The 1,153,433-nt window shown below is 38.8% G+C and overlaps 3 protein-coding genes and 2 pseudogenes across 4 annotated transcripts; 3 read left to right on the forward strand and 2 right to left on the reverse strand.

Moving 5' to 3' along the window:
- The first annotated feature begins 39,791 nt into the window (after positions 1–39,791).
- Ttpa (alpha tocopherol transfer protein) lies at positions 39,792–61,126 on the forward strand. The gene is made up of 5 exons (XM_051198423.1): positions 39,792–40,010; positions 46,148–46,301; positions 52,940–53,133; positions 55,451–55,561; positions 59,246–61,126. The coding sequence occupies exons 1-5, from the start codon at positions 39,807–39,809 to the stop codon at positions 59,417–59,419; spliced, it is 837 nt and encodes a 278-aa protein (XP_051054380.1). The 5' UTR covers positions 39,792–39,806; the 3' UTR covers positions 59,420–61,126.
- A 21,869-nt stretch (positions 61,127–82,995) lies between these two features.
- On the forward strand, positions 82,996–105,381 carry Ggh (gamma-glutamyl hydrolase). The gene is made up of 9 exons (XM_051198435.1): positions 82,996–83,154; positions 86,443–86,557; positions 92,195–92,245; positions 93,702–93,786; positions 94,930–95,068; positions 98,244–98,350; positions 98,444–98,534; positions 103,384–103,521; positions 104,919–105,381. Exons 1-9 carry the CDS (start codon positions 83,046–83,048, stop codon positions 105,038–105,040), a joined length of 957 nt encoding a protein of 318 aa, XP_051054392.1. The 5' UTR covers positions 82,996–83,045; the 3' UTR covers positions 105,041–105,381.
- Positions 105,382–154,169: 48,788 nt separating this feature from the next.
- On the reverse strand, positions 154,170–794,472 carry Nkain3 (sodium/potassium transporting ATPase interacting 3). Of its 2 annotated transcripts, XM_051198443.1 has the most exons (7): positions 794,398–794,472; positions 495,330–495,467; positions 486,057–486,137; positions 330,987–331,184; positions 190,842–190,902; positions 169,424–169,494; positions 154,170–154,437 (listed from the first exon to the last, which is right to left on the reverse strand). In XM_051198443.1, exons 1-7 carry the CDS (start codon positions 794,449–794,451, stop codon positions 154,384–154,386), a joined length of 657 nt encoding a protein of 218 aa, XP_051054400.1. In that variant the 5' UTR covers positions 794,452–794,472; the 3' UTR covers positions 154,170–154,383. The 2 variants fall into 2 exon arrangements, with proteins under 2 accessions (XP_051054400.1, XP_051054408.1); XM_051198451.1 differs by lacking the exon at positions 169,424–169,494.
- LOC127233605 (uncharacterized) lies at positions 204,586–204,737 on the reverse strand (annotated as a pseudogene).
- Positions 794,473–1,038,220: 243,748 nt separating the features above from the next.
- Positions 1,038,221–1,039,277, forward strand: LOC127233031 (serine/threonine-protein phosphatase 2A catalytic subunit alpha isoform-like; annotated as a pseudogene).
- The last annotated feature ends 114,156 nt before the right edge of the window (positions 1,039,278–1,153,433 follow it).

Consider the following 1,153,433-nt stretch of genomic DNA (forward strand, 5'->3'; position numbering starts at 1 on the left):
ATGCCTCACATTCTTGTCTGGGCAGGAATCCAGCCAAGGGCTGGGTTAACCTGCCACCTGAAGGTAATGTTTCAGTTGAGGACCAAATCACCCTGCTGGGGAGGCCACCTCTCATCGGTACTGTGTTTGGCATTATAGACTCTCTCATGGAAACGGGGAAGTCCGGCCATCTGAATCCGAGAGATCCTCGTGTATGTAAGTCTCTGTGTTGGGCATTTGTCTACTTGTGGCGTTTATTTGTGTGGTGTAATTTTCCTTTGTCTTTCCCCTATGGACGCTACCCCAGACAAAAATTAACATAAGACAGACTCCTTCCTCCCCTGTGTAAAATCATGAAATTCCCTGCCGAATGGGCTCCCAGGCTGGGAAGTTACAGCCCTGTGGCAAAGCAGAACACCAGGGTGGACAGCAGCCAGCCCCTCCCTCCCCTCCGCAGGTGGCAGCGGATGCACAGGGGCTGCAGTGCAAGCAATGCAGGCACAGGGGGTGGGGGGTGGGGGATGACTTTGGTAAGGACTTTTATGTCAACTAAAAAATTAAGACCAACAAAACAGATGGTATATAGATGTAATGGCTATGGGCAGACTTGGTACAGTCTGTTACAAAGAAGACAAAATATGATAAAACAGTGGATGTAAGAGGTCAAATGGAGCTGCAAATTTAGAGGTCCGCAAAACACACCAGAGCAGCACAGAGAGCATCGGAAGGAGCGTCAAGTGTTAAAAGTATAACTCTACTTCTCTAGACAATAAAAAATTAAAAAAAAAAAAGGATTGACCAGACCCCCCAAATAATAATAATAACAACAACAACAATAATAGGAGAGCTGGTAAACCCCAACAGGAGTCAACAGTTGAGAGAATAGATGGTGCAGAGAGGCTCAAGATTAAAATATATATATATATGTATGTATGTATGTATGTATGTATGTATGTATGTATGTGCTTGTTAAAAAGTTCTATCTGTGTTTTCCGGTATAAACGTAAGTTTTCTTACAAACATAGAGTTAAAACAAAACAAAAATGGTTTAAATATTTTTGCTGTCTAATGCTAACAGCAATCAGTAATTTATAGATATAGCTCAAAATTTATCTCTGAGCTCTGGTCATTAAATTCAAATAAAAACTGTTTTATGATTAAATCTGTTAAAAATTAAACCTAAAAGGTTAAAATTAGTAACACTGAAAATTGATAACATAAATTTAACAGTCATCCAGGTAATAATGGTTTTAAAAACATAAAGGGTACTTTGTTTTTAATATTACAGAAAGATAAGTTAGTAGCCATCCTTATAAATAAACTGTTGGTTATAATCAAGCTAAGTATTAATAATTAATAATGGAAATAAACCTTACTCAGTCACCTGTATATGTTTCCAAAGGGTAAGCTTAAAACAAGTAACTAAAAACAAAGTTATCTATTCAGATCTACCTAGGCAGACTTCTAATACTACAGAGGTCTACAGAATATGACATTTACAATGTTAACTTAAAAGCTTATATCAGACAGAGAATCCCAAATCTGGACAATGACCTAAGGTCTCTAAAAAACATTATGGGGCACCACAGATTGTGACACCACTGACCAGTGAGCAAGATGCTCAAATGAGATGCCTGCTGCCAGGCAGGACCTTGGCTTAGACTGTGGACAAGGGTACTGGAAAATTGATTGCACCACCTTTACCTAGAGGGGGGGGAGGGAGGGAGGGGGCGAGAAACCCTCTCACTTTATGGACCCGGTGAAGATTTACTTCTGCCCCCAATGCTATAGAGACTTGGTTATGGCTAACTGTATATGGACTGGTCCCTGTCATTTTTTAATAGATTCAAAATTTACATAAAATTTATCCTTCTCAGATCTCTAATTGTATTGGTGGCTGGTCTAGCCATAACTTTGTCAGCTTGGCAGTATTAGGCTGCCTTAAAATAGCTCCTAAATAAAAATCTAAAAATATAAAGACATGTAAGTCTTAAAGATATAAAATAATTTAAAATATAAAAATTCAGAGCTTAACATTTAATAAAGTCCTGATAAGCTAATAGAATGATGACTATCTGCTATTCAGTCTCAAGCTCAAGATTTTATAATTTATTTTGGTTTTTATCTAACTATAAATGTAAAGGGCTTTTCATCAGGTCTAAGACACCGCTGTCCAATCGACACCTGGCTCTCTCTAGACAGAAGAAAAAAATGTACAAACTTCTGATCCAAATCTGTAGTTTTTGCTAGGACTCAAAGCTATAAATATATTCCTGCTGTATCACAGATACCCAATATCTACTTTTTCTCCAATATAGATTTCAGTACAGATCAGCAATGATCTAAAACATTTATGTCCTTTTATATAATAAAGTTCATATAGGCTTCAGAGGATCAAAAGTCATAAAACTTGGATCCACTTCTCACAGGTCAAAAGGACTCCAGATAAGTACAACTTTTGTTATCTCACCTGCCTGTTCCTGAGGATGGAATTCTCTCCCTGGTCTTGGGATTCCTGTCCTTCTTGATCACTAAAACTTTGGGCCTAAGTGTTCCAATTAAGTATATAAGTTTTAACTTCTGTTCCCAGTTTAAACATGTGTCAACAGATTTCTGCTTCTGGCTGATGAGCAGCAGCTACTAACTACAGCCTGCTCCTAAAGACTACTAGCCCTAGATTTGCTGTGGATATAAACCAGTCCAACTGATGTGAATATTCAACAAAGTCTGCAAACTAATGCCTCTGATGAACGTTCCATTTCCTAAATCCCCCCCCCACTTTTTCTTTTTACTTCTGACTAGAAGTTCAGCCTTCTCAGGCCCCAGACAACACCCCAGAAGTCAGCAGGAAGTAGCACAGGAAAGAATACCTCCCCCCTTTTCCCTGGTTGAGATGCTAACATATATAGGGGATAAGATGACTAACCTGTACCCCAAAACCCACCAGAAGTCTTTTAACTACTAGAGACCCAAGATTGGACCTCCAAGGTTTATAGCAAAGGGGGGGAATGTGAGGGAAAATTAATAACCAAAAGACACAGGACTCATGGCAAGAAGAGAAAATCAGAAAGAACAAGTGCTTCTGCCAATAGATACAGATAACTCCCTGACTGGAGAGAACATTCTCCCTGCTCCCCATTATCTTAAGGACAAGACCACTGAGCCCGGTCCTAGAGGGAAAAAAAAAAAAAAAAAAAAAAAAAAAAAAAAGCCTAACCTTGCAGGTGCGCTAAACAATCCTGCCTTGTACTCTATGACATCTCTGTAATCTTGGAAAACTATGGTCTGAGACTAGCAGTCTCAAACCTTCTTTTCCCTTTAAAAACGCTTTGCAATTGTAAGTGGGCATCTTACTCTTCTGATAGAGTGAGGTCCCAGCAGGTTCGGTTCTTAGCAATAAAAACCTTTTGCTTTTGCAGTCGGGAGTCACTTCCTTGGAGGTTGAGGAAACCCAGTAGGCACAACACTCTAAAGTCAAGCATGCTGTTAAAATTAAATTCAGAGTTTCTGCCTTATATCAAGAAGCCTATTGTTGTAAGACAGAAGGAAACACTATCTGGGGACTGTTGTTTGTCTAAACTCGGTTTTCTCTCTGAAATCCTAATTTTCCTCATACTTATTTTCATGCTCAATGTTGCCTTTCCCAATATGCATACCTATAAAAGTTGAAATTTTTATGTTTATATTGGTGTTTAAGTTTTCCACAGGAACAATAACAATTCCTAACAGCAATTTTGACCTCTCTGGAAAGAAGATGGGGCCCCACTTCATAGTTCCCACTTGATTCAACCTGATGCATCTCGCCTATAAATATCACCCTAAAACCAGTTTGGGACTGTAATGCTCAAGACAACTCTAGACTAGCTAGCTAAAATGGTACACCTTCTTATTACACCCTGGCCAGAGTTTCAGATAGAATTTCATTCAAGTATTTCCTGCCCATGCAGAGACTAGCTACAAATGTTACAGCTAGTCCCCTTGAGAGAGAAACTTTGTTGCTTAAAATTTTTTTCCTACAGAATCCAATGGAGTCATTGTTATCCCATTTCAGCAGGAAGTAATCTTAAAATAATGATGCCCCCTTTCCCTACTGTCAGGCTAATATATTAAGGGCTAATATTCATGTACATAGGGTTGGTTTTAGTTACTTAGGGTTGGATATGGAAGGTGAGTCTCAAACTCAGGTATCTCTTTTAGATAAATATAGGGTATGGTTGGGAAGGGTATGGCTTAGATGGGATATAGGTAGATTAACTTATCTTCTTGTGAATTATCTTAGTAATTATTAGATATATATAACTTACATTGTTATAGATTCTTATATGTTGTAACTTATGTAAAATTAAGTTTATATTCCTTTCTCTAATGATTTGTAAATTTTGTCATATTGTGTAAGAGCTTTTTGTTTAGGATGTTTTGTGCACAATATGTTTATCATATTTTATGTATGTATACCTTTATATATGTTCAAGACATTTTGTATATCAATACACTTTAGAATATTTTTATCATGTTGCACTATACAGTTCTACCTCGGGTCAAGACATTTCAATTCTACCTCTGTTTTAGAGATTTACATGCATGTGTTATGTATGTATGTATGCATATATGTATGTATATAGTTATATTACTAAAACCATTGTCCTTGCTAATTATTTAGGGAAGTTTAAACCATTTGTATAGCTTGGTTCCTGAGTATTACAGATTATCTTCACCCATGTTTCTTACACCTATGAAATTAGTCAGACATAGATGTTTGATCTTCAAACACTTCATAGATTTGCAGAACATGGCATTTAAATATTTTAATATTAGTTCTCCATTGACATGATACACTATTGCTCCTGACAGCACCGAGCATTTCCCAAGAATATGTTGGGCATTAATGTCATTCCTTCTGGAGTCCATCTTCTCCTTGGCTAATGTCCTCTTGGTTAAAGAACTGCCTCCCCCCTCTACCATTGACTTTAGACATGCTGTCCTACTGTGCTTGCAGGAGACAAACATAGAAGACTGCTGAACCCTGCCAAATCAGGGTAAGACAGCCTTTCTACCTCCCTGCTTCTATAGTGATCTATCAGTTACCATAGGTCTTAGCCAAAACTGGTTGCCCTGATGTTGCTGTGAGACTTTGGGTGACTGTTCAGGTAGCCTGCTGTTTCTGTCTTCACTGCAGCTTTTGGAAGTTGCTCACCTGCACTTCCTGCCTACCCTAGCTTTGTTATCATCCTTCTCAGGTCTTTGATGAAACTGAAGATTAGACTGTCACAATTGTTCCTTCTTCCTAGAGAGAAATATTAGGCACAAACAAGACTTAAACTTTACAGCGTAGAACAACTCTATAGTAATCTGTTATGCCTTCACCTTAGGACTACATATGTAGTTCTTGCCATCTGCTCTTTTTACCTCATTGACTATAGGTCTTAAGTTTGTATGTTCTTAATTTTCCTTTTCCTAGAGCATTTACTGCCTTTGTACATAGTTTTATTTCAAGCCTAAATCTTTTCTTTAGACTAAAAGGGGAATTGTAGTGAGATATCCACCCTGCCCATACCTGTTGCACTGACCATACCCACTGAGGCATGAGGACAGGTGCAAGCATGTCCTGTGGGGACTAGGTCTGGGATCCTGGACCCCCACCTCTCTCTTGCTTCCTGGAGAGAGCATCTGGAGGAATCCTTGGGGCGGGAACCTGCTGGTGGTCATCTGTTTCTGGTGTAAGTGATTTCTCCCAGAATAAACATCCATCAGCCTATTCGTTTTCCCAGATTCTTATTTATCCACAATAGATGCTTTTTACCTTCTCACAAACAGTGTACAGAATTCTACTTCATTCACCTTTTCCACCAACACTTGTTTGTATTATTTTTGACAGTGGTGGTCCAAATGGGTACAATTTGTGACGTTGATTTATATTTCCATAATGACAGGGCCTGACACATGCCATTCACCTTGGCTCTTGGATTTAGATTTTTTTTTTTCTATCCATCATCATGGGGATGATGTGGAGGAGGAGATATTTTCATACCGTGGCATCAAGCAGGCAGAAAAGAAGGTATAGGAAGAGACTTGGGGCAGGATGTTCAGCACCCAGGAATATGCTCAGTATCTTAGGTCCTCCAGATAGACTACACTTCCTCTTTTTCACCTCCGTCATGTAATGAAATGATCCAGACACAAATCCACTTATGAGGGCAGAGCTCTTGGAAATACCATCAGATACTCCTCTAGATGTGTGCTCTACCAAGCTTTTAATCACCTCGTAATTCAGTTGAGCTGTCAGTCAAGATTACACAACAGCAGTGATAATTGAAGCATCTTTCACGAGCTGTTTGGAGAAGTTGCTCTTCATGTCCTTTGCTCATTATTCTTGGTTTTGTTGCTGAGGCTCGGGGCTTTCTTAGATGCTGATCCCTGTGAGTTACACGGATTACAGATATGTTACCAACTCTTCATTACCTTTTTGTCCCACCAGTGTTTTCTTTGATGTTTAGTAACTAATTTTAAAGAGGATAGTGAGCATCTTCTTTAATATAAAGAGAAAAGAGCCAAAGTATTATATTCATGCCTTTCTTCAGACTGATGCACACCCATTGGGATCCATGAATCCTTACAAATATGGACCTAGATATGACACAAATATTCTGCTCATAGTCCACAAAAGTAGATTTTTGTGATCATCTTGTAACACTTTTTTCTCCCTTTTGATCACTATTCATTTTTCCCCATCTCTTTTTTATTTTATTTTTTTAAGCTATACATTTCCTCCACTCCTTTTCCCTCCTCCCTCTCCCCTTCTACCTACCCCTTGTCCTCCATGCTCCCAATTTACTGAGGAGATCTTGTCTTTTCCCCTTTCCTAAGTGGATCCATGGATGTCTCTCTTAGTGTCCTCTTTGTTACCTAGGTTCTCTGGGGTTGTGGCCTGTAGGCTGGTTGTCCTTTGCTTTATTCCCTGAGATCTGTTGTTTGAATATGACATTAGAGTTGCCAAAGGAAGCTTGTGTCTGGATGAAGTGCTGAGAACTGATGAAGAGCTGGAAACCCCACAGTTACTCTGTCCCTTCCTTGGTGGTATTTGGAATCTTCATATCTTGATTTTTCTATTTCTTTGTGCATCCCCTATCCTTTAAAATTTAGACACAGAATAGGCTAACAGTTCCATTTCGTTCTGTTGTTATTCCAGTGTGTATTTCTTTGAAGGAATGAGGGGATTGATATGAGATTGATCATTGAACAATAAGATCCAGTGAATCAGGAAGTGAAAAGAAAATGTGGGACTCAGTATAGGGGAGTTCTAGGGGAGATTCTTAATCTGTGAGAGTTTGTGATAGGGGATGTCTTTCCGTATTCAGGTCTCTCTTATTGGTTGATGAATAAAACGCTGTTTGCACTGTAGCCAGGCAGGAAGATAGGCAGGGCTAGCAGATCAGAAGGCTGGGAAGAAGAGGGCAGAGAGGGGCCACTGGGAGATACCATGTAGAGACCAGAAAGATAGGACATTCCAGTTTTCTCTGGTAAGATAATGCTGTGTAGAAACACATAGATTAGTAGTTATGGGTCAATAATTAAGAGAGGACTAGCTAGTTAAAAGCTCTAGCCATTGGCCAACAGTTTTATAATTAACATGGCATCTGTGTATTTATTTGGGGCTGATGGGCAGTGGGACCTGGTGGGCCAGAAACTTTCATCAAAAAGTTTAAGAAGCTTTTAGAGCCAGTTGTGGGAGAAACAAATTGGGGATAACTTCATCTGTCCTGAGTGAGGGTTGCCTCATTTATGGGTTGAGCTTCATGAGTGCCAAGTTACTTATTATTGTGTAGTAAAGTCCCAGGGTTAGAAGTTGTAGGTGTTCTAAGTCCCTGAGGCTGTGTATGGTTACACCTAGGTCTGTAGCATAGGCTGCTGCTGAAGCCAGAAGGAGAGATGAGGTCCTAGTGGATCTGTAGCAGAGATGTATGCATGCACTGTGCTTGCTGCTTGTCCTGACACAGAGCTCGAGTTCTAATGTGCAGCAGCAGCAGGCACCTCAGTGACTGTGCAACTGAGCATTGCTTCGTCTCCTGGGTAGACAATGACTGCCATTATCAGAGGAAGGCAACTGGGGCATTTTCTTTTATTCCAGTTCAAGGTCTTTCATATGCACTATCTTGTTCAGTCTTGCTGGCACTCCTAGGTAGATTTGATTGTTAATTTTTACTTGATGAGAACACTGCAGAGAAGCAAAGCAAACCCACCTTGATTATGGAATCATAAATTTCAAGCTTTGGACTTAAAGAATTCTTATCCCACAAAACTTAAAAAAAAAGTCACCAAAAACTTGCTATTTGCATTTATCACACAGCCTTTGTGCAGTAATTATAAGAGGTCTCCAAGCTTCTAAGCTTTTTAAAACTAAATTTTATTTAAATTAAAAAACAATCTTATTTTACATACCAATCCCAATTCCCCCTCCCTCCCAACCTCCCATTCTCCCCATCAACCCCCATCTCACCCCCCATCCAGTTCTCATGGAGGGTAGGCCTTCCATGGGATATCATCAAAGTCTGTCACATCATTTTGGGCAGCATCTAGGCCTTCCCCTATGTGTCTAGGCTGAGAGAGTATTCCTCTGTATTGAATGGGCTCGCAAAGTCCATTCGTACACTAGGAATAAATACTGATGCACTGCCAGAGGCCCCATAGACTGCCCAGTCCTCCTAGATGACACTATGTGCAGGGGGTGTGGTTTGGCCTGTGCTGGTTTCCCAGCTATCAGTCTGGGGTTCCAAGCTTCTTTTTTTTCTTTTTATGAATTTAATATAGAAAAAAGCAGTATAAATGCCGTGGTATAAAGAGGATACATTTTTCATAATAAATTCTTAAAAATGATTTGCAGTGAATGAGCAACAGATCTTGAAACATGCAAGTTTTGTTAAACAAAATTTTGAAATAGTAATCCTTCCACTGAAACATTTTGCTATTTTATCTATGTGGTAACATCGTTGTTCCTCTAAAAAGAATTTTTTTATCAACACTGTCTTTTTATGTAAACATACACATGTAGATATTTAACTTCCTGAGTGACTAGTCATACATCAAATATAATTTAATGAAAGAATTTTAAAGTTCTTACAATGAACTAGTATAGATTTGTAATGTATGTTTGTGATAAAATTCAAGAGCATACCACAGAATATGTACTTAAATTCTGAGTTAGAAAATAATTCATCTCCAAACAAAACAAATCAACTGTTTAAATAAACTGTTAAATAAAATGGATTACTGAGAAGTTCTATTTTCTCATTTATTAGCAAAATGCAGCTAGCCATTTCAGACTACCAATTTGGATGTTTCCTACTATATACACCAAAATGATTCATTACCAAGAAATTTCTTGCAACACAAAAGGGTGAGATAATTAAAATATTTGCTTTATAATACAATGAATCTATACAGTTCATTTCTCCTAGTTGACATGACTGGAATGGTGGCACATTCTTTTATATAAAACCCTTCCTCTTCGGAAACCCTGAGGTAAGGTAAGTAAAGGAACAAGCATGGAGCCACAGTTCTCAGTTCCCTAGGAGACTGCTGCTAGGCTTAAAAACATCCTTTTTCAAAGACAGGTGGAAAATTGTGGGGCTACTCTATACAATTTTTAGAATGTTTCCAGAACAACATGGCCCTGTAAACAATGTCCTTGGAATGTTTTGTCAATGTCAAGATGAAGGCCATTTTTCCCACCACTACTTCTGTCCCTTCTGTTATCAGAGTCATGGCTCCAGCCATCATGATTCCTGACAACATAGTAGAAATCCTCTCCGCCTCCTCTGTAATGACATTCAGACCCATGATCAGAATAGCGCTGCTCAAGGCTATAGTGTCTATCTGCTAGGTAGGGGTGAGAATTCTGTCTTTTACGCTTTTAAGCTTAAAGGTCCTGTTTTCACGTGGGTTTTGGTACCAAGGGTCATTTGTATGTACCGCTATGAGCCACTAGAGGTCAGTGTTGTGTTGAAAACACGGTCACCTTTGGGTTTTGAGTCTTAGGTTTTGAACTCTGAATCTTACTGGTAGGTCCTCTCCTGGGAGCTGGGATCTGCATTCCATAACAGACTTTTAATTAATAGTGTGTGTAGGATGCCACATAGGGACAGTTGACAGTGTTAATAGTGACTTCGTAGGTTTGCCATTCACATTAGCAACATTGTGGCTAAGCTCACACCCCCTATGATTTCTTTAATTCAGGGGCCAGATGGCTTTCTCACATATAGTCCATTTGCCACCTGCTGCATCCCTGCAGTAAACTTTGTATCTTAATCTACCCTGTGTGTGTTAGGTGTCTGGACTGGGGATTCCTGACTAGGGAAGCAATTCTTCTCAAATTGAGAAGCCTTGCTGTGTATTTTCATGTGATTTTCCTCTGAGTATCCAGCAGGCTTAACTGATGGCTTCCCCAGTTAGCCTACAATTTACCCTGTCCCAGTTGCTAGAGGCGCCTCCACTGCATAGCCTTGGAGGCCAGGATACTCTGAGTCGCTCTCCCTTCTCTTTCCCTCTATCATGTCCAACAAGCAACTCAGCACATCAATTTGCTCCTGTGCGCGTTGCTACCGTACTTCAGTCCATCATCGTTGTTTGGGGTATTAGAGTGCTCTCTTGCTTTCCCCCAGTAGACTATTCTGTGTACCTAGACGATTTGTCTGAATTGTAAAGCTGACCTTGTAATTCTCTGTTCACACTCCATTGCTTCTCCTTTGCCTCCTTAGCATTGAAGTTGTTTCACCCTGCATCCAAGTAGACTTTGAAACATGTTTGAGTGAACGCGGGAATACAGAAAGTAGCATTTTAATCATGGGTGAGGGGCACTGCTGTCTTTTTTTCCTTCCCTCTCCCCTCCTCCTCCCCCTCTCCCTCAGTTCTTCTCCCCCTCTTTTTTCTATATATTTTTAAAGAGAGGGTCTTATGTATCCTAGTCTAGCCTGAAACATACTGTGGTCCCCTGTTTTCATCTTCCAAGTGCTGGGATTACAGGTGTGCACATCTGTTACTGGTTACTGAAAGCTTTCTATAAGAAAAACTTGATTGGGTTTTAGATTCAGTCACATTATTGGGCAGAAAAATAGTGTGAGTCTAAAAGTGGAAATGTCCCTAGTGTTTGAGGATGTGGTCTGACCCAAGTGGACAAGACTACTCATATTTCTGTTACGTGGAATGCAAGTCATTAGTTCTGGGGCTTGGACTTGTACTGCTTTACTCTTCTCTCCTCATTTTCATATAGAGTGAGCAGGAGCATTGGCTGGGGTGGAGGTAATGGGTTCCACTATGTTGGAATTGAAGCGATATAAAAATTATACAACATAGGAAGCTGGGGATGTGCTGCTGGATCTCAGAGCAGTGAGAGAGAACAGGAGCTAAGGAATTCTTAAGGAAGAATGGGATGGGGTGATAATGGAGATGAAAATTACCCACGGAAAGAGTGAACGGGAAGAAAGTGGAGACGGCTGCTGAGGCCTTGCTGCGACCTTGCGCTTTGTACTCCTTTCCTTATAGCCCAGGCTAATGCTCAGAGTCAGTTAGTTGGTTTGTAACAGTAGCTGTGAATATTCTTGTCACAGCTGCTGAGTCTGCTAAGAAGGAGCTCTGAAGGGCTCTGAGTGGAGTTTTTCATAAACTCCAATGCCACGTTTTCATGGTGATCTGTGTCACATTTATTTATGTGTGTGTCTTCACCACCTCCTTCCAGTCTCATACATTTTGAGAGATGGTGTTGTGGGCATCTGTAATTATAATATCTGAGTTTTTATGTGATGCTTCATATGATTTTATGTGTTTACCTGTGCCAGTTTCTGCAGAGCAGGTCATCTGAGGTGGACCCTTTATAGATTCGGAGAAGCTACTTGCTCAGACCATTTGGGTTCGGGGGCTTTAGAAACAACACAAAACTCTGTGACTTCCAGTCAAGGGCTCGCCACCTTAACATGGGGACTGCCCCAGACTGTCTTCTACTCCTTTAAGTCAATAGGAAGACCATATGTCAGCAATAGGACCAGCAGCATCCACAACAAAACTACACAAACAAAAACTTTTTGAAAAATATAGAAAGTCTAAAGTTACTTCCTTTGCTACCTTTTCAATCTGTATGGTCTCAGGTTTAATGTCAGTATCTAGTGTGACTCCTCTGATTTGCTTCTGCTAACCTGGCAGTATCTGATTGATTGTGAAAGAACACCAATTTGCTTGGGATTTGATGTGAAGACATACTGCTGGAAAGCTTTGGCTTTGGTGTTTTGAAAGGAGGAACAGAAAGAAGGGAGCAAGCAGTCACTGTGCAATTGAAGATCTTCTGTTTGGCATAGGAAAGCATGGGGGTTCGCCACTTTCTTCACATCCCGAGGCCTTGGTGTGTGTATGGTCTGCAGTCAGTACAGTGTAGGGTGCTCTCTCACTGGCAGGCGTAGAAAGAATGCTGAACTTCACGTGAGATTGTGAATTCTTGTATTTTGTTTAGACCTAACTGGCTGGTGAGGGACTGTTCTAGCTCAGTTTGTTGGGGAAGCCATGAATTTGATGTCAGTGAACCCAAATGTCAATGGTGAAAATCCTGGGGGAATGGGCTGGGCCAAGAATCTATACCAAAAACCAAACCAAAACAAGACAAGAAAGCAGGCAGAAAATATGGAGACAAAAGCCGAAAGCACTCTTGACAAAAAGTTCAGTACAAAGTGGGGTTGAATCCTGGTAAAAATGGCAGCCAACGTCCTGCACAAGGCCTGGTGAAATACCCTGGCCAAAATGCTAGGAGGAAAAGCTTGGGCGAAAAAGTTCAGGGCAAACATCCCTGTGACCAACAGCTTGGAAAGTTTTCCTCATATACTTCTCAGGTTGCTTTCACTATAAGAGCAGATGGTCCATCGCAATGTACAGAGGGTTTTGAGAAAACAGAGTGAAAATTGTAGCTCCCTTTACAGTCCTAGCATCTTGTTAAAGCAGTTCACCGCAGGGAAAATAACAGCGAGGAAGGCAGTGGTTTAGTACAAGAAAGCTGGGCACATGAGTTGATTATTGTAGTGCTGCACTCTATTTTGGTTAGAGTTAAGATGGTTAAAACAAGAAAGGATGGGGGAGCAGAGTATGAGTGTCTGTAACATTAGCAGGACACAGTACCAGCTTTAGAAAACACACTAATGAGTGACTAAAACATTGAACAGTGGCGTATTTGCAAAAACAAATGTACTTCTACTATAAAGCAAACAGAAATCCATTTCTAACAGTTTGGAAAGGTGGTCTTATACATCTCTGAAGTGGCTCACTTCATAAGAATAGATCTTGCTGAGCAAAGGGGTCAAGACCAGGCTGGAGAAACCCACAGAAACAGCTGACCTGAACAAGGGGGAGCTCAAGGACCCCAGTCTGATAGCTGGGAAACCAGCATAAGACTGGCCCAGATCCCCCTGAATGTGGGTGTCAGTTAAATGGACTGGGCAGTCTATGGGGCCTCTGGTAGTGGATCAGTATTTATCCATAGTATAGGAATGGACTTTGGGAGCCCATTCCACATAGAGGGATACTCTCTGAGCCTAGACACATGGGGGAGGAACAAGGCTCTGCTCCAAATGATATGATAGACTTTGAAGACTCCCCATGAAAGGCCTCACCTGCCCTGGGGAGCAAAAAGGAGATGGGATAGGGAGTTGGTGGCAGAGGGAGAAGGAGGGGAGGGAGAGGGAACTGGGATTGACATGTAAAACAAGCTTGTTTCAAATTTAAATTAAAAAGAAGGAAGGAAGGAAGGAAAGAAAACAGCAGGCCTACAGAAAATATTGGAAGGAAGTTATTAACTGCACTCACAAATGCATAGGCAATAGATAATCCCACTTTCCACAAAACCAAAAGAAGAAACAAGGGGGTGGGAATCAACACACAATACCAACAACAACAAATCCAAAACAAACAAGAATTAACAACCAGTGGTCATTAATATCCTTCAACATCAATGCTCTTAACTCACATATAAAAAGACACAGGCTAACAGAGTGGATATAAAGACTGGACCCATCCTTCTACTGTATACAAGAAACACACCTCAACTTCAAAGACAGATGCCACCTCAGAGTTAAGGGTTGGGGAAATATTTTCCAAATGACCTAAGAAATAAGCTGGTATTGCTATCCTAATATCTAACAAATTAGACTTCAAACTAAAATTAACTAAAATTAAGAAAGGCATTTCATATTCATCACAGGAAAAGTCCATCAAGATGAAGTGTCAAGTCTGAACACCTATGCACCAAATACAAAGGCACTGACATTTGTAAAAGAAACATCACTAAAACTCAAATCACATATAAAACCTCATACACTCACAGTGGGAGTCTTCAACACTGCACACACAGGATAGGACTACCAAACAGAAACTTAAAAAAGAAACAAAGGAACTAACAGAAGTTATGACCCAATGAGGTTTGACAGAACATTCCACTGAAACACAAAAGAATATACCTTCTTCTCAGTGCCACGTGGAACCATCTCTAAAATCTACCGCATACTTGTCAACAAAGCAAACCTCAACATATACAAAAAAAAAAAAAAAAAAAAAAAAAAAAAAAGAAAAAGAAAAGAAAAGAAAAACTAGACTAACCCTCTGTGTCTTATGGGATTACCGTGGTTTAAAGTTAGAATTCAACAACAACACAAATTGCAGAAACCGTACAAACTCCTAGAAATTGAACAATGCTCAATTGTATCACTCCTGGGTCAAAGAAAAACTAAAGATAGAAATTAAAGAGTTCCTAGAAGTCAATGAGAATAAAGACACAACATACCCAAACTTATGGGACACTTTGAAAACAGTGCTAAGAGGAAAGTTCATAGCACTAAGTGCCCACATGAAGAAACTGCAGAATAGTCACACTAAAGAATTAACATCACACCTGAAAGCTTTAGAACAAAGGGAAACAAACTCACCCAGAAGGAGGAGATGCCAGGAAATAATCAAATTGAGGGCTGAAATCAATAATGTAGAAACAAAGAAGATGACACAAAGAATTGTGAAACAAAGAGTTGATTCTATGAGAAAATCAACAAGATATAGAAACCTTTATCCAAATTAATCAAAAGGCAGAGAGAGAACATACAAATTAACAAAATCAGAAATGAAAAGGGGGGATGTAACAACAGATACTGAGAAATCCAGAGAATCATCAGATCATATTTTGGAAACCTGTACTGCACAAAATTTGAAAATTTAAAGGAAATGGCCAATTTTCTGGATAGATATCACTTATAAAAATTCAATCATGAATAGACAAGCAATTTAAATAGACCTATAACCCCTAGTGAAATAGAAGAAAAAGAAAAAACAAAACAAAAAACAAAAAAACAAACAACAAAAAAAAACCACCCAGGACCCAGGGCCAGATGATTTCAGTTGAGAATTCTGTCAGAAATTCAAAGAAGAGCTAATACCAATACTTTCTCAAACTGTTCCATACAATAGAAGCAGAAGGGTCATTGCCAAAGTCTTTTTATGAGGTTACAATTACCTTGGTACCCAAACCACACAAAGACACAACTAAGAAAGAGAACTACAGATCAATCTCACTCAAAAACATTGATGCAAAAAATTGTCAACAACATACTGACAAATCGAATCCAAGAACACATCGGAAAAATCATTCACTATGACCAAGTAGGCTTCATTGCAGTGATACAGGGATGGTTCAACATACAGAAATCCATCAGTGTCATACAACATATAAACACACTGAAAAAGAAAAGCCACATGACCATCTCACTAGATGCTGGAAAATCCTTTGACAAAATCCAATACCCCTTCATGATAAAAAGTCTTGGAGAGATCAGGGATAACAGGAACATACCTAAACATAATAACAGCAATATACAGCAAGCCAACATCCAACATCAGAATAAATGGAGAGAAACTCAATGCTATTCCTCTAAAATCCAGAACAAGATAAGGCTGTCTACTCTTTCCACATCTCCACTGCTGGTGGGAGTGCAAACTTGTACAGCTGCTTTGAAAATGGCAGTTCCTCAGGAAAATGGGAATCAATGTACCTCAAGATCCAGCAGTTCCACTCATATACCCAAAGGATGCACATTCATACCACAAGGACATCAGTTCAACTATATTCATAGTAACATTATTTGCAATAGCCAGAACCTGGAAGCAACCTAGATGCCCCTCAACTGACAAATGGATAAAGAAAATGTGGTACATTTACACAATGGAGTACTACTCAGCAGAAAAAACAATGAAATTTTGAAATGCTCAGGCAAATAGATTGAACTAGAAGAAACCATCCTGAGTGAGGTAACCCAGTCACAGAAAGACAAGCATGGTATGTACTCACTCATATATGGAAATTAGACATATAGCAAAGGACTATCAGTCTACAATCCACATTGCCAGAGAAGCTAGGAAAGAAGGAGGACCCTAAGAGAGACATAGTCCCCCAGGAAAGGGGAAAGAGACAAGATCTCCTGAGCAAATTGGGAGTGGGGGTGGTATGAGAAAGAGAATGGGAGAAGAGGAGGAAGGAGAACATGAGGGATCAGGAAGACTGAGTGGGGGATGAATAGAGTCTCACCCTTAGCTGAGGATTGATTGATGTTTTACGGCTTCTGGGAGTCAGGAAATCACTTTTCTTTCATGGTGTGACATTTGGCATTTTATCCACAGTCCAAAGCAGGTTTCATGCCCAGGAGGAGTTAGGCAACACAAACTGGACTCATGGTGGATAGACAGGAAGGTGTGGGAGCATCTATGAGGATTTGGAGGAGGAGGAATGTGATTGAAATACATTGCATGAAGTCCTCAAAGCATTAATAAAAACATCACTAAAAATTGGTGAGGATATAAGAAAGCTCCCCTGTACTGCCAGTGAGGGTATAAAATGTTCCTCCACCTTGCAACACAGCCTGATAATTCTTCAAATGCTAGACAATGAGTAAATACAGATTTCACCAACCTCAGTTAACTGAGTGTCTTCTCCCTCCCCCTTTTTCCTGTAGTCCCTGTTAAACTGAATGGCCATCAAGAGTATGATGGTATGGCATGCAGTGTCCATAAGTGGGTAAGACTATCCATGGCATTCACCCCCAGCCGTCTGCATAACATCTTCAGGACAATATGAGTGCTGGGCAGCTTCCAGCTCATTTCCAGATTAATTTCTCTGTGTCCTGAGTCCACGTTTTTGGTATTGTGAGGAATGTGGTCTTACCATCTAGCTCTTGTGGGCAGCCAAAAGCAATGACACTAGCATACATTGTGTTGGAAGCTGTGGGGGCATGGATGACCCGCAGATTATAGGGAAGTATTCCATGCCTGGCGCTGAGTTTCATTTATAAACCCATTGCTTCTGGGAACACCAATGTGTTTTACTAGCCCTCTCCACACAACCTCTCCCCCAAAGCTCCTTTCTTGTTTCCTGGACCCTGGAGACATTTCAATGATTTAAACACAAAAATCTGAAAATTTGAGGTAAATATATATCTGCATATGAGAGCGAAACTAAATCTTTGCTCCTGGACCATGGTCACCTGAAATGGTTCCAGAAGAAACTATCTCTTACCCTCTTAATATACGAGCTAAGATTCCTTGTTTGTTTGTTTTTGACATTGACAGTACCACATTGAGAAGTGAGTTATCAGAAAATCACTGAGCAGGCAAAACTCACCTCCAATTTCTGTTCTTTCTGCCTCTGCTTGCCAAGTGCCTAGACCACAGGCATATACTACCACTCTAGCCCAGAAGAGTCCTTTTTGAACAACATGGTCACCAATGGGCTTCACCTTTTCTTCAGTCCCAACAGCACTCATATGCCCTGGAGAGTTCTAGCATCCACTGTGTCCTTTCCGGGGTCCCAGTGTTACTTTGTGGGTACTCCTTGGTCTTTTGACAAATCCAGTATCCTCTAAAGGACTTCTGTGATTCCAGCAATGGCCTAGGGGCCCTTCTTCCACAGTTTGGTTCTGGTGACCCCTTAGCACTATTGTCCCAGGTGCAGAGGTGTTAGGGGCTCTCTGAAGTTACTAATACTGAATTGCACCCCCACCAAAAAATAAAAAATAAAAAAAAAACAAGCAAGCATCACATTGATCACCATGTAGCAATGATGGGAGTAAACGCACAAACTGTGATCACATGTTTTTGTTTTCAGTTTAGATTAGAAAAGTATCAGTTGTTTAGACGATAACTTGCATACTTGGATTCTCTTAAGTTCTAAGTTTTTAGTGTGAGTGTTCATAGATAAAATAAACTTTGTACCCAAACTTGAATACATATTTACATATTCTTTTCAAAAATAGCATGGGAAATTGCTGAGGTGTCTGTTAGTTTAAATACTTTAAAATTTGTTTAAATTTAAAATGGCTGTTAAGAATTATGCCCCACAATAAACTACTAGAAACCAACATTTGGGATTCTGTATTCCAGTCCAGTGTCTGACACCTTACAAAAGTGCTCACCGTGTTTGGTGAATAAAACAGTTGAATCAAAGAGTACCATAACTGTGGCAGATTGCTAGCTGCCCATTGCAAAATTTAACATACCCCTGCAATTCCTATGCCTCTAGATTTCTTTGTATAGAAATCCAAACTGCACTTACTAAACTTTTAAACCCTGATAAAGCTCCTCCCAGCCTAAAACAACTCCCTGCAGGTGGCAGCTTGGTATCACTTCTCCTGGCAATCAAGGCAGATCTTAGTTAATGCTGTAGCTGCTGCAGCCAGATAGCTACTGCTGGCCTGATTATTGAGCTTGAGGGTCCCCTGCAGAGATATTCCAATCTGGGCTTTCTCCACAACCACAGTATTACTCATCGTGACACAGCTCCAGTGGGAAGGTGCTTCTTGTCATACTTGTCAGGGGGTTCCTATGGGGACTTCAGGCTTTAATTGACCTTCAAAGATTTACTGAGTGGAGCAATTAACTTCCTTGAATGCAGATCTTCCTAACAGATCGGAATACCTCCCCTGTGTCAAATTGCATGTCCTTGTCATCAGAGCACTTGAATTTACATTGTCAAACAATCTAGATGGGCTCTGCTAACTTAACTATGAAAATATTGGTTTCTTTTGTCAGCAATTTGTTGATATCTCTCTTTTCACCAATTGTAATCTGATGTACTGCAAATATCATACCTTTGCATTTCTTTTGTTATAGTTTATGCAAGCCTTTCAAAGGCAAAGGAATGTACAATGGCACAAAATGCCTCTGTTAAATATTTAAAGGCTCACAGACCAATTTTATGTGGTCCAAACTTACATAAGAGCTATTTTGAAGGATTATTTGAACTTGTCTAAGAAGATGGAAGTTAATTTTCATAACTGGAAGTCTCCAGAACTGACTGAAAGGGCAAGGCTGAGTAAACACATGCCAGAGTTGGTCTTTGGATACTTACAACACCAGGAAGTGTATGAAAGGCCACTGCTAAATCAACAGACAGCAGCTGTCACATTTGGCCCCAAAACTGTGTGCAGACACTTTTGCTATTTCTGAAACACAGCAGTAAACAATTTTCATGTAGGAGAAAAACTATGGTATTTTATTGTTTACCTTTTAGACGGGTTTTGCCTCTGTGACCTAGCCTGTCCTCAAACATAGAATCCTCCTCTCTTGGCCTTCTGAGTGCCATTCTACCTGACTACAGTCAGACAAGTCCTGAAACAAGCTGTTTGAGTTTGATATGATGGCTCACACCTTTAATCCCAGTGCTTGGGAGGCAGAGGCAGGTGAATCTCTGAGAGTTCGAGGCCAGCCTGGCTTATAGAGCAAGTGCCAGGAGAGGCTCCAAAGCAACACAGAGAAACCCTGTCTCAGAATAACAGCAACAACAAAAAACAAAAACAAAAGCCAACCAAACAAAAAGCCAAAATGAGCTCCACACAACTTTGTATAGGACTTAGCACAAGCTGATACTTCACAATTATTTATAAAATGAATTAATTATCACTACAGATATTTAGTGTTTCATTTTCTGTGTAATAAATAATGGAGAAGTTCGGTCCTGCCTAAACCTTACTGCCAATCTATAACACACATGACACATAAAGTTTGCAGCGCCCTCCTTGGCACATGGTTGGTATGATGTGTACTTGAAATGTGACATTACTGTTCAGAGTTCAGTGGGCCTTGAGCTACATGACTGTCCCCTGTTCTGTGGTGTGGTGGTATTGAATTGAAGTGAGCATGGTTTCCAAAGGCATTACCTTGATTGAACTTGAGCTTTTGGTGTTAGTAACTGATAATTGTACCATTGATTATGATTGCAACGTGATAACTTACATGATGTGTCCATGTTATGAATAAGAGTTTCCAAGAGACTTTTGATATTTGCTTAATCTGTTGTGATTGACAAATACTGGCTTGTTGATATGTTTGATGAACTTAAAGGCAAGTTTTATCTCAACTTCTCCCCCAGATCCCATTACCTGTATCTAACATCTTACAAAACAGACATATGTGCCTGAGTGAACAGTATAGAGGCTACCAGATATTATATTAAGAGCTATGGCCATGGCAGGTTACCCCTTAATAACTTCTTTAACTTAATAGGACAGAGTGAAAACTTCCCACTGAGCATATGGACTTCCAAAAAACTTAGCATTTATGTTCATCAAAAATGAAATATTTGGGATAATATATGGATAACAAATATTGTTTAAAGTACCATAGCATCCCCTTTGGTAAACATTCATTCCTTAGACTGTTCCATCCTACAGGTTTGGCTTTTGCCTATGAGGGAGCTTATCATGTTTGATGAATAAAATAGCCGAACCTAAAAGTACCTTAACTGTGTTGGAGTGCCAGATGCATAGTGTAAAATGCTGTTTCAAATCTGGCATGCATTTTTTAAAAATTCATATCGCTGAAAGCAGGGTGTTTTGTGTCGTGAACCCTGCCAATGTGTGATGTCATAGCTTAGTTGGCAAAGGTTTTATTTTCATAACACACATAAAGTGTTCCTACAATGTGTGACAAATTAGCATGACTATTTCACTTAAAACCTTCTTAACTTCTCCATACCCAGATTCCCCTTTTTTGGGGTCACCCTTTAGTTATACTTTCCATGGGCTGTTGTTCTCTGGTACATCAAGATGCGTCATTTATTAATGAAGGAACTAAGTTCATGAAGGAACTAAGTTACATTCATCCTGAATTCTAAGCTGGCTTTGAAGTAGTAAAATTACCTTATTTTGACCATCGGGTCTGTTGATAAACAGATGGATATCACCTACTCCTGTCTTTCTTCCCGGTGACATCCAACCTTTAATTTACTTGGGTTAAAGATTGCTCTAATATGAAGACCCCATGGAAAAAAAATGTCAGCTACTCAGAAGGTTCAACAGAGAAGTATTATGGCTGAATGAATCCTCCGTTATGTAAATGTCCAAAGGACATTAAGCCTGATCATTAAATAGGTATTTGTACACCAATGCTCATAATAGTATTGTTTACAATCCAAAGGAGGAAACAATTCAATTGTTCACAGGGAGATAAACAATGGATAAAATAAGGACTACATGTACATAATGTAAAGTTCAGCCATTCTTCCGGTTGGTGGCTCTGTTGCTGTTTTAAAACAATAGCAAAAAGCACCTGGAGAGAGGAAAGGGTTTCTTATAGTCAGTCATTGAGAAATCAAGCTTGGAACTCAAGACAGGAGCCTACAGCCAAGGAACCACAGAGGATTGCTGGTTACCAGTTTGCTCCCTAGCTTTTGTTCAGCTACTTTTCTTATCCAGCTCAGACCCACCTGCCTAAGGACAGGACTACCTACCCACAATAGGCTGGGTCCTTGGGTATCAATTAGAACCCCCCCCACAAACATGTCCAAAGGCCAATCCAATGGAAAGAGCTCCTCCATTAAAGCTCCCTCTTCCCAGGTATGTAAAATTGACAGCTAGAAATGATGAAAGCCATATAAATAATGCCATTTTATATATGCTACATTTATAAACCTCAAAAATTGTACTGAGGATAGTAAGTCTCACACAGAGGGACACAATACTTCTTTATATTCCACTAGTATAAGGTACTCAGAATAGTAAATTCATGAAGGTAGAAACTAGAATAGAAGGTACCAGGAACTGATATGTCAGTTACCTACTTAGGAGCTAATAAAGATATATGTATGTATGTATCTGGGTATATATAGTGATAATAAAATACAAATATTGTGTCATTAATATTTTACTGCCAAAAGTAAATATATGAAAGATTATACTATGTTTTTATCTCTGGTTTTGCTCCAACATTCCTCACATTTTATTTGACAACCTTCCTGTCTTCTCTCCTATTTCCCTCCCTCCCTTCCTTCCTCCCTCCCTCCCTCCATCACTCCCTCCCTCCCTTCCTTTTTTCCTTTCTTCTTTCTTTTTTCCCTTTTTTCTTATGCTATTGTTAATAGGGTCTCCCTATGTAGCTATGGTAGGCGTGAAACTTGCAGTAGACCAGGCTGACCCAGACCTCTTTGAGATCAACCTGCCTCTGCCACTCTCCCCTCACTTTTTTAAGCTGACCGTGAGCTTCCAAGCCTGCTCTAGCCTGGAATTTCAGGGAGATGTCACTGTGTCTGTCCTTCTTATGTGCTTGAGCAACACTAGCTGTTAAGTCCACTGATATCTGGATTAGAGGGATGTAAAGTGTAACAGGGTATTCCTTAGAAGCAATGAAGTTCAAGGACTTGGAAGAGGCTTTCATGTTACTACAAGCAAAGACAGAAATCAAAATAGATGTCAAGAGAAGTAATATGAAGTAGAAAATTTAAATTAGTAGTCAAACCTTTGTGAGTCACAATCAGGTGTGAGCATTCTGGTGTGTTGAAGTAAAAGACATATTATGCATCTATCTAACATAAGGAAAAGCTCTTGAATGATCAGAAAAATGCAGCTTATGTAGTATACTTGGATCCGCCTTCAAATAAATCTATATGTATTATCTCATTTATTGACTAAAGCATCATCATGAGAGAATAGGAAGAAGAATCCCATGCAGAGAGGATACCAAGTCTATTAGAAACAGAAGCTGTCTCTGGCCTTGGTCTTTGATGCTAAACAAAGGTTCTTTGAATATGAAGCCATTTGAGATGAGCCAAGAACAAGTACTTTGAGGCATTCTAGGATTCATTACTGGCTCCAGAGTTTGATGTAATCAGGGTCAAACATTCACCTCTCATAGGCTGTGCTCAAAGCACTGCAATGTTCTCAAGTGATAGTGGCTAACTCATGCCAGGAGCCAGTTTTAACCATCCGATGGGACACACAAGAACCAGCCAACACAGGGCTTCTCTTTCATATATATGTAAATAAGTGTGCACGTGAATGCTGATGCCTGTGCGTGCATGCATGCATGTGTGCATGCGTGTGTGTGTTCCACAGACCTCATTTGTACTAAGCTAGTGTGCTAACATTGGGTTGTACTCCCAATACTGCAGCCTGACACTGTTTCATAGCAATAAGTACTTGAACTTGATATTTTCATTTCTAAATACGGATAGTATTATCTATATTGCAGTATTACTGTGACTTAAAAATAATGTAAATAAAATATCCAGCACAATAGCTGACAAAACAGTAAATATTAATAACTATAAATATATTCCATCAATAGTTTTAGTATTTTTCATAAAGATGATGACATTTACCCAATTAGTCAATTTTATATTATAATAATTTAGTTTCTGCAGCCTAAGTTTATATGAAAGTATTTATAGATTTGAGGATGCATACATATTGGCAAATGGTACTGAGTGTGTGGTTTGATAATGGGGTCTCTTGTCAGTTGTTGGAGGGCTGAGATTTCAGACATGAGCCACTAGGCTTAGCTCGAATTACTAGCTATGTGACGGGAAAATCTCCTTAGCCTCAGTTCATCAGTTTCCTTTATAACATGGGAGTAATGGAGTCAGTCCACTATGTAGGACTGCAGTGAAAATGAATATTTGTAAAGAGCATACCATATTGCCTGGCATATAAGTATAGAGCTGTTAAGTCTTTGTTTAGGTAAATATGCTTTCATATACATTATTAGCACATGATGTTCAGATCAATTCTTTTTTAAAACTACATTTTATTCGTTCATTCATTCATTCATTCATTCATTTCCCCCTCCTCCCCCTCTCTTCCCAGTCCTTTCTCTTATCTCCCCTCTGCCCCACACCATTCACTCCTCCTAGGCTGCTTGGTCTCTGGTAAAGTAGGGAGTCTTTGCACCAGTTGGAGACTGGGGAAAGGCAACTAGAAGGTAGTCCCAGATGGGATGTGAAGACTCAGAGGCTGAGAGCTGAGGATGAGGTCGGGAAAGGCTGAGAGAATGAGGGAGTTTGGTGGGCAGGCAGCCTACCTGGACTTCTCCCAGTCTGTCTGGTCTCTGGTAGAGCAGGGGTCTCTGCCCCTGTTGGAGACTGGGGTACTGCAAGTAGGAGGGTGCAGGACTGTGGATAGGGAGGGGAGAAGCCAAGACAGCCAGAGGGTTCTGAAGTTTTGGGGGAGGGGCAGTCTACCTGGACTTCTCCCAGTCAGAGGAGTGGGGGTCTCACACTCCAGTCTGATCTCTGGTATACAGGGTTCAGATAAATTCTTAAGCAGTGTGTGTGCGTGTGTGTGTGTGTGTGTGTGTGTGTGTGTGTGTGTGTGTGTAAAAGCATGCGTTTGAGCATGCATGCCTGCATGCATACATATACAGGCACATACAATTTGGACACCAAAGGTCAGCATCAAGTATCTTCTCTAGTTACTCTTCATCTTAATTTTTGAGACAGTCTTTTCCTGAACCTGAGTTCATGGATTCTGCTGGGCTTGGCCACAAGCCTCAATATCTCTCTTATCTCTGTCTACCCCACACTGGGACTACAGGACTGTACTGCTGTGCCCAGTTTTATTCATGAGTGTCATGGAGCCAAAATCAGGTCTCAAACTCATACCTGTATGGCACACACTTTATCGAGCCATTCCTCCAGCTCCAGGACCTAGACAATATATTTTTTTAATGTTTAAATCCTTTTCATTTATTTTTTAATGTTTTTAATTGAAATAGAGTTACATTACTTTCCCCCTTTCTGCCCTCTCTCTAACTCCTCTCATGTCACATGTCCAACTCTCAAGGTGATAACCTCTTTTTCTTTATTATTTTTGCATACATATATGTATATGTAAACATAAATATGTGTAAATCCAATCTGTTGAGTCCATTTTTATTGTTGGTGTATATATGGTTTTGAGGCTGATGTGTCTGCATTGAACAACCAATAAGGGGGCTCATCCATTGGAGAGGTCAAGTTCTTTCTTCCTCTCCCAGCCATCCTTAGTTGCAAGCAGTTCTTTGTGTAGGGGTGTGACCCTATGAAATTTCCCCCTACTCTGTTAACATATCCATAACCATTTGCATTGTTCCAGCCTTGTTTCTGCAGCAATTTCTAGGACAGACTGTTTCATACAAGACTTCCAATACCCCGGCTCTTACAATCCAACGTTCCCCGAGCCACAGATTAAGGAACTGTGGTGTGGATGTATCTATCCACTGGAGCTGGGTTCCTCATGATTCACTGATCTCTGCATTATGTTCAGTTGTGGTTTTCTATGATGATTTTCATTTGCTACAAAGAGAGGCTTTTTTGATGGGGTGTGGTAGCCGCACTTAGGGAGTAAGGATAAAATTCAGAACACAACAAGGAATTATACTGATTTAGCAATAGTAGATTATGTTCTAAGGTCCACGACTTCACCAGCTCTGGGAAACTGGCTAAGTTCCCAGCAGACATGAATTTCTCCCTTTTTAGTGGGCTTTAGTTACTAGTAGACAGCTGTTGGTTGCCACTGTGTGTGAGAGTTGCCTATTGCATTTTTATGCATAGCTTGTCATGGTTCTTGGTATTACAGATGGGTAGGTGATGGGAGATGTCATTCTGTAAATATGTTTCTCATACGGGTTGATGAATAAAGCACTGTTGGCCAATAGGAAAGGAAGATAGGAGGGGCTAAGAGACAAGGAGAAAGGAGGAGTCAAGATGGAGAGTCTGGAGAGAACAGAACCGCCATTCCTCCACTCTCGGTAAGACCACATGGAAATACATAGAAATGGGTTAATACTTAAGACAGAGCTAGCTGATAAGAAACAAGTAACTGGCCAACAGCATAATATCAAATACAGAGTCTCTGGTTATTATTTGGGGCTGGCGCGGCAGCGGGACAAGACTAGGCGGCAGGAGGAAAAACCCTTACTCCTTACAGGTAGGACTCATTAATTGCTCCCCTCTCTTGGAAACGTGTGACTTTGAAAATCTTAATAGCCCTCCACTAGTTCTGGACAGAAGCAGTTGAAATAATCAAGTTGGATAATTAGTATGGTTTAACAAAAGAATTTTATACAGTGCAGAAAAGGTGAGGAATCCAAAATCATTAGTACCTGCAGATCTTGTCCTAAGTCAGTCAGTGTCCTCCTACAATAACTATCCTTCCTAAGACCTCAGAATGTGGCTGTATTTGGGAATGTGCCTTTGTAGGCATGAGTAATTTAAGCTGAGGCCACACTTTTTTAGGTGAGCACTAATTCAACATGTCTGGAAGCATGAAAGCATAGGAACAGAAAACAAACAGGTAGAAGCCTACTTAGAGAACACAAATAAATGTTCATAGGAATTGTTGTGATATGGCTAGCTCTATGTCAAGGGACACCAAACACTCTGGCAAGGAGCATAAGCTAGGAAGAAGCATATAACATATCTGATCCAGAGCCTCGAAATGAAGAGCAAGGTCCTACAACCCTTGGATTTCAGAGTCTCTCCAGAACTGAAGTGATGAATCTCTGTTGTCTGACCCTTGATGGCGGCATTTTGTTACAGCAGTTCAACAAACTATAGTCTAGAAAGCAAGATCATGGCTATAAAACAGGCACTATTGTGTCATTCAGCAATGGAGTACATCCAGTCTGTGAGTCTATGGTGGAGAGCCAAGGGGATGACTCTGACCTCAAGTTCTCCAGCCAGTACCCTCTGTTCACCAAACATAGGCAGGAGCCAGAGATCAGGAAAGCACACTGAGAAAATCAATGAAGGTACACTTCAGGGTTGGGGAGACAGCTCAGTGGGTAGAATGTTTACCATGCAGGCATGAGAACCAGAGTTAAGATACTTAACACTCACATAAAATGTCAGGTATGGACCTGCAAACCTAGTGTTAGGAGGCAGGGAGACAAGTACATCCAAGACATTTAATGCCAACCGGCCTGGCTAAATTAGTGAGTTCCAGGTTCGTGGGTTACCTTATCTCAAAAACAAAACAAAACATGATAGAGATCAATCAGGGGGAGATATGTGATGTTGACCTCTGGCCTTCATATGTACACTTCTGGGCAAGTGCACACACATCCACATGTATGCACATATGTGTATGCCTCACACACACACACACACATACACACACACCACACACACACACCCCCCACACACACATACAGATAACCCCCCCACACACACACACACACAATGCATTCCCCCATGCTGATGCTGAATTAGTCTACCACATCACATCCAGAGACGGTAGGGCAGAATGAAGGGCATATCTGAGATGAGGATGAAAATACTCAGTTATACTCTTATACAGTTACATGTTAACTACATGTTAATTGGTGAAACAGTCTTGGTGTGCTGTGCCTGTCATATGAAAAACACATCAATTATAGGGCTGTGACAGAAGCCACGCTGTCACCCTTGGGAATGGTGCATAGGCATGTTGCAAATGGTGCTCCTTAGATGGCAAGGACCTTTGGAGAATTCCATCTATTTGACAAGGACCTATAGATACAATACTGCAAACTGCTGTGCTGAACTTGGGGAGTTCATGGACTTTGGGCTTCTCTAACTTTTGCTGTGCTTAATCCTATGGTAACTCTTAGTTTTGCCTTGTTAGTCCTGATTATGCCTGAGTTTACTGGGAACAAAAGTCTCTATAGAAAAATCAAATTTCTCTGATCTGTTACAGAAACCAGTTTCTCAAGTTGTCCCTGGCTGCCTTTGCAGTCATCCTGAATAAGCAGGAGGAACTTACTAAGATTAATGATTATTGCTTATTCAATACCAAAACGAGATAAATATATTCCAAAGAACTTAGGAGCCAAGAAAATGGTTTCTTAAAGATGACATTAAGTCCTTATAGGAACACAGAAGGAAAAAGAGATAGGACATGAAAAGTCAGATGTAACGAGTATGGGTTTTTCTGCCCGTTAAAACCTTATAGGAACACAGAAGGAAAAAGAGATAGGACATGAAAGGTCAGATTAACGAGTATGGGTTTTTCTGCCCGCCGCCTGGTCTTGTCCCGCTGCCACGCCAGCCCCAATTAACACACCTAGACTCTGTATTTGATATTATGCTGTTGGCCAGGTACTAGTTTCTTATCAGCTAGCTCTGTCTTAATTATTAACCTATTTCTATGTATTTCCACGTGGTCTTACCAGCGAGAGGCGGCTAGCGGTTCTATTCTCTCCAGGTTCTCCATCTTGACTCCTCCTTCCTACTTCCTATTTCCTCCTTGTCTCCTAGTCCCTCCTATCTTACTTTCCTATTAGCCAACAGTGCTTTATTCATTAACCAGTATGAGAAACATATACAGAATGACATCTCCCATCAGTCAGATATTTCTTTGTCACCAGGACATGTACACTTTTCCAATATCAAAGTATCAATAAGGATATCTAAAACTCCTAGTTCCTCTTAAAGGAGCACATTTAGAAATTCCCAGGAATCTTGATAGTTAGGTATTAATCATTATTTTGAGAACTTATAAAGAATAGGATTATAACTTGCAATCAGTATAATAAAGTTGACATTTAGATTACTCAGAAACTGGTATACACCTGAAAATGATACTCTAGGCATCACAATATATTTAGCTGATTTCATATTGTTCACAATTAGTCATTGGCCTCAAATCTCTGACTTTGTAAATGCTTGTTTGCTGCCAGCTAGGGCACAGTATGAATAATATGTACCTAGCTAGATGTAAACATTTGTCTTGCTATATAATGATGTGGGGTAAAGATCACTGATGTCAAGGGAGTGAAAAGAAGAGAAACTAAAATGATAGTGATTCTTGGAAAATTATTAAATCAAAATGCTTTGAAACTGCTCATGCTTATATACACTAGAACCTTTATAAATAAGGATGGCCTGAGCTAGTTTGAAAGACAACTGGTGGTTAGACTCCTCCTTCTTCTGCCGACTTCACACATCCTCCCTGCAGCACAAGAATTCTGCTGGAGCTGAACTTTCAGGGATGCTAACAGTGCACGTTTTTCTTGTAGAAGACCCACACTTGGTTCCCAGTAGCCACATCAAGCAGCTCATAACTGCCAATAGCACCAGTTCCAGAGGGTTTGATATCTCTGGCCTCCACAGGCACTGGAAAAAAAGAAAAGACATGGCTTTCATGTTTACACTTGGATTTCATCCTAAAATAGCTTAGATGTTTGGATGTTATAGGAATGCCCTCTCTTTGCCAGAGACACCGTGGGGAAAGGATTGGCACTGTGCAAAGTGGTAAAGTTTCAAGAGAGACCTTCAAATCACTGGAGATGTGAGGCAATTCTTGGGCAACCACTGAGTTCTTCTGAGAATGGTACTAGGCAAAGATCACGTCTGCCGCAGCCAGCTCCTCTTTCTCTTTCTGATCCTGCTTGAATCATAACACCTTGTTCCTGAGTATATTCCTGCTCATGTGTTGTGCCCTCTGCTGAGTCCAAGTAAGTGACGGTGGTTAGGGGGCATCCACACTTAGACTCCCCCACCAAATTGAGCTAAATAAACTTTCTTTTGATAAGTTAGCTGCCTCCAATATTTTTGTTGTAGTATCATAAAGCAGACAAACACAGCAAAAATTTTAAATTGAAAATCCAAAGCCACTTTCAATTCTGTATATATCATATAACCCATTTGTCACGTAGCTTTCAAGCTGCCAGGGTTGTAAGGGGCCTGGTATAGGAAAATATTTAGCTGCAGATCCAGGCTCTGTCACGATTGTCCCGCTGTTTGTCATTCCGACTAACTGAATGGTATTAGAGTTATGTAAACATTCAAAGAGTCATGGGATTTTTAAAACCTGAAGTCAGATAAGCCCTGTCCTATTCATAAGGCATCTTTGAAAACTGCAGTCAGGCCTGCTTGATGGACAGCTGTAATATCAGCTATGTGAGAAACGGAGGCAGGACCAAAACTTGAGTTCTTACGTTTGAGACCTGACTCAGTAACATAGTGAGATCCAGCTCAAAACAAACAAAAAATAAACAAAAAAAGTGAACTCTTCTAATCTCTGTAGGGGGAGAGAGACAGGGAGATTATCTCATGTTAAAGGCCACAGCAAACAAACAAACCCTGAACAACAACAACAACCCCCCCCCCACACACACACACACCAGATCCTCCTTTGCTGTTGGGCCCTGTTAGAGTCTGATTGCTTGGCCATAGAACAAGAAGTAGTTGCAGTACTGTATTGTCTATTATCAACTTATCTGACCCACCAACCTATACTGTTTGTATTGTAGTAAAATGCTGTTAGGCTCTAGCCCAGCGATGCTCAACCTGTCAAATGACTCTTTCACAGTCCTTTCACATGGTTGCCTAAGACCATTGGCAAACACAGATATTTATATTGTGATTCATGATAGTATCAAAATTACAGTTACAAAGTAGCAATGAAAACAGTTTTGCAGTTGGTGAACAATACAACATGGGGAACTGTATTAAGGGGTCATAGCATTAGGAAGGCTGAGAACCACTGTTCTAGCCCACTGTATGACACAAACCACATAATATGAATGGAACCTAAATTCCCAAAACACTTGCTCCTACTGCTCTGTTATCCCTCCAATAACTCATATCTGGGGCACAATGGAGATGCCCTTAAAATAATTAAATGTAGGAAGAAATCACATGGCAGAGTTTCCAAGTAGGTTCACACTATGGTGACGTCAGTTGGGTGTGGACAATGGTTGCTTGACTGTCCTGCTTCAGGTTAGTTATAGTGAAGGACAACTTACCACCGGGTGATATTCGGGAGGTAGTGTTGTCTGCCTGTCTTATACTGGAGGACTTCAGACCTGTAGGACATTTTTACACTGACTTTCAGAAAATGGCCAATGGGGTATCAAATGGGGGACTTGGAAGTAACAGTCGTGGAGAACTGACAATCAGGCCAAGGGACATATGTAGCTGTACCCCTTGAGTCGGCGAGATGATGCCGTCCTTTTCAGAGGATAAGGCAACCCTCCCTGAAGGTGATTGATCATTCCTCTTTCTCTGGACCTGCTCAATGAATCCAGTTACAAAGTGTGCATTATAATGGGAATGCAACATACACATGAGCTCAAAGCTCAAAACTCAAAACAGCAGGCTTTTTTCAACAACTCCTATATAGCTCTCCCTTAATTTGCCTCCCATATAAACTGGCTTGTGACCCTACTGTGGCACTGTTTCTCAGAGTCCCCACTGAACCTTTCTCTTTTGATTGTACCAAGTAGCTTTCATTTGGGAGGCACAGTGGCAGGTCCTTAAAACACTGTTGATATATAGGAGTCTACTTTTCTTATCAGAGTAGCTTCAGGGAAACCACTATGGGCTCACAAGCAACTGTCATAGATGCTTTGTCTTTAGTGTGGTCTCCCATACATATTTCTTCTGACTGCAGAATTGGTTCTGTAGCACAGAATTATAGCAGTGGTTCACACCAACAGCATCTGTCTAAAGCCCCTTTTATAGCCCCACAGTTGAAGCAGTTTCTGACTTAAAAACCAGCTGTGATATGATTCAACTTGACAGATTCTAGAATGTCTGGGTAGGCCTTTGAAGGCTTGTTACATTAGGTTAGCTCCTGAGCTTGTCTGTGAGAGACCTTCTCAATTAAGTTAATTGAGGTTGGAAATCCATCTCTGGACCCAAACCAAATAAAAAGAAAAAGCAAGTTGAGCTTGGAAGTTCATTTCTCTCTGCTTTCTGACTGCCACCTCAAGCTCCTATTGTCTGTCTTCCTCGCCATTATGGACATTTGCACCCTTGAACTTCAAGCCAAAGTTAGCCTTTCCTCCCTTAAGTTGCTCTTGTTGGGTCTTTTGTCACAGCAACAAAAAAGGAACTAATAATATACTAGTAAAGACTGAGGAAGACCAACCTGAGGCTCAGTTACAGTTCTACCTGGAAGAGTGTGCTGTTGGTTGGTAAGTTGTCCCAGAGAGCTACTTCAACATGGACAATACCTGCTGCCCTAGCATCCACCATCCACCCAGGAGGCAGCAGTGATCATGCCCCTCGTACTGTGACAGCTGACAACCTACTACAGAAATGCTTTCACTTACTAAAGTCAAAAGTCTTGGCTTATAAAATTTGTAGATCATAATTCCATAAAGGAAAAAAATATTTCACTAGGGGACACAGTGATGTAGTTATTATTCCAAATAAACTGAAATTTCCAATAATCAGGTGAAGCTTCTAAATCAACAATTAGAAGAGGGGAGTGATTATTTGCAATTACCAAAGGGAAGGACTTTCTGTTACACAATAGGGACAAAAGATTATGTTAGTGACCTGGAAAGTTCACTCAGGAGTTTTGTGATCTCCAGTGGCAACCAACTGAAGCTCCACCAACTGGCATTAGGACCACTTCAGACCTGAAGCCTGTAGAGGCAAAGGTTTGGAACATCTCATTACTTAAAGAATGTTTCCTCACTGGAAGATAATAAAGGGACCATGGGATGGATGACAGATGAAGATGGCTATGAATATGAACTTGGATAAAATGAATCCATTGCCTATTACTAACATGATGTTGCAAGACAGGCAACTTCAAGAGGCTTACTGTTTGCATTTCTGAGCCCAACCAAAGGTTGGATAATAGGCTGTTCTGATTTTGTTTGGCTCATTCACATGGCTAATAATCAGCAGATTTGGGAAACTTGGCTTTGCTGCTGGTATCACCCAATAATGGTTACATGGTCACATTCTCATGATGAGTTCAGAAATGCAAGTAGAGAGCCAAAAGACATTTTGAGACTCTGCTTAGAATACCATAGAAATCTTACTCTTCCTCTGTATTGACAAGCACAGGTATAAAGGGAGGATGAGGACCTGACCTTTCTGAGAATAGCTGGTAGTTCATATAAGTGGAAAGTATAGCCTCAGGATGAGATGGAGAGTGTAGGTTGTAGCTGGAGACATTGCTCTCCTAATGCTTTGGGTTTCAGAGGGTTGCACAATGTAGTACAAATAATAAAAACCCAGAGACACATATTGGAGTTCAAGGTGAGGATCAGAAAAAGCAAAGCAGCCAGCCAGTAGTTCTTACCTCCACCTCAGACTGAAAGAATGATTCCAGTTCTGTGAATCCTCAACATGGCTGGAGACTAAATTGCTTCTTGTCCTCAACCTGGCTGGAGACTAACTGCCACATGAGCCCCTTTGCTTCTTCCTTATATACCTCTCTAGTGCTGGGATTAAAGGTGTGAGTGCTGTTACTCTTTTAGGCCGATTCATTCTCCTGTAGCCCTGGTTGGTCTTGAACTCACAGAGATCCATTTGCCTCTGTCTCCTGAGTCCTGGGATTAAAGATGTGTACCACTACCACTGCTTCGCTTCTATGGTTGGTTAGTAGTGGCTAACTTTGTATTCTGATCTTCAGTGGCTTTATTAGATCATAAACAATATATCACACAATCATTCCTTTTCTTGTTCAAGTGAGGGGCAGTAGTAATTCCCATTGTGGTTGACTTTGCTGTATCTCACCATCCCTACACCTGTTAATAGTCCCCCTTCTTAAACTCCAGTCAGCTGGTCCCATCGGATGGATTGTCTACTTATTACTGTAACCCCAACTGATGGACTCTTCTGAAGATTGTCAAAGATAGTAAGATGTTAAAAGCATCCACTTTGGAGATGGTTTAGCAGTTAAGTACACAAGCTATTCTTCCAGAGGACCTGGGATTCAATTTATACTACCCACATGGTGGTTCAGGACCATCTTTCAAGCCTGTTGGGGGTCCAATGCCTTTTCCTGGCCACTGAGGGCACTGCATGTATGTGGTGCAGACATACATGCAGCCAAAATTATACTCATAAAATAAACTAAGGTAAAAATTGATATTGTTATTTTGGTAGAAAATTGAAGAATATAAGCTGAACAGTGACTTCAAAGATGGAGATTAGCTGAGCAGTTGTGGTGCACACCTTTCATCCCAGCACTTTGGAGGCAAAGGCAGGCAGATCTCTGTGAGTTCAAGTCCAGCCTGGTCTACAGAGACAGTTCCAGGACAGCCGAGCTACACAGAGAAAGCTGTTTCAAGCAAAACAAAACAAAAACATAGAAAGATGCACTGGCATACACACACCCAAAGTCTGTGACATTTTTTTTCCATTTTATTATTTTGTGTGCATGCTTGCATGTAAGTGCATGTGTTATATGCCACAGTGCATGTATAAAGTCTGTTCTGTCCTTCTACCATGTGGGACCTGGAGATTGAACTTAGGCTTGGTGGCAGGTAACCTTACTTGCTAAGCCATCTTTCGAAAGCCAAACTATAACTTTTGACAAACATAACTGTTATCTTGATGTTTACTAGATCCCTAATTAATAACAGTTGACTATCACGTTTACTGTGCTGTGGTTACTATATAAGGGCAACAATGTGTGGAAAAGGTACAGGATACATGAGAACCATGAGCCGTCTGTCACTCTTTACCACCATTCATTATTTACTAAGAGACAAACAGTGGATTGGATTATGGAGATTGATAAAATAAGCCAACCTATATATTTTAAGAATGTCTTATATTCAAAATAGAAGTCAGAAAATACATTGCTCTGGGGTAAGAGTCTATGCCTTTGCTTCCACAGGAAGCAAAAAGTTTTGGTTCTCTTCAAAATTAATAAAGATCAGACTTAATCACGGGAAATTTCCTGGGAATCTTGATTTCAGACATAAGGGAAAAAAGAAAAAAAAAAAAAAGCTGATCTCACATTCCAACTTTGGAACAGCTCGGAGACATGATAAATCGATAAATCTTTGTTGGCTACAGAGTCCTCATGACCTAGTATTATTACTTGTCATCCTTTCCTATGGCCAAGTAGAGATTTGGTTATATAGTCCAAATCGATTTATAAAGTTAACAGATGCATTTTACCTGCTCAAATATAGAACAACAACAAAATTATCTTTAACCGACTTGTATGCATCCCACATTCCATACTGGTGTTAATGAAGATATATATATGCTACCTTAAAAGTTTGTGTGTTTCCGGAAAGAAAAAAAGGACCAAAGACAAGGAGCCCAGGTGATGCAGCCTCTCAGAATGCCTCATTGCAATACCCAGAACAACTGCATAGCTGCTAGCTGAAAGGGTCCAGCCTCCCAGACTACTCCTGCCACACTTCAGCTCCCAGAACAACTGCATAGCTGCTAGCTGAAAGGGTCCAGCCTCCCGGACTACTCCAGCCACACTTCAGCTAGACCTTGTACTTACCCATCACACTAAGACTAGACAACAGCTAGTTCTCCCTGGACTTGATTGTTATTCCATTTTACCCAGGGTCCCCTAACATGTCATCAACCTCAGAAAACAGGAAGCAGTCTGGAGTACATGATGGCCACAATGAGGTGGATGGTTTTTGGTCATTCAGTAGGTTATGAATCTTTGTCATTGTTTAGGGGGGTTGGTAGCAAGTAGTTATAGGTAATGGTCAGAAAGGAAACCAATAATGGAGATTAGATTCTGGGATCTTGTTCTGAAAGGAAAAAGGGGGATTATGGGATGATGGGATAAAGGGGTAGATTACTAATTCTACTTTAAACCAAAAAACAACTGTTAATCTCAAATATTTTATATTGATATGGATTTTTGTATATAGATATAAATTTAAAGTGAATTTTGTTTTATTGTATATATGTTTCTTCTCTTTTTGAGGGTATTGTACCTATGCAGCTCATTTAAAAATGGAATGTATAATTAAGAAATATAGGTTAATAGTCATCCATAATAATCAAATTTGTAGTTAAGTTAGGCATGTTTTCAAGGTTAAACAAAGATAAATTTTAGATAGATAGGATGTCTTCAAATACTTCAGAGCCCTACAGAATATGGCATTTAAGATGTTTCAATAACTAAGGCTTTTCATGACAATGAGGCATCTGCTCCTGGCAGCACAACTTTACTTCAAAAAAGGATGACGGGCATTGAAGAACTCTAAATGGAGTTTGCTTTCTTTGTGGCAAAGTTAACCACTGAGTAAGCAACTGCCCTTACCTCAACAGCTGTCAGTATGCTGTCCAAATTGGATGAGCAGGTCAGAAAAGAAGGTGACTGCCAAATTTTGCCAAGCCAAGGTAGTATAGTCTTTCAAAGTTCCCATTTCAAAGAAAAGTCTGGCAGGTATTCTAGGCCTGTAGGCTGAAGATGGATGTCCAGTGTTGCAGAGAAACCTTGGATGACTGGCAGTCAGCCAGCTACTTCTGTCATTTCTATAGTTTTTAAACGTGTTTGCTCTGCACTTCTTGTCTTTGGTAGGATTGAAGACTAGATAGTTACACTTATAACTTTCTTTGTTACCAAATTCAGAAAATAAACTCACAAAAGAGGTGTAAGTTGTATAAGGTTGACAGACATAAAAGCTAAAATTGTTTATCTAAGCAAATGAGGTCTAAAAAGATAGTTTTTGGTTGTTAATACAAGTTAGGATAGAAAGTGAATTAGGTACAAAACTTTGAACTCACCAAGCGAGGTAGATAGTAGAGTAGCGTCTCTGAATTTACCAAATACAAATAGATGGGATATTGTGAATGTAATCCTTACTTGATAATTCTTCTTATTGTATATAGTTTCACTATGTGAGAGTTAAAACCTTTTCCTTTTATTTAGATAAAAGGAGGGAAATATTGTGGATTATTTGCACACTGTGTGAAAATGTATTGCTGTGACTGGTGTAATAAAAGCTGAATGGCCAACAGCTAGACAGGAGATAGAGGCAGGACTTCCAGGCACACACACACACACACACACACACACACACACAGAGAGAGAGAGAGAGTGAGAGAGAGAGAGAGAGAGAGAGAGAGAGGAGAGAAGACTGGGAATAAGGGAGCTGGGTTGCCAACTAGACATGGAGGAAGCAGGAGGAAGAGTAGAAGTAACAAGTCACATGACATAATGTAGATTACAATAAATGGGTTAATTTAAGTTATAAGAGCTAGTGGGACACGCCTAAGCTAAGACCAAAATTTCATAATTTATTAATAAATTTCATGCCATTATTTGGGAGCTGGAAGTGCAGAGAAAGACTTACCACAGTGTATGAAACTCTTTCTTATGATAAGTAAGGAAGCAGCGAGTCAGAAGATGATCATTTTGTAACCCCTAGTAAAGAAATGAACTTGCCTTTTTTTGTAAAGGATCTGGAAACTTTTAGATGGATGGATTAAGGTGACACCTTTACCAACCAACCAATATTATTATGACAAACAGTGGTATAGTACAGACTTCGTGAACCTCCTTGTGATGCAAAGGGGAGTCTTCTATTCTTTAATTCATATAAAAGGAACACTGAGACTACACAAAAGGTCTGGATCTGATATTTATTCACTCGGAATGCAGGGGAAAGAGGAACACTTAAACACCACGAGTAAGAAGCAACCAGAAAAACCCAGAACATGGTAAAGCCTAAGACTGCACTACCTACTCCAATACACTCATAGTATTAACAAAGAGAATGGCCTCTGCTTTTCCCTTTATTTCCTCTAGATGTTTAGATATAACAACCAAATTCAACATGTAGCTTTTATGCAAGTCTTTATCTGGATAGCTTAAAGGATTAAATGATAGGGAGATTGTACTGTGAACTCTATACCTCATGATATTTGGGGACCATGGCTGTTTGTGAAGGGTTGAAAAGTGTATTTCAGCGGTGTACAAAATGATTTTGTTTATTTATTTATTTTTGAGACAGGGTTTCTCTGTGTAGCTTTGGATGCTGTCCTGGAACTAGCTCTGTAGACCAGGCTGGCCTTGAACTCACAGAAATCTGCCTGCCTCTGCCTCCTGAATGCTGAGATTAAAGGCATGCGCCACCAACGCCCGGCTACAAAATGGTGCATGTAGGAACCATTCAGAAGATAGTTTTGAAATAAAAATGCCATGTCTGTCTTTTTCGAATTTTCTTTTCGGTTGCTGTGGTAGAATAATGTTTGAAAGAAAATCGGCGGAGAAAAGTTTCTTTCATCGTTCACTTCCAGGTAGGGGCACCGAGAGACATCAGGGCAGAAACCCCAGGCAGGAAGCTGGAGACAGGAACTGAACCACCTGCCAGATGGAGGCTAATCTTCAATTGCCCAGGGCGGCCTAGTTTGTGTCATGTGGACAAAGAAACTAACTGGCTCCCTTGTTAATGTATTTTCAAACATCTGGCACTGCTGGGAAAGAATGGTTTCCCTTGTCTCTTAATATCTCAGAGCTCCAAGAAAGGTCTGCAGGTTATTTTCCTGTCTGGTATCTTTCTTCCTTTGCCTGGGGAGTACCTCCCCCTGTAGACACAGAGGTCTGTTTTCATGTTGGTGTCTCGGTTTTTATTCCCAGAGCTTTCCATCTCCTCACAAGAATCGGCTTAGACTTTCTAGGACCCAGTCATTCTGGTTTCTGAATGAAAAAGAAGTGAAATTAAATGGAAAGGGAAGAACATGACCGAGGTTAGGTATGGTGGAGGGGAAAGTTTATTGTAGATAAAAGGGAGAGCATACCTGGGCTCAGAGACATCTGGGAGACATGAACCTAAGCCATGGCAGAGGGGGAGAAGGAAGCAGCAGTCAACAGGGCAAAAGGGTTTAAAAAAAAAAAAAAACAAAGTAGAAAGGCAGGTTACCAAAGTGTCTGGATTATATAGGGAAGAGTAAGGCAGTGTCCCTCCTGAACTGGGAAGTTCCTGTCATCGGGACTGAGGGATGCTGGGAGAACCTGGCAGCCAGGTCCGCTTTGGTATGCAAAATTAGTTTTATGGAAGCTCTTTTGTCTAGGGGGCAGTTCAATTCTAGCATAATTTCAGTTTACGGGAAATAAAGGAAAAGTACTTTCTTGCATCTCCTTCACCAGACATCCTTCCGATTGCATCACTTAAGAATTTGGGTCTAGAGAGACTGGTGGTGAAGTTTAAACACATACATTTATGTTTAAAAAGCACCCTCCTCCACATCCTTCCCTTTTATCTAAATGTGACTCTAACAGAGATAGAAGCCAAGATCTGTGAAGCATTTTCCTGGAGAGAAGTAAGGAGGGGGAGGAGCAGTAAGACTATCAAAGTTGTTTCCTTGAACTGCAATTTGGAAACTAGTTAGAATTCCAGAGGTGGCCTGAGCGCAGCCTTAAGGAAGGCATAGGGAGGAGAGCGCCTACAGTCTCTGCCACAGGCTGTTAAATAGCTGTTTAACTTTACAGCTTCATGAAAAAGGAACAGTGTAAGGGAGGGCAAAGAGGAAGGCCTGGAAAAGGTCCTCTGGCAGCCAGCTCATAAACATCCCAACTAACTTTCTGACATCAACACCAGGACTTTCCTTTAACTGGGACTGGCTCAGGCCGGGCTGGAAAGCCCTAAGGAGGTGATCAGCACCAGAGGGCACCACGTGGGTTTCTTTAAGAGAGTGGCCGGTGGCCCTTGCACCGGCGAGCCGCGAGAGTCTGGGGCAATCCGGGTGAGTGCGTGGGGCGGCGGCCACGGCCCGGGGGGGGGGGTGGGGGGGAGGAGGGTGGCGCTGGGCCCAAGCTTTTCACCGCTGCCCTGGCAGCGGTGGTGGCGCGGCGGGCATGGCAGAGATGCATTCAGGGCCAGTGGCCGGGACACAGCTCAACGCGCTACCCGACCACTCGCCGCTGGTGCAGCCATCCTTGCGGGAACTGAGGAGCCGAGCGGTGGAGGCGGGCATCCCGCAGATCCCGCACCCGCTCACAGATGCCTTCTTGCTGCGCTTCCTGCGCGCCCGGGATTTCGATCTGGACCTGGCCTGGCGGGTAAGTGTGCACCGGGCAGGATCCACCGGCGCCGAGCGTGGCAAGGTGGCTGCAGGTGCGCCCAGACCCTCGGGTGTCCTCTCTTCTGTCCCCCCGCAGAGGCTGTGGTCCTGGCGGTCCAACTGGTCCTTGCTCGGACTAATATGGTCCCTTGAATTAGACAAAGTTACACACCTGAGTAGATAACTCGTAGCGTGGTCAGAGAAGGACCAAATGGACATCTGAAGACATCTTAAAAGGGACTATGTTAAGCTAAATGCCAGGACAGTCAAGCAGTTTGGCATGTTCGGAATTCAGGGCGGGAGGGGCGATTCTTTTGTGTTTCAGGTGTTCACAGCACACAGAGAGGGGGCCTTGGGGCCAGAGAGATGCGACCTTGAGTTTGTCCCTCGGGGTCAGAGCCCTTATCTGTTCAGTAAGAGTGACTACACAGTAGTTTCCACAATTGCACATTAACCTGCAACTGCTAGAACAAGATGTGCTCAACCATCCCTGTGCTTGACCCCGAGTAAGCGGTCAGTGGGTGGACCTGACCGTGACCAAGACATTTCTCCGAATCTTAGGAAACTAATTTTACCCGACAAGTGTTGGGTATGGCAAAAAGCAACACAAATAATACAAGATAGTAAAAAGTGCAAAGGAATTTCCAAAAGGGGAAAAAAAAATTCCCATCACAAACTTTAGCCAGTAGTTGAGTAACCAGAAGTGTGGGGGCATTACCTGTTACTTAGCGCATTGCTTCTCCTCCTCTTCCTCCTCTTCCTCCTCCTCCTCATTATTATTAACTTGTCTTTTCTCAGCCGCTTGTTATACAGAATCATGTCATGTGAGCACCTTCATACACATCTTGCACTTTTGGGGACTGTATTTATCCCTAAACAATATTACGTTAAATGTATCTAATCAGTTTCCCTTGTGGCTGTGGAGTGTTACCAGGTGGTGCTGGGCCCATGCTCCCCTCTCATGCCTTTATCCAGTCATGCGGACCCCAGTGCTGCCATGCTGGACATTGACCCCTTCAATTGGTGTTCCTCTTTCTTCGTCATGTTTTACATCCTCATTCTTATCTAGCAGTACAAATAATGCTATTTGTGAGTGTTTTCTTCTATCACTGACTTTTTATTCTAGCTTGTCTTTATACTTCGTCTTTATACATAAATTGAGAATGTATTTCTTATGGGTCCTTATCGGACAAATTCATCGGTTGCTGAAGTATGATGCTCGTATCTTCAGGGTTGAGGAATACATCAGCTTTGCAGCGAGGTTTTCACTTTGTTTGCCGTACTGATACAATGTGCACTGTGTGATGGTGTCTTTTTCTCCATATTATGAAGGCTGCTTTACCAAATAAGATTTATGCCTGCTAGATGGAAAATAGTTTGTATTTTCATTATAAAATACATTAATTTTGTTAGAAGTGAGGTTAACCATATTTTAGATATCTAAAACTAGTTTTTTTTGTGTTTATTTTTTTTTCTTTGCCTCTTGTTCTATTTTTTTTTCTGCTTTGGGAATACCTATCTACATCAAAGAAATGCAGTCTTTGTCCTAGCTTATCGCCTATCTGACATTTAAGCCATGTCCTTTCTGAAATAACTAGGATGTTTAAGTATGATTAAACATATTGACTATTTTTTGTTTGCTCTTGTGTTCCATGCGTGTTTTGTTTTCTGGTGACGTTAGCAGTGTATCAGCAAGTTAACTGTGTCACTGTCAAGGCTAAGTCTTGCCATCAGTGTAGCAGCCCTGGAGCTGGGGGAATGAGCTTTCTCCATCTGTTAATGAATTAATTTATTGCAGAGCTCCCTGACCTTGACAAACACTGCCACTCCTGTGATGATTTGCCTTCCACAGGACCAGCATTTTCCTCTTGTAGAACTGAACTCATTTTTGCACTGGACAAACACTCATCATGCTACCAAATCGCACCCCTAGTTTCTGTTTTGGTGCTGTAAAATTCTTTTTCTTCCTGTTCCTTGCTTGCTTGCTTCCTTCCTCCCCCCCCCCCCGTTTTATCTTTTTTTTTTTTTTTGAGTTTGGGATTGAACCCAGGGCCACTTACATGGTAGGTCAGTAGTCTATGACTGAACTATGGCCCAGCCCTTTTATAAATGATTCTATTCAACAATTTCTTTAGAAATCTATTATGGATTGCTTTCCTTTTTAAATGTTGATTTCAATTTAGTGAAAGTGGGTTTAAAGGAGTCCACAATAGCCCAGATAAATAATTAACTGGTATTTGCTAGGGGAACACTGACACAATGATGGTAAATAACCGCTGAAGATGCAGTTTCTGCTCTATAGAATGCACCAACCACAGCCCAAGGGAGACCCAGCCTGCACATCTGCACACCTGAAGCCATGCCCCTAGGCTGCAGCAGCCACCACCCCAAGTCCACTGGGAGAACAAGATGCCACTACATGTTAGTAATTAAATAACAGTGCAGCTTCACTTATTTCCCTGTGCTGGGTGTGAAGTTTCTGAACTCTGTGATCATGATCAATGAACACACTAATATGCATGGTCCAGCTAGTGAAAATGAAGATGCAGTTCCTGCAGTTTCAACGAGTCCTTACAAATACAGAGACATACCTAATAACAAAATCTACGAGTTGTTGGTCTTAGCTGCTTTTTAAACAGTCATGAGTAAGCAGGTAAAGATATAGAATCAGTGCATAGCCTCTGTGAGAACATGTATATTTCCTGTATTCCCTCTTTTGCTGAATGGTTTTCATTGCACAGACCCTTGATGAATTGCCTAGTAGGACTCCGAGTCCACTGGACAGAGCCCAAGTTTCTGCTTGTGACCTCTCTGTCTTGTCTGCCAACTGGAAGGAAAGAGGAAAGGGCAAAGCTATGCAACTTACTTTTTATTTTTCTCTGTAGTTGTAGTTAGTGCAAACTCTCTTACTCATGGTATATAAACCCTAATGGTTTGGAGGAGGAAACTTCTACAGTTCCCTCAGTTATAATGGAATTTCTTATTGTTCACGTTTTTGAAATTATGATAAATTAATATTTTCGAGTCTTAATAGCCAATATGTTTATGGAATGACAGGCACTTTGCTGAATGATTTATGTGGGGTTTCTATTTTTTTTTCATTTTACAAGAATTTGAGATAGAGAGTAAGTCGTCAGCACTCACTGTTAACCTGTGGCTCAGTAGGGTAACTGGTCAGCACTTACTGTTAGTCTATGGCACAGAGGGGTAACTAGTTAGTACTCACTGGCCTGTGACACAGTGGGGTAACTAGTCAGTACTCACTGTTAGTCTGTGGCACAGTGCTTTGAACTTGGTTGAAGAGGTTGAAGATCAGAAGAGCTCATGCTGCTGGAAGACTACTGGCTCCTTCAAGTCAGAATAGTAGGCATAAAAATAGCCTCATCTGTTTGACAAGCAAACTGCCTAGTTCTTTATATTTCTGTTGTAAGCTGTGATGGTTTAGATATGGTTGGTTCTCTCAAAACTCCCATTGAGATTTAATTCCTATGGCGAAGTAGTAAGCGAGCAGAAATATAATCCAACTACTGTGTATGGAGTGGACTTCCTGGGAAGTTTGTCAACGTGGAACATTTGTGATAGAATACTGGTAGTTTTTATATGACACACACACACACACACTCCCTGAGTCTGGCCAACAACATATTGCAACCACTAGACCTAGGGCCAGACTGTGAGCCCAGATGAATTTTATCTCTTTAAAACTGGTGTCATCTATGTTATTATATTATTAGCAACAAAATAACACAAAACCTACATAGACTTCAACTGTCTTTATGGTTTCATTCTGATTATTCTAACCTGAAGAAGCCAGTAGTCTTCCAGAAGCATAGGCTTTCCTGAATTTAAACAAGTTCACAGCTTTTTAAAATTCTTCCTCTTCCTGAGGATTTCCATCAAACTGTAGCTTCTTTTCATGAAATTTGTCATATCATATATAAGTTTCAGTCTTCATTTTGCTTAATGGATAAACATAATTTTCCATGGCTTTGACGCAGGGTCATTATGAGGCAAAACTGAGAAAATGGTATTGGACTTCACAAATACGTGTGTGTGTGTGTGTAAGAAAGAACCTACCCTAAATAGCTCATTTCCAATTTTTGACTGGAATAGACAGCTTTCAGTAACAGCAGTAACAAATATTGATTTGCAGCCAGTTCTTTGTTGCTGTTGCTCTGGACTTGAGTTTGGCTAAAGAGTTGATTAGTACCAATTTATTTTTATTATTAACCTTTATGTCAAGTGGAATTGTGAATTCGTTTATTGCTGTAGAGTAAATGACCAAAGATTTTGATTTGAGCCTTTGGGAAATATAAGTGTTAAGACACATTACAGTAATTATTCATATTTACTGAAATGATTCTTTTCAATTATGGGCACAGCTGATGGATATATGCATAGATCCATTCTTTCACTCAGCATGTTTTCATCTACCGAGAGCCCACAATCTGCAGATATGTGCTGAATGAGCTGTGTTCACTAACTCTATGAGCCTCTTTAGCAAGACACACTTTTACATTCCCAGGACAATAAAACCATTATTCTATATAGTCACCAAGATGTTGCTTTCGACATGCATGCCAGACATGGATTTTAAAGGCTTGCTTTTTTCTAAGGAGATTGTCAAAAAGTAAGTGAGCATCCTAAAATGCTGTTGACATTCATTCTAATGCCACCTAGGATAGGGGGAGGAAGGGAAATTCATGGTGTTGGACAGAATGATTGCATCAGAGTTCAATGTGCCTCTTGTTCTTGCTGTTTTTGGAAATGGTTATTTAGGTCACCAATTATTTTTGCTGGCAAATTGACTGACTTTCTTCTTTCATACTTTGCTGCATTAGACTTTTAGTAAGTGCCACCTTTTTAAGCTAAGGAGACTCTATTACATACAGAGATGAGACACTCAGAAAAAGAAGATGGCAATATGAGAGAATAGGGAGAGGGAGGAAAAGAAGAAAGGGTGGAGGACCACAGAGGCTGTGCCCTAGAGGACTCCAGGGTGATGCTTTTTTCACAGTCCAATTGGCTCTTTTCCAGCTCAGTCCCAGCCAGGGACTTCTTCCACAGCTCAGAATTCTCCCTCGACATAAGCTGTTTGTTGAGTCTCCTCTGGATCACCACTGTTTTGTGGCTACAGTTATCATGTTTATGACAATGGATTTCAAATATGACGTTCCTTTGATGAAGCTTCCCCAGATTAAGACTCTAACTCAATGAAGGACAAAGTCTACATACAGTATCTTTCTAGTATTTACACAAAATGCTTACCATGTCTTTGCCTTTCATCTGAGGTTTGATGTGGCTAAGAGCAACCAGTAAGCATAAAACAAGTACAATGTCAATTTGGAAATAGAAGAATGCCAAACACACACACACACACACACACACACACACACACACAAAGAAAATAAAATGATAATAAAGTTTTATTGACTGATGGTATTTCTATGGAGGGCGTAATGGGCTTCCTTTAAACCATATTTTGCCAAGATCTAATTTTTAGTTATATTGTTTCTTTACTTCTAACTCATTTGATTGGCATTCATTCCTTGTTTCAAAGGTACTAGGGGTAGTATTTCAGTTATCTATTGCTAAGTAGGAAATCTCCCTTAAGGTTTTTGACCTGCAGTATGACTCTACACTTGCCTGTGTTCTGTGTCTTGGCCAACGCTCAGTGGAATGATGCATTTTGGCTCCTCGTGGTATCCCATGGGTACTTGACTGAAATCAGATGATTTAGGATGGCCTCTCTACCTCCCAGACTTCTCTCCCCATAGAATGTTACCATCCATAACCTTACATATGCCTAGATTCTTAAAAGGCCAGCTCATAGCAAAAGCCAATTCCACCTCTTTCTGTAAGGCATACATCAGAAGGTCTGGACTTGCTGGTGACTATGTTGGAGACTATTAAGGATGGTAATGAAAAATGACTGAGTCTTGAGTTCAAGACTAACTCTTGTGATCTCAAGTCCTTAATGAGAGGAATATTGTCTTTTATAACTAAAAAGGAAAACTCTTCCAGATTCTGATATGATAGATGACAAAGTTCACACGCAATATCAAGTCTTTCAATTGTTTTACAAAATGTTTACCATGTACATCACTTATGGATACATTTGATTTTATTTTTCAGTTACTGAAAAACTATTATAAATGGCGAACAGAATGTCCAGAATTAAGTGCAGATCTGCATCCCAGAAGTATCATTGGACTTCTGAAGGCTGGCTACCATGGAGTGTTGAGGGCCAGGGACCCCACCGGCAGTAGAGTTCTTATTTACAGAATTGGTGAGTCTTATGCAGCTGTTCTCTTCCCTCCCGTTTTGGTTTTACTCCTCTTTCATTACCAGGTATTCTAGTGTTTCTTTTGGTCAGTGTCTAATCCCATCAAGCTGCTATAGACTGATGGCTTAGAAGAAAAGCGAAATTTAGTCCTTAGTGCTGGAGGCTGTGAAATCCATCATTAAAGCACCAGTGATTTTGTTCTGATGAGGGAGGGGCCTGTTTTCTGCTACACAAAGATCTCACCCTGACCTCACACAGTGTAAGAAGTACAATGGCTACTGGAACCTCTTACAGTGGCACTAACCCCATTCATGAGGGCTCTACCCTATAGAAGATGCCTGCCTTTACCTTGGTTGCTTGGTGTCTTGTCAAGGACAAGACTGTTTTTAGCTCTTCAAAATGTTACAGGAGTATGACTTGAGTCTGCATTTCTTTTCCCCAGTTATATATCACCCACAGAGCATATGGTAGTGGCCTTTCTGTCCTTCTATTATTCCATCTGGGTCAAAGCCAGCATATATGCTTAAATTAGCAAAGAAACTAATATATTATAAAACTCAGGGTTACTAGTACAATTCAAATTTCAGATAAACTGCAAGTAAGTTTTTAGTGTACCTGAACATACTTTTGCAAAATCTTGTACCTGGGACATATTTATGCTAAATCTTGTTCCCAATTTATCTGAAATTCACCTTTATGTGGTGCTTATATTTATCCGTTAACTGTGCTTAGATTCCAAGAGCATAAAACCGAAACATCTGGTACTGGAATGTAAAAAATAAATTAATGAAAACTAGTGTCCAAAAAAAAAAGATAATAGAAAAAACCCAGAAAAATCCAAACGTTTTATTTTATTCCCCACCCACCCCCTTTTAAGTGTCTGGGTTTTGGAGTATCTAGCTGGGCACTTGCTGTTGTTTGTTTTGTTTTTCTAGTTTAGAAATTGAGACAAAATAAGTGCAAACCACATTTTTATAGCGAGAAAGCCAATGCCTTTTCTTTTCTGTTTTGTTTTCTTTTCTTTGTTCCCCCACAAATACGTTAGTAGCACACTAACAGGACTATTGTGTAGCCTGGGCCTCTGGGAGTATAGTTACTTAAAAGTGTGTTAATCAGGAGCTGGGAATGACAGCTCCAAAAAGCTTGCTATGTAAGCATGAGGTCCTGAGTTCAGATCCCCTGAACCCGTGTGAAAAGCTAATGCTGGCCCAGTGCTTGTCTGTAACCCTGGTGATGGAATTGATAGGGAGATGTCTGTGGTTTGCTGGCCATCAGTCTAGCTGAATCAGTGAGCTTGAGGCTCAAAAAATAGGGTAGAGAATGATTAAAAAAGAAAAAAATCCAACATTGACCTCCATGAATAGCCACACATGCATTTTACACACACTCTCTCTCTTTCTCTCTCTTTCTCTCTCTTTCTCTTTCTCTTTCTCTCTCTCTCTCTCTCTCTCTCTCTCTCACACACACACACACACACAGAGAGAGAGAGAGAGAGAGAGATGTGTTGTTTACACTCAAATATTTAACCTCAAAGATATATAGGTTTAAGGAAGGTCAGTTGATGGGAGATGTCATTCTGTATATGTTTCTCATACTGGTTTAATGAATAAAGCACTGTTGGCCAATAGGAAAGGAAGATAGGCGGGACTAGGAGACAAGGAGGAAAAATGGAGAGTCTGGAGAAAGCAGAATGCGGGCCGGCTCCCCAGTAAGAGAAATACATAGATCAACAAAAATGGGTTAATAATTACGACAGAGCTAGCCGATAAGAAACAAATAACGGGCCAACAGCATTATATAAAATACGGAGTCTCTGTGTGTTATTTGGGGCTGGTGCTGTGGCGGGACAAGACCGGGCGGCGGGAGGAAAAACCGTACTGCTTACAGTCAGTAAAGAAAGGTATATTACAAGCCTCCTGTGTGCTCTGTTGTTCTAGAATGAAAAGAAGAAATTTAGAAGTGCTTTATGAATAGAATACAAGGACAGAATAAAATTTTATACACTTTCGCACTTTAACTGAACATCTGTGATAGACTTTTTCCACAGAAGCCCAGCGCGGCCACCTGCCTTCTGTAACATGTATGCATAGTAAAAGCAGTGAGGAAATGCAGAGCCCTTCCCTCTGTGTAGACCTTTTTCAGCCCCATGACAGAGGATGTAACTTGAGCCTTTGAAACCAACTGCTATACTCCAGCAGCAAAAGCAAATTTTAGCTTTTCAGTTTTAGCCATAGTTGAGTTCTGAGTTGAAGCTGTGGAGCATGTTGACTTTGCTGAAATCTGTAAAATGCACACAGTAAAAACCTATTAACACAGAGTTGCTGTGTTGTATCATCTTTTATATAGCAACACACACACACAGACACACACACACAAAACATCAACTGACACACACAATGAATAATAAATGTTAGGTTGATCTAGGGAAGAAATTAAATTTCTGATTCCTCATGTCTTTCTTTATGGAGTTTATTTAGGTAGCAGTGTGCAATAGAACCTTCTGTGATGATCCTGATTAACAGTAGCTGCTAGCCCACACACAACTACTGCAAGTTTGAACCGAAGCTATTGGGATGAGAAACTGAACTTCCAATTCATTCATGCTCACAGAAAGAAAATACAGGGCAGAACATGTCTGACAGGTCAGTTGGCTCAGAAATTTAGTCAGAAACTGTTTTAGAATCTGCAGATTTCCTTTGTTGGAAAGCTGAAGTAGTGTGCTCTTTTAGAGCTGAATAAATAATGCCCATATGCTTATCAAGAATCAGAGTTGATGTAAATCAAAGGGACATTCCATGGCCATCTTTCCCCTTTCTAGATCTTCATCTTTTCCCTGATGGCTTTTTATTACCAGCTAGCATTTAGCACTGTTAAGCCTCAGCCCGTGAAAACACAAACTCTGCCTTGGTCCCACTTCCGCCTCTACCCACCACTTCCGGTCTCACCATCCTTGATCTCAGCTGGATTGTGTGTTCCTGCAGGTCACCAACCCTGCTTCCCAAGATTCTCGTGTAAGCCCTGAGCTCCTTTCACTCCCAGCAGCTGCACTGAAGGGACTTTCGGCAAATCTGCCAAGCTCTGTTTGGCTTCCACAGTCAGCAAACACTTCTGTCATGTGAACCACACTGTCCTGTGTCTCTGTTGCCATGCACTGAGGGACTTTTTCCTTCAGCCAGACTGGTGTCTTCATCTCTGCCACAGGAACCATCTGTTTCCATCAGCCTGCAAGTTCTGAAATTCCCTGGGACAGTGGCTTCAGCCTTCATTTCCTATGTATCTTAATTTAAAAATAATAAAAAAATATTACGTGCATTTGTGTATCTGTAAAGGAGTATGTGCATATGAATGGAAATTCCCACAGAGGCCAGAGACAGTATGGGATCCCCTGAAGCTCAGTCACGGGAAGTTGTGAGATGCTTGTGAGCAATATGCATGCTGGGAATGAAACTCTGCAAGAACAGAAGTGCTGAGCCCTTCAGCTTCCCGTGTGTCCTTAACTCTCTCCTCTAAAGCAGAGGAAAACAGATCTGTCCTAGACAGTCCCTGTCATAAGTGTCACATAAGCACAAATAGCTACCAGAATTGTGTCTTTACCATGTTATTATATTCTTTGGGGATTGAGCTCAGTACAATCTGTTCTCTGTTCTACCTGCACCCAGTTGGCAGTGTTTTGGATACTATTGTGCAATGTGTATATATGATCTTTCCACCCCCAAACACTATCTCAATTAATGGCACATCCAACTTACCTGGAAGCCTAAGCAAGGATCTTTGGTTTTCTGTGCTTTTCCAATTTCTTAGTTATTAATCATTTTCTTTCTTTTATTCTTCTTCCTTTATTATTCTGACTTATAGAGATCTTAATATTCAGGTTTTGAAATTTCCACATTCAATTGCATTGGTCTCGATTTTTTGTGACTACCAAATCTTTCTTTTATGTGACTTTAGACAAAATTCCTCAACTTTTAAATCATTGTCAGTCACTGACTGGCTCTCTACTGCCACTTAACCCATCAACTGATACTTTTGAGTTAATTTTTATTTATAAGATTTCAACTGAATCTTTTTAAAAGTAATCATTCTTTTTTAAAAATAAAATATTTTTATTTATTCTTTGAGAATTTCATATACATATGTATTTTGATCATATCTACCCTGTCCATCTTCTCTCAGACACCATTACCCTATATCCCCTTTCCTGTCCTTTTTTAATAACCCATTAATTCCAATTAGTGCTGTCCATATGCAAATGAGTATACAGCCATCCCCTGGAACACACACAACTGAATGGGGCTACATCCCTGAAGACAAGTGGCTTTCCCTTTCCCAGCAAGATCATCTGACAGTCCTCAGCCATGCTGGAATGTTCACTGGCTTGACCTTGTGCAGGTGGCTCCCTGCTGCTATGAGGTCAGGAGTTCACCAACACATGGTCAGATCCAGAGGATGGTGTTTCCCAGCAGTCCCTTCCAACCTCAGTTCTTATAATCTTTCCACTAGGTCTTCTGAGGTGTTCCCTGATTGTGTGTGCATGCGTGCGTACGTGCATGTGTGTGCCTATGTATGTGCCTGTGTGCGTGTATGTGTGTGTGTGTACATGTGTATGTGTGTGTTTGTGCATGTGTATACTTGTGTGTGCGTGTGTGTGATAGATGTCCCATTTATGGCTGAGAACTGTACTCAACACTCACTCAACTCTCAACTTTGAAAGTTTGTACGTTTCTGTGTTAACCACTATCCACTGCAAGAAGTTCTGCTAATGAGGGCAGAGAGCTACACTGATCTATGTGTATAAAGATAAGTATTTAGAAAGCAGTAGTAGGTTCCCCCATAGTGCCTTCCTGCTTATAGGCTTGAGACCAGATGTACAAAACCAGGCATGAGGCAGGCCTCACATACAGCTAGGAAGCAGTTTGTTGCGTCCATAATGGTCATGCCACTATTGCAGCGGTGTGGATATCTTGCTGGATGTTATGACTGTAGCTCTCTGCATTCAAGGATGGGTAAGAATGCTGATGAGTTTTATCCCACAACAACCTATACCTTTCAGCCCTAGGTAGCACCTGCTTTCCCAAGTCCTGTGATAATCAGAGTGTGGTGGCTTCAGCAATATGGTTTTACCACCAGTAATTACCCTCTCCAGACTTTATTTATTATTTATTGTGTGTGTTTGTGTGGGTATACAGGTCGGTCGGTGCACGGGAGTCACAGTATGGGTGAGGTGAGAAGACTACTTTTAGGAGTCAGTTCCTCCCTTCCTCCATGCTGGTTCCTGGTACTGAGCTAGGCAGTCAAGCCTATTGGCAAGAGCCTACTATACCCACTGAACCATCTCCCTGGCCCTATCTATTCTTACAAATAGCTTCCAGTCTCCTTTCCTACATCTGTTGAAACCATTGCTTCTTTTAACTCAGTTTTCCCTCTTAATTGTTTCCTTGGTTTTTGCTGCTTTGTCTATGGAGTTTGGTTCCCGTCTTCTTGTGGATGTATCATATGACAATTCTTAATACATTTTGATCATTTTTAAAGGCCACCTCCTTGCCTGTCCATTACCACTATCCTTTCTGTTTGTCATGACCTGTCTTGGTGGGGAGGGACAGACTGTGTGGAGAAAAATCGGTACCTCTTCTCACCATAGGTACTCAGTTTTCCCTGGGTGTGTACAGCTGCCCTTCCAAGCCCAGCTCCCTGCTCAAACCTGTTGGGACATGATTGCTCTGTGCTGGTCCCTGAGATCTGGCAGATGACCAGCTTGTCTATCTGATCCGCAGGCTTTTCTGTTAGAAACCTCTTTGGTTGCTGTCTTAGTCGTCTGTCCATCATTTTCACAGGGCTCCTGAGGAAACAATGTGAGGACAGGAAAGACTGATTCCAGAGGTGTAAGCCCCTCATTGGTTGGCTTCAGTACTGTGGGCTTGTGCTGATGCAAGAACGCCATAACAGGGAAAGCATGGTGGGGGAAAGCTGGCAAGATTATGGTGTTCAGGAGGCAACAAGTGAGAACAAGAGACAAAATATCCCCTTCAAGTGCACACATCTGATGAACCACTTCCTCCAACCACACCCTACTTCCAAAGTTCTCAGTACCACCCAATAGTCCTCTAAGTTAAGAACCCATAGCTGCCTTTGTTTCCTGATGAGCTCAGGGCTAGGTCCCTCCAGGAGGCACCATCTCTGAAGTCCCATGCACTTGGAACCAAGCCAGCAGCACATGAGCTGGGGGATATACTGCAGAGCCAAGCCATAAGCTGCCATGATCCCTGCTGCTGATTGCAACCCAGACTCACACTTTTCAGTTTCTGAGTTCAGAGCACCGTCAGAGGCATTGAACATTTCCATTGCTAGGCACAGCCCTCTCTTGAAGTGATGATGTGACTTCATTTATCAATGAAATTTGATCCACATTCATCCATACCCCATGCTCTTAAAATCTATTCATTCCTAGAAATGTAAGGAGGCAGGAAGAAGCAGACAAATATTTGGACCTCAATTCAATCTGTTACTTAACCCATGCGCCGTTGTTCATGATCTAATTTCTACACATCCTTTAGGTCTTAAAATTACTGGTTTCCTTAAAGAATCTTTCTGATTCTTCTCACAGTGCTAAGATGTAATGTCTTTTTATTACTTATTTCTTGTAGCATACTGGGACCCAAAAGTTTTTACAGCCTATGATGTGTTCCGTGTAAGTCTCATCACATCAGAGCTCATCGTACAGGAAGTAGAAACTCAGCGGAATGGAGTCAAGGCCATATTTGATCTGGAAGGCTGGCAGATTTCCCATGCTTTCCAGATTACCCCATCTGTAGCCAAAAAGATTGCTGCTGTACTTACAGTGAGTATACATCTTAACTGTTAGGTGTTAAATATACAAGAGTGTTTAACTGTGTTTTGTGTAGTTTTAGAGCTTTACTATTATATTTAAAGAATATTAACAGTAAATATAATTCACCTATTAAGAAATGTAACAAACTTCAAAAATAAATACATTTAAACTGGGTAAATACAGAATGTGTACATTTAAATATAAAGTGATTTTATTTTATTTTTGTCATTTAAGTTTTCTTCCTAAGCCAGGCATGGTGTAACACTTGTGAAGTTGCAGCATTTGGCTGGTATAAGCATGAGAATCAGAAGGCCAGCCTGGGCTACATGAGACTTGATGTCATAACACCAGTAACAACAGAAGCTGACTCGAAGATATCTATAGCAATGATGTAAACAAGATGCCACGTGTCTTGCTAGCTATAAAGTGATACACCTTTCTTTAGAAATCAAGTCTTTGTGCGTGTACCTTTGTTCTTGTGTGTGTACCTGCACATGTGTAACTGTGTTGGAAGGAAGTCATAGGACAATCTTAGGTGTATTTCCTCAGGTGCCGTTTAGCCTATTTTGCTACACAGTCCCTCATTGGCCTCCTCTTACTAGGCTAGGCTGGCTGGCTAATGAACTCCAGGGACCTTCTCCACCACCCCAGTGCTAGGATTATAAGTATGTGCCAGGATTATATGCCAAGTTGCTGAGCTCCCCCACCTCATGAATTTGGGGATCAAGCCCAAGTCCTAATGTTTGCATGGCAAGCAAATGACTAACTGAGCCATCTTTCTACCTCCCAAAGTCTTTTTAAAAAGCCATTATTGCCAGGGTGTAGTGTCACACACCTTTAATCCTGATGCTAGGGAGGCAGGTGATCTCTGTGAGTTCAAGGCCAGCCTGATCTACAGAGCTATAGGACAGACAGGACTACACAGAGAGAAACCCTGTCTTGAACCCCCACCTCTACTCCAAAAGCAATTATCGTTAATCTAGCAATTCTACTTCTGGGGCCCACCTAAAGAATAGTCATAAATATAGTAAGGGCTGCGTATGTTATAGCAATAATAACTTACTATGCTCTAGGTAATTTCCTAAGTCTTCCAAATGTTTTTGTACAGAATGGCCATGCTGGGTGATGGCAGATAATGACTCCTTCAAATCAGCAGTGCCCAAAGGATCCTAGACCAGGTCTGCTGAATGTAAAGCTGTTCTGAAGTTGCTTCTTTTTCTAGACACAGAACAATGCCTGTAGCATAACTTCTAAATAGAAGAAAATTAGATACAACACATTTGCCCAGAAATAGGAAAGTGATCACTTAAATGATGACATATCCATTGATGGATCATCTCAACAGTGCTAAAACTCACAATGCTCACCACAAATCATACTGCAGCAATAAGACAGAACGGAATGTTTAGAGAGCAGAGTAGCCATTAGCTTAAGTAAAATTAGAATTATACATAGAATGTGGGAAAACTCAACCATAATCTCAAAATGTCAAGAAGGGGAAAATTATTCATAAAAGAGAAAAAAGGTCTTTATTAACAGTAATCATTAAGCTTTTGGATAAAAAAAACTATCAATGAGTTTATTTTTCTTTCACGTATTAACTTTTTAAGCTTTCTAAGTAATGAGTGACTTTGATACTAAAGATAAATAACCATGAAATATTTTTTTTAAAAATGTGTGACTATTGTTATATTCTTTCAATTTTCATGGATTTTTTCTCTAAAAATATTTTTGATAAAAGTACTAAATTTAAAATGTCCCAAATTATCATTGTTCCCTTAGAAGAAGCTTTATGTATGACTACTGAGTAATTTTCTGGTCAAAGCATGTAGATGGCTGTTAAATTAGTTGGCCTGAACTATGAGGAGTGAGCCTTCCTATAGGTCACCTTGTATTGATGAAATAAACTATTTTGAAAATGGAATCATACTTTAGAATCTGCTGTAAAGTGTGTGTGTGTGTGTGTGTGTATGTGTGTGCACGCTCACCCACACATGCACAGAAGACAGAGGTTAATGTCTTCTTTTGCTCTCTGTTTTATTTTTTGAGACAGGATCTTAAAACCAACCCAGAGCCCATCATTTCTCCTAGGCTGGGGATTGCCTGCCTCTGCTCCTCTGCTCTGGAGACAAGCATAGCCATACCAGCTATTTCCATGCTTGCTTGTGGTCTGAACTCAGGTCTCCCTCCATATTTTACCCAATGAGCCATCTTGCAGACCCTTACCATAAACTTATAATGTGTTCCTAAAAGAGACTTGTCTTTAGGAGTGTAATGCACTATTTATGTTGTGTTATTAAGGTTTTATTTTCTTTGCTTTCAAAAGGATTCCTTTCCATTGAAAGTCCGTGGCATCCATTTGATAAATGAGCCAGTCATTTTCCATGCTGTCTTTTCCATGATTAAACCATTTCTGACTGAAAAGATTAAGGGCCGGGTGAGTAAAATCTACTCAAGTGATTATATCTCCTGAGAACATTATTAACTCTTCGCAGTCAAGGACAGTTTTACTACATCCCTATATCTCTTGGCCATAAGCCATGGGAAAAATATTGCAAATACTTATCAAATATGTCAGCTACTCTTATAAATTAAAATTTACTTTAAAAAATCTAGCATTACTGGCTATGAGATTCTGAGGAAACTGATGTACATATATTACTGGAATGTAAAATACATTTCCTGTAGAGGGCAGTGTGGTAATAGTTATGATAAACTACGTCAGCATTTTCTGGAAGTCCAGCTAGATATAGCTATGCACCAACAAAAGCACAGATACAAGATTAAAACCATCAAACATTGGCCTGAGGGGCTTGTGGAATGAACTGTGATGAATTCACACAAGACTGCTGGATGTATTTTAAGGTGAGACACATACCATGCAGATTGGCGTTGATAGTAGGCTACATTTCTGTGCAAAGGGGAGAATAAGAACATGTAATTATGTTTGCACAAAAACATATTTTGTCAGGATAAATAGAAATATGGGCGATTACAAAATGATTCAGTAATGGCAGGTGAAGGCAGAGTTCGTAGCACAATCTGTTTTAAATCTTGTTTTGATTTTTAAGTTATGTGGATGTGTTATTTATACAAATGAGAATACACAGTGCCTTAAGTATAAAACACATGTATCTGAAACAGTGTTATGCCTGGGGTTTACGACTTAATGTCAAAGGAGATGACTTTCACTAACCTGTCCTGCAGGGCTTCACGTAGAATTTTTGATTTCAAATGTTTTATTTATATGTTTTCAAAGCTTTAAAGTAATTTGTTCTCCAGAACATCAACTGGCTTCCTGAACTATCGTACAGAGGGCCATTTGTACAGCTTCCATGCAGGGTGTTGTTAAATTGTCCAGTTTGTCTCTTATTTCTAGGTTCGAGTGACCCTCCCACCTCAGTGTTCTGAGCAGGTGCAGGATGCACAGGCGTGCACCATTTGCCTGCTACAGATGGGTTTGGAAGAATTTGTGATTTAAACCTCAAAAAAAATATAAGTAGTGATGGCATTAATTACAATGAGATACTTGGAAGTTTAGCAACTATTCATCCATTTTCAGAAAGCAAAGCATTTTATATTTGGTCAGAATATTATGACCCTAAAGAGATTCTTTACAGATTAACTGATCCAGTTGTTATTTCTTTCTCTTTATTTTCCTTAAATTTATTTCCTTATTCACTGACAATTCCAAGTATGTGTCTAATGTATTTTGCTTATTCGCCACCCCTTATCCTTTTCTCAAGTTCCTCCACTGCCATTGAACTATTTTTTCCCAACCAGTCCCTCTCCTTCTTTCTTCTGTTTTTACATATTGTTACTTGTGACTCCCAGTGGGTATTTCTGTCTTTGAAAAATGTATTCAAGCCTCACTGTGGTGACGCACGCCTTTAATCCTAGCACTTGGGAGGCAGAGGCAGGTGGATCTCTGTGACTTCGAGGCCAGCCTGGTCTACAAGAGCTAGTTCCAGAGCAGCTTCCAAAGCCACAGAGAAACCCTGTCTTGAAAACCCAAATAAATAAATAAATAAATAAATAAATAAATAAATAAATAATTCTATTCCTTAGTTATGCATATGTCTGTTTGGAGGTATGTGTCTAAGCACAGGTCACCCTAGAGGCCAGAACACAGTGTCAGATCTCTTGGAGCTGGACTCACATGCAGTTGGGAACCACCTGATACAGATGTTGGAAACTGAACTCTGGTCCTCTGGAAGAGCATCAAGCAAGCTTATCTCTTCAGGCCAATTTCTTTCTGTCTTTAAGAAAAATCATTCCTAAACTGTCAGCGCTAGAGAAGCTGGCCACTTCTGGATACTCTGTACTTTAGGGTTTTATATGGGCCACTTTGTTTTCCTATAGTGACATTGAACACTTAAAGTTCCAAAAATAAGCATATTTATTTTGTGTGTGTGAACAAAGAAAACAAATTGAGAATAACTGAATCTAGTAAAAAGGGAGAGGATGAACCAAAAAAGAGAAAAAAAAAACTTTAAGAACTGAGCTGTTGGTGAAAATTAACTCACAGCCAAATGGGTAAAGAAACCCAGGCACCTTTCCTTCTCAGCTTCTTGACAACAATGTAGATTTCAATATGTCTCCTTCCCAGGGAAGATAGAATTTCTTCTCAGTTAACTGGTAGCATCTTTGATAGTCTTAAAAAGTCAATCAAGGTTGGGATATGAAGTTTTTAAGTATAGATAGTTATCCATCATCCCTCATTTTTTTTCTTTAAAAAGGTTTTTATTTTTATTTTTATTTATTTATTTTTTATTGGAGACAGGGATTAAAGGTATGTGCCACCATGGCCCTGCTGAGAAAAAAAAAATATTTATTTTTTTTTAAGGTGTGTGTGTGTGTGTGTGTGTGCCAGAAGAGGGCATCAGATCCCATGGAGCTGGAGGTACAAACTGCCCAGTGTGGGTGCTGGGAACTAAGGTTCACTGCACCATCTCTCCATTACCATCCCAAATTTCCTAGCACACAGAGGTTCCTATCAAATGGTTGCTGAAAGCACTGGATAACCATTTTCCTCTATGTGTTTGTCTCTGCAAGCAAGTACTGCAGGGAAACTCGGTTCGGCATGACTTTAGTTAGGCAGGCTCGTTCAAACTTCTGGAGTCTGACCCCAAGTGTTTTATCTTTTACATGGTTAAAAGCAGTGCGACTTTTGGGGGAAGAGTTTCCTCCTGCCAACAAAGTTTAAAGCAGAGCTACATAGAAACTTCTTTGAAAAGTATGTCTCTTTTTGGAAAGCTCCAGTGACCTCTTCCACAAGAATAGGTTCTACTTACTGAGACAGATGAGGGTCTAAGGAAGAAGGCTTTCTAATTAGCATAACAATAAGAAATAAGCATCTTTTGCAAAGTTCGTGGGGTCTTTTTCATAAGGATGGGTTCTTTTGTCTGAGAAACAAAGCTCAGAATGAGAGGGATTCTGGTGAGAGCTGACTCCACAGAACAGCAAAAGATCACCAGGTTATTAAACATCATTATTAACCCCAGTCTTCTGGGTGAACAGGTATCAGGTTCTTTTATTGAAGAAAATGCCTGTGTGTTTAACAATTCTGGTTTCTCTAGTGCTCTCTGTAGTCATGAGGGCCTGTGTCCTTCTATACGCCCAGCTTTGGAAAAGATATTTTTGCTTATTTTCTTTAGCAAGATCCACGTTTGGTTTGTATGACTTGCTTTATCTTGCCTTTACTGGCATTCTACAATCACTTTTTAAAATTTAAAATGAAAAATTTGGACTCACAGCTGTCATAATTTCTTGATGGTATTGCATCCATTGACTCTAACCATATAAACTACTCCTCATGAGCCTAACTGTGGGTGCAACTATCTGCTTCTGTTTACTATGAACTGATACCAGGTAGTAGATTTTTTTTATCAGCCTTTTGTAAATCTACAAGTGCAAATCAAAGGAAACAATAAAATTATGATTCATACCAGCATAACCTAAGAAACATTCCTAGATTTGAGAACAGAACAAAGGGTGCAGTGTGTCTATGTACCTGCTAACCTCGATGTATCCTGTTCTGTTGGGTTGTTTTTCCACTGGAAATGCTTCTGGCACGGTGAAGCCAAAGACAACACCTTTTAAAATACTGTGGCTATTTCAGATTCATCTGCATGGGGGCAACTACAACTCAACCCTGCTTCAGCACTTCCCGGACATTCTTCCCTTGGAGTATGGTGGTACCGAGTTCTCCATGGAGGAAATTTGCCAGGAGTGGACAAATTTTATAATGAAGTCTGAAGATTATCTCAGCAGCATTTCTGAGACCATCCAATAAGAAGTTATTTCCTGTGAATGACTTCCTAGTTAAAATTCAATGGTGGGATCCTATCTGGTATACTAAATTCAAGAGCAAACCGTCTAAATGAATTAATGTTTATCTGACCCTTACATGAGAAAATGGCTATTTAGGTAGTGTTCTAACTTTTACAATGCTATGTTCCTTTTGAATTAATTAGTGTTAGAAGAGATTCCTGTTTACATATGAAGAGCGAACATAGCTATATCTGAAGTTCCCATTCCAGTGTATCTTTGTATGGTTTGGGAAATTTCATTTTAAACAAAATTTTATGATACCATTGTTTAATATTAGATCGACGGCTAGTCCACTGCAAAGAAACACTGTGCATACCAACTGATGATGAAACATTATTAGTGCTCTCTCTGTCAGATTATAATTCAGATTGCAGTCTGAATACAGCTTTATGCCAGCAGGATACTTTATCTCAGGGAAACCTTACTTAGTGTATGTACAACAGAAGCCTGTAAGTCTACATGTCACCATATTATATGCAACAAAATCACTATGGTTGATAAAAATAACTTAAAACTTTAGACAATATTCTGGGCAGAGTCTATGGTTCCTTATGCAGTCTTGTATTTTCAAATAAGTAAAGAATATAATTTGTGGCTTCTCTTTATGACTTATACACAGACTGCTTATACTTGAAAACTTAATGGAATTGCACAAAAGGAAGCGTTTACATCCTACTTAACCATCATCAGTTATAGCTAGCATTTTTTCAGATTATTCATGGAATAATTTGAGTTTTACTATTATCTCAGAATATTTTATGTCTCAAAATGCATGTTTGGTTTAGGTCAGTAGGTAGGGTGTTCTGTCTGTACCACAGGCAGATCAGTTTTAAGACTTTTATTCGTTGAGAAAAATGTAATCTCGTCCCATTTTCAGCACATCCTTAAATTCCTGATGTGATTTTTATACTTAGGGTCTTCTAATTAATTTTATCTTACACTTGAAAGAATGTAAGTAGAGAATTTATTGGACCTGTGTTCAGCAGTAATCATATAATAATGTCTTCGTGCACAGGGTGTTTTTCTTTGTAAGAAAATGAGTTGAATCAGACGAGCTGATCCTTCCAGTACCCTGCACACACACTGATGTCAAAAGGATGTTCTTTAGAGAACACGTTTAACCTTCATTCACATGCTATTTCATTTTACTAGAAATATCTTGTTTTTTTCCTTAAAACATTAGTCTTCCTTACAAAACCAAAATATTAAAATTATACAAACAACAGAAAATCAACTAAGGAATAAAGAGTAACAAGACACCTTCAGCTTTTCAAACTTTTAATCATCAACAGAAACTCAGATGCCACTTTATTTCCATGTGGCTGTTCAATCATTTGCCATGATTTTGTGAAGGAATGATGCATTATAATAAAGGCTAATGTTTCAAATGTCTTTAATGTGTACATTAGTGAAGTAATTAAAAACGCCAGTTAATGTGAGTACATTCTATGATGGGGCTTTGGAATTTTTATAAAACGAAGCAGTTCTGTGAAGAGCATTGAAGAACAATGTTTGTAGACAGTTGTGAATGGTTCTGGAAGTAACTGGAATTCTCTGTGTGCCTTCACTGCGCTTGTTTTCTGAAAGGTGAATTCCATAGGTGCTTACTATGTTGCAGAACTTCAGTGATTTGTTTTAATATTGTTAAAAATAAACATCGTTCTTATAGCCCATGGTGTTAATTTTTTCATTTAAAATGTAAATGAGGCATTCTTTTTAAAAAATGCATTTTCTTTCTGAAAAAAATTAAGCAAATGCTTACTACTTTTCATTGCCTATTATCTGAATGTTGGTTCCTTTCTTTTAAGTTTTAGGTGCAGGCTGCCTTTCCTGGGTGCTGGGCTGCCTTTGCTGTTGTTTGCTGTGAAAAGTACAGACACTGCACCCCGTGCTGCAGTTCTGGCCTTCAGTTATATGTCTTTAGAATTCATGTGCAGTTTTACTTTGGAGAGTTTAAAAAAAATCACTGAAAAGTAAAACCTATTACAGAAACACAAATAATTTGGTTGATTCAGTAGCACACTGATTTGTGTTTTTGTTTTATTTTCATGCTTAGACTTTTAACTCAAGTATGCATGGCTTAGCTTTATACAATTAGCTTTGTGGCCCCCTTTAAGTCTATGTCCAAGGACATGGGTTCTAGTCCCATCATTTCATAAAACAAAGTAAAAGATGGATAATCCAATTTTTGAACAATTCCCTACAACACAGATCATGATTTTATTTATTAAACTAGATGTTACTTATGGAAATAACATGAAAGTTCTTTGAAATATTCTCTTTACCACTTACATTAAGTACATAGACCAAAAATTAAATTATAAAAAGAAACCAACCCAGCTAATGAGTGACATTGTACTTTCTGGAACACTCTTCACAGGCTGCTATATGCTGAGTTTCCCTTTTGTTAGGTGGCAAAACTAGAGTTACAAAGGTAGGGCCAATACAGTGGAAAACACTGATCAGCCAAGGCATAGACCTCAACTCCTGCCACACCCTCAGCACTTAAGTAACTGCTCTTACCCATCTTTTTAGTTGTAATTTTTATTTTATTTATTTGTTTATTTATTTATTGCCTTCATGCACTTCTCTGTACCATGTATTTGCCTGGTGCCTATAGGGGCCAGAAGAGGGTGTCAGATCTCTGGGGCTAGAGCGACAGATGGCTGAAACCTACCATCTGCTCAGACTTGAACCCAGGTCCTCTGGAAAGCAGACAGTGCTCTTGACTGCTGAGCCATCTCTCCAGCCCTACACATCTGCTTTTGACAACATTGTGGAGTAAATTCTATGTTGTGGCCAATAGAAACATTATCTTAATCACTGTTTTATTGTTGTGAAGAGACACCATGACCAAGGCAGCTCATAAAATAAAATGTTTAATTGGGAGCTTGTTCACAGTGTCAGGGTTAGTCCACTGTCTGCATGGTAGCAGTGTGGCAGGCATGGAGCTTTAGAAGTAGCTGAGAGCTACATTCCTGATCCACAGAGGAGACTGGGCATGGCAGGGGCTTCTGAAACCTCAAAGCCTACCACCACCACCACCACTACCACCACGTCCCCCTGCACACTTCCTCCAACAAGGCCAACTAATCCTTCTGATCCTCAAACAGTTCCACTCACTGGTGACTAAGCTTTCAAATATGTGGACATATGGGGCCATTCTTACGCAAACCACCACACTCCACTCCCTGGTCTCCATTGGCTGGCAGCCACGACAGAATTCAGTCCCATAATCTTTCGGTCTCAAGACTGTTTAATGAAAGTCTAAAGTCTCTTCTGAGACTCAAGGCAATCTCTTAACTGTAACCCCATGTCAAAACAAAAGCAAAAAGCAAATTGTTGTGTGCAGATTCTGAACCCCCAAAATCACCAAGACACCTGTTCCAATGCAAAATCAAAGAGTCCTTTATTGTTTAACGAGCTAACTGCTCTAACTTGGGCCCTTCATTCGTACATCACCGCTGATGGTAGAAGGACCCAGGGGAACCTAGAGGCGAGGAACTTACTGGGCAATGTAAGGAGAGTGTCTAGAAGTACACAACAGTCTCAGGATTGGTGTGCTTCCAGGCTTGGATGACCTGTCCTGTATTGATTGGTCAACTGGTTGTTATGGTCTTCAGGCCCTCCCAGGGCAGTTGCTGTCACTGTTGTGCACTTGTACCGTAAAGCAAGTCCAGAGCCCTAAAGCACATCCAGAGTCTGGCCAGCTAACTTCTGATTGGTTCCTTGCTATGTGGAGGGTATCTGACCTCATAGTGACTAGGGCAGGTCCAGCAAGTTCAGACATGTGCTGCTTCAGAGGCCTACATGTCTTTTCTGCAGCCTGTCATGGCTGTTAAAGTAGGGGGCTGGGTGAGGGTCTGGCCCCTTCTCAAATCACATGATTCCAACATACAATATCATAGGATATGCATTACCATTCCAAAAGGGAGGAAATGCTGGACCAAAAGCAAGACCAAAAACCAGGAGAGCAAACTCCAAATTCTTCTGCTCAGGTCTGATAGCAAAGTGCTCTTCAGATTTCCAACTCCTTCCAGCTTTGTTGACTGCAACACACATCTCTCTCTAAGGCCTGTCCCTAATGCACACCTGGCATCTGTGGCTTTCCTTAGCTGCAGAGGGAAAGTTAACAACCCCTTTCTTGTGTCTTCTGCTCTAAAGCCAGAAAGAAGACATGGACAAATCTGCCAAGTTCTGTTGTTTGCTGGTGCTGCTACTTGGCCCTCTCCTTCAGTTAAATTTGCAATAGTTTTCTGTTGTTGATGGTTTCCTTTACTGCTTAAACTTTCCTTTATTTCCTTCTAACAAGTTGGAAGCTTAGCCAGATGGGGTCTTTAGTATTCCCTTTATTCATTTAGCAATGGGGTCTTGCCCTGAGGTTACTATTTCCTTTATTCATTTAACATCAGGTTTTCCTTTAAACTATGTATGTCCTTGAGCTGTGGACTTCGCTCAAAATTTAAAGAAAATATATATATTTTCTTTGAATCTTGCTAAATGTTAATAGACTGAACATTATTAACTATGGTTCTTATTTGATAACTGTTTTGTTACATATTTTACTATGTTAAAGTTAAACCTCTTCTTTTTATTTTAGACAGAAAAGAGGAGATGGGAGATGTCATTCTGTAAATATGTTTCTCTTATTGGTTAATGAATAAAGCACTGTTGGCCAATAGGAAAGGAAGATAGGTGGGACTAGGAAACAAGGAGGATTCCGGAAGTAGAAGGGAGGAGATTCAAGATGGAGGACTGAGAGGGAAGAATGCCGGGGCCTCTCTCCGGTAAGATGAGACCATGTGGAATTACTTAGATTAATAGAAATGCGTTAATAATTAAGACAGAGCTAGCCCATAAGAAACAAGTAACTGGCCAACAGCAAATACAGCATCTCTGTATGTTATTTGGGGCTGGCACAGCAGAGGGATCAGGCCGGCGGAAAAACCACACATAACACCTTTTCTCCTCAAGGTACATTTTGTCTTTCTTTTTACCCTGCTTTCTCCATTTCATTTGCTATGAATTGTAGAGAGATAGTCCTTCTGTGGCACTGACCACGCCCATTGGGGGTGGAGCCATGGGCGGAAGTGACCTGTGGAAGGAAGTCGGAGGGAGAGCCGGGAAAAGCTCTCTTGCTGGCGTGACTCGGACAGGAGAGCATCGGGTTGAATTTCCTGGTGTTCATCTGTCTAGGTTGTAAGTTATTTCTCCCTGAATAAACATCTATTCGGCCTATTTGTTTATCCTGATCCTTATTTAACCGCGATAAGGAGGAACCAAGATGGAGAGTCTGGAGAAAGCAGTATGCCGGCCGGCTCCCTGGTAAGAGAAATACATAGATCAGCAGAAATGGGTTAATAATTAAGGCAGAGATAGCCGATAAGAAACAAGTAACCGGGCCAACAGAGTTATATCTAATACAGAGAGTCTCAGTGTGTTATTTGGGGCTGGCACGGCAGCAGGACAAGACCAGGCGACGGGCAGGCGGAAAAACAGTACTCGTTACAATGAACTATGGGAAAAGACCACAGACTCAATCTAAATTATAATTAAGTGGGTTTATTATTAGCTAGCTGTTATACAGTGATAAAGGAGCTATGTCACCCTTGGTTCACAGAGATAAACAGGCATACTCTCTGGGTCCACAGAGATGGCTCCACTTCATCCTGACTTAAGGTCAGAGAGATCAAAACTGTCCTTACTCTTCCAAGGTTAAAGTCATAAGACCTACAGGTCTAAGGTGTGGCTACTGTAGAATGTTTGATCTTGGTGGTGGATATCTTATCTAAATAACAACAGACTTGGTCTGAGGTGTGGTGGTTACTCTTGATCCTCAAGGCTAGATAAGGAGAAATTGAGTCTAAGGTGTGGTTACCAAATGTTTGAAGAAATAAGGAAGAAGTCTTTTGCCATGTTCCCATTTTTGGTTGAAGAATAAACTTGGGGTGTTCAGTGTTCACTGGATTGCCCTCCTGACTCTACCATGTGTCTCTAAATTTTTCTTAGTATCTTTACCTGCCTTTCTCAAGCCACACTCCCCCTCTCAGGTATGAACCAGGCAAGTTGGCCAGCTCTGAACAAAGCCCCACAAAGACAGATTACAACAGTCTATAAAAGCCTGAACAGTGGTTACTTCATAACAGTCACACCTTTACGGGTAGGATGTAGTTTGCTAGTTGCTCATCTCTTAGGAATTCTGGGCAAAGGTCAGCAGCTGTTAAGGAGGGTACAGAACAGAGTTTTCTTAGCCATCACACATTGTAGACTGCACAAGTGTGATCCATAATAACCACAAGGCACAGTCAATACTAGGACATCCTGAAATCTGATGGGGGATGTCCTTCTATATATATGTTTCTCTTATTGGCTGATAAATAAAACACTGTTTGGAGGATAGGCAGGGCTAGGAAACAAGGACAATTCTGGGAAAGGTAGACAGAGAGGGGCACCAGGAGGAGATGCCAAAGGAGTAAGAGGTATGGGCATTCTCTGGTAAGCCAAGACCACATGGAAATACATAGATTTATAGAAATGGGTTAGTAATTAAGACAGAGCTAGCTAATAAGATGCCCTCGCCATTGGCCAACAGGTTATGCTTAATATAACATCTGTGTTTATTTAGGGCTGAAAGATAGCAGGACCTGGCAGGACAAGAAACCTCCAGCAACAGAAATCTTTTCTGCCAATGCCATTAGTCCACAACTTTTCAATTTGGTTAGCATCAGGCAGGTTTTTAGGGCAAGGGCAACCACATCCTTCAACAAAATAGCACAAGAATGGTTTTTAGTTCAGCTGCCAATATTCTTCCCCTCTGAAGCCTCTGCAGCTGGGCCCTCACAATTCACATTGCCCTTAGCACCACTGTTTTCCAGGCTCCTACTAGTATGGTCCATGAAGCCCTGCTTGCAGTGTTCAACTGGTTTTCTAGCACAAAGAACCAAAGTCTTCCCTTTCAAAAAACAGTATGATCAGGTCCATCACATCAATACACCATTTCCTGGTACCAATTTCTACCTTAGTCACTGTTCTGTTGCTGTGAAGAGACATAACGAACAAGGCAATGCATTTCTTTTATTATTATTATTATTTAAATTTGAAACAAGCTTGTTTCACATGTCAATCCCAGTTCACTCTCCCTTCCTCCTTTGTCCTCCCCACCAATACCCATTCTATCCTCTTTCTGCTCTCCAGAGAGGGTATGCTTACCATGGGGAGTCTTCAAAGTCTGTCATATAATTTGGAGCATGGCTTAGGCCCTACAACATGTGTCTAGGCTGAGAGAGTATCCCTTTATTTGGAATGGGCTCCCAAAGTCCATTTGTATACTAGGGATAAATACTGATCACTACCAGAGGCCCCATAGACTGCCTAATCCTAACTGACACCACATTCAGGGGGTGCTGGTTTTCCCGTTATTAGACTGGAGTACATGAGCTCCCCCTTGTTTAGGTCAGCTTTTCCTGTGGGTTTCTCCAGCCTGGTCTTGATCCCCTTGCTCATCACTCCTCCCTTTCTGCAACTGGATTCCAGGGGTTTGGCTCAGTGTTTAGCTGAGGGTGTATGCTTCTGCTTCCATCAGCTACTATATGAAGGCTCTAGGATGGCATATAAAGTAGTTATCAATCTCAAGGAAGGGCATTTAAGGTAGCCTCTCCATTATTTCTTAGATTGTTAGTTGGGGTCATCCTTGTATATCTCTGGACATTTCCCTAGTGCCAGATTTCTTTTAAAGCCTATAATGGCTCCCTGTATTATGGTATCTCTTTTCTTGTTCTTCTCTATTCTTTCTCTGACCCAATATTTCTGTTCCCTCATGCCCATCTCTCCCCTCCTCTTCCTCCTAACTCCCTCTCCCCTCCACGATGTTTCCAATTTGCTTGGGAGGTCTTGTCCCTTTCCCCTTTCCTGGGGGACCATGTATGTCTCTCTTAGGGTCCTCCTTGTTTCCTAGCTTTTCTGGTGGTGTGGATTTTAGGCTGGTAATCCTTTGCTCTATGTTTAAAATTCATACATGGATGAGTACATACTATGTGAAATGTACCACATTTTCTTCATCCATTCTTCAGTTGAGGGGCAGTTAGGTTGCTTCCAAATTCTGGCTATTGTGAATAATGCTTCTATGAACATAATAGAACAGAGGTCCTCTTTGTATGAATGTGCATTTTTTGAGTATATGTGAAAGAATGGAGTTAGTGGATCTTGAGGTAGACTGTCTCCCATTTTCCTGAGGAATTGCTGGATCTTTTCCTGAGGAACCGCCATACTGATTCCCAAAGTAGCAGTACAAGTTTGCACTCCCACCATCAGTGGAGTGTTCCCCTTTCTCTACATCCTGTCCAGCATAAACTGTCTTTGGTGTTTTGATTTTAGCCATTCTGACAGGAGTAAGATGGTTTCTCAGAGTTGTTTTGATTTGCATTTCGCTGATTGCTGTGTAATATCCACAGAGGGCGTGGACCCTCACACCCCAACTCAGGAAAGGCAGCCCCCCCAAATCACTCACAAGAAGCGGTCTTGATGCAAAAGCATGAGGTCTTTTATATTCCAGTGCACTGGGGTCCGCAGTCACGCTCCACGTGGGGTAGAGGACTGGGAACCCTGGGTACAGGATTCAGACAGCTATTATAGGGTTACAACAAAGCCCCCGCATTACAAACCAATCATCTCACAGCATCCAGTGTGGACCAATCAATTTGAACTATCCAAGCCCGTGCTTTGCCCAGGAAGTCTGCTTTCGCTAGGGCTTCTGGGTAGTGTGGCATGGCTCATTTCCCGTTCTCATTCACTCACAGGTGCTGTCGGTAAACTGCCCTGTCAGTCAAGAATGACCTTTTGCCTACTCACTGCTAGGAGACCGAGTCTAGGGAGAATTAGGCTAAATTTTTCCATCCTTACATTCCCCACTTTTTCTCTGGTTAATAGTTCTGATCTTAGAACTGGGGGGATTAAAAGGCCATAATTTGGACCGCACTCATTTTCTCCCTAACAAAAGTAACAGTGAGCAACAAGATAGGAATAAAATGAGCAGTTGTAAGAGGCTGTTCCTGGGTCTTATAACCTCAAGTGGCATGGGGGTGGGTTCAGGGGAAGAGGACATATTCTGGAATGGCCACAAAGTGGGCCTTCTCATCAAGTTTCAAGGTTGTTGTGACATCTAACATAGACTGAATCTTCTCAAACTTGGAAGTGATGTGGAACTTTCACAACTTTACTTCCGCCAAGTAGGCCTCCCGGAGCTGCTTCCACACTCGTTTTCTCACCCATTCGAGCACTTTAAGCCTAGTAGAGGCTTGGAAAAACAGCACATCAGCACTATGTACAGAGGCAATTTCCATCAGTGGAGGGCTCCCTCTGATAGAGCCATTTATAGGGGGTCAGCCCAAATGGTCCAGGGGTGTTTCTAACCCTGAAAAGCACAAAGGTTAGGAGAGCTATTCAGTCATTAATGCCAGTCTCTGTGGTCAATTTAGTGAGGGTCTCTTTAATGGTTTTATTTATCCTTTCTACTTGCCCTGAGCTTTGGGGTCTGTATGCACAATGTAACTTCCAATCAACCCCCACCATCTTGGCCAGTCCCTGACTTACCTGGGCAACAGTTTTTTCTTAGCCATCATGGTTGAGGTCTCCTTCTTGGTAGGGTAAGCCTTTACCCATCCTGAAAAGGTCTATAAAAACTAATAAGCACTTGTTACCATATTTGGCAGGCTTTACTTCCGTGAAGTCCAGTTTCCAGTGAGTGCCTGGATGACTTTCCCTCAGTCTCTTCCCAGGAGGCATTCTTGCAGGGTTAGCATTAACCAGCTGACAAGGCACACAGTGTTTTACTACTGAGTCAGCCCATCCTCTATAGTCTCAGAACATGATAAGGGGATGTTCTAATCAGTCTCTGCAGATGTTTAGCCCCTAGGTGGGTTAGACGATGTATTTGCAGGACGTATTCTAACCCTTCTGAGTAGGGTAAAATTTTCTTTTCATCTGAGGTATAGCAAGTCCCCTCTGTTTATAGATAGCCCCGTGCATATGTTCAGTTACAAAAGCATAACTGCTGCCTGTGTAGATGTTTACAGATTCTCTCTTTGACCAGCTGAAATGCCTGTGTTAAGGCCATGAGCTCAGCTTCTTGTGCTGAGGTTTCTTCTGGCAGGCTGCTGGCCCAAACAGTGCAGGTTTCATCCACCATTGCTGCCCCAGCCAATTTTTTAACTTGTACCATGTAACTGTTCCCATTGGTGAACTAGTTCAATGCTTCCCTGGCCAGCGGGATGTCCATAAGATCTTTGAGAACTCCAGTCTCTTTAACCAGCAGTTGATGGCAGTCATGAATCACTGGTTCATCAGTCTCTCTTTTGCAGATCTGGGCCTTTTTGGCAGTGGCTCGATAGCCCAGATCTGACAGTTCCAGCAGCAGTACATTTGCTCCTTCCATGCAGTCCTGCTGGGTGGCTCCTGCTAGAAGCAGGTCATCCACGTACTGGAGCAGGGTCACCTGGGGAGGTTGGATTCTGAAGCTGGCCAGATCTTTATGAAGGGCCTCATCAAAGATGGTCGGGGAGTTTTTAAACCCTTGTGGCAGTCGGGTCCAAGTGGGCTATCCGGTTCTACCCGTGTCAGGGTCCCTCCATTCAAAGGCAAAAAGCAGTTGGCTGGTAGGATGTAACCTCAGGCAGAAGAAGGCATCTTTTAGGTCTAATACCATGTACCAGCTCCATTCAGGTGGGAGGGCACTCAGGAGGTTATAAGGGTTTGGGACAGTTGGATGTATGTCCTGTGCCCTTTAATTGACCTCTTTCTTAAGTCCTGCACTGGCCGATAATCATTGGTACCAGGCTTTTTAACTGGCAGCAAGGGAGTGTTCCAGGGAGATTGAATAGGGACCAGGATGCCTTGCTGAATCCACCTCTGGATGTGTGGTCGAATTCCTTGCCGGGCCTCTCTACTCATGGGGTACTGTTTAACTGACATGGGGTAGCACTAGCTTTCAGCTGAATAACCTGTGGAGGCACTTGCTTCACCAGACCCATTCCGGATATTTCAGCCCAAGTTAAGGGAGTATGGGCCAACCACCAGTCCATAATGGAGGTTACAGCTCTATCTGAACAGTGGAGGTCAAGCCCTGGCTCCTCAAAGTGGAATCTGTACTCATCTTCTAGCCTAACAGTAAGGACCTGCAATTGATTTCCCTGTTTATCGGTAACTGATGGCTGTTCAGAGTCAAAATGAATCCGGGCTCCTGCTTTTGACAGGATGTCTCTTCCTAACAGAGGGTAAGGGCATCCTGGGATGTCTAGGAACAAATGAGATACCTGGCCCACGCAAGGTTCACTGTTTTTCTGGTAGTCCATGAATATTGCAGTTGCCCTGTGGCACCCATTACAATATGCAAATTAGTCTTTGTCAAAAGGGGTCCTGTTGCCCAAGCTTCCTGACTGTCTAGGGTGTGCTCTAATTTTTTTTTAATTACTGCAGCCAAGATTTTAATCAAATTTCTTTCCTGTCTTCTGTGACACCTGTTCTCCCTCTAAAGGTCAGAGTCATCGAAGCTCTCTGGGCTTCTGAGGTAGGGTCAAAGGGAGTAAACCACCTGAAGGCCTTCATGAGCCTTTTAAGAAACACCAAGGGAGATTTGGTTGGTCCCTGAATCATCTCTCTCACCTTAGCCAAAATGGTGTGCTGTCTCGCAGCTCCTTGGAGACCCGCCATCAGAGCCTGGCGATAGACTTTTAAGTTCTCCCTACCTTCAGCGGTGTTGCAGACCCAACTGGGGCGAGCCAAAGGGAATCTCTCCTGCTCCTCAGTTGTGAAGAGCACCTGCAGCAGGCTGTTGACTGTTGAGAAAACACAAGAGACTCTACCAACCCTGTGGGGCTTTGCCACCCTCTGAGACAGGGGTGTGGTTAGTTTTCCAATTACAAAAATCTAGTTTTCCAATTACAAAGATCTGAGGCATAGCATTGGAGGCTGTAATCTAGCCATCTGACTTTGGGGGGGGGGCAAACATGCACAGCAGCAGGGTCATAACCCTGCCCATCCATTCAGGCATGGCTCCGCCCCTGCCACCCCAGCAGAGCGCTCCAGGGGGGTGGGAGACCCTCGCTTTTACATTTTTGCTGGGTCTTCCGGGCCCCAAAGGTGGACCCCCACAAATGCTCTCTGGCGTTGGGTCAGGATGAGAGCCAGGTCCTGAAAAACAGTTGCCTTAACAGCTTGGATAATCTCAGGATTAAATGCCATCCGGCACCGAATGTCCACCACCTCAGGCACAAATGTCTGCCAGAATCTCCTTAGTCCCTACTGAAAAATTTTGGGTTAACCTCAGTCCGGTGGTCAAAAGTTAAACTAAAGGGGAGTCGTCCATCACAGTCAGTCCTAGGGTAAAAACTATAGACAAAGACAAGACACCAAAGACTCACAGAACGAAAACACATCAAGCAGAAACTAACAGATCCAGACATGTGACCCGCCCAGTCTCCAGCAAACAGCAAGAAGCCGAGAGCCTCCTCACTTCCCACCCAGGGTGTCCTAGGGAGACAGTAAACAGATTCAGATGGACAGATGGAAGCCGAGAGCTTCCTCACCTCCCAGGGAAGCAGCAAACTCAGTCGGTCCATAGGACCGACAGAAGCCAGAAGCAGAGAGCCTCCTCACCGAGGCCCTATTCCTATTGGCCTACAGACAGAAGCTTACAACTGGGCATCCACAGGCTTCTTATACCCCCTGGAGATTCCCCCAGGGCCACAGCTTTGTGACCAAATAGCACATCTGCTGTCTGCTGATCATAGCCATTTTGTCCTTACGGCCTAACTAAGAACTGGGCGCCCCTAGGCTTCCTATACCCCCCCTGGAGATTCCCCCAGGGCCACAGCTTTGTGCTTTGTGACCAAATTCGCTCCTCTAGTGGTCACAGCCTCTAGGTCCTTATGGCCCAAGAAGGCAGCTGCAAACTGAAACCGAGAATGCGTTCCATAAAACCGATACCAGAAAACACATATTCAGAACAGAGACGCCGGCCAGCATACAATACATACAAGCACACACACACATACATCAGAGGGGATCCCCATATCTCCAAGTCCGGGTTCTCGGGTAAGAGAGGTGGTCGCGGTTTCCTGGTCATTCCTGGCCAAAGCACCAAATGTTAGACCCGTGGAGGGCGTGGACCCTCACGCCCCGACTCAGGAAAGGCGGCCCCTCCAAATCACTCACGAGATGTGGTCTTGATGCAAAAGCATGAGGTCTTTTATATTCCAGTGCACTAGGGTCCACAGCCACACTCCATGTGGGGTAGAGGACTGGGAACCCTGGGTACAGGGTTCAGACAGCTTTTATAGGGTTACAACAAAGCCCCGCACATCACAAACCAATCATCTCATAGCATCCAGTGTGGACCAATCAATTTGAACTACCCAAGCATGCACTTAGCCCAGGAAGTCTGCTTTCGCTAGGGCTTCTGGGTAGTGTGACAAGCCTGCACTTAGCCCAGGAAGTCTGCTTTCGCTAGGGCTTCTGGGTAGTGTGGCATGGCTCATTTCACGTTTTCATTCACTCACAGGTGCTGTCGGTAAACCGCCCTGTTGTAAACAGTCAAGAATTTGCTTACTCACTGCTAAGGGGCAGAGTCAAGGGAAAATTAGGCTAAATTTTTCCATCCTTACAGCTGAGGATGTTGAGCACTTTCTTAACGTATCTTTCAGCCATTTTCATTCCTCTATTGAGCATTCTCTATTCAGTTCTATACCCTACTTTTTAATTGGATTATTTGGTGTTTTGGTGACTAGCTTTTTGAGTTTTTTGTATATTTTGGAGATCAGCCCTCTTTCAGATGTGGGGTTGATGACAATATTTTCCCATTCTGTGGGATGCAAGGCAACTCTTATAAAGCATTTAACTGGGGGCAAGTTTCAGAGGCAAGTCCATTATCATCATGGTGGGGAAGATGGAGGCAGATAAGCCGGCATGATGCTAAAGAAGTAGCTGAGAGCTATATCCTGATGCACAGGTAATAGGAGAAAGAGAGACAGAGGCAGAGATGGAGACTAAGAGAGAAAGAGAGAGAGGGAAGGAGGGAGGGAGGCAGAGGACAGTTCTGCCAACAAGGCCACACTTACTAATCCTCTAAACAGTTCCACTCCTTGTTGAGTATGCAGAAATACCCATCACAAACATTAAGCAGATAAAACTTAGGAGAGGGAAAACAAGTGTATCAAAAATAGTCAGATAACAGTACATTATATAGTAAAGCGTTATTTCCAGTAATTGCAGCAGGAACAGCTGAGAGCTCACATCTTGAACAGTAAGAGCAAAGAGTACACAGGGAATGAGACGTTTGAAATCTCAAAGCCTGCCCCTAGTGACATACCTCCTCCAGCAAGACTGCACCATTTAATGTAGAAGGAAGCGTTTCTGTCTTTTCTATACCACCAGATCTGTTTTCTCTTTGCCCACTGGGTCCCCGTAGCCACATATAAGATAACAACTCAGAGACTTAATATATACATATAATTGTTAATGGTTTGGCAATGGCTTTGGCATCTCACTGGATATCTTCCTTAAAGTATTAACCTATCTCTATTATTCTGTGTGTCACCACGTGGTTGTAGCTTACTGGTATTGTCCTTGCATCTTGCTTCCCTGGCGGCTACATGGCATCTCCTTGACCCCACCTTCCTTCTCTTTGTATCTTTGTTTGGATTGCCTATCTAGCTAAATTTTGCTTGACCATTGATCAAACGCTTTGTTCATTAACCAATAAAAGCAATGCATATTCGAAGCCTACCAAAAGACATTCTACATCAACTTAATCCTTCCTAAACAGTTCTACCAACTGGAGAACAAGTATATTCAAACACATGAGCCTGTGGGGGGCATTTTCAATCAAGAAAAAGCAACATGGGCAAAGACACAGAGACATGAACAAGTAGGACATTTTTGAGAAAGAATAAATAGCCATGTATTTTATCAAGAGGGATGGTATGAGAGAGTAGGTCAGTCACCTTGCAATATGTGAGACCTTGGATACCAACACTACTAAATAATATAGTTTCGTATAGCAGATTTGTAGATTCTTAATTCTGTGGTAGTTCACTATTCTGTGTTACATAAGGACATTTTCATACAAGTATTTTTAGTGCTAAAGTTATGTTTTAAGTTTAAATTGTTGTGCTTAAGAGGTCAATGCATAAAAACCACCTCTAACCTGGAAACCCTAATTTGTCCAAGAACAGATAAGTTTCTGGAATGCTAATGCTGTTTATGTAAGATAATAAGCCAGGTATTTTCACTTTTATAAACAAACTTGGTTGCCCAACTGTACAGGATGTGTTGGACCACACATTGGCAGGAAGTATATCAGGATGTATGTTTGCTCCAATTGAATGAAGCCAGGAAGAATATAGTCTTGTGGGTTTTGTCTTCAATAAGCACCCGACTAACATAATTGTGGCCATTCTCTGGCAATCCTGGGTATGGACCTCATCAGTATCTGCTGATCTGGCCAGTATTTAATTAAAAGCTTGCTTCGAATTTGGCTCAAAAAAATGTGGTAGTGATCTCATTCCCACCCAGTGGGATCAACAGAATACATTGCATGTTCAATGTACCCCTCATTCTATTCTCAGTCCTTCCCTTTCCCTTTCTCTGTCATCTCTTTAGTTCTCTTGGTTCCTCTAGAAAATTTTTACTTCATGCCATATATACATAAATGATTTTGTATACCTTTACAAAGACTAGAAACTGAAAGACCCTCAGAGTGTGGACCTTCACGCTCTGACTCAGGAAAGGCGACACCCCAAATCACTCATGAGAAGCGGTCTTGATGCAAAATGTGCGAGGACTTGTTTATTCCAAGTGCAGTGGGGTCCACAGTCGCACTATGTACAGAAGCAATTTCCATCAGTGGAGGAGAACCCCCATAGAGCAATTCATAGGGAGTCAGCCCAAACTGTCCAGGGGTGTTTCTAACCCAGAAAAGCACAAAAGGTAGGAGAGCTTTCCAATCATTAATGTCAGTCTCTGCAGTCAATTTAATAAGGGTTTGGGCAACAAAAGATGGACCATTGTCTGATCCTAAATCTTGGTAAAATTTTCTCTAGTATTTTCTTAGCCACCACGGTTGAGGTCTCCTTTTTGGTAGGGGAAGCCTCTACCCATCCTGAAATGTGTCTATAAAAACTGGCCACGGTTGGGGCCGGTATCTGGACTACAGTTTTCTTTCTAGCCTCCCATGTCCATCAGGCTCACAGCTGAAGCTGCCAGATCTCCAGAAGGCCTTTTGCTGGTCCCATCCTCACCTCTGAGCCTCCGTTGTAGCTCTTCTGGTGAAACAGGTGACTGAGAAGGATTTTGAAGGAGCCCTTTTGAGAGGGGTCCACGAGGGGCCCGAGAGGCCCAGGAGGCAGTGGCAGTGGGTCGCTAATGCTGTTGCTCCCCTCGGGGCTCAGGCACCCTGGAGGGATCAAATCTTACAGTGAAAGGGAGGGGGCCCTGGGGTTGCAACAGAAGCTGGGTAACCCCTCCTTCTCCATGGCCCAGGCTGATGAGCTCCTCTTTTGAATAGCTATTAGTCTCCAGGCTCTGGGCCTCCCATTTCAAGCTTTCTAGGACCAGCAGCACGTCTCATCTCCATGGGGTCCTCCCCTGCCTGCAGGGTGGCAGCAGGCAGCTGTGGCTGTGGTGGGCCTGGCTCAGGAGCTGCCTCTCCATAGCTGAGGAGGTAGCTCAGGACCTCATAGGAAGCGGCAGCCCACCACCGCCTCACTGTCCTGGAACTCGGCCTCCTGCATCAGGGAGTTTGTACTCATTTTCTAGTCCAACAGTGAGGACTTGCAATTATTTTCCCTGTTTATCAGTTACTGATGGCTGTTCAGAGTCAAAATGAATCCGGGCTCCTACTTTTGACAGAATGTTTCTTCCTAACAGAGGGTAAGGGCATTCTGGGATAACCAGGAATGAGTGGGATACCCGGCCCACGCCAAGGTCCATTTTTTTCCGGGTAGTATGAATACTGCTGTTGCCCTGTGGCACCCATTACCCAAGATTTTTTGTCTTTTAATTTTTTTAATGGCTATATCAACACAGAATGCTCCACTGTGGTCTCCATTAAAAATTCGACTGGTCACCCCTCCAGTTTCAAAGTTACCCTGGGCTCAGGGAGGGGGTCCGAACCCTGTCTTCCCTAATCTTCATCTTCCCCTAGGGCTAGGACCTTTGATCCCCTGTTTCTCTTCTTGGGGCAGCATCCTTTCCCTTTGCCCAGCATCCTTTCTCTTTACAATGTGCACATTGATCCTTGTCAAGTGGGGTCCTGTTGCCCAGGTTTCCTGTCTAGGGCCTGTTCTAAATTTTCTAACTTTTTTCTCTCTTTATTTTTCCCTTCAACCACTGCGGCCAAGATTTTAGTCAAAAATTTTCCTGTCTTCTGTTCTCTCTCTGTAATACATTTTTTTTTCTGTCTCCTTCTCTCTCTTTTTTTCTGTCTCTCTCTTTTCTCTCTCCTTCTATTTTCTCGGTCTCTCTTTTGTAATATACTTTTTCTGCCTCTTTCATTACCACGTAACTTAGCTTCCTGTAACCCTTCCAGTCTCTGGAGTTTCTTTCTAATATCCGGGGGCTGATTGCCCTATGAAGGCCATTGCCACCGAAGCTCTCTGGGCTTCTGAGGTAGGGTCAAAAGGAGTCCTTTCTTTACCTTAACCAAATTGGTGGGCCATCTCGTGGTGCCTCAGAGACCTGCCACCAGAGCCCGGCGATAGACTTTCAAGCTCTCCCTACCTTGAGCGGTGTTGAAGTCCCAACTGGGGCGAGTCAAGGGGAATCCTGCGTCCATCTCATTTTGCAGGTGCAGGACCCCAGGGACATTTTTTTTCCTAGTCTCTAGTAGTATTTGTTGTCAGTCATCCCAATTAGGCTGGTGAGAGAACATAAGGGACTCCACCAACCACATAAGGCATTGGGGATCCTCTGAGAAAAGGGGGTGGTTAGTTTTCCAGTTATAAAGATCTGAGCCAGTACTGGAGGCTGCAATCTGGCCATCCCACACTAGGGCCCAACTCCAGCATGGCTCCTCTCCAGTTGCCAAAGCCTGAGCTTGGGGGTAAGGCGGAAGGTCCCCCTGCAGCACCCTGGTCTCTAGCTCTTCCATCCAGTGTATCAAGAGCTGTATCAAGAATGACTTTGAGAGACACTGAAGAAGGATAGCGGTAGCCTCTGGCCGGTCACTTCACAGGGGCCAGAGCGGGGAGGGAGCCCAGAGTCTGCCCACTGCCCCAGCCCGAGGCCATTCGGCTGCAGCTCAGCCCCAGAAGCCCTGGCAGTGGTGGCACGCTCCTGGGGGTGGGGTACGTGTGCAGTCATGGTCTCATTGGGTCTCCTGGCCCCGAAGATGGCCCCGTGCAAGTGCTCCCCGGCGGCGGGTCGGGATAAGAGCCAGGTCCAGTCTGAAAAACAGTTGCCTTAACAGCTTGGATAATCTCAGAATTAAAAGGGTTCCCTTTGATGGCCATCCAAAACTGAATGTCGGCCACTCAGAGGCACAAAATGTCTGCCAGGATTTCCCTAACCTCAACTGACAAATTATGGGCCTGAGACTTAACTTCAGTCCAGTGGTCAAGAGTCAAACTAAAGGGAGTCGTCAGTCATCACCGTCTGTCCTATGATAAAATTATAGACAAAGACACACAGAACGAAAACACATGAAACAGAAACTAACAGATCCAGACACACACAACCCATCCGTGTCTTCCATCAGCAGGCAAAAGACTTGGACGGCCGTGGAGGAAGCTTCTGCTTCAACAACAGAGCTCGGTACTACTGACTGACAGAAGGCGTCTACCAAGCATTCCTGGGCCTCCACACCTCGCAGGGCATCCCCAAAGGCAGCAGCCTGTGATCCCCCTAGCACATCTGCTGATCACAGTCCTCTGGTCCTTACAGCCCGAGAGGACACCTGAAAACCGAAACCGAAAACTCGAGATCAGAAAACAAATACTCAGAACAGAGATGCTGGCTGACACACACACACACACACACACACACACACACACACACACACCCCAGGGGGATCCCCTTACCTCCAAGTTGGTTCTCGGGTATAAGGGGTGGTCACGGTTTCCCAGCTAATGCACCAAATGAAAGACCCACAGAGCGTGGACCTTCACGCTCTAACTCAAGAAAGGCAGCACCCGAAATCACTCAGGAGAAGTGGTCTTGATGCAAAATGTAAGAGGACTTGTTTATTCCAAGTGCACTGGGGTCCACAGTCATATGCCATGCAGGGGTAGAGGACTGAGGACCTCGAGGGCAGAATTGAGACAGTTTTTATAAGGTTTATAACAAAGTCCACACACCAAACCAATCATCCCAAAGTGTCAAGATCCCACGTGGTGTGGACCCATCAATTTAAACTAATTTTTATTTTTCTATAGCTGTATTGGTGTGGGCTCCTGGCTGGGGTGATAATTGGCAGTTAGGATTGGGGGGGGGTTCTGAAAGCAGTTTACTAAAGTTAGATATGTCATCTCCTGTTAGCCTTATTCAGCCAGAAAGCAAGGCCTTGGGACAGTTCAAAACTTGGGTAGTTATGTCTTTTTGAACAAGATGACCCATAACAATTCCCAGAAACCAGACTGCCGTTGAGAATAACAACATTCCCCAGTAACTAGGTGGTTATGAATAATAACAATTCCCAGAAACTGGTCATTGTGACTGAGCTATTTCATGTGTTTCCTTTTTTTCTGAGCTTTGCATGTAGCTAGGGTGATTTTTAAATACATGCTGGTGTATATTTTTAAACTTCTAACTTTTAGTGGTCATTGGAGAGTTGGGCTGTATTTTCATCCTTTCAGAAACCATAGCTGAGAGAAAATATTTGTTTTTGTGATTGGCTCAACTCAGTATGATTATCTCTGGTTTCATCCATTTTCCTGCAAATGACGCAACTTTTTTTTTTTTTTTTTTAATGGCTGAAACAATTTCATTGTGTATATATACCAACTTATCTATTCTTTTGTTGTTCTATCTCCAGGTTGGTTACACAATGTACCTATTGTGAACAATGCTGCAATAAACATCAATGTGCAATAATCTCTGTGATATGTTGACTTGGAGTCTCTGGGGTAAATACCCAGGAGTGCTATAGCTAGATTTATGGTGGATCTATTTTTAAGCTAGTTTTAAACTGTTGTTTGTTACCTTTTATTTATTCTGTCTGTGTGGAGTACATGTCCACGGGACAGTGCATGTGTGGTCAAATGTAACTGGAGTTGGTTGTCTCCTTTCATGGTGTGGGTCCTGGGAATTACACTCAGGTCATCGCACTTGGTAATAGTCACATATAATATATATACCCACTGAGCTTTTCTAATAGCTTCTATTTTGTTGTTTTGAAACACTTCCATACGGATCGACACTACAGTCCACAGGGTCTGAGTTCCTTTCTGCCCATATCTCACTTAACATTTGTTATTTTGTGGACTGTCATTCTGGCTGACTTGCGATGCCATATCAATGTGGTTTTAATTCATATTTCTCTGATAGCTAGTAGGTTGAATATTTTTTCATGTATTTTGTAGCTATTTGTGTTTCATCTTTTGAGGACTATTTTATTAACCAAGTTGTTGATGAGTTTGATTTTTACTGTTATATATATATATATATATATATATATATATATACACACACACACACACATATATATACACATATATATGTATATATATATTCTTGTTATATATATTTATATATAATATATTCTAGGTATTAGTCCTTTGACATCTGTATAGCTAAAGATTTTATCCTACTCGGTAGGCTGGTTCTTCATTTGATTAACAGTTTCTCATGTCTCTCCGAAGCTTTTTAATTTATCGTATGATGGTTAATCTTCTTTGACAACTTGATGGGACTTAAAATCACCATGGAACCAGAAGTGGTGGTACACGCTTTTAATCTTGGTCCTTGGGAGGCACATCGCCAAATGACAGAGTAACAGGCCATGAAGTGAGAGGACTCCCTTTAAATTCTAGACAGATGCTTCAGTAAGAGAGATAGCTTAAAGTCACAGGAGAGAGAGAGAGAGGGAGAGAGAGCTAGCTATCAAGGCATGATGGCAGAGGAGGCCCGAGGAGCTTTCAGGGAAACCCACTGAACAAAGGAAAACATACGGCTTCCATACTTACAACATACATGCACATGCAGCATGTCCATCCATGTCCACATTTCATTGTGTGACCTCAGTTGGCCTTGAGTTCACAGAGATGAAAGGTGTGTACCACCACATCTAGCTTTTTTTTTTTTAAATAAGTTTTTGATGACTGGTAAAACGTTTTACATCACTTGATTAATCTGGGATTGCATATGCGACAAAGTGCACACAGGTAGTAGTTAGGAACACAGATTAGTGGCAACTTGTTGACTCCCTGTCCCAGTGAGAGAGCTACAGGGTGCATGGTCTGACTTTTTCAGGCTGTGAGATCTGGCTCCTTATTATGAGCAGAATCTTAAAGGGTAGTTCTTTCTAACAGGAACCAGCATTTGTTGGTTTCTGGTGAGAGCCATCAAAGTTGGCAGAACACATAAGGAAGCGGCAGAGTTTTCACTGTAGAAAAGAGGAAGCAAGAGACTCAAAGGTGCTAGTCTTGTTCCATATACAATAAACCCCCTTCAAGGGAACTATCCACTCCTCCCAGACCAGATCCACACCTCTGAGATAGATAGCATCAGCCTATTCATGAGGGTGGAGTCTGACCTATTTACCTTCCATTAGGCCCCACCTTTTAAATTTTCCATCTCAGCATGGCCTCAATGAGGACAAAGCTTCAAATATATGTGTGTGTGTGGGTGGGGTGCCAAAGTATATCGAGGCTACATTATAGGCACATACTTCATCTGAGAAGTGGTAGATTACAGAATCGCTTCCTAAAATAAGTTAAAAATAAGTTACAATAATTGACAATCTACCAGAAATATAAAACTTTAACATGGACCAATCCATTCATTTTTCAGTGATACTCCAATTTTAAGTGGCTTTATGAACACATCTGAACATCAAAGTTATGAACACACATATACACCCATATTTACCTACCAAAGTCTAGTATTTTACCTTTCCCACTTACAACTTTTCCATCTGGAGTTGATTTTTGTGAGTCATGGCAGGCAATTTTTCCCCCTTTGTATGTAGATAGTCAATTTCTCCATCAGCATACATGCATACTTACAATAGATTTTTATCAACTTAATTAGGCTCAAACCTGCTTGGCATTTCTCAGTATCTTTCACCACACCCTTTTACAGTAACTTCTTTGTTAAGCAATGTATTATATTTCTTTTTCCTTTCTCTCTTTCTTTCTTTCTTTCTTTCTTTCTTTCTTTCTTTCTCCCCCCCCCCCCCCAGACAAGGTTTCCCTGTGTAGCTTTGGGGCCTGTCCTGGAACTAGGTTTTGTAGACCAGGCTGGTCTCGAACACACACCTCTTCCACCCAAGTGCTGGGATTAAAGGCGTATGTCACCACCACCGGGCTCATTTCTTTTTGATACATGCCAGATTCTGCCTTCCCTGCCCCCCCTCAATTGTAAACCATTTACACAAAAGACACCATTCATATGCCTTTTCATCTTCATTAGGTTTTCTATTTCAATCTGGAGTTTAACTGAGCCCTGACAAGTAGGAACTTCTCTGTGCTGCAGGCTATGAATGTGTATGTATGTATGAATGTAAGTATTCTTCCTGCACCTTCAAAATACACTGGCCAACCTGAGCCTCTAACTGCTTAGCCTTTGTCATCATTTGCTAAGATAATAACGGGTGCTTTTTCTGGGACTGGTGCTAACAGCGAGGCTAACCAAGGAACAGGCATCCTTCCTTTCAGTGTGTGGCCCGCTCTTGCCCTTTTGGGCTAGGTGCCTGTAGTCAGTCCTTCACTTGACCCAGTTCTAAGGCAAGGGGACAGGCGCGTCAAAGTGCCCTCCGTGCTCTTCAGTCCCAACAGACAGAGCACCCTGGTGGAACGCCTCCCCGAAGCCACCCGCTGTGCTAGCATCGAATGCTGCCCGCATGTCTGAGTCAGGGACCCACGCGTTTACGCAGCAGCGTTCTTTGGAGACTTCTAGAACGCCACGGGCCTCCGCTCGCTACTTGGTTACCACACAGGGCCACCCAGGCGGGACCGGCGCTCGCCCACAGGTCCTGGGCTGGCCGCGTCGGTTCGGTGCGGGTGACCTCCCCCCCACCCCCCCGGAGACATAATAGTTCAGAGGGAGACCTCACGGCACGCGGAGGCCAGCGGGGATCCACCCGCCGCGTCTCCCCGCTCCCAGCGGCGGCCGCCGGGCGCGTGCCTCCCGCGGGGCCGCGGGTCGCGGGTAGCGCGCAGGGCGATGGGACGGCGCCGAGCACGCTCCCTGAGCCGCCCGCCCCCGCCCCGCGGCCGCCGCACGCGCGCGCCCGGACTACATTTCCCATAGGCCCTAGCGGCCCCGCCCAGGCCGCGGGGCCGCGCCCCCGCTCGGCCCCGCCCGTCCCCCGTGCGCGCGCCGCGCCGCGCCCCGCCCCGCAGAGCCTTTGAAAGGTGGCCGGAGGCGCGGGCCCGGGGGCGATGGCGAGCCTGGGCCGCCTGCTGTGCGTGCTGGGTTTGCTGCTGTGCGGGCCCGCGAGCCCAGGGCTGTCCAGACCTTATCAGAGCGGCTCCAAGAAGCCCATCATCGGTGAGGAGGCCCGGGAGCACGGCTGGGGGCGCGCCCCGGGTGGGGACAGGCGTCGAGGAGCGGCAAGCCCGCGATGCTCGCAGGGCTTCGGAGGCGTGCGGACCCACGACGCCCGCGGCACGCTTCTTTCTCCTCCAAGGGTCTCTTCTGGGCGCCCGAAGCCGCCAGAGGCGGTCCCGTAACCCGTCCTTAAGAAGCACAGCTCAGGCAAACGCAGGGTCTGAGGCTTCCATGCGGAAAAGGATTTCAGGGAGAGCGAGTTGTGAAGCGGAGCTGGGATTTATTTTAAGAAGGAAGCGCACATGAGAGCATGGTGTGTTTTTTTTTTCAGAGAAGACTCCGCTTCCAATGACCTAGTGGTCATTGCTGAAGAGGTTTTCACAGGACCCCACTTCCTTCAATTCCTGATCTCTTTCCCACGATGATAATTAAGATTATAAGTAGGATACGGAGATGCTCCCAATAGGATAAAACCCGGAACTACTGGGGTTGAGCAAGGGGTTAGGAAGTGTCTTACTGCAAGTGAAGTTCGGAATGAAACTCCTAAAAGTTTTACTGCAGAGAAGAGAGAAAGGCCGTTACAGATGTTAATTTACTATTAAATGTTAGCTGGTGGGAGGGTCATCCAGATTCTGGTGTGAGAGGTACTTTTCCTGCCCCGTGTCCACACCATTTTCCCTGCCTTTCTTGTCCCAGAAATTCTGCACATGGTTAAACTTACTCAGATTTCTTTGGTTGTGGATATATACGAAGATACAATACATTAAATATAAAAATGTAATAGGTAAGGAATTAAAATGTGTCTTGACCTTTGCCAATCAAGTGACAGCAGTGGCTCTGGGGATCTGAATGTCAATTCTATTTAAAATAAAGTGTGTAATAGTTTCCAGCATATTTCTGTTTCAAACATGGCAACATTGGTTTGTATTCCTGTCAGACATTTGAAAAGCTGCCAAGGAGAAATCAGCCTGTAGTTAAAATTTGACAAAAGAAGTTTGTGAGTAGACATATGTAGGAAACTAGAAAATTGTTTTGTGTATTTAGGAGTGACCCAGTTTTCAATGGTTGCTTACTAATATTTGGAACCCTTCTTTTGTAGCTTTTTTGCAGTGATGGTTAGAGTCTTCATGTTGAATCGTGTAACATATGAATTTCACTTGTGGATTTTGGGAAAAGAAAAAGATGACAAAAGATTCATTTTTGTTTCTTAGATTTGAGACAACACTCTGTTGAAAATGGCAAAATAAGTATGCTTTTGGTCTGCCTGGTCAGTTGCATCTTTTCTTTTATATTTCTAGTCATTTTGTGTATGAAGTTATTTTTTTTTTATGTTTATAGTCATTAGGTATGTAATTGTTTGTCACTTGTACCTACAGAGGTCAAAAGGCAAATTTAGGAGCCAGTTCTCTTCTTTGTCCCTGTGGGCCCTGGGGATGGAACTCAGGTTCTTAGACTCAGCAGCAAGTTCCTGTACCTTCTGCTAAGCCATCTTGAAGCCCCCTCTACCTAATCAATTAAGATAATATAGTTGACTGAGCTATTGCTTTAGGAAGCACAAAAGATTCAAGGACAAGGAAGCCACAGAAGTGACATAGCCTGAAGTGCATATGGCACTTGGGACACTGTTGAGGGACAGGACATGCAATCGACTCTGCCTGGGAAAGGGAAAATGGAATGGGCTGCGGTGTGATGGCAGAGTTAATTTACTGTTGCAGGCATTTATGTTCACACTATTCTGCATGCTGTGCTTGTCCAACCTCCTCTCTGCCTTAGTTCCGCTCTGTAACCCATGCCACTCTGTACCCTTCTTAGCCTAATTTCCTTTTCCATTGTGAAGACTGTCCTATCTAATGGGGTGGAGGGTGGGGAGGAACATTCTTACTAGATACATTTTGACATTTGATATTCAGTAGTGATTTGTGTCAACTATTGTAAGAAGCTGAGGATACAGTGTGCTTATTTAAGCACAGTGGGTGTTATGTTCCACTGAGACAGGTAGAATGACATGTTGACTTACAGAGGCATGACAGTCAATGAGCAGATATGATATTGTGTTGTTGTTTACTTTTTTGGAGGCCAGGGATGGACCCAAGATGTTATACACATTAAGCATATGCTGTCATGCTTTGATGTATGTTGGATGTCAGTACTGTGCTAGACTTGGGTTTCCTTGGTAGAAGGAAATCAGAGAGATGAGAGAGACAGAACATGAAGTCCAGTAGCCTCTGAGGTATGTGATGAAGATGGTAGCCCCCACTGGCCTGTGTTTCTCTGTCCCATTCACTGTTGCCTTCTTGCTTTCTCTCACGTTTCCAGTTTGATGGACTTCTTGCAGAGTGGCCTGCTGGCTCATGACCTTGGTGTGGCGCTGTTCTGCCTGGAATTGCTCCTTCCGGATGTGGGTGTGTGGCTCATTGCGCCTCCTCACTGCTGCTTGGATTAAGTCTCACATTGCACCTTCCCTGTCTGCTCTACCTGTCTGAAGTCTTGTTCTACCTTCCCAGGGAGGACCTGCCACCCTGTTTAAGAGGCATTGTAAATGGGACACCTGTTTCTTTGACTTCTTTCATAATACAAGCACTAGCCCTGCAATTAGATCTAAAAATAACTCTCTGTATTTATCTTACCTCTCTCCTCTCCCACCCACTACCAATAAAACCTGCAGGCTGGAGGCTGGAGCTTTTTCTTTTTCTTTCTCTTTCTTTCCTTATTTATTTGTTTATTTAATTTTATTCCTGAGTCCTTAGCACCTAGTTCAGTGTCTGGAATGCAGTATGATTAAACAATACTGAATGGATGAGAGAACGGTTATGTGGTCAACTTTATTTCTGTGGAAAAGCTTAAGTTTGAGGGTTCCTTATGAAAGAATAAAGACTTTTTAGTAGTCTGGGATGGGTCTGTTGAATGCTGGTTACTTAGATTATGATGGCATTAGAGAGATGGAGAGAAAAGTTATTTCTACAGTGGCTTTGCTGACAAGGGTACAACTTTGTTTTTTTTTGGGGGGAAGAGGTTGACACCTTACAGATTTAGTGTGTTGTGTATGGATAGTCTAAGGTTGTGGGAGGAAAGTTGGAGCTGTTAGAAACTTCCTTTGGCGGCTTCTGAAACACTCCCGGTGTGGTAAGAAATTCAGACCTTCATCCCCTATTGCTTTCCCAATGATATGGTAGACTTGCAGGGGATGCAGGTCTGTGAACTGAGAAACCAAGGCAGTGACATGTAAGCTCTGCCACGATCAGCTTTGAGTAAAAAATAAATGAAATTAATACATTTTTTTTAATTTAGGAATATTAATGCAAAAATGCCATACAAAAGAAATGAAAAAGTTGGGGAAATACTACATTGCTGCATCCTATGTGAAGTATATAGAGTCTGCAGGTGCAAGAGTTGTACCTATAAGGTATGTTTCTGTAGTCTTCCCATAGATGTGTTGACTGATCTTTTATCTCTAAAATTAATGCCTTCTTTCTTATGATTACATCATTAAATGCAACCCTGTTCCCTCTGATTTCAGCCACACACCTATTGCCTACAGTCTCCCACTTAGGAAGTTCTGTGTATCTGTAATGTACCTGAAAGTATTCTGTGTGCATTGACTTAAGACTGAAAGTGTGCTATATGTCTGTTTGTGTTGAGAAAGACATGATAGCTTTCTTCTGCCCAGAAAAGACACTCCTCACAGACATCATAAAAATCATCATAGAATCTCCAGTTTAGCCAGTGTCTGTCTAGTACTGGCGGAAGGAAACACTTAGGGAATGAAGGACATTTTTAGAAGATGAGTATAAATATACTTTCTACTTTTCTACAGTGATGGCTGTATTAGTGTTGCTGTAGTGTAAATGATAGGCATCTTAGTTTTAAAGGTGTTAAGTTTTGGGTTGAAGATACACCACAGTGGTTAAGTAAGCTTGGTGTTCTTCCCGCAGATCTAAGTTTGCCTCCCTGTACCCATGTAGGGCAGCTCATAAACATTTGTAACTTTAGGTCTGTATGATCTAACACACGTATATTGGACATTCACATACTCACACACACACACTCTCTCTCTCTCAAAGAAAGAATAATAGGCCTTGTAGTGGTGGCACCCGCTTTTAATCCCAGCACTTGGGAGGCAGAGGCAGGCAGATCTCTGTGAGTTCGAGACCAGCCTGGTCAACAAGAGCTAGTTTCCAGGGCCCTGTCTCAGGAAGAAAAAAAAAAGAATAATAATAAACCTGTATAACCATTTATTTTATGATAATGTGACTCAGTAAAAATAATGTGATTAATCTTATATTTTCATTTTGAAGGGATTTATTTCATTGAATATTTTCACTTGGAAAGAGTTAACAGATAAAAATCTTGTATGTACATATTGTCAGCTAAAATTAGTGCAGAGAATCTCTCAGAATTCTCATCTTATCTTTTGAAATTTTATGCACAAAACACAACCACTACAACCTATTTTGCAAAAAATTACAATAGTTATAATCTATATAATATTATTAGTAGTCAAAATGCAAATATGGTGGTTCTCAACCTTCCTAATGCTATGATCCTTTAATACAGTTCCTTATGTTGGGTGACCTCAACCATAATATTTTTATTGCTACTTCATAACTGTAATTTTGCTACTGTTAAGAATCATACTATAAGTATTTTTGGAAATAGAGGTTCGCCAAAGGGGTCACGATCTACAGGTTAAGAACTTATGAGTTTTATGAAAAAGCAGTCTTTATGTTGAGATTCATAAGGACTGTCTCTTTCCACCTTTCACATTTGATTAACTGTCTGTACTTTTAAGGTTAGTGTTTTGTTAGTACTGAATCCAGTCTCCTGTTCGAACATATTCTCAAGTTTTAGAGCTGAGGAAGGGGCCCCCAGGAGTCTCCAGCACAGTGTCCCAAAGTTTGGATTATGGATGTTTTAAATTGCTAGTTAGGAGATTAGTGTGAATGTAGGAGAGACAGAGACATTGCAGAGCCTTACCTTGGGCAGCTCAGGTCACAGGCTGCGGGGGAATGCTGGGTGTGACATGAAAGAGGAAGTGCCACTGAGCAGTGGCTGTGAGTTGATGGGTCTTGTCCTTAGAGATCAGTAAAATGGTGACTCATTACATACAAGGGCGCAGAGAAAGAAGTAGGTGGCTACGATGGGAGTTTGGAAACCTGGGATGTTTTGATACCCGATGACTTGCGGAATGTTAGCATTTATGATTAGATAATGAAAACCTGATTGGCAGCATGTAGGTACAGCTTTGGCATCAGAGTTCATTTTGAGGCTTGAAATTGGAATCATGTGATGATCCTGTAGTAACTGTGTACTCTGAGGGATGGAAATTCTACGTGTAAAATGACTAGACTGGCAACATTACTGTTCGGTTGGTTGCTGGGGCTAGTTTCTGGTTCAGAGGAGAGAAGGTGAGTAGAGACTCGGCCAGAATCGGTGCTCTAGGTGACGCTTGACCTTAGTGTCAGCCTACCTTTCCTGGTTCCCTTCTTTCTCAGGACCTGGTGCTTTCAAGGTGTCGTGTCCTACTGCCGGACTATTAAAGGACACACACGGGGTCCTGAAAGGTGGGCTGCAGCAGCCCAAGCTGGCAGCATCTGCTTTAAGATTAAGCTCAATTAGTTCACAAAGCATTTGAAATGGTTTTCAACATTTACAAATAACAAGACTGAAGCTTTGGCTTTTGAAAATAGTTACCTAGGTCTTATTTTCAGCAGGAGAGGTGCTACCTTCTGGCCGTGGTGACTCCATTGCTTTTCATGCTACTGAAGCTAACCTTGTGCCGTCAGCATTGGGCTTGTTTTAGTTGTGGAGACAGTAAGCTATTCCTCATGAACCGCTGAGAGTTTTGTTTTATCTTTAATTCGTTATGATTACACACATTTCTGCCATTTTAAAAATAGTATTTTAAAATGTATTCTTTGAAAAACTTCATTCATGTATATAATGTATCTTGATCATACCCACCCCTTCTCCTTCCAACTCCCTGTCAGAGTCCCACCCTACAGCAAACATGTCCCTTTCAACTTCAGATCCATTAAAAAAATACATCATTTTCAGCCAGTAAGTCCAATTAGCTGCTCATTCATATTCACGGGGGCATAGGCAACCTGCCAATGGCTAAATCTCAAAAGAAAAATGACTCTGCTCTTCCGGCATCTGTCAACTGCCAGAACTCCTGAGCTAGGTGTGGGGGCATGGTAGGTAGCCCCTCTCCTGGATCTGCTGGAACTTTTAACTGGCTTGATCTTGGGCAAGTTTTGTGCAGGTAACCATAGCTGTCATGAGTTCAGCTGTGGGTTTTTACTGTGCCTCCAGTACCAGGCATGAAATCCCTCTTGCAGGACACGCTTCAAATTCAGTCAAGGGAATGGTTGGAGATTCTTACAGACAGTGTGCTGTTGTTGCAGCAATGGACACATGTTGCTTGTCATCACGTAGAGTTTGTGCTAGGTAAGAACGTTGGTGTCTTTGCTCTCCCAGACTCAGAAAGCTAGCCAGTGGGGGAATTTCCTGCTCAGTTCAGCTGGTTTCTGTGTCAGCAGTGTATGATGTCTTAAGCAGCTTTACCCCTTCCTGTGTCCTTCCTCCCCTTCCCATCACCCTCTCTTCCCATCGAATCCCTCTCCCATCTTCATGGCTGTTTTGTTTTTGTTTTGTAACCCTCTGGGTTTAACCAGTAGATGCTATGTGGTGCTCTCCCTGGAGCCGAGGCAGCTGTGACTGTTGGGACCCTAGGAGTCCTTTCCCCATACTTGACTAAAAGCCCATTAGTCCAATCTTGTGCAGGCGATGCAGCTGCTGTGAGTTCATGTCAGGAGACAGGATTTTGCAGTCCTCACTGCTGTCCTGTTTTTAGGTCCTTTAAGCCTCTTTTCCTGCAGTGTTCCTTGAGCTTTGGAGTGATACCGATGTCCTGCCTGGAGCCGGGCATTCAACTGTCACTTATTGTCATTACCTTGGATAGTCATGAGTGTCTGCATTAGTCACGACTTGTTGTGAAAATGAAGCTTCTCTGACAAAGGCAGAGGGCAGTGCTGGTCTATAGGTGTGAACATAAATATTTATGGGACAGTTTGGCCACATGTCCATTTAGTAAAACAGAAGAAGCAGGTTTACCCTTAGGGCCTGTGATCTTACCAGCCTTTGATCACATCCATAAGTGAGTATGAACTTCCTTTAGAACAGCCTCATATTTAATTAGAAAGCAGTTGGTTATCTGAAAACATGATTGCACCAATGGACACATACTGCTTGGTAGGCTGGTTTGTAGTGTATAAGATTCTCAGCTGGGTATGATTTTTCTTCTCTAGCTTCCTCCATACTACCTTCTGGCACTATGAAAGCTAACCAGCAGGGAATACGTGTTCCGATTAATTCTAGCTTGATTTCTCTGTTATATGAAAGTGTATGGTGTCTTCAGCATAGGGTGTTAGCTGTGTAGTGCCAGTGGGCAACCTTGAAAGTTTTTGTGTTTAGAGACATCTGACAATAAATAAATGACCTCTTTGTTCAAATCATGCCTTATTTTCCCTGGTATTTTCTTGAGACAGAAATGTTCACATCACTCTCAACAATTATGTGGCCTACTAATGGTGAGAGGTAGCATACAGTCACAAATGGTATATTCAGCTGGTTCTGCGCAGCTGGTGGTAGTGCTGACAGTCCCAGGCATTTCTGAAGAGTTTGGGTTGGCGGGGTAATGAAAACACACGGACTCACAGTTCACCTCCTCATCACTCCAAGGCAGAGTCTCCTGTCGGGTTAACCACTCTGTAGTCGTCTCACTGCCTGCATTGTAGCTGTGAACCCAAAAGAACTTCACTATGACTATAAATAACCCATGTGGATGTCAGAGCTTACTGTGTTACTTAGAGGAGAGCCAGAAAAACATTCACTGGCAGAGAGCATAGGCACAAGCTGGGAAATACAGCTCTTAGAAACAGCAGGAGCCATGTTCTAAATTCACCTATATTTTTTTTCTTTGGGGAAGAATGGAGTATGTTCTACTAAGGATTGTAAACTTCCATGGTTGTTTATGGAGCCTTCTAGAAATAGAAAGCTGCTCAGTGTAGAAGTTATTGTAATTATTCCACACACACATTCTTCAGAGATCTCACTATGATTTAATTAAAGGTTTATATGGGTTAGTTTCTTTGGATTTTCTCTGGGAAAAGAAATAAAATCATCAGTGGCATGGTGATTGCTAGAAAATCTTGCAAGGATGTTTGACCAAGGATGCTTCAAAATAAATGATCCAGTCCCAGAGTTCTGAAAGTAGTATGCCATTAGATCTGGATTGTTCTTGATTTCAAGTACAGTACTCAATCCTTTGCAGCTGGTTGGAGGGGTTAAGACGTTGGGATTTGGTGCTTATTCATATTGTTTCCATTTCCCCAAGCTGCCTTAAGATGTGCGATAATAAAGCTTTTTTTTTTGAGAGAGAGAGAGAGAGAGAGAGAGAGAGAGAGAGAGAGAGAGAGAGAGAGAGAGAGAATATGTATGTGGGCATGTATCAAGGAAGGTACACACAGAAGTCAAAGAGAGTGTAAGATCTGGAGCTGGACATACATGGTAGCCTGTGACAACTGGACTTGAACCCCCTGGAAGAGCAGGAAGAACTTTGAACTGCTGAGCCATTTCCAGCCCCATAAAACTTTAACCATTTTGTCTTTACATAATTTACATGGTTGAATATTTTTAGATTTCTTGGCTAACAGATATTACTGGTGTTCAGTGTTTGATATGCTAGCATCTACTTTAAAATATTGAATTTCATTAAATCCCAGAAAACCAGATTTACTTTTATGACTAGCTAAATGGTATAATTTTGGGATTTTCATAGTTTGACAAGAATATCTCTAATGTAAGATGTAATATTGTCTGATATTTAGGTTAAAGTGTAGTACTTGCCCTGTGTGTGCAAGGCCTTGGGTTCAGTTTGTAGTACCCCAAACTCATTTAATGTTTAGAAACTAAGGAGGTGACTTTTTCCTTAGGCTTCAGAAATGATTTGATTTGTAAAACTGTTTTTTATTATTTTCAGGCTTGATCTTTCACGTAAGAACTATGCACACATTTTCAAATCTATTAATGGGTAAGTTGGCTTGATATTGTATCAGGTCTTAATGTGTTGTGTTAATGTGCCCATGTGAATGCCGTGTGTTTCTACAGAGCTATCTAGAAGTTCTCTGATAATGTACCAACTGCTCCAGTAAAGCATGACAGGCAGGATGAGGGCTAGAGCTGCAGCCAGCCCTGTAAGCAGGGAGCTCACCAGTCTGTCTGAGAAAGGAAAAGGGAGAGTGTAGCTCAGTGGTAGAGCACTGGCCTGGTCTGTGTAAGACTCTAAGCTTAGTCCTGGTCCTGAGACCGAAGCAGTTAGGAATCACGTGGTTGTTACACAACAGACCCATTACTTTTTCACTTAATCTTTGTTTACATGCTTGGACGTTTTCAAATTTCTAAGTTCTAGGTCGGAGGTTATCTTTCTGAGGTAATTTGAATAGTATTTAGGAAAAAAAAAGTTTCTTCTCTGCTTCACCATAAAACATGTGTGTAGTTAGCCCACAGAACAGGATTTGAAATCAGATGAAAACTACTCTTTATTGCATTTAACTTAAGGAGTTAAGACCCTGACTTCCTCCCAGAGACGGACACTCTCTCCACAGCACAGGCTCTCGATTAGAAACAGGGAAAAAATGTACAGTGATGTTTAAGTTGAAAAAATACTTTCTGGGAGGTACCATGAAGCTGTTTGGTGGGAGAATCCCTACCAGACTAAGCACAGGGCCTGTCCTGAGGAGACTGCCATCTGGTGGTGATGATCGGTCCTGTTTTCTGTGTAAAGGAACTGTGAGGCTCCATAGATCAAATGCTGATAGAGGTGCTTGTAAAATGCCCAGTTGATGGGCAGAGACCTGCTAATTGATCCCCTTAGCCGTCCATCCAGGGCTTTCTGCTGTGGCTTTGTGGCAGCTGTTTTAGTGGTCAGGTGTTTAAACTTTTCCCATTAGACTGTGGGTTTCCTAACAAGGGAAACCAGCATTGTCACAGGCTGATACTGAGCCTGATTCATAGAAGAAGCGTGATGTAGTTCTGAAATGAAAACTAGCCTCTGGTTGGTAACAGATGTGCTTGTCACGCAAGCCTGGTAAGCTGAGCTCCTTCCCCACATGTGGAAAGAGCATGTGTGTCTGTTCTCACACTTCTCTCTCTGTCTCTGTCTCTCTGTCTCTCTCTCTCTCTCACACACACACAAATTAAAAGTCTCAAGCATAATATTTCAAACTCATATTTAAATGTTTTTTAGAACTTTAATGTTTAGTCTAACTTTGTTAGCCAGAGAAGCCAGACCATTTTTGAATATCTTTGATTATTTCAAGGATATATTGAAAATAATTGTTTCTTCTATATGTGTGTGTGTGTGTGTGTGTGTGTGAGAGAGAGTATCTACTTATATAATAAGGAAAAGTTTCTTTGCTTCTTTGCATGAAGCATGTTTATTTAGTTGGCGAATGGAGGAAAATATATCTTAATTGATTTTGTTTCAGAATCCTTTTTCCTGGAGGAAGCGTTAGCATCGCACATTCAGAATATTCCCACGTGGCCAGAATATTTTACAAAAGGGCCATAGAGGTAAATATCTGCTATTGCTTATCACTCCACATAGGTTGTCTGTTTCCATAAGGATCCATCTGTCTTAAAGTGTATAGTATGGATTTCTTCACAGTTACTCCAGCTTTATTCCCCTTAACAGTCAAAGATACTTGCTGTCTGGGAATCAAGAGTCTGTTCCCACCTGTTAGCTTTGTCTCGTGTAACTTGGGGATTCCAAGTGTGAACCACACCTTGTAGCTTAGTAGAGCTAGTGCCTCCCTCTGGCCTCTTCTGTTGTGTACTGGGCATCATGCCTATGCCAGTAACTTCCCCTTCTTTACGGCCACCTGCTGATGCCAGACACAGCTCTTGCTAGACAGGTTTTACTCTAGGCCAAGTACAAGCGAAAGATAGGTGGTGCAGAACAGAAGGAAGCTTAGAAAATAGTTTACCAAGTTGATAAGGGCATCAGGTGATACACGAGTTGACAGGTCTGTTATGTGAGTTTCAGGTGCTAGCTTACAAAATGTTTAGCTTTAGGGTTTGGGGAAACCAGATGTTAGCAAAGTTCAGTATATTTCAAAGACTGTACCTAGTAATAATAAACATGCCAAGTGGGGCACAGAGGTAATAAATGGCTGTTAAGACAGATTGAAGATAGCTCAAGATAATTCCGCTGTCAATCTACAGAATGCTGTTGCTTCACAGGCATGACCTTCTAGTCAATCAGTCAGTCTAGACTCTTCAAGACAGATGTGGCTTCATCAGGGAACTTCAAGCTCACATCCCTTAGACCCTATAGCTTACCATGCAGAGCCCCTAGCCACCATGCAGTGCTTCACCTTGGACTTGCATTTATGCCATAGCTTCTTAGATCTCTGTTTCTCCCCTGAAATATTGTCAGTAGTTTCTTCATTTATTGTCACTGGCGCTCAGTTGGGTCAAGACATAATGTGCCCCCAGCTCCCCTTTTCCATCCTGCCTCAGAGGGTTTCTGAAGACAGGTTAAGTGGTAGCCTACTAATAAGTCTCAGAGGATTCTGCATAAATTTTTGTTGCAATAATAAGCATTGTGTGTGTGTTGCTTGGTACACACATATTCACACATAAATACACACACATACATACATACATATATTTAAAGTTTGAATCAACATAGTTTTCTTTTTCATTTTCCCAAAGAGTTATGATGAAGGAGACTATTTTCCTGTGTGGGGAACATGCCTTGGATTTGAGGAGCTCGCCTTTCTGGTTAGCGGAGAGAGCTTACTAACGCTTACAAACACGGTCTCAGTGACATTGCCCTTGACTTTCACTGAAGGTAAGGGTAAACACCAACTCTTTTAAATTATTTCTCAACAGCATTAGGAAGCACTAGATATCAAGTCATAAATACTTATTAGTCTGACTTAATGGAAGACCAAAGCTATGAGTCAGTCTGTTGTTACTGATTTGTGAGGATGATAAGTTTGCATTTTGATAATGCAGTGTTTCTAGTGGTTTCAGGATCATGTAATTAAGAATTCAGAAACCATCAGTCTCTCTTTGCCTCATATCATTTCACTGTAAAAGTCTCTAACTCTGCAGATTCTTTCTGAGAATTAATCAAAATGATTTCCAGTTTGTTGTGTAATACTTTAAGTACAGATCTTAATATCAAATGCTATTATGCCAGCATTTTCTTTTTGTCTACACGTGTTCTTTTTGTCTTGAATGTATTGTATTATCATTTTATTCTGGCACTGAATACTTGGAATTAGCAAGACTTCACCAATTAAAGGGTTTGCTGCCCAACAAGATCCCTGTATTTGTGTGCTACTGAAAGACAAATGACCAGGACACACACACACACACACACACACGCACGCACGCACGCACGCACGCACGCACGCTAACTGCTGCAACTTCACAGAGCTCAAGAAAGTACTTGTATTTGCTTGCCATCTTGGAACATCCATGAGCTTGGGTTTCTAGAATTCCCGAATTTTTTTTGGCATTTTCTTACAAAGCATGATTGAATCATTATTCATTTGGCTGAATTCAATCTTTTGAGCCTGCTCCATTTCCAGGGGCTGTGCTGCTTGTGAGTCCTCTAGTCACATGATTAGTCTATCTGGTTATCAGCCCAATTCTGAGGTCATGTAAGGGTTAACAATGAATCATCTCATTAGCAAAATATACTTCCATCACTCAGGAAATTTTAGTTGTTTGGGACACTCTTAGTTAGAAATCTAAAATTCCATACAAATTCTGGATCATTATGATTAAGTGCTATCAACTATAATCATTAAAGATTTTGAGAGGGAAGACTGTGGTTATTCATAGAATTCATAGAATGTCCCCTACATTCAAAAGTCTTGTTTTCATTATTTCATCATTGCATGAACATTATGGGAAGTGTATATTATAGGTCAGGCTTTTGGGGTTGCAATATAACAAAGGCCCAGTTTTCAAGGTGCTTGGGTTCACAGCTTAAGCCATTAGCCAGAATGACAGGCCTGGCTTAGCATCAGAGCCTTGACTACTTTAGGCTTGTGTTGGTATTCTGGACTGTGTGCCTGATTTTAGTCTCCTGTGCCTCTTCCATTCCCAGAGGTTGGGGTACTTCAAAGTCCTCTAGTCACATGATTAGTTCTTCTGGTATTCAGCCCCATTCTGAGGTCATCCATATAGGAACAAGTGCTTCCTCAACTGCTTCCTTCATCCTTTGCAGAGTAGTTTTTTTTTTGGGGGGGGGCTAAGTTAATGCTGTTTTCTCCTTAGTTGCTATGCTTTACCTTTCTTTAGTCAATTAAATTTATTCTTTGTCATACATGAATATAATGTATGTTTATCCCTACCCTCTCATCTCCCTCTTCTCCCTTACCCATAACTACCCTCCTCCCTCATTTATGTCTTTTTGATTTTTGTTTTGTGACTCACTGATTTTAACCAGGTCTCTCTGTGATTGTGGGTTTTGAAAGGTGTCTTCTGACTTTTTCTGCCCTCTTCACCATGCTCCTTGAACTTTAAAGAGAGCGGTATGAATGGCCTGTTTAGGGACGAGCATTCAAGTATCACTTACTCTTGTGACTTTGATGAACCACTAGTCTACTTTCATTGTAAAGAGAAACCATCTAACTATAGGCGAGACTAGCATTTGCCTGTGGGTATAAGCACAAATATTTAGAATGATGTTTGTCACCTTGTCAATTTAACTAAACAGCAGTAATGAACTCCCCTTGCGGACCCTTGACCTCAGCATCCATGTTAGATCAGGGGCACTTCTGTGGGAACCCTGTTTTTTAATTGCCATTTACTCATCTTGATTACGTCTTAGTAGTGGCAGTTATTTGGCCTCAGGTAAGTGACTTAATGGATTTTGTTTTTTCATATATTTATAAGTCATTTGTTTATGCATGGATTTATAGTCCTAGGCATATATTCTCCCCCATGAAGGGAGCCTTAAATCTCATCTGAGCGAAGTTGCTTAACTCCCTAACAGTTGAGCTGCTTATTATACCAAGGTGCATGTCTTGCTTTCCAGGTTGCATTATAGCTTGTGGGGTTCATAGCTGAGTGAGACCATTGTTCCCTTTCCTCCCTCAGCAACTAGCAGGACAGTTTCTGGCACTGTGTAAGCCATCTAGTAGGGAAGAAGCTTCCACCCTAGCTCCAGCTTGGTTTCTTTATATCCAAGGGGTGTGGTATCCTCAGCAATAGGGTTCAATCTAGTTCTGGTGGGCAGGAGCTTATATTATTTTAGGAGTCTTATCAGCCTCTCTCTCTCATATTATTTTAGGAATCTTAGCCTCCAGTCTCTCTCTCTCTCTCTCTCTCTCTCTCTCTCTCTCTCTCTCTCTGTGTGTGTGTGTGTGTTTGCGTGTGTGCATGCGTGCGTGCGTGCGTGCATGTATACCAGAAGAAGTAGTAGGATCTCCTGGAGCTGGAGTTATAAGTGGTTTTGAGCTGCTGTACAGAAGCTGGGAATCGAGCTTGAATCCTCTGTAAGAATAGCAAGTGCTCTTTACTGCTGAGCCATCTCTCTAGCCATGTAACTTGAAGTTTTTAATTGGTTTACAAAGTAGTCGTTTCCTGTGTGGCTTTCATTCTGGTTAGTCTGCCCTCCGTGCCCTTTCCTTTCAAGTCCTACATACCTTTGAAAATGCATTGGAAATGCTAGGTCCTTTTTGGGGAACACAAACATACACAGATTTTTGAAATTATTATTTTTCAGAGGTTTCTGAGGATCTAGAGCTAGCCTTTTTGTAGTTATTCATATTAAAATCTTTAAAAAAGTAATTACATCTGGAGCATATAATCTCTGTATCCATGTTAGGCATGCCTTGGCCCAACTGCAGACACTCCTGTGGGAATGTTTTGCTCACCATTTTTATTCATCTTAATTATGTGTTAATAGTGGCTGCTCTTTAGCCACAGGTAAGTGACTTAGTGTGTTTTATTTATTTATTTTTTTAATGTGTTTAAGTCATTTCTCTGTGCTTAAATTATTTTAGGTGCCTTACTGGGCAGAATGTTCCAGAATTTTCCTGCTGAGTTATTGGTGTCACTAGCATTAGAACCTCTGACTGCAAATTTCCACAAATGGAGTCTCTCTGTGAAGGTATCACATGATCACACAGCGGCAGCTCCTTTGAGAGGAGTAAATGTAGGATGACTATATAAGTGATCCCTCTCTTTCCTTCTTGTATTTTAGAACTTTACAGAAAATGAAAAGTTAAACAAGTTTTTCAGCATATTAACAACAAATACAGTTGGCAACATAGAGTACATTTCATCCATGGAAGGTATGTGCACATTGAGACTAACCCTTCTCATTTTAATTCTATAAGCATCTTTTCTTGGGACTTTGGAGCTCAGGGACAGAAGTGGGGTTACCTGGGTAGGTTCTGGTCCAGACCAGAGACAAAGACCATATGTGGACAGGACACCATGGAGCAGGGCTGAAGGCTGTACTTGCCATCCATGGCTAAGCTCAAAAGGCATGTGGAATCCTGACCATGGGACTTCCAAGACAATTGCTTGCCTGAGCATGCTGAGGACATAGGGTGAGGGTGATGGGTTAAGTGCACCTTGAGTACTAATGGTGACAGGCTGGTTTAGTGTTGCCTGCATTATGTAGCTGGGAATGGGAACAGACGGCAGGTTGAAATGTTCACTTACAGGTGTTTTCTGGTAGCACACATGTTCATGGCAGAAACAAATCAAAATACTTGTCTTGGAGAGGGCAAGAATCATTCGTTCCATGCTTCTGGGGCATGGTTCATGTCCCAGATCACTAACACACAGGCAATCAGAGTACCAATAACAAGATAGCCAGCCCTGCACAGACAAGCTGTAAAAACTCTGACAAGTAGAACACCTAAGTTTTGACGAAATAAAGAACATTTGAAAATATATGGCTGGCTATGGAGGCACAGGCCTTTAATCCTAGCACTTAGGAGGCAAAGGTCAGCCTTGTCTATAGATTGAGTTCTAAGATAGTCAGGGCTACACACAGAAACCCTGACTTTGGAAGGGGAAAAGGCATGAAGGAAACTTGAAAAGTATTAAATTCAGTTATTAAAAAAAGGAAGGAAGTTCAAATGAGGTCTCAAAAGAGGTCAGTCCTACAACACACAAAGAGAATGAACTAGCCTAGAAGGGAAGATCCAAAGGAAACGCTTAGAAGCCACCTTAGATGGGTTTCACAGGCAGTGGCACAGAGGTGGGAATCTGGCCAGAGGCCAGAGGTGAGGCATTCCAGCAACAGACTGGGAACAGAGGAGGAAGAGGGCCAGAGACTGTTTTTTTAATGTTAAAAGAGATATTCAGGTGGATAAAAGACCTAAATGGAGAGGTACATTAAAGAGAAGCTGTAGAGAAATAAAAAGAGAGAGAATATCTGTGATCTTGTCTGATAGAAGGAATTTTGAAGAAAAGAAATATAAGCCATAAATGAAAAGATGGAGAAATTCCACTGAATTAAAAAGTTGTATTGGGGGAGGAGAAAAAGAAAAATATATTTTTAATGCATGTAACTACCAAAGGGTCTATGTTTATAAGAAATACATTCATTAATAAAGAATTTAAATAATAGCTTCTTATACATAACCAAAATCCCTGAGTAGGTGCCTTGGAGAATGACTTCAGTGTGTTATCTACACAAAGCTGGGTGAAGGAAGTCCTCACTGTATTGCCTACATAGCAGAATGCCAGTGGAAGAGAGAAGCCACCTTACATCAGGACTGCAAGTGCCACCCAGGGTGCAGTACTGCGCTTGCTTGTGTAGTTAGGGTTTCAGTGAGAGCGCCTGCAGCACTTTGACTTTCCTTAGTGAAGCCAGTCCTGCCAGCCCTGTTACCCTGTTACCCTGTTACCATTGTTACATACTCTTCCAGTATGTAACAATGCCTCAACAAAGCTGGCCACGGTGGCACACACCCATAATCTTAGTGATTGGGAGGCTGAGGCAGGAAGATTGGTAGACCAGGTCAGCAGGGCTACATAGTAAGACTGTCTCAAAAACCAAAACCAAAAGAAAAGAAAAAGAAAAAAAAAAACAAAAACAAAAAACAACAAACAAACCATCAAAACTACTTTAATGAAACCCTTTCATGCAGATCCCTGTGTTCCTCATGCAGAATGGGCTTTGAAAACAATTTTGAGTTAATAAAAAAAGCACGACAAAATGCATATTTTTGTTTGTGTTTTGAGACAGTGGTGCAGGCTAGCTAGGAACTCACTGTCCCAGGCTAGCCTCTAGCCTACAGCGCTCTTCCCTGTCCCAGCTTGCAGAGCTCTGTGACCACAGGTGTGTGACACCATGCTTCCCCCTAAGTGCTTAGATATAGTTTTCATTCCTATGATCTTTCAGAACACGATGTGAAGGCAGTTCTATAACTCCTGATGGTAACTTGAAAAGATTAAGGGGATGGACCATTACTACAGTAGCTATTGCACCAAAGAGGAGGGGATTGGAAGTGTTGGTGACACTTGATGTTTTAGTGTGTGTGAAGGTGAATCCGGAAACTTGGGATAACTTACAGTTATCCCAAGAGATGCCATTTTACAGAGTTTCTATTCTGTCTCTCAGGAGGTGTGGTGACTGAGTGACTGTAAACTTAAACGGGACCACCTAGGAGTAAAGGCTGATAGGGTATTTGGAGGAGCTGGAGACAGGAAAGGGACTCAGAGACAGAACACACTCTCTTTGCTTCTGTGTCAGGTCAGCTCTTTGATTTTGTGAGGGTGGAGAGAGCAACCTGAGAGGACAGAGTCTAGAGAAGAGTGAACCACGATAAGCTGGGGGCCGTGATTATTACTTGGAGGTTGTTCATGCCGCCATGACTTAGAGGTTTATTCATCTCCACTGTTCTGGAGGTTAGTGGGTCCTGAAACATAGTGTTAGCATCTGACAAGGATGCTGTATAGAGCATCCCTGTATAGAGCTGGCTGTAGAGAGTATCCCTGAGCATCACATGGCAAATCAGGAAGGGATACTAGGTCAGTTTTCCTTCTTAGAGAGTCACTGGTGTTACATGGCCTCACCCATCTAACCTCTTCTAATTCCTATAGGGTTCCATTTCTATAAACCATTAACCAGACTTAGGAATTAACTTTCCAGCATCCAAATCCACAGCATATCAGTCAAATCCAGAGGGAATAGAAATGCCTATGCAGGAAATTCTGAGAAATGTTGGTCAGCTCAGGGGGAAGTAGGGTGGTCATCTTTCCACCTCCCAAACATCCTGCAGTAGAGACCTTGAGTCCACATTAGCTTCCTGCCTCATTGTCTACTTCTAAAAAGCTGATCTCTGCTTCCCAGATCTATCTTGTATGTGCTTTCTCCTCTCTACCCAGCCCCCTCCTAACTGCCCATGCAGTTATTTTCCATCTGGGCATGGGATCTGAGAAACTAATTTGATTGTGCTACCTAGAAGGCATTCAATGGCTCTTCACTATTGGAGGACACGTCTATATGTGGACACATAATCCACGTTCTCTGCTGCTTTCCCTGCAGACTGTGTTCCTTTGAGATTTGTGCAGCTCATATCTGCCCCTCTACATACAGAGCAGTGTTTCCTACCTCTCTCCTCCCATATTTTCTCATGTTATCCAAAGCCCCTCATGTCCCTGATGTCGTCTGTGAGCTCTCAAGACTCAGGCTAGCTGCCTCATCATTGAGGCAGCCCTCTTTGTCCTTCTCCTCTCCATGTCTTGGTGCTCTGTGTGTTTGCTTTGTGTTTCTTGGGAATGATACTTTTTGCTTGTATTTGTTCAAGGTCCATCTTTCCTTCTAGAGCCCATTGAGAATTGGAGTTTTGTCTCATTTTCCTGTGTCTAGGGCTCTGGGGAAAACAAAAGTAAATGAATGAATGAATGAATGAATGAATGAATGAATGAATGACCATTTAAACAGTAGTATAGGGTTGGAAGTTAGGCATTTGGGTTCCTTGGTTCTTCTGACTATGTCATCACACCAGGCTCATGTGGAAATATCAGAGCCTGATAATCTTATCGTAGCTGTGAGTTAGGAGCCCTTGATGCTCTACTACTTGGGTGTTTTCATTTCAGTCTTGATGATCTTGTTCTAAACTACTGATGTAGGTTATAATTTCTACAGTTGCCAAGAAATGTCACTAGGCTTTCATATCAGTTTCCCAATCAGGAAGCATTACTTGTTTCTGACTGTGTATGTGATTATCAGGTGAATCCTCATTTCGGCATTTTTATTCCCAGCCTCACTTTTGCCTGGGTCATCCCAGGCTGTGGGAAGACAGCAGTGTGAGAGGGAGATGGAGGCAGAAGGAAGTGAGGGGCTCTGTGTTTAGAGCTGCTGGCTGGCAAGCTTTGCTTTTTGTAGGCTCCAACAAGACTGGGATGAAGTGTTTACTTTCTCTCACCTGCTCTAGAGCTTGGGGGTATGAGAGGAAGGTGCTGTCTCAGGATGGCTGTGTTCTCCACATGGTTTCTGGAATCCATCATGGTCTCCATTCTAAAGCATTGGTGGGGTAGGGGGGAGAGGTTCCTTTCTATTAAAACAAGGAATAAAATATGTGAATAAAAGAGAAGACATGTTAATTTTCAGACACATATATAGTCACGTCCCCCCCCCCCCCCAAATTGTGAACTTTCAAACATGTAGGAAAAATCAGGGAGTAACACATGAAAATTTCTCAGTTCTAACCAGTGAGTATGCAAGTGGCCATTCTTTCTTATGACTTTCTCCCCACACCAAGCTAGTTTTCAATCTAATCTGAGGGTTTAAATAATTTTATTTAGCTAAGAGCAGGTATAGCATCTAAAAGTTCTAAAAACAATTGCATTATAACCACCATTATTTTAAACCATTAAAATGTATTTTAACAATTGTTTCCCTAAAGTCACTAATCATTCGATAGGCTCAGACAGGCTAACCTGTTTTAATTTACTCTCATTTCCTGGAAATGCAACTCACGTTTTAAGAGGATGCTAGTCAGTGAGATACACTGACTATGTGAACAGTTATTTGCATGAGAGGATATGTATAACTTTTACCTTTTCTGGTTTTGGTGAGTTGTAGTACTTTTGTGAGGCATGTACATGGCATGAAGCAATGCAGGGACATCATCGTACATAATTCTTTGTGCTTACTGGTATGTGTTCTCCACTCAGGATTTAAATATCCAGTCTTTGGTGTCCAGTGGCATCCTGAGAAAGCACCATATGAGTGGAAGGGATTGAAAGGCATTTCCCATGCACCAAATGCTGTGAGGACAGCGTTTTACTTAGCAGATTTCTTTGTTTCTGAAGGTAATGTAATCTCTTGAGGGGGAGTATATGTCCTTCTCTGGGCTCCTGTATATTTTTTTTTATTCAATAATTGTTGAATAATGTTTATATATCCAACTGGAACATGTTAAATAATGTTAAAGCCTTGAAACTGAGCTATTAGGCATTCAGTAGAAACCAGGGCAGTTCTTTAACAGAGTCAGCCGCCAGACAGTGGGCTGGGTTCCTGCACAGGGATTTAAAGAATGTGGAGCTCTTTCTTTTTCCCCTTGAGCACTTCCAATTTTCATTTTCAAGAACAGTGATGTAGTTGCCTTTGGGCATTATATGTTATTTTTTGAAGACAACAATATGAACTGAATTGTATGCTGTCACGGTCTGGGGCTTTATGGTTGTCTGTCTGTCTGTAGGCAACAGAGAAAAGTTACTACCACAGATTTTCATGCATTTTATACGGTGGTTAAGTAAAGGATTTGGGTGTAGGTATTTATGTCTTAGTTGAACAATATGGGTAAAAACAGTAGAGGCAGTATGTAAGGGACAGAGCATCACTTAGGTGAGGAGTGACTGCTTGAGGACTCAATGAGCAGTCTTCATCTTAGCCCCAGATTGCCCTCTGCTTTTTGTCTACCTTCTTCCCAGATTAGGACCCTAACAACCTCTGGCTGGTTCATTTGTGTTTGAATTTATGTATAATTGTAGAGGACTTCATTAAAAAAAAAAAAATCCAAGTGGGTTTTAAACATAACATAACCATCCCATATGTAGTGTTGGTTCCAAGGAGTATTTCCCCTAAGGGAAGGAGTGAATAGCCACAGTGGACAGAACAGGCTTTGCTGTAGCTTTAATCTTGTGATGGTAGTTGGGTCTATATCTGCCAACAGTCTTTATTTAAAAAAAAAAAAAAAAAAACAAAGATCAGAGGACCTGTATTTACTTTGACCTTTGACTTAATTCTCAAAGCTTAGTTCTCACCTGTCTACAAACTTTGAATGACTACCCTGTTTCCTCTGCTGGCACTCACTTCAGTTTCTGCGCTCCTCTAACTGATGTACCCTCTCAGGGCAGGCATATTATAAAGACATCCACCATTGACTGGTGTTTGTTTGCTAGGCTGTGTCTCTCTAGTAAAGGGCCCATGTCCTGTCGTTATGTCCACGCAGGCTCGTATCAAGGCTTGTGCACATTCAGCTCTGGGCTGAGTGGTGTACTAAATTGGGGGCAGGTAGCTGCTGCAGCAACAGCAAGTGTCCTTACCTCATCACAACTGATTAGGGGGCGGAGTCTCTGAGGCTTTTTTTCTTCTTGCCCCTGCTTCCCCAGTGAACAGTCCTGATCTCAGGAAGAACTATTATAAAGTAGGCTCTTGAAAATCTTGTCATCCAGTCTTAACAAATGAACATTATTTTCTCTTGCAGCTCGGAAAAACGATCATCATTATGAGGACGAATTAGAGGAGATGCAATCCTTGATTTATCAGTCCTCTCCAGTTTACACTAGAAATATTTCTTCATTTCAGCAGTGTTACATGTTTGACTGAAAGTCTTCACTATGATAACGAGGCAGCTTGGAGCAATTCGGTGATTGAATTGCTAATTCACTGCTCATGACAACATGAGGGGCCACACAGATTCCTTTTCTGCACTGGTTCTGATTCTTTACTTAGTCCATGATTATTTTTATCAGATTTGATAACTTGACAATGAAAAAGTCATGGTGTTTTTCATGAAAAAGTTTTCTGGTGTCTAAAGATTAAGAAAATATAACTTTTTTGAGAATATACTTTTTGTGTGATTTATTATTGATCCCAGGAGAAGCCACCCAAAATCTACCCATTTTATTTTGCTTAAAGTGTGTGTGTGTGTGTGTGTGTGTGTGTGTCTGTGTCTGTACCTGTACGTGTGTGTAAAGATATGTGAATGTTTTTTGTTCTGATTTGTTTTTAACCCATGGTTAGTACACTGAAATCCTGTATATTTCATTTTTTATCTGCCACAACATGTAACAATAAACTCCCGAGAAATATTTGTGGCTGTTTGTAAATTGAGTGTGCCCCCCACCATGGAAAATAATTGAAAAGCATTCATACATATATTTCTGGTGTGTTCCAAGATATTTCTGTTTATACTACTCTCTCCTTGATCACATTCCATCCCCACGTACGTCCTAAAAAATCTGAAACAAAGATATTCCTTGGGGACTTGTGACCTGCTGGAAATGAAAGTTTTTGCTTTAAAAAAAAAAAAAGTTTTAAAGAAATGTTTAATATGTATATTTTGTGTGGTGTGTGGGTATATCTCTGTGAATGAATTAGCCCAGAGGTGTTGCTTCCTCTGGAGCTAGAGTTTCAGGTTGTTGAAAGCCACTGACACAGATACTTAAAATCTAACCTGGGCCCCCTCTCTGCAAGAACAGTACATCCTCCAACTACCACTCCATGTCTTCAGCCTCAGAAATAGAGTACTTGATCTGTGTATAATAAACGGTGCTTATAATTTGTTTTTCACTGTGGTTAAAGATATATAAGAAAGGGTTCAGGTGTTCTTCCTTTGGGGGAACAAGTGACTAGGTATTGAGTAGAAGAGCCTGCTGCTGCTCTTGAACCATGGCTCTGGAAGATGTGGCTCCACCCCTGAAACACGCTGTGGAACATCCGGAGCGGAGGACCATGTACCGCCCTGCTGCTAGGATGGAAACTCAGGCTGAAAAGAGTGAGGTGGTGTGTGTGACCTAGGAAAGCAACCATAAGAAGGTACAGAGGAAGGCTGGGGGTTCTGGGTCTGTAACATGCAGTAAACGCTGTTCTCTTAGTGGTCAGCTGATTGCATCTTTGAAGGATGTTTGGAGAATGCTCTCCTTCTTACGTTTTTCTTCTAACTTACATAGAATTATATAGATGCAGTGATGAGGGTGTTCATAAGGGGCCATTTCTATACTCAGTTCTAGTTACTACATGGTTCTGTGGGCCCACTCACTGAATTTGAGGCCTGGCACAGGGAGTAGGGGAATCTCCTAACCTTTGTCATAGGTCAAGGCTCCGTGGTTAGGATGGTTATGTGTCTTATAAAAGCACAGAGACAACTCACCAGAAATTATGGAAGCCTGGTACAGAGTAGGACTCTTGTAATTCCCTGCCCAAGTTAGCTTTGTCAGTCTGACACAGCCTAGAATCATCTTAAATGAGCCACAGTTGAGAAGTTGTCTAGATCAGATTGGCTTGTGGGCATGTCTGTGGGGGAATCATCTTGAGTATCAATGGATGTAGTAATGTCTAACCTACTGCCGGCAGTACCATCCCTAGGCAGGTGGTCCTAGATAGGATCAGAAATCTAGCTAAGCTCGAGTCAGTGCTTGAGCAAGTAAGCAGTGTTGCTTCCAAGTTTTCTCCTTCAGGTCACTGTCTTGACCTGGAAGTGTAAGATTAAATGAACCATTCCTTCTGTTTCTTCCCTTAAGTTGCTTTTGATTATGGTATTTGCCATAGCAACAGAGATCAAACTAAAACAGATACTGGTACCAGGGAAGTAGGAATGTGGCCACAGTAAACTTGGCCATGCGGCTTTTTATGCACTTGGACTGTTTTGTTGGAGGGTTGTGGAGGATTTTTGGAGCTTTGGGCTGGAAATGCTATCTAGTACTCATATCTTTATGGATTGTTACTCTGGAAGCTTGGGCAATAATGCTGAGAGAAATATGGACTGGAAATCTGGCTTGAGTGCTTCAGAACTTAACTGGAATAGGAACCATTCCTGTGACACTTGTGACTAGTCATTTGTGCTGGTCGGTTACACTGGATCTGGGAAATCCGGTGTGATTAACAAACTCCACACCATTGAAGTGACATTATAGGACAGCTATGATGAATAAAATGTCGGCATCACTGAGGTGAAATCTGGAAAGTGTTTCTTCAGGGTTGGCACAGAAGTTTGCACCAAGGGTTCCAGGGTCCCAGCTTAAGCTGGCAGCTGAAGTTGGAAGTACTTAATGGCTACCCACATGGTGCTTGCTTGGAAGACACGATGGCTTCAGGATTGAAGAGGTTATAGAGAATGGCTGAGGCCTGGATTTTTTTTTTCATGGTATTTCTCACAGCAACAAGAATACAAACTAGCAATGTACTTGAATATACCCTCCATAATTGCATTGAAAATACACCTTACATTAATTTTCTCATAGGGGAAAGAAATTAAAGCCATTTCCTACAAAACAGAAATTTTAAAACACATAAAGAAATTGAAGAAGACACCAAAAAATAGAGGCTTCCCATGGGTATGGATTGGTAAGATTAATAGGGTGAAGATGGCCATTCTACCAAAAGCAACCCAGATTCATTGTAGTTCCCATCAAAATTCCAGTTCTTCACTGAAAAACAGAAAAGCTTAAAATTCACACAGAAGCATAAAAGACTCAATTCTGAACAATGAAAACTATTGGAGTTATCACCAGTCCTGATTTCAAATTACACCACAGAACATAGTAAAAACATGTAGGCTTGGCACATATAAAATAGCATGATGGTCAGTAGAATAGAAGACCCAAATATAGGTCTACAGACCTACAGCTACAGGAATTTTAGTAGAGGTCAAAAATACATGTTGGGGAAGAAAGCATCTTAAATGGTCCTGCAAAATGGAATATATACTTGCAGAAGAACCAAATTTGATCCTTGCATCCCACTTGGCTCAAAAAGCAATTCTGACTAGGTCAACGACCTCAGTGTTATACCTGAAACTTTAGCGGAAAGAGTAGGTAATAAACCAGGATATAGGCTTGGGTACAGACTTTCTGAATAGGATCATCCAGTGAATAGAAGTAATAACACGTAGGACCCTGTGAAATTAAAAAACCAAACAAAATGAAAAAACTTCTGTATTGTGAAAGACACTTGATTGATAGATTCATCCAACCAAAAACCAACCAAACAAAAAAACTGTAAAGGGAGGCAGTATTTATCAGCTATATGCATATCTGTCAGGATGATTGTCTAGAATATACAAAGAACTAGGACATATAGTCACAAGAAAACATAACCCACATAAAGATTGGGGCTGTTAACTAAATAGAGTTCTTAAAAGAAGAAATACAAGTGACTAGGAAAAGTTTTATGTAACTAGTATGTTGAATTTAAAAAAATTGAAGATCCCAGATTTTAAAACTGTCCCTTAAAGTAAAATGACCAATTAGCAAGTTTGGATATCAGTCTTCATTGGACACACTGTGCCTGCAACACAGATGAAATAGCTCGAGCATATAATGCCCTGACATAGATACCCTCCCTCAAAAGAATTCTATAATGAATTGCTCCCAAGCCCCTTTGAGGCCAACCCACAAACAACTGCTTGTCTACCTGTTACTTCAAATGTAGATCAAAAGCCAACAGGCAGTTTACCCCATGTGTAATGTTTGAAAAAAAATCCTAAGTTGAAACATCAAATTTACACAGGGCTATTCTTTCACAGAAGACAAGAAACTGCCCAAGTATGTCAGAGGCCAGCATCAGGGTTGTAGGCTGTGACAGCAGACCTCCTTTAGGGCCTGACTCATGGGAAGGAAGGGACTTGGACTGATTAGACAGCTCAGGCAGTGTGGTGTATACTGAGGCAGGATTCGGTGATGACTTACCTGGTTTGAGCTGGCCCTGTCCAGTTGATGCAACTTGTGGATCCCACCACTATCATTGCTCAAAGACCCTGTCTAAGGAATCCTGGTTTTTTAATTTCACAGGGTCCTACGTGTTATTACTTCTATTCACTGGATGATCCTATTCAGAAAGTCTGTACCCAAGCCTATATCCTGGTTTATTACCTACTCTTTCCTTTAAAGTTTCTGGTATAACACTGAGGTCATTGACCTAGTCAGAATTGCTTTTTGAGCCAAGTGGGATGCAAGGATCAAATTTGGTTCTTCTGCAAGTACTGTTTCCATTGCTTTTGGTCTGGGGGGGGATGGTTGGCTTCCTTATTGTCCCTTCTTCTTGTCCTAGGCAGAGGCACTTTCTCATGGCAACTTTGCAGCCATGTTCAAGGACAGCTAGCAGAAATATCTGTGTTCTGATGACTGCTACACTCACACCCTTGGACCCTGGCTCTAGCCCCTCATCAGTTAGAGGTGACCAGAAGTGGGCATGCCTCAATTCTACCTATACCAGGGCCACTTGCAGCCTCTGTGCCCCCCCCCCCCGTGTTGTCGGTTCAGTCTCTGAGCCGCTATGAGCCCAGGTTGGTTGATTCTGTGAGTTTTCTTGTAGTGTCCTTGGCCTCTCTGACTCCTACAACCCTTCTTCCCCCTCCTCTGTAGGATTCCTGGATCTCCGCCTAATGTTTGGATGTCCGTCTGAATCTGTTTCCATCACTTGCTGGATGAAGCCTCTCTGATGACAATTGTGCTCGGCACCAATCTACAAGTGTAGCAGAATATCAGTAAGGCATCATTACATTGACATTTTCTCTCTCATCATGTTTTGTTCTTTCCTAGTTCTCTGAGTCATCAGAGTGTGGCATTTTTTAAAATTAGTTACTGATGGGGAATGTCCAATTGTGGGTGGAGCCATCCTTGGGTTGGTGGTCCCGGGTTCTAAAAGAAAGCAGGTTGAATAAGCCATGGGGAGCAAGCCAGTAATCAGCTCTCCTCCATGGGGTCTGTGTTGGCTCCTGCCTCCAGGTTCTGCCCTATTTAAATTTCGCTTCTGACTTCCTTCCTTTGATGATGAACAGTGATGTGGAAGGGTAAGTCAAGTTGTTTTGGTCATGGTGTTTGATCAAAGCAGAAATAACCCTAACTAGGACAGAGGGGATGTTTGGTGATTGTCTGGGAGGAGTTGAAGGCAAGGAGTGGGAGATGAGTATGATCAAAATACATCTTATACATGTGTGAAATTCTCAAAGATAACTATTGAACTAGTAAAAAAAAATAGGAAGGAAGGGAGGGAGAGAGGAAGAAAAAAGAGAGAAAGAAAAGGAAGAAATGAAGAAAAAGAAAGAGGAAAGAAGGAAGGGAGGGAGAGAGGGAGAGAGGGAGAAAGGAAGAAGGAAAGAAAGGGAAGGAAGGAAGGAAAGAAAGGGAAGGAAGGAAGGAAAGAAAGGGAAGGAAGGAAGGAAAGAAAAGGAAGGAAGGAAGGAAAGAAGGAAGGAAGGAAGGAAAGAAGGAAGGAAGTCTTCCATTCCTAAGAATCATCGGCTTTGTGACTGGTACTGAACTGGTATTCATCTTACTGAAATTATTTTGTACTAAAGTGTAGACAATGATAATTTCATACATAATTTTCATAGTGACAGTAGCACAACAGATATCTTGTAGGAAGACATGGGAAACACTAGATGTCAGGAGAGAACCAACTCCTCTGGTGTTTAACCAGTTGTAGATCTGAGGAAACTGATAGAACCCAAGGAATAGCTACAGTACAGTTTTGATTATTTAACTACTTTATGGCTATATAAATGTATTCTTATTGTAATCTTGGAAGCTTTCCCACCTAATCTATGAGGAAGCTCTGACTTAGTGAAAGTCAGAAACAAAACAGTTCTGAGCATCCGTTAAGGGACAGGGCTTGTACACATGTAATGTGTATGTTGTAGTTAAAATTCTAGGTAGAATGATGCATATCTGTAATCCTAGCATTTGTAAGGCAAAAGCAGAAAGATTGCCACAAATTTCAAGGTTAGCTTTGGCTACACAGAAATTCTAGGCCAACGAGGACACTATAAAATGACTCTGTTTCAGAGTAATCAACCAAAGAAAATGGGACTCCCAAATGTTTTATTTCCCCAAATAGATATTTTTATAGTGTTTGAAAAATCTGGGGAAAGTATACTTTCTATAAAGTTGAACAGGGGGATGAAAGTTCTCATCTTGGATCAGAATAGCAGTCTGAATTTCCCACAGAAGAACCTGCTGTTTCTCCTTCGATTGTGCAAAGTAAGTTCAGGTGAGGAGGGTCATTTGCATTCTTTTTCTTCTATAGTCAAGGGAATCCAAATTGCTCTTTACTTGTCTTCATGAAAGGCAAAAGGAACATATGCAAAACTATTGGTGTAATTAAAGATAACGGTTGGCCCCAATTTTCAGTGAAGGTAGTTGCATAAAACACGATTCTGAACTATTTTAGAGTAGACATTAGAACAATACCAGTGCAATAATGATAATTTTTAAAAGTTGAATGGAAAACCTTTCCGTTAATCCCCTTTGACTTGTTTACACACAGCTGTACTCACAATTTTTGCCATTTCTTTCGTTCCTACCAGCTCAAAAAAGGATGATTTGATGTTCCCATGTTGCTAGCCTAGGTGTTCTTTGGGATGATGGGACACTTGAGCTACTGAGCTGTGCAGATTGAGCTGAGCATGTTGGGATTGGTCAGTGCAGAAGGTACAGGGGTTCAGCCAGGGCTGAGATTCTCCTATCCACGGTCCAAATGTCCAAAGTCAAGGAATGAGGCAGATCCAAGTGAAATGTACACGTGGAGTCGCAAGTGCAGAAAGCCTAATGTCTTAAAGTCTTTTTTTAAAAAAATAATAGGAGTTTTTCATTTGCGTCATTGAGACACTCTGAAATATATCATTAGACTATTGTAAACGGTGTTGTTTCTGTTCAGACTGTTTGTCATTTGTATATAGGAGGGCAACTACTTTTTGTTAGTTAATTTTATATCCAGCTACTTTGCTGAAAGTGTTTTTCATGTGTAGAATGCTTAGGGTTATTTATGTAAGCTATCATATCAAGGATCAAATAAGGATACTTTAAACTCTTTCCAATTTGTATTCCCTGATTTCTTTTATCTGTCTTGTGGCTTTGTATAAAATAGGTACAGAGCTGGTGGATAACCTTGTCTTGTTCCTGAATTTAATGGAGTTGCTTTGAGTTTGTCTACATGTAAGTTGATATTGGCTATGGGCTTTCTGTAAAATACCTTTATTATGTTGAAGAATATCCCTTGTATCCCTAACCTCACCAGGACTTTCATCATGAAGTTGTGTTGGATTTTGCCAAAGGTTTTTTTCTGCATGTAATGAGATGATCATGTGTTTTTTGTCTTTCAGTTTTTTTATTTGGTGGATTGCATTAATTAATTTTCATATACTGAACCATCCCTGTAATCTCTGTGATGAAGCCTACTGGGTCCCTTTTATTTCTATTTTATAGAATAATTTGAGGTATATTGGCATTAACTCTTCTCTCTGCACAAATACTGCCTGCTCCAGCTTTTATTTTTGGTTGATAGACTTCGTTTATTGCTTCTATTTCACCTGGGACTATAGGTCTGTTTAAATTGCTTATCTTGTTAGACTTGACTTTAATACGTGTTATGTATCAAGAAAATTATCCATTTCTTTTGGATTTTCTAATTTGGTGGAGTACAGGTTTTTAAAGTATGGCCTTATGATTATCTGGATTTACTCAGTGTCTATTGTTGTGTTTGTACAAAATGTTTTATAAATATCCATTAAGTCCATTTGGTTTATAACATCATCTAGTTTCAGTATTTCTCTCCTTAGCATTTTTCTGGATGTCGAAAGTGGGGTATTGAAGTCTTCCTCTCTCAGTGTGTGAGGATCAACATTTGATTTAAACTGGAGCAGTATTCCTTTGATAAACTAGGATGTCCTTGTGTTTGATGTAAATATGTTGAGAATTACAATGTCTTCTTGGTGGATTTTTACTTTTATGAGTATTTAGTGTCCTTCCCTAATTTATCTTTTGGTAAGTTTTGGTTTGAAGTCTATTTTGTCGGATATTAAAATGACTATATTAGCTTGCTTCTTAGATCCATTTACTCATTTTTTCCCCATCCTTTTACCCTGAGATGCTGTCTATCCTTGATGTTATGTTGCTTTTCTTGGATCCAGTAGAAGGATGGATCCTGTTTCTATATCCATTTTGTTAGGCTGTGTCTTTTTATTGGAGAATTAAGACAGTTGATGTTGACAGATATCAATGATCAGTGTTTGTTGATTCCTGGTATTTTGTTGTTGTGAGCTCTCTCTCTCTCTCTCTCTCTCTCTCTCTCTCTCTCTCTGTCTCTCTCTCTCTCTCTCTCTATGTGTGTGTGTGTGTGTGTGTGTGTGTGTGTGTGTGTTTTACCTCTTTTGGTTGGTTTGTTGGGGATATTTATTCCTTGTGTTGTCTTGTGTGTGGTTAACCTCCTTAAGTTGGAGTTTACCTTCTAGCATCTTCTGTAGGGCTGACTTGTCAATAGATATTGCTTAAAATTTGTCTTTATCATGGAATGCCCTATTTTCTCTATGGCAGTTGAATGTTTTGCTGGGTACAGTAGTTTGGGCTAACATCTGTGCTCTCTTAGAATTTGTAGAACACTTGTTTAGGCTCTTCTGTCATCCAGAGTCTCCATTGAGAAGTCAGGTATTGGGCTGCACAGATGGCTCAGCCATTAAAGGCTAGGCTCACAACCAAAAATATAAGAGAAGTTGGGTGTTATTTTACTAGTTTGCCTTTATATGTTACTTCATCTTTTCCCCTTGCAGCTTTTGATATTCTTCATTCTTTCTGTATGTTTACTGTGTTGATTATTATGTGCCTAGGGTACTTTCTTTTCTGGTCCAATCTATTTGGTGTTCGGTATGCTTCTTCTACCTATATAGACATCTTCTTCATTAGGTTAGGGAAATGATTTTCTTTGAATTTGTTGGAAATATTTTCTGTGCTTTTGGTCCGTGTTTCTTCTCCTTCCTCTATTTCTATTCTTAGATTTGGCCTTTTAATAGTGTCTCAGATTTCCTGGACTTTTTGTGCCAGGATATTTTTAGATTTAACATTTTGTTTACCTAAGGTATCTATTCCTTCTATTGTGTCTTCAATGCCTGAGATTCTTTCTTCCATATCTTATATTCTGTGGGTGAGACTTGCCTCTGAAATTCATGTTTGCGTTTCTAAATTTTTAGTTTCTGTGTTTCTCTGTTTCTTTATTAACTCTATTTCCACATTCAAGCCTTGCACTATTTTATTCATTTATTTCCATGGCTTGTGTTTTCATGGATTTCTTTAAGGGATTTATTCATTTCCTATTTAAGGACCACTATCATATTCATAGGGGATATTTTAAGGTCTTCTTTTGCTTCAGCTATGCTGACTCTTATGGTAGGGTTGCTAGGCTCTAGTGGAACATATTGTCCTGGTTGTTATTGATTGTGGTATTATGTTGGCATTTAGGCACATGAGTTTGGGAAGATTAGAATTCTAGGTGCTAGTGTCTGGTTTTGTTATCATCTGGTGGGCATTTTGTTCCTTAGTTTCCATTGTCCTCTCTGGTTCCTAGGTGGGTGTGGTGGCTGTGTTGCCTGGTATGGAATTCTTCTGGTATTCTCATATGTTGGTCCCTGGTGTTTCTGGATAAAATGTGTCTCTAGGTATTGGGACTTGATACTTGGGAATGGGGATGGCTGTGGGTGTCCAAAGAAGGGAAGAAAACAAGGTATTCTACCAGGATCTGCTTAGTCCCCTAAGAATGGGGCAAACAGCCAGGAGAGGCCCTGGCAGGTAGTGAGGATGGGACTGGGGGTCTGGAAATGGAGGAGAGGAGGGGAGTGAAGACCCAAATCTAGCCCACCTGCTGTGCTATCCTCCTTGCTTCTCTGGTAGGCTGGACTGGAACCTTTCCAGGGAATGCTGCTGGGGTTGGGGACTGGAATTAAGCAATGGTGTGGGAGACAAAGTTTGGAGGGGAAGGTCTATGGGATTCATTGGAGATGAGGGCAGGTAAGGAGGTGAGGCCACAGCAGGTCTGCTATGGGCTGGAGATGAGACTAGGGGGTTGGATATGGAGGAGAGGAGAGAGAGGTGAAGATCTGCAGTTAGCCTGTTTCCCTGACCTGAAAGGCCATGCCTCGTCTAAGATTTAAAGGAACTTCAGAAATTATTTGTTTCAAAGTTTTTCTGTATACATAAAATCTGAAACAAATATAAAATCCAAGTGTTAAGGACTTGTAAGATAATAATTTGCCAAAACTCATGTACAATGTCCAAAAAGTTTATTTTATATTTTTGTTTGTGTTGTGTTTAATTTTTAAATTTATTGTACATACCAACCACAGTTTCCCTTCCCTACTCTCCTCCAATTCCCTCCTCCCCACCTCGTTTTTGCCCCCCTCCCTGCCCCCATTCATTCTTCAGAAAGGGTAAGGTCTCCGGTGGAGAGTCAACAAAGCCAGGCATATCAAGTTGAGGCAGGACCACGGTCCTCCCCCTTGCATCAAGGCTAGTGAGGCATCCCACCCTAGGGAATAGGTTCCAAAACGCCAGATTATGTGCACCAGGGACAAGGCCCCCACAAACAGACCAAGCTTTGTGGTGTATTTTTGAGGCAGTGTTTTGGTATGTAGTTTTTGTTGGTCTGTCACTCCTGAGTGCAAAGCTTTCATTTTGAAGTTGCTTTTATTTTATTTTATTTTTATCATTTATTTTTATCCCTGTAGCCTCGGAAACATAGGTGCAACCATTTGGCCCATGTTGCTTTTACATAGTCCTGTCCTCAGGTGCTGTTGTTCTCAGTCCTCTTGCTGGTGGTGTTGGAGGCTTGGATAATGGGATGAATTGGGGGAAAGAAGGTTGGAGGAGTCCTATGTCCATTAGAGATGGGGGTCTGAGAGAAAGAGGAGGACTCGAAGGTGATCTTCTACATAGCTGTGGACAATATTACAGGACTAGACTTGGAGGAAGGGAGGGAGAATGGTTTTAAAGAGCAATTAATCATGATTGTGCCTTAGTTCCTTCTTATTTCTGTGGGAAGGTAGATAGAATAATAAATCTCCCTCAGAGTTTTGAAGTCCTACAAGAGCAAACCACAAAAGTCTTGGCTTCTCCTTGTCATTATGGCTTCTGCCTAGAGCCATTCTCAAGATGAGATCTGCCATGAACTGCTGTCACTGCATCTTCTTGGGCTGAGCCTCATTGCCAACCTTACGACGGCCCTAGTGCAACCTGAACATGCTTTCTGGCTGCTGGGCCTCATTCTCATAAGTCCAGGATCTTAAGGCTTGCCCTGCTGTCTGACATTGGAAAGGGAATGCTGACTTCCATGGTGTCAGGTAGCATCACAGAAGCTTTTGTGGTATAATGACCCTTTCCCGCTCCAATTGGATGGTTTAGACAATCCATTAGTGAGACTCCTGCTATTTCAGATAATCTTGCAGGCCTTGGACTCTATGCGGAAAGCAGATGCTCAAGTGTGCCTTGTCAGAACCAGAACCTCCTACAGCAAGCCCAGTTCTTAGAACACTCATGGGAACTATTCTATCTGTGAACTATCTTTGGGCCAGTGTTGAGTCTTCTAGATGCTGTGCCCATCTTAACATGTTGCAATAAGACCATTGTAAGCTTTGTCTGTCTGGGTGCTGTCCCTCTCCATTCATCAGCCATTGTCCTCAACACAAGTTCTGTGAGGACACTAGATGGAGAGATGCTTTTTTCAGTTCTTAACATGAGCCCAACAGGTAACATTCCCTCTCAATGTTGGCGTGGGCCAACAATGGTGGTGGGGCAGGACTTTAGGGAAGACACAGTAGGTGAGTTATAGGCAGACAAGAAACAGAACTGAAATGAGAGCTTTTATTGACTTTTGTTGTGTTTTTTAAATTACTTTTAATGGTCTTTTGAGAATTTCATACCTAAATACAGTGCATTTTCACCATATCCATCCTTTTCTCCCCCTCTCCTCCCACACCCCCCTCTCAAGTTCACATCTTCTCCCTCTATAATTATATATTTATATATAAGGTGTGGTTATATGTATGTGTGCACATACACACATATGAGAGAGGGGGGGAAGGAGAGGGAGAGAGAGAGAGAGATCTCCAGTACTCTCTCTCATATGTGTGTGTGTCTATAGCCCAGGTTGATTACAAACTTAAATCTTCCTGCCTCAGTTTCCTGAGTACAACTTGGATCCATACCTGCCACCCCACTCAAATAAAAAGTAGATTTTTTGATATGATAATATATACCTTTTATAGTTTCTAATTTAATAAAATGTATACTATATATATTTCATTATGGTTGGTTATTTTGTTATCTACTTATATTTCACAAAGAAATTTATTTACTTTATTCAAAGTTTAAATCAATTTCCTTGAGTCCATAAAAATGATATCTCTCTTGACATGTATAACAGATTTTAGTCATAACAGAGAGGTAGGAGCTGAATTACAAGCATTCTATTGATTTCTGCCTGTGGATTTTATCCTGTTTCTTTTTACTGTGGCATCTATGAATCCAAACAGCACTTTCATTTATGTCAAAGGACTGGTGTTTGTCATTTATTCATATTTACATGTAAATATATCATATTTATTGTAATTAATAACAAATGTTATTTTCACACACATACACACAGACACTTTTGTGCTGATTCTCGGAATAAGGAATTTGATGTATACATTAAGGGGCACTGAGTCATTCTCATACTGAAAGGGTGTAATTTTTTTAATTTTTTAATTTTTATTTAATTTTATATAACAAAATCCAATTAAATGAAAACAAACATTTATACACAATATTTGGGAATTTGGGCGTCGTTCTTTCCAAACTACTTCCTGCTGGTAAGGGGCACTGTCTTGGGGGATTCGAAGAAGATTCAGATATCCTGGCTGTAGTCTGTAGGGCTGTTTTGTCCAGCTGTTTTGAATGTAGGATCAGCTTGTAGTCTGTTTCAGGCGGTCTGGCGTGATCAAACCACATTAGTCTGGAAGGAATCCACATCTTTTCATTTTCTGTGGAAACAAAAATAGAAATCCTTTTCCCCAGTAACTTGTCCTTCAACTTAAATTTTGGAGTCAAAGCATTTTTTTTAATTTAATTTATTATTTTACATGTCGATCCCAGTTCCCTCTCCCTCCCTCCCTCCCTCCATCCCACCCTCTCTGCCCTCTCCCATGCACTCTAAACACCTTCCCCTCCCATCCTCCCACCCCAATTCCATATGTAGGGGAATGGCATCCAGTTGGGATCATGTAGATGTGACAGGTCCTGTGAAGTAGGGACTAGGGCTTCTCTCCTGTCTCTAGATTAAGGCAGTTATCCCTCCATGGGGGATATGTTTCGCAAAGTCCTTTTGTGCATCAGGGATACATCCTGGCTCCACTGTCTGAGGTCTCTTAGACTGCTCAGTCCTTCTGGCTGAGACCCATATTCAGGGGGGCCCAAGTCAGTCCCCTGCTGGCTTCCCAGCTATCAGTCTAGTGGCCCTTAGCCCCTCCTTGTTCAGGTTAGCTGTCTCTATGTGTTTCTGCCACATGGTCTTGTCCTCTCCATCTGCATCTGGGTTCTACTTTGACTCAGTGTTTATGTATGGGTGTTTGCTCCTATTTTCAACAGGCATTAGTTGAGGGCTCCATGGAGAAGTTAGTTGTTGATCTCACTCTCTGGGAAGGGCATTTATGATAGCCTGAAAGGGTGTAATTAAAGTCACAGGCTTAGGTTGCAGGCTCTCATTTTCTGGAGTGTGTCATTCGGAGCAGCTACTTAGCAGTGGGCTCAGAAGATGGTGATGGTTGTCAGTCTGATAGGGCAATTAAGCATTGCCTTTGTCTTTGCTTCCAAAAAGAAAGGCCTGGCAAATGCTACAGAGGAGGCTACAGAGCCTCCAGGAACCCAGGAAAGTGCAAAAGGGTGCCCTGGTATTGAAGAGCATCTTAGCCAAAGAATTAGTGCTGAGCTAAGGAGGGCGTCTCAAGGTCTCACTAGTTCAGGCCTCAGCCCCTCTAATTAAACCCTAAGGAAGTTCCCAGATGTCTCCAGGCCCCTGGCCGGGGTCATTTGAGTGTGTTTACAGTCTAACGCCTGGCAGCTAATATTGGTTATATTCATTATTTCTTTTTGCTGTAGTATTTCTTGACATGACATAAAAGCAAGTTATTTTGCTTTTTATAAAGAATTTGTTTTTATTTTACAACAATTTCATTTCTATAGGGAAATTATAAATATCACAAAAATTCTTACCTGACCTTGATCTGTACTACCCAAGGGTCAGTATTTTATACATTTATATTGGCATTCATTCTCTTTATCTTCTCAATGAGCTCAGTGTGTTCCTATGCTCAATCCCCACATATATATGAATGAATAAAACACACATTACAGATATGTGGCCTCCTTTCTCTAAATACTTCAATAAGCATTTACTAAAATCAAGGGAATTCTGTTACATAGTACTGTGTAGTTGTTGACATCAACAGACATATTCGAACAGTTTTCTCCACTGTTTCCTCCTGCAACAGATGGGAAACTTTCATTGGGTTCAGAATCTTACTCAGAATCCCAAATTGCCCTTAATTTTGTGTTCCTCTAGTTCCTCTTAGTCTGTTCCCTAGTGGTTGCATTTGCGGGAATGGCTAGCTTAATTTCTCCCTGTCTAACCTTGAGACGTTAGCCTCTGACTTACAATCAGAGAACTCTAACACAACAGTGCAGACTCAGGGGAGGAACCTGTCCTTGCTGGGCATCTGTAGGGGCCCTGTGAAAGAAGAGGTATGTGTGGAGAGGCAGATATCAGTTCCAGTCAATGAGCATGGCTTCCTGTAACACATGCTGTCATCATTACTGTTATCACTTTGCTTGGCAAAGGAGGAGTCCCAGTAGCTGTGATGTGGGTTCTTTGTTGATCTTGGTGTGTGCAGGATCATATAACTTCCTGTGGATCCTCATTTCTGCCATCCTCTCCACTGGAGTGTGACTCGCTCCCAAACAAGACCGGAAGTTAAGTCATATGCGCCTTCTGCTTACCACTTGACCTTCAGTTTGGAATGAAAGAATTTGGGTGTATAATGTCTTAGATGAACAAGAAATGAAACATGCCTGTGATCTCATTCTTCCGCAGTCTGCTTTCAGGCCCATACACTGTGTGTGAGCCCAGGTCAGGACCATACACTGTGTGTGAGCCCAGGTCAGGACCATACACTGTGTGTGAGCCCAGGGACGGTTCCTGTGCCCCATTCAGAGAGAGATTCTTAGCCTCATGTACAGCACAGGTCAGGGGTTCCCTTTGGGTGGTGGCTCCAACCTGGCACCTTGATACTACCATTCAGATGTTGAGTTAAACCCTTTGAAAGGAAACTGGACCTTACAAAATGGAAAGACATCAGGCAAAACATTGTCAAGACCAAGTCTTCCTTGGCTTTCTCACCCGTGAAATGTAAAACAGATGGGGGAAATGCTGCCTACCACTAGGAAATTCAACATACTCATTTTCACAGCACTTGGCATGGCACCTAGGGCCTTGTGAGTACTGCGCGGCCACTCTACATCTGAGCCCTCTTTGATTCATTTTCTTCCGCAAATGTCTATCCCACCGGAAGTACAATGGCTAAGCGTTCCACTCGTCTGTGTAAGCAGGCTGCTGAGAGGAAGTAACAGAATGTGGGTCTAGAACCATGATTCTTAGAAAGATGAGGGAATTATTGTACTGAAAGGGACGGATATTATTTGCTCACTCATTCATACATTAATTCATTTGTTCTTTCAGATAGGGTCTCATCCCATAGCTGAAGCTGGCATAGAGTTCACTATGTAATCCCAGATAGCCTCTAGCTTTTGCAGTACTGCCTCAGCCTCTGGAGTAATGGGATTGTAGGCATGAGTCACCACATCCATCTCATGTAGGCATTTAGCTTCTCAAACTCAGCAGTTAGCAAAACAGAATAGAAAAGCAGTAACGAGGAACAACTCCAGATCTGGATTTTTCATGCACAGATGCTGAAAGCCAAACAGTGGTTTTTATTAGGCGATATTGGGAGGGAGGGCTTGGCACTGCAGTAGCGGGACCTAAGTGATGCCGAATGACCTGTGTGTACTTTCCTAGTCCATGGACTGTTTCACTATCCAATAGATTATTCCCCAGTCCCCTTCCAAAGCTCCAGCTACATTTCTTTCTTCATTCTTTACGATGATGCACCTGTTTCTATGACCTCAGATGAATCAGGAAGGAAAGAAAAAATGCCGGTAAGGTTCCATTTCTCAGCCATCCCAGCCTTTACCTGCACACCTACCATCTGCTTTCCTGGCATCTTCTTTCAGCATTCATATATTGCATCTTCCCAAGCAGCAGGTCCTCCCCTTTCCCGCTGTTTGGGAGCATAACACTAGCATGTGTTTTTCCTACATCACCAGCCCTCCTCAGATCCAGGATCACTGTGAACATCATGCTGATAGATAATCTTCAATGTTTAAAAGTCCTGCTGACAAAGGGGTCAAGACTAGGCTGGAGAAACCCACAGAAACTGCTGACCTGAACAAGGGGGAGCTCAAGGACCCCAGTCTGATAGCTGGGAAACCAGCTGGGCAGCCTAAGGGGTCTCTGGCAGGGGATCAGTATTTATCCCTAGTATAAGAATGGACTTTGGGAGCCCACTCCACATAGAAGGATACTCCCTCAGCCTAGAGACATAGGGGAGGGTCTAGGCCCTGCTCCAAATGATATGACAGATTTTGAAGACTCCCCATGGAAGGCCTCACCCTCCCTGGGGAGTAGAAAGGGGATGGGAAGGGGGGATGGAGGGTAGAGGAGAATGGGAGGGTCCAGGAACTGGGATTGACATGTAAAGCAAGCTTGTTTCAAATTTAAATAAAAAAAAATTAAAAGAAAATCCTGCTGACTCCACTCTCTGTTTTGCTTTCTCGATTTACTAGTATACCTTTAAAGAGTTATTGTATGTATTATTTGAATTTTTCTACATATTATTTGAAATTTTCTACTTCCATATTCTTTGTTTGTTTGTTTGAGATAGGGTTTCTCTCTGTAGGCTTGGCCATCCTGGAACTCAATCTATAGACCAGGTTGGCCTTGAACTCACAGACATCCACCTGCCTCTGTCTTCCAAGTGCTGGGATTAAAGGTATGTGCCACCAATGCTCAGCTAAGAGAAGCTTTCTAACTTTTGAACCAAATTTCTACATTTTTTGTTCTTGTACTTCTAGTAATCCTCATTCTATTTATGCTTCTATAAGTTTGACTTTTTAAAGATTTCACTTAAATTAGTTTTGATTACCACCTTGACATGATCTCAAATCAATGAAGAGATACACCTCTAGGTGGCTCTGTGACCAACTGAGGAGACCCTCCCACCTACTGGCAGTGGTCTCGTTCAGAGGAGGTTAGGGAAGAAGATCTGTACTTACCCACCTATCTTCATGCCTTGCTGTGAACATGTCTGCTCTTTGCTGACACCAAACTCTAGCTTCTGCAGCCTTTCAACACAGACCCAAGTCCAGCAGCTTTCCAGGAATCTTCTAGACCTTCTGAATTGAATTAGGACTGATGAGGCATTTAATTTTGTGGACTGAGCAACTACTGGGCTCTCAGCCTTCACCAGGCAGCAGATGGCTATTGTTGCACTGCCAAGTCCCTATCAGTTAGCTGTAAGCCATTCTAGTAAATCCTTTTACAATATACACACATTCAATCAATTCCATTCTTTCAGAGAACCTTGTCCAACATGCTGTTTGTTTGGAGCACAATGTATTTGTATTTCTGTGCCTGGCTTTTTATGGTTAGCATACCACCCTGCGTGATATTTCATTTTTAAATGATGGAATATTATTCTATTTTCATATACACCAATTTTTTTGTGTCCATTCATTTACTGGTTGCCACTTAGGTTCATTCCATATACTGGTTCTTAGGAATCATGTTGCAATAACAGCATGAGAACACAGAAATTTTAATACTGGTTTCAGTTTTCTTGGATAAATTCCAGATGTATGACTGCTGACTCATATAGTATTTTTGTTTTTAATTTTTGAGGGAACTCCGTATTTTCATCCACAATGACTGATTAACTTCTATTTACCACAATAATCCAGGAGTTGTTTCTTCCCCTACATCTTCACCAAGACCAGAAATAATCCATGCCCTTATAATCAGTGAGTTTTTATTAGTGTACTGAAAACACACAATGGAGAAAGAATAAATGCTTCAATATATGATATTGCAAAATTGAATATCAGGATACAGAAGAATAAAAATGGATCCCCACCATATAAACATCAACTCAAGACACATTAGAAAGTAATATGAGACTTTGAAACTAAAGTAATATGAGACTTTAAAACAATTTGAGAAAAACATGGTAGGAATGCTTCATGACATTTAGGCACAGTTAGTTGAGGGACCACATCACACTGAGAAGCTCCAGCAGGTAAAGAAATAATTAGTAAAGTGGAAATAAAACCTACAAATGACCTACCAAAAACAGCAAAGAAAAAAAAAGATCCAATTAAAAGAACAGGCAAAGGGCCTTACTACATGGCTTTTTCTGGAGAGATGTTTAAAAAATATATATTCACCCCTGATAGGACAATGATGACAATTCAAGAAATAATTTCAATAGATCCATACTTATCATTCTGCATAAAGCCCAACTTTGACCCAGATGGGTCAAAGACCTCAACATAAGGCTAGATGCACTGAACCTGATAGAACAGAAAGTGGGGAACAGCCTTTAACTCACTGGCACAGGAAAAAACTCTGAATAAAACACCAACTATCAATAAGTGGAACATCATGAAATTGAGAAGCTTTTGCATGGCAAATGACACCAACATTTGGATAAAGCGGCAACCTACAGAATGGGAAAAGATTTGTACAAGCTTCACATCTGATAGAGGAGTAATGTACAAATTATATAAAGAACTCAAAAAGAGAAACCAAACAAACAAACACAAACCCTAGATATCAAGGAAACAAACAACCCCATTTAAAAATGGTCTATAGATCTAAACAGAATTCTCAAAATAGGAAACACAAATGGCTGAGAAACACTTAAAGAAATGTTCAGCATCTGTAGTTGTCTTAGGGTTTCTATTGCTCTGGAGACACCATGATCATGGTAACTCTTACAAAGGACAACTTTTAATTGGGTGCTTTACAGTTTGGAGGTTCATTATCATCATGGTGGGACATGGTAGCATACAGGCAGACATGGTGCTGGAGAAGGCGCTGATATTCCTACATCTTGACCCATAGGCAAGAGGAAGTGATCTTGTTAGAGTAACCCACCAATATCTGATTCGAGTTAAGGCCAATGCCATGAGATGGAACCCATACCTAATGCTGGTTGGGTGGTCAAGAATCTGAGACTAGATAGGCAGGGACCTAGGGAAAAAACAAATATTACTATTCTGCTAAAGTAACATAGCATTAAAATGATGGTTAATGACATTCTGTCATTCTCACAGATCTGTCTGTGCCTAGCTCAGCCTTCATCAGAGAAGGTTCCTTGTGAAGCAAACAGGAACAAATACAGAGACCCACAACCAGACATACAGAGAGTGACAGAACTAGGAACACTCAGCACTAAAAGGGATGTCTCGATAAAAATGCCTTCCCTCAGGGCTCAGGGAACTGCAGAAGCGACAGAAAGACTGTTAGAGCCAGAGGGGATGGAGGACACCAAAGAATCAAAGCCTTCTAGACATATCATGGCTGATACACATAGGAACTCATAGAGACTGTGTGGCAGTATGCACAGGACCTGCACTTGTCTGTACCACATGGAGTCCTAGAGCTGAAAGAAGAAGTAGATGCATGCCTCCATCACTAACCCAGATGCTATATCCAATGGAAAGCCTCTTGCAAACAAAAACTGAATTTTCTCCAAGGAAGTCTTTCTCAGGAAACAAGCTAGTCTTAAGGGTAGGCCCATATGCCCAAGAGTAGATGGCCAACACTAACTCAATGACATCTTTGGAAGTTTTTTGTCTCATAATGTTAATCAAAGCCTTTTTTTTAAAACCTTACAAGGTCCTTTGCATATATATTATGGTTTCACATTTTTAGTTTTATGGGATTCCTATGTTGGAGAACTTGTGCATCTGCATTGTCATGCATTTCTTGTGCTTTTTCTTTGACTAGTTTTATTGTTTCATTCTTTTGTCATATTATTATTTATTTTTTATTTATCTTATCTTATTATTATTCCTTAGATGTCTGTTAGTTTTCTAACTTGAGACAGTAAGGGTATGGAGCTGGATGGGAGATGAGGAACTAAGAGGAGTATGGTGTATAGGAAGAACCATAATCAGAATATATTGTGTGAAAGTGATCTATTTTCAATAAAAGAAAAAAAGAAACAATTTCAACCAAGTCAAACTTAATGAGACAATGTTTATTAATTTTTAGAAGCCTGGGTGAGGGGCCGCTAACCCTCAAGGTATTGTCATTACCTACAGAAACATTGGTGACTCAAAGGCAGCTGCTTCACTGAAAATACCACCATACCTTTAATGACAATGCACAAGATCCTTGGATCTTCTAGCCCAACATGCAGGCAGCTCCTCTGACAAGAAATCTCATTTTTCCAAGTGATTATTCTACATGACACAGGAGGGGCCTTGTGAATCTTATATTTCATGAATTTCCAGAGCCTTGTAAGTTTCCTTAGTTTTCTGCATCATGTTAGTTTTGCCTTGGAGGAAGTAGCTCTACAACTGTCTTGGACAAATATTTCTCAAAAGGTGACATAGAAAACGTCAACAAGTATCTGAAAAAGTACTCAACATTAATGATCAGCAGAAGTATCTACTTTAAAATGATAATCATTCCTGTCATCACCTGGCCTCACTAAGTATTAGGTTAGTGGCTTGGTGGTTAGGTCACAATATGATAGTAGTGTTTAGACATCTTCAAATTATCATTAGACCCAAATAGAAGAACCAACATAGTGAGAGGAAATTGATACACATGAAAAATATTCTTGAGGGAACTGGATGGCAGAAAAATCATACAACTCAAGCACACCATCCACAGTCCCTTCCAGTAAGGACACTGGGCCAAGGACCTGCTGCTGAGTGCTTAGAATGCTAGAACAAAGAAAAGTAAATATAAAGAGTACTACAGGCTGAAAAACCACAAATGTCACCCAAAGCACTTGTTCCTAAACACAGAAGACACACACTGGGTAGGATCTGAGTGAATATACAGGTATGAAAACAACAGGTGAATAGCATACCTCCAAAGTGTTACTGTTTACAGACAAGTGTCCACAGATCAGGAAAAAAGTCATAGAAGGCTATTGATTAAGCAATGAGATCCTTGGAAATATCCAGAGAATAATCTCATTTGTGTATTCACAGTATTGTCCTGAGAAAGGACAACTGGAACCAGAAATCACACTGAACAAGTATTGTGTAATGTGTGTGTGTGTGTGCGTGTGTGTGTGTGTGTGTGTGTGTTTGTGTGTGTGTGTGTGTGTGTAATGTCTATTCACCAGGTAGAAAGCACACTGACCATAGACAGCCACAGAGAAGATTTCAATCAAATCTAGCTTGGCAAGATAATGAGTTTATTGGCTTTGCTTACATCCTTATGAGGGGTGCAACACTGGAAATCTCACCGCCAGCATGGTTGATGAATTATGAAATCTTCAACTTTGGAACTCCCTGGTGACTCACAGGCAGATCAACAAGTTGGAGAGTGTCCTCAGCAGTCATTGTTATTTGTATAACTCTGGGCAAGGGTCTTGTGGATCATGTAAGTTCTGGGAACTTCCTTCCTAAGACTTCTGAGTTGTTTGCTTCCTGAACCCCAAGATGTCTTTAGGATAGGATGTTTCAGTTTGGAAGAAATTGTTACACCACCATAGAACAGCAACCCAGAAGCAAAGAACAGAGAACACTCAGGAAGTAGAATGTGAATCTACAAGGAAAAGCCAGGGGAGTGAATTACAATGATTTGTAAAGCTGAACACAAATAGGGTTAGACACAAAAACAAAACAAAACAAAGAAACAAACAAAAACTCAACAACAAAACAAAAAACAAAACAAAAGCAGAAAACAAAACAAACAAACAAAAAAAAGACAAAACGAAACAAATCCCTCCTTATACAACACATTCATTATTAATTTTTAATTAGTACTCAATTCTTATCGAAAGAATTGCTAAGCTGTCCTATAAATATCCTCAGGTCTGACTCAATAGCCACATTATGGCATCATTTCCTTTTCTTTTGCCACACTTCACATTAGAAGTTAGCCCTCTGTGTCTGTGTGACATTGATTGCTTGACAGAGGCACTGCATGTTAGTATATTGGTGTTGGGTGAGTATAGTGCCTTGTGTCACTACAGAAGGGAACCTAACTTCTGGTTTCCTGCTTTAAATATGGTAATGCTGATGAGCAGGTCCAGAGCGTCAGCTGGATCTTTCTTCTGTAACAATCCTGCTTTGCCTTAGTCTGTTTGTGTTGCTATAATGAAATAACTGAGCCTGGGTAATTCATACTGAAAGACCCCCCCAAGAGACCCCAAAAGTTTGGAGCCTGTCAGGGGGGAAGGCCCTTGCCCCCAGGAGACGAGACCAGACCACTGGATTCAAAGTGCAAGAGGTTATTTATTGTTTACACAGGTGCCTGTGGACGCTTCAGTCTTTCAGGGGACTGAGCGTGCTGAGGTTAAAACTCAGGCAGTTTATATAGGGTTGGGGTGGCAAGAAGCAGGCTTACAGAAGCAGAAGCATGGTTACAGGGATTTCATTGTTTCATCTAAATGTAGCAGTTGTAGTTAACCAAGGACAGTTGGTTATTCGGGTTGGGCACAAAGAATACAAAGAATTCAGTTATGACTCTCTCAGCATCCTGGATACCATCCTGCTGACCTTGCTTTGGTCCAAGCTGCAGACGACAGATATCTGGTTGTGTTGGATGAGGGCAGCACCTGGTTCCCTCCTGTACTTTTCTCATAAATTGACCTTGGCAAATTAGCAAGAGCAATTTAAACAGGCAATAAGCATAGTGGGGGTCTTTCAATACATAACATAATCCTTACAGGTCTGGGAGAATCCAAGATCAAGCTGTCAGCAAATCTGGTGAGGATCTTCTTGTGACATCTTCACATAGCAGAAGGGTAGGAAAGAACTGACAACTCTGCAGAGGCTCTTTAAGGGGGTTTTAATTAATACATGCTTACTTTACATTATGGCTTCATCACCACTTAAAAAGCCCACATCTCAATGGTATTGCATTGACAATAAAGTTTCAGTGGATTTATGGATACATTCAGCCCATAGCAGACTTCTACCACTGAACTCATATTTTGTGACTCTGTGACTCTGGTATGACAGCTAATCTTGATTTCCAACTTGACACACCTATGAAGACTAATCTCAGTTGAAGAATTACCTTACTCAGAGCAGGGGGCAACTTCACTAATTGAAGGATGAGGGTCCCCTCTCCTGTGGGAGGTCTCACCCCATGGCAGGGAGGACTGAGCTGTGTAAGAACTGTAGCTCAACATGAGCTTGGGAGCAAGACAGTAAGCAGCTTTTTCCCATGGTTCCTCTGTTCCTGCCCTGACAAGATGGATTGTGATCTGAAGTATAAGCCAAATAACCATCTCTTACTTTAACTTAGAGTCTTGGGTCAATGTTTTATCAGAGCAAGTAGAGTTTATCAGAAAGTAGAGTAGAATATCTGGTGAGTAGAGACTTCCATGACCTCTCAGCTCTGTGGCTACCGCTGAGAAGGGGAAGCCAAGCTCATCTTTTAGTGGAGAGTACAGCCTTGCTTCTACCTTTCTTCATTAGTCTTTGATTAGCAAAGGATACTTCTGTCCTGTTGCTCCATCGTCTGAATGTTGTGCCTGATTGCTGGCTCACTTGGAGTGACACCTGATTTGTGCCCTGGCCTGTGACATCACAGGGTCTAGCCCTGGCCAGCTCTTCCATCTCACCTGCATCCACCACTGTCTTCCTCACTCTGTACCTGAGCCTTGATCTTGCACACAGTTCTGCTTCCTTCCCGCCTGCCTTTCCTGAACCCTGTGGGAAGTGGCGTCTTTTCTTGGCACTGTCGCTCCCATCTGCTGCCTCGTTTGCCTCCATAGTCTATAAAACAATCCAACATAATTTTATCTACATGCTCATAAAATTATTTTCTGCCTCCTTACCTGGAATGCAATTTGCACGAAGTCCAGGAATTTATTTTGTCCTATATCACTGTCTGCATATGTCTGGTAGCTCGTAAATAAAGGAAGAGCTGTGTGCTCGATGCCAGCCAAATCCCTGACTGGACTGAATACAAGTGAACAGCCGCACCCCTGAGCACTGTGTTGAAGGGCTGAATTACAGCGTCCTTAAGGAAATTGTAACAACATTTAATGCTGTGCACTCTCTTTACACTTAACCTCTGGGGAGAATCTGACCCCATTCAAAGATGGCATCCAGATGGACTGTTTCGGAAAATGAATGAGGAGAACCTGGCAGCCCGAAGGTGCTTAGAGCCTCACATATTTAATATACTGCCGGTAAATGCTGAGGTCAGTGGTTCCGAATATCAGGCATACGAAAACTGTCCTGGGCTCAGGGACTCAGTTTTTATGATTCTGCCACAATAATACAAACTCATTACCACATGTGGGGAAAACTGCAAGCCTGCTAAAATATAAAGCATCAAAGATCAATGTAGGCGTCTTGATGCTTTTTTTTTCATTTTAATTTTATAAGGTTAAGAAGGGGGCTCTTTTTTGTGAAAAATATAGCAAGATTTAGTAGTCTACTCTCCAAACATTGTTCCTCCTCTTCCTCTACCCCACTTTCCTTTTTTATGAAAAAGAAAGGCCTATTTATTTGGTAAGTTGAAAACTGACAAGTGCATATCCAAACACTTTTTATTTATAGTATATACATATATCACATATACTCCCACATGAAGTAAAAAAAAAAAAAAAATGGAAGCCAGAAGACTTCGCCCCCTATACCCAGTGGCTTATCTGAAATGGTGACATATGACATAGCCATGGTTATAGGTCAAAAGCCACAGGATTTGCTCACCCATGACAGCACAACAGCCCCCAGGGAGCCTCAGGTGAATCATAACACCCCCCCAAAATGTGTTTTCCTTTCCCTCTCAAGCCACAGATCTTTGTTGTTTTGTCTGTTCACTGCTCTATTCTTATCCGCCATTACACATCAACATCAAAAAACCATATATTCTTCTCAGAACTGAATGTATGTCTTCCACCTGGCCTTATCTTTTTTCTTATATGACACATCTTTTTTCTTATATGACACCTTTCACATTCCATTTTGAGCTTAGTTTCTGGAACGTTGGTTTCCCCTTTAAATGGGGAGACGCTTCATTAGCGCCTTCAGTACATATGATGTCTCATGACCAGAAGACACCTTCTTGCAGTTCTACTTAAGCTGTGTGCCGCTGGATTTGTAACGCCGGTGGACTTGGACATGTTGGCAAGCAGAGGGTATCTCCAGAGTTTCTCCAGGAGGTTCTGAGGAGGGAGAGGAGACTGATTCCCTGGAAGGGAAGGATCGTTGCACTGGGAACATCTGAATTTCCCGTTCAGTGAAGGGAGCCTCTGCAGCTGCTGGTCTGGGGCTAGTCTTTGGAATCTGGCTTACTCTGATCTTTAGATCAGTTTTATTAGTGGGTAGTTGAAATGAGAATTGTACATATTTAAGGTGGATAATTATGTATTCTTCCTTTTGTGGGGGCACTAGGGGTTAGTCCGGGTCTGGTGCATGCTAGGCGAACTCTCTAACCACTGAGCGACATCTTTAGCCCGAGGCTTTGGTTTGAGAACTGTGGAATGGGTGTTCTCTCCTTAGTTCCCATACTCCTGCAGCTCCATGCTGCCTTTTGCCTCGCTCTTCTCCGTGTCTTTTCTATTGCCCTAGTCTGACTCCTACCTTGTATCTCCAAGACATTTCTCATGTAGATCAGGCTAGCCCCCACCAGTTTTCTTTCTGATCACACTCAGGCTTCAGAGGCCAGGCAATGGGAGTGAGGTCCCTTTTTCATTTTGATGACAGGCTCTGTGGCAGAATTCCTTGCAGGGGGTGGGGCATAGTGTGGCTTCTACTCTACGTCTGTTTTCTTTCTTTTTAAACTTTTCATTGATTCTTTGTGGATTTCACATCCTGCATCTGGATTCCCATTCATCTCCCCATCCCTTCTTCCCCACCCTCTGCCCTTACAACCTTCTCCCAAGAATGGAATAAATTTTAAAGGAAAAATAAGTAGCACAAAGCAAAAGCAAACAAAAGGTCTTGGTGTGGAAGTTGTGCTGGAACACAGTGAGTCAACAGTTTATCCTTTAGTCCACACATCTTTACTTAGAAGTGTTCATTCAGTGAGTCATTGGTCTGGTTCAAGGCCTCTGCATTCTGCCATACCCTGGATACTGGGCCCACACTGGGACTCCTATTGGACGTCCTATTGTCCTGTGTCATGGAGTCTCTGTGGTTTTGGATCTGCCGGTCTGACCCCTTCACATGCTCCAGCACTTCATGGATGAGGTGATTGTTGGGTGTGTCAACCCATAGCCCTGGTTCTGGGCCTGTGCGGCAGCTGGGTGGGTTAGAATGCCAGCTTTCCCTCTTCATCGCTGCCAGGGAGAGCTCACCATCACTGTGCTAGCTGGCTCCCCCACTGCCTCAGGCAGCAAGGAGTGGGACCAATTCTGCTCTTGTGTCCTCAGGCCAGCTCACCTACACCCACACTACCAGGGTCAGGTCTACTGTGTTGCCCAGGCAAGGTGTAGGGTCTGCTCTCTTGCCTTCTACAGGTGGCAAGGGGGGCATCTTTCCCTCATCCATACCATCACATAGCAGATGGGTGGGGGGAGCAGGGAGTTCTTCTGCTCTCATATTCTCAGGGCTGGCTCACCTGTGTCCTCACCAACAGTGTCAATTCTAGTGTGCTGCTCAGGCTAAGTGCAGGGTCAGCTCTCCATGTGCTACAGTTGGTGAGCTACAGAGCTCTCCTGCTCTTGGGCCCCTAAGGCCAGCTCTCCACCCCACACAAGTGGCAAATGTCAAGGAAGAGAGCATCTTTCCTTCACCCATGCCACCACGAGCTGGATGGGGGAGGTGGTCAGGATCAGCTCTCCTGCTGTCTGAGATAGCTCACCTGAGCCCCCACCAACAGGGTGTGTTCTACTGTGTTGCCTGGGCGAGGTGCCGGGCCTACTCTCCTGAGTGCTGTAAACCACGGAGGGTAGGACCAGCTTTCCCACTCTCATGATCTCAGGCTTAACTTTGTATTTCACCTACTTTGCTTTTTTGAGTTGTAGCCAAGCTGAAAAAAAAAATGGTAAGAAGGCAGAGTTTGTCCTTGAAAAACATTCTAACATTCTTAGTGAATAGTGAACCAAAACCGAAACCAAAACCAAGCTTCCATACTCCTTTCTACTGGACACCTAGGAAAGGCTTTAACTTGGGGTTGGAGAGAAGGTGGACCAGAGGGCTCCCACACTTTTTCTGGGCAGTGTCTTATGTAAACTGGCTTTAAGAGCATTGGTCTTTCCCTCCTGATAGGAGGAGCTGTGACTCTTCTCCAGTGGGCTATAGAGAGTTTCAGGTAATCAATTGTCTTTGAAATCTCTTAATGCTCATGAAATGAAAGTCAAAATAGATGCTCTGCTTGCTAGAATATGCTTCTAAGTGCACTGGGATCTGTATTTGCAGCCTCTAGTCCTTGGATGCCAGACAGGTGTGTGTGTGTGTGTATGTGTGTGTGTGTGTGTGTGTGCGCGCGCGCGCGCGCGTCTGTGCACATGGGGGGGACATGAGAAGCATATTGCTATGTGGCGTGTGAAGGTGGGTATGGGCATGGGTATGGGGACACTGAGATTTGAGGAGGTCTTCTCCTTAAGTCAGGGCCTGTCTTGTTTGCCTTCCACATATTTTCTCTATTTCTAATTAAATAGGATGGTGTTGGGTTCCTATTAGAGATCATAAAACTCAGACCGATAAAAGTCAATTATTTATAAATGGTGTCAATGAATCAAGCACAGAATTCATAATCAGTGGGTCTGGGAAGTAGCATAACATGGGTTTATTTGAGAATGGTGACCACATAATGCAGAAAGCATAGAAAAGAGAGGGGGATAACACAGAAAAGCAAAAGACAGAAAGGAGGGTGGGGAGCAAGGGGCGTGAGCCATAGCATCACTTTTCTTCACTTTGCAGCCAGGACCAAAGTCCAAGAAAACCATTTCTAGCAGTTTTCATTCCCCAGGGCATAATGTCTTTACACATGCAGTCAATCAGAATTCTAAAAGGATTGCAGTAACTGAAGATGCACCATCACTTTCTATTTCTCATCAACAAAATGACAAGGCCAGAACCAGGCACCATTAGTGCCAGGCTTCCTCGTTAGAGACCTTTAATGCAACCCTTCCAGGAGATGGCAGCTGTGTGGGAGAGGCCCTGTGAAAGCTCACTTAATGATGTCATTTTGACACAATCTGGAGGCAGAAATATCCAAATCATTAGGCATCACAGTGAGATGATCAAGGGTGTCCTTCGTTGTGTGTTAGTACCACTGCATCAGTTTGGATGACTTCAGGGAGGAAGAAAACTAACTTTTAATTTCTGCTTTAGTAAGAGGAAGAATGCAGACTCTATGTTCTTTGCTAAGTATTCTGGTTCTTAATTGCACATGAAGCTGCACAAGTTGGTACTGGCTTGTCATCCCAGCTCTGGGAAGCCTGAAATAGGAAGATTTCAAATTCAAGGCCATCTTGAGCCACAGATGGAAACACTGTCTTCAAAACAGGCAAACAACAAATAAACAGGAAATAATATATTCAACTTTTAGCATTTACAAGTTGTTTTCCTGAACAAATAGGCACCATTGCAGGGGATTAACTTGACACATTCATGATTGACCTAATGCATGGTTCTAAGGAAGAGAGATGGGATACAATACATATGCCATGAAAGCAGAAGGGATTTGTCTATTTGAGAGAAGTGAACCAGTGAGATTGGAACACAGAGTATAGGAGAGATAAATAGAGCAAAGTATAATGAACACAAATGTATGAAAATGCTGTAATGATACCCACTACCTTATAAGATAATTTTAAAAATGAGTAATAAAGAACTAATTCATTCCAGTGACTTTTCACCACCTTCAAGGCTTCTGAACACAGAAGATTCTTCTGAGTTCCCAAGACATCCTTTTTCACTTTTCAACATGAAGGTCATAGACATCATCCAAGGTCATCTACATTGCTGACTCTTCAGTCCTCAGGTCTTAGCTCAGTGGTCCACTCTTAGAGAAGAGTGGACCTCGAAGGCAGGCCTACCCGTGGTTTCTTGAGTTCTTTGTATATTTTAGAAATCAGCCCTCTGTCAGATGTAGGATTGGTGAAGATTTTTTTCCCAGTCTGTGGGCTGCCATTTGGTTTTGTCAACTGTGTTCTTTGCCTTACAGATGCTTCTAAGTTTGAGGAGGTCCCACTTACTAATTGTCCATCTCAGTGACTATTCTACTGGAGTTAAGTTTCAGAAGCTGTCTTCTGTACCAATTTGTTCAAGGGTACCTCCCACTTTCTCTTCTAAGAGGTTCATTGTGGCTGGATTTATGTTGAGGTCTTTGATCCATTTGGACTTGAGTTTTGTGACAGCGATAGACATGGGTCTATCTGCAGTCTTCTACACACCATTATCCAGTTGTACCAGCACCATTTGTTGAAGATACTTTTCTCCTCCAATTGTATACTTTTAGCTGTTTTGTCAAAAATCAGGTGCTCATAGGTGTGTGGGTTAATGTCAGTATTTTGATTAGATTCTGTTAGTCTACCTGTCTATTTTTGTGCCAATACCAGGCAGATTTCAGGACTATAGCTCTGTAGAAGAACTTAAAGTCGGGGATGGTGAAGCCTCTTGAAGTTCCTTTACTGTACAGGGTTGTTTTGGCTATCCTGGGTCTTTTGTTTTTCCATATAAAGTTGATTATTATCCTTTCAAGGTCAGTGAAGAATTGTGGTGGGATTGTAATGGGTATTGCATTGAATCTGTAGATTGCTTTTGGCAAGATTGCCATTTTTACTATGTTTATCCTACCTATCCAAGAGCATGGGAGATCTTTCCATTTTCTGGTATCTTCTTGCTATATAGGTCTTTCACTTGTTTGGTAAGTGTTACCCCAAGATACTTTATGTTGTCTGTGGCTATTGTAAAGGATGATGTTTCTCTGATTTTTTTTTTTTCTCAGCCACTTTGTCGTCTGTATATAGTAGGGCTACTTTTTGTTTTGTTTTTTTGTTTTTGTTTTTGTTTTTTTGTTTATCTTGTATCCTGCTAACTTGCTGTAGGAGTTTCCTGGTAGAGTTTTTTGATCACTTATGCAAACTATCATATCATCTGCATATAGTGAACAGTCTTAATGCTTTAGCTAGAACATCAAGTGCAATATTGAAGAGATAGGGAGAGAGAGGGCAGCCTTGTCTTGTTCCTGATTTTAGAGGAATCACCTTAACGTTCTCTCCATTCAGTTTGATGTTGGCTGTTGGTTTACTTTATATTGCTTTTATTATGTTTAGTTATGTTCCTTCTATCCATGATCTCTCCAAGATCCTTTTCATGAAAGGGTGTTGAATTTTGTCAAAGGCTTTTTCAGCATCTAGTGAGAAGATCATGTGGTTTTTCTTTTTCAGTTTGTTTATATGGTGGATCACGTTAATAAATTTTTGTATGTTGAACCATCCTTGCAAACCAGGGATAAAGCCTACTTGGTCATGGTGGATGATTTCTCTCATGTATTCTTGAATTCAGTTTGCCAGTATTTTATTGAGTATTTTTACATCAATGTTCATCAGGGATATTGGTCTGTAGTTTTCTTTCTTAGTTGTGTCATTGTGTGGCTTGGGTACCAAGGTGATTGTGGCTTTGTAAAAAGAGTTTGGTAATGAAACTTCTGAAGCCATCTGGCCCTGGGCTTTTTTTTTTTTTGGTTGGGAGGCTTTTGATGACTGTCTCTATTTCATTAGGGGTTATAGGTCTATTTAAGGTGCTTGATTTAATCTGGGTAAGTGATAGTTATCCAGAAATTTGTCCATTTCCTTTGAATTATCAAATTTTGTGGAGTACAGGTTTTCAAATTATAATATGAAAATTGTCTGGATTTCCTCAGTGTCCATTGTTATGTCCCCTTTTTCATTTCTGATTTTGTTAATTTGCATGTTCTCTCTCTGCTTTTTCGTTAGTTTGGATAAAGGTTTATCTATCTTGTTGATTTTCTCAAAAAACTAACTCTTTGTTGCATTGATTTTTTTGTATTGTTTTCCTGGTTTCTATTTTATTGATTTCAGCCCTCAAATTGATTATTTCCTGGCATCTACTCCTCCAGGGTGAGTTTGCTTCTTTTTGTTCTAAGGCTTTCAGTTGTGCTGTTAATTCTGTAATGTGACTATCCTCTGTTTTCTTCATATGGGCACTTAGTGCAATGAACTTTCCTCTTAGCACTGCTTTCAAGGGGTCCTATAAGTTCGGGTATGTTGTGTCCTCATTCTCGTTGAATATTAGAAAGTCCTTAATTTCTTTCTTTATTTCTTTTTTGACCCAGGTATGGTGCAAGTGCACATTGTTTAGTTTCCATGAGTTTGTAGGGTTTCTGCGATTTGTTTTGTTGTTGAATTCCAACTTTAAAGCATGGTGGGGGACTATTCCAATTTTTTTTTGTATCTGTTGAGGTTTGTTAAGTCGCCTAGTATGTGGTCGATTTTAGAGAAGGTTCCATGTGGAACAGAGAAGAAGTATATTCTTTTGTGTTTGGATGGAATGTTATATAGATGTTTGTTAAACCCAGTTGAGACATACCTTCTGTTAGTTCTTTTGTTTCTATGTTAAGTTTCTGTCTGGTGGTCCTGTCTAGCATTGAGAGTGGGGTGTTGAAGTCTCCTGCTATGAGTGTGAGGTTCTATGTGAGCTTTGAGTTTTAGTTGCATTTGTTTTATGAATGTGGGTGCATTTGTATTTGGGGTATAGATGTTCATAATTGAGACTTGGTGTTCATGGATTTCTCCTGTGATGAATAAGAAATGACTGTCTTTTTCTCATTTGATTGATATTGGTTTGAAGTCAAACTTGTTATATATAAGGATAGCTACACTTGCTTGCTTTTTGGGTCCATTTGATCGGAAGATCTTTTCTCAACCCTTTACCCTGAGGTAATATCTATCTTTGAAGCTTAGATATGTTTCTTGTATGCAGCAGAAGGATGGATTCTGTCTTTGTATCCATTCTGTTAGCCTGTGTCTTTTTATAGGAGAGTTAAGACCATTAATGTTGAGGGGAAGTTAGGACTATTGTTTCTTAATTCTTGTTTGTTTTTAAATCTGTTGTTGTTGGTGGTATTGTGAATATATTTGCCCCGTTTTAACCTTGGGTTCTGGTGAAGTGGGATTATTTATTGCCTATGTCTTTGTGAGCATAGTTAACTTCCTTGGGTTGGAGTTTTCCTTCTAGAACTTTCTGTAAGGCTGTATTTGTAGACACATATTGTGAAAATGTCATTAAAAATCTTGTTTTCTCTGTCTATTGTGATTGAGAGTTTTGCTGGGTATAGTAGCCTGGGCTGGCATCCGTGGACTCTTAGTACTTGTAGAACATCTATCCAGGACCTTCTGGCCTTGAGAGTTTCCTGGAGAAGTCAGATGTAATTTTGATAGGTCTGCCTTTATATATTACCTGGGCTTTTTTCCTTAACTGATCTTAAAGTTCTCTCTTTATTCTGTATGTTAGGTGTTTTGATTATTATGTGTCAAGGGGTCTTTTTTCTTTGGTCCAGCCTATTTAGTGTTCAGTATGCTTCTTGTACATTCATGGGCATGTCCTTCTTCAGATTGGGAATGTTTTCTTCAATGATTTTGTTGAATATGTTTTCTGCACCTTTGAGCTCTGCTTCTTTGCCTTCTTCTATGCCTATTATTCTTAGGTTTAGCATTTTCACAGTGTCCCACATTTCCTGGATGTTTTGTGTTAAGGATTTGTTGGATTTAAGATTTTCTTTAGTTGATGAATCTATTTCCTGTAGTTTATCTTCAGCTCCTGAGATTCTCTCTTCCATCTCTTGAATTCTGTTGGTTATGCCCATATCTATAGTTCCGATTGTTTGCCCAGTTTTTCTATTTTCAGCATTCCTTCAGTTTGTGTTTTCTTTATTGTCTGTATTTCAGTTTTCAAGTGTTGAACTGTTTTCTTCACCTGTTTGTTTTTTTTCTTGGCTTTCCTTACATTCTTTAAGATATTTGTTCAGTTTTTCCAATTTTTTGTTTGTTTTTTTATTCCATTTCTTTAAGGGATTTTCTCACATCGTCTTTGAAGGCCTCTATCTTTTTTATGAAGACATTTTTAAAGTTGTTCTCTTCTGCTTCATCTGCTTTGGGGTGTTCAGGTCTAGTTGGTATGGAGTCCCTAGATTCTGGTGGGGTCATGCTTGCCTTTCTAGTGTTCGGTGTTTTCTTGTATTGCTGTCTTCCCATTACTTCTTTCAGTAGGTGTTGGTGGGGGTCTCTCTCTTTCTCTATGCTACTCCCCCAGTGGGCTTAGGTGGGTCAGAAGTTCGACGTCTGGGTTGTCCAAACTCTGTAGGTCTCTCCTCAGGCAGGGGCCCGGTGATGGGGGTCAAAGATCCAGCAGACAGGAACTCAGGATGGTCCTGCAGGGATAGGCGGATCTCTTGCCGGGGCCCGTCCATTTAACTTCTATCACAGACAGAATTTCTTTAATTTTTTTCTTGTTTGTTTTTTGTTTTTCAAGATGGGGTTTTTCTGCATTGTTTTAGAGCCTGTCCTGGAACTTGCTCTGTAGATCAGAGATCTGCCTGCCTCTGCCTTTTGAGTGCTGGGATTAAAGGTGTGCACCTCCAATGTCTGGCTTCCTTTAAGTTTTTAAAGGCACTTATTATCACCACAATTCCTTTCTATTTATTTATTTATTTTTTATTTATTTATTTAAAACATGGAACATTCCAGGAGAACAGCCTGCCATACCCATATAGGAGCCATATTAATCTTTCCTGCATTGTTCCAACTTTTAAATCTGACTGGCTGAGGTGAGCAAAGGAAATTTTCTTGTGTTTACTGGTTTGTTTCAAGTTTACATTGAAGAATAAATATGTATCTGGTCTCTCAATATTTTATCCTCTAAAACACAGAAAATCAAAACTATGGTCTGACTGAGAGACTTAAAATGGTCCTCTGGCCCACCTCACTGCCTGGAAGATTAAGCAGATTCAGTAACTACTTGTTAAAATTGTTGAATGAATGTTTTTATTGAACTTGGAGAATATTAGAGAGAGATGTGCCAGAAGACAAAATGAGTTTTTCTGAAAATGGAAAAAAGCAGATTTTATAAATTTCTACCTATGAATTTAGGGAAAAATCTCGAGAAAGATGCTAACATATAACACATAATATGTTGCAAAGTCAATGATAAACTTCGGCGATAATATGGCAGAACATAGATCACCTTAGATCAGGAAACTAGCATTTTCATGATGTGAATATGTTAGCCTCTCTTAGAGAGATCAGAGAGATAGCAAGCCTGGTTTTCAGAAGGGCCCTGCCTTATATGAATTGGGTAATAGTTTTGGAAAAATTATCTATTAACTTTTTCTGGATATAAAATTTTTGAAAAGTGTACAAGCCACCTAAGCCTGAGCATGGTAGTAAGTTGGTGCTTTAGAAATTAGTATTCAGAGCCAAACATTTGTAGCACATGCCTTTAATCCCAGCACTTGGAATGCAGAGGAAGGAGAATCTCTGTGAGTTTGAGGCCAGCCTGGTCTACAGAGAGAGTTCCAGGACAGCCTCTAAAGCAATACAGAGAAACCCTGTCTCAAGAAGAAAACAAAACAAACAAACAAACAAACAAAAAAGAGAAAGGAAAGAAGGAAGGAAGGAAGAAATTAGTATTCAGATGCTATGTACATTCAGGGTTTAGGGTGATATGTTATCTTCATCTGTTTTGTGCTTACTATAAGAGAATGCCACAGACTATAGAATTTATAAAACACGGGGACTTATTTCTTACAATTCTTATAGTTATTTCTTGAGGGTAGTGGCTGGTGAGACCTTTGCTGTGCTGTCTGTCACATGGTTGGCAGAATGTGAGACAGAACATGCTAGAGTAATATGTATTTGGGCATTTTGTATTAGCCTATATTAACTGTACAAAATAATAGATTTCATTACAGTATGTTCATACATGTATATTCTCCCATGGAGGTCCTGCCCTTATAATAAATCTGCTTCATATTTGTGAAGGCAGACCTTTCATGACCTGACCATTGTACAGAAGGGCCGCCTCTCAATATGATGCTGTAGGGTTGACTTTTGAATACATGAAGTCGGACAAAACTCAAGCAGGGCTCATGCTGGGATAGGAGAGGAGTTAATCATGGGCCGTGTCAGGCCACCGAAGTCCTCAGATTCCAAGCTGAAGAGCTTTAATCTAGGCCTTGTTTCTGTTTCACATTTTAACTCTCAGGAATGCCCTAATCCTTTGATGTGAGGCTCAGATGACCTTGATCATTCTGTTCCTTCTTCCCATGTGCTGTAATCACAGGGGTGTGACACCATGCTGAGCATCTACTCCAACATTTTAAGCAAACAAAGCCCAGATTTGTTATTTTAGAACCACAACATTGCTTTGCTGGGTGCAGAACATGCACCTGTCTTCCCACCCTAAGAAGACTGAGTTGGAAGGGTCCCGTTGTCCCTCTCTTAAAGTGTGTGTGTGTGTGTGTGTGTGTGTGTGTGTGTGTGATATTCAAAGTGGCAGATGGGGGGGGTTGTGGGGTTCAAGAGTAGGAACTAAGAAATGTTAGCTACTGTTAAAGTTACTTTGTTGGAGGTAAAAAAAAAATGAAAGAGTGAAAAAAAATACGTTACAGAGTATGGGAACTGACAATGTCATTGCTATCTGCTCAGCTAGACATAAATATTCACACACCTAGTCAAGGGAAACTCAGCGTGGTAATTTAAAACGGTCTTTATTTCATTTTGAAGTGGGTTGGTGCTTTGAGATTACACTGTATTTCAGCCTTTGACCAATGGAGATAAGGAGAAAATATTTATAATTTTTTTTTTACACCACCATGTTTACATTTCCAAGGAAATGCCATTGTGTGAGTCAGCCTCCTGCCAGTATAACAAATACCTGGAACAAGTCAGCTGACAGGGAGGGAGAGGTTACTCTGGTTCACAATTGGGGAGCTCATGACTTATTAGCCTTGCTGCTCTTAGGCAGGGCAAACCATCATGGCAGGGAGCTGCCAGTGAAACAAAAAGCCAGTGGCTTGTAGTAAATCAAGAAGGAAGAAAGAGGGATGGGAATCATTATGTTATCACCTACAAGGGAACAGTTCCATCGACGTAAGGTCCCCTCTCCCCAATCAGGCTCCTTCTTCTGCAGTCTCTACTGTGGTACATGGACTGCAGGCAGGGCCTTTAAGTTTCCTGCTACAGCATCACTACAACAAGCTCCCCCCATTCTGAATAAAGTTGCAGAACCACAGGAATACCACGAAGGCAATGCAGAGCATTCCCAGGCAATGTGACTACCCTCTTCCTTTTATCTGGTGATGATGAGTTCAGGGTGAAGAATGGCAGTCACCGCAAGGGTAATTCTGTCTCTGTTCCTAAGGATGGAATCCCACAGTGGGGGACTCAGGTCAGGCATTGAACACTATTTTACATCTGGGAGATTATGCTGGTGTTAAGGGATCATTGCTCCCAGGTTTGCCCGTGTGGAGGGCATTTTGTGTGCTTGAATCAAACAGTGAACAAGTTAGGCATCTGGGAGCAACAGAGGAAAAGAAGAGAGGCCTGGCCAGAGAGGACTCTGTGTGCCTTTCAGAACACTGGGCCCTGAGGCCTACTTTTAGGTATTTCTTTCCTATGCTGTATTCCACATAGTTACATAGTTATTATCAAACCTTGGCATAATTAGTTAGTTTTCAGGCTTTGTTCTCACTCTGCGTGGAGACTAAAACGAGAGCCCCAGTTTCTGCTTTGGAAGAGGTAGCCTGGGGTGACCTGGGGAGGCTGGAGGCTGAGCTCATCACTGGGTGAGGAACCAGTTTAGCCCTGTCTAGTGATAAGTCAGTTGAGTGGGTTTGCAGCACTTCAGCTCTTGTGGGGTTTCTTGGGAAAGGGACTGGTTTCCTCTGATCACAAAAGCCAGTGTCTTTTATTGTGTGTGAAGTACAAGTATAAATTCGTGATCTGAAGGACACAGGGATACTCGGGATGTGTGTTTGTTCAAGTGTCCTCTAGCTGACACACAGGACTGGAGAAGCATGCCTCTTCCAAATACCCAGGAGCACAGATCTTAAAATTTGGAATCTTTATATTTTCACAATGAAATTAAGGATGCATTCTAAGACAAAATACAGCATTCCTTTGCTTTGCATGCCCCTGAAGGCAATTTTACACATGCGGGTATTATTTATTTTACACGTGAGCCACAGGTTCATGGCTTGGAATTTTGGACCAGTGCCACTGTGCCAGTGCTCAAAAACTGTTAGGTTTGGGCTTGAGAATTCAGGATGCTGAGCCCATTTTGCAAGAAGCATTAAATATAGCATCCATCTTTTATTTCAATGTGCATCTTTATTTGTGGCTGAAAATAATAGTTTATTACATCTGACTTGTAAACTTATTCAGAATCTATGTGTTCAGAAGGACATAAAAATGTATTTTCTACCAAATCACATGTTTTGACGACTGCAGAATATAATATACAGATATATGCACAAACTTGTAGAAAGCAGTTTGAAAACAAGACCCATTACCAGTATTTATAAGAGAGAGAGAGAGAGAGAGAGAGAGAGAGAGAGAGAGAGAGAGAGAGAGAGAGAGAGAAGACTCATTTCCCCACAGGCTACCAATATTACACAGGACAGTTCTTTACAGGGTTCAGTTCTTTTCTGTAATTCACTTGGTAGCTCAAGAGATGATAGAAAAGACACTAGTATACCATGAAGTAACTTCACAGTGTTATGTGACAGTAGAAACTCATATCAATACAAAATATCACTGGAGTTTTAGATAGAGTTCCAGTGCCAAGTTGGAGAGACACTTTGGCCAAGCAAGCAATCTGAGCACTGTGAAACATGATAAAACAAAACAAAAAAGATATTTCTTCTGGTAAAAGTGTTGATGGTTGAAAAGCAGCTAGCAATAGACAGAGGTGCTGTGGCCTGTCATTTTACCAGCAGACATGGAGTGGAATGCCCTGGACACTCCCATTCCTTTCCAGAAGATGGCAGAGTTGGTGTAACAAAGGAGAGAACAGACTCATTGTTGGTCAAGGCGACAAAAAAGGCTTAGAGTTGCCTTTTCAATATTGGTATCTTCATTCAACAACAATAGAGCTAAGGGTACCCAGTTTTTCAGAAGTAACAGCTATGTGTGAACCCCACATACATCAGGGTTCCCAGAAGACCGTCTCTGACCACTTTTGCTCCTCAGACTGTTCTCTCTGCTGGGTTTCTTTCATGCCCATTACACCAGGTCCTACAGCAGCACTTCCAGATCACCACAGAGGTAACTAGAGGGTATCTGTGTGTGGCTCAGGTAAAATAATTGTTTGGGCTGGCAGTGACTGAAGAATGGCCTACTTTAGTGATGACTTGGGAGTGTGGCAGATGGCCTTTGGCTTGTGTGATGTCAGTAACTGTGGTTCTCAGATCTGTTCCTAGGGTCTCAAGGGACAGGGCACCTATTTTCAAATGTGGCACACACATGTTCAGATGAGCAGGTTTCTCAGATCTCAGTGTCTGGAGCATCACAGAGTGAACAGGAGGTGTCTCAGAGGCGGAGCTCCTTAAAGGATGAAGTCTGCCCAAAGCTATGAGGATTTTTATAATAAACTTCTCAAGGAAAAAGTGGCCCTTTGATTTATTTTCATTTCTCCCCCTTGGGCTGGGGGAGTGGATGGGCATTCTTTCATAAGCGGATTCTTACCAAGAGTTTGTTGAAAGAACCCCAAGGCAGCAAAGGACAGTTGCAATTGGGCTGACGATCTTTGCTCATGATTAGAGTGCGTGCTCCCTGTGGTCAGACTCTGTGCCGCTATTTTGCTGTATTTCTCTAGCATCTGTACAGTGCCTCCTCTGCACGAGTGCTTTGAAGGAATGGCAGTAGCCAGTTTGTCACCACAGTTCACAGGATGTGGCCTGAATGAGTTCATGGAATCCTGTGTCCCTCAGAGTATGCTGTTGGATTGACGAGTGTGCCAACTATGGCAGTAACCTGCAATGACATTCCCTCATCAGTAGCAGTCCCTGGGTGCTCAGCTTCATACAACAAAGGGAAAATCTGACTAATCCAGGAATGAGAAGTACGCCTCAGTACAGCTGTCATTGGATTTCCCTTTACCAATTACTGATACACTAAAAAATGGGACAGAAAGCATGGTTGCTTTGGTGAATGTGAGCCAGAACTCTTGATTTGCAGGGAGAGAGTATGCAAATGAATGTGGAGCCCTCACCTTTTCTGTGAAATAGCCCAGAACTTAGAGAAGTTTATGCCTGAGAAAGATGGCTACTGTACCAAAAGAGATAATTTGGTAACTATCAGGTAAAGAAAAATTTATCATAGGGGATATTCCTCATTTCCCTCCACCCCAGATATTTTCTTACCATGCTATGGCTAGTATGTAGGGCATGCATGGACGAATGTTTGGGGTATTAATTATACCATGTTCTTTATCAAGTGTCTTTAGCTTAGTTATTTTCTGAGAGGAATCTGACCAAGTAAAATTTACATTAGTCTAACTGTATCAGAGGATGCTTGTAACCCTGGGGCTCTAGACATATCATCTTGAGAACAGCAATACAACATTCAGGAAGGGTAGGCAACGAAGGTCTGTGTGGTCAGCGGCCCAAAGCAGTGCATCTTACTCAGATGAAAGCAACAGTGATTGTGATTGTAAGAGGGCGAAGGGGACCATCCTGAGAAAAGAGTACCCATTCTTAGTTCACACAGTCATGGTTTTAACGGACATCTGTATCTGTCATAACAGGAATTGCACACTGTTCTGTGAAGCTATGCACTATCGCCTGTAGTAGATTCTGTTACAGAAATTCTTACCTCAGAGGTGTCCATCCACCAGTGACACAGGTTTCGCTCCCTGTGTTCTTTCAGAGGTCGTGTTTGGAATGGTTGCCAGTATTTTTGCAGATTTTGGGCAGTAACTACTTTTTATGTTTTCTGCTCCTAATCTGTTGTGCATTTGAGGATTATTTTATTAAGAAGAATCTGAGTTATGATTTAATTAAGAGTAATACATACGAGGTTGGAGAGCTTCCTTATGAGGAGAACTCAAGAGTTTCAGAATGTGGAATAAAAAAAAAAAAAAAAAAAAAAAAAAAAAACAAATCCTGCTGGAAACGGCAGAGACCCTTTTGTCTGTCTTTTGCTTCTTGGCTCAGCTGTGTGTAGGAGGTTGCTAGGCAGCAGGGCTCTCATCATGTGTAACAAGTCTCAGAAAAACCTACAAAGTCAGAAATGTCTCATTGTTTCCAGTCTTGAGTTCTCAGTAGGAACTGTAACCTACGAGTTTCTAGGAGAGGATGAGAAACTGCTTCGTTGGTCTGTGTCAGGTGTTTTTTTTTTTTTTTTTCCCTCTCTAGGAACTGATGTAGGTATTAATTGTAATTCTCTTCATTCCAGAGTTTCCCCTGAGGATCTGAAAGTGTTTTGAAGTGTTCACGCCCACGTTTCCCTTGAATTATGTGAAATGAAAAAAAAAAAAATTTAACGTCTACATTTTTAAAAGAAAACTAGGCATGTTTTTATTACAGTTATTACTGATGCTAATAATACTCTGGTCTTGTAGCAGCATCTGTCACATGGCAGCCCAGAGCCACAGCAGAACTTTAATGAAAACTCCATTTTCTTAAAGGCTGTGTGTAATTATCATGCAGATCCTTGGTTATGGGTATGGAAATGCAAGGTTTGCATGGAAGGAAATCAAGGAAGGTAGATGGTTGTAGGCCCTGAAACAAATGAGAAAAAGGAAACAAGACTAGAACCTGCTGAAACCCGTGCCCAAGCCTCCTACTTTGACAAGCATTTAGCCAAAGCAGACCCCATAGGCCTAGGATCACAGCAGGGCATTTAACCACCCGCAGAGGAACTTTAATCAGTCTATTTCAGATAGTTAGATGTCTGCCATCAATATCTTTCTTTGTGACATTGAAAAGTCTAGCAGTCATCAATGGATGCTTTAATCCATTACACAAAGCAAGTGGTTTAGAAACAATAAGTGAACTAATGAGTTCTGCTTGTCCTATAGAAACAAGTAAGCCGAAGGACTCCGCTTGAGTTCTAGTCTTAAAGGTATTTACTGTGCAGGCTACATGTTGTGGCACCTCCCTTTAATTCCAGCACTCAGGAGGCCCAGGTAGGTAGGTGGGTCTGTGTGAGTTCCATGCCATTGAGGACAATGAGACCCTGCCTCAAACAAAGATATTTACCTTACTACTTCATATTCTTTGCCTAAAGCACCAAACCCAGAGAATGGTGGAATCTTAAAAGCATGATAAAGATGAAAAGCTACCCAAATAAATGCCTACACAAATTGGATGAATGAATGGATTAAATAATGACAGTTCATAATGATAAAACCCTAAGCAATGCAAAGAAACGTCCGTAGGCTACAATGCGGGTGTTGATGAAGGAACTGGAAAGCTGGTTTATATTCACGGCTACACCTGTTTCTATTATCACCACCTGAATTCAGTGGCAATAATTGGGTTCTGACTTTCACATGAGAGTACAGGTGGTCTTCATAAACTATTGTTAAGTTGCAGCCAGTGAGCTTGCTTTTTGCTTCAATGAATATAAGAAGCCAGAAATAAAACAGAGTGTTCCTCCTTGAGCGAGGAGGCTTCGAGGAATGGAAATGTAAAGCAGGCCAAAAGGTGACTTTAAGCAATTTATTAGCATGTTCACTTCCCTAGGACCTGCCTTCCAACAGTTGGCTGGAAAACAGTGTGCAGGTTGTTCAGAACACACGAACTGTGCTTAAGCTACAAGCGAAGAAAGCAGGTACGGTAAGACCAAGCTGTTCTGATTTGTGGAAAGTAAACAAACAAACAAAAAAACCCACAGTGACCGGTGGTCTTGGATTTCTGATTTTTCCCTGAGAAGACAAAACTGAAGTCAAGAAACAAACAAACAAACAAACAAAAAAACCCCAAAACCAAAAACCAAGAGCGCACAGATGTCCTCTGGCTAGTGATTCTCCTGGGAGAAATGCAGAGACAGGTATTGCAATGCAGGCCAACAGCTGGTGCCCTGCAACGTGAACATCCATGGTTATGCTGACCTGCCCCAAATGTTGCCACAGAACAGCTGACTGAAACTGCCTGGTCAGTAGGGACCCTACAGAAGATAGCGTTGGCATGAATGCAGAGGAAACAGGCTAGAGTGATTTACATATCGAGTGGGACACAAGGCAGAGTCACTGCTGTGGACAGCCTCAGCGTCTTCCTCCTCAACGGTGCGACTGTAGCTTGCAGAGAAAGAACATACTCTTGTGATGGGGTACCTGAGAACAAGTGCCTGTAAAGGCCAAAAGCAGGGATCGGATCCCTTGGAGCTAGAAGTACAGGCAGTTGGGACTTGCCCAATGTGGATGCTGGGAACTTAATGTGGGTTCTTTGCAAGAGCAGCAGACAAGCAGCACCCAGCACCTCTGATCCATCTCTCCAGTCCCTGCTGCTTTCCTTAAGTTTTTTTTTTTTTTTTCCCAAGGGCATCTTGCTGGCCTTAAACTTCCGGGCTCAAGCAACCATCCTACCTGGAGCTTTCTAGTGCTGGACTCCATCTTTCTGATACCCATGCCCACTTCACCCCATCATCTTTAAACCATCTGTCCTGTTGACTGGATTTGGAGACGTTTCAAGCGCAGAGAGAATACGACCCTCACTTTTTAGTGACTGAAAGCACTTCCTAGACGTCCGTTGAATCAGCAGTACTTATATCTAGCCCAGGAAGAAGATGCAATAAAGTCTAGAGACAAAAAAGTTTTTAATTTTTCTCAGTTGTAAGTTTCTTAAGACTAATGTGTTTTATCAAGGGGAAAAATGTGAAGGGAAAGGCAGGCTAACTTTAATAGTTGCACTTTTTTTATTTTTCAATTTAATTCTTGTGCTGGTAATTGAAACTAGGGTCTTGGGTTCAATGATAGTCACATGCTCTACAACTGAAATACCTCCCCCACCCCCACTTAAACTTTAAACGTTAACAACTACTTTTGCTTTCTTCTTTGTTTCATCCTCTTTCTCTTCACATTCCTTGTCCCTCCTCCTCTTTCTTTTCTTCCTCTTCCTCTTCTAATTTTTGTGACAGATTCCCACTAAGCTGCCTAGGCTGTGGTTGAGTTTGTGTTCATTCAGCCTGAGCCTTCTCTCAGTAGAGGTTATAGGCCTGAGGCACCATGCTTGGCTGAGCTCAAGTTTAACAGAGAGACAACATCAGCATACAACTGTAGTGAGGTAGTCCTTCTGTAGCACTGACCACGCCCATTGGGGGGTGGAGGGATGGGCGGAGGTGACCTGAGGAAGGAGGTCGGAGGGGGCCAGGAAGGCGCTCCCTCTTTCTGGCGTGACTCGGACAGGAGAGGATCGGGTTGAATTTCCTGGTGTTCATCTGTCTAGGTTGTAAGTTATTTCTCCCTGATTAAACATCTATTCGGCCTATTTGTTTATCCTGATCCTTATTTACCGCAATATACAACTGATCATATATTCTCAGTTACCTGTCCAGACCCACCTTCCTAACACTATATTCTCTAGGTACTTACTGAGTTAAATAAGAATAAAAAAAAAAAAGGGCATTTTTATCAGTTCTAAAGAGCTTGTGGAACAGTCAGTCAGGGGAAGATCTAGCCTGTGGCTGCTGTTCTGTGAAGACTGAGCCCTGTATTGGACTGGTTCTTCAAGTTAGAGTCATTCCCAAGAGCAAGAAAGCCAAAATGCATTCTGCAGAGCTAAGAAAACACAGGGTGATCTGGTATCATACAGAGTGAGACCTAAACAGGAAAAACATCCCTTGCAGGTTAAGACAGACCAGGATAAGTTCGTGTTTGCCCTGTGCAGGTTAAAGTTTCAGCTCGCAGTTAAACAATGAGGTCCTATGGCGAGTCCTTACAAGTCAAGTTTCTGTTAATTAATAGCAAGTTCCTGTTTCTTAGCTCTTGTGTAAGCTGCTGAACATGTTTTCAACCTACCATGAACTTGTGACCACACTCACACTCCTGATCCTTGTTCCTTCCCTTCCGTTGTATTTTTCTAAAAATGTATAACTATTCAGGTTGACTCTCTTGCCTCTGGGAATACCTTCTCTCTCCTGTAAAAAGGACTTCATGAGGCCACCAGGGGTTGCTCTCTTAAATCCTGACTTAGGGTGAGACAACCAGCTGGCCAGTCCCTTGGGCACCCAAAATGCAGCTTGCTTTAATCGGACAGTTGTAGATTTGGTTCTTTCTCCTCAGGATGCTCAGATTTACAACATTATGTTTTCTTCCTGACCATAAAGACCAGATAAAAAAGCAAGAAGTAAAAATTTTTATTTGCAGAGCTGATGATGACATTTTTCACAATACTGTGAAGTATATGCTTCTTTTTAAAAATAATATATAACAATTCAGAAGCCAAGGCCCCTATTTCAATAAGATTATGCTCTTGAAGTGTGTGGAAGAGACATCTCATTCTTCTGTATGTGCTCACTCTCTCTAGTTTTAGATGGGTGTAATGTCACCTAGGATATAGGCTCTAGTGCCCAGCTTTCCTTGCAGCAGAGTTTTTGTACATCAAACTTTGACAAATGATGTCAGAAGAAATGCCATTCAGCCAGCTTCTGAGACTTGTCCCTAAGTGGAAGGAACACCATCCTTTGTGACTTTACCCCCTCCTTGGCTAGAATTAGAAAAGTACAGACATAAACTTCCACAGACATTTTGAATGTTGTTACAGTTTGAGAAGGGTAGCCACAAAGGATGGCTCAAGGAAAGGTCAAGATCTCTAGGAAGCCCACGTGCCAATCTCTGCTGATTCTCTCTGAGTAGAATATTAGGATATGAAGAGGAAGAGGCAGCTATGGTAGTTAAGTCATTGTCTTTTTGTTGTTAGTGTTGGTGATGGCAACGGTCATTGATGGTTCAATGTGGTTCTCTATAAAAGCCAATTCTATGAGGAAAACCACCTAGATCACCAATTTCTCCAGACTAGTTCTTTTCAACTCTGAAGAGGAAGGGGAAAGTGTGCTCTTGGTGGAAAATGATCCAGCGTTTTTCACTCAGCTAACACAAAAGAAAAGGTGAGGTAAGGACTGGGCCTGTGCAGAGCAGGTGAGGTATCTTCCACTTCCATCCCCCCCCCCCCCCCCCGTTTCTCACCCTGACTTCTGCTCTTTCCCCTCCCTTTCTTCTTTTATTCGGGTAGCTCTCGAGGTCAAGCCAAAGCATTGCATGGAGTCTTTGAACATTTCAGTTTTTAAACATTTCGAATTTAGTAGAAGTCATGCCTTTTGTATGAATGCAAGTTCAAAGAAAACGATTAATTCTCTGTGGGCACCGTTTCTTCCACCCATCCCCGTGTTTAAGATTTTTCAACCTTGTAGAAGTGGCAATTTTTTTTCAGACAGTAAAGAAATGCTACTCACAAAAAAATGTGTATTCTTTCCTATTTTTCCACTTTTGGGAGTTTTTATTTTTTTTTCCTTTTTGTAAATCAATAAGTACTTTTTAAAATGTTTAAAATATAACCACCCCTTTCTGAGTGGTACACTATTTAGTGACAAAAGGAGTAGTAATATTTTGCCATTGGTTTTGCTTTTGGTCTTGATTTGTTGTCTTACTTATAACAAATATTTAAATTTGACTTCTAGACACTTTCAAAGATTCCTTGACTCCAAAATGGTACAGGCCATTTGTATATTGAAGGAATATTGTTTTAAGTTCAGAAATTTAAGGTTTCTGTGTCTTTAAGACAGGTGGGCATGCATGAGCTCAACACTAGTGCCAGAAGTTCAACAGTCACTGAAGCCAGCAGGGCCACACCAGAAGCCAGAGTCCTTTTGCTTAGGGGAATGAACTCAGGCTAGGAAAGCAAGGGCTCTGGGGCCCGACAGTGCCACCTAGTGGCCGCTTTCAAAGACCCACGTTTTGTATCATTGGGCTTTGCTCATCACTTAGGGCTGGTCCATCACTATATTAATGCCATGCTGGAGTTAGTTCAGTAGCATGCAAACGCTTATCTTGGGATTGGTTGTAACTGAGCTGCCTGTGACCCGTCCATAACACATCAGTTTGCTTGTACTTTTTCCTACTTTACTCAGCCATCCCTGGAAAAATAGATACTGTTTTGGTCTAAAACATCAAGTCAGAACACCTGAATTCTAATCAACTGTAAACTTTCTCCTAGTTCGTTATTAAAGTGATTCACAGTGGTATTTGTTTCAAAAAGTTCTCACCCAGGATGTTTTGCATAATGAGACCATCTTGGGATCATCATTAAAAAAGGGGGTAAAATGAAGGTCTATTTAATCTTGGCAAGACTCTAATTTTCAGAGATGAAAAGTGCAATTTTGGTTTTTATTCATTACTCAAGTTAGTGGTCATGACCAGTTCCCTCATCTTTGAAACATACATTTTATTTAATTCTAATGGAGATGAATTTCTGTTATCAGGAGCTCATTGGATGAAGCAGGCAGGCAGCTCCCTGCCCTATCTTGTCAGGTTCAGCTACTGAAAAGCTAGCTACTGCTTTTACATAGAGCTATGGGAATAGCAAAGCTTTTTTTTTTGCCCGAAGGAATAAGGAAATTAGTTAATATTTTGCTAGAATAAGGTGCTAAATTGTTTTCTGAACAAGTGAACAAACAATGTTCAAGATTTGGAGAAGTGTGGAGACACATTTTTTAGTTTTGGAGATGCATCCACTCCCTTCACACAGCAGGTGGAAGGGAGGCTAAGATCCTTGGGGAGTACGTCTTCAATTTTTCTCTGGTGTGCACTGCTCTGTGCCCAGGGCATTTTGTGTCTGAGAATTCTCTAATCTTTTCATTCGTCTGCTGGCTAACTTTTGCTGGTCTTGGAACATGTTTGGAAACTTCAATGAATAAGCTGGAGGCATCCCAGCTTCCTGTGTTACCACATAATGTAGCAGGAGGCCCCAAGGAAAGGGTCATTCACTCAAAAGAAGGCATGGACCATGATTGACAAGGCTTGGTGCCAAGGGGTTCAGAAACAAGACTTTGGCTTGGTGTCATTCTTTCATTTCCTGCCACAATCCTGGGCTCCTAGCCCCTCAGTTGCAGAACTGGAGTTTGATGGCATCATCTTTCAGGTTTCAAGAGCTCCTTTTCATTTAGAATCTAGATTTATTCTGTAGGCTAGAACTCAGTGAGTGTTAGTGTTCGCTGACTTAAAGGACATAGCCTAGGGGACTTGAACTTAGAGGCATTAGGGTCAAGGTGACTGCATTAAATTCTCATCATTAGCAGATGATTTATGTACATAAGAGGAAGAAGGGGGAACAGAGAGACTCAAGAAACATGCAAAACTTTGCATCAATTCCAGTGGTTTATGGGTGTCTTAGAGATACTTGAGCCACGCTGGACCATCTTTGGAGCAAACAGTGAACAGACAGAAGCTTGACAGAGGGGAAAACTTCATTTTCATGTGTATACAAAAGGAACCAAATGTATTTCCACAAGGGAACCAATGGAGAGACAGAAAAACATTGATGCAAGACAGACAAGGGCCTGTTTTACATTGTGAGCAAACAGTTAAAACCTTAGTAGTGAGAACCAACTCAGGTCTTCTGTATCCAATTGGCCTTGCCACAATGTCTGGTCAGAACCAGATGGGATTACCATTTGAATCAGCAGACTAACTCAGGCACAGTGCAGTTTATAATGTGGTATGTTCTGGGGGTCAACGGTATCACGGTGACTGATTGGAAGGGGGCCTAAGGGAGGGTTCTCGAGTTCCAGACATGGTATGTATTTTGGTTGAAGTGTTGGTTGCTTAGTTTGTGCAGTTCTTAAAATCAGTTGCATGCAAAACTTAAAAATGAATTTCACCATGTGTACATTTTTTTTTAAATTTAAAAAGCCCCCAGATTATTTTTTCTAAGATGGACCGTTTTTTCCCCCCTTAGAAAATTAGGTTTCCCACATAATTTTTTGGGATGGATGGGAAAATGAAAAATTGATGTAAATATTTTCTTTACAGGTTTCTATAGAGAATTCCATAGTGTTTGTTTCCTTTGAATATCCTCAAAGTTCCTGGCTGCAGATTTATGGTTGTGGTTTCTATCCTGCAGCCCTTGAGCTGTGTGTTTAGGTCTGACATCAGTGTTGGGAGAGAAACAAAGAGCAGAAAGTAAAAACATCAGAGTCAGCCAAGCCCCCTCTACAGGGGAAGGACCTGCATTAATCTTTTCCTTCCTTTCGTATTCACAATACATGGGAGCACACACATCTCAGAATACTGCAAGAATAAGATATACATGAATCTAGAAATTTAGATTGCTATGATATTGCTGTGGGGTCTTCAGAAGTAGAGTTGTTGGCGTCTGTTGTCCGTGTCTGATGTCGTTTAAACAGTGACCCATACTTAGTTTGAAAGTTGGATCCAGTTTTTGTGCAAGATGCCACAGGTCTACCCTCGTGTCTGATGCCCACAGGCACTGTGTGTTTACACAAACCCATTATCCTGGCAGGGTTCAGCATCCTGCACTTCCCATGCACCTCAGCAACACGGACAGTCAGTCCCCTTTAGAAATAAATGACTTGGAGAAGATTTTCACAGATTTTTTTTTTTTTTTTTCATTTGCATGCCTCAAGTTAAATACTGTTTAAAAAAATTGAAAAACCATTCTTTCTTCCTCCCTTTTTCTTTTCTTTTTTGTAATTTACAAGTGCTCATATAAGAAGATGACTAAAAAAATACCCACCCAAACACCCAGAACGCATCTAGCAAACAATGCTAATGTTACACAGGCTGAGACCAAAGACCTCGCAGCTCGGTGTTCGCTGGCCCGCAGGGGTTGCAGTCCTGCTGTGTGGGAGGAAGGTGGCGCTGTGGGATCCCCAGTGCCAGAGGCCAGTGCTTCTTTGTTCCCTAACGCAAGTCCAGGAGCTGCGTTTCAGAGTCAATGCCATTACTTATTTCGACCTGAAAAAGAAAATATGAATTGCTTAAAGAACTTCAGTGCCGATAAATGAAAAGCCTGTCCCTTTTTTCAGGCCTTTTGAAATGCAAAGCAGTTTAGGGTGGACCCGCTGCGGTCTGGCTTGCTGGCAGCTAGGACACCTAGCTCAGCTTGCCTGCTTTCAGATCAGCTTGTGGCCAGGGCAATGCAGATGGGGAGGCGGCCTGACAGCCACAAAATTGTGGGATGAAATGGATTCCCTGCCTCAGAGGGGAAGGCAGTACATATCCCCAATTCACTAGCCACACCCCCATAGCCTCTTCCTAATAGACTGTTAAAGGGCATCTTGGTCTGAGACAAATCATGGACCCGGCTCCATTTTGCCTTGGTCACTGTGCCCAAATAGTTGGTGGGAAAAAAAAAAAAAAAAAATCGCCTATGCCTGGCAGTGTCCTTCAGATGAGACTGACATTTAAGTCAATAGACCAAGTAAATCATAATTTGGCCCGCAGTGTGGGTGAACCTCGTGGGATCAGTTGTAGCCTCACCACATGAAGAGCGGTGTTTCCTGAGGAACCGGCCCAGTGTGAACTTGCCAGAACCCATCACTGCATGAGCCAGTTTCTTAACATCCCTCTCTCCCAACTCTCTCCTCTCTCCTCCATCTTTTTCCCTACTCCCTGCCTCACCTCCTGCTTTCCCTTCTGTCTTCTTTCTCCTCTCCCTCTCCAGCACCTCCCCTCCATGCCACAGATGTAAATTTCACCTCTCTGGCAAACGAGAGCGCTGTACCTTCCTACATTAGTCGTCCCGTTGCCCGCGTTTTGAGCAGGCTGTGCACATTGCTTCTCTTACAGCCTTTGGAAAGAGAGCATCTGGATGAATCGGATGACTTCCCTCCCCAAATCATCACAACCATCATAGCCACAGAGGCTGCTTCACACTTATTTCACACCCCTGTCTAGAAACTTCCTTTCCATGAGCTCACTTCAGTGACTCGATGGCTTGGAATGGACTTTTCAGTCATGATTTGAAATAGTTCTTTAAAACAATCTCTAACTTTTCTTTTCTTTGCTTTATCCTCTTTTGGCGCCTCTCTTTTCCCGGCAAATGCTGTTCCCCCTGCACACCCCAGGAGCCCTGGTTCCTCCGGAATCATCCTGTGGCATTTACTTTACACTTCTACTTCTCTGGATTCTGAATGCCAAGCCACCAAGTCTCATCCTTTCCCTTTGCAGTTTAACAGGGATTCCCATGGAGGGATAAAGAGATTATAAAAATGTAATTTTATACTTTCACCCAGTCTTAAGTTAGCAGGAAGAGAGCAGCTTCTAAATATTGTTTCTCTGTGAACACATGACGCTGGTCTCAGTGAGGCAGCGGAATGCAGTTACTGTACCTAGCCAGTGGGAGCCAAAGATGGCACCGCATAGCCCTGACACAGTGAATTAGCTGGCCCAGTGACACAGTGCCTGGGCCAGCACAACCTGCCTGAACATAAGACTTTGTCTACTTCCTAGTCTTCATCACCACAGTACTTAATAATATTTAATAGACATTTCATATCTTATTTCTCTACTTATCTAGAAAGGTTTCATCATAGTAGATTTGTTGAAATGAAAATATACATTATATTTGACCATTGTGTCCCCTCAAGCTATCTTATTACTAATTTCTCACAATTAGTTTTTTTTTCTTACTTTGTTATGCATATCCAGATTTGACTCATTCTACTACAATAGTAGTTCAATGTCAGGCTGGACTTTACAAATGGGCACCTTGTAAATGGTGGTGTGCTTTTCTTACATGGCACATCTAAGAAAACAGAATATCTGGTAGTCTAATTTTTAATATAGTAAGTGAACAATGGGTCTCTGTATTGATTTTGGATCCTTAAAATCATACTCCCCCCCCACCTCCACTTGTAATTAAGTACAGAAAGTTCAGCCACAGCCTGATGAACCCTGCTCCATAGAACAAGCAGAAGAGAAGACAATGATGCTAATCCAAAGGATCCTTGGGTCCATATTCCCGGTAGGCTTGCAGGGATTTCTTTTTCTATTTGTTTTCTAGGTTTCTTGTATCTGGTGTGTGTGTTTGGGTGTGTGGTCTACCCTTGTTTCTGTTCTTTCTAATGTCTTTTTTTTTTTTTTTTTTTTTTTTTTTTTTTTACAGCTTTGAAATAGTATTTTCAGTGTAAACATAAGCCCAGGTGGTGGAAGTAGGGAAGATTTTTACGAATTATCTTCAGACCTCCATATGTCTGCGATAGCACACAAGCAACATGCACACAGGTTAAATTACTTTTAAAAGATAAATGTTTGGCATGAGTGGGAACTTTATTCATGACCTAAAGTGCCTTGTTAAAAATGGTTTCGAACAGAAATACGAATTTGCACAGTAAGCTGTGGCCTTATATTTGAAGCAGCATGGTAATCCCTTCAGTTGGGCAATGTGGTGGTTTGAAATTGGAAATGGCCCTTGAATGGAGTGGCACTATTAGGAGGTGTGGTCTTGTTGGAGGAAGTGTGTCACTGTGGGGGTGGGCTTTGAGGTCTCCTTTCTCAAGTTTCACCCAGTGTGACAGTCACCTTCCTGTTCCTGGAAGAACTCTCAGCTCTAGCACCATAGCTGCCTGCATGCTGTCATGCTCCCTTCAATGATGATAATGGACAGAATCTCTGAAACTGTAAGGGAACAACCCAAATTAAATGTTTTCTTTATAAGACTTTCCATGGTCATGGCGTGTCTTCACAGCAATACAAAACCCTAAGACAAGAAAGGACTGGGTTTTACAAAGTGCCAGGAGCAGAGAATGAGGTTGCATTTTACAATGTCCCATGAAAGGTTGACGATGTCCCCAGGGAGAATTAGGATAGTTGACTGACCTTCAGTTGTAGTGACCACATTGAACTCTTTTACATCTGCAGTATTGGTGACATCCTTACTTTCCAGTGAGGACAGCGGTACATAGCCTATTATAATGATCAAACTATCTATATCCAAACTCAGCATTTCACAGAATGGCTACATATTAGCATATGATCTTATGGTAGCCCTAACATTATGTAACCACTTCATATAATCCATCAGAAAGTCACCAAATGCCAGGAAGATGCAAAGAGATCCCAAACCAGAGAGCACAAGGAACTGAGACACAGCTGTTACTGTGTTAAGAAAGGTATGCCTACAGGGAACCTGGGTGAATGTGTTGTAGTTGTAGTGCCCTTGAGGTGGTTCCCGAAGGGTAGGATCTCTCAAAGTGTCTTCTGTTTTCAAGGGCTAATGGTGGCTCTCAGTGAGTGGGACAGCCATCACTAGGAGCAACTCTCAGTTTGAAGGGCCCAGATCCTCACCCAGCCCCCTACCTTGGCAGCCATGACAGGCTGCAGAAAATATCCAGCAAGATGTAGGCCCCTGACTCATCAGCATGTGCTGATCAACTGACCTTGCCTGACCTTGCCATAGTCACTAGGAAGGCATGTGGCAAGGAACCAATCAGTAGTTGGGGTTGGGGGAGGGCTCTGGATAGGCATTACTGATAACAATAGGATGCAGGCATAGTAGCTGCCATGTGATGGCCTCTAGGCATAGCAACCTTCCTGCAGCTACAGCTGACCAATCAACTCAGGACAGGTTGTCCAAGCCTGGAGGTGCACCAATCATGAGACTGTTGCTACGCAACTAGCAGACATCCAGACACTCCCCTTGCTCTACCCCAATATATGCCCTGCCCCACTGCTGCTTGAGGTCCCACCTGCTTCACCCAATGTGTATGATGGATGGGGGAATCAAGTTAATTCGTAAAATTAAAGACTCTTTGCTTTTGCATCAGATTGGGTCTCTTGGTGATTGGGGAGGTGGTGTTCTGTGTGCCACAGGGACAGAGCAAGCAGATTCTATGTAGCTCAACACACCCTCTTAGTAAAATAGTAAACTGGGACAGACCATCTGGAATGAGTGCAGACAACAAAGGCTAGTTATCACTCATTCATCTTTAGTCTATTACAGCCACTGCTGCCCACAATTACCCAGTGAAAGTTCTTCTTTTATTATATTGTTTATTCCTTAAACAATTTTAAATTTAAATGCATTATGATCATATTCTTCCCCTTCCCCAAGTCCTGGCAGATCTTCCTTCTCTCCTTACCCACCCAACTTTAAATCCTTTCTCGAACAAACAAAAAGCCAATATAGCAACAAAATCCCCAAATCAGGAAGACAAAGAGGAACATCATCCCAAAAGAGGAAAACCAAAACAAAACACCCAAATAAAACTGTAACCAAATAAAAGCACACAGAACAACTGTGGAGTCCATTACATGTCAGTCAACTACTACTGAACAGGAGGCCTTCCCTGAAGGCCCTGATATACCCAGTGTGACTCCATTGGAGAAAACTGATTTTCCCTCTCCCAGCAGGTATAAATAACACTTCAGTGGTTAACTGTTACCCTAGTGGCAAGGTATTCATTCATTCATTCAAAAACAAATAACAAGTGGTAAGTATTGAGAAAACCACCCATTTCTTTCAGCTATTCTCATTTGGTGGAATACAGGTACTTACATCATGTCATTATAATTTTCTGGATTTACTCAGTGTCTGCTTTTATGTCTTCCTTTTAATTTCTAATTTTATTAGTTTGTGGATATTCTCTCTGCTTTTTTAGTTAATTTTGATAAGGATTTGTCAATCTTATGTTCTCAAAGAGCCATTGGTTCCTCGTATTTGGTTTGTTTGTTTTTATTCTTGTCCTCTCCTCCTTTTTCTTGATTTCTTATTTGTGTTCTAGAGCTTTCAGGAATTCTTTTAAGTTGCTAGTATGGTATCTCCATTTTTTTTTTTTTTTAATGAACTTGCGTCCTAGCACCACCTTCATTGTGTCCTATAAGTTTGAATGTTCAAGTATGTTGTGTATTTTCTTTCTTTTTTGATTTTTGTTCCAGACATGTTTATGTAACAGCTTTGGCTGTCCTGGATCTTGTTTTGTAACCAGGCTGATCTTGAACTCACAGATATCTTCCTGACTCTGCCACTGAGTGCTGAGATTAAAGGTGTGTGCCACAATGCTCAGCTGTGTAATCATTTTCATTCAATTCTAGAAAGCCTTTGCTTTTTTTCCTAATTTTTGTCCTGACCCGTTTTTCATTCAGTAAGGAGGTATTCAGTTTGTAAGTGTTCTCTTGTTTCTGTTGTGTTGTATTACAGCTTTAATCTGTGGTAGTCAGATAGGATGAAATATGTTATTTCAACTGTTTTGTATCTGAGACTTCTTTTGTCTCTAGGATATAGTCAAGTTGGTTTATAACACCAGTTAGCTGCAATATTAGTTTTTGGTTTAGTTTTTGTCTTAATGGACTCTCTATTGAAAGAGTTCAATATGTGACTTAAACCGTAACAGAGTTTCTTTTGTAAACTTGGGTGCCCTTGAGTTTTGTGTATAGATGTAAATAATTGAAATGTCATATTGGCGGATTTTCCTTTTGGTGAATATATAGTGTCCTTCCCTGTCTCTTATGATTAGTTTTGGTTTGAAGTCCATTTTGTCAGATATTAAGATGGCTACACCAATGTATTTCATAGGTCCACTTGTTTGGATGATGACTATCCTTAACACTGAGGTGTGTTTCTTGAATGCAGCCAAGGAATGGAGCCTTTCTTTACATTTACTCTGTTAGTTTATATCTTTTTATTGATGAGGTGTGATCCTTGATGTTGAGAGGTTGATAGTTGATCTCTGTGGTTTTGTTGTTGTTGTTGTGTGTCTATCTGCTTCTCCTCTTTTGATTTTATTAGTTTTAGATTACTTATTCCCTATGTTTTCTTGGATGTGTTTAACCTGTTACGGTTGGATTTTACCTTCAGGTATCTTCTGTAGGGCTGGTTTTGTAGATGGATACTGCTTAAATTTGTTTTTATCATGGGATGTCTTATTTTCTTCATCTATAGTGATTGAAAATTTTGCTGGGTATAGTAGTCTGGGCTGGCACCTGAGGTTTCTTATAGTCTGCAGTACATCCATCCAGGAAGTTCTGGTACTTAGAGTTTCCATTGAGAAGTCAAGTATTACTCTAATAGTTCTGCCTTTATGTGTTACTTGTTATTTTCCACTGCAGCTTTTAATATTCTTTCTTTGTTCTGTACATCTAATCTGTTGGTTATTATATGCTGAGGGGATTTCCTGTTCTAGTCCATTCCATTAGTGTTCTGTATGCTTCTTGTACTTTGATAGGCATCTTTTTCTTTAGGTCAGGAATTTTTCTTTTATGTTTTTGTTGAAAATATTTTCCCTGTGTTTGTTCTCCTTTCTCTGTTATTCTTAGATTTGGTCCTTTCCTAGTGTTACACATTGCCTGGATATTTTATAACAGGAGAAATTTGGGTTTAACACATTCTTTGACCTATGTACCCATTTCTTCTCTCATGTCTTTAATGTCTGAGATTCTTTCTTTCATCTCTTATTTTCTATTGGTGAAGCTTGACTCTAGGGTTCCTGTTTGAGTTCCTAAATTTTAGTTTCTGTATTTCTCTAAGTTTGGGTTTCCTAAAATTACTGATTCTATCTCTTCTTCCAGGCCTTAGATTGTTTTATTAATTTCCTTCCACTGTTTATTTGTGTTTTTATAGATATTGATTTCTTCAAGGGATCTATTCATATCCTCTTTAAGTTCCTCTATCATATTTATAAAGGCTCTTTCATCTGTGCTTCAGCTATATTGGAATATTCAGGGCCTGCTTTAGTTGGGTTGTTGGGGTCTAGCAGAGACACAATTCTAGGTGCTGAAATTTGGTCTTGTCTTTGTTGGGTGTTTTATTCCCTGGTTTTTGTTTCCTCTCTGGTTCTTAGGAGAGTGTGGTGGCTGTGTGTTGCCCATAGGAGAACTTTCTGTGGTCTTGATAGGTGAGGGTGGTGGAGGGTTTCAGGTAAGAGCTGTTTCTTGATACCAGTACCTAAGACTTAGGAATGGGAGGGCCTTGTGTGTGTGGGGGGGTGTTGGGGGGATGTAGAGAAGTCACAAGGGAGAGGAGAGCAGGGTGTTCTACCAGGATCTGCTTCATTGATCCCCTGGGAATGGGGGCAGAGTGAGGAGCTATCACAGCTAAAGGCTTGCTAAAGAGCTGGGTATGACTCTGGAATCTGGATTGGATTTAGAGAAAAGGAAGGAGATTTGCAGTTAGCCTGCCTGCTTCCCTGGCCAGAGTGGTCTTGAGTTCCCAAGGAGTGTCTGCTAGGGTGGATGGCTAGGGCATACTAATGAGTGATGTGAAGGACTTTTGGAGGGGAAGACCTGTGTGATGCACTGAAGATGGCTGGGTGGAGGGAGGGAAGGAAGGCTGCAGTGGCTGTTCTGCTGCAGATGAGACTGAGGGATTAGACTTAGAAGAGCAGAGGGAGAGGTGAAGATCTGCAATTAGCCTACCTGATTCCCAGCCCAGAGTAGCCTGTGGGTTCCCAAGGGAGTGCCTGCTGGAGTTGTGGGCTGAGACAAAGTAGGAAGTCATGGCAGGGGTGGGGGTAGGTGGCAGGTGGTGTGGGGGTGAGGGGGTATGGGAGTAAGGGCAAAAGGGGGTATTGTGAGGAGGGCAAGGTCTGTGGGATCCATTGCAGATATGGTAGAAGGGAGCCTTTAGCGGGGGTTCTGTTTCAGAGCTGCGACGGGCTTTGGGATTTGATTTGGAGTAGAAGGTCAGGTGTTAGCCTACCTGCTTCCCTGGCTTGGGTGGTGACAGCTGTTCTTTAAACATGGATGTGAAAATCTATCAACCCACCTTCTTACCTATCTACCCCACCCTAGGCATACCTGTGATTGTGTACCTAATTTTTCTTACAGCTAGAGCCCAATCAAGACTCTAAATACAAAATGATCTTGTATGGAGACAACTTACAAATGGTAGTATTACTAATAGAGAAGTGATGTTCTCAGGAAACAACAAATAGACATGCTCATTTTGCCGTCTATCCCAAGCCATTGTAGGTGAGTTTCCTGTGGACTTAGAGTCTTTGAGACAAAAAACAAAACAAAACAAACAAACAAAAACAGACAAACAAACAAGAAACACCAGGCAAAGAGCATGCTGATGCACTGTCTTGAAATGGGGATTAGCCTTCTCTGCCTTTTAACACTTAGAAGCAATAGGAACTACTCAATCAGCAGTGGCCACACGTCACAATTTTTGTGAAAAAATTAATCTCCAACAAAGGCAATCAGATAAGTCAAGATACTGCAGAAAAGTCAAGTTATCATCTGGAAGTCTTAGAAAAAGATTGCTTAAAAGTGGCCAGTGAGTTCAGAATTACTGGTCTCATCAGACCGTTCTAAGCTATGGCTGCAGGGTGCCTTCCTCTTGGAGCATTTCGCAGAATGTGATCTAACAGTGCTGCCATTCTGCAGCCCAGTTCTGGAACTCAGCTACTATCTTTCTTTGATAAACTGCCTTGCTCTAATTACTTTTATGTGAAGAATTACTGCTATGTGGGACTTTATTTCCTGCTACACAGATGCTGCCTTTTGAATGGAGATACACGAGTCATGATTTTGACAAAGTTAATTTAGTCACCCATCATGTTGTTCTCTGAAATTGCATCTCACTGTCATGTGTGGTTTTGTGCCCTACTATTTTTCTTTTTAAAGGTAAATTTGCTTCTGTTAGCCCTTTCTTCTTGCTGTCATTATTGCCTCCAGTGTGTGGATATCTCTTCTGGCCTCTAGAACACTTGGCTTGGTACTCTTAGGTAAGAGCTCGCTCTTTGTTTCGAGGTAGGTACAATCCTTTGAGAGCAGTAGCCAGAAAGGTCCTGGTAGAGTCTTCCCTGGTAGTTATGGTGAGATTGCTCCTGCACTGTCAGCTATGGCAAGATTATGGGCTCAAGCACAAGCAAACTCTGACCTTTGTCCCATATTGCCAAGCAACACTAAGATAGTAAATAAATAAATGATGGGTGAATGAGGAAGACATTCAATGTCACCCTCTAATTTCCTAAAACAAATGAACACAGGTGAATGGGCACCCACACACATATGAATACATTCACATATACCTCTTACATACATACACGTGAAATATTTTCGGTGGTTGTCTTTCTTATTTATTTATTTATGAAACTGAGTCTCACTCTGCAGCCATGGCTGGACTTGAATTCACAGAAATTTTTCCTGCCTCTGCCTCCTTGGTGATGGGACTAAAGGTATATGCTACCAAATTTGGCCTCGATCTTCTTTTCTTTTTCTTTTTCTTTCCTTCTTCTTCTTCTTCTTCTTTTTTTCCTGAGACAGGATTTCTCTGTATAGCTTTGGAGGCTGTCCTGGAACTTGCTCTGTAGAGCAGGCTGGCCTCGAACTCACGTAGAGCCGCCTGCCTCTGCCTCCTGAGTGCTGGGATTAAAGGCGTGTGCCACCACACCCGGCTTCAATCTTATTTTCTAAGACAGGATTCATCACTGGACCTGGAGATTTACTGAGATCCTATGAGCAGCAATCCCTGGGGAACTTCCTGTCCTGCCCTCTCAGAATTAGGGTTAGGGATAGGCCATGCTTCCATGGCTGATAATTTAAATAGGTATGAAGAGTCAAACTCAGGTGTGCATACCTGTGGGATTTATTGAAGAAGCCATTTCCCTAGGCCCTACTAAAAGTATTTTCATAAATGGGTTCTGAATGTATAATGATCAAAAGTTAATTCAACATAAAATATGCAATGAATATGGTGGCATTTCTGGCAGCAATCATCTGAGCTGCATCACAAGATTCAGTATGGCCTACTTCTGAACCCATAATATGCAAACTTTGTACTATGCATGTAAGCATGGTATGTAGGACCAACAAGTGCTGCCTGTACCATGCAGTTCAGACTATTGCATACTAGGAGTTGCTGTGTTTTTATGGTACAAGTGCTCTGTTGTCATAGAAACACGATTGAACTATAGAAAACAGAGACTTACTATTTTCTTACTGTCATTATCCAGCGTATGTTAAATTAGCATATATTGGATAGTGTTATGTTTAGCTTTAAAAATTGCTGTTTGAATTTCATTTTTGCATTTTGTAAAAGATCATTAAATGAGTTTAATGCTTTTGGATTAGGACAGAATTCCCAGCAATTTATGAAATGTTCCTTAACATACTTCTACTATTTTTATTATGTACTTATTCAAAATCATGTTCTCAGCAGGAATGGAGTATAAGATCAAAATACCAAAAAACTCTGAAAACCAGTGAAGATTCCCTACATCCTGTTCACTCAGATATTCAGCCAAAATTTAAATATTAATGTAAAAATGAACAAAATGTCCATATCAGTACTAAACAAATTTGTTTCTGTCTTTAATGGTAAATGATATATGTCAAAAATTGTTTGTAATTTATTATCAGTAAGTGTTTAATTTATATATCCATCTTATGTATCTATAGGCTGTGGTGTCATATAAATTTTTTCTTGAGTGAAAAAGGGTTGGGAGTCAAGAATGTTTAGTAAAACCCTGCTCTAGAGATTTATGGACAATCAAATCAGCTTCCATATGAGGGACATTCTCCCACCACCTCCTCTTTTTTCTTCCCCTTCCCTTTTCTCCTCATCCTCTTCTTTTCTTCTACGTTGATGACAAAATAGAGAGGAAGGTACAGAGATTTTTCCATATTCATACGCTGCCTTTGTTGTTGTCTACTGGCCTGAGAAAATGGCTGTGTTGGTTATGATTGCTGAATTTACACTAAGACATCACTGTACCCTAACCCATACCTCACACTGAGGTGTATTTTGTGAGTTTGGAAAAATGTATCTAGCAATGTAGTACCATTCCGAACAATTTCTGCCACCAAAACCATCTCCAGTCTCCGTTTTCCTCCTCTCTCCATCTCCTGACATGTGCACCGCCTTCTGCTTTTGCTTTTTCTATAATGCCATATATTCAGGCTCCAATATAGCCTTTTCTCACTCAGTAATGTGCATTTGCGCTATGACTGATAGTCATTTTTCTTGACCATTGAATACTATTTTGTTGCCTTTATTGCTACAGCTCATTTATCCATTCATTTGTTATAGGCTATCTTGGTTTCTTCCAAGTTTGGGCCGTTCTGAGTAAAGTGCTGATAAACATTTTTTGCGTGGACCTAATTTTTCTGCCCTTTTGAGGATATACCCAAAAGTGCAGCTAAACATGGAAGGAGCACATTTAGCTTTGTGAGAGACTGCCAAACTGTCTTGCAATGTGGTGGTCTTCATTCCTTATATGAACACCATGTCCTCATCTCATTATCATGTTTCAGTGAAGCCTCTCCACTAAATGAAACACAGCCATTTCTCTTTGGGCAAAACATTAACTTGGGGGTATTATTTTGTGTTCATTTTTTTTTTCCTATGGGGTCTCCTCTCCTGGGTGATGAGCTTTTGAGGCTAATACTTGGATTAGTTATCATTTTATCTCCAGCTCCCCAGGAAATGGGTGGCTCACAACTTTGTGGTTAATAAATTAGTGATTATAAATTGAGTTAAACTTATTAACCAGCTGGATATCATTACTGTAAAAAGAAAGAGAACAAAAGGCCAGCTCTATGTTTATTATATCACCCCATCACAACTGGACTCTGCTAAGTATGTTCACAAAATTTGACCATGAGCAAATTGATGCTGACACATGGGGATGGAATGCTACCTATGAATGGACTGTCAGCTTTTATCAGTCCCGCTTCAATAGGAAAGCACCTGTTCATGAACACGATTATGGAGATATGCTGACGTTTCTATGTATTTCCTCAATAAAGGAGCTTTTGCTCATGAAAGCTCTGGTTTTATACTCCATGCAGATTAGAGGCTTAATCAAAGTTTAAAATCACCTTAGCATTCTCTCTCCTTTTGACCAATCTAGTACAGAAAGCTGTAATTTTTCTCCAAGCTGGTTTGTGTGTGCGCGTGTACAAGAGAGCACATGTGCGCATACTATGGTACCACTTAGCTGGGTGCATTTCAGTCTAATATAAAGGGCCTTAGTAAAGGAAACCAAACATCTGACAGATGCTTCCTGGATCAATGCTGAAACACTTGTGCATCGGAGGGACAGATACTGATTTTTTCAATTGTTCTCTGCACAATGATTTCAATTCAGCTTAGTTTGAACTTCCAGATTCCCACCCACTTTGGAGTTGAAAGGCACTCCTAAGTCACATGACGTGGTGATAAGCATAACGTATCAAAGCAGAGCCTTGTGCAGCTCTCTGCAGCCTGTAGTTTATGCTGACAGCCCCCTCAAGTGGTGCAGGCCCACGCGAGTAGGGACAGTGAGAAAACCCTTTGAGGAGACAGAGTGAGTGCTTGATCAAAGCTGGGTAGGTGATCTCAAGTGGATGTGTTCTTGATTCACAGAGACACAGAGAACATAAAAGGAAGTCACTTGCCCTGGGGCATGCTGCATGTGCCTTGAGAGATGCACAGGTGTTTAATAACCTATTCTTTAAAGTCCCCAGAGGAAGGAGAGTCTATTATCAACATTAATCAATTATAGTTCTTAATAACCTCTCTAATATACTCTCTTATGCAGCAGCATTTTACACACTACATTTTCTCCGTAGAGTTTTTTTTTTTTTCATGGTTAGATTAAAGAGTGCAGTAATCATCCTTTTAGAGCAAACATATGAAGGCTTTCCCAGCCATCACTAGGAATTGTCTTAGCCCTCTTTTCATTTCCAGTTTGCTTTACATCCTGGTAATTGTCACAACCCCTGCCAAGCTCCCCAACCCACAAACATCAACTTTTGGAGCACCTCATTTGTGATATTCCAAAAGCAAATGTACTGAGATGATAGGTGGTCCTGGGATGTTACATAGGACAGACGTTTTCCATTTGGATTTACATTAAGAACCCCAAACTTATTTAAATGTCTATCAAGTGATGGGCAAAGTGCTGACTTGCATGGTGTGTGAGTTTTGTTTGCTTTAACTAATTCTCTTTGGGACTTCAGTCCTGAGAGATCCTGGAGAGGAGTGGTGTAGCTCTGAACAGGGACCAAAGTGCCAATAAGGCAGCATCAAAGCCTTTGCTATGTGACTGCATACTAGAGATGGCTTCACAGGATGTATTCTCAGTTACCATGGAATTATGAAAGGTTAGGCTGAACATACAGGAATTCCATCTGAATACATCTATTCACTCAGGCTAGGTGACCTCTCATTACCCAGGGATGAGGCCAGATCTTCAACCTACTAATAATGAGATATTGAGAAAGTTCCTTAATTCTTTGTTGAGCTTCAGTTTCCTTACTCATAAGATGGGGATATTAATTTTAATATATATTCATATACTTTTCACAATAATTACATGAGACAGTGCAGGCAACATAGTTAGCATATGGCATCTGTTATCATGTATGCTTGTCTATTTCCACTTAAAATTTCCTAAGAATGGAGTTATTGAGCATCTTTCCTATTTTCTAAGATTTTTATCAGCCCAGTGACCAAGATTCCTTCCTGAATCTGAAATTGGAAGAGTTCTTTGGGAGCACTTGTTGCTGACTTTTTCCATGTATTTGAGGAATGTAGAAAATTTATTCCTGAGTTTTTTTAAAATTGTAAATAACACTCAGTATAAACAAAAATTATAAGCAACTATAACAGGCCCTCAGACTTTAGCACAACTCACTCCATGATTAAAGTACCATACAGGCTGTAAAGCTCAGCTGGTAGACAGCAACACCTGCCAAAACTAAAAAAGAAGACCTAACCCATCAAAGTCCATAGTTCTGGAACTATGGGAGGGTCTCTAAGTGAACTAACCTTGCCTTCTGGCTTCTGCAGTTCTGCTTCTGGTTAACTGTTCTTATTAACTGAAGTATGTCAATCTAGAACATGATTTTTTAATTTAAATTTTTTTATTAATTTAAAAGCTTTGTTTTTTTTCATTTTACATACCAGCCACAGTTCCTCTTCCCTCCTCACACTCCCCTCATATTCCCCCCACCCAACCCCTCATCATCTCCTCAGTAAGGGTAAGACCTTTCTTGGGGAGTCAACAAAGTTTGGCATACCAAGCTGAAGCAGGATCAAGCTCCCTCCCCCCTGTATCCATGTTGAACAAGGTATCCATCCCTCCATAGAGAATGGGCTTCAAAAAGTCAGTTCATGCACTAGAGATAAATCCTGGTCCCACTGCCAGTGGCTCCACAGACTGCCCAAGCCACAGAAGTGTTACCCACATCCAGAGGGCCTAGTTTGGTCCTATGAAGGTTCCCCTATTGTCAGTCCAGAGTCAGTGAGCTCCTGCTGACTCAGGTTAGTTGTTGCTATGGGTTTCCCCCTCATGATTGTGAACCCTTTGCTCATATGATCCCCCCTCCCTCTCTTCAACTGGACCCTTAGGCTCCACCCAGTGCTTGGCTGTGGATCTCTGCATCTGCTTCCATCAGTTACTGTGAAGGTCTAGAACATGATTTTTGTGCTTAAACGCTAATCCCGAGAAAGGCCCAGGCTACACTGGACCCTGAGCAACCACTGTAGTCAACAGCTGATTGATAAGAGACTTTATTTTAGCTTAAACCCATGCCTGATCAGTCTTCTCTGGGGAATAGCCCACAACGACGGCTCACATGAACTGTGCTTGCTAAAGATGACTCCCTTCACTGATCCATCCTTCTCCCATGAAGTCATAGGACAGATGATGTAAGCCTCAGACATGTTGAGGAAGGTACCTGGATTCTGTAAGTCTGGACTCTACTCTGCTGTGCAGCCCAGACACTCATTCAGTCTCGACTTCTGTAGAATAAATAATCACGTTTTCCCAAATGGAATCAATCAACAGCTGATAAGAAAAATTAGACAAGAACACCATTTTAGAAGTACATGTCACATCATCTACATCAAATCCTTTCTGGAATGAGTAATAATGGTATTTGGGTTACATGGGAAAGGTTATTTTAATATGAGTGAAAATTAAAACAATGAGGAGCAGAAAGTCCAAAGTACCCCAGGGTTGGTTAGTTAAGCCAGGTTAGATGGATTAATATTTTGCACACCTCTACTTACAGGTTTAACAGGCTTTAACTCAACATGATCCTGGTAGTGGGAATGCGCCTCTAGTCCACCTATGAAATCAACTGAAATATAGCAGCCCAAGTTGGATCAATGTGAAAATGAAAATGCATGTAACACTGAATTCTAAAGTAGACTACATATGCATAAGACAAAGGAAAACGTCATTTCCAACCAAGTGGAGGAAGGGAATGTTTAGCATGAAGGGCTGCTAAAAACGTTGTAGGGAAATTTTAAGAAGCACACAAATAACCTGAGCTTTTAAGGACTAAAACAAAAAATCATAGTTGCTATTGATTTTGGTTAAAAAAAAATGTGGCAATCTGAAATAGTATGAGGTTTGAAATAATACGTTTGTCTCATTGTATCTCAAAATATATTCTTTGTTTTTTGGTTGCCAAGATCCACTTTTTACCTTCCTTCTTAAGAATATTCACTGCATCATTAAAAACACTCAGGGGAAGTCACACAAGCTATCTCCATGCCTCTGTCTTCAAGCTATTCTTAAGAAAGAGGCATTTGTCTTTGACAAAGGTTCCTTGTTCTGAACACCATGAAGCTCTGCCTACAGTCTCTAGAGGCACGGTGAGTTTTGTAATCATGTTTATAGTTACCTTCTACCTTACACTTCTTTTCTTTTAGATCTTTAATTTGTTCCTTCTGTTCTATTTTTTCCACTGAAAATATTACTTTAAGAGTGGTTCTCAACCTGTGTGTCACAGCCCCTTTGAGGTTGGAATATCAGATATCCTGCATACCAAATATTTACATTATGATTCACAATGTTAGCAGAATTACAGTTGTGAAGTAGCAACAAACTAATGTTATGAGTAAGGTTTTCCTGCCAGTCTGGTCCCACTGTCACGACAGCCCCAATTAAAACGCAGAGACTTTGTATTAGATATAATTCTGTTGGCCAGTTACTTGTTTCTTTTGGGCTAGTTCTGTCTTAAGTATTAACCCATTTCTATTAATCTAAGTGTTTCCACATGGTCTCATCTTACCAGAGAGTGAGGCTAGTGTCTGCTCTCCTGGGTCTCTACATGCTGACTCCTCCCTACTACTTCCTGGAATCCCCCTTGTCTCCTAGTCCCGCCTATCTTGCTTTCTTATTGGTCAACAGTGCTTTATTCATTAACCAGTATGAGAAACATATTTACCGAATGACATCTCTCATCAAACTCATCTTATGCTTGAGGGTTGCCATAGTATGAGGAACTGTATTGTAAAGAATTAGGAAGGTTGAGAACCACTAAACTAAGGTTTGGTTGTATAACAGTGGTTTATTAACAGGAACGTAGGCACAAAAGAGCACTGGCCTGTCAGGGACATGAGTATGAGTGTGTGTGCACATGCAGTAAGATCCACAGTATGCAAACAGTATCACATTCCAATTAAAGACAGGCATTTCAGGAACTATGGTTGAGAGATGGATGAATTAGCCTGGAGGTTCTACTGAACTCTTCACTAGCTTTGGCCATTCTGGCAACTGATGATTTCATCATCTCACTTCCTCTGAGTAGCAGAAGCTAACCTAGGACAAACAAATTATCACCAGCTCAACAAATAAATATGAGCCCGTGGGTGCCTAGCAACTAATTGGCAAGGAGCATCTCCAAGAATCTCCTGGTTGGCAAGAGGGCCAGAGGTCATCTTCTTTTCTGTCAGGTTAACAGGGTACCACCTTAAGAAGGGAAGTGAGGAGATGCAACTTGCCTGAAACCCTGAAAACATTTCTTCTTAGAGTGTGAGGAAGGCATTGAAGTGTCAGTTTGGACTAAGCATTATGAGAAAGCTAATAAAATAATTTCCTTCGTATCTTTGTATCTATGTGTAGAATTATAGAAAGAAGGTATTATGATGAAAATTGAATGGCTGGATAACTTATAGGTTACTTTTCAAAAGAGAATGCACAAAATTGATAAATAACTATTTCCATGTATAAATAATAGTTTGATTTTACTACTATATTTAATATTGAAACTTTAGATGGTATATATACATCAAAGTAAAATCAAGTGAAGAGATCTGTATTTTGATTCTGACATTATAATATCACCTTGATATATCACCTTAGTATATCACATCATTGGTATTTTGAGAAAAACAAATATTCAACATTAACTACATGATGTTTATAATCTATTTACAATCCTCTCTGATGTTTCTTTGTAGGATTAGCATATTTAAGTTAAAAATAAAGAAGTCTTATTTATAGTTTTATGTTTATTTTATATGTAGGCATGTATCTTTTAGTATAAGCCTGGGTGTGCACTATGTCCTTCAGGAGCCACAAGAGGTAAGAAAAGTATCTAATTCCCTGGAACTAGAGTTACAGATGGTTGTGAGATGTTATGTTGGTGCTATGAACTGAACCAAGGTCCTCTGCAAGAGCAACAAGTGCCCTTAACTGCTGAGCTGCCTCTCCAGCCCGGCATTCTATTTTTTAATTTATTTGTGTGTGTGTAATGTTTTAATAGGTGTGGCCCCCATCAACTCATGTGTTCGGATGCGTGGTCCATAAGGAGCAGCACTATTAGGAGGTGTGACCTGATTGAGGAAGTGTGTCCCTGTGGGGTGTGGACTCTGAGGTAGAATACATGCTTTACCTACACCTAGTATGGTACACAGTCTCCCTTTGCTGCCTATGGATCGAGATGCAGAAATCTCAGCTCCTTCTTTCTTCCTTTCTTTCTTTCTTCCTTCCTTCCTTCCTTCCTTTCTTATTTTACATGTTGATCACAGTTCCTTCTCCCTCCCTCCCTCCCTCCCTCCCTCCCTCCCTCCCTCCTTCTTACCCTTTCTGCCCCCTCACATGCACCCTGATCACCCTCCCCTCCCATCCCCCATCCCAATTCCACATGTAGGGCAATACCATACAGGTGGGGTCATGTAAATCTGTCAAGTCATTTGAAGTAGGGGCTTGGACTTCTCTCCTGTCTCTAGGTTAAGGCAGTTATCCCTCCATGGGGGATGTGTTCACTAAGTCCTTTTGTGCACCAGGGATACCTCCTGGTTCCACTGTCTGAGGTCCCTTAGACTGCTCAGTCCTTCGGGCTGAGACCCATATTCAGGGGGGTCTGAGTCAGTCCCCTGCTGGCTTCCCAGCTATCAGTCTGGGGGCCCATTAACTCCTCCTTGTTCAGGTCAGCTGTCTCTATGTTTCTGCAACCTGGTCTTGTCCTCTCCCTCTGCATCTTGATTCTAGTTCGACTCAGTTTAGGTATGGGTGTTTGCTTCTGTTTCCAACAGGTACTAGATGAGGCTCCATGATGGGGGATAAGTTAGTTGTTGATCCCACTATCGGGGAAGGGCATTTATGTGTGGCCTTTCCACGGTTGCTCAAATTGTTAGTTGGCGGCAGTCTTGTAGGTCTCTAGACCTTTGTTTAGGTTCAGTTTTCTCTTCAAACAAATAATGGCTCCCTCTTTTATGTTCTCTCCCTCTCCCCCTCTCTCTCTTCTGTCTTCTATTCCTACCCTGACTCAATCTTCAGCTCCTTCTTCAGCACTGTGTCCATCTGCATGATGCCAGGCTTCCTACCATGATGATAATGAACTAAACTGTTGTAAGCCAGTCCTAAGGAAATGTTTTCCTTCATAAGAGCTGCCATGGTCAAGCTGCCTCTCCACAGCAATGGGAATACTAACTAAGACCGTGTGTATGTGTGTACATGTGCCTTGGCACATATGTGGAGGTTAGAGTACAACTTGCAGCAGCTGATTCTCTCCTTCCACCATAACGATTCTGGGGATGCAACTCAGGCCATCAGGCAGCGGTAAGCAACTTTACCTGCTGATCTATCTCACTGGCCTAGGGTTACTAAATTTGAAATTAATACCAACCAAAGTGAGTTTGAAAGTCATAATGTTTTTTTTCACTTGGGAAGTACCCTTGTAATGGTCTCTGAAATGTCAAGCAAATTGGTTCAACAGAAGATATGCATAAGATATTTCAGTCCAAATATTTTTCTAGGAACTATTGTTTGGCTATTATATTTTTCTCTTAGTATAATGCATATTATATTTTCCTTTGGCAAGAATTTTATAAGACCAAAACCATAAATTATATCTACTCATGATGGGTTTTATCCAATACATATGATGCAAAATTTTAGGCATCTAATCTACTTATTTTTAATTTGGTGAAAACGTAAACTTGGACAATTAAATCAAGAAATTTACCAAGAGTCATTTTAAGGCAAAAATATTTAAAAGGTAAAATGAAAAATTCAGTCTTGTGTGACACGAGCTTTTATTTATTAATTTGATCTCTTTTGTTCAGTGGTTTCTCTTTATAATCTTCTAATTATTGCAATTTACTAAAGTCTCCAAAAGCTGATGTTTGGTGTTTTTTGTTGAATAATCATTTTAGAATTTTTAGCTAATTTTCCATGTAATACAACTAAAATAAATCACTTATAAATCCATTCGCTATTATATGAGAAACATTCATTTGCAAGGAAGTTTTCCAAAGCCTGGTTACTGAAGAGAAGGAAGAATAAAGCATTTTTTTTTCCATGATGAAGCTATGATTTCAATGTCTGCCTCATCATAAAAATATAGTGGAATATTTACTTTGTACATGTATATAAAATTCAAAAGTAAGAAGTTTTTATTTTTATGGGTAAGGCATTGCAATTTTATTGTTATAAAGTTATAAGCACCAGTGATCCTGGATTCTAAATATACTTTCTACTTTATAATAGTTCTTAATTTGGTAAAGAATGTGGTTTTGTGTTTTTATCCATTTGTTGTGCACCACCAAAAGTATGAATTTCTATTATTTCCATAACCATAATGCATTTTTAACGTTTTATTCCTGAGTTACCACAGCATTTACTATAATGCCAGCACTGATAATATTATTCTAAATAGTTTACTTTGGTACCATGAATTGAATTAGCAAACAACCAAGTCAACCCCCAAAACTGGTGTGTAATCTAGTCTCGTTATTTTAACTTTGAGAAATTTCTCCAGTAGTGGATCAACACAGATGTTTAAACTTCTGCATGCCCTCCTTGAAGCAAGCACCATGAGCTCCAGTGTGCTGAAATACTGCTAGTAGGGCCTGCAGCTTCTGGGGCTCTCCATTCTATCTGATTCAGGGAACCGTTGACTTTCTCTAGCCTCTCTGTTTAACCACATGGATTTACAGCCAGTAAAGAAAACTTGTAGCTCTTCTTTACCCTTTAAGTTCTGAAGACAGCGTTATTATTCATGTTCTCACAGATAAAACCATGTGTTTAAAGGAGGATTCTGTTTCTCACATGTGCATTCCTCATGCCTCAATGAGACTATGAGAGAGCTTGGGAGAATGCTTCATTTATTCTTCCAAAGACTTCAGACACTATTATTAATATTTTATTCAAAAACTAAAAATATCTAAGACAAAGTTTGTGTTAGCTGAGATGCCAGAGGAACAGTGAACGGGGGTTGTTCCAATAAAGTAGGATGTATGGCTATGCAGCATACCTAGCTGCAGTTCAATTTCAGAGTAATGGAAAAGTTTCAAATCTCTGAAGAAGATGTCATAAACCATAAATATAACTAGACAAGAATACAAAGAAATCAAATGAAGAAAGAGGAATCATTGAAAAGGAGGTAATGAAGAAGGTGAAAATACCAGGAATTCTTTATGGACAAGTTCCAGCAGTGTGGATTAAGGGCAGTAGTAACCCACAGGTCCACATGCTTATGATCTGTTATCTGTTCAGAAGTATACAACACAATAAGCGATTATTAAGAGACTTAACAGAAGACTTGGAAACAACTTAGAGGAAAAGATTTTAGCTGTAGAAGAGATTTGTAGAAAGGCTGTCATGTTCCCCTGGTAAGAATAGAAGGAAAGTATGCATTTTCAAATGTGCTTGGTGAGAGAAAATTTGCAGAATTACAGTCTGTAGAAATACTGGGATGAGTTTCTATGAAATAGGTCTAGAGGAAGCATGGTCAGGACTTCAAAGGTGTTGGAGAAGGAGGATCGGAATGCTGAAATCATTTGAAATCTATAGTCACAACAGCAAAATGCCATACAGGAACTGTAGGGTGTAGGATAACAGTGAGTATGGCAGAAACGCAGGCATGGGTAAAAGGCAGCATCTAGCCACAGTTTGCCAGGGAGCATCAAGGCAGTGATGCTGAATTCTGGGTACTCTGGTTATCACATCCCAGAAGTGTGACATGCACTATAGAAATAAATTAGCACAATTAGGAGTTGGCATCCAATATCTAGAAAAGTCAGAGCATGACTGTCTCCTCCATTCCCAGAAACTGATGCACTGTTAGCATGGGTTCACCAGGACAGGCCAGGAAAAGCCCCCCTCCTCAACCCTTCAAACTCATTTCCGGTGCCAATTTTCAATTGCATAGCTAAGCATCTTCCTGGAAGAAGGAACGTTGCTTGTAATTGAATATGTTTGTGATTACTCACTGCAGTTCTCTGAATCCCTGACAAGACTCTCATCCAGCTGAATCCATTACAGCACTACTCTACAGAGCCCGATCTTACTGTACAAGTTGGGGGTAGAGTCCATGTCCAATTGTAACTTCTTCATTCATCTAAAGGAGTCTTTAGGTCATGAATGAAGCTTCCATTCATGACACCCAGTCTGTCTTCTCTGCTCAGTCACTGCAAACTTCACTGACACGGAAGTGAAGAAGAATACAAAGTAGATGCTGTGCAACACCCTCCATGTTCAGCACAGAATATAGACAAGATACTTGGTGATGGGTGCAGCATCTTTGTGTGAGCAATTAATTCACGGCATGTCATGGGAGAACGGAAAGCCAGTCCTTTAGGGCTATAGGACAAGCCCCCTTCAGCGGTGACAATTTCCCTGTGCTTCTCAGAGGCCATACAGGCATTGCTGCTTCTCATTCCTCATGGAGAAACCTCCGGTGCTGTTGATATATGGTTCTTCCTTTCTGGGATGGAGTCCATTTTTCATTGTATCTGTCTCTTTAGGTCTTCAAAATTCCTCTGAACTAAAAGCTTAGAACATATGTGAAAAGAATTGGACAACTAGGAACAAGTTTTTCTTTTATTATCAAGACATCACATGAGTCATGTTTCTCATTTTATAAACTATGGCAATTTGTATTTTAATTTATTTTTTATATCCAAATTTTCCCCTTGAATTTTTATTGGGTGTGGCAGAAGAGGGAGTATCTTTCATCTGTCATAGGTTCTTCAGTCATTCTAGGCTTGGGCCATAGGGTCCTTATCTGGGTGTACTGAGCATATCCCCATTGTCTTGAACAGACACCAAGTAGTTGTGTGACATGGCCCGGTTAATCATGGCAACATATTTGGTGCAGGAGCTGAGTGAGGGCATGGTGATAGTGAGAGTTCCAACATGGCCAGCATCAGTTCCTGGGTAGGCAATTCTTGAGGAAGGTGGAGAGTCTCTTGTCCATCTTGGTCTCTGTAGCCTCATCTCTGAGTTTTAATAAAATGTCTGCTTGGTTTTAACTAGGCAGATTTTGATGAGTTCTTTTTGATATTATCTTTGAAAATATATCAATAAATTATAACATTCTCAGAAAAATTAATACAAAGGAAGGGATTTTTGTACTTCCATTGATAAAACCAAGCAGATTATGAACATTTTATTTTTTTTAATTCAAATTTCTTTTGATTTTTAAGAATCACAAGTCACAAACACAGGTAAAAGTCCCACATTATCCTTATACACTGACCCTGTTTTGGATTCCAACGTTGTCACTTTCTAGCTTTGGGGCTACAGAGCATCATTTAACTTCTTAGTGGCACCATGCTCATATGCAGCTGGCTTGTGGTAGTTGTATATTAACAAGTGATGGGAGTGGTTTAAAAACATTTGCTCAGGGTTGACAGTGGGAGCTCAGCAGCAAAGTCTCCTTTCTGCTTCACTCTGTCTTAGCCAGGCACGCTTTGCAAGGGGTCAGAGGACAGAGTTCTGGGGTGGCATGTCCACCTGGCAGGGGAATTGGTGCAGGCTGATGCTTTGCTTGGCTGAGCTGAGGCTGGGAAGTGCATTGCTTCAACAGCAGTCTCCCTTGGGCTGTCTGGAAGTACAGTAGTTGGATTCCAAGGGTTAGCAAACAGCGATTAAGAGCCCTGCAGAAACTGTGATCTCCCACGAAGATCCTGAAGATCCACACAAACTCTAGTCAGTCAGCCTGACTAGGCTTAAGGGAAGGGAACAGAAACTCTAGAGCTTGAGGGGGCTTTACTTTGTGTTCCAGTGTTAGGTGCATTTACCAATAGTTAATCAGAATAAAAACATTTCGTTTCAGATTGAGCCACACTGATTGTGGCCTTGTTACTCTCAAGAGATAGAGTCCCTGTACTGCTGTGTTTAGCTCAGAGAAGACAAGAGGATGAGGGCCAGTTACTAGATTCATTACTATTCTGTTTTTCTCTCTCACCCCTTCCCCCTGCCATTGGTATTTATATATTTTGGTTTTTTGACACAGGGTTTCCTATGTAGCCTTGACCATCCTGGAACTTACCCTGTAGACTAGGCTGGTCTTGAATTCACAGATCTGCCTGCCTCTGCCTCCTGAGTGTTGGGATTAAAGGGAAGTGCCACCAACATGCAGCACTATTGTTCTTTTTGTTTTGTGATATCGAAGATGGAACCTAGTGCCTCTTGCAAGCTAGGAAGGGAAGGTGTTCTGACACTATGCTATACCCCAGGCCCAAAGATTTATTCTAACTTTGTCTTCTGGTTCACCATTATTCCTCAATTATATTGCAATTTTCTTGTTGTATGGGGTGATTCATGAGAACGAAAGCTGGGTAGGAGCTTGACGCCCATTCAGTTCATGTGAAGAGAATGCGCAGCATCCACCAGGAAGAAGGGTTTTAGGGGAAACCAGTTATTCCAGGGGCAGAGGGCAATGCAGCTCTTCCTGTGTTACCAGGGAACACGATATTCTATACAGTCACTAATTTGCCACTGTTTTCTGTCTGATGAATCTGAGCTTTTAGAAGGCAAGGCTTGCTGTGTTAACCTTGCTCTAACCAAGCTCTGGGCTTGGCAATCACAGCACCCCAAGTGCCTCTGGGCACCCTGCTGTGTCTGTCAGGCAAGGGAACTCCACAGTGCCCTAAAACATTAAGGGTTTCAGAGGCAGTGACTGGGAATGTCTTGCCACTTGCCTAAACAAACATTGTGATCTCCTACAAGCCTACAGATAAGGAGATGAAATAATGCCATCTTTGTGACTGTTCCCATTGTTCCCATTCTGACTCTAGAAACCTTCTGGTCTTTCACTTCCCAGCAAGCATGCAAAACTAAACGTGGGAAGCACAGAGAGCTAATGGAATGTGGCAGAGCACACCAACTCTAGCTGGAATAGTGGAAGACAGGGAGTCAAAAGCTGCCCTTGGCCTGAGCCCAGTGTACAGCATTTAAGGCTCCCCTCCACTCTGGAGCAATCATGCCAAGTAGACCTTCTTCACTCCCGTCTCCACCTCAGGTTCTGATATGGTTCTGGGGCCCTCAGTGCAGTCTGATGTAGAGAAGCGGGAAGTGTCCCTACTCTGCCTGGTATTTTTAGGTCTTCCTTGTACTGGGAAATGAGATGAGAGGAAGTAAGAGAGAAATGGTCTTTATAATGGGGGTGTTTCCTTAGGTAAATGCAGAGCCTCCTAAACAGGGCATAGACACACACAGTGGCTGTCTGTTGCTATCATAGAATACCTGAGACTGACTGACCAATGAAAAGGAATTTTATATAGTTGACAATTCTGGAGGATTCTGCTAAGGGCTTTTGCATTTCTTTGTAAGAGGTAAGGCCATGAGAACATGGGAAAGAGAAAGTGTTAGAGGCGGGAGAAACTTGAAGAGGTGAGTTTGTTCTCCAGCCGTCTTTTCTCTTGACAAAGACATTCACTGCTCTTAAGATTCAGTCTTAAAGTTGTCTCATAACATTAGTACAGTGGCTATCAGTGTGGTTCTCTTGACAACACTCTTTTCTCCCACTGCTGATTGTCCATATTTCAGAAATGATGTTTAGCTTAGTGTTACGCAAGACTTTGTAAAACTCCCAACAATGTACTCGTGTTGCCTCAGAGAGAGTTGTGTCCTGATAGAACCTGCACTGGGCTTGAGATCGGATTTTTCACATTCAGAAAGGGGAGCTGATGTATAGGGTGGAAAATCACTAGTCAGTCCCATTGTGATGCCAGAGGTTTTGCCTTCCATGAATGGCTTTATTCTGGAAAGGTACACTTCCCCCTGTAAACTCTGCTCAGGAAAACAACAAAACAAAACTCACTTGAGGGACGTGCGGCCTCAAGTCAACTATGGGAGTTGTGCAGGCTCTCTGCAGGCTGTTGCTGGGAGTAGGGGTGTAGAACTGTCCAGAGTGTTCCAGTCACCTTTCCTTTCATTTTTGGTTGGCAATGATGGATGTTTGTCTCTGCTCTGTGTTTTCCCCAGGAGCATGAACTTTGAGGGGCTGAGCTCTCTCCTTTCTTCCAGATGAAGATGCCCTCTTTGTGCGACACTCACACTGCGACTTTTTCTTAATATTTCCAGTGTTATTCTTTTAGATTCAGGGATATGCTTATTGCAGTTATTCCTGAAGGATCCCCTAGACCTTGAGTGATTTATATGTTGTCTTTGATTCTTGCATCTGAGATTCTGCTCAGTGTCCCTATAAAGTGCTTTAATGATGGTATTTGCTATTCTGTGCCTTGACTTGTGGCTTTGTTTTGCCAGAGCTCCCTCTCATCCTTATAAAAATGCCAGTGACACAGCTACTCACACCACCCTCATCTCAGTGCAACACACACAGTTAGAGTGTTTATTTTCTAGTATTTAGAAAAGAACAATTGTCCTTTTCTTTTCTTCCTCTCTTTTCCTTACTAGCCTGTGCACATGAGGATGACCTTGAGGAGGTGACCCCCACCTCCATCTCCTAGCTGTTGGAACCATAAGCAAACATTATCCCATCCACTAATGACTTTTATTTCTCTTCTGCAGCATTCATTTTTTTACCAGCAATCCTGTTCTTCCTGAACTTTCTCAGCTCTGAAAGCTGCACTGGTTGTGCCCTGTTTCATGAGGGTAGAACTTACCCAACCAGATAATTTTCAACAGATGCTTAATAACCAGATTCAATGGCTGCCAATGATAGTGCCTGGAGTGTCTTCACTGAAGTCCTTTTCTGAGTTTTTGTGATGTATTAGTTACTGTCTGTCCATATTCACTATTGACCAAAAACTGGTCAGTATTGACGATTTCATCTGTAGCAACATTTTATTCTAGACAAAGCACAATTTAAAACCCCCTTCTCTGTTTTGGGGGATACCCTGTATTTTTATTGGGCTCTGCTTTTGGCTTTTGCTCCCCTTGTGAGTTTAGATTTCTGGAACAAAGTATTTCTTGTAATCTTCGTTGACAGCTTCTTTCCACTTTAGAATTTCCTAAGAGCATGTGATACTTAAATAATGGGCTAATAAATTCCAGAACCTCTTTGAGGTCAATGAAGCAGAAGAGAATGGCTGAAAGGAAAAAATAATGTTCCCCAAGGTATGAGGCTAAAATCAGCCTCAGAATTTGTCATAACAACTCTGAGTGAATCTTGTCCCATTGTAAGGTATTTTCTTACAGTTACCCTGTTTTACCCAATCCATTTTTATTATTCTTGCTTATGACTAGCCAATGTTTTACTTTGTCCTATAAATCAAATGACAAATACTTGTTGGCTTTGAAGTCTCTTCATAATTCCATTTTGTTGTTTGCCTCTACAATTTTAGGTGTTTCTCCTTTGAAACACTACCTTCTTCTTTTTTTAATAACCACATCATTACTTTTGCTTCTCCATTTCCCAGGACAATCGCCATCTAAAGTGCCATTTCTCTAGTGAGATTTCTCTTATAAATCCTTTTCTCTATGAATTACTTGTCTAAGAAAATTGAATCCAATCCTATCATTCTCAAGATTAAATCAATTCACCACTCCACACCATCCAGTAGAACAGCCCATGTAGCACGGCCTGAGCGGGTGCAATAATGACAGAGTGCCCATTCCTTTACTCTCTAGTGCTTCTCTGTGTAGTGCAGGCATGCGTGTTTGCATATGTGGTACATGTGTGTATGTATATGAATATGTATGCACACGAATATGTATATGTATGAATATGCATGTGGTATATGTGCATGCATATGAATATGAATGTGTATGTGTATGAATTTGTTTGTGTGCAAACTCACATGTGTATACTTTTGCATGGATGTATGTGTCTAGATGTGTTTGTGTGAATGCAATGGTTTGTATGTGTGTGTTGATTCAAGAGGAGTGACACTTGGGATAGATGGCAACTAGCTTTTTGAGACACCAGTTTCTTACTAGGAGGAGAGTAGTTTATTTACTGGGTGCCTCTACTTGTTGATGTTCTCTCTCTGAGTGCCAAATATGAGGTGTTTTAGAAATGGTTGGTGCAAAAAGATTTCAAGGTCCCTCATAGACTGACTCATCATTCATGTTGTAAGTTGGATGTGCAGAGCTAGCTGTTTATAGCTCCTTAGAGTCTGATCTCCCAAGACTTTTCCTGTATATGTTATGGCTTTTCTTCTTCAGGATTTTTAGCTTAATAAATATTTTTTGATTATTTAAAATGTAGTTTCTTTGTCTTTTTCCTGATAATGTGATATCCCATACATATGGACAAGGCACATTCTGTGCATACCATACCATGTTTGCCTCAGTTACATCACAACCTCTGGTTTTTGGTTTTCTTGATTCACTTGGTACAAAATCCTTTTCTCCTTACTGTTTTGTATATGAACAGGCCTGGCTCACCTATTAGAATGCAAGATCTCCTGGAAAATGGCTTGGTTCTTATATTCATCTCTGTATCTTATGGTTTACCACCCAGATGTCCCTAAATGACTATTTCTTGAATGAACAGATCAATAAATCCACAAAAGATTAGCTATCTGAGCTAGTATAGACATCTCAAACTAAATCGTATGTTGGGTCAGAACAATAAGTACTTCAGCATCTGGACAAATTGATGACTGCAGGAGAAGAAACAATATGAGTTAAATACAGCTTGACCCAACACTGAAATGTCTCGGACAGTTGGTATCCTCTCTAGGAAGTGCAAGCAATGCAGAATGGCAGTAGGTGGTATGGTTAAAGAGAACAAACAGAATGCCCACCAGGTGCTGCCAATCTAGGCTGGAAGATAATGAAGTGTTTTAAAGTGGTGACAAGTCTACAATGAACCCCAAAGAGGCTTTGAGTAAAGCAAACTGGTTTATCTAAATCAACTCAAGTCTTGATGCTCTGGCTGTTTTGTTAATCATAGCTGTAGTGTGTGGAATGAGAATCCCTCTTATGCATACACATAAGCATGCAGACTCATATGTGCACACTATATATATATATATATATATATATGTATATATAATTTAAATCTACTCATAGAAGGATAACTTTCACTTGAAATTAATTAATCCTCTTTCCTACCTGAAAGAGCCTGATCATGAAGAAACACCAGTTTGCATAGGACAGAAGCTGAATTGATAGCAACAGAGGGTAAAGCAAGCATAATTTTACAGTATTAATATCCTCCTATTGACTCCAAACTAGCATTTATACCAGTTGAGTATATAAAATACTTGTAATTCTTAATATAATCTTACAGATTCTTTTAGATAAGACTTTCTCCTATAAAGCCAATTCAAGCTTTAAATTAGTTTATTGGGTTTTTTCTTTTTAGTTTGAAGACATAAAAATTTCAGTAAATTTGTGGGACACTTTTAAAAACTTGAAATTTAATTTTTGTACAAGCTGGGGGCAGCATTAAAAGCAACAGACATGCAGTTTTGTTAGAAAAAACTCTTTGGAAAATCCCCAAAACAATGATAACCATGACATGTTCAGTACAGGTTATATGCTAAGAAACTTCTAACGAAGCAGATTATATAAATGAAATCCAGACTCAGATTTAAATCAATTAAACAAAATTGAAGTCAAATGGAACGCTTGATTATTTTCCATAGTTCTGCCTTGCTTTGGGTTCGAATAAGGATATAATGTGCTCTTTTGTGAGCTGTCAGGATAGGAAAGCCCAGGTCACCTCTGTGACCCTTTGGATCACAGTTTGTGTGTGGAACATCCTTGAAGCTACACTTGGCCTGGCTAGAATCTTTTTCCAGGGAGAACTGACTTCTGGTATGTTTCCTATTTCTCCTGCCAGGAAGGTCCTTTTCTGGCTTTGCCTTCCAATTTTTTTTTTCCTTTTAGGTCCTGTATGTTTTAGTTCAACGCTGTCACCCTAAACTGCTCTCTTGAGTCACACAGGAAAACTCTTATAGGTTTTTGCGCAGGGATTTTCCCATTACATATGTGCCTGGATGCTTTTCCATACCGTGGGCCTCAGGGGCATTTAGTATTCTAGTCTCCGATTCTGTGGTCAGCTGTTGTGTAAGATCCAGGGCACTTGGGTGCTGTGGTACCTCCATTTTAACTATGCTGCCCAAAGCTTTCATGCCTGCTCATGTCCCACAGCTGAAGGAAAAGACCTTGGAAAGAAGCTGGTGGGCATTATTTAGGGGGCATGCTTGGAATCCATTTTGCAGAAGTTAATTCCTGAACTATGTGGGGGCTGAAGCATACAGTATAATTGTGTGCCTTGGACAAGAGCGGTTTACTGTCTACCTAGGCAGTCACTGCTACAGCTTTCCCAGCTACTAGGAAATTTCTCACGATGGTGTTGAATGAATCACTATAGGTTTGCAGCTGACTGAACTGTGGAAGGAAGATGTCCTTGAAATAGACCATTGACTCTAATGTAGAATTTCTGTTCTTATGACCAACAGAGGAGCAAAGAGGGAGAGGAGGGAAGGATGTGTGTGTGTGTGTGTGTGCTGTAGATTTCTACGAGGGGAATATGGAGAAAGTAGAGAAGCTAGTCAGCTCTGCTCCATATGAAAGTTCATTTGTTTTGTGCCACACATACAGACCTCCATGTTGCTGTCCAAGTCCAAGTCCTATGAACATACCATACCGTATGACTTCACTTCAGTTTCAGGTTCAGATACTGTTCCCAGAACTAACACTACATTACTATTGTTTGTGGTCAGTAAAATGCTTACTAGGAAGACATAGGATTAGTGTTTCATATATGCCTTTTATTGTTAGCTACTTATATGACATTTCTTCAAATCTTTCTAAAAATCTTATTTATTTAGCCCGAGACAATAGACTTTTTAAAGCTATTAAGTGCCATTTTGTTCTAAAAGTTACAGATATCTCCTTTATTATGTGGCACTTAAAATATTCTGTTTTATTGCCTGCTTTTAATATGCATGAGTCCAGCATCATGAGTACAAACCATAAAGCCATGTATGAAGGGAGGGAAAGCTGGTGAATATTCTAATGTTACCATTTCAAAAGTAGGCAGAACTAGGACTTCAAATTCTGCAAGCATCATTCCCATAAAAAGTTTGCTGCATTTGCATGAAGATTTAGAAATGACATTTAAAGTGTAAAACACGCTCTGTTGATGAAGTAAGGATTGCGTTGACAAAACTCAGAAAACAGCATTACCTAGAAATTGAGAAGAACAAAATTTCCAGTAGCTAATGGTGGCCAATACCATCAATTCTAAGAAGCCCTGATGAGAGCTAAGATAATGTGACAATCAGAAGGTCTCACTAGCCTTTGGGATAAGGTTTTCATGGCTCAGGCCAGAAATCATGAGGGCAGCTCACTGGTTGTGAGTGAGGAGGAAAAAACGGGGGCTGTTGGCCTGGAAGACACAAGGGGGAGGCGTGAAAGACAGGAAAAGTGACAGCCTGACAGGAGGGTTGGCAGCAGGAAGTCCTTCTTCTTCTTTTTTTTAATTGAGCGACTTCTTAACTGAGGAAGGAGTGATGAGGGTGGCTAGGAGATGGGGGAAAGGAAAGGGTAAAGAACAGACCTTTTATGAGCTGATAGAGTGACTCTTCCTTTTCTCTGTCAAGGAGGTCACAGTTGTGGATAGACAGATGTCTCCGGACACAGAGAGAGCTCGGGCATTTGAGGCTGGGGGCCCATGGCTTTAAATCCTCTTTGTGGCAATATTTCCATGATAGTCTTTGTGCAGGTATCATAGAGGCACGTGCGTGTAAGCCAGGTGTGTACACTGTGCACGTATGTGTGGAGGCCAGAGAGGGATGCTATGTGTCCTGTTTCGCCACTCTCCATCTGATTCCCTTGAGACAGGGATTCTCAATGAAGATGGAGCCAGACTGGAGCCAGACTGGAGCCAGCAGGGTTTAGTGATCCTGCTGTCTGCATGCACTACCTCGCCCCGCTGCTGCCACCACCCTGTGACGGAGTTCCAAGTACACAGGTAACCACTCCTGGCTTTACCTGGCTTTTTCCGTGGGTAGGAGGATCTGAACTTAGACCTTTGTGCTTTCTGAGAAATCAGGTTTACCCGGGGAGCCATCTCTCTAGCCCTCTGTGAGAGTCTTGATGACAAATGTACTTGAAAGAGGAGAAGGGACCTTGAATCACATCATCACTTTGAGTTCCAGTCAATCATCCCTAAGCAGGGATTGGGAACTTGATACCTCTGAAATGTGGGGTTTGCTAAGGTACCAACAACTGCAAATGTTAGTTTACATGAGATCTGGGAAAGATGCTGACTAGAAACAGGTAAAAGGATGGTGTGGCAGGTGGCTGGCTCTCATGGGACACTGTGAAGCTTCATTGAGGCGGGGCAGTTACTGTTGTCAGCATCACTAAGGACCAACACAGAGAAAGCAGGGCTCAGTATACCCACAGTGTGTCTGGCAAAGCTGGATGAGTGGGTTACTCATCAAAGTTGAGAAGGGGTCAGGATTATTATTATTATTATTTTGTTTTTTCCAGACAAGGTTTCTCTGTATTGCTTTGGAGACTGTTCTGAAACTAGCTCTGTAGACCAGGCTGGCCTCGAACTCACAGAGACCCACCTCTGCCTGAGAGTGCTGGGATTAAAGGTGTGTGCCACCAACGCCAGGCTTTATTTTTTAATTAATATTTAAATTAGAAATAGAGAAATACTGGCAGAATGTGTCACTTGCTCCTGCTAAATTTTACCACTAGTAACCCTTACAGTGAATTTCTTTTTGTCATGAATTCCAGATGTCACAGAGTGCGGACAATTTTTCACTTATTACCCCATTCTCTTGTGACCACATCTAGGCTGCAAGATCACATTCTGGGACAGCAGAGTCTTCTTTCTTCCCCATTAACTTGAGAATGCTCTGTGTAGCCCGACACCACTGCTGAGCAGGAGCCCCAGGGATGCAGTTTTTAGGAACTGTCACTCATGCTGTGGTGGGCTTTTCAGTGCTGCAGCTGTCTTTGAGTCACCCATGCTCCTGCAGGTAAGTCTTCCCCCAGCCCCCTGTAAGGAACTCCAATATCCAGCAGACTCACTGTTTCATCAAGCTACGCATGGGACTGACATTCTTACTCTGCCGTCACAACTGTATGTGTAGCCGAGTAGACATTTGCTCCCATTTAACCAGAAAAAGTCACACACCTGTGTATTCTATAGAACATTCACTGTGTTCCGAAATAAGGTTGCTGTGGTAAATATAGTGACCTTAAAAAGTTACGGGTGCATTGTTAAATGTTTCCAAAGATAACACATCATGTGCCAAGAAAGCATTAGGCAATGTAGCACAGATCCCTGAAGATGGCCTGGAAGAGGGATAAAAATGTGGCCAACTTGGGAAGAGCAATTCATCGCGGATGGGAAGAAACATGTCAGTAGATAGACAGGGAGGAACGCTCCTTCAACTTGCACCAGTGGGGAAGAGTGAAGGGAACAGAATGTGAGTTGGACACAGCCCCTGTTCAGGCTGAGTCAAGTCTGCTCTGAACTGAACAGCACCTGGGGCTTCACTTCACCATGAGCTTAGCCTTTACTTTGGAAATGATCTGAATGAAAAGTTCCTCTGTTTTGCCCCTGTGGAGAGTCTTGCTTGGTCTGTGGGTTTCAGTGCTTGGGTGCCTCCGATAGGGAAAAATGTCTCTCTCTGCCTATGTGCTGTGGCTCAGGCCCTTTTTATGCTGCCTGGCCGTCCCATCTGTGGAATGATCGAGGTCACCCACCGCAGATCCCTGATGTTTGACCCAGGTGAAATTTGGAAGCCAGGATGAGAAGCCAGGCTAGACCAGACCCCTCAGAAAAGCCTGTTAGTACTTATATAAAGCAGTGGTTACTTTTCAGCATACTTTGTTTTATCTCCACGCTTGCTTGAAACAAAACCTTCCCTGTTGGTTGGTCTGACAAGATAATAAGAGCTGGCAGTTCGCTTTGGCCAAGGACTCACAGAGGAGACATCAGCAGCGTTTTGTGACTAAGGACCCCAAACATGCCAGTTTCACTGGAGTATTCATTAAGATTGAGAGGGGAATAAAAAAGAAGGAATAAAGACATCAGGGAAACACACGTGCTGGCGTTTTCATTAGGACAAGTGTTGAAAGTCACGAACCCCACCCAGTGCTCTGTCAGCTTTTATATCTTTGTCTTTGACACGAGATCATATCTTCATAAGAAACAGTAGGTAAAGAGGCCGAGAGGAACTGGGAAGGTGGGTGACTGGAAATGGATGCTTCCCTAAATGTTTACTAGTCTTCGGAAAAGCCCATCTGAAATGGCAGCTCTGCAGACTCTGGGAGCCATGCAGAAGAGAACAGCGAGGCTGTTATTAAGCTTTAACATGCCGGCAGCTTTCAGTCTGAGAATGAGGCTTAACTCTATACTTTGAATAACTCAGAGATTTCATTTGTTCAAGTAAGAATCCAGATGAACAATGGAGTATGGGCTAAGATACCATGGCATTTAGGGGAGTTTTGAAGTTGCCTTTCAGAATGAGTCTTCCAGGGGTATACTTAGGTACACTGTAAAGTTAACTAATGTTGTTTCCTTAGTGTTTACACTTTCAAAAAGCAATTCAAAGAACATGCGGTCCTTTTTCTCTTTGGCTGTGGGTTGGTAATGTCATATTGAAAGAACATTATGCTAATGCACCTAGAATTGTACAGTGTGCAGTTGTGTTCATCTAAGCAGTGATGGAAATTGGCAGCAGGCATTGATTTTGTACTCACATCTGCTTCTGGAGACTCTGGGACAATTTCATGACACCTGTTCCTTGGATTCCTCTTTCAGTAAAAATGGAAAACCTCTGTCGTTTCTAGACTAAAAGGTCTGCAATTTCTTTTTCACTGCCGGCCTTCTCTTGCAGCCTGTCATGTTATATTGGGCATAAAGACTTTGTTTTGAGCACCCCAGGCTCTTCTTGACTCTACATATTATTGGAAGTGATGGCAACACAACAACATCCAGATGTTGCTGAGTAACTTTATGTATGGCCCTAATAACAAGCAGTAGAATTAAACTATTAATAGACTGGGCTGTGAATAGCTGCTTCAATGTGAATGTGACAGCATTATGTTAGCTGATTCAGAGATTTCTATAGAGAAGCTTCACTTAATTAAAGACACCAAAGTCAATAAGACTACAGTATCTGCCAGCAGCAACATATTCTCTGTCCGCGGATAGCATGGCTCTAAAACAGTAGTTCTCAACTTTCTTAATGTTGCAACAGTTTAATATAGTTCCTCATGTTATGGTGACCCCAAATCATAAAATTATTTTTTTTGCAAATTCATAATTGTTATTTTGCTAATTTTGTAAATTGTGATGTAAAGATCTGATATCCACCCCCTGTGAAAAGGTCTTTCACCTCCAAAGGGGTCCTGACCCACAGGTTGAGAACCACTGCTCTAAAGAAAGCCTGGGAGAGATTAAAAGAAAAAAAGCTCTATCCAGTGTAGGCGAGACTCTTATTCCGCATGCCATTGTGTGTTTCCCGCTTTCATTTAAAACTCACAAACCTTGAGGAGACGATTTTCTGTATCCATTGTGTTAGAAAAAAATACTGATGTCTAGAGTGTCCTTTCTCCTTCAGCAAGGCTGGAGGGGCTATTGGCATCTTTTGAGAGGCTTCAGACAGTTCAGTGAGGAGAAAGGAGAAGGGGGGCTTTTGTGGGTGGTGTTCAGAAGTACTTCATAAGAAATCTAGTGCAGCAACTAAAGTATTTATTTAGCCTAAACCGCAGCTTCTTTGAAGTCTCAGTGCAGATTGTTCCTGGTCATGTGGACTTTTGTGTGTGTGTGTGTGTGTGTGTGTGTGTGTGTGTGACATGGGCCTGAATGATGTCATTGTGATATTGGCTTTCGGTACTTAGATTGGCCAATTTGCAGAACCAATGATTTTCCAAAGCCATCATCTCCAAAGTTCCCTTCCAAGTGTGACAAGACAGGTTATTACATTAATTTCACTTTGAAAATGCCAGGGAACTCTTCCCCAATTAACATTAAAAGCAAAACATCCCCCAAATAGGCACAGAACATGCTGCTAGTGTTTGCCTGTTTCCATCACCTCATACCTTTAACCCCAAAGTCTAATATTTTCTGTCATTTGTTGGGTTAACTGAGATGAGACCCTATTGTCATGGATTTTGGTTCAGGCATTACTCCTGCATCTGTTTAGTAGAGACCATTGGCCTTGGAATTGATTCTAGAAAGGTCCTTATAAAGGTTATCAAAACAACCCCATTTTGTCAAATGTTCTATTTTAAGCAATCTGGATGACAGTGGAAGGTAGATGTGATTATCTGAAGTAACCCAACTGTGAAAACTGGTTACCATTAGCTATTGTCTTATGTGAGCACACAGAGAGCTGGGTGGGAAGTGCCTTCGACATTTGCAGGTGCTTGATAAACACCATTATTGACCTGAACTGTTATGTTTTTGGTTGTGAGCCTTTAATGGCTGAGCCATCTCTCCAGCCAGACCTACGCTGTTATACCTCTGAAACATGACACACTCTTTGTTTGATGCTAAACCATGACTTAGTTGCTGAGCATACCACGAATCACATTTAGTAGCTCTTCAAGTTTTTCTTTTAATTTCACATGAAAGGCTGTAACTTCATTGTTTCACAAATTCATATTGCTATACATATGGCTCTCAAAATGCATTGTATAACTATTACTGCTATTAGTTAAATTTCAAAATTTTACCAGCAGCACACTCTTAATAAGTGATGAGTAGAGTATCCTTCACTAGATAGCCTTGATTATCTCTGTGGGGGGGTCTCATTCTGACATGGCTGACTGCATTCTCCATGTTTCCTAGGCTCCCTCACACTCCCTAGCAGCTCAAAGGAAGGAGTGAGGGTCTCTGTTTAACACTCCTAGCTTGTGTGAGGTTGACTCTGTTGCTTCTATTATAACCTTACTCTGCTGACTTCTATCATTTTAGATTTGAAATATGGAAGATTTCCTAGCCTTGTGACAGCTTTGAGGAATCAGTGTCTTACCCAGAGGGAACCGAGGGAGGATTATGGTACTTACAGGTGTCTTCTTCTTCCATAGAAATGTTGATCACATAACAGGCATACACAAACCCAACCAGCTGGAAAAAAAAAGTGTATGTTTTTATGGTTTGCACCAATATATTAAATAAATTGAGAATTTGTAATAGGATAAAAATTTACATCTGAACAATAGTTGCTATTTAAAACTTTTTCATTTTTCAGAAATCTAAATAGTTTTCTAAAAAAATAGAGATAAATGAGAAGTAAAAACAATTCTGAATACTTCACTTAGACTTTGATTTAGAATATAAACAGGATCACAAATTATTCCTAATATATACTTTACTTTTTTGTATTTATAGATCAATTTGTACTATATTCATTATTTCTATAACTGTTTTAATGTTTAACAGGCAGGAAAGGACTAAAAACATGTTGCACATAAACAGCAATCATCTCCTTAATTTAAAATACTGTGAGAATGTAAATTCTGTTGAATATTAAATTGTTTGTTAATTACATCATAAGAAAATACATTAACTTGCATTAGTGGCGAACTGTAGTAGTAGGAGAGAAAAATGTATTCTTTGATGAGTGTCCTAAGGAACAACCATAGCACAGAGAACCTTGCCACTTGTACTTTTTTTTTCCCCTGAACTTCCCTGAATTATGATTTCTGTTCTGCACAGTCAGAGACACAACTATTCTCAGAGGTCAAAATTGTCTATTAATCTCAGCTAATCTCGGGTTCTTAAGTAGGATTAAAAACAGCTGCCTCTCTGGCTCTTGTAGTTGGTCATTTTGCCCTTTTCTGTGTGGTCAGAGATTGTTTCCTCTTCCTATCTTCATTATAAAATGCCTCTGAAAAAGAAACATTGTGGCAGCCCCAGTGTCAAAGGCTTCCTACTGCAAGGGATACCTGTGAGATATGCAGCTGTCCGAGGTGATACCTAAACCAGGTTTCTAATCCTACCCCAGGCAATGGTGATAAAGGTCAAGAAGTCCTGAGAGGCTGACTGAGAGGGTGGGGAGCCAAGGCCTGCAAGTGCCTCCAAAGAGGCTTTCTACCAGGGAAGATGCTCAGGAGAACGATGTTGGAACTCTGGGTACCTAAATGTGAGCAGTCTGTTAAGTGGTCAGCTAGCAACTGGTAATGCTAGACACGTGGATGATGAAGAGAAATCTTGAAGCGGGAGTGGAACGAAGTTTCAAGTCACCCACAAAATCACTCTATGGGGAATACAGCAGCCTGTGGAGATTGTCACATCCAGGGAGTGTCCTCTTCCAGCTTACGTGTAAGGCAGTCATGTTCAACCCTCACTCCCTGTATTTATCACTACTTTATCCCCTGAATAACCAAGCAAAGAGGAGTTGAGACTAAGGCAGCTAACTGTATGGCCACTTTTTACTGAAGACCTGGGTACTGAGATGGAGCTTCAGTTGAGACGCTGAGCGTTCACATGAACATGGTTGAGATAATTACCTACAAAGGAACCCAAAGAAGCTGTAAACTCAGCTTGAAATATGTGGGTCTTTAAATGTACTTGAAGAATGAACAGAACTGCCTTTTAATTGGCTTCTACCAAACACAGCTTGTGCAGGAAATTAGCTACAAGCTGAAAAGCAAAGTGACCCATGACCACCACTACAACAGTTGTTGGAAATAAATCTCATAATCTTCTACACATTCTCAAGTCACAGTGACATTCCCATGACCCAAGAAATACTAAGTCATGCATGCCTACATAAATATGCACCATTTGAATGTATTACAAAGTACAGTACTCCATCAAGTCATTTTATTATATTTCATATAGGAATATTAATGTTTTTTTCTCTTGTGTGTTTATTCCTATTTCTATATTTTGATTCCTAAGGCAGAATTATTTTTTTCTGAATTATTATAGTAAAATAACATTTTTTCTCTTTTTAACCGTTTTTTAATTTTAAATTTTAATTTTAAATTAAATTTAATTTAAAATTTAAAATTTTAATTTTAAAACAATCTTTAAAACAATCCAAGTTCCCATTCCTTCCCCTCCTCCTGATCTCTCCACCTAACCCCCACCCCACCCCCATCTATTCCTCAGAGTGGGTAAGACTTCCCATGGGACTCAACAAAGTCTGGAACATCTTTTTGAGACAGGATCAAGGACTCCCCTCCCTATATCTAAGCCGAGTAAGGTATCCCTCCAGAGAAAATGAGCTGCAAAAGGCCAATTCAAGCACTGGGGATGAATCTTCATCCGCCTGCCAATGGCCCCACAGAGTGCCCAAGCCACACAGCTGTCATGCACACTCAGAGGACCTAGTTTGGTTCTATGCAGGATTCCCTGTTGTCAGTCCAGAGTCAGTGAGCTCCCACTAGCTCAGGTCAGCTGTTTCTGTGGGTTCCCTAAAATGGTCTTGACCCCTTTGTTCATATTATCACTCCTCCTTGTCTTTGACTGGACTCTTAGAGCTCAGCCCAGTGTTTAGCTGTGGATCTCTGAATCTGCTTCCATCAGTCACTGGATGAAGGCTCCATGATGATAATTCAGGTAGTTACTAATCTGATTAAAGGGGAAGGCCAGTTCAGACACCGCTCTACTAATGCTTAGGGTTTTAACTGGGGTCATCCTGTGGATTCCTTGGAATTTCCTTAGTGCCAAGTTTCTCATTAGCCCCATACTGACTCCTTCAATCAAGATATGTTTTTCCTTGCTCTCCCTCTCCATCCTTCCCCCATCTCCACCCTCCCTTTTCCTCGTGTTCTCTCCATTTCCTTTCTCCTCTCCTTCCATTTTCCTGTGTCTCCCCTCCCTACCATGCTCCCAATTTTCTCAGGAAATCTTGTCCTTTTCCTCTTCCCAGGGGGATCCATGTATGCCTCCCTTAGGGTTCTCCTTGTTACCTAGCTTCTCTGGGGCCATGGACTGTACGCTGGTTATCCTTTGCTTTATATCTAGTATCCACATATCAGTGAGTACATACTGTGTCTGGTTTACCTCACTCAGGATAATTCTTTCTAGTTCCATCCATTTGCCTGCAAATTTCATGATGTCATTTTGTTTGTTTGTTTTATATGCTGACTAATACTCCCTTGTGTAGATGTACCACATTTTCTTTGTCCATTCTTCGGTTGAGGGGCATCTAGTATATTTTCAAGTTCTGGCTATTACAAATAATGCTGCCATGAACATAGTTGAACATATGTTCTTGTAGTATGAATAGCATCCTTTGGGTATATGGCCAAGAGTGGAATTGCTAGGTCTTGAAGTAGACTGATTCCCAATTTTTTGAGAAACCAATATACTGATTTCCGAAGTGGCTATACAAGTTTGCCCTCCCACCATCAATGGAGGAGTATTACCCTTACTCCACATCCTTTCCAGCATAAGCTATCATCTGTGTTTTTGATCTTGGCCATTCTGACTTGTGTACAATAGTATCTCCGAGTTGCTTTGATTTGAATTTCCCTGATGGGTAAGGATGTTGAGTACTTTCTTAAGTGTCTTTTAGCCATTTTAGATTCCTCTATTGAGAATTCTCTATTTAGTTTTGTGCCCCACTTTTTAATTGGATTATTTAATGTTTTGGTGACTAGCTTCTTAAATTCTTTGTATATTTTGGAAATCAGCCCTTTTTAAGATATGGGGTTGGTGAATACCTTTTCCCATTTTGTTGGCTGCTATTTTGACTTGTTGTCTGTGTCTTTGCCTTATAGAAGCTTCTCAGTTTCATGGGGGGGTCCCATTTATTAATTGTTGATTCAGTGTCTGTCCTACTGGTGTTATGTTCAGGAAGACTTGAGTTTTGTGCATGACAATAGATACAGGTCTATTTGAATTCTTCTACATGTTGGCATCCAGTTATGCAAACAGTAAGTTAGAATTATTATAGTAAGATAACATGTATATTTTTGTTGCTATTGACTTGGTTTTTAGAATGTTTGCTTCATTTTGTTCCAACTCATTCCCCCTAATTGTTTTGAAATATTCAATATAATAAAAAGACATAATTATTATGAGTCAGTTAAAATGATAAAAAAAAATAAGCTGCAGCATCTCTTATTCTACCTCAGTAGTAACTAACTCACCATGTCATTAGTAGTGGAGGCTATTTGTTCCTAGAATGTATGAATTCATAAAATAAAATACCTTCTCTTGTAACAGCTTTGCTTCATTAGTCATGTAAATGATATGCAGTTTCTTTGCCAATTTAGGAATTTTACATTATTAGTAATTTGTTTAAGATTTATTTTTTATTCTTGCAAATATGTGTGTATGTGTTTGTGTGTGTGTGTCTATATGAGTGTATGTGCACCACATGTGTGCAGGTCCCTGTATGTGCCAGAAGAGGGCACCTGTAACAGGAGGTATAGATTGTTGTAAGTCACCATGTAGATACTGGGAACTGAACCCAAATCCTCTGTAAAAGCAGTAAATGCTCTTAACCATTGGGACATTTCTCCATGCCCTATTCTTATTATTTTGCATGATGTTTTATGGTCTAAAATGTTTGGTAAATACATTGGGATTTATTATATATATATATATTTTTTTTTAGAAAGTAAAGGCAACTTATCAACATTGGAACAGTTTTCTCGATACTTTATATGGTGGGAGACATCTGCCAATGGACAGGTGCCTAGCTGTTTCTGTTCCCTCTGGTTGGGAAGTGCATATTGCTGACCTACATATATACTTATGCTTAAACCAGGAACTCTCTTATGCTTGTTTTATGTTGCTGGTATAGTAAAGTGACATAAATAACAGAAAGTTGTTTTCTTTGCTGAAGCCTGGAATAGGCTTCATTGAGCTAATGTCACACATCAGCAGGGCTGTAGTCCTTCTAGAAGGTCTTGCAAAATCTGTATCCTTGCGTTTACAGCTTCCATAAGATTTCTGTATTCTATGACTAGTGTCACCATCTCTCTATCTTCAATGCCAGCAACCCCAGGGCAGATTTCTTTTCATGTTGCTATCACTTTATTTTCCCTACTCTTCCTCCTTGTTCTACTTTTCCTAGTATTGAACACCCATGAACAACTTGGACAATATCCACATTGTTAAGCCTGTCTGATTATCACACCCACTTTCATCCATACACTCAAATTATTTCCTTTGTGTTGAGTAGTTATTTCATCACATGTTTTATGGAATGGGATGTAGAAGCCCTCTGAGGACATTTATTCTACATCTGTGAATTTGTGTTTTAAGCCATGGGCAGGCTTGTGATAGAACTTCAGCTCTAGGAGATGGTGTGAGAGAGTAACTTTCTGAGATCAGTGTTTGAGCTGGAATCATGATATTGGATGATTTGAACAGAGAAGTTGTAACTTCATTCCTCTCAGCAAACTCTGTTGTGTAATACTGAGATGAAAGCAGTTATATTTTTATATCTGGCTTTATGTCTTCCTAACTTTTCCAAAATATGTGCCCTCAGAGTGGAACCTCATTGCTTTAAACAAACACCACTCATTTCAAGTGGTTTTGCTGACAATTTCAAATTAGGGAATACTGTCTTTCATTTTGAAGAACCATGGCTTTTATTTTGTATTGTGTCTGACAAAGACCACACATATATCAAGGGCATGATGCATGTTCACTTTGACTTAGCAAGAAACATAATTCACAGATGTATCTGTAACCAGTTCTACCTGAAAGCCACAGACTGTTTCAGAGGCATTGATGTCTTGTGAAATTGTTAAACTTAGAATTTAATTTGTAAATGTGCTGAACCCCACAAGAATTCCAGTTAACCTCTGTGTGACAAGGCTGCCACAGCTCACACAGTGGCTCCTTCCATTTCCCTCTCCATGACCCACCCTGGCATTGCGAGAGTTTCAGAGTCACTTATCACTTGATGTGTGGACCGGGTAAGGCCACCACTGGGTAACAACTTCAGATATTATTAGAAGCTAGCTTTTCGTAGGTTAAAGAAAGTAAATAAGAAAAAATGTAGCATGTTATATTCATGCTGCAAATGTTATCTATCTGTGTATTTTTCAGGTACAGGCATTCTGGGTTCTGGCTTGGGTTATCCTGTGTATCTGTATGACCTGTGTGGTGGTGTGAATAAGAATGGACCTCATATGTGGTAGAGCAAGGTAAAGGAGAGGATGAAGTTAACTCCATCCTCAGAAAAAGCCACCTTGAGAAATTCCCTGCGTGGCACAAGGCTGATTCGGCTCCAGCCAAGGAACCATAAACAGTTCCAAGGAACACCCAAACTGTGCCCACCCCGCTGAAAGTGACCCAGTCCGGGTGTTCAGGCAATGACTAATTTGGGTAAATAACATCTTCTCGACACAACTGTCCTTGTGGGCAACTGTTAGTAACAAATTTGAAATTCCCCTAGACTCCAGGCAATGAATCCAAAGGTCACCTACTCTGAGGCAATCCTGAACAGCCAAGGCATGCACCACCTTTAAAAGAAAAAAAAAAAAAAAAACCCCTTGCAATTGTGACCAGGCACCCTGTTCTTACAGCTGCTGTGCCAGTTTGCTGGACAGGGTCCCTGCTAAGGCTTGTAACTCAATAATCACCAGGCAGTGGATGTTTGAAAGCATTAGAAGGGTTAGGAGAAATGGTCTTATTGGAGTAGGTGTGGCTTTGTTGGAGGAAGTGCAGCATTAGGAGTAGACTTTGGTAAACTTTGGGGTTTCAAAAGAGTTCACAGCTCTCTCTCTCTCTCTCTCTCTCTCTCTCTCTCTCTCTCTCTCTCTCTCTCTCTCCCTCCCCCCACCCCTTGCTGCCACTGCTGCCTGTGGACTAAGTTATAAAGCTTTCAGCTCTGTTGCCAGAACTGCATTCAAGCTGCCATGATTCTTGCTATGATGAAAATGAATGAATTCTTAGAAACTATAAGCAAGCCATTAGTTAAATGTTTTCTAAGTGTTGCATTGGTCATGGAGTCCTTTCACAACAATAGAATAGTAATTAAGACAACCTGCTTTGGCAACTAACTTTGAAGAGGACACTTTTGCTTGAAAAATAGTTTAAAGGGTTCAGGGGATCCATGTTCAGTGTCATAAACATTAATGCATTAGATTTACTTGGAACCATGAAGGCTAGACCAAGCTGTGGCTGTGGGTTCTTCCCAAGGCGTCTAAAATAATTGACACACCAGGTCTGCTTCAATAGTGTAGAAAACGACCCTGCTGGGATAGAAACCCACCTGGACAGGTTGTGCTGTTTAATGATACAGACAGAAATTTAGACAAGAGTGTCTAATTTTATTATAGAGGTTGTTATGTTGTATGATAATTTTATATTTTAATTTTCATGCCAAATTAAGGTGAGTTATTCTGACACAGTCACCATTTCTCATCTGGATAAGTGCCAGGAAGACAATGTTGAGTGGGTATGTTTGGATGAGTGCAGTAGGGGTACTCTGAGTTGAGACTGAGACTTTCCTGATTCTTGGAACTATTATGAGTGTGAGTTTCTATTGTTCTAATGGACTATCCTCCTTAAGAAAGATGGGTAACACCTTTACTCACACCTAAGTGTTGACTTAAGGTAAGTGGGTTATTATTATCTTTCATTTTATGCCTTTTGAGCAGAACATCTAAAGTATATATTAAGCTAGCCTTTTTGACAGAGACATATATTTTGGTGTTTTCTAATATTGCTTATTCCATTTGGCACAGCTGGATCCATCAACATTTATTGGTAAGTCCATCAGCATTTACTGGTTGGTCTATTGGCATTTACTGGAAGAAAGGCCAGAGGATTGATGAGAAGGCCCCTTAGGAGAAAACAGTCTTGCTGGAACGCTGCTCTCACATATCAATATGTGGAGTTAATTTGATGGAATTGAGCCTGGAGACTCAACAGGAGACCACTTTGCCTTGAGCACCTCCAACCCACCCCCTGCTCCCTGACAGAGTAACAGAGCAATCCTGACCCTCTGGTTTCTCTTCCAGCTGCTAGAACAGGTCTGGAAAGTATTAAGTGTTAACTGGTAAATCATTTTGATATGCATTTATTATACTTAAAAAATACAAATATAAGTGTCCTCTATGAGACTTTTATACCATAAAATAAAAATTTACTTTTTGCATGAACTTTTATATGGCTGTATTTCAGACCTTCTTCTAGCCTCAAAAATATATGCTGACCAGATGGTTAACATTAAAGATTAGATGTGAGGTTTATTGCTTTCATTTCCTCATCCAAGTAAAGTAAAACTGAAATTGAATAAACACTTTGGGGATGGATGGATAGCCTATGGCAGTAAACAAGTCAGGAGAAGTGTGGAAGTTCATTATACATGGACTTATGTGAAGGGAAAACAGCAAGCTTTGGGCTAATATGTTCAGATTAAATCAATGTAACTTGTATTTCTCCCCTATGGTTTTAGGCCATGGAGTCTGGAAAAGTATTAGGTTAGCTGTATTTCATGAAAATATATACTGTGTATGTACTGGACAAGTGCATTTTTTTCTTTTTCAAATATTATGCCTTTTGATTGACAGAGAATATTGTCAGATATTTAATCATAGTGACAGCACACTCCTTATCCAGCAAAAAATATTCCTGTCGATGAAATGTGGGAACGCACACCCTTAAAAGAAAGGGACAATATGTACCAACAGAGTGTTTGTCAGGTCCAATTGTTCACTAATGGACCTTAATATAACCTTGATAGATGACATAAAAGGAATTTTGGCCAGGAAATTGAAATATACAATTCCATTAGTTAGGAACAATAAGATAAAGATTTACCATGCTAGAAACATTAGCTCACTCTCCAGGCACTCAAACAGAATTCACCAGCCATAGTCTCAATATTATTACAAATAAATTAATTAGAATATTTCCTTTTACTCTTGCTTTATTGATGGGCATATTAATAACATATTTAGTTCATGAATTACTCTTGCTATTGTGATTAACAAAACAGCTGTTTAATTAATGACGTTAAGCTCATGAGAGCCTGTCTAGACACCCTGTTAATCACCAAACTGTAGAAGCCTGGCTTGTGTGCTTCTCAGCTTCCCAGAATAGGAGTTGAAATCATCCTGTGGCTCTCTGCTGATCTACATGAAATAGAATGAAATTCATTCTCAACAAGAGAAAAACAAGGCAACAAAAAACAACAAAACAAAAAAAAACACAAAACAACAAAACAAAACCAAACAAAAAAAACAAGAGAGTGACATCCTCAGTATTTCAGCCCTTTTCTTTTTGGATATTTGAGACAGGGTCCTATTCTGTAGCCCAGGCTGGCCTGGTATACCCTGTAGCAAGAGCTAGCCTCAGATCCATGGCTAACCTTTGCTGCAGTCCCTGAGTGCTGAAATTACAGGTAGAAAGCATGTTACCTGGCAGAGACTTCCCTTGCCTTGCTGATGATTGAATGTAGAGCCATATGAATGCTGTGGCACTGGGCTCCAGTTCCAGCTTATACTCATGATTTTATTAAAGTTTTGAAAGAGGCAGTCCCTTTAAAGGCAACACTTTGCCTCTTCCTTAAAGCCATCCGTTACCATGTAGAATTTAAAATTATCTTCTACATGTTAGCATAAAACAACCTTTTTTTTTTTTTTTTACTATATTTAATGATGGCAAAGGGTTTAAGACTTGGTTCTAACAGCACTTTTTCTGTAAGAGATTAATTACTTTCCACCATTGGGAACTGGCCTGAGGTTTGGTTTGATTTGACCTACAGGCTTTTCATAAAAATGGGCAGGGTTCAGTTTCACACACAGAGACATCGGGATGATAAGCATGTGTTCTAGTTGTTTCCCAAGGAACCACTTTCGGGAGAAATGTATACGTGGTGAGACGAGCTTATCTAGGTATGCAGAAGGGAGAGTTGTTGGGGGGGTGGGGGAGGGGTGGAGGTGGTCGGTGGGTTGGTCAGAAGCCAAACAAGTCTTTCAACAGAAGTAGTGTGGTGATATATTATCTATGATTTACTAAAGCTTGTTTTAGGATTCAAAAGCAAAGTCAGCCACAAGCTACAGAGATCAGGCAATGGTGATACACACCTTTAATTCCATCAGCCGTAGAGTTAGGAAGTGGTGGTACACACATCTTTAATCCCAGGACTCAGGATTAAGAGGTAGACTGATCTCAGTTAGTTCAAGGCCACACAGAGCAGACAAAATTAATCCAGTTCTAAAGAGAAACAACTCACGCAAAGACGATCTCAGCACTTGGGATTACACACTTTTAATCCCAGGACTCATAAGAGGTATTTATGACAGGAGCAAGGTCTCAGGTCAAGCATTCATTTTCCAACCACACTGAGAATTGGAAGACATTGAAGTCTCATGGTTCTCTGCCAAACTGAGGAGGCAGCAGTCTGAGGTTTGGTGGAGCCCAGGATCACCTTTCACTCTGAGGTAGAATGTGAGCTAGTGCCTGGCTACTTTGCTTTTCTGATCTTCAGCATGAAGCTTGAATCCCAATATCACTCTCTCTCATTTGTCATGCTATAAAGTAGCCCTAAGAATACCCCCCCAAACTTCTGTCATTTATGTGAATTCTTCATGATGTAAAACTCGTCTTGGTACCTTAAGATTCTAGGATGTTCTGTATTTGTTGATTTTCATCCCTCAAATTCAGGTTAACCACAAAATTCTTGGCTAAGGCTGGACATGGGAAACATTTGGTCCTGTAGGATGCTATTGAATATTTGTGAGTATAAATCTTTAGTAAAATGTATTTGGCTTACCATATGGTAAGGTGTTAAGTTACTCATTAGGAACGGGTTTAACATCACCACTGTCAGGGTTTTTAGTATTCTTCTACTCACAAGTTAACAGTCCAGCTTATGACTCTTTGAGGAATCCAGGGACAGAGACGAGGCATTATTAGCGCCACAGGGGTCAGGTACCTCATGCGGATTTCTGCACCCCTCAGACTGTGATAGGAGCTCTGACCCCAAGGTGAAGGTGTATAGAACAGGAGCCCAGATTTCCATCATAGGAAAGAGAAGCAAGCCGGCTTGTTGTGGATAAAGATAAGGGGCAAAGTTACCTCACCACTGAAGTTGGCTTGCTGCAAATGCAACCTAGAGAAACAGCTCAGGCGGAGAGCAATTGCATTTACTGTAATTTAGATGATGGATGTTGTAGGTGGTATTTGAAGCCATGTGACTGAATTAGATCACTAAGTGAGTGAAGCCAGAGAAGGATTCCATGATGAGATGCTGAGTATTATGACATCTGAGTATTAGCAAACAGCAAAGCAGGGAATGAGGAACATGAATGAGGACAGCCAGCCGCAGTACCAGTTCTCTCTTAGGGTCTAGACAAGGGGGGATGCGTGTTGATCCCTGTACTGCACTGATGTCATAGATAGGAATTATTTTTGTGGAGAATAGAATACCTATTTTCTTGGAGTAGGAGTCATGGGAAGTAGGATGCCAATACTTCTTTCAAAAAGTTTAGATGAAAATATGAGCAGAAACGGGATTATAGCTGGAGAAAGTGTGATGTCAATGAGCTTGCTCTCTCCTTCCCTCTCTCCCTCCCTCCCTGCCTCCCTCCCTCTTTCCCTCCTTCCTTCCTTCCCTCCTTCCCTCTCTCCTTTTCTTCCTTTCCCCACCTACCTCTCTCCAACACTTCCCTGATGTCAGTGGTGATGTAGAATGTTTGCAGTATGATGGGAATAAACATTGTAAAATCATGATAGACTCTTTTAGGTACCTAAGAGCAAAGGTCGGCTTGCCTGGCCAGTATTCCCGTCCCATTCCCTGCTGCACCCCTCTGTAGTTTTGCTCCCACTGGCTGGCAAGGCTTCTCCTGCCTGTCAGAGCTCCATCCCCTGAACGTGTCGTGTTCTTTACTTTGCACTCTGTTCTTTCACGTCTTCCTGCATAAACACTCCTGTCTTTCAATGCCGCTTGCATCTGTCTGATCCCTCTAGTTGGCCCGCTGCCGCTAGAAACTGTCCCACACCACAAAGTAGAAGTTCCTGCTTTCTATAACAACTCTGAGCACTTGAGGACTTGCACTGGGTCCTTGAAGGCAGAGACTGTTATGAGGAGCCCCAACAAAGATGTCCTGGTTTGGTTCTCTTGGGGAGAATGTCTGTGTCTTTCTGTAAATTCCTCCAAACTCAACCCCTCCACAGAGGCAACCCTAAGATGATTGTACCATCTCGTCATATCTAGGTTCTACTACAGAATTTTCTCTCCTTAGCTCAAGATGGGATTTTTAATACTCACTACTTGGCCTTGTAAGAAGCAGGTATTCATAAAATATTTTGAATGGGGTTACGGGGCAGAGCCTGTTTGTCTGAAATTAAGTGGAAGAATCTCAGAATCCTGAAACTGTCAGCAATGTTGAAGCTGCCCTGTCACTCAGCCAATGTGAAAGTCTCTTCCCCTTGTATAATGGCTTACTGCCTTGATTCAGTAACTTGAGAACCTTCTGACCCTTATTTCTGAGGCACAAGAATTGAGCTTTGTTTGATGGCTCTCACTCAGCTTTGGGTTCATCATCAGGTCTATCTCTCCTTTTAAGGAGTTTTATATAAAAACAAACAAACAAAACCTCAGGGATTGAAGAGCAGGCAGCAGGTGGACAATTGAATCTCACACTGCTTTGGGGACACATTTCTTTCTTTGTTGTTCCCAGGAGGGCCCTTCTGAGTCACTGCTAACCAATCTACCTGCTTTCTCCCACACACTCAGCACAAGGGAGGCCTGCTGCTCTAGGAGTCTCAGGGGAAGAAGTTTGGAGAACTACTGGCTTGCTGTTTGTTTAGGTCACTGGAGGGGGTGTGCATCTTTGTAATAACTAACCCACTTGTTTTTAATCACACTGCTTATACTGTTTCTTCCAGGATTCACAATGAGAAGTACATCTGCTTATGGAGCCCCATGAAGTCTGAAATTACAACAGACATTTGGTTCCTTCCTAAGAGGCCTCCTGGCACCTGGACTCACAATAAATCAATGAATATGGAAATCAGTGTCCCCTCCACGATGACCATAAAAAGGGACAGTTCGTTCAGGCTCTGAGAATTGATGTGTGTGTGGGAAGCACTCCTGTAGACAGCTTCCAAATGGAAAACAAACGATTTGTTGGCTTCCACCAAGTAAGGGCAGACTTTTAATGATATGCCTTTGTGGTACAGACACTGGACAAACCAGCCTAGAAATATCATAAAGGATACAAATGCTACTTAAATTCATAGACTATTCGTTCTCGAATTGTGCTGATCAGGTACAAGTTGTTAAAGTGCAGTGTCTCATTTTCCTCTCAACTGGTACCTATTTAAGTAGAGAGCTGCATCTGGGATTTTTGAAAATAAATGTTTCTAGCAAGGAAAATTTCATTTACTACCTACACATTTTACATCCTAAGTATAACTAAAATAGACTTTAAAACTGTGGGTTTGGGGGTTACAGAGTTGTTGTTTTGTAAGTGTCAAATCAGATATGTAATTTCTAAGCATGAGTATTGACAAGTGTGGAGAAATCACAAAGGGTGCACTGAGCTCTGTTTGCTCCTATCTTGTCCATTCAAAGAGTTTGGCTTAGCAAACTGGAATAGAATCTAGTGGAGCAGGTTGACATTCCTGAATCCTGCACAACCCGAGAAGACAGTGCACTTTTTTCTTGTAATTATTCAGTAGAACCATGTGCTATTCACCTAGACACACCATGAAACACTCACTTTATACTTTCTAGTTTTAAAATGCTGTCTATACTTTTAAAAGCATTAAAAGTATAAATTTTAAGTAAAATGTATAAAATAATAGCATTAGGATGTCGTGTCTGATGAACCATAGTTCTTGTAGGTTTGTTTTTCTTTTAATGTTTTCTTTTTTTTTCAAGGGAGAGCACAAACACAGTCCCCCACTACCACAAATTATGCAGTCAGGGGAAATCAAGGGGTCAGCACACACACCCCAAGGGCAATGGGTGGGCCTCACCCTGGGAAAACCACCTACTTGGTCATGGCATCTCCTTTGCCAGGTACTCTGTGCATGTTTTCAATTCAGTGAGAACTACCTACTATTCATCCCTTCAGTGGTATGTTACCATCATTAGTAGGAATGCAAATATTTCTTCTTTTTCTGAAGATATGTATATTCTCTTTGTTGAAATTAAGAGTTTTAGGATGGTTTGCAAACAATACAGAATTATGTGGCCATATTTCCCTTCAGATAGGTACTAGCACCTGTCTTGGTTCAGCAGATTAATTACTATTGAAGCTAAGTAGATTAAATCTATCTTTAGCACAAGATTTATCTAGTTACCACATCCAAAACGCAGCAAAATCAACTCATAACTCTGTTGAAGTGCCAATCTTGACCACAAGTCTTATTCCTTTGTTGTCTAATTCCTTAGAGTCCTTAAACAGTGTGTTCAGTAATCACAGAGTGAAGGCAGAGAGACTGTTCCATAACTGTAGGAACTTCTATTTTATGAAAATGGGACAGGTGCCTACACCAAAGAAGGAATACATACAAGCAATCCTCATTTGCTCTAAAAGCCAGCTGTGATTTCTGGACTGCCAGGCTGGATATACCACACTCCAATTGCTGCTGTGATAAACTCTCAGAGGCTGTACAGGGGCTGGGTGTGTATCTGTGGTACTTCAGCTGGATCAGCATCCTTGGTGGAGTCAGAGCAAACTCCCCTCAAAGAGCAGAACACTCCAAAAGGAGAGACTCCAGAATCAGTTTGGGGCATGAAAATGTCACCATTCAAGGGAGAATCTTGGGGACTTGATGATGTAAATTTTGAGTCAGTCTCTTGCTCTGTATCCTACACACATCTTAAATTCATGATCCCCTCTCTTAGCTTCCCAATATCGATGAAAGAATGTGTTTTCAAAATTATTTTTCAACTATCCGTTTTCAGGATAGGCATCTGATTTGACTCCAGGAACCAGGGAAATGGTCTAGGTGAATTCTGATTTTTGTTTTAAAATGTCCCGTGGACATATAGTACATCTCACAAAATCCCTAAAGTGTTGGGTGTGGCTCTGAGTGAAAAGTACCTCTGTTTTGATTTCAGCTTTTATAAACACAAGAGCCAACCACGGGGTTGAAAGCTGCCTTCTGGTTTTGTTTCTGCCTTCTCTGTTAGATGGGAAGTGTTCAGCAGTGTAGACAAGCTTGGCAGAGGGCATTAGGCTTGGATCCATAGTAATCAGAGCCCAGCTTCCTGCAAGGATGTGAAAGGTGGAAACTGTAGGGGAGGACACTTTGCAGCTGTTTGAACTCAGTGGGAAAGAATGGTGTTCAATGCACTTTAATGAAATGGTTTCTGAAAATGCCATCCAGGTCCCTGCAGTGTAGAACCAGCTGTTAAAAGTACATAGTCCCTACTGAGGAGCTGGCTCTCAGCTTTCCTTCCGGGTGGGAGCTGAGCTGAGAAATTATTTGTTGTTAGAGCTGTAGAGAAGACCAGAAGAGTATATGCCTGTGGCTATTGTTTCTGTTAACGATCCGATAGTACAGGGCAGGTAACACTCTCTACTTAATTATGGTGCATATTTGCATTTCACTATGAAAGAAGTTATTTTTAAGATTGACCTGGTGATAGGCATCACTTAGCAATTTATCTGTTTCTTGATGCTAAATCTTTAGTTTGTTGTTTATTCCTGTGTCGCACAAATACCAAAAGCAACGTGGAAAGGATGTCTTTTATTGTACACTTCTGCATGACTGTCTGATATTGAGGGCAGTCAGGGCAGGAACTCAAGGCAGAATCCTGGAGGCGGGAACTTATGCAGAGGCTGAAAGGATGCTCCTTTCTGGCTTGCTCCACATGGCTGCTTAGCCTTCTTTCTCATACACCTCAGGCCCACTGGCCTGGGGTGACACATCAACAGTGGGCTGAGCCATCAATTAAGCCATCAATTAAGAAAATGTCACAGCAATTAGTCCACAGGACAATCTAATGGGGGATTTTCTCAATTGGCGTTCCTTCTCCCCAGATGCCTCTAGCTGGTGTCAAATTGACAAAAAACTAACAAGCACACTAGAAAGTTCAAATTTCACAGCACATTTGTGAGGTAAATATACTTGGCTCTTTTTTTTTTTCTTCTTTTGTGAGAAAGCAGATATCAGAACAGCTAGCTTCCTGCCCGTAGCTAGTGAACGGTGCAATCAGAGAAAACCGGTATTTTCTTTTCCAAAGTTTTCTGTCTCCAACATGGCAGGCAGCATGTCTGCATTTGTCAGGCAGATCTGAGAGGATGAAGTCTGTATACTGAAGACTTCGCACCACTGAGGTAGTGGTCACTTATGTCGATTTTCCCGTGACCTCTGATGTTCCTTCCTTCCTGCTAACTGAGCACCGCACAGACTTCTGCCTCGTGTCACTCAGACATGTGCTTTCTTTGAGCCTATGCCTGGGGCACACAGAGAACAGACCTACAATGCTCAGACCTTGTGCATCATCTTTTCCTGCTCCGCTGCCCCTTTGGCTTTCATCTCTCATCTCAAACTCATCTTTGGCCTCCGTGCTGGCCACAGTCTGGCATTGTGGCCTGTGCTTGGAAAGGCCTGACTTCGGCTCAGCTCATGGTCTGCAGGGATTCTGCCAGTTAGTGTCAAAGCCCGATGCTCACCAGATTCCCCAAAAACCATCTTAGAGAATCAGCTCATCCTACTGATTTACAGCCCATTTCTTTAAGTGAAGAGGGAATTCGAGTAAATCTATTCCCACAAGCCTCATCTAATGCCACACCCTCCTTGCCTAGGACACTGTCCACCTGTGACTGCTAATGCGAGTGAACCTGCAGACACATGGGGCTGGACTTTGTTTTCCCGTTCATTCTCTCACTTGTTGTGTCTGAGGATAGAAGTCCCTATTTAAAAATGGCTCTTGTCTGGTATCATTCCTATTTTGGACACTCAGAGACATTTCCTTTGCTCCTTGGAGTTTTCCTGCAATGTGTCCTTTGCACAGATTTTCTTTTGCCCTCACTTGAAAATGATCACTTCTCCCTTAGCTTAAAAAAAAAGTCACCGGATTCTGTTCAGTGTTACAGCTGCTCCCTGATACCGATGAAGGTCTGAAGTGATCACCACCTTTCTTCTACTTGTTTGTTCTTCTGTGATTCACTGCAACTTGGCTGCTGGCCCTACTTTTCTGCTGACTTGGCTCTCTTGAAGGTCAATGGCCTACATTTTGTCAAATCAAGTGGTTATTTTACCATTGGAATTTATGTAGCATTGATACCTTGTCCCAAGTAGATGGTAAACAGATCTTCTTGGTGTGAGAATGCATGCAGTTATGCGCTCTCTGTGAGACAGCATAGGCATTTCTATGTCTGGCACCTGAACTTCACTTCTTTTTACTAGGTTCCACCTCTTAAAGGTCCCTCCCCATACGCCCAACCAAGTCCAAGGTTTTAACACTAGGCCCTCTGGTGGATTCAATGATAGCATCTGGTTCCTCTCTGGAACTGGCAGGATGGTGCTCTGTGAGGTTTATGTTGATTTTCTATTGACAGAAACAGAACAATAAGGGCCAGCCCCTGTGTCTTGGCTCAAGCTTAAGGTTGGAAACATTGACCTGAGCTTTGGAAGGGCGGGACTGACTCCCAAGAGACACCTGGAGAGGGATTCAGAGTCATCTCTGGTCTTGATAGCAGAATGAAGGTTTTTGCTTCTCCAAATCTTATGCTGAGACCTTTGTCTCCATCACAGCAATATGCAGAATTGTTGGCTCCGCAGGTATTTAGGCCACACGAATGGAATCATCATGATAGAAGGACAGATGGGAGGTGACTGCCCCCCTCCTCTTCCACATGAGGGTGTGTATAGAAGGCAACCAATTGCAAATCAGCCCTCACCAGAAACCTGCATGTAGCACCCTGACCTTGGATTCCAGCCTTCAGAACTGTGACGAGATTCTGCTGCCCACAAACATGGAATTACTTGAGGCTTCAACTCTAGGCAGAAAGGGTACACAATGCAAACAATAAAGCTGGATAATAAGTAACCCAGGGCCTTCCAAGGACTCATGGTGTGTTGCTCTTCAAATGAAGATCTTATTCATGCCTCCTGGGATAATGTTAGATAGACTGTCATGTTCATCAGTACATTTGAGGGAGGGCCAGAGATTGCACTGAGAGCGAGCTGCAGTCAGTTTTGGTGTTATTGGCTTACAGAGCAAATGGTTACCCAAAGAACCAGAGAATGCCCAAAGCTGTCACTATGCACACACAACAGGGTGGGGCCCCTCTCTGCTAGGAGAATTATCTCAGCTCATTCTTTTGGTTGATTTTCCTACCATCATCCATCAGCACGTATCAAACTTGGAAATCACTGGAATGTATTGGATTCAAAGCGTTCATGTGATTATGTATGACCTAGCTTCTTAAGCTATGGTTTACCACCCGTATTGGGCTGTGAAAATGACTGTAAAGGTCACAGACATTTGGCAAGGGTCGATGTTTTCTGACTGCATAGCTATGAAAATATATTCAAAATCAATTGTATGATAGAGAAGAGGTGCGATTGGCCATGCTCACCTTGCCTTCACTGCAGCCTTGGCTTCAAACATGCTACATGTGTGCTCCTGCCCTGCATGGGCCACTACACCATTCACGTGAACAGATGCTGCCCGAAACACTTGTGTAATGAACTGCAGTGTTTTCTTAATGTACACACACAGTTTTCCTCCCTTAAGGAAACACAGTATTTTACTTACAGAAAATCAAGACATTTAATATCTTACCATCTGTATTTCTGAGCATATAAGTCTGTCTTTGGATTGTACTGAGTAAGAATGCTTGGCTTAAAAAATGCTGCTTGGCTTGCTGACTGAAATTGCTTACTAAAAATTTATTAAATGGATTTTGGCTTAAGACTAGGGCACAATTTCAAACAAGTTCTGGGATGGCTGTAAATATATTTCTGTCATTTTGTATAATGTATTTAAATGCAAAGTGATGTTCTTGGCATTGATGATTACAACATGTTGATCAACTGAAAAACATTAAAGGTGATAAAATCCACTAAGATTTAATAATTCACTCAGAAATAAACATACCACTCCAGCCAGAGGGACAGGCAGGGTAACTGCAGCTTTTCACCTCTGTCATCTTCTGATATCCAAACCCCCAGTCTCGTCCCTTCCTCTGTAGCAGAGCATTTGCAGTGGCTTTGTCTCCCTCTTGGCCCCAGTTTCCTGTAATCACACAGATCTTGCCACTCAGCCTTCCTTTACAGACTCATCCCTTTATACCAATACCTGTGCCATTGGAAACTCACCAAAAACTGAGGACAGAAACCAGGTAGGTTAACTTCAGATCTTTACCCAAACCTCCTCTCAAATTCAATCCTCAATACTACCACCCTTTTCCATTTCACAGCGGACCATATGCTGTAGCCTCCTCCTCCTCTCAGCCCCTATCTCCAGCAGATCAAGCAGATTTCCTCAGTAACACAAGTAGGCTAGCTTCATTTCTTTACTCTCCCTTCTTTCGTCAATATCTAATCCTCCAGTCTCATCCCCAGCTCTGCAGTAGACTAACAGCCCTGGCCTCTCCTCACTCTCTGCCCCCATCCCCAGGGAACTAAGCAGATTCTGGAGAACACTCTGATTTGCTCCCTCCTGTGAAGCTCTATATCCACTTCCTACCAGCCCATCCCCATTCCTAAACACCAGCTCTCAGTACCTAGAAACACATTTTGCCAAGAAACCCCAGTGGCCACACCTATCAGGATCCCGGAAGAATTTTCTAAAAGGCAACATCAGCCATCATTCTTTCCTAAGAATCAGAGCAACAGAAAACAAGGAACAAAACAACCATCCCAAAAGACAAGACCATGATATAAGCACGTAGAATTACAATCTTTCCCAGCAAAACAAAACAAAACAAAAACCCTCATTCAATAACAACAAGTACAGGGCATGCACCTTTAGATCTCAGCACCCCTAGATCCACTAGGTCACAGCAGGGCCCGGGCATTCCATCATAGCTGAAGCACAAGTAAAGGAGCTTAAAACAGCCTGTATGAGTATGCTAGAGATCCTCACAGATGAAATTAACAAAGCCGTTTAGGCACACACACACACACACACACACACACACACACACACACACACACACACACTATGATACACACTGCAGTTTGAAATGCTACTTCCATTAACAAATATAGGATGCAGAGGCAGGAAAGATGGAGGAACAGAAGGGCACAGTCACAGTGGAGAGAGGTGGTGACAGATATGGGAGAAGACTATGGTAGGCAGGGAGTATTGTGTTGCTGAGTAGAAGCTGCTGCAGGCTCTGCTCCCAAACAAGGTATCCAGCCACATGCCGTGGCTCTGAGCAACTGCAGGATGTCTAAGATAGAGAATGATTATGTTCTGGATTGAACCCCTTGAAAGTCCCTCCTGATCCATGCTACCCCTGGAGGCCATGCTAGAGTCTGTGTTCTGTGCTAGAACTGTGGGATGTACTGTCATCTGAAGCTATGTTGATGTCCCATGTTGATGTCTGTGGTCCCTGCTGCCACAGAGGACCATGCTAGTGTCCGTAGTCCTGCTGTGGCCAGGAGTTGTGTTGATGTCTGTGGTCCATGTTACCACCCAAAGCCAGGTGGATGTCCGTGGTCTGTGCTGCTACCTAAATACATGCTGATGTCCAGGGTCCATGCTGCAGCCAAAGGCTATGCCAATGTTAGCAGCCTGTTGCTACTGGCAGCCATGTTGATGTCTGTAGTCTATGCTGCCTCCAAGGGAAACTATGGTATCTGTGGTTTATGAGGCAGCTGAGGTCGATGTTGATGTCTGTCATTTGCATTACCACTGGAGGCTATGTCCTTGGTATTTGCTTTCACCTGAAGCCATGTTGGTATCTGGGAACTGTACTGATGCCAGGGGATATGTTGGTGTCCATAGTTTATGTTGTCTTTGGAGGCCATGTTGATGTTCATGGCTTGTGCTGCCATTCAATGTCATGATGGTGTCCATGGGATGTACTTCCACTGGAGACCATGCTACAGCTTATGGTCCGTGCTGATGAGAGATGTCATTCTGTAAATATGTTTCTCTTATTGGTTAATGAATAAAGCAATTGGAAAGCAAGATATGAGGGACTAGGAGACTAAGAGGAGAGAGGAGTAGTAGGGAGGAGATCCAAGATGGTGGACTGAGGAAGAAGAACGCCAGCCTTTCTCTCTGGTAAGATAAGACCACGTGGAAGTACTTAGACTAATAGAAATGGGTTAATATTTACAGAGCTAGCCGATAAGAAACTAGTACCTGGCCAACAGCATTATATCAAATACAGAGTCTCTGTGTATTATTTGGGGCTGGTGGGACTAGACTGGTAGACCAACCATGTGGATATCTATGGCTCCTGCTATAACCAGAAGCCATGTGGAAGTCCAGGATCCATGCTGCCACACATTGTAAAGGGCAAGAGAGTTCCTTTTGCGGTGGTATTGACAACTGCAGACTCATAGTTGAGAATTAGAATCATAGAAGGCTTCTGTGATGACCTCTTTCATCCACTCACACCACCCCAAAAGAAACAGTCTAGAAAAAAAATCCATTGAGCAAAACTCTTAAAAATGTGGTAGGGATGCTGAAGGGTAGCTCTTCACAGGTGATGGCTTTGGACTAAGTTTTCTTTCAGAGCTGGCCACTGGTACTTTTATCATGCACCACTGAGTATATGGGCAGCACACAATGGACTCACTGTGTGTTTTCCTTTTTTAATGTCTTTTTGGTCCTCTGGAAGGAGGTTGCAATGGTGGGGAGATGGACATGGGACCTCTGTACACTGAATGTGATCAACGATATTCTGAATAAATAGACCTAAGTAGCAAGCTAGGTTAGCAATTTTAATATCTGGCAAAATGGACTTCAAACCAAAACTAATCAAAAGATTAGTAATGGAAGGACACTCCACCTTTCCAAGGAAAACCACACCAAGAAGACTTGGGAATTCTTAACATCTATGCCCTAAACACCAGGACACTCAATTTCATAAAAGAAACTCTACTGCAGCTCAAGCCACATATTGATCCTTACAAAATGATAATGGGAGAATTCAATACTGTTTTCTTACTAACAGACAGGCTATCAAAATGAAAACTAAACAGAGAAATGCTGGAGCTAACTGACATTTAAAACCAAATGGACCTAAAAGACAATCAGAAACTTCACACACACATCTCATGTTATTTCTCAATCTCATGGAGAATTCATGGAGAATCTCATGGAGATTTCTTCAAATTTGACCCCACACTTGAAGACAAGTTCAAATGTGTTACATTTGTTTATGCTATGGAATTTTACTTTAACTATGTGAGGGGGTGTTACATTTGTTTATGCTGCATTTGTTTAATTATGTAAAGATGTGTTGCTGTCTAAGGAACCTAATTGGTTTATAAATAAATAAACCAAAATGGCCAATAGCTAGGCAGTAGAGGGATAGGCTGCACTGGTGAGCAAAAGAATAAGCAGGAAGAGGAATCTAGATTTGAGAGGAGAAGAGAGAATGAGGGAGAAATGAGGGAGAAATGAGAGAGAATGAGGGAGAAAGGGAGATGCCTGGGGCCAGCCAGCTAGGTAGCCACCAGCCCGCAGACACAGAGTAAGACATACCAAGTGAGAAGAAAAGGGGAAGGGGAGTAAAATGCCCAGAGACAAAATGTACGTGAAGTGAAACAGGCTAATTTAAGTTATTAGAGCTAGTGATATAAGCTCAAGTTAAGAATCATAATGAATAAGTCTTCATGTCATGGTTTGGGAGCTGGTCTGGTGGCCCAAAAGAAAGCATGCTACACACCTTGATAACTTCCTGCATCCTATCTGACCACCATAGATTAGCAAACGTATATAACATAGAAAGAACAGAAATATTCCAAACTCATGGAAACAGAACAACTTACTACTGAATGGAAGATAGATCAATACAGAAATTAAGAAAGAAATGACAAACTTTCTAGAATTGAATGAAAATGAATTCACAAAGTCTCAAATTTATGAGACGGAATGGAGGAAAGTTCACAGCATTAAATATCTCAATCAAAAAATTGAAGAGATCTTACAATAGTAACTTCAAAGCATACTTGAAAGCTTCAGAGGAAAATGAAGAAATCATACCCAAAAGGGGACAACAGCAAGAAATTATCAAACTCAGGGATGAAACAAACAAATGACCAAATACAACAAAACAAAACAAAGAATCAATGAAATAAAGAATCTGTTCTTTTGAGAAATTAATGAGATTGACGAACTCTTTTCTAACTTAACTAAAATTGAAGAGAGAATTTTAATAAAATTAGAATGAAAAGGAGGACATAACAACAGACACCAAGAATATGTACATGTATATAAATGTAATGTGAATACTAAAAACCGAGAGACAAATATTGGGGTTCAAACTGAAGATCAGAATGCAAAGCAGCCAGTCACTAGCTCTTACCGCTACCTCAGACAGAAAGGGTGATCCTGTCTCCATGAATCCTCAGCATGGCTGCAGAATGAATTCCTTCCTGTCCTCAATGTGGTTGGAGACTAATTGCCAGGTCTGACCCTGCTCCTGTTTTATGCACCCCTCTAGTGCTGAGACTAAAGGTGTGAGCTCTGTTTCTCTTTTACACTGATTGACTCTCATGTAAGCCTGGGTAGCTTTGAATTCACAAGATCAAACTTGTTGTAGTTTAAATAAAGCTGCTCAAGAGGGGAAGATGTCATGTTGTCATGTGATAGAGTTCAAATGGAGGCTTTTTTTTTTTTTTTTTCTGAAAAAGGATTGTAAAAAGGGGAAGGAGGAGGTGGAAGACAGTTCTCCAGGGACAGGAGCAGCAGGAAAGAGGAAAAGGGAGTCAGAGAGAGAGAGAGAGAGAGAGAGAGAGAGAGAGAGAGAGAGAGAGAGAGAGAGAGAGAGGAGAGAGAGAGGAGAGAAAGGGAGAGAAAGACAGAGGGATGGGAGGTGGACAGGACCCTTTTAAAAGGGCACATAGTGAAAAGGCACAGTGGTGCTCGTAGTGGCAGCAGCTGAGGGCATGTCCTGTCAGAACCCCAAGGACAGGCAAGGACAGATGCCTGAATACTAAAGTATGTGCATCTGTCTCCTGAGTCCTGGGATTAAAGGCGTACCACCACTGCCTGGCCTCTATGACTATGAGTCGCTTTGCATTCTGATCCCCAGGCAAGTTTTATTAATCATAAACAGTATATCACCATATACATACGTACGAAGATTAAAAAAAAAGACATTATTTTGTTTGAAAAGGAAAATCCTTGGCATGACATTATGAGACAAGGAACCTTAAAGACTTTATTGAATTCATTTTTTGTTAGCTATCTACTGCTGGTCATGAGCTTACCCTTAAGGGTAGCTTCTTTCCCCTTGAGACCCTTTTTCATTTGTAAGCAGTTATGCTTGAGATAGCTTTGGGGCCAGCGAAGGTGGCACGTGTCCCCTTTGCTTTTCAGCTCTGGGACCCCATCTGGTTCAGACTCATGCAGGCGCTGAGCATGCTGCCTCAGTCTCTGTGAGTTCCTGAATGCATTGGTCCTGATGATTTAGGGCCTTATTTTCTTGGTCTCCTTTGCCCCCTCTAGCTCTTCTATTCTTTCTGCCTCCATGTCAGCAGGATTTCCTCAGCCCTGAGAGAAGGGATTGGATGGAGACATTCCATTTAGGGCTGAGTGATCTTAGGTCTCTCGTTCTCTGTATATTGTCTATCTATGGGTATATCTATCTATTTGTTCCCATCTACTTCAAGACACTAATCTGTGAGTATAGCAGAATGTCATTAGGAGTCACTTTATGGCTATACTCTTTTTGCTTGTTTGATCACAGAAGTACTTGATTTTATCCTAGGACCCTAGGATATCTAGTCTCAGGTTCTAGGTCACCCAAGAAGCCAGAAAGCATCAGGACAAACCCCAGTCATGCTTCATTAGATTCAGAAACATTTTCTCATATCAGGTGCTAATGTGAAGTTAATCAGAGCTGCAGATGCAGGCAGACCTGAGGGAGATGTTGTGACTGCCTTTCAAATTGCTAACCTGTGTCAGCCTCTGTGAAAGCCTGTTAATCTTCAACAGTATGCTGCATCCTTCTCTTTTCATTTCTGTTCATTGTTTTCTCCCACCTCCTGGAGGGTTCTTACCTTCATAATACCCCTGGAGCCTCTATTGAAAAACAAATTATATGGTATATACCATAGAACTATTAAAACATATTTAATCCTTGTTAAAATGAATAAAAGTAGCCTCAGGAATCCATGAAGATGTCTAGCTCATTAATATTCATCAGCCACAGTTCTCTGTTGTTTTTATCATTGCAACCGGAGCGGTTTCAATGTGCACAAAGAGGGCATTCAAGCCAAGCCTTCTTTGGTTTATGATGGATTGTGGGTAGCTGCCAGCAGGTACTTGCCTAGAATCCTCCCCTGCTCATTTATCAAGGATATTTACTGTGTGGAAATGGGAAGGGGGGCAAGAAACAAGAGTAGAAGTGAGGAGCAGGAGAAAGAATGAATAGCATTGTTAAAGCTAAAACCTTACTACTGACTTTGGAAGGATTTTTAACTATCTCTTAGAAACAGAAAACAACAACAACAACAACAACAACAAAAACCAAAAACCAAAACCAAAACAAAACAAAAAACAAAACAAAACAAAAACAAAAACAAAAAAACATGTTGGTAAGAGAAAAAGATTTGTCTTTGTTGAGACGATAAATAGGAATTGTATTTGAATTGTTAATTTGAAGCCTTCCTGACAGGACATGCACCCATCTTGTTATTCTCTGTCCACTGGCCTCAGTGAAATCCATGTCATCCTATACTCCTACCTTGTCCCTGTATGTATATCGTAACATGCTGTGCTTTTAGCAGACAATATGATCAAACCCACATTGTAGTTGTCAAATGATAAAAAAATGAAACAAAGATTTAATATAACAGTCACACATGGGTGAAGTTTAGGGAGTGATGCATTACCTGGCACACAAGAAAGGACAATTTGGTTATGGGGATTGGTGTGGATGACAAATGTCACACAAGAAGGTGAAGGCGCCTGAACTTGTGTTTCTGTGGTGGCTGAGAGACCATTGTAAGAACAAGCATGAGCTTGCCCACAACATGGATACCTAAGCACACTTGGGTGAGAAAGAGAATTTGAACACCTTTCATACCTGTGGTCTCTCTCTACTGTATAAAGGAGAAAGAATTGAAGACCTACCCGGGAGAGAAACTACTCTTCAACTAGTTAGGAAGCAACTTTATGAAAACAGACTGGTTGAGAGGAAGAAAGGCCTACATAGTAAGTTTTCACAGGCTGATAGAAGGAAATATCTGTATGATATACCCTCTTATTATTGTTCAGATAGTCAAACAATGGGAATTGAAAGACAATTGAAAGTCAATCTTACTTGCTAATGAAGGGTCTGGTGATGAGCCCATGTGTGTGCGTGCGCGCGCATGCGCGCACGCGCGCGCGCACACACACACACACACAGGCACACAAACACACACACACACACACACACTACAGTCAGAGCATACAGTTTTCAATGATTATCTTTGAAGGGCAGGCTTTTTAAATGTTGGCCTATTATCTTTCCAACAAGCTTATGGAAATGTTTTCATTTGACTTTCGATCAACAGGTTAAAAAATGGTATTGCAGAACCTTAGGCAAACTTGTGATGCATTCAACTAAAGAAATTGTTTAAAGTAAGATATTTTATGAGTCATATTTTGATTGTAAAGGTAAAAAATAATATTTATTAATGTATGTTTTCTCTGGGTTTGTATCAAGTAGACGAGGCTTCAGGATTTGTCTATATGATTCCATGATGGTTTCACTTTATGAGACTAGTGAGACACATTTTCTTTGTTTTCAGATGTAAAGTGGATGAGAGTCCTAACATCCCTCCCATATTGGATCTTTGTTTACCATGAACTCCATCTTCAGTCCTGGTCATCACTCCAGGTTCTGGGAGCCTGCCATGAAGGCCTCCTGAGCACATCTGGTCATTTAGGAAGTTTTATGTCATCCCAGTTTTTCTCAATTTTTAATAGCCATTAAAAACACATCTTTTCCATGTAGGAGTTGTTAAAAATCTTTTTTTTTTTTTTTTTTTGGTAAAACATCTATATAATGTATTTTCTAGTAGTTTAATTGAAAGTGAAGGCTTCTTACTAAACCCACAAACTTTAGTATTTGCTCCATAGTTTATCCAATTATATATTGAACCATCCTGATGGTCTTTGAGGTTTCTGTGGTGATATCTTGCTTGCACAAACAAAGCCTGTCTGAAGGCCAGAGAATGGAGCTTGCCTCTAGCTAACCATAGAGGTCGGGACAGACAGACAGGAAGTAAGATATCTAGACAGAACAAGATATAAGTGGGCAGAAACACTCTCTTCTCTGCTGAGACGATAAGGAGGTAAGGTGTGGCTGTGGCTTGTTCCTTCTTTTTGATCTCTCAGCATTTTCCTCTATATCTGACTCAGTGTTTTTATTATCTAGACCAATTCAGAACTCCTTTTATAGGGTTCTTTTGAAAATCAGCAGGATTTAAAACAATGTGTGGGTGTATGGTGTGTGTGCTCGTATGGACACTGCAGAGGCCAGAGGAAGACTTCTGTTGTCTTTCTCTATCACTCCCCAACTTATTGCCTTAAGAAAAGTTTTGGCAATTAATTGGTAGACTCAAGGAAACTCCATAAAAATACAAGCAAGAGATCCTGCATATCTACAAGCTAACTCTGAAGTTTGTGTGGACAGTTGTGAGTCTTGGCATACGATGCAGTGTATGAAAGAGAACAAAGTCAGAGAACCTTGGTGAATTATGCTGAATATATAGGGAGCAATGAATAATACTTGTGAAGCCCTGAATTTAAGACACAGTAAAAAGCTATAGTGATAGAGGTTATAATTAGCCAAAAACTAGAGCTCCACCTGCCTCTGCCTTTTGAATGCTGGAATAACAGGTGTGTACCATCTCCACCCAGCTCTGATTTTATCTCTATCTAAAAAGTAAAGATAATATGGCAGAGGAGAATCAATCTTTCCAATAAATGGTCTTGGGAGAACTGCACACCTGTGTTCAAAAACTGAGTATATTCCTCAAATGATTATTTCAAAATACTTTGTGCACCTATATGTAAAACACAAAGCTATGATATTCCTTTAAGATAATATATAAGAAAATCTAGGGGAATCCTATGTATGAGAATCCCCTTTAAAATAACACCAAAGGCAACAATCCACAAATAAATAATTGATAAGGTAGACTTCATTAAAATTAAAAACTCCTGTTCTGCCAAAGCAATTTCTTAAAGAAAGAGAAGAAAGGCCCCAGGCTGCGAGAAAATATTTACAACAATCGCATTTGATAAATTACTGATACCCCCTGGTATAAAAAAGAAGTGTTAAATTCAAACCTTAAAAAAAAAGGCTAAAAATTTGGAAGACATATCTCAACAAACAAGTTGCAAAAATAATAAGTAAATAAAAGATGTTCAGCTTGTTATTAGAGAACTGCAAATTATAAGAATGAAATACCACTAAGCATGTGCTAGGATAGCCAACTTCCCTATTTGTTTAGGATTTCTTCTGCTGTAAAGCAACACCATGATCCTGGTAACTCTTATGGAGGTAAAGATCTAATTGGGTGGTTTACATTTGAGAGGTTTAGTCCATTATCATCATGGTGAGAAGCATGTGGCATGCAGGCAGACATGGTAGTGGAGAAGGAGCTGAATTTTCTATATCTGGATTGGCAGAGAGCAGGAATGGCTTGAAGTTTCTGAAATTTCAAAGTCAGACTACTTCCTCCACCAAGGCCACACCCACTCCACAGGACACACCTCCTAACAGTGCCACTCCCTGTGAGCAAATGGGAGCCATTTTTACTCAAACCATCACAAAACCCAAACGATGTCAAGAGCATCTGATGAGGTTGTGCTGAACACACTGAGTTCAACAGAATCTCCCTCCCATTCATGGCACAGCCCACTTGGGGGCACAGCTACAATAGTTTTCTTCCAAAATCGAGCTCAGTTTTCCTTTGACTCAGAAATTTACACAGTGTTTTAAAAAGGAACTTCTGTTCATACAAATACCCAAGTTTAAATGTATATAGCAAATGCATCCATAGTTATTAAAACGTGTAAGTGACCAAGGTAATAGATGAACAAATCACAGTTTATTCAGGCAGCATGCTACTCAGACTAAAATGAGAGTAGGCAAAAGCCATGGAAAAAAGATGAGGAGATGTCAATGCACATTATTTAGGGAGAGCAGCAAGTCTTAGATGCCAAAAATCATGCATGCATTTCAGAGGAATTTTAGGACACTGAGGTATTCTACATGTTATTGTAGTAATGAGTATAGTCATATGTTTGCTGAAAACCTATAAAATATATAACAATAAAAGGAAATTCTAAAAAGCTTGGGTTATGGTTTTCAAAATATAATCTGCATCTGTACAACAAGTACCCTCCAGTGTGAGACTTCTAATTAATAGGCTATATTCATACAGCACTATTGGGTCCCCAGCAAAACTGAACAGAAAGTAAAGAGTTTTCTATATTCATACACAGTGAAGCCTATCCATATAAGAGAATAAGGCTGTTTGAGAAATCCCTGCAATTTCTGCTACTCTTTTGTGTGGACTGAAAGTACTTCTAAACATAAAGCCTACTAGAAGAAAGATCATTACTGTGTGCTGATTAGATACACAGGCTGAGCTAAATATAGATAAGACTTTTAATGTGCCTCTGCAACTGAACTTGAAATTTGTAGTCTATTGTTCTCTTAGTTATTGCTTATCTATGCCTCCTAAATTCCTGTAGTAAGTATAACTTAGTTGTCAACTAAGATAAGGTGAAGTAGAGAAGAAATAGAGATCCTGAATGTCTGTCTATCTTGTTGTTATCAAACATGGGGATCTAAGTGGAGCGTGGGGATGCATAATGGTAAATCTTCCACAACTTCTGTTTGGTTGTTTTAAAGAAAATGGATAACTGATATCTGTATTTAGGCATGTGATTTCTGAAGAAATATTCTTCCTTAACTGTAGTCCTTCTGTCATCCCAAAATCCACTGTCACACACACACACACACACACACACACACACACACACACTCACACAGAGACAGAGACACACATACATACACATACACACAGATACACACATACACACACACAGATACAGACACAGATACATACACACACACAGACACAGACACACACACATACACACACAGACACAGATATACACACACATACAGATACAGATACAGACACACACATAGACACACACATAGACACACACACACAGACACACAGATACAGACAAACACACACACACAAACACACAGACACACAGATACAGACACAGACATACACACACACACAGATACAGACACACACACACAGACAGAGACACAGACACACACACAGACACACAGATATACACACACACACAGACACAGACACACAGATACACACACACACAGATACAGACACACACATAGACACACACACACAGATACAGACACACACACACACACACACACACACACACACACACACACACACGTCCTTGGCCTGGGTCTGGAGCATGAAATGCTTGCTTTAATGTGTGCAGTAAGTCGTAGGGCTGGCTGTGCAAAGGATCGCAACCTCTATTGCCTCAGGTTCTCATGCTGGAGTGAGAGTCAAAGAGCCAAGTGGATTTAAACCCTTGAGTGTTCAAAGCCATAGCTCATAGTCCTATTTTGCAGCTTATTTAATTTGCAACCTTCAACAAGTTTCTCTATCATGGCGTCTGCTTCCCCTTCACAAATAAAAATGATGATGATTATACTAATATAAATATTATCTAGTTTATTAATAGAAATTCTTTAAGTATGAAATGAACCATTTGAAGTAAAATGGCCAGAGTTGCTAGTTTGTGGTAAGCATATTTTATTCATTTCAATAGAGGAAATGATTAAGGAATTTTTAGGATGAGGCAGTTCCAGTGACTTCTATTTGTGAAAGAATTACAATTTGTTGAGGGATGGATTTGATCTCAAACCAAAGTGTAATCATCAACAGCAATGATGATCTCCCTTGGGAACAGTGCTCTGTGTTTCAGAGAATGTGTTTGCAGGGAGATGAGGGGCAGCAGCATGGATAGATGAGCAACTGCATCCTCACTGGATGCTCCTTAGGAAGTCCCAGCCACCACAACCTCACTCAGGATCAGGGAACCAGCAGTAGTTAACTCCATTTCAAGTCCCCAAAGACACAGACTAATTAATGAGATGAGGACACAGGAGTCATCTTTATTATGCAACCAAGAAACACACCTTATAATTAAAGAAAGATATCACCTCAGAGTTAGAGGGGAAAAAGCTATTCCAAGAAAACACACCCAAGAAGGAAGCAGTCATACTCATTTTAATATATGAAAAAATAGTCTTCAAACCCAAAACTAATCAGACAAGTTAAGGAAGGACACTGCATACTCATCAAATACTCAAAAATACTCAAAAAATTCTACTAAATAAAGGAATTTTATTTATGACCATTCTAAATATTCATGCATCAAATAAAAGAATAGCCAAAGTTCATAAGAAAAACACTATTACAGCTTCAACCATATATTGATAATCACACATGGGAGATGTCGATACCACACTCTTGCCAAGAGACATGTCACCCAGACAAATGTAAATGGAGACATACTAGAGTTCAATAATGTCCTAAATTAAAGGAACTTATCAGAGATTTATAGAATATTTTACCCAACATAAAAGAATATAGTTTTTTTGTCAGCAGTGCATGGAAATTCCCCCAAAACTGACCATATACTTGAACATAAAGTATGTCTCAACAGATACAAGAAAATTGAAATAATATTCTGTATCCTATCTGAACTCCATGGATTAAAACTGGATTTCAACAATAGCAAAAACAACAGAAATCTCATGGAAACTACATATTGAATGAAAATGGGATTAAGACAGAAATTAAGGACTTCCTAGAATTCAATGAAAATGAATGCACAACATACCCAAACCAAAGGGACACAATGAAGATAGTTCTTAGAGGAAGTTCAAAACGTTCACAGCACTGTGTCTACATAAAAGGAAAGAAAATGGAGAAACCTCATACTAGTAACTTAACAGCATTCCTGAAAGCTCGAGAACCAAGAGAAGAAATCATGCCCAGAAGAAGAAGACAGAAAGAAATAATCATACTCAGGGCTCAACCCAGTAAAATAGAAACAAACTAAAAAACAAACAAACAGCAAAATAATACAAAGAATCAATAAAACAAAGAGTTGGCTCTGAGAAAAATTAATAAGACAGACAAATCTTTACCCATATTAGCTAAAAGGCAGAGAGAGATTATCTAAATTAAGAAAACTAGAAATGACAAGAGGGCATAATAATAGGCACCAGAAGAAATCCAGAGAATCATAAAGACACACTGTAAAAGCTAGTACTTCATTCAACTGGAAAGTCTGAAGAAATCAATATTTTCCACATGCATATCACTTACCAACATTAAATCAACACCAGATAAGCAATTTAAAAAGACATATAACCCCTAGTCACTAGGGCCTAGTGAAATAGAAGCAGTCATTAAGTACCCCCTGTCTGTCTCCCCCTGCCAAGACCAGGGACAGTTTTGCTACAGAATTTTACCACTTTCAAAGAAGATTAAATGTCAATACTCCTCAAATTATTTCACAAAATAGCAACAGAAGGAATACTGTCCATTTTGTTTAATGATGCCACAGTTACCCTGATACCCAAACCACATAAAGACCCAGCAAAAGAAGAAAACTACAGCCCAACATCCTTTGTGAACACAGATACAATTTTTTTTCAATGAAACACTTGCAAGCACCAGCCAAAACCACATCAAAACGATTATCCACCATGATCAAGGCTTGATCCTAGATGCAGGGATGATTCAAAATATGTAAATGGACAAATATAACTAACCATGTAAACAAACTGAAGAGATAGAGACCACATAATCATCTTATTACATGCAGAAAGGACCTGAACATAAGACCAGATACTCTGAATTTGATAGAAGAGAAAGTAGGTAAGTCTTGAACTCAATGGCACAGGAAAAGACTTTCTGAACAGCACTAATACAGACACCAACTTAGGACAGGCACTAAAACCAACAGTTAAGAAATGGGACCTCTATTGGCCAATTTTGTGCCAACTTAATATAAGTTGGAGTCACTGAAGAGGAGAGACCTCAACTGAGAAAATGCCTCAGTAAGACAAGACTATAGGAAAGCCTGTAGAGCATTTTCTTAATTACTGATTGATATTTGAGGGCCCAGCCCACTGTGGGTGGGACTTCTCCTGGACAGGTGGTCCTGGGTTCTATAAGAACATAGGCTGAGCAAGCCATGAGGAGCAATCCAGTAAGCAGCACAGCTCCTGCCTCCAGATTTCTTTCCTGTTTGTATTCCTTCTCTGACTTACTTTGATGCTGTGCAGTGATATGGAATCATAATCAAAATAAACCCTTTCCTCCCCAGGTTTTTTTTTTTTTTTGCATGTTTCATTACAGCAACAGAAACTCTTAAGACAGAAGTTGGTACCAGGATAGCAGGGTATTTCTGTGAGGCCTCCCCCTCTCCACCCCCCACTTTGGCTCTTTGGGCTCAGTGGGCTAGCTGTGCTGTAGGACTTTGGGACAGATGAGTGTAACGAGTATGGTTTTTCTACCCGCCGCCTGGTCTTGTCCCGCCGCCGCACCAGCCCCAAATAATACACAGAGACTCTGTATTTGATACAATGCTGTTGGCCCGGTTACTTGTTTTTTATTGGCTAGCTCTGCCTTTAATTATTAACCCATTTCTGCTTATCTATGTATTTTCACATGGCCTTCTCTTACCGGGGAGGCAGCTGGCGTCCAGCTCTCTCCTGACTCTCCATCTTGACTCCTCCTTCCTACTTCCTATTTCCTCCTTATCTCCTAGTCCCTCCTATCTTCCTTTCCTATTGGCCAACAGTGCTTTATTATTAACCAGTATGAGAAACATATACAGAATGACATCTCCCACCATCTCCTCTTTTCTGTCTAAATAAAAAGAAGGGTTTTAACCTTAACATAGCAAAATATATTATACAACAGTTATCAAGTAAGAATCACAGTTAACAATATTTAGTTCATTAACATTTAGCAAGATTTGAAGAAAATATTTTATCATCTATTTTATCTTTGTGTGTCTAAAGTCTAAGTAACTTATCTTTAATCCTAACTAATGAAAACTATAACCATAACTATCTGTCTTTAACTCCTTCAAAGACCACAGAAGGATAATATATAAACTCTAGAAATGACAGAGACAACTCACTGCCTGGTCACCCGAAGTTCTTCTGTAATCTTCCATCTTTAGCCCATAGGCCATAGTGTGTCTGGCAGACTCTTCAGTAAAGCAGGAGACTTTAAACTGTCTTCTTGTATTTGCAGTTTGTCCGTCACTTTTTTTTGTGTCCTGCAGACTGTCTGTCAGACTCTTCCACGAAGCAGGAACTCTGTAGCAATGTCTATCATGAATCAGCAGTCACTTTCTGTGGATCCTGCATGTCCAGTTTATACATCAAAAAGTCAAACAGTCCAGACAAGAGCAGTATCTTGTCCAAATGGCTAGTCTTGCCATATTGGAAGCAAACTCTATAACGAGTTTTTTTAATGTTTATCTTTCTTTCTGACGCAGGCGGTGTTGCCAGGAGCATTTATGTCTCACTGTCAAGAAAAACCCTAAACCACTTTAAATGCCATATTCTGTAGGTCTTTGAAAGGTTTGAAGAATGCCTATCTATCTCAAATACATCTCTGTGTATCTTGAAAACCTAACTAACTTAGCTCTAAGCTTTGACTATCATAGGTAATTATCTATAATCTGTACTACATTATACAATATGTTTCTGAATGAACTATATAAACACAATACCTAAACAAAAGGAGAAATATACACATCACAAAATTGACCTTAAATTGTATCAATAAATGAAAATCCATTCCAAAACAAACTATGCATATCTATACCATAATTTTTTTTTACCTTTAAAAAGATATTGGTTGTGATCATTAACCATTTATAACCAAGTCCATTTAAATGAAAACGAACATTTATAAACAATATTTGAGAATTTGGGTGTTGTTTTTTTCCAGGGGGCGCTGTCATGGGTATCCTAAGAAGTTGTAGAAATCTTGGCTGTAGTCTGTGAGGCTGTTTTGTCCAAGTTGTTTTGAATGTTGGATCACCAGCGACTCTGTTTCAGGGGGCCTGGCTTGATCAAACCACATTAGTCTGGAAGGAATCCATAGTTTTTTATTTTCAGTGGAAACAAAAATAGAAATCCTTTTTCCCAGTAACTTGTCCTTGAACTTGGATGTTGGAGTCAAAGCATTTTTAAAATATATAAATTGAATTAATCCAGCAGTATTTCCTTTATCAGTTGTTGTTATTTTTTCAGCAGTCAAACAATGTAGAGACAACACAATAGCATACAGTAACCAGATTTTCTCTGAGCTTTTTATCTTTATGTGGCTTTATTATTATTGTTTATTTTACTTTTATTTTTTTTATTTTTTGACATAGGGTTTTACTGTGTAACTTTTATCTGTCCTGGAATTTACTCTGTATACTAGGTTTACTTTGCAAATCACAGAGATTTACTTGCCTCTGTCTCTTGAGTGCTGGGATTAAAGGCGTGTGTCACCACACCCAGCTCCTCTTTGTCTTTTTAAAACTATTTTTTTTGCATGTCTACGTATATTTTAAAACACATTGTAAACCTTTAGAGGTTTTTCTTAATATGAATCTGTCTTTATTGTAAATCTTTATCTTCGTCTGGCCACAAGTCTTTTATCTGGTAAACAACAACATTGCTAAAATGAAAGTCATAGCTGTGTCAGCTGCAGTTTACCAAAGATGGTGACGGGTACTTTTACTAATGAAAGACCTAAAAAGTGGTCTTACCAGCGAGAGGCGGCTGGCGGTTCTATTCTCTCCAGATTCTCCATCTTGACTCCTCCTTCCTACTTCCTATTTCCTCCTTGTCTCCTAGTCCCTCCTATCTTCCATCCATCAGTGAGGCGAACTCTTCCGGGAAGTTTTTCCTCAGGGTCAGTACACAGGAACTTTGTCCCAGAAGCAGCCAAGGTTGTGCTTTGTGCTGGCTGCAAAAGTCTGTAGTGTAGGAGGAACCCAGGTGGTACTAGCGTTGAAGGTCACAGACAGCAGCAGACGTTTGCCACTTGGGGCAGAGCCATAGTCACTGAAGAGAGCACAGGAGGTCTATTGGTAACATGCAGTGCAGCTGCAAGTGAGTGCTGGCATCTTGAGATGACCAGGAAAACCAGCAGTAGCCACTGAGAGGAGCCATCCCACCTGCAGCCTGGCAGACAAGCTGTGTGCACTGCAGAGGGTGGAGAGGGTGGAGCTGGAGAAACGGTCCAAGCCCTCTGAAGGAGCCCAGAAGATGGTGAGTGAATTCCAGGTAACTGGGCATTGAGTAATTTACACTTTTGAAGTGTGGTTTTGCTTTGCTCAGATTGTGACTGGGCCATGCTTTTTCTCTCTGGATGTAAGAAGGTTTTAAATTTATTTTTGATTTGACAGGCGTCTACAACTGAGAGACTTTGACTTTTAAAAGACTTTGGATTTTAAAAGAGCGTGGGTATTTTACAGAGACTGAATTTGTAGCACTGTGGCTCCTCCTTGTACTTCTCTGCTCTATGTACTTCAGCACATCCCTTCCTTTGCTCTCTTGGTCCTCCCTCTCTGCACCTCCTCTGCTTGGCCCCCCTCCCTTTTCTCTTTCCCCTCCCTCTCTGCACCTCCTCTGCTTGGCCCCCCTCCTCTCTCTCTTTCCCCTCTCTTTGTCCCTTCTCTCTCTCCTCTCACCAGCTGGTTCAGTCTGGACTGTTCCAGATGCCTCTGGCTGTGTTCTCCTAGCTGCAATTAAAACCTTCTCCTCAACCATAAGTAAGAGCAGTACGTCCTCGTTTTCATTCAGTCGTGATGTGTTCCTATGGCCAGAGAGTCGGTTGTGCTAGCTAGTTTTTTCTTTCTTCCTTCCTTCCTTCCTTCCTTCCTTCCTTCCTTCCTTCCTTCCTTCCTTCCTTCCTTTTTTTTTTTTTTTTTTTTTTTTTTTTTTTTTTTTTTGTCAACTTGACACTAGCTGGAGTAACTGGAGAGAAAATTAGGGTTGGTATGCAGGCCTGCCTATGACCCTATATTTTTGATGCATTTTCTCAATTGAGACTCCCCTTTCCTGCTGCCCCACTTCCCCCATCCCAACCCCCACCCACTCCTCAGAGGGAAGTCAACAAAAAAGTCTGGCTTACCAAGCCCCTCCCCACGGAGAGGCCAAGCAGGGTATCCCACCATACTGAATGGGCTACAAAAAGCCAGTTCATGCCCCAGGGATAAGTCCTGGTCCCACTCACTCCTACTTGTTGATTGGTGTGGGAAGGCCCGGTCCACTTCCAGTGGGGCCTCCTCTGTGCTGGTGATTCTGGGTTCTATAAGAAAGTAGGCTGACAGGATGTATCCCTGGTGCACAAAAGGACTTTGCAAACATATCCCCCATGGAGGGATAACTGCCTTATTCTAGAGATAGGAGAGAAGCCCTAGTCCCTACTTCACAGGACCTGTCAGATCTACATGACCCCAACTGGATGGCATTCCCCTACACATGGAATTGGGGTGGGGGGATGGGAGGGGAGGGTGGTTAGAGTGCATGGGAGAGGGCAGAGAGGGCAAAAGGGAGGGAAGGAGGGAGGGAGGGCTGGAGGGGAGGGAGGGAGGGAGGGAGGGAGAGGGAACTGGGATCGACATGTAAAATAATAAATTAAAAAAAAAAAAAAAAAAAGCTTTGACTCCAAAATTTAAGTTGAAGAACAAGTTACTGGGGAAAAGGATTTCTATTTTTGTTTCCACAGAAAATGAAAAGATGTGGATGTGGATTCCTTCCAGACTAATGTGGTTTGATCATGCCAGACCGCCTGAAACAGAGTACAAGCTGATCCTACATTCCAAACAGCTGGACAAAACAGCCCTACAGACTACAGCTAGGATATCTGAATCTTCTTCGAATCCCCCAAAACAGCACCCCTTACCAGCAGGAAGTAGTTTGGAAAGAACGACGCCCAAATTCCCAAATATTGTGTATAAATGTTTGTTTTCATTTAATTGGACTTTGTTATATAAAATTAAATAAAAAAAAAAAAAAAAAAAAAAAAAAAAAAAGAAAGTAGGCTGAGCAAGCCATAGGGAGAAAGCCAGTAAACAGCACTCCTCCATGGCTTCTGTAACAGCTCCTGCCTCCAGGTCTCTGTCCTGTTTGATTTCCTTCTATGACTTAGATGTTGAACAGTGACATGGAAGCATAAGCCAAATAAATCCTTTCCTCCTCAGGTCATTTTAGATCATGGTGTTTTGTCACAGCAATAAAAACCCTAAGACAGTCATGGTGTCTTTATGACAGTAATAGAAATCTTAACTAGGACAGGACCTTAAGAAGCTAACATTCTTATGTATAGCAAAAGATACCATCCCTTGAGCAAAATGGAAACCTCTAGAAGGGGAAAGGATAATCTGCTAGAGAGTTAGTATCTAAAATATATGAAGAAAATGAAAAAGGGGGCATCAAGAAAACAAAACCCCATTAAAATGAGGTACAAAACTAAGCAGTCAGTTCATTAAAATTGAAACATAAATTGCTGAGAAACATATACTCGATGTTCAACATCCTTAGTCATCAGGGAAATGAAAACCAAAGCTATTTTGAGATGGACAAGATCACTAACACAAAAGACAGCTTATGCTAGCTAGGATGACAGACAAGGAGAACACTCATCCATTGCTGGTGGGAGTGCAAACTTGTACAGCCACTATAGACATTAGTGTGGAGGTTTCTCAGAATCTTGTTCATGGTCCAGCAACACTACTCTTGGGTATAAACTCAGAGGACCACACACACACACACACACACACACACACACACACACACACACACTACTACGCAGATACTTGCTCATTCATGATCATTGCCAATGTATTCATATTAGCTGGAATTTGAAAACAGCCCAGATATCTATAATCTGAAGAATGAATAATGAAAATGTGGTACACTTACACAATAACAACAACTGAATGTTGTTAAAAAACAAAATCAAGGGATTTCCACACAAATGGATGGAGCTGGAAAAACTCATGCCATATGACATAACCAGATCCCAAAAGACAAATGTATAGTTTCTCTTATGTGTGGAAATTTGCTTTTAATATTTAAATAGGTGTGAAACAATCTGTACAACCAGTGATGCTAGGTGTCAAGAGATGGACCATGGCTAAAGATACCCAAGGAAAGGAAAATAGAATAATGCTACATAGTTATGTAGAGACAAGAGGGAGACTGGAGTGGGAATGTTCCATTGGGAATCAAGTGGATGAGAGGAGTAAGAGAGGAACTACAGGGAGGGACAACTAACACTAACAGCCATTTCAGGGGTTGTATGGAAACATAGTGGTGTAGAAGCTTCCAAAATACATGTACATATGAAATAAATATAAACAGAGTCTCCAAATAATTGGGGAGACAATACCCCAACTAGGCATTTTTTGCCACCAAATGAAACTAGGTGCATTATATCTACTTTGAATCATTAGCTAAAGAAACCATGGAAACCTCCAAACATCTCAGCCTATTTCCAAGACTATTGGTTGGTCTATTGCTGAAGATAACACTGACACATCTCAGTGAATACAGAGAAGTTCAGTTGGTGCCTAATTAGAGCCTTCACCCCTACTGATTAGTGTTCATGGTACCGAAAGGTAATCTGCAAGCTATCATGGGCATCTATGAAACCTACAATATACAGTGGTGACTCACCTGTAAGATATTTTGGTTCAATAATGGCATAAATGCAGTAGGAGTCATCAACCACTCTCTGATTGTATTTTTGATCCACTCCATGATTGTATACCTGACATGTTGGGCAGCCATGAACCTTAGATTAGATGGGCCATAGACCTAGGGGTAAACCAAATGATGTTGTTTTGCTACAGAAACACAACATAAAATGACACCTAATGCCATTCTGCTATACCTATAGATCAGTGTCTTATTCAATAACCATTACTGATGATTCATTTAAGAGTAAATGAGAACTAACGAAGAGACCCACAACTGGACAATGTACAGAGGCAGAAACTTTGGAACACTCGGTCTGAAAGGGGATTTGTCATCAAGTCCCTCCTCTCAAGAGAGCCAGAGGGGATGGGTAACTTCCAGATGCAACAGAACTGAATCACATGTGAACCCACAGAGACTATAGCGGAGGATAGAGGGTCTGCATAATTTTTAAGCCACTTGGGGTCCCATTGCCGAAAGGAGGAAGTAGACATGACTTCCTACCCTAACCAAGAAGCTATTTGAAACTGACAACCCCTTCAAAGGGGAAAAAAAATACTTTTCTCCTTCTAGTCTCACCGAGTATATTGATCCAGCAGTAGATAGTCAAGACAAAAGGAATTCAATAGGAGTTTTGTTGACTTTGGTCTCAGATTGTTTTATTTGGGTATTTTCTGTCTTATTGATCCTTTACCTGCACATTATGGTTTCTGTCTTGTGTTTTTTATGGGTGTTGTGTGTGTGTTTCTTGTGTTATTTTTTCTTCCTTTTGCCTATTTCTTTCTAAAGGGAGAGAGAGAAAGTCATGGAGTTGGGTAGATAGGGAGACAAAGGGGTCTGGGAGGGGTGGGGAAGTCAAAACAGAGGGAACAGAATGAAATCAGGTGTAATAAAGGTTTTTAATTAAGAAAAGGATACATTAACTGATAGGAAAAAATTATGTGATAAATCACCACATATTTCACATGAGGATTTTATAAATAGAATTCTTTAACAGAAAGAAATGTAAAACAAACAAAACAATATAGTCTCCAAAACTTCCAAGCATTTTAAACTACCATATATATGTATGTATGTATGTATGTATGTATGTATGTATGTATGTATGTATGTATGAATACATATATACGGTAAAATACAAAGTCTCCTATTTGGTCTCTTTGTATCTTTGTTATGTACGTATTCCTATTATTACAGAAAAATAAGCTTCTCAACATTCATTTTAAAATTAGGAAAATAAAGGGATTATATTATGATTATGAAATCATCATAATTGAGGAAGATTTTTTTTCTCTTTTCCTTTTTTTTTTTTTTTTTTTTTTTTTTTGTTGTTTTTTTTTTTTTTGGAGCCTGTCCTGCTGTCCTGGCACTTGCTCCGTAGACCAGGCTGGCCTGGAACTCACAGAGTTTCTTCTGCTTCTGCTTCCCACGTGCTGGGATTAAAGATGTATGCCACCACCACCCAGCCAGAACTGAGGAGAATTAATGAACATAATTTAGTGTTAAAAGATTTAACTAGTGAGTCTGCCTATCCAGGTGTAGCTATATAAAGGTTCATTTCATTGCCAAGTAGGCCTCATGGAGCCAGCTACTCTCCTCTCCTTGCCTGGCTGGAATAGCCTGAGCGCTGCAGTGTCTGAAGTGTGCTGCTGGCATGGCCTCTGACCCCACTTCCCTCTTACTACATGGCTTGTGTCCACCCCTGCCCTAGCTTCCTCAGCTTCAGGTGCCTCTGCCCTCTGCCGAGACCACTCTAGTATGGAGTGGGTGGAGCCTGAAGGCCTGCTTCCTGCTCTTTGTCTTCTGGCCACTAAGGGCATGGAATGGCAGGTACCCCTCTTTGCTGCTCTCTGGGCAGTAAGAGCTTTCCAGCCCTATGATCGTCCACGAGAAAATAGGAGGGAATGGCAGTATTTTTGTGAACAGTTTTGAGTCTGCACTGTTCTTGGCAAGTGTCTCCTTTTCTTGCTATATGCCCTGCTCTGTCCCTCCTGCTTCTCCATGTATCATGGAGATGCACCGTGTGATACACAGAAATGACAGCCCATGCAATTCTTCACCCCACTTACATGGCCAGTCTCTGCAAGTGACCTGTAGGTTCATGGAATGTTATTGCTCTGAACATCACAAAGCCACTGAGCTATTGACCCAGGGCTTGATGTAACTTCTTCAGTTGCATCCTCAGTTTGTCATCTACTTTACTTCTTCTAGCTGAAAAAATTTGATTTTTGAGTTTATTAATTAATTCTCCAGCAGGAACAGTCTATTTTTTAGTTACATACATAATTAACCCTAGTATTGTTATGGAAGGAAAGGTCGCTGGGATGATCACAAGTATTTCTTTGGACAATAAACTAGAAGATGAGTTGAGTTCAAGCATGGCATCCTGTCACACCAGTATCAGGACAGAGGAAGAATTCCTCAGGGGCCAGGCCAAGAAGCATCTCCTTTTCATATTGGAGAAGAAGTTGTAGAGGGGCAAGATAGAGTGGCCTTGTGTGAAAGTAGTTGCCTTGGTCCATAATCTCTGCTTTCGTCAGATATGGGGACTCTAGAGCAGAGGGGAAATAACATCTGGGATGATATTGTGGTCAGAGAAGGCACAGCAATCTTCATGGCTATGCGACCCCAACCACTTTCATAATTTTCTATAATTTTTATTTTGAGAAAGGTCTCACTGTGCTGTTCAGACTGTCCTTAAACTCACGTTGTGAAGTCCTTAAACTAGACTTGACAGTTCAGGCCTATCTCATCATGCCTGACCAATCAAGTCATTCCTTCTAACCACTTTTGGGAGGCCTCATTTAATGATTTCTATTCTTTCTGGTTGCAAATGAACATCAATTTCTCTTCAGAATCCTATTCCAATGTTGCACTGCTGTCTTACTTTGTTGGGAATGTCTATTTTTTTAAACTCTTTTAAATTTAGGTGTCAGATTTCGGCAACATCTGAAATATCTTTCTATTTCTTTTAAATTTAGGTGTCAGATTGTCCAGCATTGAGTCTCTTATTTCTCTGGTTAGATATCATTAATCATCCTTTTAAACCAGTTTATTGAAAAATAGTACCATAAGGCAATGAATCATCCCCCCTCCCACAGAAATCTTACCCCAAACAATTTTTATAAAATGTCAAGTGTCCTTCCTTTATAATCTTAGCTGAGGCCACTTCAGAGCACCTGAGACCAAAGGCACAGCACTTTCCTTGTCTCCCAAATTCAGTACCCGGATCATAACTCTAGGCTTTGTTGTGATAGCATGACTACAGATGTGAGAAAAAAACAGTTTTCCCCACCCTCTTCCTTATTTATTTATTTTCATTTACTGTAAATGGAAATGACATAGGTCTGGAAAGTAGTTCAGCAAATGTCTTAACTCAGCTCCAGAAATGTGTCTTGAAATTTAATAGAGGGCATAGGAATAGTACCTCTGATGTTATTGAGACAGCATCTGGTCAATGTTATCCGAAATGTCTTGCTACTTCAGCTGTGAATTGGTACTTCTTGAGTTACCCATTTTCCTTCGCTATTCAAGTCCTAGCTTGTAACAGAAACACACGCGCGCGCGCACACACACATACACACTCACAGAGAGAGAGGGAGAGATAGAGAGAGATGGGGAGAGAGAGAGAGAGGGAGGGAGGGAGGGAGAGAGAGAAGAGAGAGAGAGAGTGAGAGAGAGCAAAGGGAGTGAAAGGAAACATGAGAAGAAAAACTACCCCATGACTAGGGTGATAAAAATATTTTTGCTTTCATTACAATTTAGAGCTTTTATGTTGCACCAGAGAGAGTTATTTAGAGTTGGTGGAAGGCACAAAAGTTCATAATTTGCCTTTTTTTTTCCCAGAAAGAACATCTGTTTCCTTTTCTAAGAGTGATATTTCCTTTTCCCTTAAAGATATCTTTTAAACTCCAGGCATGCTGGTCTCTTCATGAATTCTAGTCAGATCCTTATATTCTTTGCAGAATAACATGGGGACTGAAAACAAGGTGTCCTGTCAGTTGAATGATTTAGTTGCTGATTTGCTGATATGTTTTAAAGTTATATATCCCTACACAGCTGGATGTTTTATCTCTTTTTGTATGGATTATTCAACATGAACATGTATTTCACAGCTAAAATGAATGGAAATAATTAAACTAGCAAAGGAATGAAATGAAGCCCAAATAATTGGAATGCTGGGCAGAATTTGCTAACCACCAGCCCTAAAATAGCAGGATACCAAGAATTCACACTGCCCCTCCTTTCAGTGAGTCAGCAGGTGGTAAACAGGGTCCTTAAGAAACAAAGAGATAGCTTGCCCAGACAAGATTAATTAGCACACCCTGAGACCCTAAGGTCTGCTGACCCTAATAGCGAGACCATCCAGCCTCAAAGGGTCACATACTCAATGGACAGAGGGTCACACCCCCTCCCTAAGCTTGTGGGTTTTGCCTTTAAAAAATGGCTGTGCCTGAAGAGTGATGTTTCTCTCTAGCCTGTGTGCTGAGGGGTCCCGTTTGCGCAAATGTTTCCTGTTAATTAAAGCCCCTTGCGTGTTGCATCAACTGAACTGGCCATTGAGTTCTTGGGGGTACCGACCAAAATTGGGAGACTCCTCATTCTGAGGGTCTTACAATATCACTGAAGTAGTGTTTTTACATATGAAGAGATTCTTACTTCTGAATAGTAACACAAGGGTTCTTTACCTCTTCCTTAACTTCCGGGACACGTGGCACAGAGGACTGAAGTGTTTAGAATTTTCACTTGTCTTTGCACACATGCATATGAATTTATGATATTGGTGTTTATTGACAGAAATTAATTTATTGTTCATAATCTAGTTATAAGACCAGACAGCTGCCCCTCTGTATTTAAGACAATAGCATGATCTGCCTTCTCATCTACATGGCAAAGTCAAATTACCATTATACTTAGAAACAAGAAACTTCACACAATGTGACAGTGTGCAAACAGAACGTTCTAGAAAGAAAATAGTAATTTGCAAAAAGCAGAACAGAACAAACAAATGAGGAAGGAGAGCTGATAGACAGACAGGTAGGTAGATAGGTTGGTAGATTAACATGAGAATGTAATGTAGATTAACATGAGAATATAACATTATAAGATTATAAGATTATAAAAATGTCACATGTACTTAGGAAATTAATGATTTTCTGTAGATGAGATTGGGTGAAAATCAGAATACATCAGTAGTTCAATCTAAAAGACATCAAAGAAAGTTGATTTATTGAAAAGAGGATTTGCTTCATAAAGAAACCCTGTCTCAAAAAGCCAAAACAACCCAGGATGGGCTCCAAATCTACACAGAGAGACTCTGTCTGGGGGAGGGAGGAGCCAAAAAGACGATTTCATCTATTGTTACGGTCTTTTGGACAGGGATAATCTGACTACAATCAGGTTAACATAATACCTAATCTTTGTCATGTACATGGTTGTTAAGTGCTTTAATTTTGTCCTTGACTAAAGAAGCCATTTACTTGATCTCTTCTCCCCTCCTCTTTCTCCTTCCTTCTCCTCCCCCTGCCCTCCTTCCCCATGCTTCTCAGTTGCTCAGGAGATCTTGTCCCTTTCTCTGGGAGAACATGTATGTTTCTCTTAGGGTCCTCTTTGTTTTCCAGCTTCTCTGGAGGTATGGATTGTAGGCTGGTAATTCTTTGCTCTATGTCTAATATCTATGACTGAGTACATACCGTGTTTGTCTTTAAGAAAGCAAGAAAAGAGATACCTTTACAGAGGGAGCCATTATAGGTTTAAAGAGAAATCTGGCACTAGGGAAATGTCCAGAAACCTACAAGGATGACCCCAATTAACAATCACTAACAATCTAAGCAATAATGGAGAGGCTACCTTAAATGTCCTTCCCTGGTAGTGAGATTGATGGCTACTTTAAATGCCATCCTAGTAGCTGATGGAAGAAGAAGCATATCTACAGTTAAATGCTTGCCAAACTCCTGGAATCCAGTTGCAGAGAGGGAGGAGTGATGGACAAAAGGGTCAAAACCAGGCTTGAGAAACCCACAGAAACAGCTGACCTGAACAAGGGGGAGCTCATGGACCTCAGATTGATAGCTGGGAAACCAGCATAGGACTGACCCAGACCTCCTGAAGATGGGTCTCAGGAGTCCTGGGAAGTATATAGTACCTCTGACAATGGAACCAGGATGTATCCCTAGTGCAGAAATGGACTCCAGGAGTCCATTCCCCATGAAGGGATACTTACTTAGTCCAGAGACATAGGGGAGGGCCTACGCCCTGCCCCATATGATTTGACAGCCTTTGATGATCCGTTATGGTAGGCCTCGCCTCACCCTCCCTGGGAGTTGATTGGTGGGGGGTTCTGTGTGGGGCATAGAGGATGGGAGGTAGAAGGAACTGGACTCAATTTGTAAATAAGAAAAAACATTAAAAAAAGAAAAAGAAAAAAATTTTAATATCATTTTTGTTTGAACAGAGTGCAAGAATGGAGTCATGTGAGGAGAATTCTGAATGTTTGTAAGAAAATTCCAAGAAAACAAGACATGTGTTTTGTTTTCTGAAACATGAAATTGTTCTTGTATGTGTTTTATGCCCCTCCCCCTTGTAGTAGATAGGAGTGAGCTAAATTCAGATCACTTATTAAACTGGCTATTGTTATTTATTTATGCCTCTATGAGGAAACATGTTTTTGCTATGTGTGGCTTGCCCTTCTGATTGCACACTTACTCCTCTCAGTCCTCAGAGCATAAACTGTCTGATGCTCTGAATAAAGCTGACTATTGCATGAGAACTTAGTCGGCCTCATTTATAGACTCCATTTTCCCAGGTCCATTTGCTGCTGGTAAACAATTTTAATAGTTTCTTATTTTTTACATGTCACTGATGAAGCTTTTGAGAGCTATTTCCTTGACCCAATTTTTATCTCATCACCCTAATAATTATCACTGTGTAGTTTTTACGAATATATATACTTTCCATTAGAGCAGAATTTATGGGACATTAAGTTTATCTATCAACATGTTTGGAGTGGATTACAAAGTAGAAGGAAATGTCTGTATGATTACATTGTGGGATTTTGGTAAAGAATACTGGCACAGCATTCTCAGTGGCATGACTTCTTATTCCTTAGTAAGCATGCTGTGAGTTTGCTTTCTGTTATTTTCTGAAGACCAGACTAGAAGCCTGTGCACTTGCAAAACAATGCAAATACAAGGTGCTGGTGATTGATAGGGAGGATTGGAGAGGTGGGGTCTCAATGATGGTGATGTTTTCTGTGTCCTCTAACTCTTCTTGTAGGAGTAGATGTATCCTATTAGCCTTTTCTTGTTGCAAGGTGAGCTTTGCTGTGGTTCTTTGTATGTTCAGGGGTTAGACATGGACAGATTGTGTTTTATCAGGCAGTTGAGCAGTGATGGACCCTTAGAAATAAAAATGCAAAGTGTTTGGAACTGGCTTTCTGGCTCTGAGGCTTGGGAAAGCCCTAGATCTGGCAGCAAGAAGCACAAAGATAGCCAGTGAATACATCTGTTCTTGGCTGACCCTTGCATGCTGCCAAGGTTTTGCTGGTCTGTGCTGTGGCTAATGGGAGACTTGGACCCCACTGGAAGGGACCATAAATGTTTTGGGAGTTGATGAGGTTTGGATGAAAAGGATCTTGCTTCCCAAGTTGCTAGACTCTGGAGAGACAATTCTAGAAATACCCATATCATTGATTTCCCTGGGGCCAAGGCCACCTTACTCTATACTCCGAGGGCTTTTGTCAATAATCAGAGCAACTCACAAGATCAGGTTGTTCAGACAGAATTAATATTACTTTCACAAATAGTGCACTTAACTCTTGCTAGACCTTTAACATTTGTTGCATACCAATTTTATTGAATAAATAATTTTAGAAAACTTTTTCAGTGATTCACTTGGCAGATCTAGTACCAGCCCAGCTCCACCCCAGGTCTTTAGTTTTGGGGTGGGAAAAATTCACCCATGACTCCGCCTGCCACCCTTGTCTCTGGCACTGGGCTGTGGGAACCATCATGTTCTTTCAGTACAGAATCACTTTGCCAGTGCACATACCAGGATAAATAATTTTGTCAGAAGCTGCACACTGTGCCCAGAAGGGAAGACAGGAATCTGCACAACACCAGTAAGACTAAGTGGTAGACAAAGGTCTACATGGTGAAATAGGGCTCTCTGCCCTGGGCCTGGAAGAGAAAACACGGGCCCACCTGGCACCTGATGGTGGGTGTGGGAGATAGAGAGAGATAGATAGAACGGTTTATGTCCTGTGGAGAGAGGAGGATCTGAGGAGGCGAGGACAGTGAAGGCTGAGGGAGGTGGTCTCCCTGCCACCCACGGCCATGGTGCTATTCAGGCCTGAGCTGCAGCCAAGGGCCATGTTTTCACCTGTGACCCTGATGCAGCTGGTGAGGCACAGGTGAGCCTGAGCTGGTCCTGTACCCCTTTTCTGCCATGTGGTGGTGAGGGAGAGGGAACGATGCCTTCCCCAACTTAGCCCTTGTCACTTGTGAAATCCACAAAGGATCAATAAGAAGTTAAATTTGAAAGAAAAAACTTTTTCAAAGCATAAAGAGATGTTCATCTTTATGATTTTCTATATGGAACAGCATATTTTATTTTATTTCATATCCTGGCATGTGTGCCTGTCTGACGTTCTCTGTTGTAAGTGATGCTGATATGACCAGAGCTGGTCTTGCTATCAGTGATTTCTAATCCCAGATCCTAATGCTGTGAAGGTGAAATGTAGAAGTTGGTAGTGTGTGTGTGTGTGTCTATGACATTCACCACATTCGGTATCTATTAGAGACTATGATTTTCTGTTGATGTTCCCTTCAGGACATTTTATAGAAGTATCAGTGGGGTGAGGGAGGGACAAGAAAGAGGGAACAGAGGCAGCGATAGAGAGGCATCAGTCAGAAAGGACTCTTGAGCTTCTAGCTCACTGAAATGTAAGTCTTTGTGGTGGCTTGAATAAGAATGACCCCCGACCCCCATAAACTTAGATGTTTTAATGCTTACTCATCAGGGTGTGGCGCTGTTTGGTGGGATTAGGAGGTTTGGTCTTGTTGGAGGAAGTGTGTCACTTCACTGATTTTGGACTTTGAGGCTTTAAAAGCCCAAATGGGTCTTTCTCTTTCTGCTGCTTGCAGATCCAGATGTAAAGCTCCCAACTTGTTCTCCAGCACCACAGCTGCCTGTGCTTTCTGCTGCCTGCCATAATGACAGTGGACTAAACCTCTGAAACTGAAAGCCACCCCCCGTTAAATGCTTTCCTTTCTAAGAGTTGCTGTGGACATGGTGTCTCTTCACAGCAACGGAGCATTGACTAACACAGTAGCTTTCACCCTGTGTTTGCCAATGGAGATTTGTTGTGCATTAGAAGGTTATATTGTGGTTTCATCCCTCAGTGCCTGAGATTGTGACAATATTTGAGAGTAGGGTCTTTGCAGATGGTCAAATTAAAGTGAGCTCAGAAGAGTGAGTCCTAATCTAGTATAGTTGTGTCCTTATGAAAAGGAAACCTCTGGACACAGAGATAGGCACATGTAAAGGGACAATACCAGGGAAACAAGCAGGCAGAGGTTGGGTCATGTTCTCCCAAGTCAAGGACTCTAACAGACTGTCAACAAGCTACCAGGAAACAGGAGAAAGGCCCAGGACAAATTCTACAATCACAGCCCTTGGGAGAAGAAAAACCAGACAACACCCTAAAGTCAGACTTCTAGTATATACACCTATAAGGCAATGCATTGCCATTGTTTAAACCACCCATATTGTAGTAAGTTGTTATGGCAACACTAGGAAACATATTCCTAGTGGAATTTTCCTTTATTTTTTATGAAAGCACAAAGTGTTCTGGCGCTAATATATTGAAACCAGTTCTAGTCCTGTGGCCCGAAAATGCTCCATGTTCATGAGCCATCTTTCCTGAGTAATCACCTTCTTCCATTTTCCTTCCAGCTGCTCTCACAATGCTAGTTCTATATAGTGGCCCAGGCCTTAATTAGGATTTCTATCACTGTGATGAAACAACATGGCCAAAGAAACTTGGGGAGAAAGGGATTTATTCACCTTATGCTTCTACATCGGAGTTCATCATCAAGGGAAGTCAGGACAGGAACTCAAGTACCTTGAGGCAGGAGCCAATGCAGAAGGCACGGAGGAGTACTGCTTGCTGGCTTGCTCTTCCATGACTTGCTCAAGTTGCTTTCTTACAGAACCCAGGGCCACCGGCCCAAGTGGTACTCATTAAATATTAGCACTACATTGGCTGTGCTCCCCTTCATTAATCATTAATTAAGAAAATGTTCTACATTGTCAATAGGACAAACAGCAGCCTACACAGTGGGGGGATAACTTCACCAACACCACGTCTGAAAGAGGGCTATTTTCCAAATCTATAAACTCTGGAAACTAGATATCAAAAAAGAAATAATTCAATTAAAAGACGGGGTACAAATATAAACAGTTTTCTCAACAGAGGGATCTCTAATGGCAGAGACTCATGTAATGTTCAATATCATTAGGCATAAGAGAAATGCAACTAAAAATGATTCTGAAATTCCATCTTACACCTGTAAGAATGGCTAAGACCAAAATTACAAATGATAGCCCATGCTGGGGAGGATTTAGAGCAAGGGGAGCACTCCTCCATTGCTGGTGGGACTGCAAACTTTTACAGGAACTTTAGAAATCAGTATGGCAGTTTCTCATAAAATTGGACATTGATCTGCCTCAAGATCCAGCTATATCACTCTTGGGCACATACCCAAAGGATGCTCCATCACACCACAAGGAAACATGCTTGACTATATAGCAGCATTATTCATAACATCCAGAACCTAGAAACAATCTAGATATCCTCAACAGAAGAAAGGATGAAGAAAATGTGGTGCATTTACACAATGGAGCTGTTAAGAACAATGGCATCAGGAAATTTAAAGGCAAATTGATGAAATTAAAAAAAAAAAACAAAACAAAACATCCTAAGTGAAGTATCCCAGACCCAGAAAAACAGACCTGGTATGTACTCAGTTATAAGTGGATATTAGCTGTATAGTAAATAATAGTCATACAAGGAAGACTTAAAGGAGATGATTGGGTCAACCTGGGAAGTAGAAATCGAATAGATTTCATGGAGGTGGGGATAGGAACAGGAGGGATCAGGTGGGGGGAATAGAGGAGAAGAGTAGTGGAAGAGACATTTGGAAAACTGGAGCATTTCAGGGAGAGTTAGAAACCTAGTACAATGGGAACTTCCAGGAATATACCAGGGTGAACTCAGCTAAGACTTCTAGCATTAGGAGATACCTATCCCAAACTGGTCATATCCTGTAACCAGGCAAGTCTTCTAGAGGAGGTATTGGGACACCAACCAAGCCATATAACCTCTGACCTACAATTTGCCCTGCCTACATAGCATGCTAGAGTAAAGGAAGCCCAGAAATTGTGGGAGTGGTTAACCAATGACTGGTCCAGCCTGAGACCCATACCACAAAGGTGAGCCCACCACTGATACTGCCTGGAGCACCAGAACCCAGAGACTGGATAGAACCAAACAAGACTGGCAAAAAAATAAAAACAAAAATATCAATGCAATGGTGCCTAATAATATTCTGCTGTACTCATAGATTGGTGCCTGGCCCAACTGTCATCAGAGAGGCTTCATCCAACAACTGATGGAAATAAGATGCAAAAAACCCACAGCCAAACATCAGATGCAGCTTGGGGGGGATCCTATAGAAGAGGGGGAAGAAGGATTGTAGGAGCCAGAGAGGTCAAGGACATCACAACATAAACCACAGAATTAACTAACTGGGGCTGATAAGAGCTCACAGAGACTGGATTTGCAATCAGGGAGCCTGCATGGGACTGACCTAGGCCCTCTGCATGTTTGTTACAGTTGTATAGCTCGTTCTTCTTGTGGGACTCATTACAATGGGAGCTGGGGCTGTCTGTGCCTATTTTTTTTTTTTTTTGCCAGCTTTTGTGATTTCACTCCTCATAATGGATTGCTTTGTCTAGACTTAATACAAGGGAGGTGCCTAGTATTACTGATATTCCCTGTTTGGTCAATATCCATGGAAGGCCTGCCCTTTTCTGAATAGAAATGGAGGAGAAGTGGATGGTGTGTGTGTGTGTGTGTGTGTGTGTGTGTGTGTGTGTAGAGGGGAGGGGAGGGACTGGGAGGAGAGGAGAGGAGGAATGGGAAACTAGAGCAGGGGTGTTAAAATATAATTTAAGAATCATTTAAATAATAAAAAATAAAGAAAATATCCTACAAGCTTGTCTACAGCCTGATCTGATCTTTTTTATGATAACAGCTTTTCTTTTTATTTGAAACAAGCTCATTGATTTACATGTCAATCCCAGTTCCCTCACCCTCCCCTCCTCCACTATCTCCCTCTGAACCCCCATCCCATCCCCTTTGTGCTCCCCAGAGAGGGTGAGGCCTTCCATGGGGAATCTTCAAAGTCTTCCATATTATTTGGAGCAGGACCTAGGTCCTCCCCAATGTGTCTAGGCTGAGAGAGTATGTCTATGTAATGGACTCCCAAAGTCCATTTTTATAATAGAGATAAATACTGATCCACTACCAGAGGCCGCATAGACTGCCCAGTCCTCCTAACTAACACCCATGTTTAGGGGGTCTGGATTGGTCCTATGCTGGTTTCCCAGCTATCAGTCTGGGGTCCATGAGCTCCCCTTGTTCAGGTCAGCTGTTTCTATGGGTTTCTCTTGCCTGGTCTTGACCCCTTTGCTCATCACTCCTCCCTGCCTTGGCTTGATCCATAGGAGGCATTTTCTTAATTGTGGTTCTTTCCTCTCAAATGACTCTACCCTGTGTGAGTTTGAAATAAAGCTAGCCAAGACAACATAGCAAAAAAAATCTACCAGAATAACATGTAATTTCTCATGGAAACACTGAAAACCAGAAAAGCCTGGGATGATGCACTCTAAGTTCTAAAGAGAACAACTGCCAATCTAGATACTGTACCCAGCAAGTGTTTGCCATAGTTGGAGGGAAAAGAAGCTTTCCATGTTCCAAATAGCCTAAAGAAACTCATATCCAAAAAAAAAAAAAAGCAGAATTTAAGATAGGTATAATCACAGCCAAGAGGTTGTAGGAAGAAATATGTAACTTAATGAAAAGCAAGCCACAATAAAGAACATAATCCAGCAGAAAACATAAAAATCTTTGCAATTTTACACACACTTTTCAATAATAATGCTAAATATTAATGGATTTAAATCTTCAGTTAAAAGACACAGGCTAGCTGAATGGATAAAAACACCCAAACTCCATCTACATGTTGTTTATAGAAAACCCATCTCAACTTTAAAGATAAGCATCACCTTAAAGAGAAGGGATGAGAAAAAATACTATGATCCCTCCTTGTCATATATCCAAAGGTCCTGCCACAGATACTTCATACACAGCCATGTTAATTGCTGCTCTATTCACAATAGCTAGAAAATAGAAAGAATTTAAATGTCTTTAACTGAAAATGGATAATGAAAATATGGTAAGTATTAAACAAAATGGATGAATGTAGAAAAAATTACCGAGTAAGGTAACCTAGACCCAGAAAGACAAATGCCATGTTCTCTCTCACGTGTGGCTCTTAGACCTAAATCATCATGTGTGGATTTATCATATTGAATAGCCACAGAAACAATGAAAGTATAGTGACCACAAGCTGCAAGGGTGTGGGGATGGATACAATGTAGAGAAAAAAAAATGTGGGAATCACAGCCTCAGTATATAGCTACGTCACATCTCTAGTATCCAGGGAACACCATAAGACAACGGTCAGAATGGTTGATAAGATACAGAATACCAGGATGTTGTCTGTGAAGCATCTCTTAGAAATGGCTACATCTATAAGATGAGAACAATGGTGACATCAATGGATGTTCTAACATGGAAGTGGGAAATTTTCATGGGGTCCCACCTATAAACAAAGGTCTACAGGAATATAGTGATTGCTGAGAGAAGATTTAGCCTCTTCCAGCGATAAATCCTCTTATTGGTTATTAAATAGAAAGTGATTAACCCTGAGACCACATACCCACAAACAAACTAAGCAAGTTGTATTCATATATTTGTGTGTGTGTGTGCGTGCGCACGCGTGCACACACACACAGACAACAATAATAAATAAAAAGAGGCTATCAACATGAAATTGTGGGGCCTGGGAGTGGTTGGGAGGAGAAAATAGAAGAGGAAAGTGATGTAATCAGAATTTAAGAACCAACTTAAGAAGAAAATAAAAGGATGCTGAATTCTTGATCCACAGAATTATGTCAAAACTGGCATGTTTCAAGTTCCTAAGATTTTTCATATAGATAGAAGAAAATGTAGCTTAAAAAGAGAATGTACACAAGCAAATGGATGGTACTAGAAGAAACCATCCTGAGTGAGGTAACCCAGTCACAAAAAGGCAAACATGGTATATACTCACTCATATATGGCTTTTAGACAGAGAGCAAAGGATCACCAGCCTGCAATCCACACCATCAGAAAAGCTAGGAAACAAGGAGGACCCTAAGAGTGACACACACGGTACCCTGGAGAAGGGGAAAGGGACAAGATCTCCCAAGCAAATTGGGATCATCAGGGGAGGGGAGAGGGAATTAAGAGAAAGAGAAGGGGAGAAGAGAAGGGGAGAGGAGAACCTGAGGGAACAAGAAGATTGAGTCAGGGGAAGAATAGAGGAGAGCAAGAAAAGAGATACCTTAATAGAGGGAGCCATTATGGGTTTTAAGAGAAATCTGGCACTGGGGAAATGTGCAGAGATCCACAAGGATGACCCCAAGTAACAATTTAAGCAACAGTGGAGAGGCTACCTTAAATGCCCTTCCCTGATAATGAGATTGGTGACTACCTTATTTGCCACCCTTATCCAGTAGCTGGTGGAAGCAGAGGTAGACACCCACAGCTAACACTGAGCTGAACTCCTGGAATCCAGTTGCAGACAGGGAGAAGTGATGAGCACAGGGGTCAAGACCAGGCTGGAGAAACCCACAGAAACAGATGAACAAGAGGAAGCTCATGAATTCCAGTCTGATAGCTGGGAAACCAGCCTGGGACTGATCCACACCCCCTGAACATGGGTGTTAGTTAGGAGGACTGGGCAGTCTATGTTTTCACAGGTAGTGGATAAGTATTTATCCCTAATATAAGAATGGACTTTGGGAGCCCATTCCACATAGAAGGATACTCTTTCAGCCAGGGGACCATTTCTCCAGCTCCATATGGTTAATATCTACTGAACTTGGAAGATTCCAACAGAATGAACTTTCCAACTCACTCCCATTTTCCACAGATGTCCTCCCTAGACCTCATGGCATATACCATCACATCAAACACATATTCCTTATGAGCCCAGAGTACCTGGGGATTATATGCATGGCTGTGTGTTAAGCTGTGATCAATCAATAGACAAGTTTGTCATGCACAGCAAGTTGATCTGCCTTAACTATCTTTAGCTTTAGCATTCAGCATCATGGCTTCTGCCTGTCCTGAAATGAGGCCAGCCAGACAGCCCAGTTCCACTAAGTTCCAGGGTCTCCACAAAGGAAAACTGATGTGACTGGAAACATTTAGACTCATGTTGCTGGTGTATAGATTAGAAGTGTCTGACTTTTGACTGCCAGCTATGTGCAAGACAAACATGACATCTTATACTTACTACAACTGTCACTACTTGCAACCTAATTTAGACATTAGGGCTCAGGCCATGTCATATTGGAAGAGAGGAATTCAACTGATGGTGCCATGTCCCAGACTAGTGACCTTAAACAACAGGCAAGAGAACGTGGGCACGTACTGCCGACTATTCAAATATCACCAGGGTTTGAGAAATACCACGACTAATAGGAAGAAATAGGAACAAGTCCTCTGTAGTGAATTAGTCTCTCTTCACATCTGCTGGGGAGAGTCAGCCTCATATATTATCTTTGGGACTAGTTTATTATGACCAATTATTATAAATTATTTGTACTACTAAAATAGAAGCAAGGAAGGGAAGGCATGCTGGCACCCCTGGGTCCTGGCACTCTGTATACACAAAGTCATTAATCTTCACAACAGACCCAAGGGGTGCATTGTATAACTTTCTTTTACAGGAAAGAAGGGTAAAGCTCAGACTGTGCACCTGCCTGAGCTTACAAAGAAGGCCAGGAATAAAATCCCATTAGGTCTGCACAGATACTGCCCTCACTCCTATGGTATTTATTCCTAGCATACTACCTGCCTAGTAGAAAAGAAACAACTTCTGTTATAGCATATCTTTTCTCTCTATGACGTTTTCATGTGTAGTATGTGGATATGTTCAGGTGTGTACATGTGTCTATAGGTATGCTAGTGTGTGTGTTTAGGGCAGAGTTCTGCCTCCTTGATACCTTCCTTATTTCTTTCCTTCCTTTCTCTCTCCCTCCCTCCTCCCTCCTCCCTCCTCCCACCCTTTCTCCCTTCCTCCATCCCTCCCTCCCACCCTTCCTGCCTATTTTGGATTCTTAAAGGCAGAGTTTCTGTGGGCAGCTCTGGCTGTTCTGGAACTTGCTCTATAGATAAGTCTGGCCTCAAACTCAGATATTTGCCTGTGTTTTCCTCCAAAATTCTGAGACTGAAGTTGGGCACCACCAGCTCATGGCTCCTTATTTCTTTCAATAGTATTTTTTTTTTTTTGAGACAGGATCTTTCACTGAACCTGGAGCTCACTGATTCAGCTAGGCTAGCTGGCCAGCAAGATCATTGAATCTGCCTGTCTCTACTTCCCTAGTGTTGGAGTTACAAGCACTTGCTACCCTACCCTTGTTTTTTAAAATTCAGGCCCTCATGCTTGTGTGGCTTACATTTTACTGACTGAGCGAACCCTCACTCATCTCCACTGCCTACGAGTCTCAGATAGCTCATCATTATTGTTCCTGGTTCCTACTTGGTACCCAACACTGAAACAGAATGATGAAGTATCCTTTGGCTTAAGCTTTTCCATCTATCCATGCTTAAGGATTGCCATTGGTAATAATTCTGACATTCCTGAGGTCACCTTGCCTCCTCCTTTCAAAATAGAGGCACAGTCTAGCTCCATAATTCAAAGTGAAAAAGCAAAATGGCAACAAATGTCAAGTACAGAAATGATTCTTTCAGGCAGAGCACTAAGGGAGCAAAGCTATTAAAGTTTCCTTACCCCTTGCCTTTCTATTTACCAGGCTGTGTCCTCCTTATACTACTGAAGTCAGCTGTCACAATGTTTTCCAGAACCACGTAGGACAGACCCTGAAGCTAGAGCCGTGGGTCTGCATACAGGAGACTGCAGATCATTTGTTCAGTTCTGGGCATGGTAAAGACTGAGGGAGCCCTTCGCTAGGATTTGTGTATGAAGCAGGGGCAAGGTTCTTTATTATTAAAGGGCTTGTGTAATTATTTGATTTTGGGTAACCAGGACTATATCTTTTCACCTGAAGCAAAATCACAGAACAAGGTAACAGAAAGAGAAAACATTATTCAAAAGGAAACTGAGCTGGGCTGGGTCATAACCAGCACATGTAAGCTCAGAACTGAAGGTTCTTCCAGCAGTGCAAAGGCGGCAGGGAGATTTTACATTCTATATGCGTTTGCCTGTCACCACAGCTCATGTGGAAGCATAGCAACGTTTGTCACCAGTATAATGACACAGTATGATGCTGGTTCTAAAGCATGAACCATCATGTCACTTATAAAACAGAAAAGCTCAACCACTGGTTGCGCTTCTGTTCTAATCTTGTCCTTGCCATCTACTCACTGATTTCTGAGAACATTCATTCCTCAAATGTCATCTACTTCATGCTTGTCTGTTATGCATTTATCATCTTCCTGATGGAAAGCACATGGTTTCCTCCCCTGACCTTCATATGCCAGGATTGTGCTTTTGATCTTCATTCTTCCTCTGGTAGCTTCATGATCATGTAAGGACTTTTAAAAACTCAAGTTCTGAGGAGGACTATTTTGCCTTGAGCATAACTGTCAAATGCGTGAAATTTGACATTTAGAATCTATCCTCTATCCTCTCATGTGATGGAAGGCTCTAATGTGAAACTAAGAATCACAAAGCAGGTACATTTTACTAAATAATGCAAAAGAATACGGAAATCAGTGGGAATGATATATTCAGAAAACTGTATTTACTCTGGCAACATGATGGGAGATTCAGGGACTTCAGAGGATTGATATGAACCAAGTATGTCCTGTCTTTTTCTTTCTAAATGCATTGTCCAATCCATGTCTCTGTTTCCTTCTGCTTCCAGTCCTGCCTGCCAAGAGATTTGCCTTGTCAGCCATCTGCACGTCTGCTGGCCTTACTTTGGATGACTAACATTCATTTCTGTCTGGTTTATTTCCCATCAACTGGGATAACTGTGATAAGCCACAGTAATGATAGAAATGCTTTCCATCCCCATCTGATTATCTTTCTTCTCACTAGGCTTACATCCACTCCTATCCTAGTCATTACTTCTATTTACCTTCAATTCCCAAGAGATAGAAATGACAAGAGTGTTAAATTCTGCTAGGTACAATATTGTTTGCTTTATCAGTTAGTGGTCAAGTCCACATATCTGTATGAAGGATATATGTAAAACATATGGCCAATGTCAGGCCAAAAAACTGAACATATGTGGTACTGTTAAAGCAACCTCAACTTGAGCATCTGCCTTTATTATATTAACATGAAAAGTTCCAGCATGTGGTGAAATTCTCTTTAATTTCTAATGATAGGATGTGGGTCTAGAGCACAGTGTGTAAAGACTGAACAACTTTATACCCAGTAGGCAAAATATGTCCTGACTTCTCTTAAAATGTGAAGCATAAAGCCATGTGGCTCTGGAGAGCAGGGATACTGGATGATCTTTTCAGACACTGGATGACCTTCTCAGTAGTGTGTCCTCTCTGGGGAACAGTGATATGACTCATGAAGTGCTAGGTTCTCTGAGACTCTTCCATCATCACAACCAAGGGCCTCTTCCCTGTCAGTGCGAGTAGTGACCATTTTCCACAAGGCAGCAAATGGGGCAGTTCAAGGTCACAACCAATGGAGACAGCCACCAAAACAAAATAAGAAAATCCTTTATTTTTGTCTTCTGCTTCAAGACTCCATTTTACTGGGCTTCAGGGAAATCACATTCAATTTTAATTCAACCTCATTTGTATTTATTACTACTAAAATAGCATAGATAGGGCATTTTTTTCTGTGATCCAGCATGAATTAGGTCAGAAGTAATTTAAAAAAGCACCTTGTGATTGTAGTGGAGTGAAAGATAAGTTTGTTTTCAGCAAGAAGGCCTTCACTATATTCTTTGATATAAACAACAACAAAAAATTCTTTTAACCTGACTTTTGCTGTGCCAACCTAAAGATTAAACTACCAATGATCATAGTTGATTCGACATGTTCTGACAAGAATATGAAACCCTCATCATCTTCAGGGACAGAGAATTTTAGTGGGCATGGGCACAGATGGTTAATGAGGAGTTGCTTTTTCTGCAGATGCTCTCATTTTCTACTCAGTAAAAACATTTAATGGCTGGAGATTTCCTCTACTATGTCTTCCATAAATCACAGGACCACCATGTTTAACAGCTCAAGGTAGGAATGCAAGTAAATTGGGATGCTAGAAGATCTTTAGGGTCAAAGAAGCCCTTTTCTCTCAGACAGACCAATGCTCTGTGTGTTCAGGGCCTTTGAGGTCATGGTTCAGCTCGTGTCCTGGCTGTTGTTGTGATATTATTTTGGCATGCAAACACTCTTTAATCAATAAAGCTGGAAAGAGACTCAAATAATTCTGTAACAATAGCTCTATGCCTGTATGTTCTGGGTTCCCATCACTGATAAGCTACTCTTATAGCTTTCCCATCTCCTTGGTGGACTTCCTTTTGCACCACCAAGAGAGGTTATACACATCAGCAAAGGAGAGGAATGAGCCATGCTACAGGGTGGGATAGACTCTGCAGGACAGTGCAGAGGAGTTTCGGAACTTCCACCTTATAGACGAGAAAACCCAAAGCATGAATAAAGCAGTCCCCTTGATATGGTTGTAGCAAATCACCACAATGCAGTCACCTAAGGACACCATGCGCTTTGGTTTCAGGACATAGAGAAATCAATCTCAAATCAATCGGTAAACCTTCCACACCAGCTAGCTGTCACAGTGCTGAAAAGTGATGCAGGCTGCTCAGGGAGAGAAGACGTTAGTGCTCTTGTCCAGTTCTGGGCCCTGCATTCTATAATACTGAAGTCCAACACTTATGAGGTAGTTTGATGGGATTGGTCCCTTTCTCTGATTTTCTCAGCTTCTACTCAGAGCAAGGAAAAGTATTGGAGTCTTAGGTCTCATCTATAATTAACTTACTATATTGCCTCTTTCCTTCAATTTTAAACAAATGATTATACTGGGTCCCTCTAGGTAATTACAACACCTCAAAGTCCTTAAGCACAGTTACATCCTCAAAGTTATTTTGTCTTAGGTAAGGCAGTATAGCAGCAGGGTTTAGGGTGAGAACTTGTTTTCCTGGAATAGTGTGTAAGCATGGTGGAATCCTAGTGGCTTGAAGTAATATATATGGGAGGCATCTTTAATCTGGCTGACCTCTTTAATCTCAAAATCACTGGAAAAAATGAAAAACTGTACAGCAAGCATATGTGGTGTTACTTTTCCCAACTACTTTCGTGATGAACAACTGTTTAGGAAAATGTCAGCAATAGTTTCTTCTCTGGGATCTATGACCTCTCTCCAGACAGACATTTAGCTAGGTTTATAGTCTCAGGCATGAATTCCCTCCTATTAAGTTAGCCTTATATACAACTTGACAGATATTGGTTATCCTCAAGTTAAAATTACCACCACTGAAACACGGGGATTAGTGTTTCAAGTCAGTCATTCTTGTGATTGACTTACAGGCTTCACAATGGAGTAGCCCCAAATTATACAGAGGAGATCCCATAAATTCTACCAGAACACCTCTAGGATCAATCAACCCATTCAACAAAGTAACAGGATACAAAATCAACTTAAATAATCTGTAGTCTTTCTACAGACCCATAACAAGCATGCTGAGAAGATCATAGAAATAGCCATGTCTATAATAGTCTCAAAAAGCATCTAGGACTAAACCTTACAAGCCTGATGGATATGCTTATGTGAATGGCACACTCATTATAAACCTTATACATCATCAGCCATAAGTAAGTCAGCATGTCTTTAAGATCCGTTTTCATGACAAGCTAATCACTGAAGGATGGTGGAGGTTAGTGAAGATGTGTACTTTTTCCCACCCAGTAATTATAACAAAGGCTTGGCTCACAATTATAAAAAGCTGTCTATAAAAATACTTATGTATGTTCACTAAGAGCAAAGCTATGAGAAGATGAATTTGGATGTGAATATGTGACTATAAAAGACACTCAACCTAGATTAAAATCTTGAGAAAATATTAATTTAACTTGGAAATATCTAAATTAGTCTGTGACTCAGTGTAGTGAATAATATTTTTTAAAGTCTGATCTTCTAGTTTGGATCCCTCTAGAATAAGTTTTACACATGTAACCAATACCAAAGCATGCAAATGAAGTCTATAAAGTATTTCAAATTTATAATTTTAAAAAGCTAAAAAACACTATTTAAAATATGAGTGTATCATTTTTATATAATTCATAGAAGATATTTGGGGATATTGAAATTCAGTTGACAAAGGCACAAGTGGTTTTCTTATATTTCACTTTGTGTTGTTGTAAAACTATATTTTAAAAAAATATGTGCAATGAAACTGGATAGTAGTCTAACTGAATTCATGTAAATTGGCCAATAAAACAACACAGAGATTATGGGTGAATACAGAAAGTGAACCTGATGACAGATAAGGACATGCTTGCTGAGCTACTGGAAGGAGGAAAGAACTGGGAGGAAATGATAAAATGTAGAACAGCATCACCACATGATCGGGGTGTGGTAGTGACATGGCAGTGGCTATGTTAGCAATGGATAAAATTATACCAAACGGTCCACACTGTGTGCTATTCAGGGGTGGATTCAAACAGTCCTTATTTTTTGGAGAAGATTCTAGTGTCTATTAAAATTTATTTCAAGCTGTCGGTCTGGGGTCCATGGGCTTCATTGTGAACCATTGTGAAGCTCATGGACACCAGACCAACTGCTTGGAAACTAGCATAGTATGGAACTGGGTCCCCTGTATGTGGGTGACAGTTAGGAGTCATGGGCAGTCTATGAAGCCTCTGGTAATGGAACAGCATTTATACCTAGTGTACAAATAAACATTGGGAGCCCACTCTCCATAGAGGAACACTCTCTCATCCTAGACACAGGGGAAAGGGCCTAGTCCCTGCCCCAAAAGATGTGACAGACTTTGATGATCACCAATAGAATCAATAGATCATCAATAGAATGATCACCTTTCTATGGAGCAGAAAAGGGATGGGATCGGGGTTGGTGGGGATCATGGGAGAATGAGAAGGAGAGGGAACTTGGATTGATAAGTAAAATAAGATTGTTTCTAATTTAATTAAAAATATTGATAATTTTTTAAAGTTATCAAAAGTTAATGAAATCATTTTCCACTATTCAAATTTCCAACAATCCTTGTAATACCCACAACATAAACCATATTCCTTTCTTGTTCTTGTTGAGGGACTTTCAACATTTCCACAGTTTTGAGTAATTGGGAGCTGGATTTTCAAATGTCAAGGAGTTCTCCTTTGCTTATGATCTCTGACTACTCCAAGCACATTAAAACACATATTTAATGCTGTTTCTAGATCTGATACCCAATAACCAAAGCTTATAAATGTGAAGTATGTCCACCTATGTGGTCAATCACTCTAACAAACAATGATTTCACCTTTGTCAAAAGGTTGAATTTTCTTCAGCTGAAGTCTACACAGATTTTTGGACACTAAATGACATTTACATATAAGACAACAAGCGGATAACTCTCAAGTTATCCTATCTACACAGTTTCACTTGGTTGCATTGTCTATTACTAAGGGTTTATAGGATCTACAAGTATGTAATGTCACAGCAAATATTTCTTGGAGCTCCCACGTGTGTGTGTGTGTGTGCATATATTATTTTGCTTAACTTTTTCATCATATGCTTTTTTTCTGACAAGATTTTAGGGTTTAAGTATCATTGTCCTCATCTTGATCATTCTCATTGACACTAGGATTTACCTTGTTCATGATGGAGATGGATAAACACAGATTGAACAGCTAAACAAATGTCCACCAAGTTTGAGCCCTTCTAGAAACCAATCCCCAGGCATTCCATGTTCTATTCCATGACAACATTTCCTTAAACAAGGGGTATTGGACTGTGCTTGGTTAAGACAAATTGTCTTAGTAAATTCAATTAAATATATTTTAGCATGAGAACAAAGTAAATTAGTTAACTGTCTTTTATTCTGTGCTAATCTCAAAGCATTATGGGTTTTGAAAACTTATGTAGGGACATGGAAAAAGAAGAAAGCTAAATAGTTCAAACAAAAATGTCCCTTTCTGAAAAGCAGAAAAATTCTGGTACTGTGATATAAAGCCATATATGTTATACTTATATGTTGAATAAAATACATTAAATATAAGATTAAATTTTTACTGGAATTCTTAAGCATCAAAAGAGATTCATTCATTTGTGTGATAATAATTGTAGGACTATCTGTCTACATTTTGTCTCTACATAGCAGAATATCCACCTGTAAATCAACAATTGTAACTGTTATTAAAACATTAATCACTGATTTTAAAAGATCATGAAGGAATGTTTTAATTTTAAATGGGACAGTGTTACTTTCCTAAGTTCATGAAGAAGCATAGAATCAATTGACTCTAAGCATTTTAAATACGTTTTTCAAGTTTGTAAAGACAGAGAGAAGATAACATTCATTAAAAGTAAATACTAGCTCATTATTCACAATGTCATGCACAAGGCCCAAACATTGGTGAGGCCTTATTAATGCTTTCTTAGCAAACAAATGGCAGACTCTTGAAGGAATGTCAACTAGAGGAAGGATTAAGTGTTTAGTTTCTACTAACAGTGGATGTATCAGAAATGGCACTTATTTTATTGATGAATATATCTATCACATTTCCATTTTTTAGGCAAATTAGGTTAAAGTTTATTAAAAGGTTGAGATGTCACTTTTCATAGAGATGCTTATGTGAATTCTGTGAACATTCTAAGTGTTGCCTCAATTCCTGTGTTGAATCCTAGTCCCAAGTTTTAGAAATCTTGATACTACTTCATACTAGGGTTATATGCAATGTGGAGAGACCTTGTGGATGAATCAGAGATGGAGAGAGAGAGAAAGAGAGGGAGAGAGAGGTGAAATCAGATGGATGATTTAGATTTTTTTTCTATTTCTGAGAAGAATGTCATGAGGGTTTGGGTTGGGAATGCATTGAATCTACAAATAGCTTTTGATAGAATAGTCATTTTTATAACACTAATTCTATGAATGCACAATTATTGGAAGTCTTTCTATCTATATATAATTATTTTCCTCAAACTCTTTCTTCAGAGATTAAAGTTTCATTATAGAGCTACTTTTACCTCCTTTGTTAGGGACAGTTTCTATGATCTTCTCAGCATGCTTGTTATGGAACTATAGAGAGACTACTGATTAATTAAGTTGATTTTATATCCTCTTACTTTGTTGACTGGTTGATCATTTGTAGAAGTGTTCTGGTGGAATTTTTGTGATCTCTTCTGTATAATCTGATGCTATTCCATTTGTGAAGTTCATCCATCAGTCATAAAAGTGACTAACTTAGAACAGTAATTGCAGTGGTTCGGTGATGATAATTTTAACTTGGGGATAACCAACACACTTCTTGTTAGATGTACAGCTAACTTAGTAGGAGGGAATTCATGCCAGGAACTATAAAACTAGCTAGAAGAGACCCAATTGCTGCCATTCTCCTAAACTAATATAGCTTCTAATTCTACTGTAAATATTTACATTTATACTTATAGATACATGTAGTTCACACCTGTTGTCAAAGAAGCTATGATTGATATCTCTAAAATGCAACTTCTATATCCAAAGCTCAGCCTTAAAATTATAATTCAGCAACAACACAAATTGCAGAAACCCTACAAATTCATGGAAACTGAACAATACTCAACTGTACCACTCCCCAGTACAGGAAGAAATAAAGAAAGAAATCAGACACTTCCTATACTTCTATGAAATTGAAGGTGCAATATACCCAAACCTATGGGGACACTCTAAAAGTAGTGCTAAGAGGAAAGTTCATAGCACTAAGTGCCCATGTGAAGAAACTGGAGAATAGCCACACTAGAGAATTAACAGAACACCTGAAAGCTCTAGAACAAAGAGAAGCAAACTCACCCCAGAGGAGAAGATGCCAGGGAATAATCAAATTGAGAGGAGAAACAAAGAAAATACAAAGAATCAATAAAACAAAGAGTTGGTTCTTTGAGAAAATCAACAAGATAGACAAACCTTTATCCAAACTAACCAAAAGGCAAAGACAGAACATGCAAATTAACAAAATCAGAAATGAAAACGGGGTCATAACAACAGACATGGAGGAGATCCAGAGAATCATCAGGTCATACTTTGAAAACCTGTATTCCACAAAATTGGAAAATTTAATTGAAATGGACAATTTTTCTGGATATATATCACTTAACAAAATTAAATCAAGAACCTATAACCCCAACAAAATAGAAGCAGTCATCAGAAGTCTCCCAACCAAAAAAGCCCAGGGCCATATGGTTTCAGTGCAGAATTCTACCAGAAATTCAAGGAAGAACTAATACTAATACTCCTCAAATTGTTCCACACAGTAGAAGTAGAGGGATCATTGCCAAACTCTTTTCAGGAGTCTACAATTACCTTGGTACACCAAACCACACAAAACACAACTAAGAGAACTACAGAATAATCTCCCTCATGAGCAATGAAGCAAAATTATTCAATAAAATAATGGCAAGACAAATCCAAGAAAACATCAGAAAAATCATCCACCATGATCAAGTAGGCTTCATCCCAGAGAATGTAATCTACCATATGAACAAACTGAAAAAGAAAAACCAGAGGATCATCTCACTAGATGCTGAAACTGCCTTTGACAAAATTCAACACCCCTTCATGAAAAAGGTCTTGGAGAGATCAGGGATAACAGGAACATATTAAACATAATAAAAGCAATATACAGCAAATAGATAGCCAACATCAAACTGAATGGAGAGAACCTTAAGGTGATTCCTCTAAAATCAGGAACAAGACGCCCTCTCTCTCCATATCTCTTTAATATTGTAATTGAAGTTCATGCTAGAGCAATAAGACAACAGAAGTGGATCAAGGGGATACACATTGGAAAGGAAAAAAACTTTCACTATTTGTAGATGATATGATAGTTTACATAAGTGACCCAAAGAATTCTACCTCCCAGGGAACTCCTACAGCTGATAAACACTTTCAGCAAAGTGGTAGGACACAAGATTAACTTAAAAAATAAAAACAAGTCCAAATGTATCAAAGACCTCGACATAAACCCAGCCACACTGAACCTCTTAGAAGAGAAAGTGGGAGGTACCCTTGAATGAATTGGTACAGGGGACCACTTCCTGAGATCGACAGTTAATAAATGTGATCTCCTGAAACTGAGAAGCTTCTGTAAGGCAACAAGACAAAACGGCAGCCCACAGAATGGGAAAAGATCTTCACTAACTCCACATCTGACAGAAGACTGATCTCCAGAATACTCAAGAAGCTAGTCACCAAAACACCAAATAATTCAATTAAAATTTTGGGTTTAGAACTAAGCAGAGAATTCTCAATAGAGGGATCTAAAATGGCTGAAAGACACTTAAGTGCTCAACATCCTTAGCCATTAGGGAAATACAAATCAAAACAACTCTGAGATATCATTTTACATTCATGAAGAACACCAGCATCAGTTTGTGCTGGAGAGGATGTAGAGAAAGGGGAATGCTACTCCATTGCTGGTGGGAGTGTAAACTTGTACAGCCACTTTGGAAATCAGTATGGTGTTTCCTTAAGAAAATGGGAACCAATCTACCTCAAGATCCAGCAATTAAACTCTTAGGCATGTACCCAAAGGATGCACATTCATACAATAAGCACATTTGTTCAACTATATTCATAGCAGCATTATTTGTAACAGCCAGAACCTGGAAGCAACCTAGGTGCTCCTCAAGTGAAGAATGGATACAGAAAATGTGGTACATTTACATAGTGGATAAAAATGAGATCTCTAAATTTGCAGACAAATGGATGGAACTGGAAGAAACCATACTAAGTGAGGTAACCCAGTCACAGAAAGACAATCATGGTATGCACTTATATACGAATATTAGACATAGAGCAAAGGTTTATCAGACTACTATCCACACCACCAGAGAAGCTAGTAAACAAAGGGAACCTAAGAGAGATGTACACAGTCCCCCAGTGAATGGAAAAGGGACAAGAGCCTCTGAACAAATTCAGACCATGGTGGGTGGGGGATGGGAGATAGGAAAAAGAGGAGGGGAGAAGAGGAAGGGAGAACATGAGAGATCAGGAAGATTGAATGGGGAGATGAATAGAGGAGAGAAAGTAAAGAGACATATCAATAGAGGAAGCCATTATAGGTTTAAAGAGAAAGCTGGCACTAGAGAATTGTACAGAGATCCACAAATATGACCCCAACCAGGAATCTAAGCAATAGTGGAGAGACTACCTTAAATTTCCTTCCCTTATAATGAGAAAGATAACCTTAAATGCTATCCAGTAGCTGATGGTAGCAGAAGCAGAGATCCACAAGTAAGCACTGAGCCAACCTCCTGGAATCCAGTTTCAGAGAGGGAGGATTGATGAACAAAGGTGTCAAGACCACCCTGTGAAAACTCACAGAAACAGCTGACTTGAGCAAGTGGGAACTCATGGACCCTAGTCTGACAGCTGGGGAACCAACATAGGACCAAATCAGCACCCCCTGAATGTGGGTGTCAGCTAGGAGGCCTGGGCAGTCTATGGGTCCTCTGGCAGTGGAACCAGGATGTATCGCTAGTATATGAACACTATAGGGAGCCCGTTTCCCATGGAGGGATACTCCCTTAGCCTAGAGACATTGGGGAGGCCCTAGGCCCTATCTCAAATGAATTGACAGATTTTGATAACCCCTCATGGAAGGCCTAACCCTACCTGGGGAGTGGATGGGGGAAGGGATATGAGAGTGGGTGGAGGCCATGGGAGGACGAGAGGGAGAGGGAACTGGGATTGATATGTAAAATAAAATTGTTTCTAATTTAAATAAAAATTATTAATAAAAATTTGAAGGAGCAAAAAGACTGGAAGAGTCAGACAACCAGGATACCTGCTGTTATAGTTCATTCTGTATGTATGAATGAAATACTTAAATATTGAAGATGTGGTCACCAAACAACACTTGGACAGTCAAAACACACATTGACTTTCTGGTGTGGATATGGGAACAGTCATCACACACCATCCATAGATGAAGAATAATCAGGAGATGCTGAGAGTAGGAGAAACTCTTTTCTCTAGGGATCACTAGTTTCCTGACATATTACTCAATACCAACTGGTCAGCCCTAAACACATGTATATAAGAACAAATGAAATGGGCTTAGTAGTACACACGTACACCCACACACCCACCCACACACACACACACACCCACACCCACCCACCCACACACACACACACACACACACACACACACACACACACACACACAGAGAGAGAGAGAGAGAGAGAGAGAGAGAGAGAGAATGAGAGTGTAATAATTAAAGAGGAGGTCATGAATTTGAGAGGGAGGGTTGGAGGACAAGGGAGAAATCATTAATATTTTTGTCTTACTGTCAGGTTAGTCTCAATTTGCTAAAAACAACATGTAAATATCCCATTGCCATAAACGAATATCCCAACCATTTTTGAAATGTATCTGATCTCATTATCTCTCTTTTATTTCTCTTTTTAAACATCTTTTAAAGACAGAATCTTGTGTTGCCTAGGCTGTCCTTGAACTTGCTATGTAGCCAAGAATTGCCTTGGACTCCTGAGTCTCCTTCCCAACCTCCTAAATACTGGGATTACAGGCAAGCACCACTTTGTCCAACTGTCTCTTGAACTTTTACTGACCATGTGGAGTTTCTTTCTGCTATGGTTGATTTTGTCTCGTAGAACAAATGTTCTGAATCTTGCCATCTGCTTTTCTTGTAGTATTGTTTTTGTTTTGTTTTTTGTTTTTTTTTTCTAATTTTCTCTACCTTTATTGCTGGTGACACATGATGTCATCTCTTTGTTCAAATACTTTCAGTAATCTTTTGGGAGTGGCTGGAATGGTGAGAGACAGGGATCGGGATAAACAAGAATTAAAACTGAGTGTCTCGATCGTTAGTTCAGATGTTTCTGACTAAGGTTTGGCATGGGGTGAGGTTTAGAATTTTGAATTTTTTATAGCAGTTCTTCAATTCTGACTCATATGGTAGAGATTAACACTCTGGGCAGCACTTCAATAAGGCTCACTAAGCTCCTGACTCTGAGACCCACTTTTCTACAAAGAGCTACTCAGCTTCACAGTATCTTCCATGCTGTAGTGATGGGGAATGTACTTCTGTACGTGTGTTTCTCTTACTGATTAATGAATAAAACACTGTTTGAGCAATAGAGGCAGGAAGATAGACAGGATTAGGAGATGAGGAGAACTCTGGGAAAGGTAGGCAGAGAGAGAACGTGAGATGCCATGGAGGGACCAGGAAGAAAGACATTCTCTGGTAAGATAGGGCCATGTAGAAATACATAGATTAGTAGTTATAGGTTAATTATTAAGACAGAGAGAGCCAATAAGAAGTCTTAGCCATCGGCCAACAGTTTTATAACTAATATAGCATCTATGTTTGTTCATTTTGGGCTGAAGCAGCAGGACCTGGTGGGCAAGAGAAAACTCCAGCAACACTGTAGCATGACTCTTCCTTTATTATTAGTCTTATGGGAGGACTTCCTATTTTTCTATAGTATGTAGATATTGTACAATAATCCTCTTCAAACTTGGTAGCTAGAAACAATCACAGGAACTTACTTTGCTCATCAATTTTGGATTTGGCAGAATGTCATGTGTTGTCTAGTCTCTGACTTCATGTGGCAATGAGGGTGGTGTCTATTGACTGCATATCCATCCCAGCATGGCTCACACACAAGGTGGGGAAGCTGGTTAGGGATGTTTCCCCATCCATTGTGTGGCTTGAGTTTCCATACAAAATGGCTTCCTGAATGTATTCTGTTTGTCAGAAGCAAATAAACTACATAGGAATTTAAAAGTAAGCAGATATGTTCTTTACATTGTAGCATTTTCTGATCAAGTATTTGAAAGACTTAATGACTACCTTAGAAATCACACAATAAAACTGAATAGGAGATCCAATGAGGATCTGCAATGCTTCTCTTGTTAAATCCTTGCTGTTTTCTAGGGTCAAGTGCTTTAGAGTAAAGCAGATGAATTGGCTCCTGGTAATGGGATGTCCTCAGTGTGCCTCATATGTAGAGAGATCTTATTTGTTAGTAGCCTTTTGTTGTTAATGTCAACAAATAATAGAAACAAATAATGGGTAATGATTTTAATGTAAGTAAAATTCTACAACATTCATGCAAAGGGATTGAATTTGTCAGAATTCAGTACAAGCCAGTCTTTGAAGTCACAGACCCTTAGCTTGGGCTGGCAAATTATTTATTTGCAATTTATCATTATTGATCTATTATTTCCCTTTGTCAAAGAGAAATAAAACCCAGTGTATTAGCTTCATTCAAACCAGCCATATAACAGAGTAATCTCCCATTTCCATTCTTAGACCTTGGTAGCTCATTCTAATAAAGGGGAAAGACATCGAGGAGAGTGACATAAAGCAAACCAGCAAAGGAATCTGACTTCAAAGCAAATGACTGTAGTTAATGTTACAATTCAGCCTGTCTCAGCTATTTAAGCGCTCCCAGGCTACTTCTGTATTCCTAGCTACAGTACAGGGAGAGCATTGTATTTCTAATAAATAATGTACAATTAATTAGCATTTCCAAACACATAGTACCCTTCACATATAATTGTCTTCTCCCTACCCAAACAGCAGGTACTAATGAGATCATGTTTTTGTCTTGGAGCAATCAGTGCCTGTTATTTGGTAATTATGGAGTGCTTAGGGAGTGGAACTCAATTTCTCTAAATTTATCTATTTAAAATCAACCTGTTACTAGAGAATGGATAGTTTTTTTTATTTTTTTATTTTTTTTTTGCATGGGGAATCTTATTTAAGTTAGACAAAAGGGATTCTTGCTCTAAGGAAATTTTAGGATGTACCACCTAAGAGAACTCAATCATCCTGAATTAAATAGAATAGAGAAGTCAGAGATGCAGGCTGCATTCCAGAGTAGGGCTTTTGTTTGCAATTGTGATGAACACTGAGCTTTATTCAAGGAAGTCTGAATAAATACATGCATAGACTAGAGGGTTAGAGTTTACATGCACATACATCCTTAGTTGTTAGGCATAAGCTATTACTGCAATAATTATTTTGTTTATGCCTTCCACATCTTGTTCAATAATCTACTGTTCTCTTAAGTTAAGAAAGAGGCCACTGAAGTGCAATCACTATTTTTGGCATGACCATTAAAGGTGAGCAGACATGGCTTAGAAGTGGCAGCAGGGTAATGGCTGAGAGGGAGGTCCAAGTAGAAGTATGGATTCTGAACTTAGTGTGAGACATCTCTTGCAACTTACCCTCAAGGATGCTATTCATGTGCATGTAAGACATGTGCTTGCACTTTCAGAGCCTCCTGCTGCTGTGTCTTTCATACTCTTCATCCAGACTTTCTTGTGACTAACTAGTTGCCTGGAGCTGAGCAGCATCCTGGCCATAAGTCATGGGAATGACCATGTTAGCACTCAACAATAATGACAACACCTGGATATTCATGAGGGCCACCTTGGAGACTTCGTGCATACCCCTCTGAAACCCATTTCACATTTAGCCATTGAATAACTTTAGGGAGGGGGACTCAGGAACATGGATCATTCTAATTGTCAATCAGGTTCAGAGACCTGTGTGTCAGTCAGTTTGTTTAACTGGTTTAAACTTACCTATGCACAAAGATAACCAAATACATAGCATATGCACAAATGGTGAAAACTAAGCCATTGCTTCATTTGGTAGCAAGAAATCCATCTCTTTACAACACATAGTCTCTTCTGGAAGCAGAGTACAGAGAAAAAAAAATACTCCCAGTCCTCCAACAGTAGTTCAGTTGGACAAGCATAGCATATTGTGGATTCTCCCCCAACCACCTGTTGACTTTAAAGTAAAAGGCACGTGTGTGTGTGTGTGTGTGTGTGTGTGTGTGTGTGTGTGTGTGTGTGCACTGTATTACAGAAAGGAAATATGATCTTGCCTCCTTGCTTATGACAAGAGTACTGGTCAGTTTCAGGTAGTCCTGCTAGTCACAGAGATACAGAGATGACTATATTAAATGAATGAAAGACACACACACACAAATATATATATATATATATATGTATATATATACATAAATATATATATGTATATATACATATATATATTCATAAAATTCGTCATTTTGGAAAAAATAATCTACTTCCCAACATGTGTTTCAGTTTTGATAAATTTTCTGATTCCCGTGAACAGTTCCGTTGTTACAGGAGACAATGTGAGGCAGTTGGATGGATGTCCAGGGAGTTGGCCTTTATCTTAAATCTTTGCCTTACTAGATGGCAGGCCGTAGGACAAGCATCGTTTCCTCGCTTATGTCCCACACTGCACCAACTGTCCATGCCCAATTTGGGATTCTAGGTCAAGATCCCTGCATGTGCTCTCTCAGCTTCACTCGGATCCCTGAGCGTTGTGTTGGTCCCTGCTGTAGTTACTATTTAATGAGCGTGACATGATGCCTGGGAAACTGTGAATGATATTCGGAGTTGAGGATACTGGGGTAGTGAGAACATCAGGGCACAAGTTACCATGGTTGTATATGGATGGAGAATGTTGGAGTTTAGAGGGAGCAGTAGGTCAGGGACAAATGGAGCCTCTACACAAGTGAAAGGGAGGAGACTTCTATGAGAATTAGAAGTTGAAGTTACTTATCTGCTTGAAAATGAGTGCCCTAAATACTCAAACCTACAGTGAATAAAAAGCCAGAAGAGACGCCTTTAGCTGAGTCCACAAGGGAAACTGTTCCAGATCACAAATGGCTTTGTTACTCAGTCTGAGAATGTCACCTTTCAAAAAGCAGTGCTCTTGCTCTTTCTGAGGTCAGAGGGCCTTTGAATAGTGCTGGGGTTTATAATAAACCTAAATAACAATTCACTCCATTGTTACTCTAAAACTTTGTTGTTAGGCCTCAACTATGTAACACCTTTAAAACATATCCCTGTGCTCATTCTGTTCAATATCATATACAGCTGGTCCAATTTTGTGTTTGCCCCTCAATTTCTACAGGAGACACTTCCAGGACTCCTATGGGCATAACCTAGACAGGGTGAAGTGTCTTCTATAAATGGTTTTAATATTTGCATGTATACTATACACCTCTTCCAGTATACTTTAATTCACTTCTAGATCACATATTGAAGCTAGTGTTACATAACAGATATAAACAGATGTTACAATGCATTGCTTAGGAAAATAATAAAAGGTCTGTAAATGTTTAGTCCAGACATATTTTTCTCAAATATTTCTGATCTTCAGCAGAATCCACATATACACAACCCACAAGATACAAGAGGCTTGTATTTAACATTACAATACCAATGAGGAAATTAAATTTTTCCTGAATATGTATGTTTTTTGAATGAGAAATAACTTCAGCAAATTTACAAGCTGCAGGCTTAGTACAAACTCCAGCGTAGTTTAACACCAGCCACCCCCACATCAGTGGGGAAAATGAGGAAATTCAAACATAAGCCTTTCTTAGATTAACTGTTTATGTCCATGGACATTGAGGCATGTAGGCATTCTGCCATAGTTCTTTCATCATACCAACCATACAGAATTAGCATGTACATGTTTTTACATAGAAGTCAGATGCTACAGTAAAATGCCTTAAATTTGTTTAGCATATAGTTTGCATCACATTAGTATTTTTATTGAAGAACTCTCAATATACTAAAGTATCTTTTATCTAGTTACTGTTTTAGTATATTTAATACTGTAATTTCCTATTGATGCCTTTACTTAGAATCCTTCAAACAGTCTCTCTCTCTCTTCCCAGCCAGAGGGATAAAATTATGCCCTACCATCTAGAAGATAAAATCAGCAATATAACAACCACTATAGATCAGCTGGTGCCTTTCCCTTTTGACAATATGCTCCGTTTTGATAACAGAGGGATTTGGTCACCTTGCTCAACCCAATTCACACTCCATTCAGGGCCTTAAATGAGTAATGAGAAACGGAATTTCCATAGTGGCATCTTGAGGAACCAGTGTATCTGTGGTTATTAACTTCTATGTAATGACTTTTCAAAGCAAGGCTACAAGAACACAACCTCAAAATATATAGACTGTTTGGATTCCTTTTCCAGTGCACAGACAATAGGAGACTTACTACTTACTTAGGACGTCTCTTTTGATAACATGCTGTCCTTTTCTAAAACTCACATGGGAATATGAACATAGGACTTAAAACAGTGAACTTATTAAGAATCTCCCATTTGCCTGGCTCTGCAAATGAGATGGGTACAGGATCTCAGAAAGGTCAATTTTTAGCAAGTTTGTGTACTACATTTTATAATCTCAACTAATATTTGATTATTTGGATTAAAGATGTAGCTCATGGCATATGCATGTACCTTTTAGTATATGATACAAGAATTTATAGCCACTTAAAATGACAACTAAAAATGAACTAAGAATGTTATTTCCAAAATTCTGTTTCTTGTTCAGAAAGCCCTCATAGTTTACTAGAGTACCTATTTCATGGATGTGAAACACCCATGAACACTCCATTTCCTGATCCTTTCCAAAGTTTTGAACTTTCATGACAACTTTTTTCTAAAGATGGGAAAGGAATTTCTGGTTTGAGCATTAAAGTTAAACTTGGTGTGGAGATAAGAATCCAGATTTGAAATAGTGAGAGAGAAACTGAATTTCCCAATTTCTCATCTTTTTATAATGGACGGTGAATGTAAAGCTTGGGTACAGATTATCATCTGTTTGACAGTGAAATATTCAAGATGACTTTGCCAGGCACAAGATAAAAAGGGTTATTTATAATCAATAAAGAAGTGGAAGATGTTGTAGTAATTAGTGTCATTTAACTCTGTTTTCATTTTATAGAAACCAAAAGCCCAAAGTTCATCTCTGCAAAGATAATCTAGGCTTTGATGTTTTTTAAGACTTGAAAGGTAAAATACAATCAGCATTAATTAAAGGATGGGTGTGCTTATCATCATGCCTGTTATAGGTTCAGAGGGATATAAACAAGAAGGAAACAAGTACTATGCAGACAAAAGTAAAGGCGTTGTAAGCTCAGATTGCTTCAGATTCCTCAACTGACTGGACATTTGTTTTGTGCTTGCTTTTCAGGGTCTCTTTCTCTTGTGTGGCAGGGCTGTGTAATAAGCCTTCTAACATCACTGCACACTTCTGACTTCTCACCTGTTTCCCTGGGCTTCTGTGTGGTTCTTCCTTTGTCCCTTCTGACTGCTTGTTACCTAGTGACTTTTGAATTCATCCATTACTGAATGGGTTCAATAGAGGCTTACCCAGGATCTTGTCTTCTTGCTCTCTCTAATATGTCCAAACTTTGAACACTGTGACCCAACATCATTTTTAAACAAAAAGTTTAAAATTAACACCTAAGAACTGTAAAATCAAATTACAAGAATGTTTTAAATATATATCATACTGTTTATCAAAGTTTGTGGTTTGATGGTGGATCACTTTTATGTCTCTCTGGAGCACATGGGATCTCAGGTTATAGGAGTACATTAACTAACATACAGTTCTAAGTTGCTACCCATCGGCAGGATAATATTAATCTGTGTTTGTTAAACCTGTTCTAGATTCTGTATTATCAAACATGATTCATGATATTACTGTTACTACTGTTATATATTTATGATAGTGTTTTAGTCAAAATTAAACCACATAGAAGTTGTGATCCCTTAAGATTACAATGGAGCTGAAGAATTCATATCATATAGTAACTTTACTGGATCTTTTTTATAGTTAGCCATGTTTAGATGCACAAATAATTACAATTATATCACAATTGCATATCATATTCAGAATAGTTACATGACATGCAGGTTTGTAACCTAGGGCCAGCAGGCACTTCCAGTCAGCCTGACTTATCAGGAAGTTCTAGCGTAGTATATGTATGAAATCACATGACAATGCATCTTCATAACAGTCTCCCAAGGTAACACAAGGCTGTTAGTTGTTCACCTGCCTCCTAATCATGCTTCTCAGTCAAGGCATTTCCTTGTATTTCCAATGTCAAGGTGTACATGGTAGTTCAGACAATGTATCAGCTCCTATTTGGAACCTTTTAAAAAGCTTTTTGCCTCATTTCCTTGTGTCTTGTGCTCTCCACATATCTCATACTCTGTGAGACTTATGCACAACAAATATATCTTTTGTCTTCTTATTGCCACCCTACCTTTGTTCTCTTAGGCTATAAGTTTAAACAAACATATTAGGGCAAGTTTGTTAGGAAAAGTTCAGAGTCATGTGGTTCTAAATTAGACTCCAGTTTTATGGCCTTTCTAGTGTGTGGCTCTAGTTAGTTGACAACTTAACATAGGACTTTTAAAATTTAAATCAATGCTGTTCTTCTCCTCTGGAATGATTTCCTTTTCTCTCCTCTCCCAATATTCAAACTTGCTATATTTTACTTAGTCTCTTAAAACATAAAGCTTGTAATTTAAGATATCATTATGCAATGTTTTTTTCTAGAAAATTTAAAAATCTTACTAGTTTCAAAAGAGCAGACTTAATAATTTCATACCTGATAAAAAATCAGTCACTAGAGGGGCTGGAGAGATAACTCAGCAGTTAATGCCCCTGGCTGCTCTTCCAGAGAACCCAGGTTCAATTCCTAGCACCTCCCCACCTCCCCCCCCCATAGAATTTTGAAATATATGTCTAAAACTCCAGTTCCAGGGGATCTGATGTCATCTACTGGCCTCCAAGGGCATCAAGAACTCACCTGTTACATATATGCTAATGCAGACCAAACACCCAAACCAAAAAAAAAAAAAAAAAAAAAAAAACATCATCCATTAGACTAGTAGTAATAACGATGGAGGCAAAATGATATTTTCCTTAATAATTACTCTTAAAAAATAAAGAAACTTTATTTAAGTTATGAAAGAAATGCTAAGAGTCATAATAAATTATTTTTACTCATGGTTGTGCATGGTTGGAACATGATTAGAATACAAAAGATATGATACAGTAGAGAAAAAACGTACTTGGACTGAAAAATTAACCAGCATGCTGGCTGTAACTCAGGATCAATTAAAGTCAAGAGTGGGGCTAAATGACCTGAAGCTGTTATGTAAAATGATGACTGAGGAATATTTTACTGTAGGAATCACAGGCATAATATAACAGAGACAGAATAGCCTTCATGACTTCCTGTTTAACAGGAAACAACTTCAACACTTATTAACATTTTTGTTGATTACCAGTATCTATCCTCCACATTTTAATTGTTTTGATTACCATGCCATTTGTGCATCCTTTAGTTTGTGGTCATGACACAACTCAAGAAATAAAAATACAGAATAAAATTAATAACTCCTTAACCTATCAGAAATATTTCCCATCTTTATTTACATCTTTATTATGAAATCATTATTACTTAGTGTTAAGAGTAGGTTTTTCCTGCTGCCTGGTCCCACTGCTATACCAGCCCCAAATAATACACAGAGACGCTGTATTAGATATAATGCTATTGGCCAGTTACTAGTTTCTTATCAGCTAGCTCTATCTTAAATATTAACCCATTTCTATTAATCTAAATCCTTCCATGTGGTCTTATCTTACTGGAGAGTGAGACCAGCGTACAACTCTGTAGGTTCTCCATCTTGGATCTCCTCCCTACTACTCCCTCTCTCCTCTTCGTCTCCTAGTCCTGCTTATCTTGCTTTCCTATTGGCTAGCAGTGCTTTATTCATTAATCAATAAGAGAAACATATTTACAGAATGACATCTCCTATCAACTTAGTAATTTATTACTAGCCTATATCTGTGTATTTTTTGGTTGCTCCATGAATGTATTTTCTTTTTCTATTGGCATTATTTGTTTGGTCATTAACAGAAGGAATGGGTATTAATATGAATTTTAGTTCAGAGTATTGCCAGAGAGATCATCCCTCTTTATTTTGAATAAAAACTGATGCTTTTGACAAGATGGGAGATAAAAACCAGAGCCCCAGACATGAGCCTGGGATGGACTTTAGTATGCTGTGCTGGAGTAAGACTCAAAAATTTAACATCACTTTTCTATGTAAGGTCAAATGTAGTAAGATTCTAATATATTAATAAAAGCATTTATTCTAAAGTACAGTGGAATATTCTAGACAGAAAGTGGTGATGATGTAATTGAGTGCACCTAAGCTACGTTAACATGATCATTAGGTAGAGTATTGCGGTTAAATAAGGATCAGGATAAACAAATAGGCCAAATAGATATTTATTCAGGGAGAAATAACTTACAACCTAGACAGATGAACACCAGGAAATTCAACCGGATGCTCTCCTGTCCAAGTCTCCCACCAAGAAGAGAGCTTTTCTCTGCTCTTCCTCCGACCTCCTTCCACAGGTCACTTCCGCCCATGGCTCCACCCCCCAATGGGCGTGGTCAGTGCCACAGAAGGATTATCTCACTACAGTAGAGCATCCTTTTTTGGGTTCCAACTTGAAAAGTGTCATGGCACCCCCCTCTGAAAATTTTCAATCCTCTCTTCTATGTGACAGAACACACACTGCTACTTCATTCAGGTTCATAAACAAACATGTTGTAGGCATGTGTGTGTTTTTCTTTTATAGTTGAACATTATTCAATGGAGACTGTGTAGCGCATCTTATTGATGTGTTTCTTAAGTATCTATCCATCTGCAGCAAATCCTTTAATTCTCTTTTTACCTTTGCCAATTATTTGTTGAATAAATTTGTCTGTTTGTCCCCTACCATCCTTTCACATTCCGAGATATCCCTACTTGACCCTTTAAGACATTTGTTTATTTACATTACATGTGTTGGACTGTGTTGTGATTGTTGGTATTTTTCTTCCACCTGTGGGTCCTTGGGATTGAAACTAGGTTTTCAGGCTTGATGGAAAACACTTTTATCCACCAACCAATCTTAGCAACTCCCTACCTAACCTTCTAGACCTAGTTCTTTTGCCGCTATCATATGCCATCACTGTTCCTACACAGTTCCTCTGTTCTGTAGTGTAAGTCCACAGAGCTATCTGGAAATTTGTGATTGTCTATGGGCGTTTCCTTCCATCCTTCCTTTCTTCCTTCCTCCCTTCCTTCCTCCCTCCCTCCCTCCCTCCCTCCCTTCCTTCCTTCCTTCCTTCCTTCCTTTTTTCCCTCCTTTCCTCTCTCTCTTTGTTCCTTCCTTTTTCTTTTTGCTTTCTTTTGGTTCTTTATGGATTTCACAGCATGCACTCCAATCCCACTAATCTCCCTGTCCCTTTATATCTGCCTTCTGCCCTTCCACCCCCTCCAATAAAATTAAATTTAAAAAATCTCTTTGTGGAAGTTGTAGTGTGTCACAGTGAGTCACACAGTGTACCCTTTAGTATATACATCTCTACTTTTTATAATGAGTCATTGGTTTCCACTCCTGTATCAGTACTGGGACTCTCTTAGATATCCTGTTGTTGGCCCTGTGTCATGGAGACCCTGCAGCTTTGGGTCTTCAGGACTGGCCTCTTCATGTGCCCTAGCAATTTGTAGATGGAGTTGATGTTGGGATGGGATAACAAGTAGCCCTGGATCTGGACCTGGGTGGTAGCTGAGTTGGTCATCCCACTAGCTTTCCTGTGTGAGATCCCTCCCTAGTACTGCCCAGTGTAGCTCACCCACTGTCATAGACAACAAGGGGTAAGACCAGTTCTCTTGCTCTTACACCCTCTGGCTGGCTCACCTGTAACCCCAGCAGTACAATTAGCTCTACTGAGCTGCCCAGAAGTACCTGCCTACCTGAGTGCTGCAGAAAGGTCCAAGCTCTCCTTCTCTTCCCCTACTACACTAAGGCCAGCCCTACTGTGCTATCTAGGCAAGGTACAGGGTCCACTGTCCTGAGTGCTACAGCCATATAGCCACAGAGTGGCAGGGGCAGCTCTCCTAGTGCTGCAGACAGTAAGGGGCAAGACAGCACTCCCTAGTGTTGCAGACAGTAAAGGGCATGACTAAATTTGCAAAGCCCTTGGCTATCAACGTGGTCCAAGCAACAGACTAGACCAGAGACATCCACATGGCCTTTGCTGTTAACATGTGGCATGGATATTGACACAGATCCCTGCTGCTGCATGTCCATAGACCCAGACATGACTCTCAGTGGCAGCACCACCCAGGACTTCACCATGCCCCCAGGTGGCTAGGCAAACTACTCACACCAGGCTGTTTCTCTCCACCTGGAGTCTTCACCTCCCTTTGTAGTGCTCAGGTTGTTCCTCTTCTCTCACTCTTCTTCCTCTCCACCCATACCTGCACATCCCAGTGGCTCATGATGCAATAGGTCACACGTTGGGTGGGGCCTCTGGTTGTTTTCAAGTGTTTGTCCAACCCAAAGCTTATTAATCTCTGGCAAAAGTTACAGTATAGCAAGCAAAACTGTAATTCAGCATGTAGTTGTCCAGGCTCAACAGTAGGTTGAAGTACCACCACAACCAACTACAAAGATTGGCAGATAGGATAATTGGCCACCAGTGCCATTCTATCCTTGCTTTTTCAATAGATGAGATGAATCTTGTTGATAGGAACTCTATCTTGCTCACCATTGAATTGCTAGGGTCATAGGTGGTGCTTGATACATAACTGGGTCTTTATAGACTTAAAATATTTTTTTAGCTTTTTTATTTAAATTTGAAACAAAGTTGTTTTACATGTCAACACCTGTTCCCTCACTCTCTGATCCTCCACTATCACTTCCACGAAACCCCAGCCTATGCTCTTTCTGCTCCCCAGGGAGGGTGAGGTCTGTGAAGCATTGTGCTGGGATTTTGATGGGGATTGCATTGAATCTGTAGATTGCTTTTGGCAAGATTGCCATTTTTTACTATGTTGCTCCTACCTATTCAAGAGCATGGGAGATATTTCCTTTTTCTGATATTCTTTAATTTTTTTCTTTAAAGACTCAAAATTCTTATTATATAGGTCTTTCACTTGTTTGGTGTATGTTACCTCAAGATATTTTATGTTATTTGTGGCTATTGTAAAGGGTAATGTTTCTCTGATTTCTTTCTCATCCCCTTTATCATATGTATATATTAGGGATACTATTTTTTTAGTTAATCTTGTATCCTGCCACATTGCTGAAGGTGTTTAGTAGCTGTAGGGGTTACCTGGTAGAGTTTTTCGGGTCACTTATGTAAACTATCATATTATCTGCAAATAGTGAAAGTTCAACGTCTTCCTTTCCAATTGTATCCCCTTGATCTCTTTTTGTTGTCTTATTTTTCAAGTACAATATTGAAGAGATATGGAGAGAGTAGGCAGCCTTGTCTTGTTCATGATTGTAGAGAAATCCCATTGAGTTTCTCTCCATTTAATTTGATGCTGGCTCTCGGTTTGCTCTATATTTCCTTTATTATGTTTAGTATGTTCCTGTTATTCCTGATTTCTCCAAGACCTTTCTCATGAATGGGTTTTAGATTTTTGTCAAAGGCTTTTTCAGCATCTAGTGACATGACCATATGGTTTTTCTTTTTCAGTTTGTTTATATGTTGGATTACATTGATTGATTTTCGTATGTTGAGCCATTGCTGCATCCCTGGGACGAAGCTTAATTGGTCATGGTAGATGATTTATCTGATGTGTTCTTGCATTTGATTTGCCAGTATTTTATTGAGTATATTTGCATCAATGTTCATGAGGTATATTGGAATGTAGTTCTCTTTGTTAGGTGTTTCTTTGTGTGGCTTGGGTACCAGGGTAATTGCAGCCTCATAAAAGTTTGGCAATGATCCTTCTCCTTCTATTTTATGGAACACTTTGAGGAGTATTGCTATTAGCTGTTCTTAAATTTCTGCAATGCAATCATCTGATAATGGGTTTATTTTGGTTGGGAGAGTTTCAATGACTGTATCAATTTCATTAGGGGTTATAGGTCTATTTAAATTCCTTATTTGGTTTTGATTTATTTTGAAGTGATAACTGTCCAGAAAACTGTCCATTTCCATTAAATTTTTGAAATTTGTGGAGTACAGGTTTTCAAAGTATTACCTGAAGATTTTCTGTATTCCCTGTGTCCTTTGTTATTTCTCCCTTTTCATGTCTGATATTAATTTGCATGTTCTCTCTCTGTCTTTTGGTTAGTTTGGATAAAGGTTTGTCTATCTTGTTGATTTTCTCAAAGTATCAACTCTTTGTTACATTGATTCTTTGTATTGTTTTCCTATTTTCTACCTTTTTGATTTTGGCTCTCAAATAGATCATTTCCTGGCAAACTTCTCAAGGGTTTGCTTGCTTTTTTTTTTTTTTTTTTTTTTTTTTTTCTACAGCTTTCAGATGTTCTGTTAATTTTCTAGTGTGACTATTCACCAGTTTTTTCATGTGGGCACTTAGGGCTATGAACTTTCCTCTTAGCACTACTTTTAGAGTGCCCCATAGGTTTGGGTATGTTGTGCCTTCATTTTCATTGAATTATAGGAAGTCTGTAATTTCCCCCCATTTTTCTTTTGGCTGTTGGTAAAATGGGATTATTTATTGCCTGTGTTTTTATGGGTATAGTTATTTTCCTTGGGTTGGAGTTTTTCTTCCAGAACTTTTTGTAGGGCTGGATTAGTTGGTATGTATTGTTTAAATCTGGTTTTGTCATGGAATATCTCGGTTTCTCCATCAGTAGTGATTGAAAGCTTTGCTAGGTATAGTAGTCTGGGCTGGCATCTGTGATTTCTTAGTGTTGGGAGAATATCTATCCAGGACCTTCTGGGCTGAGTTCTGAAGAACTCAGGTATAATTCTGATAGGATTGCCTTTATATGTTACTTGACCTTTTTCCTTTGCGGTTCTTAATATTCTTTATTTTATATGTTTGGTATTTTGATTATTATTTGGCAAGGGGACTTTCTTTTGTGGACCACTCTATTTGGTGTTCTGCAAGATTCTTACACTTTCATCAGCATGTCATTCTTTAGGTTGGGAAAGTTTTCTTCTATGATTTTGTTGAATATATTTTCTGCACCTTTCAGTTTGAGTTTCTTCACCTTCTTCTATACCTATTATTCTCCTATTATTCTTAGGTTTGGCCTTTTCACAGTGTCCCATATTTCCTGGATATTTTATGTCAGAGATTTGTTGAATGTAAGATTTTCTTTGGTCAATGAATCTATTTCTCTTAGTGTATCTTCAACACTTGGAATTCTCTCTTCCATCTCTTGTATTCTGTTGACTATGCTTGTACATGCAGTTCTCTTTCCAGCATTCCTTCAGATTTTTTTGTTTGTCTATATTTTATATTTCAGCTTTTAAACCTTGCATTGTTTGAATTGTTTCTTGTAACTTTTGCTTTGTCTTTCCCTCCATTTCTTGAATCTTTTCTCTCTTTAAGGGATTTTCTCATTACCTCTTTGAGGGTCTCTATCATCATCATGAAATTGTTTTTAGCATCATTCTCTTCTGCTTCATCTGTGTTGGGATGTTCAGGTCTTTCTGGTGTGGAGCCCCTAGATTCTGATGGCATCATATTGATCATTTGTTGTTGACTGTATTTTTATATTGTCCTCTACCCATCTCTACTTCCAGTGCATACTGGTAGGCTCTCCCCCTCTTCTGGTGAGTACAGGACCAAGGTTCTCTTGTGGTGGGTGCAAGCATATCAAATACTTCGATGGCTCTCCTACTCCAGTGGGTGTTGGCAGGACTCCTCCCATGGTTGGAGGCTGGAACAGGATTCTGTCAGACTCTGGATGGGCCAATATGTTAGAGCATCCTCCCCTGCATGCAGCCTTCTGTCCTCAGGATGCTCTGAGCAGGGCATTGCAGGGCAGCCTATATACTTTTTATTTAAAGTCAGTGGTACTCAACCTTCTTAATGCTGTGGCCTTTTTATACAGTTCCTCATGTTGTGGTGACCCCTAACCATATATTATTTCCATTGCTACTTTCTTACTGTAATTTTGCTGATAGGAATTTTACTTTTATTTATTTTTTAATTTTTTTTCTTATTTTACATATAGATAACAGTTCCCTCTCCTTCCCTTCCTTCTTCCCTCTCTCCCTCTCATGCCCCCTGACCACCCTCCCATCCCATCCCCCCACATTCCTCAGGGAGGGTGATGTTTTCCAGGAGGGATCAACAAAATCTGTCAAGTCATTTGGTGTTAGGGACTAGGCCCTCCCTTCAGTATCCCTCCATGGGAAATGTGCTCCCAAAGTCCTTTTGTGCACCAGGAATACATCCTGGTTCCACTGTTTGAGGTCCCTTAGACTGCCCAGGCCTTCTAACTGAGACCCATGTTCAGGGTGTCTGAGTCAGTTCAATGCTAGATTCCCAGCTATCAGTCTGGGGGCCCTTTAGCTCCCCCTTGTTTAGGTCAGCTGTCTCTTTGTGTTTCTGCAGCCTGGTCTTGTCCTTCCTCTCTGCCCCTGGATTCCAGTTCAGCTCAGTGTTTAGCTGTGGGTGTCTGCTTCTACTTTCAGCAATTATTTCTATAGTTCCTGATAGGAATTTCAAAGTAAGTGTTTTTAGAAGACAGAAGTTTGTCAAAGGGGTTATGACCCCACTGGTCCAGAACCATTGTTCTGAATGACTGAACATATGAACTGTAAGACAGAAGGCACAGTTTACATAAAAGTTAGCAAAAGAATCACTAGGAGAGGAGAGAAATTAAAATTTAACATTTTCCATGAATCATGTAAGATCTATATGCCTTTACAACGTGGACCATTTATTTTCAAATGCTACTTAGTTCTTTCATTAAATAATCTTTGTATTTTTAAGACTCATAACATTTCTCCCCCACCCATACTTGTTTTTCCTTTCTTCTTTTTACCTCTCTCTCTCTTCCTCCCTCCCTCCCTCCCTCCCTCTCTCTCTCTCTCTCTCTCTCTCTCTCTCTCTCTCTCTTTCTCTCTTTGAGACAGAGCAGTCCAGGCTGACCTGGAAATATAGCCATTATAGCAGCTTCCTGGCTGCTAGGATTACAAGAGTATACCATGCTTGACTTGACACTTGAAAAATAAACTTCTTTGTTTTTTAAGATTTACTTTATTAAGCACTGAAGAGGTAACAGCTCAGCAGTTGAAAGGTCTGTCTTGCTCTTGCAGAGGATCTAATTTTGGTTACTAGAATACATGGACATCACACAAATACCTGTAACTCCAGCCCCAGGGACATCGATTCCTCCAGCTTTTATGAGCACACAGGTGGCATTATATATAAATGGACACACATATACATAAATAAAAATTTAAAGTATATATATATATGTATGTATGTATTTATGTATGTGTCTTAGAAATTCTTCATCTATTTTCCCTATATAAATAAAAATTTAAAGTATACATATATGTATGTATGTATTTATGTATGTGTCTTAGAAATTCTTCATCTATTTTCCCTATTGGCAACAATTGTACCTTGATGTACATATCAAAACAAGGTATTAACATTGTTGTAATTTTTCATTATTTATAGACTACTTTGCTTTTCTTCAGTTTTTATATCAGCATGTTGTGTTTGTACATATATAAGTGTAGATTTATTTAACACATTGAGTTTGTATGGACCTGTGTAATTTGATAGAACTCTAGTTTTGATAGACATACATATTTAAGTTAAAATGATTTGAATCCTAAAGTCAAATAGAAAAATGTTATAAATTCTAGGACAATTTTTGGCTTAAGTTGTATAATTTTAATGTGAGTACATTTCTTCTGCTTCAAATATCCAGCTACAAAATATGAGAAGATACAAAATGAAAGATTGATAGGCAGAAATAGGAAGATGAATTAAACATGAGACAAAATCAGAAGCATGCAGGAAGGATTCATGGAAGGAGAGGTCAGATTGGTTGCACTGAGGTGTGGCATCAGGAAGCAACTGTAAAAATTATAATCACCAGAAATAAATGCCAGAAATATTGTGCCCAGCCTTACTGAAACCCCTTGTCTGCTCAGTGACTTTTACGCCATGCATTGGCTTCTAAGGACATTTTAGGGATCTGGGAGCAAGGAGTACTCATCTCCATGACAGGAGCTGGACCTCACTGAGTGGTAGGAATGTGCTTTGCCCTTTGCATCTCACAGCAGAGATCTGACAACCAGCTTGAGACCTGGTTCATAAGTGAAAGTCTGTGAACAGGAGTAGGAACACAGAGAACATAACAATGCCAAACTATGAAAGTGTAAAGAATTTATAAGAAAAGAGAGAAAAACCAAAAGCCTCTTATAAAACACACTATCAGATAAGTTTTAAGACTACATAGAAGCCTCCTGCTTACTCAATGACTAGAACATGGATTTATTTCAGGTTATAAACCAAGATGAATCTAACAATAGATGTATGTGTGTTCAAGATCCTAAACAAGAGAACCAAAAACACTTATTGAAGAGGATGGATTTATGATGAATAGAAGTGATGCTACAATAGCTAGGTATGAGGGAAAACTTTTCGACAGTTCAAACAAACAAATGCAAACACACCACTAGGGTTGGACAAATGGCTCATTCAGTTAGGTACTTGCTTTACAACATGGAGATTTGTGATTGGACATGAGAATCTCTGGTGTGAGAATGCACGGGGCCAGACATGGAGATGCATGCTGTAACGCCCAAGGGTGAAGATAAGCCCAGCTGACCTAGCTACTTGTAAGCACCGTGTTCAGTGTTTCCAAATATAAGGTAGAGAAACAGTTGAGGAAGACAGCTGATGGAAATTACAAACATGTGTGTGTGTGTGAAAAGACCTTGTTAAGGCAACAAATATGTCAGCTACAGACTGAGAAAAAGCATACATCCAAAAGAGTACCAGTATCTAGAAAATACACAGAAATGCCAAAACTCAACAATAGCTAAATAAATAACCCAAGTAAAGATAGTAAAGATGGGCAATAGACATTGTTTAGATAGCTCTTTGCTGCTGTCGCAGAATATCTAAGATTGTTCACTTGCAGGAGGACAGGCTTGTTTTGGTTCTCAGTTTTGGAGGTTCTATTTAGACTCTATTGCCCCATTAGCTTTAGGGCTACAGTGAGGCAGCACACAAAGACAGAAAAGCTGTGCCCTTAATGATTAGGAACAAAAGGGGGAAGAGAGGAGACCATTGCTCCCACAAAACTCTTTGAGGGTAAAGCCTTAGAGGTGTCAAACTTTGTACTGAGCTTCATTTCCTCAGTTTTGAACTATCTCCCAATAATGATCACATACTGAGACCAGTGCTTTACCACACAGGCCTGAAGGACAATTCACAGTCAAACTGTAGCAAAAGAGGAAAACATTTCATAGAGGAGGTCACACACATAGCAAAAGTAAGCATACAGAATGTTTTTTCATCATCATGAGCTATCAGGGAAGTGACATCTGTGACCTATGACTTAAAACAGTGACAAATATTGACAATAACAAAAGCTGGCAAGGATTTAGAAAGACTAGGTCCCTTGTATATTGCTTGTCTGGTTGTACAGTGGTGCAGCCACTTGGGAAGACAGTTTAGTAGATGCAAGTATCTTACTACTGAACAACTACAGTCTTGAGAGTCCCAGAAGAATAAAAGAGTTATGTCCTTTTCACACAAAACCTGCCACACAACTGTTCTTAATGACTTCATTTAGAATGGCCCCAAACTGTAAACAGCCAGTGTCCTTCCACAGGCAATTAGTGAAGCCAACTGTGGTGTTGCCTTACCAAGGGACGCTAAAGCCTAGAAATGAAAAGGAAAATTTGTCTGTTCAAGCAAGTGGGTGAAGCCACAGGGACTTATGCTGAATGAATTACAAGATATATTGCTGCCTGGAATTTCCTAGCACTATAATAAATTCTCATTTTTCACTATCAACAAGGTTAACTTATGAAGTAAATCTAAATTAACAGTAGTCTCCAGTGATCTGTGAATTCAGCTTTCAAGTAACCAGTGAATGCTCATATAATGAACACCACACACACACACACACACACACACACACACACACACACAACCAAAAGTATTGAAAACATTTTCAACTCAGAAGTCAGCAAAAGAGAAAGAAAAACACCTATCTATATATCACATGTACTAGGGAATAATCAATAAAAAGATAAGCTATCAAATCCATAGGAACATGTTCAATTCACAGGTTAGAAGATAGATTCTGCTTAACTTTTTGTAAATGAGAAGACGGAGCCCATGGATCTCCGTGTTGTAGTTACTCTCAGAGCAAATTCAATCCAGTGCTGACTGAAATGCAGTCCCTCTCTCATGCCCATGCTGTCAGGCTATAATTTTTTTTCTATCCTAGAAATGACCTCCTCCTACAAATACATCCCATTAGACTTGCTGGCATGTCTTGACGACTCTTCAAATCGTAAAAGAATTGGAATGTGCATGAAAACTGAATTACATTTTTTTTCTTCAGAGTTAAAGCTCTTCTGTATTTCAAAGGTCATTTACTTTTTTTCACTTTTCCCATTTTTCAATTTCTCAACATGTGGTAGGGAACCTACCCTGAATCTAAAAATTCATGAGCAATTGTTCAAGCAAGCAGCTGAATCCAGAACTTTCAACCTTCCTAGAACAGAATGAGTTCCCCAGCTTGGGGGCACATCAGGGCTGCTGATATGGGCTGGGAGTCAGACTTTCACCTTGGACCTGGCAAGGAATATTATAGTCAATTATATTACTATTAATTAAGTTGCCAAAGTCTCTACATACTAATATTATCTATTCTTTCACTCATAAAAGTAAGCAGAGCTAAATTCATTGCCTCTATGGGCAATTAGACTAGATTTAGAATTAGAAGGTCTAGTTTTCATGTAACAGATGTCAGTTTTTTTTATAGTTGTGTGATCAAGATATGTTACTTGCTGTCCTGGTCTTCTATGTCTTTATCTGTAAAATCCATAGCAATTAAAACTATTCCCTGATTGTCAGAATCAATAGGATAAATCTATGAAAGCCCCTGGCTTGTGGTGAGAATTCAATATACTTGTCAAACAGCTATGAATTATGTTGCAAAGTATGGTTGCAGTAGGAGAATTACTCTAATTACATCTAATATTGTTTCCTGGCATAGACTGATTGGTGACCATTGTTGTTTAACAAAGTTCCAGCATTTTGACATTGTAGACCACACTTCTCCAGCACCGTTTCACTTTCATTTTTAATGATTCTCAATATTAATGCCTTTTTCTTTGGGAAATGTTGTGTGGGCTTCAGTAAGGGATAAAAAAATGTGTGCAATGGTAGCCTGTCTAAACAAAATAATTCTTTGGAAAAAATCTCTACCACTGTGGAACCAGTAATCCCACTGTGCCCTCCTAAGTACACCAAGAACAAGAAAGTTAGAGATTTACTAGACACACCTGATCCCAGGGATGAAATGCCTATACTTCAGACCCAGAGCCCGAGGCCATTAAGGGCAAGAGTTCAGTTAATAAATACAGAGAAATCAGAATGGTACAGTATAATTGGAAAAGAGTAAGGTATCAGGACCTTCCCTTTTGGAAGCCTTATGAGGAGAACTGGTCCATGTAGTAGGACTACAAAATTGTAATACAATGTGTGTACCCTAGAAGTCCTTTTCCCAATGTCAGGCATTTGGATAGGGTTTCCTACTTGATAAAGCAGTCATATTTCCTATCTCTAATGAGAGAAATTTATGACTGGTGCCTGCTGTCAAGGAGAATGCTGGATTCCTCAAACTTGATCTCAAGGCACACCAAGCTCACGTGCCCCTTGTCTCCCATTGAATTCTATGTGCAACTATAGTGTATAAGAGTATGAAAGTTGTAGTCTTTTTTTCTTTAATTTTCTTTATTTTAATTTAAATTTGAAACAAGGTTGGTTTACATGTCTACCCCAGTTTCCTCAGCCTCCCATCTTCCCCTGTCACCCCCAGCAAACCCCAGCCCATCTCCTTTTTGCTCCCCATGGAGAGTGAGGCCTTCCATGGGGAGTCTTCAAAGTCTGTCATATCATTTGGAGCAGGGCCTAGGTCCTCCCCCATTTGTCTAGGCTGAGGGAGTATCCCTCTATGTGGGATGGGCTCCCAAAGTTCATTTGTATACTAAGGATATATACTGATCCATTACTAGAGGCCCCATAGACTGCCCAGTCCTCCTAACTAACACCCACCAGGGCATCTAGATCAGTCCTATTCTGGTTTGCCAGCTATCAGACTGGGGTGCATGAGCTCCCTTTTGTTTAGGTCAGATGATTGGCAGCCATCTGGATTCACCCTCAGGTTGTGTTCATCTCCTCCTAATTAGCACCCTACCCCCACCCTGCCTGACTCAACATCTTCTTTGGGACCTCAACCCACCCACTGCTAAGCCGGTCTCTGGCAGTTTCCTTAGGGAATACCAGGTCAAATATTTTCCTCACACATTTGTGCTCCTGTGAGTACACAAGGTAGCAGCGTAGTTAGTAATATGAAACTACAGCTACAGACACAGAAAATGAGCTGAAGGAAGTTACTACTAATCTAGAAAACCCATTGAGACAGATTACCATGGAATAAAACAGAAGGAAAGACATCCAGGTCAATAAAGAACTACTAAAGAGTTCATATGATATTGGTCAGAAATCTCCTTAATCATAGACTTCAGGATGGGGTGCTGAACCCAGAGTCAAAGGAACAAACAAAAGTGTGTGAACCCCAAGAACAAAGAATTCAGAAGTCTGGAAGCACACTACAATGGGCAGTTGCCTTAAAAATGAGGAAGGGAGAGAGGAAGGGAGGGAGGGAGAGGGAACTGGGATCGATATGTAAAATAAGAACAATAAATAAACAAGGATAAAATAAAACATTTTTAAAAATTGTTGGTTACTTAAGTGATTTGAATGTGAAATGTTCCCAGATGGTGTATGTGTCTCACACTTGGGAACACTGTTTTGGGAGGTTGAGAAACCTTTAAGATGTGTAGCCTTGCTATAAGAAGTGGGTCGCTGGTCAGGGTTGGGGGTGGGTGGGCCTTGCACTTTCTAAGGATTCCCTGCTTCCTCACAGTAGATGCACTGTTACTTTATGTGTTGCTTTCCTAACACTATACCTACCCTGAAGCCATATGCTGTGTGTCTTGAAACTGGGAATCAAAATCAACCATTATCCCCCCAAATTTCTTCTCACCACATATTTGATCAAATAAGCAGAAAACTAATAATACAGGGATCCAGTTGTGTTCATTAAGAATGAAGCAAGCTGAAAAATTAGATTAAAATGAACAAATAAGACAGAGGTGACTGGAATTAAACTTACGGTAGTCACTATTGTGATCAAAAGGAGATAAAAGCATAAATTGAATTTAGAGTTTTAACATCAAATTATTTTGCAGAAGTTAAGACTGATCATTGAGAGGCCAGAAATAGACAAAATATTCTTCAATTAGCAGAAGAGAAATAAGAACAGGAAACAAAACAAAACAAAACACCAATCTCCAGAGCAAGTAGGAAAAAAAAAATGCAAGAAAAAGACATGGGAAATAAACACAAAAGAATTTTAAAAAATCTATACAGATTGTAATCCATTAATAAGGCAGCATGAGAAGAAGGGCATACATGGGCTCTAGGATAACAGCTGCCTCTGAGTAAAATGGCAAAGCATTCTCATTTGTTCACTTTGCACATAGATACCTGATATAAGAGCCGGTGTGCTGGGGCTTGCCTCAAATCTTTTGTAGAAAAACTCCAAAGAACTGAGTTCAACATACACCAAAGGACAGCATAGGCACATGACACAGTTTGATTGTTTGCAGGATGAGTTTCAAAAGTGTTCCTAAAAGAATCTTAGAGTTAAAATTCTCATTGTCTGAGGACCACTGTGATGTCAAAGCACGATACAGGGTTATGAGAACTCTACTGAAGACATAGTTCCTGTGTCACTAGTGACATAAAAATAGAAGAACATGGCACATAGAATTTCACAGTCTATAGCAGGCGATTGATAGGGGCTGTCCTTCTGTACATATGTTTCTTTTATTGGTTGGTGATAGGTGAAGTGAATTCTGGGGAAGGTGGGCAAAGAGGGAGATGCCATGTAGAGAATGGGAAGGTAGGATGTGCCAAGACAGAGCTAGCCAGTAAGAAGCTATAACTATCGGCCAATAGTTTTGTAATTAATATAAGTCTTTGTGTTGCCCTCAAAGCTGGAAATTTCCTGACTCCTGTTGCTACCAAAGACCTTTCGGGGAGAAGGAGAAAGAAGATGGTGATGAGCCTGGTATAGTATGGGCCTAGCTTAAAGACAATATTCTTTTGTATTTAGCAAAGATATTTCAAGGGAAAAGTAAGTTATTGAAAAATTTGAAGAACACAAAAATGCTAATAGAGTAACTATATAAAGGAAGTATATTGTTGTACAACTGCACAATATTCGATCTTTTAAGCTGTTAGTGGGAAAAATAAAAAGTCAGAAACATTAAAATATAAAGTGAAATTTAACACATTGTTTTTAAAAGATTTATTTCAGTATGTGCATGTCTGAGTGTTGGGGCGGTGTGTATGTGTATGAATGCAGGTGCTGGCAGAAACCAGGGGAGGGCATAGACTCCCCTATGGCTGGAGTTATAGGTGGTTCTAAGATACCTGCTCTTGGTGAGAGGAACTGACCTCCAGTCCCTTGTAGGAGTAGCAAACACTGTTAAGCACCAAGCTATCTTTCTACCTTCTTAGATCGCTATTGAAGGAAGAATTACAAATATAAATTTGTTGCTGGATAAGTGTGCAGTGTTTTAACCTCTATCATCAGGGTGCAGCAATGGCCCTGGGCTACATATGCCCTGACTTTCACTCACTTCCTGATTCAACCCAACTGCTTCCAGGCAGGTCAGCCCCATTAAGGGTCAGAGTCTTACATGGGTATCCTTAAAAGCAAAGGAAAAATCCTTTAACCTGACACCCCCCTTTTTTTCTTTAAATTTGAAACAAGGTTGTTTTACATGTCAATACCAGGTCCCTTACTCTCCCATCCTCCCCTATCAAACCCCACCAAACCCCAGCCCATCCCCTTTCTGCTCTCTGAAGTTGCAGACTATACTTCATGATTGACACCACAATTTTCAGTTTCATTTAATGGGGTTTTTTTCTTCGAGGGATACATGTGATATTAAAGTAGAATTCAGTTACATCATGTGAGTGGTGAGGCGGTAGGCTTCATTTTCAGTTTTCCTTCATAGTGACAGCTACTGTACCTGTCAAAGAATCTCACAGGGATTCTCTTGTCTGTGTAGTAACTGGAAGAATCTGCTCTTGGCATAGAAAACATAATAATTAAGAGCTGAAGACACAATGCAGTGTGTTAAGTGTTTGCCATGCAAGCATGAAGACCTGATCCACACCAGAAAAAAAAAATGATGATGTTGCACATGTTTAACCCCAGTGTTGGTGGGAGGTGGAGGAGGCATAATGGGCAGATCCCTGGGGCTCACTGACCACCATGCCACCCAGGCTATTTGGTGACTTCCAGGCCACTGAGAGATCATTTCAAACAGAAAAAGGTAGATGGCGGTTGAAGAACAACACACATGATTGTCTTCTGACCGCCATAGGCAATATGCATAAACTCCACAATCTCATCTAGACATACATGAATAGACACATATACATTTACACAACACACATAAAGAATTGTACAGATATATATATATATATATATATATATGAACTATAATCAATTTAAGTATGACATATGTCCCATGCATTAAGTTACCTTTCCTTTATTGCAACAAAATATCTGTGATGAATTAATGTAGGTGGTGAAATACAGACCTTAAAGCAGTTTAAGTTGTTGAGCATGATAGTAAATGCTCGTAAACTCAGGAAGCTAAGCCAGGAGGAGAAGACCAATGTGGTCTACACTGTGGGCAAACATAAGCTGATGTTCATAGAAAGACTCTGTGCCAACCAAAGTTGCATTTCTCTTTAGGGGGAAGGATTTACTGTGACTCATAGTTTGAGAGGTTTCTGCCCATGGTTGGCTAGCCAGCTTCCTTTAGCCAGTGGTCAGGCAACATATCAACACATGAGTTATGGTAGAGGGGCTGCTCACTTCATGGCAGCCATAAAGGAAACAAAAGTTGCATGGGGTAGGGACAGGGTCCCAATGTGTTCTTCATGGTCATATCCCACAGCAGTCTAACTTTCTTTCATCTGGCCATTCCTCTTAAAGCCTCCACCACTGCCCCAAACACCAAAAGCTAGAGACAAAATCATTCATCATGTGAGCCCTTGAGGGACAGCTGTGATTCAAGATATAGCACGACAACATTCCCCATAGGAAATGGCTCCTCTGTCTATATATCTCTCCTTTTCACCATGTTCATACACTCCACTCCCAGAGTCCACACATAAACTCAAGTGGTACTGGAAGGTACTCTAAATGCTACCAGAGGAGAAAGGTTAACACCAACTAAGCTACAATTCCTTCACTCTACAATGGCCACCTGCCTCCCTGCTACACTGGTACATTAGTGGCACAAATACTATGGGAGTAACTCACCACTATGATTATATTTAAGGCCTACTCCACGAGATAGAACCTATGCCTGACCCTGCTTTGGTTAAGAACTGTGTAGACAGGCAATGGACCCATGGGAAAGCCAGATACGATTGTTCTGTTGAAGGAACATAGCAATAAAATGAGTCCTAATGACATGCTCTTTTATTCATACATTACTGTCTTACTGAGCCATCATCAGAGAAACCTTCTGCAGCAGACAGAAACTAATCCAGAGACCTACAACTGAGCAATGTCCGGAGAGTAAGACGCTCAGATCTAAATGGGACATCTTCACGAAAGCCTTCTGTTCAGGGCTCAGAGAAGTATATGCAAGAGAAAAATTGTGAGAGCCTGTGGGGATGGAAGACACCAAGGAAACAGTGTCTTCCAGACACAACAGGGCTGACACACGCATGAACTCACAGAAACTGCAGCAGTATGCACAGGGCCTGCGCAGGTCCAAGCCAGAAATGTTCCAGGCACAGAGAGGAAAGGTGAATGCAAACTGCCACTCTAACCTAGAAACTATCTCCAATCAACAACTGCTCACAAAGGAAAATTTAGTTTTCTCCAATGGAGTCTCACAGGGTATACAAATCACACTTAAGGCAGGTCCTGTACCCAGTAGCAGATGGCCAACACAGAACAGAGTCACTGGTACTTTGGGAGAGGTTTTGTTTCATAATGCTTTGCTTAGGTATGTTAACCTTATTTGTCTTTTAAAATCCATTACGATTTTCTTACCTATTGTGTTTTTATGGTGTGTGTGTGTGTGTGTGTGTGTGTGTGTGTGTGTGATTTTACTCTCATGCTTTTCCTTACTTTTTTAAAAAATTGTTTTTCTGTTTGTTTCTATTCTTGTCAGTTTATGTTTATTCTCTAATGAGAGAAAGAAAAGGTATGGATATGGGTGGGTGTGGAGACGGGGAGGATCTGGGAGGAAGTGAGAGAGAGAAAACTGTAATCAGAATATACTGTGTGAAAAACTATTTTCAATAAAATATTTTCAACAACAACAAAGATACAAGAATTGAAGAGGGAGGAAAATGAGTTTGCAAAGCCTCTTTAAAACAAAATGAGCCCATCTCTTGCTGACCAACTTTTGACTTCTCAAAGTCCTCAATTCGAGAGACACTTTACTGGGTGTATGAGCAGCTGCAGGTAGACTGGACAGTGGAGGGAACAGCTTTGGGATGCAGGAGTGTTCCGTTAGTACAGGGATGGCACTGATTTCTCTTTCTGTATAGAGGCCATTTATTTATTAATAGCATCAATTAGTGACAGTTGGATGGAGCTTTCGCAATAGATATGTAAAAGTACTTTTCTGTGATATATGTCTCATGCTCCATTTGATGTTTATTAGAGCCAGACAAGAACCTACATATGTCAAAAATAGTCACCTCATTATGGAGTCGTCTATTCTAAGATAAGACACCCTGCTTTTTTTTTTTATCTTAAGAGAAATGACATGATATATGTACCAAGACGCCTACGAGTGACAATAGGGAAGCAAACGACAAGATGGTAAAAAGACACAGATGCTGCCAGGGCTGGGACTCACAGGCTCACCCGGAACCTTTGGCTTCTTGAGAATCTTATTACATTAAAAGTCAAAGAGCAGATATGAAAGCATATCTAATTTGAGCGATTAGTAAAGCAATGACTATCAATTATTGCTTATATTCTCGGGAGGACTTAATCGATAATAGCTGGTATCATGCTGTTACATTTAATCAGTCATTTCCCATCTCAGGCTTATATTCCAGCATCGATATGAATTATTTAATGAAGAAATGTCAGGTTAGATGAAGGTAGGGGTATTCTGGGTAATGATAATTGGAATGTATTCTTTATATATTCTTACAGCTACAAACAAAATGTTATTGACTTTGTCTTCTTATATGTCAAGTACCAGCTCAGGTATTCCCATCAACCTTCCTTGCTGGGATGGCAGCAGCCTACACTGCTTGTCTGCAACATCCTCATCTCAAGAATTGGCATCACTATCACCCACAGCTGTTTCATTCCTACAGTCACAGATGATTTTTCTCCTGGCTGGTGTCAAAGCCAGAGAGGCAGCCAGTGCTTAAACTGGCTGAGTCTTGTAGCTAGGTACCAAAAGTATTTAGCTGTGTTGAAGTGAACCATTATATGGGAACTGCAAAACAAGCCTGTAGTTCTCAGCTGACCAAGAAAGCTGAGGTCAGAGTTATAACTTAGAGATATGCTGGGGGTGCCGTGTGTATGGAGAATATAATTGTCAAGGCAGCCATGCCATGGTGAGGGTGGTGAGCGTGTGTCATTTCCATTTAATACGAAATTCAGCAGAGTCCAATCCTCAGTCTTGCAGTTCTAGGGAAGCCGTCTCAGTTTCCCTAACAAACAGCTTTGTCTGAGAGTGCAACTTTTCTCATAGGTAAATGTATCCTCTTGATAAACTCATTCCCAAATGTCAAAATCGAAGGCAATTTAAGATTCCTGAGACAAAATTTTAAGTATCTGAAATTGAATACTTGAGTTTTTTGGCCTACAAAATGACAGTTTCATAAGGCTAAACTCAACATGGCAGTCATTCCTTATCCTTGTATCAATATTGCATTTGTTCTGCTTTCTATAAATCTTTTAAATAGGCAGAGAACAAGACCGTGTCTGGTTTCTGTGCACACAAGTGCCTGGAAAATCACTACAAGCACAGCAGAGTTTAGGAAGAATGGTTATTAATGGTTATTTTCCTTTTATAGCTCTGGTTTTGAGGATCTCGATCTTCAAACTCACAAGTAACTTTTGAGCTTTCTATTTAAGTATTAGTAGGAATATTTAAGTACTATTTACACACACACACACACACAAACACACACACACACTTAGAGATACCTGCATATAGATACACACATATACAGAGACCACATACATACACACATATACATACACAGATACATACACATATGCACCATTTGCACACATATACATGCAATACAGACACCATAGATACACACACACACACACACACACACACACACACACAGAGCCAGGCACTCACTGTTTACTATTTGGACTCACCATCATGCCATAAAGCAAGAGAAACAAATGCAATATTAATGTCTACATCCGAGGAATTCTAGTAACATTTTTAAATTCTGGGATAATCATATTCATTTGCTGAATTTCCCTCTGTTCTGATTTTGCAAAGGACATTCATATTTGTCATGTTTAATTGAATATTCCCCAGCCTGACACCTGAGATTTCTTCCTCTACCGTTCTCTTCTTGTTTTTAATTATTTTCTTTATTTTTATTAATAGATGCTTTCAGTCCTTTTATTATTTTTTTCTTTTATTATTAGCTGCCTAAATCTTTTGTGGCGCAGACAAGGATGTAAAATAACCTGCAAAACCATGCCCGATATATTTCTAATATTTGCTGTCGTACACAAAGCATGCAGAATTGGAGTATAATTACCAAGTGACACCATTTCTTTCAAAGAAAGAACTGGTTTGTTCCCTCAGCCAGTGTGAAGGATGAAGCATATGCAGTGTATACAGATGCAAAAATCATCCCAGAGAAAGTACTTTCCTCACTCTCTTCTTGTGTTGGTTCATCCTACTTCTCATTCAAGATTATGTTTGATAACCTGTGGGTTCCACATTCCTGTGCTTCAGGTCACAGCAGGGAGCAGCTGTGGGCACCATAGCTCACCAGCTGACACCCTCAGGAACATGCCTCATATGGCTGTGTTCAGTCTGGGTGCATGTGCCAGCTCAGCCAAACCTTTGACAAATCACCAAGTCACCAAGACACCAAGTCACCGTGTTTTCATACTTCAGTGACACCATGCATGTTCCAGACCTTTCTCAAAGGGTAAAAGCTTCTGCTGCTTTCTTTCATTTGGCAATAAATATGTATGGGATTACTGGTCCATTGTAAATGGGTCAACCAAATGCATTCTAATGCAAAATTGCTGGCTTCTTATCTAGGTGTTTGACAAAAATGCAATTACAGGACCAATTCTTTTTCTGTGCCCTTTTGTTACTACTCCCTGGATCACTAGTGATGGACTCTGTAGATTTTTTTTAATTTTTTTCTTGCAATTATTTCTAAATAATTGGACATGCATCTTACTGCAGTAATTGTATAATAAAGCAGAGCCTAGCCACGTTGGAAGCCACTGGTGTTGCCTAAAGGCTGACTTAGAAGAGACATTTTCATTCATTCTTTACTTTCATAACATTTACTACTTGTGTAGGATCTGTCCCTAGATATACTTACTTCTGGAAAAACATTTCCATCTGTGTTTTAAATTTGTAGGCTTTTGTCTGTCAGTAGCTTTTCTGTTGAGACTTGACTTTTCAGGCATCTCTTCATTTGATGTATTGCTGTTGGTGATGTCCACTTATCAGGAATATCTTGTTTTTTTTTTTTTTTTTTTTTTTTTTGGCTAGTCTTATCAAGGAGCTCAATTTCAGAACATCTCGAAGGTGCTGAGTTAGGACTTTTGTTACACACCACATTCCAAATGCAAGGTCAGACTTGAAAACCAATGCAGACTTGGTAAGACAGTGTCACCTCCTGGGACCCTAGACATTCAACATCTTGTCTTCCCTATGGTTCGCCAACACTACTTACTATGCCACAGGGAAACAAGGGTCATGGCAGAAACTCCAGGGTCTCCAGACCAGAGGCAGAATATGGCAAATGAGACAAGAGAGTGGACCCATTACCCTTTTCTATTTGATTCATTTCTGCTTTAATCTTAATTGTTTCTCCCATTTGCTTGGCTCTAGCATAAGCTGTTCTTTTTCTATTTTGCAAATTGTTTTTATTCATGTATATGCACATGTGCTCCTTTGACTGTATGTGTATCATGCGTGTGCAGTGCCAGCCAAAGGTCAGAAGGTATTGGATCTCCTGGAACTAGAGTTATTGGTAGTTGTGTGCCACCTAATGTGAGTGCTGGAAACTATACCCGGGCTCTCGGGAAGAGCAACAAGTGCTCTTAACCACTGAGTCATCTCTCTAGCTAGCCTTCTTTTCTAGTCTCTTGAGGTGAACATTTATATTATTTATTTGGAAGCCTTCTATTCTAATGTGTCACTGTGATTACTATAAAATCCCCAAACAACAGTTGGCCGTGCTCTATAAATTTTGGTATACTGTGGGTTTGATTTCACTCAGTTCAGTCTTCTTATGGTGGAATACCATATCTGAGCCATTTCTAATCAGTACATCAAGACTTCCCTGGCAGTGTGTTTAAGGGTCTCTTGGGGGGTAATGTTCTGTGGGCTCATCCTGCTGCTGAGGAGTGCTGTGTGCAATCACTCAGGTCACTGTGGCATTGGTGCCATGCATTTATTATCAGTTCCTCAGGCTGCTTTGTTTGCTGTAATCAGATAGCATAACTGGGTGGCTGAACAAACCACAGAATTTTTTCTCATACTTCTGGATTCTGGAGTCCAGGATTCTGGTATCATGTAGTCACTTGCTTCTAAGGACCCTTGTCTGGTGTAAGTAATGTGTTGGCTTACTGTGGTTTCCTGTAGTACACAGGAATAGCTCATTCTCTGGGTGCAGCATTCTCACAAAAACACTGATCCTATTCATGAGGATAGAGTCATGGCTTACTTGCTACCCACATATCTCCTCTTTTAATGTGTCTTCTTGTTTTTAGGATTTCAAAGTATGAATGAGTATTGGGCCAAAAAGGTCTACAATACTCTGTTCATTTGCAATTATTTTTGAGTGAATTAGTATAATATCTAACTATATATTTTCATTTAAAAAGTTTATACAAAAATATTTTGATCATATTCTTTCTCTTTAGCCAATTCCTTTCAGATTCTACACACCCCCCCCTGCCTACCCAGCTTCATGCTTTCATGATGGGTTGGGTTTCACATTTTAAGGACTGATGGGGATGTCCTTCTGTATATATGTTTCTCTTATTGGTTGATGAATAAAACACTGATTGGCCAGCAGAGGCAGGAAGATAGTCAGAGCTAGGAGATGAGAAGAATTCTGGGAAAGGGAGGTAGAGAGAGACCTCGAAAAGACACCATGTATTGGAGGAGGGAGTAACAGGTCCGGACCCTTCTCCGGTAAGAGAAGACCATGTGGGAATACATAGACTTATAGAAATTGGTTATTAATTAAGACAGAGGTAGGCAATAAAAAGCCCTAGCTACTGGCCAACAGTTTTATAATTAATATAGCTTCAATAGTTTATTTGGGGCAAAGTGGCTGTGGCACCAGGCTGAAAAGAAACTCCAGCAACAGAGACTTCATTTAGATCTATATCCTATTTTAAAATCTGGGTTATTTGTTTTCTTGATGTCCAACATTTTGAGCTCTTTATTATATTCTGATACTACCAGATGAAAAATTGATAAAGATCTTTCCTCACTCTTTAGGCAGCCACTTTGCTGAAATGATGCTGTCCTTTTCTGTACAGAAGCTTTTCAGCTTCCTGAGAAATGATTGGTCTTAATGCCTACATTATCAAGGTCGTTCCCAGAAAGTCCTTTGCTGTGGAATATTGCTTTAACTAGGCAAAGACAGATGTGTTACATTTGTTTATGCTGCATTTGTTTAATAATGCAAAAATATGTTGCTTTGCATGCCTAAGGTACTGAATTGGTCCAATAGTTAGGCAGTAGATGGACAGGTGGAGCTGGAAGGCAAAAAGAATAGGTAGTAGGAGGAAGCTAGGCTCAAGAGAGAGGAGAAAGAAGAGAATGAGAGAATGAGAGAAAACGAGCCGGGACCAGCCAGCCAAGCAGCTGCCAGCTAGCCAGACATAGAAAAAGCAGGAAAGTAGTATATATTGAATGAAAGAAAGGTAAAATGCCTGAGGCAAAATGTAGATGAGGAGAAACATTATGAGAGCCAGTGGGAGAATGTAGATGGAGGTTCTGTCCCACCTGGTCCCACAGCCGTTTAGCTCCAAATAAACACACAGAGACTTATATTAATTATAAACTGGCTGATGGCTTGGCATTCTTATGGCTAGCTGTCTCTTACTTATTAACCCATTTCTATTAATCTATGTAATCCACTTGGTCTTGGCTTACTTGAGAAGGCTCAGTCATCCTATGTTCTCAGCAGTTACATGCTGTCTCCCTCTGGTGTCTGAGTCCCTGCTTCTTCTCATCCTAGAATTCTCCTAGTCTGGTAGCCCCTCCTATACTTCCTGCCTGGCTACTGGAAATCAGTGTTTTATTTATCAACCAGTAAGAGAAATATATGTATAGAAGGACACCCCCCCATCAGGATAAGATAAGGCCAAGCAAGCATTCATAACTAATTATAAGTCACCGTGTCATGATTTGGGGCCCGGTGTTCTGAGAAATTCTGCTACATTTAGCATTCCAATGTGGGATCTGAATTTCCACATAGGGCCTCAGAAAGCTGAAAAAACTAACAAAAACAAACAAAAATGGATATGGCTCCTTTAAGAAATTCTGCTGTACAGGGAGCACCTGAGTAGCTAGTGCTAAGTAAAACACCATCTGCCATAGTGTGGGCACCAGCTGCCTACAGCTGGGGCAGTTAAATGAAGTTCCTGGTTAAAGCTTACAGGCCTTAATATGCTGCCATGAACATAGTTGAACAGATGTCTTTGTTACATGAATGTGCATCTTTTGGGTATATGCTTAAGAATGGAATTTCTGGATCTTGGGGTAGACTGATTCCCATTTTCCCAAGGAACTGCCATACTGATTTCCAAAGTGACTGCATGAGTTTGCAATCTCATCATCAGTGGAGGAGTGAGCCCCTTTCTCCAGCATAAACTGTTGTTGGTGTTTTTGATTTTAGCCATTCTGACAAAAGTAAGATGGTATCTCAGAGTTTTGATTTTCATTTCCTTGATGGCTAAGGATGTTGAGTACTTTCTTAAGTGTCTTTCAGCCATTTTGGATTCCTCTATCTGCAGTCTTCTACATGCCAGAAACTAGTTATGCCAGTACCATTTGTTAAAGATGCTTTCTTTTTTTTCCCATTGTATATTTTTAGCTTCTTTGTAAAAAACCAGGTGTTCATAGGTGTGTGGGTTAATATCATGGTTTTCAATTCGATTCCATTGGTCTACTTGTCTATTTTTGAGCTGCTTTCAGGACTATAGCTCTATATTAGAACTTGAAGTCAGGGTTAGTGACTGGAAGTTCCTTTATTGTTTATACCATAAAAAAGTCCATCAGTATAGCATAAACATTTCCAACAATATTTTCCTTATACCAGGTGCAGTAGCAGCAAAAATTTCAGTCTTTATCTTTCAATATTATTAACTCATCTTCAGTTTTCATCTCTATATTTCTGGATAGCAAATTGTTGGTTGCCTGTTTTGTTTCCTCCCCCCCCCCTTTTAATTTAAATTTGAAACAAGGTTTTACATGGCAATCCCAGTTCTCTCACCCTTCCATCTTCCTCTATCACCCACACCAAACCCCAGCCCATCCCCAAACTTAACTGCTTCACATGGAAAGTCATCTGAAATTTTATTTTGATTTCCTGAGTCTAGTGCCTTAGTTTTATTTTGTTATTTATGAGTTTTATCCTTTGATTTTCAACTATTTGGCTATGGCATAATGTTGATATGATTTTCTGGCATTCATCTTTCTTGAAGCATAAAAGTTCCTTAGGTCAATCGGTGTGGAAACATCAGCCCAGTCTTTGACCCCCATTGGCTTTGACCCCCATTGCCAGGCCTCGGTTAGTGGTGAGTCTGGGATCAATATGGGTGGAATCACCCCCCACACCCTTCCCTGGGAACTCCCTGGGTTGGCCCCGGATCTCCCTGCCCCTGTGTCCTGTCCCCATCGAGAGCACTCTTGGAGCTCTGATACACACCCCCCCCCCACCAAGAGGCTGCCCTTCCCCAGCTCTGTGCCCTACCCTGCCTACTGTCCCACAGCTCTGGCTGAGCACTGGGACAGAGGGTGAAGCCAACAATCCAGCCACCTTTGGGGAACTTCCTGGAGCTACTCTGAGCACACTAGACCTGCCTATCCACCGGGACCACCTGTAGTTTCCACCTGCCTGGTCTCTGTCCTTTACTGGAGTTCCTGGCCCCTCCCAGAGATCTGCGTATCTTCTCCTCAGGGCCTCTTGAGTTCCTGCAGGCTGGATCCTTGACCCCCATTGCCGGTCCTCTGCCAAAGACGCCTCAGCTAGAGAGTGCCAGGCCCAGGCTAGATCTGCCTATGGGTGCTCAGAACATCCTGAGTCCCACCTTAGGGATCGTTGAACCCCATCGCCAGTCTTCTGCTGGAGCCTTATTTTTGACGCCCATCGCTGGGTCCCTGCCTGAGGAGAGAACTCCTAGAGAGCTTGGACCACCCAGAGCTACAGACCCACCTAAGCCCACCTGGGGCGTACCAGAGAGAGAGAGAGAGAGACCCCACCTACTGGAAGAAGCAATGGGAAAATGGCAATACAAGAAAACACCTAACAATAGAAAGACAAGCATGACACCACCAGAATCTAGGGAATCTACACTAACTAGAGCTGAACACACCAAACCAGAAGAAGCAGAAGAGAACGACTTAAAAATTATCATCATAAAAATAATAGAGGCCCTCAAAGATGATGTGAAAAATCCCTTAAAGAAATGGAAAAAAAAACAAGAACAAAACAAACAAAAAAAAATTGGAAGAAATTAGCAAATTTCTTAAAGTACAGAAAGCCACGAAACAAAACACAAAACAAACAAACAAATAAATAAATAAACAACAACAACAACAACAACAACAAAACCAATTAAACAGGTGAAGGAAATGGTTCAAGACTTGAAAACTGAAATAGAGAAAATAAAGAAAACACAAACTGAAGGAATGCTGGAAATAGAAAAACTGAGCAAATACTAGGGAACTACAGACACAAACATAATGATCAGAGTACAAGAGATGGAAGAGAGAATCTCAGGTGTGGAAGATAACCTAGAGGAAATGGATTCATCAACCAAAGAAAATCGTAAATCTAATAAATCCTTAACACAAAACATCCAGGAAATGTGGGACACCGTGAAAAGGCCAAACCTAAGAATAATAGGCATAGAGGAAGGCAAATAAGCCCAGCTCAAAGGTGCAGAAAACATATTCAACAAAATCATTGAGGAAAACTTTCCCAATCTGAAGAAGGACATGCCCATGGAAGTACAAGAAGCATACTGAACACCAAATAGACTGGACCAAAGAAAAAAGACCCCTCGACACAAAATAATCAAAACACCTAACATACAGAATAAAGAAAGAATATTAAGAGCAGTGAAGGAAAAAGGACAGATAACATATAAAGGCAGACCTATCAAAGTTACACCTGACTTCTCCATGGAAACTCTCAAGGCCAGAAGGTCCTGGATAGATGTTCTACAGGTACTAAGAGCCCATGGATGCAGCCCAGTCTAGTATACCCAGCAAAACTCTCAATCACAATAGATGGAGAAAACAAGATATTTAATAACAAAGCCAGATTTTCACAATATGTATCTATAAATCCAGCCTTACAGAAAGTTCTAGAAGGAAAACTCCAACCCAAGGAAGTTAACTATGCTCACAAAGACATAAACAACAGATAATCCCACTTCACCAGAACCCAAGTGTAAAGCAGAACAAATATATTCACAATACCACTGCCAACAACAAATCTAAAGCAAACAAGCATTAACAATCAATGGTCCTTACTCTCCCTAAACATTAATAGTCTTAACTCACCTATAAAATCACACAGGCTAACAGAATGGCTACAAAGACAGAATACATCCTTCTGCTGATTATAAGAAACGCATCTAAGCTTCAAAGATAAACATTACCTCAGGCTAAAGGGCTTAGAAAAGATATTCCAATCAAATGGACCCAAGAAGCAAGCAGGTGTGGCTATCCTAATATCTAACAAGTTAGACTTCAAACCAAAATTAACCAAAATAGATGAAGATGATCATTTTGTATTCATCAGAGGGTAAATCCATCAACAGAATGTCTCAATTCTGAACATCTATGCCCCGAAAATAAAGGCACACACATTTGTAAAAAAAAAAAAAAAAAAAAAAACTTAACTCAAACCTCACATAAAACTTCACACACTTATAGTGGGAGACTTCAACATGCCACTCTCACCACTAGACAGGACCACCAGTGAGAATCTTAACAAAGAAACAAAAGAACTAACAGAAATTATGTCTCAATTGGGATTAACAGACATCTATAGAACATTCCATCCAAATCACAAAAGAATATATCTTCTCTGCTCCACATGGAAACTTCTCTAAAATCGACCACATACTAGATGACATAACAAACCTCAACAGATACAAAAAATTGCAACAGTCCCCTGTATCTTATCAGACTACCATGCTTTAAAATTGGAATTCAACAACAACACAATTTGCAGAAACCCTACAAACTCATGGAAACTGAACAATGTTCAATTGCACCATACCTGGGTCAAAGAAGAAATAGAAAGAAATTAAGAACTTTCTAAAATTCAACGAGAATGAGGACACAACATACCCGAAGTTATGAGACACCTTGAAAGCAGGGTTTCAAGGGAAGTTCATGCACTAAGTGCCCATATGAAGAAAACAGAGGATAGTCACATTAGAGAATTAACAGCACAACTGAAAGCCTTAGAAAAAAAAGAATCAACCTCATTCTGGAGGAGTAGATGCCAGGAAATAATCAATTTGAGGGCTGAAATCAATAAAATAGAAACCAGAAAATCAATACAAAAATCAATGCAACAAACAGTTTTTCGAGAAAATCAACAAGATAGACAAACCTTTATCCAAACTAACCAAAACTAACCAGAAATTCAAGGAAGACCTAATACCAATACCCAAGCCTCACAAAGACACATCTAAGAAAGAAAACTACAGACCAATATCCCTGATGAACATCGATGCAAAAATACTCAAAAAATACTGGCAAACCGAATCCAAGAATACATCAGAGAAATCATCCACCATCACCAAGTAAGTTTCATCCCTGGAATGCAGAGATGGATTAACATATGAAAATCTATCAACGTGATCCACCATATAAACAAATTGAAAAAGAAAAAACATATGATCATCTCCCTAGATGGTTAAAAAGCCTTCGACAAAATTCAACACCCTTTCATGATAAAGGTCTTTGAGAAATTAGGGATAACAGGAACATACTAAACATAATAAGAGCAATATACAGTAAACCAACAGCCAACATCAAACTGAATGGAGAGAAGCTTAAGGCGATTTCTCTAAAATCAGGAACAAGACAAAGCTTCCCTCTGTTTCCATATCTCTTCACTATTGTAGTTGAAGTTCTAAATAAAGGTATAAAACAACAAAAGGAGATCAAGAGGATCCAAATTGGAAAGGAAGAAGTCAAACTGTCTCTATTTGCAGATGATATCATATTTTACAAAAGCGACCCAAAAAATTCTATGAGGAACTCCTACAGCTGATAATCACCTTCAGCAAACTAGTAGGATACAAGATAAACCCAAAAAACTCAGTAGCCTTACGTTATTCAGACGACAAAGGGGCGGAGAAAGAAATCAGAAACACATCATCCTTCACAATAGCCACAAACAACATAAAGAATCTTGGGGTAATGCTCACCAAGTGAAAGCCTATATAATAAGAACTTTGTGGCTTTAAAGAAAGAAATTAAAGAAGATACCAGAAAATGGAAAGATCTCCCATGCTCTTGGATAGGTAGGATAAACAGTAAAAATGACAATCTTGCCAAAAGCAATCTACAGATTCAATGCAATCCCCATTAAAATCCTAGCACAATTCTTCTTGTATCTTGAAAGGATAATAATAAATATTTTATGAAAAATCAAAAGACCCAAGATAGCCAAAACAATCCTGTACAATAAAAGAACTTCAGGAGGCATCACCATTCCTGACTTTAAGCTCTACTACAGAGCTTTAGTCCTGAAAACAACCTGGTATTGGCACAAAAATAGACAAGTAGAGCAATGGCATTGAATCGAAAATCCTGATAATAACCCACACACCAATGAACAGCTGATTTTTGACAAAACATCTAAAATTATACAATGGGGGAAGGAAAGCATCTTCAACAAATGGTGCTGGCACAATTGGATGAGGGTATGTAGAAGACTGCACATAGACCCATGCTTATCGCCACACACAAAACTCAAGTCCAAATGGATCAAAAACCTGAACATAAATCCAGCCACACTGAACCTCTTAGAAGAGATAGTAGGAGCTACCCTTGAACAAATTGGTATAGTGGAGCGCTTCCTGATCATAACTCCAGTAGTACAAACATTGAGATCAACAATTAATAAATGGAACCTCTTCAAACTTAGAAGCTCCTGTAAGGCAAAGGACACAGAGGACAAGACCAAACGACAGCCCACAGTCTGGGAAAAGGTTTTCACCAATCCTACATCTGAAAGAGGGCTTATCTCCAAAATATACAATGAACTCATGAAACTAGTCAACAAAACACCAAATAACCCTGTTAAAAATGGGGTGCAGAACTGAAGAAAGAATTTTCAAAAGAGGAAATCAAAAAGGCTGAAGGACACTTAAGAAAGTGCTCTACATCCTTAGGTATCAGGGAAATGCAAATAAAAACAACTTTGAGATACCATGTTACATCCTGCCAGAATGGCTAAAATTAGAAACACCAATGACAACTCATGCTGGAGAGGATGTGGAGAAAGGGGAACACTCCTTCACTGCTGGTGGGAGTGCAAACTTGTACAGCCATTTTGGAGATCAGTATGGTAGTTCCTCAGGCAAATGGGAATTAGTTTACCACAGGACCTTGCAATCCCCCTCTTAGGCATATACCCAAATGATCCACATCCATGCAACAAAGACATATCCTTAACCATTTTCATAGCCATAAGAACCTGGAAGCAACCTAGATCCCCATCAACTGAAGAATGGATTGTGAAGATGTGGCACATCTATACAATGAAATACTACACTGCAGAAAAAAACAATGGAATCTTGAATTTTGCATGGAAGTGGATGGAACTTGAAGAAACCATCCTGAATGAGGTACCCACTCACAAAAAGAGGAACATAGTATGTACTTGCTTATATATGATTTTAGACCTAGAGCAAAGGATCACCATCCAGTAATTCACACCCCAGAGGAACTAGGATACTAGGTGGATTCTAAGAGATTTATGTAAGTCCTTCACAGAAGGGGAAAGGGACAAGTTCTCCAGAGCACTGGGAAGTGGGGGGGGTAGTGAGGGGAGAGAGAAGTAGGAGAAAGAGAGGGGGAGGAGAGGAAAATACGTGGTACTAGGGAGATTGAGTCATGGTAGGAATAGAAGACAGGAGAGAGAGAGAGAGAGAGAGAGAGAGAGAGAGGGAAAAAGAGAGGGAGGGAGAGAGAGAACATAAAAGAGGGAGCCATAATTAATTTGAAGAGAAAACTGAACCTAAAGAAATGTCTAGAGACCTACAAGACTGACTCCAAGTAACAATTTGAGCAATAGTGGAAAGGCTACCATAAATGCCCTTCCCTGATAATGAGATCAATAACTAACTTATCCATCATCATGGAGTCCTCATCTAATACCTGTTGGTAACAGAAGCAAACACCCACAACTATACACTGAGTCAAACTAGAATCCAGATGCAGATGGAGAGGACAAGACCAGGTTGCAGAAACACATAGAGACAGCTGACCTGAACAAGGAGGAGCTAACGGGCCCCCAGACTGATAGCTTGGAATCCTGCATGGGACTGACTCAGACCCCCTGAACATGGATCACAGATAGAAGGCCTGAGCAGTCTGAGGGACCTCAGTATTCCTGGTGCACAAAAGGACCTTGCAGGCACATCCCCCTGGAGGGTTGCTCCCTTAACCTAGAGACAGGTGAGAAGTCCTAGTCCCTACTCCAAATAACTTGACAGATTTACATGACCCCTCCTGGATGGCATCATCCTACATGTGGAGTGGGGGGGAGGGGAAGGTAGCTGGGGTACATGTGATGGGGTAGAGGAAGGGAGGAAGGGAGGAAAAGAGGGATGGAGGGGTAACTGGGTTCAATATGTAAAATAAAATAAAAAATAAATTAATTAATTAAAAAAAAGAAACAAAAGTTCCTTTGTTCTAAGGATCATATTATCATTGCACTTTTTTTTATTTTTATTTATTTATTTATTTATTTTTATTTAATTTTATATAGCAAAGTCCGATTAAATGAAAACAAACATTTATACACAATATTTGGGAATTTGGGCGTCGTTCTTTCCAAACTACTTCCTGCTGGTAAGGGGCGCTATCTTGGGGGATTCGAAGAAGATTCAGATATCCTAGCTATCATTGCACTTATTAAGTTGAGGCTTATTCATTGTTTGAAAAGTTTTTGGCTACTTTGTTGTCTCACCACAATTACGGTTCTTTTGTTGTGACTTGAATGGTCCGTCTCCTACTTTTTAATTATTTTTCAAATATGTGTGATATTGGATAATTTATTCATTTATTTTTCTTCAGCTTAGTAATTCTTTCTTCTGCCATTATAACTCAATTGCCATTGCACATTTGCAGTCTCCCAGTTATGTACAGTGTAAAATAATCTTGGGAGGGACATCATGGCAGTTTGTTATCTAAGTTAATATGCTAGGATGGACATTCTCATATTTGCAATTGGTTAAAACCAGCTGTGAGTATTATTCATTCTCCAGGGGCTATTATTAGAAAGGCTAAGTTATTGAAGGTCAATTTAGGATCACTAAATTAATGGGAAGAATTCACTGTGGACTAGAGTCCCTATTTAATCTGTGTTTGAAGACTTGCAGGCATACTTTGGAAAGTTTTCAGAGGAATTGGGTAAACACTTCATGGCTCATGGTGGTCTAGTGACTTCAGAATCTTAGTAGCATCTGGTTTGATGTTGTGGAGAAGCTCTTGGAGGTTGGAGAGAGAGGCACATAGGAACTGGAGAGTTATTGTATTGTAAATGGAAGGAAGTAGCCAAATGACTGTTGAAGGAGTACTGAGAAAGGATGGAAGCCCCATCTTTAGACAATTTCTTTAAAACATCATAGAGTCTCTAGACTATCTGATCACAGTTTTAGAAAAAGGAAATAGCTCATAAATTTATTGTAATTTTTTTCATAATTGAACTGTCTGGGTTGAATAAATAGAGTTAAATAATTTAGCATTGTGTAGCTAAAGCTTTTATTTGTGACTGCTGATTATAATTATAATAAGATAACTGTAGGGTTTGAAGGGGTATGGATTGTTTTTGCATGTGTTAATATTTTGAAATAAACTCATCACTCTACAGTTTACTACTTCCTAAGTTGTATGTCTGAATACCTGGAGGTATATTTCTGTGTTCACAGTTCCGATATACTCTAATTAGGACCTGGACTGAACTGAATTCTCTTATATAAGTTTTTTTTTCTAAAAGTTTCCTTTGTAATAGGATGTTTTCTCTAATTTAGAAAAAATATTGTCAGTGTACTAAAATGTAAATCCTATTGATTAATAATGTGTCTGGAGTTGAAACAAAGAGAAATGAAAACAATAGTAGGTCCTGTGCATTCAGAATGTGTTTTTGGTTGTTTTCTGAAATAAAAATATTCACAATGAACTCTTCTTTTGGTGCTGCTGCCCATACACTATACTGAGGAATCCTTCAATATGTGAATTTGTTAAATACTCCAATGGTAGTCTTTCAGTTTTATTTATTTTTTATTTATTTTTTGCAAGAAATCTGAATTCTGCTCAATCATAAGAAATGCATCAAGAGCCAGACTCCTTAAACATTTATAATACACAAAAGAACTAATCTGCTGCATTCAGTCTCACTTGTATATTAAAAATAAATTGATGTTCTTGGTCTTTTGTCAAGGGTACTCATAGTAAGGAAGTAATTGCTTATCATCATCAGTATCACTAACACTGTCTATGTCAATCTCCAAATGCTGGCACAGGCTCCCTGTGTCAAAAACAGGCTCAGAACTTTCATAGCCTTTTAGTTCCCATCTTTTAGTCAGCCAGAGGTCAATGCCATTTCCCATGTAATAACTCAAGGGAAGACATGGATGGCATCTCTATCACATGTCTATAATGCATTATTCTCTCTAGGCCATATCTATCTGGAGTAGAGAGAACTTGCCCAGTCTCCAAAAGAAGTCTATGCTTTGTCTGTGCCATACTGGATAACTACTTTTCAGTAATAAGTCAGAAGAGCTGGACATGCATGAGGAGTAAGTTCTTTGTGATACACAGGAGGCAGGACTAGTGAAGGTAGAGGGAAATTCCAAAGTGATTGATTGCAGAATAACAGATGAAATATCATTTTAACACTTAGAGAAATCAATAATAAATGGGCCTGACTAGAGAGTGAGTGAGCATGTGTTTAATCAGGGATTGCATCAACATTTATTAGGGATGTTCTAGACCAGCACTGCCCAAAAGAAATACAATGTGGGCTCCACAGATGACTGTAAATTGTCTTACATAAACATTAAGAGATTAAAAAAAAAGAGTATGTGAAACTAATTTTAATAAAAGATTCCATTTAAACCCAGCATATCCAAATTATGTTTATTCTGATATATAATTAATTCATCAACAGATAAATGACGAGGGAGATAGCTTACCTTTCTTAATTTGCACTGTTTTGAAAATGTGTTGTTATGTCTACAGAGTGGATTAAGCTGTACCTGCTGCATTCTACGTACTCTAGAACAACATGCAGCTGATGGTGTATATGGCTGTGGATGGCATTCTTGAGATGTGAGAAAATTGGAGTAGATTGCTTTAAATTTCATTTAAGAATCCTCAGGCAAGGCAGTATGCTTGCCTGGCATGTGTGAAACCATGGGTTTGATCCTCAGCAAAACACACACACCCAAACACACATACACACACCAAAGCAAAACAACTCCTCCTAGGGTTCTAGGTTCTAGATTCCTGTGTAAATAAGATAAGCACTCAAAAATTAAGAGACTGTAGGCATTCAAAAAAATCTACAAGGAAGAAGTCTTAGTAAGAGGAACTGTCCCTTCCCATGAGGAAGTGGTCTTAGTAAGAGAAACTGTCCCTCAAAAGAAATGTAAGCAAGAAAGATCACTTATTTATACTGGAGCAGGAAAATGCCAGAGACAGAGCTGGTTAGGGCATGCCTGGATCATCTCTGCCTGCCTGTAGCTGTCTCTGTGTGTCCCTCATTTTCGCAGACTGATTTTCCCCTCAGGTAGGTGTAACTTACAAGATAACCATGATCTACAATGGCATAACTCAATAGGCTTGAAAGTCCAAGTATAGCTTTATTTCTCAACAGAAGAGCCTTCTGGGGTCTTGGCAGTGCATCCCAGATCCAGGGATTTAACATTTCAAGGAAACCTTGAGTGAAAGAAGGTTAGCTTGTTCTAAGTGAACAGAACTGGGGTGGAGCAGTCCCAGAGTATTAAGCTGTAGTCAGAGTGACATCTTGAACAAGATATTCAACCTCCTTTTTCACATACAATTTCTAAGATCACCTTTCAAACTATAGTGCTCATTTCATCATTTGGTTTAGAGAAACAGAAACTAGGACATCTTTCTGTCCTAATGGTCAAAGAGGATTAAATGATTATATCACACTGGAAGCCAATTGTTACCATGAGCTCTGAGAATCCAAAGGCTCAAAATCTTATTCCTGGTATTTGTTAGCTGTGCGACCTTGGACAATCTGCATAGCAAACTTCTTGCCTTAGTTTCCTTAGTAATATGTAGTAGTGGAGGACTATGTCAACATGATAACATGATTTATATCTGATGCATTGAGCCACGGGATGCACCTGGATCTATCTAGGCCAGAGTAAAAGCTTAGTCATTATTTCTTTTTTTGGGGGGGATTATATGTTATTTTTTATTTATTCCTTGAGAAATTTGTACAATGTGTTCTGATCATATTCATCCCCTTCCTCCAACTCTTTCCAGATCCAGCCTGTTCCCTACGCATCAAACTCTGTGTCTTAAAACAATAGAAACAACAACAAAAAAAAACCTATCAAAACAAATTTCTGCTGCCCAAATATTCTTGGATGTGCAGCCTTCCACATTAACCATGGACAATCCACCAGGGACTACATTCTTTGAGCAAATCGTCTCTCTCTTTCCTAGCAGCTGTAGATCCTAGATTAGGAGTGCGACTTTGTGTTCAAGCCTACCTCTGCATGCTGGGACTTCACTTGGGCTAGCACAGGTCTTATGCATGCTGGGATTTGACTTTGGGTAGCAAAGGCTTTGTATATGCTGTCATAACTGCAGTGAAGTCATGTGTAGCTGCTCTGCTGTGTTTGGAACAGCCTCCACCCCCCCTTTTTTTTTTAGTCACTCACTGTCTCTGGCACTTATAAGATGAGAAATTTCTCTGGTCACAGACAAGAGAGGTGGGGAGTCACACTCTAGCTTGTCTAAAGTAGAGAAAGGATCCAGGTTGTGGGCACCACATAGTAAGGTATTATTGCTGAGAGTGATCCCTGGTCAAAACATCCCCCAGCTGGAGGAAAAGTTTTATGGACAGGAGTGTCATGTGACCTACTGACTCCAAGGAAATCATACAATGATTAAACTTCTGTTTTATTTATTTATTTTTTATTTTCCATATAGATCCCAGCTCCCTCTCCATCCTCCCTCTTCCACCCTCCCATGCCCCTGACCACCCTCCCATAACATCCCCCACTCCCACTCCACATGTAGGGTAATGTCTTCCTGAAGGGGTCACCTAATCTGTCAGGTCATTTGGAGTAGGGACTAGGCCCTCCCTCCTGCCTCTCTAGGTTAAGGGAGTTTCCCTCCATGGAGAATGTGCTCCCAAAGTCCTTTTGTGCACCACGGATACATCCTGGTTTCACTGTCAGAGGTCCCTGAGACTGCCCAGGCCTTCTAACTGAGTTGGTCCAATGGTGGGCTCCCAGCTATTATTGTGGGGGCCCATTAACTCCTCCTTGTTCAGGTCAGCTGTCTCTTTGGGTTTCTGTAGCCTGGTATTATCCTTCCTCTCTGCATCTGGATTCCAGATCATCTCAGTGTTTAGTTGTGGGTGTCTGCTTCTGTTTCCATCAGCTACTAGATGAGGGTTCTATGATAGTGGATAAGTTAGTCATCAATCTCATTATCAGGAAAGAGTATTTATGATAGCCTTTCCGCTGTTGCTCAAATTGTTAGTTGGGGTTAGTCTTGTAGGTCTCTGGACATTTCTCTAGAGTCAGTTTTCTTTTCAAACCTATAATGGCTCCCTCTTTTATGGTGTCCCTTCCTCTCTCTATCATTTTTTTAAATCTCATCTATTCCTCCCCCAACTCAATCCTCCTAGTCCCACGTACTTTCCTCTCCTCCTCTTCTCTTTCTCCTTCCTCCCTCTCCACTCAGTGCCCCCCCCCCATTTCTCAGGAGATCTTGTTTCTTTCCCCTTCTTTGAGTAACCTTGTATAAATCTTTTAGGTTCCTCCTTGTATCCTAGGCTGGTGATCCTTTGCTGTATGTCTAAAATCCATATATGAGTGAGTACATACCATGTTCCTCTTTTTGTGATTGGGTTACCTCATTCTGGATGGTTTCACCCATTTGCCTGTGAATTTCAAGATTCCATTGTTTTTTTTTTTTTTTCTGCAGAGTAGGATTCCATTGTGTAGGTGTGCCACATCTTCTTTATCCATTCTTCAGATGAGGGGCATCTGGGTTGCTTCCAGGTTCTTGCTATTACAAATAATGCTGCTACGGATATAGTTGAACAGATGTCTTTGTTGCATGGATGTGGATCATTTGGGTATATGCCTAAGAGTGGGATTGCAAGGTCCTGTTGTAGACTGATTCCCATTTTCCTGAGGAACTGCTATACTGATCCCCAAAATGGCTGTACAAGTTTGCACTCCCAGTAACAGTGTAGGAGTATTCCCCCTTTTCCACATCCTCTCCAACATAAGCTGTCATTGGTGTTTCTAATTTTAGCCATTCTGACAGGAGTAAAATGGTTTCTCAGAGTTGTTTTGATTTGCATTTCCCTGATACCTAAGGATGTAGAGCACTTTCTTAAGTGTCCTTCAGCCTTTTTGATTTCCTCTATTGAGAATTCTCTCTTCAGTTCTGTACCCCATTTTAAAATAAGGTTATTTGGTGTTTTGGTGACTAGTTTCTTGAGTTCTTTGTATATTTTGGAGATCAGCCCTCTGTCATACGTAAGATTGGTAAAGATCATTTCCCAGACTGTGGGCTGCCGTTTGGTCTTGTCAACTGTGTTCTTTGTCTTACAGAAGCTTCTCAGTTTGAGGAGATCTCATTTATTAATTGTTTATCTCAGTATCTTTGCTACTGGTATTATGTCAGGAAGCGGTCTCCTATACCAATTTGTTCAAGGGTACCTCCCACTTTCTCTTATAAGATTCAGTGTGGATGGATTTATGTTGAGGTCCTTGATCCATTTGGACTTGGGTTTTGTGATTGGTGATAGACATGGATCTATCTGCAGTCTTCTACACACTATCATCCAGTTGTGCCAGCACCATGTGTTGAAGATGCTTTCCTCTTTCCATCGTATACTTTTAGCTGTTTTGTCAAAAATCAGCTGTTCATAGGTGTGTGGGTTAACATCAGGATTTTCAATTCGATTCCATTGGTGTTTTCAGGACTATAGCTCAATGGTATTGCTTGAAGTCGAAGATGGTGATGCCTTCTGAAGTTCCTTTATTCTACAGGGTTGTTTTGGCTATCCTGAGTCTTTTGTTTTTCTATATAAAATCATTATTTCTTGCTGATTACTACTTCAGATATAAAGCAAAGAATGGGACCTCTATTCTTTATTGCAAAGTGGTATTGGAATAATTAAAACATCCATTTTGGATGTATATGAAAATTTAATTACAATTTCCTATTATATCCTAAGATAATACTGAAAGGAACTCACTTCAGTGCTAATAATAATTTTGTAGAAGTCCTGCACCAAAATAAAATATAAAATATTGAATTTAATATAATAGATAAAACTATTTTGCTTAGTGGCACATAAATGTGATTATGTATTGACAGTTTATGGTTGCTACATATTTAGATGGATGTGGTTTAAAGTTTATGTTCATTCTGTTAAATTTAGTAGAAAATAGAATGGTCTGAACCTGTAAGACATATCTGGAGATTAGTACAATTAAGTTCTAATATAAAAGGTAATGACTTTTTTTTTGAAAATTTTAATTCTTTTACCTAGACAGGGTTTCTCTGTGTAGTCCTGGCTGGCTGTTCTGGAACTTGCTCTGCACACCAGGCTGAACTTGAACTCAGAGATCCACTTGCCTCTGCTTCTCAAGTGAGTTCTAAGATTAAAGGTGTAAATCACTATGCCCAGCAAAGGTATTAAGTTTTAAATAACTCACCCTTTCCTATTTATAGAAACTATATAGAGGCAAAGTTTTACACAAGTTTCAGGGAAGAATAAAAGGAAATTTGCAATGTTTACCACAAGGAAGAAGGTAAAAATCAAAGCACACTTTTAGATTAGAACAGGCACATTCTGCCCAAGCTGGTCCTCTCATTAATCTGAAAGATGTTGATGCTGGAGAAAGTTAAAGGAGGTTAAGAGACATCCTGGAATCAGAGATAGAAGATACACCTTGTTTTTCTTTTCTCCTTGTTCTTTAGGAACTTGAAGCAGTCATGATCTCATGTGGCTGTGTTTCTCTTACATTATATCTAGGATAAATTATGTGACAGAAGCAACTTAGCAGAGTGCAGACTTGTTTTGGTCTCTGGTTGCAGAGGACATATAGTCTGTGGGTCCTTGGTGTCCTGCATTTGAGCAAGACATCATGGAGAGTGGTTGACTTCATGGCTAGTCAGGAAGAAGAAAGTGACAGGAAGAGGTCAGGGATAATATATCCCCAAGGACTCACTCCCAGTTACCTACTTTCCCCAGTTAGGCTTCATCCCCCATAGCTTCCTAAACTTCTCAAAATAGTGTCACCAATTGCCGGGGCCCAAGTGTCCTAAATATACATTCAAGGTAGAGTATCATAAAGGAAGCATGTGTACATGCACACAACACAGACACACACAGAGAGACACACAGACACACAAGCAGACATACAGGGACACAGACACAGATACCCACACACAGACACACAGATATACACACACAGAGACACCCACAGACAGACAGACAGACGCATACATATACACACAGACACAGAGACAGACACACACACACATACACACACACACACACACACACACACATACACACACACACACACACTCACAATTCCCATAGCTTTACTTAAAAGGATTATCTACTATTTTGGATTTCTATCACATGATTTATTTTTTAATAGTTTAGTAACCATTATTTTTCTGTTTGGAATCTATGTGAGACAAAAAAAAATCTCATATGAGCATTTTGATTTACATGAAAGTGCCAAATAGACAAAACTTATATACTGACTCTTTTTTATTTAAAAAATTATTTTTCTTTTTATATACGAACCCCAGTTCCCTCTCCCTCCCCTTCTTCTTCCCTCCACCTCTTCCTTTCTCACTCCCTATTCACTTTTCAGAGAGGTTAGGGACTTACTTTGGGAGTCAACAAAGTCTGGCATACCAAGCTGAGGCAGGATCAAGCCCTTCCCCCCCATGTATCAAGGCTGAGTAAGACAAAGAATAGACTCCAAAGAGCCACTTCATGCACCTGGGATAGGTCCTGGTCCCACTGCCAAGGATCCATTCCAAATATCCAATCACTTAACTGTCACCCACATTCAGAGGACCTATTTTGGTCCCCTTCCAGTCCCCCATTGTGAGTCCATAGTCAGTGAACTCCCACTAGCTCATGTCAGCTGTCTCTGTGGTTTACCCCATCATGTTCCTGACCCCCCCCCCTTGTTCATATGATCCCTCCTCCCTCTCTTCAACTGTACTCCAGGAGCTCAGCCCAGTGCTTGGCTGTGGGTCAATGCAACTGCTTCCATCAGTTATTGGATGTAGGTTCTATGATGACAATTAGGGTAGCCACTAATCTGATTAAAGGGGAAGGCTCATTCAGGTACTATTTCCACTATTGCTAGGAGTCTTGGCTGTGGTCATTCTTGTGGGTTCCTGAGAATTTCTCTAGCACCAGGCTTCTCCATAACCCCATCATGGCTTCCTCTATCAAAATAACTCTTTCATTGCTCTCCCCTCTGTACCTCCTGCAACTCAGTCTTCTTGATCTCTCATGTTCCCATCCCACTCCCTCTCTTCTACCCAGGATATCTTAACTGTTTTCCCTTCCTGGGGCCCTTCATGGGGCCCTTCCTGAGGCCCTTCCTGGGGCCCTTTACTTATCTTGGGTATGTCCATTTCTCATAAAATTGGGAATTAATCTACTACAAGACCCAGTAATACCACTCATGGTCATCCACTCAAAGGAAGAACAGTCATGCCACAAGGATGTTTGGTATGCCAACTACGTTTACAGCAGCATTATTTATAATAGCCAGAACTAGAAGCAACCTAGATGCCCCTCAACCAAAGAATGGATAAAGAAAATGAGGTACATTTACACAATGGAGTATTATTCAGTGTGTGTGTGTGTGGGGGGGCAAAACAATGGCATCTTGAAATTTGCATGCAAATGGATATAACTAGAAAAACAAACAAACAAACAAACAAAAAAATTCTGAGTGAGGTAACCCAGACCAAGAAAGACAAACAGGGTAGGTATGTACTCAGACATAAATGGATATTAGATGTAAAGCAAAGAATAACTAGGCTACAATCTACAAATTGACTGCTTAAACCTTAGTGTCTTTTCAAAAAATGCATTAATGCAAACATGCATATATTACTTTTTGTTACATATATTAGCAAAATATTCTTAGTGAGTATAGTCATGAAGATAGGACAGAACCAAGTGGGATGTCCCCTCCCAACCAATGTCACTGGCCATAGATTTGTCCTAGCTTTGTCATAAATACATATATTGGAAATGATAAAGCACATTTTATGTGAACCTGAAAGTTGTGCATGATACCACATCACAGGCAGATATCAGACATATAGACTATGTTCAGTAAATGAGAATGGAGATTCTTGTTATAATTACTGGCTTGAAAGCCATTTTGAGCCAAACCTTATAATACAGCTCCTGGTTTATTTGGATTAGTTTAGCTCATTAATTAAAAGCTGTTGTGTATTCCAAGATTTTAATCTGTCATGTTGCTATGTAGGATTTACTGTTTATCTTTGCAGCTAAGAAATAATTATGCATTGCAAACATTTTCTTGAATTTCACATAAATCAATTTTCAATAGAGGCAATTTACATTAATCAGTTTCTTATTAGTGATTTTGTTTTGGTCAGATGTGGATGGCTGATGTTACAGTAATTGCTTTAAGCCATTACAAAATGACAATTGATTTTGATGCAATGCAATGATGGGATTATGCAAACTGAGAAGATAAACTTTGTACTTCTAGAAGATACTCCTTTAAATTTAGGCTGTATATAAACTTTTTAAATATAGATTGCAATATTTATCTAAAACTATTTTTTTAAAAAATACTTGTTTTTTCCATTTTTTAAGATGAAGAAAAGCTGCAAATAAATAAATATCCTACACCCTGTCATCTCAGTAGCTACCAGCATCCTCTACTCCATAATTCAAACCCAAACTTAAGTTCCTTCCTCATGCCTCCCTTCCCTTCATTCACCATTTCCTTTCTTTCTATGAGGAGGAGTCTTTTCTTTTTATACAGCTACCACCAAGCCATTGTCTCTCTTCTGCATTATTTATTTGCTTCTACTTTTCTCCCTCTTCCATCCATTCTCTATAAATGTTCAAAGTCACTTTCTTAAACACAAATGGTGCTTTCCTCATGAGTGTACCCTTCTAAAGTCCAACTCACATTCTGTGTCTCATCTCCCCCCAACTTCTTCCCTCCTCCCCCTCTATTCTTGGCTTTCTGAGTCAGGGTCACTCTATACGTTCTTGTCCCCCTCAGAGCCAAGATGGCATTATAATGTACAGGTCTTGTACCTTTGTCTTCAGGCCTGTTTCTCTGGCTTCAGATTAGATCATTCTTTCCATCACTGTCCCAAACCTAGCCACACAAGTGAATATTTGTTTATTCTGGAATATAATTAACATTACTCATCAAATGAGTTCATTCATGTCTTCACAAGAATGCCCACTCTGACAAGCATTGACTAAACCACTTTAGTAACTTGAGCAGTCTTTTGTCAAGGGAGTTATTTGGAGGAAGTCAAGGAATGATGTTTTTCTTACCTGTAACCTTGTCAGCATAAATCAATCAAGTTTTAGTAGAAACTCTCTCACACATACAAATAATATTATCAAATAGTCTAGAGCCTGTCATGAAACCTGCTCTATAGTACCTAAAAAGTTCCAGAGATGCATCTTTTCTGACAGTCTGGAAAAAAAATGCCATCTTACATTGGTCTAGTAGCAAGATGGAGACATACATCAAATTAGAACAAGGAAACAGAATTCTACATTGTCTGGGATGTGCAGACACGTGCAGACAGTCACATTCCAGGGTAGCAAGATCAGGTTGACTAAGATGCTCTGTGTTCACCTACCCCTACCTACAAAAGTCACTTTTTTTTTTTTTACACTGTAGTTCAGGTCCATTCATATCACCTTTGCATCTTTTCCGGTAACACCTCAGTTTTGTTTACCCATGCATAAATAACAGGTGAAACATATACTGACTTTTTATGTCAGTAGCAAGGTGCTAAGGCATCTTTGAATTAAAAAATATAGAAGCAAAATTCATTGTATTTTGTATTCTATATAAAGATACGTAAGAAAATAGGAGTGAATTGAGAGTAAGCAATAGTAGGATATAGTAGGTATAACATCCCCAGCAACATCTCACTCTTTACTTGTAGTCATATCCCTATTCTCACATGGCTGTTTTAGAGGTGTCATTGCTTCCCAGGACACTCCTAGGTCCCTGCGTGTTAGGAATATTCCTTTTACTCCCCTCATCAAATTAAACATTTGTTTAGTTTTATTATATGATCTCTCTCCCTCTCTTCCTTCTTTCTCCCTTTTCTTCCCTTTCTTTCTTTTTTTTTTCCTGAAAGAGGATCTCATTATGTAGCCCTGGTTGGCTTGAAACTCACTATATAGACCTGACTGGTCTTGAACTCACAGGGACATATATGACTCTGCTTCGAGTATGCCACCATGTCTGGCTCATGTGATTTTTTTTAAATTGCATAAACTTAAATGAGTTATATTTAGTTTCAAGTAATATGTATTCATCATTTTCCCTCTTTCTGTAAAATTACTACAATTGTACTTGTCACTTGAATTGAGGTCTTGTATTTGAGATTTCCTTTCCATTGCTGATCACGGTCTCCTGATTTGGCCTCTGTCCAAAATGTCTCTTCAATTGCATCTTGCACACACTATTAAGGGCTCTATTGTGTTTGTAGGGCTGTCCTCTCAACTCCAACTTGTCTCTTAAAATAAATTCTACAAGGTACTTACTTCAACTTTGTTAGCAATTTCTGGCTGTCCCAGGAGGAACAGATTGGCAAAGTTCCAATATCTAAGATAAACATTTTATGTCTAGTTCTCTAGAACAACTCTTTCCTCAGTATTCTATATTGTCCTTATAATACACCATTATATCAAGTATGTTTTCCGAAAGAAAACTCAATTTAAAAAACAACTCATATTAGCTCTTCATTGATTCACAACTGGTAGAAAAAAACATGAGTATAAGTAACCATGTCTTCACCAAAAATAATGAGCAGGTCTGAGCTTCAAACCCAGAGCAGCATCAAGGGAGCCAAGAACTTCAGACCCAGGAGCAGTGTTAGAGGTAGTCCTGAGTTTCAGGCCCGGAGCAGCAGTGGCAGAGGGAGGTTCAAGCTTCAGGCCCTGAGCAACATCAAGGGAGCCAAGAGATTCAGACTTGGGAGCAGTGTCAGAGGGAAGTCCCAGCCTCAGGCCCAGGAGTGAGGAGTGATCCCTGGGTGAAACAACAGCAGCTGTTTCCAGCAGCAGCTTCCAGAAACTATCTCAAAATATTCCTCGGGAAAGAGTACCTCTGTCTCACCCAGTGTCCACCGCCATTTCTCGGTTAGAGATACTGTACCAGTACATTGGCCACTGGACCTTCAGCCCCATTTACACCTCCAGTGTGAGGAGGAGCATCTACTGGAGCTGTAGATCCACCTGCATTTCAAGGAGCATTGGGCCCACTTCCACCAGGAGAAGCCTTCACTAAAAGATCTGCTCTACATGTGCCTGAGGGAGCAGTCAACTGAGCCACAGCCCCCAAATATACTGACTGGAGAAAGAGAGAACTTTTGAAGCGCAAGCTCCAACTAAGCCAATTAGAGGAAGAGATGTGTAGACAACAAGGTAAGAACATATAAAGAGCAATATGGCACCATTAGAAACTAGTGGTGCTACAACAGCAAGACCTGAACATCCCAACACAGATGAAGTAGAAGAAGATGACCTAAAAATAACTCTATGAGGATGACTGAGACCCTTAAAGAGGAAATGAAAAATTCCCTTAAAGAAATAGAGGAAAGACAAACAAAAAATTGGAAGATATCAACAAATCCCTTAAAGAAAACCAAGAAAAAGCAATTAACAAATGAAGGAAATGATTCAAGACATGAAATGTGAAACAGAAACAATAAAGAAAACACAAACTGAGGGAATTCTGGAAATGGAAAAACTGTGTAAATTATCAGGAACTACAAATACAAATATAAAAAATAGAATACAAGAAATGGAAGAGAGAATTTCAGGCATTGAAAATATGATAGAGGTCAAATAGATATCAGTCAAAGAAAAATTTAAATAAAAAAAATCTTTAACACAAAACACGCATGAAATCTGGGATACCATGAAAAGACCAAACCTAGGGTTAGAAGGAGTATTAGTTCAACTCAAAGGCACAGAAAACATATGCAACAAAATCATGAAAGAAAACTTTCCCAACCTAAAGAAGGACATGTCTATGAAATTCAAGAGGCTTACAGAACATCAAATAAACTACCAAAACAAAACAAAACAAAAAAGTCCTCTCACTATGTGATAATCAAAACAATAAACAAACAGAATAAAGAAAGAATATAAAAAGCTGCAAAGGAGAAAAGCTGACCTATCAGAATTACCTCTGACTTCTCAATGGAAACAATGAAAGCCAGAAGGTCAAAGGTTATGCAGACACAAAGGACTACAGATGGAAGGCCAGACTACTTTACACAACAAAGATTTCAATAATCATATGGAGAAAAAAGATATTCTGTGATAAAACTAAATTTAAACAATATCTATCTAAAAACCCACCCCTATAGAAAGTACTAGAAGGAAAATTACAACCCAAGGAAATCAACTATGTTCACAAGAACAAAGGAAACAGATGAGCTTACAGTAGCAAATACCAAAGAAGGTAACTGAACACAAAATGCCATCACCAACAAAAATAAAACTGACAGGAACTAGCAATCCACTGGTCATTAATATCTATTAATATAAATGGTCTTAATTCACTTATAAAAAGACACATGCTAATAGATTGGATATGAAAACAGAAGCCATCCTTCTGCTGCATACAAGAAATACACCTCACCCTCATAGACAGACAATACCTTAGAGTGAAAGGTTGGGAAAAAATTTTCCAATCAAATGGACCTAAGAAACAAGCTGATGTAGCTATCCTAGTATCTAACAAAATAGACTTCAAACTAAAATCAATCAAAAAAGATAAGGGCATTTCATTTTCATCACAGGAAACATCCATCAAGAGGAAACATCAATTCTGAATATCTATGCTCCTGAATATGTAAAAGATACATTGCTAAAGCCTAAATCACAAAGCAAGTCCCACATATCAATAATGGGAGACTACAATACCCCACTGGACAGATCTGTATGACTCAAATGGACTTGACATTCCACCCAAACACAAAAGAATATACTTTCTTTTTAGGACTTCATGGAACATTCTCAAAAACAGAGCATATATTCAGTAACACAGCAACCCTCAACAGATGCAAAAAATTGGAATAAATCCCTGTAACCTATCAGATCACCACAGCTTAAAGTTAGAACTCAACAGCAACATTAATTTCAGAAAGCCCACAAACACATGGATGATCAACTGAATCATCAATGGATCAAGGAAGAAGTAAAGAATGAAATTAGAGACTTCCTAAAATTTAATCACCAAACTTATGGGACACAATGAAAGCAGGGCTGAGAGGAAAGTTCACAGCACTAAATGCCTACAGAAAGAAGCTGGAAAACCCCACACTAGTGAATTAACAGAACAACCGAAAGCACTAGAAGAATAAGAAGCAAACTCACCCAGAAAGAGTAGACAGCAAGAAATAGTCAAATTGATGGCTGAAATCAATACAATAGAAACAAAGAAAATAATGAAAAGAATCAATGAGACGAGAGTTGGTTCTCTGAGAAATTCAATTAATCAAAAGGCATAGAGAGAATATTCAAATTTACAAAATAAGAAATGAAAAGGCAAACAAAAACAGACACTGAGGAAATCCAGAGAATCATCAGGTCATACTTCAAAAACCTGTACTCCACAAAAACCTGTACTCCACAAAATTGGAAAACTTTAAGAAGATGGACAATTTTCTAGTTAAGTACCACATACCAAAATTAAATCAAGAACATATAAACAACTTAAATACACCTATAACCCCTAAGTAGATAGAAATAGTTATCAATAGTCTCCATCCAGAAAGAGCCCAGGGCCAGATAGATTCACAAAAGAATTCTACCAGATGTTCAAAGAAGATCCAATACCAATGCACCTCAAATTATTCCACACAATAAAAACAGAAGGAACATTGCCAAACTCTTTTTACGAGGCTACAATTAGACTGACATCCAAGCCATAAAGGCACAATCAAGAAAGAGAATTATAGACCAATTTCTCTCATGAACATAGATGCAAAAATACTCAATAAAATAACTGGCAAACTGAATTTAAGAACACATCAGAAAAATCATTTACTATATCCAAGTAGGATTCATCCCAGAGATGCAGGGATGGTTCAACATTAAAAAATCCATCAATATAATCCACCATATAAACAAACCAAAAAAAGAAAAACCAAATGATTATCTCACTTGATGCTGAAAAAGTGTTTGACAAGATTCAACACCCCTTCATGATAAAGGTCTTGGAGAGAATGGGGATACAAAGAACACACCTAAACATAACAAAGATAATATACAGTAACCCAACAGCCAGCATCAAACTAAATGGAGAGAAACTCAATGCAATTCCACTGAAATCAGGGACAAGATAAGATTGTACACTCTTTCCATAGCTCTTCAATATAGTACTTGAAGTTCTAGCTATAGCAGTAAGACAACAAAAGGAGAACAAAGGGATATAAACCAGAAAAGAAGCCAAACTCTAGTTGTTTACGGATTATATGATAGTTTATATAAGTTACCCCAAAAATTCTATCAGAGAACTCCTACGACTGATAAACACATTCAGTAATGTAGCCTGGTACAAGATTAACTAAAAAAAAAAAAGAAGTATCCCTCCTATATACAGAAGAAAAACAGACTGATAAAGAAATCAGAGAAGTGTCACCCTTTACAATGGCCATAAATAATATAAAATTAACATAAAATATCTTGGGATAACTCTAACCACACAAGTGAAAGACCTGTATGACAAGAATTTCAAGTCTTTAAAGGAAGAAGTTAAAGAAGATGTCAGAAAATGGAACGATCTCCCATGCTCTTGGATAGGTAAGATCAACATAGTAAAAATGGCAATCCTACCAAAAGTAATCTATAAATTCAATGCAATTCCCATCAAAATTTCAGCACAATTCTTCACAGACCTTGAAAGAACAATACTGAGCTTCATATGGAATAACAAAAATTCAGGATACCCAAAACAATCCTGTAAAATAAAGGATTATCTGGTGGTATCACTAAGTATTGAAAACAGCTTGGAATTGGCATAAAAACAGAGAAGTGAACTGATGGAATCAAATTGAAGCCCCTATATCAACCCTCACACCTATGAACACCTAAAAATATAAAATAGAAAAAAGAAAACATATTTAACAAATGGTGCTGGTATAACTGGCTGTCAACATGTAAAAGAATGCAAATAGATCCATATCTATCATCATGCACAAAACTCAAGTCTAAATGGATCAAAGACCTCAATATAAATCCATCCACACTGAACCTCATAAAAGAGAAAGCGGGAAATATATTTGGACAAATTGCCACAGGAGACTACTTCCTAAATAAAACATCAGTAACACAGAAACTGAGAGCAACAACTCATAAATTGGACCTCCTGAAACTGAAAAGCTTCTGTAAAGCAAAAGACAGTCAACAAGACAAAATGGTTCCCAACAGTATGGGAAAAGATCTTTACCAACACCACATCTGACAGAGGGTTGATCGTCAAAATATACAAAGCTCAAGAAACTATACATCAAATTACCAAATAATGCAATTAAAAAATGGAGCACAGATCTAAACAGAGAATTCTCAACAGAACAATCTCAAATGGTGGAAAGATAAATAAGGAAATGGTCAACATCCTTGGTCATCAGGGAAGTGCAAATCAAAGCCACTCTGAGCTTTCATCTTACACAGATCAGAATGGCTAAGATAAAAAATACCAATGACAGCTTATGTTAGAGAGGATGGGAAGATAGGGGAATACTCTTCCTTTGATGGTGAGAGTACAAACTTGTACATACGTTGTGGAAATCAGTATGGTGATCAACCTACCTCAGGACCCTGCAATACCACTGCTGAGCATATACCCAGGGAAACACATTTGTACCACAGGGACATTTGCCCAACTATGTTCATAACAATATTATTCATAATAGCCAGATCTTGAAAACAACCTAGATGACACCCCAACTGAAGAATGGATAAAGAAAATATGGTAATTTTTATATTTACTCAGTGTTAAGAAACAATCACATCCTACAATTTTCAGGCAAATGGACAGAACTAGTAAAAACCATCCTGAGTGAGGTAACCCAGAACCAGAAAGACAAATATGGTATGTACTCACTCATAAGTGGATACCAGACATAAAGCAAAAGATACCCAGCCTATAATGCACAATCCCAGAGAAGCTAGAACCCTCTTTCAGAAACAAATGGAAGCAGATGCAGAAATCCACAAATAACCAATGGGCCAAGCTGCTGGAGTACAATCGAAGTGAGGGAGGAGCAAAAAATATGAACAAAGGAATCAAGACCATGATGGGGAAACCCACAGATTCACCTGACCTGAGCTAGTGAGAGATCACTGACTCAGGTCTGACAAAAGGGGAACTTGCATACGACTGAACTAGACTCCCTTAATATAGGTGACAATGGTGTGACTGAGACAATATATGAGGCCACTGGTAGTGAATCCAAGATCTAACACTAATGCACAAACTGATTTAGTGGAGCCCATTCTATATGGAGAGATACCTTGCCCAGCCTAGACATAGGGGTTTAGAGGCTGGAGAGGTCACTTGGTCTTGCCTCAATGAGATGATGGGAAGGACCTAGACTCCCTAGGAGAGGCCTTATCCTCTCCAAGGAACAGATGAGAGGTGGGGGCATGGGAGTTGAGGGAGTGAGAAGAGAGGAGGGAGGGGGAACTTAGATTGGAGTGCAAGTAGTAAAGTAATTAAAAATTAGGTACTAGAATTTTTCAACCCTTAGGATCTCCAGGAGCTATTTTTATGTGAAGATTTTCAACAACCTTAATAAGGAAAATGCTATTATGTGAAATAATAAAATAAATTTGTGTCCTCAAAAGTTCACATTTGTAGTCTTATAAATTTATTTTGGATAATTTTGCCTATTTCCATTTTCTTAAACGTTTATGGCAGTGAAGTGTCAGTCATGGGGCCAGGGAGAAGATGTTAGCATCTTTGCAGGTGACTAGTTTTATGTAAATGTATACATCATACTGCAGGAGACAAGCTTTATGTATATGCATGCATATTACTACAGGTGACTAGTTTTATGTACACACACACACACACACATCTTATGCATGTTACTAGCTTTATGTATAAGCATACATCTTTTGTCGGTGACTGCCTTTATGTATAAACACAAATCTTACTGCAAGTGACTAGCTTTATGTTTATACAAGCATATTACTGCAGGTGAATATCTTTGTTTACACAAAGATGTCAAATGTATCTAGAAAACATCCAGATAATTGTCATTCGCTCTGGTATCCCAGTTATTTGCCAATACCAATAATGTTATGTGCTCTGCCCTCCTTTGGCATGCAAGACGAATACTACTCTGTTCTTCACTTCTTGAATATTTGCTCGCAAGTCTTGTCAATGTTTTAGGGTCTACCTTGGGTATCTATTTCCACCGATTCTAAGTTTTCTTTAAAATTATTTTTTATTGTTTGCCAAACCATTTCTTTGAGTAAATTGCTTGGGAATTTAATTTTAATTATTCTACAAATAGTCTCAGGGATGAAAAGATGGCTCAGTGACTAAGAAACTGGATGCTTTTGCAGAGGACCCGAGTTTTGTGCCCAGTACCCACATGATAGCTCACAACCTTCAGCGACTCAAGTTCTAGGGGATTCAACACATGCTTTTAGCATCCATGGACATTGCGTGAATGTGCTGTACTTGCATGGATGCAAGATAGACATCAATACTTATGAGAACAATAAATAAAATCTTGATAATCTCAAAATTTCATTTTGCAATAAGTTCAGACTTATGGAAAATTTGGAAAACAGAGTACAAAGGAATCCTACATATTCTTGAGCCAAATCCCATATACAGCTATAGTATAATGATAAAAATAACCAGAAAATTAACACTGAAATAATTCTGTTCTCTGGTATACAGATATATTACAAATTTCTTTTAAAATTTATTTAATCTATTTTAAATTTGTATACATTTAATTAAAATAGAATTGTATCACTTTCCACCTTCCATTTCTTCCTTTGATCTACTCCCATGGCTCTTCACTCTGAAATGGTAGCCTCTTATTCCTTGATTATTGTTACATATATGTGTATGTGTGCACAAACATATAAATACAATCTGCTGAAAGCTATTTTCTTATTTGGATACATAAGTTTCAGGGCTCAGTACCTTGGACAGTCAATTAGAGTGCTCATCCCTGGGAGAGGCTAACTCTTCCTCTCACAGAAGTCATTAGGGAAGGATCTCTCCAATTTCCCACCTTCCATGTACACATTCTGATTGAGGTTGCCATTGTTCACATCTTGTTTATGTGCCCATACATAGGAGAGACTGTTTCACAGCAGACTTCCTGGTTTTAATACAACTTTCAATAAAGGTCTCTCTGTGGTCTGTCTTTAGTCTAGGACCATAGATTCATTTTGATCAGTTTTATTTTTCTATCCTGTGGCTTCTCTTCTGTCTTCCCTAATCTAGAAATACTTCTCACTCCATCTTGGTTTTTGTTTTTGTGATTACTTTATTTCAGTAGCAGAATTTCTTAGAAGCATTAATACTCGGAATTAAGAGTGAATCTCCTCAATGGAAACAGTACATTATTAACATAGTATTCAAACCTCTGTTCTTGTAAGCACTCTTTCCTTCCAGCTTTAAGCCACTGTTCAGACCAAGACTCTCCCTTTCTCCTAAACTTTTAGTTTTATTTCTCTTCATGGAATTATGTGGAATTCTTTTAGGTAAACATTACAGCTTCTCTGAATTCTACTTTTGCCTATAGTTTCTAATGGCACGTAGAAATTAATTTTCTAATTAAGTATGTAATGAAATCAATTAATGGTAAGTATTTAGCATTAATATTCATTTTATGTCTGAAGTTAAGAAAGTTTATTGCTTTCATGATTTCCTGCAATAGATCAAAACATAATACAGCAAGGATAACAGCAGGTTCAAATTAATTTATCTTTAATCCATTAACCCAGACTCTTACCACAGCATTTTGTGGAAGGCATGGAGTTACTAGTGTTTTTGAATGAATTAAACTTCTTATCAATTAGAAAGAATACAAAATGTGAAATGGCAATTTTTTTCCCATGAAATTTATACAAAATTTTGTTTAGAAGTAAATGCTTTTGAAATAATGTCACTATTATGAATAGCTACTTTTTCAACCTAATAGTTATTCTAGCCAAGAGATAAAGATGAAAGTCTGCCAACATCCAAATGACATTAAATTACCCAAAGTAAAATGTCAATAAAATTAATTTTTTTGCCTCTAATGCCACTAAAAGCCCATATCCCCAATGTTTGTCTTGATTAATCATTTAACAGATTTTATATTTTCTGTATTAATGGATTTTGTGCCAGATATGGTTTCTGGCACAATTAAACTTTGGCTTTCTCTGATAAAGCTGTATTTAAGTCTACAGAATATCATAACTCACCTTTGCATTTAACAATGTCTAGCAGATCACTTTAAAATAGTAGGAGAGTAATAATTTATAAAAACTGGCATGCATGTCTAGGGTACTTATGGGCAATGAAGTTTAGGAAAATGAATTTCATTGTTTGGAAATGACAAGAGAGTTTTGAAGGCTGTTAGAGCTGATTAACATTCAGAATAAAATCCTACCTTGTTCATTTTATTATGAATATGAAACAAAATAAATCTGATCTTTAAATATTCACATGCTTTAAATAATTAAAATCCATAAAACCTGTAGAAAATGATGGATAATATCAATGTTATTTTTACACAAGACTAAGCAGCTTAATAAGAACAATTTTTCTATCTGTAAACCAGATATTTCCAGAAGACGATAAATGATGCTACATATACAGGTACATGATAGAATGCTGAAATTCCACTTGGAGTTTATCATTGGGAAGGCAAATGCCATATTAATTTGAATTATAGTTCTGAAAATCTGGCCCAATATCATGTGTGTCTATATCAGTCTTAAGAATTAAAATCGAGTGTATGATAGAATATTATTCAGCAATAAAAGTGAATGTGGTCATAAACCTTAAAAATGCTGTTAATTGAAAGAAGGCATGAAATTATTTTCACTAACATCACATCTGATAGAGGGCTAATATCCAAAATATATAAAGAACTCAAGAAACCAGACATCAACAAACCACACAGTCCAACTTAAAAATATTGGGTACAGACACAAGGTGGACATGTGTGTAATATCTGTATATGTAGTATAATGACAAATACAGGAGAATTTCAAGGACTGGTCAATTCTTTGGTATGTTGAGAATTTAGCTGCTCCTGTATCAGCTGTTCTAAGGCCTGTAATTTCTTTTAATGTCAAAGGTCATTGTTCTGCCCAGATAGTTTTATCAGTTAACCATTTTAAAGGTAGAGTTGTTGATACCTTTGAAAGATTAGTAGCTGCTGTAGCTTGTTTATGTACAACCTAAATGGTTGAAGCATAACATTTATCTCCTGAAGAGGCCAATTTGGATGCCAAGATTTTAGTGCAATTATTGTTACATGTTCACCTATATCTACTAAACCCTCAAATACAATGTCATTTATTTATATTTTTAACTTTAGTTTTTGATCATTTATAGAAATTTGCTAAAATATTTGCTTTCATTGTTTCTCCTGAAAATTTTGTTTTTTCTTAACCTGTCTTGTCTTCCAGAGCAGTATGGTTTTCATAACAGCCATTAAGTCCTTTAAGCTCTGTGGAGGTGTTTCCCCAAAGCCGACAATTGAACCAAATTTGATATGGAGCCTATGAGAAGTGTTTCCCAATGCAAAGGGTTACATTGCCTGTTCTGTGTTGATCTGTATTCATTAATCCAACGTAAGCTTTGATCACAACTTCTGAATTTCCAGAAGATTAGGTCCTTCTTTTTGGATTCTCTCTAGAAAAAACATTGGTTCTAGGAATTTCTTGCCTACAATCCCTTTTCAGATGACCTGGTTTACCACAATTAAAACATCTAACCTTTTGATTTTTCTTAAATTTTTTAGGTATCATTTCTCTATCCAAGTGTCATAAGTGTGAGATCCGATAGCAGGTGTATTTCAGCTCCATTCATCTATGGGGGCTGATCTTGCCTTTATACACTTGACCACCCTCTTACATTCTGAATGATCATTTTTCAAAAGTTAAAGATTCAATTAATAGTCATCTAACTTTCAGATGTGATATTATATTTACAGCTGAAGTCAATCTTTGTAAACAATTAGTGAAAGCATTTTTGGGGGCCCTGTATTGTTTTACTAAAGGGCTCAGTCCTCTTTCCTGATTCTTCAATGTTGCATCGAGCATTCAAAGCAGCTGTATGGCACAGGGCCCAGGGGTGATCATTAAATATAATCTGTCTTTCCACATCAGCATAATGGCCCTTGGAAAATCTCATAACCTCTATCCCTATCTTTCTGCTTAATGACCCAAGCTTCGTTTCTCCACCATGTTCTCCATTTTAACTGAGGAACAGCTTCCAATACTGCTGTAACTAAATCTTCCAGTCCTATGTAATAATTCTGTTCTGTGTGGCCTGTGAATTTAACATCTGTTTCACAAAAGGTAAATGCATACCATGTGAAACTATTGCTTCCTCAAATATCTTGAAATCTAATATTTCTGTAGGATCCCCATTAACTTCTGAATGGCCCTGAGAATGATTATCATCTGTGTTGTTCTTGAATAGTAACTGCATAAATAAGGTTGGTTTTCTTATACTTTGGGCTTCTCCCCTTCAGTTTCATAATGCAATGGTGTCTGCTTTAAATTCCACTGTCTCTGCTTGAATATTTTCTTAGTTCCACTAGTCTGTCTTTCCAAGCAACTTATCAGTATTTTTTTTTTTATATTTGGCACTGATATTAAACGACTTTTTCCCCCCAAAGGGATAAAACAACAGTTACCAAAATGATTATTGACATTGTGTCAATCCCAGATAAGATGATTATCCTTTCATTAACTGTTCCATTTTTCAAACCATCCACTGTGGAACTATATAGAGGCCCAACTTTGTGTATCATAATATTTTGCATGTTTAATGTGGGGAAAATCTTAAACAAACAAACAAAAAACAAAGCAAAACTAATTCCCGCCTTTAAGAATTTCCAGTTGTGAGGACAGGGAAGTGTGAAGCTGGCTATTGCTGCATAACCTGGCTGGGTAGAGAACATAGGTGGTTGACAGCCTGGCTGAGGGCAACAGGCACTGCTCATGTGTAGCTCTGAGCTGAGAGTGTGTGGCAGTGGGAACAATAGAAGCCTCAGTGGGTGTCAAGGTAGCTAATCTAGTATGAGGAGGTGGGGCAGGGAAGCACACAGCCCATGGAGAGAAGGAGCCCAGGGGCCAGCCATCTGAAAAGCAGACATAGGGGAATGTGGAGAAGAAGCATGTGTGGACCATCAGAAGTAATGCAGAGCTCCTGAAGGCAGAGTCGGCCAGTGGTGGGTGGCCTGCTCTCACAGCTTTTGGAGCCCAGGCATCCATGGAGTTTAGGACCTCTGGAGTCTGGGCGGTAGCTGAAGCCTGCTGTAGAGTCTGCAACAGGAAATTCCCAGTCCTTCGCAGAGGGTTTGGGGCGAAGGAGGAAAAGCCAGCTGACTCTGGTGGATGTGGCTATGGCTGAGGAAGCTGCAAAGCCAGGGGTGAGTGACCGTCTCGTACTTTTGTGCCTTATATTGGGCTCTAGGTGAAGAGGTTATCTAATTGTTCTTTATTAATAAAAATTTGTGAGTCAGACATTGGGGTAAGAACCTGAATGGTCAGTGTAGTAGAAGAGCAGCCACCAATGAATTCCCATCTCTTCTGTTCCTCCATCCAAAAGGCTTGAGATCCTCTCTCAGTCTTATTACTTCCTGTCTCCTATCTGCCCTCGATCCAATATCTCTATGGTTAATTTTAGTCAGCAAACAGCTAGCTCCATCCTCTGACTCAAAACACATTTTATTATCAGAATGCAATCAAAATATCACCCAACACTTGTATGCACATGCATGTGTCTTGCAAACTGGTGGGCATGCCCTTGTGCATCCGTGTCTACATGTGCAAACAGGTGTAGTAAAGTCAGGGGGTTGAAGCTAGGTGTTTCCCTGAATTACTCTCCAGCTTGTCCTTTGAGATTTGGTCTCTCACTAATCCCAGTGATCACTCATTGGCTAGACTAGCTGGCTAGGGAGCTACAGGGATTTGCCGTCTCTTCCCAGGTATGACCACCCCAAGCTTTACATGTGTGCTAGGAATCCAAACTCAGGTCCTCATGGTTCTGTGGCAGGCACTTCAGTGGTTGAGCCATTTCTTCATTCTCACCCTATACATCTCTGACACACAGATATATTTTTAATTCATGGAGCTGCCAAGTAAAACCACGATCCCGACAGGAGTTACCCAACCTCATTCCTCTATGGGTTTAAAACTCAGCTCAGCAATAGATTGCAGGAAAGTAAACGCCTTCTTTCACCATGACACAAGGGTACTTAGTAGTGTGGGTAAGAGCATGGAGTGTAGTGATATATTACTTATGATTTATTAAAGCTTGCCTGAGGATTCAGAAAAGTAAAGTCAGCCACAAGCCATAGAAGTCAGGCATACACCTTTAATCCCAGCAGCCAGAAGCTGGGAGGTGGGTGGTACACACCTTTAATCGTAGGACTCTGGAGTAAGAGATAGACCCGTTTCTGTGAGTCCTATGGCACCAGATCTACACAAGGGTGAATGAGTGTAAAAGAGAATTATAGCTCATACCTTTAATCCCAACATTAGGGAATTATATAATACAGAAGCAAGGTCTCAGAGAGGCATTCATTCTCCAGCCATGATGAGGGGAAGGTTACAGTTTGAGACTAGGCGAAGAGCTCAATTGTGGATCAGCCCTTTCAGCCTGAGCTTGAGGTGAGAGCTAGTGGCCAGCTGCTTTGCTTTTCTGATATTCAGCTTGAAGTTTTAACCCCAATGTCATCACTGGGTCTTTTAATTTTTGTGTTACAATGAAGTCTAGAGTCATCTATCTTGGTCTGAGGTTCGCATTCATTTACCTTTCTGTAAGTCTCATTTTCTTGAGTGTAATGACTGTAATGACACGTACACAATGGACTATTTTGATGACTGAGTTCATACTTGTAGAACATTAAGTGCAGTGTCAAGCAAATGCAAGGGAGAGAGGGGAAGGAGAAGAGGGAGAGGGGGGAGAGAGAAAGAGGCACATTTTAACTATGGTTACCTTTTTGATGGTATAAAACCAATAGGAGCTTAATTAAAAATTTTGGGTTTCACTTGCTTTCGTACTGCATGAGCATACAGTACTGAATTAGCTTTAGTGCTATTGTGACTGTTGCTGTGAAATCAAGGCAGGAGATGCTATCTCTATAGCCTTTTGAAGACAAAGATTGTACGGGTAGTCTAAGGCTATTTTACACCCATCTATATGCAGCTTTAATGTATATTTAGGCTGAATGCATGTGATATATGTGTTTGAGAACAAGGACAGATGAAAATGTGCAAGAGAATAATATTTCAGAGAATATGGGGATGATAAAAAAACAAACAAACAAAAAAAGAAAACAAAAAACCTGATTCTCAGAGCTCTGACCACAGCTCCAACCATGAAGACTGACTTCTAAGATGTGAAGTAATGAGAGTCACCATAAGTAAGACCCAACAGGAAATATCTTGAGTGCCCAAGTACTCAAGACAATATATGTAAAATTAGTTCCAAAGAGAGTTAGACATTGTGAGTTTTCAACATCTTTCCAGGCTCCCAGGAGAAAGAACAGAGTGATTAGATTAGCGGTTTGTAATAATCTTCCTAGGAGAAGGGTCCTGGGTGGCAGGTGGGGCAGAATCTGGCTCTACAAGATTACTTTGGCATTCCTGACAGGGGAAGTGAACACAAAAGTGAGGACTTGACAGCCAGGTTTGTGGGGAGGAATGGAGATCATCCTACAGCTGGACCACAGCCACAGATTTTGGTTTGTCATCTTGGCACATTGCCTTGAAAAGATCTTCAGCTCCATATTGCTGACAATTTATAGTAGCCCTACTGAATGAGGGCAAGAAGAACCTTTGCTCAGCCTTGTACTATTCAACTCCTGCTTCTAAGAAAGGAGTGCATGTATATTGCAGTGTGTGTGTGTGTGTGTGTGTGCGCATGTGCATGTGTGCGTGTGCGCACGTGTGTGTGCAGGCGTGTGTGTGTGTGTGTGTGTGTGTGTATGTGCATGTGTGATTTTGATTGTGTGTATATGTTTAGAATCTGGCCTATGATCATCTTAGCTAGATCTCAGTTTTGTCATTTCTATCAAATTTTTGTAGTTTTGTGAAAGCTTTGATTAGGTACTCCTTTCTTCCCTTCTAAGCAATAATTTAAATGCAGAGTTGTTCAATTTACCAGCAGAGTTATATCCATTGGCAGATCATTCAAATATTTTCCTCTAATTTAGTGGAGAATGGCTGCCCTGAAATCCTTGGATGCCCTCTCCCAAACATCTACATAATCTATGACAATATTCATTTCCTAGGTTCATTTAGATGTTTTTAATCTATCCAGTAGTTAGGAATGTAATCCCCAGTATAGCTGAGTCTCCAGAACTCTGTGTTCTATCAAAGAGCTTTCTCTTTCTTTTGACTGCTATCAGCCCAACCCTGATAGAGTGTTAAATATTGCCACCATCATTTTAGCCAATCAGCACAAAGAAGTCAATAAATATAGGATACAGTGACAATTTTGTATGATCACAATTTAAGACATTATTATAATAGTGCCCATACTCCACCATGAAACAATTAACCTCAACAATAATATATAATGTACAAAATTAGGTTCATTTTATCTATAGTTGTGGTTACCTTCAGCCAATTTCTATTTAAAACTACTAAGCAGAATGTTCTAGAAACTGACAATCTGAATATTTTAAACAGCGCCTAGTTTTCAGTATTGTTGTGATGAAACCTCACTGTTCCCCTTCAACCATCCTTGGATATGAATTAACCCTCCCTCCAGTGTATCCTTGCTCTGTTCACTACACTCTGTCTGAGGTATTGGATTGGTAGCCATTCTATGGCAGTTTGTTCTCATTGGTTTTGAAAACTCAGAGAAACCAGAAAAGACATAAAATACTTCCTATAAGTGAAAGTTGTAGGTTCTTGACTTAAAGCAAGCAAAAGAGAAAAAAAAAAAAACCAAAAAACAAAAAGACAAAAACAAAACAACAACAACAACAAAACATGCTGGGGTTGCTAAGATCTAATGCAAATTATTGCTGTTAATCTTATACTGAGCCTAATTAAATTGTATCCATAGGTAGGCACATCCAGGAATATCTGTGAATGACAGGCTGTCAGTATGTTGTAGTAATCAGGAATTTTCTAGATGTCTTCAAGTAGTCCCTGTTTATGGGAAGGGTCTACTATAATCCTATAGTTGTGAAAAAGAATCAGAGTGCATTATATTTCAATGTAAAAAGATATTTCATCTTGCAAATGTATTACACAAGAAACCTCAGAGAGCAATGGCTAATCTGTTAATTTCCTAACGGCCGAATAACACTATCAGAACTATGAATGTACGGTGGCAGCCTTTATTAAGAAATTCATTTACTATTGATAAATACATTTAGGTGGCAACATATGTGGCTTATTTAGTTTTTCCTTTTAGGTATGCTTTATGAGCCATCCCTGCTTCTTATCAAATGCTCTTACCTTGCTCTGCATTTAGGTTGGAGTTACTCTGGGGAAATGGTTTTTTGGTTCCCACATTCTGTTGCATTGTAAAGCTTTGGAAAATGTGTTATCATTTCACAAAATGGTTTAGCAATTTATTATGAACATTTTAAATGGATTTATTTTTCCATATATAAGTCTAGAAAAATGTTTTGGCTTAAAACATTAACATGAAACCTCAGAATAGTTAGTTAAATGATTTTTTTTCTTTAAATTTGAAACAAGGTTGTTTTACATGTCATACATGTCAATCCCAGTTCCCTCACTCTCCCATCCTCCCTTGTCCCCCTCACCAACCCCCACCCCATCCCCTCTCTGCTCCCCTCTCTGCCTTCTTCCGGAAGTCTTCAAAATCTGTCATATCATTTGGGGCAGGACCTAGGCCTTCCCCCCATGTGTCTAGGCTGAGAAAGTATCCCTCTATGTGGAATGGGCTCCCAAAGTACATTCTATACTAGGAATAAATACTGATCTATTACTAGAGTCCCTAAGACTGCCCAGTCCTAACTATCACCCATGTCAGGAGGTCTGGGTTGGTCCTATGCTGGTTCCCAGCTATCAGACTGGGACCCAAGAGCTCCCCTTTGTTTAGGTCAGCTGATTCTGTGGGTTTCTCCAGCCTGATCTTGATCCCTTTGCTCATCACTTCTCCCTCTCTGTAACTGGATTCTATTTTAAATTGTTAGTTCTTTTATAACTTAAACCATGCTGAAGAATCTCAAGAGAATGCTAGTTTCCAGATTTTTAAAGCAAAGATTTAGTCACATGTGTTTTATTGGTTTTATTTGAAACTTCTAGATTAAAGAAGGACAAGAGGGAGAAAAAAGTAAAGATTGATACAATTGTGTAGGAAATGATACTTGTAGAGAAAAATTGTAAAAACTTAGAGGAAGCTAAATCCTTGATGGACCTTTAAAAGGAGGTTCCCTGACAGTGTCTTTTGTTGTGTCAAATAGTGGGTATTGTCTGTGTAAAATAAAGTTGACCACAGTTATATTATACTTTGTCTCTTACTAAAATATTAAGTCCTGAATGGGTCTCAAAGATACATTGTATTTATCTGGGCATGGTGACACACCCCTTTAATTACAGTACTTGGGAGGTAGAGGCAGGTGGGTCTGTAAGCACAAGACAAGTCTGATCTAACATGGAGAGTTGCACTCCAGCCAGAGCTACATAGTGAAATCTCATCTCAAAAAGAAAACAAATCACTGTACATTGTTCTTGATGTTATGCATTTTAAATAATTCCACTCCACACAATAGTCAGAATGTCTCATGGAAAGAAATTACCTTACAGAATTCCAGGTACATAATACTTTTTGTGCTATAATCAAGCCAATTCCTCTGTGACACCAAATGTTAAGTGTTGCTGGTGGGACTTATTTCTTAAGCAATAATGATTTGAAACATGGGGCACACAGTGGTCAGCAAGCCATTGGAAGTCTTTCCATCCTTCTTTGGGAACTGGAACACACTATTTGAAGAATGCATTAGCAGCATAGTTTGCAGTGCCTAGTGGGTAATGGATTACTTTGGGTGGTGATGATGCTATTTCACTGCATGGGTCTCAAGTTAGAAATCATAGTAAATACTTGGCTCTAAACAAAATGTCTGAATGTGAAGAAAAATGAGACAGCCAGCTGTTACGCATCATTAATGACTCCACGAGTGCTGCTGTTTCTGGTGTTAATGTTTTTGTGCGCTTATATGAGGCACTATCTACCAGGTTGCTGATACTAGATATCAACAAAGAAGACTCTATGTCATATAAGAAAATACAAATTGATACTTACAGATAGCAGTATTTGTACAGCACTGTGGATGACCTCTAGGTACTGGAAATCGACAACACAGCCCGTGACTGAGACATATGTGTAGTCATCCATCATGCCATGGGCTGATGGGGGAAGCACTCTCCGGACACAACCAGGTCCATGTTCCCTCCACCATGACCGATGTACAGAGATGTTGAATGTCATCAGATCTGTGTCCTACAGGGCAGTAGACAAGAGAACAAAAGAGACAATCTCATTACATCCTAGAGAACAAAAGAGACAATCTCATTACATCATAGAGAACAAAAGAGACAATCTCATTACATCATAGAGAACAAAAGAGACAATCTCATTACCTCATTCTTCTTGCTTGGACATTGGAAAGAGTTCAGTATATGTGGGAGCGCTGAAAGCACTTTGGTTTCAAATGAAGAGAAGAAAATCCAAAGCCAAAAGTGACTGTGCATATTACATACATACACTACTGAGTTTTTATCATTTCATGTAGAGATATAGTCCTTTGGATAACATTAGCTTTGTAAGGTTTGCACACATCAAAAATCCAGGAGAGGGTAGTTTGCTTTCACAGATTTTTTGGGTACATTTTCTGCTGTGATATCATTGACTTCATCATCCTAAATTCATATTTACTGAGTGTTTCATTGCACATTAGATGGTGTTGTATGAGAATTTCATACATTGTAGCTTTCTTTGAGGGAATCTCGTAGGGAATTTGTTCAGAATTCTCTACAGATACTAAATGTATGTAAACTCATAATAGTACAATGTTTACATATAAACTATAGTTATTTTATCTAAATTCAATTCATCTCTGTATTTTATAATATAATGCCTAATAAAAGGTAAATTCCATGTAAGCGGTTGAGGAAATAATGAGAAAATTGTTTACACTTGTTCTGTAGGTTTTGTCTTCACTATTTTCAATTATTGTTTGGTAGAATATATGCATATGAAATCATATGAAAGTCCATGTATATATTATTATCAACAATTTATAATTCTGTGAATAATTATTCCCTATAAAATGTATGTGAAGTTTCTGGAATCTGCTAATTTTATCTTATATATCAGTTAAGAAAATGAAACAAAACCTTTTCAGTCATGATTTAGTTAAGAATCAGAAGTCAGGTTGTTATACTGAAATATCTGGGAGGTCACCAGTAAAGTTTTCCCTCCCTCCCTCCCTCCCTCCCTCCCTCCCTCCCTCCCTCCCTCTATCTCTCTTTCCCTCCCTCCTTTCTTATCTGTGAGTCTGACTCTTGTTTCTCTCTTTTTAATTTAAATTAGAAACAATCTTGTTTTACATATCAATCCCATTCCCTCTCCCTCCCCTCTTCCCATGCCCCTCACAGACTGCCCCCATCCCCTTCCCTTTCTGCTTCCCAGGGAGGGTATGGCCTTCCATGGGGGATCATCAAAGTCTGCCATATCATTTGGAGCAGGGCCTAGGCCCTCCCCAGTGTATCTAGGCTAAGGAAGTATCCCTCCATAGGGGATGGGTTCCCAAAGTCCATTCCTGCACTAGAGGTAAGTACTGTTGCACGACCAGAGGCCCCATAGACTGCTCAGGCCTCCTAGCTAACATCACATTAAGGGGGCCTTGTTTGGTCCTATGCTAGTTTCCTAACTATGAGTCTGAGGTCCATGACCCCTTCTTCAGGTCAGCTGTTTCTGTTGTTCACGCCTCCTTGCCTGCAACTGGACTCCAGGAGTTAGGCTCAGTGCTTAACTGTGGGTGTCTGAAACTTGCTGTACATGGAAGAATGGCCTTAAACTCCTGATCCTGCTACCAGCACTTCCAGAGTGGTGAGAGATTACAGTATGTGTACACCCTTCTTGGGTGAAATCACATGTAACATAAGAGTTAGGTGAATGGAGAGGAGATAGTCAGAGAAAAAGAAGTCAGTGTGCCCATATAGGTAGACATTGGAGTGATGCAAGCCACAGCCAAGAAATGCTGTGGTTCCCTGCAGGAGAATGAGGAAACAAAGACCTCAGCTCCAAAGTCAGATTGTGCACAGCACTGCCAGCACCACAAATTCAGTGCAAGGAAACTCATTTCCGATTTCTGATGCTGGAAATGAGGGAGAAGAAATTTCTGTTGCTTAGACCAACACACTTGTGGTTATTATGACAGTCATAATAAACTAACACGGACGAGGAAAGTAAATTACTGTAGCATAGCAAGCTAGCTATAGTGTGAGGACTTGGTGCTGTGAAGTCCACTTTTGGCTGTATGCACAGCATCACATGTGTGCTTTCACCTCTCTCCCACTAAACCTCTGACCATACTTCAGACCCTGAAGAGAGAGCCATGATGGGTTTGCCCTTCTGTATATATTTTTCTCTTATTGGTTAATGAATAAAATACTGTTTGGCTAGTGGCCAGGCAGGAAGGGTAGGCGGGGCTACCAGAATAGGAGACAAGGAGAATTCTGGGAAAGATAGGCAGAGGAATCCCACCACATAGATGCCACCATGAAGATAGGTTATTTCAGGCATTCTCTGGTAATATAAGACCATGTAGAAATACATAGATTAGTAGTTATGTGTCAATAATTAAGACAGAGTTAGCCAGTAAGAAGCCCTAGCCATTGGCCAACAGTTCAATAATTAAGATAGCATCTGTGTGTCCATTTGGGGCTGAGAAGGGTGGTGGGACCTGGTGGGACAAAGAACATTCAGCAACAGAGCCATGTCTTCCTTCCTCGGGCATATTGGCAAAATACCTCCCCAGTGAACACAAAGGACAAAGAAGACACTCACTTTTTACAAATTAAAATTTATCAGAATCCATAGTGAAGACAGCTATGGATTTACCATTTTCAAGAGATGATTTTTAATATAGGGCAAGCATGTCTAATAGTAAAAGCATCCCCTAACTTTCATTGTCAACAGGAAAGTAAAGTATCATGTATGACACTTCACCTCCTGTGACAGGCTCATGTGCACTGAAAATGTTACTATATCTTCAGGCTATGTATATAGGGTATACATAAAACAGACATAGACTTCACAAATAGACTTGGGTCCTGCACTCAAATTATCATATATATATATATGTATGTATGTATGTATGTATATATATATATATATACACACACACACACACACACACACACACACGTATATGTAAATATTAAACAACAAAAACAGAACAAACAAACAAACAAAAAAAACCAATTCAGCCTGGAAAATTTGTCCCAAACCCTTTGGATACAGGATTTCTACAATGTCACCCGTGGCAGTCTAAGATTTTAAGATTTGGAATTTTGAATAAGATGGTAACCTAGAAATTGCCTTGTCTGACTTGGTGAAGAGGAAGAATGAGCAAAGAAAAAAAAAATCAGATTCTATTCTGAAGAGGGAAAGAAAGATGGTTGGAATGTACAAAGATCAGGACTTCTGAAAAGTACAGAGAAAGAAAATGGAGATACAGTGAATAGAAGTAAGTCAAGCACAGTACATTTCCATTTATGTGGCAGGACAGGAAATGAGTCCTCATTCAGAAGGTAACAGAGACAGCCCTGGAGAAAAGAGATTTGCTTTGGACAAGCTCACACCCCCAACAAAGCTCAAATCCAGTTGCGGCGAGTTTTGGCCAGAGGGTGATGTCTTTAGCAAATGGGTCAGCACTGGAGAGGAATCCCATTTTGTCACTCTGTCACAGATGGTACCATCTCTGGAAGGAACCCATTGTCGGAAACTGAGTTAACACCGGGGGCCTACAGATGGGAATAATTACAAATCTTGGAAGCCCAACTTAACTATCTCCAGTACGAGGGTGACAGCTGTAGAGAGTAGCCATGCTGGACAATAACAAACCAGACAGATGAAGGTGGCAGGGAGTTCAGCTCAGGAAGTGAAGTGTGTGGGGAAGGGCAGCTCCAACTTGGTGATCACAAATAGACATCATCAACTGAGAGTAATCATGGAGTTTGATAGCTTTGAGTCTGGTGTGAGAAAGTGAGTCAACTTCTAGAGCCACCACCATCTAACACTCACTGTTACAGCATCTGAAAATTACAAAAATCCAGTGGGAAATTTAACATGCACATGTATGTTTCTCCAACAGGGTGGTTAATACGTGGGTGATTTCAAATGTCTAATGCTTCCTCTACCTTTACAGTATTGTTGCTTCCCCTAGTACATTTAGTGGATACTCCTCAGCTAGAGTATCAGTTATGCAGAGTATACAGTCTGAGGAGTCTCGGGAAGGTAGGAGCGTCTGCAAAGCTAGGACAGGCTACAATGCTAAGGCTGGCTAGCATTAATTCCACTCTGGTACACACCGAAGAGAATCTGCTAAGGTGAAGACAGCTCTGATAGACACTGTCCAGTGTGGTTTAATCCTAGACTAATCAATGGAAAGACGAGCCTACAAGTATAACTGACTTCCATGCCTGGTCCATGGCCTGCTGAGAGTGTGTACTCCACAGCTTTTGGATGGAATATTCTGAGGATACTGGTGGAATCCACTAGACAAAGTTATACTTCAATTGAAGTTCTAATTTTTTAATAGGCCATGTGACCTATCTAAGGTGAGGGAGATTGAGACCACCCAGAAGGTAAAGGTGTTTGCCACATAAACCTGGAAACTTGAGTTTGATCAATAGAACCCCGGTAAAGTGGAAGAGCTTGCTTCACAAGTGGTCAGTGGACTCCAAATGTACCAAGGGACAGTTTCACCCACACCCATCATGCACACATATACACAATAACAATAATGAACATTTTAAGAAGAAATATGGGGAGGGAGTATTAATGCCACCCACTAATATTATACCAGGATCCATGTGACCTCTTATGTCCATTGTGTTTGCTTTATAAATTTGGGAGACCCAATTTTTGTTGTGCATGTTTTATAATCATTACATAATATGAAGTATTCCACTTATTATTATTTTGTGGCCATCTTTATCTCTTCTATTTTTGGTGTGTGTCTAGTTTTATCAGGTATCAGAAGAACTATGACATTTTGTTTTTGTTTGCTTACTGGATTGACATCTGGTGTGTGGCAGTCCTTGACAAAAAGGTGTCTTTTAAAGATAAAACTAGTTTAACTTTGATTTCTAATTCAGTCAGCTGCTCTGCATCTATTTTTGTGAGCTAAATTCATGTTTAAGGTTATTATTGAGAAAAGATTATAAGTGTTTTTAATTCTATTGGCTATGTTTTGGCTTGATGGTTCTTCCAAATTGTTCTGGGTACTTTTTCATCATCTTGACAGAAAACTGGAGTTATCTGGTAAGTGGAACCTCAATTGAGAAAGTGATTCCATCAGATTGGTCTGTAGGCGAGTCTTTGGGGCATCTTTTAATTATTGTGGGAAGGACCAACCATCGTGGATAGTGTTGTCCTAGACAGGTGATCCTGGAGGTATAGAAAAAGCTGACTGAGCCAGACTGGACAGGGAAAAGCCCATGATGCCTCCACCCTGCACAAAGAATGGTAGGCAAGTGAGGAAAGCTCAGAGTGAGAGAAGTGACCCTTCTCTGGGAAGCGCACAGCAATTAGTTGTCTACTGCCACATCCCTGAAAACAGACATACAAGTAACAATATGTGGACACAACAGGCTATATTTAAAAATATGTATGTACATAAAATGCATATATGCATGCAGTAACAGGTGGTGAAAAAAAAAAGAGGCTATGAAGGTTTGGAGGGAGGAAAGGAAAGGGAGAAGCGGTGTAACTAAATTACCATATGAAACTAATCCCCCTGGCCCACCAAGCAGTCAAAAGGAAGCAGGCTGAGAAAGCTAGGGAAAGCAAGTCAGTAAACAGTGCTCCTCCCTGACATGTGCTTCAGGTCCTGCCTCCAGGTTTCTGCCTTGAGTTCCTGCCCTCACTTCGCTTCATGATTTAACCTAAACAAACAGTAAAGTAGCAATTTAAGTAGGACCCCAATAAAGGTTTTAATTGCCCATATGAAGTAGAAGAAGGAATGGCAATGCAGGACAGGCAGGTGACACTCAGGACAAGGCACGGAACAGGCAAGCAGCTTGGGGGAGTGGGCAGGTCCCAGACTAGAGCACTGTGTAGCTGGCAAGTTGGGTGAGTGGAAGGAATCCAGGCCAGGACACTGCAGGGGCAGCTGAGGGTATGGCTGGCACCCAGGCTAGGGTACTGCTTAGCGGGGAAGCTGGGGGAGGGGTGAAGCAAGGTCATGTTCTATTGGTTTCACAGCTTCCTCGCCTCCTAAGCAGATTTAGTTGTCAAACAGGCCTCACATGCTTGCTTGGAGCAGTTCCATATATGCACATGGTAAATTGTGCATGCTATTCCCTGCTCCTCTGGTTAATTTCAGGCCTGGGTGTGGACAGTTTTCTCTTTGATAGTTTCTGAAAGTGGTTGTTGGGACTCTGAGAGCATAAGGAAGCAGGTGGAAAATGGAAAGCTCTTGAACGTATAGATGGGTGACACCGAATGCCACCAGTTTTAACTCTGTACAAATGCAGTGCAGAAACTACCCCTGTACTCTGATGCAAAGGGTGAGGTCACAAAGATGCCCCAGTATGTTCTTAGGAAAAACTACTTTATGGGGTCAGATTTTTTTCCCAGCTTAAGAAATCCAAAGAACTTTTATGGGAGATATATATTCTTGTTGGTTTGCTATTCAGTTACCTTTATAGCAATAGCACTTTATTGACAATAAAACATTTCACTTCCATTTTAGGGTCTGTTGATTTCCTACACGAATTATTTGCAGTTACTCTCAGAGGGTAAAATATTACAGAAAAATAATTGCTTTCATTGGTGAATTTGGTTTAATGCAAGGCAATTTACCTGCAGGCAAACTGCAGAGATTTGCACTGACTGCTCCATTTCCTGGCCATCAGATTTAATCTCTTACAGTTAGTCCTGATTAATACAGAAGAGCTATGTGTTCTTCTTATCTTAACAGTATTCATTAGGTTCAAAATGAATTAACACAATCTCAAAATTCAGAGAAAAATTCTTTTAAGCATCCATATCCAGTGACCTTTGCTTTTGAGGAATTTAAGCTTCCTTCAATGACTTTGACAGAAATGTATACAAATAAAACACAAAACAATTTATGAACCAATCATACATATTTGTTACACTCATAAAACCTCTCAGCATAGCTCTCACTTACTTCTAGAGATAGGATCATTTATAAACCATACTATGCTTTCCACTGACTATATTAAAAATTGACAGTGAACATCAATAGCATAAAATTATATTTAAAGTTCAGACTTGAAAAGTTTGCTATGGAATTTTATTTTATGTTTGTATCTGATTTCTATGCCCTTCACCCCTGGATTTCCAACACAAAAAATTGCTAAACACATGATGACTCAATTTTTGGTACAAGACAGATCAGAAGAAAGGAATGCATAAAACCCAGGTTTCTATATACATAAAGACATTTATTTTGTTGAAACTCTTAGTTACCAAGCCAAAATATGTAGCTTTTAAATACATGGATTAACATGAAACCACAGTTATACAACATTAAAATAATTTTGAATATTTTAAATGTCATTTCTCCTTCTGATCTTGTAATTAGAATGATATGATTTAAGCTCATCATGTTAAGAAAGTTGAAAACAAATATAACTGATGCCTTTGAGATTAGTTTTAGGATGAAAAACAATCTAAACAACAGAGTTTGGATTCATGAAAATATAGGTGAATGTAACAAAATTTGGCATCCTCAAATAAGACACTTCGGCATGAGGGGATTACTTTGATCTTGAAAAATGTGAAATACCATCATAGAGCCTTCCTCAAGTAGCTGATGGAAGTAGAAGCAGAGATTCACACCTAAGCACTGGGCTGAACTCCTGAATCCAGTTGTAGTGAAGGAGGAGTGATAAGCCAAGCAGTCAAGACCATGCTGGGTAAACCTACAGAAACAGTTGCCCTGAGCAAGTGGGAGCTTGGGGAACCAGCATAGGACTAAACCATTCCCCCTGAATGTGGGTGTCAGTTAGGAGGCCTAGGCAGTCTATAGAGCCTCTGGCAGTGGAACCAGTATTTATCTGTATTGCACGAATGGACTTTGGGAGCCCATTCCCAATGGAGGGATACTCTCTCAGCCTAGATACATGGTGGGAAGGCCAAGGTTCTGTCCCAAATGATGTGACAGACTTTGATGATCTCCCATGGGAGGCCTCACCCTCACTGAGGAGTGGATGGAGGGTGGGATGTGGAGATGGTGGAGTGAATGGGAGGATTGAAGGGAGAGGGAACTGGGATTGGTTTGTAAAATAAGACTGTTTTCAATTTAAATAATATTATTTACAAAAAGAAAAAAAAGCAAGGTCCTAACTTACAAAGATGCCCTCTTTCAATGTCTGTCAGGAAAGGCCAGTCTAGATCATTTAACATGGCTTTCCTTGCTGTCAGTCTAGAAACAGGACAGAACAGTTTGCAATGCAACGTTGCCTAATCACCAGTGTCAATGCTTTCTTTCTTACATGTAGCCTTCTACATACACGTCTTTCTGTGTGTGTGTGTGTGTGTGTACTTGAGGCTGGTATTTGAATTACCCATTCTATGGGTATCTTCCATGTACATATGAAACACACACACCAGTGCTCTTGTTTGTCTTGTTTGTTTCTTTGATACTCTGATCCATCATTTGCTATCCAGTGTCTCAAGAATTTAGCTTTAGAAAAATCTATCTTTCTAAATATAGCTCTCACTTAACAATAATACTTAACACTTTTCATTCTTTTTAGTTGCATATCAAAGGGCTGTTGAAATCACTGTTATATAGACACTTTCTTTGTTGTTTCTCCATGTTTTATCAGTTGCCAGCCCAACTGGGAATAAAAAGGACAACACTCCAGAGAATTCCATTTGTACTTATAAAGCAGTAATTTGCTTAGTTTCAAGAGTTGGAGAAAATTTATATTCATTTAATAAGGCCATGCCAGCAAAATCCTTGTGCTTTTCAGAATGTGAACTATAAGAGTGAAGACAGTATTCAACATATCTAATGATTTTCTCTACATTGGACATTTTAGGGAGAATATAGATTTATGGGGCACACAGAAAACAGTGCTTCATGGAGGAGTTTTAAGTATTTAAATATTTTAATACAAATGCAGCAACCTGCACAATTGAGGGATTGACCTAACTAGGGCAGCAGAGGAGGATGTAGGTTAGTATCAGTGGGAGGTCTCTGTGGGGAGCAGTATTGGGTTTCTGTCATCAGGAGGAAGAAGCTGTGACTGATAGTTTGTGCACATAATAGTTTTAGCTAAAAGACAATCATTTATAATATTTGTACTTGGACCAGAGGAAGGTTCTGCCTTTCCTCCCAGCCTGACCCAGGGAAGGCATTGTCATTTTCATGGGTCAAAGGAACTGGGTCCTTGACATGGCCATGCTCATGTCAATAATACAGATTCACTCAAGATTTCATTACTCCCACACAACTTCTCATTGATTCAAGTATAGCAGTGATTATGTATTCTTTCCCTACAATAAGAACATCTGCTACAAAAAGGCCTTCAGAATATTTAACCCCACACTGGGGAAAGCGTGTTATTTGTTGGTGCTCTCTCAAGTCTTCCTGTAGGTCACAGTGATATGATGCATATCACTGATGTTGAATATAAATAACAGTCTAAAAGCCCAGGAGTGGAGGAACATCTCAATAATCCCAGCACCTAGGAAGCTAAGGCAGGAGGATTGAGACAATGAAGGATAGCTTGGACTCATAAAGAGACCTTGTGTCCACATGCATACATACATACATACATACTACGTACACATATACATGCATACATACTTAAAGGCCAGTCTGCAAAGTGGGGATTGGCCATTAAACATTTATAGACTCAATTTTTCATCTTTACAGCTGTATTGCTTAAGTTTTCCAGTTCACTTGATTGCAGGCCAGAAGCAACTTTTTATTTCTAAGCTGGGGTTTGATGCCGTAGTTTGAATCACTTTGTGAAGCAGTGAAGGTCCATCCACATATTATACAAGCTATTTGCAGTAATAGCTATGCATTGGGATTTAGAGATAATGTAAGAGTTCTTACACTTCTTATAGGGAATGTATATTATAGAGTGAAAGGCAGGTAACAAGGAAAACAAGCACACATATAATGGTTACACAATATAAAAATAATATAAAGGACTACTTTGTTATCAGTGACTAGGATTAATTTAATATAAGGTGCCCAGGGGATGCATCTCTGAAAGTTGTGTAGATAATTATGTTAGGACCTACAGAAAGGAAGATGAAGAGATTGCTTAGTGGTTAGGGCTCTTGTTCTTGCAGAGTATCAGAATTTGATTCCCAGAACCCACACAGTAGCTCACAACTGTCTAGAACTATAGTTCTATGGAATCCGACACTGGTTTCTGATCTCCATGGGCACAAGAAGCACACATGGTATAAAGACATAATTTGAGAAAAATACTCATATACATATGATAAAATAAAAATCTTAAAGAACTTTTAGAAAGAGCTACCAAAGGAAAAGGCAAACTCTTAATGTAAGTCAGTATCAGGGGAAAGAGTTTCCAGACTAACAGATTCCAAAGGTGGAGACCCTATGTGTTAAAGGGGGTCTGAACATTCAGGGAACTGGAAAAATGCTCTGGAGATGGAAGGAATCTAAGAAGATGATTGGGAGGTTGAAGCAGAGGTTGAAATCACAGGTGACAAAGCTCTGATATGCCCAAAGTCCTGGGCAGTCAAATGTTGACATCATCTGACTTGTAGGGATTTAGACAATGGATATTATTGGACAAAAATGGGAAGAAGCTCATCAAATTGTTTCTGTAGTGGGACCTGTATAAGATCATAAGGAACAGAATGTTGTGGCAGGTTTCAGAAGTCACTTTTCTCTTCCCTGACAATTCATGGAGATATTACTGAGTATTGTAAGAAGTATTTGGAGCTCTGAATGATAACATTGGAGGAAGTAAGTGGTTCTCTGTTGCCTTTGTTGTTTCTCTGGAGTCTTTAACCCTAATAATTGGACCCAAAAGTCTCTATTATTCAGTAAGTATTGGGTTTTCCTGCCAAAGTAGTATTCCACTAGAGATCCATCCTTTGAACAATATGGTTCTATTTATTCACGATTCTAATTTCAAGTGCCAAGTTTCTTGTGATCTCACTTGCCCTATATATTTAAGAGCTGCTTACGCTTTTGTTTGTAGCTTTATATATGTTAGGAAGGGTGGTGACTTCTAAGGTCTCCACATGCTGATTCAGACACCAGGGGAACCTTCTTTTTCTTCTCTTCTTCCTTTTCCTTAAGAATTTGCCTATAGATAGTAAAGCTAAGTACAATCATACCAAAGATAACTAAATGGAGCAAGTGTCATCTCTGCAGACGGGTAGGAAAAGTTTTCAGGGTAGTCAACAAGAGTGGCTTGATTCTGCTAGGAAAATCTCATGTCTTTGTTGACATAGCATTTGGGAATTTCTACAAGAGAAGTTCATGTTCTAGGATTTTTCTAGTTATCCTTCATTGTTTCATTAATTTTAAATTTGACATGAGTATAACCAAATGAACATCTTTTTTTTTTAATTTTCTTTTTTAAGACTAGTCAAATGCAGTAGTGAGAAGGGGGAGAGTATAGAACAGGAGTTCAATCTGTAACTGACTGTGAACAATCAATCGTGATAACTCACTACCTTCGGACCAGCCCAAATGAACATCTTAATAGAAACAAAAAACAGGCCAGGTGGTGGTGTCACACACCTTTAATCTCAGCACTTGGGAAGCAGAGGCAGGCAGATTTCTATGAGTTAAATGCCAGCCTGGTGCATGTTATCAGAGGCTCCAAAGCTACACAGAGAAACCCTGTCTCAGAAAAACAACACAAAACAAAACAAAAGGTGAGGTCAAGAATATTTTTCACATATAATTAAAAAATATATGCAGAAATATGAAGAAAAAATAACTCCCTTCCTTATAGCATTTTCGTCATGCTTTTTAATGTTGAAAGGAGCTGATTAGAACCTCCTTCTTTCTTAATAATTACTAAATAAATTATTCATCTCATTAAGGAAAGTGGGGTAAGTTAAATTTAAAAAAAAACCCTGTAATTGGTGTACCTGAATCATATTTTTATAGGGTACAATGTATGTACAGTGTGTCATGACCATATGAGTCTGTTAGCATTTTCCTCATTTCTTTATGCTAGAATCATTCAAGGTTTTTCTTTAGCTATTTTGGAATGAAGAGTATTTTTTTTTTGTTTACCCTGCTGTGCCTCAGGATGATTGAATTATTCCTTCCTAACTGATTTTGATGCTTTGTCTTCAATCTCTATGTGGCATCCTTCCCTGCTATCTTTTCAGCATTCTGCCATCTACAGTTAGCTTTCTCTCTCCACCAAAACACCAGAGAAAATCAAGTTAGAAATATTTTTGGTTCATGGTCATGGATGAGTCAGTCTTTTGACAATGTGAGCATTGTACAATACATGAAATGGCAAAGGAAGGCGACTCACTTTAAGAAAGTCAAAAGCTGAGATACACAGACAGACAGGCGATAGGTAGACATGTAGATATAGTTATGTAATTGGTTTCCCAATATCCCTTTCAAAGTCATATGCTCATTGACCTTCCTGGGTGCCTCAGCTTCTTCTAATGACTTTACTGTCTCCCAGTTGGTTACTGTCAACTAAGCCTTTAATACATGTGACTTGGAGGACACGCTAGATTCAAACTATACTCCTTCCCATACTTTAGTGATGGCTATTTTAGTTTGTTCTGAGGAACCATGTGTTTTACATAGATTCATAAAAGAATAAAATAGAAGTAAAAACATGCAGCCTCTTTGTGTCTGACTTACTTCACACAAGACTTGTTGCTGTTCCTGCAGATGAGATTTCTTTTGTATATGTCTATATCTTTTATTTCTACTCTTTGATTTATATAAGTTGTATATTTCTTTTAATTTTTTAAATTCATTTACATATCAACCACAGTCCCCCCTGTCTTCCCTCCTATCATTCCCCCTCAACATCCTCCAACCCATCCCCCCATCCACTCCTCAGAAAGGGTAAGGCCTCTCTTGGGGAGTCAATAAAGCCAGGTACATTTAGTTGAGGCACAACTAAGACTCTTCCTGACCCTGCATCAAGGATGAGCAAGGCATCCCACCATATGGAATGGGCTCCAAAAAGCCAACTTATGCAGCAGGGGTAGATCTTGGTCCTACTGCCAGGGGTCCCTTACACAGATCAGGCTACATAACTCTTGCCCACCATGCAGACTCTCCAGCTGTCAGTCTAGAGTCAGTGAACTCCCATCAGTCCAGGTCAGCTGTCTCTGTGGGTTTCCCCATCATGATCTTGACACCTCTCCTCATATAATCACTCCTTCCTTTCTTCGACTGGACTCCTGTAGCTCTATCAGGTGATTGGCTAGGGATCACTGCATCAGCTCCCATCAGTTACAGGATGAAGGTTTTATGATGACATTTAGGGTACTCACTAATCTGATTTCAGGGAAATGCCAGTTGAGGCATCCCCTCTACTAGGAGTTTTAGTTTAGGTCATCCTTGTGAATTCCTGGGAATTTCCCTAGCACCCGGCTTCTCCCTAACCCCATAATGGCTTCTCCATCAAGGTATCTCTTTCAATGCTTTTCCACTCCATCCCTCATGGAACTCAACTATCCTGTCCCCTTATATTCTCATCCGCTATCCCCTTCCTTTTACCACCACCTGATTCCAGTTTACCCAGGAGATCTCATCTATTACCCATTCCCATGCTGACCCATGTGTTCCTCTTAGGGTCCTCTTTGTTTACATCTAGTATTCACTTATGAGTGAGTATGTGAGTACATACCATGTCTGTCCAATGGAATCAAATTGAAGACCCTGACATTAAATCCACATACCTATGAACATCTGATTTTTGACAAAGAAGCCAGAACCATATAATGGAAAAAAAGAAAGCATCTTCAACAAATGATACTTTCATAACTGAATATTGCAAATAGACCCATATATATCATTATGCACAAAACTCAAGTCCAAGTGGATCAAAGACTTCAATATAAATCTAGAGAAAGTGGGAAGTAGTCTTGAATTCTTGGTCACAGGAGACCTAAATATAACACCAGTTGTCCTCTGTATATATGTTTCTCTCATTGATGAATAAAGCACTGTGGCCAATGAGGCAGGATGAGAGGTGGGAATAGGAGATGAGGAGGATTCTGGGAGGTGTAGGCAGAGGTAGTTGACATGTAGGACACTGGCTGAGTAACACCATGCTAGGCATTACTGGGTAAGACACAGCCTCTTGGCAATACATAGATTGATAGAAATGGTTAGTAATTAATAAAGAGCTAGCCAATAAGAAGCCCAAACCAATGACCAAAAGTATTATAACTAATACAGTGTCTGCATGTTCATTTTGAGCTGATGTGGCTCTGGGACCAGGCTGGTGTGAAGAAACTTCTGTAACACACCAGTAGCACAGACACTGAAAGCAACAATCAATAAATGGGACCTCCTGAAACTGAGAAGCTTCTGTAAGGCAAAGGACATAGCAAACAAGACAAAACTGCTCCAACTTGACATCTGAAAGAGGGTTTATCTCCAAAATATATTGAGAACTCAATAAACTAGACATCAAAATACAAAATAATCCTATTACAAAATTGGATACAGATCTAAGCAAAGAATTCTTACCAGAGGAATCTCAAATGGCTGAAATACCTTTAAGGTATTGTCCAACATCCTCAGTCATCAGGGAAATACAAATCAAAATGACTGTGATAAACCTTACAACACTTGTCAGAGTGGCTAAAACAAGCAAGCAAACAAACAAACAAAAAGAACACTGATGACAGTCTATGTTGGAAAGGATGTGAGGTCAGGGGAACACACCTCCACTGCTGGTGGGAATGCAAACTTGTACAGTCACTTTGGAAATCAGTGTGGCAGTTTCTCAGAAAATTGAGAATTAAACTAATTCAAGACCCAGTAATACCACTATTCGGCATATACCCAAAGGATGCACACTCATGCCACAAGGACATTTGCTCAACTATGTTCATAGCAGTATTATTTATAATAGCCAGAACATGGAAACAACCTAGATGCCCCTCAACCAAAGAATGGAGATTTACATGACTGCACCTGGATGACATTGCTCTTACATGTGGAAATGGGGTGGGGGGATGGGAGGTGAGGGTAGTCAGGGTGCTTGTTAGGGGGGAGAGGGGGTAAGAGGGAGGGAGGGACGAGAGGGAACTGGGATCGATATGTAAAATAAAATAATAATAATAAAAACACGTTTGCTGGAAAAAAAAAAACAAGTGGTACATATACACAATGGAGTACTACTCAGCAGTAAAAAAGCAATGATATCATGAAATGTGCAAGCAAATAGATGGAGTTAGAAAAAAATCATCCTGAGTGAGGCAACCCAGACCAAGAAATGCAGATGAGATTTCATTCATTGTTTATGATTGAACATTGAGTTTTACCACACTCTATCTCCTTTGTCAGTGGACATCTATGGTGAAGTACAGATGAGATTTCATTCATTGTTTATGACTGAACATTGAATTTTACCACACTCTATCTCCTTTGTCAGTGGACATCTATGGTGATTTAATGACTTGGCTGCTGTGTTTTAGAACCCTTAAAGGGTTGAGGAGAAGCACAATGAGGAAACCTAAAGCACCTGCAATTTGCAAGACCAGCTTGTTTGTCTTTATGCTTGTCCTATCAGTTATGAATTTTTACTTGGTTCATTCACATCCACATCTTTGTTCATGTTGTTTCCTCTACTTCTATAGAATACAGAATTCGTCCATATGGCAAAACAAGGATGCCTCTGAATATTGCCTCCCAAAATCTTCTAATACTTGAATACTGACACATTACACAAGTGATGTCACAAGTGCTATTTTTAAGTGGGTTTAATGCACATTCCTAAATATCTACACTTGGGATATGCTAATTTATATGTTAATATCTTTGCAGGTGAGTTTTATTGCAATGATGTACATTTCATTTGTAATCTATGAATTTTTAACATCTGTAGTTTACTTAGGTAATTAACAACTGATTCAACACATCTGGCTTCTTTGTCTTTGTGTTAATCAATAATTATTTGATTACAATATTATGTCTCTTATGCTAATTAGACTTTTGAGACCATAATATTGTTCTACTTTTGTGTTTCATGCTGGCACTAAATGTGTTATATTTATAGTTTAGTGTATTCCTAAATGACACACGCATTTGCATGTCTACACGTATTCTCTTTAATTTTCACGAAGGGAAAATTTCTATTCATGTTTGGTTTTGTTACATTTACCACCTGGAAAGAATTTCTTTGCTTGTTTTTCAATTCAAATTAAAAAAAATCCTTGTTAGAGAAAAAAAGTAATGTTTTTAATGCGACAGAATTCTTTTAAAAATGAAATGTCATATATTTCAATTGCTGTCTTTTAAGAAGGTAACTTGGTAAATAGAATAATATTGCTACTTTTGCACTATGGATACTGTTAAAATCTCATGCCAGGGAAGAATATTTTCAAAGAATTATGAATCCTGGAAATAAATCTGATTAATTATAAAATTGTCTATGTTTAAAACATTTTCTACAGACTTTTATCTGTTACCACCTGTCTCCATTGGTTGAGTATGTATATTTGGTATAGAATGCATTGTAAAGGATCTGGAAGTTTGAGAGACACTAAGTCAAATGCGCTTCCTGAAGGTGATTCCTGTTGAGTGGTGCATACGTGTTAGCCTCTTTTTGATGCGTTGCTCCTAACCTGGGACTTTGTGTTTGTTACCTTTACACTGTTATTACCAAACACCCAGAACAACTTAAGGGAAGAGGTCTTATTTTGTTTCATGGTTTAAGGAAGTATAGTAAAGTATGGCTGTGAAAATATGGGAAAATATGGTGGATGGACCAGCTTTTATCCATAGTAGGTGGAGTATCAGGCTTGTTCACATCTCCGTTAATGAGGAAGGACAGACCCTCCCTTCCCAGGCACCCATGTACTCTCATACCAGGCTTTTTCTTTTGGGCAACCAACCACTCCCAAATCGTGACTCAGAGACTTCCTATTAGTTTTGAAGCTCATCCTAGCTTAGGCATGTTTCTGGCTAGATCTTTTAACTTAAATTAGCCTGTTTCTCTTTATCTTTTTCTTTGAGGCTTCTTTCCTTTTTTTCCTTCTCTATATCTTACTTTCACTCTTCTTGTGTGTGTTACTGCCTGGCTTTCTGCTGCAGGGGTATCCCTCTCTTTGTCCCTCCTTCTCTCCTTCTCTTTTACTCACAAGACTAGATTTCTCTTTCCACTTATTCTCCCTCCCTGCCGGTCCTGCCTATCCCTCTCCTGCATAGCTACTGGCTGTTGGGCTTTCTGTTAGACCAATCAGCTACTGTAGGCAAACAGGATGAAACAAATACAACACATCTTTACATAATTAAACATACAACCTTACATCATTAAACAATTGCAGCAAGAGCAAATGTAACACACTTTACGCAATTAAAGTAATATTCCACAACATAAACACATGTAGCAATCTTTACACAGTTTAAATTATATTCCACAGCATACTCTAGTATAGTGCCACCTCCTAAACCTGTTACTACTAGCTGAACATCAACTGTTGAAACACATGATTCTGTGTGGGACTTTTCATATTCAAACAGTAACACAGGAAGAGATCACTTTGCTGTAGGGCCAGGCAAACTGAGGTTTAAACTCTAAATGTACCATTTACATTTGTGTTAATGTTGAGAATATTTCTAATATATGTTGTTTAACTTTTGAGTTAAGTACTAGTTTGGAAATTCAGAGATTCCTTTTATCAACATCAGATGTATCTTTCATCTAAAGAAGATAAAGTAATGATTGTCTTGAAACCATGCAAGTATACAAAGTACAGTGAGCAAATAAAGATAACTTATTTTTTTTTTATTGGTATCCAATTCTGTTCTAAGAGAATGACAATGTAGGGCATTTTCTTTAAAATAGTTTTTAGTATAGGTCTGAGTCGTGGGGATATCTTCTTTTGTCTGAGAAACGGATAGTGCTTCCAAGTCATTAATTCATTCACAATAGAAAGTGAATGATCTCATTCATGCTGTGATTAACCCAGTTAGCTTTAATTTCCCTAACTAAAAGAAAGCTCTTTTAGCTTGTCTTTATAAAAGATAGAATTGAAGTTTTCTGAACAACATTTGGAATCTTTTCAATTAGTATATCATGAAGTATCCATTCCTTTCAAGAGGCAATGGCATTTACCTTGAACACAGTGTTTTATGTCTATAACTTTTATAAGTGTCTGCATGAACACACATCTTACTAATCAGAATGGATGGACTCTCCTTTCACAGTTTTGCCTCTAAGAACAGTAGTTTCCATGATCTGAGCCTATTTCCAAGAATGGATTTCTAAGTGGGATCTTAATGTGAGTGTGGGTAGATTACTGTGTTGTTTCAGATGACTGCTGTATGAGGTTGCCACACATGAAGACCAACACAAAGGAAGACATGATAAGTGAATGATCAACAAAAATTTATCCATTGAAAAGAGAAGGAAAAAAAGAAAAAACAAAACAAAGCAGAACAAAACAAAAATCCCAAATTCTGCATTGCAGATATTTGAAACGTCTCCTGTGTTTCTTCTGAACTTTTCAAGAGGCCCTGAAGTGCTGATATCAATAGTTAGGATTCAGGAGCTCTGGATATCTGGCCCTGTCTCCCCTTTGCCTAAATACAAAGAGTCTTCAAGCAGCACAGGTTTGCTGCTTAATAAAAAACTGCACTATAGACACTATAGACAGATCATTGTAAACTTAAAAGACTCATGAGGCTACAAGATTTGAATTATTTATCTTAATTCTACACAGTGTAAAATAATTCATGTCCAAACTAGCACTTTATAATTTAAAGTGCATAATCTATATCAATTAAATACATTAGAGAATAGAATATAAAAAAAGTTTTACTCAGAATTGCTTATGTATCACCTAACTTCTACAGACTGACATAGTCTGAAAGAACGATGTTTAGAGCATATTATCAACCAATGATGAGACCCAGTGGCATGCTGTTTATTATTTAAAATAAGTCAGATGTGTCCACTGAGAGACATTATGAAGGGACCCAGGTTTGGGCACAGTGAAGGTGGTTAATAGTAAGTAGGACACACCATTTTGTTTGAGGCTATAAAGTCCAGTCTATCCTGGGTCAACTCTTTCTGTGAATGAGATATTCTGGAACTTTAGATGTTAATTTAGAGATTTTGAGGGAAAAGATCAAGGAAAATCAATGAACTATTACGTTTTTAATTTCTCCTTTGAAGGGCAGTGTTTTGGGGACATTGGGCTAAAGGAGGCCCCGTAGCACTCAAAGGTAGATGCTGCACAGGGAACATGGGGAGATGTAGGTACCACTCACGTGACATTCTCACTCTGTGTCACCATTAGGAAAACAGTAACAGAAAGTCTCTTTGCAGCAGGCAATGGCTTAAGTTTTGAACTTTCCCTCTCTTTCCTGGAGGACTTTCATTTTCACTGACCGGTATAGCTTTCTCTAGTTTCAAGCCAGTTTCAAGGGTCTGTATAGCAACACTTGAGGCACATTGTGTAAAATTTCTATTTCAATCCTAGGGACTTCCCTTACATTTTGGAACTAACAAAGTCTACCTCAAAGTGTCTCATATTCCATCCTCTATCTAGGGAAAGATTTATGTTAAATTAGTGTTGTTTTAAATTAGCTGTTTTAGAACTGTGTGTGTGTGTGTGTGTGTGTACTTGTGTCTCTCTGTGTGTGAATAATATGCATATATATATGAGTGCATGTGTCATGCCACATCATGAATCAATTTTCTCCTTTCCACTTTATGTGGGTTCTTGGAATGGAACTCAAGGCACCAAGGTTTCACAGCACAAACCTCTGAGACATCTTGCAGGACCCATAAATGAACAATTTTCATATGTGATTTTGAAAGGGTGTTTTACACTAGTACGGAATAAGCCATGAGGAAACAGGTGGAGAATATGTGCCTTCAATGTTACACGAAAACAGCAGTATTTCTAACTCTCGTCCTCTCGTCTCCTTTGATTTTGCAGTATTATAAATTATGACATGTAATATTACATGGTCACTAGTAAATGGACAATAAGGGAAGGGGCAGATACAGAGTATACACCAAATTATTTCAGATAAGGCTAGATGGATGTCACATAGCCAGAGCCATGCAGCTAAATGGAAAGAAACTGCAAATAGGCTGTCTCCCTTCTGTCATGGGCAAGGTAACAAGGGGAAAAATGAGTGTCTTCCTTTCAATCCCTTTTCCTATTTATTAAGGATTGAAATAACATTCTCCTGACTAATCAACCCAATAGCACCAACTTGTAGTAAGAGACCGGATAGATTACTTGGTGGCTGTTGCCATCACTGACTTTGGAGAGTAATGTGTGGGAAAAAAGGATAGCAGAAAATAAAAGCTGTCATTATCAGAGAAATGATTGATTGTGTGGGCCCAGAGAAGAGAATTTTATGAAGGAATCCAGTAAATCCTGCAGTCAATTGGTCAAGTTTGGACATTATTTACAATTAATAAAGGATGAATTCATTGGTAATTTTGACAGTTAATAATTCCTAGTATTCCATAGCATTTGCTTTATTCATTATAATGAAATTGTTCTAAAGTTCAAATGTTGAAATAGCCTATAATAGAATGTATCACATACAATGCATGTTTATTTATTAACAGAGAAATAAAGGTGTTCCTGTAATTTAAGGGAGATGCATAAATGTGTTAGGGCCATCATCCCACTATAAAATATCAGGAATTATTATAGAAAGCATTCTGGATCTTTTATATAACCATTCTCACTGTTAAAATAGATTTTACCTGGGGATGTTTAAATTATAGCTTCTTAGCTTGGTTACTCAATTTGGTTATAATTGCACATAAATTGGGTCTTGTAGCTGGTATCTTTGTTTGAAATGTGATAATTATTATGTGGGACATGCACCTCTTTTCTTTCAGATTCATTTATCTTCTATGTGTGAGTGTTTTGCTCTCATGTATATCTGTGTACCATGCACATGTGGGTGTTTGTAGAAAACAGGAGAAACCATAAAATGCTCTGGAACTTGAGTTATGGATGGTTGAGAATCACTATGTGGGTGCTGGGAAAGGACCCTAGTCTTCTGCAAGAGCAACAAGTGTTTTAAGCCACCTCTCCACCTCTCCACCTTCACATAAAATCCTTGCATCTTCTGAACACGCACAGAGATGACTAGAGCAGCATAGCACATTAGTGTTGGTGAGGGCAGAGACTTTTCAGTCAAAGCATGACACACATGGATTGTTTGCTGTTATTTTTCTGATAGTCAGTTGAGATCACAGCCAAGTGAATACTAGAGGAAAGACAAAACATGATCTCAGATCATTGTCAAATAGATTCAAAGGGCCAACTCATCCCAGAAGTTTCTATGCTTTCTTATGACGGACTACATTCTTCAAAGCCAGTTCTCAACAAAACCAACTGGACTCCTGCTTGACACAAGGAGGTGGCAGAGAACAGAAGGAAGGTCCACTAGTGGAAAGGACACCACCGTATGTCACAGTAGTGTGGCTTGTTGTGATTCTTTGTTTTCTAATGAAGTATCAGATTTTTTTTTTGTTTTTTGTATTATGAAGACAATCCTATTCTGACTATTTACCCATGAAGCAATCAAGATACTCATCTTTTTATAGGGATGGGGTAAGAGTGATTGTACCAGTGTGACCCCTGCTGCATGTGTCTACTGTTCCTACCTGGTCTGGTCATCAGCATTGAGCCATTCCATCTATCATTATTACTATGCTTGCCTTTTCTCTGCTATCATGAGTTGTGCTTTGTTAAAAGAATTTACAATGAACTCATCAGAATGCTGGTATAGAAAGAAGCAGAACCCTGGTCCATGGGGAAACAATAACCACCAGTAGAGCTGTATTGTTTTGACTCCTGTATCAAACCATTTGACCCTATATCAAACCATTACTTACTCTTTCTAGTCTGTCTTGCTCACTGCTGATGCAGTTACCAAGACCCTACTTGAGTTTGTCTTTGTGTGTTTGTGTGTCTGGCAGGCATATAATGAGTTTTCAGTGGGTGCATTTTTCTCAACTATTATAAATAACATTTATATTTTAAAAAACAAATGTTCAAATCCATACATATCAAAGATTTAATCACAACCTACAAACTAAAATTGAAACCAGACGTGACCATTTCAAGGTAACACTTTAGAATAAAACAATCATAGAGAAAGATAAGAAAATTATTGAATATAGGTACAAGCTTGCTTTAGTTGATGCTCAAATGAACTAGGGTTGGCATCAGAAGATAAACTCATCTGTTCCAGATTGCACCATTACGCTACTTTGAAAAAGGGTTTATCAAGTCAAATATTTTCAACCACATGTTAAAAGGAATAATATTTGTGGTAATACCTATTAGCATTTAGAAATTTGTACTGCCCTGCCTTTGGAGTTTTGACAGGATATGCCCTCAGCTGCTGCCACTAAGAGCACCACCTGTGCCTTTTAGAAGGGCCCTGCCCACCGCCAATTCCCCCCCCCCACCCCTTTTTGTCTGTCTGGCTTTCTTTCTCTTTCTGCCTCTCTTTTCTCTCTCCCATTGCTCTGGAGGATAGCTTCCCCCTCCCCTTTCCCTTTTTGAAACTCTTTTCTCTTAATACGAAACCCCTTTGCTTAAACTGTCACATGGCATCTTTCTCTCTTGAACAACTTTTTAAAAATTACAATAGCAGCATGTTTACACAGACAAATTGACTTAATTTATTAATAAAAAACATTACACACATCAGGCAAATCATACTAAAACTTGTAAAACTCAACAAATTGACTTAACTATATTTCTTGAAATTTAGTCAATAAAGACAGCATCCCTTGGAGATCATGCCACAGCTAAAGTACTAGGGATCTACTTAGCAGTAACTGAAGACAGCTTTACAATCCACAAGGAAAGGTCCTTCAATTACCACAGCCCCCTTGCTGAAATTGCTTTACTAGGAGTATGGGATTCTCACCAAGAAAATTTATGATCACAGATGAAGGAAACAAAGAAGCAATCTACAGAAGACAAGCTCTGTTAAGTTAGGGACTATGTTCTTTCATGCATAATATTGTATCTGATTTGCTATCATGAAGGTTTGTAGGTGAATTATTTCTGTGTAGTAAATTTTAAAGATTTGATATTCTATTAATGAGGCTTACTTCTTACAGTCTCTTAGAAACATTTATAACAAATGGAAGCCATGCAACTTAATGCAACTTAATGAGTAGTCATGTCTTACACGTCACATTTTGAGTAGGGAACTCATTTGTAATACGATCCCTTGTTACCTCTAGATCAAAAACTATTTAACCACAGTGAGGTTTTTGTTATGTTTTTCTTATTATTCAACAATTTCACACAAATGTATACTGAGTGTGGGAAATTTCAGTTCCCCAGTTAGTTACCTTCCTCATCCCTCCTCCCCCTATTATAGTTCTTCATAACAAGCCCCTCCTACTTTGATGTTCTGGGGTTTTTTTAATATATTTTTTTTATTTAATTTTTTTTTTAATTTCTCCAGCCTGGTCTTGACCCCTTAGCTCATCACTCCTGCCTCTCTGCAACTGGATTCTAGGAGTTTGACTCAGTTTTTAGTTGTGAATGTCTGCTTCTGGTTCCATCAGCTACTAGATGAAGGCTCTAGGATGGCATATACATAGTCATCAATGTCATTAAAGGGGAAGGACATTTAAGGTAGCCTCTCCACTATTGCTTAGGTTGTTGGAATCATCCTTGTAGATCTTTGGACATTTCCCTAGTGCCAGATTTATCTTTATACCTATAATGACTCACTCTATTATGGTATATTTTTTCTTGCTCTCCTCTTTTACTTCCCTGACTACTCAATTTTCCTACTCCCTCATGCTCTTCTCTCTCTTCCTCTTCTCCCCTTTTATTTCTCCTAACTCCCTGTCCCCTTGCACCATGCTCCCACTTTGCTTGGGAAACCTTGTCCCTTTCCCCTTCTCCAGAGGACCATGTATGTCTTTGTTAGGGTCCTCCCTATTTCCGATCTTTTCTGGCAATGTGGATTGTAGGCTAGTGATATTTTGCTCTATGTCTAAAATCCATATATGAGTGAGTATATACCATGTTTGCCTTTTGTAACTGGGTTACCTCACTCAAGATGATTTTATCTAGTTACATCCATTTGCCTGGGAATTTCAAGATTCCCTTTTTTTTTTTTTTTTTTTTTTTGCTTGTTTTTGCTTTTTGTTTTTTCCCACTAAATAGTACTCTATTGTGCAAATGACTACATGTTCTTTATTCATTCTTCAGTTGAAGGTCATCTGGATTGCTTCTAGGTTCTGGCTATTACAAATAATGCTGATATGAACATAGATGAACAGATGCCTTCGTTATATGAATGTGCATCTTTTGGGTATATGCCTAAGAGTGGAATTGCTTGTTGTAGACTGATACTCATTTTCCTGAGGAACTTCCATACTGATTTCCAAAGTGGCTATATAAGTTTGCAATCCCATCATCAGTGCAGGAGTGTACGTACCCCTTTCTCCACATCCTCTCCAGCATAAATTGTTGTTGTTGTTTTTGATTTTAGCCATTCTGGCAGGAGTAAGATGGTATCTCAGAGTTTTGATTTTCATTTCCTTGATGGCTAAGGATATTGAGTACTTTTTAAAGTGTCTTTTAGCCATTTTAGATTCCTCTATTGAGAATTCTCTATTTAGTTCTGTACCCCACTTTTTGATTGTATTATTTGGGTTTTGGGGACTAGCTTCTTGAGTTCTTTGTATATTTTGGAAATCAGCCCTCTTCAGGTGTGGGGTTTGTGAATAACTTTTCTCACTCTGTGGGCTGTTGTTTTGTCATGTTGACTGTGTCCTTTGCTTTACAGAAGCTTTTCAATTTCAGGAGGTCTGTGTTACCAGTATTTTGTTCAGGAAGTAGCCTCTTATACCAATTTGTTTAAGGGTACCTTCCACTTTCTCTCCTAGGAGGTGCAGTATGGCTGGATTTATGTTGAGGTCTTTGATCCATTTGGACTTAAGTTTTATGTATGGGGATAGATACAGATATATGTGCAGTCTTTTACATGCCAGCATCCAATTATGCCAGTATCATTTGTTGAAGATGCTTTCTTTTTTCCATTGTATAATTTTAGCTTTTTTTTTTTTTTTGTAAAAAAATCAGGGGTTCATATGTGTGTGGGTTAAGATTAGGGTTTTCAATTTGATTCTGTTGGCCTACCTGTCTATTATTTTGGTGCCAATACCAAGCTGTTTTCAGGGCGATAGCTCTATAATTGTGTTTGATGTCAGGGACGGTGATGTATCTGGAAGATCCTTTATTGTACAGGGTTGTTTTGGCTATCATGGGTTTTTTTTTTAACTTATAAAGTTGAGGATTGTTCTTTCAAGGTCTGTGAATTGTGCTGGGATTTTGATGAGGTTTGCATTAATCTGTAGATTTCTTTTTGGCAAGATTGCCATGTTTACTATGTTGATCTTCCCTATCCAAGAGCATGGGATTTTTTTTTTCATTTTTCTGGTATGTTCTTTAATTTCTTTCTTTAAAGACTCAAAGTTCTTAGTACATAGGACTTTTACTTCTTTGGTTAGTGTTAACCCAAGATATATTATGTTGTTTGTGGCTATTATAAAAGGTGATGTTTCTATGAGTTCTTACTCAGCCCCTTTATCTTCCATTTCTTATATTCTGTTGGTTATGCTTGCATCTGTAGTTCCTGATCCTTTACCCAGTATTTCTAGCATTTCCTCAGACTGTTCCCCCACCCCCATTTCAGCTTTCAAACCTTACACTGCTTGAATTGTTTCTTGCAATTTTTGGTTTGTCTTTTCTTCCATTTCTTTAATGGATTTTCTCATTTCCTCTTTTAGGGTCTCTATTATCCTCATGAACTTGTTTTTAGGCCCATTGTTTTCTGCTTCATCTGTGTTTGGATGTTCGGATCTTGCCCGCGTGGAGTCCCTAGACTCTGGTGGCATCATACTGATCTTTCTGTTGTTGACTGTGTTTTTATACTGTAATCGACCCATTCCTTCTTCCAATGCATACCGATGGGGTCCTTTCCTCTCCTGCTGGGTATGGGACCAAAGTTCTCTTCTGGTGGGTGCAAGCAGGTCCAATACTCTAATGATGTCTCTTTTCTTCCAGTGGGTGTAGGTGGGACTAGGGTGCTGGCAGACTCTGGAAGGTCTTCTGGGAAGGTCCTCTGTGCACAGTCTCCAGTCCTCAGCAGGTAACTAGAAGGTGTGATGTTCTGTTTTGACCCAATGAGTTTAACCATGGCTGCTTGGTATAAGCATGCAGGGAACATGGGCAGCATATCAGTGGCTATACCTCTAAAACAATCTCTTTCCTTTCCCCAAGACCCATTAACTGCTCATTGTCCTTCATTCAGTAGCTATGCTTTTCTGTCTGTTGTGGAATTTATTATGTCGCCTTAAACTCATGGCAGTCCTCCTGCTCAGCTTCCTAATGCTTGCTTTATAGGTGAGAGCCACCATGTACAATTCTTTCTACAGCAGTTCTTAAGTAAACCTTGCAAGGAGGATAACTCTGCTGTTGCTATGGCCACCTAGGCCACTTACCAGATCAGGCACATCTTTGATGGCAGCACAGTAAATTTTGGTTGGGCTTTTCCAGAAATGATTTCAAACAGCTGTTCTCTGAATCACACTTTCCATGTTAAATGGAGAAAATCCCCATGTATATATGAGCATACTGACACAGTCTCTTTAGAACAATATTAATCTCAATGCCAAAGACTCATGTACTTTTTAATCTACTTCACGAACAAAAAAGATATAATGGCCCATTAGGAAACATTAAATCCTGATCATTTTGTTAATGTTCTTGCTAATATGTGTTCCATAAAGTTGTTCACTTTTATAACTACGATGCTGGTGTCATGGGTTAATGAGCCACACAGCTTCTAATGCTGCACATCTGCCATTAATCCATTACCAGGAAAAGGCTAATCTACCAACCCTGCAGATGGACCCTAGTTCTGCAGGGGTAAATTATCTCCACCCTGTGTTGCTATGTAGTGTCTGGTGGTTCCCAGAGCTCTCTCACATACATTGTCGGTTGTGGTTTCTCACTCTATTCTCTAATAAAAGGAGGGGGTTATGTATTATGACTCCTCCTTGTTTATGGATCCTGGCATGGAACCATGGTGTCTGTGTGACCTTGACCAAGGAGAATTTACAAAGGGTTCTTCTCTGGGAATCTCGGCCACTGATCGAGTGTGCAATTCTGATAGAAAAACACCATAGAGACCTAGGAAGAAGATGTCATTCAGTCATTTAGACAAAACAGCTCTGGGTAACACTGTCCCTGTTTTGGGGTGAAGAAACAGTATGTATATCAAATGGCAATTCCACAGTGGAGAACAGCCTTTGACTGTTGCTCGAACCTGGGGTTTTCCTTTAAGCCTATGCTGACAGATTCTGTTATACTGTATACAAAGGATGTTGGTGAAGTCCTGTCCCCTCTGTATGGCCCTGTGTGAGTCTAGGCTTTGTGTGGCGATGATGACTCTGCCTTCAGGTCCCCATGGGCCATCAGTTTACATAAAGGCAACCCTGTAATATTACCTGGTGACTATGCTGGCAGAGAACTATAGTCTCCTCCTCTTTACCATAGAAGAGGAAACTTTGGAGTGAAAATCCAGGTTTCTTTATTTATCTATGTTTATCATTTGTTTATTCATTTATTACTTTTGCTGTAGCAGAGATTGAACCGAGGGCTTCATACACATTAGGCAATCACCATACTGCTGAGCAAGATCTTCGGCTCTCCATTTCTGCTTCTCCTTTTTATTTTGCACCAGGGTCTTACTAAGTTTTACAGGCTGGCCTTAAATTTGTAATTTTTTATGCCCACCCTGTTAAATAGTCAGATTGTAGGATTGTTCATCTGTGCCTGGCTAAGTAATCTTATTCATATCTATGATAATGGCATATTTTTTTCCTTCTGTATGGTGTGATGATAATGTATCAACAAAGATGAAGAAGACAAATATAGGACTTCAAATGTGCCAGCCTCTGTTCTTAGCTCCCCATAGATTTTAACACACTTAATTCTCACAACAACCTAAGGGGGTCATGCTGACCTCATCAGGGAGTATACTGAGTGTCTTAGTTACTGTTCTATTGCAGTGAAGAGACACTATGACCAAGGCAACTCTTATAAAAGAAAGAATTTAATTGGCTTGCTTACACTTTCAGTGGGTAAATCATTATAATCATGGCAGCGGCCAGGTGGGAGCATGGTAGCACTGGAGCTGACTCCAGGCAGAGAGAGAGAGAGAGAGAGAGAGAGAGAGAGAGAGAGAGAGAGAGAGAGAGAGAGAGAGAGATACTGGGCCTAATATGGGCTTTTGAGACCCAAAGGCCATATTAGTTCCTCCAACAAAGCCACATCTACTCCAACAAGACCACACCTACTAATCCTTATAATCCTTTCAAAAAGTTCCACTCCATGGTGACAAAGCATTCAAATATATGAGCCTATGGGAACTTCTCTTATTTAAACCACTATACTAAGTTATCCAAACACCAAGAGTGGAAGGGCCTCAGTTTTCATGTTTCCACTAGTAAACTGAGACTACAGTTCCCACTTACATTTTAATACCCTCAGCCCTAGTGAGTTTAATAGCTTGTCATCAAGTAAAGCTGGTTTTGAAAGGCAAAAAAGAAAATGGAAAGAACCTGTGTCTTTTATGATGTCACTGGTAAACCATCCTTGAAAACAGCTTTCTGTCTGGACTTTGAGGTATGTAATATGTCATGCCATGTTCAGGGCATTGTGAAGAGTCAGTTTCTGTAGCTGTCAACACAGTATTTCCCAAGTGGATCTTCTCACACTAACTGTGGACATAGCCACTTGGGTCTGAATTTTGCCTGGTGGTTTTGAGTAATGCTGCCATTTCCCAAGCCTCCTTCAATCTGGAAAACAGGAGCAACAGTAATCCCAATCCCACACAGGTGGAGAGGATCCAACAATGCTGCACTGTGTCTCTCTTTGTCCTTGAGGGCTATGCTGATGGATGTCTGAAATCGGAGCGTTCCAAATGCTACATCTCCTATGACTCCCTTGCACCTCCGTTTGCCTGTGAGATGAGGGAAATGACTAAGGTTGGTATGGAGGATGATCTTCACCCAAGGAAAGACAGAATAGTGTGAGATTGCATGACAGCCTAAAACACTGCCATTTAAAATTTAAATTGTCTCATTCTGGAAATTAACCTGGGATATTACAGGATAGTGGGTAAGTGAAACTTCAGAAAGGGGAAGGCTATGCATGCACTGTCAGCCTCTTGAAGCTCCTGTCCCTCACTGCCCCTACCTCCTGCCCCCAAACCCATGGAACTTACATTTAGTGCAATTAGCCATGACATTTCACTTTGTATTGTTGTGTTTGGTATTCTGCATAGTTGAAATTAATGCCAATTCTGTATGGAATTCATTGATGAATCAACATTAAAGCTGTCTGGCAGATCTTTCTTCCTCAGCTCACCACATTAATGCAGCTCTCAACCCTTACCAGAGAAGCTTACTTTTGCAGTAAATGGAGCTTAATAAAAGATGCACTGTTGGTCACAGTAGAGTGACTAAGATACTGTGCAATGATCAGACCTTAATGAGACACCTTTTTCCTTACAAGGCTCATCAATGAAGCAGGGTGTGTGTGTGTGTGTGTGTGTGTGTGTGTGTGTGTATGAGTGTACGTGTGTGTGTGTGTGTGTGTGTGTGTGTGTGTGTGTGTGTGTGTGTAAGAGCCAGAGACTGCTGAGGACCATGAAACAATATATTCTCGACATGATAGGGCCTTTGCACATAGGAACTCCCAGCAGTGGTGCCTTCATGTACAAGACCTGCATAAGATCAAACTAGTCAAAACGTCAGTATGAATGGGAAGGAGTCATGATAGCCCACACCTAGCCATGGAGCTATTTCAGTTAATGACTACTGGGGAGCAATCATCAGTTTCCTCCAAGGATGCTGTCCCAGGTACGTTTCCCATGCTCTGGTAGGTGGTTCTTTGCCCAAGTACATGGCATCATCAACTGAGTTCAACGTTTTTGTTTGTTTGTTTGTTTTTTTTAGCACATGGAGAGATGGCTTAGAGGTTAGGAGTACCTCCTGATCTTGGAGAAGACCCAAGTTCAGATCGTAAAACCCACATAATAGTCACAATGTACTTGTACCTCTGTATGTACTCATACATATGTGCATGTGCACACACACATGCAGAGAGACACACACCCACAATTTTAAATAAAAATAAAATAAATCTTAAATATCTAGAATTATTTAACGGACAACACTTAGTTAATTTCAATTAACTAATATATACATAGATAAAAATCAGAAAGTACTAAATATATATAATCAAAGAAAGGAACCCTGTCTACATTTGAGTTATCCATCCTAGTACACTATTTCCTTAAAATAATATGTATACATTAGGGTAGATGAAACAGTTCAAAGCAAGTAAATGTATTTGCTTGCCAAGCTTAACAACCTGAATTCAATCCCTGGAATCTGTACGATGGGAGGAGAGAACAGACTCCCACATGTTGTCCTATGATTTCCACATGCTTGTTTTCATATACACTCATACAATAAATAAACAAAAATAATGCATGTCCATTAAATATGCTGCTATCTTTTATATAGAAGTTTGCCTTTCAATAATTCTATCTGAATCTAAATATCATACTTTGTTTATCATAATCCAAGTTAAAAAAATACCTACTATTATACCACTAGGAACTATTGTACTATCTAGAAAAACTGAGTCTGATTTCTCAAAATCTAGTGGTTTTAATATAATTTTGGTTGTAAGAAATATTAATAGTAGTAACCTAATTCTAGCCAAATTTCTAATGCACTGTAATTAGCTTTCTGCTTCCTTAGAAATCTGATGAAGCTTTCTACAGAAGTAATAAGCTAACATTCTATTTGCATTATTACATTTAAACAAAATGAGGTAGTCTATATATCAAAGTTGTGTTTAATGATATACATAAGCTGAATAAATGGTTACTTCTACCTGCTTTTGATTTGGGAGCTAACAAATCTCAACCTATAAACATTCATATAGAAAGAATTTCTACTAAATAAGTTATTTGCATTTTGCAATAGATATATTGGTTTTTGTTTTTATTTTTTGATTTCATTTTACATTGCAATAGACATATTTTGTAATAAAATACAATGATTATTAGTGACATTGTGGTTCCTAAATAAAAATTTATTGCATAGACCAGAAAATAGGATAAATACAAAGCCTATCTATTATTATGAACTTCTTCTTCACATAGATTTTTTTTTAATTTACAAGATTATGTACATGAAGCATTAGCAGAAGGAATAAAGTAGCATTGAGTTTTATTAGTTTGTTAAATAAAAATCTCTGTACTATATGAAGTATAACCCATTATGTCTTTGATGTACTCAAAGCACCTATCTACTCAATTCTATAAATACTATTTTAGTGTTTACTATATAGAAAATATTGTTAAATGTTGTAAGAGAGTCAAAATCATATCATACTGTCTTTCCTCAAAACACAGTACTGAAAACATAGTTACTAAATACTTGTAAAAGATAAAATCTAAAGGCAATTATCAGGAAGGGAGAAAAAGGTAGAAGAGGGCTTGCTGTTTCAAAAGTTAAGGACAACTGATGGAAAGGTAGTGAGAAATCCAAATTACACTTGCAGAATCACAGAAAGCATCCTCTACTACTAGATGGTCAGGGGCTGCTTAGCAACCATTAGACTCTGATATCCTCAGCTCTTTACTGTTCTGCCTTTCATCACCACAAATCTGGAAATGTGTTCAGCAGAGGAAGAAGCAAGCATCTCCACCTGGGAAATACTTTTTGTTACTGAAGGTATGCAATACCACAATGGTCACACTGGACCATCATCAGTTCCAAACCAAATACTGAATGCAATGACCCCCACTTCCTCTTAGACCTACCCCCACCTCTAGTTAACTCTCCTGTAGATAGAAACAGAATGATACTTTGCTGGGGGAATTTGGTCTCCTAAACAGAAAGACAAAAATTTTGACACCTTGGACTCCCCTGGCAATTTACCAATGTAGCTCAGAGTGCAAAGCCCCTGACATGTACAACAAGGCCAATCAGGTTTCAAATCCCTTACTCATAAACTAAGCTTAATAAACTGGGCACAATGGTACAAGCTTAGTATTCCAGTGCTCAGGACACAAAGAGGTATCTTTAAACTTGATGTCAACTTTTGCTAAGCAGAGGGCTTCAGGCCAGCCTCAGAAATATAATGAGATGCTGTCACAAAGAAAGAAAGATAGAAAATCAAACAAACAAATGGGAAAGGAAAGGTAAATAAAAGGAGGGACAGGAGGGAGGGACAAATAGTAATATGCACACAAACCAGAGCTATTAACTCAAAACATAAAATGAGGACATAAACTGTCAATTGTAAAGACTAGCAGGTTTGTCTATATAATGTTTACAAATCTAAAAGTAGAGTGGGGGAAAAAACAAAGCGTTAAAAAAAAATAAAAAGCAAAGGTAAGAAATGCATAATAATTCAGGATATGCAAGGCTGAGTAAATAGAAATCTCATCAGAAAGCAAAGACCATAAATGGGGGGAAATGTTGACAAATGATTAAAGAACAATTTCCAAAGAAGGTCACAGGTCTCCATAAAGAGAGTCTACTAATTTTTCTACACAAGATGTTTAATTTATAAAAATCCCTGTTCCTTAGAACTCAATCACTAGATCTAATGATGCCTCCAAAGGGCTCTTACAGTGAGTACCTCAGTAATTGTAGCAAGTGTTTTAATATAGATGATTATTTGGGGTTTCTGTTTGTTTTTTTCTTCTCATTAACCTCTCTCTGCTCTCTGAACCATGGAAGAATAAATTTTAGAATTCTTGATGATAATGCAATTGAAAAACAGTAAAACAATATAAGGCAAACTCCAGTATGGTTTAATTTTTATTATGTTATTTGTTTATTTGAGGCCGGTGTATGAACCATGGAGGCATGTGAAGGTCACACAAAAATAAATGGAGGTCAGAGAAGAACTTGCATGAGCTGTTTTTCTCCTCCCACCAGTTAAGTACCAAGGTTCAGAGGATCAAACTCAGGCCACTAGGGGGAATTTGTCCAGGATATTATAGGTTTTCAGGTTTAGACTATTAAACCAAATTACATATGCTGTAACATAAGGATTATTTACTTCTAGAAACGTAATGTTTCATGCTTATGAATTGTCCAGATGTTGATGAGGCAAGAGTGATTCGCAAAAAACTTTCATTCCACTGAACCAAATCATTGGTCTCCTCATCAAATAAGCCTTCTAATTGTTTAAGAAGCTTTGTCAAGTAGACTTAAATTCATATTAAGACTTTTCTTTTGTAAAGGACTGGGAATGTAACAACTATAACCAGTATTTACCTTCTATCATTCATCATTGCCCCCTTTATCTGTTTTTTTTTAAGATTTGAGAATTTCATGCATGCATATATGTTTTAATCAAATTATTCCCCCTTTCTGCCTAATCTAATTCCATCTGTATTATATATTTTTATACTTGCATATATATATATATATATATATTTCCCCACTACTATAATACCTCTAATTACTGCCACTCTTCACTTTCCCTCTAACCTTCCAATACAATTTTTTTTTCAAACCCATTGAGTCAATGAGTGATGCCTATGTGCACATGCATGTAGGGCCATCTACTGGGTCATGGTAGCCTCTTCGGATTCCTATCCTTTGAAGAAAACTGACTATCCCTAGCAACTAGCAACTCCCAATAGATTTCAGATTGGGATGGGGCTTGCTGAGATTTTGGCTGCTTGGTTTTATGTGTTCAGCTACTGTCATTCTGAATCCATCTGGCATTGTCCAGAAATAGCATTTCATTGCACATATCTATAACCTCTGGCTCTTACAATCCTTCCAACCCCTCTTCTACAACAAGCCATGATTCTTACAGGAAATGGAATGTGATATAGTTCTTATTTAGAAATAAGCACTCTACAGTTCCATATTCTCTGCACGTTGACCTGTTGTGGGTCTCTGCATTAATCACCATGAATTGAGAAACTTCTCTGATGAGAGTTGAGTGACACACTGTATCTATGGATGCAAAATTAACAGCTTGTGGGAAGTTCATTATTATGTCAATCTACAAGACTAATAGCATTAAATTCTCCCTAGCCACGTGACCTAGTTAACCACAGTTTATGTAACCTAACTGCCAGGCATGAGTTCTATCTTGTGGAGTGGACCCTATATCCAATCAAAAAGTGGTTGCCTGTTCCCAAAATATTCATATCACCATCATACCAATGGGAATATCTAGCCAGGTCATTGTTATTGTAGTTGTAGGACACACAGCTGAGTAAAATTGTTGATTATTTTTTTCCCTTGTACTCTGAAACAGCACCTTCTAGCATTTGGAAAGCTAGGCAGCAGGGGTAGTACATCAAGCCAAGTTTACCACCTTGTGTGAAGGAGCCTTAGGACCTGGAGCACAGCCAGCATTAGGGCCTTTAGACTACTTCCTGTCCCAACTTCTAAGTGTGTACCTGAAAGTAAGGATTGTGAGACATTTGTATAAAGTCACCAATGCAGAGGATACAGAGACAAATGCATTAACTAGACAGAAGGGTATCCCAATGATGAAGACTACTTTCCTTGGAGGAAAAAGAACTAACAGTGAAATCTGAAAAAGAGAGAGAAAGATGTATTTTATAAAGCAAGGTTAAGATTCCATAAGAAGGGACAAAAGAGGTAGATCAATAATTAAGATTGTTTCCTGCTCTTCCAGAGGACCAGAGTCCTGATTCCAGCACCCGTTCTAGAGAGCTCACCACCTCCTGAAGCTCTCAAGCTCCTAGTCATTCTACATGCTCTTCTGGTCTCTTTACACACCCACATCCTTCTGCATCTTCACCACATAATTGAAAACGAATCTTTTATTGAAAAGTGTTCCTTGAAGTGAGTACTTGAGGGGAAAGATCACATTTCATATACGAAAATATTAACATGTAAAGAAAGCATTGATTTAGAAGTTTTGGAAAATAAAGCCATATTTGACAAATTTTCTGTAGACATGAAAAGTAAGAAAAAGAAGAAGATAATTAAAATAGAGAGATAACTAGGAAGGTTTGTGCCCAGACATTTATAATTGTAAAACAGAAAAAAAAAAAAAAGAGGAATTGGATGGAAAATTAACAGCAAAGTCATTTAGTGGTCTCTTCTTGGTCGCAGTATTTTTTGAGGCTATGTAACCCTGTGGACATAGAGACAGGCTACTAAAGCAGACCCACAGAGGTGGGCTTTAAGGGTTATTTGTATCTTTACACACTCTCTTCACTTCTTCATCTGTCTATGCATCAGAAGCCTTCTCCATATCACATGCCCTTGTGCTACAAACCTTCTCTCCCCACCATTCCTTCTTTACCACAATGGACCTTGGATCCTGTGAGCAAACTATACATTTCCTTTCTTCCCTCCTGCCTTCCTTCCTTCCTTCCCGCCTTCCTTCCTTCCTTCCTTCCTTCCTTCTGCTACCTCTCTCTCTCTCTCTCTCTCTCTCTCTTTCTCTCTCTCTCTCTCTGTGTGTAAGTTGATGAGAAAAGTAACCAATACACTGGCCTAGAATTAGTAGACTTAAAATACAATATTAAGTATAAATTTTGAATAAGTATATATCAGGAATAAATAGATCAAGAATATCCTTCCCAGGTACACCAAGACTGTGTCCCACCAAATGAAGACATAGATTATGGAGATGTTTAGCACAAAAGGAAGCCTGGAAAGTGTCAAGTTGTGTTAGAAAGGTGAGCTTCCATGAGAGTGGAAGACATGGATTAACAGATCCAGATTGCAATTTCTCAAAAGACTTGAGGAGCAGGTTCTAGATGAATGAAATTAAGAATTAATTACAATGAAAAAATTTGTGAAACTGGAATAAAATTGACTGAGTAGTGCATGTACTATATAAATATATTCAAATATATTTAGATAATTTTGGGAAAGTTTGGTGATAATTTAATGATAAATATAAAGAAAATTAAGCAAATAAAATAGTATAGGCAACTTTTAAGAATTTCAAAGTTCTTTACGAAAGAAGAAAATGTATGTATTTAGCGCATACCTCATGTGCCAATGCCATATTATAACCTTAATAAACATTGAATAGTAAAAATAATACAGTAACATAAAATATAAAATTAAAGTCACCTTATTAACCTGTGAGAAGAATTAGTCAAATCTATATTAAAGATTCTTTTACAGAAATGGTGTGTTGACCTTCAAAGTCCAAATTAGAAAGTAATATTGTTAAAATGAAAATTAGAATTTGCTAAAGAAGATAGCTAATGACAGATGCTCAAAACATTATATTCCCTGAGATTAAACAATTGTGCTGCTTAGTTAACTGGCTTTAGCTAACATATTTTAAGTAAAACGTAGCAAACGTGTGCGCTTTTACAGAGTAGGAGCTATTAAATTTAGTTTTGCTGTCACGGAACAGCACCCCTGTTTCCTTGTCCCCCATAATGAGTTGCTTTGGAATCCATTACACTGATGGCTTTCATTCTTATGATGCCACAGAACAAAAGAATAAAATGTTGCTGCAAATGGAAGCAATCATTAATGCTGGCAGTCTGAATCAGGGAAGCAAAGATTCCCCATGAGTTTAATTCATCTCTTATTATATCACCTCCCTGAAGTTTGCATTGATTTGATGGAGAATACTAATATTTCTAAAAGAATAACCAAAATTTAACTCGAAAATCAAAATGATGTGAATGTCGTGTGGCAAAATATCCCATAATATATGTCTGGAAACAAAACCTTAAATTATGCTAAGTATGATCCAGGTTCCACGACAGAACAATTCAGATAGACAACTTTAAAATCAAACCCAGCAGAAATCATTTTGTGCATGTGTACACGTGTGTGTGTGTGTGAGAGAGAGAGAGAGAGAGAGAGAGAGAGAGAGAGAGAGAGAGAGAGAGGAGGGAAGTTATTGGAGGGTGGGTATTGATATCATGTGTCTTCTTTAGTTGCTCTCGACCTTATTTTCTTAACAGTCACTCACTGAGCCAAGAACTCAGTGATTAGCTAGATTGGCCATCCAGTAATTCCCATGGATTTCCTGTTCCTTCTGTCTTAGTGCTGGGATTACAGGAGTACCCTTTAGTGTATGGTCTCTTACCTGTTTGCTGGGAATTCTAGCTAGATCCTCATGCTGACAGAGCAAGCACTTAGCAACTGACCCATCTTCTGGGCATCAGAATTAAAACAAGCAAACTAAACTAAAAAGTATCTTGGTGAACAACTATAGCATGGTGGTTGCATCATTTATAAGAATCATTTAACACAGCTTTGGCTCCCTTACTCCAAGTTTCAAATGTGTAACAAAGAGAATGTCACAAAATGATATTTTGTTTAGTCATCAGTGCTTGTCCTTGGTAACACAAATAAAACTATTAACTAAACAAGCAAACAAATTTCCTAGAAGGACCTTTTCCTTCTACACACACTACTGCTATATGCATCGAACTTTTGAGATCCTGAGAATCAAACATCTGCTTGATCTTCAGTCTCTTCCATTAAAAAAATGCTTACTTTGATTGTGTATTCTGTTTCTGAGAGGGGCCACACAACAAATCCTGGCTTTGAAGTGTATTCACAGCAAATATAACACATAGGTACACTCTAATGTTAATGGACATGCATAGTCATTTCATAACTGAAAACTGCTTAATTTTATAGGATATGCTATTTATTTGACTTTCATTATTTGCCAACAAATATTCAAGTGTGAAGACACCCTGGCATAAACCTATGATGTGGACATGAAGACAGATGTGTAATGAGAAAAAGTCATCAAACAAGAATTAGGACATTCCTCACTCCCAGGCACACGTGCCTTCTGTAAACTCATAGAGCCTCTTAAGGGAATTCACAAGGTTCCCCTGTGCTGGGGTTCTACATCCTCTATCTTGTGTGGGTGAGGATCCCAGGGGACAAACACTTTGACATCATAAAATCAAAGTCAGAGCTTTAGAGCTGTATCAGGAAAGTCAGTTCCCAATGGGCACATGTCAAGGAGCTTCAGGGAAAGCTGTGCTTGAACTTTAATGGACACCAGGTAGTGGAAAGGTCTGGAAGTTTAATGCATTTCTCACTCCGGCCTATTTTGAAGTGATGGTAGCGGGGATGGTTTCGAATAAAGCTTATGTGAAGAGCCTAGATAGGATATTGCATCCTTTATGTTACTTTTCCCACAGACAACTCTGCTGCATTTGTCTCTGTAGAGTTCCATTGCCCCCACTTTACTGTATACCTCTAACTGGATTATGATTTTATTTCAGTGCAGACTGAATATAGGAGCAATAGTTAAGCCACTGGGCTGCAAGTGTCTCCTTGGCTCACATTACCCAACTGCCACATATTTTAGCTTCCTGTCCATTTCAGCATCCCCTTATGTTCCCACAGCCCATAAAATATGAAATGACTAAATTTGATAGTTTTCTATTTGAGACTTAAGAGGCATGATGAGTGCATATTTTACCACTATACACTTCAGGATGCAGGCTGTGCATTTTTGACGAATAGTTGGCAGAATGCATTCAAAGGTGAACATCAGGTTCTATGCCAAGCTGAGCCCTCCTTCAACATGGTTTGTTGCCATGCTTTAAAATGCCCAGATGGCCAAATCCTAACATTTATTGCATTATGGTGGCAGTACTATGAATCAAATTTAGAGAAAAGGGTTCTGGGGCCAAAGTGGTTATTGCACAGTGATAAAAAGCTAACTATCTAAGCAATGTACAGAGATTTATAAAAAGGTAAGTCTGGCTGAATTTAATGTTGACCTTCAACAAAATAATTTACTTTTTTAACAAGAACAGGTGGGTTTATAGGAGAAAAGACTGGATATATATAATATTCATGGCTAACTTAAATGATCAAAATGCAAGCATAATATTTGGAAATAATTTGTTTCTGGCTCAAGGTACTATGGGGCAGTTCAGCTCCATAAAGTAAGTGGATGGAAGATAATAGTATAAATTATCATATTTCTCATCTTAGAAAATATGGTCCCATGATATTTAATTTTTTTTTCATATTGGAGAAGGCCTAGCTTCACACCATGGCTATTGCACAAAACAAGCAAAATTAAGTGATTATTCTTTAAAAAAATGTGTTCCTTATGATAAATTTATTTTTTAACTGAATAAATAAAGTTTGTGCTAAAGACCATGTAGCTAAGTTTTTAAAAATAGGATTAATTTTTGTGTACCCATTTTTTTCTGACAAATTTGATTAGTAGTTGATTCAGTGTTCAAGTAGCATATATATTGTAGATTTGATCATTCTGATGGAAGAAGGCAAATATGGAAAGAGACTGCATTTCTGAAAATCTGTACCAGTTTCAAAGTTCAAAATATCCCTTCCACATTTGAGTGCAATTAAATGTATGTATTTCTCGAAAATAGTTCATCTTTTTAGATAAGGAAACTGTGATGCAGAGGGGTCTAACATCCTGACAAATAGCATTAGTGTTTGAATTGGAATGGTCTTTGTCTACAGACACCCTTGCCTCCCTTTTAACCAATACAGCTTAGAATTAGCAAGTCAAATTAGATAAATCAACCTAAAAAGGCTTGAGATACCATCCGACATCAACAATCCTTGAGATGTCCATCTTCACAGTAGAGCCACATCATATGGAACTACATAAAAACATTCTAATGTCAAGATCGCCACCAGCCAGTTATCCAAATGAGCTCTTTAGAGTTACCTTATTTAAAATCTACTATGGTTCTCTGGTGGTTTGAATAAAAATGGCCCCCATAGTCTCCTATGTTGGAAAGTATTATAAGAATTAGGTGTTGTAGAATAATTTGTTTAACTATTCAAAGATGTGTTGCATTTGTTAATGTTGCGTTTGTTTAGTCACATAAAGATGTGTTGCTCTATTATCTTGCCTATCCAAGGCACATAATTGCTCTAATTAAAAGCTGAACAGCCTATTTTGAGGGAGAAGATATAGGTGGGATTTCCTGGAAAGGAGAGTAAGTAGGAGGAAAAATTTAGGCTCAAGGAAGAAAGAAAAAGATGCCAGGGAGACGCCCGGAGCCAGGTAGCCATACACAGAGGAAGCAGGAAAGTAGGACATAAAGACAGAAAGAAAGGTAAAAAGCTCTGAGGCAAAACATGACTATAAACAGGCTAAATTAAGTTAAAATAGCTAGTCAGGCAAGCCTAAGCTAAGGCTGAGCATTCATAATTAATAATAAGTCTTTGTGTCTTTATTTGGGAGCCAGGTGGTGGCCCAAAGAAAATTCCAACTACAGTTAGGAGGTGTAATCTTGCTGGCATGGGTATGGCCTTGTTGGAGGACGTATGCTATTGGCAGTGGGGCTTAGACCAGTGGTTCTCAATCTTCCTAACATTGTGACCCTTTAATACAGTTCTTTATGTTGTGGTGACTCCCTCAACAATTAAGTCATTTTGTTACTTCTTCAGAACTAAATGTTGCTACTGTTCTATGTTACAATGTATCTATTTAGTAAACAGGCTATCTGACATGCAAGCATGGGATCACAACCCACAGATTGAGAACCACTGGACTTGAAGTTGCAAAAACCCTGGACAGGCCCAATCTCTTCTCTCTGTCTTTGTCTCTGTCTGTGTCTCTCTCTCTGCCTACAGAACTCTTCAGCAACTTCTCCAGCACTATGTCTTCCCAATTACCCCTATGCAATGTGCCACCATGCTCTCCACGATGATGATAATGGATTGACTTCTAAAACTGTAAGCAAGCCCCCATCAAATGCTCTCTTTTGTAAGAATTGCCTTGATCATGGTGTCTCTTCACATCAACAGAACAGTGACTAAGAAGGATCTAACTATTAATTCAGTTACCTGTGTTTAAGCTGACAATATCAGATACCTTTGGGTAACTTTTGAGTAAATCTACCTTTTGGTGCTGTTTTATCATAGTGTACATAGTGAAAGAGTAATCAGACTTCAGGTATATTAAGAACCACCAAAGTTAGAGATCTTCCTTTGATGACACTGGAAGATAGGAAAAGTTGAATTAAACTTGGGGAATAGGAAGATATATATTCCTCGAGGTATGAAGCTTAACTTCCATCCTTCTCTTCTGCCAAAGTAATGAAAAAAATCAAATGGAAGAAAGAGATATTTAGAAGCATGGTATGCAGGTTCCCCTAACTAAACAGAGTAGCAATCATTTAATCAGATATATTCTAGAATATTGGAAGCAGTTTATTTCATTAGCATTAATTTCATTGAAGGGCAATGCCATTTAAAGATGTTTTTAATTAGTCATCATTCATAGTTTAATATGGAGTCTAAATGTAATTGATTTAGAATTAAAATCATAATTACAGAGAAATCTAGTACTGAGCTCTATAATCACAGAGCACAGTGCACTAATTTCCTTGAACCTGTTTGACCTTTCCTGATGAGCTTTTGTGTAGTTTTGTCATATTAACTCCTTAGTTTTCAAAAATCAGGCAGAAAAATTATGTATACTTGACATTGCATCTTAAATGTTTCTAAGTAAGTTCGTAAGAGAAATTGTGTAGTTATGTTGAAGAAGGTCACAAGGAGGCCATCATGTTTAATGATAATGTCAGGATTTTTTTTTTCTGTGATGGGTTTAGCAGAAGGAGAATGTAAAGAAACAATTTTCTGGTACAAGTTCTTAAGCTGTCAAAAATTTCGACAATATTTTTACTCTCACAGTAGAAAATTATGTAATCTTAACAATGGGTAAATGACCCAGTTACTATCTAAGCTGCCCTAACTCAATAGAATTCACTAATAACTGAAAGTCAATCAGCAGGGATATTTCCAGTGGACTGCCCAAGGGTCTCATCTCCTCAGCTTTCCTTTTCATCATTTTTCCAATTAAATTTCTTAATTATTTGATTAGTGAATATGCTGAATCCAACTGTACCCAGAAAGTTGTACATAGGCTGAAATCTACCTGCTCATTAGTCTGCAAAGTGTCCAATCTGGCACTTGAGAGAGCACAATGTAGAATGTGCTAAGAACTACACTTGCCAGGAACTGCATGGGACTAATCAATACAGCTTCCAAAAGAACAAACATGCTCAAGGATGAGTTAAAAGAAGCAAAACATCTTGAAGTGAGAGGAAGGTAGAGTTCCTTTGGTGTAGGGACATAGCAGAAGGCTTTGTTCAATTCTGGCTGTCACTCAGTGAATTTTCCAGAAAAGAAATAATGTCTGAGACAATGGAGAAAGTTTAACTTGGGGAATGTGTGAATACTTCTGTCTTTATGCAGCTGTGAGAAAGTCCTTGAATAGAACTCAGCAGAGTCTTTAAATATACATCAATGTATGTTATTCACAAGTGGGGTTTAAGGGATGTACTTGGATCTTTATCTTTGAATGCCATTTTCATACTAAAACTATACATCTTGTATTGCTATGTAAGAATAAAATGTTTTTCTCTTTATTTTTACATTGTATGCTTTTCCAATTTTTTTTATTAATTTCCCAGTTTCTACTGATTAAATTTGTTATTTTGCATCAAATTTAGAGAAAATAGTTTTAATACATAATGTAATCTCTTAAGAATTGTTTTTTGAGATGTATATTATTTTAAAAACATTGAAATGATTGAGATTTATTTAGTCATCTATTGGTATTGATATTCAGCTTTGATTGTCATATACATCTCCTCTCCACATATTATTCTGAATCATGTCTCTTAAGTATAATTTTGAACAAACTTTCAGGAATGGTAACATGATGCTTGGTTGAATGCTCTCATATATAAATTATACCTCTTAGAAAAATAAAAGTCCCACATTAGTCACTTTCAGTCTTTGTCCCTCTAAGCAAGTAAATTTTGGTTCACTTGCCAAAACCATTTTGTTGAGAACCTAGTATGTTCCTGGTAATATTTTGGCTGCTGGAGATGTATGCAGCAGTGAACAGAAAGCACAAAAGTGGCTTTGCCACAGGCAGTGGATGCTCCAGCAGGGTGGGAGTTTCTGCAGGTTGCTGGATACAAGAAGAGAAACAAAGTGAATAAGCAAATAGTAAAATATGTTAGAGAGGAGCAAATACTACTTAATGAAACAGCGTAGAGGAAACTAACCTTTTAAGTAGGATGTTATGGGGATGAACAAATTCTTAAGGAAGGGCATGCAGATAGCCATGAGGGTACCTGAGGAAAGTAATTAGAACTTCTTAAGTCCCCGAGGCAGGAGTGTTTCCAAGAGACTGATGACAGAGAGGCAGATGTGGCTTGGACCAAATTGGGAAAGGAAGGGTGACAGGCAGAAGTAAATAGGGGATCTGCAGGCCATTAGGGACCAGTGGGCAGCAGCAAGGGCTTGCCTCTGCTTGCAGGTGGGATAGGAACCAAGCTGAGTGTTAAGGAGGAGTGTGGACCTAAACTGGGATTGAAATGGATTAGATTTGTGACAGTTTTATAAGCACACCATGGACAGGCAAATGTGAGGATTCAACTCATGTCTCCTCTACTTAATCCCTCGCAAACAGTGTGTACCTTAATTAACAGTGTGCTTCCACACCTATTTACACATGTGTTTTGATGTTTACTAGGAAAAAGTGGAACTGAGGCTACCACAGAGAAATACTGAATCATACTACTGGAAGGAATCTTGAAAAGGACTCTATTTAACATTTACATTGCCTCAGTCAGGCAACATCCTAGTCAATGACTCCCGCACTCCTAGTGAAGGCTTCAAAGCGTCTTAAAATCTTCACTCCAAGGCTTTGCAAATACATGTTTCACAAAGTTCTTCCTTAAGCCATATTCCACAACCTTTAATTTATTCTCATTTTTTAAAACATGAGAATAGAAAGGAAAGGGAATTAGACAGAGAACAAAGAAAAATCAGATTTTTAATTATTTGGAGGTTCTAATCACACTGACCTACAGTATAACCCTTGTTAAATCACATTTTTCATACAACTATGCCACAGACATAGACTTTCCCTTTAGGTCCTCGGAAGAAATGAGCTCTTAAGTCCAGATATAATTAGAATCATTGTTGGTACTATTCTCTTCTCACTAGAAATTGGGAAGTTAATCCACTTCCTTACTGGGATCTTAACTCAGCAAGATGGTGAATGTTGCCGCTAGATATGGAATCTTCAGGGAACAGTAAGTAAGTCATTAATTCTGAGTCAGGGGAAACCATTCTGAATTCACCAAAAGCCTTTAATCCTGATTTAGAGTCATTTCCCTCTACTACAGTGAGTGACCTTTAAGGATAAATTCCTAACCATTATTTAAAAGAAGCTTAACAGAGCAGTTCAGCATAGTCTTTTGAAATGTACTTCAGGTGTCAAAGCAAGTAATCCAGTTAAATATTTGACCTAGAGAAATTTTTCTAAAAGATCATTAAACCATGAAAAAAAAAATCAAACCTAGCTTCCTAATACCAAGTGTTGCATATTTATATATGTGTAAAATATAAGATACATAACCCACATAAATAAGTTGTTAAGATACCTCCCGTAATCAGAGACAGTTATTACAAGGTGCTTCATAGTATTTTACAAAGCTTCAAGAGTCACCCTGTCTGAAAGGCAGAGATCAGCAGCCCAAACTGCAGCCTTGACTGTGGCTTCCTATATGCTCTTAGACACAAATGACATCATCAGTCATTACAGAGCCCAACCATGTCCTGACTTTGGTTGTTAGAACTGATGATATTATGGTATAATGGTGGGTAGACAGATTCTTATGTAGCTCTGACTGGCTGTGAACTCCTGATCTTCAGTCTCTGTCTCCCAAGTAGTAGGATCATACCACATCCAGCTCCTCAAGGATGCTTACTAATGTTCTTCATCCTTGGTTCTCGTTTTAAGTTTGAAGTTGTTATAAATTGTTCATATGCACTTGAGCCTTGGCTGAGTCTGTTGTTAGAGATGCAGAGTGTTCTTGGATCCATCAAAAATTTCTTGTCCCATCTCATAATTTTCACCGATATGGATTATCTGAATATTTTCTCATTTTTTCCCTGCATATGACTATATCCCCAGTGTGTTCTCTAAGTTCTTTTCTGCATTTACTCTCTTAAACTTTTGCTGTATCCTTTATCAGATAGCCCTGGAGTGTTCCCTGGCTCATACTGGTACAGGTGAGATAAAGGTACATACAACTTGGGATTTCACATATAGAAATGACAGTTTAACTGTGGCACAGAAAAATGTCATTACATGATTCAGATGCAACATGATTAGTCAGAATATTTTAGCAACAGAAGAAGGAATGTGTGAGCTACCCAAGGAGAGAAAATTAGGGATGTCTTCCAGGAGGAAGTAGTGCCATGGGATCTCTGAATAAGAGACAGATGGACAAGGGCATTTATAGGCAGAGAGGGTATTGCCCCAATATTGCAAGAGCATGGAATGTGAGCTCAGAAAGAAGGTCAGACAGTACAGAGAGCTTGGAGCTTCTCGGGTGAGATTTGTGAGTAGGCTAACAACGCGGACTTTAACCCATATTGTATGGGCACTGGCGTCAATGGTGTCATCCTTGACTTTAGGAAGATGGCACTGGAAGATGTTTTAGTCAGTGACAGAGTGGGTTAAACATGGCCATGGGAGATTCAGAAGATGTTAGTTTAGTCCACCCACGAAGCAGGTAGGAATGGGAGACAAAGGAAAAAGGCAATTTCAAGTTATAACATAGAGTATATTTGTTTAAATTAGGAACACTACTCTATAACTTGGCCAAAATTTTGAATCTAAAATCTTTACATTTGTACATTTTCTTTTCTTTTTGTTTCCTATTCTGGTCAGATCCAGCCTATGATATGTTCAAAGATACCAGAACACTTGGGTTTTGTGTTTCTATATAATGTTGGCTGATTTATTTCTTTTATTTTTGGGATTATAATATAATTAAATTAGATTCTTAAAACCAGCTGTGATTTTATTTGTTTTATGTGAGTTTCTACATACTATCTTCTTGATTAAAAAAAATAAAGCTGCTTACACAAATTTGCTCAAGGTGATTGGTATGACTTATGCAAATTTAGGATTCATTATTTGCACCAACTTCAGACTTAAAGGAAACATGCAACCCATTTAGGGGCAAAAATCAAGGGCAAGACTAAACTGAGTGCTGTGGTTATCATGGAAAAATACTAGATTCACATGAAATCACACCTGTATATAGAGTTAACAGTCACACTGGAAGTTTCATCGCTCTAATCTTTAAGTACACATCCCTAAGTCCTTTGTTCAAGATGTGGTATCTTTAGTCATAGGCTCTTACCTTCTACCAATTGTAATGGCAATGGAATTCCAGGAGTCTCTTGGACTCTCCTAACCATGTCTAGGAGAGGTTTGCCATGCCCGGTACAGGTGTTTTTAGTTTTAGTTTTAGTTTGTAAGTCTTGAGGAATGCCAATATGGCATAATTTAAATGGTATATGCATGCATATATGCTTGTACCTACACACACACACACACACACACTTTGTATTTCTAAACTAAGCTCATGAAAAAATGTTTCCCTATTCTGTTTCAAGCATTCTTAGTGGATTTTTATCTCCCTTTGCACTCTTTTCCTCTATATTATCCTTCCTTCTTCCTCCAGAGTCAGAACCCCTTTATCCCATTCTAATACCCAATAACTACTATACTAAAGCTCTTTATTCTGGATCCTCTTGTACCATGGTCCATTTCTATACTCCTGGTTTCTGTCATTACAAATGTAATGATTTGGAGCTAGGATCAACAAATAAGAGAAAATAGGTGGCATTTGTCTTTCTGGTTCTGGTGTTTCCTAGTAGGGTATTGAGGGGGGATGCTCTTTTGTATATATGTTTCTCTTATTGGTTGATGAATAAAACACTGATTTGCTAGTACAGGTAGGAAGATAGGCAGAGCTAGGAGCCATGGAGGATGCTGGGGAGAGAGGAGAGAGTGACAGAAGAAATGCCATGTTGAGACAGGGAAGATACGATGCACCAGGCATATTCTGGTAAGATAAGGCCATATAGAAATACATAGGTTAGTAGTTATGGGTTAATAATTAAGGCAGAGCTAGCCAGTAACCCTAGCCATTGACTAACAGTTTAATAATTAATATGTCTCTGTATGCTTATTTGGGGAGGAACCTAGCAGGACAGAAACCTCCATCTTCAGAGTATTGTCCAGGTCTACCCACTCACCTGCATATTTCACAATTTAATTTTTCTTAACAGCAGAATAGAATTCCATTATACATATATACCACATTTTTTTTTTACTATCTATCACCATTTGAAGGAGGTATAGGCTGTTTCTGTTTTGTGCCTATTGTGTCTAGATCAGTAATGACCATGGATAAGAAAGTATTTTTGTGTTAGGACCTCCCTGCAAATGAACTCCTATAATACTGGAAGGTGCTATGCAAGCTGCCAAGGAAGGAAAGCAACTGATAGTTTTACCACACTATAATACATTTAAACATGGCACTATTATCTTGGGGGTAACCAATGGCTGTCTACTTAGACCTTCAGCCCATTAAATAGCAAGGAACTTATACTGGGTACTATAAATGTATACAACTACCAATGGCTGGAGATGTTTTAAGATCCTAGAGGAGAACCTCCTATTGCTTTTTTCATAATCCAGTTAAACTTTAAACTATATTATAAACACTTACCTTTATATTCACAGATAAGTGTAGCTCTCACCCCTCATAGAAACTTCTTTTTATAGCATATAGATACTATTGCAGAAATCTACAGCTGCTCAATGTGCAGAGAATAAGAGACTGTGGATGGTTCAGTCTCAAATGATAGCTCTAAATGTAAGCACTAGCCTAAAGGCTCGGAGAACATGGTGAAGGAGAGGACAGAAAGACTGTAAGAACCAGACAACCACATGCCTACTGTGAGACAACATTTTCTAATTATATCAGACAGGCTGTGTGTGTGTGTGTGTGTGTGTGTGTGTGTGTGTGTGTGTGTGTGTGTTAACCTGCAAGTGATGGCAGGTAAGGAAATGAACCCTGAATAAGTTAGCATGAAGCCTTTTCAGCCGGAATTAGCTGGGGTCCATTAACTTCTTCAGGGGTTCCCAACCTTTCTAATGTGTGGACCCTTTATTACAGTTCCTCATGCTGTGGTGACTCCCAACCATAAAACTATTTTTGTTGCTAATTCATATCTTTAATTTTTGGTAGTTACTAATCATAATATAAATATCTGATATGCAGGATATCTGATATGTGACTCCAGTGAAAGGGTCATTCAACCCCCAAATGGGTCATGACCCATAGGTTGAGAACCAGTATTTTGTAGAGTCTGTTGCTGGGAAGCTTATTGCCAGCACATTTAAACACAGCACAAATAGAAAAATGTAGGAAAAACTGTCCAAATCACAGTTGCCCTGCCTAAACCAGCCTGCACGTGCAGCAGGCACTTCCTCCCTGAACCAAGTCTGCCTCTATGCCCGGAGACTGAGGAGGAAGAGTCAGCATCTGAGCCATTAGGACCTTGGGAGGGGGTATAAAGGCAGGGCTAACTTCCTTAATAAAGAGTCCGTCTGCTATTCACTGACTCCCAGTGCCTGAGGCGTTGGTGCTGCATCTTCTTACCCCCTCCCTCAAGGGGCATCTGAGCAGGGTCGCCCAAAACAGGAAAACAAAGGCTTCTAGTAAAATACAGCCCCCAGTGCTGAAGGAGACATAATTACAGAGAGATTTAACTAAAGGTACATGTTATTTCTTCCAAGAATATGGTTCTAGAGATAAGCTGCCTGTATTAGCTCAAGTGCCTAGGAAGACTCTAGCCTGGTATCAGTCATACAGATAGAATAAATGTTATCTGGGTTATTAGGCACCTCTGGTGCTGTGTGGGAGCTTGGGGGAGACCCTGACTATACAGGTAATGTAAGGATCATTTCAATCCTTGCTATAGCCTGGCTCAAGAGATCATCAGGCTATCAATCACCTCCAATTCCCAGCTTTCTGGGTGGAATAGAAGGTTTTATGTATTCTCCTTTGAGAGGACAATCATGGATGCATAACATTCGTAGCCTCCCTGGAGTCCTGTGGACCCAAGAACCTTTATGGTACCAGAAAAATCTATACCCATGGAACCTCAATGATATGGCCACCTACACAAGACCTAAAAAACTATGACACAAGTCAACATGCCAATGTAGATAGACAAGATTCCAAGGGCCTCACCCCTACATGAAAAGCTACAAGTTATCAGAGAGAGGGAGAGTCAGTCTTTTCCAAAGCTGAACCCCCTAATAGGTTACCGAATCCCAAGTGGTCACCCCTAAATACATGTGAATAAGAACAAAAGTGAATGGGCACTGTATGTTTTTAATACATATACACATACATGTGTACTGATGACTCTAGATGAAGAGTTCATGAATTTGATAAGGACTAGGGTCCTTATCAAGAGAAGAATTGGATGGAGGAGAGGAAAGGATGAGAATGATATAAATCAATACACCTATATAAAAATAAAATATGAAAACCAGAATACACCTTCCACTTTTAATGGGGTATAAACACTTGGATTTGGGGAGAAGATTAAATGATCACTTCAAAGATATGTGACATTTTGCTTAGCTATAACTTTATGAGGGTCTGGTGGTATCACCAAAAGTTCTTTTTCTACCTACTTTGGTCATCGGAAATATGTCTGTCAAATCTGAGAGCGCTGAACGCATAGCAGCACATAAGAATATATTATTACTAATATGTGAGGTAATATAACTGACAGAACCTATGGACCAAATCAGGAAATAGGGAGAAAGAGGGTGCTTGGGGTTTTTGAATTGTTGGTCATGGCATTTTGCTAAAAGGAACAAAGAGGGAGAGGTTCACTGTGACATGAGTTGAAATACATGCGCAGCACCCAGGATTCAGTGAGATTAACAAGCCCACACTCAGGAGAGACTCTCCAAGGTCAGAGATCTGGAAGCTATCACAATGATGTAAGAGGAAATAACCAAACACGTAAATTGGCCGATGGGAAATTTCTGAATGAGGAATGAAGGCTTGTTGGGATGCCAGTAAAATAAGGAAGAGTAGGCTATAAGTAAGGGAGGGTAGGAAAAAAGAAAAAGAAAACTAGAGCTGAATATCAGGGAAATAAGTAAACCAGTGTCAGTGTCAGTGAATTCACAGGCGATGGGACTAAAGGGTTAGTGCAAACACCACTTTGTTCTAAGTCTAGTTTCCCTTAACTGAGCCAAGCACTGAGTCTTCAGTGTAGAGGGACAGCCTCTCAGTAAGTTTCTATCTTAGACTCAGTGAGCCTAGCTGACTACACTAAAACTTAGGCTGGGTGAGTAGGAGCTCAGCACCCTGACAGACACTTGTGTGCAGGCTGCTAGTCTGCAGGAATCTATGGGTTTCTCTTGTCTCTGTTCCCATCCTATTGTTGGCTCTCTGGGACACACTACAATGGCCACATCCATGTGAGTTCTGGGGACTACAGCTCATGTCCTCACACCTGTTCTGTAAAGGCTTTGCCCAGTGAGTCAGCTCCCCAGTCTGACTTCTTTTAACAGTCCGTTCTGGGCCTTTAGTCACATAAAAGCCCAGATAGGTCTAAGATAGAGTGGAAGCTTTCCTAAACCTGAAGCCTAGACTCAGAATGAGACAGCAACACGGTGTGCTTTTGTTGTCTACAGTGAGTTAAGAAACAAACAAGATTCAAGAACTGGGTGACAGAGTCCATCTCATGAAGGGGAGTATTCAAAGTCCTGTTGTAGGGGTATGGAAATGGGTAATGTCTGTAATCAAAGCCTCGAAGTCAATAAGCAGGGACCCAGTGGTCAAGCCATGCATAGAGGTATTGCCAAATATAAGAAAGAAGTGAAATGACTCATAAAGATGAGAAGGGGGATATTGTGGTACCTGGGTATTCAGAGAGAACTGGGCTTTTATGAATGGCGATTAGGATGTTCAAAATTTTAGAAGTTAACATTCTTAATTACAATACAGTTCTTTACTCACTTGGGTAAAAATACAAAAAACAAATGAAATAGCAACCACACACTCCTAGCAGGATGTTGAAATGCTATGAAATCTTGGAACAATATGAAATCCATGTCAAAGAGCTGAGAAATCATGTTAAGGGTACCAGCTACTGTACTCAGCCTCATTTTCCACCACTCTACCAGTTCTTAAAGGCTTTTGAGGCAGTTTCCACCAGACAAGACATCTCACGGTCTTTCCTGGGTTACACCTCCCAACAGGTGCCTGAGATCCCCCACACTTCTTTTCTGCCAGCCTCTCTGCAGTGTCACCCGCTTCATTGTTAGAAAGATCAGCACAAAGGAAAAGATAGTGAGTAACAAAATAAAGGAGAACTGTTACTACTTAGCTTCAAGGACTTCTTACAAGAAAAACATTGAACTTCACACTTGAAACTGAGGAAAACCCTAAGATAAGCAAATGTTTTGTTGTAGATGGCAAGCATGAAGCACCTGTTATCCCCCTGCATTCCATCAAGGGGACACATTGTCTGCATAATTTATTTGTTGGTTTCCCAGGTTGGCGTACCAGGAAACAACGGAAATTGTTGAAGCAGTTAACACATGCAGTGTCTCCCTCCACCTGTGCTGGAATCAGCAACAGAGGTAATTGCTCAGATCTCTCCCTTGTAAATGTAGCACAGTGCGGCTCATATGAGGCTACACAGGTTCCCAGATCATCCCTTATCCAGACAAACTCAAGCTGTCGTCTCAGCAGTGGAGTGTTTTGCTTGTGTGAAATGTGTGCAGCTGTCAGGGGATGCTAGAAGTGTCTGTCAGGATGCTCCGCTCCTACCTACCCAGCCTCTGGGCAACTGTCTACTTTTAATTGCTGCCAGCCAGGCTGACGGAGGCTGAGAAATGGAGGCACTAGGGCTGAATACCCCCTGTTTCTCTGTGATGATTTTGGATGGCTTCCCGGTTTGTGCATCTGCCTTGGCTTCATAGCTTGTGCTTCAGAGAATGACGCTTTCAAGAAAGACACTGAGAACAACCCCGTCTATTCACAGAGGGAGAGTGACATTTCTTCCTTTTTTTTTGAGGGACAAGTGCCTACCTCGTTACTTTCTGCCCTCGACATTGTAGCTGCTGGTGGATGTGTGGAGACAGGAAGTATTCCTTGGCATGTAAGTCCTGCGACTATTGCCATTGTCCAGCTGGTCTGTCCAAAGGAGGCTATTTGTGACAGCAGGGAGCGGTGGCTGAGAAGGGAGATGGAGCTGTGAATGCAGCCAAGTTAAGGAGCCTTTTTGAGCTCCTTTTTCCCCATGTTCAACCTGTGTTTAACATACACACACTTATCTATTTACATATATACATACGTACATACATGTATCTTTGTGTTTGTTTGGTTTTCTGTATGGTGGAAAACACCAATGAGCTGTTTTTGGATACAGCTGAAGAAATTCCAATGTAATATAATCTAATTTTCCATAGGGAATGGACAGACTCTTTTGGTAATTTACGATACCCTCTGTATCTGTTTGGTATGCCAATTATCTGACTTAATGATGAAAATATACATTATATATAATTAAAAATGTATTCAATTTCTAGAGATTTAAGAAAGATGTTGATGGGGCAGGGAGTCTAGGTGTATGATTTGGGGTGGTGTAGGACTACTGAATCTTCTTTAAGACGTGCTCTTCTGACGCACCACTGTGTATGAAGTCCTGAGAGGTCCATTCTATACAGGGAAGAGTCACTCAGGATCAGGCACATTACCAATGAGGTTTTGGAATCTGGATCTTCAGAATGAACTTGGAAGATGAATGGACATCAATGGAGCCAAGGATTAAAACAAGCCTATGTTTGGAGACTTCTGATGGGGATCAAATCTGTGCCTGCTTGAAGTGAAAATCTACACAGGCAGTGTCCACTTGCAGATTCTTCAAACTAGAGGAAACAGAGCAGTGAGGAGTGAACACAGACATCATGTTGACTGGAGAGAGGCGAGGAGGCTGTGTTCTCTGAAAGGAGCCAAGGGCCAGTTGGGCAGAAGGAACAAGAGCAGGCTCCTTAAAAGGGAAGGTTCACTGCCCTTTGGGGTACTTTACTATAGCAGCAAGTCTGAAGACACAGCTATCTGAATACAAGGCTGTCTTACCACACTCATGAAGGTGGACAATTATAGAAGGGGGTGCTGCCCCCCGACTCCCTTGTTTCTCTCTTGTCGCACGATATCTCTTTCAGACTTGCTCATGTTCCCTGAGTTCCCTTGCTCTCCGATTCCCCTTGCTATGTGGTGTTCTGTACCTTTTGGGGACACTGCCACCAAGAAAACCATGGCCAGATGCAGTCTGACAGTGGATGAGAACAGGATTCCAGGAAAAACACGTTTCCTTTCTAGCTAAGCATCGTGTGGCATTCTTAACAATGAAAAGCAGACTAAACCAAGTAAGAAGGAGCCATTTGGAGACCCTATCAAGTCATCCAAATAACTCCAACGACAAGCTTGTGAGAGGAAATGAACTATGATTTCTCTCACAGTGTATTTCCCTCTCAATCTTAGGGAACGAAACATACCAGCCCATAAATACTGTGACAGATCACAGAAACTGTGCAAGGAACACATAGAGTTGCAGCTGTCATTTTCCTTAACAGATTTACACATTATAAAGAATTTAAAATGACCTAAATCTTTTGCTGTTATGTTTAAAGCTAGCCTAGTCTAAAGAAAGGCTTTTTTGCTTGTTTGCTTTTTGTTTTTTTATTTTTATTTTTTGTTTGTTTGTTTTGGTGTTTTGAAACAGGCTTCTGTGTGGCTGTCCCGGAACTTACTCTGTAGACCTGCCGGCCTTGAAATCACAGAGATCCTCCTGGAAGAAAGGTATTTTTTAACGATCTTTATTTTAACAGGGGGGAAAAGTCATTCCTTAACAGTAATGTGTACGATGGACAAGGCCCTTGGAATGCTTATTCTTGATTTAACAAAATACCAGAGGGTCTTCCGCCCTTCCTGCTGTGTGTGTGTGTGTGTGTCCCTCCCCCTCTCTCTCCCTCCCGACTCTGTGTGTATGATGTGTGTATTTCTTCTTTTCCCCTCTCTCCCCTCCTCTTCCCTCTCTGTCCAGTAGAAAGCAGGATTCCTGATGCCTCCCCTTGTGTGTGTTATTTCACTAACTGGATCCTGCCCAGCACAAACCCTTTCAGGTTTGTTAAATAAGTTATTTTTTTATACCCAATAATTTATTTAAGGCAATATACACATAAGTTGCTTCTTTCTTTGCTATATTATCAGAGTTTATTCCAAATATTGGAATAAAGCAGGTATTCAATGACTATTCTATGAGTGAGTTTGAATCATTATTAAGTATTTTATGTTAGAGTATACTGAATTAGCAAACACTGGGTATTTAAATATATTCATCTCACTTAATGTTCCCTGTTACTCTAAAACCTAGATATTATCATCTGCATTTTGAAGATGAAGAAATTGAAGCTTATAGATACTATCTGGGTCATACTTGTCTAGCATTCAGGTCTAGGACCAGTTATGCTGTCCAATATCCCATGATGAAAAGAGATAGATGCCTGTGTGTAATGTGGGTGGACTCTCTGAGATCTGAAAGAATTCTCGAGAGCACCTCATGAGGAAGTAAATATCTGTCCCGAATTATGGATTTGGTTTGAACATCAGCCAAGGTCATGTAATAGAGAAGACCCAAAAAGACTTGGAGGAGACATGTGCAATGTCTCCTCTCAACTCAAATTTTAATTTATTGTTTAGACGTGTTCTGAAGTGGCAAAACAATATGGTTCTTCCCTTTCTGTTGGTCTTTTCCTCATTCTCTCTCTTTTTCTTTGAAGCAGATGGCTGTCATGGCGCTGACTCCCTCAGGAGAAAAATGCTCAGAACAGCAATCAGAAATCCTGCAACCTTCAGATTTTCAGCTCCAAAATGCCAGCGCTTTCAAGGGAACCTGGGAGCTTATGGCACAATCAAAGTATGGAAGAGAAACGTCAAAGGAGTGAGCAGGGTTTTCTGAACAAGTGTGTGAGCATGCTGGTACTTTGAGAAAATGCTGCTGAACTTGAGTTCACTGGATGGAGCATGGAGGAGTGAGTAGTGCTCCTCCCTCCAGAGAAAGTGACTCTTACCATTTGCAGAAGTCACAAGGAGGGAAAGCTGCTTTGAAGGTGGGATGGGGGCCTTGAGCATACAATACACATCTGTTTGCACGTAAAACCCCGTGCAGCTCTTAACATAAGCTAAGGAAGAAGCAGCCGCACAAAAGAATGTTGGACTTCCCAACAAGGCAAATGGGCCAGCATGAACATCAGTATGATCAGTGATGAGCTTGGAGCAGCCTGGGAGAGGAGGGCACTGGCCGGAAGCTGGTCTCCATCCTGAGGGTCCTGTACCTGCATGACATCAGCCAGGAGCTTTGCCCAATCAGGAAATGTTCTGAAAGGAGATTTCAGTGGCACACCACTGTGGCTTTCAAAGTGACCACTGTTTACTTCTGAGGTATAATTCTTATATTTTTGTTGGTATTGATTTAAGCTCTGGAGAAGGAAAATTATAAAAAGGTTTAGGCAGAAAAATAGAAGTAAACATTCCCTGTCCTAACTTATCTGCCAAAAATCAGAATACTTTAGGCCAAGGCTTGAAAGCCACCTTGTCAGAACTCACTCTGCCCCACCCCACTATACAAAGAATATTAAATGTTCCTATGCAAGGTTGTAGGTTACTATACAAATCCCATCCATGTGAAGCTCTTAGGGCAAATATCTGAATGACACCAATGTCATAATAGCATCTGGGCTAAAACAAAATAAATTTCAGCATTTGATTAAAAGGATTGTAAAGAAAAGGAGGCTGCTGAACTCTCTTTGTGAATCAAATGACGAAAATCTTTCTGATTCATTTAAAGTGATTGCTATTGATCGATTTTCTTCCAAGATGAGAGTAGTAAGTAGATAGGTTGGAGGTAAAGAATCATAGCTTATTAAATTCAATTTATTTACCTGTGAGGATTAGGAAGTTAATGAAAATGAATAAAATGGAGGCTATTTACAAGCCAGTTACTGAAAATGAGGGCAGAACATTTTTTAATATTATTTCTTTCTAAACAAATTATGTAATAATAATGACTAGACTTTCTCACCTGGGTCTGTCTATGAATCCAATTTGTTTCCCTGAACTCTGATGAATTTAAGCTCTGTGTTCTCAAGACAGAGAAAACATTAACAGTCCTGTAACTCTCAATGGGGAAGAGGTCCCCTTAGGAGGAACAGCATCATGTGGTAAATGTACAAGCACCACCTTCCAATGCTTTAGAAGACACAGGGGCAGCATGGGATCTTATCCCCTGGTGAGTTAGCTCACTAGGACCTCTGTAACATTCAATGGCTTATACGTTTATCCCCACAGAGCTATGCAGGCTGGAATCCAGGATTAGGGTATCAACAGGATGATTTTTTTCTCCAGAGGTTTTCTCTGCTTTCAGGTCATCCTTGTTCTGATTTTCCCATGTGGCATTCACTCTAAACTTACCAGCCTTAGCTTTTGTAGAAGAATGTCAGTCATATTAGATTAGGGCCCATGAAAGGTTCACATTTAACTTTATCTGTCTGGAGTCTTCATCGCTAAACCTAGTTATAACCATGACTTCTTAATTTATCTGTGTATATGTATATGTGTATGTTTGTATGAATGGTGTGTGTGTGTGCACATGCATGTGCATGCACATGTGTGTATCTCTGAGAACTACACACACAGGTGTCGTTTCTCATGTGCCATCTACTTTTTCAGTCAGTGCCTTTCACTGGCCCTAGGTTCACCATATAGTTTACACTGACCAGCCAGCACCAGGAGCCTCAGGGATCTGCCTATCTGAGCCTCTCCAGCACTGTGCTTACATGTGGGAGTTACATAGTGCCAACTATGCTATGAGTCAGCACTGAGTGTGCGGTAAGTGCTGGCCTTTAACTGAATTTTATTTGGGGGATAATAAATGCTAGTGAAAAACTATTTTGGCTTTCTTGTGTCATCCCTGATGGGGACTCTAAAAGTCACATATATGGAGAAACAAGAGACATTGGGTCCTCATGTTCATGACATTTTAAAACTAGCAAAACTTATTTCAAAACTGAGCTGTTCCAAGGAATGGTTCTGGAACACTCAGGAACTAGAAAGAGCCCAAGGCTGGTCAACTTAGTATTTTCCTGTTTTGAAATGAACAAACAGAGGGCTGAAGATTTTGTTTAATAGTGGATTGGCCGAGAATACACAGGGCCAAAATGAAAGGCTGTGTGTATAGCAAGAAAAAGTGAAAAAGTAGTAGTTTCTCCTCAAACCTCCAGCCTGCAAATATGAATACTGAGACTTTTATTAATTATGATAGTTTGACCTTTAGCTTAGGCTTGCACCTAGCTAGCTTTTGCACCTTACATGAACCCATTTATATTAATCTACCTTCTATCACATGGTGTTACCTCTCTTCCATCTTAAATCTGTTGTTTCCTGTCCATTTCTCTTGGCTTCTCCTATGTGCCTCTGTTTTTCCCAGAATCCTCTCTGTTCCCAGAAGTCCTTCCTTCCTAGCTATTGACTGTTTAGCTCTCTATTACCAATCACAGTGACACATCTTCACACAGTGTGTAATATATCCCACAGCATCACTGGAAGGATATTATCTTCTTGAGTTCTCATTCCTGCCTAAATTCTCACATACTGGTACCGCTGTGGAATACAATATAGTTTTGATTCTGATATTTAGTTAAATTTAAGTAAGGTTATTTGTGACTATTGTTTATGTTTAAAAGTTACTGAAAATATGATAGCTACAGCAGAGTGGCTGAGAGAATATTTGTGTGTACTATTATGCCTGACATAAGAGTGTCCTTGGGAAGTTAAATCCACTACTTAGCAATCTCCCTTCACTTCCCTTTTCTACACAGTTTTCTAAAACATTGTAGCATTTGTGGTTTATGAATCCTTTATTCTTGCTGTTACACACCATTTATAGACTAAAAAGAATGGGCTTGAGTGAGTGCTCAGTGGGTAAAGTGTTTGCTGAACTAGCAAAGAACGATCTAAGTTCCAATCTGAGAACCCAAATAATGCCAGATTGTGGTGTTTGTGTTTGTGTGTGTGTGTGTGTTTGTGTGTGTGTGTGTGTGTATGTGTGTGTGTATGTGTGTGTATGTGTAATTCCAGCACTGAATACATGAGAGTCCCTGGAAGCATGTGGGTCTGTGAACCAGCTGGAGACAAGGCAGAAGGAGGGGTTAGATACCCTAGCCACATTCTGATCTGCACCCTCATCTGTGGCACATGAATACTTGATCTCACTTTTACATGAACGACTAAGCATGTATCACACGCATGTACACAAAATAACCTTGCTAATATTTATTGGTAGTTTATATACTACTCCATCCTTAAGTGGGGAATGTTCTCTAAGATTTTTAGTAGATGCTTACAGCCATAGCTGGAAACTATCCCAACACTGAATCACACGAGTATCTCACAACCTTAGTTTTTCTTTGGTGTATCCAAATTTCAATAGCAATATCCTGTTCTCTGGGACAATGGGTTAAGCATTGTAGTAACATGGCATCTGCCCCGACAACTGTGATCTGGTTAAACAAGGGACAAGGCAATTGACCACAGTAATATACACTCCAGGGTGTGAGAAAGCTAGACAGTGTGAGATTTAATTACACTTCACAGGACAGTGTATGGCATAAAGATTATGATTTTTTCCTGGAAGTTTCCACTGCTATTTTTGGAGCTCAGTTGGCAATCGGTAACTAACGTGACAGTCCACAGAAGTCTTGGATCAGGGCTTATTTATTAAGGGATGAAATGAAAATAATACAGATAAAATGGATACAGGATGAAGTGGCACTGCTGCCTCTTCATCCACCAGGGAAGGATGAGGAAAGCTTCAGAACAGGTCACCGAGTCTTGGCATCAGGAAGCCTTCCACATCTAAGAGAGTGCACAATCTTCCTTCCTTGCTTCTTAAAGGGTCACATATCCTTGGAGAAGACCATGCCCATCAGGCCAACCCATTCCATTTCATTAATCATTAGACTGAATGGCCAAACTATATATGATAAGAACAGTTATCAAGTATTGTCCCGAAGAAAAGGTAATAACATAAATAAAAATGGAACAACAACCAATAAAAACATCAAGCAATAAACACATTCTAGATGTCTAGACTATAGGTAATTGGTAAATTATATAGATTACTCTAATAGTTGTCCCTTTCTGAAGAGTCTAAGTCTTGTACTTAATATGTCCTTAGCTAAGATTCAAAAGGATTGTAGCTATAACTATCTAAACTTCAACCCCAACAAAGACCTGAGAAGGAAAGTGATTACCTAAGTAAATAGGAAGTGAAAGTGACTTCTAAAAAATGCAAAAAATGACAGAAACAGCTGCTTGGCCATTCACCCAAGGTTTCTCTGCAATGTTGGGGCATCTAACTTTGGCTAAAGGCCTAGAATATCTGACAGACCAATTTTGGAAGCATGAAAATTTGAAGGATTATCCTATCCTGTCTTGGCCTCATAGAAGACCATGCCCATTGGGTTAACTGATTCCATTCCACTAGTCATTGAACCAAATGGCCAAATTCCCACAAGATGTAATGGGTAGCATGGGCTGTGATACTGTGAATACCAAGGAAGAGGGTGGTACTATATCCCTCAGTGCTTTTCTCTAGATCTTTTTCAACATCACTATTTCATTGCATGTGATTCTTAAAGGGAATGATGAGTCAGGTAGGGTGAAGTGGAATACTTCTCTCTCAGTAAATACCTTGCAGTGTGCCAAGACCTTAATCTTACAACATCCCTTTAAAGTCAGAACTACTACTATTATTATTTTCAGAAGGAGAAACTTTCTTCCTTTTGTTTTCTTCACTAATAATCATCTAATAGGTCTGCTCTATGAAGACTTCCCTGAGCCCACAGGCAATTTTTAATCCAAACTCCCCTTTCTTTCTCCCCATACATTTCTAGGATTACTATCATGTTCATTCTTAGCTCATAGTAGCACAATTTTTTACTTATTAAACAAATATTGTCATGTGTCAAAAGTCACACAAGTAGAAAGAAATGAATAAAAGCCAGGTGGTCTGACTCTAGACCTGGCAGGAGGAACCTTATAATATGAAGGCTCCCAAGGTCTTCAAAGTAAAATGTAAAAGGAAATGAAATCAGTAAGGAGCTGGGCTCTGGGTTAGTTATGCATATTAACTTCCTATGGTGGCTGCAACTTGTCACCACAGGTTAGTTGGTTTGAAACAATGGGAATTTGTTCTTCTTCCCTCCCTTCAGCCAGGATTTGAAACCAGAGTGTACTCCTTCCACCCTTTTGGACGGTGCATCATTTTTCTCTTTCAGCATCTAGCTTAAGCTAGTCTATGGCATCTGGCTACATCCCTTTAATTTTTAGGGTATTATTTTCAATTTTTTTCTTGGCTCCAACATTGACTTCTCTGCTATATGGTCTTATTCTCCTTTTCTCACATATGTTTTAAGGACACTCATAATAACACTTTGGGCCACTTAGATAATCCAGGATAAGCTCCCATGTCAAGATCCTTAATTTAGTCACAGAAGAAACACTTGACCATGGAAGATAATAACCTTTCTTATTCCATTTCAGAAATAAGAGCCTGGTGTCTCTGGGAGACACTGTTAGGTACACTAGATTGGGGCACATGAAAATTATATGTGCTTGAGTGAATGGATCTACATAAACTATTTTATGTAAAAGAAGGAAAAAAGATAGCATGGCTAATCAATAAACATCCTCCTACCCCCCCCCCCAAAAAAAAGCTGTAGACAATGCCATAGGGAAGAAATAAACCCAAAGCAAAATCCATCAGACAGGAGCATCTTGTATACCCTGACCTTAGCAGTAGCAGAGGAAAAGGAGTTTCTGTGAATTTGGGCACAGATTATGTCTAGTATCTTGTCTAGATTCAGTGTTGGAGACACATGTGAATGAGGTGCTATGGCCTAAAGAGGAGACTGTGTGTTCAGAGAGACCCATCCATGGACATTATCTAGAGATGCTGAACTGTTAGGCAAAAATGGTAAGACTTCTGAATGGAGAGTAGTTAGTACTTATGTGGCTTCTTGGCTACACACCGCATCAACCTTTCTTTTATAAAATATCTCAGGACTTTGAAGGCTATCCTATGCTGAGTGAGTTTATGGTATGAGTCCACTGAAGTCTGAAGACACATGAGGGGACTGAAGCATAAGCTTTTCTGAGCCTGCCCAGATCTCTGTTCTGTCTCTGTTGGGCCAGCGGCTGTGAGGTGAGTCCTGTTTTAAGAACTTTCCTATGTAGAATGATATAGTGCCCCTATAGTTATACCCCCTCAGCAATGCGTGCAGCTTTCTGTTTTGGTGGGTGACAGTGAAGATCTTTGGTTGCTTAAGAGTCTGTCACCTCTCACAGGGACTTCTGCTAACCGTGATGTCATCCCATTATCATAGGAATACATCTCAGGAGGCTATCTGCAAGACTGACTTACTGAGTATCTGAAAAATACTAAAACACACAAATAAAGCAAGATCTCCCAAAGCATAAAGCACTAAGATGCTCAGGAATTGTCAGGGTGTACAACACCTTCAAGGACAGTTATCCCACAGTTGGCTTATAAATATATGAAAGAAAGCAATTCAGCTACACAATTAGAATGTAGAGCCATGGAATATTTGACTAGACTTTTTTCAATGTGTGTTCTGATCTAAGCTATTAACCATGCTACACACACATATGTAAATTTCTGTATCTTCTACAATTTTGCCCATTTGATCTCCTATAACAGGAGATCAGTGTTCCTTGCCATCTCTAAAGGTGGTTATAACTATGAAGTGAATTGTGCTCCACAGAGAAAGACTGCTTAGCATGAAGGAACATTAGGAATGTTACCTCCTTTGCATGCCTCACAGGATACGCCAAAGCCTCCTCTTACCCTTGTAGTCTTCCTCAGAGAAAAATCGCAACAGAAGAACATGGACTATGTTCTTTATATATGGTACCTTTAAACAAACAAAGGTAATACACACACCAGTAGGAAACCCCCCTTTCTTCTAATTTAAAAACAGACTCAAAATACCAAGGTAAAAATATGTTTTCTAGAAAGCACAGTTGGTGTGCTTGTGGTCTATACATCATCCAGGGGGACCAGATGAGCTAGAAATGGCATGTATCCACCTGATCCCATGGGATTTACTGCCAGGATGGGACTGAGAGTGCAACTGTAATGTAAGATAGGGCAGGAAAGAGTAAGTGGATGTTGATACAGGATTCCCTCCCTTCTTTTCCATGATGCTATTTTAGACTCCTTGTTCTTCAGTGTCCAGCGCAAAACTTCCATAGTATCTGCCTGGAAGCCTCTTGGTCTAGGTGCTTATAATGGGGTTGCTTCTCCATGTTATGAGGGAGGAAACATGGCCCACTTTTGCTACTTTTAGTTGCTTGCATAAATTGGGTTATAAGAAATTTTAGATGAATTTTTCAATGCTTTAGAAGAAAAAAGTATATGCTTTGCCAGAATAGAAAGGTCATAATAAAAAATATTAACTTTGATTTGCTATAAATTATTCAATTATTTTAGTGAATATCCATTGGGATCATTTGATAATAGGAATGTAAAGATCATGAAAAAGATCTGAATTCAGTGATATTTGGTGGGTCACAGGGATTATAAAATTTAATAAAACTGACACAAGATAGAGGACTTGTATAGATAGGAAAAAACCCTAACTTTTCATTTTTACTTCATGTTGCAGTTTACAAAACACTTTTACATATATTAATGGGAATGATAATTCTCTGAGATGTAGGTTACATATCTATAATCTCATTTTGCAAATGATCAAACTGACACCCAGAAGCATTAATGTGAAAAAGTAATTATCTTCTGTACTTCCAGACAGAAGGTATGCCAGCCCACCCTGTTCATTAACAATTCAAGGAGACTTGTGCAGAGGCTGTGTGTAGTAATCACGTGCTTTATAGCATAGCATAGAATTAGCCGAGGTATGTCCATGCACTTGAGCTGCACTCCCCTCCTCCACTCCTGTCCCTACTTAGGCCTTCTGCGTTTGGCTACAGATGTCATGGTAGGGACATCATATCTGTTCCATGAAGTTAAAGCATTTAACGATTCTCATGGCCTCTCCCTTCATATCAGTGTCTCAAGGAGAGGCTTCCACAACTTGGATTTCTAGGTATCTCCACCTGCTTATGTGACTGATACTAAGATTTAATCTTCACCAAAAAAGTATTGCTTCTCCACAGGTTAAGCTAATTGGTAACAAAGCACATCACCTAATTGCATTTAAACTGTTAATTCCTTGCTTGCATATAGGCAAACACATGGTGAAGGAAGACATTTTTTCATTTCATTGGGAAAAAAAATGGCTTGCTGAATTATATAGCAGTCTTATGAAGTCTAGTGTAGGTTATTGTTTCTTAGTCCACTTCTGGGACATCCCTAACCATAGCAACCTAAGATATTCAGATCCATGCCACACTAAACAGTTTATTTCATAGTTAAGTGCAGTTACATCACTTCACACGTCAAAGATGGGTAAACTTGCATCTTCTAACCGAAATTCACAATGGCTACTCAGTGTGAGGGTGCATGTGACTGGGCATATGATCATTACTTGTGAGGTGTCATTTTCTTCCTGTCATTTTTTTCCAAAGACTACTTATTGTGGATTCATGTGATTTTGAGAAGCAGAGCCTATCATGACTTCGGCACCAAGACACATGATTTACAGACAGCATTTCAACAGTCAGACTGAGATCCAGGGTATCTTGGAATAGTGAGAAGGTGAGTTATCATTCTGTACCTACTTTATAGGAATGACTATCACACTTGGGACATTTCTAGCCTTTCTTTTGTTGGTTTTCTTCTTGTTTTTGGTTTTCTGTTACCTGCTACCAGGAAAACTATAGCAATGAAAATACCTTGGTCATGGGGATTAGGAAATATATAATGAAGCAGGTACAGAACTTACTATATCTCAAGAAGTAATTGTCTGAAGTCTGAGCCATGTATGCAAATAGACTAGATTAGTAGAGTCCAGTTTTTATGTTACTTATAAAATAAAAGTTTCACATATAACAAATTACCTCAAAGCATCATTGTAACTTTTACATTCTTGTTTAAAAAAATGAATAACCTAGGAAGAAAAAATGAAGTTACAGGCTATGCAGTTTTACAGAACAATTTCACATCAGAATTTCCATTTTCATTCTTTCAAAATGATCCACACATTAAGCATCTTCCTGGTGTTATAAGGCACGTAGGTGGTTTCTCTATAGTGAGAACATGTTTCTGTTCTCAAGGTGATAAAACTTTGGTTTTCAGTACTTAAGTTTGAAACCATTGTCAGGAACACTTGAAAGACAACATGGGTGTTCTTAAAGGTTAAAAGTTGCAGAATAATTTCTCTAAACTCTCAACTTATCAAGGGAAGTTGGATGAGAGGTGGTGTGTCTTCATTGTCCTGATTCATCTTCCAGAGAGACTGAAAATTTTCAAATGTGTGAGAATGAAGAAAACATATAACTTAAAAGCAACAGAAGCCTATAAGAAAAGATGCACGCATGACACTGCACATAAGTATCAGGAAAGACTCAGTACTTGAGGACTCAGATGCGGGCTTTGCTTCCTTGATTTATATAGGTAATGTATAATATTAGTAGTCATATGCCGATGTATGAATATAATTATACACATCAATATAATTATAGTACTTAGTTTTAAGAAGAGAAAGAAACTCATGTTTGATGAGTAAATATACATATATTTGAAGAAAGGTGGCACATATGAATGCATATGGGTGCCTTATTCAGGTTGGGAACGTTGCTTAGAAATATTAGGAATGAAAGAAGAGCAACAGTCACAAAGCAAGGCAAAACAGAAACTATCTATCAAAGACTCCACCAGCATTGCAGGGGTTAAAAGATGATGATTAATGCTGTAGAATAATCTTCATGTACTGTAACTACGTATTAGTCTCATTGGTTAATAAGGAACTGGACTGGCCAATAGATGAACAGGAAAAATTTAGGTGGGAGAGCCAAACTGATAATACAAGGAGGAAGAAGGGGGGATTCTGGAGTCGCCAGTAGATGCAGAGAACAGCAAGAAAAGGTACCAAGCTACATGACAAAGCAGAAATAAGATATAAGAAATATGTGCTAATTTAAATGTAAGAGTTAGCTAGTAGCAAGCCTAAGCTATTGGCCAGGCATTTACAATTAATATTAAGTTTCTGAGTGAGTATTTGGGAGTAGCCGCTGGTATAGGAAACTGCCTACCATGTAACAATACTGTTTTCAAGGCTCCAGATGATTTCTGTAAAGGCCTGGAAGAGTGTCTCAGTGACCACAAGTTTGTGGGTGGCCTCTAGCTTCTTTAGTGGACAGCTGCCTCCTAAAGGGCACCATAGCAGTACTGGGGTAGATCACTTCCCAAAGGAGACTGTGGCCATTACAAAGAGATTACCCCTCACCAGAAAACAAAACCAAACAAGACAAACACGTTTACACAGCATAGCTGAAGATCTAGGAACCCTGACTCTGATTCCTGCCTGTTTAAATGGAGAATGCCAACAGAGTTGAAAGTGTTAATTATTACAGTTACAGTAAAACAAACAAACAAACAAACTAGCAAATATCTCGTCAGAACAGAAAGTCTATCGTGGTTGGAGACCTAAGTCTTCAGTTAGGCACCTCAATGCCCTGGACCAGGAACTATCCATAGTATGATAGGCTCACCTTAAGCCAGGCTAAAGTGATAGGCAAAACCTATTTGTCCTTTAAAGATATTGTGCTGTTCCTTCCCATAATCCCTGCCCTTATCACAGTAGGTTATTGGGCTATCACCAAGCCATTTTGTAAATCTGCCACTCCTCTGCATTATTCAGAAACACTTAGCTTTTCCTTTTTACCTCTTGTAAGCATGATTTTCTTAACACTTTATGTTCTCTTAAAATTTTAGGATTCCTTTCTGTGATGTTTGAATATGTATGGCCCCTATAGACTCATGTGTTTGAATGCTTGTTCAATAGGGAGTGGCGCTACAAGGAGGTGAGGCCTTATTGGAGAAGGTGTGGCCTTGTTGGAGGAGGTGTGTCATTGTGGAGGCAGGTTTTTAGGTTCCATATGCTCAAGCTATGCCCAGTGTAGGACACAGTTCACTTCCTGTTGCCTGCGGGTTAAGATGCAGGATTCTTAGCTCCTTCTCCAGTGCCATGTCTGCTTGCAGGCTGCCATGCTTCTCACCATGATGATAATGGGCCAAACCCCTGAAATTACAAGCCCAGCCCCAATTAAATGTTTTCCTTTATAAAAGTTGTCATGTCCATGGTGTCCTTTCACAGCAATAGAAGAAATGCTAAGACAGTTTCATTTTCTCTAAAGCCTTCACTTCCATTCCCCTGCCATGTGCTTGCTTGTCTACCATGTGTCTGATATGTGTCAGCTTAGATAACATGGCTTTTTCCCTTCTCTCTTTCATTTTCTTTCAGGTAATCACTTACTTTTAAAGCTTACCTGCTCAAATTTTCTTTTTTTAAACACTAATAGACTTGCCCTTGACCTTCAATTCTTTTATCGGTGAGATCAAGAATCCCAAACACATATCCTGACTTTCCTGTATCAGTGGTATAGCAACTGGTTTCTGTGTTGTGTCTGAAAATGTAAAATGAGTGTGTATAGGCATTTCTCAAAAGCAATGTCTGTGGTGAGAAACTCTTCACACAGCAAGGCCATGCCCTTTTAAAAAGATAAGGGACCCCCTGAGAAAGAAATGCAGGATGGTGTTTTCACATGTTCACTCTGTCTCTCCTCAACAGCAGTTATTTTTGCTGTTGTTCATGGTATGGGATTTATTCCAAGTATTAACTTACCTAGTTTGGATTATCTAAGTTTAGCTCGAAAACATACACTTGATTCTTAGATGAAAATTTGTTGTACACACAAAGATTGACAGTTTGCTTCCATCATAGTTCAGCAGAATAATGTTGTAGGAAGAAGAAAGGACAAACCCACTTTTGTTTTTCAGAGAAAGTGACTCCTTAGTTAGTGATCCCCTTATCATGCAGAACACACACAATAAAAGGCAATCACATTTTCCTGCAGGAGAGCTATTTGTAAAGGTAATACACTAATGCAATATCTAAACACTCAGTAGGTTTCTGACAGTCCTATCTATCACAATATAGCACTCACCATGTCAGGGTCCAGATGAATGGATACAAAGGCAGTGCCATTCTAATGAACTGAGCCAAGGAGAAGAAAGGTGAATAGACTCTAAAGCCCTGTGGTCACTGTAATAACTTTGAAATGAGTGTCCTTGGTATTGCTTGTTCTTTTGTCCTGTAGTCACAATTATGCATTCTGGCATGATTGTACAGTAAGCATAAAGTCACTTGATGAAATACACCCAATGGAAGAATGAGAGAAGTTGGAAAATTTCTGAGACAGTGTTAGGAGGGCAAGAGTAATGGTTAGTGTTTGTGAGGACACTGTACAGGGAGATGGTTCAAATTGAAATTCTCGTCATATAAAATCTCCATTAATTGAATCAACCCTGGAGGAAATCAGTAGTGATAGGGTAGATGTTGAAGGGCTTGTGCAATGAGAGACATGAAATACTGTTACATTTTCTTTACACCAACACCTTTGATCTAACGACTAGTTGATAGGCTATGAATAACTGGTAAGTGATAAGGGCGCTTCAGTCTTCTAGATAGGAAATTTAGCTAAGAATCTCTAATGATATTAAGGAGGAACAAAGGAAAAATAAACTAATCTTTTCAATGGTATTATGATTGAAATGTTTTGTGCTAGAGAGATGACTCAGTCAGTAAAAGTGCTTGTCAGGCAAACATGTATATCTTGTTTGGATCCCGAGCATTGAAATAAAAGTCCAGATTGCAGCACAGTGGAGTGCAGATCCCCAATACTCACTGGCCAGTAACTCTAGCTGAATCCACAAGCTCTAGGTTCATCAAGAGATCCTAGCTGAAAAAAATACAGTTGACAGTGACTGAGGAAGACACCCAATATTTACCTTTGTTTCCCACAGGCCCATGTACACATGTGCTCATAAACACACCTACACACACGTGTACACACAACATGTATACACACATATCTCACACAGCAGAATAAAAAGAAATTTGAAGTGTTTTATTCCAAAACAGGTCAAACCTACTTGTGCATGTAAATTTCCTTGCAATCTTGTTAACATTCTGATCTGACTCAGTTTTGAGGCAGGCCTCAGAATTCTGCATCTCCAACATGCTTCTAGGTACTGCCAGTGCTGACCTCACTCATGCACAAAAAGACTCCAAATGTTTCCACAGTTGTACATCCACAATGATTGCTACACTACTCATAAAAGCTAAGGAACAGAGCCAACCCCCATGCCTGCATAAAGTAAGGACACATTACTGCATCAAGAAAATTTGGTCCCAGCTTAAGCACTGATCCTGACTCCTAGAATCCAGTTGTATAGAGGCAGGAGTGATGAGCGAAGGAGTCAAGACCAGGCTGGAGAAACCCACAGAAACAGCTGACCTGAACAAGGGGGAGCTCATGGACCCCAGACTGATAACTGAGAAACCAGAATAGGACCGAATGTGTTGTTATTTAGGAAGCCTGGGACCTCTGGCAGTGGGACCAGTATTTTTCCCTCGTGCACAAGTGGACTTTGGGTGCCCATTCTCTATGGATGGATACTCTCTCAGCTTAGATACAAGGGGAGGGTCTAGGTTCTGCCCCAAATGATGCGACAGACTTTATTGATCCCCATGGAAGGCCTCACTCTCCCTGGGGAGTGGATGGGGGGTAGGATGGGGGAGTTGGGTGGATAGGAGGGAGATGGAACTGGAATTGATATGTAAGATAAGATTATTTCTAACTTAAATAATAAAAAAAGAAAGAAAATGAGGTCTGTATACACAATGGAACTTTACATAGCTGCAGAGAAAACTCAAATCAGGACAATTTCAGGAAAATGGATAAAAGTGAAGTAACTCAGATCCAAAATACAAATACTGCATGTTTTCTTTCCCAGAACCACCCTGGATTTTAACTTTTATGGATGTCTCCACATACATGTATGAATTCTGTAAGTATAGGTCACAAAACTTAAAAGAAGAATGTGTGATAAGAAGAGGAGGAGAGGTGGAAACATATGTAAGGGAATTCATGGGAAAGGTAGGAGACCGGGAGACAAATGGGTGGGAGGACTTGGGATGGGAGAGGGGAGTGGTGGAAGCGGATGAAGCAGAAGAAGATGATGAAAATAATATAATGACACACACTTCTTTAAGTGATAATTTATAAACTAATAAAAGAAGTCTAAAAGGCACTAAGTAATAATATTCAGTTTTGAAATTGATGTACATTTGTGTTTGTGTGTAGTGTACATGCGTGTAGGTGCATGCGTGTGTGTGAAGATGCACATGATCATGTATGTGCTCCTACAGAGGCCCCTGGTTGATATTTATGTGTCTTCTTTGATCATTCTCTATTTATATATTGAGATAGCATCTCTAAATTGGACCCACAGCTTGACAGCACTGCTAGTTGACTTACCAGCTAGCTCTGGGGATCTGGCTTCTCTGCGTTGTGAGTGTTCAAATTAGTCAGGGTGGGGTTGAGGCAGGGAGGGAGGCATGGCATCTCAGCACCTAGGGATCCAATCTCCAGTCCTCCCTCTTAAGATCCAAATGTTTTAACCACAAAGCCGTCTCTCCAGCCTACCACAATACGATAAAAATATTCCAGGGTCCCTTATCTTATCATCCCTACCAAAGATGCTGCTTATCAACCACTCCATGTGGACAGGGAATGATGGATTCCTGGACTCCTTTGGGTTTTGGGGGTTTGTGTTCTAGGGAACTTTGTCTGAGAAAGATAGATAGGAAGAAATAACTCTTTTCAGAAAGAAACATATGGAGCAAAGCTTCACGGAGTTTGATCACAAAACCCATGGCAGAGAGAGAGAGAACTGATGCCCAAGTGTTACCTCTGACTTTCACATCTCCCCCATACATGCACTGCAGAATGCACATTCCTGACACAAAGATACCTGTCTGTCTTATACACACACACACACACACACACACACACACACACACACACACACACCCCAGCAGCAGCAGCAGCAGCAACAGCAACAACAACAATAAAGTAGCTCACATAGAAATTACAAAAGTCACTGGAATCTGGTAGACATAGTGGGTTATGAGAAGATTTGTAGGGTGTCACCAGCACAAGATCATCTGCATTACAAAGTTAGTTATTTAGGAGCAAGGGATAAGACCTGAGCTTCAGCCAACACTGACATTTACAAGTGAACCCCCTAAAACCACCTTCCAACCATGCCAGATGGACAGGAAATTACATCCCCAGATTCCTTTGAACCTTAGCTGTTTATGCTCTTGGGAACTTTGCCTGAGAAAGGCTGATAGAGAGAAATGTCTCATCACAGTATTCTGACAGTGACTTGGAATGTTGGAGAGAGGTTAAGAGCCTAGAGCTTCATGGAGAAACGGAGCAAGAAAGAAAGAGGAGTAAGTCATAAGAATAGATGAGAGGCCAGAGAAATTGAGACAGACTTCATGAGTGTCCCTTTTCCTTTAAGGCCATGGCAAGATAAGTTTCTGAGGAGAGGAGGAAAATAGAGTTGATTTGAGTGAGGTAAGAAGTATAGTATAGTATATCAGTCAGTAAGTATCAGCATTCTCTAATAATGAATGGAGAAATGGGCACTGCATGGATTTTAAATTGGAGAGTTTGGAAATACTTGCTTCTTAGATGGAGCAATTTATTTTAATGTATGTTAACCAAAATGCTCCAGTAGAGAAGATTATCCAGTGATTCAGAATTGGGAGGCTGTAATCTTTAAACTTCTAACCAGGAAACAAATGACCCATGAGGATAATTCAGACAACAAAGAGATTGACCTTAAAGAAGAAATGGGTGACCCCATCACTATAACAGGAAATGAAACTAATATTCTATTCAGTGATTCTTTACTGTTTACTAAATTATAGGCCACTCTCCTTGAAAGTGGCCATTTAAAGAAACTTTAAGTTCAATATGTGACCTCAGGTATATGTCCAGGTATTGAATGAAGACACTGAAAATGTAAGACAGGATAGTATTGTTACCCTCGGCTATATTTTTGTTTTTAGACCACCAGTACATCTCATGTAACTCACATCCTCTTGCTTAATTAACTTAAATGCATCCAATCAGCAAATGCTCACACAGGAGTATCTGGTAGGAAACACTTCTACTTTACATAGTTGATTGTATTCATGCACTGGTAATTGTTTTCTCTATGGGGAAAGTCTGAAGGTAATATATACAGCACCAGTAGAGAACAAGATGAAATTACTCGAGTTCTGATTTTATTATCCTGGCATCAAGGTGAATAGTGGATAGTCTTAAAACTTTTAGGGCTGGGTTAGCCAATGCATAGGAGCCATAGCATCTGGCATTGGGAGGGAATCCAGGCAGGAGTTCAGTTGGTTACATTTGAGCAACATGCCATACCTCTTTGCCCAAGCACATGGACCCCATAGAAATTCCAGCTAGAAATCATCTGGACATTCTAGACATTCATTCAACTGCTTACCAAACTACAGTAATGTTTCTTAAGTATCTCCTCATTTTCATTTTTTTTTTGCCTGTCCTAGTCTCTCATAACTTACTGCCTTTCTGAGGTAGTTACTGTCATGTTGATACTCTGTTTGCTAAACCACAGGTCAGTCTTCAAAGTTGCCATTTAAAGAAACTCAAAGTTCATTATGATATTTATAGGCTGCCAGTACAAGATTTCCCAATTTTATCCTTTCTTTGCTGTATGAAATCATCTTTTGTTGGAGCTACACATGGGTACTTCACCCTGTATGACTTCACGTTCTAGGTCCTAATTTGCTTTCTTCATTATTTCGACTTTGCTTATTCACATTGAAACACAATGTAATCTTATCTTTGCTCACATTCAATGATTCATCCTCAATTCTATATTCCATGTAAAGCCTTTTTGAATATTCCAAGTGAGAATGAATAGCCATAGTTCTGAATCTCTATATGAGTTAAATTATATAGCCGATACAGTACTCACTTGTCTGTAGTAGATGTGTGTTTTATAAGTGTGTTTCTCTTACATTGTATAATAGAAACAGATGATGTTTACTCACCATTGAATGATCTCGCTAATACATTGGTATACTGTTTTCTCAAGTGTTTTGCCCAAAGAATTCTTAATGAATATATGAACCAACTATTGAGTAACTCATAAAAGGTGTCATAAATAATTTTGGAGTAATTTACTAGATTATAAGTGGCACAGGGCATAAATTTTTAGCTACATCTGAAAAACAGAGAATGCTTTGGTTGGATTATGATTGGTTTCCACCAAAATTAATGACATGGTTGAATTCTTTAATGGAATGGTTGGGAGGTGGGCCCAGTTAGAGGTGTCTGCATCATTCAGCCATAGCATACATAAAGGGGTTAAGTTTTCTCTCACTTTTAAGTGAGGGTTAAGTTTTCCCTCATTATTAAGTGAGTTCTCACTTCCAAGGAACTGGAGTGCTTGCCTTATTAGCCTGTCATAAAGCAAGTCTTTTTGTGTTTAGTTGTTTCTGCACACATTTGCTGCCTTCCTACTTTCTTCTATAAGGTAAATCAGGACAAGACCTTTATAAAATGCAGCTGGCCAAAATGAAAAGTCCTCTTTTCATTATAAAGCACTTGGTTTTCACATTATATCAGTAGGTAAAGAATCAACACATAGAAAAAAAGAGCAATTTTCAACTCAACAAGAATTACATGGATGTTGGTCCTCGACTTCTTTGAACTGTCTTGGGGAGGCCAAGAAACAATGCTGTGACTTGGCAGATACCATGAGTGACATGGTGGCTTGTTGTTTTTATGCAGGAAGAACCAGTGGTTGTGAGAGATGGAAAGTTTGGAGAACCTTTTGCAATGACTAAATGACCACAGGGTCAAGGTTGGTCTTGACTCTTCTGACTCAGAAAGCTTCCGATGGGTAAAATATATTATTTTGAACTCGAGAAGAGCCTATTCAGCACTCAGAGATTTTTAGTTCTCTATGGGCATTGATCTGGGATGAGGGTGACAACAACCAGCACTTGCCCAGGAATATAGGCAGGACTTCAAGAATGCTGGGCCCACCAGCATTCAGACAAAGGAGAATAAAAACCAACATGCTTCATTTGCAAGAAACATGGACCAAAGACCTCAAAAGAGATAGGACCTGTTGCATGCTTCTTACTAGGAGGAAGTTTTCCCTCCATCCAGCGACCACTGAAGAAAGAAGGAAGGTACACGAAGGGAGGAATGGCTCTTTTAGAAGGAGAAGCTTCATCCTTTGACCATAGCCCTGCAGAAATTGTCTGACCCAAGACAAGCAGGGGGGTGACTAAGTATACATCATTTCCTCATTGTTTCTGGTCCAGTGAAGGAATGCCTGGTTGAGGAGGATGTATCACACAGAAAATAAAAAGAGGAAACACTTATATTTTAATGAACCCAGTGTAGTAAAATCACCAACAGTTGATGTGATGTTCAAGAGTCTGTAAGGCAAGTGGGGAGCTCAGTGGCGCATGTAGCTCACACCTGCAAGGATATCAGTGTTCTCACAGTCACAGTGGCCTAGAGTGCTTAGCTAGTGAAAGAGGAAAGAGAGAGGCCAAAGCAGGAGCTTATCTAGACAGTAGATCTATCTACCCAGAAAGAATTGCACATATGTCACCCAAGTGTTGTACTAACTGAACATCATGTACTTCTATAGTAATCCCCGCACTGCTCTTACCAATATCTGAAAATGCATTAAAAACTCTCAGAGATCCTTTGTGTAGAAAAATCTCTTTACTGCAGCTATTCTGCAGGCTGAATCATCTAGGGCTTGGCAATAAGAGCTGGAAGTCCCCTGGTACCCCAGGAAGACCAGTGGACTGGTCTGGTGGATACACAGTCAATGCATCAGTTTTTTCAGCTGCTCAGGATCTGCTTCTATTCATCTCTTGTTTAAGTTAAAGTTTTGTAGACATGGAAAACACATATGGAATCTTGATAATATGGATCCTCAGACTTTTTCTTTGCTGTTCAAAACCAGTCTGTCTACATTAAGTCTCTCGCTGCTGGATGACTTTTAATCACTTCATCAGTACCTATACATACATACATATGTTAAGATCACCATATGTATAATGCCTTCTGTAACACAATCCGGTGGGATTTCCCAAGTCACCGTCTATACTGATGTGAATTGCAGTATAGCTGAATTCTTTACTCTTCTTAGACAGGGAAAAATAAGGTTTAGTTCTTGAATAATAACTTCTAATGCACATACCTCTGTACTATCCAGACTTAATTATAGATTACAGAACTAATTATGTGCTCTGTGGAGTTCTCTTTTGCTGCTGATTTAATCGTATCCCACTCATCTTCATTACATCTTTGTGAGGTTTGGCCACAAGATCAATTATTTTCCTTTAATAGAAAGAAGAGGAAGAAAGTGGTTTGCCCAAGGTCAGTTACTAAATAAGGCCTGGACCCAGGTGGCAGAAAGATCAGCTCTCAGAATGAGGAGGAATCTGCTTCAGTTTTCAGTCTAGGAAATCCCATTGCCTCTTAAACCTTGATGTGATCTCAGGAAAGGTTTCATTTCAGATTAGCAGTCAGGCCTCATGATGAGCTGTTCAGCTAGCCAGGGAGGATGCAGCACAATGTGTGGACAAACATCTCCATCTCCCCTGAGGAGAACACAGCACACATACCTGATTGGACTAGAAGAGACAGACACTGGCTGGTTACTTCCATTTTGTGGGATGAACCTTGCTAGAGAAGCTGAATTTTATGTGTACCCCCTTCTCTGTTATAATGACATTAAAAACAAAGGCATTGTGTGCTATCCATAACAGTCTACTAAACATACAAACAAGCAAACACCCCCCCCCAAGAAAACAGAGAATTCAGTATTTCTTATATATTATCACTTTTTGATAAACATCACTAACTTTAAAGAATAATCTTAAAACTGGCAAGAGCCAGAGCTGGGCTCTGAATCCAAGGCTCCTTCATCGCACTTTTCTTGACATAAGAGACTGAGGGAAGGCGGGTCTTTATTGCTGCTCCTCAGGGAATGGGAGAGACAGACTTGAGTAAATGACGTTTGGAGGCCAGCTTGGTGGACAGGAAAAATGAAGTGGAATAAGAGTCCTTCAGGTCGCCTATGGTCTGTGGTGGGAATTTAGCTTTGTGGTCTTAGGATAGTCACGCTATCAGCAAAGAAATTCTATAGCCGTAAAAGCAATTACTCACTGAGGAGTGGACACTTGAAGCATGCCAGATTATGACTTTCCACATGGAAGAAGGTGCTCTTCCACTGGGTTGGACCTCTCACCCTTATCACTCCTTCCTCCTCATCACGGCTCTATTTTAATGGCCTTGAATAATCTCTACACTCCAGATATATACTGCTGTGTAAATATGCAAAACACTCTGTCCAGAGCAAAGTAGGACGGGTGAGAATTACAGTGTAGCCTGCAGGCGTAAGGGAGAGAAATGAGTAGGTAATACTTCACATCCTAAAGGTACAAGGCACAGGAGTAGTTTCCCACCAACTGATAAGCAGGGATGAAATTATTAACCAAACCAACAAATACACAGGCTAGGAAACAAATAAATTATTTCAACAGTATTTTAAAACTGTTTTATTCATTAATGATAAATCACCAAGTACAAGGAAAGCCATAAATTCTGTACTTATTTTAAAGACTCAATATCTTCATGGTATAATACATATTTATTAAAAAGTGAGCCATAATTATGAATGGATAAGCCTCATTTATATATTATATAATGGACAGTGATCAACGATAATTATGAACAATTACTGCACAATTTCCCAATGATAAACTAATTTTTGCCAACAGGTAATCAAAATAAAAATTTCCAAAGGGGAATGAAGAATCTTACCCTGAGCCCTTATTAGAAAATTGAATTTTTACTGAGGGACAGAATGGTGTGTTTTTGATGCTACCCTCACAGTTGACAGAGGGCTGAGAAAGCATCTCCAAGGATTGAGAAAACTAAGATGATCATATGTTTTCCCCAAAGCCAGGCTGTAAATAGTTCTAAACCTTCAGAGCAAGATCTCAAGATTTGTGAGTAATTCTAAAAGTAAGCAGAAGTGCTTAGGATGTTTCACACCTCAGATGCCCTAATTGAAGCAAATGATTAAAAACCCAAGAGAAACAGAGACACATAGAGTGCAGAGGTAAACACAGAGGTCTGACTATTACAGCTGTTGCTTTCCCTCATGTAATTTTTTGTCGTGTGGATGTGTACAGAGCTTTCCTTATATGCTCCACTTAGTGTTTATGGAGAACACATGACAGGTGATTTATTCCCATTTTCCACAGCAAGGTTACTCAGGATTGAACAAAAGCTGTTTGCTTTTGCTCAAAGGGCCACCAATCCCAGGTAAGGATTCTTTCTGCTAAGTTGTCACTAAGGCAAATTTTATAGAATGCCATGGATTCCACATTTAGCAAGCATGATGTGTAATCAATAGCATTTAAGTTTCAGAGAGTAAAACGATGAGCAAGACAGACTTTGCCTTATTGGTGTTCTGGGATTGATAACACATGTGGTAAGTCACACAGTCTTAGTCTATTTTTTTCTGATTTGTAGTTATAGGAGAAATTAAGAGAATGGCAGAATACACTTTGAATATGAAAGATGGCAAAAAGTGACATTATTTGTGAGAGTCTGGTTTCCTGTTACAGACATTGGCAGTAGGCTTCCAGCAGGATGTAATTTGCCTTTTGTATAGTACTATGTAAAATGGATCCAAATGGATGTAATTAAGTGTAGAATATTGACTAGCCAATCCACTCAAGTGAATATTATTGAATAAATGTAATCATGCATTATTGCAATTTCTAATAGATTCTGACATTTTGAGCGATTTCATTGTGTGCTTATGAAAAATTTACAAGATTGTCCGGATAAGGTAATAAATAACAGCAAATCTGAAATGTGCTTTGGTAGCTACTTTGAAGGAAAAAATATGTCCAAATAGAGTCTGGTGTTCAAACATACAAAAGATGAAATTATTCAGCTTTGTTTTGTTGTTGTTGTTCCAGTACAGACAGCACAGCTAAACTGAAGGCAGTTGTAAACAGGAAGAACTAATTCAGCCTCCTTTACTGGAAATTGATCTTTCTGAAGTTTGAATTAAAAAACACAGAAGAACTTTGCATTTTAAAGGGATTCATTTCACCAAAGCTAATTTTTAATAAAATCTTGAATTATTTGCTAACACGTGGAGTTACTGGCCACTTCCCTTTTCTTGTCTTGTTTATTGGTTTCTTTATCTCCCCTGAACAGTCTTAGCTGGAGGCAACCTCAGAATTGCAGAGCACAAGCACAGGCTTTCCTTTACAACAAGAACAAAGCATGGATGTGAAGCAGCAGAAGAGCTATTGGGAGAATGAGGGTTCTGCTTAGTGTGGGGACTATGGGCTGACTGGGCCTAGACACAGAGCAACCATAAATGAATTCATTCAAATTCACAAGTTAGAAGGATGAAATAACTCAGGGTTTAGAAACATAAATCAAAAATATAATTACAGTTTACAAAGTGAGGCCCTAATTTGGGACACTCGTTGCCTAAAGCTACCAAAGAACTCCAAACGGGATTTCATAATTTTATGCAATTGTTTATCAATCTTAATTTGCTGAATGTTTCTTGATACATGGAATCACAGCCATCGGGGTTTCAGAAGCCACTGCAATTATTCTCCAGCTTAAAATCCAATGTCCCAATCCTTATGGTTGATATTAGAATTCGGTACTGAGTGAGATTATCTGAATTGGAAAAGAGTATAAAGGGAATGGCATAATGGCCGTGGTCATAGAAGCCAGGAAAGCCAATGACATACAGGTCTAGTTGCATTGTCAGTGACAGCCAAGCAGCCTGTTGCTTCTGAGATGGCCAGGCCATTGTTCAAAGAAGGTATCTCCAGATCTCCTCTTTGTTGCCACCTTCTCCCTAGACTTCTCTGGAGCTATCACTCTGACCTTATTAGGAGAAAGGAACTTGGAATTTTTCCACAGGAAAGGAATTTTGTTTGACTTTATTTGTATATTTAAAAGAAATGTGATTATGTGACCTCCATCCCAATGCTCCCAAAGCTCCGGTTTTTCAGTGCTTATAGCAAGAGTTTGCTCAGGAGCAAACTTTGTTCTTACTTTATCCTTCCTTCATAGGTGGTCTCTTTTCTACTCACTTTGTTTAGGATGCCAAAAATACATATTTCTCTCCCTCCCAAATGACAAATCACACATTCTGCTGCCTGTAAGAAATCTCATTTGGATCCCAAATGAATGTTAACCACTGTCCACTGCACAAACCTCTCTGATAATATCTGAGATCTGCACTAACCTACAGGCATAGAAATAAGAATTTAGAGGGCAGTTTGATACCATACAAATTTAGCAAAAGAGTAGTAGCTTCATCCTTGTGGCCTATGAACTTCCCAGCCACAGTTTCATAGCCAGATACACAGTACCAGACATATATTTCTGCATGTGGAATGGACATTAAATCCACTCAAAAGCATTTGGATACAGCCATAATGTTTCTGCCACAGTTTCACCTATAGACATACCTTCCATGGCAGTCATTATAGCAGTTCTCAGAGTTCACAAATGGGTAACACTGCTGATGACTCTTCTTCCTCTGCAGGGAGGAACATCATGGTCACCATGTCATATGACCAAAATGTATAGTGTCTTCAGCAACATTGTCTTACCATCAATTCCTGGTTGTCGACTGTTGTATAACAGTTTCTTCTAAGGTTAAAGCCTTCCATTGTGAAGAAAAATTACTTAAGACAAATATTATAAAAGTGAAAGAAAGGACATTTTAGGATAGACTATTTAGAGGTGGTGAATCAACAGGATGTTCTAAGTGGGAGGTGAAACATTCCATCATACAGGGAAGTTCTGTTAAGACACGGAGCAAGTAATTCAAATACCTTATGAAAGTTCCTGAAACTGACCAAATTCACTTGGTCCCTCTCACCTTAAGAGTGTATACACAGCTAATAATACTGAAACTCACTATCAGATAAGACAGCCAAACAACCTCAAAGAAGCAGAGAACAGCTGACCTGCCTGAAGGCATGTTAGGCCAACTGAGCAACCTGGAAAACGGAAAGAATGTTCTCCAACATGTTAACTCTAGGCTGTGCACTATGCTCAATTTCTAGCTTGAGTGAGCTGTCATCCATGCAGTGGAGAGCTGTGTTCATGTGGCTGGCTTTCAGTTATCAGTCATTTCAGCTTCTATCAGTAACCAACCACATCCCTGTAAGTAACCATGGTAAAACTCATAGTTTCCCAATTGGATACAGATGAAATCACTATTTTGGTCTAATTGTGTGTGTGTGTGTGTGTGCATGTGTGTGCCACATCTCCCTAGGAAAAGTCTGTCACATAACACCAACCAAGCCTGCTGGGCTTTTTATTTGACCATCTGCTTTTGAGAAGAACATTATTTCCTATTTTGGGTAACTTTATTTAAATCCTTCCATATAAACACATACACACGCACACACACACACACACACACTCACAGACACACACACACACACACACAGACAGAGACACACATACTCACACAGACACACACACTCACAGAGACACACACACAGATAGACACACACACTCACAGACACACACACAGACATGCACACACACAGACATGCACACACACATACACACACACACTCACACACACACAGACATGCACACACACTTCCAGGTGGCCTTTCAAACAGTCTTAGTGTTATCATTTCCCCTAGCTCTTCTGCTCTACCATCCTTTCCCCTCTGGACTTGTTTTTCTCCTCCCTAATATGTCTCCTGGGTTCTATTGACATTCTGCCATTCAGCCCTCTCTATGTAAAATATATCAGAGGCATCAGGGCTTGCTCTTGAAGTGGAGGAAGAGGGGGGCCCCTCTCAGGCTCATTATGCCATGTTTTTATAGAATCTATGAATGTCTGGTCATCAGACCTTTGGCTCCATATCCTTTTATAGGGATACTAATTGTCTTTTCCTACCCCAAACACTAGCATCTTGTTTTTGCTTTGGACTGTATCTGAATTACAGAGTTGGATATGACATCCTTGCTTTGCTTGACTATGTACTTTCATCCTTCTCTCATTTGGACCTTGCCTAAGCATAGCAATTCTCCTGGAATCTCATTTCTTTGTATCTGTGAATATGCTTGTTACTTAACCTTCTGTTTGACAGCTTCTGCTTCCTATTTCTCTTGACTTCCTCTTGCTTATTTGATGTCACAAACCTCCTTTGTGTCAGTGTATGTGAATGTGTGTGATAAATTTCAGAAGATCTGTGTTTGAAAATGTTTTTAGTACACCTCTGCTAGACTGATAATCAGGCTTGGTCTATATTTTAAATAGGAAATAATTTTCTTATTAATTTTTAATTTTAAGACTTTGCAACATTGTCTTTTAGACATGATGTATGAAATAATTCCAAATCATTAAATGACAATATTGACCTGCCATAAAATGTGTCAAGCATATGCTTCCCAAGTTTCCAGTCTGAATATTTGGGCCTCTTCTCCCTTGTAGCCCAAATTTATGTTGAAATTTCAAACCCATCCTGATGATAGTTTAGGAGGTGGAGACTTTGGGAGGTCACTTGACACAGGTGTATCTTGGTCCTGGGCTTCTCAACTACCATGGCTATGAGAAATAAATGTCTTCTCTGTGTAAGTCTCTAAGTTCATGATATTTTACTATAGCAACCTGAATAGACTAAGACACCCCTGTGGTCAATTATTTACCAATAAGATTAAAGAGAATGATTACTACAGAATTATGCAAATTGCTCTATGAGAGGTGACAACTGTTCCTCCTCTGATTCCTTGGGTGTTTCTCTTGAGCAGTTTACACCATAAAGAGCTGCTTTTTAAAAGGCTGTGGAACCCCTTCATCATGCATATATGAATATAAAATGTGAATAACAATTCAATCATGAATTAGAAGGGAAAAAAAGCAGGGAATGTTATTCTAAAAAAAAAAAGTAAAATAATGTCGGATCTAGAGTTGCAGGGAGTAGCTGTGGGATTGTGTTTCTTCCAAATGTCAAAGAATATATGCCCACAAAAATCTCACCAACATGGCTGCCTAAACAGGAGCTTAATAAGAAGGAGGCCAGCAGATATGTTAATATGGAATGGGGAAAGCTCATGAGACCCCAACTCTAGACAAAGAACTACAAACAATGAAGAATAAACCTGAGTGGGGGTATAATTAGGGTAGGGCTTAGAGGGAAGACAGGAAGGGGGAATGATGTAATCATGATCTTAAAAATATTTTGGAAATCTTGTTTCTCCTGAAGGGAAAATATATATAGCAAATATATATAGAAAATTCATTGCTTTATATTTGGAAAATTTTCTTAATATTTCCAGGAGCTGGTGGGCAATTAAAATTATATTCAAATGAAGATATGTTTAATTTGAAATGCTCATTTATGATTCATGCAAAAGGTTAAAGTATTTCTGTTGCAAATTTTTTTGAAGTATAGATGTATATTTTTATGTAAAGAAAACATTGCTTTGGTCAATATAAAATTATGTGTTACTTGTATAACAAGTCCAGTAGTGTTTTTACTACACTTAGAAACATGCCAGGAATGTGTCACCAACATTGATAATGACTTCCATTTTCACCTCTTCCAGGAAATAATGAGACAAATAAGCAAAGAAAAGACAGATGTCTGACCACAGGCATCCATCTGACATACACCAGGTGTTGGCCCTTATGTAATGATATTCCAAAGTGCAGAACTCAGTGTCTGTGCTCAGCATGTTGTATGTGATCAGGTATACAAAATATCTCTATTTCATTTTTCTTAACTTTGAGAGATGACCAACTGAAAACCATCTTCCATGGTTTGCTGTTGGTGGTAATTGTGGAAAGTTGGGAAGAATGCCTTTCTGGAAGGAGTTCTTACTCTTAGGAATTCTATTAGTTGCCTTTAGAAGATGCTGTCATGAATGTTCTATTCACATTACTGCCACCTTCTCTTCTACCAGGAGCTACTGACTAAGCACAGCCTTTATCATGCCCACTGGAAGAAAGACACTTCAATCCCTAGCTCCCAGGCCCCGTTAGACTGGATCCAGGGAAGTTCTGTGTTCTCCAAATGGCTGTCTGGAAGGGCTAAGCTCTAGAGGACATGACAGCAAAAATGTGCTCATTAGAAGGCAGCAAATTGAAGATAGCAGAAGGTGAGTGAATATACACATTTCCACAGGATGGCCCACCAAGAAGCAGTTCTGTATAGTCATCAATGAGAACCATGAGGAAACCTCATAACACTAAAAGCTGCCTACACTTCCTGTGAAGATGGCTTGGCAGTACATCACTGGAGACCAGCTCCTGCCTCTTCAAGTCACTCCAGCTTTTACTATAACTTATCCTTACTGTTCTGATATATATATATATATATATATATATATATATATATATATATATATCCTTACTGTTCTCCACCCCATGAATTGTAAAGATGTAGCTTTGCTTTATGAGGAATGTTGGCTGAGATCCAGGACCATGTTTTCACTGCTTATAGCACCTATGATACCCTTATGATTCCATCTAGGTTACCTGTCTTATCCCACACCCATACATCAATTACTGGTTGTTAACTGTGATCTGATGACTTCAAGAAATCTGTTTCCAACCTGCCTTCTTCTCTGAGATCAAGATATTACCATGCAGAGGACTTATAGGTATGTTCAACCCAATATTCTCCAACTTGTCTCATGCATCCACAAGATAAACCAAATAACTGTGGTCTTACTTATTTTTCTTAGTAACTGATGTCACCATGAACAAGTTGCCTAAACTAGAAACCTGAAAATGATCTTAATTCATTCTCTTACTTCCACTCTGCTCATCCATTTTCTCAGTAAACCTTGAAAATGTTACGTCTATGTTCACCTCACAAACTCCATTTCCTCCCCACAGCCACTACTGTTGCTAGCCACCCTGTGAACCTCTGCAGCCCTCAGTTCATTCTGCATAGGGTATCCCTTTGGAAGAGCAATCTTAATGTACTTTATTATTGATTTTGTCTTACGTGGATTTTTAGTAGAATTACACTGACCATTGTCTACTGATTTCCACTTTTGATAAACACCCCTCAACTCAGTGTAGTGTGCATTATACATCTTGGCCCATAATTTTATCCCCAGGTTTGCTTCTTGCCCCACTTGATTCAAGGGATTAAGACTTAAGGCTGAGTTGAGCTTAATTTCCTTATACATCCTTTTTCTGTTCCACGAGTGAGTCTTTAAACACCTCATTTCCTCTGTCTCAAAGTTTTATCTTTCCTTCTTAGCTATTAAATTTAGCTTCACTTATATACATAACTTCCTAGAAAGGCCAACCAAGTCCCCTCTCCTTTTCACCTCAGGTCAATGGATCCTGTCACAGCAGCCACTGCACCTGTTCCATTTGCCCCCATACCACCAAAAGCACTCAGTCAGGCTTGCTGATAAAGTACCTTTTCATCTAGGGATTAGCTCTCTATCTGACCTGTTTATAACTGCCTTCCTCACAAGCTGGCACAGTGACTGGTGCAAAATTATCCCAGTTTATAAACACCTGCATAAATCTGTTCAGCTCTATGCTTTTTCCATGTATGTCAAGTTCCAGAACAGCTAGTAGCTTTTTGACAGAATTTTGTGTAACTGCTGTTGCATGGCTTACCCCCACAGACTCTTTTGGACACTGCTTATAGAACTGCAAGGAATAGGGCCAGAATGACTTTTAAGTTGTGAAATCCAAGAAGATTATATAACTTATTGGTTCTAAGAAATGACAAAATATATTTAATGCAATTATTATTCTGTGATTAACAATTTGTTTCCTTCCTATCATATATTCTGAAGTTGGTAAAATACAGGGTCTTTAAGAATGGGATTACATGGGGGACATAAGAACAGACACTGAAGAAATCCAGAGAATCATAAGGACATAATATAAAAACCTATACTCAAAAAAGGTGGGAAATCTAAAAGAAACAGATACTTTTCCTGATAGGTACCACTTACAAAAACTAAACCAAGACCAGATAAACAATTTAAATAGATCTATAATCCCTAGTGAAATAGAATCAGTCATTAAAAGTCTCCCAACCAAACAACAACAAAAAGACAAACAAAGAAACAAACAAAAACCCAGGGCCAGATGGTTTTAGATCAGAATTCTACCAAACCTTCAAAGAAAATTTAATGCCAATACTCTTCAATTATTCCAGGAATTAGAAACAGAAAAAACATTGCCAAATACAATTAATGAGACCACAGTTTTAACCTGATTCCCAAATTATACAAAGACTCAACAAAGAAAGATATTACAGACCAATTTCCCTTATGAACATTGATATAGAAATAATCAATAAAATGCTTGCAAACTGAATCCAAGAACACATACATGAAAAAGATCACCCATCTACCATGATCAAGTAGGCTTCATCCCAGAGATGCAAAAAATGGTTCAACATGCAAAAATCAGTAAATAAAATCCACCTTATAAACAAATTGAAAGAAAACGACCATATTATCATTTCATTAGATGCAGAAAAGATCTGTGATAAAATCTAACACCCCTATATGGCCAAAGTCTTAGATAGATCAGGGATACAAGGGTCATACCTAAACATAATAAAAGAAATTTACAGCCAGCCTAGAGCCAACATCAAATCAATTCCACTAAAATCAGAAACAAGATGATGTAGTTAACTTTCTCCATATATATTCAATACAGTCCTTGGAAATTAAACTAGAACAATAAGACAACTGAAGGAGATAAAGGGGATATAAATTGGAAAAGAAGAAGTCAAAGTATCATTACATGCAGGTGATATGTTAGCATACGTTAGTGTTCCAAAAATTCCACCAGGGAAATTCTACATCTGATACACCTTTTCAGTGAAGTGATGCATATTTATCACCTTGGAAAAAACTCAAATCCAAACGGATCAATGATGTCACCATAAAATCAGATACATTGGACCTGATAGAACAGAAAATAGAGAATATCCTTGAACACATTGGTACAGCAAAAGACTTTCTGAACAGAACACTGATTGCTTGGACACTAAGATCAACAATTAATAAATGGAACCTCATGAAACTAAGAAGCTTCTGTAAGGCAAAGGTCACAGCCAATTGGTTAAAGTGGCAGCCTACAGAGTGGCAAAAAATTTACCAGCTCCTCATTAAATAGAAGACTAATATCCCAAATATATAAAGAATTTAACAAAGGAGATATCAAAAACCAAACAATCCAATTTAAAATTGGGGAACATATCTAAACATAATTTTCAATAGAGGAATCTCATATGATTGTGAAACATTTAAAGAAATAGTCACCATCCTTCGCTATCAGGGAATGCAAATCAAAACTATGAGATTCCATCTTATACCTTTCAGAATGGCTAAAGTCAGTAACATAAGTGATAACTAATGTTGGTGAGGATGTGGAGCAAGGGGAATTCCTCCATTGTAGGAACTTGTGCAGCCACTATGGAAATCAATACGGCGGTTCCTCAGAAAGTTGGGAAATGATCTACCTCAAGACCTAGTTATAACACTTTTGGGCATATACCCAAAACATGCTAAAGCATATCACAAGGACATTTGTTCAACTATATTCATAACAACTTTATTTGTAATGGCCAAAACCTGGAAATAACCTAATTGTCCCTCTATCAAGGAATGAATAAAGAAAATGTGTTACATTTACACTGTGGAGTATTAGTCAGCTGTTAAGAACAAGGATACCAGGAAATTTGTTGACAAATCAATGGAAAAAAATTATCCTGAGGAAGGTAGATACCTCAGACTCAAAAAGACATAGTGTGCATTCACTTAGAGAACTCACTAAGTGAATTTGTAGCATTAATTAAATTATATCAAAACTACAATCCATAGGCCTGGAGGGGCTAAGTAAAAAGGAGAGTGGGAGGGGGAGTATATGGATTTACAGGGGTAAGGAATATAGCCAAGTGGGGACAGGAACAGGAGGTATAACATATGTGTGGGAAATGGGATGAAGGGAGACAGTTCATAGAGAGATCGAGGCCACTGGCGGGCATGGAAAACTAGTGAAGTGAAAACTTCCTGAAATCTATTACAGTAATCCTAGTGAGGCCTCCTAATAATGAGGGATACAGAGTCTTAACTGACCATTTTGTTTTTTAAATCCAGGCAATGCTTCCAGTGGCAGGAGTGGGTTGCCTTAGGTTGAGTTGTTGGATGAAAGTATTCAATGAAGATCCCTGAACAACCCAGGCTGATGCTAGAACATAGGGATGCTTTTACTAAATTGACAGTGGATCCCCATTGCTGATGACAAAATCCATACAACTCATTGGACATGGAGAGCTTGAGCTGCTCTTCGCCCATAAGTTGTAGTCTCTTTGGTATAGGAAGATTCTCACTTAGTTACCAAAAGAGAACTTTGGGCATCAACACATTCACAAAGCCTTTGACCTACAATCTGTCCACAAATTGTGTTTGGGCAATCATGGTGCACAACTTGTGGAATTGTCCAACTAATGTCTGATTGAAAACATGACTGGTCTTTTAAAATAATCAATGAAATGATTCTGTTTGATATTCTGCTATAATCATAGAGTGGTACATTGCTCACTCCTCATTAGAGAGGCTTCCTCTGACAGCAGATGGGAAAGGATGCTACCATATATTATGTGCAGAGAGAGTCTTAAATTGGAGATCTTATGGAAGATTGTAGGAGTCATAGGGGATGGAGGATACCAGAAGAACTTGGCCCACTGAATCAACTAAGTTGGAAGCATATGGGCTCACAGAGACTGAAGTGGCAAGCAAAACACATGCAGGGGTCTGCACCAGGACCTCTCTTTATATATTATGGCAGTTAGCTTGATGTCTTTCTGAGACTCCTAGCTGTGGGAGTGGGACTTTTGTCTTGTCTTACTGTATTTTGTTTTGACATGTCTGGTGGTTGTGTCTTGGAGACCTGCTCTTTTCTGAGGGAGGCAGATAGGGAGAGGATCTTGGGCAGATGGGAGGTAGGGAGAGCTTGGAGGAGTGGAGGAATGGGAAACTGTGGTCAGGATGTATTGTATGAGAGAAAAATCATTTTTCAATAAAAAAGAATTCATTTCCTAGGAAGTGAGTTAATTAAACATTAATTAAACCAGCTTGCCAGGAAGCTGGGGACAGCCATTATTCACTCATTCATAGCACTTTGAGCTGACACTCCCAATCCTTCTTGCAGTTCTCTGCCTTGGGTATTTTATTGTGTGATGAGTTATGTGCTACACTGTTAAGATATCTTTAAGATTAAGATTTATTTTATTCACGTGTATACTTGTATGTATTTCTGTATATGCAGTCTCTCCTCCTTCTCTCTTTCTTCCCCCACCTCTCTCTCTCTCTCTGTGTGTGTGTGTGTGTGTGTGTGTGTGTGTGCGCGCACGCGTGTGTGCACGCGCACATGACATAGTAATTTCTATTGCTGTGAAGAGACACCATGATCAAGGGAACACTGGTAAGAGAAAACATTTAATTGGGACTTTGCTTATAGTTTCTGAGGTTAACTCCATTATCGTCATGGTAGGAAACTTGGCATCATATGGATATAGTACTGGACAAGTAGTTGACAACTACATTTTGATTTGTAGGTGGAAATATGTGTGTGTGTGTGTGAGAGAGAGACAGAGACAGAGACAGAGAGACAGAGAGAGATTCTGGTCTTGGCACGAGCTTTTGGAACATCAACGTCCGCTCCCAGTGACATGATTTCTCCAACAATGCCACACCTCCTAATTCTTTTAATCATTTCCAATACTGCCTCTTCCTGCTGACTAAATATTAAAATATACGAGACTATGGGAGTTATTCCTAATGCCACTACGATGAGAAAGTGGCACTTTTATGTCACTCTGTTATTGCAAATTTTTGGTTTTGTTTTTTCTGACAGGGTTTCTCTGTGGCTTTGGAGGCTGTCCTGGAACTAGCTCTTGTAGATTAGGTTGGTCTCAAAATCACAGAGATCTATGTGCCTCTGCTTCCCGAGTGCTGGGATTAAAGGCATGTACCACCAACACCCGGGTACTGTTATTACAAATTTTATTATATGTACTTTATATCCAAAGTTTTTGTTATATATTCCAATATAATTAATACATTTATTGATGACAAACTAGCAGCTGTCTTTTGACATCAGCAATATTTTGAGAGATAGAAAATAACACTTTTAGGCAAACAAGCCATTAGGTTAATTAGACAATATTTCTAAATATTGGATCATGAACACTAACCATTGAAAAACGAAACCCTTAGATGATCTGAACAATAGACCTGGAATAATGATGGGAATTGTGATAGAGAATGGAAATCCCTCCCCTTATTCTACTTTAGAAAAAGTATGTTTTCTAGCTTTTAGAGAATTTATCCTTTCATATAAATTTGGTAAACTTAAACCTAGTGTGATATTTAATTTGTCTGTGTGTGCGGGATATGCATATGCACGTGCTTAGGAGTGTGGGTACACTTTGCTGTGTTCCTGGAGGTCAAAGATAAACGATAGGTGTCTTCTGCTGTGGTTCATGTGTGTTTTGAGACAGTGTCTCTCACTGAACATGAATTTTACTGTTTTGGGGAGACTGGGTGGCCAGCAAATCCTAAGAATCTGCCAGTTTCTACTCATCAGCACTGGGGTTGCAAATACATGCAACTACATTTAATTTTATGTAGACACTGGGGGTTCAAATACTGATTTTTATATTTATATAGCAAACAGTTTACCTACCCATTGAGCCATCTCATTTGCTCCTATAATACTTGATTTTAAGAGAAGTTTTTTATTAGAAGTTGTGCACATTTAGGACTGTATAGACAATATCATTACTTTCTGATTACTTTGACAGATACCCTAATTTATGTCTATATAGAACCTCAGCAAAACTGCATCCTCCCCCTACTCCTCTCTGCTTACTGTTATATCATTCTCAAAGCTCTGATTTTAATTACATATTATCATTATGTGCTGGAAAAGTCCCCACTTCTCTTTCTTAAAAGCCATACACACACACACACACACACACACACACATACACACACATACACACACACACACACACACACTTTATCCAAACAAGTAGCATTTTTCTCTTCTTAAAACCTCCAAAGAGGGATAAATGGAAGGGTTTGTATAAAGTACAAATATGCAATATCTTTAAAGATTTGGAAACTCAGCTTTTCTTTAGAGTACCTTAGTCCACCAGGCTCTGTAATCCAAACCCGCTGAGAATGGAGTTGGTGAGTTCATTATTAAACCGTTATCCAAATCTATTCTTACACTCCTTTGCTTCTCCTGCCCAGCTGGCTCTTAATTAGTATTGCAATCAGACTATCAAGAGATCACCATGATTTCAGTTAGGTGAGTGATAACCTAATCAAGCAAAGTTAAAGACCTTTCTTACAAGGAATATTTACTGTATAATTTCCCTCTGGGTTTCACTTTAAACTATGTAATGAGAAAAGGCAACAAAACTTACATTTTCTGGAGATAATTTGGCGATAGATAGCCTGCCCACATATAGAGCTATAGCAAATGTAGAGAACTGCATTAGCAATTAATTATGCAAGCATCTTCATCAGTCACCAGTTACTACTCATCTGTGTTTGCTTGACATTGTTCTAGCTGATGTGGATGACAGAGAACAAAGGCCTTTAAATTATATTAATTTTGCTCCTGTGGGGTGTGGGGATCCTCCTGGTGACTCTTTCTTGTTAGGTAATACTGCACAAAGGAGCTACACCACATTCATATATTAATTTCTGAGACTGGTACCTTTAAAAATAAATAAATAAAGTCATAATCCCATTGCTAAAATTAATATTTATAACCATTATATAGCCATTACTGTTTACAGCTACAATAAAAACAAAGATCCATAGCTCCTCCCATATAATTTCATTATATTTGTATCTGAGTCATGTAATCTTAGGAAAGCTTTAAAGTCTTAAATCTGAATGTTCAGGAAATTTGTGGGAGGTGCATGGATTACTCACATAAAAAAGTAGATGCTTATTCTTTGGGTAGTTAAAAATGTCATTTTGAAGAGTTTCTGTCTCCTGATATTACTGAGAAGATCAGTCTAGCTGTGTTCTCTTGTCAGAATGCTCATTCTCTTGTCAGTGGGAAAAGCTGAACATGTAGTTCAGATACTTTTAGAGTTCTTAATTTACAAAGGCAATGATAACAAAAGCAGCGAAGAGATCTAGAAGAGCATGAATGTTTTAATGAGAAACATCTTTCATAGTCTCATCCACTTGAATACTCCATCCCCAGTTAGGTTGTTGTTTGGGGACTTTAAGTTGGTACAGCCTTGCTAGAGGAAACATGTTGCTGGTGGTGAGCATCACTTCCATCCAGGTTGCTTCCTTTACTACTTGTGATTCAGCATGTGAGCTCTCAGCATCTGTCTCCATCCTCCATGCCTGCTATGTGTTTATTATATCTCCACCATTGTGAACTCGAATCCTCTGGAATCATAAATCAAATAAACTCTTCTATAACATGGTTTGGTAATGGTGTTTTATCATAACAATAGAAAAGCAAGTAGTATAAAGGGTTATACAGGATGGCACAAGAAGCCAGCTGGCACCAATAAAGGCAGCCAAAAGAGGAAGGTAAAGAGAGGACGAGTCACCCAGACCCATGATATGATGTCAGCAGCCCACAGCCTAACTTTACTGTATAATCTTGCTTTCATAACTTACTGGCTCTTCTCATTTGCTAAAACCAACTGGAAACCAGAGGACATAGGATTACTTTACTGGAGTCCATTGGAATATAGTCTGAACACTTACGGGAAAGAAAAGCACAAAATCAAATGAGAAATATGTAATAAAATACTGTGAGAAATTGTGCATGGCCATGACAACTGCATTAGGATAAGAGTTCTAACAGGCATAGAAGTACAAGTATTTCTCGATTAATACTAATCCCACTTAGAAATGCTTACTGTTCTGATGGGTCATCTGTAGGTGGATATTGAACAACAAAATGGGACAATGAATCACCACACACCAGGGCCTCCTGAAGCAGTGTTTGTTTGTGGATCAATTATGCAGTCTCTTCAGGTCACTGCTTCCTGGACATCACATGGGGGTCTACAGTGCTGTCATATTTGGGGAGAGTCCCTGGCTATGGACTTGGTGTTGTTAAGGTACATAACTGCAGTGGCATCCCCTGCTTTTCCATCAGGATTGGAGACAGGGCCAAAGATGGACTCCTACAGCCAGTATCACTTGCTACACTTTTGGCCCAGTTCATGTTCCAGAGAGGGCTGCTTGATAGCTTTCTTAGGGCCTGGCAGATAATCAGCTCCTCATCCTGGTCGGGGCAGCCGGAGGAGATTTAGCATTGCCTGAGATAACCTTCTATTACTTTCCCTATCACATCAAATTTGCAATGTTTAACTAGTAAAATAATATTTAATGACAAGGGGTCAATAAATCTACCTATGCATCAAATACCTCTAATCCAAGGAACTTGGTAAAAGTATTTCCTTGTTTCACTACTAAAGCGCCTTAAGCAAGTACGGGCTGGGTAAGAGAACTTCAAATAATTCTCTTATCAAGACACTTTTTTTTTTTTTATCAAGATACTTCTTTGATCATTCCCACTTATTTTTAGGACATCAGAAAAATATTCTTAAAATATTAAAAAAAAAAAAAGAAAATAATGGAGGCGATTTTTCTGTGCTTAATAATGTGCCAATTTCAATGGGCCATGATAGCTCCTGTGTGGAATCTGGAGAGGCAGATAGCCTTGACCAGAGGTTCAAGGCTAGCCTAAGAAACATAGTGAGTTGTAGGCCAACCAGGGTTACATAACTAAACCTTGTCTTAAAAATAAATAAAATAAAAAATTAAATACATTAACTTCAGATAGTGCCAAGGAAGTTATTTGATACAAACCCATTTTTACAGAAAATGAATGCCCTTTTAATTTTCACTAGTAAATCTTTCTGCTGACACACAGCTATCACAGTTGAGAAAAAGGTAACAAAGGTTTCTATTTATGTCTCATGATGGGATTTATAAAAACAGTAGGGAAAGGTATGCCTACTGACTGCAATCTATTATTGATTTTTGTTTAACAACTTTTGCACAGAAATGTTGGGAAATGGTTTGCAGAAAACCATTAAGATGTACATTCACTGGGATATATTTACTTTGGTACATACACACATACACAAAATAAAGGTTGTTAATTCTGTCATTAAAAAATATCATTATGTTGTCTGTAAAAGTGACAATGGGCCAGGAAATAGGAAATGAATCATAATAACAAGGTTGTCCTTTGAGATTCTAGTAGTTAGATTTCAACACCAACATTACTAACTTGAAATAGCTGCTCAGTGTATGTGATAATGTGTGCTGATAACATCTAACCACAGGGCTCTTGTTGAAGAATTATATTGCATTATCTTTTCCCGTCCCTGTAATCAAATACCTGAGATACAAAATGTGAGGGAAGAGTGGGCTACTCCAGTTCATGGTCCTGGGAATGTAGTGTACTACGGTTGGAAGGAAAGCCGAGAGCAGACCACTTTGTGGTGGCACATGTGTGCAGCTAAGGGCAGACTACTCACATGTCTGTGAACCAGTAAACAGAGCTAAATATGAATGGGGAGTTCCTATGTCCTATATATTTCCAAAAGGATCCTCAGCCTAACAGAGCAGTTCCTCCAGCTAGTCATTAAGGAGCTGTTCAGACACAGGCGCTTATGAGGACATTTCCCATTTAAACATCTTTGTAGTCTGTAGTACTGCTTTGTACTGCAGATGTCTGACAGGTTTCAGTTTGGGTTCTTTGATGCTGTGTAGCATGGTTATATATTGGAACACTGAGTTCCCTCTAAACACACTGGTCATCTCTTAGCGGTTGATGTGTGAATAATTTTCTCTAATTGCTTTATTAGTTTCCGAACTTTCAACAAAAGACATTCATTGCTCTTATTTTTAAAATGTATTTTTTTTCTTTTTTGCTTTTCTGGAGTCCCTCACTTTTTAAATAGTGAAATTAGCTTTTCAGGAGTAGCTGTGGCTGCATGGTATGATTTGCTTCATGTGTCTCTCCTGGAGTTCCTTACCCAGAAGGAAGCATGGGAATCATGACACACAAAGAGATGATACAACTTTCAAGGCTGGGATGCTTGAAGAAATCACAGATTCTCCAACATCTTCTGAAGGTTACAAAAGCAGTAAATTTTGCTGGATAGATGAGACTGCGCCATCAGCCACCTGCCCGCACACTGGTCAGGGAGCTCTAGAAACATAGCTTTCAAGAGTAGTCATGTATGCTGGGATGGAGCTGCCCTTCATCCACATTCCTGTAAGGAACCTCAAAAACCTCACTGGCTGCTAACTAACTTTGGGTAGGTAAACATGTTTTTTTCCTCAGAAAAGTCATACGATACCTGGCAGCATTCAAACAAACGTGCTCATATCTCCTTATCTGGTGACTGATACGCTTTTGGTCAATAAGATCAATTCAGTCACGTAGAGCCTCAGTTATGGTTGCTATCCATTTTTACATGACAGCAAAAGCACATTTTTAATTTTAAAAATTGATTTTAGTTAAAATATGATAGGACTGACTGGACAGTAACTCTTTGGTAGGTGTTCAAAGAACATAATACCTTTATAGATCACAAGGCAAGTTGTAGCTAAATTTCTCTTCCATTTTTTTTAATTGTCTCATGCAACAACCCCTTCCTGGGCTCCTATCTTCCTTCAGCAGTGGAGCATATAAGTCACTAAGCAGTATTTTGCCCAAGAAACAATTCTTTGCCTGTGGCTCTTGAAGCAGATATGGACCAGAGCCTTGAGTAAGCTGTTGTAACTGCTTGGAACTCCAATTGCTCTTCCACTCATGGGCCAGAAGCCTACAGAGAACAAACACCATACAGAGTATCACAGGATAACTGAGCATAGTGTGACTCTGTAATCAGATATTTTCACCATCACATGGAAGTGCAAACCTCCATTAAATGGACCTCAGCTCTCCTCACAGTTAACATGTTTTCTGGGTTTGTTCTGCTTTATGTTTGGCTTAGCAGATAGCTATCAAGACTATGTATTGTATGTTATTAATGAACAAAAATGAAAGCAGTATCATATATTTCTTAAAGGGATTTTTTTAGCATGATTAGATGACCTTATTTATAGACCTTTCTTACTGTGTAGCATACTGATTGAGACTTGGTGGCTTGCAAATCATTACGTGTGCATCTTGTTAAAGGGCAGATTTACTTGCAGTGACTATGGAGTGGAGCCACGTGCCTATAATTGTCTTCCTAAAAGTATATTTTCATTATTAATGGCAGATATAAGTATATGTTTGAAAATATTACTCTTTATTTATAATAAGCTCCTAGGCAACAGTGATGTTGTTGAAACAAGAGTTTGTAAAAAATGAGTGACATTTTTTTCTGTGTCTATGTCTGTTGCTACCATAAAACTGAGGATTAGAAGTTATATTGATGTCGATGAATTTGAATACCAAAATTTTTGGAAATGGAACTGGCCTGTTGCTTTTTCAACAAAGGAAAAAGAAAGTTTAGCAACAAAACACTCACATAGTGAGCAACCAGAGACTACACTAGCAAGAGACCAGATTCGAGGAAAAGAAGTGAGATTTACATGGCTGGGAAGCTGACTCGACCTGAATCCCAGAGCCAGGATCTACTAGGCTGGGTGGGTATAAAGGAGTGACAGCAACATCTGTGAGTATTTGTTAAAGAGCTTCAGAAAAATATTCATCTTGTGTATAATGCACAATTTGACCCCGTGTATTCAATTTCACGAGTGTATATGTTGTGCCTGATGCAAGTAGTATATGATGCTTCAGATCCTCCCTTTGCAAAAACTTCTAAACAAGTTAGAAAGTTATATTTTCATGTCAAAATGTTATAAATAAGAAATAGGTGTGATTAGTCAGAGGAGAGTTCTAATATGCTAGATCCATTAGATAATGCAGCTAGCTTATTAATCAAGTTTTTCAATATAGCCAATACAGGGGCTATATTGTTCTCAAAACAAAGAAATTGAAACCATGTCTCAGGTGACATGCATACTTAGTGTCCCGATTTGATCATTACAAACTATTTTGTGGGTTGAAATGACACACTATACTGCACAAATATGTACTAACTACTATATGTCAACTAAGATATGTATAAATAAACACAATGCTTTTAAATACAACAAAGTATACTCTAGGTATTAAATCAGGTTCGGGCGGGTACTAGAAGGTTATTCTACTGCTACCCCACACTCTCCCTATTCCCTCTTCTCCAAGATGTTTACTGACTTTCTGTTTTCCCCCTGTCTTCTTTCATCGCTCTCAGCTCTCTCTCTCCATCTTGTTTGTTAAAAGCCAACTCATCAGAAAACTTTTTCAACACTGCCCATCATCACATCAACTCACACTGTGACTCACAGCACCCCACCCTCCCTTCCCTCTTCTTTCTCCACTTTGCTCATGGCCCACCTTTGTTTATCAAATCTAGTCCACTGAAAGATGCTGATGGGGGATTTGTAATTTCTTCCTATCCTTTATAAGATCAACTTAATCCACCCAGACAGACCTCTCAGCAGGTACTTGCAACACACTATTACTGTCTAGACTTCTTTTACAAAAGAGAAATCTCAAAGCTTTGATGTGCAGGCCTGCAAACCACTATCTCACTCATCAGCAGTGTAAGTCTTCATTTCAGGTCATCCTACACTGGACCAAGACCCCTCTGTCCCAGGCACAGGCACAGTCAGTGAAACATTTCATTTCTAAACATTTCATTTCTTATTCATCCATCAATATGGACTTGATTTTGCCTAATCTGATGGTCTATTTCTGACCTTATCCCACAGGAGCTTCCAGCAGCATGTGATCTAGTGGTCACCTGACCTCTGCAGGAAGCGCTCTTTTCTTGGCCTCCTCACCAATATGCCTTCATTTTCCCTGCAAAATCACTGAAACTTCTTACTAATAAGCCCTCTGAATGTTCTAGCTCTCAAGGCTCAAGTTTCAGCATCATTTTCATCTCTGTTTCTCTCCCTATGTTTAATTCAGTTTCCAGAAGTTTCACTTGATTCACATATCTTAAATCATTTCAAAGACAGACTTGTAGCCAGTTCTGTAATTATAGTTCCTTGACGGTGTAGGACAGGAAGATTGCAAGTTTAAAGCTGGCCTGGAATAGAGAAACAGTACCAGGCCAATCTTGATAACACGGTGAGATCTTTGCACAAATAAAATGTAGAAAGAGGGAAAGGGATATATTTCTGGGGGTTCATTGATTGCCTCAATCACACAGGTCTTACATTCAGTCCCTAGTGCTACTATATGAAAGAATAGCTAGATGAATGAATGATTAAACTTAAAATACATTCAGAGAGCCTCAGAAATATTTTCTGATAATGAAGTATGAGAAGATTCCCGCTATGGAACTTGGATAGAACAACGTGGCAAAAGTCTCCAAGTCATTTTTTGCAACTCTCGTGACAGAAGATTCAAAACTATGGCAGGTTTATCATAATAATACAAGGAATATGGCTGAATATGTCTGTGGGAAAAACAAAAGCATAAGGGTCATCCAACATCCTCTGTGCATGTTTTGGACCCTATGTAAACTGCACATGATCACACAAAAGCTGGGTGGGCTGGACATGAATGAATAAAGAAATGACATGTGGGATTTGGGTTGAATCAGTAGCATTGGCAAAGATTGCCCTTGTTAAGAAAATTGAATTGGGGTGTCTAGACCAAAGAAACAGCAGCAGGATTATGGCAAGGTTTTGCTATTTGTGGGGTTTAGAACAAGGAAGACCCAGGTACATTCTAGCTTTGCACTTGTAAACTTCTGCTTGCCAATCACTCTGTGAATGGGGCATGGACATTGCTTAGCTCAGTCATTTAGAGAATGTCCAACCTAGCTGTAGGAGATGCAAAAGGTAGATGAATCCAGAGTCAATGATCTAACACAACCTGTATCTAGATTTATTTGCCTTTCTGCCTCTACTCTGATTTCTATGACATAACTCAGTTGTGGAAGACTTAGTACACGACCAAGAACTAATGAGAATAGATTAAATTGTTCCATTAAAACAGTTTTCATCTTATAAGTACTGCTTTATACAAACTATGGCATGAATGTGCATGCATGTGTGCGTGCTTTAGTGCGTGTGTGTGCGTGCATGTGTGCATTAGTGTGTGTGTGTGTATGTGTGTGTGCGTGTGTGTGTGTGTGTGTAGTATATGCACATGTACATGTTTTTGTTCGTACATGAATTGAGATCAAAGGTTAGTTTTAGATGCCTTTAATTTCTATCTTCACCTTATGTCTTGAGATTGTGTCTTCACTGAACCTGGAACTGAGATCCGATTCTCTAAAACACTGAGGTACAGGTCAGTGCTTAAGGCTGCCTTTTTATGTCGGTACTTGGAATCAATATTCATTTCTCTGTGTTGCAAGAAAAGCACTTTATTTACCAAGCTATTTCCCTCATTCTTCATTAAAACTTTCCAAGTAGCTTGGTAACAGGTGTCATTATAAGATGAGTCAAACATTTTCCTTCATTCCTTCGTTCCTTTACTTCTTTTGGTAGAATTTTGAGTTAGGTGTCAAATTCTCTAGCATACCTAATTTTTTTTTTAAAAAGGAATTCATGTTTTTAAGACTTTACATTTTCCACAAGGCAAAATATTTTAGGAGTCCTCTGTAAGCTATCATACTTCTGCCTTAAAGCCCTTAACCTTAGTGACTCTCCTGGTTCCTTTTGGAATGGATGAAAAGTTACTATAAATGACATCAAAGAGCAGGATAATTGAAATTTTAGTAACTCACGGGATGGGGGGGGCGGCTCTGTGTTACTTAGTTTTCTCTTCCCATAGCCAGAATACTTGAGAGAACTATGATAAGGTATAAAAATATCCATTCCTTCTCTGTTTCAAAGGCTCTATTGTTTCCAGTTTGTAGTGAAGGAGAACATCATGATAGTGGGAACACATGTTACAGGCGGCCAGGAAAAGATAGAAAGTGATGGGAAGTCCCCAAGACAGGATTCAACCCCACCCAATATGTGCCCCAACTTACCTACTTCCTGTCTCCTTTGTTTCCTGTCTTCTCATCATTAGAAGAGGATGAACCTTTCTATGAGTCTTTTGGTACAAATTTTACATTCAAACAAGAACACCCTCCCAAACTGTCACAGAAATGACTGCCTATGCCTATCCAGGATTTTCCTGTTTTTCATAATGAACCATTGGCAGAAGGATCACTGGAAAAGCATAACCTATTTCAACCTCACAGAAACTTGATCATTACATTTTCTGGTAAGTTCTTACTCCCTTCCTATCCTTTAGTTCCCATTTTTCAGTGTAGGACAGGCAGATCTAGCCACAGAGCCTGTCTCCTGTGCTGTTTTATTTGTGTTTTCTTTGATGACTCTTCACAATGAATTAATGACAATGTCCAGGATTACAGCACCCTCCAAAGTCAGCCCACAAAGCCCTGGAAATCAATGTAGGCTCTTTGCTAGTGATTTTAAAGAGATGAGGATTATTGTGGGTAGAACATTGAATACATTTATATTTTTTGTTCTGAGCATAGACTGGCCATCTTCTCTAGACAGCCATGGCTTCCAGTGGTGGGACTGGGACACCAACCCAGCCACAAATCATCAACATCCAACTGTAAAATGTGCTGGGGCAATCTAGACTTAGAGCTTGTGGTAGGGGTCAATCAGTGACTGCTCTAACTTGAGGTCTATGTCAGTAGACCTAATGCCCTACAGTGTCTGGATGGCCGGGAGCAGGAAGATGGATGGCCCAGAGACCAGGGTAGAACCAAACATGACAGGCTTTAAAGAAAAAAAATCAATTAAATGATTTCTAATGATTTTCTGCTACACTCAAAGATCATTATCAGAGAGGCTTCCTCCAGCAGCAGATGGGAGCAGATGCAGAGACACAAAGCCAAAGTAGGCAGAAATTGGGGAATCCTGGTGAAGATGGGGAGGACATATTGTAGGAGTCAGAGGGGTTGAGGACTCCAGGAGAAGATAGTTGGCTGAATCAATTAAGCATGGTCATAAGGATTTGCAGAGACTGAAATAGCAATTGTGGAGGCTACATGGGTATGTACTAGGTTCTCTGTGTACATATTGTGGTTGTTTAGCTTGTGGTTTTTATGGGACTCCTAACAATGGAAGAGGGGGTGTTTCTGATTCTTTTGCTTGTTCTTGGAACTTTTCTCCTCCTACTGGCCTTATCCAGCCTTGATATGAGGGATTGTGCCTAGACTATTGGATCTTGGTATGCTATTTTGGTTGATATGCCTGGGAGGTCTTTTAAATCAAGTGGAGAGAAGAGAGGGAGGCAGACTGGGAAGAGTGGAGGTTAGGGAGGCTGTGGTTGGGATGTACTGTGTGAGAAAAGAATAAAAAAAGAGAGTATTTATACAAATGGGAATAACATCTTCCACTCATTGTTTGGTTTCACAATGTTTGTTTTCAGTGCAGGAAATTTCAAGGTAGAAGAGCATCCCATGATGTTGCTGGTGATAGAAGAACAGAAACTACAGATTCCTAAGGATCCCGTGCATATGAACCCATTTTCTATTCCCCCCCTATTTCTTTCACAACTTGCTCATGTAAAAGAATACTGACAACAACAAACCTAAATCAAACAAGCATCAACAATGAATGGTCCTTACTCACTCTCAACATTAATGGTCTTAACTCACCTATAAAAAGACACAGGCTAACAGAATGGGTACGAAGACAGAATCTGTCCTTCTGCTGCATACAAGAAACACATCTAAGCTTCAAAGATAGACATTACCTCAGGGTAAAGGATTGGGAAAAGATTCTCCAATCAAATGGAAATAAGAAGCAAGCAGGCGTAGCTATCCTAATATCTAACAAGTTAGACTTCAAACCAAAATTAGTCAAAAGAGATGAAGACGGTCATTTTATATTCATTGCAGGAGAAATCCATCAACACAAAGTCTCAGTTCTGAACATCTATGCCTCTAATACAAAGTCACCCACATTCGTAAAAGAAACACTACTAAAACTCAAAACTCATATAAAACCTCACACACTTATAGTGGGAGACTTCAATACACCACTCTCAACACTAGACAGGACCACAAATCATAAACTCAACAAAGAAACAAAAGAATTAACAGAAGCTATGTCTCAACTGGGGTTAACAGACATCCATAGAACATTCCATCCAAAGACAAAAGAATATACCTTCTTCTCTGCTCCACATGGAACCTTCTCTAAAATTGACCACATTCTAGGTGACATAACAAACCTCAACAGATACAAGAGAATAGGAATAGTCCCCTGTATCTTATCAGACCACTATGCGTTAAAATTGGAATTCAACAACACAAATAGCAAAAAAGCTGCAAACTCATGGAAACTGAACAATGTGCAATTGTACCACTCCTGGGTCAAAGAAGAAATAAAGAAAGAAATTAAGGACTTTCTAATATTCAATGAGAATGAGGATACAACATACCCGAACTTATGGGACACCTTGAAAGCAGTGCTACGAGGGAAGTTCATTGCACTAAGTGCCCATATGAAGAAAATAGAGGATAGTCACATAAGAGAATTAACAGCACAACTGAAAGACTTAGAACAGAGAGAAGCGAATTCACCCCGTAGGAGTAGATGCCAGGAAATAATCAACTTGAGGGCTGAAATCAACAAAAATTTTCTGTCTGAAAGTAGATATCCCCCCTCTTTTTGTAAATTTGAACCAAGGTTGTTTCACATGTAAATCCCAGTACCCTCACCCTCCCATTCTCCCTTATCACCCCCACCAAACCCCAGCCCATCCCCTTTCTTCTCCCCACGGAGTGTGAGGCCTTCCATGTGGACCCTTCAATGTCAGTCGTATCATTTGGGGCAGGGCCTAGGCTCTCCCCCCCCCCATGTGTCTAAGCTGAGAAAGTATCCCTCTATGTGGGATGGGCTCCCAAAGTCTATTTGTATACTAGGGATAAATATTGTTCCATTACTTGAGACCCCATAGACTGATCTTGATCCCTTTGCTCATCACTCCTCCCTCTCTGCAACAGGATTCCAGGAGTTCAGCTCAGTGTTTAGGTATGGGTGTCTGTTTCTGCCTACTAGAAGGCTCTAGGATGGCATGCAAGGTAGTTGACAATCTCATTATTGTGGAAGAGCATTTAAGGTAGCCTCTCCAGTATTGCTTAGATTGTTAGTTGGGTTCATCCTTGTAGATCTCTAGGCATTTCCCTAGTGCCAGATTTCTCCTTAAATCTATAATGGCTTCCTCTATTATGATATATCTTTTCTTGTTCTCTTCTATTCTTTCCCTGTCTCAATCTTCCTGTTCCCTCATGCCCACCTCTTCCCTCCTCTTCTCCCCTTCTCTTTCTCCCAACTCCCTCTTCCTACCCCCTGTTCCCAATTTGCTCAAGACATCTTGTCCCTTTCTCCTTCTCCAGGGGACCAGGTATGTCTCTCTTAGGGTCCTCCTTGTTTCCTAGCTTTTCTGGCGGCGTGAATTGTAGGTGATTTGTTTCTTGACTATGTCCCATTCATAAGCTTGAAACCATAAACAATTGGAATGACACCTAAAATGAATCTGATACTTGCTGATTTGCGCATATTTTTTTGTTTTAAAAAGTAGAAGTTAACTCTCCAATTAAGAAAAACTTCAATTTTAAATAATGATAAGTGTGGGTGTATATTAACATCATGATGAAATCAGATTAGCTAGTTTTCATACATTTTCAGATATCAATTTATCATCACTAATTACTGTCATAGTATAATATGAACATAAGAGATTTCAGAGTTGTCTAATAACATATTTGAGACAAAATTTGTATCATGAACATAATTTCCTTTTGTTTGGAGTATAAGCACTATATATATATATATATATATATATATATATATATATACATGTATATATATGCATGTATGTATGCATATATATATGTATATATATATATATATATACATATATATATGTAATGTCCTGATTTCAAACCAAGTTTACCCTGAAAGCCACCCTGCTATTACCAGAAAAACTCTCTCCTAGAGTTCATAGGATGCACAAAGGCAAGGTCAAGCTGTAGAGCACTTTCCATTTGGATTGGTACCTTTTTCATATTTTAGAGGCTTAAAACTACCAAAGGCATGGAATTTCAGGATTAATATTGTTTAGAAATGTGTTTTTTAGAATGCAGTAATCTTTATGCATTGAAGCAATTACAATGGAGCTGTTGGTACATATGACATATGAAATAAATTGTGTGTGTGTGTGTGTGTGTGTGTGTGTGTGTGTGTGACATAGAGCAGCGCAACATAGCTACAATTTTTGGAAGCTACAAAAATCATCTCTTCCTTGAAATTTACCATAAAGCTCTGACATAGAATATCCTGATGCATGTTAAGTTTGGAAATGAGTCTTATAAATGAATTAAGCACCGCTAGATTAGAGATTTTTGGCTTCTCAGACAATGGTTCTCAACCTCTTTCTGAAAGCACATTATCGAAGTCAGCCATGTGTATTTCTTACTGCCTGCTATGATTGTCCTGAGCCTGCAACCATATGATTAGAGATCCTTATCCTGTGGCTCCATTCTGAACCTCATGAAACCCTTCTTATTCAGACTGAACTGGCAGCTGTGTGTGTGTTCTCTGCAAACAGTTTAGAGTCTGAATGCAGGTATTTTCTCGTTCCCTTTCCACAACATCATGGTGTGGCTTCTGTTAGTATTTATCCTATCATTGATGATCATCATTATAAGGTGATGATATGAGAATTTAAGGAAAATTTCTTTCTACTTCCTTTCAGGATGCTGTTACCTGGGGGAGTGTGGCATTTAACCCTCAGAAAACTGTTCTTTATGATTCTGGAATCTAAGAATTTCAGACCAAGAGACTGACTGATCTGGTCTTATGTAAGGCCTCTGACTCATAGCTGGCTCCCCACATTGTGCCATTCCATGGTGGAAAGAGCCAGAGGGAACTCTCCCTCAGGACTCACAGTCTCTTAAGAGTACTGGCTTCTCAACACCCTCACTGTGAGTTAGGATGAAAACACACTGGTCTGGGGAGAAGTGTAAACATCCCTTCCACACCCCTTCCCTAAGGAGTCCCCAGAGAGGAATCATGCACATGGCTGCACAGTTGGGGAAGATGACTCCACTATATTGTTCTTTTCAAATTTGCCTTCTCAGAACCTCTTACTGTGTTTCATATCACAGTTCCCGAGAACCTCTGGACAGAAGGATACAAAATGAGAGAAGGCCTAACAGAAATAACTGTTATTTAAACATACAATATGTTGTGTATTTAAAGCCATTAGCAGGTTTTTTGTTTTGTTTTGTTTCGTTTTTGGATGCAATTTGTTACTTTTTCTGCTTTGCTGCTCCATTTGATCTTTGATTTATTTATTTTGATTATTCCCATACAATCTGAAACCCCTGGCAATTCCTAGGGCTCTGCACATGTGCATATTTACTTGTTTGTCTTCACTCTCCTGCCTAGGTTCTTTTTGTTGACAGACACCTGAGTTACTAGGTAAAAGGGAATTCCTGAGCCACAGAGTTTTCTCTTGGACAGCTCTGCTTTTGCATTTTTGTTGTTGTTGTTTCTCTTCTCTAAACTAGACCCCTAATTAAAACAGCCACCAGAGTTTCTCCTTTATCCCCACCTTCCACTCCACCCTCGTCAACCTTCATTGATGTTCTTTCTCTTCTTTTTCTCCCATCTAATAGAATGATCTAATTCTACATACATTCTTCTTTGTTTTATCTTAAATAAGTAACTCCATTTATGACCAAATCCCCTCTCCCCCTCATACACACGCACACACACACACACACTCCCTCTCATCCTCCCATGGTCCCCACAGACCTACCTATCCCATCTGCCATCCACTCCCCAGGGAGGGTGAGGCCTTCCATGTGGGAACATCAAAGTCTGTTAAGTCTTCCATCCAAGTGCTAACCAGGCCCGACCCTGCTTAGCTTCTGAGATCAGACAAGATCGAACAAGTTCAGGGTGGTATGGCCATAGAAAACCATTTGGGGTAGGGTCTAGGCCCTCCACCGTGTCTCTAGGCTAAGGGAGTATCCCTCCATGCGGAATATGCTCTCAAAGTCAGTTCCTGAACTAGGGATACATCCTGGTTCCATTGTCAGAGGTGTCATAGACTGCCCAAGCCCCCTAGCTGAGACCCATGTTCAGGGGAGTCTGGGTTGAACTTATGTTGATTTCCCAGCTATCAGTCTTGTTTAGGTCAGCTGATTCTGTGGGTTTCTCCAGCCTAGTCTTGATCCCTTTGTTCATCATGTCTCTCTCTCTACAACTGGATTCCAGGAGTTCGGCTCAGTCAGTGTTCAGCTGTGGTTGTCTGCTTCTGCTTCCATCAGCTACTAGATAAAGGCTCTAGAATGGCATATGAGTAGTCATCAATCTCATTATTTGGGAAGGACATTTAAGGTAGCCTCTCCACTATTGCCTTGATTGTTAGTTGGAGGTCATCCTTTTGGATCTCTGGATATTTCCCTAGCATGAGATTTCTCTTTAAACCTATACTGGCTCCCTCTATTATGGTATCTTTTTTTCTTGTTCTCTTCTATTCTTCCCCTGACACAATCTTCCTCCTCCCCCATGTTCTCCTCTCCCCCCTCTTCTCCCCTTTTCTTTCTCCTAACTCCCCTCTGCCCACTCCCAATTTGCTAAGGAAGACTTTTCAGGAAAATGGGAATAAGTCTACCACAAGATACAGAAATTCCACTCTTAGGGATATACCCAAAAGATGCACATTCATGCAACAAAGTCATCTGTCCATCTATGTTCATAGCAGCATTATTTGTAATAGCCAGAAACTGGAAGCAGCCTAAATTCCCCTCAACTGAAGAATGGATAAAGAAAATGTAGTACATTTACACAATGAAGTACTATTCAGCAGTAGTACTGTAAACAAGAAATCTTGGAATTCTCAGGCAAATGGATGGAACTAGAAGAAACCATCCTGAGTGAGGTAACCCAGGCACAAAAAGATGCATTGGTATATACTCACTCATATAAGGATTTTAGACATAGAGCAAAGGATCCCCAACCTATTATCCATAGCAGCAGAGAAGCTAGGAAACAAAGAGGACCCTAAGAGAGACATACATTGTCCCTCACAGAAGGGGAAAGGGAAAAGATCCCCTCTCCCCTCTTTTTATAAAGGCAATGCAGGGCACTTCCTCCCTCGTCTTCCTGCCCCCTCCCTCTTTCTTACTTCCCAAAAGAACATAATGGCACAGCCTTGCATGCTCACACCTCTGCTGTCTCTTCCATATAAGGTCCCCCTGGAAAATCCCCACTAGCGGCTACTTCCCTCCTTCAGTCTCTATACTTGAGCTTGCCCACAAGGTTGAGAAATGATTGAGTCTCTAGCAGGCACAACCACTGCTTTCTTGGGCCATACCTAAACAGGGAACAACAAAGTCAAACAAAAACCACATCTACATGTAAGTATACTTTTAATTCCTTGGTGACAAATGTATTAGGCTTAGTCTGTAAATAACCCTGTATTGCTCCTTTGCATTCAGAGAATAAGGATCCTACACCATAATCACAAAACATTCTGCTGTTGTTTGCATTCGTTACACTTGTCCAGGTAGAGAATAGAGATAGGAATAGAGAAATGGGGAAGTAATCTCAAATACGTCTTACAAAGTGCCACTTTTGAGGAGGCTTACATCCTATGTGGGTGTAGATTACACCAGTTTTACATGGTAAGCTGTGATTCTGGGCTACACGGATTCACCTCTAACTAAAGGCTGAAGTGGGACATGGCTTCCTTTTCTCTTCCCTCCCTTCCCCCTGAAGATAACTGTAGAGACAATTGATTAATGTAAAGGCCAATTGAGCAGCAACACTGTATTCTGAGTTTTCCATTCCAATAAACAGAAGATGTAAGTGAGAAGCTACGGGACACTCTTATCAAAGAACCTAAAGCTATTGAGAATAACTTTTGCAATAACCCAGTTTTTCTGATTATATTGGTTACATTATGAGGTTTGCATATCACATAGAAAATAGAAGAAAGGGGGAACTGTATACTCAGAGATACATTTATTACATACACTTCAAATTTGTATTTTTATTATGAAGTCATCATGTCTGCATCAGCATTGTGAGTTTTGAATTAATTTTACCTCAATTTACAGAAAAAGAACATGATTTTGGGAGAGTGTGAGTAAGTTGCTTAGTCCACAGCAGAGAGGACTAAGGGAAGGAGAAATCAGGACTCCTTCCCAACTCACAGCTTCCCTGTATCCACGAGCATCCTTGAGATGACAGTTTCAGTATTAGGCACATGCTGAGTTTCCAGAGGACCAGAGTTCCACCCACATCATACATACCCACATCAGGTGGCTCACAACTGCCTGTAATTCCAGCTACAGGGGATCCCACACCATCTTCTGGCCCACGAGACTATTCATACTTACCAGGGAAATGCAGAGACATACACATGTACACATGAATGATAGATAAAACTAAATACTTTTAGGAAAAGAAGGAACAGAGTTTTAAAAGGCATATTGAATCAGCTCTGCTTTCCTCTGTAGCTGCCTGGCTCTTTGACTCCATTACCAGACATCTATGAACCACTCCAGAGCCAGGCTTTTGCCAGAGCACTTTGAGGAGGGACAATCAGCGTTGGGGCCCATCTTTATTATATGTTCTCTCCTAGTGTTACTGCATAATCCTTTGGGGGCCATTTAACGTAAATCTTAATTAAAGACTTTTGTCAATAAGGTCTTAGAATGTTACACTAATCAGTTGCCTTTCTGAATTCAAACTTAAAATTCTTTGCCTAGAATGGACAGAAGCAAACAATCTCATCTCAAGTTTGTGGTGATATTTGCAGATTGTTATCTTATATTTTCATTTTGTACCCCACTTATCATGGTCTTTGAAGAATTAATAATAGATCCTTTCATGAAAAAAATAGTTTCATGTTAGCTAGTCATATCAATTACAAATATGTTAGATTAATAACATAAGGATAAGGACAGTACACTCTTACTCCAACATAAGGAATTATTCTGACTCATTTGATAATGTGCATTTGAGAAATGGTGGTAGTCACCAGGTCTGAAAGGAAATTAGAGTCCAAAGGCATCCTCTGTATTCTAGAATCCACAGAAGGGCATTCTGCTTGTCTTGAGCATTCATTCACTAGGCCATCTCATGATAGTCTCCAATGATTTATCTGTGCAGATCTGTGCAGATATGACTTAATCACTGACCCTGTGATTTACACAATCATAAGACACCATACATGTCTTCAGTTTACTTCAAAGTGAATTAAGAACCCTTTCACACCAGCCCAAGAACTTTAGATGGAAGGAGAGATGGGTGCTGGGATCTCAGAGGAGCGAATCTTCAGAAGGCCATTGGCAAAGGAGAGGGCTCTTAAAGTGGGTTTGAGGACAAAGAGTGAGCTGGCATTATGGAGAGCAGCCTGTATACAGGTATGCCTGTGGGAGACTCTGGGAGCCAAAATCTGCTTGGAACAGACAGAATGATAACACCTGCGTTGGAAGTTCAAGAAGGGAGGAGGTAAAGAATTTAGCAATAATTCTTCCATAGGGGCCTTTGGAAGGAATGTGTTAAATATTTTGGATTTTCTTTTGAAAGCTGTCAAACACCACTGGAATATTAAAATTAGAAGTTTGGCCAGATCTAATTTCCAGGATAATGTGGCAGTGGAGGAAGCAGAGGATGGAGAAAGCATAGAAAGATTCTTCATTGAATTTTAGGCTGTGGCTGAAGATGGCATCCTCAGAGAGAGAGAGAGAGAGAGAGAGAGAGAGAGAGAGAGAGAGAGAGAGAGAGAGAGAGAGAGAGAGAGACAGAGAGAGAGAGAGAGAGAGAGAGAGAGAGATCAGCAAATTACCAGGATGGGGAGGAGGGTGGGCAAAGCTATCCTCTGATATGTTATAATGCCACAGCATAGATACTGAGGAGGAAATGCCAGGGATGCTGGAGTTGAGGCTAAGAATCAAAATTTATCCTGAGATCACACATTCTGAGAGTGTAGTCAAAAACATGTAGAGCTCCAGAAATTTCAATTAAAAAGACACATTTAAGTGTATAATTGCTGGGTTGAGCTAGTATGGAGAGGTCTTTAGTGACTATAGAGAGCTGTTTCTTTGGAGACTGAGGGCTCTTCTCTTTGGGGAGCAAATTGGAAGTGTGAAATGCAGGCAGCTAGAATAAGGATGTCCTTCTAAAAATTAAAAGAGGGATACAGAGCAGGTGCTAAAGAGAAGATGCTTTTCTCCTAATATTCAAGGGAATGTTTGAGGCAAAGATCTGGCAGTAAGATAGATATAGGAGTAAAGAAATGCTGTTTCTAAAGCATACAGGTGACCAATGGAAGTCATTCTGAAGAGTGTCTTCAAACAGAAAGAGGGCAGCATGATGGAATCGGCCTCATATCCTCCTCATCTTCCTCCTTCTTAGTTTGGTTGTTTGAGACAGGATTTCTCTTGTGTAGCCTTGTTTATCCCGGAACTCACTCTGTAGACCAGTCTGGCCTTGAACTCACAGATATTCACCTACCTCTGCCTCCCAAGTGCTGGCACTAAATGCATGCACCACTGCCACCTGGCTCCTGTCCTTCTTTAAAATAAAAAGCCATATCTGAGAGCTGGCTCAGAGATTGCCAGGGCAAAGAGTGCATTAATGATTTGAGGAAAGCAATGGAGAAGCAGAGGAATGGTGGAAGATGTGTGATCTTCTGGATGAACAGCCATCGCCACTTCAATGATGCAGGTTCCATGACTTGCACACTATGCTTGAAAAATCTGAAAACATGTGTTCAGGATCAAATCTCCTGTTAGCCTTTAAGAGGCAAATGTCCTTCAATGATCACAAGGTTATGAAGGACTACTTTTCAGGACTACTCTCAGCTGGTTTCCTAGTACTGACTAGGTTAAATCTGATTGTAATTGTTTTTTTTTTCAATAGCTTATGTCTCCATTTCCTGCATCATTTGTATTCAGCTAGAATAAAGCACTCTGTCCTACAAAATTATGTTCAGACTAGCTCTTGCTCAAACAACTGTCTAATGTAACTGCATAAAAATTATTAATATACACCTATCAAAAATCCAAGATGAGTTACATTCTTGAGTCCAAGTTTATATATAAGCTTCATAAATGCAAATGACCAATGAAATGAATTAACTTAAATAATGTTGTTTAATATTTCTCCAGGCTCAAACAGGTTTGTTGGAGCAAAATTGTTGGGCCCTTCATATTCCAACATGTAGAATACTTTTTCTGAAGAGAATTTATTTATATTGAATTATCACTTTCTCCATTGTAAATATTAAACATTGATTTGCTTACTTCTCTGTGTATCTTTTTAGAGTAGTAGGGTGTGTCAACATTTTTCTTGATTATTTTGCTAGTAAGATTGTCTTTCTGTCACCATGAGTTTGTACCCATGGATTCAACCAACCACAGACTAACATTTGAAAATGCACAATCATATTGCAAATGCACTTTACCTTACAGTATTATTTCTTAGACAATTTAGTTTTACAGCTGTTTACATAATGTTTACATTGCACTAGATGTCAAAAATAATCTATAGGTGATTAAAAGAATAGAGGACCATATATGTAAGTTAAATGCAATTGCTACTTATTTCATATAAGGCACTTGAATATCCTTGGATTTTTGTATCTGGAAGTAGGATGTACTGGAATTAATGCCTTAATTGATGAAAATAACGCTATCATTCACTCAATTCTCCCAGCATTCATACAAGAATGAGGCACAGTGGATATGAAACGATAGGACAAAGGATGATCTTTTGTGTGTTCACTGCCATATATCCTCACTGCCTGGCACAAAACACACTTTCATTCAATACCAAAAGCTCTCAGATGAGGAAACAAGGCATTGGCATGCTAAATAATTTTCCTTGTTCCTTGGGATAGTATTATCCATTAGATAAGGTAGTGGTAAGGATGAATCTTTGTCTGTGAGTTGTTGTGTGAAGATCTGATACAAAATTACCCTGTGTACCTGACTGTCAAAATTACTAGAACTTCAGTTCACTTTGTGTGTCCCTTTATATGTAGGTGAGGCCTATTATTTTCTACTGCCAAATCCCAGAACGGTGTCATATAATTAGTAATATAAAACTAGGTTGCAAGGGAGAAAATGATATCAAATAGTGACAATGAGTTCAGATATTTAATTTTGCAATCCTAATGAATTCATTGTTTTAATATGTCTAAAATGAATTGAACCTATGTATTATTCATGGAAAAAAATATAACAAGGACAATTATATCCCCCACAGTCCACAGGAGTTAAAAATATAATGTATTAGGAGGTTAAAATGAACATTTCTTGTCTTTGTGGAAAATAATATCTAGGAAGGGACATGGATGTCAAAGTGTGCCTACTTTTGTTGTAATAGTAATAGGAAGCTGTCAGAAACCGAGAATTATTCATGCATAATCCATAAAACTTTCTTGACAAACAAGAACACAAAGACAAGCCATGATTAAAAGTATGGGCTACATGAAGACATTTAGAACACAGCATATGTAAAGATTTTAGATAAATAAAATGGGGAGAAAAGAAAACTACTCATTAACATGTGGAAAGGAGGGACAGAGGTAGTTACAAGAATTCCTTAAAATGATTTATCAATACATAATAAGAAGTAACGTTATATACCTCAGCAAAATGAGACATTTGGATTGGAAATAAGAAAAAAAAAGTCTGGTACTGATAAAGCTTGTTAGATAATGGTACAATTCATCAAGAAACAGACTAATTTCAAATACAGGTGATGGCAAAATGTGCAAAAATTGCTATGTAAACATAGGATTAGCCCAGCAGGGATACATTAGCAAACAATAATGTATTTTGTTGTGCAGCAACATGTACAAACACTTAGTTCAGCTTTAAGATGATAACATTTTGCATTTGACTAACATAAACTTCCCTTTGAGTCTCAGGCCTTTGACTTTCGTGAATTTCAATGTTGTGGCACTTAATGTAGAAGGTGTAGGGAAGGTCCTTGTACTCATAGATGGATAAGCTCCAGGGAACCAGGAATATTACAACGTAGGGGTGTCTCCTCAAGAGAGGAAATAAAATACCCACTTTCCACCCAAAAGTCTGGTAATGGATGCTGTTATTGACCTGGTGACCTTTGTTCTATGTAGAGCCAGGCTTCACCCAAATCCTTCAGAATGTTTATCCCAAACACTCCCTCACTATCCCTTACAGAAGCCATCTTTAGGGGTAATATCATATGTCCTTTACAGCCTGCTAATTTCTATGCTACCCTAAACCTCAGTCAGAAACCATACCGGATCCTAGAAATTTAAGCTATAGAACCCATCTTCAGGGTCACACATACTTTTCAAAGGAGTTTCTGTGTATTCAGGCCTTATGCTTTACTGTGTACTTAAAATTGGAATGAGAACTGCCTGGCATCAAACTGGTAAAGTTTGATCCAGCCTGACTAAATGGAGCTGAACCCAGTTTTCATTCTCATCTCTTTGTGGTTCATTTTGCTACCAGCCTGATGCCTGCAGGGTACCCTGCAGACAATGATGTAAGTCACCATGAATTGAAGGAAGCCCTACTAGTATTTAAGAGGTCCCATCCCTCTTTCACTTATGAGTGTGTATGTGTGTTAGTGTACATGTGTGCACTGGGAGGTCCTAGATTGTACTGACTAATTTTACATCAACTGTGTTAACTTGACACAAGCTAGGAAAAGGAAAACTTGGGAAAATGAAAACTCACTTGGAAAAAAAAAAGTCCCCACTAGACTGGTCTGTGGGTAAGCCTGTGGGGAAATTTCTTGATTAATAGTTGATGGGAAGGACACAACCACTCCTGAAGAGGTGGCCTTGGATGCTTTAAGAAAGTATGCCAAACGAGCTATGATGAACAAACCAGTAAGCGGTACTCCTACACAAGAGAAAGTACAACTGTAGTGCCAAAATCAAAAGATGGAACACTCTCCAACAAATGAGGCAGCTAAAAATGTCTATAGAAGATTCAGAATCTGGTTCTATGGAGGAATAACACATAAACTCAAGAGTATGGCTATTGCAGCATCCAGTTAACTGGAGGATTTCAATGATCAGTCATGAAATATTCTGGTTTAAAAACAAACAACAAGTCCAAATGAATCAAAGACCTCAACATAAATCAAGCCACACTGAATCTCTTAGAAGAGAAAGTGGGAGATACCCTTAAACAATTGGTACAGGAGACAGATTCCTGAACATAACTCCAGTAGCACAGACAATGAGATTGACAATTAATAAATGGAACCTCCTCAAACTCAGAAGCTTCTGTAAGGCAAAGGACACAGTTGACAAGACCAAACGGCAGCCCACAGACTGGGAAAAGATCTTCACCAATTCTACATCTGACAGAAGGCTGATACCCAAAATATACAAAGAACTCAAGAAACTAGTCACTAAAACACCAAGTAACCCTATTAAAATATGGGATACATAGCTGAACAGAGAATTCTCAACAGAAGAAATCAAAAAGGCTAAAGGATACTTAAGAACATGCTTAACATCCTTAGCTATCAGGGAAATGCAAATCAAAATAACTTTGAGATACCATCTTACTCCTGCCAGAATGGCTAAAATTAGAAACACCAATGACAACTCATGCTGGAGAGGATGTGGAGAAAGAGGAATACTCCTCCACTGCTGGTGGGAGTGCAAACTCATACAGCCATTTTGGAGATCAGTATGGCGGTTCCTGGGGAAAATGGGAATCAGTCTACCACAGGACCCGGCAATCCCACTCTTAGGCATATACTCAAATGACCCACATCCATGGAACAAAGACATGTGTTCAACTCTGCTCATAGTAGCATTATTTGTAATAGCAAGAACCTGGAAGCAACCTAGATGCCCCTCAACTGAAGAATGGCTACAGAAGATGTGGCACATTTACACAATGGAATACTACTCTGTGGGGGGAAAAATAGAATATTTAAATTTGAAGGAAAATGGAAGGAACTTGAAGAAACCATCCTGAGAGACGTAACCCAATCACAAAAAGAGGAATGTGGTATGTACTCACTCATATATGGATTTTAGACATACAGCAAAGGATCACCAGTCTATTATTCATACCACCAGAGAAACTAGGATACAAGGAGGAATCTAAGAGATTCATACAACATGCCCCACAGAAGGGGAAAGGACAAGATCTCCTGAGCATATTGGGAGCGGGGAGGCAGTGAGTGGAGAGGGAGCTAGGAGAAAGAGAAGGGGAGGAGAGGAATGCACATAGAACTAGGAAGATTGAGTCAGGGGAAGAATAGATGAGAGGAAAAAACAGAGGGAGAGGTACCATAAAGGAGGGAGCCGTTATAGGTTTGACGAGAAAACTGAATCTACAGAAATGTGCAGAAACCTACAAGACTGTCCCCAACTAACAATTTGAGCAACAGTGGATAGGCTACCATAAATGCCTTTTCCTGATAATGAGATTGATGACTAACTTATCCACCATCATAGAGCCCTCATCTAGTAGGTGATGGAAACAGAAGCAAACACCCACAGTGAAACACTGAGCCGAACTAGAATCCAGATGCAGAGAGCAAGGACAAGACCAGGCTACAGAAACCCACAGAGACAGCTGACCTGAGCAAGGAGGAGCCAACAGGCCCCCAGACAAATATTCCCCATGGAGGAATACTCTGTTAACCTAGAGGGAGGAGGGTGGGCCTAGTCCCTACTCCAAATGACTTGAAAGATTTTGTTGACCCCTTCTGGAAGGCATCACCCTCCTTGTGGGTTGGGGGAAGAATGGGATGGGAGGGTGGTCAGGCACATGGGAGAGAGGGAGACAGGAAGAGAGGGAGAGGAAGCTAGTTAGGCTCGATATGTAAAATAAAAATAAATAAATAAATAAATAAATAAATAAATAAATGCAACAAAATTGCAGTGTGTTTGCTTTTTCATTTGTTTGTTTTGTGCAGATTCTATTTTCTATGTTTTACATGGACTATTGTAAATGATACTTGTGACCACTCTAAGGTAGACATGTTATTTTGATAAGAATTGTATGGATAAAACACCAAGGCATTGCTTAGTGATTGCCCAAAGGCTGGCAGGTGAGGCTGCGGTGAACATCCTAAGAATATTTCCCCCAAGTTTCTGACTTTTGGAATGACACCATTGCATTCCAAGAATTCCATGAATTCCTTAATTCACTCTGTGAAGCATTGGGTAACTAGGGTAGTGTAATGAATGTCTAATAGTCTAAAAACAATCATGCCCTCACACGCTTAAAGCTTTCTAATTTCTGCTCAATGGAGCACATAATATGTTTGCTCAGTAAGAACCTTCTATGTGTTTATTGATCTAAATTCGATCTCCCTACTCATGGGACTTATACTGTCCAGAATGAAACTAGACTTTATTAAAGAAAAACAAACAAACAAACAAAAAAACAAACAATTACTTGATTCCCAACTGTTCTCTGTAAAAAGTACTGAACACTGAGCACCTTTGAAGGAACTAAAGGGGACACTTGGGAGTCTTTCATGTACAGTGTGGTACAGGATGAAATGCTCCATGGTTGTCTTCTTCTATGATGGAAGTAATGAACAGAGAGCCACCACTGGGGCTAGCACACTGAAGAATGAACTATAATTTGAAGAGACTGAATGAACAACTATTAGAACCAAGCCAAGAATCCAGCCACCATTGAGGAACTTCCTGAGTTGCTCTGAGCACATTAGACCTGCCTATCCATGTGGGACTACCTGCAATTTCCACCTCCCTGGTCTCTGACCCCCACCGCCAGTCCTCTACTGGAGTTCTGGGCCCCACCAGAGAACCACCAATCTCCTCCTCAGGGCGTCTTGAGTTGCTGCAGGCTGGATCCTTGACCCCCATGGCAGGGCTTCTGCCAAAGAGGCCTCAGCTGGAGAGTGCCATGCCCAGGGTAGATCTGCATATCAGCTTAAGGAACAACCTGAGTCCCAGCCTTAGAAATCTTTGACTCCCATTGCCAGTCTTCTGCTGGAGCCTGATCTTTGACCAACATCACCAGGCCCCTGCCTGTGGAGAAACCTCCTAGAGAGCTTGGACCACCCAGAGCAACAGACAATGAACTTCTGACTCACCGAAGCCCATCTTAGAAGTACCAGAGAGAGAGAGAGAGAGAGAGAGAGAGAGAGAGAGACCCCAACAACACCTAATGGAAGAAGCTATGGGAAGACAGCAGTACAAGGAAATACCTAACAACAGAAAGACAAGCATGACACCACCAGAATCTAGGGAATCTACACCAACTAGACCAGAACACAACAAAGCAGAAGAAGCAGAAGAGAATGACTTAAAAATTATCATCATAAAAATGATAGAGGCCCTCAAAGAAGATGTGAGAAAATCCCTTAAAGAAATGGAAGAAAAAACAAACAAAAAGTGGAAGAAATGAATAAATTTCTTAAAGAAAGTAAAGAAAGTACACAAAGCCAAGAAAAAACAATTAAACAGGTGAAAAAAATAATTCAAGAATTGAAAACTGAAATAGAGACAATAAAGAAAACACAAACCAAAGGAATGCTGGAAAAAGAAAAACTGGGCAAACGATCAGGATCTACAGACTCAAGCATAACCAACAGAATTGAAGAGATGGAAGAGAGAAAATCAGGCATGGAAGATAAACTAGAAGAAATAGATTCATTGACCAAAGAAAATCGTAAATCCAACAAATCCTTAATACAAAACATCCAGGAAATGTGGGACACCGTGAAAAGGCCAAACCTAAGAATAATAGGCATAGAGGAAGGCAAAGAAGCCTAGCTCAAAGGTGCCGAAAACATATTCAACAAAATCATCGAGGAAAACTTTCCCAATCTGAAGAAGGACATGCTCACAAAAGTACAAGAGGCATACCAAACACCAAATAGACTGGACCAAAGAAAGAAGACCACTCGACATATAATAACCAAAACACCTAACATACAGAATAAAGAAAGAATATTAAGAACAGTGAAGGAAAAAGGACAGGTAACATATAAAGTCATACCTATCAAAATTACACCTAACTTCTCCATGGAAACTCTCAAGGCCAGAATGTCCAGGATAGATGTTCTGCAAATACTAAGTGTCCAAGGATGCCAGCTCAGGCTACTATACCCAGCAGCACTCTCAATCACTATAGATGGAGAAATCAAGATATTTAATGACAAAGCCAGATTTTCCCAATACGTATCTACAAATCCAGCCTTACAGAAAGTTTTGGAAGGAAACACCAACCCAAGGAAGTTAACTATGCTCACAAAGACATAGGCAACTGATTATCCCACTTCACCAGAAACCAAGCGTAAAGCAGAACAAATATATCACAATAACAATGCCAACAACAAATCTAAAACAAAAAAGCATTAACAATCAATGGTCCTTACTCACCCTCAACATTAATGTTCTTAACTCGCCTATAAAAAACACAGGCTAACAGAATGGATACAAAGACAGAATCCATCCTTTGCTGCATACAAGAAACATATATAAGCTTCAAAGATAGACAATACCTCAGTGTAAAGGGCTGGGAAAAGATCTTCCAATCAAATGGACCCAAGAAGCAAGTAGATGTGGCTATCCTAATATCTAACAAGTTAGACTTCAAATCAAAATTCATCAAAAGAGATGAAGATGGTCATTTCATATTCATCCCAGGAGAAATAATCTATCAACAGAAAGTCTCAATTCTGAACATCTATGCCCCTAATACAAAGACACCCATATTCGTAAAAGAAATGCTATTAAAACTCAAACACACTACTTTCACCACTAGACAGGATATCCAATAAGAAACTCAACAAAAAAACAAAAGAACTTATAGAAGTTATGTCTCAACTGGGTTTAACAGACATCTATAAAACATTCTATCCAAACACAAAAGAATATACCTTTTTCTCTGCTCCACATGGAACCTTCTCTAAAATCGACCACATACTAGGTCAAATACAAAAGAGTTGGAATAGTCCCCTGTATCTTATCAGACCACCATGCTTTAAAATTGGAATTCAACAACAACACAAATCGCAGAAACCCTACAAACTCTTGGAAACTGAACAATGTGCAATTCCACCACACCTGGGTCAAAGAAGAAATAAAGAAAGAAATTAGGGTCTTCCTAAAATTAAACACATACCCAAACTTATGGGACACCTTGAAAGCAGTGTTACGAGGGAAGCTCATTGCACTAAGTGGCCATATGAAGAAAATAGAGGCTAGTCACATTACAGAATTAACTGTACAACTGAAAGCCATAGAACAAAATGAAGCAAACTCATTCCGGAAGAGTAGATGCCAGGAAATAATCAATTTGAGGGCTGAAATCAATAAAATAGAAACCAGGAAAACAATACAAAAAAATCAATGTAACAAAGAGTTGGTTTTTTCGAGAAAATCAACAAGATAGACAAACCTTTATCCAAACTAACGAAAAAGCAGAGAGAGAACATGCAAATTAACAAAATCAGAAACATAAAAGGGGACATAACAAGGGACACAAGGAAATCCAGACACCATTCAGATCATACTTTGAAAACCTGTACTCCACAAAATTTGAAAACTCATAGGATATGAACAAATTTCTGGATACTATCAATTACCAAAATTAATGGATGAACAGATAATCAACTTAAATAGACCTATAACCCCCAATGAAATAGAACCTGTCATCGAAAGCCTTCCAACCAAAAAAAGCCCAAGACAAGATGGCTTCAGTGCATAATTCTACCAGAAAATCAAGGAAGAGTTAATACTCATCAAATTGTTCCACACAATAGAAACAGAAGGTTCATTCCCAAACTCTTTCTATGAGGCATCAATCACCTTGATACCCATGCCTCACAAAGACACAACTAAGAAAGAAAACTACAGACCAATATCCCTGATGAACATTGATGCAAAAATACTCAATAAAATACTAGCAAACCGAATCCAAGAATACATCAGAGAAATCATCCACCATGACCAAGTAGGCTTCATCCCTGGATTTCAGGGATGGTTTAACATATGAAAATCTATCAACGTGATCCACCATATAAAGAAACTGAAAAAGAAAAACTATATGATCATCTCCCTAGATGCTGAAAAATCCTTCGACAAAATTCAACACCCTTTCATGATAAAGGTCTTGGAGAGATCACGGATAACAGGAACATATCTAAACATAATAAAAGCAATATACAGTAAACCAACAGCCAACATCAAACTGAATGGAGAGAAACTTAAGCCAATTCCTCTAAAATCAGGAACAAGACAAGGCTGCCCTCTCTCCCTCCATATCTCTTCAATATTGTAATTGAAGTTCTAGCTAAAGCAATAAGACAACAAAAGGAGATCAAGGGGATCCAAATTGGAAAGGAAGAAGTCAAACTGTCTCTACTTGCAGGTGATATGATAGTTTATATAAGTGACCCAATAATCTCCACCAGGGAACTCCTATAGCTGATAAACACCTTCAGCAATCTAGCAAGATACAAGATAAACTCAAAAAAAAAAAAAAATCAGTAGCCCTATTTTATTCAGACAAAAGAGAGGCTGAGAAAGAAATCAGCGAAACATCACCCTTTACAATAGCCACAAACAACATAAAGTATCTTGGGGTAACACTTCCCAAACAAGTGAAAGGCCTATATAATAAGAACTTTGTGACTTTAAAGAAAGAAAGATACCAGAAAATAGAAAGATCTCCCATGCTCTTGGATAGGTAGGATAAATTAGTAAAAATGGCAATCTTGCCAAAAGCAATCTACAGATTCAATGCAATCCCCATTAAAATCCCAGCACAATTCTTCTTGTATCTTGCAACTTTATATGGGAAAAGAAAAGACCCAGGATAGCCAAAACAACCATGTACAATAAAAGAACTTCAGGAAGCATCACCATCCCTGACTTTAAGCTCAACTACAGAGCTATAGTTCTGAAATCAGCCTGGTATTGGCACAAAAATAGACAGGTACACCAAGGAATGGAAATGAAAATCCTGATATTAACCCACACACCTATGAACACTTGAGTTTCGTCAAAACAGCTAAAAGAATACAATGGGGGAAGGATCCATCTTCAACAAATGGTGCTTGCACAATTGGATGATGGTGTGTAGAAGACTGCAGATAGACCTATGTGTATCGCCATGCACAAAACTCAACTCCAAATGGATCAAAGACCTCAACATAAATCCAGCCACTCTCAAGCTCTTAGAATAGAAAGTAGGAGGTACACTTGAACACATGGTATAGGAGACCGCTTCTTTACAGACACTGAGAACAATTAATAAATGGGACCTCCTCAAACTTAGAAGCTTCTGTAAGGCAAAGGACACAGTGGACAAGACCAAATGGCAGCCCACAGACTAGGAAAAATTTTCACCAACCCTACATCTGACAAATGGCTGATCTCCAAAATATACAAAGAACTCAAGAAACTAGCCAACAAAACATCAAATAACCCTATTAAAAATGGGGTACAGAATGAAGAAAGAATTCTCAATAGAGGAAATCAAAATTCTGAAAGACAAGTAAGTGTTCAACATCCTTAGCTATTAGGGAAATGCAAATCAAAAAAACTTTGAGATACCATCTTACTCCTGCCAGAATGGCTAAAATTAGAAACACCAATTACAACTTATGCTGGAGAGGATGTGGAGAAAGCGGAACACTGCTCCACTGCAGGTCGGAGTGTATACTCATGCAGCTTTTATTCCCAGCACTTGGGAGGTAGGGGAAGGCAGATCTCTATGAATTGGAGGCAAGATGATCCACGAGTGAGTCCCAGGTCAGCTAGGGATGCACAGGGAAAATAAAGACCAGAATCAAATGAAAATTACTTAAAAAACAAATCCTCCCCCTTCTTACAATATATTCATATATATTCTATAAAGGAGATGATTGACAATAGTGAATCAAAGGAAACATTAGTGATATTTCCCCTTTTCTTCTATGGGTATTGGGGTTTGCCTGAATATATGTCTGTGTAGTATACTCATGTTGGGGCCATAGGACTGAAGAGGGTGGCAGACATTGTGGAAACTGAAAATTTTCTGTAAAGCAAAGGATACCTTCAGTAGAACAAAACGGTAGCATACAGAATGAAGAAAAAGTTACTCACCAACTCTCCTTCAGATAGAGAACTAATAACTAAAATATGTAAAGAACTCAAGAAACTAGACATCAACAAACTAAATAATCCAATTAGAGACTTTTTATATAGAGGAAGCTCAAATGTCTGAGAAACACTTAGAAATGTTCGATATGATTAGCCATCAAGGAAATGCAAATTAAAAACTTCTTTGAGATTCTATCAGAATGGCTAATATTAACAACACAAGTGACAGCTCATGTTAGAGAGGGCTTATGGAGAAGTTGAACATTCCTCCATTGCTGGTGGGAATACAAACTTGTATAGTCAGTATGGAAATCAATATTGAAGTTGCACAGAAAACTGGGAATCAGTCTAGCTCAAGATCCAGTTATACCACTCACTCTTGGGCATATACCCAAAGGACACTCCACCCTACCACAAAGATACTTGTTCATCTATCGTCATAGCAGCTTTATTCAAAATATCCAGAAACTGGAAACAACCTAGATTTCTCTCAACTGAAGAATGGATAAAGAAAATATGGTATATTTCTAAATGGAGAATTACTCAGCTATTAGAAAGAATAAAATCATGAAACTTGTAGGCAAATTGATAGAAGTAGAAAAAGTCATCCTGATGAAGGCAAGCCAGACCCAGAAAGGCAAACATGACATGTACTCACTTATAAGTAGATACTAGCTATTAAGTAAAGTATAATCATGCTATAATCCATAGACCCGGTGATGCTCAGTAACCAGGACTCTGGGGGGGGGTTGAATGAAGCTCCCTGGGATAAGGAAATAGAATAGATTTCCACATGGAGTGGGGACAAGTGAGGATAGGAATAGGAAGGATCATAATGGGGAAGGCGGGATAGATGGACTAAGTACTGGAAGGGATGACTGGATTGGGGGCTGCATTTAGGGAGTAATATGGAAACCTAGTACAGTGGAAACTTCCTGGAACCTGCAAGAGTGACCCTAGAGCGGACTCCTAGAAATGGAGTGGAAGCTGAAACCAGCCAACTTTTGTAACCAGCCACAAAACCTTCAATCCACAATTTATCCTGTCTGCAATATATTAAGATGTTCTCTATGGCTTAGTGGCTCAGAACATGTGGTAGTGAGCAACCAGTGACTTGTCTAACTGGAGGACCTAGCCATGAGAGTGAGCCAATATCAGACACTTCCTAATGGCCAAGACCCAGTATCTGGATGGTTCAGAGGCCTGGGGTAGAACCAAACGTGACTTGTGATACTCTACTATATGCGCAAGTCTGTACCTAACCCAGTTGTCCTCAGAGAGGCTTTCTCTAGCAGTGATGAGGGAAGACACAAAGATCCACAGCAAAATGTTAGATAGATTTCAGGGAACTTGGTAGAAGAGGGAGAGAAAGATTTGAGGGAGCCAGAAGGGGCTAGGATACCAGCAGAACATAGTCCATAGAGTCAACTAAGCAATACCCATCAGGTCTCACAGAGAGCGAAACAGCAATTATGGAGCCCACATTGGCTTGTACTAGGTCCTCTGCATTCATGTTGTGGTTGTTTAGCTCGTGGTTTTTATGGGACTTCTAACAGTGGAAGAGGGGTGCTCTGATTCTTTTGCCTGCTCTTGGGATCCCCTTTCCTCCTTCTGAGTTGTTTTGTCCAGCCTTGTTATGAGGGTTTTTGCCTAGTCTATTGTAACTTATTATGCCATATCTGGTTGATATCCCTGGAAGAGCCATCTGGGGGAGAGGGAGGGTATAGGGGGTACTGGAAGGAGTACATGGAGGGGAGGCTATGGTAAGGATGTATTGCATGGGAGAAGAATAAATAAAGAGGAAAAAGAAAAAAAAGGAAAAAAAATGGTGTCAGATACTCAGGACCTGAAATTGCACATGGTTCTGAGCTGACATAAGGGCACTGAAGATGGAACTTGGGTTCTCAGGAAGCATAAATGGTGCTTCTCTTAGACCCTGGGCCACCTCCATCCTCAGGAATATTTTTCTATTATGCATTCACAACTTTTTGAAACAATAGTGAATACTGTTTCTTTTTTAATAAACTTGGATTATTTTGAAATCTACCTAGTAAACCCTATGTCAAATGTTAAGAAAGTGGAAGATGCTTCAGCAGGTACCAGCACACATGCAGCATATACATGCGCGCGCACACACACACACACACACACACACACACACACACACACACACACACTAAATACGCCTTTCAAATAAAAAGAATGATAAGGAAAAGTCACTGCAGTCACCATGAGAACACATGTACCAGTGACATATGGTATTAAAGAGTGTTATCTAGACCACACAAAGAACTCCTTAAACTCAACAGTAAAAGAAGAACAAATCCAACTTTTGAAATGATTAAAACAGATGAGTACCCTTTTCAATAGAAAAGATTTGCAAATGGAAAGTAAATATATAAGGAAGAGATCAACACGTCACTAGAAATTGAGAGTCAAATGAGGGTAGATACTACATAACTAGTGGAATTGTATACACACAGAAGGCTGACAACATAAATGGCAAATGCTGGCAAGGATGAAGAACAAGAACAATCGTGTATTGATGATAGGAATACAAGCGAGACAATTTCTTATAGAAGTGAACATTACCATACCATTGATCACATGATCATAAACCCCTGTGGGTTTCCTTCAAATATGTGCAAAACAACTTGGAAGTGAGCTGCCCTTGATTGTGTATTACAGCTTTGTTTACAACCATCGAAACTTAGAAACAAGTTGTCATTCAGACTGAATGATCAATATAGCCAGAAAGCATAATGTTACTCAAGATTAAAACAAAATGAGCTATCCGGCCATGAAAAACATACAAAAGAATCAACTGTGGTTATTGGATAAGAAATAAAAAAGCCAACTGAAAGGTCTATGATCTGAAAAGGTTATGATTTTAATAAAACACTATAGAAAGGCCCAATCTGTGGAGACGAGAGGGTTAGTGGTTCCCAGAAAGGGTACAATGGGTGGGATGGGCATAAAAAGGACAAACATGGAGGATTTTATAGCAGGAACTCTGTTTCTCTTGCTAATGTAATGTCAATATATCCTCGTAAAATCCATGGAATTTTGAACACCAAGAGTGAACTCTAATGCAAACTAATTATAATAAACTCTAATGTAAAGTAAACCAATTAGAACAAACTCTAATTAGAAATAATTCTAGTATGAACCATAATCTTTGGGTATATTGATATGCCGGTGTAGGTTTTTCTCTTGTGACAAATGCACCCCTTTAGTGAAGGCTCCAGTAATGGGTCAGACAGCATATTTTATGGGCAGAGTACATGCAAACTCTGCAATTTTTACATAGATTTCCCAAAATTGAAATAGTCTCTAAAGTTCATTTGCAAAATTATGAGAAAATTGCTTGCACACAACCAGTAGGAACCTAATTTGTGGCTCCAACTTTTATTAGAAATACCTACCACTCATAAGGCACAATACCCAGCATACCATGACGACTGATAAGTGAAATAATGGATGCATCAATGAGACATGATGGATTAACTTGTGCTGAAAGTGGCATGCTTTGAAATATTATATGAAAGCAAAGTTGGATAGCAGTTTTTAAAAATAATGATCTGTGGTATTTTTGCAGTGGAATACATTCTGTACTGAACAGTTTGTGTATTAAGCAATGCTTATAGAAGTTATAAAAATATAAATGTTGAATATAACCATAAATTTTCCTACTTTATTGAAAATAGTTTTTCTTATATAATATATCTTGATTATAGTTTCCCCTCTCTCTACTCCTCACTTCTAGATTCACTCTCTTTCAGTCTCTCATTAGACAAGAATAATCTTTTAAGAGACAATAACTAGATATGACAAAATAAAATAACACGAAACAAAACCTGTCATATTCAAGTTGGATAACAATCCAGCAAGTGGAAAAGAGTCCCAAGAGATGGCTCAGTCATTGAAGGCTAGGCTAAAAACCAAACTGAAGACATTAATTTTATAACAGCTTGTAAACCAATATCTTATGTACTTAAAATAATATCTTTAGAAATGTATAATGTATTCAGGACTCATGGTATTGACTTGAACTTACAATGCATTATATAGAAACACCTAGTGTTACTATGCTGAAGATTCTAACAAGAATATTCCCCGGGACATTTGGTTCCTGATCAATGTCCTTAAAACAATCATTTGGCATATACTGATCATTCATATATATTTACAATAACTTAAATTATTTTCTGTGACATCACTGTTCTCACTCATAGAACAAATGGGAAAATAATTGGACAAACTATGACATGGCAGAACATAGGACAGCATTTGGCAATAATAAGAGATGAAATACTGATGTATGTAACACTTTGGACAAATCCTCAGATAACTGGACTCAATGAAATGAGTTAAAACATGTAAGTCACACACTATGTTATTCCAGTTACAAAACATTCTGGTAATTATAAAAACATGGAAAGCATACATAGTTTCCAGGGGAGCATAAACAGCTGGAATAGAAGTATGGGTAGTTATAAAGGGCTGGCCAGATGTCTTTTGCTGATATACATCCCAATTCTATCTATATGCATATATATTATCTATACACACACACACCCTTAATTACTGATGTGTTCTGGTTGTGAATGGCACTATGATTTTGTAAGATGTCATTCTTGACAACTGGGTATGGATTACATTGGACCTCCTTGTTTAATTTCTAATAATACCACACAAATAAGAATCTTAAAATAAAACATTGTTTGAAAACTGTTTATGTCATATGAAAAGTATTCTTATTATGATGCATAAAGATGTTTTAAAGAGTAAATTAAGAAGACTATGCTTTAAAAAGTATTTCTTTATATATTAATGAATTTACAAATATAGGTAACAGTAATAACAGGAAAAAGATGCCATGAATTTGAAAGAAAGTCTGAAGAGGCAGCATGATGGGAGGCCTTGAAGGGAGGAGAGGGAAGAAGAATTGATGTAATTACATTTTAATTAAAATTATATTAGAAAAAACAATCCACCATCCCCCAAAAGAATAACTATTAAAATACTGGTTTATCTTTGTGTGGTAGATGGGAAAAGCCACAATCCACCCTCCACAAGAACAATTTAATATATTCCTCATGTTTTAGAAAATATTTATATACCACACCTAAAATAAGTGACAACAAAACAGATCTGCTTAGGTCATAAGCATCCATTCAATCCAAATCTCAAACTGGAGATCTTTCCAGTAGAATGTCAGAAGAAGGGGCTTCATTGGGAACCTGTTTCTGATTTTGAATAAACGATCATTTCCTCCTCTTCAGAAAGACTTTGATAATTAATGGGCTAATTTAACTGCACATCTTCAAGGCAGTAATATTAATTAAGAAAAAGGCATGTAAATGACCTTCCGAAAAGGACTTATCTCTTAATTTGCCCACAAATGAGCACTCACAATGTCTTTGTAATCGATATCAGGAAGTTGGCAGGAATTAATGCTGGGGTTCTTAATTTCAACCACTCCAAAGAGCTCTCAGGTTCTCCACAATCAGACTAGCCTTCTATTGTCCTTTAATTTAAACTGGCCTTTCAGACAGAAGTGAATTTAAGGCATTTATGGTTTTGACCTGACTAACTGGCAATTTTCATTACTTTAGTCCTTGACCAAAAAGCTCTGGGAAATGTCAGCCTTTCCCAGACCATTGTTGAATATGTGAATCATATCATTAACGTCTTTCTTAGCAGAGAAAAGGACTCTGCCTATAGAAAGTGGTAGGAGACTAGAGGTTGAGGGGTTGAAGACAATTATGTTACTATTTTTAGAAGAAAACTTGGGGTTCTTTCCTTACTCTCCTCTGTCCTAGACATAACATGACTACTTACCAGGTGTTTAAGGATAGACACAGACAAAGTAAAATTGTCTCACATATAGATATCAGAATCTAACGTTAGCCAATATAAAAGGCATCAGCTATGAAGTATTCAGAACTTCCCCTGGAATCTTTGAATTTTAAAATAAAGATATTATTAGAAAATATCTGTATTGTTGGTGGGCTAGGGTAGAGTTTAGCATATTAGCCCCAAATCTGGCAATGTTGAATATTGGTTATTTTCAGATGAAAGGATTTGAGCAATAGAATGCACAGGTGTGAAATCCCCCTGTCTCTCTGGTCATTAAACCTTTGTATGGGTGGTGTGAAACCTATCTGCCAAGAAAAGAAAGACTGTTATTGTGGAAAGATGGGGCCAGAAGGATCTGAATGAAATGGCTATCATGGCTAGTTTAATGGGCAAGTAGACACAAGCTAGAGTCATGCAGGAAGAGTCTCAATTGTAACTGGCTTTTTTGGCAGGGATGAATATACTACAAACAGATGGTTTTTACTCTCCTTTAGCTATCAGACTTCTGAAAGAATGGATCCTAAGAAATTAGAATTTCTTCAGGAATTCTCTAATGGGAGAGACTGATATTATGAAAGCAGCCAGAGGACATGTCATCTGAAGAAAGGTTTACAATTCATTAAATGACCTTGTAGGAGAGATTGACTTGGAGCAGAGACAATGCTGTACAGGGACCAAAACTTGATGATACTGCTTAACTATGCCCTTGCTTTCTATTTAAACCCTGTATTATGTCAGGGGGTGGGGGGGATTTCATTGACCTTCCAGCCAACACAGCTGATTAAACAACACAGTTGATTAAATGCCTTTTATATGTGTTTATGTGTGTTTACTATTATCTTAGCTCTTCCAAATGGCTTGTATGGGACCGGTGGCCAAATTTGGCTGGTGTGTGTGTGTTTGTGTGTATGTGTGTGTGTGTGTGTGTGTGTGTGCATGGTGTAACTCCTAAGTCTGATAACACAATGAGGCATAGTCTACATATGTTGGCTTATCTGTGGAGAAACTGTCCTAATGAAGTTAACTAATGTGTTAATTCAAAGTCCACTATGGATAGCATCATTCCCTATGCATGGTATCTCTTCACAGTTGATAGTTCCTGGTTGGTGTAGTGGTGGGGAAAGACTGGTTATTTAAAGGACTGTAAAGTGAATGTGATAGAGGTACACAATGTGGAACTTCCAAATAATCAATAAAGTATTATGTTAAAAAATAAGCAACAAAAAAAATCAACCAACCATCCAATCAACCAACCAACCAACCAACCAACCAAACAAACAAACAAAATAGAGTAGAGAAAGCTGGCTGGGTATCAACTGTATATGCATTCACTTCTCTTTGCTCCTTACTGTGGATGTGATGTAACTTGCTGCATTAAGTTTCTCTCACCTTGACATTCATACTCTCATGGACTGGGAATTCTTGGTCTGGACATTTATCATAGCAACAGGAATAAAACTAGAAGGCTGGCCTTGCTAAGTGACCTCTCCCTCCATCATCCTTACATCATACTCCTATGTCTTTTCACATTTCCTGATGACAATTCATCAAACCCAGATGTAACTATTTTTTTCAGCCCTTCATTTCCTTTCAAAGTTAAACTAAATGCATTTATATACTTGTATCTTGATAAGCTTTCATTGCAACTAGGCAGGAAGAAAAGTTGTTTTGTCTTTTCCACAATATTTATCATAGCCTCACACCTTTAAGTCTGGTTCCCTGGTTATTCATTGTATGTTTCAAGAATGCTATTGACTACTCTCTTGGCCATATTAACAAGTATTGCACTAATTTGTCAAGATCTAGCAAGATCTTTAAAAGTAAAACATCTTATCTCTACAACTTTTTTCAAGCTACAAAACCTGTCTCAGTCTTGAACACTTATATTTCATTGTTAAGCAAAATGACTCCATTTGGAAAGTTAAATCCAGTAAAAGTAAATAAATAGGTGTATCATTTGACTACACAGTGAGAAATAGGCAAGGACTAGTCTCTTCCTCTGTTAACACAGTGTAATGTTAGTCATATTAGTTTCTACAAGTTGGAGCCTGGCATCCATCAGCCACAGCTCTACTATGCCAAAGTGGAAACAAAATTGAGACACCTTATTTCCTCCCTTTCTTCCTTCTTTCCTCTTTCCCATCCTTCCTCTCTCTTCTTCATTCTCTTCCTCTTCCTATCTTCATCATAAAGCAAGGCAAAATAATAAATAAATGAGGGAAAGAAAATATGAGCACAACCAAATGTTTTGCACATGGGGAGTAGTGTGTAGGATTACAGTGGTTTGCCAACAAAACTTTATAAAGCAGCAGCATTGAACTATACTAGTTTTAGGATTTGGGTCCTACTTACTGGCTCTGTGTTTGATGTGGGATGCCTCTGGATCCTGAGAAATCAATTAGATTCCTCTAACGCTGAATTGGCATCACATCCCTGAAACATCCATAAACTTGGGTATGCACATTGTAGAAAGGATTCTTTTCTTAGCAATCATCATATCTTTACTGAAGAATGCAATTTCTCAGGTGCAATTTATTCACATGCAGAGTGGAGGGAAATGTGTTGGCTAGATCAAAATGAGAAAAGGTGGGTGGAGATATAGTAAATTGAAGGTTTCATGGCAGATTTTCTGCTATGGATGATTAGTGAGTACAGAAAGCGGGGTGACCAGGATTTCAAAACCTAGTCACTAAGCTGTAGAAATATGATTTTTTCATTTTGTAGGACAAATATTTTATAGAAATATGAGTGATGGTTTAGGATAGTTTCCAATGCTTGAATTCATGGGATTACTATGCTAAATCTAATCTAATATGTTAATGTAGCCTTGGTACCAGGCATTTGTACAAACTGTGTTTATTCATAAATCTCTAATATATGAAGCTTTTCTACTTTTTATATAAGACAGAAATCTACTTGGGAGTGGAGGGGTGGAGAGGGATCAAGAGAGAAAGAGGTATAAAACAGTAAGATATCTGTGTGGTTTTGCTTTTTTTCTTTGTAAGTTGTATCTCTCTTATGTGGTAGATGTTAATAATGGATATGATCTTAGCCTTGAAGAGGTTAATCAAGATTAAAGAGTGGGTTTTCCAGATATCATTTGTCTGACCTTGGTAACTTGTTTATTTACTGTAATATTCTATCTATTTATGTATATTATAGGCAAAACACCTTTTTTTATGCAAGATTGAGGCTACTAAGGCAAACCTGCTTGGGATCCAATAGGCCTTCAATGTTCTGTCTACTGTATTCTTACTTGCCTCTAAGTTCTTTACATTCAGAGATGGTTTCATTATGGTTTAACTTCTGAATCTAATGTGAAGGTGTGTTAGTAATAAAAGATGCTATGATTAGTGTGGTATAATTAAAGCGTGTGTATTTGTTTGGTATGTAATTCCATTTCTAGAACAGAGTTTCTAAGATCTCAGGGATCATCAGAGTGGCAGTAATATTTTTTGGTTGTTGTTATTGGTTGGTTTTGTTTCGCTGTTTATAAGGAGTTCCTTTTAATTAGAATTGAATTTGTTACTGAAATGACTTTTGGAAGTACTGTGGAGCTACATACCTTCTTAGTAAAAATTAGTTGTCAGGGTAATAACGTGACTAGAAAGTTGGATCTGTCAGTCTACACTTTTAGAGGAGTCCATGCATACTAGAGAGTAAATTCAGTCACTGAAGGCTATTAATTTAACCAATCTTGACAACATAGCAAAACTGAGGATTGATGACTAGCATAAATAAAAAAAATTTAAAAAATCAGTAAAATAAATAAATAAATAAATAAAAACAATACACAGGCCAATGAAATTAAAAAAGCAGTTCTCAAAGATGACCAATCAAAAAGAAAAATGTTTATTCTTCAGACAAATGCCAATTAACATTGTGTAGAGTTTACATCTTATCCCAATGAGAATGGCAGTCATTAATGAAACAATTACAAATGTTGGTGAGATTGTAGACAAATGGAGATTCTCATATACAGCTGGTTTAAACCGTTTCAGCCGTAGTGGAAACTGGTGTGGAGGTTCTTCAAGAAAAAGAAAGCAGATCTTCTGTGTGACTCATTGAAACATTCCTAAGTATATACCCAAAGTGACTCCAAGTCAATGTGCAGAAAGACACTTGCATATTGATGTTTATTACAGCATTATGCACAATAACTAAGTCTTGGAACCAACCCAACTGTCTACCTATCGAAGTATGGGTAAAAAAAAAATGTTAGATTTTTTTCAGTCATAATGAAGAATGAAGTAATGCCATCTATAAGAAAAGGTATGCAGCTGGAGAGATAATCAAAAATTTTAAACAAAGCCAATCTCAGAAAGACAAATACAAATTTTGTCTCATATTTTATATAATGTTTATATAGATACCTAAATTTATACATGCACTGGAAATACTTTAAAAAACAAATTCAAAAACTACTCTTGAATAATCCAGTTCTGGGAACATGTTACACCTAAAAATGTTGGGCTTGTGAGGACATGGAGACCACACTTATTCTCATATTCCCATTTCTCTTTCCCATGGTTGGATTTTTGTTTTTGATTTTTTTGGACTAGAGTTTTAAATTTAAATAAAAACTATCTTATTTTATATATCTGCCTCAGTACCCCCTCCCTTGCATTCTTCCATGCCTCCCACCAATACCCATCCCATCCCTCTTCTGCACAATAGAAAGAGTAAGTCCTTCTATGCAGGATCATCAACGTTTGTCACATCTTTTGAGGCAGGGCCTATATCATCTCCCATGTGTCTAGGCTGAGAGATTATTCCTCTATGGAGAGTAGGCTCCCAATGCCCATTCCTACACTAGGTATAAATGCTGTTCCATTACCAGGGGCCCCATAGACTCAGTTGGGGGAAGAATAGAGGAGAGCAATATAGAGGGAACTATGATAGGTTGAGAGAGAAATCTGGAACTAGGGAAATGTTCAGAGATATACTAGCATGACCATAACTAAGAATCTAAACAATAGGGAGAGGTTATCTTAAATTTACCTCCCCTATAATGACATTGATGGTTACCTTATAAGCCATCATAGAACCTTCATCCAGTAGCTGATGGAAACAGAAGCAGAGACCCACAACAGCTAAGCACTGAGCTTAATTCCTGAAACTCAGTTCTAGAGAGGGAGGAGTGATGAGCAAAGGGGTTAAGACCATGCTGGGGAAACCCACAGAAATAGCTGACCTGAACAAGGGAGAGGTCATGGACCCCAGACTGACAGCTTGGAAACCAGCATAGGATGGAACCAGGCCCCCTGCACATGGGTGACAATCATATGGTTGTTTTTGAGTTAACAAATTTGTAATTCCAAGACATACGTTTTCTTAGATTATGAGTCGTTCTAGAACAGTGGTTGTTTGTCTTACTAATACTTCAACCTTGTAATATAATTTCTCATGTTGTGGTGATCTGTAACCATATAATTATTTTCATTGTTACCTCATAACTGTAATATTGCTACTGTTATTAATCATAATGTAAATATCTGTGTTTTCTGATGGTCTCAGAAGATACCTGTGAAAGGGTTGTTTGACTCCCAAAGAGGTCATGATCAGAAGTTGAAAACCATTGCCTTGAAGTCACTCACTGCCCTCTTGTCCTATTTTTTTCCTTAACAGCACTTTATAACACATTCTATTGAGTTTAATTATTTCTATATTATATCTCTTCCACTACAGTAAGAGAAAATTCTTTTTATCCTCTAGTTATATTGTTAGTATGTTCAATATCACCAATGAGAACAGGAGACAGAAACTGGGCAGGCTCAGATCTCAATTTAGAAGCCATAGTTCAGGATTGTGTCCTATGCTGTAAGTTGTCAACATCTTTGGTTCCCTCCTGGTCAGTGACTTCTAGGGCCAGAGTGTTTGAAGGTTCTGGTTCCTACTCCGGTTTCTCACTCTCTTTCTTTTCCTCTTATACAGCCTGAGCAGCCCTGACTAGAAGTTGAATGTGAGGACAAGACTAAAACTAAGGTGTAAGAACACTGAGTGAGTTGGCCAAATCAATTGCCATCATGTTCCCAGGCAGTTAGCCACTCAGAAAGGCCTTCCAACCTGTAGATGGGAAACCTCCATTCAGTCTCTGGGACTAACTCTTACCTTCTTACAAGCTATCATCTGTGAAACTTATGGAGAATTCCTTTCTAAAAACTTGCTCTCTTATCTGTAAAATTTTATCATTTGGATTCAAACTGGCTTGGGTGTCTTTTTGAGGCCCTTGATTTTTCAGACCCCATACCCCTGACCCCACTCTTGAGCTATGGCTTCCTGAGGCAAGATTACCTTTCTTATTCTCAAGGAAGCCTTCCTTTCCTACCCTATTAACACCAGTGTGAACTAAATGCTCAATAAATTGGTTGGACAAGTGTTTGTTTTGAAAACTAAGAACAGTAAATGTTTAAGAGAGTTGGAACTCATTTCAAACAAAAATTCTGAAAGGATTTTCTGTGAAAAGCATATAGAAAGTGGACATTTTGCTCTAAGCAGCATGCCTCTGGCACATTTACAACAGCATTATTTCTTACCTCACATACCCGACAAAGTGTTTTGATGGCTGCTGTCATGTTCTATAAAACACCTAGAGCTACTGGAAGGAAAATACAATATAAATGCAAACTAATAATAAACGGCCTCTGTTTGATCCTCCTAATAAAGTTTGTGGAGTTTTCAGCATTCCAGTGAAATATAAAATAGGGCCCTTGTAAGGGTAAAAAACAGATCAAGCTGAAATCATTATAGTCTGACCCAAGCAACAAAATAGCTTAGAGCATAAATCTCTCATGATTTCAGCCATGGAAACTTATTTCCTGCTGTTCTCGAAATTCCTTTCATTAATAATCAGGAAAATAATTTGTTATTTTTATAGATAGCCTTAAAGTAATTGGTGCTCACTCTCCTAATCCTTAATTATGAATGACTAATAATACATAAAAAAGAACATCTTGGAAAAGTTGAGAAAATTGCATATTGAGATTTCAAAGCACTGCTTCTAAAATTATCAGGCAAAAATAACTTATATCTGCCTGAATTGGGAGAACCCAATGGGAAAACCCTAAATATAGGCAAGCCATGCTAGAACTGTCACCCTTGAATGTAATTTATTTAAAGCGCTCCATTCCTGCTTTCTTTGCATTAGTTTTCACGATTTAATGACAAACTTGTGAATAAAGCAGCAATCATAATCTAATACTAACTGTGATTTACTAAGCAGTTAAATGTCTGTCCTTTATGATTAATTAATAAGCATTTACATTTTGCTTTTAATATTTGACATGAGACAAAAATACTTGAACAAATGGTCTCCTACTCCTTCAGTTTTGAAACAAAGTTTTTCGAAAGAAACAGTAAGAGCGAACAAAAGAGTGATTACTGTTTTGTAAAGGGGCTCCTAGATCCAGCTGATGAGTCAAAGAGTAAGAGTAAGCATGCTGTTTTAAATTGTAACAAGGCACAATCATGGATTTGTTAGAAAAGAGGTGACTTGGATTACCATCCAGAGGAGCCTTAGTAGTAGACTGAAGAATTATGGGCACGGTCAACCAGGATGGGTACCAAAGGTAAAGGTACTTCAGTCCTGAAACACAAAGGGCATCCATCCCTCACTCTTTATAGTTTCTGGAGGATGTGGGAGGTGTTACAAGACATATGATCTAGGGGATACCATACTCACAGGCACAGGAAGTGACATCATCCTTGGGTCTGGGTACTGGTTATTTAGCTTGCTTAGGGCTCTAAGGGAAAGAGAAGGTCTGCTTTGTCACAACATGTTGCTTACCAACTCTACAGGGGAATGGCCTGATTTTAAGGAGAGAGAATGCAGCTAGGGGTCTGTAACCTAACATGTATATTTCAGCTTTCAGACTGATTTAATTGGTAATGATGACACAGGCTGGCATTCTTGACTTATTTTTCATGGAAAGCTAAATCCAGTTCTTAAAAAGACATTGACATAGGCAATTTTAGATCAGAAAAAGCAATTACAACTCAGATTTGCAAGGTATACGCTTGCTAAAAGTCACTAGAAATGATGATGAATTAATCAATGTAAACACTGAGAATAAATTTCAAAGTATATCAAAAGTCCAGTTTTGGTAAGCTCCAAAAATGATTCATTATGGGCCACACTTTATTGTGTGTAAATTATGAGATGCTGCAGCTCATGAATATTCATCCACCAGCAATCATCCTTCACCATCCCCAGGGTTACAAATTCTCTAGAGGGCCAAACCTACTTTCAAGCATGAAGAAATTCAATATGAAGAAATTATTTTTACTGACTTAACACCAATGGGGAGAATAAGTGGAAAGAAATTACACTAATAAAAAGAGGATTTTCCTTTAATCATTTTCTTATGAAGAACTGCCAAGTAGGCTTGTGATGGGGGGTACAAGTGTTGATATCCCCCCATCATGGCACAGGATTGAAGAAATATGGACAGTGATTTCTTTTCCAAGAAATAAAAGCTTAACACCTCCCCCTCATGAATGCCAACACCTTGCTTTGCAAAGGTGCTTAATGGTTCTGAGAGGGAATACATCACCCTTCTGTGACAAAGCTCATCTGCATACACCAGCTAGGCTCAGTGGGGAATGTGGGCTCAGGGGCCTCCCACATAGAAATATAGGCATTCTCGGGGAAAAGCAGTTCTTCGATAAACTTTATAACCTCATCCCCAACTCCAGCTGTCAGTTTGCAGCTTCCCAGATTGACATCTTAAATCAAGAAAATGCCACACGCATACAGTAACTGGCCTAATCTTTTCTGTAAATTGCTGCCTGTGGTTTTCAAAAACATAGTAAATTGCTGGCAATTGACAATGCTTCTCTATGCAGCCAGCTTCAGTTCTGCAGTTAACAAGTCAGCCTTCAATTATTCATGCACATCACCCAATGTCTAGGCTCTCTGACATCCATTGATTTCAGACATCAGGAAGCTCACCTTTCATACTGAACTGAAATCCATATTGTGCTCTCTGCAAGTGAAATTGTATGCAAGAATAATAACCCCAGTTATTATTATGCCTCAGTATCTCAGTTAATGGTGAGCACAACTCACTATATATCTGGTGCTTCTGATGTTGTTCCAAAGCAGGGCAGAACAACTTTTCAAACATCAGGACAACCTCAATGCCCTAATATTTCAAATACTCAGAGGAAGTGTCTTCTTTATTAATTCTATAATTACAGACAAGAAGAACTGATGAATTGTGTCTATCAAGCAAAGCTTTGGATGGTCCCTTTAGAAGTATGTTTTCAAATTGCTGCACTTTGTTCTAGAATCAGGGTCAATTTCTATCCCTAGACATCTCAAGCAAATTAAATCTTCATTGCTAAAATAATCATAGGAAGGAAGGAAGTCCTTGTGCAGAAAGGACTACTCTGCAGTAGCTTTCCTAACAGCACTGTACTGTCTTAAGGGGAGTCTTGAGAAGCGTACTTACCCATCCTTGAAATGGTGTTGAAATCAGAACTGGCACTGAGTTAAACAGTGGACAATACAGTGAACAGTCGTGATTGAGGAGGACACTGTGTCTGTGTACACTCTGGAAAATTCAATCCTGTAGACACATTTCCCATTGATTGTGCCTCAGAAGGTGTTTTGAGGTCACTGACAGGCACAGCAGTTAACTTGAGGTCCCCAGTATTTTTAACTGATCTGGGCACAATCTCCCCTCCAGAGAAGTGATGCAAGTTCTTGAACTCTGTGACCCTACAGAGTTCTTTCTGCAGAGCATGCTGACCAAAGGAGACTGTGAAAAAGGAATATTTGGTGAGGCTGATGGTTTGAGGAAGTCATCAGAGAAAAAAATTAAAAGTAGAAACTCAAAGCACTTTTCTGAAGGCTACTAGGTCAATAATAACATCTCCATGAAGGTCAGAAGATCACTAAAAACACTACTCTTTACAGAGAGCAATCTACTCCTAAGCTCATTTTCCGTGGGAAAAAAAGATGCTGATCCTGGGAAAGATGGTACTCCCTGCCTGGATTAGAGTTTGTCTTCTCTCCATTATCACTGCACCCGCTCAATATACCCTCTTGCTAGTACTCATTCAATGTTTGCCTTCCCTGTCATTGACAGCCACAGAAGAGTACTGCTTACTATTTTTTTCTGACTTCACAATGGTCTGAATACTATACACACTCAGAAGAAATGGCACATTTTGGGATTATTTTTCATTATACCGGTGATGCAAAGTTAATGTTGTCTCTCAGATATATAACCTTGAAGCATCTAAATGAGAAGGAAAATGGCAAGTATACTAAAGTATGTTTTGTGCCTAAGCTATGATCTTTCAGTAGGTTAGTTGAATACATTTTCCCTATTTTCAGTTTGCATTAGTTACTTTTCTAATGTGGTGCCAAAACATCATGACCATGACTTATTATTTTGCTTGTGGTTCCAGAAGAATAACAGTTCTTCATGATGGGGGAAGTGGCAGAAACAAAATTTGAGAACTCACATCTTCAAACAATAAGCATAAAAGAGAGAAGAAACTTAGAAGAGAGTGAGTCTTAGAAACCCCAAAGTGGGCTGGAGAGATGGTTCAGCCCTTAAAGGCTACACTAACAATCAAAACTACAAGAAACCCCAAAGCTTCCTCCAGTATGGCCATACTTTCCCAAATAGCACAATCATAAATAAATAAACATATATATATTCATTTTTATTATATTTAAATTAGAAACAATCTGATTTTACATATCAATCCCAGTTCCCTCTCTCTCCCATCCTCCCATGCCCCCCACTGACCCCCCATCCCATCCCCCATCCACTCCCCAGGGAGGGTGAGGCCTCCTTCCATGAGGGATCATCAAAATTAGTCAAGTCATTTGGGGTAGGGCCTAGGAACTCCCTGTGTCTCTAGGCTAAGGGAATATCCCTCCATGGGAAATGGGCTCCCAAAATCCATTACTGCACCAGGGATCCATCCTGGTTCCATTGTCAGAGGCCCCATAGACTGCCCAGTGATCCTAGCTGACACTCATGTTCAGGGGGCCTGGTTTGGTCCTACACTGGTTTCCTAGCTGTTGGACTGGAGTCCATGAGTTCCCACTTGCTTTCTTCGTCACTCCTCCCTGTCTGAAACTGGATTCCAAAAGTGGCTCAATGTTTATCTGTGGATTTCTGCTTCTGCTTCCATCAATTACTGGATGAAGGCTCTACATGCATTTAAGATAGTCATCAATCTCATTATAGGGGAAGGGCATTTAAGGTAGCCTCTCCTCTATTGCTTATATTCCTAATTGGAGTCATATTTGTAGATCTCTGTATAATTCCCTAGTGCCACATTTCTCTTTAAACCTATAATGGCTCCCTCTATTGATATGTCTCTTTACTTGCTCCTCTATTCATCTCCCCATTCAATCTTCCTGATTCCTCATGTTCTCCTCCCCAACCTGTTCTCCCCTCCTCTATCTCTTCCTCCATTCCTCTCCCCCATGCTCCCGATTTGTTCAGGGGTTCTTGTCCCTTTCACCTTTACTGGGGGGCCATGTATGTCTCTCTTAGGGTCATCCTTGCTTCCTAGCTTCTCTGGAGGTTTAAATTGTATTCTGGTAAACCTTTTTTCTATGTCTAATATCCTTATATGAGCGAGTACATACCATGTTTGTCTTTCTATGATTGGGTTATCTCACTTAGGATGGTTTCTTCTAGTTCCATCCATTTACCTTCAAATTTTAAGATTCCGTGTTTTTGTTTGTTTGTTTGTTTTCTGCTGAATAGTACTGCATTGTGTAAATATACCACATTTTCCCAATCATTCTTTCAGTTGAGGGGCATTTAGGTTACTTCCAGGTTCTGGCTATTACAAATAATGCTACTATGAACATAGTTGAACAGGTGTCCTTGTTGTATGAATGTGTATCCTTTGGATATATGCCTAAGAATGGAATTGCTGAATCTTGAGGTAGACTGATTCCCATTTTCCTGCGGAACCACAATACTGATTTCCAAAGTGGCTGTCTGTACAAGTTTGCATTCCTACCAGAAATGAAGGAATGTTCTTCTTTCTCCACATCTTCTCCAGCATAAACTGTATTTGGTGTTTTTCATTTTAGACATTCTGATGGGTGTAAGATGATATCTCAGAGTTGCTTTGATTTTCATTTCCCTGATGGCTAAAGATGTTGAACACTTTCTTAAGTGTCTTTCAGCCATTTTAGATCCCTCTATTGAGAATTCTCTGTTTAGTTCTGTACTCCACTTTTTTAATTTGGTGTTTTGTTGACTAGCTTCTTGAGTTCTTTATATATTTTGGAAATCAGCCCTTTGTAGATGTGGGGTTGGTGAATTCTTTTCGCATTCTGTGGGCTGCCATATTGTCTTGTTGACTGTGTCCTTTGCCTGACAGAAGCTTCTCAGTTTCAGGAGCTGCCATTTATAAATTGTCAATCTCAATGTCTGTGCTACTGTCCTTATGTTCAGGAAGTGGTTTCATGTGCCATTTTGTTCAAGGGTACCTCCCACTCTTATTAATTGTTGATCTCAATGTCTGTGCTACTGGTATTTTTTGTGCAGGTAGCTGTCTCCTGTACAAATTCTACCAAGAGTATTTCTCACTTTCTCTTCTAAGAGGTTCAGTGTGGCTGGATTTATGTTGAGGTCATTGATCCAGTTGGACTTACGTTTTGTGCATGGTGATAGATATGGACCTATCTGCAATCTTCTATATGTTCTCATCCAGTGATGCCAGTGCCAATTGTTGAAGATTTCTTTTTTTCCATCGTATAAGTTAAGCTTCTTTGTCAAAAATCAGGTGTTTGTAGGTGTGTAGGTTAATATCAGGGACTTCAATTCAATTCCGTTGTTTTACCTGTCTGCTTTTGTGCCAATACCAAGCTGTTTTCATTACTATAGTTCTATAGTAGAGCTTGATGTCAGGGATGGTAATACCTCTGGAAATTCCTTTATTGAACAGGGTTGTTTTGGATATCCTGGGTCTTTTTTTCCATATAAAGTTGAGTGTTGTCCTTTCAAGGTATGTGAAGAATGATACTGAGATTTTGGTGGGGATTGCATTGAATCTGTTGATTGCTTTTGCCAAGATTGCCATTTTTACTATGTTTATCCTAACTATCCAAGAGCATGGGAGACCTTTCCATTTTCTGGTATCTTCTTTAATTTCTTTCTTGAAAGACTCAAAGTTCTTGCTATACAGGTTTTTCACCTGTTTGGATAGAGTTACACCAAAATATTTTATGTTGTTTGTGGTTATTTTAAAGTGTGATGTTTATTTTATTTCTTTCTCATCCCCTTTATTGTCCATATATAGTAGGGCTACTGATTTTTTGAGTTAACGTATCCTGCCTCTTTGCTGAAAGTGTTTATCAACTGTAGGAGTGCCTTAGGAGAATTCTTCGGGTCAGTTATGTGAACTATCATATCATCTGCAAATAGTGAATTTGACTACTTCCTTTCCAATTTGTATCCCCTTGATCTCCTTTTGTTGTCTTACTACTCTAGCTAAAACTTCAAGTACAATATTAAAGAGATATGGAGAGAAGGGATAGCCTTGTCCTGTTCCTGATTTTACAGGACTCACATTGAGTTTCTCTCCATTTAGCTTGATGTTGGGTGTAGGTTTGCTGAGTATTGCTTTTATTCTGTTACCCCTGATCTCTTTAAGACCTTTATCATGAAGGAACATTGAATTTTGTTCAAGGCTTTTCCAGCATCTAGTGAGATGATCATGTGTTTTTTCTTTTTCAGTGTGTTTATGAGGTGGATTACATTGATAGATTTTCACATGTTGAACCATTCCAACACAACTGGGACCTGTAGCCTACTTGATTATGGTGGATTTTTCTGATGTGTTCTTGGATTCAATTTGCTAGTATTTTAATGAGTATCTTTGCTTCAATGTTCATGAGGGAGATTGTTCTGTAGTTCTCTATCTCAGTTGTGTCTTTGTGTGGTTTAGGTACCAAGATAATTGTAGCTTCATAAAAAGAGTTTGTCAATGACCCTTCTGCATTTATTTTGTGGAACACTTTGAGGAGTACTGATATTATCTGTTATGGGAATTTCTGGTAGAATTCTGCAATGAAACCATCTGGCCTTGGGCGTTTTTTTGGTTGGGAGAATTTTGATCACTGCTTTTATTTCATTAGGAGATATAGGTCTATTTAAATTGCTTATCTGTCCTTGATTTAATTTTGGCAAGTACTATCTGTCCAGAAAATTGTCCATTTCCCTTAAATTTTCCAATTTTGTGGAGTACAGATTTTCAAAGTTTGACCTGGTGATTATCTGGATTTCCTCAGTGACTGCTTTTATAACCCCTTTTCATTTCTGATTTTTTAATTTCCATGTTTTCTCTCTGCCAGTTAGGTTGGATAAAGTTTTGTCTAGCCTGTTGATATTTTCAAAAAATCAACTCTTTATTTCATTGATTCTTTGTATTGTTTTCTTTTTTTCTTCTTTATTGATTTGAGCTCTCCTCCTGGACGAGTTTGCTTGTTTTTATTCTAGAGCTATCAGTTGTTCTGTTAATTCTCTAGTGTGACTATTCTCCAGTCTCTTCATGTGGCCCCTTAGTGCTTTGAACTTTCCTTTAAGCACTGCTTTTAGAATGCCCCATAGGTCTGGGTATGTTGTGGTTTCATTTTCATTGAATTCTAGAAAGTCTTTAATTTCTTTATTTCTTCCTTTACCCAGGAGTGGTGCAGGTGAGCACTCTTCAGTTTCCATGAGTTTATAGGGTTTGTGCAATTTGTGTTGTTGCTAAATCTAATTTTAAGGTCTGATAAGATAAGGGGGTAATTCCATTTTTTTTTTTTTTTGTATTTGTTGAGGTTTGCTTTATTGCTGAGTATGTGATCCTTTAGAGAAGGTTCCATGTGGTGCTTAGAATAAGGTATATTCTTTTGTGTTTGGATGGAATGTTCTATAGATGACTGTTACATCTTATTTTTTTTTCCTTTGTTTCTTTGTTAAGTCCCTGTCTGGTAGTCCTGTCCAGTAGTGAGAGGTGAGTATTGAAGTCATCCATTTTAAGTGTGTGTGTGGGTTTAATGTGTGATTTATGTTTTAGTAATGTTTCTTTTGTGAACGTGGGTGCCTTCATATTTGGTGTATAGATATTCAGAATTGAGATTTAAACTTGATGGATTTTTCCTGTGATGAATATGAAATGGTCTTCTTCATCTCTTTTGATTGATTTTAGTTTGAAGTCTAAATTTTAGATATTAGGATAGCTACACCAGCTTGCTTCTTAGTGCCATTTAATTGGAAAATCTTTTCCTAACCCTTAACTCTGAGGTAACATCTGTCTTTGAAGTTGAGGTATGTTTTTTTCTATGCAGGAGAAGATTGGATTCTGTCTTCTTATCCATTCTGTTGGTCTGTGTCTTTTTATATGTGAATTAAGATCATTGATATTGAGAGATATCAATAACCATTGATTATTGATTCTTATTTGTTTTGGGGGGGTGGTATTGTGTGAGAGTTTTCTCCCCTTTTCTGGCTTTTGTTAAAGTTGTATTATCTATTGCCTACATTATTGTGAGTGTAGTTAATTTCTGTGGGTTACAGTTTTTCTTCCAGAATTTTCTGGATTTGTGGGCTGGATTTGTGGATATGTATTATGTAAATTTGGTTTTGTCATGGATTATCTTGTTTTCTTCATCTACAGTGATTGAGAGTTTTGCTGGGTATAGTAGTCTGTGCTGGCATCCATGTCCTCTTAGTATTTGTAGGACATATATTTAAGACCTTCTGACTTTCAGAGTTTCCATGGAGAAGTCAGGTGTAATTCTGATAGCTATGCCTTTATATGTTTCTTGGCATTCTTCCTTTACTGCTCTTAATATTCTTTCTTCAACCCGGGAGTCATTAACAATGGAGCATATTAGTTCCATCCATTTGTCTGCAAACTTCATGATGTCGTTGTTTTTTTTTTTTTTTCTCCACTGAGTAATACTCCATTGTGTAGACATATCAATTTTTATTACTTTTCTTTATCCATTCTTCAATTGTGGGGCATTTAGTTTATTTCCTGGTTATGGCTATTATGAATACTGCATCCTGAGTGAGATAACTCAGACCCAGAAAGACAAACATGGTGTATCATCACTTATAAGTGGATATTAGGAAAACCAGGCTACAATCCTCAGCTCTAGAGAAGGTAGGTACCAAGAAGGACCTGAAGAAGGATGCATGGGTTGCCTTGGGAAGAGGAAATAGATGAGATGTCCTGGACAAACTGGGTTTGTGTGGGGAAGTAGAAGGGAAAGAAGGATGGGAACATAAGGAATCAGGGTGGTTGTGTTGAAGATTAGACAGAAGGATGGGGAGAGTAATGAAAGAGATATCTTCATAGAGGGAGTCAATATGGCATTAGGGAGACACTTGGTGCCAGGGAAACTCCCAGGATTCCACAAGGATAACCCCAGCTAAGATTGTTAGCAATAATGAGGAGGGTGACTAAACTGGCCCTCTCCTGCTATTATATTGGTGACTACCCTAATTGTCTTCATGGAGCCTTCATCCAGTACCTGATGGAAGTAGATACAGACATCCATAGCTGAGAACTGGCAGAGCTCTGGGAGTCCAGTTGAAGAGAGGATGGAGGAACTAAATAGCAAGGCAAGGCAAGGCAAAGGGAAGCCTATAGAGATAGCTGACCTTAGCATGTGGGGGCTCAGACAGCTGGGGAGCCTGTTCCTAGCAGTGGGACCTGTCCCTGATGCATGAACTGGCTCTTTGGAACCTATTCCTTATGGTGGGATGCCTTGGTCAGCCTTGACACAAGAAGGGAGGAGTTTGATCCTGCCTCAGCTTGATATGCCACACTTTTATTGATTCCCATGGGAGGCATCTCCCCATCTGAGTGGAGAGGGAAGAGGATTGGTTGGAGGTGGGGTAGACGTGGGAGAACTGGAGGAGAGGATGGAGGGAAAACTGTGGTTGTTATGTAAAATAAATTTTAAAAAGTTGAGTTTTCTGTCAGTAGAAAACTAGAAATTTGCTTTGATAAGTTCATGACCACTGGTTTTGTCTTTAGAGATAAGGGGGTTCATGTCTAACCAGATGACCACCTTGAAAGTACATGCATAATTTCTTCTCTCTAAGTCTAGACAGAAATGGAGTCAAGCCCACTGAGACCAATGTATTTCTGACCTACATAAACAAAGGTGGTAAATTTGAATTGGTGGACTATGTTTAGGTCTGCTTCTAATAGCTCTTAAGAAGCTATTCCAATATATCCCATGATATCTCAGCTGTCAGAACTCTGTGTATGTGTGTGTGTGTGGGGGGGAGAGACACAGAGAGTTGCAACTTCAGATAAAAGCAAGGCTTTCCTAGACGAACCAGCAGGAGGACTGGGTACTAATAAAAGGCAATTGCAAGTCTCTGCCACCATGGTTAGTGAAGTGATGACTAAATGGATGTGGGCATCCAGAAACTGGAAAAATGCTATCATTTTTATGAAAACCTACCAGTTATATTTATAATTTAATATAAAGGGACATCTTTTCGTTAAATTTTAGATAATATTTTCTCCTTTGATATAATTTAAATATTCAGGTTCCACACCAAAAAAAAAATTGTCAACTACTAGAAGAGTAAAGCTGACTACTCTTAATGTCTTTATTCATGCAATAAGAGTAATCTGTCTTATACAGCTGTACTTTTGTAGGCTTTATCAATCTCTCCTGTACGCCTCACCCTCCAAAGACCACTATCTCACTTCTGTGTAGTCGACTTAGTCCATACATCTGAGAGATGGCATGTGGGGTTTGTCTTTTGGCATTTGCCTTGTTTATTTAACATTTGTTTTTCCACTGCCATCCACACAGCCACAAATGGCAGGAGTTCATTTATTCACACCTTAAGCAACAGTATTATTCCACAGTATATATACCACATTTTCTTTATCCATTCACCTGCTGCAGGGCACCCCAGTTGATTCCATATCATGGGTATTTCAAAAGGTACAGTAATAAACACACGAGTTCAGGTGTCTCTTTAATATTCTGATTTCATTTGTTTGGATGCATGCCCAGTGGTGGTGGGGTTCTGGTGCTGATTTTGACCTGCAGACACTGCAATTATTCTTCAGACAAATGGGTGCTGATTACTCCTGTATTTCTTCTATTGCTGAGTCACGAAGCAGGGGAATATGGGTCAATGATGAGTTCCTCCAAAGGGCAGGGAGACTTTTTCTCAGTCTTCGCTAAGCATGGCTTGGTGGTCCTTTTGCCCTTTATCCTGGCCTCCATGCCATGCTCTGTACTGAGTCAGGCCAGCAATTCTACCGAATTCACAATCCTCACACTAGGTGATTCTTCTCCTCTGTCCTCTCTTGCCAGTCTTCAGACAGGGCACAAGACGGCTAGAATTTCTCATGTTTCCTGACTCCTTTCCCTAGGTATGCCCATATTATAGCTGGAATCCCACATTGTCCCACTTGCCAGCAGACACTGGCTTGTGAGGATCATTTCAATAACTTAGGGATTGTTATTGTGCTAATGCCACTTTGAATCAAGAGGAAGAAAGCCTATCTTCCTGCCTATTTCTCATCTGATACCATACTTTTCGGGTCACTGATTTCCTACACTCTTGCCAATTTATATGCTTGGTTCTCTCATCATCTTGCTCTTCTTACATTTTCAGACTTATCCCTTCTCAACCAGGGACCCAGAGCTCTTGTGCTAAGACAGCATGCTGTTGGAAAACATGGAGCCATCTATGGCTACTGTAACCAGGCAATTAACAAGTAGGTGCCTGGGTATTTTTAGAGCCATCTGTGTTCATGACACTGCTCCAAGGTACTCTCAAGTCTCAGACCAATATTCCTTCAAGGTGTCAGAAGAGCTGCTAATTGAGATTCCCTGTCCAAAACTAATTTATTAGATATCATTATTATCTGTGATTTTATCTCATCAGGCTATAGAGGAAAGTGATACAAGCATTGAAGTGATTTGTGTTCTGTCTCTGCAACATACTTGGGAGGGGCATTGTTGACTGATTGTCAGTATGGACTTGCCTATCGAGTACAGGGCCATTCTACACACTTCATTCAGAAGAACACCATATGTATAATTTTATTTTATGAGTCTGCTGTTAGCATACACTGCTATTTGGGCTTAGAAGAGTAAGTAAATGTATTTTAATATGTTTATGAGGATATCTTTTGTAATGTAACTATTGAAAATGTCACCTAAAACTCATTGCCATGATTGCACTCTTAATTGATGCTTCACAGTAAAGAGATTGTGCTTCCTAAACAAACTAATTATCACCGTAAGAAAATCCCTAACCTTAACGGCAATTACATGTGTTGTGTTTGTTTTACACGTTGTTCTTCCAAAACAATCTCATGTTCAATTGGCTGCATCAGAACCTCTGCACCAGCATCCTTAAATTGCCTTTCAAAGGCAGCAAAGCCTTTGAATATGAGCTGGAAAAGTGAGTTCTCCTCAGTACCCAACCCCCCCCCCCCATTACAATGCTTACATGGAAATTCAGCAACTGAGGTAGAACTCAGAGTGGTTCAGGATTGTTTTATAAGCTGCTTTTGGCACTGGAATAATTGTAGACTTTCAAATAGCAGCTTATTGAAGGTAGTCAGATATTTTACTGAATTCAGACGTATGTGGAGAAAAGCCACTTCAGTAGCTGGAACAGACACATAACTGTCTGAGAGCAGGACCCCCTGAAACTCCTAGTGTTCCTCTAAAACTGGCTTTGGAAACTACTGGCTACTTCTCATTTTCATTTTCAAGGTAACTATACAGAAGGAGGAGGGAAATATATATAAATGCATTCGTTCTTTGCACATCACTGTGACCACAACTCTTGATATTAACAACTAAAAGGAGGAAGTTTTATTTGGCTCATAGTTTCAGAGTTGTTGACCCATTCTGATGGGCAGGCAAGGAGAAAGAGACCACAAGCTGGCTGAGAAGCATATAGAAGCACAACAGAACCATAACAGGAACAGGGTGTTGTGGTTCCTACCTATAATCCCAACACACTGGAGGTACAACCAGGAGGAGCAAGAGTCCAAGGATGGGCCTACATGAGACTCTGTCTCAAAGTCAAACAAAATCCAACAAGAACAAAACAGAAAAACAAACAAGCAAACAGAAAAAACAAGCAGAACCATGGCAGGAAAGGTTTACAGCACCATACAGCAGCCAAGACCATTTCTCAGTGACCTATTCTTCCAAACATGTTCCACCTTCCATACGTCCATCTCTCATATGCTACACAAATTTGAATCAATGTATGGATCAAATCATCATTATATCAAATCCATGATGACCTAATGGAATCTCCAAATGCCATTGCAGACATAAGCAGAGTTGTCTTTCACTAAATCTCTTAGGTGGATCTTAATCCAATCAGGTTGTTAAGATTTAACCTTCACAAAAAGTATCAGAAGATGTTAGCTTAGGTAATTACTTGACAGTGATGAAAAAACAAACAAAACACCAGACTTAATTGTCCTGTTGCAAGGATTCTACTTTTTCATCTCCATCACTGTTATTGATTTCATTACCCAATTTATTAAGGAATGGGATGGAGATTTGAGACAGGATTTGAACATTTATTTAATTAGCAAAACAGAAACCATTCAATGATTATAATATTACTTTAAAACAATAATCTTGATATATAGATAAAATTCTTATCTTTCTTTTTATTTTCAGTAGAAAAAATAAGAAACAACAAAAAACAAAGAGCAGAGCCTAAGCATTTCTTCATCAATTTGCAGAGTTGTGATGCCACACATCTACAATGCCATATGGGACGTGAGTCAGGAATATATTTGCATAGGACCTTTTTACTGTAGTGTCTCTAATCATAAGGCATGAAAGATAGCTCCAATTGATAGAACAAGTAATGTATTCACGTGCTGTAAATAAAGATTTGTTTGGGCTTTGACAGAGATTATAACACACAATTCTAATTCACACCCCCAGATATTACTTGGGATTGCTGCAATCAAGTGGAAATTTGTGGTTTCTTCATGTCCTTGTACTAGCATTAAGTTGACCTTTTAGAGTAAAGATCATAAAAATGTTGGCGTATGATAAAGCTAATGAAAATACAAGACTACATTCAACCTTGCTTTACTCAAGATAAGCTCCAAGGATTAAGACCCTCCGCGAACACAGGTGCTGGGGGCTTTGTCTTTAGGCATCCGGGAACTAAGACCCACACCAAATGGAAAGGTATGATCTAAGTTCTTTGGAATAAGGTACAAATATAGTTTTTATGTGGGTCTATTATTTTTAAAGAACATAATTGCTTTGCCAGAGACAGAAATAAACATCTTCAAATCTTTATGACTCTGATTTATTGCCAGATAGCAGGCTGTGCTATTCTTTTATAGCTGAACAGACACACTAACAGCCCCCAGTGAAGATTAATGATGAAAAAAGTTCATTTAGGGGGGCATGGTTCATGTGCACTAATATATTAATTCAGAACCGAAGTGTTGTGTTACTGTACAGACCGAGCTTATTCTAGTGTCTGTTGTCATACACACCCTGTGTTTGTCATGATACAGTAAGGAGAATTTGCTTCTTGTAGCTCCAGAAATATTCACTTTTGCTAAGAATCTAGGATTTTATTCTGAGTTATTTGCCAGACACACTGTCTTTGGACTAGGTATTTAGCATCCTACTCCTATCCCTGTATAAGCATTGCATTGCATTTCAAGATTCTGCTCAACAAATTTCCAGATAGCAATAGCTCATTAAAAGAAAAGGTAAAATTCAGTTCCAATAAAATCCACAGGTTGTATTTATGGAAGTAGAAAAATACACTATGTAGTCTTAGTTTACCTTGAAAGTGTCATCAGAAAAAGAAATATATTTGGCAAAAAGAAATAAATAAAACTCAAAGACTGTAAACCATTGAAAGAGAATAGAGTTGTTTGCCATGCAATGCCCTGTGTGCAGAGTTCATACTTGATTATGCGATATTCTTGCTTCACTTTCCCTTCCCAAAGTCAAGGTTGCTGGAAGAATCTGACCTTGAAAGAAAACAAATATTGACTAGGAAAATAATTGGCCAAGTAATTACACAGACAAATCTACTGATGACAATATGCCTTGTAAATTATGACATCACTGAATCTGCCTGGCTGCTTGTGGGGACTGTGTACATGAAAATTCCACAGAAGACTCTCATGAGCATTCCTGTCAGCTTATATAAAATAAGATGCACAAAGCACTATTATTGACTTTGAGGGAAAAAGAGGTTTGCATTTCTATGAGAACTATAATACCTACAAGCAGAAAGTGTAGGTGGACAGGACAGAAGGAAACAAATGCATGTGGATTTTCTTTCTGTGTGGAAGGCAATGTGGTGTGATGGGAACCATCAGGCCTGACATTCTCTTCAATACTGCACATGTGCCTTGAGCAAGGCAGCTTCTCCTCACCAAGGAGGTAAGGACACAATAGAAAAGTCCAAGCATAGCATCTATATAAAGGCCATGATGAGTTAGTTTAATTCTTCCATGGGAGTATTTTAGAAAGCTATTGATCAAAGCTCACAATTAAGATTGGGTACATTTTTTGGGGAATTGACTTCTTTTTTCATGACTAAATTGGTGTCCATACAAAGTAGTACATACTTAGAATTCTATGAAGAAGTGATGCATTTGACATTCTCTAAGGTCATTAATACAAAGATTTTATGCATATTTCAAGAAAACCCAATTAGAATAAATATTAGCCCAATATTTCTAACATTTGGGAAAAACTTAAAAAGATGTTATTCAGACAGCCTTATAATTCTTTTGGGATGAAAAAGTACAACTAAAGTTCTCACTGTAACTTTGAATATTTCTAAAGGAAGAAAATTGTAAGGAGTGAGTGAGATCCTGATTGAATATGAGAAGAGTAATGTCAAAAACCTCAATCCCCCAGTCTCATGGGAATAGCAAGACCATCCCTTGGTGAGGGTCAGAGGGATGACAAAGTCTTCCTCTGGTCCATGTGTGGACATTAAGAGATGTATTTCCATCAGAGAGCACAGACAGACCACCAGACATGTGTTTGTCCTTTCTTCCTTCATTTGTGATATCTAATCTAGATTCCAGGACCGAAGTGATACAGGCATGTGGCAGAAAATGAGAAAAGTTTTACATTTATGTTCTAAATATGTTCCTCGGGAGAATCTGAATTCCTAACAAGCAGCATTAAGTTATTAATTGTCCCCCTGTTGATCTTTAAACAAAAAAATGGTATAAAAAAAGACAGAGGCACTCAAAGATGCTTGATGTATTTCTGACAGGAGCAGCAAGGGCACACAGAGAACTCATCAGGAGCTGTGCAAATGCTGAAGGAAAGAATTTAACTAAGAGCATTGCAGCTGAGAAGTTAATGGGCAGAGCTGAGATCCTATCAAAAGAGACTGCTTCATACTTCTCTAACCCACTGTCCTACAAATTTCAGTATGCAGCTCTTTCATGCTATTAAATATATGCCGCAAAGGATATGGGGTTAGGATCCTAATGACTAATAATTTATCCCAAAACAATAAGGATGATCACCTCATAATATGTCCCTGCACTTGTATTATTTCACTCACTTCTTCCAACAGCTCTGTAACATGAATGTTTTGGTTTTCTTGGTTTGGCAGAGAAGGGTGCTTCAACTCCAGAAGATGCTATTACATAGCACTATTGGTTATCTACATGCATTCATCTTCAAAAACAATGCATCCACCACTATTGAGTCTTAAAAGATGTGGGAAGAATCAATGTGTTTAAGACCATATTAGCAGATGCCTGCTGCATGGTTGGGAGGAACATGAGAAAAATGTGAAGGGAACATCTGAAAGCTGCTATCAAAGGCCTTGTAAGAATTTAAGCAGGTGTCTGATCATCTATGAGTGTGCGATATTCATTAATAAGAATGGTCAGGCTGAGCTCTGGAGTGATCTCAGTTGCCTCTGGCTCTTGGGGCTACACTGATTCTTTTTTCTTTCTTTTTTTTTTTTTTTTTTGAAAAGACCTGGCTTTGTGCAATCAGTTAGACCTCTAGTCCAGACCCAGCCCTGCCTTGGCAAAGCAGCTGATGGAGGATCCAGATGGGACAATCATATCCTCTCCTATCACACCTCAGTAATGGAAAGCATGAGCAGGTGAACAACAGCTGGGCCCTCTTTCCATTTTAGCCGTTTTCTGATAAGGCTGATAAGGCTGTCACTGCTCTTAGGCCTCTGGAAGTTTCTAAAAACTATTCTTTAGCCTCTTGATTATTTGAGTCTCTGTCTTTCCAACCTTTTCTCTGCATGAGTGGGGCATACTAAGAGACACTCTGCCCAGTGGAACCCAGGAAGCCTGACAGCTAATTTACAGGGGAGCTAAGTTTTGAAGTGAAGCATAAATTTTGTCACTCCATTTTTATTTTTAAATTTTCATCCAGTTTGTTTTCCTACCAGTTTCTGGTCCTGTTAATAAAGATTGCCTTCTTAACTGTTGTTATACAAGTTTTTCCTTATGCATTCTAAATTAATTAAAAGTTCAATACTATAAGTAAAAAGAAAGCCAAAATGAGGCAGGCAGGCAGGCAGACAGACAGACAGACAGACAGACACACACACACACACACACACACACACACACACACACACACACACACACACATTTGAAACACATTTGTTCAAATATAACCCTACAGAGAAAGCCCTGCAGATATATGAAGTCAAATCACAGAGCTAGGGGACATTAAATTGTATATAGGGTATTACTAATACAAAAATAAGAAAATAATATAAATTAAACAATAGTGTAGCAAACATGATGGTATTATAGGAACAGTTCCTATAACATTTATTACTTCATAAAAGATACAAGTCCAAAGTCTATTCAGTAAACATTATTAGTACCATGGTAAGACACTTGGTAAGCTATTGGCTAGATCATCACTTTGTACATTTCAAAAAAATTAAGTTTCAGAGGATTAAATACCAAAACACTGCCTGTAACACAAATGTAAAAGACACAAATTATAACTAAAAGAGAAAAAAAGTTGGTACCTGATCACAATGAACAATATATAATATTTAAGAAATATGAAATAATTAAACAAGATAAAAATAAGTTCTTTCTATTTGAAGTTAGGAACACCCCCCAACACACACACACACACACACACACACACACACACAATGAGAAAATGAACCTAGTTTATATTTCATTGTGCTGGCTAGTTTTATGTCAACTTGACACAAGCCAGATTCATCAGAGAGTAGAGAGCTGCACTGAGAAAATGTTTCTGAAAGATCAAACTGTTGGCATTTTCTAAATTAATGAGTGATGTTGGGGAGGATCCAGCCCATCCTGGGTGGGGCCATTCCTGTACTGGTGGTTCTGCGTTTTATTAGAAAGCAGGATAACAAGCCAGTAAACTGCACTCTTCCATGGACTCAGCAACATTTCTTTCTCTAGGTTCCTGTCCTGTCTTGACTTCTCCAAGGATAAGCAGTTATGGGAAGTATAAACCAAATAAATCCTTTTCTACTCAATTTGCTTTTGGCCATAATATTTCATTACAGCAACAGTAACCCTAATGAAGACATCTATAATAGAAAACAACAGGAATGAAAACTATGTACATTTATATAATATATATTATGTAATATTATGCAAAATTTTAAAGCTGACCAAGAATTTAGTAATAACATAGAGGTGCATAGTATTAAATAAAATAGATTTTAAAATATTCATAATGCAAGCTAACTTTACAATATCACATTTTCTGGGGAGTCACCCAAAGACTGTTAGGAATTCAGTGACAACATAATTCTCATGTATTATGTAATGCCAGGAAGATATATTTTTAAAATGCTGATTTATCTTTTATTGTCTCAAAGATGGGTTTTGATTAGCAATGTTTCTTCTTTATGTGCTTGCTACATTTTTTCCTTTGTTCCATATGGGTTGAATTGTATCAGCCAATACAGTAAACCTCCTCTGTAATATATGCTCTAAGCCATTCTGTTTCCCTGGGGAACCCTGGCTAATACAGGTTGATAAGGCCGTATTGGACAGAATGGTTTCTTTGGTCAATTGTTGCACTCTCTGGTATGAATAAACCTTATTGTACATTTTCCCAGGAAACAGAGCTCAACAAGTTCTTTGTTCCAGAATGTAAGTCTGGATGAAAGTCAAGTTACGGGGTAGCTTCTGTTAATCCACTAAAGTGGGTAATTACAAGAAATGCTTTATAAACCAGCAGGAGATGGAGAACTCACTCTAATAAGTTCAGTACATAAAATTTCACACATGGATGCAGGATTTCTTAGAAAACAGAACCCAGCTGGAAGCTTGGCAGAGGCATTTGTTTGACAAGGGTCCTTAACTTTACTCTTTCCTAATAGATTCCTGGAGTCTCCATTTGAGATTAAACTGTGGATAGCCAAGAAGGCTATAAAAAGATCAACAGAAAATATTAAGAATGTTCTTTTTGGAGTCACACATTCTTTTAGCCAAAATATGTGTTGACAGCCTAATGGATTTTCAATGGGTTAAAAAATGAGTAACTAAGATGACAAGTACATCAACCTATGGGGTTCAACATGGTTCTGGCTTCCTATGTATTTTTCTGCTAATGCTATTCATACAAGGAAGTCAAACATGAGCAGTGATGCAAATACTACCTTGGAGAGGTCTATGTGGAGGTCTCTCTTCCATCCTGGTCAACCCTGACAACTAATGTTCAGTAAAGTAGACCAAAACAAGAATGAAAGCCAAAACAAAAAATAAAAGAAATCCTTTGGCATACACATCAAGGCAAGAAAAACAGTAACAAAGTGAAGTTCACAAAAATAATCTTGAGCAGCAATAGGTAATTAGACTTAAGCAGAGCAAATGACTGTTATTTTACCTTTATTGTTTTGAAGCTTACATAGTAACCATCTACCATAAGAATAAAAACTACCATGCAGCAAACCAACATTTGCTATCACAAATACTTGGCAAAACTGGCCCAATTACAATACTTGTCACAGGCTCATGAAGTGAGGTGTGATTGGTTTACAACCCACACTAAGTGCTAAAGTTGAAACTTGAACTAAATGCTTATTATTGGAACTCAGTTTTCTTTCAACACAATATTATGCCAATTCCTCAGGGCAAACTTCCTGTATTCTAACTTATTCCAAATCAGTTCATGTACACTTTATTTTCTATAAATTAGTGATGATGAATAATCAGCAATGTAAATCACTAAGGAAGCAGCCAGAACAATGGTTCTCAAACCTCCTAATGCTGTGATCATTTAACACAGTTCCTCATGTTGTGTTGATCCCAACCTTAAATCGTTTCATTGCTAATTTACACCTGTAGTTTTGCTACTGTTATGAACTGTAATCTAAATGCCTGATATACAGAATATCATTTATGTGACTCCCATGGGGGTCACAACCCACAGGTGAAGAACCACTATGCTAGAGCTTATGTGCAGATCTCAGGAATGTCATTTGTGGTCTCTCAACATTCCAATGGAACAAATCATAACAAAATTCAATTTTAAAGTCAATATAGTATAGGAAAAAGAACCATTTCTAAGGTCTCTGAAGAAAATCCCTCAATAATTTTTACCCTTTGGATGAATCATGCATGTTTGGTTGTATATGTTGTATACTTTAGTAGAATCCGGGTGTTCCAAAAGCATCCATGGCCATCAAATTAAAGTTTTAAGATCAGGGTCCCAAATGCAAGTAGAGGATCATATGCCATGTATAACTTCAGATTCTCACAGAACTATAGAAAGATTAGCTCATATTTATTTATCAATGAAATATATAAAAATAATAAGCTTCCTTATACAACTTTCAGAATTATACTATTACTCTTCTTCTTTACAGTGAGGTAACAGTATCTTTTAGATTGACAATTAGAAATGTAACACAATATTTTTATATTTTAGCAACAAACAGATACATGTATTCAGGAATCCAAATGAAAATAACAGTTGCGAACTGGGACAAATAACATCTGTACCATGTTTTATTAGAGAAAATCTTTTGTATGATGAAAACCTTAGAACAGAAATCACCACACCTATGTGTTCACATGTTAGTAAATGTGGCTCCACTGAAATATATAAAGTTTCCAATCTTTACAACCCATTTCCTACTTTAAGTATGAATGTTCAAAACTCCCTTTACTTTAATATATAGGACTGAAATCACTGTGACAACTATGTCTACATCAAACGAACACAAGAATTGAATCGGAGATGAGTCTCAACTTCAGTATAACAAGCAAAAATTATTTGAATTCCTCCAAGTGTATTTTTTTCATACAACGTAGACATTACTTGTTTAAAGTAGGGTCTCATATAACACTCACATAGTTCTATGCAGCCAAGTATGACCTTGAAATTATCCTACCTCAACCTCCCAAGTGTTGAGATTACAGATATGTCACACATGTCAACATGGACCATTTTTTATTATTTTGGTGGCTAAATGTGGCCATTTTTTATTATTTTGGTGGCTAATTATTTTGGTGGCTTAACTATAATAAACTAAATGTATCTCATGGTAATTTAATTTATAATTGTCTCCTTTCAAAGTATATTTTAAAACCATAATAAACTTACCTTAGAGAGGCCACCTACTTCCAAATAAAAGCAGATGATGAACACATTCCATGTGATCCAGAGGGCAGTCCACACTGTATACTGGACAAGAAAAGAAGAGAGAGAGAGGGGGGGAGGGAGGGGGGAGGGAGGGAGGGAGGGAGGGAGGGGGAGAGAGAGAGAGAGAGAGAGAGAGAGAGAGAGAGAGAGAGAGAGAGAGAGGGAGGGAGAGAGAAAACCAAAGATGAAAAACACATATTGGAAATAAATCAGACTTGTCAGTAAATATAAATCCTCTGTGAGGAAATATGGTATAGTCAAGAAAAAAAAATCTCTTTCTTTTATGAGGTACTCTAAGATTTAAAAATTGAAAATCCAATGGTTCCCACTGTTTTTAATGGATATCTTGAAACTTAGATTTCTAAAATATTTTTCTGACTTGCACGCCCAACTTAAATGTGAGTGCTCATATGATTTCCATTTTCTGTGTATTATATTTTCTAAGGAACACAATTCTGCAGTTTTCTGTGAGCCATCAATATACCTGTCTATGTATTTATGTACTATGCATAATCTCTCATTCTTTCTATCTAGCCACCTACCCAAATATATCCAAATATTCAGATAGATTAGACAGATATTTAGTCCATTACTATAAATTGTCTAATTTTAGAAATTTAGTCACAATAGACCCTCCATATCTCTGAATGACAACCTGGAGAAAAGATATGTGGACTAAAGTTACCAAACTCCTCTCTCGTGTTATTTTACTAAGAGTAGAACTCATGCTCCAATAACCAAATAATCAGTGTGTAACCACATGAGATCTTTAATCCACTCTTGCTATTTAGCCTCTCGGGGTCTGCAGATCATAGCATGATTATCTTTTACTTTACAGCTAATATCCATTTATAAGTGAATACATACAGGAGGTATTAAGGGGTAATGCAAGGATGTTCCTGTGAGTTTCAAGGAGTGTAATGTGAAGGGTAACTGGAGGTAGGAACAGAAGGGATAAAGTGGGGTAAGGGATGGAGAAAATACTGGGAGAAAGGACTGGAAATCAGGTAGCATTCTGTACATAGACTCCTAGTAATGGGGTACACAAAACCTGAACTTGCCCTCTTCTGTAACCATGCAAAGCCTCAAGTGGAGGGGTTGGGACAACAAGCCAGTCATAAAACCATTGACCTACAGTGTGTTCTGCCAGCACAGTATTCTAATTCAGGAGCCCATCATCATCATAGAGACCAGAAAGACTTCATCCAGTTACCAATGGGAGCAGATGCAGAACTCACAGTCAAAAGTTAGGCAGAGCTCAGGGAGTCCTTTGGAAGAGGGGAGGCAGGAGCAGGTGAACAAGCAGGGTCAGGGATATCAAGAAAACATTTCCCACAGAATCAGCTGACTGGGACTCATGGTTGCTTGCACAGATCAGGAAGCCTATAGGTGTCTGACCTAGATCTCTGCATATATGTTATGACTGAGTAGCTAGGTGTTCTTGTGGGTCTCCTAACTGTGGGTGCAGAGACTGCCTCTGATATTTTCCTGTTTGTAAGATGCTTTTCCTCCTACTGGGTCATCTTTGTTGAGCTTTGATAGGATGGTATGTGCCTGGTATTATGGTAGCCTATTATGGCATGTTTGGTTGATGTCCGTTGGAAGGCTTGCTCTTTTCTGGGGGGGTGGGTGGAGTGGGAGACTCTGGGGGAGGGGAAGGAAAGGAAAGTACAGTTGGGAAGCAATATATGTGAGGAGAATAAAACAAACAAACAAACAAATAAATAAATGTCTTTAAAATCCCAGAAATTAATAACTAGGAGAATGAGCAAATGAACAAATTTCTATTATTAAAAAATACCTTTCATTCACATCCTGCTGGGAAAGGTCAGAAACAGTGTCAACAGAGCACTAGCCAATCTGATTTAGTGTAGTCCAGATTAGACTCTGGTAGAGTCTAGGTAACTGAAGGCAGTGTATGCTGTAAGCATGGTTGATTAAATATAATAGTTCGCATATTTATCTTAGTATACTGGAAAACAAATATATGAATTATTTCAATAGGCATATAAGTTAAGTCATTTATTTCTATGAATGTTTTTAATCATTGTATGCTGGTCTTAATATTTTGAAATTATTTTCCTTATATTATCCTATCTGTGTCAAATAATAGAAATATGAACTTTAGGTACTACCTTAACACCATGATCTTATCAAATGTTTACTAAAAGTGTTTTTCTGTAAGATTCAATTTATTGTGCCCTTTATGATTTTAAAGGTTTTAAAAATGATCTCATGTAGGAGTGTAAACTTAGGGATTGTATTTGATGTAACATTATTCTTTTCTCAGTGTGTTTTGCTTTTTAAAAACAGATAATGATTATTTCAAGCTTCACAGTCACTGTGAATTTACATTAAAACATATTAAAGAGGTCACACGAACAGTTAGTGGTAAGTTGTGACACTTTAGTTGTCTGTAGCTATTACCAAAGACATTCAAACATACTTTTTTGAATCATGCACTGTTCCCATGGATACTGAAAAGGACTTATCTACATCCTTAATGGGGTATTTTTATACATCACAAATAGAAAAATATAATCTAAGTGTTCTTCTAATCAGAGGACATCTAGCACGATGATGAATACTCTGAATTAAGTAAAAGTGTCTCAGGGTAGGCCAGCAAGGATGAACACCAAGTTCAGAAGAAGCCAGTGACAATGGTCAAGGAAAGGACTTCAACTGAAGCAAGAATAAGCCATGACAGAGGGGATTTTTGTTGTTATTTTTCCTATGCTGGGAACTAAAGAAGCCACTTGTAGACCCTAGGCTGGTTCTCTATCATAGGACCACATCCCAAGAAAAAACACATAGTTCTTAATCATTATAACCCAAATCAAAATCCTTAAGTACTGAGGATGTCCACAGTATAACAAAAGTAAAATAAAGCAAGCCCTTTACAAAAATCACAGCAAACAGTGCATTAAGGGAACTGAGGAGTTCCTGCAAGTTGTATTATAGGTTCTGTTTCTGACCTTTCAGAGATATTGATAGCAACTGTCTAGTTCTACGTGTGACTCTACCAAAGGTAATTATGACACTTGCTGTGTTCCTAGTATTGCACGAAGTTCTTTCCAATGGGCCTATCATTCAAGTCACCATATTAAACTCCCAAAGAATGGGTTATCCTTTGAGTCCTAAAAAGTGTTAGGGTTGTCCTATGAAGCCTGACAGCCTGCTCCAGATTTAGCACACTTATTTTAATAGGCTTTATTGCAAACCTCTTAGGAAAAGGGCTCTATCTGTAAATTTACTTTTCATTAAAATTTTTACCTCATCAGATAACAAATGAATCAAATGACCATTTTATTATAATTTGGTTAATTTATATAAGTTGTGTAAAGTGCTGTTTTGGGAATGACGGTATTTTTATATTTTGTGATTAATATGTCACATGTGGTAGACACATGACAGGTTTTTGTTTGGAGGGATAGAATGTTCTTTCTAATGGTTCCTTCAGTGTTCCTGGTTGAAAAAAATGACTTGATTATTGAATTTTGATTTTTGTGGAATATAAATGATCTGTTTCAATGTGTAGATGAGAGCCTTCATGAATCATAGATACAGAAGAGAACTTTAACAACCAATCCATGGGTGGACATTTACCTAGTCAGAGACACTAAGTCATCACCTTTGAGACTGGCTATCCTCTCTACCATGTCTTTGAGAAGTGGGTTGTTTTACCTAACAATTCAGTTGTCATGGTATTTACAGCACAAGATGACCTCCTGCTTTTGACAAGTAACTCTTTGTTAGAATGGAGCATGGCAACAGGCTTACATATGTATGCATTTCAGATAGAATTGAATTATAAATGACTTGATTTCTCCACGTTAAAATTAACCATGCGTAGCCTCTCCCTCCTGAAACTCAGTACACATATTTGAAGTTCTACTCCCATAGATAATGAGTACATGGGTTTGTGTGATTTCATAAGCATTTCCTCATCTTATGAGGATATTTCAACACTTGGTAATTCAAATAAACATTTTATAAGTTTCCTAGTTTACATTTCCACCACAGAGTATTAAGTTTTTTTATTAATTTATTTTTCAATTTTTATTTTACATATGGATCCCAGTTCCCTCTCCCTCCCTCTTTCCTTCTCTCCCACCCTCTCATGCCCTTGACCACCCTCCCCTCCCATCCCCCCACCACTACACAAGTAGGGTGATGCCCTCCAGGAGGGGCCATCTAAATCTGTCAAGTCATTTGGAGTAGGGACTAGGACTTCTCTCCTGTCTCTAAGTTAAGAGAGTATCCCTCCATGGGGGATGTGCCTCCAAAGTCCTTTTGTGCACCAGGAATACATCCTGGTTCCACTGCCTGAGGTCATAGACTGCTCAGTCCTTCTGGCTGAGACCCATGTTCAGGGGATCTGAGTCAGTTCCATGCTGGATTCCCAGCTATCAGTCTGGGGGCCCGTTAGCTCCTCCTTGTTCAGGTAAGCTGTCTCTATGTGTTTCTGCAGCCTGGTCTTGTCCTTCCTCTCTGCATCTGGATTCCAGTTCTTCTCAGTGTTTAGTTGTGGTTGTTTGCTTCTGTTTCCATCAGCTACTAGATGAAGACTCCATGGTGGATAAGTTAGTCCTCAATCTCATTATCAGGGAAGGGTCTTTAATGTGAATTATTTTTACTGACGCAATTGATGCCTCATTGTTTCCTATATGTGTGAATTTACCACAATATTGGCTGACAATATGCTATGAAACAAATGAGATAGATTACTTGCTTTTCTATTTTCTGCTCTCTCCTGGAATTCAGCATTTTTGTGAGCAGAACTTTCAGGGAAATCTGCCATCCCTGTACCTTGTTAGTAAGGAAGGTAGCGTGAAGGCAGATATAGAGTAATGAATAGTTAATAGTTGACCATGTATCAAGATTTGGTCTAGGTTAGGCCAGGTCAAGCCTGCCACTTACATTCTGATTGCTAAACCAATCTATGTATGAATAGGATTATATAAAGGAGGTAAATACAGCAATTATAAAAGCAAATAAATGTTCCAAGGCTTCAGAGTCAGTAAAGTCACTTCATCTAAAAGCCTTGAATTCATTTACTGTTTCTTCATCACACATTAAGCTTGAGGTAGAACCCAGCATGGGGTGGCTACAATTCTGATCTCAGGAGAACATGCTGAGTATACTGTGGAAGTCAGAGGCTGTAACAAATAAGAAGGCAAAGTAGGAAGTGATCAGAATCTGTGCTAATAGTCAGGACTAGGCACATAGTATAGAGCTGGTTTTTACTAAGTAACAGCTTAGCTGAAGGATTATGAATTTTCCAAGAGTGGAAGGTTCAGATTGTGCCTCAGAGGAGGCAGAAGCATGTGGCCTAGAGAAAACTGGAGATAGTGGAGAGGGGGCAAAAGGCCTAAGAAAGCAGAAAAACAATTTTCTCCAGTTGAAATTCATACCTTGTTTGGAGAACTTCTTCTGCATAGCCATTTAGCTAAACCATGTTTCTAAGGGTGGCTAATTCTTTGAGGTCAAGTATGGCAACCCCCATGCATTGTCAGGAGTGGCAGTGATTTAACCCCTGTGTTGCTATGCTTTGAGCTCCATTAAATTGTTGGAGCGGCAGACGTTATATTTTATTATTTCAGAGTAAGCACTTAGCACATTACCTGTTGCTCCAAAGCATTTCTTAGTTTGAAGTGGATTAAGTTAGTTAGCACGTAAAAGGAGGGAGTCACATAGAATTGCAATGTGACTTCAAGATAAAACCTCTTGCAATCTAAATGTTGAACTGCAACCTTGCATCAACTATACTGTGTGATAAAAGGCAGGACTACAGTGAATCATGATGTCTGATGAGGGACTGGAAGAGTCAGGCTCCCTGAAGAAGTATTTGGGGGCTGACACCCGCCCTGTGAATCCCCAGAGATGAGGAATTGAAAGGATTTCTGGTTTGGAATCATCACAGAACACCTACAAGTTCAAAGCCTTAGCTCCCATTCCTTCATTAAACATGTAGAGAATATTATGCTTTAGTAGGGCTAGGTGACAAAGAAAAAATGCAAAGATTAAAAAGTGTTTCATCTTCCTAGGAGGTCTCCACCATAGAAAGGAGTTCAGGGGAGTAAATTCCAGGGTTCCAGAAGTGAAATGCTGTGAACGTGGAGTGAGAACAGCTGGGCAGTGGCCAGGCAAATATTTAAACAGGGGAAGGGGGTTGGAGTAGCCAGTGATTGGACACCTTAGCTCAAGTGCCCTCAGCGCCTGCCTGCCTTTCCAGCCTTTTCCCCTGAGAACTATGGCAGGTATCCATGGCCCAGCTCAGCATTCCCTTGGGCATGGTTTAATCATTCATCACTCTGCTCCTTTGTTTCTGTGTCATGAGCATGATTAATAATTTGTTCACATGCAAATCTTACTTACTAGGCAGACTCTGAGAACAGCCAGTGTCACGGAGCTCCTGGGCATATGTATTCCGTTTCCTCACTCTTACACCACATCAGTCCACAAGGTTCCCTTGGGAGTTACTGGCTTTGCTTCTCTTTCTATTTCTGTTTTTTTCCCCTTTGGCTTTGCTTTTCTGTCTCCCTTCTAACTTTCATGTCAAGAAAAGGAATCTTCAGAGCTGGAAACATCTTTAAAGATAAATACCTACATGACAAACACTTCATATTTTTGTTTTCATCATTGTCTCTTTTAATGTGTTGTGTCATTCTTTTTTATTTTATTTTATTTTACTTACAATCCTACAAGATTCCTAGGGAAGTAGAAGAAATAAAGCAAGGAATTGATAGGAAAGCAAGATCTCCATGCCAACTCCTTCACTTGACTTAATCTTTCCAGGAACCCTGTGTAGTCTGTTGTAGTATCCTAATTTATAGGAGAGGAGGGGTTGGTTAACTGCTTAAGTGACTTGCTCAGGAAAGCCAGCATGGAACAGGAGAGCCAGATGCATATTGGTTCCATTTCTCTTATTACCTTCCTGAAATTTCATCACCAGATCCTAGACCTTAAATGGTCCTTGGTGTAAGTGTGGACCTTGGAACTAGTCCTGCTCTGTTTCCCAGCCAATCACACTGCCTATGAGGAACTCCAAATTCCAACAAGGTAACAAATTGCCTATGACAGCAAGTGTAATTGTCAATGTGGCATAAGTTATAAGCAACTTGGAAGAGAGTTTCCATGGAGGATTGTCTACATTAGCTAACTGTCTGTTGGTGTCTGTCTTGATTACATAAATTGATTTGAAAAGACTCATCCTAAAGGTGGCTGCCCCCATCCCTGGGATTTAGTCCCAGACCTTATAAAAAGGAGAAAGTGGTTTGAGCACATGCATGTCTTAATTGACTGTTGCCTCCTCTAGACCACAGCTGTTCCTATTTCTCATTCGTATCACCTTGATTCCCAGCAATGATGGATTATAACATGGAATTGTGAGTTAAAATAAACCCTCCACCCCCTAAGTTGATTTTGCCACTATACTTTTGTCACAGAAAAAGAGGCTTAGATGTTTCCTATTTGAGACAAATGCATAAAGAATCACAAACATGAGATGTCTGTTCACAAAGGTTCCTGTCATGGAGACTATATGTTACTGCTGAGGAGGCTCACTGTACTACTGAAACTGTGTGCTAGCTTGTTTTATGGCACACAAGTCAACTGTCTCCAAGTTTGTTTGCTTGCTTGTTTTCAGTGGATACTTTCTCTTGACCCTACAATTAGTGATATGAAATTAATTATTGTGTTAAAAATGATGGAAAAGGGCTATGTTACATATCACATGAGTGATTCAAGAGACAACATCTTTTTGGGGCCACAGGAGGAGACCTGAATCTGAAAGCTAAAGACACCTCCATTGTGAAGTTTGAGAGGGAAGGAGGATCAAGGACATGGCATTTATGCTCCACTTATAACACCAAGTCTGAAACTAAAGGCTTCTGGTATGAGAGGAAGGGAGGCCAAGACTGTTATTTATGCTCCACATGTAATAAGATGTCAGACTTTTAATTAAGAGCAAATGACAGACATTTTGAATGAATGGATGTATAGATAAAATAATGGAGGGAGTTAGGAGAGATGGGTAGAAAGAATGAAGGAAGTTAAGGGGAGAGGAAATGAAAGAGGAAGTAAGAGAAGATGGGAGTGACTGTGAAACATAAATTTGGTCTGATTAGTGAGATTCTTGATCTTATGATAGATTTAGTCAATGATTTAGGAAAGTGCAAACCACTCACTGAGAAAGACAAAGGCTGGACACGCACAGGCAACTCCATATATATAGAAGAAAGACAGCAGACACTTCAACCAAGCAGTGGTTATGGTGACAAGACATAATACTAACATTTAGAGGACAAAATTAGATAACATCTCCAGCACATAACCACAGCCTCATTCTATACATACCCTTGACTTTGGATCCTTGGTAGAATAGCAATAGCAAAAACTAAAGCCTCTTGAGACTGCTTCTATTTAAATTTCAATATTAACTTGATATTATAAAGACAGGAAAGCATCTTATGCCATATTCCATATCTAGGGCATCTCTTTTCAGTAAATAATATAGTAGCTCAGATAATAATCAAAAGTAGAGGAGAAATTGCTTAGCCCCACAGCGAAGTGAGGGGCATCAAATGCTCTTCATTCCTAATATTTCACAGAATATTTCTAATTTTTAGGCCCAATGGCCATCTTAGAGGATGCTACTCTTATTTATAATTACTTACATTATTATAACTCATTACATCCCACAAATCTCCTATAGAAGTAGCTTATATTTCTGTGTTATTTTTATAGGAAGGACAACTAAGTGCTGTGAATGCCATCCATTAAATGTTGGCTACCGTGTACCCCTTCAGTGCCCTACAACAGAATCAGCTGACCGTGTGTGTCATACTCTGCAAGATAGACAATGTTTGAAGTGTATATGAAGTGTATATATCTTGACAAGAAATATATGTCCAATTTTAACAGACAGAAACATAAAATATGAGAATATATTAAACACAGATATGTTCATGCAGTTAGAACACCCTAAGTTAACCTTGAAGTCAGTTATGCTATGACTAACACTGTCCTCAGACTTACAGACATGGCTTTTCTCAGGATGAGGCTTTCTTCATATGGTCTGTTCCATAGATAGATATTTACTGTACAATTGAGCATTCCAGATATAGAAGAGCAATACCACTGTCATATCAGAAAGGTCCACAAATTATGTTATTCATTTTCTTACCAAAACTTCATAGTGTTTATATCAAGAGACATGATAGTAACACTTACCACCATGATGTAACGTGGTCTGTATTGAATGGTTCCAAATAAACCCAATATGACAACTATTATATGCAGGAAGTTTCCAAGAATGGGTGCCCACTGGAAGCCAAGGAAGTCGAAGATCTGCCTCTCCAGGGCTGAAAGCTATAAGAAAACAAAAGTAGTTCATTAGTGGGTGATCCAGACTCCATTACACCATTTTCATCATTTACTCCCAGTTACCAGAATCTGCATATTCAATTGCAATCATGCTTGTAGAATTTTTCCCCTCTTTCTTTTCTCCCTCCTCTCTTCCTTTCTTTTATGTGATCAAGCTGAGAGGTCATGTGTTGTGGAATAGAGTGTTTGTTTGTTGCAAAATTGTTGTTTGACTATGTAAAGATGTGTTGCTGTTTCACCTTGTCTGCCTAAGAAACCTGATTGATCTAATAAAAAGTAGAAGGGCCAATAGCTAGGGAGAGGGGAGCGGGTTGGCAGGGCTGGCAGGCAAAGCGCAAAGGGGAACCTTCTAGCCAGACATGGATGGACAGCAAGTAGGTGAGGTAATCAAGCCTCAGGGCAGCACAGAGTGTGATAGAAATGGGTTAGTTTAAGGTGAACATATCTAGCTAGAAACAAGCCTAAGCTAAGACCAGGCATTTCTAATTATCCATGTAGTTTTCCTCAGAAAATATTGTAAAATAACTTTGAATTTTCTGATTCAAGTATGCATTTTAAACCTATCCCAGATTGTGATATAGATATACACACTTCTTAAATTATTGTCTACAGAAAAAAAATTCTAGGCATAGGATGTGCCTTAAATAAATCACTATTTTCAAGCAAGTGGTTAGTTTAGTACAACATACTTAAGAACACTAGCTTCAGGTTTGCAATAAAACAACTGGTATTGAATTGGAACAAAGCAAAACAAACAGTTAACTTCCTGTATGACTTATATATAAACAATTACGGTTTGTATAGGAAGAATACCCCCAAAGCTTGTTGCCCATTCAACATTGTCAGAGATGGGCAATTGGTAGGTGAAGTGAGTTCACCTGGACTGTGGACTAATTTCATGATTTAATGGATTATTTGGAAACTATAAGGGCGAGTTAATACTGGAGCAAGTAGGTCATTGGGGGATATAATTTTGATATATACATTTTGTCTGCCCTCTTTGGTTCTTTGCTGCCTTGATGTGGTCAGCTCCATACCATAGTGCTTAGTCTTGTCAGAGGCCTGAGCAAGAACCAATTGGTCACGGACTACAGCATTCAAAGGTATGAGCAAAACAAAGCTTTCTTCCTTTAGCTGATTTTTTTTGTGGGGCGGAGGATTTTATTACAATGACAGAAAGAATAGCTCCTATATTATATTGAATCTATTTGCTTTCTTTTATCTTTGGGGCATAGACATTGATGCCAGATAAACACTTTCTCAATATGATTCCTAGTTATTTAGTTAAACTAAGACTATGAACCTAATGCAAAACTGGAATGAAAGGGTTCTTTGAACCTTTGCTAAATTATACACTAATGTTCAGATTAGGTAAAATCCTTCCTTGTTGAATACCCTAATAAAAATTATGGTACCATAACAATTTTAGAAATGCCATAGAAAATTATGTTTGCATTATACAAAATTACATTTTAAAGCAATTTTCCAATGAGTCAAACTACATACTTAACAATTGATTATCAAACAGTGAATTTTAGAGAGTCCAGTGAACACAGGCAATATCATTACCACATACAAATGGTACTTCTTGTATTTTAAATCTAGAAATTTTATAGTCCCACCTGCCATATTTGGACACTAATCTTATGTGATGGGGATCATTTTCTAGATTTCATTTGATAAAATAGTAATTCTAATAAAATGAGTCGGCAATTAGCCATATTGATAGCAGTAGAAAGTGAATCTTTAAAATGCAAATGGCACCCTAGGTATTTTTCTACTTATGCAGCAGCTTTGTGCCTGAATAAGTTTAATTTCCTTGTACATAAAGAAAAGTCCTCTGTTCAATAAGGGGATTTTAAGCTGTGAAGAGAGAGAGAGAGAGAGAGAGAGAGACAGAGACAGAGACAGAGACAGAGACAGAGAACACTACAGCTACAAGGCTTTTACAGGTGCATCCTGACTATGAAATGTATTGTCACCACTTCCTGCAAGCACAAATGTGCAGAAACACCCAAGCACAGAATAAACTAGCGATGGAAGATGCTGGAACATATTCTCAATCTCTGCTTTTCTCTGCGGCCGACTTTAATTAGTTCCCAGGAAACTTCCCCTTAAAGAAGCAACATTTTATTTATTGGCCCATCAGAGATATAAATATGCACTGTTTTTATGTTCAAATAGGACACATAGGCTCAGAATAAAGCAACCCAGAAGAGCAGCCACAGGCAATTCATTCTGGAACAGAAACCCTATTTCATAGCTGTCATGCATCACAGGAACCTTTAAAGTGAACTTTTCAAACAGAAAAACTCCCTTCTCTGCAGTCAGATAACACATGGTTACTATTCACTTTCATGATATGAAGAAAAACATCATAAAGGCAGCCAAATTAATGATAATTTTTAGAAATCTGTTGCGTTCAATCTAGATGCTCTATCTCTATTAGCACCTATTTTCTGAGCACTTAACTAATGTATTTGAGATGGGTTGAAAAAAAGTACAAATAAAATCCTTTTGAAAACAGGCAGACGCTGGTGTGACACTGTACATCTGTATTTCTATCATTTAGGAGACAGGGGCTAGGGGTTGCAAGTTGGAGGCAAGCTTTGGCTACATAGTCTCAAAATACACAAATAGATAAACAAAACATAGGCATAGGGTTGTATCACCACAGAACTGCTGTTACAACTATGTTGACTATGAAACTGAGACTTGTGTATGTTGAAAATCAACAACAGAAAAACTTTAAAAATAAAATAACCCCGTTTTTCTAATAATCATGTCTAACTACTGTCTTTATTTAGTTCACCAACAAAAATATTCTCTCTGAATGTCATAATCTCTTGAAGTACCTAAGACTTGACAGTAATGATTCACAGTCACTAAGTGAAATGAAGTAATATGTACGTCTCTTAGTTTTCTTGGTAACTAAGTGGGACTATGCTTTAGAAGTGCTACTTTCAGTGGTATAATGGAGCCCCAGGCTCTTGCTGGAAACATGAACCATGCTAATCTCTTGCCCAATCTGAAGTCATTCAACTTCTGATATCAAATTCAAAACTTGATGTTCACCGGGAAGGGAACGTTTACAACATGGAAATTGTACAATGCTACAATCAGCATTCCTTTTCGTGTTTTGAGAATTTAATTTTGAACATTTGCATGCACATCATCGTGTAAAAACAGCACTTTAGAAACAGTGGTTGTGTCTCAGTAGAACAAGGACAGCCAGTTGCCACTTGTGTAGAATGCCACACACAAAAGCAACCCAGTCCACAGGAGAGCATCAGGGTAAGGGGTAGGAGCAGCAGGAAGTAGGGGATGGTCAGGACACTCACAAAGGTCTAAAGCCACAGCAGAAAAGAGAGGGAACGAGGCAAGTGGAAAGCCTGATAACTAAGTAAAGTGGGAGAAATCAAGCAAGTATAAAAGCAATAAGAACCTTCTAGAAAGAAAAACTAAGTACTCATTCAACTGAAATAAAAGAGTAACCACTAGCCTTTCCCCAAATTAACAACACTCACAGGTGAGTCATGTCTAGGTGGAAGTTAAGGTGGGAAATAACAAGGGAGCTAAATAGAGTATGATTGAATATGGGTATACTTCTTTCCCTAATCAGGTAAAAATTAAAAGCAATCAAAATTTAAATAAAAGACACCAAGTCCTAATGTCTTAAAGATTCACACATTGCCATTAACCCTTCACCTGGTATCTTGAAGAATTTCTTATAATATTGTTCATAATATGAAACTTAATTACTTTTAGATGAAGACCTGTGAGATCTCCAGAATACCATCAGGTTTCTGGACATTTTTCTAGTCTGGGCCCTTACAATATGATTGCATCCAGACGAGATAGCAGAAGGAAACCCTCCCTCCCTGCACCCCACCTTCTCTCCCTCCCTCTCTCCTTCCCTCACTCTTCTCTTTCTTTCCCTTCCTACCTTCTTTCCTTTCTTCCTTCCTTCCTTCCTTCCTTTCTTTCTTTCTTTCTTTCTTTCTTTCTTTCTTTCTTTCTTTCTTTCTTTCTTTCTAAGACGACACCTGAGGGCTATAAAATCCAGTTGAAGTTATCTTTGACTTGTTCATTTTTATCTCATATTCTTTAATTTAATTGTCTCTTCTAAATGTTAAAATTAAAAAAAAAATCTGACAGCATTGATGAGTGGTTTTCAGAAGAGAGAGGGGACCTTTTATGTCCACGGTCTTTGAAAGCACATTTTACAACTGCTGCCAGTGCATGGAGGAAACTTTTACCTTAAGAATTCATGGGGTAAGTATTCTGTAATCACAAAGGATCCCTTTAAAGGGATGATTTAATGACTACAATTAACATCTTTATTAATGAAATCATGTCCTTGAGGCTGTTTCAAAGCCATGGATTACTTGATACATGCTAAGTTCATGGCACCCCCCAGCTTCACTAATACTTCCTTTGCTTGAAAAATTGTCTCTCCACTAAACACCTAAGAGACTTCCAAGCTCCATAAGGGTGACCCACAGTTTCTGTGCACATAGATGTGACCTATTCAGATTGTCGTCACATGTGATAAGCTAGAATTTGGAGATGTTTTCCATGTCTATAAAATAATCCATAACATTTGCACTGATAATTATTTTCTAGTATTGAGTTTTAACTTTTCTTATTTCTTTCAGCATGTGAGTTCTGGGAACCAAACCCAGATTATGAAGCATGGACATAAAAAACTTACTCACTGATATGTATTTGCAGTTCTTGTTGCTAGGATATTGTTACAGTCCTATCTTGTAGCATCATGGTTATCAGTGTTGTACATAACAGCTAGACAGTGAGGAAGTAGAATTCTGAGAAAAGAATGATCCTTAAAGATGGGTAGTTTTCTGCATTGTTCTTGATCCATCACAGGTAGGTGAAATATGTGTGTCTAGCACACTTAGAAACGTATCTTGAGTTTTGAGGAGTCCCTGCATTTCAGGGAAATGGAATGAAGTTTTTGAACTCTTACATTTAAATAATGAAGGATTATGTTTCAGGTAAACAGAATAGTATTTCACCACAATACAAAACAAAACAAAGCGATTTGTTGAATGTCAATGTTGTTGTTTTGTTTTGTTGTTGTCTTTTTACTTTTATTAATATTTTTTTCTTATTTTACATATCAATCCCTCCCATGTCCCCCGACCCCTCCCATCCCATTCCCCACCCACTCCACAGGGAGGGTGAGGCCTTCCAGGAGGGATCATTGAAGTCATTTGGAGTATGGCCTAGGCCCTCCCTCCTGTCTCTAGGTTAAGGGAGTGTCCCTTCATGGGGAATATACTCCCAAAATCCTTCCATGCACGAGGGAAACATCCCTGGTCTCGTAGACGGTTTTTTGTTTTGTATTGTTTTTTTCTTTTTGGAACAGAGTCTCACTATATTGTTTCGACTGTCATTGGTTATTGCTTCGCCAGCATCTGCAGCCACACTTAGGCTGATTCAGGTTACACTGCCAAGGCTATGAGTGCCTGTTAGGTGACACTTGCCTGTCTATTGTACTTGTTGCAGAATCCGGATATAGGCACTGATATCCAGGACCCCGGTAGGTTTAACGTAATAGACCCTGATCAATGCTGTACCCATTCCCCCACATGGGACATGAAATTTTACTAATTTTGTTTCTAAAACCCCCTTTTCAGACACTTTGCTCTATAAACAATATTTGGGAATTTTGGCATCATTCTTTCAAACTGTTTCCTGTTAGTGGTGGGTGCTGCCATGGGAATCCTAAGAAGATGCAGAAATCCTGGCGGTAGTCTGCAAGGCTGCCTTGTCCCAGCTGTTCTGAATGTTGGGTCACCTGCAACACTGTTTCACAGAGTCTTGCTTGATCAAACCATATTAGTCTGGAAAGAATCCACAGCTTTTTATTTTCTGTTTCCTGCTAGTGGTGGGCATTGCCCACCAGTAGCTTCCCCAGTAGCCTGTCCTCAGATTTAAATTTTGAAGTCAAGGCATTATAAAAATCTATAATTTGGATTAATCCAGTAGCATTTATTTTAACAGTTGTTGCTATTTTCTCATCTCCCTTATCTGAAGAAAGACCCTCATGACTATGTCCCCTATGAGTTTTGTTTTGTCTTTTGTTGTTGTTGTTGTTTGTTTTGTTTTTATGACAACGCCATTTATCCCAGAGTTCTTCAATTTCCTTTATTAAAGTTTTCTCCTCTGAGTCCTCCGAATCAGACTGAGAAGATGTTAATCTTTTTTGTATCATTCTCTTTACTGGGGATCTAATTGTTACTTTTTGTCTAGTTTCTTCCTATTGGACCTCTCTAAAAGTCTCCTTAGTTATCTCTAGTTGTTTTTTCACTTTAACTTTGTCTGTTAGTAAGGCATCTTTGACTAACCTCCACAAAGAGAAAGTGGATATCGGAACGCTGTCAAGACCCTCTTTATGTAGCTTCTTCTGTAGGTCTGATTTCATTTGTTCCCAATCTGAAACATTAAGTCCTCCCCTGGTGACAAACCAAGGACTAACTTTCTCTATGGTGTCTGCAGCTTTACTTTTAATTTCTGTTCCCTGATGTTTTAAAAGTTCTATTATTTTATCCTTCATTTCATTCTTACTTGAAGTAATTCCCATACTGTTGGATGTACCTTGTTTAACCCAATGTGCTCCTGCCAGCTACAGAGTGATCCAGTCCATAATTCCTCACTTTCCAAATCTCAGTGGGACCTCCACTTGCTGCAACACTTAACAGACCACCACAAGATGTGAAGAAGAAGCTGCTGCCATTTATTACAGAGAATAATGGGCTTATATACCCAAGCCAGGGGATGGGTTAAGCATAGGAGGAAATCATGCACCACCCATACCAGGGGTCAAGGCACCAGCACTGCACACCCGAGTTCTGAAAACAACCTTGTTTGTTCACCCTTGTTTGCAGGGAAGTTCTACAGCTTGGTGGGGAGAAGAGAGCTGTAAGGGACAAGTACTTAAATTTCCCAATGTCAGTAGCAAGGAAGGAACTATAGGCAGGGCTACCAGACTAGGAATGCTGGGAAGAGGACACAGAGAGGGAGTTGTGAGAGGGAGACACCATGTAGCTACCAAGAAGATGGGATGTTGGGCATTCTCCAGTAAACTAAAACTACATGGAGATACATAGATTAGCAGAAATGGGTAAATAATTAAGAGAGAGCTAGCCAATAAGAAGCTTAGCTTCTTAATCGGCATATGTAGAATTGCATATTTTTGCATGTAATCTGTACACATCCTGCAGCTGACAGTAAATTCTCTCTAAATTAGTTACAACACTCAGATACTGCACAGATACTTGTTATACTGAATCAAACAATAATGCCACCATTTCTTTCCCTATATTTTCCATTTGAAGCTAGTTGAACCATGGACACTGAAAGACTAAGTGATTTTGAAATTAAAATACCGGTTAAGTCCTTATTCTTTGTCTTAAGTAAAGCACTTCATGTCAATAATGGAAAAAAAATTCTTAGAATTGTCTAGGTATATTCAATGATCAACAGGAGCACACATCACTTATGTAGCAAGTTTTACTTTCAGTCTATTAATAGCAATTAAATTCAAGCAACTGATTCTACATAAATCAGGTGGTAGAGAAGTTTTAACTACTCTCTTGTGTGCAGGGTAACTGATGAGAGGTGTGCTAGGTAGTTTTTGTCAAGTTGGCATACATTAAAATAACCTTGGAAGAGGACATTTCAGTTGAGGAATTGCTTCTATTAGACTGGCCTATGAGCATATCTTGGTACATTTCCTTGACCAATGAATGATGTGGGAAGGCACATTTACTCCATGTCGTGCCTCCCCTGGGCACTTGGTCCTTTCATATAAGGAAACAAGCTAGCTGAGCAAGCCATGGGGGTCAAACAATAATTAACATTCTTTCCCAGCTTCTTTCTGCTTCTGTCTCTGACTTTAGGTTCCTGCCTTGAGTTTCTGTCATTGTTTTAATGGGTGTAAGGCTATAATGAATAAGATGAAATAAACTATTTCCTCTCAAGACAGTTTTAATCAGAATATTTATTGCAGCAACAGGCAGTAAACTAGAACAGGAGGCATTATAGAAGTCACCTGATACAGGCTGATTTCACGATGTGGAAATTTATGTATAATATATTTAACACAACATATAATTATAGTAATGATGAGTATAATGTAGAAAGATTGAGAGATAAGCATAAGGTATTTAAATTCATTTTGAATAGAACTGTTATACTATAATTAGATATTTCTTTCCAGACTAGGTATTATGAACTTAAAACTTAATGTATTTTTCTTGTTTATTTATTTATTCAACAGTACCACTAAACACTTACTATAGAGATACAACTATGAATGACAGAGCTGTTGGCCTTGAGTAGTTAACTCCCAGGCTCTAGTGGGGAGGAATGGTTTGAATTGAGTAATTATAATAAAATATTACAAGCACTACAGCAGGGGTGGAGCTTAGATTAGTAAAGGAGAAAAGAAGACATGATTGGACTTTCTGCCTGTCAGACTAAAATTTCCTAGACATCCTTGTAAGAAAGCTGCTGTTGTGTGGGATTCTCAAGGTTCTGTACAGTTTTCCAGCATAGAAGAATTAGGGCAGGAAATTTACTATGGGAAAAAGAAGCCCATTCCGAGATCCAAGAAATAGCTGATAAGCCTTTTAAGTTCTTTCTTTAAAATATTCTCTTCTAGAGACACTAAATTAAATTCCATTTCTGGAATTTACCTTGACAGAACAAGTTGTAAAACAATATTGTGAATACAGTGTCTAGAAGTGAGCTATCAGTTACACTGTTTCAAAATCTAGATTACCATTTATTTCAAACTGTTATCTTTTAGACATTTTTATTTCATTGTGTTATTTTATGTATATGAATGTTTTGCTTGTATATATATATATGCACTGTATGCACCCCAGAATGATTTCCTAACATTCAATGGGTCAAGACTTATTTTGTAAAAACACTCATGATGAGCACATACTGTGGAAAGTTACTCATTAGGGGAAACTTGAGAGTAGCTATGCTTGGCTAAAGACTTTGAGGCTTTTCACTGCAGGTATTGAAAATATAATAAAGGATACAGTTCTTGGATATTGTAGTTTCATAGCAACATATGCGTCAGGAAATACCCGTATCCCATGTATGAAAGTGTTCTAATCTTATGTACGATAGCCAGAGGAATTGGCTATCCAATTGAAGAAAGACTTGGACCAAAAAAGACAACATTATAATCAGCAGCACAATCAGCAGCTGCGAGAAGATGTAACCTAAGCTGTTTGTGGGACATTTGTTCACTGTATGAAGACGTATTTCCTGTATCTGCATTCCTTCCTGGAGAGTCTGTACAGCATCAGATTCCAGATTCCATCTGAGAGATCCTCATCCTTTGACTAAAGTCAAATTAAACCAAGTTCTGATTATCCTCCTAAGGTTCCCACACTTGGAGGGTGCCTTCAAGCAAGCAGCTTTGAACATTTCATTTATGTTGAATACTCTGCATGTAAATCCTCTTCTCCCTGTCTGCTAGCTGGCCACAGAAAATTCAGGTAGTTTACATGTGAGTTAAGCAAAAATATAACTAGAGTTACTTCAAAACCAGGTAAGAGTTGGATACTAAATATCCGCAAAAGAAACCTAAAGCCTGCTAAACATACATTTTGGTATTTTCATAACCAGGAATTCTTTTGCTCCCAAATTCTCTGCTACCTATCCAGTTAGCTTAATAAAATACATGGGATTTCAAGCTGTGAGATACGATGATGGGATAGGAAATTTTCACAATTAAGTTAGCTTTAACAATATTCCATCTTATAAATAGTCTAGGAGAATGGTTTTGACACTTTTTTTCTAAAAACAATGAAGTAAAAAAAAACAGGCATAAAACAAAGAATGCTGCTAAAAAAAAATAAGGGAGGAAGTCTCTCACCCTAGATCTTCTACAAATCGATATCCTGGATAATTAATTTCTTGATGTTTGCCCAAAGAAGTCACTTGGTCTCTAAAGATGGTCATTTACAGCATTTGACTCCACTTCCAAGAACTATGTCCCTGCTGCAAAATTTCCCACATTCTAAATCTGCCAACTTAAACCCTAACAGCCAAACAAGTTGACCTTAAGAAATGCAGCTATTGTGCATGAATAGCTCAAGTCAGAAAAAGCCCAACACAGCAATTTGTTATAGAACAGTGATCGAAGATTGAATTTCCACCCTCCAGTGGAACCATAATGGACTTGAGAGTACTAACGGTGAACCCCTGGGCTGGCTGACCTATACAGTCCTACAAACAGCTGACAGGACATGCCTACTATGGCATTTAAGATTTCCACAATGGTGTTACATAAATGGCAGCCCAGCATGAGCTGGAAAAGAGGGTTACAGGCGAAGTTTCTTTCAAAGCCCTTTCTTATTTTTATTTGTAGGCGAGACCACTCACAAGAATTCTCTAAACATCCCCTTCATATCTGAAGAGTTGTGCTCTGCTTCAGAATGACATCACATTTCCCCTTTAAATACAGCATAGAAAAATGCAAATTTTAGTTATGTTAAAATGCTTTGTTACAGAGAAGTGATTCTTTTCTTTTTCTTTTAAGCTTATTTTAACACTCAGACTGGACTGCAGTTATCCCTCTCTTTCTCTTCCCATTCCCTCCTCTCCACCTCCCTCTGTACCACCCCAATCCACTGCTCCTCTCTTTCTGTTCAAAGAGGGGCAGGCCTCCCATGGGTATCAACAAATATGGCATATCAAGTTGCAGTAGGACTAACTACCTCCCCTTGTATTAAGGCTGGGCTATGCAATCTGGAAATGATTCTAAGTTTAAAATATAATGTATGATATTTGTATTATTTAAGCAATAAACAATTGATGAAGTGCAAGTGGATAATATCAGTAGTTTACCTTTCTTTAGTTGTGTGTGTGTGTGTGTGTGTGCGTGTGTCTGTATCTTTTTTACTACTTTAAGGTTCCTGTTTCAATATCTTATTTGTGCTCCTATAATTCAGGGAAGGTAAACTTCTAGCAGTTACAGTGAACTACAATCACCAACAAGAAACACACTATGTCCCTGGGTATAGACCTGGTGGAAACTTCAGGTAGCATTTGGGGTATATCTTAGGTAACCTTATATTGTACCTTTTTCTTTACATTCATTGTTAACTGATTACCAACCTTGATGATAAGATCCTTGTCAACTGGACCTGAGTGTCTTTGCTTGCTAAGCCTTATGGGATACAGTGAATCCATTTCTCTCACTATGATAGTATGTTGGGGCCAGTAAATTGTTTCTCAACCAGCAAAGCTTGACCAAACTATTAGCTCTCCAGTTTCTCAAATACAGTTATAGAAAGAAGGTGAATAATGAAAAAGCTATTATTATGTTCTGTCTTCTAGATCTTTCCTCGTGACAAGAGATGAATTGTGACTAACACTAATTTAATTTATTGTTTGAGAAGTTCATACACCTGTTGTGGGATTTCATTCTGTTTAGCCAATGTGTTTTGGAGCAGCAAGTCGTGCCTTACAGCTTGCCTGCCTAAGTGACAACCTAAAAGCTGAATTACAAGGTTGTGTGCTCTCTGGCTTTCATGTTCTCTGGAGTGGTACTCAGAGATTGGATTGCAGCATCCTCTGCCTCCAGGGAGGCAACCTTTGAGGATTTCTACCTTTATATTGTTGAGTGTTCCCCAAGTAAATATAAGATATTCTTTTATTGGTACTTTGGGAACTCCCTTACACTGCCCACAGAGTAGGCCCCAATTTAATCAGAAGATGATTGGCTATTTCCATAATATTCATGACACTATTGCACATACCCTTCCAGGTTAGTTGCTATTGTAGCTATCAGAGTTCTCCTTTCACTTCCTAAATTATGTGTGTAGGGGGTATAAAAAGAGTTTAAATAGATTTACTTTGTACAGGAGGCTAAAGTACTAATTTTTTAACCCTGATGCAGCTACATTGGTTATAGGGGTAGACACTATTCATAACCTGAGTCTGCATCTCTTGGATTGTTTTTGAAAAACCAGATAGTAAGCAAGGGCAACTAATTTACCAGAGAATATGGAAAATTTCTTTGTGAAATCTTTCAGGACTGAGCATGTACTAAAAGGTACTATTCTCTGGAATCATTGATGAATTTGTCAATCCCTCTAAAACTTTATATTTTGAAGTGTTATTTTATTTTTCTGTGAGAGTTGTGGTTACAAGTAAGGAGCTAAGCCCTTTCTCCTTACCCTAGCAACCATGCTCATATATATTTGGGCAGATTTAGCCCTGATCTGTCCACTGAAATGTCTCTTTACACAAGGCATTGGCTAAAACACTTCTGCATTAATCTCAATTGGTATAACCCAATGATGGCCACTTTAATTATATAGCAAAAAATTAATTATTATTAATTGTTGAAGGTCAGAAATCTTTGACTGGGTGGCACAATTGGTTTGAGTAAGAATTCATATTTGTAAAATACTTTACAAGGATAATGACTCTTTCACAATTTTTGAGTCTTACATTTTGAAAATAAAGAATGCTTTCACAAATCTTCTTTGATTTCTGGTAGAAGTAGGAGAATAATGGAGAGGTACTGTTTGTCTATTACCTATTTTGTGGTAGCATTAGCATTATAAATGGCACCTCATCAATCTTAGGAAATGTATGAAGTTGGCATTTTTATATTTTTGCAGCTATATAGGATACACATAAAAATTTGGAAGTGGTATGAGAGTGAACCTCACTCAGGTTTCTACACCAAGATTGTTCAAAATACAGTATGACATTTTCCTAAAGGCTTAGATTAATTTTCTATTCTCTGTTAGTAAAGATAGAAATTTGAAATTGTATAACTCACATGAAAGTAAAAGAAAATAAAGATAAAAGTAAAAACCAACACAAATGTCAAAAAGTTTGACTTAAACCTCAGTGAAACAAGAATAATATTAGATATAATTTGTCTATACACCAATTAACAGAAATTAGCAGAGAGGCTTAAAAACATGACCCTTTTGTATGCAAATAACAAGAAATTCACTTCAGATAAATACAAGTAGATTGAAATAAAAGGATAAGAATAATTGTACTATGCAAACATTGACCAAAAGAAGGCACACTGACAATATTAGGATTAAATAAATTATATCTTAGCCCAAAGAAAATGGCTGGAGACACAGACAGATAGTATTTTATTACATAAGTGTTAATCCATAAAGAAAATACATGAACAAAAATCAAGAGTAGAAAATACATAGAATAAAACAGGAGAAATTTGAATGAGGCATTTTAACATCCTTCTCTTAGCAAAGAGACCCCAGAAATATGCATAAAATCTGTAAGAATAGCAAATAAAGCCAACAATGTAACGAAACAGCAGGATCGAGTCAATCCTTGAGGACATTGAACCCAGAAACAACAGAGTCCCCAAGTTTTTCAATTTAATATTGAGCAAATCCCTAGCTGTAACATATTTAGGGACATAACTAAAACTCAGTGAATTAAAAAAGAATTGAAATTATTCTAATCAAATTGTATTCTTTAAGACTGCATTCCTTAAGAGTGTATTCTTTAAGACAGAATCTATTTTTAAAGACTATATTTCTTAAGAATGTACTCTTTAAGGATGTATTCTTTTCTTCTGTATTTGGTGAAAAAAAAATGTAACAGAAATTTTGAAATTACAAGCAAATGGATGGAACTACAAGAAACCATCCTGAGTGAGGTAACCCAGACAGAAAGATAAGGATTATATGTACTCATCTATAAGTGGATATTAGATCTAGAGCAAAGGATAGCCAGCCTGCAATCCATCTAGGAAACAAGGAGGCTCCTAAGAGAGACTTAAACGTTCCCCAAGAAAAGGGGAAAGGGAAAAGATTTCCTGAGTAAATTGGGAGCACACTGTGGGTGGGGATGGGGTGGGAGTTAGGAGAAAGATGAGGGTAGAATGGGGGGAGGAGAACACGAGGGATCAGGAAGATCGAGTTCGGGGAGGAATAGAGGAGAGCAAGAAAAGCGATATCTTAACAGAGGAAGCCATTATATAGGTTTCAAGAGGAATCTGGTACTAGGAAAATTCCAAGGAATCCACAAGGATAAACCCAAGAATCAAAGCAATAGTGGAGAGGTTACCTTAAATGTCCTTTCCCTATAATGAAATTGATGACTACCTAAAATGCCATCCTAGAGCCTTCATCCAGTAGCTTATGGAGACTCAAGCAGATATTAATAGCCAAGCCCTGAGCCAAACTCCTGAAATCCAGTTGTAGAGAGGAAGGAGTGACGAGCAAAGGGGTCATGACTAGGCTGGAGAAACCCACAGAAACAGTTAACCTGAACAAGTAGAATCTCTTAGACCCCAGTCTGACAGCTGGGAAACCAGTGTATAACTGACTCAGACCCCCTGAACGTGGGTATCAGTTAGGAGGCCTGGGCAGTCTATAGGGCCTTTGGGAATGGAACCAGTATTTATCCCTAATGTATGAATAGATTTTTGGAGCCCATACCATATGGAGGGATATTCCGCCAGCCTAGGTACAGGGGGAGGGCCTAGGTCCTGCTTCAAATGACATGACAGACTTTGATGATTCCTCCATGGGAGGCCTCTCCCTCCCTAGAGAGTGGTTGTGGTTGGGATGAGGGTTGCTGGTGGGCATGGGAGGATGGGGGGAGAGGGAACAGGGATTGGTATGTAAAATATTATTGTTTTTAATTTAAATAAAAATTTAATTAAAAAAAAAGAAATAAGCTCCCTCAAAACTGGTAAACTACACATTTCCAGTTTTTTTTCTTTTCTTTTCTTTTCTTTTTTTTTTTTTTTTGCCTTCTGAATTGATAACATTTCCTACTAAATTTTCTGCCTTGCCAAAAGTATATTTTACTTTCCTTAAAAAGATGCTTAAGATACAACAGTAATTGTACAGAAATTATCAATTATCAATCCCTAAAATTGTTGCTGTTGTTATTCTTCCTAAACAAATACAATAATCTTGGACCAATATACTACCCAAAATAAGTAGTTTAATTCATGCTGTTAATGTTTTATTTATATAAATTATTTGCATGATATATATATATACATACACACACACACACACACACACACACATATATATATATATATATATATATATATATATATATAACTGTCTTGCTTATCATTTTTTATTGTCTCTTAGGACATTTTTTCTGGGTAGGCGTCTTTCCTCTTAAAATTTTACTTTAAAAATTGTTAAAATAGATTCCTTATTGTCAAGTTCAATTATATTTCACTAGACAATTTCTTATTTACTTCATTTTTTGTTGTTGTTGTTGTTTTGATTTTTATGACAGTGTTTCTCTGTGTAGTTTTGGAGCCTTTCCGGGAATTTGCTCTGTAGACCAGGCTGGCCTCAAACTCCAGAGAGCCTTCTGCCTCTGCCTCCTGAGTGTTGAGATTAAAGCCCTGCACCACCACTACCTGAACTATTTCCTTCATATTTAAAAGAATGTTTTAATGTCCTTCACAATATTAAACAAATGTGATTAGCATGATGCTGGTAAGAAGGCAATGACTGTCTCTGAAGGGAGTCTGTCCACATTTTTTACACTCTACTAGGTCTTTAAATCTCTTCATTAGTGGAGGAGGGTAGTGGGTACTAGGAAGAGTGGAGATGGGAAAGCTTTGGTTGGTTAGAATGTAAAATCAAGAAAATTAAAACAAACAAAAATAAGTTGTAGTTGTGGTGTGTGTTTGTGTGTGTGTGTGTGTGTGTGTGTGTGTGTGTGTGTGTGTGTGTGTGTTTAAGTGTGGAAGTCAGAGTATAACTTGTAGAAGTCCCTTCTCTTCTTCAACCTTGTGATTCCTGGAAATTGAACTTAGGTCAGCATGCTTGGTGTTAAAAACTTTTACCTTGTTATTCTGACTGTATTTGAACTTTCAAAGATTGTATACAGTGTCTTTGTGGTGGGGTAGAATTCTTTTAACTGTTAATTTACCTTCTTGTATTTATTTGCCTTAGTTTCCCTTTCCTTTCTTAACTTATTTCTTAAGTTAAAATTTGAAGTTGGATTTTATTGTGGCATCTTCATATATCTGTGTCATTTTATTCTGGATTGACTTTTTTCATCAATTTTGAAATAACTCAGCCATCTCATCTTTTAACATTTATACTTATTCTACTGTTTCTGTCTCCACTTTCCCACAGGAATATACAATTTCTCATTTTTTTAACTTCTGTGCATCTTAATTAATTTTCTAATGCTAGTTTTTCTCTAACACCATTCTGCTTAATAGCATTAGAAGCTTCAGACATATTTTCCTATTTGTGACTTCTCTTCTTTTCTTGAATATGCCAAGCCTGTATATTAAGTTTTTTTAAAAATTATTACATTTCTATTCTCAGTTCTTTTAAAAATATATTAGTCATTTCCTTCTTTCTTATCTTAATTTCCATCTTAATTTCCTTGCTCATATGAACTTAATGCTTATTTCACATGTTATGTGTTTTACCAGTCATCATTGTACATTTTCATTCTGCTGTCTGGCTTTTTTATTATTGTTATTTTATATTTTTTGTTCTCCTGTCTTATGTACATGGCAGCTTTTGGGTTAGCATCTTCTGAATAGTTCTGGCTTTGAATGTTTTCCTTTGTCCTTTATGTTTTAATATCTGTGCACAGTTAAAGTTTGTTACAACACACTTTAATACACATGTATATCATGAAATGTTTGAAATGAGGGACTAACATACTCACCTCACGAACAGAGCCCAGTATGAACCTGGAGATGTTTAACTGAATTGAACAAACCAGAAGAAAAATGCTGTGCAATCACACTTAGATGTCAGGGCTGAGAAAATGAAATAGAGAAACAGAGAGTAAAAGGTGAGTGGCTTCCAAAGGTGAGGAAGGAAAAGAGAGATGGTGGAGCTCCGAATGTACTAACCTACTGATGTGTAGTGGGAGGCTGGAGACCTCACAAACTGCACGCTGACCAGAGTCAAAGACAGCTTTCAGGAATTTGGTGACTTCTTGTGAAGTTAAGTAACACTGGGGGTAGGTTTTCTTATTCTCGTTATTTTATTAATACCTTTCTTCTGAATGTTCACATGTGTTTGTCAGATGTCTGGAAAAACTAATATCCAGCATCATTTTTTTTTAGATCAAAGTGGGATAAATTAATTTACAAACCCAAGTGAGAAATTTATGAATATTCACATTTTCCTCAATCATGTGTTTGGACAAATATAACTGGACTTTTGTTAGCTAAGCTTGGGTATTCCTTTAGAACTAATATTTTTCTCCCCCCATTATTTCAGTTTTAGAAATCAAGATTCAAACTAAAATATATGTAGTTCCATGTTAGTTAACCCAGCTTTCAATGTCCAACATTCACAGCTTTTAGTGTACAGGGATGTTCTGGAAATTATTCTATGATGCTTCCAAAGAAATTATTCCAAGGTGTTTTTAACAAGCAAAATATTGTCTCTATTTTACATTGTTGTGACAAAATTACCAAGAAACTTTTCTGTTTTCAAGGAAGCCAGTTTTTTTTCCTCTGGCTTATCAGGAAATGAACATAAATCCCGCTCTATACTTCAAACTGAATTGGGCAATTACACTTACTTAGTTTTCTGTCAAGTGATAATGTTGCTTAACAATAAACAGTGGGACAAATGAAAAAAGATACCTCCTATAATAGTAGTGATTAAAATCTGACTGTTAATTAATAAATTATAATACTAGAATCTATAGATTAGTGTGTGTTGCATAGAGAAAGAAATACAATATGCGAATTTTCATCATGAAAATACCAGAGAATACAACTGCTTACTGCAGCATAAGACACAGGGTTTTAAAAATCTAGGACCCTGTTCAGCTGATATGTTTAATGACAACATTTGTCTAGTGGCAGTAACAATGGTATTTTTGATATGATTGGACAATAAGCATCTTCCAAAAATACTTTTATTCCAATAAAGATGATAATTTTAGGAAGATAACAAGATATTATGTGTACAATGTTCTCTGAAATTATGATTAATTTTGTAAACAAATGAGCACTAAGATGACTTTCATAAAGTACAGGAATGGATGGCAAGTGATGTAGAAGAGGAAAATCTGGACTAAAGAAAAGTAGAAGAACAATGTGATCATTTTACTACCATCCTAAAATAATGTGGAAAATATTAACGTAAGGCTTCTATGTATCCACACATCCTTCTTTCTTGAATAGTTGAATTCTGTGTAATTTTTGCATGGAGGGAGATTTGGGTTTTTTATTTCATGTTTCCATCATCACCACCATGACCACCACCATGCGTTTTTTCCTCTTATAATCCATCTCTCCATGGCAACATGTATTGATTTGTCAGCACAGTTGCAATTGCATGGCCTACTTTGTGTAGCTCTGAACTACCAGCCAGGAAAGCAGTGATTTTCTCTTTTTACTTGTGGAACATTGTTTACTCCAGAACCACCTTCTACAGGCTTTATTGCCACCTTTTGGGCACAGTACCCTATGGGGATGTGGCGGTTGTAAATGAAAGGTGCCTTTTTATCACAGCAGCCTTGTCAGGGCCAGCACTTATAGAAGTTCTTCTGTATAACTTAAGGCCTGTTTGGCACCTGGAAGTCTGTGTACATGTCAAAGCATTGACTGAGATTTTAACATATCAATGTAGAGAAACCAGGGGACTAGCAGAAACTTAGACATATTTCCCTTTCCTTACATTTGTTTCACATAGTAGCAGCATTCACCAGGCACTTAATTAGAACTAGATTCCCATTCAGCTGTGAAGAGTGACAACTGGGGAGCAGAAAGGGGATGGGATGGGGGTTGATGGGGGGAAAAGGGGAGGACAGGAGTGTGCAGTGACTGGGATTGACATGTAAACAAGCTTGTTTTAAATTTAAATTTAAAAATTATCAAAAAAAATGAAAAATCTTTATCTATAAAAAAGAAAGAAAACAATGGAAGATGGACATGAATCAAGGCTGGTCTTCAAGCATCTTTATGGTTGAACTGAGCTTGGAGAGGATGCATTATGGCATATTATTCATGTAAATAAATTAATAATATCTCCAACAAAAGATTATAGTGAGCCATGTTGTGAATAGCCTGGTAAAATTAGTATATTTGTCTAAAGGTTTTGTGATGTCAGAAAACTATTTTTCTTCTAGTAACTACAATTTAATTAGGATAAATACTTTTTAAAGATTTGTGTTTGTGTATGTCTCTCTCTCTGTGTGTGTGTGTGTGTGTGTGTGTGTGTGCTTGTGAACATCCCTTAAGTGTAGGCCTTTTGAAGGCCAGAAGAAAGTGTCACATTGACTAGAGTTTAGGTTACAAGCTATGAGTCTCTCTACATGGGTCCTGGGAACAAAATTCAGGTCTTCTGGAAGGGCCATGTACTCTGAACCCCTGAGATATTTCTTGAACCCCATAAATAAATTTTAATATGGAATGGAAGCCATACATAAGGAGCCAAACACAGAAAACATTGGAATGGATACAATAAGTATATAGCTCATAATCAGATTAATAATATGAGACCAATAATTATATATGTGTATACATATCAACAGTGTATTTAGAACATATTGTATTCAATATTTACATTGTTAGAAGATAATCCTCTTTTTTTAAATCCTTAATGAAACAAGGCATAGCAACTCAACGGAAAGACCAAGGTTCTCAGATTATTAAACATGTAATAAGCATTGCTAAGAAAGGAGATTACAGCGATCACTTTCCTTTAAAATAGATTAGGTAAAATGTGCCCCTCAAAGACAGATTACTCAATCCAGGAATGTATAGAATATGTGCAAGACCAGCAAGATATTAGATAGGAACATGTATGCCTCAATTTCTAGAAAACATGTGATTTGCTTATTTCTTGGCCAACACATTTTGTTGAAGCTTAAAAAGTGGTGGGCTTGTTTTTGCAATGATTTAGCTGGTAGTCTGTGAATGGAACATGAGATACAACATGATTTTCCTGTGTTATCAAAACAACTTCTCACACATAACACTAATTTTCATTAGTGTTGTTGTTTCATTAGTTGTTGTTTTCTCTTTGCCACCTTGGCCTTTGTAGGTTGAGTCAGTGGCAGTAAGTTCAGAGCACATGCAAACACTCAAGCAATAAGCCCTGATTCTCACTCTTTTCAGCATTCTGTCTTGTCTATCCTTTTAAAAATAATTATTAAAGCCAGGTAAACATTTTTGAAATGATTCTTTAGCGTGAGTGTCTAAATTTAGAAACCCAGCACCTATGTAATACCCAGATGTAGTCATGACATCTGCATGTCTACACTGGTGGCCCAAGACTCAGTGATAAACCTTGTCTCAAAAACGATAAGACAGAGGAGTGATCAATAGAATATCTTGACATCAACCTCTTACTGCCACATGCTTGCTTGCATAGGCAAACCCTTGCAAGCACACACCCCACCCCACCCCACACACACAGAGTGAGAGAGACAGACAGACAGACAGAGAGAGAGAGAGAAAGAGAGAGAGAGAGAGAGAGAGAGAGAGAGAGAGAGAGAGAGAGAGAGAGAGAGAGTGAGAACATAGAATTTAGAAGTTTAGAAGCTTAGCTTCCTTAGTAACTACCTGGTGGAAGTTTTTCTTGTTTCAGATCATTATTCCCTACAGGACGTCACCTAAACATACAAAAATCTTAGTTCTATAATCTGTGTCAAGGTCTAGTTCTATAATCTGTGTCAAGGTCTAAGTTTAAGAACAGAGGACCACCAACTGCTTGATATCACAGAAGAGCCAGGCAAATAGTTGAGCCACAGAAATCTGCAGTGCCTCAAACAGAAGGAACAATGGTGTCAGAGACCAACACAGGAACCTGGAACAGAAAGATAAAAGGCCACACATTTACTGATTTTGGGCCATGAGTCTAGATTTTCCATAGGATTATAATAGAGGTTTTTAACTAGAAAGAAATATTCCAGCTCAACGATGAACAGCTGAACTAAAAGAAATTCAGTTGAGAGTTAAAGATTTTGGGGTCTCTTTGCACCACATCAGATGAGGAGTGCATCTGACCACCTATTGTTCATTTTGTATAGTGAATGCATGAAGAAAAGATATAATGCATCAACCAGGTGCTTTCCCTCAGAGCCCTGTAAATTTCACCAAATTGTAGGAATACCATAAAGTTTAAAGGTAAAATGAAAGCAAACAAACATTTAAAGAATTCATTTATAACATTTTGTTAAGCACTGTAAAAGATTACCTTTTATTTCTCTAAAGACTTGCACAGAAAGTAGTTGCAGTTAAGCACAGACAGAAGCAAGCATAATCACCGATGGCTTTAATTCAGTATCCACTGTAGTTTTTTTGTTTTAATTGAAAACTAATGAATAAAAGATTAAATGTAAGAGGATGTTAAACTAGCCACAATCTATAATTTCTTAGTCACCCCTATATTTGTGTTACTTATATTTATAAATATACAAATAACAACACAACTATGTAAATAGTTAAAGTTTTTTCACTTAATATACATTTTTGAAAATTCTATTGTTGGTGTGTGTGTAAATTACTTTTCTGTTACTGTCATGAAACATCATGGCCAGGCAACATATAAAAGAAAACACTTAACTTGGGGATCACAGTTTCAGAGGCTTAGAGTGCATGATGACAGAGAAAAAAGCATGGTGACAGTAAGAATTAAAAGCTTACGTCTTGATCCACAAGTTGGAGTCAGATGGGGGGGGGAGAGAGAGAGGAGAGAGAGAATGACACAGGTCTTTTGAGACCTTAGAGCCCACCATCAGTGACACATCTCCAACAAGACCACATCTCCTAATTTTCCCCCAAACAGCTCCACAAACTGGAGACTACTGAGTTTGTGGCGTATGTTTTCATTGAGACTACTGCAGTGTGCCTCTGTGTGTGTGTGCGTGCATGCGTGTGTGTGTGTGTGTGTGTGTGTGTGTGTGTGTGTGTGTGCCCGCGCGCGCGCGCATGAGGGGCCACATGCTCTGGCACACATGTGGAGGCCAGACGATAATATTGTGGCATTTGTTCTCTCCTTCTATCCTTACATGAATTCTATGGACCAAACCCAGTTCACCAGGGTTGTGTAACAAGTGTATTTTCATGCCGGGCCATCTCAAGGTCCCAACAATATAAGTTTTGCTAGCTACATTTTTGCACAGTTGTTATGTTCTTGGGTATATTTTATTCTAATGAGTTGAAACACCAGAATTTCATTTACTTATTCCAACAAAGATGGCTTTGTTGGCTACCATAAGGGCACTTATAGATGTGATGTATTCTGATGGTACATATGACTGAATGTAATCTGAATTGTCCTTTAGAGCAGGGAGATGTCCACACACTTAGGGAGAACTATGAAGCCATGCGAGTATTAACCCCTTGCTCAAGGAAGGGATGAACTAAGTCCTGGCAGGGTCGTAACATATCAAAATTATTCCAACACATTGGTCACTATGTCTTAAACATTACCAGTCCTACTAAATCTTCTAAGTATTACATTTGCAGTGCAGCAAAAGAAGGGACATTACAAACAATAAAATACTGGATGCCACTTCATTTATTAATGTTCAGATTTAATTCTATTTGCTCAATGAAGTCATAAGCAATAAAGTGATTATCAAAAATAAAGCAACAATCTTCTTTATTCCATCATAGGAACTAAATTGATGTTTGGGTAAGAGGTCAGGTAGGTCTCTAGTGGACAGAGTTGTTGGAGAGGATTGCAAGTCAACTGAGCTGTGTTTCTATCTCTAGCTGCAAAGATCTCATTTCGAACACAAAGTTTTGCAAACAAAAGTTGTAGCTTGTGGATTATCAAAAACAGTGTCACCTGGAAGCAGATTACAAATGCAGATTCTTAACATACCATCTGAATCTGGTTCACAATGATCATGATCCCCAGGTGACTGAATGCACATCCAATCTTGAGTACTAGAGGATTTTCTTAATTTAATGAAATTTGTATTCATCAATGATGGTGGCAACGGGATCTCCCTTTTACTTAAGGCTAGGAGTCACTGATCTCCTCACTTCATGTTACTTTCTGGAAACTGGCCAATGAGCATGTGGAGATGGCCTCAGAGATCATAGCCAATCAGCATTTATTTTGGTTTACATTTGAGGCAGAATTTAATTGTGTAGTTGAGGTTCTTTTTAACTTGCTATGTAGCCCTGTCTGGCTTAGAACTTGCAGATCCTTCTGCCTCAGAAGCTGTGTGAGGAGATTATGGGCCTATAATCTCCAGTGATGGGGTAAATAATGACTTTTAAACTGGTGTTTTAAAACAGATTCAAACCATTGAAATTGGGAGATGCATTGGTGTAAAGACTTTTATTTTCTCGTCATAACATTATTTACTTCTGAATGTGTCACAGACAACAGCAGGAAAAAATGCAGTATTACAAATAATCAAAGATTCGCCTCCTTCAGGGGAGCTAATGGATGCCCAGACTCATAGCTGGGAAACCAGCATTGAACTGACTCAGACCCCCTGAATGTGTGTCTCAGTTAGAAGGCCTGGGCAGTCTAAGGGACCTCTGACAGGGATACCAGGATGTATCCCAGGTGCAGAAAAGGACTTTGGGAGCACATTCCCCATGTTCCCCATGGAGGGATACTCCTTTAGCCTAGAGACAGGAGGGAGGGCCTAGATACTACTCCAAATGACTTGACAGGTTTTGATGTTTCCTCCTGGAAGGCATCACCCTCCCTGTGGAGTGGTGGGGGGATGGGATGGGAAGGGGGTTGGGGGCATGGGAGGGAGGGAGAGGGAACTGGGATCAATATGTAAAATAAGAATATATATATATATATATATATATATATATATATATATATATATTATTTTTCTGTTAAAAATTTGAAAAAAGAAAGATTCTCCTCCTTCAATAGCTGTTTTTTTAGGTTCATTTGTTTATGACAAAGATGTACAAAAAATTGAATGCCTAAGGGATGGAGAGGGGACAGAGTACTTCCCTTGCATCTGCTCATGGACTACAAAAGGAACAAGAGTCAGCCAATGGATACCTTTGTGGGACAGGGATGAAGTCACTATCTTGCTAATATAAGAACATCCTGGCAGCTCTGATAAAACTCAGATCACTAAGGAGTCTATCGAGTCATTAAAATGTATTTGATGGTGACAATTGCTGCCTTCAGGGGCACAGTTTTAATTCATTAACAATCCAATATTAGTATGCCTCCCTCCAGCTAGTCCTTTATTCTTGTTTCAGACACCAGACTATGATAATGAAAAAGATTGTCTCTGGTGTAGGCTCAGCTGCACCAGGCCCGCACAAATCCACTTTCCTCCCTGGGGTTACACAAGAGATGATAGAATATTCATTGTTCATATAAAGCCATATGCTACATTGGCACAGGTCCCATTGTTCAATATTTAAAGCACTGCTGGGTCTGTCTTTTGGCACCCTCTGTTAGCATCCCCAGGACAGCACACTAAGTGTGTGGCAAGCTTTAAACCTCTGCAGTTCCATTTCCCTCTTAAAGACATCCAAACTCCCAAAACTTACGTTTAAACAGGAGTGAAATTACACAGAATATTTTATCCAGAAGTAGTCAAGACATTTCTGGTTTAAAACAGTGTCTGGCTTTTCTTCCTGACACGGATTCCCCAAGTTCATATATTTATAATGATGAGGACATCAATGTGAAAACCCTCAGTTGCACTATCCAAAAGAAATAATCACAAGCCCCATAAATGCCCACCTACATTTTGTTACTGTGAGACTGAATACAGTCTGTCGTTCTGAATACAAGTAACAGCATGTTAGCTGTTTCCATACATTCAGCATCTCATGCTGAGCTCCTGAGATCAGAAAAGACAGACAGGTCCACAACACTCCTGATTGTTACTGTATTTTAGGTAACCAGTGAACTTCCTATCAAAATGACTTTCTATTATCTACCCCTACTATGACTTACAAAAGAGGAAAGGAGTCGCAGTAAAAACTATGGTCACCGGACAGTGGTGGTACATGCTTTCAATCCCAACACTACTGGAGTTAGATGCAGGCAGATCTCTGTGAGTTTGAGGCAACCTGGTCTAAAGAGAGAGTTCTAGGAAAGACTCCAAACCACACAGAGAAACCTTGTCTCAAAACAAAACAAAACAAAACAAAACAAAAAAAAAAAAAAAACAAAAACAAAACAACCACAACAAAAAATCAACAACAAAAAGAACTATCTGGTGAAAACAATAAAAGTCATTGAGCAACTGCTCTAGCTTATGGCAGACAGTATCCAGAGCAAAGCTTGGAAGCAATGCATTCTGGGGAATGGGGTTTTTATTTGCTCTGTAGTGAGAGTATCTGAAGCAAGTAACCAATGAGCAAAAGATCTAGTCTAGAAATACTCAAACCCAAGAGTTTACTAAGAGATCACTTTGTTCTACTCAGATTGGTAAACTAATACAGACCATATTCTCTATCAGTGAGGGTGTGAAAAAATAGCCATGTTTATGTATTTTGGGCTATAACTTACAGTGACATTTTTTGGAAAGAAATCTGGTCTTCATTGATATTAAATATCCATATGTCTCTTGATAAGATATTTGTATTTCTAGAAACCTATCTGACAAAACAGACAGTTTAGATGCCCATTCAAATCAATTTGTGTGTGGAGACACACTCTTCCTTTCAAGTGGTGGTAAGAAGCAGAAACAACATGCCTATCAGGGGTGAAGTCTTACCAAAATTATTGCTCGTTAATTTTATTCTATTATTAGGAAGATTTAGATAGATTTATGTCATCTCCTGATTTAGAGGTGCTTATTTTAAATGGCCATTTTCAGAACCAAGTTTCAGAATAAGATATATGTTTTCACTTTGATTATGTGAGTGTTCTTCATGATTGGTGGGTTCAGCCAGATATTTTATTCTACATCATAGAATAACAGTATCTTTGGATGTTAGGAGGGTTCTGCTACACAAATATTGGGAATGAACAGAAGGTGGTCTAGAAAATATATAAAAGAAGCTTTAAAGAGTATGAGTTTTGGGGTGTTGTAGAATAATATGGCTGGAATAAAGTCAATATGCTATGGAACTGTTACATCTCTATTTTGAATATTGTTTTTATCATTAAATTTTGTGTGTATGTGCATTTGAGTGCAGGTGGCCATGGAGGACAGAAGGAATAGATCTGTTGGCATTGGTGATAGAAGTGGTTGCCGCTTGATATGGGTGATGGGAACCAAATTGAAGCACTCACAATTCCTGAAAATCTCTCCAACACCTCTATTTGCATTGTTAAATTGCAATTTTTTATTTCTGTAATTTAAAGTGAAGCTATGATCTGAGAAATATGATCATATAAGATTTTTAGAACAGTTGTGTTGTTTAGGTTAAAAATATGGATGGATGGCCTACATAGAAAATTGAAAATATATAAAAATATATTGAACATATCCCTCACCTTGCCCTTTTCTGTCTTCATCCTCACCATTAGTTTCCTTTGTTCCTGTAGGCAATTTTGCTTCTACTTACGTTATCTGAACATAAATGATCATATGAACCTATAAAGTCCAGGCTTCTGGGTTTAAATTTCTTACATATTTGCCTATTTTTAGGTTTTCATTAGTGAACCCATGTTAATATAATTTTTAAAAAAAGACATACTTCTTTTTAATTTTAACATGCTTAATATGTTCCTGTTATCACAGAAATAATATGAAATAGCTTTAGAACAGTTAACATGTATTCAGTTTAGTTAAAGTGTTTTTTTAATAATTCCTTAATGCATTTATTATCTTACTACTTTTATATATTTTTCTTCTATAATATTTCATAAATAAAAAATGAAACAGAATGTAAATTGAAAATCTTCATAATTCTGGGGTATTCTAGGTAAACACCTGTGCATTACCAAGCATGTAGAACAGAAGTAATTCTGAAAATGGAAAGTAATTAATTTAAAAACTGCTCTATGGCTTCCCAATTGTTATGAACCAATAATTCTATATATTGATGTAAATTTTACCAAATTATCAAACAAATAATGAGACTGTATACTGTATATGAAAATTAAAATGTCTGGGGCTTAAGCCTGTCATGTTTGTATGGTGTTACATTCTGGTCTAAGATGGCAGACAATGCAGGGCATTTGTGAAAACTTTCCCAAATGCTTTCCACCCATGTACACCCCAAGGGTTGTAAAAGGTGATCACTCACATCTTCTATGAGATCCTCTAGGGTGTCACATCAAACCCATTGAGCAGGTTCACTATTTATTTATTTATTTATTTGGAGTCACATTTCTCTGTATAGCTTTGTAGACCAGGCTGACTTAGAACTCACAGAGATCTGCCTGCCTCTGCCTCCTGACTGCTGGATTAAAGGTGTGTACCACCATCACCTGGCCACTGAGCATCTTCAATGGTACAGTTTCTGAGTCACTTAAAAGTTTCAGAAATACTGAATAAATGACCCACAGAAGTGAAGTTTACACGATTCTCTTACATGTTGCTTTAGATGGACATGAAAGGGAAACATTGTTTTTTTATGTAGATGAGATGGGACATGTTAGAGCACAGTGACCTAATGAAAGGGAATTAGGCTGGTGTAAGGAGTAAGGTTTTTTTTTACTCCAGCCACTGGTCTGGTCCCTCCGCCGCACCTACCCCAATTAACACACTGAAACTCTGTATTTGATATAATGCTGTTGGCCAGTTACTTGTTTCTTATCGGCTAGCTCTGTCTTAAGTATTAACCCATTTTTGTTAATCTAATATTTCCATGTGCTCTTACCGCAGAGCCTGCTGGCATTCTGCTCTCTCCAGACTCTCCATCTTGAATCCTCCCTCCTACTTCCTCTTTCCTCCTTGTCTCCTAGCCCCGCCTATCTTGCTTTCCTATTGGCCAACAGTGCTTTATTCATTAACCAGTATGAGAAACATATTTACAGAATGATACCTCCTATCAGGCTGGAGTGCTAGGAAAATACAGAGTGACAAACTGGCCCAAAGCATATTACAAGGGGGAAACTGGATCTCCCAAGGCAAGGCTAATGGCATTCTTGGACAACAAAATGTCTTTTCTACATCATCTAATGCATGACTTCTGCTAAAATATTTGCTCTTTAAATAAAATTTATCTCATTGATTAAATGTTCGGAGATAAGCTTTTATACCAGGTAATAACATACAGAATGCTACACATTACTTAGGTGCATGCAGTAGTGAAAATAAATAAATAGTAAAATAAAAATAAAAGAGAAAATAATAGAAAATACAAGAAATACTGTATTTAGTTTTAGATAGAAGAATACACACTGTATCACTCTAGTATGTTTCCATGTACTTTAACTATTGCCGAATTACAGATTAAAGCAATGAGACCTTAGTTGCCACCTCATTCTGTGTAGCATAATGGCTACCTCTTCCCCTTCTACCAGAAGGTAGAACATTTATTTCCTGGATATTGTGGCCCAGAAAAATCTCACACATCATTGTGATACAAAGCTTAATTAAAGTATAATATGCATAATGAAAACTAGAATATCTCCTGCAAGTACAGACTGTCTCTTCTAGGATCTGTTCTCAAGGGGGATTTTAGAGTACTTGAACCAAACCAATCTGGGGCTTTATGTTCAGAACAATAATCCAAAGCTTCTCCAGGGTATCTTGACAAGATCCAAAGGAAACATATGACCCTAATGCCATCCAGGTCTTCTAGAGAATCAGCCTAGCTTGAATGACAGGAAAGATCACAATCAGCAAGGGCCGCATGTTGGGAACTCCATATTAGCTCATTATTAATCAGCAGAATACAACTATCATCACAGCACATCTTAAAATGAAAGATGTTATGAAGAATCACAAAGCAGAGAAGAAGAAACATAGTGAATGGAGAAGAATACTCAACAACAGTAGCATGGAATAACACAGACCCCCATCATTTATATAAGTGGAGAGAAGAGGAACAGCCATGTTTACTAAGCAGGAGTGGGAAAAATACCTGCTGTGCAAAAGAGTACTAGAAATAATAATAATATAATAAAAACAGTGGTATAGTGGCATACAAGATGCAGTATCTGCCCTTCTGATGCAATCTGCAATCCAAAAGAGCATGAGCAAGCCCCTCCTCTACCTTATAAGGGGTCACATCTGTACCTGAAACCATGCTCAAAGTGTGTGGCCACCACCCCAAGTTCACTGGTAAGGCAAGATGCCATGCACATTGGGCATGGTTGCCCATGTCTTTAATCTCAGTTCTGTGGAGGCAGACTCAGGTGCATCTCTCAGTTCCAGGACAGCAAGAGCTACAAAGAGAAATTATGCCTCAAAAAAAAAAAAAAAATAGCAACAACAAACAACTTAAAAATGAAACTAAATTTGAAAATATCGTGCAGAAGTAGAATTAATTAACAGCAGAAAAGAAGTATATTCTCTAACAACAGAAGTTCTTGAAGAAGCAGCAGTAGAGCAGGTGAAATAATGCAGTGGATTTTTGTAGTTTATAAAAGTTCCTACTTTCAACCAAGCACTAAAGAATTTACAGCTGGAGTGACACTAGGATTCCTTTTTATCATTCTTCCCTTTTATTGATCCTTTGTGGGTTTCACATCATGCATCCCAGGGTCACTTGTCTCCCTGCCCCTTGCATCTGCCCTCTCGTTGAGCTTCTCGTTGAGCTTCTCGTTGAGCTTCTCGTTGTTACCATATTGTTGTCCTGTGTCATGAAGATCTTCACATACTCCAACAATTCATATATTGAGTGGTTGTTGAGGTGAGGAAAACTCATAGCCCTGGTTCTGGGCCTGGGTGGTAGCTGTGTTGGTCAGTTCATTACCTTTCTCTCATCACCTCTGTCCAGATGAGACCTCCAGCACTGCCCTGGCGAGCTCACACTATCCAGCCTATGGGAAGGGATAGGGGCTTGTTCTCTTGCTCTTGGGCCTCATATCTGGGTCCCTCTCACTCATATTATCAAGTGCAGCTCTACTGTTTTGCCCAGGCAGGGGGCAGGGCCCTCTCTCCTGATAGTTGTATGGGCCATATGAGGGGTGACTAGGACCCTGAGGGCTAGTTTACCTGTGGCCCAACAGCAGGGTCAGCTCTGGTATGTTTCCCAGAAGGAGTACAGAGCCCCACTCTACTGTGGCTGGTGTGGAGCATGGCTGGTTCTCTCAGCCTTGTGACCCTGCAGCCAGCTCTCTTGTCTGCCATAGGTTGCAAGGGGCAGGTAAGGGAGGACATCTTTTCTTTACTGACACTAACAGATGGCAGAAATGGTGGGGAGCAGGATCTCCTCTCCTTCTGTCACACCCTCAGGGCTAGTTTATCTACTACTCAACAACAGCTCAGCTCTAGTGTGCTGCCCAGACTGGACACAGAGGCTGCTTTTACATGCACTGCTGCCATTGAGGGTCAGGACTAGCTCTGGCCCGTGCATGTGAAGAGAGGGCCAGCTCTCACCTCTTGCAGGTAGTAATGGTTGGCAGGGGAAGAACAATGTTCCCTCATCTGTGCTAGCCCTTGCAGACAAGGGGGTGTGAGGTTAGCTCTTCTGTTCTGAGGCCCTCAGGGTTGTCTCACCTGCCCTGCCCTGATCAGAGGATCAGCCCTATTGTGTTTCCCAAGTGAGGTGCATACCTATGGTGAGGGGGTGGGACCATCGTTCCTATGTGTGTGTGTGTGTATTTGTATATATGTATGTATTTGTATGTGTATGTGTGTGTGTGTGTGTGTGTGTGTGTAATGAGTTTTCCCCAGAAGGGTAGAGCCAGCTTGCCTGATGCAATATCCAGAGGAGCAGAACTAGGCATCCCAGTGCTCAGAATAGCATGGTTCTGATGCCCCCCCCCCCCGCATACTAACACAGACCATGGATATCACCATAGATCCCAGCTGCAGCAGGGCCATGGACCTAGACATGATCCTTAGGCAGTAGCTCAAGCCCAGATGCCACCACAGCCCATTAGCAGCACAGGCCTCCCAGGGCCTCCCAGATCAGCATGGCTCAGCAGCAGTAGAATACCCAGGCATCAACATAGTTTAGAGCCCTCTGTTGTAACTGGAACCATGTACCTTCACACTAGACTCGGGTCACCACAGGACCGTGGACCCAGACATAGCTCTAAGCAGAAGACTGTGTGGTGGAATATTTAACTATGCAAAGATGTATTGCATTTGTTTATGTTATAGAATATTTGTTTAAGTATGTAAAAATGTGTTGTATTTGTTTAGTTATGTAAGCATGTGCTGCTGTTTTACCTTGCCTGCCTAAGACATCCAATTGGTCTAATAAAAAGCGGAATGGCCAATAGAAAGTAAGGAGTATAGGTGGGATTTCTGGGTGGGGAGAGAAAATAGGAGGAAGAATTTAGGCTCTAGGTAGAAAGAAAAGGGAATGACAGGGAGACACCAGGGCCCAGCTAGCCAGACATGGAGGAAGGAAGAAAGTAGAACATACAGAGTGAAAGAAAGGCAAAACATACATGAATAGAAATAGGCCAAATTAAGTTAAAAGTGGTATTGGTACAAACCTAAGTTAAGGCCTGGCATTCATAATTAATAATGTCTCCATTTCTTTATTTGGGAGCTGGTTGGCAGCCCAAAGAAAATTCCAACTAAGGGCTCATGCCTGGATATCTCCTTGGCTCCAGGTAGCAACAATGGGTACCTAGATCAGCATGGCCCTGTGTTCAGCACAGTCCTCAGACAGACATACTCAGAGGTGACAAACAGACCAGGGTCCTCTGCATGGCCCTTGGTGATAACAGAAACTCTAGAAAATAACTAAGACTTTGGCTGCTGTAAGACCACAGACCAAGACATGGCCCTCTGCAGCAGCTCTGGCCTGGACAACACCATGGCCCCAGGTGACAGCATAGGCCACTCAGATCAGAATGTCCTTGGTTCTAGCATGGCCCAAGGATACCTTACAGCTGTAGGTAGTGGCCCAGATCCTGGGCATGTATGTGATCTTTGGTGACAACATAGGCCATGGATATCAATACAGACCCTGGTTCTGGTAGGACTAAAGCCATACTTATGGTCCTAGGCAGCATCCCGGGCCAGGATGTTACCATGGTCCCAAGTGGCAGTGCAGGCCAACTGTACCAGCATTGCCCCTACCCCAACATTACCCACAGATACCAACAGGGCCTCAGTTTGCTTTCTCTTGGGATCTTTTCCTTCTGTTACTTTGTCATGTTCAACTCCAAAGTAGTAGTTTTTGTTTTATTCATTGTATTTTATTTTGTTATATTTTTAAAAGAATGAATGAATGAACACCTAGCCACTAAGTTAAAAGTTAACATCTGAACTGTCACTTTTCCTGCTTACAGTGGGAAAAGCAGTTTTCTCCAATACAGTGACACTGGGTATAACACCCACTCCAGGACAAGTCTCATGTTCAGTTATAGTTACCCAGCAAATAATAGACTTCACATTATTTTGTATAATTTTATTTGTTTACATTTTACTGTTCTTTTTTGGAGGATATGGCTTTATTTTGCATTCTGAGGGGTATTGTTTGGGGTTTTCATAGAAAGAACTTAAGAATGGGTTGATGGGGAGTAGTGGGATCTGCAATGACTTTGAGGAAGGGAAAGATATGATCAAAATATATTAAATTTAAAAAGGGTTTTAAAGCCACAACCATATTCCTCAAAACAACTACCTGAGCTACTTGAACTAACCACTCTGTGAGCGAGATTAAAGAAAGCATGAATTATGGACCCTGGCAAATTATATCTAAATACCCTAATCTATGCCAAATATACCAAATATGTAACAGGACAACTAAACTAAGAATACAATTGCTAGTATATTACAACAATTGCCAACAACCAACAGCTCAGGGCATAATACTAAGAGAAGAATATTTCCTAAAATGTTTTTACATAAATCCATAAAAGATACTCATCTCAACATATGTACAAATATTAACACAAAATGAAAACACAAAGCAACATGAGTCTCCTAAAAGTTCAAATATTGTCAGCAACTGACTCTGAAAATATTGAAATGGATGAAAGAATATTTGAAAAACAATGAACTCCAAGAAAATATAGAAAATAATAAAATGGAATAAAGGAGGTAATACAAGATAAGAACGAGAAATAGACTCTTCAACAAGTGGATATTAGGTATTTCCATGTAGAATAATGAAACTGGATCTCCATATCTAAGTTTGTAAAACATTAATTTAGTTTAATTCACCATGGACCATGATTTAAGTTTTGAAACCTTGAAACAAAAAGAGAAAAACACTTCAAGCTACACGTATAGGTAGGAAATTTCTAAAAAGGAATAATAGCTTGAAAAACATTTGAAAGAACTACAAGTCAAATTCTATAAAATTTAAAAGCTCTGCACAATAAAGTATGATCAGCAGATGTGAGGAAAAGTGTAGAGTTAAACAAAATATTTACCAACTGGACACTTGGCAATTGATTGATATTAAGAATCCATACAGAATCTCCAAAATTAAATGACACCTCCCAAATCATCCAATCATTGAATGGGCAAATGAATTGTACAAACTGTTCTCAAAAGAACAAATATAAACAGCCAAAAATATATTTAAAATGTTTAACATCCTTACCATAAGGGAACTATAAATTAAAATTACATCAAGAGTCCATCAGGGCCCAATAAAAATAGCTATTATCAAAGAGTAAAATGAAAACAAGTATTAGTGAGAATTCAGGGAAAGAAAAGACCATATTAACTGGTACTGAGAATTTAAATTGATGCAGCCACTATAGAAATCAAGGCAGTAATTTTTGAAGAAAAAAAAAAAAACTATCATATGATCCATGTGTACCACTCTGGATACAAACTCAAGTAATTCTAACTCAGCACACCACAAGGATATGAGTGCTTATTGCAGTATATTCAGAATAACCAAACATGGCAATAGCTTAGATATCTATAAGCAGAAAATGTGTGTGTGTGTGTGTGTGTGTGTGTGTGTGTGTGTGTGTGTGTGTGGGTGTGTGTGTGTGTGTCTGTGTGTGTCTGTGTGTATGTATAAAATACACTTTTATTTAGTCTCAAAGAAGAATGAAATTATGCCATTCATAAGAACATGGATAGAACTGAAAATCTTGGAAAAGGTAGCTCAGATTCAGAAAGACAAACACAGCATGTTTTCTCTAATACGCAGTGTAGGAGAAACTACAGCCAGACTACCCAACCCTCAGGTGCCCAGACCAGCCTGCATGAACATGCAAAGCAGGCTCTTCCTCCCTGAGCCAAGCCTGCCTCTACATCCAGAGACGGCTGACAGAGAGACACCTACAAGAGATACAAAGAGGGAAGGACAACCAGCAGAGTGAGCTGCCTGAGCCAATGGGACCTTGGGCGGGGGTATAAAGGCGGGTCTAACTTCCTTAATAAGCTAGTCTGCAGCGTGCTCTGCTACTCACTGACTCCCAGTGCCTGAGTCATTGGCGCTGTGCATTCTCATCCCCTCTCTCAAGGGGTGTCCGAGCAGGGTCACTGGCAACAATGCAGAATTTACATGTAAATTTTAAATTCACTTCATGTGTTTGCATATCTCATCAATGTTGAAAAGAATGTATAGTGTATGGGGGTATAAATAGCACCAAAAAGAGGAGGAATAGAGACCAAATGCATGTAATTCTGGGGGAAGGGGGGAGCACATATCACATTTCCCTTACAGGCAGAGTCTAAGTTAAATAGATTTAACTACACACACACACACACACACACACACACACACACACACACACACACGCACACACACACTGAAGGCAGAAGAGGACCTGTCTGAATGGAGGAAGAGTAATAGCAAGAGAGATGTAGGGAAGAAGAGGGGCTAATGAGAGGACTATAAGCAAAGAACAATGATACGTATTTATGAGAATATCACAATGAAGTCTATTGTTTTCTACAGTGACTAAAGGGTTCATTTGGAAGGCAGTGAGGGAAGGAGAAGAAGAAGAAAGTTAGATTCCGAGACAAAAAGGCATGCAGAGCACTGGTGAGAATACACATTAATTTAGCTACCTTAGGAAGCAGGGTGGAGAATTTTAAAAAATCTACTCTATCAGTTTTGGAACATACCTGAAGGAATCATTCTTCATGAAATAGAACGGGCCACAGAGTTACATTTATTGCATACAATTCACAAAGTCCAAAACACTAAATCAACCTGGGTGCCCCTGTTGGGTGAATGGTTTAAGAAAAATGACCCATGTTTACATGATAAAGTATTGCTCAACTTCATTATTAACACAACGTGTCATTTTTAGGTAAAAGGAAAGAAATGGAGACCAGCACGCTAAGAGAAACAAGCTTGTCTTAGGGTTTCTCTTGCTGTGAAGAGACACCATGACCACAGCAAGTCTTGTAAACAAACACATTTAACTAGGAATTTCTTACAGTTTCTGAACTTTAGCCTATTATTACCATGGTGAAAAGCTTGTTAGCAAATAGTCTGACATGTTGCTGGAGAAGTACCTGAGAGTTCTACATCTGGATGTCAGATAGCTGAGAGAGATGATGTGTCTTTCTTAGTATTTTTAAACCCCACAGCCTACCCCCATAACACACTTCCTCCAACAAGGCCACATCTACTCCTTCTTAAGTAGTGGAAAATATGTCCACATGCATTATATACAGTCTTAGCAATACAACCACACCATTTTATTTTGCACAGTTAATAATCTTTTAATAAAATGAACAAATACAAACATAACACCTCAGGTGAGAAGAGATTATTTGTGAGGTACTGTGGTAACAATCACCTGTGATCTAGTACTCGGGAGGCTGAGGCAGGAGGATGGTTAGTTTGAAGTGTGGTTAGTTCGATGTTAGCCTAAAGTACATAATTGAACAGACAGAAGTATTCACATATAAAAGGACAAAATTACAATACAGAAAACAATAAATGCATTCAAAATGGTGTGCTCCAATCTTCCCAGAAGCCATGACCTCTACCAGGAGCCACTTCCCATGACAGAAATCAGATGTCTGAGCATAGTGAAGGACAGTAAATTTGCCATTATCATAAGGCAGGGCACACATGTAACAATGTTGCCTTTGAACTTGGCATCTCCAAGACTGCCAAGAAGTGAAAACTACCATGCTCAAGATTCTTAGGTCCTGAATATAGCAGGAATTTCTTTCAAAAATAACCCGATGAAAGCCAGCCTTTTAAATCACCAAATCAGTCATGTTAGCAGTACAACTGTTAGGTAATAACATCAAGTTAGTTGTATGTGCAATACAACCCTTACTTGCTATCACCAAGTTTGTTGTGCATGCAGTACAACTCTTATTTGGTATCACCAAGTCCTTTGTGCATGTAACACTACTCTTCCTTGCTTTCAACAAGTCCTTTGTGCATGCGATGAGACTCTTATATGCTTTCAAATAGCATTTTTTTAAACTGGTGGTGGTAAAAAAAAAAAAAACACCAGTATTTGTAAACTATATAGTAATACTCAAAGAAATCATATCTGAGAGGTGTTAGATGAATAATGTAGAAAGATGAGGGAAATAAACTAGAACATTACAAGATCCAGCCTGGTGCAATTAGAGAGAAATGGGTTGTACATAGAAAATTATCAGCCTGAGGAAGTGGAGAGATGCTAGACATATTGGTGCTATTCAAATATTATTTAAGAGAATGTGGGCAGTAAAAAGTTTGAACTCTGATTCCTTTTGTCAAAGAATTTAACCTAAGAGTCAAGAAAAGGCAGCATAGAATTTGTTTAAGTTTCCATCACAGTTTCCTGAAATATAGTGACCTGGGCACAAAGGACACTCTACTGTTTAGCACCCACAGAAAATGCCATTCAGTAATTTCACTCGGTTAGGATCCTCTCAACCCTTGAGAGAAAGAGCATACATTATTATTGTAGGAAAATGTACACCTAATGTACACATCATAGGTATCCATAATTGTTCTATATGATTAAATCTTTAAAGTTTTGTTTTCCAGATTTAATGGGAAAGCTACCTTATCTTTATTGTAAAACTTAAACTCCTGAGAATTTGCCAATACTGTGTTAGAACACATGGTTACAATAAAGTGTTTATAAGGGTTGTGATGGTTTGAGTGAGAATGGCCCCTAAAGGCTCATATATTAGACTATTTGGATCTCAGTTGGAGACACGGCCTTGTTGGAAGAGGTTTGTCATTGAAGATGGGCTTTGAAGTTTCAAAAGTTCATGCCCAGCCCAATCCTGATCTCTCTATCTCTCTGTCTCTGTCTCTTCTCTCTCTCCCTATAACTTATTTATAAAATATGATCCAATGTGAGCTCTCAAATACACTCTAGCACCATGCCTGCCTGCCTGCTGCCTGCCTATTGCCATGCTCCCCACCATGATGGTTATGGACTAATCTTCTGAAACTGTAAGAAAGTTCTCAAGTTAAATATTTTCTTTTATAAGTTGCCTTGGTCATGGTGTCTCTTCAGAGCAATAGAACAATAACTAAGAAAAGGAGGTTCTACTCTTGAGATATAAATATTATTTATTTGTATTGTAATAGCCCCCTTAGAGTAGCATTCTTTAAATAAAAATCTTGGATATATATGTATATTACATATGTATATGCATTAACACAGTATATTCAACATCAATCTATGTGATCCTGTATTTATATACATGTTTGATGCATGCAATATATACAGAAGACTGAAACAACAATTAACATATGCTGTGAGTACTTCCGTAAGATAAAAAGTATATGAATTCCATCCCATGCTCATTTGATAGCTCAACCAATTTTGAATGCAAAGAACTACTTAGTGTTGGTCAGAATGGCAGAAATGCCTCCATAAAGACAGTCCAATTCCAAGCTTTATACATAATACTACTCACAAGAAAAGCAAGTATACAAATCAATTTCAATTCTAATTATACATCTGCTGTAGTTAGCATGCTATTTGTCTAGCTATGTTTTGTGAAAAGCTGATTATGAACATTTTCTCTGGGACCATTCTAGGCACTTTCAAAGAGTCAGAAATGTATAAAGAACAAAAAATAATACTTGTGATGGTATTATATTCCTACAAATAAGAAAAGATGCACTTCTCTGACAGGGAGGAACAACCAATGCAAAGAGGCATCCGGAAGACCAATCTTTCTGAAATGTAGCCCAGGAAACACATTCCAATTCTTCTCAACTCTGTTAGGAATACAAATGCCCGTTTTCCTAGCTCACAGAAGGGAAGCTGGCACTGAGGACAACTCTCTGGTGTTGCAAGCCCTTCAGAGAATTCTGTTATGAGTTGAATTACAGACGTCACTGTATATATCTCCATATGATATGGAAAACCTGATGAGTAATATAGTTTATAAGTAAGACTCATCCTACATTAGTTTAAGGGGACTAAAATTACATTTTAGTTATGATCGAGGTTACATAATTTCCAATTAATAAATGTTGTATGGGTGGATATGACTCAATGGTTTTACCAAATTTGCACTGCAAGAGAAAAACATCACTCCAGAGTTAGTCCAGCAAGTGAGCTTCTCTGTTTATTAGTATTCTTTTTAGACAGGTCTGTTTCATTCCAACAAGTTTGGTTGTCATTAATCTTCATAGGAAACCACTCATTTTCCATGCCCAAGGCCACTGTCTCACCAAGACTCAAGCATCCTTACTGGACAACCTGAATCAGCTAAGAGAGTACATGAATTTTCATTGGGTGACTACAGGACTTAATGATGGCTGTAGATCTAAGGGAGTATTATGGGAGATTTCCATCTGAATATGTTTCTCTTATTGGTTAATAAAAGGATGATTGTCCAGTAGCCAGGCAAGGCGATAGGTAGGGCGGCTACCAGACCAGGAGAAAGGTGGAGAGAGGAAGGAGAGGCCACGAAGGGACTCAATGCTGCATAAGGAGTAACATGCTGGATTACAGGTAAGCCACAGCCTCGTGGCAATACAAAGATGAATAAAAATGGATTAATAATTAAGAAAGAGATAGCCAATAAGAATCTTAGCCATTGGCCAAACAGTTTATCAATTTCTATAAGTCTTTGTATAGTTATGGTACCTGATGGGCAGTGGGACCAGGCAGAACAGAATCCTCCATCTATAGGAGTATAAACATCAGAGAATAGAGAATTCCCAAAAAACTTAGAAGATGGGCACAGCTCAACTTGTCTCCTGCTTTATGACTTGGTGATAATGTGACTTATTTCAGAGTTGATAAGGGTCTCTATTGCTTCAGTTTCTTATCCTAGCATTCTGTCTTTATTTCATGACTAACACCAGAAGTAAACATTCTTATGACTCTGCTTCATAATTAGAGTGCAAAGCATTTTAAAATTCCAGGCACAATTTTCATTTCTGTAAATGTAATTGTACACTTGAACTATTACTTTAGACACATGAATTTTATCTTTATAAGCCACTAATGATTAATAACTGTAGGAAAAAGTAGAACAATTTTGCAAGTGAAAGAAACTTTCAAAACTATCTACAAAGAAAAGCAAAAGTACGGGAAAAGGATAACCTTTCCCAGTACTTCAAAGTAGAAAGAAACTCAGCCTCCAAAATAAATTTACTCTCCTTGAAGGTGTTTCTTCTGTCTGAAGCATCTGAAACTCTGGCAGGGAGGACCAGAGGGTGACTACATAAGGTTTAAATCTGCAGAAAGACAAAAGTACAAAGTAGAATGTCTTTTTTCATGTTCCTTGTGTTGTTTCAAATTCATTTCCATGATTCCAGAATTAAGAATTTTATACAATAGGTTTATTTTGTTTTTATTTTCTTCTCCTAGAAGGTTTAAAAGTCTTTTCTTGTCAACTGTTCGTACACAGGCTGTGCACTTGTTATGTGACATTATTTTTTCTTTAAGTTATAACATATAACAGTAATGATGCTATTAAAAGTATTAACAGCAACAACAAAGACCTCACCATGTAATCGACATCCAGGTCAACAGAAAATATACTTCAAGCATGCCAGAAATGATGTACATTTTAAATGTTCCCAAAGGCATGGAGGTGTCTCACTCACCAGCATTTGGAGGTGACAGAGCCTCCAGAGCTCATTCTTACAGGAGGATGTTAGGTCATTGTGTATATTCCCTTGAACTAGATTTTAGCACTTCAGTGTCTTCTTGCTCTCTCCTAGCCTCCATAAGGTGAGTCGCTTTGCTCCACCAGAAAGGTTCTTTTTTGGTTTTTAATTTTTATTCATTTTACATACCAACCACAGTTCCCCATCCCTCCCCTCCTCCAGCTCACTCCCACCCCCCTACAATCCACCCCACATCTACTCCTCAGAAAGAGTAAGGCATCCCATGGGGAGTCAACCAAGCCTGACACATTAAGTTGAGCCAGGACAAAGTCCCTCCCCCCGCAAGTAGCTTGATCTGTATATGGGATTGATGGCAATGGGACCAGGATCTATCCCTGGTGTATGAGCTGGCTTTTCAGAACCCATTCCCTATGGAGGGATGCCTTGCATCACAAAGATTTTTATGTGCATCTGTCTTAAGTATTTTGTCACAGAAACTGAGGAATGACTGAGAATACATACAGATGTTTATTACTTTAATGAAAAAAAAATGTTCTGGAATGTGATATATTCTAGATCTCAATGAATGGCAAATCACTGCTTGACTATAAATTGCCAAAGGCAAGAGTGATAAAGAAATTGGCCTGGAACTTTTCAGTCCAGCACAACAAATATAAAAATAACCTAGCATGAGGAAGAGAATCCAGAAGCTGTTAAAGAAGGTATTACAACCTTAAGCGTCATTAGTAAACTTTCTCATAGCAGGAAATGGAAAGCCAGAGCCAAACCATAAAGGATTCTAGCAATATGAGGTTCTGATCAGTTCAAAACAGGAAAATGGTTACAATGTGGTGTAACCATTACAAAATGCTGATACACACACATTTGTGGCCATGTATCATCACAAACCAAATGCAGAATGCTGAGCCTATCTTCCAGGGACACTAATTCTTAAAGAGATTAGCTTCCTAGCTCTGTGAAAACATGGATAATTATAGCATCATGTTTATTATGCTGCTGCTTACAAAGCATGCATTTATTGTAATGCAGTTTTATCCCCCTAGGGCTCTCAATACAAATATAGATGTTCTACTTTGCATTAAACTGTGAAGGTGCAAAGCCTTGGCCCTGAGGACTGAGTAGAGGGATACTGCTCCAGCCTGAATCATGTTGTAGCTGCATGGTTTTGTTTCCCTATCAGGCACATGTATTTTCTGCCTTGGGGACTATAGGGCTTCTTCTAACCTTCAGAAAGCAGTCCTATTTAGTGTGATGACAAGATATGTGCCAAATGACCAGTTAGTTAGTTCTCACCGGAACCACTGACAACAATTTAATGATGCCCCAAGGCCCAAAGAACTGTGGTCAGGATAGCAAGCATCAGATTAGCAGCTTTTACAAACATAAATGCCAAAGTTAGTCAGAAGAGCATGATTACAGGGGCTCATAGAGATCCTAAGTGACAGAGCACATCTCCAGGCATGCATAGGAAAGGCACATTAAGCCTTCACTTCATTAAGTCATCCTGTCATCCTAAGGAAGTAGCAGTCGCAGTAACACTTAGTGGGAAGCTGAGGATAAAGCCATAATCCAGGGGAGAGAGAGTCAGAGACAGAGACAGAGAAACAGACAGAGAGATAGAAATAGAGACAGACAAAGACAGAGAGAGAAAGAGAGAGAGAGAAAGAGATACAGAGATGTGATTTTGTGCAGTGGCAAGTTGGAGGGTAGATGACCATGTGGCTACTAAATAGGATGGGGTCTGCTGAGTTCATTAAATCTATCTATTTATCTGTAATTGAACCAAACTACATCTGAGCATGAAGTGAGGTGAAATAATGACTGATCATTTATTTATTTTACTCCACCTCTATGTAAAATAAACTGTGTGTTGATCTATTCTCTTTGCTAAATAAAGTATCTATAAGTCAGTAGCGGGCTCCAAATGAAAAAGAGATGTTGTATGTATTTCTGAAAAGCCCATTCTACTTGGGAAAAAAATGGCAAAGTGCCTAAAACCTTACAATGCCCTACTGAGGCTTCTGTGACTGCCATTAAGCAAAAGAAGAATGGAAGACTAACTGACAGACAATAAAGCTTTACAATAAGGAGTGTGCATGCTGCAATCACTACTAGATGAGAAGAGTAAAGAGAAAGACAAACAATAAGTCTTCATAGTAAAGCAAATGCGTTTTAAATAAAAGAGGAGGGAGAAAGGGAGGGGAAAGGATGTATGGGGCAGAGTACAGAGTAAACTGAAAGTACAAGGAAAAAGCAACTAGTCATATGTCACTCTTAAGCTAGGTACAAAAGCCAGGCAATGGTGGTACATGCCTTTAAGCCCATCACTCCGAGGCAGAGTCAGGTGGATTTCTGCGAGTTTGAGGCCAGCCTGGTCTAAAAAGTCAGTTCCAGGAGAGCCTTGCTACACAGAGAATTCTTTCTGCAACAATCATGAATATAGCATATAGCTTATGGAACACGCATCATTCATATTTCACTTTCAGGATAGAGACATAAATTTGTTCTGATCCATGAGGCTTGCTAAGTGAAGGTAGAAGAATATGTGGGTCATCAATGGAATGGGAAGGAGAAGCAGGTATTTGTTCATTGTCATGTAAAATTAATGACTTGGAAGACAAGAGGTACTCTCGGGTCTTTAGAGAATTATTATGTTGCCAGGAGTATTTGCTATTGTGTCCTGAAAAGGTTGTACTCAATTGTGTCAGGCCCCATGACATTTTGCTTTGCATCTCTCACTCTGGTCATGGAACTACACCACCAGAGAGGAAAGTTGTCTTAGCAGAGAGAGAGGCACACTATATGAACAAGCTGTAACCCATGAATCTTGGAATATCCCCTTTCTCTATAAGGGAATGGACTTCTGTTAGAAGCTGGTGGATTTTAAGTAAAACAAACAAACAAATCAGAGAGATAGAGTATAGAGAAAAGCAGAATTTAGTATCATTCACATTTTCTTACATCTGAGAGGAATTTGTTTATTGAAGAAAATGATGAATTTTCTGAAATATTTTGACACATTATCCTTTCTTACTCAAGGCACATCAGTACACATCGGTGAAATAAATATGTTCTGCTTGAATTCACGGGATTCCTAGAACAACTACTGAGGGATGATTTCAAGGTCAAAGGATAAAGATCTCACTTTTAATTTTTTCCCAGTATGCCAGACCATTTCATTGAAATTATGTGGAAAATATATTTATTACAGCAGTCTGCTAATGATCTGGGACTGTGAGAGAGAAACAGCGAAAGGATGCACTGTTTGAGTCACATTTTAGGTCAACCGCATCCTCAAGTCCTAAGATTCTGGTGTACTAATCAGTCACTTCACCCTGGATGCTGCTGGGTTTTTATTTTTATTTATTTTTCAGTAGTTCTGGTCCATATACATATATAATTTAGAAACAATCAATTTACATATCAATTCCCCCAATCCCTCATCCTCCCATGCCTCCGGTCCCCAAACACACCTCAATTACTCCCCAAAGGATAGTGATGCCTTCCATGGGGGACTGCTGGATTTTTAATTTCTTCAATGATACATTCTATGACTTTATTTATTGAAACATCCTAGAACCTCGATTCATTAATCAAAGCGAATCTACTCAACACAAAGTCAAGAAAGCAGGGCCAACAGCAAAGCCTGGCAGGAGGCAAGGTTCAAAGACTCTAGCCTGCTTTTAATGATAGTGTAAACAGTCTCTGTTGGAGAAAAAATAGAGCTCCACCTGATATAACCTCCACTCTTATTCACTATTGGCACATGAATCCTTACACCTCTAGCACATCCCAAATGGGTAAACAGATAACTTTATGGGTGTGGTCTTGGCTGATTTGTGTTCTTTTAAGAAACTATGATAGACTTATGGTTTATGAACAGCATATATTTTATTTCTTATGTTTCTGGAGGCTAAGAAGACCAAGATTCAGGTATTGGAACACTTACTGTCTGTTGAGGGCTGTGTTTTTTTGTTTTGTTTTTTGTTTTATTTTGACTCAGAGATATTGTCTTCTTATTTTATCCTTGCATATTGAAAGGAGTTAGCTAGATCTTTTTTTTTTTTTTTTTTTAACCTAGGCTCTTTTTATAAGACTTTCTACTCTCATAACTCAATTTCCTCCTTCAAACCCACCCATTGATGTCTCATCATGTAGGTTATGGGTTTAATATTTGGATATTGGTGGAACAAAGACATTTAGCCTATAAAATACATAGTGAGGTGGCAAAAATGTGCAGGTATCAGTGAGATCTGTGAGAAATTATTTTATGTTAGTCTATAGCAGATCTCAACAAAATCACTTTTTGCCTGGGAAGTTAAAGAAATGTCAGAGTTATCCTATAAGACTGACATTCCATTTGCAATCTCGTAGGCTCTCTGAAGGAATAGATAAACAGGTTGAGTTATGGGTAGAGACAAGGTATTATACTCCATTCCATGTATTCTCTTATGAATGTGTTTGTAATATATGTCATCTGTTATGCATGATAAAGAAGAAATAGGGTAAGAACTGCTGGTCCAGCGAAATGAAAATGAACTGTGCTTTAGGCAAACCTGATTAGAATTCTATTTCTGTCACTATGGCTTCAGACAAGTTACTTAGCTACTCGTAGCCTCTGCTTTCTTTAGGTATAATTGGAAAAAGCATATCTACCAGGCGCAATGATACAAAACATAGATCTCTGATGTTTTACTTTGTTCTTTCCCCTACTTCATGAACATTGATTGTACAGTTTAACAAGCTTTTTATTTCAAATAAAAGAAAGAAGAACTCAAAATGACATTGACTGCTTGGCATAGGTCGGTCTGAGAAATGAGTAGTTATTAAGGTTAAGGATTGTGGATTTTGGATCTGTTGCCTATATGGGTTAGCAAGATGTTTGTCTGTCAACTTTGCTTTCAGCAGAGGCTGGTAGCCTCTGTCATCCCATAAGCAATATGACAGTCTATGGTTCTCAGGACTAATGAGAATGATCACTAGTGACAGTGTATATTGATAATGTCTTTTAAGCAGCATGGATGCCACAGAGATAGTAGCAGAATGGACTAGATACTGTCAGGGAGGATCATAAAGTCTATAATGACACAATGGTATTTTAGATGATTTCTTATGACAACATTTTGTGTTGATTTGTTTTTGTTTCTACCAGAACCCTTTCTAACTACCTGTCTGTGTCTAGAAAGTATTTATCCCTATGGCAAATTGTGAGAAACACTAGTTGGGGCCAGTCACTTTGACAGCCATGTCACTTTCTGGCCTTGTATCCATAACATTTTAGCATTGCAACCATAGTTATGATAACAACGCAGCTATCTGTACTTTCCTCCTAATGTAATGTGTATACACCTGTGTCAGAATAAGAAGCAGTTGCAAGCTCCTTCATGAGCAAATAATTTGTTACTGCTATTAAGTCACAAGGCAGATCTAGCAGAAATTCTTAGAATTCATTATAATCTTGACATTCTGACAGTTTTATGATTGATTTAATGTTGATTATTGGATCCTGATTAGATTTTTTTTCCCAAAACACTGGTGCTTAACCCGTCCATCATATCTACTAAAGGGCAAATTCCATTTATATCTTACATGTGGCAAAGCAAACTGAGCTGCTGAATATGTTAAATGCAGATAATCACACTGAATGATGAGTCACAACCTTTTAACATAGTCTCTGGTCAAACTATGGAACTTTCCCCTCTCAGACCTTTGAATAATCTTAATAATCTTCAAATATTCCTATCGTAGTGTGCAATGTGCTATGATATTGCCATCTATGTACCCTCCAGACGGTCCTTTTCTCATTCTAATCCCTTAGCCATTCTATATATTTCCTAGCTCTTTCATCCTACAGGTTGCCCCACGTGCTATGTTGTAAATTATCAATGCCTTTCATAAAATGTTTCACAAACTCTTTTCCTAATACAGTCTAGCTCCTATCAACTAAGTATTAATCCTAATTCCAAGCATAGAACTAGAATATATTATGCCACCCCCCCCCCCGAAAGCCACAATGTACCTTAGCCTTCTCAAAGCCTCAGCTTCTAAAAGAATCTTACTTGCTTCCAGGCAAATATTCAATTAGAGATACATGATGTACTGATTATAGATAATTAGTATGCCCTCCTCATGTGACTGTTCTTTGAATATCCAAGAATCCACAAGAAAAAAGTAAGACCATAGTTTTCTCAAATAGCTAAGTCAGGATTTTACAAGTCTAGACTGAAAGGTCAAAATAGCAATGCTGTGAACACTCATAAGAATTTTAATATATTTTAATAACTTTGAATGTTTTCCATAATTGATTGAACTATCATGGGAATATGTGACTAAGTCTAAATATGAAAACATAAATGAATACTTATTAATATCCATGCCCTATATTTTTTTCTGTTTTTATCTTGTGAATTATTTTAAGGATATACAATGTTCAGAATGTTCCATTTATATCAGAATGTTAATTTATTGTTTTGTATTTATTTATGAATATGTGTGAATGTCTGTGAGAGTGAGTTTTATGTGTATGGGAGTGTGTAAAGAAGTGAGAAGACAGTATCACATTCTCTGGAGTTGGAGTTATGAGAGGTCATAAGCCACCTAACATAGGTGCTAGGAGTAAACTCAGGTCTACCTGAAGAGCAGAAAGCACTAATAACCACTGAGCCTTTTTTTAGTTCTATGTATGTATGTATGTATGTATGTATGTATGTATGTTTGTTTGTTTGTTTGTTTGTAAAGCGCAAAGCATTGTACACTCAGCTAAAATCCAACTCACAGTACCTTCTGCTTGTCCTCTTCATAGTCAGGCATGACTCAAAGCTGGTGTCAACCATTGCCATGTTCATGTTCATTCTGTCACTACATATGTTAGTGAATCATGATTTGTGTAGCTCTATAACATTTATGATTTATTAAAGCTTGCCTGAGGATTCAAAAAGCAAAGTCAACCACAAGCCTTAGAAGCCAGGCACACACTTTTAATCCAAGCATTCAGAAGCTAGGAGGTGGTCGTATATACCTTTAATCCTAGGACTCAGGATTAAGAGGTAGACTGATCTCTGTGAGTCCAAAGCTACCAAATCTGCAAAAGAGTGAATCAGTCTAAAAGAGAATTTCACACATTTAACCCCAATATTAGGGAAGAATATAAGACAGAAACAAGGTCTCAGACACTGATTTGTTCTTCAGCCACATCAAGGAGAGGCAGCAGTTTGAGACTTGGTGAAGAGCTCATGCATGGATCAGCCCTTTCAGCCTGAGCTAAAGGTGAACGCTAGTGGCCAGTTACTTCGCTTTTCTGATATTCAGCTTGAATATCATACCATATCTCTATGGTACTGTGCTGTGCATATTTCCCCTCTTTCTTAGTTACTATGTTTCTAATTTTACTCATGCCAATATATATACCTGCATAATCACCCATTAGATAAATCTATGACAAATTGTTTGAAAATTATCAGTTAAGTAGCAACCCTTTTGTAGAAAGGTTACTTGATTATATGTGTTCTCCCAAGCACCAGCAATGCTGTAATTAACAGTTCATCATCAAAGCACATGTGAGAGTTTTCACAGCATCTGTCCTTCAGAGTGGAATAGCTGTGTGAGGGCAGAGGCCATGTAATGTACTCAATGCTGCTAGGCTTTGAAAAAAAATGGTTCCAAAAATACCTGTATTTATATTCAGGGAAATATTGTATATAGAAACCAGAACAAAATGTTTCTTTGTTGAGAAAAACATTAACTGTCTAAAATTTTCAACAAGCCTATATATAAGAAATGGTCAATAGATAATAGTTTTACAAGGTAAGCACAAACTCTAAGCCTATAGGGATATATTCTCACCGAGTAATATTGTATGAGGATCATTTTGAAATGGCCCATTGTCCTTCCTAGTGCAGGGAAAATGGTGATGTCATAGTTGTGCGTGATATAATGCAATGCTTCTTTTGGATCCTATTGGATTGTTCCATTCTGAAGAACTAGTAAAGCTTTACTTCTTGATATCTTGGTGCTTTTCACTTTATACACTTATATCAATTTTATAATTGTTGGTATGTTCCTCTTTGCTTTAATAATATACTCAAATATGTCACTGCTATGATGTAAAACTAAATGGCAGACTAAAACAGAGCTTGCCCCTAGTTTATTTTCCACTTCATAGTTTCTTGCCAACAAAGCTCTTCAGTGGGTTTGTTTCATGTATCTTAATATTTTCCCAAGGTGCCTGTAGTGCCTGTGGAATGAACTGAGATCTATTATAAAAAGCCAATGAAACAAACAAATGCCAATGTAACTCTTCCATGAGCTTTGAGTATATTCTGAATCCCTGGCCTTGCTTCTTGAATCACCTCTTGGATACAGCCAGGTTGATGACCTATAACTGCCTCAACCTCTAAAACTTAAAAAATCACACAACCATTCACATTAAATTATATATTCTTTCTGTTACATTGTCAAAATGTCTAATTGGCTGTCTTTAACATTAAAAACATACTTAAAACTTAGAGAATAACTGTGAGGAACTCAACCCCAAGCATTACATCCAGAGAACTCCCATACCTAAAGCTCAGGGACTGTTGTGGAAGAGGGGATGGAGAGATCGCAAGCTAGAGGGGCAGGAAGTTCATTGTGGGATTGTGTGTTCTAGCTATGGTAGGGAAGCTACATTCACGGAGTCTCAACAATATGACTGTCTAAATAAAACATAAACAAAGACAATGCCACAGTTCACATGCAAACTGAATAAGGGACATCTCATGGGGCCCACCTTTAGTTAAAGTGCCATAAGCAGTAAATGACTGCTGTCAGAGAGAAACAAATTACCTTTTCCTAGGGATGAGCACCCCTATGGTTTGTACAATACTAAATGATCAGCCCTAAACAATATAAATATGTAAGTAACACGAAGCACACTCATCTGATGGTATTTACATAATTCTATACATATATATATATGCATGAATATGTGTATAACAATAATAATTAAAAGATGAGAGGCCATGGAAATTAAGAGGGAGTGGGCAGGTCATGGGAATGAAACAACTAATTAGGGAGCATTGTTTTTGCAATCTGAATATGACATAATCCCATCCCTTTACTTAGTTTTCTTAGATTTAGTGACACAAAATAAGTAAATACATCTTTCACTGTGTTTATTGTGTGCATGCATAAGAAAAAAAGGTGATTCTAGGCATGGAGGAGCACATATTAAATCTCAGCCCTTGGGAAGGATCTGTGTTCAAGGTCTGTCTACCTATATAGCAACTTTGAGACTTGAATAAATGGTGAAATGTATATTTAAAGGCAATGTTAGGTTGGCTAAGTGTTAAAGTGTAAAGCATGGAAGAAACCCTGAGTGAATCAAGTCCCGAGTGAATATGCATTGTTGACATGGGCACGGCGAAGTCAAGGGTACCGATGTCTTAGCTCCTTAAGTGTCACAAAGCCTTTCTTGGGTGGGCATAAGAGAGATAACAAAGCTTTCTTCAGGGTCTGAGTGTAAATGAGTGACTAGTGTGTGCAAAGACAAGAAACTACAGCTTCATCCTCCTTCTGGATATTTACAGCCTGAGAGTGTTTGCCTACAGAGATCTCCTATGGAAACTAGCCAAGCCCCACACCGCACTGTACATACTAAACTTGTTGAGGTTCCAGGTTGCTGTCAGTAGTAGGTGCAAATATGTCAGACTCTACATATTCTACCAGACTTCAGCATTTCTGTACATGTGTCTATGTTTTAGTCCTTTCTCCCCTCCCCCCACAGTTCCTAGTCAATTTAGGGCCAAAGCCTCATGGGTTGGTATAATAAAGAAATATTTAGCTCCCATTCTATATAGAGAGAAATCATGGTACAAAAATCTATCAGCTCACAGTAAGACTCTTATGACTAAGCCACCTCAGTGGTTAAGCAAAAGAAAAAATGGTTGAATTGGGAAAGAGTACATGTGGAAAAACTCAGGGAGTGGAGGTGCCAGGCCTGCTTTATCACAATCCACTCTTGTGGTTACCAGTTCAGTCCCACTAAAATGAGAGCTTACTGCTTTAGAGCAAAGCCTCACTCCATTTGAAAGACCTACTCACTTCTTCAAGGCACCAAACACAAACACAAATTAGGAAATTAAATTTTAACATGATCTTTTGGAGTAGCACAGCACATGAACATTTTCCACTTGCCTTCTAGAAAGTGTAAGCAACAAAGTCTGGCTAACCAAGTTGAGGCAGGACCAAGCCCTTCCCCTCTGTATCAAGGCTGAGCAAAGTATCTCACCATAGGGAGTGAGCTGCAAAAAGCCTGTTGGTATGTGAAATGAAAAAAAATTAATTAAAAAAGAAGTCTAAACCATGCAATGATCACCCTCCTTCACTCACCCTACATACATTACTAGCAAATGTAATTTGGTCCTTCTTCATTCTTATTTTCATTGACTTTCTGCCTCTTACATTTTTATATATTTAACATTGCTCACAAATATTTTGTACCAAAAGAAGCAAAAAGCTAGTATAAAAAATAGTAGGGAAGGAAGAAAGTCCCACATGGTTCTGCATAGAAAATGTCTTGGCATATTCACCAAGAACAGGGGTTATGAAAGGTTGCTTCATCTACCACAACCACCTACTAATACTACTATTTAGTATTTGTTTCTGATTGGAGATGACATTCTGTAAATAAGTTTCTCTTATTGGTTAATAAGCACTGTTGGCCAATAGGAAAGCAAGATAGGCAGAACTAGAAGACAAGAAGAGTTCAGGAAGAGGTTAGAGAGATTCAAAATGTAGGACCTAGAGAGAAAAACTCCAGGCCCTCTCTCCAGTAAGATGAGACCACAATAAAAATGGGTTAATATTTAAGACAGAGAAAGCCAATAAGAAATTAGAAACAGGTCAACAGTTGCTTCATATCTAATACAGCGTCTCTGTGTTATTTGGGGCTGGTGCGGCTGTAGGACCAGGCCAGTGGGAAAATCAACTCATAATATGTTTCTTTTGAAATGTCAATTGTGAAAAGGTTAAAATTCACTCTTTAGTATGTATTTGTGTAAACATTTGGGAAAAAAAATCAATCAGCTCTCACTATGGGTTTTGCTAGCAGGATTGCTACATGGCTACACTGTTAAAAACTGTTGTGAGTCTAGTGATGGCTGACATAAGGAAATGTGAAAGCAGCTGCTAAGAAACTGATGGTCTCTCCATATTAACTCTTATTATATTTAGCCTTTATGAGGTTTGAATTGATAGAGCAATGGATGGTTTTGTGTAGATCCTAAGAGAGGCTACATTGGTAACATCAATTCCTATGTGCAATTAATATGTGTTTAATATGATCATATAAAGCAGCTATTAAGGTAGGGTACCTCAAGAATTCACTGGAGACTTGATTCATTTGTAAAATGTCAAGATGCAAACAACAGAGTAAGGAAATAACCAAAACGGATGGACAAAGTACTCTTAAGAATTAGGAGTGGAAATATCACAGCTGTTCAGTATAAAACCTTGCAAGAAAAGCAAAACAAACTTGAAATGTTCTAGATGCTGCCTTGGAAGGATGGAGTGTGCCTGGAGAGTTCAAATAATTGAGGAATGTCATGAGGGTTAATTGATGTCAGTAGAGCAAGGCTAAGGAAAACACTCATTGCAGATGGAAGGTGAATAATTGGCTCTGTCCGCGGCTATTTTCTGAGTGACCTATGCTGATTCTTATCAGTAGGCAGAATTAGTTATCACTGCCAGAGTGTCCCTTCAGGGTCTTCTCATTTTTCAATTCACTGCCATTCAGTTGAGTTATTCCCTAAATGCATCAATCATTAATTTGTAATTAGATCCAATGCTGCCATTAGATCGCCAGTCATAAACTTTGAAAATGACAACATGAATCTTGAGACAAATCATAATATTACTGTTTGTTACTCATAAAGCTAACTGAAACTTGGCTTGTTTAAACTGATTGTTCACAAAGATATTAATCATCTTTCATTGTCTTACTGCCCCTCCATCTTACACACAGCTGATTTTCTAAAGTGGTCGACTTATCAATGCCATTGACATTCAATCTTGTATTCTGTTCTACATTCCTATATTAACTACTAGGAATGTAAGATTAGATCGTCAGTACTTAGAACCAAAGGTAAGCAGCAGGAATTTCTTTCAGCTGTTATAAAACACTATTATATAATGGGATATAGATAATGAGGGTACAGAAGTTGACTGAATTGTAGCATAATCTTCCTCTCTATACATCTTAAAGGGCCCTGACATCAATGTAGTACTATTAGCAACATAGTCATATTTTACTGCTTCCCTCCTTTGCTCCACTGCACACCCCTAAGTAGAGAAGGTTGTACACGGAAGTGAGAACCCAACTTGCTACTGATGCCTACTTCTTTGCCCTCTGACAGTATTCAGAGACCTGGTACCTTTGTGGTGATAAGACATCCAACAAAGACTCCGAACTGTAGCACATCATGGCCTCAAAATATTCTACAACATATAACCAGTAGTATGAAACTTTCCATTCCCTTCTTTTGCATCCATAATTAAATTGCCCAGTCCTCACGTATTGATTACTCTCAGATATTGTTGTCTAGCACTTCCTCTTTCACAGAACTTCAATAATATTTTGCACCCAATTACATGTCATTATAGGACTTGAGAAGCACAGTCACCATTAAGAGACTTGCTCACTGTATCATGATAACCCAAGGGCTAATATTTACCAGTACTTTCTCATTCAGCATAGAATTTAAGTAAGCAAACAATTAAGTCTGAATGAGATGGGATCAAACCCGAGAGCACACTCTCACACAATCCCTGCCCTCTGAGCATCTTTGCTTGCTGTGCACTCTCAAGGGGAGTTTGGTAACTGGATAGTGGTAGTCAGCCAGTAGAAGAAACCTATGACAAGTCTCAAATATCATAGCAGCAAATTCTAGGTGCCCCAATCCAAATATTTCAAAAGGCAAGTATAGCATTTAAGAAACAAGATTTCAGGAGTCCACCATCCAGTGCCCTGCTCAGAGCCTCCTGAGGACTGGGAACTTCAAACAGGAAAGCCTGTCCCAGCCAACCAGCCTATTGAGAGTCTGCCAGTGTCCTAGTCTCACCTCCACCCATTGGAGGGGGTAAGCATGTATGTTTCTGGCCCATGTTCACGGGCCCTGCTTGGAGTCACCTGAGGCCTGGGGATTACACAAGTACAGGGGAACCTAGCCTGACAGATTGGCCTATCCAGAGTCTGCCAGCATCCTAATCCCACCTCCAACCGTGGGAGGAGTCCCACCACCACCCACTAGAAGAGAACCTTGGTCCCATACCCACAAGGAGAGGGAGAGACCCCAACAATACACACTGGAAGAAGAGAAGGGTATATAATACTATAAGAACACAGTCAACAACAGAAAGATCAATATGAAACCACCAAAGTCTATGGACTCCACACCAGCAAGACCTAAATATCCCAACACAGATGAAGCAGAAGAGAACAACAGTAAAAACAACTTTATGAATATGATAGAGACCATAAGGGAGGAAAGAAGAAAATCCTCTAAGGAAATGGAAGAAAATTGCAAGAAACATTTCAAACACTGTAACAGTGCAAGGCTTGAAAGCTGAAATAGAGACAAAACAAACAAACAAACAAACAAAAAAACAAAACAAAAACCAGTTTTAGGGAATTCTAGAAATAGATAGAAATAGAAAAGATGTGTAAACAATCAGGGACTATAGATGCACGTATAACCAACAGAATACAGGAGTTGAAAAAGTGAATCTCAGGCATTGAAGGTACTCTAGGAGAAAGATTCATAGACTAAAGAAAATGTTAACTCAAAAAAACAAAAACAAAAAAAAACCATAACACAAAATAACCAGGAAATATGGGACAAGACACCATGAAAAAGGCCGAACAATAATAGTTATAGAAGAAGGCAAGGAAACACAATTTAAAGGTGCAGAAAATATATTCAAAAAATCATAGAAGAAAACTTTCACAAAGTAAAGAAAGACATGGCAATGAAAGTACAAGAAGCTTACTGAACACCAAATAGAGTGGTTCACAAAATAAGTGTCCTTGCCATATAATAATCAAAACACCAAACATACAAAATAAAGAATACTAACAGCAGCAAAGAAAAAAGGTCAAGTAATATACAAAGGCAAACCTATCAGAATTAGACCTGACTTTTTCATAGAAACTCTGAAGACCAGAAGGTCCTGGATAGATATTGTACCAACATTAAGAGACCATGGATGCTAGCCCAGACTACTATACACAGCAAAGCTGTCAATCACTATAGATGGAGAAACCAAGATATTCCATGACAAAATCAGATTTAAACAATACATATCAACTAATCCCGCCCTACAGGAAGTTCTGGAAGGAAAACTCCAACCCAAGGAAGTTAACTACACCCATAAAAACATAGGCAATAGATAATCCCACTTTACAAACAGCCAAAAGAAAAATGGGGGGAAATCCACACAAAATACCATCAGCAACAACAAATCCAAAACAAACAAGAATTAACAATCAATGGTCAATAATATCCCTCAATATTAATGGTCTTAATTCACCTATAAAAAGACACAGGCTAACAGAATGGATACGAAAACGGAATCCATCCTTCTGCTGCATACAGAGAGAAGGGGGGGGGGGAGGGAGATCACCTCAACCTCAAAGACAGACATTACCGCAGAGTTAAGGGCTGTGAAAAGATTTTCCAATCAGTTGGACCCAAGAAGCAAAAGGGTGTAGCAATACTAATAGCTAACAAATTAGACTTTAGACTAAAATCAAGCAAAAGAAATGAAGAAGGTCATCTTTTAATCATCACAGGAGAAACCCATCAAGATGTAGTTTCAATTCTGAAATCTATTCCCCAATACAAAGGCACCCACATTCATAAAATGCATATTACTAAATCTCAAATCACACATAAAACCTCACACACTCATAGTGGGACATTTCAACAATCCACGCTCAAAACTAGACAGGTCCACCAGATATAACCTTAAAAAAGAAACAAAGGAACTAACAGAAGTTAACACCCAATTTGGTTTAACAGATATTTATAGAACATTCCATCAACACTACATGGAACCTTCTCTAAAATCGACCACATACTCAGCAATAGAGCAAATCTCAATAAGAAAAAAAAAATTGAATAACGTCCTGTAACTTATCAGACCACCAGACTTTAAAGATAGAATTAAAAAACTACACAAATTGCAGAAACCCTACAAACTCATGGAAATTGAACAATTGCACCATTCCTGGGTCAAGGAAGTTATAAAAACAGAAATAAAAGACTTCCTAGCATTTAGTGAGAATGGAGACACAGCATACCCAAACTGATGGGACTCTTCCAAAGCAGTGCTAAGAGTCAAGTTCATAGCATGAAGCAACTGGAGAATAGTCACACTAGAGAATTAAAAGGCACAGTTGAAAGCTCTAGAACAAAAAGAAGCAAACTCACCCTGGAGGAGTAGTCACCAGGAAATAATCAAATTGAGGGTTGAAATTAATAAAGTAGAAACTAGGGAAACAATACGAAGAATCAATGAAACAAAGAGTTGAAAATCAACAGGATAGACAAACCTTTATCCAAACTAACCAAAAGACAGAGAGAGAACATGCAAATTAACAAAATCAGAAATGAAAAGTGGGACACAACAACAGACACTGAGGAGATCCAGAGAATCTTCAAGTCATACTTTGAAAACCTGTACTTCATAAATGCAAAAATCTAAAGGAAATGGACAATTTTCTGGATAGATATCACATACCAAAATTAAATTGAACAGATAAACAAATTAAATAGACCTAATGAAATAGAAGCCGTCATCAAAAGTCTCCCAACCAAAAAAGCTCAGGGCCAGATGGTATTACTGCAGAATTCTACCAGAAATTCAAAGGACAGCTAATACCAATACTTCTTAATGTGTTTCACACAATAGAAGCAGAATGGTCATTGCCAAACTCTTCTTATGAGGCTACAATTACTTTAGTACCCAAGCCAGACAAGGACACAGCTAAAAAGAACTAAAGGCTAGTATCTCTCATGAACATTGAGGCAAAAATAGTCAATAAAATACTGGCATCGAATCTAAGAACACATTAGAGAAATCATCCACCACTACCACATAGGCTTCATCCCAGGGATACAGGGATGGCTGGACATACAAAAATCTATCAATGTAATCCACCACATAAACAAACTGAAAAAGAAAAACCACTAAAAAGCCTTTGACAAAATCCAACACCCCTTCAGGATAAAGGTTTTGGAGAGATCAGGGATAAAAGGAACATACCTAAATACAATAAAAGTAATATACAGCAAACCTACATCCAACCTCAAACTAAATGGAGAGAAACTCAATGAGAGTCCTCTAAAATCAGGAACAACACAAGGTTGTCCACTCTCCATATCTCTTCAACATTGTACTTGAAGTTCTAATTAGAGCAATAAGACCACAAAAGGATATCAAGGGGATAAAAATTGGAAAGGAAGAAGTCAACATTTCATTATTTGCAGATGATACAATTGTTTAAATAAGTGATACAAAGAATTCTCCCAGGGAACTCCTAGAGCTTATAAACACCTTCAGCAAATTGGTTGAATACAAGATTAACTCAAAAAAATCAGTAGCCCTATTTTATATATATAGACAATAAAAGGCCTAAGAAAGAAATCAGAAACATCACCCTTTAAAATAGCCACAAACAACATAAAAAATATTGGTGTAACTAACCAAACAGGCAAAAATCCTGTATGACAAGAACATTGAATAGTTAAAGAAAGAATTTAAAGATGATACCAGAGAATGGGGAGATATCCCATGCTCTTGTTTAGGTAGGATCAACATAGTAAAAATGGCAATCTTGTCAAAAGCAATCTACAGATTTAATGCAATACCCGTCAAATCCCAGCACAATTCTTCACATACTCTTGAACAAAAAAATATGCAACTTTATATGGAAAAAAGTAGATTCAGGATAGCCAAAACAACTCTGTACAATAAAGGAACTTCAGGCGCCATCACTACTTATGACTTCAAGCTCTAATATAGAGCCATAGTCCTGAAAACAGGTTGGTATTGGCATAAAAATAGACAGGTAGACCACTGGAATCAATTAAAAACCCTGATATTATCCCACACACCTACAAACACCCAATTTTTGACAAGAGGGCTAAAATTATACAATGGAAAAAAAGAAAGCATCTTCAACAAACTGTCGTGGCATCACTGGATGCTGTTGTGTAGATCCTTATCTATTGCCATACACAAAACTTAAACTCAAATAGATCAAAGATCTCAACATAAATCCAGCCACACTGAATCTCTTAGAAGAGAAAGTTGGAGGTATCCTTGAACAAATTCGTACAGGAGACCACCTCCTGAATAAAGCACCAGTAGCACAGACACTGAGATCAACAATTGATACATGGGACTTCCTGAAATTGAGAGACTTCTATAAGGCAAAGAACACAGTCAACAAGATAAAATGGCAGTGCACAGAAGGGGAAACGATCTTCAACAACCCCATATCTGACAGAGGACTGATCTCCAAACTATACAAGGAACTCAAGAAGCTAGTTACCTGACTTTACTCTCTCAGGCTAGATACATGGGGAAGGGCCTAGGTCCTTCTCCAAATGATGTGACAGATGTTGATGATGCCTAATGGGAGGCCTCACCCTCCCTGAGTAGTGGATGGGAGGTGGGATTGGGGGTGGTATGGGGGTGTTGGAGAGGTAACGGAGGGATTGGAGAGAGATGAAACTCAGATTGGTATATAAAATAAGATTGTTTTCAATTTAAATAAAAATAAATTAAAAATACTTCATCATTTTAAAGTTGGGGTGGTGCATCTTGCCTGTACAGAAAGGCTAGGCTCCAGGAGAACTGAAGAATACATAATAAATTATCATGAGAATTTTATCATGTTAGCATTCTGTGAGTCTTTTTTCCAGACATTTACCAACTCTGGTTTTTTTGTAGCTTCATGTATTAATAGGCAGAATTTATCCATATCAGTATTGGAAGTCCTATGAGGGTAGCAATTGTGTTGTGAACTTCTTGAAATTTCTTAATTCCTGTTATGTGCATATCTATTCAAAGTTGTTTATGAAGTTATGTGAAATATATTATTTTATATCCTAACAGGAAATATGTCCACCCCATACAATGTAAATGTTATTCTACAGAAGAACACAGGTACTATAATTATTTCAAGAAAGAGTCTAATAAATTCTTTTACAGCAGAATACACAAAGCTGGAACACAGGTGTTAATGCTACTTATAAACCCTATCGTTTGTTAGGAGAAAACTGAACTAGAATCCAGGTCTCTTGAAAGTTTGCTTCCTCATTCAGTCTTAGAAACAGCTGAGATTACTTATGAGCAAATTTAATATGCAAACAAGTTCAAAGCTCATTGTTTATTCTTTTAATGTAGAAAATTCAGGGTTTAAATAAGTGATTTTACTGTTTCAGAAAACTTTTAGCCTTCGATACCTAATGTGCAAAGTAAAAGGAAATTTACTATGTGTTGGGGACCATATCAAGCACTAGGAATAGAGAAAGGGAAAAGTAGCCCTGAATCAAACATCAGATATCCATGATGGAGTAGTAGGCTTTTTCTGCAAGTTCTGATTACATTTGAGTCTCCAGTGTCTTCATTCAAAATTATCACGCAATTAATTCACTTACTTGAATATATGTGCACAAGTAAGCCTATGCTACACTTCCCAGGGTATTCACAATGAAATACACACACACACACACACACACACACACACACACGCCCATATAGTTGCATCTATATCTTCATGTATATATTAACAGTTCTATGTAATGAAATCTGAAAGGCAAAATTAGAAATAGACCCACTGTGAACTATAACTTTTGCTCAGGAAAATATAACACGCATGGTCAACAGAGAACAGAGTCTCTCTATATCATAATATGATAATGCTGAAATGAAACATGAACTCATTGCTATCATGTATTTTAAACCCTTTATTAATATGCAATATACTTTTAGAATAAACTTATCAGGAAAAGAAATACAATTATGATCACAGCATTATTTTATTTTATACTTAATGAAGAGTATTTCTTGTTGAAAAATCACTCATTTATTCAGCCTTTGTTTGAAAAAGTCACTGTTAACAAATGACTTTGATATTAAAACATTACTTAATTCTAAGTTAAATAAATTGTGAAGAAAATAAGATATACAGCAAGTCCATAAAAGATTTATGATTAGATATTTGGAAGATGATGAAAGCAGAACCTACCATTAAAATGAAAGGCTATTGAAAGTGGAGATATGACTGAATATGGTATGGATATGAAGTATTCAGTTGATGCCCATGAATTTCTATACAAGGAACACAGAAATGTTCAAATTGTCACTGTGTTTCATGTTATACATAGGAATAAATCTGTAAAGAAAGATAGATTGCTGTCATGATTTTACAGTAGTAATAAAAGTGGTAACTTTCTAGGAATTAAGTAAGAATCTGGAAAACATATATAAAACATATTTTTAAAACTTCATTACAGGACACTAAAGGCAACTAAATGAAAGAAAATATAAACTTTGTTAATACATGAGAGAGTATCATATAACATATTCCTTATGTTCCTTTGTCCTTAAGTGCAAATTTTGCCATTCCAAGTTGCAGAACAGGCTTTTGGAAGAACTTTGGGAAATATATTCAGAATAATATGAACAAAATAAGCTAATGCTATTTAGACAACAAAGAAAAATGGTAAGACCTTATTTTATTATATATTAAGACACATTTTAGGGTCCTGCTACAAAGTAATATCTATTGATGATGTAACAAAGAAAACTCAGAAACACTACACACCTGTAAACTTGATATATTATAATGCTGGAAACAGAAATCAATGGTGAACTAGTTGAGAATTTAGAAAAATTTTAGGGGGAAATTCATTTACCAATTAAAAATCCCAAATTCTTTGTACCATATAGAAGTGAAATTTATATGGAATAGAGACTGAAATGTGGGCAGCAATTAGTTTAATGAAAGATTAAACACTAAGAAAATGTGAGATCATTAAATATTATAAAAAATATGGTAAAGAATTAAGGATCCCATTCCATTAAGTGTAGGTATTTGGCAAAAAAAAAAAAAAACAAAACAAACAAATAAAAAACCTAAGGACATTTGGGACAAAGCTGATGGAGACTTCGAATGAGCAAGTAGTTCTCCATTAAAACGATAACAAGAGTGCTATAAGTAAAGATAATAGATAACAGAAAACAAACACTGTCAGAAGAATGCAACTCCCACTGAAAGAAAAAATATCATTGTAGGAAGAAATTTTCATTGTTAACAGTATTTTTCATTTTAGATATTGAAAACTAAAGCAAGATTTAGGTTTATTTCCATTACATATGCAAAACTTAGACAACTGAAGATGTGGGAAAAGGAGACATTTATGTTCTCCTTGTAAGAATATATACTAATAGGGCCATTTTGGAAAGCCATTGGATAATCCTTGTCCAAATAATCATTCATAAGCCCTATGGTGTCAGTTCCACACATGTATACATTTATGTATGATAAGTTATATATTCTAAATGCAATTGTCTCACAAAAGTGGGGAAATGCACCATGACACATACTGATGCATTATATACAGCATGGGAGAAACAGTATTGATAGATAGTGCAAAAAAATGTGATTTGATTATGCTCCAGAACTTCAAGCAGGCATGAGAATTAACATTAAGATGCATACCTATCTCAAAAAAAAAACATGTTGCACCACAAGTAAATACCATTTTGTCAATTAAAATATTACATAGAGCAAAATGAATAATTGAAAAAAAAGAATTTGGGTGGAAAAAACTAAAAACGAGTCTTTAGCACAATTTTATTTTCCTTAAATTTGTCATGATTTTGTGAACTTTGAAATGTACACAAAAAGATTATTTTGTTACATAAATATACAAGGAAGTCTTCCAGTTTAATATGATATGGTCATGGAAGTGAGCAGGACTAATGCAGCTGTGCTAAGGAATGATTGGGAAGGTACTTTTAAATAGATTCATAACTTCAGAGTTACAGCTGCCTTAACAGTCACATACCCACCTCTGCCCTCTCCTTCCTAACTCTTCCCTCCACATGCTCCTAATTTACTTGGGAGATCTTGTCCCTTTCCCCTTCTCCATGGGACCATGCATGTCTCTCTGAGGATCCTCCTTGTTTCCTTGCTTTTCTGGCAGTGTGGATTATAGGCTGGTGATCCTTTGCTCTATGCCTAAAAGCCATATATGAGTGAGTACATACCATGTTGTGACTGGGTTACCCCACTCAGGATGGAGTCTCACAAATCCAGATATTCAAGAGGTATAAGGGAGAGGAAGACAGAAGAGAAAGGGAAATTGAGGTGGAATTTTCAAATACAATGTGAAATGCTGCCTTACGTATAAAGGCTTGTGGGCAAGAGGAGAGGGAGGTTGGGGTCCATGGACCAGGAGTGTATCTGTGCTATTGAATGTGTGGTACCCATTCCATACCAAGGGATGGGTGGTAATGGGGCATGCAAGTTACTTCGTCACTTTACCATGACAGGCTTACTTTGTATTGCATTTGAGCCATGATCACTCCATTTATTTCAATGCATAATATTAGTGTAAGGAGATTATGTTTCTAAAGGAATCTCACACTCATTCTCTTTTTTTAACCATGATATATCAGTGAAAATTGAGGAAACATAATGGTAATTTATGATTATTAGGTCCAACTTATTTCATTCATTTCTCTAAGATGAGCTTATACATAATTTCATCAACTTTTGGAATATTTCTTGGTTCTGTTTTATAAATTTTCAATCTAATATATAGCTCATAAGGTGAATTATAGAGACACATAATGGATAGAATTATCGAAAATAATTAAGACAAAAAAGCCCACCAAAATTGGCCTAGAGAACAAGTTTACATTTGATAAACATGTTTTAAGAGAAGAAAAGAGTATAAACACTAATATAGGTATATTTCCAGTCTAATTCACAATCCAATATATTCATGCAAGTTAGTCAAATGTTTAATTTACTTTTCTGACTTGATCATTTTTTATCAAAACCGAGCATTTTTATGAAGCCATTTAATCCCACGGCAATTGAATGATTCACTTCATGGCCATACAAAGATAGTGAACTCAAATTCTTCTTGGAAAAAATGCCTACACTTCAAGGATATTTTATGAAAAAAGCAACTAAGATTTCCCAGCAGTGTGTCTTTGGGCAAAGAGATATGATTGACTCCACACAAGCATACTCCTTCCCCCCCACCCCCTGCACAAATATAACTTTGCTGAATTATAGATAAGGCATGCTCTATGATTTGAATACATCTCCCAACATTCATCTGTTGAACACAATACTCAAATGGATTAGTCACCCTGGGATAAAGGGATGATTCTTATCCCGCCCCCTTTCAGTTTCATATTCTCTCTTCTGCTTTTGCCATGGTATATACGATATTCTCTACCAAAGGCAGGCCCTTTGACCTTGGCCTTAGCAACTAAAAGAAACAGATTTCTATTCTTTATCAATTACTCAATGTCAAATATTTTGTTAGTGAAGGACAAAGTAAAATGCCATGTAGCATTATCTATACTCCAATAAAAATAATTGAGTTTGATAATACATACTGAAAAAATGTATAGATATGTCTGTACTGCTATGTCCTGTGTTTCAGACATTCTGGGTGAGTAGTTCATGATGAGTATATTTTAATATGATTGATAAGATGGCCTTCCAGGTATGTAGTCTGGACACTTTGTCACATTTATTGGCAGTTATAGGCCTTGTTTTATACCCCCCCATGCAGGTATGAAGTAGTTATTTATCACAATTCAGAGCAAAAACTTACACAAAAAATAAACAGGAATGCTGTCTTCTAGAATACTAGCTTAAGACAAGAAAATACTTATTTTCCCAATAATTGGCTCCCTGGTAAGTATATATGATAGTGAGCTGTCAACTCTGTTTCTCTTGACATGTTTTTCTAAAGCGGATGCTATGGTTACAGTTGGGAAATTATGTGCTGGACTCATTTACTTCAAGGGTTTTCCCCACCCTCCATTGGCAGACTATTCATCATTAATTGCATTTGTTTCCAAGCACTTCCTGGGAAGACAGCTATTTGTCACTTGTTGGTGATATACCATCTGCTCACAGAAAATGAAAATCATGAAAAATGCAAGTTTTCCCAAGGAGAAAGGAAATCATGTCTGAGAGGAAACCAAAGGTTTACATGAATGAAAGCATGTGCTCTCAGACACAGGCTTCCTGGACGGAGTGCATGGCTCTCAGCAGGAACAACAGCTTAAGACAGCTTCACCTACTGTTTCCTGAATTTTCCTTGACTGCTGTGAACAAACATCTATTCGTCTCATTTGGGGCACCAAAGACAGGCCAATGTAATGCTTCCCCCTAAGTCTAGCTTAGTGAGTTTATTACTTTGTTTGCTTGCATAAACATTGGTGAGGGGTCTTACTTACAGGAGCTTAGGTGACACCAAGACAGCCAAGTCATTGAGAATTCCTATCCTAGCATAGACACTGGCTTCTGCAGATCTATACAAATGGAGCCACAATTTCAGTTAACTGAGTACTTTCTATTCTCTATATATACTTTAGCCTTTCCCTAGGTAGCATTAGCTGGGGAAGGCTTGCAAACAGCTGGCCAAGGGGTTCAAGACGGAGTGGCTAGAACTTCAGGTGTGAGTCTAACAATTCTATCTGTTCTTTCTTCCACAAAAGGCTCTCAAGAGTCCTGATTGTGAAAGTTTCTTTTTATTATTAATTAATTTATTTTTCCATCCCGACTATATTCTTACCTCCCTCCTCTCTTTCCCTCCCTTTCCTCCTTTCCACCCCCTCCCAATCCACCACCTTCCATAACTGCTCAGAAAGGAGCAGGCCACCCATGGGCATCAGGAAAGCATGGCATAGCAAGCTACCCTAACACAAGCACCTCCCCCTGTATTGCAGCTGAGTAAGGCAATCCAGCAAGACAGATAGGTTCCCAACAGCCAGTCCAAGCAACTGGGATTACCCCTGCTCCCATTTCTGGGAGTCCCACATATGGAACAAACTACAAACTTACTGCCAAACATTGGGCTGTGCTTCAGGGGTCCTGCTGGGGAGAGAGAAGAGGGATTATAGGAAATAGAGTTAGGAACATCACAGGAAAACCCTCGGAAATCACTAGCATGGCTCATGGGAACTCACAGAATTTGAACTGACAACCAGGAAGACTGGATGGGCTCTACCTAGGGCCTTTTCATATAAGTGAGAGTTGTGTAGCTTTGTTTATATGTTAGAGTTTCCTGTGGATAACTACAGCTGCTCTGATGAAGATGGCAACGGCTATTACGCTGGGGACAAAGTTCCAAAACATTAACACCCAGTGTTCACTGCTCACTGAGTGCTTCCCAGCAGAACCAGATGTAGCAGAAACACAGTCATTTAAGGTTTGGGTCTGTGGGAGGCCATCCAAGCGCCTGCTCTCCTAAGCAGCTTCCAGGAAGAGACCGAGTAAGGAATACACTGAAATGCAAGAGCAGGAAAGGCATTTTAGAAGATTTTTCAAAATCTAAGAAACTGGAAGCCTAAAACAGAACTGACTGAAACGTGGAAGACGAGGGCATGAAATATACAACTCTTTAAAATGTGATCACAAGTTGGAAACATTTTTTTTAGCCTGATCTCAGGAAGTGGAAGTGAGCCTGTGTTCCAGTGTCTATATCAATTATTCAGAGGGAAAACATGAGTATAAAAGTTGGATTTTAGAGCACCAAACTGAAAGGTAAAAAAGAAAGTGCCAGAGAGTAGTGAAGGCCTCTGACTAACACATGGCCATGCATCAGTAGCTACAAGTTCCTCGGTCTCATAAATCACTCATTAGTTCAGCCTGGTACAATCACTCATTAGTTCAATCACTTATGCATTAATAATTTTAGTAATTTGCCACAGGCAAGAATTTTTCAATGTCCTTCCAGCAAGATTGTGTTCACTAAGGTCTTTTGCTATATAATAAAAAGTAAATGAATTCTTAATAAACATAATACCTTTATTAAGCATTTACTAATGCTAGAAAATATGCAAGATACTGTGACTATTAGCAAGAAAAACATATTAATCTATCAATGACAAAACTTAGTTATTGTAAGGAATGAATGACTGGGACCTGAATGAGGCTAGGGATGGAAAGTTGATAAGAAGACGGTGGATAGAAGGTACCAAAATACAGCTAGATTAGAGGAGTAAGTGTCAATGCTGTAAATCATAGTGGAGTGGGGATAGTAGAGACTTACTGCATATTCACAAATATGCACAAATAAAAGGGAAAATTTGAATGTCTCCAACACAGAACAATGTTAAGTGCCTTTGAGTGGACAAAAGTGCTAATTAGACTGATATGATAATTATACATGGTTTATACATAGTGATGCAGTACATTGTGTCCCATTGTAAATATTTAACAAATTAAAAGACATGCCAGTTAAAACTTACTTTTAGCTAACCCAAGGTGATAAGAATGATGGAGTGAAAGTAAATGACAAGTCTTTGATCATTCAGCTGTCTCTAAAGAAATGTGGGACAGAGTACTCCAGGATTGTGAGATAAGCTCTGAATTGTAGGTGGTCACACCAAGCTGTTCAGCCTGTTTTTGTCGTGTGTTGGCTGTTTCTTTTGTCTGAAAAAAATCCTCCCTCATATAAACTTCTTTTCTCCCTACAGTTTTCCCCATATTTATTCTGACTGTACTGCCATGTACCCTCTTCCAGTGTTTGCAATGCCCAAAATAACTCGACTTTCAAGGCTATTGGAAGTTTCACTTGCTTTATAATGAACTTGGTCTTCCAGTCTGAAGGAATTGTTTTCAGTCCCACTCCTCAGCATCCATATTAATGTCTAAAAATCCCTTTGTTCATTTAAAACCTATATGTCAGATACCCCATGTCCAACTACAGGCTACAGCTGCTAGACTAGGTTGGCCTCAGCCTCTAGAATTTCCCCATTCTCTACATCCTTCCAGCAAACATCTTCTACCCCTATCTTCTACTCCCCACAACCACAGACAATGCCTCCAAGAACAGGTACATATGCTGACCATCTGCAGAACTTCCCACTGTGTCTGCTTCTATGGGAAGATACTCTTAGTCTCTACCTGTAGACCTTTCCCACTCTCTAGGTTCCCTATGCAAACACCCCCATCCAAGCATATGTCCTGCCTTCTAGTAGAACAGACCCTGTCTTCAAAGAGACACATAGCCTATTCCCAGTCCTCCTTCCCCTCATCATCACCATATCCCAGACACAAACTCAAAAAGATACCCTGCTGGATTATAGCCCACAAAGGCCACCAGAATTTCATCCTCTAATCTTGGCAGACTTACTGTGAATGAGAAGCCAAGCAGACCCCAGAACTTGTGTCTTCAACTAAGTTGGAGATGGCCTGATTGACAAGAGACTATGCCAGCCACTAGAAGTGAAGTCCCCAATTCAGATGGAGATTCTTTGTTCAGCCACAGGCCATACAAGCCAGAAGACCATAGAGAAAATAGAAACCAAGAAGCAAGATACCCATACAACAAAGACAAACCTAGAAATCAGCACCTAGACATATAATTATCACAAACCCAGATCCTAGACACCAGAGGAAGAACACAGTCAACAACAGACAGGGCATAATGTCAGCACCAGAGGCCCGCTATTCTAAAACAGTAAGCTCTGAATATTAAAACACAGAAGAAGCATAAGAAGAATCTTAAGACCTACTTTATGAAGATGATAGCAGTGTTTAAAAAATAAATGAATAAATCACTTAAGGAAATCTAGGAAAGTTTAATAAAAATGGAGGAAATTCATTTAAAGAAATCCTGAGCTAGAACCCAACAGGACTGACAAAGAGAAAAAAAGGCATGAAAATGATTCCTAATGATATTCTGTTATACTCATCGGGTCAGCTGCTAGTCCTACAGTCATCAAAAATAAGTAAAAATAAAATCTATATGTCTCCACATGTTCTTCATCTTTTGATATAACTTTATTTTCTCAAGGAAAAGATCCATGCCAGAAATTAACTTCCTTTCACACTCTGCCAACTTTACCTGAGGTAGGTGTTCCACCACAGTAAGAAATATGTAAAAGCATCTCCATTTAAATTAGATTAATATTAAAATGTACTTATGATACCCCTAAGAAAGAAAATCATTAGAAGTACCAAAGACAGAGGAAATAATTCATAGCAATTTTTTATATATCTTTGTTGAAAATGGTGTATTTTGGATTTGTGGCTTGTGTTCCATGTCAGTTTAGTGACCACATACTGTCCTGACATTTGGTACTTTAGTGTTTAGAGATAAGGAGGCAACCACAGTTGCATTTTATTGCTCATAGATCAGCAGCGACAACCACAAGGCTAGTTTTGTTAAATCAGGGACACACAATATATACAGGACAATAAAGCAAGAGAACAAGTAGAGGTCAATTATAATAAAGGCTGTAGATAAAAGGATATAAGTATAGGGCCACAAATGCCACTAAAATGTCTCCCCCATGGATTGATAAATTATTAGATGTTTGGTTATTGTGAGACAGTAAAGCAGGCTCTAGTATGTGAATTTGAAAGGGAGTAGAATGTAAATGACTTCCTCTAGCTTGATCAAAGCTTGACTTTATAATGCAACTCTATGTTGTCATCTTCTGCTCTCTGACTGACATGCTGAATCCATGCTGTTCTTGTAGACACAAGAACAGTCTTTTCACTGTACTTCATTTGTCCTGGGAAATTTTGATCTTTCAACATCACAGGCTAAAATCTGAAGAGGAAGTCACTAAAGATAGACAGAGCTGTGCCTACTTTGAAGGAATAACAGAGTCAATGGTTTCCCAAAAGACCAATATCCAAAATCTTGTGGGATAATAGGAGACAGATGCAAGAACCAGGAAGGTTGTATTTCCCTACCTGTATTGCTTTGAAATGGGGACACTGACTTTGCGAAAATTCCTGTCACTATGTAAACAATTAGTATATATTTCTCTCTGTATTACATACTGGTAAACTGTAACTTAGTCAAATGTACTGAAAAACTCCTATTGCAATATATCCAGTCTGAAAGAAAATTCATAATGAAATGTATGCAAACACAAGGATTTGGCTGAGGGCTGAGGAAAGTGAGGTTCTCAATCACCATGGGGAGGCATCTCACTGTATGTGTATATGTTCTTGTGGTGTATGTGCAGTAATTTCTGTACACATAGGGAGAGCAAAGGTTGACTTCAAGTTTCTCTCATGGTTTCTTTCCATTTAACTGTTTCGAGACAGAATTTCTCATTGAACATAGAGCAGGTCAATCAGGCCAGGGCAGCTGGCAGGCAACCTCTAGAGATTCATCTGTTTACACCTTCTCCTTCTCAGTTTTCTCAATACAAAAATGAACTTTTGATATTGGCTCTTTATGTGGGTGGGTGCTGGAGATCCAAGCTCAGATTGTCATGTCTATTCCAAAAGCACTTTCCTTATTGAGCCGTCTTCCTAGCTCCCAATTGTCATTTTATAGATGTGCATGTCATTGATTTAATTGAAATTTCCCCTAAAGACCCATGTGTGAATGAAGTATTTGAATTATGCTTCCTTCATGCCCTTCCTCTTTTTGTCTCCAGCTCTGAGCTGATTGCTTTCGTGCCATTCTATATTCCTTCTATGATGTACTGTATCACCAGTGGTCCAAAAACAATAGAACTAACTAGAACCTATAAAACTGTAAGCCAAAGCTAACCTTTCATGTTTATAGGTTGTCTCCTATATTTGACCACAATCACAATAAGTTGACTAACAATGACATTTTGGAAGAAAGCTTTGCGTCTGAACAGCCAAGACAGTATAAACCACAGATGGCACTGGGTTTGCAGTGGTTCAACTTTTAGCTTTATGATATGAGAGCTAATTCTGTTCAACAGAAACTGAGCTGCACATAAGTTTGATTTCTTTCCAACATACTGATAGAGAATTTCTTGATGTGCCCAACTACAAGATAAATGTAAATGCTGTGAGTAAATTTTTCTCTCTCTCTCTCTCTTTTTTTTGTGGTATTTCAGGAGAGGGTGTCTCTGTGTAGCATTGTCTGTCCTGGAACTCACTCTGTAGACCAGGCTGGCCTCAGACTCACAGAGATCCAACTGCCTGGGCCTTCTGAGTGCTGGGATTAAAAGTGTACTCAAACATGGCCCAGCACTGTGAATGAATTTAAGATAAGTTAGAGCTTGGGTAGGTGATACATATATACAATGCATTTTAGATGTATAATATTTTCAACTTAAAGTGAAGTGTTAGTCACAGGTCAAGAGTTTTATATCTAATACAGAATCTCTGTGTGTTATTTGAGGCTGATGCAGCAGTAGGAACAGGCTGGCGGGAAGCTTCTTATAACAACACGGTGCCTGCCATGTGGGTATTAAGAACGTCCACTTTAAACTTAACAAAAGCTTAAAAAAGGATTTTAAAAACAAAATAACAGAGACAAACAAGTCTTCTTAGTAGCAGCATTTTTTCTCAGTTGGGCTCTGTTTTGCTTGCGACAAGCAGATCTGCACAACTCCTTTAAGGGAGGTTTCTTGACTCAGCATGAGCGGCAAACCCTGCTAACAACTTAATGGTGTGTACGAGAGCTGGCAATGGTAGTAACCACATCTCCAAGCTGGCAGCATGCTGCTGGATAGCAGCATAGACCAAGGCAGTGTCCTCAGATCTGTGTTGGCGGTAAACATACCCCTGCAATCTTGGATAGACTTCAGTTAAAACAGCTGTGGCTTTCATTTTAGCAATGTTGTTTAGCAGATTAAAGACTTGTGGCCGGAAAAAGATAAAGATTTACATTAAGATAAATTCAGATTAAAAAAGACCTCTAAAGATTTACAGTGTTATAAACCATATATAGGTTTGAGAGAGAAAAACAAACAGGATAAAGTGGTTTAAAAAAACAGAAAAGAAAGAGAGTATCTGGGTGTGGTGGCACATGTCTTTAATTTTAGCACCTGGAAGCAGAGGCAAGCAAATCTCTGCGATTTCTAAGTGAACATGGTTTAAAGAGTGAATTCCAGGGCAGCCAAAGTTACACAGAGAAACCCTGTCTCAATAAATGAAAAAAAAATTGAAGTAATAGAAATAGAGTAATAAAAAAAGCCATGTAAAAATGGAAAATACACAGAGTCTGGATATTGTATGCTATTGTGTTCTCTTTGAATTGCTCAATTGCTAAGGAAGAAACAACAACTAAAATACATTTGATTATCAATGCTTCATAATTCATCCAATTTATATATTTCAACAATGCTTTGACTTCAAAATTTAAGTCTAAGGACGGGTTACTGGGGAAAAGAATTTCTATTTTTTTTTTTTCTTTTCTACAGAAAATGAAAAGCTGTGGATTCCTTCCAGACTACCATGGTTTGATCAAGCAAGACCCCCTGAAACAGTGTCCAACATTCAAAGCAGCTGGGACAAGGCAGCCTTGCAGACCACTACAGCCAGTATTTCTGTGTCTTCTAAGGGCCCCCAAGACAGCGCCCCCTACTAGCAGGAAGCGATTTAGAAAGAATGATGCCCAATTTCCCAAACATTGTTTATAAATGTTTGTTTGCATTTAAATGGGGTTGGTTATAAATGATTAATGATCACAACCAATCTCTTTTTAAAGGTGAACAAAAGGGGGTTATGATATAGAAATGAATACTTTGTTTTGGAATGGTTTTTCATTTATTGATACAAATTTAAGGTCAATTTTGTGGTGTGTATATTTCTCCTCTTGTTAAAGCATTGTATTTATATACCCCATTTAAAAATGTAATATATAATTAAGTATAGATTGTAGATAGTTACCTATGACAGTCAAAACTTATAGTTAAGTTAGTTAAGTTTTCTAGATATACAGACATGTATTTGAGATGAATAGGAATTCTTTAAACCTTTCAAAGACCTACAGAATATGGCATTTAAAATGGTTTAGGGTTTTTCTTGACAGTGAGACAAAACTGTTCCTGGACAATGAAGAAACTCATTATGTAGTTTAATTCCAATATGGCAAGACAAGACATTTGGGCAATATATTGCTCTTGTCTTTACTGTTTTAAATCTGTATAAACTGAACATGCAGGACCCACAAAAAAGTGACTGCTGAAACAAAATGGAGATTCTTACAGAGTTCCTGTTCATGGAAAATCTGCCAGACAGTCTGCAGGAACCAGAGAAAAGTTACTGGCAAACTGTCAATACAGGCGGACAGTTTAAACTTTCCTGCTTTGTTTAAGAGTCTGCCAGCTACACTATAGCCTATAGGCTGAAGATGGAACTTTACAGAAGAACTTAAGGTGATTGACCAGGCAAGTTGTCTCTGTCATTTCTAGAGTTTATATATTTTCCTTCTGTGGTCTTTGATGGAGTAGAAGACAGATAGTTATAGTTACAGTTTTCCTTAGTTAGGATTAAAGAGAAGTTACATATAAGTCTTTAGACTCACAAAGATGGGATATGTGATGGAATATTTTCTTTAAATCTTGCTAAATCAATGTACTATATATTGTTAACTATTCTTATTAGATAACTGTTTTGCTATATATTTTACTATGTTAACGTTTTTATTTTAGACGGAAAAGATGAAATGATGGCAGATGTCTTTCTGTAAATATGTTTCTCTTATTGGTTAATGAATAAAACACTGTTGGCAAATAAGAAAGCTAGATAGGCAGGACTAGGAGACAAGGAGGATTCTTGGAAATGTAGGAGAGTAGAGTCAAGATGTAGGGACTTGGGAGAAGAAGTCTGGATGCTCTTTCTGGTAAGGGAAGACCACGTGGAAACACTTAGATTAATAGAAATGTATGTAAGACAGAGCTAGTCAATAAGAAATGCTAGTAACAAGCCAACAGTTTTATATCTAATACAGTGTGTTATTTGGGGCTGATGTGGCTGTGGGACTAGGCAGGCAGGGAAGCTCTTGTAACAGTGAAGTTTTCTAAATGTAACTCTATTGCAAGTGAAAGTACAACTGCATTTTGTAGAGTCATCCCACCAAGCCAAGTAATTGTATCTAACTGATCTCTCACAAAATAGTTATATTTGACTCTACCTGGTGCTGTAGGATACAGAAGTCAAAGTGACAATTTGTAGGGCTACTGTTACACACAATGCAAAATTAGTAGTTAATGCTTATTTGAGTGAATGGCAAAATGAATATAAAAAAAGTGATCAGTTTTTGATGACTATAGCACACTACCTAATTGAAACAGATTAAGCGTGGATTGGTTAATGGTTTCAGGGTATTTCAGTCACTATGGTGATGATGGTCCAAGTGGTAGGTATAGCACTGTCCATAGCAACCAGACATAGAGTGGCAGTTTCTGTGCAAGCCAGCAGGCAGAGCACAGGATTGGAGCTGAGGTGGGTATGACCTTCAGAGCCTTGCCTCCAGTGGCCTACTCCACCAATAAGCCCCCTTGTTCTAAGTCTCTACAACTTCCAAAAATTTTAGGGACATCCCACCCTCAAACTAAAAGATCTAAAGAGGGTTGATTTAGATAGAAGGGAGTAAGAAAAAGAATGGTTTTTGTTTTGTTTTGTTTTGTGTTTTTTGCTTGTTTGTTTTTGCTATAACTCAAGGAAAAAGTGCTTGGGTATTGGAAGCTTGGTTCAGAATGTCCTGTCTCCTTTGGCAGGGATTCCTTATTTGTGCACATCCTTTTTGCATTTAGAGGAAAACTTTGCGTTTTTTTTGTTTGTTGGTTTTTGTTTTTGTTTTCTCCTTCTTCTTCTATAAGATTCTTCATGGAATCACACCTGATTTGTGCCTAGAGCAGTTATATAGCTTTCAATTGGTGACCAGGGAATGGCTCACTAGGAATAATATTCTGTAAGTAATAGTGTATTATTCTCCCTTAGGAAGTCAAATGACTAACTTAGACTAAGACTATAAAACAGCATAGTAAGATGTGGTTTAGCACTTTTTAGCACCGAAGAAGTAAATTATGGTACCTTAAGGCACCTTTGTATGAGCTTGTACAATCTCTCTGAAGACTGCCTTGTGCAGTATCAGCCTGTCTCCTCTCCAACATCCTTCCCTCAAGCCTTCAGTGCACATCTGGCTCTTGCAGCAAGCTAGCACCTTGCAAGCATCATTTCTTTTTACACATCTCATAAAGACAGGCTTTGAATACGCTGAATAATTTTTTCCAGCTGTGGACAGGCAAGCACCTTTGGAACACAAAGAATTAATATTAAAAATTTCTCCACCAACTACCCCAAGACTATTTTTTAAAAGAGAATAGGGAAAATAATTTCAAAAGACAGAGGGTGGACATGAAATGGAAGTGGTTTTGTGGTTTCAGGCTGGTAATGTGTGATTACAGTGTGTCTAGCAAGGCAGTGGAACCTAGCAGAAAGCCCAAAATTGCTACTAAAAAGAAGACAGTTTCAGAGTGGACTAACTTTTGGAATGAGGAAGATGGATAATTATAGAATGAGGCTGTCTACTATCATATCTATCGTCTTTGCTTGATTCAAATGAGATTGAGAAGAATACAATCAGCTACTATTGACTAGGAAGAAAAAGCTAAATATGGTCCTCTTACAGAAAATTAAGCATTTATTGAGTGCTTGCTGTGTATAGAAGTAGATATTGCTGAGATACTGGTTATGTTAGTCTTAAGAACCAGAGAAAAGCTCATAATCTTCAAGAAGATTTTCTGTTTTGTTCACATTCCAGACTCAAATGGACAATCTTCATCAATCTGGCTGCAACTACAATATCCAAAATTATTTCAGTTTTATACAGTGCAACTGACAGATGTATAATACTTTTGTTCAACCACTTATACACTTTGGAAAGCAATTGGACATTATTCCCAAAGTAAAAATTAAATTAATTTTTTAGAAGATCAAGTCAGCAGTATGCTCACAATCAAAAGCATTTTACATTGTCAATGGACTCCAATAAACTCCAATTATTTATGAAAGTGCTTCCAAGAGTTGGAAACGTGGTTTGGGGGTTTGGGTTTGTTTGTTGATGGGTTGATTGGTTCTTGATATTTGTATTTCTTTTCTTTTTATTTTCCTTTGTTTCTCTTTCCAATCTTTATTTTTATTTATTTATTTATTTATTTTGGCTTCATTTGCCTGTAGTCTAAGAAGTGGAAAAGAGGCTTTAACCCATGTTCAACTCTATATTTACAGTAATGAAAATCCCTCTTCTAGAAATGGAGGAGTCCTCTGTGATTTTGTAGAGGGAGCAGGGTTAAGGTGGTTATCTTACACATTCCTTTCTAATTCCAAAGGTTAATAAAAAAAAACATGAAATTTCATTTCACATGTCATAAATCATGCACACACATATTAGTTCTATATTCTATGAGAACACAATTTTTGTTTTAATATGCTCCTTGAAGCAAATTTATGAATTCATAATCATTGTTGTAAAATTGACTGTACAGAAACATTATATAGGAGATAAACTGTTTGCCCTGAAATGTTCTCATACTGTCTCCTACAATCTGTGAATGCATGATCTTGAATACTGAGAGGAATTTTGCACATGTGATGTTGCTATGGGATAGTCATCCTGGATTATCCACATGTACTTAATCTTTAAAAGAAAAAGATTGCTAGCTGCTTTCAGAGAGGGAAGTAAGAATAGCATAATGATCAAAGAGGTGATTGCAATGCTCTGTATTTTAAAAAGAAGAGGCTCCATAATCCAAGAAGGGCTGTGTCTGTTAAAGATAGAAAAGGAAGAAACAGATTCTCCCCTAAGAACTCCATAAAATAATCTAACGTTTACTCCCCAGATTTTATTTAGTTCAGTTGGAATCATATTGGAATTCCAATCTGATAACTGTAGGATAATGAAATTGATTATTTTAGGTCATTACTTGTAGTAATATTTACAGCAACAGCAGTAGTAGTCTAATCCATGTAGACTGGCTGTTAAAGGATTATTTGTACTACTACCATAAACAAATATACAAAGAGATTTTATTTAAATGTTAGTGATAGTGTGCTTGGCCATATTTCACAAAAAGACTGTAAAATTCAGAATAGAGTTCACGTATTTAACACTATCCACTCATTCTTCATATGTAAAGACATTTTATTATTATCATACCACACAAAAATTATTGGGTAGCAAATAAATTATTGAGTAAATTCTCCCTGATAACTAGGTCAGAGTTGGTTTTGTTTGTCACCACAGTAGTTGTTCTCATCACAATGTTGACCTTGTTGTTAGGATAACTACTTTTCTTAGTTATTTTAGTATTTTAATTGTATTTTGTCTAGCTTTACTGAATTTACCTTTGTTTCTCTCAAAAACTATAGTAAATGAGGAAAGAAGATTTATATAAAATACCATGTAATACATAATGAAAAAAAATAATTAAAAAGAGACTCACTCAATGTTCCTAAAACCAAAAGTAAGTTGGCATGTTGTTCAGGTAGAAAGGGTATTCCAAATGGAAGGGATGTCTCTTACCTGGAGCTTTGTTTGCATGACAAACAGTACTATAGTATTGCTAGAATAAAGTGTTTATTAGAGAAGTTGTAGGAAAAAAAAATAAGGTACTTGGAAAGACAGTAGACATAGCAACAAGGGCATCTACACTGATCAATAATGACTGATATCATAAGCAACAAGGGCATACTGCAATATCTAAGGAAGACTAACTCAGATATTGCTGCATCTCAGAAAAGAAAGATTCAAGGAAAAAGCTTTGTTGGTGATAAAATGAATGCTTTGGAGAAATGGGAGACTGCAAGTAGAAAAATTAATTTGTTACTACAAGAACACAGAAGACCAATGTTGAAGTACAATAAATAGTAATGGATTGAATGAAATCTAAAGAAGCAGAATCAACGCAACATAATTATTGGGCATGAAAATGGAATGGAGAGAGAAGGAAAGGACAGTGGTACGATGATGGGACAATGATCAGGAGAATACAGTAGAAAGGAAATCAGCAAAACGGATCAAATGATAACTATTTGCCACATCTTATACTGGGTCACTCATATTCACTTTTTTCCCTTTAGGATAGGGTTTTTACCTTCATTTTGTGAATGCATAGAATATGGAATTATCTTACACAAGGTCTTATACTAATTGAGAGTCAGAAATCTGCTAATGGCCAGTAGAATATTAAGGTCAGAAACTTCATATTGTTCCTTAAATCCCTATTTCACTTAGGTTCATGGATTTAGGTGTGCCAAAGACTATCCACACATAGAAAGAAAATAAATGGTGTATATATCATAGAGATTTCACAGGATGCATAGGATTTGTGGCTTGGGAAGTACGTAAAATCATTTATGGAGAGATCGTGAAAGAGGAGAAGTCAGGAGTGGAAATTATGAAGGGCACTGAAAATTAAGAATTTATCAAGAATGAAGCATCACAGAAGTCCAACAGAGGTCTGACAGGAGGTGTATGATCGGTTGGAATAAACCCTGGCAGTCTGTGTGAAGCTAAAAGGGAATTTTCACCAAGACACACTTTATTGGGTCAGAAGGGCAGCACTGTGTCAATGTTCGGACATTGGTAGACAACTGGACGGTTAGAAAAAGAATGGTGAGTAGGGAAGATGAGAAGCCTCTTCTTGAAGATGCTTAGCAATGACAGAAAAAAAGAGACAGAACAAAGCAACGAGGGACAGAGAAGGTCCAGATCAGCACTGGCTGCTATACATCTCAATTACCAGTAGGAAGGCTTGGCTGGGTATAAAGAGGCAGTGCTGAAGAAAGCGTATGAATGCATGAGGAAGGCACAAGTTTTCTGAGTTTGTAGATATGCTAATCACTTTCCTCACTGCTGTCACAAGAGAAAAAATTTAAGGAAAAATTATGATTTTGCCTCATTATTTAAGGGATATTAGTTGACATGGGGGGAAAGTATGCCTTTGGGGTTTGCATAACAAAACTGTTGACTGATGAAGGTCTGGAAGATCTAACTCATAAGGCTCTGCCCCACAGTGACTTTCATTCTTCAGTGAGACCCTATCTCCTAAACGTTCCACTTTTTCCCCCGAGCAGCATTACCAGCTGGGGACCCAGTTTCCAAATACATTAGCCATGTGAGCCATTTTAAATCTGCACCTCACCAGTTATTTGGTGGTACTGTGATGGCTAACCTGCTTCGATCTTGTGATCTGTGACATGACAGGCTGGAGAGTGCTCTGAGCACTCTCTATCACACTAGAAAATATGATAGGTAACCTTTTGGCATTACTGATGAATGTCACAAGCCACTCAAAAGAACAAGTTTATTTCATGATTTCAGTCCATAGTTCTTTTTCTCATTGTGTGTGTGTGTGTGTGTGTGTGTGTGTGTGTGTGTGTGTGTGTGTGTGTGTTGGGGAGAGGTCTGTGGAAAAGTAGGACATCATGGCAAGAACATGTAAATGAGGAGACCTTTTCATATCATGGTGTCTTGGAAGCCAAAACAGAGAAACGTGGGGATGAAGTATCAACACCCATTTCATCATAATACCAGCAGGATCTAATTTCTTTATACTAGGCCCCAACTTTTGATGGTTCCTTCACTTCCCATAAAGCTACAGGGTGGGGCCATACCATTACATTATGCGCTTGTGTGTGTGTGGGGGGGGGTTCACATCTGAACTATTCTAATGGAGATCACATAAATCCTCTATAATTTTAGTAGAATATCAAGTTTGTTCCATTGATATTTTATATGTATTCACTGAGGAAAAACATGTTGTATTCTAGAAATGACTCATTGCTTAGCTTATTTGTACTGTTAGTAAATACCAAGGATTGCCTGCAGCTTATGATTTTGTTTTGCATGCATAAAGAAATACAGATTTAAATACTTAAACACAAGTTCAGTGGCTTATGTTGGCTACCAAAATTTAGTTCTAATTTAAGTAAGCAATCACAGAGTAAGCATTTAGGGAATCAGTGGGAAAGTATTTATGAGGGTTGTGGACTGTTTAGTCTAGCACATGCTGCATAGATTATGCAATAGCAATAACATGCATTTTACATAATGGCTAGATTTGGAGGCTGAAAAGTAAAATACAGTTGGGTCCAACAAAAGCGTTTCAGAATCTGTGGCAGATACAAGAATACAAGGAACTAGGAAAAAGGAAAAGACACAAGAAAATCTAGGGAGAGTTGAGAAAGCAATGAAAGATGCTAAAGAAGGATAGTGGCTCCAAAGAGAAGGACCTGTCCTGTTTTTCTTTATCCCTATACGAATGATTTACAAAGCAAAGAGAAGAGGCAGGCACCAGATGACTTGGAGGGTTATGAGTATGGGGCTGGGATGGGACTTCCAGTGGTAACTTCATGGGAAATACCATATGATTTGTTTCTTTACCTCTCAATCTTTTATGTTCTCATTGTATGTTCAGATTGGATATGTAATGTAAAGCAATATTAGAAGACATGAGGATAGTGCAGTTATAACTTATCTTTACTTCCCACAATTCATTTAGAACTATATAAAATGATAATGCGAATGCATAACTGGTGAGGAAGACATATATTAGAACATACACATGCACAAATAATGGATGTATACTGAATTTCCTTTACTGGGAAAATAAATTTGTTTGATTTGCAGTAAAATCAGGCATAGCAAATTCCAGGATTCCCCCAATAACAGTTTGTCAATGATTCCTGCAACTCCCTGGATGAATACTGATACAGCCAAGTTTCCTTCTGCGCTTTCTGCCTTTTATGACAAGCTCCCTTCTCCTCCCAGAAATCCCCTTGCACTCGCACAGAGAGATGTTCCTCCACACCGATGTCAGATAGAAATCTATTCTTTAAGGTCATGACTTTGGGATTTTCACTCTTTCCACCCATGTGTGGCATGGAAGACACATCTCAGTATGTTTTCTCCTTCTCCCCATTCTTTCTCCCTCTTGCCCTTCTTCCTCCGATTTCTGTCATTGTCTCTCTTTGTCTGGAAGTTCAGATACTTCCTTCTGAAATGTGATGTCCACACAACATTGCTGTCAGATAAATAATACATGTTGTCAGTGTACAAAGGTTCTATCTTCTGAAATAAATCTCTAACTAAAAAACTAACTGGATCCAAAAGGCATAGATTAGAGGTACAATGGGTTCAAATCCAAGGTAGGCCACCAGCTTAGGATGTGCTCTAACACAATGGGAGTGTTCAGCCCTCAGTGATGTACATATTCTGACCCAGTGTGGGCACACTCATGAAGTGGAGCACTGAAGTTGGTGCCAGTCTTGCACTGTCAGGCCTGATTTTGTTCTTCAAATAAATCACCAGTGTTCCCTGCCTGTTAGGTGCTTCAACCATGAGAAGGTATAATAGAAAGGAGGATTAGCTGCTGAACTGGAAAGTCATTGCAGTGACAAGGACAAAGAAGAAAAAGGGAAAGAGGAAAAGAAATGGAAAGGAGAGGGAAGAGAAAAATAAAGGAAAGATATGAGAGAGAGAGAGAGAGAGAGAGAGAGAGAGAGAGAGAGAGAGAGAGAGAGAGAACCTAGCTATTCTATTCTTTTGCAATCCCTGTTTATCTCAAATCTCAAGGTTTCACAGTGTCATGGCCAGGTTCTGTCCTTAAAAATCTATTGCCTAAAGTGTAAATAAGGGGGAATTTATGAGTCCCATTTGTGTTACTGAGTATCCTTGATTAAAGCTAGGTGCTGTGGCTTTCAACTGCTTAGGAGACCTGACACTGAATCCTCCTTTAGCTCCTTTACTTCACAGGAACACAATTTAATTCCACTTGGAGACCTTCAACAATACACCTCTGTAAGAAATTTGCAATACCACAGAGGATTTTGGAGTTGCAGACTAAACTTATTGAATGTCATTCTGTCCTAATCAGGCATTGAAGAACAAAAAGACAATTTGTATATGGAAAGCATGTGGCCACCATGGTTACCTTTACCAAGTCTACCCATAGGCCATGGATGTCCTTCCATTCCACATCCAGGAATTTTGGTGTCTAGTAAAGTGTAAGTACCATTAACATCCTCACCTGTGTTATGTTTGGGCCAGCACAGAGAACACATACTGATAAAAATGAGAGAACATGGATTAAAAGGGCTTAGAGCTAGAAGGCAATTTATTGTAAAAAAAAGTGTATTTGATGCTATTTTAGATAAAAGTAAGTGGAATTATGGAGAAAGGTCTCCCAGAAAAAAAAAAGAAAGTTATAGGAAAGAAAAAGAGAAGGAAGGCTGTGGGGAAGTGGAGGAAGCCTGGGTAAGTGATGTCCTGAGTGAATGGTTATTGTTGACATGGGTTTGGCAGTGTCAAGGATTCCAATGCTGCAGCACCTTTGGAATGACAAAGCCTTCATCAGGCAAGACTCAGAGGTTTGGCAATTCTCGCTTAATGTCTGAGAATTAATATCGACATTGCATACAATGTTCACAATGCCTCTCCCCTCTCCATCTCGATATTTATGGCCTGAAGACTGCTTCCCTACAGAGAGTTCTATAGAGATTCACTAAACCTGCTGTCCTTATCCAGTTGCATATAATGTCACCTCTCTAACTGTAGAATGCACTTTACTTCTATTAACGTTGAACTTGTCCATGTGATTGGCATTTACGAAAAAGATTTAATTTAATTATATTTAAAGTAGTTGCATTCCAAGCAGAGGCTTAAAATTTGCTAGCCTCAATTCTAGAGTTCCAGACAATACCAAAGGAATGGACAGAAGAGTGAGTATACAGTGATTCAAAAGCAGTTGTATAGAGATGTCATATAAATTGAGACAATGTTAATGTTGGGTATGTGAGGAAGTATAGAAGTATAGGTAGGTAATAAGGTGAAGAAAAAGATGTTAATCGATTGCCCTAATAATACAAGTGCAATAATTTGCATTTCAATAGGAAACTTGAGGAGATAGAAAGTTGAGTAATCTAAACCAAAAACTGCACACACAGATGCACGCATGCATGCACGCACGCAGTAGAGAAAAGTCCAGCCGTTTTGCTTTTCCCACTTAATCCCCTCAGTACTAGGTATTCTCACTCTTGCTGATGATAGCCATGAGTTTTCTAATTATTCAATTCAAGCTGACAGTGCCATAACAGCAGCTTGTAGAAATAAGAAAATTTCATTCGTTAGGGCAGGGATCCCATACACAAGGTTATAGGGGTCACAGAATTCAGTGTACCCTTGTACTTCCACGCCAAACTCAACCTCAGTTTGTAGTGAGGCTTGCATAAGAGAAGATCTGGGTCTCTGCTAAATATGTAGGGTTCTCATAATTGGGATTGGTCTAATAGAATTATTTTTTAAAAAGGATGAAAATTCTAATACAATTCTGTTTAAATGTAGTTTGTAACCACATATTTATGGCAGTACTATCATTTAGAAAATGTCTTTCCTTTTTTTTTTTTGGCCAGACTTTGAACTTCTTGTGAAACTCCTTAATTGTTCAGAGATGGCATTGCTCTCCAGAGCTCATAGCCATGAAGCAGATCAACATTGTAGTTATTAAGATATGACAGAGTCACTGCATCAAGAACTAGGCAGCAGAATGTGAACACAGAGCAATATGAAAACAAAACTGCTAAGTAATGCATTCCATAGATAAAGCAGGCAGAGAAGACTTCGGCTCCCCAAAAGGAGAGCTAAAGGCTGCCCAGTCTGTTCTCACGTAGCTCAACATTTCTCAGCAGTTTTTTTTTTTTTTGAAGCATCATCTAGTAACCTTTTGAAACTCTTCATACTCTCTGATGCTTTATTGTATAATATCTAAGCCTGCTTATAATCTGAGTCTGCTAAATAAACACATGAATAAATAAATGAAGGTGGGTAGAACTTTAATCTGTGAGTAACACCTCAAGTAATTCCCTACTGTACTATTATAGCAACTTTGTGTGATGATGGGAATCAGTGAAAAAGATAGAGATCCACAGAATCACTTGCTCTACACACTATGATTATTTTAGGAGATCTGACAGTTTTTGAGAACCAGCAAAAACACGCTGGACCAGTCCCAGAGAATAAGTGCTTTCAATGTCTTACACAGAAATATGGTGCAGACAGAAATGCATAGGTGTTGCAAAAATGCTCTGACAAAAATATTGGCTACATTGTCTTTCCAATGGATTGAAAGCTATAGGATTGGAGCGCCATTAGTAGTCAAGCTTAAATTATATAACTTCTCCTTGGATGGATTGTAGTTATCTGCCTTTATTGTGTTTAGATATTATGAATAGCAACCACACCATCAAAAAACTATTCAATAAATAGGGCTTGGGGAGCTCAATAAAAGTATCTACACATAAAGTTGATCACTAATTCAGTATTCAATTATTGGACTCCTTACTTAAACCATGTGCAGTGGCACTAACAAGGAGACTGTGGTCATGGAGCCACACTGTCCTGTGGAGTGAAAACAACATTGACAGAAGGTGGGCTCTTAGTTCTTAGAGCTGTTGGAGTATTGCAATAGTAAATGTGACTTAGCATAAAAGATAATAAATGACAGTTAAATGCATCTTTTTTTTATGATGTTTCTTTAGATTTTAGCTTCCATCATTTTACTTACTACAAACTTTTAATATTGTTAGTACCCAACAGTATCACCATACATCATTTTAAATATATCTCTGTCATACTGTTTCCCAGGAACAGACAGAACCTCTGCTCTTGTGTCCTCCATAGAACTTGCACCACTCACCTGACAGAGTTCTTGTGAAAAGCCAGCATTGCACTGGAGGGATGTGGGCAAACTCCATAATTCTCAACTACAGTGCTCTTTTAAATACTGAATTAATATTGCCTCCTTGCCTAGTTATTTCTGCGTCTCAACTGTATGCTTCCATTCCTTTTACCTGGTATTGATTGTCTTGACTTTTTCTATACTTTTATTATGATCATACCAACCCCATATTCAAATTTAGTCTTACATTTTAATGCTAATATATTTAATGCAAGTTCAAATAACAACTATTTGATTGGAACTGACATATTTAGAACAGACTGGTGCACAGCAAGGAGATCATTTTTATTACCTTTTTTGTAGCCAGACATCACAAGGGACAGGACCCTGTGCACCTGATAATGGAGGAAAGATTTCAATATGGCTTATAGATCAGACTCTGCTATCTCCTGGAAAACTACCACTTATTAATATACTGATAGTATGTTCTCTTGTTACATGCAGCTACAAAGATCATAACTATAAAATTGATACAAAATTATATTTCTGACTTTTTTACAGATGGGAAATAACAAGTGAGATATGCAAATTATGACACAATAGATCAATAGTTGGAATATATGTATTAAAATAAAAATTTTAGTCATTTTAAGCAGTAGGCTAACACCTTGAAATTCATATTATAGCTGTGATATAAGAATAAAACAATCTAATTTGATAAGACCTAAATTATATATACAGTACCTGTTAAGATGTGAATGAAACCAAAAGGAAACTCACTCAATTTGTACCTCATCTCTTAGTTCATACATATGATGTTGGGGTTTATATATATATATATATATATATATATATATATATATATATATTTAAATTTAAATTTGAAACAAGCTTGTTTTACATGTCAATCCCAGTTCCCACACCCTCCCTTCCTTCCCTGTTCTCCACAGCAATCCCCATTCCATCCCCTTTCTGCTCCCAAGAGAGAGTGAGACCTTTAATGGAGAGTCTTCAAAGTCTGTCATATCATTGTGGTCAGGGTACATGCCCTTTTCCATGTGTGTAGGCTGAGGGAGTATCCCTCTATGTGGAATGGGCTCCTGAAGTCTATTCCTATACTATACTTCCTAGTCCAACTAACTAACATCCACATTCAGGGAATCAGGGCCAGTCCTATGCTGGTTTCCCAGCTATTAGACTGGAGTCCATGAGCTCCCCCCTTGTTCAGGTCAGTAGTTTCTGTGGGTTTCTCCAGCCTGGTCTTGAACCCTTTGCTCATCACTCCTCCCTGTCTACAACTGGATTCCAGGGGTTTGGCTCCGTATTTAGTTGTGGGTGGCATCTTTATTTTTTAATTTCATAGACAAATCAGGTATACCACCAGATCTCAATATGATAGCTGCTAAATACATAAATACATACTGAAGTCTTTAGGGAAGAAGCCACTGCTTGTCATATTTCAGTGAATACCACCAAGTGGTATGGTTCACTGGTATTCCTGACCCCCCCTTTATTCCTTACATCTTACCATAATTTCATGGAAAAGGTTCCTAACATCTGTAGTGTTCCTGCTTACCTGTGGTTATAGATTCAGGCTATCACAATCTGGACTCTGAAGTCAAACACCACTGAAAACAGCCTCATTATGGCCACTGGTAGTCTTTTATGAATAATTTTATATATATATATATATATATATATATATATATATATATATATATTAACATGTGTCCTCAAAGTTAATTGACATTACTGCCATTACCTTGTTCAAAATAGTTACATGCTCCATCTTTTCTTTTGGCCTTCTTTATTGATACTTTACTTCATGCAGATTAATTTTTAGCATCCTCCAGGAACCAGGCCTGTTCTCTTCTCACCCTACATTTCTCTGATTAATGAAGAGTGTGCTGATTTGCTCTTTCTAACCTTGGCTTGTACCTCCTACAGTGACACCAATGAGATACATCTCTGCTCAGCATGAAGCCATCTCCACTACCCTCAGCCTCCTCTTGCATGACACCTTTTCTATTTTCTCTATTTCTATGCTTTTTCAGACTCTTTTCTTGGCTACAGTAAATGCTAATGCCTGTTTATGTCAGTACACATCAAAAGGATACCATTCTTCTTTACCTCTGTTGGAAGTAAGGAAAGCAGAAGAGTAGAGGGAAAGGGCTGAAATTCTCTTAAATGACAGTTTGTAGGCAGCGATTTCAAAGAGTTTCAACACTCCTCTAGAGTCTCCCGAAATGACTCAGTCATGAAAATTGGGAGTAAAAATTCACTTGTGTAAAAGGGCAGAGCTTGCACAGAAAGATCAGGACAACCACTGACCTGTAGAGTCTATTTATAGTATACCTGCAACATGTTATGCCTGTTAATGATATAAAGAAAACCACAGAGGTGCTTGGCGGATCATTTCTAGGAAGGCAGTAGTATTAGATTTATAAGTAATATTTATACAGAAACTTGGAAGCATGATGTGATCATTATTATCTGGCCAGTAACTATTCCCACTTCCTTGTAGAACAATGGGTATTTTGTGAGCATTTGTAGACACTAGAGTTAAGAAAGCTGATTGTTGAAAGATACTGATTCTCACAGAGACAACTGGTAGACAGTTGAGACTCTACAGTACCATCAGACATCTATTGGTTTCTTTTTATTATGACTATTAATATAGAGACATGATCTCACTATGTAGTGCTAACTAATCTGGAACTTACTGAATAGAGCAGGCAAGTCTCAAACTTCTAGAGATCCATCTATTTCTGTGTCCTAAGTACAGTGTCGTGTAACTAACATATCTGACACTAATTAATTTTAGATTAATTTATTTTTATTTAATGTATCTAAGCGTGTTCTTTGTACATATGTTCACTATGTATATGCAGTATCCAGAAAAGTCAGAAAATGTAATCTCTGGAACTGGAGTTTCAAATGGTTGTGAGCAACTATGTAGGTGTTGGCAACTGAAACCAGGTCCTCCACCCAAGCTGAAAGTGCTCTTACCCAGCAAGTCATCTCACCAGCCTTGCTCTTCTGTTTACTCTGGGAGACACCTATGTGAGTACAGCAAATCTGGTGTTTGTATTGAAAGCTTGGAGGCAGGGCTGTTTGGAGCAGAGGGCAAGAGAATTCTCATCTGTGGCTCTAAAGACTTTCACCTGATTGAGAAAGGGTCTGGTAGAGTGAAATGAAATGGTTATAGACTTCTATCACATCTATAAGAATGTTACAGCAATTTCTAGGTTCATATTGAATAGTTATATATGTGGCAATACCTATACAAGCTGACCCATCAAACGAGCTTTTATGGGTGTTATTTCTAATTTAAAAAGAGTAAAAAGATGACAAAATATTTTGTTTTAAAATCACGAATATCTGTTAAAATATACCACCAAAAGCTGTATACACATTATTACTAATTATTAAACACAAAATGGAAGTCATAATATTTGATTTACTTGGGGCCATTTCTAAGAAGAGATCAGAATGGGATGTGAAACCAGGGCTTATTGTTCTGGGCAGTACACCTACATAGGAATTGTTACTTGTTTCTTTTTTACCACAATATCGAGACAATATCTATCTTCAACTCTCAAGGTCAAGAAGTTGTGTCTGAGACAAGTCTTTTGGCTTATATTAAACTCCACATACTGAGCACTTGGCTTATTGATTACCTCATTGATATTTGTTATGATTGAAGAAAGTAATTAAAATAAAGGGCAAACACAGCTTTTTCAAACGTGCTGTTTCTAAGCCAGAATGCTGACTCAACATTTGCAGAGAATGTGGGTTCCATTCCCAGCACCCACGTGGTGTGCACATGTCATCATTTTTAGATTTGTTATTCATTAGAACTTATCTGTAATAGAATTGACTTTAAAAAACTCTGCTCTCCAGACAGAAACAAGGACAGCAGTAGAATATAGCACTGCAAAAGCTACCAGAGATTCTTAGAGTGTTCATTCACTTTCAGACACTTTCCTGTATGGTGAATGTAAATTAGCTGATGAAGTCAAGGTGACCTACAATTTAATGACATACGTCTTTCAATAAAATGAAGCTAATATTTTTGTTTAATGGATATGAATGAGTAGATTGCTTTACAACATACCAATGTACCTTTTATAGGCATGGCTTTAACTTTAAAATAAAAAAAGAGAAGTAATCATCATATAAGAAATAGAATAAAAATAAGAGCCAGTACTTCTTAATGAACATGAAGCATATCTCCTCATTTGTCTAGAAGACTTTATAGAAAATACCAAATCTTCACAGAAAATGTATGTAAAACTCACAGTTGTAAAAGAGCTTAGTGACACATGGCTGCTAAACATCAGGGCCACCGTTTGAGCTCCTACCAACAGGGAGCTACCTACCTCACTGATTAGTGCAGCCTTCAGCATACTTATTCTTCTCAGCCACAGACTTTGCAAGGTTGTTTGATTTGTTGTTGTTGTTGTTCAGTTTATTCTACTGCTCTTTTGCTTTCTGTTGGTAGAATATGTTCAGACATCTGATACCATTCCACTGACTTCTAGAGTACATTTTCCAGGTAATGTAAAGTAGAGCAGAACATTCATTAGACAGTGAGACACCTTACTCGGTGTCCTCCACATTCATTCATTCATTCATTTCAGATGGACAGGGAAGGGATAAAGATGAACATAGAAAAACAATTATTTTTCAAAGAACTTGCTGCATATTGGAAATAGGATGGTAAAACAATTGTATAAGGCAGTAAGGCAAATAAATATAATAACAAAAGATACACATACTACTGAATCAAGCCTCAAAATTAGATAAGGACAAAGGAATTCCTTCATGACACATGGCCAGAATACCTTCAAGAGGCAACAACATGAAGGTAGAGACAGGAATGTTTGCACAACACTGAGATTTTTCACTGTGCATGAATGAAGAAAAGTAGGCAAAGAGGCTGTGTACTTGAGATGTTGGAAGGGTTAGTAAAATTTTTTCCTTGTCAAATTGACTATATGGCGTTCCCTGCAGCCAAAATTATCTAATTTAATAAGGTTTATGATTAAAGATGCAATGCTTCTCTCATAAAATTACAGATTAGATTTTAAGGTAAAACGTGGCCAACAATGAAACAGTCCAATGACCCTTATGGCCCAGTCATCTTCTGAGAACTATAATAAGCTCTCAAAGTGAAGTTTACACATTCGTGGAGACCATCTCAGCTCCTGGAGGGATTTACTTTGTCATTTTGATGGCGTGCTTCCCCAAATTCAATTTCCATTTATAACTTGTAGCAGCCAGGAACTGACTTATGTGAAACTATCACAAATTAGGCAATGCTAAGATACCAAATTCATGAAAGAATCGCCAGACATGGGATGGTCATGGGACTGAATGACACGACTATTAAAAGCTTTTGACAAGTCTCCTTCATTTGATTATCACACATTTTGTGATTATATCTGACAACACAAAAATAATATTTCAAATGAAAGGATTCTTCAAATACTAAAGCTTTACCATGGCTATGGAGCCAACACAGAATTCAACCATGGCTTCTTTGTCATAAACTCCATGTTGAGTGTGACAATATTCAGTGCTGTCTTCACATATTTAAAAAAGCAGAAGAGTGAGTCAGCATTTTGGAAACATCCTCAAGAATGTCAATGTCTACATTCTCTTTCTCCTTCTGTCAGTGCAGAGTCTTTCCCAAAATATTTCCTCCTGACACCATCCAAGAGCAGTGTTGTTCTGCTTCAGTGGGCACTTCCTTGATTACAAAGGATGCACATGCACGCATTATTTCAGCTCCTTAGCATACTAATGCCATTTACACATGGTGTCTTTCTGTTTAGATGTTTCCAGATTCTCAGTGCCTTGTTCAAAGGACTGGAAATAATGTACACAAGGAGCAATGTAGCAAGAAGTTTTACTAAGAGCAAAACAAAAGTACAAGTTGTACATACACTGCCAGAAGAGACAGCAAGCTCCTGATGAGAGAGTACTCACAGATTTCCGTTATTATTTGGAGGTCTCTTTATGGATGTCAAGGGAAGGAGAGACTCATGGCTTTTAGCATAATTTGGTTGGTCCAATGTTTTAATTTACAAATGAATTATGTAAACTTTTCTCTGCTTTGTATGTTCCTTCCTATGACTCATCTGATTTTGTCCAGATGTATGTCCAATTATGTGCAGACATAGATGGGAATTAGTACATTCTCTCTAATAGTTCATTTAGAGGTCACAGTTTAATTTACTGCAAATGCACCAAAACAAACCCTGGCCAGACTGGCCCTTTGTTTGAAAACTCCAGATACATCTCTGAAAGTTCTTGGATGGAAATGGTATATCACTAGGTACACAGAGGTTGCTAAGGAAACAACATATTTTTGTTTTTTAAGGAAAAGCAGTACATAGGCAGCTTGATACAAGTGAGTGTGGTGGGAGCTAGGTTGACACCAGGTTGCTAAATGCATTGTTAAGAAAGGAATGTCTTTCAAGCCCAAGCCAAGCAGACTCCCTAGTTGCTAAGTTATTCCCTAAGTTTATTTGCCTCAGTTTTGAAATCTCAACTCTGTAACTCTGCTGAGCCCTCACTACTTAAGATACACTAACATCAGTGGTGTTTTGAACTGTCCAGGGAGGTGGCTCATTTGTGCAGTGAGGATAATAGGCTTCTATTTTAATTAGCATGGACTCTGATTAGACTGCTTCATCATAGTGAAAGGTCTCATTGAAAGAATAAAAAAATGAAAATGTGAGAAAATGCCCATGCTTGTGAGGCAAACTTGGTCTGAGTGAGATGATCAGTTCTGCCAGTGTGCTTGTTCCCATATCATTCCACTATGAGATACTTCTGCAGCATCGGGGGCCATCCTTGTTTTAAATGTTCTATCTCCCCATTTCCCGCTTCTACTTTTCAGATTTCCCTAAGAAACAGCAAAAAACAATGACCAACAACAAAGGATGCAGACGGGAAACTGCTGCCGGTTTTTGTTAGAAACCTTTAAAGCAGCTGCAACCAGTAATATGGAAAGAGGAAAACTGCCCTAGGAAGACTAATAATGGCATTCTCCTTTTTCCAATCCATAGGGAGTGTGAGAAGTTTTCTCCATGTGTATTTGGGAAACTGTAATAAAGATTATTACTTTTCATATTGCCTGAGGTCAAGAGCTCAGTGCTGAAAATCAAAGGCAAGAGAGGAAGACGATGTCCCACTCACCAGTGATTGGTATACTGCAGATGAAACTGTTTCTTAAGCTTAATTTGAACATCCTTTTGAAATGCCATGGGAAAATATTGCAGATACCTAATAAATTCACTATTTGAATAACAAATATTTAGAGAGAAGAAACATTTTTATTTCAAAACCAAATGATGTTGCCAAAAGGTAGACATATAGTGAATTAATCAATTTGTTGTGACTTTTCTTCTTTGATCTGAACAGGTCACACATTTTGAGGTCCCTTCTCCTTGTCCTGATGAGTATGCCCTATTCCTAACATCTATGAGAAGACCCACCCACCAAAACTCTCTGAATCTCCCCTTATACTACTAACTCAATTTCCTTCACTGGTTTCTTTTATTTTGCATCATAAATGTCGAGGTGTCATCCTTTTCCTGAACACTTTCCCTTTCTGTTTGATTGGTCTTAGACTACTCTATCCTTAATTACAGCTTTAATGAGTCACCAACAGTATCACAAATTGTTTTTCATTTTGAGCCATGATTCTACACCTAAAATGACACTATAATTTGTACTGCATTGACTCAACCCAGAGCCCACAGCTATTTTCCAATTAACAGAGACTTACTGTCATCTTTCAGAGCAGCCACACCCATATCTCACAGAGCAGTTAATGCATTAAGCATCCTCTGTGCACTCAAGCTAAAACACTTTCCCAGTCTGTCATTAAATCTCTCAAGTTGACCTCTGGAATCACTCTTAAATCCATTCTCTTTTCCATTCAGGATAATTAGACTGTTTAGATGCAAGTCTTTTCTCTCTGAATGAATCTATGGGTTCTTAACTGGTCTTCTTGGCTTCCTTCCTTTTTCCCTTACCCCTACCCTCTGGACTGCTGCTAATATCAGCTCTGGGACTCAAGGGTCTCCTAAGTTATGAGAAACCATGCTCTCAAAAACTCCTAACATTGAGGTCATAATATACAAAATTTACTATCTAATACCTATTTTCAAATGCAAACTGATGCCTAAACATAGCAAACTCAAAACACACCCCTGCCTAGTGAATATGTGAATACATTGGTTTTTAGAATATTTTAGCATTTCTATGCTGTAGAGATTTTCTTTTCTTCTCAATATGCTTACAATAAATGAAAATCAGCTCACACATTTACTGTGACATTAAACAGAACTCATGTTATCTTCTAAATCCTGTCAGTAATAGAAATGACAAACACATATCCTATGACCCATGGATTTTCATTTCACATCTACAAATGATCCTTTGCTTTTGTTACCTGCTTCAGCAAAGTGTATTAAAACTACTAATTCTGTAGTCTGGTTTACGTTGAGGTTACTATGTGAAAAACAAAGGAAAGTTGAGTCAAGAAAAATGGAAGAATTCAACTGTAATTTTGGTGGTTTTTCTTCTAATGTTTTACTCTGCTCAATTCATGAAGTTCAAGTCATCCCAACACTGTTAAGTCAAGAGCCTTTAAAGACTTTTTTAAGGTAGTCATTACTACTATTACCTTCTCCACCTATGCAAATAAAGGCATTAAAGAGAGTGCAGCTCACATACAAACATTTCCATATCATCCTTTTAAAGGCCCACATAAAGCTGATTAACCAGACAAATCCAGATGTTTGTACCTTGATGAACTTCAATGTGGCCCAGCTTAAAGTCAAACTAAGCAATAAAAACTTCCAGTAGCCTAAGAGCCAGCGGACAACTTTCATCAAAAATGTTTCAGAGTTACCACATGAACATGAATGGCAGAATGTGTATGGGGTCTTCCAAGCTCATATGCCACCAGATTCATGTGAATATATCAGGAGCATCTTACATCTCCTCAGTGTATGGTACACAACAGCTCTACTTGCATACAAGGTGACCCTGGGCCATACTTGGCTTAAGTAGGCATCCACTGTCTCCTTCCATGAGGAAGCTGGGCTACTGAGACTCTTTTGAACTTGGCCCTGGCAAAATAAAATTCCATATGAACTTAAGTGATGGCTTTCAAACATGCCTTATATATCTCAACTGCCTTTATAGAGAAATAAAACATAGACATTAGAACATTTTTTAAGCATGGAAATATGTAAATGTGTAAGAGGAAATGAAAAAGACAATAGATAACTTTCCTTGATTAGAGCTAAGCTTTATGTAGGATCAGAAATTGTCAGTCTAGAGGAAGTCACAGTGAGGTGGGAACCCTTAATACGGGAGAGAAATTAAGCTACATTAGGAGTTATAGAGGATTTATTGGGCCAGTAGGGTAGTATGAATGCAAAACCACCACTCATAAAACTGATCAATTCTGTAAATACATTCTATGGTTTTAATAAATGGTGATATCAGATGAATGGAACACAGCTATGAACAAATTAGCAGATTCTTATAATAAATGATTTCGTCAAATCAAACATTCAATCTCAAAGTGTACAGTGATTTTTGGATTAACAGACAACCTGACATGTGCTTTGTAGTCAGAGGGACTAAAGATAGAGTTATTTTTAAGCCTTGGTTATTTGTACCGATTTTTAGACAGCCCTTCAAAGGTTTTCCTGTAAATTTTCCTTATTTATAATCAATAATGAAATCAATAGATATTTACTTTCTCCATTCTAGTCATTGGGGTATAAATACAAGTATAATGTTGTCCAATCCCCAAGTAACTTACATATCTAGTTAGGCTCAAAGAAATAATCAGTGTGTGATGAAGTTCAGTGACACACTTATTCACAAGAGGTTTCAGATACTATATGGGTATCTGAAAACACTGAAGACTTCTCAATCAAAGCTGCCCCTGAAAGATGCCATGAAACATAAAGAGGTCAGAAACAGAGAGTGCAGTGACTTCTGTATTCAAGTGTTCCACAAAGTTTCCAACAAACAGATTAAAATATTTGCAAATTATTTAATCAGTACTGCAAATGTTTAAAATTTCCCTTGTCACTATTCCCTGAAGAGTTCTATATAGCATCTAGATATATGTCACTAATATTATATTAGGCAATAAGATGCTTACAGATGACTTGAAGGCTAATTTGAATAAAATAAGGCTCATTACAATGGGAAACCCTGTAAGCTTAACTGCCACTTATAGTGCATACAGCTGGCTGTCCATCCTGAGAAAATATCACACAAGAGACAATATGTCAAAGACTTCCTAGCAAATTATGCCTTCCTGGGTTGGTCATGGCAGTGCTAGTAGGAATACAAAACACAGACATCAACATTTTTATGATCTTCATGTTTTTGGTTTACATGGTTTTCTGCACTGGTTAGGATCAACAGCAGGCTCTGTTCTTTTTATCCTTCCAGGGTCTGATTTAATAATCTCTGCACCTTTAATTAAATGTACATAAATGAGTGAACTATGGAGATTTCTTTCCCGTCTCAAGATGCTGTTAATCTTATGTTTGAACTGTTTCTTCTCCCAGCACTAATTTCTTATTTTAGTCTTGCCATGGTAGCTTGTCACACAGGTTTTTCTGCTTTCCCCCAAGTTTACTGCATAGTACTAATTTTTGAGCGACTTTTCAAATTCTCTGTTCTTTTCCCTCAGGAACAACTTTGTTTTAAGCCTCCTAAGCATCTGTAGCATCAGATCAGCTACTCACAAAGCTTGGTTATTTTCTCTTTTCCATTATTATATAACACACAGCAACAAAACATAGGACATTCCTTTTTCACCATACCTGTCAATTTCCAGTTTGTTGGATCTGTGAGAAGATACTGCTAGGTATTTTTAGGATGTTTTTTTGGAGTGGGGAGGTTCCTGCCTCCATTACGGCCTCTATATACACACACATTACAGGATATGGATATATATATATGTATCCCTCAGCCATGATCCTAGTATATACCTTGCTGATTTGATTTCAGTGGGAGTCACAACAGTTGCCTCTATTTCTGCCTAGTTTCTCTTTCCCATTTCCTTCCTCTATGTTACTTTTCAAGTTCTGAAATACATGCCTTCCTGAAGCTCCCTTCATGTAACAAAGCAAGCATCTCATCTAGAAATACTATATCTGTCAATCAAGGAGACATACTATGGGCAAGTATGGAGGAGAGAGCCATAAAAAAGAGATTCATAAGAATCCATCGTGTGAGGGAAGAATGTCTTGGACTGTGTAGCTGAAGAGGGTGTACCAGTGGCCTTTGAGAGTTCCGAATCAGTGAATAAACAGCTTCTGTGTGCTTGTCCCAAAAGATGAGTCCACAGCTGCCCATTCATCCCATTCACCAGGTTACCATTTCTCACTTTTCATTCCCTGTTAAACATATACCAACGCAACACACACACACACACACACACACACACACACACAATTTTGTCCTTGGGAAAAGATGTCATAAGACAGAGATTTGCATGTTTGCATACACCTGCACGAGGGTGTGGATACTGGTAAATATGTCAATGTAAGACTATCCTCATCCTTGCTACAGTCATGGCAAGGACTCAGCACCCTTGCCATGACTGTTCCCTTTTGTGACTAACATTCCTCCACCCGCTTCCTCCATTTCTCTCTGCAAGAACATTTCCTACATTGATACTTCCCTCTTCTCTGGAGACCCATAAGTTTCCTCAGAGTGCTCCTGTACCTTCCCTATATTTTCTCCATCAAAGCTGCATCTACATTTGTAGTCAAAACACATCTCTTTCCATCTCGAAGTCACAGCATTCTCCCTTGCCACTCATTTCCCTGTCTTAGTGTAGCAATCCACTTTAAAATTCCTGTAACCCTTTTACATTGTCAAAGAAAAGCAACACATTATTTCTGAAACAAAAGGCAGGGACAAAGAGATGGAAAATGATAATAAATCCCCCATAGAGATTGGTATGTGAAGAGCACAGAGCTGTGAATTATTATAGAAACAGACACTAGTGAGTGGATAGCACTCGTGTGCTAGTAACATTCCTGAACAGCAAACACATGCTTGTAGCCCTTGATTCTTTGACAATAGTTTAAAAACTATGCAGATTCAACTTACCTAAATTCATTTGCATATAATGAATAATTTACTGTCCTGCCACTTGTCAGGGTACATTCATATATCCATTTCCTACTGGAAATGTTCTCTCAAAACAAATGTCCTGGCTGCAAAAACTTAATCTTTCTTATTCAGTGATGGAACACTACAGCAGAATGATCCAAATTGTTCCTCACACAGCTCTAATTAAATTCCTGTCTTCAGAGTATCCTGATGAGACTAACATGGCAGAAAAGTAGGGGTGCATGTGATCAAAATTCATTGTACAAAATTATCAAACAATTAGCTAAATATTATAGAATTTAAAAGAATTGGTGTATAGCAAATACTATGTGCAATTTTCCAAATAATTTACTCCTTCTGTTCACCTTGTTCTCATCACTACCTGAGGAAGAACATTGTTTGCAAGGCAGACACTGAGCTCCCTAAATTGGAGCAACTTTCATAAGCTCCCGGCAACAAAAAGCCTATCTAACCCAGCATTGGTGACCTCTTTTTAACTGATTGCTCTCTCTGCTTTTTATTAATTGTATAAAAGAGGCCATGAATTTAAAGAAAATTAGGAGTGGTATACGAAAGAGTTCACAGGGGATAAAGGGAAGGTAGAAATATTAAAAATGAATATAATTTCAAAAACAGAAAAATGTGGTCCCAGCAATGTCCGCCTACTTGTGCAGAAACATCCTGAGTATCAGCACAGCCATTGTTTGGTATCACCAGGCCTTGGCTAGAGGTGAGTCTGGGACCAATTCAGGTGGGCTCTCCCCTACATCCTTCCCCCGGGAATTCCCTGGGTGGGCCCTGGATCCCCCTGCCCCTGTGTCCTGTCCCCACCAAGAGCATTCTTAGAGCTCTGATATACCCCCACCCACCCCCACCAAGAACCTGCCCTCCCCCTACCCTGCGCCCTACCCTGCCCACTGTCCCACCACTCTGGTTGAGCACTAGGACAGAGGGTGGAGCCAACAATCCAGACACCTTTGAGGAACTTCCAGGAGCAGCTCTGAACAAGCAAGACCTGCCATCCATGCGGGACCACCGGTAATTTCCACCTGCCTGGTCTCTGAACCCCACCACTGTCCTCTACTGGAGTTCCGGGCCCCCTCCCAGAGATCCACCTATCTCGGAGGGACCACTCTGAGTTCCTGTCTGAAGGATCCTTGACCCCTATCACAGGGACTCTGTAAAGAGGCCTCAGGTGCAGAGTGCCAGGCCCAGGCTAGATCTGCCTCTAGGCACAAGGAACATCCTGAGTCCCAGCCTTTGGGATCTTTGACCCCCATTGCCAGTTTTCTGCTGGAATCTGATAGCTGAACCCCACTGCTGGGCCTCTGCCTGTGGAGAGACCTCCTAGAGAGCTTGGACCACCCAGAGCTGTACATCCAACCTCTGACCCACCTAAGCCCACTGAGGAAGTATCATAGAGAGAGGGAGAGACCCCACCAATACCTACTAGAAGAAGCTATGGGAAGATGGCAATACAAGAAAACATCTAACAACAGAAAGACAAGAATGACACCACCAGAATCTAGGGAATCTACACCAACTATACCAGAACACAACAAAGCAGAGGAAGCAGAAGGGAACGACTTAAAAATTACCATCATAAAAATGATAGAGGCCCTCAAAGAAGATGTGAGAAAATCCCTTAAAGAAATGGAAGAAAAAGCAAACAAAAAAGTGGAAGAAATGAACAAATTCCTTAAGGAAAGTAAAGAAAGTACAGTAAGCCAAGAAAAAGCAATTAAGCAGGTGAAGGAAACTGTTCAAGAATAGAAAACTGAAATAGAGAAAATAAAGACAACACAAACCGAAGGAATGCTGGAAATAGAAAAAACAGGACAAACAATCAGGAAATATAGACACAAGCAAAACCAGAATACAAGAGATGGAAAAGAGAATCTAAGACACAGAAGATAAAGTAGAGGAAATAGATTCATCGACCAAAGAAAATCATAAATCCAACAAATCCTTAACACAAAACATCCAAGAAATGTGGAACACTGTGAAAAGGCCAAACCTAAGAATAATAGGCATAGAGGAAGGAGAGGAAGCCCAGCTCAAAGGTGCTGAAAGCATATTCAACAAAATCATCGAGGAAAATTTCCCAATCTGAAGAAGGACATGCCCATGAAAGAACAAGAAGCATACCAAACACCAAATGGGGTGTACCAAAGAAAAAAGACCCCTCGACAAATAATAATCCACTAACATTCAGAATAAAGAAAGAATATTAACAGCAACGAAGGAAAATGGACAGGTAACATATAAAGGCAGACCTATCAAAATTATACCTGACTTCTCCATGGAAACCTTCAAGGCCAGAAGGTCCTGGATAGATGTTCTACAAGTACTAAGAGTCCACGGATGCCAGCACAGGCTACTATACCCAGTAAAACTCTCAATTACTATAGATGGAGAAAACAAGATATTTAATGACAAGGCCAGATTTTCACAATACGTGTCTACAAATCCAGCCATACAGAAAGTTTTGGAAGGAAAACACCAACCCAAGGAAGTTAACTATGCCCACAACGATGTAAGTGACAGATAATTTCACTACATCAGAAACCAAGGATAAAGCAGGACAAATATATTCACAATACCACTGCAAACAACAAATATAAAACAAACAAGCATCAACAATCAATGATCCTTATTCACCCTCAACATTAATGGTCTTAAATCACCTATAAAAAAAAAAAAAAACCCACAGGCTAACAGATTGGATACGAAGTCAGAATCCATCCTTCTGTTGCATACAAGAAACAGATCTAAGCTTCAAAGATAGACATTACCTCAGTGTAAAGGGCTGGGAAAAGATCTTCCAATCAAATGGACCCAAGAAGCAAGCAGGTGTGCCTTTCTTAATAGCTAACAAGTTAGAATTCAAACGAAAATTAAACAAAAGAAATGAAGACAGTCATTTCGTATTCATCGCAGGAGAAATCCATCAACACAAAGTCTCAATTATGAACATCTATGCCCATAATACAAAGGCACCCATATTCGTAAAAGAAACACTACTAAAATTCAAACCTCACATAAAACCTCACACTTATAGTGGGAGACTTCAACACACCACTCTCACCCCTAGACAGAACCACCAATCAGAAACTCTTAGAAGAGAAATTACGAGGTACCCTTGGACAAATTGGTATGGCAGACTGCTTCCTGAACCAAGAGAACAGACACTGTGATCAACAATTAATAAATGGGTCTTCTTCAAACTTAGAAGCTTCGGTAAGAAGCTTGGACAATACCAAATGGCAGCCCACAGACTCGGAAAAGATTTTCACCAATCCTACATCCGTCAAAGAACTGATCTCCAAAATATACAAAGAACTCAAGAAACTAGTCACCAAAACACCACTAACCCTATTAAAAAATGGGGTACATAACTGAAGAGAGAATTCTCAATACAGGAAATCAAAAAGGCTGAAAAGACACTTAAGAAAGTGTTCAACATCCTTAGCTATCAGGGAAATACAAATCAAACTCTGAGATACCATCTTACTCCTGCCAGAATGGCTAAAAATAGAAACACCAATGACAACTTATGCTGGAGAGGATGTGGAGAAAGGGGAACACTCCTCCACTGCTAGTGGAAGTGCAAACTTGTATAGGCATTTTGGAGATCAGTATGGCGGTTCCTCAGGAAAATGGGAATTAGTTTACCACAGGACCCGGCAAACCCCCTCTTATGCCTATGCCCAAATGATCCACATCCATGAAACAAAGACATCTGCTCAACTATGTTCATAGCAGCACTATTTGTAATAGCAAGAACCTAGAAGTAACCTAAATGCCCCTTACCTGAGGAATGGATAAAGAAGATGTAGCACATATACACAATGGAATACTTCTCTGCAGAAAAAAAAATAATGGAATCTTGAAATTCGCAGGTAAGTGGATGGCAATTGAAGAAACCATCCTGAATGAGGTAACCCAGTCACAAAAAGAGGAACATGGTATGTACTAGCTCATATATGAATTTTAGACCTAGAGCAAATGATCACCAGCCTATAAATCACATCACCAGAGGAACTAGGATACAAGGTATATTCTAAGAGATTCATATAAAGTCCCTCATAGAAGGGGGAAGGGACAAGTCCCCCAGAGCACATGGGAAGTGGGGAGGGGGAGTGAATGGAGAGAGAAGTAGGAAATAGAGAAGGGGAGGAGAGGAAAGCACGTGTGATTAGGAAGACTGACTCAGGAGGAATAGATGACAGGGGAGAGAGAGAGAGAGAGAGAGAACATAAAATAGGGAGCCATTATTGGTGTGAAGAGAAAACTGAACCTGCAAGTCTGCCGCCAACTAACAATTTGAGCAACCGTGGAAAGGCTACCATAAATGCCCTTCCCAGATAGTGAGGTGAACAACTAACTTATCCACCATCATGGAGACCTCATCTAGTACCTGTTGGAAACAGAAGCAAATACCCATACATAAACACTGAGTCAAACTAGAATCCAGATGCAGAGGGAGAGGACAAGACCAGGCTGCAGAAACACATAGAGACAGCTGACCTGAACAAGGAGGAGCTAACTTGCCCCTAGACTGATAGCTGGGAATCCAGCATGGGACTGACTCAGGCCTCCCTGAATGTGGGTCTCAGCCAGAAGGACTGAGCAGTCTAAGGGACCTCAGACAGTGGAACCAGGATGTATTCCTGGTGCACAAAAGGACCTTTCAGACACATCCCCCATGGAGGAATACTGCCTTAACTTAGAGACAGGAGACTAGTCCCTACTCAAAATGACTTGACAGATTTACATGACCCCACCTGGATGGCATTGCCCTACATGTGGAATTGGTGTGGGGGGATGGGAGGGAAGTAAAAAAAAAAAAAAACCCAATAAAAAGATATATGTGTACTCTTCAACAAGTACTTACCAGCTTCAATCAATCTGTGCCCATGAAAATCTCTTACAATGCAAGTGGAAGACAATTGCAAGCATGTCTCTGAAGTCCACTGCATGTATGTGATTCTGGTGTCCACACCAAGGATGTGTCTCTCGAGTCCACAGAATTCATGTGTCTCTGGTGTTCACTAAATCCATGTGTCTGGTGTCCACACCAAGCATGTGTTTTTGGAGACAACCACAATTATGTGTCTCTAGAGTTCACTGCAATCATGTGCCTCTGGTGTCCATACCAAGCATATGTCTCTGAAGTCTACACCAAGCATTTGTCTCTGAGACCATTTCAAGTTTCTGGAGTTTACAGAAGAAGCCCAGGTAAACCATTAATTGCAATGGGCTTGTTCCTATCTCTGAAAATGAGATCTTAATAAACTTCTAAGATCTAATGAAGAGGAAACGTGAACCAGGTTGGGTGATAGGACTGTAGGATAGACACATGGAGAAGGGCCTAAGCCATGCCCCAAGTGATGTGACAGACTGATGATCCCCCATGGATGGCCTTTCTCTCATCCTTTCTATGGAGCAGAAGAGGGATGGGATGGAGGTTGGTGGGGAACATGGGAGGATGGCAGGGAGACGGAACTGGATTGATATGTAAAATAAGATTGTTTCTAATTTAAATTTAAATTTAAAATGAAAGGGAAAAGGAATACCTTTTGTAAAAATGCATCCCAATTATTGCATGATGTGACATTTTCTGCTAGTCTAAATAATCTAGAACTCTTATGTTCATGGACAGTTAATCTTGAAACATTACAAATAGAATGGAGAATAATATGGTAAAGAGTGTACAATATAGCAAAACAATATTCACCTTCTGGTAGCCAGGAATTAAAAGAGAAAACAAGGAAAAGAGGAGACTTACATTACTCCTCAAACACATGCCCCCAATGAACTAAAGACCTGCCACATCCTAAATGTACCACCATCTCCTAAGGTACCACAAAGTACAATTAAGCCTTTAACTTTTGGCTTTTGGAAGACCCAAGCATGTGTATGTAATATACTTAAAATAAATTGTCTACTTGAAATATGAATTTAGCTGAGCATCTTGTATTTTTATTTGCTGAACTGTGCCTAATAAGAAGAGACCAGTAATATGGTATGGACATAGTTCAAAAAGAACTCGAAGATTGACTTCCTCCTTGAGGGGGGATAAGGATGTTCAAGGATTACCAGTAAAGTTTATGCAGAGTAATGGTCAAAGGTGCATATGAAGTTCAAAACCCCAGAGAATTCTGAGTGGCAGTTGCAGATAAACAAACTTTATTTTGTTGGTGATAATAGGACAGAGTCTGAAAGTCTCTCGTTCAACTCCTTTAAAGGAAACTTAGCCGTAAGAATCAATTTTATGGTTTAGGTCTTCCACAGAGAAGCCCTTTTCAAATTTTATAGAGCTTTTTGCTTCAATAAGATCCCATTTTCCTTTTTATGTTTTTCTTTGGGTTTTTATAGCCCTCCTTTGTTCAGGATAAAAGTGATGATGGCTCTAACTTAGCAATGTGCAGCAAATAAGATTTTCTATTACTGACAAATAAATGAAAACATAGATGGTGTAGAATTTGAAAAAGGCCAAACAATAGACTTTTGGTCATGTTGTTCTGAAACAACTTGTTGTATTTCAGTGCAAATTATGAGTCATCCTCCCAAGCTCTTTGAAGCTAGGGCCTGCCAAGAGCTAGTTAAATGTGCTCACAGCAGGAGAATAAGCAACAGAAGGCTTGGTTTTGGAATGGTTAGGAGGTATTTAAGTTGAATAAAAGGAGAATCAGAAAGCAGCAGTAAGCAGGAGTAGCAGCTAGCCAGAGAATGCTTTTGTGAATGAACCCTGCACTGTAAACATATACTGACATAAATGTTTCAAAGTGCAGGACAGCTTCCTAGAGCAAAGAGCAAAAAGGAATGGCTACTACAGTTGTGTTGAAACTGCCTATCCAGGAGTGATTACACTTTGGTCCTTAAGTGTCTGTCTTTCTGCACTTGTGACCAATGGCCAGGGCATGAAGAGGATGCTTGGTGCTCACTGTTATGAATGATTGAATACCAAGCTACCAAACTTTCATTGATAGGCCAAACACTTTCTTATGCTACTTCATTGAATGCTCTTATAATTGTCACTATGATAATAATACTCTTACTGTTGAGATAAAGAGTTGAGTATGTTGTCAATGTCTCCCACTCGGGTGCCTTGACTCTTACTTCTCCACAGCTGAGAACACAGCATTGCCTTCCTGTCTTGCATCTTCAGCTCTGGTTTGTTTTGTGGTTTTTGTTTGTTTGTTTGTTTTTTTGTTTTATCATAGTTTATCCCTACTTTTGTTCTGATTTTATATGAAATTTTAAAACCCTGTGCTTTCATTCCCACCCAAGGGTTCATCTGTGTTGGAAACACCCTAGGATCCATGCTGGGTGACTCTGTCCTGTTTCATATGAGTTGCCTACCTGAATGTATAATCCTTACCACTGAACTCACTGAGTCATGGAAGACAGTATGGTTAACATGAGAATTTACTGGTATATGGAGGATTGCTTTTTCTTCTTTTCGTAACTGATTTTCTAAATTACACAGAACTTCTGCAAGAGAAACCTAAACATGTGCATAAAAGATATCTTATAGATACCTATAATTTTTGTAGTACATATAAGACCTTTCAATTTAAGTATAGCACCAGATAATTTCCAAAAGAGCTTATATAACATTTCAAGCATAATGTGATATATACAGGAGAAGGGAAGTCTATATAATCATTACCAATGTAGAACATATATTGACATATTGTCATTGCATATAGATCTTTTGTTAGAAGAAATAGAATGGTATATATGTCGTTAGGGTGCAGCCCTATCTCTTACCCAGTCCCCTCTCATCAGCCACTGTGCTGTAGGTGGTGTGAACCGTTTTTATGCATGTTCTGGAGCATCTATTGAATTAATGTATTCTACTATGAACAAGACTTTCAAGTTTTACAGGTGGATATAGCTGAAATTCTATCATACACTTTTCACAGCAATGGATCTCACAGATTGTATAGATGTCTATGTGGGAGAAAGATAAGCACAGGATAAGGAACTGGTGTCCATTGAATGGCTGGGCTGTCTACTAAACACGAGCATTGGAAACAACCCAGTTGTGCCATGTTCACACCCTTCAACTTACTCATTTAATGTAATCCTATCAGCACTATCTAGCAGTAAAAAGAAACCAACAGGAGCTGCATATAGCTATGGAATTTAAACTCGTTTTAACGCACAGAGGCCAAAGAAAACAACGAATATAAAGTGGATTTTTTTTGTGACAGTAGCTTTTCTGTTTATTAAAAATAAAAACGATTAATCAAAATATTGAATGATTCAATCCATAAATTTCTTAGAGTTAACATTTGGGGAGTAAAACAATGTTGTAGAGTTTACTTATATATTCAGTTGTTTTTTAACTCACCACTTCTCTACCTTCAGTATGTATGTTGAATTCAGTAATGCTTTAGTTGCAAGATGGAGAGTGCAGTTAGACAATAAATTACATCAACTCTTCTGCAAACTGTCAGTGAATATGCTAAAAGCTCAGGAAAAGAACAATACAACCATCTTCCATTTCTATAATATGGTTCCCATCTTCCAAACTTGGGTATAGTATCAGATCTGGCATGCCTTTATGAACCTTGGTCTTTTTCTTTTGTTTCATCAAGTTAATTCTAAAAATACCGGATAGCTCATCTGTATGCAAACCTGAATTTCCGAGTTGGCAGTTGTAACCACCACAGCACTTGAACTGCCATTTATAGATGACAGTAAATTACTTTCCATATTACCTTCAAACTATTAAAGCCACAGCAAACTGAAATATGTATGGTCCCATATTGCTACTGTCAGTAGGTGCTCAATCAATAAAACAAGATTGTTCAGTATTTCAGCAAAGCACAAGTCTCATAAGGTAATGGTAGCATGAAATATGCTAATAAATAAACTCAGTAAAGCTTTTATCAGTGAAGAAGGGATTGTTGTGAATTGGTGCTGTAAGCATCCCAGGACCTGGGTTCCTCAGTGATGATATTTCACTAAAGGAAGTTACATACGAGTCAGATACAAGATGCCAAGCTACTCAATTGTGTTGATGGGAAGGAAAACTTTTTCTGATCTCCCAGAATAGGTAGGAACAGTCTGGTGTTTGGTTTTAAGGTATATTGCAGATTTCCTTTGTGGAGATTTCAAAACCCTGAATATGTAATTTTTGTAAATATTTTATCAAAGTTTATTTGTTCTGCTATACTCTATTATGGGCAGCTGTATCTGTCTTATACATTTTCAGGGCAAAAGAAGCTCCTTTTGCACAGTTTTAAATTGTGTGCCCTTTTGAGTTTTTGTAACATCCATTCTCTTCTAATTAGGACCTGATTAATCTTTGTTCAGTGTATCCATGTTGTATGCTGCTTTTATCCATGGATCACTGGACAGCCATCTTAGTTAACAAATCCACGACCATGATGCAACACCGCTTGATTTAAGTAACCCTTTTTTACTTAGCAGTAGCCATGAAGTACAAAAGTAGTGATAATGTTGCTTTGCATATGGAAATAAGAAGCCGTGAAATGCTTCCTTAGTTCTAAAATGAAGGAGTGGTTAATATCATATGTGAGGTTGGAATAGCTACAGTTAGGAAAAGACATGGTAAGAACTGTGTGCATTCTGTAGTTTTAGATTTATACTTTAGATTATTCTCCATGAATACAAGAGATGTAATTATAGCAGAGCAATATAAAGGTAGAATAAATATGTTTGTGTCTCTGTCCCACCTATGGCCACTCTGACAGTAAAAAGCAAACTAGTGAGTTGAGTTCAAACTGGATAGCACAGGTTGAAGTAAGAACACTCAACAGGATTTCTTACCTGCTGGGAGACCAGGAAATTTATTTAATTTTCCTAAGCTTTAGTTATTCTAAAACCACAATTTAAAAAATGGGTTGTGAAACTATTTTAAAAAGTGAGAAAACTGTCAGGACCATCCAGAGCCTGCCATCACCTGACCTTTGCTTTCTCTTTTCCCTCTGATCTAGGTGAGTCTGGGGCCAGCTCAGGTCCAAACCCCCACATCCTCTCCTTGGAAGTTCCTGAGTCTGTTCTGCATCTTGACCCCTCCCCCCGCACACACACTGTCTGCTTGAGTGGTCCTGGTTAACTGGACCATCCCGAGCCTGCCTTCCCATCATCCTTGGCACTGCTTCACCCTCTGCTTGAGACAACTCCAAGAGAGCTCAGATCATCTAGAGTTAATGACATGGAAGTCCTGACCCATCTATACCCACTGGGGGAGGAGATGAGAGAGAGAGAGAGAGAGAGAGAGAGAGAGAGAGAGAGAGAGAGATATTCTACATGCACCCAGTGGAAGAAGGGATGGAAAAACAGCAGTACACAAACACATTCAACAATAGAAAGACCAATAGGACACTACCAGAATATAGGGACTCTACACTAACTAGACCTGAACACACCAAACCAGATGAAATAGAAGAAAGTGACCTTAAAAACAACTTTATGAAAATGATAGAGGCCCTCAAAAATGATATGAGAAAGTCCCTTAAAGAAATGGAAGAAAAAACAAACAAACAAAAAATTGGAAGAAATAGAGGGAAAGACCAAGTAAAACATGTATGGAATCAATAAATCTTTTAAAGAAAGCAAGGAAAGCCAAGAAAAAACAATCAAACAAAAGAAGGAAATTCAACAATTCAAACAGTTAAAGACCTGAAAACTGAAATAGAGACAATAAAGAAAACACAAACCGAGGCAATACAGGTCAATGATCAAGAACTACAGATGCAAGTATAACCAACAGAAAACAAAAGATTAAAGAAAAAAATCTAAGATGCTGAAGATAAACTAGAGGAAACTGATTCATCAACCAAAGAAGATCTTAAACCCAACAAATCAGTAACACAAAATATCCAGGAAATGTGTGACACCATGAAAAGACCAAACCTAAGAATAATAGATACAGAAGAAGGCGAAGCCAGCTCAAAAGTTCAGAAAACATATTCAACAAAATCATTGAAGAACATTTTCCTAACCTGACGAAGGACCTGCCTATGAAACTACAAGAAGCATATAGAACACCAAATTGACTGGACCAAAAAAAAAAAAAAAATAACCAAATAACCTCACCATATAATAAAGGCAGATCTATGAGAATTACACTGGACTTCGCCATGGAAACCCTCAAGGCCAGAAGGTCCTGGATAGATGTTCTACAAACACTAAGAATCCACGGATGCCAGCACAGGCTACTATACAAAGCAAAACTTTTAATCACTATAGATGGAGAGAACAAGATATTCTATGACAAAACCATATTTACACAATACATGTTCACAAATCCAGCCCTACAGAAAGTTCTGGAAGGAAAATTTCAACCCAAAAAGTTAACTACATTCACAAAAACAGGTGATAGATAACCCCACTTTACCAGAATGTAAAAGAACAAGCCGGGCAAAGCTACTCACAATGCCACTGCCAACAATAAATCCAAAACAAACAAGAATTAAAAATCAATGGTCCTTAATTTCCCTCAATATTAATGGTCTTAACTCATCTATAAAAAGACTCAGGGTAACAGAATGGATACAAAGACAAAACCCATCTTTCTGCTGCATACAGGAAACACACTGCAGCTTCAAAGACAGACACTACCTCAGAATAAAGGGTTGGGAAAAGATTTTACAATCAAATGGACACAAGAAGCAAGCAGTTATAGACCCAAATTAGACCCAAAATAAATCGAAAAAGATCAAGAAGGTCATTTTATTTTAATCATAGTAAAAATCCATCAGTTCAAAGTCTCGATTCTGAACGTCTATGCCCCAAATACAAAGGCATGCAATTTCATAAAATAAATATTACTAAAACTCAAATCTCACATAAAACTTCATACACTATAGTGGGAGAATTTAGCACCCCACTCCCACCACTAGACAGGACCACCAGTCAGAAACTTAATAAAGAAACAAAAGACATATTATGTCTTTCACAGAAGGGGAAAGGGACAACATCTCTTTATCAAACTGGGAGCAGGCAGGAGAGGGGAAAGTTACCAGAAATAGAATGGGAAAACAGGAGGGAAGTGGAGAACACGAGGGAGTAGGAAAATTGAGTTTGGGGAAGAATAGAAAAAAAAAAAAAAAAAAAAAAACAAGAAAAGAGATACCATAATAGAGGGGGCCATTATAGGTTTAAAGAAAAATCTTATGCTAGGGAAATGTCCAGAGACCTACAAGGATGACCCCAACTAACATTCTAAGCAATAGTGGAGAGGCTAGTTTAAATGCCCTTCCCCGATAATGAGATTCATGTCATCTTAGAGCCCTCTTAGACCTGATGGAAGCTTAAGCAGACACCCACAGCTGAACACTGAGCCAAAAACCTGGAATCCAGTTGGAGAGAGGGAGAAGTGATGAACAAAGGGGTCAAGACCAGGCTGGAAACATATAGGAACAGCTGAACTGAATAAGTAGGAGCTCATCGACCCCAGACTGATATCTGGGAAACCAGCATAGGACCAACCCAGATCCCCTGAACATGAGTCTAACTTAGAATGCCTAGGAAGTATACCATTTTCAGGGTACCCCTAAAAATGGAACCCGGATGTATCCCTAATGCAGAAATGGACTTCAGGAGCCCATTTTCCATGGAGGGATACTTCCTTAGCCTAGAAAAACAGGGGGGTGCCTAATCCTTCCACAATTTTTTTGACAGACTTTGATGATTCCCTCATTGAATGCCTCACCCTCCCTAAGTGATTGGATGGGGGATAGGATGAGTTGGTTCTGTGGGGGCATGGGAGGATGGGAGGTAGAGGGAAGTGGGATCGATATGTAAAATAAGAAAAAATATTAACATTAAAAAGTGAGGAAACTCTAGGTGTACTTTGTAAAATATTTGTCCAATGCCTGTTTTCTATTATTACCATTATATTCAAGATTAAAACAGACGCTTGAAGTATTTGCTGAGTTAGCACAAATCATAGGCACATCACTGAGCTTCAGCTATTAGCATGGGTTAGGAAGGGTTTTTGTTTCAGATATGGGAAGTCTCAGAAGGGATCATTAGCATGACTTGGAGAAGAGCCTGGCTCATGATCCATGCTCTCAACAAGGTGAAGTGTGTAGAGAGCTTTGTGACATATGAGGTGTTCAGGACCTGAGCTAGAAGCATAACAGCACATTGTGCTAGATGAAAATAAATTTCATTATTATGAATAATGAAGAAATCCAATGAACCTTTACTAGGTGCTAGCATAAGAACCATGTTACCTTGAATGAGTTGATACAATTTTAAGAAGCTAGCAATGAGGGAGAAATAAGCTGCAGGCTGACAAGTCCATTCTGGTAGTGCCTGAGTGTCAGAGACCATATGCAGGAACATGAATGAATGACAATCAGAATTAAACTCCTAACGACAATGGAGAGGGGCATGGCAGTCATGCAGATATGATATATTTATTGAAATTAGAGGAGATGATGGGAGATGTCATTCTGTATATGTTTCTCATACTGGTTAATAATAAAGCATTGTTGGCCAATAGGAAGGTAGGAGGGACTAGGAGACAAGGAGGAAATAGGAAGTAGTAAGGAGGAGTCAAGATGGAGAGTCTGGAGAAAGCAGTATGCCGCCGGCTCCCCGGTAAGAGAAATACATAGATCAGCAGAAATGGATTAATAATTAAGGCAGAGCTAGCCGATAAGAAACTAGTAACTGGCCAACAGGATAATATCAAATACAGAGTCTCTGTGTGTTAATTGGTGCTGGCGCGACAGCAGGACAAGACCAGGCGGCAGCAGGCGGGAAAAACCATACTCGTTACAAATGGTGCCCACGTGGCTAATAAGAACTTCCACTTAAAATTTAACAAAAGCTTAAAAAAGGGTTTTAGAAACTAAAGAACAGAGACAAGCAAGGTTTCTTAGTGCAGCATTTTTCTCAGTTGAACTCTGCTTTGCTAGAGACAAGCAGATATTCGCGCGGCTCCTTTAAGGGAAGATTCCTGACTCAGTGACCACATCTCCAAGCCGGCAGCATGCTTTCTGGGTGGCAGCGCAGACCAAGGCGGTGAGCACAGCTTTCCGTGCTGGCGCTAAAAGTACCCGCCACCATCTTTGGTAAACCGCGGCTGACACAGCTATGACTTTCATTTTAGCAATGTTGTTGTTTACCAGATAAAAGACTTGTGGCCAGAAAAAGATAAAGATTTACAGTAGAGACAGATTCACATTAAGAAAAGGTGCTAAAAGTTTACAGTGTGTTTAAAAAAAAAAATACATAGGCTTGGGAGAGAAAAATAAAATGGTTTTAAATAGACAAAGAGGAACTGGGTGTGGTGGCACACGCCTTTAATCCCAGCACTCAGGAGACAGAGGCAAGCAGATCTCTGTGATTTCAAAGTAAACCTGGTATGCAGAGTGAATTCCAGGACAGATAAGAATTACACAGAGAAACCCTGTCTCAAAAAATAAAAAATAAAAAGTAAAAGAAACAGAGTAATAATAAAGCCACATAAAGATGAAAAGCTCAGAGAGAATCTGGTTACTGTATGCTATTGTGTTGTCTCTACATTGTTTGACTGCTGAGAAAATAACAACAACTGATGAAGGAAATACTGCTGGATTAATTCAATTTATATATTTTAAAAATGCTTTGACTCAAAAATTTAAGTTCAAGGACAAGTTACTGGGGAAAAGGATTTCTATTTTTGTTTCCACAGAAAATGAAAAGCTGTGGATTCCTTGCAGACTAATGTGGTTTGAGCAAGCCAGGCCCCCTGAAACAGTCGCTGGTGATCCTACATTCAAAACAGCTGGACAAAGCAGCCTCGCAGACTTACAGCCAGGATTTCTGCATCTTCTTAGGATCCCCATGACAGCTCCCCCTATCAGCAGGAAGTAGTTTGGAAAGAACGACGCCCAAATTCCCAAATATCGTTTATAAATGTTTGTTTCCATTTAAATGGATTTGCTTATAAATGGTTAATGATCACAGCCAATTCTTTTTAAAGGTAAAAAGGGAATTATGGTATAGATATGAATACTTTGTTTTGGAATGGATTTTCATTTATTGATACAATTTAAGGTCAATAAGGTGATATGTATATTTCTCCTCTTGTTTAGGTATTGTGTTTATTGAGCTCAGAAATGTAATGTATAATGTAGTACAGATTATAGATAGTTACCTATGATAGTTAGAACTTATAGTTAAGTTAGTTAGTATTTCTAGATATACAGACATATATTTGAGATGGATAGGCATTCTTCAAACCTTTCAAAGACCTACAGAATATGGCATTTAAAATGACTTAGGGTTTTACTTGACAATGAGACATAATTGCTCCTGGTAATACCACCCGCACCAGAAAGGAAGATGGACATCGAAGAAATGCATTATGAAGTTTGCTTCCAATATGGCAAGACTAGCCATTTGGACAAGATACTGCTCTTGTCTGGACTGTTTGACTTTATGCTGTATATACTGGACATGCAGGACCCACAGAAAAGTGACTGCTGATTCAAGATGGACATTGCTACAGAGTTCCTGCTTCATGGAAGAGTCTGCGAGACAGTATGCAGGACACAGAGAAAAGTGACTGACAAACTGCGAATACAAGAAGACAGTTTAAAGTTTCCTGCATTGCTGAAGAGTCTGCCAGACACACTATGGCCTATGGGCTGAAGATGGAAGATTACAAAAGAACTTCGGGTGACCACGCAGTGAGTTGTCTCTGTCATTTCTAGAGCTTATATATTTTCCTTCTGTGGTCTTTGAAGGAGTTGAAGACAGATGGTTATGGTTATAGTTTTCATTAGTTAGGATTAAAGATAAGTTACTTAGACTTTAGACACACAAAGATAGAATAGATGATGGAATATTTTCTTCAAATCTTGCTAAATGTTAATGGACTAAATATTGTTAGCTGTGATTCTTATTTGATAACTGATGTGTTATATATTTTGCTATGTTAAGGTTAAAACACTTCTTTTTATTTAAACAGAAAAGAGGAGATGATGGGAGATGCAATTATGTATATATGTTTCTCATACTGGTTAATAATAAAGCACTGTTGGCCAATAGGAAAGGAAGATAGGAGGGACTAGGAGACAAGGAGGAAATAGGAAGTAGTAAGGAGGAGTCAAGATGGAGAGTCTGGAGAAAGCAGTATGCCGCCGGCTCCCCGGTAAGAGAAATACATAGATCAGCAGAAATGGGTTAATAATTAAGGCAGAGCTAGCAGATAAGAAACAAGTAACCGGGCCAACAGTATTGTATCAAATACAGAGTCTCTGTGTGTTATTTGGGGCTGGCGCAGCAGCAGGACAAGACCGGGCGTCGGCGGGCAGAAAAACCGTACTCCTTACATTAAATAACCTCAGAAACTTCATACATTACAGAGCTTGCAGGGTGGAACTATGTAAAGAAGGAATGATTAATTTCTGTGATTTGGTCCAAGAAATGCTACAGCATATCTGTTGCCATTGTTGAATCATATCCTTAGCAGTCCTCAGGAAAAAGACTTTCTTTTCCTCTTTGAAGCCCATATATAATATCAAGAAGGTTCTCAATACAGCTCCTCCCCTTCTTCTAAAAAGTAGGTGTTTCTAAGGATATGCTCATCAGATCCTTAACCTGACCTGGGTGAAATACCTTGGTATTTAGGTGAGAAAAAAAACAGAATCTTACTGAGACAATTTCACTTTCATCTTCAAACCTCAGAGTCAGCTGTTTTGTGCCCTCTATTAACTTCACTTAGAGAAATTATCAGATGGTAAATAAATATAGAAGTCAAGTAAATGATCCATCTTAAAGTCACATAGACACATTTTCAATGAAGGAGACATTTACTCAACATCATAGTGGTTCTTTTTGGTATAAATAAAATTTCCTGCAGAAAGGACATGTCAGAATATTTTTGAGTGAGTTCTGGACTTTCTGAATTATCTTACTTCTATGTGTTATAAGTTCAAAACTATAAAAATAATGGCAAATCTTTTGTATCTTCTATGAAGACACAAATAAAATTTGTAAGCTAGATAATTACATTTTGAATTAAGAACTTTTGTATTCATAGTATGCTGATCAAAAAGAAACACACACACACACACACACACACACACACACACACACACACACACACAAAGTAAGAAATACCAAGCCATTCTACAATGATCTAAACTGGTTATAGCAAAGGAGGCTTGCTTTAGATTTCTTTTAATAAGATTGCTGATCATAAGTGTGGTTTCACTGATTAAAAATGTATTGTGTGAGAGTTTCTCTAAATTCTTTCATTAGAACATATTATCTTTTTATTGTGACCAAGATTCCCATAAGTACACAGAAGTAATATGAATGAGCCTTTGTCTGCATACTGACTTGTGTGGAGTGTGAGATAAGAGAGCACAGGAGGCCTTCCACCCCAGGATGAGAATGCCAGATGTCATTGAGGAGGAAACACAGCCCTCCTGTGGCTGTTGCTCTGGAAAGTAGCAGAACCAGGATGGGTTGAGGTGGGAGAAGGAACCAAATCATGTGAAGTCTCAAAGTCCATGTCAGGGGTTTTCTTTGCATTGGAGCCCAGTGGTAAGTCAACTGAGGCATGTATACAAACAGATAAATGATCTACCTTTATATTTAAATGAGGGTATGTGCCATTAGGGAGTTAGTGTTTGCCATTTAAAAGCCAGACTCAGGACTCAGAAGGATTGTCTCATTGATGATCTCTGGAATTCTTCACTGTAGCACAAAATACATGTCACTGAAGGACAGAAAATTGCTGTGTTTCTGAAAGAAGGAAATCTGAATTCCCTGTACATGGAATTCAAGGGGTACACTGAAACACTTCTGAGTACATCAAAAGTCTAAGTAGAGAAGAGGTCTTAAGATTTCAATTGCTATTTATAGTCATGTGTGCAATCAGTCCCAAACATATTCCTGTTTATTCTTCATTTTTGTGAACAGTCTGGTTTTGTTTAAGTATTTTTCTTCTGATACACATGTATGAATGTAGCCAGGATAATTAAATCAAATTATCTCAATTTCAAGAGGCAAATTGCCGTAATTATATATTTGTAATATATAATTACATGGAAATCTGAAAATGGTATATTATTTACAATGTATACAACAACAGCAATACAAAAAACAGTTGCCAGAGACTTAGGGCCTTAGATGCTATTAAACAATCCATTCAGCCCATTAAAATTTCTAAGCTTACATGTTCTCAGAAAAAGAAGCTATAAAATGAAAAATTTGATGTCATGGTTCAAAATGCTATGCTACACATACCTTTGAAAAACTTACAGGCAGACTGTTTTGCGGATAACAGCATAGGGAATGGGGCCTTCAGGTGATAACTCACATTAAAACAGTGACTTTTACCACCAACTAGGGATAGTCATTTCAGAAAATTTTTCAAATTTTTATTTTATCTTTCCCTATGTTAGTGAATTGGTCATGTTTTCATGATCTTAACAAATAACTAATCCCTAAAGAGAAAAAAAGTTTCCTCTTTCCTTACTATTATGGGGATTTGGTCAACTCTTACCAGTACCTCACTGCCAACCAAATCCTTTGCACTCATGCCCTTGGATAATATTTTAAATACAAACTATGGGACATAGATAATTTATAGTTTATACATGTATATATGTTAAGGTGCAATACATAAATAATATATTTATGTGTTTGAAATGTTATTATTATTAGAATACTTTACAGAGTCAGGTGTAATTAGAATGTTCAGTGGGCAATGACAGCAATTTTGCTTTCTAAAAATATTTATGTATGAGGATCTTCCTTATCCATCATAGGGGACAATTTTTTCATATAAAAGTTCAAAAACTATGACCTTCATCTCTATTGCTTATTAAATAATAGAATAATTTGAATATTATAGATGTATTTACCTGTATTACATCTAATGTGTAAGCCTAGCATGATACTTTCAAGACCTTAAAATATTGCTGAATAGAAATAAAAGTCTAACATTCATTGAATATTTTTTTTAAATTTGACTTCTTATGAATTCTAAAGATAGACTTGTTTGGATTGGTGTTTGAAAATTTTCTTATCAAAAGTAATTACTGGCCTGAAGAGCATCCTCAAAGGGTAAAGACAGTTGCCCCACAAGCTTAGAAATCTACGATCAGTTCTAAAATGCACAAAATGGTGAATGGACAGAATCACAAGTTGTACTGGGACCTTCACATGTGAACTGTGGCATGTGTGCCCATTCATACACCATGCATACACTACACAAGCATTCTTAGTAATTGTTTAAAAAGAGCAATTACCTTACCCCACGATCTTGGGAAACTTCTGTGTATACCACATTTCCAAGTATTAATTTGATAACACTTTCTAAACACTGCACCAACTTTCATTTGCTTTTTAATAAACTTAATTTGGTTATATGAATACATTTGATGAATAGTTGCATGGATAGGACAAAGAGTTACATATACCGTAACCTAAATTGCCCTTATCTTAAACATCTTACAGTATTTAAAAGAAGAAGCCAACAATTTGTAATTGATAATTAAATTCCACATTTTTATGTTTTTCTCATAACATCCTATTTTTGTTCTAGTATATTAATTATTAATATACATAAAATTATGTACAATGTCATGCAATTTACATATGAGCTTTTAGTGACAAAGAAAAAAGCCTCAGAGGCAATGTAAATCACTAGGAGTTGGGACAACTTCTAAAGTTGGGACATGGTTTTAAATACTACAACCCAAAATCTAAAGTCACAAGTTTTCATAACAAATCAGCATTTAAAATTCCCTTGGTGCATTTTAGGAGTCCTTTGGGTTTCTGTGTCAGGAATCAAAAAATCTCATATTGTGTTATAATGTAGAGCATAGCAGAGAATGTGCTTGTCAGCTAATTGCCTGTGTATCTCAAATGGGTGTACATTTGACTTTCAACACTTTAGGAAATATCTGTATTAATTGTGCTTAAAATCCCAAGTTTACTAGTCTCTTCAACTAAGTTACAGTAGATTTGGATGATATTTGGATGATCCATTGCTCCTTTTTTTTTTTTTTTTTTTTTTGGTTTGTTTCTCTCAATAGGAAACAGTATTAACTCAGTAGAATTGCAAAAATGAATTAAAATGCTGGTCCCAGGCCTGCAGAGATGGTTGAGCATTTAAGAGCACACACTGTTCTTCCAGAGGACTAGAGTTTAGTTCCAAGCACCTACATCATCAGGCAGCTTACAACTGTGAGCTGCAACTCCACTTCCAGAGGACCTGATGAATGATCTCTTATGCCTTCTGCACATGTGGTGTGCACATGCCTGCACACACACATAAAAATAAAAAAAAATTCAAAACTTAAATGCTAGGCCTTCCTTATGGAGCTCAGAATCTAAAAAGAGGGATAGAATGATAATATAGCTCTTACAAATAGGTTAGTATGAGAACACATGACTTGGAGGAAGAAGTGAGATTTGAGTGTTCTCAGTGCCATGTGAACAAGTCACTCAGTCTCTGAGGAGAGGTTGGTAGGTATCGGGTATGGCAAGGCTGTAGAAGGAAGCATGTATCCTGTTAAGAAGCCAGTTGATCTTTAGTGCCAGATAATTGGTTTCCAACTGTTTCAGGTAATCAGCTATTCCTCACATTTTAAATCGAAAAGCCTCTTGATTGTTGAGTAGTGTTGGCAGCATACTGATATTACTTCTTCCTTTTAATGTTGTAAGAATCAAAAACTATAACCTCTGCACCAGGTTGTCCTATGATACCAGTGTGTAACTTCTGATGATTTAAATATAATAAATGCACCCAGTGAGAGGAAGCAGAGTATTTTAAAGAGTGTTCAATACAATGTGACAGGATTAATATACCAGTAGGGCCAGTGAACCACAGGAATTTGACCTAAGGTAATGATATTAAAAGGTTAAAAATTATAAATGAATATAAAAATCTCAGTACCAGGCAACAAATACTTAGCACATTAGCACAAAGTGTAAGCTAGGAATCATATACTTTGCATTGCTAATGCCAATGAAAAATATCTGCCTTCTGAGTTCTGTGCCTTAACACCTGTACTGATTGACCTTGCAAAGAAACTGCTAAAAATGTTTTCTATCTCCATCCTTTTGAAATACCTCTCTGTCACACACCAAGTCGACAGGCTTGCTCGTAACGTAATGGAGAAAAATCAGAGGATGTGAATAGGATTTCCACATGTTCTTGTCACCCGACAACCATCATCCCTGCATCTCTTCTTCCTTCTTTTCTAATGGAACTTGTATCTATACAAGATCACCTCTCTTTCTTTCTCCAACAGTCATTAATGTTCTCCTCTTTAATGATATGTAAACTTTTATATCAAATTTTAACAAGAATATTTAAAGAAAAAGTAATGCTATAATCTACCTACACACAGAAAAATAAGTACTGCAGTGGAACAAAAGAACATGTATGTTTTCTCACACAATTACTCATTTGTTTTATCCTGTGGAAAAAGTAGTTAAATCTACTCCTTTGTTGATTCCAACACTAAAGCATGGTGGTCTAATAAGATACAGGGAACTATTCCAATTTTTTTGTATCTGTTGATGTTTTCTGTATTCCTTAGTATGTGGTCCATATTAGAGAAGGTTCCATATGGAGCTAACAAGAAAGTATATTCTCTAGTGTTAGGATGGAATACTTTATAGATGTCAGTTAAATCCAATTGGGTATAACTTGTTACTTCTTTAGTTTCTTTTTTAAGTTTCTACCTGGTGGTCCTGTCTAGTGATGAGAGTGGGGTGATGACAGTGTGAGGTTTTATGTGACCTATGAGTTTTAGTAGTGTTTCTTTTATAAATGTGGGTGCTTTTATATTTGGAGTATATACGTTCAGAGTTGATACTTTGTACTGATGGATTACTCCTGTGATGAATAAGAAATGACCATCTTCATCTCTTTTGATTGACAAAACAGCTAAAATTATACAATGGAAAGAGGAAAGCATCTTCAACAAATGGTGCTGGCACAACTGGATGATGGTGTGTAGAAGAGTGTAGACAGACCCATGTCTATTGACATGCACAAAACTTAAGTCCAAATGGATAAATGACCTAAAAATAAGTCCAACAACCCTGAACCTCTTAGTAGAGAAAGTGGGAGATATCCTTGAATGAATTGCTACAGGAGACTGATTCCTGGACATAACACCAGTAACACAGACACTGAGATCAACAATTAATAAATGGGACCTCCTCAAACTGAAAAGCTTCTATAAGGCAAAGGACACAGTCAACAAGACAAAATGGCAGCTCACAGATTGGAAAAAAAGATCTTCACCAACCCCACATCTGACAGAGGGATGATCTCTACAATATACAAAGAACTCAAGAAACTAGTCACCAAACACCAAATAACCCTATTAAAAAGTGGGGCACAGAACTGAATAGGAATAATCAATAGAGGAATCAAAAATGGCTGAAAAACACTTAAGAACACTTAAGACAGTGTTCAACATCCATAGTCATAGAGAAATGCAAATCAAAACAGCTCTGAGATACCATTTTACTCCTGTAAGAATGGCTAAAATTAGAAACATCAATGACAGTTTATGTTGGATAGAATGTGGAGAAAAGCATACAGTCCTCCACTACTGGTAGAAGTGCAAATGTGTACAGCCATTTTGAAGATCAGTATGTCGGTTCCTAAGGAAAATTAGAATCAATCTCCTACAGGACCTGGCAATTCCACTCTTCGGCATATACCCAAATGATCCATATCAATAAAACAAAGACATCTTTTCAACTATCTTCATAGCAGCATTATTTGTAATAGCAAGAACCTGGAAACAGCCTAGATGCCCCTCAGCTGAAGAATAGATAAAGAAGAGTGGCATGTTTACACAATGGACTACTACTCATTGGAAAAAAAAAAAAAACAATCGAATCTTGAAATTCACAGGCAAATGGATGGAACTAGGAAAAAAAAAAAACCATCCTGAGTGAGGTAACCCAGTCAGAAAAAGAGGAACATGGTATGTACTCACTCATATATGGATTTTAGATATGGAGCAAAGGATCACCAGCCTATAATTCACACTGCCAGAGAAACTAGAATACAAGGAAGAACATAAGAGTTTCATATAAGTTCCCCCACAGAACGGGAAAGGAACAAGAGTGGGGGGGGCAGTGAGTGGAGAGGGAGTTAGGAGAAAGAGAAGGGGAGGAGAACATGTGGGACCAGAAGATTGAGTCAGGAGAGGAATAGACAACAGAAAAAAATCAAAACAAACAAACAAACAAAAAAGACACCATAATAGACACAGCCATTATAGGTTTGAAGAGAAAACGACTCTAGAGAAGTGTACAGAGTCCTACAAGGATGACCCCAACCAACAATCTGAGCAACAGTGGAGAGGCTACCTGAAATGCCCTTCCCTGATAATGAGATTGATAACTAACTTATATGCCATCATAGAGCCCTCATCTAGTAGCTGATGGAAACAGAAGCAGACACCACAGCTAAACACTGAGCCAAACTCCTGGAATCCAGTTGCAGAGAGGCAGGAGTGAAAAGAAAAGGGGTCACTACATACACAGCCTTGTCTGCCCTGAAACTTGCTAGATCAACTGTTCTGGCATGGAACTCAGAGACTTGATAGAACACAGCTCAAGAATGGAGGAGTGTGAGAAGTTGTGCTTGTGAGAAAACTCCAGAAAAACATGGCATGAATCTTGTGACCTCAGTGTCCGTCAAACACAGACTTGTTCTTAGAATGTGTTTTCCTTCATTCTCCTCCGAGGTGTGGCGGATAGGAGTGGGTTTATTTCAGCTGTTGTTACGGATATGCCTCTATGGAAAAATGTGTTTTTGCCACATGCTCCTCATCCTTGTGACTGTACATTTTACTCGGGTGACCTTTCTTAACCCTTGAGTATAAATTGTCTAACACTCTGAATAAAGTTAGCTATTGCATGAGGAAAGAAAGAAAGAAAGAAAAAAAGAAAGAAAGAAAAGGGGTCAAGACCAGGCTACAGAAACCCACAGCTGACCTGTACAAGGGGGAACTAATGGACCCCCAGACTGATAGCTAGGAAACCAGCACTGGACCGACTCAGACCCCCTGAGCATGGGTCTCAGTTAGAAGTCCTGGGGTGATGCCGCTGTGGGAACAGGCTGGTAAGAAAACTGCTCAAAACAGGTACACAGTAGGTATTTATTGGATAAAGGATTCTTGTCTCCAGAGTGCTAATGGTCCTCTTCAGACTATCGTGACTTGCCTTAGAATAACTGTGATTTGCAACCCCTGCTAAATGTCAACAGCACTGGGGTGGAATAGACTTTAATTACAATAAACACAGTCATCATTTCCTCTGTCCAGATAACCATGACAGCTGGAAATGCTCACAACTTTGAGGGTACAGTCTATCAAAAATGTCAACAACAGTTTGAATTTATACTCCAAATGGCAATTGAATTCCTAATTTGAATTTGAAGCTTGCAGGATAGATAAAGTTCCTTCAAGATCACTGGGGGAGATGAGTCTTACGTTGGAATCCCAAAGCACAAATGTTCTAGATTTTCCCTACTTTTTCTCATGACACTTGAGTCTGAAAAGTGACATTTCACCTTTTAGCTATGGCATTTGCATGTTTGCTGGTACAGTAACGGAAAACGTTGTGATTCTGCTTGTGCTGACATAACCCTGTAGCCTTCCACTCTGAAGGGGCGCTTTGGACCAAGGAACTGGGTGTTTCCTCCTGAATTTGATTCAGGTTTTCCAGCCTTGGTTTATCAAATGTGTGGACATGTGTTTAAGAACATCCTGAAGACTTTCCACCCCCAAAATAAATTTTCTTCTATTAAGGCAAACCCTTACCCGTTTGCCTCAGCTGCTTTTTATCCAAATCAAGATGGCTAACACAGCATGCTTCTTTGCAGTTCTTCAGAGTGACAGATGATTCAGTGCCTGGCACAATTTTGCTAAAGGCCATTATTCAAATTCACATTGTTGTAAATTTGGGTGATTTGCCTCTAAATCTAGCTGCACATCACTCTGCAGTACTGCTTGCAGGACAGACATGTTTATAATCTTACAGTGGTTCATTCCTTTTATGTGAATATTAGTCCACCTAACATGATGATCCCTATGGCCTCTATGACATTTTTCACTGTGTAGGTTTTTAAATAGGTTCTTGTAGAGATAGCACTACAAGGGAGGAATGCAATGGGCAAGCAGAGGTTTGTGGCATTAGTTCTTTCTAAAGCAGCAGCAGCAGCTAAAGAGGAGAGAATTAACTCCAACAGCCAGAGTGGCTGATGCGTAGACAGAAAGCCAATGACACACTTCAAGTTGTCTATAATAATGCTATTATTTTGTTTCATGTACAACTAAAATAAAGCACTAGAAGACAAGATAATGGTGAATGATACACTACTTTTAGCCCCTCACAGGCACTGATAGACATAATACAAACAAAAGTGACAGTAAATCTATAGGTAATCAATAGTGGGACAGTTAGTTCAGTGGCTTAAGTAACAGTAGCCATAAGACTATTTGAGCAATGGGAAGAAGACTTGGATAGACATCCCTGAATGAAAATTAATTGAATAGAAGCAAATACTAGTGGCCATGTTCAGATTAAGTGATTTAAAATACATGGCAGATGTGAATAGTTGCTGATTATATCAGCCTAATTTAGAGTTTAAGAACTCCGTGTATATTTGAATCTGTGGTAAGCTTGTCATGATTTATTTAATACTTTTTGATAGTAATTGTCATCCTAGGAAAATAAACTAAAAGAACAAGAAAATGGATTTTGAAAGGACATAGGAGCATGCATTTTAAAAGGGGAAATCAGAGGTATAGAACACAAGTGGAAGTCATTGTGGCCTCAATTACTGAAAATCACCCAATTTTTCTACTTGGAGTGGATTTCACGTTCACATGCCTATCCTTCTACAGACTCAGGGTATTTGCTCTATTACCCATACTGCCAAAGGATTGTGTGGTATCTATTTGACACTCTTGGTATCGGAGCATGAAATTGACAACAGAGCTCTGTTTGCTCATGTGAAAACAATCTAATTTATTCTTGTCCTCCTGAACCAAAGCATTTTCAGGAGTTTTCACTCAGTAACCAACAGTGTGTTTTCCCCTCCCTGAGCAGAACAGTCTAATTAAAAAAAAAAGATTCCCTTTTATGCTATTTTATTAATTTTCTCCCAAGGTTTTGTAGACAGATCTCATAGTCCTTTCTTCCATGGTCCTTTCATTTTATAGTACGTACCCAATTAAAATGAGCTCCCTATGCACAATTTCCAATTATTCATGAGTTTAGTATCCAGCTTTGCTCACACGATAAATACTAAATATAACTACATGCCAAGCACTCAGGGTATACTGGTAAGTAGAAAGATTCAGTGTTCATTCTTGTGGACAGCATATACTGAGACAGAAACTACTTTAAGCTACATCGTTTAATATAGAATGAGTCCAATGGAGGGTAATGTTCTAAGAATTTTTTAAAGGGCATTTGTAAAGGGTAGTGTTGTAACTATTCACAAAATTGAAGACTTTTTATTTATTTATGTATTCTTATTTTACATATCCATCCCAGTTCCCTCTCCCCCCCTCCTACTCTCCCTCCCTCCCCTGCCCTCAACAACACCCTCCCATCTCATCCCCCTCCCCACTACTCAGGGAGGGTAGTGCCTTCAGGAGAGGTCAACAAAATCTGTCAAGTCACTTGGAGTAGGGACTAGGCCCTCCCTCCTACCTCTAGGTTAATGGAGTATCCCTCCATGGGGAATGTTCTCCCAAAATCTTTTTGTTCACCAGGAATACATTCTGGTTCCACTGTCAGAGGTCCCTTAGACTGCTCAGGCCTTCTGAGATCCATGTTCAGGGGGTCTGAGTCAGTCCTATGCTGGTTTCCCAGCTATCACTCTGGGGGGCCCATTAGCTCCTCCTTGTGTTCTGCAGCCTGGTCTTGTCCTACCTCTCCACATCTGGATTCCAGTTCGGCTCAGTATTTAGCTGTGGGTGTCTGTGTCTGTTTCCATCAGCTACTAGATGAGGGCTCAATGATGGTGGATAAGTTAGTCATCAATTTCATTATCAGGGAAGGGCATTTATGGTAGCTTTTCCACAGAAGCTCAAATTGCTAGTTGGGATCATCCTTGTAGGTCCCTGGGCATTTCTCTAGAGTAGTTTTCTCTTCAAACCTACAATGGCGCCCTCTTTTATAGTATCTCTCTATCTCTCTTTTTTCTCTAATCTATTCTGCCCCTGACTCAATCTTCCTAGTCCCATGTACTTTTCTCTCCTTCCCTTTTCTTTCTGCTAGCTGCCAATCCACTGACTGCCCCCCCCTCTCAATATGCTCAGGAGAACTTATTCCTTTCCCCTTCTGTGAGGGAACTTGTATGAAACTCTTAGGTTCCTCCTTGTATCCTAGTATCTCTGGCAGTGTGAATTATAGGCTGGTGATCCTTTATTTATATCTAAAATCCATATATGAGTGAGTACATACCATGTTCCTCTTTTTGTGACTGGTTTACCTCATTCAGGACGGTTTCTTCTAATTCCATCCATTTGCCTGTGAATTTCAAGAGTCCATTGTTTTTTTCTGCAGAGTAGTGTTCAATTGTGTAGATGTGCCACATCTTCTTTATCCATTCTTCAGTTGAGGGACATCTAGGTTGCTTCCAGGTTCTTGCTATTACAAATAATGCTGCTATGAACATAGTTGAGCACATGTCTTTGTTCCATGGATGTGGATCATTTGAGTATATACCTAAGAGTGGGATTGCCTGGTCCTGTGGTAGACTGATTCTCATTTTCCTGAGGAACTGCCATACTGATCTTCAAACTGGCTATACAAATGTTTACTCCCACCAGCAGTGGAGGAGTGTTCCCCTTTCTCCACATCCTCTCCAGCATGAGTTGTCATTGGTGTTTATAATTTTAGCCATTCTGGCAGGAGTAAGATGGTATCTCAGAGTTGTTTTGATTTTCATTTCCCTGATAGCTAAGGATGTTGAACACTTTCTTAAGCGTCTTTCAGCCTTTTTGATTTCCTCTATTGAGAATTCTCTCCTCAGTTCTGTACCCCATGTTTTAATAGAGTAATTTGGTGTTTTGGTGACTAGTTTCTTGAGTTCTTTGTATTGTTTGGATATCAGCTCTCTGTCAGATGTAGGGTTGGTGAAGATCTTTTCCCAGTCTGTGGGCTGCCGTTATTCTTGTAAAGTGTGTCCTTTGCTTTTAAGTTTGAGGAGGTCCCATTTATTAATTGTCAAAATAGACAGATAGACCAATGAAATCAAATCGAAAAGTCCTAATATTAACACCTATGAACACCTGATTTTTGACAAAACAGCTAAAAGTATACAATGGAAGCAGGAAAGCATTTTCAACAAATGGTGCTGGCACAACTGGATGACTGTGTGTAGAAAACTTCAGATAGACCCATATCTATTGCCATTCACAAAACTAAGTCCAAATGGATCAAAGACCTCAACATAAATCCAGCCACACTGAATCTCTTAGAAGAGAAATTGGGAGGTCCCCTTGAACAAATTGGTATAGGAGATAACTTCCTTAACAGAACTCCAGTAGCACAGACATTAATTTCTGAAGGCAATTAAAATTATTTAATGACTTTGATCCAAGTCATGAATGTTCTTCCCCCCTCCCCCCTCTCCTGGTGTGTGTGTGTGTGTGTGTGTGTGTGTGTGTGTGTGTGTGTGTGCGTGTGCATGTGTGTTTCCTACTGGCCACCAAAATAGTAATACATATTTTTGGAACAATGTAGGTATAATGGAAAACTAGAAAATAAATACCAATCTGTTCACACCTTGGGGATTAGGATTCAAGGTAAGTCCAGCATCATTGCTTTCAAATATTTTCAGATAACTATAGTAAATCTACATGATTTTCTTTCTTTGATTTGTATTGTCTGTTCTTTTATCACTTTTTAGCAAATAGATAAGTCAAGACTTTAGTTAGCTCACTCATTTGTGACAACTGCAAAAGGACCTTTGTTGAGACTAAAGGTTGAAAGTCCATTGGTAAACATAGTGCCTCTTGATAATGACATTTATGAAGATAATGAATATAGATTTATTGGAATTTTCAAAGTATAATTTTGTACATTGTACAATATTTATAATTTGGTAATACATTTTAGGCTAGCATTGTTATTTTCAATGCTTAAATATTCTCCACAATTTCAAAGAATGGCAACTTGAAAGTTACGGAATATTGAGATAAACGCTGAATGCTATCAATCAGTTATAAAACGTGTAATGAAATTTTAATACTAAATACTAAGTAAAAATCATGCTCAGTAGTAACCTACCAAAGTATGTTGGCATGAAAACATGATTTTAATTTCTATTGAGTCTGTAGTCTTTGATATTGTACATATATTTCCTTCTTAAGAAACATTTCTGTCAAAGTCATTTCATAACTGGTATTACCTTATATCAATGAACACTTTATATGGTGGCTTCTCTGTGTCCCATGTCAATGTGGTATGTTTAATGTGACTGATTATATTATAATAAAACAACTACTCTGATAACTCAGTGAGAGGAATCCAACAGAAAACAAAGGATAGAACGAAGAACGTTTGGTACTTCTCTCTCTAAATCATAAAAGACCTTTCAGAATTTCAATACTAAAGACTCTACCTCTTTCAGTCAAGTACCTGTGACCCAAAGGCTATAAAAGGAAGAAAAAGGAAGCACAACTTCACATGTATTTCAAAGTTTGTTAGCTTTACAATAAAGCCAAATGAAGTATAAGAAAGCAGTAACAGTAACTATATTTGATAGAAATTGAAAAATCTCTTTTAAAAGCCTTAGTATAAGGCCACTCCTACAAAACAGATCTCTTTTGACAGTCCTGGATGCTTCCTGGGCTTTAAATATTTTATGCCTTCCTATTTGTTATTGCTTACAGTCAAACAGAGAAATGGAGAAGAATGTATCAGGTAGATGGCCCACAAAAACAGATGTAGATTTATAGACCATGGAAGGACCTGGCTTGTAAACAGGCTTTTTTGTTTGTTTGTTTGTTTGTTTGTTTTGTTTTGTTTAGGTTTTTTTTCCATTCAGCATCTGTAAACTCAGGTATATACAGTTAGGGAGGCGTTCTCATAAGACAGCATCATTTTGGAGCAATGTTTTGTTTTACAATCTAGGTACTATCTCATCATAAATAAGATTAGTATTATTGAGGTTTCTAGTGTACTTTAAATAGTCAGCATTTCTGTCTAAGATCATCCTTTAAGATTCTTCACATAATTGTTGAGTTAGCAATATATTACTCTATAAAAGGAACTAGACATGCTTCATCTTGGGGATTCTAATGCAACTTTTCCTCTCCTGCAAATACCAAAAAAGACATGTAAGCTCCCCTAGGTCTGTGATCTCAGTATCAACCCCATTAATTCACTAAGATGGAAAAAGAAACTAATGGAAATGGGGAATTTTATGTGCATATAATGCAACAATACAACAATAAACCCTATCATGATCAATATTGATATAGACTCAAATCCCTTGACTCTATAGAATGCTCCAAGGTAATTAACAGTGATAGTCATCAACACACCCAGGCACCAGCTATCAGGAGTACACATGCTAGTTCAGTGGCATTTTAATGGTTCTTCTACAGGGTCTGTTTCAAATATGGTCTTGAGAACATTCAAGTTTATGACAAAAAATGGAATAAATGAAGACCTTTTGTATAAACTATCTCAGGGAGGTACACCAAGCAAATACAAGGCTGTCTTAGTCATTGTCTATTGCTAGAAAGAGATCAATTCAACTCATAAAATAAAGTGTGTAATTTGGGGCTTTCTTGCAGTTTTAGAGGGTTAGTTCATGATCATTACATGAGGAAGCAGAGAGTCTTTGCACTGAAGCAGTGGCCGAGAGCTTGACATCTGCAGGAAACACGAAACCACAGTGAGAACCACTGGGCCAGCTTGGACTGTTAAAACCATAAAGCCTACCACTACTGGCACATCTCCTACAACAAGGCTGCAACTCCTAATCCTTCCCAAACACTTCTCATAACTGGGGACCAACCATTCAAACATATGAGCCTCTTTGCAGAGCCATGTTCATTCAAACTAACAAAAAGGCATCTTCTTGAATAGAGTTGGTTTTCCCATTCTTGAAATTTTTATAGTTTTTGACCTAAAATGCACTGATATTATAGGTATTATTTTTGTAATTTTATACACAAACATTATTATATATCTTTAATCTATTACCATCATTTGTGTCTAAAATCTCTAAAAATATATAATTTTTATATCTTTCCTTTGCCAGACTTGGGGGTAAGCTATTATTTTTTTTTAAATCCTCTTTGTGAGAATATCTTACTCCACAGAAATGCCAATGTGTTTGCATATGTTTGTTCTGTTCCCAGCCCCATGGGGGTTGTTACAAAGTCTATGGCAAATACATCATGTTGCATTTTTAAAACTTGAAATCTTCTCAATGCTGGAACTAATCTCATCAAAACACTAGATCAGACACTGTAGATATGCAGTAATCCTTTAAAGTTTTTCATGAGGCTAAAATACTACACATGACTGATAAAAGCTTAATACCAAACATCAGATGATTCTTTATACCATGACAAATAGAGATCACAACAATCATTCATTATGGTCCAGCTCTCTGCATCCTGAGTGATCAAGGTGTGAACAAGCTCTATAGTAGAGTTTGAAGTCAGGGAAGCAGCACAGGATTAAAACAGGGCCCCTAAACGTGGATGCCAGTTGAGAGGTTTGGGCAGTCTATGGGGCCTCTGACAGTGAAACCAGTATTTATCCCTAGTGCATGAAAGGACATTGGGAGCACACTGGCCCTGCCCCAAATGATGTGATATACTTGGATGATCTCCCTTGGGAAGGGGGTGAGATGTGGGATTGGTGGGGCAGGAGGGAGAGGGAAATGGAATTGGTATGTAAAATAAGATTGTTTTTAATTTAAATAAAAATTAATTAATAAAAAATATGAGAGCCAGCTGCAATCTTGCATTAAAGGGAACAAAGCTGTTCTAGCCTCTCTAGCTATCCTGTCTTCCCCTAGCCTCCCTCCTGATATGCTCTGAAATAGAAGCCAAAAACAATCATTTTTTCCCTTAAGTTTCTTCTGACAGATATTTATCATGGTTAGCAGGGAGATAATGAGTACACTGATAATGTTCAGAGAGTTAAATTATTGATCTTGGAAGTAATTGGGAACATGCCAATTAAAACAAATATTTCTAATTTCTTAATAATATCTATATTTTGTTTTATGACTTTTTCAGTGTACATCAAAAGTAGCATTTTGTTTCGCTTTTGTTAGTCTGCTTTTTTCTATTCTTTATTTTTAAAATTTTTATTTAAATTAAAGCAATCTTATTGATGTTTAATAAGGATCAGGAGAAACAAATAGGCTGAATAGATGTTTATTCATGGAGAAATAACTTACAACATAGACAGATGGACACCCGCAGATTCCTGGTCCCAAGGATGACTCTGGATGTCTGAAAGCAAGAGAGCTCTCCGAGCCCCCTCCTCAGCCTTAGCTTCCCCAGGTCATGTTCGGCCCTGTCTCCATCCCAATGGGCGTGGTCTATGCCACAAGTGCTGACAAGTTGAATATCCCACTACACAATCATATTTCACATACTAAACCCAGTTCCCTCTTCCTTCTGTCTTCTAATTGCCCCCCCACCATCTCCCCATCCCACCCCCTATCTAATCCTCAGAGAGGGTGAGGCCTCCCATGTGGGATCATTAAAGACTGTCACTTTGAGTAAGACCTTGACCCTCCCCTCTGACAGAGCATCCTTCCATAGGGAATGTGTTCCAAAAATCCAGTTCATGCACTAGAGATAAACACTGGTTCCACTGCCATTGACCCCATAGATTTCCCAAGCCCCCCCCCCCAGTTTACACCCACATTCAGGGGTCCTAGTTTGGTTTTATGTACGTCCTCCAGTTGTCAGTCTGGAGTCCCTGAGATCCCACATGCTCAGGTCAGCTATTTCTGTGGGTTTCCCATCATAGTCCTGACCCCTTTGCTCATCACTCCTCCCTCTCTACAACTGGATGACAATAACCTTGAAGCAACCTAGATGCCCCTCTTGAATTTTGCAGGCAAATGGGATGGAACACTATCCTGAGTTAAGTAACCCAGACCAAGAAAGAAACACATGTTATATATTCACTCATAAGTGGATATTAGACATAGAGCAAAGGATAACCAACCTACAATCCACAACCACAGTGAAGCTAGGAAAAGAGAAGTACCCTAAGAGAGACATACATGAATCACTGAGAGGGGAAAGGGGCAAGATCTCTTGCGTAAATTGGAGCTGTGGGGGAGGGAAATAGGAGGGCAGAAGGGGGGAGGAGAACATGAGGGACCATGAAGGTCCAGTTGGGGGAAGAACAGAGGAGAACAAGGAAAGAAACACCTTTGATTGGAGATGTCATTCTGTATATGTTTCTCATACTGGTTAATGAATAAAGCACTGCTGGCCAATAGGAAAAGAAGATAGGAGAGACTAGGAGACAAGGAGGAAAGAGGAAGTAGAAAGGAGGGGTCAAGATGGAGAGTCTGGAGAGAACAGAACCGCCATTCCTCTGCTCTCGGTAAGACCACGTGGAAATACTAGAAATGGGTTAATACTTAAGACAGAGCTAGCCGATAAGAAACAAGTAACTGGCCAACAGCATAATATCAAATTCAGAGTCTCTGTGTGTTATTTGGGGCTGGCACGGCGGCAGGACAATAATGGCGGCAGGCAGGAAAAACCCTACTCCTTACACACCTTAATAGAGAGAGCCATTATATGCTAATAAGAAAGCTGGCACCAGGATAATTCCAAGGAAACCACAAGGATGACCCCAACTAAGAATCTAAGTAATAGTGGACAGGCCACCTTAAATGCCCTTCCCCTATAATGCTATCATAGAGTTTTCCTGTATAGAGTAGCTGATGGAAGCAGAAGCAGACACCCACAGCTAAGCACTGAACCAAACTCCTGGAGTACAGTTGTTAATCTGCTTTTTACGGTTTTATCATTTTAAGTATGATTTAGAAATTAAAAACCTATTGCGTACTTATATGCATACTTATATGAATGTATTTATATGCTTAACATACACATATATGTATTTCTATATGTGATATGTATATAAGTATATACATATATAAAAATAAAGAATTCACTAATTTTTTTTAATGAGGTTCTGAGTTCATACAAGTTGAGGGGAATATTTACACAATATGCATTGTTTTCGCTTATCAATAAATCTTTATGAATTCACAGGGAAATTTATTTCAGAAGGAATATATTAGATGTCAGGTTGAACATTATCCAAGAAAACTATAAAATGAAGTTAATAACACTGTATGTGTTTGACTAAGGGATGCATTAACTACTTGATTAACACTGAAAAAAAAGTCGCTTATGCCAAGTTGTTAGAAATAAGATAATGTGGAGACTACCTTTTGACATATGGAACTAAGCAGGAACTATAATGTTCTTTGCCTGTTTCAGACAACAGAAGCACATTGGATATACATGTGGCAAGTGTAAATGGGGTTACAATTTTGGTTAGGAATATATTGTCCCCTGTAGGCTTATGTATTGAATGGATGCTTCATTCTCAAAGCTATGTTCAGAGGAAAAGTGTTTGGGGGAAGCAATTGGATAATAAGAAGTCTGACTTAATAATTGATTGATCATTTAACAATCAAAATCTAATGGCCTTATTGGAAAGAGATGGAAACCAGGAATTAGGGCCTAGATGAGGAGACTATGTAACTGGGGATATACTCTTGAAAGGTCTACATTGTCCATCCTTCCTATTGCTCTCACATTCCTTCTCCCTCGCTTTATCACTCTAGCTCTCTCACTTTAACCTCTATACTTCCCTACCTCCTACCCTCTGTTTTTTTCCTTTCTCATTCTCTCTCCTTTCTCATGTTTTCACATCCTGAAAGTATAAGATGAAAAATTATTTCCTTCCTTTATGTTTTTCTTTCATGCATATCATCACAGCGGTAAAACTCACAAATAGACTGACTTTACTTCTCCAATTCTAAATTGTCTGTAGAAGAACTATCAAATAGACATACTCATCTCCCCTGTCATACTGAAGGACACATATTATATGATTTTATCTATGTGAAGTCACTAAAAGCTTAAAGTTCATGGACACTGGAATGGTGATGATTGGGGATGGTAGGGGAGGGAATAAAATGCTGCTGGGTACAGTATTTTAGTATTAGTAGGAGATAGTAGAAAACCTCTAGACAAAAAGGTGTTTAAATAACCAAATCAACATATTTAGTGTCATAAAAGTATACATTAAAATTATTTTGATGGCAAATATTATATATCTTTGTCACAGCAGAAAGGACCTGTTTATAATCAACCTTAAACGATTTGTAACTAATATCATCACATATTTTAATTCTTGATTGCAGCTATTCTCGCAAAAGCAGTAAACACCTGCATGGGTGGATCAGCATATTTAGTCTATGCATGGGACTTCAACCAGACTACTTCTGCCTCCAGCATCACAATAATATCTGTGAACAGAAGCCTAGGATCCCTTCTATTTGTTGTTATTGTAATCTAGGAAAGCTCCAGAAACACTTAGCATAAATTTAGTCAGCTGAACTGCCAACCACAGAAATTTTTACTTTCATGTAAATGTATTTACCTTACAGTTTGATTCTGAATCTAGTAAAGTATAAATATGTGGGAATTTTCACTCTGGCTCCAACAGAAAATGTTTTAGGTTATTTAGCCCTTAGAGTCACTAAGAAGTTAGTAATTGCTTTTGCTTTGAGTTGCTAGTCTGAACTGCAGTCACAAAAAAATCTTATATGTGTATATTTATAAGAATTTTCAACCTGTGAGTTTCAGGATTTGCTTATCACACACAAATCCTTTTGTGTCACAAGTATTATAGAGTGTCTGAATGTGTTCTCATGTTGTTTCTTACCATGAGATCCAGATATACATTATAGCCCACAGGACCTACAATTTCCTATGGGCAAAATTTTCATATCTTAAACTATGGGTCATTTTTAATGGACTGGAGAAAAAAATAATGGAAAATTAGAGAACAAAGAACCAGGTCAATATAGACAGAGGTACCTGATGCCCAACCATAGTGCTTCTAACTTCCAGGTCTGTGTTTTATGTTTTTTGTTTGTTTATTTGGTTGGTTGCACTTTTTGTACCACTCCTAATTTCGGCTTTTCTTCTCCTCTTTGTGTAATTATAACACAAATCACAAAACAGAATGACGACAAATATGCACATGGGAACCAGACTGTTTAGGTTAAAATTGCAGCCTTAGCATTAAGTGTATACCTGTAAAACTTATTGAACCTTATGGAGACTCAATTTTCTTTGTAAGAAAAAAAATGCATACTATAACATAACCACTTCAGAGGGTAGAATGTGTAGAATACACACAATGATTTGGATAATGGCAAGAGTATTAGAAAAGTGTAAATGCTATGAACTATCTTTATGAATGTAATCCCTTCTGCTCTGACTCTTACTCTTTTTTATTTATCATATTTCTTATTTTACATATTCATCCCAATTCCCTCTCCCTCCCTCCCTCCCAGGCCCCCGACCCCCCTCCCATCCCATTTCCCCTCAAACACACTACACAGGGAGGGCAATGCCTTCCAGAAGGGATCATCAAAATCTGTCAAGTCATTTGTAGTAGGGACCAGGCCCTCCCTCCTGCTTCTAGGCTAAATTGGGGGAAAGACCAGGCTACAAAAACTTACAAAGACAGCTGACCTGAACAAGTGGGAGCTAATGGACTGACAGCTGGGAAACCAGCATTGGACCGACTCAGATCCCCTGAATGTGGCTCTCAATTAGAAGGCCTGGGACATCTAAGGTACCTCTGACAGTGGAACCAGGATGTATCCCGGGTACAGGAAAAGAGTCTGGGAGCACATTCCCTATGGAGGGACTCTTGTTCTATATAAGATATAAAATCGCTTTGAAACAACCCAGTTAACTTGATTGTTATTCATCTGTCCATGATTCAATGGAAACAAATGTATCTTTATTATCTTTTTTGACTGTGTAAGTGGGGTCATAATGCTGAGGCGCAAATTCTAGCTTCCTTAGTTGTTTAACTATTTTAATGTGAATGTATAGATTAAACTAGTACAGCATAATGTCCTGATGGGTAATATGGGAATATAGTTAATGCCTATGTAGTAATGTATATCAAAACAATTAGGTCAATGTTTATTAAATAGTGCATTATGAAGAAACATGCCCAGAAGTGTCAAATAATGAAACAGAATAAATTCTGTGTCCAAAGGAAAAATAGGAAGCACAGAAAACAAATAAGAAATGTCATCAAAGACCAAAGGAGAAATAGTAGTAATATAAGCTACAATTAAACAATAGTTTTAAATAACCTACTGAATATGTAAAATATGAAAATATAATGGTTAAAATGACCTTATTTTATATTTGGTACCTTAAGATAAATGCAATAGAAACAGTCAGATTTTCTTAAAAATTAAAAAAATTGTGGCCAAAAAAGACAACAATAGGAAACAGAGTGATAATACAGCCTTCAGAGGTAAGAAAACACTTGCAAATTCTTCATCTAGCAAAGTATCGATATTTTGATTACACAATTAATCAAAAGAAATTGTAATTGTCAAGGGAGGATTCTTTGACATTATACTACAGCACTGGAAAGTGTATAATGAAACTGATGCAAAATGTATAAAACTCAGTAGATCTTGCCCCTTTTCCCTTCTGTTGGGGACCATATATGTCCTTCTTATGATCCTCCTTGCTTCCTAGCTTCTCTGGCAGTGTGGATTGTAGGCTGGGTTCCATTTCTTTATGTCTAATATCCATATATGAGTGAATACATATGATGTCATTAAGTGACTGGGTTACTTCACTCAGGATGGTTTCTTCCAGTTCTATCCATTTGCCTGTGAATATCAAGACTCCATTGTTTTTATTCTCTAAATAGTACTCCATTGTGTAAATGTATCACATTTTCTTTATCCATTCTTCAATTGAAGAATGTCTAGGTTGCTTCCAGTTTCTGGCTATTACAAACAATGCTGCTATGAATATAGTTGAACAGATGTCCTTGTTGGGCAAATGTGCATCTTAGCAAATTGGGAGCAGGGGGAGGGGACAGGAAGTTAGGATAACAGAAGAGGAGAAGAGGAGGGGGAGAGGAGAACATGAGGGATCAGGAAGATTGAGTCCAATGAGGAATATAGAAGAGCAAGAATATAAATACTATAATAGAGGGAGCCATTATAGATTTAAAGAGAAATCTGGCACTAGGGAAATGTCCAGAGATCAACAAGGATGACTCCAACTAATAATGTAATCAAGAGTAAAAAGACTATCTTAAATGTCCTTCCCTCATAATGAGACTGAAGACTACCCCATATGCCATCCTAGAGCCTTCATCCAGTACCTAAGGAAAACAGAGGCAGACATCCACAGCTGAACGCTGAGCTGAATTCCTGGAATACAGTTTTAGGGAAGGAGAAGTGATGAGCAAGGGGTCAAGATCAGGCCGGAGAAACCCACAGAAACAGCTGACCTGAACAAGGGAGAGGACATGGACTCCAGACTCATAGCTGGGAAACCAGCATAGGACTGACCCTGAACCCTGAATGTGGCTCTTGCTTAGGAAGCATGGACAGTCTTTGGGTCCTCTGCCAGTAGAACCAGTATGTATCCTTAGTGTAGGAAAGGACTTTGGGAGCACATTCCCCATCAAGGGCTACTCCCTTAGCATAAAGACAGGGAGGAGAGCCTAGGCCCTACCACAGATGATTTGACAGATTTTGATGATTTCTCATGGATGGTCTTACCTTCCCCGGGGAGTGTATTAGGAATGGGATGTGGGGATTGGTGGGGGGCATGGGAGGATGGAAGGGAGAGGGCATTGTAATAAATAAGTAAAATAAAAAATATTTTAAAAAACAAAACAAAAGGCCATATAAAACAGATATAACCAAATATCACATAAAAATAAGGAAATTCTACTAACACCAGGAAAAAAGATAATATATCTAGTATTTATTAGAATTTGGTAAATAATTGTAAAGTTCTAGAATTTTTAGCCTTATTATATCTACTTATAGTAATAAAACTCTCAAAGTGATAATCAGGCCATATTTGTTGAGAGAAAACTGTATGTGTTTCAGCTCATCTCAAATGATTTTATAATGAAGACTTTGGAGAAGAATCGTAGCCATATTTCTAGACACAATGAAAAAATAGAAAAACTTTGAATGACCTCAGAGTTTGTGGTGGAAATATGAAGATGAATCATTACCAACACTACTATACACTACTGTGTCTAACATAATAGGGAGTGAGCCTTTTCTAAGGAAAGGTCTCAAAACTGTAGGAACTGGAGTAAGTGATGCACAAGGCTCCAATACCAGTTCCAGTATGATGCAAAAATGACAACAAATAAACCTATTTTTAAATGAATAAAGAAAAGACTAGAGAGGTAATAAAAAGCAAGAGTTTAAAAATATAGAAATAAATGCAAGCCCAGATAAGAGCAGACTGCTACAAAAGGGATCCTTAGAAATGGGGCAGGAAGAACATCAACAACTGGTAGAGGTGGTACTTTTAGGATGAACTTGACTGGAAAAATGTAAAAAGTCATGCTAATTGACATGTCAGGACATTTGGAACAACAATTGGTGTGAACATGTAATTTCTTATTACCACAAACTTCATAAATCTTGCAAGAACCAGAGCACTGGTTTGCTTTCTTCCAATATTCCATGAGGAATGCTAAAATAATAAAAAAAAAACAGAAAAATTTATATTCATTTACCCTTGTAAGTCATTCCCTTATTGTTCATAATCTTCACCGTCTAGGTCTTCTATAATGTGTGCCAGATTGGAGGAGCCTGTAATCACCCAGAACTCTATGGAACACTGAAAGGTGTTCCTACCTGGCTTTTGTTACTCACTATCCAATCTCACTTCAGCCCCTATTAATTTTGCACAAGTTAATAATTCTCCTTACATATTTCAAAAAGCAGTTGGGAGTGAGAAATCATATTTGATTTTCTGTGGCTGGCTAATTTCATTTAGCATAATGCCTTCTAATTCTACTCATGTAGCAGGATTCATTCTGTCTTGAAAAATGTTCCTGTTATGGGAATGTTTCCTCTATTCATCCATCAATGGATATTACAAATTATTTATTTAGCTTAGATTTTTATGAATGAGATTTATTGGTTGCCATGTCTAACTTTGATATGAATGTTTTTTGACACATCTTACTATTTTATTTTGTCGTATTTGGTTGACACCTCTTAGAATTCTGGTATTTTCTAATGAGAGACAGGAAGGGAATGGATCTGGATGGGAGGGGAGGGGAAATAGTGAGGATCTGGGAGGAATAGAGGGAGAGGAAACTATAATGAGTATCTATTGTATGAGAAATAAACCACTTTTCAATAATAAACAAGAGAAAACTCAAGCCGTGTTTTGCCTATTGTGACTAGTGCTATTTTGAACACAGGAGAACCTGTGATGAATTTTGATGAACTGTGTCTTAATTAGGGCTTTTCTTTATTGCTCTGAAGAGAAACCATAACCAAAGCAATTCTTATAAATAAAAACATTTAATTGAAGAACCTCACTTTAGTTTGTGAGGTTCGGTCCCTTATCATCACAATGGGGAGCATGGAGGTACTCAGGCAGATGTGATACTGGAGCTGAGAGTCCTACATCTTAACTCTTGAAAGTCATCTGACACAATGGGCTATATCCTGAGCAAAGGAAAACTCCAGCCCACCCCACACTTCCTCCAACTAGGCCATACTCACCCCAACAAAGTCATACCTCCTCATAGTGCCATTCCTTTTGAGATTACAGGGGACAGTTACATCCAACTTACCACAAGATGATTTCATTTTATTTAGATATAAACTCAATATCAGGATAACTGGATCACATGTAGATATGTTCTTTATTTTCCTAGGAGGCTTCCCATTGTTTTCTATAATAGCTATACTTTCCCACTGAGTATATTATAAGATTTTTCCCTCTGCATCCTTACCAACATTTGTTATTTTTAAAAATCTTTTTTGATAGAAATTCTCCATTGTCTTACTTGGGTTTAATTTTGTTTTGTGGTTTTAGTTTAGAATTCAATGATGGCTAGTAATGATGTATAATATTCATGCACTTGGAAATTCATGAAATGTCTACTTAAATCACTCACCCATTATACAGTGGTTGGTTAAGTTTCTGACTATTTGTGTATTCTGAATGGTGACATCATGTTGAATGAACAATTTAAAAGTATTTCCTCACCTCTGAAGGCTATTCAGCTTCACTATGTGAAGGCTTCTTAGATCACACAATCTTTTTGTCTATTGTAACTCTTATTTTCAATGCTTTCTTTGGGGTTATAAAAAAATCACTATACCAATATCTCAAAATGTTGCCTTTATCCTTTCTTCTAGAAGTTTCATAGCTTTATGTTTTACATTAAATCGATTGGATCGTTTGAGTCAACATTTATCTAGAATGAGAGAAAGGAAACTAGGTTCAATCTTCTGTGTGTGGATATCCAACTTGTACACCATTTACTAAGCTCAGTAGCATTTTATATCCCAGCTATGAGCTTTCCAAGTAGCTTCAATTAGTAAGTAAAGAAGAAAAGCATGTACCCATTAGAAGATATTGAAGAACTAGGAATGTCCTTTTGGTTTTCTAATTAAGACTTGAGCATGAACAGTACAACATGAAATCTAGACAGGGCAAGATCTTGAATAAAGAAAAGGAGCGATGGCAATAATGGAAAAGAGACAGAGTTAAGTTGAAGATTGTGATGCAGGTAAGAAAAGAGGTCCTTATTTTCTAAGACTAAGATGTTCATATCTAAACAAGGGCAAAGTTTTAAAAGAATTTCATATCATGAGCACTGTTGGATTGGTTAGAGACTACGTATTTGCCTTAGGAGGCCTGTTGGTGATCCACATTCAATGTTGTTAAAAAGCAAGGCAAATCAATACTGGACATAATGGTGTTTTCCTACTGTAGCAGCGTCCCTGACCTTGAAATGACATGGGACAGTAAATAAAATGTATCTATTAGAGGAGCATGTCTTGGTTAAAGAGCAAAGCTGATCACAATGGAAATGGTGGTTTCATAATAGCTTTTGGTTAAAATCCACACCCACTTGCAAATGAATAAACCTTTTCCTCATATTAAAATTCACTTACCTACAAACTGAAGAAGCTAGAGCTATAAACCCCAATCATTCTTGCAGCAATAGTTATTCCAGCGAAATAAAGTGAAAGGTTCCATAAAACAAGTACATTCATAGAACTTAACAGCAAACAAAGCATCTTTCTGGTTGACACACCTCATGTTCAGTTGCAATGGCTGTTCTATGCTAATTATCCAAGGAAACACAGAGAGGGAGCATCTTTGAAAACATCTGCCCACAAATGTTTGGAACAGTTGGCATTTGAATCCATGTGGCTAAGTACAAATGTTAATGACTCTGAATTAGATTGGATGGAGTGTTGAGATTGCCAAGTGTGACATAGAGATCTGTATGGGGGGGGGGACAATCTGTGTGCTGGACACATTTCTTATTCATGATGAATGCTAAAATGCTGAGACACTTCAAGGAAATACATGCATTAGCCAAAATGATGCTGGGATTTTTAATTTGTTTTCTTACTTCCAGGATCAAACACCTGCTAAGTTTGGACTTTTTAAGAACTAAAAAGTATGAGTTGGCTGGGATAAAGTTTATCTCAATTCAAAAAAAAAAAAAAAAAAAAAAAAAAAAGCTGGAGCTTCATGATAAGTGTCTTAAGATCCTCTTCATACGTGGCATCTCCCTGATGAGTTGTAAGCTGTAACATTCTGTTTCTGTGGAGAGTATCCTTGCTTTGGCTTTCACCCTGCTCTATCTCCTATCAGCTACTCCAGAATGGACTTGATGTAAAACCATTGCTCATGTTTCACAAAGGGGATTGTGACTTTTTTTTTTGCTTGATGTCCTTAAGAGCTACTAAGAGACCCATGGATAAACCTTAAATAAAGCTAAGACCCTTAATACATTAGGCTAGAAGGTGTTAGTTACAACATTTACCCTACTGACCTCTTCATTCTAAGTGTATACCACACTCAGCTTGCTTGCTATTGTCTCCATTGGTGTCTTTCACTTTCCCAACATCCTGTTGCCCCAGTACCTTTGGAACACACTCGTGAGAGAGAATAATAAAGCCTGGATCAGATACTGACATTCTTGTCATGTCCACTGTTGACCCTATGGAGCAGTTGTAACAACTGGGAACCAAAGAAAAAGTAAAGGAACTTGGTAAGTGACCAGAAGTGAGTCTGGATGACAGGAAGCAGACTGGGTTCACAGACCTCTAAGTACAGAGACCATTTGCAGTGGGGTGTGAATAAAATGCCACCTGAATTATGGACACAAGTAACATTTGATTCTAGAAAAATTAATTCCCAAATATAATTAATATGCTCATTATAGATTCACAGGCCCAGGCAAATTAAACCATGTAACATCAGCCTTTGCTGTACTTTTTTATGGCTGCTTGGGACATTAGAAGATTTTAGAAATGCATTTAGGATTTAAAATTGTTAATAACATCTTTTCAACAATTTTCTGAATGATTTTAAATGTTACCAAATTGCCACTTAAATAAATATATCCAGGAAAAATAGGCCACCAGATATGCCCATTTCCTATCTGGATGTTAAAGGTATTTCCTTTCCATTCTTATATATAATTACTCACTATGACAGTCATTTGTGCCAGCATGCAATTCCTAGTCCACAAGTGCTAATCATTACCCTGGAAAATGCTGAAATGTCTTCACTGTTCTTGGGTGTATATAACATTTCACCATTCTTACCAGGAAAGAATAAGACATGCCTTTGAGGCATCATTAAGTCACCAATAGGAGAGACAAAATAGCTTTGATCTATCATTGGTCAACACTACGGAACATGCAACATCCACATCCACAGATGAGAGGAAAGCTGTAAATGAAACATCAGATCTGTTCTTTCTGTATCTGGTAGCAAGGACAGGTTATTGATTTTAAAAAGCAAATTCGTGGGCTGAAGAGGCAGCTCACTGACCAAGAGCACTTTGTGCTCTTGCATAGGACATAGGTTCAATTCCCAGCATCTATATGGTTGCTCAAAATTGTCTTCTCTTAAGATCTAGGGAATCCAATGGCTTTGGTCCTTTATGAGCACCAGGTACACAGTTAGTACATGAACCTACATGGAGGTGAATATGTACAGCATAAAAAAATATGAAACTTAAAGTTTTTCCTTTCTAAATATTTCATCCTAGCCTTGCCTTTTCTTTCAAGGGGATTTAAAAAAAATTCTTTCAAAGTGATTTTAAAAGATAATTTTAGACTGGGTTACCTTACTCAGGTTCCAACCATTGCCTTGGAATTTCAGGATTCCATTATGTTTTTTTCTGCTGAATAGTACCCCAGTGTGTAAATGTGCCACATCTTCTTTATCTATTCTTCAGTTGAAGGGCATCTAGGTTGCTTCCAGGTTCTTGCTATTACAAATAATGTTGCTATGAACATAGTTGAACAGATGTCTTTGTTGCATGGATGTAGATCCTGTGGTAGACTGATTCCTATTTTCCTGAGGAACTGCCATACTGATCTCCAAAATGGCTGTACAAGTTTGCACTCCCACCAGCAGGAGTGTTCCCCTTTCTGCATATCCTCTCCAGCATAAGTTGTCATTGGTGTTTTTAACTTTAGCCCTTCTGACAGGAGTAAGATGGTATCTCAGAGTTGTTTTGATTTGCATTTCCCTGATGGCTAAGGATGCTGAGCACTTTTTTAAATGTCTTTTAGCCCTTTTGATTTCCTCTATTGAGAATTCTCTCCTCAGTTCTGTACCCCATGTTTAAATAGAGTAATTTGGTGTTTTGGTGACTAGTTTCTTGAGTTCTTTGTATATTTTGGAGATCAGCCCTCTGTCAGATGTGGGGTTGGTAAAGATCTTTGCCCAGTCTGTGGGCTGCCGTTTGGGACTTCGTGAGCACATTCCTCATGGAGGGATATTCCCTTGGCCTAGAGGCAGAATGGAGGGCCCAAACCCTACTACAAATGACTTGACAGGTTTTGATGATCCCTTCTGGAAGGTATCATTCTCCTTGTGAAGTTGGAGGGTGGGATGAAATGGGGGTTGGGGGGGCATGGGAGGGAGGGAGAGGGAACTGGGATCAATATGTAAAATAAGGAAAATTATATAAGCTAGTTCATCCATTAACATAGTTCTGTTTCAGCAATCATTCTGAGTGTAATTATAACTCATTCATAATTTCATATATTGTTTTATGTTTGAGCCTCCCATAGTCTAAAGGAAACCTGCCTCTTTCTCCTCTTTCTCCAGTATTGGACCCTTGAAAATTTAAGAACTATTAATAGCAATCTGTAATCAGTTCCTGTCTCCTTTTAAACATTTTGGCCTGTTAACTTGACATAATAAAGCAGTGTGATTAAGGAAAAATGTATAACAGTATTATTTTGGCACATTTCACTTAGATTTATGTAAAAAAAACATTATTTCCTTTCTGTCTCCCACACTAATACTAATGCTACAAAAATCTGTTCAGTGATATTAACTCCTTGGGCTTGTGCAAGATATGATATTTTCATGGCAATATTTGTCAAATCAAATATTGTCTTTTCTTTATGTTGAGATACCAAATTTCTTTCTTAGTGAATTTATGACTTTTATAAAATCAACATGAAAAACTGATTGATGTTTGTAACATTACTATTTCAGGAAAATGGTCAATCATGAAAACTCATCACTGAGATAATAAAACTGAGGTTTCTAAGGAAGAGGTTGTTTTCCTTGCTTTAACATCATCACTTGGTCATGTATTAACAAGCTTCAAAAGGAAAGAACCAACCAAAAGTCCTATTCTACTATGATACATATGGTACAAACTACATGCTACAGTAAATAGTAGGCTGTGATAACTGTTAGGGTGATGTACCACAATTGGTTATATAATACCAAATGGATAAGCCCTGAAAACACCATAGAGCAATATTATATAGATTCAGCAAGTTGTAGTTATGTATTTAGGAACACACACACAAATTTAACAATAATTAATGAAAAAGAAGGCCATGAATTTTAAAAAGAGCAACGGGAGAATATCACACCATTTGGAGAGATGAAAAAGAAGGGGAAAATAATTACATTAAAATCTCAAAAACTAAAATATATTTTTAAATGATGGAAATGGGTATCTAGTGATAATCACATAAAATTCCTATGTTAATGAAGAAAATGTTCACAGATGCTTGAAAACCATTTAATCTGATAGCAAAGAATGTCATGGCTTTATTATGGCTCATTCAAACTCTATATTAAATATTGCTAGGTAAATAGAAGATATATCTACAGTTTGGAATTTGTAAAAAAGTTAGCTTTACATGAAATTTCTCAGACATAAGGTCAATTCCACTCAGCAGCCATATGTTTATCTGGATATGTTTAGAATGAATATACATAAAAGATTTTTAGAACTTTAAAATACAATACTTTAAAAATCATAATAAATTAATAAAAATGTGGACATACTTTTTCTTCATCAAGTTTGCTCATGGACCTCTAAGACACACAATAGCTTAAGGCACTAGACAATTCACTGTAATAGAGTTTTTCAAATGTCCATAGAGTTGGCCGAAAAATTTGCTTTGGGGAATTTATCTTAAGAAAGCAACACATCTAAGAAAAGAAAAGCCAAGTAGATAGATGGCTCAAGGCTTACCTATGACATTAATGTACTGAGACTAAGATAATGTGCAATTGTAGAAAGTGCAAATATAGCAGAAACACAGAGTGCATAGAACATATAATGGTTACAGAAAGTGCTGTCATTATATCTTTGGATAAGGAATTCTAACAACTGTTTGCCTTATGATATAAAATTTGAAACACCACATATTTGCTTAGATGTGTACCACAGATATAGATCACTGAAATGATAAGCATGAAATATTAGTTATCAATAGATGGGCGTCTTAGAGTTTCAATTGCTGTAAAGAGAAGTTGTGACCATGGCAACTCTTATAAAGGACAGCATTTAAGGAGGGCTGGTTACAGTTCAGAGTTTAGTCCATTGTCATTGTAAAGGGAAACATGGAAGCATTCAGGCAGATATGGTGCTGGAGAGATACCTGAGAGTTCTACTTCTGAATCCACAAGCAGCAGGAAGTGACAGTGAATACACTTGTCAGGCTTGAGCTTCTAAGATGTCACAGTCCACCCCATAGAGACACAATTACACCAACAAGGATACACTTATCTCCTAATAGCACCAATTCCTGTAGGCATTTGGGGGGCATTTTTTTTTATTCACAGCACCACATTGAGTTTTTACTATTTTAAGTATCTCTATACTTCATTTCAAAACTTCAGGTCTACTTAAATTGATGAAGTGCTTTAGATTTTACATGAACTCTTGCTCATCAGTGCATACACTGTCCCATGTAATGATCCTCTCAGTAGCTTACAGTAATGGTACAAACCAAAGAGTTTGTGTTGGAGAATTTCATGCTGTGACTCTGAAACTGATAATATGGCTGTGAGCATCACCTTTATCCTGAGATCCTAGTTAAGGGTAGACACACATGAGAGCAAAGGCAGGGCATTATTTTGGGATCTGAATAGTTTCTTGGTGCAGGTGTCAGGGATGCCTAGAAAGATCTCCATTTATTCAAACTCTTCATCTTATCTTTTCCTCCTTTTTTTCTTTTTCACTCCTTCCTGTAACCCCTCCAACCTCCAACATTGAAAGCTCAGTGCCACCTTGCCTCCTGCAAAATCCACAGATGAATCTGGAAGCTCTTCTAGTGTTAATAAGGTATTTGTTAAAATCGGAGGTGATTTTGAACCATTGCATCTCTATGATGGGGGATATCCTTTTGTATATGCATTTCTCTTATTGGTTGATTGATAAAGCACTGTTTGGCCAATAATAGTGGCAATAAAAGTGGTGGGACTAGAAGACAGGGAGAATTCTGGGAAAGTTAGACAGAGAGAGTCTGTGAGGAGACACCATGTAGAGACTGGGAAGAAAGGGCACACCAGGCATTCTCTGGTAAGATATGATTATGTAGAAATAATTAGTAGTTATGGGTTAATAATTAAAACAGAACTAGCCAATAAGAAACATGAGCCATTGGCCTTCAGTTTTGTAATTAATGTGTCTCAGAGTGTTCATTTAGGGCTAAAGCAGGGGGACCTGGTGGGACAAAGAAACTCCAGTTACATGTCAATCAGTCCTCCTGTAATCAAGGGAACTGTTATTATATCAGCAGATCTACTCAGGACTAAAACCCTGGAAATCTTCCTAGCTCCCTATAGCATCACTGCACTCAGGAATTCTTCCTTGCCGTGCTCCAAATCTCACCCTATACTTTTGCTCACTACTCTCTGTTTCATGTTCTCTTTCTCACCTTGTGAACCTGGAGAGCAGGGACTTTCACTGATGAAGTTCGATAACTTCAGTGTTCTGAAAAGGTGTCTCTCTTACTGTGCATTTATCACTTATTATTGTTGGTGCAGTCATGGCAATTCAGTGTTGTGGGTGTTTCTTAAAAATCTATAAATATATCTACCACATAATCCAGCTACACCACTCTTGGGTATGTATCCCTTATTCTAGATATACCTGCTAATCCATGTGCATTGCTGCTTATTCACAATAACAAGGAGTTGACAAAAGAAATACAATGTTGGGATTTCTATGACTCAATGATGAGCAAACTAAATCCTGCTGAACTCTTAAACTCAGCCCTCCTGCTGCTTTCCAATGTTCATTGTCACTGACCTTTTCCTGTTTTGTTTTATGAGTTGCTCTGTGTGTATGGCAGTTCAGCACTGGGGTAGTGTGTTGTTAAGTAGCTAATTCTATCCTTGAGCCTTGGACCCTCCTGCTATAGTCTTCTCATGTTCCTCAGAAGAATGAAGCTCTTCCCTAATGGTATAGAAAGAAACCTTGGAGCATATTTTAAGCTACTGAAGGTTTATTTGAAGGTTTATTCTATGTGAATTTCTTCACTAAATCTTGTCTTGTTGACATCTGAAAGCTCACAAACAAGCTCACACAGACCATCAAGTCCATGAAAACAGATAGGGATTCTCCTTGCTCCCATCTGTGTCTGAACAACCATCACAAACTGTCAGAAAATAGAACATTCTAGATGAATGTATGGGAGGCTGAAAAATCAAAGATGGGCTGTTGACAAAATATTGAGAAACTGATTATATGTCCTATGAATTTAATATTCACACAGGAAAGACTTCTAAAACCCACAGAAAAGGGCACAGAAAGATCTACCAGGAAACAGAGAGACGACTCCGTCATTAGGAATGCATCCATACTGCTCTTCCAGAGACATACTCCTCTTCCAGAGGCCCTGAGTCCAGTGCCCAGAACACACACCTTGCAGTTCACCATCAGCTGTAACCATAGGAGCAGGGAACCTTATGCCCTCTTCCTGCCCTCAAGGATACCTGTATTTATGTGGCAATCCCTCTTCCCTACATATAAACAGTCAAAATGTAATAAAGCACATGTTAAAAAGTATTTACTGGACATGTAGCCGGTTTTCTCAGGCCACCAACCCTAAAATCGTGGCACAGCGTCTTATTATCAGTTATGAATGCTTGGCCTTATCGTATGCTTATCCCAGTAGTCCTTATCAGTGAATTTAACCCATTCCTCTTCATCTATGTTTTGTCTCAGGGCTTTTTACCTTTCCTTCATCATGTATGTACTACTTTTCCTGCTTCTTCTCTGTCTGGCTAGCTGGTGACTACCTGGCTGGCTAGCCCTGGGCATATCACTCTCTCTCCCTTATTTTCTACTCTTGTCTCATTCACTCCTCCAGAGCCTACCTTCCTCTTCCTACTTATTCTCCCTGCCTTCCAGCTCTGCATTTCCCTATACTGCCTAACTATTGGTGTTTCAGCTTTTTATTAGAACAAACAGGTGCCTTATGCAGACAAAGAATCACATCTTTACATAGTTAAACAAATGCAGCATAAGCAAATATAACACATCTTTGCCTAGTTAAAGTTATAATCCCTGACAGGGACTAGCTTTTAACTCCTCTTAATTCAACTAATTTAGTTAATTAAATTTACTTTAAAGAAATTTAAGGTAAAAAGGTACAAATGTGAGACTTGGTTCAATGAGAATCCCATCATCTGATAAGCCAGATGGGAAATCCAAACTTTCATTCTAGCAAGACCATTTTACCAATGTTTCTGCAGTTAAAGTAAGTTAATGGTGATGCTTTGGCATTGAAAGTCCAGCATGGTTCTCTAGCCAGTGTGCTTTACAACGAGTCTCACATTCAACACAAGAGCTCAGGCGCAGTGATACAGCCCAGCCCTAATCTCATATGAAAGCTCTAATTTGGGACCATCAGGGTAGAGCTATTGTGAAATGCATACTGATCTTAGTGAGAGGTTAGATATCACAGGGCAAAGAAGTCTCTGTTAGAATCACTATTGCATGCTCTGGTCAAAAAACACAAATGCCCAGAACAAATAAGAAACATGTACTCAAACTTCAGTTCACCTAAGCTAAGGGGTTTAACCTTGGCTCTATCTTCACTGCCACAGCACATTGCACTTCAATGAGGTTATTTCCCATGACACAACTCCAGGAAAGATCAGAGACAGCCGTGAAAGAGGCTAATGTGAGATTTTATGACAGGCACCAAACGCACAGTTTCTGTCACAGATTAATTTGATGCATAGACCCCCGAGTCACATAGATATCACAGGGAGTTGTCTGAGTCGCTAATCTTAATCACTCTTCAGCCTTCTGTGCTAACACAGAAGTCTGTCACTGAACTTACTCTGTAGTTTCAAGGGCATCATTTGGCTATAAGAGAGTTTTCTCTGCTTCCTGAAGTTCCTTCGAGCAGCAAGAGCTCCAAAGCTAAAGAATGGTAGCTCTCAGCTGGGAGATACAATAAAACTACTTCGCAGGGAATCATAGTCTCAGGTCATTTCAAACCTGTGAACACCCATCCTAAGGATTCCCTTAATATTTTTTAATCAACAAACATATCTGTCCATATTCATGAATGAGTTTAATAGATTTGCGTGTCTTTTAAAAGAAGAAAATTGAAGATTGTATGAAGAAGAATGGACATAGTAGGATGCTAAAGGTTAAAATGCATAGATGTTTGACACTTTATTATGTTGTAATTATTTATTTTTTCTCTAGAAATCAAATTTACATCATTATGACATGGATAACAATGAATGAATGAGTCATAGAAAAATGGGGCAGATGCTGTTTCAGAACAAATTATGCTTTTCCTATTATGATTCTCTCTCTAGTCATTTTTAGATATTTAAGAATTCTGTAAGTAATTTTTATAGTCTTTGTTAGCACTTATTGATAATAAGACATAGAAGAAACACATCCATTTTCAGGTTTCCTTCAAACATTTTTAAAACTCTTTTGTTATTTTATGATACAAGATAACTAATAGCCATGGCTATGTTGTTTTTACTGCACAGGTCTTAAGTAAGAACAAACACAATGGTGTTATCTGTTTCTTGCCATTATACTTTGATTTATGTGACAAAAAGACCCTTTACCTGAGATTACAACTGTTTCCCCATGACTCACTTTCTACATTTATGATTTCAAATAAAGCATCGGTACACATTTGATCATAGATATCTGTCAATTTACTATAAACTGCTCCTTCCAGAACTTTAGGCAAATAGCAATATGATTGACGCGGGAAGTATGAATGTGAGAAAACCTAACAAACCAGAATGTGTTTTCCAAGTGATAATGATATAAATGCAGGGCAGCATTATTTCTAAATCTGTAAGTTTGGTGCCACCCTTTCTTTACAACCAACTTCCTCTTAAGTTCCCACTTGAACTCTTTCACACCCTAGGTCTCTGCAAGAATTTAGCAAATATTCCCTGTTTATCTGCATGGAATTCTAAGCTCACAGGATGCTTTGTCATTGCCTCTTCCTAAAGAAAGCCTGTTCTGTCCCCACACTACCTATAGATCCTGCTTCCATCACAGAGGGCGGAGCTTTCTTTTTCTTCCCTATATGTTAATTCTTTGGGTTGATATCACCCATCCATTTATCGCTTCCAATTTTTCAATCTAAGCCATTTTTTAGCCTCCATATCCTAAAATACATCATATGTACATGAATATATGAATTTTTATCTTGACGTCCTCTAAAGTTTTGTTATAGAAGGCCCACATTGATGTGACAATATTGGGACTGTGTACAAGCACACTGAAAAACAGATTATTGATCCCCAAATAATTAAAGGAAGAATATATGCTACTTCTAGATATATTATCAAAAGACATGAGAATAGCTCCTAACAGAGATTTGTACACTGATGAACTCCTAAAAGAGATTTGTATACTGATGTTCATAGAAGTATTATTGCTAAAAGTTACAGGGCCAAAATCCAAGGCTCCAATGACATATAAACAGAACAGCCAAATATAGTGTAGCAATAGAATAAAATATTATTATCTGCTAAAAGGAGAGGTATTCTGAAACGTACTATAAAATGAAGAAACCATGTGGAAATTGGAGTGGTGAAACTAGGCAGGAACAGAAAGGAGAAGAAACTATATTATTATACATGTAAAACATACTTAGAGCTGTTAAAATAACAGAAACAGGACTGATGAGATTGGTGATTTTTTCATGGATTGGTGTAGGGTGATTGGCAGCTTAATGGGTGTAGCACGTCAATTTTCTAAGAGTTATAAAAGTTGGTGTTATGATTGGGTCACACATTTGATACTGAGCTATACACTTTAAAGGCAAGGGTAGGAGTTGCAGAGATGTCTCAGTAGATAAATCATGAGCCCTGCAAGCATGGAAATTGGAGTTTGGATTATCAGCACCCACATAAAAGTTGGGGGAGAGTTGCAGTCCCTCTATAATCCTGTCTCTGTCCATAAGACGGAGGCAAGGTTTCATAGAGCAATTTTGCTAGCTAGACTTGTGAAATAAAAAAGCTTTGGGATCCTTTATAGACCATTCTTCAGTAAGTGGATTGAAGACAGTTTGAGGAAGACATCTTATATCAACCTCTGACCACACTCACATGCACATATGTGTCCACTCTCAACTATACACATATTTGCCCACATACCTGTGCATACACACACACATACACCATATACTACACAAAATACTAGATGATACATTCCATAATATATATTAAAAATAAACTTAAAGATAAAAATGTGTGCAGATCACAAGCTAAAACATGAATGCTTACAAAGGCCTCCTAAATCCAGACATTCATGGAAGCAGAATAAGGTCCACATCACAGCCTCTGTCTTTACTTACTAGCCTTACTATAATTCAGTTGATCTTCTGGGGTTGGAGAGCAGGGCCCTGAGCATTGAAGAACACCAGCAAATTTCTAGCTTCTGGAGATCTCAAAGGATGTTATCTCAATGCCAGCATTTTAACTTAGGTTTCTAAAACTTGTGATATTTATATACAATAGTTATTAATAATTTTATATGAAAGCAATTTCATTTGTTTATAGTATCAAAAGTCTTTATTTGGTACAGAGACCCGCATCTAGTCATTATGAAGAGAATGAAAAGCCTTGGAACACTGGGCACTAATTGGGATGCCTCCATCAAATCCCTCCCCTAAGGGCTCAGGGAAACCTGTGGAAGAGGAATTGGAAAGAATATAATATCCAGAGGGAATGGAGGACACACATACACAAACACACACACACACACACACACACACACACACACCAAGGTCATCTCAACCAATATTACCAAAGCACACATGAATTCACTGAAACTGAAGCAGCAGGAACAAGGCAGCATGGATCTGTACCCAGTTATTTGCCCATATATTGTGGCTTCCAGTTTAGTATTTTATGTAAACAAGTGGGTCTCTATTTCTTATGCCTTCTCATGTTTTTTTTTTCCCCCAAGACAGAGTTTCTCTGGATTGCTTTGAAGCCTACCTGGAACTAGCTCTTGTAGACCAGGCTGGCCTTGAATCCACAGAGACCCACTTACCTCTGTCTTCTGAGTGCTGGGATTAAAGGCATGTGCCACCACCCGCCCGGCCAGTGGGGTCTTTTCTTTATGTGTGTTTGTTTATGTTTTATCTTAGAATTTTATTTTATTTTAGTTTATTATTTTTCCTTAGAAACCTGATTGTTTTCTAATGAGAGACATAAAGGGAGTAGAACCAGATGAAAGGGGAAGCAGGCAGGAATTGGGAGAAGTAGTGATAGGGAAAACATAATGAGGATAGACTAGGCAAGAAAGAAACACCTATTTTCAAAAACAAAGTTTACACACACAAACAAATCTTATTGGAGGACAGTCTTTCCCTGAGAAAGGATCCAAACTGCTTTCTCCTTCTAACTTCAGGTTTGATTGACAGTAACTTCAAAGCAAGACAGTGTTTTACTTGTCCAGAAATTCCACATATAGATAGGCATACCAGTATATCCCATAATCATACCTCTTAAGAGTCTATAGTTGGAAGATGAAGAGTTCCAGTCCCCCTGAGCTACAGTGTGAGAACAAATCACACAGACACACAGACAGACAGACACACACACACACACACACACACACACACACACACTTGTAAGCACACACACACACGCAAATCTGATGTATGAAAACATTTTGGCATATACAGATGTTTATAGTATGATATGTATGTTTCTGTCTTATCTATATGATATCTGAGATAATAAATATGTAAGACACATTATTTCTTCTTGCCAGTTACTAGATTCTCAGATAATATCTTAACATGAATAAATTTTAAAAAGAAGAAAACTACTAAACAAAATAGAAAGCAGGCAAAAATAAACAATGATCCATGATACATTTTTATGACATGCTAACAGCAAGCATTTTTACTGAGAGCTCCTAATGAAGAATATATTTTACCCAAACACATAAAGCAAGCAAAGGGAAAACAGAGTACATTTGTGAAAGTGTGGTAGATACACAAGAACCCCTCAATAGTAAATTGATAAACAAAAGTGCTGCATTGCAAGAGAAATGTGTTTTCAAATGAAATATCCCTATAGTTTTAATTATTTACATCTCCGTGTTAATAGTTACTAATATTGATTTTTTCATATACAAGTCATTGGTGTAAGATGTTGTTTTACCACCAAAAATGTATTCTAAATTTGCATTTTATAGTAAATTATAAAGGGGCTATAAGTGTGCTGTAGGGTTGCTTGATAGGGTAATAGCAAAATATATGTGATATGAAGTTGTAAATAAAAAAATAAATGAAGCAGTGGCTCCAGTTGTAGTGATGGAAGAGAGATCAATTCAAAAGAGGAAAGAATGACAAGTAACAAAGAATGTTAAGGTTGCTGAATAAACCTTAAGAAATCATATTATCTTATCTAAGGTAAATTATATACAACACAAACACATATATGTCTTAAGGAATGCTATGCCACTTGGGTTGACAATACTTCAGACAAGGACCACAGACTAACAAAAACCATAGTACAAGGCACAAGAAACCTCTTTTGGACAGTTGTTCAACGTAGTTCAAGTGACTCTCAAAATAGTGTCATTAATGTGGCCCTTGGATAACTCTTGAGGCTCCAGTGGAAGCCTCTATTGTAGAAGGCACTGTAAATGCACACTTAGCACACAGAACTCACATGAATCAAGTTGAAGCTGACCAAAAAAAGCCTCTTTTCTGCAGCTGAGCTTCCTTGGTACCAGAAAATGCTATATAGATGCCAATGGAATGGATCGCTTAATGGTTTTACCCAGCTGTGACACGTTTGGACTACAACTATGACCAGCATGACAATATATCCAAAAAGGTGTAAAAAGCAGAATTCACAAGACCCACTGAGCAGGAGGGAAATCATTACTGGTACTGGAAATCTAGTCAACTCCCAGGGTCAGAAAGGTTGTAGACCTTATAAAATGTACCTACTGTCACCACACTGCTGGGCCAGCATAATTGCTTACTCCATTCTATATCTAATATTTACACCCACAAATAGTGTAGCTACTACACCTCAGCAGAGAAAAGCCTATTTACATGAAGTGGAAAGCCTCATAGAAAATAACAGTACACAATGCAGAGACCAACACACCATGGAGAGACCAGCCTCAGTGGATTCATCTACATCATAACTCCTATAGCTACAGTTTAGGGAACATATCAGAAGACAGGACGGAGAGAAGGTAAGAGCCAGAATACCAGGAAGTCTGCCATGAAACTCTCTTCTAGCAATGATTACATAAGAAAGACCAGTAGACACTCTAATGTTAATTAGGGAAATTTTCACAGGGCCCTAGGCCTAGACATAGGATTACAGACGATTGAGTCTTACAGAGGAAGAATTAGCTTCTCTTAATAATGAACCCCATAATACAAAGTGGCCACTCTTGAAATGTGAAACGATGTTCATACAAACAACAAAAAGAGATGCAAGATATTGTATTTATGTTTATGCATGCACAAACATACATCATGCATCTCTCTCACACACACACACTCACACAAGCACGCGCGCGCACACACACACACACACACACACACACACACATATATATATATATATATGCATGTAACAATAATCATTGAAGAAAAAGAAGGTACCAATTTAAGACTTCATGAGAGAGGTTAGAGGAAATGAACCTGGGAGGGGATGGAGGAAAGAAAGGGATGAGGTAAATAATGTGATTCTATTTCAATTTAACATGTATAAAAGTAAATTTGAAAAGAAAACACATTTACACAAATAACCACTGGGATTGAAATGCAAAACAACCTTGTTTCAAATTTAAATTAAAACAAAAACAAAAAAAATCAAACAACAAAAACAACCAAATATCTTGACAAAGATGACCAGTATGCTTTTCTGAGAGGGCCCACATTAGAGTATAAAGACTTTTGGTAAAATAATCATTGCTAAAATGTTCTTGTTTCTTTTAGTCTCATGAAATTAGAAAATAGTACAAATAAATCATTGTGTGTCAGCACTGGTAAATTTGCTTGTTCTCAAGATTGCTGGTTGTAAATGCCAAGATTTTCACTTTTGTCTTCGGTGTTACAAAATTATTGCCATGACATTCTGAATTTCACTAAAATGTTTGTGATGGCTTGAAAAATATAGGTAAAAACATTTCAAGATTGTGAAACACTTTTCTATACCTGTGCAATCAATCAATCATGAGTCAAATCTGTTAAAGTAAATAGAATGCTAAATGTATATGTGTTATTTTTAGACACATAACTTTATCATAAAATTAAAATGCCTTACTGCCTGAGGCAAAGTACTTTTATACAAATGTCATATTGTTAGATGATATTACATATTTTACAGAGATATAAACCTTTGAGGTAGAGGGTACTAGAGCAAAGAAAATTACCCAACTACTCAATAAAGTCTGTGTTCCAAACACTTCCACTTTGAAGAATTCAAGCATTAATTTTAAAATACATAAAGACTTTATTTGATAATGTTTTCCAAATATTTTTCTAGATTTAATAAACCTAGTTAAATAAAAATGGAATGTAGAGACACCAAGGTAATGATTAATAGAGAGATGTATAACCTCATGTAAATGTGAGAAAGATGGATACTTCAATTTTGGAAACTAGGCATGTATGTATATGTGTGCCATGTGTAATATGACCATCACATTTAATGGGTATATAAATGTCAATAGACTTTTTTTTATAAATGAGGGAACTATGGGAGATGGAGAGAATGGCAACAATCACAGATATGAGTAAAGTTTTTTGATAGAAGAAAAATTTCATGAGTAAAGGATGACATCTTTGCCCAGACTGAGCTAGGTAGTTCCTGAAATGCCAGGCTGCTTTCATCATGTTTCACACAAGAATAATGTCAGAGAGAGACTACATGTCTTGTTGTTCTTGCATTCCATTAGGTAGATTTACACAGCAGCTTTCCTGGTATATGTGTGTGTGTACATAGACCATTTTAATTTATTTGATAATTTCTTTAAAACATATCTTATTTCATATAGTAATCCCAGTTCCCTCTGCCGCTTGTCCTTCACTCCTCCAATTTTCTCCCCATCCCACCCCTGATTGACACCTCAGAGAGGATGAGGCCTCCCATAGAGAATCAACTATATATGCCACATCACTTGAGGCATGGCCAAGGCCCTCCCCCCCTCTTTATTTAGACTGAGAGAGTATCCCTCCATAGGGAATAGGCTCCAAAAAGCCACTTCCTGCACTGGGGATAAATACTGGTTCCACTACTAGTGGACCCACACAGTGCCCAAGCCACCCAAATGTCATCCATTCAAAGGGCCTAGTTCAGTACCATGCAGGTACTCTGAATAGCCCCTGAGTAAGGGGGCGTGGCAGAGATATCATCTACTCTACTGATGCTGTGATTTTGACTGGCTCTGTCTTCTATATGTATTATGAAGTTAATCACAGCTGCTGTGAAAGCATGCTTGTAACTTCCAAGTTATGTCCAGAAAACTTTTCATGACATGCTTCCCTATCCACAAGCTTTTACATTCTTTCAGCCTTGTATTATACTTTCACATTATAGCTACCAGTATATCATGAAGCCAGGGCTAACAAAGCTTTGAAATTCAAATTTATACCATTTTAAAATAGCAGAGACTTAAAAGTGTTCTACTTTGTACAGGAAGGGGATCTTTAGACCTACATCTTGAGCAATATAACATTCTATTTCACTTAAACTAAAGAAACTAATCTTGAACGTCATATAAATTGTATTTGTTAAAACTACATAAAATCTTTCACTTTGAATTCCCATATATAGTTCACATATCACCACAGGTACAAATCCCATTCAGGTATAGATACTTCAAATTTGGAAACTAGGCATGTATGTATGTGTGCCATGTGTCATAGACCATCACATTTAATGGGTTAAGATTGTGAAAACTTATACAAATAAATGATATATATATATATATATATATATATATATATATATATATATATAACTTAAATATTTACCAGTTTTGATCATATCAGGTCCATAAGCACTGACTGATGCCCCCCCATTAAAAAAAATAACCTCACAACACCACTTCACTAAATATTGGAGTGAATATGATCACTTATACACTGTAGAATTAACAGCCAAGTGTTCAATGAGTGTTAAATTACTTATTAGTTTAGTAGGAAAGGGAAGATATGAGTTGTCGCACAAAGAAAGCTAGTATCAAAAACGATATGTGGTTTCAACTTTATGGTGGAATGAATAGGTAGGGAAAACAACCAGAGAAAAATCATAAGAAAATGACTTTGAAATAAGTAGCCATAACAGATGGAGGACAAAGAAGCTGTGTTTTGAAGCTTTATAACCTAAAATAGTAAAAGGAAGTGAGTCATCACCCAAAGAGTTACAATTTTGTCTCAATGTCCTAGCTAAATATATTGGTAATTTCATCAATAATAGTGCACTTGGGCCATTGGGGAATATACAACTATAGCTTGGTACTAACAGTCACATGCTAATGGGAAGATGAGACAATAGAATGACAGGTGTAGCTGAAGAAATGAGTCAAAACTGGACAGCTAGGGTGATACCAAACACACAGCACATGCAAAAGAAAAATGTATGTCAAGGTTTCTGAGTCATCTTTAGGAAAGAAAAGCAATGTTGGCAATTTCCCACAAGTCTTCTGTGACCAAACAGAAATTATTTAAAAGATTGTTAGCAATTATATTTTAAGATCATTGTCTGCTGGTTTTACACATTTTTTTTTTTTTTTGCTAGTCCTGGGCTGTTTGCTGACTGAAGGTTGTCTCTAATCAATAGAATATAAAAATAATAGTTAAAGAATGTCAAATTTGTGACTATGATACATAAACCTGTGACATTTCTCCTACTGGGAGACTCCTTTTTTTTTTTTTTTTTTTTTTTTTTTTTTTTGGCTTTGATGAAACAAGCTGTCAGGCAAGGAGGCTCTGAGCAGACAGCTAGGAACTGATCCCTTTAGTGAAATAGCCTCTGAAGAATTGAAGCTGCCAAAGCCACACCAGTTAGATACTGACCGAAGGATGAGACCATATTCCTGGTAACAATGCAGTTAAAGTCCTTTGAGATGCAGTGAAGCAAAACCATCAGCCATCTTCTGAGATCCAAAATAGAACAGGTTAAGTGTAATGCTGGTTAGATTTTTGTAACCTTGACACAAACCTGATATATTAGGAAGAAAGAATCTCAGTTGAGTACATGTCTCTACCAGTTTGTCCTGTGAATGTGCCTGTGGGCACTTTCTTGATTACTGATTGATGGGATCGGCTTCCTCATACTAGGCAATGCTACTCAGGGGCACCCAGTCCTGGACTGTCTTGGAAAGCAGGCTCAACAAGCCACGGAGAGCAAACTAGCAAGCAGAGGTGCTCACTGGTGTCTGCTCCAGTTCCTGCCTCTAGGCTTCTAACCTTAGTTCCTAACCTGACTTCCCTCTGTGATGGACAGTAACCTGTAACCTGAAATAAACCCTTTCATCCAGTCAGTGTTTTATTACAGCACCAAGAAAGTAAACCAGGACAAATAGCTTGCTTTGTTACTCTCAAAATAACTTCAATTATTTTCCAATTTTCTTTTGTGGTATGTTCGTGGAATGTTCAACATATGCAGGGCTCTGATGCTGTACCACATACTTAATATATTCATAGAGCAAAATAATAATAATAATAATAATGCAAGTCCTAACCATCACTGTGGAAGAAGCTACAGGTAAAGGAAAGAATTATCAGTCACTGCTTGACTTCTTGATGAGCTGGACCTTAGAAGACTTTCACTCCGTGCCACTCACTAGAGTAGGGATGGGAATAAACTGACAAGTCTCTTGATAAATGAGAGTAAGGGCTATAGTGACGTTTAAGAGAAATTCTACCATCTTTGACTTGTATTGCTTAGTCTGGAATCTGAGTGTAGATATAAGACTGACCGTGCAGGTGGCTCTCAGGGTACGGATGTCATGTAAGAACTAAAGGTGCTGACCTTCAGGATCAGAGAAGATGATTCTCATGGACTCACAACAAAGTTCTATCTGAAGTAGACCAGAGTGAAATAACTGACATTTTTGGATGCTTATTCCATATCAGTTCTCTTAGCACTTTGCAGATATTAACTCATTAATTATCTTTATGCTACATAAAAGCTTCTCTATTTACATTTTATATATGAGAAAAGACATGCTAAACAACTTGCCTTAGTTTAAAAAATAAAGTAAGTAGCACAACCAGAGGACAAATTATAGTAGCTAATTCTAAAGGGGATTTCTCCACAGGCAAAGGTTTTCACTGGCAAACAGATTTGTTCAGTGTACTTGAAAGTTTGGTGTGTCAGCTGATCCTCTATAACTGCAAGCACTGTGACAAACAGCGTCTTTGGAAGATTTTTGCTTTGTTTTGAGATTACATGTAGTTAATCCTTTCCTTTTCCTCCTCCCATTTCCTATTGATTGTTCTCTCTCTCTCTCTCTCTCTCTGTGTGTGTGTGTGTGTGTGAGTGTGTGTGCGTACAGATACATTCCTAAATATAATCTGTTCAGTATGTATAATTTTACTTGTATAGATGTTTTCAGGGTTGACCATTTGGCATTCAGTAACCAATTGGTGTGTTCTTCCCTGGAGAAGAATATTTCTCCTACCCACTGCTTCCCTCTGTTCTTGGTATAGGGCTGAAGCCTTCAAGCCTTATGGGCTTTTCCCCATCCACTATGGCATGTTTATTTTTGCTGTCTTTGCTCAGCACATGTTCAGGTGGTCACGTTGGTGAGGTTTTATGGATGTAGCTGCTGATTACGAGGAGATACAATCTCACAGAAAACTTTCTGGTATTCTGGATCTTATAACGTTTCTACCCATAAGGCCTCAACCCACAAATAACTACAGGCAACTGAGGAATACTGAGAGTGGGTAAAATAGCTTTCTTCCTCAGGGAAGAGTGCACCAACTGGCTACCACATACCAAGTGCTCAGCCCTAGAGGAATATATAAAAATAACAATGTACAGTTTGAGTAGATTATATTTATGAACATATACACAGGTATAATCACAACAATAAAAACCAAAGCTATTTTAAATCTATTAAGATGAAAAAAGTAAAACGTCAAACTGAAACTTCTAGAAGTAAAGTTCAGGATAACATTTCAAAACTTGAATACTGAAGATGAGTGAATATATATATATATATATATATATATATATATATATATATATATATATTCTCAAAAGCACAAATAACAAAGGCCACAATAAACACATGGGATTATATTAAAGATGCCACTGCATGACAAAATACAAAATGAGGAAAATATCTGTTTTCATTTTCTGTTCTGTAAAATACTATGACAGAAGCTCACTCATAAGCTCATCAACTTGAAGCCAGAAATTTCATCTTGTGGTGGTGCATTTTTTAGCAGATTTCACACTGCCAGGCACATAGTAGAATCATTAAATATTTACTGACTATAGTAACATGAGATAAGATTGACACTGGTCTATTAAATTTTACTGTTTGCAATTTATTCAAATGTCTGTGAAACTCAGCATTGTAAACTGATTCCATATTTATGAGGCTCATGCCAGTTAGTAATATGCAATACTTGTAAATGCCACATTTCTGTTATTTTCATTTTAGAGCTATATTCTATTTAATTTGATTTTATTTCTTTTATAAGGAAGATTCCCCAGTGACCTGCTTCTGAAAGACAAGGATGTCCTTGTTTGTGCATGAATAATTTATTCACATTTTGTTCCACCCACAAATTTTACTGACATTGAAATGTGGCATAATCATGCATATTTTCATTAATATTAAAGCTATGTGAAAGTAGGACAGAACTCTATTTTGCATTAATAAAAGTTCTTATCAATGCAAAATATTTTCATATTATAAAAATTAGTAAAGCAGAAATGCAAATGTGTTTCTCCAAGGATTCAAAACCTTGATTTCACTGTAAGGAAGATATTCTTGCGACTCCTAGAAAGTCTTTGTTCAGTTATACTCATGTAGTAGATTTGTAGACCTGGAAGAAGTCACTCTGTTTCTAGAATAACAGGTGTGAGAATTAGTTAACTTACATTATAAAATATAGAAAATGTCTATAATTTCTCTCCCTTCAATTCCCTGAATAAAATACCAACTGAAGCTATGTGTTCAAGTGAAATATCACATGATGATTAAGAGTAAGGTAATCCCAAGTGTTTTTAAAAGATAATAGTAAATTGTGAGTTCTAATATAGTATTCAGGTACCTATGGAAGATCTTTTGTCTCCATATAAATAGCCCTTTCATTTGGAATTATGTAAATTATTATCTCAAATTTTCAGTTATGTCATTCCCTTGATGTTGCACACCTAGTAGTTTACAGGGAATTTACTAAAAGGGCATTAGAAGAACAACATATTCACAGAAGTATGAAAGCATCCATTTCACCATTAAAATGTTTGCTTCATTTTTGGTTTAGATTTCCCTCCTGTTGATTAATTTCTCTCATTGATTATGGAAAATTAATTGTAAATATGGAAATCCAGAGCTGAGAGATGGTTTAGTGGGGGTCTTAGGGTTTGCTTTGCTGTGATGAGACATCATTGTCAGTATTCAGGTATCTGTACTGGCCTGCCCTTGGGGTTCTGACAGGATATACCCTCAGCTGCAGCTGCTAAGAACACAACCTGTGCACATTCATTATGTTCCTTTTTAAAAGGGCCATGCCCACCTCCCACTGTTCTCCCTTTCTCTCTCTGCTTCTCTTCCTGTCTCTCCTTCTCTCCCCATCTCTCTTGCTGCTTCTGTCACCAGAGCCTTGTCTCCCTTTTCCTCTCCCACTTTTCGCATTCACTTTCTCACAAAAAAAAAAAAAAAAAAAAAAAAAAAACCCTCCACCCAAGCTCTGTTTCATGGTGTCTTTCTCTTGTGCACCACTTTAAAAAATTACAACAACCATGACTATGCCAGATCTTATTAGGAAAACATTTAATTGAGGGTGGCTTATACTTTCAGAGGTTTAGTCCATTATCATCATAGCAGGAACCATGGCAGGATGCATGCACATATGGTGCTGGAGATGTAGCTGAGAGTTCTACAATTTGATCTGCAGGCAACAGGAAGTGAACTATGTCCCACATTGGTATTGCTTGAGCATATATGAGACCTCAAAGCCCATATCCACAGTGACACACCACCTCCAACAAAGCCACACCTACTCCAACAAGGCTACACCTCTTAATAGTGCTACTCCCTATAGGCCACGCATTCAAATGCATGAGTCTATGAGTGCCATACCTATTCAAATCACCATAGTGGGTAAAGTGCCTGTCACATAAGCATGAATGCCTGACTCCATATCTACATGATCCATGGAAAAATTGAGTAGCAGCAAAAATATGTAGCCACAGTGCTAATGGTTCAAATGAACAGAAGCAGGATAATTATTTGCACTTGCTGGCTAGCCACTCTTGGTGCATCAGTAAGTTTCAAGTTCAGAAAGATAACCTGTCTGAAATTAATAATTGCATAGTAAATAACATAGGCAAAATATAGGAGGATACCTGATATTGTCTTTTGGTGTCAGTGTGCAAACGTGCATTTGCACAACCAATCACAAGTGCACAAAGACTCTATCATGTAAACAAACACATACATACTCACAATCACAAACACAATGAATAATTGCATCATATTTCATTTTTATCTACACAAAAGACAGCATAATATCGAGCACATAACTTTAACTGTCTTTAGCTTCTTATGCACAAATCTCTCTAACTTCACCCTGCTTTCCTCTTTGTATTTCTTTCTATCTTTGCTACAGAATCAACAGGTCAGTAGGTACAAGCAATTCTGCAGTCACTTGCAATTTAATTGAGAAAAATGAAACAGGTGTAACACAGTAACTGTATAAACCCATTATAAATTGCAAGTAAGAGTTAATTACATATCAAATGTATCATCAGTTTTCCAAAGACCATAGAGTATGTGATCCAATTCACAGGGCTAACAGAATCAGTCAGGAGACCTAGATCTCATTCTTTTACTATTCATTTTCCATATATTAGGAACAGTGTATGTGATCTATGAATACATAGATAATAGGAAGTCAAATGACCAAGATTCCATTCAATTCCACATGACTCTAAGCAGCACTCTATTTCAGTTGTTTGTCCTATAACGTGGATACAGTACTTATTGTTTATTACTCTCTGCAGAATTTGAAAAGTCGAAATGAATTACTAGCTGTAGAATGTCTGGTAAACCTGTGAAAAAAGAAGTGCATATTCCAAGGCAGAATGCCCCACCTTAAACACTACAAACAAATTCAGTGCTTTGCAATACAAAAAAAGGAATTTCTGAATCATTGGATATGTCTCCTTTCTTTCTTTGAAAAACTATACAACAAAAGGCACAGATTCAATGACAATCTTCGTTTTCTCCTCAAATCATTTATCAGGACAGCAGTAAGAATCAATGTTTTTACAGCATCGACGAAGCCAAGAGTATCCAAAATGAATGTTAAATCTTAGAGATCAGAGGAGGATTTCACTGATAACATACTGTCAGAATTAACATGCTTCATCTACAACATCCCAGGGAACACCCCAAATCAGGCATAGCTAATATCTGTTGTGGATACTATTAAATTGCTAAAAGTTGTGCGTATCTCATTGTCTATTCATGAGAACTCCAGTCTTTTTCTTAATGATACATGCAGAGAGGACACTTAAGCTTCTCAATCACGTAGTTTGGAAAATGCCAAAATAAATCAGCATAATGTTATTCCCTGAAACAAAGTAACATTAAGACAATATATATGAAGTCAGAAATCAGTCTATTTCCCTATGGTGATCAACATATCACAAGAGCAAAATGAGGGAAAGTCATGCCCTGGAGTACAATGTAAATGAATTTGATTTTCTGTGAAACAGGAAGCATTAAGCAGAGGCCATATGATTAGAGTGAAGAAATGTCACACACATCAAACTCACTCTCCGGGAAATTAGGAGAATTTCCATCACCCAGGAAAACAAATGAAAATCTTACCCTGAGCATGTAAGTATCTTAATCACAGGTGTATTCAGAAAATCACCTCATTCTTTAAATATAAATGATATCTGAAAACACATTTATTATTAAGATTTACTTTTAAATTACATGAATGCTAGTTTGTTGTGGGTATGTAAGTTCAGGTACCTATGGAGGGTAGAGGCAATAATTTCTGATGGAGCTGGAGTTAGGTGCAGTTATGAATAATGCACTTTGCTGGGAACCAAAGCTGGGTCTTCTCCAGCCCTTAAAATGTGTTCATTTTATATTTCTTTTCATTGCCTTCTTGAGGAAAGGAAGATTTTTGTTGAATAATTGCCTTGTATACCATGATACAACAACGACAGAATGAGTTTAGATACCAGATCAGAGCTTAGCTATTTAACAATTGGTTTTTGGTTGTTTGGCTTTTGGATGTGAGTTATTGCCTTTAAACATGAGGATATAAGCTCAGACTCATGAAAATTGCATGGTAATACACATCTGTATTTCCAATGTCCTGAAATATGGATGGCAAAGACAGGTTCCTTGGTGTACCACTCAGAATAGTGAAAAAAAAGTAGAAGTTGAAGACCAACAACGAATGTTCTTTTCTGATCTCCATGCTTTCCTGTTGTCATCAACACTAACATTACATGTACACACACACACATACACACACACAGAGAGAGAGAGAGAGAGAGAGAGAGAGAGAGAGAGATTGGAGAGTGGGAGATTAAAAACAGTGACACAGAGAGATAGAGATGGACACACAGATCCACCACATTCATAAAAAGTGTAATTCTCTAAATCTCGGGATTTAAGATCCATGTGCAAGTTTTAAATCCATTTTTATATACTAGCAATGTACAACTATAATGTGAATTTAAAAACTGAACATCAAATACCATTTGCAGTACAATGCACAAAAATAAAAAATGAACAAGACTGAACATTATACAATATTGCTGAATGAAAATTAAGGTCTATCTGAATGAAGATATTTACTGTTTTGTAAATTTTATGCTAAAGTCAATTCTCCAAAAACTGAACATATTCTTTGCTGTCAGGACCAAAATTTTAGGTGTCTTTATATAAGTGTTTGATCACTTAATGCTAATATTTGAACAGGGAGAAAAACAGCTTGAAATAAAGTTCTAATGAAGAGCAAACAGATTAATTGTTGCTTTAGGTAGCATTAAAAATGCCAATTAAGGAGAATGAGATTAATATTAGGGTAGACTCATCAAGTTATGGAGGACTATGAGACTACAAACACGCCCACAGTTGCTTCATTGTAAATCAATTTTCAACATAAATGCCAAGAAAGGGCAAGGGGACAATGGGTGTGATTTCAATGAATACTTAGAATATAGTAACTGGATATGTGTTGGCAAATAAAATGTTTTGCCCCATGCTTCAAACCACACATACATAAAAATACACATTTTATCATTAACTTAATTACATGAGTAGAGAGTCCAAGTTTTAAAAGAAAGCCCATGAGGAAATCTTCACGAACTTCTTTAGACACAATCAGAGATTATGAAATCCTAGCACATTAAAACACATTGGTCCTGCAAGAAAAAAATGTGAGTACACATTTTGGTGACCTCTCCTACCTAACAACACGTAATATAAATCTTCCAGAATCTCTGAATCCAGGTCCTGCTGAAAGCAAATTTGAGCTGTAATTCTGGTTAGGGATTTGTGAATATAAATGGTAAGTATAAAGCCAATTCTTTATTTTTTTTAACTTTTCAGTTAAATTTTCTATTTCCAGCTTAAATCACATCTTCTGCTTTTATAGATGATATGATGATTAAAATAAAAGATAACTACCCAAAATAGTTGCTTCTTTGTTCATTTTGTCATACAGATGCAGCCCTCCTACATTTAATGAGAGTTTTAAGCTTCTCCTACTGTCTATCTTCTTCCCTCATATCTATCAGTTTCAACAGTTTGCTGTACTTCTATTTGGTTGTTTAATGGCAATAATACTAAGCAAGTAAGGTAACTTCTTGAAATTAACCCGATTTTGCCAAAACAATACAATGTTTCAACTTCCTATTCTTAGGAATAATAAAACACATCTACATTCTGCCCTTAAACTTAGAAATTGGCTCTAAAAGTAACTTCAATTCACTACAAATGTTATTTCCTAATCACAAATATGGTTAATTATATACAATTAGCTCAGAAGTCTTTATAATGGTGCAATATATGTGTGTCCTATCATGCAGGCTTATTTACTTGTGAATTGTCATGGACTCAGTTAACTTATCTGTTTAGAATAAAATAGTCAATACTAAGAATTTTCAGTGATAAACACACTTCAAAACTTCTTAGTTTAAATTGTACTACATTACTGAAATAATTTTATTCACTCTGTTTAAGGATTTCATGAGAACAGTACCAAAATTACTGAATGTTTTGCTATCGTGTTTGTAAAGAACAGGTTGATGGCCCAAAGAGAAATGACTACAGGTTTAGCAAAATGACCATGGCAACAAGTCACTGTGTGACTCATGAGGATAGGTCTGTGATTACAATGCTGTGTACTTCCTAGTGAACACAAGATCTGCACTCATGCACATACCCATCTTCACATTGTATTATGTATGTGGCACTTCAAAGACTTGCCTCCCATTTCATGTTCTCAATCACATTCTCTGTACCTAACTTAAATATTGATGTCTACCCTTACCCTTACCATTGTTGCATTTTCTCTACAGTCTACTTTATAACATATTTTTTGTGCATCTTACTTTTTTGGGTTTAAGATTTCATTACTTCCCTAACCTGTTCCATTCCATTTATATTTTCTCTTCTTCTTCATTATGTCCAAATGTGGCTTCTTCACCTGCACATTATCTTCTCTTGTCTTTCATCTACCATTTTATCTTTCATCTAGTTTCTAAATCTTGGCATAATTTCAACAACTCTTCCCTTATTTAATTTTGCCTCATGGCATCAGCCTTATTTCATACAATGTTTGTTCTCATCAACCAAATTATTGCCCTTTCATGTAAATGTGCTTTCTGAAGCCCCATTTCTAACAGACATAGCCTATGTCCACAATAACTACACGAAAGATTTTACTACACAGAAGAGTTCAATAAAACTCCTAGGAAAGCCAAAGAAAAATGTTGCACTGATGCATAGGAGTCTGCTAATTACAGGAGTGCAAGTCCATAGTGAAGCTAGAGAGGTAAATCTTACTCTTCTTCCACTGACCAGGATGTCCTTTATTCTCAAATGCAAACATAAAAGCAATAGCTAAAAACATTGAAAATAGCAATAACCCTGCCTTAAACTAGAGCATCCCAGACAATTCCCAAAACTCTTCTCCTGCTATGGCCAGACAAGGACACACCTGTGTGTGTGTGTGTGTGTGTGTGTGTGTGTGTGTGTGTGTGTGTGTGTACATGAATATGCTGTTCTTTGGTTCTTCAGGAGCCAATCACTTCTATTTTAGAACATGTTATTTGCTTGGGAACTTGGGATTTGCTTACTAGGCTAGTCCCCCTACTCAGTGAGCTCCCTGGATCCTTCTGTTTCTGGTTTCCCAGAACTGGTTCTATGGAACCTTTCCACCACTCCTGGATTTTTACCTGCATGCTAGAGATCAAATTACAGGCCTCTTGATTACACATCAAACACTTTATACAACTGAATGATCTACCTAACATCCACAACTTGAGTTTAAAAAACCAGCTGTTCCATGTCAGCATTGTTCCTTTGAGAAATACTAAGAAGGCTATGCCTAGCCATTTGTTCTTCACATCACAGAGACCAAGTGTCAGGTTAGAATCCAGCAGGCTATGGGCCATGTCTCTTCATCAGTTGAAATTAAGGTTTTGAGTACATGCTGTCCAGTGTCTCCAAATTTGGTACCACACCATTTCATAACAACTACAAAATAATTTAAATTATCTCAACTTAAAAAAAATGAAAAGGATAAATGATAAGTGATAAGTATTCATTAGATATAATTATTGCACTGAAAATATAGCATACACATCAATAATTTAAATTGTACTCCACAGATATGTGTTTGTGTATAAATACAATGTGCAAATAATATAAAATAATATAAAAAATAATATAAAAAGGCCTTCTGTGACACTATAGGCCTTATTATTCTACGGGAAAAAATTCATTTTGGTTTGGGGCTTTCAATTTCCAATTTCTGAGTGGTTACTTCCCATCGTGGAAGTGAAAGCAACTGCCTGTCATGGTTACTGTTCTCACTAATAAGCAAGTGGGAAATCTGCAGTTTCTTTTGTGTTCACCACAGTTCATCAAAGAAGCTTCATTCTGTAACTGTTATCCTGGCCCATGAATAGAGCTGACAGGTACTGTTTACATGACTAGAATGATTTTGGTAACTGAAACAGTTTATGAACTACACCTGATAGGGGATGTCCTTATGTATATTTGTTTCTCTTATTAGTTGATGAATAATACACTGTTTGGCCAATAGCCAGGCAGACATAATGGGGGGGGGGGATAGAGAGACAACCAAACTAGGAGAAGACTGGGAAAAGGAAGGCAGAGGGAGGCTGCAAAAAGAGACACCATTCTGTTGAAGGTGTAACAAGTCAAATTATGAGTAAGCCACAGCCTTGTAGCAATAAATAGATTAACAGAAATAGGTTAATAATTAAGAGAGAGCTAGCCAGTAAAAAGCCCTAGTCATCAGCCAATAGTTTTATAATTAATATAGCATCCATGTGTTCATTTGGGGCAAAACAACTGTGGGACCAGGCTGGAAAGAAACTCAAGCAACAAACACTCTCAGAATTTATGCCTTAATATGTTAACCACAGCCTGAAACATCTGTAGTCCATGGCACAAACCAAATGGCTTTACTATTCATTTGGAGTTAAAGCGGCCAAGAAAATTCTATAATCCCAGTAAACTCTTGTCTCTTAATTTTAAATTTAGTATAATATAACCTTGAATTGTTTAAAAAATAATTAATATGAACCATGTTTGTCAAATGCAGAGAGTAGTGTGTAGTATGCAATATGGTAAAAGAGTAGTTCTTTGCGTGTTAAATTAGTCACTACACTTATGATTGAAAATTTCTCCCAATTCCCAGGTTTGCTCGTAACCAATTATTATATTTGTTAGCACCTAAACAGACAATGATAAAACTTTCAAACAAACAAATATTTCTTAGGTATATTGTTTGTGGTGGTGGTGGGGTTTGTGTGTGTGTGTGTGTGTGAGTGCACATGCACATGTACCAGGTACAGGTATAGATTCACATATGTGCATGCTTGTGGAAGCAAGAGACAACTTGGAATGTCATCCTAAGGAAAGCTATCTATCTCTTTTAAGATGATTCTCACTGACATAAAACTCACTAATTAGGATAGCTAGATGAACAATAAGCCTAGCAATGTCCCTGTTTCCACTTCCCCATCCCTGGCTGTATAAGCCCAATCACCATGGCCAGCTTTTTAAATATATACCAAATCAAACATTAGTTTTCATGTTCTCAAGGCAAGTGATTTTCTGATTCAGCCATTCCCCTCCCTTTCTTATTCTCATTTTTAATAATGAAATAAGACTATGTTCTGTTTTCATTCTTTGTCTATTACATTTGGAGATAGACAAAATTTAAGTTTAAAAGGAAAGACAATATAATAGATTTTAAGTGTTAGGAATAATTTAAGTTAATATTTGTGAAAATCTCTGTTATCCTAAAGTAGATTTATAAAAGCAAATGCACTTCATCAATATGAAACCTTCAGAGTAATATTTAGGGTACAAACACTGGTTCACAGGTGGTATACATAACATTTTTATGTAGTAAATAAAAACCTCGAACTATTTAGAATGAAATATACTTTATTTATTTAAATATGTTTAGAAGTTGTTTTCTATAGCAGTAATTTAATTAAATGCCCCACAATGTCCTTAAGAAATAAGGCACTATAGTTAAATTCACCAGGGATTAAAAGCATCATGAATTGCAAGAGTGATTTTGAAAAGTCAACTGCATTGTTGTCAGTTGATACTTACCTAGGCCTCAAGAAAAAGTGGCAATGCTATTTGTTTCCCCTTTCTCAAAACAATGTGGGTAGTCACATTAAAGAGTAGTTATAAAAGTATAATTATTAACAATCTCTTGATGCAGCCTCATGGGATGTTAGTGGAAGGAATTCCTCTGGCTCTGACCTAGTTGATGCACTCAAATCAGAGCTGAGGAAATGGGCCAGGGGACTTTCTCTCAGTGACAGAACATCACCAGAACATGTAGATAGCAAGTCAGGCCGTAGTTCATCAATGCCAAGCTCAATGCTCCATGCCCTCCTAATAGCAGGAGGATGTTATGGAAAATAGATATGTGATGCAGGCATCCATAAGTGTGTTCCATGACATACTTAGTGTATTTGCCAAGGGACAGTAAGATAACTGCTGGGTGTGCTTTCTTCAAGTGGCTGGTCCCAGTGGAAGGTATTTGATGAACACATGGAAATACACCCACAGTGACCTGATCAATCAGGAAACCAAAGTTGGGTGCGGAATCTAAAATGAGAACAGTTTTCCAGGATTACCTCTATTCTTGAGGCATGAACCTACAAAAATAAAATCTAGCATTCCAGTTACATTTTATAAAAGACAAAAACCAAAAAACATTTACCATGCATACCAAGATCCCCTGTAGCAACACGCAGCTCAGTTAACAAAATCTTAGTTTGTAATTTCTTAGTTTGTCCCACCCTCAATCCCACCCCACTTTGTCCAGAAGCAAGCACTTCCTGGTGTCTTACACTCATTTAAATATTAACTCCCTGCCCTGGCCAGAGTAATTGTGAGCATAAGTAAAGATGACTGTATAAATTTAAGTATGACCCAAAACTCAGTATTACCTAGTAATCCACATCTCAAATAACTGAGAAGTATGATTTTTATTCATGTGTGAGCCCAGTGAGCCACTGCCTCTCTCCCTCCCTCTATTATATACATCAGATCTGTGAGGTTACTTGCAGAAGCCACAGTACACAGATAAGAAAACCTTGGGAAGTTGGGTGAGAGGCACAAGGCCTCATTCAACTCTCTAACTGGTAATGAAAGTTTAGTCAAAGACCAATCATCTTTTACCTAAATCAGACTATATCTAATAAGGATTTAGCCCCTTCCATAATCAGAGCCTGTTACATGCACTTTCCTACCAGCCTGGTCCCAGAGCTACTTCAGTCCCAAAATAACACAGAGAGACAGTTATAAAGCTGTTGGCCAATTGCCAGAACTTCTACTTGGCTAGTTCTGTCTTCAATATTAACCCATTTAAAAAAATTTAGGTATTTCTACATGGTCTTATCTTACCAGAGAAAAGGTTCAGACCTCTTGTTTCTCTTGAGTCCTACAACTTGACTCCTCTCCCAGAATCCTCCTTGCCTTCTAGTCCCACCTATCTTGCTTTCCTATAGACCAACAGGGATTTGTTAATTAACCAATTAGAGAAACATATTTACAGAATGACATCTCCCATCATCTCCTCTTTTATGTCTAAATAAAATGAAGGGTTTTAACTCTAACACAGTAAAATACATAACAAAAGGGTTATTTGTCATATGAGAACTATAGTTAACAACATTTAGTCAATTAACGTTTAGCAAGATTTAAAGAAAATATTCCATAATCTATCCTATCTTAGTGAATCTAAAGTCTTATATGTAGCTTATCTTTAATCCTAACTAAGGAAAACTATAACCATAACTATCTGTCTTCAACTCCATTAAAGACCACAGAAGGATAACATATAAACTCTAGAAATAATAGAGACAACTCACTGCCTGGTCAGTCACCCGAAGTTCTTCTGTAATGTTCCATCTTCAGCCCATAGGCCATAGTCTGTCTGGCAGACTTCTCAGCAAAGTAGGAAATTTCAAACTGTCCCACTTGTGTTGGCAGTTTGTCAGCCATCGTGTGTGTGTGTGTGTGTGTGTGTGTGTGTGTGTTTCCTGTAGAATGTCTGGCAGATCCTTCCACGAAGCAGGAACATTGCAGCAATGTCCATCTTGGTTTATCAGTCATTTTTTTGTAGGTACAGTATGTCTCTTTTATACAGCATAAAGTCAAACAATCCAGGCGAGAGCAGTATCTTGCCCAAATGGCTAGTCTTGCCATATTGGGAGTAAACTCAATAACAAGTTTCTTTGATGCCCATCTTCCTTTGTGACACAGGTATTGTTGTAAGGAGCACAGCTATGTCTCAATGTCAAGAAAAACCCTAAACCATTTTAAAAGCCATATTATGTAGGTCTTTGAAAGGTTTGAAGAATATCCATCTCAAAAAAACATCTCTCTATATCTAGAAAACCTAAATAACCTACTATAAGTTTTGACTATTATAGTTAACTATAATTTGTACTAAATTATACATTTTAAATGAGCTAAGTAAACACAATACTTAAATAAGAGGATAAGTATACTTATCACAAAATTGACCTTAAATTTGTATCAATCAATGAAAATCCTTACTAAGGCAACGTATTCATTTCTTTACCTTAATCCCATTTTTACCTTTAAAAAGAGGTAGTTGTGATCATTAACCATTTATAACCAATCATATGTAGATGAAAAAAAAAACATTTATATACAATATTTGGGAATTTCAGCCCATCATAAACTCGCCCATTCATGTATCCATTATTTTTATTGTTCTTCCAAAATATTTAAAACTTAAACACAAACCAATTAATTAACTTAAAAACATATCTTACCATGTTTGACAATCAAAAACTGACATTCTTAATGGGAGAGATTCATAACAAACACAGTTTCTTAGTCTTATTTGTTTCCAGATTTCTTAAAGGGCTATGCCTGCTTAGGAGCTAGCTATTAAAATAAAATAAGTTTCAAAATAGTACTTTTAGACAGACAAAATACTCTCTGAATCTGACAGAAGCTCAGCTGTAAGTGGAAAGTAGTAGTGAATTATCTGACTTTATGAAACTAGCAATGTGACTTTGTCACCTGTCTTTCTGAAAGTAAAGCCTTTTATCACTTCCTACCTCTGGAAGATAACTTCTTTTACTCCAAAGAACAGTAGGAAATCATGTGGAAGACCTGGGCAAGAAGGAAGCCCCAGGAACAAGCACTTTCCAAACCACACCATTTAGGATGCTGAGCCCTATGTGGGTGAGTGGCCACGTGGAGGAAAAGAAATAAGCCTCTCTGGCTGACAGCCTTCTATTCATTTCCTCTAGGATGAAGATTATCCTAGACTGTTGAATTGGTAAAAACACATTAGCAATATGAACCTCACATATATTTATGATGATTAGAAGAAGACAGCAAAGGTCTAAACAGTATGGATTCTGTTACTGTATCACTCTGAAAAAATGCAAAAGTGCAGGTGTAAAGAATACACTGGTAGACACTGAGGGCTGGGGATGTGTTAATTTCAAAAGGACACTGTAGGGAAGTTTGCAGGGCAGTGGGGTTGATCTATATATTGATTGTTACTGTGGCTATAGAGTGTATGTTAGACAAGTATGTACAGCTGTCATCAGGAAATACGAGTGTTATTGAACTCAGTTTCAAAAGTGCTTCCTTAATCCACAGGATAACTTTGGAACTGTACAGAGTGACTGAAGCTGAGGTTAGAAAGCCCTGAATTGTCTGAATTCTTGGTCCATTTTTTACCACCGGAATGATCCAATATATTATAATTTAATTTCTGTAAGTCTCAGTGTATAAAGACAACTAAATCCACTTTGCTTTCCCTGTCTTCATACATGGCATGAGGTAATACTCTAAAGTTAAGGCTCAGAGTAAAGTGAGAAGTCACACCACTCAACAGGGGAAGGGACAGTGCAAGTGATTATGGTCATCACCACAAGAACACTACTTGCATTTGTACCTTCAGAGACTGACTCTTGGAATTCTGAGTTTTACATTTGCATTGGGTCATATGTTTTCCCCAAAGACCCTCATTTCATTGGTGATGACGTTTTTTTAACAATTAAATATTTCCAGAATGAATAAATTTAGCATTTATTACAGGTATCTATAAAATACAGAATGTCATCAAATAGATATCCTATATAATTCAAATCATACTTTCCTTTTGCAAAGGCATTTTATACCTTTAGTGATAACTGGTGGACTGTTGACATTTGCTTGACTTAGGAGAGCCATTCATATCCTTACTGTTGTCTCTGAGATCTGTGTGATAGCCCTGAAACAGGTTAGAATTTTGGAATCTTTGATGGTTATCACTTTTACAAGTAAAAGTTTTTTTTTTTTTTACCATATTTTAGTTACATTTCATACATTAAATTATTCACATCAAGAAAGTAATTTGAAAATACAGAGTTTTGTGTGGGCGTGTTTGGATGAAAATACTGACCAAAAGTGATAGGACGGATGCATGCAATGCAAGTCCTAAATATAAAGGAGACCACTTCACTGGAGGGAGCAGTGGGGAGTCTTAGCCTTCTTGTCCTAGCAATTTTGTGACCTAGAGTAGATGAAGCTTGCCAAAAAGTTTAAAAGGGGAAAGGGCAACTTACATGTGTGAGTAACAACAAGCAAAAATATACAGTAAATTCATAATTATAGCAGAACTCATACTTTTGAATGCATGATTTGATAACAATTCACTGACATATATTGGAAAAAGTACCAAGGTAGCCATCAGGAAAAGTGGGCTGTTGTATTGGCTGGAGACCAAAGTTCCCTTACTCCATAATCAGAATCACGGTACCTTGCCAAGAAGTTTAAAAGGGGAAAGGGCAACTTACATGTGTGAGTAACAACAAGCAAAAATATACAGCCAAGGGCCAATTTAATTCAACTATTTGGGTAACTATTTTTTCTACTTGGGGGCAGTCAAAAAGAAATGAATATACATTTGTTTTGCTAAACACTACTTCATTTCCTTGTTCTGTTTTACATTATAGGTGTTAATTTTGTTTAAAGCAATAGATGGTAAAAGTACTTTTAATGCTTAAGAATGAAATGATTGACTATTGAGTCCTAAGGAGGAAATATATGTTCTTGTATAAAATGGTTCATACATAATTAATGCTCTAGGCTAGAAGTAAAATTTTAGCTTGAATTTGATTGACAAGATAACAATGTGTTAGTGAATTACAAGGAACACAGATCTTCCATATTCTCAAAGTTGCTCATACTGAGAAAGGAAATGTTTAACTACAGGAGAAAAGGTCAATGCCAAGGGGAAAGAAAAGGCAAGCTAATTAAAACTCTACACATTCAGAAAAGATAGAGGGTCTTACAAAGTATGGAATATACTTTATTTGCCTTTATGATTCTAGAAAACTAATATGAAATAAAGCATTGGTGATTTATTATTTGAATTGCGAAATTAAGCAACTGATACTTGTTAAAATGAAGCTACAGAATATATCAACAAGAGATTTTTTTTCAATGGGCCCCATAAGAAGTAAATTAGAAACTCCGTATTTGTGTGTCACAGGAAAACATTCTCATTTGCTCTTTATTAACATAATAGTTCTTTGGAATGGCATACATCCCAGCTTATATTTCACACAGGGAAACTGAGTGAATTTGCCTGTTGTGATCTGCTTTAAGTGCCCACATTTTCAGACACTACTGCAGACTGCCATATCCAAGGCTTTTACAATGTTTGAAAATAATGTATTTTTTTTTTTTGTCTCACTTGAAAGTTGAAGAGAAAGTATTCAAGTTTGCATTAAGGATTGACAATGGGTGTTCTCTCATCTAAGAGATTTGAGTCCAGCCTCCTCATCAATTCCCTGTAACATGGCTTGCCTCAGCATTAGCATTGTTTATTGTAACACTGGATGACACCTTGGCATATTCATGTGTTTAGTAGTGTGGTTAAAGGTGGCTCTCACCAATGCTGAAAAAGGGCTTGTTTAATAAATTGGGAGACACTGGTATCTAAGAATATCTTAATCTATCTATTGGCACCTGATAGGGGAAAAGGATAGAAGCCCATTAAACATAAAACCCATCCAGAACAGTAAAAAAAAAAGTTGTACTTGTGGCAAAAGAAAGTATCCAGAGGCCCAAGTGGTTATTTTAGCTATCTCAAAACACCACACCAATATGTTCATTTATCTTCTGAAAGCACAGAAAACTTACAAGCAAAAAACTTTCTCATGACATCCTACTCATTAAAATTATATGCATATTTCTTATACTTTAGTATTTCTATATGTGGGTCTGTGCTCATGAATGTGGATGTTCACAGAGGCCAGAAGCCAGTGTCTGATCCTCTGCAGATGGAGCTGGGGCTAGAGTTGCATATGGCTGTGAGCCTCCCAACTTGGATATTGCAAATGGAACTTGGGTCCTCTGTAGGAACAGTAAATACTCTCAGCACTGAACCATGTCCCCAGCCCCAGGTAAGACCCCATGTTACACATGTTGATGTAATAGCTATTACAACATTTTACCCACTTAATCTTGCTATTAAACAAGTTTACTTGCAAGACAATTTTCCCTGTGTATACTATTTTGCTTCTGACATGATAAGCCACACAAATTCAGTCTCCACCCTCTGTCACCTGTGAGCTTGACCTAAGTATTATTATCCTTATATGCAACATGGCCATGTAAGGCATTTCTGTCACCTAGTCAGTTTGAGAAGACAAACTTTTTTTTTTTTTGGAATTTTTAAATTGAGAAAATGACAACATCTCATATATGCTTGAAAATGGCTGCCATCATCAGCCATATGTATGTCATTCCTCCTTGCTGCCTTTTTAGGTGCAGAGTTTACTAATGCATGCCTAAAGGAACAAATTTTAAGATATAGCTGACAGGCTGAGTATGACTCTGAGAAGGAAATCATTTAACAAACAAGCCTTTGATGTTTTTAAAGGCCTAAGTAAAGAATGTGAAGGAGTTTGTCCTGCAGCAAGAATGGATGATGGAACACAGATGTGTTCATATATGTGATTCTAAGTATTTCCCTGTGTGTGTTCATATATGTATGTAAAACACATACGCATGTTAAAGACTGCATTTTTCCAAGAATCAATATTTTTAACTCTTAAAATAAAAATTCTGTGGTAATTACATGCTAATTTGATACTATAGTACGTTTTTACTCTGTTAATTTTCCATTACATTAACCTTGTCATTAAAGCATGTTTATAAACGAAAGCTTTCTAACAACCGAACATCATGAAAAGGGTTTAGAATGCTTTGTGTAGATTGTGGGCCTTTCAACAGAGCCAATATTTTGTGTACTGTAGAAAAATTTTAAATGCATATAAAATAAGTAAAAAAGTAGCTTTTGTGACTTAAGAGCCTTTAAAGAGAATTGATTCCAGATAGAAGGGAAAGATTATACAGGAATTTGCCAGTCTCCACAACTGGGTGGAACAGTATTAACAATTAATGTCTACCTAAAGAATAAAACCTAAACATATTAGTGCTTCAAAGTCCTTCACCAAGACCCCTCTTATTCTCAATGTACAATGTCAGCCTTTCTGCAAACTTCTGAATAAGGTGATTTTAGCATGTCTGTTTCTCCAAGGCATCACAGATTATTCTACATGACAATACCTCTTTCCCACCAACAATCACACCACCAAAGTGGTTAACCAAAAACTCTTCTTCTTGACTTTCTGCTCATTTTATCTGAATCTTCTTTAAGGATCAACAAACCCACCACCTTCATAAATATGCCCATCTGAATCTGCTGTTCATGACCACTTCCTGGACACCCATCACCACCCTAGCCACAAGTGGGTAAGTAATGGCACAGGGTAAGGTAAAAGAGTCAGATTTCACTGTGCCATCCTCCTTCAGCATAGATTATGCACCAGATATCTGTATGTAGGAGCAAGAATATCCCTTCAGCTATTTCCATGGGTTCTCAGACATGTAAGTCTATATCCAGATTTGTCTTTAGTAAAAATGGAAAATGTCATGGCAGGAACAAAAGATTGGCCAAGATGCTACTGTCATTATCCATTATCTCATTCAATTCAAATTTTAAGTACTTGTGAGTCAAACATTTTCAGATTTGTGAAATCTCTTTCTGTAACCTGTTGGATATTTTGTCAAGCAGTCCATCCAGGCAGTAAGGTGAGTCCTACATAACTTACTAAAAAAAAATCCACCTTTCATCTCTGATCAAGAAATTAAGCATTTAGATTGGTATTTGATAGTCCTTTATTTATTTTTATAGAGCAAACCCCAACTGAGGTTCCAAATAATTGGATAAATGGCAGCTAGCCTCATGGCCAAGATGCCTGGGCAGTGTTGAAATTAGCTGTGTGACTCTTAGACCTAAGCTTTTTGATTAGCACACTGCCCAGAAGGTATGTCATGGCCTATGGTTTGGAGTTACTAATCTCCAGGGGCAGGCTTCAAATGTGCTTTCAAAGGGTAATTCCACAGTGTTTATCAATATTGACACATGGCATTTGTCCTGCACTTCAACCTCCATAGCCTTCTACAATGGACATTCACATTATGTGAAGAAAATAGTACTGACCACATTAGTCACACGTTATAGGAAACAGATTTGGAACTCTTGAGTTTTAATGGCATGCTTACAATCCCGCAGTTGATGGGTGAAAAAGGAATCTGGTTCTCTCAAAACCTACCAGGTTGACTTTGAATGACACAGAAAGCCATCCATTGGCTTCACTTGTGCATCTGCATTAAAGAAGTGATTTAACAGAGCATTTTCACATAGGAACCACTCAAACTGGAACACACAAAGGTTAACAAACTCACTAAAAAGGAGAGAAAATTTGCGCTGTTATTATTGTATGTATTTGAGTTTTAATTGGGGTGATTTTCCTTGAAATATTCCATTTCTCATGTTCAAAGCATTCACTTCATTTCAGGCCTATGGACTAGGCAGACAACATGCAGGAACTGGGCAGAGTGGTCAGGATGAAAGAACTCCCTGTCTGATTGCTGAGTTCCCACTGACTAGAGCCTTGCCATACCCCATTGCTCCTCTAGATTCCTTTCATATCCTCACTCCTTTGTACTGTGGATATGCCAGGATTTCCCTTAGAAGGTAAAAGGTATGAGACTCTGACGTAAAGCCATGGAAATCAATTTCATCAATGTGCAATTTGCTATTGAACACCCCTCATTTCATGATACAAAGTCACACTTGAGAATGACAACCTTTTAGGGAAGGTTTTGTTTTCCTGTTTCCTTAATGGCACCTAAACCAGTCTCCCATGGCCTCCAGCACCTGATACAGAATATCTCTCCTGGGAAATCCAGTCCACAGTGTTATCCTCTTCTGTAGTATTGGCTAACCAGAGTTAGCATGCAATTTCCAGCAACTATGAACATTCTTAGTCTCAGTAGGAAGACTAAATATAGCAAAGAAAATAATGTATTAGAATTTTGGTGAATAGCACAAGGCTAGAGTGATGTCATGCTGGAGATGACCACTGACACCAGTGTTTTGAGATTGTTATTTGAAGGCTTGCTTGCTGATGTCAGGGAGTACAGCCAACACCCACCTCAAGTCTATAATTTACTGCAGTGACAGTGAATACCCCTCTAATAAAAAAGTGCTTTAGTGAATGGTTTGTTGCAATTAATTGCAACATATGTTCTGTGTAACAAAACAAAAATTAAATCATTTAAGAATGCTTTCCATTTACTCTGCTAACTTCCATCAAAGGGTTCAATTTTCCAACTCTAAAGGTGCTTCACAGCAACCAAATAGTAAATCTAAAATAATTTATCCTCAAAAGCCTGGTAAATGGTAAATGATAAATTTCCAAACTGACAGAAGACACTAAGATATAGGAACAAAAAAAGACCAGTATAATCTCAATTCCCTTAAGAGAGTGACCCTAACATGCTGGTGGGTTGGCAAGATATCAAAGGTTGGCTCTTATGAGCCTCTCAACATTTATGAAATTATGTTATGTTTTAAAAATAACATTCAGAGAATTCCAATATAGAATATTCCCTGCCCATATATTCTGCTTGAGAGAATTATTATACAAAGGATATATGCAGTTATTTAAATGACAATGGCCTCCAGAGGCTCACATTTAATGGCTTGGATCCAGTTGTTGGCAATGTTTTGTTAGAATTAGGAAACATAGCCATATTGGAGGAGGTGTCACTGGGCAAGGCTTTAAATTATCAAAAGCCTCTCCCAGACAAGGTCTCACTCTCTGTCTTCTGCTTTTAGATCAGATGTAACATTCAGCTATTCCTCTAATACCATGCTTGCAACATTGCTTCCTGCCATGATGGCTGGGGATCTACCCACTGACAGAGTAAAAATGCCCTCAATGAAATGCTCTCTTTTCTAAGTTGCTTTGGTCACAGTGCTCTTCACAGCTGCAGAACAGTAACCAAAGCAATATAATTTTTTTTCTCATTTTCCAAATTTTACCTAAAAGTAGAGTGAGTCTCCTCTGGACCTTAAAAGCAGGTGGAAAGAAATTTAGCGCCTGCCACAGATTCCAGAACAATACTCTCATAAATATCTCCATGTAGTCTCCTGGTGGCATTTTACAACAAACTGATACTGTTGGATCAAATTAATTGTCTAGAAGCAGATCTTTTGAGGCAAAGCAAATACATGAATTTTATTATTAATGATTTGATAATTTTCTTTCTAGAGTGTGTTTCTGTTACCAGTAGATATAAAAATGCTTGTCAGCACCAAAAAGTTATATATGGCTTTAAAATTCCTCCAAAGATAAAGAACAAAACTATTGAAAAATTATTATAAGATTAAATAGTAAGGTACACTAAAAACAGAGATGAAACAAGAGCACACAGCCATCTTATTCTTTTGCTTCTACCATGCTAAGAAATTTTAATTATAAAGAAAGCTAACATAAGCCATATCATAAAGATAAAAGTTCTATATCAAAATGTGCAAAATTTAGCCAAACTGCAATATTGCTTAATGAACTGATGTTAGCAGAATTTTCAAGTGATGCATGACCAACAAAAAACGTTTAATGTATTTATAAACAGGAAAGACAACCCTGACTTACATGAAAATATCCAGGCATAATTGCTTCTGAATGATTTGTGGGGGGAAAAATACATGAACAAAACTAGAAAAAAAAAATGAGAGGATAAAATCTACAGTGGCAGTTCCCAGTCCTCTACCCCACGTGGAGTATGGCTGTGGACCCCAGTGCACTGGAATATACAATACCTCATACCTTTGCATCAAGACCACTTCTAGTGAGTGATTTGTGGGGGGGTGCCTTTCCTGAGTTGGGGCGTGAAGTTCCATGCCCTCCGCAGGTCTTTCATTTGGTGTGTTGGCCTGGAATGGCTGGGAAACTGCGACCACCCCTCTCACCTAAAAATCCGGACTTGGAGGTACGGGGATCCCCTCTGATGTATGTGTATGTGCTTGTATGTATTGTGTGTTGGCCGGCGTCTCTGTTCTGTTTAATGTGTTTTCTGGTATTGGTTTTTCAGTTTCGATTTGCAGCTGACTTCCCGGGCTGTAAGGACAAAGAGGCTGTGACAAGTAGACGAGCGAATTTGGTCACAAAGCTGTGGCCCTTGGGGAATCTCCAGGGATAATATAAGAAGCCAGGGGACGCTCAGAGTAAGCTTCTGTCTATAGGCCAATAGGAATAGGGCCTCGGTGAGGAGGCTCTAGGCTTCTGGCTTCTGTAGGTCAGTAGGACCTAGTCTGAATCTGTTTGCTGCTTCCCAGGGACACCCAGGAGATGAGGAAGCTCTTGGCTTCCATCTGTTAGTCGGTAGGACCGAACTCTGAATCTGTTTGCTGCCTGCTGTTTGCTGGAGACTCAGCGGGTCACATGTCTGGATCTGTTAGTTTCCCTTTGATGTGTTTTTGTTCTGTGAATCTTTGATGTCTTGTCTTTGTCTGTAGTTTTACCCTAGGACTGACTGTGATGGACAAAGCCCCTTAGTTTAACTGTTGACCACTGGACTGAAGTTAACCCATAATTTGTCAGTAGAGATTAAGGAGATTCTGGCAGAATTTTGTGCCTGAGTTGGCGGACATCCTGTTTCGCATGGTGTTTAATTCTGAGATTAGCCAAGCTGTTAAGGCAACTGTTTTTCAGAATCTGCCAGAGAACATTTGTGCGGGTCCATCTTTGGGGCCCTGAAGACCCAGCAAGAATGTAAAAGCGCGGGTCTCCCGCCCCCTGGAGCACTGCTGCTGTGGCGGCAGGGGCGGAGCCATGCCAGAATGGATGAGTAGGGTATGACCCTGCCGCTGTCCATGTTTGGCTCTCCTGCCCCAATGTTGGATGGCTAGATTACAGCCTCCAATGCTATGCCTCAGATCTTTGTAATTGGGAAAACTAACCACCACCCTCCCCCCCCCTCCCGTCTCAAATGCCCCACAGGGTTGGTAGAGTCTCTTGTGTTTTCTGAACAGTCAACAGCCTGCTGCAGACGCTCTTCACAATGGAGGAGCAGGAGAGAATCTGTTGACTTGGGATTCCCTTTGGCTTGCCCCAGTTGGGACTGCAACACCGCGGAAGGTAGGGAGAGCTTAAAAATCTATCGCCAGGCTCTGATGGCGGGTCTCCGAAGTGCTGTGAGACAGCATACCAATTTGGCTAAGGTGATAAGGGACCAACCAAATCTCCCTTTGTGTTTCCTAAAAGGCTCATGGAGGCCTTCAGGCAGTTTATTCCCTTTGACCCTACCTCAGAAGCCCAGAGAGCTTCCATGACTCTGGCCTTTAGAGGGAGAACAGGTGTCACAGAAGACAGGAAAGAAATTTGATTAAAATCTTGGCTGCAGTAATTAAAAAAAATTTAGAGCACACCTTAGACAGTCAGGAAGCTTGGGCAACAGGACCCCTTTTGACAAAGACTAATTTGCATATTGTAATGGGTGCCACGGGGCAACTGCAATATTCATGGACTACCAGAAAAACAGTGAACCTTGCGTGGGCCGGGTATCTCACTTGTTCCTAGATATCCCAGGATGCCCTTACCCTCTGTTAGGAAGAGACATCCTGTCAAAAGCAGGAGCCCGGATTCATTTTGACTCTAAACAGCCATCAGTTACCGATAAACAGGGAAATCAATTGCAGGTCCTTACTGTTAGGCTAGAAGATGAGTACAGATTCCACTTTGAGGAGCCAGGGCTTGACCTCCACTGTTCAGATAGAGCTGTAACCTCCATTATGGACTGGTGGTTGGCCCATACTCCCTTAACTTGGGCTGAAATATCCGGAATGGGTCTGGTGAAGCAAGTGCCTCCACAGGTTATTCAGCTGAAAGCTAGTGCTACCCCATGTCAGTTAAACAGTACCCCATGAGTAGAGAGGCCTGGCAAGGAATTCGACCACACATCCAGAGGTGGATTCAGCAAGGCATCCTGGTCCCTATTCAATCTCCCTGGAACATTCCCTTGCTGCCAGTTAAAAAGGCTGGTACCAATGATTATCAGCCAGGACTTGAGAGAGGTCAATAAAAGGGCACAGGACATACATCCAACTGTCCCAAACCCTTATAACCTCCTGAGTGCCCTCCCACCTGAGCGGAGCTGGTACATGGTATTAGACCTAAAAGATACCTTCTTCTGCCTAGGTTACATCCTGCCAGCCAACCTCTTTTTGCCTTTGAATGGAGGGACCCTGATATGGGCAGAACCAGACAGCCCACTTGGACCCTACTGCCTCGAGGGTTTAAAAACTCCCCGACCATCTTTGATGAGGCTGTTCATAAAGATCTGGCCAGCTTCAGGACCCGACCCCCAGGTGACCCTGCTCCAGTACGTGGATGACTTACTTCTAGCAGGAGCCACCCAGCAGGACTGCATGGAAGGAGAAAATGTACTGCTGCTGGTACTGTCAGATCTGGGCTATCGAGCTTCTGACAAAAAGGCCCAGATTTGCAGGAGAGAGGTAAAGTACCTGGGGTACAGCCTACAAGACAGGCAACGATGGCTCACAGAGCCTCGGAAGAAAACTGTAGTCCAGATACCAGCCCCAACTATGGCCAGCAAGTGAGAGAATTTCTGGGACAGCTGGGTTTTGCAGGCTAGTGATCCCTGGGTTCTCGACCCTAGCAGCCCCTCTCTACCCACTGACTAAGGAAAAATAAAAATTCTCTTGGGCCTCAGAGCATCAGGAGGCATTTGATGCCATTAAGAAGGCCCTGCTGAGTGCACCTGCACTAGGTCTTCCTGATGGTACTAAACCTTTTACCCTTTATGTGGATAAGCGAAAGGGAGTAGCCCAGGGAGTTTTAACTCAATCCCTGGGGCCATGAACAGACCAGCAGTGGCTTATCTGTCAAGGAAGCTTGATACTGTAGCCAGTGGATGGCCTGACTGCCAAAAAGCTATCTTGGCCCTAGCGATACTGGTCAAAGACGTTGACAAGCTGACTTTGGGGCAGAAAGTAACCATAATAGCCCCCCATGCACTGGAGCGCATCGTCCGGCAGCCCCCAGTCCAATGGATGACTAATGCTCAGATGACTCACTACCAAAGCCTGCTTCTCACTGAGAGGATTATGTTCGCTCCGCCAGCCACCCTCAACCCTGCCACACTACTGCCTGAGGAGACTGATGAACCGGTGATTGGTGATTCATGATTGCCATCAACTGCTGGTGGAAGAGACTGGAGTTCGCAAAGATCTCACCATGGACATCCCACTGGCTGGGGAGGTGTTGAACTGGTTCACCGATGGGAGCAGTTACATGGTAGAAGGTAAAAGAATAGCTGGGGCAGCGGTGGTGGATGGAACCCACATTGTTTGGGCCAGTAGCCTGCCAGAAGGAACCTCAGCACAAAAGGCTGGGCTTGTGGCCCTCACATAGGCCTTGCAGTTACCAAAGGTTAATCCATAAATATCTACACAGACAGCAGGTACACTTTTGCAACTGCACATGTGCATGGGGCTATTTATAAGCAAAGGGGGCTGCTTACTTCAGCAGGGAAGGACGTCAAAAACAAGGAAGAAATTCTAGGCTTGCTAGAAGCCTTACATTTGCCAAAAGGATGAGCCATTATGCATTGCCTTGGACACCAAAAGGCCAAAGATTTCATCTCAAAAGGGAATCAGGTGGCTGACAAATAGCCAAGCAGGCAGCCCAGGTATCAACATGCTGCCTGTAGTAGAGAGGTCTAAAGCCCCAGAACTCAGACGACAGTATACGCTGGAAGACTGGCAGGAGATAAAAAAATTAGATGGGTTCACTGAAACCCCAGAGGGGACTTGGTATTCCTCAGATGGAGAGGAGATTTTACCCTACTCAGAAGGGTCAGAGTATGTCCAGCAGATACATTGTTTAACCCACCTAGGGTTTAAACATCTGGGGAGACTGGTTAGAACATCCCCTTATCATGTTCTGGGATAATTGGGGGTGGCTGACTCAGTAGTAAAACATTGTGTGCCTTGTCAGCTGGTTAATGCTAACCCTGCAAGAATGCCTCCTGGGAAGAGACTGAGGAAAAGCCATCCAGGCGCTCACTGGGAAATGGACTTCACTGAGGTAAAGCCAGCCAAATATGGTAACAAATACTTATTAGTTTTATAGATACCTTTTCAGGATGGGTAGAGGCTTTTCCTACCAAGGAGACCTCAACCATGATGAAAAAAAAAATACTGTTGCCCAGATAAATCAGGGGCTGGCCAAGACATTGGGGGTCAATTGGAAATTACATTGTGCATACAGACCCCAAAGCTCAGGGCAGGTAAAAAACATGAATAAAACCATTACAGAGACCCTCACTAAATTGACCGCAGAGACTGCTATTAATGACTGGATAGCTCTACTAACCTTTGTGCTTTTCAGGGTTAGAAACACCCCTGGACTATTTGGGCTGACCCCCTATAATTGGCTCAATGGGAGGAGGGGCCTCCACTGATGAAAATTGCCTCTGCTGTTTTCCAAGCCTTTGTTTGTTAGGCTTAAGGTGCTCGAATGGGTGAGACAGCATGTGGAAGGCTCCGGGAGGCCTACTTGGGGGAAGGAAAGTTCTGAAAGTTCCACATCACTTCCAAGTTGGAGAAGATTCAGTCTATGTTAGATGTCACCGCACAGCAACCTTGAGACTTGGTGAAAAGACCCACTTTGTGGCCATTCCAGAATATGTCCTCTTCCCCTGAACCCACCCCCATGCCACTCGAGGTTATAAGACCCAGGAACAGCCTCTTACAACTGCTCATTTTATTCCTATCTTGTTGCTCACTGTTACTTTTGTTAGGGAGCGAATGAGTGTGGTCCAAATTATGGCCTTTTAATCCTCCCAGTTCTAAGATTAGAACTATTAACCAGAGAAAAAGTGGGGAATGTAAGGATGGAAAAATTTAGCCTAATTCTCCCTAGACTCGGTCCCCTAGCAGTGAGTAGGCAAAAGGTCATTCCTGACTGTTTAGGATAGGGAGGTTTACCACAGCATCTGTGAGTGAATGAGAACAGGAAATGAACAGTGCCACACTACCCAGAAGCCCTAGCGAAAGCAGACTTCCTTGGCTAAGCGCGGGCTTGTCACCCCACCCAGAAGCCCTAGCAAATGCAGACTTCCTGGGCTAAGCACAGGCTTGGATAGTTCAAATTCATTGGTCCACACTGGATGCTATGAGATGACTGGTGTGTGATGTGCGGGCTTTGTTGTAACCCTATAAAAGCTGTCTGAACCCTGTACCCAGGGTTCCAAGTCCTCTACCCCATGTGGAGTATGGCTGTGGACCCCAGTGCACTGGAATATAAAATACCTCATGCTTTTGCATCAAGACCGCTTCTTGTGAGTGATTTGTGGGGGGCTCCTTTCCTGAGTTGGGGCATGAAAGTCCACGCCCTCCAAGGGTCTTTCACAGCAAAACAAAAGTAACACACTTTTACACAGTTAAAGTGATGTTCTGCAGCATAAACAAATCTGACACACCTTTGCCTGGTTAAAATAATAATCCACAAAACTTCGGTCACAGGTGTATGCCACCACACTGGTGTGTATTTGTTCTTTTAGTAACAAATCCATTGTTAATTGTGTGAAGAATTGCTTAGGGTTTTATTAGAACAACTAGTATGTGTTCAGAATAAAGATGTGTCTAATTAAAAAAAAAATCTACCGTGGCATCCACTCTCCAGAGCAATGGTAGGAGCTGCATCATCCCTGTAGGTGTTGACGACAGCAGAGTAACTAACTTCTTAACTCCAGTTAGGAACAAAGAAATAAACCCTCCAATACAACACTATTGTTTGTCTACGTAGAGGCTATGCTTAAAAATTACTGGCTTTTGCTGCGGTTGAGTTGGGGGAGCTCCCACAAGATTTTTGTATTTACTTAACATTTAAAGACACATTGGGAAAGCAAACATTTGGAGGCAAATGTTGAGGGCAATAGATCACAACTGAGAAAGAAACCTTAGAGCAGAAATTGTGGAGATTCAGGGCTTTTATTGATCATGACTTAATACTCACCAGATCTTGAAGACTGGGTCAAATCAATGCCAATTCAACTGTTCTTCATAAAGAGAAGTTATGGACTAGTTTCTATTTTTTTTTTCATATAAGTACTGGGGAGGTTGTTTATGTCTTGTTTTCCAAAGTTTATATGGTATCATAGTTAAAAGAAATTTAAGTCCCAGCATTCACCCAATATTATCAATATAATTTTTCAAGAACAATTTTGTTAAAATCCATTTATTCCTCAAATCAATAGTTATACAAAAGCAACAGATACAATAAATTTATATACTCTTTTACTTTTGCATAAGCTCTTTTGTTGCTTTGAAATTCCTTTAAAGTATATATTTCTCATTAAAAAATTAAGACATAAATACAAATATAAAATCTGCCAATTTTAGCAAAAAATTCTTGAGTGGTGGTAGATTCACAAAAGGTCAGATAACCTCAAGCAGAGTCAAGATGTAGAACACGTTGTCTTACCAACTCTCTTCCCTTTTAGCACCTAATAACAGTTTATTTTTTTTACAGAATATTATGTAAATGGGAAATATATTAATATTCATTCAACCTTTGCACCCTGCTTTTTTAAACAGGCACAATTCATTTGAGATTCATACATGCTGTTGCTCAATCAGTACTTCATTTACTTATATTGCTGAATAAGGCTCAATTGTGTAGACACACCATTTATCCATCATAACATCAAAGGCATTTTAATTATAAAATTATATTTTCATGCCCACTTTCATGTACTAAGGATATTTGTAACCAGTCATGCAGGTGCACATATGAAATTCCAGAAGGTAGAAGTACTAACTAGGTGGCTTTGAGCTGCAGAGAGGTTTTTTGTCCCAGGTGGTCCCACCACCCCTCAGCCCCAAATGAACACACAGAGATGCTATATTATTTATAAAAGTGTTGGCCAATGGCTTGGGCTTCTTATTGGTTAGCTACTACTATTAATTGGTTAACTCACTGCTATTAATCCAAGTATTTCCATGTGGTCTTATCTTACCAGAGAAGGGTCTGGACCTGTTACACATTTGGCGACCTGCATGGTGACTATTTCTGGCTACCTCTGCCAGAATTCTGTTTGTCTCCTAGACCTGCCTATTTTCCTGCCTCACTGGCCAACAGTGTTTTATTCATCAAGCAATAAAAGAAACACACAGAAGGACATCTTATATCATTGAGGAGCTACAAACCAAGACTTTTTCTCAAAAATAAAAAATCATTGCATGAACAATTTTATTTTTTTAGGCCAGTTTTTGAACCTCCTGGCTTCATGTTTCATTTTGAATGTTCTTAATCTTCTGTTATCATTTTATTTCATTTCTCTTACTATTAAGAACTTTAAGGTAGATGATGAATCTATTCACCTTTTTTTTAAAGGTGCCATTTGCATTTCAAGGCAATATTTAATCAACTGAAAACACACACTTCCAATAGCAGACCATGTCTTAATCTATCATCACCTTATTAAATGAATTGGGGTGCAGAAAATTGGAGGTTGCTTGACATCATAGACATGGGTCCATGCAGCATGTATAAGTCATTCTTAATAGAGAAGACAACATTTCCTTCTCTCTGAACTTAATACTGATGTTGCCCTTGTGCCATGATGAGAGTAACATCACATTTTTAAAATTCAAATATATGCACAAATTGGAGGTAATAAAATATTAATATAGCACAATCTTGAGTCTATTACAAAGACAGATCTATTTGTGGCTTTATGTGTGTTTGCTTTTAATAAGTACTTCACAAAATCACAACTCTATGAAGTTAGCATTGCTTATCATCTTAATAAAATGTCTTGGAAACACAAAAGGGAATTAAAAATAATACCATTTTAAAAAAGAAGACAGCATGAAAATAAATATGTGAAATTTAAATTCTATCAAAAGAATAAGCAAGCATAGCCTTTGCTAAATAACTTCTATTGTTCCAACTGCTTATGATATACAATACATAATATGAATATCTAAACATTCTAAAAGCAGAGAATTACATAATATATGCAGTCTGCTGATAGTTTCCTTCTCCACTGAACAGAAAACTGTATATTTTGTCAGAAATATAAACTAAAATGCTAAAGTAAAAGTTCAGTAAACTTAAAAACAAAATCTTCATAAAAGTTAAGACAAAATGTTTTAAGAAAAAATATATGGTGCATGAACTTATGTAGCCCAGGCTAGCTTTATACTTTGTTTGCAGCCTAGGATAACTTTGAATGTCTGATTTTCCTGCTTTGACTTCCTGAGTGCTCGGATTATATGAATATGCCACTATGTTTGATTTATAAAAAAATTAGATGCATTTATTAATAAGAATTTATTAAGGAACGTTTTAAAAGTAATTTAAATTATTTAAAAAATTAAATTAAAAAATAAATGTCTTCATAATATAAATGATTTTATTTTTAAGTGAACATTCAAATATTAGGCAGATATGGCTCATATGGGCATATATAATCTGATAACACTCCTATTATAATCTTTGATTGTCTGCCCATCAATCTCAGTAAATCTAATCACAGTTAAATGTGTTCTACATTGATTCACTGACACAATACTAAAATGTAGATATATAATCAATATTCATCAAATTCCTTATCATCAAATATTAGAATATATTGTAAAAGTGTGACATTTTGACAATTTCTCAAGAAAGAAAAACTAACATTTTTAAAAAATGACATAAGGATGAGAGATAAATAACTCACCACAGGAAAAAGGAGACTTCAGTAATTTACTTTGTATTTTGTCTGTGCTAAAAAAGAAGAGAGGGCTAAACATAAAGCAGAAGTTTGTAGAAAAATGGAATTTATAAAATAACAAATGGAAAGCTCTCTCCAAATTCAACATGGAACCCAAATTATACAGCACTATGAAAACTACTGAGTACACAGGGCAGAAAATCACCATCTATCCCAAGGTGTCAGTTGTTGCTGATGAAGAAAGAGTAACTGAAATAACCATAGTAAAAATGAGGAAGTACACATCCTTTAATACTGAAAATTATAAAAGTTCTTACAATGCATATAGACACTAATTTCATCGTATTCTCCAATAAAAACAAACAAAACAATAAAACATTATCTATGTATAAGAAGGACATTAAAAATAAATGAAGGAAAAAGAGGAAGCAATAGTAAGGAAATACTGATGTAGAGGACAAGAGCTGGAGAGAGTTTTGTGGTGAGGTCAGTTTAGAAGGTTGGGGAGAAGCTTGGCAGAGAATGAATTTAAAAACAGCCACATTGGAATGACAGCAAGAATAAATGCCATTCCTGGATTTGACTTTACAAGGGTAAAAGAACAAAATGGTGGCTGTGATGATCCTTCAGGCTAATTTCATTATAAAACTGAGCCTCCAGAAGGGTTAGGCTCAGAGTGAGAGACATAAATACACTTGTGTCCCATGAAGAGTTCCAGGGAATCAAAAGAGTTCCAAAAATCAAAACTCCATCAAAGGAGACATTCAATAACCAAGTGGATGGAATGTTGCATTCTAAGAACAGCCAGCCTCTCGTCATTGACCAAGAGGTCTGTGAACCAAGTGGTAGCAGAGATGGAGGTTACATGTGGGCTCAACCAGATGCACTTCTACTTATTACTTCTTATTCTGCTCTGTGACAGATCTGCAAGAAGTAATGGCCATCAATGTGCCCCAAATATGACATCATTCACCAGGTGGTCAGCCAGTGACCATTACAAGCTGTAGTGACCCTCTATGAAATTTTGGCTTCTGATCCCATGATGTTATGCTCCTCTGGCTTGTAAATTTTATTTCCAGAGTGAGGAGTGGTCCTACCAAGGAAATAACAAATATTCCATTGACCCGGATGCTAAGATGTCTCCTTGTCACTGTGGACTTCTGATGCCCTTAAAGTTAACAGAAATAAGTGTTACAAGGGATTGTTTATCTAGACCACCTGGGAGAATTGAACTGATTTTCCGCAGTGGGGGTACAGAAGATTAGATTATTACTGAAGTGTAGGAGATTATTTAGTGTATATCTTGATGTTATTATGTCTTGAGATTAAGGTCAATCCAATTAAAAAACAAGAAAAAATGCCCAGATTCTTCAGAATAGAAGGAAAGAATCATCCCTCCAGAAAAGTATTAGAGACTTGTAGAGGTGCTTGCTGAGGGTGGAGAAAAGAAGAAAGTAGTTATAAATAGCAGCTACTGTCATGTGAAAAGTTCAGAAATGAGAATTGTACTGGCATAGGTGTTTCTGTGTTATTTTTATTAGGAATAGGCCTGTGCATAAGTATATATACATTATGTTGATAGTTGAGTTTTATTTCATATACTCTGTATCATGTAATGTAACAATGAGATAATGGTTTTGAAAGATAACATTTCAAGAAGTTTTGTAAATCTTTAATATCATTATCATATAATTACAGTATCATAATTAAATAATTTACAATGTTGTTGGTGGTGGTGATGATGGTTGGCTGGTTATGCTAAGATATCTTTGATTAAAATTCCATCTTGTGTGTAAAAGGTAAAATACTTAAAATGGCTTGCTGCAATATTTATATGAATAAAAATTAGAAACAGCAGAAGTGTCCATTTTCTCACATAGAATAATGCACAAAGTTAAAAACTAACTGTAGTAAACTATGCAGATTGTTGGTTACATCTTTTATAAACCTGGAAAACTTGAAATACACAGGCAATGGATGGAACTTGAAGAAACCATCCTAAGTGAGGTAACCCAGTCACAAAAAGAAGACCATGGTATGAACTCACTCATATATGAATTTTAGACATAGACAAAGGATCACCAGCCTATAATTCATACCACCGGAGAAAGTAGGCTACAAGGAAAACCTAAGAGATTCATACAAGGTTCCCTCACAGAAGGGGAAAGGAACAAGATCTTCTGAGCATATTGGGAATGGGGGGTGGGGAGTGGAGAGGGAGTTAGGAGAAAGGAGAAGTGGAGGAGAGGATAACATGTGGGACCAGGACGATTGAGTCAGGGGCAAATAGATAAGAGCAAAAAAAAAAAAAAGGTTCCATAATAGAGGGAGCCTTTATAGGTTTGAAGAGAAAACTGACTCTAGAGAAATGTCCAGAGACCTACAAGGATGACCCCAACTAACAATCTGAGCAACAGTGGAGAGGCTACCTTAAATGTCCTTCCCTTATAATAAGATTGATAACTAACTTATATGCCATCATAGAGCCCTCATCTAGTAGCTGATGGAAATAAAGGCAGATACCCACAACTGAACACAGAAGTGAACTGCTGGAATCCAGTTGCAGAGAGGGAGGAGTGATAAGAAATGGGATCAAGACCAGGCTGGAGAAACCCACAGAGACAGTTGACCTGACCAAGGGAGAGTTCATGACCCCCCAAGACTGTTATCTGGGAAACCAGCACTGTACCTACTCAGATCCCCTAAACGTGGGTCTCAGTTAGAAGACCTGGGCAGTCTAAGGGACCTCTGTCAGTGGAACCAGGATGTATCCCTGGTGCACAAAAGGACTTTGGGATCACATTCTGATACTCACTTAACCTAGAGGCAGGAAGGAGGGCCTAGACTCTGCTCCAAATGACTTGACAGATTTTGATGATCCCCCCTGGAGGGCATCACCCTCCCTGTGGAGTTGGGGGGGAATGGGACAGGAGGGGCAGTTATGGGGTATGGAGGGAGGGAAAGGGAACTGGGATTGATATATAAAATAAGAAATATATATAATACAAACTAAAAATTAAGTCAAATGCAAACTTAGATACAAGTCCACATCTGAAATTACAAATTCAAATTGATTCTGATGAATTCATCATAAATAAATTCCAACATTATATATTAAGTTAAACAAGTTGAATTATTTCCACAAAAGTTTCACAATCACCTTTGAGACATTCCTATAAATCTTGATTTGGTAATTGTCTTTTCATATATTAATAGTCTTGAGTCAATTAATATACACATTAAGTAGTGCCCTGATTTGTTTCACTTTCATTTAATAGAAGTTCAACAGAACATATACAGAAAGCTCATTAGCATGGCTAATAAAAATTCACTTTTCCTTATATGCCAATGGATTTTAGAGAAAGAGACACATGAGTAAAATTAAATGAAAAATGGTCTTTGGGTACCCATTCCTCAGTATTTCAGAACAGTACAATATCCTACATAGGTTTTATTTTTTCTTATGTATCTCAGTGCAAAATAAAAATAAAATAGCTAACTAAACAATTTTAACTTTCAAACCAGAGTATCGTGCTTTCTGCTTAAAATGTTGAAGCTACATCAGTCTTTCAAGTAAGATGAGCTATTGAGATGGTAGAGTTCCCAGTGATATTTGGACAAACATTGACCTGTTGAGGACTTACTTAATGGACACACACAAAGTAATTTTCCTTGAATCATTGCAAATCAACCTAGTGTAAAAGTGATTTTCTTTCTGTGATATTTAAGTCACAGTTACATATAATGTGGGTTTATAATTTTAGAATAATGTATAACCTACCCCAAAATCATCATTTATTATTTCCTACCACTTCAGCCCATGCCTTCACAGAACCAATGACAGGACAATTAGAAGGGAGAATAGCAGCTTAGCCTAAATTGTCATGAACAGCCCCAAGGAAAGTCTTAAGTCCTGTGTTGTTATTGTTCTAGGCACTGCCAGGGAGCAGCCAGCTATGCTCCTGCAAGGTCTCAAGCAGTAAGAAATCTTAGTTATGGGTTGTAAAGAGGAAGACACTTTATGGAAAGTAAGCTTCAGTAACTAGACTCTGTCAATTACTACATTAGATCATTATTAAGAGAATACAAGCTGCCAGACAATTTTCAGGTGTGTACTGTAGCAGACACATGGTGATGTCACTATCAGCTCTAGGTCACAGGGGGATTTTTATGTTGTCTGCGAATACAGCTCAATTATAATCTTCATTTTGCAAATTTTACTACAGTTTCCACATACTTTTACCCTGCCTCTAGCACTATATCACTGAGTCCACAGTGCAATATCTTTCACTTGGTCATTGTCATCCTTGCAGTAAAGGGTTTTCCTACTATTCCCAATGTCCTCATCCCAACCATTCCTATAGTTTTCCCCACATAGAAGACATTGTCAGCATTTAGCAAAACATACACTGCTCTATGTATAGCTGCTGCTTCTACACTGGCTTTTGCCTACATAGTTATGATCCTGAATTGTTTGCTACCCAAACTGCAGGTGAAAACTTGTAATTACATAGCATTAATAGAGAGGTAGAGCCAAGCTCTTTAAAAGCTAGCTCCTCATGACAACTGAGTTATACAAGACAGTCTGACTTTATCCTGATTCTAGCCTCCTGGTTCTATTCTGTTTTCTAGTCCAGATACATTTGAGAATAATTCTCAGAACATGCCCACTTGCTTAAGCCTTGATGCTCCTTTATTTAGCTATCCATTAATTCAGTGGTTATTAGAATGATTTGTCGAGGCTCAAACTCGTCAATCTTTTGGGGAGTTGGTCTACGGTTGCAGTATATTATGAAGGGGGCTGCAGCAGGTAACTCTGAAAGTACACAATGCACACCTTAGGAAAGCTCTAGAGAAGACACACAAATGGGAACTAATCAAATGAAAGAGAAAGAAATGCACATTGACAGTAGGGAAAACAAATGTATAAATTCTAGAGTCACTGTGAAGCAAGCACCATCTGGTCCTTGATGAAGCTGCAAGGAATGACAGGGATTTTTACTTTTCAGCACTTAACTCTTCACTTCATATTAATTGGCAATAAATAGGTATATACTTGTGGAGAATACAAATCATTAAATCACATACTTACACTAAGAATATGAGTCATTAAGTATATTTGATTTAAACTTATAGACCCATGAGGATATGCAATAACATTTTATCTCATCTCCTTAAATATTTTGAGTTACTAATAGTTCTTTTCTGCTTCACAGTATGCAATAAGGTAACAGCCTAAACAAACATTATTTTAAATTCATTAATTCATTTAATCATTATACAAATATTTAAAACAATTATGCCATTCCTAACCACTTCTTTCACTGCGCTTATTCTGCTAGTTGAGAAAAGCCAATGCCAACACAAAAGCAAGTAAACTGTTAAATCAATTACACAGCACTCCACATTAGAGGGCAAGCAGAGCCAGTGATCCATAAAATGAAGGCAAGTCCCATAAAATATCCAGTTAGTAAAAATGTTGTCAGAATTAAACCAAACATTAAAATTTTCTTCTAACAAAGGACGTGGTTAGATTTCATTCTCAACTTCCTAAATAACTGCAAGTCACAGATTATCTTAAATTGGACTGTTTGTTAGGGATAACTGAAGATCTATGACATCTGTCGAAATCAATGTTAGCTGAGTTGTGTGCTCTGACCATTGAGATGCCAGACCTTCTTATCCTCTTGCCAGCGCTTCAGTCAGTTGTTCAACCTTCTAAGAACACCACTGTCTTTCATAATAAAAGATGAAAACATTAATAACTACGGTGCTGAATATGGTCTAGTCTACACTGGAGCTCCCAATAAGTAGAATTCACTCTAATCTAGTTAATTAACAATAGACACTTAGGACAGTGTACTGCACTTTTGAAATACATTAACTGTTTGTATTTCACTTCATTAGGAAAACAATAAAGAGCCTTGTTCAGAACCACTGTAAGTTTTATAAACGAGCTCTGCTTTCTTGTACTCTCAACAGCTATAATAAAAGGGTTATTTATTGCTATGCTACATGGGTTTCAAATGGTACAAAGTTTATTCCTTCTTAAATGACTCAGTCTTCTTATATCTTGATTGCAGGTCTCTTTAATATAAAATATCATACCAACATTTACAGGAAGAATGATGACTGACAGAAAACTCAATAGTCAGGGCAGATATGTCATTCCCTCTTCTCTTCCAGGACACCATGGTGGCTTCACTCCAAGAACCTGGATAGAGTTCCAGGACCCACACACACAGACTGAGATTGCTACATGTTCAAGAGAGTATTCTGTTGTAGTTCAGTGATGGGATCAGGAACAACCATCATGGCTGATGTTGGTTGACACTGAGGAACTTGGCATCTCCTATATCACTTGCTTTATGATACTTATGAGATCAACCTCTTCAACCAGGAATGCTAGCATTAAGCTCCACTGAACTTCTATACAATGAAATACTTGTAGTGATAGACATTTGCATATGTTGCATATGATTGCTTCCTTTGACACAATACAGGACAGTGACAACTTCAGTGAGTAGTGTGCAGTATGAGAACCCCTAGCACAACATACCTGTGTTAGCTGAATCAGACATAATAGGAGTTCATGAGAACATGTAAAAATGGTACCCCTCGTCTGTTTCTCAGATAGGACTGGTCTGGCTTTTGCTTCTTCCATAGTGCTCTCCACAAAGAAGAAATAAGTAACTTGTTGGTGGATAACAAACACTGTCCTTTCTATTGTGTGGAACAAGGGAGACTGGCTTCCTTTCCTGAACCAAGGGGGAATAAGAAACTGATTCCATGTTTTTGCTATACTGGGTCTTCTCTTTGAAGTATTAATTCATGCTCTAATCTGGGGTAAGAAAGAATGAGCTGGTCCATTTGACATTGCTAGCTCATATGTGCTTCAAGTTTGGTTAGTTCTTTAGCTCACATTAGCCTCCAACTTGTTATGTAGCTGAGGCTGACCTTGAAAGTATCACCTGGATGCCTCCATCTGTCAAATGTTGGAATCATAGAAATGCACCACCGCATCCTATTCATGTGAAGCTGGAATGTAGACTTAGTAGGCAAGTGATCTATCTACCTCCAGCTACACATGTGACAAAAATGAATGGTTATTTCCATAATGAACATTTCCATGTGTTAATTATTTCTAAACCAAGAAAATAAAATGATTTCCTAATTTCTTCGAATACCAACAATTAATTGATTAGGGCATAGTAACTTTAAAAATGAAAGAATTTTTTCTAAGATAGTACTTTGTCAATGATGGTAAAATCACCTTTAAGTAAATAGAATCTCCATCATAATTTACCCGTTCCCCTAGTATTTTTATGACTTATGAGGTTTGTTGACCTATGTAAATCTGAAATCTATACTCTGGTGTAAATAAGACTGTCGATGCACAGATTATAATACACAGGACATGGTTATAATATGGATTATATATTTTATTTGGGGAGAAGTCACTTACACAAGAAACCAATGACCTGCACGTTCCTCCTCCAAGGATCCATGCTCATGTTGCTCTCTGTGATCCTACCAGAACCAAGAGAGAACAAGCTGGGGTCAGGGACTCCAGACCTAGTCACCTCCTGTCCTCACCTGCGACCATGCCCAAGGTCAATGCAACATGTGTGGACAGGGTGGATATCTCACTACAATTCCCCTTTTAATCTAAAGAAAAAGAGTTAGGCTTAACACAAAACTATATACAAAACAACAAATATCAAGTATGCTGTAGGAGAAAGAAATGTAAGAACACACACATGTAAGACTTATTGCTAGTGAAGCAACAAGAGCAAATAGCAAGAACTACATATCCAGTCCTAGGATGAAGGCATAACAGAGATTGCTATAGATTTGTCCTAAGCTGGAAAGTTTAAGTCTTTTATCTAAAATTTCTATCTAGGAAGAAAGAACAAGAATTATGACCTCATCTTCAACCTCATCAATGACCTGAGAAGGAGGATAACAACTCGGGTAGACAAGAAGTGGAGGCGAGCAACTTCCAAAAGGTGCTGTGAAGACAGAAACAGCAGGCAACCTGGCCAGTAACCCAAGTCTCCCAGCAAAGTTGGGGCAACCATCTTTGGCTAAGGCCTAGTGTATCTGACTGAGAAACACAGAAGCAGGGAGGTAGAAAGGCCGTCTTACTTGGCAAGGTTGAGCAGTCTTCTATGTTTGCCTCTTGCAAACATAGTAGGACAGCATGTTCACAGTCAGTGGTAAGGTGGGGGCAGTTCTTTGCCCAAGAGGACGTAGCTGAGAAGAAAATGGAGTTCAGAAGGAGCGGCATTGATGCCCAACATAGCTTGGTGCTGTCAGAGGCAATTGTGTCTCACATCAACAGAGTACTAATGCTAAAACATTTAAATGCCATATTTATGACAATAGATATTCTTTTGTGCATACACACACATGAGTATGCACGCGTGCGCACGCACACACACACACACACACACACACACACACACACACACACACTGACTTTACAATTTCAAGTATAATAGTTTAGGCCCCTCAGCACTGACAATATCTTTCCCAAAATTTTAATTACAGGTCTGTTGTATTTGAGGATCCTGAGCTGAAGACATGTTGGCTACTACACCCACTTCCCACGTATCATGCTTTCTGTTACTGATATCCTAGAGGAAGTATCAAGCATTTGCAATTAATGCCAGAGTATATAGTTGGAACTCATTTGTGTCCACAGTTAACATGTAATGCATTAAAACATTTTCATTTGGCTTACATTGCATTTTTTACCTTATCAGCCACCATTAAAATGCATTAAATGGTTCTCATAATGATGCTCAATTGACCTGCCCAGTGTTTGCACTTTCCACAGCATGTCATTATGAAACTACTAAATTCAGGTCTTTTGAGACTACTAATGCACACATGCACAAACACACACACACACACACATACACACACACATGCACGCACACACGCACGCACGCATGCACGCATGCATAAGAACACAAATGTTATTAACTTCAACTCAATCTTAAAGATGCATGCACCACTCATTGAAATTATCAGTGACTTGTGTCATGCCTTGGGTTCATCCATCTCTTCATGATTTGAACAAATCCCAGTCCTGATAAGTCACATACATCTTTACATCTTATACTGCTTCTTCATCCATTATCTTCAAGACTTGAGTTACATCAGAGTGAAATCACCGTAGTGATTTCAAACACATTTACTGCCAGATGTCAACTGACACTAGAAACTTAGTGTTCCATTTAATCTTATAAAAGGTAAATGCTGTTTTCAAAGAGCAAAAAATCTTGATGTTCACATATGCCACAGAAACAATATCAGTGTTGTTCACAATATCATGTTGTTATTATCTAAACAATTATAATTATGAATTTATATCATAAATATTACAATATTACACTTTTAAATATAGACAGAATTACGTATCACTTTTGAGGGAAGTCTTGTCTGTCTCTTTCTCTGTCTCCCTGCCTATTTGTGTCTCCGTCTCTCTATCCATCCATCCCTCCCTTTATCTCTTTTACAAACATTGATGACATTTAGCAGAACTTGGGATATGGAACATAGGAAAGGTGAGAAGTTAGGTCAAAGAGTAGGGCAATTTAGGCCATGGAAGAAGGACCTAGAAAATGTTTAAGTGTTTGACTTTAGTTGTACAATCTCAAGTTTTGTGATATGACTTTGACCAAGCAAAAACACCTATCTTATGAAGTATAAATATTATATTTGTGAAAATCAATTATTTGAGAGGTATTCTATGTGTAATTCTAGAAATTCAAAGAACCTTTAATATACAACTTTGTTTTGTTTTGTTTTTTGAGACAGGGTTTCTCTGTATTGCTTTGGAGCCTGTCCTGGAATTAGCTCTGTAGACCAGGCTGGACTCGAACTCACAGAGATCCACCTGCCTCTGCTTCCCAAGTGCTGGAACTACAGGCATGCACCGCCAATGCCCGGCTCTACAACTCTTTTATAACATGAAGCATCCTGTGTGTATGTGAGGTGTATATGTGTTTTTATGAGTATGTTCAGGTATACACACACACACACACACACACACACACACACACACACACACACGCAAAATACACAGCACGCATACATATACACATGCCTACATGGAAGCCAGAAGAACAGACAGTGCCTTTCTCTACCAGTCACTGCCTCACTGCTGATCTTCTCTTACTGAACCTGTTTTGTGTAGGCTGACTAGCAAAATAACAACTAAAATATGTATTTCTCCACCCAAAACCAACCCTACAGTAAAGACACAGCACAGGTGGAGACACCTGGCATGTGTATTGAGCATACAAAATCATAACTCCATTCTAGCACAGATGACACGCTTACTCAGCCATATTATCAGCCCCACCAACATGATTTTGAATATTATTCTATAGAAATTAAAATTTGCTTTTGTGTAGGATGCTTTATTAAGAAAAATATCACGTTGAATTTGACACTGCAAAATGCATTTTAGGTGTGCTTAGGGAAATGGGAGCCATGTGGATGGAAGCTCACACTTGAGGAGAGACACTGTTAAATTTTTGAATTTAGATAGATGGCCTAAATATCATGGGGAATATGCTATCACAGAAACTATGGAGCCTGTCAAAACAAGATAAATAAGTCCAGAACAGGGCAAGAGGAGTTAGGAGAGGGAGCTCTCATCCTGCTTGTCAACTTGACTGATTCAGGGTTCAACTAAAACTAGCTGCTAGACACTTCTGTGAAAAATTTTCTTGATCACATCAATTGAAGTGGAAAGACATATTGTAATTGAGGGTGGTACTTTCTGGAGGCAGTCATGAGAGAAATAAACACTGCTTTTGACTTCTTGTCTTCAGTCCTTCTGGTAAGTTCATTTACTCTGTTGCTTAAACATTTCTCCACAGATGTTTGAACCAGCATCTTCTGGATTAAGATACAGACTGAAGAATAGCAACATTCCAGGAATTTTCCAAGCCTTCATCACCAGATTAATTCTGATGAGACATCCAGGCACATGAACTAAGTAAGCAGCTATCGAATTCCAAGCTTCTATAGTGTGAGGCTGCCTCTGTAATAAATTATATTTTAATATATCTACTTATTCTACCAGTTCTATTTCATTACAGAACCCTGGTCAATACAGGGGCCATTCGATGAGAACTTATTAAGAGAAAAAGAAAACATCGCAGAATTTGGCAGTTTGTTTATTGGAAGAGGAGATAAAAGAAGTCCCCCATGTGTGAAGTTTGAGGTATGATGAATGTTAGTGCCAACCATAAAGAAAGAAGTGTGAGAAGGAATTATCTTCAGTAAGTATATAAGTGTATACAAATTAAAGTTATTTTAATATTCCCAATGACTCTGAAATTTTGCCTTTACATATGTTTGTTTATCTTAATTATAAAAAACTGGGAATAAAATGGGAAATTTCTCATCTCAGGTAAATTAATGAAGCTAGAATAATATCATTTACACAATCATATGATTCTCCTATCCTCTCACAGAAAATATCTCATGGTGGTCCAAGATACAATATACCTTTCTCCCATTTATTCAAACTGACTGGCTTCAGGATCCAGCAGAAGGAACTGACCATAAGGGAGTCTCAGAAATGAAACTGTGCCTTCAGAGTTAGGCTTAGGTCCCATCCATTACATAGTTAGTGCCATGGAATTCAAACTGTTGCCTGGAAAAAATTAAGTTCGTTTCCCAAAAGATCTGACCTACATTTACATGCTATTTACATGCTATTGCACTGCATGTATGTCCCTATACATATACAAAATTAATATAATTTTAATATAAAAATATGTTAAATTTCTAAAATAAATAAAAGTAAAGACTGAGCAAGGAAGACCTCAAGGCCAACCTCTATTATCTTGCCACACCTGCATGCACATGTGCATACATACACACACACACACACACACACACACTCACACACACATATACACACACATAAACAAATACACACACACTCACATACACAAGCACACATATATATACATACATGCACAGATATACACACACACATACAAACACATACACACACATACAAGCACACACTCACATACACACACATTCACACACTCACACACTTTATTAACTTAGAGTATCAGAAAACAAGTGCTCTTTATTGAGAAAAATGCGAGGATTAACTTATGTGACCCACAAGATGACCCATCAAATACTGTCACATATCTATCTCAGCAACTTGTGTGATCCCAGGAGCACAGTTGTGTAGGAAGAACACCAACTATTTGAATCCTGCAGTGAACATTTCATGTTTACTTCTAAACCTAGCGGGATCAGGATGTCTAAGCTCTGAAAAGAAATGCCATTTAAGGCTTTCTGTGTTCATGGAGAAATAACATGGCAGCCTGACAGAGCCCCTGGCTTCCAGTGCCTTCCACAAGTGACTTTCCATCCAGAGAATTCTTTGTAGACTTTCATACTCTGTATATCTTGGCAGTGGGTCCTTAGATTTTGTTTCTTAGTTTTCTAACATGGTTAAACAGCCAATAGCCTTAGAAGAGGAAGACAGTAGCTCTCTCTAGAGAAAAGGGCTGGCTTGTTTATTCTGGGTCATAGTAATGAACTATCTCCGAGCAGGACAGAAATCAGAAATGCCTTTTCAACCACTGGAAAGGGCCCAAGTCCTTAAGTTCAGGAGCAATTCGGTGTCCCATTGTATCTGCATATGCCAGAGGCCCAGGGTAATTTTTCACCTCCTCTAGGAACTCTGGCTTAGAGGCAGGGTGCTTCAATGCCAACAGAACAGCCACTAAAGTCCCAGGAGCCGTGAACTCTGCTTAACCTCTTACCCACGGATTTTATTTCTACTAGTATTTATGAAACTGTGACAAGCGAACTTGCTACTTTGCAAAACTAGTGGTAAAAATCCCAGATTTTGCACATTTCTTTTTTCTTTTCTTCTTCTTCTCTCACATAATACATTCCAACCACAGCAAGATTCCCTCCTTCCACTCCTCACAGGGCCCATACCCACCTGCCCTCTCGCCAGAGCACCGCTCCTTCCCTTCAGAAAGGGGAAGGCCTCCCTCGCAGTGGTAACAACTGAACACAGCATAACAAGATGCGATAAGACTAAGCACAAATACTCATAGAAAGGCTGAAGAAGGCAGCCCAGGAGGAGGAAAAGGGCCCCACAAGCAGGCGAAAGTGTCACAGACACCCCAGTCACCCTGTTAGAGGTCCCACAAAAACCCAAGATAAACAACCGTAACATACATGCAAAGGCCCTAGCACAGACCATGAAAGTTCTGTGATTTTTCACGTCAGTCTCTGTGAGCCCCGAGGAGCCCGGCTTAGTTGATTCTGTGGCCTGTATTGTCCTGGCATCCTCAACCACTCGGCTCTGACAATCAAAGAATTGAAAGCTCTGTCTCTTCTACCCTGCACAGTTTAAATTTTTTTTATATATCTCCCTTTCTTTGTCATCTTTCTTTGCCTCTCTGCCTGGATAAATTGTATTAGGACTATCGCCATAGCAGCCACAGAACTGTATAGTGTAATATAATCTTAAAGTTGTTTTTCCTAAAGAATACCATCTTTCCCTGACTCTCTTCCTAAAAGATAATGACTTGCATGCTTCCTGCTTACATATCAAGACACAACCTGCTCTATTCAGAGCATCCTGCTAGCATCCCCAGAGGAGCTATAATTGCCTCCAGTCTCCCCAAGCCTCGAAGGATGACTTGGTTCTTTTGAAATCTTCATTCAAATATAGCTTTAGTTTTGAAATTTTCTCAGTACATAACAATGTCTATTAACATTGTAACTGTGAACTCTCAAAATAGTTTGTCTGTTTTATCTCTAAATTGTGTTTCTATTCCTGTTTCATTTCTTACAATGTTGAACAACAGAAAACACTAAAACACTACTCACCACAGCTAATAAGAAAATTAGTCACATTTATAAAAAAAACTTCTGAGTAGAAATTTATTCATTACTAAATATTTATTGAGTTCCTACTCTCTGAGAATCCAGTAGGCTCTATAATACAAAATTAATATATTTTCCATAAAATGTTCAATGTTTAAGAAGTCTAAAATCTAATAGCATATCTTTTACAGCCTCTATTTCCTTTAGAAACAAATAATGTACAATTCTTACACTAATAAAATGTTTTGAATGATAGCTGAATAAATGAATAGATGAATAATCAATGAGTAAATTCAAGTATGCAAACAGAGACGATACCAGCTTCTGTCAAAATGTATGTTTTGGAGGCTTGGGGATTTCTGGAATCATTTAAGATTAGTTATGCCAATGAAAACTCATTTCTTTATAAAAGTAGAGTTTAAATTTGAATTGCATTAAAATCCAGGGGCTAATATTACTTACAAAGAATGCACATATAAACAATTAAATTACACTTAAACTAACTTGGTTAAGATTGACAATTTTCTCTTACTTTATGAAGCATGCAAATGTTTATCCTGATGTATGTATTCACTCCTGAGTATCCACAGGTGATGGGGTTCAGAATCTCCTCAGATATGAAAGTCTATGCATAGTGTATATAAAATGGCATCTTTGAATTACTTATAATATTCATGCATTGTGGATGTTGTATTAATTTTTGTTCTACTGCACTGTTTTTAGAGAATAACAAGAAAAATACAGTGTGCTTGTTCAGCACAAACAATCATCATAGTCAAATTCCAGCACAAAACTGAGACCCAAAAGGGGTAGTTTTCAAGCAGTGGATGTCAGAAAAGGACCAACAGTCTATAAATTGGCAGGAAGCTATAGCAGGGCATGTATCACTATGTATCACTTTATCTAAAAGTATTCACTATAATAATACATATGGCAACCTGACATTTTGCTTTGGTTTTGTAACTTTCTATCATTTCCTATTCTCCAAATATTTTAAATGTACATTTAGTTAGCAAGAATGATACACTTTAGAATTACAGCATGAATCTCCAAAGCAAATATCTCAGATCTTTTCCAATATTTTAAACCAATATTTGATTAGCTAATTGATGTACAAGCCAGGGATCCACACCCATGTCACAGACTTGTTTCTCAGTCTTCTTGACAGATGTCACAGGTCTTCTAGGCACTGGACTGCACACTCAGGCTTTGTGGTTTGGGGCCTTAAAGACACACATTGCCGTCTATCAGGGTTTGTAGACTGCTAGTATCATTAGGCTGCTGAACTGACATGAGGGCAGGTAGAGTAAAATTCCTCCTCTAATAACAACACATAAGATCTGCCTGACTGTACCAAGAGCAAGAAATCTTGTCTTTGAAGCTGAAACAGTATCTATGTCTTGTGATGGGTGTTCAAATATTGTGGAGTTCTTGAGCCTCTTATCTTGTTAACTCCATACTGCTGTTGTGAACACCCTAGGGAAGAGTACTAGGAGACAGAGATGAACAATTTGGTGAGCTGAGGAATCTGGTGTGGGATAGAGCAAGTGATTGGGGTTCCTGTGAGGTTTTGTTTGTTTGATTGATAATTATTTATATTTACATTTGAAACAAGCTTGTTTTACATGTCAGTCCCAGTTGCCTTGCCCTCTCCCCTCCCCCGTCCCCCACCAACCTCCATCTCATCCCCTTTCGGATCCCCAGGGAGAGTGAGGCCTTCCATGGGGGATCTTCAAAGTCTGCCATATCTTAGAAATCAGCCCTCTGTCAGACATGGGGTTGTTGAATATCTTTTCCCATTCTGTGGGCTGCTGTTTTGATTTGTTGACTATGTCCTTTGCTTTACAGAAGCATTTCAATTTCATGAGGTCACATTTATTATTGTTGATCTCAGTGTCTGTGCTACTGGTGTTATGTTCAGGAAGCAGTCTGCTGTACCAATTAGTTGAAGGGTACCTCCCACTTTCTCTTCTAAGAGGTTCAGTATGGCTAGATTTATGTTGAAGTCTTTGATCCATATGTTAGTAGATATGGATCAATCTGTATTATTCTATAGGTCAGCGTCCATTTATGGCAACACCATTTGTTGAAGATGCTTTCTTTTTTCCATTGTAAAATTATAGCTTCTTTGTCAAAAAGCAGGTGTTCATAGCTGTGTGGATTAATATCAAGGTTTTCAATTTGATTCCTTTGGTATTCCTGTCAATATTTGCACCAGTTGTTTTCATGACTACAGCTCTATAATCGAGCTTGAAGTCAGGGATGGTGATACCTCCAGAAGTTCCTTTATCGTACAAGGTTTTTTGGCTATTCTGGGTCTTTTGATTTCCAAAATATACAAAGGAATTAAGAGGCTAGATATCAAAATACCAAATAATCCAATTAAAAGTGGAGGACAGAACTAAATTCAGAATTCTCAATAGAGGAATCTAAAATAGCTAAAAGACACTCAAGAAAGTGCTCAACATCCTTAGCCATCAGAGAAATGCAAATCAAAACAACTCTGAGACAGCATCTTACTCCTGTCAGAATGGCTAAAATCATAAACACCAAAGACAGCTTATGCTTTGGAGAATGTGGAGAAAGGGGAACACTCCTCCACTGTTAGTGGGAGTGAAAACCTGTACAGACACTTTGGAAATCGGTACAGAGGTCCTTCAGGAAAAAGGGAATCAGTCTACCTCAAGATCCAGTAATTCCACTCTTAGGCATATACCCAAAAGATGTACATTCATACAACAAAGACATTTGTTCAACTATGTTCATAGCACCATTATTGGTAATAGCCAGAACCTGGAAGCAACCTAAATGTCTCTCATCTATCTGAAGAAATGATGGAGAAAATGTGGTACATTTACACAAAGGAATATTACTCAGCAGAAAAAAAAAAATGAAACCTTGAAATTCGTAGGCTAATGGATGGAAGGATACTCCCTCAGCCTAGACACATTGGGGAGGGCCTGGGCTGTGCCCCAAATGATATTACAGATTTTGAAGACTCCCCATGGAAGGCCTCACCCTCCCTGGGGAGCAGAATGGGGATTGGAGGGGAGTTGATGGGGGGAATAGGGTAGAATAGGAGAATGTGGGAACTGGGATTGATATGTAAAACAAGCTTGTTTCTAATTTAAACTAAAATATTGCGCATACACACACACACATATATTCTGCCATAATATATAATATTTGGGGCAGAGCCTAAACCTCCCCCATGTGTTGAGGCTGAGAGATTATCCCTCTTTGTGGAATGAGTTCCCGAAGTTCATTCCTATACTAAGATAAATTCTGATCCACTACCAGAGGCCCCATAGACTGCCCACTCCTCCTAACTAACACCCACATTCTGGGGGGGGGGGTCTAGGTCAGCCCTATGCTTATTTCCTGTGAGATTTTAACAGGGTGAGATAAACTACTTATGTGAGACAGAAAGCAGTCATTTTCTTTATTCTTTCCATTCTAGATCAAGCGTTACCTATGTTTAAGAAAAACAGAGCTGAAAGAAATGTACTCAGTTCATTTCTCACAAAGAATCCTCCAGAGCCTTAGTGGTTCAAGCACTCCATGGCTGGGTGCTAAATGTTGGTTTTCAACTTGCCTAGGTGATACAATCAACTAACAGGCTTGCAACTGAACACAACTGTGAGGAATATTCCTCATCAGTGTGGCTGGAGTGGGAAGACCCACTCTAACGGAGGGCCTCAGCTTTTGGTAGCAGATCAGGTAAAGGGAAGTCTGAAAAAGGAGATGCTTACATTTTTCCCTGTTCACTTCCACATGGTGCCAGCAAGCTTATCTACCCTGTCAGCCTTATTGCTGCTACAACTGCCATGGCTGTTGATGTTATCTGCTGGCAGAAAAGTGATCATTTCTGTTTGTTTGTCTGCTTTTCATGCTTTTGTGTATATACTCAGAAGTGAGATTACTGCATCTTACTGCAATTCTGTTGGGCTTTCTTGGGAACTACCCTATATTTTCCTACTTTGCTTTCCCACAAGCCACGCATTGGAGTTTGTGAACCATACAACCTCAGTCATAAATGTTAATTTTTCCATATAAGTGGTGTCTCTCCAGATTCCACTTCACATCTTAGAGGAGCACAAATGTACATGAGCCCTTAAGTAACAGAAAAAGCAAGAAAGGTCTTCCCCTGGAAGAGGGCCATGTCAAGTCTACGTCACCCTCTGCAACTGGGAAGGGCTAAAAGTTTGTCCCCTGGGTAGTATCAGCCTGGCAGACCACAATCCATTTATCTTTCTCTGACTTTCTCTGACTGACATGATGGGACTCACCACTTCCTGGCTTTTTTTTTTTGAGATCTCCCCTGATCTGTTTTCTGTGTGCTGGATTTTGTTTGGTTCCAGGCCCACAGCTTTAGTATTTCTGTCCAAAATAAATGTCAACCTCTTCTCAATCATCCTTGTTCTAAAGTTTTATCTCTTTTTCAGCTTTATGTAAATCTTACATTTGAAGCCTATACTAGTCATCAGATGCAGCTTAACCTCTCCTTTGTCAGTTCTAATCTTTCTGTGTTTCACTTGGCTTCTGCCTCTAAGTTTTTAAATCCATTCGTGGCTTCAGATTTGTCAGTCCCAAACTCTGGTCCTGCTGGAGCTTAGTAGCTCACACTAACATTCCCTTGCAGGGTGAAGGAAGAAAGAACCACACTGCTGTGCTTGCACACCAGGCAACTGGAGAGATGAGCATGTTGTTCACACAGGTTCAGCAAATGATGCTGTGGTAATCTAAATAATGGCACTATTAGATGGAGTGGCCTTTGTTGGAGTAGGTATAGCTTTGTTGGAGGAAGTGTGTCACTGTGGAGGTAGGTTTGAAGTCTCATACATGCCCGGCATCTTGGACCCCTTCCAGTTGATGGTGGGTCAGTATGTAAGAACTCTCAGCTCCTTCTCCAGCACCATGTCTGCCTGCAGGCTGCCTTGCTTCCTGCCATTTTGATAATGGACCAAATCTCTGAATCAACTCAATTAAATGTTTTCCTTTATAGAAAGGATTGTCCCTGGTCATGGTGTCCTCTCACACCAATAGAAACTCTAACTAAAAGTGATGAATAGTAGACTAAATAGAAGACCCTCAGGTGTTAAACACTTAGATTTTTTTTTCTCTGTCACACAGAGATACCCTTTTAAGACTTACCATGAGTACTGCATACTATAGACCAAGGTATGTTTGAATAATAGCAGCTCAAAAAGCCATCACTTCCACTAACTGAAAGTGGATGTCTTAAAATTCTGGGTACTTAGCTAATACAGGCATGACAGAGAGCACTGGTTTTGTTCAGTGGGACACATCGCTTTTGGTTTGTTTTCAACAGTCCTTTATTTTATTTATTTTAAAATTAAAATGTAAAATAATTACATCATTTTCCCTTTTCCTTTTCATCCCTCTAACTACTCTCATGTACCTCCACTTTGAGTTCTCTCAAATGCATAGCCTCTGACCTCCTTTTCATTACTTGTTGAGAGTTACATATGTATGATATAATATTTATTTTATTTACTATTTGTAAAGATATAAATACAATATGCTCAGTCCATACATACATAATACACACATACATACATACACACACACACACACACACACACACACATATATATATATATATGTATATATATATATATATATATTCCCATGGCTGACCACTTGGCATCAGATCATCAACTCTTCCCTGAACACAGCGCCTTAGACCACTTGGCCATCCTGACAATTACGAAACTGTTCCCTGAAAAAGACTATTTTCTCTTCCGTTCTGTTTTCTTACTACTCTCTGTTGCTATTTGGTATGCTTTGGCGGGGAGGTTAATTTGAGCTGTGAGTCAAATTATTATCTTTTTACATTTTAATATAATAATAAGCTTAATGCTTTCCAAAATAGTGTTTTCAACTGTTTGAAGATTTTTTTATACCATGATTTTAGTCCCATGCAATGAGGATACTTGTATAAATCCATCTTAAAATTCATATCCCAAGAAGGTGGCATGTTGTAGATAAGGACTTCTCTGTGGAAAACATTCTGCTCTTCTAAGATCTTCCTGGCTAAGACATATGTAATGCTATGGGCTCTTTTTATTGGGCCCCATAAGAACTTAAAAACTTTCATTTATTTTCCTATGAATGTTATTAATAAACAGTCCTCTATCCTGTGTATGTTAAGCTAGTTTCTCAAAGTATCCATTATTTTGTTTTCATCATATATATATATATATATATATATATAATTTCTCTAATTACATTAAATTTATCTTCAACTCTTTAAAGACTAAATCATCTATACATAATGGTATGCTTTGTAGGACTAGTAAACCACTAGGAGGGTGAAAATTGTTCAAGTTCAATGTCTTGTTAATCTTACTGAGCTTCTGAGGCTTTTGGAAATGACAAAATGCTTCTAGTGGTGTGTGGATTCTGTTTATTAGCCCTTGCCAGGAATTAATGAGCATCATAATTAATTTCTGACTTGTTCATCAGTTCCTCAATTATGGAAAGTAGGTAGTATCGAGGTTGCTTACATCTGGAAGTCTACCACCCTTATGAACAAAGAGATTTTATAAAAAAAAAAATATTCACAGTGACTCAAAATTTATAACTTCAAACTGTTTGATGTCTGGCTTATTTAACATCAAAATACTCTTACTTTCTAATCCTCTATTTGGATGGTAAGACTGTCTCAAATTAAAGTTCATTCTCTTCTCCGATATAATGGGAGAGTTGAAAGAATATGCTGTTCTTGTTTTTAGTTGCTATTTGAAACTCATCATTTGACTTGTTCGTGTTTTAACAAGATTTCAAAAAACATGCCTTAAAATATTAACCTTAAAAGCCCTATTATAGGTTCTGTCCTGGCACTCTCTCTGTATGTTTGCTCAATTTTCAGTCTATCTTGATCCCTCAAAAGGTTGATTCATTAAAGAACCCCATTAGAACCTGAAGAAATGGCTCTTTCTCATCCTCATTAAGATCATTTGCCACTAGAATTTGCTTTTCAAATATTCTTTGCATTTTCAGATAGCCTCTCCTTTTATACATCTGGAAACTGTATATCTTTTTACAAAACTCTCCTGATGCGTTCTTTAAAAGCTGGACTTCTGATGGGATATGTCATTCTGTTAATATGTTTCTCTTATTGGTTAATGAATAAAGCACTGTTGGCCAACAGGAAAGCAAAATAGGCAGCACTAGGAAACAAGGAGAGAGGAAGAGGTAGGGAGGAGATTCAAGATGTAGGATGGAGAGAGAATTCCAGGCCCTCTCTCCAGTAAGATAAGACCATGTGGAAATATTTAGACTAATAGAAATGGGTTAATATTTAAGACAGAGCTAGCCAATAAGAAATGCTAGTAACTGTCTAACAGCTTTGTATCTAACACAGTGTCTCTGTATGTTATTTGGGGCTGGTGTGGCTGTGAAACCAGGCTGGTGGGAAAACTCTTCACAGACTTCTTATCTCGAGATGCCTATTTCTTTTCCAATAGACTTCACTGCCTGAATTGAAATTACACTTTGCTTTTAGACAGGCTATAAACCTCTTACCTTGCTTCATAAAATATGTAAATTCAAGTTGTGCAGCATATTGATAACCCAACTATGCTTCCAGTAAACCGAACTTAGAGAAGACACCATTATGAAAAGATTTTCTCTATCACCACTCTGCCCATATGAAAAAAAAAAACCTCTGCAGTTTATATGTGAAAGCATCATATGCTGTGCACAGGTGGTCTTAATTTTGATTCTTCAGCAACAGAAGCCTCATCCATTCATTCAGTTCTGTAGGTGTCCTTCATCTCCCTGTAAGTTATCCCTTACAACACTTAACCTGGAAGATTTACAGTTTGGTCACAATGAATGGTAAAGTTGAGACATGATGTCATTCATTCATTCTTGGCAGAAGGAGTTGATTTCTTCAAATACTATGTGAAGGTTTCTGAACTGCAGATGTGAGTCACAGGTAACTCATTCTGTATGCTGTTTGAAGTAGATCTGGTGAGCATTTATAGAGGTGCTCATGTAGGCAGTCTGTACTCATAGCAACCATCCTGGTGGCTCCTAGCATCTACAATTAGGGACTTGATGGACTTGGCACAATCCAGACCTCTTTGTCTTCTAAAGTGATATAACTAGCTGCACTAAACACTCCACCCATCATATGTGACCTATCACTTACTCTGCATGTGTTTAAGCTCTTTATAATACATACCTAAGTAATTATTTCCAGGATCATTTTAATGTAAGAGAAGAGCACTTGTTAGTTGGCTCATTAAATTAACTTTGCAAACAAGCACATTGTTGGTTTATAAAATATATTTTTAGATAATATCATGTTTGCAGTTCCAAATTTGTTTATTCACTATTTGTATCGAGTAATGTCGTGTGAATCCACTGTCAATTTAGTAATCTGGAAACTTTCCTCAGTTTAAAAATTGAGACATCTTAAAGTCATTCACACTGTGCATGAACATCTATGTGTAAATGTTAAGATATCTAAGTGACAAAGCTTAGGTGGATGGGCTCATTTAAAAGAACATCTTAATAGTTCCTATCCCAAGATACAGAGCTTTGAAACTACACAGGTATTACTGTGGTAAAACAAAACAAAACAAAACAAAAACACAAATTTAGACACATGTGAAGTTATAAAGAGGTAAGAACAAATGCAAACATATTCACAAATACACACATACAGGTGATATAGGTAGCATTATCTTAACTATTCTAGAAAGAAGTCACAAAAGATAGACTCCTTGACATTTTGATGTTGCTACACACTTGTGTGCCATGAGCATATAAAGGACAAATTACATTTAGCAATCAAGTCAACTTCTCCTAATTGAAATTATGAATTTGCTGCTACTTGACAACTGGCAAACCTATAGGCAAATGCATGTTTTTAAGTGCAAATTAAGCATGAAGCAACTAAAAGGGTAAAGTTATTTTTAGGCCACATATCTCATACCTTCCTACACCAACTCATAAAGAAAAACATAACAAGGAGAAAAAAGAATATAATATACCCTTGTCTGTGGAAAGCATGTGGATTTTATTAGTCTCAAATCTATTGTATTTTTTTCTGTTTTCAAATTCAATTTTCTGAGTATTGAAGTAGAAAATCCATAAAATATGTAGCTACATAAAGAAATGAATTACTAAAGTATAATAAATTAAATGAAGCTCTATTGTTTCAGAATTGCCATTCTAACTGTATAGATGTTCACTAAGATGTATAGAGTTTGAAACTAGGCAAATATTGAGTTGCTTCCTTATACCAGTTGTGTTGTTTTTCTTTGTGAGTTAACCAGAATAAAGTAATTTATTTAAGAAAAAAATTAAAAGAAAATCTATGTATAAATATTAAGCCCTCTCAATAAAAGTAAATAGATGGACTCATTAAAAATTTCAACTTAATAGCCCCCATCCCAAATACAGAGCTTTGAAATAATACTATACAGTATAACTGTAATTAAAAACATAAAAATATAGGCATTTGTAACATCATGCACATGCATGAATATAGATGTATTATATTTAGCATTATATTCAACTGTTCTTAATAGAAATGAAGATCTGGCATTTTTCATTTTTTCTCTTTCATGTTCTACTGGGTCAAATAATATTTTTATATCAGTAATATTATTTTAAAAGTATTTTTCAATACATAGTCACTACTGCCTAAATATTGATGCAATGAATATTGTGCTTACTTGTGATCTCAATTCTACAACAATTTCACACACTCACTTTCAAAGGCTTACCATATAAGTGGGATATGAATACAAATATTTTAATATTTGTTTAAATGTTTCTTGAATCCAATGCTCAATATGATCAAAGATTAGCTATAAAATATCAATAGAAGTTATATTAATATAATTGAGAAAAAATTAACAGAAAAGTAATTTCTGAGTAAATAAAATTGCATATAAAATATTAAAAACCATTTTACTAATCCTTATCCTACACTATCTCATGTGAGCTACAACTATTACTATGCTTAACTCTACTAGTCTTAGTAACAGCCTTCAATATAACAACCATTGCCCTACTTTGTTGATGATGTATCCACAGAAGTAAATTAGCCAGAAGAGCCAAAGTAAGAGGCAACAATAAATCAGACTCCAGATATCAGCTCTTGGGCAATTGCAAAGTTATTTTTCTAAAGATTTCAGGATGATAACCATGTGTGCTCTATAATAATAATCATGGAAACATGAAAAATATATATATAATAGCCAGATACACAGAATAACAATCAATTATATACTCTTCCACATCTAGGTTTCTAATCAAAATGTTTTCCATGTAGTATTCTCAGTTTTCTCAGGTTCTCCCAGAGATGTCTCCATTGCTATGTTAATATTTATATTAAATTAAGTTTTGTTACATCTTTCTATGACCTGCCATTACTACCTGAAATAGCAAGTCTCAACTCTTCAAGGATAAGTCATTCTCTGATGGGCACTCTGCCCAACCTTTGACATCATTAATATATTTTTTTTCACAGAACATTACAAAGAGTTTAGACAGCTTTGTCATGCTGGTGTGGCTGCTGTGATAACTCTTTCTTCATTTGCTGTATCAATGAAAGAGAAACCTTGTATTTCATTATCATCAGATGAGAATCATGAAGAGCTGTGAGAAGTGTTTTGTGCAGGGTCTTGTGCTTCCATGTAAGTCAAAGGTGGGCTCTGGCAAGCTGTATGTGACTAGGTGATATTTCAAAGGCTTAGATTCAGAAATCAAAAGAGAAAACATTTTTTGTAACACTAGAAAGTCTTTTTGAAATGTGTCTATTGTATTTTTTTGTGTGTCCAGTTTGTATTCAACAGAATAGTGAAGTAATGGGTTTAATCATGAATATTCAGTGTAGGCATGTTCAACTATATACAGTTCTCAACACCAATAAAGCCATGTGTAATGAGTCTTTTTCATTCCTGCCAGCCATCTCCCAACTAATGACACAGAGAATTCTTATTAATTATGAGAGTTAAGCCTATAGCTTAGGTAAGGTTCTAAATAGCTTGTATGACATAAATTATGTTATTCATTTACATTCAGCCAAATGATTCCAGGCTGTTAACTCTCTTCCTGCATGTATTGATTGTTTTCTGTCTCCTACTGTCTATCCTATGTGCCTAGATTCCTCTTCCTATTTCCTTTCTCTCTGCCTGAAGTCCTGCCTATACCTCCTGACTAGCTATTTGTCATTAAACTTTTTATTACACCAATCACAAAAATATATTCCCATACTATGTACAAATATCCCACAATAGCAACGCACTTTGAAATTTCCTAAAAGTAACAGTGAAAAAAGCATGAGCCCTTCTTCCTCTCCATTCAACTTTCAATTGATTATCAAAACATAAACTCTTCAAGTATTAAAATTTGAGTCATAATTTTAGGGGAAATCCTTTAAGCTCTTATACATACTTCTGTACAAGCTCTGAAAGCAGTTTTCTCCACCAGGGAAACATTATCAAGCACATGATTGGATAAACTGAAATTTGCACTGTGAGAGGTCAGATTTGTAGTGCATACTGTCAGTGCATTTGTGTGTGAATGAGTTACAGCTCCCTAACTCTCTAACAACATTTGAATGAAGGTCAATGTTCTTCTGTAAATATTTATCCTATTGGTTAATGAATAAAATGCTGATTGGCTGATTGGCCAGACAGGACAAAGCAGGGAACAAACAGGAAATTGATTTCTTCTCTATAGAGACGCTGAACATTCATTATGCAGCAGGCAAAAGAGTTGCAGGTCCTGTATTCCATGGTAAGATAAGACCATGTGGAGAATATATGGATTAATAGAAATTGGTTAAATATCAAGACAGACCTAGCCATTAAGAAGCCCTAGTTATTGGCCAAAAGATTCATAATTAATATAGACTCTGTGTGTTCATTTGGTGCTGAAGCAATGGTGTGGCCCTGCCGGACAAAAAGCAGTACAGCCAAATGATGGTTTGTAATACAAATAATATACACATAAAAGAACAAAGAGTTAAATGGGATATCAGAAACAATATAGACAAGAAATGGGTTAACTTCCATAGCTTTGCTTCAGCTGATACTACAGGTACTGGACACACAATGAACAAAAGAACTTCAAGGGTCTTTTCACAGCTAACAAAAAATCTATCCAGTCCTCCTCAGAGACAAGTTTCTGGTTTTTGTTTTGTTTTCTGAAAATCACAGTGGCTCTGAATAAAGGCTAAAGGCATTTAGTTGAATTGCACTTGAATAAAGGTAATTCTTTTGGAGAGGTTGTCAATCCAATCTATTTCAAGTTAAGTTGCTTTTGATGCTCTAACTTGACAGAATGACATTGAGTAGTAACCTTTCAGGCAGTATCATAAGGGTTTTCTTTAGGTGCACTTAAAATTCCTTCTAACTTCCAAGCTATGCCATCTTTAGGATGAACCAAAGAGTCTGCCATAGTCATGACAAAATTCCGTTCAATTCATAAGCCCATATAGTCATATGTTATAACAAAACAACACTGTAGTCAATACAACTCACATAAGTAGTAGTGACCCTAAAATTGTAATATATCTGGAAAGAATAAGATTTATATGCAATACTGGCCACTGAGATCACATCATTGAAAAAATTCTGCTTCCTAGTGAAGTCTTAGCATTATCACCATACCATAGTGTGTTGTAGTAAATATCTACATTGCTTCTGGTTTGTGTAAACCTACTTTGCTGTCGAACATATGAATATAGCATAGGCACAAGACTTTACATTATAGCATGGGACTATATGTTGCTGGTGTTTTCTCATCCCGCCAGGTCCCACAGCTTCAACCCCAAATGGACACACAGAGAGGCAATATTAATTACAAACCATTTGCCAATGGCAAGGGCTTCTTTTTGCCTAGCTCTCTCTCTTAATTATTAACCAATTTCTACTAATCTATGTTTTTCTACAAGGCCTTCCTTATATTACCAGAGAACGCCTGGCTCATCCTATCCTCCCAGTTGCTCCATGGCATGTCTTTCTGGCACCTCTCTGCCTACCTTGCCCAGAATTCTCCTTATCTCCTAGTCCCGCCTACCTTGCCTCTATTGGCCAAACAGTGTTTTATTCATCAACCAACAAGAGAAGTATATACAGAAGAGCATCCCCTTATACTACTAGCTTATACATTAGTTACATTGTATTTTTCTTGCTGTTTTATAGTAAACTTCTTGTACAGTTACAAAAAAATGTCACCAGTAAACAGAGTCATGGCTGACCAGCAGCTGTCTCAGCATGCCATGTTTTCTGTATCACTTGGTAACACCTGTTAACTTATTCAGAACGTTTTGGTTTGAGTAACTACACTCTAGCGTATTTGCACAACAAAATCATCTAATGACATGTTTCTCAAAGCAGCCTCCATTGCTATATGATACTTGACTCAGTATAAATATTTCAAAGTTACCACTGCCAATTTAGACTTTAAATGGTTCAGATTAATGACTAGCAACTGAGCCACCCTGTAAATTTTAAAAAGAACTACAGATAAGCTTTGGCATAGATAAAAGTAATTCCAAGAGTAATCTAAAAGCTCCATAGGATATAGTTGTAATTTATAGACAAATAAAGGTGTAAGTACTTTAATAGGTAGCACATAAAATATAAACATCAATTGATCATGCTTCACTGCACTTGTATCTGGACTGTTTTAAAGAATGAAGAATGGCAAACTCTCTTTGATCATACTTTCCTAAGGCTTCTATGCCCCTTAACCTGGGTCCTCTCCAAATCCCACTCTTGCTATAGTACTATAGTACTAACCTTATCAAAGCCTTGTTCAAAGGGGTTCAAGGCAATCAATTCACCCCTAATCTACAATTGTCCTGCTCTGTTGTCTAAGTCATCTTCCTTTTGCTGTAGCAAAAACTAAGGGAAAGTAATCTAAAGGAAGTCCCAAGTAGCTTTCTGAGTAATACCTCATGAAATTTTCTCTGAAGATCACCTTTCTTTTCCCCCTAGTTTTTTTTTTTCAAGGAAGGGCTAGAAAGTAGATTACTCTGCCTAAAATAGTCCACAACAATCTAGAAATAACACTTTCAGACCCTTATCCTTCAGCAATCAGGAGTCTCACTTGTACCTGGAGGCAGATTTGCAACACAAAGAAGGCACCACATTTGACACATAGAACTTGCTAGATTCCTCCATTATGTTTACTGCTACTAGGGAACATCACTTTTTATCCAATCACATTTCTACACGGCCATCCATTCTTCAATCTACTTAAGTAAAATAAAACGAAAAGCAACAACAACAACTAAACAAACAAAACAGTTTTGACCTGCTCTCCAGTATGAAAGCTCCCATATCATGCAAAACTTTGTAAAATAAAAGAAAATTCTTTGTGTTTCTATTATTAATCCTTTAATGTAGAAGTATCTTCCATGACTTTGGTGGTAAGTAAAAAGAAAGTTCCATACTTTCTTTGCATCTACTTCTTTTTGACTCTCTTCAGGGTTAAACTCTCAACACCTGTCAAAACAATCATGAATATATTTTCCTAATGGTGTCATGGGCTATCTATGAAAACAGCCATAACCAAGCATGAGAAGCCCCTTTCCAAATTGTTAGTTGGGAGCATCAAGAGATCCTCCAAAAACAACATAGACAATTGCAATTGCCCTTGGATTTGTCTCCCACAATTTGAAGGTAGATTGCAATTTCTTGAAGACATCATACGCTTTAGGGCACAGGATTGGTGGAATTCAGCTGGAACTGACATGGGAGCCTCTTCCTTGAGGATTGTCTTTCATAGTACACAAAGCACTGTGCAAGTTGACCACAGAGAAAACAAATCCATAATCCTACTCAGAGGTGACACTACAACAATGACCAGCTCAGCAAGATTTCCATAAACATGCAGTAGTAAGACTTGTATTGTGGCAGTAACCCACATCTGCCTAATTGGATTTAAGACCCACTCAATAGGAGGGAATTCATGCCTTCTACTGTAAATCCAGTAAGCTACTTTTGGCTGTTCAAGCTATACAGCCTGGAGAAGAAATTGCTACTGGCACTTTATTTAATCAGTATAATCTCTAACTGCAATTTAAGCACTTCTACCATTATACCCACAGATCTGTATAGTTCTCATCTGTTGTGGAATATTTGTTTAACTATATATGTAAAAATGTATTGCATTTGTTTAGTTATGCAAAGATGTACTACTGGCTTTCTTTGCCTGCCAAAGTCAGCTGATTGGCCTAATAAAAAGCTTAATGGCCAATAATAAGAGGAGGAAAGATAGGCAGAAATTCTGGGCAGGGAGAGTAAGTAGGAGGAGAACATAGGTTCAGGAATTAAAGAGGAGGAGAGAAAAAGAGATGCAGATGAGATGCCAGGGGCCAGACAAACAGACATGAAGGGCGAACATAGGACATACAGAAAGAGCAAAGGATAAAATGCCCCAGGGCAAAACATAGATGTCTAGAAATATGCTAAATTAAGTTAAAAGAATAGTGAGGCAAACCTAAGCTAAGGCCACAAATCATAATAATAAGTCTCTATTCATAATAATTCATAATAATTCATAATAATAAGTCTCTATGTCTTTATTTGGGGTCTGGTTGGCAGCCCAAAGAAAAATCCAGTCATACCCACCCCTTCATCAAAGCAATGTCTTTTGGCAACAGAAAGAGACCACTGCAGAAAGCTACAACTGGTCAAAATGCAGACAACTGACAATAGTGTGTCCAACCTCAACAATATAACCCCTACACTAAAGTCCTAGGGACATCATAGGTAACAGGGAGAAAAAAAAATAGCCAGAGGGTCTAGAGCCTACTGATAGATGTCTTCACTCATTAAATCTCAACAATATGGTAGCACCCCCTCCCAAAGAACCAAACCATAGTAACAGTTGATAGACCAACATGGATGAGAGAAATCTAACAAGGTCTCATGCCTTGATGAAGAGCTACAGGAAACCAATGGCATGATGTTGAGAGAGAATTAGTTAGTCTTATTCAGGAATGAGCTTCCTAGTTAGTTATCAGCCCTCAAAATATATACATACAAGCAACACTAAATAGACTCAATAATTTGTGTGTGTGTGTGTGTGTGTGTGTGTGTGTGTGTGTGTGTGTGTACATGTAACAAGAATAATTAACATAAAAGAGGGCTAGACAGATAGCTCAGCAATTAAGAGTACTTGTTACTCTTGCAGAGGACTTGGATTTGTTTCCAAATTCCCTATCAGTGGCTCACAGCCATCTGTAATATAGCTTGAAGGGATCCACTCCTCTAACTTCCTAGAACACCAGGCATGCATGTGGTATACATACATACAAGCAGGCAGAATACTCACCCATAGAAAACAAAATAAATTGTTGGTTGGGAGCAGTCTTGTAGCTTACCTGAACAAGGAGGAACTAATGGCCACTAGACTGATAACTGGGAAGCCAGCATGGGACTGACTCAGGCTCCCCTGAATATGGGTATCAGCCAGAAGGACTGAGCAGTCTAAGAGACCTCAGACAGTGGAGCCAGGATGTATCCTGGTGCACAAAAGGACTTTGCGAACATATCCCCCATGGAGGGATAATTGCCTTAATCTAGAGACAGGAGAGAAGCCCTAGTCCCTACTTCACATGACCTGTCAGATCTATATGACCCCAACTGGATGGCATTCCCCTACATGTGGAATTGGGGTGGGGGGATGGGAGGGGAGGGTGGTTGGAGTGCATGAGAGAGGGCAGAGAGGGTAAAAGGGAGGGAAGGAGGGAGGGAGGGATGGAGGCAGGGAGGGAGGGAGAGGGAACTGGGATCGACATGTAAAATAATAAATTAAATTAAAAAAAAATGCTTTGACTCCAAAATTTAAGTTGAAGGACAAGTTACTGGGGAAAAGGATTTCTATTTTTGTTTCCACAGAAAATGAAAAGATGTGGATTCCTTCCAGACTAATGTGGTTTGATCATGCCAGACCGCCTGAAACAGAGTACAAGGTGATCCTACATTCAAAACAGCTGGACAAAGCAGCCCTACAGACTACAGCCAGGATTTCTGCATCTTCTTCGAATCCCCCATGACAGCGCCCCTTACCAGCAGGAAGTAGTTTGGGGAACGACGCCCAAATTCCCAAATATTGTGTATAAATGTTTGTTTTCATTTAATTGTACTTTGTTATATAAAATAAAATAAAATATAATAAAAAAGAAAACAAAATAAAATAAAATTTAAAACGAAAATTAAAGGACTGAGTAAGTGGGTAACAGGAAGATCTAGAAAAAACTAGAGGTCAGGGTGGGTGTGAATATAATTGAAATATAGTATTTGATATTCTCAAAGAATTATTCAAAAATAGGCTAATTTTTGTTGTTGTTTAGCCTCAGACCTTCATTTCTACTTCTAAGGGGATTCTCTCTTTAGAACATTGTTTATTCACATGAGATATACAGAACACATACACAAATACACTGTGGTGGCTTGAGTGTGAAATGCTATTTATGGGCTCATGTATTTGATGGTTTGTTTCCCAGGTGACAATGATGGCTTGGAAGACTGAACCATTAGGGTCTGGAGCTTTCTAGAAGAAATGAGTCTGTGAGCGTGAGCCCTACGGTCTTACACACAGGTACCTGTCTGTGCTCAGCTTCCTCACTGATGATGCAATGTACCCCTTTGTCCCGTGCTCCTGCTGCTGTGCTTTCTACACTGACAACAGTATCCCCAGATATGCTCCTGTCCACTTCTGTCATCTCACCTAACCGCCTCACATCCCCACCACAGTCACTAGGCTTCACCAATTTGGGGGTTTCAGCTCTCCATGTAAAGAAGCCATTTTCTGGCCCCAGAAGTTTTCACTGTTCTCTGCCTGTCTCTGGAAGGCTTTCTATGCCCCAACTGGGCTGCACTTCTTGATCAATGCATGGATACAATCAGCCTACTCTGATTTGTCTGATCACCCTGTACCAAGGCCTTGGCAAACCTATACAATTTCTGGCTTTTTTTTTTTTCTGTTTATTTTTTGCTAATATTACAGCCTACTCAGATTTCATCTGACTCTTGTATACATCTGTAAACAATGTAACTTTTACAATGGAAGCCTCTCCTCTGCCTGCTCTTGGGTGCAATCCAAGCATTCAGCAATCACTAACTCCATGGATTCTAAAGATGGTTCTAAATATTTTCTAAATACTACAAGCAAACTAATCTCATGGCCATTTTTCTAATATTTGTTTTTGTTTTTCTATTTCAAATCTTTATTTTCTATAAAAACTAAACATAATATGTATGTGATCAAAATTTTGACAACTTCTTAAGGTAAATGATTTTAGTAATGGCCCATCAATGTTAACAAGGCTTTATGTTTACTTCAAGTAATGTGCTGTCAAAGATTAACAGAAACACAGATATCAAAGAGTCAAATAACACATATCAAAAAATACCAGCATCTTTTGCTTTGTCCAAGAAGTCATTACAAAAAATTGATGTGAAAAATTGTTCTCATATTTTCCTGATGAATACATCCCCAGAACTTCCCATAAAGAATAAATTTAACAACAAATCATTGTGTAATTGTGACCCACACAGTCTTGTGTCTTCAGTTTCTTCCAAAGCATTTATTCTCACACTTAAAGCAATGGAATAAAATTGCAGTTGTGAAACAAGTTTGGTGCATTTTCCAGAATTTCATAGAATTAAAGACAATGGGAAGAATGGAAAATAATAAACTATGTTTCATGGGTTTATTTGAAGAACATTGCTTAGTTATATATTTGAAAGTGACTACGTATGTGTACATGAAAGTATGCATGTTTTACATACATAAATATATGTGTATACATTTCCTGTGGTATGTTTTCTGTCATGTACTCTTGTTCTATGTCAAAAAATAAGCTGTGGGGTGAAAACAAATGAAATCCACTGCATAGGGTGAGCAAAGGAGATAGAAACAGGTGCTAGGAATTATATTCCAAATATGAGCATGATCCCAAGTTAATGCATTACTCTAAGAGTGTTCATATATTTCATCTGTTTCTGTCTGCAACATAGTTCACTCTTCTTTGTATATTAAGTCATAAGTTTTTGAATGCCTGTTTTCATATTATAACGTAAACTCTTCAAGGATAAAATCTCATATTCTGTAGTTAGATAGATAGTATGGTAGTTAGATAGATGACAGATTAGAAGATAGAAGATAAATAGATAGCTAGATGGACCTGAAAATGAGGATTCTATGTATGACTGGATTGATTTCTCACAACAGCAGAAATATCAGTTTGCACTTTTGTTCTGATTCTCAGGATGCAGGTAGTTTACACTTTCTGCATCTTGATAATGACCCTTGGAGCCAAGTTTCCAAGTATGAAGTTGAACTCATACATGGAGAGAGACTAAGAAATATATGCAGGGGTGCCCTTCCAACCACCCGTCCACTCTTGAGAGGGGGTAAGGCCTTTCTTGGGGAGTCAACAAAGTCTGGCATATGAAGTTGAGGAAGAACCCAAAATCCTCTACCCTGTATGAAAAATGAGTAAGATATCCCATCATAGAGAATGGGCTCCAAAAAGCTAGTTCATGTATCTGGGTTAGGTCCTGGTGCAAATGCCAGTGGCTCCCTCAAGAGACCAAGCCATATAACTATCACCCACCGAGAAGGGAGACATGGGCCAGCAGCAGCAGCCACTATCAGAAACTTGGAGGACCCTTTCATTGGAGCCTATAGAAGACGCTTGCCCTGTGACTTTTGATTTTGGATACCAAACCTTTGAAATGTGAAAGAATAAGTTTTGGGTAAATGGGTTTTGTTAGTAAACATGTGAGCAGTTGACTTGTCTTTTCAGCAGGGAGCAGAGAACAGAATGTATCTTCATTATTAATGTGGCTGACATCATGTTATTAATCCTGGGGAATGACCTTTCATGATCAGCCCTACAGACTCCAATGTGTAGGCTAGATCTCCATTATTATCCATGCTTGCATACGTGATGATGCAAAGTCATCCTTGGCTTCCAATCCCCCTGGGACTTCACCTCCATGTAACAGAGAATTAATCTTACAGATAAATGATAGGCAGAGTCATAAAAAAATGGATAAAACCCAGTGTGATAATGTCATTACTCGCCATTCATTTGGTGACAGATAACTGTAATTATTCTCTAAAATGAGATTTGAAAATTTCCCAAGGCATTAGTTATTCACTGAAAAAGAAACTTCCACATAATGATGCTTGGGCCCAGAGTCATTAATAAAGCATTAATGATACATATTTTGTTTTCATAAATGTCTAATATTCTAAAAACAGGGTAGCTATTTGTGCTATTTAGGCTTAGAGAATGATAATACACATTCCTAAGTGATAAATCATATCAACACTTAGTAGGTTCTCCTCCTAAGTGTGGGTGTATACCTGTTTCATGAAATGATTGCATAAATATAACTTCTATGGTGTCCCAGGATGTATTCTGCTGTATTGATTTTTCATGTGAGCCCCACTTAAGAAATCTCTGGTTCCCCTATACAAAGTGGGTAACAATTTATTTTTCAATATTAAAACTGTATGCCTTATTTCCAGATGGTATTCATTTGACCAATGGGACATGTACTATAATGAAGTAGTAACAGATTCATCTGAGATCTAAAATAAATAATAACTACATAATAACCTCAGATGTACATCCAAGAATCATTTAATTCTAGAGACATTGATGATGAAATGAACCATAACTATAAAATAACTGTGAGTATCCAGGAAATAATCTTTAGAGATCAGGTACTCTCAGCCTCTCATTCAATGAAAAATATCAATTCCACTAAAAATTATACTTTAAGAATGTTATATATGTAGCCTTAATAATGAAAAATGTGAAAGTACATCTATGTAGTTTTATATATTTTGTTCTAAATCCTTTCTAGAAATAAATTATTAAACAAAAACAAAATCACATGTAATGTGACACACAGCTCCAAACTTCTAGTACTTGAGAGGTAAAGGCAGGAGAATAGGGAGTTTAAAACTATATTCAGTAAATTTAAGGTGAGAAATAGATGATAGATGATGGATGGATGGATGGATGGATGGATGGATGGATGGATGGGTGGGTGGGTGGGTGGATGTGAAACATTTATGATTTCACACTTCTCCTTTTCAAAGTCTTTTCAGAAGCTCTGACACACACCAATTGAGGTTGCAGCAGGAGTGTAGATAGGTTGAAGGACACAGAAATAGAAAGGTTTGCTATGAGAATCAAGACGGAAATAAATCATTAATCATCCCATTCACAATCAGATGGATGGGTAGATGGGTGGATTGGTGGATGGGTGGATGATTGGTAGGTATTGTGCAGCATGGTGTCATATCTCAGAGCTTATGATCATGGATTAACAGTGTTTCTTGATTCATTTTATTTCTTAGATGATAGTCTCCACATGAATGGGTTAAAAAAATCACTTATTTTTAAAAATTTGGTATGGGCGTTATATCATTCATTAGTGTAAACTGAAAGAAATCATCCCAAGTTCCTATATACTTTCATCTACATTCTCTATGTTTTATGTTTTAGACCTTTGGTTGTAGCTGGTTTGTTCTTATTGCTTTCTTGTGGGAAACTTTTTAATTTAATCAGAATATAAATGCATAGTATTCAAAAACAGTGATTTATTACTAATGTATATTTGTGTGCAATTGGCATGTTTTGTGGAGCCTGATGCATATGCATCTAAAACATTTTTACTGATCTTTAGCAGAGTCTGCTCTTCATGTTAAGAATGTAATAGCTGGCTAAGCAGCTTCTTCCCTGTGAAATATTTATGATTTCACACTTCTTTTCAAAGTCTTTTCAGATGCTCTGACACACACCAATTGAGGTTGCAGCAGGAGTGTAGATAGGTTGAAGGACACACAAGTAGAAAGGTTTGCTATGAGAATCAAGACGGAAATAAATCATTAATCGTCCCCTTCACATTCAGATGCAGGTCATTGGTGCATGTTGCTACCCAGGCTCACCAGCTGGGAAGTTGCCCCTGGCTTCAAAGAATTCTCCTCTGAGATAAAACACCAGCTGATTCATATCTAAAAGCAAGATTAAACATAAAAAATGGAGTATTTTTCAAAAGTAAATTTTAAAGAGCTATTACAAAGCACTCTCTAATTTCTCTTGCACAGAAAAGCACAAAGACAATAATCTATTGTTTCTGCTTGGTGTAAATTACTTACCTATTCATGGGGCAGATATTTGCTTGATAAGTCACTTTCCAGTTGATCCAGGATAAAACTCAAATACTTTTCTATTGCTCATGAGAAGCAATTACTTCTTTTCCAGATATCAAAGCTACCGGATTCTTAATCTCATGACTTTCTTCTTTGACTATATGCTTCAATGGGGTAAAGGTGAGATATTCAAATGCTCTGATCTAAAACTATCCTTACTCAAGTGGTGTTTCTTTTGTGCAAGAAATTGGGCTGACAGGACCAGGTAAAAGAGTAATGGCTGTTAACTTTGAGAATTTTTGAAACTGTGGATGACTTTCATGTGACTCAAAATGGAAAACTATGGGTTGAGAGCAAGGGCAGATCAGAATGGCAGCAAAGAAACTTCAAAAACAAAGGAGTTGCTCGAGGAAAGGGTTGCTGTCTAGCCAGGGTAAGAGCAGAGTGAAGGTGCAAAAACGTTTCCAGTTGTGTTTGCATGACTACAACCAAACTTCAAGGGAAAGGAAGAGGAAGAAGAAGGGAAAGAAGAGGAAATGGGGAGGAGAAAGAAGAGAGAGAAGGGAAGAACAGATGGCATAGAAGAATAAAGGATTTAGAAAAATGAACTGGGTCCAAACCATAATGTGGTTTGTTTCTTAAGTGACACTAGACTACAGACAATTTCAAGACAAGTGGGCAGGCGACGACTCACATTGTGGTTCATTCATGTGTTTGTTTTCAGTGGTTTTTCTGTAAGCATAGAGTATGGCAATGTCTGCAATGAAGCATCAGACAAACGGGGGGAAGAAGTGCCTAAGAGTTTGTTCAACAGTGCCTAGAAAGGAAAGGGGAAGGAATGAGTTGGAGTCTTTAGGACACTAGGCAAAAATACTATTTGGCAAAGTAATACTTGAACAGAGTCATAAATGAAAGGGAAATATATTGCCAACTCCAGATGGAAAATGTAGTGCAACACATGGTCATCAAAACAGCATTAAAAGTAAAAAGAACGTTGAGGTATTTCTAGACGAACAAAAGAATGTTTACTGAGATTTCTAATGAAAAACAGTATCCTGTAAATGAACATGTAAAAATGAAAATCCACAAGAAAGTGGAGATGCTATATCTTTACCCACATCATTCACAACAACTGACCAAAACTGGATCAACCACCTAAAAAAGCACCACAGAGCAAAGGTTTCTCATCATCAGCAATGATTCCTCAGCTACCATATCAAAGGCACATGCTGCAGACACACAAATAAAAGAATTGGACATCTGGAAGTTTTAAAGCATTTGTACATCAAAGGAACATATTAATAGAATGAGGATACAATCAAGAAAATAGGAGAAAACATTTGAAAATTATATATTTGATAATGAGTCAATATTCAGAAAATCTATAGCATTCCCAAACTCTACAACAATTGTCCAGGCAAATGTCAGTATTCACATGGACAACATTATAGCATCATAATCACCGGGAAAGCACAAGTTACACCCACAAGGAGATGCCAATTCCTGCTCACTAGGATGGTTTCCACTTTAAACTGTCTCAGAGAATAAGAACTGGTGAGCAGATCTACCTGCTAGAAGCCTTGTACTTGCTGACAGGAATGTAAGTGTTGTAGTCACTGTGGAAGCAGGATTCAAAATTTTCCTAAGAAAATAGTGTTAGTATATGACCTGGCAATTCCTCTCCTGCATATAAGCCTGAAGGAACCCAAAGCACATCCATGTTTTTCTCATCTTTATCTTAAATGTAGGAAGACAGAATTAATGATGTGGTAGAAACTCTGTTTAAGAAAATATAAACCTTTATCTTCTTTTAAAGAGCTCCATCAGAACTCATTTTCACAGGGATGTTGTGGTACTCATATTATCACATTTTTATCACATTTTAATAACTGGTGGGGAAGACAAAACACTAACAAACATTTAATTACAGCATTACAGTTCCTTAAAACAAAACGGGCTGGAGAGATGTCACAGTAGTTAAGAGCATGGACTGCTCTTACAGAGGACCAAAGTTTAGTTCCTACACCCACACAGGTTGGCACACAACTGCCTGTAAGTCTAGTTCCAGAGGACTCAACACCCTTTTCTGACCTCTGTGGGAAGTTTTGCTGAAGTAAACATACCCACACACAGGCATGCACACAAACACATGCGTGCACACATGCACGTATACACATAGACCATTTAAAATAAGAAACAAATACAAAAAAATAGGAAGAAGGAACACTGGAAAAGTGACATTTCTTTTCATATTGATCTATTTTTGTCAAATTCAGAAAGGGCATAAGTGTCCAATAATCCCATACCTACAGACAAGACAAAGACGCAGTTTGTCACTTTTGTACTATCAGCAAACTAAAAAGTTGTATTTCACTCTCTAGGGTGGGTTACTGAAACTTATCAAACTCTAATTGTCAAAGACAGATCTGACTGCCCTTACTAGGGAACAGTTAACTCACATTATGTATGCCTTATTCTAATACTTTTCTAGAATTACTGCCCTCTTTTGCTTTCCAGCAGAGAAAATATTTAGTTTTGTACTTAAGGCCACTTAAAGAAAGTTAGTGGCTCAAGGTTTTAGCCACCTTTTATAATGAATATTTTTTAAAAATACATCCATATGCAAAAGGTTGTTGAAATAGCCTATCACCAAAACATACGTCATTAATTCAGTATATTGCTAAGCCTTCAAAAATCAAACCAGTCTGGGCTTCAAATTACTGCTACAAAGGTCAGATGGATTTTGAAAAACTATGACTTAGAAAATACTTAAAGCAATTTTGGTACTCACAAACACACACACACACACACACACACACACACACACACACACACGCACACACACACACACACCAGCTTCTAATCTTACTTAAGTGCTTCCCTTAAGTACTGTTAATGGTCCTAATGAAGGTTCCCACTCCACTTCAACTAACTATGTTGTTAGGCACTTTTAAGGTTACAAAAATATAACTACAAAGTATGGAAACTTTGTTTTTAAATTTTGCTGCTATTCTTCTCTCATACATTACATCCTGACTACAGATTCTCCTCCCTCCCCTCCCCACCCCACAGTCTCCCCCTGACCCACATAACTTTTCCCCTAGACCCCTCCATACCCCCTTAGATAAAAGCAGGGCTACCAGGGACATTATTAAAAACTACTAACAAGCCAAAATAAGACCAGGCACATACTGTCACATCAAGGGTATAAGCAGGCAAAAGAGTCAGAGACAGCCCCAGCTCTCACTGTTAGGAATCCCATAAGAATGCTAAGCTACTTATTCACAATATATATATGCAGAGGACCTGGGTCAGACCCCTACAGGCTCACTCACTGATCTCTGCAAACCTCCTTAAGTCCCAGTGGTCAGTTGATTCTGTGGGCCATAGTCTCTCACTGTCCCCAACCCCTCTCATTCCCTTGATCCTCCCCCTCCTCTGCAGGATCCCCAGAGCTCCACCTAATGTTTGTCTGTGGGGATGGATCTGCATCTACTCCCTTTTTTGATGAAGTTTCTCTAATCTCTTTTATGACAATTCTGCCTTGCTACAGTGGCAGAACACTCTGCAGGCTGAACAAACTGTAGGTTTTGTGGTTGGGTTGAAGTCCTAACCCCTCCACTTGAGACCTTGCCATACAAAGATAGACCTATTAGGATTACACCCGACTTTTCAATAGAGACTTTAAAAGCCAGGAGGGACTGGATCGATGTCTTACAGACCATAGAGCAGTCCAAACTACTACACCCAAAAAAACTTTCAATCACCATAAATAGAAAAAACAAGGTATTTCATGAAAAAGTGAAATTTAAACTATATTTATCCACAAATATAGCCCTAAGAAGGTGTTGGGAACCAACAGTCTGCTGACCCCACCCCTGATGATGGGCAGGATGCTCATGGCCATGTCATCACTACTTCAGCCTTACCTGGCTGCTCAAGCTTTACCTGGCTGACTCAGTTGTGCAAGCACAAGCTTCCCTTTTAAAGCAAGCCTGCCAAGTGGGCCTCTCTCTTGATCTTTCTCTCTTGCCTTCTCTTTCTGGCCTTTTCTCTGGCCTTCTCTCTGCTCTCTCTTTTCTCTTCTCTCTCTCTCTCTCTCTCTCTCTCTCTCTCACCTTTTTTCAGTTGGCCACCAGCTATCCCCCTTTCCCTATCTCAATAAACTCCACGTGGGTGCTAAGTCTTGTGTTTGTGTTTCTTAGACAATAGTTGTATCAAAGAACAATAGAAGGTACTAGAAGGAAATCTCTAACCCAAAGAGGTTCACTACACCCAAGAAAATAGTGTCAATAAATAATGCCAGACCATCAAAATCAAAAAGAAGACACACAAACACAGACACACACAGAAACACACACACATCACCAAAACAACAACAACAAAATAACGTGAATTAGTAATCATTGGTTATTAATATCTCTCAATACCAGTGGATTCAATTCCCCAAGAAAAAGACACAGACTAACAGAATGGTTACAAAACAGAATACATGTTTCTGCTGCATGTAAGAAACACATCTCAACATCAAAGAAAGACATTGCCTCAGAGTAAAAGGTTGGAAAAGCTTTTCAAAACAAATGGACCCAAGAAGCAAGCCACTATAGCTATTCTAATATCTATCAAAACAGTTCTCAAACCAAAACAAATCAAAAGATATGGAGAAAGACATTTCATACTCACCAAAAGAAAAATCCACCAAGGTGATATTTCAAGTCTTCACATCTATGCCCCAAATGCAAGAAAAGTTTCTTGACACAACTTCCCACTTCCACCCCTTAAAATTCACTGTTATTAAGAGCCGGCACTACTGAGGTAGACCTGCTACCGCAGTGTTTGCTTTTCAGGAATGACAGATGGTCCAATCCTATAGCTAGTAGCCTTTAAAGATTAGCTTGTTTATCTTAGCACCATACATTTATGTTTCCTTCAAGTCTTTTCCTGGCTCTTTTCATGTCTCTCCATTGGTGAAGAATAGCCCATTCCTTGAATGCACCACAGCTTATTGCACAAATGAAAAGAAGTTGTGTTTGTTGATAAGTAGGGGGCAACAAAAATAAAACTATTTCCAGCACTGCAGGGTTCTGTTGTAGATTCAAGTCATCACCTCATCTGAGGAAATGCAGAAGGAATATGGAAAATGAGCCATGTTCTAATGTCACAGTAGTTTTATTGCAGAATGCCAGATTGTCCAAATGGAAATGCACTGTTTTTCTTTTCTTTTTTTATTACTTATTTTTTTTTAATTTTACATATCGATCCCAGTTCCCTCTCTATCTTTCCCATTCTTTCTCCCTCTATCCCTCTCTTCCTCTCTCTCTCCCTCCCTCCCATGCCCCCACCGCCACTCTCCCATCCCTCCCCCCCATACTCCACAGGGAGGGCTATGCCTTCCAGGAGGGATCAACAAAATCTGTCATGTCATTTGAAGTAGGGACTAGGCCCTCCCTCCTGCCTGTAGGTTAAGGGAGTATCCCTCCATGAGGAATGTGTTCCCAAAATCCTTTTGTGCACCAGACATACATCCTGGCAGTGGTGGCTCACAACTTTGATCCCAGCACTTGGGAGGCAGAGACAGGCGGATCTCTATGAATTCTAGGCCAGCCTGGTCTACTGAGTGAATGCACTGTTTTTCATACCCACCATTAGTACAGGGGCATTCCCAGTGCTCCTTATTCCCCCCAGCTTTGGAATTGGCCAGAGTATCATGCAGCAATGATTTTCTTCTGTTTTAGTTTCTATTGGTATATGAAGTGATGCATCCTTTCCTATGTTTATTGGCAACCACTACATACTTTGAGGAGCTATCTGTTCTGGTCTTTTTTCTTTTAATGTTTAAGAATTTGTGATATATTTTATAAACTAATTGTCTCTGAGATATCCTTTTTATGTATTTTTTTTTCTGCCTTTCTAACAGGGTAAGGTCATTCATTTTTTCTTTTTCTTTTTCTTTTCCAATTTACCATGCTGTGCTTTTGACTTAGCCTTAAACAAATCATAATGAATCTCTATAAGAATGTAATTGTCTTAAAACACTAAATTGTGTTTCTCAATTTTAATACACATATTACTGCATTTCTAAGGCTGTTCTAACATGCATGAGTTAAAGTAGGGCTCCTGTCTCAATCTCCTGAATGGTCCTTTTAGTATTCTCATCAATTCTCTCATTTCCATTATAATTGAATTTCTCGTACAATATATTCTGATTATGGTTCCCCTCCATCAATTCTTTCCAAATTCTCCACACTTTCCTCCCTCCAATCCACATTTTCTTTTTCTCTCTCATTAGGATATAAACAGGCATATAATAATAATAATAATAATAACAACAACAACAACAACAACAAACATAAGAAAAAGAGCCAAAGGAAAAGCTTAAAAAACACATATAGGTACAGGGAAAGACATTCATACATGCAAAAATACCAAAAAAAAAAAAAAAAACACAAAACCAGAAACCATAATATATATGCAAAGGGCCTGTAAGGAAAAAACAGTTCTGACAAACAGAATTCTGAAACAATATGAAACAAAACCTCTGAAAATGTTACTGTGTTTGCTTTGTGTTGGTCATCTACTGTTGAGCAGTAATTTTTAACCTGTGTCTGACTGTCAAATGTTAGAAGAGTGCCTCACATAGCATTCAAACTGCACATCTTTAAAGATGTCAATTTCACATGTTTTCCCACTCTAGTATGAAAACATCTGGGTGTGGTAGGAGTATTTCTGTCATAATCATTAATGATAAACAAGCATATGCCAGGATTTTAGTTCTTGAAGCATTCTAGCAAGTTCATAAACATATACCAATTTCAAACTGTTCAGAACTACTAACTGATTTCCAAAGAATTACCTGAATGTTAGAAGACAAATCTCCTTCTGTTTTTTATTTTTTTCCGATACCAAAATGGAAAAGATACTTATGTTCTAATCTTGTTGCAACAACCAAGATTGTCACAGCTAATGCCTTCCCTTCTTCCCTGTCTGCCTGCTGCTCCCATTGGTATGTCTTAGATACAGAAACTCTTACATTCCAATTTTCCAAGAAGAGCAGCTTAATAAACTCTCTTGTTAAACCAAGTTTACTGAGGTAACATGAACAAAATGATCACCCCAACGGAGAATTAGAAACATCTGTTCTCAGTGTGCACTCTGAATCCCTGCAGGAACCCCAGAAATTAGGGTGAATACATTTGACATCTGGGGCCTGGGCTGAAAATATAAGCACTAGAATGAACAAAATAAGCACCGGCAATAATGCCACTCATGACATTGGATTCGCGTGGCAATTTGTGCTGTGCAGTGAACTTGTGAAACTGACTGTATAAGAGCGTTTTATGAGTTCCATTTGAGACAATCATCTCAATTCCAGTTTCTTTTCTAAATAACTGTAATGTACAGTGAAATGATCACTGCCGCTTAGACAGCGTGTGCTTTAGCACATTTTAACAGATTTGTTATCCTGTCTCATGACGGCTCTGTCTTAACTTTAATCTATAAAGTTCTCTTCTGCAATAAATTTATAGCAAGCACTAATCTATTCTACTCCCCCTGTGAACTCCTCCCTTCACAAGTATATTCTGTGTACCAGCAAGCTACACATATTCTCCCACAACTCTCACAAGTTGGAGATCTCAAGATTGAACTACTCAAAACAAAGTTTTTCCATCAAGAAAGAAGATTATGAGAGCAATAGGATTAGAGTTTACTTTGAGATTGTGTCTCCCAGAAATGACAGAAGCTATACCCATAAATCACACTAAGATGGCTGCCCAACTAAGAGCTGAACAAGAATGAAGCAATGACTATGCCAAGTAAAAAGAAAAAAAAAACAAAACAAAAAAAAAAAAAAAAAACACCTCATGAAGCTTCAACCCTACACAAAGAATTATAGGCAATTGAGGAATGCTGAAGATAGGAGAGTTGATCTTCTCCAGGGAAGAACACAACAATTGGTTGTCCAATTCCAAATGATCATCCCTAAAAAAATATATACATATACATACACACATATAAATATATGTATGTATATATATACATATATGTATATATGTGTACATATATATAGATAACACTCTAACTGGAGAAAAAAAATATATATATGCAATAAAAAATCAATGAAAAAGAGGTACCCAGTTTGAAAGAGGTTGGGTGTTAATGGGAGGGCTGGAAGTAAGGATAGGGGAGAAAAAAATGTAATTAAATTACAATATCAGAAATTAAGATAAATAATAATAATAAAGAAAGAATACTGTGTTATGTTCATGATTTCTGTTGCATAGGAGTTGGAAGCTTTGGATAAAGTGTAAAATGTACAGTGAACATAACTGATGTCAAACAAGTTTTGTTTTGACTATTGGCAAATAATACTTAGCAAGACATAACCTTATTAATAGGCAATCCCCAAGTGGTCAGGAGTCTCTTCAACTAAAGCCATCCCTTCAGAGAACGTTCAGGCTCTCAAGTCAACACAAGTAAAAGGACTAACTCTCAGACTCAGCCTTTGCCAGGGAAGACGTCTGTGACTGGTGAGCAATGCTGTGAGAGGCAGGTAATGATAACTGACAGGCCAGTTCTTTCCACAGGGAAAGATGTACTTACATCCACACAGTTAAGCTCTTCTTCAGAGAAAGTCATCTGAGATCAAGAAAGAAGTCTGTTTTCACTCCCACAATAGAATCAAGAACATTTGATTTGTACCATTTGAATGAGCAAATACTGGTCAGAAACCTTACAATAGAACATTCAAATTGTAGTCTGCTGAGCAAGTGATCAGTCAAAGAGTAGGTGCTCTTAACTACTAGAGGAGTTAAAAAAAATATTTATATATAGTCATTAAATGGTTTAAATTTTGCATCATTCTGTGTGTTTTAAATTTAATTAAACATTGTAATAACTGCACAATGTGTTAACTCACCCCTTAGCAGAGACATTGTTTGGAAGGACTTCATAAAGATTCAAGAGACTATTATCCCTGGGCTGGTGAGATGGATCCGTGGGTGGGAGAAGCATTTGTTACCAAACCCGGTAACTGAAGTGTGAACCATGTGAAACATACAGTGTAAAGAATCCACTCCTACAAGTTATCCTCTGTCTTCCACCTGTCTGCCATGGCAGGTGCACACACACTCATACATAAACATGAACATATATAAAATAAGAGAAATAATTTTTTTAGAAGAGCTAATTACTCAGAGGATGGACACACCCACAAGAACATACTTATACTAAGTCTTACGTAAGGATTGCAGAAATAATACTTTTAAAACTATGCATGTAGATTTGTTTCCACTTCCAATCTTCTGAGCATGAATGAGATTTAAATTATTTGCAGTAATATCCCTGGTGCATTGTACACAGAATATACTCACAAAACACTTTAAAGTGGGAAAAATAAGTGTGTGGAAAATATGGAACATTCGGGGATGTAAATGTATTTTGTGTAAATATGAACTTGTAACATCAAGAATAATTGTACTAATTGATATATCTATTTATAACAATGTTGAAATTCTTGTAATCTTTTATGAAAAAGTATGGTCATGTCTTTTGGTACATATGAATGAAATATTCAGAAATTTCTCAAAATAGAACCAAAAAGTTTTAGGCATTTAGCTTCTGTGTCTGTTATTCATGACAGTAATGTCTCCTTTTCTCCCTCAAGCCCTTGATGATTAACAGTAGCTCTTTCAAATTCCTCACATTTTCACCCTTGAGCTCTTGACTTGCTAGAGAAACAATCTGATGTACAACCCAGGGAAATTTATGAAACAGATGTATCAATCCTCACATAATTATACTTTGTGCCTCTTCTCAGATGGATGGGAAGAAAAGTATAAAATTTAAATATTGTTTTGTAAAAAAAAAAAAGTATTGCTACATGAAGATATAACTTCCTTTTGTAAATGGCTTAGAGCAGTGAGTTTGCTCCATTCAATCTGCAGAAATGGTTTCCTAAGGAAATTCCCTGTCACCTATTTGATCAATAGCAGAGAATGCTTGAATAAAAAAGTCTACACAAGCCAGGATTGGACATCAGTTTCTGGAATTCAAAGCACAGATGCATGACTAGTTTGTAACAGGGACAGAAAAAATAAGTAGCCTTTGCTTCTTTTCTGGAAATAAGATATACTACTGAGATAAAGACTAGAAGCCACTAACTTAGGCTCTGTATTTTTCTATACTTCTATAAACCTAATGCTCATTTGTATATGTTTCTCTACCTGACAACTGTCTACTCTTCTCCCCACTTGAAAACAGGAGTTTGAAATATACATGACAGTTTAAGAAAGAAATTTATATATTCAGCCTCAAATAGTTTTCCTACAGTAATTCCTTGAAGCTTGCAACCTTGAAGTTATGAGCCCAGAACATGACAGTCAACCAAAGCATTTTTAAATTTTAACTAAACCTGTGAATATATGCTGGGGTGGGGACTAGAAATGGAGACACTCTTATATAACTTCTTTCTTCATTTTCCAGGCGTGGTCCCATCTAGCTTGGTAATACAGATGTCATTAAACTCAGAGGTATCCAGAATTGATAGTGTCTATCAAAAGATTTTGCTACATACCATAGCCTTTGTTCTGTTTTAGGTATGAAATTTTCCTCCAAATAATACATAGTCAAGACTTAGTTTTTAAAGCAGCAGTGTGAAGAGGTGATATTTTGCTGTGGCAATCAGATCATGAGGTTTCTCCCTCGTCAGTGGAGTGATCTGTTAACGGAGTTATAACTTGATGAGCTCTGGAGGGGTGATGGGAAATTAGGAAGGTGGAGACAATTTGGAGGGAATGGTTCACTAACAGTATGCTCTAGGAAGATGTATTTTGTTTTGGTCTCTTTCTCTCACTCTGCTTCCTGATTTTTACAAGATAAGGAACGTTATGCCCACCATGATATCTCCCTCAGTAGAGGACCAAAGCAACAGGGGCCAAGTGACCATGGACAGAAATCTCCAACACTGACTTGAAAGGAATAGTTTTACATTTGTCAGATATATTATCACTGTCAGGCACAGCTGACTAGTGACCCCTTTATTTAATTCCTCCCATATCCTCACATAATATTATATAACTGGCATCTAAAAGATTAAGTAGTTACAAAAGGCTCTGTTTGCATTGTTGAACAGCTAAAGTCTTAATATTTCCATCATCAGATACATACTGAATCCAGCATCACCTAAGTCAAAGGGTATGACCAAGTACTATTTTTAAAAGTCAAAAGCCTTACTCGTCCTCTCCTTGAATCCAAGATGAATACTTCCTTTCTACATAAATTATTTTCTCAAATTTTTGTTTTAGTCTCAATACTTCTTCAATCAAGTTGACTAACAATTAAGATCTTGTTTTCTGTCACAGACTACTTTATTTCTGACATAAAATAATCTCTTCAAAAGTTCTCTTGCTTTGGCTTCAGATTCTCAGAAGACCATGCTATTGTGAAATTATTGTGAAGACCAGTTGTAAGCCTTTATTTCTCAAGGTAAAAGAATGGAATTATTCCTCAATGTAAAAGACTGGAATTTTGAGTGCAATGTGGAAAAAGAAGTATACTTCAGTCACAGGTATATTTCAAGCAAAGCACTAAACAGAAGATAGTATGAAAGTCAAGGACCTCATACCAATCTCCTAAAGTCTTCATGCACTGGAAAGCCTAAAGTGATCTCTACCCGCAGCCAGCAGAATGCATACTCCACTCTGAAATCTACCCTGCTCAAAGCTTACTAGAACCAAGAATCAAACACAACCTTGAGGCACTCTGAAAAAGCTCATACCAGCCATGAGGCCTTAGGATGGCCTGGGGGATAGGGTCATCTTCCCTGCTTCTTATCCTCCAGTGAGCATAGCCTTGGGAGTTGAAATAGCCTTGGGAGTTGAGGCCCCATGGAGTGCGTATTCAAACAGCCAGGAGTCAAACCACCCAAGGTTCTAATTTTATAAATTTATAACTAGTGACAATAATATCTGGCTCTGTGAGACTTAACTGAGAATCATACTCTTGAGCTGCCTAGCATGACTCACATAATTAATTATGATTCTTTTGACTCTTTTCTATCTTCCTCCCTCATCAGGTAAACCAACATCTCCCTCTTTATTTTTTATCTCATTAAGTGTGTGTGTGTGTGTGTGTGTGTGTGTGTGTGTGTGTGTGTGTGTATAGTAATTGGTCCTAGAGCCTTTAGTAGATACCAAAGTCACTGATACTTGATCCTTATTTTAAAAAATGTATAAAATATTTACATATAGCCTACACACTTTAAATCATCTCTAGATTGCTACAACCCCTACTGCAATATAAATGCTAAGTAAGTCAATGTTCAACTGAATTGTTTGGGGAATAATGATAAGCAAATTCTATACATGTTTAGATCAGATCTGTCCTTTTCAAATAGGTTTAATACACAAATATGTCTATGTAGAATTGTGGACAGCCCTACTTTTAAACAGATTTATCTTTTACTTAGAAATAAAATGAATGAAAATAATGGGAGCATTGCACTTTGCATGTGTCCATATTTTATTTCTTCATTTCTTGCCTTTTTTTTCCACTTTTAAGTAAATTCTCTTAGAACACCATGTAAGGGATAATCCTTCCGAGGATCTGATCTCAATTATGACCTAGTAGTGAGATGTATTTGAGAGCTGTGTTACATTGTTCACTTTTTTTTCTTTTTCCTTTCTTTTTTATCCACTTACCTTTAATTTCCTTTCAGAAAAGAGAAGGCCTCCAAGAGGCAACAATCAAACATGACAAAAACAAGGTATAAGACAAGGCAATAGTTTCCATATGGAAGATGGACAAGGCAATTCAATAGGAGGAAAATACTCCCAAGAGCAGGTAAAAGAATCAGAGAAATACCCACTCCCACTGCTGAGTCCCACCAACACACCAAGCTAACAGTCATAATATATACACAGAGGGCCTGGTTCAGACCCATAAAGGCTCCATGCTTATCCCATTAGTCTCTGAGTCCATATGAACACGCATAGTTGATTCAGTGGGTCGTGTTCTCCTAGTATCCTCCATCATCTCTGATTCCTACAATCTTTCTTCCTTCTCTTCCATGTGGTTCCTCAATCTTTGAAGGGAGTAACCTCATGGAGACATCCAATTTAGACTATCTTCATAATGATTGGCTGTGGATCTCTGTACCCACTCCTATATGCTGCCAGAGGAAGCCTCTCTGATAATGAATAGACATGACACAGATCCTAGGTTTTTAATACATTCTGCTTGCCAAATGTTCTGAGTATGACTCTGGATTACCCCTGTAGTCCTAAGGAGAGGAGTAGTGAGTTGCAGTTTTCATTCCCACCCTGTTTTTTCTTCACAGCACTTCATAGAAAATGGTTCTTTCCACACTATGTAAATTAACGTCTACATTTTTTTTTTTTTTTTTGGTAAGGCTTTAAACACAGCCATCTCTAGTTCCCTGACGTCTCTTCCAAACAACAATTACCTTCCAAAGAACATTCTTTGATATATACTACTTAAAACAATTCCAAAACCCTGATTTTTTTCTTTCCAATAGATATCAGTTACATACTGAAACATGTCTGTAATCTCAGTACTAGAGAAGTTAAAGAGGAAGGTGAAGAGTTCAAAACCAACCTTGGCTAAATAGAATGACTTGTTTTTAAAAAGTCATATCCTTTTAATTTATCATATAGTTTCTCTCACATTATAGCATTTTATAGGGGTCAATGGAAATAAGTCAATATCAAAATAAATGACAGTCAATATTATTTAATGAAAGCAACAAACTGTCAGGACATTAGGCCAACATAGTGTCATTAACCATCTACTTCATGAAGAATGTCTGGAGTTTGCATATCTGTGTATAGCCTAGGAGTTTTCTTTCTATGCTGTGGGATTTTCTTCATCAACATAGTTTATGAAATTAACTTCTGGTTGTACTAGAATATACGTGTGTGTGTGTGTGTGTGTGTGTTATTTAAAAATATATTTATAAGTAAATGTAAGTAAATACAAACATATATTTCTAAGTTGAATTGTGAGAAATAGACAAGTTTCAGGGATGTTCCATCATACCTATTATACTATAAACAGCTTACAAATGCCCTGGAACTTTGGGAGATATACTAGCATCACAAAAATTTGGTTGTACATATTTCTCCCGTTCATATCAACATGACAGCTGATATCAAGAAGCTGAGAGGAGAGTGATGGCTGCCAGAGGAGAAGAGACTATGGGATGGCCATGTAGGACAAATAGTGAGTGCTGTTACTATTACATAGGAACGAAATATTGTAGTGTGATACTGCATGGCCCATTGAATCAAAAACTGAAAGAAGGGATAGTGAATGTTTTTAACATGTAAAAATGGTAATATTAAAAATAAGTGTCAAAGAGGGCAGCAATCATCTAAGCATTAAACAATATACTCATGCATTGAACCTCATAAATAGGACTGCTTTTAGGATTGATGTCAGCTAATACAAAAAAAAAGTTAAAGCTGACTTAAATTTAATAGTTTCATTATAAATTAACATGTCTGTTAGTTCCCTTCCCACCAAATTATGACACAGACACCTATTTGACCTTGATAATGTTGCATGCCTACATCATCGCCTTACTCCTAGGCCTAGCTGGGCTCATTCAGCTTGTACACCAGCAAACTAGATGAGTGACCCCATTCTTTGATTTCCTAGGAAGTCCCCATACAAGGGCCAGCCCACTCCAAAGCCCAGCCTGGTGATTTCCTCAGAACTCATTAACACTTTCCATTTCATATAAAACAGAAGGTCTGGATAATTGCCATTACTGACATTTAAATATTATTTTTCTATATATGTACAGCAGGTATTTAAAGTCTTACAGTCATGTATTCTTTAGGACAGCCACCTAAAGTTTGGGGAGCCCCAAGCACAATTATTATCACATATGTAACTCTGCTAATCTTGCCCTCAGCTATAAACTTAGAAACATTTCCTTACTGGTTTCTAAGGTGTTTGCTTTTGAAAATAGTGACTGATTTTGTATTCTGTCCTGGATTAGAATCTAGAGACTTCTCTGTGCTTTTCAAGTGTATCTGAAAAGGACCCATGTGCATTATCTGAAACAAAAATGTTCTAGCAAGGCAGAACACTTCCTCTCAGTAAACACAGGATGCTTCTTACAAGTCTATGCAACTTAGAAATTCAGAAGGAAAACTATTTTGACAAAATTTTTCATGTTATGTTTGAAGATTTTTTGAATTGCAGATAAACAACCTTGTTTCCATTTGAATATACAACAGTTGGGCCAATACTGCTACTTTTTAAAATTCATGTTCCTCAGAAAATGAATACTACTTTTAAGAGGAAAATCTTCTGTTACTCAGTTGGAGTAAAGCTTCACAATGTTTGGATATTTGAAGTACTGAAATGATTTTTTCTTTATAAGCCATTGAGCAATTTCTGTCTAGTTTGAATCTCACCAACTTTTACATTTATCATGGACAAACAGCAAGGCTTTTCTAACAATCAACATAGGATACAATGGGTAATTGTGATCTTCCCCCCTCCAGGAGTGGAAAAAGTAATACACAGACAAAGAACTTCATTCCAATGTGCAAATAGATATTGACCTTTAGCTGTGAAATGTAAGGGTTGTGTGTACAATGAACCTTAAATTCCTTATTCCATACTCAGCTTCTCTTCATGAACCTGATCATATCACTACATCTGATAATTGTGCCTTGCTTTAATTTAGGGAATACCTCTCCCACTAAAGCCAAGTCTTTTGAATCTTACAATTGTTTCTCATTGCCTCCTTAGGTCTATCTGTTGGCAAGTTCTGTTGATCTCAACCATATGTCTGATTAAACAAGAGCTGAACAATGACAATATGGTAATTTTGAACAGGGTCCCACCCCTAGAAAAAGAACTAAAGGGAAATAATGACTGCTGAGGGAGAGAACTCATTTTTCTCAAGGATGAGAATTCTTATTGGTTATACAATGTTAAAAGGTCAACTCTGATATCACATAAGCACAAGCCATGCTAAATGGATCCAGAAGGTTGCATTCTACATTCATATATATAAGTATATATGTAGCAGAAATAATCAAGAAAGAAGCCATCAATCCGAGTGAGAGAGAGTGGGCCATAGAAAGATAAGGAAAGAGGTATAATTAAAAAGGTTAATGAAAAATGTTTCTTCAACCATGACTTAGAAAGATCATCTTCCATGATGATTGGAATTAGAAGTGTTCTTCCTGGACCAGGATTATTCTTAGCAAAATAATCTTTTAAAGAGAGTTCTTAATCCATCTTAGTTACTAGTCTTTTGCCATGAAGAAACACCAAGTAATTCTGAGAAAAGAATACATTTAATTTGGAGGCTTGGTTACACTTTTGAGGGTTAGTCCATGATCATTATGGCAGAAAGTGGACAGGCATGGTGCTAGAGCAGTAGACAGGAGCTTACATCCTAATCCAAGGGGGGCAGGCTGAGAAATCTAGAGAAAGAGAGAGAGAGAGACTGCACCTGGCATGACCTTTGGACACTTCAAAGACCAACCCTAATGACAAACCTCCTCTAACAAAACAACATCTCCTAATACTCCCTAAAGAGTTCTAGCAGCTGGGTACCAAGCATCTAAACTATAGGGGCCATTCCCATTCAAACCACCACAATCATCAGGCCCCATAACAAGCCTTAGAGTCTTCACACTGCTGTATCAACTAAGTTCTAGTTTCTTAAGCTGTATAACTTTCTCTCTGATCCCTTCATATAGATGTAGGCATTCGAATTTGCATATCATCATACATAAAATACAAGTTCTGAATTCAATTTACTCTTTCTAGGTTGGGAGTAAGGAAAGAGGTCCACATGGCTGGTGACTCTGAGATGTGAACAAACTCTGAGGTATCTCACCAGAACACTTGAGGCCATTCTTACACACACACACACACACACACACACACACACACACCAAAACAAACAAACAAACAAACCAAACAAACAAACAAAAAAAAGACAAAGAAAAAAAAAACAGAATACATAATTGAATGTTTTTCTGTCCTTCTGGTACCTGGACAAGTTTCTCTTCCAATATGGGCCCTTGCAAGCCATTTATGAAATAATGACTCAAAGGCTAATATTAAATACAATTGCTTGGCCAATGGCTCGGGCTTATTACTTGCTAGCTATCTCTGATAAATTAAGCCATTTTTAATAATCTATGCATCACCACATGGCCATGGCCATTGCTTGCTGGTAATTTTCTTGTATCTTACCCCTTCAGTGACTACATGGGATCTCCCTGACTCTGACACCTTTCTCTCTGTAACTCTGTTAGGATTTCTTGCCTGGCTATAGTCTGCCCTGTCATAGGGCAAAAGATCTTTATTCATCACCCAATAAAAGCAATCCATATTAACAGCATACAGAAGAACATTCCACATCACACAGCAGCCTTTAAAATGGGGGTATTTAGTAAGATCTTCCTATTGTTACTGGGGGGGAAATGCATTTGACTTGCTTCAGTTTAGCTAAGTACGGAATTCTATAACTTTTATCTTTGGATAGATCCATTAAGAATGGCTAATATGGCTAATATTCTGCTAAAAATGTCAATGGGATTTTAGGTAGTCAACAATATCATTATAGGGGAAGGGCATCAAAGGTGGCCTCTCCATTACTGCCTATAATCTTAGTTGTGCTAATTGCCATCCTAGAGCCTTCATCCAATAGCTGATGAAAGCAGAAGTAGAGATCCACAGCTAAGCAGTGAACCGTACTCCTGGAATCCAGTTCTTAAGATGGAGGTGGAATGAGAAAAGTAGTCAAGACTGTGCTGGAGAAACCTAAAAATACAGCTGACATTATCTAGTGAGTGCATACTGCCATAAAGCTGGAGAGCTAGCACTGAACAAGCCCTTTGATTGTGGATGCAAGTCAGGAGGCCTGGGCTGTCCCTGGGACCTCTAACAGTGGAACCAGTATTTATCCCAAGTTCACAAGTGGACTTTGGGAGCCCATTCCCTATGAAGGGATACTATTTCATCCCAGATACATGGAGGAGGGCCTAAGCCCTCCCTCCCCAAAATGATATGACAGATTTTGATGATCCTCCATGAAAGGTCTCACTATCCTTGGAGAGTGGGTAGGGAGTGGGTTGGGAGGTTTGGTGGGGGTCATGGAACGATGGGAGGGAAAGGGAATGAGAAGATTGATGATGTAAAATAGGATTGCTTCTAAATAAAAAATATAAAAATAATAATAAAATGTCATTGGGCCTGACTTCGCTTCCTGTATGCCCCATTGCTGATTTATTCCTACACCCCTCTCCTTTCCCTATAGCAACACATGTGTGCTTACATGTGCATGCACACACAGCCTTCTCTTGACACAATAATTTTAATCTTATTAATACTTCCATTCAGTTACTTATCTGGCTCTAAAAACTGTCTCATTCAAATGTCTATAGCTTTTCTCTTACTCTATTTCATTTTAATAGGTCATCATACTCTTCACTGTTTTATTTCAGATAATTTCAAATTCTTGGGGCATGACAAATTAGAGCTTACCCATCCTCTATGTACAATAAAAATAAAAGTGTTCTTTTTAATAAATCTTTAAAAGTTATGAATTTTGTTTCCTCCACAGAGTAAAACATTACAGAAAAAAGCATAAAACACACAAAAAAGTATAGAGTAATACAGAAAATATTAAGAGAATTGTCAGTGCTTGCTTAAATATGGAATCTAATAAACAGTAAGAAGTCTATCAGTATTGAATTAATGGATGGAACAATTTGAATGGTTGTCCTCTAAAAGCTGAAGAGGTAGTTCAACAGTATCTGATACAGGAAGTAGTTGATACTTTCAGAAGCAGAATTCATTGAAAATGGCAGATTAGGAGGCACTTCCTTCTTCTGCAAGTCCCTTAGAATTCCTCTGGGCACTGTTATATGTGACTATTCTCTGTCTCAAAGAATTTCAGGTCATAGGAAGCAGTAGAGAAAGCTCAGAGCTGTGTTGGCCAAGATTTCCATTTTCCAACATCTTGACTAGAACTGAGTCAAGATCTTCAAACTTCACTTTATATACAAGGATGGTAAATATTTTAAAATGAAGGAGGAGGAGATTAGAGACAGGCCTTACATTTTGTTCCATCCCTTAGCCATATAAGGCTCCATGGCCAAATAGACTCGATACTACTACAACACTTAGATTGCCAGGAGACTTGCAGGATCCCCTACAGACATGTTAAAGGAACACAGTGACAGAAGAGTGACTTCTACAGCCTCTAGAAAGGAAGGCCAAAACTGCTTTAAAAAATAGTGATTCCCTGAAAGTAGACTTGGTTTTCAGTGAAAAGCCAAAAGTTAGTGAGTACTACAGAAATTCATGAGCCCGTGTGTATTCAATTACTAAAGCTTGCAATGAGACACACTTCTTTTATAATTTCTTATTAAGTATTTATTTTATTTATTTTACATGCCACCCACAGTTTCCCCTCCCTCCTCCCCCATCTCTCCACCTCCTTTCCACTCCTCAGAAAGAGTAAATCCTCCCATAGGAATCAGCAAAGCCTGGCATAGCAAATGCAGGCAGGACGAAGGTCCCCTGCAGCCCACCTCCCCCTCCAGCATCAGCATCAAGGCTGAAAGCAAGGCATCCCACCATAGGGAATAGGTTCCACTAAGCCAGCGCATGCGCCAGGGACAGATGTTGTGATTTTTGATTTTTGTTTTTGTTGTCGTTTTTGTTTTTTCAGCAGTCTCTTGTCAAAATTAAGTCTGTATATATTATTAAATTCTCTGACTCCAATTTTACCTTTTCCCTTTAAAAATTATTTTCTATCAGGATGATATGTAGCCATTAAAGCTTTAAAGTCACATTTACTCAAAATGTGCTTTATATAATTAAGAGTAAGTGAGGTGCTCTAGACAACATAGTGACTGTTTCAAGAATGGCCACAGTGTTCCTATTCCCTTTACATCAGACCCCACTGTTCTGTAAATAAACCCATAGCTGCCTTCACTTTTTGTATAAGGTAATTAACTAATCCAGTTTCACACAGCTATAACAATTAGGACAGCAAAGACCTGATTTATTTTGTCTCCATGTATCTTGTTCTTATCACTATAATCAAAAAATAGAAAAAAAATAAAAAAAAAATAGAAAAAAAACAACAAAAAAAGTTTCCTTTTTAATTTTGTTTTGGGTTGAAAGCAGGGTCTCTCACTGGTGGAAGGCAAGAGCTCCACTGCTGAGCTATAATGGTAGTCCTAGACCTCCCCATGCTGGGGTTAAAGCAGGTTTTGCTGACTTTTGAACTTTTTGCTGATTACCCACATACAACAGTCATGACCCCAGAAAGACAGTGCAACTCTCATGAAGTCAGAACAAAGCTGGCAGCTTTGCTAAGCTATCCAGTGGGGTTTGAATTTCAGGCTTATGGACATTTAAATCATAGACTTTGGACCCCAAGGTTTCAGTAACTATACTTAAACATCTGGCCTGTCAACAGATTGAGCCTGCAGTTTGCACTTGCTGGCTCTCTCCTCCTTTCTGCCTCGTTCTATGGGCCTGCTATGGTGGTGTGATTATCTGCCCCAAAACTCCTGATGAAATTAAATTGTCACTGTAATAATACTATGAGGCAGGATCTTTGAGCCATTATTAGACTGTGAGAGCCTTATCATCATGAGTGGATTAGAGCTTTTGTCATGGAAGCTGGCTAGCTATTGATAGAATAGGATGAATTTTACCCATTTCTCCTCCGTGTCTCACATGCTTGATTCTCTTCTGTTACATTACATGTTACATTACAGCACCAGGCTTTACAAGGTCCACTCCCACACTATGAGACTTTCCAACCTCAGAACCATTAAATCACACAGACTCCTAATACCTTTCTGAGTTACTCTCTGTAGTACTCCTTTACAGCAGCAGATAATGGACTAAGATGCATTGTTACATTTCAATAGTCATGTGGAAGTGTCTACCTTGATCAAGGATAATCCTAGAAGACTGAATTATTATGTATTTGAAAGTAGTTGCTTGAGGCATAGTTCAAAACTAAAGCAAAGTGGAGTGGCACAAAGAAATAAGAACACCTTCCCGTGGCCCCTGACTGGGGCTGATAGATCATGCCTCTAGCATCCACTGACTTCCTGTTGGGTAGGGCTATCCTGGTGGAATTCAGCATCCACACATCTTGGCAAAGTTTTCATTCTATCTCTTAGGAGGTCTTCCTGCAGATGGTTAGGGTTGCCCTCTTCAATTTAAATAGAAAACCAGTGGCTTGTCTAGGATCTCTTAGGTCTTCAGGGAAAATATTTTGTTATATTGTGTTCTTCCTTGATCCTGGCAACATTTTTTGTTTTCATTTTTAGTCTTCTTTCATACATTACATCCAGACCACATTTTCTCCTCTCTCCTTCCAGTTCCTACCCCCATACTTTACTTCTTTCCAAAATCCATTCCTCCTCCATTTCCCTTCAAAAAAAGAGAAGGCTTCCCAGGAATATCAACCTAACTAGGCTTAACAAGTTACAGTAAGAGTAGGTGCAAGCCTGTTGTATCATGGCTGGACAAGGCAGCACAATAGGAGGAAACAGATCCCATAAGCAGGCAAAAGAGGCAAAGAAACTCCTCCCATTCCACTGTTAGGAGCCCTATAAGAACACATAGCTACACAATGGTAACATATATGCAGAGGATGTAACTAAGACACATACAGGGTCCTTGTTAGTCACTCTAGTCTCTGTGATCCCCTATGAGCCCTTCTTAGTTAATTATCTGGGCCATGTTCTCATGGTGTCTTCAACAACTCTGACTCCTACAATTCTTCTTCCCCTCTCTCCTGTGGGGTTCCCTGAGCTCCACCTAATGTTTGGCCATGGATATCTGTATCTGTCCTGTTGCTGGAGATGGTTTTCCACCGGTCCTGCCTATAAACATATATACAGAAGGACATCCCCCATCACTGTTCCCATCAGTTACTGGATGAAGTCTCTTGATGACAATGCTAGCCACCTATCTATGAATATAACAAAATGTTATTAGGAATCATTTCATTGACTTTTTTTGCCAGTGTGCTTGGTTTTATCTTAGGTGTATGGGCTACCCGTATTCTGGTTCCTGGCTCTACAGACAGTATCTCTTGACATTAGCCTCTAGTTGGACCAGTCATGTTTTGCCACTCCCACAAGTTCTGTGCCACTATCTTGCAGGCAGGACAGTTTGCAAGTTGAAGAATTTGTGGCTGGGTTGACATCCCAGCCCCACTGCAGGAAGCCTTGTCTGGTTATAAAAGATGGCCAGTTCAGGCTCAATACCCCCATTGCTGAGCCTTCTCCAGGGTTACTCTTATAAATTGCAGGTATTTTCCACTGCACTAGGTATCCTCAATGCTCCCCAAGGGCCCTCCATTTCAGTCACCTCTTTCTGCAATCTCTCCCTTCATCTCCCCTGCCCAATTCCTCCTGTCCTTATCCCTACTCACCTCCGAACACCCACAAAATCTATTCCATTTCCCATTACCAAAGAGAACCGTGTGTTCCCACTTGAGCTGTCCCTGTTACTTAGCCTCACCAGGTCTGTGGATTGTAGCATAACTGACCTTTACTTAACAGCTAATATCCACTTATAAGTGAGTACATACCACCTGTTTCTCTCTGGGGCTGCGTTATCTTACTCGGGGTGAGTTTTTTCTAGTTCCATCCATTTTCTTGCAAATTTCTTGATGTCATTTTTTTTTTAAATAGCTGAGTAATGTGTCACTGTGTAAATGTACCACAATTTCTTTATCCATTGTTTGGTTAAAGAGCATCTAGGTTGTTTCCAGTTTCTGGCTATTATGAATAAAGCTGTTATGAACCTAACTGATCAAGTATCCTTGTGGTATGATAGAATGTGTTTTGGGTAAATGCCCAAGAGTGGTATAGCTGGGTCTTGAGATACATTGATTCCCAATTACCTAAGAAGCCACCACATTGATTTTCAAATTTGCTGTACAAGTTTGCACTCCCACCATCAATGGAGGAGTGTTCCCCTTTCTCCACACCGTCATTAGCATGAGCTGACACTTATTTTTCTGATCTTAGCCATTTTGAAAGGTGAAAGATTATACCTCAAAGTAGTTTTGATTTGCATTTCCCTGATGGCTAAAAATGTGGACATTTCTTTAAGCATTTCTTGGCTATCTGAGATTCTTTGGTTGCAAATTCTGTTTGTATCTATGCCCCCATTTGGCTTTTTAATGTCTAGTTTATTGAGTACTTTATATATTTTGGATATTATTCCTCTGTTGGATTTGGAGTTGGTAGTTGGAGTTGGTTCCCATTTGCTAGGCTGCCATTTTGTCCTATTGACAGTGTCCTTTACTTATCAGAAGCTTTTCAGTTTCATGAGGACCCATTTATTATTGATCTTAGTGTCTGTGCTATTGATGTTCTGTTAAGGAAGTTGTCTTTTGTTCCAATGCATTCAAGGCTATTCCCATTTTCTCTTCTATCAATTTCAGTGTATCAGATTTTATGTTGAGGTCTTAGGTCTTATTGGACTTTAGTTTTGTGCAGGGTGAAAGATATGGATCTATTTTCACTCTTCTACATTTAGATATACAGTACTATATTTAAAGATACTTTCTTTATTTCTACTATGTTTTTCTGGCTTCTTTATCAAAATTTACATGTCCATAGGTATGTGGATTTGCATCTGGATGAACATTCCACTCCACTGATCAATCTGTCTGTTTTTATGCCAATACCACGCAGTTTTTATTACCATAGTTCTTAGTACAACTTGAAACAAGGGGTAGTGATACAGACCTTTTTCTATTGGTAAAGAGAAAATTTTAATATCATTTTTTAAAGAACTGAAATTCAAAACAGTTGGTTAAATATTTCCTTGGAAATTAAGTCTATAGAATTGTTTCAATGTCAGCAATGTGAATCACTCATTTCTTTAAGCATTTATGACGTATACCACTAAAACATATATTACTTGATAATAAGTTTTAGGGACTACACTCCTTTCATAAATTGGAGAATAATTTCATTACGTTCTTTAATTATTAGAAAATTTGATTAATATGCTGGTGTCAAAGTCAATCAGGGAAAAGCAAATCAAAACAACTCTTAGATACCATCTTAATCCTGTCAGAATGGCTAAAATCAAAAACACCACAGACAATTTGTGCTGGAGAGGATGTGGAGAAAGGGAAATGCTATAACATTGCTGGGTGGGACTGCAAACTTGTACAGTCACTTTAGAAATCAGTATGGCTGTTCCTCAGGAAAATGAGAATCAGTCAAGATCCAGTAATTCCACTCACAAAAGATGCACATTCATACAACAAGGACATCTGTTCAACTATGTTCATAGCAGCATTATTTGCAATAGCCAGAACTTGGAAGAAATCTATATGCACCTCAGCTGAAGAATGGATGGAGAAAATGTAGTGCATTTACAAAATGGAGTACTACTCAGTGGAAATAAATGAATGGAATCTTGAAATCCGAAGGCAAATGGATGGAACCAGAAGAAACCATCATAAGTGAGGTAACCCAGGCACAAAAAGAAAAACACAGTATGTACTCACTCATATATGGTTTTTAGACATGGAGCAAAGGATTACCAGCCTACAATCCACACCGCCAGAAAAGCTAAGAAACAAGGAAGACCCTAAGAGAGATATACATGGTCCCCTGGAGAATGGAAAAGGGACAGCTCTCCCAAGCAAATTGGGAGCATGGGGAAGGGGAGTGGGAGTTAGGAGGATGAGTAGGGGAGAGGCGGGCATGAGGGGACAGCAAGATTGAGTCAGGGAAAGAATAAAGGAGAACAAGAAAAGAGATACCATATAGAAGGAACTATTATAAGCTTTAAGAAAAATCTGCCACTAAGGAAATTTCCAGAGACCTACATGGATGAACCCATCTAACATTCTAAGAAATAGTGGAGAAGCTACCTTAAAGGCCTACCCCAGTAATGAGATTGAGGACTACCTTACATGCTACCCTAGAGCCCTCATCCAGTAGCTGATAGAAGCAGAAGCAGACACTCACAGCTAAATACTGAGCTGAACTCCTGGAATCCAGTTGAGAGAGGGAGAAGTGATGAGCAAAGGGGTCAGTCCAGGCTGGAGAAACCCACAGAAACAGCTGACTTGAACAAGGGTGAGTTCATGGACCCCAGTATGATAGCTGGGAAACCAGCATAGGACCGACCCTGATTCCCTGAATATGGGTGTTAGGAGAACTGGGCGTTCTATGGGTCCTCTGGTAATGGATCAGTATTTACCCCTAGCATAGAAATGGACTTCTGGAGCCCATTCACATAGAGGGATACTCCCTCAGCCTAGACACATGAGGAAAGGCCTAGGCCCTGCTTCAAATGATATAACTGACTGTGAAGACACCCCCTGGAAGGCCTCACCCTCCCTGGAGAACAGAAAGGGGATAGGATGGAGGTTGGCGAGAGGAACAGGGAAGGACAGGGAGGGTGTGGAAACTGGGATTGACATATAGAACAATCTTGTTTCAAATTTAAATAAAAAAAATGTACTGAACAAAAAAAGTCAATTTATTTTCCAAGATAAAGTTTTCAAAATAATGTATTACGCATGATTCTTAAGTGTGGCATGAATACTAAGAAAGAAAAAACAGACACAGATATTGAGGTTAAAACTGAAGATCAAAGATACAAAGCATCCAAGCCACTTGAGAGTTCCTAACTCTACCAATGCACAGACCAAAAAGGGGTGATCCTGCCCTTAGCATGACTACAGACTGAATACACTTCACTTCTGTCTCCAGCTGCTTTCTATTCCCCTCCAGTGCTAGGATTAAAGGTGTGTACCATGATCGCTCGGCTTCTAAGACTAACTAGAACGACTGCTTGGATTAAAGGTGTGTTCCACACTGCCTGGCCTCTATGACTGACTAGTGTGACCAGCTCTCTACTCTGATCTTCAGGTAAGCTTCACTTGTCAGATCATAAACAAAATATTATCACACCTGACTAAGATGTTTCATGTTCACTTTCAGACAAAGGGAAGGGAAGTTTAGTGCCTGTCACTTCTATTCTCTCATAACTATATCTTCATATAGCACTCAAATTACAAATGCAAATTCTTTTAGCTTATTAACCTATAATTCCAAAGAGAGTCCTCATTTTAAGGTCAGCTCTCTGCAATTACCATGATCTGGATCAGCAAAAGGCCACTAGGGTTCAATGAAGTACAGCAAGCTGCTGTCAGCAATCAACTTTTGGGAGAAAAGAAAAAGCTATTAAAAACACAAGAGGTAAGCAATGCCTGGACTGGTAAATTGGATCTTCAGTCATCAGTGACTTTTCAAGTGTTGGGTGAGAAACCTGAGCAAATTAGAATGAGAACTGTGTTCACACCATGGAGCATTTCCAGGCAAGCCAAGGATCACTCTGGAGTTCCATGCATTTCATTTTAATTGTCACAGAATTAGTATCCAAAGAGCACAACTGCTACAGAAAGAAACAGTAAATCATCCACAGGAGAGTACACTTCCCAACTCGCACTAATCATTTGCATTCTCAACCTCACTTTTAATAGTGTCAAGGAATCCAAAACCATGATCAGGAAACAAAGCTCCTAGCTATATACTCCTCCACCCTAAGCACTCTAGATGCACCAGAGGAGATTTACCACATGCACACTGTAGACAACACATTGCCAAGCAAATGTGTTGACAGCCCAAATCTCTGGAAAACAATACCCATAGACAGTGAGAAAATAGGAAGCATGCATCTTTTGACAAATATGCACTAAATCATGTTCTTTTGATCACTTGCAGTCTTGGCATCATTTGTATCTGTTTGATGATTAGGAAGAGAATAACTTTTACCATTTGCTATGGAAATCAGCTGTGGGGCAAGGTAGAACACAAGATTTTCATATGTGCACAATTCATGGCCGTTCAGTTCACTCCATGTGCCTGGCATTAGGACAAATGCCAGGAGTAATTTTTAGATCTCCAACTGATATACTGACATGACTTATTGTCACTGACTTCTCCTAGTATAACTCCAACAGAGCATAAAAATAGTCAAAATGAGTGAAAATGGTATTTTTCTAATTAAACTTCTTTTTAAAAATTTCTTATCTTAAAATAACATTTCCATTTTTATTAAGTTAGCAACTGACAAAAAGCTAAAGGAAGAAAAGCTTTTGTGTAATAAACAGAGTTATTGTTCTGAATACCACCTAGAAAAAAATGTTATATCTTTGAAATATTAAACTGTCCATTTCCCTTGGATGAAAAGGTTACAAGAGAACCTTTAAACCCATCAGATGTAAGAGGAAAAAACTGCCTTTCTTTGGTGTAGTTTATGGAAGTAGAAGAGAATAATGAGATGTCATTTCTCCCAATGAATAGTTAACACACAAGCCTGCTGTGGTTTGCCCATTTGGCAAAGCTGAAATAGAAACAACAGCCAGAGTCCAGCCTCAATGATCAGGTCTATTGGGAATTCTGAGCATGGAGTGGGCTGTAACCTGTAAGGCATCCCGTGGGAAATGCCAAATGTTCACCAGCCAAAGCATCCCTGCTTGCTGCCCAGTCTGTGCTCTAAACCATCCTCATTTCCCTCTAGTGTGTCCTCTCTTCCCTTCATCGTCTTTTCATCTGAAAATGAGTATTAGGAGATGTTTATCTTTGTAAAAGCTCAGTGCATTGTCTGATGTGTTTCCCACACAACAGAAACATCTTACAGAAAGAAACAGAGAGGGAGGGAGGGATATAGGGAAGGAGAAAGGGAGGGAGGGAGGGAGGGAGGGAGGGAGGGAGGGAGGGAGGGAGGGAAGAAGATTGAATGATCTGGTCCTGAAAGGCAAGTGAATGTGGAGAAACAAGGGCAGTGTCACTGACTGCAAAGATGTGTGATGAGTCTATTGAGCGAGATGACCACAGTGTGGGTTTCCACATCAGCATCACACAATCTGGGACTATTTAATTGTCCGTGTTTATAAAATGAAGTTTTAGAATAGACATTACCAGGATATCTATATGGAAGATGCTATAGGTACAAAGAATTTTGTCTAAAAGAGACTCAAGGGTGATAGAAAAGAAATATGCCAAGGTAAAAGTGTTTTGTATCTCAAACTCTGTGGTCAAGTGGGCACCATATTATTCCTTTGGGACTCTTAATAACCTCAACAAAATGGCCAGACTAGAGAGTCTGAGTATATTGACCCACTAACTCATTTTTACAAGGGGAAAGTTTAAAACCAAGTTGTTCCTAGAAAATACTAATCACACGTGAGAAAGTGTCTTTAGGAATATCTGTAGCATGTGCTTCTTCACAATCATTTTCCATATGCAGAGTCACCCATAATAAATAAACATTATATAGATCGTGTGTAGTTTGAAATCACATTCATATATGTATTCATTGATTTTTTTTTCTCTTATCCAATTTGTGAACCCACCAGGGACAAGCATTATCACAAAGAAAAGGCAAAGTCTATCTTCAGTGAGATCTTGTGGGAGAGAAAGCACAGATTTGAGAGTGATAATTTGTCATTTATGTGTGGTAGGTTGTTGGTGTTGTATAAGTCTCCTTATGGTTGTCTACCTTTCTCTTCTTCATCTAGCAAATTTCTCTGCATAATTTGGGACTCAGCACGAGCATCAGCAGCCTAAGGACACTCTCAGCATCCTGTGTAAACCTGCACACTGGTCTGGGTTCCTCTTATTCTAAAAAGCCATTCCCTCTCTCTTCACTTCTCTAGAGTTGGTCTCCAGCACATGAAGGGAGTTTTTATAGAGTTAAATTCTATGTTGTTTGGAAACTGACCACCATCCCATCAATGCTCAGTAAACACATTTCAAGGGCTGGAGCTAAACTCTCATGGATATAGCGTTAACTAACACAGAAAATTCAAAAAAAAAAAAAAACTTAAGGAGAATATTTTTTAAAAAGTTATGCCATTTGCCAGTGGGAAGAAAAATCAGTACTAAGGCATAAGGAAGAAGGATTATGGGAGCAAGAGAAGAAGAAGTCTATTTGAAGAGTAAGTTGACATGGATGAATTAAGCTGACAAAGGCAGGTTTTAAGAAAACATAGATAAAATACAGAAGAAGAAAAAATACAGAAGAAGAAGAGATAGGATCAAAATAAAGGAGACATATATAAGAAAGCAAACATGTAGGTCTCATGTGGAAATCAATACTTGAAACATTTTAAACATCAAAGAATTTTTCATATTTATAAACTATACCTAACAATCATATATATATATACATATGTATATATTTATCACATAAATATATATTAAAATCCAATGGAAAATTGACAATGGTGTTTTTCTTTTAATAATCAACACATATAGAAAACTAATATAGTAAATAAATAAGAATATATGTAAAGACAATCAATCATGCTAATAATCAAGGAAAACCATGATAAAGACACCATTAGGTACCGTGACAAGAAAGCAAAAGATATAAAAATAGTAATTTATTTACAGGGTAAGCGTGAAGAATGGACAATCTAGTATGGACATTAATGACAGATGGACTTAAACTGATTCATCATAATTTGTAAAAACTGCTCCAGTGCATGAAATATGTGCTACTGTAACAAAAAAACTCTTATACATCTAGTCAATCTTGCATGTCATAGTTATAGGACAAAGCTATTTTCATTATACCATTTAAACTTTCAGTGCAGATGGATGGCTGCATTCACTCAAGGGTAGGAATTTACTGAGCACCTACAGAAGCTGGTAAGGGAACTGAAATCATTGACATAAGAATAGTTAAAAATTGACTTGATTTAAAGCCCACTCCACAATAAAGAACCCATGCCTGATACTGCTTGAGTGACCAAGGACCTGAGACTAGATAGGCCATGGCCTAGAAGAAAACAAAAGACTACTTTTCTGCTAAAGGAATATAGAAATGAAATAACTTCTAGTGACATTCTGATGTACACAAAGATCAGTGCTTCACCCAGCTATCATCACAGAAGCATCCTCTTGCAGTAGATGGTTACTAACACAGAGATCTACACTGCACAATGTGAAGATAATAAAAGACTTTGGAACACTTGGTCTTAAGTGGGATGTCTCTATCAAACCCTTCTCCTCTAAGGCTGGGAACTTAGAAGAGGAGATAGAAAGAGTGTGAGATCCAGAAGGGATGGATGCCCCCAAAGAAACTGTGTCTTTCAAACACAACAGGACTGATAACATATATGTACTCATAGAGACACTGGCCACATACACAAGTTAAAGCTAGATGTGGACCCGGTACTGAGAGGGGTAATTAGACAGGAGCTCATACATCTAACCAAGTAGCTATCTCCTATTGACATCTCCTTGCAAAGGAAAAAATCATTTTCTCCAATGGAGCATACTAATCACACTTAATGGCAGGGCTATGGCCAGTAGCACAGGAGATTCAATGGAATGTTCGTAAACTTTTTATCTTATATTGCTTTACTTGGGCATTTTTTATTATTGGGATTTTCTTTGTATATTATGGTTTCTGATTTTATAATTTTAATAATTTGTGTATGTGTGAGTGTGCATGCATTTTCTTTTTCAGTTGGTGTCCTTTTTTGTTCTCCATCTGTTTTAGATTAGGGGCATGGAGTTAGATAGGTGTGGGTATGGGATGAATTGTTGGAGGGGAAGCCCTGATCAGAATATGTTGCATAAATCCAATTTATTTTCAATATAATTATAAGGAAAATATGTTTTGTAGGAGATGTTTTGTGTAGCAAAAGAATTATGCTAACAAAGAAGCATATAAAACTGAATGTTAATCAGGATTTTGCCACTGGTACAAAACACTGTTGATATAAACAATTTTGGAGGATGAAGGAGTTGTTTTGGCTCACAGTTATTGGGTCTGCATCCCTGATGAGTGGGCAATGTCATTTCAGAACATGAGAAACCATCATGGTGGAGAGTACATATGAGAGTCAAGCTGCTTAGCTCCAAGGAGCTGGAGAAGAAAGAGGATCGCACCTAGCTTTCTGCCTTAAAGTTTGCATCAGCTTCTGCAGCACCAAAGGTATGAAAGCAAGGCTTTCAAACACTGACAGGACACTTGGCATCCAAACTGCAACCACTTCCATTCCCCAAAGCTGTCAATGAGAATTTGATGAGACCAGATTTCAAAGCAGCCCACAAAAAATCCATTTCTAACTAAAAAATATGCTAAGACATTGGAAGGAAAATAATATGTATCTTTTTAAGTGATGAAAATGGTGGCAAAGGCAATAAAAATATCTGTCTACATATTGTGATGACTCTTAAGATAACTAAAATAAAAGCTTCATTAATATTTAAATGAATAAAATTCTACTTAATAAAGAAAGAAATATTTGTAGTGATGCACAAGGTTTTTTCTTTGGTAGGCCACTAACATTCAAAGCCACAACTGTCTTTCCTTCATAAGTTGTCAACATCTACCCCTCAACATCAGGTTTCAAAGACAAAGCAAGTACCAAGTACAATTCTACCAAGGTTCACCCTGAAGCCCCAGTGAGTCCATTGTGCTTATTCGTAGATCATGGATGAGGACTTACTGGCTGGAGTATAAATGACTCCCAGAGAAGCCACACTATCAATTTCACCCAGCATGAACAATGGCTTCACTATAGTTTCATTGACGAAGCCACTTTCAGATAACCTTTCTCAGCCTGTAACCTACAGCACATCTGGAAACTTCTGAAGCTATGGACAGTTAAAGCACCATTATAGGGAGGGAGAATTACAAGCAGGGAGAAGAATCAAGAATCTCAAAATGAGGGTGCCAATGCACCCCATCCCCATCTATGAGAAAATATCAAGTCAACAAGTCAATGTTTGCGAAGAACTCTTGCAAGAAGGCACAGCTGTCTGATGAAGATGGTGGCTGGTTGCTCAGAGCACCACTTTCTACAATAACCAAAAATTTTTTTCTCTAATCTTGGCTTTAGTGTCATAGAAATGCTAGTCATTGTATTATTCATTAGTTTGAGTACAGTTTTTGCATAGGGAATTAAAAAAATGTGGAACAAGAGTACAAAGATAAATTAAGATTCTTTTATTATCTCGTGTCTCCAATATTGAGATAACACCTGAAGGGCACTCACTTCAGAACTCTCAGACTCCCTGGAAAGTGAACCCTATGAAAAACATTAGACCTTTCTCAAATCCTCAGCAGAGCTGCATTTCTGGCAAAAGTCATTAAACCAAGCTGGTCTGGCTCCGTTGGCTGTGAAACAGCTGTGCTACTGCCTTCATCTAACTCCCATCACTGGAGAACACCAATCGGCAGCAAAGACGTAGCAGTTATAGCATCATGAGGCAGAGGGGTGGCTCTTTTCTACTTTGCACAGTGTTCCATTGTAAGTAATGTCTAAATACATTTTCTTTTCAGGAAATAAAAGATAAGCAAAACATATTCTGTCTTATCCATAACTCCAGGTCAGTACATAAACACTGACATTTTATGGATACGAAAGAGCATTCATTTCCATACTGTATGGTTGCTATGCTTTAGAAGTACAAAGTAAATATCTCATTTCCAAACTTTCTCAAGCATTAATTTATCAAACTCACCAAGCATGTCCTACCTCCAGAAACTCTGAGAAGCGACAGAGAGAATGCAAGTCTCCCTGGGCTTTAAACAGCGAGTTATACATAGGTACAGCTTGCTTGTCTAGATGTGGGGAGAATAAATGTATATTGTTGGCATGAACATGACCATGTCAAAGACCTCAGTTTCTCAGATTAATAAAAGTGGTAAAGTCTTTTTCTGGTCAAACTCAAGAGAAGGGCAAAGCCTTCCCCTGACCTAAGTACAGGTGTTACCATGGTGTGCAGTGTCCACCTCAGTGCCCTCCTCCTGGGTGAGGGCAGAATGCTGTCCTACAGAGACTTTCTAACCAGCCTCCTCTTTGAGTTGTATATAATAGAGCGGCTTCCTCATTAGCTGAAGATGGAGCATGCTGATTTTATCGGTTGCTGGTGCATCTCCATTAGAGCAAATAACCCACTTGATCCCAGCTGTTCTGTATGCATGTCTGTCATTTCTTCAATCCCTATCCAATCAATCAGGGCAATCCTTCAACCATGAATTCCATGGTTTAGAAAAATAAGATTAGGATTGGTACCACAAATTCAAGCTAGAAAGAACCTTGTTTTATCCCTAAAAGAAAGGAAGGGAGCCTAACATAGTTGATCTAGGAGAAATAGCATGTTGGAAGTTTCAGGAAAGGAAGAACATGGGAAACTGTGGAGGGTAGAGAGGTCAGCACAGTTTCAATACACTAGACAACAGGAGATGAAGTGGAGAGGAACTCAGAGCACAGGCTCTGCTGTAGACTGAAGAGCAAGCATTATAGCCATTGCGGGGCCAAGCCATTGTCAGGAAAGGGATGGAAGCACATTGGAATCAGATGCAAACTATTATGTCCATGAACCCAATGGCTATCATGTGGAAAACAAGAGGAAGTGGGGGCAATCTACTTGCCAGATGATAGTTAAGTATACACCAAAAGGCATTTTCTATAGCAAGCCGCAACAGGGGAATGGAGAAGCCAAATTCGTTAAAGAACTATATGGAGATATGGGCTAAAATTTTAGTGATGAATCAGGGAATAGTGAGGAAGACAAGATGGTCAGATTTGTGTTATAAATGCCTGGATGGTGAGAAGAAAATGTAAGGTACTGACATGCATAGAAGAAAGAGGAGGCAAAGAGTTTTCCTCTAAGAGCCTTATATGACAGAGGTCAGGGAGGAAGCAACCTGCTACTTAGATCTGGGACTCAGGAGGAAGTCTGGACCCCAGAGAAATTCATAAGTAATGGACACCAAAGAACACATATTTATTTCTTCTCTTCCTGATGTGAACAAGCTAGTTTTACCATTCTAAAGTAGTTTCACATAAACTGAAAAGTCAGGGTTTCAGTCACTTGAAATTAATGTTTTTTTTATTGTGTGATGTTTTGAAGATAATGGCTATACTAACTATAAAACAGGATTTTTTTAATTCCGGAAGCAGGCAATACCATGAATATGAGATTATGCATTAAAAATATGCTTCAAACATAAATCATGTGATGCTTCTTTGAAATAATTACTGAGGTAGCAGTTCCTAGCGTATTCAACTCCCTTATAAACTGGCAGACATGTTCTCAAGCCAGGATCGTGCAGGCCATCAGCAGTTTCTCTATAACCTCACCCGGAAGCCACCACTTCAGTTTCTCCACAGAGGAGTACTCATATAGCCTTGTGTCAATGAAATTTATTTCTCTGGTCTCCAAGCACAACAAAGAGTTGTAGCTATAAGGAGAACTGCATGGATCAAAGCAAACGTGACAAAAGGGTGAACTGACCTAGAGAATGCCAGAAATGCTATTTGGAGTGATTTGATCTACTCTTGAAGATGAAACAAAATATGTATTAAATTAATTTTCTGATATTAAAGTTGGCCTGGGCTAAAGGGGAATGCTTACACTGTGGTGTGAGTACATAGAATTCTGTATTCTATTGATAAAAACAAAAGCCACATAAGGTGATTTACGAAAGATAAATGTTCATTCAACTCATGGTTCTGGAGGCTTGCAGGTACTCCAGAAGGAAACCATCAAATGAAAATAACCTTCTTGTTGTTAGGAACACTACAAAGTATTGATACTGCCTGGACTATATCACTGTGAAAAGGGACCATGCAGGGAAAAGGAATTTGTGTACCACTGAAATATGTGGAAGCTAATCTAGCATTATTTAATAAAACAGAAAAGTGGAAGCACATGTCATGAAAGCATCTGCACTCCCCAAAGCATCCTCCACCCGAGAACAACTTAAATATCTATCAATGGAAAGATGACATACAAATTATGTTGCTCTTCACACACACACACACACACACACACACACACACACACACACACACACAGTGAATCAAAAGCAGAATAATACTGTATCAAGAGAAAGAAACCAGATATAACCTTGAGCAAGAAAACACAGGAATTCTTAGTGTGTAGTATATGTATATGAACTTTCAAAATGCACATCATTTTAATGGTTCCTTATGAGTGAATGGTTGCCACTAAAGTGTCAGTGAAGCAAAATGACAATGGGGAAGGTACATGATTCATGGCAAGCCAGAGACCAGATTATGCAAACAGACAATCTTATTTTAATCTCAAGAAGATTCACAGACCTTTCTCGCTCATGCAATTCAAACCTCTGTTTCATTGTTGTTTTAAGAGTGGATTTAAGATTGTTATATTTCATTCACACATTCATCTTGCTGTGGGATTTGTATTCACATTGCTTTCTTTTAAAAGAAACATAGAGCTACAGAAACAATCTACAACACATCTTATCTACAGCAGAATATATATTTCTGAGTATCTATACTCTAAATATGGATAAATGACTTTACCTGATTTCTGTTAACACTTTAGTGCTCCCATATAGCTCAACCTTACACTAAGGAACTTGAGCTATTCTGTCAAGAGACCATCATATATCATGTTCTAAGCCACCCAGCCTTAAGGATCAACACTGACTCTAAGTATTGAGATATGAAAGTATGGGATTATTTCTTCAACCAGAAATGGTTTGCTATGATACAAATACCCACTAAGAAATCACAATCTGATACTAAAAACTTGCCCAAAACACTTGTACTGGGAAGTGATGTTTACCAGATTTCTACTCATTTAAACTATATAACGCCTAAGGCACAACACAAGCAGGAAACTCCTGAACAATATTCACAGAAAATCCCATAGCTAAAATATGGTTCTGGTTCATTATTTCTAGCTTAAATTGTGGGTATTACAATCCATTTATTTTTTTAAAAAATCCATATCACATTTTACGGAAATAAAAAATGGCCAAGATATTCACCACCAAACAATTTCTTTTCTTTCTTTAAGATTAGATAACTAAATTATATGTTTGTTTATATTCAAAGAATTGTTGGTATGATATTTTATGTCAGAAGCCAAATATTGAACAGACTGTTTAAAAGGGAATAGTGTGATGAGGCTAAGAAGCTCAGAGTGAAACTGATGAGTTAGCCACAATCTGTCATCATCAGAAGCCCAGTGTGATTACTTCTCTCCCTTAAACCATCTTTGATCTAATTTAAATTCAGTTTGATTTAGCAAACATTTATTAAGCACCTACAATACTCCAAACTCTCAACCAGCCATTTGAAATACAGACATAAATTGATATGTTGTATTTAAAATAATTAAGTAAGCCACTGTAAAAGATATTATCAAGTAAATATGCCCACATTCATACTGTACAAGATCAGTTGTCTAGGAGGAAGTTCTGTCTAAATTTTTTTCTCATACAAAAGTATATACAATTGAATTGATAGATCATATAAGATTCTAAAGGAAAACTGCCGCTGCTTTCAAGCCTTCTTGTCCTAACTAACAATTATAGATTAATAGTACTGGACATAAATCCTGTAGACCATAAAGTACTAAGTCTCATCTAGACTTCAGGAGGTTATATCAAGAGTGAATGGTGATCTAAAACATCATACTTGCTCAGAAACCCCTGAAAGCCACTCTAATGGGGCACTAGAAGGCCTAAACCATATAAGTTAGGGTTATCTAGAATAATTAAACTTATAGGATGAGCATATACTTACATAAGTGTGTGTGTGTGTGTGTGTGTGTGTGTGTGTGTGTGTGTGTGTGACTTAATGACTTGAAGGCGGAGGTCCAGCTAATCCAACAATAGCTACATATGATTTTATGAATTGGAGGTCCAAACATCCAGTAGTTGTTCAGTTCATGAGTCTGGGTGTCTTAGTTATTCGTCAGTAGTTTTTGGAATCCCATAGTAGCATGCTCTAATACCAGTGTAAGAGTACACATGCTAGTAAGCGCAGGAGAAAGCAGGCAAAGAAAGTGGTTTCCTTCTTCCATGCTCTACATAGGCCTCAAACAGCAAGTGTAGCCCAGATTAAAAGTGTGTCTTCCTTTATCAAAGATCTGGATTACAGGTGGATCTTCCTACTCCAGAGATTTAATTATCAAACATCCCTTACAGGTATTCTCAGCCACTTTTAGATTTTAGTTCCTTGCTAATGTCATCAAGTTGACACCCTAACTAGTTATCAAAGCTAATGAGAAACACTGAAGAGTACATCCCAGAAAACAGAGCTCAGAGTCTTAACTGGCAGCTGCCCTTCTCCATCTGGTGTGGCCTCTGTTTCTGGTTCAGCTTTTATTATTATTCATATACCAACCACACACAGATCCTCCTCTCTCCTCCCCACCTCCCCCCCCAGCCCACCTCCCTCCACTCCTCAGAAAGGGTAAGGTCTCCCATGAGTAATCAACAAAGCCTGGCACATTCACTCCAAGCAAATCAAGCCCCTATTTGCTCTCCTGCCCACATCAAAGCTGAGTGAGGCATCCCACAATATGGGATGGGTTTCACAAAGCAGCTCATGTACTAGGGATAGATCCTGGTCCCACTGTTAGGTGGCCATAAACAGACGAGGCTATAAAACTGTAGCCCACATGCAGAGGGCCTGGTTTGGTCCAATGCGCAATTTCCTCAGTTGTTGGTCTAGAGTCCATGAGCTCCCACAAATTTGCGTCAACTGTCTCTATGGGTTTCCTGCCATAATCTTGCCCCCATTGCTCAGAAATCTCCTTCTCTCTCTCTTCAACTGAACTTACATAGCTTGGCCTGGTGCTTGGATGCAGATCTCTGTGTCTGCATCCATTAGTTACTTGATGCAGGTTGTATGATGACAGAGTAGTCACCAATCTGATTATAGAGTAAGGCCAGTTCAGATACCCTCTCCACTATTGCTAAGAGTCTTAGCTGGGGTTATCTGTAAGCATGAGCAAGGAGTCCATGGGAGCCTGAATAAAAAGATACCAAATATTTATTTGGAGTAAACTCACATAATAAAGTTAGAGAGCTGCTTCATTCTTCTGGCCTGACACACAGGATGCTGCAGTCAGATCATTGACCACCACATAAGAGAGAGAAAATACTTCTCAGTACATAAGTAGCACCTGAGACCATTCCCAGAAGGGGCTGGTACCTCAAAAGGTTTTGGATGACTGAGTTCCCACAACAGTCATCCTTGAGAATTCCTGAGACTTTGCCTAGTATCAGGTTTCTCCCTACTTCCATAATACTTTTCTCTCTAGAAATACCTCTTTCCTTGCTCTCTCACCGAATCCCTCCCTCAGCTCAACCATTCCAATACATCTTGTTCTCATCCCTCATCCCCTCATCTTTACTGCCCTTCACCCCCAGTTTACCCATGAAATCTTATCTACTTCCCCTTCCCAGGGCAATCTATGGGTCCTACTTGGATAGGTAAGATTAACAAAATAAAAATGGCAATATTACCAAAATAAATCTGCAGATTCAATACAATCCCCATCAAAATACCAACACAATTCTTCACAGACCTTGAAAGAATAATATTTTACTTCATATGGAAAATCAAAAACAAAAACCCCAGGATAGCTCAAATAAAATCATGTACACTTTAGTCTGGTTATCCTTTGCTTTACATCTAATATCCTCTTATGCGTGAATACATACTGTGTTTGTCTTTCTGAGGATGGTTTTTACTAGTTCCAACAATTTGCCTGGAAATTTCATGAGGCCATCATTTTTTACCACTGAGTAGTACTCCATTGTGTAATTATACCACATTGTCCTTATCCATTCTTTAGTTGAGGGGCATCTAGGTTGTTTTCAGGTTCTGGCTGTTATGAATTCTGTTCCCATGAACATAGTTGAGTAAATTTCCTGCATGTGGTATGACTGAGTCTATATTTCTCTTATTGGTTGATAAATAAAACACTTATTGTCCAATATCCATGTAGGAAGTATAGGCAAGGTTACAAGAGTAGGAGAATTCTGGGGAGGGAGAGGCAGAAAGAGGCCACCAGAAGGTTGCTATGTAGAGGCAGAAATAGTACATACTGGGGCATTACTGAGTAAGCCAAAATCATGTGGAAATACTTAGAAGAGAGCTAGCCAGTAAGAAGCCTGAGCCATTGGCCAAACAGTTTATACATAGAATAAGTCTCTGTGTGTTTATTTGGGGAATAGCAGCTGCCGGACCAGTCTGGACAGAAACTTCCTCTACAGAGTCCTTTGGGTAAATGTCCAAGAGTGGTATTTCTGGATCTTGAGGAATATTGATTCCTAATTTTCATAGAAACCACCATACTGAACTAGCTTTTTGGAGCCCATTCCCCATAGTGCAATGTCATGGGAGAGAGACTTGAGGCTTGACCCTGCCCCAACCTATTATGCCAGACTATGTTGACTCTTCATGGGAGCCCTTTCCAGTGAGGAGGTAGACTGAGGGGGTGTGCTGGGGGGAGGTGAAGGATGGTGGGATGAGGCAAGGGGGTTGGAGAAGGGGTTGGAAGGAGAACTATGGTGGTTAGAATGGAAAATGAAACCATAAAATAAATAATGGAAAAAAGAAAAAAAATCCTGTATAATAAAGGAACTTCTGGAGGCATCACCATCCCTGAATTCCAGCTCTACAATAAAGCTATAATAATTAAAAAACAGCTTAGTATTGGCATAAGAACAGTCACTTCGACCAATGGAATTGAAGACCTTGGTATTAACCCACATACCTATGAATACCTGATTTTTGACAAAGAAGTCAAAACTCTACAATGGAAAAAAGAAGGTGTCTTTGAAAAATGGTGCTGGCATAACTGGATGGTGACATGTACAAGATTGCAAATAGAACTGTACCTATTACCCTACACAGATCTTAAGTCCAAGAGGATCAAAGACTTCAACATAAATCAGGGTACCCTGAATCTGACAGGAGAGAAAGTGGGAAGTAGTCTTCAATGCATTGGCATGTGTTACCACTTCTTAAATATAATGTCAGCAGCACAGACATTGAAATCAAAATTAACAAATGGGACCTCCTGAAACTGAAATAGCAAGGAATAGAGTAAATAAAACAAAATGACAGCCTACAAAATTGGAAATGATCTTCACCAAACCCTCGTTTAGCCTCTTACACTTTGGCTCTCATTACAAGGAACCCTATAAAGAATATTTTCACTTATGATGATATACATCATGTAAGAATTTTCCAGAACAATCAGATTCTCTCTTTGTAGGTGAATATATATAATCTTTCAATTGTTCTCCATTATGAAACACACCATTCAGTAGGGAAATGATTTCACCAAGAGTTTATAGCTGGCAACTTCAGACCAATGGGTAAGAGGGCATCCATTTGCAGTTTTATAGTGACTCTTTCTTGTCTGATGACAGTTATACTATGTGAGGTCATCATCTGTAAAGCTTGAGATACATCAGGGGAAAGATTAAGGAAAAGCTTTTATGATGAGCACAGAAGGACCCAATGACAGTGCCTCTTTATTTTCTAGAAGAAGCAATATACTTGAGACGACATTGTAGTCATCTAGTGTACTCCTGGACCTGTGCTTTAAGATGTAGTTGTGAGAGTTGACTGTTTGGCTTCCCACCAGAATACTCAGGACACTGAACCCTGATGCTGAGGCAACCAAACATTTATGTCACTGAGCATTCACACAACCTGCATCTAGGAAATCCTACTGGCTTCCTATTATAATATTTGGATATTTACACAGGAGAGATGCTATAGGGCTAAAGTTTATTCTGGCATATCTCTGTAATCTTTTTGTGGGACCCCGATGTCTTGCAGACAGCATATCCACATGGCCTGCTGGACTCCAAATAAATAGGAGAATAGGTTCATAAAAGACAGAAGGAGAACTTTAGCTCAATGTACAAACATATTTCTGAGGTAGTTTCAACCTCATACTTCAGCTACTTTTCTGGTCCCATTTAAAAATTACTTATTAAATCAAAACATCAAAAATATAAAAAAATAGGGTCAGATACAGTGGAGATCACCTTAATTTCAGTACAGGGGAGGGAGAGGCAAGTGTACTTTTGTGTGTTCTAGGCCTGGTCTATGTAGCAAGTCCTAGATCAGCAATGGCTACACAGTGAGACTATGTCTGAAAATAGACAAATAAATAAATAAATAAATAAACAATCCAAGGATTTCCTATGTCTTATTTTTTCTTCCTACAATACAAAATATATAAAAGTTCTAAAATAAATATTTTAAATGTCACCAAATACAATCACAAGGACCATACTTTGGGTAGCAGAGACAATATGTGATAAAATGAAGGCAAAATTATCAGCATTTTCAATTTATAAATTTGAATCATTTATAAAAAGGAAGAGAATCTTCTGATATATTATTATATTTGAGATGAAAAACAGAAGAAATTTAAATTTTCAATGCAATTAACAACAATGTAATGCTAAGTAGACAGGGTTCATATTAAAACTCTGGACAACACAAGATATAGAGAGTTACACAGTCAAGGATCCCAACAGGAGAGATGTGGTTCTGAAGAAAAATCAAAAAGAAAAAAAGAAAAAGAAAAATCTCATTTAAATTTTCTTTTAGTTCTATTACCCTTGATATTAAACTAGCATGCATATCCCTGTCTCTATGACAACTTCATGAAACTGAAGGATGGGTCTGTGCCCATGGCTAAAGCTAATACATTCCAGGGATGCTACCCAAGAGAGAGTCTAGAGTCAGCAAAGGCTAACCTGCAGGATGTACCAGGACAGTGGCAATGGCAGAATACGGGACATGGCAGAGAGAGAATGTTTCTTTTTTAGCCCCCTCAAGCTGTAGAGTTTGTCATGAGAACTTAGAAGATGTAGAACATGCTGCCTTTGATTTGAATATGTGCTTCACATTAAAATGTAATGGAAACTTAGAATGTGAAGTATGAGGATTGCAGAAGCCCATACATTTACATACATTTCAATAAGCACAAAATTAACAAGACGAAACACCAATTATATCATAAAGAAAAAGGAACCCAGCATCTTAACCTGTTAACCACACTGGATAAGACTACACTCTTTACCTGCTTTTATTTTCCAAATTTTCAAGACATAGGTTATTTTTGTTATTAAATTTTAGTTTTTAAAAATAAGAAATATATATGACTTTCATCTGAGCAAAATATTTTCCAGGAAATCTCCTCTGGTCTTGGCATGAACTGGTTTCCTCCTCCATCTGACAACACTTTCCATGGCATGGATGCATCTTAAGGCAGCTATTTTCCTTATAACCTGTTTGCATGAATTATCTTAGTTTGGAGTTCCCAACAGAATAGAGAATATATTCTTTAGGCAATGACCTAATACTTACTGTATTTATTTGCTTTAAACCATGGTTTCAAATTAAGTATTTTGCACCCATAGTCAACTTAAACATAAATGCCATCAGATTTTTTGAAAATTAGGTAAAGACAGCATTCCAGATGCTCAGCCTGATACAGGTATTCCATGGGTTTGATTCTAGCTGTGTCATTTTGGGCTCCATCCCAAGATCTTATGTTCTTGAGTTTGTGGTCACTGAGATCCTTAAGAATGTTTGTGCCATCACTTTTCTGCCAAACATTTAAAAGTATTAAGCATTTGAAACTTCCCTAGGGAATATGTGTCTTCCCCTGAAACAATAAATCTCAGATGAAAAGAAAAGGAAAATCACACATGGAAGATAGATAGCCTATCTTAGTCCCTTCTCTCTTGCAGTGAAGAAACACTAAGGCCCCACCTGGATGGCATTGTCCTACATGTGGAATTGGGGTGGGGGGATGGGAGGGGAGGGTGGTCAGGGTGCATGTGAAGGGGCAGAGAGGGTAACAGGGGGGGAGGGAGGAAAAGAGGGAGGAAGGGAGGGAGGAAGAGGGAACTGGGATCGACATGTAAAATAAAAAATAAAAAAACAACAGTACTGAAAATTACAATATGACTGAACCTAGAGACTTTAAGTGAAATAAACCAGCTACAGAAAGACAAATATTCATTAGTTCATTACTATGTTGACTCTAAGAACTTTGAACTAATTAAGTAGGTTCTAGGGCATTTGGAAAATGCCAGTCATGGAACACAAAATTTCCATTACAAGGCAGTTCAACAGATGCAACTGTACAACATGGTGACTACAGTCAATAACTGTTTATCATTTTATTCTTAGAAATTATTGTGGATAATATAATTAAATGTTCTTATAACAGAAATTAAGGTAATTAGTCCATATGCTAATTATCTGTATTTAGCTATTACACAATGTATACACATATTAAAATCATGTTGAACATGATAAGTCAATACTTTCTAAATTTGTCAGATTGAAAATCTGAAAAACATGAACTATAAACATTTTCATATTGACTCATTTGCTTTTATTATAAAAATACCTCATGGTATAATTCTACATAACAAGGTTAATATATGTTTAAATTGCTAAGATTCTGGCAAGTATTCTCAGTGTCATTCCTTATTCCCTCAACAACACAAGGATTCTGTTATTCCAGATTCCCTACCACTGCTTATGACTGACTCAGTCTATCAGTGTTGAATTCTCCTCAGTAAGAAGTAGTGTTTCAGTTATTTCTGAAAGCATTTCCTGGTAAGCAATAACAGTAACAATACTTTCCTGTGCTTACTGACATCCCCCATGGGTCTCCAGGCACTAAGTATTAACTGGTCTACTTACCTTTTAATCATTAGTTCTTGAAGCCTGTTAAACACAGGTCCCTTATCAGAGAGCTTGAATGTATACTTTTTTTTTTTTTTTAAATTTAACCCTGATGCTGAGATTCAAAGCCAACTACATGGAGGAAATTCTCTACCAGGCAGTTACAAACCCAGCTAAAAGTATCTTTGATAATGAAGACAAGTTTTACACTTAGGTAATTATCTTTTTAAGGTCCTTTTATTTTATTCTAGATAGTGTGTACTGTGGGGACCTACAAAACCTGGATCATGTTGCTCCTTTTTTATGAACATTACGGTTTATTCCAGCCAACAATTACACAGGTGACAGAATAACTGGGTTGGGGACAGGGTCAGTTTTATGTTTCATATAGTAGAGCCATTCGCCTTCATTACTCAGCTCTGGCATGTCACCTTGGCTCTCAGGTGGGATGAATCATTCTCCTTGGCATTGTGGAAATTCTTTGCTTTGTTCCACACCAAAGCCAGAACTCCAAGACCATAGGGTCCATAGCTGTCTGGAAGTACACTGGTTGAGTTAGGGCACTTGGAGTTTCACTCGAAGCAAGCTCATTTCTCCCTCAGTGACCCTCTTAGTTACTCTTTCCGTGGCTATTTCTCTCCATCACATAAATAGATTCAGTCTTTCCTTCTACCACCCAGTCACTGATATCAGAGTGACAGCACTACCTAGAGTCCAGATCTCTGATACCTCCTAGGAAGTTGCCCATAGAGTCTCCCATATCTCAATATCAGCATCCCATATTGTCCACACCCATACTTAAAATCACTGCCTCCTCTATTGTGCCCACCTTAGGGTTGGTTTTGTTAAATAAAATTCACCTTCAGATACTTAATTCATCCTTGCTAAGAAGCATAAATCTAGAGGCAATTAAAGAGGGATTTTAAAAATAAACAAAATGAACTTTATTTAATGATACACCCTGAGTCCATGTTAACTTGCCTTAATCCTTCCCAGAACAGGAAAAGAATTAAAAATATATTTTTTTTAATTTCTAGCTAAAGAAACAGTTTGTGTGAGAGAACATTTCTTAAGCATAAGACTGCCTCTATATCAGACAGTTTTAGAGGAGATGATAAATGTCCCGTCACAGCACTGATGTTCATAACAGATAATGAGTCGTGTCTCATTCCAACTGGAAGCAGTAACTATCGAGGTAGGGAAGACATGCCTCCAACCATACTGGGCAGCTCAGGGGGTTGGGTGAGTGAGTGAGAGTCGCTAACAGTTATGAGCAAAGGTGGTCTTCTCCCACTCCTCCACATTTCCACAGGTTTACCCACATTTAACTTTTAAGACCAGGTTATCAGAAATGAATGCCTCCCTCTGTCCAGTTACAAACTACTCTTTGAATGATTTCATTTTCAAATGTGTCTAAAATATTCTAGCTTTATCATATCAAACTTCTTTTCTTTCCTATAGTATGTATCCTCAACTTTCAATTACAGCTAGTGTTAGTATATTCCTAAAAATATAATATGTGACATTATTAAAACTGAAACCTAGTGCCAATTAAACTATTCAGTTATTAACAATTAATCAAATCACACATGCCAAAAGAAAAAAGAATATGTAAGGCAAAGTTCAAATGGGTAAGATGAAATAAAAAATATTGATTACTAGAAAAATTAAAATTCAGAAAAAAATAGCCATTTTGCTTTCATTAAAAGTAAAGCAGGAAATAGTTCAATAGTAAAATGAGTCAAAATGACTTTAAAACCCTGATTGGCATAAGCAACTGAAACCACTCCTACTGAAAAATAACACTGAAAATCGTCATTTTCATAAATCAAAACCCAGCTGCTATTAATTAAAATACTTGGCTTCTGAAATATAATCTTTTATTGCACACTATTGAATATTGCCTGCATTTATCTCAAAAGGGATAGATATGCTAATAATATATAACTTTCCAGGCTAATTAAAAAATCATTCCAGTTGTCAAAATTCAATATGCAGAAAATTTACACTTAGTCTGAAGAACATGGGCACTGCAGGGCAACCCCATTGCAGCCACTCTGTTTGGCCCAGGTCAGCAGTTAGGGTGACCAGAGCCGGAAGGATTGCTTTATTTGCAGGCCCTCTCTGAGGTCCGATGATATCACCTAGAAATGCATTGAAGGTTGTCCTACTGATTATCCCCCCCTTTCTATCTCTACCTCTCTCATCAGTTGAGGGAGATAGAGAAAGATAGAATATGAAGTTAAATATGGGTAGATTAGAAGGTGGGGAGAATCTGTGAGAAGTTGGGGAGGGGGAAATATATGGTCAAAATATATGAAAACTTAAATGGCAAAAAATAAAAAGGAGAACTTTGATTTAATTACTAATTAAAATGTAAAAATCAGAACTATCACAATAGACCTACACAAGTAATCTCTTATGCCTTCACATCTATTTTTTATAGCTGTGCAACATTATTCTAATGTTTTATTCTGTAGTTTTACCATGAGAGAAACAGACTCCAGACTTTCTCACAGCTACTTTATAGCCTAAATAAAGTTATTTTATTTCAACATCTGAAAGTTTCTAAAAGCAAAATGAATGACAAGCTTCAAATTTAGAAGAGTAAATACTTCCCATTTATTATTAAATATAATAAAGATTCACATTGTGGTAGTAATATTAAAATAATTCTCCCCACAGTATTTCATTACAGAAATATAATACATACACATTTTATATTCTGATAAACTGTACTAAATAACCCTAAATACCTAAATGATAAATTTTAAGGTACCTTCATGTTGGTAATATAGCTCTGTAGTGGTGTACCTGGCTTGCATTCAGTAAACACCGGTTTTAATATCTACCATCAAAAATAATTACTAAGAATTCTCTTACCTCTTTAGGAAAAGGAAGAGTTTCTTATGTCTCATAGTACTTTATTATTTATTGACTTGTCTGTAAGCAGAAAAAGACAGTCTAATGAGTATGTTTTAAAGAAATTATAAATATTTGGGATGGATATGGGGGGAGAGAAATGGGGAACGGAGAGGAAATTAGAGTATGTCTGTGCAAATGAAATTAATAATATTACAATCTGGGTAAAATGAGAGAGAAAAATTAGAGTTACAAATTTTCTTCCACTTTTAAAACTTGAAATGCTATAAATGATGCATTAAAGGGTAATTGAATTTTAGAAATTGCTCAGTCTATTAATCACAGTTTTATTTAGAGTAGGCAATAAAAATAGGAAAAGGCTATTTTGTAAAAAGCATTCTTAGAGATAGCCTCCTAAGAGTAATCACTTATTCCTTCTCCTGGAATAGTTAGTTAAGTGGTCTGGTGAAGGTTAGAATGTTCTAGGCTTCCCTGGACACAGGTGCCAATCTCACAATTATTCAGACACTTGTTCAGTCATGCTACAATCTCATAGATTTGCACCTGCACAAATAGCTTAGCCAGGTGTTACTGGGGTAAATCTAAACAGATTTAGATCTCTTCTAAGCAAACAATGAAAACACCTGATTAAATAAAAATCCTATTTTACATGACCAATATTGGATGTTCAAATCCCCAACACACCAATGGAAAAGGTCAGAGACAAGTTGGATTTATGGAGTTCCCTGCCCATTCAGTCTATCTCAAACAGCAAGCTCAAGGTTCAGTGAAGATCCAGTCTCCAAAACTCTTCCAGAAGAAAGCACACCCACATACATGGACACACATATTGGCAAATACCAGAAAAGGATGCAAATCTCAGTTGTAGAGTGACAGAAACTTTGGTTATCAATGGTTCATGTGAAAAAGCTTTGGAGTTGTAACTGAAACTGATAACAATTTTAAAATCCTAGAGGGAAGTGGGTTCGATATGTAAAATAAGAAAATAAATAAAAAATACATAAATAAGCCCTTATACCACACACACACACACACATATTCTAAAAATGCCTCTCATGCAGCATGTGAGACTGTAACTGGGAACTAGTTCTTGTTCCATCTCAGCTCACACAAAGTCAGTCTGGGCCATCAGGGTGACCCAGGATGGGGAAGGTCAGGAGAGGGGCTACCAGAGTAGCATGACTGCAGTTGACAGGTGCCCATTCCTTTGGAGGGCAAATGTGGAACTAGTAGGTTTTAATAGGATTTCTGAGCTTCTGGCTTTCTACACATCATATGCCTAACAAGACAGTCAGTTGTATGATAACACAACTTTAAAGACTGAACCTAATGAGCATTCAGACAGAGGCTTGACACTCCTCAAAACCTCTCATTGTGTGGGGATTGCTCTTCATCAGGGGTACATAGCATTGTTAACCCATCGAAAACCTGAGTGCTGGCAGCATATCCTGCTTCATATCTATGGAATTACATCATTGTGACACACAAAATGTCCCGGGAGGTCCAGATGCCTTCAGTGTGAAGTTACAACACCACCCTAGGTTAAAAATCAAACGGATGATCTGATGTTGGGATCCAAAAGGAAAAGAGATAAATTACTGAACCAAGAACTTCCACTAACACAATCAACACAAATCAAGAACCATGAGCCTGTGACACATATGATCCTGCAGGTAACCTACTACCACCAACACAGTCAACACATGACATGGACATGCATCTGTGACACATATGATTCCACAGTTAATCTACTTTCTCTGTGGTTTAACCACCCGAGGCACATCTATTTATGATCTGGCATGTAAGGAGTGTTTTCGTCTCCCAAGCCTGCTTTAACCAACGAAAGCTGCACCCTTGCTCTGGCTCTTTGGGGACAATTAATGTTAGTGGAGAACAAAGAAAAGCAGATTTGAGTATTTCAAGATTTTAGGGAACCAATTAAAGGATCAGTTGACCCATTCATATTCATTCATTCTTTCTTCTTTTTCTGTGTATGTGGAGGGTATTGCTTGTTTTGACACAGATTCTCATTCTACACGCAAATAAAACTCATAGTTCAGAAAGAATTAGAAGAGCTAACCCTGGCATGATAAGTCTTGGTATCCTTTAGTACATGGGAAATATAGCCTGAAGAAAGACCCTGTGTGCTACTTGGATCACTTATAACTAACATGCTCAGTTTACACTAACTTTTTTCTAGTTCCATGAACTTACCTTTACATTTCATGTCATTTTTAACAGCTTAAGTACACATTGATACTTTTTTCCCCAGACAAAAATCTCTCAATTCTATTTCTCACTCTCAATTCTATTTCTTTTTAAAATTTCTAATTTCTGGGACCCAACAACAAATCTTAGCTTCAATGCTAACGTTAAGAACAGAGTCCATTGCATTAAACTCTTGTTTATGGTCCTATCTTGTTTTATAAACTCTTGCTCAAAGATCTGGTTATAGTCAGCCATATAAATGCTGCACTCCAGTTTTGGACCAAACAGGTACACTTGAGGGACAAATTCTGAATCATTCCAATGGAAACAGAAGCATCTTATGAACACTTTCAAAAATACACAGAGAGACAACACTGCCTTTAGCTCTAATTAAATAGGAAGAATATGTGTGTGTTATTAATGAGTCCTATCTATAAGATATTAGTTGTACATTTAAGAGCAATTTTTAATCTTCCAGAAATTTGCCAAAGAAGAATAAAATATATTAAGTACTTCTCAAGTGCACCTAAACTTTATCATTACCATCCTTTTCGCAAGTATTACAAAGTTGATAAAAAAGTATGTTTTTAACATAATACCTGTAAGCTTTAGGTAACAAGATTGTCAGAAGGCCTATGCTACACATTAGTGTAAAGGAAATAGATATCATTCATACTTTAATATAAAATATTAGTTGTATTTTCCTGAAAATGCAAAGTAATTTTTAGAAGACAAATTAACTTATTTTAGCACAAGTATTGTTCCATTTTTATGACACCTCATGGAAGTTTGAATCTGATGAAAATGTTTAATTATGCATTACATACATGTCAGGGCTGTTCATCTAGAGGCAGTGTCACCAACATTAATGAGCATTATCAAAGTCTGCACAAGTCAGAGTTGCTGACCTGAGATAACATATAGTTGAATATAATTGATAATGTGACTGTGACAGGAATAATACACCTTGAGGCAGATCAAAGCTTGACAAGTAATAAAACTCTCTGAAATACAACATGAAATCTGCATATGTAGGCACCAAAAATTCGTTGTCAAAGTGATTTTTTACTACCCTATCAATTCACTACACAGCATGCCTTAGCTGGACCTGAACACTGCCTGTAAATAATAAATAAACAGGGCTGAAGATAATTAGGATTCTATGCCTAGCACAGTGGGAGAAAGATAAAAAGCACTTGCCTTTAAAGAGATCATCAACCCCATCACAAAGGCAATTTCCTAGAAGACTGAAGTATGAGAAACTAAGTGTCAAAGAGAGAATTAGCATAGGGGGTGTTTACCCAAAGGCTGTTACAAAGAAATATGTATCAGAAAGTTGGTGGTTTGGCATTCTTATTGGTTAAACACCCGAAATCCAAAGGAAGTATCGGGATGCTGGTAGAGAGTGTTGCCATGGAAGTCAGGTAAGTTACAAGTGATGCATATCACCATGCAATGGAATTTCGTGGCACAATTCTTCTAGATTCCAGTATTATAGAAAAGATACCAGTTTCACACTGGGTCTTGCTCCCTGATAAAGGAAGGCATTTGGTTGCTGGGGAAACAATGGCAGATATTACATAGGGCCCTAATTTAGCAATGCGAAAAGATGTGATAGCCTGAAATGCAGTGTTTTGGTTTTTTTTTTTTTTTTTTTTTTTTTTTTTTTTTATTTAAATGTTAAGACTCTTCTAGCGTCCTATGAATAACATTTATCTTTCAAAACAACTTTCCCCGGACAGATACTCTCTAGTTTCTAAAACCATATATACAAGTATTACCAGGTTAGACCACATCAACCACCAACCTTTGTGACAAAGGAAAGAACAGGAACCTATATATTCTTGGGGCAGATTTGAAATCCCAGCTCTGACCCTACCCACCCAGCAGTATGTCTTTGAACAAGTGAAGGTGCTAAACTTTTCTGTATCTCCCTTTACCTGACAGTAAAAAAGGAGGTAACACTGGAAATGTGTAGTGAAGTTATATGAAATACACACAGAAACCTGAAATGGATATTGTGAGTAACTGTTGCAGCTCAGTGTCTATATTTTCTGAAGTGTTATGTGAACTTCAGACACTATAGATCTTCAGGGAACTTCAGGACAGCCATTCTCCTGGGGATTCTGCTGACAGAAATCTGCAGTGGCCATGCTCCAAGGACTTGGGCATGACAGTGTGACAGGGATTGTGCAGGGCAGGACGAGGAAAACCGTATACGTCAATCACACAGAGACATGTGGGAAGTGTTTTCTTTCCAGATGAAGAGACAGACGGGAGAGGTGAGGCTCCTTTACATCTGCTCATTTCTTTCTGAAGTTGAATATTTCCATGTGAAAATGTGAGCTTTGAAGTACTGAAGACACACTACAGTGAGCCAGAAGAGCAGAGCAACCCCAGCAAGACCAATGAGACATGAACATTGCTCAGCATCACTGAATCTCAAACCAGTAACTCTTTCCTTATTGATTTATTGTGATTTTTATTCATGAACACCTATTGTCTAAGATCATGCTCCTTAAACAACCTGTATTATAAAATATGTTGTTTGGTTGGGTGGTGGTGACACACGCCTTTAATCCCAGCACTCAGGAGGCAGAGACAGTCACATCTTTATAAATTCCAGGCTGCCCTGGTCTACAGAGTGAGTTTCAGGACAGCTAGCACTACACACACACACACACACACACACACACACTTACACACACTTACACACACACACACACACACACACACACACACACACACACACGTTGTTTGGTGGGTTTCTTCTATTCCCCTAGTTTTTATCAGGTGATGGGAAAAATTATAGTACAACGCAATTAAAAAGGATTCATAAGATAATGGCAAATCACTTTGATCTTTAATTATAAATTCAGGCTGCTGAATTAGGTACTTAGTTGTTGTAGGCACAAACCATAAAACAATACAAATAAACAAACAAAGGTCTCAATGCCCCGTAAACTGACACATGTCTCTGGATTGTACTTTTGGCAGCTTTCAAACAGAAACTATAGTTTTTCTTCCTGCAACAAAAAGCATCCTGGTAACATAGCAAACAAAATTTGTCATTGAAGGAGAATTCATAAAATTTCTATTATGGAGCTTAGATGTGAATCACGGCACCCTGGAGAATATAAATCAAGCAAGGCAGACCCTTTCAATACCCTGGAAACAGGGTGAATATTTAGTAAATAATAAAAGATAAACTAAGTTATGGAAAGATGGCTCAGTGTTTTGGAGTACTTGCTGCTCTTGAGCAGGACCGAGATTCAGAACCATGTTTCCTGCACCTCTGTCAGGTGCCTCATAACTCCTGTAATTCCAGACATAGGGAACAGAAAAATCTCTCTGGCCCCTGGGAACACTTGCATACACAAGCACAAACCCACAAATAGACCCACCACACACACACACACACACACACAGAGAGAGAGAGAGAGAGAGAGAGAGAGAGAGAGAGAGGCAGAGAGAGGCAGAGAGAGGCAGAGAGAGGCAGAGAGAGGCAGAGAGAGGCAGAGAGAGGCAGAGAGAGGCAGAGAGAAAATTCTTCACAAAGGAAGAAATGATAAAATAAACCAGTTTGTCATAAACACTTTCATGCTAGCACTTAATTTAATAACCCAAAAGAGCCAAAATGAGGAAAATCATGTGCAACTGATGATATTTGACCAAAATGCCATGAGATTTCAATAAAGTTCATTGATTTTTAATAATCTGATAAAGAGAAAGGATACCTGATTAAGTATTCTATATATGAAAAAACATTTTGCAGAAAAATTCAATTAAGGAGTTTGTTCTGTCACATCAGTTCTGAACTGCATATACTGAGGACTTCACTGAAAAAAAAAACAATGTCTATTTTCTATAACTTGGAAATGAGTTCTTATGCTGCTGAAAATAATATAATATACTGAAAATGTGCTTGCTTGGAATATGTTTGTACTAGGGCAATGAAGAATGGAGCTTTCTTTCAACTCTTTCTTGGGGTTTAAACTATAATTCTTAAGACTTTTCCTATGACTTTCTTAAGCCACTGTAATTCCTAAATTCACTCCAAATGTGTGTTCTTATAAGTACAGATAAGTGGGGGCCCTGTACTTCATCAAGGAATCTTTGCAGCAGGCAGAGACCACTACAGAAAGTCACACCAGTGAAAATGTGGAATTAGGGAGCACTGTCCCTGCATCTCCAATACAAATCCTTCACCTAAGGCTCAGGGAACATTTTGGAAGAGACAGAGAGAAATTGTAAGAACCAGAAAGAGGATCAGTGAGTGCACTAGATTGTGTCTCCTAGGAACATCAGAAGCTATACCCATAGTCTCACCAACATAGCTGCCTAAACATGAGTTGAACAAGGACAACAGACACATTAAAATGGATGGGGGAGAGCTGGGGAGGCTTCAACCACACACAAAGAAAACCAAAAAAAAAAAAAAAAATTTAGGAATGCTGAGAGCCGGAAAAGTCTTCTCCAGGGAAAAGCACAGAATTCGCTGATGGGTTATGCAATATGAAATGGTTAGTCCTAAGAACTCACATATAAGTATAAAGACAGAGCATGTTGTACTTATGTGTTTAGAAATATGTGTGTATGTAAGAACCACTAATGGGAAGAGAGGCCATGAATTTTAAAGCATAAGGAGGGGTGTGGCAGTTTGAATGCAATTGGCCCCAATAATCAAAGAGGGACTGGATGTGTGGTTTTGTTGGAGTGGACACGGCCTTGTTGGAGGACATGTGTCGCTGTGAGGGTGGGCTTTGAGGTTTTCTATACTCAGGATACAGCCCAGAGTCTCAGTCAACATGCTGTTGCCTGCAAGATGTAGACATCTCAGCTACTCCTCAAGCACTGTGTCTGCTTGCATGCCTCCATGCTCTATACCATGATGATGACGGGCTGAACCACTGAAACGGTAAAGGAGCCCCCTCAATGAAATGTTTTCCTTTATAAGAGTTACCATGGCCACAGTGTCTTTTCACAGCAATGAAAAAAATCTAAGATAGAAGTTGGTACTAGGCACTGGGGTATTGCTGTGATAACCCTGACCATGATTTTTTTTTTTTTTTTTTTTTTTGGAGAAATTTGGACTTTGGCACTTTTGGTTATGAAAACAGTTGAATGCGTTAAACACTGCTTAATAGGCCATACTAGTGGGACTATAGAAGACAGACATGCTAAGAGTTGTTTTAACTGTCTGAGGATCAGTCAAGAGGTTTCAGAGAAGAAATTTAGTAAGTTGCCTAGAGATCATGCTTGTGATATTTTGGTGAAGAAAGTGGTTGGCTGTTGCCCTTGTCCAAAGAGTCTGCCTGAGTCTAAGGTGAGAGTTTTGGATTAATTTCATTGGCAGAGGAAACCTCAAAACAGCCCAATACAGACTCTGTTGTGGGGTTACTAGTATTCATGCTTAAAGATTTATAATAAAAAGTTCCAAGTTGAGCTGGGGAAATTACAAAATATAAAAAGGAGTACCAGGAAATGGATTGAAGCTAAGTCCAGAGATCAAGGAGACAAATGGTTTAAGAAAAGCAATACAGGGAGCAGTGACCTAAGAGAACTAATGAAAAGCTGAGATATTCCAAGATGACCCCAACCAGCAATCTAAGGAGCAGTGGAGAGGCTACCTTAAATGCCCTTCTCGGATAATGAGACTGATGACTACCTTATATGCCATCCTAGAGCCGTTATCTAGTAGCTGATGGAAACAGAAGCAGACACTCACAGCTAAACACTGAGCTGAACTCCTGTAATCCAGTTGCAGAGAGGGAGGAGTGATGAACAAAGGGGTCAAGACCAGGCTGGAGAAACCCACAGAATCTGCTGATCTGAACAAGGGGGAACTCATGGACCCCAGACTGATAGCTGGGAAACCGATCCAGACCCCTTAAATGGGGGTGTTAGTTAGCAGTCTATGGCATCTCTGGTAATGGGTCAGCATTTATCCTTAGTATACAAGTGGACTTTGGGAGCCCATTCCACATAGAAGGATACTCCCTCATCCTAAACACATGGGGGGAGGGCCTGGACCCTGCTCCAAATGATATGACAGACTTGGAAGACTCCCCAAGGAAGGCCTCATCCTTCCTGGGAAGCAGAAAGGGGATGGGATGGGGGTGGGGGACAAGGTAGAAGGGGAGGGTGAGGGAACTGGAATTGACATGTAAAACAAGCTTGTTTCAAATCTAAATTTTAAAAAAATGGAGAAAGAAAGGAGGGAGGGAAGGAGGGAGGGAGGAAGCTGAGAGGTGAGTGTGGTGGAACATACCTCAAATCCCAGCACTGGGAAAGCAGAGGCTGGCAGATCTCTGAGTACGAGGCCAGACTACAGAACAAGTTTCAGGACAGCCAAGCTTAGGCAATGAAGGACAGAAAGCTGGAGAAAGCTGGTGAAGATGTAACTGAAAGAGGGATGCTTGTTCTAGCCCCAGTCAGCAACAAAACTTGGCCTCTTCAGCCATGTGGCTCTGGCTTTAGAGTTAAGGATAGAAGAAATAGGTTATGGAATTTGCTTCCATGCCCAAAGAAAGTAGCTGAGGCCAGACATGCATCCTGGGTGTCCCTACATGGAGGCCTAGAAAGGCCATTTCCTGAAGCTGTGAAGTTGAAGCCTACATTGCCTTGGAGAACTGAAGATGATAGAGATGCCAGAATTGTGGGATACTTGTTGAGGAGAGCTGCTAACAGGGAGAAAGAAGTGTGTTGAAATCAAAAAAGCTGAAGAGAGATCTGAAGAGCATTTTGACATCAGACATGAATATACAGAGTTTGGACTTTGTGTAGATGGTTTTCTGTCTTGTTTGCTCCCGTATTTCCTCACTATGCTTCCTTTTCTCCATTCTGTACAGGTAAAGTATATCTTGTGCCTTATATGGTAGAAGTATTTGATCTTCTTTTGTATTTTCATTTTGTAGGGAATTACAGTTACAAGATTGCCATGAGTCTCAGAAGAGATGTTGGACTTTGAAACAAGTTTGAAACTGTTATTAACTATAGGGGCTTTTTAAGTTGGACTAACTGCATTTTGCATTATGATATTGTCACAAGATTGTGGGGGCCAGGGAGTGGAATATGGTAGCTTGAAGGTAATGTACTCCAATAATCTCACAGAGTGTAACACTCTTAGGCAGTGCGGCTTTGTTGGAGTGGGTATGGCCTTGTTGGAGGAAGTGTGTCACTGTGGGGGCAAGATTTGATGTTTCCTGTGCTCAAGATACTGCCCAGTATCTCAGTCGACTTCGCATTGTCTGCAGGTTGTGGGACTCTCAGATGCCCCTCCAGCACCACATCTGCCTGCACACCACCATGCTTCCAGCCATGACGATAACTGAATCTCTGAAACTGTAAAAGAACACCCTAGATTAATTTTATTTTACTCCATAAGAGTTGCCATAGCCATGGTGTCTCCTCACAGTAGTAAAATCCATAACTAAGACAGGGGGGACAGGGAAATATTGGAGGGAGGAAGAAGTAATAAAGGAAAGAACTAAAAAAACAAAAGAAAACAAAAAACATATTTTACAAATTGATGTGATACCCTTAACATATCTATAAGGCTTTGATAATGTCTATCTAAAATCCAATTTTAATCTCATATACATGCTTATACATTTTAGAACACATCAGGTTATACAGAGAGAAATCTTATTTTTTAGGTTGAGAAATTCCTATAAATTTATACAAATATAGAGCCATGTCACTTCACACCCAAATAATACTATTAAGATTCTTTTTCCATACTAAGTCCCTTTTCCAAATTAATTCCTACATAGAGCCCAGTGTCTTATGAAGCATGGTCTTTCTTTGTTTGTCCTTTTTAATTTTTTGGTGAGCATTGTGTATTTCTGTGTGAGTATGATGTGTGTGTTCTATATATGCAAGTATACATGCTAGTGCATGCGTCTTTGTAGATGCATGAACCTATGTATGCTTGTACATTGCTCTGTGTGTGGACACCAGAGGAAGGGATCCAGTACCCTCTTCTATCACTTTCCACTTATTCCTTTGAGGCAGGGTGTCTCACTGGAACTAACAGTAGGATGGCAGTCAACAAGCACAGTGTTCTCTTCTGCCCTTCCTCACTCAATTCTGGGGTTACAAGCACTCCCCAAACCCACGTTTTTCATGCTTGAATAGCACAAAAAAATCATTTTACTACAAAAACTACTTTTTTTATCGATTTATTTTCTATTTATGTGAAAGTGTATGCACCTGCATGAATGCATATCACATGCTTGCTGGTGTGCACTGAGGCCAAAAGAAGCCATCAGGTCACCCAGAACTAGAGTGACAGATGGTTACGAACCACCAGTTATGAGTTGTGGGTTCTGAGAGCTCTTAGATGCTGAACATCTCTCCAGCCTGAAAAATACAGAAACTTAACTCACCTGTTTACAATGTACTGGGCCTTATGTTTTGTTTTGTTTTGCTTTGTTTTTCATAAAAAGTCTCAAGTGGAATTTTGGACCCCTGTTTCTTGGTCCCCTTCTTTTCTTTCTAAGATCTCAGAGGACACTTGCAGGGAGTCTAAGATTAAGTGAAAGTAGAACAGAGAAGGAGTGGGCCAAGGAAAGAAACACCCAGGAGAACTGGCTCCCTCTGAAGCAAAGCAAAGCTAAATTTTAATCAGCCTATGGGCATGGAATGCCCTGAGACCTACATGTAGGAGTGCTGCCTCCTACATGAATTCACCGACATCCAATATGCAGATACACAAACTCTCAGTCCAAAGGGGAGGAATTGCACAGCATTACAAATTGAATTATTTCACAGTTAGACAATGAGTGGTTCTCAAGTCTCCAGTCCCTTGATGAGAATATCAGTTCCCAATGTCCATCTAAAATGTGCACTGACCAAAGCAGCTCTGGAAGTTCACTATACAGAGCTTTCCAGACATTCCAACTCTGAGCGAAAAAATTGGGATAAAAAAGTAACTGGCTTAAATGAATTTTAAAAAAGCATAAAATACTTTCAATTTCACATTTGAATATTATTTATCCAAATTTACCTTAGGGATGTGCAATTCTCTTTACAAATGGGAAGAGCACTTGTGGGTCTGTAAGTGCTTATTTCATGCTGCCGCCAATAAACAACTGTTTCCACTTTTCCAGAATAAGCAGCTCCATCCTATTTCACTCTTTAGATCATCATCGAAATAGCTTCCCAAATCTTCCACAAGCTACACGACAGTTTGTTCAGACAGAATATTTATAAAATTTTCTAATTCCTGACATTTTTTTGTACAAAAGGATAATTGTACAAAAGGATAATAATCCACCACAATGGATTTATAAGGAGGAAAAAGTCAATGGTGTTATAGAATGATGCATTTATCAACTTCCAAGCCCCAGGTAGAAATCTTAAATAATTAGCTGGGAGGCAGACAATTAACAGGTGATCACTGAATTAATGTCAGTCCCTTTTTCTGTAATAGTACCTGTTATGTGCCTCTGTCAACCGTGACATGTACCACAAGGTGTGGGTTTCTGATGCCACTTTTCTCAAAATGCCTTTACTGGAAATTTCTCAGCTACATGGGGAGGAAAGGACAGATCATAAAAGACTGCTTTGGGTGGCCTCTGAGTCTACATTAGAAAGTCATGCTCAAAAGAATACATGTAATAGGAGAGATCCTTGGGGAGACATGGTCATACTCCTGTCATGGAAGCTGTAGGATTCGTGCCATCAATCTCAACAGACAAGTGGACATATCAAGCCACAGCTGGCAGCTGCTGACCAAGAAAGTAGTGTAGTAAATATGAGCACAGGCAACTGTGTGTCTTCGTCCTTCTTAGCAGGAAAAAAAAAAACTATTCAGAGAGCAGCAGGACAGACAGAGCTAAACACAGTGCAAATGTAGCTTCAGATTGTCTCAGTCCACATCTACCTGCACAGTCCTACTAGCATGGAGAAGAATCACCACTTACCAGCTGTCAAACCTCAAGAAGAACAGAGAAGCAAGCTTTGAAACCATGTTTGTAGACAGAGAAGAGTCCTAGTTTTCTAATAAGCCCACTACTCTTATTATTTTCATTCTCCCTGTGTCTAAGGAAAGGATTTCAGTATTGTTTACAGTCTCAATAGAAACCAGTTGAAGAACTAAAGACGACAGACATATGCTTTTGGCTCATGGAAAATCTGGCTTAACAATTGAAATGAACTGGATCAGAACTCACAGCATGAGACAGTGATTCCAGGGATGAAGGTGACAGAGATTGAAAGGAGTGGAGGGGGATGCTTGCTTGTGTACTCTGACACATTTGCTTGAAATTTGATAATTCACTGTTAACCTATATGTCTGAATTCCTTCATTTTTCTTCTCATCTACAGGTGTTTCCAAACTACTTTTTTGATTAAGTTGCTCTTAATATTTCATAATATTTCACTGTGAGAAACATAAGGTAACCACCATTGCTTTGTTGAGAACTCACTGCTAATTGCTGCGTAAGATGCTGGTAAATTTGCAATACAGTATTTGTTGCTTAAAATACTATAATTTGTTACTGTTCAGATTGTCACATCTAGGATGCTCTTGTAAAATACTACTTCTAGTCATACTTGACTTTATATATTAGTATATAATGGGGTCCAGGCGCAAACATCATTTCCCCATTACTCAAGAGGCACAGAAACCAGGAAATCTGAATATCAGGAACTTCTACATATACTCAATGGCTGTATTCCTTAGGGATGCATTGAGGCATATTAAATTTGTCCTACTTCACTGCGCTCTTTCCACTCATATTGAGTTTATCCAGACAACCTGTTTCTAATGTTAGCCTATTTCTATTATCATATAACTATTCACGAACAGTTGTATCATATTCAGATTTGCTCTCTGCTTGCTAAACTTATAGTTCAGTGCTATTTCTTGCCTTCCCACTACAAAGGTCGATTCTGTTGAGAAGGTTGAAAAGTTTGGCTCATATCAGTTGACCTTTGCCAAGGGTAATTCTTATGCCTATAGAAAAAAAAAGAGTTTAATAGGTTTTCCTTTACAATCATGTCTGGGAAAGCATCTGGTCATCTCAAACCTAAATTTAAGATCACCTCTTAACTGAAAATGATTCTGAAGACCAAAGAAGTGAAGTTTTATTTACTAAACAGTCATTTGTCTAAGGGCATTTAACATTTTACATCAGTAAAATGGCACCTAATTCATTTTGTAATCTAATTTCTATGTGACAATTAAAAATTAAACACACCTCTTTATATATGACTGAAATACATTTAAATGTAACTATCTCTTTAGCCTTGGCATGGCTGTCCATATGTGAAAACTATCTACACGTTTCATGACTAAAATATCCTGAAATAAAATTCACGCTGATAATTTTTCAGATGCCAAGATAGTTTTTCTTCATTATAGAAAGATATACTATATTCTACACTTTTGGTAGTTCTGAAAGAAAAATGGAGCTATAAATAATGATATTTCTTATACTGAAATCCCCAAAACTTCTGTCTTCTAACAAAATTACCATTAGAGGTGAAGGAGTTAAAAATAATATATAAAGACATTCCTGGTCTAGCCAAACAAACACATGAATAATAGATCTTCCGTATGATGTGAGGACTGTGAAATGTTATAAAACATTAAGTCTCCTACTTGTGAAATGATTCAACAAGGCTCACATGTGAAGGGTCCCTGAGGACAGCTCCATCTGCGTTCTTTCAACCACCGCTCTCTGTGAGATGAGAAGGCTGTTAGGGGATCTTGGCAGGCCCTTAATGGCTCCAAGCCTTCATCTAATGCTTCTCTCTAAGAGGCCCTGCATTTAAGCCATGCATTCAATGATGTGGTTACAACATTCAGATTTTTAGCATGTGAGTACGCCAAGGCCAAGGAAGGGTTGCCTGTCAGACAGCAAAAGGATTAGTGACTACAACTCTTAAGGAAAGAAGACACTTGTGAGTACAGACCCCAGTGGGATTAACAGGTTATCTCAGGCAGCAAGAAAGCTTGCCAGAAGTGGTTCATCTGCTAGAGAAAATGGAGCATGCAAAAAGCACAGACTCCTTGATCATCTGCAGATAGCTTGTATTTCAATCTTTTGTTTCAAATGCAACAGGGTATCTCCTGAGGGACCCTAAAAATAGATATCACTAAGGAGAAAAGCTACTTTCTACTGAAGTTACAAACAAAGCAAGAGCTATTCCTAAGAGCTCAACATGTCTACTTGAGACTCCAGTCATTTATATCACACTTTAAAAGTCACATTTCATGTGATGAAATAGCTTGCTCAAATAATTACACTTTGTAACATCTTTGGCATAAATCCATTTATTTTAATGCAGTCATGTCATTCCACAGAGTCCTTTTTTTTTAACCACATTTCTACATGTTATGATAATAACTGAAAACATTATATGTCTTAAATACATTAGAAATGTGCAAATAAGGAAAATGTATCACTTCAATACACTCCTTAAGTTTTGAACATTTCTGGTTTCCCATCTATAAGTGACAGTATAATAATACTTTAAAATGTGAAGACGTTTTAAAGAATGAAGCAAGGAAATTTGGGAATGTAAGTGGAATTTGGTCCATGTTGTATCAATGACTACATTTTTCAAAATTGGACAATGATTATTATACACTAAATACATTTAGTGTATGCTTATTTAGTCATCTTCTTGGAATCCCCTTTCAGGTCGGATATTTACTATTCAATGTGGAGACAATGGGAAATAGTAGTTCTTTATAGGCTGAAAAGCCAGATGTGAGTGTAAAAAGACATTAGAATCTTTTTTATGTTGATTCTTTGCCAACCTCATGGGAAGAACTAATTAGGACCAATAATGGGAGCAGGTCAGTGGATATTGGAGTTAGTCCTGTCCATGGGAGATGGTCAATACAAAATGAACAGAAATTAGTCTCTCGTGGGTAAGGATTCTTGTTTTAGCTGGTTGCTGAGGACTGAAACCTATGAGCCTTTATCAATTCCTGACTTTACTTACAGATCAGTTAACTACAAAATGGGGAACACTCTAGAGAAACCCGAAAGTGATTGTGCAGCGATCAATACTGCAATCTTTTAAATAACGTTACACATGTTCTTAAAGAAATAATGAAAACACCTAGTTACACATTATGCTTTCTTTACATGAATTTGTCAATGCACTAATTAGTTGTAGGGAGACTCAATTAAAGGCTCTTCAGTCAGTTAGGGCTCATACACGGAACACTGGCCTTCTGAGGAAGACTTTGGTGGTGGTGAGTTAGTAAATGTATTAAACATTATTAAAATGGGCTCTAGAAGGCAGCCAGGCAGCATGATTTGTGACATTTCTACTCTTGAATATGAAAATATTTCTTCCATAATAGAATTTTTGTTACCAATATGATGTCACTAGATGCAAAACTTGGATGAAATGCTCAGTAAACTGCACACTTCTATGTACAACTTCTACCCAGCGGTACTGTAAAAGTAAAATAACCCCAGATAGTAAATATGTTGACTTTGAATATGCATTACTTTTGTTTCTAAATAATTGAATTACAGCTTATATAGTTAATCTTTAACAAAACTGTGTTTAACAATTGGCTCATAAAATTTCTGAAAACCACCAGCAGGAAGTAGTTTGGAAAGAATGACGCCCAAATTCCCAAATATTGTGTATAAATGTTTGTTTTCATTTAATTGGACTGTTATACAAAATTAAATAAAATTAAAAAAAATAAATAAAAATTTCTGAAAACCTTCCCATCTGGGACAAGCTGGCTCTAGTGCCCAATGGCCTTAGCTCACTATTGGCCAGCTTTAAAAAAAAAATGCTAATGTGGAACAGAAAGGGTAGAAATTGAGGGAAAATTTCCATTCTAAAGGATGTTTAGGACAGAGATTTCAGTGCTTAAAGAGCATGTGCATTTCTATCTTGTAACTAAAGACAAATCCAAAACATGCTATTCTCATAGACTACACTTTGAAAGATTTCCTTTATTAGGAATTTAGGTTTTAGGAGCTCAGTGTGGTGTTATATAACTATAATGACAATACTCACAGAGCAGAGGGATCATCACAAGTTTGAAGCCGGCCTGAAATACGTAAGACTCTATCTGAAATTGTGTGTGTGTTGGGGCCGTGTTATTATAGCTATGTTAATGTCTATTGAATACTGCACCTAAAACTAGATGGCCATTTCCATGACAGGGCATTCACAGTCCATCTTCCATTTATTTGAGGATCCTTGCAAAATATGTCAAATTTGAAACATAGATTAGTTTGCTTTATTTGCCACATTTGTGTCACCATAACATTCACTACAAATCATTGCTAAAGAATGATCCTTGAGCTAGGCAGTGGTGGCACACGCCTTTAATCCCAATACATGGGAATCAGAGGCAGATGCATTTCTGTGAGTTTGAGGCCAGCCTGATCTACAGAGTAAGTTCAATAGTAAAACCATGCCTCAAAAAAATAGAAACAAAACAAAACACACACACACACACAAAATGATCCTTGAGGGAAAGTGATATTCTGTTCTGGAAGCATGTGTTGTTAAAACAGTTTCATTGAGATTGGAACATTTCATTCTGCATGTAAAGCTGCTTAAACAGGAAGGTAAACAACTCAAAACAGCTTCAGGAAGTCCCTGGAACAGACCACATTCACTAGGCCCTTCCCTGCCAGAGTAAACAAAGTTGAAGGTCTCTCTCCAAGGAAGTGGAGCTGAGGGGCAAGGAAGACTCTCTGAAGTGAGGAGCTGACAAGAGGAAAAGACTCACAAAGAAGAAAAACTGCAACAATGAGTCTGAGGCCAGAGAAGCAGCCTGAAGAGGTTACTAACAGAGTCACCTAGAGAGAACACTCTCTTACCTGCTGAGCCACCTGCAGGCTAATCTGTGTGCTGTTCTGTGAGCTGTCATCCATTCTGCAAGGGGCTTTGGTGATGCAGCTGTCTTTGAGTCATTTCTGTGCCTGTAAGTAATCCCTCTCCCATATTCCTCTAAGTAACCCCAGCAAAACTTAATGGTTCACCAAATTGGAGTTTGGTGATACTTCTGTCTCTCCTGGGGGTTCCTCATCTGGGGTGAGTAGATACATGTGTTGTATCTCCCCAGGAAAAGCATAAAGATTTGCAGGCCTTAACACAATTCATGTTAAGGAGATTAAAGTCATGAATCATTGTTGCATCTAAAAATATATTTTAATCTTTAAGCTTTTCAATATCCATCAAAGAATATCCCTAAAACTGACATTCAAGCATGGTTGCGGGGACACTAGCCCCCTTGAACCTGTGGACCTGTGGGCCTTGCCCTGCTCTCCCATTCTCTCTGCCTTGCTAACAACCACTAGATTACATTTTTAGAGCTAGCCACCAAGGTTGCTTTCCTTATTTGGCCACTTCCTTCTTGGGAGGCTGACCACCAAAGTCCAGCAATCAGAAGCCCCGTTTGGCTCACCTGACTAATGTGACTAACTAAAGTTACAAACCTCATCCTAACATGGGGTTTCTCCTTGGACCTTTATATAGTGTCATTTGCTTGTGTTCCAAGTCTGCCTCCCTCTATCCAGAAGCAGTAATTTGTCTCTCTATAACAAATACCCCTTCCTCCATTTCCATATCCCCTTCCCTTCTCCTTGTCCCCTATCTCCTTTACCACCACATCCTAGCCCATTCTAAGGTAGACCTCCCCTTTTTGTCCTCGTAAAAATTATACAAGCAAGGTCATTTGTTGCTGTTTTCTGCCTGAGTCAGAAAGCAGCCACTTTACCTTTTTCCTTCCTGCCCAGCCTGGGAGTCTGGATTTTCTTTCTTTCTTTCTTTTTCTTTCTTTCTTTCTTTTCTTTTTTTTTTTTTTTTTTTCAAAATTTGTATTAATATTAGAGTATAGAATAGAAAGAAGTACTGTAAAAAAAATCAAAATAAGCAATTCACATTGCTGGCTCAATCTCCACTTTTATTAGCTAATTTGATGTTCCAAAATGGTGAACATATTTATTCCCCCATTAAAGATCACCTTAACATTGATAGTGGCTATCTAGCTCAAAGTGTGTTGCCTAGTCTCAGGTTAGAGACTAACTAGTGGCAAGCATGTGGCTTACGCCCAACTAGGAAACCTTTCTTGCAGGCCTTACTGAAGGACCTGGGCTCAACACAGCTCACATTTGGCTGATCTTCTGTTTACATCATAATCATTCTAGCACCATTACCGCTCGCACAGATACTGGAACATTGGGATAAAGGGAAGGCAGATGTATCTACTGATCTTCATTCTGTTCCAAAGTCTTCCAATTTTATGTTTAAATTTTGATTTTGTCTCTTTTAATTATTACATAGTGGGTGTTTTGGAATTTTTCTTCATTTTTTTTTTTTTGGCTTTGTATGACCATCATTGTCATTCTTTTATTATTGTGACAATGATGGAGATTATGATGGTGCTGCTGCTGATGATTTGCTTTAAACGAGGTCTCAGTACAGAACTTACTATTTAACCCAACTTCTCAAACTCTCTCTGTTTCTCTTTCTTCATATTACCCAGTGTTGGGAATATAGGCATGAACCATCATGTCCAGCTTTAATATCTAATTTATTACTATCATGAAGAATGTGTTATCTTGCTTCTTTAGGTAAAATGTACTTAATTTGTGGAAAATAATTGCTATGTAGATTTTTTTCCCAATCTATCATTGCAAAAATCTTTAGTAGCATGACCCCATTTTCTTATGATTGAGTTATTAAAAATTCTTTTCTTTGTATAATCAAATCACTTCTAGAGGACTAATAGACACATTGATATATCACAGGTAAAATATGTGTGGGAAAGGTAAATGGTAGACAAAGCAGCCTATATTTTAATAGCAAATAATACCAAAGTCCTAAAGATGGGAAGTCTTATTTCCCAAATGTATGATAAAGACTCACTTTTTAGGGAAAACAGTTGCATGAAGGAAGCCACTATGAAAATGAACTGATTGAAACTGGCGACATTAATTTTAAAAAGCAATAACGTCATGAAGAAAGAAATGACATGGGTATATGTAAATAGCTCCATTTCAGTGAATGTTGTTCATTTCTATTTCCTCAGCCTCACTATCCTGAAGGTCAAGGGAGATGACAAGGGAGATGACAACAATGGTGAGTTATGAAGATATCATTTTAGGGTTAGTAAGTAAGCAACCATATAGAAGACACATGCAGTGCATCCATGGGCAGGGCAGGGACGCTATAAGAAGGATTTGGGAAGGACGGAATCACAAAATACATTTAAGCCAAATGAATATGAAATATTAGTCAATGAAATGAAACATAATAGCTGAGATAGAAAAGACCTGGTAATAAAAATTTTTTGTCAGGAGGCTTACACCATGAGGTGTTCAGAACTTTCTGATATGTGCCTATCAGAAAAATATATTTGTATTAATCCCAACCAGGCTGGTAGCCATGCAGGCCATAGTTTGTGATCTATATACTACCTCCTAATTATAGTTAATGATATGTACTAAGCGTTTAAAACATCCTGAGAGCCCTAGTTTCTTTCTTTCTTATTTTTTAATGAATGTATCCTAACATTTATTAGAGAAAATCTGGATAATAATATACATAGAAAAACAACCTGCAAAGAGATGGAAGAGGCTGCTACCCACAAACCAAGGAGAGAGGCTCAGAAGGATCCTCATTGCCATATCTTCTGGAAAGCAGCAGTTTTAAGTCCTGGAGCCTCAGCAGCTGACTGACATGCCACCCTTTGTGGTACTCAGAGGTTAGTCTGTATATCTCAGTGTTTGAATGTAGGCTGGTCTTCTGAGTTACTTTGGCCATCAGAAGTGGTCCTGTCTGAAAAGTTTCTATACCCTGATAAGGGTCTCCACTGATGCAACAATCCAAATCAGATCAACCAAATCAAACTGAATTAGAAAAAAACCCACATTTAATGGATACCACAATTCCCAATGACCTTCCAGCTCCACAGAGAGGAGACTGGAAAGGGAAAACTGGAAAAACCAGGAGTCTTTTCTCTGGGGAACAGTTTAAATACACTGTGGAAGTGGTCTTGAGTATCTCTGGGGGAGGGGACCATCATTTTGAGATGCAATAGGGTTTGGAGGGAGATGGGGGAGGGGCATTGAATGATGGAACCTCTACCATAACATTCCAGAGTGCCCTAGTTTCAAAAATGTAGACTACCAAAACAAATAGTTGAGGTGATCATTCTAATTAAGTTGTTTGTAATCTTTTCCATCATGTACCCACATAAAAATATCACATTGTACACATAAATTTGTAAAACACATTATTTAGCCATTAAAATTATAATAAAATAAGGACTTCAGTTTGCAAAACAAAAATAAGAATATTCCTTAATTTCACACACAAAGTCTGAACCATCCTAGTATACAATGGAGAAAAATCGGGAAAGTATTAACATCAAGTAAATATTTATTTCATATATTGTGAGACCTGAGGATCATTATTAAAAGAGAGACAAAGACACACAAAGAGAGACCCCCAAATCTATTGCAACAGCAATCCTACCATGGTAACAATCACTGGCCTGGTTCTACTTGGACTCCTTCTTAACAGTATGAACTTTTCTGACTACACTTCCAAAGAGCACTAAGCTTGACTCACACAACCTAGATGTCATGTATATTACTCACAACAGAAAGTGCTGAGATTGAAGGTACGTTCCACCATACCCTGTTTTAAGCTTTTTTTTTTTCCAATCCTTTCTACAAAGTCGAAACTTATCTTTGTGAGTTTTTTTTTTTTCTCCCATAAAATCACCACTCCTTTTGTTCTATTCTTAATCTGTTTATCTCCTTGAATACAGGACTTAGCTCCATTCCATTTCCTGATCCTCCTTTTTGCATCAAATTGTGCATTTTGTATTTTTCCTTTCTCGGTTTGATTGTTTTCATTATATATCTTCATAGGAGTTAACACTAATGACCCCATGACAGAGTCTGTAGTAGGCGGTTTTGTGATTTTCCTTGCAAACAGAATTAACCCAAATTAAGAATCTGCCTCACACTCTTTGGAGAAGGGTAAAAAGCAGACTCATTCTTCACTGAGATATCACAACAATTTCCAAGCAACAGTCTAAAATTCTGCTCTGTAACTTCTTGAGCCAGGCCACACAGTTCAAATCAACCACTGTCTTCCTTGTTCCTACTAGTATGAACAAATAATCAGTGCTTAAATCATCCCACCAATTTCCTAACCCAAACTCCCAAAGTCCAAAGTACTCCAAACAAAAGCACGTTCAGGCCTATCACAGCAATAACCCATTCCCTAGTCCCAACTTCTGTCAGAGTAAAGGTTTCTATTGCTGTGACATATATTAAGAAGTTTAGTAATTATTATGGAGTGAAATGGTGTTGTGCTGGGAGACATGGTGCTAGAGAAGGAGCTGAGAGTCCTAAGTCTTGACTCACAGGCAATGGGGATTAGTCTAAGTGTCACACTGAATGAAGCTTGAGGAAATAAGATCTCAGAGCCTACCTCCCACAGTGATACATTTACTCCAACAAGGCCACACCTACCCTAACAAAACCACACCTCCTAATAGTGCTACTCCCTATAGGCTTATAAGGGACAATTAGACCACACCAACATACTCATAATGGAGACAAAACACTTGCCAGGAGTCCAACATTCTGACTCCATGGCTTGATAGCCAGTAAGCCTGCAAAAGAGAGCAATACATTAGAGATTAGGATCCCATAGGGACAACACATTCAGAGTAGCTGAGTCAGCCTAGGAGGCCCAGATCCATTCTGTTTACCTTCAGCAATGATGCATCTGTCTCCTTGATAATCTTGAGGAAAGTTCAGTCTTTCCAAGTTTTCCCAATCCAGAGAATTTGCCTTATTTGAGTGACAGACTATCCACATTTTGGTGCAATTCAGAATATGCAATCAAATTGCCCTTCATAAATCCCTTGTGTTGCTCTGATTTCAAGGTGCAACCACCCACATGAGGGAGTGGCCTGATAAAACTCTTCAAGTCCAATCTACCTCAACCAGCAAGTTTTAAAAAACATAGATCAACTGATGGGGATGTCTTTTGTATATGTTTGTCTTATTGGTTGATGAATAAAGCACTGTTGGCCAATAGCAAAGCAAGATAGGTGAGACTAGGAGATGAGGAGGAAATATTGACAGAGTCAGTCACCATGTAAGCTGCTGGAGGAGTTATGCTGGGCATAACCGGGTAGGAAGCCACAGTCTCATGGGTTAGTAATTAAGACAGAGCTAGCCAATAAGAAGCCCTAGCCAATGGCCAACAGTTTCGTGATTAATATAATATCTGCATGTTCCTTTCGGGCTCAAGGGTCATCGGACCTGCTGGGCCAGAAAGCTCACGTAACAACAGTCTTACAATTCAGACAAACCAAAGTACACCATCAAGCAGAGTCAAGCATTCTATGTTGGCATTCTCTGTAAACCATTCCTTTACCTTCCCCTGTCCTTGAGTGTGTTTTTGTACAAATTCCCCTTTTACAGAGGCATTAGCCATACTGGCCTGGAATCTACATTAATTGCTTTATTTAATTACCTTAATAAAGATCATCTCCAAATTAGATCCTACCAAAAGATACATCAATCATCATTTATGCATAATTCATCTCACAACACTCATGTCCATTTTCTACTAGTAGGATGTTCTCTTTGTCTTGTATTCATAAAAGCAAGATGCCTTGTAACTTTACCGATGATTAAGAAAAGTTACAAGACTCAGTTTAGTGCTTTTTTAAATGTTCAATGAAATAGTTAGTAATTCTTATGAAATAAAGTATCTCTATTGCTAAATATGATCCAGAACTCTTTTCATAAAGACGGACATGAAGCAACTTGGTTTCTAGGGAAAAAAAATTACCAGTGTGTGTGTTTGTGTGTGTGTGTGTATCTCATATAATAATAAGAGGTTCTGTGTTAGCTAACCTTGGTTATTAAGTCAACTGCTTCCTAGACATGGTCCAGGAAGATTTCTGAGTGTTTGTGAGAAAACTCCAAGAAACCCAGACAAGAGTCTTGTGACCTCAGTTTTTTCAAACCATAGAACTATTCTTGGATTATGTTTTTGTACTCCTCCAAGGTGTAGCAGATAAGAGTGTGAGTTTACTTCACTTTATTCATTACAGCTGGCTATTTTTATTTGTTTATATACCTTTATAAAAAAAACATGTTTTTATCCTTCACAAGTGGCTTGTCTGTCATGTGCAGCTTTTGTGATTGTACACTTTACTCATGTGACTATTCTAAATACGGTATAAATTATGTGAATAAAGTTTACTATGCACAAAATTTTTGTTCACCTCATCTATAAGCTCCATTCTTCCAGGCTTCTCCACCTCCTGACAGTAAACAGACTATATATATAGAATCATTAAAATAAACAGAATTCCAAAATAGACTGAAGACCAGCTACAATAGATACCCAGCCTTGTGGACTAAACAACTACTGGATTCTTGGACCTTTTCATTGGAAGGTAGCCATTGACGACTAGCTAAAAACCACTCTAATATGTATCTAGATAAATGGATGGATGGATGGATGGGTGGGTGGGTAGATTAGATGATAGATGATAGATATAGACAGATGCTTGATAGATGATAGAGATAGATAGATGATTGTTGATTGATAGATAGATGATGGCTGATTGATGATACATAGATGATTGATCGATGATAGATAGATATAGATAGAGCATAGATGATTGATAGATGATTGATGATAGACTGATAGATAGATTCATTCCATGGCTCTGCTACTCTAGAGAACCCTGACTAATCTCAGTCTCGTTATTAATTTTTATACAAAGTGTATTTTGGTATTCAGCCCCTATTATCTTCTCTTGACTCACCCTCAGTCCTGCTGCTCTTCCCAAATAGTCACCCTTCAGTCTTAAATTATTTTTTCTTTATATTTGAATTTGTTTAGTGGTCAAAAAATTCAATTAGGAATGCTTCGACGCACATGGATAAGGCCTTAGTTACAGGATCATACACACCACTGAAGAAAATCACCTCTATTCCCTAGCAACCATTAACTGTCAACAGCTCCTCAGCAAAGAATAGGGATCTTTGATTCCCTCCCCACTAGCAAGAGTAAACTGATTATAAACTCCAGGTAGTGTTCAAGTGTTTTTAGATAAATGTTAATAAAATGGCAGTCTTGTAATTTGCTTAAAGAAATGATAAAAAGATACAATCGTATCATCTTTGCACATATCTTTATTGTTACTGGTGACCACAACTCCTATAATTTTTGTTGTTCTTGTTTCTTATATGTGTATGATGCTTATGTTTGTATTGACCTCATTTTTCTTTCTCCTTTCTCCCAAAATAATCTAATCCAGAGTTTGGAATATCAATATTCCCCGTGATTGTTAATTCTGACCATTTGGCCCAGTCTGTTGCCTAAGTTCAAAAGTCATAATTCCGGCAATCAGAATCTTAAAGTTTCTAAACATGTCTCTTTGTATCACCAACCACTTCTGCTTGCCCTGAACATGTGCGCACACATGTCCTTCACCCACTTCATCCTTCCTAGGCCATGTATTTTGTAAAAGCACAGACTGCCCTTTTGTATTTGATGTGTAGGTCATCTCTCAGTCTTGGCTAATGCAAGGTGATTTCAGACCAGAAAAAGTCTCATTATCAGCTATAAATTAATTTCCCTCACCTTTTTAAAGTTTCATTGGATGAACCAGAATATCGAAATAAAGACAACGAAAGTTAAGAATCACACTGCGGGGCTGCAGACATGGCTCAGCAGTTAAGAGGACTGACTATTCTTCCTGAGGACAAGGGTTCAAATGCCAACCCCCCTGTGACAGTCAAACCCTTCTGTAACCCCAGTTTTAGGAAACTGGATGCACTCTTCTAGTCTCAGCACGTGTTGTATGTATGAGGTACATAAGATATACATGCAGACAGAGCACCAATGCACCTAAATAAAATAACCCTTAAAAAAGGAATTATACCACACAGAATAAAGATAGCTATTTAAATTAAATCACGTAAAAACAAGACTATCATTATATCTACATCATAAATTAAATGTGTTTCCGTACTGGCTGCCCAGTATTTCTGGGGGTTGAGCAGTATTTTTCCAGGACTTAATTCAGAATTCACCACAGATAATGTCACCACCATTCATGTACCGGCCCATTTATTTGAGCATTCAAATATCACAGATGCTCTGTTCACAAGATGGTTGGAAGGTGAAATAGAAAGTCTTGAAACCTTGCTTTCATTGTCAGCAAATAGATGCTAATTTTCTTTAACTGGGGAGATAGCTCTTTAAAACAAAGCATATGACCCATCTATATGTTAATAGCTGCATCGTTGGGTTTCTGTAACTATAAACAAGTCATCTTACTTTTGAGTTTTAATGGGTTGATTACCAGCTCTGACAATAAATATAGTTCTCACTGTAAAAGACTAAAAAATATAGTAAATTCTTCAAAGTAATGGCATGCCAAATTTTACTGAAAGCCTTAGAGTCTGATGTCTGTGATGCAGAAAGATAAACATTTTGTGGGACCCATGCCTGCTATAGTGTGTTCACAACTTAACCAAGGCAGCTCAGGAAAAAGAAAAAAAAAAAAAAAAGAGTTTCTGAAATGCCATGTGGAGATGATAGCAAAGTTCAAAACATATAATTAAGGCTCATTTAAATATGGTAACTAAAGCTGATTTAGCATACATATGATTGGGTGTTCAGTTAGCTTTAGAACCTACAAACCTATTATACAAACATGCATCATTGAAAAGTGTCCTTACATAGATGTATTTAAAACTTCTTTGATGACTTGAGAGATGAGTGGGATGGTAACAAATTGCCTTTCCTAGGAAAAATCACTTTACAAAGTTCCCTAATCTGGTCTGGCAAAGTCAGAGAATAAATGTGATTTGGGGGAAAGCACATACATTTGCATGGAGAAACAACAATAATGGAAACTGACTAAAAGGACAGGAAGAGCAAGGTAGAATACAGAGTTTGCAAATCAAAGTTCATCAACATTAGTCACCTAAAAATAGCAAGTGCTCTCTAGTTAGATTTCCAACTCTAATGTTTTTTCACTCAAGAGGGAATGAAGTACATATGAAATGGAATTTGATCATTGAAATCTTTCCATTCCTGTGGTTTTTAAGAGAAGCTCTTGGGCTATCTATGCGGTGGTTTACAGGCCATTCACCGTTACTGTGTGAATTCTTTGCATCAAGTCTAAACAGCAAAGGGCAGCCTGCAGCCCCTCTTCATACCAGCACTTGCTAAGGTCTCATAACTCCATCTTCCAAGAGTTGGTCAGAGTAGAGGAAAATGTGAAAGGAAGAAAGGAGAGCTGTTTTCAGTGGGAAATGCATCAGGCCTGGGAAGCTGGGGTCCTTTCACAAGGCATGCTGGAGTAGGCTAACATGGAGTATGATTTCTTTGAGGTAGTTATCGAACATAACCATAATTGTAAATTGAATTGTATAAATTTAAAGAAATCTTGATCAAAACACAAGTACTAAAACATTTAAGGTTCATTCCTTCAGAATGATTTTTCGCTACATTCTTTGTTATCTGTGCTTTTGGAGTTGCTTATGCCTCTTATTTTATCTGGATATTAGAAATACTAAATAAAAGTTTACTTGTAACTGGCTGAAGTAGGAGTACTTATAGCAAAGACATTGGAAAATGTTACAAGTTGGGATATAACTTATGGCACACTGAGCAATGGTCCTATCAAACTTGTGAGTAAATATATTTCAATAATGCATGTATGTAATACCTGTAGCCACTACATTGTAAACCGAAATTCATATAAATAATCTTTCAGTGACTGAAAATTATTATACAGTTCAGAAAAAGAAATTTTGATCATAGATAGTATTGATGAAATTCCATTGTTTCAGTGTATTCTTTCTCCTTAAAACAAATAAAATATTAACCAGTATTCATATCAAAACAATGACATCAAGAGTTTGTCAAACTCAACAAAAAAATCTACCAGATGTAATTTCAACTATAAGCCCTTTATATAAATAATGCTATCATATATGACACAATAATGTAATAGAAAAACAAATGCATGTTGGCTTTTTTTTTTTTTTTTTTCAACTTGACACAGGCTGGGGTCATTTGGAAAGAGAAAACCTCAGGTGAGAAAAATAACCCTATGATACATGCTCTTAATTGGTGATTGATGTGAGAGTCCAGGTCACTCTGGGCTGGTGGCCCTGGGTGTGTATAAGAAAGCAAATCATGGGGAGAAACCCAAGAACCATCATTCCTCGTGGCTTCTGCTTCAGTGTCTCTTCTCAAACTCCTGCCTGGAGTCCACATCGTGATGCTAACTATGGACTGTGATGTAGATTATAAGATTTTGGTCATAGTGTCTTATCATAGCCATAGAAACTTGCTGAGACAATATGTATGCTTTCTTTTGTTTAGGATGTAGTTCATATATGCTTATAATCACCCCTCTACCATAGTACAACAACTTACTGGAGGGGGTTTGGGGGGGAGTTTATGAGTTCCTTATAGGCAAATTAATGAAATGGGTATCTCCCAGAGAATAATTTCAGGAGTCAAAAGAAATGTTTATGGGAAAAAAACACTATATAAACGGAGGCTATAGACATTGTCTTAAATTCAGCAACTGTGTTTCCACTCCTGGGTGCTAAAATGCTAAATACTTGCACTTGAAGTGTTTGGGAAGCATAACTTTTGGCCCTAACTTCTTATTGTTTACAATGATTAGAAAATCAGTGATGTTTATGTAAATAGATAAGAATCAAGGGTTGACTGAATTTATTCAGTTTGCTAAGTTGAAAGCCAGGTTCATTTCTAAAAATTACTGTATAAGTTGTCTGTTGACTTTTTTCTCTAAGGTAAAACAAAATACTCACATGAAGTTTTATATATTTCAAGAAAACAGAAAAAACACATTTGGTGTGTGTTTCTCATAGTGCAGACTAGGTTGTCCTACAGGCTTATGAATTTATTTGTTTTGGGTGGATTATAGAACATTTAGCTTATATAAAATGAAGCTCTGGGCAAAAACTGGCAAAAAAACTTGTAAAAGTGAAAATGTTTTTTAAAAGCTCCAGGAAACAAGGACTAACTCATTATTACATCTCCCGGTTAATGGGTCAAAGAGCCCAGCAAGAGCTATAGTCCTTCCTTAAGTTCACTGAAAGCTTCTTTCCTGGCTGGACTAAATACCCTAGTTCACCTTTGAGGTTTGTGTCGAAAGATAGACAATGCTTCCCAGAAAGTGAGTTAATCTCACAAAGTCTGGCACAGGAGATGGCAGCCTTGACTTCTGGTGACCATGAAACACACCACAGTGTCAGCCCTGAAAACAAAAGGATCGCGAGTGTTTGCTTACAACCAGAAAGGTCTTTTTCTTTCCACCCTGCTTTCTAACTTCGGATTCCTACTCACTCCCTGGGCAAGGCGCCAAGTCAAAGAAAAGCCCTGTCCACTCCCGCAAGACAGCTGTCAGCCGGTCGCAGCCCGACGTGCAACATTTCAAGAAAATCAAAAGCCGAACTGAAATGGCAGAGACTGAACTTGTGGTCCCCAAGCACAGCCGCATCTTCCTGGAGTCCTAGAGTAATCAACCATCACCTTCCAGCTGCTGAAAGTGAGAACCACCAGAAAGCTGAGACTGCTGCTGTCTCAGAAGCTGGCGGTCCACAGACACCTTCTAACTAAACAACATCCCGTCGCCTGAAAACCATCCCGAGCCCTGAGCCCGGATATAACTTCAGCAGTATTGCAGAGGGTGCACACACACGCCAGGTGTCCGACAGAGGGGCGGGGAAATCACTCTCTGGGAGCGCCACCCCAGCTGCCCTCGGAAAGCGTGGTGGCGACGCAGCGCACCGGACCAAAAGTAAGACCGCGCCCTCCTGCGGGCAAGAGCTACTGGGCTGGAGGCGCAGGCACCCTGGATGGGACAGCGAGGGTGGGGATCCATCCAAAGCGTTCTGCGTGCTCACGGATCTTTAGCCATGAGCTGCAGGTACAAGGCTGGACCTCTACCAGCCGGTCCGGAAGGTCAGACTGATCCCAGAACTCGGACTCAACCAGGCACTTACCAGCTGTAGCGCGCAGAGACAGATGAGCGAGCAGCGCCCGGTGCAGCAGCCCATGGTGTGACCGGCGTCCCAGCAGCGCGGCTTCACGGAGATCTGAGAGCTCAGTCACCGTCGCCTGAGACTCCAGAGCAGCCCGCGCCGCGAGCGCTTGCGGGATGGCCAGGCTCGGGGCCCCAGGGCCAGCTTTCGGCTCGCGGCAGCCTGGCCGGAGTTCGCCGCCGCCTTTGTTAATCTGCACGCAGGGCAGGAGGAGGTCAGTGCGGCGCTCCTTCCAGAGCCGCTCGCTTGCTCGTCAGCCAGGGTCCCTGCCTCCTAGCCCGCGGGTCTGCTTCTTGGGGAGGGGGAGCCCGGCGCGGGAGGGCGGGGGTACGGAAGAGGCTACAGCTGGTGAGTGGGTGAATGCCTTTTAGGGGAGGGGAGTGTGCTGGAGGTGGGCGTCTGGAAAGTGCGGTGGGCTGTCTGAGTAGGCGAGCGAGCGTGTATGCGTGGAGTCTCTCTCTCTCTCTCTCTCTCTCTCTCTCTCTCTCTCTCTGTGTGTGTGTGTGTGTGTGTGTGTGTGTGTGTGTGTGTGAGAGAGAGAGAGAGAGAGAGAGAGACCCCGCCACTGGGGAGGATCGCCTTGTCTTATTAGGAGTCTGGGGAGAGAGAAAGAGATTGTGAGAGAAAGAGAATGAATATGAATGAGTAGAAATCCGGGAAGCCCCAGGGATTTGCGTTCCTGGCGCCCGGAGCAATTGCGGAGCGACAGGCCTTGGGCTTTCCCTCTTGGTGTGAAGAGTGGCTGGAAAACAAGGAGCTAGGTTTATTTAGCCAAGCGGTCTCTGGGAGGTGCAGGTTCAGTTTAGAGTAAGGGTAAGAAGGACCCAGAGACTTGATGCTCAGAGTGAAAAGTGCCATGCACAGCGCAGGGACAAGGTCCGGGCAGTGGATGCAGACACGGAAGACAGGCCAGGCAGGAAGAGGTGATGGGCTTGGCGCTCAGAAGCAGCTTATTAAGAGTTCTGGCACTCAGCCCTGGGTCCAAGTCTCAGTCAGGTTTTTTTTTTTTTTTTTTTTTTTTTTTTTTTTTTTTGCGCAGGGCGCCCCTGCTGGAATCTTGTAGGAAAAGTTGACTAGGGTTGCAGCAGAGAAAAATGTTCCACCAGGAGCTCAGAAATGAGAGACAATGTGAAAATTGAACTTCAGGATCTAACTCAAAGTGCTCTGGGAATCTTTACTGGGACCTTTATTGGCAAGGGGAAGGCAAGGACAATGCACAGCATTTTAATAACAATGAGGTATTTCTAGAATAAAGGCAAATATGAAGTTCTACAGAGATACATGGAGAAGAATCTGGGAGTAAACCCTAATCATAGTTAAGATACCAAAGTCTATGGATTCTATAGAAAGGTCTGTTTCCCCTGCCCACCAACAGAACAGAGCCTGGAGTTCTGTAGACTTAAATTTCCTCAGGGCTCAGCACAAGTAGCTAAAATCACCCTGACCAATTGCCTGCAAAGAAGCAGACTTCAGAATAAGGCTCAAAACACTATTATTACCCACTGCTGGCCTCCTAAAAGGTTCTTGGTTTATAGATTAAGAGAAGGTGAAGGTAGGTGGTGTCTCATGCCTTCTGTCTCAGCACGCCGTAGGTATAAGTTAGCTGATGTGTTTCAGTTCAAGTCCAGCCCCTGTGTAAAGACAGGAAAGATGAGAGATCGTTGTAATACCTTTGCTCCAGACTTGGAGATTGCCCAACCCATTCAGGCAGTAAAGGTATTTTGGGTTTTGATTAGCTTGTCGGTAAATGTCCTGTTCTTTAAATATTTTCTCTATGAATATTTTTTTAATTTTGCAATAGTGTTCCAAAGAAATATCTGCCCATTGTATCCCTGAAATTATAATAGGAACACACAAGTTAACTCAAATTGCTGTCCAAGAAAAAGCCAAGAGTGTTCATTGTTGCAAGTCCATTTCTTTTCATTCTTTTGTGAAGGGGAATGTGTAGTCACAAGTCCTTTTATTTATTTTTAACATAAGTTTAAGACATCTATGCTCAAAGACTGTGAGGGAGTGCAGGTTTTTATACACATACAACATATTCATGGCCATCACAGGTGAGTGAAAGCAATAAAAAGATAGACACTGAGAAATAAATAGTTTAGTACATGGGGAAAGACTAGTAGAAAGTCTGGATCATTGACTACTCTAGTTGCTGAGGGAAAAGGTTGCAGAAGAGGGAACAGATAAGTCTGTCGATGTCTTCCATGAATTTTAACAACCCCTTCAAGTCCTGAGGTTGTGAAACCAGTGGTCCTCTCCAGCTCATAGGACAATGTATTTTACTTATGAATTATTTCATTTATTTAGGAAGCCCTATACAACAACAGGCACCTAATGCTTGTCTATTGCCAGGTTCCATCCGCTGTGCATATCCATTCATTTTGAAGTAGGTGCATGGACAAGCTGTAGATGCAGATAGAGAAAGTTCTCTGGTGACCACAGGGAGGCACCTGGATGTGAAGGCAGTCAATCTAACTGGAAAGCCTTTGGACTTCCAATTACCTTGCTGTCACTAAAACCTAGTGCACAAAGCATTTCCTCTTGGGGGGGGGGGGTAGTGAGCCTATGGGGGCATGGAGGCTGGGGACTGCTCTCTTAGAAGAAGAGATTTGCACCAGGCCAACCCCAAGGCTGTCTTACCAGGTGTGATGATGTTTTAGAAAACCTGAAGTCCATGTGCACTTCTCTTTCAGCTTCCCAGAGACCCAGACTGGAAATGTGTCTTTGTGTAATTCAAACAGCTGAAAATGCATTGATTTCAAATGCATTTTTAGAAAGCAAGTCAACTTCAATAATGAGTGTATAGGTTTATGAAGTTTGGGTTTTCACTGATTGTAACCCTTACATCTTATCTTTATGCAGTGCTGGAAATCATGAGCTGACGACATAGCAGTTATACATTTGTGTAGGTGCAGGGAGTTTTGTTGCTCTTCATTTGTTTTTTGTTTCATTTTGTATAGGGAGTTTTGTTGCTCTTCATTTGTTTCTTTGTTTATTTTCCCTCTTGTATCTTTGATTATTATTTTGCCAAATGGGGACTAAGTCTCCCAATAAAGGAACCCAGGGGAAACATTTTCATTCAAACCACCACAGCTATCATTTTCTTTTCCTATTTTAACATGCACATGAAATCCTAAAGAATTACACAAGTACACAAAATATACTATTTATCCTATTTAAAAGAAAACATTAAGATGGACTTACAATTCAAAATGAATACTGTTTTACTTTTACCGTATGTGTTTAAAGTTTTGATTTTCTCTGTTTGGCAAAAGAGGTAGAATATGGGGTCTTGCTCCATCCGTAGTACATGCTCTGTCAATGATCTGAGTCATTCACTGTCCCATTGGGCATTTTTATTCAGGTAATTGAGAAGAGTTTCAAACAACCATTTAAAATAGCAAAGGAATGCATAATGTCCAATAAATTAGTAACAAGAGAATGAGCAATCACTTCTTTAATCTGCACTGTGATATAATAACTAATGACTTCTGGGAGAGGAAGAATTAACTTCTCCGAGATGAATCCTTAATTGGTTATCTACTACTATAAGATGGTCAGCGTTGAAACCACAGACACACACACACACATGCATGCACACAAAACACACTGGGGGTGTTCAGCAAGTTATATTTGTGGTTGTGCACATTATACACACGCATACATGTGCAGATACATAGGCTGGCATATGCATATGTAATAATAATCAAAGAAAAAGGGGCTATCCAGCCAGGCAGTGGTGGCACATGCCTTTAATCTCAGCACTTAGGAGGCAGATGCAGGTGGATCTCTGTGAGTTCAAAGCCAGCCTGGTCTACAAAGTGAGTTCCAGGATAGCCAAGGCTACACAGAGAAATATTTTCTCAAAAAAAAAAAAAAACCAAAACAAACAAACAAACAAAAAAGAAAAAAAAGGCTATCAATTTGAGAATGAGGTTGCATGGGAGGAGTTGGAGGGAATGGACTTGGGAGTGGTCAGAGAGAGGAAAGTGAAGGGGAAAAGTGATGTAACAATGTTTTATGTAAAAATGGATAAAAATTTAACCCACATAGTACACAAATTACCTCTTTATGAATGTGTTTTGTTTTGTTTTATCTGTGTAGCATTTTAAAAAGGCTCTCCTTTGAATATTTTAAAATATGCTTTTAGGGAATGAGAAGTGGCATTTGAAGATAAACTGTAACAGCTACCTTTGCATTTAGAGTCTACATGTGCCCTCAGTAATGCTGTGGGTACATCAGAAAGAAGTCTGACTTGCCATGAGAGAGCATGTTTCTACTGTGTTTTTACCAGTGTATTTTCTATAATGTACCTACATTGAAAAGAGATGAGGAATTAATGGATTTTTGAGAGGAAAAGAAAGGTAGAAACTTAGCTCAGGTTTTATTTTACTCAATATAAAGATGTATTTATCAACATAAAATAAAAACCAAAATTGTGCTCAAATCCACCTTCTGGCTAAAAACAGCACAGACACATCCATATAGGTATTCAGGTGTGGTAGAGCTCTGCTACTGTAACAGAGAAGAAAACACAGGAATTCCTTTCACCAAGCAACAAATCCAGTCAAGGAAACTCTAAGGACTGGGGCCAGGTGGAGATGGGAACAGGACCAGGACGGATCAGAACTGGGGTGGGATTGGGGTGGGGAGGAAGTGTTCTGGGAGAGAAACTGGAGATGGAGAGGAAGGAGCTCACCTCAGCTGTGGTTAAGCTTGGAGGAGGATCAAACATATAAAATCACATATTGAATATTATAGCTAGAAAAAAAGGACCTGTTAATTATTCAGACCATAAGTGATTGCTCTTGGCTGCCAGACCATGGAACCTGAACCTTCTCTCAATCTGGTTAGGTTAGAGGTTCACAGTAAGGCTTTGCCAAGATAGACTGTTCTAGCATTCTGTCATGTAATCTAGTCCAATGAGTCCCACAAGTACTCAAGACTCCAGAAGTAGTTTAGAACAAGTAACCAATACATAACTAGTAATCTCCCCCCTCTCTCTTTTCTCTCTCTCTCTCTCTCTCTCCCTCTTTCCCTCCCTTTTTCTCTCCCTCTTTCCTCCCTCACTCACACCAGCACCATTGTAGCTGTCAGTTTTCAAAAAACACATGTAAAACTTATGAAAAGTAGTCTTACCAAATAAAATAAATATCCTGAATTTTAGTGACTGAAATTATGAAAATTTATATCTTAATTATGTACATATTTTTACTTGATAAGGACTTTCCATGTGATATCCCAGTGAATTACATCTGTATGAACTATAGTTCCATCCATCTTCTGATTACCTGAGGCAGGGGTAAAGTAAGATAATGTTGCATGTGAGCTTTTTAAATATTAGATATAAAAGAAAATATTATTTCTTCCATATTACAGGGTTAGAATCATCACATGAGCACAGGTAATTGCAAGGAGACTAGAAAATCTGACTCAGCCATGAATAAGAGGAAGGGGGTGGATTTCAAGGACAGGTGGATCTATGATAACTTTTCTGCTTCTAAACTCATTTTTCCTGTAGTCTCCTTTGCTAGCCCCACCCTCAGAAAGCATTTTCTAATCATGGTCACTCTCCTCTGGAAGATTCCAAATACAAGGCACTGCTTTTCTCATTCCATTCCTACCTTAACAATATTTATCTATTGAGTTAATTAATTAGAATAACATTTTCTATATAGTTAGGGTGGTGCATACTGGTGAATCAGTATTTGTTGAACTCCTCAAAGAATAAAATTCTTCCTTCTTCTGTTATGATACATTCTCTAGTGACACCAAGATGGTAATCCTTCAAAACGTGACAACCAAAGCAGCACCCGGGTGGCCACACTCAGCTCTTGTTCCCACTTGATCACATCACCTCTCTTGCCCTAGGGGACAATATACCTTGCTTCCTTTCTGAGCTTAGGTTTGCTTGTGTTACTCAGTTTGGCTCCAGAAATGTGGGCAGATAGAGGTGAGGGGCTTGCATTAGTTCTGTTATTTCCTTTTCTCATCAGTGCTGTGACAAAATACCAGAGAAGCAGGTATGGGAAGGATACATTTGCTAGGGCTTACAATTGAGAGGGTACAGTTCATAATGAAGAGGAAGACATAGTATCTGGACAGAGCAATACCACTGTATTCATTTAGGCAGAATGTAGATTAGTGTATCTTTTACCTTTCATTTTGAATTCAATGCTTCATTTTAAATTCTGTGGTGTGTGTGTGTGTGTGTGTGTGTGTGTGTGTGTGTGTGTGTGTGTACCTGCACATGTGTGTCTACCATGTATATGCAGTGATATCAGAGGCAAGAAAGGGGCTTTGGATCCCCTGAAACTGGAGTTATATTCCATCATGAGCCAGCACCACGAGGGTGCTAATTTGAATCCAGGTCCTTTAGAAGCATATCCAGAGCTCTTAACCACTGAGCAATCTCTCCAACTTCAAGTTCATTATTTTACTACAAAATTAAAGTGGGTCCTATAAGAAGAATCAAATCCCTTAACTATGAAATAATGTAAGAAAGGGGTAAAATAGTTAAGTGAACTATTTAGTCCATAGGAATGAGCACTGTAACCCAGAACTATTATTCTATACTTTTGAATTTGCCCCTATATTTATAGTTTATATAGTTCTAATTTCTGGCCATTTCAAGTCCCAAAATGCTGGAGCAATATTTATTTTCCAAAGACAAAACACAAATTTTAAGACCAAAATTTGTTAGGTACCTCAAGTGATTCTTTTTTCATCCCTTGTTTTCAATACAGCTATTGTGATCACAAACAAATTATCCAATGGCAAATGTGCTCCATGTCTGAACAACACTTAAAGATTGTGGTAGATAATAAAGGATATGACTCATGACTGCTCCAATGTTTATGGTGTAATGAGTGACAAAAATAAATAGAATTGTTCTCTTTCTTTTTTTGAGTAGGGTAGGGATGAAGACAATAAATACGTTTAAATTTGTCCTCAGAAGAAAAGGAGGAGGAAATAACGGTAAGTACACCAAGAAATTTCTCCTATACATCCAGGTTGGAAGACTAAAATTCTTTTATTTGTAAATAATTGATAGGAATCTTCATTTTAAATACAGAACTGTAATAAAAAGGACAGTCATGCTATAAAAAAACGACACCAAGATTCCTTTACAGTTCTTCACAGGCAGTATTGGTTGATGTTATGTGTTGTCTTACTCTGAGCACAGTATTTGCATAGCATGTAGACACACCTCTGGATTACTTAGAATGCAAAGTAAATGCTATGTAACTAGTTGTTAGACTATGTTATTTAGAGATGCCAAGAAAAACACTTCAGCACATGACTTGTACTAGCACATTTTCCTCTAGTAGTTTTAGTCCCAGACTACAGGCTGTGGATATGGAACCCACAGAGGGTCAGGTATACATCCTTACAGGACAGACATAACAAGATCTACTTAAAAACTTACTTGTTTCTATCTGATTGTAGGAAAAAGCATTCTTAATTGAGATTGAACTAGTTGGTGTGAAATGTCTAACACACAAGTATATGTAAGAAATGAAAAGCAGGGAGAGCCTTACATAATACTTGGAAAGGACAATAAAGAAAGCAGAGTCTTCCTTTCACAACCAATATGGAAACCTTTTAATCATCTAGGTCAATATCACCTCTTCTACATAAAATAAGAGTAAACACTTTGAGTTTAATTTTTTCCTTTTTAAAAAAAAATTACTATTATTTTTTCTTTTATTGAAAATTTTTCCCCACACAATATATTCTAATTACGGTTTCCTTCCAGATACTCCACACTTCTTCCCCTATCTGAATCCACCCCTTTCTTCCTCTCTTTAGAAAAGAAACATTTAAAGAATAATAAAACACACATACACACGCACACACACACACACACACAATAAGAGAAAATATAATAAAAACAAACACACAGGAACAAGTAACAAACATAAAAGAGGGGAAAAAAAAAACAAGCAAACAAAAAACCCAAAGCACAAGAAACACATATAGATAGAGAGACACACCCATTCATACACAGGAACCCTGTGGAGACACAAAAGCAGGAGCCATAATACATACACAAAGTCCTTGCAGGAAGCAAAACTTTAAAAAGTTAAAGAAAATAAAAAAATGTTTAGAGAATAAAACAAATAAATAAATGCATTTACAAGACATTACAAGTCAAGAAACCACCAAAGATGTCATAGAGTTCTTTTTGTGTTGGTTGTCTAGTGATGAATGGAGGTAGGGATGTTGCCCTTAAGAGAAGTATAGTCCCAGTGAGACAACCTCAGGGAAAAGCTAATTTTTCATTCCACCATAGTTATCAACTGCAGATTGCTCTGGGATAAAGATGGGGGCTTGTGTGTACTTCTTCTCTCGGGGATGGAACCACATTTGGTGCATATGTGAGTTCACCCGTGTGTTCTGCCAGCCTCTTTGAGTTCATACCTGCATCAGCTGAGCTGTTAGACGGCCTTGTTTTCTTGGTACCCTCCATTCCGCTACCTCCTAGCACTCTTGCCACCTCCTCCACTGTAGGATTACATGAGTCCTGAGAAGAGTTTGATGGAGACATCCCCTTTTCATCGCTGAGTGTTCCAAGGTCTCTCACTCTCTGGATGATATCTAGAAGTGGGCCTCTGTGTTTGCTATCATCTACTGCAGAAGGAAGCTTTTCTGCCTGAGGCTGAGCAAGGTTTTCATCTATGACTATAGTAGAATGTATGTAGGAGCCACTTTATTTCTCCTTTTTGTTCTTTTCTTTTTTTAAGAGCAATGGTATTTGCTTTTACTCTGCGTCCCTGGGCTATCTAGTGTGAAATACTTGGTCATCCAGCAAACATCAGGTATGGGTTGCATCTCGTGGAGTGAGCCTTAAATAAGATACTGGTTGGTTAATCTCACAAGCTTTGTGCCACTTTTATGTTAGGGCATCGTGCAGGTAGGTCCTCACTATAGACTGAAGGGTTTGTAGTTGGTTGGATGTTGACATTTTTCCTTTGGTGGTGTTTAGAGAACATACTACTAGTATCATGTGGTGAAGGCTTTCAGTAAGCACCAACTCAACTTCTCCATGGTCAAGGTGTTATCTTTCAGTGTGTGGAGAGCAACCAACCGTGAAAATAACGTGGCCTGCTCTGAGTTCTCAGGGAACCCATTTGACCAACAACTCAATTAGATATAACCCATTCCTGACACAGGAAGCTTCATTTGATGACAGAGATATCCAGTTATGGTCCAATCACTCCTGTTAAATGGTGATTTCATTTACCTTGTCTTTATATATGTATATATTTTAGAAAGCCTCTACCATACTAGGTTTCCAAATGAGCCCTAGTCTTATCTGTCCTTTCCCGATTTTCATACCTCGTATCCCTCTTCTCTTCCCATGCCCATTTGGTCCTTTGGATCAATTACTGTGCCCATATTTGTTCATCAATAACTGTCTATCCTATTTCCACTTCCTGGTGAAATCCATTATTACAGTTTCTTACTCTATAGCACTATGATCTATTATTATACTCTCTTACTCCCAGTCTCTCACTCTATACCTAACCTCTCTTATTCTGTGGATTTTAGCTTCTTATTGACAACTTAATAGCTAACATCCACATATAAGGAAATATATACAAAATTTGTCTTTCTAGGTCTGAGTTAGCTGACTCAAAATGGATGAGTTTTTCTAGCTCTATTTTGTGAATTTACCAGTGAATTTCATGAATTTTTCAATAGCTGAGTAATATTCCATCTTAAAATGTACATGTTCTTTATCCATTTACCAATCAACAGGCATCTAAGCTCTTTCAAATTTCTGGTAAGTATGAATTGAGCTGTTGTTAGTTTTATATTCTTTGGTCTTTGGGCTTCCAAATAAATCATACATAGTCTTATTCTTACTTGTAAATGCCAGCCTTAGTTTGGCATGTTTCCAGCCAGCTTTTCTTAAATTAGCCCATCTACCTTTTGCCTCTGGGCCTTTTCTTTTTCTTACTTCTGTATATCTTATTTTCACTCTTAGTCCATGGCTGGCGGGGTGGCTGGACCCTGATATCCTCTCCTTGTTCTATCATACTCTCTCTCCCTCCTCATGTTTCTTCCCCTATGTCTTTTCTATTCATTCTCTCTGCCTGCCAGCCCCACCCATCCTTTCTCCTGCCTTGATACTGGCCATTCAGCTCTTTATTAAGCCATCAGGTGTTTTAGACAGGCAAAGTATCATAGCTTCACAGAGTTAAACAAATGCAGCATAAGCAAAATAACACATCTTTACATCATTAAACTAATGTTCCAGAGCATAAATAAAAGTAGCACATCTTAAAATAAATTTACAACATGTAACAACATAAGAGTGGTACAGCTTCATCTTGAGTTATATCTAGTCTCAGCTTCCTGAGCAACTGCCGTAATGGTTTCTGTAGTAGTTGTACCAGTTTGTGCTCCTACCAGCAATGGATAAGTGTCCCCCTTCCTCCACATCCTCACCAGAATAACCAGAATAAACTGCCATTTGTTTTATTCATCTTGGACATTCTGGCTTGTGTAAGATGAATTCTAAGGTGGTTTTGAGTGGCATTTCCTTGATGACTAAGGATGTTGAACATTCCTTTAGGTGCTTCTCAGTCATTTTTGTTTCCTCTATTGAGAATTCCCTATTTAGATCTGTATACCATTTTTAATTGAGTTATTTGTTTTCTTGTGCATTTTTGAGTGCTTTGTATATTTTAGATATTTGTTTTCTTGTGCATTTTTGAGTGCTTTGTATATTTTAGATACTAGTCCTTTATTGGGTGTGTAGTTGGTTTTTTCCCATTCTATAGCAACAACTTTGTCTAAATTATGGTATCCTTTTCTTTACAGAAACTTTTCAGCTTCGTGATGTTCAATTTATTAATGCCAATGCTATTAATGCTCTGTTCACAAAGTTTTTTTTTCCTGTGCTAATGAGTTCAAGATATTCCCCCACTTTCTTTTCTATCAGATTCAGTGTAAATTTGGCTTTCTATTGATGTTTAGGTGCATTTGGAGTTGAGTTTTGTGCAGGGTAATAAATATGGATCTATTTTGCACTCTTCTGTGTACAACTAGTTTGACCAGCAAATTTTTATGAAAATACAGTAGGACTACTGGTATTACATATGCATCCTGTCCAGCCTGGATTTTATGTAGACTCTCGAGATTTGAACTCAGGTCCTCACAATTGCAGAGCAAGTATTTTGCTCCCAATGAAAACTCCCATAGTCTTTTTTCCAATGTTCAAAGAAACACAAAGGTAAAGACAAGAAATAATCTATCACCACTTCACACCATTTCAAGCATAAGCAGGATTAGTCACAAATACAAATGCATATGGATTATTCTTTACAATCAAAAGCATAGGATATGCTCATTTTAACACTGAAAAACAAAGGATACCTCTAAACATTGCTTGCAAGAGTCAAAGCAAACAGTTTGTCTCAATTATTTTGTCCTCATCTTCTAATGCCTTGAACAGAAATCTAAGGATTCTCCAGGCTCTACAACTGATATGATAAGGTACTGTACACTTCTGCCAGCTGTGCATTTCTGAACTTTGGTTTAAACTTTGGGATTTAGTCCTTTTCCAAAGTTGTCATGTTGTTCTCACAACTAGAAAACTTCTGGATGACCAGGAAAATAAAAAAGCTCCCCAGTCAATGTCTTCTCTACAGGAACTTAGTAATCACACTGTCTTTCGGTCATGTTTTGGGACACAAGGTCTATTGAAGGCTGAGATGAAGGTACTTGTCCAAATATTAGAGACACTTTTGCTAATATGATTCAGAGATACTTCAGTAAAAGGTCAAAGCTTCCTATTCTCAGAAGATACCTGATGGGAGATGCCATTATGTATATTTGTTTCTCATACTGGTTAATGAATAAAGCACTGTTGGCCAATAGGAAAGGAAGATAGGCGGGACTAGGAGACAAGGAGGAAAGAGGAAGTGGTAAGGAGGAGTCAAGATGGAGAGTCTCTCGGTAAGACCACGTGGAAATACATAGAAATGGGTTAATACTTAAGACAGAGCTAGCCAATAAAAAACAAGTAACTGGCCTACAGCATAATATCAAATACAGAGTCTTGGTGTGTTAATTGGGGCTGGCATGGCAGCGGGACAAGACCAGCAGTGGGAGGAAAAACCGTACTCCTTACAGATACCTTCTACTGAAATCTATCTGTAATTCTCAGATGAGTACTGAGAGTATTCTACAAGCATATGCAGAAGTATACACAGCTAGAAAAACTTTGAGAGCCTAATGCACACCTGTTCAGCTCATATCAAACCAGGGTATTTTCAGTTAATAAGATACATAACTACACAAATGACTTGATGTTCTGAAATGCCATGTACATTGTACAATGATTGAACTAAGCTAAACCAATCCTGAAGTTCATTGTTGTCAAAGCACTGTTTTCTCTCTCAGAAAGTTTCACATGTGCTGTGCAGTGTTATATAATCACTCTACTGCAGCTTGCTCTCCAAACTTCATCCTCCTTTTATATTTGAAATTCTGTTCTACTTCACCAGCATCTTCTTGCTCCATCCTTTTTCCTTGGTTACTTTCTGTGTCCTTGGATCTCAATTTTTAGATTTTGCTTATACCTGAGATCATTTGGTTTCCTGTGCATCCCTTATTTTTCATTGCAGAATGTCCCTTAGGTTGTTTCATGTTGTTTAAAATAAAATTCTTTCCTTTGCTTTTAAATTAGACTAATATTCCATAGTATATAATAGTATACATCTTTTTTCAATACATTCATTACTTAATATGCAGTTATGCTAAGTGCACTCCTTATTAATTATGATGGCTATATGACAAGGCCCAGAATCACTTAAGAGACACACTCTGAGCATGTTTGCATGGATTTCCAGAGATCATTAACTGAGGAGAGAAAGCTACTTTCTCATAGTTTCTTCCAGTATTGTTCTTTGTTTGGGATCACTAGTTCATAACTGATTTTATATGGTATAAGATAAGGATGCAACTTTATTCTTGTGTGTATCTGGCATTCTTGCCATCCTCAGAATGGGTGGAGCCTCCAGCCAGTCCCCCAAGTGTAAGAAAGTTTGAAAACAAAGCACTGCTATTGCTTCTGCCATCCTCTGCTAACATCAACTTTTAACTTTTTTCGGCTTGTCAACATGGATTATCAGCGGCTCTTCAGGAACCTTCCATGCCATCAGTACAAAACTAAGACTGCTGAAGCATCTAACAATTATAACAGTATAATAGACAACCACACTGTATTTTATTAAAAACTTCAGCATTATTTTATAATTTTAGTGTGTAAGCCTTTTATGTGCTATTTGTTTGTATTTATATCTCTATATTGAATACTCTGTTGATGATGTAAGTAGGATTTTTTTTTTTTGAGACAGCATTTTACTATGTAGCCACAAGGATTGTTGTCTTAGTGTCTTTATTCACAGTTGGCTATTTGTGTACAGAAACAACTCTGTTATTTGTGTGTTTTTTTATTCTTTTAAATTTCATTTTACATTCTAATCACAGTGCTTCTTCCCACCCTTCTGCCTGTCCCTCTCCATCTCCCCAAACCCCAGTTCTAGTCCACTCCTCCTTACAGGTAAGGGCTTTCATGAAAAGTCAACATAGTCTAGCACAATAGGTTGGGAAGCCAAGCCCCTCTCCCATGCATTAAGGCTGAGCATGGTATCCCTTCATAGGGAATGGTCTCCAACAAGCTATTTCAAGCTTGTTTGTATCATGGTCCTCTGCTAGGAGCCCTTCTGATAGTTCAAGCTTTACACCTGTCTCCTACATATGGAGAGCCTAGTTTGGTCTTCTGGAGTCTCTACTGCTGTCAGTCTAGGCTTCATGACTTTCCACAAGATTGATTTAGCTGTCTCTGTAGATTTCTCCATCATTACCTTGACCTCCCTTGCTCATGTATTTCCTCCTCCCTCTCTATGACTGGATTTCCATAGTTAGGCCTAGTGATTGGTTGTGGATCTCTGTGTCTAGCTCCATCAATTGCAGGTTGAAGACTCTATGATGATAGTTGTGGTATTCACTAATATAATACAGTTTGTTTGACCTCTCCACTATTTCTAGGAGTCTTTAAAAAAGGTTCTCTCACCACGTAATAATCAAAACATAAAAAAACAAAATAAAGAAAGAATATTAAGAGCCACAAAAGAAAAGACAAAGTAACATATAAAGGCAGACCCATCAGTCAGAATGGGCAGAATAACACCTGACTTCTCAATGGAGACTTTCAAAGCCTGAAGGTCCTGGACAGACATTATGAAGACTCTAAGAGATTACAGATGCCAACACAGATTACTATACCCAGGAAAACTTTCAATCATAATAGATAGAGACAACATGATATTCCATGACATAACCAGATTTAAACAATACCTGTCCAGAAAGCCAGCCCTAAAGAAAGAACTAGAAGGAAAATTCCAACCAAAGGTGGTTCAAGTTACCCAGGAAAGCACAGGCAATATATAATCTCACACCAGAAAATACTAAAACAGGGGAAAACACATACCACCATAAAAAAATAACCAGAAACTAACAGTCATTGGTAATTGACATCCCTTAATATCAATGGACTAAACTTACCAATAAATGGACACAGGCTAACAAAATAAGAAGACAGAATCTATCCTTCTGATGCATACAAGCGCACCCCAACTTCAAAGACAGACATTACCTCAGAGTAAAGGGTTGGAGAAGACTTTCCAATCAAATGAACACAAGAAGGAAACTGGTGTGACTATCCTAATATCTAACAAAATAGACTTCAAGCTAAAGATAATCAAAAGAAATGATGAAGGACATTTCCTATTCATCACAGAAAAAAATCAAGAAAATATTTTTATACCATATATTTTAATGAGTTTCATATCCCCCAACTCCTTCTTGCCTCTCTCCACTTTCTATCCACCCCAAACCACACTCTTTCTTTCTCTCTCATTATAATAAACCAGCATATAAAAATAATAATATAAAATGAAAACAAACGAGAATTGGATTAAAAAAAGAGGGGAAGATGACAAAGAAAAAGAGCAAGAAACACATATTGACACTGAGTCCTACACATTCAAACACACACACACACATAAATACACAGACACAGAAACACACACACACGCGCGCAAACACACAAGAAAAGCAAAATTGGAAACCATAATATATAAACAAAAGATCTGGCAAAGTATTATGAGACAAAAAAATAAATAAAACCTTCTACCATATGTACAATATGGTTGGTTGAGTCTGTTTTGTGTCAACCATCTCCGGCTGGGCATGGGGCCTGCACTGTAATTTGCTTTGTGTGTCCATTTCTCCTCTCAGCCCTGGGACCCCATCTGGCTTAGACCTGTGTAGGAGTTTGTGCATGCTGCCATAGTCTCTGTGAGATCGTGTGTGCATCAGCCCCATGGTGTTTAGAAGGCCTTGTTTCCTTGTTTTCTTTCATCTCAGCGGCTCTTCAAATCTTGCTGCCTTCTCTTCTGCAGAGTTCCCTGAGCCCAGGGATAGGAAGGGGATAGGAACATACCCCATTTATGACTTGTTTTTGTTTTTATGACAGTGTCTCACTATGCGGCCATAGCCAGTCCAGAACTTTCTATGTCAACTTGGCTGGACCTGAACTCATAGAAACCTGTCTTTGTCTCCCAAGGGCCACTATGCCACTATGCCTAACATATAAAATTTTAAAGATAAATACCTATAGGTATTTTCTGTAATCTTCTATGTAACCATTGACTGCATATAATATATCACAAGTAAATGGCCTAGAATGTTCATGTTCACATTAGCATAGCAAAAAAAGTTACACTCCTTTTTGTTTTTGAAATTAAAAAAATTATATCATTTTCTCCCTTCCCTTTCCCCTCCAACCCCTCCAACCATTCCTCTGAACCCTCTTGCCACCTAGCCTCTTTCAAATTCATGAATATATCATATATATGTATACATACATATATATATACATATAAATAATCGGTAATTACTTAGAAATGCATGGGATGAATTGATCTGGATATAGAAATAGACTACAACAGGTGGGAACTGTTACTATTCAGTTCTGACAGGATATGCCCTCAGCTGCAGCCACTAAGAGCACCACCTGTGCACATTCACTACTTTCCCTTGTAAAAGGCCCTGCCCACCTCCCATCCTTCTCTCTTTCTTTCTCTCCCCATCTCTGTCTCTCTCTCTCTCTCTCTCTTTCTCTCTCTCTCTCTCTTTCTCTCTCTCTCTCTCTTTCTCTCTCTCTCTCTCTCTTTCTCTCTCTCTCTCTTTCTCTCTCTCTCTCTCTTTCTCTCTCTCTCTCTCTCTCTCTCTCTCTCTCTCTCTCTCTCTCTCTCTCTTTGCCTCTCTTTCCTGCTGTTCCTATCCCCACAGGCTGGTCTCCTGCACTCCACTTCCCCTTTTTTATGATCCCTCTCCCCCCTCAAAAAAAAAAAAAAAAACCAAACCTCTACTTGAACCCTGTCTCTTGGCGTCTTTCGCTCGAACACTGCTTTTCTTAAATTGTAACAGGAACCACCCCAGCCCCACTTTAGAGTATGTCCATGCTCTTGTAGTGAAGGATATGGTAAAATAAGGAAAATATAGAGCATGTTTACAAATAATGCTATAGTCTAGTGGGCCTTGGGTATAGCATTAGGAGGAAGAGTAAACTGTAGATGAGATGACTCCATAGTGAAGCAGAACCTTATAAAGTGGCCAAAAAGATAAGACTTCTTGGTTAGGAACATAGACAATTTTCAAGAGAACAGGGATGGAAATTTACCAGCTAGATAAGTTTTTCAAGTAACAGTTATTTAATACTGGAATTGGTGGGCGATATAAGATATTATCAGAGCCTGGTGGATCAGGACTTTCTCCTGTGTAGTAGCCTAGTTTTCCCTCCACCTGTCTTTTTCTCTTACCTTTTCTTGCTCTTACAGCTGTCCCTGTCTCTACAGACAAGGAGCTCTTGCTTGCCTTCTCATCCAGACCATATGGGCACTAAATCCTGGCAGCTGTTCAGAAGAAGCTGCACAGTGAAATGTGTTCAGTGCTGTACAGGGCCTGACTCATTTCTTCTACTAGCAGTGACTGGTTTTAAGACTTGACATCTATTTATTAGTTAGCAGTCTGCTGAGGACAGCGTTTCTGTGGCTTCCTTTCCTGGAAACCTTACTAGCTCAACACTCGCCAATCCATCACGGCTTCACAAAAGAGGTACTGAAAAGCAAGCTTGTCTCTTGCACTTAAAATTGAGATTAGCCTGATAGCACTGCACAAGACTGTTCTGGAGCCAGCTTTGGTTGTTTTCAAAGGACCCACTTTGGTTTGTTTTGGGCACTTTTTGCCTTATTGGTCTTTTGATTGTTTTTTTGGTTTCCTGTTTTATTCTTACGGGCTTTTGTGTACATGTGTACTTTTTTATTGTTTATTTATTTATTTTTAAGAGAGTGAGAGAAAGAACATACATTTAGAAGGTAGAGAGGTGGGGAGGATTTGAGAGGAATGGGAGAGGAGAAAAAGACATGATCAAAATATACTGTCAGAAAATAGATGTTTCAATTAAAAAAAAATTACTCCAGATACTTAGAATCCTCCACAAACAATACCAATAACACGAAGCTGTAAATGGATTTTAAAATGAAAAGGAACATCAGTGAAAGGAACGTCAAACACTTGTGTAAGCAGTGCATTCCTTTTCTTGGTACCTGAGTCAGTGCTGCCAGGCCAGCTGTAAAGAATATGAAGGATGGGAATGAATATTTGCTTATTTTTATTTTATGCCTGTGACTGTTTTGCCTGTAGAGTAAGAATATGCACCATGTCCATGCCGGGTACCCATGGATGCCCCATGAGGATGATGAATTCCCTAAAACTGTAGTTACAGTTGTTAGCCATTGTGTGGGTGTTGGGGGGCCTAAACTTGGGTCCTCTGTCAAAGCAGCCAGTGCTCTTGACTACCGAGCCACCTCTGATTTGCATAAGATCTGTTCAAGTTTCCTCAGTTACTGTTAGTTTAAACACTGAAATCATACTGAGGACCAACAAAACAAATGAGGATGCTTATCTTAGAAAGCATTGCCAGCACCTTTGCTAAGTAGCCCCTTTTCAGTTAGCACTCTAAGGAACGACCTAGGCCTTCCTGTGTTGGTTTCAGTTTATTTCTGTTCTACCAGAAATTTATTTCTGTTCTTCCACCATAGTATGTCTGCCAACCCTGAAGATGTTCTGACATAGTGTGAGTCTGTAAACACCACTTGGAAATATGAGCGTCAAGGTTTGCAAAGTGATCTCCATGGATATATTCTTCTTCGTCCTGTTCTCCATCCTCCTGCTCTCCTTCCTCCTGATCTCCCTCCTCCTGTTCTCCCTCTTCCTGCTCTCCCTCCTCCTGCTCTGTCCTCCTGCTCTCTTTCCTCCTGCTCTCCCTCCTCCTGCTCTCTTTCCTCCTGCTCTCCGTCCTCCTGCTATCCCTCCTCCTGCTCTCCCTCCTCCTGTTCTCTGTCCTCCTGCTTTCCCTCCTCCTGCTCTCCGTCCTCCTGCTATCTGTCCTCCTGCTTTCCCTCCTCCTGCTCTCTATCCTCCTGCTCTCCCTCCTCCTGTTCTCCCTCCTCCTGCTCTCCCTCCTCCTGCTCTCCCTCCTCCTGATATCCATCCTGCTCCTCCCTTTCCCTATGGAAAATATATAACTTAGTTAATATCAAATTATTTATTAAGTTGGATAAAATAGTTGGAAGTAATGTCTGTTGATAGCAGAATTGAGTTCTTTATTTCCCTTTTATTTCCTCAGGGTACTGGAACTCAGTGATATGAGGCAAAGGTGCTATCATGGATCCCGCACACTAAGACTTTTCTTATTTCCCACATGTTGCCTCTTAGTAAAACAAGATCCTCCTCTTCCCTTTGTCCTCCTCTTCCCTCTGTCTCTGGCCCTTCCCCTCCCTCCTTGCCTCCTCCCTCACTGCCTATCTCCCTCCCTTCCTTTTTCTTTGCTTCTGAAACCAGGACCCGTGCATATTAGGAAAGCATACTTCCAATCAGCTACATCTCCAAACCTACACATCTCTTTCTTATTTTGTTCCATGGGTAATTCAAACAATTTGTCAGTCACTTGAAAACTGTGAAACAATGAGAAAATGAGAACTCAATACTAATATCAACCTAAATCCAATAAACTCTATGATTACCTATCATAAAGACACAACACCAAACCAAACAAACACAGATCACAGCCATGGCAGTGTAGCAAGACCTACAGGTTGTGGATGACCAAGGGAAACAGAAAAAACATGCACAGGCATATTAAGGGAACACGTGGGTGCTGATTATAAATTGTGTGCTTACAGTAAGGATAGTAAGGACTGGCACATAGTAGTGGGGCCTGCCCTGGGATGAGTATGAGTTCATAAACAAAGCAATGAGTCAATGAGAAAAAGCATGAATCCATTTGGAAAGAAAAGGTGGTATCTTCACATATGAAGACTATTCCAAGGGATTTTTGTTTTGGGATTGGACAGCTAATGTTGTGCTCCACAGTAACACCTATCCCACAGTTTTAGAGAGAACCATTTCTCCTTGATTACATCTAACTGTCCCTTTTAGTAGACTTATGATTATTTAGCATTATTTTATTTATTATTTATATTTCACATCATTATTTCACATTTTATTATATTATTTTAGTAGTTATGATATTTTTAGATTTATTCAGTAGATTTATGTGTAGAAAATGATAAATCCTTGCTTCAAGGATGGAATATTTTCAAGCAATATCCAACCTCTACTTTAACCATTTATCAAAACATCACTTTCCTGGAAAGCAAAACCTGTATATTAAGAAAACCCAATGTTACATGACAAAGAAGACAATTCTACAAGTCTCTTACTAAATATAACATTGAATAGAAACATCTCTGCCCCTTAATTTTCAGACTCATGTTCCTTGATTCTTGCACAAATTGTGCTAGCTACTAAGTGGTTACTAATCCTTAACAATATAAATAATTCTATTCTTTCATTTCAGGTTCTTCTGGGAAAAGGGTTGCTACAGTAAATCTCCTAACTACACAGATAGGACCACAGCAATATTTAAAAAGCTGTGATGTGAATTCTTTTAGTCAAAAATAATGTCTACTTAAGAGTTACAGTCTCTTCTCTTCTAACCTTCAATCTTGTCCAGTCTTGTGCTTTTCAAGTCTTCCATTATATACCCAACACACACACACACACACACACACACACACACACACACACACACACACACACACACACAAAGAGAGAGAGACAGAGAGAGAGAGAGATGAGAGGAGGAGAGGAAGAGAGGAGCAGGAAAAAAAAAAGGTGACACTGAGATATGAGATATATCAAAATCAAGCCCAAATTGGGAAATTTCTAAACCTTCATGCAATTTGTGGAGCCATACAAAGGGTCCAATGGGACAATTGTGTGGTGTCATTAGGGTGTCATGTGATCACCATAACCTGAAATTTTTCTTTTCTTAAAGAAAACCTTAAATACTCATAAGCTCAACAGTAAAGGAATTTAGCTATTCTCTACATACTCTTTATACAAAATCAAAAAGTTCTAAGGATGTATGCACTCCTTTTTTGAACTGAGGAATCAGAGAACACTAAGTATTACTGTGTCTCCGTGTTCAGTGTCTAGGCAATCTGCACATGTTCAGATAGTTTTTCTCCATTTCTCCATGACAGAATCTTTATGTGTGTCTCTGTCTACCTTAGAGAGACACCATTTTTTTCTTATAACCTATACCGATTAGAGGAAGAGATGCATAGACAACAAGGTAAGAATACACTCAACAATATAAAGAGCAATAAGACACCATTAGAAAATAGTGGTGCTACAACAGCAAGACCTGAACATCCCAACACAGGTGAAGTAGAAGAAAATTACATAAAAAATAACTTTATGAGAATGATTGGCAACTTTAAAGAGGAAATTAAAAAATCCCCTAAAAATAGAGGAAAAGACAAACAAAAAATTAGAAGATATCTTATTTGTTTTGATCTAGATTTAAGTTTTAAATGATTATTATGAACAATTCTGTCTCTGCTTTCCAGACTCTCCTGAACACAACAGAGAAACCATCTTTCAGTCGTGGAAAGTTAAGAAAGCCTTTAGACACTCTGGAATTTCTCCTCACTGTCCTGAGTCTCTTTTAAGGCCACCCAGAACTCAAGAATAGACTAATAAATACTGATATGAAAGTCTTCAGCCTGCCCTTTCTTCAGTGAGCTGATGATTTTATTAAATGAAGTTTTAGTTTCCATTAGTTTCCATATCTTGCCTCCTCAGACAAGACCCTCCATAGGTCATAAATTCTCTGGTGTCTATTTTTGAACTTTCCACTATATAATGAAACTGGATGTTCACACACACACACACACACACACACACACACAATATCAAGGTGATACTCTTGTATTTCTATATATACTCAAATGCTGGAAAATTAATTGTTTCATCTAGCATGCTAATGAAGTTGACCAAACTCACTTCTAAACTTGAAATCCCTGGTGGGATTTCCTGTCATGGACTCCACCAGCAATGGAATGGAGCTCACTTTATCATAACCAGTTCTGGTCTGGAATTTCATAAAGAATCAGGATTTGTTTATCCTTATTGCATAGATCAGAAATCTGAAGCTCAGGTTGGCTAAGTGACATACCCTATGCAGTTCAATGAGATTAGGGCAGAAAGATATTTCTCCTTATTTAAAATGCTACTTGTTTTTGAGAGAACAAGCAGGTGGCTAGAAGTCCAGATAGGAAGCCCACCCTTTGAACTCTTCCACTCTCTAACTCACTTGGTGTCTTCCCACACCACCTCCAGTTCCAGGTCCTACTAGTCTACAACTGGGGTGGGGACTCTCTGCTCTGCCAGAGACCATACTGGCTGCCAAGAATTCCAGGTAGACAGCTATTTACTGAACTCCCCTCTCACTCAATCAATGCACACCCATGCTATCCCCAGTCCTTTGCCCTCCTAATTGCCTATCTCAAACCCATCTAAGGCAGAGACTCAGTGTTGTGCTAGAGACCACACTTGCTGCCAGAAGTAGAGTGGAGACTCACTTCTCTACCTCAGGCCAAAATGGCCAGAAGACCAGAGAGGAAACAGAAACCATGGAACAAAACCCATCCTACAAAGACAAACTCAGAAACCAACATCTAGATATATAACCACCATAAACCCAGATGCCCAGAAGCCATCATAAGAGTATAATAAACAACTTCCAAAGAAATATGTCACCTCCAGAATCCAGCTGAGTACTGCAAGCCTTGAATATTCCAACACAGCAAAAGCACAAGAAAAAGAACTTAAAACTAACTTTATGGAGATGATTGCGGTCCTTAAAAAGGAAATGAATAAATCCCTTAAGGAAATCTGGAAAAACACAAACAACTGGAGGAAATGAATGAATACCTTAAAGAAGGTCAAGGAAAAACAAACAAGCAGTTTAAAAAACAAATACAAGTGTTCAAGACCTGAAAATTGAAATAGAAATTTAAAAAACCACACACACACAAACAGATGGGTTTCTGGAAATAAAAACTCTAGGTAAGTGTACAGGAACTATAGACATAAGCATCACAAACAAAACAGAAGGAAGATAGAATCTAGATACTGAGATATGAAGAAATACATATATAGGTAAAAGACTATTAAATCTAAAACTGCCCTGATATAAGACATCTAGATATTCTTAGGCCAAACCTAAGAACAATAGGAATACCAAGTTCCCTCATGTTCTCCTCCCCCATTCTCCCCTTCCCTTCAAGATTTCTTCTCCCACCGTCCCCAATACTACATTCACAAATTTCTCAGGAGATCTTGACGATTTCCCTTTCTCAGGGAGATTTCATGTATGTCTCTCTTAGGGTTCTCCTTGTTACCTAGCTTCTCTGGTGTCATGGACTAAAAGGCTGGTTATCCTTTACTTTACACCTAATATTCACATATGAGTTAGTAGCATGTTTGTCTTTCTAGGTGTCTGTTACCTCACTTGGGATGGTCTTTTGCTAGTTCATCCATTTGCCTGTAAATTTCTTGATGTCACTATTTTTTTTTAACCGATGAGCAGTACTCCATTGTGTAATTATACCACATTTTCTTTATCCCTTGTTAAGCTGAGGGGAATATAGGTTGCTTCCAGGTCCTGGCTATTATGAATAATGTCACTATTAACATAGGTTTTGTGGTTTGAGTGTGCATCCTTTAGGTTTGTGCCCAAGAGTGGTATTTCTGGGTCTTGAGGTAAAATGATTCCTGATTTTCTGAAAAACCACCATTCTGATTTCCAAAGTGATTGTACCAGTTTTTACTCTCATCAAGGAAAGAGATATTTTGATTGAGTGAGTCATTATGAGGCTAGTGAGAAATCTGGTACTACGGAAATTCCCATGAATCCACAAAGATGATCCCAACTAAGACCCTAAGCATTAGTAGAGAGGGTACCTGAACTGGCCTTCCACTGTAATCAGAATGATGATCATCTGAATTATCATCATAGAACCTTCATCAAGCAACTGATGGTAGCAGATGCAGAGTTCCACAGCTAAGCATTGGGCTGACCTCCCAGAATCCAGTTGAAGAGAGTGAGTAATAACGATAAGAGCAAAGGGGTTAAGACCATTTTGTGGATACCAACAGAGACAACTGGCCTGAGCTAATGGGAGCTCACTGCGTCCAGACTGACAGCAAGGGAACCTGCATTGGATGCACTGAGCTCTCTGAATGTGGGAGATAGTTGTGTGGCTTGCACACTCTCTGAGGGCACTGGCAGAGGGACCAGGACTTATCCCTAGTACGTGAACTGGCTTTTTGGAGCCCATTTTCTTTTGAGGGACACCTTACTCAGCCTAGATATGAGGAGAGGGCCTTGGTCCTGCCTCAAAGTCATGTGCCAGACTTTGTTGACTCTCCATGGGAAGCCTTATCCTCTCTGAGGAGCAGATAGAAGATGGGGCGGGGCAGATGGGGAGAGTGAGAGAGGGGATGGGAGTGGAAACTTGGATTTCTATGAAAAATGAGAAAAGACAATAGAATAGAATAGAAGAAGAAGAATCCCAAGTCAAAGGATCAGAAAAAAATTTTCAACAAAATCGTAGCAGAAAAATTTCCTAACCTAAAGAAGGCGATTCCTATAAAGGTACAAGAATTTTACAAATAACAAATAGACTAGACCAGAAAAAAATCCCATCACTACATCATAATTAAAACACTAAATATATAGAACAAAGAAAGAATATTAAAAGCTGAAAGGGAAAAAGGCCAAGTAACATATAAAGGCAGACCTATTAGAATCACACAGGACTTTTTCAACAGAGGCCCTAAGGAACCAGAAGTGCCTGAACAGTTGTGCTGCACATACTAAAAGACCACAGATTCCAGCCCAGATTACTATACCTAACAAAAATTCCAGTCACCGCACATGGATCAACAAGATTCTCCACGATAAAGTTAAATTTGAACAATATTTATCTACAAATCAAACCCTACAGAAGGTACCATAAGGAAAACTCCATCTCAAAGAGGTTAACTATACCAATGAAAGCACAGAGAGGAAATGTAGGACTCCCAGAGGTTGAGGATACTAGGAGAACGTGGCCCACAGAACTCAACTAAGTAGGCCTTATAGGAGCTCACAGAAAGTGAAATGGCAATCATGGAGCCTGCACGGGGCTGCGGTAGGTCCTCTTCATATACGTTATGATTGTTAGCTTAGTGTGATGGGGCGTGTCCTCCTGTATATGTGTTTCTCTTATTGGTTAGTGAATAAAACGCTGATTGGCCAGGCAGTAAGTATAGACGGGGCTACAAGAAGCAGAAGAAGGAGAAGGGCAGAGAGAGACACCATGTAGACACCAGGAAGATAGGATGCACCAGGCATTCTCTGGTAAGATAAGGCCATGTAGAAATACATAGATTAGTATTTATGGGTTAATAATTAAGACAGAGCTAGCCAAGAAGAAGCCCTAGCCATTGGCCAATAGTTTCATAATTAATACAGCATCCATGTGTTTATCTGGGGCAAAGTGAATGTGGGACCAGGTGGGAAAGAAACATCTTCATTTTTGTTTTTATAGGGTCCCTTATCGTGGGGATGGGCCCCTCTTTAACTATTCTGTTGGATCTTAAGACCCTTTTACTGCTATTGGGGTACCTAACCCAGCTTTATGAGAGTGTACCTAGTCTTATTGCGTCTTGTTATGTAGTATTCACTAGATTTTCCTGGCATGACTGCTCTTTTCTGAAGGGAAATGGAGGGGAAGGAGAGAGGTGGAATGCGGGAATGGGAAGAATGGGAGGAAAAGAAACTGTAGTTGGGATGTATTGAAAACACAAAATAAAAATAAATGTTTCTTACTTCGAATTGACAGATGTACTAATCTATTTATGGAGTGCCATGTGTTTATTTGGTACATACATCAGATTTTATTGTTATTGCTTTAGGTGTATGAATATTTGACTATATTTATGTGTGTATACCAGGTATGTGTCTCATGCCTTCAGGCTAAAAAGGGTACCAGGTCCTCTGGAGCTGGAGTTACAAATTATGATTTGCTGCTATGTGGGTAGTAGAAACTGAACCCAGGTCCTCTGTAAGAACAGAAATGTTTTTATAAGCTCTATTTCTGTTGTTTAATTCTCAAATCAGGTTAGGCCTATGTCTTAGCTAGGCCTAGCAATGAAACACCGTGGCCAAAAAGCAAGTTGGGGGAGGAAATGATCTATTTGGGTTACACTTTAGCATTGCTGTTTATCACTAAAGAAAGTTGGAACAAGAAATCAAACAGAGTAGGATTCTGGAGGCAGGAGGGATACAGATGCCATGAAGGTTGTTTACTGGCTTGCTCAGCCTGCTTTCTTAAAGAACCGAGGATCACCAGCCCAGGGATGACACCACCCACCATGGGCTGGGCCCTCCCTTACTAATCACTAATTTAGAAATCCCTTACAGCTGGATCTCATGGAGCTATTCTCCCAACTGAGGATCCTTACTTTCTAATGAATCTAGCTTGTGTCAAGTTGACACACAAAACCAGCCAGTAAAGCCCATCTATGTCCTCAAAAATGTATTATTTCTTCCTATTGTGAACATTTGTAACTCTCCTATATTTTTACTAAATAGAAAATAAGTAAGTTGGTCCATGGTAGCAAGATTCAGGGAGATGGCAAGCTAAGTTCTGTTACTGAAAGAAAATTGTTATAGTACAATCTTCCACCCTTCTATAACTTGCATGCGTACACCACAGCACTGACCCAAAACCACAGCCATGGTCCGATCCCAGAACCATTTTTTTTTATCAAACAACATTATCAGATAGTTAGAAAAGTGTCAGCTTCACAGATTATGAAAGACACTTCTTTGTCAGATTATCAGTGTCTTATCAATTACCCAAAGCACTTTTCAGGTGCTGCCAATTTAAGAGAATCTTTGCATGAACAACCATAAAGTAAAGCCTTTTGAAGATGTTTCATTGAATGGATGTATGTTGTTTCAATGGTTACGTCACCAATGTTTTAAAGAGAGGGAAGACAAAAAGGCCCATATAAAGTCCTCATCTGAACTCATGCTTTTTCGTTGGAGTTTTGTTTTGTTTTTAAAGCTAGCTGCTATTGATGTAGATTCATTGTATTCATGTCAGCTCCACAATCCACTGAAACACACTAGTGTCTTTATGACCCCATGAGTAATTAGCCAGATGAAATTCAGCACCTGAAGCAAGTTTTGTAGAGCATAACCTTATTCTTGAAAGGAAATTAGCTGCCCAAAAGATTTGCATGCACCTTCTATTTTATATTTTAAAAGTATCAAACTTATTATCCAGTAAAACATAGTGAAATAATATAATTCAAGAAAAAGAATGCTCCCTTAAGCCCTTTCCGATAATTTCCTAGTCTGCCTGAAATTAAAATTAATACACTAGGTTTCCATGAACAAAAGTTAAATAATACCAAGCAATTAAGGGAAAACTCTGAACGAGTGTTGTTTTCTAAGGGGCTATATGGTAATGATCTCTACTTAGAAAACCAGAGTCTTGTAGATTTTTATAAATGTAATTATTCAAGGAAACGGGATGTTCTATTTGTATAGTAGAAAGAGTCAAATGAAACAAATAAGTTTAGTTTCCCCTTCAAAATAAAAATAATGATGTTACATGGGCAGTGATATGCTTGGTTAAAATCACCAGAAGAATAAAGGAAGTAAAATTCTTAGTTTCCTAGTGTGCAGTTTTTTTACTTGGAATGATAAGACACTCAAGCACAATGAGTTCTGATTTTAGTTTTCTTTGTTGAGTAAAAAGAAAGAATGAAGTTAGGCGTTTCTGAGTTAACCAATGTGTGCTCTCAAGTCCCCATATCCTTGTTCTTTGTGACATGAGTCTCAGCATCCTTGTCCTGGCATTTCCTCAGTTTCCCCCAGCAGTGTTTGAGCAGTTGGAATTCAACCAGGCACACAGAAAGCTCTGACCCCTTGCTCTCTCCCTCAGAGGGGTCAGAAACAAATGACCTTATGTTTTATAAAACAAAAGTCACTCTCATATTTGGCATGTATTACATGTTCTAAGACTTGCATATTCAATAGTAGATGCTTTTTATCAAGAGTGTTTGTCAGTTTTAAAATCCTAACATAATTGATCCCCCTCAATTCATCTCTCTCTCAATTTTCTTCTCTCGTTCCTTTCTTTTCCATATAAATGTCTATCAGTATTCCTATGACAAAGTGAATAACATTACTGTACACAGATGAGGATATTAGTTGCTAATTTTCCATAGTTAAGACTCCATACGAATATAATAAAATCCGAGCAAACAATTTATAACAAAGATGTAAAAATTTCTTAGATTTTATGTGCAAATATAATAAAGCTTTCTAGAGCTAACTACTTACAGTGCCCAGCATTATTCTCCAAATCCCCTTATATCCAAAATTTCTTAGCTTTTGAAATCGTTTCTTCCAAATACTTCCTTGCAGTGCCCGAGTTTTTGCTTAAAATTACTCCTTATTAAAAAAGTAAACTTGGATGTATGTTATCACAGCGTCAATGCAAGTGGACAAAAAGTAAAGTATTTGGTGATGGAACAGTTTCCTCTTGCAGACCCTGTTTTCTGATAGCAAAGGACATCTGAGCTTTCCTTCTGACAGCTCTCATTTCTCTGTCTCTTACAATGAAGATACCTGATAGACCTTTGTTGCTGTGCTACTTGCCCAGCTAACTGTGTGCCCCTGGAGGAATAGAGTATGACTTCTCCATCCCTCTATCCACGATGGCCAATAACTACTCTCAATAAAATGAGGACAGTTGAAGAATTCTCGTACTTAAAGCAAACATTTTTCATGTTCTTCATCACTGATTGCTGTGTAGTTTGATAGTCTGGAGCACTTTAAAGTATCATATTCTCTCTTAGAAAAAGCTCGCTCAAGGTCAGGAAGCCCTAAACTAAAGTTTACAAAAGAGGAATAAATTCTTGGAAGTAGAGCTGACTTCTTCCTAAAATCATAGTAGGTAATGGGTGGCTACCAGCAGCATGAGCAGTGGAGCTCTTTGAGAGCCTTGTCAGCCCACCTAGGATTCTTTCTTACTCCTTGGGGGCAGGTCACTCAGTACTGACAGCATCTATTCATTCTTGTCTGCTGTCATCTGCCTTCAAGCAAGTGTGTCCTGGACAATTCTGTGTATAATTGGGCATTTCCTGTCATCCAGCTGTGACCTTTAATACCTCACGCCCTTTACAGCTGAGCCCTGAGCAGCACTTGAATTAAAATCTTGTCATTAATGTTCTGTGTCAGCTAAGAGAACCCAGTGAGACATCATCTCTTCCATCATGATTGTTGATTGTTGCCTGATCATTGTCCTTCAGTGTTTTAGTACATTGGAAGGGATTGCATCATATTGCATGTGCTCCTTCGGAAGCATATGCCGATTCTTGTTTTGAAACTAATAAAAAAATGGAAGAAAATAAATGCCCCCAAATAAATTTTAAAAAAAATAAAATCTCCCAACTTAAGAGCCCTTTCCCTGTTGCACTTTGATTTGGCTTGTGTGACATCAGAACTTTGTGTAGATAATTAAAACCAGCTCCTGATTTAAGCTATGCTGCATTGAGACTGTCATCTAAAATAATAGCTCTAAAACTATTGTAATTTGGGGAAGATAAAATCACAATGAAAAATGAAAAGTTACTTCAATGCATAAAAGCAGACATTAAAAACTAATGATACAACAAACAAGAGAAGTCCAAGGTCACAGGAACCTTTTCCATCCCTACTATGGACCTTGAGAGCCTGCTTTATAGTGGGATTAAATCAGCTGCAATCCATAATGCCCTAAGAGTGTGGCCCTATTTCTGCAAAACTACTTCCATAAATTTTCACTTAATGGAACTGACCAGAAAGTGGTTTTGAGGCATTTGCAGCATACTCTCTGTCTTGTCAGGACACAATGAAAGAAGTGTTCCTCATCGTCAGCTCACAAGGCTAAGGAGACGAGGAAGATTGTCTGCCTTTGCGTTTCCACTAGTCCTAAAAGCTACAATGGTGCTACACATGCACACACATAGAGAGTAAATAAACATGAGTAGAAACCAACCAATGTCCCTGGGAACAGCAGACAGGGCATGTATTGGGACAAACGGAAAGTGTATCCAAGACAAAAAAGAGAAATAGGTCTTTTATTTCTGCTTGAGATAAACAGAATGAAATAGCAAAATAAAAGTGCTCAGTAATGTGTCACTTACTAACCATATATCCCATGGCTGACACACTTCTCTTTGATTCTACATTCCGGGCAAATGGTTCTAATTAAAAATGGTAAGACATAAAAAGAAAACAAAGGGTCATATTAAGCAGGTTGATCCAAACACTAGATAGAAAAAGTGCAATGCTTATGTTATTATATTACCAGCACAGACCTCTGAAGACTGCATCTCCATGATCCTCACAAAAATGATTGGATACACTGAACTGTTAACTGTGACATTCTTACATCCTTAAATAATGATTACAGTAAGAAGGGAAATAATGTCAGAGAAGGAAGTGCTGTTTCCAGAGCTGATCTGGGCTTTATCTGGTGACATCTCCTGTGACAGCTTGGCTGACAATGTTCAAGGAGCATTCATATACCTGAACTTCACGGGGACTCTGGGACTCTGTCCTCTGAGGCTCTGAGCTACTTATCACTCCATCTCCTTTTTACTTCAGACCTGCCACTCTTAGCTCTCTGGAGAGATAAAATCAAGAGGCAGTTGTGCATGCCCACACCCAAACCTGACACAGGTACCGAGCCCCCTTCACCTGGAAGAGCCAACCTAGGGCATTCAATTTGTCATGGTGTAGAATGTTGAAAGATAAAGCTGTCTGATTCCCAGTTATCACCAAAAGAGATAAATTGCAACTGACTGATGCTGGCATATCAGAAGTCTCAAAAGTGGCAGGCTGTTTATATTTCCTGCAATGTTCTTAACAGTAAATTAGAAGAGATACTGAACAGCATTAGAACTGACAGAGTATAGAAACCAGTATCAATAGAGTGACTCGGAAATGGAACGAACTCTCAGCTTTACACATTAAGTACAAATTGATCAGTAGACAAAGACTCCCTCCTAGAAAAATAAAATGCAGCCAAAAGCTCATCGATAGAGACAAAAGATGAACTTGGCAAACTCATTACATTGCCTGTGAAGCTTTCTGATAAACTGCAGGCCAGAGACAAAGCTTTTTGTTAAAAGAGCAGTCTAAGGACTTGCACTCCATCTGCCAGTTGCTGCCTACAAAAACATCCCTTAAGTAAGACATGTGAAAGCATGAGGAAAGGAATGAGGAAGTCAGTGTATAAGACTTTGGATCACTCAAATTTTAGAATGTCTCAAAATTGTCTTATGTTATACTAGCCCTCAACAATGGGGCAAATATCTTCAGCCATTGGTTATGAAAAGATAAAAATCTGGCAGAACCAAAACTTAGCTATCCATTTAAAGTCTTCTACATTTATGAATGACAGATCTGAATGGGTCAAGACTGTGTCATGCACAAAAAAGACAATGATCATTGATTATAAGAACACAAATCTCCTCCTGGCTGGATCAAAGGTACCTTACATGTTATGCATCCTCCAGAGAGTTTGAGTCTATATGTGCAGTCAAACTGTTCAGGTTTATAGATTTAGCACTGTCTTGGGGTTTCTATTTCTGTGAAGAGATGCTGTGACCACAGCAACTTTTATAAAGGAAAACATTTAATTGGGCCTTGATTACAGCTTCAGAGGTTCAGTCCATTGTCATCACGGTGGCATACAGGCAGATATGGTGCTAGAAAAAGAGCTGAGAGTTCTCCATCCTCATCAAGGCAACAGGAAGAAGACTGCCAGACACCAGGCCTGGTTTTGGTTTCTAAAACATCAAAGTCCATGCCCTAGTGACACACTTCTTCCACCAAGGCCACACCCTCTCCACCAAGGCCACACCCTCTCCAGCAAGACCACACCCTCTCCAGCAAGACCACACCCTCTCCAGCAAGACCACACCCTCTCCAGCAAGACCACACCCTCTCCAGCAAGACCACACCCTCTCCAGCAAGACCACACCCTCTCCAGCAAGACCACACTGGCTAATAGTGTCCCTCCCTATGAGTCTATGGGCTTCTTCCAACAAGGCCACATCCTCTCCATTCTCTCCAACAAGGCTACACTGCCTAATAGTGTCACTCCCTATGAGTCTATGGGGTCATTTTTTATTCAGACCACCACAAGGTCTGAAATGATTCCAAGTCTTCCAGTTTAGAAATATTGACCTCAGGCTATTTACAGATTTGGGGCTAGAAAGTACGTGCTCTGGTATAGTTACTTTGAAATAGAGAGAGATGGATCTGTGGCCATGGGAGTGCTCTGCCATCTCCATCAAGAAGACTCCTGATGAGGACAAGTAGCCTACAGCAGAGCTCTCTTCAGTTACATGCTGAGGCTTGTTGCCATAGTTCCAGTAAATAACAGAGCAGTAGAGACTTTAATTGTGGCCCTCCTGTCTGCCTTGTGACACTTTCTGAACTCTAAGGTAAGCTGAGACCCTTCCTTAATCCCCGACCCCCTTTAACAGAGCCATTCTAAGGAAATGGCTTGTTACTCCCCAATGTCTCCAAGATATTTAAGCTGGTTTTCAAATAATGGTTATTCTCCTGCTTCAGCATCTGGAGTATTGTAGTAACCATCACGTGCCAAATGCCTGGTTCCCTTTTCCTCTGAAGGGAATCACATCTATATTAGAATCTTAAAGCTCTTGTCTCCTACTCATGTTTCCTTCCTCTTTATCTTGCACATTGAATGTTTCCTTGGAAATAACATTATGGGGAGCTGAGGTAGCAAGATTTTATACCCCAAAATTGAAGATAGCTGTCAGGCTTTGATTTGACCATCTACAGAGTCTATTTATGAAAAAAGTAAGGAGTGCTTTATTAAAATCTTTGAGAAGAGTTATTAACACCTAGTGGGGCATTCTGGTTTTAAGCCATGTGGGATTTCAATTTTTTTTCTGTTTCAACAGAGTCATAAAAAGAATGCAGAACTCATTGTATTTTCTCAAGGCCTTTGATAATGTCACAGAGGAATCTGTATTGGTCTATGCATATTACTTTGATGAAGGACATCAAAGGGTACTCAGAAGGATGTATGGGAGACATGTATTACGGGGAGTTGGAGAAGACTGGGCAAAGGCCCAGATGGGTAAAGCACTATCACCTGGGATATTTATAGAGCATTGGCTATGTACCAGCAGTGAATAAAGCACATTAAATACAGTTTGCATGTAAATACAAAACCAAGATGTAATCCATCTGACAATCCTGCAAAAGAGATGATAGTCCCCTTGCCAAGCATGAAACAGTCTAAGCTTGGAATCTGACAAGCAATGTAGTTTGCAAAGAGCCAGCATAAAAATAAACTTCTGTCATTCACAAGCTCTGGGAAAAATACAACCCATAGTCTTCTGTCCTTGGAGATTGATATATATATATATATATATATATATATATCAAATTCCATGTTTTAAGTTATGATAAGCAAAGTGAGAAGAGAGACATGGGTTGGGTTGCTTCTGTAATGTAAAATCACTATTTTCCCAATCTGCCTCAACCATAGCTTGATACACAAGAATGCAGAAGAGAGATGTGGTTTGTTGATTATTCTCTAGAACCTGCACAAATGCCTTGTTGAAGGGATGGTTTGTGGGCAGGACAAACAGCAGGCTAGTGGAGGTAGGCTGAGTGGAGATATCACATCTCCCCCAAACACTGCATCTCAGAAGACAGGGGCACATTCTCTTCAGGACATTATAAATCGTTTTTGATTTCTGTTTTAACTGTGGTGTCACTACCAGTGAAATCCAGGTTTGTGTGCTGCCAGCATCCTAACTAGTCAAGAGCTGTAGCCTTTTGTCATTCTCTACGAAGCTTAACCTAATGTGGTAAGAACTTGTATTGGATTTTGCTCATGCATAGCCTAGGCATCCAAACTAGCAAGTCTATTAGAAAAGAACAGTGAGTAGATATTTCTGGGAGAATTCTTTCTACTTTAACAGACCTAGAATAACTGTGCTACTGTTATCTATAGAAGCATTGTTGCCTTTTGTTTTTGTTTTACCATATATTTCTGCCTTTTTGTCTTAATTTTCTTGTCCTATGAGTCTATCTCCTTTTGAAAGAGCTTCATTGCAGTCTCAATCCTAGGTTTCCTTGTTAGAACACAAATTATGGTAGTGATGGCAATACCTGATACATACATAATCCCAACTACCATAGTATGTTTGGGGAGTACAGGCGTGAGAGACAGGAAAAATCAGCTGAACATGGGAGCATCCTGGATCATTGGAACCTGACCAGTACAGTTCAGTGGTTATTGTCAAGGCTGAAATTTACTGGATTTTATATACTGTCTTGGAAGCATTAAACAAAATGAGAATTCAAGGTCCAACTACTAACCTAGGACTCTGATAGCCAATAGGCTTCCATGGTAACATTCAAACATCTCCTATATTCTTAGGGAAAAAACATGCCAAAAAAGAAAGGTCAGGATTGGATCACAAAGACAATGGAGAATCAATATGTACTTTGAAAATGTGTTATTTACCAGACCAAGATTCCTTATAAAAAATGAATGGCTCTTAGAGATTTGAGATAGAAGAATCTACATTGAGCAGAGATGCAAGCAGAAGTCCATTTCAACCCATCACTTCCAACAGCACATCCTTAGATGTATGTGATACAGCTATTAGCCTCACTGCACTGGAGAGAAAAACAGAGGTGGTCTCTTACCAATACATCTTCCACTGAAATGGGGGCTGGATTTGGGTTCCTTACTGCAGGAAAGGGGAACTCTGATTATAAATGCTGTTTCCGGTGCCCTCTAGGACTAAAAGAAGAGTTGTGCTCAGGTTCTGGGGTGTTCTTTGGTATTGCAGTGCCCAGTGATAACTGTGAATAGAAAATCATACAAACAACAGTACCAATAAGGCAGAGCAAGTAAGAAGAAAGACCCAGATATGAAGGTCTGGGATACTCATGGGGTGAGCAGCTTTGTTCTGCAGAAATATTGGATGAACAAGAGAAATCAAAAGAACCGATGAAGAGGAGATCACAGAGACCACTTAAACTTTTGACAGCATGCATGCTACTGTTTATTTTACTAACCCCACTTAAACAAGCTTTGGGACAAGAATTGCACCAGTCTTCCCTTTGGAAATGCAGTGACAAAATAGATTCAGTGAATCACCTTAAACAAACAATCTCAATAGTGAAACAGTCTGTGTTGGGGCAGATGACACTTGACTTGGGCCACTTTTAGCCTCACCTGTGGTGGCAGATGGTTTCAGACATATAATGTTCATCTCCCCTTACTGTACCACCCATTATAAGCACCCATAATAAGCACAGCTTGTGTGAATACCTGTGTTTCATAACTGTCACAGATGTCAACAGCACTGGCTTTATTCATCAGAACAAGCAGCCTGAAACAAACACCCTTGGTGGTGACCTTCAACCAATGGGAGGAACGGGTCAGCGGGAAAGGGCCTGGAGTCACGACAGCATCACTGGGAAGGATTCTGTTCATCTCCCAGCAGTTCTGGATGAACTGAGCCCAGCTGCCTTTAGCAGTGGAAGCAATAATGTTCACTTATATTGGCTTCTCTCCTTTCTTTCTCAGTCACTCTGCTTCCCTCCCTGTCTAATTTCTGCTTTTCAAGGTCATCGCTCAGACAAACTTCTTGCCCTGGAGCCTCTTTGCAGGCTCTACTTTTAGTGGAAACTAAACTAAAACATACAAAGCAATTCTGAAATTTTCCCTTTCTTCCTGCCTCCCCCGCTGCTTTGATAGACATGGTGGCTCCTGCAGGAAGGGGCAGACAGGCTGCATTCAAGAGAGGGAAAATGTGTTATTCAGAGCACCTGAGGTATGAGTATGGCTTAGCTGCCAGACTGCAGATTTCTATGGCCTAACAGAATCTTTACCATAAACCGTGGATGCTGAAAATCCACCGACATAGCTAGACAAGTTGCTGCTATGGGGAATTTTTAACATTCACTCAGATAACACACATTTTTAGGGGAAAAAATCTGCTATGGAGTAAAATTGATAAGCTTACAGGGAGTATACCTCATAGGCCTATAATTTTTACCTTTCAGAGACCTGCACCCATCTCCTGCCATCATTAATTCTGTTTTAGGAGCATTCCCAGTTGTCCCTGGTGAGCTGTCTGCTGCTAATTCTAATCACCACCTTCTAAGAAACATGAAGTGCATGAGAGTCTAAAAGCTTAGATCAATGAGTCATCAAGAAGCTAAATGGAATGCCTGGACTCCAGGGCCTGGTGCGGCATGGGAAATGTTAACGGGTGCTCTTTTAGGCACAGCAGTGGGAGTAACAAAGCAGTCAGCAGTTTCCAGCCACAAATTATTGAATTATTTCGTGTGCTCTATAACCAACCTTTGAACTGTGTGGACATGTCCTTCTTTTCTGAAACAGAACAGGTTTTTAAATGATGTCCTTTATAACATAGCTGACAAAAATCTCAAATAGGAACTCCAAGTTCTTGAGTTCAAGTTGAAGGTCAAAGGATTCAAACTGTACTGCCACTCACAAAGTTGCTTTTCCCCCCTGTACATGATTGTTTGCTGGACCCCAAATTCAGTGTCATAATTGCTTCTTAGTTAATACTTAAAGCCTTGATGTTCTCCTCAATATATATGGATATATATTATGTCATATGGGCATGTCTAAAGTCTGCAGTAGCCTTAAATGATTTTGTCTCTTCTACAAGACTCCCGAGATCTCTGCTTCTGATGCATGATGTGTTCATACTTGGATACTTTCTCTGTGTCACAGGATATACAGAGATAGTTTTTTAAATCACTGTTGGGGAATTTTCTTTCTTAACATGTAGAGAGTTAAAAATCCTTCCCCTTATTTCAGCTTTCTTTGTTAACAGCTAATCTTCTGTCTTCTTTCTATTCTTCTACAGCTGTCAACCTCCTTTCATAACTTCCCAGTGAAATCATCATTATATTTAAAAATAAATTCATTATTGACTACCCCAGTGCACAGTTCTATACAGAAATTAGGTTCTCTGAGAATTTCTGAGCTTTCTGTTATGGTTCTTGCTTGATGAGCAGGGTATATGACCTTCTGTTTACATGGGCTGGGGCATTAGCCACCTTCTGTTGGTATGATGTCCCTGAATGAAAAGGAGATTCAGCAGATTCAGGTTATAACAGTTTGCAGGTGCCACATTATAGAAAATTGCAGATATATATCTGCAATCCTTACAGAAAAGACACTGCCCAATGAGGAAGGACTTGTACAGGAAATGATCACTGGCATCTAAGATTCCTTTGGAATTACCTTCTGCAAATTGTGTCTGTGAGAAAACTAAAAACCCTGGCAGTTTGCCTTTCCTGAGCAGATGCTATCATCTGTGACTGAAAACTGCATGCACACTGTCTTAGACAGGAATTTTACTGTTAAGAAGAGACACAGTGACCACACCAACTCTTAATAAGGAAAACATTTAATTATGGCTGGCTTCTAGGTTTAAATTTTTAGTCCATTATCACCATGGCAGGAAGCACGGAAATGCTTGGGCAGACATGGTGCTGGAGAGGGATCTAACAGTTCTACATCTGCATCTGCAGGCAACGTGAAGACATGGAGACACTGAGACTGGCTTGAGCTTCTGAGACCTCAAAGCCTCGTTCTAGTAGCACTCTGAATCCAACAAGGCCATACCTACTCCACCAAGGCTACAATTCCAATAATACACTCCCTATGAGAATATGAGGGCCATTTTCATTCAAACCATTACAGAGACAGCTCTGCATTCTTGGCCATACTAGAGTAGAGTTCCTATCATGTACTCTGAGTCAGGACATGAGATCAGATGGCTATTATCAAGTGCAGCAAACTCTTCTGTAAGCAAAGTTCAGCAGGTTTTTTGAAAATCTGTGTCTCTACTTTCTGTGTGTTCTTAATATGATTCACATTTAAAAAATTAAGTGAGTGCTTGCCACTTCTGGCTAACTTTGTGGTGATCAGGTCTCAGGAGCTTCTTATAACTGTTTTAGAAGCTATTTCTTTTCATGATTTTTAAGACCATTGAACACACTGGAAAACTGACAGTTCTGTAACTCAATGCACAAATACTTTCCAAGTTGTCATTTGCTATTTGTACATCACTCTGTAAAGCATTATATCACCATTTAATTTAAAAGATGTGTAACTTAATTAACTATGTTCCTCTCCTTGGAAGTTTGAGTTTTATTTGGGAAAAAGTTTGTGAAAGATTTATGCTGACCAGTTTTGACTGGGAAGAGGGAAAATCAACTGAAGTATTGCCTCTAACTGATTGCTCTGTTGGAATTTCTTGGAACATCTTTTTTATTGCTAATGATGAAGGGGTACATAGCCCATTGTTACTTATAGCATCCTTGAACAGATGTCTGTGTGCTGCATACAATCAAGTAGGTAGCTGAACAAGGCAAGGGGAAGCAAGCCAAAAACTAGCATTCCTTCTTGGTCTCTGATTAAGTTCCCACCTTGAGTTCCAAACCTGACTTCTATTGATGATGGACTATAAAGATAAAGGTGAAATAAACCTTTTCTTCCCCACGTGGGTTTTCGTCAGTGTGTAAGTTTGAATGTAATTGCCCCAATAGTACTATGGGAAATGTAGCATTATTGAAGTAGACCTGTGTTACCAGCAGAGACACTGTATTAGATATAAAATTTTTGGCCTGTTACTAGTGCTTTTTATTGGCTAGCTTCATCTTAAATATTAAACAATTTCTATCAATCTAAGTATTTCCATGTGGTCTTATCTTATGGAAGAAAGGGCCGGAGTTCTATTCTCTTGGTCCTACATGTTGTCCATCCTCTCCTCAAATCGTCTTTGTCTCCTAGTCCTGCCTATCTTGCTTTCCTATTGGACAGCAGTACTTTCTTCATTAGCCAATACTAGAAACATATTTACAGAATGACATCTCCAATCATTTCCTGTTTTCTGTCTAAAATAAAAAGAAACCTTTTAACCTTAACACAGCAAAATATATAACAAAATAGTTATCAAATAAGAACCACAGTTAACAATATTTAGTCTATTAACATTTAGCAAGATTTAAAGAAATTATTGCATTATCCATTCTATCTTTGTGAGTGTAAAGTCCTATATGTAACTTATCTTTAATCCTAACTAAGGAAAACTATAACCATAACTATCTGTCTTCAACTCCATCAAAGACCATAGCAGGATAATATATAAACTCTAGAAATGACTGAGACAACTCACCTGGTCAGTCACCCAAAGTTCTTCTGTAATGTTCCATCTTTAGCCCATAGGCCATAGTGTGTCTGTCAGACTCCTCAGAGAAGCAGGAAACTTTAAACTGCCCACCTTATTGGCTAGTTTGTCAGAAAATTTTCTCTGTGTCCTGTAAACTGTCTAGCAGATTCTTCCATGGAGCAGGAACCCTGTAGTAATGTCCATCTTGAATTAGCAGTCATTTTTCTGTGGGTCGTGCATGTCCAGTTTATACAGCATAAAGGCAAACTGTCCAGACAAGAACAGTATCTTGTCCAAATGGTTAGTCTTGTCATATTGAAAGCAAACTCCATAACAAGGTTCTTTGACATCCATCTTCCTTTTTAACACAGGTGGTATTTCCAGAAGCAGTTGTGCCTCTCACTGTTAAGAAAAACCCTAAACCATTTTGAAAGCCACATTCTGTGGGTCTTTGAAAGGTTTGAAGAATGCCTATCCATTTGAAATATCTCAAATACATCTTGAAAACCTAACTCATTTTCAAGTTTTGACTATTATAGGTAACTATCTGTAATCTGTACTAAACTACACATTACATTTTTAAATGAGCTATATGAATACAATACCCAAACAAGAGGAGAAATATACATATCACAAACCTTAAATTTGTATGAATAAATGAAAATTCATTCTAAAACAAAGTATTTATTTCTATACCATAACCCCCTTTTTACCTTTAAAAAGAGATTGGTTGTGATCATTAACCATTTATAACCAATCCCCATTTAAATGAAAACAAACATTTATAAACAATATTTGGGGATTTGGGCGTCGTTCTTTCCAAACTGCTTCCGGCTGGTAGGGGGTGCTATCTTTGGGATCCTAAGATGTAGAAATCCTGGTTATAGTAGTCTGCAAGGCTGCCTTGTCCAAGATGTTTTGAATGGTTGCTCATCTGGGACATTGCTTCAGGGAGTCTTGCTTGATCAAACCATGTTAGTTTGGAAGGAATTCACAGATTTTCATTTTCTGTGGAAACAAAAAATAGAAATCCTTTTTCCCAGCAACCTGTCATTAGACTTAAATTTTGGAGTCAAGGCATTTTTAAAATATATAAATCGGATTAATCCAGCAGTGTTTCTTTTCACAGTGGTGGCTATTTCCTCAGCAGTCAACCAAAATAATGACAATACAGCATCCAGACTCTTTTTGTGCTTTCCATCTTCATGTGGCTTGTTTATTATATTTCTTCTATTTCTATTCTTTTTTTTTTTAGACAGGGTTTTTCTGTGTAACTTTTGCCTGTCCTGGAATTTACTCTGTATACCAGGTTTTCTTTGCAATCACAGAGATCTGCTTGCCTCTGTCTCCTGAGTGCTGGAATTAAAAGCATGTACTTCCATATATAGCTACTCTCTTTCCTTCTATTTTTTTAAACCATTTTATCCTACGTATATTTTAAAACACACTGTATCCTTTAGAGGTTTTTCTTAATCTGAATCTGTCTTTATTGTAAATCTTTTTTTTTTTTTTTTGGCCTGTTATCTGTTAAATAACATTGCTAAAATTAAAGCCACAGCTGTGTTAGCCACAGACTATCAAAGATGGCCGGGGATACATTTACTTCCAGAACTGAGAGCTGTGCTCACTGCCTTGGTCTATGCTGCCATCAAGCAGCATGCTGCCAACTTGGAGATGTGGTCACTGCTATTGCCAGCTATGGTACACACCATTCAGTTGTTAGCAGAGCTCTGTAAAAGCCTTGTGGTTTTTTTGGTGTTCTGCTGAGTCAGGAAATCTCCCTTAAAGGGGCCGCACAAATCTCTGCTTGTCTCTAGCAAAACAGAACCAAACAGAGAAAAATGCTGCTACTAAGAAGCCTTGCTTGTCTCAGTTCTTTTGTTTCTAAAACCCCTTTTAAACTGTTGTTAAGTTTTAAGGGCAAGTTCTTGGTAGCCAGGTGCCATTTTCTTACCAGCAATTTTCCTGCCAGCCTGGTCCCAGAACCACACCAGCCCCAAATAACACACAGAGATGCTGTATTAGATATGAAGCTGTTGGCCGGTTACTAGCATTTCTTAGTGGCTAGCTCTGTCTTAAGTATTAACCCATTTCTTTCTTTTTTTTTCAGGGAGTTTCATTTTAAATAATGATATTTGTCACATATTTAAATTTAAGTTTAAAATGTATTTTTCTACAGTTTTTGCTATTACAAATAATATTAACTTGCTGGTTTTACACATAATCTTGGAATTACATTACATTTTTACTGCATTACATAGATTTAAGCATATTAAGGGACCTATATAATGGGAAAAGAAAATATTTAAAATCATTTATGTTTTTATATATGAAGTCTCTTTGGAACTTTAGCTATTATAATGAATGTCACAATTACACATTAATCAGCATTTGTGCCTCCTTTAATTTATCCCCATAAGACATTTACAGAATTGATTCAAAGAACCTCTGTAATTCCCAAATGTTGTAGAGGAACTGTTTCAGAAAACTCTTCCTTTAACAAGTTTATCTGATACAGTTACTGTTTATAAGGTGTTGCATTGTCACTAGCAACTTATTTATTTATTTTTCTTATTTTACATATCAATCCCAGATCCCTTGCCCTCCCTCTCTCCCATTCTCCCATGACCCCCAACCACCCTCTCATCCCACCCACCCCTACTACACAGGGAGGGTGATGCCTTCTAGGAGGGTCAACAAATTCTTTCAAGTCATTTGGAGTAGGGACTAGGCCTTCTCTCCTGCCTCTAAGTTGAGGGAGTATCTCACCATGGGGAATATGCTCCCAAAGTCCTTTTGTGCACCAGGGACACATCCTGGTTCCACTGTCACAAGTCCCTTAGACTGCCAAGGCCTTCTAACTAAGACCCATGTTCAGGGGGTCTGAGTCGGTATAATGCTGGTTTCCCAGCTATCAGTCTGAATGTCCATGAGCTCCCCCTTGTTCCGATCAGGTATGTGGGTTTCTGTAGTCTGGTCTTGTCCTCCCTCTCTGCATCTGGATTCCAGTTTGGATCAGTGTTTAGCTGTTGGTGTCTGCTTCTGTTTCTATCAGCTACTAGATTAGGGCCCTATGATGCTAGATAAGATAGTCATTAATCTCATTATCAGGGAAGGACATTTATGGTAGCCTTTCCACTGTTGCTCAAATTTCTCTATAGTCAGTGTTGTCTTCAAACCTATAATGGCTCCCTCTTTTATGCTCTCTCTCTCTCTCTCTCTCTCTCTCTCCCTCATCCATTCCTCCCCTGACTCAATCTTCCTAGTCCCATGTGCTTTCCTCTCCTCCTCTTCCCTTTCTCCTAGCTCCTTCTCCAATCACTGTCCCCCTCCCCCCGACTCCCAATATGCTCAGGAGATCTTGTCCCTTTCCTCTTGTGAGGACCTTGTATGAATCTCTAAGATTTCTCCTTGTATCCTAATTTCTCTGGCAGTGTGAAGTATACTCTGGTGATCCTTTGCTCTATGTCTAAAATTCATATGTGAGTGAGTACATACCATGTTCCTCTTTTTGTGACTGGTTTACCTCATTCAGAATGGGTTCTTCCAGTTCCATCTATTTGCCTGCCAATATAAGATTCCATTGACCCCCTCCCCCCTGCGTAGAGTAGTATTCCATTTTGTAAATGTGCCACATCTTCTTTATCCATTCTTCAGTTGAGGGGCATCTAGGTTGCTTCCAGGTTCTTGTTATTACAAATAATGCTGCTACAAACAGAGGTGACAACATGTCTTTGTTGCATGGATGTGGATCCATGGATGTGGATCATTAGGGTATATACCTAAGAGGGGGATTGCCAGGTTCTGTGGTAAACTGATTCCCCTTTTCCTGAGGAACCGCCATATTGATCTCTAAAATGGCTGTACATGTTTGCACTCCCACCAGCAGTAGAGGAGTGTTCCCCTTTCTCCACATCCTCTTCAGCATAAGTTGTCATTGGTGTTTCTAATTTTAGCCATTCGGGCAGGAGTAAGATGGTATCTCAAAGTTATTTTGATTTGCATTTCCCTGATAGCTAAGGATGTTGAGCACTCTCTTAAGTGTCTTTCAGGCTTTTTGATTTCCTGTATTGACAATTCTCTCTTCAGATCTGTACCCCATTTTTAATAGGGTTATTTGGTGTTTTGTTGGCTAGTTTCTTGAGTTCTTTGTATATTTTGTAAATAAAGGGCTGGTGTAGGATTGGTGAAGATCTTTTCTCAGTCTGTGGGCTGCTGTTTGGTCTTGTCTACTGTGTCATTTGCCTTACAGGAGCTTCTCAGTTTGAGGAGGTCCATTTATTAATTGTTGATCTCAGTGTATGTGCTACTGGAGTTATGTTAAGGTAGCAGTCTCCTGTACAAGGGTACCTCCTACTTTCTCTACTAAGAGGTTCAGTATGGCTGGATTTATGTTGAGGTCCTTGATCCATTTGGACTTGATTTTGTGCATGGTCTATCTGCAGTCTTCTACACACTATCATCAAGTTGTGCCAGCACCATTTATTGAAGATGATTTTCTCCTCCCATTGTATACTTTCAGATGTTTTGTCAAAAATCAGGTGTTGCTAGGTGTGTGGGATATTAACCCATTTCTATCAATCTAAGTGTTTCCATGTGTTCTTATCTTACTGGAGAGAGGGTCTGGAGTTCTACTCTCTTTGTCCTACATGTTGACTCTCCTCTTACCTCTCCCCAAATCCCCCTTGTCTCCTAGTCCCACCTATCTTGCTATCCTACTGGTCAACAGTGCTTTATTCATTAACCAATAACCAAAACATATTTACAGAATGACATCTCCCATCAGGAATTGCCTTGTTGGAGAAAGTGTGTTAACCACAACACACTTCTCCCTCTTGGGTTGATTCCATTCCCTTTTAGCAGCTTTCCTTAGCAGTTATCCCCATGGCTCTGGCATCTCCAAAATTTTGAGGTCTCCAAAGCAGTCTAGGCTTCAGTATTTGATTATAGTAGCAGAAAGCAAACTACTAAAGTAATCTCAGGAAAGCGTCCACTGCACTTATGCTATAAAATAATTTATTCAATTTCAGTAGTGCTTATGTAAATTTTAGATCTCAATTTCAATTTATCAAAGTGATATAATGTGAGACATAATTACTAAATTATCAGGCTTTCAATTGCTATTTAGATATTTCAAACTAACAATAAAAAATAGTGGTGGTACACGTCTTTAGTCCCAGTATTCAGGAGACAGAGGCAGGCAGATCTCTGTGAGTTCAAGACCAGCCTGGTCTATAGGAGCTAGTTCCAGAACAACCTCCAAAGCCACAGAGAAACCCTGTCTCGAAAAATAAACAAACAAAAAATTGCATATTTTCTTTGGGGATTTAAGCTTGCAAATTATCATGTAACTATTCCCATGCATGTGTTTTGTGCTTACTGACTCCATTCTGTTTAAATATGTGTGTATATGTGGTGTGTGTGTGTGTGTGTGTGTGTGTGTGTGTGTGTGTGTGTGTTCACCTTATTCAGTTTATTCAGGAAAAATTTCATGCATTCATTTTCTTAATATCAACTTTAAAATTATATTATATAACACCAGACAAATAAAACAAAACAAATTGGTGTCATACATATATTAACTTGAATAGTTTTGATTGAGTTTTTCCATCCAACTTATATCCAGAATTTTATTTGCCCCATTCCCCATTTAGACTTCTCATGTATTTTGTTAAAATAAGTCTTATATATGTGATTGTTGTTGCTGCTTTGAATTATATTTTTGTCTCCCAAAGTATTTCATATATTTATATTGAGACATAAAATTATTGATTCTTACATTTTAGTAGTAAATTGCTAAATTTCTGATCTTGTTTTTAGTTTCTCAGTGATTAAGTTTGATATTAAGATACTCTACCATAAAAGCTATGAAAACTGTCATCCCCTTCCTTTTAACTTGTATGTCTCAGATTTCTCATCTTTTCTGAGGAACTGGCTGGTTCCTCCACTACAATATTAATTATGCTGTAGTTATTTTTGTCTTTTTCACAGTTTTACTAGCATGGAAAATATGCTTCCTCCTTAATTAAGATGTCAATGTTGAATTGTCTTTATGTTCCTGAGATAAATCCTACTTAATCATTTTGCATCTTTTAAAATGAATTTCTGATTTAGTTTGCTAATGGCTTATTTATAGCTTTGCATCAATATCTGTGAGTGGGATTAGGCTGTGATTTATTCACTCATATGTTTGTAATTGTTGCAATAATCACCTTGTTTGGGATCAATGTTATATTAACATTGTAAAATCCATCTCCATGTCTTTCTCATTTACAAACGCTAGAACAGCTTAAATAGTGACATCATTCTCTTTTAAAAAAATAACAAAGCATCACTTCACTGTATGTTAAGTTTTCAGTATAATCTTGCAAATAGTAGCTGTGATAAAGTTGTTTAGAAATAAAGGTGTTTGATTAAGGAATAAAGAATATGGGAAAAGAATACAATATGAATTTCTTCTAATTAAGTCATGTGGATCATGTTTCTTGTCTTCAAAATATTTTGAAAGTTGTCACTTTGGGTTGATCCCTGTTCTTTTGGATAAAATAAAGGTGTGGTGGTGATTAATCCCACTTAGATAAGTATGTTCACACAATTTGCCTGACCTCAAACAAATAAGTCAGGACCTAATCTCTCGTTGTATTTCAGTGACTAGAATAGTTGACTTCTCACAAGAAAATCATTAAATGCATTACTACTAACATATTCTTTGCTAACTATGCAATTATGACATGGTTATGTTTCTAAGTCACTCACCACAGTGAAATATGGGTGTGCAATTCATGAAAACAATAAGACAGCAACTGTCTTTAACCTGACTCTTTCTTTCAAAGAGAACAGGCTTGCAGAAATTTATAGGTTTTTGTCCCATGGTATTCAAGATGTATGTTCCTTGGGGGTTTGCAATAGTGTTCTTTATTGTTTGAAGTTTTGAAAGAGTTCCTAGGAAAATGTTTGAGTTTTGTTCTTATATACATGTAGTGACTTTGTCTTGTCTGTTTGTGAAATGCTGTAGATCAAATACAGCTCAGAACCAGGTATGTTGGGCAATAACTCTTTCCTGATCAAGACCTCTAATTCTCATGAAGCCATGTGCATGGCTGTTTATTGGAGCAGTGTCTTGCCTATGAACCTGTAATGGTGGCCACACCCTTTTGAATGTAGCTTCAGCTGGATGGAAGCAGAAAGAGTGAAACAAACCTGACAGCACTGAGATATTCCTGAGAGTATGTTGGGCACCAATGACACTCCATCTGGAGTTTATTCTCTTATCGGTTGCTGGTCTCTTGGGCAAAGAACTGCCCCCACCTCAACCACTGACCTTAGACATGCTGTCCTAACTGGGCTTTCAAGTAATAAACTGCCTGACCTTGCCAAGTCAGGGTAAGACAGTTTTTCAGCTTCCCTGATTCTGAGATGGTCTGTCTGATACTTTCAACCTCGATCAGAAAAAGTTCTTATTGTAGAAAGTAATGGTTAACACAGAAACTCAAAACTGTTCAAACTGCTGAGAATAAATAATTGAGAGTACTTATACCAACCCCACCTCTACGTACATCACGGAAGAAGAGAAAAAACAATATAAGAGCTAGTGAATCGGGATGGGTGGGAACACTGTGAAATCCTGTCTCCTGGACATGACATTGTTGCTCAACACATGAACTCACAGCAGATGTGTTTGCTGGCATAAAATCTCTACAAGAAACTTTAACATGGAAAGGAAGGGACTTCTGACATCCCAGCTGTGATGGCTAATCTTTATTAATTTGACTATATTTGAAAGTAACTAAAACCCCAAGCAGTTCTGCACACTCACGAGGAATTATTCTTGGTTGGATAATTTGAGGTGGGGAGACCTACCCTAAATCTGGAACACTGGGGTCAGAAGATCCACCCTAAAGCTGAGACCCTGCTGGATTCCCACATTAAAAGGCTTAACAGAAGGAAGTTTCGGTTTATGTGTTCTTGCCCTCCTCTCACTGGGAAGTTAAACTCTCCGGAGCCATTCCTTTACTGGTGTCATAACTCCTACTTCTTTATGATTTCTCTGTGTGTGTGTGTAATAAAATGTATATTTCATGTGTACATTATATATGTACATTTTATTAGTTGTGTTCCTTACAGACCCTTGAGTGGTATACTATTCCTAGCTGAGGAATTAATAGTAATTGATGGCAATTACTCCCTCTTATGGGAGGTGGGCATTGGTAAATTGTCCAAGCCCTTGTGGTTGGTCTCACACATTTACATATGGGTAGCTCTAAGTAGACTTAGTGTGTTACATTAAAAAAAAAAAAAGATGGTTTGGATGGAGGTAGGAAATATATTAAGGGGTAGCAGGAGCTGAAAAGAGGAAGTATGGAAGATAAGACTAGGACATATCACATATATCTATGAAAATTTCAAAAATGAAAAACTAATCCAAGTGTCCTATATGTAGTTGTTATATATTTTAAGCAAATACTCTAATGGTTAGAGTAAGTTAGACATTGTGCTAGGATGATTCTTAACTGTTAAAGAGAAAATCAGGTTTGAGTGCAAAAAAGAAGGTAAAGTTTGAATATGAGAGAGAGAGAGAGAGAGAGAGAGAGAGAGAGAGAGAGAGAGAGAGAAGAGGGAAGCCATAATGGTCAATGGTCAAGCTGGAACTGATTGTAAGATTTCTCCCTGTGGCTAGTTTACATAATGCCAAAAAATACTACAAAGGTTGCTTGGGTATGAAATAGTCAGTAAAACATAAACTTAAAGCAGCTATGGCGGTCTGCACTGTTCTGCACAAGACAAAAGATTTTATTTGTCAGTAATGGATGAGGGATGAATTCTTGGGACCCTTCCTCTCCTTGCAGAACAATTGACTGCTTATGGACTGATTCTGGAAAGGGGGATCACTGTCTTCAGTTGTATTCCCATTGATAACCCTAGTAAGATCCATTGCATAATTGTTAACCCATGGTCACAGGATAGTCCTACTTAAACTCAATGAGTCACAGCACAAAACAAAAAGACATAACAGTTAAAAGAGTCTTCTGGGGAGAAAGAGAGTTTGAAAGGGATGAAGAGTATAGGAGGTGAGAGTAATAAGAATGTATTTCATGCACATATGAAACTGTCAAAGGAGAAATTTAAATAATCACTGTATACTTAAATGAAGGAAATCATAATATTATTGAATAAGCATGAAGACACAGCAACTACAGACTTTTAAAAATAAAAAAGATACTATTAAATAATGTTATAGTTTAATTGTGAAATGTCTATATAGGCTAATATTTTGAATACTGGTAGCTGTGGGACTTCTAGGAAGTAGAGCTTGTTTGGCAGAAAGAGGTCACTAGGAACAAGTCTTTAAAGCTTATGCCCACTCCTAATTCCAGTATCAGGCTCTCTCTTCCTAATATGCTATGATGAGAACATATATTACTGTGCGTGGTCCATTGCCCTGTTTTCACTAAGACAAATGGAATCCTCTGGGAAACTATGAGCAAAAAAGATGTTTTTCAATCTTAACATCATTTATTTTGAGAACTCTGGTCACAGTTACACAAAAGAGTTTAACTCAAATGCCTAATCACAGTTGGCCCCATTTTGCAAGATAGACTGAAGAGGAAACCATATAGAATCATATTACCTGTTAAAAGAATGATTTATGGTATATAACGTGAGAGAAGACATGTAGGTTATGCCACAGATTAGAGTAAAAATAGATATATGAAAAGAATATGTTGGATTAAAAGTGTCTTTGGTCTTTAACTGTAATGACATCAAATGTTAATTCTGCTGGGTAGGCATATTGGTTTGTAAGGGAAGATATCTTCGAAAATGAGGAACACACCATCACTCTGTAGTGTCAGGGACAAGCTCGGGGTACTAGTCTAATTAGGCTCAGCTCTGATTTTCAACTTTGCTTTAAAAACTTGTTCTCTGTTCCTTAATGTCCCATTAAAATTTTATTTGACTCATCCTGATCAATTTAATAGTATTTAACAGATACTTCTGAGAACAGGAATAGCTATAACAATTCCTCTGTGATAACAATCCTCTGTGAACTCCTGGCTAAGGATAAAATGCACAAGAGGAATTTGTTGTGTGCATTGTGTTTTCATAGAGGAAATAAAAGAGTAAAATCTAAACAATTTACATTGACGTATTTTCTACTTAAAAACCACACTGGTCAGTGTGGTAATAGTGTTTTTAAAATGTAAGTTTTCAATGCATTGTAGCTAGCTCTAAAGTGCTTTGATGTAAATCTAAACACAATCCAAGATTTTCTCTCAATGACCAGCTAGACTTTGTTGTATATGTTGTTGGGATGCCAACAGGGGTCAAGACAGGATATAAACCAGTGTCAGAGTGTTCATGTATGGACTGGACACTGATGGCAGCCCCATTCCCTGCTCCTTCAGGGGGATCTGATCTCTAAGTTCATCTTAGCATAAGCTATGAGGAGCATAGTTGCTTTGAATCTGTTTGTCATGAGTTCTCCACATCAATGCCTGACTCTTCCAGAAATGAGGATAGCACCCCTCTTAAACATCTATTTTATTTTTCTGGATTCCTTGCCCTAAGGTTACTAGCTCTCCAGTAATTTCTATATGGTCCACTCTTGGCCAGAAATAAATAGATATGCAAGATCAAGAGCAACATCAATAAAGACTGATGGGTTTACTCTAGAACCTTCTCTTCTTACTCACTTGAGTTATAGTAAACATCTCATTGATTTCCATACAAATGTGCAATTTGTGCCAAGAACATTTGGTCTGGAACAAGATTGGAGAGCGGTGTGTGGAGGTAGTGTGGGTCGGATGCTGGGGGTTCCAAGAAAGATTCTTGGAATTGCTATTTTCAGACTCATCCATGTATGATATCTACAGGAGAATGAGGTCTGTGTCTTGAGCAAGTCAGAGAAGTGCATACAACATATAGGAGGAAGTTGAATATCTAGACCTGGAAGGTAACTAACCTTTCACACAGACCTCGAACTGTTCATATCTAAAGCAAAGATTTTTGACCAGGCTGAGTTGGGGCAAATAAAATACACAGTTCTTTTATGTTAAGGTGAAGTATAAGGTCATAGTGAATGCCCCTTGAGAACTGTCAGGTGGATCAACATGCAGTGTGTAAAGTATATGACTCAGAGATTGTTGGGAAATGGCCTCTAATTCCAAGAAAAAGATAGGATGATATTTCTGTAGTTCACTGTAGTGTAATGGTACAAGCAGATTGGTTAGAACCAGGAAAATGTACTTTTATTTCATTGTGTAAACAAAAAATTATCCAAATACATAGAATAACTGGAAATGAAAATTTGTGTGGCAAATATATTTACTACATGGGGGGAAAGGTAAAAAGGATCATTACATTAGAAAGTTTATAGACTTACTAGGTTATGAAACTGGATAAGGATAGCTTCAATGAAATGTTTGGGAAAGAGAATGTAAGTGTTTTGATTTCAAGAATGCAACAGTCTGGTAGTCGGGCGGTGGTGGTACATGACTTTAATTCCAGCACTCAGGAGGCAGAGGCAAGTGGATCTCTGTGAGTTTGAAACCAGCCTAGTCTACAAAGTGAACAGAAAAACTCTAATTCAAAAATAAAAATAATAATAATAGTAATAAAAGAAGAAGAAGAAAGAGACAGTCTGATAAGTTATTTAATTCCAAGTGATCAGCCTTCAACATGTATACATGTGAGAAACACTAAATGGACTTAGCAGTTTTTGTTTATATTTACATATAAAACAACAATGAAGAAGTCATAAATATGAAAGACAGTTGGGGGGACACAGGAACTCAAAAAATAATAAATAAAAAAGTGTGGGAAAGGCAAAGAATATAAATGTATGTTGCCACTTCTACTTCATTTCTTCTGGTAATTACTGATGTGTACCTGTGAAGTCTATGGAAATACAGTCACTATAGTTAGATTACTGAGTCAGATATTTGAAACCACAGTTCAGTGGTGAGTCTCAGTTCCTTATCATTATCGGTATTCTTGCTGCAAACTTTAAATGACTTAAGAATTCAGGCAAGTGAGAAGAGGAACATGGAGAACATCTTTGAACTCAGATGAGAGAAAGGAGACTGCAGAAGGAATGAACCACAGCTCTGTAGTTGTGGAGAGCAATGTTTTCCTATGAAGCCTAATACAATGCTAGCTGTGGAAAAGACATGCATTAATTTGAGTCGAACTGGCATCAGCGTTCACCCAAGAAAATATTATTGCCTTTTTAAAAAGCTGTAAGATGTAGGATCTCACAAAAATGATTAAATTTTTTGTTTCCTGGTGTTTCATAGATTATGGAAATGACATCATCAAATATGAGATCCCAAATCCAAGCTGGTTTAGAATAGGAACTGATATCATAAAAAATGAATACTTAGTTTATCAATAATGAAGGATTAATGATAGAGTGCCAGACTAATGCTACTGTTTAAAGAAATCTCACTGTGGTAGAGATTGGCGTTAAGATGTTATTAAAGAAGCTCATTGAATCTCATATTTTTCTCATGTGTAGTGGCATAAGTACAACACTATAGACAAGTTTCTATGTACATACTTTGTAAGTTATTCCTATGTCAAAATCATAACAGAAGACACTAAACTGTGCATCATCTCTTGGAGAGTGTAGGTGTTGTTGCTGAAAAGGGTCTTCCATGGCACACTGATCACTTCATACAATATTTAGTTCCAGCATTATTTCCCAATGGTAGAAACTTAGAGAAATGTTGAAATTCCCTGGGGAAATTTCCTGTACTTTCCCCAAGGATGAACAATACAGTTTATATATACATTAATAATCCTAGCATCCTATCTTCAAAGAAATGTTTAATAGCCTGATGGATTATGATGCAGAGCAAATGGCTTCTATGAAGTGTTCTTTTAGTTGCTTTCAGCACAGCAAAAAAGGACATCCTATATTTGTAGTCTCCTTTCCTCAGTGTAGATTCCATTACTCTCTGAGTTTATCAGCAAGAAGGATGATGCTTTGATTGAAAAAGGAACATTATTGCTGCCATAGTCAGGGCTCACCAAGGGCAGATCTGCACATCATTCTTTTCCTTTCTTCCCCATAAATGTGACAGAAAGCAATGGTAAAATTCATCAGACTATGACAATTGCGCAGTTCTTCATAAACCACTCAAAAAACATATCTAACCAGTGCCATGCATAGATCCTTTCATCTTTAGTTTTCTTCTTTGAAGAAATAGAAAAACATGCTGAAGGACAAGGTCAACCAACCTTTAGCTCATCAGCTTAGAATTACTAATCCTTTAGCACGATTTTAAACTTTAAGTAGAGGGCAAACAAGAACCTTAATGTATTCCATCCTTGCTTGCCCAGTGTTCACTCAGAGATGCTCTGGCTCTGTCTGGTTCTGCATTACTGAAGTTACAGTAATGACCTCCAACTAACTTGCCTACTTCTATATCTTGCCTTCAAAATGAATTCTTCACATCATTAAGAGTGTTAAAGCACAAGGCTCTCTCCACACCTTCCAACTGGTTGGCAGTCTTTCTGTATTACTTCTTTTATGTATTTGTGAGAAAAATACTTTTTCCTCCAGATCAGAGATATCAGTGTACTTGGCTCTCCTGTTTCTGTATTCACAATGAAGCAGAACATCATAGGACTAGGAACATGGCTAACAGGAAATAGACAGTGAAGACAAACCAAGGATGAAATAAAACCCTCAAAGGCATGTCCCATATGATCTACTTCCTCCAGTCAGGACTGGTGCTCTCCACCTTTCAGAAATCACCATCAGCTTGGCAATAAGAGTTCAACACATGAAGTTTGGAAATATAGGACAGTCCTGTCCTGCTCATCCCCCAACTTCATCCAGTGAAATGTCTCCTCCTCCCTCCAATTTTCAACTTCCGGTCAGTTTTCTCAATCTTTTCTCCAAGATTCCCTGGATTTGAACAGGTTTGCCTTACTCCTCATCTATGACTCTAGGCTTCATGTTGTGTCCTATCCATGTTTGTGTTCTAATGATATCCCTTCAAAGATGAAGCTGGATGAGTTTCAAGGTGGTTCAATTTTCCCTCTTCTTTGATTGTTAATATTTTTCTACATTATTCCAATGATATAATTTATACTATCATGTTTTAGTTATTTCAAGTATATAAAACCTAATTTGACTATGATGTGGTACAGTAGGAGAATTTTTGAACACTGGAAATACTCTTTAATTGTCATGAATCTTTCATTTTATTTTATATTAGTATAAAAAATTATGAAAACCTTCTGTATATGTAGTTCCATGTGTGGCCTCAAGAGACAGCATACAAGCACTATTAGTCGCATACCACTAGTGACATATATGTAAAAATAGTCTCTAAGTTAATGACATAGCATTTTTGTTATTGGATAAACAATGATTTATAATAAATCTATTAATATTATTAATCTATTAATATATTTTTAAAATATACAGAAAGTTGAATGTCAGTACAAATTGGGTTTGCATCCTCCTGTAATTTTATCTCACCAAAGTAAAATTTTGAATGCCTCTGAGATGAATTCTGTCAATATCTATATTCACACAATAGAATTAATTAAAATATCTACTATGCCCTAAAGCAAACACTAAACTAGACATTAGCTGTAGACTATCCTTTAGTCTACCATTGTGATTAAATAATTTCCTAAATGCAAAATTTTTCAAGTTTTAGGCAAGTAAAAACAATACATGTGTTATCTACTGAAGTATAAACCACCCCACCTGGAGACACTGAGCAAAATGCTGGAAGCATTCAGATATCAACAGTGAAACTCATGCATATTCACCTATGTAGAAGAACATTTATAAGTGGTCTCACACTGAAAATGAAATACTTCCACTACATTTTATACTAGAAATTCAGATATGAGATCTTGTATCTGTAGTATTCAACGGGAAAGTATTGAACAGCCTCTGCTTTTGGAGAACGTGCAGAATGTTTATAGCTTAGCTAGGTTACAGTGGCAGGGCCACAAGAGTGTTACAATGTTGAATTTCTTCCCTTATTCTTTAAAGGGCCATAGCCTGAAGCCATCCAAGGACTTTTCCCTAGAGCTCACCTATCCCAGACCTCTGTTTACTTTGTGCTCACTCTGTAGCTAGCAACTAAAGCAAGAGTATCTTGATCCAAAACTCACCTATAAGTAATGGCCTTGTCTGTGTGAAGCCTGTATCCATACCACTTGTGGAATCACTATGGAATGAATGGCCTGTAAAAATAACGCAGTGGTAGAACACTTGCCTAGCACGTTTGAGATTCTAAGTTAAATTCCCAGCATCATAATAAACACATAAATAAGTAATAAACCAAGTTAGTCAAGTTTGTAGTAGACCCAGAGATTTTGACAGAGTGAAGAAAGGTTGGGAGAGCTGCAGTTTGAGTATCACTCCTGCTTCAACTTCTATGGGGTCAGAGGCTTCAGGAAGCAGAAAGCCAATCAAAATGTCTGTTACTCATAAGTTCATTGGGTGCTATTGTAGATCAGGGCGCCTGAACTTAAGAGTGGGAGGAGTCAGGAAGAGTCTGTTCCATGATTTCTCAGCCTGGCTTTAAGGGTGTCATTTATTTTTATGTCTCATTTGTGGGACATTCCATGTTTCCCCCTACCAAAATTGTTTCCAATGCATGTTCTTTATCAATACAGAATAATGATGAGAGACAAGAACTTGACAAATGTTTGTTTTTGAGATAATGCTTTCTCTGGCCAAATTCTAACTTCAATGAAAAGCAATTCTTTTTTATTATAAAATTCATATAATAATTTTCACTTGATTACAGAAATTTTGCTAAAGCTAAGACAAAATATATTGCTAAAATAAACACCCAAGATTGCACCTAGTTTATTTTTCTTTTATGTGATGGGTATTTTGTGCATGTCTACTGACCCTGAAAACAAGAAGAAATGGAATCATAGAAGGTCATGATCTACCATGTGAGCATGGGAAATAGAGCCCAAGTCCTCTGAAAGAGCTGCCAGTACCTTTAACTGCTGAGCCATCTCTCCAGAACCAATTTGATTAGAAATTATATTCCATGGTTTCCTTCTCTTTTTTCGCTAAGGTTGATCAGGACGATAGGTGTGTAAATAGGATGCACTGAATGGCCTTCAAGCTGTCTTTTTTGGCTGGGGTTAGGTCAATGACCTCAGTATATGTTAATCAGAACAGCAGATATCAGAGTCAGTAACATCAAGTGAGGTGTCTGCAAATTCATAAAGATGTCACTGTTCAAAGCTTCAATGATGTCTGTTGGACATAATTTATCCATGGCCTGATCATGAGGGAGTTCTGGTTACAGCCAGTGTCCCACATCCCTTCATACCTGGTCATGTTTATGTTTTCCCTCTAACACACTATCATGACCTATATCACTGAGTTCAAGTCAGGAAGTCACCTACATATCTTTTCTCTCTCCAAGCTCAAGCTGTATTCAGGCTCAATAATACACAACCACTGTTTTGTTTTTTTTTCTTTGTGTGTGTGTATATATATATATATGTATGTATGTATGTATGTATGTATGTATGTATATATATATATATATATCCACATATATAGCATGTAATATATATGCTATTTTTTCTTATTTTAAAATCCCAGTTCCTTCTCCTTCCCTCCTCCCATGCCCCCTGACTTCCCCCTCTACTCCATCTCCCCCCAGTCCACAGGGAGGGTGATGCCTTCCAGAGGGATCATTAAAATCTGTCAAGTCATTTGGAATAGAGTCTAGGCCCACCCTCCTGCCTCTAGCCTAAGGTAGTATCCATTCCTGGGAATTATGCTCCCAAAGTCCTTTTGTGTACCAGGGATACATTCCAGTTCCACTCTCAGAGGTCCCTTAGACTGCCCAGGCTTTCTGAGACCTACGTTCAAGGGGTCTGAGTGGGTATAATGCTGGTTTCCCAGCTATCAGTCTGGGGGGGTACATTAGCTCCCACTTGCTTAGGTCAGCTGTCTCTGTGGGTTTCTGTAGTCTGGAGTTGACCCCTCTTCTTTTCACTCCTCCCTCTCTGCAACTGGATTCCAGGAGTTTGGCTCATTGTTTATCTGTAGGTGCCTGCTTCTGTTTCCATCAGCTACTGGATGAGGGCTCTATGATGGCATATAAGTTAGTTATCAATCTCATTATCAGGGAAGGACATTTATGGTAGCCTTTCCACTGTTGCTCAAATGGTTAGTTGGGGTCACTCTTGTAGATCTCTGGACATTTCCCTAGAGTCAGTTTTCAAACCTATAATTGCTCTCTCTCTCTCTCTCTCTCTCTCTCTCTCTCTCTGTCTCTCTCTCTCTCTTCTCTCATCTATTCATCCCCTGACTCAATCTTCCTGGTCATTTAGGAAAATGGGAATCAGTCTACCACAGGACCCATCAATCCCACTTTTAGGCATATACCCAAATGATCCACATCCACACAACAAAGACATCTGTTCAACTATGTTCATACCAACATTCTTTGTAATAGCCAGAACCTGGAAGCATCCTAGATATCCCTCAACTGAAGAATGGATAAAGAAGATGTGGTATACTTACACAATGGAAATGGAATATTACTCAGCAGAAAAATACAATGGAATCTTGAAATTTGCAGGCAAATGGATGGAACTAAAGAAACCAACCTGAATGAGGAAACCCAGTCACAAAAAGAGGAACATAGTATGTACTCACTCATATATGGATTTTAAACAAAGGACAAAGGATCACCAGCCTATAATTCACACTGTCAGAGAAACTAGGATACAAGGAGGAACCTAAGAGATTCATACAAGGGTCCTCATAGAAGAGGAAAGGAACAAGATCTCCTGAGCATATTGGGGGGGTGGCAGTGAGTGGAGAGGGAGTTAGAAGAAAAAGAAGAGGAGGAGAGGAGAAAAATATTTTTTTCTTGCTAGGATATTACTAGGCAGGAATTTCTTTGATATGTTTGTCCCAGATTATATTGCAGCTGTTTGTAATAAATATTTGTTTCTAAGGAGACATGGAAAATTTCCTCAAGCTAGTCAGCAGAAAGTTTGTTTTCTTCAAGGAGAAATTTCTTAAACCACCTCTTTCCTTCTTCCTTGGATACAGATGAGAAATCTGCATTGAGCAGCCTTATTGCAACATGTAAAATCCCTGAAGGTGAACTGGGAACACACTGAAGATGACAGAGATAAAACAGAAAAGTCAGGTCACTGCTAGCATTTCCATATTAATCATGTGTGTCTTTAAAAAGTGTGCTTTTTGGGGCCACAGTTGGGCAGGTCTGCTGATGGTTACAGCAGAATCTTCATTATAACTGTGTTCCACCAAATGCATAACACAGGCATCCAGAAGCTATGCCATTATTCACTCTAGATCTGTAGAAGTAAATAATCTTTAAGTTACACATCATACAAAGTATCACTTGTCATTTTAATTTTATATTTATTTTAAAAAATCATTCTAACATTTAAGATAATGCCCAGGCTTTGTGGCACATGTGTATAAATCCTAGCACCTAGGAGACTGAGGAAGGCTGATTGAGAATTTGTTTGGCTACAGAGTATGACAGTGTCTCAACATTAAATTTAAATTTTCCACATATTCCATTTTTGTAAGCATATTAGAAATGTGTTGAATGATTTGTTAGTATGCCATTAAACTTTATAGCCAAAATATTCATCTGACTTGTGGATAATTTTATAATTCATTATCTCAAATTCCCATGATTATTCAATATCCTTTACAGTAACAGTATGATGAAGTATTTCTTAAGCCCATTCATAAATTATGCAATCCCAGTTTGTGGTTCTTGACACTTTTTTTGCATATGTGTAGAGTGAATCAATTTTTGTAACCTCATTTTGGAAATGTTGCTAAATACATAGGATTAGCAAAATCCATCACCCTTTCTCCTAGACATGAAAGAAGTGTAGATTTATTCCTCCCTCCCCCAGGGCTTCTTTGAGGTCACTGTTACCCAGTCTGGAAGGCTGTGCTTAGTGTTAGCTGATAATTACACATCACATGCTGTAGAGAGAACCACAGCAATGGATATGAAATACATTTTTCTATGACTGGTGTTATAGAAGCTAATTCTACATGAAGAAATTGATTGTGGGAGTGTGTACAGAAGAAGAGCAAGGAGTACTAAGGTGCACTCCTTGGTATCAACAGAGGAAAAGAAGACCTAACTATGGAGTCTTCACTAGAGACAGATTGAGTCTGGACAGAGAATTTTGGGCACATCATGTCAGCGTGGAGGGTACATGACTTCCTGTAAGGTGGAGCATGCTTGGCCAAGATATTAGAGAATGTGGTCGTTGTTCACCAGTGTTTGGAACTAACGTAATACATTGAGCATGGCATGTGGAAAGTAAATGTGGAAAAGACACTAAGAGAATCCAATAGTCTACAAAATTTAACCACCCAGACCCCATTTTCCTCATGTGCAATTTATTGTCTAAGCACAGTTTTTGCATAGTTCTATCTAGTCCTAATGTCTGAGGAAGCTTGTAATGAGATGCTTAATGGTGAAAATTATGGCATGCATTGAGGTTTTTCTTGAGATTATCACTGATATCTGACATCATCTCTCTTCATCAACATCTGTATCTTCCTTCTTGTCAATGGGTAGTGTTCTAGGTAAGGTTAACTTCTTTATTGTGGTAACTCAAGCTGCAGCATATGTTGGGTTAAAAACAAAAACAATGTTTACACATTCTTCTATGATCATAGTTACTCTAGTTGTCAAAATTCAGATAATACTGAACCTGTGAGTGCTATGCATTGTATTCATTTAAATACTCATTATTTACCCTATTCCCCTCCTCTTACAGATCATGAACCTTGCTATGAAGACTAGAGTCACTTACACGTATGCCATTGTACTCTACTGTCAAAGAAAATGTTAACTAGGTTTAGTTATTTTATGTTGAATAGGAATATTACAATCCATGTTTCCTGTAAGGCAGGATATCCAGGACTGTTCAGCCTAAATTTTTCATGATTTTATCAAATGGATCACGTGAATTAATGGTGACTAGTCTACTCCATTATCATCTTCGAAGTATTATCTCTGTGTAGACAATGTACCCCATAGTGACCTCCGATTGAAGATATTTATCTTCCATAGAACAAATGCCATCTCTAAGCTGATACTTCAATTGAATAGTGGAAAGTGTTAGATTTTATTAACCAGTTTATCTATATTGTGAAACCAGGGGATGACATAATTACAGAAATATCAGTGATATTCTCTAGGTTGGAAATTGGGTTCCTTGGTCTATTACAGCATCATGTAGCATGTCGTGTTAGAATTAAAATATTCTAAAACCCATGGATAGTTGTATAGCCTAAGGAACTTCAGGCAAGAAAGGCATATCTAAATCTATGATAAATTTCACTTCAATCAGGATGAAAATTACCTGCTAAATTATAGAATATACTTAGCATTTTTTCTTCACATGCATGTCTGTAACTATAAGGTGGAAATTTAGCAATGGCAACAGCTATTTCTACCTTGTGAAAGGGAGCAAACACAGCATATTCATAACATCCATCTTATCCTGAAGTGGTGACTTCATTAGGAAATTATTGCTCATGCTCACATACAGAGCTAGCTGGTAACATAGGCAACTGTGCTTGTGTGGGATTAGTCATTCTATTCATTTGCGTATACCGCATCTTCTGCACTGGATGATCTCAGGTAACTACTCTGTGATATAAATGATTTCATTTCTCATAGTTCCAGCCAATAGTCAAAGTCAAAAACATTTTACATGCCCACAGGGGCTCCATACACAATCTGGTTTTCTGCCAATTTTCTTTTTAATTCAAATTCCCCAGAAACTCAAATCCATCATGTCTTCTATACACATCTAAATAAGGAAGAGATGTTTTGTCTTTTGTAAAGATTAAGGAATATAACTGAGCATTTGCTTAGTGTCTTTGGGGATATTTGTTTTTGTTAAACTTTAGTTAGAAAATGGTCATCATGTCAGGGACTAAACGATCTTTTGCCACCAGAAAAAGAAAAGCAGTCCCTAGAAAATACCAGTATGGGACACATGCCTATTTCCCTCCTTTTCTCAGTCTTCCATTCAATCATGATGCTTCATTTCCTTTAATTGAAACACAATTTAAACTTTTTGTAAACAACCTACATAATAGACAAAAGGAAGAATATAAATAAAGTTCATTCTTTTGGAAATGAACAGCATTGACATGCTGTGGTCTCCTTGGTTAGTGTGAGCACACTTAGGAACAGGAACAATATATAAATGACAGAGTCCATTCATGTTTTTTCCTAAGTTAATATTATAATCATTAAAAGACATCTCTGAATTTACTTCCAAAACATGAATCATCAGCATTTTAGTAGTCAGTTCAAATTGTCTAAGAGCTTAATTCATTTCTAGTTTTGGATTTTGGGGAGTACATAGTCCCTCTGTGAAAGTTAAACATTGATCAAATAAAAGTCATAGTCACATTTTTCATGAATTTTCATCTATAATTATGGGGGAATGTAGCATTCCTTACTTACAGTAATTCTAAATAATTTCTAAATAATTTGTTTTTTTACCATATTCAATGGTTGGGGAAGCATGTTGCACCACCCCTTATCCTCATTTAAAAGGATTATGGTGACATATTTCTTATGATCTAATAAAGCTTACCTAGAGATCTGAATTCAAAACTAGCCACAGCCATAGAGGCCAGGCAGTGGTGATACACACCTTTAATTCCAACAGCTATATTAGTTAGCCATAGAATCTGGGCAGTGGTGGCTCACACCTTTAATCCAGCATTAGAAGGGTATATAAGACAGGATTAGTGTCTCACTGTGGGCAATTATTCTTCAGCCACATTGAAGACAGGATTTCCCCAATCTTGGCAGAGGTAAGAGCTCTCTAGTGGCTTGACTGCTTTGTTTTTCTGATCTGCAGTTTGAAACCCAATATCTGTCTCTGGGTTTTTACTATTTGTACTACACAGGATAGTTGCTTTTTCAGACATTTGGTTCCTTACTTATCAACTACGAAGTCAAGTACATACAAGGCTTATTTTCATCTCTGGAATTTTAGACTTCCTTTGGATTCAGTCCCATTAGAATGCTACAGGTAAATAAGAGATAGATAAATAGCTACAAATGTTAGTGAACATTTATGAGAAGATTCTGAGCCTTATAATTAATCTTCTGTACATTAACTATTGTGTTGAGCACATGGCCTGCCATGAAAGCACAGCCAATCAAGGCAATATGCCCCCCTACTCATTTCCCTTCCAGTTGTAGAACTCGCCTTGCACTAGCCTCGTCTATACCAGGCATATATTTCATCATCTTTGTGATTCACCTTGTCCAAAAGAAACAAATTCAGCTGTATCCTGGTTTCATTCTTCTATTCATGCAAGAAACATATTCAATGTACAGAGGACTGGAGTCCTGCTTTTCTGGTGTCATCTCATGGCTTGCAATTTCTCAGGGAACCAGCAGGGGAAAACTGCTCATGCGGGATTGCCCCAATTCACTTTGGACTGTGTTTTTCTTTACTCAAACTTTGGTTCAAGGAATTATTGAGGTCTAAATAAAACTTATATGCACTATTCTAAATCCACATTATTAATATCATCACCTTTATACAATCTATATCAGATAGCAAAACTTGACAGTAACTATCAAGTCCACATTGATATTCAATTTGAAGTTGGCCAGTGATTGTGTTAACTTTAAAATACTTATTTGTCTTATAATAGATATCCATAATCATAATTGTCTCATGGTAATAGATAATTATTATTACTATAGCAATGTCCACCACCATTCCAAACTTTTTCTGAATCTATTCTTCTTAGTCAATGTTTAGTGTATCTAAATGTTAGTTATATCTAGTGGGTGCTTGGGCTAGAAATAAAGATGTTTAAAATCAGACTACGAAAAAAAAGTGAGACCTCTAGAATTTCTAGTGTTGAATCTAGAAAAGAACATTTGGTGTTTGATGCAGCTCTCTGATAACCTAGCATTCTTAAATAGTCTTGGGGATCCACAGTTTCAACCACATTTCTGGGATTAAGTCTTTACATTGAGAACCCAAAGTATGGGTGCATAAGATGAGTCTCCATGGCAATGTTGGGTCAAGATGCCTCATGTTTTAAATTCTCATTAATGGAAGTGCAACATCATTCTAATATGTGAATATAATCCTATAATCCTCCAACATAAGCTAACTAGTAGAAAGGAAGAAAAGTCATGTGTTATGGAAAAGATTATATTATAACTGGGTTTGAGATGTGGGCTATGTTGAAACAGGCTGTTTTGGGAAAGGTTTGTAGGACAGAAAAAAATAAGGATAATCTACTCTTATCTGGGAATCATTCAAGGCATATGATGATAGATGAGGTTATAGATGATGGTAGATTTGTAAAGCTATAAAAGGTAAGAAAAGATTACAGGATGTGCATTTTGGTTCTGTTTACATCCCTATGCTACTTTCATCTTTCAATATACAGGGAATTTCACAGAACTGCAGTGAACTTAGTTTGAAATTTTGTTTACTTCTTCATTCATATCTCTTTGAGCCAACACATGGAAAAATCTTCTGTTTCTTTTCTCTAGAATGAAGTTGCCAACTTCCTGAAGGCTCTGTCAAGGTTGGGAAAGAAAATAACCTGTCTAAGATAGGGTGCTTAGGTCTTAGTATAACCAACTTGGTAGACATGGAAACTATAACAAGATCAAACCTGTATTTAAAATAGTCAATAATATCAAAACATGTTAATTATGACTATTTTTTAGGCATAGTAGTAATTAAATCATAGATATTTTATAAAAATAATCTATAAATGATCCATGACAATTTCAGATTAATAAACAATCTAGTATGCCAAGCATTATGTGCTAGAATCATACTTGAAGAAACTATCTGATATGAAGCAGCTATATATTAGTACCCTTCCATAGTGAAAACTCAGGAAATCCTCAATATGTTCTGGATTTGTATGTCCACTAATCTTAAACCTCATGCATCCCCCAAATACATACAATTTCAATTCTATATGTCTGACTCCCTCCATATCTCCTTGGCATCTCCCCAGAAACCTCCCTGCCTAGATATTGGCCATTCAGTTCTTTATTATATCAATCACTGTAATACATCTTCACAGAGTGTACAAATAGCACATAACATTCAATCTTTTTTTTAGTAGAATTTTTGTTCAACTGCTGTCTTCTGTTGAGTAGCTCATACCATACACCCAGCCCCATTATTCCTGATTATATGAGCTGAAACTTGATTTGAGTGCATATTTTGCTTAAAAGGGATATGAAAAACCCCAAGTCTAGATGGGCCAAGTAAGAGAATAAACATACTGAAACTAGGATGTACACTATTTAAATAGTACTTCTAATATATACTTCTAAACAAGAGAAACTAAAAGTAAATTTTAGTAAAAATAAAAATATAAGAAAAATTAAAGATACCATGAGAATAAACAAGATGCAAAATGAAGTTAAGCTCAAAAAATTAAAATGTAGAAATCTGATCGTAAAAAGAAAAAAAAGCTTCAAGTATTGCAGGTATATATCAGAACATTTTACAAAAGTATACTAAGAAAAAATAATGCAAAATTAATATTGTTAAAAGACCAAAGAGTAAAACATGAAAATGTGTAATAGCAATTATAAGGATTAATAACCACAGAGAGAGCTGCATGTTGCATGTAAAAATGGTGCAATGACATTACCCTAAGCTTTAATGCCACACAGAGGCAAGAGTGAATTTCATTGTGGCAGAAAGCCAATGTACACATTGCAAAATACTTTGCCTTGCATGCACAGGGCCTACTTAGGTCTGCATCAGAGTCTCTGTGTATATATTATGGCTTCCTATTTAGTGTTTTCATGGACTTTTTGAGTATGCAAATGAGTGGGTCTTTGCCTCTTGTGCCTTTTCTTGGGCTCTTTTCCTTTGGTTTTTCTTGTCCACTCTAATGTGGTAGTCTTTGTTTTATTTTTATCATATTATATTTTGTTATATTCTATTATTATCCCTTGGAAGCCTGTTTGTTTTAATGAGAAACAGAATGTGGGGGTGGAGGGGATAACTGGGAGGGGGAAAGGGAGAAAATTGTAATCAAGATATATTATTTAAGAAAAAAGATCTAAACAATACTTTGCCTTGCATTGTAGAATATGAAAAGGATCTAACATATAGTTACTATTCAATGTAATTCATGGTGCTTGCAATGGTGAAATTTGACAAACATTAAAAACTAGAAACAGAAGTTTGAGTTCCCAGAGGTGTTTGTCTAAGGTGTGGAAAGAATCCACAGGACTACCCAGGGCCATTATAGTGAGCAAATGCATGGTGGGGTATCATAAAGAGAGAGGCAGAATGGTCCATGTCCTATGGAGAGAGGCAGATCTGAAGAGGTGAAGGTAGTGAAGAACAGACAAATGTAAGAGGCCTGCTTTCTACCCAGTGCCATGGTGATGCCTAGTCCCGTACTGCCAAAGGGACAGGTCTGGGTCCATGACCTTCCACAGCCAGTCTGTGTTGATGTCCATGGCTCCTCTCACCACTGAAGGCAGTGAGGCCCAGGGTCTGAGCCAGCCACATTGGTGCCAGAGGGCCATTCCACTACAGAAACCATCCTGATCTGGGTGGCCTGAGCTGCCTGCCACCCAGGGTCATGCAGTTGTCAGAGCTTGAGTTGCAACTGAGCATCATGTCTGGGTCTATATCTCTATTGCAGGCAAGGTCTGTGTTGATACCCATGATGCCTGTTAACATCTTAGGCCATGTGGATGCCCAAGATCTGGCCGCCATTTGAGTACATGTTGGTGTCAAAGGGCCACTCTACATCTATGGTGATGCTAATCTGAGTGATCTGCACTGCCAGCCAGGACCATGGTGACAATCAGGACTGGGCCGCTGCCAAGGGCCATATCTGAGTCCATGGCCCTAACACAGGCAAGGTTTGCATCAATGTCAGTGGCACCTGTTACTACCGAAGACTGTGCAATTTTCTGGGGTCTGGGCTGCCACCAGGAGCCATGTTGGAGTCAGGGGACCAGCTGTTGCTGGGCACATGCTGATCTGGGTGGACCTACACTGCTACTCAGGACTGTAGTGACATCAGGGCTCAAGCTGCTGCTAATTGCCATGTCTAGGTCCATGGTCCTGCTACAACTGGGGTCTGTGTTGATTTACTAAAAGAGCTCATGGTGAACCAAGTGTTGAACCATGTGTTGAAATGTGAGAGCCATGCTGAGCTGGACCCTACCCTTACTAGAGAAATGACCCTGCCCCTCAAAGGCCATACGCCTCAAATGGACCCTACCCCTAATCACAGGCTTGGGAGAGCTGGCTCCACCCTTGACCTGAGCAGGTGGGTCCCATTGATGAGTCAGAACAACCCAACTATCACCCAGATCCACATCCTGGGCTTTGAGTGGGCACTCCCCAACCTCTACCCCATCTGTGACCTGCTGGAGCAAGTGAAGGGACTGGGCCTACAGAATGATAGACACAGTATCTCCATGGCTGGGGGCAACTGCAGGATTTCCAAGAGTGGTTTTTATGAGGGTCCAGTATTGATGGTGAACCAGAAGCCAGAGGCCTTAAACCTGACCAACAACATATTAAACAAAAAACATTTGCAAGTAAAGCTGTGCAGATAGTAGGATCTCGATAGGACATACAGCCTCTCCCAATGCCACCAAGAGGAGTAAAGAGACGATGATGGAGAAGCAGAGTATTTTCCTTTTTGTAGGCATTTCTTTTGTTTTGTGCTTATATTTGTTTTATTTTTTAATATTATTATTCTTATTTGCATTTTAATTTTTTCCTTATTTTTATTGATTCTTCTTTAGTTTTCCTTTAGTGGAGGATATTTCAAGGGTGAAGGGCATACATGGAGAGACTGAGAAATGAGTGGGATTGGGTGCATGATGTGAAATTCCCAACAAATCAGTGGAAAATTTATTTTTAAAAGAAGATATAGCCTCATTGGCCAGCATCTATGATGTCCTGAGTCTTAAACACTATACTTGCATCCTAAGATTCTGCCACAAAATTATTCCAATCAGTATGAACATACAGCAATAATAATAACAATATCTCTAAGTGTCCAACAAAGTATGTATATACAGCCTATAAAAACTTAAAACCTACACTAAGAAGAGAACTAGCCAAAGGAAAAAATTAACACAGGATTTGAATGGACACTTCTCAAATTTATTTTGGGTAGTCTGATTGAGAAATTCGACTTCTAGATCACTAAAGAAATGCAAATTAGTAGTAATTTCATTCTAAATAAGTTATTGGCAAGGCAGTATTGGTGTATAATTTTAATCCCAGAATTCAGGGAGGCAGAGGCAGACAGATCTCTGTGAGTTTGAGGCCAGCTTGAATTCTAGGACAGCCACAGCCAGGCCAGAGATAAACAGAGAAACCTTCTCAAAAAAAAAAAAAAAAAAAAAAAAAAAAGAAAGAAAGGAAGAAAAAGAAAAGAAAGAAAGAAAAAAAGTTACTGAATAATGGCTAAAACAAATATTCAACAATAGCATTACTTATAAAATGCTTCAAAATGGCAATTATAATTCCTTGGCTACATTTATTTAAAAATCCATGTTTTCTATTGTGGTGGCTTGAAAGAAAATGGCCACTATCGGGAGTGGCACTATTAGAAGGTATGGTTTTGTTGGACTGGGTTTGACCTTTTGACCTTTTTTCCAGGAATCTGTTAATATGCGGGAGGGCTCTGAGGACTCCCATGCTTAAGCTATGCTCAGTGTGGGCACAGGTTGCTTCTCCTGTCTGTGAATCAAGATGTAGAACTCTCAGCTTCTTCTACAGCACCATGTCTGCCTGCATGTCACCATGTCTGTCGATGATGATAATGAACTGCATCTCTGAAACTGTAAGCTGGCCTCAATTAAATGTTTTCCTTTATAAGAGTTATCATGGTCATAGTTTCTCTTCACAGCAATAGATATCCTAACAAAGACATCTATGATCTTGCATTTTTTTTCTACATGTAGGTCCCATTATTAAAATCTTAACATAAATTCACCAAATCATGTAGTAGAAAAGAAAATACTAGAATATAGAACATTAAGAATAACACAAGTATTCTTGCTTTTAGTTGTTCAAAGCAGTAAACTACAGAAATTTCCTTCAACCCCATAGTGGATAAATAAATATCTGTGTATACAAACCTAGAAAACAAGAACTTCCCCAAGAAAGAAAGTCCTAGAAATTCTCATAAAAAATAGATGATTTTCTGAGAGGTGAGGAAGGTCAAACTCAACTACGGCGAGACATGAAGAAGCATTCCTCCTGAGCACAAAACACTTTAAATTTAAGTATTAGCTGAGGATCCTCTCCACGCCCTTGTACTATAGGGTCAGATAATAGAATCTCCATACTCTAAAACATTCATATACATCCCAGTACCATCTGCCCATAGTGAACAGGGCCCTTCCAAATTATCATCCATCAATAAAATGCCTCACAGGCTAGTCTGATCTGATGGACATAATTTCTCAATTGAGGTTCCCTCTTCTTAGAGGATTCTACTTAGTATCAAATTGACAAAACAACAACAAAACTAGGCACTCCTCAAACCAATTAAGTTTCTTCTCACACTAACCAAATAAACAGCCAGACAAGGAAACAAAAAAGTGCATTGTTAGCACACATACACAAATTAACCATGAAGTAGGAAATTTGTAACCTATCCCATAGACATCCTGTCCATAAGTTGCATAGATGTAAACTGTCCTTCTACACAGTTATCACAAGAGAAAAACAATATTAGAATCCAATGAATTGCCTAATGAAGATACCATCTACAAAGAACAAAGCAGGAGAATAATACAAGACAAGATTAAAATTAAATCTCCCCCAACAAGCATTAGAGGATACTTATGATCTGATTGAGAGGTTGATATCTTTAAAAGAAAATAAAACTTGGTTGAGTCCATAGGAGAGAGAAAAGAGTAAGAGAGAGGAGGAGAAAAGTGGAAAAAGGAGAAAGAGGAAGAAGATGAGGAGAAGAAAAAAAAAAGGACAGGGAGGGGAAAATAAGACAAAATTATATTAGCTGATGCCTCAATTATAAAGCATCCCAATGAGAAAAGATGAAAACTAACTTTATTTAGGATGTCAGCAAATTAAACACAAATGTCACTAATAGCAAAAATGCTAAAACACAAAAAAATGTAAAAAAAAAAAAAAAAAAGCATCAAGGAAAAAACAGGTAAGAGGATGAACACATGATTGATTTGCAAGGGAAATTGTTGAAGTGGCCTTTACTTTTACATTTATTATTTATTTATTTATCTATTTGTTTATTTATTTAAATGAGATAGGATTTGCTCTATGTAGCCCTGCCTATCCTGGAACTCCCTCTGCAGATAAGGCTGGCCTTGAACTCCCAGAGATTTGCCTGACTCTGCCTCCCCAGTACTTGGATTAAAGGAGTGCACCACATCTACCCAGCCTCATTTTTATTTGTAACAGGGGAAAAATAAAAAAACACATTCATAGGGATCTGTTTTGAAGCTGTGCAAGTGGCAAAATCTGAAAAGGCTTCACAACTACATTCTACAGGCATTGAGGTAACATAGGAAGGGGGAGAGAGAGAAAGACTAAATGAAAGACATAAAATCTCTGGGGCCAATTACTACTAATGACCACTCTCTGGGAAGAGTCTTGATTGTTGTGTAGCTATCTTCTGTACCATTCCTCTGCTTTCTGTAAGTTTTAAATCACACTGAAATAATTTTTAAATAATAAGTCTTAAAACAATAAACTTATTAAGAATAACGTCTATGGGGTGAAGAAGCATATATGCGTGCATGATATTTATAAACATATGATGTCAGGATGTAATTTATTTTCAAAGCATAATTATATTTATGTTGGAAGGAATTTGGCCAGGTTTGAAATAATGATTGGAAATTGTGTTGTTAGCTGTAACATTTTTCAGGGTCACTTTTGCTTTTTTCCTTTTGTTCTATCTCCCAAGTTAGCATAAATTAGCACGTCTTTTTTTTTTTTTTTTTTTTTTTGTATTTTCTTCTGTTTTTCTTTTATTAAAAATAGACTTTTTTCAGCTCCTTTGAGATTGTCCCATGTCCCCTCTCATCTGACTCCACCCACTGTCTCTCTTTAGAGAACAAATAGGTACCCTAAGAATAATAATAAACAAGTTAAGATACAACAAAACCAAATTGAATAGGACAAAACAAACACACATAAGAAAAATAGTCAACCAAAATTCTCTTTCCATTCTTTTTAAATGCAAATGTTTCTTTTAAAAAGTTAATAGAAGTCAGTTGCTTTTCACATTTTTCTGCATTTCGCTTTCAAATCAAGTGTAATTTAAATATGAGATAATAGGTACAACTTCACTAATATTCAGAAATATATGTTTCATTTTTCTTAGTCCCAGTTCCTTCTTCCTCCAGTTCTTCCCTGTTCCCCCAATGTCCCCCACCCCCAGTCCCCTTCCCTACCCCACTCCCCACTCCACAGGGAGGGTGAGGCTTTTTTTTTTTTTTTTTTTTATGTTTCAAGACAGGGTTTCTCTGTGGCTTTGGAGCCAATCCTGGAACTAGCTCTGTAGACCAGGCTGCTCTTGAACTCAAGAGATTCTCCTGCCTATGCCTCCCAAGTGATGGGAGATGCAATTATGTATATATGTTTCTCATACTGGTTAATAATAAAGCACTGTTGGCCAATAGGAAAGGAAGATAGGAGGGACTAGGAGACAAGGAGGAAATAGGAAGTAGGAAAGGGAGCCAAGATGGAGAGTCTGGAGAGAGCTGGACGCCAGCCACCTCCCAGGTAAGAGAAGGCCATGTGAAGATACATAGATCAGCAGAAATGGGTTAATAATTAAAGGCAGAGCTAGCCGATAAGAAACAAGTAACCAGGCCAACAGCATTGTACCAAAAAAAAAAAAAAAAAAAAAAAAAAAAAAAAAAAATGCACAGCTTTTAAATAACCCTGCTAACAATTTATTGGTGTGCATGAGAGATGGCAATGGCGGTGACCACATCTCCAAGCCGGCAGCATGCTTTCTGGGTGGCAGCGCAGACCAAGGTGGTGAGCACAGCTTTCCTTGCTGGCGGTAAAATACCCGCCACCATCTTTGGTAAACCGCGGCTGACACAGCTATGACTTTCATTTTAGCAATGTTGTTGTTTACCACATAAAAGACTTGTGGCCAGACGAAGATAAAAATTTACAGTAAAGACAGATTCATATTAAGAATCTAAAGGTTTACAGTGTGTTTTAAAATAAGGAGACATGAAAAAAAAATAAAATGAGTTTAAAAAGACAAAGAGGAACTGGGTGTAGTGGCACACGCCTTTAATCCCAGCACTTGAGAGACAGAGGCAAGCAGATCTCTGTGATTTGCAAAGTAAACCTGGTATGCAGAGTAAATTCCAGGACAGATAAGAGTTACAAGGAGAAACCCTGTCTCAAAAAATAGAAAAGAAACAGAATAATAAAAAGCCACAGATGGAGTGAGATCCCACTACCCTGCAAAACCTTCTCAAGTTCCAGCCCAGCCCTCGTCCTCTTCTGCCGGCTATTGGCCAGAGGTGAGTCTGGGCCCAATCGGGGCTGCCTGTCCCCTTCAACCTCTTTCCCCCTCCCCCGCCTGAACTCCCTGGATTGGCCCCTGATCCTGCTGCTCCTGTCTCCGGTCCCCTTTGAGAGCACCCTTGGAGCTCTGATACACCCCCACCCATCCCAACCTCCAGCCTACCCCCCCCACCCTGTGCCCTACCCCACCTACGGTCCTGCCGCTCTGGTTGAGCACTGGGACAGAGGGTGGAGCCAACAGTCCACCCTACTTCGGAGACCTCTCGGAGCAACTCCGAACAAAGGAGACCTGACTAGCCACGTGAGACCACCTGTAATTTCCACCGGCTTGGTCCCTGACCCCGCCTCCAGTCCTCTGCTGGAGTCCCAGGCCCCTCCCAGAGATCCGCCTATCTCTGCGGGTCCACTTGGAGTTCCTGCAGGCAAGATCCTTGACCCCCAAATCCGGGCCCTGCCAAAGAACTAGGTCTCAGCTGGAGAGCGCCAGTTTCCAGTGAGATCCCACTACCCTGCAAAAACTTCTCAAGCTCCAGTCCAGCCCTCGTCCTCTTCTCCCGGCTATTGGCCAGAGAGAAGCCTCCTAGAGAGCTTGGACCACACAGAGATACAGACATTGAATCTTTGATCCACATAAGCCCATCTGGGAAGGACCATAGAGAGAGGGAAGAGACACCACCAACACCTACAGGAAGAAGCTATGGGAAGAAGGCAATACAAGAGAACACCTAACAACAGAAAGACAAACATGACACCACCAGAATCTAGGGAATCTACACCAACTAGAATGGAACACAACAACAAAGCAGAGGAAGCAGAAGGGTATGACTTAAAAATCACCATCATAAAAATGATAGAGGCCCTCAAAGAAGATATGAGAAAATCCCTTAAAGAAATAGAGGAAAAAACAAACAAAAAAGTGGAAGAAATGAACAAATTCCTTAAGGAAAGTACAGAAAGCCAAGAAAAAACAATTAACCAGGTGAAGGAAACGGTTCAAGATTTGAAAACCGAAATTGAGAAAATAAAGGCAACACAAATGGAAGGAAAGCTGGGCAAAAAATCGGAAACCACGGACACAAGCATAACCAATAGAATTCAAGAGATGGAAGAGAGAATCTCAGGCGCAGAAGATAAACTAGAAGAAATAGATTCATCGACCAAAGAAAACCATAAATCCAACAAATCCTTAACACACAATATCCAGGAAATGTGGGACACCATGAAAAGGCCAAACCTAAGAATAATAGGCATAGAGGAAGGTGAGGAAGCCCAGCTCAAAGGTGCTGAAAACATATTCAACAAAATCATCGAGGAAAACTTTCCAAATCTGAAGAAGGACATGCCCATGAAAGTACAAGAAGCATACCGAACCCCAAATAGGCTGGACCAAAGAAAAAAGACCCCTCGACATATAATAATCAAAACACCTAGCATACAGAATAAAGAAAAAAATATTAAGAGCAGCGAAGGAAAAAGGACAGGTAACATATAAAGGCAGACCTATCAAAATTACACCTGACTTCTCCATGGAAACCCTCAAGGCCAGAAGGTCCTGGATAGATGTTCTAAAAGTATTAAGAGAACACGGATGCCAGCCTAGGCTACTATATCCAGCAAAACTCTCAGTCAATATAGATGGAGAGAACAAGATATTCAATGACAAAACCAGATTTTCCCAATATGTATCTACAAATCCAGCCCTACAGAAAGTATTGGAAGGAAAATTCCAACCCAAGGAAGGTAACTACACCCACAAAAATGTAGGCAACAGATAATCCAACTACACCAGAAACCTAGGGTGAAGCAGAACAAATATATTCACAATACCACTGCCAACAACAAACCTAAATCAAACAACCATCAACAATCAATGGTCCTTACTCACCCTCAACATTAATGGTCTTAACTCACCTATAAAAAGACACAGATTAACAGAATGGATACGAAGACAGAATCCATCCTTCTGCTGCATACAAGAAACACATCTTAGCTCCAAAGATAGACATTACCTCAGGGTAAAGGGTTGGGAAAAGATTTTCCAATCAAATGGAAATAAGAAGCAAGCAGGCGTAGCTATCCTAATATCTAACAAACTAGACTTCAAACCAAAACTAGTCAAAAGAGATGAAGATGGTCATTTCATATTCATCTCAGGAGAAATCCATCAACACAAAGTCTCAATTCTGAACATCTATGCCCCTAATACAAAGCCACCCACATTCGTAAAAGAAACACTACTAAAACTCAAAGCTCATATAAAACCTCACACACTTATAGTGGGAGACTTCAATACACCACTCTCAACACTAGACAGGACCACAAATCAGAAACTCAACAAAGAAACAAAAGAATTAACAGAAGTTATGTCTCAACTGGGGCTAACAGACATCTATAGAACATTCCATCCAAAGACAAAAGAATATACCTTCTTCTCTGCTCCACATGGAACCTTCTCTAAAATCGACCACATACTAGGAGACATAACAAACCTCAACAGATACAAGAGAATAGAAATAGTCCCCTGTATCTTATCGGACCACCATGCTTTAAAATTGGAATTCAACAACAATACAAATAGCAGAAAACCTGCAAACTCATGGAAACTTAACAATGTGCAATTGCACCACTCCTGGGTCAAAGAAGAAATAAAGAAAGAAATTAAAGACTTTCTAATATTCAACGAGAATGAGGATACAACATACCCGAACTTATGGGACACCTTGAAAGCAGTGCTACGAGGGAAGTTCATTGCACTAAGTGCCCATATGAAGAAAACAGAGGATAGTCACATAAATGAATTAACAGCGCAACTGAAAACCTTAGAACAGAGAGAAGCGAATTCACCCCGCAGGAGCAGACGCCAGGAAATAATCAACTTGAGGGCTGAAATCAACAAAATAGAAACCAGGAAAACAATACAAAAAATCAATGCAACAAAGAGTTGGTTTTTTGAGAAAATCAACAAGATTGATAAACCTTTATCCAAATTAACGAAAAAGCAGAGACAGAACATGCAAATTAACAAAATCAGAAATGAAATGGGGAACATAACAACAGACACAGAGGAAATCCAGACAATTTTCAGGTCATACTTCGAAAATCTGTATTCCACAAAAATTGAAAATTCAAAGGAAATGGACAAGTTTCTGGATAACTATCACTTACCAAAATTAAATCAAGAACAGACAAACAACTTAAATAGACCTATAACCCGAAATGAAATAGAAGCAGTCATCGAAAGCCTTCCAACGAAAAAAAGTCCAGGGCCAGATGGATTCAGTGCAGAATTCTACCAGACATTCAAGGAAGAACTAATACCACTACTCCTCAAACTGTTCCACAAGATAGAAACAGAAGGTTTATTGCCAATCTCTTTTTATGAGGCCACAATAACTTTGGTACCCAAACCTCACAAAGACACAACTAAGAAAGAAAACTACAGACCAATATCCCTGATGAACATCGATGCAAAAATACTCAATAAAATAATGGCAAACCGAATTCAAAAATACATCAGAGAAATCATCCACCATGATCAAGTAGGCTTCATACCTGGATTGCAGGGATGGTTTAACATACGAAAATCTATCAACGTGATCCACCATATAAACAAACTGAAAAAGAAAAACCATATGATTATCTCCCTAGATGCAGAAAAAGCCTTCGATAAAATTCAACACCCTTTCATGATAAAGGTATTAGAGAGGTCAGGGATAACAGGAACATACCTAAACATAATAAGAGCAATATACAGCAAACCAACTGCCAATATCAAACTGAATGGAGAGAAACTTAAGCCAATTCCTCTAAAATCAGGAACAAGACAAGGCTGTCCTCTCTCTCCATATCTCTTCAATATCGTACTAGAAGTTCTAGCTAATGCTATAAGACAACAAAAGGAGATCAAGGGCATCCAAATTGGAAAGGAAGAAGTCAAACTGTCTCTATTTGCAGATGATATGATAGTTTACATAAGCGACCCAATAAACTCTACCAGGGAACTCCTACAGCTGATAAACACCTTCAGCAAACTAGCAGGATACAAGATAAACTCAAAAAAATCAGTAGCCCTATTTTTTTCAGACGACAAAGAGGCAGAGAAAGAAATCAGAGAAACATCACCCTTTACAATAGCCACAAGCAACATAAAGTATCTTGGTGTAACGCTTACCAAACAAGTAAAAGATCTATATAATAAGAACTTTGTGACTCTAAAGAAAGAAATTAAAGAAGATACCAGAAAATGGAAAGACCTCCCATGCTCTTGGATAGGTAGGATAAACATAGTAAAAATGGCAATCTTACCAAAAGCAATCTACAGATTCAATGCAATCCCCATTAAAATCCCACCACAATTCTTCACCGACCTTGAAAGGATAATAATTAACTTTATATGGAAAAACAAAAGACCCAGGATAGCCAAAACAACCCTATACAATAAAAGAACATCAGGAGGCATCACCATTCCTGACTTTAAGCTCTACTACAGAGCTATAGTTCTGAAAACAGCCTGGTATTGGCATAAAAATAGACAGGTAGACCAATGGAATCGAATTGAAAATCCTGATATTAATCCATGCACCTATGAACACCTGATTTTCGACAAAACAGCTAAAATGATACAATGGGGCAAAGACAGCATCTTCAACAAATGGTGCTGGCACAATTGGATGAGGGTGTGTAGAAGACTGCAGATAGACCCATGTCTGTCGCCATGCACAAAACTCAAGTCCAAATGGATCAAAGAACTCAACATCAATCCAGCCACATTGAACCTCTTAGAAGAGAAAGTAGGAGGTACCCTGGAACAAATTGGTATAGGAGACCGCTTCTTGAACATAACTCCAGGGGCACAGACACTGAAAGAAACAATTAATAAATGGGACCTCTTCAAACTTAGAAGCTTCTGTAAGGCAAAGGACACTGTTGACAAGACCAAACGGCAGCCCACTGACTGGGAAAAGATTTTCACTAATCCTATATCCGACAAAGGGCTGATCTCCAAAATATACAAAGAACTCAAGAAACTAGTCAACAAAACACCAAATAACCCTATTAAAAAATGGGGTACAGAACTGAAGAAAGAATTCTCAATGGAGGAAATCAAAAAGGCTGAAAGACACTTAAGAAAATGCTCCACATCCTTAGCTATCAGGGAAATGCAAATCAAAACAACTTTGAGATACCATCTTACCCCTGCCAGAATGGCTAAAATTAGAAACACCAGTGATGACTTATGTTGGAGAGGATGTGGAGAAAGTGGAACACTCCTCCACTGCTGGTGGGAGTGCAAACTCATACAGCCACTTTGGAGATCAGTATGGCGGTTCCTCAGGAAAATGGGAACTAGTTTACCACAGGACCCGGCAATCCCCCTCTTAGACATATACCCAAAGGATTCACATCAATGCAACAAAGACATCTGTTCAACTGTGTTCATAGCAGCACTATTTGTAATAGCAAGAACCTGGAAGCAACCTAGATGCCCTTCAATTGAAGAATGGTTAATGAAGATGTGGCACATCTACACAATGGAATACTACTCTGCAGAAAAAAATAATGGTATCTTGAAATTCGCAGGCAAGTGGATGGCACTTGAAGAAACCATCCTGAATGAGGTAACCCAGTCACAAAAAGAGGAACACAGTATGTACTCACTCATATATGGATTTTAGACCTAGATCAAATGATCACCAGCCTATAATTCACATCACCAGAGGAACTAGGATACAAGTTGTATTCTAAGAGATTCATATAAAGTCCCTCACAGAACTGGGAAGGGACAAGTCCCCCAGACCTCAGGTATAGTGGGGGAGGACAGCTAATGGAGAGAGAAGTAGGAGAAAATGAGAGGGAGGAGAGGAAGGCATGTGCGACTAGGAGGATTGAGCCTGGTTAGGAATGGAAAATAGGAAAGAGAGAGAGAGACAGAGACAGAGAGAGAGAACATAAAAGAGGGAGCCAATATTGGTTTGAAGATAAAGTTGAACACAAAGAAAGGTCGAAGGAACTACAAGACTGCTCCCAACTAACAATCTCAGCTTCCGTGGAAAGGCTATCATAAATGCCCTTCCCGGAGAGTGAGATCAACAACTAACTTCTCCATGGAGTCCTCAACTAATGCCTGTTGAAAACAGGAGCAAACACCCATACATAAACACTGAGTCAAACTAGAACCCAGAAGCAGATGGAGAGGACAAGACCATGCGGTAGAAGTACATAGAGACAGCTTACCTGAACAAGGAGGAGCTAAGGGCCACTAGACTGATAGCTGGGAAGCCAACAGGGGTCTGACTCGGACTCCCCTGAATATGGGTCTCAGCCAGAAGGTCTGAGCAGTCTGAGAGACCTCAGACAGTGGAGCCAGGATGTATCCCTGGTGCACAAAAGGACTTTGCAAACATATCCCCCATGGAGGGATAACTGCCTTATTCTAGAGATAGGAGAGAAGCCCTAGTCTCTACTTCACAGGACCTGTCAGATCTACATGACCCCAACTGGATGGCATTCCCCTACATATTGTATTGTGGTGGGGGGTTGGGAGGGGAGGGTGTTTAGAGTGCATGGGAGAGGGTAGAGAGGGTAAAAGGGAGGGAAGGAGGGAGGGAGGGCTTGGGGGGAGGGAGGGAGGGAGGGAGAGGGAACTGGGATCGACATGTAAAATAATAATAAAAAAAAAAAAAAAAAAAAACGCTTTGACTCCAAAATTTAAGTTGAAGAACAAGTTACTGGGGAAAAGTATTTCTATTTTTGTTTCCACAGAAAATGAAAAGATGTGGATTCCTTCCAGACTAATGTGGTTTGATCACACCAGACCGCCTGAAACAGAGTACAAGCTGATCCTACATTCCAAACAGCTGGACAAAACAGCCCTACAGACTACAGCTAGGATATCTGAATCTTCTTCGAATCCCCCAAGACAGCGCCCCTTACCAGCAGGAAGTAGTTTGGAAAGAACGACGCCCAAATTCCCAAATATTGTGTATAAATGGTTGTTTTCATTTAATTGGACTTTGTTATATAAAATTAAATAAAAAATACTCTATATGCAAAAAAAAAAAAAAAAAAAAAAAAAAAAAAAGCCACAGATGGAGAAAATTTGTATACTGTACGGTATTATATTGTCTTTGTATTGTTTGACTGCTGAGGAAACAACAACTGTTAAAGGAAATGCTGCTGGATTAATTCAATTTATATATTTTAAAAATGCTTTGACTCCAACATTTAAGTTCAAGGACAAGTTACTGGGGAAAAGGATTTCTATTTTTGTTTCAACAGGAAATAAAAAGCTGTGGATTCCTTCCAGACTAATGTGGTTTGAGCAAGCCAGACCGCCTGAAACAGAGTACCAGGTGATCCTACATTCAAAACAACTGAACAAAGCAGCCTTGCAGACTACAGCCAAGATTTCTACAACTTCTCAGTATCCCCCATGACAGCGCCCCCTGTCAGCAGGAAGTAGTTTGGAAAGAACGACGCCCAAATTCCCAAATATTGTTTATAAATGTTTGTTTTCATTTAAATGGACTTGGTTATAAATGGGTAATGTTCACAGCCAATTCTTTTTAAAGGTAAAAAGGGGATTGTGGTATAGATATGACTACTTTGTTTTGGAATGGATTTTCATTTATTGATTCCTTTGTTTTGGAATAGATTTTCATTTATTGATACAATTTAAGGTCAATTTTGTGATATATATATTTCTCCTCTTGTTTAAGTATTGTTTAGAAATGTAATGTATAATTCAATACAGATTATAGATAGTATCTATGATAGTCAGATATAGTTAAGTTAGTTAAGTTTTCTAGATATACAGAGATGTATTTGAGATGAATAGGCATTCTTCAAACCTTTCAAAGACCTACAGAATATGGCATTTAAAATGGTTTAGGGTTTTCGTGACAGTGAGACATAATTGCTCTTGGCAATACCACCTGCACCAGAAAAGAAGATGGACATTGAAGAAACTCGTTTTGGAGTTTGCTTCCAATATGGCAAGACTAGCCATTTGGACAAGATACTGCTCTTGTCTGGACTGTTTGACTTTGTGATGTATAAACTGGACATGCAGGACCCACAGAAAAGTGATTGCTGATTCAAGATGGACATTGTTACAGAGTTCTGCTTCATGGAAGAGTCTGCCAGACAGTCTGCAGGACACCGAGAAAAGTGACTGACAAACTGCCAAGAAGACAGTTTAAAGTTTCCTGCTTTGCTGAAGAGTCTGCCAGACACACTATGGCCTATGGGCTGAAGATGGAAGATTACAAAAGAACTTCGGGTGACCAGGCAGTGAGTTGTCTCTGTCATTTCTAGAGTTTATATACTATCCTTCTGTGGTCTTTGATGGAGTTGAAGACAAATAGTTATGGTTATAGTTTTCCTTAGTTAGGTTTAAAGATAAGTTACATATAGGACTTTAGATTCACAAATATAGGATAGATGATAGAATAGTTTCTTTTAGTCTTGCTAAATGTTAATGGACTAAATATTGTTAGCTGTGATTCTTATTTGATAACTGATGTGTTATATATTTTGCTATGTTAAGGTTAAAACACTTCTTTTTATTTAAACAGAAAAGAGGAGATGATGGGAGATGCAATTATGTATATATGTTTCTCATACTGGTTAATAATAAAGCACTGTTGGCCAATAGGAAAGGAAGATAGGAGAGACTAGGAGACAAGGAGGAAATAGGAAGTAGGAAAGGGAGCCAAGATGGAGAGTCTGGAGAGAGCTGGACGCCAGCCACCTCCCAGGTAAGAGAAGGCCATGTGAAGATACATAGATCAGCAGAAATGGGTTAATAATTAAAGGCAGAGCTAGCCGATAAGAAACAAGTAACCAGGCCAACAGTATTGTATCAAATACAGAGTCTCTGTGTAGTATTTGGGGCTGGCGGTGTGGCAGCATGACAATACCAGGCGGCGGGCGGAAAAACAGTACACCTTACTAATTCCTTCTTCCTCCAGTTCTTCCCTGTTCCCCCAATGTCCCCCACCCCCAGTCCCCTTCCCTACCCCACTCCCCACTCCACAGGGAGGGTGAGGCTTTTTTTTTTTTTTTTTTTTTTTTTTTTATGTTTCAAGACAGGGTTTCTCTGTGGCTTTGGAGCCAATCCTGGAACTAGCTCTGTAGACCAGGCTGCTCTTGAACTCAAGAGATTCTCCTGCCTATGCCTCCCAAGTGCTGGGATTAAAGGTGTGAACCACCAACGCCCAACTACATCTTGTTTTTCTAAGAAAATAAAGTTTTTAGAAAGCTATTCAGCTGTCTTTTATGTTTCCCTTCTCTTTGGCTTAAATATGTGCATCTGGAATGGCAGGTGAAGTCGCTGTAGAAAGATTGTTTTTTCTACAGAGCCACAGCAGCTATCAACTTCTGGAAAATGTCTCCCTTAACAAGCGAGAACGTAGCTGAACTTTTCTTTTTGGACTTTACTTGCTCCGCCGGTTCCCAAATAATGGCATAAAGACTTTTTTTTTTTTTTTTTTTAATAAAAGCTTGGCAATAGCTTAGGCTTCTTCACAATGAGCTCTTACAACTTAAATTAACCTACTTTCTGCCACGTGGCTTAGTACCTCTCCTCCATACCTAGGTCCAACTTCCTTGGCATCTCCCACTCGCTAAATTCATCCCTGTGTTCCTCTCTCTCCCTGAAAGTCCCACCTCGCCTCTCCTGCTTAGCTAGCTACTAGCCATTCAGGTTTTTATTAAACCAATCACAAGAAGTGGGCTCTAATGCCATGAAGGAATGAATGTGACAGCAAGAGTGAGGAAATGCAGGCAAAGAACAAAAGCTTTCTTCTTCCATGTCTTAAATGGGCTTCCAGCAGAAGGTATGACCCATATTAAAGGTGGGTCTTCTTGGATGCATTCAGGCATTACGCTGGTCTGCCCCTGTCACCTGGCAGAATGCACTCAGGCAGTACTGCGGTCAGCCCAGGGTTCCATGAGTACTAGTCTGCAGGCAGGGGTAAAGGACCCTTTAAAAGTCAGACCCAGTCCACTTACACTCTCTTTTGCTTTCCCTTTTGCCTTCTCTTTTGTCCCCCCAGCTCTACTCTCTCCTGCTTTTGGTTGGCTACCAGCTAACCCTTTTCTTCTCCCCCCTTCTTTTTCTTTCTTTCTTTTTCTTTCTTTCTTTCATATTTTACATATTGATCCCAGTTCCCTCTCTCTCCCTCCCTCTTTCTATCCCTCCTTCTCTTCCTCCCTCCCATGCCCCCCCAACAACCCTCCCATGACATCCCCCTACACACACTCCACAGGGAGGGTGATGTCTTCCAGGAAGGGTCAACAAAATCTATCAAGTCATTTGGAGTAGGGATTAGGCCCTCCCTCCTGCCTCTAGGTTAAGGGAGGATTCCTCCATGGGGGATGTGTTCTCAAAGTCCTTTTGTGCATCCTGGTTCCACTGTCAGAGGTCCCTTAGACTGCCCAGGCCTTCTAACTGAGGCCCATATTCAGGGGGGCCTGAGTCAGTTCCATGCTGGCTTCCCAGCTATCAGTCTGGTGGCCCGTTAGCTCCTCCTTGTTGAGGTCAGCTGTCTCTATGTGTTTCTGTAGCTTCGTCTTGTCCTCCCTCTCTGCATCTGGATTCTAGTTCAGCTCAGTGTTTTTAGCTGTCTGCTTCTGTTTCCATCAGCTACTAGATGAGGGCTCTATGATGGTGGGTAATTTAGTCATCAATCTCATTATCAGGGAAGGGCATTTATGGTAGCCTTTCCACTGTTGCTCAAATTGTTGTGGTGAGTCTTGTAGGTCTCTGGACATTTCTCTAGAGTCAGTTTTCTCTTCAAACCTGTAATGGCTCCCTCTTTTATGTTATCTCTCTCTCTCCTCTTTTTTCCTTTCTTCCCCTCTCTCTTCTTCTGCTCCCAGTGCCTCTATGTCTCTTACCTTCCCCCTCACTTCCTTTTATAAATAAACTCCTCATTCAAGCTCTATCTGCCTGGTATGTTATTTCCTCCTGTCTTGGTCACCCTCAACCTGCTATGGAACCTGCTATGCTCTCCCACATGGTTCATTACCTTGGGACCCCACTCACTTGGGACCCTTGCTTGGGACCCCCTCCCTTCTCCAGCTTTTATTCCTATAACTGTAACTAAAGGACAACACTTCTCACGTCAAAAGATGTGGTTTTCCCACTTCAAATCCTTTATGTGATAAAAATCCCTCACAGATATACCCAACTTTTGTTTTAACTTCAACACAGTGGCTGCTACTTAATCTACTCCTATCTTGGCCAGCACTTGCAACTCCATGTCACCAGCCTGCTTGTCTAACAGCAGCCTGACAAGAATTCTGCTCCCATGCATCTGCCCTACTTACGCTCCTAAAGGTGACTTTAACTAAATCTCTATTATTCTAGTTATACATAAGGCATACTCAAGATTCAAAGGATGGGGTAAACCCTGCAAGCTCAGAGAGGCTGAGTAGCAACTACCTAACCTTTTCTTCTTGTTGGCATTCACAGAGGACCCATGCTTCCACTTCCCAAACCAGAAAAGGCTATACTACCCCCAACCCCACTCTACTATTTCCATGTCTCTCTTTTTCTCCCTAATGCCCTCTGAGGCTGTATGATTACTTTCTGTCAATTAGTTGCTAAGGCAGCCTCCTGCCCATGGTTAATTATATTTAATGCATGTAAATGCAAACTTGGGGTTCACAGTGTGATCAAATGTCCCCCAACATTTTCCCCTTTTGTTTAAAACTATATACAAGAGAAATAACTACCACTTATTGTCTAAATAGAAATGAAAATGTTTTACTTCAGCACAATAGAACTGTACGTATTAACAACAATAATCAAGTATTACATTCACCATGACCTGACCATTTTTATTTGACAATTCAGAGAAATCTCTCTTATCTATCCTGTCTTTGTAAGTCCAAATTTTTGTATCTAGTTCACTTGTATTACCAACCCAAAACTATCTTCTTGGACCTCAAAACATTTTCTTAGAAAAACAATTTTAGTTTTTATGTCTCTCAACCTTGTATATACTTTATACTTCTTCTGTGAGTTTCTTTTGGGGATTTGGTAACAATAAATACTATAACAATAATGATCTAGTCTTCACCTCCATGAAAGACCTGAGAAAGATATAATATTACCTGAGTAAACAGGACATGGAAGGCAAGTAAATTCCAAAACTATAGAAATAGCAGAATCACCTGGCTCCCTGGACAGTCACCCAAGGTTCCCCTGCACAGTTGCAGCATCCATGTTAAGCCTACAGGCCTAGAATATCTGGCAGACTTTTCTCTGAAGCAGGAATTTTGAAGGACTTCCCAGCCTTGTCTTGGCAAAGTTCAGCAGTCACCTTCTTTGTGTCCTACTGTCCGGTTTGGACAGGGTACAATTTGTCAGTAGTCAAAGCAAGGGAAGATTCTTGCCCAGTGGTTAATTTGCCAGAAATAAAAGCAAACTCCATATAGAGGTTCTTTGATGCCCATCATCTTCTCTGAGCTACATTGGTACTGCCAAGAAGAGATGCATCTCATGAAAAGTCTTATGTTACTAAAACATCTTAAGGCCATATTCTGTAGAGCTCTGTCATATTTGAAGATGATGTATAAATATGTTTTATTGTACAGATGATTAACTACTAAACCGTGTTTCTTAATTATCTTAAACAGTTTTTAATTATAGCTTTCAAGGACTAGAACTTACAGTTTTTATGAACTGCATAAATACAATACCTTTACAAAAATAGAAACACACACGCATGCACGCACACACACACACACACCACAATGTTATAACAAAAATAACCTTAAATTTGTATCAATATACAAAAATCCATGGTGATATTAATATTTGATACTAGTAGTTGTTTCTGAGTTTAAAAGTATAGTCAATAATAGTATACCCCATTATCCTATCATTCCTATTTCCACACTAATATTTTTTCAGAAAAAGATCCTGCTGGAATCAGGATCCATCGACTTTGGGTGTGCAGGCTGTAGCAGGAGCAGCACCTGACTATTCCAAACTCTGGGGACTTGTTGTATCCATGCTGCAGCAGGCATTTGCACCTAGTACCCAGTAGCATACAGGCTGCTCAACCGCTTGGCTACAGAGCAGGCCTTCTTAAAGGGGCCTCATCTCTATACACCATAAATACAGGACCAGCTAGAGAGAAGGCAGTTACTAATAAGCAGTGTCGAGCCCTGTGTCCAGATCTTTTCTTCTTCACCTTTCTCAGGCCCAGTATGGGTATATGTGACCCCACATTGGTTACCAATAGTAGTGGGACTTTGTTGTCAGACTTTCTTTGGATCACCTGCTCCTAAATATGAAGAAGAACAGAGAGGCTTAAGATTTATGTTAATAACAACTAACTTATGCACCATCGTGGAGCCCTCATCTAGTAGCTGATGGAAACAGAAGCAGACACCCACAAATAAATACTGAGCCGAACTAGAATAAGATTCAGAGAGAGAGAACAAGACAAGGCTACAGAAACACATAGAGACAGCTGACCTCAACAAGGAGGAGCTAATGGGCCCCCCCCAGACTGATAGCTGGGAAACTAGCATGAAACTGACTCAGATCCCCTGTACATGGGTCTCAGTTAGAAGGCCTGAGCAGTCTAAGGGACCTCTGACAGTGGAACCAGGATGTATCCCTGGTGCACAAAAGGACTTTGGGAGCACATTCTCCATGGAGGGATCCTCCCTTAACCTAGAGGCAGGAGGGAGGGCCTAATCCCTACTCCAAATGACTTGACAGATTTAGATGACCCCTCCTGGAGGGCATCACCCTACATGTGGAGTGGGGGTTGGGGGTGGGTGGGAGGGGAGGGTGCTCCGGGGGCATGAAAGGGTGAGAGAGAGGGATAGAGGGAGGGATAGAGGGAGGGATAGAGGGAGGGATAGAGGGAGGAATTTTTATTTTACATATATATATATATATATATATATATATATATATATATGGTGCTGCTCCACATTAGTACAATCTCATATATATATATATATATATATATATATATATATATATATATGTAAATAAAATAAAAAAAAATCAAGTGGTAGTAGTTTTCCTATCCCAATCCTTCCTGGTATTCACTACATGATTCATGATCAGTGTGGTTGTGCTGGTTACTCTTCTCATTGCTACGAGAAAATACCTGATAAAAGAGCAACTAAGGAAAGGTTTGAAGATATATTCCTTCATGGATGACAAGGCATAGTAATGGTTGGATAACATGGCTAGTCACATTGTATCCAAAACAAGGAGTCACCTGACTGATGTATATATATAATTGTTCTTTATCAATAAAATTCCAGAGAAGCAATCAGTGACCTCTTATCTCTTCCATTCCTCCATCCACAAGGCTTGGATCCTCTATAAGCCCTGCCTTACTACTTCCTGTCTCTCTATCTGTACTCAGTTCTCTAAACTTCTATGGGTTAATAATTAAGTCAGAGCTAGCCAACAAGAAGCCCTAGACATCAGCCAACAGTTTATAAATTATTATGTCTCAGTGTGCTTATTTGGGGCTAAGCTGCTGTGTGACCAGGCTGGAAAGAAACTCAAGCTACACTGTACCTTGATTTGCTTTTGTTCTCTCTCTAACACAACGTACCATGTACATTCATCTCAAGTGGTAAGAATTAACTGAATCCAAATGTGAATGCAAATATTCAGAATAAATAAGATTGTTCATTTACTAAACAGATCCACCAAACTTTTCCTAAATGTAAACAGCCATAGACTTACTCCTCATTAATACAACTTGCAAGAAACTCTGAACAAACACTTAAATATATAAAAACGGAACCAATGAAGATTTATGCATGCGAAAGTATATCAGCTCTTACGTATGTTACAGTAATTGAGTGTTTTCTGATCTGTGTCAATACAGTATGTTTTTAGAATATACTGAGCTTCAGAGTAGGCAAAGGGTGTGTTGAATTTACTTTTCTTAATCATGTATTTTGATGGTGATGTAATGGTCTAAATTATTTATTGTTTTCTAAATTACTAAAATCAACCATGTTATGTAAGTGTGTAATAAAGAAGAAAAATGATGCTTTTGGTGCTGCTCCACATTAGTACAATTAGTTTCTTTTACTTAGGGCACCATGACCCAGGCTTTCTGATTTTGAGAGGCAATGAATACCCTGTGGTTGAAAAACCCTGGGAAGAACATGGCAAATGTGGGATACCTCTCTATGAGCTGTATCAGCTGTTTGTCAGGAAAGATTTCAAAACAATAATGTATATGTTAGTATCAATACACATAATATAAAATCTATGCAGTCTAGTTGCCCACCAGAACTACATGGTACAACATCAATCCTAAAGGCTGAGGACACCACATACTTGAGACAGAATGGTTCTATTTTGTGCCAAGTTGACATAAAACTACCCAGCATGATATAAGAGAAGTGCTATATAACACTGCCTTGTGGATGTGTCATGATTACAATCATGAACATATGTCATCTATAGATAAATACAAAAGACTCATGCATGTACACAACACTCAAACATATACACATGCATGCATACATGCACACATACATACTGACCCCACACTCATAAAGTTGTGATAGTAGGAGTGGTTCTGACGGGCAAAAGAGTATTGGTATGGAAGACAATACAACAGAGTACTGATGAATGAAAGCCACCATTCTCTCTCTCTCTTTCTCTCTCTCTCTCTCTTTCTCTCTCTCTGTGTATGTGTGTGTGATGGTCAAAAATAAAATAATAATTTTAAAAACTATAAGCCCAAATATGAGTTGTTTTGTCTGGTATTTGTCACAGTGATGAAAGAGTGAATAACATATCATGCAGAGAATTCTGTATAATTTCATAAATACTTTCCTATTATGAGGTGCAAATACAAAATTTCTAACCTTACAGTGGATCAAATAAAAGGCTTCTCTGCATGCATATGAATGCAATGAATGAAAATAGACAGACAATGATTTATCTGTTCCTTAATTTACTGACTTCTCAAAGCTATCGGTACATTCTGCCATGTGAGAAATTTATTTTATCTGTTTATATTTTGCTTAGAATCCAATTCTACTTAGAATAGCCCTTGAGGCTTCTGTTTAATGTCTCATTTCTGAGCTTATAGTACATCTCCAAATCCTTTCTACTTTTACACTGAATTACTTTACTTTTTCTATTGAGAGACTTTAGCATTTCTATGCAGAATGTGATTAAGTTTAGGTCTATGTATACTTCTATGTGGGATCAGTTATGTGTAGGGTGCACCTAAACTATTGTTAAGTTGAAGCATACACATGAGTGCTTAGCTATTCAAGCTTCAAATGATGCTTTGAATTAGACTTTAATTAATGCTTTTAATTGATTTACAATGGTATTTTGAATGCCTGGTAAAAAGTTGTTGCTTAGTCATAGAATTTGTATTTCTGAAAGCAGAAATATGTAGAAGAAAGGAAAGAAGGAAGGAAGGAAGGAAGGAAGGAAGGAAGGAAGGGAGGAAGGAAGGAAGGAAGGAGGGAAGGAAGAAAAAGAAGCTGATGAAGTCAGGGAAATATACATAATAATGACTTGGGAAGGTAAAGAAAATGTAAAGTTGCTAAGTAACTTTCTAAGTGTCTAGTAAAATATTAACATAAACTTTAAAAGTATGCTCTCATTTTAGTTTTCAGGGGGAAGCTCCCAACTAATCACCTTTGTGGCTGAAAAGGCGTAAATGAGGAATCTAACATTCAGTGGAAATTCATGAGTGCTAACAAATTTCTGTAAGATTAAGCATCACTCATGATGTGAAAACAGGACTATCCTAAGCCTGACCCCTACCTAGTATTAACAGCAAGTAAGTGTGGATTCTGGCAGTTTTTCTTTTTTAAGTTAGGAGGTATAGATAGCAATCATTTTCCTTAATAAAATAATTTGTCCCTATTAAGTTAAGCACTGCACATAGGAGCACAGACCCAGAGATCTGTTCATCCCTTCATTAGGCTCATGGGACATCTGAGTCCATGCTTAGAAATGTACAATTATTCTGAATCAGCTAACAAAGGCCCACTTAAGACCCTCTCTATAGGCCTTAGCCCTGACCTGTGGCCAGATTTTTCATCTTCTGACCTTGTCATTGCTACCCTTTGAGAGTAACTATAACTGGATGTTTTTGTGCTCTGACGTTGGTATCCAGACTCAAGTTATACAAGGGGCCAGAGAAACTCTCTGTGCTTTGTTATTGCGATCTGAGTTTAGAGATGTCTGAATTGGCTCCAATCAACTGAAGCTATCTCTCAAGTAATCCCCACCCACATATAAGATATTTTTAAATATAGCTTCTTACAATGCCAGCAACTACCACTTTGGCCTGGTCTTACAGCAGAAGTGTTATGTGCTTTTCTCAAATGCATACATGAGGATGTTATCAGCTTTTTTCCTGTGAATCAATACAGTCTGAATGCTTTGATCTCCTATGCACTTACATACCACCCTTGTGTCTTTTGTTATTGTTTATGTTCTGTTGTTTGTTGGGATATTTGACTTTTTATTACTTATGTGATGTATACTCTTTGGCAGGATTAAAGAAACAGTATACATGGCATAAGTAATATACCCCAGCTCTTACCTTTTATTTTATTCAACTGGCTCATTCCAATGTGTGTTCCAAATATAAGGTCTATTAACTTAGTTATTTTATAGTTCATTCAGTTGTAATTTGATATCGCCCTCATATAATTTTGATTTCCGCTTTTACATCTACTGCTTCTAACTGACCCAGTTAATAACAGTACAAATAACAACCCTGTTAGTTACATAAGCAGAGTCTGCAACAGTTTCCAAGCTGAATAAATGGGATGGTGATGTCAGTTCCCATTCATCAGCCCAGGGAGATTAGTGATTCATTTCATGGAGTATAGTGAATTGATTAGTCATTTAAATAACCACCTTTGTTCACCACAAATCAAGGTCTCACATATGAAGGCAATGGAAGATTCTCCTGTTCCTGCTATATATGGAGTAAAAGCTGATGCAGACTCTAGGGTGCTAGATGCCAAACCTTCATAACCCCCAAGGAAAACAAGACTCTCATAGACAACTTAGGTTTCCTATAGTAAACACAATATTTTGATTCATAGTAATGTCATGGTAAATTGAGTGTGAGTTATCTGATATCAAATAAAAATAGCTTGGAGTTGCTTTTCATGCTACTAGAAGAAAGAAGCAATCAACTGTCTTACCAAGCTGTGAACACTACATGCTAAAGTAATGACTAACCTGACATGATATGCCCATTGGTGAAATACTGGGACAAACATTATGAGTAACAAACATCCTCCACTTTTTGATTGACTTTTAATCAAATTTCACACAATAGAACCCATGCTTGGTAATATTAACAGGGCAAACAATCTTTGAGAAGGCCATGAGACCTAGGAAAGAAGCCCATACTATTATTCTTTTGAATGGACATAGTAACAAACTATCCCAAAGTTCTCATTTTATATTCATAGATTAATGCAACTCCTAACCTTCATCAGAAAAGCTTTTTTTTTTTTTATAGTAGATGAGAATAAAGAGACTGCTCAACACACAGAAAATAAGATAATAGGGAATGTTAAGCTCTAAAATGAACAACTATATAATACTACTCTCTAAAGCTTAGGGATCATTGAAGAAAAGACATAAATATTGTAGAAACAAACTATGTGTGGCTGGTGAGGGCATGGACTGTATAAGAGAACCTATTGTCACTTTCCAAATCAGTGTACTTCCCAACTACAATTTAAATATGTATCCCTATATCTAAGATAAATGTAGCTGCCACCCCTTGTCACAGATGTTTCTTTTTGTATATGATAGAGACCTCACAGAAATCCACACCTGGTACATCTATATCACAATTACTATACTGAAAGTTAAAGGCTCATTTCAGAAGAGGAGACAGAGAGATTTTATGACCCAGAAGACTAGAATGTCTGTTATGAGACAATATTTTCTATATATGATAGGGAAAGGCACTCAAAAATATTAACAAGTGGTTGCCTAAATAAAACCTGAGTACTGACAACACAAGTTGCGGAAAGTTCATGAAACCCACATCTAAATGAAGAGCTACAGAAAATCCATTGCTTCTGAAAGAGGGAGAAATAGGTCTTCTCTAGGTTATACAATCCCAAATGGTCAGCTGTAAACATACATACATACATACATACATACATACATACATACATACATACACACAACGAGTTCAACAAGTTGTATTATGTAAAGCAAAAATAAAGGTAAAGTCATGGATTTGAGGAGTAAGAGGGACACAGGAGGCATTGGAAGGGGATAAAGATGGAATAGAAATGATCCAAATATAGTACCTAATTATGTAATTCTCAAAAATATAACAGCAAACAAAAAGTTAAGGTTGCTTAAGGAACATGTTCTGTTCACAAAGAAATAAGTTTTGGGTCCAGGTATACTGTGTGTTGCTTTCTTTTGCTTGGGAATTTAAAAAATCCTCATTTTTGTCCATTTTCCTGTCACTGTATGTTTGCTTTGTACCAAGTCTTTCCTCTCTGTCTGGCATTCTCTAGTCAATAGTTTAGTTGGATGGTCAGCTTTCTGTCTGAAATTCATGGGGAATTCTTCCCCATTAATCTAATATTGTCACATATCCTTCAAAGATAGGAACATATTCCAGTAAAACACATTCTTATGTGATTTTATAGTTTTGTACTGTGACTTCACTATGGCTACACAAAAAGACCTAAGGGTCTCTTTTCTACATGTTTCTCATCCTATATGATACATCATTAGAACATTCAACTGTCTTTAGGGGTCATGTGAAAATTTACTGTTTGAGTCCTGTCACAGACTGCATCACAATTTCACATTATATGTTTGGACATTCAGTCAACTCCTTTGTCAAAAATTAGGTGTTCATAGGTGTGTGGGTACCAACCAGGGTCTTCAGTTATATTTCATTGGTTCATCTGTCTGTTTTTATGCCAATACCAACCTGTTTTCATTACTATATCTCTATAATAGAGCTTGAAGTTAGGGATGGTGATGTCCCCAAATGATACTTTTTTGTACAGGATTCTTACAGAATGATATGAAGTCTATTGTTAACCAAAACATCACTGCCAGCACACATTATTGTATTACTTGTCTACATTTTACACAGTGCAACCCACATGTAAATATCTCTTCCATATGTCTTCATGCTTCATGCTTCAGGGCACTATTTATCCAGGAAGGTGATCCAGATATATCTGCATATAGAAACATTTTAATATAGGATAGTAGAGGCAGAAAAAGGAGTTAATAATAGATGAACTAACATTACATAGCATTATTTTGACCATTATTTTAACCTTTTCTTAAAAATCTTATCAAGACCTTTTCTAAAATGTTCAGAAGGTTCCCACTCTTTGTTTGCATGTACTACTGTCCAGAGTTGACAACAATGAAAAGTTTCACCCCTTATCTGCTGTTTTCTTGATTTATTGGCCTATAAATGACTTTTCATTGTTTGATTCTATTATCCAGCTTTTTGACATGTTCTCTCCATCTCTCTCTCTCTGTCTCTCCTTGATAGTTTTTTTTCTAGTTCCAGGGATTTCATGATTCCTTTATCTACAGCTAGTATGGCCAGGGCAGAAGGTCTTGGCAGTGCTCTGTGACCACTTAGTCATTTCATCTGCTCTTTGCTAGGTACAACTGATAAATGAAAGATATGAATAGGCAGTGTTTAGTAATACAGTTAAGCTTAGTGTTTATTAATTCTTCTTCTGCTTCAAATATTGCCATGATTTTTGGAAATGTTATTTTTAGCATTTTGTATAAGAATGGGATGGATATTTAAAATATCTTACCCTATGTACTTGTTAGCTTTTTATCAACTTTACATGAAGTTGGGTCATTTAGAAAGAAGAAACCTTAACTGAGAAAATACTAATTTCAGCTTGGCCTGTAGTTAAGCTTGTGAAGTAGTTTTTATTACTGACTGATGCAAAAGACTAATTTGGGTAGTATGATACCTGAGAAACTGGTCCTCGGTTATGTAAGAGAGCTGGCTGAGCAAGCCAGTGAGCCTCATACCTCCATAGCCTCTAGTGTAGTTCATGACTCTAGCTCTTTCTCTGACTTTCCTCAAGGATTTATTTTGATTATAACATATACTAAATCCTCTCCTCTCCAAAGTTGCTTTTGATCATGGTCTTTATCACAGCCACAGAAATTTAACTAGAGTCCTCTGAGGATAGGATTTTGTTAGATACTAAAATAATGTTTTTTAATCAAGTTATTAATGGTTGTAACTTTGGAACACACTGAAATCTAATAAATATAGAACAAAATCAAAGGAGAAAAATTCTGTCATTGAGTCAGGCTCCCTACAAAAGATAGATAAAATCAAAAGACATAAAAGTCTTCACTGTCTAAACCTCATTTGGAAATAATGGCCACTGCAGTTACAAGTCAAACTGAGGTCACCCTGGAGCAAAACGGCCAAAGAGCTCAAGATGACCACTGTCATTTTAAAAGGACTACCGTGTGAAAGGGGGCACACAGGCAGAACACTATGTGGGGTAAAAGCAGGGTTTAATGTAAGAGAATTTCAAACACAAGATAGCTAGACCTCTCAGGGTACTACTATCAGAAACCAGAAAAAAAGCAAGAAAGATTTTGGTTTCAGAAAAAGCATGACACTGCTCACTCTCACACCCCCCACCTCCCTACCCAATCCCCCAGCTGCCATCTCCCTGCTCCTCATCCCACCATCAATCAGTGTACTCAGTTCTTGGGTTCTTCTAAATACAGAGGTATCTGGTATCTTCTTAAGTGATTAAACAAACAAACAAAAGCCATTTTTAACCAACTGACTATCATGAATATTTGACAATGGCCTTCCATATCAATATTCACCTTCAGCTTAGCAAGACTGCTGACTTTGTCTTAACTAGTTTTCTATTGCTGTGATAAAACGCTATGACCAAAGGCAGCTTGAGAAGGAAAGGGTTTATTTCGATTACACATCACAGTTTATCATCCGATGAAGTCAGGGCAGGTATCTGGAGGCAGGAACTGAAGCAGAAGCCAGACAGAAGTTCTGCTTACTGTCTTGATCCTTCTGTCTTGCTCAATTGATGGGAGACGTCATTCTGTAAATCCGTTTCTCATATTGGTTAATGAATAAAGTATTGTCGGCCAACAGGAAAGCAAGATAGGCAGAGAAAGGAGGAGAGACGTAGTAGTAAGGAGGAGTCAGCATGTAGAGGCAGGAGAGAACAGAGGTCAGGGCCCACTCTCTAGTAGATGAGACCATGTGGAAGTACTTAGATTATTAGAAATGGGTTAATAATTAAGACAGAGCCAGCCGATAAGAAACTAGTACCTGGCCAACAGTATCATATCCAATACAGTGTCTCTGTGTGTTAATTAGGGCTGGCAACACGGTGGGTCCGGGCCGGCAGGAAAACCTATCACAACACTCAATCTGTTTTCTCATTTCTTTATTTGTTAGTTCTTTTTTCATATATTTCATACCAACTACAGTTTCCTCTCCTTCTTCTCCTCCCAGTCCCCTAACATCTCCCCGTCTTCCCCAGATCCAGCCCTCTTCCGTTTCCCTTCAGAAAAGAGCAGGACTCTCTGGGAAATCATACAAACACAGTGTAACAAGTTTCGATAAGACTATGCACATAACTCTTATCAGGGTTGGACAAGGAAACCTAGTAGGCAGGAAAGTGTCCTAAAAGCATACAAAAGAGTAGGAGACAGTTCCAGACCTCACTGTTGGGAATACAAAAGAACACGGAGTTATACAACCATAATATACATGCAGAGGACCTACATCAGACCCAAGCCGGCTCCGTGATTGCTGTGCTAGTCTCTTTGAGCCTCTGTGAACACTAGTTAGTTGATTCTGTGGGCTGTGTTCCTGAGATATCCTTGCCCTCTTTGGCTCCTATTATCCTTTCTCCCATTCTTCCTCCAGATTCTCCAAACTCAAACTAATATTTGGCTGCTCCAAAGCCCACTTTCTTATATAACCTAGGACTGACCACCTCTCCAGTGATAGTGCCACCCAAAGTGTGCTGGAACACTGTGACATCAGTCATGAATTAAGAAAGTGCCCTACAACCTTGCCCACAGCCCAGTCCGATAGGAGCATTTTCTTAATTGAGCTTTCTTCTCCTCAAACAACTCTAGCTTGTGTTAAGTTAACAAAACACTGCTGGTCAGGGCACTCTTCATTCTGAGAGTTAATATTTCAGATAAAGGAGGGTAAATGATCACAAGTTGACACGTCGGGCAGATTCGCTTCACGTTTTTAACCTCTAATTTTTAAAAATTAAACTAATTCAAGTAGATCTGATTTATATAAGGATGAAGATGAAGAGAGGAGGAGGAAATAAGGAGAAGAGGAGAAAAATGAGGAGATGGGGAGGAGGTGTATCTGAGAAATTACTACCCAGTTGACACAGAATGTTGAGCCTCCTGTCTGGAATCCAGTGGTTCCTACATATAGTTTGATGCTAATAATGAAAGATTAGTTAAGATGTTTTATAGCTAGAGGAAGCAGAGGTGAAAATTCCTCACAATAAACTCCCATTAGGGCCTCAGCATTTATTATTATTATTATTATTATTATTTCAACTTTGAAGCTAAGTCTCTTGGGAAATATTAGGAGTTGTTTAGACAGCATTTCTGTGTTCCCTATGTGGGAATTATTATAAAATGTCCAACTCCCTTTACTTGCAGCCCACATATGCTTGGTAAACAACCATGGATGCTTTCTTGGAATAGAAGCATTAACCTGGATTCTAAAGTAAGTAAATTATTTTCATGAAGAAAAATGTTATTCCTACAAAATGAAATAGGAAGCGCAGTGAAAGTATAGGAAATATATACGTTTATGATGTAAAAAGCATTTTTAGGTTATAAAATTAAAGATAAATTATTTCCAGGGTGAGACTTTCTCTTACAACCATATGGACTTCAGAATATATATATATATATATATATATATATATATATATATATATATATTAGTTTTTTTATTATTGAATGTTATCATTCTCATAATTCATCTGTGTATTATAGCACATAGCTTGAATTAACAATATAAGTTATCAAGGAACTAAAAATAAGCTGGTCCTATTCTCAGTGGGAAAGCCATGGCATAAGGTGTTCAGAACCCTGGGTTCAATACTCAGCCTGTCCTATTCCTGAAAGAAGACTAAATACATTGTAGTTGTGTTAACAAGGTTTTCCTTGTTAGAACAGTTGGAGATGGTCAGCTCACAAAGAGAAGATTCATATTGGGCAAGAATGTTGGAGATTTCAGAGATTAATGATTGGCCGCATTGTTTGGGTCACATGAAAAGACACTATATTATGTCAGAAAGGGCATAAGAGAACAAAGCTACTCATCTTATAACCAGAAACTAATATGCAAACTGGGCCTGTGGTCCCATGATCCCTTTAAGGACATACTGCTTCACTGTTTCGGCACTCCCAGACAGCACCAGGCTGTAACCATGTTTTAGTGCATAAATCCTTGCGAACATTCTAGATCCAAATATAGCAAAGTCTTCTATGATGGGTACAGGTGGTTTTTCCATTAACATGTGTACTGATAGCTACTTGGCACCATTGTACCTTGATTTTGAACTCTGAATTTTAGAAAGAATACATTTTTTAACTTTAAAAACAAATATCCCATTCTAAAACAAGGTATTTTTTAATCTAATATGGAAGTATTAGTGATTAAAATTTTTCCATTTGATACCATTTACATATTATATTATATGTTATATTAGTTATGTGGCTCTAAATTCCCTAAACTCTTAACCAATCTTTCACACATATATAGGCAAATTCTACCAGGATCAGTGTCTCACAGTCTGTGAATTTTGACCCCTTTATGGATGAATGACCCTTTACAAGAGTCACCAAAGACTATTGGAAAACACAGATGTTTACATTATTGTTCATAACACTAACAAAATTACAGCTTTGAAGCAACAGTGAAAATAATTTTGTGACTGGGGGGGGGTCACTGCAAAATGAGGAAATGTATTAAAGGGTCGCAGTTTTAGGAAAGTTGAAAATTGCTTAGCTAGATGGACTATTCATTGTCAGGGTTACTTTATTTTGTAATGTGGGTGTCTGAGTGTGTGTGTGTGTGTGTGTGTGTGTGTGTGTGTGTTCACACAACCATGGAGTCCAGAAGAAGACAGCAAACATCAGATCTACTGGAGGTGCAGTTACAGATAATTGTGAGTTTCCTGATGTGTCTACTGGGGATGGAAGTTAATCCCCTGGAAAAGTAGCAAGTGCTCTTAACCATTGAGCTATCTTTCCAGCTGTCAGGGTTAGCTTTCTGTTTGAGATCCATCTCATATGAACAGAGCTTCAAGGTCTGGTTCCTATAAGTGTACCTCAGACTTCTTTCTGTCTTTTTTATACAGTGTTTTATTGACACTTAAAAATGTCTTCCATGTACGTAAAATGAATTCAGATCCTATTTGCTCCCATTTGTCCCCCACTACTCATCTCCCCTCCTAATTTTGTGTACTCTTTTTTTTTATTACTAACATTTTTGTTTTAAACCCCAGAGTCCAGTATGTTCCGCCCATAAACTGATGGGGGCAGAGTCATCCGAAGGAGAATGGTGACTTACTAGATGCCACGCCATTAAACAAAAAATTAGTTTCCCTCCCCCAAAAAGCCATCAGTTGTCAATAATATCTAGCTTGTTAGGATGCAGGGGCTGAATACAATACCTTTATCCCTCCATGCTGAAACATTGTCCAGCTTGACCTTGCACAGTTTTGTGCAGGCAACTGTATTTGTTCTAAGGGCTTAAGTGAAGGAGTTTGCCACATCCTAAAGACACTATTTTGCTCTGGTCTTCCCTGACTTCCGGTTCTTACAGTCTTTCTACTTCCTCTTCTGCAGTGGTCCCTGAGCACTGGAGGAATGGTTGTGATAGAGCTGTTACTATGTCACTGAGAACTCACAGACACTTCTATATTTTGACTAGTTGTGAGTTTCTGCTTTAACTGTCAGCCTCTGCACAATGAAACTTGCATGATAAGGTCTGAGAGCTTCATTAATCTGTGGGAAGAGAGATAAAGATTCAGAGGGAAGTCCATACTATTCAGTCAGAAGTAATAGTAGGTTCATTCCTAGGGCTTATGAGCTCTACAACCATGTGCCCTTGGTTTTATTACACTATCAAACAAGCATTTCCCCTGGAATATACCTTGAATCATAACATCTGCATCACTAGTGCAAGCATTGGTTTGCATTGGTGACATGCTTCTTCAGTCACTAGAAATACGGAAATTATTTGATCATTTTTGAAAGACTATCAGAAACATGATACATGATACTTGAAGAAAGGGTGATTCAAGTTTTCACAAGATTTGGTGATGTATAGTGAAAATGATGTATTTCTAAAATGTTGCTTTTCATTTGTATACTGGCAAGAAATCAGTATAACAACTCTAGGTCATACTAAGGACCTACAGAAATTATAAGAACAATTTTAATGAACATACACAATATAATTTGAAGCATGGAAATAACTTTGGTTAAATGATGTTCTGCACTAAATGATAGACATCACTTCTTTTGTATACAATGATTTTATGACCTGTGTTGATCTGGTTGACCTAACTGCCTACACAGCACCCAAAAGAAGACTGGGTAGTATGATTTATCAATATAGATCTAGTCAATGAGCTGAGCAGGGAAAGGGGGACCCTCTCTTTTCTAATCTCAGCATCTTCCTGTTATTTAATGCTTCCTGTTCATTAATGCTAGCCTGGAAAATCATTATGGAAGATGTTTTTTTTTGGTCAAATGTGTTCTGACAATAATGAATAAACCCAATAGTCACTTCTGACACTTCTCTACAAGCATCAAATTATTATAAGCAATGTGAAGTTTTGCAGCAACCAAGTCCACAAAATTTTAATTCATTGTGTCTATGATTAAAGAATAATTTATAAAATGAATATTTGTAAATATCCCTTGGAAATCTTCAAACACCAGATTTTGTAGAAATTAGACTTAGTTATATAATCATGTTCATGTTCCTCTTACTCTTTCAAACATTTTATGTATTATTATTTTGTATGTGTGCATGGTATGTCTGTGTGTACATGAATTCCTGGATTATGTCTGAAAATTATGAAGTTGGTTCTCTACTTTTAAAGTTTCAAGGGTTTCCTAGGACTGAACTCAGGTTTTCAGGATTCTGCAACAAGCACATTTATTTACTGAGATAGCTTGATAGCCCTCATATTCTTGATATTTAGCCTGTTGAATTGTTGCTAACAGTTATTTAACATTCATAGATTTATTTTAGCCCAGATTCCAAACTGCATGCTGGTGTAAGTATGATTTATAACTAGTAATTGCATTGGCATTGATCCAAAGAATTCTATTAGATATTATATTCTACTAATCACACATATTTTTTAAAGAAAGCAGATGTTTGTATAAACAAGTGAAGCAGCAAATTCTCAGGATCTTCCTGAGAATGGAATGAAAATATTAGGTAACCAGTGATCAGTACCACAAATAGCTGTTTCTTTGCTAGACCAGTTGGCAGAGCTAGTATACCACTCAGAGTTGCACTAGAATGCAGAGGTCAAGGACAGAAGGAGATGAGAGGTATCATCTTTACAATTGGTCATTATAACCACAACAAAAGCCTTCTGATCTCAGAATGTCAGTCACACTGACAGGCTGAAATTTCAGAAGAGTATTGTAGGGTAGGTATGTGTGTGTGTGTGTGTGTGTGTGTGTCTGTGTGTGTGTGTGTGTGTGTGTGTGTTAAAGACTAAATTTAACAATTAGTTTTTCACCATTGTCTATTAACTACATATAATAGTGGTGTTCAGTGTGATATTTCCACACATGCAACCACCATGCACTGATCTTTATTTCCCATCTTTATTCCCCTCCCCCAATGCCTATCCTTCTCACTCTATCACTACTAATCATTATTGTATATTCAAGTAGATTTTTTTTCTTAAACTCTATATATGAGAGAGAATAGATAACATTTTGTTTCAATGTCTGGTTTATTTCCCTCAACATAATGTCTGATAATACAGTTCATTTAAATGTGACAAGTATGGTTTCATCATTACTAACAGCTGAGTAACACATTATTTTCCATGCATACCACATTTTTATTCACTAATCAGTTGATCAGCACTGACTCTGTGTTTTTTGCCATTGTGAATAGTATTTTAATAAGCATGGGCACATAGGTGACATTTGTATGCTCATTCCATTTGCTATGTATATATACCTTGCAATAGTGTTTCAGAATTATATGGTAATTTTACTTTTAGTTATTTTGTGGGGAAGGCACCTCTATATTTTTCTCCATAATGGCAATCTTAACACACATTTTCACCTATAATATATGGCATTATTAAATATTGTACACATCATCCGCTGTATAGTATAAAATGCTATTTTTCTCAGTCTTCACAAATATTAGTAATTTTCTGAGTTTTGATAATAGCCATTTTAACTAGGATGAGATACAATCCCACAGTACTATTCAATGACCCCATTTACTAACTTTAACCCTTGTCTGCTCTCTGACGTGTTGTTAAATTGATCTAACTAAAGTACAAATAAAATACAAATAAAAATATGATCCAAGTTATTTTTAATAAAATAAGATATATTTAGTAAAAAATAATTTATTATTTTGGGCTGAAAATTTGTTCTTTGCTGAACTGGTATAATTTTCAAACTAAATTATTTATTCCTCCTGAACATATTCCAAGCTTCCCCAAATATTTATGCTTGCTGACATTACTTCTGCAACAGAAGAATTCACTGTCCCTCATGCAGCACATCAAGTCCATTTAAAAGCCTGCTTCTATGATCCCTCCTTACATGTTCATACAGAGAGGAGATGCTTACCCTCCTTTTTCTTCCTGTAATTTTTTTTTTTTTTACTGTATTTCTTTTGTGGCATTTACTATCTCAAATTCAATGCTGATTTTCATTCTTTGTCCACTTAATAACTCACTTACAAAAATTAACTGAAAAGGACTAGTTGGTGACCATTGTCTTCTTTTTCCCTTGAAACTAGTTTGGTAGTTTACACCTATATGGGTTCAGGGAAAAGATTTCAGTGTATTAAAAAATACTGAAAGCTAGCTTTTTAAACCTGTGTTTCCTTCTTATGATCTGAACTAGCCTGCTTTGATAGTGATTATAGAATTCATTCCTGGCATGACCACATCTTTTTTTAGACTTTATTCATTACATTCTGAAATACTATTTTGAAACTTGACACTGTTATTCACTTTAATTTTTAAAAATATTGTTTAAGCCAAAGTTTACAAATATCTTGTAATATGAAATCAAATATTACCAATAAAATATCCTTGTTCTGGGCTGGCCAGATTGTTCAGTGGGTAACATTGGTTGCTATGACAGCCTAATGACCGGGTTTAACCTTCAAAACATATAGTGGAAAGAGAGATACAACTCATGGAAGTTATTCTCTCTCTCTCTCTCTCTCTCTCTCTCTCTCTCTCTCTCTCTCTCTCTCTCCCTCTCTCTCTTTCTCTCTCTCGCACACACACACACACACACACACACACACCACCACCACCACCACCACCACCGACGACCATGACAATAGCAAGTAAATTGAGCACAAAGGAACTATTTTTAAAATGTAAATCCTTCTTCTATTTTTCTGGTGATTCTTACCCTCTCTGATACCCGGGCTCTGCTGCAAATGCAATGGCTTTCTCCTACTCCTCTGGATTATCTGGAGCTTCCTTGCCTCTCCAATTTCCTCAACATTTTTCTACCCATGCTATTTCAGCTCTTGCTGCTCTAAACAAAATGGAACAGCAACTCTAATCTTAGTAGCATTAGCCTCTGCTTTAGTACTCACCATATGTACTGTTTGCAATAGCTGATCATGACATTTATACATTATCCATTAAGTCACTAAGGATAAGGATGGGCTTTTTTTAAAAAACCTTTCTGCTTTGCAGAAAGTAGCTGTAAAATGGGTAATGAGACCCCTGCCCCCTGCTTCTGGAAATGTGCTGTGGAGAGCTTATGGGCTTGAATGCCCCAAGGAAATACTTGTGAAAATTGTTTTTTAACTCATTATTTAAAATCGCTACAATATATCTTCAAATCATACAGCAATGATGAAACACTGATCAATAAACAATACTTAATTTTCCTAAGAACTCTAACTGTAGCCTGTGACCAGGATCTCAGACCACCTCCTCCACCTCGATGCTCACTTTGAATGAAGTTCTGCTGCAGCAGAAGGCCATGATGATTCCCCTAGCCCTTAGACAAAAGAGAGGCTATCTGTGAAGAAGGAGTACCTGCCTATACTTAATACCTTTCAAGACTCTGGGTTGTAGGGATTTAATTCAGATGAGTGTGGCTGACAAAGTCACTGCCCTTCCTTCACTGTGTATATGACAACCTAAGAATAATAGAAACTTGACTGTCTTTGTTTCAGCTCACCACAGTTATGAGAACCCTTGTGGAGAGAGGCAAGTCACAGAAAGCAAAAGGCTCCTTCCTCACCAAGTGCTCTGTGATGAAAGAATGAATCATTCCAAGAAGAAGAAGAGGTCGCTGAGATGATGCTTGGAGTGACCTGGGTAACAGAACAGAGAGCTCTGAATTCTTCTTGTAATAACTGACTATTTCACATGGACCACAAAAAGTTTAAACATAAAAAACAGAAATTTAAACTTAAGATTTTTCCCAAACTCAGTGGATAGTTTGGAGGTTGGGGATGCTATTAATAAAGAGAGAACCAAGGACAGAGTGATGGGCAAAGGAGGAACTGAGTCTAATTTTAAGAGTTTTGTCCTGGACAGCAATTTCTGTCTCTATAGACATCATCTGAAACAGTAAAGCAAATTCTAAGCAATCAGAATAACCTAAAGTTAGCATGATGTTTTCAAAAGAAGATAATTTAACAGACAGGGGAGAGCAGTAGTCAGAGAAAGACATTCTGCCATCAGATGATGTTGTGACACTACAAAAGGCTTCACTGAAGCAGACATCACTGCAACAGCCAAGGCAAATCAGAGACCAAAGAGAAAAAGCAAATAACAAAAGTAAGACAGAAATGTCTCAGTACACGTAATAACCATCATCTGCTATTAGAAATGTCCAATTGCCAGGAAAATGTCAGTAAAATACAATATACTATATACAGGAGAGGGAATGTGGTGCTATGACTGAGAATGGCTCTCACAGGCTCATATATCTGAATGTTTGTTTCTCAGTTGTTGGAAATGTTTAGAAAGGATTAGAAGGCATGGCCTTGTTGGAGAAAGTATATCACTAGAGGTGGGTCTTAAGGTTTCAAATTCTATGCCAAGCTCTCCCTCTCTCTCTCTCTCTCTCTCTCTCTCTCTCTCTCTCTCTCTCTCTCTCTCTCACACACACACACACACACACACACACACACACACACACACGGATGTAAAACTCTCAGCTACTGCACCATACCACTATTTCCCACTATGATGATTATGGGCTAAACCTCTAAAGCAGCAAGCCCCCCATTAAATGCTTCCTTTGACAAGTGTATTTAATCATGGTGAGTCTACACAGCAATAGAACAGCAACTAACAAGTGGGATGGAGAGATGTCAACCAACATAAGTTTCCTGTGAGAGAATCCAAACCTTGGACTTCTTTGAATGACAATAAATCACCCATTATAAATATTTGCAGGACTGGAGCTCTGGGCACCTCCCAGAGATCTGCCTATGCCCTCAAGGCCACTCTTGAGTTCCTGTAGGCTGGATCCTTGACCCTCATTGCAGGGCCTCTGCAATGAGGCCTCAGCTGGAGAGTCCCAGGCCCCAGCTAGATATGCCTATCAGTGTGGAAACATCCTGAGTATCAGCCCAGTTTTTGACCCCACCATCTTTGACCCCCATAGCCAGGCCTTGGCTAGAGGGGAGTCTGGGACCAATTGAGGAGGAATCTCCCCCACACCCTTCCCCGGGAACTCCCTGGATTGGCTCTGGATCTTGCTGACCCTGTGTCCTGTCCCCATCGAGAGCGCTCTTGGAGCTCTGATACACCCCCACCCACCCCCACCAAGATCCTGCCCTCCCCCTACCCTGTGCCCTACCCTGACCACTGTCCCAGGGCTCTGGTTGAGCACTGGGACAGAGGGTGGAGCCAACAATCCTGCCACCATCAGGGAACTTCCTGGAGCTGCTCTGAGCACACTAGACCTGCCTATTCATGCGGGACCACCCATAATTTCTAATTGCCTGGTCTCTGACTCCCACCACCAGTCCTCTACTGGAGCTCCAGGCCCCTCTCAGAGATCCGCCTATCCCCACAGGGCAACTCTGAGTTCCTGAGGGCTGGATCCTTGACCCCCATCTCAGGGCCTCTGCCAAGAGGCTTCAGCTGTAGAGTGCCAGGGCCAGGCTAGATCTGCCTATCAGCATAGGGAACATACTGAGTCCCAGCCTTCAAGATTTTTGACTCCCATCCCCAGTCTTCTGCTGGAGCCTGATCTAGACCCCTATGCTGGGCCAGTGCCTGTGGAGAGACCTCCTAGAGAGCTTGAACCACCCAGAGCTACAGACACCGAATTTTGACCCACCTAAGCCCAACTGGAGAGTACCATAGAGAGAAGGAGAGACCCCAACAACACCTACTCGAAGAAGCTATGAGAAGACAGCAATACAAAAAAACACCTAACAATAGAAACACAAGCATAACACCACCAGAATCTGGGGAATCTATACCAACTAGATCTGAACACCCCAAAGCAGATGAAGCAGAAGAGAACTACTTAGAAATTAACTTCATTAAAAATGATAGAGGACCTCAAAGATGATGTTAGAAAATCCCTTAAGGAAATGGAAGAACAAACAAACAAAAAATTGGAAGAAATGAACAAATTTCGTAAAGAAAGTACAGAAAGCCAAGAAAAAAGAAAAAAAAAATGAACAGGTGAAGGAAACGGTTCAAGACTTGAAAACTTAAATAAAGACAATAAAGAAAACGCAAACCGAAGGAATGCTGGAAATAGAAAAACTGGGCAAACAATCAGGAACAGCCTCAAGTATAACCATCAGAATACAAGAGATGGAAGAGAGATTCTCAGGCAGGCACGGAAGATAAACTAGAGAAAATAGATTCATCGACCAAAGAAAATTGCAAATTCAACAAATCCTTAACACAAAACATCCAGGAAATGTGGGACACAAAGAAAAATCCAAACCTAAGAATAATAGGCATAGAGGAAGGTGAGGAAACCCAGCTCAAAGGTACAGAACACATACTCAACGAAATCATTGAGGAAAACTTTCCCAAATTGAAGAAGGACATACCTATGAAAGTACAAGAAGTATACCAAACAACAAATAGACTGGGCCAAAGAAAAAAAGACCCCTAGACACAATAATCAAAATATCTAACATACAGAATAAAGAAAGATTATTAAGAGCAGTGAAGGAAAATGACAGGTAACATATAAAGGCAGACCTATCAAAATTACACCTGACTTCTCCATGGAAACCCTCAAGGCCAGAAGGTCCTGAATAGATGTTCTACAAGTACTAAGAGTCCACAGATGCCAGGGATTCCTCTAAAATCAGGAACAACACTAGTTTGCCCTCTCCCTCCATATCTCTTCAATATTGTACTTGAAGTTCTAGCTAAAGCTATAAGACAACAAAAGGAGATCAAGGAGATCCAAATAGGAAAGGAAGAAGTTAAACTGTCTCTGTTTGCACATGATATAATAGTTTATATAAGCGATCCAAAAAAAACTCTACCAGGGAACTCCTACAGCTGACAAACACCTTCAGCAAACTAGCAGGTTACAAGATAAACTCAAAAAAAATTAGTAGCCCTTCTTTATTCATATGACAAAGCGGCTGAGAAAGACATCAGAGAAACATCACCCTTTACAATAGCCACAAACAACATAAAGTATCTTGGGGTAATGCTTACTAAACAAGTGAAATACCTATATAATAAGAACTTTATGACTTTAAAGAAAGAAATTAAAGAAGATACCAGAAAATGCAAAGATCTCCCATGCTCTTGGATAGGTAGGATAAACATAGTAAAAATGGCAATCTTGCCAAAACCAATCTACAGATTCAGTGCAATCCCCATTAAAATCCCAGCACAATTCTTCACTGACCTTGAAAGGATAATAATCAACTTTACATGGAAAAACAAAAGACCCAGGATAGCCAAAACAACCCTGTAAAATAAAAGAACTTCAGGAGGCATCACCATCCCTGACTTTAAGCTCTACTACAGAGCTATAGTTCGGAAAACAGCCTGGTATTGGCACAAAAATAGACAAGTAGACCAATGGAATCGAATTGAAAATCCTGATATTAACCCACAACAATGAACACCTGACTTTTGACAAAACAGCTAAAATTATACAATGGGGGGAGGAAAGCATCTTTAACAAATGGTGCTGGCACAATTGGATGATTGTGTGTAGAAGACTGCAGATAGACCCATGTCTATTGCCATGCACAAACCTCAAGTTTTATCCAAATGGGTCAAAGACCTCAACATCAACCCAGCCACATTGAACCTCTTAGAAGAGAAAGTACGAGGTACCCTTGAACAAATTGGTATAGGAGACCGTTTCTTGAACATAACTCCATTAGCACAGACACTGAGATCAACAATTAATAAATGATACCTGGTCAAACTGAGAAGCTTCTGTAAGGCAAAGGACACAGTGGACAAGACCAAGTGGCAGCCCACAGATTGGGAAAAGAATTTCACCAATCCTACATCTAACAAAGGGCTGATCTCCAAAATACACAAAGAACTCAAGAAACTAGTCAACAAAACACCAAATAACCCTATTAAAAAATGGGGTACAGAACTGAAGAAAGAATTCTCAATAGAGGAAATCAAAAAGGCTGAAAGACACTTAAGAAAGTGCTCCACATCCTTAGCTATCAGGGAAATGCAAATCAAAACAACTTTGAGATAACATCTTACTCCTGCCAGAATGGCTAAAATTAGAAACACCAGTGACAACTTATGCTGGAGAGGATGTGGAGAAAGGAGACCACTCCTCCACTACTGGTGGGAGTGCAAACTTGTACAGCCATTTTGGAGATCAGTATGTCAGTTCCTCAGGATAATGGGATTTAGTTTACCACAGGACCCAGCAATACCCATTTAGGCAAATGATCCACATCCATGCAACAAAGATATGTGCTCAATTATGTTCATAGAAGCATTATGTGTAATAGCAAGAACCTGGAAGCAACCTAGATTCCCCTCAACTGAAGAATGGATAAAGAAGTTGTGGCACATCTACACAATAGAATACTGCTCTGCAGAAAGAAAAAATAATGGAATCTTGAAATTCACAGGCTAGTGCATGGCACTTGAAGAAACCATCCTGAATGAGGTAACCCAATCAGAAAAAGAGGAACATGGTATGTACTTGCTCATATATGGATTTTAGACCTAGAGCAAAGGATCACCAGCCTATAATTCACATCACCAGAGGAATTAGGATACAAGGTGTATCCTAAGAGATTTATATAAGGTCCCTCATAGAAGGGGGAAGGGATAAGTCCTCCAGAGCACATGGGGAGTGGGGGGGCAGCGAATGGAGAGAGAACTAGGAGAAAGAGAAGGGAAGGAGAGGAAGGCACATTCGACTAGGAATATTGAGTCAGGGTAGGAATAGAGGACAGGAGAGAGAGAGAGAGAGACAGAGACACAAAGAGACAGAGAGACAGAGAGAGAGACTATAAAAGAGGGAGCCATTATTGGTTTGAAGAGAAAACTGAACCTAAAGAAAGGTCTACAGACCTACAAGACTGACTCCAGCTAACAATTTGAACAACAGTGGAAAGGCTACCATAAATGCCCTTGCCTGATAATGAGATCAACAACTAACTTATCTACCATCATGGAGCCCTCATCTAGTACCTGTTGCAACAGAAGCAAACACTCATAACTAAACACTGAGTCGAACTAGAATCCTGATGCAGAGAAAGAGGACAAGACCAAGTAGCAGAAACTCATAGACACAGCTAACCTGAACAAGGAGGAGGTAACTGTCCCCCAGACTGATAGCTGGGAATTCAACTTGGGACTGACTCAGAATTCCTGAACATGGGTCTCAGCTAGAAGGACTGAACAGTCTAAGGGACCTCCGACAGTGGAACCAGAATGTATTCCTGGTGCACAAAAGGACCTTGCAGACACATCCCCCATGTAGGGATACTCTCTTAACCTAGAGACAGGAGAGAAGTCCTAGTCCCTACATCAAATGACTTGTCAGATTTACATGATCCCACCTGGATGGCATAGCCCTACTTGTGGAGTGGGGGGATGGGATGGGAATGTGGTCAGGGTGCATTTGAGGGGGGAGACAGGGTAAAAGGAGGGAGGGGAGAAGGGATTAAAGGAGGGAAGGAAGGAGGAAGAGAGGGAGGGAGGGAGAGGGAACTGCAATTGACATGTACAATAAAAAATAAATAAATAAATTTTAAAAGAAAAAAAAAACATTTTCAGACATTAAACTACATCATTATTAAAATAAAGGAACATAAAACATCAATTCCAGCCTGGGCTTTGTGACACCCATTCTCAGAAATCAAAAGAAAATGTCAATAAAGTTATAGAAATTATTTTAAGAGTCAAATGGAAATTTTGGAGTGGTTGCACACATCTTAGTCTAACATAGGGAGTCTGGAGCAGGAGCTGGAGGATATGAGTTTAAGGTTAGTGTAGCTGTGTAATGATACCTTGTTTCACAACACCAAGAAAGGAAAGTCAAAAGAAGGAAGGACAAAGGAATAAAATGAAACATTTTTAGAAAAACTCAAGTAGTTTCAAAGTGTCATAAGAAAGAAATTGGAAGAACATTAATCAACCTCCAAATGGATACTATATCACACCTATAAGAATGACTATGACAAATATGACAGGTGTTGTCAAAGTTGTGGATAAATTGGGGCCCTCATAGGATGCTGAAGGAACACGTAAGATGCAGGCACCTTGGAATTGCATTCTGTAGTACCTGAAAAGTTAATGATCAAACAACTCTACTCCTAGATATATATCCAAGACAAGTGAAGGTACAAAACAAGCTGTAACAATATCCATAGAAGCATTATTTGTAACAACTGAATATGAAAGCCAAAAATGGCCACTACCTGATGTTTGCCTAGATAATATGTGCTATAACTAATGATTAAATATTATGGAAACATGCTACAACCCACAGAGCCAGAGAAGCTAAGGAACAAAGAGAGCTGGTAAAGCCTCCTGCAAGAGTCGCACAGTGAAGGGGAAAGAGAATGGACTCTGCCCGTGAATGGAGGAGGGGGTCTGGAAAGAAGAATGGGGATGGGAACAGGAGGGAACAGGTTGGGGGGAAAGGTATGAGGAGAGAGCACTAGGAGAGACAACTGAAATCTGGGGCATCTCTGGGATGAGTTAGAGATGTAGAGCAATGGAAACTCCTGGGACTCTGTGAGGGTGACCCTAGCTAAGACTCCCAGCCATGGGGTCTATGGAGCCTGAACCAACCATCTCCTGTAACGAGGCAAGACTTCCAGCAGAAGGATTAGGACAACAATGCAACCACAGACCCTTTATCTACAAATACAAAGTGTGCTGGGGTAAAGATGTCACAAAAATTGTGGGAGTGACCAACTAATGACACACTGCCCGACTGGAGACCCATACCCTGAGAGGGAGCTGGCCTCTGAGATACTCTAGTACCAAACACAAAGGGCAGAAAAACGTCAATGAAATGATTCCTAATGGTATTCTGCTATTCTCATATATTGGTGCCTTGCCCAACGGGTCATCCAAGAGGCTTCAACCGGCAACTGAAAGGAACAGAGGCAGATACCCACAGCCCAACATTAGGCAAAATGTAGAGAATCCTAGGGAAGTTGGGGAGAAAGGACTGTAGGAGCCAGAGTAATCAAGGACACCACAAGAAAACCCACAGAACCAACTAAGCTGGACTCGTGGAGACTGAACAGACAACGTGCAGGGAGCCTGCATGGGACTGACCTAGGGTGTTTGCATGTGTGTTACAGTTATGTAATGTGCTCTTCTGTGAAATGAAGAACAAACAGTGAGAGCAGGGGCTGTCTCTGATGCTGATACTTGCTTTTGAGACTCAATCCCCCTACTAGACTGCCTAATCCAGTCTTAATAGAAGGGGAGAAACCTAGTCTCACTGACTCATAATATACCATAGCTGGCTGATACCCATGGGAGGCCCCTTGTATCGGAAGAGAAATGTCAGAGGCGGAATGAATGTGGGAAAGGACAGGAGGTAAGGAGAAGGAACTGAGAAGAGGGGAGAGAAGGGAAACTCGGGTTGAGATGTAAAAAAAAAAAAAAATAAGAATAAACAAAATATTATTTAGCAACTTAAAAAAATAAATTTTTTGTTTGTAGTGCAACAAAAATTACCTTTTAAAGGCCTTTCTAGCTAAATGACTTGAAAGATTTGATGATTCCTCCTGGAAGGCCTCACCCTCACTGGGGAGTGGATGGGGAATGGGAAGGGGAGAGGAGGAGGCATAGGAGAATGGGAGGGAAAGGGAATTGAGATCAATATGTAAAATAGGAAAAAATACAAAATAAAAAGGCTATCCTAGTTGAAGAAATTAGAAATACTGTACTATATAATCTATCCATACTTAATATTTACATAAAAATCCACTTGGTTGTAAGGATACAAAAACTGGGTACTGAGGTAGGCATGTCGATGTCTGCATTGGGATTTTATCACTGAAGTGATAAAATGAATTGTGTTGCTGTTTCCAAATACATGAATATAGTAACTACTTGTTCATCTTAAACAAATGAGTTTGGTGGTGTGTAGATGGTACATCAATAGTTATTTTAATAAAAAACTTTAAATGTGTAATTTCATAAAAATTATCAAGCAATGTAACAAAACTAGAAACTTATGCAATTAGTAGAACAAACTATTGGCATTTGGGATATAATGAAATGTGGCTCTATATCAGAAAATATTAGGATGTTGGTTTTTTAATACAAACTATTGGCATTTGGGATATAGGAATGTTAGAATATTAATTTGATTAGATATAATGAAATGTGGCTTCTATATCAGAAAATATTAGGATGTTGGTGTTTTAATGTAGTCTGAAGCAGAGATCCCACATGGCTCATTACAAACATCTCAACTCTTCTCCCTCTCCCCCTCTTTTATCTACAGGCATTAAGCTTCTTGGAGTGCTAGAATCTGGGATGTAAAGGGATATTTATAACTGGATGCAAAGAGGCATTTCCCAAATAAACCATGTAAGATTAGAGTAAGATACATATTGTTTCTGGCACTTAGATATTGTCACCAGAAGAAAGTCAAATGAACTATATACAGGGCAAGTTGGAGGAAAGAGACCAGACTTCACTGTAGAAGGGAGGGAAAGGAACTGAAGTGACATTTAGTTTTGTTACATTTATTTTACTCCGTGTGTGTGTGTGCGCACGCACACACACGCACACAACATACATACATGTGTCAGAGTACACCTGTGGAAGTCAGGAAACAACTTGTAGTAATCAGTTCTGTCTTTCCACCTTGTGGGTCCTGAAGATGGAATTACTTGGGTCATTGGAGTTGGTGGCAAGCACCCCTTCCCACTGAGCTACCCACTGGCCCAGGAGTGCCACTTTTAAAAAATTAAAACAATAAACAAATAAATAAAATTTAAAAGGAAAAAGTCTGTGTCTGACTTCAACAGCTATTTTAGAGGTTTTGGAAGCAACATAGCCAGCAAGAGATAAGATACCAGCTTTGACACTATGAATATGGAGACCCACACACAGATGTGGAGGCTCAGGACCTGGAAGAGTGGCACTGTTGACTAAGTGCCATGGTCAGTTTCTTCCATGAGGCAAGCAGGCCACACATTAGCAAAGTTTAGATCATTCTGAACTTAAGTTCCTAAGTTTACAACTGGCATCTGATGAAGACCTCTCAAGATTCTGTTAGGAATGGCTTAAAGATGGTATAATTTCCAACCATCAATACAGACATTAGCAAAGTTTAGATCATTTTGAACTTAAGTTCCTAAGTTTATAATTGGCATCTGATGAAGACCTCTCAAGATTCTGTTGGAATGGCTTAAGGATGATATAATTTCCAACCATCAATACAAAGGAAGTCCAAGGCCAAAGCGTAGCTGTGCTCTCCATCCAATAGACACAACATAAAGTACAAGTGAGCTACAGAAACAGGTTGCGCTAAGGACCAGCTTAAGAAGGATTGAAAGGTGCTGATAGCTGCACTGACATCTCAAATGTTTTCATTAGAAACCTTTTGCCCTGTGATGAGAAAGCTTAAGGACATGGGTTTATAAGAACAGGGCCCAGAAACTTTGGAGTGAATTAGAGTCATCTTCTGCTCCAGTGAACATGTAGGGCAAATCTCCACCCATGTGTTAAAGGAAAAACCAATGCAACAGGTGTCTCCAGTGATATTTTGGGCATGAATTTAAAAATAAAATGATTTCCTTATTCAAATATAATAAATAATGTGCATTTCCCATATCCCCCGTTTATTATTTGGAAGATGTTTGTATTTATTACTGTACTTCACTGTGACAAAGGAAGGTTGTGATGGGACATTATTAAAAATTCAATTTTGGAGAGAATTTTATTATACATCCTCACAAATAATAAAACAAAACATTATTTTACAGTGCTGGTGGTTTTCAAATATCTATCTGACAGCTTCTCTCTCTATTGCTTTGTTTGTCATTTTCTTTCCTTAGAGGAACACACAAAAACAAATCTATCAACATTTTCCAAGCAAATAATTTGGCTATTCTTGTTTGTTTGGATTTCTTTTTTTTAGAAATACAAAATGCTCTGTCATCATATCTTATCACAATGAAGATGGAATAGTAAGATTAAAATGAGTGTATTTATTACATAGAGAATGTATTGTAACACTATACTTAATCAGAATGGAGTAAAACACAGAATATAAAAGCAACATTGTGTTGGTAGTTCTGTATATTTGTCAGAGTACTCAGAGGGAAACAAAACTAATCAATACAAGAAATATAAATTTTGTTATATAAGAAGAAAGCAATACTATTTCAAATTTTCTCTTTTTACAAATAAATCATTTTCTCATGGAAAGAACAATAGAATATTATCCTTCTTCATATAGTAAATTATTAAACATAGCAAATATGCTACCAAATGGTTTTGAAAACCCAGCTGTAATTTATACAAACCAGAAGAATCACCAAAACATCTAACTGTGTGTAAAGGCTTTATAAAGACGGGTGTGGGGGCTGGAAACTCAACAGTATGTGGTCCTGTAAGTCTTTACTGACCTTCAATGAGGGCTTTTGTGGCAGTGTATGGCAGAAGTGGCTGAAAAGTTGTCACATGGTAAGATGTGGAGGTGGAGATGCAGGAACTGTGTTTTAACTCCTTCATTTTATCACTGAATCTCAAATTACTATGCCAGGAATTTGAAAACACTAATAACCTTGCTTTTGTTTTCCCCTGCTGCATAATAATTCTAGAACATTTCACTGTTGTTGAATAAAGTACTTTACAAATTAATAAAACAACAAATAGTCCACTCAGGAAGTCATACAAAGGTCTTACAAGAATGGTACTAATCCCTCCTGGAAGAAAATCACAGGGGCTTAGTCATATTGCACTAGACCCCACCTCCTAAACATTCACCACCTCTCACACTGACACATAGAGTAGTGAGCCTCTGTGCACCTGAAAGGGTCACTGAAGCCTTATTTAAATCATGGCAGATGCCATGCAGTATGAGGAGGAACCCAGGCACAATCAGGAACTGAAGAGTGAGAACATTTTTCTGTGTGGGTTACAAAAGGCTTAGGAAAGAGAAGTTTGTTAGCCACAGAGAAGTCTGTACATAGAGGTGGTCTTTGATTAGGACTCAACAGATAAACCAGTTTCAAACACGTAGAAGAAATAACTCGGAATGCAATTAAACATGCATTGAGAATGAAGCATGTGTCATGTTACAGTAAATTTATATCAGGGGGTAGAGGAAGGTGCGCCATGAAGGTGACAATGTAAATTGTCACTTCAAATATGTAAATGCATATTGTTTATATAATTTTATTTAAGTGGTTGCTGTCAGTCATTCAGAGAGGAGAATATAGGAACCAAGTGGCCAACATCCTTATGGATGGAAATAGTATGTATGCAAGTAGCCTAGAAATGGTTTTCTAGTGACAACCTGATCCAGGCCATCGACCTGGCCCTGCAAACTCTCAGCCCTATAAGCTGGACAGTAACTTCACTTCTCTAAAGAGTCCCTTTGCTGTAAAATACATCAACACTATAAACAATACCTTCATGCATATTTCCAGGCTATAGAAAGAGCCTGACCCTATCCTTGGCACTGTGCCAGCTCCTCGGGGGAATTCTGTCAGCACCCTAACATCAGACAAGGGAGGGGTCAGGCTGACTCTGAGGAGCAGGGTCTCCTCAGGAAGTTCTCCCTATGAGATACTAAACACACATTCAAATTCAGCTAAGCTGAAAGCAGTAGGTGGTATTTGACAGAAGTATTCTCAGTAGCTAGGCTCTGAGCAGAAGTCCTGGAATCCAGTTGTAGGGAAGGAGGAGTGATCAAGACTAGGCTGGGGAAACCCACAGAAATAGCTGATCTGAACAAGGGGGAGCTCATGCACCACAGTCTGACAGCTGGGGAACCAACATAGGACCTACCCAGACACCCCTGAATGTAGGTGTCAGTTAGGAAGCCTGGGGAGTCTTTGAGGCCTCTGGCAGTGGAACCAGGATTTATCTCTAGTGCATGGACTTTGGGAGTCCATTCACCATGGGGGAATATTCTCTCAGCCCAGATACATGGGGAGCACCTAGGCCCTGCCCGAAATGCTGTGACAGACTTTGATGATTCTCCATGGGAGGCCACACCCTCCTTGGTGAGTGGATGGAAGTAGGGTGGAGTTCGTGGGGGGCTTGGGAGGACAGGAGGGAGAGGGAACTGAGATTAATATGTAAATAATATTGTTCTCAATTTAAATGAAACTTAATTTTAAAAAAGTGTTCTGTGTCCTCAGTACAGGGATGTAAGGAGTAAGGTTTTTCCTTCCGACACTGGTCTTGTCCCACCGCTGCTCCAGCCCCAAATAATGCACAGAGACTCTGTATTTGATATTATGCTATTGGCCAGTTACTTGTTTCTTATCGGCTAGCTCTGTCTTAAGTATTAACCCATTTCTATGTATTTCCATGTGGTCTTACCGAGAGGGGAGGAACGGCGGTCCTGTTCTCTCCAGACTCTCCATCTTGACTCCTCCTTACTACTTCCTCTTTCCTCCTTGTCTCCTAGTCCCACCTATCTTGCTTTCCTATTGGCCAACAGTGCTTTATTCATTAACCAGTATGAGAAACATATATACAGAATGACATCTCCCATCACAGGGATGCTGGGCTTTAAATCTCCCCAAGCCCAGCTGTGGGTTAGAATTCAGGAAGAGAAATCAGAGAAAGAAGGGAAGAGCCTGGAAATGCACCAAGGTCTTTCTGTCACTTAATGTGTTATATCTGAGTCTCCAACTACAGTAGTCCTGGATTGAAATTCCCAAATAGAAGAACCCAATGAGTGCTCTGTAACTTAGTGGCTGGAGTTGTGAAGCTCTTTGCTTCTTCTTAATCTATAAACTTGGGATAGAGTAGGTGTAAAGACAATGGAGAATTAAAGTTTCATTTCTCAAATACCCACATGTGTAAGATGAGGTTGTTGAAATCGTGTATCTCATGGGTAATTTGCCGGGAATAACTAAAATAGTGTATTCAAACGTTACACAGAGAGAGGATGGAGAGAGCAAGAGACAGAAAAATCCTGTGTTCCCAGTGTGAAAAATGATTCATTATAGTCATCTATACTTAGTGCAGACACTAGATCATCTTAACTTGGGAAAATGTTTTCATAGTTTAAATTAATAAGTGTCCTGTTCATCCTATTGCTGCAGCAGGAACTCTCTCTAAAACTTAATGGTTTATAACCGTAGCAAAGTTCAGTTTGCTCACAAATCTCCACTTTATCCAAGGCCTAGCAGAAGCACCTCATGTCTGCCCCATTTGGCAGCATGGAGAATGGAATTATTTCATTATTATTTAACCACGTTTGTGGAGGTTGGTGCTAGGTGCCAGCTGGCAGCTCAGCTGCATGGTATTCACCAAACTGACCATTCTCTGAGGCTGTTTTACTTCCTCAGAGTAGGGCAAACCGTCCTGAGGGCAATGTCTTCAGCAAGAGAAGATCAGGTAGATGTCAGGTCAGTTTTCCAACTTTTTATTTAAAATCATGTGTCATGTAATTATCCATTAAGCCATTCATTAAACCATTTATGCCAGCCCAAGATGAAGGTGAGTAGACTAGAGTATATCTTTGAAAGCATAAGTACATACAAATGTGCTAGAATGTTTTGAAACTACTGTAGACTACTGTTTTCTTTGCAGTCCCTTTTCTTAAGAGTGAATTCTCACTTAAAAGCTCTATCTTCTACCATCACTTTAGGGGGTAGAATTTAATATGCTCTATATGAAAATGGGCACAAATATTCAATTCATAGTACTCTGCTTCTCAGCCAGTCTTTTAAATTAACTTGTTATTATTATATCTTGGTGGTATTGGACAAGTTCTTTCCATAGATCCCAGAGGACATCTTTGTAGAAATGATTCCAGGGTTGGAACTCTGATTGCCAGATCTACACAACAAGCACCTTTACTACCTACATATCTTGCCCACCACGCTCTCAACTCTGTTCCTTTATTTGTTGCTTCTTTTATTGAAAAAAATTTCATGCAGTGTATTTAGATTAAGGTTTCTCCTCCATCTTAACATTAAGATTTTGTTGTCTCATGAAAAGGAGTAAAACATGAATTAATGATAATGGTTTCCTTTCTCTAGAACCAACTTTCATAAGCTAAGGTTGAAAACAGGAATGGCAAAGCAATGATGCTCTGCAGTCTTTCCAAGCATATGCCTAAACAGCATCTTCATTTGGACAAACTCAGCTGTATAAAGCATGGCTGGTATACATTCCCGGAAAGAACTCATGTTTTCAGGCAGTATTCATGTGGCATTCAGGAAGAACCCATAGTAGCTGAATAATCCACCCACCCCTCTACTCAAAAATTCATAAATAGCCATATTTTTTTAACAAAGGCCCAAATTTTAAATATGTTTCTATATCTGTCTCTCTCAAAGAAATGTCAGCACACATGCCTAATAAAAGAGGATAATTATTCAAATTCTCTGCTTTTCTGAAAAGGGGGAATAATTGTTTATAGAGCCTCTCTATGATAGGATTTCTTAAATGCTGGAAACCAATCAACATTTCAGGTACCATGAAGAGCATGGTAAGTAATAAGGGGATGTATCATCTTAAAGAATTACTACCTTTTTCAATGATTCTCCTCTAGATAAGATAAACATTCAGATAACACCAAGATGTACTTTCCTTTTTTTATTTTTTAATTTTTAAATTTAATATATTACTTAATTTCTTATTTTACATAATTCAGTTCTGTCTCCCTCCCATCCTCACATGCCTCTTATTGACCCCCTCATCCATCCCCCATCCACTTCCCAGGGAGGGTGAGGTCATTCATGAGGGATCATCAAGATCTGTCGAGTCAATTGAGGTAGGGCCTAGGCTCTCCCGGATGTCTTAGACTAAGGGAGTATCCCTCCATGGGCAATGGGTTCCCAGAGAAGTCCATTCCTGCACTAGGGATATATTCTGCTTCCACTATCAGAGGTCCCATAGAATGCCTAGGCCTCCTAACTGAGAACCACATTCAGGGGGTCTGGGTCGGATCTATGATGGTTTCCCAGCTATCAGTCTGGGGTCCATGAGCTTCCCCTTGTTCAGGTCAGCTGTTTCTGTGAGTTTCTCCAGCCTGTTCTTGAAAACTTTGCTCATCACTCCTCCCTCTCTGCAACTGGATTCCAGGAGTTTGGCTCAGTGCTTAGCTGTGGGATTCTGCCTCTGCTTCCATTAGCTACTAAATGAAGGCTCTAGGATGGCATATAAGGTAGCCACCAATCACATTATCAGGGAAGGGCATTTAAGGTAGCCTCTTCAATACTGCTTAGATTGTTAGTTGGGGTCATCCTTGTAGGTCTCTGGACATATCTCTAATGTGAGATTTCTTTTTAAACCTACAATGGCTCCCTCTATTATGGTATCTTTTTGCTTGCTCCCCTCTATTCTTCATGTGAATCAATCTTCCTGCTCCCTAATGTTCTCCTATCCTCTCTCATTCTCCCTTACTCTGTCTCCTAACTCCTTCTCCTGTCCAACCGGCTCCCAGTTTGCTCAGATCTTGTCCCTTTCCCCTTCTGTGGGGAACCATGTATATCTCTCTTAGGATACCCTTTGTTTCTTAGGTTCTCTGACAGTGTGGATTACAGGCTGGTGATCCTTTGCTCTATGTCTAAAACCCATATGTGAGTGAGTACATACCATGTTTTTCTTTTTGTGACTGGGATGCCTCACTTAGGATGGTTTCTCCCAGTTCTATCGACTTGCACACAAATTTCAAGGTTTCATTGTATTTTTTCCAACAGAGTAGTACTCCATTGTATAAATGTACCACCTTTTCTTCATCGATTTTTCAGTTGAGGGGCATGTGGGTTCCTTCCAGGTTCTGACTATTACAAATATTGTTGCTATGAACATAGGTAAATGGATGTCAGTATGGTATGATTGTGCATTTTTTAGGTATATTCCTAAGAGTGGAATTACTGGATCTTATGGTAGACTGATTCCCATTTTCCTGAGGAATCACCATACTGATTACAAAGTGACTGTATGAGAGAGTTTGTACTCCCACTAGCAGTGAAGGAGTGCACCCCTTTCTTCACAACCTCTCCAGTATAAACTGTCCTGGTATTTTTAACTTTAGCCATTCTGACAGGAGTAAGATGGTATCTCAGAGTTGCTTTGACTTGCATTTCCCTGATGGCTAAGGATGTTGAGCACTTTAAGTGTCTCTCAGCCATTTTAGACTCTTCAATTGATAATTCTCTATTTAGTTCTGTACCCCACTTTTTAATTGGATTATTTGGTGTTTGGTGGACTAGATTCTTGAATTCCTTGTGTATTTTTGGAAATTAGCCCTCTGTCAGATGTGGGGTTGATGAAGATTTTTCCCAATCTGTGGATGGCCATTTTGTCTTGTGAACTGTATCCTTTGCCTTACAGAAGATTCTCAGTTTGAGGAAGTCCCAATTATTAATTAACTATCTCAGTGTCTGTGCTACTGGTGTTATGTTCAGGAAGTGGTCACCAGTACCAATTAGTTCAAAAATAACTCCCACTTTCTCTTCTAAGAGTTTCAGTGTGGCTGGATTTATATTGAGGTCTTTGATCCATTTGGACTTAAGTTTTGTACATGGTGATAGATAAGGATCTTATCCAGCATCCAGTGATGTCAGGACCATTTGTTGAACATGCTTTCTTTTTTCCATTGTATACTTTTAGCTGTTCTGTCAAAAATCAGGTGTTCGCAGGTGTGTGGATTAATATCAGGGGTTTCAGTTCGATTCCATTTGTCTACCAGTCTATTTTTGTACCAATACCAAGCAGTTTTCAGGGCTATAGCTCTATAATACATCTTGAAGTCCCTTACCAGGGAGGGTGAGGCCTACCATGGGGAGTCTTCAAAATCTATCATATCATTTGGGGCTGGGCCTAGGCCCTCACCCAAGTGTTTAGGCTAAGAAAATATCTCTCTATGTGGGATGGGCCCCCAAAGTCCATTTGTATACTAGGGATAAATACTGATCCATTACTAGAGGCCCCATGGACTGCCCACTCCACCTAACTAACACCCACTTTCAGAGGGTCTGGGTAGGTTCAATACTATTTTTCCATCTATCAGACTGGAGTCCCAAAGCTCTCTGTTGTTCAGGCCAGCTGATTCTGTGGGTTTCTCCAGCCTAGCCTTGACATCTTTGCTCATCACTCTTCACTGTCTGCAACTGGATACTAGAAGTTCAGCTACTGTTTAGCTGTGGGTGTCTGCTTCTGCTTCCATCAGCTTCTAGGTGAAGGCTTAGGATGGCATATAAAGTAGTCACCAATCTCATTATTGGGAGAGGGCATTAAAGGTAGTGCCTCAACTACTGCTTAGATTGTTAGTTGGGTTCATCCTTGTAGATCTCTGGGCATTTCCCTAGTGCCAGATTTCTCTTAAATCCTATAATGGCTCCCTCTATTATGGTATCTCTTTTCTTATTCTCCTCTATTCTTTACCTGTGTCAATCTTCATACTCCCTCATGTCCACCTCTCCCCTATTTTTCTCCCCTTCTCTTTCTCTTAACTCATTCCATACTCCCAATTAGCTCAGGAGATCTTGTCCCTTTTCCTTTCTCCTCAAGACCATGTATGTCTCACCTAGGGTCTCCTTGTTTCCTAGCTTTTCTGGCAATGTGAATTATAGGCTGGTAATCCTTTGCTCTATGTCTAAAATCCATAGATGAGGGATTCAGTGGCAGGAAGGGTCTGGCCACTGGTCAGGGGACTCAAAGAGGGGGAGGTGGGCAATGTGAATTATAGGCTGGTAATCCTTTGCTCTATGTCTAAAATCCATAGATGAGGGATTCAGTGGCAGGAAGGGTCTGGCCACTGGTCAGGGGACTCAAAGAGGGGGAGGTGGATTGGAGGAGCCCCTGTTACTCACCTCTGTACTGGAGATTGGAGGTGCAAGACAGGAATCAAGATGTACTTTCAGGAGCCAGTAATCACCCACTCAATTGTGTGATCCTTTTCAGGAATAGTTAAGGAAACTCAGCCCTGATGCCTATAAGAATGGCACACAGCTTGCTAGCATCCTGATAGAGACTTATTGTCAATTTGGAATGTACAATGGGAGTTTCATGTACCCTCAAGGTCTAAGCTATATCATTCGAAGATCCCAGTGCACAAAGAGAAGCAAATTTATACAGTTCTTAAAGGGGGTATTGCACTCTGCAATTTATTGATAGAAGTGAAGGCACAATCCTGCTTATGAAATAGGTCTCATAATCAAGGCAGAATGAAGGGATTCATAGCATCAGAGAATAAATGAGAATGCTCATGAAGGAGGAATAAAGAAGGATGAGGAAGAGGGGAGCAGGTACAGAGGAAAAGAAAAGAAACAGCAGACAAAGGAGGAAAAGGAGAAGGAAGAAAGCTGAATGCTCAGAAAAAATATTTAAATATAATGAATAAAGAAAATTTGAACTTAGTTAAAAAGAACAGACAAAATTTTATGGCTATGAAAGGGCAGCCTGTGTATGGTATCACATGGGTTTTTCAGAATTACTATGAAGGTGTTTTTAATTTTTTTCCTTAAATTTAGTAGTTTCTCATTTGATTTTTTTTTTGTTAACCTTTGAATTTTTATTTGTATTACCTGTACATACATACATGACTGTTGTCTGTACAGGTTAAAAAAAATCACAAGATTCTCTAGGACTGACGTTACAGATGGTTGTGCTTGTCATGTGGATAGTGGGAATCAAACTGGCCTCGTCTGGAAGAACAAACAGTGGTCTTAATCACTGAGCCATCCCTCCAGCCGCTTGCTCTATGTCTTAAACTTATCTAATTTAATATCCTGTCATTGACTCTCTTCTTGCCGCTCTTTAGGCTACACTTGACTGTTGCCAATGAATGTCCTGTTCTGTATGAATCCTCCATTGTTGGTCCTCAAATTTGAGTCTGCATCCAAGTTCCTTTGACCATAATTATAAAACAAAACTGGCCCTGATCCCAGTTTCTGATTCAGTGGTTCTGGAATGAGATTTGGGTATCTGTCTTCCTTGACAGTAGTAGCCAAAGATTGAGAAGCCATGATTTGAAAACTACTCCACTAAAACTTACATATGCTCATTCATTGTCTCCATGGAATCTGCTGCTGAAGATATTTCACAAATTCAGGACCATGTTCAAACACTTGCAGTCTTGAGACTGTTTCATATATACTCTGTGGACCTGAAGGATCCAGGTCAGTGGTGTATTCACTTCCTATCTGTCCTGTTAGGGTTTGGATCTTAAATATTGCCAAAGTTCCATGTATTAAAAGTTTGGTTACCAGCATCTGGTGAAATTAGAGGTTATGGAAAACCTAAGAGGTTTAGTCTAGTGGGAGAAAGGTGGGTCATTGAGGACATTACCTTGAATGAGATATTGGAGATATTGGGACTCTGGCCACATCTCTCTTTCCAGCCACCATAAGGCAAGTGGCTTTAGTCCACAGCCTACCACGCCTAAACACTCAACTCATCACATCTTGATGGGGGAGGTCCTTCTGTGTGCTGTGAATATATATTTTTCTTATTGGTTGATGAATGAAGCTATTTCAGCCAATGGGCAGGCAGGACTTAGCCATGCAGGAAGGATAGGCAGGGCTGCCAGACTAGGAGAATTCTGGGAAGAGGAATGCAGAGAATGAGTCACTGAGGAGACACCATGTAGCTGCCAAAGGAGTAACATGCATTATGGGTAAGCCACAGCCTCATGGCAATACACAGTTTAGTAGATAATTAAGAGAGAGCTAGCCAATAAGGAGCCTGAGCCAAATAGTTTATAATTAATACAAGCCTCTGTGTATTTATTGGGACTAAATGCCCATGGGGCCAGGTGGAACAGAAACTACATCTTAAACATATCTCAGAATAATGGATCCAACTCACCAAGGACTTCAGCAAACCCTCTGAAACTGTGAGTGGAAGTAAACCTTTCACTACATAAGATGATGTGGGATATTTTGATGGCACTCCAATACTACCAAGACTGCCAATAAAGTTAAACCTTGACTCAGTGGGTGGATCCCATGACTAGCTAACTATAATTGTTCACAGAGAAGCCAGCAATTTGGATAGACAAGATGCAGAGGAAGGAAAGGGTGAGTACTTGAATTTGGTGCTTCCTTTTGGTTTGGGGATGAATGAAGAGATATGGGTATCAGGAGAAAAAACAAGGTCAGCTGATTGCTTCTCAGATTCTCTGATCTAGCAGGTTTTCACTCTCACTTCTGATTTCCAAATCTTTGTTGGTAATTAGAATGATAGAGACTTAAAAGTTTAAACCTACATATCATGCCTCCAGCAGACTCTGGGATACAAGACTGGAAAGGCCCTGCAGCCTGTGGTCTGAGTGTCTTGCATTTTTGTAGGGTGTGGGACAACAGAAGATAATTAAAATATCAGTAGATTCATGTGCAGCTGCTTAGCTGACAGAACTCTATCAAGATAATATAGCATTTACTTTTCTCATTAATGTGAAAAACACCTGATGTAAAGGATTTATGGGAGGAAAGGTTTCTTTTGTCTGACAGGCTGAGGATACAGTTCTTAGCAAGTGAGACGTGATGGAAAGGGTGGGAGTCAGCTGCACGTACCACATGGGCAGTCAGAAATGCCCAGAGGTTTCATTCTAGGTGATCCTATATCCTATCCAGTTGGCTATCAATATTAAGAGCTGTGGGGAGCATATATGGAATCCACTCCATTTTGCCACATATTCAGGGAGCTCAGAGCATTTCTATTGTCCTTAAGACAGTTGCTTTTCTTGGGCCTCAGTGGTGAATGGCTCTTATCTAAATAACAATAGGCTGGGGCCCAGACAGGTTTACACTCACCCTGGAGTACCTTAGGGATTAGGGATAAGAGGTAGTAGCTGCTGTTTGCTCTTTATACATAATAATAGGAGTTCTCTGCAATTGACCTATCCTTTGGTTGATTGCTTAAATTTGGAGGTGTGAACTAAACAGGGCATTCAGGATAGACTGAATCTGCTGTCTCAATGACTATCCTGTGTTTCCTCATCCACACTCCCTGATTCAGGAATGGACCAGGGGCCACTGGGCATGTTCTGATTGCAGCCCTGCAGAGGCAGCTTCTGACAAAGCACCAGAGTTGTTTCTCTCCTGTATTTTGTCATAGTAACAGAGTTGACATGTATCTGTTAGTTCCCAAGGCATTTAACAGCACAGTTCTTCTAATGGTCTTGAATTCAGTTCTCAGTAACCACATAGTGGCACACAACTATCTCTAACAGTATCCATGTCTTCTTCTGTCATGCAGGCATACATGCAAAGAGAGCACTCCGTTACTTCTCCTTTTAGACTTCACAAAACAAATGTGGTCCAGGCCCATCTACCTTTTGGCTTGTACTCCACGCCTTCCAGTCTCACCTGCATGCCCTGGGACCTTGAGAAGAAGGCAGGGACTTCTGACTTTTGAGCTCTACTCTCCTTCTATTTATTGGTCCTCTTTTCTGAGGAATCTTTCATTCTGTCTTCATCACACACTCTTCTCTAGTGAGTGTTCTCATTTCTCATGCCCTTGGCATTAGAGAATTTCAGAAATGCATCAACTAACACAAGTATTACAAAGCAATTAAAATTACGATTTAAATTTAACTTCAGGGTGTTTTTGAAAGACCCGTGGAGGGCGTGGACCCTCACACCCCAACTCAGGAAAGGCAAACCCCCCAAATCACTCACAAGAAGCAGTCTTGATGCAAAAGCATGAGGTCTTTTATATTCCAGTGCACTGGGATCTGCAGCCACACTCCACGTGGGGTAGAGGACTGGAAACCCTGGGTACAGGGTTCAGACAGCTTTTATAGGGTTACAACAAAGCCCACACATCACAAACCAATCATCTCATAGCATCCAGTGTGGACCAATTAATTTGAACTATCCAAGCCCACTCTTAGCCCAGGAAGTCTGCTTTCGCTAGGGCTTCTGGGTAGTGTGGCACGGCTCATTTCCTGTTCTCAATCACTCACAGGTGCAGTCGGTAAACCTCCCTGTCGTAAACAGTCAAGAATGACCTTTTGCCTACCCACTGCTAGGGGGCAGAGTCTAGGGAAAATTAGGCTAAATTTTTCCATCCTTACATTTTTAAGGTTGATTTTATAGATTAGACAACAAATTTGAACGCTATTAGCCTAAACCCAGCTTGACTGCAACCTGTCTCTCTAGAAATGCAAATATTATCAACTGTGCAAAGAAAACAATACGATAACATATAAGTTAAAAAATAATATGCAAGCACATTCCCCATGGAGGGATATTCCCTTAGCCTAGAGACATGAGGGAAGGCCTAGACCCTACCCCAAATGACTTGACAGATTTTGATGATCCCTCCTGGAAGGCCTCATCCTCCCTGGGGAGTGGATGACGAATGGGATGGGTGCTGTGGGTGGGAGGGTGGGGGGGGGCTTGGGAGGGTGTGAGGGAGAAGAAACTTGTAAATAAGAAAAATATATATAAAAAAATGTAAAAATAGAGAAAGAAAAGAAAGCAGGCCAAGAAAGCCATGAGAGTCAAAAACCAGTAATCAACTCTGATCCATGGCCATTGTTTTAGCTCCTGCCTCCAGATTCCTGGCCTGTTTGAGTTTGTGTCCTGACTTCCTTTGATAATGAAGTTTGATATGGAAGTGCAAGTCAAATATACCCTTTCCTTTCCATGTTGCTACAGTCACTGTTTTATCACAGCAATAGCAACCCTATCTAAGGCACTACGAATATTATCAAAGTAGTTAATAAATACTTTTAATGAATGCATAAATTATTCTACTAAAATTGCAAACCCCTGAGTTATTTGATGACATTGGTCAAAGTTTAGGAACAAGAAGCACATTAATGTGGGTAGTCATTGGGACATATTTAAAAGGTAGTATACTACGACAGAGATTGCATTGTTAGGGTGGAGTAATCATTAGCAAACAGAAAGCTGGGTTTATGCCCAGGAAGGTTGGACTCTGATCCAAACTAATTAAGGTTTATGAAACAGCACTTTAAACATATTGTCTTCATTGCTTACCTTTTAATGAATGAATGGATAAAGAAGATAGGGAATATACATAGGATGGAATAGTATTCAACCATAGAAAATAATCAAGTTCTGGCATTTGTAACCATTTGGATAGATAGCGAACATTACATCAAGTAGGACAAGCTTGGCAAGACAAACACTCCATGTTGTCATTCACATGTGGAAGGAAGAGTTGGCTTCACACAGTGGTGAGTGCCAGTGCCTGAACAGAGACTAGATGAAGGCAGGGAAGTACATGAATATATTAGGTAGAAGAGGGGAATTTTTCCACCTTTATTTTTTTACCTTATATATTATTTCTTTTATATTTTAAAAACAGTTTAATTTAAATAGAATTACATTACTTTATCTACTCCTTTTCTTCCCTCCAGTTGATCTACACCACTGTACGACAGGAATGATTGACAAACAAATAAATAAATAAATAAATAAATAAATAAATAACTAAATAAATAAATTGCATACTTAGGAAAGAAAATTAGAATGTTTCCCCAAACAAAGAAATGATAAGATTTGGAAGGTAGTGAATAATCCAGTTTCCATGATCTGCTGATTGCATATTGAGTTTATATACTCAAAAAGCACATTGTACTCTATAAATACTTATGGTTATTACATGTCAATTAAAATTTTAGTGGAAATAAATGATTGAGGCATACACAGAATTTACTTGAAAAAATATAAAATACCTTGTTAAAATGGAACAAAAGTCTAATAATGTAATTTTCTTATAATTAAGTATTGAATCAAAATATATTATGCATCCAAAGAAGTGTGAGGTTGTAATCCATGCCAAGAGAGAGCAGAAAATAGACAAAAGATGTTTTCTAAGGAGACAGAGGAGACTGGATCCTGAGCACAGGTGAGAAGGTCAGCCTTAGATATGACAGAGAACCCAGCATTGTAGCAAGAGTAAAGGATTTAAGAAACCTCTGGGGAAAAGGATTTCTATTTTTGTTTCCACAGAAAATGAAAAGATGTGGATTCCTTCCAGACTAATGTGGTTTGATCACGCCAGAGTGCCTGAAACAGAGTACAAGGTGATCCTACATTCAAAACAGCTGGACAAAACAGCCCTACAGACTACAGCCAGGATATCTGAATCTTCTTCGAATCCCCCCAAGAGAGCGCCCCTTACCAGCAGGAAGTAGCTTGGAAAGAACGACGCCCAAATTCCCAAATATTGTGTATAAATGTTTGTTTTCATTTAATTGGACTTTGTTATATAAAATTAAATAAATAAAAAAAAGAAACCTCATAACAAAGGCAATGGCTTCAGTCAGTAGAGACTTCTTCCTCATAAAAAGTTCTGTACTTTTATTGTGAATTTTCTCTTTGCTGAGTAATACAAACGAATACTATATGGGTGTAGAAAAAAGAGTCTGTTGGTAAGCATAACAGAATTAGCAGTAAATAGTGCATCCCACTTAAAGCCTAGGAACATGCTCACAAAGTCATTGCCTACAAAGGTATGTGGTTTCTCTAGAGGGAGATATATAGGCATTTTGTCATCACTATGAAAAGTACCCAGCGAGAAACAACACAAGGAAAGAAAGATTATATTTGACTTCTAGCTTAAAGAAATGAAATCAAGCATAACAGAAGAGCATGGCAGAGAAGCAGGAGGCAGCTGGTGACATTGCATCTACAGAAAGGAAGGCAAGAGCTAAGGAAGTTGCACTAATTAACTTTCTCTATTTTTATTCAGTCTGGGGCCCTGACCCATGAAATTGTATCCCCATATTTAGGGTGGGTCTTTTTACCTAAATTACTCTAATCTAGATAATCCTTCATAGTCATGCCCAGAGATCTGTTTGTGTGATGCTTCAAAGTTCAATCAAATTAAAAATCAAGGTTAGGTTACAACATAGCTCTAACTTTTGTCAATTTGACACCCAAACATACCACCTTTAATCTACAGCTTCCACTTGTTATCCCTATAAGCTGATGGTCATTTTATAATGCAAAATTTATTCATACAAACTTCAAAAGACCCCCTAGTCTTTAACAATTTCAATATTGTTGGAATAAAAAAAAAATCTCTTCTGAGGCTCAAGCTAATCTTTTAATTGTGAATTTCTGTAACAGCCAAAAACACGTTATGAACAATATACAAATAAAAATGGGCTATGTCTAGATATAGACATAAATGTAGATATTTTGCATATACACATACATATATGTACATAATATATAAAAGAAAAAGAAAAAAGAGTTTATCAACATAAGTATGGCAAAGGCATGGAAGAGGTATGATGGAGGAAAGATAGGGTAGACTGGAAGAAGGGAACAGGAAGAGTGATATAATTCTATTTCAATTGAAAATATTAAAGAAAACCATCAAGTTATATAGTTCTAATACACAATGACACACAATAAACATTCTCATTATAAAAAGAGAAACGGGGAACACGTCATGGAAAGACAGGGCCAAAGCAAGACTAAGTCCCAGCAGAGCAAAACCAAAACCTCCAGCTATATGCATTTCACAAAGCATCTTGGACCCATGATGGAATTTTATAGCTTCCAAAAAACATAGGTAGGTTCATCCTTCCAGTTCATCTGACTTCAATGTGCAACCTCTCTTTTGATCCAGATGGAAAGGTTAGCTTCAGGTATTACAGGAAATATCACTCTAATCTAAAAAATGTAGAGGATAGAAGAAACATAATAAATGGCTACTTGGAATCACTCAACTCTTCTTTGCTGTATAACTGCTTCATACATGCATACTTCATATCATAAGATAGAAGCATGGTTCTAGTGTCTCTAATATCTAGAGGTTTCCATTGTAACTTAGTCTTTACCTGTTTGCAATGGTCCCTTGGAACCTAATTGCAGGGACTCTGAACCTTCCATACATTGTATGGCTACAGTAATTCTCTGGAACTGTGGAGTGAAATTCCATAATACCCTCACTCTTGAATCTTTTAGGCCTGCTAAATCATCATTGTGTACATGAAACTTATGAATTCTCCTGCCAGCTTGATATGGATCCTGCTTCTTGTACATCACTTATGGTAGCCGTTGGATGCTGACACTGTGGACAATACCCTAAGCAGTTTGTTTTCATGATCAGGCAACCCTTTCAGCAAGTTCATAGTTTAGGCCCTCTTTTCAAGTTAACTTGCATTTTTAGAAGAGTGAGCCTTTGATGGTTGGGGTCTTGACCTCATTCCTATTATTTCATGTTAAAGCAGTGATATCTGTTTATCATGCCTATTGCCCTATGTTAAAGCAAGGCTTTATGTTTTTCATAGCATCTCTCACAGTACACACCTTGGTTACAACATTGAACTTGCTTGAGCTCTCTTCCTTGAAGAAACTGTGTGTTGTTTCTGTCTTTCTGCAATGACTTATAGATTTTCACTGTAGACTTGGATAATATTGGTCAACAATAACCATGTCACAACCTGAATTCTATCCCTCCTGGAAATTCCCTCTACTAAACCAATTAGTTCATTACTCCAGAACTCAGCTTCACTCAAGTTTTCAAAGTTCTTCATTAATCAGAATGAAGTCATATTCTATGCCAAAGCATATACTTAATAATTCCTAGACCAGTTACCAATTGAGTCCTGTTTCCTCAGAAATATCATGAGCCATATTTATGCCATTCCCTCATTTCTCTTGACGTTCCAATCTTGCAAATTCACTTTGTATACCATTTACCAGTGTTTCTGATAATCTCCTAACCAAAAAACCAAGGCCAGACCCAGATGGATTTAGTGCAAAATTCTAACAGAAATTCGAAGAAGTGCTAACACCAATACTTTTCAAATTGTTCCACATAATAGAAACAGAAGGAAAATTACCAAACTCTTTTTATGAGGCTACAATTAGACTGATAATAAAAACACACAAGGACACAACTAAGGAAGAGAATTACAGACCAATTCCCTCATGAACATGAAAAAATAATAAAATACTGGCAAACCAAATTCAAGAACACATCAGAAAAATTATCCACCATGACCAAATAGGATTCATCCAACGTGAGGATGGTACAACATATGAATATGAAAATCTGTCAATGTAATCCACCATATAAATAAACTGAAATAAAAAAAATAAAAATGCATGATCATCTTACTAGATGTTGAAAAACTGTTTAACAATATTCAACACTCCATGATAAAGGTCTTAGAGAGTGGGGATACAAGGAACATAGCTAAACATAATAAAGGCAATATATAGTAACCCAACAGCCAACATAAAATTAAATGGAGAGAAATTCAAAGTACTTCCACTGAAATCAGGAACAAGACAAGGGTGTATACTCTCCATATCTATTCAACGTTAGTACTTGAAGTTTTAGCTATAGCAATAAGATAACAAAAGGAGATAAAAATGATCCAAATTGGAAAGTAAGTCAAACTGTCAATATTTGCTGATGACATGATAGTTTACATAACTACTCCCAAAATTCTACCAGAGAGCTCCTACAGCTAATAAACACTTTCAGAAAAGTGGCAGGATACAAGAATAACTCAAAAAAATCAGTAGCTCTCCTATGTACAGATGCCAAATGGGCTGAGAAGGAAATCAGAGAAACATCATACTTTACAATAGCCACAAATATCATAAAATATCTTGGGGCAACTCTACCCAAACAAATGAAACACCTTTGTGACAAGAATTTCAAGTCTTTAAAGAAAGAAGTTAAAGAAGATATCAGAAAATGGAAGGATTGCCCATGCTCTTGGATAGTAGAATCATCATAGTAAAAATGGCAATCCTACCAAAAATAATCTACAGACTCCAAGCAATCCCCATCAAAATGCCAGCATAACACTTCACAGACCTTGAAAGAACAATACTCAACTTTACATGGAAAAACAAAAATCCCAGGATAGTCAAAACTATCCTGTACAATAAAGGATCATCTGGAGGTATCACCATCCTGAACTTCAAGCTCTACTATAAAGCTATAGTAATGAAAACAGCTTGGTATTGGCATAAAAATAGACAGATAGAGCAATGGAATGAAATTGAAGGCCCCATATCAACCCACAGACCTATGAACACCTAATTTTTGGCAAAGAAGCTAAAATTATAAAATGGAAAAAAGAAAATATATTCAACAAATGGTACTGATATAACCGGCTATCCACATGTAGAAGAATGGCAATAGATTCATATCTATTGCCATGTACAAAATTCAAGTCCAAATAATCAACATCCCCAATATAAATCCATCCACACTGAACCTGATAAAAGAAAAAGTGGGAAATACATATGAACACATAGGCAGGCACAGGAGACCATTTCCTAAATATAACACCAGTAACACAGACTCTGAGAGCAACAATTGAAAAATGGGACCTCTTGAAATCAAGATGCTTATGTAAAACAAAGGACATGGTCAACAAGACAAAACAGCTCCCTTCTGAATAGGAAAAGATCTTCAGCAAGCCCACATTTGACAGAGGGCTGATCTTCAAAATATGCAAAGAACTCAAGAAACTAGAAATCAAACTACAAAATAATTAAATAAAAATGAGGTACAGATCTAAATAGAGAATTCTCAACCGAACAATCTCAAATGGCAGAAAGGAAATACTCAATATCCTTAGTCATCAGGGAAATGCAAATCAAAACCACTCTGAGATTCAATCTTACACTGATCAGAATGGCGAAAATCAAAACACTAATGACAGCTTATGCTGGAGAGGATGTGGAGAAAGGGAATATTTCCCCATTGCTGGTAGGAGTGCAAACTTGTACAGATACTGTGTAAATAAGTATGGTTATTTTTCAGAAAATTAGGAATCAACCTGCCTCAAGTGTCTGCAATTCCACTGTTGGACTCATACCCAAAGGATGCACATTCACACCACAAGGACATTTGCTCATCTATGTTCATTATTATTTGTAATAGCTAGGTCTTGGAAACAACCTAGATGCCTCTCAGTTGAAGAATGGATAAAGAAAATGTGGTGTGTTTACTCAGTGGTAAGAAATAATGGCATTCTAAAATTCACGAACAAATGCACGTGAGGTAACTCAAAGCAAAAAAAAAAAAAAAAAAAAAAAAAAAAAAAAAGACAAATATAGTATGTACTCACTCATAAGTGGATACAAGACATAAAGCAAAAGATACCCAGCCTACAATCCACAACCCCAGAAAAGCTAGAACACTCTTCCAGAAACATAAGCAGATACAGAAATCTAACCAGTGGGCCAAGCTCCTGTAGTATAATCAAAGTGAGGGAGGATCAAAAATATTAACAAAGGAGTCAAGCCCATTATGGGGAAACCCACAGAATCTGCTGACCCAAGCTAGTGAGAGATCACTGACTCAGATCTGACAAATGGGAACCTGAATAAGACCAAACTAGACTCCATTAATATAGGTGACAATGGTGTGACTGGGACAATATATGAGGCTACTGGCAGTTGGTCCAAGACCTAACACTAAGGCACAAACTGACTTAGTGGAGCCCATTCTATATGGAGAACCATGCCAAGTTTAGACACAGGGTGTGGGGTGGAGAGATGCCTAGGTGATGGGACAGATTTAGTAGACTTCTTATGGGAGGCCTTACCCTCTCCATGGAGCAGATGGGAGGAGGGGAAAAGTGGAGGGAGTGGGTGGGAGGAAAGAAGGGAGGGAAAACCGGGATTGGAATGTAAAAAATAAATTATTAAAGGAGTGTTTCTGTCCCCATGTTCCAAACTGTTTTGCATTGATCCTGAAAAACACTTCAAAATGCCTAAGAACCGTGGTCAAGATCATCACAATAGTCTCATTGCTTGGCTTTAATTTTCTGTGTTAGTTACTTTCATTATTGCATTGATAAAATATTGGACAAAGGAAAACTTTTTTTTTTGTTTGAAGCAGTCTTTTTTTTAATTTCTTCTTTTTAAATTTTATATAACCAAGTCCATTTAAATGAAAACAGACATTTATAGACAATATTTGGGAATTTGGGCATTGTTCTTTCCAAACTACTTCCTGCTGGTAAGGGGCTCTGTCATGGGGGATTCAAAGAAGATTCAGAAATCCTGGCTGTAGTCTGTAAGGCTGCTATGTTCCAGCTATTTTGAATGTAGGATCACCTGGTACTCTGTTTCAGGAGGTCTGGCTTGATCAAACCACATTAGTCTGGAAGGAATCCACATCTTTTCATTTTCTGTGGAAACAAAAATAGAAATACTTTTCCCCAGTAACTTGCCCATGAACTTAAATTTTGGAGTCAAAGCATTTTTTTTTTAAATTTGATTTATTATTGTAAATGTTGATCCCAGTTCCCTCTCCCACCCTCCCTCCCTCCCTCCCTTCCTCCCTCTCTCCTTCCCTCCCTTTTACCCTCTCTGCCCTCTAACATGCACTCTAACCACCCTCCCCTCCCATCCCCCCATCCCAATTCCATATGTAGGGGAATGCTATCCAGTTGGGGTCATGTAGGTCTGACAGGTCATGTGAAGTAGGGACTAGGGCTTCTTTCCTGTTTCTAGATTAAGGCAGTTATCCCTCCATGGGGAATGTGTTCCCAAGGTCCTTTTGTGCACCAGGGATACATCCTGGCTCCACTGTCTGAGGTCCCTTAGACTGCTCAGTCCTTCTGGCTGAGACCCATATTCAGGGGGGCCCATTAGCTCCTCCTTGTTCAGGTAAGCTGTCTCTATGTGCTTCTGCCACCTGGTCTTGTCCTCTCCATCTGCATCTGAGTTCTACTTTGAATCAGTGTTTATGTATGGGTGTTTGCTCCCGTTTCCAACAGGTATTAGTTGAGGGCTCCATGGATAAGTTAGTTGTTGATCTCATTCTCCAGGAAGGGCATTTATGGTAGCCTTTCCTCAGAAGCTCAAATTATTATTTGGCAGCAGTCTTGTAGTTCTTTAGACCTTTCTTTGTGTTCAATTTTATCTTCAAACTAATATTGGCTCCCTCTTTTCTGTTCTCTCTCTCTCTCTCTCTCTCTCTCTCTCTCTCTCTCTCTCTCTCTCTCTCTCTCTCTGTCTCTCTCTTTCCTGTCTCTTCTATTCCTAACCAGGCTCAATCTTCCTGGTCACACATGTTTTCCTTTCCTCCCCCTTGTTTTCTCCTACTTCTCTCACCATTCGCTGCCCCCCCCCACTTCCCCTGAGCTCTGGGGGACTTGTCCCTTACCAGTTCTGTGAGGGACTTTATATGAATATCTTAAAATACACCTTGTATCATAGTTCCTCTGGTGGTTTGAATTATAGGCTGGTGATCCTTTGATCTAGGTCTAAAATCCATATATGAGTGAGTACAGACTGTGTTCCTCTTTTTGTGACTGGGTTACCTCATTCAGGATGGTTTCTTCAAGTGCCATCCACTTGCCTGCGAATTTCAAGATACCATTATTTTTTTCTGCAGAGTAGGATTCCATGGTGTAGATGTGCCACAATCTTCATTAACCATTCTTCCATTGAGGGGCATCTAGGTTGCTTCCAGGTTCTTGCTATTACAAATAGTACTGCTATGAACATAGTTGAACGGATGTCTTTGTTGCATTGATGTGAATACTTTGGGTATATGCCTAAGAGGGGGATTGCCGGGTCCTGTGGTAAACTAATTCCCATTTTCCTGAGGAACTGACATACTGATCTCCAAAATGTCTGTATGAATTTGCACCCCCACCAGCAGAGGATGAGTGTTCCCTTTTCTCCACATCCTCTCCAACCTAAGTCATCATTGGTGTTTCTAATTTTAGCCATTCTGGCAGGAGTAAGATGTTATCTCAAAGTTGTTTTGATTTGCATTTCCCTGATAGCTAAGGATGTGGAGCATTTTCTTAAGTGTCTTTCAGCCTTTTTGATTTCCTCTATTGACAATTCTTTCTTCAGTTCTGTATCCCATTTTTTAATAGGGTTATTTGGTGTTTTGTTGACTAGTTTCTTGAGTTCCTTGTATATTTTGGAGATCAGCCCTTTGTCGGATATAGGATTGGTGAAAATCTTTTCCCAGTCTGTGGGCTGCCATTTGGTCTTGTCCACTGTGTCCTTTGCCTTACAGAAGCTTCTAAGTTTGAAAAGGTCCCATTTATTAGTTGTTTTTCTTAGTGTCTGTGCAATGGAGTTATGTGCAGGAAGCAGTCTCCTATACCAATTTCTTCAAGGGTACCTCCTATTTTCTCTTCTAAGAGGTTCAATGTGGCTGGATTGATGTTGAGGTCTTTGATCCATTTAGACTTGTGTTTTGTGCATGGCAACAGACTTGGGTCTATCTGCAGTCTTTTACACACCCTCATCCAATTGTGCCAGCACCATTTGTTGAAGATGCTGTTCTTGCCCCATTGTATAATTTAGCTGTTTTGTCAAAAACCAGGTGTTCATAGGTGTTATGGGTTAATATCAGGATTTTCAATTCGATTCCATTGGTCTACCTGTCTATTTTTATGCCAATACCAGGCTGTTTTCATAACTATAGATCTGTAGTAGAGCTTAAAGTCAAGAATGGTGATGCCTCCTGAAGTTCTTTTATTGTTTAGTGATGTTTTGGCTATTCTGGGTCTTTTGTTTTTCCATATAAAGTTGATTATTATCCTTTCAAGATCAGTGAAGAATTGTGGTGGGATTTTAATGGGGATTGCATTGAATCTGTAGATTGCTTTTGGCAAGATTGCCATTTTTACTATGTTTATCCTACCTATCCAAGAGCATGGGAGATCTTTCCATTTTCTGGTATCTTCTTTAATTTCTTTCTTTAGAGCCACAAAGTTCTTATTATATAGGTCTTTTACTTGTTTGGTAAGTGTTACACCAAGATACTTTATGTTGCTTGTGGCTATTGTAAAGGGTGATGTTTCTCTGATTTCTTTCTCCTGACAAAAGAAAACTTAAAGGAAGAAGTTTAGCTTTAGTTTCCAAGTTGAGTGGATACAGTCCATCATTCCCTTGTGGAGATACAGGCATAGAAGCAGGAGACAGCTGATCACATTGTGTTCACACACAGGAAGCAGAGAATAATGAATGCCATGCTCAGTTTACTGTTGTCTATTTCTTCTAAGTGAGGTCCCCAAGTATAGAAAGGTACCATCCATATATAGTTTAAACCATCCTACCTCAGTTAACCTTACCTATGCAATCCCTGGTGAACATGCTCAGACACTTGTTTACATGGTGACTTTAAGTGCCATGAAGTTGACAATCAGGGTTCCCTATCATAGAAGGCAACTGTACGTGCAGTTCAGTGTGTAACAAGCAGCTAGCTTGCAAGATGGGCCATTCTATCAGTAAAGAAATCTCATAAAGTACAAACAGAATGGACCGTTATGAGTCTGGACAAAAGGTGTTAATGGATAGGAGGCTGGAAGGAGAAAAACAAGAGTCAGGGATGAGAGGATAGTGAAAAGTGTGAAGATTAGAAAAAGAAAAAAGAACCCACTTTAGTCAGACTGTGAGCAATTGTCTGCACATTTTCCCTGATAAAGGTCATTGGATTTTTAGTCCATTACAAACCAAAGTATAAAAAATAGAAAGATAATTAATGTTCTTCTGTAAATGTAAAGAACACAAAACATCATTAGTTTAATGCACACGATGGCATTTTTATAAAATAGGAATGACTTACATTGCTCAGAAAAATTATCCTTGACAATCCATTGTTCTTCTAAGTCTATTTATGAAACTTAGTAGTGAAAAATAATAAAACATATAACCCAAAATAAATATAAAGAATACATATATAACAGAAGTCTCTAAAAGTCATGATTATAGTCTTAGTACTATCTCATATTATAATGTAAATGTGTTTCAGTCAAATTATTTCTTGTGAATACTATGAGGAAGTAAGTGGAAAAAATTGAGCATTTTGCTGGATTTAAAATTTTAATAGATTGCATTTCAGTTTAAACTTCAAATCTTATTTACTTTCTAACTGATTAAAATAAATTCTAAATCTTACTACAATGTCTAAAAATTATGAAATATATATGTTCAGAAAAATTATTTTAATCAGTTGCTAAACTTGTGAACTTGAACATTGCCACATGTTCAAGTTCACAATTCTTTGGAAATTATTTTTAATATTTACATATTTGAATTACTAATTTGAATAGGGTAGTTTTCATAAAGGCTTCATTAGCACAAATAATTGCTTTTCAGCTATATATTTTAATAACACTATGCCTTTATTGTCTTTATTTCAATGTCAGTAACTTTGATAGACTAAGATGTGAATATAAATAATGCATGCACAAATATTTGTATCTTTAAAAGTTAATCATTACAGTACCACAGACATCTTTCTGACAAAAATGACTTACTAGGATACACATGAAATGCGGAAATAACAATAAACAGAAATGAGGATATAACTCACGTAGAATTTGCTTTCAGTGTGATATCTCATAAACATTTAAGTAAAAATTCTCTTTATCATACCTAACATGTAAATAATTGACATGTGGAAAAAGACAATTATCCTCACTCTGCTGCACTCAATAAACACTTTATTTTTATTTTTTGTTTTTTGCATCTACTTTGTTCCCAGCTACACATGGAGAATGTGAAGCAAAGGAAGGGTCAATTTCTAAACACAAGAAGGGGCAGAGACAGAATTTATGGACTAAACATGCCAAATTTAGCACACTTGAATAATTTGTTGTCATTGGTTTCAGTCTGCAAATTTGAAAATTTCATTAATATTTATTGATTTTATTTGATCATTACTTTTGTGAAAATAGTCAAATCTGTTTACAACATCTCTAAACATTTGCACTAGTTTCTGAACTATATGGATTATTTTTCACAAAGACCAAATAACTGTTTAGCTTTTTGTTTTATAAATAATCCTGATCTCCCTGCTTCATGTGTCTACAGTAATTGCATCTGCACACAGCAGAATATGTTAAATATTGCTAAACAAATGAAATAAGCAGTCAATAATTACTGAATATTAACATTTTAAAACATTTTTTTTAACCTGAGGTTTTCATAGAATGATACAAAATGATTTCATTATGCAAATGGAAAACAAATTATGATTATCTAAGATAAGATGCAATTACTTGGAGCCTAGCTGCTATGAATGAAGGGTCTGATTGAATCTGACCATTTTTGAAACATAATTTATCAGGTCTGCGCCTGAATAGAGAAAAAAATTAAAGCAATGTATTAAAAATGTATAATTCTGAGAGAGTTTAAAGCTGAATTAGTGCCAGTAGCCTAGCAATATATTTTGTAAAAGTTGTGAAATACTTAATATATTGTAGAAGATGCTGTCATTTGTTCCAGGGTTTCTTTCTGGCTTGCTCTGAGCCTTCTTGTCATTTACCACTGTTGAGTCCTAATAGGTGGGTTATACACACAAGCAGCCATCCTTCATTTTCAGCAGGCCTATGCTTATACAAACCCCCAGCTTCCTGTTGAAGCAAATGTGGCCTGCTGACAGCCTTATGACTTTAGATTCCATGCTCTGATCACTATACAACAGGACAGCATTGCACACTGATTGCAGAGCCTTTTGCAGCCCTCTAATCTCTTGTGAGAAAACCCATGCTCTCAAATCTGTGTCCTTATTGTCTGTCCTCGGCACAGCCAGGGTGCTCCTCTTTCAGTGGCTCCAAAGGGCCCAGGCCTCAAAATCTAGGCCTGGGAGTTTTATAGGGCATCTTCCTGAGAATCTCTTTCCCTTACTCTCTATTGTTGAACCTCTTCCCGTTTGGTTTTAATCTTACTCTTTTCTTTCCTGAAGAGAAATAAACTTATTAAAGAGCAGGGAGATGGTATCTGTGTCTACCTTGTTGAATTCATAGAACTAAGAAAACCCTGACATGTACATTTCATTAATTCTTTCAATCATTCATTCAACATTCAACAAATATTTTGTAATTTTGTGATCAATGGTAGAACATAATTTGTACTGGACTAGATTTAAAAATCCCAAAGGAAGCCCCTGGAGACTGTGTACAAATCACAGCCATGTTCCTTTTACAGTTTTTGCAGTATTTTACTTGTACATATCAAATTCTAGAGAAACAAAGAAGGAGATAGAAATGAGGATGATTTGACCCAAGGTTTAGGATGATAATTACAAAAACATGAGAACTAATCTAGTAAACCAAGTCACAAAGCCACGTTCTGTGGCTCAAGTCACAGAACCATGCTGTAGTTGGTGCATAGAAAATATAAAATAGGGAGAAAGCCACAAATATTTATTGAAATTTATTTTATTTTTAAAATGTGCAGAAAACATCTTTCCACAATGGTTTGGGAACCTCACCATCAATGGCACACAGGAAAATTACCATTGAACATTCACTGTATGTGTTGGTTTGAAAGAAAATGGACTTCATAGGGAGTGGCAATATTAAGAAGTGTTGTAGTAGCTATGGATTTGTTGGAGGAACAGTGTCACTTGGGAGATTTGCTTTGAGGTCTCCTGTGCTCAAGCTACCTAGTTTACAGTTCATTTCCTGTTGCCTGAGGATCAAGATGTAGAACCCTCAGCTCTTTCTACAGCACCATGTTTGCCCACATGCCACCCACTATGAAGATAATGGACTACAGCTTTAACAGTAAGTTAAAGCCTAATTGAATGTTTTCTTTTGTAAAAGTTGCCTTAGTCATGACATTTCTTCACAGCAATAGAAATCCTAATTAAGGCAATTTTCAAAGTGAGGGTTTTCATAAGACATTTTCATTTAAGTGAAAATTTACTTCAGTCAAATTTACTCTAATGTCTTTCCTTTCTCAGCCCTCCCTTTCCACTATTCTTGCTATTTCCTCCATATATATGAATGTGTCTCTGTGTGTGTATTCATGTGTGTATGCATATAATATGTATGTATATACATATCTGTATATATACATTTATAATCTAGGATTCACAAATGAGAAAAACGTGATTTTGTCATTCTGATTGTAAACTTTTAATGCGACAACATCCAGTTGTAACCATTTTCCTGAAAACAACATAATTTCATTACTCTCTATGGATAAGAAAAATGCATTATCAAATATATATATATATATATATATATACACACATATATATATGTATGTAGTATATGTGTATGTATGTATATACATATAGATGTAATATATCTGTAATATATCATTCACCTATCTATCATGTAACCATATGGATGAAATATAGATATACATTTCATTTTCTTTATTTATTCCTCTATTGACATATACCTAGGCTGAGTCTACAACCCATTATGAACATTGTTACAGTAATTGTGGGTGTGTTGCTGTGGCCTATGGAAACAGTGTCCTTAGGTATCTGTGAGGAGTAGTATATTTATGTCACATAGTAGTATTTACTTTCACAGTGACTGGAATAGCCAAAGCAATTCTGAGCAAAAGATAAAAGTTCTGGATCTCATTTCAAATTATACGATAGAGCTATTACAACAAAAACTGTTTGGACAGACACATGCATAAATGGAAAAGATAATCCAGAAGTGGTCATAATTGACATCTTATCTGCCCAGGTCTTTGCTGTGGGATTTGCCCTATGCTATGTCTGATACTTAGTAGCACCCTCTGCCTTAACATACTAGATATCAACAACATTTCCTGATTTTGACAATCAACAACGTATCTGATTATCAAATGTCCACAGAAGGCAAAATTAGTCCCTGATGATCATAGCCCTGATTTGGTAGATAAAATAATACCTCATTTACTGTAAAAATGAGGCAGTATTTACCAATTTGAAGAGGAATTTTTATCCTTTTAACTCCTTTCAATTATAACTATTTCTTCCTAGGTAAGAAATTTGTAATTGTTTTTGAGAGAGTCTCTAAAGGCATATCATTCATTTATAAACCATTATGATATTTAGATTAAGGAAACTGGAACAGATTCCTGGGTAGAAAAATCTTGCTTATGCCAATCATTCTGGTGTCAGTGATGCTTACTAGTAGAAGTTTTTCCATGGGGAATGTGTTATAATGAACCTGAAAGCATTCAGTGTAGTTCCAGGGGGCTAGGAGGCATTCAGTAAACAGTCATAACTGAGAGTCTGGAAAAATAACTTCTAACCTTTGGGATAGGCTTCCTTGTCAGTGAAGCAGAAGATTATGTTTTGTGTTGTATCTAGAATGAGTCACATTAGAACTCAGCTCTCTAAGGCTGGTCTGGATAGGTTTCCAAAGCATCAGATTGCCTTCCCTCGCTCCCTCTAAACTCTTAACAAGGAGATATTTCTCTGGTATGTTGATTGTAAATCAGCAAGAGGCTTAGGAATGCACAAAAGATGAGGGTCATCTTTAGGAACCACAGGCACAAGGAAGCTAAACAAAGCCATCATGTATACACAGCAGACTAAGAAATATAAGAACCTTTTCTTCCTGTAGCTACAACTCTACTAGAGGGCACAGACAGGAGCAGCTCCTAAAAAAAAAAAAAAAAAAAAAAAAAAAACTCCAGTATTCTCCATAATGTTGGAAGTCCTGAATCCAACTCTACATGCTTTTATTGTACCCATGCTACTTTGAATTTAAATAGGAAGGATTTATTGGATAGACTTGAACTCTTCTTAAGTATGAGCAGAGTCATGGCAGACAGGGGGACAAAGGGTGGACAGATGATCCACTGAGCATCTGTCTGAAAAAAAGGGTGAGATAGGTACAGAGAAAAATGCAGCCTAGAGAGTAGTGTACTCCCTATGAACAGAAACAATATGGGTGGATAATAGATGATGTAGACAGACTATTACTTTACTTACTCCTAACACTATACACTATTTTTGCACTTCAGATTAACCTCTTGTCACTCAAGAAGAAAATCAAAGAGAGTATTTGTTCACTGTAATGCCAGATTTCTGCTGTCTGCATTGTTCCATTTTCTTGGGTTTATACTGTTTACCAACTTGAGAAGGATTGACCTATGTCCATTCATTTTTACTCATAATGGATTCATGAGCTAAACAGTTTTAATAAAGGCTAAGTTGTTGAAATAATGATGCATACACTGTGGTTATATTTAAAATAATTGAATTTATTTAACTTCACCTTGCCAGTAGATCAGTGCTCAGTGGATCATCTGTCTACCTTTCATCACCCTGTCTGTGATGGTTCTGTTCATACTTACAGAAGAGTTCAAATCTAACCAATAAAGCCTTCATATTCCTGTAATTCACAATAACTCATCTATTATAACAAAGAAAGCATTAGTAATTTATACTGAATGCCACTTGAATATAAATTATTTTATACTATTAAATGGTTCTACTTTTAGTGTGTGTGTGTGTGTGTGTGTGTGTGTGTGTGTGTGTGTGTGTGTGTGTACAGGACAGGGTTTCTCTGTGTAGTCCTAGCTGTCCTGGAAATTTCTGTTTGTGTAGACCAGGCTGTCCTTGAACTCAGAGATCTACCTGCATCTACCTCCTGAGTGCTGGGATTAAAGGCATGCATAGCCACCAGCTGGCGTATTTGGTTTATCTTTTAAGCTCATTTCTTCAAGAATAGTAGTCAATGGGGTTTACTAGAGTACAACTAAAGGGGATTTATCTAACACACGACAAGTGATAAATGAATGTCAATTTATGTTCTTTCTTGGGGAAGATGTATTTAGTCTTTCTCTTCAGCCCTCTGAAGCTCAGCTCTCAAATCAGCATGTAGAAGATACTCTGTAATTACTTGATGATGTATTAAATCATTTCATTACTTACAACCTTCACACCAGAAAAGAATAATAAGACCATTTTATAGCTGTATTTGCTATAATGTGTGAACAATGTAGTTGAGCTGCTAGAGGAAATGTATGTAATTTTATAAATATATAAAATTTAATTCAGGCTAAACCCTTTCCTTAATCATGGGAAATAAAACTGTCAGTTACATAAGGTACAATTTAGCAATAGTTTCCAAATTATGTTATGAATTAGAATCACTTGAAGAATGTGGTAGTCAGCTTCCTATCTCTACCTGTAAAAAGAGATTACAGGAGAAAAAGGTTACCTTAGCCCCAGGTTTCAGAGGTCACAGGTGGAGATCAGCTGACACTTTTGCTTATGGCCTGTAGGGATGTAGGACATCATAATATCATAGCTGATGTGTATGGAGTAGGAAGTTTCTCACCTCATGATAGTCAACAAGGAAAGGTGTGTGTGTGTGTGTGTGTGTGTGTGTGTGTGTGTGTGTGTGTGTGTGTGTGTGTGTGAGAGAGAGAGAGAGAGAGAATGGCCAGGATTCAAAATATACCTGTAAGGAGTATGGTTTTTCTGCCTGCCGCCGCTGGTCTTGTCCTGCCGCCGCGCCAGCCCCAAATAATACACAGAGACTCTGTATTTGATACAATGCTGTTGGCCCGGTTACTTGTTTCTTATCGGCTAGCTCTGCCTTAATTATTAACCCATTTCTGCTGCTATATGTATTTTCACATGGCCTTCTCTTACCGGGGAGGCAGCTGGCGTCCAGCTCTCTCCAGACTCTCCATCTTGACTCATCCTTACTACTTCCTATTTCCTCCTTGTCTCCTAGTCCCTCCTATCTTCCTTTCCTATTGGCCAACAGTGCTTTATTATTAACCAGTATGAGAAACATATACAGAATGACATCTCCCATCATATACCCTTCAAGTGCATCTCACAGTGACCATTTCTTTTTAAGTACTCTTCCTTTATATTTGTCCCACCCTCAGGCATCCTCATCTCAGCCCCAAGCCTTCCACATTTTAACCTTCTGGGAAAATGCAGATGAAATATATGACAGAAAAATGATTAATCATGCAAATTTTTGATTCCAAAGACCTACAGAGGACCCAGAATTTTCAGTGATGACAAGCTCTCTTGTGACAATGATTCGTCTGCTTCTTGGACAGCATGAGAAATGATTCTTTAAGAAAACACCCCCCTGTGCCCATCACAGGTCTGTTGTACCCACTGGTAAGGGTTAATACCAAGGAACATCAAGAAAAAAGGACAAATAGTCCAAGGAGAAGAATTGTGCATGATTAATTTGTTTATTTAAGGTCATATATTCAAATAAGGAGGCCTGATTTTCACAGAGGCAGGAAAAATGAGTTTTATTTCTGGTACTTCTTTTCCTTTTCTGAATTAGACAGATTATCATAACTAGAAAGAGGGTCTTCACTTCGTCTAATCTGGGCTCACTGTCTTTTTCAAAATTTGGAAACTTGTACACCCACAAAACTACAAAGTGGTGGCTGCAGCTTCATATGAAAAACTTATCAAAATTCTGAGTCAAACTATTGTTGCAGCTCCAAAATTTCCCAAACCTAAAATCTCCTTTTACTTTTTAAGAACATTCCCTGTGACTTTACAAATAAGATTTTTTTTTAGAACTATTGTAGAAATTCTCTAGTCCTTTTGAGATCAGAATTTACAAATTAAGTTTTCTGAAAATAAAGAATGCTTATATAATCAGAAACCCTTACATACCACACACACACACACACACACACACTGCCAACTCTGTGTTCAGAGGCTCTATATTTATAATGGGATAGTGGCCATGAAAACACTATTCACAACACGATTACTGACCATGTGTACAATGCCTTTTCTTTTCTCGAGTAGCAATAGTTAAACATCTATTGTTCCAGTCCTGATTCTGTGACATTGTTTGTAGTTGATATTACTATAGGTAGACTCAGTGTAAAAATTTCATGATTTTTCAAACATCTACTTAGAAAGCACTTCATTAAACCTATCTACAGGTTTCATAATTCTGTAACATAATTCATTATTTGATGGGAGATGGCATTCTGTAATTATGTTTCTCATATTGGTTAATGAATAAAGCACTGTTGGCCAATAGGAAAGCAAGATAGGCTGGACAAGGAGACAAGGAAGTTTCGGGAGGAGGTAGGAGAAGATTCAACATGGAGGATAGAAAGAGCAGAAATTCCGCCCCTTTCTCAGGTAAGATGAGACCACGTGGAAATATTTAGATTAATAGAAATGGGTTAATATTTAAGACAGAGCTAGCCAATAAGTAATGCTAGTAACAGGCTAACAGCTTTGTATCTAATACAGTGTCTCTTATTTGGGGCTGGCACAGCTGTGGGACCGGAACAGAAGGGAAATTGCTCATAATAATTCATAATTCTACAACATTGTATTGTTAGCAGTGAGGTGACAGAGTCCCAGTTCTCTTCTGTCACCCTAAGCATGTGACAGTCCCACTATTTAAGAGCCTTGATTCAGCCAAATGGGACTTCCAAGACCTGAATGTACAACACCAGTGTATGTTGCAACTTGAATGGAAGAATCTCATAAACCCCAGGCCTAGAGGAATAGCTATAGGCAAGTCAATAAGGAATCAATCCTATGCATATAACCAACACTAAATGCTCTCAGCTGTTTGTATTTATATGTACTGATGGTGTCCTTTGCCTTACAGAACGTATCGATTTCATGACGTCCCATTTATTAGTTGTCGATTTGAGTGCCTGTGCTATTCGTATTCTGTTAAGGAAGTTGTCTCCTTTGCTAATGTGTTCAATAGTATTTCCCATTTTCTCTTCTGCCAGGTTCAGTGTATGTTTATGTTATGTTGAGGTCTTTGATTCCCTTGAATTTGAGTTTGTGCAGCATGATAGATATGAACCTATTTACATTTTTCTACGTGTCAACATCCAGTTAGCCCAGCACCACTTGTTGAAGATTCTTCCCTTTTCCATTGTATAATTTTAGCTTCTTTGTTAAAAACAAGGTGTTCATAGGTGTGTCTAATTTATGTCTGGATCTTTTATTTGATTCTATTGATTCACTTGTCTGTTTTTATGCCAACACCATAAGGGTTTTATTACCATAGCTCTGTCATAGTGTTTAAAATCAGGGAAAGTGATACTTTTGCAAATTCTTTTATTGAACAGAATTGTTTTAGGTACCCTGTTTTTTGTTTGTTTGTTTGTTTGTTTGTTTGTTTTTCAATGTGAATTTGAGTACTGTTCTTTCAATGACTGTAAAAAAATATTTTGGGATTTTAATAGGGATTGCATTGAATCTGTAGATTGCTTTTGGTAAGATGGCCATTTTTACTATGTTAAACCTGCAGATCTATGAGCATGGGAGAACTTTCCATCTTCTGATATATTCTTCAATTTCTTTCTTCAAACATTGGAAGTTATTGCCATACATTTCTTTCACTTGCTTGGTTAGAGTTACATCAAGGTATTTTATGTTATTGAGGCTATCATAAAGGGTATTGATTTTCTGGTTTCTTATCAGCCCATTTGTCATTTGTATATAGAAGAGCTACTAATTTATGTTAATTTGTTTGTTTGTTTTGAGTTAGTCTTATATCCTGCTGTAGGAGTTCCCTGGTAGAGTGTTTGGAGTTATTTATGTATATTATCATATCATCTGCAAATAATGATACTTTGATTTCTTCCCTTCCAATTTGATTGCCCATTATTTCCTTTAGTTGTCTTATTGCTCTAGCTAGAACTTCAAGTAATATATTGAATACATATGGAGGGAGTGGTAAGCTTTGTCTTATTCCTGATTTTAGTGGAATTACTTTGAGCTTCTTTCCATTTATTTTGATGTTCACAATTTGCTTACTGCATATTGTTGTAATCGTATATGTTATGTTAGGTCCCTTGTGTCCCTGATCTTCCAAGACTTTTAGCATGAAAAGGTATTAGATTTTGTCAAAGGCTTTTTCAGCTTCTAATGAGATGATCATGTGTTTTTATTCATTCAGTTTGTTTATAAGGTAGATTACCTTGACAGGTTTCCTATATTGAACCAGCCCTGCATTTCTGGGATGAAGTCTATTTCTCATGGTGGTTGACCTTTCAGATGTGTTTTTGATTTGTCTTACCTGTATTTTTTTAATATTTTGCATGAATGTTCATTAGTGAAATTGGTCTGTAATTATTTTTTGTTGAGTTTTTGTGTGGTTTGGGTTTCAGGGTGACTGTGGCCTCAGAAACTAATTGGCAATGTTCCTTATGTTCTATTTTGTGGAATAAATTGAAGAGTATTGGTGTTAGTTCTTCTTTAAAAGTCTGGTAAAATATCTTGCCCTGAGCTTATTTTGATTGGAAGACTTACTGACTGCTTCTATTTCCTTAGAGGTTATCAGTCTGTTTAAATTGTTTATCTGTTCTCAATTTATCTTTTATTAACTGTTATCTATCAAGACATTTGTCCATTTCTTTTAGATTTTCCAATTTTGTGAAGTACAGGTTTTTGAAATATGGCCTAATGATTCTCTGGATTTCTTCAGAGTCTTTTGTTATATCACCCTTTTCATTTCTGATTTTGTTGGTTAGGATATTCTCTTTCTGCTTTTAAGTTAGTTTGGGTGAGGGTTTATCTATTTTGTTGATTTTTCTCAAAGAAACAGTGCTTTGTTCCATTGATTCTTTATATTGTTTCCATTTTAAATTTGTATTTCTTTAATAAATTTAATTGTTGATTTGTTTATTATGCTGGCTGCATCTCTCTCCCTCCTCTCAGTCCTCCCTGTTCCTCTTCGGTTTCTACCCCCAGTCCACTCCTCCTCCATTTCTGCTTAGGAAAGGGCAGGTCTCCTATTAGCATCCACAAAACATGGCATATTTCTCTTTAAGAAAGGGTAAGTCTCTCATGAGTATCAACAAAACACAGCATGTCAAGCTGCAGCAAAACTAAACACCTCCCCATATATCAAGGCTTGGCAAGGTCACCCAGCATGAAGAGTAATGTCCCCAAAGCCTGTCTCCATCAGTTGCTAGATGACGGTTCTGATGACAATTGGGCAAAACACCAACCAGTCTTGTCATAAAAGATGGCCAGTTCAATACATATCTGCTATTGCTAGGAATCTAAGCTGGGGGGGTCTTCCTTGTAGACTGCTAGAAGAATCTTTTCTATTTTATTAATTTTAGGTCTCAATTTGATTATTTCCTGCTGTCTACTCCTCTTAGGTATGTCTTATTTTTGTTCTAGAGCTTTCAGGTGTGCTGTTAAAGTCACTAGTATTAGATCTCTCAAGATTCCTCATGAAGGCACTGAGTGCTATGAATTTTCTTCTTAGCACTACTTTCATTGTGTCACATAAGTTTGGTTATGCTTTGCATTCATTTTCATTGAATTCTAGGAAGTCTTTAACTTCTTTATTTCTTCCTTGACCCAGTATAAAGTTGTTCAGTTTCTATGAGTTTTTCCCCCCTTTTTTTCTATTGTTTCTATTGTTGAAATCCAGCTTAATTCATGGTGGTTTGATAAGATACAGAGGATTATTTCGATTTTTTGTTTCTGTTGAGACTTGCTTTGTAGTCAAGTATATCGTCAATTTTGGAGAAGGTTTCCCATTCTTTTTCTTATCTACATGGTATATAGAGTACCATGGAGAGTTGGTGGGTGTGCCTGAAGCAGCCAGGAGTTCCAGAGTATATTTATACCATCTGTCCTTTTCCCCTTAGGTCCCTGCCTCCGAGGTCTCTGTCAATCTGTTCAGACTGTAGTACTGACCTGGAATCCACTGACCCAGACCTGCCTGAGAGATACTCTAGAACACACAGAAATTTGGGATTGCTATACACTGGCCAAAAATGTCAGTCCAAATCATCTGTCCAGACCTTTTGGTTGTATGATTATCTATGTACAAATTTATAATCTGAATAAATAATCTTTACAGGATTTTTTTCTATATGTAAGTAAATAAGTAAGAAATATGATGGAACTGAAATAATTTATGAATCCCTTTCCCTGGTGTTATATATTGTTCCATAATGCAAATTTGTTAAATGTGTAATATTGAATATGTAATAATCTCTCCAATTTTCATTGGAATTCAGCTCTAAAAGTGCAAAAATTTAATTTTTTCCTAGTATTTTTTTATTTTTGATAATTTTTAAATTTAAATTTGAAACAAGCTTGTTTTACATGTCAATCTCAGTTCCCACACCCTCCCTTCCTCCCCTGACCCCCACCAACCCCCATCCCATCCCCTTTCTGCTCCTCAGAGTGTGAGTTAAAAGTGAAATTTTTAATATTTGTGGATCCAGATTATAAAAATTTTTTTTTCTGAATTGTGCTAAGTTGTATTCACTCAGAAGAAAAACAAACAGACAGACAAAAAAATTCCAACATTTTAAACAGGACCATTAGTTAATATAAATGCATTGAGTAATCCAGTCTTTAGAGAAACAGGGCTTACCTACAACTTAAAGTAAAAATATGAATGTGTTTTCTATGACGGTCATATTATTTTATGAGGTTAAAGCAAACAGAGTTGTCTAAATTGATAGAGACATAAAATTTGCAGTAAAACACTACTGTATCTGAATTTGCAAGTGGTAGGATATGTTGTCATGTACACAGGTCCATTGAGAGATAGATTGAAACACAGCAAAGCCAAGTGAACGGCATCTGTGGGTTTTCCTAATTCCAGCAAGTGTCTAAAAAGGATCATTGCCACAGTAAATGGTGTTATCATGCATATCCTTTATAACAAAGGCTTTGTAAGCACCCTGTTAGCCTGAAAAAGTCAATTACTCTGTTCACCTGTTAGTAGTCAGTTAGTAGTCACAAAGAAAGTAAAAAAAAAAAAAAAAAAATCCTTGGAAAATTCTTGCTTGCTTATCTTTTTGACATTCTCTGAGAACAGCAGCTGAAAGACAGGCTTATAAAAAGGACTCCATAATTAACTTGTCCTAAGAATCATACTCATGCAATTAAATCACAGCTAAAATATTGTTGCCTTGCAAGCAGTTGCTTGATAAGAGAAAGGTAATTTCTACATAAGAAAAAAACAGACAATAGGAATTATTTTAGCATCCGTTACTTTTCCTCTCCTGATCCATTTATGATATATGCTATCTATTTTCACGATTAACCTTATTTCCTGCTAAATTATTCTCCCCCCAGAATATAACCAAATTGTCCCCAATCAGTCTACAGGAAGACAGGAAGTGTGTCTGTATATAAACACTCATTAAAAGTGTGAGAAACCATGGTCTTCATTATAAGAACCCCACAGTCTCGAAGTCGAGAGAATGAAGAAGTTTGTTCTATGACGTTGAAAAAAGAACAGTAGCCTAAAGGAAACATGAGAATGGCTGGACTGGTACAAAACAACAGCTTTTATATCCCTAGTCAATGTTCCCTGCCGGAATTCCTTATTGCTGAGTTCTTCCAGGAGGCATAATCTTTCCCACTCCTCTAGCATAGTCCCATCGTTCTGGGTGTGGAAATTCCAGCCCCTTTCTGACTCCTGGGCTTAGTTATGAGGCAGTTTGTTCTTTCAGCCTAAGATCAGCAGTGCAAAATGCTAACTAGGGAAGACAAGGTCCTAGTGCCTCCGGCTCAGCTGTGATTCACCGACGAGATCAAAGCAAATCTCAAACTGAAGTGGAACATGCTGATTTATTTTTGTCAAATACTATACACACACAAAAAGTGTCACTGTAGATATTTTATTTGCCAGTCTAGAAGTACTTCTGTAGCACAGACAAATACTTCAGCCTAAATCCTCTCAAATAATTTTGCAGCCTTTGAGAAAACAAACAAAACCAAAAGAATATAATTACATACAGCAATATAGAGTTGTTTTACTAAATTATTAGTTTTATTTTATTTTTAATTATGTGTATAGGTGCACGTGATGAGCGCGTGTGTGTGTGTGTGTGTGTGTGTGTGTGTGATTTTGTATGGCTATGTATATGTGTGTAGGTAATTACAGAGGCCGGAAGAAAGTATTTCAACTCCTGGATCTTAGTAGTAGTGCTGGAAAATAAACGCAAGTCCTCTCCAAGAGCGTTGGGGACCACTTGGCAATCTTTCCAGTCCTGGTAAGTGATTTTATTACTTACACAAATATTTTCCCTTAGAATTCATTGTGAGAATAAAAGCATGTTTTTGTAATACTACATGTCTAATTTTTCATACACTGATAGTTTAAGAGATATGGCCTAATAGGACCTTAATTAAACATTGATGACTCAGAAATTAGAGTATGTTTCAACATGTATGTCTTAGTTACTACTATGCTAATGATGATGACCAAAACCAAGTTCGGAAAAAAGGTGTTTGTTTGGCTTACATGTCTAGATAAATCACAGTCCATCACTGAGGGAAGCAGACAAGGCAGAAACCTCTTGGCAGGAACTGAAACAGAGACCATGGAGGATGCTCCTTACTTGAATGGCTTGCTCAGACTGCTATGTTACAGTAGCCAACACCACCTGCCCACGTGTGGCACCACCTCCAGTAGGGTGGGCCTTCTCACATTAATTGTTAATCAAGCAAACACCACAACAGGCCCACCTTCAGGCAAATCTAGTGGGGGCTCTTTCTCAATTGAGATTTCACCTTCCTAAATGACCCTAGCTTGTGTCAAGTTGATAACAATAATAAAGTAATAATAATCGGCACAATGAGCATATAACAATGATTCTAGGAAAGAAAAATGTTGACTTTATCAATCTGCCATCAAGAGACGCCTTAGTCTTTCAGATGTCCCAGAAGTCTTCACCTCTACAAAATCACATTGCCATATGTGATCATCATATGTTTCCTGAATCTAATGTCTCATGTGAAAACTTGGTTCCCGTCGAACTAGAAAATTACTTCCTCATACAGAGACATGCATCATTCTCATAGCACAGCAACAACAATCCAGTAGAATCACACTATTTATAACTATATGGAAACTTTCATAGTTTTATCAATCTAAGAAAGCTTTTAGTCCTGATTTCAACTTCTATCTAGAGGGTAAAATGACTTAAGATACAGATTCTCCCTGATGATTAAGGATGTTGAGCAATTCCTTAAATGCCTCTCAGCCATTTTGGATTCCTCTATTGAGAATTCTCTGTTTAGTTCTGTACACCAATTTTTAATAGAGTTATTTGGTGTTTTGGTGACTAGTTTCTTGAATTCTTTGTATATTTTGGAAATCAGCTCTCTATCAGATGTGAGGTTTGTGAAGATCTATCAGATGTGAGGTTTGTGCCATTTGGTTTTGTCAACTGTGTCCTTTGCCTTATAGAAGTTTCTCAGTTTGAGGAGGTCCCATTTATTAATTGTCAATCTCAGTGTCTGTGTTACTGGTGTTATGTTCAGGAAGTGGTTTCCTGTGCCAATTCTTCAAGGGTATTGTTGTTGCTTGTTTATTTATTTGGGGTTTTGTTTTGATTTGTTTTTAACCTCACAGGTCCTTAGTGCATATTTTATGGGATCCAGTTTTGGTTTTGTGGTTTTATGAGATACCTATGTATGAAAATGTGTGTGGAGGGGCTTGTGTGTGTGTGAGTGTGTGTGTATGTGTATGTGTGGAGTGCGTGTGGGATGTGTGTGGATTTATGTGTGAGTCTATGTATATGTATGGTGTGTATGTGTGTGTATGGTGTGTGTGGATGTGTGTGTTGTGTGGTGTGTATGCCTGTATGTGGTGTGTATGGTGTGTGTGTGGTGTGTGTGATATGTGTGTATATATGTGTGGAGTATGTGCATGTGATTGGGGTGTGTGTGATGTATGATGTCTGTGGTACAGTGTGTGTGGTATGTGTGTATATAGTGTGTATGATGTGTAGTGTGTGGTGTGTGTGTGTGTGATGTGTGGTGTGTGTTGTGTGTGTATATGTGAGTGTATGTGTGTGTGGTGTGTGGGGTATATGTGCAGGGTGTATGTGTGGTGTGTGTGTGTGTGGTTTGTGTGTGTGTGTGTGTGAGTGTGTCTGGTTTGTGTGCTATGTGTGTGTGTGGTGAGTTTTCAGCTGCTCTTAGCATATTTCAAGTGTTCTGATCTACGTAAGGCTAGTGGTTCTGAAATTGGACAGTGAATGGATGAAGTTGTTTCTGCCATCATTGATACTTCTGCTAGACATAGATTTCATCATTTGAAGAAAAATAGTAGGAGTTACCACACTGTTACTCAAAGGTGCTATGAAATAATACAAACATAAAAACTTTTAAAGCAAAATGTTAGTAAAGATTCTCTGTGAAAACTTTAATTTTACATAATTGATTTGGTTATTTTAAGGTCGAGCAGAGTTCAGTAAAATAATTATCACAAGGGACATGATGGATATATAAAGTATCGGAAGAGTACAGAATAGAAGACAATGCTAAAATTACATTCACATTATAAAAAAGCTTTAGAAGAAACTGCCCAAGGCTTACAAAAGAAAAAGAAATCTCAACAAATGCACAATTACAAAGATAGACAACAATCAGCTCTCATTTTCTATCCAAGTAGACAGAAAATCAGTGAGGAGCTGGTAAAATTCCAAACAACCACTTTGGCGGACTGATGTTTACAAGGGTACATATCCTACAAGGCACGGACTCACATTCTTTGTCAAGTGTGCTTAGAAATTTGAAAAAGAATGTATCAAGAATATGTATAAAGAAACAACTCAATACACAGTTGAAAGGCTTGAAGCCATGCAAATATGCAGCCTCACAACAGAACTAAGAATCTAAGGACATAGAATCTAAGGAAATTGAATGCTTCTAAATCATCCTACCTCGAATAAATCACAAAAGAAAAAATTCTTAAGATTCAATGAGACTTGAAGCAGAACACAACTTGTGGAAAGTGACTAGTGAATAGAATGTTAAAGCTTCTTTATAAACACTAAAAATGAAATCTTAAATCAATAATGAAAAGCTTTATTTTCCCTAAGTGGAAAAGAAAAATTCAATAAAATTATAAGACACAACAAATAAAACGCTGGCCTTGTTTAACAAGGGAATACTATGAACAATACTCTACAAACAAATGTAAGAGGAAGAAAACAGGTAACTTGCTTGCTAGTGCTTAATAGAAGCTATTTTCACAGGGACCGAAAAGTAAAAGGGCTACTGACCATGTACAAATGAAAGGGCAAATGAAATGTGTGGCCTGCACGGGGTGGAATGTCGTTCAGCCATAGAAACAATGGAGTTCTAACTAGACTATATGCTTTAGTGAATATTAAGCACAAAATGATTAAGAAACTAGCCCTTTTGATTTGATTTCTCTAGATGAGATCATGAAAAAATAGTTTGAGTTCTTGATCAATGTTGATAGAATTCAACTGTAAAACTCTTCTTTGACCTTGGTGTTATCTTTTTCTTGAATGTGTGTAAATTATTGATCCAATTTAATGGATCTATTAAGTCCTTTTTTTTTTTCTCCTTGGGTGAGTCTTTGGTAGCCTGAGTTTTGAAGCAATTTATCTATTATGTCCACGTTGATACACACACACACACACACACACACACACACACACACACACACACAATCTTCTCACATTATCTAGTTTTTGTGTTTCTAGTTATTTCCCTATTGCTGTCCTTTTTTCAACTTACTTGATTTTTGCACTAGTTTCTATTGGTGTTTTTCTCCTTGTGTACATGAAGAAAAGTCTTCCTTTCCCAGAAAGATTATTCTTTTCCCCTGCCCTCTAGGATGTAAATTATTGACTTCAGCTTTCCCACTTTGCTCTGTGTAGTGCTATACATTTCCTTCAGAACAACATTACTTTCCCACTGCTTATACAAATTTGACACATTGAGTTTTCTTTTTTTTGTCCTCAAAGTGTGCTTCAGTTTCTCTTGAATTTTTTTTTAACCCAGGTTATTTTGCTATGTTTTTTGATATCCAAATATTTGGCATATACATACAGACTTTCTGTTGTTTATCTTCAAGTCACTTCTGTTGATCTGAAACTACCTTGGTTGATTATTTCTTCATGTCACATTTGTCTTATGGTCCAGAATGATAACTATGTTGTTAAATATTTCAAGCAAAATTGAGAAAAATATTTGTTTTGCTATTTTGCCTTTTTCCTTTGCTGCTCTTATTATTTTTTCTATATTCTGTATGTTTGGTACAAGACTTTCACTATTTGTAGTTGATAGGATAGTTTATATAAGTGACCAGAAAACTCTACCAGGGAAATCCTACAGCTGATAAACACCTTCAGTAAAGTGGTAGGACACAAGATTCACTCAAAAAATTCAGTAGTCCTACAATATACAGACAATAAAGAGGCTGAGAAAGAATCAGAAAAACATCACCCTTCACAATAGCCACAAAGAACATTAAAATATCATGGGGTAATGATAACCAAACAAGTAAAAGACCTATATAATAAGAACTTTGAGTCTTTAAAGAAAGAAATTAAAGAAGATACAGAAAATGAAAACATCTCCCATGCTCTTGGCTAGGTAAGATTAACATAGTAAAAATGACAACCTTGCCAAAAGCAACCTGCAGATTCAGTGCAATCCCCATCAAAATCCCAGCACAATTCTTCACAGACCTTGAAAGAACAATACTCAACTTCATATGGAAAAACAAAAGACCCAGGATAGCCAAAACAACTCTGTACAATACAGGAGCTTCCAGAGGTATCACCATCCCTACCTTCAAGCTCTACTATATAGCTATAGTCCTGAAAACAGCATGGTATTAGCATAAAAATAGACAGGTATTCCAATGGAATCAAATTGAAAACTGATATTAACCCACACACCTACGAACACCTGATTTCTGACAAAGAAGTTAAAATTATATAATGAAAAAAAGAAAGCATCTTCAACAAATGGTGCTGACATAACTTGATGCTGAAGACTGCAGATAGATCCATTATCTATCACCATGCATAAAACTTAAGTCCAAATGGTATCAAAGACATCAACATAACCAGCCACACTAACCTCTTAGAAGAGAAAGTGGGAAGTACGCTTGAATGAATTGGTACAGAAGACTGATTCCTGACCAGAACACCAGTAGCACAGACACTGAGACAGACAATTAATAAATGGGACCTCCTGAAACTGAATAGATTCTGTAAGGCAAAGGACACAGTCAACAAGAGAAAATGGCAGCACACAAAATAAATGTTCACCAACTCTATATCTGACAGAGGGCTGATTTCCAAATTATGAAAAGAACTCAAGAACCTAGTTACCAACAAACCAAATAATCCAATTAAAAAAAGTGTGGTAATAAACTAGATAATTCTCAATAGAGGAATCTAAAATAGCTAAAATACAGTTAAGAACACCCTCAGCTTCCTTAGCCATGCGGGAAATGCAAATCAAACCAACTCTGAGATACCATCTTACTGCTGTTAAAATGGCTAAAAGACAGTTTATGCTGGAGAGGATGCGGAGAAAGGGATATACTCCCCCACTGCTGGTGGGAGTGCAAACAAGTACAGCCACTTTGGAAATCAGTATGTTGGTCCCTCAGGTAATTGGGAATCAGTCTACCTCAAGATCCAGTAATTCTACTCTTAGGTATATACCCCCAAAATATACTTTCATACCACAAAGATATCTGTCCAACTATGTTCATAGTAGCATTATTTGTAATAGCCAGAATCTGGAAGCAACCTAAATTCCCCTTAACTGAAGAATGGAAGGAGAAAATGTGGTGCATTTACACAATGGAGTACTACATAGTGGGGGGAGGGGGCAATGAAATCTTGATATTCACAGGCAAATTGATGGAACTAGAAGGAACCATCCTGAGTGAGGTAACCCAGTCACAAAAAGACAACCATGGTATGTACTCACTCATGTATGTATTTTATACTACAGATTATCAGCCTACAATTCACACAGCCAGAAAAGCTAGTAAACAAAGAGGACCTTAAGAGAGACTTACATGGTACCCTGGAGAAGGGGAAAGGGAAAAGATCTTCCTAGGAAATTGTGAGAATGGCTGGAGGGGAGTGGGAGTTTGGAAGAAGAGAAGGGGAGAGGTGGGAACGAGGGTGCTGGAAGATTGAGTCAGAGAATAAATAGAAGACAGCAAGAAAAGAGATATCATAATAGAGGAAGCCATTATAGGTTTTAAAAGCAATCTGGCAGTAGGGAAATATCCAGAGATCTACAAGTATGACCCCAACTAACGATCTAAGCAATAGTGGAGAGGCTATCTTAAATGCTCTTTCCTGATTATGAGATTGATGACTACCTTATATGCCATCCTAGAGCCTTCATCCAGTAGCTGATGGAAGCAGAAGCAGAATCCCACAGCTAAGCACTGAGCCAAACTCCTGGAATCCAGTTGCAGAGAGGGAGGAGTGATGAGCAAAAGAGTAAAGACCAGGCTGCAGAAACCCACAGAAACTACTGACCTGAACAAGAGGAAGCTCATAAACTCCAGTCTGAAAGCTAGGAAACAAGTATATGACAGACCTATGTCTCCCTGAATGTGGGTGTTAGTTAGGAGGACTGGGCAATCTTTGAGGCCCCTGTTAATGAACTTTGGGAGCCCATTCTACATAGATTGATACTTTCTCAGCCTAGACACATGGGGGAGGGCCTAAGCCCTGCTCCAAATGATATTACAGATTTTGAAGTCCCCCTCCATGGGATTCTGCCCACTGGGGAACAGAAGGGCATGGGATGGGGATTTGTGGGGGCATAGGTGAGTACAGGATAGTGCAGGAACTGGTATTGAGATGTAAAACAAGCTTGTTTAAAATTTAAATAAAAAATTTAAAAGAAATGTATTTTTCATTTTATGTACCAACCCTAGTTCCTCCCCCTTCTCTTTTCCCACCCCCTGTTCTCCCTTTCCAATCCTCATAAGGGGTAAGGCCTTCCTTGGGTTGTCAACAAAGTCTAGCATATCAAGTTGAGGCAGGACCAAGGCCCTTCCCTCTGTATCAAAGCTGAGCAAGGTATCCCACCATAGAGAATGTGTTCCAAAAAGCCATTCTATGCTCGTGGGATAGATCATGGTGCCACTGCTACCTTCCCCAAACCACATGACTGTCACCCACATTCACAGCATCTAGATCAGGTTCATGTAGGTTCTACACTGTCAGTCCATAGTTTGTGAGCTCCTGCTAGCTCAAGTCAGCTGTCTCCGTAGTTTCCTCCAAAATGTTCTTAACACCCCCCCCCATTCATATTATCCATCCTCCCTCTCTTCAGCTGATCACCAGGAGCTCAGCCCAGAGTTTGGCTATGGTCACTGCATCTGCTTCCATCAGTTACAGGATGGAGGTTTTATGATGACAATTAGGGTAGTTACTAATCTGATTAAAGGAGAAGGTCAGTTCAGATATCCTCTCCATTACTGCTAGGAGTCTTAGCTGAGCTCATCCTCAAGAAGACTGTTTTAAGTAATTCCAGGTTTTATTTATCTGTTTATTATCTATTTCCACTTCAACATTAAAAGGTAGTTACACTAGATGTAGATCCTTACATGAGATTTTGTTCCTTCAGTGTTAAAAATATTTTATTTTATTCTATTCTCATTGCTTGAAAGGCTCCTCATTTAATGAAAATGTTCTTTTTAATCTAATTACTAACGTTTCATTGACTGATGCATAAAGCCCTTTATCCTGGGACTTTATGTTAATTTGCAAAGCCAGCTGTGACCATTGAACATTTCTGGTGGCGTCTGCAGTCGTTTCCATCAGGCCTCTTCCGTTCTGTGCACCTAGTCATCTTTAGGGTCACTCACAATTATCTTCTTCAGCAGCTCTTCTGTCTTGCAACACTCTTTCAACAGCAATTCATTGTTAGTACTCTGGCATGCTACTTGGAGTGCTAAATGAAGAGAAGCAGTCTTATATTCTTGGAAGTCAATTTCACTTTCCCCCTTTTGTCAAGACACAGTAGACCAGACAGCCATTCTTCCAGATGGAACACCTTGTAAAGGCAGTCTGCTTAACGTATTAGCCTTCAGGATTAAGAATGTTCTACTCCCATTTTATAGTGGTTAGTCTTCCCTTCCTCCCTCTCCAGGACCTTCTTAAGGAAGTGCTAACAAACCAATAGCATGCTTTCCTTTGTGCCTTGGATGGCCTTGGTATTGTTAGACATCAAATCGTTATTGTAACCGTTGTTAGCTAATGCTATTTTTCTTCACAGTCATGCAGAGATTTAGGCAACATAGAGAAGGCTCCTGCTATATGATCCACATTAGGCTGGGGGTGGGAAGTGGAGCTTGTGGTGAATATTAAGAAAGCTTTACAGGAATCTACAGAAATATCAGATTCTATTGAAGACATATTTTTTCCTAAGATGTACCCTCTTTGTACAAGGGAGACTCACCTAAGTACAATGTACTATTCCTGAACCTAGCAATGAAGGAGGTGGTACACTTTGGGAGACTAGGCAACGCCAATGTCTGCATTACTATTTCATTTACTATACTCAGCACATCCTCTTCAGATCATACATTGAATCTTACATTTAATGAAATTGCGGTACTGGTCCCAAATTCCATCAGTAACATTCAAGGCAATTGTATTCATTTGCAAGAGCTATTGGCAGAACTGAGAGTTCTCGGGTGCACAGTTTCTGTCGTCGTTGTCTTTCCAAAAAAAAAAAAAAAGTAGTGCATCATCCAAGATTGTGCCACTTCCTAGGGCCAACTCACAATCAACAAGCAGTCCTTCAGGGCTATAGAGACATGTCAACTTTGTCTTGATTTAAAACAACATTGAGGAATTATCTCATGATGACATAGTACTTGCTACAGTAGAATTTATTTCTACTTCCCTTCAGTAGATGAATAGTATACATTCTAAGATATCCATCACTAATCCCCTAAACCTGTACATAGGAAATGTTAAATGGAAAAGGGGAAGGGATTATGTCATGAATTTGCATTGATAATCAGCTGTCTTTAAAATGAGGGTGTTATTCTGTATTAGCTTTAAAAACCAACACAGTCACAAAATACCCTTGAAATACAGGAAAGAGAGTTTGGAATCAGAAAGTTGAATTATAAAGGAATCTCCACCTACATTTGGGGTTTTGGAGATCGAGGAAAGAGAAAGGAACAAAAGAATGTGGTGTTTTCTAGAAACTGGAAGGGCAAGAAAATAGATTTTCCCCAGAAGTGACCAAAAGAACAGCTTATCCTATCTGGGAAGACACTTTGATTTCAGCTCAAGGAGACACATGGCAAGTTTTGAATTGAAGGAACTGTAAGGTAGGAAATAAGGCTCTGTAGTGTTTAGCGACAACACTTGTGGAAATTTGCTCTTTCAACTTCAGCTTCCTTTCTTTCTTCAAGAATACTGACTTTGAACAGTATTCCTTTATCAACAAACATCATACAGCAAAACTGTCTCAGAGTTTTCCACTAGTAATATGACCAGTAACTCAACAAGTATTTGGATCTTTTGTACTTTTACGGTTAAATTGCAGACCTCATGTATCCATAATCACTAGTGACACTTCTGAAGCAAACTTTCAGCTCAAGACAGGAAGGCTTAATCTACAGTTGCATCCTGGGCAGAGTGTATCAGACGATGAGGGTCTACACCCAAGATTGACAGGTACACTCTGTTACTCAAGAAAAGCAGAGACTATGATAATCTGAATATGCTCCCTTCAAAATACATTCTCAAACTTACACTCCAGTGTGGCTGTATTAGAAATGTTCTACCTTCATGATTGGAATTAGTGCCTTCATATAATGACTGGAGACTGGCAGCTAGCTGTCCTTTAGCCTTCTGCTCCTTCTGTCCTTTTTGATAGAATCGGGGACCAGACATTGAATAGATAGCAAACCCATTAGCACTTGGAACTTGGAGTTCATAGACTGTGAATAGTAAGACTCTATTATTTATAAGTTAGTAAAAACTAAATTCTTCATCTTAGCAACTGTGAATGATCTAGGCTGCTGCCTTCTTGGCTTCTTTGTTTATCTTCTCCTTGGACCATAGCCAGCATGAAGTAATAGACTTTCAGTTGTCAGTCTCCATGCCTCTGCCTGTCTCTCACTGTCTCTTCATCTCCCCTTTTCTTGATAGTTTTCTCCTTCTTGCCTTGTTCTCTCCCAACTTGAAGTTTTGATGGAGAATTCTGGTTCTTGGTTTCTCTGCGTGCTTTGTGGCTGGGAACAGCCTCTCAGAAGCAAGCTCCAGGAATCAAATCATAGTGTTCTCTTTGCTTATCTCAGGGATCACAGTCCTTGACTGCTGGATGATCTATATATAATGCTCTGTTCCTAATCGCATCATTTGGTCATCAATAAAGTGTCATATTCTTTTGAAAAAAAATTCCTATGGGCTTGCTTCAAGGTCTTGTATCTTTTATTTGACTTTAACACAGTATGTGAAAGAAATCAACACTGATGAATTAACAACTTTCCAGAAAAATTGAAAGAAGAAATTTAACTTTGGTCAACTATCAAGACTTTGACACCTTAATTCTTTCAGGAATGATGGAAGAAACAAAAGCCTATCAGGATATGTCTTCCTTGATGACATGTGCTTATAGACATCAATGGTAGATTCAAGGACATAGAGTGTTGGAGTTTATCTTAATTACTAATTAGATGTGTGATTATGTACAGGTTTCATAACCTTTGTGGTTTTAAGTAGTCTCTACCCTAAAATAAGTATCCTAATTTTTTTTCTCATTTATGTGCCTGTGAGATAATACAGGTTTAAAGGCCCAACTAAACTAACTGTAGATGCCTAATCAGTTACATATGTCTTAATGAGGTAGAAAGAACATATTGATGGTGAAATGTGATTATGCTCAATAGGCTTTCACACATAACTGGATAAATATGTGAAGACTTTTTTCATGTGTATAGAACCTCTGGGACAAAAGTGTTGATGGAAGACTATTAAAGAGAATTGTGACTTCAGAAAAAATATCAGTTATTTACAAATCCGAAAGGTAAAGGAGGAGAGTCATCACGGCAAACTTGACCAGTGTACACCTGAACCTTGTTCAAGCAGGAAGTGGGCAGGCTGAGAGGATGCAGCTCGACTCAATAAACACTGAAATCATCAAGTGAGTCACCCTGTCCTGGCTCCACATTCAAGGGGCAGTATTTGGATAAGCACTGAGCTATTCTTGAAGTCTGCTTAAAAAGAGGAGTGTGCTCAAGCTAACTACACTTAACTTGCTTGGTCAATAAACTTTCTATTGTAAGGATAGATTGTATTTTTGAACAATGTATTAATGTTATATGAGCTCAATTAGTATGGATCAGTCTATCTTGTTCCAATATCTCTAGGGAATACTGAAAATTCAAAATTGTGAGAGACTGTGGAAAAGAAAAAGACAAAGGATGTTCCAAGCCAACTGATTTACAGATCTCCCTGTTTGTGAAAACACCAATGTTTCATTTAATATTTTCTACTTTTAATTTTCCTATTATAAAAACCACTTTGTCAGTAAAACAGTCTTACTATTTCTTGTCTGTGGACTTTACAGGCTCTCAGAAGATCTTGGGAGCAATACTTCTCTTGTTTTCATTTCATTGTATGTATTCATTGTGTTTTTGTACTATGATACACAAGGACATTTCCATACAAAGTCTAAGAATCACGTATGAGACACAACATGAAATCTGTCTGAGACTGACTTCAATTGCTTCATACGATCACATCAATTTGCATACATTTTTCTGTAAAAGGAATAACTTTATTAATGGGCAAAATTCCCCCTTGTACTCATGTACACATGCATGTGGGAGCACACACACACACACACACACACACACACACACACACACACAGTTTATGTAGGGGTTCACTGTTGTCTTCACACTCACCAGTTTTTTTTTAAATTCAGTTCTCATGGTATGATATAAGAGGAGTTTCACTTTCTGTGTTGAGTGGTGATAACTTCCTTTAGACTCCTGAAATTGTCTGTGAGAATTTTCCATCTCTGTAGGTCTGCTCCTAGACTGAAAAACAGCACTTATAGAATGAAAAGGATTTTTTTTCTTTCATTAAAGAAACAAAGTTATGTCCTTAACAGAAAAAAATGTATACAAATGGAGGTGAATATAAGAAGCAAATCAAACCAGTCTGAGATAGATATCATGTTTTCTCTCCTATGTGATTCCTAGACTTTGTATGCAAATGTCCTTTTATAATAAAGTACATAAAGACAATAAAAACATACAATGAAAATTAAAACCAGAGAAATATTGTTCCTCAGATCTGGTGACAGCCTGTAAAGCAAAGAGATAAGAAATGTTATGTAGACAGGAGAGGTTAAGATTATCTTACTGATAAAGTGATATTTATTGTATCCATTTTCAATTATAAATGGGAAGGCAAACTACCTACATCTTTTAATATTTGATTTCAAATTATAGATCATAGACCAAAAGGGAATTCCTGTTTCTTTGGGCATTCTCTTATAAATCCAATTCTACAGTATCCATATTGTTGGTTTGAGATATGATTTTACTATGTTTAATTCAGCTCTCACGTTTACATGAATTGTTTTAATATTATTTGCTCTCAGTTTCTGAAATATATCAAAGAAAACATTGTTTTATCAAAGACACCATGCATACTTTTAAATTATAAAACATGTTTCATAATTCACAAAGTTAATTATGAATAGAAATAGATTAAATATGAAAATAGTAGGTGTAGTAGATTGAATAAAAATTGTCCAATAGGGAGTGGACTTTTAGGCCATGTGACTTTGTTGGAGGAGGCATGGTCTTGTTGGAGGAAGTTTGTCACTGTGAGTGGGCTTTGAGGTTTCAGACGCACAAACTAGGGTCTGTGTGACAATATGTTCCTGATGCTTGGGGACCCAGATGTAGAACTCTCAGTTCCTTCTCCAGTACCATGTCAGCCTGCATGCCACCTACCATAACAATGGACTAACTGTAAGTCAGCCCCAAATAAATTTTTCCTTTGTAAGAGTTTTTGTAGTCATGGTATCTTTTCACAGCAATAAAACCCTTACTAACACAGGAGTTAGTACCTGAAATATGACTGTGATAGGCCTGACCATGCTTTTGTTTGGCAGAATGTGGACTTTGGATTAGAAACAATATTTAACATCCTAAATGGGGCTCAATGGGACATACTAGTAGGGACATGGAAGAGAGTAGAACCGAGGGTGATTTAAACCATGAGGGCCTGGCACAAGAGGTTTCCCAGTAGAAGAATATTAATATTTGGATTGTGCTCTTGATATTTTGGTGTTGAACATGACTGGTTTCTACCCTTGTTAAAAGAGAGAGAGAGAGAGAGAAGAAAACTGTCTGAAGCTAAGTTGAAGACTTATGGATTAACAACTTTGATGGAGGATATTACCAAGCAACCCAGCATTGACTGTGTTGTGTAGCTATTAGTTGTCAGTCTTACACAGATCTATAATGAACTGGAGCAAGCTGAGCAAGGCAAACTACAAAATGGACAGTTCTAGGAGAAAGGAACACTAAGAAGTGTAAACAGGTTAAACAAAAGCCTGATGCTAAGTGGAATAAAGTAAGAGCAAGAACCCACCTAGCTAAGGTTCCAATGTGTGAAAAGAATTAAAAGTTTAGGAATGGGCATGGTATAGCACACCTTTAATCCCAGAACTCAGAAGGTAGAAGCTGGTAGATTTCAGAATGATAGGCCAGGCTGATCTACATACTGAGTTTCAGAACAGCCAGGCTTAGACAGTGAAGGGAACCATCAAAAACAAATGAATTTGAACAAGAAAACCTTGTATCAGCACAAGCAGTAGAACTTGGAAGCTTCAACCATGTTGTCTGAGTTTACAGAAAGACAGAAGAATGGAGCTATGGAATATCCCTCCATGGATAAATAAAACTGCCCAGGCCAGACATAAGTATCAGGAATATCCGTACATGGAGGCTAGAGAGGCCATTGCATGAAACTGGGAAGGTAAATCCTGGATTGCCTTGGAGACTCCAAGATATTAGAGATGATAGAGTCATGGGATCCCTGCCAAGGAGAGCTGCTAACAGGGAGTGGAATCATCCTGAAGGCAAGAAGTATGTTACAATCAAAACAAATCCAACCAACCAACGAACAAAAATGACCCAAAAACACAAGTGAAGTTGGAGATCTGAAGAGTGCATTGACATCAGACTTGGAGGAGAAGAGTTTGTAATTTGCCTCACTGGTGTTTTGGTCTAATATTTTCACATTATGCTCCCTTTCCTTCCTTTTGGAAAAGTAATATATAACCAGTGCCGTAATATACTAGAAGTATGTGATTTGCTTTTTGATTGTTTTTGTTTTATTTAATATTTTTTTAAAATTTTACACATTGATCCAAGTTCCCTGTCCCTCCCATCCTCCCAAGTTCCCCAACAACCCAGCATCCACTCATGGGGGATCACCAAAATCTGTCAAGTCATTTGAGGTAGGACCTAGGTCCTCCCCCATGTCTCTAGGCTAAGGAGTATCCCTGTATGCAGCATGGGCTCCTGAAGTCCTTTTGTGCACTAGGGATACATTCTGGTTTCACTGTCAGAGGTCCCGTAGGCTGCTCTTTTAACTGAGAACCACATCCAGGGGTGGGGGTCGGTCTTGAGCTGGTTTCCCAGCTATTAGTCTGGGGTCCATGAAGCAGCCCCTTGTTCAGGTCAGTTGTTTCTATGGGTTTCTCCAGTCTGTTCTTGACCCCTTTGTTCATCACTTCTCTGCAACTGGATTCCAGGAGTTCAGTTCAGTGTTTAGCTATAGGTGTCTGCCTCTGCTTCCATTAGCTACTGGATGAAGGATCTAGGATGGCATAAAGTAGTCATCAATCTCATTAACAGGGAAGAGCATTTAAAGTAACCACTCCAGTATTGCTTAAGTTGTTAGGTGGGGTCATGCTTGTAGGTCTCTGAACATTTCCATATTGTCAGATTTCTCTTTAAGCCTATAATGGCTCCCTGAATGATGATATCTCTTTTCTTGCTTTCCTCTTTTCTTTCCTTGGCCCCTCCCCCTAATGATGGGCGGAACTTGCATGGGCATGTCATCGCTATGTCACTCATTACAGGGATGCGTAGGGGACACAGTCATGAGCAAGTTTCCCTTTTAAAGCAAGCACCCTCCCTTCCTCTCTCCTGCTTTTGGTTGTCTACCAGGTACTCCCCTCTTTTTCTCTCCCCCTTTCCCCATTTCTCCTGTTCCTGGTACCTCTATATCTCTTCCCTTCTCCCTCACTCCCCTTTCTAAATAAACTCCTCATGTAAGCTCTATCTGCCTGGCTTGTTATTTTCTCTGCCTCGGTCACCCTCATCTGGTATGGAACCTGCTATGCTCTCCCACATGGTCCCTTACCTTGGAACCCCACTCACTTGGGACCCTCACTCGGGACCACTCCCACCCCCCTTCTCCAGCTTTTATTCAACTAACTGTAACAAAAGAACAACAATGTATGTCTCTCTTAGGGTCCTCCTTGTTTCCGAGCTTCTCTGGCAGTGTGGATTGTATGCTGATGATCGTTTACTTTATGTCTAAAATTCATATGTGAATGAGTACATACCATGTTCCTTTTTCTTATTAGGTTACCTCACTCAGAGTGGGTCCTTCCAGTTCCATCCATATGCCTCCAAATTTTAAGATTTCATTGTTTTTTTGCTTTTTCTGGTGAGCAGTATTTCATTGTGTAAATATACCACATTTTCTTTATCCATTTTTCAGTTGAGGGGTATCTAGATTGCTTCCAGTTTCTGTTGATTACAAATAATGCTGCTATGAACATAGTTGAACAGATGTCTTTGTTGCATGAATGTGCAACTTTGGGTATATGCCTAAGAGAGGAATTGCTGGATCTTATGGAAGACTGAGTACCATTTTCCTAAGAAACCACCATACCGATTTCCAAAGTGGCTGTACAAGTTTGCGCTCCCACAAACAGTAGAGAAGTGTTCTACTTTCTCCTAATTCTCTCCAGCATAAACTGTCATTGGTGTTTTTGATTTTAACCATTCTGAAAGACAGGAGTAAGATGGTATCTCAGAGATGTTTTGATTTGCATTTCCCTGATGGCTAAGGATGTTGAGCATTTTCCTAAGTGTCTTTCAGGCATTTTAGATTCCTGCATTAAGAATTCTCTATTTAGTTCTTCACCCCAATCTTTTTTTATTTAAATTTGAAGTAGCCATGTTTTACATGTCAATCCAAGTTCCTGCACCTTCCTGTCTTCACCTGTTCCCCCAACCAACCCTCATTCTATTCCATTTTTGCTTCCAAGGGAGGGTGAGGCCTTCCATGGGGAGTCTTTTGAAGTCTGTCATATCGTTTGGAGCAGGGCCCAGACACCCCCTCACCAAGTGTCTAAACTGAGGGAATATCCGTCTATGTGGAATGGGTTCCCAAAATCCATTCCTATAGTAGAGATAAATACCAATCCACTACCAGAGGCCCCATATATTGCCCAGTCCTCTTAACTAATACCACATTAAGGGAATTTGGATCAAGTTCTATGCTGGTTTCCCAGCTATCAGCCTGGAGTCCATGAGCTCTCCCTTGTTCAGGTCAGCAGTTTCTGTGGATTTCTCCAGCCTGGTCTTTGCTCATGACCCCTCCCTGTCTGCAACTGGATTCCAAGAGTTTCACTTAGTATTTAGCTGTAGATGTCTGTTTCTGCTTCCATGAGTTAATAGATGAAGGCTCTAGGATGGCTATAAGGTAGTCATTAATCTTATTATCGGGAAAGAGCATTTAAGGTAGCCTCTCCCCTATTGCCTAGAATGTTAGTTGGTGTCATCTTGTAGATCTCTGGACATTTCCATATTGCCAGATTTCTCTTTAAACCTATAATGGCTCCCTCTCTTATGGTATGTCTTTTCTTGCTCTCCTCTATTCTTTCCCTGACTCAATCTTCCTGCTCTGTCATGCCCACCTCTCCTCTTCTCTTCCTCTTAACTCCCTCTCACATCTCCCCATGCTAAATGTGGTACAGTTACACAATGGAGTACTACTCAGCAGAAGAAAACAATGGAATCTTGAAAGTCACAGGCAAATGGATGGAACTAGAAGAAACTATCCTGAGTGAGGTAACTCAATCACAAAAAGACAAACACAGTATGTACTTTTCAGGAGGTCCCATTTTATTAATTGTAGATTTTAATGTCTGTTCTACTGGTGTTATATTCAGGAAGCAGTCTCTTGTACCACTTCGATCAAGGGTACCTCCCACTTTCTCTCCTAAGAGATTCAGTATGTCTGGATTTATGTTGAGGTCTTTGATCCATTAGGACTTTAGTTTTGTGTGTGGCAATAGATATGGATCTATCTGCAGTCTTCTACATGCCAGCATCCAGTGATGCCAACACCATTTGTTGAAGATGCTTTCTTTTTTCCATTGTATAATTTTAACTACTTTATCAAAGATGAGATGTTCATAGGTGTGTGTGTGTTAGTATCAGGATTTTCAGTTCAATTCCATTGGTCTACCTGTCTATTTTTGTGCCAATACCAAGCTGTTTTCAGGACTATAGCTCTATAGAAGAGCTTGAAGCAGGGGATGATGATGCCTCCTGAAGTTCTCTTATTTTACAGGGTTGCTTTTGGTATTCTGTGTCTTTTGTTTTTCCATATTAAGTTGTGTATTGTCCTCTCAAGGTCAGTGAAGAATTGTTCTGGTATTTTGATGGGGTTTACATTGAATCTGTAGATTGCTTTTGGCAAGATTGCTGTTTTTACTATTTTTATCCTACCTATCCAAGACAATGGGATATCTTTCTATTTTCTGGTATCTCCTTTAATTTCTTTCTTTAAAGGCACATAGTTCTTGCTATATAGGTCTTTCACTTGTTTGGTTAGCATTGCCCCAAGATATTTTATGTTTTTTTGTGTAATATTTCTCTGATTACTTTCTCAGCCCTTTTACTGTCTGTAGGGCTACTGGTATTTTTTGTGTGTTTGTTTGTTTTGTTTTGTTCTGTTTTTACTTAATCTTGTATTCTGCCAGTATGCTGAAGGTGTTTATCAGCTATAGTAGTTCCGTGGTAGAGTTTTTTGGGTCACTTATATAAACTATCGTATCATCTGACAATAGTGAATGTTTGACTTCTTCCTTTCCAATTTATATCTCTTTGATCCCCTTTGTTGTCTTATTGCTAGTACTTCAAGTACAACATTAATGAGATATGGAGAGAGTGGGCAGCCTCGTCTTGTTTCTGATTTTTATAGGTATTGCTTTGATTTTTCTCTCCATTTCTTTTGATGTTGGTTGTTGGTGTGCTTTTACTATGTTTAGGTATGTTCCTGTTATCCCTGATCTCTCCAAGACCTTTATTATGAAAGACTGTTGGATTTTTTCAAAGGCTTTTTCAGCATCTAGTGAAGTGATCATGTGTTTTTCTTTTTCAGCTTGTTTAAATGGTGGATTTCATTGATGGATTTCTATATGTTGAACCATCCCTGCATCCCTGGGATGAAGCCTACTTGGTCATGGTGGATGATTTCTCTGATGTGTTCTTGAATTAGATTTGCCAGTTTTTTTTTTTTTTAGTAATTTTGCATCAATGTTCATGAGGGATATTGATCTGTAGTTGTCTTAGTTGTATCTTTGTGTGTCTTGAGTCCCAAGGTTGTTGTAGCCTCCTGAAAAGAGTTTGATAATGACTCTTCTGCTTCTATTGTGTGGAATAATTTGAGGAGTATTGGTAATAGCTCTTTGAATTTCTGGTAGAATTCTGCACTGAAGCCTTCTGTCCCTGGGCTCTTTTTGACTAGAAGACTTTTGATGACTGCTCTTACTTCATAAGTGGTTATGGGTCTGTTTAAAGTGCTTATCTGCTCTTGATTTAATTTTGGTAAATTATATGTATCCAAAAAAAATTGTTCATTTCCTTTCCATTTTCAAATTTTGTGGAATATAGGTTTCAAAATATGACCTGAAGAATCTCTGGATTTCTTCAGTGTTTGTTTTTAGGTCCCCCTTTTCCTTTTTGATTTTGCTAATTGCATGCTCTGTCTCTGCTTTTTGGTTAGTTTAGATAAGGATTGTCTATATTGCTGATATTCTGGAAGAACCAACTCTTAGTTACATTGAGTTTTTGTATTTTTTTTTTTTTTTTTTTTTTTTTTTTTGTTTCTACTTTATTGATTTCAGCCCTCAATTTGATCATTTTCTGTTGTCTACTCCTTCGTTCGGAGTGAGTTTGCTTCTTTTTGTTCCTAGAGCTTCCAATTGTGCTGTTAATTCTCTAATGTGACTATTCTCCAGTTTCTTCATGTGGGCACTTAGTGTATAAACTTTCTTCTTAGTACTGTTTTCAAAGTGTCCCTTAAATTTGGGTATGTTTGTCTTCATTCTCATTGAATTGTGGGAAATCTTTAAGTACTTTATTTTTCCTAGTTCCAGGAATGGTGCAATTGCTCATTGGTCAGTTTCCATGAATTTGTAGTGTTTCCACAATTTGTGTTGTTTTTAAGTTAAAGCATGGTTGTCTGATGAGATTCAGGGTGTTATTCTAATTTTTTTCTATCTGTTGAGGTTTGCTATATTGTTTTTAGAGAAGGTTCCATTTAGTCCTGAGAAGGTATACTCTTTTGTGCTTTAACGGAATGTTCTATATGAGTCTGCTAAATCCAATTGAGACATAACTTCTGTTAGTTCCTTTGTTTCTTTGTTAAGTTTCTGACTGGTGGTCTTGTCTAGTGTTGAGAGTGGGGTGTTGAAGTCTCCCACTATAAGTGTGTGAGGTTTTATGTGAGGTTTGAGTTTTAGTAACGTTTCTTTTAAGAACACAGCTACCTTTGTATTTGGGGCATAGATGTTCAGAATTGAGACTTGTCCTGATGAATTTTTTGTGATGGTTATGAAATGACCTTCCTCATCTCTTTTGATTGATTTTAAGTTGAAATCTAATTTGTTAGATGTTAGGATAGCTACACCAGTTTCTTTCTTGGGTATATTTGATTGGAAGATCATTTCCCAAACCTTTACTCTGAAGAAGCTTTGAAGCTTAGATGTGTTTCTTGTATGCAGCAGAAGGATGGATTCTGTCTTTGTATCCATTCTGTTAGCCTGTGTCTTTTTAGGCGAGTTAAGACCATTGATATTGGGGGAAATTAAGTACAACTGCTTGTTAATTATTGTTTGTTTTGGATTTGTTGGTAGTGGTGTTATTATTGTGTGCAGACATATCCTGCTTTTTCTTTTGGTTTCTGGTAAAGTGATATTATCTATTGCCTATGTTTTTGTGAGTGTAGCTAACTTTCTTGAGTTGGGGTTTTCCTTCCAGAAATTTCTGTAGTGCTGGATTTGTAGATATGCATTGTATATATCTGGTTTGCCATGGAATATCTTGTTTTCTCCATTTTTAGTGATTGTGAGTTTTGCTGGGTAGAGTAGTGTGGACTGGCATCCATGGTCTCTTAGTCTTTGTGGAATATCTATCCAGGACTGTCTTCTTCCCTTGTTCTCTTCCATTGGGTACAAGTGCGGTCTCTTAGAGTTATGATTACCTGAGTCTCAGAAAAGACTTTGAACTTTGGACTTTTAAACAAGTTTGAGACTGTTCTAGGCTATGCAGACTTTTGAAGTTGGACTAAATTAATTTTGCATTATGATATAGCTACAAGCATATGGAGATCAAGGAAAGGAATGTGGTAGTTTCAATGAAAACCAACCACCATAGGCCTATAGAAAGTGGCACAATCAGGCGGTTTAGCCTTGTTGGAGTAGGTGTGGTCTTATTTGAGGAAATATGTCACTGGGGGCAGGCTTTGAGGTTTCAGAAGGCCAAGCCAGCCCAGTGTCTCACTCTCTTTCTGCTGCCTCCTGATCTGGACATAGAACTCTTAGCTACTTCACCAGTCCTGTGTCTGCCTGCCTGCCACCATGCTTCCCACCATGACAATAATGGGGTAAACCTCTGAATTATAAGCTGGTCCAAACTAAATGTTTTTCTATCTAAGAGTTGCCATGGTCATAGTGTCTTTCCACAGCAGTAGAAACCCTAACTAAGACAGTAGGAGTCGATTACTAGTCTTTCTATATGTTTTAGTCATGATGTTAGGATTAGGATTCTTCATTAGAAAAATCTAAAATTTCATTTTATTGTAATAACTGGATTTTGTTGTGTGTGAGAGAAAGGATAGTGTGTGTATGTGTATGTTTTCCCATGCCTGAGTCCCACAGAGTTGTTATGTGGCTAACACATAGTTGCAAAGAGGTGGGGAAAGGAAACATATGTACAGATATTGGGAAGCAGGAAGCATAATTCCCATTAGTAGATATCATCAGCCTAAATGAAGACACCTCCCCTCCACCTCCAGCCAATACTGGGACTTCACCACTTAGTCAAGATGCAAATTCCTAGGAGATACAGATAGATAATTTGGCAAAATGGAGACAGTGAAATGAAAAAAAGGAAGGAAAGACGGGGTCTGGCTTTTTTTGCTCAGGTTTATGCAAGAAAACACATCAATTTCACTCCTCAGAGGAAAGTGATACATTTGGAAGAACCTTGAACTCCAAACAAAATAGAACAAAACACAATTGTAGCAGATGCGGAAAATTTGTTCAGATGAAATTCTCAGCTTGGCTAATAGATGTAAGATATTAAAGGAGTCAAGTCTTCTTACAGACCTAGGATATTAAAGTAAACTCTATGATTATTGATATTTTGTTTTATTAGGGGGCAGACTAGTCTAAAGATTAAAATGTTTCTGGAGATATCCAGCTCAAATGTAACGTGTGAGACATCTGTCTCAAATGTAAAATGTGAGATATCCATCTCAAATGTAAAGTGTGAACTGGCTGACATGGACTCTATGAATGGATCTCAGGACCTCTGCAAGAGTAGTACAAGCTCTTAATCAGTGAGCATCTTTCCAGACCAAAGTTTGACATTTCAAGCATAACTCTATGCTCTGACACATAAAGACGTTCACTTCTTTAAGCTTCATAAGAGCAAAACAGAATAGCTTTCCCAGGACCAAAGCTTTGACTACTTGAATCTATCTTTGAGGGGAAAAAAGCAGGTGAAATTGTTATATTCTTGGAAATGCTTTTCTTGGAAAATCACAATGAAAAAAAGAGAAGCAGGTATTGTGTTTATTTCATGTCTTTGTCCTCTCAGTTTCCAGTTTGCAGTGGATAATCTTTTTTTTTTTAATCTACAGAATCTGGTGTGATGAACTTGGTTTACAAGGGCTTTTCATTTTCTATATTAATTTATTAAAATTTGGTTGAAAATGAGTGATTTCAATGTCCCAGAATTGAATCCCTTGGACTAACAGCACTGGGGCTTGTCTCAATTGTAGCTAGGCAACACAAAAGAGATGGCAGGATGGGCATGGGAAAATGCATTATTGTTCTTTAACTACCAGCTATTTCCTTAACACCTGGAAGAGAAGAGAGCAATCACACTTTCCCATAATGCAGCCCTTTGTAAATGTAATTCACAGGTGCACTATCTAAGTACTCAGGAGGGTCTGACAGTTCCATCCATCATAATACAGCCCTCACGATGTCACTGCCTCAGACTGATGGATTCAAAATGACACTCATTCAACCAGGAAAACAGAAAAAGCCGAGAAAATATGATGTAAAAATCCCTTAGGCCCTTCAATATAAATTCTCAATGTGTATCATTTTCTCTCCCCTAACTTTTGTAATGTGTGTATATGTACTTGGCACAAATTTCTATGACAAAACACACTTCCTTAAAATGTAAAAGGTATGACTTTAAAATAGGCTACAGCTGCATAAAAAATCTATTTATGTTCCCTTAACCATCTGAAAATTAAGGCTAAAGATCACATGTTACTTCTAGCTTTGTTCTGATGTTTTTGGTTTTGCTACTGAAGAGTGTAGTTTAAAGTTGTCCTCATGTAGACTATTGATGTCAAACCCAATTTCAGCATTTATTTCAGTTAAAAAATCTGTTAACATATTGGCCACAGATGGACTTTAAAGAAATAATTTCATAAATTCATAAGAAACAACAAATAGAATAGACACAAATACCTTTAACTCTACTATCAAAAGTTAAAAAAGTAAAACTAACAAAGTAATTGGAAATCCTACCTCTTCATGTTTCTTTATTTTTAAGTGAACTATGCTGGGTATCTCAGTATTTAGTAAGGTCAGTTAATGTAGTAGCAAGTCTAATTTTTTATTCAAATATAGTAACTGAATATTATATAAGTGTGTATAATTTTAATACTTGCATTTTTGTTTAATTTATAATTAATAAAGACAGTCCAAGCATTTAGACAGCAATGCTACTAGAAAAAAATAACACAGCTCTCAAATTCTTTTCTCAACTTTTGAAAGTAGTTAATTCCTCAATTGTGAAACATAATATCTGTGTTATTTATAAATGTTATAAATGCTAGTTTGCTAATTTCTATCTTTAGGGGTATATTGTTGACAAAAATTTAGAATTTAAAACATTAGGAACTGATATGTGTATCATGAAATAAGTTGACACACATCCATTCATACAGAAAATTTTATTTACAGTATGGACATATAAAACCCACTTTCTCAGTATATGTAAAATGTTCAGTACAGTGTCACTAACTATAATCACTGCATTGTTCTTCATCAGGTCTCCAATGACAGAAGATTTCAAATGTTCACTATTATCAATAACTAGCATCACTATGTTTGCTTATCATCAGATCTCCAGTACACACTCATTCCTCATGCTGTATGATTATAGTACAGTATTCTTTTAAAAAGATTTTTAATGTGTGTTTAAGAGTATTGTCTGCCTGTGTAAATGTGTGGAGTGCCCAGCTTTGACACTGAGTTTACCTCCACCTTGAAGCCCGAGGCTTCAAGATTCTGCAGGATACTAGGAAAGGCTTGAGACTTTGTTTACAGGTACCAGCTGTACCTATAAAGGCCTGACCTTTATAGGTGCTAGGTGTGGGTTCTACGATATAGTGCAGTATTTGCTTCTTCCTCTCCACTCATGACAAGTGTCCTTTTTTTCTTCCTGAGCTACAGCCAGGTAGTATCATTGCTCATCTCATTTACTTGAATCTTTTGAAGACTTTTTCATGAATAATAATTTTGATTGATGTCTTTGAAATAGAAGTCAGAACCAAAAGTCTGATAATGTCATGTGGCTGGTCCCTATCTAGGAATCTTTTGCCTTCAATCCTGAACTTGTGATGCATATGTTGTCTTCTCCATCCATAGCTTGTTATCTCACTGCAAAGTCCAGATAGGTGAAGGCTCCATCTAGCCCATGATCTTCATGTTTTCACACTTCATTCTCTCTATTAATAAAATGAAATAATTATCTTTATTCTCCTTCAACATAAATTTTAATAAAGTCTCATTTTCTAATTATAATTTTTGTAGCCTTATTTATGTAGTTTAGATCTAATGTGTTCTTCAGAAGTTTGGAAGCAGCTCCAGAAGTTCTGCATTCATCTTCACCACATTGTTCTGTGGTGTGACCACAGATCAATAATTTTCCTCCAATGACAAGAAGAGGAAGGAAGTATTTTTCTTGAGGTCTGTTACTGAAATAGCACTGGAATCCAGAGGCACAGGACCCAGAGTTCAAGCCTGTGCATGGTCCAGGAAACCTTGTTGTTTTGCAAGCTATAGTGTTCTCAATGGTAGCTCCAATGTTTGTAAGTAGACTAACCATATTTCAGCTCATCCAGCCAAAGAATGTGCTACCCATTGCATGATCAAGATTTTTTTTTACCCTTGGATGAGAATATAGAGCATATACTGAATGGATTGTGTGGAACACACACACCCTTGCAAAGCTGTTGGCCATTCTAGGAGTTCTCAGTTTCTCAATCTACTTTGTTTACCACAAAGTCATCTAAGTCCAAGGTACCATGTGCCCTTCACTCACATTAGTCTGTTAAAATCAGGGAGCATGTTTATCAGCTTTCCATAATGTAACAAATGCCTGAGAAAAATCAATAAAGATGAAAGGATTACAGTTGTGGAGGTTGCTGCCCATCACTAGACAAACTTATTTAGGCTTCTTGTGGGTGAGCACATCACAGCAGATGTGTGAGGCAATAGCCTTCTCTTTGGGGTCAGAAAACAAAACCAGAGAGACATGAAAAGAAGTGGGCTGTCATATTCCCACTCAAGGGCTGCATCTCTATTGACTGCAAACTTTCCCCACAGACCTCATTTTTTAAAAAAGTTCCGCTACTTAAAAATCTTCATTAGACACAAGAAATGTAGAAAGGCAACAATTTGAGAAAAAGAAAAAGACTGCTTTGGAGAGAAAAGGGAGGCAAAAATCATAAAGGAACGTTATAGACATATACATTAAAATAAAACTCTATTAAAATTGACTGGATCTATTGAAAAGTCTATTAAAATAATGACATGTTGACACTCTGGAGACAGGGTTCTTGATATCTCGGCCTTGGGAGGCATTTAAGGCCCAAACTGTAACAGGGACTTTATAAATGTGAGGCCTTGTGTTATTTCTTATGCTTTCTTCAGTTTTAGTCTGTCGGACTCAACACTCAAGTTGAATTTTAGCTTCTCAGAGTGGAAGTGGGAGGCAGCACCTCGAGGCTCTTCACAGAGCCACTGCTTAAGGCAGTGGGAAACATTCTCAAGGAAATCAGTAATTAAGGAGGTGAGGTACTATGGATTTCCTTGTGCAAATCCTTGGCCGTGGTACCAATGTGACATTGCAAGTGACATGACATCAAAGCGATTTTACAGAGATATAAATCAATCCTAAACAAAAGGGATGTTTTGTCTGTGAACTAGTGATAATTGTCCTTGCATAAGATGAGGGAGAAAATACATAAATGTCTGTCTCTCAAAAGGAGTTAACATTTTATTTTCAGAAATTGTTATATTCACCGCAGGGGTAGTAAACACCTTTAGGGGTAGTAAAGGTAGTAAATACCTTTAATTCCAGTACTGAGGAGGCAGAGGCAGGTGGATCTCAGAGTTTGGGAATAGCCTGGTCTACATAGAGAGTGCCAGGACAGCCATATTAAGTTTTTAAATTGATTTATTACTGTATATTAATTATATAAAGCAGAGGCTTTCATTGTGACATTTCATACATGTCTATAATGTCCTTTGATAATTTTCACCCCTCTTTAATCTACAAAGTGGTCCTTTTCCTTTTCTCAAATTGTAATCTTTTTATTTTCACTACTTTTTTGTGTATAAAAACATCAAGATTTTCAAATGAAAAAAATCTATATACATGTTTAGTCATTCTGAGTCTGGCTTATTTTGATTATTATTAGGATCTTCAGTTCTGCTCATTTTCTTATAACTGACACAATTCTTTTTTTATTTGCTTATTATTTTTTGTCCATACATCAAAACTCTCATGCTCTGTTTCAAGCCACTGAACAATTGCTGTTTTCCAGGCATGCTTAACAAAAATATGGAAGATATTCTGGCATTTAGGAGTACATATTTTTGCAACTGAGGCATGTTGGAAATAAAGTGCAGTAGGGGTAGGGAAGAGGAGTGGATAGCCTGCCAGCTTTCGAAATGAACAGATTGCTGAGTGTGAGCTGCTCATACCAATTAGCTGCTCCTGTGTAATCAACTACCCCAAACTCCTGTTTCTTTAGCTCACAATATGTGAGATAGCAAACTAGTTTGTTCACAGTTGGGCCGTGGTTGGGCTCATCACTAAGTATCATCATGAGACGGCTGCCAGTTTACTGGGTTAGCCACCAGGTTTCATAGAGATGGCTCTTCAGCTGGGGGAGAGGTTGGACAGAACCATATTTCTGAAAATTCTGCAGCGTAGGTGAGAGTCCTTTCTATGGTCCCCAGACCAGCAGGAAGAATGTCCAGTGCTCATGTGTTTTTCAGTCCTCTGCTGAGTTCATATTTACCTCTAGACCAGAATAAATCACAAATTTAGCTGATCTAGTTTCAGTCTGTTGTTGCGATAACACACTCATACTAAAAGCAATATAGGGAGAGTTCACAGAGTTTATTTGACTTACACTTCCAGACTTCAGGACATCACTGAAAGAACTCAGGCAGTGAGCCAAGCAGGATCTTGAAGCAGAGAGGAATGCTGCTGAGTATCCAAATGTATGAGCCTATAGGTTCCATTCTCCTCCAGCCCCTGTTACTCATGAATACTACAAAGAGTCACGACAATACTGTACCCTGCCATACTTATTTATAATGTAATTATGACAAAGGCAATCACAAGTTCATAAGAATTCTGATGTTCTCCAGAATGTCCTACACTTTAGCAGATTTTGCTTAACCTTGAAGCTGAGTTTTGTTTCCTGGGGCTGACTCTCTAACTTGCCTCATTTACTGTGCCCAGTCCCTTGTCTGCCTTTGACCGTTTATGAAGTTGACCGGTTTGACTATGAACTCATTATAGGATCATTCTGACTCTATCTCACACTGAATAGAATTAAGGGTGTATACCACCATGTCCAGCTATAAATAGTTTCTTAATCCATCACTTGATTTGGGCTTTGCTCATCCAAATTTCCTCCATTCATGTGCCCATGGGATGTTCAACCAGCTACTGCTTTGAAGCCCAGTGGTTGGGTGGTTAAATGACTGGGTTACATGGCTGTCAAGCAGTCAAGCCTTAGGGCTACACAAGCAGGGGCCCCAAGAGAAATATTAAGGCAACTCCAACCTTCCAGCTACATAAAGCTTCTAATATGCCATTTGTGTTCACAGCTCATGGCCTAAAAACCCCACTATTTTGGATTCAAGAGAATGAAGGCTCCTCGTTTGCTTGCCATCTCATTACTGTACCCTAATATCCTTCTATTATTTTTTTTCTGTTTTTTCTCTTTTCTTAGACAACAGCCTCTCAGGAAACGATGGATTTTGTTGTTGTTGTTGTTGTTGTTGTTGTTGTTGTTGTTGTTGTTGTTGTTACAAATGTTAACATCCTTTGGGGAACTCTCTTGTCACAGAGAGAGTGTCTCATTCCACCATCATTATTTGTTATTGCTTGATGTATAAGCTAAGTGCTAGATACTTTGACAGAGAAGGAGAGGAAGGAAAGAAGGAAGGAAGAGGAATAGCAAGATGGTTCAGTGGGATAAAGGGCCATGTTTGCAAGACTGACAACTTTAGTTTAAGCCCCACAACCTACCCAGTGGAAGATGAAAACCAACTCTCGAAAGTTGCCCTCTTACCTCTAGGAGTACACTGTGGTATTCTTGTGACCTCTGCAATATACAGGTCCATGTACACGTGCATACACACAAATAATTCTATAACCTTTTTAAAATGTCAAGAAAAAAAAAGAAAGGAGAAAAAGAGAGACATAAGTAAACTTGTGAGCTTATATTACTGTACTGTGGAAAAAATTGAAGATTAATAAATACTCATCTCAAACTATACACAGTGAGGGAATCTCACTATTGCTAATTTATGCTGAATACTAGAGGAGTAAGGCTGGTCTAAGAAAGAGATATACAAGTTTGCACACCATTTGGTTCCTTAACTCTTCTTTTTTTTAATTAATTCAGTAACACAATATTTCAAATGATGTAGCATCTTTTAAATAAATATAAAATGTGAATAAAAATTAGATCAGGCCCTGGATTGGTAGCACTGTAGTAAATGAGGAGGTTCTTCCTCTCCAGCAGTTTGGACCAAGAGAAAACCCAATTTGGAATTCTTAGCTTCTCCCCACATGTCATTAGTCTTCCTGTGGTCTGTTTTTTTGTGGTCTGTCTGCTGGCTGTGTGTCTGATGTCTTTCATCTGTCCTCTGTTGTCTGTAGCTTTTGCTCCATATCCGTTGAAAGGCACAGAAAACATGGTATGGTAAAGAAATGGGGAATTTGATTTTACAGAAACTTATTAATGGGGTTTTACAAGGAAAAAAGTTACCTTACTGATTCAGAATAGAACTCCAAACATGCATGTAAACCCACTACTGTTTACAACATTTATGGTAGATATTTGGTTTTGTTAGGGTTGACTTCAACCCACTGGCTGCTTTCAGCATATGATTACAACACAAATACACAGATACACACACACACACACACACACACACACACACACACACATACACAAAAACACACTTACACATTACTCTGGATTTCTGTGTCATGGAGTAGCCATTGAAATGACATGGAAGAGTACAGAGTTTAAGATTAAAGTTTAGATTCTGTTGTAAAAGCTGATTACATAGGAAGCCAAAACATGGTACAGATAGTTATATTAGCTTCTTAAAGGCAAGTTGAACAGTCTGGATACAGTAGGGAAACAGACTGAGTACCTAGCTCTAATGATCTCAAGGCATATTATTAACTTAGTTGTACTGTATGGCAAAAACTCAGTTTCTGAAGGTAAGACGTATTGTCAGAAAAACTGTTCTTACAAAATCCAGAGGTCTGAGAATAATTGTGCTGGGATTTTGATGGGGGATTGCATTGAATCTGTAGATTGCTTTTGATAAGATTGTCGTTTTTACTGTGCTGATCTTACCTATCCAAAAGCATTGGGGATCTTTCCATTTTCTGGAATCTTCTTTAATTTCCTTCTTCAATGACTCAAAGTTCTTCTCATAAAGGTAATTAGCATGTTTTGTTGGAGTTATCTCAAGATAATTTATGTGGTTTGTGGCTAATGTAAAGGGTGATGTTTCTCTGATTTCTTTCTCAACATCGTTTTTTGTCTATATATAGTAGGGCTGCTGAATATTTTTTTTAGTTAATCTTGTATCCTGCCACTTTGATGAAGGGGTTTATCAGCTGTAGGAGTTGCCTGGTAGAGTTTATTGGGTCGCTTATGTAAACTATCATATTACCTGTAAATAGTGAAAGTTTGACTTCTTCCTTTCCAATTGGTATCCCCTTGATCTCCTTTTGTTTTCTTATTGCTCTAGCAAGAACTTCAAGTACAATATTGAAGAGATATGGAGAGAATGGACAATCTTTTCTTGTTCCTGATTTTAATAGGAATTGCATTGAGTATTGAGTTTCTCTCCACTTAGTTTGATATTGGCTGTTGGTTTGATATATATTGCCTTTATTATGTTTAGGTATGTTCCTATTATCCCTGATCTCTCCAAGACCAGTATACTTTAAAGGACAATACTCAACTTTATATGGAAAAACAAAAAATTCAGGATAGCCAAAACAACCCTGTATAATAAAGGAATATTTGGAAGCATCACCATCCCTGACTTCAAGTTCTACTCTAGAGCTATAATAAAGAAAACAGCATGGCATTGGCACTAAAACAGATGAGTAGACCAATGAAATTGAATTGAAGCCTCTGATATTAACCCACACACCTATGAACACCTGATTTTTTGACAAAGAAGCTAAAACTATATAATGGGAAAAAAAAAGAAAGCATCTTCAATAAATGGTGCTGGCATAACTGGATGTGGACATGTAGAAGACTGCAGATAAATCCATTATCTATCAGCATGCACAAAACTTAAGTTCAAATGGATCAAAGACCTCAACATAAATCCAGCCACATTGAACCTTTTAGAAAAGAAAATAGGAGGTACCCATAATGAATTGGCACAGGAGACCACTTCATGAACATAACACCTGTAACACAGACACTGAGATCAACAATTAATATATGGGACCTCCTAAAACTGAGAAGTTTCTATAAGGCAAAGGTCACAGTCTACAAGACCAAACAGCAGCCCACAAAGTGAGAGAATATCTTTACCAACCCCACATCTGACAGAGGGATGATTTTTAAAATATACACAGAACTCAAAAATGTAGTCACCAAAATACCAAATATTTCAATTAAAAAGTAGGGTACATAAGTAAAGAGAGAATTCTCAATAGAGAAATCTAAAATGGCTGAAAGACACATAAGAAATGGTTCAACATCCTTAGCCATTAGGGAAATGCAAACCAAAACAACTCTGAGATACCATGTTACATCCATCAGAATGGCTAAAATCAAAAACACCAAAGACAGTTTATGCCACAGTTTATGTGGAGAAAGGGGAACACTTCTCCACTGCTGGTGGGAGTGCAAACTTGCACAGCCACTTTGGAAATTAGTATGGTAGTTCCTCAGAAAATTGGAAATCAGTCTATATCATCCAGCAATTGCCATCATAGAGCCTTCATCCAGATGGGAACAGAAGCAGAGACCCATAGCTAAGCACTGAGACAAATTTCTAGAATCTAGTTGTAGATAGGGAGGAGTTTTGGGCAAAGAGGTCAAGAGCATGCTGGGGAAACCCACAGAAACAGCTGACCTGAACAAAGGGGAGCTCGTAGACCCCAGACTGACAGCTTGGAAACAAGCATAGGACTGAACCAGGCCCCCTGCATGTAGGTGTCAGTGATAGATAGTTTATGGGGCCCCTGGTAATGGAACTGCATTTATACCTAGTACAAATGGACACTGGGAGTCCATTTCACATAGAGCCTAGACACATGGGGCAGGACATAGGCCCTGCCCCAAATGATGTGACAGACTCTGATGATACCCCATAGAAAGCCCTTCCCTTTCTATGGAGCAGAAGAGGGATGGGATGGGGGTCAGTAAGGGGCATAGGAAAATGGGAGGGAGAGGAAACAGGGATTGACATATAAAATAAGACTGTTTCCAATTTAAATTAAAAAATAAAAGGAAAAAAATAAGATCCAGTAATTCCACTCTTAGGCATATACCTAAAGGATGCTCATTCATACAACAAAGACATCTGTTCAACTATGTTCATAGCAGCATTATTTGTAATAGCCTGAACCTGGAAGCAACCTAGATACCCCTCAACTGAAGAATGGATAAAGAAAATGTGGTATATTTACACAATGGAATACTACTCAGTGGAAAAATAAAACAATGAAATCTTGAAATTCACAGATGGAACTAGAAGAAACCATCCTGAACGAGGTAACCCAGTCACAGAAAGACAAGCATGGTATGTAGTCATGCACATATGGATATTAGACATAGAACAAAGGATTACCAGCATTCAATCTACACCACCAGAAAAGCTAGAAAACAATGAGGACCACCAGACAGAGACAAATATGGTCCCCTGGTGAAGGGGAAAAAGACAAAATTGCCTGAGGAAATTGAGAGCATGGAGGTGGGGGGAGGGAGGAGCAAGAGGAGGAGGGTAGAAGAGCAGGGGTAGGAGATCATGAGTGATCAGGAAGATTGAGTTCAGGGATGAACAGAAGAGAACAAGTAAAGAGACACATCAATTGAGGGAGCCGTTATAGGTTTAAAGAGAAATCCAGCACTATTGAATTGTACAGAGATCCACAAGGATGACCCCAACTAGAGAGGCTACCTTAAATGCCCTTCCCCTATAATGAGATTGATGACTGCCTTAAATGCCATCCTAGAGCCTTCATCTAGTAGCTGATGGAAGCAGAAGCAGAGATCTACAGCTAAACACTGAGCAGAACTCCTGGGATCCAGCTGTAGAGAGGGAGGAGTGAGAACAAAGGGGACAAGACCATCCTGGGAAAACTCACAGAGACTGCTGACCTGGGCAAGTTGGAACTCATGGCCACCAAGATGTCAGCTGGGGAAACAACATGGGACCAAATGGACTTTGGGAGCCCCTTCCCCATGGAGAAATACTCTTCCAGCCTAAGTACATAGGGGAGGACCTAGGCCCTGCCCCAAAAGACTTGACAGATTCTGATTATCCCTCATGGAAGGCCTCACACTCTCTGGGAAGTGAATGGGGTTGGGGGGGGGGGCTCAGTGGGAGGCATGGGAGGATGGGAGGGAGAGGGAATTGGGATTGATATGTAAAATGGGATTATTTCTAATTTAAATGAGATTTATTTATTTATTTTTTAAAAATTATCCAGAGAGATGAGTCCTCAGACAAAGGTGCCTGCTGTCAAACCTGATGAGACAAAGGTGCCTGCTGTCAAACCTGATGACTTGAGTTCACTCTCTGGGATCTACAAGGTGGAAGGAAATAAACTAATTTTCCTCTGACCTCACATGTATGCTATAGCATTCTTGGGTACATACACACCCAAACACTGATAATAATAACAAATTAAATTATAAAAATATTTTAAATGAATTTTTTAATGCATCAATGAATCGTCCTGTTAGTTGTCTATCCTGATTTTGTATTATATATCCATTTGATATCTTAAAATATAGGACCAGCTGTGATATTTCATCTTGGTTAAGATGGAGTGAAATAATAAGCATGCTATCTGTTTTTTGAGCATGATTTAACAGTTAATTTCAAATTCTCTATTGGCCATAAGCTTTGGAAACATATCTCCATTTAATTGCTCTGTAGCCTAGTCCAGTAGTTAAACCTAGATGATTCATCCTCCAAGCTCAAAAGTTTCAAAGATCAGTAGGTAAACTGAACGATACAGTTGCCTACAATTAATTATAGTAAAAGACAAATTATTGTAAGTGCTAAGAAAAGAAATAAAAATATCCTGTACTTACATTTTTATTTGTTTCTCTTTTGTTAAAGAGGTCTCAGAAACTTGATGAAATTCCATGACTAATGTGCTTATGAAGTATGTGGTGATTCTTAAGGGCAGATAGTGGCTGAGCAACAATATGGATGCTTTTCCTCTAGTCTAAGTCAAAGTTACTAAGAAAGAAAGAAGGGGAAATTGTGAGGATTATTGTAGTGGGAAACTAAAGCTTGAGTAAAACAAAAAGTAATTATGCTAAGGAAAAGGGTCATAAAATAAGACAAGGTTATAAAGCAAGGATATTTTGTACATTTCTGTGAATACTATCCAGTCAGTATACACACCAGCAAAGCCAAAGTTTCTATGGTGGAACTTCCAGGCTCACTCCCTGTGTACTGTAGGAGTGTCACACATTTTTGGTACATACTTATTAAGCAAGAGGCCACTGTGCCTTTGATACAGGTCACATGCAAACTCAGATCAATTTATGATCCTGGAGCGGTAGAGTGCTTTGGAAACTCGTAGAAGACTGCTGTATTCTGGATGTATCTGGAGTTCAAGAGGAGGCAGATTCAGATGGCAGATGAAGAGCAGGGAAAGAGTCTGATAGATGTCTCTATAGATGCTCTAAATGTGGCTCCCAGTTCTTTCACAAGAAACAGTGTTTTACATGTTGAAGAGAGACGATGTAGAAGTGGCCCTTAGTTGCTCCCCTGATACTCTCTTCACCAAGGTCTCTAATGATGTCCAAATGTTATAAAAATAACATAGGCTCCTAGCAATTGCTCACTCTCTGCACAAGGGGAAATGAACAATTCTTTCCTGAAGTATCTAGCTTGTTGGGGCTAATACCCAAATAAGACTCAGGCTCTAATGGAAAATGCTAATAACTTTCATACACTGCAGGCTCATGCATTTGACACAGATGTCATCCTTAAATCTCTTTTAGTCCCTGGCACCAGGTTACACTTTGACAATTAAATAGAGATGGGAGACTGCAAGTCTAGCTACTTAGGCAGAAGGGAAATTTACACAGCAAAGTTATTGCCAGAATTATTTCTTAAGGACAGCAGTGTTGTTCTTTTTGAATATCTGTTACACATGGTCATCATGCCTATTTGACAGACTTACACTTTCCTCGAGAATATAACTGGGATTTTATGGCAATACAGGGCTTAACATTCATGGTGACCATGTGCAGGCAGCCACCTTGATTTGGATGTTAGAGGCATGTTCTTTTGGGATATTCTAGTGGCTGTTGACTCCTTCTGAGCAAAGTCTATATCCTAACTTACCTGTAACAGGCCTGGTTATATTTGGGGGACAATGGCCCCTTAGCTAAATTCTAATGTGTGCGAGTTAATATCTCCTAAGCAAATCTATTAGTTAATCCTTGATAACATAACATTGGTTCCATTACTTTGAGTTTCTCCTACTTTACAAGGATATATCTCTTCCCTATAGAGGTAGAATATACAGAAATAAGGGGACATAAAACATTTCTACTGACTTTACCAGAAAAGAAATTCATTGGTTTACAAAATGTAATGTCTAAGGTTCTATTCCTCCAATACTTATCCCATATGCGCACCAGCAGAGCTACACTTTCTATGGTGGAAACTCCAGGATAACTCTAGCAAAGTCCCTGGTTTGGGACTTTGGGTTCTCATTACAGGAATTCTCACCCAGGCTATTCCTGTGCTCAGTAATGTGTGGTGGGATGATCATGTTCTGTGGTATTAGTTATTTTCCCTGTTGCTCTGATAACACACCTGGGAAAAAGCAACTTGGGAGACAAAGGGTTTATTCAGCTCAATGTTCAAGGGTTAGGGTTTATAATTGGACCATTATGTAAACAATTTTCTTTCAAATCTGGTTATTATTAATTTTTTTCTACCTCCTTTACTACTCCTTAGGCCTTTTCCAGGCTATGATAAATCCAAGTGCATTTTTCACTTTAATAATTCCTTCTATACTTTAAAAATGGATTTCAACTTTTGATCCCTTGTCTTGATTGCTCACTAGAGAAGTCCATTGAGGGACAAATCATTTAATCATTGTCAAACTCAACCCCCCCACACACATACACATACCCACATACACCAAGATTATACCTTCTGACTCTGCACTATGCCAGTGGAACTCAAAGGACCAGGCTTTGGCTCACTGTAGAGAGAGCAAGAGGGGTGCCAGGATGGGAGAACAATAGGCCCAGAAGAGTTTCTTAATCCTTTGTGGGTGCTGGAAGAACATGCCAGTACAATCAAGAATGCAGGGAAATGAATACACAGCAGGCCAAGGGGTCAGCAAGAGGCAGGAGGCCAGGCACATTCAAAGTTAATTGTTTCACAGATGTCATTGCTGACTAAATCCAAGGCTTTGTGTTCCTTGATGTGTCCCTTTCTAACCTAAATTTGTTTCACCCTGTCCTATTCTCCCTGGCCAGTAATGAGTATGAATGTAGCCTTACTTCAAAAGAAACACAGCTAAACACAACTTAACTCCCACTGGATCAAGGACCTCAACATAATGCTGGATACTCTGAAACTAACATAAGAGAAAGTGGGGAACAGTACAGAAGTCATTGGCGCAGGAAAGGACTTCCTAAAGGAGATACCATTGCCACAGGCACTAAATACAACAATTAATAAATGAGACATTATGAAAACGTAAAGTTTCTAGATGGTAAAACACACCATCATCCACACAAAGCAGCAAGCTTCATAAGGAGGAAAGATCTTTACCAATCATATGTCTGATAGAGGGCTAATATCAAACATATATGAAGAACTAAAAAACAAACAAACTAAAACCAAACCAAATCAAAAGCAAAAAACAATAATCCTGGACAGCAAGAAAACTGATCACCCAATTAAAAATAGGGTATAGCAACCATTATAGAAATCAGTATGGTGGCTTATTAGGGTTATGGTAATTCATATTCCCCAAGATCCAGCTATAGCAATTTTTTATAGTTTTTTTTTATTTAAATTTGAAACAAGTTGTTTTACATGTCAATTTCAGTTCCCTCTCCCTCCTATCCTCCCCTGTTCCCCCCCACCAAACCCCAGCCCATCCCCTTTCTTCTCCCCAGGGAGGGCGAGGCCTTCCATGGGAAGTCTTCAAAGTCTGTCATATTATTGGGGTGAGGGCCAAGGCCCTCCCCTATGTGTCTAGGCTGAGAAACTATATCACTCTTGAGCATATACTCAAAGATGTTTCATCCTAACATATATAGAGTTAGGTTTAATCAACTGTGTTTGTTGCTGCTCTATTTATAATAACTAGGGACTGGAAACAACCTAGATGTGTCTGAGAAAAAATGGATAAAGAAAATATAGTGTACACAATGGAATATTATTCAGTCATTAAAAATAATAAAACCATGAACTTCTCAGGTAAATGTATAGACCTAGAAAATATATCCTACGTGAGGAGTCCTAGCTCCAGAAAGAAAATATGGAAATACATACAATGAAAAGCAAGACACAATCCAAAGGAACACAGGGATTGGGTGTGGAGTAATGGACTACATAGTATAGATGGATCTCATTAGGAAAGGAAATAGAGTAGATCGATATATACCGATGTGGGGCTGGAATGAGAGGAACAAGTGAGGAAGAGGAGCGGGGAGGAAGACAAGGGAGAAAATACTATGCCTCCATTTGAGGCATAGTAAGGAAACGTAGTAAGTAGAAGCTTCCTAAAATATATACATGCATGAAGGTGATACAAATGAAATTGCCAAGTAATGGGGGAGTGCCAACTGGACAACTGTTGTCTTCAAAAAAGCTTCCTGTACCTGGATTGGGTCACATCCCGTTGTTGGCCAAACAAGTCTATGGGAATCCCCAAACAACTGAGGCTATTGCCAAGACTACAAGTTGTTCATCACAAACTGAGAGCAAGGCCTCATTGCCGAAGACAGCACATACACAACTTTTTTTTAGCATTGAGCTGGTGCCTACATAGAGTCTTCCTCACTGTCTTCTATCATTTTTGGTACCTGAAGGTACTCTGTATGCTACCAAAAGAGAATGTAAACACAAACCCAGACACAAACCCTTTGATCTACAATAGTGTCCCATCTGCAATATTTACTAGGGCAATGGTATCACAAACTTTGAGGAGTACCCAACTTATGCCTTATTTGACTTAAGGCCACTCTATGAGATGGAAACCATGCCTAACACAGGAACCTGAGACTAGATAGCACAAGAATACAGAGTGAAACCAAATACTATTGTTCTTAGGAGAAAAATTCTAGCAATGAAAGACCCCTAATGACATTATGCTATACTCATAGATCAGTCCCTTGCCCAGCATCATCAGAGAAGCTTCCTCCTGTAGCTTATGGGAACAAGTACAGAGACCCACAAGCAGACATTATGCAGAGAATGGGAGACCTTGGAACACTCAGCCAATGAGATGTTTGTTTCAAATCCCTTCTCCCCCCCTCTCCCCCCAGGGCTCTGGGCACTCTATGGAAGAGGAAGCAAGAAGAATGTAACATGGAGGATATCAAAAAAAAAAAAAAAAAAAAAAAAGACACTCTAAATGAACATGACCAAGGATCATATGAACTTATAGAAACTAAGACAGCATACTCAGGCCTGCACAGGTCTATAGCATGGGTTTTGTGTTTATATTTTGACTCTCAATTTAATATTTTTATGGGATGCCTGAATGTGAAAACAAGTGGCTCTCTGACTCTTGTGTCTTTTTCTTGGGCTTTTTTCCTTCTTTGCTTGTCTTGTGCAACTTCAGTGTGTTAGTTTACATTATATTAATTATTGTATTTTATTTTATTTCCTTAGTTGTCTGTTTCCTGATAAGAAACAGAAAGGGAGTGGATCCAGATGGGAGGGGAGGTGGAGAGAAACTGTGAGGAATAAAAGGAGGTCAACCCATGGTCCAGGAGTTATTATGTGAGAAAAAAGTCTCTTTTCAATAAAAGGGAGAAATGAGGTACACAACTAAACAGAGAGGTCTCAACAGGTGAAACACAAATAGCCAAAAAAGTTTTAAAGACATGTTTAACATTCTTAGTCATAAAGGAAATCTACTTTCAGATTTCATTTTATACTAGTTAGAATAACCATGATTAATAATAATTAAAAAAAGACAGCTCATCTGGTGAGGATGTTGAGTAAGGGGGACTGCTCATTCATTGCCAATGGCAGTGGAAACCTACAGTCACTATGGAAATCAGTATGGATGTTAATATATCTAAAGATTTAGCTGTGCCACTCTTTGGAATACAAACACGTGTGTGTGTGTGTGTGTGTGTGTGTGTGTGTGTGTGTACATATACATACATGCATAGATACATACATACATGCATACATACATACATACATATCCAAAGAATGTTTAATCCTACCACAAAGATGCTTACTCAACCATGATTTCTGCTGCTTTATTCATAATAGCCAGAAACTGAAAATAGCCTAGATGTCCATTCACAAACAGATGGATAATGAAAATGTGGTTCATATACATAACAGAATATTATGTAGTTGACACAAACAAACAAACAAACAAACAAACATAAAACTTGCAGATAAATGGGTGAATTGAAAAAAATCATTCTGGGTAAAATAACACAGAACCCTTAAGAAAAATATAGTATATATTCTCATATGTGTGGATGTTACATTTTGGGTATTGTTTAGGCATATCCAATCCATATACCCACAGAGGTTACATACAGAATAAGGGACTAGAGGAAAAATGGATGATCTCCCAAAGAATGAAAAATAGAATATGCAATTATGGAGAGACTGCACGTGAGTGTGTCTGTGTGGGTGGGTTGGGGACAGCAATGGAAGGAATAAATGAAGAGGCAGAAAGAGGGTATAAGGGAGGAATTATGGGGAGGGAGAGTAACACTAGGGGCCACTTGAGGAGTCATACAGAAGCCTACTACAATAGAAGCTTCTTCAAATATGCACATATGAAAGAAAAATAAATGGAATTACCAAATGGAGGAGCAAACCCTCAATAAGACATGTATTACCCCCAAGTAGAACTCCAGTTCTGGGAATAGGTTATATCTGATTGAGTTGTTAGCCAAATCCATTGAAACCCTAAACACTCAGGAGATAGTCAAGGCTATTGGGTAGTCTTCACAAACTGATGGTAAGGCAGTATTGGTGAAGACACCACCTACAGGTCTCACTGGACACAGAAGTCACACTGGTATTTACGAGAGCTTTCAGCCCTGCTGTGTCTGTAGTATTAGAAGCACTCTGCACACTACCAGAGGAGTAAGAGAGACACCAAAGCAGCTACAAACTGCAGTCTAAATGGGGGACCATCCTGCAAAACATACTGGTGCAAGAGTGAGGGCACAACACTTGTGAGAGAACCACTTTAATCTGATTGAAGACCCACTCCATAAGATGGAACCCATGTCTAAAACTGCTCAGATGCTAAGGAACCAGAGACTAGATAGGTCGTGGACCTAGTGGAAAACCAAATACTATTGTTCTCCTAAAGCAGCAATTCTCAACCTATGGGTCACAACCCTTTCACAGGGATTGCTTATCAGATACCCTGCATATCAAGATATTTGCATTACGATTAATAGCAGTAGCAAAATTATAGGTATGAAGTAGCAATCAATGGAAACAATTTTATGGTTGGGGTCACCACAACATGAAGAACTATATTAAAGGGTCACAGCATTAGGAAGGTTAAGAACACTGTTCTAAAGGAACATAGCAATACAACAATTACTAATTCTGCTTCATCAAAGATCAGTATTTTACTCAGCCATCATCAGGAAAGCTCCCTCATGCAGGAGCTGTGAACAAATACAGAGACCCACAACTGAACAATGAACTTAGATTGAGATTCCTTGGAACACTCAGTCATAAATGGTACATCTTCATCAGATCCCTTCCCTCAGGGATTTGTGAACCATGTGAGAAAAGAGCCAGAAAGATCACAAGAGCCAGTGAGGACACAAGACACCAAAGAAACAAGACCTTCCCGACACAGCAGAACCCGTGCACATGTGAGCTCACAGAAGTTGTGGTAACATGCACAAGGCCTGCACAAGTCAGACCCCCAACCAGGTGGGGTCCCAGTGCTGACAGGGGAGCTGGACAGAAGTCCCTGTCCCTACCCCAGTGTTATTTCCAAGTGTCACCCACCTTGAAAAGAAAAACGATTTCTTCCACGGAGTCTCACTGCATAGAGAAGCCACATGTAAGGTAAGCCCCATCTCAGCTGTAGGTGCCAAGCAAAATGAACTCAGTGGTCTATCTTGACTTCTTTTTGCTCTCATAATTATTTCCTTGGGTTTATTTTTCCCTTACTGGCTTTTTGCTTATATATTATGGCTTGCAGTTTTGTGTTCTTATGGGTTTTGTATGTGTCTATGTGTGCATGTCTCTGTGTACACGTTTCTGTAGCTTTTTTTTTTCTGGTTTTGTGTATATTTGTTGCTTTTGTTTCATTCTTATTTTTTATTTAGCTGTTTTTTTAATCCTTCCCTCCTACAGTACATTCCAAACACAGCTTCCTCTCCCTCCAGTCATCCCTGTTCACCCCCTAAAAGCCCCAGCTTCCCCAATCTCTATTCTTCCAAGTGTCCCTGTCACCTCCTGTCTCCCCAATATCCATTCCTCCTTTGTTTCCCCTCAAAAAAAAAAAAAAAAGAGCAGACCTCCCAGTGACATCAACAAAACATAGCATAGCAAGATGGAATAAGACTTGACACAAACCCTCATGTCAAGGTAGGACAAGGCAACCCAATAAGAGGAAAAAGGTCCCAAGAGCAGGCAAGACCCAGAGACAGACCACTCCCACTGTTAGGAGTCTCAAACAAAACCTCAAGCTAATCAACCACAGTATGTTTGCAGAAGACCTAGCACAGACACATGCAGGCCCTGTTGTTGCCCCTAATGTTTGACTGTGGGTCTCTGTATCTACTGCCATTAGCTACCAGAGGGAGCCTCTCTGATGATGATTGGGCTAGAAACAGCTCTATGAACATAGCAGAATATCATTAGCAATCATTTCACTGACTGTTTTGCTTGTTGTTTGTTTGTTGTCAATTGTGCTTGGTTCTACTCTAGGTCTCTGAGCCATCTAGCTTCCCATTCCTGGCCATCCAGGCACTGTTTGACATGGGCTCCCTCTTGTGACTGGGGTCTCGATTTAGACCAGTCATTGGTTGGCCACTACCACAATCTCTGAGCCATTTGCCCCAAGACATCTTGCAGGGAGGACAGGTGTATGTCAAAGTTTGCTATCTAAAACTAGAGAAAGACGGTATGGTGTTGGATGGGTGGGGAGGTGGGAAGATTTTTGGATGAGATGAGGGAGGAGAAGCCATAATCAGAATAGAACATATCAAAAAATGCATTTTTAATAAAAAAAGTAAAAAAGACAGCAGAAAGATGGCTAAGACACAGGATCAATATTTTCTGCTTATCATAGATTTTGGATGCCCCTTAGGTTTCTTCTCAGGTCATCTCTCTTCTCATAGCACACATCTCCCTGACAACTGTTAATCACTGTCTACATTTCAAATACCTGCTGTAATCTCATCATGTTTAGGACTCAGGCTCCAACTGGCCTGCTTCTAGATCCAGATATATAAGCCCCGATTTTACTATGCTTCAGCTGTAGAAAACCTCACAGGCATGTCTAACTCAACATGTCCCAAATGCGTGCACAGGTCCAATACTTTCTCTTAGGAATTGGCCTTACTGTGCTGGCTAGTTTCAAGTCAACTTGGCACAAGCTAGACTCATCTGAGAGGAGTGTACCGCAACTGAAAGAAAAAAGAAAGTTTCCCTAGGCTGCAGAAACCTACAGAAACTGCTGACCTGAATAAGGGTGGGAGCCCATGGACTCCAGTCTATCTAGGAAACCAGCATAGGACCAACCCAGGCTCCCTGAATGTGGTGTTAACTGGGAGGCCTGGGCAGTCTATGGGGCCTCTGGTAGTGGATCAATATTTATCCCTAGTATATGAATGGACTTTGGGACCCATTCCACATAGAAGGATACTCCCTCAGCCTAGACACATGGGTGAGGGCCTGCACCCTGCTCCAAAAGTATGACAGATTTTGAAGACTTCCCATGGAAGCCTCACCCTCCCTGGGGAACAGAAAGGGGAAGGGATGGGGGCCGATGGGGGAAACAGGAGAGGACAGGAGGGTGCGGGGGACTGGGATTGACCTGTAAAACAAGCTTGGTTCAAATTTAAATAAAATTATAAAAAATAAATAAAATATTGGGAAGAAGGCAATCCTGTAAGCCTTTTTCTTAATTAGTGATTGATGTAGGAGAGCCCAGCCTGTTGTGGGTGGTGTGGTTCCTGGGCTGGTCTTAGGTGGTCTTAGGTGCTATAAGAAAGTAGACTGACCAAACTAACAATTTGAGCAACAGTGGAAAAGCTACCATAAATGCCCTTCCCGGGTAATGAGATCAACTACTAACTTATCCACCATCATAGAGCCCTCATCTAGTAGCTGATGGAAACAGAAGCAGACGCCCACAGTTAAACACTGAGCTGAACTCCTGGAATCCAGTTGTAGAGAGAGAGGACAAGACCAAGCTACAGAAATCCACAGAGACTGTTAACCTGAACAAGAATGAGTTCATGGACCCTCAGAGTGATAGCTGTGAAACCAGCATTGGACCGACTGAAGATGGGTCTCAGGTAGAAGGCCTGGGCAGTCTAATGGACCTCTGATAGTGGAACCAGAATGTATCCCTGATGCACAAAAGGACTTTGGGAGCACATTCCCCATGGAGGGATACTCCCTTAGCCTAGAGGGAGGAGGGAGGGCCTAGTCCCTACTACAAATGACTTGACAGATTTTTTTGACCCCTCCTGGAAGCATCACCCTGCCCGTGGAGGGTGGGGGATGGGATAGGAGGGTAGTATTGGGGCATGGGAGGGAGGGAGAGAGGGAGAAAGGAAGGGAGAGGGAACTGGGATCAATATGTAAAATGAGAAAGTAAATAAATAGATAAACAGAAATTATAAGTAAATAAATGAAAGTAGACTGAGCCATCCATGAAGAACAAGCCAGTAAGCAGCATTCTTCCTCTGCAACAGCCCCAATCTCCAGGTTCCTGCTATGACTTCCCTCTGTGATGGACTTTTGCCTGGGTGTAAATAAACGAAGCCCACTCCTCCCCACCTTGCCTTGGGTGTGGTATTTCATCATAGCAATAGAAACCCTAAGACAGCTGCTGTAATCCAGTTGCCTGTGCCAGGAACCTGAAAAGTGCCCTCCCCTCCCGCTCTCACACCTGTTACCGTGCAAATCCATTCTGTCCATGCTTGAGAAATATATTCTGGTCCCACCAGTTGTCTTCCTTCTCTGTGGCCACAACTTCACAGTCCATAATCCTCTGTGCTTCTCAGCCTTTCTGTTCAGGATAGCGCTTTTGAAATAGCAATCTCAGATGTTTGAAAATACTTAAGTAAATGTTCAATGTCACAAGGTGTCCAATTTTGTCATCTGTCATACTAACACTTTCAGTTCATTTCTTGCTTGTCCTCTGTTGACAGGTCTGGGGTTCCTGCCGTACCGACATTTTATTTGGATGGTGGGTGACACTTCTGTTCTCTGTGCCCCCTGAGTCTTCATATAAGCTGTTTCTTCTGTTTTTTTTTTTAAATTTAATTTGTTATTTTAAATGTCGATCCCAGTTCCCTCTCCCTCCCTCCCTTTTACCCTCTCTGCCCCCTCACATGCACCCTGACCACCCTCCCATCCCCCCACCCCAATTCCGCATGTAGGGCAATGCCATCCAGGTGGGGTCATGTAGGTCTGTCAGATCATTTGAAGTAGGGACTAGGACTTCTCTCCTGTCTCTAGATTAAGGCAGTTATCCCTTCATGGGGGATGTGTTCACAAAGTCCTTTTGTGTACCAGGGATACATCCTGGCTCCACTGTCTGAGGTCCCTTAGACTGCTCAGTCCTTCGGGCTGAGGCCCATATTCAGGGGGGCCTGAGTCAGTCCCATGCTGGAGTCCAAGCTATCAGTCTGGGGGCCCATTAACTCCTCCTTGTTCAGGTCAGCTGTCTCTATGTGTTTCTGCAACCTGGTCTTGTCCTCTCAGTCTGCATCTGGATTCTAGTTGGACTCAGTGTTTAGGTATGGGTGTTTGCTTCTGTTTCCAACAGATACTAGATGAGAGCTCCATGGAGAAGTTGTTGATCTGAATGAGGCTCCCCCTTCAGTTTATTGCATACCCTTCTTTCTGAATATCACTCTCTCAAAGTCCCTTCAGGCTTTTCTTCCAGGGCAGACCAAGGCTCTTCCTAAGTCTCTAGTACCACTGCTGCCATCATACGAGAGCATTTGACAGAAGAGCTTTTTTATCATCCTTTCCATTTCATGTAGGCGTTGACCTATGTACCATTCTAGTAACTGCTCCCTCAGAACTGGCTCCCATAATTGGCTTTAAAATGTGTCTGATGTATCAACACACTTAATATGTGTTTCCAACTGAACATTGTGTCAAATTCAGAACAGCCAATTTTCTTTTCAGGGTTATGATGTATGCTATCTTGCCTTTGCTGTTTCTTTCAGAAGTTCACTCCTTACATCCATATATGTCCAGACATTATAATGAGTTTTATGACAGGAAGCTTTAGCTCATGCCTACCATAGGATACTCAAAAGAAATATTACCATATAGATATGAGTGAAATTGTTATTACGTATTTGGGTTGGTTGTACTCTGTTTTACAATTGTATTTTGCTAAAATAGATATCAAAAACATTCTCAAAAAATTGCTTTTGCTGCATGTAGTTGAGCTACAACACTCATCTTCATAGATAGCCAGGGTTTATCACTTATGCACAGAGATTGAACACACTTCATGTATTTATGTCTACATTTTCATGAAGTTTCTCTCTCTCTCTCTCTCTCTCTCTGTGTGTGTGTGTGTATATATGTGTGTGTGTGTGTGTGTGCATGTGTTTCACACAGCATTTAAAAATATTTTAGCATGGTAAGCATTTTATGCCATATTTTAAATTTGTTGGATTAAAACAGCCAAAGAAGTCTTTTTTCCCAATAAATATAGAGTTTACAAGACTCTTCAAAACTTTGCAATAATAATAATAAACATTTTAAGTGAACACACCCCAACATGTACTGTGTCATAAAGCACTATTTACCTAGAGGATAAATTTCCTTGTAGCAATATAGTGATTATATGTATTCTTGTTAAAATCCTGTATTCAAATGATTTTTCTGGTTTAACTAATGGCTTCTGTTGAGGCTATAAAAAGGGAAGATTTTAAATTAGTTCAAACAAGTCAAGAATGATGCCAGAATGATGAAAGTGGAGATACAGTTATATTCACAGTTTATCTAGTCATGTGATCATAACTACACAACCAAAAATTGACTCTGCAAAATAACCCTGAGGAAATTGAGAACTGAATCAATGCAAGAAAAGCATTGCATATTACTATTACTAAGCTAAGAAATGGCATTGGATTTGCTTATTGGCTATTCCTAGCTTACAGTGGACAAATTTGTGAGAAGAAGGATTTTGAATGAATGGTACTACAAAACTATTATGAACTGAGTAAGTATGGGTGGTGGAGAGTGTCATTCAAAGACATAGAGACTGCAATGAACATAGCTCACCATGTTTTTGTTCTTTTGTTTCTAAAACCCCTTTTTAAGCTTTTGTCAAGTTTTAAGTGAAAGTTCTTAGTAGCCATGTTGAAGGCCCCATTTTGTTACGAGTAGTTTCTCCACTGGCCTGGTCCCACTGGAGTGGATCTGGATGTGGGGCAGAACTGGGAATAGCAGAGAGAAGGGACTGTAGTTAGGATATATTATATGAAAAAGTCTGTTTTTAATTAAAGGGGGGGGAGACTGACATGTAGGCAGATGATACTTGGATAATCATGTGTTAACAGTGATACATCCCTCCATAGGATGAGAGTACCATTTTGAAGAGTTTGGCTACAGCTAAGTTACCTTTAAAATGACCCAAACAGTATTATTGAAGCATCAACAAATGGTAGTTTCTTTTATTTATTTTTTTTTTACTATTTAATTCTTATTTTTTTTTTTATTTTACATATTGATTCCAGTTCCCTCTCCCTCCCATCCTCCCATGCACCCTGACTCCCCTCCCATCCCATCCCCCACCCACTCCAGAGGGAGAGTGAGGCCTTCCAGGAGAGATCATCAGAATCTGTCAACTTATTTGGGAATTTCAAAAACAATTTTCTTTGCAAAGAGAATAATTATAAGTCACTCAGGGTGAACATGGGGACAGTCCAGCATAGTTGGGCTTCCTCCTGCTCCACTTTACCTGAAGAGTGTATCACATATGTTAGCATAAGGTCTCATAGAATTTCCCCTCTGCAGACACTTGCAGGGTTTAACTTTGCCAGCATATTAAACTATTGACCCATCAATTAAAAAAAGAAAAAGAAAAGAAACAGGACAAAGAAATGTTCTGTGCATCCCTGCCATTTTTTAGACCTCTGTTTATAAGACATCTGGTGACAGTATCAAATCTGCTGAATACCTCATCCCTATAGTTGCTAAGAGTCTCTGAGTTGAGAGTGACAGAAGTCCTGCACAAACAACTAAGGGACCTGGATGTGCAGTGATTGTATCTCATGGCTAGGTGACCTGTCAGCCCTGTGGGCATTGACTTTCCTATGCACCTGGGTCACACTCTAAGCCCAAGACTATTGGTTAGATTAAACTCAACATAAAGCACATGAGACCAGAATAGAAAAGGGCTGACTTCTGCCAGAATAAGGATAATCCATTTAACAATTGTGTATTGTGAGATCATGTCTCAGAAATGAACCAATAGGGCAGGAGAGATGCTTCGGTGCTTAAGATCACTTGCTGCTATTTCAGATAATGCAGGTTGTGTTCATAGCACCCACACAGAGGCTCACAAATGTATCTCCAGTTTCAGAGGACCTGGGTCTTTCTTATGGCATCTTTAATCATGAGGCATACATGCAATGCACCCCATACACATAAAGTAAAAAAAATTTTTAAAAGAGATCAGAAAACCCACTATTGTGTATATCCACTTTGACTTGTCAGAAACAGTTGATCCTTATGATCTGGTTCTGAAATATTCCTTTCTTACATAATGGGATAGTTGGTTTTAAGTCAACTTACCATAAATTATGTCCATCTGAGTAGAGAGCACCAACTAAAGAATTGTCCCAATTACCTTAATTAATGTGGGTAGACACACTCTGAGTGTTGGTGTCACCCTCTTGTAGTAGCTGATAAATAAGGAGGAAGACTATTTGCCTTTGTTACTATCCTAATGTAAGCTGAATTAATAAAGCTCGCATGTTTGTGTGCATGCACATGCAGTACACACACACATACACACACACACACAGACACACACATACACATACACACCTGTATTGATTCTTCCTTTTGATGCTATTCCTCTAGAGAACCTTGACTGGTACACTGTTTAATTTTTAGTTCACCCCTAGACCTGTTCTCAGCACACTGTTGTGCAGGCCATACCATTTACAATTGACTGCACCTAAGTGTTAGATCACTCGACTGTTACTCCACCTTGGGACATATCATTATACCCTGGTCTGGCACCAGACAACTCTGATTGTGGATCACATTGTCCCAGCTTTCTGCTCTGCGTGCCATTGTCAGGGCTTATCTTAGACCACCAACTCTTGCCTCTACCAGCCTTCAGCAAGCCCCTCATGAAGCCTGCCATGGAGAGATAGATGCAGCAGGCAGAAAGTGCCCAGTAGGATGTGAAAGCTTCATTTCCTATGCAACTGGAAGGAGATGGTAATGCAACCTGGAAACAGGGTGATAGCACACAGGTCCAGGGACTATCCTCATAAGAAGACACAGGAAGAAGAAGAAAAAGCCCACCCCAAACTTCGGTGGGTGGGGGGATGGCTTAATTTTTTCTTACCTCACAATACAAAACAACTGCTTCATGTGACACTTATGTGACAAATGTCTGAGTCCATTAATCTTTGAGGCTGGGTTCATACCCAGAGTGTGGGTGTGGTTATATCGTAGGCAGTTGGACCCTGAGGTGAGTTATCTGCTCATCAAACACTAAAGCAAGAAGAAACATTGTGTGTCTCTTTCTGCTTTATTTCCTCTGAGTGTTGTGCCCCAGTGTTTGAAATTCACTTTTACCTCTCAGTGTGATATAAAATTCCTACACTTTTTGTTAGGAATTAGAGACCATTCTGAGAAAATGATACTGTCAGACGAATGATCCAACTGTCAGGTCTCCTATCAACCTGGCCAAGTCAACTTTCCAGGCTAACTCAACTCCACTATGCCCCATGAGCCTTGGAGCATTTCTGTTACAGCAGCCTGTCCCTCTCTCCGACTTTAAATTGAAGGGGACCTGAAACACATGGACTGCATTTTCTTTCTATCTGTAGATGGGGGCCAAACATAATTCTAGCCTCATTGTTGAGCAACAATATTGAATAGCAATAAATATATGTTAGCTGTTGGGTCACAGTAAAAAGACATCAGTGAAGATTCTCTGTTGTGCAAACCTTCTCTTGTTGTTATTTTAGGTTATTTAATGAGAAAAATGTAAAACATACTTTTTAAATGAAAATTTTGACTTCATGTGTATATATAATGCATTTTGAACATATGCACCTCTATTAACTTCTCCTTCTTCCTTCCCCCTCCCATTGAACCCCTTCTTTTGAAATAGTCTTCCTATTTACATGTCTTTTTGATGTGTTCATATGACTCAATAATTTTGTTTAAGGTTGTTTACATGTGCACTGGTAAACTTTTGAAAATATAAAGTTTTGAATGGCATCTGCGTATACAGCTACACAGAGAAGGTGATCAGATTTATTGCAAGAATGGAATTAAATCCTCTTACACCCAACACTGTGTTTAGGTGCTGACTACAAGAAGAAATGAAGGCTTTTAAAATTTGTATTGATTTTGGGAAAACTATTTTAAATAAACACTGTAAAATCATTCAGAAAGAAAAAGGCAGGATCAATGCCTAAGATCAATACTAGCCATTATTTTGCTTTTAGTAATGACCGACATTGCCCTTTATAGTCCTCTTCAGCTCTCTGACTTTGTTAGGTAATTGTCTGACCCATGGCGTCTTTCAAAAGGCCTTTAGAAGAATGAACCTAAATGTCTAGGATCTAGGAGAGAACAGAAAAGGACAAATGCTTGTCTGGGGATGTCTTTTTGAAGGATCCAGGTATCAAGATGAACACTTTCAAATAAAAAAATAAACATAGTTATGTTTTTATAACCTACCAGAAGCCTGATAATCTTCATTGCCCTCAAATAAAGCTAAGTATACTTGAAGTTGATGATCTTGTTTTCAAGAAGTGGAAATGGAAATAGATGGCACTCTAAAACAAAGGGCAGATGCCAGGTTCCTTGTCAGAGAGAAGAGATGATGTTAGGGGAGGGTTGTGAGCTCACTCTGGGTAAGAGGATGGCAGCAAAGGCCTTGCACCCGGCAGGTCTAAAAGGGGAAGGATTACAGACCAAGGCAGAAGCCAGAGAGACTCATCACACTTAGAGGAACATAGTTTACAAACATTTGGAACTTGAATAATCTGGATTTAAACAAGTTTTCCCCATAGTAACATACTTTATGGTACCAGGTCTTCATATCAGAACCTGGGAGGGTGTTCCCTTTCCTAGAATTTCATAAGAAGTTTTTTATTTAAATACCAAATTTAAATGACAAATTATTATAGGAAACTATCCAAGACTGGGTTATTATTTCTTGCATTCTAGAGAAATTAAGTCAGCTGTTTGACAGTTGTTTATTTGTTTTGGAAACAACATCTAGTTCTGGTTGTCCTGGACCTTACTGTATAGACCAGGCTGGCCTCAAACTCATAAAGATCCATGTGCTTTTACCTCTGGAGTACTTGCATTAAGTGTGTACCATATTGCTCATCTATTTGTCATGTTTTTTTTTTAATGTTTCTTTTTTTTGTTTCAAATATCATACATGTATATCATGTATTTTAATCAAATTCATCCCATTCCCTCCCCGCCAGTTTTTCCTTATTTCACTTTCTCCTCCCAATTTTATGCGCTGTTTTAAAAAAATCTTCTGAGTCCATTTAGTGCTACACAGTTGTTGAAACATCAACCAGAATATAGGTAGCCTCCTAGAGCCTGCATTCATGAAGAAAATGAACTCTCCCCAACACTATAACAGATGGATAGCTAATAGCCTCTCAATTAAGGATGAACTTCACAAATACCTCTCCCACTCTATGCTGGAATTGCCATGACAATGACATACTTGAAAAATGCTATTTTATTAAAGAGGTCTGCTACATCTTGCTTTTGCAATATTTCTAACTTCTCTTCATCGATGATCTCTGAGCCTTGGAGGAAAAGCATGCGTTATACATGACCCATTTAGAGCTGAGCACACCAAAGTCTCTTAAGCCTTTCATGTTATCAGTAGTATTTCTCTGTTACTCATCATCTTCTGTAAAAAGAAGCCTCTCTGACTAGAGTTGAGCAATAATCTATTTGTATAATGATAAGTACTTGGGGGCAGTTTAATACTATGTTCATTTAGCAGAATTTAGTAGTATGTTCTCCCTTAGGGTCTATGACTTAACCTGCCAAGAATACTTTCGGCCTAATTAACAGTGTCAGATATGAGTTTCCCTCTTGAGGCATAGGCTTTAAATCCAACCAGTAAGTGATTGGTTAGTCTCATAACATTCTTGCCACTATTTTACTAATAGGTATATCTTGTCAGGCCAGTTATTATTGTAGCTCTCAAGGCTCATAGCTGAGTAAGACTATTGATGACCTTTCTTCCCCCATTAGATTGCATAGAACCTTTCAGCACTATAAAGTTATCCAGGTGTGAAGCTTCCACTCAATACCAGTAGGACCTCTCCATGTATGACTCAAGTATGAGGTACATTCAGCAACACTGTCTTACTATAATGGTTGGAAGGGTAATGAAGAGTGTTGGCAACACCCTGTGATATCTGTGTATTTATGATACTTCACTGACCAACACCTTGAATAGAGGTATCATTTTCCTTTTAGGATGTTACTTTATGACTGCATGCTTATGGTGACAGGGACCCCTCTCACGGTTTCACATCAGAATCTGAGAGGTTGTGCGTTTTTGTTTGTTTGTTTGTTTGTTTACATACAGGATTTCTATTCAGACTGAGATGACCTTTAATTTATAATTGTCCTAACTCAGCTTCCTAAATTCCTCAGTGCTCAGTTCACAGGCATGCACTCCACACTGTGCTGAAGCTGGCATTTCTGACCAATGAAAATGGAGTCTACTTTCTTTGCTGCCAACAACTCCCATATGTGAGCAAAGGAAATTAAGCCAACCTTAAAATAATATCATAATATTAAGTATAAAAAAGTCCTAAGAAAGAAATTTCCAAATACTTCATAAGATTTGCAATATGGAGGAAAGTTATACCCCCAAATTTTCTTCATTAGGCCTCCCAGGAACTTAATCATCATGATGGAAATAATTTCTATGATTTCTATACTCAACGGAAACCCTGCTAGAATCATCCCCAGGCTTAGGTGTAATGCCAGAGAAGCCTTTAAGTGGTATGATATCATTTTCCTAAGGGTCAGTTGTTTTCATGAGGACTTAGCATGATGTTGCAGAAAAGCCCTAGACCTTTATGATGGTGTGTCTCAGTTGGAGAATCATGTCTGCCTTTTAATCCTGGTCAGTTGGCCTGATAATTGCTTTTAAAACCTTGATTCTTAGGTCATTGCTTGTGTACATAACAGAAATAATGCACGACTGCATGCGTTTTCAACCTAATGAAACATTTCAAGTGTTTTTTCTTGAGTTATCATGGTAGTTGGAATTTTCTTACATCTGGAAGACAAAACTATCTGTTCAGATTCCTAGCACAAAATCTATAGCTTCTAAAATGTTCTAACATATTCTAAAATGTTAACGAGAGAATGTTATATACCATTATACAATGCTCACAAGAACAGACATGTGCATACACTTCACTCTCCCCAAGTAGCTGGATAGGCAGAGAACATGCTCAACTTGAACTCACTTCAACATTTCACAAAGGACCCTCCAAATGCCACTAGTGATATGTATACATAGCATTACTCAAACCTACACCTTGTTGGTACCAAGAAGTAACCATGAAATCCCGTGCTAGACACCCTTGTTAATAAAGGACAGGACATAGGGGGAAATGACTAGACACATTTCCTGAGGCCTCTCATTCCATCTACTCAGTTATAAATTCCACGATGCATATGAGAACAGTGTTAGTGGCCAGAGCATTGAGTGTGCCCTATAAAAGGTACTAAGAGTCATCACGTCTTTGAATCTGGGGTCAAACTATGAAGATGAAGCTTTCACATACTGAACAGCTATCCGTAGTGTGATAAAGCTGAGAAAGGTCAGATTGTAGACAGTCTGTATACTCTATGTCAAATACTGCACTGGAGCCTGGTGGTCCCCAGACAGCCCAATACATTTCTTGTAACAACTTTTTGTCTCTTTAAGTAGCTCCAAGCTTCTCTCACTCCCAGCTATGATTGTTTCACTCATCTTACAAAATAGAAAAGCAACAAGGGAAAAACAAAACCCTGTGTCTCTGTCATCTGATTGAATCTCTACGTCCCTGTACTTGTAACAACTCCCACCTCTTTTAGTGTCCCTGCAATTGTCAAGGCCCTAACATTGCTTAGACTTCACTTCTGGCCTGATGAAGAGCATGTTCTAATGTTATTCCATCTTTCTCATAAAAAGTTTTTTTCCCCCTTGCAAACTGAGCATTCCCGTGGATACACAGACATGCCTTAATATTTTCTGTATTTTGAACAATCAAAACCCCCAACCCCAACACACCCGTAAAGTTTTGTCTCACTGTAATTTCTAAGTCAGTTTTCACCTTATTTTGGCACTAACCTGAAAGAATATTAACAACTTCTGTTACAGTCTGAACACCCTTGTCTCTCAAGCTCCTTTCCTCCACCCCGCAATCTGACTGTCACAGATTCCATTCTCAAAACCAATAGTCAATCCCCCTCTTTATCTTATTAGAATCTTTATAACATCTAGTCTGGGTCACTCTACTCCCCCAACCCCACCACACTCCCTTGGAAAACTTTTCTCCTCTTCTATGCTATCACTTCCTGATTTATCCCATGCTTCCCTGTCTCAAAATTTCTTTGGACCCCGGAAGACTCTTAATACCTTCAGGTGCCAAAGTCAGCAGGGCAGCACTTTCCTTTTCACTTTCCAGCCTATTAGTTGTAGCTGATCCCATCTTGTCCTTTTTAATAAAGAAGGGACTCAAAATAACACAACTGGCTACTGATTCATTTCTTTAGAAGCTATTAAATCACAAAAAGTAGAATTTAGCTAAGGGAGCGCTTCCTCCACAGTAGCGCAAAGATAAGTAGTATGCTATCCAGGCCTGATAGAGACAAACAAAATTGATAGTACTAGGATATAAATGTTTGTTCACCAGGATTGACCAGCCATTAGGCTCATCCCCAAATAACACTCCTCTAAGAGGCAGCTCAAGGGGCAGCACAGGGTCACAGCCACCCTTAGGCCCTGGTCTATCATTAAGTTCCTTCTGCTCTTAAGAGCAAAAGCTTAATTCTGCCAGGTGGTCAAGATGGCCCCCAGGAAACAACTATCCAGAAAACAAAACCCCAACAACAACAACATAAACAATAACAAAAACCACTGGTGTACTTAAATAATCCTGGTAGGATTTTTGTTATGTAAATTTCCCTTCTGCCCAGGGGCCAGAGTTGTGATACCCTGTCTCCATTTAAGTGTTCAAACCTGGGTCAATATCTAAGAGATTTAAGGATGGCTGTGTATGTGGAATGCATAAGCCTAAGGTGTACATAAATTATGAAGGCCTTCTGCTCAAGGCCAGCTCCTCTTTGGATGCTAGGCAAAGGCAGACACTATAAAGAACATTTGTTTTTGTTTATCTCTAAGTGTGTGGAGTGATTCCTCACTGGGAAGACATACTTCTATGACACTTTGACTTCAGTTATCATCCCGTATGTGCTGGTGCCTGCTGAGGTGACAGGGTGGCACCTGGCTTCCAGCTGTAGAAGAATATTGCTTAGGATAAAGTCCTTCCCTCCCCCAGGGCTGATAGCTAAGCAATCCCAGCTCTGATTTGAAACTGTGCCATAGTTCAGGGGTAGCAGAATAGAAACCCCTTTTAATATAAAGACATATCAAAGGAGAACTAAAAACGTTGGTGTTGGGGAACACAAATGTCATGCATAACTAAGTTTCTTCATACGAGTTTACAGCAATCAGAACCACCAGGCTGCATTTTGTGGGAACTGGTAACTGATTTTCTCAATTGCAACAGGGGTTTTACTGTTGGGGAAACAGCCAACAAGGCTTTAATAATGAAGTGATAATACTAGAGAATTAATATAGCTTCCTAGTGAGAAGTCAGTCCAGCCCTTAGTGATTAATAAAGGGAAACTTATTTATTAATATTGCAAGTCAACTTCTGGCTAATGCCCTGAACAGAAATTCCCCTCAGCCCGTGTGGCCCGAGTTACACTTTGAGCACTTAAAGATGTTTCACAGAGACAGAAGTTCCAAGGTTTGAGTATTTAGATGAACGAGGAGATTTACAGGGCAGAATATTGCCATAGTTATTCCAAGTCAGAGCAGAGTTGCTTTTCCCAGGCAGCTGTTAACCAAGGCCACCCTGTCTGGCTGGCAGGAAAATGCTCTTTCTGATAGTAAACCCAGACTTAGTGTTAATGATGATTTAGTGGCCGTGGCCCAGTGCTGTCCCTTTTGAACGGTTTTTCGAAGGCACGTTCTTTGACATGGGGATGTCCTAATGGCCAGCTGTGAGACAGAGCTTTTTGTTATGGGACTAAGGTTCAATTCGAAACTATCTTAGTGAAAAAAATCTTAACAGGAACATATTCCCAGTAATCTTAAACTTTGATTATGTTAGAGAAATAGACTTTTCCTTTCCATAGCATTTTCTAAACAACTTTATCAGATCCATTGTGACATCGATTTATTTTCCTAGTTTCTTCTCTATCCCTTTAATGGAAGAGTAACATTTCTCAAACAAATAGATCTGTGCATTTTGTTATTAGAACTAACTTGGAATAAGTTTAAGAAAAGAAAATTTCATAAACCTTCACAGACATTGAAATTTCTTGGCAATCAGAGCCCAGATCATTACCACCATGTTCTACCCAGGAAACACCTATCCTTGGGGATTGACCAGGTACTCTGCCTTACAGATCTTAGGTGCTGCAAGGCAACTTCTGCATGGAGGAAGATTATTATATCAGGGGCTCATGACTTATCTAGAACACCTCCTTTTAGCCAGTGAAATTCCAATGTATCTCTTATTTTCTGCTTCCATCTCCCTCAGAGTCCTGAAATGCAGGATGTCCATCACTATAGGAGAAAGACCTAGGAAAGCAAGCATTAATTCAAGAGGAGAATTGAGGGGAGAACTTGTCTTTTGAAATGATAAATGTAAGAAAGTGTGGTGGGACACAAGCCTGCCAAGGTCCTCTAAGCCCAGAAGGGTAGAAGACAGTCACAGGTCCACCTGGGTTCTCCAGGCCCAGCCAGGTGGAAGACAGCCATAGGCTTGCTTGGGTCCTCAAGGACCAGAGAGGCAGAAGACAGCCACAGGCCCACTTTGGTTCTTACTGAAACACCCACAGATCGTGGACCCTCACGCCCTGACTCAGGAAAGGTGCCCCCACCAAATCACTCACGAGAAGCAGTCTTGATGTAAAAGCATGAGGCCTTTTATATTCTAAGTGCCCTGGGGTCCACAGTCATGTACCACACAGGGGTAGAGGATGAGGACCTTGAGGGCAGAATTGAGATAGCTTTTATAGGATTACAACGAAGCCCGCACATCATAAACCAATCATCTCACAGCATCCAGAGCCCACGCAGTGCAGACCAATCAATTTAAACCATCCAAGCCCGCACTTTATAGGCCAATCAGTTTCCATAGCCCCAGAGGTTTGAATTGGCGGGTTCCTGGGTGGGGTGACAAAGCTCACCTACTCACAGGTCCTGTCATAAACAGCAAAGAATGTAACCTTTCGCCTATTTACTGGCTGAGGGCAGGGTCTGGAATTTAAGGTTTAAACTTCTAGCTTCCTGGGGTCATTGGAGAGTTAGGCTTTATTTTTCCATCCTTACATTACTTAATGGGCTGGCTGAAAACAGACACAGGCCCACCTGATTCCTCCAGGCCCAGAAGAGTAGAAGATAGCCACTGACCTACCTGGGCTGCCCAGGATGGCTGAACACAGCCACAGGTCCATCTGGGTCCTGAAGGTTCAAGCTGGCTGAAAACACCCACAGGCTTGCCTATCACCTGGGACTATGATGACAACCCAGACCAAGGTGCAGCTGAGGGCCACATAGTCTTGCTGTAGCTGGGGTTTGTTTTGATCTCTGAGACCCATGCTACTACAGGAGGCCACAGAAACAATGTGTGCTGAAATGCAAAGGCTATGTTGAGCTATTACTACCTTTTGCTAGTCCTGGAGAGCTAGCATGAAGTAACAGAGCTGGACCCATCCCTCACAGGAGAGCTGCCCCAGTGGCATAGGTGTAGAGGAGCTGGCTCCAACCCCTTGCCTGAGGGGGGTAGTCCCAGCGGCCCAGACTGACCAATCAGTTACCACTTAGACCCACATCCAGGGCTTTGAGTTGGCCCAACCCAACATCTACCACATCTCTGACTTGCCAGAGTGCGTGAAGGGACTGGTCTTGCAGAACCACAGCTACAGGATCTCCATGACTCCAGGCAACAGCAGGATATGCAAAAGTTTTGGTGAGGTTCTAGTATTGACAGTGTCCCAGAAACCAAAGGCCTTGAGCAGACCAATAGCTCATTGCAATGAACATTTGCAAGTAAAGCTTAATGGGCAAAAGGGTATACTGTTATACGATTTATGAGGAGTGGTAATGATTTACTGTCATTATAGTACTAGAGTTTTAAATTAAGTAAAATATTTAGTTATATTGTGTAGTCATTTGTTAAAGAATCCATGTCTTAGGCTGGTTTACTTTGATTTAGAAAAGCAATGCACACACACAACAAAAACAATAGATGATTTCTTTTTCTAGTGCTTGTCTATCACACTTTATAAGTGAATCTATCACTTACAGAATGACTCAAGACAAGGATTCAGTTAGTGTCCCTGAAATCCTAAAGGTCACTGACTGAAGTCCTCTCAAAGGAGCATTTACAATTGACTGCTAGGTATAGCCAAGTGTTTGATTAGCACCAGGGAGAGGGCATTATTCTATTTACTTACTTATTTTATGTATTTAGTTATTATTTATACATTTTTGGTTTTTTAGGATAGGATTTCTTTGCGTGTCCCTGACTGTCCTGGAACTCGCTCTATAGGCCAGGTTGACCTTGAATTTAGAAATTGGCTTACCCTGTCACCCCAGTACTGGGATTAAAGAATTGTGCCACCTTGCCCAACTGAGGAGAAAGATGTCCTTACATTCAGGTGAGGCACTGCTCTTGGAACTAAAGTTACTAAAAGCATGACTCTTCTGAATTTCTGAACAAGTTGCTTTGTCACCACTACACAGTCCATTTTCTGAGGCCAGGGAGACAGTTACCATTTGAGTAAGGAATGAGAGCATCATGAAAGGTGATGTGACTATAAGAGGCCATGTGTGGTTATTGTGTGTGCATAGAGACCTCTGCTATCTTTATTAAGTTTCTTAAGTCTGTGGATTTCTTAATATGTGAGTTCTATATTTGGTTTTCTTAAGAGTCTCAAAAACAAACAAACAAACAAACTCTTATGATGGAAAATTGCTAAAGAGTATTCAGCTAAGCCACAAGTTAAAAAAATCAATACCAGCAGTTGTAAGTTGAAGAAAAATGGTGTTCCCAATTGCAATTCTCCCTCCCCAGCTGTTTTGGCTGAGGAGAAACAATGCTAAGTTTAAAAAACAACTGCAAGACAACTCTATGTCTACATTACTGCACACAAACTCCAATATGACTGGAAATAAGTAGTACTAAACCAGAGTCGGTAGAGACTGTAAGAATAGACAATTTGTACTGTAATTGAAGTTTAGAGTGGCTGAGAAGAGCTTGTTGTTTGATCACAGATTTAACCTCCAATTAGGCTCAATTCCCCTAACAAAAGTAGCCACCTCTGACTTAGTAACAGGCCATTGGGCCCATCCGTGTTGGCAGTGCAGGGTTTTAACCATTATTAAGTCTTGACCTGCCATTAAGTCCCCTGTACTCTTGTCAGGAAAAGCACAACAAACAAATCACTACTGAAGTTAAGAAAGAATTCTTACAGTGTCTCTTTGGTATAAATCTCCCACATACCCACGTGGCCAGACTTACAGTCTTCCCGTCTGCTTAAATTGTTGTAAGTGTATCTTGAAGCATGCTGAACTCATAAGACCATGGTGTATATAAACCAGCAAAGTCTCCTATTTAAGGCTGCCTTCTATTCAAGCATCAGCCAGAGCTTGACTCACCCTACCATTAAAGAGGTTTCTCATTTTTCTTGAATGCTGGAATGGGTTCTTACTATATTTCTTGCAGTTGCCATTTCCAATCTGAGAAAAATTCCTTATCTTCCCATGATTACTTAATTCTTTCATTCATCTGCTCATTAACAAAATGGCATGGCATACACTGTGTCCCTGCCCAGAGGCAGAGAGGAAGGCAAGGATGGTAAACACTGCCCAACAGCAGAAGGCAGATGGCCCACACCAAAGCTGGAAAGGGCACATATGCCCATTGAGATTTCACTAATACTGAAGCATTTAAGCAAGAACTAGTAGACCTCAGAGAAAAGTCAGAACTGCAGGTGCAGATTTAACAGTTTGTGTGCTAAACTCTACCTCCAAATATGGAGTTCCCGACATGCAGAGTCTGTGATGATCCCTCCTGCATTTCTGTCACTACTGGGGAATATTTGACAAAGTGAGGCTATGTTATGAACATTTCTTTCTGTATTCTGTTCTTTGGAAGCTTACCACTAAGTCAGATGGTAAAAGGAAGCAGAATTAACTTCATTCTCCTGGAGACAAGACACTGAAAATTGTGTGGATATACAAAACCAACATTGGGAATGAAAATATTTTTTATAGAAATACTTTGAGGCAATGTTTTTTTTTTCCTATATGGTTTTGCTTAATAATTGCAGTGGAATTTGCCCCAGACAATTATTTCTGTGGTTTCCAGTAGTGATGTTTTGGTTAATTAGTAGTTGAAAAACATTAAGAACTCTTGCATAGGACAGAAGCAATTATAGTCACCAGTGTGGACTAGAACAATATTGTATGGAGTCACAGTGCTCTCTCTTCACTAATACTCAGGAGTTCATTTCCATATTCTGATGGACTTCAATTGGTTTGAGTGTTGCAGAGTATTTCTTTACACTGTGTGAAGATATGTCACTCTGATTAGTTCAATAAAGAGCTAGGCAAGAACAGGTTAAGTGTGATTTCCAGAACAAAGACCCAGAGGAAGCAAGATGGGCAATATGGGGACACCAGGGAGATACTGAAGAGGTTGGACATACATTACACAGTAGAGGTGATCAAGCCATGTGGAAGAACATAGATAAATAAAAAGCAGGATCATTTAAGTGATAAGAGCCAGTGGGACCAGCTTACACTAATGGCCAACTTTTTATCATTAATAAGAAGTCTATGTGTTGTTACTTGTGAGCTGGTGGCCATAGAAAAAGCATGCTACATTAGAGCACTGAAGGGTGCTTAATGGTCTCAAGCATAGGTGTGTCAACCTTCAGTAAGAGTGCTCAGTTGTATACACAGACTTAGCCACAGGGCATGAGGGTTCAGTGGTCTCCCAGAGCCTGAAATAGATGTTTGCAAGACAAAGCAGTTCTTCATAAACTATAAACTCATTCCCAACTCCAGCTGTCAGTGTAGAGCTTTCCAGACTTACATCTTAAATATAGAATGTGCCACAAGTGTGCAGTAAGTAATCGGCCTAATCTTTTCTGTAAGTTGCTGTCTGTGGTTTTCAAAAACATAGTAAATTTCTAGCAATTGAAAATGCATCTCTATGCCCAGCCAGCTTCACTTCTGCAGTTAAAAAATCAGTCTTCAATTGTTCATGCACATCACCTCATGTCTACCCCTTGATTGGCAGTCATTGGTTTTAGGGACCTGTAATCCTTTTGTACTGCAGGATACCTTGCCACCTGATTCTTTTTAGTCTCATCAAATGTAAAATTAAGACTGTAAGCATAAAAAAGCTCCACCTCTGTCAGGATCTCAGCGAGAGATGATCATAGCTAAAGAGCATCTAGTCCCTGCTACCCTGAGCTGCTCTGCAGGGAAGCTGTTTTCTCAGATTAACAGCCTCTGTGTTTTCTACTAAACATACAGAGTGACATACAGAGTATGTTCTCTCCTCTATGTGTTCTATAATGATAGAACAAGCAATGAAGAGCTGTATTTACTAATGGAGACACCAGGTGGCTTGTTTAAAAACAGCACCATTAGACCATGGCAAACTATTCCAGACATTTCCTTGACACAGTAACCATACTAACTCTAAATCAAATAATCCCTTTGTACCACTAAGGAATCTTAGATTTGAGAAGAACTTTTGTCAATATTTGCATAACAAAAATAACTCAAGGGTCTTTTAGAAGGAGTTACAGTAGGAAGAAATGCCATTTTTTTCTGATATGTACACAGAAGATGAGTGAGTTTGTTTAATAGTATATTTTAAAAATACTATTTAAGATCAGAGGCCCATGCTTTAGTCTGTCATACTGTTTGTTTGCAGTTAGAAACTTCAGATAGAAGATTCTGTAAAATGACCCAGCAATGGAAGTAGTTGAATGAATAAGGGAAAATTCATTACAGAAGATGGATGAACATACTACTTATCTCATGTGTGGTTGAGAATAAACATGGCTCACATATGTGACCATCTGCATTAAACTTTCAGTAATAAACCCGAACCAGCGGAGAGTCAATGATTGTGCAGCCATTGGTTAGAAACCAATGTCTACTTTATGCCAGCTAGTAGTGAAGAAAGCACAGGCGGTGGTGGACAGTTGAGGGTGTTGCTGACTTCTCTGCTTCTAGATGACATGCTCTGTGAGTCTAGAAGTGACCAATGCAGAGTCACAGAACCACACCCTGAGCCCAACTATCTGGCCACCTCCAGTAGTTGCTTTTATAACCCCAACAGAAACAGAACTAGTTTTATATTGCAGCAGCCCTTGCTGAAAGTCAGTGAGGAGGAGTCATCATTGGCTTTTAACTTTAGAGTTTTTGAATTGAGGATACTCCGGAAATAATATTTCCTCTGATGAGATTTCCACTGTGTTTGTTGGCATATGCAGATCAAGTGCCATTCCCAAAGATAAAATAAGAAGGGAATATGGGCATTTTCTAGGAAAGCTACACTTCGGTTGGCACAAGATTGTGGTGCTGAAGATGAGGCTGTTACCTCAGTGGAAGTTTGGAAGCTTATGAATTGTGAAGCAGCGCTGTTTCTGATGTGCAAGAAGTTTGCCAACAGTATGAAGAATGGGCATTCAAATTTATGAAGAGATCTGACACTGGGAAAGCTAAAGTGCAGGCATTAACAGAGGGCTGCTGGCATGAATATTTGAATATGTACAAAATACCAACTGTTTAGATCCCAGAGAAAACTTTTAGGTGAGAGTGAAGATGTGGATAAGAAAGAAAACACAGTTATTCATGACCATTCCAATAATTAGTAAGTCAATTTCCCTTTCCTATTTTGGCTGTATTATTTCCTACCTATTTAGTGATACCAATTTTAAAGTTCTACTTTAAAACTGAGGGGACAAGATACACCTAAAATATGGATGGTATCATTCCCTGGCTTAATAAAAGTCAGAGAACTGAGTTGATAGCAGCATTCATCTCCTTCTGTTTCCTCACCATGGACACAGTGTGATCAGGCACCTCTTAGTTTTACCCCCACACCTTTCCCACCATGATGGACTGTACCCTCACCTTGTGGGTCCAACTCATCTCTTTCTTCCTTAAGTTGTTTTCCCAGGTATTTTGTCGGAGAAAAGTAACCAATGCAAAGCCTAGCACTGATAGAGTTGGGGCATGGCTGTGAAATGCTTTGGGAAATGGTTTGTGGAAACAATGTGGGTGAGATATTTTTTGTAACTGGACCTTTCTCTCCCACCCTCCAGTTCCTGAATAATCACTCAGAGGATTGATATTAATTACAAACTCTTTGGCCTATAATCTCAGGCTTACTATCAAGTAGCTCTTACAACTAAATTATCTCATTTACATTATTTTACGCTCCCCAGTAATCCCCTGGCATCTTACTCCTCTGGGGGCTACTTGGCATCTCCCTGACTCAGCCTTCTTTCTCTCTGTTTGGATTTCCTGCCTAGCTATACTCTTACTGGCTATTGGTCAAATCAGCTTCTAAGCATCTAAGGATATCTTTAAACCCAGATTTGAAATTAAAATACCTGTATGTTGGTGTAGCTTACCAACCCCCAAAATCAAATGCTTTTCTATAGTTACCTCATTAACAGTCAAAATAATTCAAAGAAAACTTAATAGTATACATAATCCAGACTCTCTGTATTTTCTACCTTTACATGGCCTGTTATACTTACTTTTATTACTCTATATCCCCTTTAAAGACCTCGTTTATTATCCTTAAATTATTTTTTAATCCATGACCCTGTGTATCCTCTTTCCTATCTCTCTCAGGCCAATGCACACTTATCAAGCACCCTGTGATACATTTGGAGGCCTTTTTATTATATGGATCTGTCCTTGTTGTGTATCTGTAATCCTTTTCTGACCACTGTTTTAAATGGTTAAAGAGGCTGCTACAACCAGAGCAGCCACTTTGGCTGTTGATTCTGCCCTGCTAGGGTTTTCAACATGCAGGAGTACCAGAGAGAGTCATGTCCCCGTCCCCCAACTCTGTGAAGCAGGACTAAGTAGCATGCAGCTGTGCTCTTTGGGCCCAAGCTGTGTTCTCAAGCCCACACGCAGTGACTAGGAGAAGCCTGCTTTTAGCAAACCAGGAAGACATGCTAGGAAAGTAGGCAGACCATTCCATGGGCTGGGGTCCTGGGCAAATAAAAAGGAAGAAGTGGGTATAATATCTTATCTTCCAGTGTCTCTCTGCTTTGCTACTGTGACACAGTGTGACCAGCTGCCTCTGCTTTCCTACCTACAAGGGAGTATACAGTCAGCTCTGAACCAAATACCCTCCCTCTAGTTGCTTTTGACAGGTATTTTGTTACAGTAACAGGAAACATGGCTACAGCACCTTCAGACCCCTTTTGCTACCTTCTGTCCTCTTCAGTTCTGCTTCAGATTCATCATTTAAAAAAATAAATAAATTTTCTATGGTCACTTTCTTGCTGGTTTTCAGTTCAGTTTTACAATGGAAAGGCAAAGGACAGTGACTGAAAATGAAGTAATTAATTAACTATTAGCATGCTGTAGAGTTATGTACCTTATAACCCAAAGTCTCAGGAGGCTGAGGCAGGAGGATCAGAAGTTTGAGGTTACCTTGTTCTAGAATAATTTCAAGGTCCTAGCTGTATGAGACTGCTTCCATATGCAAAAAGAAAGAAGCAAAGAGAAACAAAAACACGTGTTATACATTTGACTTTGTTAGTGTTTTTATTGCTTCAATGAAACACTACTACCAAAGTGAGTTGGGGAGGAAAGGATTATTTAGCTTATTTCCACACTGCTGTTAACCAGAATGGAATTCAGAACAGGAACTCAATTAGGGCCGAATAGTGCAGGCAGGAGATGACACAGAGGCGATGGTGTTGCTTTCTGCCTTGCTTTCCCTGGATTGCTCAGCCAGCTTTCTTCAAGAACCCAGGACCAACAGTCCAGTGATGGCACCACCCATCATGAGCTGAGGCTTCTGTGTTGATCACTAGTTGAGAAAATGCCTTACAGCTGGATCTCATGGAGGCATTTCCTCAGCTGAGGCTCCTTCCTCTCTGATGACTCTAGCTTTTGTCAACACAGTATTAGCCAGTGCCATATTAAAGCCACATTTACTTGCTTCTTAAGTGCCACCATGTTAAAACCTACAATAGTGTTCCCCCACAGAGATCTTGCTTATTGAAATGTGTTTCAAACTACTAAGTGTTCAGAATTCTTGAAAAGCCTCCTTCTTAAGAGTCCTGTTTGCTATTATTAAACTTGCCAGTTTTGTGGGTTATAAAAAAAAAAGTTTTATGAGAACAGAGAAAGCTAGTGTTATTCTAGCTACCATGTGCATAAGCTCTAAATTAAAGTTTATCATTTTGCATTACTCGGGATGTGGTATTACAGTAAAAGCCAACATGATGGGTTTAACAGACATTACATCAAATAAGGGAATTCAGAGTTAGGCAAACAATAACACTACAAAGATAGGAGATCTGAGACTCTGGTCTTTACCTGATCATGATTAGCTTATGGTTCAAGGAGACTATTACACCTCAGCCAGTTTTGTTATTGTTGTTGCTGTTGCTTGCTTGTTTCTTTGTTTGTTTTTTTTTGGTTCTTGATTTTTCCAATTTTTCCTGTACTGTTTCTCTTCTTTCTTTTTATTTCTTGTTTATTTTCATTCAGACAGTTACTGTTTCTGAGTGAAGGTTCTAGAACTCTTATGCTAAGCTGACAGGGGCCCTGAGAGCATTCTGTGATTCCCTACTTACATCATAAAATCAAATGTAGGTCTATGATAATGCCTTTCACATTCAAAAACATGCCAAAGTGTTTACCACGACTTCTAATTAAATCAACAATTAGCTTAAGGTACAAGGGGACTGTCTTGTACAAAGACATGGTCCCTGTGCAAAGAGGGACAAAAAAGAGATATTTTTGTAATATTCTCCTGATTTTTTTAAAAAGGAAGTTACAAAGGAAAAGTAGCAGAGCAATGTAGTTCTTCTTCACTTACTTTATAAGAGCACAGTTGTGTTTTATAATTGTCTGTTAAGGTTCTCTGATCCCATTTGATGAGTCAGCTAAAACTTCATCCATTATCATTTAATTGCAAGTGCAATTTTTTTTATTATATAAAAATAGCCAAAGCCATGAATAGCTATTTTGTTAGGAAAATAAAGGGTGACAGACATGATGTTAAATCTGATTTTATCTTATGAACCATTGCAAATAACACCTAAATTCTTTATTGTTCTAATTTTGGTCCTAATTGAAGTTTCCCAACCATGAGATGGTATGCATTAACTTTACTAATTAACTTCACAGCAAGAGAATCCATAATCTTAATGATATTTGCTGTTCTATTTGTTCTATGCAGGGTTGTTCTAGAATGACCTTATGTTCAATTTCCTCCATCAAGAATTCCACCTGTGCATTTGAATTTCCTTTTAAAAAGCACAGCAGCTCATCTCTCAGGAAATTATTCAAGCTGTTCTCTGGGAAGCAGCAAGCTGCTTTCATTGAAGTTAGAATCCATCCTCTCCTTTCAACAGCCTAAGGTTTTCAGTTGGTGGCCTAACTCTCACTAAAATCATTAGCGGTTTATTAAGACAAATAAGGCTATGTGTGTGGAAGATTTTGAGAGACTGGGCAAGTTTGGAGGTCATCATATCCGCAGGTTCCTAAGAAATCAGTTTATGGGGACAGCACCTCATGTCTCTCTACTTTCAGCGCGTTTAATGTGATAACTGCTACTGGCATACTGTACTTTTCACTAAGACAATAGAGTAAGCATGACCATGTGGGAATAGTAGACATTCGAAGCCACAGGTCACAGGCCATAAGTGTGATTTTCTGTGACCAGAAAAGATCTCTGAAACTGAATGTGAACAACTTGACTTAGAGCAAATGATGATACCAAATTATTATATATTAAATCAACTCTGGATGGGGGATTCCACACAGATCTGTAAGGATGGGGGTTATTGGAAACACAATCTCATTTTTATATGTTCCTAAATTGAGACACTGGAAAATATCTACTTTCTTCAAAGACCTGTTCTCATTTACGGAGAGAATGAACAAACTTGTCTTATTCTTAATTTTAGTTGCCCTACTTCAAGTTTCTGTCCATTTAAGTTGATGTTAGTTATGGGCTTGCTACAAACTGTCTCTATTATGTTGTGGTAATTATTGAGAAAATTATCTACTCCCAGATTCTCTAATTTGATGGAGTACGTTTTATGATGCTCTGGATTTCCTCAGTGTATGTTATGTCTCCATATTTGTTTCTGATTTTGTTAATTTAGATATTTTTTCTCTGCCTTTTTGTTAATTTGAGCAAGGGTTTGTAGATCTTATTAATTTTCTCAAAGAACCAACTCTTTGTTTCATTGATTCTTTGTATTGTTTTCATTGTGCACATTTCATTGATTTCAGCCCTGAGTTTGATTACTTCTTGTAATCTACTCCTTCTGGGTGTGATGTCTCCTTTTTCTTGTAGAGATTTCAGGTGTGATATTAAATTGCTAGTATGAGCACTCTGTAATATTGCCATATGTTACCGTGACTTTCCAACCAACCTGGTCCCAGAGCCTTGTCAGGCCCAAATAACACAGAGAGACAGTGTATTAATTATGAAACTGTTCGGTGGTTACTAGTGTTTCTTATTGGCTAGCTCTGTATTAAATATTAACCCATTTCTATCAATTTGTGTTTCCACATGGTCTTAACTTACCAGAGAGAGGGTCTGGACCTCTTCTCTCACATTCTACATCTTGACTCCTCCTACTACATCTCCCAGAATCCTCCGTGTTTCCTAGTCTTGCCTATCTTGCTTTCCTATAGGCCAACAGTGCTTTAGTCACTAACCAATAAGACAAAGATATTTACAGAATGACATCTCCCATCATCGCCTCTTTTCTGTCTAAATAAAAGATGGGTTTTACATTTAACATAGTAAAATAAACTCTAGGACTGACAGAGACAATGCGTCTGGTGAGTCACCTGAAGTTTTCTGTAATGTTCCATCTTTAACCTATAAGCCATAGTGTGTCTGGCAGACTCCTCGACTAAGCAGGAAACTTTAAACTGTCCACCTGTATTGGCAGTTTGTCAGTCACTTTTCTCTGTGTCCTGCAGAATGTCTGGCAGACTCTTCCAAGAAGCAGGAACTCTATAGCATTGTCCATCTTAAATTCAGCAGTCCCTTTTCTGTGGGTCCTGTATGTCCAGTTTATACAGCATAAAGTAAAACTGTCCAGACAAGAGCAGTATCTTTCCCAAATGGCTAGTCTTGCCATATTGGGAGAAACTCCATAACAAGTTTCTTCGATGTTCATCTTCTTTTGTGAAACAGGTGGTATTGCCAGTGTATTCACTGTCAAGAAAAAACCTAAACTATTTGAAATGCCATATTTTGTTGGTCTTTGAATGGTTTGAAGAATGCCCATCCATTTGAAATATATCTCTATAAAAACCTAACAACCCTACCTATAAATTTTGACTATTATAAGTAACTATCTATAGTCTGTACTAAATTATACATTACATTTTAAATGGGCTATATAAACACAATACTTAAACAAGAAGAGAAATATACCCTGTGTCTTCAAAGCCTGTAGTGGCAGATTAAGTCTCATGACAGTGTCCTATATAAGCTAAAAAAGACAAGAGTGGATTCTCACCAAGAACCTTCAGGAAGCAAGGCAACTCTACTGGCTGAGACCAAGTAACACACTCCTGACTGTAGATGAAAAGTGCATTGTTTTAAGTCACTGAAAGTTTTGTGATATTATTCCAGAAGCAATAGGAAACTGAAGTAGCTTTCCTGGCAATGCCAATTGGCAGAGTTTGGAAACCGCTATGATGTGCCCTTTGGCAGGCTAGTCTTCCGGCCACAAAGGGACAACACTATTTTCTTACCTTTGATGTTTTTGCCGCTGAGGGCCAGCTGCCCAGCCTTGTTGCTCGCCCAGCCATATGAAGTCCCTGTGTGAGAGAGAGTAAAGCTGTGAGTGCCACCTGTAGCCACCTGAGCCAGTGGGATTCCCTCCAGGGACTTCACCTTCTGTGGGCCAGCCTCACAACTGATGGTCTTCCCCAGGCCCAGCTGCCCTTCGCTGTTATTTCCCTGAAAAAACTTGGCCATCTACAAAAATAAAGAACATTTCGAATTGTACGCCCACTGAATTACCATGATAGTAAACACTATCACACTCAGTTCCACAAAATAAACCTATCTACATTTGAAAAAAAAAGAGAGAAATATACATACCACAAAATTGACCTTAAATTTGTAACAATAAATGAAAATCCATCCCAAAACAAAGATTAATTTCCATACCATAATTCCCTTTTCACCTTTAAAAAGAGATTGTTATGATCATTAACCATTTATAACCAACCACATTTAAATGAAAACAAACATTTGTAGACAACATTTGGGAATTTGGTGCTGTTCTTCCCAAACTGCTTCCTGCTGGTTGGGGGAATGCTGTAATACCATGCATGGGGAGCCTAAGATTCCTGGCTACAGTCTGAAAGATTGCCTTTTCCCAGCTTTTTCAAATGCTGGATCACCTAGGACACCGTTTCAGGGTATCTTGCTTGATCAATCCATGTCAGTCTGGAAGGAATCCACAGCTTTTCATTTTCTGTGGAAACAAATATAGAAATTCTTTTCCCCAGTAACCTGCTCTCAGACTTAAGTCTGAAGTCAAGGCACTTTTAAAACATGTAAATTGATAATCAAGTGTATTTTAGCAGTTGTTGTTCCTTCCTTAGCAATTGAGCAATTTAAAGGCAACACAATAGCATATACTATCCAGACTGTGTATTTTCCATCTTTAGGTGACTTCTTTATTACTCTATTTCTTTTACTTTTATTTTCTGTGAACTTTTGTCTGTCATGAAATTCCCTCTGTGCACAAGATTTGCCTTGAAATCACATTGATCTGCTTGCCTCTGCCTCCTGAGTGCTGGAATTAAAGGTGTGTGCCACCACTGCCCAGTCACTTTATTTCTTTTTATTTTCTCTCCCAAGCCTATGTACATTTTTAAACATACTGTAAAAAACCTTTCAGGTTTTACTTTATTTGCATCTGTCTTTTCTGTATATCTCTACCTTTTTTTCTAGCCACAGGTCTTGTTTCTGCTAAACAGCATTGTTAGAATTAAAGCAACTGCTGGTTTAGCTACTTTTTTTCCCAATATAGTGGGGGTATGCTTCCGGCCAGCACTAAGAGCTGTGCTCACTGCCTTGGTCTATACTGCCATGAAGCAGCATGCTGCTGGCTTAGAGATGTGGTCACTGACAATGCCAGCTGATCTTACACACTATTGAATTGTTACCAAGTCCTCTTAAAAGAGCCTTGTGGTATTTTGCTGCTTATGCTGAGTCAGGAAACCACCCTTAAAGGAGTTGCACAAGTCTCTGCTTGTTTCTCACAAAACAGAGCCCACCCCCCCAAAAAAATACTGCTACCAAGAAGACTTCCTTGTCTCTGTTCTTTTGTTTCTAAAATCCTTTTTATGCTTTAATCAAGTTTTAAGTGGAAGTTATTAGTACACACATTGTAGGTGTCATTTTATTATGAGAACTTTCATGCCAGCTTGGTCCCACAGCCAAGTCATTTCCAAATAATACACGGAGACACTGTATAAACTATGGCCATTTGGTTATAGTTTCTTATTGGCTACCTCTGAATTAACTATTATCACATTTTTCTATTAATCTAAGTATTTCCATATGGTCTTGACTTACCAGGAATGCCAGTCCTGCATATCCTTTGCCTGCTACATCTCTGCAGAGAAGAGAGTGATTTCCTGTTTGTCCCTGCTTATATTCTGATTCTGCCCAGCTACATCACTTCCTGCCTGTCTGTACAAACCTCCAGACTTCTATGGTTAAAAAGTGGCTGTATCTGTCATGCTACATCACTTCCTGCCTGGCCAATCAGTATTTTTATTCATCAACCAATAAGACAAACATATATATATATATATATATATATATATATATATATATACATATATATATATACACACACACACACACACACACACACACACACACACAGAAGAACATTCCCCATCAGTCATGTAAATGCTAAGTGCCATGAACTTGTCTCTTAAAACCACATTTATTGTATCTCACAAGTTTGGGTATATTGGGTATTTATTTTCATTCAATTATAGAAGGTCTTTAATATTTTCTTGACCCATTTTTTCATTAAGCAGAGAGTTGTTCAATTTAAACAAGTTTGTAAGTTTTCTGTTGTTGATATCCAACTTTAATCTGTGTTAGACTGATAGAATTTTGGAGGTTATTTCAAAAATCTTGTATCTGTTTCAAAAATTGTGGCCAATTTTTGAAAAAAAAAATCCATGAGGTGCTAAGAAGAAAGCATATGAATTTGTGTTTGGGTGAGATGTTCTATAAATATCTGTTAGATCCCCTTATTTCTTAATATTTGTTGCTACAAGCTGAAAGATCATACAGTAATTAATCATCTTCATTTCATAAGACCAACACATAAGAATTAAGAATTCTTCTAGAGGCTTAAACCAGGATACAAGCCATATTGGAATATAGTCTTGTGAATGAATTGGCTATTTCTTGCTGTAGGTTCTTCCTGTAGCTTATTCCCCTCTGTAACAAACTTGGGATTTACCGCCCAAAGTTTAGCACTAACTGATCATCTAACGGAAACAAATTCTCTCATGCATTTGGAGTTTACCGATTATATTCCCTAGTAATGTGTAAAACCTGTGCTCCATTAACAGGCCCTAGTTTACTGATTCCATTCCTTAGCTACATGTGAGAGCTGTCTCCCACTATCAGGTCCTTGTTTCCCTCTGCTATGTAATTATAGATATCTTCCTTCCTGCAATTATCCTTATTGACAGGCATTTGGTCAGTGTTTAGGGCCCAGGCAAAAGAATTCCATCTAAGACATTCCCAGATATCCAAGGACATGGAATTACTACATGTGCAAAGCTGCTGATTCATAGCTGCCTAGATGGATAGAAAAAATAAGCATGCACTGGTTTTGCCTTGTTGGCAGATAGAGAAGGGATAACCTAAACTAACCCTGCAATAACAGATTCTCAAACTTCTTGCATTCACCTTCATGCCAGTTTATTAACCCAAGATCTCAGCTCAAAGATTTACTGCTCCCTTCTGTTTCCCCTAAGAAGATAAAGACAAAGGGAATCAGCCCATTTGCTCATCCTTAGGAAAAAGTAAACTTTCCTGAAGGCCTGTACTGCCACTGAGAGCAGAGCACCAGGAGGGCCAGGTTCTATTTCTTGTGCAAATTAAACTTAGATCTTTTCTTTGACTTATGGTCCTAAGCAGTTGGCGCTAAAAGCTTCTCATGGAAGATCTAGTTTATTGCTCTGTGTATAAATCTTATCTGCCTTGCTGACCCCAAGAACTCAAGCCTCACATTGTGTTGCAAAAAGAATTACTGTTGCAAACATTTATATACCAGCACCTGCAAGAACTGGTGAAGAAATAGGAATATGGAGATATGTTGAGGAGCAATCACATGTTAGTTAATTTTTTCTCTCAGACTTGCTTAGTTATTCTTCCTCCACCAGCTATAGAGTCTTAGCTGGATCCTATAAAAGATCCCAAAGGGGGGCTGACACCCCAAAATATCCCAATAATTTTTTGTCTCCAGTATTTCTGTTTAATTTTTGTCTAGATGACCTATCTAGTGGTGAGAGTCTCATGCTATTGGTGTGTAAGAGTCATTATATGATTTAAGCTTCAGTATTGTTTCTTTTACAAACTTGGGTACCCTTGTGTTTGGGTGGAGATGTTAAGAATTGAAATGTTTTCTCCATCTGTGGTAACTGAAAGTTTTGCTGGGTATATCATTCTGGATAACATCTGTAGCCTCATAGAGTCTGTAGCACATCTGTCCAGGCTCTTCTGGCTTCCAGAGTGACCATTGAGAGAACCATTGTGTAATTCTAAGAAGTTTACTTTTATATGTTACTTGGTCTTCTTTCCCTTGCAGCTTTTAATATTCTTTCTTTGTTCTTTAAACTTAGTGTTTTGATTATGTGTCAAGGGGACTGTCTTTCCTGGTCCAGTCTATAGGCATCTACTTCTTCAGGTTAGGAAAATTTTTTACTTAATTGAAAATATTTTGAGGGCCTTTGAGCTGGGGTTTTTCTGCTTGTCTTTTCCTGGTATTCCTAGATCTGGTCTTCTCATAGTGTTGCAGGTCACCCTGCTCAGACACCCCTTGGGGGAGGGGGTGAGAAGACGCAGCACCAATGACTCAGGTACTGGGAGTCAGTGATTAACAGAGCATGCTGCAAACTCATTTATTAAGGAGGTTAGTCCTACCTTTATACCCCCTCCCAAGGTCCCATTGGTTCAGGCAGCTGACTCTGCAGCTTTGTCCTTTCCTCATTGGTGTCTCTGGTCTGGTGTCTCCTTGTCAGTAGTCTCTGGATGTAGAGGCAGGCTTGGCTCAGAGAGAAAATGCCTGCCTTGCATGCTCATATGTGCTGGCCTGGGCAACTTATAAGGGTGATTGACTTGGGAAGGCTGGCCAAAGTCTCCTGCATATCCGTCCTTTTTGTGTGTTTGTTTGTTTGTTTTTTAATGTGCCTACTTGGAGTTGAAGTTCTGGCTTCTGCCTCATTAGCACCACCTCAGAGATCATCCAGCATGATAGACCATGACTGTCTTAGGTTTGCCTGCCTTGCAGGTTCTTACCCATCACTGACTACTGGCTCTCGAAGGATGACATTTCTGGGAAACAGGCACTGGTGGGAGGAGCATCTATTAAACTGATGCCTCCGGAATATCTGTGAGCAAGGCCCAAGAGACATCCCAAGGAGGACCATGTTCTAGGTGTTGAAGTGCTATGAGAATCTGGAGTGTGGAAATACACTGTAGGAAACACTTAAAGAGAATGATTAGTAATAAGACAATACCCCAATCAAAACATAGGAACAAGAAGTTTCTCTTATATTACAGTATCTCAGATTTCTTGCATATTTTCAGTCTTTATTGTTAACTTTTTTTGACATGAGTATCCATTTTGTCTTACCTTCAATGTGTGAGATTATCTCTTCTGTCTCTTGTATTCTTTTGGTGAAGCTTGTCTCTGTAGCTCCTGTTGGAGTTTCTAAATTTTTCATTGCCAGAATTACTCCAGTTTTGGTTTTCTTTATTGCTTCTATTTCTATTTCAGGTCTTGAACAGTTTTACTTATTTCCTTTCGCTGTTTGTGTTTTCATGGATTTCTTTAAGGGAATTTATTCATTTCCTATTTAAGGGTCTCTATATATTCATAATGCTGTCTTAAAGTTTTTTTCTTATGCTTCATCTGTGTTGGAATATTAGAGGCCTGCTGTGGTAGGATTGTGGAGCTCTTATGAAGACATAGTATCCTGACTGCTATTGATTGTGTTTTTATACTGGTGTTTTTTAGGCATTTCAGATATGAAACATTATAGTTTTAAGTGCTGATATATGCTTTTGTCTTTGATGAGTGTAAATATATTATTATTATTATTATTGTCATTATCATTATTATTGGTTTCTGTTTCCTGTCTGAATTTTAGGAGAGTATGTTGGGTATGTATTGCCTGGTAGGAAATTTTGCTGTGGACCTGATATGTGTGGCCATTGGGGGTTACAGATAAAATGTTATCTATGCCCTCAGCCCAATAATAAAATCTCTTATATTTCCCCTTCCCATGGAGATCTGGGCATACCCCCATGAACTCCCCTTGTTAGCTAGTCTCTCTGCTCTCTGGATCTGTGGATTGTAACAGAGTATCCTTTGTTTTACAGTTAATATCTACTTATGAGTGAATACATACCATGTTTTTCTTTCTTGGTCTGGGTTACCTCACTCTGTATGTTATTTTTTTTCTAGTTCCATTCATTTGCCTTCAAATTTGCTGGTGTCCTTGCTTTTAACAACTGTGTAATTCTCTACTATGTAAATGTACCAATTTTCTTTATCCCTTCTTCCTTTGAGGAACATCTACATTGTTTCCAAGTTCTAGATATTATAAATAAAGCTGTAAGATAGTGGGACAAGTGTCCTTGTGGTACTATTGAGCATCCTTTGGTTATATGACCAAGAGTGGCATAAATGGATCTTGAGGGAGACTGATCCCCAGTTTTCTGTTAAATAGCCACATTGACTTCCAAAGTGGCTGTACTAGTTTGCATTCCTACCAGCAATGCAGGAGTGTTCCCCTTGCTCCACATCATTTCCAGCATGGGGTGTACTTGTGTTTTTTGTTTGTTTTGCTTTTGTTTTTTTTTTTTTTCTGTAGAATGCATATTGAAAGGATAAAGAGTAGTAATTACATATAAGAGAAAATATATGATACTTGTCTTTTAGGGTCTAGGCTACCACACTCAGGATTTTAACACCAATCATTTAGCTAAAACTTACATTGTCTTAGCAGACAAATAGTATCAATTACATAAATGTATCACATTGTCATTTCCAATTCCAGGCTATTATGAATAGAGCTATAATGAATATGATGACTTAGAGTCCTTTCAGTATATGCCCAAGAATGACATAACTAGATCTTGAGGTAAATCTATTCATACTTTTCTGAGGAACCTCCATACAGATTTCCATAATGGCTATAACAGTTTGCACTCCCACCAGCAATAAAGAAGTGTTTACCTTTCTCCACATCTATGCCAGCATATACTGTCATTTGTTGCTTGATCCTGGCCATTCTGACTGAGATAAGATGGAATCTCAAAGTAGGTTTAATCCTGATTGCTAAGGATGTGGAAAATTTCTTTAAATGCTTATAGGACATTTGTATTTCAATTTTTGAAAATTCTATGCTTAATTCTGTACTATTGTATTATTTTTTTATTTTACATATTGACCCCAGTTCCCTCTCCCTTCCTCAATTCCATGCCACTCAAGACCCCTCCAATTTCATCCCCCCACAGTGAACAGGGAGGATGATGCTTTTCAAAAAGAATCATCAAAATCTGTCAAGTCATTTAAAGTAGAGTCTAGGCCCTCCTTCCTGCCTCTAGGCTAAGAACTATACCTCCATGGGGAATGTGCTCCCAAAGTCCATTCATGCACCAGGGATACATGCTGGTTCCAATTTCAGAGTTCCCTTAGACTGCACAGGCCTTCTAACTGAGACCAACTTTCAGGGAGTCTGAGTCAGTCCAATGCTGGTTTCCTAGCTATCAGTCTGGGGGTCCATGAGCTACCCCTTGTTCAGGTCAGCTGTCTCTGTAATCTGGTCATGATACTTTGCTTATCACTCCTCCCTCTCTGCAATTGGATTCCAGGGATTCAGCTCAGTGTTTAGCTGTGTGTGTCTGCTTCTGTTTCCATCAGCTACTAAAAGAGGGCTCTATGATGGCATGTAAATTAGCTATCAATCTCATTATCAGGGAAGGGCATATGAGGTAGCCTTTCCACGGTTGCTCAGATTGTTTGTTGGGGTAACCCTTGTAGGTCTCTGGACATTTCTCTAGAGTCAGTTTTATTTTAGAACCTATAATAGCTCCGTCTATGTCTTTCTTTCTTTTTTTTTCTCGTTTATTTGTCACTTGACTGCATCTTCCTGGGCCCACATATTCTCCTCCCCTCCTCTTTCTCCTAACTCCCTTTCCACTCACTGCCTCCCATACTCCCAATATGCTCAGGAGCTCTTGTTCCTTTCCACTTCTGTGAAAGACCTTGTATCTCTTAGGTTACTCCTTGTATCCTAGTATCTCCGGTGGTGTGAATTATAGGCTGGTGATCCTTTGTTTAGGTCTAAAATCCATATATGAGTGAGTAGATACCATGTTCCTCTTTTTTTGTGACTGGGTTACCTCCCTTAGGATGGTTTCCTCAAGTTCCATCCATTTGCCTGCAAATTTCAAGATTCCATTGTTTTTTCCCCCCACTGAGAAGTATTCCATTGTGTAAATGTGCCACATCTTCCTTATCCATTCTCAGTTGAGAGACATCTAGGTTGCTTCCAGGTTCTTGCTATTACAAATAATGCTGCTATGAACATAGTTGAGCACATATCTTTGTTGCATGGATGTGAATCACTTGGGTATGTGCCTAAGAGTAGAATTGCCATGTCCTGTGGTAGACTGATTCCCATTTTCCTGCGGATACTGATCTCCAAAAGGGCTAGGAGTTTGCACTCCCACCAGCAGTGGAGGAGTGTTCCCTTTTCTCCACATCCTTTCCAGCATAAGCTGTCATTGGTGTTGTAATTTTAGCCATTCTGACAGGAGCAAGATGGTATCTCAGAGTTGTTTTGAGTTGCATTTCCCTGATGGCCAATGATGTTGAATACTTTCTTAAGTGTCTTTCAGCCATTTTGGATTCTCTATTCAGAATTCTCTATTGAGAATTCTCTCTTCAGTTCTGTACCCCACATTTTAATAAGGCTATTTGGTGTTTGGTGACTAGTTTATTAAGTTCTTTGTATATTTTGGAGATCAGCCCTCTGACAGAATTAGGGTTGATGAAGATCTTTTCCCAGTCTGTGGGATGTTGTTTAGTCTTGTCGACCATGTCCATTGCCTTACAGAAGCTTCTCAGTTTCAGGAAGTCCAATTTATTAATTGTCAATCTCAGTGTCTGTGCTACTGGTGCTATGTTCAAGAAGCGGTCTCTTATACCAGTTTGTTCAAGGGTATGTCCTAATTTCTCTTTTAAGAGGTTCAGTGTGGCTGGATTTATTTTGAGGTCTCTGATCCATTTGGACTTAAGTTTTGTGCATTGCAATAGACATTGACCTATCTGAAGTCTTCTACACACCATCATCCAGTTGTGCCAGCACCATTTGTTGAAGATGCTTTCCTCCTTCCATTGCATAATTTTGGCTGTTTTGTCAAAAATCAGGTGTTCATAGGTATGTTGGTTAATATCAGGATTTTTAATTTGATTCCATTGGTCTACCTGTCTCTTTTTGTGCCATTACTAAGCTGTTTTCAGGACTATAGCTCTGTAGTAGAGCTTAAAGTTGGGGATGGTGATGCCCCCTGTAGTTCCTTAATTGTACAGGGTTGTTTTACCTGTCCTGGGTCTTTTTTTCCCCCAAATAAAGTTCATTATTATCCTTTCAAGATCAGTGAAGAATTTTGCTGGGATTTTGCTGTGGATTTCATTGAATCTGCAGATTGCTTTTGGAAAGACTGTCATTTTTACTATGTTTATCCTACCTATCCAAGAGCATGAGGGATCTTTCCATTTTCTGGTATCTTTTTAAATTTCTTTCTTTAAAGTCAAAAAGTTCTTGCTATATAAGTCTTTCACTTGTTTGGTAAGCATTACCCCAAGATACTTTATGTTATTTGTAGCTATGGTAAATGGTGAGGTTTCTCTGATTTCTGATTTCTTTCTCAGTCCCTTATTGTCTGTATACAGTAGGCCCAAGAATTTTTTTTTTTGTTAATCTTGTATCTGGCTAATGTGCTGAATATGTTTATAAGCTGTAGGAGATCCCTGGTAGGGTTTTATTTTTTGTTTCTTTTTTTTTTTTTTTTTTTTTTTTTGTCTTTTTTTTTCAGATCACTTATGTAAACTATCATATCATCTGCAAATAGTGACAGTTTGACTTCTTCCTTTCCAATTTGTATCCCCTTGATCTCTTTTTGTTGTCTTATTACTTTAGCTAGAACTTCAAGTACAATATTGAAGAGATATGGAAACAGTGGACAGCCATGTCTTGTTCCTGATTTTAGAGGAATCGCCTTAAGCTTCTCTCCATTCAGTTTGATATTGGCTGTTGATTTACTGTATTGCTTTTTATTATGTTTAGGCATGTTCCTGTTATCCCTGATCTCCCCAAGACCTTTATCATAAAGGGGTGTTGGATTTTGTCAAAGTCTTTTCCAGCATCTAGTGTGAGGGTCATGTGGTTTTACTTTTTCAGTTTTCAGCCTACTTGGTCATAGTAGATGATTTCTCTGATGGTTTCTTGGATTTGATTTGCCAGTATTTTAATCAGTATTTTTGTGTCAATGTTCATGACAGATATTGGTCTGTAGTTGTCTTTCTTACTTGTGTCTTTGTGGGGCTTGGGAACCAAGGTAATGGCAGCCTAGTAAAAAGTTTGGTAATGAACCTTCTGCTTCTATTGTGTGGAATAATTTGAGAAGTATTAGTATTAGCTCTTCTTCTTTGAATTTCTAGTAGTAAAATTCTGCAAGGAAGCCATCTGTCCCTGGCTCTTTTTTTTTTTGGTTGGGAGGCTTTTGATGACCGTTTCTCTTTCCTTAGAGGTAGAGGTTATAGGTCTATTTAAGTTGCTTATCTTTTCTTGATTTAGTTTTGGTAAGTGATATCTATCTAGTAATTAGTTCATTTCCTTTGAATTTTCAATTTTTGTGGAGTATATGCTTTCAAAATATGACCTGAAAATTCTGTTTTCCCTCATTGTCCATTGTTATGTCCCCTTTTTCATTTCTTACTTTGTTGATTTGCATGTTCTGTGTCTGCTTTTTGGTTAGTTTGGATAAATGTTTGTCTATTTGTTAATTTTCTCAAAAAACCAACTCTTTGTTATATTGATTGTTTGTATTGTTTCCTAGTTTCTACTTTATTGATTTCAGGTCTCAAATTGGTTATTTCCTGGCAACTACTCCTCTGGGATAAGTTTGCTTCTTCTTGTTCTAGGGTTTTCAGTTGTGCTGTTAACTCATTAATGTGACTTGCCCTATTTTCTTCATATGGGCACTTAGTGCAATAAACTTTCCTTGTAACACTGCTTTCAAAGTTCAGGTATGTTGTGTTGTCATTCTCATTGAGTTCTAGGAACTCTTTAATTTCTTTCTTTATATTTTCTTTGACCCAGGAATGGTGAAATTGGGCATTGTTCAGTTTCCATGAGTTTGTAGGGTTTCTGCAATTTCTATTTTTGCTGAATTCCAACTTTAAAGCATGGTTGTCTGAGAAGATACAGGGGACTATTCCAATTTTTTGTGTCTGTTGATGTTTGTTATGTTGTCTAGTATGTGGCTGCAGGTGGAGTCTCTCTCTCTCTACCCTACTGTCCTGATTCCATTCCATTGGTCTACTTGTGTATTTTTGTGCCAATACCAAGCTGTTTTCAGATCTATACTCTATAATAGAACTTGAGGTCAGGGATTGTGATGCCTCCAGAAGTTCCTGTACAGAGCTGTTTTGGCTGTCCTGTATTTTTTGATATATGCTGAAGAGGATGAGGAGAAAGGAGGATAGTCCTCCATTGCTGGTAGGAGTGCAAACTTGTGCAGGCTCTTTGGAAATCAGTATGGCAGTTCTTCAGTAAAATGGGAATCAGTCTATCTGAAGATCCAGCAATATTACTCTTAGGCATATACCCAAAAGATACACATTCATACAGCAAGGACATGTGTTCAGCTGTATTCAGTGAAGTATTTGTAATAGCCAGAACCTGGCAGCAACCTAGGTGTCCCTCAACTGATTAATGATGGAGGGGGGAGGAAATTAAATATTGAAATTTACAGGCAAATGGATGGAACTAGAAGAAACCATCCTGAGTGAGGTAACCCAGTCACAGAAAGAGAAGCATGGTATGTACTCATTTATATATGAATATTAGACATAGAGCAAAAGATTACCAGCCTGCAATCCACACCTCCAGAGAAGCTAGGAAACAAGGAGGACCCTAAGAGAGATATACAGGGCCTCCCAGAGAAGAGAGGAGGGGTAAGAGCTCCTGAGAAAATTGGGAGCTAGGGGGATGGAGGGAGTAAAAAGAGAAGGGGAGAAGAGGAGGGGTGAGGAGAACATGAGGGATCAGGAAGACTGAGTCTGGGGAAGAATAGAGGAGAGAAAGAATAGAGATACCTTAATAGAGGTAGCCATTATAAGTTTGAAAAGAAATCTGGCACTAGGGAAATGTACAGGGATCCACAAAGATGACCCCAGCAAAGAATCTAAGCAATGGTGGAGATGCCACCTTAAATGCCCTTCCCCTATAATGACATTGATGACTACCTTAAATGACATCCTTGAGCCTTCATCTAGTAGCTGATAGAAGCAGAAGCAGACAGCCACAGCTAAGCACTGAGAAATACTCCTGGAATCCAGTTGTATAGAGGGAGGAGGGATGAGCAAAGGAGTAAAGACTGTGCTGGAGAAACCCACAGGAACAGATGACCTGACCTAGTGAGAGCACCAGGACTTCAGTTATAAAGCTAGGGAACCAGAATAAGACCAAACCAGGCCCCCTGGATATGGTTGCCAGTTAAGAGGCCTGGGCAGTCTATGGGACCTGTGACAGTGGAACCAATATTTATCCCTATTGCACAAATGGACTTTGGGAACCCATTCCCCAAGGAGGGATCCTCTCTCAGCCCAGGGACATGGAAGAGACCCCAGGCCCTCTCCCAAATGATGTGATAGACTTTGATGATCCCCCATGAAAAGCCTCACCCTCTCTGGGGAGTGAATGGAGTGTGGGATGGTAGAGTTGTTGGTGGGGAGCATAGGAGGATTCTAGGGAGAAGGAACTGGGATTAATATGTAAACTAAGATTGTTTCTAAATTAAGTAGATAAATTTAAAATCGGATATCTGTAATTTGTCTGGGTCCTCACTTATGTTCTATTAATAAACATGTCCATTTAATGCTGATACCATATTGAATTATTATTATAGATTTATAGGACTTGAAATATAGTGTGGTAAAACTCCAATAACCCTAGTAGTTTTTAAATTATTGTTATTACTGTTGTATCTATCCTGTTTTTAATTTTATTTGTTTTGTCTATGTGTGTGTCACTTTTGGTAGGATGGCCATTTTCACTAAATTAATAATGGAATGATACCTGATAATTCCATCTTCTTGTGTCTTCTTCAATTTTCTCCTTCAATGCTTTAAAGTTAATTGGTAGTTTAGTTAGAGTTATCCCTAGATGTTTTACTTTTGAAAGTATTCAGAATGGTTCTGTTAACCCTGATTTTTTTTTTGTGTCTGTTTGTCATTTGTATATAGGAAGGCCACTGATTTTTGTTAGTTGATTTTGTATCCTGCTACTTTGCTGAAAGTGTTATCAGCTATAGAAGCTACCTGATGGAGATTTTAGGGTCTAAAAATAAATATGTATAAAACCAAATAAAAATGAAGATACATTGATTTCTTCATTTCCTATTTGTATCCTCTTGGTTTCCTTCATCTGTCTTATTGCTAGATAAAGCTACAACTACTATATTGGGCAGGTATGCAAAGTATGGACATCCTTGTCATGTTCCTTATTTTAGCAGAAATGCTTTGTGTTTCTGTCCACTTAGGTTGATGTTAGCTGTGGACTTGCTACAAATTATCTTTATTATGTTATGTCCCTTGCATCCCTAATCTCTATAGGACTTATTTCATAATGGAGTGTTGGATTCTATCAAAGGGCATTTTCTGGATCTAATTAGATGATCGTGTAGGTTTTCTCATTTGGCCTGCTTATGTTGTTAATTGCATTTATTAATTTACATACGTTGATCCATCCTTGCATCTCTGTGATGAAGCCAATTGATCATGGTGAGTGATCTTTCTGCAGGTATTTTATTGAGAATTTTTGCATTCATGTTCTTAAGGAGTATTGGTTTACAATTTTCTTTTCCTGTTGGGTTTTTGGGACTTCATAAAAAGAATTAGGAAATGTCCCTTCAGTTTCAAATTGCAGAATAACTTTAGCAGTGTTGGCATTAATTCTTCTTAGAATTCTGCACTGAACCCATCTGGCCCTGGGCTATTTTGTTGGACACTTTTTAATTACTGCCTCTATTTCATGAACAGTTGCCAGTCTGTTTAAAATACTTACTTAATTTTCATTTAACTTCGGTTGATCTTATTTATCAAGAAAGACAGACTTTTAAAATATGTACATTTAATATTTTTATTTTTAAATATTTTAAAAATATGGTACAGGTTTTTAAAACAGGTACTTATGATCCTCTTAATTTTTTTGGAGTCTGTTGTAATATCTCCATTTGAATCTCTAATTTAATTAATTAGATTTTTTTGCTATATTTTTACTAATTCAACTAAGGGTTTGTTAATGTTATGAATTTTCTCAAAGAACAAACTTCATTTCATTAATTCTTGTTGTTGGCTTCTTTGTTACTATTTTATAAATTTTAGCCTGTGTTTACTTCTTTCCATCTGCTGTTATGAGTATTGTGTTTTCTAGCTTGTCTAGCACTTTCAGATATAACTTTAAATTGCTAACAGAAGTGTCTCCAGTTATTTGATGTAGCACTTAAGTGCTATAAACTTGCCTCCTAGAATTGCCTTCACTGTGACCTATACATTTGTTTATGTTGTGTTTTCATCTTTAGAATTCATAGAATTCTAAAAAGTCCTTCTTTACTAGTCTTTTTATATTAAAAATAGATTTTTCTCTTATATAATGCATCCCTACTACAGTTCCCCCTCTGTCCATTCCTCCCAGCTTCTTGCCACCTCGACTCTCGCATAGATCCACTACCCCTTCAGAAAAAAAGCAGGCTTCCAAGAGTCAACAGCCACACATGAAAAAGCAATATATAATAAAACAAGAGAAAAGTCCTTACATTGAGTCTAGACAAGGCTGACAGTCAGACATCCAGAGAGAGAGGCTGTACATTGTGTCTCCATCATGTACCTCTCCCCTCAGAGACTAGGGAATCCCATTGAAGAATGGGAAGAGAGAATGTGGGAATCAGACAGGATGAAGAACACCAGAAGAACATGATCCCATCTAAGCAGGGCTTGAAGGGGCTCACAGAGACTGAAGCAGTAAGCATGGGGGACTGCATGAGTCTCTGCAGTAGGCCCTCTGCACATATTCTATGGCTGTTAACTTGGTGGTTTCGTGGGACTCCTACAGTAGAGGTGAGTGTATCTCTGGCTCTTACCTGCTTTGGAACTCTTTCCTCCTAATGACCCAATTTTCATTCATCAGTGTGTTATTCAGTTTTCTTGAGTTTATATATTTTCTGCTTTTACTGTTGTTGACAGTCAGCTTGAATCTATAATGTTGACAGAGGATACAGGGTGTTATTTCAATTTTATAGTATCTGTTTATATATATTTCTGCTATGAAATACTTTTAATCTTAGGAAGGATGTGATTATTAGTAACCAAAGAGGAGAATAGACAATAAAAGTAAAATTCATTCTTTTAAATTGAGTACTTATTAATTTGCTCAACACTGTTAAGTGGCATAAGATATTTTTTCCCCCATGGAAGGTATGTTCACATCCAAGGGGAAATTAATTTAATATTTTATTATTTAAAACAACTTTTAAATATAAGTATATTTTACATAGTCTCACTCTCCCCCAAGTCCTTCCAGATCCTCTCCACATCCCTACCCATTGAACTTTAAGTTCCTTCTCAAAAAGCAAATGAAACCAAATACAACAACAAAACTTCCCGAACCAAGAAAACAAAATAAAACCAAACTCAGAAGGAAAAAAATACCAAACTGTAACCAAATAAATACACACACACACACACAGCTTTGGGGTCCTTTGTATGATGGTCAACTGCCTCCAAACACAAGGCCAGTACTGAAATCGTTAATATACTCAGTGTCAGTCTACTGAGAAAATTGTTTTTACCTTTCCAGGCAGGTACAGTTGACAGTTCAGTTGTTAACATTTACTCTAGTGACTGGGTTGTCTGTTATGAGTAGGTTTTTCCTGCTGATCTGATCCCTCAGTGTCATCTGCCCCAAATAACACACAGAGATGCTGTATTAGATATAATTCTGTTGGTTGGTTACTAGCATTTCTTATTGGCTAGCTCTGTCTTAAGTATTAACACATTTCTATCAATCTAAGTATTTCTACATGGTCTTATCTTACTGGAGAGAGGGTCCGGACCTCTGTTCTCTCAAGTCTCTATATGTTGACTCCTTCCTACTCCTTCTGGACTCCGCCTTGTCTCCTAGTCCAGCCTATCTTGCTTTCCTATTGGCCTACAGTGCTTTATTCATTAACCAATAAGAGAAACATATTCACAGAATGAGGCCTCCCATCAGTTGTCATTCATTCATTCATTCATTCATTCATTCATTCATTGTTTTAATATACCAAAGTTAAATATAACAAGAGAAAACAAAAACTATCACACCAAAGTTGGACAAGACGAACCAACAGAAGGAAAAGAGCCCAAGAGGAGGCACAAGGTTTAGAGATCCATTTATTCACACACACAGGAATCCCATGAAATCATTAAAATGGAATACGAATCTGTTCTTTTGTATCCAGCAGTATTTGGTTTATGAAACCAGGAGCTCCAAAATTTCATACATGTATTTATAAATGTCATATCTTATGTATAAATGTTCTCTTTGTTCATATGTAGTGAACTTCATTATCTCTTATGCTAATTCTAATTTGAAATATATTAGTTATCAGAAATATCAGTAATTTTATTTCCATTTGTTTGTAAACTGACTTTCACCACTCAGTAAATGTCTTTGTCATCAAACTATGTTTCTTAAAGATATAATTTGGTAGTTGGAGCCTGTTTCCAAATCCAGTTAGATAATCTCTGTCTTTTAATTGGAAGGCTAAGATAACTTAACTTTAAGGTTATTATTGAGAAGAGTATATCAATACAGGACCAAAAAGCCTAAGAGAAAATGAAAAACAAAAAAAAAAAATTAGGTGGGCAGGTGGGAAGATTTTAAGAGTCTAAAGATCAGGGAGTTTGTTGTGAGATTGTTTCCTATTACTGTCAGATTTCATCTATTAAATCTTACCAACATAATTACCTAAATGTGAGTTGAACAAGGACAACAGGAATAGACATGCTCAAATGGATGTTAGTGCTGGGAGTAGGAAAATTACAAGATCCTCATAGTTAAGGAATTCTCAGAGCTAGAGTCTTCCCCAGGGAAGAGCACACAGATTGATTATCCAATACCAAATGGTCAACCCTGAAAATATGTGTATAAACAACATTATACTTATGTATTTAGGAATGCAAAACACACACACATATATATGTGTGCGTGTGTGTATGTGTGTGTGTGTGTGTGTCTGTGTGTCTGTGTGTGTGTACATGTATGTGCTTGTGTAGCATGAAAAATAAAAGACCCAGAGACTAATATTGGGCTTCAAGCTGAAGATCAGAAAAGCAAAGCAGCCAGCCACTAGCTCTTACCTCTATCTCAGGTCAGACCAAAGGGGAGATCCTCAGAGGGCTCCCAACTTCACTTCTCCTCACATTCACTCAGACTGCTATGCTATCCTCAGTGTGGCCAGAGACTTAATCTCCACATAAGACCCTTTGATTTTTATGCCTCTTTAGTGCTAGGATTAAAGGTGTGTGATTCCAAATGTGATCATCTTTGTGTGAGTTGTTTCTTTTAGGACTGGATCAATTTCATGTAGTCAGTGTGGCCTTGAAATAACAGAGATCTGTCTACCACTTAATCCTGAGTCCTGCGATTAAAAGTGTATACCACCATTGCCTAACTTCTATAGCTAACTAGTATGGCTGCTTTTCTCTTTTGATCCCCAGTGGCTTTAATAAATCAAAAGTAATATATCACCACATGCGTGTGCATATATGTGTGTGCAGGTATGTGTAACAATAATTAATGGAAAAAAGGGCCATAAAATTGAAAAAGTGTGAAGAGGGATATGTAGGAGAGTTTATGGAGAGAAGGGGAAGGGGTAAATTACATAATTATATAACCTCAAAAATAAAAGGAATAATAAAAAATAATATAAAGTAAAAATATTACCAATAGTTCAATAAAACACAAGTGTGAAGGATTACAAAACGAGGCATCAGGGCAGTTTCTTTTGTGTTCTTTAAAGTCAGAATGTGCCTGGTAGATGTGGTGGTAGTGAACAGTCAGATGAACTTGTGAACTTTCGTGGTTAACATGATTTGTGATGGTTGGTGCTAAGCCAGCAGTGGAAAAGTGGCAGATGTCTAGTTTAACTATTTTCACTCTACTAACCTCCCTTTTTTGTGTACTTGGGGCTTCTTCTGGATACTATTATCATTTTGGGAGATTCTCCACCTTTATCAGATGACCAAGTTTGTAAGCTGATGGCTAATGTTCTAGTTACAATGCATCTCTCTCCAGTATGTTGAAAATGATAGAAGCAAGAAAAACCCTGAGATATTTACCTATGGGCCTGTCTCTGTACTTTTATGATCCATAAAACATTAAACACTGTGATGGAGAAAATGTGGCTGTGGATGTTTAGTAGTTTACTGGTACTGGAGAATTCTTACTCTACATCAATAAAGTTTGTTGTAAATGGATGCAAAGGTTCATCCATCCATCGCCCTCAGGCCCAGTGAAACCAAACTCTGAACATACCAGAAGGTCGTAGAGACAATACCTTCTTCCTCCTGTGCATTTCTCTGTGTGAACAGTCTCTTATTACCTGTCCCTTTTGACTTGTCAGCATTTGGCTGTTCTACTTATCACTGCCTCCTAGCAGCAGCTCTTTACCGTGGGCTGTGGCCAACTGACTTCACATACCCTGACTTGTGATTGCTCTTAGGGCCCTCAGATAGCTCAGTGCTGTTGAGTAACTTTCATCTTCAGATGGTGCCTAGCCCCATGATTCAAAACCAGGAGTAGCCATCAAACAAAGCACAATTCCACTGGTAACCCATCTCAATGAAGTTACTATTTCACTAAATCCTGCAATTAGATTTGAGGCTTTCAAGAACTATGGGATTATCATAAGAGAGGATAGCCAGGGCTTTTCCATAAGAATCTCTTGTCTTAGCTTTGAGATGGCAGGTATGCTCATCCTGCTACCTCAGAGCTGCACAGACAGAGAACTATGTGAGTCCTCTCACCACTTTTCAGCTGCCTTATTACATTTTTTTTTTAATTTCTGGTGGTCTTATTCTTTTTCTATCTTTAGAACAGATTCTCATCTATGTTATTTGGACTCTTCCCATGCATGTGGAGGCAGTCTAATCTGCTTGTCTGTGTGATTTACATGAAAGCAGGCCCCATAGTCTTATATGTTTGAGTACTTGGTCCTGGATTGGTAGAATTTGGGGGAAAGGATTAGAAGGTCTGACTTGCTGGAAGAGAGGTACCACTTGGGCAAGACTTTGAGGTTAAAAAAAAAAAAACCATACCATTTCCTATGTGATCTCTCTGCCTCTTGCTTGCCACTCAAGATGTGAGCTCACAACTGTTCCTGTTATTATGCCTCTAATCCTGTAAAACCATAAGCCCAATTAAACACTGTATTTACAAGCTGTCTTGGTTGTAGTGTTTTGTCACAGCAATAGTAAATAAAATAACCAAGACACTAACCTATTCAAACATATAACAAAGTTTCAAATCTTTATGACAATTGAAAAGTATTTATATATTTCTCATAGTTCTTAATTCTGTTATTTCTTAAGCAAATTATGCTATGGACAGGTAAGTTTAATTTTTTCTTAGAGGGTTAAAAACCAAACTACATATGCAAAGTACACTCACTACCACTCCCCTCCCAAATGTTTACTTGATACACACACATAAGCACACACACACACACACACACACACACACACACATGCACACACATACAAAATATGGTCTAATATAATCTTTATGTATGAATATTAAAGTCAATATCATCTTTCTTACTCCAAATGCAGCCATAGTTTTCATGTTTCAAGAATGTTGCTTCTTATATTTTTAGTTGTGAGCATTTAATTACTGAGCTGTGAAAATCTGTCAATGTAATCCACCATATAAACAAACTGAAAAAAAATACATGATCATCTCATTAGATGCTGAAAAGGCCTTAGACAAAATACAACAGCTCTTCATTATAAAGGCCTTGAAAAGATAAGGGAATAACAGCAACATACTGAAACATAATAAAGGCAATATACAGCAAGCCAACAACCAATACCAAACTAAATGGAGAGAAATTCAATGTGATTCCTCTTAAATCAGGAACAAGACAAGGCTCTCCACTTTCTCCATACCTCTTCAATATTGTACTTGAAGTTCTAGCTAAAGCAATAAAACAACATAAGGAGATCAAGGGGATACAAATTGGAAAGGAAGAACTCAAACTTTCACTATTTGCAGATGATATGGTGATTTACAGAAGTGACCTAAAAAAACTGTACCAGGGTACTCCTACATCTGATAAACACCTTCAGCAAAATTGCAGAATACAAGATTAACTCAAAAAAATATCAGTACCCCTCCTATATACATGTGATAAATGGGCAGAGAAAGAAATAGCCACAAATAATATAAAATATCTTGAGGCAATGCTAACGAAACAAATGAAAGACCTATATAATAAGAACTTTGAGTGTTTAAAGAATGGAATTAAAGAAGATATCAGAAAATAGAAAGGTCTCCAATGCTCTTGGATAGGTAGGATCAACATAGCAAAAAAAAAAAAAAAAAAAAAAAAAAAAATAGCAATCTTACCAAAAGCAACCTACAGATTCAATGCAATCCCCATCAAAATACTGGCACAATTCTTCACAAACCTTGAAAGAGCAATACTCAACTTTGTATGCAAAAATAAAAAACTAGAGATAACCAAAATAAACATGTACAATAACAGAACTTCTGGAAGTATCACCATCCCTGACTTCAAGGACTACTATAGAGCTATAGTAATGAAAACACCTTGGTATTGGCACCAAAAACAGACAGGTAGACCAATGCAATCAAATTGAAAATGTTGATATTAACTCACACACCTGATTTTTGACAAAGAAGCTAAAATTATACAATGGAGAAAAGAAAGCATCTTCAACAAATGGTGCTAGTATAACTGGATGCTGACATGTAGTAGATTGCAGATAGATCCATATCTATTGCCATGCACAAAACTTATGCCCAAGTGGATCAAAGACCTCAACATAAATCCAGCCATAGTGAACATCTAAGAAGACAAAATGGGAAGTACTGGTGATCACATTGGCACAGGAGATCACTTCCTGAACTTAACACCAGTAGCACAGACACTGAGATTGACAATAAATGGGACCTCCTGAAACTGAGAAAATTCTGTAAGGCAAAGGACACACTCAATATGACAAAATGGCAGCCCACAGCATGGAAAAAGATCTTCACAAGCCCCACATTTGAAAGAGAGCTGATCTCCAGAATATACAAAGAACTTTAGAAGCTAGTCACCAAAACACCAAATAATCCAGTTAAAAACTGAGGTACAGAACTAAATAGAGAATTCTCAATAGAGGAATCTAAAATTGCTGAAAGACACTTAAGAAAGTGCTCAACATCCTTAGCCATCAGGGCAATGCAAATCAAAACAACTTTGAGACACCATCTTGCTCCTGTTAGAATGGCTAAAATCAAAAACACAAATGCCAGCTTATGCTGGAGAGGATGTGAAGAAAAGGGAACACTCCTTCCTTGTTGGTGGGAATGCAAACTTGTACAGCCACTTTGGAAATCAGTGTGGTGGTTTCTCAAGACCCAGCAATTCTACTCTTAGTCATATATCCAAAAGATGCACATTCATGCACTAAAGACACCTATTCAACTATGTTCATAAGCAGCATTATTTGTAATAGCCAGAACCTGGAAGCAACCTAGATGCCCCTCAACTAAGAAATGAATAAAGAAAATGTGGCATGTTTCCACAATGGAGTACTACTCAGAGTGAAAAAAAAATGACATCTTGAAATACACAGACAAATGGACCGAACCATCCTGAGTGAGGTAACACAGAAATAAAACCATGGTATGTACCCACTCTTAAGTGGACATTGGACTTAGAGCAAAGGATAAATAGTCTACAATCCACAACTTCAGAGAAGCTAGGAAACAAGGGAGCAAGGACCTTAAGGGAAACATACATGGACCCCTTGAGAAGTGAACAGAGACAAAATCCCCTGAGTAAATTGGGAGTGAGGGAGGAGGGAAGCAGAAGGTAGAAGAAAGAGGAGGGGATAAGGGGAATGGGAAAGAGAACATGAGGGACCATGACAGTCAAATTAGGGAAAGAACAGAGAAGGTAAGCAAGGAAAGAGATACCTTAATAGATGGAGCCATTGTGGGCTTAAAGAGAAAGCTGGCAGTAGAGAATTTCCCAGGAATCCACAAGGTTGATCCCAAGTAAGAATGTAAGAAATAGTGGAGAAGTCACCTTAAATGCCCTTTCCCTCTAATGAGAATGATGACTACCTTAAAAATGCAATCATAGAGCCTTCATCCAGTAGCTGATTGAAGCAGAAGCAGAGTTTCACAGCTAAGAACTGAGATGAACTCCTGAAATCCAATTGTAGAGAGAGGCAGAAGTGATGAGCAAAGGGCCAAGACAGTGCTGGGGAAACCCATAGAAACAGCTGACCTGAGCAAGTGGGAGCTCTGTGACCCCAGACTAACAGCTGGGGAATCAGCATAGGACTTAACCAGGCACCCTGAACCTGGGTGTCAGTTGGGGGGCCTGGGCAGTCTATGGGGTCTCTATCAGTGGAACCAGTATTTATCCTTAATGCAACAGGCCTTTGGGGGAACATTCCCTATGGAGGGGTAAACTTTCATCCTAGATACAGTAGGGAGGGTCTTAGTCCTCCCCCAGATGATGTGACAGATTTGATGATCCCACATGGGAGGCCTCACCCTCTCTGAAGCATGGGTTGGGTTTGGGATGGGGGGATGGTGGGGGGAATGGTAGGATGGATGGGAGAGAGAATTGAGATTGGTATATAAAATAAGGTTGTTTTTAATTTAAATGAAAAATTAATTTAAAAAATAATTTTGTGCTGGGCATTGGTGGAGCATGCCCTTAGTCCCAGCACTTGAAAGGCAGAGGCAGGTGGATCTCTGTGAGTTCAAGCCAGCCTGGTCTACAGAGCACGTTCCAGGACAGGCTCCAAAGCAATACAGAGAAATCTTGTCTCAAAAAACAGAAAGAATGAGAGGGGGGAGGGAGGGAGGGAGGGAGGGAGGGAGGGAGGAAGAAAGAAAGGAAATAGAATGTCATTTCTATAAAGGTCTCTAAATCAATTTCTTGATATGGTAAGTTTGAAGTATCAGATTCCAGATCACCACAAATGTTGTATTTCAAAATTCAGCTTGGTGGCTACACACTTAAAAAGGAGTATTCCACTTAAAAAGTCAAAAGACAATTTTCAACTAATTGTCAGATTACCTGTTTAACTAAAACAGAGACATCAAAGGCAGAATTGCCCAAATCATACCACTCAGAACCAAAAACAAATCTATGGTTACAAAGGGTAGATTAAAGTCGACTGAAGAAAACTAACACTAGAAATGTTAAAGTGTTCTTGACTCAAATATCATACACAACACGAAACCCAAGGAAACTTTGAAAACGGATGGGAAAATAGTAAACTATTTTCTGAGCCATCCTCATAGAAAGAATTTAAAGTAAATAATGTGTATGACACCACAATCAGAAGCCTTAGTTTACTGATCTGCTTGGTTCCTCAAGTGAAGTGTACAAATGAAGTTTTTTATGGGGAAAATGATTTCACAGGAAACTGTGTTCTGAAAAAAAAAAAAAAAAAAAAAAAGGTAAACTAAGGGCTGAGGACATATCCTAGTGGTAGAACACTTGACAAATATGAACCTGGCCTTGAGCTTTTTGTTTAGTTTTTTTTTTTGTTTTTTTTGTTTTTTTTGTTTTTTTTGTTTTTTTTCCTGGAGCCATAGTTTTATGTGTGTGAACAAACACGAGGTATAACGTTCTATTAAAGGTATCTTAAAATTGTTTGATTCTTAGAACCAAAGTTCTAATAAGTCAGACCACCATAGAAAGGGGCTATAAATATCATACACAACAGAAACAAAACCATTGAAAAGTCAGAGTATAAAGTTCATGGACTGAATTGCTGTGGATGGCACCCTTTCACACTGTTCCTCCCTTCTTTCAATATTGATTAAACATTTTGAGCTGAAGTTCCTCACAAAATAAAGAAAATGACATTTTTCTTAGCGGGTCACTGTACTCATGGAACAAAACATGTAGATATAAAATCATGCGTATATCCAGTGTGGACAATCAGGTAATGTCAGCTATGTTTCCTATCACTTCTTTTAGAATTGTGTGTGGGAAATCACTGTGAATTTCTTCATATTTCCTGCTTTATGTATAGAATTCTCTCTCTCTCTCTCTCTCTCTCTCTCTGTGTGTGTGTGTGTGTGTGTGTGTGTGTGTGTGTGTATGCTTGGAGAATTTGAAAACATCCAGGTATCGCAAAGCCCTATACCTCTCGAAATGTTAAATAGTGAAGACAATTGGCTCATAAGTTTACTCAGCATCAAGATCTCAGAATAATGTCAGCGTAGCTTCTTGGAAAATAAAATTATTAGTTGAATTTTCAGCCATTGTGTCTCTTGGTATCTTACATATGCTACAGGAAAAAGTGCTTATCTTTATGGTTACATGTGTTACTTAGAGGGAAAATAATGCCAAGTCATGTAATTTTCAAGGAAATAACAATGACCTAATTGTACCCTTGTTGATCTTAATATGAAACATGAAAAATAACCTTAGAGTCTTCCAAAGATGCCCAAGTACTCCTAGTGAGAGCAGTAGGGAGCAAGAGAATCTGGTAGCAGCAGTACATCAAAAAGCTATTTACATTTTGAAGGACAAGATTTAATTAATAGTGTTACAGCTGTGAAGTCAATGTGCAGATTTGAGTTGCAAGCACGAGGGACCATTATATTTATTTAACGTGTCACTTAGCCCAATGATCCCCACTTTTATGCTAATGCATGGTAATAAACATACATCCCCAAGTGTTGACTGAGTATTGTTCATGGCTGTTACTTATTCTACTGATGAGCATGATAATAGTGTTCAGTTAAAACATGCTTACTTTATTCTGTCCTTAAATAGGTACATTCCATACATTGCTCCATTTGTTTTTTTTTTTCAACAGCCCTATTAGATTGATGCTAACATTATCTTTGTCTTACTTAAAAGGAAACCAAGACTTTAACAAAATGAGTAATGTGCCATGGGCTGTGCTTTCTGTGAAATAGTCAATTGTTAGTCTTTATCTTCCCATCCAAAACCTCTTCCATTGAAAGAGTACCTCTATTACTTTAAAGTATGAAAGTAGCTATCTTATTCCTGTTCAATTCCTTTGTCCCACTGGTGAGAGAGACATGTGTCTGTGAAGGAATGGTATGGAATAGTCTAATAGTCTAATATTCTCTTATATGTCTTGTGGCATAATGTACTTTTTTTCTTATTACTATCCACAAAAAAATGTGAGTTTTTATTCAAATATAGGATGCATAAAACAAAAAACATGCCTTAAAATTTGATAAAGGAAGTCATCTAACAGCACAATTATTTTTCTGTGAGAAAACCCACAGACGAAGTACAAATTAATACAAAAGATTTATTGATCAAAGGGCTTAATCTATTTACTGAAGTCATACCAAAGGAAAAATATTTTCAAGCATCAAACAATTATTTCTAAGAAAGGAAACTCTTGATTGGTAGAACAACTGATTAGCATGAGCTTTGTCTGGGTTTCCCTCCCAACACAAAAATTATCTAAAGTAATGGAAAATCCAGAGTGTGAAAAATTGTAATTATAAAAGCAAATAAGCTTTTTAAAAGGAAAGCTGAGTAATAATGATGACTTAAAACTAGTTCATCTAAACAGGAGCCAAAAAAGATGAAAAGCAAAGAAATCTCACACATCTGAATGAAAAACAAGATTGTTCTTCAACTCTGAACCAAAACCTATGTAGTATGAAAAAAATGGGCAACATTTTCAAATTTTACATGTGGGGGGGGTAAGAGCATCAAGACAAGGCCATCCTCAGGTGAATATGGAAGTCAAGGCCACATTAGCGTACTAAAGGGCAGGTCACAAAATAAGTAAGTCTGGCCTGAAGTTTTTAGCCCACACATGTTATTCTACTTTTTCAAAGCATAACCAACATTGGCATTTAGGAGTTACATTAAAAAAATATCTCAGTTAGGTGTGGCACATACTTTAATCCCAGGAGTCTGGTGTCAGAGGCAAGCAGATTGCTGAGTTTGAAGTAACTTCAGGTCAATTAAGGATACATACTAAGACTGTTTCAAAAAACCTAAAATCAAATCCAGGAATGCTGGTGTAAACCTTCATTCCCAGCACTCAGGAATCAGAGACAGCAGGATCTATCTGTGAGCTCAAAGCTAGCCTGGTTTGCATAGCAGGATCCAAGACTTTGAGGGCTACATAGAAAGAATGTGTCAAAAAACCAAACCAAAACAATGTAGTTTTTCATTACATCAAAATTATAAAAGTTCTTTATTACCTAACCTTCAAAGGTCTTTAAAATTCGATTTTCTCCAACAGGTACAGCCTTTTATGGTATTGATAAAGATTTAAAATGATTCTTCTAAACTACTAATATTAAATGCAAACAGATTTTGTGTATCCTCTCCTCATAGTAGACAAAGTATTGTTTGGCATCATACTTTGCAAATATTTCTGTTATGACTAGCAAAACAGACTAGTACTATGAGGTCAGAACTTTTCAGAACACACTGTTATGCCATGCAACCAAAGAATAACATATTGAACAAAAAATTCAGTCCTGTGTAGCACCCAGGGAAGCAGTTCAGGTGGAGGTTGAGCAGGAGCAGCATCTGGGGCTAGCATTATCATGGAGGAGAAGATGTTCACCAAGGAGCTCCACCAAAAGATTGAGAAGCTAAACATGTGAAAGTAGCTCTGAGTTCCAGAGCTTCTTCAAAGAGGCTCAAGAAATCCTGGCAAAAGAACCCAATGTGCAAGAGGTTCGATGTCCACTCTGTGTGTGAAGATGTGTACAGGCAATTGCATGACCTCATGAAACATTTTAGACTCAGTGGCAAATATCCAGATACAAACTACTTCTTTATGATGGACTATATGGGAAGAGTATATGACTCAGTTGAAACAGTTGCATTGCTTATAGCTCTTAAGGTTTGTTACTGTGAGCATATCACCATAATTCAAGGGAACCATGACAGCAGACAGATCACACAAGTTTATTGCTTCTACAATGAGTGTTTAGGAAAATATACAATGCAAACACTTGGGAATACTTCACAGACCTTTCTAACTATCTTCCTTTCATTGCCTTGATGGATGGGCAGATCTTCTGTCTACGCAGTGTTCTCTCTGATACATAGACATAATGGATCACATCTAAGCACTTGGTTGCCTACAAGAAGTTCCTCATGAAGGTCCAATGTATGACTTGCTTTGTGGTCATATCAAGATGACTGTGGTGGCTGGGGGATACCTCCTCAAAGAGATGATTATCCCTTTGGCCAAGATATTCCGAGACATTTTACCATGGCAATGGCCTCATGTTGGTGTCCAGAATACACCAGCTGGTGATACAGGGATATAAATGGTGCTATGACTGAAAGGTAGTTACAATCTTCAGTGCTCCAAACTATTTCTGTCATTGTGGTAACCAAGATATAATCATGAAATTTGACAACACTCTTAAGTATCCTTTCTTGTAGTTTGTACCAGCACCTTGTATAGGCAAACTACATGTCACCTTACATACCGCAGACTACTTCCATCTGCTGCTCCTCATCTTGGAACAAGAGGCCCTACAAACAGAGAGGGAGCTTTCTTTACCTGGCAATGTGGTCCCAAATAATCACACAGGAACATATATTAATGACAAGCTAGCTCCTTTCAAATTTACCCATTTATATTAATCTATGCACTTCTATGTAGCTCCTGGCTTTACCTGTGGTCTAGTACACCTTGCTGCTCAGGTGGCCATCTGGCATCTCTTGATGCCACCCCTCCTCATCTGAGTCCTCAATTTTATTGTTCCACCTAACCCTATCCGGCTTGGCTATTAGTCAAAACAACTTTTATTATTACCACATGGGAGCAACATGTATTCACAGCTTACAGAAGGTTCTCCAACAGGACTCACCAGTCATGACTTCCCAATTCACCCATGTTCCTCTTATAGCTCCTTGTCAGATTTACAAGACAGCACACAAAATCATTGTTACCAGCTCCACTGCCCATAATGTACTTTTAAATTTTATTTTTAATTTTATATTCCAACTAAAGTTCCCCCTCCCACCTGTCCTCCAGCCCCCGCTTGCCTCTCCCAGCCCATCCTCCTATCCACTCCTCCCAACAGGTAAGGACTCATGTGGGAAGTTGAGAGAGTCTAGAACATTAAGTTGGGGCAGAACCAAGACCCTTCCCCTGTGCATTAAGGCTGAGCATGGCATCCCATCATAGGGAATGGACGTCAATAAGCTAGCTCATGCATCAGAGATAGATACTGGTCCTGCTGCCATGGGCCTATAAGATAGTCAAAATTTCACAACAGTTTCCCACATGCAGAAGGCCTAGTTCAGTCCCATGGAGGATCCACAGCTACTGACTGGCCCAGAGTTCATGGGTTTCTGGGAGCTTGGTTCAGCTGTCTCTGTAGATTTCTCCATAATGATCTTGACCTCCATTGCTCATGTAATCCCCCCTCCCTCTCTTCAACTGAACTGCCAGAGTTCAGCTTTGTGCTTGCTTTTTAAGAGGAGAAAAGAAGTAATATTCTGTGACTTGCCATTAGATATCATGTTTTTCATCAGCATCTTTTTATTTTTTTATTTTTGACTCTAACAGTTTTTTATTTTTCTTATTTTACATATCGATCCCAGTTCCCTCTCCCTCCCTCCTCCATCCTCCCACCCTCTCACTCCACATGTAGAGTGATGCCTTCCAGTAGGGGTCTTCTAAATCTGTCAAGTCATTTGGAGTAGGGACTAGGGCCTCCCTCCTGCCTTGAGGCTAAGGGATTATCTCTCCATGGGGAATATGCTCCCAAAGTTCCATTACATCCTGGTTCCATTGTCAAAGGTCCCTTAGACTGCCCAGGCCTTCTAACTGAGACCCATGTTCAGGGGATCTGAGTCAGACCAATGCTGGATTCCCAGCTATTAGTCTGGGGGCCCATTAGTTCCTCCTTGTTCAGGTCAGCTGTCTCTGTGGGTTTCTGTAGCCTGGTCTTATCTTCCCTCTTTGCATCTGGACATCTGCAACTAAACAATGAGCCGAACTGGAATCCAGATCTAGATCCATCAGAATCTTTTTAATTATGAAGTATAATACTCAAGGCAGCCTCCTACAGCCCCATAGTTCCAATGCCCCTTACTCTGTTGTGTTCCCTATAATATTTGTAACTTTTAAGCATATCTTAATATTTCCTTTTTATAATACTTACAGTTTACATATTACCACATATCATTGTACTATGTTTTATGTGTTATGTACTATTGTACCCATTTTTATGTGTTAAAATACTGAATTATATTAGCTGATACCTATGCACATGGCTTCAGTACCTACTATGTCTATTGGTATTACTAGCATATCTACTCAGTGTGGATGAGCAGAAACAATAGAAAGAGAGTAGGCTACAGAACCATAGAGTTAACTAACACCCTTACCTCAGAACTTCTTGTTAATAACAAAGTCCTTTGAAATGAGTTATTTAGGGCTGTGACCTGATTTACTTAGAACCCAAGACATCAAAAGCAATAACTTCCTGAAATGCTCAGCTAGAAAATAAATAAAACTTCAAAGAATATCTGGTTACTCTGCAGGTCATGTTCTATAGTTGGTGTGCTATACTGCATTTTTTTACTGTATGAAGCTGTGTTAGTTTGCCTCCCTAAAACACCTGATTTGTATAATAAAGAGCTGAAAAAAACCAATAGATAGGCAGGAGAGAGAAATAGGCAGGGCTGTCAGGCAGACAGAATAAATAGAAGAAGGAGATGGGGGAGAGAAGAGGAGGTAAGGAGGATGCCAAGGGCCAGCCACCCAGCTACCCAGTCAAACAGCCAGACACAGAATAAGAATAAAAGATATACAGAAATAGAGAAAGGTAAAAACCAAGAGGCAAAAGGTAATCAGAATGGTTGAAATTAAGAAAACCTGGCTAAAAACAAGCCAAGATAATTCTGGGCACTCATAAGGAAGTCTAAGTCCCCATGAATTTATTTGGGAGCTGAGTGCTGGGGCCCCAAAGGCAAAGGATACAAATACCAACTATAGACTGGGTTCTATAGACTGGTTCAGTGAATAAAGTACCTGATGCAAAATGTGAGGGATTGAACTTGGATCATTGGAAACTACAAAAAATATCAGATGAGTAGGACATTCTACATGTAATTCCTATTCTCTTGGAAGGCAAAGAGTCTCTGGGCCAAGATAGCAGGTCACAGTGAACATATCAGGGAACTCTTGGTTCAAGTCAGACACTTTGTGTTAGTGAATATAGTAGCGAATGATTGAGTATCCCAACAGCAAACCTTGGGCCTCCAGCCACCCATGCACTCACCTCACAAATACAAAAGCAAAGAAAGAAATTCAGAGAAGTGTGAAATGAAGAATCTAAGCTCCAGAAAAGTAGGAAGCCAAACCCAAACACAGCAGGTGCAAGAATTATAATGATCATGAAAGAGATAAATTAAATAAATACTAATAATATATATGCATGTTTACATGTATAATTCTTTGAGATATATATATATATATATGTGTGTGTGTGTGTGTGTGTGTGTGTGTGTGTGTGTGTGTGTGTGTGAGTCAAAAGTTAGTTATTTGAAAAGAAAATTAACAATACTGGCCAAACCCTAGCCACAACAGCCAAAGGAAAGAAAAGACCCAAATAAATAAATTTAGAGATGTAATTTTGTTGAAACAGATCCTAATGAAATCCAGAAGATGAAATGGATAAATTCTAAATGCATATGAGCTACCAAAAAGTAAAATCTAACTACATGGGCAATCAGAAAATGATAGTAATTAAAAGTCTACTTACAAAGAAAAGCCCAAAATAGATTTTACTTAATTTTCAAAGAAGACGTACACATTTGTTATACATCAAACAGAAAGGACAAAAACACTTTTTTTGACTGTGTCACCATTTATTTTAGCTGCTCTTTATTGAACATTAAGAAGTCTTCCAGACCCATGCCTTAAACAGATCTACAAATTAACATTTCCACTTACTGCCTTGTTTATTATCAAGCCTAGGAAAGATGAAGTATTCACACATGTTGACATATTATTTCCTAAAAGAAAACTATAAAAAATACTGCCATCAGCAATGTAAACATTGACCATTTCCAATACAACTTTCATGATACCATTTTGCATTAAAAACGACAGCTCAAAATTGTTCCATTTAGTTCTCCAAGTAACCCCATTAAAGCTAATAAATAATCACTGGGTACACTTAGCATATCTTTAAAACTTAGTGTTTGTATTTTCTTGCTATATCATTATGATGGTCTTGCTTACTCTTTCTTTATTATTTCAAATACTCTTTATGCTGGGTGACATTAATACCATTTCACTAATTATTCTGCTCACAGTTTCAGTTCTAAAATCATGGTTCAGAGTTTCTTTGCTTCTTCTTCTTCTTCTTCTTCTTTTTTTTTTTTTTTTTTTTGATATAATTCTGTTGGCCAGTTACTAGTTTCTTATGGGCTAGATCTGTCTTAATTATGAACCCATTTCCATTAATCTAAGTGTTTACACACGGTCTTATCTTACCGGAGAGAGGGGCTGGAGTTCTTCTCAATCTTCCATCTTGGATCTCCCCCTACTACTTCTTTTCTCCTCCTAGTTTCCTTATCCCGCCTATCTTGCTTTCCTATTGGCTGCTTTATTCATTAACCAATAAGAGAAACATATTTACAGAATGACACCTCCCATCATCTCCTCTTTTCTGTTTAAAATAAAGAGTTTTAACCTTACCATAGCAAAATATATCACACAACAGTTATCAAATAAGAATCACAGTTTAAAATATTTAGTTCATTAACATTTAGCAATATTTAAAGAAAATATACTATCATCTATCCTATCTTTGTGAGTCTAAAGTCTTACATGTAACTTATCTTTAATCTTAACTAAGGAAAACTATAATCATAACTATCTGTCTTCAACTCCATCAAAGACCACAGAAAGATATTATATAAACTCTAGAAATAACAGTGACAACTCACTTCCTGATCAGTCACACAAAGTTCTGTAATTTTCCATCTTCAGCCCATAGGCCATAGTGTGTCAAGCAGACTCCTCAGCAAAGCAGGAAACTTTAAACTGTCCACCTGTATTGGCAGTTTTTCAGTCACTTTTCTCTGTGTCTTGCAGAATGTCTGGCAGACTCTTCATTGAAGCAGGAACCCTGTAGCAAATGTCCAACTTGTATCAGCAGTCATTTTCTTGTGGGTCCTGCATGTATATTTTATACAGCATGAAGTCAAACAGTCCAGACAAGAGCAGTATCTTGCCCAAATGGCTAGTCTTGCCATATTGGAAGCAAACTACATTACGAGTTTCTTTAATGTCCTTCTTCCTTTCTGACTCATGTGGTGTTGCCAGGAGAAGTTATGTCTCACTGTCAAAAAAAAAACCCTAAACCATTTTAAATGCCATATTCTGTAGGTCTTTGAAAAGTTTGAAAAATATCAATCTCAAATACATCTCTATATATCTAGAAAACCTAACTAACACTATAAGTTTTGACTATTATAGGTAACTATCTATAATCTGTATTAAATTATACATTATATTTCTAAATGAGCTATGCAAACACAATATCTAAACAAGGGAAGAAATATACATATTACAAAATTGACCTTAAATTGTATCAATAAAGGAAAATCCATTCCAAAACGAAGTATTTATATCTATACCATAATCCCCTTTTTACTTTTAAAAAGATTGGTTGTGGTAATTAACTATTTATACCCAAGCTCATTTAAATGAAAACAAACATTTATAAACAATATTTGGGAATTTGGGTGTCTTTCTTTCCAAACTGCTTCCTGCTGGTAGGGGGTGCTGTCATGGGGATCCTAAGAAGATGAAGAAATCCTGGCTGTAGTCTGAAAGGCTGGCTTGTCCCAACTGTTTTGAATGTTGGATCACCTGAGATGCTGTTTCAGGGGGTCTGGCTTTGATCAAACCAATTTAGTCTGGAAGGAATCTACAGCAGAAAAAACATTAGAAATCCTTTTCCCCAGTAACTTGTCCTTAGACTTAAATTTTGAAGTCAAACCATTTTCAAAATATATAAATTTGATTAATCCAGCAGCATTTCTTTTAACAGTTGTTATTTCCTCTGTAGTCAAACAATTTGAAGATAACAGAACAGCATATACTATCCACACTCTTTTTTGTGCTTCCCATCTTTTTTTGCTTATTTTACATGTTGTTCCTAGTTCCCTCTCCTTCCTTCCCTCCCTCTCTCTCTTCCTCTTACACTCTCTCCCCCCTCACATGCACCCTGACCACCCTCCCCTCGCATCCCCCCACCCCAATTCCACATGTAGGGCAATGCCATCGAGGTGGGGTCATCTAAATCTGTCAAGTCATTTGAAGTAGGGATGAGGGCTTCTCTCCTGTTGCTAGGATAAGGCAGTAACCCTCCATGGGGGATGTGTCTGCAAGGTCCTTTTGTGCACCAGGAATACATCCTTGTTCCACTGTCTGAAGTCCCTTAGACTGCTCAGTCCTTCTAGCTGAGACCCATGTTCAGGGGTCTGAGTCATTCCCATGCTGGATTCCCAGCTATCAGTCTAGGGGCCTGTTAGCTCCTCTTTGTTCAGGTCAGCTGTCTCTATGTGATTCTGCAACCTGGTCTTTTCCACTCCCAATGCATCTGGATTCTAATTTGACTCAGTGTTTATGTATGGGTGTTTGCTTCTGTTTCCAATAGGTACTAGATGAAGGCTCCCTGATGGTGGATAAGTTAGTTGTTGATCTCACTATCCGGAAAGGGCATTTATGGTAGCCTTTCCATGGTTGCTCAAATTGTTAGTTGGTGGCAGTCTGGTAGGTGTTTAGAGCTTTCTTTAGGTTCAGTTTTCTCTTCAAACCAATATTGGCTCCATCTTTTATGTTCTCTCTCTTTCTCTCTCTCTATCTTCTATTCCTACTCAATCTTCCTAGTCACACCTGCTTTCCTGTCCTCCTCCTTCTATTTCTCCTACTTCTCTCTCCATTCACTCCCTCCCCCACTACCCATGTGCTCTGGAGGACTCGTCCCTTCCCCCTTCTGTGAGGGACCTTACATGAATCACTTAGAATACACCTTGTATCCTAGCTCCTCTGGTGGTGTGAAATATAGGCTGGTGATCCTTTGCTCTAGGTCTAAAATCCATATATGAGTGAGTACATAACATGTTCCTCTTTTTTGTGACTGGGTTACCTCATTCAGGATGGTTTCTTCAAGTGTCACCCACTTCCCTGTGAATTTCAAGATTCCATTATTTTTTTCTGCAGAGTAGGATTCCATTGTGTAGATGTGCCACATCTTCTTTATCCATTCTTTCGTTGAGGGGCATCTAGGTTGCTTCCAGGTTCTTGCTATTATAAATAATGAACAGATATCTTTGTTGCATGGATGTGGATCATTTGGGTATATGCCTAAGAGTGGGATTTCCAGGTCCTGTGGTAAACTAATTCTCATTTTCCTGAGGAACCGCCTTACTGATTTCCAAAATGGCTGTACAAGTTCGCACTACCACCAGCAGTGGAGGAGTATTCCCCCTTTTCCACATCCTCTCCAGCACAAGTTGTCATTGGTGTTTCTAATTTTAGCCATTCTGACAGGAGTAAGATGGTATCTCAAAGTTGTTTTGATTTGCATTTCCCTGATAGCTAAGGATGTTGAACACTTTCTTAAGTGTCTTTCAACCTTTTTTATTTCCTCTATTGAGAATTCTTTCTTCAGTTCTGTACCCAATTTTTAATAGGGTTATTTTGTTGACTAGATTCTTGAGTTCTTTGTATATTTTGTCAGATGTACAATTGGTGAAAATCCTTTCCCAGTGTGTGAGCTGCCATTTGGTCTTGTCTGTTGTGTCCTTTGCCTTACAGAAGGTTCTAAGTTTGAGGAGGCCCCATTTATTAATTGTTAATCTCAGTGTCTGTGCTCCAGGAGTTATGTTCAGGAAGCGGTCTCTTATACCAATTTGTTCAAGGGTACCTCCTACTTTCTCGTCTAAGAGGTTCAATGTGGCTATATTGATGTTGAGGTTTTTGATCCATTTGGACTTGAGATTTGTGCATGGCGATAGACATGGGTCTATCTGTAGTCTTCTACACACCCTCATCCAATTGTGCCAGCACCATTTGTTGAAGATGCTGTCCTCTCCCCATTACATTCTTTTAGCTGTTGTGTCGAAAATCAGGTGTTCATAGGTGTGTGGGTTAATATCAGGATTTTCGATTCAATTCCATTGGTCTACCTGTCTATTTTTATGTCAATACCAGGCTGTTTTCAGAACTATAGCTCTGTAGTAGAGCTTAAAGTCAACGATGGTGGTATCTCCTGAAGTTCTTTTATTGTATAGGGTTGTTTTGGCTATCCTGGGTCTTTTGTTTTTCCATATAAAGTTGATTATTATCTTTTCAAGGTCAGTGAAGAATTGTGGTGGGATTTTAATGGGGATTGCACTGAATCTGTAGATTGCTTTTGTCACGATTTCCATTTTTACTATATTTATCCTACCTATCCAAGGGCATGGGAGAGCTTTCCATTTTCTGGTATCTTCTTTAATTTCTTTTAATTTCTTTAAATACACGAAGTTCTCATTATATAGGTCTTTAACTTGCTGACACAAACACTTTTAAACTCAGTCTGCAAAGCAATTAAAACAGTGTTCAAAATGGATAAGGACCCCCCCCAGAAAAAAAATAAAAAATAAGTTAACACACACACAGAGACACATACACACACACACACACACACACACACACACACACACACACACACTCACAGCCAAACTGCAAATAACCTTGTTGAACAAAGAAGCAATATCCCAAATATGAAACTTCCAAACTGAATCCAAGAGCATATTGGGAAGATCAGACCAAGTTGCCTTGTCTGTTTCTTCCCAGAGATACAATGTTGGTTCAATATTTGAAAAATCATGAATATAATACACTAGTAGAATTCAGGGCAGAAACCACACAAACAACTCAGGTGCAGAAACAGTTCAGTACACCTTCACAATAAAGGTCCCAAAGAAGTTAAGAATAGATGGAAGATATCTCAATGTAATAAAGGCTATATATGGCAAAATTACATCCAACATTATACCAAGATCACAGACTTCACTAGAAAACTTACAGATGTGATACTTTCCATAAATTTCAGGATACAAAATCAATGTACAAAAATCACAAGATTTTATGCACATCAATTACAAACATGCAAAGCAAAAATCATGAAATATATCTTATGAATCCTCAAAATATCTAGTAATAAACCAAGCCAGATGAAAGACCTCTCCATGAGAAAATTTTAAGATACTGTAGAAATAAATTGAAGAAGGTAATGGATAATGAAATGCTCTTCCATGCTCCTGGAAGCACAGGTATCTAAAGTAATTCTAAACAGAAAAACATACAGCTAGAGAGTGTGGTGGTTTGAAAGAAAATGCCTCCCAAAGGGACTGGCACTATTAGGATGTATGGCTTTTTGGGGGTAGGTATGGCCTTGTTGGACTTGGAGGATGTTTGCCACTGTAGAAGCAGGATTTGAGGTCACATATATGCTTAAGATACTGCCCAGTGTCTCAAAACACTTCCTGTTGCCTACAAGATGTAGAACACTCAGTTGCTTCTGCAGAATCATGTCTCCCTACACAGCACTTGATGATAATTGACCTCTGAACTATAAGTGCTAACACAGAAGCTACCACATTTCCTGACCTTCCAGGAGATGACATGTGGAACCACAAAGACAAAGCCAGCATAGTGCAAGCACAGATACAAGCATGCACACCAATGGGGCTTTATAACAGGCCCAGAAATAAACCTGTCCATCTGGGGTCACCTAATTTTTTACTAATCAGGAACATACACTGGAAAAAAACATTTTAAATAATTGGTGCTAACAACACTGGGTATCTATCTGTAGAAGAATAACATCAGGTGTATTTTTCACCTGAACAAAAATCAGTTCAAGTTGAATCAAAGACCTTAATTAAAAATTAGAACTCTGAAACTACAAAACATCTCAGAAGATAAAAATAGGCAAATATTTCTTAGAAGCTCAGTAACACAAGAACTGAGAAATGAGATTACATGAAATTAAAAATCTTCTAGACAGTGAAAGAAACTATTAACAGAAGTGCACAGGCAGTCTTAAAATGGGAAAAATCCTTTCTAGCAATGCTTCAGACAAAAGGTGAATACTTGTAGGAAGAACTACAGAAAGTAAACACACCAATGCCAAACTACTGATCTGTAAATGAACTAATAAACCAAACAAGCATTTCTCAGAGGAACATATATAAATTCCCAATAAATACCTAGAAAGGTGTTGAACATCTTAGAGAAATGAAAATGAAAACTATTTTGAAACTTCATCAAATGCAGTAGTTCTCAACCATAAAATTAATTTCATAACTGTAATTTTACTACTGTTATGAATCATAACACAAATATTTGTGTTTTCTGATGGTCTTAGGTTACTTCTCTGTAAAAAGGTTTGTTTTCTGCCTCCAAAGGGGTTGTGATCCACAATTTGAGAACCACTGTCATAGTGAGAATGCCTAATAGCAGGGAAATAAATAAATGCTTGTGAGAATGTGAGAAAGAGCATCATGTGTGGTGATGTACTCCTTTAGTCCCAGTAACTTTCAGAGGCAGGGAAGATAGATCTTTGTGAATTCTAGTCCATCCTGATTTACAAAGAGAGTTCCAAACACAGTGTAGCTCTGTATTAATAAACAAATGAACAAAACAAGATGGTAGGGGGAAGGGAATCATTTTTGAACTACAAACTGCAATTTTTGAGATTGTTTGAAAAAAAAAATAGAGTTTCATATGTCACTCATTGTGCTTCAAGACTTCCCATACTACTATGGAGGTTCTCTCACGTTTGTTGTTTACCTCTGTGCTTTTCACAAGGGAAGGAAATGAAAGCAACCTAGGTATTATCAATACATGAATGGACAAAGAAGGCGTAGGGTATACCCAACAGAATTTTATTCATCAGTAATGAAAAATGAAATCATGAAAACCTCAGTAAACTGACAGAACTGGGAAGCATCCTAGCAAATAAGCTGACCCAGGCTTAGAAAGTAGATGCCAAATGCCCCTCCTCATGTGCAGCGTCTAGTATTCCTCTTGTTAAATGTGTGTATATCTAAGTGGGAGCAAATATTGGCGGAGGCAAAGAAGATAGGAAACAGCCCGTGGGAAGGGCAAAGAGCTGCTTTGATGCAAGGTGGTAGAGAAGACAGCAGAACACACGAGATACTAATGTCAGGTGGAGTACTGGTGGTAAAAGAATAGAGCTAGGAAAGGGGAAGAACAGAAATGTTTCTGGAGTTTCTTGTCCCACCTTGCCCACTTTAGCCCAAATAAATACACAGGCTCTATATTAATTATAAAACTGTTAGCCAATGGCTAGGGCTTCTTACTGGCTGGCTTTCTCTCAATTATTAACCCATAACTACTAATCTATGTATTTCTACATTGCTTTATCTTACCAGTGAACACCTAATGTGTTCTGTCTTCCCAGTATCTATGTGGCATCCCTTCTCAGTCTCTCTCCACCTACTTTTCCCAGAATTCTTCTCATCTCCTCATCCCTTCTGTCTTCCTTCCTCTTTTGGCCAGTGTTTTATTCATCAACCAATATGAGAAACATATATACAGAAGGATATCCCCCAACATCAGAATATGAGGGAAACAGAGAAAGGGAAACCCATTCTAAATGGTGTCTTTGCAAAGTGTCACAAGTAAGCTAATAAATGATAAAAAGGCAAATCTAAACCAGTCAGGCAGATCTCCTAAGTGCTGCTTCCATCACAAGGCCAAGGGGCAACCCATATGTCTCTCATAGAATTTGAAGGCTTCTTTTCTTTAATTTAATTTTTAAATTTATTCTAGTGTCTTTCAATCTTGATTCCATTCATTACCCATCTCTCTGTACCTGCCCCCACCCTTGCATCCTCCCTCCCAAAATAAAATAAAAATATGACTTAAAAAAAGAAAGAAAAATAAGGAGGAAATCTCATCATGGAAGCTGTAGCGTGACACAGTGAGTCACACGGTAAATTCTCTTGTCCATATATCTTTACTTGCCAGTGTTCATTGCAAATAGTCATTCATTGGTCTGGTTTGAGGCCTCTGGTTTCTGCTACACTATTGATGCTGGACTCTCACTGGGACTCTTCCTGGGTATCCTGCTGTTGCCCTATTTCCTGGAGATCCTGAAGCTTTGGGTCTGCTGGGCCGCCCCTTCATGTGCTCCAGCAAATCATAGATAGGGTGAATGTTGGGGTGAGTCAACTCATAACCCTGGTTCTGGGCCTGGGTAGTTGGAGTGTTGGCCAATCTTCCAGCTCTCCCCTGACCTCCCCACCTGGGTGAGCTCTCCAGGTTTGCCCTGGCTACTTCACCCCTTGTAGCAATCAGCAAGGGGCAGGTCCAGTTCTCCTGTTTTCACCTCTCAAGGTTGGATCTCCCACACCTGGACCATCAAGGTCAGCACTACTGTGTTGCCCAGACGATGTACAGGAGCCAGTCTCCTAAGAGCTGCACCTGATGAGGGGCAGATATAGCTCTCCCATTCTTATGCCCTCAGGGCCAGCTCTCCCACCTGTTGGGGAAGTGGGGGTCATCTCTCCCCAATGCACACCACCATATAGTAGATGAGAGATAGGGACAGCTCTCTCAAGCTTATGTTCTCAGGGCTGGTTCACTTGCCCCCTGTCAATAGGGTGAGCTCTACTGTGCTTCCCAAGTGAGGTTCAGTGTCCTCTTTCTAGAGTTTTGCAGCTGGTATGGGGGAGGGTCAGCTTCCTTGCCAGTTAGAAGTGGTAGGGGCAAGGAGGGAGGACATCTTTACACACCCCCGCCACCACACCCGAGATAAGGGAGGCAATAGCAGCCATGCCCCTTTACATGCCCTCAGGACTGGATCACCTGCACCCCTGTCTTCAGGGTCAACTCTATTGTGCTGCCAAGGTGAGACACAGGACCCATTCTCAAGAGTGACACAGCTGGTAATGGGTAATCTAAGGAGGGCATCTCTCCCTCAACCACAACACCACATGTCAGGTAAAAGGGATGTGATCTCCTCTCCCATTCTCATGCCCGCAGGGCCAGCTGGCTCAGTCCTCTGAGATCTGTGTCAGTTCTATTGTGCTGCCCAGATCCCTCTTCTGTTGTGCCAAATTCGAGAGACCCCAAAAAGACCACCAAGGAACCAACTCACTGACGCAAATGCACAGGGTTTATTGTTAAGTTACAAGCCTCGGCAGGGACCCTATCCAGCAAGCTAGCACATCCGCTGCAGGAACAGGGTCTGTTCACAATTGCAAGGGGCTTATAAAGGAAAAACCTAATTGCAGGGTGGTGCATGCCTTGACTATACAGGATTAAGTAAGAGTAGGTGACCTTTGGATTCATTGACTGGGGTCGAGGGGGATTTTCAAATAGTTACTAACAGTTACCACAGGAGCAGTTGTGGTGAGATGTTATTTACCAAAATTAGTCACTTTGACCAGAGTGAGCACAGTCTGAGTGCTCTCTGGAATTGTTTATGGCTCCTTGGCTGGAGCTGATTCAGCCTTGTGCCATGCTGGGAATTTCTCAAGGTGGCTTTTCCTGAGGATGGAGTTAACTCCAGCCTTTCCGTTTTACTTTTGTCTCACACTCCTGGATGTTCCAGCCAGTGAGTGGCAGGGTCAGTTCTTCCCGGTGTTGTATCCAGAGAGGTGTGTAGCCAACTCTGTATAGTGCTATCCTCTCAGCCAAGGATATCAACACAGACTCCAGCTGCCCCAGGGTGATTAACCCGTACATGGGCACCTGCAGCAGCCCAGACTCAGACATCACCATGGCCCTGGGTGGCAATGAAACCACCCACTTTGGCCCTCTCCTCACCACTTTTACCTTTTCAGATATGCATGTCCAAAATAATATCTCCAATCTCTCTCTCTCTCTCTCTCTCTCTCTCTCTCTCTCTCTCTCTCTCTCTCTCTTTCTCTCTCTGTAGTACTTGTTCCCATACAATACCATACATTTGCTCACCATAGTGTTCTCCTGCTCAGCACTTGAAGGCACTGGATGGAACCATGCCTTATCCTCAGAGCCTGGAGGGTCTCCGTTCTCCAAGTCTGTCATGGTCCTAAGAAACACCATGCTTCCTCCTCAGAGCTTAAAGCAAGCAATTTATTCATAAGCCTGAGTCACAAATGAGAAGTTAAAAAAAAAAAAAGTTTGTGACCCCATATTTAATCATGTTCTTTAGGTTATTTACAATAACAAATTATGTCACTTTATGTTATCAACAATTATGTTGATTGGATTATCTTGTTATGTTACTAGTAATGTGATCATAATAACCAGGATGCTTACTTTTTAAACCAATGGTATGATAAACACTGTGACAGCGTGATGAACATACTAAAGAGATATTGTCTCTCAGTGGACCAAAATAAACATTGCACAGGGCAACATAAATGGAGAAGGAAGTGTGGAAATGAAAGGCAAACATAAGAAACAGGACTGTTTATAATGTTACCAAGAGTAAGTTCAGTACCTTGTCCTGTATGGCCTCCAGGGACTTGGACCTAACTTGGAACAATGAGGAAATGAAGAAAAGACAGACAGAAAGACAATAGAAAATCTCAAGTTCAGTGGCCTGGGCTCTCTGATAGAGAAATCTAAGCACGTGGATGGTCAGCCTGTTCTTTATATAGAGTTGAACAAAGAGGCAGGGGTTATTGCACATGGAAAAACAAGGAGGCAGGGTTTGTTATATACAACTGAATTTAGGACACAGGTTTAACAAAATGTGTAGGAGCAGTCTTCCAGCTGTAAATATCCATGGGGAGAAAGCTGTGGTGGACACTTTTGGCACATATTATCCATACTCACACACAGTCCCTCAAGGAAGGGTTTGCCATGGCCTTTCTCCATAGGTCTGGGTTCGGAGGTCCTTGAAACCTCTGTGCCCTTGTCAACAGCATACATTATCTCAGGACTTCTTCCATTTTCTACACTTCCGGGTGGGAAAAATCAAGGATCACTGAGAAATATGCTGCTTGTAGAATCTGCTCAGAGCTTCCAAACTTCCAAATCTAATGATTTCTAAATTTTTCAGCACCTGATAATAACATTCCATTGGTTTTTAGAGCATTTTGTAGACATAAATGATGTTTTATTTAATTCTGGCTGACACTGATTATTGTTTTCAGAGACTTCTCATTTTGGAGCAAATGATATAATACCTCCCCCAACAAGTCATCCATCACGTTAAAATTAGCTGTGCTAGTGAACTGTCAGAAATAGAGAAAGTACTGACACCTCTTCCTAGTTCTGATAGAAGGCTACTTTTAAAGATATGTGTGTTTAAGTAAGGTGAGATGATTTTCTATTTCTTTATAGAAACAAAAACCTGTACTTTCTGTGGATCATGTATTGAAAAATACTAATTAAATAAAGTCATTGACCTGATCATAATGGCACAAGCTTGTCATCACAGGTACTTGGATGAGTGAGGAGGAGGATTGGTTGTAAGTTCAAGATTAACCTGAACTACATAGTGAGATTCAGGTTAGCCTAGGCTAATGTAAGACACTGACTTGAAACAACAACAGCAAAAATAAACATTGATAATGACTCCTCTGCATTAGAAAATACTGTGTTTAGTAATTTATTTTTCTGTTTTAAACACTTAATTTGCAAAGACTTACATATTCAAGGTTTATAATGTGATTTAATACTATATACACAAATTGTGTAATTATCACAATCAGATTAATCTCTGCACCAATCACTACCTATGACATTTCTTACATTCCCCAGAATTTGTTTAGTTTATAGCTAAAGAAGAGGTTTTCAACCTGTGGGTTGTGAACCCTTTGACAAACCTCTGTCTCAAAAAATATTACATTATGATTCATAACAGGAGTAAAACTACAGTTATGAAGGAGCAATGAAAATAATTTTATTGGAGGGGGAAATCACCACAACATGAGGAACTGTATTAAAGGGTTGCAGCATTACGAAGGTTGAGAACCACTGATAAAGTTTGAAGTTTTGATCAATATCTCTGTTTCTCTGCTTCAAACCTGTGGCAAGTGGTCATTAAACTTGATTGTTTAGCTCTTTATAAAGACCCTGGAACCACTTAACCAAGTTATTTTTAGATTCAGACTAAGAAACAACTCCCAGAGAATGAAGCTACCAGACAGCTCAGCCAACCAAGAATGTGAATTCCCTTGGAGGCAAAAGAGTCACCATATGAAATATAATAGTATAGCCATTTATTTTATTTCATCAGAAACATCAATGAATTTTTGACTACCTTAACTTTCACTAGTGATATAAGTCATATCATTTTCTTCCAATGATAATAAATGATGTTTAAGAGAAGTAATATTTTGAAGCTGTATTTGTTTGACCAAATTTATTTCTGTAAGTAGTTTTATATTCTGCCCAATAATGAAGTTATGCATAGTAGGTAGTATCTATAAATAGTTAAAGCAATTGGAAGCATCATTGAATTGTAATAGACATAAAACATAATATGTGTACTCTACTTTTTTAGTTTTGAAATTTTTTCTAAAAGCTTAGGTGTGGAATTGATTCCATTTAATGTCATATTTTTTACCCTGCTTTTGAAGTTATTGGTACAACTTTTTCTAAATGACTCTGTACTGGCTGGTTTTGTGTCTCAAGTTTACAGAAGCTACAGCCATGAGAGGAAGGAGCCTCAGTTGAGGAAATGCCTCCATGAGATTCAGCTGTAGGGTATTTTCTCATTTAGTAATCAATGAGGGAGGGCCCAGCCCATAGTGGGTTGTGTCATCTCTGGGCTTCTAGTCCTGGGTTCTATAAGAAAGTAGGCTGAGCAAGCCATGAAGAACAAGCCAGTAAGCAGCACCCTCCATGGCCTCTGGATCAGCTCTTGCATCCAGGATCCTGCTCTGTTTGAGCTCCTGTCCTGACTTCCTTCAGTGGTGAACAGCAATGTGGAAGTGTAAGCTGAACAAACCCTTTCCACACCAACTTGCTTTGTGGTCATGTTGTGTTTGTTGCATCAATACAAACCCTAAGACAGACCCTTAAACTAAAATGATCTATGGCTTCTGACTCTAGAGATGTGGGGACAATGGATAATGTAAATGCTAAGTTAACAATGAATTGTGGAGATTATTAGGCTTCTGCTTCCATACAGACATATTAGAAATCATTACTGTAAGCCTTACAAGGCAAGGTAGGCAAACTAAAAGTCAATTATTTTGATTACTCCCATCAGAAAGCAGTCTCCAAACTACCATCCTACCATTTGGAGAGATAGGCTTACTCAGTGAGATGGATGAGGTCTACTTATGAGAGCAGAAGATCACAGAGCTGCAAATCAATTCAGTTCACACATGATGATTGTGGTGGATTGCTAGGTGCTGTGTTGGGTAGCATGAAGAGTGAACCTATTATATAGGGCCACGATCTTGAGCTCCCACATACCCAAAAATTTGTCCTATAGGAATCCACCATCTGGGTTCAAACAAGGATCTGAGGAGAGCCTGGCTTCTGTAGAAAGTAGGAGTAGATAAGCAGTATGGGAAATAGGGACAACTATGCTGTAACAAAGACAGAGCCATGAGACTGAACTAAGCCTGAGCTTTGTCTCCGTAAGGTGATGATCCTCCTGTAGAACCCCTTCCAGAATTCCAGTCTCAACTAAGGAGAAAAACGTCCTCCAAGCTGTGCTCTTCTATCTCCAAGGAAGAATTCCTCAAAACTACGAAATGTCAACCGAATCATCTTTTATTTCTTTCCCTGAAAGAAAAAAAAAGAATAAATGCAATGAGTAGAAACTAATGATAAATATGGTAGGTAAAAATTACTTCAATGAGAAAGGCTCAAATATCAAAAAATTAAATGGGCTATTAGCATGGATAGTAGACACCGATCTTAAAGAAACTCTTCATAAACATGAAGATGCATAAGCATTATGCAAAAGGGGTTGATTAGATATTATGGAACATTAATAAAGTAGATGTATATTTTCTCAGAAAAAGACATCAAAATGAGTAATATTATTGAGAGTAACAAGAGACATTATCAACAAAAATGATAAATCTACCTAGAAAAATCAACATATTTTGGGGAATTAAACACATTCTAAGTAACATATGGGTCAAAACATGAGTCTCAAAAAGAACTTTAAGTTATTTTCAACCACTTTAATTTGTTGGATATAGCAAAGGTAATTGCTAATCCCACCATTGGAGAATAAGATTACTACCATTATTTGAAGCCAAATTTGAAGCAAGCTTTAATTAAACACTGACCACATAGAAGGGCTATTGCCAGGTCCATACTTGTGTTCCTGGGAAATGGCCCAGAATCACAGTTTGCATTGGCTTAAGAAGGAAAACCCATATTCATTGCATTTCCCATTAGGTCCAATCAGAGTCAAGCATACATCCTGATCCAGCTTTTGAACCTCCCACCCACATGTGATGAAGCACATCCAGTCATGTGGATCAAATACACTTGTTTAGGGTAATAAAAAGCATGTGGTTTGTTACAAGGCACCCCCAGTATTTTAGGAACTATTTGTGCTTGGGCAAGGCGTTTGTAGATCAGAGGGATTTGGGTTTCATGGATCTCTTAGGCATAGTAATTAAAACCTAAAATGTAACTTTGGTTAGCATAGTAATAATTAAAATTAATGTACAAAACTCATGTATTTATCAGGCAAAAGATCTAAATAATAGTCTGTGTTAAGAAACCACAGAAAGAAAGGCTAAAAAATAATAATACATAAATTAAGTCAAAGCAATCAGAAGATATATATATATATATATATGTATGTGTATATGTATATGTATATGTATATGTATATGTATATGTATATGTATATGTATATATATATATATATCCATCCAAGCAATAGGAAGACCTGAGAGTTTGGATCCTCAGAACCATGTAAAACTAAAAAGCTACAGAATATCTATGATAAAAGATGGGAGGCAGAGACAGGATTTCTAGAAGCTTTTAGGGCAGCTAGCCTTGCTCATGTGGGAAAGTAAGCTACAAAACCCAAGGGTGGGCCTTTGAATTTCACACATGCACTATGGCATGACTGTGCCTACACTCATACACATGAGCAGGTTTGCCTGCTTCCCCCTCTCTCACACACACACAAATATACACACCATAAATTAATATAGTTGTAATATAGAAAATAAAAGAGTATTGATGAAAACAAAAGCTGGTCCACTGAAAAATTCTATACAATTAATTAAATTTCCATGATTAAGTTGAAAGAGCAAAGAAAGAAGTTATAACTGGTCAGTATGAGAAAGAGAGGACACCATTGTTTATTGTGCAGACACTATGAAGATAATAAGGGAGTAATTTGCATAATACTATGTCCACAGTTGAACAAATTTCTTCAATGAGAAATATATAAAACGAAGCAATTTTTTTGAATGCTATGGTAAACTTAAAACAAAAAGAATACACCCAACTTTGAATGTAGAAACTAATGACCCAAATTTCTGTCATCCCATCTGAATGCATAGTAAATAATCAAGCCAGACAGATGATGAACTTTTCATTTAAAGATGAAGACAGTCTTCACAATGTATCTCAGAAGAGAAATACTTTCTACCAGGCCATAACACAAGCCAAGAACTTTATCAGAGAAGAAATTGACAGACTAATATCATTCATGAATAAAATAGAAAGTGTTAAATATTATGAAGTTACTTCAGTCATATGTGAAAGGAAGTATTATATTCTATGACCAATCAGGATTTTTTTTTTCTCAGATCTGCATGGTTAGTTGAACATTTGCAAAGACCGCTAACCTACATCCTTGCAACTCTACTCTGAGAGACAACTGTGAGGGCTTGTAAGAAAACAAGAGTCTTGTGACCTCTGTTCCTCCAAAACAGGGATTTGTTCTTGGAGTGTGCTTTCATAGGCATGGGTTTACTTCCAGTTACCAGCCACCTTGCTATTATTTGTATGATGTTCCCAAGCAACAGTTGTCTTATGACTCAACTCTATATGACCTAAACTCACGTGAACACACCTTGCCCATGAGACTGTGTACAGCTTGAACTCAGGTGAACTTTTCTCATGTGACCTTGCTTAACCCTCAGAGTATAAATTGTCTGATGTTCTGAATAAAGTTGCATGATATTTTAGCTCACCTAATTTTTAAGCCCCATTCTTGCAGATTCATACCACTGACTAAAGCCATAACATTCTAAGCAATTTAAACTTAAAAAAGAAGGAGGAGAAGAAGGAGGAGAATGATATTTTTATCAGTGGACACAAAGATGAATTCAAAACAACTTAGCAGTGACGTAGAGCACAACCTTGAAACAATCTGGAAGTACAAGAAAATCTCAACTTGGTAAGAGACTCCACCAGGAAAGTGTTGCTAGCTTTCTTACTTTGAAATCGGATTCTTTCTAATGTTACAAATGCAAGTATAGAGTTTTTTTCATATTCTTAATCCTACCTGTCCAGAATAAGATCACTACTACCATCTTTGAGCCAAATTTGGAGCAAGCTTTAGTTAAATAGTAGCCAGGATGATAGACTCTGGCAAAGTCCTTTCCTGGGATCCCAGAAAATAGAAACAAGTCACATTTTGCAGAGGCTTAAAAAGTCAACCCCATAAGGCCACCATATTTCCCAAAATGTCCAGTCAGGGCCAAGCATATATCCTGACTTATTTCCTGCCTATGTACTATATGTGATCAAGCACATCCAGTGCAATTGAGTCAAACAAACGTCTTTTTGGAGGGGGAGGGTAGCTTGAAAGTATATGGCTTGTCATCTCCCATAAACAACAGCCTCTAACATGTCAGGAACTATTTGTCCTTGGGCAAGGGGCTTACAGATCAAAGGCTATGATAGAGCATGAGAGAGACCTTGGCAGGTTGGGTCCAAGGAACCCCATGGTGGCAGAGATAGAGAGACAGAGACAAAGACATGGGCAGAGGAAAAGGAAGAGGAAGGAGAAAGGGAGAAGCAGGCAGGGTTCTGCCTTAGAAGGGACCGCAGGGCAATCTAGGCTGCTGCCTGCAATGCCTGCAGGGGTGACATACTCTGCCAGGCCCCAAGGAGTGGGGACAGGTGTTCCTAGATGGTAATAAGAAGCATTTTTATTTCATAGATCTCTTATGCACAACAATTAAACTTAAAACACAAACTTGCCTCTCACAAGATCATCATGCATGGTGTTTATAGGCAGAGTAACCTCTATTTGAAGCACCTGGTATCGGGAAGCTTTTGCCTTTTGACTGTATGATACTTGCATAAACATCACAAGATATGTTCAGGAAAGGATTCAAGTTGGAAGACTAAACTCATTTTGTTGTTGCTGTTGTTGTTTTGTATATACTTTATTGTTGGGCCTAAGGAGGCCTGGGATGGAGGCCCAGTGGAACCTCCTGAGCCTCCCTAGAGTTTGACAGCCTGTCTTTGGCCTGTAACCTCCACATGGGAGTGACTCAGCCAAAAGCTTGGTGGAATATTATTGGCCCTTTCTCTTCATGTCCTCTTACCCCATACTAAGAATCCTACCCCTTACCGCAATCCTATATAAGTCCCTATTTGATGCTGAGTTCCTGCTTCCACAGACTCCTGGCCTAATCAGGAGTGGGGGAGTAGGCACATTTACCATCCTGCTCAGCACGGAGAAGGAAACCAGCTGGACTATAGTTCCAAGTTTAAAATATATGTTGAAGCCACATGAAGAAATAGATATGTGCTTCAGTTATTCACATGGAAAATTCTGGGAAGTCATGATTCAAATACTATCATACTGAACATGTGCTATTCTCTGAACATTAACACAAGCATGTGGTAACAGACCTAGTACTGTGTAGAGACAACTCTTTGAAAAGATTTTCCACTATGGAATACTAAATATTGTATGTATATTTCTTATTTTGCTGAAAACAGTAAGTATTTTACAATATTAACCACTAGGCAAAACAAAGTTTTCCTGTTACTCTGGTTTCAAGGCTCTAAAATAAAATAGACTAATGTTGAAATATGTTTTGTTAAGGTTAAACCCTTATAAGGAGAAATTATCTCTCCAATTAAATAAAATTCCTTTTGAATAATAGTGTAAAAGTTAAAGAGTCATGGTAATTTTCAATTAAGCCAAGGGGATGTATTTTCATTATGTAGTATTATTAAGCACCTAGGAAATTCGCTGTAACACATAGTTGATAATGTAATGATTATACAACTGAATTTTAAGTTCAGTGACTATCAACCAAAACGTTGTGTATAAAGTTTGGATTCTTGTTTTTGTTTGTTTGTTTTCATTCTTCTTTTTTTAATTTAATTTATTATTTTACATGTCGATCCCAGTTCCCTCTCACTCCCTCCCTCCCTCCCTTTTACCTTCTCTGCCCTCTCAGATGCACTCTAACCACCCTCCCCTCCCATGCCCCCACCCCAATTCCATATGTAGGAGAATGCCATCCAGTTGGGGTCATGTAGATCTGACAGGTCTTGTGAAGTAGGGACTAGGGCTTCTCTCCTGTCTCTAGGTTAAGGCAGTATCCCTCCATGGGGGATGTGTTCGCAAGGTCTTTTTGTGCACCAGGGATACATCCTGGCTCCACTGTCTGAGGTCTCTTAGACTGCTCAGTCCTTCTGGCTGAGACCCATATTCAGGGGGGCCTGAGTCAGTCCCATGCTGGCTTCCCAGCTATCAGTCAAGTGGCCTGTTAGCTCCTCCTTGGTCAGGTAAGCTGTCTCCATCTGCATCTGGGCTCCCAACTCAGTGCCTATGCATGGGTGCTCACTCCTGTTTCCAACAAGCACCAGAAGAAGGCTCTATGGATAAGTTAGTTGTTGATCTCATTATCCGGGAAGGGCATTCATGGTAGCCTTCCACGGATGCTCAAAATGTCAGTTGGCGGCAGTCCTGTAGTTCTCCACACCTCCCTTTGTGTTCAGTTTTATCTTCAAACCAATATTGGCTCCCTCTTCCATGTTCTCTCTCTAAATTTTGGGTTCTAATAGTGTGTATTAGCTCTCTGCTGCAGTAAGAACATGTGACCTATGATCAACACTGCCTGTAGGCTGTTGTCTACATAGATTAAGTTGCATTTCTAATGAAAAGAATCAATGGTTAGTTGTACTAAGGACAACAGTAGTCACAGAGGTAAAATAAAATTTGAATATTTCACTAGATTCATGTAGCAGCCATTTGGCTTAAGTTTTATCTTTTCAGACTAAAAAAAAAAGTCATTAATTCATCAAACTTTTCTGCATTGGTTACTATTGGTGATCTTGGAGAAGATAGATATCCCAGAAAAAGATGAGAGTACACAAACACACTCAGTTCATGAGCGTCTCTAAATTTTCTGATTTGTCACCAGATCTTTCTCCACATGTTGAAAGCCTAGAAATAATAAGGCAAAAGGATACAAGCAGTGCACTAACAATGCAGACACTGGTTGCTCCCTCTGTCGGTGTGTGGCATGAAGAAACAAATGTAAACACTGTGCTCAGGAAGACACTTGAAGAGTGGTTGCTCCCTCTGTCGGTGTGTGGCATGAAGAAACAAATGTAAACACTGTGCTCAGGAAGACACTTGAAGAGTGGTTGCTCCCTCTGTCGGTGTGTGGCATGAAGATACAAATGTAAACACTGTGCTCAGGAAGACACTTGAAGAGCACCCAGGAGCAATCCATGCTGCGAAGTTGTGCTGTCTGAAAATTGTCAGGAGGAACAAAGCAATTATAGTAAAATTGTCAGATATATTAACAGCACAACTTCCTGTCCTGATGGAAATGTGTGAGTAGCATTCCATTTTGTGGTTTTAGGCAAAAATCTCCGTGCAAGTGACCCTTATCAGGAGACTTATATTCTTCACCAAGGAAGGCTATTAATTGTCTACCATCTATCTATCTATCTATCTATAATCTCAATATCCATATATCATCTATTGTCTATCATCTATCATCTATCAATCATCTATCTCCCATTAAATATTCCATGAGTACCTCAAAAATACATTTGAAGCAGATGGAAGAAATCATTAGTGCATAACACAGGACTTGTTAGTAGAGATGAAGGAGTTATTTCTCTTCATCCATGCTGGAGATGTGTGTGGAATCTTCAGATTCCAGGATAATGATGGGGGAGAAGTCCCCCTGGTAAGTGTTCAGGGCTTCCCCTCGGCATGTTCAGTCAATGAAGCACAATGTTTTGTTTTGTTTTCTGAATGTAAAATTCAGAGTGTGACAATAGGAATTTATCTCATCTATAGCACAGAAGGAAGACCCAGTGGCAAAGATTTTGTTAAACTTGACTCAGTCAAATTGTCCTTGAAAGAGAGGAAACTATGAGACACAGATATATGTAATGAAACATTCAAGAAAAATAGCATTTAAATATAGTATTTGGTGTAAAATGTCCAAACAGTCCTGACAAGGTGAATAGTGGCATTTTTGCTCCAGCATTTCCCTCTTGAAACAGCAAAGAAAAAACTGTTGAGTTCTTATCAGGGTTAAAAATCACGGCAAACAGGATAACATTTTTGGTCGATTTTTGGTGGTGTACAGTGGCCAAGTTCCTGCAAGAGACAGGATTGGCAGAGTGTAACGTCATTGGCAGAGAAGGTGGTTTGGAGAGGATGAAGCAGTGTGATTACTGTGGAAGCTGTGGAGATTATGATTGTTATTATAAGGATAACATCTGTAATGATAGCTATGGATATGGCTCAAATAGAGTTAGCAGATACCTCAATTACTGTTTTTCAGGAATGTCTGGTTCCAGATATTGAATATGGACTCTACTTCCCAAAACACAATAGGACACTGTACAGTGCAACTCCCAAGCTACCAAAAATGACAGTTACAGCTTTTGTAAAGCACTAATTCCTGAGAAAGTACATACCAAGAGTAGACCTGATGTCAGAGTACCTGGTGATGTAGATGTTTGCAACTAATAAAGGTGCTGTGGCAGCTATGCCCAAAAAGAAAGCAAATGTGCAACCCAGATATGGAGAACTCTTTTTAGACTCTATAGTAGAAGCAACAGTAGTGCTATGCAAGCCAGTTTGGTTTTGGTGACCAAGGCTTTGCAATTTTGCCTTTAAATTTATGCTTACTTACTATGTGAAGATCAGAGTCCTTGGATATCTTGAATTTAACATGTTGAGTACAGTAGTCATCTATGATGTAACAGTGAGCTTAAGCTCCCCCCCTTTTTTTTAAAGTTTATAGAAAAATTTGAGGAATAATACTAATACTTTAGAATCTTGGTTTTGTTATTTGTATAAAATTCTGAAGCCTCAACTTATATAGTGATTTCTTTTAAGTGTGTTGCATTAGATGAGCCTGTTCATTAAAAAACAAAAACAAAACAAAAAAGAGAGGAAATTGTATGAAGAAGTAGCCAAGCTGAAAAAAAACATACAATAATAGCTGGTACAAAACCTATTAAAAAGATGAGTGAATGAAGTATTGCCCTTTCAGAAGCAGACTAACAAAAGGAAAGAAAATAAAAATTCTGGGCTCTTCAATATCATTTTATCATGTGATAGTTCAGTAAATAAACGTCAAAACTACTAATCTGTCAAAAGACACCTTTTATTACATTGGAATTAAAAACGTGTCTATACTGCTCTGCTAGCTGAGGAGTTTGAAATAGATATTGAAAATATTGTTGTCAAATGGCTCCAATAAAGGAGATAATTTGGAGTAATAAATTTTATTAATTGGTCACATGTTAACAATGAAAAATTATTGATCTGTAATTTTCTGAATATTAGGTATTATGCTTTGAATACTTGGCTTCTATTAGAGTTCCAACAGAACCAAATTTTATAACTTTAATAATCTACAAAGGAAAGATAAAATTCTATTCCCTTCAAACAAAAAAGGTCTGGATTACAAAACTATTCTACCTTGTAAATGCTGTCATTTCTTGGTCCTTTCCTTTGTGTTAAAAACAGAGTTATATAGTTCAAACCTGCATGTACAAGTTTTAAAAATAAAACAGTGATATTTATGTATATTTTGTGTTGACAAATACAAAAGGAAAAGTGAGATATTTATGCCAGATCACAAGTTTAATCATGCCACATATACATAAAAAAAAAAAAAAAAAACCACTTTTTTCCCACTGAGATCTGATTTAGTGAGAGTCGGGAGCTAACATAGAACTGCTGGTTGTGTTAAGTATATTGTGATTTTTCCCAAGGAAAAAAATAGTTTCAACATTTAACATAAGTTAAAGATAAGTGACCGAAGACATCCAGGAGACTTTACTTTCAATGTTTGAGATACTGTTGTGGTCTATTTGGAACCGCCAGAGAGATATAAGTCAGTGTTAACAGTTAAGGTGATCTGCTTTCTCCAAGACACTTGCCCAAGAAGATAATCAAGAGACAGTAAGAATAAGCTTGATATTTCTTAATTTCAGAATAATCTTAACTGGCCTGAGAATTTTTAATTTATATACAACTCGTGAGATGCTGTTATTCTGCATATATTATAGGTTAATTATTCCAAATAGCTGTCATACATTAAAAGGATAGGAAAAGAACATTTTTGAATCATGAGATACTAAACTGAGTATCACTTTCAAAGATAAATTGCTAATTATTGTTCTTATTTAGGTACTCATAGTGAGGAGTATTATAATCTGTTTCTATGACATTCTTCAAAACTTAATCTAGGAATGGAAGAGTTGTGCTTCAAAAACATGATGAGTATGGCTCTTTGTATATGGAAATATGATGAAATAGCTGGAAACTGTAGAACAGGTAGAAGAGTGATGACATTTGATGCTACCAGATGAGGGGAACCCATGAGCATCTTGAACTTCAAGCAAGAATTCTCATTGAAGTGGTTATGAAAAGCCTGGATGAAGGCAGGACACTTATCTAGCAGTGGTCTGTTGTTCTATGCACAGTAAGCCTCCAAACTTCATCCTGCACATAGGATACCAGCAGACCACACTCTTAACTACTTCTCTTACATTTCAGTTTCTGCCTCCTTTCCACACAAATACCCCCCTCTTTTATTTTCCTAAAGAGACCCATAGAGTTGTAACATGAGATTAGTAATGACAAATATATAGGTTTCATCATACGGGAAGATGTCATGCTTATTTTAGCATTCTTATTCATTCATTCTGCTACAATAATGGCTATATCCATGCCTCTGGTGGTCTGAATAGGAATAGGCTCTTAGATTTGAATGCTTGATCATCAAAGAGGGGCATTATTAGAAGGTGTGTTCTTGTTGATGTGTGGCCTTCTGTTTCTGACAGGTACTAGATGAGGGCTCAATGATGATAGATAAGTTAGTTGTTGATCTCACTATCCGTGAAGAGCATTTATGGTAGCCTTTCCATGGTTGCTCAGATTGTTAATTGGTGGCAGTCTTGTGGGTCTCTAGACCTTTCTTTAGGTTCAGTTTTCTCTTTAAACCAATATTGGCTCCCTCTTTTATGTTCTCTCTCCTCTCTCTTTATCTCTTTCTCTCTCTCTCTCTCTTTCTCTCTCTCTCTCTCTCTCTCTCTCTCTCTCTCTCTCTCTCTCCTGTCTTCTATTCCTACCCAGACTCAATCTTCCTAGTCGCATGTGCTTTCCTCTCCTCCCCTTCTCTTTTCTCCTACTTCTCTCTCCATTCACTGCTCCCCCACTTCCCATGTGCTCTGGAGGACTTGTCCCTTCCCCCTTTTGTGAGGAACCTTATGTGAATCTCTTAGAATACACCTTGTATCCTAGTTCCTCTGGCAGTGTGAATTATAGGCTGATGATCCTTTGCTCTAGGTCTAAAATCCATACATGAGCGAGTACATACCATGTTCCTCTTTTTGTGACTGGGTTACCTCATTTAGGATGGTTTCTTCAAGTGCCACCTACTTGCCTGCGAATTTCAAGATTCCATTATTTTTTTCTGCAGAGTAGGATTCCATCTTCTTTATCCTTCTTTAGTTGAGGGTCATCTAGGTTGCTTCCAGGTTCTTGCTATTACAAATAATGCTGCTATGAATATAGTTGAACAGATGTCTTTGTTACATGGATGTGGATCATTTGTGTATATGCCTAAGAGTGGGATGGCCATGTCCTGTGGTAAACTAATTCTCCAAACTGATCTCCAAAATGGCTGTACGAGTTTGCACTTCCACCAGCAGAATTTCCCTGACAGCTGAGGATGTGGAGTACTTTCTTAAATGTCTTTCAGCCCTTTTGATTTCCTCTATTGAGAATTCTTTCTTCAGTTCTGTACCAATGGGGTACAGAAATGTTTAATAGGGTCATTTGGTGTTTGGTTGACTAGTTTCTTGCATTCTTTGTATATTTTGGAGATCAGTCCTTTGTCAGATGGAACTAGAATCCAGAGGGAGAGGACAAGACCAGGTTGCAGAAACACATAGAGACAGCTCACCTGAGCAAAGAGGAGCTAATGGGCCCACAGATTGATAGCTGGGAAGCCAGCATGGGACTGACCCAGGCCCCCCTGAATATGGGTCTCAGCCAGAAGGACTGAACAGTCTAAGGGACCTCAGACAGTGGAACCAGGATGTATTCCTGGTGCACAAAAGGAACTTGCGAACACATCCCCCATGGAGAGATACTGCTTAACCTAGAGACAGGAGAGAAGTCCTAGTCCTTACTTCAAATGACTTGACAGATCTACATGACCCCACTGGATGGCATTGCCCTACATGTGGAATTGGGATGCTGGGATGGGAGGGGAGGGTGGTCAGGGTGCATGTGAGGGGGCAGAGAGGATAAGAGGGAGGGAGGAAGGGAGGGAATGAGAGGGAATTGGGATCGACATGTAAAATAAAAAATAAATAATTAAAATAAAAAGATACACACCATTTAAAAAAAAAAGAAGTAGGCATGGCCTTGTTGGAGGAACTATGTCACTGAAGGTGACCTCTGAGGTTTAAAGTGCTTAAATTGAGCCCAGTGTTTCTCTCTTTCTTTCCTGCTGCTTGTGAATTCAGGTGTAGAACACTCAGCTATGCCTGCATACCACTTTGTTACCTGTTATGTTGATAACGAACTACTCCTTTGAATGTGCAAGTAAGCCCCAATTAAATGGTTTATTTTATAAGAGTTTCTGCAGTCTTGGTGTCTCTTCACAGCAATAGAACAATGTCCAAAACTATGCATCACATGTGCCAGGTGAGGCAGTCTACCCATATAAGTCTGGGTATCCATTTATTTCTCACTTGATTCATTGGACAGTGATGAGCAAGGCACCAAGGTTTACCAGTCAATGGAGAAGAGCCTGGAAGAAGTAACATCAGGAACACAGATTATACAACAGATAGAAGTGATGGTACATGTGGACTATTTATGTTCTTCTTGATATGTTAGCTTAAAATGCCATCAACAGATTGCATAATTTTCATTTGCTCTCTTGTTTTATTTCGTGTGGTGGGGAAGGGTTCCCTTCTCCTATGGTAAGTAAGTGGCAAAGCTAAGCTTTTTCTTCTCTCTTTCTCTCTCTCTCTCTCCCTCTCTCTCTCTGTTTTCAAATTCATGACCTCTTTTCACTAATTGTTATTGCATATACATGTGTATATACACAGATTTTCTTAATTAATTATAACCAACTCACACCACTTGTATGTATGTTATTAGGGTGACCATTTGGCACTGGACAACCAATTGGTGTGCTCTTTCCTGGGGAAGATCATCTCTTGTGCTCTCAGTTTTTCTCAGTTGCCTAGAGTTCTTTGTGTAGGATTGAAGCCTCGTGGGCTTTTTCTCATCCACTTTGGCATTTCTGCCTGTCATTTTGAGTAAAATAACTGCCATCACTTAATTTTGAGGTTGTTTTATGAGAATTTTAAGGAAGTTCTTCAATGGAACACACACTGATGTAAATTAAATGAAGGAATCTTCAATAAAAAGGAAAGCACATAACTAAAGCTAACGCCTCCCCTTTTCCCACAGTTGTGTACCCAGTCTTGGCAAAACCAGTGAGACAAAACAAAAGGAATGTACATAAACATGAGAAAGATATTTGTAGAGAATGGTAGACAGAGGTAGTAGAGATATCAGAAGAGAAATGAGAGTAGTCTATGTGAATTATGTACATTTGTGAAATGGTCAAAAATATAATTAATAAAAGAAGAACACAAAGAAAACCTCAGCAGCAGTGGAGCTGAGAAGTCCCTGGAAGTTACTCACAGGGTATCTAGTATCTTTCCAGAGTACTTGAAAACTATCACAGTGAGAGTAGGAGACCATGACCAAACCTGGAGTTAGAGAAACTCAAATGACTCTTGGGTACTAGAAATATGCTACATTAGCAACTTAGACATGTGGAAGTTCATGATGTGGGGATCATCCTGGGTACATACCACGAATATTATGCTACTTCTCACATTTACTTACATATAGTATCTTTGCTTAATGAATTCTAAATTTATTTAGAGAGCTACAGATGTTCCAGATTTAAAAAAAAAAAATGTCTCCCTGGACATTGACTTAATCTGAATCTGTATAATGAACTTCTAAGTTGTATCTGGGTGGGGGTGACACTCAACTTCTTTGTAAGTAAAGTTAGATGTCATTTATTCTTATTTCCCCTGATCTCTAGGAGCAAAAATAACAAAATGATTTCAGGCTGAAGATCAGTACAGAGCCACTGATGGCTACATTGATCATGAATCATGAATCAAACTGTGGTCTTGAAACTTACTTGGCCAGCTGATGCTTTTTTTCTCAAAAACCTTGGTTACTCCCCTAAGAACTTCGGTGAAATATCTTTCTTTAAAAGAAGAAGCAAGCTGGGTGGTGGTGGTACAAGCCTTTAATCCCAGCACTTGGGAGGCAGAGGCAGGTGGATCTCTCTGAGTTACAGCCCAGTTTCCAAACCTGCAGAGAAACAAAAACAAAACAAAACAACAACAACAAAAAAAAAAAAACTTTAAAAAAAGACTTTTTAGCAGAGCGGTGGTGACACATGCCTTTAATCCCAGCACTTAGGAATAGAGGCAGACAGATCTCTGTAAGTTTGAGGCCAGCCTGAACTACAGAGCAAGAAGAAGCCAATCTTTTGGAGTTGTTGGCCAGTGAGGTGTCAGTCCTCCAAACGTTGCAGGCTACATTCAGCGCTGTTGGTTCTCTTCCAGAGCTTGACAGTGAGATCCTACTGCTAAAGACACCACACACTGGAGATGCAGAACATGGAAATATTAAACTGGTATTGATCCGGAAGCTTCATCCCTACTAGTAAGTTTTCATATTGCACCCTAACAGAGGAGAAAAGTAACCATCAGCTTCATCCAGCTATAAATCTTTGAGCAATAGTAATAACTGGCCTCTCAAGACATAGCTATTAGTGCAATGGTGGCTCAACTATCATCACAGTAATCAACCACTTTTTGATTTAATCTAAATGGAGTTGCACAAGACAAACTCACACCAGGCACTATTATTGTGCCAAAAACCTATGACTGTACAGATCAAAGGAACTAGGGAGAAAATTATGAGTATGCTAAATGCGCATAACATTCATCTCTCATCAGAGGAGCCTCTACTCACAGCAAGTGGTTATTAATACAGAAATGCACAACTGGCCAGGGTGCAGAGAAAAAGAGGATTAAGATTGATGAGCCCTAACTGGGACATCTACATCACATCCTCTCTCCTCTCAAGCAATAGGGACCATTATTAAAGGGGTTGGAATGACTGTAAGAGCCAGAGATGGTAAATGAATACAAGAAAACTGTCTTCCAGACATACCAAAGCATCAGCACATATGCGTGTATAGCAGTTGTGACAGCATGTAGAATCACATGCAAGCTTACAATAGATCAAATCCCAGCATTTAGAGAGGGGGTAGACACGAAATCCCATCCCTAGCTGAGAAATAATCAATAGATTCTAGAAGAGGTTAAGTCAGTTTTCTTTAAGAGTGTTGTACCTGGTAGGTGTACCATGTTCCAATGGAAGAACATACATTTAGCAATAAATATACACAAATTGGACTTAAGGAGTAAAAATTAGAAGTTACAAAGCTGGGTGGGTAGAAAAGCTGGGTCTTGGAGGTGTTGGAAATGGAGTAAAACTGGTTAAAACACATTGTAAATAACTAATAAAAATAATGAGAAGAACAAGTCAAACTAAATAAACTGATAATTTAAAACCAATTATTTATTTGGTTTTGTTGTTGTTGTTGTTGTTTATCCCTTTGTGTTTGAGAAGGGCTGCTTTGTAGCATGCATTCATGGGCTGGCTTAGAATTCACTACGCCATTCAAGATTACCTCCAATTAAGAGTCACCCTGGCTCAACTTCCAGGGCTGAGATTTTAGGCATGTGATACCATACCAGTCTTGGGTTATAGTTACAAAATATTTGCACACATTGTAAACTGCTTTCCTGTGATTCATTTCTAGGATCACCATTTCTGTGCTTAAAATTTTCCTAATGCTCAAGCTTTTGCCTAAGAGTCATTTGATGTCTAGAGACAAGGATGTCAAGCCGTTGTGGTTAAATGTAGTCTAGAATAATTTATGCTGTTACAAATATTGCCTTTGTAGACTTTTCCTTGGTCACCTAGAAACAGCTTGTAAATCACTTTTCACAGCACATTCTACTTCATAGATATTTTTGTCAATTTGCTTGAGGGTTAATCACTTCACAGTGCTGAGGTGGTTCCATCCAGTAGCTCTAACTCTATGGTTGTGAATTTATAAGCCTGGTTAACCTCAGTAGGTCACAAAACAAAATTGACAAATGTCAACATAAAAGAGTAATTTCTGTGGAGGAGCAGGTGGCCAGGGTAGGCAGGTCAGAAGTGAGAGTGGTCAGTGTGTCTTTCATCTATGTGTGAAACAGGATAAAACAGATGGAGAGCAAAAAGAAGGGAGATTTGACTATTTCACTCCATTTTTATTCTACCATACCTTACTGAAAGCTTGCAATATAGAATGCTTTGTTTGAAGAGTATTTTTTTTTAACAAACTAATATCACCAGTCAAAGAAACTACATAGTCAGTGTTATGGTGGTGGTTCTCACATGAGCCTCTTCATATGGAAATTTTCCATCAGTCCAAATATCAATATGGTATATTTTGGAAATATTTTATGTGTGTCCTTGACCATGTAAGAATCTCTGAATCTCATTTCCTTTGTTATACATATAAGACAGTAATCTTTGATTTATAGATGTTTACTAAGGAAAGAATGCCTACTAAGCACTTAGATGGCAGTCGATCAAGGCAACACTCAGAAAACACATGTCAGGAAGTCCACTTTGGCTTTTATTGAGTCCACACCCTCCCTACTCCTCTATTATCTCTAAAATGTCTGTGTTGACATTAGTGTAATTCCCAGATGCAATAATTACCTGTCTAGGGCCAGGTAAACCATCACTTTACCCAACACAACTGGTACCTCAAGCATTCTTGTAAAAAATAATCATTGTTCCTTGAAAATGCATCGATAAAGCAGTTCCATGTGAAGTCTATATTACAAAAGTATTAGCATTTGACATATATAAATATAGACCTAACTACAAAAAAGATGTTCTAGCAGCAGAGCTTCAATGAAAGGGAAGGTAAGTGTTTCCAGCACACCATATCTCCTAATAATACACTTTTAAAAATGTCAATATCATAAGTTAGAGTCCTTACCATTTACCTGAAGAAAACAGCTTTCATGACAGTCTTGAAGGATCTCTTGTGCCGTGGCAAGCGAATTATGGTGATCAATAACAATCCTCAGCACTTAGGTAGCAATTTTCATCTTCAAACCACTTTACTTGCATTAAGCAAATTCACAATGCAGTCCATCATTTTTCCACAAGAAAATCCATGAGATGAAAAAAAAATTGCAGTTTATTTATCATTCCATATTCCAGAATACAAATTGTGGAAGCTGGAATTTCCCTCAAAGCATGTGCTGCCAGGACATTTGATATAGTTAAGAGAATTAAATTCAAGGTAAATAATTTATGAAAGCAACAAATGTTATGTTGTCAATAATGTGAAAACACGAAAAAATTACCAAGAGGTATAATTGTATAAATTCCTCTCAATCTATTCATTTACCCAATGATTCCAAATAAGCAAATGTGTGTGTGTGTGTGTGTGTGTGTGTGTGTGTGTGTGTGTGACAGGCCTTTAATCATGGTGATCAGTAGGCAGAGGCAGGCAGATCCTTGTGAGTTCAAGTTTAACCTCATCTACATAAGGAGTTCCAGGACAGCCGAGACTGCGTAATACAGAGGGTCTATCCCAAGGGAAAAAATCCTCTCTTGTATGTGTATGACATATGCAAATGTCACACATGTATGTGTATAATTACACGCATTTGTACAAAAGCAGACATATGCCACAGCTCACATATAGATAATGTGGGATAACAGTTCTTGTGTCCTACCTTGTTCGAGACAGGATCTCTGGCTGTCCTTCAGTATGTTCACTAGCTAGCTGGCCTATAACCTCCCAACTTGTCTCCTACAGGAGCACCAGGATTACAGATACATGTTGCCACAGCTTTTATGTGGGTTCTGGGTGTTTAAATGAGGTCCATTTTTCCAAATGAGTGGGTGCCATGGAAAGACTTAATAGTCCATTCTGATTATACTGTATTTTAATCAATCAACCCTAATGCCTATTCTTACTTATCCAATTGTTCAGTGCCTTTGGCATTAACATATTTGTACATTTATACATTTTAAAAATAAGTTATCTGTTATTGTAAAGGTTTGTATATTGTACAATATACAATATAAATATAAAAATACAATATAAAATATAAACTATGCTATTCTGATCATTTCAATGTACCATGAAACACATTGATATTTAATTGCATCTCCATCTAATTCTTATACTTTTCAGCAAACTAAAAGTAAAATTCATGACTACTGCTGGTTTCCCTTCCTCCAGTGCCTGCTCACTACAAATCTTTTATGTGTCTCTCTGGGACACCTGTTACATGGGGTTTATACAAATGGAAGCAAACAATATGAAAGGTCTTTCATCCTGGGGCTTTTGTTTTGTTTTGTTTGTTTTGTTGCGGGGGGGGGGATGTTTTAGGTTTCTTGAGGCAGAGTTGTTTTATATAACCCTGACTGTCCTGGAACTCACTTTGAAGACCAAGCTGGCCTCAAACTAACAGAGATCCAAATACCACTCTCTCCTGAGTGCTGGGATTAAAAGTGTGTGCCATCTCTGCTCAGCTACATACTTCATCTTGAATAATGTTTCCATTAATGTTGTGGTATGCATTAGTATATTGTTCTCTTTTTTTAATGTATTTAAATTTGAAACAAGGTTATTTTACATGTCAATCCCAGTTCCTTCACTCTCCCATCCTCACTTATCACCCCCAACCCATCCCCCATCTGCTCCCCAGGGAGGGTGAGGCCTTCCATAGGGATTCTTCAAAGTCTGTCCTATCATTTGGAGCAGGACCTAGGCCCTCCACTATGTGTCTGAGCTAAGAAAGTATCTCTTTATGTGGGATGGGTTCCAAAATTCTGTTTGTATACTAGGGCTAAATACTAACCCATTACTAGAGGCCCTGTACACTGCCCACTCCTCCTAACACCATATTCAGGGAATCTGGGTCAGTCTTCTGCATGTTTCCCAGCTATTAGACTGGGGTGCATGAACTCCTTCTTGTTCAGGTCAGCTAATTCTGTAGGTTTCTCTGGCCTGGCCTTGCCCCCTTTGCTCATCACACCTCATCTCAGTAACTGGATTCCAGGAGTTCAGCTAGTGAAAAGCTGTGGGTGTCTGCTTCTGTTTCCATCAACTACTAGATGAAGTAGTATGTCTATAGTATGTCCATCAACTATAGGATGTCATATAAAGTAGTCATCAATCTCATTATCATGGAAGGACATTAAAGGTAGCCTCTCCACTATTGCTTAGATTGTTAGCTGGGGTCATCCTTGTAGATCTCTGGACATTTTCCTACTAGCAGATTTCTCCATAAATCTATCATGGCTCCCTCTATTATGGTATCTCTTTTCTTGCTCTCCTCTATTCTTTCCCTGTCCCAATCTTTATGTTCCCTCATGCCCACCTCTATCCTCCTGTTCTCCTCTTCTCTTTCTCCCAACTCCCTCTCCTCTTCCTCCATGCTCTCAATTTGCTCAGGAGAACGTGTCCCCTTCTGCTTCTCCAGAAGACCATGTATGTCTCTCTAAGGATCCTCCTTGTTTCCTAGCTTTTCTGGTGGTATGAAGAGTAGGCTGGTAATCCTTTGCTCTATGTCTAAAGTCCATATATGAGTGAGTACATACCATGTTTGTCATTCAGGATGGTTTCTTCCAGTTCCATTCATTTCCCTGTAAAATTCAATATTACATTGTATTTTTCTTCTGCATAGTACTCCATTGTGTAAATGCACCACAGTTTCTCCATCCATTTTTAAGTTTAGGGGTATCTAGGTTGATTCCAAGTTCTGGCTATTCAAATAAAGCTTCTATGAACATAGTTGAGCACAGTCTTTGTTGTATTAATGGACATCTTTTTGGTATATGCCTAACAGTGGAATTACTGGGTTTTGAAGTAGACTAATTCCACTTTTCCTGAGGAACCACTATACTGATATCCAAAGTGGCTGTAGGGGTTTGCATTCCAACCAGAAATAGAGGAGTGTGCCCTTTCTACACATCCTCTCAGGCATAACCTATCTTTGGTTTTTGGTTTATATTATTATTATTATTATTATTATTATTATTATTATTATTATTATAGCTTGACTGGAGTAAGATGCTGACTGGAGTAAGATGGTGTCTTAGAGTTGTTTTGATTTGCATTTCCCTGATGGCTAAAGATGTTAAACACTTTCTTAAGTGACTTTCAGCCATTTTTAGATCCCTCCATTGAGAATTCTCTATTTCTATACCCAACTTTTTAATTGGATTATTTGGTGTTTTGGTGACTAGCTTCTTGAGTTCTATGTATATTTTGGAAATCAGCCCTCTGACAGATGTGGGGTTGGTGAAGATCTTTTCCCATTCTGTGGGCTACTGTTTTGTCTTGTTGACTGTGTCCTTTGCCTTACAGAAGCTTCTCAGTTTCAGGAGGTTCCCTTTATTAATTGTCCATCTCTGTGTCTGCCCTAGTGGTGTTATGTTCAGGAAGTGATCTCCTGTACCAATTTGTTCAAGAGTACCTCCCACTTTCTCTTCTAAAAGCTTCAGTGTAGCTGGCTTTAATCTGTTTGGATTTAAGCTTTGTGCATAGTGATAGATATGGATCTATCTGCAGTCTTCTACACAACAGTATCCAGTTATGCCTGCACCATTTGGTGAAAATGTTTTCTATTTTCCATTGTATAAATTTAGCTTCTTCATCAAAATTCAGGTGTTTGTAGGTGAGTGGGTTCATATCTGGGTTTTCAATTCGATTCCATTGGTCTACCTGTCTATATTTATGCCAATACCAAGCTGTTTTCAGGACTATAGGCCTATAATAGAGTTTAAAGTCAGGGATGATGATTTCCTTTATTGTACAGGGTTGTTTTGGCTATGCTGGGTCTTTTGTTTTTCCAGATAAAGTTGAGGATTGTTCTTTCAAGGTCTGTGAAGAATTGTACCAGGATTTTGATGATGATTGCAGTGAATCTGTAGATTGCTTTTAGCAAAATTGCCATTTTTACTATGCTGATCCTACCTATCCAAGAGCATTGGGGATCTTTGCATATTTTGGTATCTTCTTTAATTTCTTTCTTGAAAGACTCAAAGTTCTTATAGGTCTTTCACTTGCTTGGTAAGCATTATCTAAAGATATTTTTGTTGTTTGTGGCTATTATAAAGGGTGGTATTTCTCTGATTTCTTTCTCAGCCACCCCCCCCCTTTTTTTTTTTTTTTTTTTTTTTTTTGGCTGTATATAGTAGGACTATTGATTTTTTTTTTAGTTAATCTAGTATCCTGCCACTTTGCTGAAATGTTAATCAGCTGTAGGAGTTCCCTAGTAGAGATTTTCAGATCACTTATGAAAACTATCATATCATCTGCAAATAGTGAAAGTTTAACTTCTTCCTTTCAAATGTGTATCCACTTGATCTCCGTTTGTTGTATTATTGCTCTAGCTAGTACCTAAAGTTTAATATTGAAGAGAAAAGGGGAGAGTGGGCAGCCTCATCTTGTTCCTGATTTTAGAGGAATCTCATTGAGTTTCTCTCCATTTAGTTTGATGTTGGTTGTTGGTTTGGTGTATATTGCTTTTATTATGTTTAGGTATGTTCCTGTTATCCCTGATCTCTCCAAGACCTTTATCATGAAGGGGTGTTAGATTTTATCAAAGGCTTTTTTCAACATCTTGTGAGATAACCATGTGGATTTTCTTTCTCATCTTGTTTATATGGTGGGTTATATTGATGGATTTTTGTATGTTGAACCATTCCTGCATCCCCAGGATGAAATCCACTTCGTCTTTGTGGATGATTTCTCTGATATATTCTTGGAATCGATTTGCCAGTATTTTATTGAGTATTTTTGCATCAATGTTCATGAAGTATATTGGTCTATAGTGCTCTTTCTTAGTTGTGTCTTTGTGTGGCTTGGGTACCAGGGTAATTGTAGCCTCGTGAAAAGAGTTTGGCAGTGATGCTTCTACTTCTATTATGTGGAACACTTTGAGGAATGTTGGTATTAGTTTTTCTTTGAAATTCTGGTAGAATTCTGCACTGAAACCATTTGGCCCTGGGCTTTTTTTGGTTGGGAGACTTTTGATTACTGCTTCAATTTCATTAGGGGTTATAGGTATATTAGTTGTATTTAAATTGCTTATTTGGTCTTGATTTAATATATATCTAGTGATATATATCTAGAAAACTGTCCATTTCTGTTAAATTTTTGAACTTTGTGGAGTACAGGTTTTCAAAGTATGACCTGAAGATTCTCTGGATTTCCTCTCTGTCTGTTCATATGTCTCCCTTTTCATTTTTGATTTTGTTAATTTGCATGTTCTCTCTCTCTCTCTCTGTCCTTTGGTTAGTTTGGATAAAAGTTTGTCTATCTTGTTGATTTTCTCAAAGAACCACCTCTTTGTTTCATTGATTGTTTGTATTGTTTTCCTAGTTTCTACATTATTGATTTAAGCCCTCAAATTGATTATTTCCTGGCATCTACTCTCATTGAATCCTAGTAAGTCTTCAGTATCTTTATTTCTTCCTTGACCCAGGAATGGTGCAATTGTATATTGTTCAATTTCCATTAGTTTGTAGGGTTTCTGAAATTTATGTTGTTGTTGAATTCTAACTTTAAAGCATGGTGGTCTGATAAAATACAGGGGGTTATTTGAAGTTTTTTGTACCTATTGAGGTTTACTGTATTGCCTAATATGTGTTTGATTTTAGAGAAGGTTTCATGTGGAGCTGAGAAGAAGGTATATTCTTTTGTGTGGGATGGTCTATAAATTACTGTTAAACCCAATTGAGTCATAACTTTTCCTAGTTACTTTGTTTCTTTGTTAAGCTTCCATCTGGTAGCCCTGTCTAGTGTCGAGAGTGTGTGAGGTTTTATGTGTGATTTGAGTTTTAGTAATGTTTCTTTTGCAAATGTGGATGGCTTTGTATTTGGGGCATAGATTTTCAGAATAGAGACTTCATCTTGATGTATTTCTCCTGTGATGAATAAGAAATGATCTTCTTTGTCTCTTTTTATAGACTTTCATTTAAAGTCTAATTTGTTAGATACAAGTATTGCTACACCCGCTTGTCTTGGGTCCATTTGATTGGAAAGTCTTTTCCAAAACCTTAACTCTGAGGTGAAGACTATCTTTGAAGTTGAGGTGTGTTTCTTGTATGCAGCGAAAGGGTAGAGTCTGTCTTCATATCCATTCATTTAGCCTGTGAATTGAGACCATTAATATTGAGGGATAGTAATCACCATTGAATGTTAATTCTTGCTTGTGTTGGATTTGCTGATGGTGGTGACATTGTGTGTGGATTTCCCCTCACTTCTTTTGGCTGTTGGTAAAGTGGAATTATCTATTGCCTATGTTTTTTGTGGGTGTAGTTAATTTCCTTGAAGTGGAGTTTTCCTTCCAGAACTTTTTATATGGCTGGATTAGTTGATGTGTACTGTTTAAATTTGGTTTTGTCATGGAATATATTGGTTTATTCACCAATAGTGATTGAAATCTTTGCAGGATATAGTAGTCTGGACTGGCATCTGTGGTGCCATAGTGTTGGCAATATATCTATCCAGGACTTCTGACCTTCAGAGTTTCTATGGAAAAGTCAGGTGTAATTATGATAAATTTGCCTTTATATGTAACTTGACCTTTTTCCTTTGCTGCTCTTAATAATTTTCTTCATTCTTTATGTTTGATGTTTTTATTATTATGTGGCAAGGGGACTTTCTTTTGTGGTCCACTATGTTTAGTGTTATGTAAGCTTCTTGTACTTTCATTGGCATGTCTTTCTTTAGGTTGGGAAAGTTTTCTCCTATGATTTTGTTGAATATATTTTCTGCACCTTTGAGTTATGTTTCTTTTCCTTGGCCATTTCTCGTTGTCCCATATTTCTTGGATACTTTTGTCAGGGCTTTGTTGTGTTTAAGCTTTTCTTTGGTCAATGAATCTATTTCTCCTAATATATCTTCAATGTCTAAGAGTCTCTCTTCCATCTTTTGTATTCGGTTGGTTATGCTTACATCTGTAGTTTCTGATCATTTGCCTAACTTTTCTATGTCCAGCATTCCTTTAGACTGTTTTTTGTTTTCTTTTGTTGTCTCTATTTCAGCTTTCAACCCTTACAAATTTTGAATTGTTTCTTGTAATTTTTGGTTTGTCTTTTCCTCCATTTCTTGATTTTTTTCTTCCATTCCTTTAAGGGATTTTCTCATTACCTCTTTGAGGGTTTCTATCATTGTCATAAAGTTGCTTTTAAGGTCATTCTCTTCTGCTTCATCTGTGTTGGGATGTTCAAATCTTGCTGGTCTCCCTAGACTCTGGTGGCCTCATATTGATCTTTCTGTTGTTGACTGTATTCTTATACTGTTGTCTATACATCTCTACTTTCAGTGTGTACTGGTAGGGTCTTTCCCTCTTCTGGTGGGTTTGGGACCAAGGTTCTCTTCCAGTGGGTGCAAGCAGTTCCAAAATCTGATGACTCACCTACTCCAGAGGGTTATGGTGGGACTTCTCCTTTAGTTGGGGGCTGGACCAGGATGATGGCAGACTGCAGATGAGCCTGTCTGCTAAATCTGACTCCCTGCAGTCTGACCTTAGCCCTCAGTACTCAGGATGCACCTGAGGCAGGCCAGAAACAGCCCCACTCTTGCCCCCCTCCCTTGGTTGGAGGTAAGACCAGGATGCTGGCAGCCTCTGGATGGGCAAGACCATTAGTGCAGACTCCCCTTTACACAGACCTCAGTCCTCAGGACACTCTGAGGCATACTTTGTTCTCTTTATAGATGCATATTTCATTTTTATACAAGCATACTACAGACTAATTTTTTTCCACCTTTTAGTTATAATGAACTCTGTTAGTATGGATAATAGTGTGCATGAATTTGTTAGAATACTTGCTTTTAATTCTTTTGTATATAATGCTAGGATTGGAATTGCTTGACAATATGGTAATATATTTAATTTGATGAGTAATACAAGTTATTACTGCAACTTTAATATTTTTAGGAGTTCTTCATGTGTTCTCAATAATGTAATATTGTTAAATGAAAGATTTGTGATTATTTTATAATATTTTGTGGATTGTATTTTCATTTTCATCTTAGAAATTTGATGCACAAGGTAATTCAATTTCCATTATATAGTTACTCTATTTTTGTTATTGTTGCTATGAATGCTTTTTGTGTCATGCAGTGAAATCAATTTATTAACCCAAGGTCACAGATGTTTATAACTATGCCTCCTCATAAGACTGCATTGCCTATGATAATGATCCCCCCCACTTTGAATAATTAGTAAGTTTTCTATACACAAAATGAAGTAATCTGCAAATTGAAATTTTCTACCCCTTTCAATATAGAGAACTTTTATTTATTTGCAGTTTTCAATTATTCTGGTAAAATATGTCAATCAAATGCTAAATGTGGCAACATAGTATCTTTGTCTTGCTCCTGATTTAGGTGGAAAGGTTTTTTTTTTTTTTTTCTATTCAACTATGGATTTTTCATTGACACCTTCTATCAGATTGATGAAATTTTAGTGTATTTTTGGTTTGCTGAGTACCTTTTATGATAAAGTTAGGACAGGATGTTAGATTTTATCTAATGGGTTATTTTTTTTTTTTTGTATGGAGATGATCATGTGCTCTTATTTTGTGCTGTAAGTATTATTGTTCACGTTGTTGTCTCTATGGTTGAAAATAAATAAAAAATAACTGGAATTATTAGCCTGAATTTCATTCTGTCATTTTGTTTATTTTTTTCTGTGTGTTGATGGACTCTGTATGTATACACTCAACGATTTTTACATTCACACTCACAATGCATTTAGTCTAGTATATGATTGACCTTTTGTTTCTTGTGTTATATTTGTCTTTGGAATCATAAGACCAATTTAATAAAAGCACTGAAAATTACTTATTTTTGAATACTTTATCCTTGTTGTTATGAAAAACTACCTGACAAAAGAAAATTAAGGATTTTATTTGACTTATAGTTTGAGGGGTCACAAATCCACTATGGTGAGGTGGGTATAATGACAGGAACTTGAATGTCCATAGCCATGGAGTAGAAAAAGAGATTGATGCTTATACTCAGCCCATTTTCTTATTTTTATTCAATCTGGGCTCTCAGTTACTGAGATGGTACTGCTCACATTCACTGTTCATCCTTCCACCTCAGTCAAGCCTTTTTGGAAACATCCTTCTAAGAACCCAGAGGCATGTTTCCATGGCAACTCTACATCCTGCCAAACATTGAAAAACAATGAGATCTATATTAATTAATCTTAAATATTTGATAAAATTTCTCAAGAATTTATCTTTTCCTGAAGCTTTCTTTGTGGGAAAATACATAACTACTGGTTATAAGTCTATTCAGATTTTTCAATTACTTCTTGAATTTATTTTAATAGTTTCTGTTTTTAGTTATTTGTCTATTTCCTTTACATTGTTTAGTTTACTTCTATACAGTTGTGTCATGCTCTGTGCTACTAATGGTATAAGTTACAAATTTACATATTATGGACTTATTACTATATGTAGACTCTCCTTTCTGCAGTTGTCTTTTAAATGTACAGAAAAATGAGAAAATTAAAACATTAGCATAAATCCATACTTTTGTTTTCTTGGTACCTTTCTAGGGCATTCTTTCAGCTTCATTTGATTAAGATTGCTGTGCAATGATGTTCCCCTTTAGCTGGAAGGACTCCCTTTAGGATTCCCTTTAGCACTCCCTTCAAATATGTTTGCTAGCAGTGAACTCCCAATGTTTTTTTTTTTTTTTTTTTTTTTATGGGAATGTTCCAATATCTTTTTCAAGTTTGAAGGACTGTTTTGTGACACATAAAACTCTTATTTGACAGCTCTTATTCTTTTTTTAGAACTGTGAACGTGTCATTCAACTCTCGTCTACATTTCATGAGCATAACCAACTTATAATTCTATTGAGGTCTTTACATGCACTAAGTTGATTTTCTTTGTCTAGGTTTTTTCTTTGTCCTTAGTTTTTGATAATTACATTAGGATAAATCTAGGCACAGTCTCTTTAAGTTAGTCTATTTTGAATTCATTTAACTTTAAAATAGAATTCATTTAACTCCTTAGATGTTTATCTTACCTTTTTCTTAAATTCAGACACTTTTCAACTATCATCTCTTAAATTGTCCTGTATTTCCTTCTTCCTTTCACTTTACACATGTCAATGTACTTAATATTGTTCTGTCTATTTCTTTGAGTTCTCACTCCAGAGACTATGGATTCACCTGTTTTAATATTTACCAATTCCTCATCTTGACAGTACAAACAAGCTTTGAAGCCCTGTAAGGTAAGTAAGGACTCTCTACCTCTTGGTCCTCCAGTGAGATTTTCACTGCCTTAAGTTTTGATTGTAGAATTCTCATTTGGTTACTTTTTGCAATTTTGGTAACACTCTTTCTTGTTTTAGTTTGTTGTTGTTTTTTTAAAATGATCTATGTGACTAAATTCAGCCAAAATATGCACACATTGCATTAAAACATTCATGTACTCAGGCTGAAATTGTATACAAGAATATTGGCTTTTAAAATATAATATCTTGAATTATAATATACAAAATTCAATAAAAAATAGTATCTTCAACTACTTGGATATCGATAACACTATTTACTGGCAGATATTAGGAACTGCATGGTGCCCCACAACCATCCATAATTCCACTTCTATCTACAGAATCATATCTATCATATCTCCTCTTCTATCCCCCACAGATACAAGGCATGTATGTGGTATATATACATATAGGTAAAACATCATACACATAAACATAAATTAAAAATATTTTGCAACATTTTGTAAGTTTTCCTTTTAATAATGACTGTGAAGACATACATGTACAATATTCCAAATGTGGTTTGGTTGCATGGGCTATTTCTATTTTTTTAAAAAAAATATTTATTATATGAGGTGCATGTGTCTGTGTACCCAAATGCATTTGGATTTCAAAAGATAACTTGTAGGAGCATATTCTTTCTCCCCACTATGTATTACCTTTTTCTCATACCCTGATCACCAGCATTGGCAATAGGCATCTTTCCCTGCTGAGTCATCATTCTGGTTCACATTGGCTTTTTCATAGTAAATGTTTTCAGTCCTAGAGTACTGTCTGTTACTATAGTTTCTTGTCCCACCAGGTTCTGCTGTCCTTTTCAGCCCCAAATAAACACACAGACACTATATTAATTATAAATTATTAGCCGATGACTAGGGCATCATATTGGCTAGCAGCTCTGACTTCAATATTAACCAATTTCTATAAATCTATGTATTTCTACATGGCCTTATCTTACCAGAGAATGCCTGGTGCATCCTATCCTCCTGGTCCCTCCAAAGTGTCTCCCTTCCATCTCCTCTGCCTGCCTTTTCCAGAATTTTCCTTGTCTCCCAGTCCTGCTTATCTTCCTACATCTATTGGCCAAATGGTGTTTTATTCATCAACCAATAAGGGAAACATATGTACAGAAGGACATTCCCCATCAAATGTCAGCATTTATTATGTTGTTTTTAAACCTTCTCATTCTACTTCACACATATTACTGTAGTTCTAATTCAGTCCTCGGTTGCACCAGTTGAGATATAGAATCTCCTTTTCACCTATTAATTGCCTGAAATTAAGAGGATGATATTTTGTTGTTTACTTTTTTAATGTCAGCATAAGACTTTAGTGAAGAACAATTAAAGACAACTGGACTGAACTAAAGATCTGAATTCCACACACACATAGTTTCTCCTCCTGCATGCCATGTACTAGCAACCTCTCAGATAGTCATGAAGAGCATGAAGTGCTGACACTTGGGGCTGATCAAAGCAACTTTCTTGCATAGCTTTATTCAATTATATACCTTTGATATAGCCTAAATGTCTATTTATTAATTACCTATATTCTATATGGAATGCAAGCACCACAGCACCAAGCATCACATTTTGCCAGAACAATAACCACACCCAGCTCCGTAAAATCCTGGGGATCACATCCTATGGGTTACATTTTAACCAAGTCTCAATAAGTTCTCACTACCCAATAACCCAAGTTGGACAGGCCTTGCTTCCTCATCACTACCACGGAGCATAAGTCGGGCACTAACTAAGCCTATGTCTTCACAGAGTAGTACCTCCCCTCCATCAAAGGGAAGCTTTGTCAAGGAAGACTGAAGCCTCTTACAAGACTCCAGCTGCTGTGTGCTGCCTACCTGCCCATCAGCATTAATGAAGCTCTTACCTGAAGGGTGATTTTATTAGGCACCTTTTCTCAAGCTCCCATCATCGTTTCCCTTCTCAATTGTGCTCCAGGAAGCATAAGTGTAAAAGAAGCTTCTTTAACAAAACAAGAGCTCTTAAGAAAATCAGGGTGCTCTGGGGCAAGAATATGGATGTTCTGAACCACTGCGAAGTGAAGGCTGAAGACTTCTGGACTACCAGAGATAGTACAGTTGCTTCTTATTGTTTTGAGACTGTATTTGTCACTTTTTCTACTTTCTTGTCTTTTCAACTGAATGATCAATTCTCATAGAGACTTTGTGGTTAGATATGGCAATATACTACACGGAGCTGCTGAAACTTTTAAATCACTCAAAAATGTGTGTAACCTAACAAAAAGCAAGTTAATCAGTTTTTTTTTGTGTGTTTTTTTTTTAAATCAAGTCTGGTGGGATAGTTTTCTCCCTTTTTGTGGTTTTCTTTTTCTTGGTAATCATACTGTTTAACATGGCCCCTAAGCATAGTGTTCTAGTGATGCTTGTTGTTTGAGGAGGCTGTGGTAACAAGATGAAGAAGCTGTGTGTTTTAGACACAAGGCACAATGCTGCTGGCTGGCTTCCCATAATTAATGAACCAGCAGTGAATATTAAATAAAACATTACTAATCAGAAGTACACACAAAATGAGTTCAAATATTAACATCAAAATGCTATCACCCCCAAAAAATTAAAAAATTAAAGACAAAAAGCAAGAATGAAAAAAAAATGCTACTACCCAAGCCCTACAAAGGGAAACTGTTTCCATCAGGAGAAGTTGTTCAGGATTAGTATGCAGAGCAGTATTACAGTGGCCACATAGAACAAAAAAGACTGCAAATGATGGCACTTGACTGTACATAAAAATAAAGAAAAAAGCTTACATGTTTGGTCTGTCAAAAAAATTTTATGTGTTCTCTTCTGAACACATCTTTTCTTTGCCACATTATTCCTATGAGGACCTATTTATAAAATTTTTTTAAAAAATGTTTATTTTTATTTTATATGTGCAAGTGTTTTGCTTGCATGTATATTTGTGCACCACATATGTGACTGGTGCCTGGAAAGCCAGAGGAATGCATTGGATTCCCTGAAACTGGGAGTAAGGACCATGTAGATGCTGGGAACCAAGCTCAAGTCCTTAGTAAAAGCAAGTAATCTTAATGGGTGAACCATTTTTCAGCCCCCTGTTGTGAAAATGTTTGAGGTCCTTTGAAGTGTATGTAAGTCTAACTGTATACATGTCAATTGAAAACCACAAACCTTAGACCATATAGAAAATATTCAAACTTCTATCTAAAGAAATTTAAAAAATGCAACTATTGTATAACAAATATATCACCTTTCCTTTTGTAAAAATATTTTAAAGTAAATTAAGGCTATTAACAGTTCCTTGCCATGCCTAGAGAAAACTCTCAGCTAAATGATGCCATGGGGACTCATTTAGAATCTGCCAGAGAGTTCAAACCTAGAAGCACCAGCACTGTCAACCCGATAGCAATGCAAAGGGGACCATCAGATTAGTTAAGATGTGGGACATGGAGGTATTGGTGAAAGCACAAAGGCACTGAAAATGAGAAATTCAAATCTGTAATACATAAGTTCATTTTGAATGGTAGGTATAGTTCAGGTGTCTATTGTGCATCGGTTGGTACTCAAAGTGTTAGAGGTACAAGAACTAGAAAACAAAGCTTTAGTCTCATGAAGCATACACTTCTGAAAATTAAGGCCACAGTCGGTGTGCTAAGTGTGTCTTGTACAGATTTATAATTCACTAAGTATCTGAATGAGATTAATTTGAACACATGCTTTTAAGTTTTAAATTAGGGATAGAAGGAGGGAAGGGGAGAAGAGGGTGAATATGAACCTAACAATAATAACAGTTGACATCCATTGAAGTGTTTTTGTTTTGTTTTATTTTTGACATTCTGCCACTGAAGCATTCATGGCCAAACTACTTGGATCCTGCTGTCCAGGGAGAAACTGCTCATATTTAAAGTTTTCATATTGATGAAAAATTGAGGATGTAAAAGGGATAGTTCATTGAGATTGTGTTAACTTCTGTCTAAATCATCCTGAAATCCTGCTTACTGGGTAATAGTTGCTCAAACCCCATACTAAACAAATTGAAATTAGTGTTTACGTTGTGCCTCATGGTTTAACTATCAAATCCTCATTGACTCTGTCTCTTGGGTTTCATGAGTCTATCCACTTCTTTCTGCACCAATTGTTTTATAAAAGCCACTTGGATTTTACTGATCAGCACGGGAGTTTTGACCTGCTCCGTTTCCGACCTGGGCCTGTTAGGCAACCTGGTGGTCCCCCGCTTGGGAGGTCATGATATTGATGCTGAACACCTGATTGACATAGCACACTGCAGCCCAGAACTCCTGGACTCGAGAGATCCTCCTGTCGGTGTGTGCCACAGAGCCCAGCAGCCACTTGGATTTTACATCTTGACTATTCTAAAGCTTTCAAACTAGTTCGCTCTCACTAATCCTTGCTCTGCTTGCTTCTTGGTGGAAAAACAAAATAAATCCTTTTAATATTATTTTCCTTTGTAACCCATCTACTCAAGTCTTTTCAACTATTTGTGTATGTAGAGCATATTTAATATGTAGAGCATATTTAATATGACTTAAATGCTGTATTTAACTTTCAGTGGCTCTTTCTCCTTTCTTCTTTCTCAATGATTTCTTTCCTGCCATGGCTTTCTCCCATCAATTCCACTGTTACAAGGTTCCCCAGTCTGAGAATCAAAAGTAACACTTTCCAGCATGTTTTACAATCATTCTCTTTCAAAAAGACATATTGTACATTTTCCATGTAGAATCTACGAAGCCATAAGAGAATATCACTCATATCTAACAACCAGAAAAGAAGAAAATCTATAAAACCTTAAACTCCTTTAAGAGGTTAAACCTGATCAGGGGGAGGGCCTAGACCCTACACCAAAGGACTTGACAGATTTTGAAGATCCCTCCTGGAAGGCATCACCCTCCCTGTGGAGTGGGGGGGGGGTGCAATGGGAGGGCAGGTCAGTAGCATGGGAGGGAGAGGGAAGTGAGATCAATATGTAAAATAAGAAAAAATAATAAATACAAAAGAAAATAAATAAAAATAGCGGTGTATAGAAAAAATAAAGAGCTAAGCCTGAGAAGTAGTCAAGAGAAATGATTCCGGATAGAGATGATTGCTTTAAAAAAAAAAAAAAGAAAGAAAAAGCAACATAAGAATTGTTTCATGACAGACTTTGAAGATCCCCCATGGAAGGCCTCACCCTCCCTGGGGAGCAGAAAGGGGATGGGATGGGGGAGGAGCAGGGAACAGGTGAGGAGGGGAGAAGGTGAGGGAACTGAGATTGACATGTACAACATGCTTATTTCAAATTTAAATTAAAACAGGAAAGAAAAAAGAATAAAGAAAAAAGAATTGTTTCATGTTTACATGAACATAGAAAGAAATGTCTATGAGAAGTGAATAAAAAGAAATCAGCCAAAACATCAATTAATTCTTTAAAAACTAGGAGGGATTAATGTGAGTCCTTAAATGCTTAGTTTATAGGTAATCAGAAATTTGCCCTGACTTGCAAATTCTTCCTTGTAGACTTCCACTGACACCATATGGAAATTATTATGGACTAGAAAAGAACACCATATCGGCATGTAAGGCATACAAGCAAGGGCCAATTTCCTTTGACTCTTTCCTTGTTCCCATCTAATAAGAAAGTACTGAGCACCATGGGAAAGCACAGTCCTATCAAGAATATGTGGCTGAAAGGGAAAGAAGAAAGAGTTCTCTCTGTGTGGGAGAACTTTCTTAGTCATCTTCCTATACAGTTACAAGGAATGACTGAATTCCTTGCAGGAGAGGCAAGAAATGCTCACCAAGGGCTTTAGCAGCCTGTGGAAGGAAGAGAAAGGACTCTAAACAAGATTAGACCATGGTCAGAGGGCTTAAAGCCTGTGGGCTTGACTAGTTCTGTTGCTTAATCATGTGATCAATACCTCCCATTTCAGCCCCACCATAATCTAAGGTGCTGGAGGATAAGCAACAGATAAGAAGTTTGACAAAAGGTGTAAAACCATTAGAACACCCGCCCAATCAAAAGTCATAGATGGATGCTGAACATTCAATGGTGAAGAATACCTTTAAGCCTCTTAGTTCCTACAGGAAACCCTAGATAGCAACAGGCCATCACTGGAAGAATGCCAAGTTTGTATGCACCAAAGATGACAATAGCAGTGCACAAACAAAACACTGGTTATCTTCTTACCAGTGTGGTCCAGCTCCTCATACACATGGCCTATAGGAAATGCTTAATTTCAGATTCTAGCCATATTTATCTTGGTCTCTACTATCATTTCTGCATGGTGTCTGTCGTTTGATATAAAATATATATGACTCTCAGAAAAGCTATTTCCTATTTAAAAAGACATCAAAGGGAACTCAAAAACATTAGAAAGTATAATCAATATGCATGCATATGTATGATGCTTTATAAACTAACTAGAAAATATAATTTTTAAGTTTTAGTGGGGGTATCCTGTATGGGGATAATGTTCCTCTCAGAAGTCATAGGCTTCTAAACAAAAAGCCCAATGCCAGGCATGGGACACCTTCCTATGAGTTAGTGGCTAGACTAGTCCCAGAGGCTTCCAAAACACCACTGTTCCTGGCTGCTCTCTAGTATTAGAAGGCAGAATTGTTTTGAACAAAGGACATCAAAAAATCAAGTTGAGACTGACCTGGTTTCCTCCTTTCTGCTAGTATTCAGTTCCTATTGCTAGAAGGTGCTATGTAGGCTCTTGATGGAAAGTCATTATCATTTTCATCCAGCTGTGGACCTGGGAGGCAGAATATGCCTACTGACACCATAGTAGCATGACAGATGCTTTCTGATTGGGTTTGAGGTCTTCCCCACAGGAGGGAACACATGCTTGGTACTATATTTCTAGTAAAAGCCTTATGGATGGAGATGTTACAGGGCTTATGGGAGAACCAGCTACTGGTCTTGTGCTAAATGGGTGTGCAATGAAAATGCCTTCCAAATTTCTATGCTCATGCCCATAGATCAGGGCTGCTTTTAACCTTGGTCAGAGACACTCCTTTGTATAGTAGGGGATGCCTAATGCAGAGACTCACAACTGATCAAAATGTTGAGAATAAGTGACTGTAGTGTACTCAGCTCTATATGGAATATCAATGTTACTCCAATCAAGGTTCAAGGGACATCACAGAAGAATCATGAGCCATGGAAGATGGACAAGAGTGAATTGACATTCTGAACATGCACAGTCTTTGTCATCATGAACACACAACACTGTGGCCACCTAAACAAAATCTACACACACACACACACACAAGGCATGGATATGGGAGCAGCCTGAAGTGGGCATTGGATATTTACCCTGGTCTCTGCAAGAGCAGCAGGCACTCCTCATCTCTCCATCACCCATCACTTATTTTATCTTTTAAAACATTCATAAAATACATAAAATACACAGAACAGAAAGTAAAACAACTTCCTCTTGGTAATAAGATACTGAAAACAACCAGGCTCAGAAACACATTAGACACCATAATTATCAGATACAATTTTATAATAAATATAGGGCTATTAAAAAAAAGACCTATCGATTCTGACTTATGAAGAGGTACAGAAATTTTTATGTGTGAAAATGTTGGAAACAAGTTGAAGAAGTTGCTGTATGTTCTCCCTGTGATCTCTCTTTACCATGACATGATAAATGTGCTGTGATTCTTTAGTATGCTGAATTTTATGGCTATTGCTGGGAGAAAGAAAATAATTTTAAAGTGCATCTTTGTGTTTCTGTGTGCATTCTGTTGGTTCTTAACAAAGAGCTTGGGCCACATGAAGTATTTCACAAATACCTTTGGAAACACAAACTGAAAAAATATATTTCTACTTTCGTAATACACTTTGTTGACTTGGTTTAGATTCAAATATGTGTATTATTATAAGAATTTAACCTCAAAATATATGGAAAACAAAACACGACTGTTTGGAATGTTTTATTGATTTGAAATACAAATAAGGGAAACTGCACATTGCAAAATTAGGAACTTACAAGATCACACAATACATATATAGTTGCTTTACATAGATTATCATGTTGTTTTCTTTAACTTGAGGTTTGTAGAATCTACATACTATGGTGATCTTTCTACAAAAATATGTAACTATCTGAAGGATCTACTCCAGGCACTTGAAATACAGACAGGGCAAGGAAAGATTTGATGAGTGGTCACCTGAATATATATGTTGTTATATTCATCTTGATTTTTCCACTAACATATTTTTCTATACTGGCATAGAAGTATTCTCGTCCTAAAGAGTCCAGTGAGATACCTGAGAAATTGGCAAAACACAGGAATGCATTATTCCCTTGGACCTCTGTTTCTAATGGTAATTGTAACCTAGCAACACAAGCAGCAGTAAAGAGCTTGTGGGAATTGCAGAATTTTGAACTCTGCCTCAGACCTATAGAAGGACAATTTGCATTTTAACATGATTCCAGGTGATTTATGGATCTATTAGAATTCATAAACTGTTATCCCAGCAGTCACTCTCACTTCCATTTCATGCTAAATATGTGCCAATTAATAATGCATCTCATGACTCACTGTCTACAACCATAAAAGCCAGACTGACCTGACTTCATCATAGGATATGGCTCACTGGTAACAGTAACTGGTAATTTTATATCATTATTGAGAAGAGTCTTGAAGACTCTTGGGTAATATCTATGGATATTCTTCAAATAATTTAAAGCAGAATGAAACAGAACTTTCAAGACACTAAGGTCAAAGACTGTAGATTTGAGTCTCCCCATGATCTTATGACCAGGTTCTGGAATCCTCTTCTTGAATATATATTCAAGTGGTGTACAAGGAATGTAGACTTTTGCATCTCCTTATGATTTGGACACATGCCTCTGACATCTTTTTCTTGAATGTATATAGATGGTACACATGTATTTGACTAGAAATGTGATCAAACATTACAAATGCCAGGTGAGATGAAATATTACTTTAATAGGACTAAGACCAGAAACAAGTATTATTGAACAAATATTTCAAGTAGGTAGGAATTATTACTTTGGCTTTTAGAAAATCTATGAAGGATATAACAATACACTTATTCCTACACATTTATTTATTATATAGAAGCATGTACTTTATAGCTATCTTTCTAGTTTATACTATATATCAACTTGATTTACTGAGCCAACTGGCTTGCAGCGATATAACCCAAAAACAACTGTTGTCCTTCATGTATGTAATTATTGCTTAGAAACACAACATGAAAAAAGCATATGACTGTCATTCAATGGAGCCTGACCCTAGCACTGCTTTGGTGTGTTTCCTGATTCCAGACAGGTGGGTGAGAAAACCCACCTTCAAGCTGGGTCATACCTTCTGCTGGAAGCCTATATAAAAGACATGGAAGGAGAAAGTATTTTTACACTTTGCCTCCTTGCCCTCACTCTTGCTGACAAAAGCATTCCTTCACAGTATTAATGACCAGTTCTTCAAGATTCTGCCATATTCTGAAGACCAGCTGAGGCAGCTAGCTTCCTGACCCAAACAACTGTTGGATTCTTGGACTTTCCATTAGTAGAACACACACACACACACACACACACACACACACACACACACACACTCATTCATTCAATTCTGTTACTGTAGAGAACTCTGACTAATACCGAGCCCAAATAAATATATAAATAAAGTAAAGGTACCAACTCAGTACCCAGGGAAGAAATTTAGTGATGTGCCCAGGAAAAATTCATATATTCTGGAAATAATTTATTCAAATAAAAAAGGTAGAAAGCATCATCATCAAACAAGACCACATGAAAAAAACAAATATCAGGGACAGAGAAAACTGTCAAAACAATGATAAATTTAAGCAAATATAAACAAAAACAAATTAATTGAACAAAAATTCTTTAAAAATTGGTTAAGTATAGGGCATCAAACATAAGCTCCATCAGGCAGTAAAAGGACTTGATATAAAAACCTAAATGAAGCTGGGTGTTGATGGCAGACGGCTTTAATCCCAGTACTTGAGAGGCAGAGGCACGTGAATCTGGCCTACAGAGTGGTTCTAGGACAAGATCCAAAGCAATAAGAGAAATCCTGTCTTGAAAAAAAAACCTAAATGAATATGAAACTTATTATAGCAGGAAATTTATTAAATAGAGAGAAAGAAGTGGACATCCTAACACAAGAGCTGTTTGTAAGCCTATATAAATCATAGAAGAAATTTGCTACAACATATAAACTTCAAGAAGTCAAACAGAAAAGCAAAGAATACCAAAAGCTAAAAAGGGAAAATATCATCTTACCTACAAAGGCATCACAATAACCCAAAAAGCTAGGAAAGCATAGAATGGTTAATTTCAAGTCATGAAAATGCATGTCTATTAAGATTGCTCTATTGAGAGAAACTGTCTATTGAAATTTATAGAGAAATAATAATATTACAAACCAAGTGCAAACTAATGTAATTCATGGTATACACGTCATCAATGAAGAAAATATTTAAAGGAACACTATGCAGAGAAGAAAAACAGTCCCATACAAAGAACATAAATAAAAAATGCATTTAAAGAAAAGTTTAGATGAAAAACATGGGAGAACTAGGAAGAAATTCATCATGTTCAAGACAGCAAACCAGAAAATTGCAGCTATTTCTGGGAAGAAGAAAGGCATTATCAATAATATGAACAATTAGAATAAATGCCAATAAAAACAGAGGAAGATTTTAAAGGCCTTTCAATAGTAACACTAAATACAAATTGTTATGAGTATGTTTTCCTGCTAGCCTTGTCCTTCAGCCATGCCAGCCCCCAAATAACACACAGATATGCTGTATTAGATATACAGCTGTTATCCTGTTACTAGCATTAATTATTGGCTAGGCCTGTCTTAAATATTAATCCATTTCTATCAGTCTAAGTATATCCACATGGCCTTATCTTACCGGAGAGAGGGTCTGGAGTTTTACTCTGTTGGTCCTACATCTTGAAACTCCTCCCTACTACTTCCTGAATCCTCCTTCTCTCCTAGTCCCGCCTATCTTGCTTTCCTATTGGCCAACAGGGCTTTTTTCATTAATCAATAAGAGAAGCATATTTACAGAATGACATCTCCCATCAACAAATGGCCTAAAAACGTTAATTAAAATGCACAGAATAATTGACTTTAACTTTTAAAATCAAATTATATGTTGCCTCCAAGAAATAAACATCACTAACCCCTAGTAAAGACACCCAGATGTTGATTGTTAAAGGATGGAAATTAACCAAACAAACAAATGGGCACTGAGAAAATCCAGCATGTGAACTTGTACATCTGATAAAGTAGACTTCAAACCAAACCAAACAGAAGAGATAATTAAGGCTATTGTGTACAAACAAAATCATTTTATCAGTAAAATAAAGCAATTATAAATAAACATTTACACCTTCAATCATAAAAAACTCAAATTCATGAAAGGCCAGATAAGTCCTGACACAATGATAGTGGGGGCATCTAACCAGACCTTCATCTTTAGATAATCATTCTAACTACAAATAAGTAAAAAGATTTCCAAGCTCAATTATATCCCCAACAATACAATTTAATGAATATCTACTTAATAATATTAAGTATGAATCTCTTTACTCTGTTGGTCCTACATCTTTACTCTGTTGGTCCACTGTATTATAAGCTGCAAACAATTCTCAATAAGTACAAAAGAAATAATTTATTATATCTTGTCATGAAACAATTAAATGAAACTATAAATCAACAGCAAGAGAAGTCATAGAACCTATAAAGGTACCAGCAGACTAGAATAACATGAAAAGGATAATACATCCTACTGGGAAGTCTAGAGTGCAGCTTAGGCAATTCCAGGAGGAAACTTTACACTAAAAATGTGGATATTACAAAATAATTGTCCTAATTATGCTCCTTAAGGTTCTAGAAAAAACAAGAAGCAAAACCCAAATTCGTGAATATGGTAAGAAATAATAAAGTTCAAGGCAGAAATAAATAAAATAGAGAATAAAAGAACAATACATAGAATTGAAGAGTCTCTCTTTTTCTCTCTCTCTCTCTGTGTGTGTGTGTGTGTGTGTGTGCATGTTTATAACTTTTGCTTGTTTGTTTGAATCACTTCATTGAAAATAAACAGCATGGAAAAATGTTTATTTACAAGATAACAAAAGAAAAGAGAAGTAGCCAAAATTAATAAAAAATTAGAGATGAAATAGGATCTGTTACAACAGAGTCTAATGGATTTCAGATGATCAATAAGGTAAGTTTTGGAAAACTATATTCCCAAAGGCTAGAAATTCTAGAAGAAATAGATAAATTACTAAGCAAGTCTTCATATAGTACTTTCTTATTGAAAGTAATTCTTCTACAATATATGCCAATAATCATTTCCCTTCCCCCAACTCCTTTAAGACCCACCTCACCTTCTCATCAGCCCAAGTCCATGTGTTTCTTTTTTCCTCTCTCTCTCTCTCTCTCTCTCTCTCTCTCTAGAAAATACTGTGCAGGTGACCAAAACACTGAAACTAGAATAAGCAGTGGGCCTGGGAGAAAGCCAAATAATACTGTACTGATAACAGAACACAACAAATAAAATGCCTCAGAATAACACTCTGCCTCACCCTTAGACCAATGCCTCACTCAGCCACTGTCATAGGAGCTTTCTCTTGCAGTAGATGGGAATTAACAAAGACACACAACAGAACAATGTGCTAACAACAAGCAGTCATAAAATGATGTCTTCACAAATCCCTCCCTCTAGACCCAAAGATCCATATGGAATGGGAGGCAGAAATACTGTAATGTTTAGAGGAGATGGTTAACTAAAGGGAAATACTATATTCCAGACACAATAGAACTGATATACCTACGAACATACAGAGACCGTGAAAGTATTCTTGGGGTCTACACAGGTCCAAGACAGATTGGGCTCATCATTGAGAGGGGAAGTTGAAATATATATATATATATATATATATATATATATATATATATATATTAACAAAGCTAAGTCAAGAAATTCCAAACAATTTAATTTGACCCATAACAATCAACTGAATTGATAATTCAGTAATTAAACTTTGAATTAAACTTAATTCAGTAATTAAAACCCTTTGCAAACAAAACTTCTGGACTGGACAGATTCATTTTGAATTTTGCCAAACTTTTAAGGAGAGGGTGACCATTACTTCCCAAGCTGTTCATAAAACAGAGGAGGAAAAATAACATTTAATCTATACTATAAAGTCATCAGATAACTAGATGAAGAAAATCAAGTGTAGATCAATTTTTATGTTCAATGTACATGCAATCACTGTCAACAAAATATTTGGAAACTGAATTTACACATCAAGAAGAAATCTGTATCTAGATGATTGATAAATTATATAAATAGATGATAAATATATAGGTAGATAGATAATAGATAGATCATGACTGAGTTGGATTCATACTTGGAATGCAGAGATCATTTAACATTGCAAATCAATAAATGATAATAACAAATTTTTCCAGAAATAAATTAGGAAACATACATCTTTCACAGCATTTTTAATGATTTAAAATAATACAAAGAGTCTAGAAAAGAAGTCACACAATTCACCTCAAAGTTCACTGAAACAGCATTTGACATAAGCTTGCATCTTCTTATGACAAAAACCCTAATGAGGAATAAGAGAAACCTTTGTCAACACAATAAAGATTATATATAGCAAATGCAGACCAATATTATATTGAAAGAGGAAATCTGAGTATATGTCCTCAAAAATCTGGAATAAGACAAGGGTACTCATTCTCTCCATTCTTGCTGATTATATCACACTAAGTGTAAAAATGAAAAGATAAGGCAAAGAAGTAAAAAGGTAAGCATAGGGAAAAGAGACATATATAATCTCTATTTGCATGTAACATGATTCTATACTTAAGTGACCTTAGAGAGTCTACTGTAATCTTAGATCTAATGAATACTTTTAGAGATATTGGAGTATGCAAAGTCAACATACAAAAATCATTTGCATACTGCTCAGAGCCTCCTGAGGCCTGGGATCTGAATACTCACGATGGAGACTGTCCAGTCAAATCAGCCTGCCTAGAGTCTGCCACATCCCTGGTCTGGCATCTGCCCAAAGAGGAAGCCTGCCTACCAGTGCCCTATTCAGAGGTCCTGAGGATTTGGGACTGTGTGCAGATGGGCCTGTCCCCACAGACTGGCCTTCCAGGAGTCTGCCAGTGTTCTGGTTCTGCCTCCGCCCATTTTAGGAGATAAGGTTGGGCCTGTTTCCAGGCTGCCTTCCAGTACCCTGCTTAGAGCTTCCTGAAGACTTGGAACTGTGCACAGGATAACCCATCCCACCGGACCAGCCCACCCACAGTCTGCAAGCACCCTAGTCCCACCTGCACCCACTGGATGGGGAAAGCAATAGGAGTATTGGACCTGTTTGCACCCACTGGAAGAGAACCTTGGTCCTATATGCACCAGGAGAGGAAAAGACCCCACCAGTATGCTCTGGAAGAAGGATGGGTAGATGACAATATAAGAACACAGTCAACAACAGTCTAGGGACTCTACACTAGCAAGAATTGAATGTCCCAACACAGATGAAGCAGAAGACAATGACCCTAAAAACAACATCATGAAGATAATAGAGACCCTAAAATAGGAAATTAAAAATTCCTTTTAAAATTGGAAGGAGAAAACAAATCAAAAAGTGCAAGAAATCAACAAATCTCTTAAAAGCCAAGAAAAAACAGCAAACAGATGAAGGAAACAATTCAAACTGTCCATGATCTGAAAACTGAAATAGAGACAATAGAGAAAACACAACTTAAGGAATGCTGAAAATAGAAAAGCTGGGTAAATGATCATGAACTACAGGTGCAAGCATAAGCACCAAATACAAGAGATGGAAGAGAGAATCTCAGGCATTGAAGATACACTAAGAGAAATAGATTCATCGACCAAAGAAAATCTTAAATCCAACAAATCACTCAAACAAAATGTCCAGGAAATATGGGACAATGTAAAAAATGCCAAACCTAAGAATAATATGTATAGAAGAAGGTAAAGAAAACCAACTCATAGGTGCAGAAAATATATTCAAAAATTTATAGAAGAAAACTTTCCCAACCTAAATAATGACATACCAATGAAAGTATAAGAACTTAAAGAATACCAAATAGAGTAGACCACAAAAAACTCCCCTAGCCACATAATAATCAAAACACCAAACATACAAAATAAAAAGAGAATATTAAAAGCAGCAAAGGAAAAAGCCCAAGTAACATACAAAGGCAAAACTATAAGGAATTTATCTGACTTCTCCATGGAAACCCTGAAGGCCAAAAGATCCTGAATAGATATTCTATCATTAGGACACCACAGATGCCACCCCAGACTGCTATATCCAGCAAAGTTTTCAATAACTATAGATGGAGAGACCAAGATATTCCATGACTAAACCAGATTTAAACAACTCTTATCAACTAATCCAGTCCTACAGAAAGTCCTGGAAGGAAAAATCCAACCCAAGGAAGTCAACTACACCCACAAAAACACAGGCAATAGATAATCCCAATTTACCAATAGCAGAAAGAGAAGTGGGGGAAATCCACACATAATACAACCACCACCAACAAATCCAAAAGAAAGAACAATCAACAATCAATGATCATTAATATCCCTCAATATTAATGGTCTCAACTCACCTATAAAAAGACACAGGCTTAAAAAAAATAGATATGAGGACAGAATCCAACCTTCTGCTGCATACAAGAAACACACCTCAACTTCAAAGACAGATATTACATCAGAGTTAAGGGTTGGGAAAAGATTTTCCAATCAAATACACCCAAGAAACAAGTGGGTGTAGCAATCCTAATATCTAAAAAGTTAGACTTTAAACTAAAATCAACCAAAATAAGATGAAGAAGAGCATTTCTTATTTGTAACAGGAGAAATCCATCAGTACAAAGTCACAATTCAGAACATCAATGTCCCAAATGCAAAGGCACCCACATTTGTAAAAGAAACATTACTAAAACTCAAATCACACATAAAACCTCACACACTTATAGTGGGAGATTTCAACACCACACTCTCAACATTAAACAGGTTCCCCAGACAGAGACTTAACAAAGAAACAAAGAAAACAAAAGTTATGACCCAATTGAGTTTAACAGAGTATTTATAGACCATCCTATTCAAACACAAAAAAATATACCTTCTTCTCAGTACCACATGGAACCTTGTCTAAAATCTACCACATACTCGGCAATATAGTAAACCTCAATAGGTACAAAAAGATTGAAATTACCCTTTGTTTCTTATCAGACCACCATGCTTTAAAGTTAGAATTTAACAACAACTCAAATTGCAAAAACCCTACAAACTCATGGAAATTGAACAATGCAAAACTGCACCACTCCTGGGTCAAGAAAGAATTAAAGAAAGAAATTAAAGACTTCCTAGAATTCAATGAAAATGAAGAGACAACATACCCAAACTTATGGGACACTTTGAAAGCAGTGCTTAAGAGGAAAGTTCACAGGCCTAAGTGACCAGATAAAGAAACTGGACAATAGTTACACTAGAGAATTAATAGCACAACAGAAAATTCTAAACCAAAAAGAAGCAAACTCACCCCAGAGGAGTAGAGGCCATGAAATAATCAAATTAGGGCTGAAACCAATGAAGTAGAAACTAGGAAAACAATACAAAGAATCAATGTAACAAGAATTGGTTCTTAGTGAAAATCAGCAAGATAGACAAACCTTTATCCAAATTAACCAAGAGGCAGAGAAAGAACATGCAAATTAGCATGATCAGAAATGAAAAGAGGGAACATAATAACAGACAATGAAAAAAATCCAGAGAATCTTCAAGTCATAATTTGAAAACCTGTACTCCACAAAATTCGAAATTCAATGGAAATGGGCAATTTTCTGGATAGATGTCACTTGCCAAAATTAAATAAAGAACAGATAGGCAATTTAAATAGACCTATAACACCTAATGAAATACAAGCAGTCATCAAAAGCCCCCCCCCTCCAGGGCCAGATGGTTTCAGTGCGGAATTCTACCAGAAATTAAAAAAAAAAAAAAAAAAAAAAAAAAAAAAAAAACAGCTAATACGAATACTCCTCAAAGTAGTTGCAGAAGGGTCATTGCCAAACTCTTTTTACAAGGCTACAATTACCTTACTAACAAAGCCACACAAAAAGACAACTAAGTAAGAGAACTACAGACCAATATGCCTCATGAACATTGATGCAAAAAATACTCAATAAAATGCTGGCAAATTGAATCTAAGAACACATCAGAGAAATCATCCACCATGACCTAGTGGCTTCATTGCGAGGATGCAAGAATGGTTCAACATATGAAAATCCATCAATGTATTCCACCATATAAACAAAGTGAAGAAAAAAAAACACATGATTGCATCGTTAGATGCTGAAAACGTCTTTGACAAAATCCAACACCCCTTCATGATTAAGGTGTTGGAGAGATCAGGGATAACAGGAATATACCTAAACATAATTAAAGCAATATACAGCATACCAATAGCCAACATCAAACTAAATGGAGAGAAACTTGATGTGAGTTCTCTAAAATCAGGAACAAGACAAGGCTGACAATTCTCACCATATCTCTTCAATATTGCACTTGAAGTTCCAGCTAGAACAATAAGAAAATAAAAGGAGATAAAGGGGATACAAGCTGGAAAGGAAGAAGTAAAACTGTCACTATTTGCAGATGATACAATAGTTTACATAAGTGACCTGAAAAACTACCAGGGAACTCCCACAGCTGAAAAGCACCTTCAGCAAATTAGCAGGATACAAGAGTAACTCAAAAACTCAGTAATCCTAATATATCCAGAAGATATAAGGGCTGAAAAATAAATCAGAGAAATATCACCCTTTACAATAGCCACAAATGACATAAAATATCTTTGGGTAATGCTAACCAAACAAGTAAAAGACTTATATAATCAGAACTTTGAGTACTTAAAGAAAAAAATTAAAGAAGATACCAGAATATGGAAAGATCTTGCCAAGAGCAATCTACAGATTGAACGCAATCCCCAGCAAAATCCCACCACACTTCTTCACAAACCTTGAAAGAAAAATACTGAACATTATATGGAAAAATGAAAGACATACAATAGCCAAAACCATACTGTACACTAAAGGAACTCCCTGGGGCATCACCTTCCCTGACTTCAAGCTCTATTATAGGGTCATAGTTCTGAAAACAGCTTGGTATTTGTGCAAAAATAGGCAGGAAGACAATGGAATTGATTTGAAAACCTTGACATTAACCCACACATCTATGAACACCTGATTTTTGGCAAAGAAGCTAAAATTATACAATGGAAAAATAGAAAGCATCTTCAATAAATGGTGCTGGCATTACTGGATGCTGACCTGTACAGGACTGCAGATAGATCCATATCTGTCACAAAATTAAGTTCAAATGGAGCAAAGACCTCAGCATAAATCCAGCAACACTGAATCTCTTCGAAGAGAAAATTGGAAATACCCTTGAACAAATTGGTACAAGAGATGACTTCTTGAACAAAACACCAGTAGCACAAACACTGAGATCAACCGCTAATAAATCTACATCCTGAAACTGAAAAGCTTCTGTAAGGCAAAGGAAACAGTCAACAAGACAAAACAGCAGCTCCACATCTGACAGAGGGCTGATTTCCAAAATATACAGAGAACTCAAAAAGGTAGTTATCAAACAACAAATAATCCAATTAAACATGGGGTACAGAACTAAATAAAGAATTCTCACTGGACCCACATGTTCTCCTCTCTTTACCTTCTCTTTCTCTTAACTCTTTCTTCACTCATTGCCCCCCCCAACTCATAATATGTTCAGGAGATCTTTCTTGTTCCTTTCCCTTTCTGTGAGGGATCTTGTATCCTAGTTTCTCTGATGGTGTGAATTATAGGCTGGTTATCCCTTGCTGTATGTCTAAAATCCAAATAAGAGTGACTACATACCATATTCCTCTTTTTGTGACTGGGTTACCCCACTCAGGATGGATTCTTCAAGTTCCATCTATTTGCCGGCGATTTTTAAGATTCCATTGGTTTTTTTTTTGTTTGTTTGTTTGTTTTGTTTTGTTTTGTTTTCCACTGAGTAGTATTCCATTGTGTAGATGTGCCACATCTTCTTTATCCAGTATTCAGTTGAGGGGCATTTAGGTTGCTTCCAGATTCTTGCTATTACAAATAATGCTGCTATGAACATAGTTGAACAGATGTCTTTTTTTTTTTTTTTTTTTTTTTTTGCATTGATGTGGATCATTTGAGTATATGCCTAAGAGGTGGGATTGCTGGGTCCTGTGGTAGACTGATTCCCATTTTCCTGAGGAACCGCCATACTGATCTCCAAAATGGCTGTATGAGTTTGCACTCCCACCAGCAGTGGAGGAGTGTTCCCCTTTCTCCACATCCTCTCTGGCGTAAGTTGTCATTGGTGTTTCTAGTTTTGCCATTCTGGCAGGAGTAAGATGGTATCTCAGAGTTGTTTTGATTTGCATTTCCCTGATGGCTAAGGATGTTGAGCATGTGGATCCAGGAAGATTGAGTCAGAGGACAAATAGATGAGAGCAAGAGCGAGAGCGAGAGAGCGAGAGCGAGCGAGCGAGAGATAGAGAGAGAGAATAAAGGGAGCCATTATAGGTCTGAATAGAAAACTGACTTTAGAGAAATGTCCAGAGACCTACACTGATGACTCCAACTAACAATGTGTGCAACAGTGAAAAAGCTACCTTAAATACCCTTCCCTGTTAATGAGATTGATAATTAACTTATATACCATCAATGAGCCCTCATCCAGTAGCTGATGGAAACAGAAGCAGACACCCACAGGTGAACACTGAGCCAAACTGCTGGAATCCAGTTGCAGAGAGGGTAGAGTGATAAGAAAAAGGGTCAGAGACTGCTGACCTGAACAAGGGGGAGCTCATAGACACCCAGACTGAAAACTTGAAAACCAGCATTGGACCCACTCAGACCCCCTGAATGTGGGTCTCAGTTAGAAGGCCTGGGCTGTCTAAGGGACCTCTGACAGTGGAACCATTATGTATCCCTGGTGTAAGAAAGGACTTTGGGAACACATTTCCCATGGAGGGATACCCCCTTAAACTAGAGGCAGGAGGGAGGGCCTAGACCCTACTCCAAATGTCTTGGCAAATTTTGGTGATGCCTCCTGGAAGGCATCACCCTTCCTGTGGAGTGGGAGGGAATGGTATGGGAGGGGGTCAGGGAGCATGGAAGGGAGGGAGGAAGGGAGAGGGAACTAGGATCAATATTTAAAATAGGAATATATATATATATATATATATATATATATATATATATATATATCAATGGAGGAATCTAAAATGGCTGAAAGACATTTAAGAAAGTGCTCATGATCATTGGCCATCAGGGAAATGCAAATCAAAATACCTCTGAGATATGTTCTTACTCCAGTCAGAATGGCTAAAATCAAAAACCTCAAAGACAGTTTATGCTGGAGAGGATGTGGAGAAAGGAGCATACTCCTCCACTGCTGGTGGGAGTGTGAACTTGTACAGCCATTTTGGAGATCTGTATGGCAATTCCTCAGGAAAATGGGAATCAGTCTATCACAGGACCCGGCAATCCCACTCTTAGGCATATACCCAAAAGATGCCCATTCATACAACAAGGTCATCTGTTCAACTATGTTCATAGCAGCATTATTTGTAATAACCAGAACCTGTAAGCAACCTAAATGCCCCTCATCTGAAGAATGGTTGGAGAAAATATAGTACATTTACACAATGGAGTACTACTTAGCAGGAAAACACAATGGAAACTTGTAATTTGCAAGGAAATGAATGGAACCCAGTGAGTGATGTAACCCAGTCACAGAAAGACAAACACTGTATATACTCACTCATATATGGCTTATAGACATAGAGCAAAGGATTAACACCCTACAATCCACACCAGCAGAAATGCTAGAAAACAAGAAGGACCCTACGAGAGACATACAGGGTCCCCTGGAGAAGGGGAAAGAGACAAGATCTCCCTGGGAAATTGGTAGCATGGGGGGTGGTAGTGGGATTTAGAGAGAAGAGGAGTGAAGCAGTTGCATGAAGGAGCAGGAAGAGTGAGTCAGGGAAAGAATAGAGGAGAGCAAGAAAAGAGATGCCATAATAGAGAGGTTTAAGAGAAATCTGACACTATGGAAATGTCCATAGATCTACAAGGATGACTCCATTTAAGAATCTAAATAATAATAGAGAGGCTACTTTAAATGCCCTTACCCAATAGTGAGATTGATGTCTACCTTATATGCCATCTGAGAGCCTTCATCTAGTAGCTGATGGAAGCAGAAGCAGACACCCCCAGCTAAACACCAAGGTAGATAAACCCATAGAAACTGCTGACCTAAATAAGGGGGAGCTCATTGCCTCCAGTCTGATAGCTGGGAAACCAGCATAGGACCAACCCAGATTCCCTGAATGTGGTGTTAGTTGGAAAAACTGGGCAGTCTATGGGGCCTCTGGTAGTAGATCAGTGCTTATCCCTTGTATACAAATAGATGTTGGGAGCTCATTTCACATAGAGGGACACTCCCTCAGCCTAGACAAATGGGGGGAGAGTCTGGGCCCTGCTCCAAATTATATGACAGACTTTGAAGACTCCTCATGGAAGGCTTCACCTTCCTTGGGAGCCAAAAGGGATGGAATGGTGGTTGGTGAGGAAAAAGAGGAGGAAGGGAGAGTATGGGAACTGGAATTGATAAATAAAACAAGCTCATTTCAAATTTAAATTGAAAGAATTATATATAAAAATCATATACTCACACATATAAATATAATATACAGAAATGTTTTAGGGTTAATAATTAAATTCTTCACAATATGTAAGAGTATATGATTGCTTCTGGTACATTCAAACTGACCCTACATTTAGAAAGATAAATTCAAGCAGCATGAGCTATGGATTGTCTCAACAGTACATTTTGCAACATTTTTCTGGAAGTTCAACAGAAGCCATAAATCCAGATGTCAAACTATATCTTTTCCTGAAGCCACTCCTTGCTTTTAAATCACCTGTGAACAGGCACCTTCTATTTTGGTGGTTTTGTTGTTTTGTCAAGACAGGGTTTTTCTGTGTAGCACTTGATGTCATGTTACTTGCTCTGTAGACCATGCTGGCTTCAAGCTCAGAGATCTTCTTGACTCTGCCTTGAGTGCTGGTATTAAACACATGTGTCACTACAACCCAGCTACTTTGGGTAGCTTTAATGACTACAACAGATGATAAATTTTGGACTGAAGAATCCTGACATAAATTGCTACCGTCTTCCCTACTTTTCCATGTCGTGAAGCCTTCAGAAGATGAAAACTTTATTGCTGAAAACTTTCCTGCTTTGATTCTAAATCAAGTATTTAATGTTTGTATTCTTTAGTTCTTGCAAATTTCCTCATGCTTACTCTTCATCAGGAAATTAGTTGTAATAGTGTCATACTGTCAGTTTGGTCTTGCTAATTTCTATTCTTACATAAAAAGAACTGATCGGTTGGAAGAGTTTGAAAGCCATGACGTGTATACAGTACACATCTTCAATGAACAGTCAGTGAAATTAGGGTGTAGAGTAGATCAGACTTCAAAATCCAGACATTAAACACACATACCAGTCTTGTTCATTCCTTAAAATTGCATCTGTGCAGTATCTCCTGCTCCCTGATGCTGCCTTAAAGGCTGAGGGAAGGGTGAGTCCAATTTTCATGAAGGTTTCAGTGACAAAGGGCATTGCTGTGTTCCTTCTTAATAACTTCACATAAGGACATTCATATAATTCACTTTTCTCCATTTTCTTTTCATTTTTACTATTACGTCAAATCCTAAGACTTGGAAAATACAGCACTTGACTGAAAAACAAGTTATCTAGAAAAAGTATGTACTACAGGATATTAACAGAAAAGGACAAAGAAATCTCCACTAATACTCAAACTCCATGCTAAAAATTATTTAAGTTGCTCAATAATAAAGAAATGGTTTTATATTTTTACAGAAAAAAAATCAAGAATCACTTTGGTGAACAGAATTGACCGAGGTAATCTTGTGCAGGCAGCAAACATTATGAAGCCACATCTTCCACAGACATCTACTGGGCTTATTTGGGGAAAGCATACAAGGGAGAAGAGATGCAGCACATCTTGTCTCTTTATCTAACACTGCAAAGTGCATGTGATTACATGTCACATGGGCACATGTACAGTTTTCCAAAGCTCACAAAGACTGCTGTCACACCACTTCCTGTGCTCAGCCACCTCCTTTTGTCGCCTGAAGCAGCTCATGGAGAATCTCCAGCAGTCTGGAGAGCCTGAACTACAATCAAGACAGGAGCATAAGTAGCACAGCTTTTCCTTAAACTTAGGTCCGCTGGAGTTTTCAAACGCTGAAGAACATACCTGTCCTGAAAGTGATTCCAAAACAGCTGATGCTGAGCAGAGCATTTAAACAAAGTGGTCTGATCAAAGATCTGCAGGAATAGGAAGCTGGCTTCCAAACAGCTTTGTTCCCCTTGAATTTAAATTAATTTCCAGTATTATCTCCTTCAGAGTTTATTTAGTAAGAGTTCTGGGGAAATACATTTCACATATTTGAATAATATATAAAATGGTAGGTGAACCTAAAATTCAGTTGATATCTTCTTTTTCATAACAGTGATATCAATGGCTTTGGGGATGTTATATAAGACCAATGTCTTGATCAATATCTCTGGCTTCCTCACAGAGGATAAACATATCTCTATGACGTATATGCCAAAACATGTGCATGTAATATATAACATAAAAAATAGACTTTTATACTAGATTTTATTTTAACATTTGTATTAGTTACTTACATAGAAAGGGTATTCTGTAAAGTATTGGTTAAGTGTGATTGTCACTTAATTATCAATTTCAGTGTTGCTTCTAAACAGACAAATTAAAATAAAGTCATGCCTCATATTCTAACTCTTTTCTCTGTTATCTATACAGAGAACATATACCAAAGACATGAAAATAAATTCTTCTTCATCAGTAATAATAATGAAGTCATCTAATTCACTATTTAAAAGATAAAAACTGGAGAAATGTATTTTAAAATGATATTCAATTTTAGATATCTACAGGACCGCTTATTTATTTATTTATTTTTTAGATTGAAAGACACACAGAATTTGAAACTAATGGAATTAAAGAAAATAACTATGCTCACACCAAGCAAAATGTACCACAGAACAAAAATGGTTATGAGAGACAAAATGAATATTTGAAAGAATCAAAATATTGAGAAAATACCAGGAACCATGTGCACATAATGTCAGAATACCAAAGTACATGGAGCAAAACATCAGAATAAAGGGAGAAATCAAAGTTGGAAACATTAGTATTCCATTTTCATTGAAGAACAATTATACAGATTTTTGAGAAAGTAAGACTTGACCAGTATTGAACACCAATTAGAACAAATGTACACTCCAAATGGCATCAGCTAAACATACAGTCTTAAAATGTGTACATAGAACACACTTCAGGACTGACAATTCACTATGCCATAAGTCAAGTTCTGATAAACTTTAAAGAGTTGAAATAGTCCTAGTTATATTCTCTAGTCTCAAGACTGAAATTGAAAAGTAAGTAACTGAGATTTTGAAAACTTACATATTTGTAAGTATTAAACCAAACTCTAAAATAACCAATAAGATGAAGAATCAACCATGACCAAAATTAGAAAATACTTTGAGAATGATAAAAATGGAAAAATAAAATAGCATGACTCACTACAAAATTAATGCTTAGAGGGAGTGAATCTTTAGAAAGGTCACTGATAACAGGAAGAGAATATGTAGCCAACAAACTTCAAAATATGTCCCATGCTGCCTCATCTTACAAGGTGTCAAACTAATTTGGCAGTGCATTGCACTTGGGTGGAAGGATGAAAATATTTCAAATGATTAGAAGTATCATTATAACTCTATTCCTATTAAATACTGTAAAAATAAAAATCCACTGCCATTTAGTGTCTTTGATTGTTATAACCATTCTACAGGGTAGAGTTTATCATCTTTGGTTTTATAGTTGAGCCAACAAAATAATATAAATTAACTAAGTTACTACAGATAATATACCCATTAAGCAAGAAAATAGGGCCCAGCCCATGTCAACTAGTTCTATTATAGTTTGAATAAAAAAAATGTCCCACAGAGAAAAAAACAGTGCTTAGATGAAAACAGATAAAAACATTAGCTTTCAAAACTTTGGGACAAATCAAAATTAAATCCACAACAGACATTTAGTAGGAAATAACCAAGGTCAGGTGCAGAGTCAGAACAGAGAACATGTTATTGCACACTAATAAACAAAACCAGAAGTAGCTCTTTGAGAGGGTCCAATGTATAGGAGTGCCCTTCTTTCATCTCTGATTTTAGAAATTGGAGTTCTGTTTCTATTATTCTTTGTCAATCTAGCTGATGGATTATTTGGTTTTAGATTGAGAAAAAAGATATTGTTTGTATTCCAAAATACCATCACATTCTTCTCAAATAAAACAAACTCTTAGGGTCCACTGAAGATAACCATCTAAATAATTCTTAAACTGTCTGTAATGGAGGAGTCGAAAAATGTTCCCCCCAATTGGTTTTAAATCAACATTCCTGTAGAGTATAATAAAAATGACCAGAAAATGAAACAGAATGTATTGGAATCTCTGTTTAATGCTTTCTTACTGTACTCAGAAGACATCTAATAACTATGTGAAACTGACAAAAATTTTTGAACATTGTTTATCTCTTTGTCCAGCAGTACACACAGGGCAGAGGCCACAACTGGAATTGTGCTAGCTGAAAGCAATTCATGCTGCCCACCATACCAGCTCAATGATTAAATGAGAGAGCAGAGAGAACTTTTTTAAAGGCTAAGGCATCACATACTTAAAGAGAATGATTCTTACTCCCCTCAGTGGAACTAGGAAGTGGCTGAAACAGGAATAAGACTGACAAATAAATAGAATAAGATCTGTATTGGAGGTACAAAGCTAGATTGTGACTTACAAAAATGTGTATTTTTACTCAGAATGTATAATAAAATTAAAAGTTTACTGCCAATTGAATTTTCACAATGTGGTCAGTTTGTAGTTGCTTCTATGAAGCCAATGCCTTTGAGTTCTTTTATTATTATTATTATTATTATTATTATTATTATTATTACTATTATTATTATTATCATTATCAATCCCATAGACCTTTTTTATTTGTATACTTTATATAAAAATGTTTGAAAATTTAAAAATACACCAAAATTAACCATATTCATTGCCTACACATCTCAATGAATTTCTATATAGTTAGAATAATGATTTTGACTAGTAGCTATGTAGGTTACCATTATATTTTACATGTCTATGTCCATCAAAACTGAAAAGCCCATACAGAGTTAGAAGTAGAAGTAGCTTCCTGTTTGTTTGTATGCTTAGCAATTCTTTTTGTTGAAAACTAGAGATGTTTAGTACTTGTGCAGAATTCTGAGATAAAACCTTCCCTCTAAGAGGGAAATTCCTTAAGATAGAGGATGCCGGGGGCGGGGGGGGGGGAGGGGGTGGTAAGGCATTCCATCCTACAGGAAAGCATAAAGTTCATCAAGCTCAAGAAGAAAATAACTCAGGTTACAGGAAGTCCCTGAAAATGACAGATACACTAGAACTCTCTTCCTCTGAGTGTATATAATCAGTAAGGATTGCTAAGAAAAACTCTTGGACCAGCCAAGTTAACTGGAAGACTCAGACATACCAAGCAGTTTTGAAGAAGCAAATACCAGAAGAGATTCAGACCAGCTGGGCTACTTGGGAAGGCCACTTTCCATCCGGTTTAGCTGTTTGCAGGTTGTGTGGCCTGTTTCAGGTTTCCAGCTGGTGTCCATGCTGGGGTGGAATTCGGTGACCTATGTGTCTTAGAGTCATTTTTGATCCTGTAAATAATGCTGCACCCATACTATTGTAAGAAACCTCAGCAAAACTCGTTGTTTCGCCAAGCTGAACTTCCGTGGTGTTTTTACTTTGCTCTGCCTCCCTTTCTCTATCTGCAGTGAGTAGATGTTTGTTTATGTTTCCATAGCAATAGCATCACACAACAGTACCGTAATTCGGTAATTCTGTATAATAAATCTGGCTACTTTCTCTGATGTTGTATTTTGTTTGTTTTTATGTTGGTGATTGAAAATTAAATCTACCCTTTCTCTGACTTCACAAATTATTTCTATACAGACTGTTTCACTATTGGGTACAATTAAATGAAGTCTTGTTCTGCTACTTCTCACATAGTAAATTGACTCTTAGCAGGTATTTTAAAGGATGTATGTAGCCAACCCAAACGAAAGCCAACCAAAGGGAAACCAAATCCAAATCTAAACCAAACTAGACCAAACCAGACCAGACCAAACAAAACTGAGCTTCACACAAGAAAATCCCCTTCCCTGCATTTGAAAACTGTTTTTCATCCATGGCGATTCTTCACTTCTAAACTAGGCCCTTTGCAACTCTGCTTTATGCTTCACTTGCTGCTTGAAGGAACCATCATAATGCCAAATGTGCAAGAGAGTTCAACGCAGAGATACCTCGGACCCTGTGCATGTGTGAGGCACTCTATAATCTGCCCTCAGTGGTATGTATGGATGGTAGCCGTTTGAAGATCTTACTCACCCATGAATAGATTTCTCCATGGCACTTTAACCATGTCCGATTGTGGGGCTGTCCTCGGTCTCGGTCTGCTCCCCCATCTCTTCGTCTCTCTGCCTGAAACTTCCGTCCCCAGTATTCTCCTTCACGTTCATATTCCACAGATTCTATTGCCCTCCCTCTACTCCCCCTTACAGCTTCTTTCTCTCCTTCCATGGGCACTTTCCTAGCCTTCTGGCTTTTACACATACATACATACATACATACATACATACATACATACACACACACACACACACACACACACACACACACACACATACATACACAAATGAGAGAATGTAAACTTCATATATGACAGCAGAAATGTAGTCTTGGTCCTTCTGAGCCTCAGCTACTTCACTCATTTCTTTAGGTTCATCTACTTTATGAATAATTTCATTTTTTCTTTATAGCTGAATAAAATTTTATTGTGTCTATTTTTGATGCTTTCATTATTCCCGCCTTCCTCCTCCTTCTCACCCTCCTCTTCCTCACCCTCATCCTCCTGCTCCTTCTCCTCACCCTCATCCTTCTCTCCCTCCTCACCCTCCTCTTCTTTCTCTTCCTCCTCCTCCTTCTTCTAAGACAGAATTACTCTGTAATCCTGGCTGTCCTAGAACATGCTCTGCAAATTAGGACTGGAACTCAAAGATCTGCCTGCCACTGTTTCTCTAGGATTAAAGGTGACACCATAGCCAACCGATGCTCCAGTCTTAAAGCATGTATTTTTCTTCTGTTTTCTCCTTTAAGTGTATTTTATAGTAATTTAATAACATACACTCACATTATGTAGAACAATTCTTTACTTAAAGTAAACTAAGTTTAGATGTTAACCATGTCTATGAAATATATGCACAGCAAAACCTCAGTTGGTATTTAATTAAATAACCGACTGCTAAAACTTAGTCAAGTTGACACATAACACCAATTTGCTTCCCTAGAAATACTTTTTGATTATAGAGAAAAGAGTGACTTTACAATGAAGCATGACATACCCTGTTTTCATCAGCCAAGTTACACATAAGAAAGTGGTTTAGCCAGGCAGAGTGTAACAAAAAGCAAAAACATTTGTGTTATACCTCTAACAAGGATAAATAAATTCAAAATAATTAGTTGAAAGAATTAGTAAAACTCAGTAAGGTGCATGCCTTTAATCCCAACACTCGGGAGGCAGAGGCAGGCAGATCTTTGTGAGTTAAAGGACCAAGTTCCAGGACAGCCAGAGTGTCACAGAGAAACCCTGTTTCAAGCAAAACTCAACTGAAGGAGATTCTACAAAATAAGTGCCCTTCAGTCTTTTAAAATTCTGACGTCATGAAAAATTGGGGGGGGATTTCTAATTTTCTCATGTGACTTTATAAGTCCCCACCTCTAGCTCTGACAGAAGAAACAGCTCCGTGATTGTGGAGGAAGATTACACTGAATCTTTTTCTTAGGACAACAGCTGAGATTTTAGAAGTGACACAGGTTACACTTTGTGTTTTTAAAGACAGATTTCCTTCACCAAAGCCATTATTAAGAGTTTCCACTCTTCCCCAAGGTGCAAATGCTACTCATTAACGACACCATCATTTTTAACTTCCCTTTTTATTCTATCAGTTAGAACACATTCTATATATCTTGTAAGTATTAACGTTTTAAGTAAAGTTTAAAATTTTGTTGAATCAAACCCCAAAGTTAGGTCAATGAAAATATCCATGTGTTTTCATGTACTAAAGAGGAGAAATCACCCCCCACTTCTTGACTTGGCATGCCAGAGATTCATTTACAGATTTGGTCTAGGCACTTTTAAAAGGAGAGGAGAGCTACAGGCAAACTTCATTATGTATGCATTTTGCTTTAAAGAATGCTGAGAAGTGACCTAATCTATAAAAAAAAATAAGGTTACCTACAGGATGTGGAAACTGACTACTCACTAAGTAAAACTGAAATATAAAAACAGATTCAAGTATTAATAATTTGTAGTGTCAAATATAAAACGGTCTTTCATAAAGACTTATGTGATTAAAAAATGTAGAAACACTATAAATTCTATATTTTTACAGTATATCAGATTAGTCACAGAGTTTATGTGATCTTAACAAGAGTAAAGGGCTGAGATAAAGAGGCGCTAAGAAGACATTTGCCCATGCAATGCCTTCCCAAGCTGACCAGGGCTTCATACTCATGAAGCCTTCTTTCCTACAAATCCAGAACTCTTCCACTGCATACTCTACCATCTTGTCCTGCTCCTCAGTTAGTTTTGTAATTTCACATTGTAAAAGGTGCCATTTTACCCCTTAAATATGTTTCCCCAAAGTAAGCCTTAGGAAAACCACATAATGAGCTCTAGTTTCAGGAATCTGTAGCAGAATTCTTTACACACGACTCCCCACTAAACCCAATCTTAGTAGAGCTGATGGCTCAGAGAAGGAGTTACAAAATCACTGCAGATTTTAAAGATATATGTCAGTGGACCTGTGCCTTTTATCCTCCCAAAAGGAATTCTGCACAAGTAAGGATGACAGGCCAAAATGTTTATATGTGAGCTTTTGTGTATAGATCCTTCAGTCATATTTCATCTTGAGTGCAATGATACATCCCTTTTCTTTTTGGTGTTTTGAGGCATCTCTGGCTGTCCTGGGCCTTGCTTTGTAAACCAGATTTCCTCAAACTCACAGAGATCCACCTGCCCCTGCCTCCCGAGTGCTGGGATTAAAGGCATGCACCAACACTGTCCAGCTCCATGACTACATTTTTTAATGTCTCCATCACATCAATAAATGGTCATGGCTATTGATCCAGGGAAAAATACAAATTTTTCTGGACTCTTAGTCATCCTGCAAATGTCAAGATGGACTTAGTTGTGGGAAGAATAACTCTGTTTCAAAGAAGTTCAAGCGCTCTTAAGGAAAAATAATTTAAATTTGAGAATTTTAATATTGCATTTGTTCTTATTCAAACTTCTGTAGGCAGAAAAGTGAACTTGAATGCTATAGATAACCACATGATGCATGAAAATAACCTTACTTGAGGGATGCCATGAGAATGTGTTGATGTTCTTGGGATAAAGTCACAGGTTGAATTCAAGATTAACAATATTGTCTTTTAGTCCAATTTTCTAACCATTAGTACAGAATTATTTCTGATGATTTCTCTCAAAAAATCAATCTTAACCAAACAGTTCTCTAATGGAATATAATCATTAACTTATAATTAGATTGAAACATACCACAGTTGTCACTTCCAACACTTTCGAATTGGAACATTTTGAAAATGTGTGAGACATTTTTTTCTGTATTACTATTGAACCAAGATCTTAGTCAAGCTAGCCCAATGCTCCACCTCTGAGCTATATTCCTTAGACATTTTTTTTGTTGTTATCTTTATCCTTAAGGCAAGATCTCCTTAATTTACCCAGCCTGGCCTTGAACTTGTTATGTAGTTCATGTTAGCATCCAACTTATCATGTTTATAGGCATGAGTCACTATACTCTGCTTTTATGGAAGTATTTATGAACCAAAGTCTTCCTTCAGTGTATCACAGCCCTAATTTAGCATCAGTTTCTAGTTATTGCTAACATCATTCTGTGAAAATAATAAATTAATTGGAATTTTATTTGGATGAATACAATGCTGATATATTCAATTATTTTTAATTTCATCTCTTATTATATGTGCATACATGCATGCATAGATAATGCTACTTATTGGTATGTTCAACATTGCAAGTAAAATGTCTTAACTTTAGTTTGGCATATATGATGGTTGTCATCTTGGTAGGACCTAGAATCACCTGGGAGGCAAGGATCTGAGGGTACCTATGAAGAATTACCTAAACTAAATTAACTGAAGTGGGAAGACTCGTGAAGGTGGGAAAAAGATGATCTGAGCATCAGCTTCCATCTCTCTGTGTTTCTTGGCAGAATATGAAATGTGACCACCACTTCAAGACCCTAGTGCCATGTCTCTTCCCTCCATCATGGACCACACATTCAAACTGTGAAGAAAACCTGAGTCTTTGTTCCTTTTGACAGATATTTTGCCACACCAACAAGATAAGTGACTAATACTGAAGATGCAGGTTTCTGTAGCCTGGTCCTGTAGCTGATTAGCCTCAAATAAACACACAGAGTTGTATAGTAATTTATAATCTCTTGGCCAATGACTAGATCTTCTTATTGGATAGCTCTGACTTAATTATTAACCCATTTCTATTCATCTATGTATTGCCTTCAGGCTGTGACTTGCCCATACTCCAGCATGTTATTACTTTGGCAACATGGTGTCTCTTTGCAGCCTCTTTCTGCCTTCCTCTCTCCCACCTTCTCCTGGCTTGGTAGCCCCATCTATCTTCTTGCCTGGCTATTGGCCAATCAGTGTTTTATTCACCAACAATAAGATAAACATATATACAGAAGGACATTCCCCATCATAATACAGTATGCTTCATCAAGATTGGTATTTGAGTATATAAGATTGGTTTAGGAGTATATAATTATTTTTCTTTACCAGAGGAATGATACATGAAACATGATTTAAAACAATTATAATATTTCTTGTACCATAACATAAGCTAGCCAGATTTCTATTTATTATTCTAGTTTAAAAGGAGGAATATATCTTGGCCTTAGTTTATCAGTATTGGAATCTACTTCAGATTTCTGCCACTTTTATTTTTCATTTTTCTGTAGCCTCTTAAGTATAGTGAAACTCACACAAACCTGTTGTTGGTACTTTAACTTTTCCCATCTTATAATATCATTAGTAATTAAAATGTGTTGTGTTAACTGTTAGGATCAAGATGTGTTTTCAATTAAAGTTTAAATTTGATATTAAAATTGATGAAAATTCCTCAAAAGGTCTATAGGCACTTACTGTTTGTATAATGGGGCTTTCTGGGTAGAAAGCATGACATCTTTCAAAGCTGATCTGAAAATAGCTCAAGGCAGGTTGCTTTATTAAAGTTCATGTGTGAAGCTGGAATGAAGACTCCTACATGTGAGTAAGTAGGGTTTTTCAAGGGTTGACTAACCCACAAATATTTAAGAAGTGACTGCTTTGGCTTTCTTATCCATTTCCTCAAAAGTCAGACCAAGATAAAGGAGGGAAGGTATAGTTTAAAAGCTGCTATCAGCCAATGGTCAAATAAGAAACCCCATCCTCTTACCTATGAAAGTGTGGTCATTCCTTATGCTGTATCTTGATGACACCACGGTGTCTTTGCCATCTTAGATACTGAAGGAAGAATGGAAGGAAAGGGAAGGAAGAAAAGAAGAAATGAAGGAAGGGAGAAAGACATTTTTCATATTCATTATGTCACTACATAAATGCTTTCCCAACATTTAGCTGGCAAAGCAGCCTCTCCATGCATGAGATTGTCCTTCATGAAGGCCTGCAACTAAATCATCATAGGCAGAGGCAAGTTTCCTCTATTTTGAATGATCTTCAGGGGCAGAGTTCTGATATTCTGAATATGAAGAAATTCTTTCCTAGAGCTAAATGTTCCCTCACATTGGAGCCCAAACCTTGTCTGCATCTGTCTGTGGTGGAGAAGGAAGCTAGTTAGTCTGTCACATACTCTTTCTACTCAGACTTGAATCAATCCTTCAACATAAATCTTTTTCTCAAGGCTCTTAAAACACCCTATAAGGACTTTCAAATCTCTCACCTTTCTAAGATTTATTTCCATCTTGATTCTTCTATTCTCTAAATTATCAACTGCGATGTTGACACATATATCAGATGAATAACTTACAAGGAGGATAGATTTATTCTTGTTTATAGTTTTACCAGTTTATGTACGCGAGGAAGTAGGACCACTTAGGTTTCTAGTGGGGTTCTATATGACAATTTCTGGGAGTTTATTGAAAATAAAAAGCCCTACAATTCCTACTTAAGGGTATATGATCTAAGTTAGGTGTTTTTGGAGGTGGCAAGGTTGCTGTGACCAAATACCTGAAAAACAAAGCACTCAAAGAAGGATTAATTTGGGTTTACAAATTCAGAGTACAGTTCATCACAGTATGGCTGCCATGGCATCATGTACTTGAAGCAGCTAGTCACATAGCCTCTTCAGTCAGAAAGAAGGATATGAATTGGAGTACCCATCTCCCCTTTTTCTGCTTCTCAGTCTAGGTTACCAGCCAACAAATGATGTCACCCGTGTTAAAAGTGTGTTCTCCCACCCATTAGTTCAATCTACATAACCTCTCACAGACAGGTTCAGAGGCTAGCCCACTCTAGCTAACTCCTCATGGAAATGCCCTGTGGTTTTTCTCTTAGGTGATTCTAAGTTGGCATTGGCATTAACCAGTGTACCCCCCCCCATAACCGAACAGGCACAATCTCTTAAAATGTCCCAATGAGGCCAGGGTAGAAAAGGCATTAACACACTCCCTGTGGGCAGCATTGAGGATCTGTGTTGACTTGAATAAGAATGTCTCCTATAGTCTCAAGTATTAGAACACATGGTACCCAGTTGGTGGCACTGTTTGGGGAGTTTTAGGAGGCATTACCTAGCTTTGGGAAGTACAATACTGGGAAAATGCTTTGAGGACTCATAACCACACCCCACTTTCTAGTTCAATCTCTACTTTGCTTGTGGTTGAAGATGAGACTTCAGTTTCCTGCTCCCAGCACTGATCCCTTGACTTCCCTGACATTCATTATGGCAAACAGACTTCAATAAATTGCCTGAATAATTGTCTTTTATCACAACAGAAAAGTAGCTACCACAAGATCCAAACTGCAGAACATAATTATTTTCTAGTAGAGCTCTAAACATGCTGGGATAATAAAGTTTATTTCTTAGGCAGTATTTTTCCTATGTAGGCCCTCTTAATTGAATGAGTCCTGCACACAGACTAACTAAAATATATGACCTTGAAACTCTGTAATAGAAGTTCTTTAAACTAAGTGCTAGTGCATATTCATTACCTCAATTGTTTTCTTACCACTCTAGCAATGTGCAGCCCTCTTGTGTACATTTCCCCTGCTGAGTATACAAAATTGTTACCTTTCACTGTCTGAGTGATAAACTACTTCTAGGTATAAGCTTTGCTATATAAGGTTGTCACTAAATAAAAATGTTCTACAAGCACTCCAGGTTTTGCATATTAAAGGCAGCTATGCAATCATGCCAATATATTTCTCATTTTCTATTGTTGTAAAATATCTACAGCATAATTTATCAATTTTATCATTTTAAAAGTACAATTCAGTGTCATTAAGCATCAATAACTTTTGTGTGCAATCACCATTGTCACACATTTTCAAAACATTTTCCTCAACCCACACTCAAACTTCTTGCCAATAAAAAAAAAATGCTATTTATTCATTCCCTTTCCCCATGTGTGGATAATAACAGCTCTTTTTTTCTCTGGCATTGGTGGCTATAAGAAGGTTATATAGATGTAATGAGGCATATTTGTCCTTTCAATTGTCTGACTTCATTAAGCAAAATGCCTTCAAGATTTCTCTTCCTTTGGGTACAGCTTTTGACCAGAGTATAACAAAGCAAATAATAGGGTGAAATAAATGAAGTTGGAGACTCTTGAACCGTCTACCAAGTCTAAGAAGCTTCTATGACAGTATTTACAAGACTGTGCATGATGTACAAAAACAGATCTGCGTCTTGTCTTACATTTTGGGATCTAAGGCAATATGTGCATAGGCTGAGTATTCCAAGATGGCTCACTTTATATCATATCTGGTTGTGGATTTCTGTAATTGTTCCCAGCTGTTGGAGGAGGCAGCTTTGGTACCTGAGCAAGGCACTGATTATAGCAGAATGTCATTAGGAGTTATTTTATTGATAGTGTTTTGTTTGTTTATTGTTTTTTAGAACAATAACACAAGACACGTTGTAAATCAAATAAGTTGTGGCTTGGTCTGTGTTTACATTTCTTATTTTGTAGCATGTAGAGTACACTCCTGTACCAAATATAGTAGAATGTAGGGTGAATGATCTATTCAGGTACCAGCCACTTTTCTCCATGTTCAATGAGTTGTGTAGGTGTTGTCTTCTGCAATGGGGCTTTGCTATTCATTTGTGGAGAGCAACACATAGTCTTACCAACAGCCTGAATTGCTTGGGAATTCCCATGGTACACCTTTGGCAAGCAACTCAATTAGATGTAACTCTGTCCAGGTAATGGAATGTCATTTGGTAGCAAGAGAACATCCAGTTGTGGCATCTACTATATTAGGTTTCCATACTACCTCTCAAATGACCCTAAATGTTATCTGTTCTTCCCATATTCCCTCATTTCTTCCCATTTTCTCTCACAACTTGATTATGCCATTCTATTTCCACACCCATATGTAACTATCAATTCTATTTCCAAGTTCTACAGAGATCTGTCTCCCCTAGTTCCCTACTCTCTACCTAACCTCTGTGGTTTTATGGATTGTATTTTGTTTATCATTACTTAATAGCTAATATCCTAATATAAATGAATATATTCCATATTTATTTCTGTATGTGAGAGATGTCATTCAAGAAGTTTTTTTTTCTAGTTCTAACCATTTACCTGTGAATTTCATGATATCATTTTTTTAACAGCTGAGTAATACTCCATTGTGTAAATGTACCACATTTTTCTTCATCTATTCTTCTGTTGGGAAACATCAGTGCAATTTCTAACCTTTGCCCATCATCAATAGAGCAGCAATGGACATGATTGAGCAAGTGTTTCATGGTGGGATGAACTGTCCTTTGGGTATATGCCCAAGTAGTATGGTTGGATCTTGAGATAGATTGATTCCCATCTTCATAAGAAACTGCAACAGTTATTTCCACAGTGACTGTACCATTTTGCACTCCCACCAGGAAAGCCTTCAGAGAGGCTTTGCAAACCAGTTAACCACTATGACTCTTTTTTAATGTATTGTAATACCAGGATTAGTTTATTCTGTACAAATCAAGACCACAAGGCTTTTGTGTCATGAGTCCTGGGGCATCTTTGGTGTCAAAAAACTCCTGTAAATATAAAAAACATTTTCTCATCCCAAAATATTCCTTTATATTCTGCTCCCACAAATCATTAATTCTTGTAGGCTAATTGTATTCAGTTTCCTTTTTTCATATAACATTCATACTGTTTTCGTATCTACACTGTTAGTATTCTACATGACTTATAGTGACTTAGTTGAAAAAAATCTATATATTAGAATCAGAGTGTGCTAAGGTTTCATGTACATTAGGCCATTTCCAAATCCCAAACCAAGTGAACAATGAGACTTAAGGCTGGAATCCCAGTCCTCATTGCTGGCAAGTTTGGAAAGTAATTTTATAAATTAGTCTGGTTTTTAATATGTTAATATTTTATACTCTCAGGAAAGGAACCTATGGAAATGGTAACCTAGAGATTACAGCTCAGCTGCATATCTAATACTCCTTAGAATATTGGTTCTCAATATGTGAGTCATGACTTCTTTTGGGGGGTGAATGGTACATTCACAGGGGTCACATATCAGATATTTACATTATGATTCATAACAGTAGGAAATTACACTTATGAAGTAGCAATGAAAATAATTATATGGTTGGTTGGGGAATCACCACACCATGAGGATGGATTTATATATATATATATATATATATATATATATATATATATATATATATATATATGTTGTAGCATTAGGAAGGTTAAAAACCACTGACTTTGGGTATTGTGTTCTTCTCTAATTTTAATTATAAAGTTCATACAGTGAATTTTGGAAATTTAGGGAGGAATCTCTCTATGCAATATGCACAGATTTAGTGAGCAGTTATTTGTTTTGAGGGTTTATACATCTAGGTAACCATCACTTCTGTGAAGATGTTGAACATTTCCATTACACAAAATTATTCTTTCACTCTTCTTCAAAACAGACAAAATATTTTTAGTGTTATCCTCACAAGTTCTGCTCATTTTTGAGTTTCACAGACAGACACAGAACCACACAATATGAATGCCATCTGGTTCTTTTTTATTAGGCTCTAGAATGCAGGTCCTTCCTTCCAAAATTTAACAAGAATACAATACTAGAGATCACAGCTGTCACTTATCAATAGCTCAGAACTCTGAGAAGCACCCTATTCAACATGGTAACTTCTTCCTCTCAACACTTATGTCCTAAGTTAGATGTGCTGACCAAAACCCATTGAACTCTAAAAATGTGAAGGGGAGAATCCTTATGAGTTGGTCTACATGTGACACACCTTTACTGAGGTGGCATCAATCAAGTCCTTTCCTGGGTGTAAGTATGTAGAGGAATCAAGAGAAAGAGAATAGTGGACAGGAAGACTTGGGGGAGCAAGGCAAGGATGAGGGATGCAAAGAAAAACAGTAACAAGAGCACAGGAACCACATTCTCCTGGGCCCATTCCTGTCAGTGAACTTAGCTACTTCCGCTTGGGTTACATGTCTGTCCTGGTACGGTAGACAAAATAATGCTTAGACAATGAAATGTCTAAAGATGCTATAATGCCAAACTACATATTTTATGGTTGTATTTGATGTAAAAATTAATTACTGGTGTTTATTGGTGATGTGGGAATATTTTCTTGAGACTTTCTGGTTAGGACCAAGTCTAAAGATGTCTTTTAAAGTGGAAAGTGGAGTGGAAGGTCACTTCCTCAGCCCACTACTGATGACTTTAAAAATGGAGGAAATGTTCAGAAGCTGAAGAATATTAACTACTTTTAGAAATGGCAACAGGGTAGATGTGAGTCTAGAATCCCTCGAGGAAGAACCCCAGCCCTATGAACAGCTGCAAGCCCAATGAGATCCACTTGAATGTTATTCTCCACTGGTGTGACAGAGTTCAGCTGTTTGTTTTAAGGCACAGACCAATTTTCTGGAAATTTCTTTGACAGCCAATAATAACCAGAAGTAAGTTTAGTTGCTGTTGTTGCTGTTTATTTGTTAATTTGGGGGTTTTATAAAACAAAGCCTTATATGTATTTTGGGCTGGTTTGTAATTCACAGTCTTCCTGCATTCTAACACCTGAACACTGACATTGCAGGTATATGCTACCACACTCTGATGGAAGTAGGTTAAAGACTAGTTGAAATAATATTTCTCAATATTTAAGAATTTTTTAAACTTAAAAGATTGCAAATTCGCATTTAGCCGTGACTTATTTTAAACAACAAAATCAGAACAGCCTAACTGAAATTGCTTTAATTCAGTAACTTACTAAATTTCATCTTTCTTCCTAAGCTACATCAATAACTACAAACATTGTATGCTTGTGTGAGTAGTTTGAAAAATAATTTCTTTAATAGCTGTTTTTTTTAAATTTCACTTATTTTATTTTCTTTCATATTCTTTTAGATTCCAAGGGCTCTTTCATGTGAAAGATGCGGTTAATAAAGTTCTTTATTCGAGACACACAAGAGTGTTCATTAATGTGGAATGTCAGTGAAAGGGAAAACCTATGGCTTCAGCGCAGCCCTTGTGCTTGGGGTATGCAGTGCCCTCCAAATGGCTTCTGTATTAAAAGCTGAGATCTCATCTCGTAGAAATCTTTGTGGAATTCTACAAGCTAAGAAGTGTGTAAACTGCAGGCATGTCCCTGAGACTTTCTTTTCTTTCCTCCTCCTCCTCTTACTTCCTCCTTCTATCATTCTTCCTTCCCACCTTTCTCTTTCTCTGTCCATTTTCTGTCTGCTGCAGGGTAATTAGATGTTGCCACATGCTCATTCCAGCATAATGTTCTACCTCACTGTAAGCTTAAAAATTAATGGCATCAAAAGCTATAGCCTACAGAGACAAAAAAGTTGGACGCTCCCTCTTCGAGAGTCCATGTGACAATAGACAAACCTTAACCTGTTCCTATTAGATTTGTAGATGGTAGAGTTTGTAAGTCACTACTTTAACAAGATACACCTGTTCCCCCCATTGTCATCATAAAAAAGAAATTATTAGATGAAATATATTGAACTAACTGTGCATACTTTTAGTTATTTCTCATAGGAAAAAAGAAATATCAACACAGAATAGAAAATTCCATCATGTACCTTAGGCTTCTATTCACAGATGTGCTGAAGGCAACTCACTGTATATGTAAATATTCTCATTCTCTGAAATTGCTAACTCTAATGCTATGTGAGCTGATATGATAAAATATGAAAGGAGTGGGAATAAAATCTGTATTATAATTAATTGCAATGAAGTATTTAATTTTTCTCTTGGTAAGTTATGAGGTATCTATTTATCATAATGCATTGCAAGTATTTACTTGACGAGTCCCTTTATCTAAGTGTACAGATACTCAGACAAAGAGAGGTTATTTTCCTCAACTAATGATCTTTGATAAAAAAATATCCAAATCATTTTCATTTGACATTTTGAACTTTTCTTTTTTTTATAACACTTTTATTTTAAATTTGAAAAAAAGGTTGTTTTATATGTCAAATCCAGTGTGCTCACCCCCCCATCCTTCCCTATCACCCCCACCAGACCCCAGCCCATCCCCTTTCTGCTCCCCAGGAAGGGGAAAGCTTCCATGGAGAGTCTTCAAAGTCTGTCATATCATTTGTGGCAGGGCCTAGGCCCTCCCATGTGTCTAGGCTGAGAAAGTATCCCTCTATGTTGGATGGGCTTGCAAAGTCCATTCCTATACTAGGGATGAATACTGATCCATTACTAGAGGCCCCAAAGACTGCCCACTCCTCCTAACTAGCACCCACATTCAGGAGGTCTGGGTCAGTCCTATGCTGGTTTCCCAGCTATCAGACTGGGGTCCATGAGCTCCCTCTTGTTCAGGTCAGCTGATTCTGTGGTTTTCTCCAGCCTGGTCTTGACTCCTATGCTCATCACTCCTCCCTCTCTCTAATATGATTCGAGGAGTTTGGCTAGTGTTTAGCTGTGGGTGTCTGCTTCTCCTTCCATCAGCTACTAGATGAAGGCTCTGGGATGGCATATAAGGTAATCATCAATCTCATTATTGAGGAAGAGCATTTAAGGTAGCCTCTCCTTGTAGATCTCTAGGCATTTCCCTAGTGCCAGATTTCTCCTTAAATATATAATGGCTCCTTCTATTATGGTATGTCTTTTCTTACTCTATTCTTTCCCTGTCTCAACCTTCCTGTTCCCTTATGCCCACCTCTCTCCTCCTCTTCTCCCTTTCTCTTTCTCCTAACTCCCTCTCCCCTGCCTCCATGCTCCCAATTTGCTTGTTTGGATTTGCATTTCCCTGATAGCTAAGGATGTTGAGCACTTTCTTAAGTGTCTTTCAGCCATTTTAGATTCCTCCATTGAGAATTCTGTATTTAGTTCTGTACCCTGCTTTTTAATTGGATTATTTGGTGTTATGGAAACTAGCTTCTTGAGTTCTTTTCATAGCTCGTTTTTATGCTGACAATGGTTCACATACTGACGTTTTTAGAACTTGCTGCTAGAACTTTCTGCTTCTTTACAAATAATTGCTAGCAATGTCTTATGTTCAGAGGGAAAAAATCAGTCAAAATATACAATAGAGCGAAAATGAGGGGTTGTGAGGTTGGTTGGTGAGAGCACTTGCTGCAAAAATAGGAACACCTCTTAATAAGACTCTGCAGAACTCAGGGAAAGAGCATGGTGAGGTCAAATGCACTCCTGGAACCATAGGGCGGGGAAGAGTGCATGGAGCAGAGGCAGGAGACTTCCTGAGGCTGTGAAACTGCCAGCCTAGATCCATGAGAGACCCTGCCATAAAGGGATAGAGTGATAGAGCAGGACATCCAATGTCCTCATTTGGGCCTTTCATGTATAGACATAGTGGCCACACACACACGCACGCACACACACACACACACACACACACACACACACTATACATACTTGTAATACACACAATCAAATAAAAAGGAAGTCAGAATGAGATTACAATCAAGAATTAACCTAAACCCATTCATATGGTTTCACAAAGAGACTCCCTAGTTCAAAGCTATTCTTGTGATTGAACAAATAACTGAAATATTAACACAATTACTGAGATAGGTGACTCTATTTTCTTCCTTTTGCAGAGATGTGTGAGATCATTATATTTAAAATTAAAGCCACTTACATTCTACGAATATCTTATAATGGATTACATAATTAAATATAGGGGTAAAACTAAAAATCTTTTACAAAAAAAAATGATGTGGGAAAAATATTTGTAAATTAGCACCAGACTAAAGTTTTCACACACACACACACACCGACTCACCTGCTCTCTGTCCTAGACAGATGCAAGCAGGCACTGCTCAGCTCTGCCTAACTGCCTTCAGTAAGCTAAAGTGTCTTTGTTCACAAAGACCACAGCACACATTGGCCAAGTCTCACATGATAAAGTGCTTCATGTTAGCTGTCTAGTGTAGCCAAAGTGTTCCAGGACCCCAGGAGCCAGAGCTTGCTCAGCCTCAGCCCAGGCCTGTTACAATCTCCTCTGGAACAATGTGGCAATCAGAACAGGCTGCCCTGCCCGTGGGCATAGAAATCAAATGTGACTACATATAGCTGGAGTCTTTGGAGGTGAGAAAGCAATGGAGCTGCAGCAGGCTCCAGGCCCACCCAGCCTGGAGTGCCTTCCCTTCTCATGCTTATCTCTCATGCTCTCCACTGAGCTCTCCTACTTCACGAAGAACATTTCCTTGGGGGTAAGGAGGCTGGCTTGTACAGCTCCAGCTTGGACTGCCTTTACCCCATGTCTGTGTTCAACCCACACTTGCTCAGGAAGAAAGACAGTGGGCACTGGCCAGCAGTAAGTCTCAGGCTGGGTTCAGTCTGCAGAACAGGAGGAGTTCTTGTTCCCAGGCAGCACCCTAGACTTATGTATTCTGGAAGGTTCAGGAGAAGTAAGCTGTGGACAGCGATGTTATGACACTTAGTGGAGGTCAGTGAGAACAGTATAGTGAAGAGCAGAGTCTTGTGGCTGTAACAGGTAGCCTTTACTGCCAAGGTGACTCTTTATTACCAAGTTTGGTTTCCAACATGAGATTCAACCTTGGACTCTTCTTGAACATAGCTTATGTATGCTGACTCTAGGGAAACTCTCCCAAGAAGACTTCACCTCAATTACTCTGATTTCTTCATAACCATAGCTTATTTTCCAGCTTCAGCTGACCAGCATCCATTGTCCCAGCAAAGCAAGGGCTTCTTCTTAGTGGTGATTATATCTTGTTAATCATAACTGATTCTTCAGCCCCAGCTAACAGGCCAAACAGTGGGGCTGGACACAGGGTCGGTGACCAAAAAAGAGTGCTGAATTTTTTCTGCACATGCTTAAAAATGCAGCGAGCAATGCTGAGCTTAAGGATGTAGATGTCAATTCACTGGTCATTGAACACATCCAGGTGAAAAAAGCACCTAAGTTGTGTCGGTGCCCTACAGAGCGCGTGGCAGATTAACCCATACATGAGCTCCCCCTGCCACATCGAGATGATCCTCATGGAAAAGGAGCAGATTGTTCCAAAGCCTGAAGAGGAGGTTGCACAGAAGAAGAATCTATCACAGAAGAAACTGAAGAAACAAAAACTTATGGCACAGGATTAAACTCAGCGTAAAATAATTGCAGGTGAAAGTAAAAAAAGAACTACAGGTAACAGGGCATGAAAGAGACTTAAAATTTTCTACACTGTTTAGGGTCAGGGGAACTTTCTCTGTATCTATTAATGAAAAACCAGCAACGAAGAAACATCCAAAAGGTGTCATTGCATATCAGTGGTAACCAATACGTATGAAAGATTTAAATGGTATAAAGGGAACAATAGTCTCTTATGGCATGCACTCACCGTATGTGAAGCAATTAATAGAATCATGGGCAAGGAATAACAAGGTAACCCCTAAGGATTGGGATCAATTAATATCAGCTGTCCTTGAAAATGTCTCTCAATTAGAATGGAGGGCTTTATGAAGATAGGAAGCAAAAGCTCTTGAATATTAGGGCTTAATGAAAGGTTATAAAGCTCTTCAAGATAAAATTCTAGGTGAGGGTCTTTATGCTGACCCGGAAACCCAAGCTGCCTATGATGAACACATCTTGTCTCTATGAAGGACGGGAGACTTGAATGATTGGGATAAGATTCATGAACTAGGGAAGAGGATAGAATCCTATACCAAGATAAGGCAAGGACTGAGACAATGTTTTAGTATATTCCTAGAAAGATTGTCTAGGGCAATACATTTAGAGGTAGCAGATACAGATTCTAGGCGAATACTCATAGAATCATTAGCTCATGAGAATGCAAATCCACAATGCAAACAAGTGCTTTGGCCTTTAAAAATCAGATCAGCACCCTTGGATGAATGGGTCCTAAATACAGCCAACATTGAGTATAATGACAATAACACTGAAGCTTGGGTAGGAGAAGACATATTTAAAGGTCTGAGAAGACATCAAGATAACAGAGGTCTTAACTATGGTGACATAGAAGCTTGGGTAGAAGAAGTCATCTCCAAAGGTTTGAAAGATATCAAAATGTCAGATGTTTTAACTGTGGTAAGATAGGACATCTAAAAAGAAATTATCAGCAAATCATTTCTAGAAATAACACTCCCATGAATGAACAGAACAGAAGGCTTCAGCCTTCTGGGTTATTTAGAAGGTGTGGCAAAGGCCAACACTGGACCAATGAGTTTAGATTGACCAGAGACAAGCAAGGAAACCCTTTACAATTGGGAAACTCCTTGGGGGCCTCTTGAAGGCCCCCATGTCTACAGTGGTCCAAATATTCTCAGTCACTCTTGAAGACAATCTCCCACAGGACCATTAGAAAATCCAGTGCCCATTGTAAAAACTCATACCACTCTGGATGACAAACTACTGATGGAAGTTGAAGCAAACATGACAGAAGGAAACAAAAAAAACATATATTTTGGCAAAACTCTATAAACAGTCAAAGGCCTCAAAGATAGCCCCTGCAAGAGGTAAATGTGCACTTCTTAGGGATTGAAACCATGTCTCAGGTAAAACAGAACATGAGATGGACTGAATGTGTAGGACCAGAAGGACAGAGAGGAAGGTTGAGACCATATGTAGTTGATATAACAGTAAATTTATGGGGTTGTGATCTATTACAGCAATGGAATACACAGATTAACATTCCTCCAGTATAAGATAGGAACCATAAACGACCTCATGATTGTGGAATAAATAGTATAAAGTACTATACAAGATAGACACCAAATATCCAGGTTGTACAAAAACAGAATACAAATGCTGAAAAAAACAGAGGAACCAAAAGCCCTACCATTAAAATGGCTAACATATGAACCTGTCTGGGTAGGGCAATGTCCTATGACCTCTGAGAAGTTAGAGTCTTTAGAAAACCTGGTTCACTAAAGAAAGGTCTAGAGACCTACAAGACTTCCTCCAACTAACAATTTGAGCAACCATGGAAAGGCTACCATAAATGCCCTTCCCTGATAGTGAGATCAACAACTAAGTTATCCACCATCATGGAACCCTCATCTAGTACCTGTTGGAAACAGAAGGAAACACCCATACCTAAACACTGAGTCGAACTACAATCCAGATGCAAAGGGAGAGGACAAGACCAGGTTGAAGAGACAACTGGAGGAGCTAACAGGCCTCTCAGACTGATAGCTGGGAATCCAGCATGGGACTAACTCAGCTCCTGCCCCCCCCAATATGGGTCTCAGCCAGAAGGCCTGCACAGTCTGATTCTAAAGCAGAAATTTTAGAAAAAAATGTTTGAGAAAGTAAAGGAAGTTTTACCTCACTGGGGATTACAAATTGCACCCGAAAAATACAAAAAAAAAAAATTGAGATTCTATCAACTACTTAGGACATAAAATAAGTCTACAGAAAATTAGACCACAAAAAGTACAGATCAGAGAGATCTCTACTAGACTCTTCATGATCTTCAAATATTACTATTTGATTACCAAAGATTATTGGAGTAGAAAGACATGATTTGAAAAATTTGAAAATGGCCCTAAAAGGGGACAAGGACTTGAATAATCCAAGAATACTTTCAGGTGAAGCAGAAAAGTAATTAGAATAGGTAGAAAAGAGGATACTAGAATTAGAATAGGTAGAAAAGAGGATACTAGAAGCACCTGTAGACCATGTGGATCCAAATCTGGACTGTATTCTGGTTATATTACCATCTAGAGAATATCTTTCAGGGATTTTGATGCAGAGGGAAAATATCATATTAGAGTGGATATATCTATCACGTAAACAGAATGAAAAACTAAAAACATATAGAAAAGATCTCTGACTTGATCATAAAATGTAAATTAAGACTTTGTCAACTAACAGGAAGGGACCCAGCAGAAATTATAGTACCTTAAACTAATGAGGAAATTTCCTCCTTATGGAAAGATAATGAATATTAACAGAAAGCATGCAGTAATTTTTTGGGAATGATTAGCAACAATTATCCCAAAAGTGAAAGGATCAAATTCATAAAGAAAACAATTTGGATCCTTCCACACATTGTAAGAAAAACACCTATATCTGGAGTTCCTACATTCTAGACTGATGCAAACAAATCTGGTAAGGCAGGACATAAATTAGGAAAAATTAGCAAAGTCTTTCAAAGCCCTTACAGTTCTGTACAAAAGGCAGAATTATATGCCACTCTCATGGTACTTATGGATTTTACAGAACCCCTCAATATAGTTACTGACTCTCAATACACAAAGAGAGTTGTCTTACACATTGAAACTGCAGAATTTTTTCCTGATGATACAGAATTAACATCATTGTTTATACAGTTACAAGATACTATCATAAATAGGACTCATCCTATATGTATAACACATATAAGATCACATATGGGTCTGCCAGGTCCTCTAGCACAAGGCAATGATGAAATTGGTCAATCAGTTATTAATAGGAAGTGTGCTAGAAGCCTCACAGTTTCATAAGAAACACTATGTGAACAGCAAATGTTTTAAAAGGGATTTTTCTATCACTTGGCAACAAGCTAAAGAAATAGTAAGGAAATGTCCTACTCATTCATTCTATAACCAAACTCCTTTACCACCAGACAGTAACCCTAAAGGTTGTGTGGATGTGTTTCATTTTGCAGAATTTGGAAAATTAAAATATGTGCATCACATTATAGATACATTTTCAAGGTTTCAATGGGCCACTGCTCTGAGCTCTGAAAAGGCTGATTCTGTTATCACACACCTATTAGAAGTAATGGTCATTATGGTCATACCTGCACATACCTGCATACCTGCACATACATGCTCTGGCATGTCTACAGCAAATTGAAACCATTTTTTGAGTATTATAACATAAAGCACATAACTGGTATACCACACAATCCTATAGGACAAGAGGTAGTTGAGAGTTCCAATCGTACTTTAAAGAAAGTGCTCCATAAACAGGCAGGAGGAACCAAGACACCAAAACACAGATTACATAATGCTTTATTAACATTAAATTTTCTTAATGCTAATGAAAAAGAAAAATAGCTGCAGAAAGACACTGAACAATAGAAAAATCTTCTGAACTAATCAGCCGGTTTACTTCAAGGATGTATTGACCTCAGTGTGGAAACCAGAATATGTGTTACCTTGGGGTAGGGATTTCACATTTGTATCTACAGGAGAAGAAAAGCTATGGATACCATATAAATTGATCAAGATCCGAGTTGAACAAGAGAAACATCTTAATGAAGAGAAATGACAAGTCATCCAACAAATTGGTTCCCATGAGATGTGTGGAGACCTCTCAAAGTTAGGGGAAGTGTTCTGTACTTATCCTTACAGGAAAGCAGAGAAAACCCATCTTCAAATAGCTAAAAGTCAAAAATATTTGATTCTATTAAACTATTTCTATACAGAAATTTATTTCTCTTTACTATCTAGTATTCCTCTCATCCCAATTCATGTAAACCAATGCTGGCTTTGGAGTTAGCTCTCCTTCTCTAAATTCAAGCATGTTGTTAAGATTAAATTCACAGTTTCTGCATTATATCAAGAAACCAATTGGTGTAAGTAAGGCAGAAGAAAACAAAATCTTAGGATTCATTTACTTACACGCAATTTTCTCTCTGAAATCCTAATTTTCTCATATACATTTTAAGGCTTATTGTTGCCTTTCCCTATATGCATACCTTAAAACTTGAAAATTTTACTTTGATATTGATGTTTACGTTTTCTACAAGGACTAATAACAATTCCTAACAGCTATCTTTGAACTCTCTGGAAAGTAGATGGGGCCCCACTTCGTCATTTCCACTTGACTCAACCTGATGCATCTGGATTACAAACATCACCCTAGAAACAGTTTGAGACTGCTTTGCTCAAGACAACTCCTGACTGCTAGCTGTAATGGTGTACCTTCTTATTATGCCCTGGCCACAATTTCAAATAGAACTCCAGTCAAGCATTTCCTGCCACACAGTGACTAGCTACATATGTCACAGCCAGTTCTATCTAGAAATTTGGTTGCTTAAAATTTTATTCCTACACGATCCCATAGAGAAATCATTGTCCCATTTCAGCAGGACGTAATCTTAAGATAAAGATGACCCTTTCCTTACTCTTGGAATTTAGGGATAATATTCGTCTTCTTAGGGTTGGTTTTAGTTACTTAGAGTTGGGTATAGGAAGTGATGCTTAAACTCAGGTATCTCTTTTAAAGGACAAGGATAGGGTATGGTTGGGAAAGGTATGGTTTAGATGGGACATAGTAAGATTAGCTTTTCTTCTTATTTTGGTAATAGTGAGATATTAGTATTATACAGCTTACATTGTTATATATTTATATATTTGGTAACCTATGCAAAATTAAGTTTATATTCCTTTTCCCGAAGAATTGTATATTATGTTTTGTCATATTGTGTAAAATCTTTCCATTTATGATGTTTTATGCAAATTATCCTTACCATATTCTATGTATGTATACTTTTACTTATATTCAAGACATTTTGTCTATTGACACAATTTAGGATATTTTTATCATGCTGCCCTTTATAGTTCTATCTCTAGTCTAGACATTTCTACTCTATCTCTGTTTTAGGGATTTACATGTATATATAAGTACATAGTTATATTGCTTAGGTATTTGTCCCTGCTTTACTCAGGGAAGTTGCAATCAAGTTTTTAGCTAAGTTCCTGAGTACTACAGATTATCTTTACCCTTGTTTCCTATACCTTTGAGATTAGTCAGATGCAGATGCTTAATCTTCAAACACTTCATAGACCTGCAGAACATGGCATTTAAATTTTTTAATATTAGTACTCCATTGACATGAGACATTATTACTCCTGACAGCACCATGCACCTTCCCTGAAAATATGTTGGACACTGTTGTTGCTCCTTCTGGAGTCCATCCTTTCTTCAGCTAATGGCCTCTTGGGCATAGAACTGCCCCCACCTAGACCACTGTTTTGGATGTGCGGTCCTATATGTTTGCAGGAGACAAACATAGAAGACTGCTGAACCTTGACAAGTCAGGGTAAGATGGCCTTTCTACATCCCTGATTTTGTTGTGGTCTGTCAAGTATTCTTGGCCTTAGCCAAAACTGGCTGTGAGACCTTGGGTGACTCTCCAGATAGCCTGATGTTTCTGTCCTCGCTGCACCTTTTGGAAGTTACCCATCTGTACTTCCTGTCTACCCTAGTATTGTTATTTTCCTTCTCAGGTTTTTGATGAGGTTGAAGATTAAATTATCACAACTATTATTCTCTTTTCCTAGTTAGATATATTAGGTACTAGACTTAAGCTTTCCAGCTTAGGACAATTCAATTGTAAACGCAGTTATGCCTTTACCCTAGGAATAGATACGTAGGTCTTAAGTTTGTATGTTCTTGATTTTCCTTTTCTTAGCGCAAACTTGTTTTTCACTGTTTTGCATATAGCTTTGTATCAAGCCTAAATCTTTTCTTTAGACTAAAAGGGGAATTGTAGTGAGATATTCACTTTGTCCACATTTGTGGCACTGACTATGCCCATTGTGGATGGAGACACAGGTGGAAGTGACCTGGGGGAACTAGATCTGAGGAGGAGCCTGGGAGAGCTCTGGTTGTTGGAACGTGGACAGGAGAGCATCCAGAGGCATCCTTGGGACCAGGAACCTGCTGGTGTTCATTTGTCTATGATGTAAGTTATTTCTCCCTGACTAGACATCTATTTGGCCTATCTGTTTCTCCTGATCCTTATTAAACCATGATAAAAGCTCCTACATTGAAGCCCACTGAGGGCTCAACACTCAAGAACTTTTCTAGCCTAAACAACATAGTCATGTCTGTGATAGCAGTACCCCACTCCTGATACCAATATCTGACTTAGTTAGGGTTTCCATTGCTGTGATGAAACACCATGGACAAAAGCAAGTTGAGAAGGAAAGTGTTTATTTGGCTTAACCTTCTACATTGTAGTTCATCAATGAAAAAAGTCATGATTGGAACTTACACCGGATCAGGAATCTGGAGACAGGAGCTAATGTGGAGACCATGGAGGGGTACTGTTTACTGGCTTGTTCTTGCAGCTTTGCTCAGCCTGCCTGCTTATAAAAACCAATACTACCAAATCAATGATAGTATCACCCATGAATAACTGGGCCCTCTTCCATCAGTCACTAATTAAGAAAATGCCTTACAGCTGGACTTTTTGCATCTCATGGTGGCATTTTGTCAAAATGAGATTTCCTTCTTTCAGATAACTCTAGTTTGTGTCATGCTGACATAAAACTAACCAGAACAGCTACAGTAAGTCTAAGTATTTAAATGTGTCTATAAATAGACAGATTTGAAAACGTTATGTATACAAAATATACTTCACATCCAATAGGTTAAATTTAATATAAGTAAATAATAAAAATAGGTGCAACACCATTATATATTAATTTTATATATCATATATGACATAACACACAATGTACATAAACACACATATACACACAGAGTTAGAAGCCTGACTTTGAGCAGAGGAAGAAAGCTAAATCAGTATATGTCACTAGATCTGTGTAGAAATTTACCACAAATTGTTCAAAGCTTAACCAACTCATTCAAACAAGGTATTTCATAAATCCTCCAAACAAATGCATGGGATAGGCATGCTTAGCTGTCCTTTTTTAACAAGCATGGCGATGAAGCAACATCTCAGGAGTTTCCAGGTATTATAGCCATTTTGGGAGTGGCCAAGCCTTTATTTGTGCTGAAAAATAAAGCTTTAAAAAATAGCAGCTACAAGTTTAGAGATGGCAGCTAAACAGGGGAAAGAAGGAAAGCACAATAAAGGTAACCATATATGTCCCTCCTTTAGCAAGCCTGATCAGTAAAGAACTAGCTGAGATGTCTCAGCTGAGCTTGCCTTGTACTTGTCAGAGTCTTTTCAGCATCCTTTGTTGCAAAACCTAAACCTTGTGTTTTCTGATATCAGCCATATAAGGCAGAAAGATAATTTCACTCTCAGCTTCTATCCTCTTCAATGGGTTTCTCCATAAAGAAGATTCTCCTAACATTTGAAAGGGTCCCTTGAGTATGGGCATCATGCTTTTTTAATGTCTCGTGGAGTTTATTGAGCATCCTGAATGGTTTCATGTATTTGAAAAATCCAGCATAAATGGAGGAATACAATTATAAATATTGTATCCTTCATTTAACTAATGGCCAGTTTTTCCTCCATCCCCTCCACAAACAACAGCAAACAAACAAAGAGACTCTGTACTTGAGAGCCTATTCCAACGTTGGGAGAGACTGTCTGATAGATGTCCCATGACTTCACTATGATCTGGGTTATGAATGCCCTTTGCATCAGCATGCAGTCACAACACATCACCAACAAACAAAACTGAAACACTTTAAACCATATTTAAGAATGCTGCATCATAAATTTCTGAAATTTTACTATATAAAATTGCCTGCTTTTCTAAGAGCATAATGATTTAATTTTTTTTAAAAGAACAATTGATGGGAGATTTTCTTGTGTAAATATGATTCTCTTATTGGTTAATGAATAAAGCACTGTTAGCCAACAGCAAAGCAAGATAGGGGAGACTAGGAGACTAGGAGGAGAGAGGAAGTAGGAGGGAGGAGATTTAAGATGGTGGACTGACAGAGAGAACGCCTGCCCCTCTCTCCGGTAAGATGAGACCACATGGAAGTACTTAGAGTAATAGAAATGGGTTAATATTTAAGACAGAGCTAGCCGATAAGAAACTGGTAACTGGCCAGCAGAATTATATCTAGTACAGGGCCTCTGTGTGTTATTTGGAGCTGGCACCGTAGTGGGACCAGACTGGAGGGGAAAAACATACTCATTACAAAAATATTTTCCTATTATGATTCCTCAGCATGTAAACATAAAATTAGCAAATTTTTAGATTGTGTTGTGTTATAAATTTAAAATTGCTCTTTAAGTTTCTGTCTTGAATTTCATAAAAAAATATTAAGGAGATTTTGACTTAGGATTATGAGAGAATTTTCAACAATTTCTAAAATGGACTTAAACATACTTCTACCATATAAGATTACTTCCATTGCATTGGCAGTTAAAAACTTAACATATCAATCAACTCCAAGAAATACTGACAGTAGTCTATGCCCTAAAGTGCCAGGTGCTGGGCCAATATTTAATTAATTATTTCTAAACAATATTGTATTATTTATTTTTGTTTTGTGTGTATGAGCACTTGCCTGCACACATATATGTGCACAACTTGCATGCATTGCTCACAGACACCAAAAGAAGAGCACTGGACACTGGAGCAAGTGATAACTATGGGCCACCATGTCAGTACTGGGGCCTGAACTCAGGTCCTCTTCATGAACAGCAATTTCTCTTAACCACAGGGCCATCTTTTCAGCTTCTAACTCTTAGTTTCAAAATAAGTGAGTAAATTCACTCACTGCACAAATTTGTACCCATCTTAAATAAAGAATACATTTATAAAAAAAAAGAGTACCAAAGAGTTTTAAAAACACTATGCTCTGTGATTTTTTTAATCAGTAAATGTTTGACTTGTATACCTATTTTATGTACCTATGTGCTGTGCACACCATGAGCAAAAAGAACTCTGTTCTATAGAATGATATAGAACAACAAATGGTGTCTTAGTGCAGACATTAGCTTCAGAGATGGCATGAAAATCTGTAGTAATGTGTTAAGATTGTAAGACCCTCAGAATGAGGAGTCTTCCAGGTTCGGTCGATACCCCAAGAACTCAATGTCCAGTCCAGTTGCTGCAAAACACAAGAGGCTTTAATGAACAGGAAACGTTTGCGCAAATGGGCTCCTCCAGCACGCGGGCTAGGGAGAAGCCCCCTCCCCTGAGCCCAGGTGTTTTTAAAGGCAAACCCACAAGCTTAGGGAGGGGGTGGGACCCTCTGTCCATTGAGTACATGACCCTTGGAGGCCGGATGGTCTGCTATTAGGGTCAGCAGACCTTAGGGCCTCAGGTGTGCTAATTAATCTTGTCTGGGCAAACCAGAGTTACAGCTATCTCTTGACCCTATTTACCACCTGTTGACTCACAGGAAAGGAAGGGCAGTGTGAATTCTTCTTATCTCAGGGCCCTGTGAGAGGAAGCTAGCAAATTCCAAGGAACAGATATTGGTTTCTCGGTTAGTCCATCATTAACATTACTTTTTAGGTCTTTCAAGATGAATTATCAGTAACCACCCACATAGTATTGAATTCCAAATGGAACAGAATATACTGATCAAATTAAGAGTGATGTAACTCAAATTCTTTTTGATCTTAATAACAAAAAACCTGGAGTCAGATATTGATAGAGAAGCTAAGTGGCCAGCCAATAGAGAGTTCTTACCTCCACCAATGCCCAGACCAAAGGGGCGATCCTGTCCTCAGATGGCTGCCTCAGACTGCCAATGAGATCCTGCCTCCTCCTGCTTTATATTCCTCTTTCTGCCCAGCCATACTCTTCCTGTCTTCACTTTCTCAGTGTTGGGAATAAAGGTGTGAGATCCCAAGTGCCAGGATCACCTTTGTGTGAGTTCTGTTTGTCTTTTAAACTGGATCAATTTTGTATGGCCTTGAACTAACAGAAATTCAACTGCTTGTCTCCTGAGTGCTGGAGTTAAAGGTATGTGCACCACCACTGAGTGGCCTCTATGGCTAACTAGTGTGACTAGCTTTGCACTGTGATCTTTAAGCAAGCTTTATTTTTAGATCATAAGCAAAATTATGACCACAGAGTGGGGATATGTCTGTAATTTATATGTTAAGAATTCCCTGTCTTCCTGGCTATATTCACAGAACTAGCCAGTAGCAGAAATAGTGACAGTATGAGTGTTAAATGTCTCATATTCGAAGCAAAGAATCAAGTCAAAAATCTTTCATCTGGGAGATTTTTACACACAATTTGAAATATTGGTAAAATATTACAAAATAAAAGGTGGTTAAATTTACAATTATTCATTTATCCATTGTCACGAGGGGTGTGGAGAACAAAGGACAACTTGAGCGAGTCACTTCTCCTTCTGCCACATCAATACTCACAGGAGCCAGACCACACTCAGGTCAGGCTTGGAGGCATGGGTCGCTTACACTCTTTGCTCTTTTGTCAGTAGATCACAGCAGCATCACATTTCTAGCTGAAAACATTGCACTATGAAAATAACCATCAGTTGCTTACACAAGGGCTGACATCAATGGCATATAGTAGTGTGATATTTTGCACTGTTTGTAAATGAAGTTCTCAATGGGTCTAAATAATAAAATACCAAAGTCAGATGTAGAGGAAAATGCTGAGAGATGAGAGACAAGAAAGAGAAAGCCACCATACCTCCTTAGTGTCTCAGCAGATACGAGAGTGACTTCCTGTATTTACCTCCTTATTTCATTTCTCCACCCAGACATCTCACTTCCTGTCTGTCTGTACAGACCTCCAAACATCTATGGTTAGCTAGTGGCAAGCTCCATTCTCTGATCTTCAGACAGGGTTTATTTGTACAAGCAAGACGTCACCACATTTGTTTCTGTTAGAAATTAAACAGATACTTTAACCTATCACTCATCCCATGTGGGAAGAAAAATATTCATAAAACCAGGAAGAAACAGAGATTAAAGGAGGGGAACTGTGTAATCTCAAAAGCAGTGCAGAGCACTGCAGATGTTTTGTCCTAGCTCCAAAAAGGAACATTAAATGTCAGAGAGAAATTCCTGAATGATACACAATATGTATATAACAGTGTTTGTGAATTAATAGAAGAGTAGGATGAGTCATGGATATAGATTTATTTCAGTTTGCTAATTTGAATGATTAAATGGGATTTTCACCCATAAGTTACAGGATACATTGGTAAATGCCAGTAGTAAAGTCTAATCACTAAGAGCACTTAGATATAAATATTAAGTAGATACACAGAATCCATTTGCATAGTGTAGTAAAGATGTGGTATTGATAGATATGGATGATTTTGATGAAGATACTAATGAACCAAAGTTACTGAACATTATATATAAGGACAAAGATGGCCTCAAGAAAGTCAGAGTGATCTATTCCTTTACTTTCAGGAAAGAATTGCTAAGACCTTTGACTGTTATTTCATGCAATTCATCATAAAATTCCAAATGAGTTTATGTCAAATACTGAAATTGAGAAGACTTTTGTTTTGGGGGAAGAATACCAAATTTCTTTCTTTTGGGAAATCTGATGTATATGTCCAGCCTTTCAAAATACCTCATGATGTAGGCATTGTATACCAAGGATGTAGCACAATATAGGACTTAAAAAGGCATTCAGTTTATATTTATGCAGTAAAAAAAAATAATTGAATTGTATTTACTAAAGGATTTAGTAATTAATGGTTCACAATTACTTGCACAGTAATTTGGTAAGTTTTCTCATTAGGACTGCCAGCTCACAGATAATGACCCAGAGATGTATTATTAATTATGAAAGCTTGATCTTAGTTTAGGCTTTTGTCTAGCAAGCTTTTATTAACCCACTTCTATTAGTTTACATTCTACCACATGGCATTACCTCTTTTCCATCTTGCACCTCCTATTTCTTCTCCATGTCTGGCTGTCAACTCACCTTTCTTTCTTCTTCCCAGAGTTCTCTCTTTGCCTGAAAGCCCCACTTATTCTCTCCTGCCTAGCTATTGACCATTTAGCTCTTTATTAAACCAATCAGAAGGTGCCTTAGACAGAGACACATCTTAACAGTGCAAACAAATATTCTGCAACAGTAATTTCAGTATGTGTATTTGTCTCAATCATGGCTTTATGTTTGTATTTGTATTTCACTTACTTTATTGACTTGTCATCGCCACATCCAATGGACTTAATCCATGCTGAGAAAAGAAACCTGTATCCTAGCAACAATATAAGAAATTGAGGAAAACACAAATCATTGTTATAATCAACATGTCTGCCAATCCCTGAGGAAGAAGCAGTTGAGTGTAGCTGGACTTTGTTAAGAGCAGTGAAACACTTAAGACAGGGAGCAGTTTTGAGCCCCCACAGTGTTTAGTTAACTATCCAAGCATCTGGCACATGGCTCAGAAAGAACAGTAGAAGGAAATGGAAATGCAAAGGTGGCTAAGTGTCTCACTGTGGAGGGTGGTGGCTGATAGGTAAAGGGTGTGATTAATATAATGCACAGGTGTTAGCCACAGAACTCATCTGGGGAGAAATGTAAAGGCAGTGATGTTTGGCAGGTTTGAAGAAAATTGTATGAGTTGGTGAAGGAGAAACAATTGGAAAGTTTTTGCAGTAATTCAACTGTAAATAAGGACATATTCAGAGGAAGAGAAGTACAGATTCAAAGACCAACAAAGAAATAAAGTCAACAGGACCTGATAAGCATCAGGATATAAAGCTAGAGATGGGTTAAAAATTCATTATGAGTTTGTAGAGATGTTGAGAGAGAGAAATTATGAAAAGTCAACATACACTGTCACCCCGGTATTTCAGGAAGTGTTAGATGCATAATCTTTATTGTAATTCTGTGAGATAAGCTGATTTTTTCCCAATTTAGCTGGATATATCTTTTTAAGTGTCTTCTCTTTAGGCACATTATCAGACAAATGTCTGAGCTAAAACAGCTAGTTGGGTGTTCTTATGGTTTTAGGTGTAAAATGTCCTCCACAGGTTAGTGTGTTAGAATATTTGGTCATCAGATATTTTTGGAGATTGTAGAATTTCACTAGGGGGTAGGCCTTGAAGGGCATACTCCTATACACTTACTGTCCATTTCTTTTTTGCATAATGATCCACCCAGACATGAAAAGGTAACCTCATGCCCCCATTGCCACAGCCTTCTTGCTTTCATACCTTCTCCACCATGATGGACTTCATCCTCAGATGATAAGCCAAAATAAAACCCCATTCCCTGACATTGCTTCCTGTTAGAAATTTTCTTACAGCAATGAGAAAGAAAACTAAGATTAGGGTATCTGAGTCTAAAGTACATGCTCTGCACAGCCTACTGTCCATTTTCTTTCTGAAAAGTTTGGATTTAGAGAAAAGCGCAGCATTCTTGTCAAGTGAAAGATTGTACTTGAGGGAACAGTAACTAGTAGAGCCAGACTTGGAGGAAAAAGTTTGAACTACCGGATCAAAACCAAAGGTTGAAATTTCACAGTGGCTAACATGACAAGGGACAGCACGTATGAGGTCAGGAACACTCCTTTAGAAAACTATGCCTATGTAATTTTTGCCCATCAAAACTCTTGCTGAAATTTGTCTTCCACATCTAATGCCATTCACCATTGGGCCCTTACCTGAAGGTAAACAGCAAACACATTGTGCTTTTGGACTTCCAGAATTGTGAGCTAAATAAAATTCTTCTTTTAAGTCCAATTGGTATTTCAACATGTAACTGCCCATATTGCACCCTTGGGCATATCTTGCTGTGCTATTCATTGTTATGGTAAATGGGCTTTACAGTTGAAAAGGATCTTTGATTGCTTTCCCCTTTGGCAACTTAGAGAGAACTGTCAGATATTGTGGGATCTATTTTTCAGTGAGAAGGTTCCAGTTCATCTCCAGCTTGAATTCTCCAAGTTCTATGTTAAATGTGAGGTATCTTTACCAACAGGGTCTTACATTCTAGTTATAGGAGGCAAGCAAAAACAATTGCTAGAATCTATATCATTTTGGGAGTCTCTTGAATTTCCTAAACCAATAACTTAAAGGGAGATTTATCATTCCTGGCCCTGGGGATTCTCTTAGGTAATCACCTAGGGCAAATAGTATCACCCAAGTAACATGTTTATACAAATTGTATATGTTTTTAAGTAAACATAAAATAATGTTTGCCTATGGCTTTTTAATTATCTTTGCTGTTGTTTATTCCTCCTCCTTTAATTTCCCTCAGTTTTAGACTTAAGTTCCACTCAATATGAGAAAAATCTATGCCTTGTAGTAGAAAACTAGGCAACTACATGTAGCTGTAAGGTCATGAACTCTGGAGGATAACTTAGTGCTGCCACTTCCCTAAACTAATATAATCCTCAAATGCATACTAAACACACAGATGGGTGTGCCTCTCACACCACCACCAAAGAAGGGAGCTTCTTTTGTAGCTGGCAGAAATTACAACTGGTCAAAAATGCAATGAATAGTGACTTTGGGGTGTCCATACACACTTAATACATAAATAATACAACTCCTACACTCAGGGAACTCTATGGAAGAGGTCAGAAAAAAAATTGTAATAGCAAGGGGAACAGAAGATATGCTAGGATGGTGTCTTCTGTATATGACATGGTTACCTAAAACAAACGAAAAAAAAAAACTGTACAATGAAAATACCAGTTGACATGCCCAAGTATATGAGGAAAATCTCATGTGAAACCTAGATGAAACAATGACTTCTGGGAGAGGTAGAATCCATGTTTTCAGAGACAAGCCACTTAATAGGATATCCAATCCTAACTACTCGGCTCTAAAACATATACACATGAACAGCACTAAATGCACTCAGCAAGTTATACATAATTAAGGAAGCCACTAATTTGAGGTAGGAAGGAAATAGTGTAAATAATGTAATTCTGGTACCCCTGCATCAATTTCCTTAAAAATAAAAGTGTTTTAAAGTTCTTCATACTGGAATCCATAATATCCATTCAGAGGATGTGATGTAGACCTATGCAGGCCCTGTGCATGCTGCTTCAGTGTCTATGAATTCGTATGAGCTTCGATCATTTTCGATTTAGAGGCTTTTGTTTTCTTGGTGACCTCTATCCCACATGACTCTTACGCTCTTTCTGCCTTCGCTTTCTGAGGGTTCCATGACCCTTGAGGAAAGGGATTTGATGGAGATATCACATTTGGCACTGAATATTCCAAGGTATCTACCTCACTCTCTGAATATGTCTGGCTGTGGTTCCCTGTATTTGTTCCCATCTGCTGTAGGATGACGCTTCTCTGATTTACAGCAAGGCACTGATTTATAACAGAGTGTCATTAGGAATAAATTTATTGCTACATTTACTTTTTTGTTTGGTTTTGTTTAAGAACAGCAGCATTTGGTTTTAACATGACTCCCTGAGCCATCATGTCCCTGGTCACCTGAGCAGTGTCAGTCATGAGTTTCATTTCATTAATTGGGCCTTAAGCCAAATCAGATATTGGTTGGTTACTCTCAAAAGGCTTCTGCCATCATTGCCCTAGCATATTGTATAGACAAGACACCATTGTAGATCAAAATATATGTGGCTGGCTTGATGCTTGTTTCTCTTTTAGTAGCAGGCAGAGTACCCAACTATACTAAAGACTCTGAAACATAGGGTGAAGGTTCAATGTAGGCACCAACTCAACTTCTCTGTGTTTAACTAGCTGTGTAGATGTTGTCATCACCAATTGAGCCTTGCTGTCACTTTATGGAGAGCAATCTATAGTCCTGGCAATAACCTGAGGAATCCCATGGTACCCTTTGGCCAACATCTCAATTAGATGTAACCCAATTCTGGTATTAGCAACTTCATTTGGTGAAAAGAGATTTCCAGTTGTGGCTCTTTCTCCTCAATTATTTTGCAATTTCATTTAGGTAGACTTCATAGATGTACATGTTTTAGGAAAACTTCTAATGGATTAGGTTTCTAGACTACCTCTCAAATGCCCCTTGATTTTAGGTGTCTCTCCCCATATTACCTCCCATGATTTCCCTTCCCCATATTCTTCCTTTCCACTTGATCCTGACATTCTACCCCCCCCAGCCATCCACAACTATCAATTTTATTTCCCAGTTCTATAGAGATGTGATATCTTCTCTACTCCCATACTCTGTCTAGCCTCTGGGGTTATATGAATTGTAGTTTGCTTATCATGACTTAACAGATAATATCCAAATATGAGCAAATACATTCCATATTTCTCTTTCTGTGTCTGGGATATCCCACTCAGGTTGATTTTTTTTTCTAGTTTCATTCATTGCCTGTGAACTTCAAGATTTTATTCTTTTTAATGGCTGAGTAATATTCCTCTGCATAAATTCACCACACTTTTTTTATTCATTCTTCCGTTGAAGGACATCAGGGTCATCTTTTTCCGATCTTTGGCCATCATGAATAGAGCAGCAACAAACATGATTGAGCAAATGTCTTTGTGGTTGAATGAAGGTGAACCTTTATGAAGGTGCCCAAGAGTGGTATAGTTTGATCTTGAGGAAAATCCATTTCCAGCTGAATGGGGAACTGTCACATTGATTTTCACAGTGGCTGTACAAATTTGAACTCCCACCAGCAATAGATGAGTGTTCCCCTTATTCCGCATCCTGTCCAGCTTGAGTTGTCACTTGTGTTATTGATCTTAGCCATTTTGATAGGTGTAAGATAAGTCACAAAGTAGTTTTGATTTGTATTTCCATTATGGCTAAGGATATTGAAAATTTCTTTATGTCTTTCTCAGTCATTTGAGTTTCCTTTATTGAGAACTCTGTTTAGATCTGTGCCCCATTTCTTGAGTGGATAATTTCTTTACTTGATATCTAGTTTCTAGGGTTCTTTATGTTTTGGGAATTAGTCCTCAGACATGTAGTTAGTAAATATCTTTCCCATTCCAAAGTCTTCCACTTTGAATAATAGTGTGCTGAACCGTGCTGAAACTTTTAATTTCATGAGGTCCTATTTATTAATTGTTGCTCTGACCAGAAAGTCTTCTGTGTCAGTGCATTAAAAGCCATTTCCCAATTTCTCTTCAATCACATTCAGTATATCTTGCTTTATGTTGAAGTCTTTGTTCCATTTGGGGATGAGTTTTATGTTGGGTGATAAATATGAATAGATTTCTGAATGTATAAATGAGTGGGTTTCTGATTCATGTGCCTTTCCTTGTGCTCTTTTGTTTTTGTCTTGTCAACTCCCATGTGATAGTTTTTGTTCTATATTGATTTGTATATTTGTTCTATTTTGATTTTGTATATCCTGTTCTTTTCTAATGAGAAATAAAATGAGAGTAGATCTGGATGGGGCAGGGTGTGGGGAGGAACTGGAAGTAGTAAACAGATGGAAAAGTATAATAAGGATATGTTATGTGGGGGAAGAATCAATTATGAAGAACTCTGCTTCAGGAATGTTGTTGCAACAATAAAAGTGAACCACACTATTCAAAGATGATAGAGGCCAATAAGTAGCAAAATGAGAACAGGTAGACTAAGAAAGCCAAGAAGGAGCAAGTCAGGAACAAATAGGTGGCCAGCATGTCAAAGACTGCAAAATGTCACATGACTGTCAGATTCATGGAAAGTGTTGCATTTTAAAAAGTTACTTCTTTGAGAATCCCGTTCAATGTGTTTTAATGATATTCGCTCCCCACTCATCCCCTCCTACTGTCAACCCCATTCCTTACCCACTCAACATTGTGCTCTCTATTTCAGTTGTTTGTTTTACACCCATCAAGTCCAGTTTGTGCCCCTATATGTTCTTTGATGTGTGGCCTTTCCCTGAAACATAGCCAACTTATCTTAAAGAACAGCAACTCTCCTTGGTCCAATAGCTATCAGTTCCCAAAGGCTCTTTGTTTTAGGCAGGCAACTCACTTCCTACCTACCCCCTCCACATTGCAGTTTGGTCTGGATCTTAAGCCTCTACATTAGTCACAACTATTGTGAGTTCATAAGTGAAGCTTTCATGCTGTGTCTGGAATATACAACTCCATTATAGTCAGTCACTGCCTCTGGCTATTTTACTCTTTCTGACTCCTCTTCCTCAATGATTCCTAAGCCTTGAAGAGGAGAGGCCATGATGCAGATGTTCCACACAGAGCTGGACATTTTGTGGCCAGTTGTAGCTATCTGTGTTCATTACTATCTATCCAAATAGAAGCATCTTCAACAAAGGTTGATAGACACATTGATCTATGGCTATAATGATAAATCATTAGGAATCAATTTAATATTATGTCCATTTATTGGAATAGCAGTAATATGTTCTCCTGTGGGCCTATAACCTATCTAACCACAAGATTTTAGCTCTGATAAGGCAGCAGATATGAGTTTAATCCTGGTGATCAAGCCTTAAATCTAATCCTTAAATCCAATAAGAAAGTGGTTGGGTTACTCTCGTTGTGTTTGTACAAGTATTGCACCTGTGGGCATGCTGTGCCAGGTCAGTTGTTATTGTGCAAAGTTGATGACAACTTTTCTCATCTGGCAGCTCTTTCCAGAGCTATGAAAGCTAGTCAGTATGGATGAGACTTATCAAAAAATAAGAGAGAAGACAAAGCAGGAATGAAATGGGAAGATGGAGAGAGGGAAGAAAGGAGAGGGTGGTAGAAAGTAAGATAAAAGTGGCTTCTATCATGATGGACTGCAAGCAGAGCAGTATGACAGCTGGATGACAACCTCATAAAGAAATGACAACATAAGCCCTCTGTAAGGTAGGTGTTATTTTTTACTTATTCTGCCAGGTGAAATGTCTGTGAGAAATACCATCTTACAGACATGACTCACTATCATATTTATCTCCTGAAGAAATACTGAGATGCATCTGCTGTGAATTAGAATAATGCCAGACACTTTTAGAAAGGGCAGATATTAGATAATGGTTAGTAGCTTACACATATTGCAGAAGCATCCGAATTTTATCTTTTAAATCGGTGATCATAAAACAAGTATCTCCTAATCAAAGAACACTTAGGGCCATAATAAAAGAATAGGCAAAGGCCATAAAGCATTGCACTCATTAGCAACAAGCTATACACACAACAAGAGTAATGCACATTTTACATAATCACCAAATATAAACAAGAAAGTAAAATGTATTTCATGTATGTGTATAAACGCATATTTGAATATAGCAAAAGAGACGATTGTAAGAGAAGTCCTCAAGCAAAATATTGTTGTATACTAGATAAAGATGGCAAAGGAGTCCTAGGAATGGGTTTTCTTGTTTCTTACAGTAAATAAGAAATTGAAAACTGTTTACAAGCAGTGGAACCATTTTGCATCCACCCAACAGTATGGGAGAACTCCACTATCTCTATAGCTTCACAGTGCTGGGAACTCTTAGAGTTCTAAAATATCAGCCATTCTGTCATGTGTGAAGTGTAATTAATTCAGTTATAATGAAAGAGAAAACAGAAATGAATTCTCCATAATCCCACAGTTTCAATGATGAAAATACCTGTGACATTTGTTGGGTGGCATCAATTAATAACACACAAAGACCTTGAGGCTTCATTTGGGATATTAATGATGTATTTTTTTTCAAAATTAAGTGACGTGTTCATCTTTCCCATTACCATTACTCAAGGAATGACAAGTTGCTACTGCTTCCATGTGCCAAATCGCATCTTGATGAAGATTCTACTCTAGGCATATTGTCCTAACGAGTGTTTCATTACAGCTACAATTCCATGCTGTAGTAGGGCACATATGGGACTAGTTTTGGGAAGGCATGTATCATCTCATGCCTGGGGACAGACAAAACTACTCCATATTATCCCCCATTGAACTCTCTCTCTCTCTCTCTCTCTCTCTCTCTCTCTGTCTCTCTCTCTCTCTCTGCATCTCCTGACCATGAAGTTGTGCATATATTTCCATATTAATGAGTGTATTTTTCCTCCTCTGGAACTTTGGGTTGGCCAGCAGCTTACTTTTGTTTAGATATAATTTTCAGTTGTGGTAGGAGTCACAACTGGACATGGCCTGGTGCAGCAGGAGTTACCCTCATGTTTGCACAATTATTATGAGAAATATTTGGTCTCAAGACCAAGAGGAATGATACAGAAATAATGTAAAACAATGGTTATGACTATGGCCTAAGCAAGTCTATGTAGTCTATTGAAAAGTTTGTCTTGATAATCTAACTCAGATAAGAAAAGCCATGTCTATAATTGAATAGGATGTGGCTTCACAGCTCATAACACAGCCTCATTGGCAGACTCTATATATATGCATGGCAAGGTTCAAGTTAACTATTAAAAATTTTTCTAGATGTTCAGAAAAAGAATACCCATGAATTTTAAATCTATGATGCTCTCCCTCTGTCCCTCCCCTCCTTCTTCTCTTTACCACTCTCTGTGGAGAGAGAGAGGAGAGAGGAGGCAAGAGAGAGAGACAGAGAAACAGAGAGAGAGAGAGACCCCAGAACGAGACAATGACAGAGCAAATAGGGGATAATCTTGGATTCCATTATGAAAAGAATGTATTTCAGTGAAAAATGTATGGTACAAAGAATGATATGATAGAAACATTTTGTTGAAATGGAGTTACAATGATGCCAGAGATAGAGGCTGAACAAACAAATTACTTTTCTGTCACTAATACAATTCTCCAGACAAAGAATTTTCCCACATCTTTCTGTCATAGCAAGTTGGAGAAAAACACAGATACTATTATTACATATCCAGACTCTCCTAATAGGTATAACAATTACTATCATCAGTATATACCATTATTTTAAAATGCCCCAATCTTTGGTATCATTCTACAATCCAAAAAAATAAAAAGTACCCAGAAAAATGCCACTGTGTTAAGGGAAAAGCATAGGTGGCAAATCACACAGTCATACAGCCACTTCTAGAAACTAGAATCAAAACAGTACAAGCTAGTTCAAGAACCAAACAGGGCAAAAGTCAAGGACAACAGAACAAAGCTGCCAGTCCAATGCAGAAGACAGCCTGATGCCAGCTCAGGTTCACCTGAAGGTCTCTGAGAACTTATGTGAGTGATGCCTGATCTGGATTAGGAATTCTGTATACATGTAGAATCATAATACGTCTCTTTTTATTCAAAGGTGAAGAAGACATAGTTTATTCTGGGCCTTTGAATGATGTGGCCCCAGGAACACAGATTTAGGTTACCCTAAACCCCATGATTCAGAATGGATGTGCTGTCATGAAGTTTTTCCTGTCTTAAAAATGAAGTAATAAGTCAAGCTAAGTGTAAAACATGATGGTGAGTATGTCAGAGGTAGATACAGCATGTTGGAGCACATGGGGCTAAAATGTTATCTGATGTTCTTCCTGGGTATTGGATTGGTATAAACCAGTGATCTGCTAAGTTACCAGATTCTGAAAAAGTTTTTATCTATTAATTACAAGATGTTAGTTCAGACACAGAGGTGAGCAGGGAATGGCTATTCTTGAGTGCTAGAACAAGCCCAAATAATTAGTAATTAGTCCCTTATAATAGTCTCTTATAATGCTTACAGGAAGGACACTCAGGTGAAAACATACAGAACAAGCAAAGCTTCAGAGACAAAATATGAGGTTAGGATCACCACACAGGGTGTTTTATGCAGTGAATATATATTCTAGTCAGGGGGCTTGAAGGCAGAGATCTCCCTACAATGTCCACAGTATGCAAAGAGAAATTTTAGAGTGCACCCAGGGTGATGACTCGAAGTGCAATACCTCTGCCGCCTGGAACAGTATCACTTTCACACTTACATTGAAGACAAAATGAATGCAGTGAGGTGCTTCATCCTAGCCCTCTCACATTTAAACTAAAAACAGAGTCTGTATATGGGCACTGTTTATTCTTTTAACTGTCATTTTATACCTTAAGTTTTATATGATTAATAATTAAGTGTAATTACTTATTAATGGGATTATATGCAAGATATTAGATATGCTATATATGGCATAGTAAGGATAACTGTGTCCTGACTGATAGAACTCACTCAGAGGAACTGGTAATTGAGTGATTACTCAATTACGTCCATATTAGGCCTTGTCAGGTTAGTATTTCATACACACACATAACACAGTCATCCCTCAGAATCTGTGGGATAGCAAAGCAGGATATCAAACTTCACAGCATCTCAGATGCCTACTGTGGAATATAGTAGTCATCACATAACAATAACACAATCCTTTCCCATAGTTTACATTGTTTCAACAAGTCTTAGATTATGTAGTAATACATTAATGTTCTGTAAGGAATTCTTTTTTAATTTTTTAATTTAAATTAGAAATAATCTTATTTTACATACCAATTCCAGTTTCCTCTCCTTCCTGTCCTCCTATGCTTCCCACCGACCTCCCATCTCACCCCCCACCCACTGCCCAGGGATGGTGAGGCCTCCCACGGGGGATCATCAAAGTCTGTCACATCATTTGGAGAGGATAAGCTGAAATAGTGTCCCTCTATAGGAAATGGGATCCCAAGGTCCATTTGTGCATTAGAGATAAATACTGGTTCCATTGCCAGAGACCCCATAGACTGCCCAGGCCTCCCAACTGACACCCAAGATCAAGGGTCCTGGGTTGGTCCTATGCTGGTTCCCCAGCTTTCTGTCTAGGATCCCTGAGCTCCCATTTGCTCGGGTCAGCTGTTTCTGTGGGTTTCTCCAGCATAGTCTTGACCCCTTTACTCATCACTCCTCCCTTTCTATAACTGGATTCCAGGAGTTTTGCTCAGCGCTTAGCTGTGGATCTCAGCTTCTGCTTCCATCAGCTACTGAATAAGGCTCTGAGATGGCATTTAAGGTAGTTGTTAATCTCATATAGGGGAAGGGCATTTAAGGTAGCCTCTCCACTATTGCTTAGATAGTTATGGTCATCTTTGTAGATCTCTGGACATTTCCCTAGTGCCAGATTTCTCTTTAAACCTGAATGGTTCCCTCTATTATGGTATCTCTTTTTGTGTTCTCTTCTATTCTTTCCCCAGCTCAGTCTTGCTGATCTCTCATGTTCTCATCCCCACTCCTCTTCTCTCCTCTCTCTCCTATTCTTTTTAATGTAACATTTAGAGAACGGTGATAAGGAAAACCTCCATCCATGTTCAGTACAGACTTCCACAATCTGTATCCCTTGCCCTGAGCTGTGGCACTGTCTCTTCCTCTCAGTCTTTGAGGGATTATTTTTACTATTTAATAGCTTTTCATGAGCTTGTATTCTAGAATGACTTTTAGAAACACGTTGTTTTTGTCACAGAAACAAGGTGCATACGGCATAAGTAGCAAATGAAGGGGATGTGAGGAGAAGGACATTCACATGAGTGCTGGAAAGGGACGAAAGACTTGAGGAAACACTGAGGCTCCAGCATGAAGACCTGTATATCCTGGCATTCCAATGGATGCATTGCCCTGAGCACTTACAGTGTGATAAGCACAGGTTTTGTCTCTGGACACCCTCTGAAATTTGTTTCAAAATGTTCTTGAGTCATAACTGATTCAATCTGTGGATTCAATACCTGCAAATTCTGAGGGATAACTGTAAATCTTCATATAGCACTCTATGTGTTTGCATCATGTAAAGTTCAGGGACAAATGGGATCAAATTAATATCTGAAGTTTTCAAACAGAAGATAAAGGACTGCTTGGATTATTAATTCAAATGGTAATGCTGTTTCATTAGGAGAACACGTCTTTTATTTGTAAGGACCTTGAACTTCAATGCTTTCTTAATTGTGAATACATTTAAGCTTTTAGAAATGACATTATTCTTTATAGCTCTTATCTATTAAGGAACACACAGCAGCCATTCCATTGTGGTTATGATGCTGGCAGCTGCTGTCATAGAAAAGAGACCAGAAAATTAGACCACTGAATAAAAACAAAACATCTCTGTCTAGGGAAGAAAGTGCATAAACCCACACCAAGGATTGAAGCTTCTACATGGAGAAAGAAGCTTGGTTTAGATTTACAGGAGAAGAAAGGAAGACCCACAGAGGTTAATATTCCCCTGTAGTTGTACATGGTAGAACTATAACTTATGGATTTAACTAATTCCAAGATCCAGACTTCTTATTTCTTTCATCTTCTCTATAAGTACAGCCTTTCATATGCATCTCTAAGATTCCAATTCTACAGGTTTGCCTCCTGCTTGTGGTGTCTCACTATTCTTGTTAGGTAGGCCTCTTAGTCACTAGTTGCATGTAGTAAAGACTTGGTACCCAAGTAGCACCACTTGGAGGTGATAGGAATTTTAAAAGGTAAGGCTTACTGGATAATCTGTTGGTCTTTGAGGATGTGATTTCTGATGTGCTTCCACTTTCCCTTCCTCCTGGGCTCCTGAGGTGGGTTTTCATTGTGGCAATACAGAGATTAATAGAAATGGGTTAATAATCAAGACAGAGCTAGCCAATAAGAAGCCTAAGCCATCAGCCAACAGTTTAATAATTAATATGTCTCCGTGTGATTATTTGGGGCTGAAGGGTGGTGGGTCTAGAGGAACACAAACTTTCATCACCACGACACCTTGTTTTTCCTTTTTTAATTATGCTAGTTTCTATATTAAACTTAGAATCTCCACTAGGTGGGCCCATATTAAAAAAAAACTCAGCCTGATTCTGTTTTATATTCTTTCCAGCATTATCCAATATCCTTAAAATCCATCACACACATATTCCCCAGACTTCTACTTGAATGAATTAGCAAACTCATTAATCTCCTTAGTAGTATAGCACACTTCCTCATGGACTACCCTTTCTACCTCTCCTCTTAAGAGACTGCTTTGCCTTAAGTCTAGGAAGCAACTCTTGGTGAGTCCTAGGGCACTTATTTTGCCTGGCATTTTCTTCAGAGAAAGTTACTGCTAGTTTAGTAGACAAAAAGGGGTGGGATTAATTCCCTCAGTCAAAGATGAAAATGGCAATATTTCAAAGGATGGGGCTGAGGGCACCACATCCTCAGGTGAGAATCAGAGGGTTCGAAGTCCTCAGTTTCAGCAAGGTTTTCCTATTCATTCCTAACCCAAATATAGTATCCCATTCTTTACCAATCAAGGCCCTTACTTTAGCCACCAACACCCTCTGAGGCTAGAACCTGAATTCCCTCTGTAATTCAACCAAACTTATTATGATGGCATCATTTTGATTTTTGGCAACTTGGGCTCTATGGCTGCTGGATACATTGCCACATATAGCTTTAATGTTTTTAAAAGCATATTTGTGTTTTAGAAATCACTCTTCAATAAATGAGACCATTATAAGTTGGATATGCTGTTGCTGTGCAACTTCCCATTAAGCCTTTATCCACTTTGTCTTTCCTAGGGGATCAATTGCTGTCCTTCATTCTCTGTACTGGTCCCTATACTTCTTCCTTCATGCTGCTTGATAGAAAGGCATAGATCTTCTCTGTCCCTTGGCACATTTGTGTCACCTTGGAAACTGAATGGGCACTTCAGAAAGCTGACTCTCTGGACTCCAGTTTATTAAATACTGCAGCCATGCCCCAATTATAATACCACTGCCAAGCAGCTGTCTAAAATACAGGCTGGTTCTCTCTGTTAGGATAATGATTACCCTTTCAGGTATTTTGAATGGCTAAGCTGCTATTATAATTAATTATAGAGAACTCTTAACTAGCACAGCCAAGGAACATGGTATTCTGGCTAACAGTTCAGATGAAAGAATGAGAAATTAAAAGATTTAGTGCCCCTAAAATTCAGTCTGGGAGTGGGCCAGGTAATTGTATTTTATCAGAGGGTTCCTCCTAATCTAGACCATTATCTTGAACAATCAGCTACCTAAATGGAAGAGGTAGAATTTTCAAATTACTGCTGATGCCAGTGAAGACTTTCCCTATCCTTCCCTTCCTCTAGGTTACAGCTAAAATGAAGTTCATGTGGATGCACATGCTCTGTACTGCCACCTGAAACCATGTTGATATTCACAGGACATGTTGCCACCAGTGGTCCATGCAGCCACCAGTGGCCCATGCTGCAGCTGAGGGCCCTGTTGAGGTCCATGGTCTGTGCTGACTCCATAGGCCAGGTAGTTGTCTGTGATCTGTGCTGCTAATGGCTATAAAAGGCAAAGAAGCTTATTTTACAGTTGTATCAATGACTACAGACTCACAGTTGAAAATGAGAGACACAGAAGGCTTCTGTGACAACCTCTCTTCCCCACTCCACCTCCCCAAAAAAGGATTGACAAGACACCATTGAAGAAAACTCTAACAAATTTTGAAGAGACTTGTCCTGCAGACCTAAAACTTCAGGATCTCCATGATGTGGGGCAACAACAGGATACCCAAGAGGAGCCCCAGTGAAAGCCCAGCATTGATACTGTAGCAGAAACCAGAGTCCTCAAAATAGACCAATGACTTTCTAATAAATATTTGCAAGTAAAGATATATGGACAAAAGGATTTACCGAGTGACTCACTATGTCACACTACAGTTTCCATGACAGTTTGTCCCTTTGTCCTTTTTTGTTTGTTTGTTTGTTTGGGTTTTTTCCTTTCTTTTTTCTTGTTTTATCTTTTTTCTTTCAGGGGAGGGCTATAAGGGTGCAGGGTGGATACAAAGGGATGGGGAAATTAATGGGATGGAGATAAAAGATGTGAAAGACACAAAGAGTAAAATTTTTCAAGTTTTTAAAGATGTGATAGGAGGGGAGTTCTTCACAGTGGATGGGAAGGATGCAGTTTTCTTAAGGGTCTGGCCACTGGGAATCTGACCATGTTCCACGGAATGTATGAGCAACATAAATTGTACCATGCTTTTTTTTTCTTCTTCTTTTTGTGAAGGGAGTAAAACAAGGGAAGCCTAGGAAGTGAATGTGATTGGTGAATTACGTGAAACCCCCAAACAGCCAATATAAATACTATGCTAAACAAAGTAATATGGGGTAATGTTGTTATCAGTCACTACTACTAAACCTTGAGGCTATCTCAAGCAATTGTGGGAATAATACTACTATTTCTTTCTACTGCTGGAAATACCTCATGAAAATTGAGTAACATCCCTCTCACATTTCCATTAATGTAAAGTAGGGCATTTTCTCCACAGGAATCCATCAAGCTATTATAAAATTTAAAGTTGTTAGTACCGGGTTCTATGTCAACATGAGAAGTATTAGGTGGGAGTAGGCAAA

Source organism: Phodopus roborovskii, unplaced genomic scaffold, assembly GCF_943737965.1.
Source record: "Phodopus roborovskii unplaced genomic scaffold, PHOROB, whole genome shotgun sequence".
NCBI lineage: Eukaryota > Metazoa > Chordata > Mammalia > Rodentia > Cricetidae > Phodopus > Phodopus roborovskii.

Excerpts from the sequence above, each read along its gene's own strand:
- Ttpa (XM_051198423.1), top strand. The coding sequence starts at position 39,807 with ATGGCAGAGATGCATTCAGGGCCAGTGGCCGGGACACAGCTCAACGCG. Across the intron at positions 40,011-46,147 it reads ATCTGGACCTGGCCTGGCGG|TTACTGAAAAACTATTATAA; the intron begins GTAAGTGTGCAC and ends TTTATTTTTCAG. Across the intron at positions 53,134-55,450 it reads AGATTGCTGCTGTACTTACA|GATTCCTTTCCATTGAAAGT; the intron begins GTGAGTATACAT and ends TGCTTTCAAAAG.
- Ggh (XM_051198435.1), top strand. The coding sequence starts at position 83,046 with ATGGCGAGCCTGGGCCGCCTGCTGTGCGTGCTGGGTTTGCTGCTGTGC. Across the intron at positions 83,155-86,442 it reads CTCCAAGAAGCCCATCATCG|GAATATTAATGCAAAAATGC; the intron begins GTGAGGAGGCCC and ends TTTTTAATTTAG. Across the intron at positions 103,522-104,918 it reads AGATTTCTTTGTTTCTGAAG|CTCGGAAAAACGATCATCAT; the intron begins GTAATGTAATCT and ends TTTCTCTTGCAG.
- Nkain3 (XM_051198443.1), bottom strand. The coding sequence starts at position 794,451 with ATGGGCTGCTGCACCGGGCGCTGCTCGCTCATCTGTCTCTGCGCGCTA. Across the intron at positions 486,138-495,329 it reads GACCACGTTACATCATGGTG|TATACAGTGTGGACTGCCCT; the intron begins GTAAGTGTTACT and ends TTTCTTGTCCAG. Across the intron at positions 169,495-190,841 it reads TATGGAAGAAGAAGACACCT|TTGATTTCATAGGTGGACTA; the intron begins GTAAGTACCATA and ends GCTATATTTCAG.